Raw genomic sequence first — 1094077 nt, 5'->3', positions numbered from 1 at the left:
GAAACTCCCTGCTTGGATTTCCCTCATCAATAGCGAATGCACTAGAGAATTTTACAGGGAGCTGATTGGTTGCATTAAATGAAGCTCTGTTGAATGCCCTCAAGGCTCCTGGGAGGACGTTATCCCAGGTGACGTTTACCAGGTTATAACGACCCACATTCGTATAACCGTTGAGTCTCAGAAGTATGTTGTGGATACTTTCATCAGATCTGGAAACATTACATTTGAGTACATAGAAAAGCATGGAAGAAGTAACGTAGTTTCAGATAGAAATAACAACGTGGGCTACTGGATGCATCATCTGTCTGGTGAGGGAATGGTTAGATGTCTGGCTGAGTTAAGTCAAAGGATGTTAAAGGATAGCATATATGATTTACCCTGCCTGGCGCACGGCATACAGGTTACGACGCCTGAAAAAGGCATCCATTGAATGTTACCAAGGCTATACACGCCTGAGATATCACATTACAAGCAGCATGCTATACCAAAACTCCACAAACAGTACTTTGAGCCTGCCAAACACGGCACCGCATTCATAATTACTCACTTAGGAACCACACCCCTTTGAATTTAAGAAAATATAGGTGTAACACTATTACACTTCTCCTTTTGTTGGCTGCTCTAGATCTTCATCGGTGGTGGCAGTCTCGTCTTGACCAAGTCCAAGCTCTGTCTGCTCACGAAGCTAGATATGCAGTGTAAAATGACATACAGTTAACTTAAGAAAACCCAGTTGCTCTCCACATTATTTATATCACTTGTATTTGTATGCAAACTGTGTGATGTTTATATTATTTTATATATATATAAATATTGCATAACATTAATTTACAATTTAAACCTACAGAAATCGCAAGGTAGTATTTCCTGTATTTATTTACCAATCTGCAATGTTAAAAAAAAATAATAAAAAACAAACAAAGAAAAAACCCAAAAAAACCCCACTTAATATTGGCAATCGATATTTTGCTCTAGCAATTTGTCCACACCTCAATGGAAACAGTAGAATTAAAACAAAGCCCCAAGCTCTTACTACTGTACCATTACATGACCATGTCTTACATTAAAGACAATGGTTGGTGTCCCACTTTCAGTGAAGGGAGCTCATCTCCATCATCTGACCTACTCTCATCTACATCAATCACCTGTGCCAAAATACATACGACAATCTCTCTCACATAATTATTTCAATACACTGTCAGGTATATCACATAATTTACGGGAACACAAAATTCGACCGGTTGATCACATTTGCGATCTTAATTACCAGTCGTTACATACGTTGCCCAAATGTTCAAAAGGCTGCCTGCAGAAAACAGAAAACTACAATCTAATCATACGTGAAAGTATTTCAAAATATCCCATAACGACTATCGCCGTCATATAAGTGATATTAAATTTTCACCTCCTTTACTTGCAGAGTCATGTTACAGTTCATGATAAGTCTTAATTTCTGTATTTTAATTCTCTTATAATAAGGAACATGTAAACGTATTCATGTAAGACAGCATTACGCGTTCATTATCCAGTGCCAAATATAGAACCAACACGGACCAGATTTATGCATTCGGGTTTTAGCTAGTGTCCCTTTTGAGCTACAGAGCCTATCATGTATGTTCAGACGTACTACTGAGGTACTGTCTCTCCGAACTGCATCAGGCTCCTCGTCTCCCGGGCAGGCCTAGTTGGTAGTCTATAATAATAATTAGGGACATTCTGACGATGTTGTATATGCGTAACCCAATATTACGTTGTATGAAATATGATTTGAATCAATGCCTGACTGAAGTATTTGTAATTTTACAGATTGTACAGGTATACATAGATATTATGTTGAGACCTTCAATAATTACCAAATAGGATTATTAAGTTGTATAGGATGACATACAGTTCAACCTACTTATAATGCCACCGTGTGTCCGGAAGAAAACCTGGTATTATATGCAGGGTTACATTATAATCAGGTAGGACGGTTAGGGGATCAAGACAATCTCAGCGTACAGGGGATTAAGGTGGCGTTACCTTGTCGGTGGCAGGAAGTGTATTGCCACATATCACTACTCAATTCAATTCAATTCAATTTATTACTCAACACCACCAACGCCGGTACATGAGAATACAGGATCATATAAATATATATATAAATCAATATATATATGACAAGTTGGCAGATAAAGAAAGAAATGCAAAAAGTTAAGGTATCTTTGTAGACTTAAGTATTACATTAATGTACACAGCAAGATTTTTAAGATTGTGCGTTTTTTTAGAGGAGAACAGTTTGACAACCTTCCACAGGGATACAGAATTCATGTACGAAGGTAAATATTCTTGTCTAGACTGTAATAAAGCGTCGCACTGCATGAGAATTACTTAAAGAGCACAGGCGATATTCTCAAGGAACATTTACCCAACGACCAATTTCTATAGGGAGGTGATGATTACTCGTTCTGAATCTTAAAATCGGGAAATAAATATGTCTTGGCAGAAAAAGATCTCTCTCAAATTCTATATTATTTTTTAGAATACGATAAAAAGACGATTTTGAACTCGTTATCATGGAGGTATGCCATTTCTGTAAAAACTGGTCTTTGAGGATCTGTTCAATCTTAAAGGAGGGAAACTTAGATGTACAGACAAATGGATTATCAAATATTTCGGATAAACCACAGTCATTATGTGTCTGTCTTACAAACTCAATCCAGGGAAAAACTGATTTCAGAACGAGCTTGTAGCATAATAGAATATATGTTGTATGATAGTTTAGCCTGGCGGGCGTTTGTTACCATTTTGTGCCAAGAACTTACCAGTCTTTTGTTTAGCTTAATATACAACGGGTATCGACCAAATTCTGCGTATGTCATATAATCTGGAGTTGAATTTCGAAGATCTGCAGCAAGCTTCACAAATTTTATATGTATTCTTTCAATTAAGTTGATGTTTTCGAACCCCCAAACTTCACATCCATATAACAAAATCGGTTCAATCATTACATCGAAAGCTGAAAGGGTGCAGTCAAGTGGTAAGATTATATTGCGTGATTTTTTCAAAAGAGAAAACATAGCCTTCGTATCCGCAGATGCAAGTGCCTTAATTGCGTGAATAAATCTTCTATTACGATGAAGGGAAATGCCAAGGTAACAACAGGAGTCTACTACCTCAAGAGGCACCTCACCATAGTAAAGTTTTAACTTAGATGACTTTGCAGGACCACTACCAAAAGCAACGACTTTAGTTTTGGATAAATTGACAGATAGCTTCCATTCATTACAGTAACAATAAAATGCATTGAGAGATTTTTTAAGATCATAAGGATCATCGCTGAACAGGACGGTATCATCAGCGTACAATAGTATCACAAGTTGAAGCCAAAGAGTTACACAGACATCTGAAACGTACTGCAATTTTACACCCTGACACCCACTATTTACTAAATATGATTCAAGATCATTTATAAAAAAGGTGAACAACAAAGGGGTGAGATTCTCTCCTTGTCTCACACCAGAGTGTACTTCAATAAGTACAAGGAACCTGCCTGAGACTCCGTTATTAAGCATTTTATGCCATAAACCAGCTCTCCAAACAGAATCAAATGCTTTAGAAAAGTCAATAAACACACAATATAGTATTTGTTTGGCATTTTTGAGAAGGCTGAATAATAATGACATTACAAAGATATTATCCATGGTTGAAAAATCTTTCCGAAAACCTGCGTGAGCGGGTATTATAATATTTTCAGATTCCACAAATTTTGTTAGCCTAGCCTAAAATACTCGTGAGCAGCTTGCTGAAGCAACTGAGAATAGTAATAGGTCGGTATGAATTAGGGTCTAAGTTATCACCTTTTCTCTTGTACAAAGGTTTGATCATTCCTGTTAGCCAATCCTCTGGTATAAATCCAGATGACAGTATTAAGTTAAATAGTTTAGTTAGTATGGGCAGTAACACCTCAAGAGCATATTTAAAGAACTCGTTCTCTTTCAAATCAATTTCTGGAGCTTTATTTCGTTTTAGATGTTTAACTGATGAGATGATTTCATCACGGGTGATATCTGAATTGAGAATATCTGACTCAATAGGGTTTGAGTTAACAAAGTTTTGTGATGTGTTATGTACATTCCGATCATTTAATTCTTTGAAGAATTGAAAAAAGGTGTCCAGATCAGGTTGTTTTACTTGTTTACTATTCCCACCATCATTCAAAGTTTTCCAGTAATCCTTTGGAGTATACGTTTTAGTGTTACGTAACATAGTCCTTGTCTTTGATTTATATTGTTTAATATGTTTATCCAGGATTATTTTGTACGATCTGCATATAAGTTTATATTATTTTTTATTTAACAAGGACCTATTTTTCTTTAAAATGCGTTTTGTTTTATAGAGGCGATTTCGCATGATTTTACATTCCCTGTTAAACCATGGTTTATGTTTCTTATTATGTTTAACTTTACTTGAGACATGAGCATTATTACGTTTTACGCCGAAAGTGGACCGGGCAGCATCAAGGAGTACATTAGAGATATCAGTAACGATGTTACTCACAAACTGTTTGTCGACGATTTCACTGGACATATTTTTGAGTCGACCGTGTATGTTGTCAAGCTTCTACACATCAATATTGTCCTGAAACTTGGCAGCAAGTTTATCATCAAAACGATTAGGTTGATTTGCCTGAATGTGTGTACCACTATTACTACTAACAGTGCTCAGTGCTTGAATAGAAAAGGTTACAGGACAGTGTACATCAGAGTAAAACGGTAAAAACTCTCAAATGTTAAAATTCGATATGATTCTTAGTACTGGTGGAGAAGCAATCAGATAGTCAATGTCAATTTTATCTTTACACGTGAGCTTGCCCTCCACATTATCCGATTGTATTCGACCATTACAAATAAACATGTTTAGGTATTTACACATTTGAAGTAATTTGTATCCATGGCTGTTTATTCTACTAAGGTCTTGTGAGGTTCTTTGAAGTGGCAAATTTAAAGATGCTAAAACACTTTCAGGATCAAAATCATTTCCAACATCTGACAAGTCAATATCTAGGGCATCAGTGATATGTTTATCAATACAACAATAGTCACACGATATGCTAGTCTTCGCATTGAAATCTCCTACCAAACAGACACTTTCGGAGAGGGTTTGGAAGTGTAATACTGATTGTTCAATTTCATAAAATGCATCGTCATTAAAATATTTCGATCCTTCTGGTGGAAGATAAATAAAACCAACATACATGGCATCTTCACTAGGAATAAGAACACTGGACAGTTCTATCCAGAGGACATATTGGTTAATAAGATCTTTAAGCACTGTTACCAAATCACTGAATTCGTTTTAACAGCTACTCCAATACCACCCGATTTTCTATTGGACTTCGATCTATGCTGAATGTATAAAGAGTAACCGGGGATTTCCAGCTCATCAAATATATTGGTTTTTGTCTCTTAAAAACCTGCAACGTCATACAAAGTTACCAAGTTACTGAATTCTTGATACTCTAGTCTATGTCTCAAGCCACACACATTTACACTTAGGAATTTAACACTTAAAGATTTACTGTGTACTATATCGGTTGAGTCTACATGAACATTGTTAGTAACATCACTTCTGTCGTCAACATCACATTCTGTATTCGGAATACAAACCGTAGAATATGGGGAAACAATCTCGGCATTAGTTACATTAGGAACAGTACTATTATCTACATGTATAGAGCTGGAAGAATCAAGTTCGTCGAGATGTTCAGCGTCATGCTGACTTACGAGTTGGCTGGTCGCGCGCAAATCCCAGACCCGATGTGCACACGCCACCGACCTGTCTCGCGACTTTCTATCACGTACAGGCACTTCACGTGTATGTTCAATGACGTTATGAACAAAAGATGGAGTAAAGTTAGTACTGCTGTTCGAATTAGAGCTATTCACTTAGGAGATAAACATCATGTGTTGGCCAATTTCCGGGTGTTATTGAGTATTTGAAGCACGGGAATGCATTTGGAACCGACGGCGTCAGCCGGAGGTTTCAAATGAAACAGCCGTCGGTTCCAAATGCATTCCCGTGCTTCAAATACTCAATAACACCCGGAAATTGGCCAACACATGATGTTTATCGACATTGCAAACAAAAAAATAAACCAGAGGGGTTTTACTGTCTGCACTCGTTTACATCGAGTAGGGGTACAGCAGTGAAGTGTCATCAGGTGGCCGTATCAACTGGTTCCCATGGTAGCATCTGGGGAGTTGCTCATTTGTGACGTCATTCTAACTTTACGTCACAATATGATTTGAATTACGTCACCACTGTTGATGACATAACAAAACAATTGTTTGCGTGTCAATACGCAGTGAATAGTCTTTCAGTTTCCGGGAATCTAATATCATTTGATCATGTTTTTCAACCAATCAGATTACAGAACACAGTGACGTTTGGTTTACAATATATTTGAGTCCTCGGTCGAACTTACTTTACTCTCATCCGAGTCCGACACACACGTCACATGAGGCTCTCGATAGGGTAGGGGTGGCTGAACATTTTGCAGAACATTATCAACGTAAAGCTTGCCAACAGCAATGTTTGCACGTTTGCCTTGGCTGCGAGCCTTTCTCAGCTCAGGGAATAGTACCTCACGTCTGTAGTCGCTAACTTCCTCTGGAAATTGCTCACTGATACCATAAGGTTTACCCTTCAGCTCCCGACCACCCCTCTTAACTGCGTCTCGCTCCTTTGTGTGCAGGGATTTTGCGACGATTAGACGTGGTTTTACTACATAAGAAGGGTATCTTGGTGAGCGTTTTCGGCCAATTCTGTGCACTCGTTTGAAATGAATATTGTTACTCTCCATTTTTAGCTCATTTTTTATAAATAGCTTGAGAACTTGCTCACAGTCTTCAAAAGCCTTTTCTGCTCCGTCCTCCCCCTCGTTTAGAGACTCTGGAATTCCTGTAAAGATTAGGTTGTCTCTCATTGTCCTACATCTCAAGTCAATAAAATCTTCTTTTAATCGCAGATGTTCACGTGTGATTTCATACTCTCCCTACGTTCCATCAGAATCTGTATGTCATGTTCCATCTCAGTTCTTGACTTCTTTAATTCATCAAGCCCTCACCCAAAAATGCAGTAGCTGATTCAAGTTCACCCACTTGTTGCTTTAGGGACTCAAAACCTTGAACTTTTAATTCCAGGTCTGCGACTGTTGATTTAATTTCGTTAAGGCTGCTTTCAATCAAATCCAATTTGGAAAGTTTTTGTTCAATCCTATTCAGCTGATCCTGATTTGAATTCGTGCCTCCATTAATGGGGGATGGGTTACATGTAAAGTACGGTACCGTATAATGGCCAGTTGGTGTGGTGAAAACATAGGCGTACTAGCAGACGGAGAGTAAACCGTATCCAGAGACTCACGTACAACTGTGCCTGTACTTTGCACTTGAAGCATTCGTGAGTTTGGTCAATTGATTTGAGTCGTGTCAGTTAACCAGTTAAGGCATATATACTACATGCAGCCGGTGCAACTGGAATTATAGCCATGGGAAAGTCATATTTGTATCAATAAGACATTGGCAAGAAAAGGGCATTATATCCAGGATGGCATTATAACAAGGGGCATCACAGCCAGCGTACACTGCAGGTAAACACAAACGTCATTATCACATTATGTTTCCTTGAGCTCAAGATGCCATACATACCTGCTTCTCAACCGCTGAGGTGTGAAGATATATCCTGATTGGGTAGGTTTTTCTGTGCACATACAGCAAATCTACAGTAAAATCTTCATCATTGATCTGGCTTGGGATCTTTGTTCCGTTAAAGTGTGTCAGGTGATATGTTCATCCATGCTGAAAACCAATGACATTGAACTTAATTCATTTTGATATTTACTGTTTCATAATTTTGCATAAAATATAGTAACATCCCTGTTGTATAATGACTTTTCATATATAACCCATGCTGTCCCGTCATCTACACTTTCAACATCCGCGGGACAGTGCAGTTTTGCTTATGCGATAAGACTTGTGCTTTCTTGTGATCCCTTTTTCTCCCTCAGTATATGAATTCTTGTAAGCCTACAATCGATCTTAAATGTTTATGTCTTCTGGTCTCCTTATAATCGTGACAATGTCTCAGATTACATATGATCCGGATTTTGGAACAATAGCGTTTAACCTAACACGCCGCAATGAGCATTATCTGCTAATCGTTTTAAGACAGGAAAGACATTGTTAAAACGGACATATTGTTAGGAAATGCACAACAGTTTCTATAACAAATGTGCAAGGTGTTGATCATATATTTGAAAAAGGCGTGGTGCATGAGGGTGCATCACAACACGGACGCCCCGGGGCGTTTATGTGAAAACCAAGACAGCAATCATGATTGATAGTTGATACCTATAATGGAATTAAGCCTGACTAAGAAAGTTTAATCAGTGGACAACAGAATGACACGATGTTTAATACTAAAAAATGATGCTTGTTTCAGTCGGCGTATCTCTGAGGTTGCAAACTGTGCAACAGAACGAAATGTTCTTAAATCATGTACCCCCTATTATAAACCCAAACTTGATCATGAACACATACCTCTCAAAAGCTCAGAAAAACGTTTTCCTCTCTTTCAACATCAGCATGGACAAAATGTAGGCAGATAAGCACCTGAACTTGAATAGGTAACCATTGGAATATCTGAGTACTTCATAGACACTTCCAAGGTTAAACTCTTCCAAATAGTGTTTATCTTCCAGTTTAAAGACGAACAAAGTACCCATAATAGGTCCTGACATGATCAAAGTAATCTGTAAGGATAAATCATTCCACAATTTTGTATGTATGTAAGCATGTATGTCTACAAAATCTTTATTGCGGAGATTTAAGCGTACCATTTCTCATAAAAAACGAAAAGGTAACCTTCTCGACCACTTTTCAGGCCAGTAGATTTCGTCTAAGTAAATGAGCAGTTGTGGTTGCTGTCCTGTGCAACACCCTGGACAACTTAAGGCTTTTTTTTGTAAATGAGACTTTGCTTGACTGACAACCATTCTTCCAGCATTACAATAGGGCGCCTTCAGTATAATCAACATCAATTTTGAGCTTCTGTTCTCTCACAAGTATATATAAAAACATATCTGAAATCTACTTTCAACATGTCATTGGTTGAATTTACAACTGTCAAGCGACTGAAGTGAGCGGAGTCAATGTGTTCAATAGCTACAGCTACCATACCTGAACTACACGAAAGTATTGACATTGACATAACTGTACATCATTATTATTCTATGTGACCACCCGAACATCAAGAAAATGGCTATAGGTTCCATTTATTGATGCAAAATTCACAGAAACGTGTTCCGGAAACACAGTGTTCCATCCTGACAAATATAACTTTAACAGTCGAACGCTTTGACACTGTATGTTTTTGCCAAAGCCAAACACAGGAACATTCACTAAAGTGTTGAAAAAAAAAACACTTAAAATCCACTCCAACAAACCAGTTTTATCTACGAGTTTGAAATCAACTGCGGGAAAATGTTTTCTTCAAAACGTTAATAGTTTAACTGGTTTTGAGGTTTCTTAAACACGGTAGGCTGAACAGTACAGTGTGTCCAAATACTACTCACCTTTTAAGAAACTGGTGATGTAACAGTGTATACAAGAAACGTAAAGAATTGATCAAGACAGAAGGTTTTGCATTGCAACAAATCAGCTTCATAAAAAAATATTAACAGATTGAAACCATTGATCTCATACGAGTCAATGACATCGAGGTTATTGTGTCCACAAAAGCTAGCAGCTTGGACAAATTCGAAGTGTGATGCAAAACAGAGAAATCCTTGAGGAAAATCACATGTCTATCACTTTCTTGCAGTGCTTTAGTTTCCCCCTTCAACGTGCTGTGGGTGATTTCTACAATAAAGATTAAACAACGCTGCAGTATGCTGAAGGTGCACGTACTTAACATAAATAAAACCTCCTGAGATTGCATTCATACACAGTAGTATCATATCTAGCCCAAATGGGTAATGTTGTTTACAATGTCCCATTATGATGCAAATATTACACAGTAGAGATGTTTGGTTTTGTTTTTGTACACATTTTTACACATTTCTATTTGTTTTTGTTTGCAAAGAGTGCCAGATACAACACTTATGTTATATGAATACACCGGGGAAGTCCTGCCAGGCCGACATTTTAACCAAATGAACACGCAAACAGGTGCGCCAGACTTGCCGCTGTTTTTCGATATAACTAACGCCAATAATCATTGTTTTGATAGTACGGGGGTGGTGTCAGCTGATGACGAGTTCGCCACTTTCTACATTAAACCATATAGTAATTCAACACTTACTTAATTTACTTTGCAAAAGGATCATGTTAAAATCTGGCATGCTCGTCTTAAGAAGTCTATTTCGAAGGTTCACCCATGTCGGTTTAAATTCTTCGTATTTTAGAGACTGAAGCAAAGGAACAATGAAACCCTCTTTCACCAATACCGTAATGGAGACAAGAGGCCTCCATCGAAGAAGAAATACTGTAATTTGGACACCCGGTTCTTGACTTTTAAGGACAGACCTTAAGCGCCAATCGTATCTTTCCAATGAAGTTCGTGGGGGAAGTTGAGGCATGCTTGCATTTTGCCTGAATAAAAGCATGCCATGCAAATGCAATAAATGTATAAATTTGATGGATTAATTGGAATGTCTGAATGTATTTCATAAATTATGAGACGTGCTTCTGATCCCCAAAGCACTTAAAATCAATGTATTTTATATGTAAATTCCCCAAACTGTATGAAGAAGTGAGTGCTTGTGAATGATACATTATGAATAAATGAACGAACAAGTGTATGAAATGTACATGTCTGTGCTGTGACGTAATGAAAATACATGTTGGAAATAAACCAATCATCTTGACAGGCGTAAATAAGTTTTCCACTCGCACCCCAGGTTCAATCCCCCACTTCCATTGTTTCGCTTATCCTTGTTAAGTTGGCAAGGGTAATATGCTGCGCCAAGACGACTCGCTAGAAGGAGGTAAACTGAAGAAATTAACCCGATTGTCGGCCTGGCAATCCGTCTAATATGCTTGTACATTCAATGTGGTTGGCGGGATGCCCACAGTTTTTAATGCACTTATAACAATAACCTAGCCCCTAGTATCAGTACAAATAGTCAATGAGCATGAAAATAAATGAATATCATGTAGGACATTCACTGTTGAAATACCTACCCGTTTCCCTTTACTTTGCAAATGGCGACGGAGCCTCGCTTTCCGTTTGAACAGATCTAATCTGTAATCTCCTCATCTTACCAGATGCACATATCAACGACAAGCACTGTCGTCGTGGTTCATGCACATGAAGCAGACCTTCTGGGTTAGAGTAGTGAAAAAAGGTCTGCTTCGTGTGAATTTCACCAGAAGTGTTAAGCCAATTTTAATTATGTGTTTCCTGCCAGCTAATCCGGATAATCTGGATGATGCGCATGGGCGATCAGCTCATTAAGCCTTAAGTCTGCCTCTATGTGAGGAATTCAAATTTGATAAATGTGTTTATTTACATTACATTTTATTACATTTACATTAATTCATCATTCATCATACATTTTGACACAATTTAGCACAATTTCAAGTTGCAAAGATGCAGAATCTGCATAGTCCATTAGTGTAATTTCGTTGTTACGGAGACGTAGCTTCAGGTTCTGGAGGGTCTCCTCCATCTTCACACACTTCTTCTGAATTGACTTCATGAAGGTGAGTGCCTCAAAGATGTTGGGATCGGCCTTCTTCACAATCTTAAGACGACTATGATAACCTTCAAGATGAGTGTTGGTTCGTGGTCCCGTGGTGTCGTGGTGGTTCCACTGGTGGGTATGGAGATCCCCCTCTATCCACTGGCTGGTCACATCTTCTGCACGTGTGGTGCATCAGGCATCATCGGGCTTGATGGAACTTTTATTTTGAATAAAGTTGAGAGTTAATCCTGATAACTATTCCTGATTGAACACTATTCAGGGAAATGATTAGCTAATTAGGACATCTCATAGTTAAGCCCCTAAACAAACACCAATCAGTTAAAGAACAGATTAGTGAACATGTTTCATGTGCAAACACCGTCGTCATCGACCTTTCAGACGAGGTAGAAGAAGGGGCAGAACTAAACAAAGACCAATCAAAGTTATCACTGGTGATTCACATCGTTCACCAACCATTCATGGACAAGTAAATCCAGAAAACCTGGTATACATTCTACCTCCAAAGCTATCCCCAAATCCTAAAGTATGCCTGCTAAACATTCGTTCCGAGTGCAACAAGTGTGAGGATACTTCGGATTTGATAACTGACAGGCGCACTGACATACTGGTCCTCACTGAAACATGGCTCCGTCCTTGTGGCGACGAGTCGAAAATAGCAGCCATGACTCCTCCAGGCTACACATGTGAACATAAGCCCCGCCTATCACGTGGTGGGGGTGTGGCAATTATCCTTGCATCTCATTTCAAGGTCAAGGTGCTGAATGTAGAGTCTGTTTCCTCATTTGAAACTCTTGACTTCTTGCTGACAATTGGAAAAACTTCGTAGCCATATATAGACTACCACCATCCAAAAAGAACCACCTCTCATTCTCCCAATTCTTTTTGAAGAGTTTTCATCTCTTATAGACACCAAACGTACAACACGCTCCAGACAAATGGTACTTGGTGATTTTAACATCGATTTCAATTCCGCTCCCTCTAACACGCATGCATAAAAAATGAAGAATCTCCTGGAAACCCTGATTTCGGTCAGTGAACCCACACACCAGAGTGGCCATAACCTTGACTGGGTCATGATGGGTAAGGATGTGCACCTGACCGATGTAAGGGTCAGCGATCTGCAGAGTTCGGATCACTTCCTTGTGACATTCCATCTGGATGTTGACAACCCCCTGCCCTCTGTCCTAAAACTCAGATAGATTGCAGAAATATCAAAGCTATAGATCACCCAGCCTTCACCTCGGACTTGTCTGAATCCAAACTTTTATGTGATCAGCCGACGGAACCAAATGCTCTGTCACATCTGTACAACACTGTCCTCCAGGAGCTACTGGATAAACACGCCCCTCTGAAGAAGAAGCTAGTATCTCAACGTCGTGCTTCATCCTGGACTGTTACCGTTGATGTCATGGCAACCAAGTCAAAACGCTGTAGAGCAGAGAAAGCTTGGAGACGTTCTCGCCTTGAAATCCTCAGGCAGATATATTGCGCTGCCAGGAACCAGGTTACCACGATCATTGCACACGCCAAACATGCACCTCTAAACGTAAAATCGAGGCATGCACATTTGACCCAACAGCACTGCACAAACTGATGTCTCGTCTTTTGGGTAAGGATTCGTCATTCACGTTACCATCGACCCATAGTTCTGATGCCTTGACAGATGTTTTCCTGGACTATTTCACAGACAAGATCTCCAAAGTCCGCTCCTTTTTGTCTGACCCAAGTAACACAATGGATCCAAGTAACACAGTGGTTCAAGTTCTACTTAACTGACAGATATCAGTCTGCTGTCCTATATGACCAGTATTCGCGCAAGACCCATCTCACATGTGGGGTACCCCAGGGGTCGGTCCTCGGACCAGTTCTTTTCTCCCTTTACATCAAGGAACTGGGGTCTATCATAGATACCCACCTGCCCGGTCGCCATCAATATGCTGATGATTCTCAGGTGTACATATTTTCCCCTCCAGACCCTGTGCAATCTACTATCGCTCTCAAGGATCTTGGTCAGTGTTGTGATGAGGTGAGGAGATGGATGCTCAGCAATAAGTTAAAACTCAACAGTGCTAAAACTGACTGCATTCTCGTTGGGAAAGCCAAGCACAGACGTCAGTGTGAGGTAAGTTCTTTCCAGTTTGATGGAACGTCTATCAGTTTCTCTGAGAAAGTCAAAGACCTTGGTGTCATCATATATGCAGATTTGTCACTCAATGATAACATCTCTCATACTGTGCAGGCCTCCTTCACCACTCTCAGGAACATTGGAAATATCAGGCAATACCTCACTAGAAACTCAGCAGCCGCTCATACACTATCTTTTGCTGTCTTGAAATTAGACTATTGCAACAGTCTATTGATCGGTCTATAAATCTGCAGCGTTTGCAGCGAGTTCACAACACCGCTGCTCGGATTGTCACACGTACAAGAAAATACGAACATATCAGGCCTGTTCTCCAGTCACTCCACTGGCTACCAGTTGAACAACAAATTCTCTTCAAAGTCTTATGCATTGTGTTTCGTTGTCTCTCTGGCTCTGCTCCGGTCTACTCTCCAATATCCTCACTCCATATTTGCCTTCTCGATCACTGCGGCCTGATAGTAAAAATCTCCTCAAAGTCCCCAAAGTACGATCAACCTTACATGGAGGCCGAACCTTCTACGACTCTGCCGCTGGAGAATAGAACAATCTTTCTCAGCATCTACGCCTCTGTACTGATTTCTCCCTGTTTAGAAGCAAACTAAAGACATACCTCTACAAATTAGCTTTTCATCAGTGATCCCGAGCAATCTCTCTTGTTTACTTGTATATAGTGACTCTATCATTTTGTGCGCTTTGAGCATGCCACGGACATGGATATATGCGCTATACAAATAACCTGTTATTAATATTATGTTTTACAGATTGAGATAGAAATGCAGCAGAGATAGTTTGTATTGAGTATTTAGACATGTGATAGGGCGGAAGTTTTGGGGATCAGTCAAGTCTCCTTTTTGGGAAGGAGTATTGTAGAACCATGGAGGAACATCACCTGTGTCCACAAGAGAATTAAAACAGTGAAGTAATGGTGTTTGGACACAAGGGAACAGTTTCCAATACCGGTTTCGAATGCCATCAGGCCCTGGAGCTGTATTACATTTGGACTTTTTAATGACACTTTTCAGGCAATCTGGTGAGATGTAACAGACAAACGACCTAGTTACTTTCTCATGCATTGCATGGTCATAATCACTTACCCATGGTGCCTCCAGGTTACATTTGCCGGGTACAGACCACAACTGTTTCCAGAACCTTTCATTGGCATCCACGGGAGGCACTATTATTATTATTATTTTTTACAGATTAGAATGAAAATGCAGCAGAGAGGGTTCGGGTGATCCTGGCACAGTCAGGCTGGTCAAGCTCATCATCAGCTCAGGGCCCTCGCCCCCTCTACACGCAGCCCAGACAGCGAATGGGACTTCTCCCAGGAAACACTGCCTAGTCGAACCCACCAAGAACTTTCCGGAGAATATGGAGGCTCCCCAACACTGCAGCCTTCTGCATTACCCAGATTGTCAGAAGGGCTGTGCTCCCGGTGGAGAACCCGGGCACTCTCCTGATCTGTGCCAAGAGATCAGGAGGTACCAAACCAAGGGCACCGAGAACAATGGGGAGCCTGACGACAGTGTACTTGGGATGCAAGCGAGACATTTCAAAGGCGAGGTCCGCATATTTATCATGCTTTTCCTGAATCTTGCCAATCACATTGCTGTCAAAAGGGACAGAAAATTCAATGATATAAATAATTTCATTGGTTTTATCAAAAAGGACAAGATCAGGTTTGTTGGCTGGAATTCGTCTCAGGCTGTATATTGGCCTATTCCAGAGAAGTTTAAAAGCATCATTTTCCAGGACGCCCTGGACATGTTCAGGGTCATACCATGGATGGACCTCGGAGTCAAAGCCACAGGCATGGCGGAGACGATAATAAAAGCAGCGAGCCATGCCATCATGTCTTTTAAGATATGCTGTTTGTGCCAAGGAAGGGCATCCACTGACAAGGTGTTGGACAGTCTCTGTAAATTGATTGCAAAGACGACATTTCATATTGATATTTTCTTTAAGAATCACATTCTGGCGATTGCGAGTGGGAAGTGACTGGTCCTGAGCAGCAAAAAGGAAGCCCTCAGTTTCACATTTGAGACCAGCCGACTTCATCCAGGCGAAGGAGTCAGCTGGATTGCTGTTCTGTTCCACACACTGCATATACACACGATGCAATGGCTTCTCAGACAGCTTATCCACAAAGGACCGACTCTGGGCAGACTTGGTGAAAGACTTCACCTGGTTTACTCCCATCACTGTACCGTCCAGCAGTACATCGCCATCAACAAAATCAAGATGACAAGAATTTTTATGGATGATCAACTTCTTTATTGCAGGGTAGCGACGTTTCGGTATAGATTCTTATTCCGTTTTCACGCTTGAAAACGGTATAAGAATCTATACCGAAACGCTTGAAAACGGTATAAGAATCTATACCGAAACGTCGCTACCCTGCAATAAAGAAGTTGATCATCCATAAAAATTCTTGTCATCTTTATCTCAGCAACTTCTAGAATGCCTCTCAAACAGTTTATCAACAAAATCAACTTCAAATTTCAAATTGTCTCCAACAACCTTGGCACGCTTAAAGTAGCTGTGGAATTCCTTGCTTTCATCATGAATCTTGACGTGCATCACCAGAGGATCATCTGACAAATAAATATGTGCGAAAGTACACAATAACATTCTGTCATGAAGAGCTTCCACATTAATCAAACCCCGACCTCCAGAATTGATTGGCATATATAAACGATTAAGAGAGGAACGAGGGTGGTGTGCTCTGTTATCAGACATGATCCTTCTGGTCAGGCGGTCAAGATTCTGGATGTCTTGTTTTGTCCAATCAACTACTCCAAAGGAATAGGAGAGGACTGGCACAGCAAAGGTATTGGTGGCTTTGACTTTGTTTCGAGCATTTAGCTCTGAACTCCAGATTTTCTTTAAACGAGATTTATACTCGGCCCGAAGTTTATCTTGAATCTGGGCATTCTGGAGCTTGTCTCGAACTTGCATTCCAAGATAGGTGTAGGCCTGATCTTCCACAAGATGCTCAATAACTCCTCCCCCTTGTAACATGACCGATCCATCATTAGGTACCTTGCCACGTTTCAGATGAAGAGTATTACATTTCTCGAGTCCAAATGTCATGCCAATATCATTAGAGAAGGACTCGACAAGGAGAACCTGTTCTTTCAAATTGGTCTCTCCTTTGGCAAGGAGCTCGATGTCATCCATATAGAGGAGATGAGTCAGATGTGTTGGGGATCTGTGCTGAGGAGGTCCGGGATGGTACCCTTCCTCCCCGTTGAGCAGGAAACTCAAAGGATTTAGAGACAGACAAAAAAGCAATGGACTGAAGGAGTCCCCCTGAAATATTCCCCTTCTGATTTGAATAGATTCCGAAGTCTGCACCTCTCCTTGCGAGTACATCTCAAGTTGAGTCGACCAGCAACTCATTAAAGACTTGAGTAAATCAAGTAGTCGCTCAGGGAGGTCAATACACTGAAGAGACTTCAGAATCCATTCGTGAGGGACAGAGTCGTATGCCTTTTTGTAGTCTATCCAGCACATAGAGAGGTTGCGGTGGTATGTTTTAGCCTCTTCCAAAATCATTTTCTGTACAAGAATTTGATCCTTGCACCCCCAACATCCCTTTCTCGCCCCCTTCTGCTCTCTGTAAATTATCTCATTGGACGAGCAGTAAGATGACACGAGGTTTGTTAAACACCCTGTGAATAGTTTGTATTGAGTAGTTAGACATGTGATAGGGCGGAAGTTTTCGGGATCAGTCAAGTCTCCTTTTTTGGGAAGGAGTATTGTGCGACCTTTGCAGAACCATGGAGGAACATCACCTGTGTCCACAAGAGAGTTAAAACAGTGAAGTAATGGTGTTTGGACACAAGGGAACAGTTTCCAGTACCGGTTTCGAATGCCATCAGGCCCTGGAGCTGTATTAGATTTGGACTTTGTAATGACACTTTTCAGGCAATCTGGTGAGATGTAACAGACAAACGACCTAGTTACTTTCTCATGCATTGCATGGTCATAATCACTTACCCATGGTGCCTCCAGGTTACAGTTGCCGGGTACAGACCACAACTGTTTCCAGAACCTTTCATTGGCAGCCATGGGAGGCCGTTTATCATGCCCACCATCACCACTTGTTTTAAGTTGCCTATAGAATTGTTTTTCATTATTCTTAAACATTTTATTTTGCTTGATGAATTTGTTTCTCTTTTCCCATTTTTTCTTTCTTTCTGTCCAAACTTTTATTTTTGCCTTAAGGGAATCGACAATTTGGAGAAGTACCTTTTCTTTTGTTGTCTTGTATTGTAATTTTAATTTTCTCCAAATTGCCTTTTGTCGTTTAGACATGGGATTCCCTGATGATCGTAATTTCAGGCACAGCTCTATCCAGGAAATATATTTTCTAGTTTCTGTTAATTTCGCTTGAAACCGGTTTTTCCTTGGTTTGTTGTTCTTAGTAGTAGAAGATTTTTCTTTGGAAACTGTGTGAAGTTCCTCCAAAGTTCGCGCGGCAGCATAGACACAGGAATTTATTTCATGTAATGAACAGTCCGCAGAAAGTTTTAGAGAGATAATTTCATTTAGTAAATCAATTTCATTTTTGGGAAAAGACACGTTTAGTTGTTTAATTGGCCTCCGTTTCTCTAAAGGTAAATCACAAATTTCCTCATAAATAGAAGTAAACAAAATGTACACAGGATTTTCGGTAAGGTCTGCAACTGAAGAAGAGGAAGAGTGAGGGTCCAAAATTGCGGGGCCAATTGGCTCTTTCTCGGAAGAGTTTCCACCAGGAAGAGGAAAGAGGTTGACACGGACGTCCATAAGAAGTTTGGGGTCAGCTGCCGTTTGAGCATTTTGCTCTTGCAAAGGTTCCTGACGGGCACCAGTTGTGGGTTGAACTGGCTCACGGGGCATGAGATGTTTTAGCCGCCGGAGTTGATCTCGGAGATTTTGCTCCGTCAGGTAAGCACACATGGGCATGGCATTGTCCCAATGCAGCTTAAGCGACTTGCCATTGATGCGTGGATTATCAGGCCATCCTGTCGCTTTCGCACACTCTAGTAGTGTGGACTTTAGATGGTTTGACCAAGATATTCTTGGTCGGGTTCTGTGCCTTCCCCTGGGACAAGTCCCATCTCCAGTATGGTTTGTGTTACTACCGGAGGAAGGCTGACTGGGCTGCGGAAATGAAAGATGGAGTTTTCCTTGTCTGTCTGTAACCCAGTAAAATACCAGCTTCGGGGGGTCAGCCCTAACTGGGTGATGTACGTTCAGTTCAGGGAATAAAATTCCCCTATCTAGGCCCACCACGAAGAGGCGTACATCATCAGGCCCTTATTATTATTTTATTTTTTTTACAGATTGAGATAGAAATGCAGCAGAGAGGGTTCGGGTGATCCTGGCACAGTCAGGCTGGTCAAGCTCATCATCAGCTCAGGGCCCTCGCCCCCTCTACACGCAGCCCAGACAGCGAATGGGACTTCTCCCAGGAAACACTGCCTAGTCGACCCCACCAAGAACTTTCCGGAGAATATGGAGGCTCCCCAACACTGCAGCCTTCTGCATTACCCAGATTGTCAGAAGGGCTGTGCTCCCGGTGGAGAACCCGGGCACTCTCCTGATCTGTGCCAAGAGATCAGGAGGTACCAAACCAAGGGCACCGAGAACAATGGGGAGCCTGACGACAGTGTACTTGGGATGCAAGCGAGACATTTCAAAGGCGAGGTCCGCATATTTATCATGCTTTTCCTGAATCTTGCCAATCACATTGCTGTCAAAAGGGACAGAAAATTCAATGATATAAATAATTTCATTGGCTTTATCAAAAAGGACAAGATCAGGTTTGTTGGCTGGAATTCGTCTCAGGCTGTATATTGGCCTATTCCAGAGAAGTTTAAAAGCATCATTTTCCAGGACGCCCTGAACATGTTCAGGGTCGTACCATGGATGGACCTCAGAGTCACAGCCACAGGCATGGCGGAGACGATAATAAAAGCAGCGAGCCATGCCATCATGTCTTTTAAGATATGCTGTTTGTGCCAAGGAAGGGCATCCACTGACAAGGTGTTGGACAGTCTCTGTAAATTGATTGCAAAGACGACATTTCATATTGATATTTTCTTTAAGAATCACATTCTGGCGATTGCGAGTGGGAAGTGACTGGTCCTGAGCAGCAAAAAGGAAGCCCTCAGTTTCACATTTGAGACCAGCCGACTTCATCCAGGCGAAGGAGTCGGTTGGATTGCTGTTCTGTTCCACACACTGCATATACACACGATGCAATGGCTTCTCAGACAGCTTCTCCACAAAGGACCGACTCTGGGCAGACTTGGTGAAAGACTTCACCTGGTTTACTCCCATCACTGTACCGTCCAGCAGTACATCGCCATCAACAAAATTATTATTATGTTTTACAGATTAAAAATTGAAATGCAGCAGAGAGGGTTCGGGTGATCCTGGCACAGTCAGGCTGGTCAAGCTCATCATCAGCTCAGGGCCCTCGCCCCCTCTACATGCAGCCCAGACAGCGAATGGGACTTCTCCCAGGAAACACTGCCTAGTCGAACCCACCAAGAACTTTTCGGAGAATATGAAGGCTCCCCAACACTACAGCCTTCTGCATTACCCAGATTGTCAGAAGGGCTGTGCTCCCGGTGGAGAACCCGGGCACTCTCCTCATCTGCGCCAAGAGATCAGGAGGTACCAAACCAAGGGCACCGAGAACAATGGGGAGCCTGACGACAGTGTACTTGGGATGCAAGCGAGACATTTCAAAGGCGAGGTCCGCATATTTATCATGCTTTTCCTGAATCTTGCCAATCACATTGCTGTCAAAAGGGACAGAAAATTCAATGATATAAATAATTTCATTGGCTTTATCAAAAAGGACAAGATCAGGTTTGTTGGCTGGAATTCGTCTCAGGCTGTATATTGGCCTATTCCAGAGAAGTTTGTAGTTGTCATTTTCCAGGACGCCCTGGACATGTTCAGCGTCGTACCATGGATGGACCTCGGAGTCAAAGCCACAGGCATGGCGGAGACGATAATAAAAGCAGCGAGCCATGCCATCATGTCTTTTAAGATATGCTGTTTGTGCCAAGGAAGGGCATCCACTAACAAGGTGTTGGACAGTCTCTGTAAATTGATTGCAAAGACGACATTTCATATTGATATTTTCTTTAAGAATCACATTCTGGCGATTGCGAGTGGGAAGTGACTGGTCCTGAGCAGCAAAAAGGAAGCCCTCAGTTTCACATTTGAGACCAGCCGACTTCATCCAGGCGAAGGAGTCGGTTGGATTGCTGTTCTGTTCCACACACTGCATATACACACGATGCAATGGCTTCTCAGACAGCTTCTCCATAAAGGACCGACTCTGGGCAGACTTGGTGAAAGACTTCACCTGGTTTACTCCCATCACTGTACCGTCCAGCAGTACATCGCCATCAACAAAATCAACTTCAAATTTCAAATTGTGTCCAACAACCTTGGCACGCTTAAAGTAGCTGTGGAATTCCTTGCTTTCATCATGAATCTTGACGTGCATCACCAGAGGATCATCTGACAAATAAATATGTGCAAAAGTACACAATAACATTCTGTCATGAAGAGCTTCCACATTAATCAAACCCCGTCCTCCAGAATTGATTGGCATATATAAACGATTAAGAGAGGAGCGAGGGTGGTGTGCTCTGTTATCAGACATGATCCTTCTGGTCAGGCGGTCAAGATTCTGGATGTCTTGTTTTGTCCAATCAACTACTCCAAAGGAATAGGAGAGGACTGGCACAGCAAAGGTATTGGTGGCTTTGACTTTGTTTCGAGCATTTAGCTCTGAACTCCAGATTTTCTTTAAACGAGATTTATACTCGGCCCGAAGTTTATCTTGAATCAGGGCATTCTGGAGCTTGTCTCGAACTTGCATTCCAAGATAGGTGTAGGCCTGATCTTCCACAAGATGCTCAATAACTCCTCCCCCTTGTAACTTGACCGATCCATCACTAGTTACCTTGCCACGTTTCAGATGAAGAGTATTACATTTGTCGAGTCCAAATGTCATGCCAATATCATTAGAGAAGGACTCGACAAGGAGAACCTGTTCTTTCAAATTGGTCTCTCCTTTGGCAAGGAGCTCGATGTCATCCATATAGAGGAGATGAGTGAGAGGTGTTGGGGATCTGTGCTGAGGAGGTCCGGGATGGTACCCTTCCTCCCCGTTGAGCAGGAAACTCAAAGGATTTAGAGACAGACAAAAGAGCAATGGACTGAAGGAGTCCCCCTGAAATATTCCCCTTCTGATTTGAATAGATTCCGAAGTCTGCACCTCTCCTTGCGAGTACATCTCAAGTTGAGTCGACCAGCAACTCATTAAAGACTTGAGTAAATCAAGTAGTCGCTCAGGGAGGTCAATACACTGAAGAGACTTCAGAATCCATTCGTGAGGGACAGAGTCGTATGCCTTTTTGTAGTCTATCCAGCACATGGAGAGGTTGCGGTGGTATGTTTTAGCCTCTTCCAAAATCATTTTCTGTACAAGAAGTTGATCCTTGCACCCCCAACATCCCTTTCTCGCCCCCTTCTGCTCTCTGTAAATTATCTCATTGGAAGAGCAGTAACATGACACGAGGTTTGACAAACACCCTGTGAATAATTTATATTGAGTATTTAGACATGTGATAGGGCGGAAGTTTTTGGGATCCGTCAAGTCTCCTTTTTTGGGAAGGAGTATTGTGCGACCTTTGCAGAACCATGGAGGAACATCACCTGTATCCACAAGAGAATTGAAACAGTGAAGGAGTGGTGCTTGGACACAGGGAAACAGTTTCCAATACCGGTTTCGAATGCCATCAGGCCCTGGAGCTGTATTAGATTTGGACTTTTTAATGACACTTTTCAGGCAATCTGGTGAGATGTAACAGACAAACGACCTAGTTACTTTCTCATGCATTGCATGGTCATAATCACTGACCCATGGTGCCTCCAGGTTACAGTTGCCGGGTACAGACCACAACTGTTTCCAGAACCTTTCATTGGCAGCCATGGGAGGCCGTTTATCATGCTCACCATCACCACTTGTTTTAAGTTGCCTATAGAATTGCTTTTCATTATTTTTGAAAAGTTTATTTTGTTTGATAAATTTGTTTCTCTTTTCCCATTTTTTCTTTCTTTCAGTCCAAATTTTTATTTTTGCCTTAAGGGAATCGACAATTTGGAGAAGTACCTTTTCTTTTGTTGTTTTGTACTGTAATTTTAATTTTCTCCAAATTGCCTTTTGTCGTTTAGACATGGGATTCCCTGATGATCTTAGTTTCAGGCACAGCTCTATCCAGGAAATATATTTTCTAGTCTCTGTTAATTTTACTTGAAACCGGTTTTTTCTTGGTTTATTGTTAGTAGTATTAGAAGACTTTTCTTTGGAAACTGTGTGAAGTTCCTCCAAGGTTCGAGCGGCAGCATAGATACAACAATTTACTTCATGTAATGAACAGTCCACAGGAAGTTTTAAAGAGATAATTTCATTAAGTAAATCAATTTCATTTTTGGGAAAAGACATGTTAAGTTGTTTAATTGGCCTCCGTTTCTCTAAAGGTAAATCACAAATTTCCTCATAAATAGAAGTAAACAAAATATAAACAGGATTTTCGGTAAGGTCTGCAACTGAAGAAGAGGAAGAGTGAGGGTCCAAAATTTCGGGGCCAACTGGCTCTTTCTCGGAAGAGTTTCCACCAGGAAGAGGAAAGAGGTTGACGCGGACGTCCATAAGAAGTTTGGGGTCTGCTGCCACTTGAGCATTTTGCTCTTGCAAAGGTTCCTGACGGGCACCAGTTGTGGGTTGAACTGGCTCACGGGGCATAAGATGTTTTAGCCGCCGGAGTTGATCTCGGAGATTTTGCTCCGTCAGGTAAGCATACATGGGCATGGCATTGTCCCAATGCAGCTTAAGCGACTTGCCGTTAATTCGTGGATTTTCAGGCCATCCAGTCGCTTTCGCACACTCTAGTAGTGTGGATTTTAGATGTTGTGACCAAGATATTCTTGGTCGGGTTCTGTGCCTTCCCCTGGGGCAAGTCCCATCTCCAGTGTGGTTGGTGTCACTACCGGAGGAAGGCTGACTGGGCTGCGGAGTTGTAAGATGTTTTTCTCCTTGTTTGTCTGTAACCCAGTAAAAACCAGCTTCGGGGGGTCAGCCCTAACTGGGTGATGTACGTTCAGTTCAGGGAATAAAATTCCCCTATCTAGGCCCACCACGGAGAGGCGTACATCATCAGGCCCTTATTATTATGTTTTACAGATTAAAAATTGAAATGCAGCAGAGAGGGTTCGGGTGATCCTGGCACAGTCAGGCTGGTCAAGCTCATCATCAGCTCAGGGCCCTCGCCCCCTCTACACGCAGCCCAGACAGCGAATGGGACTTCTCCCAGGAAACACTGCCTAGTCGAACCCACCAAGAACTTTTCGGAGAATATGGAGGCTCCCCAACACTGCAGCCTTCTGCATTACCCAGATTGTCAGAAGGACTGTGCTCCCGGTGGAGAACCCGGGCACTCTCCTGATCTGTGCCAAGAGATCAGGAGGTACCAAACCAAGGGCACCGAGAACAATGGGGAGCCTGACGACAGTGTACTTGGGATGCAAGCGAGACATTTCAAAGGCGAGGTCCGCATATTTATCATGCTTTTCCTGAATCTTGCCAATCACATTGCTGTCAAAAGGGACAGAAAATTCAATTATTATTATTATTATTATTATTATTATTATTATTCAGTCAAGAATTATGCAACGTGCGGTTTCCAAATGGAACCGTGTATTGTACAGTAAACTCAAGGGTAAGATATCGGTTACTTCATAAGTCTACATGTTACTGTTTTCTTTTGAAAACGTAAGTCACTATACCCGCCGCAATTTGTGAAGAGTGACAAGAAGCGAAAACCAACACCGTTCCATATTCATATGAAATGTGAGTAACTGCACGAAGGTCTCACGTGACCTCCCCCGTGACTCGTATGTCTGCAGCTCTCTGTTTGGTTTAGGGCTTCCATTTATTCAGTGATTCAAGAGGTTTAAGTTGAAATCCTGTGCTGGGTACAACCAGTCTGACCATGGGACAGGTGATACGTGGGACAGTCACTCCTATTCAGATGCACGTTTGTCTGACACCTGTGATTTGAAATGAAGCACGCACTTGGTGATTTTAAATCCGACATCCTTTACGACTTCGTTACGATTTCGATGATTAATCAGAACCTTATCATGCCAAGCTGAGGATCAGCACCCAAAAGGATGACGTCCACGAAGGAAGCTAATTTTGACAGAATCTTTGACGCATTAGGATGGAGGGGAAGATATCAAATGATTCAAATCATTTTTGCCTCACTGTTCTTACTGCCATTCGCAGTCAATACGATGAGCATCATATTCGTAGGTAAGTCCCTATTTCACGAGGTCAACAGTTAAAAAGACGGGGGGAGAGAAAAGTGGTTAAAACGTTTGCTCGTCACACCGAAAATCCGCGAAAATGTGTGAAGCCCATTTCTCGTTTCCGCCTTGATATTGCTTGAATATTGCTAAAAGCGCGTATAACTAAGTTCGTTACATAACCATATCTTTTTCAATCTATGTATTTTGTCAGAGAAATCATCTCAAAGCGCTAAATGATCAATAACCAATCGAGCTAAGTTCAGTACACATCACACCGGATTTTAAGGCAAAATTTCAAAATGTTCCCCACATACGATTCATTTACATTATGGACATGTTATTGTATAGTTTAATTAATTTGAATCATTAGAAATAAATTATGCTGCAATTTGATCTCTTTTTAGTGGAATGTACCCTAAATTGACTGAACTATCGAAATACGTGCATTTAGGATTACAAACATAAGGACCGGGTAGCATCAACAATTGTAAAATAGAAAAGAGAGCTTAACCTTTATCGTTTTGTATACATACATGTATGTCATTCCAACGACAGTACCAAACATAAGGGCATGTAACAGGTATCATTGTCCTCCAGGAATCCATGTCCCGAGCCACTGTAACGTTCTCAAGAATGAAACATCTGTTGTCGAAAGTCTCGGGTTTCAAGCAAACATCTCCGACTTGAACATCACATACCATGAATGTGGAATCAGCATAACGTCATTCGGACATTCGGAAGAACTTCCTTGTGTAGAAGGTCGTCAGTACGAACACCAACGGAAGCTCTCCCTTGTTTCTGAGGTAGGAGAACTACAAAGGACAAATTATAAATCATCTATCATCTTCTAGTATCGAAAAACTCAGAAATAAAACACGATTCAGCCCAGGCGTTTCTCTATCATGTCCTTCATGTGTCTTCTGCAAATGTTAGGGAGCCCCTACTGAAACAGTGGAAAGACCACTGTTGAGACACAGATGTAAATCAGTCTTTGGAACCAATATGTGATTGCACATCAGAATTTTTGAAGCTTTGACACCAAAACTGGAACATTTGACAGCGTAGAGTTTTAAAAACTTGACGTCATTACCTACTGTCTTTTACGTCGATTTTGTTACTGTGGATCTTTGCTTATAGATCTAAGTATAACAATATGCTGCGGTTACCGGGTCTCTTTATTTCTACGTACAGCAATGAGTTAAGCGGGGAATTGGTTGTCTCACTGATACTAGTTCATCAAGGAACAAGAAGCTTAAGTTAAACCAAATTCTCTTGTTTTGAAATCATAACACTTTAATTATATTCTGCCGAAGTCTAACCAAACACACTCTTGTGTATATCTGAACACAGAGCATATCAGTCTTCGTCTTTCTGCTGGTAAGAACTAGAACTTTCTAGTTTTCCCCCTACTCTCTTTTTTTCTTAAGAAAACAGGTCTATATCCACAGAAAAGAACTGGTGTCTTCTGATTTCAGTGGGACCTCGTCTGTGAAAGGGAAAGTCTTGGGGACCTTCTTCAGACGCTCTTAATATTCGGTATGGGTATTGGTTCGGTCTTGTTCACATTGCTATCGGACATGTATGGACGCAAGTTCTCCAACATACTGGCTGGACTTTCTTTCTTTGCAACCAGCACTGCTATGTCATTTGCACCAACATATACTGCTTTCGCCGTCATGAAGGTTATACAAGGGGCAACGTTGGTGGTAGTGTATATACATAATACTATCAAGTTGTATAAATGCGTTGATTATTTGTCTGTGTTAATCCTTCGCTTGTTCAAATCATATGCTGGAATTTAATTATTAACTAAAATATTACTGTCAGCGGTATTTTAGAGGTTTATGATTGTAACGATAAAAATAATCACTTATAGTGGGTGATTTTGCTTTAAAGTAGTCTTCAGTGTATGGTGTACTTCTCACAACTATTGTGTTCAACCTTTATGTAACTTCTTGCAGTTGTAGATTACATGTGACATGATCTTCATTCTAGGGAGCTAGTTTAACGTCGTCTACAATCAGTCTGGAAATCATTCCAGCCAGGCACCGATCCAAGGTTGGGTTCATAAGAAATCTTTTCTTGTCGCTGTCGGTTGTGATCTACGCAGTGGTAGCCTACGTGATGAGAGATCTCAACTGGAGGTATCACCAGTTGATTGTGGGCGTCATAGCAGGCTACTATATATTTTCACCATGGTGGGTTTGAATCATACCTGTAAATAATTTACACAATGACCATTTTCTTTGAAAGTTGTTTGTGTATGCTGCAGTTAAGCGCAATACATAAAACCATCTAACACTTTGTGGGCACTCTTGCAAACGTGTTTGTCTCGATGCCAACAACATGTACACGATGTTTCAGTTCGGCCAACCGCATGTGTTTAGTCATTATTATTTTCTGAAGCCTAGACGCTGGCAGTGTATTCTACTGTTTTCGCTGTATTAATTGATACAGTATACAGCATGATTACTGTGCCGACATGAGAACGACTGTGGGACTAAACGTAATGTCAGTTTGATAACCGAGCATTGACTGCTTACCTCTTTACAGGGTAATGGACGAATCCTCAAGATGGTTGGCAGCAAAGAAGAAATACAGTATCATAGAACGGAATTTGAAGAAGGCCAGCCTAATGAATCATAAAGACGCAAACCATATCATAACGCTGTTCAGAGAAAAAGTAAAAGAACCAAACGCTCCTCAACAAAACGCTCTCTTGTCGTCAGACACTCACTTGGATCAAAATGAACACAGTCAGGGTGTTTCAAAACCTGAGAGAAAAGAAGAAAGACCGTTCCTGCAGATATTCAAAGACAGACAAATACGCACTTTAACAGCAATCCTGTGCTTTATATGGTAAATAAATATATATGCTTGCATCGACAATAAGCACCCTTATCTTTTTCTGAGAATTATTTTTTGTAAATACCTTGTAAACGTGTGTGGTAAGAAAAAGATAACCGGACCGAAGTAAAATAAGTATTCTAAATACCACTATCCTTTTACCGTGAGGTTGCTTTAATATCATTCCTTTATCAGATTTCATTTTGTGATTAGGGTGACAGACAATTTAACATACCACGGACTTAGTCTGAACGCCACACAGTTCCACAGTGACAAATACATCGCCTTCGGTCTGAGTGGTGTCACAGAGGTGTTTGGCGCGGTCGCCTTCCGGCTCACAGTCGACAGGTAGTGATACTTTCAAATGTGGACTATTGGTTTGTTGCATGATTCAGATCGTAACTGGATCAAACTTACGATACAAGTATTTATACAGATTGTACCACCGGATGTCGCCGGATGCAACACTATTACCACATAATCCTTCTTTGCCATCGGCTCAGGGCTCGAGGTTAACCTCGTCCTAAGTAACAATCGTTGTGACGAGGGTGGTTCATTACGTATCAATGTTTGTATATTTCTGTGTAGATTCGGAAGAAAGAAAACATGTTTGGTCTGTCATCTGATATCAGCAGTGTCGCTGATAGCATCGGTCATATTCCACCACTTCACGGGTTAGTCTCGCTGTTGCTTTATTTCACAAACTTACATTCATAAGCCAAGGCTATGTAGCCATAATCTGCCTGGTCACTGAGCTAAATGTCTAAAATATTTATTTCCCTGAATGAAAATACACTGGATGTCCTTGGTCGTTTGTCTGCTATTCATCTACGTCCTTTCTCACTGCCATGATGGTACCAACGATGACAGGATGTATCCTAATGTTAACAGTATCTTTCAGTTGCGGTACCAACCCTCAGCGTGGCTGTCAGTGCATTTTCGCTGATTGGAAAATTTGGAGCTGCGACATCATTCAATGTGCTGTACCTGTATACTCCAGAAATATTTCCGACTACAATACGGTAAGAAAGATCAGAATTACAAATTACTCTACAATAAGTATGACCTATTTCGTGAAGTAGATAAATCATCTAAATGTCGTTGTACCCAGACATCGCCATTGAAAGAATGAATGCTGGAGACTACCAATATTCTGTTGTGCGAAGACTGAATGTTAGTCTGAGCAAGATATCATGGATTGCAGCTTGTTGCAGCCAAACAGGTATAACAAATGACCGTCCTCGTACAGACAGACCTCGAGTTACCACTGCGACCCAAGGTCGGTACATCCGGGAACTGCAGTTGCATGATCGTACTGACATGGTTGAGAGCACAGCAGCCAGGGTGTCTGGACGTCTGAGGATATCCGGTCAAACTGTACGGAACAGGTGGAAAGAGATTGTTCTGAGAGCCTGGAACCCGACGTCGGGGTCGTGATACGACGTCACAATCGCGCTCAACGTCTCCGTTATCTAAATGCATCCACCTGGTTGTATAGACATTGCCTTTTTGTACACTGGTGTAAATTTTCATGTTCTAAAGTTTACTTGTAGACGAGTTATACATGTTTGAAAATACAACATTTTCGCAACAGATTTCTCTTCTATGCGTTTTTCATAATATATATCCAAATACAGAACATCCCTTGTACAATTCTGACTATATCGTGAACGTGTGTTATGAATCGGTGTGAAAATAGTGATGATAACAGGTGTTCGCGAGTGAGCTAATTGCGCACCACTGCTGACACTCATCAAAAACATTTGCAAAATATTTATCTGATAAAGAAAACACGGTTTGACTAATTAAAATAGGGATTTGAAGCTGACATCATTGCTGTCACTCATACGTCGGATTTGTAAATGCTTTGTAAACATTTTCAACCTTTGTTCTGAACAAGAGTTATATGACGCTTTTTGAAGTCTAATTTGAAAAGCATGCTTGAGTTTCCTCCAAATATTGTGAAATAAGCAAGGATAAGGCGGGAATGGTAGGAATATTACTTGACATGACCGGGAACCTGAAAGTTTATTGTTGGATCAGTGTTTTCCGAAGAAACTTTGATAAAATGAAAATAAAAGCTCTGCTTTCTTTGTGTATTTTTCAGGAATGTTGGGTTTGGTCTTGGATCCCTTGCAGGAAGAGTGGGTGGACTATTTGCTCCCTTTACTAGGATGCTGGTGAGACTTCTACTAACAGTTTCTTTTATTTTACCATATGACATGTGTGTATTTGCGACATGCTCTCGAACCCAATACTGTACGTATCATAACATTTGATTGCCGAGAATGTATTTTGTAAATATCTACTCATTATATTATAATCAATAAGAAATACCCACAGAACGTAATACATGTTCGATCTATCAAACACTAATTGCTTGTAGTATGTTCTGGAGGCCAACATTATTGTAACCCTTTCTATGCAAAATCAACAATAGCGTAGTGTGTGTACTGAACGAGTTCATTTCACAGCCAGACAACCAGATATTATCCTTACACATGATCACATCTGTATGATCGCACTACACAAATACACTAACAAATATTTGCACATTCGTTATGAAATTACGACAAACTAAAATTAAAACAGACATATACATCTAAACATATATACATGATTATTTAGATACCTTTTGACATTTATCAATCCTATTTTACTTATAACACACAGCCTTCTCTGCTTAGACCAATTTTTCAGTTTACTGTTGATATGTTTCACAATTCTCTTGTATGTTTAGTCAAATCAGCTTTTGGAATAAATGTATTACGAATACGGAAAGGCTTGTGCTGCTTACATTTGTATCTTCTATCGTCGCCATTACAGATTAAGATACAATAAAATATATGCAACAAAGAGGGGTTGGATGATCCTGGCAGAGACAGGCTGGTAAGGCTGATAAACAACCCAGGGCCCTTGATGCCTTTACACCCTGATAGCGAATGGGACTTTCCCGCGTGTCGCTACCCACTGGAATCCAGCGAGAACGTTTCAAGTGTAAAGTGTAAACTCTCCAACTCACAGAGAGGATGTCTTCTTACGTTAGGAAGTGCCAAAGTAATTGGCACCAGGGGCAATGACGGGAACAAGGGAAGACAAGATGGTGTTTGCGATGCAAGAATGATATACCATACGCGAGGCCCGCAATTTCGATCTTGTTTCTCCTAACTATTTTCGATAAATTTATGTCAAGACTTCATTTGTGTCTTATCGGTATGGTCTGACTTTAATATGAAATTGTAAATTCACTAATCATTAAATAGTGTTCCATTTATGATGCATGTCAGTAAGGGACTCCACAACGTTTTCGGGCTCTTTAAGAAATAATTAATTTCAATGACATTTATCAATTTCGTATCTTAGTATTTTGTTTCAGAGATGCGTTGCACAGTGCTTCAGTTATATCATCGTATTATGTTCACAAAGAATATATATTTCTAACGACAGTACCGAAAATATCCGTGGGCACCTGGCACAGTGTTCGGCTCCTGCTGCATCATGGTGGCGTTCCTGGTTCGACTTCTGCCAGAAACGAACAAACACGAACTGCCGCAGACTGTCCCTGAAATGAAGCAGTGGTTGAACCAGCAACGGGAATCCCAGAAGAAGAAACAGAGGAAGAGCACTATCGCAGAAAATGCTGCTGGTAGATTCGTTTGTAGTGATAATGATAATAATTAAAGCGCCCACAAACGGAATGTAGGGCTGGGACGGATAGCCTGTATAGTCGGGACGGATGGGTAATGAATTGGACCTAGGTACCCGTCTCAATACCCGGACCCGTTAAGATCATGTGACTAATGGATTAAACAATGTATGTGCTATTCTTTCATGATTAAAATATTGTATTGTCTCTGAAAATGTAGACATAATTTACAGTTACTTCTTTTGAATATAATACATGGTTAAGATATTGAAAAATCCAAACTCTAGCTTCCGAGCTGAAGAATATATTACCATTTCTTGGGAATTTGATCCCAGGAATCAGGCTAATGGGTATCCGGGTCGTGTGGGGTAATAGGGGTGAGTTACCTCGCTGAACGATGTGAACACAATGGGTGCACCATCTACTGTAAAGATCCCTGTCCTCAAATACTATATGACTTAATCAAAGCAGACTTAAGGTTTCACACTTATCTAAGATTCATGTAATTACTTAAACACGTGTTATTACACGATGCCATTTAGAAAGTGGTCAAATGCAACATATGTCATATTTGAGATTTCACTTTCTTAGTAAAGTACAAATTCTAGTACTTTTTCGATTGAGTCCCTTTCGGGATTCGAACCCGCACCCTCAGAGTCAGGCACCTAATCGCCAGGACATAAAATCATCCATCCAGACTGGAAGTGTGCTGGCGATTAGGTGCCTGACTCTGAGGGTGCGGGTTCGAATCCCGAATGGGACTCAACCGAAAAAGTACTAGAATTTGTACTTTACTAAGAAAGTGAAATCCCAAATATGACATATGCTAAACACGTGGTATAATACGTAAGCAAGTGTGCTCGGCTCCTGCTGCAACATGGCGGTTATCCAGGGTAGCATATGCCAGAACCGAGGACGAACTGCCGCAGACAGTTACTGACTGACATGAAGGGGTGACTAAACCAGAAAAGGGAATCACAGAAGACACAGCGCCTCCAAAAAAAAAATGTTGTTGACGTATTTATGAAACTCACTGTGGTGTTGAGTGCTCCAGAATATGTCACGCAAATATTCATTTCATATGAACACATTAATTTCAACTAAGCAAAACACTATTTACACTATTTACAGTTAATCAAAATTGAATAAGAATTCAACAGTATGACAAAACATTCCTATTCGTCACTAATACACACTCATGTGAGTCAGAATGTTGGATATATACTCGTTATAAATTTTACTCTGCATAGAGTATTTGGTATTAGCTTGCATCTTAAAAGTGTCTGCGCGAATATTGATGGTACCGTCACTACCGCTGTCTTTACTACCGTAATGAACGCATTTATGTTGTATTATCACTGTTGTTTCAGTAGGCGCGGTAGGGGCAGTCTGATGTTAAAGTTCACATGCAAACAAAAAATCAAACATACTTAAAACATAATTATCACTTGTTCATGACATATAATATGCATTGCAGGTTATGAAAACTAACCCAAATAAACAAAATTATAAGCGTACAATCGCAAATCAAAACTGCAATATTTTGCACGTGGGTCTAATACGCACGAAACGAAGAACTCGAGATTCCGAACCCAGTCAAGTCGTTGGGTGTGCACTCATGTGTAACGAAATCTATTCATTGGCTCGCTCATTTGCCGATACTCTTAGCCGGCTCTCTGTTTATGTCGTATAGGTCCCATACGTGTTTCAAACTGCATGTGGTCAGTGATTGATGTTATGCATTGCATGTTGTCATGAGCAGACAGGCAGACAGACATATAGGGGTTCATAAACCAGTCACTGAGTTCTATCTGTGACAGAAGCTTTTTCTCACAATCAAAATGGTTTATTTTAGGTAACGAGCAGATTATTTATTTGTATACACAACCAAGATGAGACTACTGCTCACGTCCTCATACTCCTGGCTTGCATACTATTTCAAGCTCCTCTAATCTAATCAACTTTTTTTCAACTTTATAGGTTGAATTGGCAGTTCTGATTATTTGTTTCAATAAGTGCATACAGAAAGGTATCAGAATCTGCAAACTTGTGTTTTACGTTGCATGTGACTTTCAAAGCGTCCGGACGTCACGCCGAAGAACTGGGTTCGATTTCAACATGGGTGCACTATATGAAGCCCAATTCTGGTGTCCGCCTCCGCGATATTGCTCGAATATTGCTAAAAGCGGCGTAAAACTAAAACACACTCACTTATGCAACTACCAATGTCATTTATTTGTAGTGATTTGTATGTTTAGTTAATTTAGAATACAGTTATAATTATGTCACATCTCGTGTTTGTTTGTTTGTTTTAAACCGTAATTCCTTTATGGACTGACTTCAGTTAACTTTTAGGAAGGACAAGTAACAACAGATAATAGATACACATACATGACCACTGTTCAAACAACTACATACATTGCAACATGTCATAGCTGGGATAACACTTTCTTAGTAAAGTTCAAATGTTAGTACTTTTGGGGTTGAGTTCCATTCGGGATTCGAACCCGCACCCTCAGAGTCAGGCACCTAATCGCCAGCACACAGTTTAGCCCGCTCAGGAACCGCGACTTCCACAATCGAATCTCGGATGGGTTCAACCCAAAAAGTACTAGAATTTGTATTTTACTAAGAAAGTGTTATACCAAATATGACATATGTTGCATTTGACCACTTTCTAAATGGCGGTCTAAATTTCGAGCGGTCGGACAGCGGCTATGAAGATTCAGGCCTTGACGGATTTGTTGGCGATGATGTATATACTCCAGTGAACGTGTGCATATACTAGCCTTTATCTATCTATCTATCTATCTATCTATCTATCTATCTATCTATCTATCTATACACACATATATATATATCTATACACACACACACACATATATATATATGTGTGTGTGAGTGTGTGTGTGTATATATATATATATAGATAGATAGATAGATAGATATGACCATCGTGGAATGCCCTCACGTGGAATGCCCTCGAATAGAGTCCCGGAAGTCAGCAAATAGAAAGCCAAGGGCAGATAATTCCAACTTCCGGATAGCCTGCTGTCAAAATCCTAAAAGTGCTGTCTACCTTATCTTATACGAAATGTGACCCATCATAATTATTATTCAAAACACTAAACGTTGTGACCCAATAATAATTATTACTTAATTAATAACAAAATATACAGAAAATACACACTCGGAACAAAGGGAAAACAGATAAACATGTCAGACTGTTGCTGTTGTTGTTGTTGTTGTTGTTGTTGTTGTTGTTGTTACTATGCAATATTCCGGATATATGACGGTGGTCTGTAAATAACTTTGGACCAGACAACCTAGAATCGCTGTACCTTCCAGTGTAGACTTTTTGTGCACCAGGTGAACTCAAGATATAGTAGCAATTTTAAAAGCCTGATCCGTTTAGCGCATAAGTCACCTGCAATCACAGCAAGCTATGTTAGCCGCTTTAAACGTATGTTTAAAGCTAAGTAATGAAATAAGATTACGACAATGAGTTTTGGTGCATTGTAAGAATGGCGTAGACATCATTACTGCCTGAGTTCTAAATCTTATATTGATATATTACAATATGTTACTGTTAGTGTTAGTAGTGTTTTTCATTCCATTGATACAAAATCTTTGCACCGACATTCCTTGATGGGTGAAACAAAGGAGGCCGTCCGGCTGATGACACGAGGAACCCCCATTCAGATGCACGTCTGTGTGACACCCATAGTAGAGAAGGAAGCACGCAATTGGTAATTTCTACTTATCCATTTGAAGCAGAGCCTCCTCTACACCAGTTGCGTCCCTTAGCTATGTTGTGATCCACTGGCAATGGGTTGGAATATGAGACCTACCCCTGTTTACCATTTATTGTCAATAATATATGCCGTGGTACTCATTAGTCCAATAGACAACCGAACTATTTATAGGCAACCAGTTGAGCACAGGTTTTCACTTATGACACATGTAAATATAACGTCCACAACTTAATTGTAACTTAGCAGTAATTGTAATTTATTTATGTTATAACTCCCTACCACGCCCAGCTGAGGATTAATGCCCGCGAGGATGGCTTCCACGGAAGAGGTTAATTTTGACAGCATCTTTGACGCATTGGGATGGAGGGGAAGATATCAAGTGATTCAAATCTTTTTTGCCTCACTAATGGTGCTCCCATACGCATTCAATCTGATGGATATTATATTTATAGGTAAGTCCAATGTCAGTCACTTTTAACTATTCCAAACCATCTAATGATGTGTTTGGGGTCAATTATATCAATACATATCTCAGTGTAGGAACGTCCATGAAACATTACATGCAATCAAGAAAAATCCAGGTGTATCAGTAAACTGCACCTTGTCCAAACCAACCATGGTTACCGCACACCTATTCACTGCAATAACACGTCCCCAAATATATGTTTCTAGAATTAAACTAATAGGGTGCAACTGACGACTCACTGTGCAAGTGTATAGTGTAAATGTTGGACGCATAAATGAAGAGAAAGTTGAGAAGGACAGTTCAGGATCTATCGAAATTCACAGCACAATATATATTGTATATTTAGTACACTGGATTATTTCTTTTTCTCCCTCTGATTGTGTGTTTTCCGTGCCGACAGATCGAAAGTATTTCACTGTTGTTGCCTGGGTTGTCGAGAATGTCCATCTCTTCAATACAGCGGTTACATATATAAACGCTGAGTACCAAACATGAAATAATCCAGCGTACCATATATGCTGTACCTCATTCATACTTGCTTGACGATATACAAGAATCTGTATCGAAACGTCGCATCTTCTGAATGATGTTGTTCATCCACTCATATAGTTTAATTGAACTCGTTTTGATTTTTTTTTCTCGTCACGATATGGCTGACATATTGCCGATGTGACGTTAAATATTAACTCACTCACTTGATTTTTTTTTCGTGCAGTCGATATGGGATCCTCGGTTTTAGAATAGCAAGGAGGGCTTAACCTTTCCGAAGTGTATCTGCGCCATTCCAACGTTACGTCATGTAACAGGTATCATTATCCTTCAGGAATTTATGTTCCGAGCCAGTGTAACGTTCTCAAGAATGAAACATCTGTTGTCGATAGTCTCGGGTTTCAAGCAAACATCTCCGACTTGAACATCACATACCATGAATGTGGAATCAGCATAACGTCATTCGGACATTCGGAAGAACTTCCTTGTGTAGAGGGTCGCAAGTACGAACAGCCGTGGGAACTGTCCCTTGTTTCTGAGGTAACAATACGATATGCATTTTGAAAGATTGAATTCTTCTCTATTTAATTTTCTATCATCTATTACTGACATTTTCGACAGAACCCGCCCATGGGATACAGTCTAGGCGTTTGGATTTGTAGAATGGGAAGCTGACATGTTCTGTTGTATTCATGTAGTACTATTCATTATATTAGTCCAGTCACTCTTTGTACTTCTTTCTACCCAGCGCACCTGCAAACTCGTCTGGTGTTGTTACAGTATGATGTGATACTCCCGTGATACCGGTTTCTGTTGGCAACAGGACGCACACAGAGGAGAAAATACTCGGAAAACAATTTCTTTATCATGTGTTCCGAACATACATTCAACAATGTCTTTCAAGACTTTAGTGAGACCTTGATCGTCTAACACGTTTGAGCAAAAGAATAACAAGCCGCAGCTATACTGAAAACAATTTATCAGTATCAATTTTCTTTGCAAAATGAATATTCAGTGGATGTTAACGTTCTCGTGCTGTGAAATATTATTTCTCATTTACGTTAAATTGATGTCACACAGGTGCGCGTCTTGCTCACGATAAGATACGCTGTTTAACTGTCTAATTGTTGATATATTCAGGACACTGTTTCGATGATAAAACCATTAATTTTATGTTTTGTTAAAAGAATGTTGCATTCAGCCATAGCAGCCGCGGCTTTTTAAACAACTAGCGGAAATTAAGTGAGATATATACTGATCAGCAAACCAATGTCGTCATTTCCGAAGTCAGAAAATCCAGAAAACATGCCATGACGTCAACACAAATGTTCATTACATGTGGAGATGTAACTGTTATTCCCTTAATAATGATGCAAAATTAGTCAAAATATATCCACACAAACAGGAGAATATGAAATTAAAAGAACTTATGTGTCGGATATGGCCATCCAAATCCCCATTACCTGCTTTCTCATCTGGTACATTGGCATCTTTTCACAGGGCTTGTATTGCTGAAAACAATACGTCCTGGGTCCAACAAGCGCACACTATAGTTCCAAGCAAAGTTGGTACATAATGCACCTATTTTGATAAGTTTGGATCTATTCGAAAGGGAATTTACCTGGCTTTCAGTAAAAATTGCGGCTGTATGTTCCACAATTTCCCACCCAGAATAAACCCATAATCGAGAGTGGGGTGTTTGACAACTTTGTGCGCGTTACACCCCTTTCCTTCTTTATATGTATATGGATATCAGTGTACGCTTGTTGGACCAAGGGCGTATTATTTTCAGCAATACAAGCCCCTGTGCATCTATTCTATGAATTGTGAAAGTACCAAAACGGATCCGCTCACATTGGGGAACTTTATACTGGAATAGTTTGATTCACCGTGAACAAAACATAACGAAAATATAGTGTCCATATCCACAACACATTCTCTCCATGTGATCTGAGTTACATTGGCCCAGTGAAGTTAGCGAAGTTATGCTCCCTTATCTTTATACGTGCGTGGCGTTTGACGTCATAGAGGAAAATCGATTTTTGACATTTATTGCGGGTCATTTTTTGTATTTTGTGCGTATGACGTTATACATTAGTACATACATACATTTCATATACACTTGTGTCGTTCAGACGTAAAGCTGTATTTTCTTCACTATTTTCCGTAAAGATGCCAAATTAAAAAAAATCGTATGAAAACGGAGAAATTGGGCATAGACAATTTCGGACAATATTTAGCCGTATCTATTTCTCAAACCGTTGAGACACGTATGTTTATACCAACGAATAGGAAATTAAATATTCTACATTTCTGTGTAATTTTTATAGACGTACGCAGATCCAGGACGACCACGCGAGCGCAATTCTCGCATAACGTTCACTTTTCAAACCTTATGAAAATGTAAAATACATAACTCGGCATCCAGGGGGTTAAGACATTCTTTTAGTTGAGAAACACCATGTCCCTCAGGAGTCTAATCAAACACCTCTATTTATCGTATTTACAGTACACATCAGAACATACAGGTATATTTCTAAAGAATACATTTCTGAAAAATGTTTTCATCTGATTCCAGTGGGATATCGTGTGTGAAAAGGAAAGCCTTGCAGACCTTCTTACAACCCTCTATATGTTCGGTATGGGCATAGGGTCGGTCTTGTTCACAGCGCTGTCGGACACGTATGGGCGCAAGTTCTCCAACATACTGGCTGGAGTCATTTTCCTTGCAACCAGCTGTGGCATGTCATTTGTACCAACATATGCTGCTTTTGCTGTCTTGAAGGTTATACAAGGGGCAACGCAGTTGGTGGGTAGATAAAGGATTCCATAATACCATCCAGTGTATTCGATGATAGTGATTATGAATCTGTTATTAATTTGATGTTGATATTTCAATTGCTTGTTGATGGCACCTCGTAAGTATTTTCATTTCACGGAAGTATGTACAATTCAGAACCATGTTCACAACACTTCATTTAATTCCTCATATGGAATGCAATGATTAAGTCTATGACACGTGATGACACGTGGCATGATCTTTACTTCAGGGTGTTGGCTTAACGTCAACAACGATTGGTCTCGAAATCGTTCCAACCAGGCACAGATCCAAGATTGGGGTTATAAACACTCTGTTTTGGTCACTGTCGGTTGTAATCTACGCAGTGGCAGCCTACCTGATGAGAGATCTCAACTGGAGGTATCACCAGTTGGTTGCGGGCCTCACAGCAGGTTACTATATATTTTTACCATGGTGAGTTTGAATCAGGTTTGTTTATATGAAAACGCTTCTCTTACTGAACATGACGTATTCTGCAGTGTGGGCCCAGAATGTGAAATTTAGAAATACGCGTCAACAGCATCAATAACATCAACTTCCGTGGCATCATTTTGTGTACGACTTCGCTCTACCCTTTCATCTGTGTTAGAATGGTTTCTTGTTTTCAAACATTGCTTGATGTTTTGCCATCTTTTAGCATGATTTGTTGTGTTTTCGTTAATCACAGTTTAATCCTTGACAGGATAATATAGCAATCTGTGTGGTTTAAAGGCATCGTGACACGACCTTTAAGAGATGTATCAAAAGTCACCATTGGGGTTGATGCAGGCTTGACAACGACATCACATAGACGTCACAGATTTATTGAAGAAAGCTTAGGAAATGTACTTATTCCATGTCTCAGGAAATCTGTTACATCACGAGCGACATGTAGATGGGTCTCATCTTGCTGAAGCGTGACGTAACATCTCTGTTCTTACATTGACGGTTGCACACGAGACTTAATGATGTGATCCTTGTATTGCAAACCACTCACATTACCTTTTACAATGACAAGTTGTGTCCTACCACATGTGATGAAACTGCGACTCGCCAGTGAACAAAACACTATCACAATTTTCTCCGCTGTACCGCAGATGGTGTTTGCACCAGAAAAGTCATGCATGTCCTTGAAGTTAAATAACAACTGGACGTGTGGTAGGCCGTTAGGTCCAGGTGTTATGCTCCCTCATTGGACTTAAGCCAGCAGTGGTCAGGGCTGTTGCTGAAATTCGTGCATACATGATAAGAATTAATGAACGCATCAACGGATCAACATGCTGATGAAACTGAACTGTTTTTTTTCATGGAACTGAAAAGAGTTTGTACTTTGCCATTGACACCATTAAATGTCATGTTTTAAAACCAATTTAGATAAATCAAAAGCATTCAGGATTAGATCAAAAGCTAAATCTATTGAAATCTATTGTAATGACAGAAAATTGAAAATTGAATTGGTAATTGGTGAATTTGATGGACTAGGCAATACAAGTACTCCAGATCTTAAAGGTTTGTGGGTACTCAAAACCAGAGACTGGAAGAAGTTAATAGACTTTTAGCATCATCAAGAAAAAGACATTTATACTTATTGGTAAAATAATATAGGTAATAAAACTCCAGCAATCCCCAGTTTGCTTCATTTTCCAATTGCTTGCCCAACCCATCAGCAGAATTTATCACTTCCCTTTAAAAAAGTGTATTTTTAAATATATTTATTTCAAACGACAAGAATTACACAATATGGAGGAATGTAATGAAAACAAAACAATTGAAGAAGGAAGTTTGAGAAGGATGCAGATGAAACAATGGTATAAAAACACTGATTTTTTTATAGACGCTGTGGAATTATCTGCCTTAAGATAATGTATCACAAGATGTGATCACACCAAAGAAATATTTCATTTTTGAGCAAATTACTTACATCAAGAGAGAAAATCCTTTTAGACATGGTATGCTGAAAGCATGGCAACTCTTTCACAAAACAACATTATATTGATCCAAATCCCAACATAACATTATTTAAAAGAAATATATGGTATCAAAAGTGCATTTTTAGATTACAGATATTTACTACATGTATTTACCTGACTCTAGCAATTTTACTCTTAACCGCTGTCATTCAATACCACACAGGTATTTAAGTATCAACCAATCTCGTAAAAACCTCTATAGGCTTATTGTAAACTTATTTCCAATGCTATACACCCACATATTTTAGCTTGGGAGTATATAGCAATGTGAAGTATCCTTGTCCAGTGTAAGCGTATGTATTTGCATTGATCTGAGATATCCTTGGAAAGAGAGAACGCGTGTATGACTATGATATATATAGGAGACATCCTAAAATAACACGTGCAATATGTTTAAGCTGGCGTTAAATTCGTCAGTATCTTGGTGCATTGGCGGTGGTAGTTACAACATTACAACAGTGCTCATGTAGATGATTTTGTGTTTGCGCATGACCATGTATCGAAGGCAAGATGTAATTATATGACATTTCTGGTTGGGTACTGTTGGACGATTAACAGTTAACCTGTTTACAGGGTAATGGACGAAACCTCAAGGTGGTTGGCAGCAAAGAAGAAATACAGTATCATAGAACGGAATTTGAAGAAGGCCAGCCATATGAACCACAAGGACGCAGCGCATATCATAACGCTGTTTAGAGAAAAAGTAAAGGAACCAAACCTACAAGACCAAAGTCCTCTCTTGTCGTCAGACACATGCAGGGATCAAAATGAACACAGCCAGGGTGTTTCAAAAACTGAGAGGAAAGCAGAAAGACCACTCCTGCAGATATTCAAAGACAGACAAATACTCTCTTTGTCAGCAATCCTGTGTTTTATATGGTAAATAGATACACTTGCATATACAAGATAGTTAACTAAAATTACTGTAAGTAGTTGGTCGTACATAAAATTTGAAAATGTTACGATAATAGGCGCATTAATTAGACTGATCTGAGAATTTTTAAATAGTTATAGTTTTTGTAAGTAAAATATAACCAGGCCGAACAATGTACACGGTTTTAAACACAATGTATCTATTTACTTTGTTGCCACCATATCCTGCGTTTATCGGTCCTCGTTTTGTGATTAGGATGACAGATAGCTTAACATACTACGGACTTAATCTCAACGCCACACAGTTTCACAGTGACAAATTCATTGGCTTTGGCCTGAGTGCTGTCACTGAGGTGTTTGGTGCAGTCGCCTTTTGGCTCACAGTCGACAGGTAATGATACAATTTTATCATGAATATGTGCTTCTTTGTCTTAAACATACATTCAAAATGTACATCACCGTACATGTTCCTACTGCACAGATTCTTCTGTTTAAGGATGATTCAGACGGGGTCAAACTCGATGTTTGTAGTGATACAATTTTTTTAAACGAATGGACGTCACTCATTAGATCATTAGATTTAATGTCAGCAATGTTGAATTATACATGCTTAGATTTCTGTCTATATTCGACATGCTTGAGAGGCCACGATATTTTACATACCATCGATCCTGAACACAACCCCTGGATAGTTCAACTGATTTAAGATTTATTTTAAACTCGTCATAATTTACAGTCTTTATGAAGAGAGAGGTTAGTAACGTTTTCATTGTTTTTTTTATATATATATATTTCAATGTGGGTCTGTGTAGATTCGGAAGGAAGAGAACATGTTTGGCCTGCCACCTGATAGCAGCATTGTCGCTGATAGCATCGGTCATATTCCACCACTTCACGGGTTAGTCTCGATGTTGCTTTATTACACTAGCTTACATTCATAAACTAAGGCTTTGTAGCCATATTCCGAGAGCTCGCTTCTTCTTACTGGTACAAATGCAGATATTTTTCCTGGTTGGCAGAGCCGTGAAAACACACTGGCTTCTTTTTACTCGCCTGATGTAAACAGTTCACGCTTTCCTCTTCGATTGTACGTAGGAAACACCTGATATGAAGAGTATGTCCTTATGTAGACTCGTATGTTTCAGATACTATACCAACCCTCAGTGTGGCTGTAAGCGCATTTTCGCTGATCGGAAAATTTGGAGCAACAACTTCATTTAATGTGTTGTGGCTGTATACTCCAGAACTATTTCCAACTACAATACGGTAAGGAGCAGTGGCCTTGCTTGTTGAAATCTACCTTGGCTGTATACTCCAGAACTATTTCCAACTACAATACGGTAAGGAGCAGTGGCCTTGCTTGTTGAAGTCTACCTTGGCTGTATACTCCAGAACTATTTCCAACTACAATACGGTAAGGAGCAGTGGCCTTGCTTGTTGAAATCTACCTTGGCTGTATACTCCAGAACTATTTCCAACTACAATACGGTAAGGAGCAGTGGCCTTGCTTGTTGAAATCTACCTTGGCTGTATACTCCAGAACTATTTCCAACTACAATACGGTAAGGAGCAGTGGCCTTGCTTGTTGAAATCTACCTTGGCTGTATACTCCAGAACTATTTCCAACTACAATACGGTAAGGAGCAGTGGCCTTGCTTGTTGAAGTCTACCTTGGCTGTATACTCCAGAACTATTTCCAACTACAATACGGCAAGGAGCAGTGGTCTTGCTTATTGAAATCTACCTTGGCTGTATACTCCAGAACTATTTCCAACTACAATACGGCAAGGAGCAGTGGCCTTGCTTATTGAAATCTACCTTGGGTGTAATTTGGGTGCTTGTATAGTTTTCGTGACCTTGATGCAAGGCAGGATGTGATGGCTCGAAGTTTTTTTTAGTATTGGATTGTTTGGACGTCACGTTAAGAATGTTTCAATATAATGAACTGAGGGAGCTTCGGGCTGAAATGTGAGAAGAAATTAGAATATTCGTTGGAATATGTGTTTCGAAGTAAATCCTTCATTTATTGTTTGACGAAATTTCAGTGCTTCCAGAGCAAATACCTCTGTGCATTTGTTGCCGATATTTTTCAGGAATGTTGGGTTTGGTCTTGGATCCTTAGCGGCAAGAGCAGGTGGAATACTTGCTCCGTTTTCCAGGATACTGGTGAGAATGTTACCAAATACCTATCCACATTATTGCATTATGTGTATTTATTGGCGAAAAACTCGTTGATCCACTCGTTATTGACTATTGACTATTGAATTCGATATGTTAAAGAACGCAACACTTCTCACTGATCTCTGACCAATGATTGTATTTATTTATTATTTCCAGTACATGTACAGCTGTATTGTGTTTCTGTCAACGAGAACTGAACGTAGAAAGTGTGTGTATAACGGATAGACAGAACGACACACAGACAAACCTTCTTATTCGTCTCTTGAAACACGAAAACCATTAACAGATAAATGTACTACCACCATCCTTCGTAAATTACGTTATCTACATATAGGTATACTTTGGAAAACATAGATAAAACCACATACACTCGTCTGCGTAGTATATATCGTTTTGGCGTTTCCTGCTTGTTGTTTAGGCCGACATGTTTAAATGCCATGGAGTTCTTTTTATTACAGACATTTTTATCAATGATCTATTCAGTTTTTGGAAGAGATTTCGTGCGAATAAGGGAAAAAGCTTTTCTTGCTTTTATTCGTAGACTGAAATTTATCAACTGTCAATTTTAGGCTTGGGTTAAAGAGTATTTTAACAGTTCACAGATTAATCAACCTGTGCGTGAGTCGTGTTTTTGAGACGCTTCCTCAAAGTTACAGTTATACCATGGCATTATTCCAGGTACAAATGACCTGACAAATGATATTTATATCTTATGTTACAGTACCGCAAATATCCCTGGGCACCTGGCACAGTGTTCGGCTCCTGCTGCATCGTGGTGGCGTTCCTGGTTCAATTTCTGCCAGAAACAAACAAACACGAACTGCCGCAGACTGTCCCTGAAATGAAGCAGTGGTTAAACAAACAACGGGAATCCCAGAAGAAGAAACAGAAGAAGAGCATCATCGCAGAAAATGGTGCTGATATATTTGTTTGTAGTGGGAATGAAACCAATTAACGTGCTCAGAAATGCATTGAAAAAATTAAGTGTAGTTGATGTGAACACAATGGTATGTCTCCGAGGGGAGCATCATCTGTTGTAAAGATTCCTGACCTCATATACAATGTACCGTTAATTTAGACTGAGGGAAAGACTGTTGGGTCCTGTTTTGTCACTTATCTAAGATTCATGCAATTACGTAAACATCTGTTATAACACGTAAGCAAGTGCTATACAAGACCTACCATTAGAATTTGTACATTTCTTTAGTAATATGATAAAATCACTCATAGGCTTCGAAATGTTAAACATGGATTTGATTATGGATATTGGATTTGAAGGTCAATAAACTGTAAACAAAATGTCAATAAATGTGAAAATGATACTGAACTGGTGTGGTGTGTTCCACCTCAGCCGCAGTTATTCTGAATCACCTGAAAGTTCTTCAATATCATTCATCTTGACATCGTTATTTAAATTTTATTTGCGTGTTATCAAAAGAATGGAATTTGAAAATGAACATTCACGTTTCTATGTGTAGATAAAATCTGATACCGTGGAGCACCTTTGGTTTCACCATTCAGAAATATAGCAATTGTTGAGATCAACTTAATTGTTAAAATCAGAAAGTGTTGTATAGAATCAATACATATGTCATTTTATAGATATCCAAGAAAATTGTGTGACATGATCTGCAATGATTTTGGAATGTCGTATCTGTAAACATAACTATTAATGAGCTTTGATTTGTCTGTGGATAAGAACGTAGAATGTACTCACTAGTCACTCATAGACTGTGGATAAATATATAGACAGAAATGGATTCAGTTCTGTTATTATCGTGTCAGTTTTTATGAATTGTTTAAAACTCTTAAACTGGAGAAAGTCTTTTGAAAGCCTTTTTAACAAATATTTAGAACATATTTTTTAGGAAAGAAATGACCATCCCCTGCCCTCAACTTTGTACCGGGAATATGCAATGTTTAAAGAACATGATTTGTAAATTATGCAATGATCAAGTACCAAAGTAACAAATTTGTACATTCTGTATATATGCAAAGGTCTGTTGCTTCTTTATCGCCTAAAGTATACCAACAAATCACATATTTTCAGATTTGTTGTTCAAGACTGTGCCAAAATGTAAACGTGTTAAACTGTTTAACATTAGATAATAATTTTGTGAATTATAGAAACAGTGTGTGTGAAATAAAGGAATGTTACAAATTCGTATACAGGCAAATGTATGGAAGTTTGACTTATTCGTAGTGACTGCTTGGGTTCGAAAGATATGACAAACAGATATAAAACATATATATATGTTACACTCTGATTGTGAAATCAGTCATTTCGTGAAATTACCAAAACTAAACATTTCTGTCATTTCCTGAAATGAATACGAGGGTCAGCCATTTCGCGTCATGTTTGTAACAACAATAACTATTCTTCAGTCATTTCATGAAATTCCATTTCATCTATATGTGGTGGACAGGGACTTGTGAATTGTGACTGCTCTTTACACATCAAGTGTCAAACAAACAGGCGTAAATGCTTCAAAGCTAAGCTGAAGTTCAGTAGGATTTTGTAGATTAAGTTATTTAGAGAAACTGTCACACACAATCACCCGAAATGGCTGTCCTGTTACACTTTTCACGACACGACTGAAATTTTCACAAAATGAGTGACTTCACAATCTGACTGTAACATACAGACACTTTGTTCCCGTGCTGTAATGGTCAGGTAGCCACTTACTGTCCGTCATCTTCCTGAACGTGAGACTTGTGAAAGGCCTTTCCACAAGATCGTAAGACCAGAGGCGTGATTTATAATAACATCATCATTATCTTGCTATAGAGCAATATTCCAAGAACAAAGGTTTATGGGACATATTTGTTCATTGAAGGAGTTTGGGTTTAAGCCACTTTTAGCAATATTCCAGTTGTACCATGGGAGTAGACACCAGGAATAGCAGGCACAAATTGTGCCACATCCATACGTATCAGCCTGAATCTAAATACATGGACTCTTGCCCGTCACATTACATCTCAGTTGCAAGAAGACCAGCAATTCTTGCCCTGGATACTTTGCCTATTCTGGATACGTGACCGTTATTACAGTGAGGTGGATGTTACCTTCTATCTGTCCGGTATTGCTATAATCACTGTCTGTGTCTTATATGTCTGAATTTGTATTGACGCTCTTTTTTGTATTGTCACTGTTATAAATTTCAACTGATTTGCTTTAGTGTGTAAACCTTGCAAATGATATAATAAAATTGTTAATTATCTCAAACTTCTTTGTTGTTTGTTGGTTTTACACCGAGTTCATCTAAGGATTGATTCCTGGTTAACTACTGTATCAGTTCAGCTTGGGAATGAAGATGACGTACAGTGCAACTTGTATAGTGGAGTCTACAGAGACTCCATAGCATTATGGAAATGAACGCGTTTATCGATGCATCAGCAGTTTCACGTGTAGTGGCGGTGTTAGTGGCCAGAATGTCTCCATGTTTGTATCCCCGGCTTGAGTAAACGTTTTAACTGATTGACGACTCACGTTGCTCCCACAACAGTTACCTACCCTGATTGCCATCTCATGTCGGCCGTCACAACGGTTACCTACCCTGATTGCCATCACACGCTGCCCTCACAACAGTTACCTACCCTGATTACCATCACACGCTGCCCTCACAACAGTTACCTACCCTGATTACCATCACACGCTGCCCTCACAACAGTTACCTACCCTGATTGCCATCTCACGTTGCCCCCACAACAGTCACCTACTCTGAATGCCGTCCCCCATTGCCCTTGTTTACGTATTCTCAGGCTATCCGTTTTCACCACAACTTCATCAGGATATGTTCGTGATATTGCTGGAATATTGTTAAATGCGGTGCAAAATTAAACTCTCTCACCCATACTGGGATATTGAGGTAACTAAGTGACTGCTATTCCCCTGATTCTGTGTATTTGAGTTGTAGTTGAGTTGTTGTTTATTATTTGAAGAAATAAAAAGGATTACTTTCATCAACAGTAGGATTAAGCCTTTCAACAGTGTAGCAGTTGTAATGTTTCGCAAGCTGATATGTTCCTTGATAAAAGTTTCATCTATAATGTCAGTGTCTCTGGGAACCGGGTGTCATGGCAGTAGAAGCTTCTGCTTGACTGGTGATGTTCCGTCCTCACTAATGAACTGAATGGCAACGGCCAAATAAACATATCCCGTCGACTTCCTTTATACCTTGCGTCTTGCCTGAAAGGAACAAGCTATGTATGAGAAATCTGTTTTGTAGCCAGTATGACAATACAGTATCTTCATTGTTAGATACCAGTTACATTACTTTACTTGTAATGACAAAGTAAGAAGTATGGAGAATTGCCATCACAACAGAGAGCTTAAGATTCCTTTATATAATCATGAATGACTGGGAAAAGGTGAGACGCATATAACGACCCTTCAACAGCATGTATATCATGCACTTGGAAACATTTAGACTTCGCAGAAATTACTTTCACGTTGTTATACATATCACGCCTGTGTAATAACCATTTTGTTTTCTCACCCACGTCCAGGCAATACGCATCACATGGAGCAATCATGCCTCTGTTAACCCATTGTAGGTTGGTATCGCCCCACATTGTATGCATATTTCGTTTTCAGTTCAAGCACAAATGGACAATATACTGTATATATTGTATGTGCCCCACTGCCGTCTCCGTGATAGCACAAGTCTACGTCATCATGACTGTTGAGGCGTGCTGTCAAAATGAAGCTGAAAACCATGGATAGTTCGCTACAAAAGGGTCAACAAGAAGTGGCGCAATAATTTCAACGTTTTTAATTGGACCAGAAGTTGCATTGCTCAGAACATACCAGAGATCGAAGAACATGACATCCAAGGAGGAAGTAAACTTTGACAGTGTTTTCAATGCACTTGGGTGGAATGGCAGATATCAAATTGTCCAAGTTGGTCTTGTGTTACTGTCGTCTTTACCTTTCGCATTTCATATTATGAGCATCATATTCATAGGTAAGTTTCTGTTTTATGTCAAACAGTTTATGAAATTGTCAGTAGAATAACACGCTGCCGCTTTCCGTGTTATCACAACGCGGTGATGTTAAGTAACAACAATGTGTAGTTAAGTTACATATTCGCTGATTGGAAACGCACTTAATTTCTATCACGAAGTACCTTTTTCATATGCCTCATTGTCATTCTCGTTCCTGTGCCAGGGACCGATCAGATTAGAGTGAGTGAGTGAGTGAGTGAGTGAGTTTTACGCCGCACTCAGCAATATTCCATCTAGATGGCGGCGGTTGATCAGATTGGAAGATTTGTAACTCTATCTGTAGTTTTAGCAATGCATTAAACATCCGTTTATATGACATGTTAATCAGCTTGTGGATTCGGTTGTGACAAGTGATTGTGCCAGAACGTGTGCAACAATCTCATCTACAGAAGACGTAACGCTGTAAAATCCATTAAATCATTGCAAACAGTGATATATTTGATCAAGAAACACATGTTTCAGTGCGTATCATTTGGGATTTAAATAACAAGAACAGGTTAACTAATTTTGTAACTATCCTTTTTGAGGTTTTACTCCAAACAAGGGTTTTAAACAAACAGATTCTAATATGCTTCATTATTTCATAACAGTCCATTCGAAAAGGCAGGTATGTGTATTGTGGTGTACATATCGGTATATGAAAGAGTAACATATTGGATGTGTCCACTGTCAGGAATTAGGAAAACAGCCTTTGTGCAAAATACGGCTCAATACATCCTCAAACATTCTTTGTTAAGTGCTCCACTAGAATATATGACTGGCGTTGCCACATGTAGACAAGCAACGTTTTTCACCAGCTAACATGGGATCCCGTACATAACGCACTACACAACGCCTTCCTCTTGTTACATTGCAGTACTCATTATAATGCAAAGAATTTAATACTATAAATGTCAAATTCGAAAATTTGAAAAACACTCTCTGTGTCTATTTCGATCAAGTTTTCTCATTACACTGTAACCCGACACATTGAAGGCATACATTGAACTTAGCAACGTAACATGAACATTAAGAGATGCCCGCCGCCAATAAATGGTAAAGAAACTGCTTTTCGGTTGACTTTAAATCAGCTGTTTTTAGAGGCTGTCATTGTGAATTATCATGTATGGCTGACCAATCAGAAAATCTAGACATTTTTGATGACATCTTACTGTATTTTGTTTCTCATAATTCCTGGTAACCTTCCATTAACATACCTTCATTAAATTGAGTAAACCTCGTTTATACAGGTTCATATGTTCCAAGTCAGTGTAAGGAACTAAACGATTCATCTGTGCTGGAGGACCTGGTGTGCCGTGCTGATCTGTCGGACTTCAACCTCACCTACCACGAATGTAGAATCAGCATAACTTCCAACAAGGTGGATCGTGGGGACAGAATAGAACTCTCGTGCATCGAGGGTTATCGGTATGAAAAGCCAAGAGAACTATCTCTTGTATCTGAGGTAAATCAATCCACTCAGATCATACACTTTGAACTAAATGCACAGAGGTTTACCCAATACATTTCTAAAGTTTTACGACCGAGAGGACAGTAAACAAAAGCCGTTTCCGATGGGAACATAAATGAGCAACCAAACGTTCAACTTAATCTTACTTCTAACATACAATATTATGTATTACCGTACGGTATGTATCTTCACTCTAACATTGTCATCACTTCTTTCAGTGGGATATAGTCTGTGAGAAGGAGGGCCTGAGCGATCTACTACAGACACTTTACATGTTTGGCACGGGAATCGGAGCAATCTTGTTCACAGTTGTAGCTGATCGCTTTGGACGCAAATTCTCCAATGTGGTAGCCGGCATGTCCTTTCTTGTGGTCGGCACGGGCATGGCATTCATACCCACATTTGTCCCGTTTGCAGTGTTGAGAGTTCTGCAAGGAGCAACACAAATGGTAGGCTATATTTCATGTGTAGCGACGCACAGACATTGAGGAGTGAAAGTGAATCACAGATATGGGATGGGGGTGGAAGGTGATGGATGAAACGACTGAAAGTATGTATTACAGAATTACATAAAACATTAATATGTTAAGAATTAAACTGCATTTACTGAAGGGCCCACACTTACCTCACACTAGGACGATGCACAGTCAGGATTTATAGGAGTGCAGTATGATCATAATCGCATCATATGACACTGTGATGGTCATTTAATGGCACCGGCACACAACGAGTACACAACAACACGCCATGAAAGCCTATGTATGGTCTATATGAATATTGTTGGCGACAAACCCTATCAAAGTCCCCTAAAAGTCTCTCACTTGATATACAGATGAACTTATTGTTACATCGCTTTAATATCACACCCACTGACGGAGGCAAGCACAGATAATAGATATTGTCCTCAGTCAAATGAAAAGACTAACCGTTCTTTTTCAGGGTGTCAGTCTAACATCCACAACTCTCTACCTTGAGATAGTTCCAACTGAACACAGATCTAAGATGAGTGCTTGCGGCACCATTATGTGGTCTATCTCAATAGTAACATATGCCATAGCAGCATATGCCATGAAGGATCTGGGCTGGCGGTATCACCAGCTTGTTGTTGGTCTGACATCTGCATACTACATAGTTGTACCATGGTGAGCAAGACTAACGTTAATTCGTATTTGAACTCAGATAGTTCCAGCCACAGATAATGGCGCAATACACTTTGTTAAAATATACAAATGAAGACATCTTACAAACCTTTACGTCAATATACTTTGTTGTTGACTGCTGTTCGGTTTAAGATATATATACAACTGAGTAAGTTTTTGCAGGGTACTAGACGAGAGCTACAGGTGGCTAGCAGCAAACAACATGTATGATGTCATAGAACGGAATTTGAAGAAGGCCAGTCGTATGAATTCAAAGAATGAAAATGTCATCGTAAATACCTTTAGAGACAAAGTGTTGTCGCCCAGACTCCATGATAATCTACCTCTACTTATACACTCATCGAATGGCGAGTCTGTATGCTGCCAACACGCGGCAAACCTTTTAGCCAAACAACAAGAAAAGGAGGAAAGACCTTTTCTCCAGATATTTCAGGACAGGCAGATTCTAACGGTATCTGCAATAATATGGTTTATATGGTATGTATTCTGAGCGTTTGCACAATTTATGAAATGGGTTATGTTGCTAGCGTCTTGTTTCTATGTCCATCAATAATACAAAACTAAGGATTGCAGATGACCATAGTTGATTTAACACAATTCAGTAATGCGTTCGTGGACATTGATTGACTTCTGTTGCAAGCTTAATACAATCTTAGTAGTGGTACATTTTGCCGAGACGTCAGTTAATTCAGGTGCACATTAATAACACGTATTACCTCTACGTCAGTTTTATCCAAGTTATTTTATTTTCAGGTTAACAGATTGCATCACCTATTATGGGCTGCAGCTCAATTCTACCAAGTTTCACAGTGATAAATACATCGGTTTTGGTCTGAGCGCCATCACTGACGTTTTAGCTTCGATCATGTTCTGGCTAACAGTAGACAGGTAAATTGTCTAATCATTTGATGTACATAAGATCTTATTCTCCTGTTTGAGCATAAGGGGATATTTTTCCACCAAGCCTAGTCTATGTGTTTCATTTTGCACGTGGTTGCTGTTTTCTTGCAGATTTGGGAGGAGAAGAACGTGCTTGGTATTCCACTTAATCGCAGGCATATCTTTGATAGCGTCCGTAATATTTAACAATTACAAAGGTGAGATATTTGCTTGATTTCTGTTATCATTCTCAGTATATTTTCCCATTTAGAAGTCTGAAGTAATAGTTTTAGGACCGTCATTTGATTAAATATGCTTTATGGTTCAACTTCTTTATTATAGGTAAAGGTGAAGGTAAAACTAAAGGGATGTGGTATATACACACATAACAGTAGACAGATAACAATGGGTAACAAGATATACAGGTGTCTATTAATTGATGTACAGGCTTCGATTGATTGATGTACCGGCTTCAACTGATGTACAGGCTTCTACTGATTGGCGTGCAGGTTTGTATTGATTAGGTTAACGAGTTACAGGTAAAGAAGTTATTTAGTTTGATTCCACCAACTTCTAAATGCCTTTGAAACAATCGTTATTTGATATTCTGTGGCCATTTGACATTGAGGATGATTAGGAAAAAATAACCAGTATTAACATGAAGTGTGCGTATGCATGAGATGTATTTTCAAACATCTACATTCGTTTCAGATAAAATGCCGTCCTTCACTGTAGCCGGTACCACATTTTCTCTCGTAGGGAAGTTCGCCATAACGACAACGTTTAATCTTCTGTGGCTGTATACTCCGGAAATATTCCCAACAAAAATACGGTGAGACTTCCTGACTTGCTTGAATCTTGGACTGAGTGGGTTTATTTAATGTCTGCGGTCAGTTCTCAGCTGTCACTAGATTTACAATTTTTGGCCTGTGTCTATTCTGAAGGAAAGATACCTGTGTATGTCTTAATATGGGTTTTGTACCTACAGTGTATCCAGAAAAAATGGCTTGTATTTACTACAAGTACAATATTTTGGGAAGGTATTCTGATGAATTTGGACACGGATTACAGATACTGAATGTTTTAGAAGATAGTAGGTTGCATTATGCCTATACCTTCATGAACATATGCAGCATGCTTGTACCTTTATGTGTGTGTTTCCTGCTTGTACCTTTATGTGCGTGTGTTTCCTGCTTTTATCTCTATATGCGTGTGTTTCCTGCTTGTATCTTTACGTGCGTATGTTTCCTGCTTCTACCTTTATGTGCGTACGTTTCCTGCTTGTATCTTTATATGTGTGTGTTTCCTGCTTGTATCTTTCTGTGCGTATGTTTCCTGCTTGTACCTTATGTGCGTGTGTTTCCTGCTTGTATCTTTATGTGCGTATGTTTCCTGCTTGTATCTTTAAGTGCGTATGTTTCCTGCTTGTATCTTTAAGAGCGTATGTTTCCTGCTTGTATCTTTCTGTGCTTATGTTTCCTGCTTGTATCTTTCTGTGCGTGTGTTTCCTGCTTGTACCTTTATGTGCGTGTTTCCTGCTTGTATCTTTATGTGCGTATGTTTCCTGCTTGTATCTTTCTGTGCGTGTGTTTCCTGCTTGTATTTTTAAGTGTGTATGTTTCCTCCCTGTACCTTTATGTGCGTATGTTTCCTGCTTGTATCTTTATGTGCGTATGTTTCCTGCTTGTACCTGCGTGTCTGTGATAAATGATATCGATTTTAATTAAACAATTCAGGAGCGTCGGTTTTGGATTAGCCTCATTTGCCGCTAGAATTGGTGGATTGCTGGCGCCATTTTCAAGAACACTGGTAAGATTTTCTGCTTATGAAATATATTTAATGCATGTAGATGTTAGAGAACACCCTAGAGTTTTATTTACTCAACATTAACATCCCACACTCATTTACAGACTTCTAAACTAATGTGTTTGGGCTTTTTTGTTCACATCAGAATTACATAGTTGAAGTTGGCGTGATGCTTCGACTGCTACGACACGGATCGATAACACTTGTTGTGTTCCAATGGTGCATGGCAAAATGGTGCATAACTTAACTCATAGTTTGTTCTATCAGTGCAGTAATACATATATATCACTAACAATACATTATGTTTCAGCATGAAACACTTAAACGAATTCTTTGAATCTTTGTTTAAACCCCAGTTTAAAGTAAGTCTTATATACATTATAGAAGCATAATTTGTGTTCCCGTTCTCTCTGTTGTGTGTTAGTATCGTCACTACCCGTGGGCCCCCGGCTCTGTGTTCGGTACATGCTGCATCGTGGTGACGTTCTTGATGCCGTACCTGCCTGAGACAAACAACCAGGAGTTGCCCCAGACCATCCGGGAAATGAAACGGAGCATGACACAGCAAAAGGAAACCCCGAAGAACAAACAGAAAAACCTAATTACTGGAAGTTGAACTGTAATACAACACTGATATTTTCCTGCGGTTTTGCTTTTTTGTGCCGTTCATACGAAGAAATGAGCAACATGTGTTTGGTAACTACGTACTCGCATGGTCATATCTGAAATTCCTGTCTGGTCCATGTCCTGTTCAGATTATCGACACTGACACTTTGTGGAAGCGCTTCCTGCTATGGTTATATCAGAGTAAATGACACAACTGTATAGTTACCAAGAAAACTTGCTAGGTTGATTGTAGTACCTGCCAGAAGAGAAGTGATGCACAGACAGACCGGTACGATTCCTGCTGCCTATGTCCACCGCCATTCTCTGGTCTTACCACCATTTGGAGATACCAACCAGCCAGCTTAGAACCATGAACAGGAAACATCCCACCTCGGCTATTGCCCATCTGTACTAATTTATCTTGTCATACGTCATTATCAGTTGGTACAAGCTTATCTATAGGCAACCATTGGTATTCACACTGGTCAGTCAGCGCAAATCATGGTTCAAGTTTTCTGTTTCCATCTTTGCTTCGCGAAAACGTCCTGCTCTTGGCCATGCTATCATCTTCTGTCCTGTCTGCTGAACCTTTAGTTCTTCTCATAAGGCTTAAATCACTTATCCGTAGGCGCTTAACGCGTTTCAGCACATATTGTGCTACAATTATGGATTATGAGTGTATGCTTACAAGTAGACTATCACGTTTTAAATTCAGAAGCCAAACACTGTAAAGTCTTAGAGATGGTTCCCTACAAATATATCGGTGCCCTTTTTTTCATCTGTGTCAGTCATTTCGGCAGTTGTTTACACTTTTTGAGATTCTTGGCAATATTTAGAACCTAGATCCATTATGATTGGTTAACACAAAGAACTTAGTTAAGAACTCCCTGACATATGTCACCACTGAATGAACCCCGATCTTGTCCCTCTTGAGCATATCTGGGCATGACTGGTCCTCGTGTGCAACAAAGGGATCCTGCTATACAGGACCTGACCCAATTGGAAGCTGCTTTACACACCGAATGGTGTAGACTGGCCCTCCAGAGGATCAGGAGGCTGTCAGGGAGTATGAGGAGGAGAGTACTGGCTGTCAAACATGGAGGTTACACTCGGTATTGAATCTGAATTGTACTGCACGCAAAATGAAATTTTTAATATTCACATTAACCAATAAATTCAACATTAAAAATTCCAGGGCCACGCTCATACAGACATCATTATTCCGTGTGTGTGTGTGTGTGTGTGTGTGTGTACATCGTCTTTCAGAAGCTCAGTGTTCTCACAACCATCAGGTCCATGTTGTTTCAAATCAGGAGATAGCTAATTTAAACGACACCTTAAATATAATATATCAGCTCATGGCATTCACTGGAATATAACGATATGAATAGCGTGAGAGTTAAATACACTTTATCAAAATACTGTCAAGTTTACTGTCCTCTATATATTGGGTCAGTCGCTCCCTATCCGTCTCTTTGTGAAAGATGATCGGAACGTTAAAGAGTCATAACTGATGTTATCAATATTTGACTAATGCCTAGTAATGGGCATTAATTGGGTTTCATGTACTCTTGATTTCACAACACCGCGCCTTAATATTACACACTCCACCAGACGTTATCAAGACGTTTCTCATCCAATGATTACTTAACGCTGTTACCTTACTGTTACAATGAAAGTATGTGTGATATTGACGACAGCTTCCTGAACTTAGTTACTAGGTTGAACATAACACGGGTGTTTCTACTAGGACCTCTCAGGAAAGGGACGCTTAACCTTACTCTTGTTTTGTTGGTTGGTATTTTGGTGTTGTTGTTGTTGTTGTTGTTCTTCTTCTTCTTCTTCAACGAAGCAGACAAAAACATGCTATCAGGCGGCGGTCAGTAAATAATCGAGTCTGGACCAGCCAATCCAGTGATCAACGACCGATGATGACATGTGCCAACCGAGTTAGCGAGTCTGACCACCCGATCCCGTCAGCCGTCCCTTACGACTGGGTTGGTGAAATTCAATTGTTACCCGGATCGTCACCGGCCTTTACTCCTAATGAGCTGCCAGACAAAGCTGAGACATCTGAATACAAAGGTTGACGAGGGGAATGGGCATCTCCAGAAGTATTTCTTCATGGTGAGATCAACAATCGCGGTTAGAGCAATTATTATCAAAAACCTAGTTGGAAAATAATAAGACGAGGACGACACAAACATGTTCCTCACGAGTTCAAACTAATGCCGGCTGAAACGGGAGGTGTGGTCACCACCAACAGAGAGCGGAGAGCCTCTGCATCACTCATATCTGGAGGTATGGACGCAGAACCAACACATCTCCTGCGACAGCTCTCCCCTGGTTTAGACATCACCCAACGACCACAACCCTACGACGGCGCAAACGACGATAGGAAGACAGATCTAGAGTTGTGTCCATGTGTTCTGCACGCTGCACTAATCGGAGTGAAAACAAGAACGTTTAACCTACACTTAAGGCATATGGATGATCTAATTGCGCTCAAACAAGATCAGAAAGCTAAATTAATTCTTTTCCAATAATTTACACGCTGTTGCTGTCAGGGAGACCGACCCGTGTCTTTAATACAGATGTTATACAGAACCGCAACCTACACTCGAGGATAACCTTGATTCGTGGATCGCGGAGATTATTATGCCAACTTGTAAATTAAGTTTTGACTGACGTCACGAAGCGGTACTTTTGATGCACATACAATGTCACGCCTCGCTCACAAAAAGTTCACGAAATATAATTTTCCAACACTGAGATAAACAGCCCCAGATCACAAACACCACCATTGCCAATTTTTTTTTTTTTTACAAAATGTCAAGTAAAGAAGATGTCATTAGCTCCAGCCTTCACACTTCTTGTCGTCTGCTTTCCTTGGTGTCAATACTTACAGCAGTGGGCTTTCATACATTGTAATATAGTAACCAGCTACGTAATCCACGAAACAAGGTGACGTCACATTTTCTGGGCACATAAATAGTAGACGATTGCAAATGGCTTCCGTAAACAAACGTTTCATTTACGAGTGGAATATGTGGCATTTTCAATTTGCTGAATGAATGATTAAAATAATCAGTTCGTATACAAAATGATATCATGCATTTAAAATATCAATTCTGCCACACTTCCGTTAAATCCACGAATCAAGATTACGCAAGTTGTTACGATTAAGAATTTACCGTGACGAACGATGTAAGAAATCTCCTGTGAACCAGCAAAACAGAATAAAGACAAGTCATAAACGTTCAAATTATGTATTATTATGCAACGACAACAAGGTATATACAAGTCAATATAACAAAGCTGATTACAAATTCAGTACAAATGAGACAAAATCTAAGGCAATGGGTCAGAAGATATATATAGTAGCAAACTCACCAAAGTCTTGGTGTGAGAGAGAACAGCTATGCGGGATGTAAACACAGCGATCGGTGTGACAGCAGATGTAGGTCAGGCGTTGACGGGTTTTGATGATCAAGCGTTAGCAGTAATATATCCTCCAGTTAGTATGAATGAAAGTCTCCCTCAACACGTCAGCCTGCCTTTTTATACATACTATCGTCAACACTGTAGAATGCCCTCGAATAAGTCTCCCGGAAGTAAACACATAGAAAACTAGGAGCAGATAAATTCCGGAAAACCAGAATCCTAAAAGTGTTGACCAGCTATTAAAACGAAATGTGACCCATCATAATTATTATTCAAAATACTAAACGTTGTGACCCAATGATAATTATTACTTAATTAATATAAAAATATACAGAAAATACACACTCGTAACAAAGTGTAATTAGATGTAAGCATGAGAGATTTCGTGTGACACGAATCTCTTCTCAATGCCGTGTGACACACTCTCATCAGTTCGTTGCATCATTGACAAAATGTCCCATGCAATTCCCTCTTTGGACTGCTTTTAGCGGTGATGTCTTTAGGAGTAGTATAATGGGTCACCATAATACTTTAGGATTTTGAAATGGTTTTATCGTTTGTATGTTCATATTCTGTGACAGCTGCCTTGGATTTCTTCACATCATCAAATCATAGCGAAAATTACAGCATTCTTATTCGGAAGTTACCCAAACGTTTACATGTTATATTTAACACATATGAAACAGTGGACTTTCCTTTATTTTAGATGTCGAAACGAATATTTTTAACTTGCATCGCGACAGATAGTAAGGGTCGATTTATAAGTGTTACATACAGTACAATTACAGTGTAGTTTACCTTAATCCTACTTAACATCTGTTTTCGTTACTTATGAGATGTTCCCACAGCCGCCAAATCCTAATGAACAACCAGAGTGACACGCTTCCCTAGTGTTTTGATGGTTAATTAAAGAGTTCACATCAAATAGTGAAATCACCTAGTCGTGCGGTAAACGGTAGTGACGTGACACATACACATGCAAAGTTGCTCAGATCTCTCCGTCCGGATAACTGGATCATTTTTCAATGGAAATCTATAGGAATGGTTTGAAAATTCGCCGTCCGGGTCCGGAAGTGCGGGGTCCGGTTAAGCGAGTACAATTAATGAACGTAAGTTTCGTTTCACATAAAAATCGCCCAGAAGGCGGGGTTTCCGGATATGTGGGGTCCGAGTAAACGGGGTTCGACTGTACTTTATAGTAACGATGACACCATAGACAACACATATATCAAGTACAAGGTGCGAATGATTGACATTATGAATTCTACAGAAAGCTCTGACAGTGAAGAATCCTCAGAGGAAAAAATCCACCAGACGTACTGAACGAGTCTATTGCAGCAATAAGTAGATAGATCGGGGTCGTGTATAGGAAAAATACCAAGACTTGAGAGTCATTACGTGTAGACTTTCGCGCGTTGTACGCCTATGTATATTAAGCATTCTGTTTTCTGAAGCACGTCCAGTTAACAAGCCTGACATGGAATAATCATGCTTTTGTAACCGATTGTAAACACCCACAGTACATCAATAGTCTTGTCTTCATTTGAAGCAAACATGAATGACACAAGAGCATTAACTTAACATTATACCTCAGACTAGACTGAGATTTGTTTTCATGGTCGACCCAACATGGGCCATTCGCCTTTATTCCCATGTACCCAAACATATCTACAGCCAACTGGTCCAGCAATGCATCATACAAAATGAACACACTCTTTCATACAATACGGCGGGTTCATGAAATGCATCGTCTGGTGAGTGATTCTGGGCCAGTAAACTGAAATTCTTCTCGATCGGTTCTCGAATAACTCCTTTACTATTAAGATAGTGTTTTAGTGATGTTTCCCAAAGGAGATACTGGCCAAACAAAATCTTAGAACGGGGTGATGAAGTGAAACATCTGATATGTTCTTTGTCTTAATAAGATATGCATTCAGCAATCAGGGCAATATTGCGACTATCACGGCGGATACAAAATACCACCGTGAGTGACTTTAGTTTTACGCCGTTGAATGCAAAAGGAGCGTATACGTAAGATCAAAAGATCATTCTGTCTTGTAAAATTATAATTCAGAACACATTCATCATTAGGTGTTTTAGCTGTTTGGTGTTTTGAGGCCATCAAGTACAGAATTGAGTGATATAAATTAAAATTGATGTTCACACATTTGTAACTGTATCATACCAGGTTAGACATTAGCAACAGCATGCCCCCCTCACGTGTTCTCCCACTGCACAGACAGGCAGTTAGCGGGCGGCCGGATTGGCTGCTACCTGTACACATTATGATAGAGTAGTTCAAATAATAACACACAAACAACTGAAGCTATATTGTCTACTTTGAAAGATGGCCGAAAATGTATTAATTTGAATTTTGATTGCTGCAATGCGAAAACTGTCAATTTTCACAAACATTTCAGTTTAACAGGATACGTACAACAAAGGTTAACAAGGAAAACGATTGTTTGAGAGAGATAAAACATTTCAGTTTAACAGGATACGTACAACAAAGGTTAACAAGGAAAACGATTGTTTGAGAGAGATAAAAACATTTCAGTTTAACAGGATACGTACAACAAAGGTTAACAAGGAAAACGATTGTTTGAGAGAGATAAAACATTTCAGTTTAACAGGATACGTACAACAAAGGTTAACAAGGAAAACGATTGTTTGAGAGAGATAAAAACATTTCAGTTTAACAGGATACGTACAACAAAGGTTAACAAGGAAAACGATTGTTTGAGAGAGATAAAACATTTCAGTTTAACAGGATACGTACAACAAAGGTTAACAAGGAAAACGATTGTTTGAGAGAGATAAAAACATTTCAGTTTAACAGGATACGTACAACAAAGGTTAACAAGGAAAACGATTGTTTGAGAGAGATAAAACATTTCAGTTTAACAGGATACGTACAACAAAGGTTAACAAGGAAAACGATTGTTTGAGAGAGATAAAAACATTTCAGTTTAACAGGATACGTACAACAAAGGTTAACAAGGAAAACGATTGTTTGAGAGAGATAAAAACATTTCAGTTTAACAGGATACGTACAACAAAGGTTAACAAGGAAAACGATTGTTTGAGAGAGATAAAACATTTCAGTTTAACAGGATACGTACAACAAAGGTTAACAAGGAAAACGATTGTTTGAGAGAGATAAAAACATTTCAGTTTAACAGGATACGTACAACAAAGGTTAACAAGGAAAACGATTGTTTGAGAGAGATAAAACATTTCAGTTTAACAGGATACGTACAACAAAGGTTAACAAGGAAAACGATTGTTTGAGAGAGATAAAAACATTTCAGTTTAACAGGATACGTACAACAAAGGTTAACAAGGAAAACGATTGTTTGAGAGATATAAAAACATTTCAGTTTAACAGGATATGTACAACAAAGGTTAACAAGGAAAACGATTGTTTGAGAGATATAAAAACATTTCAGTTTAACAGGATACGTACAACAAAGGTTAACAAGGAAAACGATTGTTTGAGAGAGATAAAAACATTTCAGTTTAACAGGATACGTACAACAAAGGTTAACAAGGAAAACGATTGTTTGAGAGAGATAAAAACATTTCAGTTTAACAGGATACGTACAACAAAGGTTAACAAGGAAAACGATTGTTTGAGAGAGATAAAACATTTCAGTTTAACAGGATACGTACAACAAAGGTTAACAAGGAAAACGATTGTTTGAGAGAGATAAAAACATTTCAGTTTAACAGGATACGTACAACAAAGGTTAACAAGGAAAACGATTGTTTGAGAGATATAAAAACATTTCAGTTTAACAGGATACGTACAACAAAGGTTAACAAGGAAAACGATTGTTTGAGAGATATAGAACATTTCAGTTTAACAGGATACGTACAACAAAGGTTAACAAGGAAAACGATTGTTTGAGAGAGATAAAAACATTTCAGTTTAACAGGAGTTGGCATCAACACATTATAAACTAGTCAAAAAGGCATCTAAACTTATTACAATATTTCAGAAACCCATACGTAAGAGAACAACGCCAGTTTTTCTTCAGGATTGACTGTGGTACTCATCTTTTATTCCATCAGCAGTTCAAAAGTGGAATAATTATATTCCCTTAGCTATCGTATATCCACGTGAAAGAAACGTGTACACATGCAAGATTAAGACAAATGACGAGATTTCCTTAGTGGTTTAATTAGAAAAACATGACATCAAACCAGGTGGCAAATGGTGTGAGAATGTTTTTCCTAGCTCCCTTGAATGTCCATTGTCCACTATCCAAAAAAACATAAACCTTTAAAATCATATTAATCTTATCTTACATGGCGATGCAGGTCTCTCATTTACTGAAAATCAGATAAGTTGTATCTCTCTCAAACAACCTAGTGCATATCCTGTTACTGGAAGAGAAATGTCTTCGTTGGATAAATTGTGCCTAATTTTTCTCTTGAATGAATAAAACATGTTTCAGTCATTAAACACAATCAAACCTGTACGTGACAAATCTGTGTTATATTCACTGATAGTAAAATCAGATCATTATGTAATGGCAACAAAATTTAATTTACAAAGAATCAAAGTTCTCATTAACGAACCTGTATCAGACTCACCCTACTCTGCTCTCAAGTCTGTTCTATTATGCCTGTAGGTTTTACACTAATTAACCTCCTAGTTCAGTGTCTGTCAAATGGGTGTCTGTCGGTTGGGAGGTAACCCCGGCTCAGGGCACAGAAGACAGACAGCATCTATAAAATCAACTCCCGTGGGATCATATTGTCTCACACACACGCGCGCACGCACGCACGCACACACATACATCACTAAATCGCACACTGTGCAGATATCAAAAAGATATTACACGGGATCTCCTCGTCCGTATGGGTAATATTTAAAGAATAACCCACGAAGTACGAGTGATTATGGGAAATATGTCCCAAGTGAAATTAATGTACACTGTCCCGAGCTTTAGCGAGGGACTTGAACATTACTTTCACTCGGGACATATTTCCCAATCTCACTCATACTTCGTGGGTTATTGTATTTATTACCCATTCTGTAATCAAACTGCATACGAGCCACAATATAGTACTGTAGAAAGCGGTATGAAAAACAACGCATTTCATTAGTGTCCAAGTTCGTTTGGTGATGATTTATTAACCACACCACCTTGTAAAGATTGAGTTTAGTTTCAACGAATACAATGGCATGTTTAATATCTAGGCATAGATCTACTCGTGTCACGAAGTGGATGACGGTGGTGGGACACACAAGGGCAAAAACCTGTCAGTTTTTGGAAACGTTAACTATTGCAACAGTGAACATCTTCAAGGGAACAACGAAATGTGGGAAAGGTGAACCTGTTTCTAAGAGGACGGTTCACAATTATCAACGTTAGTCAGCATTTTGTGGAAACGCACTGCGACCTATTTTTGGCTCGTGTGAGTGTCCTTGTCAGGAACGATAACTCTACAGTAACTTAGTCCGTCTCCGAGTCGACAACAGGCAAAATAAGCCTTTTGCATGTGGATGTCTGAAAGTAGAATTATTTGAAATACAGGCAAATACAACCTGAAGTTGTAAACTTGACCAGAAAAGAACAGCATGGATGTCATGGGAAACCGAATTCATTTCGGACATGACTGACGGGGACTGATTTGACTGAGGCTTCGGTGGATTATTTAGACAATGGAGAGACAGGCCTGTGTTGGAGTGGAGTTGAATAACAGTTGGAAGACAGTTGATGTTTTGGGGTTGTTTTTTCATTCATTGTGGAGTAACTGTTGATCGACTGAACGTTTTTGCGCCCCGACACTTGCATAATCTGGTGAGCTGGAACACCTTTGTCAGACAGAGTTTGAATCATACGTTTCTTGGCGCTATGGTTTGTCAGACGTTTATCATTAGAAAGCCCTGCTTTACTTGCCATTGTTTCCATGAAAGATCCTAATTTATTTCTGCCAACCGCTTGACCGCTAAACCAGGTATTCTCGGTACCCTAAACTGGGTCTTTGTAGCCACATATAATGCATGGTCATCACTTGAGAAGTTTAGTGGTCTCACGTCACGGTACGACTTGTAAACAGCGACAGAACATCACGGATCCCCAGGTTGTGCCCATGGTTTAGGAGCAAGATAGTGAGTCTAGTCACCCTGACGGGTTTGTGACTGCCGCTCAACATACTGGAGATATCCACGGTTCTCTGAATCAGCTTTTAGAGTTACATCACCCCATTGCATACGCCTGTGCGGGGTCGCAGATCTCAAGCCAAAATAAACCGTGTTCTTCCACCATAATGTGTTTAAAATGGAATCTGGCGTGCTAGTGCCTAGTTGGACACAGTCACGGAGTTTCTGTAATTCAGTGTCGGATACAGGATCAGAAAGGAATGGTAGGTTTCCTTTACCTTGTTTTTTTAATGACTTGAGTTTTGACTTCAAAACCTCTCTGTTTTATGAAATGCACTGATTCAGCTACTAAGTGCGAGTACCCTTGACGCTTCAAATAGCGTTTAACGCTACCCTTTATTCCCCGAAGGGAAGACGGCTCATAGTCCGAACCATCCGATTTCCTTGCCGATATGAAAAAAGTGCATAGGATAGTGTTCAGTTCATAGGGGCAATGTCTTTGATCATAAAGACTCTCGCAGAGAAATCTGTAAACAAGATTCATGTCCAATTTTGTCTTTTTCACTGTGTTTTCGTTAGCAGCCAAGAAGTTATCAGTGTCATAATCAGAAACAGGAACAAACCTGTCAAAACCTTTGTTTTCGACTGGGGGGTTAAAAAAAACCATCTTGCAGTAAGTCATTTATGAGGCAGGTTGGGGGCTTTGATGAGCCGACTCGCTCGAGATTGTTTCCGGCAACACTCTCAGTCTGTACCTTGCGACTTCCATTTCCCCATATTCGGTGTTTACAACGTACATATGGAAGGAATTTAGTGATTGTGTTATTTTTATTACACGTCCAGTGATTCCTCCGTCCACCTTGACCAGGTCATTGACTTGACTGGCGTTAACTGGGTAGCCATGTCTGTTTACAAGATGCGATGTTGTCAATTATAAACATATTTTTATTACAAAACATGTCTTAAGTCGATGAAGCTGTGTGTGTGTGTGTGTGTGTGTGTGTGTGTGTGTGTGTGTGTGTGTGTGTGTGTGTGTGTGTGTGTGTGTGTGTGTGTGTGTGTGTGTGTGTGTGTGTGTGTGTGTGTGTGTGTGTGTGTGTAAACCGGTGATTTCCACAGGTGTATAGGTAAATATGAATGAAGAGTCCAGATGTTTCCTCTTGCACCTTTATATTTCTACAAGATCTTTCGCCGTTCAACGGCTCTTCGGGTGGTTAGTGAAAACTGTGTGTCGTCACCAAACCCTCTAATTTCTGATTTATTTCTTAGCAGTAAAATGCATTCGATGCATGAGCTATAAATTAGTTGTCAACACATTGAGTAATGTTACGAGAGTGTATTTTCTGTAAAATGTAATACTGATTAGGTAATAAGTAGTACTGGGTCGCATTGTTTAGACCGATCGTTGTTGTAAATTAGTTGTCAACACATTGAGTAATGTTACGAGAGTGTATTTTCTGTAAAGTGTAATACTGATTAGGTAATAAGTATTACTGGGTCGCATTGTGTAGACCGATCGTTGTTATAAATTAGTTGTCAACACATTGAGTAATGTTACGAGAGTGTATTTTCTGTAAAGTGTAATACTGATTAGGTAATAAGTATTACTGGGTCGCATTGTGTAGACCGATCGTTGTTATAAATTAGTTGTCAACACATTGAGTAATGTTACGAGAGTGTATTTTCTGTAAAGTGTAATACTGATTAGGTAATAAGTATTACTGGGTCGCATTGTGTAGACCGATCGTTGTTATAAATTAGTTGTCAACACATTGAGTAATGTTACGAGAGTGTATTTTCTGTAAAGTGTAATACTGATTAGGTAATAAGTATTACTGGGTCGCATTGTGTAGACCGATCGTTGTTATAAATTAGTTGTCAACACATTGAGTAATGTTACGAGAGTGTATTTTCTGTAAAGTGTAATACTGATTAGGTAATAAGTATTACTGGGTCGCATTGTGTAGACCGATCGTTGTTATAAATTAGTTGTCAACACATTGAGTAATGTTACGAGAGTGTATTTTCTGTAAAGTGTAATACTGATTAGGTAATAAGTAGTACTGGGTCGCATTGTGTAGACCGATCGTTGTTATAAATTAGTTGTCAACACATTGAGTAATGTTACGAGAGTGTATTTTCTGTAAAGTGTAATACTGATTAGGTAATAAGTAGTACTGGGTCGCATTGTGTAGACCGATCGTTGTTATAAATTAGTTGTCAACACATTGAGTAATGTTACGAGAGTGTATTTTCTGTAAAGTGTAATACTGATTAGGTAATAAGTAGTACTGGGTCGCATTGTGTAGACCGATCGTTGTTATAAATTAGTTGTCAACACATTGAGTAATGTTACGAGAGTGTATTTTCTGTAAAGTGTAATACTGATTAGGTAATAAGTAGTACTGGGTCGCATTGTGTAGACCGATCGTTGTTATAAATTAGTTGTCAACACATTGAGTAATGTTACGAGAGTGTATTTTCTGTAAAGTGTAATACTGATTAGGTAATAAGTAGTACTGGGTCGCATTGTGTAGACCGATCGTTGTTATAAATTAGTTGTCAACACATTGAGTAATGTTACGAGAGTGTATTTTCTGTAAAGTGTAATACTGATTAGGTAATAAGTAGTACTGGGTCGCATTGTGTAGACCGATCGTTGTTATAAATTAGTTGTCAACACATTGAGTAATGTTACGAGAGTGTATTTTCTGTAAAGTGTAATACTGATTAGGTAATAAGTAGTACTGGGTCGCATTGTGTAGACCGATCGTTGTTATAAATTAGTTGTCAACACATTGAGTAATGTTACGAGAGTGTATTTTCTGTAAAGTGTAATACTGATTAGGTAATAAGTAGTACTGGGTCGCATTGTGTAGACCGATCGTTGTTATAAATTAGTTGTCAACACATTGAGTAATGTTACGAGAGTGTATTTTCTGTAAAGTGTAATACTGATTAGGTAATAAGTAGTACTGGGTCGCATTGTGTAGACCGATCGTTGTTATAAATTAGTTGTCAACACATTGAGTAATGTTACGAGAGTGTATTTTCTGTAAAGTGTAATACTGATTAGGTAATAAGTAGTACTGGGTCGCATTGTGTAGACCGATCGTTGTTATAAATTAGTTGTCAACACATTGAGTAATGTTACGAGAGTGTATTTTCTGTAAAGTGTAATACTGATTAGGTAATAAGTAGTACTGGGTCGCATTGTGTAGACCGATCGTTGTTATAAATTAGTTGTCAACACATTGAGTAATGTTACGAGAGTGTATTTTCTGTAAAGTGTAATACTGATTAGGTAATAAGTAGTACTGGGTCGCATTGTGTAGACCGATCGTTGTTATAAATTAGTTGTCAACACATTGAGTAATGTTACGAGAGTGTATTTTCTGTAAAGTGTAATACTGATTAGGTAATAAGTAGTACTGGGTCGCATTGTGTAGACCGATCGTTGTTATAAATTAGTTGTCAACACATTGAGTAATGTTACGAGAGTGTATTTTCTGTAAAGTGTAATACTGATTAGGTAATAAGTAGTACTGGGTCGCATTGTGTAGACCGATCGTTGTTATAAATTAGTTGTCAACACATTGAGTAATGTTACGAGAGTGTATTTTCTGTAAAGTGTAATACTGATTAGGTAATAAGTAGTACTGGGTCGCATTGTGTAGACCGATCGTTGTTATAAATTAGTTGTCAACACATTGAGTAATGTTACGAGAGTGTATTTTCTGTAAAGTGTAATACTGATTAGGTAATAAGTAGTACTGGGTCGCATTGTGTAGACCGATCGTTGTTATAAATTAGTTGTCAACACATTGAGTAATGTTACGAGAGTGTATTTTCTGTAAAGTGTAATACTGATTAGGTAATAAGTAGTACTGGGTCGCATTGTGTAGACCGATCGTTGTTATAAATTAGTTGTCAACACATTGAGTAATGTTACGAGAGTGTATTTTCTGTAAAGTGTAATACTGATTAGGTAATAAGTAGTACTGGGTCGCATTGTGTAGACCGATCGTTGTTATAAATTAGTTGTCAACACATTGAGTAATGTTACGAGAGTGTATTTTCTGTAAAGTGTAATACTGATTAGGTAATAAGTAGTACTGGGTCGCATTGTGTAGACCGATCGTTGTTATAAATTAGTTGTCAACACATTGAGTAATGTTACGAGAGTGTATTTTCTGTAAAGTGTAATACTGATTAGGTAATAAGTAGTACTGGGTCGCATTGTGTAGACCGATCGTTGTTATAAATTAGTTGTCAACACATTGAGTAATGTTACGAGAGTGTATTTTCTGTAAAGTGTAATACTGATTAGGTAATAAGTAGTACTGGGTCGCATTGTGTAGACCGATCGTTGTTATAAATTAGTTGTCAACACATTGAGTAATGTTACGAGAGTGTATTTTCTGTAAAGTGTAATACTGATTAGGTAATAAGTAGTACTGGGTCGCATTGTGTAGACCGATCGTTGTTATAAATTAGTTGTCAACACATTGAGTAATGTTACGAGAGTGTATTTTCTGTAAAGTGTAATACTGATTAGGTAATAAGTAGTACTGGGTCGCATTGTGTAGACCGATCGTTGTTATAAATTAGTTGTCAACACATTGAGTAATGTTACGAGAGTGTATTTTCTGTAAAGTGTAATACTGATTAGGTAATAAGTAGTACTGGGTCGCATTGTGTAGACCGATCGTTGTTATAAATTAGTTGTCAACACATTGAGTAATGTTACGAGAGTGTATTTTCTGTAAAGTGTAATACTGATTAGGTAATAAGTAGTACTGGGTCGCATTGTGTAGACCGATCGTTGTTATAAATTAGTTGTCAACACATTGAGTAATGTTACGAGAGTGTATTTTCTGTAAAGTGTAATACTGATTAGGTAATAAGTAGTACTGGGTCGCATTGTGTAGACCGATCGTTGTTATAAATTAGTTGTCAACACATTGAGTAATGTTACGAGAGTGTATTTTCTGTAAAGTGTAATACTGATTAGGTAATAAGTAGTACTGGGTCGCATTGTGTAGACCGATCGTTGTTATAAATTAGTTGTCAACACATTGAGTAATGTTACGAGAGTGTATTTTCTGTAAAGTGTAATACTGATTAGGTAATAAGTAGTACTGGGTCGCATTGTGTAGACCGATCGTTGTTATAAATTAGTTGTCAACACATTGAGTAATGTTACGAGAGTGTATTTTCTGTAAAGTGTAATACTGATTAGGTAATAAGTAGTACTGGGTCGCATTGTGTAGACCGATCGTTGTTATAAATTAGTTGTCAACACATTGAGTAATGTTACGAGAGTGTATTTTCTGTAAAGTGTAATACTGATTAGGTAATAAGTAGTACTGGGTCGCATTGTGTAGACCGATCGTTGTTATAAATTAGTTGTCAACACATTGAGTAATGTTACGAGAGTGTATTTTCTGTAAAGTGTAATACTGATTAGGTAATAAGTAGTACTGGGTCGCATTGTGTAGACCGATCGTTGTTATAAATTAGTTGTCAACACATTGAGTAATGTTACGAGAGTGTATTTTCTGTAAAGTGTAATACTGATTAGGTAATAAGTAGTACTGGGTCGCATTGTGTAGACCGATCGTTGTTATAAATTAGTTGTCAACACATTGAGTAATGTTACGAGAGTGTATTTTCTGTAAAGTGTAATACTGATTAGGTAATAAGTAGTACTGGGTCGCATTGTGTAGACCGATCGTTGTTATAAATTAGTTGTCAACACATTGAGTAATGTTACGAGAGTGTATTTTCTGTAAAGTGTAATACTGATTAGGTAATAAGTAGTACTGGGTCGCATTGTGTAGACCGATCGTTGTTATAAATTAGTTGTCAACACATTGAGTAATGTTACGAGAGTGTATTTTCTGTAAAGTGTAATACTGATTAGGTAATAAGTAGTACTGGGTCGCATTGTGTAGACCGATCGTTGTTATAAATTAGTTGTCAACACATTGAGTAATGTTACGAGAGTGTATTTTCTGTAAAGTGTAATACTGATTAGGTAATAAGTAGTACTGGGTCGCATTGTGTAGACCGATCGTTGTTATAAATTAGTTGTCAACACATTGAGTAATGTTACGAGAGTGTATTTTCTGTAAAGTGTAATACTGATTAGGTAATAAGTAGTACTGGGTCGCATTGTGTAGACCGATCGTTGTTATAAATTAGTTGTCAACACATTGAGTAATGTTACGAGAGTGTATTTTCTGTAAAGTGTAATACTGATTAGGTAATAAGTAGTACTGGGTCGCATTGTGTAGACCGATCGTTGTTATAAATTAGTTGTCAACACATTGAGTAATGTTACGAGAGTGTATTTTCTGTAAAGTGTAATACTGATTAGGTAATAAGTAGTACTGGGTCGCATTGTGTAGACCGATCGTTGTTATAAATTAGTTGTCAACACATTGAGTAATGTTACGAGAGTGTATTTTCTGTAAAGTGTAATACTGATTAGGTAATAAGTAGTACTGGGTCGCATTGTGTAGACCGATCGTTGTTATAAATTAGTTGTCAACACATTGAGTAATGTTACGAGAGTGTATTTTCTGTAAAGTGTAATACTGATTAGGTAATAAGTAGTACTGGGTCGCATTGTGTAGACCGATCGTTGTTATAAATTAGTTGTCAACACATTGAGTAATGTTACGAGAGTGTATTTTCTGTAAAGTGTAATACTGATTAGGTAATAAGTAGTACTGGGTCGCATTGTGTAGACCGATCGTTGTTATAAATTAGTTGTCAACACATTGAGTAATGTTACGAGAGTGTATTTTCTGTAAAGTGTAATACTGATTAGGTAATAAGTAGTACTGGGTCGCATTGTGTAGACCGATCGTTGTTATAAATTAGTTGTCAACACATTGAGTAATGTTACGAGAGTGTATTTTCTGTAAAGTGTAATACTGATTAGGTAATAAGTAGTACTGGGTCGCATTGTGTAGACCGATCGTTGTTATAAATTAGTTGTCAACACATTGAGTAATGTTACGAGAGTGTATTTTCTGTAAAGTGTAATACTGATTAGGTAATAAGTAGTACTGGGTCGCATTGTGTAGACCGATCGTTGTTATAAATTAGTTGTCAACACATTGAGTAATGTTACGAGAGTGTATTTTCTGTAAAGTGTAATACTGATTAGGTAATAAGTAGTACTGGGTCGCATTGTGTAGACCGATCGTTGTTATAAATTAGTTGTCAACACATTGAGTAATGTTACGAGAGTGTATTTTCTGTAAAGTGTAATACTGATTAGGTAATAAGTAGTACTGGGTCGCATTGTGTAGACCGATCGTTGTTATAAATTAGTTGTCAACACATTGAGTAATGTTACGAGAGTGTATTTTCTGTAAAGTGTAATACTGATTAGGTAATAAGTAGTACTGGGTCGCATTGTGTAGACCGATCGTTGTTATAAATTAGTTGTCAACACATTGAGTAATGTTACGAGAGTGTATTTTCTGTAAAGTGTAATACTGATTAGGTAATAAGTAGTACTGGGTCGCATTGTGTAGACCGATCGTTGTTATAAATTAGTTGTCAACACATTGAGTAATGTTACGAGAGTGTATTTTCTGTAAAGTGTAATACTGATTAGGTAATAAGTAGTACTGGGTCGCATTGTGTAGACCGATCGTTGTTATAAATTAGTTGTCAACACATTGAGTAATGTTACGAGAGTGTATTTTCTGTAAAGTGTAATACTGATTAGGTAATAAGTAGTACTGGGTCGCATTGTGTAGACCGATCGTTGTTATAAATTAGTTGTCAACACATTGAGTAATGTTACGAGAGTGTATTTTCTGTAAAGTGTAATACTGATTAGGTAATAAGTAGTACTGGGTCGCATTGTGTAGACCGATCGTTGTTATAAATTAGTTGTCAACACATTGAGTAATGTTACGAGAGTGTATTTTCTGTAAAGTGTAATACTGATTAGGTAATAAGTAGTACTGGGTCGCATTGTGTAGACCGATCGTTGTTATAAATTAGTTGTCAACACATTGAGTAATGTTACGAGAGTGTATTTTCTGTAAAGTGTAATACTGATTAGGTAATAAGTAGTACTGGGTCGCATTGTGTAGACCGATCGTTGTTATAAATTAGTTGTCAACACATTGAGTAATGTTACGAGAGTGTATTTTCTGTAAAGTGTAATACTGATTAGGTAATAAGTAGTACTGGGTCGCATTGTGTAGACCGATCGTTGTTATAAATTAGTTGTCAACACATTGAGTAATGTTACGAGAGTGTATTTTCTGTAAAGTGTAATACTGATTAGGTAATAAGTAGTACTGGGTCGCATTGTGTAGACCGATCGTTGTTATAAATTAGTTGTCAACACATTGAGTAATGTTACGAGAGTGTATTTTCTGTAAAGTGTAATACTGATTAGGTAATAAGTAGTACTGGGTCGCATTGTGTAGACCGATCGTTGTTATAAATTAGTTGTCAACACATTGAGTAATGTTACGAGAGTGTATTTTCTGTAAAGTGTAATACTGATTAGGTAATAAGTAGTACTGGGTCGCATTGTGTAGACCGATCGTTGTTATAAATTAGTTGTCAACACATTGAGTAATGTTACGAGAGTGTATTTTCTGTAAAGTGTAATACTGATTAGGTAATAAGTAGTACTGGGTCGCATTGTGTAGACCGATCGTTGTTATAAATTAGTTGTCAACACATTGAGTAATGTTACGAGAGTGTATTTTCTGTAAAGTGTAATACTGATTAGGTAATAAGTAGTACTGGGTCGCATTGTGTAGACCGATCGTTGTTATAAATTAGTTGTCAACACATTGAGTAATGTTACGAGAGTGTATTTTCTGTAAAGTGTAATACTGATTAGGTAATAAGTAGTACTGGGTCGCATTGTGTAGACCGATCGTTGTTATAAATTAGTTGTCAACACATTGAGTAATGTTACGAGAGTGTATTTTCTGTAAAGTGTAATACTGATTAGGTAATAAGTAGTACTGGGTCGCATTGTGTAGACCGATCGTTGTTATAAATTAGTTGTCAACACATTGAGTAATGTTACGAGAGTGTATTTTCTGTAAAGTGTAATACTGATTAGGTAATAAGTAGTACTGGGTCGCATTGTGTAGACCGATCGTTGTTATAAATTAGTTGTCAACACATTGAGTAATGTTACGAGAGTGTATTTTCTGTAAAGTGTAATACTGATTAGGTAATAAGTAGTACTGGGTCGCATTGTGTAGACCGATCGTTGTTATAAATTAGTTGTCAACACATTGAGTAATGTTACGAGAGTGTATTTTCTGTAAAGTGTAATACTGATTAGGTAATAAGTAGTACTGGGTCGCATTGTGTAGACCGATCGTTGTTATAAATTAGTTGTCAACACATTGAGTAATGTTACGAGAGTGTATTTTCTGTAAAGTGTAATACTGATTAGGTAATAAGTAGTACTGGGTCGCATTGTGTAGACCGATCGTTGTTATAAATTAGTTGTCAACACATTGAGTAATGTTACGAGAGTGTATTTTCTGTAAAGTGTAATACTGATTAGGTAATAAGTAGTACTGGGTCGCATTGTGTAGACCGATCGTTGTTATAAATTAGTTGTCAACACATTGAGTAATGTTACGAGAGTGTATTTTCTGTAAAGTGTAATACTGATTAGGTAATAAGTAGTACTGGGTCGCATTGTGTAGACCGATCGTTGTTATAAATTAGTTGTCAACACATTGAGTAATGTTACGAGAGTGTATTTTCTGTAAAGTGTAATACTGATTAGGTAATAAGTAGTACTGGGTCGCATTGTGTAGACCGATCGTTGTTATAAATTAGTTGTCAACACATTGAGTAATGTTACGAGAGTGTATTTTCTGTAAAGTGTAATACTGATTAGGTAATAAGTAGTACTGGGTCGCATTGTGTAGACCGATCGTTGTTATAAATTAGTTGTCAACACATTGAGTAATGTTACGAGAGTGTATTTTCTGTAAAGTGTAATACTGATTAGGTAATAAGTAGTACTGGGTCGCATTGTGTAGACCGATCGTTGTTATAAATTAGTTGTCAACACATTGAGTAATGTTACGAGAGTGTATTTTCTGTAAAGTGTAATACTGATTAGGTAATAAGTAGTACTGGGTCGCATTGTGTAGACCGATCGTTGTTATAAATTAGTTGTCAACACATTGAGTAATGTTACGAGAGTGTATTTTCTGTAAAGTGTAATACTGATTAGGTAATAAGTAGTACTGGGTCGCATTGTGTAGACCGATCGTTGTTATAAATTAGTTGTCAACACATTGAGTAATGTTACGAGAGTGTATTTTCTGTAAAGTGTAATACTGATTAGGTAATAAGTAGTACTGGGTCGCATTGTGTAGACCGATCGTTGTTATAAATTAGTTGTCAACACATTGAGTAATGTTACGAGAGTGTATTTTCTGTAAAGTGTAATACTGATTAGGTAATAAGTAGTACTGGGTCGCATTGTGTAGACCGATCGTTGTTATAAATTAGTTGTCAACACATTGAGTAATGTTACGAGAGTGTATTTTCTGTAAAGTGTAATACTGATTAGGTAATAAGTAGTACTGGGTCGCATTGTGTAGACCGATCGTTGTTATAAATTAGTTGTCAACACATTGAGTAATGTTACGAGAGTGTATTTTCTGTAAAGTGTAATACTGATTAGGTAATAAGTAGTACTGGGTCGCATTGTGTAGACCGATCGTTGTTATAAATTAGTTGTCAACACATTGAGTAATGTTACGAGAGTGTATTTTCTGTAAAGTGTAATACTGATTAGGTAATAAGTAGTACTGGGTCGCATTGTGTAGACCGATCGTTGTTATAAATTAGTTGTCAACACATTGAGTAATGTTACGAGAGTGTATTTTCTGTAAAGTGTAATACTGATTAGGTAATAAGTAGTACTGGGTCGCATTGTGTAGACCGATCGTTGTTATAAATTAGTTGTCAACACATTGAGTAATGTTACGAGAGTGTATTTTCTGTAAAGTGTAATACTGATTAGGTAATAAGTAGTACTGGGTCGCATTGTGTAGACCGATCGTTGTTATAAATTAGTTGTCAACACATTGAGTAATGTTACGAGAGTGTATTTTCTGTAAAGTGTAATACTGATTAGGTAATAAGTAGTACTGGGTCGCATTGTGTAGACCGATCGTTGTTATAAATTAGTTGTCAACACATTGAGTAATGTTACGAGAGTGTATTTTCTGTAAAGTGTAATACTGATTAGGTAATAAGTAGTACTGGGTCGCATTGTGTAGACCGATCGTTGTTATAAATTAGTTGTCAACACATTGAGTAATGTTACGAGAGTGTATTTTCTGTAAAGTGTAATACTGATTAGGTAATAAGTAGTACTGGGTCGCATTGTGTAGACCGATCGTTGTTATAAATTAGTTGTCAACACATTGAGTAATGTTACGAGAGTGTATTTTCTGTAAAGTGTAATACTGATTAGGTAATAAGTAGTACTGGGTCGCATTGTGTAGACCGATCGTTGTTATAAATTAGTTGTCAACACATTGAGTAATGTTACGAGAGTGTATTTTCTGTAAAGTGTAATACTGATTAGGTAATAAGTAGTACTGGGTCGCATTGTGTAGACCGATCGTTGTTATAAATTAGTTGTCAACACATTGAGTAATGTTACGAGAGTGTATTTTCTGTAAAGTGTAATACTGATTAGGTAATAAGTAGTACTGGGTCGCATTGTGTAGACCGATCGTTGTTATAAATTAGTTGTCAACACATTGAGTAATGTTACGAGAGTGTATTTTCTGTAAAGTGTAATACTGATTAGGTAATAAGTAGTACTGGGTCGCATTGTGTAGACCGATCGTTGTTATAAATTAGTTGTCAACACATTGAGTAATGTTACGAGAGTGTATTTTCTGTAAAGTGTAATACTGATTAGGTAATAAGTAGTACTGGGTCGCATTGTGTAGACCGATCGTTGTTATAAATTAGTTGTCAACACATTGAGTAATGTTACGAGAGTGTATTTTCTGTAAAGTGTAATACTGATTAGGTAATAAGTAGTACTGGGTCGCATTGTGTAGACCGATCGTTGTTATAAATTAGTTGTCAACACATTGAGTAATGTTACGAGAGTGTATTTTCTGTAAAGTGTAATACTGATTAGGTAATAAGTAGTACTGGGTCGCATTGTGTAGACCGATCGTTGTTATAAATTAGTTGTCAACACATTGAGTAATGTTACGAGAGTGTATTTTCTGTAAAGTGTAATACTGATTAGGTAATAAGTAGTACTGGGTCGCATTGTGTAGACCGATCGTTGTTATAAATTAGTTGTCAACACATTGAGTAATGTTACGAGAGTGTATTTTCTGTAAAGTGTAATACTGATTAGGTAATAAGTAGTACTGGGTCGCATTGTGTAGACCGATCGTTGTTATAAATTAGTTGTCAACACATTGAGTAATGTTACGAGAGTGTATTTTCTGTAAAGTGTAATACTGATTAGGTAATAAGTAGTACTGGGTCGCATTGTGTAGACCGATCGTTGTTATAAATTAGTTGTCAACACATTGAGTAATGTTACGAGAGTGTATTTTCTGTAAAGTGTAATACTGATTAGGTAATAAGTAGTACTGGGTCGCATTGTGTAGACCGATCGTTGTTATAAATTAGTTGTCAACACATTGAGTAATGTTACGAGAGTGTATTTTCTGTAAAGTGTAATACTGATTAGGTAATAAGTAGTACTGGGTCGCATTGTGTAGACCGATCGTTGTTATAAATTAGTTGTCAACACATTGAGTAATGTTACGAGAGTGTATTTTCTGTAAAGTGTAATACTGATTAGGTAATAAGTAGTACTGGGTCGCATTGTGTAGACCGATCGTTGTTATAAATTAGTTGTCAACACATTGAGTAATGTTACGAGAGTGTATTTTCTGTAAAGTGTAATACTGATTAGGTAATAAGTAGTACTGGGTCGCATTGTGTAGACCGATCGTTGTTATAAATTAGTTGTCAACACATTGAGTAATGTTACGAGAGTGTATTTTCTGTAAAGTGTAATACTGATTAGGTAATAAGTAGTACTGGGTCGCATTGTGTAGACCGATCGTTGTTATAAATTAGTTGTCAACACATTGAGTAATGTTACGAGAGTGTATTTTCTGTAAAGTGTAATACTGATTAGGTAATAAGTAGTACTGGGTCGCATTGTGTAGACCGATCGTTGTTATAAATTAGTTGTCAACACATTGAGTAATGTTACGAGAGTGTATTTTCTGTAAAGTGTAATACTGATTAGGTAATAAGTAGTACTGGGTCGCATTGTGTAGACCGATCGTTGTTATAAATTAGTTGTCAACACATTGAGTAATGTTACGAGAGTGTATTTTCTGTAAAGTGTAATACTGATTAGGTAATAAGTAGTACTGGGTCGCATTGTGTAGACCGATCGTTGTTATAAATTAGTTGTCAACACATTGAGTAATGTTACGAGAGTGTATTTTCTGTAAAGTGTAATACTGATTAGGTAATAAGTAGTACTGGGTCGCATTGTGTAGACCGATCGTTGTTATAAATTAGTTGTCAACACATTGAGTAATGTTACGAGAGTGTATTTTCTGTAAAGTGTAATACTGATTAGGTAATAAGTAGTACTGGGTCGCATTGTGTAGACCGATCGTTGTTATAAATTAGTTGTCAACACATTGAGTAATGTTACGAGAGTGTATTTTCTGTAAAGTGTAATACTGATTAGGTAATAAGTAGTACTGGGTCGCATTGTGTAGACCGATCGTTGTTATAAATTAGTTGTCAACACATTGAGTAATGTTACGAGAGTGTATTTTCTGTAAAGTGTAATACTGATTAGGTAATAAGTAGTACTGGGTCGCATTGTGTAGACCGATCGTTGTTATAAATTAGTTGTCAACACATTGAGTAATGTTACGAGAGTGTATTTTCTGTAAAGTGTAATACTGATTAGGTAATAAGTAGTACTGGGTCGCATTGTGTAGACCGATCGTTGTTATAAATTAGTTGTCAACACATTGAGTAATGTTACGAGAGTGTATTTTCTGTAAAGTGTAATACTGATTAGGTAATAAGTAGTACTGGGTCGCATTGTGTAGACCGATCGTTGTTATAAATTAGTTGTCAACACATTGAGTAATGTTACGAGAGTGTATTTTCTGTAAAGTGTAATACTGATTAGGTAATAAGTAGTACTGGGTCGCATTGTGTAGACCGATCGTTGTTATAAATTAGTTGTCAACACATTGAGTAATGTTACGAGAGTGTATTTTCTGTAAAGTGTAATACTGATTAGGTAATAAGTAGTACTGGGTCGCATTGTGTAGACCGATCGTTGTTATAAATTAGTTGTCAACACATTGAGTAATGTTACGAGAGTGTATTTTCTGTAAAGTGTAATACTGATTAGGTAATAAGTAGTACTGGGTCGCATTGTGTAGACCGATCGTTGTTATAAATTAGTTGTCAACACATTGAGTAATGTTACGAGAGTGTATTTTCTGTAAAGTGTAATACTGATTAGGTAATAAGTAGTACTGGGTCGCATTGTGTAGACCGATCGTTGTTATAAATTAGTTGTCAACACATTGAGTAATGTTACGAGAGTGTATTTTCTGTAAAGTGTAATACTGATTAGGTAATAAGTAGTACTGGGTCGCATTGTGTAGACCGATCGTTGTTATAAATTAGTTGTCAACACATTGAGTAATGTTACGAGAGTGTATTTTCTGTAAAGTGTAATACTGATTAGGTAATAAGTAGTACTGGGTCGCATTGTGTAGACCGATCGTTGTTATAAATTAGTTGTCAACACATTGAGTAATGTTACGAGAGTGTATTTTCTGTAAAGTGTAATACTGATTAGGTAATAAGTAGTACTGGGTCGCATTGTGTAGACCGATCGTTGTTATAAATTAGTTGTCAACACATTGAGTAATGTTACGAGAGTGTATTTTCTGTAAAGTGTAATACTGATTAGGTAATAAGTAGTACTGGGTCGCATTGTGTAGACCGATCGTTGTTATAAATTAGTTGTCAACACATTGAGTAATGTTACGAGAGTGTATTTTCTGTAAAGTGTAATACTGATTAGGTAATAAGTAGTACTGGGTCGCATTGTGTAGACCGATCGTTGTTATAAATTAGTTGTCAACACATTGAGTAATGTTACGAGAGTGTATTTTCTGTAAAGTGTAATACTGATTAGGTAATAAGTAGTACTGGGTCGCATTGTGTAGACCGATCGTTGTTATAAATTAGTTGTCAACACATTGAGTAATGTTACGAGAGTGTATTTTCTGTAAAGTGTAATACTGATTAGGTAATAAGTAGTACTGGGTCGCATTGTGTAGACCGATCGTTGTTATAAATTAGTTGTCAACACATTGAGTAATGTTACGAGAGTGTATTTTCTGTAAAGTGTAATACTGATTAGGTAATAAGTAGTACTGGGTCGCATTGTGTAGACCGATCGTTGTTATAAATTAGTTGTCAACACATTGAGTAATGTTACGAGAGTGTATTTTCTGTAAAGTGTAATACTGATTAGGTAATAAGTAGTACTGGGTCGCATTGTGTAGACCGATCGTTGTTATAAATTAGTTGTCAACACATTGAGTAATGTTACGAGAGTGTATTTTCTGTAAAGTGTAATACTGATTAGGTAATAAGTAGTACTGGGTCGCATTGTGTAGACCGATCGTTGTTATAAATTAGTTGTCAACACATTGAGTAATGTTACGAGAGTGTATTTTCTGTAAAGTGTAATACTGATTAGGTAATAAGTAGTACTGGGTCGCATTGTGTAGACCGATCGTTGTTATAAATTAGTTGTCAACACATTGAGTAATGTTACGAGAGTGTATTTTCTGTAAAGTGTAATACTGATTAGGTAATAAGTAGTACTGGGTCGCATTGTGTAGACCGATCGTTGTTATAAATTAGTTGTCAACACATTGAGTAATGTTACGAGAGTGTATTTTCTGTAAAGTGTAATACTGATTAGGTAATAAGTAGTACTGGGTCGCATTGTGTAGACCGATCGTTGTTATAAATTAGTTGTCAACACATTGAGTAATGTTACGAGAGTGTATTTTCTGTAAAGTGTAATACTGATTAGGTAATAAGTAGTACTGGGTCGCATTGTGTAGACCGATCGTTGTTATAAATTAGTTGTCAACACATTGAGTAATGTTACGAGAGTGTATTTTCTGTAAAGTGTAATACTGATTAGGTAATAAGTAGTACTGGGTCGCATTGTGTAGACCGATCGTTGTTATAAATTAGTTGTCAACACATTGAGTAATGTTACGAGAGTGTATTTTCTGTAAAGTGTAATACTGATTAGGTAATAAGTAGTACTGGGTCGCATTGTGTAGACCGATCGTTGTTATAAATTAGTTGTCAACACATTGAGTAATGTTACGAGAGTGTATTTTCTGTAAAGTGTAATACTGATTAGGTAATAAGTAGTACTGGGTCGCATTGTGTAGACCGATCGTTGTTATAAATTAGTTGTCAACACATTGAGTAATGTTACGAGAGTGTATTTTCTGTAAAGTGTAATACTGATTAGGTAATAAGTAGTACTGGGTCGCATTGTGTAGACCGATCGTTGTTATAAATTAGTTGTCAACACATTGAGTAATGTTACGAGAGTGTATTTTCTGTAAAGTGTAATACTGATTAGGTAATAAGTAGTACTGGGTCGCATTGTGTAGACCGATCGTTGTTATAAATTAGTTGTCAACACATTGAGTAATGTTACGAGAGTGTATTTTCTGTAAAGTGTAATACTGATTAGGTAATAAGTAGTACTGGGTCGCATTGTGTAGACCGATCGTTGTTATAAATTAGTTGTCAACACATTGAGTAATGTTACGAGAGTGTATTTTCTGTAAAGTGTAATACTGATTAGGTAATAAGTAGTACTGGGTCGCATTGTGTAGACCGATCGTTGTTATAAATTAGTTGTCAACACATTGAGTAATGTTACGAGAGTGTATTTTCTGTAAAGTGTAATACTGATTAGGTAATAAGTAGTACTGGGTCGCATTGTGTAGACCGATCGTTGTTATAAATTAGTTGTCAACACATTGAGTAATGTTACGAGAGTGTATTTTCTGTAAAGTGTAATACTGATTAGGTAATAAGTAGTACTGGGTCGCATTGTGTAGACCGATCGTTGTTATAAATTAGTTGTCAACACATTGAGTAATGTTACGAGAGTGTATTTTCTGTAAAGTGTAATACTGATTAGGTAATAAGTAGTACTGGGTCGCATTGTGTAGACCGATCGTTGTTATAAATTAGTTGTCAACACATTGAGTAATGTTACGAGAGTGTATTTTCTGTAAAGTGTAATACTGATTAGGTAATAAGTAGTACTGGGTCGCATTGTGTAGACCGATCGTTGTTATAAATTAGTTGTCAACACATTGAGTAATGTTACGAGAGTGTATTTTCTGTAAAGTGTAATACTGATTAGGTAATAAGTAGTACTGGGTCGCATTGTGTAGACCGATCGTTGTTATAAATTAGTTGTCAACACATTGAGTAATGTTACGAGAGTGTATTTTCTGTAAAGTGTAATACTGATTAGGTAATAAGTAGTACTGGGTCGCATTGTGTAGACCGATCGTTGTTATAAATTAGTTGTCAACACATTGAGTAATGTTACGAGAGTGTATTTTCTGTAAAGTGTAATACTGATTAGGTAATAAGTAGTACTGGGTCGCATTGTGTAGACCGATCGTTGTTATAAATTAGTTGTCAACACATTGAGTAATGTTACGAGAGTGTATTTTCTGTAAAGTGTAATACTGATTAGGTAATAAGTAGTACTGGGTCGCATTGTGTAGACCGATCGTTGTTATAAATTAGTTGTCAACACATTGAGTAATGTTACGAGAGTGTATTTTCTGTAAAGTGTAATACTGATTAGGTAATAAGTAGTACTGGGTCGCATTGTGTAGACCGATCGTTGTTATAAATTAGTTGTCAACACATTGAGTAATGTTACGAGAGTGTATTTTCTGTAAAGTGTAATACTGATTAGGTAATAAGTAGTACTGGGTCGCATTGTGTAGACCGATCGTTGTTATAAATTAGTTGTCAACACATTGAGTAATGTTACGAGAGTGTATTTTCTGTAAAGTGTAATACTGATTAGGTAATAAGTAGTACTGGGTCGCATTGTGTAGACCGATCGTTGTTATAAATTAGTTGTCAACACATTGAGTAATGTTACGAGAGTGTATTTTCTGTAAAGTGTAATACTGATTAGGTAATAAGTAGTACTGGGTCGCATTGTGTAGACCGATCGTTGTTATAAATTAGTTGTCAACACATTGAGTAATGTTACGAGAGTGTATTTTCTGTAAAGTGTAATACTGATTAGGTAATAAGTAGTACTGGGTCGCATTGTGTAGACCGATCGTTGTTATAAATTAGTTGTCAACACATTGAGTAATGTTACGAGAGTGTATTTTCTGTAAAGTGTAATACTGATTAGGTAATAAGTAGTACTGGGTCGCATTGTGTAGACCGATCGTTGTTATAAATTAGTTGTCAACACATTGAGTAATGTTACGAGAGTGTATTTTCTGTAAAGTGTAATACTGATTAGGTAATAAGTAGTACTGGGTCGCATTGTGTAGACCGATCGTTGTTATAAATTAGTTGTCAACACATTGAGTAATGTTACGAGAGTGTATTTTCTGTAAAGTGTAATACTGATTAGGTAATAAGTAGTACTGGGTCGCATTGTTTAGAGTGATTGTTGTTATGGGCCACATGTATCAAACAGTTTCGGTGCTTTTCGTACTTTGGCGGCAGGATTTCAAGTTTAGCCTGTTTGGAAACCGCGTCGAGCCCTTTTTCAAAATCAGTATGTATTTATGAAGATTTTCTTTTATATAACCGCTTACTTTCAGACATAATACCGTGCAAAAGTCTTATGCTTTCTGATATGCATAGAACTGTAATATAGACCGTTTGATTTTCTTTAGTCTGTTGGTGATGCAAGTACTTACGTTATTATACAGAACGTTTAACGTTTACAGAAAAAGGCGAGCAATTCTTAAGAAATTTTCGGTCATTACATAATTATATAGGGATACAAGTAATCACCCCCTAATTCGTTGTTGTACTCAAAAATAACTGATATCCAATGTATCCTTAATAGAACGGTGAACCCATGTTTTGAGATTCTTTCCCCCATTCCCAAGATTAAGATTGGAGATAATTGTATCGTTGTCCTTCTGATATTCCCCCGGAAGGATAGAAGCTCTACCCATTTTGTGTACAATGTGTATGTTACAGAACTGTAGAGTATAGTCTTAAGATTTTTCAAATTTGACCAGGATTCTTCAAACTTTTAACGGTTGTTTGAGAATATCAATACAGATAGGGATAGTGCGCCTTGTATGTGACTGACATATGCGGAGAAAGAATGTTACTGCATAAATGCCATAATAGAAATGACGGTTATGTTTAAGAGATAACTTCAATCTGATAGCCAGAGAGGCTATTGTGAAAGATCACAATATGTATCATCATCACGACATCACGACATGAAGACGCACGAGAATTGTATAGACGGCCTAGACTAATGCTGTGTCTCTGAATATACATACTGGACAAAATTAGTGAGGGATATATGTAAGTTTTGAAATCTGATGAAATATAAACCATAAATATACCGGTGTCCCTAAATTATTTTGTCCAGTGTAAAATTTCGATAGTAACAAACTAACCCATATAAACAGAAAAGGAAGCTCAGTCAGGCCACAGAGATCCTGAACCTGAGGAAATCTATATTTGTTCCAGTAAGGGTTTTAGCACTGCAGAGAGGGTTAGACAGTAGGGAAAATACCGTGGTACACGGACTGTGAGACAGGTTCAGCGTCTGCTGTATCAAATCTGCAGGAGAATTCAATGCAGGGTTCGGGTTACAGAGTAAACATAGCTGGCGGGACCAACATCCCCAGTAACATTGAACAGAGCAGAACAGACAGTTTATTCCTAGACTTGGGTTTGCTGAATCCCTCATCTACAGTATAATTAATGATAAATGCGTAATGTGTGCAATGTGGAAAATAATTAAGGTACGTTTCATAACTGAAGTTGTGTTTAATATCATTATACAAAGCCAGTTCATTACTTCATTATATCACTTCTCTGTTTCTGTACAAATAAGTGAAATGTTGTTTAAACACTTTACAAAAATAATTAGCATCAATACAACCGGGAAACAACCATACGAAGCCAAAACCATATTTGAATAAAACAGATTTATCAAAACTGGCCCAGTTTTTAACTCCGCTCATACAAGATTCTAACAGGGCATGATAACAAGCTTTTCATACCTGATTATTTGAACCTTGTACTTTGGACCAGTACTGAATAACTCTCACCAATATTTGTTGATATATAATGGATACCTTCCCAGTTCCCCATAGACAGCAGCATTTGTCGATTTTGGGTGGACTTTCTTGTATTTGGTCTCCCAAACAATCAGTTTATTTTCGTACTTTCCGATCATATTTTCCAGATAATTAATTTTCGCTTCAACAAAGTCAAGTTTTTCAAATCTCTGATCCATAGAGGCTAGCTGCATTTCATCGCGTCTCAGTATTGCCCTGACTTGACCTATGTCAACAGTCGTTGATGTGCGGACAGTGGGTCATCGGGTGCAAACCATGTTGCCCGTGCATTATGTGTGTGAAGTGTATTCATAATACTTTGGGATATATTTCCTTGTGATAGTGAAAAACTTGAGTGACGGAGGTGAGTACCCGAGATTTATGTTCTCAAACAGCACAATACGAGTTGGGTTTTTTTTTACAATCGGCAGTATCTGTTGTTCGGTGCTCAACCACTATACGTGGCAATTGCTCCAGACTCACTCGCATCGTTTTGTGTAGATCCAGCGGTAGATGCCTTCTTTCCGCCCACTTGGCCCATGTAGAGTATTAGAGTATTATTGTTATTGAGTAGTGTACGTTTACTTATGGATGCAAAAACTCTTAAATTACCATCATTTTCGTCAGAGCCGATGTTTGTGTCTGCCGCCGTAATACGTCACGTGAACATGCCAACCGCCACACTACGTCACGTGAACATTAACCCCTGCCAACGCTGATGCAGTAAGCTAATGAGGCTAAGGGTCCTGTACTATGTTTGTCAAATATCTACGATGCCTTCATGGAAGTCTATAATCTAAGCAACTTACCTATGCATGACTTTAAGTCACTGATTAAAGAAAGAATCCATTAAAATTGTATTTGGCAAATAGTGTTTCACTGACTTAATCATATTGGCTATACTTCATTGTGTCTATGATTAAGACATCATGGTAAAACACAAGGGATGTTCCCTTTGGGATGAAACGGACAGGTTTTCCGTGTCAGATGTTTTGAACTCCTCCCAAAGGTTATGTTGTGCTGTCTGGAAACATTATGGCCTTTTTGTACTTGATACTTGATGAGTGATTGTTAGATGTACATATGATGTTTTGAAGAATAATCTCAGCTGATTCAGATACTTTGTACGTGTTTTCCCCAGCTCTTCCTATACCAGTACAATCAAGTTTGTATATATGTCTATAAAATAGTGCTAGAAAGAAATGGGATGGCTGAATTTGGCTATAGCCCCGATATGTTCAAGACACTATGGTTATCAAAACTGCTTATATATCTAAGTTTATAAATTAATTGCAATCACTAGTATTTTTGTATAATCTACCCAAAAGGTAGAATAAAAAATAGTGAGTGTGTGAGTGAGTGTAGTTTTACGATGCACTCATCGATGCACTTGCCTTTTATGGCAAGCATGGGTTACTGAAATGAATTTATTTTGGGTTAAATACGGTAGAGCTTGCCTACTGCAGCGAAGGTGTTTTGCACGTGAGATTTGTGCTGAAGCCACGTGACGAAGGTGACGTGGGAAGATTGAGCATGAGTTGAGTCATTCGAGGTCTTCGCACAACACGGCTAGCAGCTTTCTTAAATCTACACTCTGCTATGAATCAGCGTTCGGTTTCACCTTCACAGCATTCGGAGGACTCTGATGCATCCAAGACGAATCAGCAGAAGGAATCCATAGAAGGTTATGAAACTTTTCAATTATTTAAAGATTACATGGATTGCAAACTAAAGACATTTAAACGTGACATTATTGAAGAGAGTGAAGAAAGATCATTCGCAGCGTTCAAAAGGGCTCGTAGAGATTCAGAAATTCCAAGTTTTCGGTTTAAAGGCAACCAACTTCAGTATACATTTAATGCTGGTTGTTTGGACAAGATTGGCACAGCTTTCAGATACATTAAGAGTAGCAGGTATTCTGATTGTGTGGGGATTCTCCAAGATCTTTCCTCAGACATTTCTAGGAGGAATAAGCATATCCGTTTAGCGGATAGGTCACCATCTGGTTGGGCTGTTGTGGCTGAACTAGAGGGAGATGATATTGCCTCTGGATCCGAGGAAGAACGTAGATTCGAGAAAGCGGAGAACAAAGCCCTGCGCAAAAGACGTGCGTCCTCATTCCGGACCAGAGGGAGACCCAACTATGTTGCACCCAGTGCTACTGTGTCTTCTGCTAGCATGGTTGATACTTCTAGGGAAACTACAACAGGTCAGAGCCAGCCATTTCGTTCCATGGTCAAACGAGGTCCAGCTCCCAACCAACAGTGTTATTTCTGTGGCGGGTTCGGCCACTGCAGGGTCGCCTGTCCAGCGGCAGCCTCACTACGTGCAGCCCAGTCAGCCAGCTCCGATTCAGTCCAGTCCAACCAAGATGCAGTTGTCAAGAAGTAAAGATGTCACTTCAGGTAACCACGTTTCTTTAATAAAGAAGTTATTACTTTAGTCAGATGAATAGTTTGTATCCTGACAGTATTCTTAAAAAACTTGTTTTAGGACGAGCTGCTGTGGAAAGTTGCAGTTCCGACGTTCAGACGTCATCAGTCAAGAAAACCAAGACACAACAGAGGGATGTTACTTGTTCTCCAGTTTGTGACATTGATAGTTCTGCAGGCTCAGGAGGTAATGACCTCGCTTCTGAGTTTATTCAGCTAAGGTCTTACGAGTTTGATTCCGAATCTTTGTGTGTTGTGAAAGGTAGTTTAAGGAAACATGTTTCCTTTTGGGTTAAAATTTGAGCTCATCAGTTTGTGATCGATACTATAACAGACGGTTATGTCATTCCTTTCATTGATAGTCCTCCTCCATCTTTTTCTAAAAATAACCAATCCGCTTTGAGGAACGGTACTTTTGTTGTACAGGCTATTCAAGAACTTTTAAGAAACTCTTGTATTGTTGAGCTTGATAGTCCTCCTTTAGTTGTTAATCCTCTTTCAGTAGCCATACAGCGTTCAGGCAAGAAGAGGCTTATCCTTGACCTTACGTTTGTCAATCAGTTTGTTTACAAAAGAAAGATTGTTTTTGAGGGCTACAAAACAGCCTTGGATTTTATGCAAGACACAGGTTTCATGTTTAAGTTTGATTTAAAATCTGGTTATCATCACATCGACATACACTCTAGTCAACAACAGTACAGTTTTGCTTGGAATGCTAATGGCATTATTAGGTACTATTGTTTCACAGTTTTGCCGTTTGGGTTAACATCTGCACCTTACATCTTTACGAAGTGTATTCGTCCACTAGTTACATATTGGCGAAGGCAATCTATTCATATTGTTGTGTATCTTGATGATGGCTTTGGTTATGCTAGATCCAAGGATTTGTGCTCTAGCCATTCGGACATTGTTAGAGACACTCTAGAACAATCAGGTTTTGTTGTTAATATTGAGAAGTCAGTATGGCATCCTGTTACAGAGTTAGAGTGGCTTGGATTCACATGGAATTTAGATTCTAGTGTTCTTTCTATTCCTGTCAAGAAAACAGAAGATATAGTGTCTAGTTTTTCAGCATTCACATCTGTTTTGCCCAGGTTCACAGCAAGGAGTTTGGCTGCTTTAGCAGGTAAAGTCATAGCTCTTACTCCTGTTTTGGGTGATTTTTGTAGACTTTTCACAAGGCATATGTATTCCGAGGTCCAAAAGGCTTCTTCCTGGGATAGATTTCTTAGGTTAAATAATTCTCATTGTGTGTATGAATTGCTGTTTTGGAGAGACAACCTGCGTAGTCTAAAACCAAGAGCGCTGTCTACGGTTAGTAAACCTATGCTATCGGTGTTTTCAGATGCAAGTGATGTAGGTTGTGGAGGTTATGTTGTGGATTCTGATCATGTGTTTCAATATGTCTGGGACTCTCAAGAGAAACTTTGTAGTTCCACGTGGAGAGAATTGAAGGCCATAGAATTAGTTCTTATTGCGTTTACCAGGGTTCTAATGGGCAAAACTGTAAAGTGGTTCACAGACAGCAAACCATGTTGTCATGTAGCTTCATGTGGTATTTCTAAACAACATCTACAACACGTTGCCACCTCCATCTTTGTGATAGCCAATCAGTACAACATAAGGTTAAAGTTCAGCTGGATTCCCAGATCAGAAAATGAAAAGGCCGATGCTCTGAGTAGATTTGAAAATTCGGGTGACTGGAGAGTTACAGATGATGTTTTCAAATTTTTAGATGGCAGATGGGGGCCACATTCTGTAGATCGTTTTGCAAACCATTTGAACGCCAAGTTAAAAAGGTTTAATTCCAGGTCATGGGTACCAGATACAGAGGCAGTTGATGCATTTACTCAGCAGTGGTATGGGGAGAACAATTGGGTAGTTCCTCCTGTGTATTTGGTGTGTAAAACTGTACATTTCATCTTAGCATGCAATGCTTCTACTACATTGGTGGTGCCAATGTGGCCTTCCGCTCCATACTGGCCGTTATTCCTGGAAGGGCAACCCAGAAAATTCATTACAGACATGATTCAGTTAAGTGGCAGCAACGCTGTTTCAGGAGGGAGCAAGCAGAATATATTCAATAGTTTCACTGGGTTCATGGTTGCTCTCAGGTTTGACAACTGATTATATATCTTTTCAGGTATATTTTCCGTTGGTATATGGCGAGACAAGGATGATCTGGTGCACCAGGATTTAGTTGACTTATCTACAAAAATGCCTGGAATAGTTTTAAAATCTGAAGCAGATGCTACAGTGGTAAAATACAGAAGAGCTTTTACATGTTGGAAAAAATGGGCCTCAAGGTTTAAAGAAATAACTGTTTTGCCTGCAAACTCTTTTCATGTAGGTTTGTACCTTACGTCATTGATTCAGTCGGGTAAAAGGTCTCCTGTTATTATGAATGCAGTTTACGGTATAAGATGGGCACACAGAGTAGCGGTTTTACCAGATCCATGTCAACATGACCTGATTAAGAATATTACAGAAGCGGCAAGGAGATGTTACAGTGACCCTCTCAAGAAGAAAGAGCCTATAGATGTTATTTTGGAAAAGTTAGTTGTTAGATTTGGCAGAGAGGATTGTTCGCTTGTAGATTTAAGGTTTCTGACAATGTCCATTCTTTCATATGCTGTTTTTTTCAGTTTTTTGAAGTTTCCTCTATTAGGCGGTCTGATATTTCTTTTCATGAAGGATATGTTCGTATTTTCATAGAAAAGAGTAAGACGGATGTGTACAGGGATGGTAGATTTATTGTAGTTGCAGCATCTGGTTCCAAACTCTGTCCAGTCAGAATGCTTCACCGTTATATTTCATTAGCAAATATTAAAGAAGATTCGCATGAGTTTATTTTCAGACAAGTGAGTTATTGTAAAAAGCAAAGGAAATATGTTCTCAGAGGTAATAAGCCAATCTCTTACACGAGAACAAGAGAAATTTTCAGGGAAAAATGTCATGAAATAGGAATAGATGTGAACAGTTTTGGTTTGCACAGTTTTCGTGCTGGAGGAGCAACAGCTGCTGCGAATGCAGGTGTACCTGATCGTTTGTTTAAGAGACATGGTCGCTGGGTTTCCGACACGGCAAAAGATGGATATGTTAAAGATGACATAAAAGAGTTACTGAGCGTGACTTCTATGTTAGGCTTACAATTTCCTGGATCTGTAATAAATAGTTCTCACTTCTTTGCCCTGTCTTTTAATTTCGAGGTGCGGTAGGCATTACCCATGCGAAGTATTTTGTTGTACATAAATAAATATTTTATGTTCGTTTGATCGAAGAGAATTAGAACATAAATGAATTTATTTTGGGTTAAATACGGTAGAGCTTGCCTACTGCAGCGAAGGTGTTTTGCACGTGAGATTTGTGCTGAAGCCACGTGACGAAGGTGACGTGGTGAGATTGAGCATGAGTTGAGTCATTCGAGGTCTTTGCACAACACGGCGAGCAGCTTTCTTAAATCGTGTGTATTGGACCTTGTTGAAGTTATGAAGGTTTCAGTATTGAACCTTCAATCCGTATGGATAATTCTGGATTACAAGCCGGATGGTTTCATGTACGCAGTATTGCGATCTGTATTAGCAGTGAGGTACTGAGGTTCGGATGTAAGGAGGAGAGGGCTGACCTGATGTGATCTTATATGACATGGAGCGGCCTGGAGATGGGACCTGACCCAAAATTGAGGATGTAAGGAATTGGAGATATGTATTTTAGTTTTGCCTTGTATTTAAACACAAACAAATGAATAATAACAGTAATGATAATAATATATTAATAATATTAATAAAATGAAGTTAGTATTGCAGGAACGTCTGTAGTATACTTCATATATGTGTAAGCAGTTTTTTCTGGTTTTGAATTTGCTTGTTTTTCAGGTACAGGTTGAAGGTGCAGACGAGATGGTATTTTAATATTCTGCCGGCTCTTTGTATACTCTGTGTTAATAAACCTGCTCGCCTGTGAGCTGCGGTAGGCATTACCCATGCGAAGTATTTTGTTGTACATAAATAAATATTTTATGTTCGTTTGATCGAAGAGAATTAGAACATAAAGCCTATTCTATCCCGGGACGTTCACGGGTCTGGAATCAAAACAGGTGTACAGCATGTTCTGTCAGGTAACTAAAATTTGAGAAAACGCCGGTGTGGAATAAATATCTGTATTCCGAATACAAAAGAGGTCACACCAAGAATGTGCAGGTTTATACATTTACAGCAGTAATTTACACCAGGAATCATTAATATACATTCTAACCGTCTTTCTTGAAATTATAGATAACGAAATTTGTGCAGCTGTCATCTTACGTGATAATTAATACAAGTGTGCACTAAAAATAGGGACCTACCAGTTCATGTCTGTGTGTACACATCTGTCTGGGTTTTATTGTAATAAACAGTGTCTCCTCATATATAAGAAGTGTATCTAAGGTCAGTTATTTAAACTGTAATATAATTCCCATCCCAAAAAGTAACACAGACAAGCCGCCACCACCCCACTCTAGGCCTACCCCCATCCCACACCTTCTAATTCTCACACACTAGCACACGCGCACACACACACACTCTATATAGCTACCACACATATCGCATAACTATTTGAACCTTGAACAGACAGCATGTGTATGTCAAAAAAGGCACTCGAGTTGACAGGGATGTTGAATCATACGTATCACTTCGCCATGTATTTCTAGTGAACGCAGAACATTATGGTATGGTCGGACATGCTGAAGAACCCTATGTGACAGTTATATTACAGAACCCTTGAAATACATGTTAAAGTAGTGTCAATTTTGTGACACTCTATTTACCCATTACCAGCCATTTACGAGTATAATTATTAATAATAAAGGACTAACCTAACCCTGGTCATACGAGATTTCAGAGGTTTTGAAATGCATGGCCTACAATCACAGCGTTTAACACATGTTACACATGCTAGAAAACGCATGGCAACAGTGGCCAGATTTACACACCTGTGAAATACATGTAAATCCAGATCTGATAGTTCGTTTGTTTTAACACCGCTTTAAACTAGTGTAAATCTGACAGCTAGATCATACGTAGAGCCATTTTTGTGGTGTGAGACGCGAGTATATGTTAACCATTGATTTGTTAGATCTGCCATAAAAGTACACTGGCTCGTGAGATATAAAACATAGATGTGTATGGTACTGATAAATATACATTAATCCAACATTATTCTGTCAATCATATAAGTGATATTTGTAATTCAAAATATATCATTTGACATCATTAAATGTACCTGCAAAAGTAACTCTTAGACAAGCTACGAGACATGCATAGAATAAAAAGGTATAAAACAACTTACATTTTTGTCATTGTTGGTCCGGATATGCATAATCCATGCAGAAACGAAAAATTTAATTTGCATTTAGCGAACTTCAAAAGGTCCTGCAGCCTTCCTTGTTTTAATTATAAAGTTCAAATTACCATTGCGGCAAAGACGAAAGCATGTTTTGACTCGTCGAAATGAAACGTGGCCTTGAATGCATATAGACAGTGTGTCTGTTAAGCCGCATGCTATTACAGCAGTGGGGCGCAGTGTCATAGCACAGAACGGGTGGTAGAGACGACTGTATGTGAGGGATCAAAGAATGGCAAGCAAAACGTCCTCAGTTGATCAGGTTCTTGAGGCACTGGGAGGTAGAGGACGGTACCAGCTGTTTCAGTACTTCGTGTGTATGTTCGCATCGTTCTCGGCGTCTTTCCAGCTTTTCAACATCGTGTTTGTGGGTATGTAGATGTGTAATTAACAATATTATCCATACTCATCCCAAGCAACATAATAGTCTCTGATTACATTAATATATTCACTTGTCGTGCAATATTGAAATGGATACATCTCTCTAAAATTCAGATTTTGGTCTGACACATACTATATCAATAACAGGCTTTGTCGACATTCGTAAATTCATCTCATGCTTTTACGGGTTTTGTATCACTGCTGAACGACATACACTTGGCACAAAAATGAACTCAACGTTCTAACTTTGAAAACACAGCAATGACACTTTTCATGTAAACTTAGTGTATGCTGAGATAATATGAAGGAAACGTCAACCTGGCATGTCCAAAAGTGGGGCAGGGGTCAAGCAGCAATGTCACCAACTTAATAGCATGTATGCCAACCTCAGCAGCAGTGCACCCTGCAAAGATTCTCTTAAACGAAGAACGTTATCTGGCTGATTTTCCCGGTGTACCCTCACTCTATCTCATCCCCCACACATCCGATACGTGTGCAGGTCAAGGCAGCTCTTGACCATTGCGGTGTTGAAGCAATCCTAGCAGTGTAAGGACGGGCACTCCTATGCTTGAATGTCAATCCCAGGCCACAAAGAAACTGAAAAATTGCACACTGGTCCGACAATGTGATCTATGTAGTCCACACCAGTTTCACTGTATTGAACAACAACTTAAAGGGTTCGTATCCCACTCGAAATCTTCAAAGAACCACACCAGTGGTGACTGACAATCATGTAATGCAGCGACATGTGCATATACAAACGGATTGCACGTCCCCATGACGAAACCACTGGCGAAACTTCAGACTGCTGTGTTTACATTTGCACATATGTAGTTCCAATATTTATTTTGATTTCATTTTGTCCTGTTTCTCTGCCGGGTTTTATACAATCTGAAAGCTTGGGGCATCACTTCGTGACACAACACATTGCCAATGCTGAAAGCCACGGTGATGTGACGCTGGAAACTCGTTTGGGGATCGTTTCCAGACCAAGACAAACCATGAAATGCTGAGTGGGGGTTGTCTAATACAAAGTGCCATATTTATTGACGACAGACAACCATAGATTTTGTTACATGCTTGACCAAATCATCCTCCTTTCCCACACCATGTAAAATCCATGTAAAACTTGTGGATTTACGTGCACCTTTTTGTTTCGTAGGTAGACATGTGACCCACACCTGCAAACAGCCGGCCAATATATCTGATATCTACCAGGTCATTGACAATGAACTCTTTCAAGCCAACAACAGTAAGATCTACTTCGAGAAATGTAACATACGGGTTGAAGCCAACATTTCTGGCGGTATCTCCACCTCGGACTTGCCATGTATCTATGGATACGAGTATGTGGAAGGGAAAGATGCCTCGTTGATGTCTGATGTGAGTTGAAGGTTTTTAATCATTTCAGTTTGCTTGGAAAAAGTTGATATTACAACACTCTGACCATAAGGTTGATATTTACATTACCAATACCGTAACTCCTCAAACAATTAAAACAAATTTAACATACTACGATATTTTAATTTGTAGCTAGATTTCCAAAATTGCTAACATCTGAAGGGATGGTGTAAATCCAGCTAGGTGTAAATCCATGCAGGAAGCAGATGTACAGTAAGTCCCTCACATGGTGATCTACCCTCAGTTGTTGGCAGTCTATAGCCTGTTTTTATATTGTATTGTCACGTATAGTTAAAATGTGTTTCAATTTATGTCTCTAGTAATCTAGTTGTTGTACAGTCCTTCGGTGAGAGTTGACGGTTTTGTTTGTTTGTTTGTTTGTTTGTTTGTTTGGGTTGTTTTTCATAATTTACCTTTTATTGTTAATAAAATATAACTTGATTAAGTCACGATCTGGCTACAATATTGCCAAAGTGACAATGAACTCACTGATTGATCCTACGTGTACTATTGTTGGTGCTTTTTACAGGCTGTGAAATAGATCGGCGAGACAACTACTGTACGCCTTTGTTAAAGAATATGACTTACAAGAGTCTACCTGCCTGTGTTAAAGAATACACGTATGACGATGTCAGCGCTGTCACACTTGCATGTTAAAGCATTTTATTGTTAATAAAATATAACTTGATTAAGTCACGATCTGGCTACAATATTGCCAAAGTGACAATGAACTCACTGATTGATCCTACGTGTACTATTGTTGGTGTTTTTTACAGGCTGTGAAATAGATCAGCAAGACAACTACTGTACGCCTTTGTTAAAGAATATGACTTACAAGAGTCTACCTGCCTGTGTTAAAGAATACACGTATGACGATGTCAGCGCTGTCACACTTGCATGTTAAAGCATCTCGTTAAAGCATACATGCAGAACAGTTCAATAGTGCTGTAATTACAGTGATTGTGAATTTCAGTCATCAGTTAATGAAGTTTACGCAGATTACATCTGCATTCGCCATCTACATTTACATCGTCACATTTACAGATGGACATCGTCTGTGACAGAGCACATTTACGGGGATTTGCCCAGACGCTTCTAATCATAGGGCAGGGTATTGGAGCGTTCACTCTCCCTGTCTTCTCGGACCGGTATGGCCGCCGTCCTGTGCATCTCCTCTCCCACCTTTGTTTTCTGGGATTGGGACTGGGCGTGGCCTTCGCCCCCACCTACACTGTGTTTCTTGTATTACGAGTTTTCTTGGGTTTTGTGCAACAGGTAAATTTGACTTTATTTAAGCAGATTCCCCATCTGCGCTTTAATCTCAAATATTACGAGAAGTTTCAATGTACCGCACAGACACTTCTAACGGAAATCCACGGCCTTAATGCAAGAAAACACAAATGATACGTTACCAGTTTAGACGACATGTCTGCTTCCACAAACTAACATGTAGTTAACGTCCTTTGCAGGGAATTGTATTGACGAAAACGACAATAGGCATTGAGGTTTTCCCCTCTCGTCATCGGAAGCTGAGCGGGCTATTAAATGCTCTCCTGTGGACGGTTGCTACCACTGTCATCGCCCTGATCGCCTACCTGATGCAGACCTACTCCTGGAGATCTACACAACTTGCCTACTGCTCTGTGTCCTTATACGTCTTCGTCCAGTTTTTGTGAGCAATTGTAATGTTCTCCAAGTTGTATGAGTCATGTCTTATACTACTGTTTCTGACGGAATATCCTCGTAGAAACTATCACTGTCAGGTGCAGACATACTAAATAAACTGAACAGATGAACTGCTCATGAATTACACAACTTTCATTTCACCTTGTACGTTACAATTATTCAGAACACTCTGACATGAAACATACTTTATTTTACCTGTGCTGTTTATATACGCGTGTGTGCCATAGATGTATATGTACGTCGCAGAATAACGGGCAGATAGGACACCGCATAGGAGAGCAATGGTCTTTCCTATCGTCACCTATTATATACACGTATTTCAACAGAAATGACCCAGGTCCTTAGACCAACTCCCGATAAGCTGAATGCTACAGATCTGTGCGCTCAAGGCGGGTAAGTGACTATAAATAATCGTAGTAGTTTAATTTCACTCTGCCAATTCCAGCTTGCTGGACGAGTCTCTGTCCTGGCTGATCACCAACAACAAGACCAAGCAAGTCACTAAGAATCTCAAGAAAGCAGCTCGCATGAGTGGTAAGGACTATCATACAGTTTTGAATGTTTACAAGAGCATACAGAAACAACAGGAATCTGAGAAGAGCCTCACCGAATCATTACTTGGAAGCAAAGACCAGGGCGTCAATGGAAAGACGACAACTGTGAAAGAAAAGGATAAAACTAAACCTTCATTCTTAGACCTGATGAAAAGAAAACGACTGGCCGCGAATGTGTTTGTATTGTGGTTTACGTGGTACGTCAACACACATTTCCACTCAGTCAAATAAACATAATTCCTTTGGTGTAGGGTGAGCTTGTAGGAAATCAGTGTACACCAAACAACAATGCTCAACTGGGTTGAAATCACGTTGGTTTGTCAATACTCGTCACGGACTTCCATTCTGTATTCCCCATCAGCAAACAGTCTTGTATGATAGAGGTTATGTTAAAGTTCCAGTGATGCTAAGACGCGCCAGACATTCTGGTGACGTCAACGAAAGCATTACACTTTCCGTGAGAATAAATGCAGTACACGACCTATCAGTAAAGAAAATAATTTTTCAAGACTTCCAGATCAAAGAAATTGTTATGTGTGCCACATCTATTTACATTTCTAAATGCACATGTCATACTTATCTCTCACATGGCAGCCTCAGTGGCTCACTCACAAAGATTGTTGTAATGTTCGTTTATGATGTTTCAGGATAACAGACAGTTTAACAGTGTTTGGGCTCTACATGACAGCACATTCTCTAGCTGGTAGCCCTCACCTAAATTTCGTGTTGTACGGTCTACTGGAGGCTCCATCAGTACTTGTCTTCTTCTTTATGGTCGACAGGTACATTCTTTCTATTAACAAACATTGTGAATGAATTCATTTAGTGAATCTCTCCTTGATGAGCCACACTCATGCCTAAATATAGGTATATCAACATTTAGGCACACGTGTCATAGACATAGTATGATATGAGCACTCATGTAATATTCTCCATATATGTATATGTGGAAACCGCTTTAGTAAAGAAAGCTTAACTAAACAGACTAGATATGTAAACACTACACTTTGGTCTGGGCAAATTTCTTCATTAATTATCACTATTAGAGTCTGGTTAAGTAAACTCTGATAAGTAAACAATATTGCTTAACTAAGCGGTCCTTGGAAGAGACAGAAGAGACCGGATAACTAAATTAGCGACCACTACATAATCCGACTTGAGGGGCACGTCTTTAGCCGAGGAGACACCCGACTTACAGTTCGCCGGCGTCATGCCGTTGACAATACACTGACAACAGGAGGCCAGCCCTGCTAAGTTGTCCTGCTGTTTACATATACCTGCACATGCAGTTATCATTCGTAAAACTCTATTACATTTGACAGATATGGACGTAAGAAGACAAGCATGACACTACATGGTATCGCAGGCACTGCTCTGCTTGCGGCAACAGTCTGCAAATCTGTAGGCAGTAAGTCATTAAATGAACATTTATACTCTCTCTACGATGAAAGTGAAGACATTAATTAATTCTACATTACAAAACACCACTTTAACATTTCTACTTTTTTACTGGGCTTCAAGTTAAGGCTTCTTGTACATCGTTACGTCGGTTGACAAGTGTCTGGTTGGTTCGAATCTTTAATTAGTTTGATTATGTACGTATGTCAGCACTATATCCATGTTAACTGTCATTCCAGAGGTGTGCATGTGTATTGTTTAACGCCACATTCGAAAATTTGCGAGCTCCTTGAGCTGATACAGGATCGATCCATGCAGTTGGGATACAATGACATGTGTCAAACAAGTCAAAGAACCTGACCATCTGATCCCGTTATTTGTCTCTTACGACAAGCATGATTTACTGAAGCCTAAAGGTTCATAACTCAGAGACACCAACATACACCATCAATATAATATTACATTCGGTATGGTAGTGATCACAATGGTATAGCACTCTGGTATTTATCAAATATATTACACCCTGGTTCCAGAAGGCATCTCGTGGTCTCCGATCGCTGTCACTGCATTCTCTTGCCTCGGGATGTTCGGGGCGTCGGGAGCATGGGGAACGTCCTTCTTCTTCACACCAGAAATGTTTCCAACAAATCTGAGGTCAGTCTTCGTTGAAGTAACCTAATATATTGGGGGTTCACATCCTTGAATATCATTGGAAACTTCTATAGACTAATGTTTATATTTTATGAAGTATATGTATGTTAGGTGAGGATGGAGAATGTCCTAACATAGATGTTTCATCCAACATAAAGATCTGTCTGGAGTACTCTGCACCCTATGTATGGCGCATACATCCATTAAGTAATCAATTCAAAGTATTTATAACTTGGAATTTGTAATGTAATTTGTAATGTCTGAAATCTTATCGATGAAAATTGTTTTTGTCACGAGAAGTATTTCCAGATAATTACAAACACCTGGTAAGGATGGCGACTTGGAAATGTATGACAGTGTCACAACCGATGACTTAATGGAGTTATGTTTATTATATTCTTTGAGCAAACAATTTGATGTTTGGTTTGTTGTAATTTCAGTATTTTACACACATGAAAACACCAAAATATCTCATTTCAGAAATTTTGGACTGGGTACTTCTTCTGCATGTTCTCGGCTTGGCGGAATGTTGGCTCCTTTCTCCAGTCTGCTTGTATGTATAAGAATGAAGATTTTATGGATATCAGCTTCTTTATATGAGAACACAACGTTTCGGAGTTAATGCTTACTCCTTCATCGGGTGACTGAGAATGGGGTACAGAGCTATATTATATATATACAGGTAAAACAATAACAAAGTAACAAGTGGAATGAATTAACGAAAGCTGGAAGCATTAACTCCGAAACGTTGTGTTCTCATATAAAGAAGTTCATATCCATATAATCTTCATTCTTATGTATTTCACTTCTAAATGCCCTTCAAAGACTTGCTTGTATGTAGTACCACTGTAGCTGCATCATGAGTATTGTGAGAAACACTGAAATAATGGCACAATGGTCGAGATCCCGACAAGAAACGAGATACGTCTACCAGCATATATCACGAAAAAAACCTGTGCACTGTGTTTCACGAATTGATACACAGGACATGTTTTGTGTGCCTTTCAGTATGCAAAAAGCATATGGAAACAGTTTTCAGAATGACGTACAGAATATACTGAAGGAAGCATCGAGTTCAGAGAAGGAAAGGAATTACTTTTATTTAAGGGCATGAATAATAACCCTTTGAGTGCATTTATTCTTCTGACAAAATCAGACCAAATTTTAACCTTTTACAACAAAAATATATTAGATACTACCAAACAAAATCTTCTTGTTTTGAAATGAATGGAAATGTAACCAAAAAGTGGAAACACAAAAAGGAAGAAAAATCACACAGATACTTTATTGGTATGGGAAATGGTGCTAAACTGCTCACGCATGCATAACATACTTCACATGCAAGTCCCTTGCGCCTTCCAGGTACATCAAGCTTACTGCTTATTTTAAAACATAACATTTAACCATTTCAAGTTATGGCTGGACACAACTACAGTCATGAACGTAGGAAGGGTTGGTGTAAATCCAGTTAGGATCCATGCAGGTAGCAACAGGACTGTCCGTCCCCCAGGTCCCTAGTATGGTGCTCTACCTTCAGTTGCTGGTGACATCAAGCCAGTTCTTTTACATTCTGTTGTCTGTACTATTTGTGCCAGTTTTAACGGCGACTTGCTAGTTTTAATTCTTTAACTGTGATAATCCTATGTTATTTTACTGCCGTGCGTAGACAGTTTTGATAATTCAATTATGTTTATTGTTAATTTATCACTTTTTAAGCCACAATTTGAGTTAAATAATGCCTTGTGACTATAAAGTGTGACTCACACGCTCATTTCCTTGAGATCAAATCGGTCAATTTTCAACAGATTGCCACCATTGTTGTATTTGCCTTAGAATATATGTTTTGCACGCAGTGCTGAGCTTTAGGACAGCATAAACTAGTTCTAACCGTATATGTGAACAATTAAACATCATGCTGAAAGCTACCTTTGATCCTTAACCTGTTTTGAGTTGTATATAAATACATATGAAAGGAAGTCAATGTTTTCATGAAATTGTCAGTTACCCAAACGGCGGTGTGGAATAACTGGGGTTTCGATGACATAGTCTAGTGACACTCCAGGATTGCATGCCCTCAATCACGCATGTCGTCTTTTTCGACACGTTTAGGATGCTGACAAACTGGTCTAAGTCGCATGTTCATTGAGGTTTTCCTTTGAAACGACACCTGGACCTTTAGTCAGGTTAAGAGTAAATAGCATACATTGTATTTTCTTACATTAATACAGGCTGAATACGTGGAGTGGGCCCCTGGAACCATCTTCGGGGTGTGCTGTCTCCTTGTTACCGTCCTCGTGAACATCCTGCCAGAGACGATGGGGAGAGAACTCCCGCAAACCGTGGACGACGTGGAAGCATGGCACAAGAAGACGGACGACAAAACAGCTAAAAATATGGGCATTCTTCCGCCGTAGTATGTTGATACATATAAATGCCCCTTCTCCATAGTGCAGTAACTACCGTAATGTGTGAATTTGGATTGATGTAGATGTTGAGTTAGCTGCTTGTCTTAGTATAAGTAAACAGTCATATGCTTAAAACATCTCCTTCTGTAAATGTCTATATGACTGATTCATTCTACTAATATTAAACAGCTATATTTTCAGTGCAGCGTCTTGTGCCTGTATGTTTTACTGGTTGGGCAACAGTACTCTATCAGACAGATACACTTGCACTTGCATGCAGACTTCCAAGAAAGCTCCACCATGGTATTTTAGCCATTGCTTCAGACCGTACAGGGGCGTGCATAGCATGGAAACCGTGTGAATGACAGGTGCTCATGGTGGCGGACGCAGGCGCCATCGCTGATTGTCAGTGGTGCATTCATATATTTTTCACATCCTTTTCCTCTTTGGAAATAGTTAGCTGAAAAGTGCTCATTCAATTCCAATGGTGCTTATATTTCCATCTGTTCACGAAGAACAGTCGTAACCTACTTGAGTCCAACGATGGCGTTATAGCAGCTAATACTGACAGAAACTATATTTATTGTCAATTTCATACGCGCGATTCTACGATTTTCTCATACATTGGTAGCATAACACGGCATGGTGTCTATTCGCAGTGTTCACAAATACTATCAGTATAACCCATAAAACAGGTACAAGTTGACACCAAACAATATAGCATGTCCTCGTGCACGGAAACTAGTTGGTCACAGAGCTAACTCGTTCTGTAATAATCCAAAATATGGTGAATATGCATACATACATCTGAAACATTTCTTGCTTCAGATTAACCATATTTAATTTGTATTTCTCTCAAGTGTATCGTATCCCAATTGCGTAGATTGACACTCATATTGTCGATCAGTGGATTGTTGGGTACAGACTCGATTATTTACAGACGTCCTCGATTATTTGGAACCGACGGCATCACAGTATGATTTGAATGACGTCACCACTTTTGATGACAGAAGAAAACAATTGTTTGCGATGTTTCTACGTGTCAATACGGAGTGAATGGTCTTGCAGTTTCCGGGAATCTAATATCATTTGATCATGTTTTTCAACCAATCAGATTACAGAACACAGTTTTGGTTAAACTTTTGGTTTACAGTTAGGAAGTACAAGATGCTTATAATATAGGGCTTTGTCTTAAGCGCCTTGAAAACCAGCAGGTTATTTCTGATGTACACTTTGCAAGAGCGCACTGACACGTGATCTTGTTGCTGCCAAGCATTACCAAAAAGTCAGCTCAAGTTTGCTAACAGTTTCAAACAAGTGGTTGTCAAGCCTCTGCTGAAAATATACCGATCTCTACCCTTAGAATCTTCAGAACTTTCCACCTGTCTCAAAATTGTCCTGGTATTGGTCAAACGATATTCCTTTTAGTTTTGCCCACTTGTCTCCAACCTTGAAAGGTGGGGAATTATCTGAGAACACCATGTACATGTTATAAACAGATTAGCTCCTACTTTTCATCCATACATTTGTATCCCGTATACTTGAGACGACATAAGACACTGGTCATACTTGAGCCTCTTTCTATAAATCAGCACGCATATGGCTTCGCATGCTTTAAATCACTAAATATTTGCATAAACATGAATATACATTGACACGACATAAGTATGGACGATGTGACATTGCAAACAGAAATGTCTAGAACAGTGCAAGGTGACAGGAACATGGGAATCTGTTATACTTGTATCTCAGGTATCTATCACGAGTGGCAGAAATCACAAACAGTTCTTATATAAATATGAATCAGTTGTTTAGAAACGAAGGCGTCATTCCTTTGTCTCAGGTCTAAAATAGCTCTGCATTGTCTGATCTAATCGCCCTGACTGCTTATCCGATGCAGTCCTATTCCAGTCTCATTTGAATCATGTTCATAGTGTGGCCTTTGCAGCGATTATCAATTAACCTATTTTGAGCAGCACTGATGACCTTTATCTGGTCCTATATCCTATTACTAGGTCACATTCTACGATTTCGAGTTTGTAGACAAATGCCCCAACATTGATATTTATCGACACTGAAAACTAAAAAGTATACCAAAGGGTTTTACTGTCTGCACTCGTTTACATCGAGTAAGGGTACAGAAGTGAAGTGTCATCAGCTGGCCGTTTCAGCTAGTTCCCATGGTAGCGTCTGGAGCTGCTTATTTGTGACGTCATTCTCACTTTACGTCACAATGTGATTTGAATGACGTCACTGTGGATGATACAACAAAACAATTGTTTGCGATGTTTCTACGTGTCAATACGCAGCCAATAGTTTTGCAGTTTCCGGGAATCGAATACCATTTGGTCATGTTTTTCAACCAATAGGATTACAGAACACAGTGACTTTTGGTTTACAATGGAGAATTCACATAAGTGAACATAGTACTGCCATTAGATTTGCAGTGCAGCGATGTCATAGCATTATGACGGCATCAACTTCATGACGTCATAGCATTGTCAGGGCATTGTACAAAATGTTCTGTCAAAAAGATAGCTCCTAGGGGATATCGTCTTATCTGACACAGGCAATATCTCCTGTGCGACAAGGTTTTGGACGATAAATTTATATTGTCCCTCATAATCATAAATCGACAGTTCGTATGCAACGTAGAATGGATAAGCATAATATAGATTCAGACAAGGAAGTAGAATTACCTCATTTTATATATGTCAAGTTCAGAAAGACTTAGTAATACTGTCCCAGTTTCATTACATATTAACATTAAAAAACTAGCAAATGTTGTCACTGTGGTAATTTTGTACCTATATCATCACTATTGGTGGTAAACAGAAGAAAAGATCATAAACAAATGCTCGTTATAATCCACTTTATCTTACCTCACACATGGATGTCGCTTTCTGATTGGCTAAGCGCTATTCTATTATTTTCAATGTACCCCGCTTACAGGCGACGTATTATTTTCAGTGTACACCGCTGGGAATTCCGAAGTTTTCACTCTTATGGTGCTTCATGGTAGTGCTTCTTTGCCTCGAATAACATTGAATCACGCATGAAGCACGAAAATTACCGATGTTTTGCGAATAAAAATCGATGGAAGGGAGATGACTCTAAATCTGTTTACCTTGTGTCGTCTGCAAAATAGCGATTCGCCTTGCATTCAAGAGACTTGATTCAAATAGTTCAGAATTAAAATTAAGGTTTTCGGTGAGATAAATGCGTTGTTCACTGGTCACGAGGGGACCATGGACTCATGTACCCTCGAGGTTTGTTTATGTATATATTGTACAATAGGCTGGATATCGTTTTGTCTTTGCTGGAAGTGTTGCATTTACATTTTGAGATGTAAACATCGAATGAAATTGTTATAGATTACATGCAACGTTAAAAACCCAGCGTCTGGTTTATTCACACCTACATGTGTGACTGGCTGTCTGCTGATGACAATATGCAATGCACAACTTCAGTCATTGACCATATCCAATTTAAAATTAACACCTATCGGGTTTATACGTCATAACCAAAGTTACGCTAAGCATATCCTCAAATGACCCAGGGGACATTGAAGAGGCTCCGTTACACTTGAGTGCACACCCACCGGCTCTGACTGGGTTCGGTATCGCGGCTGCTTCGTTTGGAGGGAGGTAAACCCAAGTACAAGATACTGCACGTTTGATTTGCGATTAGATGCTTATATTTCTGTTTATTTGTTTTAATCAGCAATGCGTTTTATATTTCACGAATAACTGATATCTGTGTTTTAATTATTATTTTTATTTTTTGGTTGCATGTGACCTTTAACATGTGACGAAAATGTATACGATTAATTTGAATAAATGTGATACAAATTGACTTCGAACTCCTTAACAAGAATTAAAGTCTAGTAATATCAACTCCACTAACCTTGTTTAAAAACGTATTTTACACAATAGATAACACGATACATACAAGCACTTCATATGATTGAAGGCTTTCGCTTATTAAGCGTTTGATATCTAAACTTGCAGACAGGACATACGTAACTCTTCGCATTCACCGCAACACATAATACCCATCAAAAGTTTAGACTCACTCTGAGCACTCACTATATGTTATGTTAGTATATACAGTATATATGGTTACAAGAACAGAACCCAGCTACAAACCGCATGCACATGAATTGCACGAGGATCATGTATCAACATTCTGCACATCCCGTAACAAGAATCATTTCAACGCTACGAAAATGTTTTACCATGCATCCGTTCATGTGTAAGCAGTACTTTTAAACAGAATTGAATATTTTGCAAAATCATATTTAGCATATGTGACTGAAATAAGTGGCTACTGTTACACTGTGAGTCTACATTTTGACGGGTAGTATATTTGCATTTCAAGGAGGAAACTTTAGAAGGAAGACTTTAAATATGACAAACGAAATTCACAAAACTAGACGGTCCAAGTTCACGTAATGCCACTAGATACCCATTAAGCTCTTGCCACTTTCCGATGACCTGTTGACCCTACTTGAGTTCCCGAGTCACCACCTCTGTGAGCAAACATCGGTGTGATAAGATGTGACAAAGTTGGGATAAATATGACTTCAGTCGAACCTCACTCAGGGTTCAAGGTTACATCTCTCCAAGCCTCAGGAAAGGTTTTGTTTCTGACTGGCGTCCAGGGGTGGGGGTGGCGTGGGGGGTGGGGGATGGGGGTTTGGGGGGTGTGGTATACTATACTGCCTAGTATCATCAGCATTATATTGTGGTCCAGAATGGACTCTGTGATAGATGTGTAAAGGGTTTCATCTTTTGTTAAATTATGATCACATTTCTTATTCCTGTACTCATGAATGTAAACTGCTATTGACTCAACAATGATAAAGGGTACTTTGGGATTACACCAAACATTTTCTCGGTAATGGGTAGACATATAATTAAAGAAAACAATTAAATGCACAGCTGCATATTAGTGTATTACTCTTTGTGTTTTATATATTATAAATCTATTTGACATTTAATCTATGGTATATTTTCAAATTAGCCAGATCAGTATACCCTAGGAAGGTGAAACCTACTGATACATAGTACAATATCTGACAAGTAAACAGGCTATGACATTAGATATAAACATTCACAATCAATTCACATGTCTCAGGACAATCTGTCAGGTGTTACCTTGATTCTTTCTCAATCCAGTGACTTGTAGCATAATATAGGGCAAGCTTTGTCCCCAAAGTATCTTCTACATCAATATATTTTTAAAACGTCTACCTAAAAAATATAAATTGTCTTAATTCTCCGACGCACCAGATTCCACAAAAGGAGTGCAACATCGATAATGAAAGAATCTCCAAAAATCGCTGTGTTTTGAAAATATGTTGTTTTCGCCTCCAAAATGATTTCCTTATTATTAAACAACTATTTTCACTTAAACAATCACGGATGCAGGTTTTATTACTTATGCTGCATTTACACAGCATAATGTGCATTAGTGAGTGAGTGAGTTGGGTTTTACGTCGCATTTAGCAATATTCCAGCATTAACTCAAGGTGGCAAACCAGAAATGGGCTACACATATTGTACCCGTGTGGAGAATCGAGCCCTGAGCCTTCTACGTGACGAGTGAATGTCCTAAGAAATAGGCAACATCCCGGCAGCCGAGTGTATCATAAGTTTAATTTGACATAACAATATAACATCTGTAAAAACCTTTACATGTGCCAACAAATGGCCGACAGTTTGCCTCACTCGTGGAGGCGGTGTATTTTAAATTTCAATCGGAACTAAATAACTGACTTTATGGCACTCAAATGGCCTAAAACTAAGAAACGGTTCAGTAATATTGATAGACAATGTAAGCATCTATGATGCATCCAACTCTGTGGTCAAATATAAACTGCAAAATACATATCTGCCCAAAGGTATGGTTTCGTTGTAGACTATGTGAAACTTCTGAGGCATCCAATCAATGTCACTAGATCCGTGCAGTATAATTGTGAATCTATCAGCAGTACCGTGCGCACTATTTATAATGTACTGATACCTCAGTACATATTGGACATATTATCAGTATCACGAATATATTATCAGTATTATACAATGTTTGCGTAGATAGTTAAACAGGGTCATTCAGGTTACACAGGTGCCAAACCGATTATTATTGTTCAATTGAATTTGAGGTACTTTGAAAATTGAATTTCGAGTAACGAGTAGAGCCACGATTGTGGAACAGGATTATATCATTTATTTAATACATATGTTTTCCACACAGTTATGAACACATTATTATTTAGTTACCCCAAAGCTTTCTATTTATAAATATGATTACACAATTTGGTCAAATGTAACATATGTTATATTTGGGATAACACTTTCAGTCACCTAACCCGCTCAGCCACTGCGACTTGCAAAAACTTGAAGTCGGACAGACATGTCTGTTTATAGTGCAGATTATATTTACTAGTGTCCTTTGATAAAATGAAAATATTAATTGAAATAACTTCGTTAGCTGCATTCTGGCAATGAGTTAGTTACGGGTGTATTTTCTAGTGTTTGAGAAACGCTAGATGGGGTACATCAACATGTTCTCTCTTCCAGTCATGCTGCATGCTCCAATACACAGGAAGATGAAGATGAAGAGGACAGTTTTGATGATAGCTCACATAAACTTACCACAACGTGTGCTCAGGACCCACAAGCACTGTAATTCATGAATATAATGAAATCTTGAAATGATCTGAGTGAAGTGCTTATCGACATGGGGTTATTGGTGAAAAAGAGATAAAGCTGTACGATCATTTTATATATATGACGAGCAAAAATGTTAGGAGTGAGTTACGATTCTAAGTAACATCGGCAATTTTCAGTCATATCAAGGACATATCAAGGTCATATCATATCTTGACAAAACAAGGAATAGATTTGTTATGATTAAACGGTTTCATTGTAAACACCTGTCAGCGAAGGACAGGAAACATCGAAATTATCACAGATATATATTTAAAACTAGTAGTTAAAAATAAAACAGTTCAACTACAGAAGACGAAACATTATAAAAACGGGCTATACATCGCCAACAAATGAAGGTACAACGCCAAACTAGGGACAATGGAGACTTACACTACCTCTGCTACCTGGATGGACCCTTGTTTGATTTTCACCATCCTTCCCGTCCCTGGCGATTGTAGGAAAATTTGGCCATAAATAAAAGAACATATATACTACGATTAGGAATAATATGCTTAAACTTGATTGCATTTTACAATATTTCAACCCCCTTTCAGAATATATACAGCCACTAACAATCTCGGTTACTAATCTAAATTAACAAAAATAACATATGTATCTATATACAAATCATTTATCAAAACTTATGGAGTCATTCTATTCCTTTTGAACAGTCAGTAGCTAAATGATAATTAACTTTGTTCTAGAAAGATCCGTTAGTCTTGACATTGAAATACGCATCCTTTGTGAGACAAGAGTCAATACAGTCAAGAAGGACATGCTTGGCTGTGATTCTTTCATCACAAGGGATTCACAACGGAAGATCCCCAGCTTACAATGGCTAGTTATGAGTATATTTTGCGTGGCCAATACGACATCGTTGCATGCTGACCTCTTCAACTGACAACACAAGTGGGTATAACCAATATAAGATTTTATTTCGGGTAAACTATTTATACCCACTTGGGTGTCCCATTTCTTTTGCATCAGATCACGGATATAAGATGTAATTGTAGCTTTATAATTTGAGCATGGAATAGGAAGTGGTGTCACAGATTTGTTGAGGGCTGCCTTAGCAGGAACATTAGCCACTGTGTTCCCAGAAATGCCAGCGTGGCTGGCAATGGGTAAAGGAGGATCTTCACCTTGAAGAAGGTAATCATGAGTATATCTTGCGCGGAAAAATACGATATCGTTGCATAAAGACATTCAAATTTTGACTGACAATCCATTTAGGTGTAACCAACGTAGGGTTTTCTCTATATAATGTCTTCATACCTACTCCAGTGTCCACTTCCTCTGCATTAAATCATGGATATAAGATATATAGTGAAGACTTTGTAATCGGCGTATGGGATGAGAAGGTGTGTCACAGATTTGTTGAGCGCTGCCTTAGCAGCAAAATCAACCACTGTGTTCCCAGAAATGCCAACATGGCTGGCCATGGGTAACCAACAAAAGCCGATGTCGCATTGGCTAGTACTAAGATAATGATATAATAATTATTCTGTTATCACTGGGTGTAATGTTTAACGCGTGAGAAATATTGTTAGTGATCGTTACGTCAAATCACAGCGGTTCAGAGCTTCAGACATTCCGGTAAGTGCACTGTTTTGTTCTCTCTCAAAAATATGACAGACCTAATCAAAATATTATTCATAACTACATCTGGAGTGTTATTTCAGCAACATTTTTATGTGAATATTTCAATGATTACACGAGTACTAAGCATGTCGGACCATCGCTTATGTGTCGACCCTACGTTTATCATGGGAAATATTTGACGTAAATATACGCATAACCTATTTTCTAAATAATTTTGTCAGTGCTAAAATACCATTAATTTTGTGCAATAACCTCGGGAAGATTATGTAGAAGTCTCGATTATATACGATAACAAATGATAGAAGTAATATAACTGATCCAAATCGTATAACCGTGACAAAACACCACGGTAAAATATGGTGTACGGACTGTTAGTGTTCGACGTATTTAAGTGTACGGACTGTTCGTAAGCGGTGTACGGACTGTTAGTGAGCGGTGTACGGACAGTTAGTGAGCGGTGTACGGACTGTTAGTGAGCGTGCGTTGTGATTATCACTGCTTAAACCATTAAACAACTGAATATTGTCAAATAGTATACTTTGTATACTAGACCATTTTACTATATTTTATATTTTATGGCACAGATGGAGAGTTGAGGCACCGAGTTGTTTTTTAAGAACACATCCAACCTCTTCACGCGTCCATCCCTTGTAAGAAAACCGTGTGTGATAAAATTAACAAAAACAGGTCTCAAGACGAAAGGGAAATTCTTATTTAAAACTGAAATGTGCCAAATGCCGCTACGAATGCCACAAATCCACCGGTAAGAAGAAACACAAAAGACGTATGAACCACAGTTAATCACTCAAACTTTTCAACCGTTCAGCTTGTCAGTTAATGTTCATTGACGAGAGCAATAGGCAGTCCCGTATTATGACAGTACATGAAGGGAAATCGTTTACAGTTCGTTTAAGTCAGAAACGGGTCGATGAATTCTAAATTGTATCACTGTATCTGTGAGGCGTTCCCAAGTATGCAAATTGGGGTCATTTGTCAGGTCGTGGAAGATCTTATATGTGTTTACCAGTAGAAGCACCTCACAGTACACTATATCTAGATGTATTGTACTGTGAAGCGTTTCAAGTTGGGGGTCATCTCAAAATTTACAAACAAAATCTTTAATCCTTCCAGTGACACGAGGGCCTGTGTCACGGAGTATCTCATGCTGCAGGTATTTTCTAGACCAAACCATCTCACTACATCCAGAAATAGGAAGAAAGCAATGTTATCACATGGAAACAAGCAATTGCCATACAACTTTAAGAATGATAGCAAATCTGAAAACTGGTCATTTTTCTTCGCTTCGTGTACAAATGTAGGCAATAGAGCAACAGCCGTGTCTAGTTCTCTGCTGAGGAACGACCGTTCTGTTAGACACGCGACAGATTGTTTTCCCGCTGAATGGGTTTGATCTGATTTCTGTTCAGTGAAGAAACATTTAGTTTCCATTGATCGCCCGTAAATTCACATTTTATCACATTGAAATTATTCATTACGATTTGATGAATAATTTAAATGTTGTTGTTTAAGATGAATGCGTTATAGCTTGTCACTGTTTAATTGGATAATGCTTGTCTTCTTCTAAAGAATATAGGCTTTAATTGTATGATTCATGACGTCCTCGAAATATGATGATTCTTGTGGGTAGTGGTAGCATCTGAACATTTTTCATTATTGTTGACCTGAAACACAAATACAAAGCAATTAGCACTGAAAATGTCTCCTAGTACTACGGACTTTTCTTAGATAAGCTACCCCTCTGTTCACTAGCAGTCCGTGCACCGCTCACTAACAGTCCGTACACCGCTCACTAGCAGTCCGTACACCGCTCACTAGCAGTCCGTACACCGCTCACTAGCAGTCCGTGCACCGCTCACTAACAGTCCGTACACCGCTCACTAGCAGTCCGTACACCGCTCACTAACAGTCCGTGCACCGCTCACTAACAGTTCGCGAACCTTGTCTGCAGTACTAAAGTGATGATATCTCTATAACTACTATACACATAGTAAAAGAAGTTTGAACAGTAAAAACTTCAACCGACAAAGCGTTTTCATGCATGTTAAGTCATGCATAAAATCTGAAATTTGTGGACATATTCGCAGTTGTTGCTCTTGAATTGACATAAATCAGCATAGCGAGGTCATGAATATTTGTGTCTGAAATGCTTCATTCTCGTGTAAAGTTTGAAACATTCACACCAAACTGTTGCTGAAATAACACGCCAGAAGTAGTTATGAATTACGTTTGGATTAGGTCTGTCATATCTTTGAGAGGAAACAAAGCAGTGCACTGTCTGAAGTTCTGGACCGCTGTGATTTGACGTAACAATCCCTAGTAATTTTTCTTACGCGTTAAACATTACACCCAGTGAATATGTCGATTAAAAGTGGATGTTTGTAGGTGAGATTTTTAATATCCTGAAGGCAAGAAAGAGAGTTGCACTCTACTCTACTATGTACTGTTCATATTCAAAATGTTTAATATATTAATATATTTCAAGGCTGTGAAAAGAGCAGACATCTGATGTAAAAATAGATCTGTTATTTGGCAAGCAAGGATATATTACTCTGGATTCAGTAACAGTGGCTCAAGCACCAGCAAGGACGATAAGGCCGCATGGAGGGGTGTGGTCAGTGCAAGCCCTCTCATTGGTCGACGCTTGCCATCGCCCGCCATTTGTGTCAAGATCGTTTAGTTGAGGATCGAAAATCGGCTATCAGTCGATACACCGAAGTGTCCGGCCTTGTCTGGATATATTGTCCTGTGAAGCGTTTCAAGTCGGGGTCATCTCACCCCAATATCAGATTTACTGGTTAATAATTCGTCTCTGTCTTTGCTATACTTACCACTAGATCGAGATCCCCTATCTTTCATTTTCTGCATCATATTCTATACTTTTGATATAGGCGTTAGTAAATTTATTTTTGACACATAATTTCACCAGAATTGGCTTGAAATGCCTCAGCATTTAAAATCAGAAATAATGCTCAGCTTTTTTCCGTGGTTTCCTACTCTGCACTCATCGGCGAACCATGATTGTGTGGAATTGCAGAAGATTTTGGGATGCACTCATCAGTCGTATTATTCAGCTCAACAGAGAAATCCTTTATGGCATCAGAAACCTTTATAAATAGTTCAGGTTTAAGTATGTTACAACAGTGAGATGATACAAGTTCCAGGTAGCTTTTCTAAAGTTCCATCTCGAGGATTGGGGAATATCAGATAGGTTCGCAGGCTTTAATACCTTCGGAAAATGGTCACAGAAGTCATCGTGGACTGACCATTCATATTCACTCGCTAGGTCTGGGTCTGTAATTAATAGATCTAAAGCTGAATAAGTTCCCATGTCCGGATGTAAATATGTGTTGGAACCGTCATTATATGTGCATAAATCACTATCTAAACAGAACTCTTCCAACAATTTAACTTTAGCATTAGTAGCTGAACCACCCCAGCGCGGACTGTGGCCATTTAAGTCCCCCATAATAATAAATGTTTTTTGTAGTTGGTCATAAAGATTTTGAAGATCAGTGTTCTGAAGGGTTGAAGATGGTGAGATATACAAAGGGGATAATGTAAATGCAACCTGTAACGTAAGTGCCACTGCATCTGTGTGGAGATTTGAAGCAAGAGTAAAGGGACTATGAATAACAATCTCTTTGACGAGGATTGAAGATCCTCCAGTGGCTCAGACATTCTGAGTTGAGAAAACATGGCATGCATTAAATTGGCGTAGGTCAAAAACATTGGTCTGTTTCAGTTAGTCTCCTGTCGACAGAATGCTGATGGCGTACAATCCTGGACTAATAGCAGTTGTGAATCATTGTAATTATTCCTTAGTCCTCTGCAATTGCATTGTATATTATTTGAATAGACTACCTTTTGGGAGGATTTATTGGGGAACTTTTTGCAGGGCGACAAGCTTTGTGCCCAGTGAACGTTTTCGGACAGGTCCATGTCCTCAAGTGATCCGTATTTGTTTTTAGGTTTAATTAGATTTTCGGTTCCTTTTGGGACGAAAGAGACCTTGTGGTTAACGTAGACGATCCGTCATGATCAGGAATCGGCTCAGACTGACTTTTAGACATGCTATGACTTGGCTCAGCAGTCTGAGTGTATACTGCAGGTGTGAAAATCTGTGAAGAAACTGTTTTCACCCAAGTCAACTTTGTTTGACAGTCCGAGTGAGTGAGTTAGATGCTTTAGTGGTTGTCTCAGATGGTGCTCTAGGTTTTGAAGCATACTAGTTTCTGTTAATTTTTATCTTTGGACAAGTTGTTTGGCTTCAGCAAAACTAATATTTTGGGTGATTGTGTGCTTGTTTATCTCCATCTGCTGCTTTCAAATTGGACACTCTTGAGAGAAAGAGGATGGTCTCTTTTTGGTTCATGTTTTAATAATTTACTGTCACAATCATACGTTATGTGTGTCCTCTCACCACAGTGAACGCACACAACAGACAATGAGTACTAAGTATTTACACCATGGCCATACGTTTGACACTTGATACACCTCAGTGGACTGAGAATATACGTTTCCAAATTGATGTGACAGTAAGCAGTCTTTATTGATTTAGGAACAGTAGGAGTGGAGAATTAAGTTAGGAAACATGGATAGTTTTTGAATGTCCTATTTTAACAAACTGTTATTCTGTGATGTTATACCGTAACATTGATTGTTATTTGTATACAGACCTACGCTTTTATATGTGTCAGGTAATTAAAGAATTGAAGGCAGTTATTTGTACTAGTACGGTTTCTGACAAGTACCACTTAAATGGACATAAAGAAACGTTTTCGTAAAGAAAAATGGGTGGCAGAAATATAGGAACATTTTTAGCCTGCCTATTGTGGACTTGTATGGGTTAGGAAACAACTTCTTACCTGGCGAGACTTAGTCATGTACACGGTGGGGGGAATCTAATATAGTTTGATACGTCACCACCGCCACTCACTATAGCGGCTAAAGTCAACACGTGTTTCAACATTAATTAACTTGAGAAATTAAGAAGCAATGTGACCAGGCATACACATGATGAGATACACTCATCAAGCCACTTGATATTAAAGCAAAAGAACTAAAGAACACATCACGGGCATAGAAAACAGGTGTCAGAGTCGGCGGTGTATCAGGAAAAAAGATGGCAGGCAAGACGTTCTCAGTTGATCAGGTTCTTGATGCACTGGGAGGTACAGGACGGTACCAGATGTTCCAGTATTTCGTGTGTATGTTCTCAGCATTGTCAGCGTCCTTCCAGCTTCTCAACATCGTGTTTGTGGGTATGTCGATGTGTATTAAGTAACATTATCCATACTCAAGCACAATACGTGTAACTGCTTCTGTTAGTTTCACTTTTCATACAATATAGAAATAGCTTCGGAAAACATTACAATCCCATGTGTCATCGTGGCTAATATCACTAATGGACTGTGCACTCTCAGATTCCTGCGTGATCACACCAAGTCACATGCTTGCTCACTCTTTGATCGTCCACACCCATTGCAGTTGTTGTGTTCGGCAATGGAGCCAACACCTCTTGAAATATATGTGTCCAGCACAGGATCTACACTCATTGAGATTGTTGTTCAGCACTGGACCCACACCGTGTGAAACTGATGTGGTCAGCACTGGACCTACACTCATTGTGATCGTTGTGTCAGCGCCGGACCCACCCTGGTTGCGAATGTGTTCAGCACTCTACCACGCCAGTTTCGATTCTTGTTCAGCACTGGACCTCCACCAGTTGAGATTGCTGTGTTCAGCACTGGACCCACATCTCTTGAAATATATGTGTCCAGCACAAGATCTGCACTCACTGTGATTGTTGTTCAGCACTGGACCCACACCCGTTGAAACTGATGTGGCCAACAGTGGACCTTGACTTATTGTGATGTTTGTGTTCAGCACAGGACCACACCTGTTGAAATCGTGTTCAGCACTGGACTACTAGTGTGTCACAAATATCCACTTGAAACCAGTTATTGAATCTAAAACATTTTAGAGGTCACATGCAGCCATCAAACATAAATAAAACACAGTTATCACTTATTCATGATATATAAAATGCATTGCTGATTAAGACAAAAAATCAGATAAGCAAAATTCTAGGCGTATAATCGCAAATCAAAAGTGCAATATTTTGTACGTGGGTTTACCTCCTCGAAACGAAGCAACCGCGATAACGAACCCAGTCAGAGCCGGTGGGTGTGCACTCAAGTGGGACGCAGCATTTTCACTGGCCACTGGTTCATTTGCCGATACGCTTAGCCGTCTCTTTGTTTATGGGTTATAAGCCCTATAGGTGTTAATTGCATGTGGTTAGTGATTGAAGTTGTGCATTGCATATTGTCATTAGCAGACAGACGGGCAGACATATAAGAGTCAGTAAACCATACATTGAGTTTTCTCTGTAACAGAGTCTGCTTATCACAATCAACATGGTTTTTGTTCTTGTTTTTTCATGTAACGAGTAGCTTATTTACTTGTTTGTGTACACAACCACGATTAGACTACTGCTCACGACCTCATACTCCCGACAGGTATACTGTTTCAACCTATTCGCTGCGCATGCATTATCAGCGCAGCGCAGCATAGCTGTTGAAACCACTTTTTCCCTCAGCGCTGGGGGAAAATTAGTGAATCGTTAGTGCTGTTTTTCATCCCATACTTTTTTCAACTTTTATAGGTTGAATTGGCATTTTTGATGATTTGTTTCGTTAAGTGCATACCGAAAGGTATGAGATTCTGCAAAGTTGTGTTTTACGTTGCATGTGACCTTTAACTAGGTATAATAAGAGCATATAAAAATAGGCTATAGATTCCCTTCAACTGAAGACAAATCACCATACTCGGTGACATGGGGACGTCTTTCTACATGTTCCTCATATGGATTTACACCATCCCTTCAGCTGTTAACAATTTAGACAAAGTTGTCCATACATTAAACGGACACATATCGTACGGTTAAAAACGTGGAAAATTTTTAACTTATTTGGAGTGTTACGGGACTTACGTGCCCTCCCAGGGGACAATCATTTTAGTGTACTTTAACCACCCTCGAGGATAAAGCTTGTGGCAATCTAAGTTGTTAATTTAAACTTTGATATCTAATTATCTATTTACAAATCATGCAACAAATCTAATTCTTTTTAAAATGCAATAATTAAACGGAAACTGACACTATTAAAATCATCCTTCATAGTTCGTGATGAAATATTCAGCACAGTCAACCAAGACTGTCATTGCTGAATGACAGTTAGTACTAACCGATAAATAATCTTAAATCTTAATAACATCAAGTCCTTCAAGTCCCCTTCTCTTGAATAGATGTTATTGATTTCTTTGCTAGAATATTGTCTCTGAATTCTTCATGTTAGCCACTTTCCACCTCATCAAACATCACTAATTATGGCCGGAAACAGAAATATAGTGACATGCAATAACCATTCATACTACAGGCGCAGCCGGACACCACCAGCAGCTATACTTGTTTGGTACACTCAGTATCACCCAAATTCCTTCAGTTAGTTACAACTATATTTCAGCGTTTTTGCATTTTAGGTAGACACGTGGCCCACACCTGCAAACAGCCGGCCAATATATCTGATATCTACCAGGCCATTGACAATGAACTCTTTCAAGCCAACAACAGTAAGATCTACTTTGAGAAATGTAACATACGGGCTGAAGCCAACATTTCTGGCGATATCTCCACCTCGGACTTGCCATGTATCTATGGATACGAGTATGTGGAAGGAAAAGATACTTCGCTAATGTCTGATGTGAGTTGAAGGTTATCTTGTCCATTTGTATGGAAAGATGTGATATGTCAACACTGTCCATAGGGTTAACATTCTCACTGCAACCTTTGCTATGGTTTAACACTGCATTTAGATAGGTTTCAGTGCTACACGTATTGTACGTCTATTGTAGTGCAGATATTACAAATGTGTCTAACCGCTGCATGTCTGTGTTAAAGTAAAGTCTGCAGCAAAGTCTGCGTTACAGTTGTCATACCTCCATGTTACAGTAACATGTACAGCAGTCTGATGCAAACACTTCAATGTTTTCTTAAGCATTCAGGAGAACGATGCCGTGCAACAAATACAATTTAGTAAATGCAATAGTGATTTTTGGTCATCGTCAAATGGAGTACAGGCAAACTGTAGCGCAAATGGGGTTGCGCAGCATAAAGAATATGACAAGTCTTCTTATATGCGAGCGAAGGTTGACAACGTACTTTTCTCGCTTTTCCGAAAAATATTTTTCATGTCAAAATAAAATATCGCCACCATTAAAGGTACACTCCCATTTCCTCACTTGGCTGTGCGCTCACATTTCTTACTCCATGTTCAGTAATTACTCACATGAAATATGTTTTATTCAACATTTTAAGCGCCACTCATGGTATTCAGATCGTTCTTCGTCTCCATTACCCCTGCCAGCTTCCAGTTGAACGGAGTGACGGAACATGAATAAGCAAGAAATTTAAAAGAAATACCACATTGCCAAATTTTATCGTGAACCTGTTTGAGTTTATTGTTAGAATTTATTCTAAATAAAAACACTTCTGACGTAATGGGTAAATGGTGCAGGGGAGGTAACTGTAAGTATTCCATACAGAATAAGACCCTCCTGTTCCTTCACTCTGCTGACCCGGAAGCTGGAGGGGGAAATGGAGGCGAAGAATGGTCTGACCTACCACGAGGTGCGCTTAAAATGTTGAATAGAAAATATTTCACGTGAGTAATTGTTCAACGTGGGTTTGGAAATGTGAGAGCACAACCCAGTGAAGTAATGGGTGTATACCGAGATTTTATTTTGAAATGAAAAACATTTGTCGAACTGAAGCTAGGAAAGTACGTTGCCAACCTTTGCTCGCTTCGCTCGCATGTAGAGAAGACTAGTCATTTTCTCTATGCTGCGCAGACCATTTGCGCTACAGTTTGCCTGTCAATGGACGTTACGCCGCTTTCTTTCCATTAACATTTACATCGACTCATTTACAGATGGACATCGTCTGTGACAGAGCACATTTACGGGGATTTGCCCAGACGCTTCTAATCATAGGGCAGGGTATTGGAGCGTTCACTCTCCCCGCCTTCTCGGACCGGTATGGCCGCCGTCCTGTGCAGCTCTTCTCCCACCTTTGTTTTCTGGGATTGGGTGTGGGCGTAGCCTTCGCCCCTACCTACACTGTATTTCTGGTACTACGAGTGTTCTTGGGGTTTGTGCAACAGGTAAGACTGATGGGCATAAACGTGGCCTGATCGTGGTAGAGAGTAAACGCACTATTAACGCATTAGTACATAAACAAGATGGTAACACTTCATGCTGCGTTCACACAAAGTCACGATTAGGCCGACAGCACACAAACCAAATATCATTGCAGATTTTCGTGATCGTGGAACATTTTCCCTTTTAAAATATCTTGTCGCTATTTTACGGTTTCATACGCCCTGGCAGAAGGTGTTACATGTGCATATCTGATCAGTTAGCGAATATCTGACGATCTGTGCGACCTTTTACGATCATCACGATTTGAGTATACGATCTGTTGCGATTTCTTACCTTATAAGAAGTTCATAGCGAACTGCTACCTTTTGTTGCGTTCGGTTTGGACAAAGTAGGGCGATTAAACACGATTGGACATGCAGACGAATATGTGTTACCTTAGAGTCCTTTCATTTTCTCTCGCCAACATTCGATACCAACTACAATGACAATGACGATGAAATAGCGTGATATGGCTTAGTTAGATCACAACGATTTTCGAATTTCGACATGACACAATTTATAGAAAAGCACACCAAACGCTGAAGAACGTGTTCCAGCACAGGGGGAGCGTAATGTATCGTGACGGGTAATAGTTCATGGACGTTATTTCTAGCACATTTGTAGTGTTAATAACTTCCTACAAATGAAGTGAATCGTAACGTGACACAGTGCAGGAGATCTTTACAGAATCGTAATAGATCTTGGTCTAATCGTGGGACAGTGGTGACATCTCACACTCGTTATTACGATGTATTACGACCATCCTGTCACGCTCCATTTTCACGCATTTTCACGCTCCCATACGATTTGTTTCGAACTGTACGATGCAGCGCTACGTTCTGAAACAATAGCTAAAAAATCAGCATGATCGTGGCAAAATATCACTCTTGGGGTCACTGTGTTTGTGGATCTGCGATCTCTCACACTTCACAAGATGAGTAACAATTTTAAAACAATTCCGAACCGTGGCCTAATTGTGGCCAGGTGTAAACGCAGCATCAGATGTCATGTCTACTGTCAGTTAAAATGAGGTTTACGTCTTTTGTAGGGAATAGTACTGACGAAAATGACAATAAGCATTGAGATTTTCCCCTCTCGTCATCGGAAGCTGAGTGGCCTCTTTGGCTCTATAATGTGGACGTTCTGCACCGCATCCATCGCCCTGATCGCCTACCTGATGCAGACCTACTCCTGGAGATCTACACAGCTTGCCTACTGCTCTGTGTCCTTATACGTCATCGTCCAGTTCTTGTGAGTCATTACACCTGTGAGCTTTGTGCTTAAATGCGATTGTCCTTTTCTTGAGAGCGTTTCAGTAATGTCTTGTGTGTTGATGCTGGATCCTCACTAGACCGCCATTGTTTCCTGCTGCAACTATTATTGTAAGGAAGTTGCATACTGCACCAGCTTAACACATGAACTGTTCATGTCTTAGATATGTTTCATTCATCCGGGGGCCGTTCATAATTTATGGCTGGGGACAATTATTCTTTATGGCGAAGCATGTAAAATGTTAATCCTTCGTCTCCAATGCACACACACGCACACGCACACGCACACGCACATGCACTAAATATATGTACATACGTAACCCTCCCGAATGTCATGTATAAATTCAGTTGACCCTCAACCTCCCCAGAATGAAATGGTTGACCACCTGCTCCCTTGTAATGATCACCCCCCTAGTCACAAATTATGAACGCCCCCTAATGCGTTACAATTATTCAGATCACTTCTGTCATGAAACATACTCTATTTTACAATTGCTGTTTACACACACGGAGGTCACTGATGTACGTCGTGGAATGCTAGGCAGATAGGCCACCGGAAAGGACCTTCATGACCCTATATATAATTTAACAGGAAGAGATCCAATCCATTAACCCAACTACCACCATGCTATATGATACAGAACAGGCAAAGTATATTCAATTTGCATTATGGTTCACCGAAACACCTGTAATGGTTGTGTAATTTCAATCTACCAATTCCAGCTTGCTGGACGAGTCTCTGTCCTGGCTGATCACCAACAACAAGACCAAACAAGTCACTAAGAATCTCAAGAAAGCAGCTCGCATGAGTGGTAAGGACTATCACACAGTTCTGAATGTTTACAAGAAAATACAGAAACAACAAGAATCTGAGAAGAGCCTCACTGAATCATTACTTGGAAGCAAAGACCAGGGTGTCAATGGAAAGACGGCGACTGTGAAAGAAAAGGATAAAACTAAACCTTCATTCTTGGACCTGATGAAAAGAAAACGACTGGCCGCGAATGTGTTTGTATTGTGGTTTGTATGGTACGTTATCTAACGTTTTCATGTAGTCAACTAGTTTGGCTCTGACCAAGAAAGAATTGACAAAGTCATGGTAGATGTTCAACTTCTATCTGTGTTACATGCAGCTTGGAAGAGCTAACAAAGACATATTTTGGTGACCTAACCAAGGCATCAATAAACTATCTGTCAGAAAAATGGCATTATATTTTTGGAGTCCTTACATAATACGTAACGAGAGTCATTGTTATTATCGATGCCTATGGATCTAAAACGCTGTCTTAATGTACATATATTATACATATATGACAAAGACACATTTTCGCAAGTCTATCTCAGTGACTCACTGACAAAGTTGTTTCTTGCAATGCTCGTTTGTGATGTGTGATGTCAATATATTTCAGGATAACAGACAGTTTAACGGTGTTTGGACTATTCATGATGTCCCATTCTCTAGCTGGCAGCCCTCACCTCAATTTCGTGCTTTACTCTCTCCTGGAGGCTCCGTCGGTTCTTGTCTTCTACTTCATGGTTGACAGGTACACTCTTCCCTGGTATGATGAATGAATTCTGTACCTTTCGTACACGCCCCGTGTACTCTCACTGAATGCAACATGGATGCTCGGTTTGTGTTTCGTCTGGTGGATATATACATGCGGTGTACCATGTTTGCACCAAAGTAGAAGAGACTTGGGTCACATTGAGCTTCCCCATCACATCGAACCTGCTCTGCTGTCAGTTGGGATTGTCGTTATTGCGATATGCAGCGGTATCTGAGTCTAGAATTCAAAATGGGCAGAGTAGCCCTGATGGCCGTGCATTGTGATCGATAACCTCCGTATCCATATAACCTTTAACAATGAGGAAGATTTAATGAGTGAATTGTTGAATGCTTCAGTCAACTAAATTCTTTATATATGACCTACTGTAATCGAGTCTGGGCCAAGGAAACCATTGACTCCAAGCTTGATTAACTTGAACGATATTTGGATACGGTGTCCCATCGTTATCTTCAACCTGTAGAAGCTAACGCCTTTGGCTTTCTTTTCCAATTATTGAACTGGAACACGTGTAGATGCAGGTGTCCGTGCAGCTACCTATTAATTAGGCTTGGTGATATTTGACAGATATGATCGCATGTGTCCGTGCAACTACGTATTAATTAGGCTTGGTGATACTTGACATGTGGTCGCAGGTGTCCGTGCAACTACCTATTAATTAGGCTTGGTGATGCTTGACATGTGGTCGCATGTGTCTGTGCAACTACCTATTAATTAGGCTTGGTGATATTTGACAGATGTGGTGGCAGGTGTCCGTGCAACTACCTATTAATTAGGCTTGGTGATATTTGACAGATGTGGTGGCAGGTGTCCGTGCAACTACCTATTAATTAGGCTTGGTGATACTTGACAGATATGGTCGCAAGAAGACAAGCATGACTCTACATGGCACCGCTGGGTTTGCTCTGCTCGCGGCAACAGTCTGCAAATCTGTAGGCAGTAAGTAATGAAATCGAGGTTTATACTCTACCTTCCTACAAGCAAAAAGTATGGGAACACCCTCAGATTTGATAGTCATATGTACATCAATGCATAAAATAAGCACCGCCCTGTACTTTTACCAGTTAATTTTGTCTGAAGGGAAACTAAACTAAACTCTCTCCGAAATATAACCTATATAATTCGATAGGGCAAGCATTTAACATTTCACAAACGAAAACAGCATTGAAATTAAAATTACATTAATTGGGATAATTGCCTATATTTAAATCAGGTGAGTTTATTCTGTCCTAAAAACAAGTTACCTTATTTCGACAAGTGAAAGTAATAATTGATTGTTATGTGTCCTAAAATTCGTTATTTATTGTGAATGGATGAAAGTTTTTAAGCTAGGATTTAGGAAAGGTTACAGTCAAACTTAAAAAAACAAACTTCTAAGCTGCTGTAACATTTGTTTTACAAACAAAACCCATATATTTTAGCTGTAAGTATCAGTATCCGGCAAGAAAAGTGTTAGTTCAATACAATATATTCAAATACATTAATTTATTCCAAAATGTTATGAATGTGTGCTTTTTCAGTTTTTCCCAATAAGCAACCTAAATTGTTAGGTCTGAATCTTTGACGTTCAGGTTCTTCCTGATTATGCATAAAACCTTACTTGATGTGTAAATGCTATTGTGGCATAGAACAGAATTGTTATTTTGGGTCAAAACTCATCTTACTGTACAGTTTTTGCCGGCGAGGACCAGTTATTTGGGGTTAAAAATTCAGTCTCATCAACATATTTTTCACAAAGAATAGAAGGTTTATGGTACTTATGTAACTGTCAATAGATATAGCTTCTTTAACTATAGTTAATCAAACTCATGGCTATACCCCGACTTTTCTGTAGCATCAGGACCCTTTTTTCAAAATAGTGTGGTGCTTAATTAATGCATAGTTGTATATATACTGAAACGTGATGAGGTCATTTATTCTATAAGGTAAATGCAACTCCCTGTGCGCTGAATAGGGACTTCAAACGACATGTTAGAACTTGCAGTGAAATAACTGATTCGGTATTCGTTAAATTAGAGTGAACGGAAATATTGTCAAAAACAGCGAAAATCAAGAGTGCTGAAAGACATCAGCACCATGTTTGCTTCAAAAGCCACAATACAATAGCCTATTATGTTCCCATACGTTTTGTTTATAGTATAGTTCAAAACTTAACACTTTGGAAGTGCATGCATGATCATGAAGATAGAAGTGTGTCATATTGCTGTCATCCAGGTAACAATGCCTACGATAATTACTGCATCATGATGTAATGCATGGAGTTCCATGACATCCCAATGCACCTCGATACAACTGCTGGGACAGAAGAAGTTAATAACGAGTATGACCTACAGCCGCCGAGACGACAACACAACATCTGCCGGAAGTTGTGACAATGAGGAGGGTTTACCCTGGTTCGCACAGGGTCTGCGGTTGATTTCATCTGTTGTCGTTGTCGTAGCGTTGTCATATTGAAATGTCAGTCTCGGATGCATGGATGGCAGACGGACAGTGGTTGAAGCTCAGGCATGTTATGGCATTCCAATATGCACAATATGCTCCCGTTGCACCATCAGTTTGGTCAACCCAATGACCATAACACGTGCCCTGCAATTTACAAAGCGCAGGAGGAAGTCTGACTCGCTGCTGAAGACACAACGTCTCTGGTTGATCCTGAATTAACTGCGGATCTATCGTAAAGTGATGGAATTACCTCGATCACTAACAGTGTGCAGTCGAGTAATAGTGACCATTCTGTCCCTGATCAGTCTGCCTGTGCAGGTTGTTTCGCAAATTCGTTGTACGGTATCTTGGTATGACGTCATTCTCGACGCCCAAGGCCTATTGTGGGCTGAAAAGGTGTCCATTTATTCCAGATGGGTCCTCAGACCGTGTAGTTTTAGGGCCCGTACAACAGCTGAACGGATATTCCAGCATCAGAGCTACCCATGGCGCACTCACAATGATGTTTTATGAGTCGAAGCAAACTCTTTCTTCATTTATCCTTGGATTTTTCATGTTTTGCTGTTTGCAATACTCATGTGCCTGTTTTCCAGTGCACGTGCGGTCCTTATCGTGATCGTGAAACCAGCCGTTTCAATTTGCCCTAGACCCATGGAGGTCCAGGGTAGAATAGGCCTTCAGCAACCCATGCTTGCTGTTGAAGGCGACTCAGCTTGTCGAAAGAAGCGACTAAAGGGATCGGGTGGTCAGACTCGCTGACTTGGTTGACACATGCCATCGGTCTCAACTACACAGATAGATGCTTATGCCGTTGATCACTGGATTGTCTGGTCCAGACTCGAGTATTTACAGACCGCCGCCATGTAGCTGGAATATTGCTGTGTGCGGCATATAACTAGACTCGATCACTCACGTCTCCAAAACCATGTACCTCTACCTCTCAGCCCAATGCTGCCAGCATGACGTCACAGACTTAACCGAATGCGGTAACAACATGAGCATCGATCTGTGCAATTGTGAACCGATGACATGTGTCAACCAAGTCAGCGAGCCTGACCACCCGATCCCGTTAGTCGCCTCTTACGACAAGCATAGTCGCCTTTTGTGACAAGCATGGGTTGCTGAAGGCCTATTCTACCCCGGGTTTTGGAGACGGTTTATTGATGGACTGATGTTGTGTCTCATTAACTGAGGTGTAACTGTTCATTGAATGACCATTTCTTTGCCTGGAAAGTTGATGTGCCGGTACACCATAGACAGAGAGGACCTGGATGAGACGTTTTCGGGATCCGTATTAGCCTAATGGCAACCATGTTTGTTTACAAACAATGCACACGGTTTTGTTAAGGTTATTTATCTTAAAATGACTATTATTTGTAACGCAATTTTATTACATTCATTGTTTTTTATTACATTCATTCATATTATTATTCATTTTCTTAAACCTTTATGTTTTCTTTTTTTTAAATCTGAACCATGAAGACCCGGTAGAGTAGGTCTTCTGCAATCCACGCTTGCCCTAAAAGGCGACCATGCTTGTAGTAATGGCGATTAACGGGATCGGGTGGTCAGGCTTTGCTAAATCTCGTACAACACGTTCTAATTATCAACGAAACGGTAAAAGCTGACTATGAACTTGGATCATGCAAAGAAGTTCTGTCACCCAGTCATATTTCTTCTCTGCATAGTTGACCAATCAACGTTGAGAATCGCTGAAAAGCACATGTGCGATTATCACAAATATATACACCTGTGTATCCTATCCCGTATTGATAACAAAAATGTTATGTTCGGTGGGATAATGATAAGAATTGTTTAGCACTCTGGTATTTATCATATATAAATATATTACACCCTGGTTCCAGAAGGCAGCTCATGGTCTCCGATCGCTGTCACTGCGTTCTCTTGCCTCGGGATGTTCGGGGCGTCGGGAGCATGGGGAACGTCCTTCTTCTTCACACCAGAAATGTTTCCAACAAATCTGAGGTCAGTCTTCTTTGAAATAACCACATTTATGCGCAGTATCTATTCATGAATTTCTTGGGGACCATTTCAACTAAATTGTATCAATGTAAATGTGGCACAATTGTTTCGATGCACACATTTGCGAACACCTAGTTCAACATCATTATGTATTACTAATTCATATTTTCACAAGGATCAATTCACTTACATGAAAACAACAAATTTCAGAAATTTTGGACTGGGAACTTCTTCTGCCTGTTCTCGGCTTGGTGGGATGCTGGCTCCTTTCTCCAGTCTCCTTGTAAGTATGACCAGATTCACGGTGAACGATTGGTTGTATCATCATTATTCCTTGTGCAGTATCTAACGGGAATATTTGTACCGATCGCCGTTCGTACTTTGTTACCTTTTGATACTGCTCAGATATGTTTCGGGGAGTAATGTAGGTACTACAGCGATCTTAGCACGATTCCAATGATCTTGCGCTTACTTTTTACGCGATTATATCGCTAGTCCTTTTCCTGAACAAGGCTTGGTATTCAACTTGAATGAGAACATGGATGCACGCAACTGGGATACGATGGCATTAGCCAAGTCTGGGTGGGATGGGTATGGACGAGATGTGCTTTTGGAATCATCACAATTACGTTTTATGCACCATTGAAGCCAGTTTTGATATAAATACCGACCCGTGAAGGTCCCGGGGTAGAATAGGCCTTCAGCAACTCATGCTTGCCATAAAAGGTGACTATGCTTGTCGTAAGAGGCGACTAACGGGATCGGGTGGTCAGACTAGCTGACCTGGTTGACACATGTCATCGGTTCCACATTGCGCAGATCGATGCTCATGTTGTTGATCACTGGATTGTCTGGTCCAGACTCGATTATTTACAGACCGTCGCCATATAGCTGGAATATTGCTAAGCGCGACGTAAAACTAAACTCACTCACTCACTCACTTGATATAAATACCGTATTTGTTCACATAAATGCAGGCTGAATACGTGGAGTGGGCCCCGGGAACCATCTTCGGGGTGTGCTGTCTTCTGGCTACCGTCCTCGTGAACATCCTGCCAGAGACGATGGGGAGAGAACTCCCGCAAACCGTGGACGACGTGGAAGCATGGCACAAGAAGACGGACGTTAAAACAGACAAAGATATGGAAAACTTCCATTAGTGTCTTGGAACTGATCATGTCCTGAGCCTAAATTCGAGAAATCAATAATCTTGTGCGAAATTTGGTTCAGTAAGTAAAGGAGCACACCATAAAATGTTGTTGAAAGCCAGATACATGTGTGACTGATGATACTACTAATAAACAGTTTACCTGGCTACATGTGTACAGTACATTCAGTATACAGTTGCCTTACAAGTACAGCAGTACGTGTCTTCTTGTTAACCCTTAGTGGCAATCGTTCGCTATCAAGCACTATACATACGCATCTGCATATATACTAAACCACAAAAGAAATGTCGCACTGATAGCGGTTTCCTGAAACACGCACGTTAATTAACAATCAAAACGGAGGTTAACATCTGACAACTCACAGAGTTCACACAAACAAAATCACCAAAACTGGTATCATTAAAGACAGCATTGTGTGTGGTCTCCTTGAGCATGGATGAAAGCTTTTCCTCATCTATACATGCAATGAATTAGCTTTTTGATGAAGGCCACTGGCTCTTCGGTCCATGCTAAGTGCCTGATCGAGTCCAGCCGCATTTATCGGCCATCGTTGGAGGTTAATATACAGTCTTCTTTGAATTTCGTCCTAAATGTGTTCTATTGTGCTTAAATCTTGAGTGCAGATTATAGCAGGGTTTGGATGTCATGTTGTCGTAGGAAGTCAAAAGTTGTCAGTGTGTGTAAGAGCGTTGTCTTGCTGGAAGATGTGATATCGATATAGTGAGCAGCTGTCAACTCATTTCCTCATCCTGAACCAAGATTCCTGAACACCACGATGTCAGCTATCTGGTTCAGACCGATTGCACCTGACACCATAATGCTTGGTGTAGACGTACCTGGAGAAGTGGGTGTGCTTACACCCACTGCTCCACTTACTTCTACACCTGCTCCTACACGTGCACTACACCTACCCTTACACCCACTGCTCCACGTAGGGTCTGCACCCGCTCCTACACGTGAACTTACACCTACCCTTACACCCACTGCTCCACTTACTTCTACACCTGCTCCTACATATGAACTTATACCTACCCTTACACCCACTGCTCCACTTACTTCTACACCTGCTCCTACATATTAACTTATACCTACCCTTACACCCACTGCTCCACATACTTCTACACCTGCTCCTACACGTGAACTTACACCTACCCTTACACCCACTGCTCCACCTACTTCTACACCTGCTCCTACACGTGAACTTACACCTACCCTTACACCCACTGCTCCACCTACTTCTACACCTGCTCCTACACGTGAACTTACACCTACCCTTACACCCACTGCTCCACCTACTTCTACACCTGCTCCTACACGTGAACTTACACCTACCCTTACACCCACTGCTCCACTTACTTCTACACCTGCTCCTACACGTGAACTTACTCCTACCCTTACACCCACTGCTCCACCTACTTCTACACCTGCTCCTACACGTGAACTTACACCTACCCTTACACCCACTGCTCCACCTACTTCTACACCTGCTCCTACACGTGAACTTACACCTACCCTTACACCCACTGCTCCACTTACTTCTATACCTGCTCCTACACGTGAACTTACTCCTACCCTTACACCCACTGCTCCACTTACTTCTATACCTGCTATTACGGTAATCCATACCTGCTCTTACGGTAATCCTGACCATCTGCTCTTACATTCACTGCTCTACTTACTTCCACACCTACACTTACACATAAACCTACACTAATCGCTCCACTTACTTCTACACCCACACTTACACTCACACCAATCGCTCCACTTACTTCTACACCCACACCTACACTCACACCAACTTCTCTACTTACTTCTACACCCACACCTACACTCACACCAACTGTTCCACTTACTTCTACACCCACACCTACACTCACACCAACTGCTCCACTTACTTCTACACCCACACCTACACTCACACCAACTGCTCTACTTACTTCTACACTCACACCTACACTCACACCAACTGTTCAACTTACTTCTACACCCACACCTACACTCACACCAACTCCTCCACTTACTTCTACACCCACACCTACACTCACACCAACTGTTGAACTTACCTCTACACTCACACCTACACTCACACCAACTGTTCAACTTACTTCTACACCCACACCTACACTCACACCAACTCCTCCACTTACTTCTACACCCACACCTACACTCACACCAACTGTTCAACTTACTTCTACACCCACACCTACACTCACAACAACTACTCCACTTACTTCTACACCTACACCTACACTCACACCAACTGCTCCACTTACTTCTACACCCACACCTACACTCACACCAACTGCTCAACTTACTTCTACATCTACACCTACACTCACACCAACTACTCAACTTACTTCTACACCCACACCTACACTCACACCAACTACTCAACTTACTTCTACACCCACACCTACACTCACACCAACTGTTCCACTTACTTCTACACCAACACCTACACTCACACCAACTGCTCAACTTACCTCGACACCCACACCTACACTCACACCAACTACTCAACTTACTTCTACACCCACACCTACACTCACACCAACTGTTCCACTTACTTCTACACCTACACCTATGCTCACACAAACTGCTCAACTTACTTCTACACCCACACCTACACTCACACCAACTGTTCAACTTACTTCTACACCCACACCTATGCTCACACCAACTGTTCAACTTACGTCTACACCCACACCTACACTCACACCAACTACTCCACTTACTTCTACATCCACACCTACACTCACACCAACTGTTCCACTTACTTCTACACCCACACCTACACTCACACCAACTGTTCCACTTACTTCTACATCCACACCTACACTCACACCAACTGTTCCACTTACTTCTACACCCACACCTACACTCACACCAACTTTTCCACTTACGTCTACACCCACACCTACACTCACACCAACTACTCCACTTACTTCTACACCTACACCTACACTCACACCAACTGCTCCACTTACTTCTACACCCACACCTACACTCACACCAACTGTTTAACTTACTTCTACACCTACACCTACACTCACACCAACTGTTTAACTTACTTCTACACCTACACCTACACTCACCCCAACTACTCAACTTACTTCTACACCCACACCTACACTCACACCAACTGTTCAACTTACCTCTACACCCACACCTACACTCACACCAACTGCTCTACTTACTTCTACACCCACACCTTCACTCACACCAACTGTTCAACTTACTTCTACACCTACACCTACACTCACACCAACTGCTCCACTTACTTCTACACCTACACCTACACTCACACCAACTGTTCCACTTACTTCTACACCTACACCTATGCTCACACAAACTACTCCACTTACTTCTACACCCACACCTACACTCACACCAACTGTTCTTCTTACTTCTACACCCACACCTACACTCACACCAACTGCTCCACTTACTTCTACACCTACACCTACACTCACACCAACTACTCCACTTACTTCTACACCCACACCTACACTCACACCAACTACTCCACTTACCTCTACACCACACCTTCACCTACACTCATACCAACTGTTCCACTTACTTCTACACCTACACCTACACTCACACCAACTGTTTAACTTACTTCTACACCTACACCTACACTCACCCCAACTACTCAACTTACTTCTACACCCACACCTACACTCACACCAACTGTTCCACTTACCTCTACACCCACACCTACACTCACACCAACTGCTCAACTTACTTCTACACCCACACCTTCACCCACACCAACTGTTCAACTTACTTCTACACCTACACCTACACTCACACCAACTCCTCCACTTACTTCTACACCCACACCTACACTCACACCAACTGTTCCACTTACTTCTACACCTACACCTATGCTCACACAAACTACTCCACTTACTTCTACACCCACACCTACACTCACACCAACTGTTCTTCTTACTTCTACACCCACACCTACACTCACACCAACTGCTCAACTTACTTCTACACCTACACCTACACTCACACCAACTGTTCTTCTTACTTCTACACCCACACCTACACTCACACCAACTGTTCTTCTTACTTCTACACCCACACCTACACTCACACCAACTACTCAACTTAATTCTACACCCACACCTACACTCACACCAACTACTCAACTTACTTCTACACCCACACCTACACTCACACCAACTGTTCCACTTACTTCTACACCAACACCTACACTCACACCAACTGCTCAACTTACCTCGACACCCACACCTACACTCACACCAACTACTCAACTTACTTCTACACCCACACCTACACTCACACCAACTGTTCCACTTACTTCTACACCTACAACTATGCTCACACAAACTGCTCAACTTACTTCTACACCCACACCTACACTCACACCAACTGTTGAACTTACTTCTACACCCACACCTATGCTCACACCAACTGTTCAACTTACGTCTACACCCACACCTACACTCACACCAACTACTCCACTTACTTCTACATCCACACCTACACTCACACCAACTGTTCCACTTACTTCTACACCCACACCTACACTCACACCAACTGTTCCACTTACTTCTACATCCACACCTACACTCACACCAACTGTTCCACTTACTTCTACACCCACACCTACACTCACACCAACTTTTCCACTTACGTCTACACCCACACCTACACTCACACCAACTACTCCACTTACTTCTACACCTACACCTACACTCACACCAACTGCTCCACTTACTTCTACACCCACACCTACACTCACACCAACTGTTCCACTTACTTCTACACCAACACCTACACTCACACCAACTGCTCAACTTACCTCGACACCCACACCTACACTCACACCAACTACTCAACTTACTTCTACACCCACACCTACACTCACACCAACTGTTCCACTTACTTCTACACCTACACCTATGCTCACACAAACTGCTCAACTTACTTCTACACCCACACCTACACTCACACCAACTGTTGAACTTACTTCTACACCCACACCTATGCTCACACCAACTGTTCAACTTACGTCTACACCCACACCTACACTCACACCAACTGCTCCACTTACTTCTACATCCACACCTACACTCACACCAACTGTTCCACTTACTTCTACACCCACACCTACACTCACACCAACTGTTCCACTTACTTCTACATCCACACCTACACTCACACCAACTGTTCCAATTACTTCTACACCCACACCTACACTCACACCAACTTTTCCACTTACGTATACACCCACACCTACACTCACACCAACTACTCCACTTACTTCTACACCTACACCTACACTCACACCAACTGCTCCACTTACTTCTACACCCACACCTACACTCACACCAACTGTTTAACTTACTTCTACACCTACACCTACACTCACACCAACTGTTTAACTTACTTCTACACCTACACCTACACTCACCCCAACTACTCAACTTACTTCTACACCCACACCTACACTCACACCAACTGTTCAACTTACCTCTACACCCACACCTACACTCACACCAACTGCTCTACTTACTTCTACACCCACACCTTCACTCACACCAACTGTTCAACTTACTTCTACACCTACACCTACACTCACACCAACTGCTCCACTTACTTCTACACCTACACCTACACTCACACCAACTGTTCCACTTACTTCTACACCTACACCTATGCTCACACAAACTACTCCACTTACTTCTACACCCACACCTACACTCACACCAACTGTTCTTCTTACTTCTACACCCACACCTACACTCACACCAACTGCTCCACTTACTTCTACACCTACACCTACACTCACACCAACTACTCCACTTACTTCTACACCCACACCTACACTCACACCAACTACTCCACTTACCTCTACACCACACCTTCACCTACACTCATACCAACTGTTCCACTTACTTCTACACCTACACCTACACTCACACCAACTGTTTAACTTACTTCTACACCTACACCTACACTCACCCCAACTACTCAACTTACTTCTACACCCACACCTACACTCACACCAACTGTTCCACTTACCTCTACACCCACACCTACACTCACACCAACTGCTCAACTTACTTCTACACCCACACCTTCACCCACACCAACTGTTCAACTTACTTCTACACCTACACCTACACTCACACCAACTCCTCCACTTACTTCTACACCCACACCTACACTCACACCAACTGTTCCACTTACTTCTACACCTACACCTATGCTCACACAAACTACTCCACTTACTTCTACACCCACACCTACACTCACACCAACTGTTCTTCTTACTTCTACACCCACACCTACACTCACACCAACTGCTCAACTTACTTCTACACCTACACCTACACTCACACCAACTGTTCTTCTTACTTCTACACCCACACCTACACTCACACCAACTGTTCAACTTACTTCTACACCCACACCTACACTCACACGAACTGTTCAACTTACCTCTACACCCACACCTACACTCACACCAACTGTTCCACTTACTTCTACACCTACACCTATGCTCACACAAACTGCTCCACTTACTTCTACACCTACACCTACACTCACACCAACTGTTTAACTTACTTCTACTCCTACACCTACACTCACACCAACTCCTCCACTTACTTCTACACCCACACCTACACTCACACCAACTGTTCCACTTACTTCTACACCTACACCTACACTCACACCAACTGTTTAACTTACTTCTACACCTACACCTACACTCACCCCAACTACTCCACTTACTTCTACACCCACACCTACACTCACACCAACTGCTCAACTTACATCTACACCCACACCTATGCTCACACAAACTGCTCCACTTACTTCTACACCTACACCTACACTCACACCAACTGTTTAACTTACTTCTACACCTACACCTACACTCACCCCAACTACTCCACTTACTTCTACACCCACACCTACACTCACACCAACTGCTCAACTTACATCTACACCCACACCTACACTCACACCAACTGTTCAACTTACCTCTACACCCACACCTACACTCACACCAACTGCTCAACTTACTTCTACACCCACACCTACACTCACACCAACTGTTCAACTTACTTCTACACCTACGCCTACACTCACCCCAACTACTTCACTTACTTCTACACCCACACCTACACTCACACCAACTACTCAACTTACTTCTACACCCACACCTACACTCACACCAACTGTTCAACTTACTTCTACACCTACACCTACACTCACACCAACTGTTGAACTTACTTCTACACCTACACCTATGCTCACACAAACTACTCCACTTACTTCTACACCCACACCTACACTCACACCAACTGCTCCACTTACTTCTACACCCACACCTACACTCACACCAACTGTTCAACTTACTTCTACACCCACACCTACACTCACACCAACTGCTCCACTTACTTCTACACCCACACCTTCACCCACACCAACTGTTCAACTTACTTCTACACCCACACCTACACTCACCCCAACTACTCAACTTACTTCTACATCCACACCTACACTCACACCAACTACTCAACTTACTTCTACACCCACACCTACACTCACACCAACTGTTCAACTTCCTTCTACACCCAAACCTACACTCACCCCAGCTACTCAACTTACTTCTACACCCACACCTACACTCACACCAACTACTCCACTTACTTCTACACCCACACCTACACTCACACCAACTGTTCAACTTACCTCTACACCCACACCTACACTCACACCAACTGCTCAACTTACTTCTACACTCACACCTTCACCCACACCAACTACTCCACTTACTTCTACACCCACACCTACACTCACACCAACTGTTCCACTTACTTCTACACCTACACCTACACCTACACTCACACCAACTGTTTAACTTACTTCTACACCTACACCTATGCTCACACAAACTACTCCACTTACTTCTACACCCACACCTACACTCACACCAACTGCTCAACTTACTTCTACACCCACACCTACACTCACACCAACTGTTCCACTTACGTCTACACCCACACCTACACTCACACCAACTACTCCACTTACTTCTACACCCACACCTACACTCACACCAACTGTTCCACTTACTTCTACACCTACACCTACACTCACACCAACTGTTCCACTTACTTCTACATCCACACCTACACTCACACCAACTGTTCCACTTACTTCTACACCCACACCTACACTCACACCAACTTTTCCACTTACGTCTACACCCACACCTACACTCACACCAACTACTCCACTTACTTCTACACCTACACCTACACTCACACCAACTGCTCCACTTACTTCTACACCCACACCTACACTCACACCAACTGTTTAACTTACTTCTACACCTACACCTACACTCACACCAACTGTTTAACTTACTTCTACACCTACACCTACACTCACCCCAACTACTCAACTTACTTCTACACCCACACCTACACTCACACCAACTGTTCAACTTACCTCTACACCCACACCTACACTCACACCAACTGCTCTACTTACTTCTACACCCACACCTTCACTCACACCAACTGTTCAACTTACTTCTACACCTACACCTACACTCACACCAACTGCTCCACTTACTTCTACACCTACACCTACACTCACACCAACTGTTCCACTTACTTCTAAACCTACACCTATGCTCACACAAACTACTCCACTTACTTCTACACCCACACCTACACTCACACCAACTGTTCTTCTTACTTCTACACCCACACCTACACTCACACCAACTGCTCCACTTACTTCTACACCTACACCTACACTCACACCAACTACTCCACTTACTTCTACACCCACACCTACACTCACACCAACTACTCCACTTACCTTTACACCACACCTTCACCTACACTCATACCAACTGTTCCACTTACTTCTACACCTACACCTACACTCACACCAACTGTTTAACTTACTTCTACACCTACACCTACACTCACCCCAACTACTCAACTTACTTCTACACCCACACCTACACTCACACCAACTGTTCCACTTACCTCTACACCCACACCTACACTCACACCAACTGCTCAACTTACTTCTACACCCACAATTTCACCCACACCAACTGTTCAACTTACTTCTACACCTACACCTACACTCACACCAACTCCTCCACTTACTTCTACACCCACACCTACACTCACACCAACTGTTCCACTTACTTCTACACCTACACCTATGCTCACACAAACTACTCCACTTACTTCTACACCCACACCTACACTCACACCAACTGTTCTTCTTACTTCTACACCCACACCTACACTCACACCAACTACTCAACTTACTTCTACACCTACACCTACACTCACACCAACTGTTCTTCTTACTTCTACACCCACACCTACACTCACACCAACTGTTCTTCTTACTTCTACACCCACACCTACACTCACACCAACTACTCAACTTACTTCTACACCCACACCTACACTCACACCAACTACTCAACTTACTTCTACACCCACACCTACACTCACACCAACTGTTCCACTTACTTCTACACCAACACCTACACTCACACCAACTGCTCAACTTACCTCGACACCCACACCTACACTCACACCAACTACTCAACTTACTTCTACACCCACACCTACACTCACACCAACTGTTCCACTTACTTCTACACCTACACCTATGCTCACACAAACTGCTCAACTTACTTCTACACCCACACCTACACTCACACCAACTGTTGAACTTACTTCTACACCCACACCTATGCTCACACCAACTGTTCAACTTACGTCTACACCCACACCTACACTCACACCAACTACTCCACTTACTTCTACATCCACACCTACACTCACACCAACTGTTCCACTTACTTCTACACCCACACCTACCCTCACACCAACTGTTCCACTTACTTCTACATCCACACCTACACTCACACCAACTGTTCCACTTACTTCTACACCCACACCTACACTCACACCAACTTTTCCACTTACGTCTACACCCACACCTACACTCACACCAACTACTCCACTTACTTCGACACCTACACCTACACTCACACCAACTGCTCCACTTACTTCTACACCCACACCTACACTCACACCAACTGTTCCACTTACTTCTACACCAACACCTACACTCACACCAACTGCTCAACTTACCTCGACACCCACACCTACACTCACACCAACTACTCAACTTACTTCTACACCCACACCTACACTCACACCAACTGTTCCACTTACTTCTACACCTACACCTATGCTCACACAAACTGCTCAACTTACTTCTACACCCACACCTACACTCACACCAACTGTTGAACTTACTTCTACACCCACACCTATGCTCACACCAACTGTTCAACTTACGTCTACACCCACACCTACACTCACACCAACTACTCCACTTACTTCTACATCCACACCTACACTCACACCAACTGTTCCACTTACTTCTACACCCACACCTACACTCACACCAACTGTTCCACTTACTTCTACATCCACACCTACACTCACACCAACTGTTTAACTTACTTCTACACCCACACCTACACTCACACCAACTTTTCCACTTACGTCTACACCCACACCTACACTCACACCAACTACTCCACTTACTTCTACACCTACACCTACACTCACACCAACTGCTCCACTTACTTCTACACCCACACCTACACTCACACCAACTGTTTAACTTACTTCTACACCTACACCTACACTCACACCAACTGTTTAACTTACTTCTACACCTACACCTACACTCACCCCAACTACTCAACTTACTTCTACACCCACACCTACACTCACACCAACTGTTCAACTTACCTCTACACCCACACCTACACTCACACCAACTGCTCTACTTACTTCTACACCCACACCTTCACTCACACCAACTGTTCAACTTACTTCTACACCTACACCTACACTCACACCAACTGCTCCACTTACTTCTACACCTACACCTACACTCACACCAACTGTTCCACTTACTTCTACACCTACACCTATGCTCACACAAACTACTCCACTTACTTCTACACCCACACCTACACTCACACCAACTGTTCTTCTTACTTCTACACCCACACCTACACTCACACCAACTGCTCCACTTACTTCTACACCTACACCTACACTCACACCAACTACTCCACTTACTTCTACACCCACACCTACACTCACACCAACTACTCCACTTACCTCTACACCACACCTTCACCTACACTCATACCAACTGTTCCACTTACTTCTACACCTACACCTACACTCACACCAACTGTTTAACTTACTTCTACACCTACACCTACACTCACCCCAACTACTCCACTTACTTCTACACCCACACCTACACTCACACCAACTGTTCCACTTACCTCTACACCCACACCTACACTCACACCAACTGCTCAACTTACTTCTACACCCACACCTTCACCCACACCAACTGTTCAACTTACTTCTACACCTACACCTACACTCACACCAACTCCTCCACTTACTTCTACACCCACACCTACACTCACACCAACTGTTCCACTTACTTCTACACCTACACCTATGCTCACACAAACTACTCCACTTACTTCTACACCCACACCTACACTCACACCAACTGTTCTTCTTACTTCTACACCCACACCTACACTCACACCAACTGCTCAACTTACTTCTACACCTACACCTACACTCACACCAACTGTTCTTCTTACTTCTACACCCACACCTACACTCACACCAACTGTTCAACTTACTTCTACACCAACACCTACACTCACACGAACTGTTCAACTTACCTCTACACCCACACCTACACTCACACCAACTGTTCCACTTACTTCTACACCTACACCTATGCTCACACAAACTGCTCCACTTACTTCTACACCTACACCTACACTCACACCAACTGTTTAACTTACTTCTACTCCTACACCTACACTCACACCAACTCCTCCACTTACTTCTACACCCACACCTACACTCACACCAACTGTTCCACTTACTTCTACACCTACACCTACACTCACACCAACTGTTTAACTTACTTCTACACCTACACCTACACTCACCCCAACTACTCCACTTACTTCTACACCCACACCTACACTCACACCAACTGCTCAACTTACATCTACACCCACACCTATGCTCACACAAACTGCTCCACTTACTTCTACACCTACACCTACACTCACACCAACTGTTTAACTTACTTCTACACCTACACCTACACTCACCCCAACTACTCCACTTACTTCTACACCCACACCTACACTCACACCAACTGCTCAACTTACATCTACACCCACACCTACACTCACACCAACTGTTCAACTTACCTCTACACCCACACCTACACTCACACCAACTGCTCAACTTACTTCTACACCCACACCTACACTCACACCAACTGTTCAACTTACTTCTACACCTACGCCTACACTCACACCAACTACTTCACTTACTTCTACACCCACACCTACACTCACACCAACTACTCAACTTACTTCTACACCCACACCTACACTCACACCAACTGTTCAACTTACTTCTACACCTACACCTACACTCACACCAACTGTTGAACTTACTTCTACACCTACACCTATGCTCACACAAACTACTCCACTTACTTCTACACCCACACCTACACTCACACCAACTGCTCCACTTACTTCTACACCCACACCTACACTCACACCAACTGTTCAACTTACTTCTACACCCACACCTACACTCACACCAACTGCTCCACTTACTTCTACACCCACACCTTCACCCACACCAACTGTTCAACTTACTTCTACACCCACACCTACACTCACCCCAACTACTCAACTTACTTCTACACCCACACCTACACTCACACCAACTACTCAACTTACTTCTACACCCACACCTACACTCACACCAACTGTTCAACTTCCTTCTACACCCAAACCTACACTCACCCCAGCTACTCAACTTACTTCTACACCCACACCTACACTCACACCAACTACTCCACTTACTTCTACACCCACACCTACACTCACACCAACTGTTGAACTTACCTCTACACCCACACCTACACTCACACCAACTGCTCAACTTACTTCTACACTCACACCTTCACCCACACCAACTACTCCACTTACTTCTACACCCACACCTACACTCACACCAACTGTTCCACTTACTTCTACACCTACACCTACACCTACACTCACACCAACTGTTTAACTTACTTCTACACCTACACCTATGCTCACACAAACTACTCCACTTACTTCTACACCCACACCTACACTCACACCAACTGCTCAACTTACTTCTACACCCACACCTACACTCACACCAACTGTTCCACTTACGTCTACACCCACACCTACACTCACACCAACTACTCCACTTACTTCTACACCCACACCTACACTCACACCAACTGTTCCACTTACTTCTACACCTACACCTATACTCACACCAAGTGCTCCACTTACTTCTACACCCACACCTTCACCCGCACCAACTGCTCCACTTACTTCTACACCTACACCTACACTCACACCAACTGCTCAACTTACTTCTACACCCACACCTGCTCTCACACCAACTACTCAACTTACTTCTACACCTACACCTACACTCACACCAACTGTTCAACTTACTTCTACACCCACACCTATGCTCACACAAACTACTCCACTTACTTCTACACCCACACCTACACTCACACCAACTACTCAACTTACTTCTACACCTACACCTACACTCACACCAACTGTTCAACTTACTTCTACACCCACACCTACACTCACACCAACTGCTCCACTTACTTCTACACCTACACCTACACTCACACCAACTGTTCAACTTACTTCTACACCTACACCTACACTCACACCAACTGTTCCACTTACTTCTACACCCACACCTACACTCACACCAACTGTTCAACTTACTTCTACACCCACACCTACACTCACACCAACTGCTCCACTTACTTCTATACCCACACCTACACTCACACCAACTGTTCCACTTACTTCTACACCCACACCTACACTCACACCAACTGTTCAACTTACTTCTACACCTACACCTACACTCACACCAACTGTTCCACTTACCTCTACACCTACACCTACACTCACACCAAGTGCTCCACTTTTTCTCCACCTACACCTACACCTACACTTACACCTACACCGTCGTACCTTTCTGGAATAGGTTCCTTACTGTCCGTCGCAGTTACCATGTCCAACAATTAAAAAGTCGTCTCACAAGGTATAACACTGCATCAGGATAATAAATATGTATGTGGTTCTATCTTTCCTCTCTTTCTCTAAACTGCTTTCTCCCTGTGTGACTCCATTTGCTTTCCGAAAATTATGTAAATATACACCGGACCAGTTAACAAGTCATGTCTCCAATGTATGTCTTAGATTCATTTTATTTTTCTGACAAGGAAACATTTGAATTTGTGACACCAACACTGCTATGTTTATGAACATTATATTCGCCCTACCAGACCAGTCAAACTACTAGTAAGCAATAAATGTTCCTGAAAGAACAAAAACAATAATTCCGAGCGGTCATTGGCAAGAAAGATACATTGTGGTATGTCCTGTTTCGTTTTCGTTTTTTTTCCCGTGCAAAACATGCAGCTAATACATAAATCCGTGATAACTTTTACCTTTCAGGTCGAGCAGCCTGTGTGTTCGTGTTTTTCTAGAGCTTTTTTCCATTTTCACTGTTCTGTTTATAATAATTTTTAATATATTTGTATGTTTCTTTTATGCTAGTGTGAGAACTGAAAGCTGTTGTGCCTTTTCTAATATGATATCCTTGTGTTTACGAATCCCTAATAAATACACCAAAGACAATGCGGCACATTCTAAAATACCAGGTAAATACATTTGTCAACAGTCAAGAACCAAGAACCACTTTCCAAACCGAAATGACATGATATAACTCTATAACTGTATAACTCTATGACTCTATATCTCGTATAAAGATACGGCATTGTTGCTCAAGCACTCACGTTTCTGGTAACATGCAAATGTTTACATTTGTACTTCAGGAAACCTATCCGCAAGAAGGGTAGTACCGTCGATACCCGTGTGGATATTACTTAGTTTTTGCCTTAAAGTTCGGTCTCAAATCATATAATGACACGTCAAAGACCGAGAGTAACGACAGATCATGACACGTCAACGACCGGCATTGGCCTCAGATTATGACAAGTCAACGACCGGCAATGACCACATATCATGACCAGTCAACGACTGGGAATAACCAAACTCAACTCTCCAACGACACTCAATCCACTGCTAGAAAAGAAACAATTGGTGCAAAATTGTGTAGATCAGTGTTGACTCCAGGTGCTCCCCAAATGCTCTTAAAATACAATAAACGGTAGTGACTCTCACGCTCACTATCGACGATATTTCAAGCGAACCCCATAGAGTTATGTCCAGTGGTTTCCGATGTTCGGACCAATCGTTTACATTCCATGTATAAACACGTGTTATCTGTTTACAAGCTGTTCGCCTTGTAGTCTCAATTACCGATATACACACGCACGCACGCGTGCACGCACACGCACGGACGCCCACACACACATGCTCACACACGCTCACACACGCTCACACACACATACACGATTCCGGTTTATAGTCCAATAATGCGCGAAAATCCATGAGAAGCAGTCTGAATGTCAGCAAGGCAATCCCCGCTATCGGTGGAACATCAACATACTATGAATCACACTTTCATGCGTCTGCAACAGTGAAAAAACAACAAAGATTAATTTTGACTCTGGGGTCATTGAAGCAACATTTATCTCATAACCAAATGTTTACAAATCCCAACAGCTTCACTCCAAAGATGTCAATAGTGTTTGGCCTGCTTAGTTTACATACTACCTTACAAGATCACGTTGCTAGTCATGTGACCATCCTGATCGTCATACTCATTACGTTAAATCGTCATTGAATTGCAAAATTTTCTAAACAGAAACTAATCCCGCTTAAATTATTTTTGTTAACAGGAGATTATCAATGCCAGAAAGCGCCAGCTGTCGGTAATGTAATCAAGACGCTGTTGATAATGATGATAAGGCTGTAGTTGGACGGGGAATGCTAGGACTTTCCTTGGCAGATATACTACTCTACACCATAGATATATTGGGAAATCTACTTCCACTGATGTTTTATTCAATTGTTTTGGAACAAAGGGAAATCGTTTAATATCTCAGCAGTTTGAAATGTGTCAGTGTACAGAGCGAGTGTTTTGATACAACAGACCTACCTACCTATGCTGAACGATGATAAAATATTGTGTTCATTTTCGCTCACGAAATATTTCACCATTATGTGATCGAAAACCCCAAACGCCACGATACATCCAACATTTTAGGGAGGCGCACTGCTGTTTTGCTGCACACATTTTGCAAACACCGAGTTCAACATTATTGTGATATTGATATTTTCACAATAAGTTAGTTCCCTTACATGAAAACAACTAAGTAACCAACAAAGTAACTTTGTGCTGGCTCCTTTCTCCAGTCTCCTTGTAGGTGTGACCAGATTGACCGCGAACGCTGGTTGTATCATCGTTATTCCTGATGCAGTATCAAAGTGGAGAATTCGCTCAGATCGCGATTCGCACTTTGTTACCTTTTGATACAGCTCAGTTACGTCTCAGGGAGTAATTTAGGTTCTACACCGATCTTAGCACGTTTCCAACGTTCTTGTGCTTATTTTAGACGATTATATGGTCCTAGTCCTTTTCCTGAACATCCCTTGGAATTTAACTCGAATCGGAACATGGATCCATGGAATTGAGACAACAATGACACACAGGAACCAAGTCTGGTTGAGATGGGTATGTACAGGATGTGCATTTGAAATTAGCATAGGGACGTTTTAACTCATACGCACTTTTGCCCAGCAAAATAATTTGTTATGTTCGGTAGAGTAGTGTTTAGAATGGTATAGCACTGACGGTTTTCATAACATATATTGCGCCCTGGTTACAGGAGGCAGCTCATGGTCTCTGATTTCTGTCACTGCGTTCTCTTGTATCGGGATGTTCTGGTGTCGGGAGCATAGAGAAGGTCATTTTTTGTCAGCATTGTCATCCATATATAATTCACAGCACCATGAGAAGGATGTCGCCGTGAAAACTGGTGACAATGTCCCATCGACTGGTTAATGGAGTGTTATATTTTATAATGTTCACTACCAATAATTTGGCGTTTATATTGTTGTAACATGGGATACTAAACGACCTATTGTTGTAACATCAATATTTTACACGTATGAAAAGAAAACAAACAAAAAACTGATTTTAGAAATTGTGGCATGGGGACTCCTTTCTCGGCTTGGCGGAATGTTGGCTCCTTTCTCGGGTCTGTTTGTAAGCAGGACCACTGTGAGCCCTGAGCTGTACCATCAGTATTGTGACACAATGACACAATGATCGAGTCCCCGACAAGGAGTGAGGTAGGTTTAGTAACACCCATCATGAAAACCCTGTGACAAAATATTATTTCACACTGACACTTTATTGGTATGAAGAATAGTTTTAAACCGTCATGTATGACATGAATGTATGTAGAACGTTAGTCAATGTTTTCCTGAAATATGCCGTTACCCAAACGGCGGTGTGGAATAACCGAGGTCTGGAGTCACTCTTTTATCCACTACGATTTGCATACACTGACGATACAACTTGATTAATCCAAACCGTATGCACATATTTTATTGGTGGATTTTAGCTCGGGTGGTAATGCAGTAGAGTTTGTATAATCCGACATTCACCGTGAAAAAATGTCGGATTATACAGTGTCATATACAATGTCTCCTTGCCTGAATACTTATCAAACAGTACAAAACATTGGGACTTACTTATATCATGAAATTAATACGTAAAGGGTATTTTCGTAATAAATATAAAGGGAAAAACAAATTCTGTATTTACATGTGCATGAATATCATTCAATTTATTATCTTCAGTACAATATGTATAACTATGCACCATAGTCATATTCTCACTTTCTCACCAGTTGGTCCCTTTTCTCAGCCCATGCATCCTATGACTTCCTTAACTGCGAGTAGAAGCTTGTATGATGAAGAGGAGCACAATTGATAGATCGACAACTTCTTTATTACAGTGGACTTTGTGTGCTAGAATTTGTACTTTGATAAGAAAGTGTAACCCCCAATATGACATATGTTACATTTCACCACTTTCGAAATGACGTAGTTTAATCATATCTCTCAGCCGTGGGAGCCGTGCCAGTTTATACAGTTTATACTTATCAGAGGGGTGTACAGAGTACGCAGTGCAGACTCACAGTTGTCCGATTTCTGTGTTTATGGAAGTCGCGGTGCTCGGCAGCTGACTTTGTGTGTTGGCGATTAGGTGCCTGACTCTGAGGGTACTGGATGGGACTCAACCAAGAAAGTAGTACAATTTGTATTTGATAAGTAAGTGTAATCCCAAATATAATACATGTTACATGTGAGTGAGTGAGTGAGTTAACATTTAGCGTCCCATCGGCAATGTCTCAGTCATATCGTGACGAGAACATTCAACAATGAAAAAGATCATATGTACAATATAAAAACCTGTCAACGAAGGGCAGTAAAATAACTAGAATATCACAAATGGGATTAAAACTGGCGTGGAAACTTAAAACTAAGATCACTGTTCGGACAATACAATATAAAAACAGGCTATAGATTGCCAACAACTGAAGGTAGATCACCATACTAGGGACCATGGGGACTTAGAGTACTTTTGCTTCCTGCATGGGCCCTAGCTGGATTCACACCATCCCTTCAGCTGTTAGCAATTTAGTCACATCTAGCCACAAATTAAAAGTACACATATACTACGATTAAAAACAGTGGAAAGTCTGAACGTACTTGGACTGTTTGGGGGCTTACGTACCCTCTCAGGAGGACAATAATTTTACGGTATTTCAACCCCCTTTGAGGGCACAGCCACTAACAATTTAAATTACTAATTTAAACTACCATGAAGTAAAATGCAACTATCTACAGAACACAATAATCAAATTTCTGTGATGAAGTCAATTTCTTTTTAAAATCCAAGAATTAAATGACAATTTACGGTGTTCAAAATGTCCTTAATTGTTTTTACACTGAAATATTTATCCCTTATAATGGAGAATTCAACATAGTCAAGCAGAGTATGCTTGACCGTGGTTCTGTCATCATAAGGGATGCAAAAAGGAGGATCCTCACCTTTTACATGGTATTCATGAGTATATCTCGTATGGCCAGTACGACATCGCCACATGATTACCTCTTCAAATCTGGACTGACATAAGGTTTTATTTTAACCAACATAAGGTTTTATTGCATGTAGTTTATTTATCCCCACTTGGGTGTCCCACTTCTTCTGCATCAGATCACGGATATAAGATCTAATGGTAGCTTTGTAGTCAGTGTAAGGAATGAGAGGTAGTGTCACAGATTTGTTGAGTTTTGCCTTGGCAGCAAGATCGGCCATCATGTTCCCAGAAATGCCAACGTGGCTGGGTAACCAACAAAAGACGATGTCCTATTGGTCAGTAGCTAGAGTATTATACAATTCAATAATTTCAATTAAAAGTGGATGTTTACAAGAAATATGTTTAATAGCCTGAAGGCAAGAAAGAGAGTCTGAATAGATTATATACTGTTTATTTTTAGGATGTCTTTGAACATATTTCAGAGCCGTTAATAGGGCATCAGCTTCAGCTGTAAAAATAGATTTATTGTCTGGTAATCTAGAAGATATTGTCCTGGATCCAATGACAGTGGCACAAGCCACTGTGCTACCGTCCTTGGGCCCATCTGTAAATAAGGATTTATGATTGCTATATTTATGCTTTAATTGATTATGTTCTTGTTTATATTGTAATTCATTCGTTTTTGATTTTTTAAATGTGGACAATGTTAGGTCGACTTGTGGCCTAACCAGCTGCTAAGGAGGAGAAGAAAGAAGACGGGAGTGAGCTATGTTTTCCAGCTCAATGCCTGCCGAAGAAAGGGTTTAAATCTGTGCCCTAGAGGTGGAACAAGAGAGGACTTCTTGTCGTACAAATCCTCATAAAGTGGTTTGAACACACAGGGTTAGATTCATTAGCGTATAATTTAGTAATGTATTGTAAGGACAATTTTGTACGACGTTGAGTAAGAGATGGTTCTGTTACGAGTGTGCATTTACGAGTGTATATTTTGTTATTTATTTAGTAATAATTATCATTGGGAGACTGATTCGAGGGCATTCTATAGTGTTGACGATTGCCGTATGTGCCCGAACTTATATATAAAGGCTGGTTGCCGTGTTGAAGGCGATACTCATTCATATTAACTGGATACATCAATGACACGGCTTGATGATCAAAACCCGTCAACGCCTGACCTACATTATCCGCTGTCAGACCGATCGCTGTATTTACATTATGCAAGATTTTGGTGAGTTTGCTACTAAATATATTTTGTGACATTTAGTTTTAAGGGGCTTAATATGAGGCACAAACGTTAAGTGCGAGTGAAATATTAGGCCCAAGAACTTGGCCTCCTTTACAACTTTGATGGGAGTGCCATCTAGAGATAGGTCTGGGTCCTTATGTGACACCATTTATTAATCTTGTTTAAACACAACTGCAGTTGCTGTTCAATGGTATGCATAAATTTGCCACGACAAGAAATATTAAAATCATCCACAAATAACGATCCATCAATTGAATCATTTAAAACTTCAGATAAACTGTTGATCTTGATGCTAAAAAGTGGCTGACAAAATACTGCCTTGTGGAACACCCTGATCCTGATTGTAATGATCAGACAGGCTAGAACCCACGCGGACTTGACATTGTCCGTTATTTAAAAAGAATTCGGGCAAACGACCTCGCAAGCCGAAGTCATGTAAATCTCTTAAAATGCCATATTTCCAGGTTGTGTTATATGCATTTTCTAGATAAAAAGATAAACACAGCATGTTGTTTATTAATTAGTGCGTTTTTAACAAATGATTCCAAGCGCAGTAGGTGATCGACATTACTTCTGTTTTTACGGAAACCACACTGTATGTCTGTTATGAGGTTATTTGTTTCCAAGTACCAAACAAGTCGATTATTTATCATGCGTTCCATGGTCTTGCAAACAAAGCTAGTCAATGGTAGTACTATAGCAAATCGCCATGAAAAAGGAAATTTAGGTACATAATTCGAAGAAGAAGAGTGTTTAGCGAGAGTTTCAGCAAGTTTATTTGCAATATCTGTTTTATCGGTAAGTAATTGATCTCCATGTTTAAGATGATGGACACTAGATTTAGTACCTTTACCGTTTAACCTTGGACATTGGTGTCCGAGAATTTATTTGAGATACTTAATTTTTCCAAGATTGGCGTTTATTCTGTTTAAAGGTACGATTTAGCATTTAAAATTTTCATAACGTTTCATATAAAGGTCAGTTAGCCTTTTTGAAATTCCATCTTGATGATGGAGGCACATCAAATGGGGTTACAGATTTTAATACAGAAGGAAAATGGTCACTTCCACTGAGGTCATTGTGGACTGACCATTCCCATTCATTTAGTAAATTGGAGTCAGTAAGTGACAAATCAAGAACTGTATATGTTCCTGTGCCGGGATGTAAATATGTATTTGTACCATCATTATACATACATAAATTATTATTCGAAATGAAATCCTCCAGAACCTGACCTTTTGTGTTTGTGGTCACACCAACCCAAAGTGCGTTGTCCCATTTAAATCACCCATGAGGATACATGGTTTGGGAAATTGATAGAGAGTTTGTAGATCAGCCTGCATAAGAGTCGATGAAGGTGGAATGTACAATGAACACAAAATACGCCTAATGTTCAAAGTAATTCGCACTGCAGCTGGTTGAAGACTAGTTTTGAGTGTCACAGGGCTGTAGATAATATCATGCCTTACAAGGATTGACGACCCTCCTGTGGCTCTATCACCTGGTAGAGAAAAATAATGAGATGCATCATAGTGACGTAGATTAAAAGTATCCTTCTGTTTTAAATACGTTTCTTGCACGCAGAATGCCGCAGGTTTAAAGTCTTGGACGAACAGATGTAGTTCATGCAGATTTGTCTCCAGGCACCTGCAGTTCCATTGAATAATATGTGAAGAAACTATTTCTTCTGAGGGTTTATTGGGGATCTACCTATTGCTTTCCATGAGGGCGACAAGTTGGGTGCCCTAATTTGGATGTTTTCTGACACATCTATGTCCTCTAAAGATCCAAACCTAATATAAAGTTGGATTTTGTCATTCGAACCCTTTGAGGCTCTGCTACTTTGACATTTTTGTAGGTCATTTCTGGTTTTGATTTTAGTTTTACATGTTTCCCATTATTTGAGACAGATGCTTTTCTACGGATTGTGATGATGATGACGATGACTGTTCCTGAGATGACCGTGACTGAACTGGTGTTGTTGAAAGGGATTCAGCGGTCTGAGTGGACTGACTGGGTGAGTATACTTCGGGTTTATCTGTATCCACCCATGTCAGAGCAGTTTGGCACAGTGTTGATGAAGTGGACACGGCTGTGTTTTGGCTGACAGCGGAGGGTGTTCTCGTAATTGAGGCATATTATGTAACTGTGTCTGGTGTGGAAACAGGAAGCTTCTTAGCTTCAGCAAAACTGATATTCTGTGTAAATTTAATCTTGTTAATCTCAATTTGTTGCTTCCAGATTGGACATTGTTTAGAAAAAGCAGAATATGTCCCAAAGCAGTTGATGCATTTTAATAGCATTGTTGCAGTCCTCAGTAACATGAGTTTTCTCACTACAATGAACGCATGTTACCGAGTTAGTACAGGTAGTGATACCTTGCCCGTACCTTTGTCATTTGAAGCATCCCAGTGGATTGGGAACATAAGTATCAACACTGATATTACAATATCCTGCTCTTACTGATTTTGGAATACTTGGAGAAGTGAAGTGGAAGAGGTGTGTGTTAGTAGGTTTTGTTTCTGAGTTTATCCGAGTTGTAAATCTTTTAACGAAATCACCCCTTGATCTTTCATTTTCTGATACGATGTCAAGTTCAGTCATATCAGCGAACAATTGATCAATTGAACAATTAACAATCCCTTTGCTCATATTCAGGGTCCTGTGTGGAGTAACTGAAACCTGAACTTCAACAAACAGCTCAGTTGACAACAGTCGTCAACACAGTCGTCTGATATTTCGTACCTCACCTGGGATACTATGTGTACCTTTTGACCCGCAAACGGGTTTAATTTGATAGCTGACTTGTCAATCGTGGCCAGTATTCAACGGTCGGATTAGACGGTCTTAGTTCATCATCATCATTGTCAAGTTGACGCTTGTTTCTCTTAATGGAGGTTATGTAGGCCATAGTTAGTTTAATATGATTCAGCATCTGAGCTCCCTACCCACCACGGAGTATCACAAGGACAATGCTAAAAACAAGTGGGCTTCCGACTTGCAGCACCAAGGATACTCAGATGATATACTCCAGCAGAAGAATTATAAATAACTAATCCACCAGATTGGCCCATGAGCCACCGCCTCCCAAGACTCTAGGCAAAATTCAAATACATGTTATCATATTTCAAATCCAAATCATTGCACTGTAATGATAAATCATGGCAAGCATGGATTGCTGAAGGCCTAGTCTACCCCGGTACCTTCACGGGTCATATGTTACATAAGACAACTTTCATAATGGCATAGTGTCGTCAGAGGAAGTGATTACTTTTGCTTTAAAATGAAGAAACCTAAGTATTGACCTGTTCTGCCTGGCACCTCAGTCAATCGAAGTTGCCACACTATACAAATATCTCGGCACTATCATTGATGAAAAGCTCCGTTTTACTGCGAACACCAACAGAATCTAAAAAATATTGCAATTAAGACTGTACTTTTTATGGAAACTCAGCACTTTTAATATAAAATGTTCACACGCGTCGTATATTACAAAATGTGTATTCAAGACGTTATTATTTTATCATAAAACTAGAAGTGGATTGCCTAATATTCATGATGTATTAACTAAAGCGAAGATGAATACGTTTTAACTGGCTAACATTTTCCAGTCCCCAAACCTCGGAGACGTACAAATGTACAGGTTTTTTAATCGGTCAAATAATTTAAATCAAGTAATAGGCATACCCAATCGGCATAGATTTGGAGGCCTGATCATACATCCGCTTGATAGCTTTCATATATCTGCCATTTCCGCTGAAAAGAATACTTAGATAAACATATTCCTTGGCACTATCTATCTATCTATCTATCTGAAAGAGCAAAGTTAAACATTTTTTCTTAAACTTTGGTCTCATTAGTGTTTGCATTAAGGTTTCAGATATTACAATGACTACCAAAAGAAACGCATAACCCAGATGTCTGTAACGATAGTGTTTTCCACAAATAGACTTTTTGCACCAGTTTAGAAGGAAATGTATATACTACCAACCATTCCTAGGCTCACAGTGGTGACTCAAGGTCTGCCTGTAACGAGCTGCAAGCCACGGATATCGTGCTCAGACTAACTTTCAGGAGCCTCCCAGCAGAAGACTTGTACTTTCTAGCGTTTATTCTTTCAATGGCAATGTTCGGTGTTGCAGTGATTTGACCTTGAACCTCCTTAAACAAAGATTTCTGAAGGTAATCTGGATTTTTATAGCCAGACAGTGCATGCTCTTTGGTGCACAATTTCAACTGGAAGGTGATTTCTGTTGCGTTGTGGTGATGTTGGTTTTTTTTAAAGAAATCTCATCAAAATCAACATTTTAAGGTGAAGTCGACTGTGTAAATCATCTTATCTACACTTTAGTTACATATTTTGACGATGGTTTGAAAGCATGAGGTAATTGATAGATTCTTAAAAATACGAAATGCCTATACGTTTCTTTTGGGGATAATATATAATATATATATATATATATATATGTATGTATGTATGTATGTATGTATGTATGTATGTATGTATGTATGTATGTATGTATGTATGTATGTATGTATGTACTTGTGATGTACTTGAAAATTGAAATTCTAGTCACGATTCGAACTAAGATTCTGCATTCAAACAAATCATCATTTATTTAAGAAGTATATTTTCCAACCTGGTGTGAACAAATTTTCTGTTCAATTTGCAACCGGTTTGGAGAAGCTGTCTGTTTCAGTGGAACGTATGTTTGCCAGTGTCTCTTAATAATTATTGGAAGTATTTCATTCAATAAGATACATCAACAAGCTTTATCTTCCAGCCACGTTGTATACCCCACTGCAGATGAAGATGAAGATGACAGTTTGGATAGTACCTGAACTCAATATGTGTCTTCTATTTGGAAAAAAAATTATTCTGTGATCTGTCACAATTACAGGCCGCCGTGGCCAGATGTTGTGCTCCCTCAGTGGGTTCCACACAGTTCTGGAACTAACTGGACGTAAGACATGAATAGCCGGCGCAGTCAAACTGGCAGTCTGGAATCGATTCGTTTGATGTCTCCACCGAATCCAGTTGTCTTTGTTGACGTCACGTCATGCGTGGACGGCTGGCCAGGGACAAACCTGCCGTGTTATTATTGATTTGTTTTGTACCCATTATGATGAAAACGTCTCCATAGAGATTAGATGGCGTTTCGATGGATATACAAATGATCATATGTATGGCCACTATATTTTGGACCATTCCAGTTTGCAGCATGCCGACTGCGCGGAGACGCTTATTTTCTCTAAGGCGTTGCATTACGTACGCACCATTTAGGTTGAAATGATCGTATTTTCCACATTAAGATGCTAGGGAATAAGCAGGCGAGTGAACATCAGTTGTCAAAAAGCATACAAAACGAGGGTAATTTGCGATACGTGACATCAAATTCCATGCAATGTTCTTTGCCACATCTATGTTGATAGAACAAGTATGGATCGATGACAACATCTTTAATTCTAGAGCATGAGGTAGCGTCACAGGTTCTTGTAAGTGTGAATGATACAGGGTGACAACAGGTGATAGAATACTAATTAGCAAGTGACGATAACAAATAAAGGGATAACAAAAGATTACCACTACAAACTTAGAGGCCTATACAAGTCAGTGCTATGCAAAGCATATATATATATGTGTGTGTATGTCTGTGTGTGTGTCTGTGTCTTTGTGTCTGTGTGTCTGTGTGTGATATCACCTGTTGTCAACTGTATCAGTCACATTTGAATACGATACAAAATCTGTGCTTTAGAATAAAAGATGTTGTCATCCATATATACTTGTTCTATTTGACTTCCAACTTTGAAATGTGCCACTCAAACAAGTCATACGTCTGTATTTCATAATTTTTCAAATAACCTTATTCTTTGCAATCTTATGTTTTGTACTAACGGAAGTTACTATTTCCGTTAGTATATAAATCACGCAATTAGGGACTCGAAGGCACTTACTTGAACCAGTAATGAGACTGGAAAGGACGACGTTTAAAGTAGATAAGGAAAGGACACGGAGACAGGAATATTTTCTTTATCTGTCTTATCTTCAACCCTCACTATAGCACGGTCAGCACGAGTTTTGTGGGCAGATGTAATCCTAAAGAACACATCACTAGCATAGAAAACAGGTGTCAGAGTCAAAACAGTGTATCAGGAAAAAAGATGGCAGACAAAACTTCCTCAGTTGACCTGGTTCTTGATGCACTGGGAGGTACAGGACGGTACCAGATGTTCCAGTATTTCGTGTGTATGTTCTCAGCATTGTCAGCGTCCTTCCAGCTTCTCAACATCGTGTTTGTGGGTATGTCGATGTGTATTAAGTAACATTATCCATACTCAAATTGTTTTAACCTTAACATTTTCACTTTTCATAGAATAAAGAAATAGGCATGTTTCAGAAAACATCACAACCCAAGATATCCCAGGTATTATCATGGCTGTGATCACAGATGCACTCTCAAATTCTCGCAGAACATGACTACGTCAAATCCCATGCTAACTCATTCCCTGGTCGTCTTGGTATAGAGACCATAGCAGCAGAAGACAATTTTCTCGGTATAACGCTGTAGTCATCTGCACAGACAGATCATTATGCATTTGAAATGTCAAGCTTCTGATAAGTGCAAACGAATGTTCTCAGCACTGGGTCAACACTCGCTGAGATTGTTGTGTTCAGGTTTTGACCTTCTGTCCTTTTGATTTGATTGGAGACGGATGGATTGTCCACTAACACAAGATCTAACAAATGAAACAAAATCGAGTTTTCCACAGTCACATGAACTCATCAGATGAGCACTGATGACTGGTCTCATAATTTTGAACGCCCAAATAAAAAGGTTGTTTAACAAATGATCATTAAGTGATGCTCCTCGTAAAAAATAGCGGTAAGTGACAACAAGATAACTTTTCCCCCGCAACGGGATCAAATTTCCACAAGAATCAACTACAACCTCTGTTGTCAACAGTGCGCCATCGTTGCCGTCGTTACCTTACGCTAGTAGGCTGTTGGGGTCCAACTGGACCAGGCTGAGAGAGCCCTACGTCACATAGCTCCTGACAAAGGGTCAGGTCTTCTTGTGGCTACAAAGTGGACTCACAACAACGCGAGAAATGTGGAGTGGTGTCGTCATATGTATACCACGGCCTATCAACTGTACACGATTGACGACAAAGGAATGTGCTATTGAAATCCAAATCCAGTTTGCCTTCCATGACCGAAGAGACATCTCGGTTTCAGACGAGACTTGGTGTGCAGGTCATGTTTGAGGCTAACAACCAACTGTGGTATAAAAGCAAAATTGGGTCAAAATATGGCATTGGGCTTTTCTAAATTTCACAAACCAAAATGTACTTATTGTACGTATCCTACTCCAACTCTGTACCAGTCTGTACGCTGTAGGAAAGACAAAGAGTAATCCAGGCACGCCACATGATCACGTTGAATGAAAGTAAGGAAGGTAACAGTCCATTATTAGCAACGTTAATCACGGAAACTAATGGGAAAATAATAATCACTTTCGACTCGACAAATTTAATACTCTTCATTTGAAACGTGGCAAGGTATCTAATGATGTATCCGTAAAGTTACAGGGATGAAGAGTCATTGACCATCTTGTCGAAGATTAGGCCTACACCTATCTTGGAATGCAAGTTCGAGACAAGTTCCAGATTGCCCAGATTCAAGACAAACTTCGGTCTGGGTACAAATCTCACTTAAAGAAAATCTGGAGCTAAGAGCTAAATGCTCGAAATAACGTCAAAGCCACCAATACTGTGGTGTCTGTCCTCTCCTATTCCTTTGAACTGACCGCCTGACGAGAAGGATCATGTCTGATAACAGAGTCCTCTACCCTCGTACCTCTCTCAATCGTTTATATATGCCAATCACTTCTCGATGTCGGGGTTTCATTAATGTGGGTGCTCCTGTTTGCAACTGTCTTCTCAAGACATTTAGACAGAAAGTTTGACACTGGCCTATAGTTTCTGAAGTTGTCTGCATCAAGTGCTGGTTTTTTTAACAGTGGTGTGATGACAGCCTGTTTGTCGACAGTTGGTACTTCTCCACATCAGAGAGAAAAGTTGAAGATGTCCAACACTGGTGGCCGTAGGTGAGAAAACGTGGATTTTGTGAGCCTGGTGGGCAGAACATCAAGAGATGATGTTTTCACTTTTGCTGCAGAAACGACCTGCTCAAAATCAGGACATGTAAGAGTTCTAAATGTTGTGAGTGGTTGTCCAGTGAAAGGAATGGTGAACAGTTCCTGTCTATTTTGCAAATCGCTGCAAATCTCTTTAATGTTGCTGGAGAAGAAATTCACAAACGCAAAAGCTAGGTTTTTCAGATCAGTGTGTTCAGGAAGACAACAGTTAGAAGTTCGCTTGAGAAGGTTACTGAGGAGTAGGTGTAGTTGCCGCAGATTGTTTTTACTCTCTGTCGTGGTTTTCGAGATGAATGCCTGCTTTGCCGAACGCAATTCACTGTTCACGATATTGCGACCATTACAATACATTTGACGATGAATTTCTAGATGTGTTTTTTGCCAAATCTTTTCAGCACTTCTTTTTCAAGTCATGGATATTATCATTATGACATCCTGTATTTGACATTAAATCTTACTAAGTGCTTAAAATACCATTATTTAACCAGAGTTGCTTCACACAAATACCTGCTATTGATTTATTTTCCAAAATATTGTCTCTGAATTCTTCATGTTTGCTCCGTTGGACCTCATCAAACATCACTGATTATTGTCAGAAACATAAATATAGAGACAAACAATAACCATTTGTAGTACAGGCTCAGCTATACCCCTACCATGAACTATACATGTTTAGTACAATCAGTATCATCCAAAGTCCTGGATTTACATACACCTTTATTTCAGCGCTTTTGTTCTGTAGGTAGAGATGTGGCCCACACCTGCAAAGCGCCAGTCAATACATCTGACATCTACCTCATCACTGACAATGAACTCATTCAAGCCAACGACAGTAAGATCTCCTTTGAGAAATGCAACATACGAGTTGAAGCCAACATTTCTGGCAATATCTCCACCTCCAAATTGTCCTGTATCTATGGATACGAGTATATGGAAGGAAAAGATACTTCGCTGATGTCTGATGTGAGTTGAGGGCTTTTAATCATTTCAGTTTGCTTGGAAAGAGTTGATGTTACAACACTCTGACCATAAGGTTAACATTTGAATCAAAACCTCTGCTATGAGTTAAACATTACATTAAGAAAATAGTTTCAGCTGTAATAATGTTTTAATGCGTGGAAGTTCCATCAGTCTCAGTGAGTAGTATAAGGCGTGACAGTCTGAGATCAGATCCCTTATCAGTGATATTTTTATGATCCATTGCTCTTATGGGATTAAAACATATTGAATGAACGGGAGAGCACGGCCAGAACTCATACGCCTACTCCACTCTATATTACACAAAGACGCAACTGAAGCAACCAAACTGTATGTGACCATTCTTCACATGGTGCAAACGACCAGTGTAGGAGTGGCTGCCAGCATGATCCAAGAGATTGAAAGTGAAACCCAGCAGAAATCGCTATGAACATGGAAAGTCCAAAACAAAAGACGTGAAGATATGAAGAAATACGTGCACCTGTACAACACCAGCCAAAACGACTACACAATGGTGCACAACACCATCAACAAAACAGTGCTTGACAAGATGAAGGACAAATGCACCGGGTTGAGATCCAAAATGTATTCAATCAAGAAAGCAGACAATGACGAAATCACAAATGCAATAGGTGTGATAAAATACCTTATGAAAAAATATATAGAGTACAGCAGATTCAAGGAAGCCCTCTTCAAAGCCCAAACGTCCAAACACCAAATGTGCATGCTGAGAAGCGACGAACACAGGATATAACGTTGATGTCTCGTATGGACACCAAAGGACACGAAATGATAGATCACCATCGATGGAGTCACCACTTATGTGTACAGACACACTCACATATTAAATAGCAAACACCCAATGCATACATGGAAATTAATTGGGCCTCCCATGTTTATAGTGGAAAGATGCAAGCTCCAAAACTCACAAAAGCCACTTGAATCTAAGAAAAGATTCTTCAAGCTAACCACTTGTTTCTACAGCAGTAAGCCGTGAAACATTTGAGTGTGTCCTGTTCAATCGTGGGTGTTGCCAGTAGCTACAAAGAATAAAAAAAACAGTTGATAAATGAAAGACTCGAAGAAAATCACCAAAGCCTTAGAACACCTACACAAGCGCAGTCGCTTGACATGGCCTGCCATCTTGCAAATCGAACCCAGACGCGAGTTTATGGAAGTTTTTGTCACAGTTGTTGACCAAGCACAAAGTTCAGGCTTTGCCGCAGCACACCGCAAGCAAGCTATCATCAAGAGATGTGCATCGCACATTAGCTGAATGCCTATTCTCACACCATTTCTCACAGGATTTAACCCATCACGAGAACAGATCTACAGAGTGGGTCGAACGTTTGTCGCGAGTGATGGCGGTCATCAGCAATGAAGTCACAAGACTTTTGAGCTAGAGACCCATTGCTCCCGCAAGGTGATAAATATCACATATGAAGAACCTGATCTTGGACTGTCACTCCCTATAATACTCAACACTACAGGTATTGTACGTCTCTATAACGGTATAGGAATGACAAAATGTCTCAGTGACACAGCCACTACGCATGTGTAATCAAGTTTAGGAATAACAAGTCTATCAGCTGCATCTCTATGTCAAGATATTGGCTGCAAAAATGCCTGCACTACAACGTTCATAACTCCATGTCAAGTCACAGGTGTACTAGTCTAAGCACGACAAATACTGAAGTTTGTGTTAAGCATACACGATAACGGTTCAGTGCTACAGTTACAACATAGTGAGTGCAGCCATCATTTAATGCAGTTTCGCCACTTTCTTGCCATTTACATTTACCTTGTCACATTTGCAGATGGATATCGTCTGTGACAAAGAACATTTACAGGGGTTTGCCCAGACGCTTCTCATTACAGGGCAGGGTATTGGGGCGTTTGTTCTCCCCACCTTCTCGGACCGTTATGGCCGTCGCCCTTTGCATTTCGTGTCCCACCTTTGTTTTCTGGGGTTTGGTGTGGGCGTGGCCTTCGCCCCTACCTACACCGTATTTCTGGTGTTACGAGTGGTCTTGGGTTTTCTGCAACAGGTAAACATTATCTCAGTTATGCCCAAACTAAACTTGCAGTGAGTGAGAGAGTTTAGTTTTACGCCACACTCAGCAATACTCTAGCTGTATGGTGGCGGTCTGTAAATAATCGTGTCTGAACCAGACAATCCAATGATCAACATCATGAGCATCGATCTGCGCAATTGGGAACCGATGGCACGTATCAACAATGTCCGAGAGTCCGAACCCCCGATCCCGATCTCTTACGAGAGGCATAGTCCCCTCTTATGGCAAGCTTGGGCTGCTGAAGACTGATTCTACCCCGGAAATAAACTTGGAGGAATTACCAGATATTTCTATGTAAGTCATCTGCATTTCTAGGGCAAACAATTGGTCTTAACGCAGTTATGCACAATAAATGATGTCGTACTACGTTAGATGACAAGTCTACTGCCGCAAGCTAACATGCAATTTACGTCTTTTGTAGGGAATAGTATTGACGAATATAACAATTACAATTGAGATTTTCCCCTCTCGTCATCGGAAGTTGAGTGGCCTCCTTACCTCTATGATATGGACGGTTTGCAACGCATTCATCGCCCTGATCGCCTACCTCATGCAGACCTACTCCTGGAGAACTACACAGCTAGTCTACTGCTCTGTGTCCTTATACGTCTTCGTCGAGTTCTTGTGAGTAATTACACATTCTGTTATCTTTGTGCTAAAACGGCGTGATCTTTTCTTGAAAGTGTTTGAGTCGTCTTGTATTACTGTTTCTGTCAGGTGTTGATCACTAGACCGTGACTGTTCCCTACTGTGACTACTATAGTAAGGAAGAGGGGGACATGCTAAATAAACTAAACACATGAACTGTTCATGCCTTAGATATGTTTGATTTCACATTGTATGGGACAATTACTCAGAACACTTTGACATGAGACATACTCCACTTTAAACTTTCTGTTTACACACATATGTCATACATGTATATCGTGGAATGAAAACAGGTAGCAGTTATGTCCCTTCGTAATGGAAAGAGATCCAGTTCGTTAGATGAAGTCCTGGAATGCCAACTGATACACAACCATGTGTTCCAGCAGGTGAAGGCACATTACCGTTCACCGGAACACCTGTAATGGTTGTGTAATTTCAATCTACTAATTCCAGCTTGCTGGACGAGTCTCTGTCCTGGCTGATCACCAACAACAAAACCAAACAAGTCACTAAGAATCTCAAGAAAGCAGCTCGCATGAGTGGTAAGGACTGTCACACAGTTCTGAATGTTTACAAGAAAATACAGAAACAACATGAATCTGAGAAGAGCCTCACTGAATCATTACTTGGAAGCAAAGACCAGGGCGTCAATGGAAAGACGGAAACTGTGAAAGAAAAGGATAAAACTAAACCTTCATTCTTAGACCTGATGAAAAGAAAACGACTGGCCGCGAATGTGTTTGTATTGTGGTTTGTATGGTACGTTATCCCAGTTCTCAATTGGTCAACCGATTTGAATTCAGTTGTGACATGGGAGGAATCAACAAATTCATGGTCAGTGTTTAACCTCTAACTGTGTTACCTTGCACAATTCGTAGTGAGAGTCATCATTATTATTGAGTCCTCCAGAAGTAGAAAAATTCAATTGGTGTTTTAAGTGTACATATCTTATCCATATCTCACAAAAGTATTTTCACGAACTCGAGTTTCTCACTAACAAAGTTGTTTTTGTAATAACCGTTTGTGACGTGTGCTGTGATGCCAGTTAATATGTTTCAGGATAACAGACAGTTTAACAGTGTTTGGACTATTCATGACGTCCTATTCTCTAGTTGGCAGCCCCCATGTCAATTTCGTGCTTTATTCTCTCCTGGAGGCTCCGGCGGCTATTGCTCTCTACTTCACGGTCGACAGGTACACTCTTTCCCGACATAATGTGTGAATTATGTACCTTCCGTACACGCCCCGTGTACTCTCACTGAATGGAACATGGGTGACCCGGTATATGTGCAGTATCCCCTCTTCGTAGCATAATAATACTAGAATAGAATAATTCATATTACCAGTGCTTGCTACTGAAGAGGATTTTCATATTGTTTCCATTTGTTATGTAAAGCATTACATGTTCGCTTCATAAAGAAGGTGATAGACACAACCCCGGAAACTACCGAAGCATCTCACTCACGAATCGCCATAGAAATATCAAAGAATATGCCAAACCTTGCTTTGCTCGAATATCTTATCTTCAGTAATAGTTCATTTTTTTTTAAAATACCGATACATGCGCTATTCAATTTGTTAGTTTACATTTATAGATATAAAATAAAATCATCACGTCAAATATAGCACTATGTGCACTGTATAATGATATTTTACATAATAATATATGACAGATATGGTCGCAAGAAGACAAGCGTAGCCCTACATGGCATCGCTGGTGTCGCTCTGCTTGCTGCAACAGTCTGCAAATTTGTCGGAGGTAAGTAATGAAATCGATATTCATACTCCATCAACTTCAAAACTTAACTCTTGATAACCTGATTTCCACAAGGAACTGCGTACATGATTATGAAGATAGAGGTAAATCAAACTGCTGTCATGCAGGTTCCAATACCTAAGATAGATAGATAGATAGATAAGTTGATCATATTGTACATGATCTTTTCTTTCACATATTGGTGTAATATTCCAGACGGTGGGGGCTGAAATGTGGATTTTGTGTATACGTTTCTCATTCATTTTATTGACTTTAATGCAACAGTAAGGGTGTGGCTGAGGCCTTCCAAACCCAAACTGACTCGGTCATTGTAACAATGACCAATCAGTCAACAACAGTCTACAGCAGGGAGACTCCGCTTGCCATTAGTGAAAATCGTTCAAGTGCACATCTGCCAAGAGACCTAAATCTGAACTACTTCACCATCTTAATAATCTTAGAATTTCATTAAGAAACCAGAAGAGAATGTACAGCTGGCAGAAAGATACCCATTCGGATTAAAGTGATTCAAGTAGTATTTGAGAGGGAGAGAAGAGGCATGGGGTGAAAATTGCTGAGCTGACTCCCAACTGTACTCGTGCTCCCAGATTCCAGAGCGCTGGTTGGGTTGTAGCCACGATACATAGGTCTACCATTCAGATAGAGTGTTTAGACAATTTGGAAGAATTCACAAGCTTTGGAATTAGTTGTAGAAATACTTGTGCTCATGCTGTGTGTTTGTATCGTCCACCATTGTCAAAGAATAACCAACTTTCAACCTCTGTGTCCTATTATGTGCTATCTGTTTAGGAGTACCATCAGTTGAACACTATTGTGCTAGGTGAGTTTAATATTCACTACGATAATAGTCAGTATTCAGATACAAAGAGGACAAACATTCTTCTCAAAGAACAATGTTTGTGTCAGTATGTTGATGCTCCAACACATAAAGGAGTTCACATCCTTGACTGGGTAATAATCTCCTGAAAGCAGTTCCTTGGTGTCTTCAGTCAGTGTGCAGGATATACAACTGCCTGATGACTTTGTGGTTTCTGTGACCTGTAGTATGAACAGACCTCTGCGTTAGACTATCAAACAATTCTGTCCTAATCTGAAGTCTATTAATAAGAGATCTTGTGAACTCTGACTTACTAAAAGACCCCCTATGATGTAAACTAACTTGCTGAGCTGTATTTATCCACATTGCCATCTCTCTTAGATACCTAAGCGGGAACCGTCAATTCCATGTCATTTGTATAAGTCGGAGCGCTGCTCTTATACATGGGCTCTCAGAGGAGCCAAACCTAGTTATTGCACCATTGACTCTCTGACAATGTGAAGAATCCTTTCATCTATTACAAATCCATGGGATGAACGAGTCCCCATTATCATTGTCCACTTGTGACAAGGATCTTGCAGCTAATTTATCAGCCTACTTTTCAAGTAAAATTGAAAATATCAGGAAAAACGGTGACGAAACACGTTCCTGACACATTGGATCCTCCAACATGTACATCCCATGATGGGATGCGCCTGGACAGCTTTGAAGTTTTCACTTAGGTTAATATACCTGCACTCATAAAAGGGTCAAAAAAGACATTGTGTATTCTTGATCCAGTGCCAACTGCTCTCCTCGATGACTATTTGGAGAATCTTTTGCCAGTTTCCAGAGGTGTTCAAGCAAGCCGTGGTAAAGCCATTACTTCTGAAAGACATTTTGGATGTCAACACTGTCCAGAGTTATTGACAGTCTCCCTCCCTTTTCCAGATCCTTGAGGGTGTCCTTCATGTGAGACTTAGATCCTACCTATTCCAATGATTTTCTTTAATAGATTCCGAGCAGTCTATCATCCTATGCACTGTACTGAGACCGCCTTACTTTAAATTCTAAATGACTTCAGATGCCGTGAGGATTTGGTTGATCAACCATCAGTTCCTCAGTCGTCTTCAGGACGATTATAACATGCAATGGGATGACCTGGTTAAATTCCTGAGCACAAGCAATCAGTCAGTCTTGTCTCTGAAAGCATGTCTGAGTCAACGATCCCTGAGGATGGTGTACTTCAGTCTTTGGACCACTTATTGTGTTCTATACAAACACTTTGGAAAAGGTCATTGACATCTTTCATTTGAATCATCACGCATTTGCAGACGACCTCCAGTTGATGGATCCCTTCAAACCAGAGGATGTGCAAATAGCCAGATCAAGAGTGAGTGCATGATTCAGTTAGTTCATGAATGATGACAAATGAGCTGAAGATCAGTGATGTGGCTATATAGATTGCTTTACCCAGAGTGTCAGATAGGCGGTGCCCCCAATGGAGAACTCAGGCACCCTCCAACCAAGGGCGCCAAGAACAATGTGGAGCCTGGCGACAGTTTACTTGATGCAAGCGAAACATTTCAAAGGCGAGGTCCGCATAGTTAACATTTTTGTCCTGAATCCTGCCAATCACGTTCCTGTCGAAAGGGACAGAAAATTCAGTGATATAAATAAATTCATTAGCTTCATCAAAAAGGCCAAGATCATGTTGTTTGTTGGCAGGAATCCTTCTCAGGCTGTATATGGGCCTATTCCATAGAAGTTTGAAAACGTGACGCCCATGACGCAACGGGCATGGCAAGTACTATACTGAAAGCAGCATTTAGCTCTGAGCTCCTGATTTTCTTTAAACGAGATTTATACTCGGCCCGAAGTTTATTTTGAATCTGGAGTTGTCTCGAACTTGCATTCCAAGATAGATGTAGGCCTAATCCTCCTCAAGATGTTCAATAACACCTCCCCTTGTAACGTAACCGATCCATCATTAGTTACCTTGCCACGTTTCAAATGAAGAGGATCAATTTTTCGAGTCCAAATCTCATGCTAATATAGCTAGAAAAGGACTCGACAAGGAGAACCTGTTCTTTCACACTGGCATCTCCTTTGGCAAGGAGCTCGATGTCATCCATGTAGTTGAGAAAGAGGTGTTGGGGATCTGTGCTGAGAAGGTCCGGAATGGTAACCCTCCTCCCCCAGGAAATGATTTAAAGACAGACAAAAAAACAGGACAGGACAGGAGAAGGACAGGAGGAGTCCCCCTGTAATATTCCCCTTCTGGTTGGAATAGATTGCGAGTGCATCTCAAGCTGAGTCGACCAGCAATTAAAGACTTGAGTAAATCAAATAGTCGCTCAGAGAGATCAGTACACTGAAGAAACTTCAGAATCCATTCGTAACGGACAGAGTCATATGTCCTTTTGCTGTCAATCCAGTACATGGAGAGGTTGCGTTGGTATGTTCTGGCCTCTTCCAAAATCCCTTTCTCGCCCCCTTCTGCTCTCTGTAAATTATTTCACTGGAAGAGCAGTAAGACACGAGGTTTCTCAAACACGCTGTAAATAATTTGTATTGTGTATTCAAACATCAGATCTGGGGATTAATCAGTGCTCCTTTCTTTGGCAGAAGTTTTGTGCGACATTTGCAGAACATTGGGGAACATCACCTGTGTCCACGAGAGCATTGAAACAGTGAAGTAATGGTGTTTAGACCCGGGGAAGAGTTTCCAATACCGGTTTCGAATGCCATCAGGCCCTGAAGCTGTATTGTATTTGGACTATTTACGCACACTTTTCAGGCCATCTGGTGACCTAGTTACTTCCTCATTCACTGCATGGTCATAATCACTGACCCATGGTGCCTCAAGGTTATAACCGAGAACAATTGGGAGCCTGATGCCACTGTACTTGAACCGCAAAAAGAAACGCATCAATACTTCAGCACGTTGAAATGTCAGTTATGGGTGCATGATTGACAGAAGGACTGATGTTACAACTCTGATACAACTCTGGCATTCCACTGGACGGTAATGAATTATGATCGATAACACTTTCATAATGTGGTCATAATGGTATAGCACTCTGGTATTTATCAAATATATTACATCCTGGTTCCAGAAGGTAGCTTGTGGTCTCCGATTGCTGTCACAGTGTTTTCTTTCATTGGGATGTTCGGAGCGTCGGGGGCATGGGGAACAGCATGCCTCTTCACACCAGAAATGTTTCCAACAAATCTGAGGTCAGTCCATTTTGATATTATCAAATCTAAACCCATTCATGCATTTCTCTGGGCCTCTTTCAGTTAAATTGATCAATCTAAATTTCTTGATACTGAAACATATCCGAAACTTTGGAGACGGGCACTGCTGTTTCGTTGCACACAATTTCGCGAACACCTACTTCAACATTATTTTCGTTAATTATTCATATTTTCACAATAAAATAATTCACTTACATGAAAATAATAAAATAACCAATTTCAGAAATTTTGGACTAGGGACTTCCTCTGCATTTTCTCGGGTTGGTGGGATGCTGGCTCCTTTTTCCAGTCTCCTTGTAAGTATGGCCAGATTCAACGTGAACGCTTAGTTGTATCATCGTTATTCCGGGTGCAGTATCAAGCGTGTAAAATCGCACAGATAGCAGTTCGCAGCTTGTTACCATTCGATACTGCTCAGTTATGTTTCAGGGTGTAATTTAGGTTCTACAGCGATCTTAGCACGATACCAACGATGTTGCGCTTACTCTTTACGCGAATATATAGCTAGTCCTTTTCCTGAACATTGCTTGGTATTCAACTTGAATGAGAACATGGATCCACGCAACTGGGATACGATGACATACATCAACCAAGTCTTGTTGGGATGGGTATGGGCGAGATGTGCTTTTGAAATCGGCATAGGGACCATTGAAGCTAGTTTTGATAGAAATACCGTATTTGTTCACTTAAATGCAGGCTGAATACGTGGAGTGGGCCCCTGGAACCATCTTCGGGGTGTGCTGTCTCCTGGCTACCGTCCTCGTGAACGTACTGCCAGAGACGATGGGGAGAGAACTCCCGCAAACCGTGGACGACGTGGAAGCATGGCACAAAAAAACGGACGACAAGGAAGCCAAAGAAATGGACACTTTCCCAATGGCGAGGCCCAAGGGCCCGATGGAATGTTGAACGAGCATTTAAAAAGTGTTTCACTAACTTTTTATTTACTGTTTCTTATGTTCATCTGTTATTCCATAAAATATTATGGGTTGGGACGTACACCTCAGCATGGGCAGAGGCAATTTTAATCCCTATTCCTCGGAAAGGTGAAAAAAAAACAAAAAAAGAATTATAAGGATATATCTTTGTCATCAGTTTTAGGGAAGTAAATGCCAAAATATGGAACAGCAGGCATTCAAATTGGTGCGGAGCTGAGGAAAACTGGTATGATCAACAAGCTGGCTAGGGGAGAGACTACAGAACTTTGGAAAATATGTTTGTATTGCAATCTCATGTTCAAAAAGATTTCCATAACTCTAAAGGGCATTGCCATTTTCTATTTATAGATTGCGCAAAGGCATTTGACAGTGTTCAGCATCACATATTGAAATATGTATTGTTGCGGAGAGGTGTGAAGGGTATTTTTTTCAATGATATTTCATCTCTGTACAGTCAATTAAAGTTTTGCGTACTTGTAAATGTGTAATCACTATCTGTATACTTTGAGTCGACAGTTGGAATCATGCAACTATGTATGATACGTCCGCTATTGTTTACCTTGTATTTGAAAGAGTTGGCAGATGATTACTACAAGTTAAATACTTGCAAAGGTCTTTCTGTTTTCTTTCCTGAACTCTCATGGCCAGAAATGGACAACAAGGAGAAAAGTTCCTCATGTAAATCCTAACACTCCAGCAGTAGTTCTACATGGAAAGCTGGGAAGGTATCCACCACATGTAACAACCATGTCTAACTCAGTACAATACTGGTTAAACATTTTAAACATGCCAGAAACTGGATATGCAAAGGCTTGTTATCTAATCTTGTATCAGTTTGATGGAGTTGGTAGCAACTAGAATCAAAGTTTGTTGAATCTTCACGGATTTGGTATTGGAACAAGGCGTTCGTGATGTCTCCCAATTTCTTAGAGTTTGTAGGGAAAGGCTAACAAACCTGGGCATATACCATAAGTGAAACCAATAAGGTTAATGATTATTTCATGATCGAATCTCTGTAGGAAGAATTGTTCTTAGGAGATTCAGATGTGGGAATAATAAGCTGGCCACTGGAAATGGTCGGTGGAGGGGCTCATGAAGAGGACAGAATATGTTTACCCTGGTTATAATGCCGCCGTTTGTTTGGGGAAATGTAGCATTACATACAGGATGGCATTGTAACCAGATATAACAGTGAGAGGTCCTATGCAGTTAACAGGGTGATCGAGCCGATGTCTCCTGTGGTGGATAATTCTAGCATCTAGGGGCTTGTTGTTGGTGGCAGGAAGTGTATTGTCACATGTGTTGTCTCATCTGGGATTACAAGACTACTTAAAGCATTAATGAGTTTGGTCAATTAATTTGAGCCTTGTCCATTAACCAATTAAGGCATGTATACTACATGCAGCCAGTGCAGTTGACATTATAACCAGGGGGAAATGGCATTGGAACCAAAGCAATGACAAATTGCATTATATACAGTTTGACACTATAACCAGGGTGAGTGAGTGAGTTCAGTTTTTAAGTCACACCGGCAATATTTCACTCATGTCGTGTCTAAAACAAATTCTATATTCATGTTAAAAACCCTGTCAACGGAGGACAGTAAAATTACTAGATTTTCACAACATGAGCTCGAACTGACTAACATATATCCTTAAAAGTAAATAACTATTTTGGGCAAAACAATGTGAAAATGGGCTATTTATCACCAACACCTGAAGGTAGATCACCTTACTAGAGTCCATAATAACAAGGGTATTACATATTCAGGAAATCGGGTCTTGCACAAACATGGAATTATATCTGACGTGGAATTATAACCAGGGGCATTATAACTAGTGTTCACTGTATTGCCTTGATAAATTGATTATATAAACAGTTGAAGACGAAGGACACTTCATCACTTCTTGTCGCATGTATAACAAGTTGAGAAACAAGTTTATTTACCAAGCATTTGTACAATTTATGTAATGTTGACAAATTTCAGAAAGTAACGATTGATAATACGGTGTTAAAATCTTTAACATTGTATATTCTAAAGTGCACACAAATCAGACAGCAGAATGTTAACAGCTAATGGAGACAACTGACAATTTTACGACTGCTTTATGAATTTCGGTGATGGGAAATTTTAACCATTGTAAATCAGCATGATATGAATTGTCACTCGAATCTGAATGTATCTGCAGTTGAAGACAAATGTATTTCTCCATGTCATTTCTGTAATAAACTGAGAAGCACGTTTTTTTAACCAGGCATTTGTACAAGCAATATATTATGACAGCAAGTTACGACAGATACTACAGTGTTAGAGTCTTTACCACTATATATTCTAGAGTGCACACGTAACAAATATCTGCATGTTACTGGAGACAACCGATACTTTTATGAAAGCTTCACTTAAGTCTTTGAAGGGCATTTAGAAGTGAAATGCATAAGGATGAAGATTTTATGGATATCAACTTCTTTATATGAGAACACAACGTTTCGGAGTTAATGCTTACTCCTTCATCAGGTGATTGAGAATGGGGTACAGAGCTATATTTATATGTACAGGTAAAACAATAACAAAGTAACAAGTGGAATGACTTAACGAAAGCTGGAAGCCAGTATAAACAAGCGCTGATTGGAACCCGACAGTTATGATAACAATGATAGAAGCCAATGGTAATACATTACAGATGATGGGATATGTTTACATAACACAGGTAGGGGATTAAGGACGATGTACATGATTGGGGATAAGGATGGAAGCCAATGGTGGATGACGTTTACATAACACATGATTGGGGATTAAGGATGATGTACATGACTACATGAGGGTTGATGGGCATGTTTACATGGGGGTTGATGATGTACAAACACAAGTAGATAAGGATGTACAAGGGTAGATTGGCTATACATGAATTACATAGATAGAATGTACACAGATAGATGAGATTAAAATATCAATAAGTCCCAGGCACTTGGTAGGTACACTCCTTGGTCACGGTTGATTGCTGGTTTCTGTCTCCGGATCTCGATGGCTTCTTGCATTTTCCTTTGGCGCCAGTTGTTGTTGTTGGTAGATGGTATCCTAGTGTCCTCCCATCGGATTGAATGTCCAGGGTTCTTGAGAATGTGTTCAGAGATGGCCGATTTCTGGTCGAGTTTGCTGACAGAGGTCTGGTGTTCCTTCAGTCTGGTGTTGATTGGTCTCAGCGTTTCTCCAATGTATAGGTCGCCACAGTTGCAAGGGATCTGGTAGATGCATCCTCTCGGGTTAGGGTGTTCACAGCTGGGTCCTTTACCGTTGGCTTTTAGGTAGGTCTTGATGGTCTTGCCACTGGAGAAGGTGACATCGATGCTGGCTTTGGTCTTGATGAGGCGTGATATTTGACGACTGATGGGGCCAAGGTAGGGTATGGTTACTCTGATGGGTGATGGAGAAGGCTTGAGGCGGGGTTCTCGGTCCTTGAGGGTCTTGTTGATGGTGGCTGTGACGAGCTGGGAAGGGTAACCGTTTAGTGTGGTGAATGTCTTTCTGAGGTGGTCCAGTTCATTGTTTAGGGCATCAGGATGGCAGAGGTCTTTGGCACGTCTGGTAAGGGTGGCGATGATAGCTTGCTTGATCTGAGGATGGTGGCAGGAGTTGTAGTGGATGTACTGGTCGGTGTGCGTCGGCTTGCGGTATACTGAGGTTCTGAGTCCATCGGCTGTGGTGTGGAGGGACACATCAAGGAAGGGCAGGTGTTGGTTGGTCTCAGTCTCCATGGTGAACTTGATTCTTGGATGTTGGTCGTTGAGGTGGTTGAAGAGCTCGCTGGGGTCGTTGTCATTGGTGATGGTGGTGAAGGTGTCGTCAACTTTGCGGTACCAACAGAGGGGCTGGAACGGAGCTGTGGAGAGGGCTTGAGAGGAGAAAGAGGTGAGCCCATGGGGAGACCGTGGATCTGCTTGTATATCGTACCATTAAATGTGAAGTAGGAGGTGTCAAAGTAGCTGCGGGCGAAGTTGATGATGCTGTGTATGGTGAGGTGGGTGTCCAAGTCATCTATCCTGTTGGCTAACTTGCTGCCAAGGATGTCCAGGGCTTCTTCTAGTGGGATGTTGGTAAAGAGGTCCACGACGTCGTAGCTGACCATGGTGTCTGTGAGGTCGGATTCTTTCAGCTGGTTGACAAAGGATGAGGAGTCGCTGATGTAGGACTTGCCATCTTTGCCAAATGGAGCCAGGAGACGTGAGAGGAACTGGGCGGTGTTGTAGAAAACTGAACCTCTGGAGCAGACTAGGATCCGGGCTTTGGGCGGGTTCTTGTGGATCTTGATGGTAGCTCTTCCGTATGGGGCTTGGGAGTTGATAGGGTTCAGCTGGTTGAAGATGATGTCATTGATTTCTCTCTTCTCATGAAGGTCCTTCGGGGTTTTCTTTTGTTGTCTTTCCAGTCTGGCCGTCGGATCTTTCTTGATGTTGAGGTAGGTGGTGGTGTCTGAGAGGCTGTTGTTGACCAACTGGAGGAATTCCGGGGTGTCCATGATGACTGCTGCCTTGCCCTTGTCAGCTTCGGTGATGGTGATGGTGTCGTCCTTCTTGAGTTCGGTGATGGCCTGTCTCTCTTGGTGCGTGAGGCTGGAGCGGGGCTTGGGAGCTTGCTTGATGGTGTCTATAATCTGGTGTCGGAAATAGTCTACGTTGCCATTGGGAGCCAGTTGTTGAAGTCCACTTTCAATGCTGGTGATGAAGGCATCTGTGTTGATCTTGGCGGTGACTGGGACATACTTCAGGCCTTTGGCAAGGAGGGACGTCTGAGATGGTGTGAGAGGTTTACTGCTGAGGTTGATGACTGTCTTGGGGTTGGTGGTGTTGTTAGCTTCAGGAATGTTGGAGGTGGGAGGGCGTTGTAACTGGGTGAACTTGGTGATGTGGGTAGTTTTCACTTTCTCATGGAGGTGCTGCTTGGTCTTCTCTGCTAAGGACTGGGTCTTGTGGTAGAGGTCAGGCTCGAGGGTGTCTTGTAGATGGCTTCTGCTAGTTTCAATGTCTTTTTGGAGGTGGGACTTGTGGCGGCGTAGGTGCTGTATCTAGTGCTTGACTATTCTGGTGCTGGCATTGTGGAGTATCTTGTTGATGGCAGGTGAGCGAGGGACAGGAGATGACAGTTGAAATCCTCTGGGAACGAGGTTGTTGTACCAAGGGCAAGGCAGCAGTCATCAAGGACCATCCCTACATATCCGAGTTAATAATGAGGGATGGCACATATTCGACGCCAAGGACCATCCCTACATATCCGAGTTAATAATGAGGGATGGCACATATTCGACGTCAAGGATCATCCCTACATATCCGAATTATTCTTATTCCCTTTCACTGAATGCACAGCAGCCAAACCGTAGTGCAGAAAAGTTATGCTCAGCTTACGCCGACGAAGAAGATACCAAATTAAGTATACCCTGCCGCAATTTCTCAACTTCTTCAAATCTAAATGTTGAACTGGCTAGTAGGGAACCGTATGCGTGCGTGTCGGCCAAAACTGGTAATCGTGACACAGAGAGAGAGACGCAGATGGTCACTGCTCCGGGGTCCTTGTAGTCACATAGACACGCACCTGCTTATATCCGTTAGGTATTACCAAAATCGTTCGCTGCACAAAAACCGTGTTAAACCAACGTGTGCATCGTGACCCTATCAAGTATGCATCGTGATGATTCTTGGGTTCAGGACAAGCGGAAATCAGCCCTGAAAGTACCCTTTGTGGAACTAGTAAACAACTGTATCATAACACAGGAATAGCACACTCAGCGTAAAACAGTACAAACACATTGACTATGGCAACAAAGACCGTGTGCCATATGAAGCAAATTGGGATACAAAGCACAATTTGCTGGATTTAACGGCTGACCAGATCGAAAAGTAAAGCATGTATGCGCATACACAGCTGAATAGCTGGGACGCATGTCCTGGCAACGTATTAATATGGACGTTAACATTCCGTCGACAAAGCTGCTACGATGGCGTCCAACATTCAAGTGGATACTCTCTTGAATGCTTTGAACGGAAAAGGTCGTTACCAGATACTACAGTTTTTCCTCTGTAAAACATCCACTATTTCTGCAACAGTTGTTATATTCGCCTTTGTTTTTGTTGGTAAGTAACATTATTGTCAGGAGATATGTTATGTAACTGCCATTGTTTACTTTATTTTTCTAAACTGGAGCTTTGTGATGCGATCTTTGAGTGTGAGGAGATTCTACGTATCAAAACCTCTCCATGTCACAACCTCTACATGTCACAACCTCTACATGTCACAACCTCTACATGTCACAACCCCTACATGTCACAACCTCTACATGTCACAACCCCTACATGTCACAACCCCTACATGTCACAACCCCTACATGTCAAAACCTTCTACGTATCAAAACCTTCTACATGCCAAAACCTTCTACATGTCAAAACTTTTACATGTCAAAACCTTCTGCATATCTAAACCCGTGCATGTCAAAGCCTTGTGTATGTCAAACCTTCTACATGTCAAAACCTCTACATGTCAAAACCTTCTACATGTCAAACCTTCTACACGTCAAAACCTTCTGCATGCCGAAACCTTCTGTATGTCGTAACCCCTGCATATCAAAGCCTTCCGCATGTCAAAACCTCTACATTTCAAAACCTCTACGTCAAACCTTCTACATGTCAAAACCTTCGATATGTCAAAACCTTCTGCATGTCAAAACCCTCTACATGTCAAAACCTTCTACATGTCAAAACCTTCTACATGTCAAACCCTCTACATGTCAAAACCTCTACATGTCAAACCTTCTACATGTCAAAACCTCTACATGTCAAAACCTCTACATGTCAAACCTTCTACATGTCAAAACCTCTACATGTCAAAACTCTCTACATGTCAAAACCTCTGTATGTCAAAACCTCTACATGTCAAACCTTCTGCATGTCAAAACCTCTACATGTCAAAACCTCTACATGTCAAAACCTTCTACATGTCAAAACCTCTACATGTCAAACCTCTAGATGTCAAACTCTCTACATGTCAAAACCTCTACATGTCAAACCTTCTACATGTCAAAACCTCTACATGTCAAAACTCTCTACATGTCAAAACCTCTGTATGTCAAAACCTCTACATGTCAAACCTTCTACATGTCAAAACCTCTACATGTCAAAACCTCTACATGTCAAAACCTTCTACATGTCAAAACCTCTAGATGTCAAACTTTCTACATGTCAAAACCTCTACATGTCAAAACCTCTACATGTCAAACCTCTAGATGTTAAACTCTCTACATGTCAAAACCTCTACATGTCAAAAACTCTACATGTCAAAACCTCTACCCAAAGTCCAGGCAGAATTATGCACGTTCCTATGGGTATAATGGAACAGCCCCAGGGTGGGATTATAGAAGGAGTAGTTGGGAGCAGAGGATTACAGGAGGTAGATGATTATTTATAAAGTTATAATTTTAATCATTTAAGATGAATTAATTATTATTTTTCACATGCAGACACGTTTTACATTCGTCTTAAATGAAAACACTTTAACTTGGATGGCCCTTGAGACGCAGCCTTAAAGTGAATGATATGTTTGTGAAAGAGTAACATGTAAAGTTGTTTCTGATCTAATGTTAGGATATTGAATATGGATGCCTCATGCATTGCATTTGAGATTCATAGATGAATACTTGACGACCTTGATGTAAAAATAAGTAAATACGTCAAACATATCTGTTGTGTTATATTATGGGTGAATATGTAGCGGTTAATAAAAAGTCATGTACATTAAAAACGTCTACTTAATCACGAAGCACAATCGACATAGGTCCATGAACAGTGTAGACAAACCGAGCATGACACTCGCACCTGGCCTGGTCGGCAGAGCAGCTGTGTTTTAGTGATTGATGCTGTAGACGAATGGACACTTGCCCTGAAGCAAGCAAAGCCTTTCATGGGATATTATCTTCTGAGGCAATGTAATTCGCTGCGAGTTGGGGCCCTCTGACACACATGATACCTTTAGGTTCGAATCTCATTTCGTCCTACTTACGACCCATGAAGGTCCAGGTGTAGAGCAGGCCTTTCGCAACTCATGCTTTCCATAAAAGGCGACCATGCTTGTCGTGAAAGGCGACTAACGGGATCGGGTGGTCAGGCTCGCTGACTTGGTTGGCACATGTCATCGGTTCCCATTTGCGCAGATCGATGCTCATGCTGTTGATCACTGGACTGTCTGGTCCAAACTCGATTATTTACAGACCGCTGCCACATAGCAGGAATAGTGCTGAGTGCAACGTAAAACAAAACTCATTCACTCACTCGTCCTACTTACCGTTTAGGCTGTCAGCACCAGTCCTCATGGGCTATGGCCATGGTGGTAGCCACCTGCAGCACCTTGGGCGTTCCTCCCACAGAAAGCCAGCTCTTCAAGATAGAGCATGAATACTGTTTAATGCGACGTCAAATATAGCTCGCATTTCAAAATGAGTTACTACATCACTGTGACAACTGATGCGTTAAACTAGCCTGTTAAATGTAATGAGAAACTTTCAGGGAGAAGTATTCCGCATGTCTGCGGTAAGGCTGGCAACATGTCTGAGTTCATCACAGCCATTGACGACGACATCTTCACCAACAATGATAACAACATCTATTACGACAAGTGTAACATCAAGGTCGCTGTTAACGTCACTGAGACGAAGCAGCTGCCATGTCTGTTTGGGTACAGCTTTGCTGAAAGAAAGGACCTCTCTATAACATCCGACGTGAGTGTGTATTCTGTCTAACATCAGACGCGATCTTTTAGTCTCCTAAACATCACACGTGAGTGTATATTCTCTATAACATATGACGTGAGTGTGTATTCTCTATATAACATCGGGCGTCAGTGTGTATTCTCCATAACATCAGACCTGAGTGTGTATTCTCCATAACGTCAGACATAAGCTTTTTCAGTGTGGTGAAACACATTGCAGACTCGTAATAACAATTCGATTTTCAGATGGAACTTATTTGTGAGAAGGCTCCCCTTCGAGCATTGGGTATGTCCTCTTTCTTTTTGGGGCAAGTTATCGGAGCCGCCTCATTGCCAGCATTATCAGACCACTATGGAAGACGACCTGTTCACATCATATCGCACTTCTGCATTCTGGTTCTTGGAATCTGTACATCCTTCTCACCTAATTACCCAGTATTCCTGGTGATGCGGTTCTTTATTGGAATCGTGCATTCGGTATGTGCTTGTGGAACGGTGAGCAGAGACAGTGCATACAATACATGAAATCTGCTCACTAACAAGTATGGCACACGTAACTGATGCGTAGCTGTCAACACTATTGTAAACATTGGTCGAGATAGATTTAAATGAAACATACAGCTTTATGGATTACAACTTCTTGTTTATTATGTTGAGCGACGTTTCGATGTAGATTCACATTTAGCTTGATAACGATGTGTGAATCTACGTCGAAACGTCAATCAACATAACAAACAAGAAGTTGTAATCCATAAAGCTGTATGTTTCATTTTTGATTCACCAACTTCTAGAATGCCCATTAAACAAGTATATAACTCACTGAAGGAAACTGCTAATGGGGCAAAGTAAAGCTTATAACCAGGGATTTGTCTTTCCGCGTTTTGATATCTCTGCAGAATCACGTGGTATTTTGCTGACACTTTCCACAAAACTTTAAATCTTTAAAATATATACATTGTATATGATTTGTAGATACAAGGTTTATCCAAGAGTGTGGACTTGTCACCTAACACTTGCATTATTTCGCAATAAGGGCGTGGTTGTGACTGATGCGACCATTTCCGTGGAGCTGTTTCCAGCGCAGCACCGGAAGTTGTTCGGCTTTATCACCAACCAGTTCCGGGTGTGGGGTATGGTTATATTAGCCGGCATGGCCTATTCTCTGCGGGATCAGTCTTGGAGATGGTTACAGCTAGGACTAACATCAGTCAGCCTCTCTGTTTTTGCTGAAGCAGTGTGAGTTGTTGTAACACTGTATCCTAATCACTGCAGTAAATTATAAACTCAAATATTAAACATGAGCTTTAATTAGCCTTTCATTTCAACCGTTTCTTGTCAAAATACTGTTAATGAATCGTTTTCTCAAGCATAATGATTTACTCCATATATTTCCAGTTTCCTTGACGAAACTCTGCGATGGCTGATAGTCCACGACAGGATGGATGACATCAGGAAACACATAGAAAAAGTAGCGAGAATAAACAGAGTTGACAAAAGTCGCGCCTTGAGCGAATTTAGAAACATGCAAGACCATCACCGGTCACTGTTACCCATGAAGCTGCCCTTTGACGTGGAACCTAAAAGTCCAGAATCGCAAAGCGAAGATGCATGTACAGCCACAGTGACTGTTACTCATTCCCTGGCCGATCTGTTGAAAGTGAAACGACTAGCTATCAACACTATTGCCACTTGGTATATGTGGTAAGTACAGCTGATGGTGAGTTGGGACTGCATCGGTACCTTCATTACAGGCCGGTAACAGGCCGGTAACAGAGGCCGGAACATGGGGAACATATCCAAACAGGAAATTTAGGAATAGCATATTTCGGCAACAACTTTCTATAATTTTATAAATCTTAACTATTATTGTTCACTCACAAACGAGGAATGTCACACTAAAAAGAGCTTGCACATACCCACATACTCACAGACAATGAATGTGACTCCTAAAGTGTTTGGATATACCCATGCACTCACAAACGATGAATGTCACACTAAAGTGTTCTCATATTTCAACACATGTACACAACACACATCTTAGATGTGATAAGCAACTTTAGAAGCAGGTCAAAAGTATTATTTTATATTTCGTACGTCAAATGTATGTCGCTACGTTGTATTGTTCTAGGCTATCCTGCAGTATGGCCCTGTTCGGAATATACCTGACATCAGAGACCTTGGCCTCGAGCATATATGTTAATTTCTTTGTGATCGCCATCATATCGTGTCCAGCCGGGATCATCTTCTACTTTATGATAGACAGGTTCGTGGGATACATTCACCTTAAATCACCATGCGTCACACTGTAGATTAGATCAAAACAGCTAGTTCGTGGATGCCAAATCAATTACACGACAGAATAGTCCGTCCGAACCCAGTTGGTTGTTGATCGACTGTTGCAGTTCAGCTAATGACCGGACTTCCCATTGTGTTTATACCATTTCCATAGCACTCATTCCAGTGCATGGAGTTGTTCACGAACATCCAACAGACACACTGTTCTTGTTTACTAAGCATATTGTCAGATTGGGTTTCCAGTTTGGTACAGTAAAACATTGTCGTTGTAAAACAAATTGGAATGGGTGGTAAACGCGATCGAAACCGTTCACCCCAGTGACTGTCGACAATACATCGTCGTCGTTTCTTGAGCAAAGAAAATATACACAAAGGAACACCTAACGAAGTGTGCGTCTCTTAGATAAAACCACGGCTATTGCTATGACTTGCATTGTTTTGCACCAACTGCTGGTGGCAGAAACTGCGTAGCTGGTAGTTTAAATAGTGAGTCTGGGAAGTACATTCTCGAGGTACGCAGCACCGTCATTGCAAAGGTAGTTGTCTGGGAAGTACATTCTCGAGGTACGCAACACTTCCATTGCTGTGGTATTTGTCATTGGAGTCCAAAAGAAAAAGGAAGTGGAAGCTATTGAAAATACGTATGTGAAATATGTTATATTTGGGATTACACTTTCATAGCAAAGTACACATTCTAGAACCGTTGTTGGATTCATAAACATATGTATAAACATTTCAAATTTCCCAAATACAGTACGACATGAAAAGTATACTCAGAGTGATTTTAGGGTGACACAGCTTACAGTTTTACGGTCTATAATAAGAAACTCCCTATGTGCCCTAATGTAGCAATTGCTTAATGCCCGACTGGTTAAATAATGACTAGGTTAGGAGTTAGTTGATTAGATAGCTGCTTGAAGATGGTTGATTCTGCAGATATGGACGAAAGTCGACGCTCATGACGCTGTGTCTACTAACAGTTGGAGGCTTGGCGGTAGTTACAGTCATCAGAATACTGGCGGGTAGGAATGTGTCTATGTAGTCTTGCATGATGTTCACTATTCATGTCAGAGTTCCCATAATGCCTCTTGTAAATAAACAATGACTAAATAAGGCGGAATTATCCCAAAAAGTCCCTTTATTAAATAAGGTTGACAGATTCTGCAAAGTAAACAAATGCAGAAAATAAACACTGCTTTGATAACGCAATAAAAGTACAATAAATATTACACTTGCATCACTGGCCCTGATCCACAAATACACTTGGTCTACAATAACACCCATTAAATAATGGACTGTCCCAAAGAACCGTTTCTAGAACGTTCTAGAACCGTTGTTGGATTGATAAACTCATGTATACACATTTCAAATTTCCCAAATCTCAATAGGTCTCAAAATGCAAGTAAAGCAAAAATACATTGCAAATATCATTATCACGTCACGTGAAAATATGTATCTGTATCTTGATAATATATATCAGTGTCTCAAACTATTGCTCACGAGCACATGGCAAAACGTAACCACTATGGAAATAATGGACTCGTCTGTAAAACTTCAGAGATGAAAATATGGAGAAGGTAATCACAAACACTTTCATTATTCCTACAGGAAATTATACTCCTATGAATACTTAACTGAGTTACTCAATGACACTCATGAAACAATGTACTCAGTCATGTGTAATGAAGCGAACAAATAATTTACTCTTTAAGTGCAATGGAATCTTCCGTGAAGCATGGATGAAAACAGTATTTAAAATTACCGGTAATTTTGAATATGAAAATAAAATACTCCTTTTCAGTGCATTTAGATAATAAATAAAAGAATCTATGTACCTGATCATGAAGAGTGAATTTTCCGCCTCAAAAAGAATATAGCTTCCGTACTTCCGTTACTGATGAACCAGTAGTAGATGTGCCACGACCTGACAAATGACCCGAGTTTGCATATATGGGAAGGTCCGCCAGAACTTGCAGACGCTCTCAGGAACGAGTGGAATAGGACTAACGACATCGGTGAGACGGCGTATCTGGGCGTGTATTAGTGCTAGAGGTGGTCGCACTCGTTACTAAGGAAGTTGTTGCGCAGTGAAATTGAAAACATATGATGTGTCGAAGTGTGCTAAATGGATGAAATAATCTAAACAACAAACATGGGGAACTAAACATGAATGTTTCATAAACTTAAAGGTCACATGCAACGTAAAACACAACTTTGCAGATTCCGATGCCTTTCGGGACGCACTTACCGAAACAAATTATCATAAATGTCAATTCAACCTCTAAAGTTGAAAAAACGCGATGGAAAAAAGACCGCGAACTAGGGGTTCAAACGATTCAATAAATTTCCCCCAGCGCTGGGGGAAAAACTGGTTTCAACAGCTGTACTGCGCTGCGCGCATAACGCATGCGCAGTGAATAGGTTCGCGGAGCTTGAAACAGTATGCATGCCCGGAGTATGAGGCCGTGAGCAGTAGTCTAATCTTGGTTGTGTACACAAACAAGTAAATAATCTACTCGTTACATAAAAAAGAACTTGTTGATTGTGGTAAGCAGCCTCTGTAACAGAGAAAGTTCAATGTCTGGTTTATTGACACCTATATGTCTGCCTGCCTGTCTGCTAAAGACAATATGCAATACACAGCTTCAATCATTGACCACATGCAATTTCAACTTAACACCTCTCAGGTTATAAACAAAATAAATTGATTTATGACTCGTGCACCCCAGTCCCGTCTCTGCCACATTATGTAATTGGGCAGGTGGGATACTTGTACACGTGAAATGTTTGTGTGTCTACATCCATTTTTCTCGGATAACTGGATCTGACGGAAGCTGGTGCAAACTCTTGTCACTTTCGAGTCCTGCTTTGTACTTGGACGAATGACAGTGTCAGGCCACGCAGTAGTTCACCACCACTACTTAGATGATTTTGGATTGGATCGAACGCAAATTCAGAGAACATTTACAAAACCCAACATCTCTATATACATTCTTTATGGATAACAACTTCTTCTAGTGTATATGATTTTGTTTGACAACGGCATATGAATCCATACTGAAACGACGCATCATCTACAATAAAAGAAGTTGTTATCCATAAAGAATCTTACTTTGTTGTGACTCTCCATACTTCTAAAATGCCCATCGAATCAGAAAATGAACCAGTCAATCGGAAGTCGTCGTTACACTTGAGTGCACACCTACCTGCTATGACTGGGTTCGGTCTCCCGAGGGCTTCTTTTCGAGAGAAGTAAGGCCAAGTACAAAATATTGCGCTTTTGAATCTTGATTATAATTTTGTTTATTCGTTTTTTACAATGTATATTATATGTCATAAATAAGTGATAATTGCGTTTTTATTTTGTTTGATTTTCTTATTGCATGTGACCTTTAATTTCAAACCTTCAAGTTCTGTTATCTATGTTATCTGTTAGTATTGCAAAATTGCTGTTCTGTTACACCTAGCTATATGCTACTTCTATTTTGATGAACTATGAAAATCCTTTTGAACTATCTCGCTACATCCTACCTGGACAAGCTAACAGTCACCTAACTCGACCAAACCTATACACACACTGACCGATTCGACAGTTTCCCGCGTGGTCAATAGCACGTGGTCTGACCGCACGAGAAAGTGCATGTTTCTCGGTGAACTGCGAAGCATGGCGCGTTTGCACAACCCGTAGATACGTTTGGTCTCCAGACCAGACACTTGAAATAACTGAGACACTCCATAATTGACTCTATGAACGGTCCTGTTCCTACCCCTCTGTCCATTACACGACACGTGCTCTTCATCTGTTAGTCCATTGTCCCCAAATGCTGGCTTCATTAAATGTGTGTTTTGCTTTGATGTTATCGGTCATCATTTTCTTTTGCCCTCTGGTTTATATTCCTACTTTCATTTTCGACAGTGAACGAAGGAAATGCAGCAATTGCATCCACAGTCTTCTCCTGCTTTGGAGCCATGGGTAGTCATGAATTCATGTCAACTTTGTTCTTTTACACTCCAGAAATCTTTCCAACCACGATGAGGTAAGACATCTAACCACAAGCACCCATAAGCACCCATTCGCCTACCTATACAGGTGAAAAGTGATTACATGTATATTGTTTAGCTTGGCTTTCATTATTGCTCCTATTGTCAATTCCTGTGCGCTCACCTCGCATAAAGTAGACAAGGATTGGTGAAATGTTGCCCCATGCCGATGAGGGTACTCTTTAAACAAAACATGAATTCGTGTCAGTGTACTCTTCTATGTATACTACCCGTCAAAAGTTTGCACTCACGTAAAGTACTCACTATGCATGTGCGTGCGTGCGTGTGTGGCTACATGGAAGAACAATTTCACCACGCACATGAAAGAACTTAACGCAAACCTTTTGCAGATAAATTGCACGAGCGTCAGTTATCAACATTCTGAAAAGCATGTGCAAATATCGTACAGGTGAACAGCATGTGCAAATATTGTACAGGTGAACAGCTGCATTTTGGTGTAAAGTTTTGTTCGGAATTCGCTAATTTTCACTGATTTTCATCATTTATTGAACTCATGACAATAATCTTTTCAACGTTAAAATTTGCTTTACAATACAACGTACATATATTTCATATTTGTAATTTAGAACACTTGACTGACGTAAATGCCAACATTTGCATTAGTGAGTCTATTTTTTATGGGTACTATATGTTCTATAAGGAATGAACCAGGTCAGGTCTCTACGGACCACGGGTCACACATTTTCCTTATAAATTGTGGAAGGAAAAATTGTTTTCATGCGTCAAAAGCTGGGTACTACATGTTATAACTGTACGTTCATGACGCACACTCACATGCCAAATGTAGGCTTCCGTGTGCTTGCATACATAAGGAGTAGAACTCGTGACAACACATGATGACGGCGAATGGAGTAAAAGCAAGAGTTTTTCTCGTAACCATGATCCGTACATGCTTGTTTCAGGAACGTTGGAGTTGGATCATCAGCCGCCATTGGTAGAATTGGCTGTATACTGACCCCGTTTATTATACTCATGGTAAATGACATGATGCAGCTTCACGTCTGTATTTATTAACATATGGTCGTGACTAAATAAACATTTACATTTTACTTATAAACTTATTCAAAAGCCAGGGACCCGAATGTCAGTAATGGACACCAGAAAAATGCGTGTGCTAAAAAGATAATGCACAGACATTACCAAGGACCTGAATATGAGTAGCACTGAAATCTGATCTCACGTCCCTCTGAAAAACAATTTAGGACATGCCTTCAGGTGTCATTCCAACACGGCCTTTTGTTTGACCGTTGACAATGCTAAATACCTGCTAAATGCTAAAAGGAGCAGTCGGAATCATGTTACTTTTCCTCAAATGCCGACAAGGGGTATATGGTGTTAACAGGCTGTTGTTTGGAATACAGAAGACAAAACAGTTACTGATTCTGCCCAAATCTCTCTCTCTCTCTCTCTCTCTCTCTCTCTCTCTCTCTCTCTCTCTCTCTCTCTCTCTCTCTCTCTCTCTCTCTCTCTCTCTCTCTCTCTCTCTCTCTCTCTCTCTCTCTCTCTCTCTCTCTCTCTCTTTAGTGGGCAGCACTCAACACTCGACCATTCAGTCGCTTTAGAAGTACGTAAGAGCAGGTGTTAGGCGTCCTTGGAAAGTGGAGGATTGTATTATGTCAACGGAGTAAATGCTATATTTAATAAATTGCCTTGAATGTCTACCTTATAGTCTCTTGAATCACACGTAGGCTTTTAATCTTGACGTGGCTTACATCTGCCTCCTCCAAAGTACCTAAGCCAGTTATAAGTGTAATTGCTATAGGCTGAAGCAACTGGTAACATAGGGCGAACTGGTGTGCGGACAATCAATCATCCTTCTAAACCCTTTGATACCTTAATACCATCGTTGTATTAATGCCACCACAAACTGATGTTCTTGTGCACTCCTTCAAAATCTCAAGTTTATGAGTGTTTAATGTTCCGTTCCGCTTTACCTTCAGGGAGATAACATAATTTGGGCACCGGGTGTCCTGTTAACTGCAATGGCTGTCATCACCTTGGTTGCGATTCAAGTTCTGCCGGAAACTAAAGGGAGAGAACTGCCACAGACTCTGGAGGACCTGAAGGACTGGTACAGAATGACGTCATAGAAACACCTGCTTTCAGTCACTTGTGAATAATGATTTTACATTTACCCACACTGAAGTTTACTTTCTTATAACTGACAATAGAAATGTAGTAAAGACTTGTACTTGTACAGAATTTTAGACTTGCCCTCTTCATTTCATTCTTAGTCAACCCCAGGGTCAATAACCAAAATGGGTTTATACCAGGAAGAACACTTAGAGAAGGTTATAATATGATCTGATGTTGGAAAGAAAGAAGAGCGATGTCCCTGGTCTGTGGAGTCTCATCGACTTCGAAAACACTTTTAACACTAAAGTGTGTCATTCGGAATGGGCACGTCTCCGATTTCATCCCTAATGAACGGGTTTGCAGGCAAAGTGATCCCATATATCCATATTTGTTTCCTTTTGTTGCTGGAATCTTGGATGTATTAGAAGACAAAATGATGATATAAAGGGCATTGTAATTGCTGTTCAGGAATATAAGTTTGGACAATATGCTGATGATACTGAATTATTTTTGGATTGCTCTGATAAACATTTGTACGCTGCTATCGATACCATTAATACTTTTAATTCACACCTGATTTGAATGAGTTGGTAATGAGCACTAGAAAAAGACGTGAAGAAATTAATAGATTACAGGCAACATGGAGATAAAGACATTTGCCACTGACAGGTAAAATCACTGTAATTAAAACATTGGCTCTTTCGAAATTGTTTACATTTTCAATTCTTTACCTCACCCACCTGATGAATTTATCACTTCCCTTGAGAGCGCATTTTTCAGATGTATTTGGAATAACAAAAGTGACAAAATTAAACGGAGCACTTTGAAAAAAAATTTTACAGAAGGGGTATTACGCATGACAGATATTAAAACCTTAAAACTTTATTAATGTCATGAAATCATCTACACTGAAACTGTATTTGAGAAAAACAAATTTGAGTAATCCATGCAATTTTCTATTAAATGATATATATATTAAAATATGGGGCAAGGCTGTGACGAAGAAGAGTACTCCTCCATTGACACTGAACTTAACCTCAGTGATATCACATCCAAGCACGCGGGTTACACCTAACTACACACACTATATGATGTTGGCTTCGGTCGATTGAACAACATTAATCGTAAACTGGTACAAAGGTACAGATCCCCAATGTGCAGCGATATCCAAACAATTTTCCGATGACGATAATCACCAACCAATAATGATGACTACGCAACTATTTTATGCTTGCAAGAATTAAAAGCATCCTCATTTACATGGTAACATCATCGTTTTAAAGTGTTTAAGTAATTTTATGTGATCTTATCTAGTTGTACTATCACTATCGCCTTGATGACACGAAGATGTGGAGGAGCACCCGGGATGAGTAGTGATTAGGAAGTCTAGTGACGTCACTCATTTATAAACTTGTTAATGTGAAAACATAAAAAGTAAATTAAGTTAAATAGTATTTGGCAAAGACTCTCTATCAATTCTCTGTGTATCACTTTCGTACGTAACTTACCCTAGATTAACCAGTGTGCTGTAGGATAATATGTTTATTCCTACTCAGCAAGCTGCTATGTTTTCCGGAGTGAAGCAGTTGATATTCCAATCACCAATCTGACGTATTAATACGCGTTGCGCGGTTCTACATAGGAAAGCAAAACGTTGTTTTTCCTTTTCAGAAAGTGGGATATAGATAGGATGCAAAACTCGTTCACCTTCTGAAATATGTTTGTGAAACAGGATTGGGTACATCCAGTAAGAGTTTTTGCCACAGACTTACATATTTTCTATAGAAGATACACCCATAAACAAACTTTCCGACTTGTGAATTTTGCTCAGATGGAAAAAGCCCAAGCGTGGTATTATCAGTTGCAATCTGTTGCTGTTTTAGCTTACAAAGTTCAACCACGCCATACCTTAGTTAGAGCCGAAAGCCTCGCAATACAGACTTCGATGGCTGGTCCACAACGGGTAATTAAATCTTTATTAAGCAAACCTAAAAACAGTGACTCCTGACATTCTCAAGAGCATTCGAGGGAGGATTACCGTTCTTTCCTACTCTGAAATGACATACACAAAATTATGGCAAAACTGACTCTATTCACCAGCAGACCTGAGAATGTTGGAACTGGAACGAGGAGGAGAGTCCGCCATCCTAAAAACTTTTCAAAGTAGAACCATCCCTTATCCTTTAGAAGCCAATGTATTCGGGTTACAACTACAGTTCAAACAACTTGATAATAAGAATTCCTATCAATAGACATATTATAAGTGTTTAGGATTACTCATGTCTTCTAGATTATCGTGGTCAGCATGTCAGGCGTCTAAAGCTCTTATTCCAGTTTATACACTTTTTTTTAAAATGTTCCATTTCCTACAGCGTGTTCTATTTTTGATGCTAAAATTGCGCCGATTTTGTTATACGGGTCAGAGATATGGGGCACAAAATATTGTGATGCAATAGTGAAAGTTCAATCATCATACTTTAAACGCTTTTTACGGGTTGGGAAGTTTGCTTCAAATAAGGCCGTCTTGGGCGATATAGGGCGCTATCCTCTTTTCATTCTCAGCCAAGTTAGAGTGGTCAAATATTGGTGTAAATTACTAAAGATGGAACGACATCGATATCCTTATCATTGTTATAGCTTATTAAAAACTATTGATGAAAATGCTAAGACCAGTTGTAACTGGGTTTCAAATGTTAGAACTTTGCTGTTTACGTGTCGGTATTCTTTTGTCTGGATGGAGCAAGACTTCGGTGATTTGTATCCTCATTAAAACAGAGATTGCAAGATATGTATTATCAAAACTGGCACAATTTCATCTTCATCCTTTATATGTAAATAGAATCAGATATAGAGCCAGAAAAATATTTAACATTATTAGAAAACAAGGATTTGATAAGAGCCATGTGTAAATTTAGACTTTCCCTACACAATTTCAATGTCAATATAACAATATGTTAATGGAATTTACTAACATCTCAAAATCCTCTTGTTATACATTCATTTGCAACTTTGTTAAAACATGTATTTATTACTAGATAATTATTTTAATTTGTGTTCACGTGACATTAGAAACACATTATATATCAATTGTAAATGGGGCCATAAGCCCGTTTATTACTGAATAGTGTCTGTCTGTCTGTCCTATCAATAGGGGAAGAAAGATGGTGGTCCGTGGTCCTGTACATGGAGCTCAGATCACAAATCAGTTGACAATAAGCACCGTTGAGCTCGCAGAGTCCTTGGATAGGTGACCGTGTTAGGCAGCTTGACTCTTGAAGGCTTCTAGGACATCAATTCTACCCCACAACGAAGCACATGTGACACATGCGTCTCACCTCATGTAAGTGAGGTTCTTGAAAATTACCTCTGTTCACCCAGCAGAAAATGGTACCTGGTGGGATGTGACTGTAACCCTCTAGCACCTAACAGGCAGCTTGGGTTATCCCGTGTAATAATATGCCTGCTTTGACTGTGAATGGAATTTGGCGCTATATAAATGCACATGTTACTATTATTAAAGATACACTTCCTGGGCGTGACTGTGTAATTACGGTTCCAATAGCTATTGTAAGCTGTTAGCCATCGTTTCGAAATGTAAGCAAACCTTTCCAGCATCACTTTCAGAGACAATGGCGGAAAAGGAAAGATCATATGACCTACATGCTGCTAAGTTACTAAATGAGTTTAACTTCATCAGCTTTAATTTCCTGACATTCGCTCTGTAATTCTCAGTTTCCTTCATCGATTATTTAAAATTCCAACTTCTTTAAAGCAACAAATTGCAAGTTTTTATTTAGACAAGGAATAGCATTACCAGTCACTCCAGGTAGGATATCCGCATCTTCCGTCACTATATTTACACTTACGTCATGTTTATTACATTTGCCCATCGTGGCAACGTCCGATCTATTTTAGCATAAACACTTCTTTTGTAGCATGTTAGCTAAAACAGTATTTACACTAGCAACAATAGTACCTGTGGTTTCACACAATATGTTATCAACATCAATACACATAATCAATAGGCACATCGTTATATATCTTTAACAATTTTATACATTACACTGTCTTGTCACACTAAAGCATATATCTCCGTATTTATTTAATGGCGTTGCCTCACTGCTTGTGTTCTAAGGGTATTGGGTATTTACACGCTCAGTTATGTTGACATGTTATTGTTATGTTTGTTCAAGATTTTCGCCGCATGTTTAATTGTAGAAGGTGTCATGATTATTCTTAAGATTGTCTCTGACTTAAGGTGAAGGTTACGTTGGCGAAGTCCATACGGGACGCTGATCAAGAACATATGAGTCATGGCTGACGATGATGTATGGCTAGGTGGGCGTTAATTATGGATCGGTGTTGCTTGTTTGTTCTCGTTACACCCCCAGCACTATATTTCTGCTGTTTGGGGGCTATCGGCGAATGACCTGGTCTGGAAATGATATTTTGACCGCGTGACCTAACTCGGAATCCCACTGACTTTTGGTGTTAGCCAGCCTTTGTCACGCGTGGTTATCGGAAACGCACTGATCCGTCTTGAGAAGGCAGTGTCATGCACAGGCCACGACTGGTCGTGATTATACCTTTCACTAAGACTACATCTAAATTCTGGCCCGGTTGTCGCGAAACAAATTGTGAATATTACCTGAGATCCTGAGATTTACTTAAACAAACCATCAACAAGTCAACCTGGGACAGTTCATGTATAGTGCTGACCGTAGCATAGCATCTGGTGATTGTTGAAGCGCCAATACCAGTAAACCGACGCTTGCTCTCTGAAGATGTATTAATTTGATGGAAACAACTCTCTTCAGAGGCTCAACGTGTGTGGGAAAAGTTAGATTTGCTTCTTTACGTCACTTTACGGTTGGATGAGGTGAACATATTATCATTCAGGGACTGTCAGAGAGAGCAGTAAACTAATATTTCTAATCATTGTAAATAACAATAATACCAATGCTATATTTCTGTCCTTGATAGGGAAACCAGGTGCATATTGTATCCAAGTAACGTCTCCAAAAACTAATAATATTGTGTGTTTGTGTAACCATAACAATGCTTTTGTTTTCTGTGCGCGGCATGCCCATTGCGTGTTCCTTCTCAGAAAGCCGTGGTTTTGAGTACTGTGTACATGTTATTGAGGGTATTGAGTACTGTGTAGATGTTATTGAGGATACTGAGTACTGTGAAGATGTTATTTAGGGTATTGAGTACTGTGTAGATGTTATTGAGGGTGTTGAGGGTCACATACTAGAGTAAAAACCAAACCCCAGATTTAAAAGTTAATGCAATTTATTAACTAAATCTACCTCATTTATAATACACCATTTAGGTTTGCCTTCACACCTGCATTATCACCTCATCAAACACCCTCATACTCTTTCCCTGCACACTCACGCACGCCCATCATACTTCACTCTTCAAATATACGCACATACAGTCATAGCAACACTCCCATCAACTCACAATATCACAACACTACAAATGTCTTTAAAGAAATACACCACAAATCATATACTTGTGGAATAGATGGAATAGACAATAACCATTCATTGAAAGCACAAATCAGTCTATTATGGTTCACTGTTCCCATCACAATCGATGTTGTTGGCATGTCACCATATGTAGGGGTTCAAACAGTTTGTGATTTCGGTGGTATATTAAGGGTCCTTCCCCTGCGTGTTAATCTTCACACACTTGGTTGGCATGTCACTTTGATCCCTAATGTTCAAACGGTGCAGCCTTACTGGCGGGACATGGCACGCTCCCCAGACACCCAGGTCTCACGATCGGCGAGACAGCCTGTAACACCTACCCCGGACACTGAATACAAAAAGCACACCATGTACATGGTATCTTTACACATACACAACATATGGGTTTTACACATACAAAATGTGTTTACAGGGCTGTTTTACAGTACTTAATATGCCACACTATCACTATATTTTACACATAACTGTTGTCTGAACAACATCATTACCCCATCAAACTAGCTGAGGGACATTCTACATGCTTTCATTATAAATCACAATTCTTTCACATTCCAAACTTCAACAATAATATTGCACATATTACATATTATAAGGTGAAAGCTAAACTTCAATACATATATAAACAATTCAATCAACAGATAACACAAAATCATAATACTCACACCAGCTGAATATATAGGGAAAACAGCCAACCTCACACACATACACTTTCCAAATGGTTGCGGACTCACAATCTTCAAATCAAACCTTATATACCCCCCAAGCTACATGATTGACTCCAAGCCTACTACCCAGCCACATACAATAGTCTTTCCTACTGCACACATCAGATCCGAACAATAGCTCAACGCTTGCATCACTGCCCTCGCTCACAAGTCCTCACTCCACACTTATCCCCCCTTCACATTTAACACGCAACATATACTGTAATATGCATTATAATAATTGTGATCTTGACATTGAGTACCGTGTACATGTCATTAAGGGTATTGAATACTGTGTACATGTCATTAAGGGTATTGAATACTGTGTAGATGTTATTGAGGGTAGTGAGTACTGTGTACATGCTATTGAGGGTGTTGAGTACTGTGTACATGTTATTGAGGGTGTTGAGTACTGTGTACATATTATTGAGGGTGTTGAGTACTGTGTAGATGTTATTGAGGGTGTTGTGTACATGTTATTAAGAGTGTTGAGTACCACGTAGATGTTATTGAGGGTATCGAGTACTGTGTACATGTTATTCAGGGTGTTGTGTACATGTTATTAAGAGTGTTGAGTACCACGTAGATGTTATTGAGGGTATCGAGTACTGTGTACATGTTATTCAGGGTGTTGTGTACATGTTATTAAGAGTGTTGAGTACCACGTAGATGTTATTGAGGGTATCGAGTACTGTGTACATGTTATTCAGGGTGTTGTGTACATGTTATTAAGAGTGTTGAGTACCACGTAGATGTTATTGAGGGTATCGAGTACTGTGTAGATGTTATTGAGGGTGTTGAGTACCGTGTAGATGTTATTAAGGTATTCAGTACTGTGTAGATTTTATTGAGGGTGTTGATTACTGTGTATATGTTATTGAGGGTGTTGAGTACTGTGTAGATTTTATTGAGGGTGTTGAGTACTTTGTATATGTTATTGAGGGTGTTGAGAACTTTGTACATGTTATTAAGGGTATTGAATACTGCGTAGATGTTATTGAGGGTATTGAATACTGCGTATATGTTATTGAGGGTGTTGAGAACTTTGTACATGTTATTGAGGGTGTTGAGTACTGTGGACATGTTATTGATGGTATTGAGTACTATGTAGATGTTATTAAGGGTATTGAATACTGCGTAGATGTTATTGAGGGTATTGAGTACTGGGTTGATGTTAGTAAGGGTTACATTAAAATGTTTTAATGAGCAGCAATGAACTTGACGATCACTGGGTGCTGGTCACATTCAAACACCGCGTTATGAATGTCCAGCAGTATCCGTGAGCTAAAATATACATATACAATAGGAAAATCCCGACCTTGCTGGCAAAACTCCATTAACTATTATTTGTTTGTTTGTTTGTTTGAGTCTGTCAATGTGTATCTCACAACTTCATATACACCCTCATTACTAAAATGCACTCTTCAAAAAAAAAATGCAAATTAAAAAAATGATTTTTACAATTTTCTACACATATGTAAACTCAAACAGGTTTGAGGGCTGTACATTGTTTCCAAACACAACCCAAATGATTTTGAACGGTTTTATCAATCAGGATTGTTATGATGTGTGTGGACGTCATGCAGCACGAATATCGAGCACACTGATTGTTTCTCGCATCCAAAAGATGTGACTATAAAAGACCCAAATGAATTTCACAATTTCATTCACGATCTTTGCAAGTACTGTACACGGAAATGGGTCGTCTCGAGGCTGCCGATCGAAATCAGACAATTGGGCGATTGCAAGCTGTCGAATCAAAGAGTGAGGTGACAAGGATCTTCAACTTTCATCCCAACACAATACCTCGATTGTGAGATCGATTTTGTCAAACAAGTTCAACAAACAATCCAAGATCAGGAAGACCTAGAGTCACTGCCCAAGATAGGTACATCCGGGTAACCCACCTGTATGACCGCCATCGTACCGCCCGGGACACAGCACAAGAGCAGTTTGGAGCCCGAAGAGTGTCCGATCAGATAAATTAGGAACCGTCTCCGAGAAGTAGTGATACATGCCAAACGTCCAAAGGTTGCCCCCTCCTTGACACGACTACATCGACGTCAACGAGTGAGATGGTGTAACACGGTGCTGCCATGGAACCTGGCGAACCGGAGGCACATACGGTTTGACGATGAATCCTGTTATCTCCTCAGGCGACGTGATGGTAGAGACCGTGTCCACAGACGACGTCATGAACGTTTTGCTCCTAACTACATCAGACAGGTGGACAGATAAGGTGAAGAGAGTGTTATGGCGTGGGGAGGCATCTGATACACCCGCAGATTGTAACTTGCGCTTGTCCAAGGCAATCGATACTTCGACCTGATTCTCCGTCCGCACGTCCTTCACCTTGTTGACCGTCAACAGCAGCTCTTCCAGCAGGACAATGCCAGGCCCCACACAGCACGTGCCACCGTGGACTACCTGGACAATACCAGCATCCATATCCCTCTCCTGGCCGTCGACATCCTAATCCACCACAGAATCTTCAACAGTTGTTCCACATGCTGCAGGAGGAATGGAGAAGGATTCCGCCAAAAAAAACATCCAACGACTGATTCGATCTGTACCCAGGAGGTGTCAGGCAGTGGTGGCAGCTGGAGGTGGTCATACGAGGTACTGACTTCAACACCACCTTGTGAACAGCAATACTGACTGTGATGACTGTTATTCTCATGAACTTCGGACAAGAGAGCAAAGCATTGTTCCACACAAATTTCATTCATGTATCTTTGTTTTCCGCTGATTTGCTCATCCTTGAATAACACCAAATTTTCATTGATATTTGGGTTTTGGGTTTCTTTTTTGAAGAGTGTACATATATCATCCGTGTGTACAGCTATGTAAATACAAATTCCATTTGCTCTCGAAAACCGTTTCCCTCAGAGATCCGATTGGTCACGTTATGGCAGAGGTGCCATGGAACATGTTTCAACAAGAGCCGATTGCACGTTCCGAATGCAGCATGGGTTTATGCTTGTGAAATAGTCACTACACCGGGTCACTACACTAGTCACTGTGAAATAGTCACTACACCGGGTCACTACACTAGTCACTGTGAAATAGTCACTACACCGGGTCACTACACTAGTCACTGTGAAATAGTCACTACACCGGGTTCTCCTGCATGTAAAGACGAACCAATTACTTGTATTATAAGGAACATGAATCAGAAGAGGAAACTGCTTCTTACATAATAGTTTCACGGAGCATGTGTTCACCATGGAGCATTGTTTGACGTAAATGTGTACATGTAATATCCTATAGCAGGCAAACACAAACCAACATAATGTCTTTGGCCGTAGCCTTGGAAGAGTCAATCCGTGGAAAGTTTCCATCTGTTGGATCTGCAGCTGGGACGTAGTAGCATAGGCAGTGCCACACAGGTATTGGTCACAGGCCGCCTTGAAGTGTGTGCAGTGTTAAAAAGTCATGAGTCAGGCACGTCCCACATTTCAACCTGTTCACCGTACCGCCAAGATGCCAAAAGCACACACTGAAGTTGACCCTCTCCTGGACGCTCTGGGAGGTAGAGGGAGGTATCAGTTATTACAGTACTTCGTCAGCAAGATATATGCATTCACGGCTGCCTTCCAACTTCTCAACTTTGTGTATGTGGGTAGGTCCTGTGCATCGTTTGGAGTTTTTCACGTCAGTGGCATAGGAACTTTTTGTACTTACATAACTACATGAAGGTATATCTGTGCGTGTTGTGTCTGTCTGTTTGTCTGTCTGTCTGTCCGTCTGTATGTTTGTGTTGCTGTATATCTGAATGTATGCATGCGTGTCTACTTGGTTTCATAGTGCTAACATAATACGCCATTCGATCATCGGATTTTATATGAATGAATGTGTATTAGCAAATTGAAACCTGACCATTTCATGGGCATTCTTGATCCCATATAGTGTTTTCTGTTGAACTGAACATCATAGGTGACGAATGTATCACAAAGTCCCCCCCTGTTCCTCACATATGAATACCATGGGTACACGGTTATTTCACAGTGTTAGGTAGATGCATGCATACACACACCTATAGGAAGTGAAGGGTCCCTTGGTATCTCTTTGTATGTCATACTAAATCATGCACTTATATCTCTACTTCTGCTTCTCACATAAGGCACATTGTATGCCATTAGACTGTTGATTTCTAAGTGCCAAAGTAATTAATTACTCATGATGTGTTCCATAGTTTGCACACGCCGCTGGTTAGTGAAATATGTCGGTAATCTGAAGGATCGGTATTGTCACGCCCAGGTTGAAGAATTGAAACAATTGCAGAATCACACCATGAAGATGAAATTCCACTGACATCCAAATACTATCAAAAATATTTAAAAGGGTCTCTAAACCCGATTGTGTAAGTACTTCAGGAGTTGATACAATATGTTATCAGTTTCTGCAGTAGTATCGTGAACACGTTTAAGAGGTTTTTGCAACTCACGAATAGAAAACATTTTCAGTATTATGTTCCCCAGCATTAGACTTAGTGATACATTCATCTGCTATGAAGTCAGTGGACATCTAGTTCAACCTGAGGGCGTGTCCTACACAGACATCCAGAATAACGGACTGCCGATGTGATGATGATGATTTGGAGATTTTACGACCGGTTTCCGACATAATGTGTATTTCGGAAAAGGAGAAAACCAGTTAGGATTCATATACATAGTAGCAGACAACAACGGACAGGCATAGTTACTGGTTTTGCCTTGGACGCATCGATGTGACGACAAACAAGGACAAGGCCACGACCAATAAAGGTTTCAGATTTCACACAGTAACTCATGACGCTATGACATTGGAGGAAATCGGCTTTACTGAAAAGAGAAACCGAAATATTGTCATTTTGCCATAAGATCGTGCTCTATGTTGCAGCCAGAAATATCCCACATACTTGTGGTCAACCCAATAACATATCAGACATTTTCACCGCAATTGACGATGACGCATTCACTATCAACAACAGCGACATCTTCTACGACAAGTGCAGCATCAGAGTCGTGGCCAACATCAGCGGCGACGCCGAGACGAAACAGCTGCCATGCTTGTACGGGTATAGTTTTGACGAGAGGAAGGAGCTGTCCATCATATCAGATGTGAGTATTTTCCTGATAACCTATTTAACATGTTCATTTGTTCATTTTTTCTTGACTATTCCATAACTGTAAACATGGTATATCGGGATTTCAATCACAACTTCATGAACCAAACTGATCATCGCCATTGATTTAATTGCGAAAGAAACGCACGACCACATTTTTGGGGGGAATGTGCAAAAAATATTTAATTGTGTTAAATATGTACTGGCGTATCACTGGAAAACACTTTTTGCTGTTGACATCAGTCAAAATGTGTGCATTTGTTATCGAATGTTTTTTTCATCATTTGCCTTTTTGTACGTATCGTTACGGGTCGTGTTTGCGTTTCCTTTGCACTGCGTCTGTACCGAACACGTAACAATCAACTGAGGCATATATGGAATTTGGCGTCAGTATACCCTTATCCTTCCCTCCCTCACTCCCTAACTCCCTCACTCACTCTACCTGTAGAGCCCGTGTAACTGAGAGACACGTAACGGCGCATGTTACGCTCTGTTTACAGATGGGGATAGTGTGTGACCGAGCTCCTCTCAAAGGCCTTGGGCAAACCTTGCTGATTGTCGGTCAAGGAGTCGGTGCAGCCGTCCTCCCAATATTCTCTGACCGTTTTGGTCGTCGCCCTGTCCATCTTATTTCTCACATGATTGTCCTGGCCTTGGGGGTCGGGGTAGCGTTCTCCCCCACCTTCACAGTTTTCCTCGTTCTCAGGCTGATTCTAGGGCTGTTCCAACAGGTACAATATTAATATACCAGCACACCAGGGGAGACTGCATGGTCATATTGTGCCATTTTGTTATATCTATTTAAATATGTGTAAAATATAATCTGTTTTAACAATGTTCGATAAAAACATTGTTGCATATGAATCTTTCAAAGATACATTTCCAGACATAGCCAAGTAACTGTACACAATACAGAGCAAATCTCCCAATCATCATCCACGTACTGAGTGCTAATATGTGCATTTTAGGGAATAGTTCTGACAGATGCTACCATTGGAATCGAGGTATTCCCAACAAGATACCGGAAGCTTGTGGCCTTCCTGTCCAACATCGGCTGGTGCACATGTCACCTGTTCCTGCCCCTGGTGGCCTACCTCCTCAGGGACTACTCCTGGAGGATCCTCCAGCTTGGATGCTGTTCCGTGTCCGCAGTCATCATTCTACAGTTCTTGTAAATACAAATCGTCAACGTGTGAGAATACTCAGTCTCGAATATCCTCAGAAATTAATTCCACTGGATCTAACGGGCTACATAGTGTTGGCCATAATGGATCTCTGAATATCAGTGAAAGGAAACCCCCACAGAGTAAAGTTTTAACGTGTACCTTATAAGCATTCATTACTTACGATAACATAGGTTTATATTTACTGCCTAAGTGTGTCTATATGATAATGGTTCGTGGGTAGTATCCCGACCATTTGAGTTTACTCCTTATAGAAGTATTTGATCTTGTTTGTATGGAAGACCAATGGAAAGGAGTTATTGTGGCATTTTACATTTCAAGTGGTTTAAACGTAGAATTGCACTTTGTTGGCTGGGTATGATGTCGTTGTTATATATTACGTTCAAAAAGTTTCCTGGAGGAATCTCTCCGATGGTTGGTGGCGAACGGCAATCCTAAGCAGATCAAACGACTCTTGAAGAAAGCAGCGAGGATCAGCCGCGTAGACTACCAGCATGTCTTGGATGTGTACGACAGTCTGCACTCAGGTCATGAACAGCTCGACACTAAGAAAGAACAAGAAGGGACTTTGTCAAAGGAACAAGCTGACGCTCTGCTTACTGAGCCTGTGGTGCACACTGTCGACGATGAAACACATTCCCTACTTGACTTCATCAAAGACAAACGGCTGGGTTTGAATGTGGCTGTCCTCTGGTTTATATGGTAGTATAGTTTAATGATAAAGCGCACATAACAAATGAAATCAGTTGTCTGGTGGGAACGAAGTAACAAACAAGTTGAATTTCTGAAGTTGAAAAAATAGTGAGATTTTACCAGCAATGTCGTGAATGTGTGTCATCCACTGACCCATGTTCAGTATCGAACCTGGACCTTCAGGTTTACAAATAAACACTCTTAACATTCGCCTACGACACCGCACCTCCATCTAGTTATTTATTGTGCTACGTTTTCAGGTTCACAGACAGTATGACGTATTTTGGACTGTACTTCACATCAGATGCCTTGGCTGGAGACAGGTTTGTCAATGTAGTCCTACTGATAGTGGTGCAGATGCCATCCAGTGTCGCCATCTACTATCTTGTCGACAGGTAATGACTTGGTTTGCTCTTATAACAAGCGATTTACAGTCATTCACCCTACACCAGATTGCTTACAACAATTGCACCAATTGCTCTCTGAGGCTGCATCGCTCTCAAACTAAAATGGCGGTTGGAGGAAATATGAAAATCGACAGGTGAAAATGTGTAGTGGGTTAACTGGGAAATGAGGAATGACAGCTACAGCCCAGCATCAGTTTGCTCCACATCTTCAGTGTAGTCATCAAAAGTCGTAAATTCATCAGATCGTCTTCGAGACTGTTCTTCATTAGGACCGGGTAAACGTCATTTTGAAATAGTGGACAAGGGTTTCCAACCCTTACAAGCCTAGGATAGGCGAATAATTTGCTTAATATAAGCGATCGCCTTGCAACGCACCTTAAATATAAGATATCAATGCCACACAATACGCAATCTCGGCTACCTACGAAGACAGATTCAACGATGCACGCAGGGCAAACCAGTGAAAGAAATAGACATATTTACATTGGTCACTGAATTCTACAAGATGTTAGCGAATGTGCGTAAACATTCTCCTGAAGAAAGTATCTCAATTTGACATGTGTAAAGCTGATGAAGAGTCGTCATGAACTGCATCTATTTCTGTTTTGACTTTAATGCCTCTGGTTTTCAGTATCGGTCGAAAGAAGACCTGCATCTTTCTACACCTTATAACCGGGTTTGGATTGGTCGGGGCTACAGTTGTCAGGGAACTCATGGGTAAGTTCAACCCCTGCCTCTACGACTTCCAGTCGACCCGCATATGACGATTCGAACACGTGCTCGATCGAACAACATTCCTCATTCATATTCATGTACATTCGCACGCACTGAAGAATTAGAATATGAATGGAATTACGTTGAGAGACCAGACGAAAAGACTGTGATACTGAAACCTGTTCTCAGAGTTTGAATCCTTCCTCACGTTGACATACCTGGACAAAAGGTTCTAGTCACTTGTTCTCCGGCAGAGCCAACTCACTCCAAGTGTTTCAATACACATGAAGTCATGGCGTGGTCATACTTCACTCTGCCCATCTGTTCACGTTTTCTGTTCAGATAGAAGGAATATTACCAATATAATGTCTTATTAGGAAACACCGGAACAGGGGCCATCATATCAACTGCATTTTCCTGTTTTGGCTTCTTTGGAATATTTGGAGCGTTTGGTGCACTGTTCTTCTACACACCAGAAATATTTCCAACCAACATCAGGTACTGTCCCTCCTACAGACTTTGTTCCTTCACATAAAACAGCATGCGCTTGCGCTTTCCATCGACACTTGTCTCCAAATAAGTATATGTTTAATCTATCGAAATATCCATTAAATACGGACTCCAGATCGGAAACAGTTTTAAGGGTTTGAAAGAAGTCGAAACCACAACCGTATTTTTTATTATTATTATTTTATTTTTTTTGCTTTAGATCTTGAACTGATATAAGATGTTCTCTATGCCACTCGTTAGGGTGTAGATCTTTCCACTATGTATAGCGTGTTGGGGGTATACGGTAACCGTGTGACTTAATGTCTTTGCATTATGTTTATCAGGAACGTTGGTTTAGGAACGTCATCTGCCTTTTCAAGATTTGGAGGGATGTTAGGACCATTTGCAGGACTACTGGTAGGTACAGCCTTCCCTGTTTCATGATAGCTTAACCAGCATGTTCAATGTGATGTTGATGAAACGTTGCAATCAATTATGTGTGTCAGAGGTTGACGTGACAGTATTTCATTGATAGCACAGTTTGACACCTTGACAAGGGAAGAGAATGATGCAGATCTTACACGTTACCAAGAGCACTGGATCGGTGCCAAAAACAGCATCTAGATTCGATCACAGGCTTCACATAACACCAATAGGTCAGCCACTCTCTCTTAGTGACAACGAAGTGACATGGGTCTGCTATACTAATGAACCTGATTTAACAACATTATTCACCAGCTGCCGGTTTGTATTGTAGAGCGAGTATGTGACCTGGGCACCGGGGGCCGTGTTCACGTGTTGCTGTCTGGCGGCCACCGCAATGGTCATTGTGCTCCCGGAGACCAAAGGAAAAGAGCTCCCTCAGACGCTAAGTGACGTGAAGGGCTGGTACGTGACGACCGACGACAAGCGAAGAATGGACTCTATAGCTAAGGACGGGGATGCTGATGAAACGCCAGGACAGCATGGACTGTAGCAGCTTCTTCCTCCCTACTCCTACTTCATGTTTGACGACGATATCTTGTCATTGTTTCTCCACACAGATAGACATTCAAGACTAAACTGGCAAGGGTGATGATGATACTTGCGAATACATCATACTGTCACTTTGTTATGTGAAGTAACATATGAAGTATATCTACAAGATTCATACTCATTACTGCTCACAAACTGTACATTGGAAAATATGCCTTAGAGAGCGATATACCGCATTACATGCTTTCATTACATGGACTAACGTTATGCAAATATTGTACCGTAAGTAATTCATCTGCCTTAGTATGATCTTTGCATGCAACTCTATCGGAAATTTATTCACATTTATTCATTTACGCATGAGTCTGCCCATCTGTCTGTCTAAGCGATTTCGAATCATTCTTTTGAAGCCACTCTGATTGTAACACCCCTGGTGACATGAACGGATAAAGTCTTGTGAATCTGAACAGCTGTATCATTGCATCATATGGTCGACATGCACGCTCACGATCCCGAATGTCATTATGTTTCTCATGTTACACATTTACCTAATGACGGATACTCGTATGACACGTGCACATCTAAACTCAGTGTCACAAAAAGAAAGACAATATCTCATGAACAAATATGTATATACGGGGTATATACGAAACTAATATCCACGTGTCTATAACATCGATGACTTGAGATACTTTCTTTGACAATACGAACCTCACATATGCACATGTGTCAGTTTAAAGGTGTTATTCATACTTCGTTCTAAATTTCAAAACGATATATTTCCTTCAAGAAATAACAAACTGAGAAAGGACTTACGTACATGCTCTTGTTACTATATAGAACGGAACAAATATCAAAAAACTATCTTTACATTCAAGAGAAGACTAACCCTCAATAAAGAGTAGACACGGAGCGAGAGGAAACTAAAGTGTTCGCACATAAAATCTTCTCCTTTAGCCTAGAGGATCACATTAATGGTGTCGGATCATTGATCTTTAATGAATGAAGATTGATTTTGTGGCATAGGTCGTTTAGTATGGGAACTGGCGGATGTGTATGACTGGGGAAAGAGAATGAACAAATAACACTGTGAAAACATTGTAGGTCTAATTATTTCTGTGCACATTATTTTGGGAGGAGGGGCCATTGGACCAAACATCTCGTACTGTTAAATGGTAAATAAGTGGTAAATTAATCTACCTAGTTATAATCTCATTTTCTTTCACTTTTATTGAGTTTGTTTAACTCAGCTATTTGTGAGAGCAGTCATGATTAAGACTTTTACAACGCCGCTGGAAGCCACGACGACGGATGTGTTGTCGACATATATCCCAAGAACAAAATCGTTGTGACTCTGGGATTCGAACCCACAGTAAGGATCATGTTACAGCCTGGTGCATGATGCATATTTCCACCCAACGGTCTGTAGGGCATGAGACGACTTGAAAGATGACGGTGTGGCCAGGGAGCTTGAAATACATGACGTGGTCATATCGAAGACTTGAATAAAAAAGATAAGGTAATTTGCGAAAAGGTGTACTTATTTCAAACCACATGTATGTAATAAATAGCTTATGATATACATCAGCAGTGGCCACAATTACATCTCTGTTTATCTTATCAACCGTGGTCCTAATTTCTGTACTGTATTGCATTAGAAATGAACTAATTCTTGTAATTCAATGTAAACAATGTCGCCATACTGCAACCCTCGACTTTTTCAACTACTGAAATTTGAAAACAGGCATCAAGTTATGCCACCTGGCGATATCATTCCCATGAGGTTTCATGATTTCTTCCCAATGACTGTGCCCAGTGCCCGACATTTCAGGGCCTATTGTCACGTGACCAACTACGCCATCTTTGTAACGTCTACCCCTCATAATGACGAACTCGATGGAAAGATCGGTAATTTCACTCCTGGGCGTATCAAACAGGAAGGGCTGGTTCCACACTGGCGAGTACCCGGTCTGTGTCGATGTCTCTCTGTGGTCGATGACAGTGTCGTCCTTCCGCAGGTTGACTATGACGTAATGTGCTGAAACACACACAGCGCATTAATTCACTAGTCATGGGTTTGAATCCAAGAATAGTAAATGTCACTTTAGTGTCCGGGGAAACCTTACAATTCCATCTCCATCAACCAGTATTTAACTCACTCATCGACTGCACCAAATGCGTGTTATTCAAATAGTGCTAAACTCACCTGTTGTAGATCAATTGAATAGACCAAATAACGGACATGGCACTAGCTATGGCGTCTAAATTCACAAGGAGATCCAGAATTCCTTTCAACGGGAATCCTTCCGTCCGTGAAACTGGTGGAAAGCAATTTGTTCGGTGCTTTGATTGGAAACATTTCAATCTTTCACTAGACAATATACTGCATGTGCAATATTGTAACATCACTGTGGCAGTATGACCAGGTACACCGAGCACCGACCGAGAGTATGGCTTCTCACCTGGGTGCCCCAGAAGTTTGTCAGACCGAGGTAGGTTGCTGGCTTTACGGACAAGGACCTTGATGCGGTTGGCCAGCTGCTGATACTGCAGCAGCACAAACAACTCCCCCATATTCTCGAACAAATACTTCTCCGACGTGGATTGCTGCAACGAACTGAACATGGTCACAAACAAGTGAAGGACAGACTGTCATCATAAAAAGACGTTCAAGACACAAATCCATTTGTTGGCAAAGGGTACCTGTAAACATGCTACCCTGACCCATCCTGACTGAGAACGACCGGTGCTTGTATAGGGTATGCATGTGTATGTGTGTTCGGTGTATTTACCACGGTATGTGTAGGACTACGATAGGTGAACCACTGCATCTGTAAGGTAGATGAACCACTGCTTGTGTAGGTTGAGTGAACCTCTGCATGTGTATGCTGGGTGAACCACTGCGTGTGTAGGGTAGGTGTAGCACTGTATGTGTATGGTGTGTGAACCACTGCATGTGTACGGTAGGTGAACCATTGACCTGCCCGAAATATGTAAATGAAGGGAGCAACCTGATATCATTTCATTGTGATTCATGAAGGCACGTGTTGTCAGATTGTTGACCTTCGAAAGTAGCAATAAATGTCACTCCTTTCCAGGGAGTGACATGTGTCAGATTATCTCGGCAGAACTGTTAATCCACGCAGCTGACTGGATAAGTTTAGATTGTTCATTGGAAATAAAATGTTTGCCTAATGACTGCATATACATGCTATAAATACTACCTTTGTGGGGCGCCCTATCCTACTTACTTGTTGCCTGGGAAACACATCTCAACGCCGCGTTTTGTTTGGCTTTGTTTTGGTTGTCTACATTTTCTTTTTTACAGAGCCCAGACTAAGCAGTACAACCGTCTTCAACCTTTGGCCTGACTGAGCGAAAAAGGTCCCGAAATAATTCCATGTGTACGTTTGCTAGTGTACCTATTCATTAACTTACCCTCAGTTCAACCTGTTTAATTAAATAGCTGTGTCGCCAGGCGAGACAACACTGTAACGGCTGGAATGCTAACTAAAACGTCGAGATAGACTCTATTGAGACTCCTTTGTACGTAGTCGCTCAGGTCTCAGTGTCCCCGATAAGGCGAAACATCGGGGTTTGTTGAATGTTCATAAGTAAGATATATTTTCTAGGCCCTTGCGCTATGTGACTAACGGTTGTACCTTTCTTATGTAATAACGATTTGTAATTATATAATACATTGGTAAATCTATACATTGGACAGACCTTTAATATGACTTTAGTTTAATTGTTAAGCTTGTCACTTCGAAAGGCATGAGACTGATTGCGCGATAGACTGCGCCGTACTCTGCAGTTCAGCTATTCTAAGGTCACCTAAAAAGAAATAAATGGTTGTCACATCAGGACCATCAGAAATACTTGGTTAGTACCATGAGCAATAATTGTAGCCACAGAATGGTTGATGTAATTCAGTATCGAGTATCAAGTTGGTCCTACACTGCCTTGGATTAACGCCACATCTCCACTAATCCAGCAATATGACGATTGGGGACGAAACAGATGGGATGCACAAAATGTGCCTTCACCGTGGTTGAGATCGAGGGGTCAAGTGCGGGAGGGGGTCGAATCTCGGATTTGGTGTGTCCAGCGACCGCATGAACCACTAGCCCACCGAAGCCTCTTGCGTGGATTAATTGCTAGTAGTTGTCCTACTTACCCTTTTAAGCTGTTTCCGCTCTACCTTCATGTCGAACTGCAACAACCGCTGCGGGGTCCAGGTCACGTCACTTCCTTTCAAATACACCTGCCCTACAAAGGCGTCTTTGCTAGACTTCTTCAGTTTCTTCGAGTACAAAGTGATTTTGAGAGTTGATTTTTCAAGGTCTTCGATGGAAACGTCCGTAAACTTGAATGTTTCTTGAAACACCGCACTCTCCTCCGTTGAAACAATGAGTTTACTCTCCATGCCCTCTGTGCGATATGGGTAAAGATGAGCTACAGCGTACACTGCCCTACCTCTGTACTTGAAGGGCAAGGACGACACGAGTTGAAGGACAACCGTCAACGTTAACCTTTCCTTGACATATTCAGCACTGAAATGTAACGTTGTATTGAATATCTCCAAACCAAGGTTGAGGCTTGCTAGAGATTGGGACCGACATTGCCATCTCGACGCCCCAATACTGGCGTCATCTGAGCAACTGGGAATATCATCCCAACTTCTTACGTGTATCAGTTCATGACTGGAGTCAGCTGGCACTGACCAGTGGTCAACTTGGGGCTTCTGACGTACAAGGTCAAGGCAGTTGTACGTGTTCACTTCCGGTTCATCCGACCCTAACATCTGTTCTTTCACTGTACTTACAATGAAAGGGTCAGGAATTTCAATAATTTCCGGTACGTCATGCATCTTTTGCTTATTGTTTAAGTATCTTCGTATGACGCAGATACAAAACAAACACGTCATGATGAGGAAGGCTAGGCCGAGAGCAGACGACACTCCTAGAACAGCTTGCACTATTTCTGAAAATACAGAAACAAATATGCCATCAATTTACCTAATCATCTATGAACATGTAAGTTATGTAACGAACATACGACTCGAGGTCGGATTAGAAATTATCTTCACCAAGCCCATGTAAATATTTGGTTGATGTTTGTCACCGTATGCCAACTTCATAGAATGACTCTCATGGTGGAGATCACTCGATATTTGGGTCAGTCGATTAACATTACTCGATCATAGTTGGAATAGTGCGCGGCGTAAAACAACAAGCGACCAGGCGCATTTGCAAAGAGTAAAGTTCAGCTCGAACCGTCGAAAGTGTTCATAGATGTAGGAGTTACCAAAGTGCTTCTTGAAAACTAGTTTATGTTCAAGAGTAGTTAATTTGAGAGCACCCTCGGGGAAAGTGAAGGACTTGTTGAAAAGGTGTTTGTTTGCTCGTCATACGGAACCCCATTCTCTTCCCACAGTGGTTACTTGTCATATCTTCCTACCTAACCTCTGTTCTAATACGACCCTCTCATGGTGCGAGTGTTCAAGACTCGTGATTGGAGGCAATCAGATTTAGCAGTGCAATCAGCGACCTTGTTTCAAAAGTGATCTTCGCAAGATCTCGATAATTTCCGGATGCATCGTGAAAACTAGAACCTCTTCCCGAGCGCGATAGTCAAATGTTTCTTCTAGACAGAACTCAGTCATGTCATATTTGTTTCTCCACATTGCTTGCATTTGTCAAGTTGAATCTAGGTCGATGTAACACGTGTTCTGATTGGACAGAAAAAAGGGAAACAAATCTGCTGCCATTTTTGCCGCTAGGGGATTTTATGAGAACCGCGAATTATTGCCGTATTAGAAGGGAGGTTCGTAGGAAGATATGACAAGTAACCTCTGTGGGAAGAGAATGACGGAACCCTAAATTCAAATTCGATTCTCCAAATGGATTAATGGATTAAGAAGTCTGCTCGGTCAGTACATCACGTCGAAAAGCTACGTTGCTGCTGAAACCGTTGTAAAACCAATACTGGAACTGAAGACTACTGCAGTTTGATCAGTTTGATCATATGTGTAAGGGAAACTTACTTGACATTATGTGATTCTCAAACACCGTTTGGCTTTCTAATGGAATGTCTACATTCTCGTCAAATGTCTCTCCCTGAAAAAGTACATGTTATTAGAACCCAAGCAGTTAGAGGGGTAAACGCCACTTTCAAAGAACGGAAACGACTGGTGCAAACCCTATTGATAAATGAGCAGGTGAGTTGTAGTGAATCGTTGAAATGGGTACCTGTACACAACAGGAGTAACAAGAACGCATCAGTACTATATGATACAACATTTACATACTACACAGATAGGTATGTGTGAGGCCCATTTTCTGGTGTCCCCCGCCGTGATATCGCTGGAATATTGCTAAAAGCGGTGTAAAACCAAACTCACTCACTCACTCACTACACAGATAGGTAAAGAAAGCCCGTGACATATTAATTAGTCAAGTTTAAACAAACCGACTGTTTTGAAACTTCTTTTGCGTAGTATAACTTATCGGCGTGGGACAAATCAACGAAGCCTACTCGCAATACCACGAATCGAACACACTGCGATCGGCGATAGACCACGGCCACTTAGGCAAGGCTTATGTTTGCGATCCTCGCGAAGCTTGCGTTCGGGCATGTGCTGTTCACGATAGTCTCTATGTTGATCAGTGCCGTCGTGCACCCAATCTGATCTAGAGATGCCCGAGTGCCGCTGATGAAGTTGAACCCTCTACTGTCGATAACGGAGACGTGCCCTCTTGCTGTCTCCAGTCCCCCTCAGCTGCTGTGACGTGGCCAAGTGAGGCAATCGCACATGCGTTCAGTGATGTGCGCGGACGGACCAACTGATCGATGTACATAACGAATGACCTGGTCATGATCTTCCCGTGCCTGGTCATGATCTTCCCGTGCCTGGTCATGATCTTCCCGTGGGAGTCGGGCAGTGGGCAGATGGAAGAGGTTTGTCAACATATCCTGATACTTAATATGCATTTCTTCAAATAGCGCGATAGCAAAACTTTAAATAGCCATGTGCTTGGGAGTTGTAGAAGGAGAAATTTATTTTTCATTAAAATGTTGAAATAATGTATATCAATGTCATCCTATACCCATCTTATCATTCAATACTTCAGTCTTTTAAAACGGTTTTTATCACGTGTGTTGACAGAATGAATGGTTATCGTTACATGCTAACAACTGGAGCCACCATAACGATACACACAGACAACGCCCTACGTATAAATTAATGACTTAATTTGGTGCTGACAACAGCTGAAAATAGATGCAAAATATACAATTACCTGAAATATTTGAAGAGATATTCCCATTTTCAAAAGGGCCACAATGTCTCCATGATCACATTTCGACTTGAAACAACTTGAAACAACTTGGCAGCTGTCTCCGGCGATAGAGCTCCCACGGCGACCCCGCTACTTGACGGACCGAGATGCTGTATGTGGGTATTCAACAGCCTGTGAAAGGTGGTGTGTTATCTTAATTCTCTTTGAGCCTGTATATAGACGATCGATAATCTTGAACTGCTGAATGGCGACCAGGATGGGGTGGGGTGGGGGGGTTGGGGGTGGGCGAGATAATAACACTTAAACGTTAATAAAGATGACGTTTTATTACACTGTACTGACGGGCTTGCATTTACTCGATAACTACGTACTTACGTTATCATTTTAGGTTCGTCATTTTTCTTATTTCTTATTCATCGTTTGGGACTTGTGTTATCTTGTCATGAGCTGTTCGGTAGTCCGGTATTGAAGATCATTACTGATACCGTAGGATGTGTTTATTTTTGTTGTGTAGATACATGTATTGGTTCATCTCATGACATACTATTTTATAACAAAACAGATTTGATGGGGTAGTATAATGGTTGTATCGTTTGCTTCTGACTCCAAGAAGGTCTGGGTGGACATCAGTCGTGGGTTCAGTAAATAAAGGCGCTATATAGCTTGAATATTGAAAGACCACGCCCAAGTGAGTGCTGATGAGTGAGTTACATTCTCATGATGATGTCGGGACGCACCCTGTATTTATTGCCATGGTGCTCGCTTACTTGACACGTTTTTAAGAAGAGTAAACTCAGAAATTTGATAATTTATATCTGGCCAATGTTTTGTTTGCAATATTGACTAAACGTCATAAGTCATAATTAATCCCAACAAATCAATATGCCATGCTTTTTTTCTGCAGGTTCGAATTCATTTAGCTGCTCAGCATATCTAAGCATGCAGCAAATCAATATTTGATATGTGACAAACATGACTTTCGTAAAATATTTTTACCATCATTCATGAAGGTCGATAAGCAACAGGGAAGGAAGCGTGAGTGTAGCGTGGTAATGTGATAATGCATTTGAAGACATCGCTGTCTGTTGCAGAGTTACCTCCCATCTGTTACGCGAGCCGTCATCGAAGCGTGCGTTATAATCGTTTAGAAGTGAGTGAGTTTAGTTTAGTTTTACGCCGCACTTGGCAATATTCCAGCTATATGGCGGTGGTCTGTAAATAATCGAGTCTGGACCAGACAATCCCGGGATCAACAACATGAGCATCGATCTGCCCAATTGGGAACCGATGACATGTGTCAACCAAGCCAGCGAGCCTGACCACCCGATCCCGTTAGCCGCCTCTTACGACAAGCATGATCGCCATTTATGGCAAGCATGGGTTGCTGAAGGCCTGTTCTACCCCGGGACCTTCACGGGCCTCGTTTAGAAGTAAAGATGCGATATCGCAATCGATTGTAACGAGATAGGAGCTGGTAAATCGACCAGTTGCACCTAATGTGAAGCTGAATGCAAGCGCACCCTATACGTTGGTACTTAGGTGGCAGATCTGGTTTGATCAAGGATACTCTACAACAGGTATAGGTCACTCGCTTGCTTTCTTTTCCATTTGTACTAATTAACGTGTGCCTCGTCATGCCCCAGCGCATGGTTCGTTCCCAGCGCAACTTCAGTTGTGTGTAACAGAACTTCAGTCAGTTTATTGTACCAGTCGGAATTTTACAATGAATGAATGAATGAATTATATTAAGAATTAAGAATGAAAGAAAGGAATAAAGGAAAGAAGTACATAAGCGAATGAATTTGATAAATAAATGATACACCGCGACCTTCCCTCCCAAAATATCTTAAAGAACACAAGTATTGCGAGAACACGTGTGTTACACATGTTAACATCATCTGTCCTTTTAAAAAATCTACTTTGAGACATTTTTTGTTTACATTAATAATTAATTCAGATATTCAGATATCTTATTGCATGTGGGGAATGGAATGGACATTAACACAAAGTTAACTGACATTGTCACACTGCCCTCAAAAATAAAGTGTTAAAGTGTCACAAAGCGTTCGAAAACACCTTTCCAGTTTTGTCAAATAATAAGATCAACAAGAAAGAAAGAAGTTATGGAACTGTAACCCTCAAGCATCAATGGCGGATCTGATCAGATCGGCAATATGTCATATTTTTCACACACCTCAAATACACCCTAACATTTTGTTTTAGATTATGGAACTATCCCAATTACTTGCAAACACATTTCACCTGATAGTATATTCCTCTCATAAGAATTAAAGGTGTATGTGAAAAATGTTTCTGAAGTAATAACTAGAAACACTCAAACAACGGTGTGTAGTATTTTATGGCGGATCAGAGCAGATCGGCAATATGTCACATTTTTCACACACGTCAAATACACCCTAACATTCTTTTTTAGACTATGAAACTATCACTATTACTTGCAAACACATTTCACCTGATAGTATATTCCTCTCATATGAATTACAGGTGTATGTGAAAGATGTTTTTGAAGAAATAACTAGAAACTCTCAAACAATGGCTTGAAGCATTTCAATGACGCATCAGAGCAGATCGGCGAAATGTCATATTTGTTCACACACCTCAGTTACACCCTATCAATTTTTTAAGTCATAAAACTGTCACTATAACTTGCAAATACCTTTCAACTAATGGAATGTTTTCCTTCTAAACATTAAACGAATGTGTGAAAGACGTTTTTATCGGCACAATTTAGTTTATCTTCGCGGTGAATCGAGAATAGAAGCCAGTGAGCTATAACATACCGACTTGAAACTTTACTACAAATCTATTGTCCAAATACGGACACTAATACCAATTATTTGACTTAAACTGAAGTGACAAAATAGTTAAGCTATCTTCTGCATGTAGGACTTCAGTTGTTACAACACTCAGCGAACTTAATCAGCTGTTGAAAATAAACCGGGCTCAATCTTAAATACTACGCTGTCACCATATGCTACACTGGTTACATAACGACCCAAGACATAAGTTCAGCGGCTTTGAAAAAGCGTTTCTTCTCCCCATCTATATAGGCTCGCTGGTTTGACATTTCACAAATGAACGAGTCATGTGATCCAGATTGCTTGGTTGTATTTTATAACCGGAGGTATCTTCCTTACCGGTTATACAATTAAAGTTTTGTTTCATTGCCAATAACATTTCCAAAATAAGGAATTAAGTGATGAGCAAAGACAAAATATAATCCACTTAATTATCGTCACCAAGTTCGAGATTACAAACCTGCCATTTAGGTGTTCTTACTGTATGAATGTTTTCGGATCTGCCGAGTAAACATTCTGGTAGAGTGGAGTGTATTTAACTGTTGAGAACATTCTTTTTTATCCTCCCACCGGATATGCTAAGTGCAACATTTTTTCTGTGTTTCTCATCGCTCACAAGTAAAAACAGTTATTTTTGTTTAACCTGTACAGACTACCGGGTGCTCATTCAGTTGTTTCCTTCCTGTGTTAATGCTGGGATGGAGGCTGCTGGTAGCTGGCAAGTGAAAACCCAAAAGCAGCCCAAGCACTTGGCATTTATATTCTTCTTTTGCACAGTTTATTTATTAACCCACTATCATACTAAATGTGTCTAACTTCGTGACAATAATATCTGATTCAGTTATCTATGTTGATATTCTTTCCTTCTCCCATTCATTTGCTTGCGGCGCCATCTATGTTGTACAGAATCAACAAATGTTACACAAGATGATGATAAACCCCCAAAGTAAAGCAGAATCCAAGTTAAAGATGTTTTGTCTTCTTTTTCTATAGTTGATATGATTAAATCAAGATATTTTCATTCTATTTTTAACCGACCGACCCAACATTCGTGATGACCTCGTGACATATCAATGCGGCGCTGACACATATTCAAGGGGAGGAAACTCTTGCCACTGAACGTGACATCACAGATTTTTTTCACATTAAAAATTTTCAACCCCATCGACAACATCTGATCACGTTAAAAAAATATTTTTTAATCTATGTAAACGGGTTTTTTAAATCAGTTTTATGCATAACACAAAACACACTCAGTCATCACAGGAGCTACATAACCCCCAAAACTGCACACTTTTCTACCACGAAAATGTACAAAAACAAGCCAACATTGTTAAACACTTCCATTTTCAGCTTAAACGCTGTAATCTATAAACACTGTTGAAAATGTCCATAACACCTGCTGACTCACTACTTTTAGTGACCTACACTTGGCTGTTCTAGGTCACGAGAAGACCCCAGCAGTCATTATCCTTACCCCATCCTCTGCTGTCAGAGTTATCACATATACCACCTGTGGTTAAGACTTTTCCTCTCGTTGTTTCATATTCACATAAACACCGTTCTTAACTAATGGCTGGGAAGGAGGAGGAGGGATGAATTTACAATATTATAATGTGTACAAAATTGCAAAATTGCAAACTCACCCCCATCCATGCCACACCCACCCCCCTCACCCCACCCATCAGTGCATGTGTACATAATTGATGTCCCTCCCTACCTGCCCAGAATAAAATGGGTGCCCACCTCTGCCCCCTTAATATCATCCTCCTCGGCCCTGCCCGTGCTCCTGGGTTTCATCAGAATAGTACACGATTGTGCTGACCAGAATTGGAATACGACCAGAACGGCTACACAGGCTGTGGTGTGACTGAAACTCTAAATAATAGAAACCCCGCCCCCTTTCCTACTTCTAACCTCAAAATAGGAACAGGCTTACTCTAACCAAGTTCATATCAGTTCCAAATTATTATTTATAAAATTAATTAAATTTATTATAGACGATCCATGACGATTGCTCATAGGTAACTGGCCTTGGTTTGAAGTAATACGTTACATCAGAGAGATTGTTAGACGATGTAGATTATCCCTGGCAGAAGTGATACCTTTAGTTAACCTATGTCGGTTAATTTGTTTTTATTTCAGTACAGATGTCGGTGGTAAATATAACAGGTCATGTTTTTTATCAACAAATGTTTGGTTAAGTGGCATGAGCATATTAAATTCACGTACGTATAGTCGTGGTGTTCCTTGGCCATATATCATTGACATAGATTATCAACAATTGTACAGATCAGTAAAGTGTGATATTCTGCCTCAATATGACCATAGCTAAAGACTTTACAAATTCTTTCATTCCTTTGTACACTAAGATAACTGCTTTCGTCAATGGCTAAATACATGCATATTTGTAACAGAGATGTACAAGAGGTATGAGGTAGTTCACTGTGCAATAACATATCTAGACAGCAAGGCATAATAAATAGGGTAGGCTAAGTTTCTAACAAGTGTTTGGTTAGAAGACATAAGTTTATCAAATTTTGTCACTGTAGGATATTTGTAATATTTCTTTACAGAGTATGATTGCCGTAGATTATCAAAACCGTACAGATCAATATAAATGATACTCTCTGTCAATAAAACCACAGTTGCAGAAACTTTACAAAATCTTTCTTTCCTCTGTACATTGATATATCTGTCTTCTTCGGTTAATTCATATATGTGTACCACAGGGGTGTAAATGAGGTATGAAATGGTTAGCTCACTCTGCCATGGCATATCTGAGTTGCAAGGCATGGTAAATAAAGCAGACTAAATTTCTAAAAACAGATGCTTGATTGTATTTCCAAAAGTATTCCACTGCAAAGATCAGTCCAAAGTGTAACGCAGCAAATGTTTCTGACTGTCTGTTGTACTTTCTATTGATTGAATAGTTGATGTATGTGCGTTATTTCAGATTCTTGATTTCTTTACTCTTTCGGTTCTTTTAGTGATACTATCACCAACATGTATGTGCCTGCTATCGGAGAAACAATATTCACAGTATCATTTCTTTGTTTTCTTAATTATTTGTTTGTTTAAATAATAACCGATCAAAAACGTTTCTAGCGGTTGTGCGTCAGGGATAAACATTAGAGTGACCTCCCTTTGTTTCCTCCCGACACCTAGCGGCCAAATATTACATCCTCCATGTTGAAATGTCTGACAAGTGTCAGCAAATACACCTTTAACCGATGTCCGTTATATCAACCGGGATGACCTTAATTATCAAATGAAACTATGCTGAGTTTGTGGCAACCCGGACGGAGGGACAACAGTACAGATGGAGTACCGTAGTGTCGTGTACAACGCAGCTCGAGACGGCAAACTCGGCCGTCTTCGGATATATCTCGACCGAAAAACTAAAGACGAGGTGTCAAAATTAATCCATGCAAAAACAAATGGGGCAACTCCTCTGATAATGGCTTGCCGTAATGGTCATCTTGAGGTTGTGAAGTACCTAGTTGAATCATGTGTCGCAGACATAGAACAAGTTGGGTCTGTCACTTTCGATGGAGAGACGATTGAGGGTGCCCCTCCCCTTTGGTGTGCCGCTGCAGCAGGCCACTTGGGGGTGGTGATGTTTCTTGTTGAGAAAGGAGCGGGGGTCAATAAGACAACATACACAAACTCTACTCCTCTCAGAGCTGCATGTTTTGATGGACATTTTGAGATTGTGAAGTATCTGGTAAAGCATGATGCGGACATTGAAATTGCCAATCGCCATGGCCACACATGTTTGATGATATCCTGCTATAAGGGACACAAGGAAATAGCTGAATACCTCTTGCAACTTAACGCAGACGTAAATAGAAAGAGTGTTAAAGGTAATGCTGCCAGTTGATAATAAGACCGTCTGAATCGGTTTACTGAAACTAACTTCTTATTCATAGAGGGTTGAACAAGGCAAACATCCAGTACACAGAATCCAATTTTAGAAACACTTATACTGACTTGTGTTAGTTAATTAAGTCCTTATTATCTTTCACTTTAAAGATATTTTAGAATCTTTAAATAAGTGCCTAGTTTCTAAGTATTCCTTTTAAAAGTATTTTAGGCCATACATATAAAACTAAAGTGATCTGTTAGTGTACATCTGCAGAAACTATCCCTGTACTTCTTGCAAATGCAATACAAAAATGCTTCTGTAAGAGGAAAAGATCAATCATAAAAGCATGGGCCTGCCGAATGATACCTGTAGGATGATTAGCGTGATGTGTAGCTAACCAACTGGTACTGTTATGGTACTTCATTGGCCTTTACAAATACTTAATGAGTGAACATCTAGTAATAGGGTGTGCATTGCTATTCACGAAAACAAACATGGAAAAATTCCTTCAGATACCAGATAAGAAAATGTCTACAACACAGTGTCATCAGTGTTTTGTTTGTGTAATCCATACTTGCATATCTACAGGTGATCATGATCATGATAATGTGACAGCATTGTTGTGTCATTGTACGTATACTGGTGCATTAGTATTTACCTTATGGCATATTTTTTTGTTGTAAATACCAATGATTCAGGAAAAATCATGTTGAAAGAAATTCATGTTTATGACATTTCTAAATTTGATATTTCAGAAACTGTCAGAATCTTTATTTGTATTTCAGGTAATACTGCTCTTCATGACTGTGCAGAGTCAGGTAGCTTGGAAATCATGAAGTTGCTTTTAAAACATTTGGCTCGGATGGAGAAGGATGCTTATGGGATGACACCTCTACTGGCTGCTGCAGTTGCAGGATTTACCAAGATTGTTGAGTTTCTTATAGACAGACGAGAGTGCTCTCGGGAACAGAAAATTGATGCCCTGGAACTGCTTGGTGCTACCTATGTAGACAAGAAGAGGGATATGATGGGTGCTATTCATATGTGGCGACAGGCAATGGAGGAGAGATACAAGGAAAGGAATCGTCCAATCTTGAAGCCAGAGACAGCATCGCCTATAGCAGCATATGAAAATGCTGTAGAAGTGACTTCCTGTGATCAGCTAGATGATCTAATAGCTGATCCTGATGATATGAGAATGCAGGCATTATTAGTACGTGAACGTATCTTAGGGCCAGCTCATCCAGACACTTCCTATTATATCCGGTATCGTGGTGCATTGTACGCAGATATGGGTAACTTTGACCGCTGTATCATGCTATGGATGTATGCCTTAGACATGCAGCAGCAGGTCCTAGAACCCCTTAGTCCAATGACTCAAAGCAGTTTCTTATCTTTCGCAGAACTGTTTTCTTTTATGACCACAGAGTGGAGATATCGACCTCCGCATCCTGTGGACTTCAAAGACATCATGAAAGTTCTGGTTCGAGCTATTCATGAACTGAAAAAGGGAAAAGAGGTGTTGATGAAGACCAGTGTCGCTGACCGAGATATTACTCACTTTCATCGTCTACTTGTGATAATCATGCACCTGCTGTGCTTAGTGTGTCGCTTACAGTGTCAGCTTGAGGAGGAACAGGAGCATAGCTTCAAACAAACTGTCTATGACTTTGTGCAGTTTGATCCACGGGGGTCTAAGGGTTATACACCACTCCATTTGGCATGTGCGAAAGAAACAACTAATGTTGGGCGTTACCCTGTGTGCAACTTCCCAACAAATGATGTTGTTCAACTGCTGGTAGAAGTAGGATCTGATGTTAATGCTGTTGATGTTGACGGCAACTCGCCGCTTCACACTGCTGCCAGTAATGTACATACGACTCCATCAAACCGCCCATGTCGGGTAGAAATTGTTCGGACTCTACTCAAGTCTGGGGCTCACTTAGACGCTTGTAACAATGATAGAAAGACTCCGATGCAGCTGATTCGAGGAATGACAATCAACGATATTGTGTCGCCACTAAGCTTTATAAGCTTACAGTGCCTAGCTGCAAGGAAAATCATGAAACACAGTCTGGACTATAAAGATATTGTTCCAAAGAAGTTAGAAAGTTTTATAGCAATGCACTGACAGAGTGTGTGTTTTATACCAAACAAACAGCAGTGCTTGCGTTGTGGTTATTTTTATGCTTGTGGCTGTAGTGGCTCCTAATTTGTTATATACTAGATATTTTGGCAAAGAGGTTTTGAGAATTTATTTTTATGGGATGAGATTGAGAATGACAGTGACTGTAATTTACTTTTTCCATAGACTTGATTTACGTTGTGCCAAGAGCGTGACTAACCTTCCATGCTCATTGAATATTATGATTCTAACCACGTCCAGTAAGGTACCAGTGTTCATGAATGGTGTTTCAAAGTAACATGACATTTGGTCCTGTAAGTTTCAAATGTCTGTCTGACCCACTGAAAATTCACAGGACCCAAAGAATAAAATTAAACACACATTTTCAGATTTAACATTTCTCATAATTGGCATTGGAATTATTAACATTATATAATGACAAACATTATAAACATAAATTTATAAACAGTGAACAAGTGTCACATGCCACAAATAACAACTTCAGACAAAGTTATTGTGATATATTCAGTCAGACACTAGGGCCAGCAGGTTGGGGACTTCTGTCTGACCGTTGGCAAATCTGCAGGATTTGTCAGAGGGTCAGACACTATTCGTGAACACTGAGGTACCCGTTCATCTGTGTTAGTGCGTACTGAAAACATGTTTGTGAGTGATCATGGTGATGTCATGTTATATCCAGCTGTGTATTTCCATGTTACATATATCAGTAGTCCTGTTTGTTAGTTGTTTTCCAAAGAGAAATCCTATAACAATTTTTTTTCTTATTTCATACATGGAAATGGTCATTAGTACTGTGCCTACGTCAGATTTTTGGGATTGATCTACTAAACTAACAGTTATTTTGAGTTAGCTATCATGCACTTGTGCAGTATCTTCTCCATCTAGTGGAAAAAGGTAACATAGTCGTTTATGTGTCTCCTTGTCAATCAGTGGGTTTGATTATACACAGGTCATTGGTACAATGTGAATAAAAATGGGGATGCATGATGATCCCGTGCCATGACTGGCAAAAAGATGTATAATAAAAGAATGTCACAAAAGTTTGAAACCTTACTCACTAGGTCATTCACCAGCTCTGTGGCTAACCTGGCAGTGTCTAGGAATATTTTGATTTTCTCTTAGCATGTATTGTTTAATAATCTGAGTGATGAAATTACTATGACATGGTCAAGTAAGAGGAGGTTTTGTCCTCATGTTAACATGGTTAATGAGCAACTGTTACACAAGACGCAGTTTTCTCTTTGTAAGACCTCTCTTTCATCACCCATACATGGCCTGTACATCCAGATATCTTCCACTACTTTTCTACTTTTAAACAGTCTACTCATGATTGAAAGAATTGCTTGAACAAAGGACACTTAGTGTGAGATGGTTTTTTTTGTTGTTGTTTTGAAATTGTGAACATTACGTAGAACATTGCTGCAGCATATCTGTATATTTACGTAAAACTAGGGGCTGTGTCTGGCTTACATCTGCTAAGTAGCGTGTAACTAAATGAAAGAGCATGGTGTTGGTGGAAATGAGAACACACATGGTGATAGTGTCAAATGCCCCAGCTTTATCAAATTGGATGTTAGACAATCAGCTTGATAAACTGATAAGAAGTGCCCTTATGGACAATGAAAATAGTTTCCATAACAGATATAGGGCTGAGACAAAAATTCAACCAATTATGCATTTCGGTTATTTTAATTATCATGATATTCAGGAATCATCACTTAAGTTTTTCTGCTGTGTCCATAATGACAGTGATAAAAATGACTCCAAGCATTATTTGCATTATCGTATATTACCGCATATAAGCCGAATTTGGAGGACAAAAAAAAGCAATTGATAGTAATTGATAAAGATCTCATGTTGTGAGTGATTAGTATAGCAGGCCTAGATATGTAAATCTTAACTCATTACCATGGAGTAAGGTTGTATGATCTCTTGTTCTGTGGATAGGGAACACAGGAAGACTTTGTCAGAGACACAGCATTGTGTCAACTCTGTTAACACCAAGCTTGCTGCGTTCTCCAAAATTGTAAAAATCTAAGACCTGTATGACACAGGCTTTTTCCCCTCTCTAAGCAGGCTGCTGTGATGTAATGTTCATCCTGTTCAAAGTGACAGCACACCTCATGTGAAGAATGCTGATAATATCATGGATGTACTGCTGCTTTATTCTGTGGAAGGCGATGTTTCAACTTAGATTCTTGTCTTCAAGAAGGTGAACATTAGAATCTACATCAAAACGTATGCTTTCACAGAATAAAGAAATAGTATATAACAAAAATTACCATTCTTCATCACCTCAGTGTCTCAGTTCCCCATCAACGAAGACTCTTCATGTGGTCATGTTACTATTGTTAGTGGACATTATTCACTTTAGGTCAAACGGTATTGGTGATCATGATGATATAGGCCCCTTACCTCTTCAACTCAAAGAGGCAGAATCCCTTGACATCTTTACAAACAACATCAAAGCCTATCTCTTTTAGGACTTTCTATGATTTGTGAGCACTCTTGAAAAATTACTCCTATGACTCTTTGCAGTGACTTCATTTTGTTGGCGTTATGACATGAGCAAGCACTCTGCCTTGAGTTCAGCACAATATAAGCACACAAGAGCACATATTATTGTTAGTTTGAAGCATGTCAATATGAGGTGTGATATTGTGTCATTACCACCCAAACTGCACTGTGCATGTTTTCAGCTCCTTCAGCATGATGGGTACATCTTCCTAAAGGGTAATCTTGATTGACACAATTTACATGATATTTTGGAGAATATAGGTTTCTTCATTTACATCCTTTGCTGACCTCAAAATGTATTCTAACTATGGATTAACTAAGAAAACTTCAGCAGCTGTGGAATAGGTCATTAGGGGATTATTTCATAGTTTTTTTAAGATACGACAAAAATCTTATGGATGTCAGCATCTTCTATATTGTTTTCACGACGTTTCTGTGCTATTCCTTGCTCCTTTGTCAGGTGGATGTCATCCAAACAGTAAAGAAGAAGTTGACATCCATAACATTTTATCGTATATTAGAATACCGACTTCTAAATGCCTCTGAAGAACCTAGTTTTTCTAATTCAGTTGTCTGTCTGTACTTCCCATGAGACCCATATGCCTCAAACAATGAATCTGTCCCAGTGAAGATCCTTTGACTTCAGTAGCTGGTTGTTAGTTATTGTGTGAGAAACTGTTTGACAGGTTAGACATAACTGGTTGGGGAACAACTGATAATGGCAGAATTAATGAAGAAATATCTTCCATACATTGTCCACTTCATTAGACATGTGTTGCAGGTGCTTGTTACTGTTCCCATGTTGATAGTGATACTCCATCAGTCTAAATGAGGTGGATGCTCAGGAATAACCTGTTCCTGCTCAGAGGCCAGCATTCAGCCCAAAGTCTGCAGCAAATGTCAGTAACATTTCTCAAACATTTCCTTTTTCTCAGAATTTACGATGATAATAACATTAAAACAAAGCAGGTTTTTAACAATATGAGTATATTTCCCCCAAGTTGCCCAACAAAGGCACTTAGTTTGGAAATCTAGGTGAATACATTAAACTGTGATAGTGAGGAAGTGAGGTCTGGATTGCCCAAGTCATTCAGTCACAGCACCTAATATCTTGCTCTCAACATTTAGCTGTATGTTATTTAAATTATCTGTGACACAGTTTCTTACATTGTGTTAAGTGTTGCAGTTTGCTGAGTTGCATCCTGAGTCCAGATCTATTTGCCTGGATGATCCATAATGACCTTGGTCGGTCAGTGGCTGTCTTTTGGGGATTATTTGTTAGGAATGTCTTATAAATGCCCATCTAGAATGTGTACTTTACTGAGAAAGTGTGATCCCAAATGTGTCATTTATTACATTTGACCATTTTCTAAATGGTCTTGTGAAATCACTTTTGAAAATTGGTAATTATTGAAACATAACAAACTAGCAAGACATTAAGATGCAGGTAAAACATGATAGTTCATTGATGACTACGAATGTGAAATAAATTGAATGAAATACCTTAATATACAGAGGGACTTATGGACTGTCTTGTAAATGTTTGGCCTTGTTTGAGGGAGCTGATAAATACTGAACTTGGAAGCTCGGGTGTGATGTATGTCTGAGGATATCAGCTGACTTGATGACAGCAGTGATTTTCTGGTTCCCCAGTCTGATGACAAGATGCAACAAACCAGATGTACCCCAACTCGCATGCTGAATATGTACTGGATCAAGTAGGGCTCTTGAGCATGTCACCTAGTAGTGTTCAAAGACAAACAGGCAACCATTATTTTAAATGACATGACTTAGAAGGTCCTAAGGGGTTCCCAGAATTAAGATTTCTTGGAAATTCGAACTGAAAGACAGTGTGTTTCAAAACCCACCAGCCAAGTCAGATTAACCAAAGCTATTCACATAATTCAGGTGTTCTTTAACTTCTTTTGAGCAATGTACTTCATAAGGAGGGTAAAACATGGAAAGGCCTATGTGCAGTATCAGTACACTGTACTGAGATACATGTGACACACTGTTAAAGACCCCTACAGCACTGGATGGTTCAAGTGTGAATTCACAGATAACAGAGCACATCTATTCTTGTCAGTCTATTGAGTGTGATAAGAAAAAATGTTTGTAGTCAGTTACCTTTGGAAGGTATATGGGGATTAGCCCAGAGCAAAATGGTTTGCAACCAAGGGTAAATATATTAAGGGGACACAAAATACAGAACAAGTTGCTTTCAGGAGATGCAGGAGTTGAATTCCCTGAAGATAAGTAAATACATGATAATGTGGTTGACACTTCTAAACACATCATGAACAATCTCCGATCTTAATGTTGGTGGTGCCTTAGACTTAGTCTAGTTTCTGGTGTTTTCATGCTCGGAGTGTGTGATTATCAGTCACTGTTCATTATACCTGTGAATGATACAAAGAAATAAGATTCTGTGATACATGAAACAGCCCCTGTATGGGAGATGCAGCTGATGAAGGTGTTTTCAACTGGTATGTGATATGTTTAGATCCAAAGCCTCTTCATCTGTTGATTATTGTGTTGCAGAAAACATGCTTTGGAGATTGTCCTTATTTATTCCATACTTTATTAAAATGTATACTATGGAGGCATGTATGTGTCACAGTCTAACACAAATTTACCATCTACGTAGAAGATGTATATATCTATGTAGAAGATAATGTACTGATACATCATCCGTGTAAGTGATTGTTTGGTATTTTGCTTTGGAGAAGGTATCTTTGACTGAATTTTGACTTTGACTTTGGTAACGATAATTTCTCGACTAATCAACAATAGTTCTGGATCTGTTTTGTGTACCCTGTGGCTTTAGTATTGATGACTTTTGGTTCTTATAACCTTGATATCTCTTTATTGATTTACTGTCAGAACATTAAAGCAAATTGTTGAATGGATTTGTTGGAGGTTTGGTTTTTGTTAATACTGATAATTTGAAATGATTTCATTAGGTTGTGTAAATACAGAAAAGGCCAAATAAAGATACATCATGAACATGCTTGTATACTTGTACCAGGAATCCCTCCATTATTTGGTGTTTATGTCCAAGAAAAAACCGGAATTATTTGTCTTGATATTTTGTTACCACTATTTACATGTCATAGTCCCACACAGGGTTGAAATGAGTCGGCGAAACTTCACTACATCCAATGTTCATCTGGCGAGGTCATATCTAATTAACAGGCTATTAAGAGAGTTTGTTTTGCAGCATACAAGTAAGTGTAAATTGCTGGCTTACCTTACGATGATATAAAGTGACTGTTCAGCATGAGTGCTAAGGATTGCTGGGCAAGATGGCGATTGAGTGGAACTGACAGTGATGGTGAAATGGTAGAACAGTTTCACCAGGACTAATGAATATCTCCTACTCCCATATAATTATTCTACCAGTGTGATTACCACTTGCTGGGAGTAAATCCAAGTATTAGCGTGAAGTGTTAGGATATGTATGTGCGTGAGGTTTGACATATAGAAGTTTTCTTCTACATTTTGCATATCTGGACTAGCCATGTGTGTTTACTGTTGGCCTGGCTGCCAGGCTGGAGATTCGCCCTGGTATGTGACAGTCACTGTATTAGCTGTCAGCTGACTCTCAATGTGTTTTCTGTACACATTTGTTACCATCATGAATGTATTACCATGATAATTGTGGAATAAAATCCAGGAAGTGTTCTTCTGTATTGTGTCTATTTTGTTTGTCAATGTTTCAAATACTTTTTTTGAGTAACCTATTCCAACAGCAGAATGTTTAGTCATCGACTCTACAGGCCTCTAGAAGGCAGTTGTCTAGTTGATTGCTGCATTACTGCTGTGTGCTTAATGAAAGGTTCTCTATTTTTTAAGTCAACAAACTCTTTTTCATACATTTGCCTCCACAAAGTTTGGACAACACTGTGGTGAGATGTTAGTTAATGAGAAAAGCCTTGACTGAAACAGATTTGAAAACTTCAAGCTGTTTCCCTGCACTTACTTACCTTCTTATTATTTTTCCTAATCCAGAAAATTCTGGACTGGCAACTTTCCATCCTGTCTGGTAACTTTGAGAGTTAGCAGACCAGTTGTTTGGTTGAAAGTATGGGGAGTGTACAACACTGTAAATTATTTCATGGTTATGACCTGTTTTACTGATTGAAGCATAAACGTCAAAGTTGTGCACACAGTATGTATCTGTGTAGTGGATTCTACACATCCACTTGCTATGTGTGTCTGTATGACAGCCTGATAGTATATGCAATAGCATAGCTAAGCCATCAACATTTCACACATGAGCAAAACAATCTTACATCTGTTGAGGGTTCTCAGTTGAGAATAATTTTGTTTTATTCAGCAAATGGAATTAAACTGACAAAGATTGACAATCCCCAGAGATCTCTAACAGGAAACATTCATTTATTGTCATGTTCACCTATTTGGGCCAAGCTAACCGTCTAGTGCCAAACTAATCATCTAGTGCCAAGATGTAGAAGCTGTCTATCCAACACAAGGTGACACGTGATCCTGACGCATGTGAGTAAAGATTGAAGCTCCAATAAAATCTGCGTTAAGTACACACATTTTATAGGATTGGTTTGTTGTGAAAGGAATAGGTGTTGAAATGCTGCACTCAGACTATATGTAGGGTGTGTGTAAAAAATCAAGTCTGTGCCATACATACCAGTGGTCGATATCATGAGCATACCCCCAAGTCGGGATGCAATCACATTCATCCAACCAAGTCACCAAGCCTTAGTTACAGTTACAGTTACAGCTGTTTTGACGGAGATATTATGTCGCCCAACCTGTGAGCAGTCACCCTAAATACGAAGCTTGCTAACACCATAAAGTTGTAAATATGTGAAGGTATGTCTTCAGTTCCAGGACACTAAATCTGGACAATTTCTCGTCGAACAAGCACAGTGCATGTCGCGCCGAACTGGCTTCAAGTCTTTTTGGATGTTAGCTGTAAAAACTGAGCGTTAGGGAACATGACCTGTGGTAACTGGAGCCAAGCGATCCATTATTTTTGGCTCGCACAACAATTAGGTTCCTTAATCAGATTGAGAATCGCAATGTCACTTTGTACTATATCTACTTCATCCTATATGTTCTGATTGGGATTGACAAACTCTGAAAGCAAGAAGTGTGACACCAAGAAGCAACTTTACGAGCATATCTCCAGTTTCAGGTGATTACGGGCCATAACAATATAACATGAAACTGTCCCTTGGAGCTTGGCAGGGATGAAATGGGTACGAGGAATCAATAACAGGAAAATACACAAGGAAATATCTTACTTGAACGATCTTTTTTCTTACACTTGGTTGAGTAACATATATACGCACATCCCATGACGAGTGTATTTTAGTTGTATTAGACTGTGTCAGCATTATACGAGCAGGGGCGGTGGGGTAGACAATTGATTGAAGCGTTCGCTTGTCACGCTGAAGACCCGGGTTCGATTCCCTACATAGGTAAATGTGTAAAGTCCATTTCTGGTGTACCTTAATGTGATATTTCCGGAATATTGCTAAAAGCGGCATTACTTAAACTCACTCATTCATGTGCAGAGAAGTGGGCGTGTCGTATGTTGTAGTTTAAACCAACGAGCATAGATATGGTGCCAGGTCACTCACTTTCAGTATGTACTCACTCATTAACTAACGTATCCACACTCAGGTGAGAGTAATATACATGGCAGAACTGACGACATGTATATCAAGCATATTCTCAAGCCGAGTGGGTTTCTTGTACAATACATCATTCCACAGTATGTAATTTATCAGTATAAAAGGAGACTGGGACACACCAAGTGTGTTTGTACATTAGGATCATAATATGACATGAAATGAATATGATAACACTGTCTAACTATGGGATGACTTCCATATCCACATAAGCCATGGCGACGTTTTGACCTTCTCAGAGGGACACCGTCACTTCGCGTTCATATGCATGTATTTGGGAAATGGTGGCGCCTTGACCTTCTCAGATGGACGCCGTCACTTCGCGTTCACATGTATGTATTTGGGAAATGGTGACGCCTTGACCTTCAGAAAAAGGCGATTTCATAACAGTTAAACACGAGGAACATAGAGGCAGTAACAAAAACAATGCACACACTAGCTACCGGGAAGAGGAGGAACACAACAGCCGCTACAGGCCACTGGTTGAAGTTTAACATGCGGTTCATTGTTTGACCAAGCCGTCATCATTGCACATTTCTGTATAATGCAAGTACAACGAAAAGAAAATGTCAACTCTGCGCAGCACTACTAACAAGATGTAAAATGATAATCAAAGTCGCTTTATTGATTCTAAGTATTCACACTGAAAGTCAAAAGTTATGTTCCCCTGACAGTTAACAGAATACATATATGTCGTCATACCTCGTTCAGGTTAATCACTAACAAGTATGCATTAATGAATTAATCAATACATATAACGTATTTTCTTCACGATAACATGGGAGCTGTTAAGCAGAGCAGAGGTAGTCAAGGGTTTGGGAACGCATGCAGGAGTGTTGCCATTAATGGTGGTGTCTCGGACAGGGGTGTCGATACTAATTCGGTGTGCTTCAAACTCCAGTCAATGCAATAAGAATACATTAAGAGTAAAGTAAGCAAAAGTAATGTCCCCAGGTCTCTTCGATTTGGCTATGCCTTACACAGAGGAGAAGGTCCTACACTAACAGTAAACATTGGGAATCAAAGGTGATCTACTTGGACAGTGCGCAATCGCCTAAGGGCTCTTTGATATCGAGCTGGAACTGATAACGCCATCAGTGGTACGCACGCTGCAACCTGGGGGCAAGGTCACTGGTGTGGTGCCATTCCGAGACAACACACAGGACACGAGACACACATTTCTTTTGATTCATGAAAGCGCTTTCTCGCTTGTGTTTGAACATTACATTAGGGCCATGGTATCATATGAAACACTCTTGCAAATGGATCCAAACATTTGACAAAGCTTTGTCGTCTTCACCAGCAAACAGACGTGCACGCTTGAAGTTCCGCCTTCATCCCTGAATCTGTTGTATACACGCATTTACGATGTTTCATGTTAGCAGAAGACTGACAAAGATATACCGTAGGGTCTTTACTAAACCACTTTGTCTTGATGAACATGATGCATTGCAGAAACTACCAAGTAGCTGTCTGTGTCGCCGTTGGAAACATCATTACACCCCACACGCCAGTTGTGCTGTGTTAGGAACGGACCGTCACATGGGATGAAGACGACTCTTATCTCTCTGTAAAATACATGAGGTCGTTTTGAACAGCACATGTTAAGTAAAGGGCACGGTTAGAAAAGACGCTAACTGCATTGGTGTTGATTTGAAGTCCAGTTTAATACTTTGAGATAATGGTGTGTCTAGTCCACAAACACATAACATATATAGCGTGAGTTATCCGACTAAACATAACACGTATTCAGTCACTGTAATGTTTCAGATCCTATGGAGGCAGATTTCTAGACACAAAGTTCAGTTTTTCTCCTAAGAGCACGATTAATGTGTCACACGTCGTCTCACACATTAATTGCACAGCATTTGCCGAGCTTCGATTTTCACGAGTCAGCATTGTTGTGTTTTGATAGGACTAAAATACTGATGGTGGAACCCCTATTTCACAACAACGAAAAACAAGGTACACAAAGTCCTGCTGTCAAGCTTTTTTTTGTTTCCTATCAGCGATCAAGTAGATAACGAAAACATACAGTTAGAGACCAGTCCATCTGCTATCCCCTAAATCACCAGCGTCAGAGCCATGGTTTGGTATGATCAGAATCAAATTACTGTTGTTTAACGCCGCACTCAATAATATTTGGTGACGCTCTCTACTGAATCGAATCTGGACAAGACTATCCAGTAAACAACACCATGAGCATGGGATAGGACCACAAGTGTAACCACGTCAGCGAGTCTGACCACCCGATCCCCTTTGTCTTCCTCTTACAACAAGCACTGGTTGCTGAAGACCAGTTGTAACCAGAGTTTTCGAATCCCCGTTCTGTCGCTGAGAGACATACACTCTGTTCATTGGACTAAGGGACTCTCTAAACTGTACAGCGGAGGGTGAGGAGGGGTAGAGATAACCAGTCACAAAAGACGGAGAGAAGACTGAAGTAAGATCGAACAGATTTTACAAGTGGCACCTTCATACTGAAACGTCTGTACGGATGTGTAGTTTAGACGAGGCCACAATGCATTGCCTTTGCCTGTATTGAGCGAATCTGCAATCCTAATGGTGTTTTAATCATGATTAGTGTTGAAGGGACTGTGACATGAGGGTGGAGGAAATTGCCCTCTTGTTTTTCCCCTTCTCTGCAGTGTTAGGCTTCCCAGGTTTACTGCCAGTGCAATCCGTATCATGATCGTAATTAAATAACATTTTCAGAGAGACACTGGTGCTCTGGGCTCCACTGGAAGTATTTACGATTATACTCTTAACTTAGATTACATTTCAGACGAATTAGCTTTTCTTGAAAATAACCATCGTATCACAGCATCATCTCATGCAAGAAATTATCCGTGCTACTCGTCTGTGGATAACTTTATATTTTATCGTTTACTGATTATCGTCAGTTGATTGGAATGAAAATATATGTGTGCACCTGAGAACATTAATGAGGGTTGTGTACGTGTGGTGAAGAAATAGAGCTACATTAACCATGGCGATTGTATTGCAGTAGGAAGCATGTGTTGATTCTCTCTTCTCTACTCTGCCTCTGATGCCAAACACATACAGTGATCATAACAGCATCACAGTAACAGACTAGTGTTTGTAGTCATGACAGGACTTCACATACATACATACCAGCTTGCGGGGGGAAAGTTCAGGTTGATGTAGGTCTTGCAGTAAATCCCAGGAGGTATGGTACTGACTAACATGGAAACAGTCTGCCAGATCAACCCTAGGTCATGCACTCAACACTGCAGGGACCTGTTCCTCAAAGCGATGGTAGAGCTACCACTGTCTTCTCATGGTGTTGGTGTTGGTCTGTGTTGGTGTGTGGTTTACCATCACCTTTGCGCTGCGACCGTCGACTGTAGTAACTCTGTGTTGGTGTATGTATTAGATATACCCACACCTTCCGAGGTGTGTCGCTCAATACCCCTACTGTTTGAGTCGTGAGACCTCCGAGGCACCAGCCGAGAAGACCTCATGGCTCAAACAGTAGGGGCATTGTGCGACACACCGAGGAAACCTCACAGCTCAAACAGTAGGGGTATTGAGCGACACACCGAGGAGACCTCACCACTCAAACAGTAGGGGTATTGAGCGACAGTACGGGTATTGTGCGACACACCGAGGAGAGCTCACCACTCAAACAGTAGGGGTATTGAGCGACACACCGAGAAAGTGTGGGTACATCTGACTTATACCTCACTTCAGGTCGATTTGGCGTTTACTATAACACTGTTCATTTTAAGAATGACAAAAAAATTATTTGTTTTTCCAACTACTTTGTATATTTTTAGCGCAGTGGTTAAGACCCTCATACGCCGCGTGTCTAAACAGTCGATTGCACGTGCACGCACGGGTTTGCACGATTTCACAATTTTAAAAACCATCTCGGGCCCGAGAATGATTGCAAGTAGCCCTCAACGTGCACAGTATTACTTGTAATCGTTAGTTGTATGAGCACATCAGTGCACATCTATGACTCGCGTGTGGCGTAGAAAACATCACACGTTGGTCGGCCATGGATGCTGAAGAGTGGACAGAGGATTTTCGTACTCAAATTGACCGTTCCTTAGCATCACATTTTGACCTGGATGATAAGGAAGATTTTAAGTTTACGACCGATCAAGACAACCGCCGTTTTGGTGAGCTTGTCAATGACACATCGAAAAACACCCGGTGGTGTGTTAACCTCTACCACAATTGGGCACGTGCAAGGAATACCAAAGTAAACAGGTATGGCACCACAACAAGTGAGAAATATGTGTTTGTTCCCCACTTTCTATTGACGTAACAAGTGATGTGTTAGACTTCTGGATGTTTCGTTTTGTTTGTGAAGTCCGGCGTCAAGATGGTTCACCATATCCAGCGATGTCTTTAAAGAACATTTGTGTCGGAATATGGCGATATATTCGTGAACAGTACAAACGATACGACGTAAACCTTTTTGATCAGAAACTGTCTACTTTTGCGGATTTTACAGCTACTTTGGATGCAAAAATGAAGAAGCTGAATTCGGATGGCGTGGGTGTAGTAGAGAGACAGACAGGGTCTGTTTTACTTTTGCAGGAAGAAAAACTATGGGACACTGGGGTATTTTGAATGGATGATGCCCAGCCACTGTTTAACGCAATCTATTTTTATAACTGCAACGTGTTTGGATTACGAGCTGCGGATGAGCACTCTAATCTGAACGTGGCTAATTTTCATTTTGGACCTGATGACCAGGGAGAGTATGTTGAGTTTAGAGGTGGAACTTGTAAGAATAACCAAGGTGGACTGAAAATAAGGTGGCAAAATTGCATTCCGGTAAGTTGTACGAATTTAGGACCCGAAAACATATTGTCTGGGAAAATATAAATAGGGGAAATGTTTGTTACACCGGCATGTTAGGACTTTTCTTAATGTTCGGTCTTAAAAACAGACGTTGCCATGTGCATTTACCTGTCAATTTCTGAACTTTTTAATGTTAGACAATGATGTGTTCTGAATGACGTTGTTTACGCATACTAAACTCTCTTTACAGACGGATAAGGCAGCACAACGTACGAATAGTAGATGCTACATCAAACTTCTTCACTGCTATCTGCAGTTTATATCGGCAGAGGGGAGCTTCTACCGTCGACCACTGTTAGCAAAGGGGGACCAGAGCATTCTCTTATCACAGATGGGGTGCATACGTTTGAGAAGCTGTTCCGCAACATATGCTTGTCAGCTGGTTTAGAGGGGAGACATACTGACATTCGGGAAAGGTACTGTATCTACATTGTGCAAACATTTGATTATGTTTGTATAATATTCACCTTTCCTGCCGTTGGTGTTTCATGTCTCATACCTGTAAAACATAAAGCAGACGGTGTCCTCCTTAATATGTACAAATGTGTATCACTAGAAGCTATTCATTATTTTCGTGTAGGCCACGGCGGCTACTAACCTCTTCAACGAGAACGAGTGTGGGTGAACAGCTTGTGATGGAGAGGACCGGCCACCGAAGTACCTCTGTTCGCGCCGACAAGAGGGCATCCTCAGAGGTACAGCAAGAAATGTCTGATGTATTGCAGCCACCCATGCCACAGGAAAAGAATGACTCCCCGAAGCCAAAAATCACGAACATGGAGTCAGGTTCAACGGTTACCCCTGACTCGACACTTGTTTCTAAGCTCTCTCTTTCAAAGAAACGGGTTGTCATAAAGAATAGTAATGAAAGTGGTGAAACGATCAAAATCTCAGTGTAAGACCATTGAAATAAAATTAAATTTCGCCGTTTGTTGTGTCTTTATTGCTTCGGTATACCCGTGTGAAAAGGTGTGTGTGTATTAAGGATGCACCTACACATTTGACGAGTGTGTTGGTCAATACACCTTCACTTTTATGAAAGGAAACATTGTTAACGAGACCGGAAGTGGGGTATAAACTTTACCATCAACTTTGTGTTACGACTGTCGACAGTAGTAACTCTGTGTTGGTGTACGGATTACCATCACCTTTGTGCTACGACTGTCGAAAGTCTGTGTTGGTGTATGGGTTACCAACACCTCAATGCTATGGCCACTTTGAGGAGCAAGGCCTATGTTAGATGTCAGCCTCCATACTTCGCCATTCCTAGATGTGCATTCTACCCAATGGTGGATCTACCAAAGATGTATAAGTTCAGAAATTTGCCATCATGAACATACAACGAAGTTTGTGAAACTATCTTTAATGTTTATTCTTAATAAAACAAGAGTCCATTTGAAAACACAGTAAAAAAAAGTGTAACAACCAAATTTGCAAACAAAACTGTGCATGACCACACACTTTAGAATACAAGCTACAATACTTACTGGAATCACCAAATAATATACACACATATGGTACGGTAAGCAGTACATATACCCATTATTCACAACACTGCAGAACAATATGAAGCTGTAGCAGGTGAAAAAGCACAATCATCAGATCCTGTACCAAGACATTCAAGTGTTTATCTTACTTTATGAAACTTCCTTCACAGATGCTATAAACCCAAACTGGCAAACTAAGACGTGATTCTGTCTCTACTCTCTCTCTTTAACTTTCAGTATAATATGGTTAGATGTAGCTGGTAATGGCCAATGAAGCAAGAGTTATCAGCTCGTCATCATTCTCAGAAGCTCTTGGTGCAACAGCACATCCAGTTGTTTGATCCGGGCCCACAACACATTCAAAGAGGTGGGTTATGACTGTTTGGGTATGACAGTAGCTGAGTCATGTGTCAACTTGACATGGAAGAAGAATCTGCAGCTCTTCAGCATATACCTGTTTCTGAAAACATCATAGTACTGACATACCAAGGACACTTTAACAGATGGACACATGGCACAAACACGCAGGAGAGAGGTTTAACTACTGTAAATGTTGGGCAAGAGGAATGAGTGAAAACCCACAGAAATGCTCAATCATCACAGTTAACCCTTCAATGGCTGAGTAAGTGTGAACTGCAATGTGCTTTTCATGAAAGCATGAAGTAAGTTTTCAACCTCAGTAAAGAAGCAAATCACCTTTCTTCCAAAGGCCAAGGGAATATTCTTCTAGGTTGGTTTGTTGTTTAATGCCACGCTCAGCAAACATCCCAGCAACATGGTGCCAGCAGGTAAAATATTGAGTCTGGACTAGACAATCCAGTGATCAACAGCATGGGCTGTAAGATGCAAGGTGTATCCATCAGTAAAAAGGAATCAGTAGCAGTCACCAATGTTTAAAAATAGAAAACACAAAATGTGTTTACAAAGACTGATTAAGCATAAAATGATTAGTTAGTAAGTGACCTCAATTGAATACAATTCAATACAGTGGGAAATCACTTTGACAATAATGGAGAAGAAAGGCTGAATGTGTTAAAGTGGTAGATGTTGTTCAAACTCCACTACTCCACTCCATCAGGCCATCCAGTAACCACTAGAAAACATGAAGGTCATCATCCGACAGAGCTGGTACACTGTTAAACCATCAATAATGTCCAATGATCTCATACTCATAAACAAGGATGTGATGCTTGGAAACAGCCTTTAAGGAGACACAAACTGCTTGTATTTGTTTGTTTCATACAGCACTTCATAATATTCCAGAAATATGATAGTGCTCTGTAAATAATCAAAGCTGGCCCACAGACCAGTCATTGATACCCAAAGCTTTTGTTTCCAATCAGTCAAGGCCAACTAGCCTGATCTCCAAAGACGCTAAATCACCTCTCTTACCAACCCTAGGTTGCTGGGTACCTTCATTCTTACCTGGAATCCTCCAAGAGGTTAAAAGAAGATCCATAGACAAAATAATAAGAACAGACATAGAACAGCAAAGATCAAGAAACAAAGATGTCATGTCATGGAAGGACACAGACATTTGCAACATCATCACAATGCTCCATAGACTCATTGTTGATTAAGACTGCTGACAAGACAAAAATGTCATTGTGAGTGAAATAAATGGAAGCAACGTAACACTGACATGGTCAGCGACAATAGGAAGCTTACAGAACATGACAACCATCAATGTTATTGTCAAAAACCATAAAATATATAAACATTTGTACAACATGAACTGGGCAATAGTTCACATTTTCTTCTTGTGTTTCATGGAGATAATGAAGTGATTGTATCAGAACATGGACTATAAGACTATATATGCTGTAATAAAAAAAACAATATCACGTAATGTATGTAAACCGATGTGATACATTAGTGTACGATATAAAACATATCCACAGTCTGATTGTTCAACATACTAGATGTCAACAGACAGATTGTTCAACATACTACATATCTATGGATAGATTGTTCAATATGCTACATATCTATAGATAGATTGTTCAAGATACTAAATATTCACAGCATGATTGTACATTATATTACATAGCACTTATAACTGACAAAAAAGTTTGACAATAATTCTACACTGTTTCATTGGTATTACTCAAGTAGGGTGAGATGTTTTGATACAGGTATAACATATTGTAACCTACCATTCACAAGCTACAAGCAATAGTTTCAGCATGAGTTTATCAACAGTTGTTCAATGAAAACAACTGACGATAAACACTGAACCAAACATTTCTGGTATAACTCACTAACTACCACACTTTAGCTGCCAGATTTACACATCCATCTTATGCTTTTCAACAGGAACAGAAGCATAAATAAGGATCAATGATAAAAAAAATTCTATGTGACATTTACAAAACAAACTAGAAAATGTAATGACATACATTTACTTGGGATTTAGTGGGATAGTGAGGATTTAACACTGGAATGGATAATAAGGATAGGTCCAGGAACATAAGGTCAAAGCCAGGGAAAGTCGAAGGGGGGGGGAGGAATTAGAAATGAGATAGATTGGTGAAATGGGGCAATGTGTGTCATTAACAGATACAAATCCACAAGAAACACTGTATAAGTTTAATGTCTGTTGAATGTTGTAGCTAAGACAAATACTTAGAGCCATGATGTTCTGTAGCTCACCTGCAGTTGCTGAAATATGAACTGCCACCTTTAGAATCAAAATTCCATCAAACACAGAGTAGGCTGGTACAAAATACAAAACACTTCAGCTTCATCAACACGTTTCACCAAGTTATAAACAATCTGGCAGTACAAGAATTGTGGAGATCTCAGTAGGGTAATAATATCAAAATAAATCAATATGTTACAAACACCAATTGATTTTTCTGAGGAATTAAGACAGTTCACAGAATCCAGTAATTTTTATTGAAAAGTACTTGCTCGGACAATGTTTATGTTTCCTATAATAACAGGTTAAAAAGTGCAGTTGGTTTTAAATTCAATTTAGCATGGTAAATCTGGAGCTAAAATCATTCCCATTGGAAACTCAGTACGTTAACATAATAAATGATGTCTCGCACTCATATACTTAATTATTGTGGGGTTTTTTTTACATAAGCAATTCAATCATGAAAATGTCTAATGAGTGAACTGACCTGAAAATAAAAAGAAAACACGTTTTTTTAATCTCAGTAGAGCAGAAAAGTCTTCTCAAAAACAGTCTTGGTAGGAATGCATATGAAACACAACGCTGTCGTAAACTGTAATTGTAAGACAATTTGTCAGTCGTTATAAACATGAAGACCCAGCATTCAGTGTTGGGCAATGATATGTCTAATGCATTTACAGTCCTGCACTGAAAGAAATACTTGTCTTGATTAAGACAAAACAAATCTCAAAATGGTATATGTACATAACACACAACTTCAGAAAAAAGGTAAATAAATAATAAAATGGATTTCTTTTCATCAAACATTTCAGTCATTCATATACATGCATCAACAAAATCATTTTCAGCAAAATGCCCATGGATTTATTTTGGGATATTTCCCATTTTGCACATAAGAACAGCCTCTGAGTAAGTACTGATACACACACGTCGGATGGCAGTAGGTCTCCTGTAAATGCATCATATCCATACATAGCAGCCAATAATCAGTATACCATGGCAGATAGTGTATACTGGTGCTGCTGTATAGATACACTCTCCTTCTCACATTAAGTGCCTAATTCAACTCCTTCCACAAAGCAGTTGCAACACTAGTTGCTATTAACCCCATGCTGTCACCAAAACACTGCTTTGTGGAGGATAGTTCAGGTGTACAACCCCCATATATCACCGACATGTATGGTGTCTTGTTAAGTTTCAAGGCAGAGCGCAAAGTCACAAGTGATAGTAAGAACAAAACAATGACATAACCAAATATCCACATACCACTTCAAATACCAGTGTGACCATTCACAATAAACATGAATATCACTAAATAATACCAATACTCTTTTGTATCTGGTGCTGTAAATATTTCAACAGAATACTAATTTTGGATGGATGACACAAATATTTAACCTCAAAAACAAGTCTATGAAGGACAGATGCAATATTTAGCCTGCAACATGAAGAGACATGTAGTTTTTACAGCAGATTAATAAACAAGAAAGTTACAGATCAAAAAATACTAGACATCTGTTTTTCGGTCTCCAACTGATATAGCATTTAATAGAGTTCCTGACTTTATCTACAATGAGTACAGGATTCTGCCCTACAGAGCTTGCACATATATTCATAATATCAAAAGGTTCCTCACAACTCACAAAACACAACTCAGATCAGTGAAACATGTCACATTCTAAACAGCTTTCTATGTGGAATACAATCACAATTCCACCCTGACATGATCTATGGTATCTTGAAGAAATGTGGAACATTTGTTATATCTTTAACATTGATAGTGATGGTTTGTCCACCCTCAATAGGCTTATTCCCACTGCTGCGCCATTTTCCCTTTGGGAGGTACACAGAACGAGTCTTCATTCCTTCACACAACACAGGCGCAACCATAAGAACATCCCCCACCATGAACTGATCATCAATGTTTTGTGCAACAGGATCATTTGGTTCCATCCACCAGACCGGTCGTATAATTGGGTCGCCCTTTTGATTTTGGGCAGCGGTCTCTATGTAGGTCAAAATGCTCTGTCGCAGTTTGAGGGCACTTTCCAACAGATCCTCCACATCGTCCTCGGACAGAATTGATAACATAGGGATCCTAATACCAGGGAAAAATGCAGCCAGCTGCAACCATCGAGCAAATAGCTCCTTTGAGAGTTCTAATTCAGCCAATCCATCTAGAAGAATATTTGGGTATCCACCCATTCCGTTCTGTAGGGTGAGCGGGATAACTGTATTGAAGCATTTGGCTCCATTGATTTCAAACAATTCAGCATGGATGGAGGTGAACACTGACTCCGGGGTGAATCCAGCGACGTAATCCAAAACAACTGATGTATTCATTGCTGAAACAACTTCAGCAAATAGACGAGGGTAATCCAAGAATGTGACATTCTTATCCATATATGTCACAAGTCGTGGGATCTCAATGTGCAGGAGTTTAAAGCCTGCAATGTTGTAGTCCTCCACTAGCTTTTCAAGAAGTCCTTGGAACCACTGAATGGCATCAGGGTTTGTCACATCTAACACTGCACCTTCCTTTCCTCGCCACTTAATCATTTTGGTAACAATATCCATTTCATCACGCAAGAAGTAATCATTGTCCATACCTTCCATGAAATGTTTAGATCTATATGTGAAAAGTGTGGACACGGGCATCAAGACCTTACAATCAGTTCCCGCCAGATCATCTAGAAGTGTCTGAAGCTTCTGAAGCTTCTTGGAGTTGAACTGAAGGTCCCCAGTCTCATTCTCCCAGTCCCAGAAGATTTCAACATAACTACACTGTGTCTTAGAAGCAACAAGCTGGTCTCTCATCTGTGGAATGTCATCCTCTGACAGAAGTGCACGGACAGGGTTGGGGATAACTTTACCAACCTTTGGTCCTAAGTCGTCACCGTAATTTTCTCTTATATGCTGCTGAGATTTATGGTATGCATCTTTCATGTCCGTCCCACGACAGATTGTGTATTTCAGAAGGCTCCCTCCCAGGCCAACGTCATCAAAGGCAAACTCAGACAGCATGCAGAACTGCTGTTCTTCAGTTGTATTGACTGATATCAAGAAAGGGGTGTTGCTGTCCACAAAAAGTGCAACTCCCTTTGATGATAACCACATTGGAATACGATTTCTCTTTTGACCTACTGGATATTTTGGATAAAACGTGGCATTTTTAATATTTAGATTTGACATGGGCCATATACCATGTTTATCAGTTATTAATCCATACCATTTAAAGCCAAGCAAATAGTAACAATCTTCAGCTTTGAAATTGTCAGACAAGCCCTTCCACTCAAGAGTGTAACAAGGCAGTGTTTCATTATCATCCTTAGAGAAGTGTAGAGTGGCCATCTTTCGCCACAGCAGACAATGCATGTTGTACTCTAGACGGCGCTCGTCCCAGCAGTAATGATATGATGTGGCCTTCAGATGCATCCCTAGGTCACCATACATTATTGTGTCCTCATTGTTGTTCTCCAGCTCCAGTGTTCGCATCTTCACTGTGAAGGTGAAGGACGCATCAAGTTTCACGGCTGCAACATTGTCCTTGTGAAACAACCAGATGGCAAAGACACCAAGTGCAATGATACCAAACATGAAATACACTGCTACTTTCATAATCCGCCGTTTCCGGCGCTTGCTTTCCTGGGCCTGCACAGCCTGAAACAATAGAAATATTTGAAATTACATATTACAATATGCCAACAGGACAAAGTAGACACATGATAAAGTAGTCAGGGGCGTTGTAGACAGGTCAGGAACATGAGCCAGGTAGTCCAAGTGCAGTATACACGTCAGGGAAAAGGTGACAAAATGAATAAAGTAGACAGTAGACAGATCTTAGTCTAGGAGATAGGACACAAAGTGTTTCGTTCAGGAGAAAACAGAAAGGACAAGGACAAAGTAAACACATAAACAATTTAAATGCAAGATATGTGCGCATCACGGTAGATCAGACTGGAACTTGAAGATAGCCCATGCACTGTAGATATAGGTCAGGTATAATTGTGATGCTGTTATGTAAAGACATTCACTTATATTGTCATACTACTATGTAAAGACATTCACCAGTATTTTGATGATGCTATGTAAAGACATTCACCTGTATTGTGATGAAGCCAATTTGTAATGACATAGCCCAGTATTGTGATGCTTCTATGTAAAGACATTCATCAGTACTGTGATGCTGTTATGTAAAGACATTAACCTGTATTGTGATGCTTCTATGTAAACACATTCATCAGTATTGTGAGGTTGGTATGTAAAGACATTCACCAGTATTGTGATGTTGCCATCAAACACCTGCTGACAGATCAACAGTGAATACACTTAGCAATGGAGTCGAGAGTACTGACGTAAAACTTACACATGCACAATATTTTTCGTCTGGATAAGTGGATCATTTTTAAATGGAAACACATGAGAATGGTTTAAAAATTATCCGTCCTGGTCCGAAAGCGCAGGGTCTGTCTAAGCGAGTACAATTACTGAAGGTAAGATTTGTTTCACCTAAAATTCGTCCAGAAGGCGGGATTTCCAGATATATGGAGTCCAAGTAAACAGGGTTCTGCTGTACTCCTTTGTAAAAACATTCACTGATATTGTGATACTAGTATGTTTAGACATCCACCTGTATTGTGATGCTACAATGTAAACACAACCAGTATTGTGATACAACAATGTTTAGACACCCACTGATATTGTGATGCTACTATGTGAAAACATTCACCAGTGATGAGGCAGCATGGAGACATTTATTTGTATTGTCAACCAGATTGTAGTCCAAAATAAATTTATGTGGAAAACATGCATCAATTTTTCTTAGAAATGACTGAGATTAGGGTCACACTATATCAAAACATGGCTACTAACTCATTTTTTTCAAATGGGCTTGGGATTTTTCAAATTAATTCTGATTTTTCAAATTAATTAACACTCGCAATAATTTGGCCACGAGTTGATAACATCCACATTAATTTGGTTGCTCTGGGGTCAGCACCCACATTAATCTGGTCGCTATGGTGTCAGCACCCACATTAATTTGATCGCTATGGGGTCGGCACCGACAATAATTTGGTTGTTTCAGGATCAGCACCCTTATTTTTTTGGCTGCTCCGAGGTCAGCCTCCACATTAATCTGGTCGCTATGGGGTCAGCACCCACATTAATCTGGTCGCTATGGAGTCGGCACTGACAATAATTTGGTCGTTACAGGATCAGCACCCACATTTCTTAGGCAGCTCTGGGGTCAGCACCCACATTAATTTGGTTGCTATGGGGTCAGCACCCACATTAATCTGCTCGCTACTGTGTCAGCACCCACAATAATTTGGTCGCAATGGGGTCAGCACTCACATTAATTTGGTCGCTATGGGGTCAGCACTGACAATAATTTGGTTGTTTCAGGATCAGCACCCACATTTCTTAGGCAGCTCTGGGGTCAGCACCCACATGAATTTGGTTGCTATGGGGTCAGCACCCACATTAATTTGGTCGCTACTGTGTCAGCACCCACATTAATCTGGTCACTATCGTGTCAGCACCCACATTAATCTGGTCGCTACTGTGTCAGCACCCACAATAATTTGGTCGCAATGGGGTCAGCACCTACATTAATCTGGTCGCTACTGTGTCAGCACCCACAATAATTTGGTCGCAATGGGGTCAGCACCTACATTAATCTGGTCGCTACTGTGTCAGCACCCACAATAATTTGGTCGCAATGGGCTCAGCACCTACATTAATTTGGTCGCTATGGGGTCAGTACCCACATTAATCTGGTCGCTATCGTGTCAGCACCCACATTTGTTTGGTCACAAGAGGTTAGCACCTGCATCAATTTGGTCATAAGAGGTCAGTACCTGCATTGATTTTGTGGCTTGGACACAGCTTATAATATTTATTGAAATTGAAGCATCACTGACTTTGAAAGAATAACAAGCACTCATCTCCAAGCACGCAAAGATTTGCTGGACAAGGGTGACATTTAATCTAGTTTCCTACTGCAATCACTCATGGACCTCAGACAAGTCAGACTGTGTGTCTGGAACACACACTCCACTTTTTTCTTCTTTATCACCTTCCGATCCGATAAACTTGTGACCAAACTCCACCAGAGGGTGAAAGACACAAGACTAATGAAGACTCCATAACACCTTGCCTCTAGCCATTAGTTATGCCACCTGGGGACATAGGGAGGACAACACTGACATACAATTCATCCTACAGCAGAATACAACCATAAACCTCCAGCCAAGAGATGCATCATTTGACAACTAATGTTCCCAGGATGTAGTGTATATTCCTGTAAATCTCGTGGTATCAATAAAGCCAAAAATATAAGACAACGTTGCTATTTTCATGTTCAGGGAACAAAGCAACTTTAATTGTGTAACTGATTATGCGCAAACATACAAGTTTTATTTGTGTCTCCACTGCTGGTCCAAGGCACCAGCTACAGTCACATCTGATGCTATTTCAGTTGATGTCTGTCTCACAGTCCCTGAACCATACATCTTCCTTCTGCCAGCCCTAACTGTTATCCTGTAATGACCTAAACTAAGCAAGTGTAGCTTCTGTTTCGGCTCCTTTCCCACATATACATAACATTAAACAAAAGTAAAGGATATTGGATTTACATGATTGATAAAATGCAAATGACAAAGCAATGGAGGAAACAGATGATTAACAGAAATTACGGGGAAATCAGGGTTGGAAATGACCCACTGCTTGATGTCCCTTGATGTTTTTTTCTGTCGGGCAAGCTAAGTTGTATATCACGCTGTACCGGTGTCCAGTGGACATTCCAAAGTCAATTATGTTGTTTATTAAAACAATCAACAAGAAAATCGGTTAGTATAGTGGAAAAATATATATTTTTAAAATATACATATGTCCAAATGATTCCTCTGGAAATGCTTCATGTGTGTGTATATATATATATATATATATATATATACATCTTGCATTGGCATTGATGACAATGTATATATATATAGCATTGGCATACTTTTTTAAAATATACATATGTCCAAATGATATTCATTTTGCTGACTACAATATGGCAGGCTAGAATATGGATTGCCATATCCTTCATTTTACAGAAATCAATCCAAAAGAATGTGAACATTAATGTTAAGAGAAAAATATTAGAGTATTCAGACAATGTTTTTCAGCCTGTCAATATTAGCCTAAGCTCACTGTCATATTCCTTCCTCAATCATTCAAAAACGACAGGCATAGGTAAAAAACAACAATCTGCCATCATGAAGAAAATTATGAATGAATCATCCGGGTTTAATACATTTGATGCAGAAGTTTTTACTGCACTAAAAGGTTCTTGTTTCATTTTTAACAAATTCCTAATCAGATCATGGATGACATGTGATTAATGGGTTCCTCTACATATTAAGGTAGAATCAGTGAACTTACATCAGTCCTCTCAACATGTACGCTGTACCAAACCTCCCTTGAGAAGCCTGTCACCACACATGATAGTAAACCTCTATATGCAACCATGGTTGCCTGAGTGAGTGAATGAGTTTAGTTTTATGCAAAACTCTGCAATATTCCAGCTATATGGCGGCGGCGGTCTGTAAATAATCGAGTCTGGACCAGACAATCCAGAGACTAACAATATGATCATCGATCTGCGCAATTGGGAACCAATGACATGTGTCAACCAAGTCAGCAAGCCTGACCACCCGTTCCCGTTAGTCGCCTCTTTCGACAAGCATAGTCGCCTTTTGTGGCAAGCAGGGGTTGCTGAAGGCCTATTATACCCCGGGACCTTCACAGGTGGTCTGAATGAGTAAGGGAAGGAGGGAAGAAGGATTGAGGGAGTGAGTGAAGGGAGGAATGTGCCAGATTTGAGATTTGAGGCCTATCCTATAGGGAGAATTGTCCCACCATAGCAATTTGGGAAAATCCCAAACCTTTGTCATTTGAGGCAAATGCTTTAAGCCCAAGGCTTGACTAGTTGCCTCTAATGACGAGAACTAGTACAAAACTACCCAAACCTGTACACAGACTTTTCTGTTTATATAGTTTTGCAATGTGCTAAAACAGCTATAACAATTATTCACCCACTCTCTGAAAACAAAGAATCCTATCTCTACCTCCAAAAATATCCTTAGCTAAATAGACGGAACTGAGAAATGCAAACACCAATTGCGAGAAGTCCCCAGACAGATTTACTGAGGATGTTACCAGACAGTCTGACTGGTCACAGCCCCTGGATACAGTGCTGATCACAATAACTGAAATCTAAAACAAAAGAAACACATGGGGATTTACTTCCTTGGTGAGGCCAGTAAACACATACTAAACACAATGTGGAGTAAAACCAGTCACCTAACTCAACTCCTGGTACTTCAAAGGCATGTTGCTCTAAGCTATCTCAGCCTTGAAATCTAAGACAATCTCCATACTTAAACATAGACACACCACTGTTGCAACACTCACTTTGTGATCAGCAAGAATCAACAACTTGTCTACATATCATGATTTGTGAAACTCTCTGGTCACAGCAAAACACAAATATGCCATGTGAATAGCAAATCAATTCAAAACAACAAAATGAGTCTTGTTGAAGCAAACCTTTTCGCTGTATCATGTGACTCGTTAAATATAGGCTCACCAGGGAAAGTCAAAATGATACTAGTATCTGGTTACCATAAAGACAAGAGTTAGGCTGACATCAGATAATTTTAGTAAGGTCAGATTGATGGACATTGTGTGGTCTCTGAACTGCCATTCACTCTTACCTATAAAATCTGCAAATGAATATCACAGCTGTCCCTTTTAACAGTTACAGTTTGATAATGTCAAATTGAATTCAAGAATCACTTGAAGAGTCAGATTAGATGCAATACTCCATCACGTTCAAGGTTGACTAAAATGTTCCTTTGCCAAAAGTCAAGACTGGACCTGTTCATCAATCAAATGCATTAGAATATCTCACCGACACTTGGCATGTACATGCGAGTCAACATGTACTCAGTGAGTATGTACGGTGTCATTTTTTCATCATTAATGAATATTTCACCTGTGACTTACCAACATAATAGCTCTGATATGACTTTACTACAGAATCCCTCACCTTCTTTAGAAAGACTACAGGCTGTACCTGTAACATGACTACAGAATCTCTCACCTCTGACCTGACTACTGAATGTTTCACCTGTATACTGAATCACTAACCTGTAACTTGACTACACAATCTCTTATCTGCAACGTGATTACAGAATCTCTTTGACTACAGAATGTCTCACCTGTAGTTGACTACAGAATGTCTCACCTGGAACATGACTACAGAAACTCTCACCTGTAACATGACTACAGAATTCTCACCTGTAACATGTCTACAGAATGTGTAACCATTGTTCGAGTCATCCTGCTACTGAAAATGATAGTCTTTAGCCTCCTTTGAAAGAGCATGTAATAATGACACCTTGACAACCATTTTCTGTAACTCCATTCAGTGCTCCGTTTCTATGCATATTCCAGTATTTTGGTGCAATAAAAGAACATGTGGATAACACAAACTAAAAATGAACCCTCAGCAAACTCAACTTCATCAGTTCAAAAAGTTGCAAATTATGAGAAAGTTCTCAAAGTTCAAATATACAACGAAATGAAGAATCCTAAAAATCAGTCTGTAATAGAACCATGAAGCTGAATGTAGTTGCACATTGCACACTACCTTCCATCATGCTTTCAAACAGAATGTCAGTTTGCTCACATGTCAATACTGAAAAATTCCATGTCACAAGGATAACACTCAGGAGAGTTCAACCCTGTAAAGAACAGTGTTAAGCTTAACAAGGTTAATTAAGGGATCACTTCTACACTACATGTGATGTGTACTACCGATTTGTGATAAAATCAATGAGGCACCACACAGACTTGTCTTGAAAAAGTCAGCATTACAGAATAATTACATGAAAAATCACATCCTTAGGCTGATCTGTATAACCTATTTGTTCGCAATGGACGAAGGAGTAGCAGCATCACTGGACCACCCAGACAGCCTTCAGTGTCGGCACCGGGCTGATCACAGGTAACGAGTATATTCGTGCAGGAACTAATGGACAGGTCTGCAAGTCTGTGCACAGACTGAACTCACAAACATGTCTTAGATAACAGCAAGTAGGGTTGGGATGATTCACTGAAGTGTCGCTGCATTACAATCCTCAGTGCATCATCATACAAGGGGTGATCAAAAAGTAGTCAGCCTCACCAAGAAAATGATTTTATGTTTAATTTTTCTTATTGTTATCTGTCACCCTCAAGCAAATTGTTTTTGATATCTCCTAGCCTCAAAATCCCTATTTTACTTGACTTTTTATCTTTTAACTCTTTCCATGATATAACATAATAGGTGTTGGCCGATATGATGCAAATTTTATTCCAAGTGACACACAAAAAAAGACAAACTGTTCATAAAATACATAAAATCCTCCCTTTTAACAACAGTTTAAAACCTATCGATTAAAGAAAGGATATACCCAGGGAGGTGAATGGGTGTCCTTACGCAATTAGAGTGCTGTCTCGAAACATAGCCTGTGGGAGCTAAACTTATGATATTAATTATTACCCGGATACCCCCCAAACCTGAAAGTTGGTTTCGGAAACAATACCCACCATACCTTTCAGATGACATAATTATAAGGACATAAATTGTTTCGATGTTTTCACTTATTCATGCATGATGCCAAAGGTTCAAACTAAACACTGAATGGTCACTGGTGTGTTAGCTCTTGGTAACATCTTGTGAACAGTGCCAGCTGGAATATCTGGACACAATGTTTTTGGAAGACTAAAATGGGTGTATACTTAAAATACGAGAAGTCATCCAAAACTAAATTGAATACAATCTATATGATATTATCTGAGGGAATACTGTATTCCCAAAGTTACCAAATGAAAGATTGTATATGTTTAGTGACTGTTGAAGGTGGGTGTACATGATGGGTGGGTGTATCAGGTGGGTGGGTGTATCAGTTGAATGTATCAGGTGGGTGGGTGTATCAGGTGGATAGGTGTATCAGTTGAACGTATCACGTAGATGGGTGTATCAGGTGGATGGGTGCATGAGGTGGATGAGAGTATCTTGTGGATGACAGTATCAGGTGTATAAGTGTATCCAGTGGGTGGATGTATCAGGTGGATGGGTGCATCAGGTGGATTATATATAGATGTATCAGGTAGATGAATCAGGTGCATAGGTGTATCAGGTGGGTGGATGCATCAGGTGGATGAATGTATCTGGTGGGTGGGTCTATCAGGTGGGTGGATGTATCTGGTGGGTGGGTGTATCAGGTGGGTGGATGTGTCAGGTGGATAGGTGGATAAGATGGTTGGGTATATCAGATGGGTGGGTGTACCAGGTGAGTGAATGAGGTGGATGGGTGTATCAGGTGGATGGGTGTATCAGATGGATGGGTGTATCAGGTGGGTGAAACAGGTGGATGAGTGCATCAGGTGGATGGGGGTATCAGATGGATGGGTGTATCAGGTGGGTGAAACAGGTGGATGGGTGTATCAGGTGGATGGGTGTATCAAATGGATGGGTGTATCAGATGGGTGAAACAAGTGGATGAGTGTATCAGGTGGGTGGGTGTATCAGGTGGATGCATGAGTGTATCAGGTGGGTGTTTCAGGTGGATGGGTGTATCAGGTGGGTGGGTGTTTCACGTGGACACGTGTATCGGGTAATTGGGTGTTTCATGCGGGTGGCTGTACCAGATGGGTGGATGTATTTTGTGAATGTATCGTGTGGGTGGGTGTATCAGGTTGATGAGTTTATCAAGTGGATGGGTGTATCAGGTGAGTCATTTTGGGTGTATCATTTTGCAAATACAGGTCATCAAACAAACTTTGTTTGTACATGAACTATAACATATATTAAGTGGTAGAAATCACTCAAATCTGTTGATTTGCTCGCAGAATCAATAGACTGTCATGATTCCTCCATTACGGCTTTGCAAGGAGGAACTTACCCCAGGTGGGTAGTCAACCATGAAGCAGTCAGGGGTGGCACAAATCTCCTGCAGCACCAGCTTGGACATCGCCAAAACAACCACCGCAACAGTAATCCACGAACACGAATGAACTGTGTCAACAGTCAACACCCTCATCGTCTCCTCACAACATCTGCATTACCCGCAGATACAACTTATTCTGTCCATCCCAGTCCAAAGCCCTTGGGACCTCAAACAGTTGCAGTCCTGACTAACACAATCACCCCTCGTCATTGTCTAACTTATCACAGGAGTGATACACAACTTTGCAGGCAACACCATGTCACAGAGAACACTGCTGCCTGACTTCAACGGAAAAGGAGAAGTATGGTTAGCATCGGTACAATTGATTTCTGAAACAGTGACTACTCCTGTAGGTTATGGTGAGAGTAGAAACTGTGTGTGTTGTCCTACATGAGGTTGCGTGGGATGTCTGAGGACTTGCTGCTATTGTGCAATGACAGACCTACTATAGGTAGTGGCTTAGGTTACAACACATAGCCTTGCCATCCATATTGATTCCAAGAGACTAGTGTCTCTCAGTGTCATCACTGTAGCAGGAGTATTGCTCGCTTACACAGCCTCAGAGATTCTCCCTTGCTGATCCACCTAGACTGGCAGTGTTACACTGACAGGCTCAAAGATAAGTCATTAGCATTCCTGGTAGGTGTCAAACCTTAGATGAAACATATCAAAAGGAAACTTTTTGACAAGTTCATATCAGACTAGTTATAGTCTAACACCACTGTGGCAAACTTGTGGGGACCAAGGAAAAAGTTCAACTTATCCAGTTGTTCCACACATGCATCCATATAGAAATAATGATAAATATAAGGAAACTGGCAGGGACCGAGAGATGACTTCAACACAACCAAGAGTTCATCTCAACCGAATTTCCAACATTGAGGTTTGATTGTACTTTTTCTTCATTTATTAGTGAAAGTGACCTGAACCCTTTTTAAAAAAAATGGATCTAGTAATCATCTTCTTTTGTAACAAGAGCCATGAGAAGATGACATATCCCCCCGGACCCCACATATTTGAAAGGACAAATCATATGACAGTTATGTGATGTTTTCTTCAATTAAGTTTGAATCGTTTCCATGGAAGTCATGAAAAATATAAATGCCATATATCTGTAAACAGCAAAAGGCACCACTTCAAGATCTGTCTCATATCTCTGCCAAGATCTGTTGAAAGATAAGAAATGGTTTTCGAGTTTGGAGTCGAATGGAAACGAAACCTATCCCTCCATTTTAAGACTAAGTCAGAACTGTTTCCATGGAAACCAGGAAAACAAAAGATGACAAAACATTGTAAATAGCAAAAGGCATCACTTTATGGTCTGCCTCAAATATCTGCCTCAAAAAGTCTGAAAAGTTTCTGTGGAAACCCAGAAAATTATAAATTACAAAAACCTGTACATAGCAAAAGGCACCACGTTTGGGTCTGCCACATATATCTACAAAATTTTGCTAACAGATATTTGGAACTTTCTGAGATGTGCTCCGGAAATGAAACACACTTTTCACTTTTGAGACAAAGTCCGAAACGCTTCCATGGAAACCAAGGAAACTAAGAAATCACAAACACCTGTAAATAGCAAAAGGCACCATTTTAGCTTCTGATTGGTATATCTACCAAGTTTTCAAAAAATAAAGAATGGATTGGGAGCTATTCTCCGGCAACGAAGCCCAGCCCTCCATTTTGAGAATAAGTCTGAAACGTTTCCATGGAAACCGAGAAAATAAACATTCACAAAAACCTGTAACTAGCAAAGGGCACCATTGCAGCTTCTGATTGGTATATCTACCAACTTTTGCTGAAAAATACAGAACAGTTTTTGAGTTCTGCTCCGGAAACGAAGCCCCGCCCTCCATTTTGAGACTAAGTCTGAAACATTTCCACTGAAAGCGAGAACATAATATATCACAAAAACCAGTGAGTACCAAAAGGCACCACTTTAGGTTCTGACTGATGTATGTAACAAGTTTTGCAGAAAAATATTGACCGGTTTTTGAGTTCTGCTCCGGAAACGAAGTCTATCCGACCATTAGACTAACACCAAAATGTTCCATGGAAAAACAACAAAACATAAAAATGCCAAAACTCTTAAGTAGCAAAAGGCACAACTATAGGTTGAGATTATTATATCTATCAAGTTTGGTAAAAAAAATATTGAATGGTTTCTGAGTTATGCTCTGGAAACAAAATGATTACGGACGGACGCATTACATACCAGGGGGGATAAAAACTGATCATGTGATGAAATATCAATGATTTTGATCATGCATCTTAGACATCTTGAAATTTCAGCACACTGATATGAAAGCCAACTACCATTCTGTGTCCCATGCAACTGTCAACAAATCTTATTTCTCCTTCTTGAAACCATGGCACAGGTAAGAAAGCTCCACAATGGCCAAGCGTCTTTAATACAGAGCAGTATAGATGTGCCTACTGGCAAATAGCTTTGCTGTCTCAAAGTACAATGACAAAATCTTAACATCTCATTCAATGTTATTCATGAATCTTGGTCAGTTGATATATATTGCTTGTGCTAAATCAACCTACTAAATATATGTATTCTAATTAATTAATCAATTAGCATATTTGAGTCTACGACACTTTGGATGCTTGCTCACAGACAGTGCGTACAAAACTTTCTGAAAATGTCATGTGACCCAGGTACAGACCTTTATCTGTATATTTGACAAAGAGTTTATCAAATAAAGTAGAGCTTGAAAAATCAGTAAACGTTATTCTTGCAGGAAGTGGAATAAAAAGATTTAGACAGATGGATAGACAGGTCAAACTGTCATGGCATAAGCTCAGAACTACTGTCTTTGACACTGTGAACCGAACAGAGACAGGAATTCTCACCAAAACCATCTCAGTGTGTTGTGTCTATAAGACTACTGATCGGGAGAATGAGTGGTTTTAGAGGCTTGGAGAAATATTGAATTGAAAATCATATGAAAAAAAACCTGTAGAAAATGCAACCTCAGAACAAACAATCTATTGGATAGACAGTAATGATACAGGTAAATCACTAATCAGTACCTCATTGTAGAACAATCCACTAGATAGACAACAGTGAGATAAGGTATATCACTCAGCAGTACGTCACTATGTGACAATCCACTAGATAGTTATTAGTGTGATACAGGTAAATCTCTCAACAATATCTCACTGCAGAACAGTCCACTAGATAAACAATAGTGTAATACAAGTAAATCACTCAGAAGTACCTCACTGTATAACAATCAAGTAGAAAGACAACAGTGCATAATGGCACAGGTACATGTGACAAATGTGAGCCAGATATATCGTCAATAATGAACCCAAGTTCAAACGCACCATAGGTGACTGAACTTCAACAGCTGAGCTACTTATGACGTCACCTAACAACGGGTTTGATAATGACCCGTCGTCAAGTATTTTGTGGGCATTATCAAGTTACAGTGGCAGGCTCATTTCTGATAAAGTATGGGCGTTTTAATGAAAATTTTCAGACATGAAAATTCTATCCATACCTCACTGCAGAACAATCCACTAGATAGACAATAGTGGGATAATGTATATCACTGAGCAGTACCTCACTGTAGAACAATTCACTAGACCTAGACAACTGTGTGATACAGGTAAATCACTATGACAACTGATTACTAGGGGATGAAGACTTTTATAGATAGACAACCTCTTTCTTGCAATGGATGCGACATTTCGGTGTAGATTCTAACACCATTATCAAGCAAAACATTTCGGTGTAGAATCTAACATCGTTATCAAACAAGAGATGTTTTGCTTGATAACGGTGTTAGAATCTACACCGAAACGTTGCATTCATTCCACGAAAGAAGTTGTCTATCCATAAAAGTCTTCATCCTCATCACTGTTGGACTCCGTTTGCCTTATAGTGAGTGAAACTGAGGTTAATATGTTTAGAAATAATACCCAGCTTACTGTAGTTTACCATTCTGATAAACAGCTGTAACAAGTACTGATTAAGAATAATGACAGACAATTACTGCTGACGGCAGGATCAAGAATGACTACCTCTTTGCATTTTCCACTGCACTGCTGTATTTGATGCTGAACTGAGGTACGACATTGCAGACATGACTATTTCACTCATAGGTGCAAGCACATGTGAAAATGCCGGATTGTACAGATCAGTCTTAAACACGCTTATAGAGCTGCTCCAGTTTAACATAGATACCCCATCCAAACGCACTGTCCCGGTCCCAACTCAGTCATTATTACATTCCCTTAATGCCCCACACCAGGTATTAGATCAACGACCAACTTTTACTATCTTTTTGTAAAATGCAGACATGTGATTTAACCATCAACCTACACTCTCCAGTCAGGTGCTCCATCCATAGAAACATTCTTGAGGCTAAACAAGTGTATGGTTTATAGCATTAACTTGACTCGACTCATTATATATACTGCCCTCAGAATCACCCAGTCAAAGGGAATGAGCAGGCCACAAGAGGTCTCTTTCTTACGCTTGTGCTGTAATACAATTTCACCTACACTGTAAACAGCCAATAGTTGACAAATAAATTTGTCTGTTATTACATTTACCTCTCATTCACTAACTTTCATCCAATAATTTGAAACATTCATCAATTGAATTTTTAAAGCAGAAAGTAAAGGGAAAATGACATTTTCAATTTGGTTCAATATAAGAAAAAAGCAAAAATCAATTATACGAAATGTCAAATGGAGGCACTAGTTGGAATCAATGTAATAAGAAACGTGAAACCAAGATCACTGCTGAGCAAATGTCTTCCATCCTGATTGTATACAACCTGTTATACACCAGCTTGCATCACTACTCAACATATGGGTGGATTATACAATAGGGAAGAATGATGGGTACTTAACCAATTAATGATCTGGATGTGAAACATTTCTCCTCCATTTCTCCACCTCCAAGTGCATTATCTTGTGACAAGGTCATGCAAGAGTCCCTCATCCCTGGAGATGACATTGATAAGATGCATGTTGGACTTACAACACTCAGAAAAGGGCGACTGACCTCTCAAGTTGTAGTAAAAAATGAGCTGACTCAAAATGTAAATTGAGCTGGAAGCAATAACAGTAACATCCGTATAATATCTCTGGCTTCATTGGAATTTCTGCTCAAGGACAAAAAAGACCATCTTTACAACTGGGAATCAGAGGTAATTCATTTAGCATCCATAAAGCTCTATGAGTCCACATTATAATCATAAAAGTATTTACATAAAGTGGATTTAAATCAGTTCCTGGATTATAGTTTAGAAAGAACCTCACCACTGCAGAAGGGATGCCCATCTGCGTAAATTATGAATTATGAAAAGAAATAATCATCTGCAGCTCTTTGCCCTTTTCCTGAAAAATATACAACATTAAAGGGAACCTGCTAACCCAAATAAATTCATGTCAGGGATACCTTGTTATTCCCTTCCACAACAGATGTCCATTTGTATTACTTATTTCCACTGTCACCCAAGGATCTCTCATCTGTCCCGACTTGAATACATACCCACTGCTGATATCCAGTGTCACCCAAGGATCTTTCAGCTGTCCCAACTTGAATGCAACCCCACTTCTGATCCACGCTTCACCCAAGGATCTCCCAGCTGTCCCGACTTGAATGCAACCCCACTTCTGATCCATGCTTCACCCAAGGATCTCCCAGCTGTCCCAACTTGAATGCAACCCCACTTCTGATCCATGCTTCACCCAAGGATCTCCCAGCTGTCCCAACTTGAATGCAACCCCACTTCTGATCCATGCTTCACCCAAGGATCTCCCAGCTGTCCCGACTTGAATGCAACCCCACTGCTGATCTCCACTGTCACTCAAGGATCTCCCAACTGTCCAGACCTGAATGAAACCCCCATTCTGATCCACGCTTCACCCAAGGATCTCCCAGCTGTTCCAGCTTGAATGCAACCCCACTTCTGATCCATGCTTCACCCAAGGATCTCCCAGCTGTCCCGACTTGAATGCAACCCCACTGCTAATCTCCACTGTCACTCAAGGATCTCCCAACTGTCCAGACCTGAATGAAACCCCCATTCTGATCCAGGCTTCACCCAAGGATCTCCCAGCTGTTCCAGCTTGAATGCAACCCCACTTCTGATCCATGCTTCACCCAAGGATCTCCCAGCTGTCCCAACTTGAATGCAACCCCACTGCTTATCTCCACTGTCACCCAAGGATCTCCCAGCTGTTCCAGCTTGAATGCAACCCCACTTCTGATCCACACTTAACCCAAGGATCCCTCAGCTGTCCCAACTTGAATGCAACCCCACTTCTGATCCACACTTCACCCAAGGATCTCCCAGCTGTCCCGACTTGAAAGCAACCCCACTTCTGATCCATGCTTCACCCAAGGATCTCTCAGCTGTCCCGACTTGAATGCAACCCCACTTCTGATCCATGCTTCACCCAAGGATCTCCCAACTGTCCCGACTTGAATGCAACCCCACTGCTAATCTCCACTGTCACCCAAGGATCTCCCAACTGTCCAGACCTGAATGCAACTCTACTACTGATCTCCACTGTCACTCAAGGAGATATCACTACAGAATGAACATCAAATTTTTCTTGTCCTAGCTTTTGTACATTTCTTCAGCATAGATATTCTTTAAAATTCAAAGGAAAGCTGATGTATCTGAAAACAAAGCTGTCTTTGCAAAACCAGTTATGTAATCATGCTGAATTGGGTTTATGAAGCTTCATCTTCCTTCACCAATTCCCTCCCGGAGCTAACATCCAGCACCTACACACTGTGGACAATGGCTGGAAAGGTCCCTCACACACTGGCTTCTCTTTTCAAATAATTTGTACATCATCAACCACTAATATTATTGCAAGAAATATCTATGATCTCTATAACATTGATAATCTTGCCATGAATAGTTTCAGCTGTCCTGAATTGCCAACCACACTGCAATGTCAGTAAATAACTTTACAGAGGACATCACAATTCACTCTGAAAAACTAACACATTTGAAGTGGTTCTGTGTTATCCAATCAGAAAATGTCCAGTTGAGCAGTATTTCAGACTGGTATGAGATGTCTCACTTGGTATGACAAGTGAATGCTTTAACCACAATGCTTTAGCCACCCGTTTTCACATGTTTTTATTCAAACTCTATAATGGCTGGAAAAGGGATGTCATTGCCTACATACTTTTCGAATGTGACCATGGCTGTATACACAGGTCACTCATTGATGTACCTAGTGAATACATATTCCCAGTATCTTTTGCTAACAGCAATTTGACCTCAGTTATAGGGTAAACAAATCTTTGCCTAGGCTATCTGGACCTTGAGGATATCCATGATCCTTGACATATCAAAGAATCAAAACAATTGCCAGAGCTGTAATGTGACCATGTTGCTTTAAACAGATAAAGTCGAAGTGGCAGAAAGATTTTCAGCATCTCTACTTGCACTGGGTTCGTTAATGACAAGGAACCAAATAACACCATTATTGCTATCTACCTGATCCAGTAATCACCATGTATAACTAGTAAACATGTTGAAGAAGACCTATTCTAACTCTAGTCCCTTCGGGGTAAACACACCTCTGGCTTGATGGGAAGACTCATGAAAGGTCAAATGGGCAGACTCAATGGACTCGGTAAACTGAAGATGTTCCATCTTAGTGAATGGCTCACAGCTCATGCCATCAGTCACTGGGCAATCATTTACAGTAGAGCTGAAACAATGGCTGAGTTGGGCATTAATGAAAGGCCTTGTGACATTTACCTGTGGGCTTCTACAATAACCATGGTGTTGAAGATCACAACAGTTGTTGGGATGAGCCAAACTGCCAATTACCAATTACCAGCTGAATGATACATACATGAACTGTAAGAGTGAGTGAGTTGAGCTTAACAACATCTTGAGCAGCATTTTAGTTATATCATGGCATATTAGCTGACTGTGGAACGAAAGCCCAACGTCATGCATCTCATAGCCTTTGACCACAGGGGTTTGTACAGCAAAGTGCAGGGACCCCATGGACCTGAGTAAGTAGAAGAATTAGCACTGTGGCTTCTAGACAGATTAGGTCTGATGTAAACAACAGTGGGCAGTCAAAATCCCCAGAAACCATGGTGATTCATGTTATATGTGCCTGCAGAACTGCTGATTAAACAAACTTGGAGTTTGTCATGAAGAGAGCAGACATAAAAGCGAAGTCTAGATTTAGAGGTTGTCAGAATAATAAGGCAATCTGTTCATTCACAGACATTATGATTTACAGCATCCAAGCAATTTGTCATGCTTGAAGTTACAGCCAGCTTAGAAAGCACTACTATGTCAGAAGAACACTGAACCTATTGATGCTGGAACAATGCAGGCTGGTATGTTTTACATGCAGTCATAGCTCATGAAACTGTGGACACTTCCCATCAGAGAAGATAATTATACTGATTTGTAAATTAACCTTTGACTGATCTTAGTTAATTTCCGCTATTGTGAAGCAATAACATGCACAATGTATTCCCATCATTCTTCAGCGCCGCCCATCCACCAGCATGCAAATCATCAGTGTGATATGGCACCTGGCATTTGCTAAAAAGAGCAGAAGGCCTGTCCCAAATGAACTAATCAATCCTAGAAACGCCATTATATTGAGGTGAGCATGCATCAATATTTGCAAAAATAAGCCGGCATCTGAAGCTAGTTGCTTAGGTTTTTCCTTCACATTTTCTTTGCTGGAGCCAGACTGCAGATCTAGCTAATTATGACAGCTTTTCATGACATTTCCACTACAGCACAGAATTGAGTCCCTACTTGCACCAGTATTCTATGTAAGTAGGTTTAAAGTGTAGCTATTCTTCCCGATATGATCTTGTCAGCCACACCTATGGGATTCAACAACTAATCACTTCTGCCAGCATCATAGGTCCCCAACAAGCTATGCTGGTTGACAAAATGGATCCACTAGTCCGAATTGGTACGTCAGACCAAAGCATTCATTGTATCTTGACAATGTCGATTGAGGACTGTACTGTTTCATCTTGATTACTTACAGGCCATCATAAAACTTTGATATTTAAAAGAAAATGTGACTGAGTGCCATCAAAAAATTTAAGACCTCGTAGACAAACAAAACCACATGTGGTTTGACTGATGATTATGAAGGTAAGAAAGAGCTGCTAGTTTACTTGAGTCCTATCAATCCTTAAAGGAGGATACAAATGACAAGCATAAAACAGTATCATCAACAAAGTGATCTGAACACTACAGATGATGCAGATCCATTTTAAGTATGGGAATATGAAAGTCACAATCGTCTTAGCTTTGGGGAATAGGGCAGTAATTTGCGTCATTACATTTCTGTCTGCAGTAGGAATTGAATGATTAGAAGAAACTGCCAACCTGCTTGAGGCTGGTTTCCATTAAATACGTAAAATCCTGCATATCCTGCTGAAGACATGGCAGTAATGCAAGGGAATGCTCCTTACAGTGAAGTGGGGTATGTATACAAACCCGGCTACAAGGAGGGTGACAAATTCACTCATGTTGACCAGTGCGTCAATGTCGATCAATACCAACAGAGAAACCAAAATACAAGAGCTGCACAGGAATCTCCACTGACAATTGGCCCCCATGTGCAGGCAATGATTAGAGAATAAAATAAATCCTATTACCGTCTGAAAATATAAAAGTTTTTGATCTGATCAGTCTCTCATGGCCAAAAACCCATCTGCCATGTATTTGCACTGGTTATACAATGATGTGATCATCTGCTGCCTTTTCACTAAGCACGAACCTTCAGCTCAACTAAGAACATAATCGATAAGCATTCAGAAAAAGCAAAGCATTTTCAAGTGATTGTTTAATCTGAATTGAAGTATCCATAAATGCTTAGACACAGAATTGTTAATGGTATTGGTGACAAAGAAAATACTCTAGTTCATTATGAATCAAATATAATTCTTGTTCTGAGGCATTTATTATATCCTTAAGCATGACCTGCTATTACCGGTATTAATGCTTACTGACGCAGTAAATAGTTTGCGTTTTTCCCAATTGTTATCACCAGCATATAACAAATGGCATACATTTGTATTTCATATGTCTAGCGAAATAAGATGCCACTGTCTTTGAGTGACGTGAAAAATGTCATTCAGATGAATACCTGGAATATATTTATTCTGTTTGACACATGAAACATTCTCTACATTTTATCATGCACCTTAACCATTTTTGACATCACGGAGACCAAATACTGACAGCACTTACACAATGTAGCAGAAAGCCATGGTGTTTAGTGCTTCAGGGAGAAAGATGGAACACCCTGTTGCCTGCACTGTAAACAACATGTTTGCATATGTACTGTTTATTAGCTTTCATCTAGGAGATAAACATCATGTGTTGGCCAATTTCCGGGTGTTACTGAGTATTTGAAGCACGGGAATATTTCATTTGAAACCTCCGGCGTCAGATTAGGAGAATCAATTCTGAAGTGAAGAAACAATCATGATAAACTTGGAAACAATTTTTCCAATTTGGAGAGAGTACCTCACCATTGTGTTGTGTGGTGTGTCATACATGGACAGAGTACCTCACCATTGTGTTCTGGGGTGAGTCATACATAATGAGAATACCTCACCATTGTGTTGTGCAGTGTGTTATACATAGGGAGCGTACCTCACCATTGTTTTGTAACATATGAAGAGTCTACTTCTCCATTATGTTGCACAACCCTATCTGCGCCACATTCTGCCTGTGAGCAGATGACACCATGAGTGACTCAAGTCCTCACTTTATTGACTATTTCTCCATAACAATTGAGTTACATGTTGACACCATTCAAAACTGACGTCATGTGTGCAAGTGACTTTATGTCACTTGTACATGGGTTATTACCTGTATTTATGCTTACTGACACAGTAAATAGTGTGGGTTTATTCTCACTTGTTCTCTTCTCTTTCACTCACCTTGTTTCTCTGTGGTTCTGTTTGATCTTTATGAAATCAAAGATCATTTGATGTATATCACTGTAAGTGTTGACTTGGCTTTTATGTCATTACTTAAGGAAAATTGAAAAGCCTATAATAAGTGAAATAATTTGTCTTTCATGTGTCTACTGAAATAACATGCATCTGTCAATAATCAAAAATGTGATTCAGTGTCTAACATATGAAGAGTCTACTCCATTATGTTGCCCAGTGTGTCGCAAGTAAACATGCCACCTCACCACTGTGATACGTGAAGTGTCAATATATTGAAACCAGTGAAGATGCCCTAGTCTGCAGCTGAATAAGAAATAAGTCCACAGGCAAATCAACAAATGATTTCAAAATAATCATTTGAATGTAAAAGGTTCCAAAATATATTTTTCTTCCTGACAGACTCTATCTTATCTTCATTGTCATGGTCTTGTTCTGGACAATCCATAAAATGTAGTGCTTCTTTTCTAGAGCAGCAAGTAAAACTAGTGCCATACTCTGTCTTTTGAATTGACCTAAGTAGAATAAAATCACCACACTGAACCTATTCTTTGCCTGAGACATAGTTCTATTTCAACAAAGTGCACATCATGTCTCTTTCAATTTGGTATCTGACATGACACTCATAGAACAAGTGTTCCAAGTTCCAATAATTCTAAGAAACTCAATTTCATTCTAACAAAATTGCTCCTTCAAACATCAGATTAATTTCAGCAAATGGTCACATCTTCAATCAGTCCTCTAAGCAGGGACAACCAAAACATACCACACAGATCATGGATTCAACAATATTATAGCAGTCAAGTTTACCAAATTCAGTTGTGAGGAACGCATTGAGAAGATGAAAGCGACAGTGAGAAAGGGAGGAAAATCTATAGCAGCCAGGCAATTGGGTTCTGTTATGTAAGGATCTCAATGGACGGCTATACTGGGACTGAGAACAACATGGCTGTAGCATGGGCAAGATGGTTTGAATATGTCCAGAGAAATGTTGCCCTTCTTGAGGCTGAAATGAAATTATTTCTTTTTCTGCATTGGGAATACTAAATATTATTCTTCATGATAATGTGACCCATTGATTTTGAGTGTCAAGATTGTCAGTAGTAAGTCGCACTTGAAGAGCTGATCTTGGGCTGAGCATATCCCATTCTGGCTGCTTAGATGTAACCAATCATGGAAGCAGGATATGCCTGCTTGGAGGAAAAGCTCAGTAAGTCGTTAAACATATTGCTTACAACTAAGGGACTGCTGCATGGAAGAAGGGATCTTCAGCTGTAACAATATAATGTCTCATGTATTCCTGGTAATCTTCTGAAGTTACAATGAAAAAATAATCCAAGCAATTAAAAAGTAATGTTCTGTCTTCTGAATGTGTTTTCATTTGTAGCGCCGTTCAACTTGATAACTTAATGGGGTGAACGAAGTTTAAATCTACTTGTCATTGGGTGATCAGTCAATTAATCATCACTTGTGTCCTATGCAGACAGAGCTGAAAACCCACTTTCAAACAGAGACCAACAGAGGATGTATGGTAGCAACACTACAGCAGTATCATCAAAGTCTGTAAACAACATGGTGTAGAACTGACAAACCTGTACATGACAGTATGTAAAAACATGGTGTAGAACTGACAAACCTGTACACGACAGTATGTAAAAACATGGTGTGGGACTGACAAACCTATGGCCAACAGTATGTAAACAACATGGTGTGGGATTAACAAACCTATGGCTAACAGTATGTAAACGACATGGTGCGGGACTGACAAACCTTTGACCAACAGTATGTAAACAACATGGTGTGGGATTGACAAACCTATGGCTAACTGTATGTAAACGACATGGTGTGGGACTGACAAACCTTTGACCAACAGTATGTAAACAACATGGTGTGGGATTGACAAACCTATGGCTAACTGTATGTAAATGACATGGTGTGGGACTGACAAACCTTTGACCAACAGTATGTAAACAACATGGTGTGGGATGGACAAACCTTTGACCAACAGTATGTAAACGACATTCTGTGGGATTGAGAAACCTATGGCCAACAGTATGTAAACGACATGGTGTGGGATTGACAAACCTATGGCTGACAGTATGTAAACGACATGGTGTGGGACTGACAAACCTTTGACTAACAGTATGTAAACGACATGGTGTGGGATTGACAAACCTATGGCCAACAGTATGTAAACAACATGGTGTGGGATTGACAAACCTATGGCTACCAGTATGTAAACGACATGGTGGGGGAGTGACAAACCTATGGCCAACAGTATGTAAACAACAACATGATGTGGGACTGACAAACCTGCAGCTGAGAGTACCTTTATCTCAGGCATGTTGACAGGCATGACAGCCATTGTGGCCCTCAGGTGTGCATTGATAGTCTTGATGATTGGTATTGCATTTGTTGAATGTATGACATCCTGGACCCTGTTCCATGAACCGATCATAGCATAAAGATGATTGACTCCCATACTACAAGATAGATTTACAACTGTCCTAGGGCTATGATTGCTTTGAGGAATGAGTCCCTGGAATTTTAATTGAGTAAAAAGGATAACAATACGTTCCACGAGAGTCATCAGAAGGTGACATATCCCCCACCTCCCCAACCCCACCGGCCAGTACATATATAAAAAGACAAAATCATCTGACAGTTACTTGATGCATTTTAGACTAAGTTCAAATCGTTTCCATGGAAATCATGAAAAATATTCATGCCATATATCTGTAAACAGCCAAAGACACCACTTCAAGATCTGTCTCATATCTGCAAAGAAGTCCACTATCTTTCAACAAATCTTGGCAGATACATGAAACACATCTGCCTTAACGTATTAAGAAGTTTTCAAGCACCAGAAATGGGAATCAAACCCAGGTTGTCAGCTGGATGAGCGAACACTCTAACCACTAAATTGGCACGGCTCCCATGGCCGAAAGCTATGATTACACGATGCCATTTAGAAAGTGGTCAAATGCAACATGTCATAGCTTTCGGCCGTGGGAGCCGTGCCAATTTTAACTCATCAGAGGGGGTACACAAAGTACGCAGTCTAGACTACCAGTTGTCCGACTTTCATTTTTGTGGAAGTTGCAGTGGCTGAGTGGGCTAGACTTTGTGTGCTGGCGATTAGGTGTCTGACTCTGAGGGTGCGGGTTCTAATCCCGGATGGGACTCAACCAAAAAAGTACTAAAATCTGTACTTTACTAAGAAAGTGAAATCCCAAATATGACATATGTTGCATTTGACCACTTTCTAACTGGCATCATATAATCAAAGATATTGAATAGTTTTCAAATTGTGCTCCGGAAATGAAACCCATCCCTCCATTTTGAGACTAAGTCAGAATTGTTTCCATGGAAACCGAGAAAATAAGAAATCACAAAAACCTGTAAATAGCAAAAGGCACCACTTTTGGGTTTGCTACACATATCTACTAAGTTTTGCAGAAACATATTGAACAGTTTTTGAGTTCTGCTCCAGAAACGAAGCCCAACCCACCCCACCATTAGACTAACACCAAAATGTTCCATGGAAAAACAAACAAAAACAAAAATGCCAACACTCTGTTAATAGCAAAAGGAACAACTATAGGTTGAGATTATTATATCTATTGAGTTTGGTAAAAATATATTGAACGTTTTTTGAGTTATGCTCCGGAAACACGCATGCACGCACGCACGCACGCACGCACGCACGCACACACGCATGCACACACACACACACGGATGGACAGACAGACGAGGCGTCAACTATATCCCCTGCATTACATGCTGGGGGGATAAAAATGAACTGTACTAATGAGCAGGATGAACAGGAGAGGGACATTCCCTTTCCACAGGCATCTGGGAGTGGTGTACTCCACTCTAACCTCTAGTTAGACAGTTAGCTGGATTGGGTGAAAGGAAGAAGATGCTGGTACAACAAATATTGATCAGAAGACTACCTTCACCATGAACCTACAACTGTTTTGAACATGTAGTACAAAGATCACAAGCTGTCTGAACGCTGATTGGACTCTGATTGAGTCAAGTAGGGTAATGAGAAGCAAGCATGAATTCTCAAGAATAGTAAGTTCGTAAAACATGTACTAACGGTAAATATTGCATAAGAAACAATGATTTTACAGAAATGGTTATTATTCACATTGCAGGCTTCTAGAGTCTACTAGAGGTCTGCCAGAAGACAAATGCCAAACATAGCTTTAGTTTGGTTAAGACTGGTGTAATTATCTCATCATCTGAAGATGTAAAGTGTTGATCTATACTAGGAAGTCAATATGCTCCTATCTTTGAGACGAATAAGAACATATTGTCAGACTAGTCAGTCTTTCAAAAAGTAAATTGGTAACCATGGTTACAGATGATTTCTTTAAAATATTCATTCCATCTGACAAAAGATACAGGATAGCAATAAGAGATATATTGCAAATTATAAAGGTATAATTTTGCACATGCTGAGTGCTGCTTTCACTTTGTGTTAGGTATGTTTATTCTGATGATAAATATGACATGAGCATCACTTGTACCAATGACAACATCATATAAATGGCAACCTTAAATCAAGCATCAGTGACATTAGTGACAATTAACCCAGTCATGCTGTTACCATGGAAACACAGCACACGTTTACACGATCCATTTCCAGTGACATAAACATCAATGAATGAAAACGCAGGAGGCAAACACAACAGTTTAATGTTGATTATCCGCAGCTTTCAAAATCGAAGTGTTAAATGTGGTTCAAGTCAAAATTCCACGAGAGTGCAAGAAAAGTCAGCCATGCAAATTCATCATTCTGGTTCCACTGAATTTCTTCAGCTTTTCTGAGGCAATTTTAACATGAGAAATCAATTTTCATGAAGCTCTGACAATGACAAAAATGTGCATTTAATGTTTTCCTTGAACGACCTCAGAATGTGCTAATAAAATATCATATGAGAGCTTGAGCTTGTGAGAGTTTCACTGTGAAAGAGAAAATCAAAGCAAAGTGACTGAAAGAAGGGATTTGGTATAGATTACAGCAAGTTAAACATGACACCAGAGAGGAGGAAGGAGGCACAACATCTCACTATACCTCCTCCGACTGGGGACCATCTGGATTGTCGAGTGACGATGCCGCTAGTTTTGTCTGTCAACAAAGTAGTCACTTAGTCACAACTGACAACATCAGCCCCTCTGTGGGCTTAAACCATGAGCGCATCATTCAGCCATAATACACAAACTCTGGTTACCTGACATTTGTCACCTGAAAGAGAGATGTTTTTCAATCATAGGTCAATGTTACCTTTCAATTACAGGGCATTATTACCTTTCAATGACGGATAAACTTTACCCTTCACTCTCAATCACAGATCAATGTTACTTTTCAATCATAGGTCAATGTTACCTTTCCATCACAGGTCAAAGATACCTCTAAATCACAGGTCAATGTTACCTTTCAATCAAAGGACATTGTTCCCTTTCAATCACAGGTCAATGTTACCTTTCAATCAAAGGACATTGTTACCTTTCAATCATAGGTCAATGTTACCTTTCAATCATAGGTCAATGTTACTTCTAAATCAAAGGACAGTGTTACCTTTCAACCACAGGTCAATGTTACCTTTCAATCAAAGGACATTGTTACCTTTCAACCACAGGTCAGTGTTACCTTTCAATCAAAGGACATTGTTACCTCTCAATCACAGGTCAATGATACCTCTAAATCAGAGGTCAATGTTACCGTTCATTCAAAGGACAGTGTTACCTTTCAATCATAGGACAATGTTACCTTTCAGTCAAAGGATATTTTTACCTCTCAATCACAGGTCAATGTTACCTTTCAATCACAGGTGAATGTTACCTTTCAATCGCAGGTCAGTGTTACATATAAAAGGACATTGTTACCTATCAATCACAGGTCAATGTTACCTTTCAATCAAAGGAGATTGTTATCTCTCAATCACAGGTCAATGTTACCTCTAAATCAAAGGACATTGTTATCTCTCAATCACAGGTCAATGTTACCTCTAAATCAAAGGACATTGCTATCTCTCAATCACAGGTCAATGTTACCTTTCAATCAAAGGACATTGTTATCTCTCAATCACAGGTCAATGTTACCTCTAAATCATAGGTCAATGTTAGCTTTTAATCAAAGGACATTTTTACCTCTCAACCACAGGTCAATGTTACCTTTCAATCACAGGTCAATGTCACGTATCAAAGGACATTGTTACCTAACAATCACAGGTCAATGTTACCTCTAAATCAAAGGACATTGTTATCTCTCAATCACAGGTCAATGTTACCTCTAAATCAAAGGACATTGTTATCTCTCAATCACAGGTCAATGTTACCTCTAAATCAACGGACATTGTTATCTCTCAATCACAGGTGAATGATATGACAGCTGTGTCATCATCATCTCACAGTTGTATTGTTTGGGTAAACTGTCAACCATTTCTTATAGATGACTTTATTCAGGAAATGAATAGAAACAATGATTCTGCACTTGAAGCAGCCAGATACTGCAATATGTACAGAGTCCAAGTTCATATTTTGACTTACTTGTTATTAGATAAGTTGAAACTAATATCTTTGAGCCTAAATGTAATGTTACTTGCCACATAGATTTTCAATTTTTGTTCATATTACGATTCTTGAGTTTCACTAAGTTCATAGTTAACAGAAGCCATTGAATGAAGGATAAATGAATTAACAACAAACGTCCCTCCAATGACAAAACAGTCCCAACTATTCCCAGTTTCTTCCTTCAAATCTGAATCAAGAGTTTGTTTCCTAACTAAAAAGTTTTCCATCAGGAATTTTGCCACATTGGCGACTGTTGTCGTTGACATATCGACAGATGCGACTGGCACAATGTTTTGGAAGCGCTTTGACTTGTAGAGAAATGTAGATATCACATTACTAAGGCAGAACCCAGGATATTGTTTATCATACAATACCTTATGGGTATAGGTGAAACATTAGGAGATAATCCCTAGCTTGGACCCTAGCAGAACAGTAAGTCTCTCATTGCTAAACTTGGCAAACATTATCAATACCTTTTGTGGCAAACATGGGTTGCTGAAGGCCTGTTCTACCCCTGGACCTTCACAGGTCAATAAAGTAATAACAGAAGACACTGATGTTAAATGTTTCTCACACTGACGTGAAGAAGATAACTGTCTTCTCTTCTGGGGTGAAGCAAAGCAGTGAATCCATAGAGAATAAGGGTAATAGGGTCACATCTCTGTAGTTCACTTAGGAAACATTCTACATGCCAATATAGTCTCTTCACATACGTTTCCCATGTTCCATATATTGTTCTTTAAAACGATACACCAGACTAATTGATATGAAGTTCATACACCTCAACAATGTTTCTATCCAACAATGAAAAATACTCTTTATCATTACTTGTGTGTACATATTTTTTACAGGTACTTTGGATATTTTTAAGAAAATATTAGGGAGACAAATATTAAAGTTTAGTTTTAGCTTAAAGCTGGTTCCCAATATTCCCAGAAAAAAAACTTGTGTTTTTGTGCAAGCAAAACAAATGTGATGTCCTCATTAGTGGGAACGTGTACTTCATCAATGTAATGCATTTATGGAAGTACATGCTTACGACGGATTTCTACAAGGAAGTCACAATTGGTGCTTGTTTTGATATTCAAGCATTTCTGTATGTATAATGAGGTAATAAGGAGCGTCAAATATATCATGATCTGGACGAAACATGATATCATCTTAAGTACAAATGAACACAAAAACTTTCACCTCCCCTAATCCATAAGTATTAGGGGAGAATAAATTAACACACCAAACATACATTTTGAGAGAAATGAAGAGTGTACTGAGTAATAATCATCAATAATGTCTGCAAAGGTGGTCACATTGAAAACCTGTTTCCAACCTTTGAGTAAGACAGTTTAGTTTCATACCACATAAGCTCACATAATCTTCATGCGAGCTAAAATGGACGCAACAATACACAGAAGAATTTTAACCATATTTGTATAGTTAAAATTGTCACAAGGATTTTATTACACACCTTGCAAACAGGTTCACTTTCATTTGGTTCCCTCACAAGGGGCACGCTAATGTCCTTGGCCTTCAGTGGTTGTGACATGTTGTTGTTGCGACGTGTGGCAGGGGAGTTGGGGAGGAAAAATCTACCACAACCGTCAGTGTTGATAGGCGGACATGCTCGACTCCTGCCGTCGCCGTGCTGACTGCGGTAGTGATCTTTCAGCAGGTTCTCAGACTCCTCCTCAGATCTGTAATACATAAACAGTGAGTGAGCGAGGGGTGAGCAAGCAAGGAAATGACTTGTGTTTGGTTGAATGAGATGTGAGTGAGTTATGCATAGAAAATTACGTCACCCTCAATCCACAATTCATGCCTAAGGCTCCAGATCATTTCAAATGTTACCAATAAGGAATTATCACGCTTGCTGTAACCTTTAAGCCACACAGCGAGCATATGATACCATTCCTTTACATATATTCAGCTATACAGGCAAATCTGAAAAAAAGTGTTTATTAAAAAATAAGAAAATACGAACATTATCAATAATATTTGACAATCATCTTCAGCTACATATGCTGTTTCTCACTGTCATGAACTGGGGATAAAAGTATCCATATTACAACATAGTCCAACCAATCAAATCGCAGGTTCATATAACCTGTAAAGCCTGTATAGCCTACAAAATTAAAAGAAGGAGCAAAAGAAGATAAATGCCTTAAGGAACAAACAACATCAAGGGCTCCATTCACGAAGCAATCTTTACTAAGGTTAACCTCAGCTCCCACTGTATAACATTGCACTAAGGTTACCTTAGTGACTCACAATCACCTTAGCACTTTGTGAAAAGTCTTGTTTAACATCTGGATGATATTTGTGTTAATTTTATGAAACAAACCATGGCTGATATCTTAATCTTGTACTTGCGGAACCTGCAACCACAAAGATTCTACTAATTTCTAGGATCTGATATCATCACAAGTACATATTCAGCTGAGAAATATTTTGCTCATCAAACCCTTGTCAATGGGACGGTTAAAATCTGCCAAGTATAATGGTCACTTACATGACAAACATGGTTAGTGGATCCTGGTGAACACCCTCACAAGACCAGAAGTCAGCAGCTCTACTTGTCGAAGGTATCCTTGTCAGACACACGCAACATGAACCATGACTGTGGGCACTCACACAGTTCACCGTAAACAAATTAAACTTGCATTAACTCCAGTCAGACAATGAAGAACAATGTTTAATCATCGATTGTTGAAAGGAAAGTCATGCATGGATACCACTGGGTGTTTTCTTCAGTCTGGGAACAATGAGGCAGCAGGTTGTAGTGCACGGTAAAAATGTAAACCTGGCACAAACTCAGACCAAGAAAGAAAAACAGACAAAAATGAAGTCGCGTATCCAACTGTCATCTACTGAATTAACATAATGATCTCACAACCAGGCATATAACACTTCATTCCGAAAACTGATCAGTCAACCGTCTTTGATACCACTTAGGTGGAGAAACATACACCAGTCAGCCGATTCACTGACTGAGTGTCGATAACTTTGAAGGTTCTTCCAAAAATACCACATGGAAAATGCTTGTCATGTGTCTCATGTGAGAATGGATCAAGTTTATCCTAGAAGAAGTGTTCATGGAAATCCAAACCAGTGCCAATTGTTGAATATGTTCAATTCTCTGTGTTTCACATTTATAGAGCCCATGTGGAGGATATATGGACTGTTCTGGTGTCTTGTGCCAAACACACTTCAAGCTTCTATATACTGTATTCATCACAGAATTATTGAACAGACCTCAACCTTATGTGCTATGAGTTACTCATGATATGTCATGTATTGCGTGTTGGCTTACTTTGGGAGATAAGCCCAATTAATTACCTGACAAGCTGGCATGCAACTCTATAGCTATGCAATATATCTTGTAGTCTGATGTTCCCATGTATGTTGTCTCCTGACAAGCAAATAATAGAATGGGTGCACCTTGGGTTGTGGGTTGTGTCACCATCACAGAGGTCATATTATTGCCTACATTTGTGTGTAAATGATTAAATATGATTTCTGTAAAGCCATTATCATGGATTGAAGATTCATTTGTTGACATTCATCAGCTGATAAAACTACAACGCTTATTGCAAAATGTATGTATATAAGGTGATTTATACTAATGCAAAGAGATTCTATGGTCCCGATGTCATACGTCCCCAAAACAATTCTGTTCAGGGTTAGAACCCTTGTCTTACAAATGCAAGTAGAAGTACTCCATTCCCTGTATGTGCTACTGTAACTCACTACTCGTTTGACAATGAAATAACACAATACACTAATCATCAGGATATCAGCAGCACCTGGCTTGGTAGTACTACTGTAAATATAAAGGAACTGATTACTGAAAGAAACATTAAGCAGTATAGTTCCTACAAAAACAAAGACCCATCTGTCCTGTGAATATCAAAAAGATCACTAGGCTTTAGAGTTGAAGATTGCCAATCTGTCTGTCTCATAGTCCCTGGACCAGTTTTTTCCCCAACTTCCAAGCCCTCTCTGCAACACTAAAGCCGTAAATAAAGCAAGTCTACTGCACAGAATGCCCCTTGAGTTATGTTCTACCATGGCTGCCACTGCTTGTGTCAGTCTTCATGCAATGTCCTCATACAGAATTAGTCAAGTACTTCTGATGAACAAGAAATATACCTTTCCTGGGAATTATTCTCAAAACTTAGGCTCCTCTACAGGGGTGCATGGGTAATGTTGAAGGTTTGGAAAGCAATTCTTTCATCAATCTGTAACTCTTCTTTTAGTTTGTCGACACCCAGCATTATTCATGCAGTCAGGAGTACACACATCCCTAAACTAAAACAAAGATGAAAGCAATGATGTGTTTGTCTGTCTTGCGGGGGCAAATGAATTACAATAATGATAAGGACTGACAATGATTCTGTTAAATTCTACATCCCCAAAATTGGAGATTACATGGAATAATCCACAGAGTTATCCATTATGATATAAGATCAAACGGCCGCAAGACCAGCCAATGTCCAAGTCACAGACAAATTACACAGGTTAAAAAATGTATCCTTTTCAGCTATTACATTTCTTTAACGAAATGATCCAGCAGCTTACTCATCATGCCACTGAAAGATGCATCAGTCTGAAACACCATTTTTCAAGCTAGCCACAAAAAAAGTCTAGAGTGTAAAATTGTACTTGTTGGAACACACTGTTGCAACTGTCATTAAAGATGTGATAATGATTGCTGTAACAAATTTTGGTGGGAATCAGGTCAGAAGATGGTTATCCCAAATGACAAGGTGGACCAGATATCTTGACCTGCTTGATACATGTCAGGTATGTATGATCACAAGGCTATTTGAGTGCAGCTGACCTGATAACACCTGGACTATAATAGGAAGACAATGGATAGGCTTGGATACTGATTGGCTTGGACTACAGAGAGTAGTCTGGACTGACTGAAGGGCTCACTTCAGTCAGTGGACAAGAGAGGCTGTATTATGCCAGTGTGTAAATATACAGATGAATTTACATGCTGAGCTACAGAAATTTAATGCAGCATCGAAGTAGCTGTCTACATGATATATATTCATAAACAAGCATTGTCACTAAGGTGACATAATCCCCCACCACATATTATGAAATCAAACTTAAAAAGAAATGAAAGTAAACTAAAAGCCAAAAGAAATGTTACACCTCTTCATATGTAAATAATTTCCTTATCATTTGAAGTTGAAGAACCCATTTGTGTGTGCTATATAGACTGTTCATTTCACAAGAAGAGTAAGTAATGCTGTTTTTGTATGACGCTCGTGGATAGTGTTAAACCCATGTGTTTAAGAGTGGTATCAATCATTCAGTTTCCGATCAATCACAGAGAACGAGAGAGACATTGAAAAAGGCAGAATTTAATGAAATAATCTTAGATTAGTATCTGGTGTGTCCTCCACTGGCATTCAAACATGCATGAACTCGACGTCTCACAAAACACTTCAAACGTCGGATGAAAGCAGCTGGAATCTGTCTCCATTCGTCCATCAGAGCTGCACTAAGTTGTTGACGTGTATGTGGCTGTTGCTGACGTAACCGGATCCGACGATCGAGGTAATCCCAGAGGTGTTTCATGGGGTTCATATCCGGTGATCTCGCTGGCCATGGCAAAACGTGAACGTTGTTGACGTTGAGGAACTGTAACGCCCGTCTGGCTACATGGGGGTCGAGCATTATCCTGTTGGAACAGGGTGTTAGGATTCTGCTGGGTGAACGGGAGGATCTCTGCCTGTAGAACCTGGTTGATGTACCTCTGTGCGGTGAGATTGCCGTCAAACACAATGAGGTTTGTTTTCCAGTCTCCACGTATACCGACCCAGACCATAACGCTGTCTTCTCCAAAGGGTACAACTTCCTGTACACAACATCGTGCCTCTCTTTCACCCTGGCGGTGATAAACTCGTCTTCTCCCGTCCGCTTGGTGTAGCTGGAACCGGCTTTCATCAGAAAAAAGCACCCTCTACCAATTTCTGTTCTGCCAACGTCTGACATTCCTGGCCCACCCAACCCTGTTTTGACGATGTTGTCGTGTAAGACGTACACCTTGCAGCGGTCGGTATGGCCTCAGTCCGTATTGTAGGAGGCGTCTTCTCACTGTTTGGGAACTTATTCGGCGTCCAAGATCTGTATTTGTCGTCACAGTGGCCTACTGAAAACGGTTTCTCAGGTGCAGTTTCTCAGGTAGCGGTCTTAATGAGGGGTTGTAACTGGCAGCCACCCACTTCTGGGTCTGTCTCTTGTTGTTCCTGCATTCTGCAAGCCTTGTTGAAGCCTTAGAATGGTGAGGCGATGACATCCAAATGCAGCAGTCACTTCCCCATCAGTCGACCCAGTCTGCAGCATTCTGATAGCTCATTCAGTCTCTTCAGCACTTAACCTCGGCATTGTATTGAGTACAGTGTGTGTTGTGATAAATCTAGGAGCCTTATATACCCGTTTCCCATACATTTCAAGTGCATTTCATGCAAGATGAAGTTACAGTGGGTGCGTTTTGGCGTTATGTTTCTTCATAAGAGAACAGAAACATGCAATTGTTTTTGCATTAAAGGGAAAATTAAGGTCTTTTTCATTTGAGGAGTATTCCTGAAACTTTCGAAAGTCATGTTAATCCAAAATTTCAACCTAACATTGTTTTAATGTGTTCTAAAGAGAAACAAATCCAATTTCAACATTTACTCCTTTTTCACGATAAATAGTCATTTTTCCACATCCGAACCCCAACTTTACCGTTCTTTTTGAGTTACGTGTGCATTACCATCACAAACAATATCATTTGGACTCATCTAAAACTTTTGTTAACTCCTTCAGTGTGGATTTTTACTTGATCGAAAATAGGACAATGGACCTTTTTCAGATGGCCATATCCAAATTATCATTGACTACCTTGGTCTGATGTTTTCACTCAAAAGAGTTACATAAATGATTGTCAAAACAAGCAAACACCAAAATCTTCTCTCATAATATTTTTTCATAATATATTTATGATAAGAGGTGTAACATTTCTTTTGGCTTTCAGTTTAGCTTAAGATGAAGTAAAATGTCAACAAACATATTATTCTCAAACTCTCTTGATATCATGCACTATAGTTGTTCAAACACAAAAATATTTTGAAGAATCAATTCGAAGTATTCATAATTGGAGTCAGGCACTGAAAACTGTATGTAACAAGCTTAACATGCAGTTTAGCATGCTGAAATCTTAAAAGTGTCACCATGACCTTCAAAATTAACTGAAGGTCACCAAAATCTACTGGGCCCTGCATCTTTCTTTGATAAAGCTTGGCGTTGAATAGATAGAAAACCCAGTGAACAGTTCTTGAGATATCTTGCTGACAACCAGAACATGCAGCTTACATGCTGAAATCTTCAAAGTGTTGTCATGACCTTCAAAATCAACTGAAGGTCACCCAACTCTACTTGGCCCTGCACCTTCCCTCGATTAAGCTTGGTGTTGAATATGAAAAAAATCCAGTGAAGAGTTCTTGAGATATCTCACTGACAATTTAAACATGAAGTTCAACATCCTGAAATCTTCACAATGTTGAGTATGACCTTGAAAATTAACTGAAGGTCACCAAAATCAACTGGACGCTGTGCCTTTCCTAGATAAAGCTTAATGTTGAATGTGATGAAAATCCAGTCTATGGTTTTTGAGATAGCTCGCTGATAAGGTAAAATGCTAAAGTCCCCTTGTGACCTTGAGATGAAGGTCAAGGTCACCAACACAGACTGAAACCTTTCTTTTACTGTGATAAACCTAGATACCAAATATGAAAAGAATCTAGTCAATTAATATCTTAAGATATTCCTGTCCTGAAAGTTCCTACATATGTATGTACGGATTGACGGAGCCTAATACTATATCCAAAGTTTCACGCTAAACGCGCGCCAAGAGATGATAAGAAAGAGTCACTGGATGCCTACACCTGAAGCCTTTGGGCCTCCCACTGTCCCAAGGCGACAACCAAGGACATGCAACATGCCATGTCACATTATCATCTTAGAACTACATCCCTTGTCCTTCAGCCTATCCTCTATATAGATATTTATTGACATTCTCTTAGGATCACAAAAAATATATTGACATGATCAAAGCATGGAACAGTCAGCCTTAATTACATCACCTCTTGGCTGACAACTAATTCCATAACATGAACAAGAATAAGAGTCTTATTCAGGGTGATGTCAAGCCTTTGTCGCAGGAAACTTTGTTTATGTATAACACTGAAGATAATATTCATAATACTCATGATCTACCAGAATGACTATTGTGTACTCTGCGGCTCCTCCTGCCAGGTGCTACATCAATCCCTGTACAGTTTATCCTTCAAGACCCCACCTAAATCCAAGTACAGTTTCTCCTTCAAGACTCTACTCCAATCCATGTGCGATTTCTCCTTCAAGATCCTACACCAATCTCTGTACTAATACTCCTTACCCAACACCTATCCATATACAGTTTCACCTTCAAGACCCTACCTAACTCCCTGTACAGTTTCTCCTTCAAGACCCTACCTCAATCCCTGTACAGTTACTCCTGAAAGACCCTACCTCAAACCCTGTACAGTTACTCCTGAAAGACCCTACCTCAATCCCTGTACAGCTAATCCTGAAAGACCCTACCTCAAATCATGTAAAGGTACTCCTGAAAGTCTCTACACTAATTCATATACAGTTTTTCCTTCAAGACCCTACCTCAATCGATGCATAGTTTCCCCTTCAAGACCTAACCTCAATCCATGTACAATTTCTCCTTCAAGACCCTACGCCAATCAATGTACTGATACGCCTTACCCAACACCAATCCAAGTACAGTTTCTCCTTCAAGACCCACCACCAATCAATGTACTGATACGCCTTACCCAACACCAATCCAAGTACAGTTTCTCTTTCAAGACCCACCACCATTCAATGTACTGATACACCTTACCCAACACCAATCCAAGTACAGTTTCTCCTTCAAGACCCACCACCATTCAATGTACAGATACTCCTTACTCAACATCAATCCATGTGCAGTTATTCCTGGCAGCCCCTACACACAAAATCCCTGTACACAAGTGAGTGTTGTAGTTACATTAAATACATTGGTTCAGTATGCAGACTCACACTAGACTCCTACCCTTGGGGGATTTGGTTGCTGCCTGGCTACATCTGGAAGTATACATGAACCCAGTGATTCCATGGACACTCATATGAGAACTTACCAACAAACTGGCAGTAATAGAACAACGAAGTTACTTACTTTGCATGATCATGGATGACAACTGCCATGAGCAGAATGACCCAAGTAACTCAACATAATGCGCAAGCAGACATGCACCAAGGCCAAATGTTTCACAAGAAAACAATGTGATGATTTCAACTTGATGACCTTGATCCAAGTTATCTTGTTTGATGTGTTTTTTCTAACGACAAAAATGATTTGAAAATCTGAGAACAAATATTCACAGCAAATTTACAGCAAATGACATTAGCTGATGCCTTAGCTTTAATGTTTGAGACAAATCAACTCCATAACAAAACTTTTATTTGAATAAAACCTGATTTATTATACATACACAACATTTCAGGGTTACATTCTAAAATGCTGTTTGTGTACAGAGAAAGTGTTACCCATAACAATCCTTGTCAGGTTTACATCCAGCATCTAAATGATTGAAAGGATTGTCTTATGCAACAATACATAACAGAATCTTCACCATCCAAAAGAATCATTCCATTTCCATCAATTGGTACAGGGCCTAATGTCTTTTATTAAATTCATAAAGTCTGACTTACAGGTTTATTACTCAGTATGTAAATGTAGTTAATTTAGTTGCCACATCACGGAAGCCACACTGTTCCATCATTATTGCTAATGTTTTAAAAACAGGTAACCCAGGATTGTGGCTACTCATGTGTTACTGACACTGTCAAAACAATGGTGGAAGGTAACCCAGGATTCGGCTCACATCCGTGATTTGTCGGTCGTGAACGGAAACTCACGCAGCAAAACATGGCGTCGTTCGAAGAAGCACCTGTCTCAGTGAGTTTTGTTTTTAGTTCCTACTATTACATTTTTATACTTATCCATCTTTGACCACCCGTGTTGAATGCGTTTAGGTATGAGGTATTGTTGGAGCTGTAGCTTATTTTTTTAGGAAAAGACTATCACTGCGGAAGAGTGTCACAAGTCATGCCCCTTGAGGTTGTTTACATCTGAACTCACCAAGACAGGTGCTTCTTCGAAAGACGCCATGTTTTGCTGCATGAGTTTCCGTTCGCAACCGAAAAATCACGGATGTGAGCCGAATCCTGGGTTACCTTCCACTATTGTTTTGACAGTGTCAGTAACACATGAGTAGCCACAATCCTGGGTTACCTGTTTTATGGCCGATGTGTTTCAGTTATTACCGCTAAATTGCCGATATGGCTGCAATTATTTCGCGAGTGGGTTGCATTTGTTTACATTTGAGATGCAATTCCTTCAAATTTGCTGTAATTCCTTCAATTACTTAGGGGGGCCTGGACTGTGGCTACTCATGTGTTACTGCAACTGTCCAAAGAATGGTGGAATGCCATGGGATAGGTAGTATACTCTTCAAAAAAAGTAGGGGAACTGTATTTTCAATGTACAATTGTCAAACTTGGGAGATATATGGCATTGAATCAATGTTGATGCAATAATAATGGATGTTTTGAGAATGCATCACCACATGGATTTCATTCTGAGCAAAACTGCTCATTCAGTTATCCCCCCTGTTAGGTGACTGGAGTTTGACATGAAAATTTTTGGTTTACAATTTTCAGTCAGTAGTGTGTGATTTCACTCTGAAAACCCTGACCATGTACAGATGCAAGAAAATTATCGGAAAATATGGTCTACAGTGATTTATTGACCTGCCTGAAGATTCATAATGACACCCCATGCAAGTGTAGGAGGCTCCCACATTGTGCACGTGTTTCCCATGCATTGTGTTTGTGTGTGGTGATAACGTGAAATGATGCTGCATACACAAGATGAATGTCATCGTAATGTTCCTCAATGGGTTTCCTTTCTACCAGACTTTTAAGTTCAGGTTCCCATACATTTTTTGAAGAGTATATAATCCATGGTTACAATACTCCATCGGTAAAACAATCCATGAGTATGAAGATCCACTGGGCACCAGACACCTAATTAAGCACGAGGTGTCTCACACACTGATTTAAGTCATATAATGCTATGGAACTGGGAAACTATCACTAATTTCTGTACTGCATGTGTATGCATACACTCTAAATCCCCTTCTCAGTTTCCTACGCAAAACAGAAAATTTCCATTGTCAATTTGTTAGTTTTATAGAGGCTGAACAGAAATCCTATAGATCTACTTGTACTTTGATGGACAGCTAAAAAAAGACACACATATATACTTGTGATCATGAGACCCCTGTGACTCTCTCCAGATAACCTCATCAAGAAATACCAAGATCTTATTCTCATCGTGTCTGCTAGAAAGATCTAAAGCATTCCCATGGGTGAAGCAGCATGGTGATTTATATTACTTTCACTAACCTAAAGGCTATCTTATGCATTCTTTAAACAACAGATCATTGGTGAAGCTGTCTAACTGCTCCTTCACAATATATTCACTGTAGAACCACATGATCAGCTCTGGACCTGCCTGCAGTTGACTCATCATCAATAATGTTACACAAGAGGTTGTCAGTGAGTAAGAGTGTGCGAGTTAGTGAGTGCCTGAGTGAGTGAGTGAACCTTGCAAACAAATTGCAAACTGTCACCGTCTCTGCCCGATTCCATTCATACCCAAGATTCCAGCTCATCTTAAGATTTAACACTGGGTGATGTCTGAACTACTTTCAGGACTAAGGCCAAATAAAAAAGTGACATTTTTCGCGGGCATCGGCACGCCACTTTTATTTGTGCATGTGACAATTTTTTATAGCCATTTAAAAAAAATACTTATGACCTGTCCGTGTCCCGATCATCCACTTGTCTAATATAAGAATGAGCGTCTGTAAGTACTAGAGTGACTGAATCTACAACTCATAACATGTGCTAAACTTCACAAGTTGTATTTCTGAGAAAAAAACATAAAAAGGTGTTCCTCAATAAAAAATCATCAAAAAAGTCCTACCGCCCTCGTCATTTTTTTAAAAAATGTGTCCGAGAAACATTCAACAATATTTATGCAGCATAATGCAACTGTACCACCATACATGGCTCAATGATATATATGTGCTTGTGTAAATTACAGGCCGTCTCCTAACAGTGCACTATCAATGACACCTGCTCCAAAACATATTCATCATAAATGTCATTGAGGAAACAAAAAAGATACACATTTAGTTTTAGCCATCAAATTTGTACTGGTATAGTATGACCAAAAATTACTGGGAATTTAAAGATCGTAATTTTTTTTATTTATTTCACTCATTACTCAAGTATTAAATGTGAATATTAGCAGAACATAACTCCAGACTGAAAGTCAGGAGAACAGTCAGAATTGTGTCAAGTCACCATGGGCAGCAACGCAGGCAGCAACGCAGGCAGCAATGCAGGCTTCAATGACGCGGGGCATGGTCCATGCTGTCCACTCCAATAATGTCATATTTTGGGTCCGAAACCAAGCCTGTGGATGCTTTGAATGATGTTTTATGTCATTGTCAATGCAGGCTTCAATGACGCGGGGCATACTACTGGTTAGTTAGTCGTGGTCCATGCTGTCCACTCCAATAATGTCATATTTTGGGTCCGAAACCAAGCCTGTGGATGCTTTGAATGATGTTTTATGTCATTGTCCTCCTGGCAGCAATGATGCGGGGCATACTACTGGTTAGTTAGTCGTGGTCCATGCTGTCCACTCCAATAATGTCATATTTTGGGTCCGAAACCAAGCCTGTGGATGCTTTGAATGATGTTTTATGTCATTGTCCTCCTGGCAGCAATGACGCGGGGCATACTACTGGTTAGTTAGTCGTGGTCCATGCTGTCCACTCCAATAATGTCATATTTTGGGTCCGAAACCAGGCCTGTGGATGCTTTGAATGATGTTTTATGTCATTGTCCTGATGGAAAATCCTAAAATTTCCATAGAACATGTGAGCAGATAGAAATTAATGTCCCTCAAGAACATCTGTGTACCGCTCACTGTTCATATTCCCTTCAAATACACAGTGGGGCATTGACCCTAACACAGAAATGCCACCCCACACGTTAAATTTTGGACTGTACTTTGGGTGCAGATACAAAGGTTTTTCAGGTTTTTTTCGTCCAGAATTACAGTGTACTGGAAACAGCCACACAGAACTTTCAACTGAGAAAACCACATTGTCTATTTGTCATTAACATGTCAAGTAAAAACTTCCCCATTTCAAACTGTCTCTCAAAGTTTGTCAAAGCTTTACTCATTTTTACTCAAATAGAATGAGAATTTGCATACAGAAAAAACTGGAATGTCATGTTTAAATGCACAGCTAAAATGAAGGAAGGAAGTGTGTTTTGTAGCAAGCATAAAGTCATGACACAAACTCCCACCTGTATGATCAGAAGGAGCAACATGACAGGGAAAAAGCATTTTTTTTCTTGCAAATGTAAGTTCAGTAAATTTAATACACTAACAACTGACAAGTTGAATGTAACTATTGTTCACCTGCACATTTACTAAACATGCTGAACAAGGCATGCCTGAACAGCATACCAGTAGCAAAGACAGACCAGCAATAACTTAATAACATCCTGTGACCTGTTTCTTGTTTTATATGCCTGAATTATTGGCAGCCTAAAGATTGATGGATGTAACCTAAAAACAGGGAAATGTAACCTCATAATATAGAAATACACCCTTACAATAGGGAAATAAAACATAACAGGGAGATGTCACCTAACGATACAGGTGACCTTAAGGTACAGAGATGTTGCCTGGAGCCAGAGTGGTGGCATCTTACCATGATGTACAAACATCAATCAATCAATCAATCAATCAATCAATCAATCAATCAATCAATCAATCAATCAATCAATCAATCAATCAATCAAGGATAGGTTTGACATGCTACATGGAAAAATGACCAAGTGTGAGAAATATGTAATTGACATAATTACTTACAACTGTTGGGGTTATTTCACAAGGGTCAGTACACCTGAGCCTCTGATTAAACCTCAATTATTCAAAATATTCAGAATATTCAAAAGTGTCCAACTCGGTCAATCTGATCAATGTCTAAAACACTCTCATCTGACAAAGCATGATACAAAACCCCACATATCTGAACCCTTTCCATAAACATCCTATCAAAGGAATTACTTTGTAGGTCCTTCAAACTATAGAAGTGATAGATCTGGACTCAAAATAACATCAAACATCTGTGTTTTTCTTTGTGGCAGACTCCCACATATATTTCTTCCAGTCAGTCATTTCATGGCTATTAATTTAGAGGACATCCTAGAGGCCGAATAAATCATGACTACTTCAACCACAACAATCAGTTAAGTACATGGCTATTAGAGGATGTCCTATGCAAATAGTTTAGAACATGGCTTACCAGGGGATGTCCTCTGCAAGCAGTTCGGTAAGTGGCTGTCAGAGAATGGCAGTTCAGTACATTGCATCAGAGGATGTCCTCCACAAGCAGTTCAGTACACGGTTTTCAGAGGACATCCTTTATAACCAGTTCAAGACATGGCTATCAGAGGACATCCTCTACAAGCAGTTCAATACATGCTTATCAGAGGATGTCCTCTACAAGAAGTTCAGTACATGATTCTCAAAGGACATCCTCTGCAGGCAGTTCAGTGAATGGGTATCAGAGGACTTCCTCTACAGGTGGTACTCCTGCTCACTTCCAAATTCCAGACTAATTTACTCTTGATAATAATCCTGTTAAAGGGAAATGTGTTTCTCAAAAGGCCTTTAGCTGAACAGTGAAATAACTAGACTTCATACAGGCTGATGAAATGAATCAATAGGTCATCATACTCCAATGCAAGAGTCAACCTGAGATCAAACAGTCCCCAGTAGTTAAAAACAACTTCTAATTACACAAAAAAATACCCAGCAGTATTGAAAGACTCTAATTTCATTAAAACACAATTTAATAAGATTTGCTGGCATGCAAAACATGTTGTTTTTGAACAGTTCACTTTCTATGAAATTACAGTGAGCATACACACCAGTACTTGTGAGCAACAAAAAGCACTGTGATTAAATTGTCTTCACAGTTAATTAGATATTTGTAAAATATAGGTAAAAATTGTCAAGTTCTACTGAATGTATTCAACAAAAGCAGTATGTTTTACCATCTTCAAGCAACTATCCATACCTGGTGTGCCAGTCCCGCCACAGCTGAAACACCTGGAAATATGCACCTTCTCCCGGAGAAGATCACAGGTTTATCACACAACTCTAGTAAGAAGAAACCTAGCCAACTCATATCAAATATTGCCTCCTATAATTAGCTCTGCTGGATCGGCCTCTTCTTCCCAGTGCTAATTAAATCATACGCTCTTTCTAATAATAGGTATCTCTGCAAGGCATCTAAGAGAGCCACTACCCACAATGTGACAGATTGTTTTACAACCACCAGAAACAAGACTGGATACTCTTTTGTGAAAGTACAAAAGGTTTGTGTAGTCATTATGTGATAACATCGGAAGGATGACCTCACTCGGCAACACCGCTCTTGTTAGTTTCTGGAGCCCTGGTCCTGCTTGATGCTGAAGCACATGCTGTATATATAAATATGGTGTCTCCGTAGGCAAGTTACTGTGTACAGGCCACTGTTCACCCAGCAGCTAATGGGTATCTGGAAGGTAGCAATGATAACCTGACCTTCTGACACTCAACAAGCAAACTGGGTTGATACTCCCCAGGGAGTTGAGAATGAAAACAGAACAAATAGATCAATTGATAATATCAAGAATGCAACACTTTTGGCATGTGTGAATTTCGAACACTGAGGACACAGAGACTATTTTTGTTAGAAAAACAGTTCCAGTTAAAACTTTTCAAAGCAGTTGCCAGTTTCTCTGGAGGATAAATATATGCTTAAAATAAAAGCTCAACTGCATTGTGTATAGTTTGATACCAAATGTAGCCAAATAATCTTCTGCTAATAATGCCTGAAACATTTCATATCGGATATTTATATAGTGTTCCCTGAAGAAACAAATAACATACACATTTAGATTTAGCCATCAAATTTGTACTGGTATAGTATGACCAGAAATTACTGGGAATTTAAAGATCGTAATTTTTTTTATTTATTTCACTCATTACTCAAGTATTAAATGTGAATATTAGCAGAACATAACTCCAGACTGAAAGTCAGGAGAACAGTTAGGATTTTGTCAAGTCACCATGGGCAGCAACGCAGACAGCAATGCAGGCTTCAATGACGCGGGGCATACTACTGGTTAGTTAGTCGTGGTCCATGCTGTCCACTCCAATAATGTCATATTTTGGGTCCGAAACCAAGCCTGTGGATGTTTTGAATGATGTTTTATGTCATTGTCCTCCTGGCGGCAATGATGCGGGGCATACTACTAGTTAGTTAGTCGTGGTCCATGCTGTCCACTCCAATAATGTCATATTTTGGGTCCGAAACCAAGCCTGTGGATGTTTTGAATGATGTTTTATGTCATTGTCCTCCTGGCAGCAATGATGCGGGGCATACTACTAGTTAGTTAGTCGTGGTCCATGCTGTCCCAGTAATGGACCATTTCTTTTTTCATTTCATCAAAATTTGCCAGATGTTTCTTATTGACACTTTCCTTCATAAGACCTCAAACATTTTTTACTGGATTTAGGTCAGGGCTATATCATGGCCACTCTAATAATGTCATATTTTGGGTCCGAAACCAGGTCTGTGGATGCTTTGAATGATGTTTTATGTCATTGTCCTGATGGAAAATCCTAAAATTTCCATAGAACATGCGAGCAGATAGAAATAAATGTCCCTCAACAACATCTGTGTACTGCTCACTGTTCATATTCCCTTCAAATACACAGTGGGGTGTTGCCCCTAACACAGATATGCCACCCCACACGTTAAATTTTGGACTGTATTTTTTGGGGGGGCACTGATACAAAGGTTTTGAGGTTTTTTTGTTAAAATTTCTATGTTGTAAGCACCAGTCCAACCTATGCTCGTTTTGTTCAGGTTTCATGATCGGTGATGGAACTTCTCTGCCAACCCATTGCATCCAGCTCAGTTCTAGTTGTCTTCTCACAGACCGCCACAATTCCTATATCAATCTCATTCCAGCCTTGAGTTTGTCACCAACAGTAAATTTACTGGGCCTACCTGCGCCTCCATGGTGCTCAATGCCATATCCATTTGCAATATTTTTCAAACATGGTAAAAACAGCGGACAAAGGGATTCCTACTTGAAATCATTTTAGCTGATTTGATGTTATAATACTCCAAAATCCACTTTCTCTTCTCTAAATCATCCATAGTGAGGATCACTGAAAATGTCATCTGCTAGCAAGTAAACAAAGGGGAATAACTCTTCAAACTAATAAAACAGGATCATCAGAGTCATCTCTCTTGAATGAAACCAAGCACTTGATAGCTTGCCATGTTTGTTTATACTAGAAATCCAATGAAACATATTCCTAAAATTCTCAATAATATCTGGTCACACTATACATATGAACTGATATGTCGGATTATGAAACTTGTTCTACATGTAATACATATGATAATGGATGTGTCAACCAATCAAACAAGATCAAGATCGATACATAGACTAAAGTCAGTATCTACTAGAAGTATGGAACTAGTTGCTTGGTTACAATATAGATATTGCCGAGTTTGAACTTGATCTATGTTTACTGAACAAATTGAACAAGTTTCATTTCCCCTAAATCAATGTGTACCTGTTGGCAATGTCAATAACTTTTTAGAGGCCTGTTCTATTTATTCTTACAAAACATTTCTCAGGGCAGGTTACCATGCTAATCATGTTGTTCTTTCACGATTTACCATTGATTTTAATCATCACTGTGCTATCTTTTCTTCTTGAACAAATTTACAAAAAAAATGTTCTCAATATTGACACTAACCAGTTAGAAATGATACATCTTGCAAAAAACGTCATCTAATATATATTCCACTATTTTTCAAGATTCACATTTAGCACTGAATTATTAACTTTCCTGTATTCTAAAAGCATGGATCTATTGCAATGTAGGCTGCACCTCTTTTCTTACATATAGCTTACATTTACATGCCATCTTCACTGGATGTCACTGGCATTTGTAAACTCATAACAGCAAAGCATAATCGACCAGGAAGTCATAGGTAGGGATACTGTGCGGCTAATACTCCACAAGAGTTTCTCATTCTTTCCATGACTCACAAGAATATTCACACCTGTTTAGTACATCATTACTGCTCTGGAACCATTACAAACCAATCAAACTTTTGTTAGAAGGAGGTGCAGACCTATCATCATGTGAAAATACAAATGTATTCAAGTTAATGCAATCATTCATCAGTGCATTGTATAGCATTTCTATGTTATATATGTCTGTATAGCTCTATCTCTTTTCCACTTCTACTTGTCCACTTTTGTCATCTCTAGTTGCAGGAATCTATACTATCTATGTACATACCAAGAAGGGGGTATTCTTAGTTGGAGAACTTGTTCCTTATACTTTTCTCTGTGAATAAAATATGTTTAAAACAAAACAAACCAATCAAATCACGTGCAGCAAAATCTGAAATGAGGTCAAATAGTTTCTATGCGATCACAGATTTTCATTACTATTTCTGTAATAATACATTATCTTGTTATAGATATTTGATAACGACATAAGAAACTTAAAGTGACTTTAGTGTTGTATTATAAATTAATTGGCATTTTCTAGGAAAAGCCATGTATGGAAATACAGATATATCTTTCCCTGAGTATAGTCCTATATTGTTTTCATCTTCGTCCCCGTTCATGCTTTGACAAGGCCTAATCATGAACATGGCCACAAGAGGAGTATGAGTGAACATCCAACTTGCCGAAATGATACAAGTAAATACGAATTACAAATGAAGGGTTAGAAGCTGTCATTTTATCTAAAAGTATTTTTCATTGGAAAATATGCTGGAAAAGTCTCATCGGGTATTTATGCATGTTGTTTTTAAACAACTGGGTTTTCTCAAAAAGGCATACATACTGAATAAAAACTTTAAGTAACTGAATTTTCTAAATTAATTTTGCATAGTTTAAGCAGACATGCAGTTTTGGGGGTTTTTTTTTGGAGCATGTATATGACACTTACATTAAGTTACAGACACAAGGGCATGTTCATAACAAGTATATGATACTTCGCCTAAGTATGACCAAGTACCATACGAGGACTCAAGACATCTCACAGATCAGTCAGTATCACGTAGTTTCTTGTAGACGTAAGAGAAAGGTATTTCTCAAAATTGGACAGAACTATCACCCACCGCAAAACAAGTGAACTATCACCCACAATTTCATAACAGTGTGTCGCAATACCCTCCAGCCCTAGCACATCAAGTTTAATCATGTAAAAAGACTAGTGTTCCAGAATTTGTAATGATTCCTTTCCTGGGTCAATCACCTCTCAAAATCTGTAGCACAATATTTCATTAATAGTTCACAAAAAAGGATCAACAAGCATCAAAATGAATCATTCCTTGACAGAGAAGACACTTTCAGCACTGGCAGCTGTGGCCATGTGTCTGTGGAAGACATACTTGTGTCTACATCTAACCTCCCGAGGGTACCAAGTAGGATATCTAGTCAGATCTAAATACTACAGGCAAGGAATCTATCCCAACAGCCGCCACCTCTCACTGGTTTGAAACAGTGTTATTCAGAATGATAATTTCATTTTAACACATTCAACTCAAAATCGACTGATTTCAAACATAAATTCTCTTCTGACCAAGTAATACACAAATTACAAGACACAATGGCATGAACAGGGATTTATTCTTTCATGTTGGGTATCCATGACAACACAATCCCCATTTTGTCAGTTCAACACTACAGTAAAACAAGTGAAATATTCAAACATTAAATATAAAAGAATGTAATTCATTGAAGTTGCACATTTCAAATAAGATTCCTTTTGTTCTGTTTAATCTTCATCATAAAATTTATCTCCTTCACTCCTTCAGCAAGTTTAATGACAAACTAACTGTCCAGCCTGAAGCACTGGCCATATGCAATCATGACAGTTCTAAATCAATACCAAGAATGTCTCAAGGAACAAACTCTTTAAGAATAATTGGTAACAAAACTGAAATCAATAATTCAATCATTTTTCTTACATTCGTATGAATTCTGGTACACTGAAGCTGCCAGTGAAAATGCCCAACAGGCCTATTGATACTCAAAAGACTCATGTGACATTCATTACTGACATATTCTCTATCAATACTTGGTGCTTCAAGATGGCAGAAAGCCTTGACTCCTCCAGCAGACGATCTTGTTTTGCTTGCAACATGAGGCTAACTGTGACAAGGTCTCGCTGCTATTTAGTACTATAGTCTATCAGAACAGACATGCAGTTGCTACAGTATCAAGGTCTCACTGCTATTTATCAAATTATTTAAAGAACGAATAAACTCAAATTTTTGGTACTCTTTTTACCACTGCATATGAAAGACTTCTGGTTAGTCATAAGCGGAACACCATTTTTTAAACAAAAATACCTGTGGTTAATTAATACTCAGCGTTAAAAAGTTGCTAAAAACCTGTCTGCTTCTCTCTCTCTCGCAAACAAAACCACAGACAGGTTATGTAACTCTGTCGCCAGGGCCCCGCAGTGACGTCATGGAAGGAACGATTTTCAGTTAGTTATAAAGAAAATGTGTAGGAAGTTCGTCATTTTGATGATTTCTCAATGTCACCAAAGACATTCTTGTATTGCCATCAATTGCTCCTTGGGGTCGGGTGATGGTGTCACTATGCACAGATTTCCACCGGCCCCCATAGTTTGTGCTTAAATTGGTTTTTTGTGTGTGCGAAGCGATCGTTGTGGAAGCCTGTGCTGTATACTAAATCAGATGGTTTGCCCTCTACCATGCTTTCAAGATAGAAAGTTTCATCGAGTTTATAAACTCAAGACTACTTACTACACATTGCTGACCAAATGGAATTTGCATGAATATAACACTTTCTTCCTTGGAAGCGAGGTTGTGGTCGAAGTGACAATATTATCGTAAGTAGTATTAAATTGAGCCCCGCCTCGCTTCCAAGAGTGAAATTGTTACAAGCATTGTCATGTAAAATCCTACTGTCCATCAATAAAATATATTTTACTACCAGTGAGAAGGGTAAATTTGATTTTGTAAGTCGGTGAAAACAAACTTAAATAGCATTTATCCTCAGACAATGGGCCGACATTTTGAAAATTGCAAAGTCACAGGCTAAAGTCCGTTAAAGGAATTATTGAGATTATGGTTTGTTTTCATCAAGTTAGAAAATCGAAACTACTTTTTACTAGTAGTTAAATATGTATTTGAATCAGGGCCAAAAGGATTTTGTATGACACAACTTTTAACATAAGGACTTCTTCCAAGGAAGCATGGTGGGGTAGAAGTGACATTAATATTGCAAGCAATATTATACTGACCTCCATATCGCTTCCAAGAGTGAAATTGTTAGATTATAAGCAAGGTCATGTATGTTCCTATTGTCCATCAATGAAATACATATTTTACTACCAGTAGAAAGTAATTTTGATTTTGTAAGTCGGTGAAAACAAATTCAAATAGCATTCATCCTCAGACTGGGCACTGCAATTTTTCAATATCGTGAAGTCACGGACTAAAGTTCATTTGAATTAATGAGATTATGGTTTGTTTTCATCAAGTTAGAAAATCAAAACTACTCTCTACCAGTAGTTAAATATGTATTTGAATCATGACCAAAAGGAGTTCGCATGACACAAGCTGTAACATAACATAAGCGAGGTCGAGTTCAAAGTGAAAATACTGCGTGATAAATTTCCTCACTTGCTAAATGTACTTGTTTTGCAATGTTCACTCATCAGTATGTAGACACTTGTCACTATATGTCTTTATACTTGGTCTCATAATCCTAATTACTTTATAATCATACTTGTATGCATTTTGAAACTTAATAAAAAGAAGCGATCTGCGAATGTATAACAGGAATGTAATATCTAGACATTTTATAGTTTGACTAAATGAATCATAATTCGTGAGTACACAATAGTGTATGTCGTCTGTATCATTACACTTCACGAGGAAAACAATGATTCTGTTGAAAGCTACAACTACTTAACAATAACAAAATGAAATTATTGAAATTAAAACAAATCAAAGTTATAGGAGCAATGTCAGGCTATTACCTTGTTCGTGGAATGTATCCATCAATATCCACAAAAACGAGTGATACATAATTCATCTGGAGATTTCCCAAGTCTTTCAACAGGCTATATACGAAAACGTGATGTATCATTGCAGGTTTTTCACATTGCTGTATAGTCTCATTGGTCACCCAAGACAGCACACCTGGCAACTAATTGCATAATGTGCATCATTCTTTTAAAAAAGTAATTTTAGTTAGCCAGTAATGAGCAATCAATCAATGTATTGGGGGTTAATATCTCTGAAAGAAGGGTGTTGATTTCACACAGTCACAGACATGACAGAGTGTATTCAGTATAGAGTAGTAAATGTACATACATAAACACTTCCTTCTGATAAATCCCCATATGATCCAGACACAAGAAATGCCAAATGGGGACCTTTGTCGGGTAATCTAAGCGGTGTTACCACTGATTATACCTGTTATAAATTCATTAACTGAGCATGATGACAAAAAACATGTAGGTTTATACCACCTAACACAGATTACAACCTAGCGACACCTAGTGATTTTGACAGAATCGTCTATGAAAACAAGGGTTGTAACTCAGAAACTAGGCAAAGCAGGAGACAAAACTAAATGATAGTAGATTGTGAGAACATATAGCTTTCATTTTTCACAACAGCTGTCGCGATTTCAGGTTTGTACAAACCTGTAAACGAAATAGTTTAACCCCTGAAATGTAGATGAATACTGCATAGACCCTCATAATATACCTACTACAGTAATATTCGTTTATAATGAACTCAAAGGGACTGTTGTTTTCAGTTCGTTGTAAGCGAAGTTCGTTCTAAGCGATTCGGGAATGTTCGTGAATATTCGGAAATTACCGAGAATCGTCACCACGCCACTGGTTTCAGACAAGATCATGTTCACACAGAAAATAAAATAAGATAAAACCAACGAACGTATAATTGTCATGGATCATTCATTTCATCATCGATCATGTATTTTATTACGCATCTTTAACAAAATCGGTAATTTTGTGCTTCTGTGACGTCAGCCAATCATCAACTGACTTGCTGTCAACAGACGAGCTTTCTCCGTGTGTCATGGCTGAACATATCCCTCGTCGCTTCTTAAATCTCTCTAACCACGACTGATTGGCCTTGAAATCTGTATGTCCAAGTCTGCTGTCATGTCAGTCTTGGATTTACCGCCTGCATCTACAGCTTGGATGATTTGGTATTTTTGTCAAGATCTAGAGCTTTGCGTTGCCGTGACAAGCCCATCCATGCTGACTTGAAAGAAAGACTTCCCACATCGCTATTTATGCCTTGACAATGTCAACAAGATTCACAAGATTAAATAAATGATAACATTTCACAGGTAAGTTTATTATATTATCCCCTTGATCCCCTGTGAGGAAGCCTGTTTGTTTTCACAAGCTAATTGGTGACACGTGAGATGACACGCAAGTGGATTTGGATCAGCTGTTCGTTATAAACACGTCAATTAACGCGTGAAATAGCACAGAGGGCCCATCAATTTGTTCGTTGTAACAGATAATTCGTACTATCAGTGTTCGGTGTATACGGTAGTTAATTCATAACAACATATAGGAAAGCAGTCGGGACTTCTGAATTTGTTCGTTGTAACCGGCAATTCGTTGTAAGCGTGTACGTTATAAGTGAACTTTACTGTATTACGTCAGGGAGACGAGCCGTTCTGATTGGTTGAAATTTCGTTTGCAGTTGAGAATTATTGTGCACTGTTGTCAAAAAGGTCGATTTAAGGTAATTAAAGATCGAAATGAGCAGTTTTAATGATGGGCTTTCATTTATTCTAAGCAGTTGAAGTAACTTCTAATTACCACAGACTCATGTCTGAGTTACAGTTACACATAACTCACTGCTGCAGATTTCCCTGTTTGTCATAAACTAAAAAGACATACATGTATGCAAATCTACTTCGAGTCATTATTTACAAACTCATATACAAAGGTTCTATGTTGCCTACATTTCCACCAAAAGAATTTGGGGATATTTCCCACATTAATATATATTTTTTCTCTTAGATCAAACTTTTGATCTGTCCCTAAATGGTAAAGAGACACAGTTAATAAATATATGCCAAGCCAAGTGACTTTAAGATATTACCAAGGGAGACAACTCTTCTGAGGCAGGACACATGGCAAATGATGGTAGCTATCCATGTTCTCACGAAGTAAAGTATGTGAGCAAATTTGGTAAGAACGCTGCTTTGACAGTTGATGCACATTCATACCAAGACTGGGACATGAATTCTAACCCAGAAATCTTCATGAAGTACTATCTTGGAAAATCAGCAAAAAACCAGGCTAGATAAAGTCAATGACTTGTCCTGTAATAATAAAACCTCTCTCACTTGGACACTTGCCTTTTCAGACATTTTGTCCAGACTGGACAGTTAGTTACATTTACTGCCCAAATTCTAAAGAAAAACCTCTGTCATATACTGGAAAATTTGAGTCTTTCATGAAGTCAAATTCTACATTGTACCCTTCAGCGTAATCAGGCAAACAAGCAAGTGGTAAGAAACTTGTTGATTATATCTGCTATAATTGCAGGGAACTCTCACTCATTGGTCACAATATACAGTGTTCCCAGAAATTATTGAGAAAATCTTTGTTTTTTTTCTAATGATGCTAAGATTGGAAAAAGGGCTTTCACTACGCACTACGCATAATAAATAAGGGAGACAACTCTGGAAGGCTTAGAAGGCAGCTCATTAAGTCAAGAGTTATTTCCCTTGTCTGAGCCGACGGCTTCCTGTGTTGACATGGCAGAATTTACAGCAAGAGAGAAAAGAAAGCTCAGTCTAGATGATTTTGATAGGGGTGAGGCTGATGCTAAAGTGTTATCTGGTAGACATGGTATTCCTCTGTCTACAGTATACAGAACTTTGAAGAATATTCAAACAGGAACCGGGATAGAGCACAAAACAGGGGCAGGTCGGCCTAGGAAATTCAGTGTTGTGGATCGCCGAAGACTTGACCAGATTGTGAGTAGGGGCAAATTGAAAAGTGTTGAAAACATCAGAAATGAAATGATTAGCAGAGGAAGTCCTCAGGTATGCAATGAAACAGTTAGGCAGGAATTACAGAGACATAATTGGGTGAAAAAACATGGAATTCCACCCTCAGGTATGCAATGAAACAGTTAGGCAGGAATTACAGAGACATAATTGGGTGAAAAAACATGGAATTCCCTCGCCGTGGATGAAAGATGCACAAAAGGAAAAACGTTTAAACTGGTGTCGGGCTCATGAAAATCAAGATTGGGATAATGTTTTCTTTTCGGATGAAAGTTCTGTTTGGCTTTTCCCTAATTGTGTGAAAATTTGGACCAAAGATACTGTCAAACCTATCTACCAGCGACCAAAACATAGCCCGAAGTTTCACATGTGGGGTGGCATATCGGCTCGCGGAGTGCCGCCATTGTGTGTTTTCACGGGAAACTTGACAAAAGAAAGATATGTTGACATTCTAAATGGTCACCTTCTTCCGACAGCACAAACATCGTATGAAGATGATTGGATTTTCCAGCATGATAATGACCCAAAACACACTGCGCGCTACACAAAACAGTGGTTGTCGGGCGAAAATGTTTTAGACTGGCCCAGTTACAGCCCAGACCTAAACCCAATTGAGAATGTGTGGGGAGTCATGAAGGACAGAATAAACCAAAGGGACTGAGAAATATTGAAGATATGAAGGCCGAGGTGGTCCAATATTGGGATACCCTGTCACACGATTACCTACAAACTTTGATGGGTAGTGTGCCTAGGCGTATTCAGGCATGCATTGCTGAGCGAGGAGTTCTAACAAAGTACTAAAACAAGACTGAGACTGTAAAAGGATGATGTTTTAACATGTGTATGTAAGTAAAACGCCAGAAGTTAATAAACGTAATGAGTTACATGACGCAACATGATTCTCAATAATTTCTGGGAATACTATATTGTATCTGAAAACATTATCATATCACTATCAGGAATAATATTTTGATATTGTTTTATTTTCCTCAAATAATTCATAACATATTTCAAATTATATTCACAACAGGAGAATCACTTTGGAGCAAATGATTGCTGCAACCCGATATTTGGAAGAAACAAACAATCTGTGTGCCATTGAACAAAACCACCTCAGCATTAAGACTACCTTATGTTTATGTTAAAGTATGGGAGTTTGGTAACCTTTATGAGCCCTAAGATCGTTTTGTATAATGGCACGCTCATCAGTAACCACTATCTCTCTAACACTGTCTCAATAACAAGCAAGGATCTACCTATAATTATCCTAACTGGTAACATGAAACCTGAGTGCTTTGACCAAAAGGTGGCTTCAAAGAAAACATGCAAGTTTGTAGATGACTTACATCACAATGTGCAGTTGCCTATGGCACAATGGTAGAGATGTATGTGGTCCATAGTCCCACTTGCAGCTGCTGTGACAGACAGCCTCCGTCCTGGCCTGTCACTACTATCTGAGGGTGGCTCATACACAACTCATGCTAATTGTTATTGGCAGACAGCAATTATCACATTCCACATCACCATTTGCAAATAGGAAACTAATGAGCATCAGATATGTTGAAGATAGAGAGCCTCATTTCGGTTCAACATCAACACAACCATTAACACACATTTGTTGGACACATGTAACTCACCAAGACCTTCAAAATGCTAACACCATATTTCACAGGCCAGTCAGGATACTTCAGCCCTTACATTGCATGAGTGAGTGAATTGGGTTCAAACAAATGTTCTACTGTGTCACTTTGTATAGGAGGACAGTCAAAAGAGACTTCTGCTGTGATGTCATCCTCCTTGATGGAACATCCGAAAAAGTTACAGTGCTGACAGACCAGGAAACACTGAATCAGCCAGTATAACAGGTTTCTGACATGTCCTGAGGAATCTCACTTGCTCCTACAACTGATTAACTGTGCTTCCCTTTGTCAGATGGATTGAAAGCAAAGGATCCTCCCTTCTAATCTGCAAAAATACAGCAGGTTCCCCCAATACACAAGACTGAACTACAGTAAGAACACACCCAGAGCTTCCATGGACACCCAGAAGTTCAAACTACTAGTAAAATAGTGAACAAGGTCGATATGGACTTAGAAAAAAACTGATACTGAAGTAATCCTCTCCATGTGAACAGTTCCTTACCTTTCACATAATGTCTTACAGAAAGAAAGGCCAATTCAACATCTCAAACATTGTACACATTCATGCAGAAACTATCAGACTGGATTACGTTTTGAAATACCACTTACAAACAGGCTTCCATTCAGTTTTGTGAGAACTCAAAGCAACCCTGTAAATTATCAGACTCCACTTTCAGTTAATATACATTTCTGTTAAATGGCATGTGACCACTTCTAGGCCAGTGAATATGGTAGTATAATGTTTAGATGTAGACAAGGTGACTGAAGCAACAGAGTTTGTTTAATCTGACTTGAAACTGAACCTGGTCAATTTTATTAGGACCAGAATGTTAACTTTCACTGTGACTGGGTCCTGTAGGCTTCAACACTGAAATTATGTTTACAGTAATCAATCCAGAAATAATCATATTCAAATGCCAAAAAAAAGTTCTGATAAGTCTGACATATCACCTTGACAACTTACTTTTATGCATAATCAATGTCAAACTGTCTGTAACGAGTCAGTTCAGATCCTGGTGCACTATAAACAACAAACATATAATCAGCTAGCTTCATGAAGGCAATTATTTTTTATGAACAAATCAATGAAAGAATGATTTACAACTATTTTCAGCCCTAGTGTAACACAATCAATCATGCACAACATCTTCCCATTAATATGGGGATGTGCTTTGGGCTGAAGAACAACATTTGAAAACAGGTGCTAATGAAAACATGGTAGAAACTGCCCAAGTCAAGACTTGTTGATTACTCCTGTGTGAAGTGTATGGCAGGATGGATGGGACCAGCCATGAGGGGCGAGACTGACACAATGCACTCTGTAACCATTGCTACACTGTACAGTATGCTTCACTACTGATTACAGACAATTCATGTTTCCTTAAGGCCAGGGCCAACATTGTAACACTGTTAATGTAAGACTAAGAGCTAAGTTGATAAATCTAACTGCTAAACACTGCTAAACAAAACAGAAAACCCTTCACAGACTAGAGAAAATTAACAGAATCCAGTGTCATAACACTTAAACTACTTAAAGGTTACATGCAACCAAAAAATCAAACATAATTATATCACATTTATTACTTATTCATAACATATAATGTACATTGCTGCTTGTAATAAAACAAATAAACAAAATTATAAGCGTACAATCGCGATTCAAAAGTGCAACATTTTGTACTTGGGCTCACTTCCCCAGTCATAGCGGGTGGATATGCACTCAAGTGTAACGACGACTTCCGATTGGCTGTTTCATTTGCTGATACGCTGAGGGCTCATAGTGTGTACAGAAAGATGATCTGTTTGACGGGCATTTTAGAAGCATAGCCAGTCACAAGAAAGTAAGATTCTTTATGGATAACAACTTCTTTTTGTGTCCTTGATGCGTCGTTTTCAGTATGGATTCATATACTGTTGTCAAACAAAATCATATACACGAAAAGAAGTCGTTATCCATGAAGAATGTATATGCAGATGTTGGGTTTGAAAAATGCATGTTCTCTGAATCTGCGCTCGATCCAATAAAAAATCATGTCAGTAGAGATGGTAAACTACTGCGTGACTGGAATCTGCCATTCGTCCAAGTACAAAGCAGGACTTGAAACTGACAAGAGTTTGCACCAGTTTCCGTCAGATCCAGTCATCCAAAAAAAAATGAATGTAGTTTGTTTGCAACCCACAGACATAAAAACATGACATGTGTATCACACGTGTCTAGTTACATAATGTGGCAGACACGGGACTCGGGTGCACGAGTCATAAATCAACTTGTTTTCTTTATGTTGTATAGTCTGATAGGCGTTAAGTTCAAATTGCCCCTGGTCAATGATTAAAGCTGTGTATTGCATGTTGTCTTTAGCAGACAGGCAGACAGACACATAGGTGTGAATAAACCAGACACTGAGCTTTCTCTGAGACAGAGACTGCTAAACAAGTTATTTTACGTAACAAGTAGATTATTTACTTCTTTGTGTACACAACCAAGATAAGACTACTGCTCACGACCTCAGACTCCGAGCATGCATACTGTTTCAAGCTCTGCGAACCTATTCACTGCGCATGCGTTGTGGACGCAGCACAGCACAGTTGTTGAAACCAGTTTTCCCCCCAGCGCTGGGGGGAATTTAGTGAAACGTTTGAACTCCAATTTCGCGGGCTTTTTTTTCATCGCGTTTGTTTTCAACTTTATAGGTTGAATTGGCATTTTTTATGATTTGTTTCGGTGCATACCGAAAGGTACCAGAATCTGCAAAGTTGTGTTTTACGTTGCATGTGACCTTTAACTCACATGAACAAAACCAGGCCATGACTTGACAGTCATGATACATGTGACAGCAGCCTGGTGACTTTACTGTGACATACACAACTGCATAAGTGCAGTATTTAATGCCACAGGACACTGAGCTAGGTGTTTATTAGGAAAGGGGTTGGGGGTGCTATAGGAACAGGTTAAAAACTACATAAGCCAATCAGCAGACATCATCAAATGACACAAATGCTGATATTCACACTAGCCTCAGTGATCCATAATGAACTTGATGCGAACTGTATATGTAATAATGAATTCCCTTTCATTACTGTGATCAAGGAACACTGTGGTGAAAAAAACACCCCAATAAACAAATTAATCAATCAAGCAATTTCACTGTCTGGTTACTTAAGTGTTCATTAAGTGAACATTTTTTATTGCTTTTTGAAAAACACTCTTTTAATATTGTTCACAGTAAATTCTGAAAAAACGTGTGAAGTTATCGCCAACTCACGTTTCACACCAAGCATAGTTAGATTACTGCTATTGATAATTATCTGGAAGGGAACTTCAGTTCATGCAGAAAGGAGTTTTTTTCCAATAAAACTCATATTTCCTACAGTATAACAATAATATGTCAACAAAGTGGTTGCAATCATGAACCGTTCTGGGGAATATAGCTGAAGTTTAACATGCTGAAATCTTCAAAGTGTTGCTGTGACCTTGAAAATTACATGAAGGTCACCAAAATTGACTGGGCCCTTGATGAAGCTTGGCGACAAATATGAACAAAACCCACTGAATGGTTCTTGAGGTATCTCACTGACGAGCTTAAAATGTCGGTTAACATGGTGAAATCTTTCAAGTGTCGCCATGACCTTCAAAATTAGATGAATGTCGCCAAAATGAAATGTTTCCTGTGCTTTCCCTAGAATGAAGCTTGGTGTCAAATACGAAGAAAATCCAGTGAGTGGTTCTTGCAGTATCTCACTGACAAACTTCACATCCAGCTTTACATGGTGGAATCTTAAACGTGTCGCTGTGACCATGAAAATTATGTGAAGGCCACCAAAATCAACTGGAGCCAGCACCTTCCCTATATGAAGTTTGCTGTTACATATGAAGAAAATCCAGTGAACAGTTCTTTAGATATATCACTAACAAGTTTAAAAAAGGGCTCCAGATAATTTTTCAACTTGAGGAATACATACGCCATATTTTTTCAATATAAGAGTACTGGAATAGGTCGTAAGTCGCAAGTAATCTCGTGTTACATTTCACATCATAACATTGTGTACTCTTGTTCAAACAGGTCAGTAAATAATAAAGCAATATTTTATCAGATAAATACACCTGTAAATGATTCTAAGACCGTACACCACTGCTGCTGTGCGTATCTGCTACATTTTCTGCCTTTTTTCCTACTGTATTTTGCATATTTTTTATCGGTACACACGCCGATACGGCCTTATCTGGATCTCTGGTAAAACTTCAGAGTCCCCAAGTGACCTTGAAATGACTATGAAGGTCATCAGACCTGCCTGGGACCTTTTGCATGTGATGAACCTTGGTACCAAGTATGAACAGAATCTAATCAACAGGTCTTAATAGGGGTTTAACAATAGATCAAACTATCGATGCATTGCAAGTGTTTAGGGATCAATAGCAATTAATTCATTGGGAATATGAATTACTGTCAATAAATCGATAGTTGCTGTGACTATCAAAAGCAAAACGATTGTTTCCGTCAACATATGTGCAGCACAATAAAGACAAGGAACCACTTTGGTATTAGTTATCTGCCCCTATTGATGTAACATGTTATATTTCAGATAACAATTTCTTAGTAAAGTACAAATTTTAGTACTTTTTTGTGTTTTGAGTCCAATTCAGGATTCAAACCCGTACTCTCACTCATACACCTAATCGCAAGCACACAAAGTCAGCAGCCTAACCCGCTCACAGCCACCATGACTTTCTTTCATGTTTTTTTGTAGTCGCTGAATGTTAGAAATATGTGTCAAAACTTTTGATTTTGGACTTGACTTTGGACAATATTTCTGACTATAAGAACAAAGTGAATAAATATTTTACTGCAATGTAGGATGAAAAATAAATTGTGTTCAGTTTGTAGTTTGTTGTTTCTTATTCTAAGCTTTTGATCATAGTCATACAAAACCACTGCAACAAAGCAACCCTCTGTTTTCATGTTCTATTGTTCAGAAGATTATTTAAGATAGTGGCAAAAAGATATGTTTCATGGAAACTGATGGTGGATTTGCTTGAAGCCCATTCATTAAAACTAAAACGAAAAAGGCATTTGTTTTTATTTCAAAGCATTTTATTTCATTTTACTTCAATAGTCATCCCTAGTTCTCAAGATATTCCAATTGGTATGGACAGATGAGTCTAATACTATATCCCCCACTTCACATCAAACACACGGTGGGAGATCAAATCAAGCCAGGGTGTCACACAATACCTTTAAGACAATTTGCATGATGCACAGACCCTTACCCATAAGAGGATGAGTAAGAAAGAATGCTCTCATAACTGGGGTGCACCTGGATTCCAGCTCACAATCATAGTTTCCAACTTGCTCATGGGACACAACTCTGCACACCAGATACAGCAGCTAACACCATTTCTTTTGAAGACAAGGGGACTCCTATGCCACCTGATCAAATCCAGGGCCACATTACAACAACAGCTGCTATCAATATATATGTTGAGCAATACATTTGTAATAATTCACACCATCGTTGATGAATATTTGATTATTGAACATTAAACCTTATCATATCACATCCACAAACATCGAGCTCACAGATCATCTGGACCTCAGTTCATTACAGAATGGTACTGATAAGCTCAATGTTTATTAACATTGATATCTTCAGCACTGTACATGCTGGGAAAGACATGGTCACCTTCAGATTTCACAATCAAGTAGTTGAGGCTTAAACTCATGAATGAAAAACATATAGTGTTGACCTTTCTTCATTGGGTAAAGCATATTGTCATTTTATTAATACTAAGAATGATTACAATCTACAAGGTGGGAACAGAAAAGGACCAGAGTTTGTCCAAAACAATCTGCTCTAGGGCAGGCTATCTATATAGACCATATAGACTGATAATCGTTAACCAAATATTGATCACCTATCAAAAACTATCAGAGATGTAACTTCGAGCAAAAATGTCTGAAAGAAATGAAGATATTTCACTGGTGAGTGCAGTAGTATAGGGAATGACAGTCCGAAAACACTTTTCAAAAACCCCTCTACAAAGCCTCATTTAATAAATGAGGCTTTGGTGGGACCCTTAGCTCTTGCTATTATTACCCCTACTACAAAGCCACGCCATCACGTTTACCGTGACTTGGCAGGCGGTAACACTGTGCCGTACGGCACGATCAATAATTCTTCTCTTACAAATCCCCTACCCGGCCCATCCCTCAAGTAGTACAAGTTAGGTTCGTCGGCTTTCATATCCACTTTATCTATGTTGTAAGTTTTGACCGACCATATAGGATCGGTGGCTCGCTTACGGCTATGTTATGTTTATATCGAGGAAACAGTTTAATGTGAACCGCCTACGATCTCTTTGGTGTTCATAATAAAGGCTTGCTGGGCTTTTTGTATTCCCTGTGCTATGTACTTTTTTTTCTCGTCCTCGCTGATAGCAGACTTACGAGACTTGGATCGAATATCTTGTTTCATTTCATTATATTTTTTGAGTTCAGAGAGGATTGAACTAAACTCCTCTTCTGAGATCTTACTGTCAGAGAGTGCCGTGGAAATTCGCTCACTCACTGTGTTGAGTTTTGCTTCAGCCAGAACCCTGATCTCGTCGTGTTTCAATGCCTTACGATTAAGTCTGCGTGATACTAACTTAAGCGCCAACCCTACCAACCCTGTCACCCCAGCCGTTATTTCAATACCTAGCACTATAGGTGCAGCCACGATGGTGGTTAACAACCCAACGCCTGCCGCCCCTAGTCCCATGCTGGTTGCCATAAGGGTAGTGTCAGCCCCATCCACGATATTGAAAGCTCTATTGTATTTTTTACATAGTGCTTTCCGCGTGTCACGGTCTTGTTCTAGTTGACGTTTTACATCACATAACTGCCTCAAGCGGAACCCATCTACGGTTTCTAACGTCTTAGCTACTTCCTCTACGACTGGGTACAGACCCATCCTATAATATATATTTTGAAAGATATTTTAATTGGGGTTCAGTTAAAAATCTATCAATGTATTTGAAGCCTATAAGTTCTATACTAGTATTCAGGGCAATAGGTGAGAGGTCAGTAAAATATCCTATGTTAATAAAAACCTCACTGGGGCTTATTAAGTGGTTTATAGGACCCGTGGTATCCTGTTGTATAACAATACGACAATAATCGGTTGTGTAATCCCAGCGTATTGACACCCCGGGTAAAATTTGGTGTACTATTGAGGGGTCTTCATCGAATGAATCCGTAAAGAAGACTTCTATGATGAGTGTGAAAGGGGGGGTTATTATTTCAGGATTACTAAATGTTAATTTATTTTCGTAGTAAGTTGATAACCCTTTTTTGTCGTGACTATAAGATTGTCTGTGTGATAATCCCCTCTCCGGAATGAAATCCCCGGGCCAGATACCGTTGTTCCTAATCTTAGTGACCCAATTATTTTCGTCTATTGTGATATAAGGTGAGGTGGGTGTTAAGTTGATCAGCCATTTAGGTTTTTTAAAATCTGGTAACGGCACCGGTCTGTACATGTTGTCTTTGAAGTGTAGGATGTAGAATTCATCTTCCTCACCAGGATGATCGAATCCCTCTGTATCTCCCAGGTCGTTAAGTGTAGTGTTGGGATGATGATTAGTCATTATTATACTATTATGATATAATTTCCAACTGGTTTTCTGATAATAATTCAGGGGTTAACTTTATACCCATGAAGTGTATATTGTAAGGCAGGAAGATATTAATTAGTGATATCTTATTTTCTACGATCACGTTGACCCCCTGCAGACTGGTCTTGGAGTCGACACCCACCCGCACGTAAACGTTGCAAACTTGAAACTGGTGTCGTTTCACCCACCCGAGTTTGATCCCCTTCACGATCTCGACATCATTCCCCGATGGTTCCCCTAGGTAGACTTTGATGAACAGTGTTGAGTTTGCCGGTAGACTCTCTAGTATCTTAACCACGCCTTCGAATTCAGACACCAACTGCAATTTCACGTTTTGTATGGCTGGTTTACTCGATAGCATGTGAGCTGCTATAGTGTTGACTGGGCTGACGACTATGCTACGTCTCTGAGTTGGGATGTAAGCCACGAGCAGGGTTCCATTGTTTACGACTTTGTTTAGGTGGTTGTCTTTGTTATCCGTGAACACGTAAGGGGAGACGAGTCTAATATTGAGAAACCATTTGTTATCGGGTAACAACACCCACTTGTCATCTTCGGTGAAGACGAGCATATATGGTTTGTTTTTGACGACGGTAGTGCTCTCAACATCGTCTAAGTCGAACAGTTTACCTACGAATGATGGGTATATTCTCCAGTTGTCATCACCGGTGTTGACGAGGGCGTACTTAGTGTTGGCTGTTGCTCCTGTGGTATCTATCATATCACTTAGGGCTCCACCGGAGGGGATTTCAACGCGTTTGTAAATGTTGTTTTTTAGTTGCAAGGCGTATGATTTACCATCTACTCCGGGAGCGTCGAAACCGCGTGTGTCTCCGAGGTCGGAGATCCCGATATTGACGCATTTTTTCACTCCGGGCCCTTGTGCGCTGGTCATGTTACGTGAAGCGTTAAGCTGAGGTATCCTATATTTACAGGATTATGATTTATATCTAACACCGATATTGTCAGTTCAGGTATGTTGCCCTGGGTTAATCTCTTATACTGCCGTGGTGAAAACGACTCGGTTCTACCGTCGTTGAATTTCTCAGTTTTCACCGGCACTGCTCTCAGTATAGTGGAAGGGTGGCCTCCTTGAATATTATACGTTGTGCTCACCTGGCCTAGATGAATGTACAGCTCTCGGTACGGTACTAAGTCGGGTAACTTCGTGCCTGTGACGGTTGTTGTTGGTTTTATCTCGTCAGGAGACATACCGAGTATCCTCGCTAATGGTCGGCCGAGCCTCAAGGAGGTTCTTCCGTTGTTGATTAACACCACTGTTCCGTTTGAGTCGTTCATCTTGAGTTCGGCTCCAAGGGGTTTGAAGACCTCGTCGTTTAGCGAGCACACGCTGTAGTAGCCGTCAGTTATTTGACTGCGAGTTCCACTGACGAACAGCTTATTGTTGCTGATATTAATATTAGTCCATTGCGGTAGGTAGGTGATATCGCAGAGTGCGACTTCGAGTTGACCTGACGTGTTATCGATCGCGTGCGTCAGCTGAACGGCCTCACCGCTCGTTATTCCTGGAAGTGTTATGTACATATTATAATATATGAATTATAAATTATAATATGGATTTAGCACACTTGAAAATCGTGGTGAATGCAGATGGTACGGGGTTTAAAACAACCTTTATTGATATCTTTGAAAAGTATGTCGTGTCCGTTAATAACGCGCAGGCGGTGGTAAACTGGAATCAAAACCCAATGCAGTTTTGGCAGAACCAACTCAACTTTGCTGTGTGGTGTGCGACGACAGGTTCGGGTGTGACACCAGACTACGGTATAGACGAACTGAGTAAGGCGGTTGTTTTGTTTCATATTTATTATCAAACGAGACGAATATTGAAGGAAATAAGTGCTCCTCTTCCCCAAGATAAAGCGTGGAGTATGACGAATAACCCCTATGATAGACGCGCTTATGAACGTATTTGTGGGGAGTTTGAGATTCCAACGAATAAAGACTTTCGCCTTCCTGGTGTGAACCATGGTCTCGGTATAGTTCTCGTGTACTTCTACAGGTCCGGAAAATATTATGCCGGTTCTAAAGATGGTTCATACAACCCAAACCGGCATACATTTACAGGCCCCACAACGAATGAAAAGATCCATGTCAGCTGTATAAAGCAAACCAGTCCTGATGCAGCCACAGCCTGGACTAAAATGATCTCAAAAACATCGAAAGGATTCACTCGTGCTGGTACAATACGCTTGAATGATTCGATTCGAACGTACGTGTGGGCGCTGTTGGGTGCGCAGTCGATGACGCGTTCTAACATCCTCGGTAAGGGAACTGCTTACGACGCTCAGACACAATTCGTTTCCAACGTTGAGGATGCTATCAATTCTCCAGTTGATCTCCCGAGGGCCATCGACCGTTACCAAAACGTGTTAGAATACGCCAGATCGAAAGTCAACTACGTGTTCGGCGTGGGGTTGTACATGGCTCCGAGTGATATGCAACTGAGAATAAAAAAAGTGGTGGGTTATAACAACAAAATAGTCATAGCCACGGCGGACCAAAAGTTGGGTATCAACCCCGATATTAACACCCCACATATCCCACACATCCCACCACGTGAAAAAGGTATAGTGGCGCCACCTCCGGAGCCTAAAGTTCATGTGGAGGTACCCCCCGGGGGTGTGGGGGTTTCCACCACCTATCAGCAGCATATTGATAATAAAACAGCTTTAGTGATTGGTGGGGTAACTTTGGGACTTATTTGGTTAAAGATTTCTTAGCCGCTACGTACACCAGACCCGCCACAGCGACGATGGCTGCCCACAGGTTTTGACTGAGCCACATGGCAGTTTTAGACAGAGCGCCCAACAACCACGAGACGATGCTACCCAGGATACCGGGAAGGGCTTCGGCGGCTTTACCAGCCAGTTTAGCTAGACCTTCCCCGAGTTTTTTAATCCAGTCTTTAACACCACCACCACCACTTGGAGTTCCGCCACCTCCTGTAGACCCAACAGGGGCACCCCCCACCAGTGACACCACCAAGGTTGATATGATGAAACCCAATGCAGTCAGAATGCTGGCGATGGTGACCCCTTGCTCCCGGAATAATATCCGAATCTTGTTGGCTAAAGTTGTATCCTCATTCAGTATTCTATCGATTGTTTCCCGAATACGACTGATCTGGGATCGAAGATGTTCACGATTCGAGGAAGCGGCTTCTAATCGTGTACGTTTCTCGTCTTCTAAATCGCGTAGTCGTTCATTGATACGATTCTTCATATCATCGTCGTCAGTTTCGGTGAGTTTGGTTTTTTCCCTAGCGATGTGCTCGTCGATTTCGTTCAGTTTCCCCATGTTGTTCACGAGTTCTCCACGCACGCGTTTCACGGCTTCGTCTAAGCCACGCAGTTCCCTTACCGGAAAGTCAAACCCCGGTAACGGTTTGTCCCAGTAGGTGCTCAACAGTTTTTCTATGCTGTCCGAGGCTTCTGTAGCACGCTCTGGCGTCATTTCATCTATAGTGGTGAGGTGGGATCTGGTAGCTTGCAGATCTTCTTTAACGGTCTTAGGTATTGCACCACCGTAATCACGCATGTTTAGATGTTCACGGATAAATTCAGCACCACCATTGCGGCTGGCTAGAGTTGACAAGGCCAGTGGTTTTTTAGTGATCTTGTTAAAGAGGTCAACCTTTGGGGCAGACTTAAGACGTAGAACACCCTTTGTATCAATAAAAAAATCCTTATGGTATCGACCCTGGGGTTCAACGTAGTTTTTATCACTTTTTAAACTTTCGTAATAATCATTTACCGTTGTTTCTAAAAGTTGTTGGCTCAATGGCAAACTAGTAAATGAGGTCTCCTGCTCATCATCGAATGCCTGGGCACTATCGTCCCACATATCATCCATAGGTATGTCTTCATCCATTAGTATTAAAAATATATTTCTTTTATATAACAATGTACGGTAGAAAATTAGATCCTTTCAGAAAATTGAGAGAGCCATTAGGTGCCAGAGCCGTGCGACAGTCGGTGACCATCACCAACAACCCCAGCAAGATAGACCAGAATCAAACTCTGTTGGTTAGATTTCCAAACCTTGGTGAGAATGACCTCATTGTACCAGGCACTGTTCGACTGGCGTTCAATATCACGTTGACCTCCGACAACGACAAACGCGAGCTAGTGCGGAACGTGGGTCGAGCTATCATCAAGAAAACGACCGTCAAGATCAGCGGTAACGAGGTACTGAGCATCGACGACAGCGACGTGTTTCACTGCTACAAGGATCTCTGGAAAAGCGAGAGAGAACGAGTCAATGATGTGTACCAGGGTATCAGCAAATCAACCCGGGCGCGCATAGGATACGTCTTCACGACAGACCAACAAGACAAGCTATCGGACGGTGAAAAGGCCATCGCTCTAGCATACGGGAATCGATTCTGCGTGCCGCTCGACTTCGAGTTGCTCACGGGACACGCGCCGTTTTACCAGGCCGCGCTGGGTGATAGGCTAGAATACGAGCTCACGTTTAACGACTATAGCAAAGTAGTGCGTACGCCGAACGGTGATGAGGCCAGTTATGCCATAGACAACATCTCTCTGGAGTTCGACATGGTCACTAGCCCGGAGCTGGCCAGGCAGGTTCGAAGTCAGTACTCTGGGAAGATGGCTATCCTGTACGATCGCGTACTGAGGCATAGATCAGTCGTGCGAGACAAGAGCGACACTGTGTGGAATATCAACCTGAACGTGCCGGCGCGATCGATGAAAGGTATCCTGGTCGTCCCCGTGGAGGATTACGATCCATTCCGGAGGGACAGCGAGAAGTTTTTCAACCCCGAGATTGAAAAGGTGGAAGTTACCATCGAGGGCGTGCCCAACCAGCTGTTCAGTCATGGTATGAGACCACACCAGCAGTGGGATGAGATAAAAAAGCTACCAGTGGGGGATTACATAACAAAGGACCTGGACCTCGGCTCCGTGCAGATCGGTGAATACCTGACCACCAAGTATGCCCTATGGTTGGACATGCGATCCACGGATGATGATAAACTGCACGGTAGCGGGCGCCGTATAGATAACGGCAGCGAAGGGATAACCATCCAGATTACTAAGAAGGCTCAAACCGCTGGTAAGTTGAAATTATATCTGTACGTAATTATGGACGCGCAACTTAATATAGACAATGGGAGATTCGTGCAAGCCATCTACTGATGGGGGAGACCCCCACACCCCCCAGGGGTACCCACAACTACCCACTGACCCACACTGCGCTATCATATGCGGGCAGACTGGCTGTGGGAAGACCGTTTTCGTGTTGGATATGTTGGAGGGTTACTACAAGGATGTGTTCGATAACATTGTTATCATGTGCCCTACTCTGAGCATGAATAAAACGTACGCGCGACCTTGGGTAATGACGGACCCTGACGTACACAAAATCGACCCTGGAACACGCCTGCAGGACTGGTTGAAAGCTCTTCACGAGAAATTTAAAGGGGAACCGACGCTGTTCATACTGGACGACTGCAGCGCTAATCGCGAGATAACAAAAAAGAGAGACATGCTATCGTACCTGGCCTTCTCCGGCCGTCATGCAAATCACAGCGTCTGGGTGCTAACGCAGAAGTTCAACTCGGTGTTGAAAGACCTCAGGGAGCAGACGCGATGGGTGGCCTTATTTCACTGCAAGGATAGGGATTCGTTCGAGGAGTGTTTGAGAGAGAACGATGTGATGAGTAAATTAGAACGGGAACGGGTGAAGAAACAGCTCGCTGAAACTAAACACGCTAAGCTCGTACTAAAGACCGACCAACCAGTAGCATATATAGTTTGCTAAGCAAAGCTAAGTAAAAGCTAAGCAAAGCTAAGCAAAGCTAAGCATAGCTATGATATTTGAAGTATTTGTCGTGTGCAACTTAACTTTCATTTCTCTGTGTTTTGTCTGCATCGGGTATTATATAGTTAAAACTAAATCTTACTTGTTATATTATAAGATGGAGTGTGAGGAATTGCTCGAACAATTGTCTGTGGAGGGTTCCCCAACTGGGGATTCCCCCAAGCGAGAGAAACTGGTGGCGTTGGCTGTTGGCGGCAAAGCCAAACATTACTTTGGAGACTACACTCCAGATAAAATTAACAAAATGTCAGCCGAAGAAATCGATAAGCTGTACGCTAGATACGAGGCCCGGCTCGGAGCAGAAATGACAAAGACAATAGGATCGGCTATGACCCAGATATACACCGGTATTGTATCACAATTCCTTCCCATTCCACCAGAGCGCCGACTTTACCTGTGGGAGGACCTCGAGAAAGACCCTTTTATCGAACACGCCGTGAGCTCTATCAGCTGCGGGCTGTACCACAAATATGGTATGTTGTTGGCTCCAGTGACGGCGGCTATTATCACGGCAAAACATTGTCAATTTGAGAGAAAGAATAATAATAATAGTATAGATGGATGCTGCACAGGAAACCCCAGTGGAGGTACCCCCAACAGTGATGGAGGAGACCCCACCCCCAACAGTGACCCCTTCAGTGGAGGTACCTCCAACAGTAACCAGACAGAAGAATCCTAAGAGAGTAGCTGCCGGTAAAAAACGGTGGTGTAACCAACATAAAGTGACTAACCCAACCCGACTGTTGTTGGCTGTAGGCGTAACTGCTGCCGTGGTTATAACATGGTTATACACCTCCCACAGTGAGCCACCACCCAACAGTGAGAACAGTGAGGGTATGGGGGTATCCCCCATGGTAGACCCGCATATCATGTTATAATTTAAAATATTTTATATCATATACATAATGTCTGAGGGGAAAACGTTCGTCAACGACACATACCACGCCACAGTGGTAGCCAGTTTAGCAGTAGGGTACGCTCGGTTGACTAAAATGGTGCTTAAACAACCAACTATCAAGCTAGATTTCAACCTGCAGGATATGGGTATGCTCATAATGAACCTTGGTATGGCGATGGCCACAAAAGACATCCTAGTAAAACAAGGAATAATACCTGATAATATAATGAAATAAATATAGGGATGGCCACGATAGCTATGATGGTCGGTGGGGCGTTAGTGAATGCCCTGGCATTTTCCGGGAGTAATTTCCTCTTCTCGAAACTACGAGATGATCACGCGGCTGAAATACAGGAAGAAAGGAAGCGACACGATCTCGCTACTGAGAAATTACAAAGAGCACAGGCCGAGTACGCTAAAAAACGCCTCCAGAGGATCGATTTTATTAACGAACAACTCACGCGTGAAAACCATGCCGTTCAAACATTCAACGATGTTGATGAAGCAATGAAAGAATACTATCTACTAACTGGTAAACAATTGGAACCGCTCAATAAACCCACACTCGCTCAGTACTACACACCATCCAAGGGACAAATGAATCGTGAACTGGGCTTCATAGTGTTGGGTATAGCAGCTACTGCGTTGGTTGCAAAGCAATTAAACTAAAATACCTATATAAGTAAACATGAGACCCGCTCCATACCGATGCGAATATATACTTATGGGGAAGACCGAGGCTTGTGGTAGGAAATGCAGGAATCAGGGGTTCTGTTGTTTCCATATGGGAAGTCCTAACTACACATGTTCTGTGTGTGGTATCGGGGTTAAAGGGCACTACTGTTTATGTAAAGCTCACGGAGCGAACGTAGTCAGACATCAACTCATATACGAGAATAAAAAAGACTACATAAAAGAACGTAGGCGACTGCTCAAGATAAAATCCAATTAGAGATTGGTTCTCTTAGGTGTAAACATGTCTACTGTACATTCTTGAATATGGAAGCCTATCTTACGGTAAAACAATTAAAAGCTATAGCAAAACAGCTTGGATGCCGGCGTTATTCAAACCTGGGGAGAGCCGGGTTAATCGAATTGTTATCAAATAACCAAACACTGATCGATGCCTACATAGATTCACACAAGCTGTTGGAAGACTTACGAGAATTGTGGCCAACAAACCGAGTTTGGTTAATAAGTGATTACAAGAAATAAAATATTTTTTATCAAGAGTGGAGGAGTTACCTCCCCTTACTGTGAACCAATTAGACATTAGTTCTCTTAGGTGTAAACACAATGACTACTGTGCGCGAGCTCAAGAGGGTCGCAAAACAGAGAGGTGTTATCGGGTATTCTAGAATGCGGAAGCCAGCATTGTTGAGATTACTAAGTTTAGAAGTCCCTCCTACAGTAAAACAGTTAAAAGCTCAAGCGAAACAGCTTGGATACACGGGTTATTCAAAATTGGGGAAAGCCGGGTTAACCGCATTGTTATCACATACCCCAGTAGCACGTCCAACTATAAAACAACTGAAAGCCGAGGCACACGATTTGGGTTTAGGTGGGTATTCTCGTATGAGAAAACCACAGCTTGTAGAATTATTACGACAGAATAGAGCTATTGACCTACAGTTCGTGCGCACTGAGCACGCCGTAGGCAATTATTTGAGAGGTTGGCGCATGCACATTGATAGAAACATAGACATTACAGATATTAAGCCTCTGATAGCTGATAAGGTCAACCAGGAACTAAATAATCTAGGAAGTATCAAGTTTCAGATCACAGTGAAAATGTCACTCGATAAACAGGTTGGGAGTACCACTGAGTATTTTCAACCTTACTTCCGAGGTAAACAAGAGGTCGTCACACATGCAGAGACCATTGACGCATCAATCGATAATAGTTTTCAGCAGATACGAGAATACCTAGAACGCTACACACACATGGGGTCCGGGTGGGCTGTAGATAAAATCGATAATGTCTATCTAGACATAGCTAAATACGTGCCGTTCAGAGGTGGGTCATACCTAACCTTGCCTCCCTACTATAAGAACAAACAAGCCATAGTAAACGTTAAGAATAGAGGAAACGATTGCCTGAGGTTATCTATCAGGTCAGCCGTATTTCCAGCTGCCACTAATCCGAACAGGCCTTCTAATTATCCACAGGACGATGGGCTCAACTGGGATGGTATAGATGAACCCACCCCAATATCCCAGATCACTAAAGTAGAAAAACAGAATAATCTGGCTATAAATGTTTTTGGTCACGAAGGTAATACAACAATAATACACAGGGTCAGCCCGGTGAAGGATTGTCAAGTTATTAATTTATTCATGATTCAAAAAGGTGAAAAGTATCACTACACGTGGATAAAACATCTCAGCCGGTTGTTACACGACCAGTCGAAACATGATGGGGAAAAACACTTTTGTGTACGATGCCTACACTGTTTCAGTCGGGCTGATTTATTAGAATCCCACCTGGAGGATTGCCAAGGTGTTGGGCAGACGGCCATACGAGTCGACATGCCTAAGGAAGGTGAAAATATCCTAAAATTCGACAATCACAAGAACCAAATGTCTGTGCCTTATATAATATACGCCGACTTCGAAGCCTTAGTGGCTGCCGCCGGCGAGGCTCCCAGTGGTGCCTTCACACACAAAACACAAGAGCATAAAGCCTGTTCGTTTGGATACATTGTCGTCCGTTGTGACGGGGAAACGAAAGCTCCGGTAGTGTATAAGGGTCCTGACGCGGCTGAAAGGTTTCTAAAGTGCTTGCAGGAGGAAGAAAAAATTATTAGGAATGCATTGTATAAAATCGCTCCCATGCGTATGACCAGAGCCGACAAGATAGCTCACACCAGTAGCACTAACTGTCATGTGTGCGACTCGCCACTTAACGGTGATTCGGTGAGAGATCACTGCCACATAACTGGTAAGTATAGAGGCGCCGCTCACAACGCGTGCAACCTCAAGCTTAAAATCAATCCTAAGACAATAAACATTCCCGTTGTCTTTCACAACTTGAGAGGATACGACTCTCACTTGATCATGCAGGCCATCGCGAAAATCGATGGTAATATAACGTGCATCCCCAACAACATGGAGAGATACATCTCCTTCAGCTTAAACGGACTTAGGTTCATTGACTCGTTTCAATTCCTCCTGTCGTCACTCGACAGTCTGGTCAAGGCCAACAATACCTTCCCTATCACAGATCGATACACAGACACCGAGACTAGACACCTGCTCATGAGGAAGGGCGTGTACCCATATGAGTACATGGATAGCTGGGCTAAGTTCACAGAGACCAGACTACCTCCTATCGACTGTTTTTATAGCAAGCTGAATGAGGCGTCCGTCTCACGAGACGATTACTCGCACGCGATTAACGTATGGAATAAACTTGGTTGTAAGAACCTTGGCGATTATCACGACCTGTACTTGAGGACAGATGTACTGCTGTTAGCCGACGTGTTCGAGACGTTTCGGCAAACATGTTTAAAGCAGTATAAACTCGACCCCGCATGGTATTACACCAGCCCAGGTCTGTCGTGGGACGCCTTGCTTAGAAAGACCGGAGTTAATTTGGAATTGCTCACAGATTACGACATGCACCTATTCATTGAGAAAGGCTTGCGAGGTGGGATTTCCATGGCATCCAAACGATATGCGAAAGCAAATAATCAATACGTGAAAGGTTACGATCCTAACAAACCAACCAATCACATTCTCTACCTCGACGCAAATAACCTGTACGGCTGGGCTATGAGCCAGTATCTACCTACAGGAGGATTCGAATGGGTACCAAACATTGATATTATGAGCATTGCACCAGATTCGAACAAAGGGTATATCCTCGAAGTTGACTTAGAGTATCCCAAGGAATTACACACATCGCACAACAGCTATCCCCTTGCACCCGAACGTATGAAGGTTAACACAGACTGGATGTCTGAGTACCAACATAACTTGTCAGGTGGTCGTGTGGCGGACGTTGAAAAACTCGTGCCTAACTTAATGAATAAGACCAAGTACATAGTTCACTATCACAACCTACAGCTGTACCTGTCATTGGGTATGAGGCTGACCAAAATACACAGGGTGCTCATGTTCGACCAGAGCCCATGGATGGAGCCCTACATCAGAATGAACACAGACCTACGAAAAAAAGCCACCAGTGATTTTGAGAAAAATCTCTACAAGCTCATGAACAACTCGGTGTTTGGTAAGACTATGGAAAACCTTAGGAAACGTGTAACCGTGAAACTGGTTAGATCTAGTGAGGAAGACAAGCTCAGGAAATTGATAGCCAGTCCGGCATTCAACCGTAATAAAATATTCACAGACGACCTAGTTGCCATACACATGAAGAAAAGCCACATAAAATTCAACCGACCTGTTTACGTTGGGATGAGTATCCTCGATTTATCCAAACACCTGATGTACGACTTTTACTACAACGAGCTTAAGAAACAGTACGGCGACAGGTGCGAAGTGCTGTACACTGACACGGATTCCCTGCTGATGGAGATTCGAACCGAGGATGTATACGAGGATATGAAAAAACACATCGATTTATACGACACCAGCGACTATCCTAAGACCCATACCATGCACAGCACGGTAAATAAAAAGGTCCTAGGTAAGATGAAGGACGAGTGTGCTGGCACGCCAATAGCTGAGTACATAGGTTTGAGACCTAAGATGTACTCCATATTGAAAGCCGACAATAGTGAGATCCGGAAGGCTAAGGGGGTTAAGAAGTATGTGGTGAAACAACACATCAAACACGCCAGATTCAAGGAGGCTCTGTTCAAGACCCGTACCTTTAGGCATAAGATGAACACGCTTAGAAGTGATGGACATAAGATATACGGACTGACTATAAACAAGACGTCCCTATCGCCTATGGACACGAAACGTTGGATAGCTATTGATGGTATAAACACATACGCGTATGGACATGAAAAAATTTGAGGCTATTTATTACAGCCCGCGTGGATATTGGAAAGGAGCTAGCGCAGTAGATAAGCTAGCTAAAATGGCGCGAGTATCACCAGAGAAAGCCAAAGCGTGGCTTGAAAAACAAGCCCTGTGGCAGATCTATTTGCCGGCGCCACGCTACGTACCTAGAAGGAGTTTCGGAATTAACATACCTAATAGCATTCACCAGGCAGACCTACTGTTCCTACCTCATGATAAGAGGTACAAGTATGCCTTAACCGTAGTGGACGTAGCCAGTCGTTACAAGGAAGCCGAACCCTTGACCACGAAAGATTCGGCCAAAGTAGCCAAAGGATTAGAACGCATATACAAACACAGCCCGCTGACTTGGCCAACAGAGCTGCAAGTTGATCCAGGACGGGAGTTCATGGGTGCCGTTTCACAACTGCTAGCCAAACACGATACAAAGGTCAGACGTGGCACGGCCGGAGCCCATCGCAGCCAAGCTATAGTTGAGAGATTTAATAGGACTTTGGCTGAGCGCTTGTTCGGCTATCAGTATGCTAGGGAGATGACCACCCCTGGAAAACGATCGACCGAATGGGTAGCGAGGTTACCAGAGGTGGTGTCAGCAATCAACCATGAAGTCACCCGTCTCACCGGTAAGAAACCGGCAGACGCTATCAAACTAAAATCAGTGTTAGCAGAGTCGTCTGCTCCATTGCGTGGAAAGGAGAAACAGATACCAGATAGGGCCTTAGTTAGGTATCTATACCAGCCGGGGGAACACGAGGGCGATAGCCGTAAGCGAGCCACCGATCCTATATGGTCAGTCAAAACTTACAACATAGATAAAGTGGATATGAAAGCCGACGAACCTAACTTGTACTACTTGAGGGATGGGCCGGGTAGGGGATTTGTAAGAGAAGAATTATTGATCGTGCCGTACGGCACAGTGTTACCGCCTGCCAAGTCACGGTAAACGTGATGGCGTGGCTTTGTAGTAGGGGTAATAATAGCAAGAGCTAAGGGTCCCACCAAAGCCTCATTTATTAAATGAGGCTTTGTAGAGGGGTTTTTGAAAAGTGTTTTCGGACTGTCATTCCCTATACTACTAGTGCCTACATGTGTTTGCATGGATTAGTAACGAATCAGCGTCCAGAACATACATTAAAGGTAGATCATGAAGAGGTTATAAGTTTGTTTATTGTGTGAAAAAGTTAATGTACTATATTACCAATAACACAATTTTCATGGCAATCATCATTTAGCATTTATCCCATCAACTACACCATCAATCATTTTATCCATCCCTAATCTGCAATGGACAAGAATGGGACAATAAGGGCTAACCAATATAGGCAGTTGTTGTAATGGACCAGGATGGGACAATAAGGGCCAACCAATGTAGGCAGTTGTTGTAATGGACCAGAATGGGACAATAAGGACCAACCAATGTAGGCAGTTGTTGTAATGGACCAGGATGGGACAATAAGGGCTAACCAATGTAGGCAGTTGTTGTAATGGACCAGGATGGCACAATAAGGGCTAACCAATGTAGGCAGTTGTTGTAATGGACCAGGATGGGACAATAAGGGCCAGCCAATGTAGGCAGTTGTTGTAATGGACAAGAATGGGACAATAAGGGCCAACCAATGTAGGCAATTGTTGTAATGGACCAGAATGGGACAATAAGGGCCAACCAATGTAGGCAATTGTTGTAATGGACCAGAATGGGACAATAAGGGCCAACCAATGTAGGCAGTTGTTGTAATGGACCAGGATGGGACAATAAGGGCCAACCAATGTAGGCAATTGTTGTAATGGACCAGAATGGGACAATAAGGGCTAACCAATGTAGGCAATTGTTGTAATGGACCAGGATGGGACAATAAGGGCCAACCAATGTAGGCAGTGGTTGTAATGGACCAGGATGGGACAATAAGGGCCAACCAATGTAGGCAATTGTTGTAATGGACCAGAATGGGACAATAAGGGCCAACCAATGTAGGCAGTTGTTGTAATGGACCAGGATGGGACAATAAGGGCAAACCAATGTAGACAATTGTTGTATTGGACCAGAATGGGACAATAAGGGCCAACCAATGTAGGCAATTGTTGTAATGGACCAGGATGGGACAATAAGGGCTAACCAATGTAGGCAGTTGTAATGGACCAGGATGGGACAATAAGGGCCAACCAATGTAGGCAATTGTTGTAATGGACCAGGATGGGACAATAAGGGCTAACCAATATAGGCAGTTCCCTAACAACTGTAATAGACATAACCATTGTAAGCAGTTGTTGTAATGGACCAGGATGGGACAATAAGGGCCAACCAATGTAGGCAATTGTTGTAATGGACCAGAATGGGACAATAAGGGTCAACCAATGTAGGCAATTGTTGTAATGGACCAGGATGGGACAATAAGGGCCAACCAATGTAGGCAATTGTTGTAATGGATCAGAATGGGACAATAAGGGCTAACCATTGTAAGCAATTGTTGTAATGGACCAGGATGGGACAATAAGGGCCAACCAATGTAGGCAGTTGTTGTAATGGACCAGGATGGGACAATAAGGGCTAACCATTGTAAGCAATTGTTGTAATGGACCAGGATGGGACAATAAGGGCTAACCATTGTAAGCAATTATTGTAATGGACCAGAATGGGACAATAAGGGCTAACCATTGTAAGCAATTGTTGTAATGGACCAGAATGGGACAATAAGGGCTAACCATTGTAAGCAATTGTTGTAATGGACCAGAATGGGACAATAAGGGTCAACCAATGTAGGCAATTCCCTAACAACTGTAATAGACATAACCAATGTAGGCAGTTGTTGTAATGGACCAGGATGGGACAATAAGGGCTAACCATTGTAAGCAATTGTTGTAATGGATTAGGATGGGACAATAAGGGCTAACCAATGTAAGCAATTGTTGTAATGGACCAGAATGGGACAATAAGGGCTAACCAATGTAGGCAATTCCCTAACAACTGTAATAGACATAACCAATGTAGGCAGTTGTTGTAATGGACCAGAATGGGACAATAAGGGCTAGCCAATGTAGGCAATTCCCTAACAACTGTAATGGACCAGACTGGGACAAAGTATGCAACAATGTAGTAAAACTCAAAGTAGGACCAAAGTAGTAAACACTGTTGTACAAGCTTACTGTTGTTAAACAACAGTATCTATCAGAAGGCAATAAATTCTTCTGAAAGAGACAATATTTAGTAAAAACTGATATTTTAGCATATGATGATTTGAGGTCCTGCCAAAATGTATTATTTAACAGAAAGCACATTCAATGAATATCAGAGTTTGTTTGGCTTTTTTTAATTTTGACTGACAAAACTTTTCTAGTCATGAGGAATATGCTTGTCATGCTTAAAGATGTATACACAAGCACTGACTTCTCTACATGCTCTCAGTATAGCCCCATCAAAATCACACATGGAATGATGGGATATTAATAATCATACCAAAAAAATACTCCTCAAATTCCTTCCAGTTTTACTTTGTAAGTATATAATAAAAAATACATGGCGATTAAGATACAAGAGAGCCATGATAAGCATAGTGGAAGACAAATCTCACCTGTATTGTCTCGGTCACTGGCACCGATAAATATTGATCTTGTCTTAACATCATGTAACGTGGCACGAACAATGTAACTCCCTTCCTCTCCACTTCATACACTGCATAACCACATTCAGTATACCACATCATCCAACAGACTGTGTCCAACACAGTGGCCTATGAGCTACCTGATATGTCCCAGAGAGACAGGCTTATTTAGAACAAACTCTCCAAAGAAACATTATAGTACCTCAATCATGTTTCACTAGGTAACAATCTCACGATCATCCTGACAACTTTATAGGTACCAAGAATGACACATAACATTAAAATACACATAATAATGGTCTGATCAATCCATGCTGAAATTTGATATGTATTGGGTAATGTATAGTGCACAGATGGCATCCAGTACATCACAACACTAAATCCAATACCATTTACAGCATCACATATACAGTAAGTTGAGTAACAAGCACAAATACAGCCTATCTTCAGTTTACCTGCCAACAGTGGAACTTGAAGGACAGCACCAATAACTTACCCCAACTTGTCCTCCCTCACAGCAGGGGGATAAAACAGCTCAGTGTACACTACCATAATGACCACCCCCACAAATACCATCAAGTATGCTATCAGACTGAAATGATGTTCACTCTACCATGAATCAAGAAAATACTAAGATTCTGGTTGCCTGATCAGAAAAATCAGACAGCATCAATTCTGAATTTATGCCCATCTGATTTTAAGGCCACTTCATCAAGCATTAACAAATCTACTTCCATTTTGGCCAAAACGATGATACCAATAATGTCTTGGATTTTGACATCATAGGCAATTCGAAAATTTTGGGACTGAAAATAAGTGTGATTTCCCGAAGCTTCACAGCTCATGTATACAGCACTGCCGCACTACTTCAGCTCAACCACCAACATGGCTAATATCAACACAGCAGACATGAGGGAAATGCAAAAATTAACATACATCAAAACTAGAAAAATACTACGACATAATTTTTCTTTCACTGTTATCAGGGAACCTTACTATGATATTACCTTCTATTATGAAAGTATTCAAACTAAATTACAATGTACAGCCACAAATATAAACAAACAATTCTAACCTTCAAATCAAAAAGCCTTGCTATTTTCTACAAGATCAAGAGTAAAACATTAGCAACATATGACCACCTGATAAACAATATGATTGTTTCTGCTTCATGTTGTTTACACAACGTGAAAAACATCCATTAAGTTTGAAACACTTCCTTTGCATCACATCTTTAAGAATTCATGTAGAAACTCACACGATAACGGTCGTGAAAACACCTAATTTATACCCCTGACTAAGCATTCAGTTTCAAATGAAATCTAGAGACCATCAATACAGTCGAACACTCATCTAATTTCCAAACACACTATGTTTATCTCCCAGTGTTTGAGTTAATGCAGAAACCTGTGTTTTTCTAATAAAAAAATAATAAAAACACCAAAAAATATTTTGTGTGTGTTTTGAAAGCATAGATTCTGATCTACTTAAATTGAAATAGTACTTTAAAACAGCAGCATATAAAGAACCAATACATTTTGAAATGATTCAGGATTGTAATGAAAATTTCACATACAAAAGATTTAGACTATATATTTACTATTTTATTTCTGCACGCATTCTTACAAAACCTACCACGAACACTGTTTCCTAAATCTATATTAAATGTTTGGACATTTGGGTAAAATGAAACAAGTATATGGCTAATTTCCGATGTAACGTACACAGATGTATGGACTGGCCATTTATTACTGAGCTACATCATGTGAGAATCCAGTTGGCCATCATAAAATAAACATGGAATAGTTTAGGGTGATCTTGTGTATGTCTTTTGTTTCAAACAGAGAAATATGCTTATTAGTGGGTGTCCAGGCTTCTTTTCTCAAAATCATTTATTTGCGGTATAAATAAACTGCAAGAAATCAAGAAAAATGAGAACCTGAAAGTGAAAAGCACCAAATTTATGTTCTGCCTAATACCCAATCTGCCGAGACAAATGCAGCAAGCCTTATTATCACAGCCTACTTTCAACATTTTCAGATAACCTGCTGCCAAAACATCATCTAAAAAGTCTATTTAATCACAATGATTTTGTTCACAAAACACTGCCTACTGCCCAGGATTTATAGAAATCCATAAATCCACAAACCATGAATAACAAAAGACTCAAATTATTGTTTCAAGCTTTGCACTACAGCCCATGTTTAACATAATCTCATTAAAACTGGACCCTTCACTTCCAATTATATCAGATCAATGTTTGAAGATGTCACCTCCAGACCTTCATGACATTCCTGAACGTGGGATGTGTGAGTTCTTGAGCCAATCAGACATCTGATATATATCTCTACCAACTTCACGTCAGAATTACTTACTTAAAAAACTGAAAGGTTTTAATAAACAAGCAATGCCATTAGTGTTACCCCCCTTTGAATGCAGAAGCTGAAAGCATGTAGGTTACACAACAGCATAAAGGTCTGGCATTCCTCAGGTACAGATCTATCTTGGAAAGGAAAGCTTGTTCTAAAGGAGCTGGCATAATGTGTAAAAGAACTTATGGCCAACTGACTGATACAGAAATGTCAGATATGTCAAGAGGGAGGTATCAGAGTAGAGGATATGATCTTAATGAGATCATTTGCTTTTGATCCAAATATCTACAAACTACCAGCATGTCTGTCCATAATGTATACAGTGATACTTCTTACAATTAGCCATGCTTGCATGGAGATCTAGAGTCTGCATTATACTGACATCATAAGAAAACATCCAAACAGCATGTAAGTTAAGTGCCAGATTAAAAACAAATATACATTACTTTGAAGAAGAAATACACTTAGTTCTGTGAATTGCAGTGACAGTTAATAAAGACATCAAACAAAGAACTGCATAGACATTGTTGGAAGGAGAACTACAGGAATTCTAATCAGCAATTTTTTTTATGGATGTTGAAATTACCTAAGTACTCAGGTATCAATGTGTTCTTAACAAATTTATTACAGTTGATATTATTCCATTGATATATACTTCACCTTAACTTCATATGCAGCAAAATTGTGCAAAGAAAATGCAGACAAATTTCTCATGTGTAAATAATGTTATAAACAGGACTTAAAAGATGGTAATGAGTAATGATCATTGGCAGTAGTAACTAGCGACCAATTATCGCCATTTCTAAAAGCGGTTTTAACGATCTGCTCCATTATTTCTTAACAGAATGAAAAAAATTTATCTTGATGATAGTTCAGCTATTCACCGATGTTTTCTGCTTGTTTACTGTTGTTCATTGTGTTTCTCCAAAACGCAGCCAACAGGAAGCGCAGTAGTGTAGATTGTGCTTTCCCTCCAACTAACAAGACCAATTATTGCCATTTCTGAAGTTTTTAAGTTATTCACCTAATTTGACATACACTTGGTAATAAAACTATTGTGTTTCAAACCTTGACATATTTAAGAAATTTCATAATTGGAATTTGTTTTAAAAAAAGAAGTTTAAAAGAACAAAACCCGCTTCCATTGTGAATGTTGACGGATGCTGATATAAGCTGATGGGAATATGGAGATGTCACCGCGGGGTTGAACTTACCAAACTTGACATTTTGAGTACTTGTTCGCAATTTTGGCAATGTTTGTTTTCTCGGGGAAAACGTAAAGATAAAGGTGAAAACTGACAGTTATAATTTGTCAGTATCGTCTGCATGGTATCTGTTGAGTCCATAAAATGGAGATGGAAATTTGTGTCAATGCAAAGTTAAGTGGTTGACTGTTGGCATTATGGGTAGGTTCAGACACATTAAAATCTGCACTTTTTGTGGACTGAATTGTCAAGTCAAGATTATAGATTCACAACACAGCCAGGATGGTTTTCATTCAACTCTCTTCATTTAAGAAATTTCATGTCAACACACTAATGGCCACACGTGACATCTCCCCCGACGTGTTTGGGTCTCATCTTCCAAGGGATTCACATTTGTAATGTCCATAACGTAAAATACTCACAGTAATTTTAACTTTTGTAACCTATCGTTTTTTGGATGTGTCAACATGTGAAATACTATGGAAGTACAAGTAAAGCTGTCTGCGAAAGCCAAGTGTTGGCAATAACTGGTCGCTAGCCAGTATAGTTATGTTGCATCAATAAACACATTAAATTTTAGATTTACATTCAATAAATATAAGGACCACAATTCAAATGAACCTGTTGCGTAAGCGTTCCTATCCTCCCCCCATCCCAAATAATGTTTACTGATTGATATAATCATATATACTAAAATTATTAACAAAACCTAACACAACAATTACTAGAACACTCATAAAAATAAAAATAATTAAAAGCCCCCAAATCAAGTACAATATATATACTATAGGATTGAACCACTTAGGTAGTGGTATCTCTGTTAATCTTCGGAAGAAAGAATATGGGAGAAGGGGAGGAAGTCTTTCCACCTGTTGAAAAAATAATGGCATCTACTGGTCGGTTAATGTGTCAACGTTTTCAAAAACAGTGTTACACTCAATTTGTTTTCAGAATCGCACTCTGACAGGTGCTCCTCCGCCGGTGCTGTCAAACCACATCACCTGGATCTCAGCAGCCATTGCTGCATTGACATATTCTGACATAAAATGGCATGTATAAAGCATTGTCTTTAGAACTGATATGTACGTTACCCTTTGGTGTCCGTGTCTTCGCTAGTTTTCGAGTCCATTCCGTCTTGTTGTCGTGCTGTCAGCCTCCATACTCGCACTCATTATTGGGTTATTTAAAAGTCGCATTGAGGTAAAATACGAAAATCTGCAAACTAAAACGAAAAAGGAATGTCGTATTCCTAACTGTACTTTAAATGAATCTGATCCTTAGCACACACATCAGATAAATAAAAATATAAATGACTGTCAGTATATCGCTACTTAATCCCCAAAATAACTAAATCTTAACTTTGCAATATTTGTATTATTCATGTTTAAACGACCTCTTTAAATAAAAGCACCAAGTATGGTATTGGAGAATTTATAGCCAGATGGTTGACGGTCAATAGGAAGTTGGGAGGTGACATAACAAAGTATGGTATGGATTTACAACTTCGCTAATATTAACAACACGGCGTTTGTGGGCAACGCGTGTCCCTTTCAACAGGCGATTTACCTGATGAAGAGGCAAGGAGTAGCCCATATAAAGTTATTTTTTATGAAGAAATTAAGCAGTGAAGTAGTGGCATAAATATTAAGATGGGGTGTAAGGGGCAAGATCAGTTCAAACAAGATTCGAGAATCGATCGTTTTTCATAAGAACACAGTCTTTGGATTTATCACTTTTTTCACGAGAGCGTAGCATCAGTACTAAAAGCGTGAGTCTGAAGCCACAGGTGTGATCTGGGTCTCCTTTCACAAAGCACGAAGGTGATGGTAAGTCACTAAGTTAACCTTTATTGCGGTGTTAAAGAATAGGAGTTAAGGTTAACTTTAGAAAAGGCTGCTTTGTGAAAGGAACCCCAGGACGGGTATGATGTTGACGAACCAAGAACCATCACCTGAGAAAAACATCCAGCACAATCCGTGGTACTGGTGGACAAGCCAAAGGGAGGCAACTTAGCAAAGTGAACTGGGGAAACCAGTTGGTGTCACACTTTCTTACTGAACAGTAGGGCACATGAACCTTGTGAACCTCAGTTTGGAGACAACAAAGGAGACATTTGATCCCGTGTTTGCGAGGGCCCCGCGGTGACGTCGTCTGCGCGTCAGTTTGGTGAAATGTTGTCATATATGTAGTACAGCCCAGTGCAGCGCGGGAAACTAGAACACCTTCCCGGTTGTTTATCGATCGCATGGGCTAAGTAGGGACAGAAAATCTAGCACCTCACACTTTCGATAAGCCGCATTGCACATACCTATATGTAGCTATTTATGCACTGTGTAGTACTTTAGGTGGTCTTCATGAGACAACATACCCTAGACCAGGTGTAGCTGATTGATGATGCTGTGGTTCTCCTGTCATTATCCCTAGGTTAATATTAAATAGTGACATTGTGCTTTATTTGAAACCATCTCATCAACCATTGTTGACTGATTGTTTCTTGTTCAACCCCGCACTCAGCAATACTTCAGCTATGTGACAGCGGTCTGTAAATAATCAAGATTGGAACTGACAATCCAGTGATCAGCAACATGAGCACCGACATACGCAGCTGCTATACAACTTCATGTGTCAACCAAGTCAGCAAGGATGACCACCGGATCCTGTTAGTCATTCTTACGACAAGCGTGGGTTTCTGAAGACCAGTTCTAGTTCAGTTCAGTTCAGTTTATTCTCAAGTAACCACGTATCGTGAGTGAGTGAGGTTAGTTTTACGCCGCACTCAGCGATATTCCAGCAATATGGCGGCAATCTGCAAATAGTCGAGTCTGGACCAGACAATCCAGTGACCAACAACACGAGCATCGATCTGCGCAATTGGGAACCGATGACACGTGTCAATCAAGCTAGCGAGCCTGACCACCCGATCCCGTTAGTCGCCTCTTACGACAAGCAGAGTTGCCTTTTATGGCAAGCATGGGTTGCTGAAGGCCTATTTCTACCCCGGGACATTCACGGATCAACCACGTTTCGTGGTACAAGAGAAAGTCAAGCACATTTTTTTTCAAATACATATAAACAAACACGACAAGATAACAGATAGAACAGTTTTAAATGAAACATAGTGATGCCATAAATGAAAAGCTATTAGGTGATTAGCTGTTTAAATGATGAGCAATGTGAGTTTTAACCACTTTTGTCTGTATGTTATCTACCAGCAGATATGTTGATAGATTTTCTTCTTTCGAATTTCCACTGTTACAAAATTTCTACTATTAAGGCTGTCAAGAGATGGTGGACCAATGAAACGCAAACGTGACAACGCTTTGGAAAGGGACGCTACACACGCATGGTATTTCGGACGGAACAATATGTTCTTCTCACAAATGTTGCATAAACATGAGAAACGCGCCCACTATATCGTTCCCTGGGAGTATTTACGAGTTTACGATTGTTCAACAAGATGACGCTTGATTGAATCGTGATAACTTTACAACATGTATGGCAAAGGTTCATTATCTTACGCTTCACCATGTTTATCCTTAACCTTACGAGCATCACAGCACGTGATGAATTCATCAGTCTACATGTTAAGTGCGGGAACGCGTCAGGTTCATCGACAAAGTGACTAATGGAAGAAAGTGTCCGGTTTGCAAGAACCTGTGGCGCCACATACAACTATTTACAGTGGGAGTAAGCTAAATTCGTGAGTCCTTGCACGCTGACCAACAAAATAATTTAATCATTCTTCGGTCTGATGTGTAACAGAAATGAGCTTTAGAGAAATGAGACTAATGCAGTATGCAATCTATTTTCGTTGTTGTCGGCATTGTACCTCAGCTTAACATTACAGGTAATATATATTGCCTTGACTGGTGGCCTCGACATGCTTATCTGTTTCAGATTCGGGTATCTGTTTACCCCAAATTAAGACCTGACTACATCAGTTATTTAATTCGTCAAAGAATAAACACGTTTTTATATCGTAAGACTTGAAAGATATTCAAATCTATCGATATGTGTCCAAGCATGTCAGTTTTCATGTGCTTTTTCATGGCGATATGGGTCGAAACGCACCCAAATGTAATTATGCCACAAGACGTTTTAAGGGTTTAAAGGTGAAAATGACACTCTGAAAGCATTTGTCAATACTACTAAAGGTTTTAAAGTAGTTTGAGTGAATGGTGGATACATTGGGGCATCCCACACCATGGCCAACACCATGCTTGGGAAAGTCACATTTGTTCTTGTGCATTGGTTGGTATAGTGGTTGGTAAGTTCTGTCACTAGTCAAATTCTATCACTTCATCGCACTAAGAAAAAAAGTTTTTTTCCAATTATTAATGTTTTCATAAACATATGCAATGAAAAGGAAATTGTTTATTCTTGGCGTTATTCAGACACATATCCGTTCAGCAACACTGTGGGGTACCAAAGATTACATTATCAAGGCTTCACAGCAACACAATAGCCTTCTTCACCACATGAGACTCAATCTTTCTGGCCATACAAACTCTTAACCTTCAGGAAATGAATTCTGTCTCGCGCCACCTCAAACTTGACTATCGTGGGCCTTGGTCTAAGTCTCCAAATGTTCTATGAAGTTTAGGTCATATCCTTCGATTGATTTATGCGCGCATGACATTATCTGCCACTTGAACCTCGCAATCACGTCCGTCATAAACTTTCTTCCATGGTTGAAGAAGTCGACAAGTTCAAAGCCCTTTTCAAAAGTCTACCGAACGAGCTTTGGGTGAAGATGCATTTGAGCCGTGAACCAAAGAGGTTAAGCTTCCCGAACGTATCGATTGTATAACCTCGAGACGGAGTGGGGTCATTGTACAAATCGCAGTGAAAAGCATCGATTATTGACCAATTTAGCCAGAGCAACATTATGAGGAACTATATGGGCCTACAGGACAAGCACGGACTGGGAGAGACCCCCATCAGTTTGTACTGGCTCTCTGCCAGACAGTAGGGGTGGTGTGATTTTATCGAAGTCTGCGCCATGTGCACTGACCATCCTGTGTTCAATTACCTTGCCGTGGATATGGAGGTGTATTTGAACAGTCTGTTTTCCTGGTAACCACGCATCGAAAACGTGGGACGGAATCTAGCCTGTCAGTACAGAATATTTTCAAACTCTCTCGGGACTATTTCTTTTTAACAAGAGAACATTCGGGCAATCTTAGACCATTCTGTGAGTTGTATTTGCGTTCATCTGCTGAAGGACGTTTACTTAGCTGTTGACCTTGCGGAGGGTAGGAGGAGATGTCGGCATGTCCTGCAGGCGTTTAATACCGACTACACATTGTGTCACGTTGTTAACCCATTGCGTCAAATTAATTCTGTTTCACCGGTTTCTGCAAATATTTGCAATATCAAAGCAAATGGAAGGCTTTCATGTAAAATGTAAAATTAGCATGAGCATTGAGTCCGGGTCAGTCGGTAGGAATTATCAATGGGAGTTGGTGATTGACAGCATGAAACTTCTGACTGCCAAAATGTATACACAATAAATGATCCATACAATGTAAACGGGAAGCACTTTTGTTCACATGATTTTTTGTCAAACTGAGCAAGAACATAATAAGGTCAATTAGGACAGGTTCCACCCAGCCAAGTACGTTTGTGTATGTAGGAGAGAATGTTTAGCCACAGATTGACCACGTGCTCTCCACTTTTCATGCAGGTTACCTTGAAGACCACACGTTTTGAATACTGGTACATCTAACATGCCTTGTACATCTACATGCTCGTATTTATATATTCGACCACACATTACAACAGCCAAACATTATCATGTCCAAACCTGATTGTGTTTAAGGATACGAGATACAGCCACTACCACGTATGAAGAGCTAAGCCTTCATCTTTTCAACACCGCTGTATCATTGTCATACATCAGCAACTAATTATTGTTCATACATTGTGCATTTTAAGACTTTTATCTGACAAAACTATACATGCGACAGCGTCACTGTGACATTAGATGGGCTGTTTCATGCACTGGTTACAGTTTAACTTACGGTCATGAGGACATCGGCTACTTTGGTCAAGTGAGCACCAAGACTTTCGTGTTCATCGGATTGATTACGATGTTTTAAACTCTCATCTTAGTGAAGCGAGGATCGATCTCCCCATCCTGAACGTGACAAATGGTGGGAACAGACCTCCCCTGGCCCAGCTCTCCACACTCATGCCGGACTATCTACACTGATGTATTGGTACTGTGGTCGCCCAGCCCGGCATGTCCCGGTATGCTGTGCTCCAGTAGCCAGCCCCATCTCGTCGTGTGTAGACGGTACACAAAGTGATGTAACGCTGCATCTAACTCGATATTCAGTTAGGATAAACACGTTTGGTCTCCAGTTCCAGTTTGTTGCTTAATATCTGACTCACTAGTTTGCAGACGCTTCAGAAGAGACTCATTGTGGGCACACATGCTTCCCTGTACGAAACGAGACGTGGAAGAGTAGAGTGTATATCCTTGCATGCAACCGATGGCTTTCTACAGGGTGGGTAGAGTCTGCCATTGCATGCAAGTGATGGCTTTGTACAGGATGGGTAGTGTCTGCCCTTGCATGCAACTGATGGCTTTGTACAGGGTGGGTAGAGTCTGCCCTTGCATGCAAGTGATGGCTTTGTACAGGATGGGTAGTGTCTGCCCTTGCATGCAACTGATGGCTTTGTACAGGGTGGGTAGAGTCTGTCCTTGCATGCAACTGATGGCTTCCTACATGGTGGGTAGAGTCAACCCTTGCATGCAACTGATGTTTCTCCGTACATGTGCACTGACCGTTGATCAAGCAAAGACACACAGAGTGACCGTGTGACCCAGCGCAAACGTATACCCATATAGTCTGTAACTGGCATTTAGAAGCAATAGTCACAAGGGAGATATATTCCTGGATGTCAGCGTCTTTTTATGGCGAAGAAATCATCCATACATTACCTATACATGTATTTACATATATTTATCTTCATCACACGTGTACGTTCGAACATCGAATATCTTCCACCACATGAAACCAACATGTGATGGTAAGGATCGGTTACATTAACTATGTTCCACCATAAGAAACCAATACATGATGGCACAGGATCGGTTACATCGACCATGTTCCACCTCAAGAAACCAATACATGATGGCACAGGATCAGACACATCGACCATGTTCCACCTCATGAAACCAATACATGATGGCACAGGATCGGTTACATTGACCATGTTCCACCATATATTATTCCAAAATTTGGCCTCCCAGACCACAGGTTGATCCAAGATCATATTTCTCTAAAGACAGCCATGTCAATCTTTGAGATCGTCCTCTGTTAGAATCCGACACTCCGACTATGTGTCAAACAGCCACCCAGTGGTTTGAGATAGTGCACATCGAACATGACCCCCAAACAAACCACAGTCTCGATGTAGCGTCTGCAGATTGCGGCGTAAAACAGCACACATTCCCATTCACCTGACTCAATGTATTGAGCACCAATTGCATATCAGTTCAACTTCTAATTTCTTTATGCTTTCAGCCTGACAGTGATACACTTTACGTGATTGTTAACATTAGTGCAATTGTTTGATTCATGGTCGTGTCACCAGCTGTCCATACAGAATGTCCAGCATTCAGCATTCAGTCCTTGGACTTGTTTCATGAAATATATACCCCAGTGGATAACGTACTTTCAAATAATCGAATGCTTCTTCATTTCGGTTGATATGTTGGTTAGTTGAAAAGGAACAGAGTAAATGTGTTTCAAGGTCACGTGATGGATAAAGGCTGAACCATGGGGAAGTTGGTGTACAGAACGCTTCATCTACAGAAAAGTGCAGTCCATATGTATTTTTGTTGTTGTACCTAAACTGACGTACAAATGAAAGCTCACACCTGAGATTTGGGAGTGATCTCCCCAAAACAATGTAAATATTTTGAAAAGTGTTTTGATTGCGACGTACTAGTAACACATACTGTAAAGGTAATGAAATACAACAACTTGAAAGCCATGCGTTTCTATGTCCCAAAGGTGTAAGAAACAGTTGAGAATGTTAGTGGTAAACCTGTTACAAGTACTCTTGAAAATGTGGAACGAGAACGAACCGTTGGAATCTCGCAGATACCTACAAACGTTCGTTAGAACCAACTAACATATGGGACACATCAGGTACACCTGCCAGACATCTGTCCCAAAACCTGAAGACCGAGAATGACCTCCAAGCATGATGACAATTAGCTGCGCGTTCTTCGTCTGCACAGCAGCATGTTCACAACACGTCATCAGCACCAACACCGACAACTGCTTGCTGCAGTCATCTGGGACTGTCGGTGTTTGGCTCATGTCATAAACATGTCCACATCCACTGAATCGTCCATTTTGAACGAGGGGTGCTGTGAACATCTGGTGACGATGTTTGTATTGTCTTGGAAAAACGTACTCATGTCACAATAAAAATTCTTTCCACATTGACGTTGTTTTTATTTCAAGTGAGTGAGTGAGTTTAGCTTTACGCCGCACTCAGCAATATCCCAGCTATATGGCGGCGGTCTGTAAATAATCGAGTCTGGACCAGACAATCCAGTGACCAACAACATGAGCATCGATTTGCGCAATTGGGAACCGATGACATGTGTCAACCAAGTCAGCGAGCCTGACCACCCGATCCCGTTAGTCGCCTCTTACGACAAGCATAGTCGCCTTTTATGGCAAGCATGGGTTGCTGAAGGCCTATTCTACCCCGGGACCTTCACGGGTCTTTTATTTCAAAGAAACCCAAAGGACAAAAGGTTCTTTTTGTTTATCTGTGTATAACAGATGTAATAAGGGGACTTGTAAATAATGATAGTTGGGCAAAATAAAATGTCCATTGACATTATGCCCCATACTGTCGAGGAACAATGGCACACAGCCTAACGAGACTCGGACTTTGCCATCAGATCACTTTTTAGACAGATCACTATTACGACCGTTTATACCCGGGACAGCCACATTTGTAATTTCTGGAGCGAAATGCAGTGTGGCTCTCTTGGGTATAGTGAATGGTTCTCGGATACACAACTGTGCGGTCCCAGTACCGCTCACGGGTGATTAGTTACATTACCTCACACATTCAAGTCTAGTGTTTACTTAGTGGAAACAGTACTCAGACTATGCATGTCTGTTCTATTCAAATACAAGACATAAAAGTAACAAATTTATAGTATAACATTTCTAGACTGACGTAACACTTGAGTAATAGAACATACACAGACCATATGATGGTGATTATATACATAATTCATGATATATAATACGCTGCACACACAACGCTATTTATGGTCAAATAATGCATCAATATATTGCACTTAAAAGACATGGTAATGACGAAATCGACAGGATGATACTTTGTTAAAGCATTGTTTGTAGAAAATACACCTTTAGCCTCTGGTGGAAATGTTTCATAATAATCATACCTTCTGGTTTACCTAATTTTCATATCATGTGATCATTGTTCATTTAAGATGAAGAGGCTTCGAGACATGATCTGTGTACACAGTCTCAGACAGGTGTCCGTTCCTCAGGTCATCTTTCAGTTCCGCAATCCGTCTGTTGATAACTGAGTCTCGCTATCGCCGTCTGCGTAGTGGTGCTTGTGGATATGCCCGAGGACGGGCTGCGCTCACCTCGGTGTTGGACAGTGTCCTGTGCCGCAGATGTTCCAGACAGGATGTGGGAACTGCTGATCTTCAGTCTAGCATGTGGTCATGTAGTCCATGAATGAAGTGATCATCGGACCTACTGGACTATCTGCACTGGCTTCAAGCTACACATCCGCAACCGTGTTGAGTGGTACCAGTGGCAAAGCAGCAGCTCCTCGCACCAGTTTCTTGACGTCACGGTCCCCCATGTAGTCCGCGGTTAGTCCTCCCTCCCTTCCTCTCACAGGTCTCCATATACATTGCGTCAAATAAAGAGAAAAAAACTTCCACGAACATCAGTACCTTGGGGCAAGGAAGAAGGAACGGCATTGTGAGCAGACAACTAAAAATCTAGTTTTACAACATTCGGTGCAAAGAGAAAGTACAGGTCTTGAGCTATCTGGCGTAGAACGTCAAAGATCAAGGTGTAAGTGTGTTCAGTTTTGTCTGGTAAAAGTCCAAACACTTTGTCCAAAGGTCGTTTAGTTAGTAACATTAACTCAGTGTCGAATGGCATTGTCTTTATGTACATTTGCTTACTTACCTAGCAACATTAACTCGATGCCAAACTGAGTGTTTGCATCGGCTCTTTGATCAATACTGTAAGTTAATAAGTATTATAACAACACAAAGGCAGAGATAATCACTCAACCATATAATCCCCACAATGCCAGAAACTGCAGTGCAATCCATTGTGGCGCTCCTGGAAATGTTACGGTCAAAGGCTCACACCTGGCATCACCATACTTGCAATAGCAGCTGGAGAAGGGAAGGGAGGGGGCGAGGGCGGGGGCGGGGGAAGGGGGAAGGGTGGGGAGAGAGTCGGCGGAGAAAGAGGATGTGGGGGCGGAGAAACCCATTGTCACTGAGCTGTTCACCGGGTCGATCGCCAGAATCTACATAGCAGCCTAACACGACTCTGATTCTATGAAACAGGCTGGTGCCCTTACAATATACAACAGGTATTACCCAAAGGCCGATTACAGACACATCTCTGCTCACGATATACAACGCAAGGAAACACCGGATGTCATGAAATACAGATTTGTAACTATATTTCCTTAAAATGCAGGGCGTTATTCCACAGAATAGAAGGGTTCTACCGAAAGGCCCATTGTGAAACATAATCCTTGCTGTATGTATCTGTGGTGTGGATGTTGACTGTATACTTTACTCTAGTGGCCAATAAGATTGCAAAGCATCCACTCACCTTACATCAGCACTCATCAGAACGTCACTCAGTGTGATGGTATCCGAGATTCTGTCTGGAGGTACGTTATTAGACTGGCACCCCCTGAATAATTAGTACATACATCTACACGTGGGTCGGACGTGTGGCCACCGATCCAGACCTCCTTTCAACGAGTTTCTGCCAATATCAGGAGGCCTTAAGAAGAGAGTGTCCTTCAAGCGCAACAAAGGGTGAACGTTAATGAAGGGATGAGCAAGATGCCATCTCAGTCGCTCGTTTTTCTTTATTGTATTGGAAACGTTTGCCGTTTTAGAGGGGGCTGAAGACGTCATCTGTGCTAGAATCAATGCTTCTCAGTCAGTCAGTCCGACACCGACAAGATAGATTTAATTTCCCCAAACACCTCATTTTTCCTGTCTCTTCACAGATTCAGCCTAGGCCCGTCACTGTTGATCCTGTATATAGACTAAAGGTATTCTAGTGATTAAAACGCTCGAACGTAATTGAAATGTCGAAAGTCCATTTTAACTCTTCAGGAAACACAACAATTGGGTTACCTTCATGAAGGCTTTGTTTGTTTTTTTTAAAGACATGCAATGTAAGGGTGGTGGGATGCTCTTTTATAGAGAAACGAATTCATTGTTTCTGTTACTCCAACCACTGACAGTATATACATGGTGTACGACTGAAATTGTAAACACAACCATGTAGTTTGTTTGCAGCAGACTTATGACTGGTGTATGTCTCGCATTGTCTTGGAAATATTTACACTTTACTCAAGTTTATTTATTCTAGACTATTTTATGCTATACATGATCCTGTCAAACATCCTTCACACTTTCCTTACTATAAATACCAAATCGGTAGCTATTCGATACTACATTACTCCATATTACAGTTGCAGACAGGAGGAGGGCGTCTTTGAATACTGACGTCATCGTCAGAAGGTGAACTCTTTAATGACTGAACTCTGTTACCAAGTAAATCAATCTCACTCAAACGACATTACATCTCTGAATATATGCATGATTTTTCCACAAATGGCAAACAAACAGGATATAGGGACCAGATAGGTCCAGAACAGATGGACGACTTCTTGATATACATCTTATTCACTGACTAAAAAAACTGACAGGCCATTTGAGTTTTATATGTTTAATAAAGGCGGTCATATTCTTTTAAATTGCGCCTTTTTTGTCCAACTTTTTATACAATATTTATTCATATCTGTCTGTCTCTCGGTACAACATGACCGTTTATCTCACAACGTTTGTAGACCCATATGTGTGTGTATTCATATATGTAAATAAACCACACCGGGAAGCACATAAAGTCAGTGAAGTATAAAGAGGATGACCCATCCCCCATAATCCCCCGTCCGTTTAACCATAGATCCTCATCACATCAGCCGCGGCTGTCGTGCCAATTTGCTTTGTTTCATAACGCTTCATGTTTCAGATAAGCGTGATGGTACAAAGTAAGCCCTGCTGAAGGAAACGTGTGTCACCAGCGTCCAGTCTTGTCTTCCCTATGCATGACAAGTAACCGGCAACTGGCCCCCATGAAGAGTGATGTTCGGTATTGATTCTGTTGTATGTGCTAAACGTGCTCCGACACTGATTATTGATATGCTGACGAGGTGGAAACATTTTATAGGACCTGGTTTTTTTTCTTGGAACAGCAACGGCTACACCGCAAGAATATAAATGAGAACACTAGATTAAACGGAATGAGAACAGTTTCCTACGAGTGGTACAGGAAGGAACGTCTGTGTCTGCTTTCTTTAGACTCCCCTGAAGTATACATCTAATTGTTTCAGTGTGGCAGAAGATGTGATATATGGTCTTCCTGGTGATTGTAAAGTCATTTGAAAAAGGAAAATGTGTGTATTTTACGAGAGCTTTAACAGGTATGTGTAAGAATTGTTATATACTCTTCAAAAAAAGAAACTGTACATGCTGTTTGGGAGTTTACTTACTGAGTGCATACAACTGATTAAAAAATGACACGACTGCTCAATTACGGAACAATCATCACTTTCCAAATTTCCAAAACATGATTTGAGATCCAGAAAAAAAAAACACGGAGGTAAAACCACAGAGGGCTATTAAATCTACTTGATCAGAGTATAATGTTTGCATCTGGTGTGATCACCATGAGCATCGATAACAGCTTGGAAGCGGTGACCAATAGAAGAAAGGCGATGCCGAATGCTGTCTTGAGGAATGTATTAATACTCTTGCTATTCTGTCCGCAGTTCGTGTAGTGTCTGAGGTGACTGATTACGTTGGCGCAAGCGTCGATCAAGAGTATCCCAAAGATGTTCAATGGGGGACAAATTGGGTGCCGGTGATCGAGAAGGCCAGGGTAACACCTGAACATCGTTTTGCTGGAGGAAATCGTGTCAAACACGTGCAACATGAGGTCGAGCATTATCATGCTCCAGAGATTACCCGCTGACGTTGATGAAGGGAACGACGTCACGCTGAATTAGTCTTCTAGCAAAACGTATCTTTTCCCATTGCCATCTGATCTGTGTCTGGTCGGAGATTCGGTGCAGCCCAGGTATTTGAATTGCAGTGGGTAATCCGTGATGTTTAAACGAAGATGTCTAAACCGGATGTAGCGATCCTGGGCAGCGGTGGTAACACAAGGGTGACCTCATCTGGGTCTGTCATTAGCGCTCCCAGCATTGTTGTATTGGGTCCATCGGTCTGTCTGGACGCGCCGAAGTGCCTCATCACCCACCTCATGCTGCGATGGCCGTCCTTGTGAACGGACGATGACGTTGTATCGTTGAGCTTCCGTCAGTCATTTCGTTCTTTTGTCGCCTATAGTGGCTTAAAACAATGCGTGTAGAATACCACTCATGTGGCGTCTTAACACCTATACTATCAAAGGCTTAAGCTCGGGGTGATACACAATTTCATGATGCTCGTACATTACATGCTGGTGGGTTTAGCGATTCACTACTGGTGTTAATGTAACGTTACGTTTTGTTCAAAGTTTCTTATTATCCCCCGCAATAACGAATTCGAAGTTAAGATGTCGGTCCGTGCATCCGCCATACTTTGTCCGAAGCACATCTCCTAAACCATCCGTGATAACTTAACCAACCTTAGTACACATTCCTAGATGTAACTTGGGAATTTAGATCCAGATATGAATCAATGAATCCTTTGAAACATGAATTATGCTGTGGCTTTGAGAATGTCATCTTGTCCGGAGCAGATCTCCTAAACTTTTGCTTTATCAAGCTTGGTACACCATGATCCCTAGATGTGCCTTTTGGGGGTTACACCAGTGTGTGAATTTTAGTTTTTTTCGTGGTTTCCATGACAACAAGTTTGACCTTGACTGACACAGCTGGCTATGCTCTTTTCCGGAGCAGAACTTCTTCACCACATGTGGCACATATATAGGCCTGGTGGTATAGTGATGCCTCGGGGCAGGCTTGGATTTCTGAATAAATTATGTTTTGCGTTTCCATGGCAACATGTATCACCACCATCATAGGTACACTCCCATTTCCCCATTTGGCTGTGCTCCCAGATTTTCTACCCCATGGTTAATACGGACTCACGTGAAATATGTTTTATTCAACATTTTTTACCACTCATGGCATTCAGATTGTTCTTCGCCTCCATTACCCCTGCCAGCTTCCGGTTAAACGAAGTGGCGGAACAAGAATAAGCAGAAATTAGGAAGAAATACCATATTGCTTAATTTTATCATGAACCTGTTGGTATTTGTCATATCTGCCGTCGCTATTGTTACATAAAACACTCCTGTTCCTTCACTCCGTTGAACCAGAAGCTGGAAGGGGAAATGGAGGCGAGTTGAGCTTAAATGTTGAATAAAACACATTTAACGTGTGTAATTGTTCAACATGGAGTTGGAAATGTGAGAGCACAACCCAGTGAAGAACTGGGTGTATACCTTTGATGATGGCGATATTTTATTTTCACATGAAAAATATTGTTCGAACCAAAGCGAGGAACGTACAATGCCCACCTTTGTTCGCTTCGCGCACAAGTAAGGAAACAGGTCATTTTCTCTATGCTACGCAACCCATTTGCGCCACAGTTTGCCTGTGATCTGACGCTTCTCTGCCTCCGCGCTGTGTCGGTGCTGATTGGTCTCTGATGATTGCCAATGGTTGTCCCACTGTTTCCTTGATGACCATGGCAGGTTGCTACATGTTCGGGTGGCTCTTCTTATAGGGATGATTCCTCATGTGAAACGGGGTGTACACACTTCACATAAGAAACTTTCAGGACTAAACGGTTGCAGGATGGTGCACACCGCTGCACGCATCAAACCCCATAATCCATAAGCTTGGGATAAGAGTCATACCTTTAAACTTTATCTAAAAGCACATTTGTTCAAGATAGCCTTTGAACTACAGCTCATTCCATTGATTTCATCTCTATTTTGTGCGCTCTGAGCATGCTTAATCATGGATATATGGGCGTTACAAATATGCTATCATTATATCACATCACAATCAGATCCAGCAGTCAGCCACATAACAAGATTTGTTCAGCTTCTACCGAAATCCTGCATGTCGGGCTCCTCTCTGAGATACAAGTTCAGCTTTCTGAACACCAGCCATACCTAAATCAAAATCTCTATACTGGGTCTCGTCACAGTTTAAACATTGTATTTTCCATCAGAGTAGAGGGATTATCTTAGCTTAGGTTACTACTGGATTATGTCCAGTCGTGTCCAAATACCAAAACAATTATGTCAAGTTTTCAAAACATATGAAAGTATGATAATTATCTGTACCTTAATTCAGAGTAATTATAATTACCTTAACTTGAGTTCTAATGTGGAGGGATTATGTCCAATGTTCAAACAAGAAAAAAAGGTTTACAAAGTATTTATCCTAGAAGAGGATATTCTCCAAATATTAAAACAAACAAGATTCCCTGTTCACTTGACTTCATCAAAGCATTGTAGGTAGGCCCTGGGAGTCTTTATTTCAAAGAGTAGACAAACTGGGAATAATCAGCTATACATCAATCAGCTATCAGCACATTATTAAGTGTAGGGAGCTCCATTACATGTTCATGTTCATGAGTAGTCATACTGTGGAGTCAAAGGGCAAATACCATAAATATCAGGTTGGTTTTCATGAATGGTTTTCTAAATACAGTCAACTTTTAAGATATTCTCTGCGAAAAAAAAAGAAACGTATCGGTGAGTGCCGGTAGAACAACACCGGGTATGTGAATCCAAGGCAATAGCAATACCACGTTGGGCACTGCGGCCAAACACACTAACATGTACAATTATGGCATCGTGAAGTTCTCAGAATGAGCATGCAATGATACAGCGCTCCGGAAAACTGAGGAATGATCACAAATATAAACGAGAAGCTGGGTGAAAATTAATCTCTCTCACACTGACCAAAACTGGCCATGCTTTAGTACACATGACTGTAAAACTTAAACGAAACACAGTTCCAGTTTAACCGTTCCTCTTTTATGAGGCATGAGCATCTTACATTTTAAATTTACAGGAACTGTTCTAAGATACATTTTGATCCTAACTATGTTTTCTTCGTACTCTCTATCCTGTGGTAATGGGGTGGACGGACAGCGCGTCACCAAACGTGGTAATACGACTTCCGCTGGGCGTCATGTGTGGTTGGACGGTTTCAAATCTGCAGTCTAGACCTCGATGACGGGACACAGGTGGCCTCTCTTCAGGATGACGTCGTTGACGAAGTCGTACACGACGTAGTAGTGTCGAGTTATCAAGACTGCAGTGTTGAAAACATTTGGTTCTTTGATGAACCATGCAGCAGCAACCACTCCCCTGGGTATGTCTGTCCATCCGGGACTCTGGTTGCCAGGAGACAGACGGTACCTACTACTGGCCAGGTCTCGCTCAGGCTGACATTTACCATGGTCACCTGGGAATGACCGAACCCGAGGAGCACATTGCCGTCATACCTTTGCACGAGAGCGTTGATGTCATCAGTTCCGAAGATGGAGGCCACGGATTTCAGACCAGAACAAGGTGTAGGAGGTGATTCAGAATAGGGGTAATGGAGGCATCGTACCATACCACCTGAATACAAAGGAACGCCATTGTTATGATTGTATATTCAACGGATGGGTAGTGGAGTGCTTGCGCGTGTATGTAAACAATCCAAATGAACGTTTGGTTCATCAGAAAGGCTTATTGGGGATAACAACTGTATGGTAATTTCGCATCACAATAGGACTCAAAAATAAGGATCGGGTAACCGCTGAATTTCTGATCAAAGCCGCGTTTGACTTCAGTTAATGCTGTTTCACTCTACAGTATATATGACGGTCAATCATCACATCTGCAAATCCGGCTATGTAACATACAAGAATCAAATGACTACAATCAACCAAATAGGACGTGCCACCAAGAAATATAGAAAATAACCTAACAATAGCATCAGCTTGTCAACACTCACCAATCCAGAACACCACCAACCCAAACTCGATCATTATCTGTTGTGAGAACGAGGTGATTTTTTTGGTGACATCGCTTATAAATACCCAACACACGTATACACTTACACACTCAGTCACCCAATATGAATCCAGAACTTAATGTCTGCACTTACCAATCACGCTGACTTCACGCACTCCATCTCCAACTATAATACCAGCCATGCTCTGCATCTGGTCCAGACTGCTTCTCGTGCTTACATAGTCAAGACTGGGTGCTTCGTAAGTATCGGAAAGGTTGAAAGCGTACGTCCTGCCAAGGTTGTCATCGATGTGGATGGAGTTGTGGACGAGCTGGTACCCTGTAGTGATATATCCTGTCGCCATCGTGGGGTAAAACATCGTCTCACATGTCTGTTTAGGAGGATAAGAAGCAAGTTCAAGTAGCATTGACTGTTTCTCAAAAGTGTTGTTATCAGTGACATATCAAATAATGCAATCTTTAAATGAAAACTGTGTTCGCCATGCAACCGTACTATCAATGTCTTTCTTAAGTGGATAACCTGATGACAGGTAAATTCCTCTTGACTTCTGGATTGCAAAGTTCCATGTCAGTTCTACACCAAGCCAGATATTCATAGCTAACTAAATCATAATCTTAAGATTAAGCCACGCCGTTCTTCATATACATATTCAGTTTTTGAAGTAAATGTAGCAGTAAGTAAACAGTATACGGTAATTTCTTTTTAAAAAAATGAAATGCTATATCATTTCCTGGGATAATGTGCAAAGCGGCAGTCTCTGATAAACGAAGTATGGGAGATTTGAAAGATCTGCCTATACACTCTAATAAAATGGGGCGTGTGTCAAAGTACAAACTGGTGTCGTGGGAGAAAAAAATCAGAGCGTGATGTATTTTGCCATGTTCGACTTAAAGCTTTATCTTCTGAGAGTGTCTCCAGTACCCACCTTTTCAAAGTAGTCAATCCCTGGTGTTGCAGTCAGGTTCCTCATAGGGGAGACGGGGATGGCAAAGAGAAGCTCACACCTAAAGGCATACTCCACTTCCGGTCCAATGTTGACACCAAGGCAGCTCCCAATGCGAAGGCATTCTAAGATGCAATCACTAAGACCGGGTACGCTCACTGTCCTAATGACAGGACCGGAAGTGAAAGATCTGTCAGGATCGGAAACGCGCACAAAATAACTTTGAGAAATGCCAGTAACTTTCCTTGACAGCCATAGCAATGTAAGCAGCGTGAGAGGGATCAAGGTTGTCATGTCGTTATGTGACCTGTAACAAAGAAAGGATGGTCAATTTCTGATTTGGGTGTATTGTTTTACGGACGGTCATTTCTCTGATTTCACTAGTAATTGATAAGTGCAACATGAACGTGTCTATACGTTTCTTGTGTCCAATGTGTTTAATATTCCATCTGAAAACTGTCAACTACAGTTTCACAAGGATAGATGAAAATCAGCAGATCGATGGTGAATAAGGGCTGTTCAGTAGAGCTTGGACTATATCCAAGGCACGCACGACCACGTGGTCTAAAAGCACAGTCAAGCATTATAGACTCGAGCATTCAGTTCGTGGATTGGACTTACCCGTTGAGATTGGAGACCACTGGCACCCCTGTAACATCAGCATATGTTATGGGTTGACATAATGAAGAATGCGGAGGAGGAATGCTCTACTCTACAAGAAACTGAAACAGCGAGTCCCTGACATACGTAAAAACTTCATGTAGTTAATACTGTTTGAGTCGAACTTTTGAATGTGACAACAGCAAACAACTCAAATGTAAATTAGGCTTCAGTCGAAGACAGCAAATATTTATATACTGAACAAATAAAAGAAACTTCACATTTGGAGAAATCAATTCTATTGAAAATGGGTAGTATAAGGTAGCAAATATGGGAGAACACCTTAAGGGCCAGGTCTAGCCTGACACCTCCACCGATTCCACTCGAGATGCAGGAGACGGACAATTCACAACCATTTATATTACAGGTAAACGGATACAATGTACTGGCAGACTACCTTCCACCAGCCAGTTATTTCCATGTGTGTACACAAATCAAGTACCCCCTGCAGCTTGAAGAGGACAAGTGTGTGTGTCAGATGGCAGAAGCACTACGCAGTCCATGCATGTACCAGAATGGCCCTTCTGAAACAACGGTTCAAAGCAGAACGCATGCGCAACTAACTATTTCACGCATGCCCCAGCGAACCTATGAAGAAAATATAGAGCAATTCGGAACATTCGAGAAACAATTCTCAACATGAAGTAGACAAGTCATTTTTGAAAGCATACGACTAAATATTTGATGTGAGAAAAATTTGACTAGGTACTAGAGTGGATCTCAAATGGCACTCGGGGCATGCTGCACGAACTAAGTGGCCGGCAGACGTGTAAACAGGTGCAGCTGGGCAATTTACATTAGAAATACATCGTCATCATCTTCTCTGTTCGGAAAGTCGTGCAGTAATGTTGTTTGACTGTTCAGCTAAATGAAAGAATAGAATTTCCGTTGCAAGATTTATTGCCTCCATACGCATGGCCGTGCTTTTATCATCACGTGACTCACGTATATGTAGTGGAGTAAACAGGTGACGTATATTCATGGTGAGATTCGAGCACCTGCTCTGTGAAGCTGTGCTTACTTTCCTGTCTGAATTCAGGTGGAGTTCAAGTAGTAACTGAGGTAGAAATACGGAGCTTCAACTGTATATGTTCCAGGTCTTAAATAGTGAAACATATCTTACATTTGGAATTACACTCAGTAAAGTCCAATCCGGCGTTCGTACGCACATATTCGGAGAAAGACACCTAATCGGAAGCACACAAGGTCAACGATCTAATCCACTCAGCCAAAGAGACTTGCAAACATGGAAGCCTGGCAAGATTTATCCTAAATCACTTACTTTGTGTACTTTTCTCACAAGTGGATATTGGCACCCCGCCTTGGTCCCTGCTGTGAACACATAATGCCATTTAGAACTGCCTTTTAAGGTGAAATCACAAATGTATCATATGTTGCCTTTGACTACTTCATAATTAGCATTGTCTGTCTTTCAGTGGAGGCTTTTGTCGGATCTTGTTACCGCTGTAGTGGGCTCCATTTGATTTCTATAGTAGGTACTGACATGGCAGTGGATTACGCTCATTGTATGCTCTTGGGTTCGAATTCTTGGGGTTAAGGTGGGGTTGTTAGAACCCACGTGGTTTACATGTGAGGTTTAGGGTGGGAGCTTGCCATTGCCAGGCGCTCCTCATCTGTGACATACGGACCTCAGACCTCGGACCTCGTGAATGAAAATATTTAGCAACCAATGCGGCCATCCACTGTAAGTCTGAGTGAGCGAGTGAGTGAGCGAGTTTAGCTTTACGCCGCTTTGAGCATCAGTTCTAAAGTTGCAGCAATATCGCTGTGGGGGACACCAGAAATGGACCTCACACATTGTGTCCATGTGGGGAATCGAACCCTGGTCGTCTGCGTAATGAGCGGACGACGTAACCACTATGCTACCCCACCGTTCCCATAAGCGTGAAAGCCGATTCAATTTTTTGACAAATGTACATAAAAAGAAAGCCATTTCTCTAGGTTATCATATAAGCGAGGATGAAGACTGCAATCAAATGGAACTTAGTTGAGTAAACTGGCATTTGTTTATGACTACTTCTGTGTGTATTGTTTATTTATTGCGTTTGTATTATGATACCATGTATACATGCGTGTACGTGTGTAGTTATAGGGAATTTACAGATTTTAGATGTATTGTATATCCCGAAGTTTCAAGTGAATTATGACAATGGCACATTCAAAGGTTCAACATTTCAAAATTGGCCATTAGTTTTTGTATAGGTTCCTGAAATTGTGTGTTTGTTTTGAATTGAACTGCCCTGCTTGAATGTTTGCTAAATACATTACATAGACAAAGGGGATAGAAATTTGGTGCACTTTGGACACATATTGAAACAAATAGATCGTTTGAATAAATGAAGTTTTATAAAGAAAACTATTGAAATGACTTAGTCTATGAATCACTCCACAATAGCATTATATACTGTCGTCTGCGATCCCATCAAATACCTCGCCATTGAAAACCATTTCACTTTTGGCCTTCTATATCAAGGCAGTGTACTTTGTCACTTTGAAATAATCTATAAGCAACATTAACACCTGTTACAGTCGAACACCGCTTTGTCGAAGCTGTAGGGACCTATGTAAGTACGTCGGTATATAACTAACTAAAGAATTGGCAGGAAGCAAGCTTATACTTAGAAACAACAGAAAGTTCGACACATCATATGTCGACACAATGAAATATGTCTGACATCATGTCATAACACTGGCATGTGAATAAACTATGTTTATTACAAAAATAAGCTTACAGTTGCTGGTTTCTGAAATCATAGTTTAGATCTCGATCTTTTACCTTTATCGCATGTTTCCTATAGGGGTGGGTATTGCAGAGAAATTTCATACTGCGATATATTGCGATAACTACTTATAATAGCGTCAATGCTTGGTTTATAAAGCAAAATCACAACAAAATCACTATGATTGATGATCATTACAAATCTCCACCCTCAAAAAAACCCTGAAATTTTAGACGGCAACTTGATCAAGACAGAACACATCGTATATCAATCGTCATTAATGAGTTAATATTGACAACATTCAGATCCAAAACACTGCGATACACTTGAACAATAAAGAAGAATACAACTTACAGCGAACTTACATTAACTTTCGGTGTGAAAAACGGAAATATCCGAAGATCTCCGAGTGCTACGAAGTTTTCAGATCGCATGTCAAAAAAACGATTTCCGATCAGCGTATCGCAATACGTATCTTTTACATGGCTGAATGGGTATATACCGGTAAACCGGTTGTATTGCGCAGCCTAGTTTCTTTTGTATTGTGAAACGTTCTAGTGTGAAATGGAGCATAGCATACGTGAACAAATAATGAAAACTTGGTAGATGAATCAGTGGTTGTTCAATATTTCAGTTTTAGACTTCATTCTGCTAGTTAATTATCAGTTTATGAAGGAAAAAAGCATATATCTATTTTACGACGGAACTTTCTTAAGCAGGTGCACACAAGTGGCCTCTCTTCAGTAGCTTATCGTTGGGGAAGTCGTACACGACGTAGTAATCTTTGGTTATCAGTAACGCCGTGTCATACACCTCCGTTCCCGTGGTGTTTTCCCTGACGAGCCAAGCGGCACCAACCAGTCCTTGTGGGATGTTCGTCCATCCGGGCGGCTTGTTGCCAGGAGACAGGTCAATAGTCCTGTTGACGACCCAAGTCCCAGGAGACAAGATGTCAACGACAGTGATCTTAGAGTAGCTGAACGCCATCAGTCCGACATGGGTCTTGGTTTCTAACAACGCCGTGATGTCATCAGTATCAAATATGGTGACCATTGGTACTTGGATAGATGAAAAACATGGTTCCAAGTCTGGTTTCTCGAAAGTGCATCTGACTTCAGACCCTGCAACAAATCTACTTACTACAACGACTTTAAACAACAGTGAAAATGAATGCGTACAAGAGCGCTCCTCCTCCAGTTACAGTATCAGAACTTAACGGATATTGCACTGGGGAACTTTTAGCTGTCACTTTACCTCAATTATTTTATCGCAGAAACATAAAGGGACCCATCCAGAGATACCCGAAGTATCACGTGACCTCAGCTGGGTTAGTTGTACGTATTAACGGAAAATCTGTGCACGTAAAGTATATCTCGTTGTGAAATTATCTGCTTTTAACTTTGAGAGAGGCGCAAGTATACAAGCGGCTAAAGTGGCCCAAACAAGAGGATATTTGTCTGATCAAACTTTTATTTGCCGAACTGTTTCACTGACGGGGCAGAAATGTCTAACACGCATGTGTTTCTGGTTGTGAATTAGTATACAAAGAAGTTACAGATATATAAATGACTTACAGTACCTATTATGAAGACTTCCAAGTCGGTTCCGTTCTCCAGGCGGACATTACTTGTACCGTGTATCTGTGTAAACTTCCCGCTGCTCATCTGTTCTACCGTTGCCACTTTGGTCACAGATACCACCTCGTAGGTGTCAGACATGTTGACGAGTGTCACGTCCAGACCGTTGTTACTGGCCAGGTACACGAGCCCGGTATTATCCTGGCCCTCTTCGGTGACCTCTGCGGCTGCAGTTGGATTGAGGAGGGGTTGACATGTCTGGAAAATACCTTCAGAAATGTAGTAGACCTGTTACAGGCCATATGAAACATTCCAAAGCCAGGGTGTGATGACATCAAAACCGTATTAAGGTATTTAATGAGGCTCCGCCAAACAGACGTACCTTGATGTGTAGAGGACATTTCACACTGCTGTTTTCATGCAAGAACTAAATACAGGTCAAGGTCACAAATTATAGTGCTCAAAAGTCCACTTTTACAACAGGCTTCCTCCCAGACCAAGCATACAGGCATTGATGTAAGGAGATACTGTTTAGTCGGCATTAGTCGAGACTTCCTCTCAGACCAAGTATACAGGCCTTGATATAAGGAGATACTGTTTAGTCGGCATTAACCCAAACTCACTCACTCACTCATCCCACCTGTTCATAGTACTCGGCTCCAGCTACAGGAGACAGGTCCGTCATGGGAGACAGCGGGATATCGGACAGGAGGTCACAGGTGAATGTATCATCAGACTCCAGTCTACTGTTAAAGGAGCCGCATGTTCCCAGTCGGTAACAGGCAATGCCACACGCAACAGCACTGGTTGTCTTCCGAGTATGCAGCACAGCCCCGGACGTGAATGTTCTGTCGGCATCGGAGATGCGCACAAATAAATGTTCCGCTCTGACTTCACGAAGCAGCAGCAATGACGGCAAGAGGACAGTCCACATTGTACTAACGATCGTCTGCTGCAAACGTGCCGTGGCGTCTGTAGAAAAGTCAGGAATATATGTTATTGTATATATATTTAGGGGTGGACGAAAGGCAAGTTACTGGCCCATATCAAGTCCTACAACTTGATGTATTTTGTTTTACCTGACTTGCTTTTTATTTATGAAAGATTACTAAACTGATGTTGGATTTGTACTTTGATTATTTCAATCTTACGTCTGATTAACGAATACACAATGTATGCGCAATGCGGTTCTATTTCGACATTGCAGTATAGGTTATAATTAGAGATATTAGACTTTGACTTGTATGTGTAACAGGCACTTTTTTGGTAATATCATTTAGTTCTGGTTATGTCATTGTTATATACCTCAGGTATGAATGTAATTTGTAGCAATGTTATTAATTGCTAAAATATGTATTTGATTATTCATATATACTGCCGATATTTACTTGCATTTACAATAAATACTCTTGAACTGCAGTCGAAATTGTTAGTTGTGGTTTGTTATTGTTTAGTTGTACATAACTTGTGAGATGCAGGGAACTACCCAGTGTCAGTACCTTTCAGCTGACGGTTAGATACATAGGTATTTGTTGGTTTAACTGTTCGTCACACACACGGAAGACTCTGTCCACTCAGTGAACCTGATCATCCGATCACTTTAGCAGTGTTTCGGAAACCATGGGTAATAGAATCATACTGTGGCCATGAATCCTGACAAGGGGGTAGTTATAGACCGATATTCCCAGTTACCCCATACATAACCCGTCTATTACGTACGGCACAACAGGGAGCTCTAGACGTGTCTTCAAATGTAGGATTATCGACTAGCTATTATCGTCCAATGTGGTTTTAACATCTTTATCTAATCTTACCCGGAACACTGACATATTGCTAGATAATAGCAGCGTGAGGCGTTAAACAACAAATTTGAACAAACGGGCTTCAAAGTGTCATCTGCGGTAGTTCATCGAAAGGAACCTTTGTATTCCAGGTCGAAAATACAACGCTGGAGCGGTTTCCTCGGAAATTTCATGCGCCGTATATTTATAAAATGAGCAACTGCTTTCTGTTTGTTTGTTTTTTTCATTCAAACTTTTTTTGTATATATAAGTAAGCCAAATTTACGTCGTAACACCTATTGCACAATATGGATGTGTTATGTATTCCGCACACATGATGGCATTGAGATACATGTATGGACTGGAAAGGGGGTGCGCTTATGAAGAATTCTCTGAGATGTGTGGACAACGTGTTTCAATGAAACGGGAAAATTTGGAATAAATCTGTTACAGTTGCGATTGTTGATAACTGGAAATGTGTATATTACTCTGAGGATAACACAGGAGACAAAAGTAACTTGACGCGTGAAGTAGCCACATATAGAAGTACACCTAATATATTTTGTCCAGACACTAAATTCTGATCCATGGCCAGAGGCTGTAAAACTGGTTTAGACAATAATCCACGATAAAGCACCTGATTTCGATTGTTCCCGATTTTAAGTCCTAACCCTAAAATCTAAGAAACCTTCAAGGAATTTCAGCAGTCATTCGCGTTTTACTCACTACAGCCTGACTTTGAAACTAGATATTAATGTAATACAATTGTTCAGTAGCGTTACGAACCTGGGCCTTTATTCTCGAAACGTTCGTAGTCATTAGAATTCTTAACTTTGGTCGTAGCCAATGTGTTAATAATGGGCTTAAGAACTTCGTAGGGCTGCGAACGTTTCGAGAATAGCTAGCTTGGGCCTACATTTTCGACGCTCTCTTAGCACGAAGATTGTCTTAAGTGCCATACATTAAGATTAATGTACGACTATGTTAGCGCTAAGAGAGCTTCGAAAATCTAGGTCCTGATCACACCTAAGTTAACACTCAAATCTGGATCTACCCATAATTTTAGAAACATATTCTGCCAAGTAATACACTTGAAGATTAGGTTGTATTGATATCACTTTACTCAAAGCCGATGGATATACCAGTATTTCAAATGATGTGACCCTACCTTCTTAATGTCCATTCTTTATTTGTCCAAATTATTACATCATTAGAACTGATATGTATATTATACATTTCGCTTTAATCTTAAAACGAAATCTTAATCGGATGCTGTTCACATCTAGCAGATTAAATACCGGATTAGGGCTTTCTGTTAAAGTTTCTATTTGCCATCAAATCAGTAAGTCATTCAATACATTATTTACAGGAAGTACACGGATGAATCATAACTTGATTTTCAATCCGTTTTGATTGCACGAAATATAAATATATTGAAAACAAAGTGAGGGTAGTTTTACATGTTACCAATGATCACAGAACTGATCTTTCGTTGGACAAAGTTGAATAACCAGAAACGTGGACAGAACTAGGGACTTACCCATGCTAGCTGTGACAACGTATTGAGGAAGTATAGGACGTCACTGTCAACCAGCCTCAATTTATATCATTAATCGTTATGAACAACCTTTCTAACAAACATGGGGTCAGTTCTATTGCAAAGAAAACCTGTGATCAAATATGACAAATAAACGATGCCAGTTCAATTAATGTTGAATAGCGACAGTCTGAATACATCAGAGGCTCATAGAAACTATACATATAACGGTGTATAAATCCAGTCGATAATACCAGTGTATTACCGTCCTAATGCGGCAACAGTGAATGGTTGCAGCCACGAGTGAAAATGGATTTACAACACATTGTTTGGACTGCATATAGCCTGAAGTGGTATGTATTGACAGATACAAATATCAAAGAGCGTTGTTAATGCCCGCTGAATCTACCATTTAGAACAACTGAGAAACAATACTGTTTATGTTTGCAAAAAAGCGCTTCCGTCACAGAATGTAGTCAGAGCACACTGGGTTGTGTTTTGCTGCCCAAGGAATTTTCCTGACAGGCATTAAAGTTACAATGTTGACTGTAATTGATTGTACTTGTTGACAGTTCGGAGGACGCGGTGCACCTCATATTTAGAGAAACAGACAGAGGGAGAAAGAGACAGACAGACAGACAGACAGACAGGGAGGGAGGGAGAGAAAGGACAAATTCCAAGGCAGCTATTTCAGAAATAAATATAATAATGGTAATATTCACTTTTCTATTTCAGTGGACAAACTTCAAGATTAGGCGGTGGGCGGCGGGGAAGCCTTGTGGTTTAAGCGTTCACTAGTCACGCCGAAGAGATGGGTTCGAATCCCACACTGGTACAATGTGTGAAGCACATTTCTGGAATATTGCTTAAAGCGGCTTAAAACTAAATTCTCTCCGGGCTACGCCGAGTACCTTGTATACATACCTATGCATCTGCCAGGGTAATATCAACCAAACATTTACATAAACATTCATTGCTATGGGAAATATGTCCGGGTACAATACTGTACATATGGATATTGCACATAATAAGAGTACGGGTAGGGACGGGGTATATTTCAGGAGGCTACTGAAGGATTAAACTACATAGTGGTCTGTCCAGTATATTCTGACCCTCAGAGTTGGATGCTCTGAATGTCTTTCCTTGGGTATAAAAGAGGGGCTATAGCTCTTGCCACCTCGCAACTTAGATTACATCTCCAGTAAGTAGAACACGGGTAATTGATTCATATTCCTACTCGGATGTTGGCCATGATGGGCTGTGTACGTATCTGCAAAGTCTGCCCCAGATGGGTGACACAGAGAAACAAATGGGTATGATGCAGTACACACTTTTATTGTTATATCACCTAGGTTTCCAGTGTCAGAATAAAACACAGTGGCACTATAGACAATTACAATAGCAGTATGAAGTAGAATGTCAGACTGGTACATTCATAATAGCAGTGTGAAAGGAAATATCAGCAGTCCTGACTATATACGTTAGTCACAATATCACTATATGTTTACAATATATCCCAATAATTTATACAAGTACATATGACAACATAATACTAAGTCTGCAAGTGTAACTGTAGATGGCGACTGAATACCGCACGCAGGTACTGATATCAGTATCGCAACTCAGTTCTAATATGGGAGACGGCGGAAAGCTTTGTAACCAGCAGGTAAACATCTATGATCGCTGCTCTTAACATTCGGGTTTCTCGAGGCGAGTATTGAGGGGGAATGTTTGTATACCCAGTCTAAAATGACCTTATAAAGCATCGCCGCACAGCATCCTAAAAGTGTAAAGGTTTCAGTGCATGTGCTTTCACACGAGCCAATCGAACATTTCCCACTGGTGCCATTGTCATGATTAAAACGAAGTTGCAAGGCTGCTAGCGACCATTGGAGACCACCATTGGTTTTATAATACTCAATTAGAAGGATATTCTACAGTAACAGTTGGCAACTTACTTCGATCACTTCCGTTCGAAAAATATTTTACATGTCAAAATGAAATATCGCCACCAACAAAGCTACACTCCTATTTCCTCACTTGTTTTATGCTCTCAGATTTCTAACCCCTATTTAATAATTACTCACATGAAATATATTTTATTCAACATTTAAGCACCACTTGTCGTTCTTCGGGTCCATTTCGGGTTCAACGGCGTGAAGGAACAAGAGTAAGCAGAAATAAAAAAAGAAATACCATATTGCCGAATTTTATCATGAACCTGTTGGAGATTATTGTGTCTTATCTGTCGTCGTTATTGTTAGAAATTTCGTAACAATTATTCTACATGAAAACACCTCTGGCGTAGTGGGCGACTGAAGCAGGGGAGGTAGCGCTGTATGTATTCCACATGGAATAATACACTATAGGCCTCCTGTTCCTTCACTCCGTTGAACCGGCAGAGGGAATGTCGGCAAAGAACGATCTGATATTCCACGAGCTGCCCTTGAATTGTTGAATAACATAAATTTTACGTGAATAATTATTCAACATGGAGTTGGAAATATGAGAGCCAGTGCAGAAATACAAGCCAGTGATGAAATGGGTGTACACATTTAATGCTGGCAATATTTTATTTTGACATGAAAAATACGTTCCGAATCGAAGCGAGGGAAGTACGTAGCCAACATTTGCTCGCTTCGCTAGCATATAAGAAGACTGGTCTTATTCTCTATGCTGCGCAACCCCATTTGCTCTACAGTTTTCCTGTGGTTCACTCGTGATCACATGTTCACAGACAGGTACGTGCCATCAGTCTCGGTAACGGTTCCTGTTGTATCTGTGAGATACCCCCTTCCTCGACTTCCTCTGTACGATACTGTTCACTTTGGCCGTCAGAGGATCAGAGGTTCTATAGACATAATTCAAAACATTTTTATATAACTTTCAATAATAAAATAATAAAAACCATAAAATATCAGGATTAACAAACCATATATAAAGTTAATTAATCGTGATACAAGTTTGACTTCGCTAATCAACTGTGCAGTCAGCGTATTTACGTGACAAATTGAACTCCATCGTGACGTCATGAGTTGAGCCGTACTTAGTATTTTGTAAAAGGTGTCAAACATGTACCTCATAACAACCGACAGCTGATGATTTATGCCCAGTTCGCTCGCAGACCAGCTGTTCATCAAGCCCGGCATCGTAAAGTCAAGTTGTGGTCGCTCTAAGCGAATGGTTGGTGTAGAAACCACTGAAGCCTGCAACCTTGCAAAGACAACTGATGGTTTGGGTGAGAGTATGTACGCCTATCAGGACACCAGCAAGCCAGACATCTGTCATGGGGTACTGAACTGGTCGAAGATATAACGCCTGGCAAGTATTTATAGGATCATTATTATAGGATATGTAGATAGCGCACATATCCATGCAACTTGCGCTTGCTCAAGGCGCTGGTATTGGTTTCCCTCGATCACTGGATGTGAAGCTCAGTGTCACATCGTATTATCAATCTCAATTCCCTGAGGAGTATACAACTCTTGTTGACACCTCAATGTTCACTTATCCACGTATATTGCAAATGAATTTGGAAAGAAAAATAGATCGCGGAAATTAATTGTAAGAGACATATTTCTGATATCTTACCACAGATTGAAGGACATTTCGTATAAAAGAACCAAACATCTCCCTGGTCGCTCGTTGGTCTGAGACACCTTCACTACTTTACGTTCGCACTTCCGGTGTTTAAGGCCGCCCCTGTTGGTCTTGGACATGTCCTCGGCGTAAACTAAGTACTTGGATCCTTCATTCACGTTTTGTATTACCTTCAGATGGAATGTTTAACCTACCAGCACACATCAATGCTCGTCTCCTGCTCTGAGGGCAAAATTAAGGCCAATCAATTAGGTAAGGGTGTCGCTGAGCTGTTATGGGGAATCGCTTCCTAAAAGAGATTTCGCCCACAAAACATCCACTTCTTCCTCTGTCATGACTCGCCTGTCGCTTTGTGATTCCTATCCTCTGTCTAACAAACAGTGTTAGAAATAGATTCAAACTCTCACCAGCCAGTGGGGCTAGTGACCCAAAACTTTCATTGGCCCTTCAGACAACTTACTGGCCAGAACAATTTATGCTTTCGAACCTCGGTAATAAATATCATTAAAGTTCGATTCAAATCGGGTTCATTTCTGGCCAATGTCAAAAGGTCATGTGGTTTTGAGTTGGAAAATCGTTTTTATCTTTCTTCACACCAAGAACTGAATAGAGGCATTGCCCACAAGCTCTTGTTTTCAGTTTTTGTGGAAAAAGCAGACTTGCCTAGAGGCTCTCACTATGGAGTTCGGAAACGGGGCACTGCTACCTTTTCCAGATCCTTGTGCGCGGGAGATTGAATCTGTGGGGTCACACTGCAATGTGTTCTCATTTTTTTTGGACTAGCTAGAAAAGGTTCGGTATCAGATGAATTTTGATTCTCTCCCAAAACAGAATTCTTGTTTTCAAATTCCTTCAAAGTCGATGTTTGATTTATCCAAATTGATTAAAGTCTCAAATTCATCATTTATTGCAAAATCACCAAGGGTAATAATTTTCTACCGGTTTGGGGTCAAGAACAGTTCTTCATCAGAATCCATTTTTTATGCTGACAGCGGTGATGAGACGATAGTTTCCGTTGTGACTTTCCTTTTTCTACGTCACGAGCTGTAGATTAGTGCCGCACGAGTGTATATGACGGGTGCTTTTTTTCAGAATGTTTTAGCATGTTTGACATCAGAACATGTTTCGGAGTCTAGGTGTCACTGTATATTAGTTCCACACGTGAATGCAAAGTTGACTTCGTTATAAGTTGGAGAACGTCCTCAATCCGTCGATTAGTTTTGCTCGTGAAACCCCTCCTCGGCCTAAAGGCCTCGAACGTGCCTCACGAGCGAAACTAATTGACGGATATTGGACTATCTCCTAAACGTATTGTGACGTGGGAATCAACTACAGGTCAATTTCAATTATTTCAATGCTGTGTGAGACAACTGATGTATGCTCTCCCTTGAGGCAAGCCTGACGATCCGACGACAACCATGCTGTATTGATCACTACACGCCGTTAAATATGATCATCATCCCATACGGTGATAATGATGCGGAAAGCACACCGCTGCTTACCCGTCAGTTTTACGTCAGAAAACATCTACGGGGCGTCCCTGCCGCGTCCTCTCAGGCAGTACGTTTAAAATGTTTAAATTCGCTTTGTTATACCTATGGACCATAACTCTCCACAGAAGATTGTGGACAACCAGGCAACCTTCGCTTCGTTCCTGCATGAGAGAGACGGAAGCTCGCTACTCTATGTGGATCATTGTCCGTTACTTGTTGATAGTTACTTAACAGACGCACTGAGCGAAGTTACAATTTGTTAAAGAAAATGAAGCTATCAGAGGCTTTTATTTCAGCGAACTACCTTATTTCGGTATGGTTGAGGATATGTCTTGTATTCTAAATTTAGTCTGCCATCCTGTTCTTGCATATTTGAGATTAAATATCCTTCAGTTACATTTATAGCTTCTTTAGGTGGTATAGTTTAGAAGTTAGGAAGTACAATATCAAACAAACGTAATGGGTAATAACTTTATTCAGTAACGTTACATTTCTGACTTCAGTCTTCAACTCTTCTTGCAACAGAAGCATTCAAATGAACATTCACAAAATTTAGATATACAAGTCATGATTTGCATATCAGATTCTCCAAAACTCACGAAACCCTCACAGAACTACAGGTATCAGAGTGAGTGGACAGACTGGAGTCGGGCATTACAGAATTACAGGTGTCACGCACGGCTAGTTGACAGACTGCAGTCAAGCTTCGGGAGTTGTTTGGTACTTTTTACAATATCAACTAGGCAAAGTCAGCTTGAATTTGATCTGTTAGTTTGGAGTTTTTAAGTTTTGCATGTTTTACCATGTTATTGATGTTTGTCTTAACTTTATCTTGTATTCAGATGAAAGTTTTACTTTAAGACGTGCTCTCTCCTTGATTTCAAATGTTTCATCACCTGTGCTTAGGCCTAAACCAGGCCACGTGCCTGATACACGCAAGACGTCTTTGGCGTCAACAGCGGAATCGTTAGACCAATTGTCGTTGGGCAAACGTTATGTCTTAGGGTGAATTAAGGTTTAGTTTGGACAACCTTGACAGGGGCAACTGTATTGTACGCGTTCTCATACCGTCAATGTGAGAATGAACGATTGTATTTGGGGGTGACTCAGTGTTTCGTAAGATCAATGAGACTGGCAGAACGCCTATGACTTATAACTGTTATTCAGAAACGTGCATGCCATTGGGCAGTTCTACCCTGACAGATCCTGGGGGCACACATGATCCCATGGTGCCGATATGAACGTTTTTGGATGTTCGCGTCCAAGTCTTGCATCAGTCCCGAAAAATGAGTAATTGCTCTCTTCCGCCTTTAGATTCCTCGGGGAACAAAGGGCTGCAACAGCACCCTTCGAATGGACGCTGTTCTGGGAGATCCTATTCAGCGCGGCCCACGTTGTTCCGACCGCCTTTGCAGAAAGGTTACTGAAAACACTGTTGTGGTTTCCAGAGGACAGTGCACCTCTATGGGTAACATGGCTGCAATGCATGACGGTGGCTTTCAACGTATTGGGCAGCCCCTATGAAAAATGAAGCATTTACACCAGCTGAGGGAATCCCAAGTACTCCAAAATGCCTGGAAGAAGGGTTTGGACCTTGGAGGGGATTAAGTTGAAGTACACTTAGCAATCCATTCACCATAGTTAGATCCAGAAAGTACAACCCCTCTCATATATTCACACACTTTGCTGTTATCAACCCTTAGCGCGGTCAATCGGTCATTTTAAGCATCAGGTCACTGTGCTGTAATTTGTGATACACCATAACACAAAATGGACAACAGACAAGGGACCAACACCATACCACTTGGTATACACATATTGTTTTTGTCCGAACCTTTTTAACAACCTAACCTCTCTTGTGTTCTCAGCATGCAGTTGGGTTGATGATCAAAGAGTTTGCTTGTCACTGTGAGGGCCCAGGATCGATTCCCCACATTGGTACAATTTGTGAAGCCCATTTCTGGTGTCCCTTGCCGTGATATTAGTGGAATGCTGATAAAAGTGGCAAAACCATACTCACTCACTTGGGGTTACATCATAAATATATATATGTTGACAGATGCACAAGGTTTCGGCCTGCCAGAAAATACTCAACATGTAGTGAGTACAGAGACACTTTATTCGTCCATCCTGCCAATCTATATCATCAACAGTTTTCAACTTTTCAGTTTGTCAGGCTTCCACAGCATGGAAAAGCAGATGATGAGCCAATATGATGATGTATGATCCTCATGATATTCTTCTCTGGATGACTGCATGCATTATTTACAACTGTGGAGAGTTAGTGAGTGAAGGCCTTGTCCTGCATCAGCATGGTTCCAGCCAGAACTACAAGCTCTGTGTACAGTGTTAGAAATAGCTCTTGATAATATGTCATCAACGTTGACATCACAGAACAAAATCAGATGGCATCACAAGACCAACATTTTAGACCTCTGCAAACCAAACACATTTATTCATAATCAGTACATTCTCTTGGTTGCAGTCACCTGGCTGAACTATTGTGTTTAACAGTATCGGCATTACACCATGGAATGACAGCTGGGAGGTCACACTCAAGTGATGACACCTGAGACCACTTTGATCCATCTCAATTTTGGCATGGGTGAGCTGTTTCTAACACTGACGAGCAGGTGTGCCAGCATTGTTGTACAGGGCATTAACAGCCAGGCCATGACTGTTAGTCTATGTGTAGTAATTGCACAAAGCCCTCTTGGCAACTTATGTTCCTGGGCACATCCTTTAGATCAAATATACAGATCTATCCAACAGATAATGAAATCATACAAAACAGTGGAGAAACTTATTTCCCTTACATACATATTGTTTGTATAGATTAAACAGAAAGGCCTCCCTGCAAATTTAACTGTGTAGCCATGATCATCCATCATATTTGGATCATCCAACAAATTTGTTGGGCCTTTTATAGACTGTATATTCATTGCTTAGGTAACATGAAGCGTATTTTCTTAACAGAATGTAAATCTATGGAAAATCATTTCAAAACCATTCTTACGCTCTCAAAGTGACATCTAATGTAAATGAGTTTTGCTGATATCTTAATCTGAAGTAAATGCTGACTTGAGCAAGTTTTCAAGTTTCAATAACTTACTGTTTTTGAAAAACCATAATTCTCCACTTTGATATTGTGGAAGTAGTACCCTCAGCATCTTTAAAAAAAGCTGAATATTCTAAGGTCCCTGATGTGTCCTTAGGTGAGTGAATGAACATGGTCCGGAATTGGAATCATTATCTCAGCCTGATGATGCTAACAGACATGATGAGACATACCATGGACATCATTAACGGCTATCACATCATAATGTATTATCACAGACAAAGTTGGGATGTTGATAATCCTCTCAGGGACCTTCGCTGAGCAATGTGTTTTATGTCATTTATGGACAACATATACATCAGTGGCTACTGCACAGATGGGGAATGAAGTAAGTGCTTTACAAGCTTTTCAAGCTAAATCATCTCCTCTCGAGATCACCACAAGGCGCACATTTTCATTCAATCACATTTGTTACATACGTAACAAAAACAAGTCCAAGGTCAGCATTATCTCTGAAACATTAACAAGTGTCATGGTTTGGCAGCTTTGACCTTCACATCAACAGCAGGTGTGACCTTGACCTTGCCAGAATCCTCATCTTCATCATCATCTTCATCATCATCTTCAGCCTCTATAAAGTTGTACACATTGCTACATGCTGATAACAAACAAACAACATTATTACATAAGTTGTGTCCGATAACCCACACTCTGACTACAAGAACATTGGCAATGAAAAGCCTGGTTTATCCAATTCAACATTCATTCGTACAGTCTCTCATAATGCAGAATAGAGTCACAATTTGATGTGACGTATCGAACTTTGAGGTGTTATACTTTGTTGAACTCACTGATAATGACTTCATAAATACACCTGAGCAAACTCTCAGTTTGAGTGCCAAGACAAACTGATTAGGTCACCTATCTAAATTGCAAAACTGACAAACTTTATGGATAATAACTTCATTATTACAGGAGTGTAACGCTTCGATGCAGGTTCTTGTACCATTGTCAAGCAGGAATGACATGGTTGACAAAGGTAAAAGAATCTGTAATGAAACATCGCAACTCCAATAATAAAGAAGTTGTTATCTATAATGTTTGTCAATTCTATACTTCTCAGCTTCTAAAATGACACTCAAAGAATCACTTATCTAAATCTCATGCTTGATCAGCTGCCATTGCTCTTTCTACATCTTCTGCTCTTCATGCAAAGTCACATTCTACTTATAAGGCCATATACTTTCAGTTTCAAATTTTCAGTTCATTGAACATTCTCCATAATATATTTGATGAAACGGACTGCCATTTAGGGCCTAAGCAGCATATAGGACAAATGTAAACTTTGAGGGTCATATGAGCATAAAAAAGCCTATTCAAAGGTTGACGTAATAGGGATGAAAATCTTGCAATGAACTTTATGGCTCCATGTTAAAAAAGTAAGAACAACTGAAGTGTAACTTACAACTAACCTGAAAAGGCTTCTGGATGCATCTTCGACAGCCTCTGTTTCAACTTCCTACAAAACAGCAGCATCAATTGTTATCACTGTCTTTGTGTAGAAACAAGGACAATATCTGAGCACGAAATACTCAAAAACAGCATTTAGATTATCAAACCATGTTACATGTTACATAAACTATCCATTGTGTGACTGAAGAGAAAGACATGCAAAGAAATGTGACAGTGTAAATACTGGTTTTCCCACCTGCCTGAGGAAAAGATTGAATACAAGACCTGTTGTATGGCATCTGTCTACTGTAGTGAGATTGTTTTGACATACAAACGTTCAAATCACCCATTTGATTAGAATATTTTGTGAATATTAATGTGAATATCATAAATTGTAATGCGCAGCATTGACATATGGAACACCATTGTTGTACCAGTAACATTCTGAGATAAAGTACCAGGACTAGGGACATGGTCAGGTAAGAAATTAAGAGCTTTCTTGCCCCTCAAACCCTGTTGAATTTCTAACATGTCTCCAATGAGTACTTTCGTTTTACACCTGTGATGGTATGTGAAAGACAAACTTGCTTCCATAAAAATGAAGAGTCTTCAAATTTCAGAAGTGTATTATCTAAACCTATCTTTTTTTATGTTCAGCATGTTTCCAAAATCACATGAATTTAATCTTATCAAGCACATACCTTATCCTCCGGAACACAACGTCCAAATCTTTCTTCATGTCATACAACAACATGGTGTGTCTCTTAAATTCCTGACTTGTTGTTTCAAACCGACTGGAAGACAGCATATTAAAGTTGATAAGCATCTCGTTAGTCTTTTCAAACCTTGACAACCTGAAACAAAAATATATCATGTACATGAACCAGTAACCCTTCAATCTGGATGCAACTCAGATCCAGAGTCTTGAAAATTCTGTCTCCCTCTAGTAATCTCAACTAAACATAAACAACATATACTTATCAAAAGGGTGAGTGAGCGAGTTTAGTTTTACGCCGCACTCAGCAATATGTAGATACATGAGTCTGGAGCAGACAATCCAGTGATCAACACCATGAGCATCGATCTGCATGACATGTGTCAACCAAGTCAGCAAAGCTGACCACCCAATCCTGTTAGTCGCCTCTTACGACAAGCATACTCACCTTGTATGGCAAGCACGGGTTGCTGAAGGCCTATTTCTACCAAGGGACCTTCATGGGTCTATCATCAAAAGAGTTTTAAAAAAAGTTACATGGGAGTACAACAGTTTAAAAAAGTTTTATAAAAAAATAAAATCTCATAAAAGTAGGTGTTCATGTTTATGTCCACTATTTTAAAACTTGACAAAAAACAGAGTTGCATTTATATTTATGTGACTAACATAAAACAGAGTAACTACTGAAAAGAGAGTGTAATGCAGGGATTGGGAAAGGCAATCGTTAGAATGAAAAATGGACCATTACAATTTGGAAGTTTACTATTGATACAAGGGCAGTCGCCCATTCTAAATTCAGAAAATGGCTAATAATTCTGAAAATGACCCATTGTCAATGTTTTCTTTCCCAATCCCTGGTAATATCTGTAAAATTAATGTGACATCAGTACTCTGAGTTAACCCAATGCTAGATTTCTTGCATATTGCTGAGCAACTTGCTTACCCTAAGTGTACCCTGACCTGAAGGATCAACCTTCGTTCACGTTTGAGGGTGGTTGCTATCATACACCATTGTACACATTGCATACTCTCTCCACCAATGAACATCCACCAGACATGACAGGGGACCTGTCCAATGTCTGCATGCCTTCTTGTCAAAGATAAACAGTGACTACCTTGGCATGATATGGTCTGGCATTGTCATCTTGTACCTCAAAATTTCCAACAAGAATTCAAGTAAATGCAAAGAAAGAACACAAAACATTTGTGAACATAACACTGACCAATTACCAAGTGTGATCAAGGATTGCTCCCTTTTCATAATGTCACCCACATTTTCTGTGAATCAAAGACCAGACAATGATTTGTCTAGAACGTTTTTCACCTGTGGTTATCTATCTTGATCGCATCTCTCATTGGAAGCAAGGCTCCAAGGTTGGTGCTAGTAATACTTTAATTTCTTTCTATAAAATCGACATTCCCGCAGTGAAATCTGCAGGCCCATTTTATCAAACCAATAATAACAAAATAGACTACTGTTCACAGTTTCACACTGTTCCTATATCAGTTAGCAAAGCCTATGGCCCAGGGAGATTTTACTCCTTAAAAACTGCAGTTGACATTCCTTTGAAATTCTGCAGAAATACCAAGAAGTGAAATCCTAAGTTATTGTAACCTGACAGATCATAGATCGTTCCGAACAGTAAAGACAAAATGGGCAAATATTCCAGTTAAGGAACATAGAATGTTTACTGAAGGCCACAAGGTCCTGTGTGTGTTAAAAAGTATGCACATTTCCAGTGAGCACAATGCCAATTCGAAACATCTGGCAATCATGTGTCTACGTAGGAATCGTTCTTACAATCCTCTCCACCCACTGATACTGCTCTGCATAATGACCAAATGTCATTGGTAATAAATAATTGTGCCAAAGCAGACAATCATAGAGTTATAATATCACTGCAAAGCATAAGCAGAAACAAATCATTACATTTCTCTTTGATGCTGAACCATTGAAGCTACATCGTCTCGCCTCACTTGTCCGACCAAGGCGTCAGCAAAGACTTCGGCACCTGACTCTGCGGAATCCTCCATTTCCTTCGCAGCCATTGTAACACCACTAGAGTTATCTGCCCTTAGAAAAGCTGACAACTACGGAAACATGTTCGTGCCAAACCTTGCGGAAAGGAAATCAGCCACTTGCTCCAGAATGTTAGATGTGTAAGGAAAGGGGATTACTATTGAAAAAACTAATCAAACTATTCTTGGCATCAGACCTCGCCTCACTGTGTAGTAGCCATGCATGTCTTAATTATCATCAAAGTCAGATAGAAAAACCTGAAAAACTGCAAACAATAACATGCATTTGCTGAGTTGAATCATACATGCACAGATATAGTCTCTTGGGTCTTCATTAAACACAAAGAGATACATAAGTATATGTCCTATCCAAGGCTGGCAAATGTCTGGGGATCTGGTCGAAACATCTAGGTTTGATCGATGTATTATTGCAATATTTGACATTATACAAATATTTGACATTACAATATTTTAAGTCCATTTGTAAAAGTTTATTCTGGCTTTAGTTTGGATCAATTGCGATTGTTTGTTTATGAGTTAGAGTACAATTCATTGGGGAGATTTTGAACTCAAATGGACTGTATATTACATGTACTCGCTCTCGCTTGTGAATAAATCAGAACGTTTAAAGAAAGAGAAAGAGAGAGAGGGAGAGATTGTTTATTTTAATTTTACATGCAATGTATACATAAATTTATGAGGAGAGGCTGAATGAGATTTAAGGGCATAAAAATACGTGCAATGGATAAAATGATTAAAATGAATTGCATAAAATTATACTGTTGAATAGAACAAGCACACACGCGCACACACGCACACACACACACACACACACACAAACGCACATGCACACATAGTATCAGTGGTAATCACAGAGATAAATGTGCAAAGATATTATCTGCATTTGTTTTCACATTCACCACTAATCCTTACACATACGATACATGCACTCACAGCCACAGTAACTGTTGTACTCCCATGTAACTCATCCTTACACATACGATACATACACCCACAATCATAGTAACTGTTGTACTCCCGTGTAACTCATCCTTACACATACGATACATACACCCACAATCATAGTAACTGTTCTACTCCCGTGTAACTCATCCTTATACATACGATACATACACCCACAATCATAGTAACTGTTCTACTCCCGTGCAACTCATCCTTACACATACGATACATACACCCACAATCATAGTAACTGTTGTACTCCCGTGTAACTCATCCTTACACATACGATACATACGCCCACAATCATAGTAACTGTTGTACTCCCGTGTAACTTATCCTTACACATACGATACATACACCCACAATCATAGTAACTGTTCTACTCCCATGTAACTCAGTCTTACACATACGATGCATACACCCACAGCCACAGTAACTGTTGTACTCTCATGTAACTCATCCTTACACATACGATACATACACCCACAATCATAGTAACATGTACACTCCCATGTAACTCATTCTTACACATACAATACATACACCCACAATCATAGTAACTGTTGTACTCCCATGCAACTCATCCTTACACATACGATACATACACCCACAATCATAGTAACTGTTGTACTCCCGTGCAACTCATCCTTACACATACGATACATACACCCACAATCATAGTAACTGTTCTACTCCCGTGCAACTCATCCTTACACATACGATACATACACCCACAATCATAGTAACTGTTCTACTCCCGTGTAGCTCATCCTTACACATACGATACATACACCCACAATCATAGTAACTGTTGTACTCCCGTGCAACTCATTCTGACACATTACGATACATATATCCGCAATCATAGTAACTGTTGTACTCCCGTGTAACTCATCCTTACACATACGATACATACACCCACAATCATAGCAACTGTTGTACTCCCGTGCAACTCATCCTTACACATACGATACATACACCCACAATCATAGTAACTGTTCTACTCCCGTGCAACTCATCCTTACACATACGATACATACACCCACAATCATAGTAACTGTTCTACTCCCGTGTAGCTCATCCTTACACATACGATACATACACCCACAATCATAGTAACTGTTGTACTCCCGTGCAACTCATTCTGACACATTACGATACATATATCCGCAATCATAGTAACTGTTGTACTCCCGTGTAACTCATCCTTACACATACGATACATACACCCACAATCATAGCAACTGTTGTACTCACGTGCAACTCATCCTTACACATACGATACATACACCCACAATCATAGTAACTGTTCTACTCCCGTGCAACTCATCCTTACACATACGATACATACACCCACAATCATAGTAACTGTTGTACTCCTGTGTAACTCATCCTTATACATACGATACATGCACCCACAATCATAGTAACTGTTGTACTCCCATGCAACCCATCCTTACACATACGATACATACACCCACAATCATAGTAACTGTTGTACTCCCGTGTAACTCATCCTTACACATACGATGCATACACCCACAATCATAGTAACTGTTGTACTCCCATGTAACTCATCCTTACACATACGATACATACGAGGGGATGTCACTAAGTTTTGAGCCTTGAGCATTTTTCATACCCAGGTGTCACAGCATGGTACGACATTGAACCTTGGGGTGTAGCTGATGTGATATATAAGTTTTGGTATCCTACTCTCAGAAGTTATTGAACAGCTCACATTGACAGAAAGAGACCCCCCTCACGGCAGTGAAAATGAATAAAATTGAGTATAGAGCAGTAATTAAGTTTTTAGTTCTTGAATGAAACTCGGCAAAGAACATTGAAGAAAGGCTTTCACCAGTTTATGGGAAGTGTTCCCCTTCATCTGCTACCATCAAACGATGGGTCAAAGAATTTAAGCATGGTAGAGACAAGTCTTGAAGATGACCCCCGTCCAGGTCGCCCAACAACAAGCACTAGTCAGGAAATCATTGACAGAATGCATAGACTTGTGCTGGAAAATCGTCGAATCACACTCCGCGAGTTAGAGGAGACCACAGGCATTTCACACGGATCCATCGAGACAATTCTTCACGAACATCTCGTCATGTCTAAGGTGTGCGCAAGATGGGTGCCAAGAATGCTTACAAATGAAATGAAGCAAACAAGGGTCACCATAAGCAACTCCATGCTAACCAGATACAACAAGAATCCAGAAGATTTTCACTTTAGGCTAGTAACCTGTGATGAAACCTGGATCCACCACTATGATCCTGTCACCACACAAGAATCCATGGAATGGAAACATGTCACTTCTTCCAGGACCAAAACGTTCAAAGCCTCCAGATCAGTGCAGAAGGTAATGGCGACAGTCGTCTTGGATAGCAAAGGCGTCATCCACATAGATTACTTACCAAAAGGAAGAACAATGAATGGGGAATATTGCGCTAACTTGTTGAGGCAACTGCGACAGTCAATTAAGGAGAAGCGCCGGGGCAAGATCGGACTTGGTATTCTTCTACATCAAGACAATGCTCCAGTACACACCTCTCGCGTTGCAGCCACTGCTGTCCAGGAATGCGGGTACGAAATCTTGCCGCATCCCCCCTACTCTCCAGACCTGGCACCAAGTGATTACCATTTGTTCCCAAATCTCAAGAAACACTTGCGTGGTCGTAGATTTCAGGATGATAGTGAGCTTATTGCTGCTACTGAGGCTTGGTTTGAGGACCAGAATGGCGCCTTCTTCAGAGATGGCATTAGCGCCTGGCAGAAAAGATGGAACAAATGTCTTGACTCACAAGCGGAGTATGTTGAAAAATAAATGTGGTTCATACCAATAATTTGTGTTTTTCTATGCAAGGCTCAAAACTTATTGACATTCCCTCGTACACTCACAATCATAGTAACTGTTGTAGTCCCAAGTACAATTTTATATATACCCATGGCCACTGCCACAGTCAATCAACATCTACAAAAAACACACCTCCATCTCCACTGTTGTATCCACACATCGAATCATCATGAACAGAAACATATCTCGTTCGAATTCTTTCCTTATTCAGCATCCACGAGTTTTGTACTGTTTGTTACATGAGGACTGGTCAATGACAGTGTGACCCATAACGACAAATCAAGCAGACGATGTCGGATGTAAACAAAACGCGATAACTCCGTCGCGACTACTTTATAGATGAAAATAATAATATTCAACTGAAAAATACTACTAATCCATAGGACACTTAAACTGAATTCTGGTTATCCACAAACCTAATATTTTGTTTTGTTGCTGAAAAAGAAACCGTACTGTTGTTTGCCCCACACCCTAGGAACATTTTTGGCATTTGTATGTTCTTTTTTATTTGTAAGAATCTTTTACATAATTTCAGATACCCTTGATGTACAATTTTCAGCTGCCACAAAGGTTAATGAACTATAATGAAAATTAACGTCGATTCCCGATTTTTAGCAAAACAGGTATCCATACATTTGTCATGTGACGTTTACACCAATGTCGTGTGGGTTTTGACGTTATTCATATATTTTACAAAGGCCGATTCGTAGCATTTATAACCTTCAAGGCATTCTTTTAATGCACGTGTCCCCAAAACATCCTCGAAGAAAACATATTTTAAATGCGATTATTGTTTAGATTTTCGACAAGACGTAATAACTAATATTAGATCAGCTCCTTGCAGCGCAGCGAGGTCTGAACATTCAACAAGAAAGTGAACGATGCGAGGAGTTTGAGCAGAGGAAATCAACTATCTTTGTTTTCGTTTCCACTCAAGGTATGTATTCATTAACAAGATACTGTCACAATTATTTCCATGGCATTGATAGATAAACTTCTGAATCTGCCTGAACTACTGAAATATGGAGATACGTTCATTTGATGTCAGCTGTTGCCAGTGTCCCGTAACGTATGACGTAATACCAAAGAACTTGTAGAAGGGGAAATTCATGTTTAGAAACGGAATTCCCCGTGTGACTGGCCTTTTAAGTTTGTACATGTGTCATACTCACGTTACGGAGACGACCTATGACACGCGATATATACTGACATTTTGCAAGTTCAGTTCATGGCAATTCAGGACACAAAATTCTGACAATCCAGTGATCATGCTTATGTGTTACTCGCGAAGGACAACAGCTGATAGGTTTGTTTGGAATGGAGGAAGGAACAAATTCCAGGTAATTACCTTTATGTTTATCTTTGGTGCGCACACACATATATATCCAGTGATATCGACATGTACTTAAAAATAAACATTCGTCAAGCAACTTTAACTTCATAATTGTGTGCCTGTCATGTCACCAGTTTTACAATCTCCATACATCAGGGAAATGTATTTACTATAATGAAATATAATCCACAGAACATTTAACTGTTTTTTCCAAATGAATTTTTATGGCTGTATGACAGACATTTGTACACTCTCCGTCAAGGAAAAAGGACTTAAGTTATGTTATTGTATGTCAACCTTGTTTATGTACCTTATTCTGTGGGAAGTAAGTATTTTCCTGAGTCTTATGCAACCCTTGAAGGTCTAGGGGCAGAATAGGCCTTCAGCAACCCATGGTTGCCATAAAAGGCGACTGATGCTTGTCATAGGGGCGACAAATGGGATCGGATGGTCAGGCTCACTGACTTGGTTGACACATGTCATCGCTTCCCAATCACAGAGATCAATGCTTCTGCTGTTGATCACTGGTTTGTCTGGTCCAGACTCAATTATTTCCAGACCGCCGCCATATAGCTGGAATATTGTTGAGTGCAGCGTAATACTAAACTCATTCACTCGCCCAGATTCTTACTCAACTTGAAAAAATAAACCCTATTATTATTGCATATATACTGACACACAATGAAAACGCAAAACCCATTTTGGTCATTTTCAAAATTATTTTTAATAATGAATTCAATTATCACACTTAGATAACATGATGTAAGGTTGCCAAATGAAACCATAAGAGGATTTGGGTTCGAACCCATATAATGTTCCTGGCAAAGGGATAATTCAACAAAACACAACTCTGGCAGTTTTCTTGGATCTTATGGGGTGCATGGTTACCGTGACATGAACAAGCAAAGTGGGGTTTTGGATGCATAAAAGGCATCATGATTCGATTGTTTCACTACCAGTCACAAAATGCCACGGGTCAACGAACCACAGAGGAATCAAGCCATTGGGATGCTGTTGACGCCTCTTTGGAGTGCATCCATCAACTGTCCACAGACTCCAGCAATGTCATCAGCAAACAGGAAGTGTTAGGGACCGTTCACGACTAGGCTGACTTCCGGTTACGACACCACGTCAAGACCGACACTTCTGACGAGCACATCAACGGAACCGCTTTCAGACAGCAGCAAACACAGCTCGTCCCAAAGGAGGACGTAACTGACGGAATGTCAGCGCTATGACGGGTGATAAGTCGTCTGCGTGCTGTGGGTATGAGATGTCTTAGGCCATACCGTGGAAACATCATGACACCACGTCATTGGGCTGTCAAACTGCAGTTTGCTGAACAACATCACCTTATGCCAACCAGATTCTTCAACCAGTGTGTCTGAGTCAAGGTTCTGTCTATCCTTTGCCAACGGACGTCAACGTGTATGCAGACGGCAACACAAACGTTATCAAGATGGATGTGTTATTGAGAGAAATCGTTTTTTCGGGGACAGTGTAATGGTTTGGGCTGCAATCAATGCCAGATTTCGGAGCCGTCTGATTGTGATTAACGGTACACTGACAGCACAACGATATGTCGACCAGATTTTAAGGCCTGTTCTTCAACTGCTTCTGAACAACCATGGACATCAGGAAATGTCCTTGACATTCCAGCACGATAACGTCCATCCCCACGCTGCACGTCTTACCAGAGACTTTCTCCAGCAAGCACAGATACAAGTCCTTCCCTGGCCAGCTGTTTCACCAGATTTAAACCCCATTGAACATTTGTGGGATGAACTTGGACATCGTGTCCATCAACGTCAAGGTCAACCAAACAACGTCGCAGAACTGGCCCTTGCTCTACAGCAGGAGTGGCAGAAGATTCCTCAAGCATCTGTTAGACATTTGTGCCAGTCCATGCCACAACGACTACGTGCTTGCTTGCAATCTCAAGGGGGTCACACTCGCTACTGACTTTGATAAGGGGATCTGTGTGTTAAACTTGACGTGTTATGTCGTCAGTGTGCAACACATCATCTTCTTAACATGCAAAGGAAAGACAGTTAAATTCTTTACATGACTGTATTAAAACTTCTTTGCAAATGATATGGTTTGTCATTTTTTTCCTAGTATGAAATGGGTTTTGCGTTTTCATTGTGTGTCAGTATACTATGAGATGTTTATCAAGCTATAAACCACAACTTTACCTGGTTGTTTAGAAGCCAGTCTGATGTAGCTTGAATGTTTGCGGACTGAGATGTAAAATGATTTATTCCCGGAGTGACCCTTCCCACAGTGGCCCCTAGGTTTTCACACCTTGTTAACGAACCTTCCCAGAGTGACCCCCAAACACTGAAGTGTTCCCATACTCAGACCCCCCTAAGTAATTGAAGGAATGACGGCAAATTTGAAGGAATTGCATCTCAAATGTAAACAAACACAGCCCACTCGCGAAACAGTTGCAGCGATATTGGTAGTTTAGCGGTAATAACATAAACACAACGCCCCTATCGGAAGCAATGTCAGTATTACCTGAAACACGCTCGGCCATCTTCGGAGATTTCTCGACTCTGCTCCATGATTTGTCGGTCACGTCCTGAAACTCACACATCTAAACATGGTTTCACTGGAAGGAGCACCCGTCTCTGTGAGGTTTGTTTTTGGTTTGTTTTTGGTTTCTACTGTTTTCATTTTTACAATTATCCACCTTTGACCACCCGTGTTGAATGCATTTAGGTATGAGGTTTTGTCGGAGCTATAGATTATTTTTTTAGGAAAAGATCATCACTGCAAAAGAGCATCATACGCCAATGCAGGTTTGCTTGGCAGTATAATGAGGCAAGAGAGTTATTCCCCTTGAACGTCTCTCGGGTGGCGGAGGCCGGGTTGCGCGGACGAGTGCATGTTCTGCTCGAGTTGGTATTAAATCATAATGAAGAGTACTTACGTGTCCTGTTGATTCACAAGTGGTACAGTATCCTTATACCCAAACTGGCGTGGTGGCAGCGAGATACGACTCACGTCTAACGAAGCAGGCATCTCATTGGTCTGTGTTACTTGTGTGTCACTGAACGTGGTTGACAGGTCAGGCGGTAGCGCGCCTGGATAACGCGTGAAACTACTCGTTCATTATGGCGAATGCTCAGCGGGCACCGAAACAGTCGTGTCTTACCAAGGCAGAGACAGTGACTTCGTTTGAAAGTTGGAGGCAAAACCTCTTGTATACTTTATCACTTGATGCGCACTTCGCTCCATTTCTCATCGACGGGGCTACATGGCTGAAAAAGACGCGGACAACTCCGCTCAGAGGCATGACAAACGATGGTGACGATGTCCAGCAATCCCAAAGGCGTACTGCACAACAAAAGGTAAGCAGTTTAGAACTAATGCTTGGACAAATTGCCAATTTCTGCCCTATCATCTCGAGAAATACTATTATCAAGAACTCTACGTCCATAGGCTGTATATGGCACGCCATACGCCTTCACTTTGGTTTTCAAGCCACTGGTGGCCATTTCCTCGATTTCACAGACATTAAGCTCGAGCCCAACGAGAGACCTGAAGATTTATATCAGAGACTCATGGCCTTTGTGGAGGACAATTTACTTCGTCGTGACGGTGGTATCACCCACCACGGAGGATGAGGAGCTCTCACCATCATTGGAAAACTTTGTGGTGCTTACTTGGCTTAGACTAATCCACGTTGACCTGCCAAAGTTGGTTAAACAACATTATGGTACAGACCTGTGCTCACGTACTGTTGCCTCACTGAAACCAGAAATCTCTCAGGCTCTTGACTCACTATTGGATGAAATTCGCACTGCAGAGGATGCTAAGGTAATGAGAGCTACCACAAACCAAAAGCGCTCTTCACCCTTCTCAGTTCCTAAACCAACAACACGAACAATGCGAAAGGTCAGCAAATCGTGTCCATTATGCAAAGCTGCTGGTCGTGGGGACCATGGTCACTTTCTCAGCGAATGCAAGTTCCTTCCAGATCACGATCGCAGGTACATGCTTAAGGCCAGGCAAATAGTAAATATCCTTGATGACTCAGAAGAGGCTTGCATCGATCCTGACTACACACGGGACAGTTTGGATGCTGAGGAACCCCCTGCAGATTCTCTCTCAACACTTCAAGTTCAGGTTCGACAATCTCCACACATGGACACCTTCTGTGGTCACATGACTGCTCGTGTGATAATAGATAGTGGAGCCACCGGAAACCTGATCCGCCTCTCCATGGCGACTTATCTTGGTGCTGTTATCAAAAAGAGCTCCCAGTCAGCTCATCAGGCGGATGGTTCATCTCCCCTTAAGGTTGTTGGAGAGACAAGCATACTTCTATGCCATGACAACAAGGAATTCAGTTTCAATGGTCTGGTGGTGGAGAACCTTGATGTGGATATTCTTGCAGGAATACCATTTATGGAGGCCAACGATACAGCTATACGTCCTGCAAAGAGGCAGATCATACTTGGTGATGGCACGATCTACACGTATGGCTCAGGAAACCCATCAGACAAGCATACTGTTAGAAGAGCCTGTGTGCTCAGAGCCCCGAACAAACCTGCTACCATATGGCCTGGGGAGTTTATCGAGATACCTGTTCCAGACAGTTATTCCTCATCAGATGAGATGTTTGTCATTGAACCCCGACTTGATACCCGCTGTGGAGCATCTACTGTGTCGCCAACATGGCCGGAACCAGATGTCCTTTCTAGTGTCTCAGGCAAACTACGGATTCCTAATCTGACAGATACGCCACAAACGCTCAAGAAGCATGAGCACTTTTGTCAGATACGTCCAGTATTCATTCCAGAAGTTTCCGTTACCGACCTTGCGGAGGTATCTGAACAGACACCCAGTGCACCCACTCAAACTAAGGAAAAGAATTTCTCCGGTCCAGTCCGTATAGACCCAGACAACATCCTACCAGTGGCCACTAGATCACAATTCGCATCACTTCTCACAGAATTCGACAAGGTTTTTGATCCACACATTGAGGGGTATAATGGAGCATCAGGACCATTTGAAGCCTTTGTTAACATGGGTCCGGTACAACCTCCTCAACGAAAAGGCAGAGTTCCACAGTATTCAAGAGACAAACTCTCTGAACTTCAACAGAAGTTTAATGAACTAGAGGACATGGGGGTGTTCGTTCGACCAGAGGATGTCGGCGTTCATGTGGAATATGTCAATCCCTCCTTCTTGGTCAAGAAGTCAAGTGGTGGTTACAGACTGGTGACTGCATTCTCCGATGTTGGCCGATACAGTAAGCCACAACCCGCACTCATGCCGAATGTGGACTCAACTCTCCGACAAATTGCCAAATACCGGTATCTGATATCCACTGACTTAACGAATGCCTTTTACCAGATTCCACTAGCCAAGGAATCCATGAAGTACTGTGGCGTAGTAACTCCATTTCGGGGTGTTAGGGTGTATGCTAGATCAGCCATGGGACTGCCAGGATCAGAGACAGCTTTAGAAGAGCTTATGTGCCGTGTGTTAGGAGATCTACTGGAAGAAGGGATTGTTGCCAAACTTGCTGACGACCTTTATTGTGGAGTTGATACACCCGAGGACCTTCTGTTCAATTGGCGCCGCGTGCTAGAGGTACTCAAGCTCAACAACATACGACTGACTCCTTACAAGACGGTCATTTCGCTCACATCAGTTACCATCTTAGGTTGGCACTGGCACCAGGGTTCCATCAGAGCAAGCCCTCATCGCGTTTCCACTCTGGCGTCATGTCCACCTCCAGTAACTGTGCATGGACTACGATCGTTTATTGGTGCCTACAAGGTCCTGTCTCGTGTGATACCTGATTGTTCTACCCTTCTTGCCCCACTTGATGATGCAGCTGCCGGACACCAATCAAAGGATAGGTTACTATGGACTGACCAGCTACTTGCAGCTTTTAAGACGGCACAGGAAGGCTTATCCTCAAACAGGTCAATAGTTCTCCCATGTCCTGAGGATCAATTATGGATAGTCACTGACGGTGCTGTCAGGAAGCCAGGAATCGGCGCTACTCTGTACATTACTTGTGATCAATCATTGCACATAGCCGGTTTCTTCAGTGCCAAGCTCCGCAGGCAACAGGTTGCCTGGCTACCCTGTGAGATAGAAGCACTGTCCATTGCCGTTGCCACCAAGCACTTCAGTCCTTTCATCATCCAATCTAAACTGAAAGCATGTATCCTGACCGACAGCAGACCCTGTGTGTTGGCTTTTGAGAAGTTATGTAGAGGAGAGTTTTCCGCTAGTCCACGTGTATCCACCTTCTTGTCAACAGTCAGTCGGTACCAGGCTACAGTTCAACACCTTGCCGGCTTGGCCAATGCCCCATCTGATTTTGCAAGCAGAAATGCACCAGATTGTATCGATCCATCTTGCCAGATCTGCTCCTTTATTGAGCGCACCGAGGACTCAGTTGTCAGACAAGTCTCCATTTCTGACATCTTGAATGGCACTAGTCGACTTCCCTTTACCAGCAGACCAGCTTGGCGCTCCCTTCAGGAGGAGTGCTCTGATCTTAGACGGACTCATGCTCATTTTCTCCAAGGTACAAGACCCTTGAAAAAGTTGACAGATATCAAAGATGTCAAGCGATACTTGAATGCAGCCACTATCTCCAATGATGGCTTACTTGTGGTCCGAAGGACGGACCCACTCCGTCAAACACGGGAGTGTATTGTCGTTCCGAGACAGGTTCTAGATGGACTTATCACTGCTTTGCTTATTCAGTTGGATCATCCATCAGCTCATCAGCTCAAGCAAGTATGTCACAGATACTTCTTCGCCCTAGATTTGGACAAGTCAATTGATAATGTCACGAAATCATGCCATCAGTGTGCCTGTTTGAGGAAGACACCACACGTTGTGGTAGGTCAAAGCACCAGTGATCCTCCTGAAAGTGCTGGTTTGACATTTGCATCAGATGTCATGCGACGTGAACGTCAGTTCATTCTTGTCCTCCGGGAGTGCGTGACATCCTACACTGCGGCTTGCATTATTGAAGATGAAAGCAGCTCAACCCTTTGCGACGCTTTGATACGCCTTTGCATCGAATTCCGTCCTCTTGATGGTCCCCATGCTGTTATTTGCACCGATCCTGCCCCAGGTTTCTTGAGAATAATGAGGTACTTCAGCACCACAGATTGTCACTTGAAATAGGCAGAGCTAAAAACAGAAACAAGAACCCTGTTGCTGAGAAGGCAATACAAGAGTTGGAGGACGAGCTTTTACGTCAAGGTCCCCTACGTGGCCCAACCACTGCGACTACTCTTGCCATTGCGGTAGCTCGTTTAAACTCACGCATTCGCTCTCGTGGTTTATTATCTCGCGAGATGTGGACACAAAGAGATCAGTTTACTCTCTGTCAGTTACCTATGTCTGACAAACAGCTGATTATGGACCAGCATGTTAGCCGTACGTCAAATCACACTCACAGTGAGAAATCAAAGGCTCCTAAGGGTCATCGTCCTGTCATTGACCAGATTGAGATCGGTGACTTGGTTTACCTGCACAATGATCGTAACAAAACGTGCAAGATCTCGTTATCTAGTGGTTGCCAGGGATGGCATATGGTGCAACATTCGCAAGTTTACAGGATCTCAGCTACGCAACAATTCATACAGAGTAAAGCTGTCAGAGTGCTACAAGGTGCCATCTTGTGTGGAGACTTCTCAGGACAAACTCACATATGATGACGCATCAGACAATGAAGACCAACCTGATCAACCTCTTCACCTACCTTGTACCAAACAGATTCCTCTTGAAATTCTTACTCCACCTATACAACAGCCAGGATATCAGGAGCCCAACAGTGTTCAGCAACCTGGCTTCACTCACATATCAGAGGAAGATGTGCCTTTTGTTGACTCTGACACTCCATCAGAGGTAGTTCCCAGCCAACGAACAAGGCCCTCCCGTGAACACAGACGACCATGTCGTTTTAATGACTATGTTCTGGACTTTTGAATTTTATACTTCTCAGTTTTGTTCCACATGACATTCAAGGGGCGCAGTCATGTCCATTGTTCGCTATGGTCTGAGAACCATCGGTGGTGTACTAATTTTCATGTAGGTTTCTTGTGTTTGTATCATTATAGTTACAAGCTCGTCATGTGCCATACACACACATCACTTCGCGCTGTATTACTTTTATAGTTTACGCGACTTATGCCTCAAAGTGGAAAAGAAAAAGACTGTCACGCCAATGCAGGTTTGCTTGGCAGTGTAATGAGGCAAGAGAGTTATTCCCCTTGAACGTCTCTCGGGTGGCGGAGGCCGGGTTGCGCAGACGAGTGCATGTTCTGCTCGAGTTGGTATTAAGTCATAATGAAGAGTACTTACGTGTCCTGTTGATTCACAAGTGGTACAGTATCCTTATGCCCAAACTGGCGATAAGTCATGTCCTTGGAGGTTGTTTATGTATGTACATTGGAAGCCTCAAGGGGCATGACTTATGACGCTCTTTTGCTGTGACGAAAAAATTATCAAAAATTATAATTATAAATATGAAAACAGTAGAAACTGAAAACAAAACTCAGAGAGACTGGGTGCTCCTTCCAGTGACACCATGTTTTGATGTGTGAGTTTCAGAATGCGACCGTCAAATCACAGAACTGAGCCGAGAAATCTCCGAAGATGGCCGAGCATGTTTCAAGTATTACTGACAATGCTTCCAATAGGGGCATTGCGTTTATGTTATTACTGCTAAACTACCAATATCGCTGCAATTGTTTCGCGAGTGGGCTGTGTTTGTTTACATTTGAGATGCAATTCCTTCAAATTTGCCGTCATCCCTTCAATTACTGGGGGCCTGACACTGGCCCCTCATAATCCAGTTTGTTAAGCTGTACCTCTGCCATTGCTGGGAATTATGCCATTGCATTGCAAGTCTCTAAACAAACACCAATCAGTTTCAAGACCAGATCGGTGAACATCAAAGGGAAAAAAAGGCCTACTTCAAGTGGATAACTTGAAACCTAAAGGTCATGTGCAGACACTATCAGATGGGGTGTCCCCAGTTTGCCAGCAGGTATTGTTTAAAGGTTCCAGGTCACTGGACTGTGCAAATCTCTTAAAACAACAGGTGATGCAATTTTTAGTTACCCCTGAGCTAATGAGCATGGTACACCTTACCACTAAGCTGAGTTGGTGAACACAGTTCACCTGAACTGACACTAACATGATTGAGTAATTAAATGAAATGTTTAAATCACTGCATTATGGTAAACGCACTAGTTCAGCACGTATTCATCCCGAATTCTCAAGGTGGTCACAGTCTACTATATGATGGACACTAGTTCCAAGTGAAAACCAGATGACGAGAAACTCTGCACTGGAAGCGTTGTAAGGCTGTATGTCCTTCAACAATCAACACTGACAACAATCTCATCTGCAAGTATAGGAACATCCTCCACAACCATGTCCCAGATCCTACAAAGCTCAAATCAGATGTCATCCTTGTCAACTTCAGAGAAATAGTCAAAGCTGATCACAGACCAGTACTGAGTATCTACCAAGAGGAAGTTGATATAGCAAAACTGTATGGATATTTTAGAAAAATTAGTGATGACATACCTGTCAATATGAAACATCTATTGTCTAATATATGCCACCTATAAATATCCCCCCCAAAATGATGCACACATGTGATATTGTGTATATAATGTGATATTTTTTAGTACTGTGTGTTTGTAACATGGTGATAGTACTAATGTTGCCTAATGGTTGTATTTCATAATACTGTTGATGAGATCAATGATGATGATAATCTACCATTCAAAAAGCAGGGGACATGGGGATTTACAAAACTGATACATGCAAATGATGAAGCCAAAGAGGAAACAGGTGATGAAGGCAGTTAAAGGAAGGTGTTGCAATGTATTCCATTTCTTTGGAAACATTTCATCTCTATGGATATATATTGCTTTTTTTTTTCATAGGCATTGGCTAGTGGTATGCTCGCAAAATGGAATAGCCTCAACTGCTTTTGAAAGGTACATATAAACCTAAAGTGTCCTTCTCAATATGTATTAGGTCATGTCTTGTTTTCCCAGAAAAAACACATTTGAGGTTTGTTTTGGAGGGACAGGTTTTACTTTTCGCTAGAAAGTCCTCTTCCCAGGTTTTACTTTTCGTTAGTAAGACCGTTTCAAGGTTTTACTTTTCCTAACTTTATATTATAAATCAACATTCAAATGATACATGAGTGTTTGAAATCAATTGAAAAATATCGTCCATGATTAAACTCACAACACTAATGTTTACCCAAGCGGGATTGGAACCTGTAATCTCATATCCGTAGGCAGACATACTAGCACACAGCAACCAGGACGACAAAGGTGAAGGGGTTACATTATCTACTTATAGTTACTGTCATTGAATTGACTTTATGCGCTCTTCAGTTATTGCTGTAGCTTCATTAAATTAGCATCTACACTGTAATTATCCACCATTAACGGTATATGTATAGGAAAATAGACGCCTCTGAGGTTTATGCAGACAATGTAAAATGGAGGTTGAGGGATTTCCCGACACTGATGGTTTTACATTGTCTACCAAAACCGAGGAGAAGTGTGATGGGTAATTACAATGTAGATGATCATTTATTGAAGCTACATTACAATAACTGAAGCATGTGTAAAATCAAATTAATGACAGTAACTACAGTCCGTTTGATTCCATTTGAGACTGATGAATTGCTCACTAACACAAAATCTAATAATTGCAACAAAACCAAATTTTGCACAGCCACATGAAATCGACAGACCGACTCTGATGATGTGTCTCATAATTTGGGACACCTGAATAAAAAGGTTGTTTAACAAATGATCATCATCATTTTCTTGTCACTTTGCGCTATTTTGTATGAGGGGGGCCTCTTGCTGGTAGAACAGCCAGGTGGGCAAGGTGCACATGTGAAATTGACACGTGTGATTTGCTCGGCAAACCAGACATTCATGATTGCGGTACCTGAAACAATGAGATTATCACATGACGCTAAGTCAATTTTTTGCAAAGTATTTAACTTTTTTAAAAATGAAGGTGAAAGGGGTAGGCCTCTATATGCTTTGGTTAAGTATCGTTTACGAACTGCATGTGCTGTTGGGATGACGGAAGGGAAGTTAAAAACTATCTTGAAAAACTGTACCGATTCAACCTGCACGGACACAACTGAGGGGACCGTCTCAAAACCCACACGATGTGAGAAAGTCGATTCATTTCAACAACAGCTGGTTAGAAACGGCATTAAGTCTCTATGTAAACAAAATACCTTTGTCTCTCTGCGTATTCTGAAAAAGCATATGGAGACAAATCATTCTTTGGTCATTTCAAAATATCACTTATGGAAGTTGCTTCACAAATTTGGTTGCCGTTACAAAAAAGTAGGCTCAGAAAATAGACATGCACTGTGCGAGAGGTCTGATGTTGTTCAACTAAGAAACCAGTACTTACGCACAATTCGAAAGAAACGTACAGAGGGTAACAAGCTTGTATATTTGGACGAATCATGGGTAAATGCTTCCCATAACACAGGGACACAATGGCTCAATAGCTCCTCTTCAGAGTCCTGTGCCAGAAAATTACCACTTGGCAAGGGAGATTGTGCTCCATGCCGGATGCAAGAGTTGGGGATTCCTACCTGGCTGCTCCCTAGTCTTCAAGACAAAATCTAAAGACAACCGAGACCATCATACCGAAATGAACAGGATGGTTTTCTTAGAATGGATACAAAATCAATTGGTACCAGCACTGCCCCCCAAAAGTCTGATTATCTTGGATAATGCTCCATATCATGGCGTTCAAGTACCTAATACAAAGGCCCCAACATCTAACAGTAAGAAGGGGGACATGATAGAATGGTTGCAAAACAAGCAATACAGTATACAGAAAAAGTAACAAAACCTGTTCTGTATGACATCATAAAGTCAAATAAAACCACACCTGTCTTTAAGGTTGATGAGTACCTTACAGAACATGGTCATTCAGTTTTGTGATTGCCACCCTATCATTGCGATTTAAACCCAAAAGAACTCATTTGGGGTATCATGAAATCGGATGTTGGCAGGCAAAATGTAACATTCAAACTTCTGAATGTACAGACGATTGTTCAACAGTCAGTAGACACCATCACGCAGGAAACATGGCAAAAGTGTGTTGAGAAAGTTGAGAATGAAATAGAAACAAAGTGCACTGGACCATGCCACCATCAAGCCAGTCGTCATCAGGGTAGACTCTGACGACAGCGACACCGATTCGGACAACAGCGTCTTCTGAAAGTGGCAACACTGACTCCCATTGAACATCTCAAGTGGTAACCAGATAATGGCCTTTGAGATGACCCCATCTTCACAACACATGCTTGTTGATTACTTGGCTGTTCTACCAGCAATTGCCCCCCCGCGTACAAAATTGCGAAAGGTGACAAGAAAATGATGATCATCTGTTAAACAACTTTTTTATTCAGGTGTCCCAAATTATTAGACACATCATCAGTTGGTCTGTCGATTTCATGTGGCTGTACAAAATTTGGTGTTGTTTCAATTATTAGATATTGTGTTAGTGAGCAATTCATCAGTCTCAATGGAATCAAATGGACTGTATAAGTAGATAATTTAACCCTTCACCTTCATCGTCATCCCTGCCCCTCCTTCACTCACCTCCTCACTCACTCACTCATGTCTTCATTGCAGGGTCTGCTGGGGACAGACTCAGAAGGGGAGGATGGAATGTGACCAGATGGACTCGTTGGAGGGGTGGGTAGCTATTAAGGAGAGTCCTTTCGCAGACCATTTGCTCCCACCTCGTATGACGTTCCTTGTGGCATGGAATGATGTTGAGAAAAAGGTGGCTATTTCTTGTCGACTGCGGAGCCGTGTTGCCAGGGATACAGAAGACTGTAAGAGTAGGTCGGGATTGTTTACTTTCCAGGAGCTGAAAGGTATCCATGAACTGTTCTGTTTAGTTCATCCGTCTTTAAGTTCATTTCTGCCTGAACTACCTGAAATTCCTCAAGGGTTGTGGGCCTATGTGTACTATCAGGAAACCCCTGAAAACATTGACAAGCTCTGTGTCCAACTTGAAGAATATCTAGCTGTTGCCTTGGAAACATGTAAAGAGAAGCTATTGATGTCAACATTGTTTGAAGAGCAGAATGCAGATGATTATTTTGAGAACATAAGTGAATTCCGTCGTCAAGGTTATGAGGAGGCTGTGCGAAACGCTGAAGAAGAGCTTAAGAATTTACAGTTTGAACGTCAGCAGTGTGTGACGATGACAGAGATACAGATGGTTTATGGACTTGAAGATGAGGCCATATTCAAACTTAACATCCATCTGGCAGAGCTATACAACTACCAACTACAGCCCTTCCTTGACCTTCGTGAAGCTGCACTAACCAAGGTCAAGGAGGCTCGGATGCAGCTGCAGAATGTAAACATCGGTGATCGGGTCAAGAAAGAGTATGCTGAAATGTTCAGTGAATGGCAGGGACATTATGAACAAGCACTGAGCACAATTCAGGAAATCTATGTAAAATATTATGAGAGAACAAGCAAAATATATGCAGGTTTGTATTTTAACAGTTTTGTTAACAGTTTATAGTCATTATTCTTAGGCAAACAAGTTTAATGGATAGATAACTTATTTATTGCAATGGTTGTGATGTTTCAGCATAGGAGCTAACACTGTTATGAAGCATGTGATAACAACTTTATGCACAAGGAGAGTTTTCACGTGAAGGATAACTAAGTAAATAAAAGTTAGGAGGCTCATGATGTACAGTGAGGTCACACTGCTGATAAGTGTTGTGATTATAGTAAATATGTTTGAAGCCAGTAGAAAGGGTTGTCCTATTGATCTTCGTCACAGCAGTTTCTAAAATATTAATAAGCTCATTAAAGAAATCATTTATCATTCTTCATCAGTTGACAATGAAAACTGACAAGATGTGGGGTAAAAAGGTTTTGTAGAGAGATGGTATGATCTGACTTCATTTTCCTTAGACATTTCAGTCATTGTGTTTTGAAAATTGTCCATATTAGTTCAGCATGTTGTTTCATTCCAGATTTAGTATCATCAATGAACAGGGATAAAAAACAGTTTGGGAAAAGTTCCTTTGATTTGATTGGAGCTGAAAGACTTCTAAGGTAGAGGACTTGCATCTGCATAAATAATCAGTTCTTAATTAAGTGGAAGTGTTAACTTAGTTTTATATTTGGTTTGTAAAGAAAAGAAAAACAGGACTTTGTAAAATTTGTCTACAAATAATCATAAAATTGTAGAAATTGTGTTGAGGTTTGAAGTTTGTAGTATGGCCATTGAGTGGCGTAATGTATAGTTTGTGTTGAGGCAGGGTTCAGGAGGATCTCTCGCTGGAGAAGCTGCAGCTGCTGCACAACAAGAGGAAGCAAATGGTTCAGGAGCGAGACAAGGTGAAGGAACAGGTGAGTTCTCCTTGCTGTTTCATCATCGTCTTCCCTGCTGGGAAATGCCAGGTGGAATAGGCTGGAAGTAGCATGCTTTTCTTAAGTGTCTACTAATTAAATGCTTGTTAGAGTCAGTGTTAGTGCCTGATTTTAAGTCATCAAAACCTTCAAGACAAATCCTATGAATAACAACCTGTTGATTCATTTTTCACAACATTTCTGGGCTAGTTCTTGCCGTTTCTTCAGCTGGATAATGTGAGAGTGAACAGTGCAGGACATCAAGACTGGTGTACAGATTTGTAAATAAGTACATATATGCACAAAGGAAGAATGAGATATAATTAAGTATGTAGAAATAGTGAGGTGAGATGAAAGAGGAATACAGTGAGAGGGTGTGTCTTTACAATAAGGACAAGGGTATGTTTACATAGCAAAGTGGTTCGACAGGCTATGATTTATTAGTGAAGCACCAAGCACTAGGGAGGTGAACCCCTTGATCCCTGTTGATCTCAGGCACTAATCCTCTCATGTTGATTGACTCAAGAAGTTTTCTTTTGCATCAACTGCCTGTATTGTCAGATTGGCTACAGTTTGTCAGATAGCAAGTGTGGAGAGGTTCCAAAAGTCGATTATGTTAATGTTTATAATCTGCATTGTCAGATTGCAAGCGTAGAGGAGTCACCACAGGCACTGCAACAGGTGGAGCGTCTGGAGAGGCGAGTTATGGAATGGCAGGAGAAAGTGTTCAGCATCCAAATGCTGGTCCTGGAGGAAGAGGAGGCCCTTGTCAAGACACAGATGACTGCACGAACTCGTCAGGTTGCAGGTGAGTCACAGATCAGTGTACATGCTCACTGAAGAAAACTTGTGAGCTGTCATTTTACACTGCAATCAGGAATCTTCTGCAAACATCATACTTGCTTGTAATTGTTAAGACAGCGAGCCCATCCCACACCCAGGGGGTTCAATGATATGCAAGCAACAAAGCCATCAAGCCCCTTCAGATGTCAGGTTAGACACAGTACATTCTTAGGCTCAGACAAAGGTTCAGAAAAGTCTGTTTTGCCGGTTTTATTGTAAAGATGAACAAAATGACTGAGTATGATTTTATGCCACTTTTAGCAATACTTCAGCAAGACTGCGGCAGGGAACACCAGAAAGGAACACCAGAAAGGTGCTTCACACATTGTACCCATTTAGGGGATGGAACCCGGCCTTTGGTGTGATGAGTGGATGTGTTAGTCACTGTATTACCCCACTGCCTCAGATAAAGAGGGGCTCTGTGACTGTTCCTACTCTGTGAACAATTGACTTATAAGGTCATGTCTGTGCCCCAGCTGCTGAGGAGGAGCAGGTGTTCTACGATGCAGTGGAAGATGCCAGCCTCATTGACCCCACCCTCAATGATCCGGAGGAGGCAATGGAGGACAGCATTCACGGAAAGATTGATCCCACGATACTCCAGCTGAAGGCAAAACGGGCTGACATACAGAAGCGTAGGACCAACCTACGTAAACGGAAGGTGAAAGAGTGTTATATCCTGTACCTTGTGACATGAGGTGTAACCTAGCAACGCCTTATTTGTTTCATCTGCTTAATTGTCCCTGCAGTATCTAACATTCATTAATTGTTCTCAGATACTTTCTAATTCTTCTTATCTTTCATTTAATGAGTGCTAACTGTTGGTGGATGATACTTGGTTCACACTGAGCTAGGGCCTGGAACACTGAGGTTTTGGGAGACTATTGTGGGATTAAGAGATAGAGGTTGTTGTGTGAGGGTCCTTCTCTGATAAGACTACTAACTAATATCAACTAATGATTAAGGTAGCTTCAGAAAAAATTCTACATGAAAGATTCAAAGCATATTTCTAACAATGATATGAACTGGTGTTACAGGCAGCATTAGAGGTGCAGAAGAGCAAGAAGGCGAACCACCAGAAGGAGACGGCAGACAAGCAAAAACACCATCATGGACCGCAGATGGTGAGTGACCTGACCACCCTGTAGGGGTCTGCTTGACTACACTAAGTGCCTGACAGGCTGTGTGCCATGGATCAGGATTCTGTGAGTCTTCTGGTATGCTGTCGATATTCTTGTAAGCTGTCTGTCTGCTAGTATGCTGCGAATCTCCTGGTATGCTTGGCTACAGTAAGTGCCTGCAAGCGGTGAGTCATATGTCTTCCGGTATGGTGTCAGTCATCCAGTATGATGTGAGTCTTCTGGTATGGTATTAGTCTTCTGGCACGATGTGAATCTTCTGGTGCAGTGTCAGTCTTCTGATACAGTGTGGGTCTTCTGGAATGGTGTTAGTCTTTTGATATAGTGTGAGTCTTCTGGTGCAGTGTCAGTCTTCTGATACGGTGTGAGTCTTCTGGTAAGGTGTGTCTCCTGAGAGGTGTGAGTCTCCTGTTACAGTGCCAGTCTTACGATACATTGTGAGTCTTTTGTAATGGTGTCAGTCTTCCGTTAGGGTGTCAGTCTTCTGGTGCAGTGTGAGTTTTCTGGTGCAGTGTGAGTCATAGGTTTGGTGGCTTCTGGTATGATGGAAGTCTTGTGGTGGCGAGTCTTGTGGTAGATAGATGTGTATCTTCCACTTGACAGAATCTCATAGCCTAATGTGACTGAGTCTTGTGGTAGATAGATGTGTATCTTCCGCTTGACGGAATCTCATAGCCTACTGTGACTGAGTCTTGTGGTAGATAGATGTGTATCTTCCACTTGACAGAATCTCATAGCCTACTGTGACTGAGTCTTGTGGTAGATAGATGTGTATCTTCCATTTGACGGAATCTCATAGCTTACTGTGACTGAGTCTTGTGGTAGATAGATGTGTATCTTCCGCTTGACGGAATCTCATAGCCTACTGTGACTGAGTCTTGTGGTAGATAGATGTGTATCTTCCATTTGACGGAATCTCATAGCTTACTGTGACTGAGTCTTGTGGTAGATAGATGTGTATCTTCCGCTTGACGGAATCTCATAGCCTACTGTGACTGAGTCTTGTGGTAGATAGATGTGTATCTTCCATTTGACGGAATCTCATAGCTTACTGTGACTGAGTCTTGTGGTAGATAGATGTGTATCTTCCGCTTGACGGAATCTCATAGCCTAATGTGACTGAGTCTTGTGGTAGATAGATGTGTATCTTCCGCTTGACGGAATCTCATAGCCTACTGTGACTGAGTCTTGTGGTAGATAGATGTGTATCTTCCATTTGACAGAATCTCATAGCCTACTGTGACTGAGTCTTGTGGTAGATAGATGTGTATCTTCCACTTGACAGAATCTCATAGCCTACTGTGACTGAGTCTTGTGGTAGATAGATGTGTATCTTCCATTTGACGGAATCTCATAGCCTAATGTGACTGAGTCTTGTGGTAGATAGATGTGTATGTTCCATTTGATGGAATCTCATAGCCTACTGTGACTGAGTCTTGTGGTAGATAGATGTGTATCTTCCGCTTGACGGAATCTCATAGCCTACTGTGACTGAGTCTTGTGGTAGATAGATGTGTATCTTCCATTTGACGGAATCTCATAGCCTAATGTGACTGAGTCTTGTGGTAGATAGATGTGTATGTTCCATTTGATGGAATCTCATAGCCTACTGTGACTGAGTCTTGTGGTAGATAGATGTGTATCTTCCACTTGACAGAATCTCATAGCCTACTGTGACTGAGTCTTGTGGTAGATAGATGTGTATCTTCCGCTTGACGGAATCTCATAGCCTACTGTGACTGAGTCTTGTGGTAGATAGATGTGTATCTTCCATTTGACGGAATCTCATAGCCTAATGTGACTGAGTCTTGTGGTAGATAGATGTGTATGTTCCATTTGATGGAATCTCATAGCCTACTGTGACTGAGTCTTGTGGTAGATAGATGTGTATCTTCCACTTGACAGAATCTCATAGCCTACTGTGACTGAGTCTTGTGGTAGATAGATGTGTATCTTCCGCTTGACGGAATCTCATAGCCTACTGTGACTGAGTCTTGTGGTAGATAGATGTGTATCTTCCGCTTGACGGAATCTCATAGCTTACTGTGACTGAGTCTTGTGGTAGATAGATGTGTATCTTCCGCTTGACGGAATCTCATAGCCTAATGTGACTGAGTCTTGTGGTAGATAGATGTGTATCTTCCGCTTGACGGAATCTCATAGCCTAATGTGACTGAGTCTTGTGGTAGATAGATGTGTATCTTCCATCTGACGGAATCTCATAGCCCACTGTGACTGAGTCTTGTGGTAGATAGATGTGTATCTTCCACTTGACAGAATCTCATAGCCTACTGTGACTGAGTCTTGTGGTAGATAGATGTGTATCTTCCGCTTGACGGAATCTCATAGCCTACTGTGACTGAGTCTTGTGGTAGATAGATGTGTATCTTCCGCTTGACGGAATCTCATAGCCTAATGTGACTGAGTCTTGTGGTAGATAGATGTGTATCTTCCACTTGACGGAATCTCATAGCCTACTGTGACTGAGTCTTGTGGTAGATAGATGTGTATCTTCCACTTGACAGAATCTCATAGCCTAATGTGACTGAGTCTTGTGGTAGATAGATGTGTATCTTCCACTTGACGGAATCTCATAGCCTACTGTGACTGAGTCTTGTGGTAGATAGATGTGTATCTTCCACTTGACAGAATCTCATAGCCTACTGTGACTGAGTCTTGTGGTAGATAGATGTGTATCTTCCACTTGACGGAATCTCATAGCCTACTGTGACTGAGTCTTGTGGTAGATAGATGTGTATCTTCCACTTGACAGAATCTCATAGCCTACTGTGACTGAGTCTTGTGGTAGATAGATGTGTATCTTCCACTTGACGGAATCTCATAGCCTACTGTGACTGAGTCTTGTGGTAGATAGATGTGTATCTTCCACTTGACAGAATCTCATAGCCTACTGTGACTGAGTCTTGTGGTAGATAGATGTGTATCTTCCACTTGACGGAATCTCATAGCCTACTGTGACTGAGTCTTGTGGTAGATAGATGTGTATCTTCCACTTGACGGAATCTCATAGCCTACTGTGACTGAGTCTTGTGGTAGATAGATGTGTATCTTCCGCTTGACGGAATCTCATAGCCTACTGTGACTGAGTCTTGTGGTAGATAGATGTGTATCTTCCACTTGACGGAATCTCATAGCCTACTGTGACTGAGTCTTGTGGTAGATAGATGTGTATCTTCCACTTGACAGAATCTCATAGCCTACTGTGACTGAGTCTTGTGGTAGATAGATGTGTATCTTCCACTTGACGGAATCTCATAGCCTACTGTGACTGAGTCTTGTGGTAGATAGATGTGTATCTTCCACTTGACGGAATCTCATAGCCTACTGTGACTGAGTCTTGTGGTAGATAGATGTGTATCTTCCGCTTGACGGAATCTCATAGCCTACTGTGACTGAGTCTTGTGGTAGATAGATGTGTATCTTCCACTTGACGGAATCTCATAGCCTACTGTGACTGAGTCTTGTGGTAGATAGATGTGTATCTTCCATTTGACGGAATCTCATAGCCCACTGTGACTGAGTCTTGTGGTAGATAGATGTGTATCTTCCACTTGACGGAATCTCATAGCCTACTGTGACTGAGTCTTGTGGTAGATAGATGTGTATCTTCCGCTTGACGGAATCTCACAGCCTACTGTGACTGAGTCTTGTGGTAGATAGATGTGTATCTTCCATCTGACGGAATCTCATAGCCCACTGTGACTGAGTCTTGTGGTAGATAGATGTGTATCTTCCACTTGACAGAATCTCATAGCCTACTGTGACTGAGTCTTGTGGTAGGTAGATGTGTATCTTCCGCTTGACGGAATCTCATAGCCTACTGTGACTGAGTCTTGTGGTAGATAGATGTGTATCTTCCGCTTGACGGAATCTCATAGCCTACTGTGACTGAGTCTTGTGGTAGATAGATGTGTAACTTCCACTTGACGGAATCTCATAGCCTAATGTGACTGAGTCTTGTGGTAGATAGATGTGTATCTTCCACTTGACGGAATCTCATAGCCTACTGTGACTGAGTCTTGTGGTAGACTTAATCAGCTATGTTTTCCGTTTGACTAATGTCAGTTGTGAGTTGGATAACACCCTCCTATCTGTTCAAAGAAATATTCCCTACTGTGACTGAGTCTTGTGGTAGATAGATGTGTATCTTCCGCTTGACGGAATCTCATAGCCTACTGTGACTGAGTCTTGTGGTAGATAGATGTGTAACTTCCACTTGACGGAATCTCATAGCCTAATGTGACTGAGTCTTGTGGTAGATAGATGTGTATCTTCCACTTGACGGAATCTCATAGCCTACTGTGACTGAGTCTTGTGGTAGATAGATGTGTATCTTCCGCTTGACGGAATCTCATAGCCTACTGTGACTGAGTCTTGTGGTAGATAGATGTGTAACTTCCACTTGACGGAATCTCATAGCCTAATGTGACTGAGTCTTGTGGTAGATAGATGTGTATCTTCCACTTGACGGAATCTCATAGCCTACTGTGACTGAGTCTTGTGGTAGATAGATGTGTATCTTCCATTTGACGGAATCTCATAGCCCACTGTGACTGAGTCTTGTGGTAGATAGATGTGTATCTTCCACTTGACGGAATCTCATAGCCTACTGTGACTGAGTCTTGTGGTAGATAGATGTGTATCTTCCGCTTGACGGATCTCATAGCCTACTGTGACTGAGTCTTGTGGTAGATAGATGTGTATCTTCCATCTGACGGAATTTCATAGCCCACTGTGACTGAGTCTTGTGGTAGATAGATGTGTATCTTCCACTTGACAGAATCTCATAGCCTACTGTGACTGAGTCTTGTGGTAGGTAGATGTGTATCTTCCGCTTGACGGAATCTCATAGCCTACTGTGACTGAGTCTTGTGGTAGATAGATGTGTATCTTCTGCTTGACGGAATCTCATAGCCTACTGTGACTGAGTCTTGTGGTAGATAGATGTGTAACTTCCACTTGACGGAATCTCATAGCCTAATGTGACTGAGTCTTGTGGTAGATAGATGTGTATCTTCCACTTGACGGAATCTCATAGCCTACTGTGACTGAGTCTTGTGGTAGACTTAATCAGCTATGTTTTCCGTTTGACTAATGTCAGTTGTGAGTTGGATAACACCCTCCTATCTGTTCAAAGAAATATTCCCTCAAATTTCATTTGGTTGATTGGTAATTGCATAAGTTTGTTTGTTCTGACACGAAGCTGCCAGATTTTAGTTGAAACACTGTCTAATCTGGGTTTGAGCCAACTAGCTCAGAATGATTGAACTGACACAGAAATATGGAAATATGGCCTGAAGATTGTATTCTGTATATGTATTCATCTGTGTGTTTTCTTTTTCAGAAACGAGATCTAAGGAAAGATGAAGAAGACAGAAAGATGGACTTTATTCAAGAAGAAAGGAAGAAGACTATTGATAGACTCAAATCCTACAAAGTCGTAAGTGACACTAGTTTAATGGATATATGGTTGGATAGCAATTAACAGCAACACAGCTATTGAAATAGGAATGAGGAAATACTTGTGTAGTCTTCATGTTACTGTAATAAAGGACCACTGGCAATACTCTCAAATGGATAAATACTTGATGTTCCATCAGTCATTGAATGATGAGTTCCACAATTTATACACTGCACATCACATATCTGCACCACTTAAGGTGAAAGCAAAATTTCATGACAGGTATGTATCATGCAGTCAAGTGTTTGTAGTTTAAGGCCAGTTAGGCTTATATGAACAATATTCTCCACTTGGCCAGTATACTTTGGATGAGATTCTCCACTTATCCAAACCACAGCCACCAAACACTGGAGAGTATTTGCCTATGCCATAATATCTGCTTGGAATGAACAGTGCAGGTCCAAATATTTTGATCCAAATTGTAATGGAGGTATCAAATATTACACAAATAAGTCGTAGTTTTGTTGTGTAATATTAAACGTGTGACTTGCCTCCAGAAATACCCAACACCAGCTACTATCAAGCCACCTCGATACCAACCGCCAAGCCAGAGGAGAGGATCGCCAGGTGGTAACGACACTTTTTCCCTACAAGTTAAATCAAGGGGAAGCAACTCCCTTGCTAGTAATAAAGGTTCTGGCCGACCATCACCCAGAGAGGGAAAGAAATTTGTGAGGCCGGCAGTTGCCAAGGATGCTACTGACTCGGGTGTCACAATCTTCGTTAATGGACAGACTCTAACAGGATCCATGTTGGAAGATGATACAGCCAGTTCTATGCCAATTCAAAGTAGCAAACCACCTCCAAGTGGGCCACCTCCTCCACCTCCACCACCCCCTCCTCCTCCTCCTCCTCCTCCTCCTCCACCTCCACCTCCACTCCCAGCCCCAATCACAACAGGTGCCCCTCCTCATCTCACTGGGGCTGGGTCAAAAGGGTCATCTCCATTTAGTAACCTGGAAGAAGCCCGGAACAGATTGAAGAAGGCTACAGAGGAAAAAATGTCTTCCCAGTTATCGGGGGGGCCACCGTCAGTGCAGTCTTTGTTGGCAGGCAGGAATCAGTTGAAGCCATTGTCGGAGAGACCAGAGAAACCATCACAGTCAGGTCAGTTCAACAAGAACAGATCCACTACTCCTCTTTTCTATTATTGCCAGACTCAGTTTAATCTGTTTCCCAAACCATGGGGAACAAATCAAAACCTAAATCCATTTCCAGTCTTCAATTATTTGGCTGTTCTGTATGATCTCAACTCCACATTTCCTTTTGAGGCTCCTTTGAATTCCTGTTCTGTTGTAGTAACATATTTAAACACAAATTGGGGGAACTAAGAAGTTGGTCTTTCCTTGATAGTCCATGATATTTATCTTCAGTGCATTATGATAAACGCCTAAGACACATCTTCACAAAATGTTCATATCTCCAGCTCATGGGAGTAATTTAAATAGGAGGATGTTCATCTGTCCCTGAAATCAGGTCCACCATGGTGTCCATGTTGTCTTGGGTCTTTATAGTAACAGTGGGGAGAAAAACGAAAACTGTCGATGTATGATCACTGAGAATGTATCTCCCTAAAATGTCATCGCTAACCTGTTTTCTTATTATCACTTCCTTTTGAACATGGTTGACAAAATGGTACACACTGTTATTCAGCACTTGTTCACGTTGAATTTATGGTGTCCACTTGTGACTATATCCGCTGTACATGAAGAGAACATTGTACTAGCATGCTCTCAATGTTTTGACAGATCCACTGGGAGACATATTTGGCATGATAAAGAAGGGTATTAAACTTCGCCCAGTGCGGCGTGAGGGGAGCGAGGACATGCCATCTCTGGTTAGCCGGCCTCCAAGTGAAGACCATCTGCAGATGCTGAAGAACAGACTGACCAAGATCAACCAGATGACCCATGGCAGTTCCCCAGAGAGAGATGACAGTGATGACAACAGTTTTGATGACTAACTGCAAAGAGGTATCTCCATGAGTAATGCTGACTGAATAATTTATTCCAAGGGGGTTGGTCAGAAGTTTTTGATGGATTAATGTAATGAAAATATTGAGCCTGCACTTACAGACAAAATGCATAATGTCTTTATGTTTTACTATGTGGATTATTGTATTTGACACTCACTCCCTCAAATATTGGGCGAACCTTCTAAATTCCCTCTGAATCATCCATCCTTAGTAATAATTCTTCCAAACATATAAACCTGAAGCGTGTTTCTCACTATGTATTAGGTAATCTCAGAGTAACAGCATTTGAGGTTTAGTTTTGTAGGGACAGGGTTTACGTTTTGTTAGTAAGACCTCTTCCCAGGTTTTAGTTTGTGCAATCATCTTTTCCTGACTCTATATGAACATCAACATTCTAATGACACATGAGTGTCTGAAATCAGCTGAAAAATATTGTTCAAGATTAAGCTCAAAATACAAATGTTTTCCCTAGCAAGATTGGAACTGCAACTTTCGGATTTGTAGGCATACGCTCTAAGGAAGTTGAATTTAGTTATCTATTTATCGTTGCTGTCATTATATTGATCTTATGTACGCTTCAGTCATTGTTATGTTGCTTCATCAAAAGATGATCTACATTGTAATTATCCATCACTGACAGTACATATGTTACAGAAAACGTTCAGTTTTGGCAGATAATGTAAAACCATCTGGGTCAGGAAATCCCTCCCCCTCTGGTTTCACACTGTCTACGAAAACCTTGGAGGTGCTTTTTCTCCTATACATAAGCACACCAAAGTGCATGTTGAAATAGTAGCAATATACAATATAGCAGCAGTGTTTTTGTAACTGTTACTTATACTAATGGACACAGCTCAGTTTTTGCCTCCTTTAAACCATTACCCGTTTGAAAATATCTCATATATATGTACATTTTAAATAGTGTAAATAGTTCATACTTGGGTCTGTTGAATGTCAAAATGATTGTTAACTGCCCTCTCACAACACCTTCTGTCATGTATGATACAGGGCTTCAACAACAGAAAGAAGAACTGAACTGAGTGAAATAGTCATATTGGATATTCAATCAGATTTATTTCCCACCACGTTTTTCGCTTTGCATAACGTCCTATTCACATGAAAATATGAACATGCACATCACCAATATGAGAATATTATTTCAGTAATTTTCATTACATCCTGGAATTACTGTCACAAATCATGTGTTACAATGTCTTGTAAATTGTTATTGTGTTAGTAATTTGTGTATACCCATATTGTACAGACTGTAATTGTACCACAGCCACGTGAGATGTAATTTGTGATATTTATTATGATTTTGTTATGTGTGTAATAATGGTTTCCCATGTAAACCTTTTAAATTAATGAAGTTTTTAAGTCATTGTCAGCTTGATCTTTTTAAGCATGGTGTGTCATGGGAAAATAATAAATGAATGGAGGAAATGTCACGTGGAGTGTTCGTTTGTCATCACAACTGGGGCTGGTTGACTGGTGAACTTTATCAGGCCGTCCATTCTTCTCTTTCACAAATTCCATATTCAGATGTTCACATTTTTCACTTCTTCTGCATATATATGTGTATTATGATACCTATTTGTGTAAAGTGTGATAATTCACATCCTCTCACCCACTGAGTGATGACAAACAGTTGTGTGTTTCTCCAAGCAAATACTCATTCCTGAAGCCTCAAACTAGCAAGTATCTGCAGCTAGCCGTTACCAGACTTTTTTGTGTGCATAGGAATTAACCCATGCAGTTATAAGTGTCAACTGTTTATCTCATGTGAGCTTCTGTTATCATTAAGTTTGACAAATATGTGAATGAATCATCAAACCAAACACGAAAACCTTCCTATCACTGTAACCTCTAAAGGGCACATTAGGACTTTGTCCTGATACAAACTTAGCACTCTGAGTCAGTAATCCATGAAATATTTGTTAAAGCAGTATCTCTGTGAGTATAGATATTTCTATGTATCCTGCATCAAAGTTGAGATCAACTTGTGCTGTGTTTTGTGACCTTAAATGTAAGCCATGTGCAGCTTTTGGCTTCAAAGAGCATTGCCTGGTAATAATTTTCATACTCAGAGAGCAATGTACTGCATTTTGTAAAGATTTATCCTTCTTGGAATTGTATTTACAGGATATATAACATCTTATCAATATGACCAAATCAGATTTCAATATTCTAACACAAAGGAAAGATCAATTTTATGGCCATCAGAATGCTGAGCACTAGTATGGCAGTAATGCTGCACTTGGAATAATTTCAACAGCCTTTAAAGTACAAATTTATTAAATATTTCTATCATCAGAGCAAGTCAGTAGTTACTAAACTAAAACATATATGCCTAGACAAGAATAAAGGAACACATGAAAGTACACGTTCCTGTATTTAATTCAAGAATTTCACCCACCAAAGTACACTTGTACTTTCATGTGTTCCCATTTTTGTCTCCATGAGTATACCATACATTCAATGACTGAAACAGGTGAGGTCCCAGCTGAAGCAACACACAATATGACTGATGTTTACAAGTGTTTAATGAAGACTGATGATGTTACAATTATGATTTCTTCTTCTCAGTCGTCCCCTTCCTTGAACCTCAAGCTGTTATCTTGATTGTTGGAGGTCGGGGTTCTTGATAACACTTGGAGTTGTGAAAAAGAGACAAATGCTTCATCTGATAAATGCCACAACGTGAATCACTGAATCCAGAACATAATCGCCAACCATTACATGTCTTATATTTCCCCACTTTCTAAATGGTATTTTTCATTCATAGGGTAAACATAAGTTGTATGTATCAGAAGGGCACATGATTTTGTCGTATCAATGTAATTGTTAAGACAAAGCTGTATCCTGGGACACGGATGACCCGCTGCTGTAGGAAGCGTTCCCTGGTGATTGATGTCTACTAAACAAGGTCAATAAACATCTATGCAACTATGGGATGCACACCTCTTGAGTCCACATGAGACATACATATAAACTTCAAGTCTGTTGAGCACTTTTTGTGTAGAAGTTAATAGACATAATCCCCTATTTCACTATCATGAGAGAGAAATTTCACAAAATTTATCAAAGTTCAAATTTCTCTAAACATACAAAAAGTATAAAATACGAAAACAAAATTAGAGATGCACACCTTTAAGTCAGCTTACATGTCTTTTAAAGAGACTCTAGTTTTGTGCAGTGTTTTTTGAGAAATGGATAAAATACACTCCCTGTTGTGTGGGATGAACAGGATGAAAACAACCAAATTCAACATCTGTAGAAGTGACAAAATTAAGAAACTGGATCTCAAGGCATGAGATGCACACCAATGAGTCCCATTGAAACACACGTACAGTCCATTTGAGTCAAAATCTCTCCAATGAATTGCACTCTTACTCAAAAGTAAATTATCATAAATGACTCAAACTAATGCCAATGTAAATAGGAAAAACACACCAACTCTGCAGAATAATTGTATAACAAACCACCATTATTTTTATTCGACACTGCAGATTTGTGACGTCTGTACCAACTGTTATTTACTTATTTACTTTGGCATTAGTTCGAGTCCAGTCTAAGTAAACTTATCCTCAGTACTTTTCATTACACTCCACTACTGAGTCTAACAAAACCTTATGGGAGGTCGCGTCAGGTGACCTTTGAGATTGACCAATCAGAACACAGCTTACCAAATCGCGAAAGTGGACATTCACACATACCTTTTGAACTTTTTATCTCGAAAAGGTTTCATACCCTAACAATTCCGAATGCTATTTAGCATACGCTAGCTTCCGGGTGATGCACACGGCGTACGTACAACCATGACAACGGTGAGTAAACAGTCGCTGAAAATGGTGTTTTTTGGCAATATTCAAGGATGTCATCTTGTGGAAATATTAGCTAACGGTAACCATGTCAACAGAAACCCCAAAGCATATATACTGCAGGTCAAATAACTGTGTTATATGCGGAAATTTGTTTGTGGAGAGATCTGTGTTAGTGGCCTGAATATTTTGAAAGTCTCTCCGATCCCTAAATAGTAGCCGTTGTTTGATTGGTTAAATTTATTTAACCGTCTCGCATTTGATTGGACTGTCATTGGTCGCTCAAAGGTTACCTGACACGACCTTCTACTAGGTTTTGTTAGACTCAGTGGTGGAGTGTAACGAAATACGCTGCGAATAAGTTTACTGAGACTGGTTCGAGTCATTTCTCATTATATGGTCTTCAGTTAGAGTGCGATTCATTGGGGAGATTTTGACTCAATGGACTGTAGGAAGTCAATCAATTCTGTTGAACAGCTTTTGTGGATAGACTTCATTCCCTATAACACTATATTGAAATGGTTTTCAAGTTGTGCTCCGGAAACAAAGTTCAAAATGTGTCCATGGAAATGGAGAAAATAACACCTCACAAAAACCTGTAAATACCAAAAGGCACCACTTTGGGGTCTGCCACACATACCTACCAAGTTTTACTGACAGATATTAAGACGTTTTGAGTTCTGCTCTGGAAACAAAACATACCTTTCACTTTTGAGTCTAAGTACAAAACGTTTCCATGGAAACCGAGAAAATAATACATCACAAAAAGACACCACTTTAGGTACTGATTGACAATCTACCATGTTTTGCAGAAAAATATTGAATGGTTTTGGAGTTCTGCTCCGGAAACGAAGCCCATCCCTCAAGTATGAGACCAAGTCCAAAACGTTTCCATGGAAACTGACAAAATAATAAATTACAACAATCTTCAGAAGATGACATATCCCCCCGGCACCCACATACGTGAAAGGACAAATCATCTGACAGTTACTTATTGTGTTTTTAGACCAAGTCAGAATCGTTTCCTTGGAAGTCATGAAAAATATAAATGCCATATATCTGTAATCAGAAAAAGTCACCATTTCAAGATCTGTCTCGTATATCTTCGGAAACGAAACACACCTCTCACTTTTGAGACTAAGTATGAAATGCTTCCATGGAAAACAAGAAACTAAGAAATCACGAAAACCTGTAAGTAGCAAAAGGCACCACTTTAGGTTCCGACTGATATATCTCCCAATTTTTGCACAAAAATATTGAACGGTTTTTGAGGTCTGCTCCGGAAACGAAGCCCATCCCTCCATTTTGAGACTATGTCCAAAACGTTTCTATAGAAACAGAGAAAATAATAAATGAGAAAAACATGTACATAGCAAAAGGCACCACTTTGGGGTCTGCCACACATATCTACCAAGTTTTGCAGAAAAATATTGAACAGTTTTTGAGTAAGAAGTTTTTAATAATAAATTAAATACAAAATCAAAATATGAGATGCACACCTTTAGAGTACCTATATACCACATGTCAAATCTAAATGAATTCCATAAAGTTATTTTTATTCCCCTGGCATGTAATGTGGGGGATATAGTCGATGCCTCGTCTGTCGTCTGTCCAAAATCATTTTGTTTCCGGAGCATAATTCTGAAATCGTTCAATATCCTTTGACCAAACTTGATAAAATAATCAAAGATGTCATAATTGCAAATATACTAGTGGCTGTTGTGATAGAATTTCAAGGAAAGCAAACCCAACAGAAAGTTGCAAGTATCAGTGAGATATGTGATGTTGCTGTATCAACTTAAACATAATTGCATGAAATTTAATTATTAAGATTATTATTAAAAAAACTACAAACAAAAGTAAAAAAAAAAACACAATTAACATCTTGATATTCACAAGAAGATATATGTAGGTTGATGGTGCAGTTTTGTACAGAACAAACTATTTTGATACAGGTTTAAGACTTCTCGTACAACTAAGAATACTCACGATTGACATCAGTTGAATGAGTTGAAAGATCACAGCTTTGTTTGATGGAGCCAGACAATATTCATCCGTTCATCAACGGCATTCACCAATCTTACAATCAACCCTATAAAGAATCACCACCATGAAGAAAGAGTATAAGGAAATGCTGCAACAGAAAACTAGTTTCGGCTATGTTCAGTACAATTGTTTCGACTGGAATGGTTTTGTGTTTACACCCTTCCACCCTACAAGTGTGCACAATAATAGTCTTACAAAGTTCCGTCAAATAATGATTCACTGTCATGAAATTTCTAGTCACAAATATACAATGCAGCCAACTCATGACACGGCTCAAGAATGTGTGACCAAAGTAACCATGGAAACTGTTTCAGATGTGATAAGCTTTAAATGGCTGTATAATGAGAGGACAAAGACAAAGATGACATGTCTCACTCAATTAGAAACAGAGTTTGTAATGGCTGTTATACACCTTCCAGACAATCTCACCTGGACAGAGCCTGTTCCCATAGCGACACTTTCCATAGTCAGGACAAAAGTCACCATCATGTACTCACCTGCAAGTGTGAAAAACATGATTTACACATGAACTTTCAGAAAAGGATACATCATACACATGATTAAACTAATTTAAAAAAGTATTTATCATATTTTATATTTAATTTGAAATTTCACTTTACAAATTACAAGGTGAAATGACAAATGTTTTTTATTATCAAAATCCAAGTTAAAAGTATTAGGAATTGTGGAATGGCTTGCACAAGATAACATATGTCCTTCACATGGAAAGGAGAACAATTGACAGAAACAACCCAATGATTACCTCCAATTCAGATGCAACAGAGGGAGGTTACAATGTGCAAGCATTATAACAACTGATGCAGTGACCAAAATATTTACGAACAAAGCAATGAAGAAAATGAAATCAACACATTTGCCTGTAACTTGGAAAACAACTCCTCCGATGTTGACGTCGGCCTCAAGATTCCACAATCACATGGTGCAAGGGAAACCTTCCCTCGAATGAGCTGTCTACCAAGTAATCTCCCTTGAATGAGCTGTCTACCAAGTAATCTCCCTCGAATCAGGTGTCTACCCAGCCTCTATTTTATATAATGTCAAAGACACACACAACATCTACTGCAGGAGGCCAAGCCAAGATATTCTAGATGTTACTATACAACAGCTGATAACGGTGTTAAAATACTGCTTCTCTCATGTCAAAATCCCACACAATGATACTCAGCAAAAGTGTTACACAACATCAGCATTGCATTTACCTCATTTATCTGTGAAATTGACATGGAGGACAAAATAGCAATAAATTTCTGAAAACCTTGCAACTGTCAAACATTTGACAGTTGAGCATCTATTATGTTTAAGCTGATAACACATGACAAAAAACATGACACACAGCAAGGAACAAGTTGTCCTCACCAAGAAATACTTACTCTACCACCAGAGGAAGACAGTAACATCCAACCGTTGTACAATCAATTCTATGTTGAAAAGCATGTAAACTGTCTGACAGCATATGACCAAATCCATATTAACTGGCAAATGATCAACCACTGACATTTGTAAACACCTCTTCCAAGTGTTGTTCCTCAAGGAATAGTGAACACACCTCTTCCAAGTGTTGTTCCTCAAGGAACAGTGAACACTTTCAATACACAAATGGTACTGTTCATCACAAAAGTGTCACAACTGGTTATTGTTTTGAGAAATGAAAATTCCACCAAAATGGACACCTATTGGTCTGTGGATTGGTGCCTCATTCAACATGTACATAGTAACTTGCAATATGAAAAGAAAGTAAAACACACACATTATTCCTCACAAAATATATAGCCACTTGCTAGTTGCTTCTGTTCTTGGTCTCTGTAGACAGGATACAAAAATAACTACTGTAAATACCCTTTCTCAGTTCTCAATGGGTCAGTGAATAACATTTTCAAGCAAAAAACAACTTCATCTGAAGCAGTCTCTATACTGACTGTGACGAGAATTGACATCTGACAATCTTGAGTGTCTTTCTACTATTCATAAAACTAATGTCAGTTCATTATGAGTATATCTACTTGCACAATGAAACCCATCACAAACTACTGCTACAATCTTTCAATCTTCTCTGCATGGTAACATAGATATGTTAAAGAACAGCATTCAATAACTAGGTACAAAACAGTTCTCTCAAACTAAGAAATAATCCCTTCCCCTTAACTGAACAACTTTCTCAGCAATGAAGACATTCTTAGGCCACGGTTCAGGCAGAGTGGACTGACTATTCATGGCATACTTGACCACACATCCCACTGAAAGTACATCCAGAATCTCCAGCAGTCCCAAACAGAAGCAGCCAATGATCAGTCACCCAAACAACATGTAACAAAATTTGAAAATTTGTCAAACCACCACTTTTTGAGTCAAAAATAGTCTTGAGAGCTAAGCAACTCAGGAAAATGAACTAGCTTCACATCCATTTTCCTGTATTACAAAATGCGAAGGAACACACAACACTCGCTTTCAAGACTTGGATCAATTTAGTTATGAAAGAGACCCACAATGATCAGAGTTTTATTGCCAGAAAATTGTTCTTCATCAACCACGCCCCTTCCAGTGTCAATAACAAATACCCTGTTAACTGGAATCCATACTGATTAAACCCCATGCCGATAACCATGCAATGGAAGCGACTTCCACAATAAAAGTTGAATTCACTAATCCTTTCAAATTATTTATTAATCCCTAATGACAATACATTGTTTCATAAAAACCACTGATGTAATTACTAATGACATAATAAAAACATAAGATGTATGAAAATATAGAGTCACTGAAATTAGTATCAAACCTTGATCCTGATAATAATAACCACTAATGTAATTACAAATGATGGAATAAAAAATATTAGACTTATGAAAATACAGAGTGACTGAAGTTAGTATCAAATCCTGATCCTAATCATCACATTCACTGCACATAACTAACAATGAGTCAAGACTGAAGAACTACACACTAAATGAGTACAGCAATACCTTACTTCAAAAACAATGACCAATGTCTCTTCTGTTTGTGAAACGTAACTTTGAACAAAGAAATTGAGCCCAAAAGAAAGAATGTGCAGCAATACGCCGATGAACTGTTTTATCAATGTTGATGTCACATGACCCATGGGGTACGTACATGTGATTCAGGCTCACATATTAGCCCTGGTAGAGACGCACACACATTTCACGGCCGTCACAGTCTGTTCGGTTCATGGTTGCTAGAAAGAGGGTCAAGGAATGACAACTGACACTTTCAAAATACACGTAACAAGTAAACTGAAATCAATTTGAGACAAGGTATACAGCTCTACAAGGTGTCATATAGTGCTACTATATGCATACAAAAGCACACTTCCAAGGATACAGATAGCTCTCTGTGCATCATCTGCATTGCCAAACCGAACAAGACCCACTCCAGTTGATCGACCATTTTCCTTCTCAATCTCTGCAAACTTCACATCACCTACAAACAAATAAACTTATTTCTTCAGAAACGTCTACGACAGAGCACTGAGCAGCATTATTGTTTTCTTTGGCATTCTAGAGGTGGGTAGATGAAGAATGAAGACTATTTAGGAGATAAACATCATGTGTTGGCCAATTTCCGGGTGTTATTGAGTATTTGAAGCACGGGAATGCATTTGGAACCGACGGCGTCAGCCGGAGGTTTCAAATGAAATATTCCCGTGCTTCAAATACTCAATAACACCCGGAAATTGGCCAACACATAATGTTTATCGACATTGTAAACACAAAAGTAAACCAAAGGAGATTTAGTGTCTGCACTCGTTTACATCGAATACGGACACAGCAGTGAAGTGTCATCAGCTGGCCGTTTCAGCTGGTTCTCATGGTAGCATCTGGAGTTGCTCATTTGTGACGTCATTCTAACTTTACGTCACAATATGATTTGAATGACGTCACCACTGTTGATGACACTACAAAACAATTGTTTACGTGTCAATACGCGGTGAATAGTCTTTCAGTTTCCAGGAATCTAATACCATTTAATCATGTTTTTCAACCAATCAGATTACAGAACACAGTAACTTTTGGTTTACAGTGTATGGATATACAACTTCTTTATTCTGTATATGCAGTGTTTCAATTATCAGATAAACATCACATGTTGGGCAATTTAATGAAATTGGCTAACACGTGATGTTTATCGACATTGAAAACAGCCGGTTCCCATGGTAGCATCTGGAGCCACTCATTTGTGACGTCATTCTGACTTTACATCACAATGTGATTTGAATGATGTCACCACTGTTAATGACGCAACAAAACAATTGTTTGCGCTGTTGCTACATGTCAATATGCAGCGAATAGTCTTGCAGTTTCCGGGAATCCAATACCATCTGATCATGTTTTTCAACCAATCAGATGGCAGAACACAGTGACTTTTTGTTTACAATAAATGATCATTTGAATGACAAAAACATCAGCATCTATGTCGAAACATCACCTAGACAGAATAAAGACTTATGTCCATAAAAGTAGTCCTCATTTTGGGGCTTTATTGTTTCAAACAATACTGAATTACTTAACCATTTTAAATACTTTAATGATTACACAACATCAATAATAATAACAACAGAACGTTTCTTACCAATACCCTTGAACTTCTGTCTCAGAGCTTGCCATGAAAATGAGTATGGAAGCTGAAATAAATAAATCAAAGGTTATCTATTCAGCATAAGTTAGGGACACTGAACTTCAGCTGTATGCAGTTGTCTTCCTCTTCTGTTCATTTCATGTGTGTGAGTCTCCAAAGCCCATAAGTTTTGGGAAGGAGAACATGCAAGACAATGTCCATATACTCACATTCTTTACGATGACTGTGCAGGCATCTGGTCTAGTTGAGCGGGACTTGTCCCCTCGGTCACTGTATCCTGATCCCATACTGCTACCTCCCATGTTGGAAGAGTTGGAGCCCCAGTTGCCACCCATGCTGCTCCCACCCATCATGTTGCTGCCCGACATTCCGCTCATGTTAGACATTGATCCAGTCATACCCATTGAACTGTTGAACGAGTCACCCATTCCACTTGAAGATCCCATTTTATTGTTCCCCATTCCGCTAAAATTATCCGACATGCCTGATCCCATGCCAAAGTTGCCCATGCCAGTGCCCATTCCCATGGATCCTGTTCCCATTGTGTTCCCCATACCTGTTCCCATTCCCATGCTACCTCCTGACATTGTTCCCATATTGCCCCCCATACCTCCCATCCCACTGTTCATGTCAAGACCTCCCATGGAACCCATGTTACCAAGACCACCCATGCTTGTCCCCATGTTGCCCATACCTCCACCACCCATACCACCTCCCATATTGCCACCTCCCAGAGACTGAGCCCCCATACCTGTGCCCATCCCACCACCCATTCCTCCTGTCATACCACTACCCATACCACCTCCCATCCCCATGCCACCTCCCATGTTGCCCATTCCTCCCATGTCTGAAACACAGCAAGCATGATGATGAACAAGGATGCTCACTGGATACACAAACTATCCAACATCTTAAAGAAAGAAACAACTGGTAGTCTAGGCCACAGACTTTGTACCCCTCTTGACAAACGTATATGGCATTGCGTATTCATAGCTTTTGGTGGCCTTGGAAGTTGTGTCAATTTACACTTATCAGGAGGATACACAAAGTCTGTGGTCTACATTACCAGGTGCCAAATGACCACATTTGGGGAAGCTGCGGTCCTTATAACCCCATGAGCTTCACCATAAAAAGAAAATGTACGGGACCATTATTTTGTGCAACATATATCACCAAATATTAAACGTACAAAAAAACATCACGTCTAAAAGAGACTTACTGGACATCTGTTGATTATTATGCAATGGCATTCCACCAGCTCCAAGACCCATACCAATTGACTTCAAACCAGCTGCAACAGAAAATAGTTTCCCACTGAACAAATTGCTTTATCAAAATCAGGTAATTCATATTCCCACACTTTCATCCAAATGTTCTAAAAGATTATATATGTTTACACAGGGAACAATAAAAGGGGATTTACAATGATGCTAGATCTGAATGGCAGGAACTTACGTGGAAGTTTTGGCATTGGTGGAGGCTGATCTTCTTTCGCTTTATCCATCCGTACCACCATGTTGCGTTCATACAATGTTTGACCATTAAACATAGCTCACATTGTTAAGAGAAAAAATTAAACTTAAAATCATCAGTAAGTTAAACATAACTGAATTTAACAATATTAAGTTTTGATAGTGCACAAAGATAATCTGATAAAAGTCATGCAGAAGCTGTCCACATTTTCATCAATACCAATTCAATTCTCTATGAGCACATTTACCAAAAACCCACTACAATGAAAAACATACTGAGATGAAAAAAAACAAAACAGTACATGTTGAAGTAGCTGTAAAATAATGGTCACTATCCTCAAAACACAAGAGCAGTATGTGACTTTGTCATAACATCCATGTCTTGTGACAGTACAACCAAGCCTACTTCTATCTTCCAGGGACCAAACTTTCCATGACAGCACTTTCATTGAAATAGTGACATCAAGAGTCCCAGGTTGCCCCTGATACTGACATCAATACCAGCATGTTATCCATCCACAAGAACAGTCAGCTTTTCATATTGACAAAAACAATATTCCAGTGTGAAGGATACAAATTGCCTGTACAGCTTCAAGGGGCATCTCAAACTCCACAGTCCCCAAGCCACGGCTCTTGCCCTCTTTGTCAGTTTTTATTTCAGCTTTCAGCACATTACCAGCGAGTTTGAACACATCCTTTAACTTCCTCCAGGTCACCTTGTAGTCAAGCTACCAAAATATACAGTAATTAGTCTGGTTAGACATGAAAATTTACACTATATACACCAATTCTTCTCTATTTCTAAATAAATCAACCTAATGATATAACATTTACAATAACACAACAAAAGGTCACCTCAGAAAAATTAGGCATTAATATGCAAGTCTATGCTTCATTCATTTCATGTATTCTGTTCCCTGAGGCATCCATTTCTAGGTGAAAATATGGACAGACAACTTTCTAAGTAATCTAACAAATGTCCACTTACATTGGCAACAAAGACTGTGTTGGTGACGGGACCCTCAATTCCTAATTGTTGAAGAGTCTGGTTGTCTATTCCATGAGGCATCATGCTGCCACCTCCCATGTTTCCCATCATCCCCCCACCCATTCCTCCTCCCATTCCCATGCCACCTCCCCCACCACCACCACCACCCCCGCCCATACCCATTCCTCCTCCTATTCTCCCTCCCATGCCTCCTCCACCACCCATTCCTCCACCACCACCCATGCCTCCTTGCATCCTCATGTCACTTTCACGTTCCTGAAAAATAAAGTAAACATGAATCTTTGACATATATCTTTAAAATTAATCACTCCGGCAAACAATAACTGTGTCCAGAAACAGTTTTGAATTATGTTTCATGCCACTATGAGCAACATTGATTCAGAAAACACCAGAAATAGGCTCTGCATAGTACCAATGTGGGGAACAGAACCCGAGTCTTAAATGAGGTGAGAAACCGCTTTAACTACTAGCCTACCCAAAATGCCCCCAAAACTTGCTGAAAATGTACATAGGTAAATACAGACTGAGTACAGGAAAACTTGCCTTAAAAGATAAATTTGATTGGCAGTATCAATCAAGAACCCACAGTTATGGTTTTAATGGAACTGCAAAATGATCATATGTAAAATGGACAAACTAGTGTGTATGAAACTATAAAGGAGAAATTTGTGAAACAGAATACAAACCTCACGCACAACCATAAATCTGTCCTTCAGCTTGTATTTGTGCATGGTTTCAATAGCTTTCCTAGCTATTTCCTTGTCTTTGAATTCCACTACACTGGAAAACAGAATGTTACCAATGTTACCTGCACGTACATGTGTAACATTGATTCAATAATAACAAAAGTAGTATGAGATGGATCCCCTTGACTTCCATGCTCTGCGTCACATATATTACTTACTTAAATAGATAATAAATTACTTACAAAGGATATTGTTTGAAAGCAAAGCACCATTTCAAGAAGAGACTTTTGCATCCCAGCAAGATAATAAATTAGACAGGTTGTTCATCAGATATTACTACTGCATGACTGTAACAAGAACACTTACCCCACTCCTTTGGGTCTCCCATCAGGTAACTCAAAAAGTTCTACATATGCAACTTCTCCAACTGAAAAGAATTAATTTCAAGCATAACATGGAGATATTTATTGACTAATAAACCAAATGGCCACAAGATATGTTAAAGTACTGTCAGAAATAAAAAAAACCGGTCCCGGGGTAGAAATAGGCCTTCAGCAACCCATACTTGCCATAATAGGCGGCCATGCTTGTCATAAGAGGCGACTAACGGGATCGGGTGGTCAGACTCGCTGACTTGGTTGACATGTCATCAGTTCCCAATTGCGCAGATTGCTGCTCATGTTGTTGATGACTGGATTGTCTGTCCAGACCCAATTATATACAGACCTCTGCCATATTGCTGGAATACTGCTGAGTGAGGCATAAAACTAAACTCACTCCCTTAGGGGAATTAACTGTGGAAGTGCATGGTGTGTCATAACAGTCTGCAAATAATATACAGTGCTGTCGATCATCATGCTGTTAATCAATAGATGAGACTTGTTCAACACACATGAACATCAGAAGACGACACATTTCCCCAAGCCCCCACATGTTTAAAAGGACAAATCATCTGACAATTACTTATTGTTTTTCTTAGACTAAGTTTGAATTGTTTCCATGGAATTCATGAAAATTATAAATGCCATATATCTGTAATCAGCAAAGTCACAATTTCAAGATCTGTCTCATATATCTGTCAAGATCTGTTGAAAGACATGAAATGGGTATCGAATTGTGCTCTGGGAACGAAGTCCAAAACATTAGCATGGAAACCAAGAAAATAATAAATTTGGGGTCTGCCACACATATCTGCCAAGTTTTACTGACAGATATTAAGAAGTTTTTTAGTTTTGCTCCGGGAAACGAAACACACCTCTCACATTTCAGACTAACTCTGAAACGTTTCCATGGAAAATGAGAAAATAATATATCACAAGATCCTGAACATAGCAAAAGGCAACACTATACGTTCTGACTGATATAGCTAACATGTTTTGCAGAAAAATATTGAATGAGTTTTGAGTTCTGTTCCGGAAACGAAGCTCATCCCTCCATTTTGAGACTAAGTCTGAAACGTTTCCATGGAAACCGCGAAAATAATATATCACAAAAACCTGTAAATAGCTAAATGCACCACTTTGGGGTCTGCAACACATATCTGCCAAGTTTTGCTGACAGATATTAAGAAGTTTTTGAGTTCTGCTCCGGAAACCAAACACACCTCTCACTTTTGAGACTAAGTCAAAAACATTTCCATGGAATCTGAGAAAATAATAAATCACCAAAACCTGGAAATAGCAAAAGCATGACTTTAGGTTCCGATTGATATATCTACCAAGTTTTGCAGAAAAATATCGAATGGTTTTGGAGTTCTGCTCATGAAACAAAGCCCATCCCTCCATTTTGAGACCAAATCTGAAACGTTTCCATGGAAACCGAGAAAATAATATCTCACAAAAACCTGTACATAGCAAAAGGCACCACTTCAACTTCCGACTGATATATCACCCAAGTTTTGCAGAAAAATACTGAACGGTTCTTGAGTTCTGCTCCGGAAACAAAGCCCACCCCACCATAAGACTAACACCAAAATGTTACATGGAAAAACAAAAAAAATATAAATGCCAAAAATCTGTAAATAGCGAAAGGCACAACCATAGGCTGAGATTATTATATTTATCAAGTTTGGTCTAAAAATATTGCACGGTTTCTGAGTTATGCTCCGGAAACAAAATGATCATGGACGGACGGACGGACAGTGGACGGACAGACGAGGCATCGACTATATCCCCCCGCATTACATGCCGGGGGGATAAAAAGCAAACAATATCTTTGTGATGGCCCCTTGTGCCAGTAGGCAATGCATGCATCGCATGCCAGGTGCATGCCATGGTCCGTTGTCACAACTGGCTGAGCAACCTTATTGACATCTATAGTCTGATCTATTGCTTTTAGCAGCTAGTTCTAATTTTGCCCGATTTCATGAGTAAACATGCTTTTCTGGATATCTTATTACACATCCCACTGCATGCCCAGTTAGTCCGAGGGCTATTTTGACATATCCTATTTGCAGTTGTGTAAATTTTAGAGATACAGAGTAGGAGCCTAAAAACAGTATTTTTCTATTTCTGACGGTACTTTAGTCATAAATTCATCTATGTCTAGATTTCAGGAGAAATGCTCTCCTGATCCAAGTTGAACATATAAATGGTAAACTAAGTTTCAATATCAAATATTATATGATGAATTAACTAGCCATAATCTCAATCAGCTGAGATATAATTCTTGTTACAGAGTAATTTCTGGCACTGACCTTCCTTTCTGAACAAGTCCTTGATATCCTGCCATTTCATCTCGTACGGAATATTACTAATGATGACTCTCTTCGAGATAAGGTTGACTGGACGACGCCTTTCACGGTCCCTATCACGGTCTCGTCTTGGTGAACGTGACCGGGACCGCCTGACTGGTGACCTTGACCTAGACCGTCGCAGACTGGAATTGGGAAGAAAGCAATATAAAAATTATTTGCCAGTTCAGAGAAAAAAAAATTCTTTCTAAGAATACAAGACTCCAAAAGCCATTAAGTACTTCATCAAGGTCATGCTTCAACCCCAAGTGAACCTTTAGGACCTCTCCGGTAGACAGTCTATATGCGGAGGCTAAGCAACCCTCCCTTGAACAATGCCACATTACACTTGCATTATAGTATATCTCAAAACTCCAAATGAGTCCAATCAAGCTTACAATTGTGTTTCAACCCCCTATATGAAAACCTCTTTTCTAAAGTGCCAAGCCGGGTTCCACCATTTTGAATAAGAATTCAACCTATATCAACCACATATCTGCCGCTAAAATTGATCTCGACATCACAGCATCTTACTGGCTTCAGTTTTTGGCACCCAGCAGATGGTGAAGCTACAGATTGATCTTACCTTCACCAAACTCAAATAGTCAGAAAATCAGGTCAGCAGTTTCCTTTTGGAAACCAAGCTACACTGATACGTCATGGTGGGACGACACATGTTTCAAAGAAAAATATCTACACTGGGATTAATCAGTCCAAAGGTAAGCTAACCATAAACCTAAAGATCATAAAGGGTGCCCAATACTAACTTTAAACCCTAACCCTAACGATCATAAAGGGTGATAAACTTTAACCCCAAGGATCATAAAGGGTGCCCAACCCTAACCACAAGGATCATGTAGTGACATGGGCTTTCTGAGCTCTGTTACAGATTATCTCCCTTGGTATGCTGTTCTGGAAGTTCAAAAATAAAGAAGTGACATGTTGATCACCTCTTTTCTGTTAATGCCTCTCACCACACTACAGCATACAACTGAGGACACAACAGATAGAAAAGGGTGCCCAACTCTAACCCCAAACCCTAACATGTTTCAGATGTACTAGAAATTATGAATGACTGCAGCCAAGCGAGACAGCGCAGTAATGCTACAGAGCAGATGTACAAAATTCCTGTAACTGCCCCTCAGCACAACACTGCTTTTCATTAAAAATAATTTTTTTTACGATACTAGTGACATTGTTGATGTGAAAGTAAATGGTTTGGGGAACATTTGCAGATCGATACACTGGGAAGTTGGCTGGTTTTAAAGGGGGTGGGGGGTGGGGGAGCTGAGTGAGTAGGGGTTCAATTTTTTACTCATGTTCTGGTAATTTTGCTATTTCTTATGTGTTCTTATCATATTTTAGAGTTTATGAAGCATGGATATAGTCTTATTTTGGCTCCTATATGTTGAAGACTAGTGAGTGAGTGAGTTTAGTTTTACGCCGCACTCAGCAATATTCCAGCTATATGGCAGCAGTCTGTAAATAATCGAGTCTGGACCAGACAATCCAGTGATCAGCAACATGAGAATCGATCTGCGCAATTGGGAACCGATGACATGTGCCAACCAAGTCAGCGAGTCTGACCACCCGATCCCGTTAGTCGCCTCTTACGACAAGCTGAGTCGCCTTTTATGGCAAGCATGGGTTGCTGAAGGCCTATTCTACCCCGGGACCTTCACGGGGCTGTTGAAGACTAATATTAAGTAGAGATGTTTGAACTTGTTATTGAATTGAATAGCCTGCGATCTCGTTGCATCAGAGTACTTCACATATCAGTAATCATACATGAACTTCTGAACTTATGATGCCTATTTTATTGCAAAATCCCATTAACATGACATTTAATCAACAGATCTGTGAAAAAATTATTATTTTAACCGTGATAGTGTTTCAGCAAAAGCCATTAGACAATGTTATTAGAACAGAGCTGATTTACATTCACGAAAGGAGAAAACTCTATCAGATCGCGGTAAAGAATAAAATTCATTCCCCAGGAGATAAATATAGCTCTGTCTTTGCTCCGCCCGTCTCTTCTTGTCACCGGCAACTTCCTGTGAATTATCATACTACTTTCATACGTCCAATGTTAGTGGTGTAAGCATTCAAGTGAACTACATAACTAACTAATCTAACTTCTCTAAGAATCTAACTAAGTCTGAAAGAAACGACGTCGCTTCTGGGAACCGAACCCGGGTCGTATGGTCGAGAGTCCTCCATGTTACCTCAGTGCTAGTGAGACTGGTGACCGACAGAGCTGAACTTATTGTATTTAGACGCTAGTTTTTTGGCTTCCGCGTGGTTTGTATTGTGTTAATTGACGAGTACATTTCAGAAGTCTCGGTGGTTCCGAGGTACAGTGGACACACACTATGACATGAGGGTGGCGAGTTCATGTGATCGAATCCCGTTCTCCGTGAACTTTTTTTTCGTTACCGTGTTGACATATGGAGGTAATAGTGGCTTAACAACTAATTGTAGTAAAGGAATTGTGATGTCGTACGCTGTTGGTAAGTGTGAAATTTGAATGAGATCTAGACACCACCTGTTGTGCTTTTCCCGTGCATATGATGATTTTGTTACGAGTTGCTTGTATGTAATGTCGTCCCATGATTTAATCCTTTTTGAGTAAAATATACACCTTGTTGTCATTCCCATGCGAGACCCAAGCTGGGCGTGGTACACATTCCCGGTGTAAGAGAAAGATAAAAATTAGAAGCCATGTCGTCATACTCTAGTTTAGATATTCCCCCTTACGTAGTACGAGATCGTGAGCCCTCTTGTTCACCAGATCCACTGTTGTATTTCTTTCCTCCGTTATCAGGTGGTGACATCGACCCAGGTCAGAGAGCGATTGACGACTTGAACGAGGACTCACCGGGTTCATCAAGCGTCAGTGACCCATCAACTGAGCGACGAACGAGTGACAGTCAGCCCGGTAATTCTTCAGTGTTCAGCACAGGTGTATCTTTCTTACTTACTCAAAATATGAACACCAGCAGTAATAGTACGACCACTGCTCCCATATCTCCTGCAAACCTGAGTACGCCGTCTCCTTCAAGCACGCCCTAAACGCATTATTAAACAGTCCCGTTCGCTAAACCATCTGAAACGAGCCGCCCCCGTAAGTGCAGTGTAAATCCTGCAGACCCCTTCCAGTCTGTCTCACCTCCACGCTCTCCCATACCTTCACTTGTCAATGCAGTCTCACCCCACACCCTTTCGTAACGTCTTCCCAGCACCTTGGGTTGTTACACGTTCTGGACAATGCTACACACACCCCTCCCACGAATCTTTTCTGTCTACTTTCACATGTAGGTAGCACCGAGAACACTGTTTCTTTTTGCCAGCGGTACGGGGTGTTACCAGCCCAAGCAACTTGTCCTAACTGTGGTTCTCTGCCTCGAATTTGTCACTGATAAAAACCGTTTTGCTCACCTACTGCTTTGCTCATAAAATGTCACATGCAGACACAATCAGAGAAACAAGTATTGATTGTGATGGTGATGGGAAAGTCCTAGAAACCTCAAGAGAAACACATATCGGACTATTTCATGTATTGTAGAGAGGTATGCTTTGCGATGGTTGAAAAGAATGGTTCGGACAGAATCGAGGGGGTTGGCTTGACGGTGGAAATTGACGGAAATAAGTTTGGGAAACGTAAGTATCACAGAAGTAGGATGGTAGAGGGTCAGATGGTTTTGGGTGGTATTTGTAGGGAGACTAGGCATTTCTTTCTTGTTCCTGTAGAGACGCGCGACCGACGGACATGACTTGATGTTATCTGTTGGAAAGTAGGGGGTAGTGATATTATTACGGACTGTTGGAAGGCTTACAACTGACTGTCTGACCTGGGTTATACCCGTAGTACAGTCAACCATTTAGAGAACTTTTAAGGTAAGTGCATGCAGTATAGTATATGCACGCGAATGATTTGCAAATAATCCGCCATTTCCATAATGGATTATTTGTATTTAGTGCCAAATCCCAATAACGTTGTCTGTACAAACCTGATCGAAAACCGGTGGTGGTGCATCAAAAGGCAACTACCGACAACACACACTCGGCGACACTACTTTGCTCTACATGTAGCCGAGTATATGTATCGCTGTAGTGCCGAGAAACATTGCAGAGGACACTGGCTCCGTTTACTGGGGAGGCCAGTAGAGGTACGTTGTACTTTTCTTCAGTATTCATAAGTTGTATGGAAAATAGCTTACATATGGCGATGTTGTTACGCTGACCTCAACAGATGTGGACACCCGTTCGATTCCCGAGGCTGAGTACGGGAACGGCAGTTATTGCAAGTCATATATTGTTTTTCATGCCTTACACACATTATTGATGGTATAACTAGTGATTAATTTGAGTGACAGTTCGTAAGTTAATGTTTTGGGAGGGGGGTACGGGCGGAACTCTTACCGAACTGCCAATGCAGCGTGAATTGGTCCCAAGTAACTAAACTAATTGTTTCATCTATTGCCACAGTATCCAAAAGCAAGGAAACATTTCTTGTCACACCGGCTTCGCAATGGTGAATTCAGCGTGGATGACCACTGCCCCAGTTTTCGTGCACGTAATTTAGCATGTTTAGCGGTACATATATATGTTAAATATACATACAAAAGTGGCAGATATCTTGGCTAAATTTCTATCCTCAACTCACCTTTGGCGATCGGATTTAACATCCTGATCTCTTTCAGAATATCCTTCGTTGTCGAAATCTGCCATTTTAAACTTCAGCCTCGTTTCGATTCGATTCGACTGTTTCCGCCTGCCTATAAATAATCTCGTTGACCAGTCGATGCGTGCACTCTTCAAGCACCTCGGATTGCAAAGTTGAACAACTGCAGAATGACCACATTCAAAGAAGTGAAATATGAAGAATCAGATATTGCAGAAAAATACTCTTTCAACTGAATAAAAAGTCTGTCATGTTGGTAGTGTCCAGTTTAGTGTGTTAATTTTTACTCACTATAAAAGACACCAAATGTCGCATTAAATTTGACAGACATTATTCTGCAAATGATATAGGAAGATTATAAATGCACACATGTAACTGCGAATACCCTTTTCACTTTCATGCGAATTATAAGTAAAATAGCTTAATTTATATTTATATCACACGACGAGAAGGGAAATAACTCTGCTATGTTAAAACTTAGCCTTCCTTCAACTGGTATATGAGTATACACAATGCCATTTAGAAAGTGGCCAAATGTAACATATGTTATGCTTGTGGTTACACTTTCTTAGACTCAACTAAGAGAGTCCTAGAATTTGTACTTTACTAAAACGTGTAATCCCAAAGATAACATATGTTCCTTCAAATACTGCAGAATGTGTGACTTTCTGGAAAATCGCATATGTTTGAAATCAGATGAATTAATTATTTTGAAGGTCAGGACTAGCTCAACTAGAGATACACATGACTGTTTTCATAATTAGCATTTAGGCCACACGTTTTTATGACCTGGTTTAAGGGCTTTTACAGTAATATTTCTGTTGGAAGTTGGTAAAAAAATAAACAGAAATGCTATTTCACACTGTTTTTCCTTCTATGGCTTTCACCACAAGTAGGCTGTTTTGAAACAATAGAATATGCCGTCCGTCATTCACATGTTATTACTTCCCTCTATCACAGGGTTTCTGCCGTCCGCCATTCACTTGTTAGAATTTCCTTCTATCACAGAGTTTTTGCCATCCGCCATTCACTTGTTATTACTACCCTCTATCACAGAGTTTTTGCCATCCGCCATTCACTTGTTATAATTTCCTTCTATCACAGAGTTTTTGCCATCCGCCATTCACTTGTTATTACTACCCTCTATCACAGAGTTTTACCATCCGCCATTCACTTGTTGTAATTTCCTTCTATCACAGAGTTTTTGCCATCCGCCATTCACTTGTTATTACTACCCTCTATCACAGAGTTTTTGCCATCCGCCATTCACTTGTTATAATTTCCTTCTATCACAGGGTTTTTACCATCCGCCATTCACTTGTTATAATTTCCCTCTATCACGGGGTTTTTGCCATCCGCCATTCACTTGTTATTACTACCCTCTATCACAGGGTTTTTGCCGTCCGCCATTCACTTGTTAGAATTTCCTTCTATCACAGAGTTTTTCCCATCCGCCATTCACTTGTTATAATTTCCTTCTATCACAGAGTTTTTGCCATCCGCCATTCACTTGTTATAATTTCCTTCTATCACAGAGTTTTTGCCATCCGCCATTCACTTGTTATAATTTCCTTCTATCACAGGGTTTTTGCCGTCCGCCATTCACTTGTTATAATTTCCTTCTATCACAGAGTTTTTGCCGTCCGCCATTCACTTGTTGTAATTTCCTTCTATCACAGAGTTTTTGCCGTCCGCCATTCACTTGTTGTAATTTCCTTCTATCACAGAGTTTTTGCCATCCGCCATTCACTTGTTGTAATTTCCTTCTATCACAGGGTTTTTGCCATCCGCCATTCACTTGTTATTACTTCCCTCTATCACAGGGTTTTTGCCATCCGCCATTCACTTGTTATAATTTCCTTCTATCACAGAGTTTTTGCCATCCGCCATTCACTTGTTATAATTTCCTTCTATCACAGCGTTTTAAAAAAACAGCATTTTCACCGGGTAACGTTATTCCGGCCATTGTGTTTGTTAGAATATTACACTTTTGGTTTTGCAACAATGCTTAATTCGAAACAGAAACTCAATTTCGATGAAGGAGATTTTATTTTTATTTATGAAATATTCTTCCACTTTAGCGAAAATTTACGGTCGGAGATTCGTATAGCATGTAATAAAAACACTTTGGCCTTATTGTACATTAAGTACATTCCGCCAGTTCCCTGGGAGGTTCTTTTATCAGTTATAGCAGAGAACCATGGCATGCATGGCGCTCTCTCTTAAGGACTGTTTTAATGACGACGTCGACAACTTGGATTGTGGGTTGAAGGTCCGCCTGGATACAATGTAGTTGATAGTGTTGTCTTTATACGAATAAGAACATACGTAATCCGTAATTACTTGTGCTTGGAAAGAGGTAACATATCTACACAAAAAGTATCTCAAATGATTGTTGCCATGTTAATCGAAATACATGATCGTGTCGTCGAGATGTGTGTGAAAGCAAAATTTTACCGATCAAATAATGCAGGAGAACTATTGGTTAAACAAGTGACCAAAATAACTATAATTCTCAAAATAAGTTTTTTTTCAGTTAACTACCTTAAACTACACTGATAACATTTGCATGGTAGCAAGTGTCGACCAAACGTCCCTTGTGTAGCTAGTCCAGATGCAAACCCACTTTTTAGCAGTTTGTGCATGTACCACATGTCAGTATTTAATCCGCATGGGTTACAATTTTCAACTATTTTCTTATATTATTTTTTTTTGGCCACAGTATTACGAAGACGGTTGTCAGTTTGAGTGAGAAGACGATGTATTAGTATGCATAACCTATGTCCGGGAAATGAACGTCTGATTTGACCTATGCCTAACATTCTAACCTCACTTGTCGCAACATTTTAAGGATTTGATTGGATAACCGATGACCTGTCAGTTAGGACACGTTGTGAATGTTGGATGTTATGGATGTATTACTGTGATGGACACGATGAAAAGCAAATTAGTCTCAATAACAACAGGCGATGAAGTATTTCCTGCCGTTCACCGGTGTGAGGTGAAGCTTGTGCTGCAGAGTCAAAGTCATGGTCGATGACTCAGTCATTGGTATTCCTCTGTTGGAGACAGTTGATGGCAGTGTTCACAATGGTAAACAAAGGAACGTGGCGTGGTAAAACATTCCCATGGGATCTTGTGGATCATTTACTACCAGATAGGAAGCCCAAGATGATTTATTTGTTGCAAAAGATCTACCCACATTAACGTGAAAATGTAAAAGCAAAACCTGGCAACATGAGTCAATTATTACAGAAAACTTGCGTTCATAAGTGAAATACAAAGAATCATTAGGTTCCTGCATTTACGTTAGGGGGAGATGGCTGGTTATTTGTTGTGAGTGAGTGAGTTTGGTTTTACGCCGTTTTAACAATATTTCAGCAACATCACGACAGGGGGACACCAGATATGGGCTCTATACATTGTACATATTGAGATTCGAATCCATTTCTTCGACGTGAAGAGCAAATGTTTTAACCACTGTGCTACTGTGTTAAGAAATTAACAAATAAAGGATTGGGATCACTGCAACACATTACTTTAGATTTGAAAAAACATTGACATGGACAGTTACAAGGCTAAATAAATAATTAAAAACAGTGAAATGTTTCTCGGGCATCGGCGCGACACTTATGTTTGTGCGCGTAACAATATTTTATTTATTTATTTTTAAGAAAATAATTTTGGCTTTGTCGCGTCCCGATAATCCATTTGTCGATTATAAGAATAAGTGTCAGTAAGAACGAGTGTGCCTGAATCTACAACTCATTAACACGTGCTAAACTTTCCAAACTGTATTTCTGAGTGTAAAAAATATGTGTTCCTCCCTCGTCACTTTTTTTCTATCAAAAATTTGAAAAAATATCCTACCGCCCTCGTCACTTGCCTGAGAAACATTTCATTTTTATCACGCAGGCTAATGTCCCTGATTGAATGTATTGAAAACTTGCTTGCTATGTAAATCTGCTTTTGATCCATACCATCTTGAATATGGTATGTACCTGTCAAACAGAAATAAATATTCTCTCTAACTCTTCAGCAAGTGATCATACTAAGTAAGAGTACTAGTATTGTGTTAATATACATACATGTTAACCTTAACGTAAGGTGGGTTCAGTGTGAGGTTAGAATATATCTGGGTGTGAATGGGAATAACTCGAGACAAGTCAAAAAAGTACAGTGAATGTAATCATGGCTTTCGGAAATGGGAGCTGTGCCAATTTAACCTTGCCGTCTGGGTACACCCACTAAGTGATCTAGACTACTATATCTGGGCATGAAATGCATGTGGACACGGGTTTTTTAAAAAATAACTCTTCATCCAATGATCCAATCGATCTCAAACTTTGCAAGTGGATGTTTTGTCAGACAACCTAATCACACTGTATATCACGGATTTTATGCAATTGTATGAACGAATCTGTGTATGTAACTGTCAACAAAATAAACAACAGACCCAGGGAACCAGGTTGAATACAGAGCAGAACGCAGACTGCTTGCAGAGGGAGGGAGCCAAAGACCTGTGACAGCGGCAGTGTTGGATCAGAAAGGTAGATGCACCTGCAGCTCATGATAGTTACATTCACTGTACAGTGATAGACCGTTTGGATCATTCACATTAATTATTACTAGCTTTCATCTTGAAAGCTTATTCACGTTTAATTAGAAAGGTGTTTTTGAAAAGAGAGAGAGAGCAAACGTAGCAAACCGATTTACAGGGTGTTATATGAAACGTACAACGTTTGCTCTTGGCATGAAAAAGAACATCGTGCTACAATTGTGAGAAATAAACCAACAACCAAGACACAAAACCTTGTACAAAAAAGTAGGCATCCAAAGTTAGATTCTTTTGACATCAGGGTCATCAGAGATATCATTCGCTAGAAATGAACACCTGTCCACAAGAAAGTTAAAACACATCCTTGCAGAGGATCACGGCATTAATGTTTCTAGGTTTATGCTAAGCAAACTACTGCTCAAATTTGGATACAAGTACAATAAGGTAGCAAGCCAGAAACTTGTAATGTGTGAGAGATCTGATATTGTGAAAAGAAGGTGTAACTATCTGAGAGAAATTAAGCAGGCAAGAAAGGGTGCATCCTCGATATCTCCAGTTTATACGTTCCGATAGGTCTCTACTATACCCTGGACGCATCTACGGCTCAGTCCGATAAATGTACTACCTTCCTTGGTTGGCTTTTTATGCAATCAGGTGTCTAAGCTGGTCGATGACATATATGCTGCCTACTCAGAACTCTGTGAAGTAATTATCATGGGGGATCTAAATACGAAAGTCAAATGTGCTCATTATAGATTCACAGAAAATGTCTGACCAAGGAGAATGAACGAGACAATTCAAGGTCAGGTCTTACGTCAGTGAACACGCTAGATCTCTGTTCAGGTTCAACCTGGACCTTCTGCTCTTATCAGGATGGACCACGCACTATGATTGACCATATCTTGTTACCTGAGTCGACCCTGAGTGATGTTTTATTTGCCCGTATCCTAGACGATGCCCCCTTGAATGTGTCTGACCACAACCCAGTCATCTGCACCTTGTCCCTGCCATCACCTGTACCGAGACTCATGCGAGAGGAATGTGGAGTTGTCTCCTGGGAAAAACCTTTTGGAATCATGTGCGGTCAATCAGGATGGCACTTTCCCCGATATTGTGTCAAGGGACTGTGCACATTGACCCAGAAGCCATATGTGATGCTTGGGCTAGCCATTTTCAAGGTGTATATACTGCCAATGACCGAGACAATTTCAATTCTTGCTTCTGTAAGCAGATAGAATCCCTAGTTGAGGAGATCCGTGTTAAATGCAAGGAAGAACGTGACCCACAACCAATGAAATTCACAGATTTGGAAGTCATTCCGTGCTGTGCCAAGCTGAAGAACAATAAAGTTGATGGTGCTGACAAGATCGTATACGAACACCTAAAGTATGGTGGCAGAACCCCGATGTTTCACTTGGCAACTCTACATCATTCTTGAATCTGGACATATCCCGACAGCTTGGCGTGAGAGCATCCTGGTGCCTCAGTACAAAGGTGTTGATAAATCAAAGAAAGATCCGAACTCTTACCGTGGCATATCACGCCCCCCTGTGTTGCCGAAAGTGTTTGAAATGGTGCTCCTGTCTCGACTGGACGGTCTAAATCAAACTGACACCTTTCCTCACCCACAACAAAAGGCGTATCTGCCCTTCACACATCTTTCAACTTGCAAGAGACGATACACCATTACCACGAGCGAAAGGGGGATATCCACGCTGTGTTCCTGGATACATCAAAGGTCTTTGGCACGGTATGTCACAATGGTTTGAAATATAAGTTATTCCAGAGTGGGATCAAATGTTACTTGTGGACTGTTCTTGACATGTACACTGGAATGAGGTGTCAAGTTTTCCTTGACTCAGTGTGTTCTAGGCCCATCCCCATGATGCTGGGCATCAGATAAGTTGTATCTGCTGTACATAAACTCCCTGCTCCAGAAACTCTCTAAGTCGAATCTTGGTGCTGCTGTGATGGACTTAAGTCAGAGATACCAACCCTATTTTGATCCCATGTGTAATGACGTTGATGAAAAAGTGTAATTTGGGGGGTTGGAAGTGTAATGATAAAACAGTGAAGTGAGCTCACATTTATTTTTATTACTGTAGAGAAACATATGTTGCCTTCTTTGCTTTCTGCAAAAGATTCTTATCTGGGATTCGTTCATAGCATTTCAACTGTTCAGCTCCCATGGATGATTTCAAAATCATCATGGAAGAAAGTGCTTCTACAGAGAGATTTGTCCTAAAGTCAGTCTTGTTTTTCCTCATTTGAGAGAAAATTCTCTCACTATCAGCATTGCTGTGTGGTATTACACATATACCCAGCATCACTTGTGGCAACAATTTGTACTTCACCTGTCCTTGTGGGGTTTTAAGTAATGATACTAAATTCCAAGCTTCATCAATTCTCTCTGACTGTAGGATCTCCTCATTCAAATTGTCTACTTCATAAGTGCGAAATTTTCTGATTCCAAACTGTCACTGACATCACCAGATTCAGCCTGCAAGGATTTGGTCAGAACTGGGAATCTAGTGATGAAATACTCCAAAGAGAGAAACTCTGTAGTAGTTCTCAATGCAATGTCCAAAACTTCAGCATGCTGAAGAAGGTCCTTCTCCAGTGGATACGATTTCAGCATGTAGTTACATGAATTCACAAAAAACTGTCTGACTTCTCTGTAGAAATCTTCTACTGTCTCAGATTTTATTCCTGTTTCAGTCTGGTCTTTGATGCAAGTCCTGGCTGCAGCTCCAATAACTATCTCCTCTTTATTTCTCTGGTTTCTTCTATTCTCAATGTCAATACTAAAAATGTCCTTAGCTTCTGCCACAGCGTTTGGAGTTAAGAATCTCACATAGAAATCTGTTAACACTCCTCGTAGAATCCTTCTCATTTTATGTATTTGTGGAGACTCCATTTGTAAAGCCAGATTGGCTTTTTGAAAATGGGCAAAATGTTTATCAGAAAGAGCATGTACAGTTTGGTTCTAGGGTCCTGAAAACCTGCCTATATTCTTGTAATCCTTGCCTCACTACCATGACCTTCCTCCAGAGTCTCAATTCTACTTTGTTTCTTCTTCTCAACTTTTGATCTTGCAGCCTGTCCAGAGGAAGAACTTTCACTTTTCTCCTTTTGCTTCAAATTCTTTTGTGATCCTGATTGGTATTTAGTTGTTTCCTTTGCCGTTTCAGCATGATCATTTTTCTTTGAGTGTTGCTGCTTTATTTCTTCCTTTGTTGAAAGGTTATGATTCTTAGTTATCTTACTTTCACTGTCTTTTGGTTTATTCTGTTTTGATTTTGCTACTGGTTGTGACATGAAATATTCTTTCAGAGGTTCCCACAGTTCTACAAGTCTCTTGACACAATCTTCCAGTGACCGCCATCTAGTTGACACATGCTTTATCACTCTTTTAACTTTCATTCCATATTTCTGTTGCAGTTCTTGCACTTCATGTTTTCTTTTAGAGCTTTTGTCAAGATAAAAATAACAGTCTATCAAAAACTCTTCAATGTTGCAAGTCAAAGCTTTGGATCCCTTTTGTGCAGCTAGGTGGATTAAATGACAAGGACAGCCTTGTATGTGAACACTTGGATTTTTGTCTAAAACAAACTTTGACACACCTTTGTGGACTCCCATCATGACTGAGGCATTATCTGATCCAAATGAAAGACAATTTTCCCAAGGAATGTTTCTCTGACTCAATTCAGTGTCCATAATTCTGAAAATGTTTTCACCATTCGATTTCCCATTGCTGTCAGGCACTGACAACAAGACAGTCACAACTCTGCCAAGCTTACTATCAAAATACATGTATCTTACAACAATTGGGTACAACTGACTACTAGTCCCATCATTGCTGCCATCGGTACAAACTGAAAATGGACCCACTTTCACATGTTCTGACAATTTCTGTGTTTTATCTTCTGCTAAAGTATTCATAACTGCAGTAGTTTATTTCTTCCACATGCGTATTCCTTTGCTATTCGCGAATCTGGAAACATGCTCTTGAATAATTTTGTTGCATGGTCAGACGCTGCAATCGGAAGATTGTGTTCAACCAAAAACTGCGTAAAGAGCACTTCAGCATTTGTAACGGAATGAACTTCTGTCTCTTGCTTAAAGAAAGTTGACAAACTTTTATTACTTTGATAGACTGTACCATAATCGGTATGTCTTTTCGTTTCAACATGTCTTTTGCAGTCGTAATGGCCTCCATGAGAGATTGAAAAGTCAACTTTACATAATGTACAGAAAACATGCGTTTCACCTAATCGTGACGGTTTCAGACATGGCCATTCCTTACTATACTCCTGTCTGAACTTTTGAACTTATTTCTTGTGCTTTGTTGAAGATTCACTGCCTTCCGTGTCGAAACTTTTTCGTTTTGACATCTTGAACCGGAAGTACTGAGATGCAGTGAACACGTGCACACAGCTTACTTTGATATGAAACATCACGTGACTTTTACTATCTAACATGATGTAGGAATCGTCTGGAATGCCATGCGATGCTGCAATTGCTTAAGCATTACGGTGATTTGGCAGTTTGTTCCCTACAAGTGGTGTGTTAGCAACCTGTCGCCTCTGTTATTTTGCGCATAACAGACTATCGGTGATTTTTTGGTAAAAAATCGTAATTTTTTTAATGTGAAGCGTAATAGCGTAAAATGGACATGAAAATCGTAAATATTACGCCAAAAGCGTAATGGTTGGCATCGCTGCTTAAGTGTGTGTTCTCCCACTCAGGCAGATGATGTAGCACTCATTTCATCAAAGGTTTCTGCCCTTAGAGAGATGTAGAGGATTTCGGAGGAATACAGCAGCGACTGGAGATATGTGCTGTCAACCTCCAAGAGTGAAATATTGACTTTTCCATACCGACCGAGATCTCAACAGCTAAAGCAGGTTGAAGTTAAGTTGTATGACCAACCTCTCCCATGGAAGGATACAGTCTGTCATGTTGGAATAGTCTTGTCAAGTAACATGTTAAGCATAGAGCATGTGACGCGAGCTGCCATTTCCTTGCGGTCCGGTGTGAGATCACTGACAGCCTGTGGGTTTCACCCACGGAGTTGTGGACTAACCTTTCCAAAGTTGAGATCTTAATGGTGGAAAGATCTTACAAACAAGCCATTACATCAATCCAAGGCCTACCTCGTACTACTCGAACTGATAGTTGTTTTGGACTCCTTGGAGTGTTGCCCCTAGGGGCAGTTATAGATCAGCGGAAGTTGTGTTTCCTGGGTGGTCTCTTGAACATGAACCACAGATATCTACCTCACAAACTGTTTGTATCACGGTTGATGTGCTACCTACACAACGTCTCATCGTCATCGGTCGTGCCTGATGTAGTCAGGGTGCTCAAGAAGTACCTACTCTATTGTCACTTGGAAAAATTCCTAGAATCAGGATCCTTCTTGGGGCGTTAGCAGCAGTGGAGAATAGTGAAGACGTCAGTCAGACAGTATCATGTGGCACAGTGGAACAGTCGGTTGGCAGACGACCCTGGCCTTCACAAGTTCCACCGGATACACCCCCTCAGTCACGCCGTAGTTGTATGAGGATACACACAGGCAACTCGGGACGAACTGTGGTAAGGCCTAATCAATGTTGGACCAGTTGAATTCAGCGTAAAACTTCACAACATGAACCCACCTGACTGAGTGCTTGCTGTCATGTACAACCGACTTTCCCCCAATCAAAGAGGACTTGACTGAGTTTACAACTCTGTGTGTAAAATACATCAGCTGTGTCCCAGTGACTCATGATCACTCGCATGTTTGGCTGATTAAATACAAACGTGATATTAGCTCAAATGTGCATGAAAATTCTGACATAAGTACATAAATACTGTTTTCTTTCTGTTCTCACTATGGAGGAATAAAAGATTATATATAACTGAGCTTGCCATTGTCAACAAAGGTAGCGGTCGCAACTGCGAGGTTTGCTCGCAGAGCGACTCAGAAGGTTCGAAACTTTAAAACAACATATGCTCAGAAAGGTAATGCTCATTCTACCTTTCAGAGAACCTCTGCATGTTTTGTGTTGCCAAGTTTAATCGGTTAGATAATTTAATAAGCGAAAGTGAGTTCTGATTGGTTCGTTCAAGCAGGGATAATCTACAACCAGCGTAAACACCTGATTACATAAAAAGCCAACCAAGGAAGGTAATACATTTATTAGACGAGCCGTAGATGTGTCCAGGGTATAGTGGAGACTTAGCGGAACGTATACCCTGGAGATAGCGAGGATGGAGAGGATGGGGAAGGATGACAATCCAGTCATGTCCCATTTTATTGAAATTGTCCGGATAAACAGCTTGCTTGATCATCCGGATCAATTAAGAGAGGATGGGTTCGAATGAAAATACCTGGATGGGACATGGGTCAATGCAAACCATAATGCTGCCAGACACCCACCTTACCCTATCCACGACCTGTGACACCTCGGCATACCTGTCACGTGCAGAGCTCATCTACATTGACAAACGTTGACCTTTGTGACCCAATACTGCCGCTGTTACAGGTCATTGGCTCCCTCCCTCTGCAAGCAGTCTGCGTTCTTGCTGTTTACTTTGTCGACAGCTGCATAGACAGATTCGTTCATACAAATGCATAAAATCGGTGATTTACAATGTGATCAGGTTGTCTGACAAAACATCCATTTGGAAAGTTTGAGATCGATTAGTAACCGGCATCTGTCCAATCCCGCAAGTTGTCAACACTGGCATGTAATCTCAGTCCCATCCATGGCTTGTACATATATCATTAGCTCCATAATCCGGCATATTGTCTAAACTGGATTATTTCTTCAGTCCCAGTGAGTGCCGGTTTAGACAGCTTCCACTGTATTGGAAAAAGAACTGTTTGCCAGATATTACTCTGAAACACTAAAATGTTCTCATTTTCAAATAGCGCATATCGAAATAACACACATCACCCTAGCTGGACGTTCAGTGGGACAAGCAGAAGGATATAGCTGCACAAAACAATAGATGAGACATAGATGGCAATCTGATTGCTCTGCCAGGGTGTACCTGCAGTTTGCCAGCAGCCAGCAAGTTGTTCCCTGTGTAATATGGCCCGTGATAACTGGGCTACACACAACACTGACACTGTGGCTTCATTCATCCAATCATTTAAACATCTATATATATTGTACCATTAAAAAGAAGCGGATGTTCCATTTTGCAAACATCCCATGCTTGTCATAATAGGCAACTATGCTTGTCGGAAGAGGCGACTAACTGGATCAGGTGGTCAGGCTCGCTAACTTGGTTGACACATGCCATCGGTTCTCAACTACACAGATTGATGCTCATGCTGTTGATCGTTGGATATGTTTCATAATGACTAAAAAACTGACATTTCTCATAATTAATTTACAAAAAAATATACTACTATAAAAATTTTGCTATATTAACTTCCTCTTGGTAGATACATGGCACTGGTCTGTGATCAACTTTGACTATATATCTCAAGTTGGCAAGGATGGCATCTGATTTCAGCTTTGTAGAATCTGGGACATGGTTGTGGATATGATCCTGTAGCTGGTAATAAGGTTGTTGGCAGTGTTAACTAATATTTCTGCAGGGTATCCGGACGTATATTCAAGTGCACAGTCTCTCATCTGGCTTTCGCTCGGGACTGCGTCCATCATATAGTGAACAGTGACCACGTGGAGAACTAGTGCTTTTACTATAATGCAATGATTTAAACATTTAATAACTGTGTTCATCAGCTCAGCTCACTGGTAAGGTAAACCATGTTCACCAGTTCAGGGGTAACTAAAAAGTGCATCACCTGTTTTCTTAAGAGATTACCACGGCCCAGTGACCTGAATCCTTCAAACAAAACCTACTGGTAAACTGGGGACACTCTCTCTGCCTGGTATGACAACAGGCCATGGACTCATCTGGCATGAAATGCATGTGTTGCCTATTTAACAACTGTTCCTGGAAATACCATATCCTTGAACACGAATTTTCATAAAGCCATGGTCTATTCAAAATAAGTCACTCTGGACTTGCAGTGCTCATTTCTGCTCTTATCTCGCCTCACTCAAGTCCTTTCTTCACAATTCCTATCTCCTCACCACTGAGAGTACAAATCGTCCAAATTTGGTTTTACAGGGATTTCACTTTCACATGTTAACGACATAAATTGTAGATACAAATGGAATTTTTTCCAGATAACTTTTCAACATGAGGAGTACGTACTCCTTATTTTTTTCAATGTAAGAGTACTGGTAAAAGTTAAGAGTACTGAATGGAATTTAAGGACATGTAAGTAATCTTGTGTTTAGTTTCATACATGCACCACAACATTGCTACTGTTGTATAAACAGGTCAATAAACAATAAAACAATAATTTTTCAGATAAATACGTCCGTAAATGATTCTAAGCCCACAGACCATTGCCGTGGTGTGTATCTGCTACGTTTTGACATTTTTTTCCTACTGTATCGTGCATATCTTTTATCCGTACATACGCCAATACGACCCTCATCTGGAGCCCCGTTTTTTTCTCTATCCACTATATCATTAGTAGTACGCTAAAACATATCATACATTCAGTTTCAGAAACGATGGTGAGGGAGACATCAAACAGAAAACTGATCATACATCCCAGCTGAAACAACACACAATATGACTGATGTTTACAAGTGTTTAATGAAGACTGATGATGTTACAATTATGATTTCTTCTCAGTCGTCCCCTCCTTGAACCTCAAGCTTTGTCTGAGGAGGAGGCACTTGGGAGTTCTGAAAAAAAGACAAATGTTTCATCCCATAAAACCATATAAATGTGAAAATGGGCATCCGCTGCAAAAGAAAATTTGTCAAAGGACTGAAGTACTGAAGCAATGAGGTGCATATAAAGGAAAAAATTACTAGTAGGGTATTTAACCTAACAACAGACAATATACTGACATTTGACAGACAACAGCATATACAGTTGGGCCCTGAGTATCCGAACCTCAGATATCGGAAAACTTGCCTTATGAATGAAAATTCCTTAAAACGAATTCACATCGTTGTAAAATTACTCACCTATCCGGAAATCCGGTTTCCGTAACCATATGTCATTTTCACATACAAAACACTAAATTATGTGCATTTTTTTTTTCTCATATATCCGGATGGCTGACCATCTGCTTGTTTACACACGCGATTACCAAGGGCCTAACATGAAAGAAGTCGGCAGTCTTTGAAGCATGAGAAGATTAACTACCTCTGAGTAGAAAGGTGACACCAAGTGAATTTTGAGGCATGTCAATTTGTGGGTCACTATAATTAATTAATCCCGATGATCAAGCAAGCCTGGACAGCTGTGAGTGAAAAGACAATTGCTAACTGCTTTCGTCATGAGGATATTATCCAATCAATCAGGACTCACAAGAAGACATGGCCTTGTCAGAATTTCGCGATGCATTACGATCCTAAACACAAGTTGCAACTGTGTTACTGATGATCTTGTGAATGTCGACAGTGACAACCTGCCTGGCAAAAGTCCTCTCGCTTTTCTACACTGCTAATGCAAAAAGCCATGACTGATTTCTTCAAGCGAGCATAACTGCATGAACAGGTATGAGACATTTCATGTATGCACTGATATTTGTTTATGTGTAATCAATAAAGATTATGTCTGATGCCTACTATGTTTGTTTCCTTGTACGTTTCTTTGTTCATATGGCACATGGTTCAGATATCCAAAAATTCGCTTATCCGGACAATTTCAATAAAAACACAAGTGTTCGGATAAACGGGGCACGAGTGTATCCCTTTTGTCCAAAGTTTGTCATTTATGATGTAAGAAGCCTTCTTGTATGAACTAAGGTTTGTCTCTAAAGTGTCATAACTGGAAATATACTAGTGGCTGTTGTGATAGAATTTCAAGGAAAGCAAACCCAACAGAAAGTGTAGAAGTTGCAAGTATCAGCAAGATATGTGATGTTGCTGTATCAACTTAAACATAATTGCATGAAAATGTAATTTTCTGAATAAAATTGATATTTTATACTTATACTGACTCATGCTTAATTGCTTATCTTCTCTTCCTGGCGAAGGTAGTGAAACACCAAAAATCTCTTGAAGTTCCTTTCTAAAAGAAATGGACGTAAAATTCACACTCACCCATGTATTACCTCCCTTGCTCACGCACATGGTGAGAGGGCTTTCGCCATGAGTCTGGATAAGTATAAAATATCAATTTTATTCAGAAAATTACATATTTTTCTTTATCCTGACTCATGCTTCATTGCTTACAGAATGTGATGGAAAAAGTGGTGGGTCCATCCTCGATATCTCCAGGGTATACGTTCCGACAAGTCTTCACTTTACCCTGGACGCATCTACGGCTCTGCCCGATATATTTATTACCTCCCTTTGCTGACTCCGCCTTCTCACAGTAGCCAATCAACTAGGCCGCCTTTATAACTGAGCTTGCCAGTGTCAACAAAGGTAGCGGTCGCAACTGCAAATGTTTGCTCGCAGTGCGTCCCAGATTTTAGGGAAATCATACAAACAAATTGACAGGTCCGAAACTTTAAAACAACATATGCAAGAAAGCCTTCTACCTCTTCCAGAGAACCTCTGCATGGTTTCTGTTGACAAGTATAATCGGTTAGATAATTCAAAAAATGAAAGTGAGTTGTGATTGGTTCGCTCAACTTCCCAGCGTAGACACCTGACTGGATCAAAAGACAGTCAAGGGAGGTAATAAATTTATCAGGCAGAGCCGTAGATGCGTCCAGGGTATAGTGGAGACTTATCGGAACGTATACCCTGGAGATATCGAGGATGTGGTGGGTCAGACCACGCTGGATACTACAGCCTGTTCGAAATTACAAAATAATGATCCACACTGAGAAAGTGTTGCGGGATACTTGGGTGGGTATCTCAGTAGATATAGGGATAAATAGGCACTTGAACCATTGTCTTCTAGACTTGGTACATGTAATGTATATTTTCAATGCTCTCACTGGACATGATAAACCTTGACAAAGTCGATATGCGGAACTGTCTATCCAGTTGATCTGGCAGTTGATTCTTTGCTATGAAATCCCATCTTAGACCTAAATGAGCTGTTGCTTGATAACTTGTATCCAACTTTGTTCGATTAAAGTCTAGAGCATGAATTTCTGACATTTTTGCAACTGTAACCAGGGCAAGTAAAAGTAGCATCTTTTGAGTCAACATTTCAATTGAAGTCCGATCAAGTGGTTCATATGCATCACTTGTGAGATGTTGGAGTACTATATTTAGGTCCCTTGCTGGAGCTCTAAATCTGTGTTGTTGATCTTCCAATTTGAGCGAACGTAGTAAGGCAATATGCTCTGGTACTTTAGTCAGTTTGGTGTTTTTTTTCCATGGTGATGACCAAGCTGAGAGCTGCTAAGTACGTAGCTAATGTAGAACCTTTCAGACCCTTAGAATGACGTAAATAGCATCAATAATCTGCTATCTGAGGAAGAGTTGCCTTGTTCGCCGAAAATCCCTTTTTCCCAGCATATGTCTCAAACCGTTTCCACTTGTCATCATAAAGTGTGCGAGTGGATTTCCGAAAGGCTAAGGTGACTGCTTTCGCTGCTCTCGCCGAATATCCTCTGCGTTTCAAACAAGTCTTAATACGGTCCACACGTGAGGACGAAATACTGATGGTTGGCTGTTTATTTGCTTTGTGTGGGGATGGATGAGAAGATTCTTCCACTCGGGTAATTGTAGGGTTGGTTGTCCTAACTTTTCCATAAGTGTTGGGAACCAATCTCTCGTTGGCCAGTAGGGGGCGACCAAAATCAGCTGTAACCTCTTTGTTTGTTTGATTTTCTCGATGACTTTTGGTAACAGTACTGGAGGGGGAAACGTGTACGCCTTTAGTCCTTCCCATGGAATGCTGAGAGCGTCCGTGGCCCAGGTAAGTGGATCAGGTACTGGCGACACAAAGGTTGTAGTCTGTTTGTTGAATCTCATTGCAAATAGGTCTATTTGTGGTGATCCTAAGGCTTGACTGATTAGTTGAAACGCTTCCCGATGCAGCATCCATTCTGTTGGAGATGGACGAAATGGACGAAATAGGGCGTCCGCCATGACGTTGCAGGCTCCTGGTATGCGACATACTTTTACTTGAGGATTTAGATTGTTGACTAAGTTGAACAGTTGAAACGTTTGGCGTAGTAGAGATAGTGATCTTGTTGACCATTGTTCATTTATGTAAAACGCTACTGTTGAGTTGTCTGTGTGGATCATTAATAACTTGTCTCTCAATGCTGTCAACCAGTGGTGGATGGCATGAATGACTGCTTTCATTTCCAACTGGTTGATGTGAAGAGCCTGCTCCTCTTCGTTCCAGATTCCTGCTGCTACCTCATTTCCTACATGAGCTCCCCATCCTTGTAGAGATGCGTCTACGTAAAGGTGGTTGTTGAATACCAGCTCCAACATATAGGTTCCTACGCATCGGCGAGTCCACGACATCAGAAAAGGCTTCAGGCTGTCTGGGAGCGGAATCTGTCCTCTTTTTTTGAAATGAAGATTCAAGAATCATTGTAAGGGATGCAACTGCAGTCTTCCTCTTCTGGTCATATCTTGCGCCGACGTGAGGAGGCCTAGTAGACACTGTCATTGTCGAAGTGTTAACGGAGAGAGTAGAGCTTGCATTATCATTTCTTGACTCATGACCCACCGGTCCTCCGGGACTACAGTCTGATTCAACGTAGTGATGAAACAAATCCTGAGGAATCTGATATCTTGTTGAGGTTCAAGTTCCGACCTTAAGTGATTTACTAACCAACCCAGTTATTAGCCTCATTGTAAAGTCTATTGTAGTCTGAGTTGACTTTTCCATTGATGCCCTGGTATGCCAATGGCCAAATAAAACGCACTGTGGTGTAGATAATTGACGGTGGGTTTGGTTATCCGTGTAAATAGCCATGCGGCTGAAGATATTCCAAACGGTGGGACTGTCCATTGCTAATGCTGGCCATTGAAAAGGCAACATAGATATTTCCTGGATTCTTGATGTATCGGGATATGCAGGTATGCATCTTGTAGATCTATGCTGGCTAGATAGTCTCTTGGTTTGATGATGAGTCTAAGTTGAGGAATATGTACTATCTTGAACAGTTCCGTAGAAACTTTTTGTTGAATTCCTTCATGTTGTAAATGAGCCGGAATTTCTCTCTAGAATTCTTCGGTAATAAGAAAATTGGAAAGTAAAATCCGGACGTTAGACTCTGAGGCTGTATTACTTCTACTGCTTCCTTCTGCAACAGTGTTGATATAGCATCGATCAGCTTGTCTAGTTGATTGTCTGCATAAGTGATGGGAGTTGGTAGTTTTGTGAGCAGTGTTTCCAAATATTGTTGAAGACATCCACCCATTTGAGACGGTTGTATGGGAACGGCTGGGGGTGGAAGACTCCAGTCGTTCCGAACCTGATCTTCAGTGTTTATTACCCCCACCGCCCCTAGATGATCTTCCTGACGTCTGAGATCGTTTATTTCCTCCATAGGGGCTACGAAAGGAAGAAGACGATTTCTCCCGTCAATCGTTGAATTTCTTGTCCCTCGCTCTTTGAACCCTGGAAAACTTGGACATGCTAGTGTAACGCTGATTTGTCTGTTTAAAGACAGAAGTCGATGGATTTTATCATCATAACTTCCCTTGAATCCTGAGTAACCGATCTTGCTACCTCTTCAATCCTTCCGTCGAATACCGTAGGTGCAGACCATGGAGCTTGATACAAAGGCTATGTGAAGTTCTCACTCCATGACGCAGCGGACAGGAACCCGTCTCCGAAGTAGATTAATCCCCGCAGTGGTAGAAGCTAGATGTTCGGACATAAACTGCTGATCCTTCCTCTGTGTAACAAGTGCCGACAGGATCATCCTTTCTTCCTCATTTACCGGGTTGCTAAACTTTGTGATGTGAGTATCGTTGTTGACCCTAGATCAAGCTAATCCTCAGAAAGTTCGCCTCGTAGTAGTGTCAAGTTAAACCATTCTTCTGTCTTCCACCTTGTAAAATCTGCTGCAAGCTGAGTTGATGACATTATAACCTTCGCCGACATCAGGCGCCCTGATGAATGGCTCCATGTGATCAAGAGGGAAACGACGTGCGTCAAAAGGCAGCACATGCTGCTGTTGAAACTTGGTTGCTGTTTTGTATGCTGTAGAAAAAGTCTAAGGAATCGTGGATACAGGAGCTATCAGTGGGAATGTTAACGTATCAATGTCGTCACTCTTGTACATGCTGAACTCGTTGGTTTCCTTAAATGGGGAAACCAGGTTTAAACCACCTGTCATTCATGATGTGACTTCCGAGTCCAAAAATAAGGCTTCCTCCGCTGACAAATCACGATGTTTAGCTTCATTCTTCCTAGAGTAGGACAAATTCATGGATCGCTGACGATCCCGACTGTGTGAGTCTAAGTCCGAAGGGGAGGACGACTGCATACGTCTTCTATGAATAGGGGAGACTGAAGGAGACCTTCTCCCCTGATGCACTCACTTGACGTGGGTATATCCTTCTCTGTGTTGCAATCTGATGACCGGGACCTGGATCTTCTGGAATGCGTGCATGCATGCACCTCCTCGTCATCCTCAGATGTGAGTGCAGGTCTAGATGAATGCTCTGGTTGTTTTTCAGTCGACATCGTTGATGAGTGCAGTCATCTCTCCTCTGCCAATCTTCGTTCCATAAGGTTCGTCATCTGCGATGTGAACTGTTGCATGAAGACGCCTGCGTTGAATGCATTCAGAGCGTGCATTGACAACTGTGTTGAAGAGTTGTCTACGACGCCTAAGGTTGCAGTCGACATCTGTCTGAGATGAGATGTGCTCTGAGGCATTGAATACATTCAGAGCGTGCATTGACACTGTGTTGAAGAGTTGTCTACAATGCCTAAGTTTGCAGTCAACATCTGTCTGAGTTGAGTGCTGGTGGCTGGTGTCTTTACTCTGTATCATTAACGCCAACCTGTCAAAATACTGACGTTCTTCTAAGAGGACTATCTCCTCCCCGAATGATTCCTTAATCGAAGATGGATGATTCTGTGATGATCTTACGGATGAAAACTTCAACTTCTTAGTTTTCTTAGCCTGAGACGGTCCTGTCTCAACAGATGGTCTCTTCTGAGTCTTGGGAGGGGACACGCCTGACCCTGGACACAAACTCGAGGATACGGCTGGCCTCTCGCTGGAATGAATCTTAGCATCAATAATCAAACCGATACCTGACTTTGTTTTACTAGATTTCGACATGACTAATGTGAGCCGACGTTGCTTATCTCTAGCATGTCTGTGAACAGACCGCAAATATAATAAGAATTCTGCTTCACACAATTTAATGCAAAATACACAACGAGTATGGGTAGAACATAAAGGTTTACATGTCGGGCAGAGTACATGAAAGTCAACCAACGACAGCCTTAATCTGCACCGAAAACATGATTTCATCAAAAGAGACTAAGTCTCAGTTGATGTAATACATGTTAGAAATAGAAACAATATTCACAAATTTGCATAATAATAAGAAATACATACACTCTAAAAACCGCATACAGCACAAATTTAGTTAGAAAAACAAAAATGTAAGACTTATCGCCGTGTACGGGACCCAAGGTGCCTCCAGCCGCCAAGGTGCCTCGTCGGGCGATAGGGAGAGAACAAAGTATCATGGCCAGCCAGCTGACCATGTGCATGAGCAAGGGAGGTAATACAAGGGTGAGTGTGAATTTTATGTCCGCTTCTTTTAGAAGGGAACTTCAAATTATTTCAGGTGTTCCACTATCTTTCCCAGGAAGAGGAGACAAGAGTCTTCAGAAGATGACATATTCCACCCCCGGCGTTCCCACATGTTTGAAAGGACAAATCATCTGACAGTTACTCACTGTTTTCTTAGACTAAGTTTGAATTGTTTCCACGGAATTCATGAAAAATATAAATGCCATATATCTGTAATCAGAACAAGTCACCATTTCAAGATCTGACTCATATATCTGGCAAGATCTGTTGAAAGATATGAAATGCTTTTCACGTTGTGTTCTGGGAACGAAGCCCATCTCTCCATTTTGAGACTAAGTCCGAAATGTGTCCATGGAAACCAAGAAAATAATAAATCACAAAAACCTGTTAATACCAAAAGGCACCTGTCATCTGACAGTTACTTGATGTTTTCTCAGATTAAGTTTGAATCGTTTCCATGGAAGTCATGAAAAATATAAATGCCATATATCTGTATACAGCAAAAGGCACCACTTCAAGATCTGTCTCATATATCTGCCAAGATCTGTAGAAAGGTATCAAATGGTTTTTGAGTTGTCCTCTGGAAACGAAGCCCATCCCTCCATTTTGAGACTAAGTCAGAATTGTTTCCATGGAGACCAGGAAAAATAAAAATGTCAGAACATTGTAAATAGCAAAAGACACCACTTAGGGGTCTGCAACACATATCTAGATCTACCAAGTTTTGCAGAAAAATACTGAACGTTTTTTGAGTTCTGCTTCAGAAACGAAGCCCATGCCCCCATTTTGAGACTAAGTCCAAAATTTTCCATGGAAAAACAAAAAAAATATAAATGCCAAAAATCTGTAAATAGCAAACGACACAACCATAGGCTGAGATTATTATATCTATCAAGTTTGTTCTAAAAATATTGAACAGTTTCTGAGTTATGCTCCAGAAACAAAATTATTAAGGACGGACGGACGATGGAAAGACAAGGCGTCATTACATGCATTGCATTACATGCCCGGGGGATAAAAGGCAATTAAGCATGAGTCAGGATCGGGGAAAATTTTAATTATTAAGATTATTATAAAAAAAAACTACGAACAAAAGTAAAAAAGACACAATTAAAATCTTGATATTCACAAGAAGATATATGTAGGTTGGTGGTGCAGTTATGTGCAGAACAAACTATTTTGATACAGGTTTAAGACTTCTTGCACAACTAAGAATACTCACGATTGACATCAGTTGAATGAGTTGAAAGATCACAGCTTTGTTTGATGGCGCCAGACAATATTCATCTGTTCATCAACGGCATTCTCCAATCTTACAATCAACCCTATAAAGAATCAACACCATGAAGAAAGAGTATAAGGAAATGCTGTGACTGAAAAATAGTTTAGGTAAAAATGTTTCAGGTAAGTTCAGTACAATTGTTTCGACTGGAATGGTTTCGTGTTTCCCCCCTCCACCCTACAAGTTTGCACAATAATAATCTGTCAAATAATGATTCATTGTCATGAAAAATGAAAGCTATATGTTCTCCCAATCCACTATCATTCAGTTTTGTCTCCTGCTTTGCCTAGTTTTCGAGTTACAAGCCTTGTTTTCATAGATGATTCTGTCAAAATCACTTGTCGCTAGGTTGTAATCCAACTAAGGTGGTATAAACCTACACATTATTTGTGATCATTCACTTGATGTTTAGTTAATGAACAGTTATAATTAGTGGTAACGCCACTTAGATTACCCAACAAAGGTCCAGATTTGGCATTTCTTATGTCTGGATCGATCAATGGATTGACCAATAACACGCTGATTGATTAAATACTTTTATGCGTATTTACATGGGGGATTTGTCAAAAGGTAGTGTTTATGTATGTACATTTGCTAATCTTTACTGAATACCCTCTGTCGTGCCTGTGTCTATGTAAAAGGATTAACCGCCAATACATTTATTGATTGCTTATTAATGGCTAACTAAGAACTTTTTTAAAGAATGACGTACATTATGCAATAAGTTGCCAGGTGTGCTATCTTGGGCAACCAATGAGACTATACAGCAATGTTAAAAAAAATGAAACGATGCATCACGTTTTCGTACATTAGACTGTTAAAAAACCTCGAAATTGATCAAACAAGGTAATAGCCTGACACTGCTCCTATAACTTTAATTCTAATATTTGCATTTTGTTTTTAATCCAGTTGTCGTAGCTTTCAACAGAATCATTGTTTTCGTCGTGAAGTGTAATGATGCATAAGAAAGAAGATTTTTATGGATATCAACTTCTTTATGAGAGAACACAACGTTTCGGAGTTAATGCTTACTCCTTCATCACCTGATGAAGGAGTAAGCATTAACTCCGAAACGTTGTGTGATGAAGGAGTAAGCATTAACTCCGAAACGTTGTGTTCTCTCATAAAGAAGTTGATATCCATAAAAATCTTCTTTCTTATGTATTTTCACTTCTAAATGACATTCAAAGACGTGTAATGATGCAGGCGACATACACTAGGGTGTGCATGAGAATTATGATTCATATAGGCAAACTATAAAATGTCTACATATGACATTCCTGTTATACATTCACAGATTGCTTCTTTTTATTAAGTTTTAAAGTAATTAGGATTATCAGACCAAGTATAAAGACGTATATTGACAAGTGTCTACATAATGGCGAGTGAACCATCCGATTTAGTATATACCACAGGCTTTCACAACACTCGCTTTGTACACACAAACAACCAATTTAAGCACAAACTACGGGGTCTGATGGAAATCTGTGCAGAGTGACACCATCAACCAAAGGAGCAATTGACAGCAACACAACGATTCAGCATATCTTTGGTGACATTGAGAAATCAGAAAAATGATGAGCTTCCCACACATTTTCTATACAACAAACTGAAAATCGTTCCTTCTATGATGTCACTGCAGGGCTCTGACAACAGAGTTAGGTATCAAGTCTGCGGTTTTGTTTGCGGGCGAGAGAGAAGCAGACAGCTTTTTAGCAACTTTTGAGTTTTTTTTCAAAAGAAAAAAGGTGTTTCGTTTATGACTAACCCGAAGTCTTTCATATGCAGTGGTAAAAAGATTACCAAAAAATCGAGTTTAGTCGTTCTTTAAATGGCTCTATAATGACAGGACAAAGACAAAGAAGACATGTCTCACTCAATTAGAAACAGAGTTTATAATGGCTGTTATACACCTTCCAGACAATCTCACCTGGACAGAGCCAGTTCCCATAGCGACACTTTCCATAGTCAGGACAAAAGTCACCATCATGTACTCACCTGCAAGTGTGAAAAACATGATTTACACATGAACTTTCAGAAAAGGATACATCATACACATTGTTAAACTAATTTTTAAAAAAGTATTTATCATATTTTGTATTTAATTTGAAATTTCTCACTTTACAAATTACAAGGTGAAATGACAAATGTTTTTTATTATCAAAATCCAAGTTAAAAGTATTAGGCATTGTGGAATGGCTTGCACAAGATAACATATGTCCTTCACATGGAAAGGAGAACAATTGACAGAAACAACCCAATGATTACCTCCAATTCAGATGCAACAGAGGAGAGGTTACAATGTGCAAGCATTATAACAACTGATGCAGTGACCAAAATATTTATGAACAAAGCAATGAAGAAAATGAAATCAACACATTTGCCTGTAACTTGGAAAACAACTCCTCCGATGTTGACGTCGGCCTCAAGATTCCACAATCACATGGTGCAAGGGAAACCTTCCCTCGAATGAGCTGTCTACCAAGTAATCTCCCTTGAATGAGCTGTCTACCAAGTAATCTCCCTCGAATCAGGTGTCTACCCAGCCTCTATTTTATATAATGTCAAAGACACACACAACATCTACTGCAGGAGGCCAAGCCAAGATATTCTAGATGTTACTATACAACAGCTGATAACGGTGTTAAAATACTGCTTCTCTCATGTCAAAATCCCACACAATGATACTCAGCAAAAGTGTTACACAACATCAGCATTGCATTTACCTCATTTATCTGTGAAATTGACATGGAGGACAAAATAGCAATAAATTTCTGAAAACCTTGCAACTGTCAAACATTTGAAAGACAATTGAGCATCTATTATGTTTAAGCTGATAACACACATGACAAAAAACATGACACACAGCAAGGAACAAGTTGTCCTCACCAAGAGATACTTACTCTACCACCAGAGGAAGACAGTAACATCCAACTGCCATGTTGTACAATCAATTCTATGTTGAAAAGCATGTAAACTGTCTGACAGCATATGACCAAATCCATATTAACTGGCAAATGATCAACCACTGACATTTGCCAAACACCTCTTCCAAGTGTTGTTCCTCAAGGAATATGACTATCCACACACAGTGAACACTTTCAATACCCAAATGGTATTGTTCATCACAAAAGTGTCACAACTGGTTATTGTTCTGAGAAATTCAAATTCCACCAAAATGGACACCTAATGGTCTGTGGATTGGTGCCTCATTCAACATGTACATAGTAACTTGCAATATGAAAAGAAAGTAAAACACACACATTATTCCTCACAAAATATATAGCCAGTTGCTAGTTACTTCTGTTCTTGGTCTCTGTAGACAGGATACAAAAATAACTACTGTAAATACCCTTTCTCAGTTCTCAATGGGTCAGTGAATAACATTTTCAAGCAAAAAACAACTTCATCTGAAGCAGTCTCTATACTGACTGTGACGAGAATTGACATCTGACAATCTTAAGTGTCTTTCTACTATTCATAAAACTAATGTCAGTTCATTATGCATATATCTACTTGCACAATGAAACCCATCACAAACTACAGCTACAATCTTTCAATCTTCTCTGCATGGTAACATAGATATGTTAAAGAACAGCATTCAATAACTGGGTACAAAACAGTTCTCTCAAACTAAGAAATAATCCCTTCCCCTTAACTGAACAACTTTCTCAGCAATGAAGACATTCTTAGGCCACGGTTCAGGCAGAGTGGACTGACTATTCATGGCATACTTGACCACACATCCCACTGAAAGTACATCCAGAATCTCCAGCAGTCCCAAACAGAAGCAGCCAATGATCAGTCACCCAAACAACATGTAACAAAATTTGAAAATTTGTCAAACCACCACTTTTTGAGTCAAAAATAGTCTTGATAGCTAAGCAACCCAGGAAAATGAACTAGCTTCACATCCATTTTCCTGTATTACAAAATGCGAAGGAACACACAACACTCGCTTTCAAGACTTGGATCAATTTAGTTATGAAAGAGACCCACAATGATCAGAGTTTTATTGCCAGAAAATTGTTCTTCGTCAACCACGCCCCTTCCAGTATCAATAACAAATACCCTGTTAACTTGGAATCCATACTGATTAAACCCCATGCCGATAACCATGCAATGGAAGCGACTTCCACAATAAAAGTTGAATTCACTAATCCTTTCAAATTATTTATTAATCCCTAATGACAATACATTGTTTCATAAAAACCACTGATGTAATTACTAATGACATAATAAAAACATAAGATGTATGAAAATATAGAGTCACTGAAATTAGTATCAAACCTTGATCCAGATCATCACATTCACGATACATAACTAACAATGAGACATGACTGAAGAACTACATACAGAATGAGTACAGTAAGTACAATATGAATACACTGAAGTCGTAATATCTCCTCAAAATTTATAACAATATTTTGCTTTAAAAAAAAATGACCAATGTCTCTCGTGAACGTTTGTGAAATCGAGCCCAAAAGAAAAAATCTGCAACAATATCCTGCTGAACTGTTATATCAATGTTGATGTCACATGACCCATGGGGTACGTACATGTGATTTGGGTTCACATATCAGCCCTGGTAGAGACGCACAGAGATCTCACGGCCGTCACAGTCAGCTCGATTCATGGTTGCTGTGAAGAGCGTCAAGGATTAGCAACAGTTACTTTCATAATACACTTACCTGGTTTGTAAACTGAAAAGTCCTAAACAAGGCATATAGCTCTACAAAGTGTTATATGACTGCTACAAGTTACAACAGAATAAAGGCTACTAGAACTTCAGTTGACCACATTTCTACATCGCACCTGGATGAGGAAAATCTACAAAAATGGACACATAATTATTCACGTCAGACGTCTTAACCCCCCATCCAACATCTGTGTGCTCATTTGGCACTGTGGTATTAACTGAGCAAAATATTATCAAACTGTAAACCTAAGTGATCTTAGTGTTTGTAACTTGCTGGCCACTGGCCACATTTATGTTCAAAACCTACTTAACAAAATGCAAGATGATTTCTTCATGCAAAGCAGACTGACTCAAATAAATACCAAAGGATACAGATAGCTCTCTGTGCATCATCTGCATTGCCAAACCGAACAAGACCCACTCCAGTTGATCGACCATTTTCCTTCTCAATCTCTGCAAACTTCACATCTCCTAGAAAGAAATCAACTTATTTCTTCAGAAACGTCTACGACAGAGCAGCATTATCAGTTACAAACAAAACCACCTGAATTATATTAATGATCATGGTAACTTTAATAACATCAATAACAATTACAAAAGAAAGTTTCTTACCTATGCCCTTGAACTTCTGTCTCAGAGCTTGCCATGAAAATGAGTATGGAAGCTGAAATAAATAAATCAAAGGTTATCTATTCAGCATAAGTTAGGGACACTGAACTTCAGCTGTATGCAGTTGTCTTCCTCTTCTGTTCATGTGTGTGAGTCTCCAAAGCCCATAAGTTTTGGGAAGGAGAATATGCAAGACAATGTCCATATACTCACATTCTTTACGATGACTGTGCAGGCATCTGGTCTAGTTGAGCGGGACTTGTCCCCTCGGTCACTGTATCCTGATCCCATACTGCTACCTCCCATGTTGGAAGAGTTGGAGCCCCAGTTGCCACCCATGCTGCTCCCACCCATCATGTTGCTGCCCGACATTCCGCTCATGTTAGACATTGATCCAGTCATACCCATTGAACTGTTGAACGAGTCACCCATTCCACTTGAAGATCCCATTTTATTGTTCCCCATTCCGCTAAAATTATCCGACATGCCTGATCCCATGCCAAAGTTGCCCATGCCAGTGCCCATTCCCATGGATCCTGTTCCCATTGTGTTCCCCATACCTGTTCCCATTCCCATGCTACCTCCTGACATTGTTCCCATATTGCCCCCCATACCTCCCATCCCACTGTTCATGTCAAGACCTCCCATGGAACCCATGTTACCAAGACCACCCATGCTTGTCCCCATGTTGCCCATACCTCCACCACCCATACCACCTCCCATATTGCCACCTCCCAGAGACTGAGCCCCCATACCTGTGCCCATCCCACCACCCATTCCTCCTGTCATACCACTACCCATACCACCTCCCATCCCCATGCCACCTCCCATCCCCATGCCACCTCCCATGTTGCCCATTCCTCCCATGTCTGAAACACAGCAAGCATGATGATGAACAAGGATGCTCACTGACATTACGAATCTCTTATGACATTTAACAGTGGGCATTGATGAGTCATACTTCATTATAAGGACTGATATTACAAAAGTTTCTCATGAAAATGACCTACAAAGAAAATGTCAGGGACCATTATTTTGTGCAACATATATCACCAAATATTAAACGTACAACAAAACATCACGTCTAAAAGAGACTTACTGGACATCTGTTGATTATTATGCAATGGCATTCCACCAGCTCCAAGACCCATACCGATTGACTTCAAACCAGCTGCAACAGAAAATAGTTTCCAACTGAACAAATTGCTTTATTAAAATCAGGTAATTCATATTCCCACACATTCATTCAAATATTCTAAAAAATTCTACATGTTTACACAGGGAAGAATAAAAGGCAATGATGCAATAAAGAATTTAAAATGATGCCTGATTTGAATGTCAGGAACTCATGTAATCATTGAAACCAATTGCTTTGTTCACCATCAGATATTTCACATCATGTTTTGATCACTCTTATACATTTATCTAAATGTTCTCAAAATGTTAAATGTTTACACAAGAAACAAGAAGACATGGTCATCAATATCCCATGCCACATGGTTCCTTTCAACTCCACCGTGATATTCATGTACTGAAAACACACACCACATTCTGAGAAAAACTGTCTTCTTTGGTGATACAGTGCAATAAATCAAGAAATGCCTGACAAGGACCATAACACTGAAACAAACACAGTTGCCATTTTCCATCACCATCAAAGCATTGGTGTCCTGAAAATACAAATCTGCCCCCCATCATCTCAGACAGACGAACAGAGGGACATCAAACCTACAGACATTACTTTGAGGCAGGGGATGAAAATAAGCCTGTCTGTCCATTTATTCAAGAAGATTCACATAAACTAATAAAGAATTTACAATGATGCTAGATCTGAATGGCAGGAACTTACGTGGAAGTTTTGGCATTGGTGGAGGCTGATCTTCTTTTGCTTTATCCATCCGTACCACCATGTTGCGTTCATACAATGTTTGACCATTAAACATAGCTCACATTGTTAAGGGAAAAAATAAACTTAAAATCATCCATTTTAATGCTAAAACATAACTGAATTTAACAATATTAAGTTTTGATAGTGCACAAAGATAATCTGATAAAAGTCATGCAGAAGCTGTCCACATTTTCATCAATACCAATTCAATTCTCTATGAGCACATTTACCAAAAACCCACTACAATGAAAAACATACTGAGGTGAAAGAAAAAATAACAGTACATGTTGAAGTAGCTGTAAAATAATTGTCACTATCCTCAAAACACAAGAGCAGTATGTGACTTTGTCATAACATCCATGTCTTATGACAGTACAACCAAGCCTCCTTCTATCTTCCAGGGACCAAATTTTCCATGACAGCACTTTCATTGAAATAGTAACATCAAGAGTCCCAGGTTGCCCCTGATACTGACATCAATACCAGCATGTTATCCATCCAAGAGAAAAGTCAGCTTTTCATACTGACAAAAACAATATTCCAATGTGAAGGATACAAATTGCCTGTACAGCTTCAAGGGGCATCTCAAACTCCACAGTCCCCATGCCACGGCTCTTGCCCTCTTTGTCAGTTTTTATTTCAGCTTTCAGCACATTACCAGCGAGTTTGAACACATCCTTTAACTTCCTCCAGGTCACCTTGTAGTCAAGCTACCAAAATATACAGTAATTAGTCTGGTTAGACATGAAAATTTACACTATATACACCAATTCTTCTCTATTTCTAAATAAATCAACCTAATGATATAACATTTACAATAACACAACAAAAGGTCACCTCAGAAAAATTGGGTATTAATATGCAAGTCTATGCTTCATTCATTTCATGTATTCTGTTCCCTGAGGCATCCATTTCTAGGTGAAAATATGTATTGACAAATTTCTAAGTAATCTAACACCTGTCCACTTACATTGGCAACAAAGACTGTGTTGGTGACGGGACCCTCAATTCCTAATTGTTGAAGAGTCTGGTTGTCTATTCCATGAGGCATCATGCTGCCACCTCCCATGTTTCCCATCATCCCCCCACCCATTCCTCCTCCCATTCCCATGCCACCTCCCCCACCACCACCACCACCCCCGCCCATACCCATTCCTCCTCCTATTCTCCCTCCCATGCCTCCTCCACCACCCATTCCTCCACCACCACCCATGCCTCCTTGCATCCTCATGTCACTTTCACGTTCCTGAAAAATAAAGTAAACATGAATCTTTGACATATATCTTTAAAATTAATCACTCCGGCAAACAATAACTGTCCAGAAACAGTCTTGAATTATGGTTCAGAAAACACCAGAAATAGGCTCTGCATAGTACCAATGTGGGGGATAGAAGCCGAGTCTTAAATGTGGTGAGAAACCGCTTTAACTACTAGCCTACTCAACTGCCCCCAAAACTTGCTGAAAATGTGCATAGGTAAATACAGACTAAGGACAGGAAAATTGGTCATTAACACTTGCCGTAAAAAATAAATTTGATTGGCAGTATCAATCACAAACCCACAGTTATAGTTTTATGGAACTGCAAAATGATCATATGTAAAATGGACAAACTAGTGTGTATGAAACTATAAAGGAGAAATTTGTGACACAGAATACAAACCTCACGCACAACCATAAATCTGTCCTTCAGCTTGTATTTGTGCATGGTTTCAATAGCTTTCCTAGCTATTTCCTTGTCTTTGAATTCAACTACACTGGAAAACAGAATGTTACCAATGTTAGTTTAACATAAAATGAATGCTACTAATTCATCTAACGACCATAACAGCCAACCATTCTGCACCTTTCACTTCTTTACAGCTACACAGTCAAGATCATTTGTTAATTTGAAACATTATTTCACTGTTATAAAGTGAGAGTCCTTCATGCATGCTCTTACAGTGACTGAATAAGGGGATCATAAATATAAAATAAGCGAAGACTTCTATGCTTCTATGCTTTCACATACATCACTTTCCTTGAACAGAATACATCAGAATAAATGATAGTGAAGAGTCACTGCTATCTAGATCAACTCGAAAGGGTGGTGATCGGAAATAATAACTGCATGATAATATCCAAACACCACAAGAACACTTACCCCACTCCTTTGGGTCTTCCATCAGGTAACTCAAAAAGTTCTACATATGCAACCTCTCCAACTGAAAAGAATTTATTCCAGTGTTACTGGTAGACAGACAATGACTAATAAAAGATTCTGCCATGAGCTAAGCTGGTATTAGTGGTAAGAACTTTTATTGAGTCTTAATGAATCTATATCTAGATTTTAGGAGAAACACTCTTCTGAGCATACAAATGGTTGACTGAATTTCAATATCAAATATTAAATGAAATGAAGAATTTACTTGACTGTAACTCGTTGATCACTTGAGATAAATATTCATGTTACACTGTAATTCCTGACACTGACCTTCTTTTCTGAACAAGTCCTTGATATCCTGCCATTTCATCTCATACGGAATATTACTAATGATGACTCTCTTTGAGATAAGGTTGACCGGACGGCGCCTTTCACGGTCCCTATCACGGTCTCGTCTTGGTGAACGGGACCGGGACCGTCTTACTGGTGACCTTGACCTAGACCGTCGCAGACTGGAATTGGGAAGAATGCAACAGATGAATTATCATTCTTTGAATATAAGAGTAGCATACTTTATTTACCTTTAATTATGTGATGATGGTGATGTTTCGGACCACTGACATCAACAATACAGTTAAAAACCTGAATCAGAAAACAAATAATGAAAATGTACAGGTATACCTGAAAATGGTATTTACATGAATATATGAAGAAAGATCTGAGGTAAAAGATTATCTCAAAGAAATCAGTTAAAAATGCAATTTACTATGTGCAGCAAACTGCAATGCCGACTGGCACAGACAACCGAGGCACAAGTACCTACTGTCCCTCCATTCATAACGTTACAGTACATTATCTCAAACTCTACCCTTGGAACCCCTTTCCGATCAAACACCTTTTTATAATTTACAATCACTAGGTATGGATCCTTTAGCATGTTTAGGGAATGAGGTTGGATATAGGTTTGTTCTCTATTGCAAAGAATTAATGTTATGTAATTTGGAGAAACCCCTTGGCACTTTGAAGTTATCGGTCACTGTGCATGCACCCAAAGTCAAAATGTCAGAGGCAGCTAACTTGACAAACTTGTTCCTGTTTAGGGTAGTACCCATTGTGGTGTACTAGAAAACTCTTTAGTCCAGCTCAGATTCATGCTGGGAACAAGTATTTGAATTCTTCTATGCAACACTTACTGAAATATGAACATACACACACCCTTAGTGCACTACTTTTCTTAAAATACTTAGAAGATCAATAGTTGAGATAACATGATTACCACGCCTGGCTCTTCATTGCAATAATAAATGAAAGGCAGCTTAAAATTGCCCTTGATGCTGATGAGGGAAATTCTGATTAATTCCTGATTGGTTCCAAGTGCAATCAGGGGGATTTGATGAATGATTCACTGGACTCCACAAACAGGTCATATCAACAAGAGTGAAAAAGGCTCTCTTACTTCTGAGAATGCTTGTGAAGCAAACCAGCACAGCTGAGTGTTCAGTTCATGTTAACTTTGAAAATATTTTATTCGTTCAAGATTCTTCTGGTTGCAACATACAATAACACAGAAAACATACTGACTGGGGTGAACTTAGCATTCTTGTTTACCATCAAGAATAATATGGACCTAATTTTTCATTTCCAGGATGTGTACTTAGTGTGTGTAATCTCTGAATTACTAAGCCTCTAGGCTTAATAAGGTCATAATTTTATTGTTAATATAAACTCCCTCTAATGAGTTTTGAAAACTTTGTCAACTGTTTGTAACAGACACTTCTGAAAGTCACTTTATTTACATGAAGTATTAGGTCCTTGCAACATCTTGTGGACACTTACTGAAAGATGTGGGGGTAACACTAACAGTTCCATCTGTTCCACCCCCACTTGGTAAGACTTCCGTCTGTATCCCCTTAATTTTAACTGGGATAATCCAAAAAAGGGATAGGTCACTCTTTTGCTTTCTTTACCATTTGTACTGATTAACATGTGCCTCGTCATTCTCCAACACACAGTGACTTGGCTCATTCCCTGCACAACGTGAGCTGTGTTTAACAGAACTTCAACCAGTTTATTGTATCAGTCGGAATTTTACAATGAATGAATGAATTATAGTATGAATTAAAAGTAAGAATTATGTGTGAATGAATGAAAGAAAGAAAATGAATGAATGAATGAATGAATGAATGAATGAATGAATGAATGAATGAATGAATGAATGAATGAATGATTGAATGAATGAATGAATGATACACCACGCGGTCATCCCTCCCAAAACATGTTTAAGAACGCAAATGTATCGCTAGAACACATGTGCCAACATCAGCTGTCATTTATTTAAAAAACCTACTTTGAGACCTTTTTTTCCATATTAATAATTAATTCAGATATCTTATTGTATGTGGGGAATGGCATGGTCATTAACAAAATGTTAACTGACACTGTCACATACCCCTCAAAAACAGAAAGTTTAAAACTATCAAAAAGCGTTGTAAACCCCTTTCCAGTTTTGTCAAATAATAAGACAACAAGAAAGAAAGAAGTTATAGAACTGTAACCCTCAAGCATCACCAGTGTTAACGAATGGTGTTTCATAGTAACAGGACATTGGGTCCTGTAAGCCTCAGATGTCTGTCTGACCCACTGAAAATTCACAGGACCCACAGAATAAAATTAAACACACATTTTTCCGATTTAACATTTCTCATTATTGGCATTGAAATTATTAGCATTACATAATGACAAACATTATAAACATAAATTTATAAACAGTGAACAAGTGTGGCATGCCACAAATAACAACTTCAGACAAAGTTATTGTGATATATTCAGTCAGACACTGGGACCAGCAGGTTGCGAACTTCTGTCTGACCGTTGGCAAATCTATTCATGAACACTGCATCACAAGCATCAACATGATCAATGGTGGATCAGTACAGATCGGCGATATGTCATATTTTTCACACACCTCAAATACACCATAATCATTTTTCTAAGTCATAATTTTAAAACTATCACTATTACTTGCAAAATACCTTTCAACTAAAGGTATGTTTCCCTTCTAAAAATTAAACGAAAGTGTGAAAGAAGTTTTTATCAACACAATTTTGCCTATCTTTGCGGTGAATCAAGAATGAAGAATGGAGGGAGCTGTAACATACCAACTTGAAACTTTACTACAAATCTACTGTTCTAATACTGACACTTATAACAATTATCTAACTTAAATTGAAGTCACAACATAATTAACTTATCTTCTACATGTAGGTTTTCAGTTGTTACAACACTCGGCAAATTTAATCAGCTGTTGAAAATAAACCGGGACTCAATCTTAAAAGCTAAGCTGCTGTCATTTTGGCTACACTGGTTACATAACGACCCACGACATATGTTCAAGGGCTTTTCGAGGAGTTTCCTCTCAATCTTTAGTCTCCCTGATTTTAACAATGAGAAAAAGTTTCCTAGAGTGGCATTTTTAGAAGTAGAACATGTCTTTCAGTATGTTCAGATACAATTAACAAGTAGAAGCTCATCCTTTTCACATGAGGGATATATATTCAGGTCATGTTCAGGTCACTGGAACGAAATTTAAGAGGGGATATAGGCGGAAGTCTTTCCGAAGAGAGAATATTGGCATGATTGGGGGACGAAAGGAACTCTTTCCTTGTTCTGAATTATAGAATGATGAAATAAACCGGGGGTTACGGGTGGAAATCTTTCCGTAGCATTAACTTTGACAACTTGACAGCACAAATAATGTCGGAATTTCTGCAGAAGAATGCTTTTAACAAATGTTTTCGTTGCACGATGGTATGAACAATAGAACCGATTCGGTGAAATTCACCATGTGCACCTACACCTGGTTCCTGCTTACTAACTAACAAAAATAAATTCATATATTACCTCTGCGGCAACCAAACAATAAAAACAGAAGAAATGTCCTTTGTTAGACCGGCGTCGTCAAGTCGGTTTAGCCAGCGTGGAGTGCTCCAATTTTCGTGCATGTAAAACTGTATGGATAGCGCAGCAGATACATGTAATGAGCAAAATTAAGCCTCCGATTTATCAGTAGTATTTTCTGCCCTCAACTTACCTTTGGCGATCAGGTTTAACATCCTGATCTCTCTCAGAATATCCTTCGTGGTCGAAATCAGCCATGGCTTCTTCCAGTTTCAGACCGTAGCCTCGTTTTCAAACACACAATCGCCAGTTTCCGTTTTGCCTTCGGATAATCTCGTTGACGACAACATGCGTGTAGCCTTCAAGCACTTCGGATTGCTTCTGCCAGTTGCTGAATGACCGCAGCATACCGAGAAATAAATACCAAAATAAGCCTTTCAACTGATCAAATGCTTTGTCGTGTAAATATACCTCCCTCTGCTAAATATACGAATACTAATAATATCCAGTAGGAAATTTGTAATTTTGTGGAATTGAAATAAGCTTTCGACTATAGCTGTAACTCAGTACATTATGTTTGTGTATGGTATGTTTAAACAGGGATAACCTCCCTGGTTTTGAAAAGGATTGATTGTTGGTCTTCTATTTTCCCAGGTAGTCTGTAAACAATCGAGCCTGCACCAGATAATCCAGTGATGAACACGACTCACACACTTATGTATTTCCTATATAAAGTAACAGAGAGTATTTCTTCTAAGTTTGTAGGGCTGTCTATATTCATTTGCTTGTGTCGTTATGAGTAAAGGAAATCGTAATGAATAAAGATAATTACGCTGCTGCACGTGGGTAGCCTCTGATACAGGGGACAATACTCTTGTCGACTTTAGGCATGTCTTGTGAAGAGCAGTTTCTCGGGCAAAATACACAATTGAAGCTAACGGTGAGTTTGCTTTCTGTAGCATCCAAGTTTACCCTAATTTGTTTGTTCTGGAACTTGAAAAATGGAAGTTACAGTGGATTTTCTTTTTACAAGTCACTCTATCACCTTATATGGTAAAAATGCACACCTTGTTTGGTATGTAATACTCTCTCTTAACTTCTGTGCCACATTTGTAATGGCTTTTGTTCGGTGTAATTTTCTACGTTTACATCTGTACGATGGCTGAACACCCTACGTTTTCTTCACACCTCAAGCATGGGCGCATGTAGTTTTAAATACGGTCAGTGGCGGAGGGCGTGGTATTTACAACTCTTCCAGCAATATAGCGACGGGAGACACCAGAAATGGGCCTCGCACATCGTACCCATGAGGGGAATCGAACCTGTGTTTTCGGCGTGAATAGTGGACGCTTTAACCCCTAGGCTACCCCACCGCTCCTGGTAACGTAGATGTGACAAGGATACCAACCGGTGACAACATGATTTATTTTTCAACATAATCACCTCCCACATACATAGTCTTTAGACGTCACTGAAGACGCCCCCTACCACGCTTCCAGGATAGAAAATGGAGTTAAAGTTTCATCAGGTTTATAAAATCAAGACTACTTACTACACATTGCTGAACAAAAGGATTTTGCATGAATATAATGCTTTCTTCCTCGGAAGCGAGGTTGTGGTCGAAGTGACAATATTATCGTAAGTAATATTATATCGACCTCCACCTCACTTCCAAGTGTAAACTTGTTATGTTATATGCAATGTCATGCAAAATCCTATTGTTCATCAATAAAATACTTATTTCACTTTCGATTTTGTAAGTCGGTGAAAACACACTTAAAGAGCATTCATCCTCAGGCAGGGCGCCGCCATTTTTTAAAATTGTGAAGTCACGGACTAAAGTCCATTAATGAGATTATGGTTTGTTTGTTTAGAAAACCAAAACCACTTTCTGCTAGTAGTTACATATGTATTTGAATCATGACCAAAAGGAGTTTGCATGACACATAACATAACATAACATAACATAACATAACATAACATAACCTAAGCGAGGTCGGTGTCAAAGTGAAAATACTGCGCGATAAATTTCTTCACTTGCTAAATTTACTTGGTTTGTAAACGTTCACACACCAGCGTGCAGACACGTGTCAATATACGTCTTTATATTTGGTCTCATAATCCTAATTACTTAATAATCCTACTTGTATGCATTTTGAAACTTTATAAAAAGAAGTTTTTGACTTTGGAGAACAGCCAGAAGCCCAACAGAAAGGAGAGTAACTTGTGTGCTGCAGGGTTGAAAGTTATCGTAGTTATGGGAATTACTGCATGGTCTGCTCACCGGCGCATTGTCCTGACAGAAGAGCACACCCATACCCATGTTCAAACGGTTACAGGCCGGGAAAGCCACATTTCCAAAACAAATATCCAAAATTGATGTGGCTCTCCCGGCAATAGTTACGGTTGCGCGAACATGGAATGTGGCTCTCCCGGCTATGCCATCAAAACACGCTTAATGATTCAAACCCGTTACCGTATTTAACAAAATAAGACATGTTTCCTCATAATTGTATTCAGATTACAACAAAGTTTTGTTTCTATGATTAACACACAATAATATACTAGACAATAATAAGTATTCATTTGTAAAACAAATAATAATGACGATAATGAACTAAGAACTACACTTGGTGACACTACCTAAGTTTATTGACAGAGAAGCCCATTCTTGTTTACATTCAGACAACATTCTCGTTTATTCCACTACTGTAGGTGAGGGAGATCACCACATGGTCCGCATACTGCATCTCATTCAGTTGTTGGCTCAAAAGTTCACTTTTCAATGATGCAATGCGAGCGTCAATCGTTCTCCTGTATATTTTTCTTCGTAGCGGCGCTGACCACTGGTTAGAAAGTCTCAGGACAGCAACCTCAGTGAGAGACTGCTCGCGCTGAAATATCGCCACTATCACGAAAATGTTAGGGTGGCTCTTCAGAGCAAGTCCCTTTACCTTGGTGTGCCACCCTTCGAGATTATTGTTTGTACGGTGGTCCAGGTTTTCAAAGTAATTCCACATATCTGACGTGAACGTCTGGCCCTGTACCCAGCTGGTTGTTACATAATCCATGAATGCAGTGATTTTGGGACCGACAGGAGAGTCAGAGCATGGTACAGTATGGTTCAAAATTATTGAGAATAGCTAAAGCATTTCATATTATTAAACGAGAACAAATCAGATAAAATTGAATGTTTTGTGAAAGTAAACTGACCTTTTCATGTTGTGTAGGTAACAATTTAATATTTTATCAAGTCTCCTTGAGCTTCACGGCACAGTCTAAGACGGGTAGGCATACTTCCTATCAGAGAGGTTAGTGTCTCGTGAGTTATGCTATCCCAGTATCGTACCACTTCTCTCTTCATGTCTTCAATTTTTGTCAACCCCTTTCGATTCACACATTCCTTCATCATCCCCGAAATGTTCTCAATGGGATTTAAGTCAGGACTATATGCAGGAAATGGTAATGCAGTCACATTTTTCTCCTGAAACCACTGCTTGGCATGTTTTGCGGTGTGTTTAGGATCATTATCTTGCTGCAAAATCCAGTCATTTCCATAAAACACATGTGCACTTGGAAGGAGAAAATTATCTAATATGTTAGTGTAGCGTTGACTTGTCAGATTTCCCTCAAACACACACAGCGGGGTCGTTCCTAATAAGGATATCCCTCCCCATACATGAAACTTTGGGCTGTATTTTGGTCGTCGATACAACGGTGCTGACGCAGACTTTGTCCATATTTTCACATTATTGGGATATACCCATATTGAGCTTTCATCAGTAAAAATCACATTTTCCCAGTCAAAGTTTTCATGTGCCAAACACCACTCAACACGCCTGTCTTTATGTTCTTGTTTCATGAGAGGAGAAGGAATTCCAGTCTTTTTCTCCCATCCAAGATCAATCACATTTCTTCTAACTGTAGATTTTGATACAACTGTTGATCCCCTTTCTATCATTTCATACCTGATGTTGGAGATGCTTGCCCTTTGCTATTTAGACGCTAAAATTCCCAGCCGAGCGCGATCTGAGAAGTCCATTTTTCTGGGTCTCCCTGCTCCTTTCTGGTGCCCAAAATTCTTTCCCTCTTTAAAATTCTTCCTAATCCTATACACAGTAGAAACAGGAGTTCCTGTTCTCTCTGCCAATGTATTTACATCATCAATTCCTTGATTACACAACTCAAAAATCAACCTTCTTTTATCTTCAGCAGACATTGTTGACAGTGCTGAGGAAAATGACGTCTGCTACAAATTCAGGGGAGGTAACTCTAATTGTACTATACTCAGTAGGCCAAGATGAGTTACCTCCCTTATACCATTACTTAGTTTTAAGTATCAGTGAATCAGTTGAGGTGTTAGGATAGCTCAAAGTAAGAAGAAAAATTCTCAATAATTATGAACCAGACTATAGTAAGGGACTTCAGAGGTGGTATCTGCTTCAGAAGGTATGGGGGGTTTTGCATTCCTAGCTCTCTCTATCAGTCTCGCTTTGAAGGAGTGAACTTCAAACTCAAAAAGGAAGGGCATCGTTAGAGTGATCCATAATCTCAATGGCGTGTAGCATAGCACTCTCAGTTGTGATCCGTGCAGTGTACTCAGACACAACACCGTGCTTGTGAGGAGGAAAGATTATTCATTTCTGATACATAGGGACAGTTTTTACCAGTTGCAGAAATCCATTAATTAATTAACATGTTGGAAATGTGGCTTTCCAGGCTACAGCCATGTAATTGGAAATGTGGCTTTCCCGGTAATAGCAATTTTTAAAATGTGGCTTTCTCGGCATGACACCGTTCCAACGACACCGCCATCCCGTTATGCCTGTGAGGTACACCTCGACTTGTTATGTGCAGTGTCTGATCATTGGAAAGATAGTTTGCTAGGCTGGGACGGGTAATCCGGATACCCCGGGCGGGTGGGTAATGAGTTGGACCCGAGTATCCGTCTCAATACCCGGACCTGTCATGATTATCTAACTAATAGATTAAATAAAGTAATATTTCATTCTTTCATGACAAAAGGGTTTCATTGTCTTTGAAGACATAGGCATTACTTACAGTCAGCTGCTTTGAACATAATACATGATTGAGATATCGAAAAACAAATGAAATTAGTCTCTGGGCTGAAGAATATATTGCCATTTCTTACAAAGTCAAGAACTAACATATCGCGTATCCGGGCAGGGTAGAGTAATGTGGGGTGTGATACCCGGGAGGAAAATTTGGACCCGTCCCAGCCCTATAGCCTTCATGGGTTCATTCCCATTATGACTACTCCCAGTTTGACTACCCGTCCAATATGCAACTTGTTCTAGTCCAGTGGTTTTTCATTGCTAGCTCTCTCCCCTCCATCAATGGTAGACTGTTCCATCGATATCTTCCCACTGTGACAACTCCAAGTTTCTCATCAACATACTCTTACACATACGTTCCAACAGCACCATAAACAGCTATAGCTGTACCGGGTTCATAAACATTTATTCAGCTAATTACATAGATAATTATATTTAGATATATATGTAGCTATACATGATGTACACCTTATAGTAAGTGAATTAAGAATAATAATTGACATCTCAATGAAACTTCTGGCGTCAACATTTCTTCTTTTTCAGTTTACAGTTTGTATTGACAAAAACTGTTTTGCAACATAGCCTGCTGCCCGAACAAATTGAATGGGCGACTTCTGTTGTCTCTGGAGCTGATCCTGCAAACGACGGATGCGAGCATCTAAATCTCTGTACATTCTGTTCCTTGGTGGTGCAGGTGCTCCATATTCCAGCTGGGCAATTCTTCTTCTGTTCGTGGCCTCGATTCTCTTGATCGCCTCGATGATTTAAAAAATGTTAGGGTGACTGTGTCTGATGCTCTGGTTGAGCGAGTGGTGAAAACCCTCGAAGTGATTATTTGTCCGTGGACCATCTGTTTCGGAATGGTTCCACAGAGGAATGGGAAAACGTGCATCGTCGTCAACACAGACACTCACAAGGTAGTCCTTGAATGCTTCACATCCCCGGATGTCTGGTGCTTGGTTCATGGCCTCAAGCCAGGTGTCTTGGACAAGTTCAGGCGGTAAAAAGGGAAGGGCTACCGCAGATCTAAACAGCTCAGATAAGTCATCATTCTCTTTGTACATTGTCACAAGCCCTAGGTCCTGAATTTTGCGCCACAAGCACTGCGTGTAATGAAAGTAACACCCTCTAACATTTCCCATGTGTTCGGGAATTCAGAGATAGCCTTATGAACAGGATACTCAAAGTCTACCTGGATAGTCAGAGGTAGAAGAGGTCTTCCAGTTGTTTGTTGAACAGCAACCTTCAGCGCATGAAAAAGTCTACAGCAGGCAGCACGTTGACGATCAGGCATGAGACAGAAAGCTAAGGGAATCATAGTATTGCCAGTGAGAGAGTGAATCACGTACAACTGAGGCCAAAGTCTTGGACACGAATAGGAGGTTCCATCCATAAAGAGGACATCAGCCTGCTGTAACGTGGAGAGTGCTTCTTCTGTAGAAAACACCAGCAGTTTGTCACCATCTCCGTCTTCAACAGCGAGAAAACGACGACCATCAGATGTAGTAGTCCATCTTCCGTCAAGGTTGACATCTCTACGATGTCCAGGCAGGAGTTGTCTTTCTTTTGTGTCTATACAATGCTTAGTTTACACTGGACAGAGGTTGTGCAACAGCAGCAGCATCAACAGGCAGCTGGCGGAGCCCTTCGTTGTACATTTGGGGCATTAGTGTTGACTCATCTCTGGCTCTTTTTCACAGTGTGCTCATGAGTCTAATTGTGGTTGGATTGTCGGGCCCGTGATTGTGCTCGCCAGTAACTGCTCTGATGAACTCTCAAGTTGTTGACAAATTGCTATAACACCTAGGAACAACAAATTTCCAGTAGTCAGACACATTTCCAGACTTGTTCAACTTGTACCGAAATCCAGCATGCAACACTTGTCGGGCTCCTCTCTGATATAACAAACTCAGCTCTCTGAACACCAGCCATAGCTAAACCAAAATACGTGTAACTGGGTCTTATATGCTTGTTGATAAATATGGTAGTTAAAACGTTTTATTTTTTAATCACAGTAGAGGGATTACCTTAGCTTGGGCTGTACAGGAGTGATCTCCAAATATGTCCGGTTTTAAAAAAAAAATGAAAGTATGGATGAAGTGTGAGTATCTATGTCTTTGATCAGAGTAGAAGGATTATCATAGTTTGGGTACTTTCAAAACAATCAATCTGTATTATAAATTTTCAAAGTACCTTAGTTTGGGTTGTAGAGGAGTGATCTCCAAATTGGAAATAATCAGCTATACGGGTACAGTACATTATTAAGTGCAGAGGTGGTCCATTATATGTGTATTTTAATTAGTAGTCATAATGGGAGTAGTCATAATGGGAAGATACCGCCCTGGTTTCACCCCTCGGCATCCCATTTTACTGGTTGTTTGAGCTCAGGTTACAAGTGATCAAATCAGATTTCGCCAATCGTAGCGACAGGTTGCAAAGACTCTTATGCACAGTTACAGATCAGAATCGTGCTTTTCGGTGATGACTTAAGGTATTTATGAGAAATATCCACTGAACTAATACCATGACGTCCAGTCATCACAATATCCGGATTCCCTGGACTGGTGTTGTTGGCATCACATGTAGGCCTTCCTGGACGGGGGGCATCTTCAGGTCCCTTCCTCACAAGCATCCCTCCGTAAGCGCCTTGCGTGTAAAAAACTGACCAATGTTTCTTCGATTTTAGTTAACCAGTTATGTCACACTTCTAAGGATGATAGACTTGTCGTGCTGACTTGTAATTATGTGGTAAACTGGCTCAGATTTGTGTGCAATGTCCTAAACAGAAAGTTTAGTTCCTTTAAGGATTGACCTGTCAAGCAATCTAGGCATGTTTGCATTTGAACAAGTGGCCTGTTCATGCGTGGCACGCTATACCGGGGGAATGCCACGAAACACACATAATTATTCTATCTACTGTTGTATATTCAAAACTGAAAGTCATGAAATACGTTTTGCTGTATACATAGGAAACAGTCCGTAGTCACGTCATTACTTATACATTGTATATATACATCTGATTGTTGCAGTGACTCACTATTCAATTCCTTTGTACCCAAGAGATTGAAGAGAACATGTGCACGCGACGGCTGAAGGACGTCGTACGCCTTTAAGCGTGAAAATCACGTTTGTTAGACAAATTGTATCCCATAAGTGTATCATATATCGGTAGATATATCGCCACTTAAGACTTGTAGCGTTGCTCTAATTAGAGAATGGGACGCGGATTACTGTTTAATCGCCTTCCGTATACCAAGCAGAAGTTGTTTGCGTGTCATACTACATTCCTAGCTTGATTCCGCACCGGTGTTGTCCGAAGGTATAGGAATTATGGTGGATGGGGTGGGGGTGGGGGGAGAGAGGGGTGGTTGTGGGAGGTCTGTTGTCAGATTATCCTTTGAATTTGATCATCGAGTTTGACTTTTGATCAATTACAGTTTATCTCACCTGTGTTTGTCAGATCATTTTGGTTCACGGAATATACAATGCTGTGATACTGTTATGACTATGTAACATCCATGCTCCGTTTCAGCAGACCAATCATAAGAACGTATATTAAATCTAACGGAACCATTTGTCTTTGAACAAAAGCAGTTCACTAACTACACTTTCGCTGACAAACACAACGTGCATGAATAACAACCCCCTAGCGCTATGTGTCTTTTGTAACGAGGGTTTGTCTTTTACGTACATTCATGGATTACATCGGTAATAATCGTGCATTGGTAGATGCCTCAGTGAGGTACATAACTGGTACCACAATTGTATGCCAATGTCATTCTTTAAAAAATTCAGACAGTTCCAAACTACGCGCTGCATGGCAAGAGCTCATGTGCACATGCATACACCCACAGACCCAGGCGTGGAGCAGATTGTATAGTCATACAGTGCTGATACAAGTGCGTTTACGTGAAGAATTTATTGAGCACCGTTGTATTCAGCCAAGCAGCACTTCATAGAGAATGCTGCTCTGAATACAGATTGCAGGTTAATTTTCCGCATGAATGAATCTCAGATAGGAACCTAATCCTCGAATGGCAAATTTTCAATTTGAAAATCCGCCAAATGGTGAGGCCATTCCTCGGTCGTTCTGGCATGCAGTAGTGAGAAGAGGTTTGTCTCTCCAGATGGGGTCGCTCCAGTGAGCGGCGCAGCGGGTCGGCTCGATGCAGAAATCCAGTGAACAAGTCGGCAGCATTTAAGAGTTCCTTGATTTCTCAGCGTCTCCTGCAGCATACAGATGCTATAGTCTCTACGGCCCTTGATTTCCTTTTTTCTTTCCCAGTTAAGTCAGGACATGCATGCCTTAACAGCTAATTTCATTATTGGTTGACCAATGAAATCAGCTCGACATCTGTTTTTGGCTGAAAGTGACAGATGTTAATGGCGGGTGTGTTTCAGTTGAATAAATCTCCTCCTTACTATACTATAGTATAGTTCTCATTATTCGTTCTATTAATTAAAATGACTTCTTGCTTAAGACGCGGCTGTTATCATTTAATTTCAAGACCTTTCTGGTCATCTTCGTTTCGATTCAGCACGCCACAGTTTTCACTCGCATGCAGCATTATGTAACGAGGTCAAAGTATTTGCTACTGCATGCTTGACGAGTCATGATCAATTGCTTATCGATACGTTCACACGCTATGTGCGTATCGGTGTTAATCTCATTAACTGTTTCTGCAGTTCGTGTTCATGCTGTGAAGCTATCGTTTGTAGTGCTTTCCGTTTCACGCAACGAAGAATATGAGTTCTGGTTTTTAAAGTGTGGCCAAACCTCAATACTGAACAGTCATTGACAGTAGCAGAAATACGTACGGTGGCAGTTCGCCACTGATGTCTCAAGCTTTCACTCCTGCTCTATAAACAGGTGCTAGTGCTGCCATCTACCTCGCTGTCACATGATCAATCGGGGAACAATGATTGGTCCAATGGCTATAGGACCCCCTGCATTGCCAAAATCATAACAAGCTTGTCGTTTTCAGCCATTATGGCGAACCCACGAAAGTTTAGCGAAAAGATAGCTTTACACAACCAGAAACAGGCTGAAGAGACGGCAGCTTTTGAGGCGATTATTAAAGAGGTTACTAGTGCGACACGGGTGAGTATCGCCGCAATATGTGGCCTAGTTTCAACAGCTATGGCGGTCGGCGGGGGTGCACCCTCGCAATTCGAGACCGATGTGGATTCGTATGTTTTTTATTCCACTGTAAATCTCATCTAATACAGCATTCCGTTTCCTTTCCAGGGTCCAGGGCCTTCATACCCTAAACAACACTTGCCTATAACGCCGCCAAATCTCGGAGTATACCGTGGTGGCTCGCTACCGAATGTCAACCAAATAGGCGGCAGTCCAGGCATAGATTTGCAGGTAACGTTGGCCTAGATTCTGTGCTGCATGTGGGATACTGATAATACACAACACCAATTTAGTAACGAAGATGGCGCCACTTTTCTTATTTTATTATATGTTCAAATGTTAATTCTAATTTGCAAATTAATGTTCCCATAACAGATAAATCTATCTGCGTTCTTACAGACCGCCCTGCAACATCTAGACGACATAAGACATGGCAAACCGAACCTGGTGGACCGAATACATCGAGTACGACCAACAGGGCCACATAGGCGCTTTCCTGTGGATAAACGAGTATCCTTGTCTACAGTTTACTGAAACGTCATTACTAGTGAATATAGGATTTACTGTGTTCTTTTCTGCTTGTGGATTATGTGATTTCCATCGTGATTGCGACAGTCTTCTGCAGTGACAGACCTCGCAGGTCAGACAGGTATGGTTTATTGCGTTTACTGCACTGTGCTGACTGACAGCTGATATGACAGCTGACATTCTTAGTGCCTGAAAGTCATCGTCGTCCACATCATCCATCATGGGGAGATCAGGTGGATATCCACCCATTTTTCACCCTATTGTCTTTCATTTTTGACAGGTGAAACAAAATCAGCTGCTATGCAACATATTGTAACCATGATTAATTGACATGGCGTATATTGTGATGTAATATTTAGTTACTGTGTGTGGTAATGCTAAATCCTTACCTCCCACAGTGATATCGTTGTGTACAGTTACACAGTTATGTTTATGATTAAAATTTTCGTAAATACTTATCATGGTTATTTGTCCTGGTTACTTGTTAATTTGATGTGTTCACTGAGGGTTTTCTTAAAGCATATTTTGTGTTATTTCAAGTAGGATGGAATAGGGCATCAGGATAATACTCGACAATGTTATAAACTGTTACTGATAATCTGTATTGCCCAGAACGTACACATCTATCATTTGTAAACACTGGTCATGTTAATAGATACATGTTTTCATGCAAATGGTACTTCGAGAGATATGATATTTACTCCATGCCATTGACAGTGCAGTAGCATACATTTCTTTACTAGGCCTGGTCTGTTATTTAATATATTCCTAAGGTTTAGGTTATATCTATGTTGAGACATGAACATATTTAATGATTGTTTAGTTGAACTAATACTTGACACTGAATGTTGAAGCTAATACACTACTTTGCAGTAGCAAATCATGATGGGAAAGGGGTCACCTCATCAATGTGCTCGATCTGGTATAATTTATCAAGCATAACATTCTGAAAATGAACTCTGAAGGGACCATAAGAGAGCAAGAAATTGGTTTTGGTGGTGGGTGTATCTCCCTTTTTACTCCCATTTGTTCGAAAATCATGTTTGCACCATAAGGATCGAATAGCTAATGTCTCAGTCATTGGTATTTGAGAAAACAGGATCATATACTTGAAGTGTGAATAAAGTGAACCCAGCCTTTCGTATCTTGTCTAAAATATCGCCTTCCTGGTCCAGCATCCATTGTAAATGCGTTAATGTACTGCTCATTTGTATTGATCGATTAATGAGGTCAGATAGGCTGAATAATGGGGTCAGTTGGGAAAGTAGGTCAGGCCTGGTTAAGGTAGATGTTGCTGTAGCATGCTTGGTTTTGTGTGTCAATAGGTATGGGCTTGCTTGAGTTGGACAGTGCAATGTGTTAGTCTCTTCCACGGAGTGTGATTGTGAATGATGTCGCTTGTAGGTTATGGTGTGATCATACAGTGTTTTCAAAGGACTCAATTGTTAGAACACTGTGGCTGTTGCAGACTGTTCTGTGTGGTTACCTAAGCAGTATTTCAGTAACCTGAATAATGGTGTAAAGAAAGAAATGTTTTCAGCATGGTGTCATGGTCAGTTTCAAATGTACAATGATGGCAGTATGTGCTGGTAACAGCCAATTACCAGCACAGTTACTATATGTGAGGCCTGTTTCTAGTGAACCTGACTTGGTATTGCTGGAATTTGGCTAAGCTAAGTGTAAAACCATCTTGTTAGTTCCTTACAGCCAACGCTGTTCACTGGGTGAATCAGACCAAGCTGTGTACAGTGTCATGCATGTGTAGTAGTTAGTTTTTTACCTCTATGATTGAAATTCTATATGTATCGGTATGTTAATATGTTAATTGCCATGTACTCTAAGACCTCAAGTGCCCTTGGAAATGTAAGCTCTTTGATGATTTATGCCTAGTGTACATTGTCAAAGGAAGTAAAACACTGTTTGATGTTCCTTTGCTTTGTGTATAGGAGCACACTTGCATGTGTTGCATTCATGGTGTTGCTAATTAGAATGGTTGGTAGCCTCATCTACATTAGCCAATGTTCGTTGTGTTGCTAATTAGAGTGGTTGATAGCCTCGTGTACATTTGCCGGTGTACACGTGTTGCCTTTGTTGTGTTGCTAATTTGAATGGTTGTTAGCCTGATGTAAAGGAGCACACTTACATGTGTTGCATTCGTTGTGTTGCTAATGAGAATGGTTGGTAGCCTAGTGTACATTAGCCGACGTACACATTGCATTCATTTTGTTTGCTAATTAGAATGGTTGGTATCCTTATGTACATTAGCTGATGTACACATGTTGCATTCATAGTGTTGCTAATTAGACTGGTTGGTAGCCTTGTGGTTATGGCATTGACCTATCTTGTTAGAGACCCCTGCTTGCTCCCCAGCATGACTAAATGTTGTAAGTATCAAATTGTTTTTGTTAGTTGTTTAATGCAGCACTCAATGTGACAGCAGTCAGTAAATAATCAAGTATGGTGCATACAATCCAAAATTTAACAACACAGGCATTGATCTACGCAAATGGAATATGATTAAATGCCAACCAAGTTAGTTAACTTGACCATCCAATCCTTTTCCAGAAAGAGGCAAATAAGAGTATAGGTTGGTCAGATTTGCTGATCCTGTTGATGCATGTTATGTTTCCCAATTGCACCAATCAGTACTTCACACTGTCAATCATTTGATTGTCCAAGCAGTGTAGTGGCTATCATATGGCCAGAATGCTGCTTTAAACAACAAACAGAATAAACAGTTTACAAATCCCATTTATGGTTTCCATGGTGTGTCAGACTGGAATATTGCAGAGTAAAACAATTGATGAAGTGGGCCCAGTCCTGTTCTCAGGTAGATGGCATCAAATCTGTTGTCATCCTGCCAGATGTTCATAGCAACTGTTGTGACATCTTTGTTACTGTTCTTGCTAGTGGAGTGTTCGTCCCACCACCAAATCCAACATCATCAGTTTTTGCTTTGTGTTAATTTACATTAAGGGCATATGTTTTCAATGAAAGAGTGTGACAATGCTCGTGTATAATGTAACTCTAACTGATGAACCAAATCTGTATCATTTTTTCAAAAAAGTGTATGTCTTACAATATTTTTACCTGATCATTAATGGATCATTAATGAAACTGTCTAATAAGCTTAATTTAAACATCAGGACAAGCTTTGTTAAACCTCATGGAGACGTCATGAAATATCAAGATTTTGAAATCAGTATGGCACATATACCTTATCATGGATAAAGCAAAAGAATGAAGATTTTATGGATATCAACTTCTTTATTATGAGAACACAACGTTTCGGAGTTAATGCTTACTCCTTCATTCTTATGTATTTCACTTCTAAATGCCCTTCAAATACACTTGATGGATAAAGCATATTGTGACACTAGTGAATACATTTTCCATCCAACTGTTCAAATACCCAAGTAGTATCACACTGACATATTTACTGAGTAGTATCACAACTACATATTTACTGTGTAGTGTCACAACTACTTCTTTATCGAGTAGTATCACCACTACATATTAACTGAGTAGTATCACAGCTACATATACACCGAGTAGTATGGCAACCACATATTTACTGAGTAGTATCACAGCTCCATATTTACTCTGTAGTGTCAGAACTACTTATTTACCAAGTAGTGTAACAACTACATATTTACCGAGTAGTGTCACAACTACATATTTACCAAGTAGTATCACAGCTACATATTTACTGGGTAGTATCAAAACTACATATTTACCGAGTAGTGTCACAGCTACATATTTACCGAGTAGTATCACAGCTACATATTTACCGAGTAGTATCACAGCTAGATACTTACTGAGTAGTGTCTCAATTCTGCCTAATTACCCAGTAGTTATACAATGCTCCATTATTACTGTCAACAGTTACTGTCAACAGTTAACTGGAGGATACAGCTTTTTTAGAAAGTGGGTGCACAGTTCATTTTCACCGGTTTTCACAAGAGTTTCAATGGTCATTTTATAAACTTTGAGGACAAAATCTGGATCCACCTGTCGTTTATGTAAACAGTACAGTATCACAGTGCATAGCTCCCAATGTGAGATTTGTAGGTTCTTTCTTTAAATATCTTATTTACTGATAATACCAGCACCACATATATTCATGATATTATAAACTCTAATTCATTGAATTATGAATATTTCACAAATTATCGTGTTGTGTGCACAACATATGAATATCTGGAGCTCAGTATGCAGTAAGTCCTTGTAGCACATGCTATAGTGGCTCCTTCAGTGCACCTGGTTGGCTAAGAAGAGACAGATTAGTTCCATTAAGATGAACAGATAAGTTTGGAATTAGACCAGAGGTCATGGCTAAGTGACCTGATTATTGTGGCTTGAGTTCTTGAGAGGGCATGGCAGATATGCACAGATGGTGAGGCAGACCAAGCTCCTTACACTTGGTGCTGTGCAAGAGTATTGACCAATGGAATTGATTTCTTGTTGATTCATTGCATGTTGGGATGATTTATGCCCATTCTTCACCGCCTCCATCATAGCTAAAGAAAACAGCTCTAATAATAAATAATGTAGAATATATTTGATATTTGTTTAGGACAACAATAGCATTGCTTGAAGTACAGATAGCTGTTGAGTTGGTTGGTTGAATCAGATGTTGATCAGTAATACCCTTAATTGAACAAGTTTGATGCTTTATGCGGATTTAATACAATATTGGACAATTGTTTTAGATGTTTGGTTTTTTTAGTCCTGAAATAAGAAGTTATGTTGAACTTGAAGGTGTCGTTGTTGGCAGTCTATTGCAGATATGTACCACAGGCACATATCTTAAGTAGGAAAAGGTGGTGAGTGACAAAAGCACACCTGTGTAGTCAAGGTATTTGTTTTTTGACTCCATTTCATGTGGAATTGACAACATTTGATGGAGAAGCACATGTCAGGTCATTCTTTGAATCATGTTTGTTTATGTGATATGCAGTCATTTGTATGTTCTTGAAATACTTGCATTGATACTGAAAGTCAGATTCATTCTGAGGATTCTGCTTAACCAAAACTGCACATTACTTTCAAATGATGTTAGATGGATTCTTGGCACCTTTTGTTTTTGAAGTTTGTTGTGTATTGGATCTGTATTTAGTGATGTAGTTAATGATTACTCGGGAATGTTACTTTCAACAGAATAGTATCTAGAGGCTAGGGCTCTCCAGCTTCAGTGTTACTGAGGAATATTTTATGTATTGTGGTCTCTGAATAGAGCGTGTGAACCAAACAATATTGAAATTGTTGGGTTTTTTTATTTAACACCACACTCACTGTCTCAGCAATATTTCAGCTATTTGATGGAAGAGACAAGACTAGAATTCCCATGATCAACAGTATAAGCATTTATCTACACAATTAGAAGAAATGATGATATGTGTCAACCAAGTGAGCAAGCCTGACCACCAATACCATTTGTCGCCAGTATGACAGACATAGATTGCTGAAAACTTGACAGTATATGATACATATGATTTAAAACTGCATCGCCCCTTATGATTCGGGTTAGAAATGATCTTCATAATATTGCTAGAATATTGTTGTGAGTGCAGCATTAAAAAACAAACAGAAATGTTTCGGGCTATTTTTAATTAAGGTAATGAGAAACTTAGAACTTCCCGGTTGCAAGCTGTACAACATTGGGTATGTGTTTTCAGAAACAGAACTTATGTCATATTTAAGTAACAAGACAAACACAATCTTCATGTTTTGTCTAGTTAGTGTTTGTGACCACAGTTATGCAGTGAGACATGGAAGACAGTTAAATCATCATGGTAGCTAAGGAGGTGGCATTAACCATTTGGTATTTAACCATTCTTGATAGAATTGAAAGAAATGCTTGTTGGTGTTTAATAGGTATGTTATGAGTTTTGTGACTTTCTTCAAATGGTGAAGGAGGGACTGCTTTAGTATCAGGATATTCTGGCAAACACTTCTATTGTCTTTTATTGCAGTAGGAGCTACACTGCACAGCTTTCATGGATGAAGATGCAATGCTAATCATATATACTAATGGTAACCATGGTAATTAGTGGTAACCATGACTGCTAGGAAGAACTGTGAAAGGATAGTGGCATATTCTTTCACAGTTTTGGTTTAAATAATTATCGTAGATTTGCAGTTAATACCTGGTCAGATGATCTTTGAAATAATGCCCTTTTCTGAGGTCTTAGTTACAATTGTTAAGTATGTATATATATGACTATGTATGTGAAGTTTTAATCAATAATCTAAATGTAATACTACTGCAGAAATTGATGAAACAGTATGTATTCTAGTGAATATTATTCATCTCAAGAGTGAGAATCATTAATGCACATTTATCCTGTTGAATACGTACATTAACCCATTTCAGATTGTGATATACTTTATTGCTTGATTTTGTAGTAATGTCATTTATCATTTATTGATGTGACAATTGGTTGTTGCTTAATGCAGCATGCAGCAATGTTCCAGTCTTATGATGGTGACCTTTCGATAACTGAGTCTGGATGAGACTCTAGCATCCATCAAGAAATCTCTTAGGTCCTCCTGTAAACTTCATGCAGGGTGCTGGAACCACAAACAAACATGGTGTTCCGAGAGAAAGAGTCTTAGAAAACAACAAACTATTTACAATGTCAGTGAACATAGATGCAGGTAATGGCCAATGCCACTCAATGGAAATAAAGTCATCTGTACATGTAATGTCAGGTTTAAAGTTTTGCCTAGTTGTAACTCCTGTTCTTTGTGCAACTTGTGTTCTGAAGCGATGTATGCATGACACACCAAAGGACAGTCACTCAGTCTCACTCAGTGGACTGGACCAGTGAATGTCTCGGAGTAGAATAGGCCTTCAGCAACCCATGCTTGCCATAAAAGGTGTCTATGCTTGTTGTGAGAGGCGTCTAACGGGATCAGGTGGTCAGCCTCTCTGACTTGGTTGTCACATGTCATCGGTTCCCAATTGTCCAGATCGATGATCATGTTGTTGATCCCTGGATTGTCTTGTCCAGACTCGATTATTTACAGACCGCCACCATATAGCTGGAATATTGCTGAATGCAGCGTAAAACTAAACTCACTCACTCACTCACTCACTCACTCACTCACTCACTCACTCAGTGAACTGATTAGCTTGTCTGTCTGCTGGTCGGTGCATATTTTCGTCACTGGAAGCTTATCTAATGCTTATTCCTTCAGACCAAATGCAGTTATTCATGTTGCCATTTTGTGTGATCTGTGACGAGATTGTGGACAGAAAACTATATTGAGTCATGAACCAAGTCTTAAACCAAAAATCTTGAGTATTTCACATGTAAGTCAATAATAAAAGATATGTTAAATAGTGACAAATGAAAACGGCCATTTGAGAATCTAACCCCACAAGCTGACCAGTCACACTGAAGACCCGGGTTTGATTCCCTACATGGATACAATGTGTGATGTCTATTTCTGGTGTCCGACGCCATAATATTGCTCGACTGTTGCTAAAAGTGGCATAAAACTAAACTCAGTCACCAGCTGATGTAGGTGGTTTACTCGACAGTTGTTGACCAAAACATTTGAAGGTTACACTTAATATCACTTCCCTTTTATCACACACTTGACTTCCCGTGACATTTTTCAATATGCTGCTATGTTAAGGTGGCATGTTAGCCCCTGTGGTCGAGTGGATGGGATGTCTGTGTTGACAATGGCAGGTATTTGATTCATAGCCAGGTTAAACTAGGCTACCAGGTGGCTACTGTCTCCTGTCGAATCTGTCCGAACTGGAGGGAATCTGTCATAAAGGGGAAAGAACATTAGCTTGTTGGCTTTAGTTACTATAATGGTGTGAGTGGATTATCCTAGACTAACACTTAGTCTCTGAATATATAATTTAGATAGTAACAAACAAGTCTATAGAAATTGTAAAGGAGCCTCAAGGAGACTTGAAGCTGAGGAAATCCAGACTGGCTTCATTTAGGGCTTTAGCATTTCAGAAAGGGCTTGGCAGAAGGAAAAATAATGTGGTTCAGGGACTGTAAACCAGACTATTAGTTAGCCATGGTAAACTGGAGTACAGTATCTGTTGGCTTGTCCTATAAAACTGCCATTAGTCCAGGTGAGCACAACCCCCAAACACACATATACAAGCTTGTTATACAGGAAATACAGAGCTACACTGAGGTGTGTATTTTATGAAAGAAGTGTATGTTTTAACTCTGATGTAATTTCGCTATTGTCACACTTCCTTAACAAGTTTTCAGGCTGACTGCTCTCCATATGGATCAACATACCTGTCTCCTCCTCCAGACACCAGCTGGCGAAGGTAAGTCTTGTTGCAGACTTTGTGATGGCAACATTATTAAAGGATGGAATTGGGAATTTGGAAGTCATTAACTAAACGGGGTTCTTTTGTTCTCTGTGATGGATGTTAGAACAAACTCTTCGGATGAGGGCCCCTCTGCTGTTCATTGCTATATTCTTGTATAATCGGTTGAACAGGTCGAGCCTGAAACTTTAGAACAATCATAATCTTTTTCATTGCAGTAACATCTGACTTACAGTTTTGGATATGAAAAAAAAAAATCCTATTTTGAAAATCTGGTCAGTTTGTCCTATGAAAGAACACAATTCTTTGGAAATGGAGACTATTTTGTAGCTTTGCAGTTTGATTCTTGGGACATTTTTTCTCATTATTGAAGACTCCTGTACAGAATCCGTAAGATCCAGAACTATGAATCTTGATGAAGATGCTTGGCCAGTAATATTGCTTTTAGTTGTTTATGCCATAGAGTGAGTGAAATCAATTTTTTTAACTTTAAGAAAATTAATTTACTAGTTGAAGAAAATGATGAAGTACTCCTTCAAAGAAACAACTTCTTCAAAAAGCTATCTGAAACATTATGGCATGTACCAATAATGATCATCAGCTCAATCATTGGACGTAAACTCTAATTTAAACTCATGTGAAGTCAAGAATCCTATCCATTGTTATGAAACCTGGAGTGCCAAAGAACCATGTCACTAATATGTAGTGGTGAATACATTTTCAGATGAACTAGCAGAAATATTTTACAAGAGAATATGTCCTTTTGGATCCTTCACAACTATTCTGATATTTTAATTACAGTAAAATACTTTTATAACGAACTACAAGGGACCACTGAAATTAGTTCATTATATCCATAGTTCGCTATTCACGAAAATCCCATTGAAAGAACAATAAAACACATGTATACAGTACAACACATTCCTACTCAGTTTATTCATTCATTCATTCATTCATTCATTCATATTACGTTCGTTTCACTACAAAGTCAGTGATCTTACTCTGTGCATGCTTTGCCAACTGCATACGTCCCACAGCTGATTCAAGTCGGCAAGCGAATCGAAAGAAGACATGTCAGTTTTCTGCGACACAAGAAAGTTCTTCAAAGTTTGTAACGCCACATTGGCTTCTGCGAATGAAGGTGTTACCTGGTCTGTTTCATCAAAGTTCATGTCGTCATCATCGCATTCCAAATCAACTCGGGATATTCCGTCGCGCTGATCAGAAACTGTCTTTATGATGTCGTGACACTGACTGAGTTCGCTCAGTTCACTATTCACACCGTTAATTAGTGTTACCTGGGACTCGCGGGGATTGCAAATCAGTTCGCTATAGCCATTAGTACGTTATAGAGAATTTGTTATTCATGACTTTTTAATATGATAATATGCAGAGGTTAATTCGGGACTTCTAAAACAGTTCACTATAGCCTTCAGTTCATTATATCTTTGTTCGTTATAAAAGTATTCTACTGTAGTTGTTTAACTACTGATAGGTTTGGTGGCACAGTGTTGGGGCAGTGTTGCCATAGGTCGATTTGTGTAATATTTGATATGGGATGTGTATACTTTTTATACCATACCACATTTGGCTTATCAGTCAACAAAATGGTATAAAGTGTTTAGGAGGTTAAGCCCTTTGTGTCAATCTATTTTGTCATATATCTTCTTATCTATGTTGTAACTAATATTATTATCAGGACATATTTTTATGGAAATGGAAAGGCTGATGACTTTCTGAAAATGAAATATTGCTGTAATGCCCAGAGTACCAGATTTGTGGCTAGGGGCAGCCAGATGTAAATCTGTGGATGCAATAATTTCAAAGGAACATGAAAATATTTTCATTCATTTCAATTCTTTTGCTTTTGAATATGGTTGACCGTTGGACGTAGTTTACAAGCATGAATGATGCACATTCAGATATTGCTGATTTTTTATTATTAGCAATGAATTAGCAGATGGTAGATATGTCACGCTTAAAAGTGCAGCCATGGCAAATTATCAATAAATCATTTCTAAGAGATTTATTCTTGTCATCTTAGTTAATATTTTATTTCAGGAGGCCATATTGCATGAAACATAGTTTGTAACATATCTACTACTCAGAAACAGTCTTTGATGTGTTTGCATATTTTGAACTTTGAACAAGACTTTATTCTATATCTAGGTGATGAATTGATGATAATAAGACATTACAAGATGTAGTTATCTCCCTTTGTGACAAATAGTTCCCCTCCCAGCATGCCTTTTCATTATCCTGCCTGCATCCTCCTGGCCACTACACTGCATCAAATGCTGTGAGATGGCCAGCTTTGTTATTATGAATATACAAATGTTGTATCTAATAACTTACTGTATATTCAGTGACTGTTGTTTCAAGACATAATGTGCTCTGCTCATTTGAAATCTACTGGCTTATGGATCATAGCTGAATTGCTTGATTATGTTATTTTATATATATACACAGTCGAACCCCGTTTATCCGGACGTTTTGGTTTCACTCGAAAATCATCTGGATAGCGAGAGGTCCGTTTAACTGGCTCAAACAAGCAAACGTGAATATGAAATGAAAGTAAAAAATTATCATGTACGTATATCAATAAATCAACAGTCAATAGTAATAACAGCGAATCATCATAACATACAAGTGTACCGATAATACATGGAAGGCAGAACGCAGGTTACCATTTGTCAGGTCGTCTCGGACTTAATCATGTAGCATGTGGAGCTTCAGGTGGTAAGTTAGGTGAAAAACTTAAATCGATGACAAGAAGTCTCTACTTTGCCAATTGCATATTCTTTTTTTTAAATTTTAAACGCCTTAAAAACATATGACATTTCATAGAACTCATGCTGTCTGCAGAAAGTAAACTTCCGGACGGGATCTCATGACTTAGATCATGTGGCCTTAGATCATGTGGCAGGCTATTTTTAACTTGCATCACCACAGATAGTAGGGGTCGATTTTATAAGTGCTGTATACAATACATTTACAGTGTAGTTTACCTTAATCCTACTTAACATGTGTTTTTGTTACTAATGAGATTTTCCCACACCCGCCAAATCCTAATGAACAACCTGAGTGTCATGCATTTCTAGTGTTTAGATGGATAATTAATCAATTCACATCAAATGCCTTCCAATAGATTAAGAGTGAAATCACCTAGTTGTGCAGTAAACAGTAGTGACGTGACACATACACATGCACGTTGCACAGACCTCTCAGTCTGGATAACTGGACCATTTGTCAATGTAAATCTATAGCAATGGTTTGAGAATTCGCCGTCCAGGTCCGGAAGGGTGGGGTCTGGTTAGCGAGTACAATTAATGAGCATAAGTTTCGTTTCACATAAAAATCGTCCGGAAGGCGGAGTTTCCGGATATGTGGGGTCCAAGTAAACGCGGTTCGACTGTAAATGAATGTATTTCACTTTGAACTTCATACAGAATTATTATACTTGTTAGATTTTTATTGGTATGAGCTACATATTTAATTGCAACGCTTGCAGGAACAGAAACGTTTTCTTGCAGCAGTAGCATGAGCTGGACCTGGTAATGTGGGCAATATACAAGCATCTCTCAATTTTAGAAAAATTGTTTTACCTTTTGTATAGTTCTACACTGGTGTGTGAAATATCCTAGCCATGACAGTGGTCTAGAAACATTGTAATGAAGTGAGGAATACAACCAATTAGTAGAAACTCACTGTGAGTGGGCAAATGTCCATTAGTTCTATGGAACCAGTGCTTGCTGTGTGGGCATATTATGTCGGAGCTAGTGTAAGGTCCTTCCACCAGACACGATGATGCACAGCTACTGTAAGATCCTTAGCTCCGAGATGGTGTACCAGAGCTACTGCAAGATCCTTAGCTTAGACATAGTGTACCAGAGCTAGTGTAAGATCCTTCCACCAGACGTGGTGTACCAGAGCTAATGTAAGATCCTTAGATCAGACGTGGTGTGCCAGAGCTAGTGTAAGGTCCTTCCGCCAGACATGGTGTACCAGAGCTGGTGTAAGATGCATCCGTAAGTCCCAAGACATGTAAATATTTAAGGCTGGACCAGACAATCAAGTGATCAGCAGCATGAGCATCGATCTACACAACTGGTATAGAATGGCATGTGTCAACTAAGTGAGCGAATCTGACTATTACAATAAAGAATGGTTACTGAAGATCAGTACTACCCCGCATCCCAAAAGACATGGCATACCAGAGGTAATGTTTGATCTTACCTCATCACACATGACATGGTATAACATGGGCACTGTAAGTCCCCCCACATAATGTATTACATTGTATAACAGATGCAATTGTTAGGTGATGTGCTGGATCCCAAATCAGTTAAGAATGTCAACATCATTCAATTAATGCAGTCTCATGAAAAACGTGTGAAGGTCAAAATGTATTGTCAGTACACTGTGACTGGCCTCTTGTCCTTTGAAAAACTGTGTTCACAATGAATACTGTCATGAACAATGTAACAGGGAGACTGATAATTACATAGAGCAAGTTCATCTGATGAAGTGATTGACCCACTGTTTGGCCTGTTTTATGAGACATTCCTAAATTTAATGACATTTCAGGTCATGGATATGTTTTAAAACTTTTCATAGAAAAAAGGATGGGATACATTGCTCAGTTAGCAAGGCTCAAGAAAAAGGAATTAAGCTTGTGTTTGCCAGTCCAGGGTGTCCATATTCTTTGATCATGATGCTCAGTACCAGCAAGATAAAAATGTCATTTATTGAACAAAACCAACATAGAAAGGCCTTGTATTGAAACGAAACACTGCTTATATGATTGTTGTGTAAAACTGTATAACCATCATTTGTAAGACTGTTTCCTGCCTGCATGGACAAAATGTTTCAGGTCACTGTTTTATACTGTGAAATCTGCTATGATTTAGTTGTCAATATTTATTTATTCAATCAAAATGGCGTCATGACTAAACTGTCAGGGTAACTTTGTATGGAGTTTTCATCTTTGGTATTGTGACATTTTATTGACATGAATGCTTACCTTGCCTGGCAGTCAGAAATATTACAACATGGGGCCTCATTGGAGGTCTGTCAGCTACAGATAGACAGGATGATTCCTGATGTTATACCTCAATGCCTCATGTTGTTATTCTCTTCAGCTATTTGTGTGAAGAAGCAGGGTGCATTGACCAGCTGTTGAGCTCATTAAGCCATGTTGCATCATCCTGGTACTTTGTTAGTAAATGCCAGTCCTTGTAACACCATGCCTCCCAATTCTCTCCCATCATATTATAATGGTTGGTGATGAGTGTACGTGTGTATGTATTCCATATGGCGGCCGGTGTCACAGAGACCTGCCAGTAATAGGCAGCCAGGAGGAAGGAAACTGCAGGGTCAAGGAAACTGCAGTGCTCACTCACTGTTGTTGAACTTCTCAAAGACATAGCTGTGCTACCCATTGAGGGTTTCACATTGTCCAGGCTGAGCTGTTATGTCCTTATATCTTTGAACCCTCAAGTCTGTGATAAATGTAGGCAACATACAGAAACTGTGTTTTAGCATCTACTCATTATAGATGTTATATCATACAGTGTCCTAAGCACGCATTGGTATTTTGAACAGTATCTTGTGTACATACAGTCAAGTCTCGTTAATCCGACCTCTGTTTATCTGACGATCGGCTTTATTCGATGCTTTTTGTGGGTAACAAATTGAATAAATGGAATTTAGTCTCATTTATTTAGTCTCATCATTAATCCAACAATTTGCTATGCAATGGATGCTGTTGGATAAATGAGACTGTAATTCGACCTATTCAGTGAGAAACATACTGTGAGGCTGTTGGAAACTAATATATTACTGTACGTTTCACCTGGACTCGTCACATCTGCTACACACTGTTAGGGTGTTTGGAAGTCAAGTACGTTACTGTACATTTCATCTGGCCTTGTCACATGTGCTACATTCTGTGAGGGTCTAGGGAACTCTAGTCCATTACTGTACATTTCACCTGTCCTCGTCACATGTGCCACACACTGTTAGGGTGTTTGGAAGTCAAGTACGTTACTGTACATTTCACCTGTCCTCGTCACATGTGCTACATTCTGTGAGGGTGTTTGGAAGTCAAGTACGTTACTGTACATTTCACCTGTCCTCGTCACATGTGCTACATTCTGTGAGGGTGTTTGGAAGTCAAGTACGTTACTGTACATTTCACCTGTCCTCATCACGTGCTACATTCTGTGAGGGTGTTTGGAAGTCAAGTACGTTACTGTACATTTCACCTGTCCTCGTCACATGTGCTACATTCTGTGAGGGTCTAGGGAACTCTAGTCCATTACTGTACATTTCACCTGTCCTCGTCACATGTGCTACATTCTGTGAGGGTCTAGGGAACTCTAGTCCATTACTGTACATTTCACCTGTCCTCGTCACATGTGCTACATTCTGTGAGGGTGTTTGGAAGTCAAGTACGTTACTGTACATTTCACCTGTCCTCGTCACATGTGCTACATTCTGTGAGGGTGTTTGGAAGTCAAGTACGTTACTGTACATTTCACCTGTCCTCGTCACATGTGCTACATTCTGTGAGGGTGTTTGGAAGTCAAGTACGTTACTGTACATTTCACCTGTCCTCATCACGTGCTACATTCTGTGAGGGTGTTTGGAAGTCAAGTACGTTACTGTACATTTCACCTGTCCTCGTCACATGTGCTACATTCTGTGAGGGTCTAGGGAACTCTAGTCCATTACTGTACATTTCACCTGTCCTCATCACATGTGCTACATTCTGTGAGGGTGTTTGGAAGTCAAGTACGTTACTGTACATTTCACCTGTCCTCGTCACATGTGCTACATTCTGTGAGGGTCTAGGGAACTCTAGTCCATTACTGTACATTTCACCTGTCCTCGTCACATGTGCTACATTCTGTGAGGGTCTAGGGAACTCTAGTCCATTACTGTACATTTCACCTGTCCTCGTCACATGTGCTACATTCTGTGAGGGTCTAGGGAACTCTAGTCCATTACTGTACATTTCACCTGTCCTCGTCACATGTGCTACATTCTGTGAGGGTGTTTGGAAGTCAAGTACGTTACTGTACATTTCACCTGTCCTCGTCACATGTGCTACATTCTGTGAGGGTGTTTGGAAGTCAAGTACGTTACTGTACATTTCACCTGTCCTCGTCACATGTGCTACATTCTGTGAGGGTGTTTGGAAGTCAAGTACGTTACTGTACATTTCACCTGTCCTCGTCACATGTGCTACATTCTGTGAGGGTGTTTGGAAGTCAAGTACGTTACTGTACATTTCACCTGTCCTCGTCACATGTGCTACATTCTGTGAGGGTGTTTGGAAGTCAAGTACGTTACTGTACATTTCACCTGTCCTCGTCACATGTGCTACATTCTGTGAGGGTCTAGGGAACTCTAGTCCATTACTGTACATTTCACCTGTCCTCGTCACATGTGCTACATTCTGTGAGGGTCTAGGGAACTCTAGTCCATTACTGTACATTTCACCTGTCCTCGTCACATGTGCTGCATTCTGTGAGGGTGTTTGGAAGTCAAGTACGTTACTGTACATTTCACCTGTCCTCGTCACATGTGCTACATTCTGTGAGGGTCTAGGGAACTCTAGTCCATTACTGTACATTTCACCTGTCCTCGTCACATGTGCTACATTCTGTGAGGGTCTAGGGAACTCTAGTCCATTACTGTACATTTCACCTGTCCTCGTCACATGTGCTACATTCTGTGAGGGTCTAGGGAACTCTAGTCCATTACTGTACATTTCACCTGGCCTCGTCACATGTGCTACACACTGTTAGGGTGTTTGGAAGTCAAGTACGTTACTGTACATTTCACCTGTCCTCGTCACATGTGCTACATTCTGTGAGGGTGTTTGGAAGTCAAGTACGTTACTGTACATTTCACCTGTCCTCGTCACATGTGCTACATTCTGTGAGGGTCTAGGGAACTCTAGTCCATTACTGTACATTTCACCTGTCCTCGTCACATGTGCTACACACTGTTAGGGTGTTTGGAAGTCTAGTATGTTACTGTACATTTCACCTGTCCTCATCACATGTGCTACATGCTGTGACTTGTGTGAGGGTCTAGGGATGTCTAGTATGTTACAGTACATTTCACCTGGGTCTCGTCACATGTGCTACATACTACTAATGAGAAATATTCTTTTGTTCAACAACGTAATATAATGGCAACATGGGTACTTCAGTTTTGACACCCTTTCTCCAGTCTGAGTTTTAAGTAAACCCTCCCTTGGGCTATGTGACACAAATTTAAAGTCAGTTTTTGGCTTCTGAAAATGAAACCTCAATAATTTTAGCAGTATTCAAGCAATTGGTATGCAGGTACATGAACTAGGTTACAATGAAAATGTTAACAAGGTCACTGCCACAACATACTCAGCCGAAAATAGTAGTAGCACTGTGATAAGACAATATGAAGATATTGGACAATAGCTATGTGTATATTATTAGAACTGAAAATGTGAAATGTCAATATTAGCTGTGTGTGATAATACAGAACATTAATGTTGTATGTGATAATACTTAACTGCTCTACCTTTTCACATCAAAATACACAAACATGCAATGTTCAGGGGTAGAATCAATCTTCAGTAACCCATGCTTGTCTTAACGGAATTCGGCGGTCAGGCTTGCTGACTTGGTTGACATGTCACCATATCCCAACTGCGTAGATTGATGTTCATGCTGTTCATCACTGGCTTGATCTAGACTCAAGTACTTAATTTTGCCATATAGCTGGAATATTCCTGACAGCTGCATAAAACTAATCTCACTCACTCATTCACTCATTGTACGTCTTCTATACATATTTCTAATGATCAAAGGTTCATGACTATCTCAACAGAAATACTACATATGTAAGTCGTACCCCAGGCTGGTACATATTCACAGGTAGTCAGAACAGGAAGCTTTGTTATAGTTGTCCCCCACAACTACTGGACATGTATTGTTCAGTATTGTTGAAACCATGTTTCTGGAGTCAGACTTCACCTGTTTTTTGCTTCCTGTAACTTTGCCTGGAATATAGATAAAACTTCAAAGAACCATAGAACTGGTCATGTGTAAGGGGGAATTCGCTGAATTCGATTAATTCGCTTAATTGTAAGATCTGAAATGATAAAGCATAATATGGCTGATCCTGAGTTAATCAGAAGTTCTATATAGTAAGCTGATATGTTATTGAATGAACATTTATCAGTCAACTTGTGATTATATGCATTGAACTTAATCAAACTGGTTTCGCGAATTAACCAATGTGAAAATAGCTGCTGTTTGCTTGATGTTATTGACCTGAATTCACAGAATAACAGAAAGTATCTGGTCTGAATGTAGGTCAGCTTTGTGGTGTCTGTACTTCCTAGGCAGGTGTTGTGCTGACATGGATATACGCTACATTGTCAATGGTACACAGGTGACACCATTACTGTAGGGATATCTGCCACAGAAGCATGTGGCCATCCTTACTGAATGGTAAGGATAGATGTTATTTATGCTATATTCTAACAACTGAAAAAAAAGCAGGTGATGATACAGTGGTGAATGTTCATTGTTAAATTTCTGTAAAATCCATTTCATGTGTGTCAGCATCTAGTGTGTTGATATGATAGCCCTTGATATTGCTCACTGTTCTTGCTGAAGAGGCACTCCAGTCTGATATCTCTCAGGTAATCAGTAGCAAGATGGCTATCGTGCAGACTGGCTGTGATCTTGCAAATCCAGATTCCTTCCACAAAATCTATTGAATGAAAACCAGTATGTAACATTTCTTCAGCATTGACCAGTCAGTGTTCATTCACAATATCCAAATGAGTTTGCTTGTCATGTGTGATTGTGTTCACACAATGACACTCCCACCGACAGTTGTCATGGCTAAGAATGGTCCCTCTTGCATTCTGCGCACCTCTAAGTAGCCATAACATTTCTGCCATCTTTTTACAGGTACACCCTTCATTCATGTGGAAAAAATAGTTTGATGCTGTTGTCGCGTAACTGGTCCCTGATCAGCCGGAGTACACTTATAGAGCTGGCAAACCAACATCCTTAAAAACAGATGATGTTCCATGTTTGACACTGTAATTGGTGTCACATGACTTGAGCATTACCAGCCAACCATGTTATTTTTGAATTGTTTGAACATTTGCTGGAACTGAGCCAAGTCTCCCCTTAATCCCACATAGTGTTGCTGTCTAGGTAACAGTAAACCATCTGTGTGCGCCAGCAGAGTATATATTATGGTGTCCTGTTGTTGAGTAACTATTTCAGATGTTATTGAATCACACTATCCCTGGTATGTTATTACATCCCATTATTCCTGTTATGTTATTACATCCCACTATTCCTGTTATGGTGTTAGATCCCACTATCCCCTGGCATGTTATTACCTCCCACTACCCCTGGTATGTTGTTATATCCCAGGTATGTTACATCCCTGATGTGTTAATGCATACCACTGTCCATATTATGTTATTACATTCCACTATCCGTGATATTTTATTACGTCTCACCATTTCTAGTATGTTATTACATCCCACCATCCCCTATATGTTTTTACATCCCTGGTATGTCATTACATCCCACTATCCCTGATATCTTATTACCTACCACTTTTCCTGGTATGTTATTACATCCCACTATCCCTGGCATGTTATTACATCCCACTATCCCCTGTATCGTATAACATCCACTATCCTTGGTGTTTTAATGCATCCCACTATTCTTAGTATGTTATTACATCCCACTATCCTTGGCATGTTATTACATTACATTAGTTAGTCACGAGGGATACATCAACACATCGATGCATTGATACTTTTTCTAAGATGATACAATTATTGATACATTCAAAGCTCTTATTGAGTTTTAGCTTTCAAAGTATTGGATTAAATATGTTAATGTATAATTTTCATCCTGCAGTTTTATCATGCTTTTTGATGTTATGAGAGTTATAAATGATTATACATCATGCGCAAAGGTCAGTTTTAAACACAATACAGAATCACGTTCTCCCTCAGACTACTCAGAGCGCTTAAATATATATTCATATGCCTGTGTCTCCTTGTGCAACCATGGTAGCCCAAAGACTTTTGACCTATTCAATTCACTTTGAATATAAATGTGTGATAGATTATGTTGAGTACTGTGAGGTTTTCATTAGAACCTTCTTCCATATCGTCTTCCATATGGTCAGATGTTTACTTGTCACACCGAGGACCCAGGTTCAATTCTGACATGTCTACAATGTGTGAAACCCATTTCTAGTGATGTTGCTGTGGTATTGCCATGCCATGATATGGTTGGAATATTGCTAAAGGGGTGTGAAACTAAATTCACTCACTCATATGATCAAATTAGATAGTCATTTTTTAGCCAGAGAGCCACAGGATAAATTATGAAAATATCATTGATGGAGTCAAATTTCTGAATAAAGATGGTTGAACTAAATGTAATTTTGATCATTACAGCTCGTAATTTGTTAGGTTTTATTTTAACTGTAGGTGTTAGGTCATCTATACAAGTAGAAATATATATGCTGCTTTACTCTATTTTGAGCATGCCCAGCTCTGGCCAAGGTGTGTAAGTGGGTTAATGATATAATCCATAAGTAGGTCAGACAGTTGGTCTTTTTAAGGTGACATTAGCAGTGTGCTGGATATAAAATATCCAATGTGTTTGCTTTGCTATTGTGATAGGTTAGCCATTATGCCAGCATGAACCTGATTGGCTGAAAGCTGAAAGGTTTCTGTTATCCATGGACCTGAGGCATTGACTAGCTTCATGCATCATGATGGATATGTAAGCAGCTAATTGACCTGTTTTTTCCTGTATTTCCAGTGTGTCTTAGGACACCTTGATAAAAATGCATCTGGAAAATGTCTGTCACCTCCAAGTTCAGGGTATATATTCTTTGCAAATCAGACCCATGAAGATCCGGGGTCCAATAGCCCTTCAGCAACCGATGCTTACCACAACAGGTGACTATGTTTGTTGTAAGAGGTGCCTATCAGAATTGGGTGGTCACACTTGCTGACTTGGTTGGCTTATGTCATTAGTTCCCAGTTGTACTGATTTGTGCTCTTGTTGTTGATCACTGGATTGTCTGTTTCAGACTCAGTTATTTACATACCACCACCATATAGCTCGAATAATGTTGAGTGTGGCATATAACTTAACTCACTCTCTTTGCAAATCCAGCAATTGACCAAAGTCGTGATGTTTATGAACGAGAAAGTGGTTTTGATGGGACTGTGCATTTAATTGTTAACTAAAATGTAATTCTTCAACTAGTTTTGTTTGACATGCTTTGCAATGAGACTTACTGTTAAATCCCATACTTATAGAAGATGGGATGATAAATATTGTTAACGTACACATCTTTAGGTTCCCTTCCATTGCTGTCTACATGTTGTTCATAGGCACTCACTCACTATACCGACCCATGAAGGTCCGGGGTTAGAATAGGCCTTCAGCAACCCATGCTTCCCATAAAAGGCGACTATACTTGTTGCAGGAAGCGATTATGCTTGTCGTAAGAGGCGACTAATGGGATCGGGTGGTCAGGCTTGCTGACTTGGTTGACACATGTCATCGGTTCCCAACTGTGCAGATCGTTGCTCATGTTGTTCATCACTGGCCCAGACTTGATTATTTACAGACCGCCGCCATATAGCTGGAATATTGCTAAGTGTGGTGTAAAACTGAACTCACTCGCTCACGTTTCATGCCAGGTGACCATGACCTGGCTTATTTTGATGGCTGACATCAACGAATATGAAGAGGCTGAATTACTGAAAAGGCACTTATGTCTCATCTCAACGTTAAAAGACATGCCACTGATTTTGTTTGCCTGTTGAAAACGAGGTATACAGTCAGCCATAGAAAGTAGTTGTACGTGGTCATTGTGTAGGCAAGTTTGCAGCACTGGTCGGGAATGGGAGATATTTGTGTGCCATATCCGTAGGGGGCACATTGATTTTCTGTGGGTAATTTGATGTCCTGAGTATCTGTCCTCTGATAGGGAACCTTCATTATGGACCTAGATAGAGTTCCATGGCAATTTTGTATTTGTATCAAGTCCATATTGATGAATAGAACGAATATGTTATTACAAAATGCAATCCCTGTGTAGCCAATTAAATTACAACATATGGAATGTTCCCCTCTTGAGGCAGAGTAAATAAACAATCTGTCTTTGCTTGGTGGCATTTTCTTTGATGATTTTTGTCTTGAGTCTTTATTTACTGTATTACTACCAGGTGGATAGCCTGACCCCAAAACTGGAGGATATGGCTGTACATGGCTGTCTTCATGCATGTTTAGTCATATGACGTTCATTGGTCATTTCATTTTATTCTATTGAATGTTTCATTCGTTTTCTTCACTTTCAATTCATCAAACATATCTGAAAACACGAATTTAGTTCAGTAGTACAAACACTTGTTCTTTTAATAAGGTGTGGGTGTGTTGGGTGGGCAGTAGCCTCATGGTGTCTGTTTGTCTCGCTGAAGGCTCATGTACATGTCAAGCTGTTTCTGGTGTTCCCTCTGTGGTTATACTGGAATATTGCTAAAGCAATGTAAAACACTTTTCACTCTTTTGATAAGTGTGAACTTGAATAGATGTATGTCATATGTGGACAGGTTCGAGTAAATGTTTTATGTATTTTAGATTGAATTAATCTGTGAAAAGTCTGTCGATGCACTGATTTGACCCCATACCCTTAAGGAGATACGCCTTTATTGCACCTTTAAATGCCCTGTATTCAATTGATCAAGTACATTCATATGCATTGTAAGACAGTTGAATAGTAAAGAGCTTTGGTTGCCTTAACCATGTTATTCCTCAGGGATTAATCCAACGAGGTGACCGGAACACTTTATGGCCTGACTAAGAATGTGATATTGATCAGCTGACTGGGCACACATCAGGTGGATGTGTTAACCACTAGGCTTGTGACTGTTATTCTTCTATAACTTCATTTGACTGTTCTGGAACAATTAACATCATGAATTATTTGGCTGTCAGAATGTACATTGACACTATTTGTATAGGGTGTTGGTGGTATTGATTTTTACGGGAGTTTGTGATCATGTCTGCATTTCACCACAGCCATTGTGATAGTCAGCTCGGGAACAGTGGTGAGGGAGAGAGTGAGGTTCCAGGGTTGATGGGAAAAGTTATGCTGAAGGATGGTGTGTGGAGTTAAATTCCATGTTTGTGTGAGGAGTTTGGCTACATGGTTATATGAGGAGTTAGTATACATGGTAGTGTGAGGAGTTTGCCTACATGCTGTTCAGCTACATGGTGGAGTGAGGAGTTCAGTTTCTGGTTAGGAAGGGTATTTAGTCTACAGTGTGGTTGGAATAGCTCTGCCTTCAGGTGGTTAAATGGTGCGTTGTAAAATTAGCCCTCATTTAGGGATGGTGTTGGACCATTACATTCATGCTTCAGCAGTTTTATTATCTGGCGTTAGCCTCGTGGTGGAAGTGTGGTTTATTTTGAGGGCTTTATGACATAGGCAGTGGATTTACAACAATGTATGTAATATTAGACAAGTGTTATATCTGGCTGTAAATATTTATGAATCATTGTACAATTTGGCCTTCCAATATTTCTGAGAATTATAAATTGAGAAATTTCAAGAAGAAATAAACCTGGCTTGGTGTGGAAGTTATGACGGTTTTAGAAGTGTTGTTTTTTGCTCATGTTTTTCATCCAATCAATGTTTCATTGCAAAGTCTAAGATCATGTAAATACTTTTAGAAGCATGTTGTGTAGAGTGCAACTGTGAGAACAACAGTGAAGAGTGAGACCTTGCAAAGTTCAAGTATAAAGATGGGGGCATATAGAGCCATAGGTCAAGACATTACTGACAGCGAGGAGTGCTATGATGGGAGGGAGTGTGGTTTTACTGTTAATGTGCACTAGATGACTTCAGTGTACACAACCAACCAGGAACATGATTGTGTCTGGACAATTCTGGTATTGCATCATGCTGAGAACAACATGCCCGGTACACAAGAAGCGCTGTGTATCCGGGTCTTGCAAAAATGTTTTGTTTGACCCGATTCAGAAGGACCCGCACTTGGATGTTGTTTGGAAGTTGTCAGAAGCTGATTCTCTTAAGTGTCTTCTGATGTTCCTTCAGCAAGATGGGGTGGTGGGTTAGCCTTGTGAAGAAAGTTTTTGGTATCCCCTGCTCCAATATTACTGGAATGTTGCCAAAGGTAGCATAAAACTTCTAAAGTTACTCACTTTATCAAGACAGAGCCAGCCTATCATTCACAAATGTTACCTTCTCCGTATTTGACTAAGCCTGAAATGGCAGCAACTGTGATTGCCGCAAGAGCTGATGTGTGTAACAGTGACAGGCACGTGGGTGGATGAGCTGGTAAGGCTTTGAGATCTTGTTTATGTGTGTCCCCAAACACCCAGATCTTTGCTCCCAATATTCATCAGTCGCTCTTACATATCAGGCATATTGTTGAATGGAGGTCAACAACTAACATTGGTTATCCACACCAATCTTTCACCAGTAACCTTCATCAACATCTTCTGCCTATGCACTTGTCTCATCTGTGCCCCACTCTCCGTCTCACCTGGATCTCCATCTATACCCAATCTCCATCCCAACCCCATTCTTCCTGAATCTGCAGCTCCATTCCCCAGTACTGCATACCCATCCCACCTGTACCTGTACCCCCAGCCCTACTTATAATGTGAAACGCCACTGAACGGAGGTGAAATGTGAAATAAATTTGTGATAATGGCGATTCCACCTGTACCTACGTCTCCATCCCAGAACCGGTACCCCTAATTATGATTCTATCCTACCTGTACCTACATCCTCTGAACCTGACCTGTGAATGTCCTGGGATAGAATAGGGATTCAGCAACCCATGCTTGCCATAAAAGGTGACTATGCTTATCGTAAGAGGCGACCAACGGGATCGGGTGGTCAGGCTCATTGACATGGTTGACATGTCATTAGTTCCCAATTGCACAGATGCATGCTCATGTTGTTGATCACTGGATTGTCTGGTCCACACTTAATTGTGTACATGGCCGCCACCCATATACCTAGAATATTGATGAGTGCAGCGTAAAACTAAACTCACTCACTCAGTCCTCTCAACCTACATTTCCATCCCACCTATACATGTACCCGCTCTTGTACTTGTACACACTTGTACCTGTACCACCACCCCAACCTTTACCCTTATCGTATACACCTGTACCACATCTCCACCCTACCTTTGTCCCCACCCTACCCCACCTGTACTTTCACTGTTGTGCCTCCTGTACCTGTAACCCTGACAAGGAGCACTCCTCACCTTGCATGGCAGTATGGCTGGCCACTGTCACACATCTGTGGTATTAAAGTTATATAGTCTCTGGTTGAAAATAATTACGTGGAGCGATTCTGTTTCCATCACCCAATGTGAACTTGCTGGCTTCCCTTAGCTCTGTTTGAAGTGAGTTGAAGTTATTGATTATTCTATTCCAAGATAGGTAGAGACACTGAAGAGGCCAGCCAGCTAATCAGTTTATCTTCTCTACATGTGTCAGATGAGGAGAAATCTGGCCAAAGAGAACTCCATTCATATGTTGTAACATACGTCATAATCGCCACCACTAAGCGAGATAATTATATAAGTCTCATTGTCATTGCTTTTGACACACATTGCTAGCTCATAACTCAAAAAAATTTTCTTTTAACATGTTTGTTTGTGAATGTTAGAAGTCACCCTGCTGTAGACCAGCTGGAAGCAATTCTTTGAGGAAAACACTTCCATTTACTTGACATAACAGTGTGTGGGAGTGCATGTGAGATATATTTGTGATGTGAGTGACACCAGTGACTGGAGGGGTAATGTGAGATACATTTGTGATGTGGATGACGGCAGTGACTGGAGGGGTACTGTGAGATACATTTGTGATGTGGATGGCGGCAGTGACTGGAGGGGTAATGTGAGATACATTTGTGATAGGGTGACACCAGTGACTGGAGGGGTAATGTGAGATACATATGTGATGAGGGTGAGGAGAGTGACTGGAGGGGTAATGTGAGATACATTTGTGATGTGGATGACGGCAGTGACTGGAGGGGTAATGTGAGATACATTTGTGATGTGGGTGACACCAGTGACTGGAGGGGTAATGTGAGATACATTTGTGATGTGGATGACGGCAGTGACTGGAGTGGTAGTGTGAGATACATTTGTGATGTGGATGACGGCAGCGACTGGAGGGGTACTGTGAGATACATTTGTGATGTGGATGACGGCAGTGACTGGAGGGGTAATGTGAGATACATTTGTGATGTGGATGACGGCAGTGACTGGAGTGGTAATGTGAGATACATTTGTGATGTGGATGACGGCAGCGACTGGAGGGGTACTGTGAGATACATTTGTGATGTGGATGACGGCAGTGACTGGAGGGGTAATGTGAGATACATTTGTGATAGGGTGACACCAGTGACTGGAGGGGTACTGTGAGATACATTTGTGATGTGGGTGACGCCAGTGACTGGAGGGGTAATGTGAGATACATTTGTGATGTGGATGACAGCAGTGACTGGAGGGGTACTGTGAGATACCTTTGTGATGTGGATGACGGCAGTGACTGGAGGGGTACTGTGAGATACATTTGTGATGTGGGTGACACCAGTGACTGGAGGGGTAATGTGAGATACCTTTGTGATGTGGATGACGGCAGTGACTGGAGGGGTAATGTGAGATACCTTTGTGATGTGGATGACGGCAGTGACTGGAGGGGTAATGTGAGATACATTTGTGATAGGGTGACACCAGTGACTGGAAGGGTAATGTGAGATACATATGTGATGAGGGTGAGGAGAGTGACTGGAGGGGTAATGTGAGATACATTTGTGATGTGGATGACGGCAGTGACTGGAGGGGTAATGTGAGATACATTTGTGATGTGGGTGACACCAGTGACTGGAGGGGTAATGTGAGATACATTTGTGATGTGGATGACGGCAGTGACTGGAGGGGTAATGTGAGATACATTTGTGATGTGGATGACGACAGCGACTGGAGGGGTACTGTGAGATACATTTGTGATGTGGATGACGGCAGTGACTGGAGGGGTAATGTGAGATACATTTGTGATGTGGGTGACGCCAGTGACTGGAGGGGAACTGTGAGATACATTTGTGATAGGGTGACACCGGTGACTGGAAGGGTAATGTGAGATACATATGTGATGAGGGTGAGGAGAGAGACTGGAGGGGTAATGTGAGATACATTTGTGATGTGGATGACGGCAGTGACTGGAGGGGTAATGTGAGATACATTTGTGATGTGGGTGACACCAGTGACTGGAGGGGTAGTGTGAGATACATTTGTGATGTGGATGACGGCAGTGACTGGAGTGGTAATGTGAGATACATTTGTGATGTGGATGACGACAGCGACTGGAGGGGTACTGTGAGATACATTTGTGATAGGGTGACACCAGTGACTGGAGGGGTAATGTGAGATACATTTGTGATGTGGGTGACGCCAGTGACTGGAGGGGTAATGAGAGATACATTTGTGATGTGGATGACGGCAGTGACTGGAGGGGTACTGTGAGATACATTTGTGATGTGGGTGACACCAGTGACTGGAGGGGTAATGTGGGATACATTTGTGATGTGGATGACGGCAGTGACTGGAGGGGTAATGAGAGATACATTTGTGATGTGGATGACGGCAGTGACTGGAGGGGTACTGTGAGATACATTTGTGATGTGGGTGACACCAGTGACTGGAGGGGTAATGTGAGATACCTTTGTGATGTGGATGACGGCAGTGACTGGAGGGGTATTGAGAGATACTTTTGTGATGTGGGTGACACCAGTGACTGGAGGGGTAATGTGAGATACATTTGTGATGTGGGTGTCACCAGTGACTGGAAGGATAATGTGAGATACATTTGTGATGTGGATGACGGCAGTCACTGGAGGGGTAATATGAGATACATTTGCGATGTGGATGGCGGCAGTGACTGGAGGGGTAATGTGAGATGCATTTGTGATAGGGTGACACTAGCGACTGGAGGGGTAATGTGAGATACATTTGTGATGTGGATGACGGCAGTGACTGGAGGGGTAATGTGAGATACATTTGTGATGTGGATGACGGCAGTGACTGGAGGGGTAATGTGAGATACCTTTGTGATGTGGGTGACGGCAGTGACTGGAGTGGTAGTGTGAGATACATTTGTGATGTGGATGACGGCAGTGACTGGAGGGGTAATGTGAGATACATTTGTGATGTGGATGACGGCAGTGACTGGAGGGGTACTGTGAGATACATTTGTGATAGGGTGACACCAGTGACTGGAGGGGTAATGTGAGATACATTTGTGATGTGGGTGACACCAGTGACTGGAGGGGTAATGTGAGATACATTTGTGATTTGGGTGACACCAGTGACTGGAGGGGTACTGTGAGATACATATGGGATGAGGGTGACGGCAGTGACTGGAGGGGTACTGTGAGATACATTTGTGATGTAGATGACGGCAGTGACTGGAGGGGTACTGTGAGATACATTTGTGATAGGGTGACACCAGTGACTGGAGGGGTAATGTGAGATACATTTGTGATGTGGGTGATGCCAGTGACTGGAGGGGTACTGTGAGATACATTTGTGGTGAGGGTGACGGCAGTGACTGGAGGGGTAACAGAAACAACCGAAACACCATGAGAGCATTACCTCATTCCATATGCTTACTTCATTCTTGAGGGTCCGTTTTTCGCGCATACCCCGATAGCACCAATTTCACATTATTCTTAGCAGTCACCAACAGATTACAGTCTCGTAATCCATGGACTCCGAGACCCGCGTTATTGACTCATTTAAGTTAGTTTCAACAATTAAATGGGCAAAATTTAGTTTTTTCACAATGAAAGTTGCAAGTCTCGTGGGAAGTCAGCGGTGACTTGTCAAACTGTCACCTACGTAAATTGTATCAAGACAGGTAACGGCCTGTGTTCATTGTTATGTTAAATATGTTTGCAGAAAACTCACATTATATACTAGCCAGATAGCAATGTAAAATAATCTGTTACAATAACAGCTTAATATATGAAATATTCTGATAATGGAATAGATGTTCTTTGATGTAATATTATCGGATCATTTTTACCTGAATCAACGGTACATTGGACCAAAACATCTGTGCACAGCTGATCGCTATTTCCGGCTTAGTTGTATAACAACAAAGATGAATATTCACGTGAATATACGTCTTTGATTACAGGTAGTGATTTTTTATTGCAAAGTTTCCCGTATATATATTTTAATTTTCAAAGTTTGTTTATTTTCACCTTCAACGATACGATATATTTTTACTGGACCCAATTCACGAAACAGCAGTTTTGTTATGTCCTTGGAATATACGATCTAACTCGGAGTTGGTTCCACATTATGTAATAGCTACTATAACGCAGATGTCTAATAACGCGGGGGGTCATCCATGGACCCCAAGACCCGCGTTATGGCGAGGGATGACTGTATAATGGCATGGAGATGCTCTGTGGACAAGTTGTCATATTTAAGTGGTTTAGCACTTAAAATGATATTTACATGTGTCACTACTAAATATGAATATGTCTGTCAAGGTGAGAAGGAAGGGTGACCAGCAGCCAGGATATCTGAAGTAGGGCAGGTGGCCTGTAGGTACTGACAATGCCTGAAGCTACTTGCATGACCTGAAGGTAGTCACATCACAAAAAGGTCCTCACATAACCTGTAAGCACTCGCACAGGCAGTATCTACTCATATTACCTGGATATATGGGATATTTTAATGTCATGCAGTTACAATGGGGCCTCCTGGTGACCACATCACTGTTGGTACCAGGTGTCCTGTTTACACCCCATAGCGGTAGGTACCAGGTGTCTTGATGGCTGTAGATACAATGTGTCCTGTTTTCACTCCATAGCTATAAGTATTAGGTGTCCCAATATTATCCACATGACCGTAGGTGCTAGATGTCCTATCTACTGTCCTATCTGGCTGCAGGTACCATGTGTTCTGTTACAACCTACTGGCTGTAGGTACCAGGTGTCTTATCTATAATGTGGCTGTAGGTACCAGGCGTCCTACCTATAGCTTGGCTGTAGATACCAGGTGTCCCATCTATAACCTACTGGCTGTAGGTACTGGGTGTCCTGTATATGAGTGACTAACTTTCTTTACCAGGTGTCCTATCTATAACTTGGCTGTAGGTACCAGGGGTCCTGTCTATAACAGTTGTTGGTTGCTGAAACCTGTTTGTGTTAAATAAGAAGAGTAAGAATAGTTTGAGACTGGACATTGAAGTTTGACATGGCAACATGTGTAAAGAGCCTGAAATATAGTTATTTATGGGTTAAATATTCTGTCATGTTCATGAAATAATTCATGAAATGTAATTATAGTTGACTTGAGCCACAGTTTGAGACTCCAGACCAACACCAAGTCCTGTGTCAGATAGCTGTAGGGGGATTGGCCTATACAACAAGCAGGTATCTTGTTCAGTAGGTCACAAGCTGTGCAACTTGAAATAGATGGTACTGCAGAAATAATCAATATGCAACAAGCACCTCCTGTTCTTGTATGGGGACCATTATTGGAGAGAAAACACAACACTACTGAGAAAGTTCACTTTTCATGATGTAATTTTAAACACAGTACATTTTCGTAGAACAGAATATCCTTTCCTTTCAACATGGATGTTATTCTTGATGATTAATGTGTGGAAGTATTGCTCACCAGTGTTAATTTACAACAGCAAAACAGACCATGTCAGAAGAAACCAGTAGTCAGTATATATCACCAACATACCGCTTGTTTCAAGTACTGCTTGTAGGTGGATCTGACAGTTGTGAACAATCTCTGCATGTCAGTGTTGCATATATGCTGTATATCCTGGGAACATGTTTAGCCAATATTGAAACAGTAAAGCTCTCTTGTTGGGATTGCATCCATATCCCTTTCCTCCATGCATGTGTGTATGTATCAAGCCATGTGATACTGCTAATTATCACATGTGGCAGTGCATTTGTGCTAAATGTATCTTGTATCTTAAGAATGGAAGCTGCATAGTCAGTTGTGGTTGTGGTTTTTATGGTATAATGCCTGCTCGAAGTTGTACTTATGACAGAGCATGACATTTTTCCCTTTTATAATCTTCTATTTGTATTGTTACCCTTTTCACAGTTTCTCTGTGTGCAATTACATCTAATTTTTTTCCTTTGTTTTAGTTGCGAGGATGTAGCTACTGTGCAGACCCGTTAACACAATGCATTGTTATAAAATGAGTAGCTGCATCCTGTGTTTGTTCCTGTTTTGTTTCTCCTTTTACTATTTTGTGTTTGCCCCTTTCCAGGATGTATCGTTATCTTAATGGAGTGTCGCTATCACGGTGAGTTTTTTCCCCTTGCCATATCTTTGTGTTTATGCTACATACCCTATGGGTGTTATCAAGCCTTTACAATTCTCAATCTCACTCTGTATAATTGAACTTTTATGCCAAATCTTCTTAGTTTTTACTGACCTCCGAAAAATTCGAAATATGTCAGGTTTGTCTTTTAAAATTAAATAATTAATTCTTTTTGTCCTACATACTTTAAGAAAGGTTTTCATGAACCCCATGACTGTTCATAAACTAAAGTTTTGGCATTTGTGCCCAGTGATTTCTCACTTTGCTGTGACTTTCAAGTACTGATGCTTTGCTGTGGAAGTCTTGTTGAGATCTTAAAATCAATGCATGGAGATGAGAATTGCAAAGGTTGACTGGGACATGCATGACTTGAGCGCACACAGACACAGGCATAATGACCAGAGCCATTACATACATTCTCCATGTCCATGGTTAATAGATCTTGCATATTTAATGCTTTTTGGTCATATTACTGGGGGAAAAGCGTGATGTTCTGTTGCAGATATATCTGAATGTATGCATCTATTGATATTACTGGATAAAAGTACTTAGTCTGTTTCTCTACAGTAAAACCAGACCACCAAAGCAGAGTACATCTGCTCTTATCCAGGCTGTGATATCTTTATTCTATTTTGATAAACACCCAAGACCCATTTGCCAACTTGGTTTCTTTCACCACTAGTTTAATGCAGAGTTTCTGTTGCTCTTGAGTGTAAATTTGATTGGCCAGCAATTTTTAGCATCATTAAGTTCCGTTGGAGCTCTCATGGTGAATGGATTCAGGGTATTTATCATTCCAGGATGGGGATAATTACACTGCATCAATATGCTGCAGTTGTTGCCAATGACATGTCTTTAAACATATTTGATATGCACAAGTGAATGCTTGAAATGAATAGTTGCTTTTAAAACATGATTTTGCAAATTATAATACGTATGATGTGATAAATAAATAATGTAAGTCAACCAATTGACAAACATTAACATTAACAGATGAAAATCTGAAAAAAATAATTGAACCGGCCCACTACTCTGTGAGGTGGATCTGTAGAGAAGCAGAAATGATCAAAGCATGCGAGTGTTGGTAGTGGGTGTCCATGTATGTTGGAACCAGATTAACCCTTGTACTGTCAGTAGAGCACTATGGTAACCCTTCAACTATTGTATGCTCCATCTGTACTGTGCTGTTGGGGTAACTCCATGACTGATTTAAGTATGCCAAGGATAATTCTTCGTCAATTCTAAGGGCAGTGGGATAATCTTATTCCTGGTAGTTGAATGAGTTGGGTGAGCTTGTTATTGTTGATGGCTCCCTGAACCTCTGCATCTGTGTAACTGCTGCTGGTTCTCTTGGTTACAGACTGGAGTGAATTTTTCCTATATCAAAGCCTCAGTTGGTTACATCCCAATGTCAGTGCCTGTAGTGATTTAACTTCTAGAATTTAACTGTTACAGGCCAGTAGGATAATGCTATATTCACGCTTGTAATCCAACGAGCCCAATTATTTTGTGTATGACCATGGGTGTTTTGTGTGTTTGTGTGTGCTTTCACCCAAATCTGACAGTTGGTGTATACGGTCCTATATATACTCCCACCTACAGTATCCATGAAATCCCCACAGAAGTACACTGAATTACAGCATATCTTGATGTTAGTTTTAACAAGTTTTATTACCTTTGCTTTGGTACAGAATAGAAACTTTGTTCTGTCCATGTTTAAGGTTTATAACCATGGTGTGGGGCCAGGTCACCTGTATTTGTGGTATGCCTGGGTTTTGGTAACACTCCCACCTGTCTCTGTGGGAATTTTGTTACAGTTTGTTTTTATTGGAGATGAACTTTGAGTTCACTCGTGCTAACATCTGTGAAACAATGTGATTAGTTCTCAGCCTGTGTTTAAGCTGTCAGTATATCATCTTGTATATTTTGTCAAATTACCTTCATTACAATACTCATCCTCATCTCCTGAGCATTGGAAATAGCTGAAATGATGCTAATTTCATATTTTCCCCTCTGCATATTTTACTTTATCTTGCTTTTTAAAGTTGAAATATTTAAATATCCAATGCCTGACCATACCACACTTAGTTATCATTACATCAACATACCATCATAGTCATTTCGTTGATGTGTTGTCAGTCCTGCTTATCAATGTTGTCATCATCAGCAGCATCAGCAGCAACATCATCATCATAATCAGCAGCAGCAACATCAGCAGCAACAGAAGTAGGATAGCTTAGTGATTAATGTGGTCGCTTATCAAGCCAAAAGTGTAGGCTCTGTTATACGCTTGGAGATAATGTGCTGAGAAAAAACTGCAAACACGTGATGAAATCATGCTTACAAACTATCATGAGCTTGATGTGTCGTGAATATTGCTACTGTATATTGTACTGGCATCATAATCATCACCACCACCATCATCGGGGAATGAACATCATCACCCAGTCCGTAACACACCATCATCAGTAACCTCCTTTATTTTGGGATTTCATGTTTTGAGTGAGAGTGCCCCAAATCTATTTCAGCCCAACTGGTTATTTGCGTGCTGTTTGGCTTTGATCACTGACAAAATGAATGGGGTAAATCTCCACTGTTCAGGCTATATTGATTCCATTTGTCATTTGAATCCTTTGAGTTGTTCTGATTCAGAATTCCGGATGCTGACATCTTACGCAAAATGCTGTAGTTATTTATTGCCATAACAAAAGAACAGTTCTCATGAGGGCTTGTCATTTATGGCCAGGCGGGCCCAAAGTGCTCCTTTTTTCGTTTCCCCATTTAAGACTTGGGGAAGAAATATGAAGTTTTATGCACGAGCAAGAGCAGGTAATAACATGGAATCTCAGTAATACTGCCATTTTCTGGACATAGAAGAATTCTGGAGAAATTTATGAATGAGGTTTATGTAAGTGTTACGTTGTATTAATTGTGCTGTTGTAATTGTAACTTAAATAGTCAACAATACCTGAAAATTTGTTTTATCTTAGAAATGTAAAAAACATATACACTTGTTTTTATTCAACCAATTTTTAGAAAATAAACTTAAGTGGCATCGCTAATTCTGATTTGATAGAAAATATAAACATGGAATTAGAATGGTTTTCAAATACTTAGTAGACCCTTAGATTTCCCCAGTGGACCCTAATTTCCTTGTATACATTCAACCACTTGTGAACAATTAGATTAGTTACAGGTTCTACTTTTGTCTTTATAATGATCAAGATACTAGCTGATCTTTTGGGCAAAATGACAGAAGCAAGTACAGATTGTGTTTTAGATGTCAAATAACATAAGCAAAGGGAAAAAAAAGTTCATGTTCCATGATTTCAACATCTGTCTTAAATCCATTGCAGGTTTAATTTGGCAAATGTAATTAGATGGTCTGTCCTGGGTTCCATGATGCTGTAATGCTTTTTATGGATAAAATCACTCCAGAAGCTAAATAAAGAAAAATATGTGTTATTGAGCATTTAAATTTTATTATTAGGTTATGTGTTTGATAAAGACAGTATTTACCAGATGTACTTGTAGTTTCATGTAATTTGAGAAAGTGGATTAAGCGTTTGCTCGAGATGCCATGGCTGCAGGTTGTGGGTTGTGTGTGGATAACTGACACTCACAGCTATGCCAGTCATGTTGGCCAGACACCAGGGGAATGTCTTGCAGCTCAGCTTGTCATGTTTTCATGTTAGTGAGGATACAGTGTATGTGTAGTGAAGGGAATGAAAGTCATCATGAGAAGGATGTAGATTAACATTGTTATGCTCATAAATGTATGTTTCAGCCTCATGCATATTGGTACTGTGGAAGACATTTGTTATATTCATCAATGTTTTGTAGTTTCACTAGGATATGGGTAGAGTTCACTACATGAGGACCTAGATAATGTAAATGTATTATACTTTGCAAAGTGTTTACATGTATGTGTAAGAACAAATTGAGAAGCATGTTTTACAGAAGTAAGTAGCTACAATTATACTTGCACCTATGTATCTGAACACTTGAACATGAGACATTTTTCACAGACACAAGTTTCTAAAGAAGAGTTCATATTTGCATTCGACAGGAAGATGTGCATGAATGCATGAAGTAATTGTACTGCAGATGTTTCAAGCTAAACATTTACTGTTCACTTGCAAGAAATATGTTCAGCGTTAGCACATTACAATTTCGAAGCAAGTACAGATTGTGTGAAGGATCATTTGTTTTGATTATCAGGGTTGCAAAATATGTCATATTTGGGATTTCACTTTCTTAGTAAAGTACAAATTCTAGTACTTTTTGGGGTTGAGTCCCATCCGGGATTCGAACCCGCACCCTCAGAGGAGGTGGATGTGGGATCCTGCAGCTAATGCTGATCACAGTAGGGACAATCTTTAAGCCTGGCTCAATATTGTTTTGCTTATTTTTCAGAACCAACTCCGATTCAGCCCTGCACACAAGTGCCATGGCCCCCGTAGACAACATTCATCCCAACACCCCCCCAGCACATCGTAGAAGTAAGTTCAGGAAAGGATTGAGTGAAGGTTGTTTTGTGGCAATCCCTTTCCAGTTTGTCATGTCAGTTTGTATGTAACCTGGTTGAGGCCAAAGAACATTGTGACACATTCAAATGATCCATGTCAGTCACCCCACCTACATATCTGAATGCAGTTGGAATGGTGAAAAGATCATGAGCATTGCCGTGCTCTCAGTGATGACACAGTCACCTGGCAAATCATGAATGAGCAGACGCCCCTGTAACTAGTGTCACATGCTGTTATAGAGTGTTTCAACTAGATCAGTAGAAGCCCTTAATTTTCACCTTCCTTCAGTGTTTAATACATACATGTAGCCAGAGTTGAAGACTTAAATAAATGGGTCAGGTAATTAATTTGAATATTGATTGATAATCTCGAAATACAGTGTATATGTAATTTTAAACATGCAGTCATGTCCTATGCAATATGGATCACTGTCCTGAAGTGTTGTGATGTAAAGAAGTTAACATCTTTAGTCAGCACACAACATAAGGAACAAAACAATATTGTGTCTGAAATGAAGGAACATCCGAAACCTTAACTGCCTTCAGTAAAACGTTATAGCCAAATTTCAAGATAGCTATCTGTGTCTTCATGAAGTGAAGAAATACCTCAGACTGATAATGCTTCTGTTGACTTGTTCCAGAAACCGGCCATGTTGGCTGAGGCTCCCTGAGTAGCACCACTTTGTAACTTCCTGCATTTGATTGGCTAATGTTTGCTTCTAAAAAAAGAAGCCAAAAGCTGAACCTTATGATGCCACTTGAAGTGATTGAAGCAGCATGATTTGAATGGAGAGCATCAGGCTTCAATTATGTGCTGGCTTTCTATGGGAACTTTACTTCTCAGTTGCTCCTTGTTAGCATGTGAAGTAAAGCACAACTCAGACCTTTGTCAGTGCTGCTAGAAACAAACCAAGTAAGGTCATGGAACCTTCAGTGTTAACTGCCTAACTGGTGTAGCTTTGGTGCTTCATTGGTGCAAGCTTGTGCCAGATGCATCTGAAATACCCTCATTCCTCTTTCTTGAACTTCTGCACAATGCTAATTACAGATTTTAAATAATATTTGTGTGTTGATCCCCTTATATTTCTGTAGTGATTTATTATCTTGTTTTGATTTGTCTTCATGTAACTTCGTGTTACACTGGTGCAACTCTACAGTTCAAGAACAAAATAATTCCATTCATGAATGATAGGTGACTGAGACAGTTAGTGACTGACTATGAAGTAATTACTTCCTGAAGTTGCATTTTAGAAGCTGGTCATCTCTTTGCTTCATAATAGTGTTAGCATAGAGGAAGCACTAGGTTTGATTCCCCACATAGATACAGTGTGTGAAGCCCATATCTGGTGTTTCTTGCTGTCATATTGCTGTAATGTTACAAAAAGTGGCCTAACACCACACTCACATTTGTACCTTAGTATGGGACTTTGGATTGGGTCAAAGTGTCAGTGTCACAACTCTGCTACAATCAACAATGTATTTTCTGGCAAGACCGTGTTTGAGATATGTTTTTCTTGCAGTGTTGATTATGCCTTGTCTAATTTTCTTCCTCAGTAGCTGAAGTAGCTGGCCAGAATATGGGGGACGGAGGTTATTGGGATCCCAAAAAGGTATGTTGATTGATGAGGAGGGTGAAGTAACTGGTAGTCCCTGCTGTGCTCTCTGTGTCTGTGCTTGGGCATAAGCTCAGTTAAACTGATCTACAGCTGCTGGAGTATCCTTTCAGTTACAGTCTGCAGCAGATTCCAGTCTGAGATCAAGAGGAACCTCTCAATGGCTTCTTGGCTAGATTACAAAATCCTTTCTTTCAAACCAAGTCTCAGCAACTGTGTTGTTTGTACTTATGGTGGGGTTTCCCTCTTTGTATTCAATTATGATACAGCTCTTTTGATTATAAAATGTAGTTACTACCATGTTTTATTTTTGGGCAAATTCAGTTTAGAAAGAATAATTGGATGTTTGTTTTAAGTTTCATTTCATTTATTTGTTATTGCTTTATGAGCCTTTAAACAAGTTTAGTTTTGCTGTACTTTCAACGGTAGTATCATATGATATGATAGGGAGGCTGACTAAGTTTTTGTTTTTGGTTATTTTTTTTCTCCAAAACTACTTTGTAGAAACTGAAATAATGTTTTCAGATCGTAAGGGGGTTTTAATTTGTAAAAGTCATCAAAATTGAAAATAATTATTTTTGAAAAATATGCCCAAGGATGTAAATATCATTACCCTTTTTACGTCAGTGTTGAAAAGTCATATCATGTCTTGAGTTTGATTTGTTGCAATATATGATTGGTTATATATTTGTTGCCAAAAATATGTATCATATTGCCAGCATTTGAAAAGGAAATTTTATTTTCTTGATTTCTCAAACCTCTCTCTTTCTCTTTTATTATCCCCCCGACCTGTAATGCCGGGGATACAGTCGATGCCTCCTCTGTCCGTCCGTCCATCCATAACCATTTTGTTTCCGGAGCATAACTCAGAAAACGTTCAATATTTTTAGACCAAACTTGAAAGATATCAGCCTTTGGTGTGTTTCGTTTCCGGAGCAGAACTCAAAAACTTCTTAATATCTGTTAGTGTTACTTGGTAGATATGTGTGGCAGACCCCAAAGTGGTGCCTTTTGCTATTTATATGTTTTGTGATTTATTATTTTCTCCGTTTCTATGGAAACATTTCGGACATAGTCTCAAAAGTGAGAGGTGTATTTCGTTTCCGGAGCAGAACTCAAAAGCCGTTCAGTATTTTTCTGCAAAACTTGGTAGATATATCAATCAGAACCTAAAGTGGTGCCTTTTGCTATATACAGGTTTTTGTAATCTATTATTTTGTCGGTTTCCATGGAAACATTTCGGACAGTCTCAAAAGTGAGAGGTATGTTTCATTTCCGGAGCAGAACTCAAAAGCCGTTCAATATTTTTCTGCAAAACTTGGTAGATATATCAATCAGAACCTATAGTGGTGCCTTTTTCTATGTACAGGATCTTGTGATTTAATATTTTCTCGGTTTGCATGGAAACGTTTGTAACCTAATCTGAAAAGTGAGAGTTGTGTTTCATTTCCGAAGCAGAACTCAAAAACTTCTTAATGTCTGTTAGTAAAACTTTCTAGATATGTGTGGCAGACCCCAAAGTGGTGCCTTTTGGTTTTTAAAGGTATTTGTGAGGTATTATTTTCTTGGTTTCCATGGAAATGTTTCGGACTTAGTCTCAAAATGTAGGGGTGGGCTTTGTTCCCAGAGCACAACTCGAAAACCATTTGATATCTTTCAACAGATCTTGGCAGATATATAAGACAGATCTTGAAATTGTGACTTTGCTGGTTACAGATATATGGCATTTATAATTTTCATGAATTCCATGGAAACAATTCAAACTTTGTGTAAAAAAACAGTTAGTAACTCTCAGATGATTTGTCCTTTCAAACATGTGGAGGCCGGGGGAATATGTCATCTTCTGATGACTCTTGTTTCAAAATTCAAATTCAGCCACCTAACCCACTCAACCACCACAACTTCCACCCAATATTTTTCTGTAAAACTTGGTAGATATATCAATCAGAACCTAAAGTGGTGCCGTTTGTTATTTACAGGTGTTTGTGGTTTATTGTTTTCTCAGTTTCCATAGAAACGGTCCGGTCTCAAAATGGAGGGATAGGCTTCGTTTCCAGAGCAGAACTGAAAAACATTTCAATATTTTACTGCAAAACTTCACAGATATATCAATCAGAACCTAAAGTGGTGCCTTTTGCTATATACAGGTGTTTGTGGTTTATTATTTTCTTGGTTTCCATGGAAACGTTTTTGACTTAGTCTCAAAAGTGAGAGGTATGTTTCATTTCCTGAGCACACCTTGAAAACTTCAGCAAAACTTGACAGATATTTGAGGCTGACCTCCAAAGTGGTGCCTTTCGTTATTTCCAGATTTTTGGTATCTTTATTTTGCCCAGTTTCCATGGTTTCTAGATTCAGACTTGCTCTCAAAAGGGAGGGAACAGCTTTGTTTCCAGAGCACAACCTGAACACTTCTTAATATCTTTCAGCAAAACTTGGCAGATATGTGAGGCAGACCCTAAGATGGTGCCTTTTGCTATTTATAGATTTTGGTGATTTATCATTTTCTGTGTTTCTACTGAAACGATTTGGACTTAGTCTCAAAATGAAGGGATGGGATTCATTTCCGGCGCACATCTCGGAAACTTCTCAATATCATTCTGAAGAGCTTGGCAGATATGTGAGGTAGACCTCAAAGTGATGCCTTTTGGTATTTACAGATTTGTCATTTTTTATCCCCCCGGCATGTAAAGGGGGGGAAATATAGTCGACGCCTCGTCCGTCCGTAATCATTTTGCTTCTGGAGCATAACTCAGAAACCGTTGATTATTTTTAGACCAAACTTGATAGATATAGTAATCTCAGCCTATGGTTGTGCCTTTTGCTATTTACAGATTTTTGGCATTTATATTTTCTTTTGTTTTTCCATGTAACATTTTGGTGTTAGTCTTATGGTGGGGTGGGTTTCGTTTCCGGAGCAGAGCTAAAAAACCGTTCAATATTTTTCTGCAAAACTTGGTAGATATATCAGTCAGAACCTAAAGTGGTGTCTTTTGCTATATACAGGTTTTTGTGATCTATTTCCATGGAAACATTTCAGACATAGTCTCAAAAGTGAGAGGTGTGTTTCGTTTCCGAAGCAGAACTCAAAAGCCGTTCAATATTTTTCTGCAAAACTAGGTAGATATATCATTCAGAAGCTGAAGTGGTGCCTTTTGCTATGTACAGGTTTTTTTTATTTGTCATTTTCTTGGTTTCCATGGAAATGTTTTGGACTTAGTCTCAAAATTGAGGGATGGGTTTCATTTCCAAAGCAGAATCAAATACTTATTAATATCTGTCAGTGTCACTTGGTAGATATGTGTGGCAGACCCCAAAGTGGTGCCTTTTGCTATTTACATGTTTTTCTGATTTATTATTTTCTCCGTAGATATATCAATCGGAACCTAAAGTGGTGCCTTTTACTACTTACAGGTTTTTGTAATTCATTATTTTATCGGTTTCCATGGAAATGTTTCGGACTCTCAAAAGTGAGAGGTGTGTTCCATTTCTAGAGCAGAACTCAAAAACTTCTTAATATCTGTCAGTAAAACTTCATATATATGTGACCCGTGAAGGTCCTGGGGTAGAATAGGCCTTCAGCAATCCATGCTTGCCATAAAAGGTAACTGTGCCGGGATCGGGTGGTCAGACTCGCTGACGTGGTTGACATCGGTTCCCAGTTGCGCAGATCGATGCTCATGTTGATTACTGGATTGTCTAGTCCAGACTCGATTATTTACAGACCGCCACCATATAGCTGGAATATTGCTGAGTGCGGCATAAAACTAAACTCACTCACTCACTCACTCACTGGTAGATATGTGTGGCAGACCCCAAGTGGTGCTTTTTGCTATTTACAGGTTTTTATGATGTATTATTTTCTCGGTTCCATGAACACGTTGCTACCTTCGTTTCCGGAGCACAACTCGAAAACCATTTCATATCTTTCAAAAGATCCTGTCAGATATATGAGACAGATCTTGAAATGGTGACTTTTTCTGATTACAGATGTGTGGCATTTATATTTTTCATGAATTCCGTGGAAACAATTCTGACTTGGTCTAAAAAAACAATAAGTGACTGTCAGGTGATTTGTCCTTTCAAATGTGGGGTCCGGGGGGAAATGTCATCTTCTGATGACTCTTGTATTCTTCCTGGTTTCCATGGAAACAGTTCAGGCTTTGTCTAAAAGTGGAAGGATGGGCTCCATTACAGGAGCACAAACCATCTGATATCTTTGAACAGAACTTGGTAGATATATGAGGCAGATCTTGAAGTGGTGCCTTTTGCCATTTACAGATATTTGGCATTTATCGTTTTGATTATTTCCATAGAAACTATTCACACTTTGTTTTGAAAACGTCAATTAACTGTCAGGTGATTTGTTCTTTCAAATTTGTGTGGGCCGGGTGGATATGTCATCTTCTGATGACTCTTGGTTTTTTTTCAGCTTGCGCAATCTCGGCCAAAGTCATGTGAAGTACCCAACATCAAGTGAGTAATATTTTACATACAGTCTGTGAGATTGGAATAGTTTGATCCACTTGCAATACCTTACCAAGTGAAAAGACTTCGGACATTGATTTCCTATTAATGGCTTGAGACTGAAACAATGGAGGAGACTGTAGAGTGTTCCTTGTCAGTTGTTTTTACCACATTTACTTACACTAAAGGAGAAGGTAACTTAGCCTAGTGGTGGCAGTGTATGCAGGTCTCGCTGTTTCCATTCCACACATGGTGGGGCACTGAGTGTGAACAGCCTTGCTGGTGCTTCCCATTATGATATTGCTGGAATATTGCTAAAAGCATTATAAAACCTTACTCAGTCTTCTCAAAAGACCTTGTTTATCTCTGCCCATGAGCACAAGTTTTGAAGCATTGTCTTTATGTTACTTTTCATCCTGGTTTTAATATCGAAAAAGGTAACGCTATCATCCTCAGGGCTGTTTGTTCCTGATAATGCCATCAAAGATTATTGGATCAGTTAGAAGCTGAAATATTAATATCGTTTACATCATTGGAGTTGTTCTTGGCATTAGTTAACATTTTGTTGTTTTTGCAGCATTTACCCATCACAAGAACAAGATTCAGGAGCTCCTCACATACCCATCTCAAACAACACTGGGTCGTTACCCGACCTTACCGTGCTCAACTTCCCATCACCCATGGCAACGCCGCTGGACGTTGAACCACAAGACTATCAGCAACAAGGTAGCCCAGTTAACCTCTCCCCAACCAGTCTCAATCACATGACCATGTCGCCACAGCAACAACATGTCACTAGCCAACAGAGTCCTGGGCAGCGACGTCGTCATGCGCAAGGAGTTCCTAGTCCACTTGTGCTCAGTAATACCAATCAGATGAGGATACCCCTCTCACCACCGGTAAGTAGTCCTGTAGTGTCATGGGTGCGTTCAGAGGTTGACCGTCTGCCCTCAAGATGGAGGTCTCAGTGCTGCTCTGTGAAAAGTATTTCAAGAGAAATACCTAATTTGTACTTGGTCAGTTTGCTTGTGTGAATAAAACATTTTGATCATTTTTTGACAAATGGTGAGTGAACATTTTAAGTTGGAATCTTACTTAGCACTGTGATTCTCAAGAGGGCAGATGGTATGTCTGATTATTGTCTGTTGTGGTGTTGAGCTGATACTGTGCGTAAAGTGTAGCTTTGTATCTAGACAAAATCAGACAGTAGAAATTCTTACCTGTGTCTACAGTTTAAGCACTGAGCTTGAAAAGCACTTAGAATTTTTTGCAAGGCAAGTATTTTTGGAACTGCTAGATTGTGATTTTGGGTGTGATGTGTAGTAGCATGATGTTCTGAAATAGAGATGACCTTCATCATAACAAACCCTCTAGCACCAAACTTTTGTGCTCATAAGGCCGGTTGAAAAATGGTTAAATAGCTCATAATGATAACTTTTTCTGGGTCAACATACATTTAAGAATATGTCAGAAAAATGTGAAATATTTTGTATGATCTATTTCTCTTTTCATAATGATTGTGGCACAAATCATGATTAGAAAGATTCTCTGTGTATCATTCCTTCTTTTATACAAATAGTATGATTTCTGAAGAATGCAATTTACTTGACTCCCTCAAGAGAACTAAACATTGGTAGAAATAGATTTAACCATCAGTAGCTGATAGAAGATAGATTTCCTTCTGACAGTTGTGATGTTGCAACTGAAAGAAAGGATGTCTGGCATTCAAATGTATTTTGAATAATATACTTACATCAGTGTATGTACATAAACAGGCAGCCTTACTGACAAGTAGAAAGCAATCTTGCATGATGATACTTATATTCATAGTGATGATATTCATATTATAATCAAATGCCCGTCTACTTTTATATGCCTTTGTTTCTAAATATACACTTTGATGAAGTAAGATTTAGCATACATTGTACTTATTCTTAGACAAAAAATATTTGTTTTCAAAATTATCTGAAGCTTTTTAGCTTATCCAATTCCAAACGATTGCATTTTCCTGTGTCCACTTTTATATGAATATAAATTGGATTAAATGTTTTGGTTCTAAAGGGTGCATGTTAGCCGCTGACAAGTGTTGCTTAGATTATTGTCTTCCCCCAGCCTTAGTATGTGAAAAATGTGCTTCCTCTCTTTATTTCCAGTCCATTGTTTTCGAGTTGCTTCTGTTTGAGTTCCTCAGTTGTGTGTTTTCGTGACTGCGTTTGGTTCTAGGTTGGCAATATGGACCCCAGTAAGTTAAGTGTGGATCCCCGAATACGTCAGCAGTATCTGTTGTATATGCACCAGCAGCAGCAGCAGCGTCACCGAGCACCCAACTCCTCCTCCGCCCAGGCTGCTGCTCCACACCCTGTATACAATAACCACCACCCTCACCCACATCAACAACAGTCGCAAACATCTCCGCAACAGCAGCAGCCGCACTCGCCGCACCATCGCGTACCGCAGGTGCATATTACATCATGTGAACATGAACAGCAATCACAGGTCAGTATCAACTCCCTGGATCATCGGACACAATTGGCAGCCATTTTGAACCCTTGCAGAAAGATCTCACAGTTGGGTCTTTACTTGAACGAAAATGTGGCACATTTTATAAATATGGAAATTGAGAGAAACTTATATTGAGAGATCACTTCTTAAAGATAATGCCCTATTCAAAGGTATATTGGATGTCATCAGCTAGAATTAACTATTTACTTAAGGTGTGGTAATAAAAATTTGAAGGAAAATAAATTAAGGTGTGGCATGTTCATTAAGCATGCACATCATGGACTTAAAAGTCCATCAGAAAGGTATAGAAAACCAGAATTCTTCATAAAACTTCATATGAAAACGCTAACATATATCCATCTATGTTTTGGAATGTCATTTTTGGATACTACAATTTCTTGCTGAATACCAATTAAGGCCTAAAATATACATGGTATCAGCTATAGAGGTAGGAAATCTTAAGCTGAGGAAAGGAGAGTCACAGCCCATCTGTAATGGATATAGTTAGGACTAGTTGTTATAAAGTGATTGTGAGGCAGTTCTAATTGGGATGAGGCATGAAAGGCCAGTTATCAGGTATGGTGACAGTAGGGACATGGCCCATTCCTTAGACTGTTGATGTGTAGACAGTGCATGGTGTGTGGCCAGATGCCAGGACTTAGGTTGTAGCTGTGGTCAAACAGGGCTGTGCATGGATGTTTTGTCTTCTAATAGGTTACAGTGTGGTTCTCACGATGAGATGTTTGACAATCTATTATAACATATACACATGTTCATGCATCACCTTTATATCAATACCAAAAATGGATGTTCTTATTGCAAAGTTTGTGTATTGGTATTTGACATTTCATTGTTTGCTGCTTAAGTTTAAGGTAAGTTGTAGAGTCATTGGGCACCTCTTTTCATTATCTTTTACCTTTTTCTGTTTATTCTAAAAGACAAAACACCTCTGAAAGGAAATCGATAGTTTCTAGGCAAAATTAAGTTCAGGATTTGTCTCTCTTATATGCACCAAGATCTTCTGGTTGCAGCTTTTAATCCAATCATGAACCTGTTTTGTCATCTTTCCAAGGTCAGGAAGTGAACTGACTGTAAAGGTCCCATTTCCACTCACACTATGCTGGAATTTCATGCCTTGATCAAGGCGCCACCTGGAGCTACCAAGAGTTATATATCTTGTCCAGATATCAGATTCCAGCTCTCATATTCCCAGTATGTGTCCAGATATCAGATTCCAGCTCTCATATTCCCAGTATATGTCCAGATATCAGATTCCAGCTCTCATATTCCCAGTATATGTCCAGATATCAGATTCCAGCTCTCATATTCCCAGTATATGCTCCAAACAAAATGGTTCCCAGTTCAGACTTGGATCTCACTGATAGCGATGAAACATATAAAATTGTTACGTATCTGTTGATTCAAAGTTTCTCTTCAAATTCTGGAATCTGAAATTAGATATTGATTGGATTATTCATAGACTTGTTGGTCCAGCAAACTGTAACTCCATTATTCCAGCCTAGTTTGGTGAGGGTAAAATATTTGAAGCCTATTTCTGGTGTTCCCTGCCGTGATGTTGCTGGAATATTGCTAAAAGCGGCATAAAACCAAACTCAGTCCCTGAGGAAAGGATATTAACAGCCCTTCATGTACAAGACACAGCTAATAGGATTGTTGGTCAGGCCTCTTCATCTAAATTTAACCAGAGTAATTCTTATCAAGCTATGTCTTATTTTATGTAGACAAGGGAGGTGTTGTTCAGTTTCCTGTTGTTGGAAAGATGATCTGCTTTGTAAATGCAAGAAATGAAATCTGACAGTGTTCAAAGTGGCTACGAACCCAATTCGCTCAGTGAAATCAGAAACAGCTGTTTCAGCATTTACTAATGGAAGGTCTGATTGCCAAACCTTTTGTACGTTTGCCATGAACGTGATATGCCATTGATGAAGCATGCTATGACTGACTTCATTGGGTATATCCACTTGTCACCAGTTGGATGGACTTTTGTTGTATCTTTTCCTGTGATTGTTTCAAATGCTGATGATGTAGTACTGATGATTGCATTTTCTTCTGTTATTTAATGTATTCATCCCTCATTATCTTGTTTGGTATCTGTACATCCTGGTTACTCTTTCAGCCGTCTATGACGCAGTATAGAAATAATGTGTCAGAGACTGGCTGTCAATCTCCCACATCGCCGTTGTCACAACCGTCATACTCCCCCGCTCAGTCTCCAGGCCTCCCCCCAACGTCCACAATCAACAGCTCCCCCTTCGCCGAGGCATACTACCTGCAGCAGCAACAGCAGACCAATGCACTACAACAGCAGTTTGAGCAGTTCCACATGGTAGTGTACCACAGCATTTAGTCCTTCATGTCATTCAAATTAACTGTTTAAGTCAGTGCAACCTTTTCCTCACACAATACTATGTTGTTTTTATTTCTTTACAATTAATGCATATGAAACATGACTCCTTTGTATAAGAAACAGAGTGCTGTTCCTTGTACACCACTTGCATATTGAATTGAGACTCGTGGACACTGATGATGTAGACACATATTTGAAATTCTTTGATCCACAGAGACCAAAATGGATAGCAGCTCATTGTCTGAATACTAACGAATGAGTCACATTGCATCATCCACCCCTCTGTGGTTGTCTATTTTTTGTGTGAATCATGGGCACTGGTTTCTATTGGAAACCTCCTTTACATATATCCTGGCAACCCCATCAAGAGCCTCTATTAGATACATTCCTGGGTCCCCATCAAGAACCCCATCAAGAACCTCTATTAGATACATTCCTGGGGATTCCATCAAGAACCTCCATTAGATACATTCCTGGGAACCCCATCAAGAACCCCATCAAGAACCTCTATTAGATACATTCCTGGGGATTCCATCAAGAACCTCCATTGGATACATTCCTGGGAACCCTATCAAGAACCCCATCAAGAACCTCTATTAGATACATTCCTGGGGATTCCATCAAGAACCTCCATTAGATACATTCCTGGGTCCCCATCAAGAACCCCATCAAGAACCTCTATTAGATACATTCCTGGGGATTCCATCAAGAACCTCCATTGGATACATTCCTGGGAACCCCATCAAGAACCCCATCAAGAACCTCTATTAGATACATTCCTGGGGATTCCATCAAGAAGCTCCATTGGATACATTCCTGGGAACCCTATCAAGAACCCCATCAAGAACCCCATCAAGAACCTCCATTGGATACATTCCTGGGAACCCCATCAAGAACCCCATCAAGAACCTCTATTAGATACATTCCTGGGGATTCCATCAAGAACCTCCATTGGATACATTCCTGGGAACCCCATCAAGAACCCCATCAAGAACCTCTATTAGATACATTCCTGGGGATTCCATCAAGAACCTCCATTAGATACATTCCTGGGAACCCTATCAAGAACCCCATCAAGAACCTCTATTAGATACATTCCTGGGGATTCCATCAAGAAGCTCCATTGGATACATTCCTGGGAACCCTATCAAGAACCCCATCAAGAACCTCTATTAGATACATTCCTGGGAACCCTATCAAGAACCCCATCAAGAACCTCTATTAGATACATTCCTGGGGATTCCATCAAGAACCTCCATTAGATACATTCCTTAGGACCCCATTAAGAATCTCAAATAGATACCTTCCTGGATCCCCATCAAGAACCTCCATTAGATACATTGCTGGGGACCCCATTAAGAACCTGCAATAGATACCTTTCTGGGGACCCCATCAAGAACCTCTGTTTGATACCTTCCTGGGTACCTCATTAAGAACCCCTATTAGGTATCTCTGTGGAGCCACCATGGAAAACCCCATTAGATTCCTCCCAGGACCATATCATATACATTCCTGGGGGCTTAATTAAGAACCTCCATTAGATACCTTCCAGGGCATACTATCAAAACTTTCCATAAGATAACTTCCTGGAGACCCTATTAAGAGCCTCCATTAGATACCTTCTGGGCACCACAGGAAGAACCTCTAGTAGATTCCTTCCAGGGTACATCATTAAAATCCTCCATTAGATACCTTCCTGGGTACCTCATCAAGAATCTCTTTCGGGACTTCCATTAGAAGCCAGGGACCTCCATTTTGGCCTTCTACTGATAAGGAATCCCCACAGGATGATTAAATAAGAATTATTCATTTGATACTGACCTCAGACCATGCATGAATTACTTTTTCTTCTTTCCAAATCAGAATCAGGCTGTATATTAGCTCAGTTGTTATCTATTCATCATGCCTCAAACCCATATTCTGTTCCATGTGTGGTTTGTTTGCTCCTGATGTCACTGATGGGCAGGATGAAGATGTTATGTGCATGTACTTTAAGTCAAGAGGCAAAGGTTGCTTGATATAATTCTCATAGTATGAAGTTATGATTGACAATGTAAGTGTTTTCATATGATTTTATTTCTCATGTGGCTGCACGGTAGTCTGATTTATACTGGTTAGATTTAGGACTTACTGTGTTTGCATGTCCTTCTGCATATGATCAGCAAGAGGTACACAGAAGACAGTATTTCAGGCATTTGCAACTGACTGATGTGTCACTCTCATTCAGTTGAGATGAACAAAAAGGTTTGATAGCTTGTGTCTGAAGCATAAAGTATCCAGCAAAAATCATTGCTAGCATGTAAAGTGATGGTCTGGCTTTGAAATTTTGAATTTTCACATTATCACGTATGTTCAAATGTTACTGTAAAAGTTTCCTTTGAATTTTTACTTATTTAAACTAACTGTTAGTTTTTTGTCAGTTTTTTTGTTTTTTTAAAAAATGTCATAATATTTACGTGTCCAAGGCTCCAGACTTCGCCTAATTCCCTTGTGGCTAATTTTCAGGAAAGGTCAAGGTTACAAGAGAACACAAACCATGATGGGGACCTTGGCATTATCCCTTTGTCTTCATCAGTTTACAAGGCAATTTTAGATCAGGCATGTTAGATCACTTACGCTTACAACAGCTTATCTTGTTGCTCATCCATTTCCAAAATGGTCTTGGTCATTGTCAGTATTCTTCACATTCAAAAAAACACCCAAATGTTTCAAGAATTATCGGTAATATTGGACATGATAGTTCAAGAATTATTCATGAAATTCATCACAGTGAAGTAAGTAATGCAATTTATATGTGTTATTTATCTTTCTAACAGATGTCAGTTTCATGAATAAACATGGCCAGTCATTCTTGAAACGCTTTGAAATATGTAATTTTAGAGATATTGAGAGGCAGTTTGCTAAACATGTTTTTGTCTGTTCAGGACCGAGATATAGTTTTAAGAGACTATATATTCTCTATTTGTGGTTGAGACAAGCTCCGATGTGGTCTTCATGCTTCCTAGATTCCTGTCTTGCTTTTATTATATCTATCACATGATATACTCTGTCAAACACTTTTAGTCTGCTAACCTAAACTTGTCTTTACATGACTTGACCTAGATCTTGAATAAGCAAACTGACTATTATTAGCTGTTTTAACATGCTTGTAATGCCTAAATAAATGCTACACTATGCTGATTTAGATATGTCACAGACTCGTGACAGGCACTCACTTATTCCTGTTTTCTTAAGACTTGTGACAAAACAGGGAGAGGTAGATGACAATGCACTATTTTGTTCATATATTCCTCCAAAATTAATAGCTAAAGAGATATTCATTACATGCTATTTGATGACTAGCATACTTTTTGTGGAGTTGTTACCAAAGTAAGGGGCCAGGAAGCACATGGATCAATTTATTTATGTGTCTTTTGTATATTTTAACACTTTGGCTCACTTCGGGCAATATATATAATATATAAGTGCTGCAGACATGGATTACTTTATCACACTGTAGTAAGCTTTTCCTTGGGGCAGGATGCTTGATTTGAATCCCATGGACATGATGTGAGTAGAATGCCATTTAAGTGTCTCTGCATCCTCGATATATCCAGGGTATACATTCCGATAAGTCTCCACTTTACCTTGGACGCATCTACGGCTCTGCCCGATAAATTTATTACCTCCCTTGACTGTCTTTTGATCCAGTCAGGTATCTACGCTGGGAAGTTGAGCGAACCAATCGCAACTCACTTTCGTTTTTTTTAATTATCTAACCGATTATACTTGTCAACAGAAACCATGCAGAGGTTCTCTGGAAGAGGTAGAAGGCTTTCTTGCATATGTTTTAATGTTTCGGACCTGTCAATTTGTTTGTATGATTTCCCTAAAATCTGGGACGCACTGCGAGCAAACCTTTGCAGTTGCGACCGCTACCTTTGTTGACACTGGCAAGCTCAGTTATAACGGTGGCCTAGTTGATTGGCGACTGTGAGAAAGCAGAGTCAGCAAAGGGAGGTAATAAATTTATCGGGCAGAGCCGTAGATGCGTCCAGGGTAAAGTGGAGACTTATCGGAAAGTATACCCTGGAGATATCGGGGATGGTGTCTCTGCTGCCACTTGTTTAACTAGGCCGAGAGTATGCGTCCAGGGTTTCTTACATCAAGATGAAAATTTTCAACCCAAACCATTCATGCATTGCAGACTGTATTCTCTTTCATTATTTTTCTAATGTAGTGAGATGTACCTTTATGCTGATGTTTTTTGTTTTTTGTTTACAGTTACCTGATAACACCCCTATTTCAACAATGGAGTCTGCCATGAGTGCAAGCAGCAGTGTGGCCTCCTACTCTTCAGCTATCTTCTCCCAGTCAGGCATGGACAGCCAGGACTTCCAGCAACAGCAACAGCAACAGCAGCAGATCTTCCGCACCCTTGAGATGGGGCTTCAGCAGCAGCAGCAGCAGCAGCAGCAGCAGATGCTGGGGCAGACAGGGGTGGTGGGGAATGGTGGGGTCACTAGTCCACAGCCGAACACACCCCAGCACTTATCTCCTTCGGCCAATAACAAAATTCCAGATATTGTTCTTACCGGTAACTTTCTTTTGCTTATTTCATAAAGATTCCAAAGGTTTTTAGTAAATTTGTAAAAGGGATTGCTCTTGGTCACAAAGTGCTTAGGTCTGTAAGACTGCTTCATTGCATGACAGAACTAGTTCTAAATGCAGTAAAATGTGTTAATGTTTAAGCTGTTATGAATCGATCACAAACATGCAACCAAAACCAAGCATATTTAGATACTTTATTTCCAGATCTATTTCCAATTTTTATCTTTGTTCTGTACTTATTACCAATTCATGGTCAATGCTGTATGGTTACATACATATACGTTTTCTGTATGATATTCTTGACATTCTTCCAGTGAGGTGGAAGCCAGCTATGTACACCAAACAATGAGGGCTTGTGTTACATTACCCATATTGCCAGTTTATTGTGTAACCAGTGTCGCTTTTCATTAATTTGTATATTATAGTAAATATTCAACTCATAGTATACAGATTTAATGAGTATTCTAATTTCTTACATGTTTATCTACAATGTGTTTGGATTTGTATCCAGTAATCATCCCAGATATAAGCTGTTACTTAAGAAAGGCAAGTTCTAATTATTAATTGGAATCATTATTCAGCGTTACTATGTGGCTGTCAGTTTGCAGTTTCTTCTTATTTCTGTATCTTACAGGTGCTGATGACACCTTAGGACGACCGCCGCCAGATTTTGCCAAAGACCTTGGAAATGCTATCACCGGCATGTCAGATAGCTTTGATACAGACTTTTTCTCAACTGATGAAGCTTTCAAAGCAGGCTTAGACCCTCTGGATCTAGATGGACTTCAGATGTTAACTGACCCAAATATGGTCACTGACCCAGCGACAGAGGACACTTTCAAACTCGACCGGTTATAAGGGAGACAACTCCATCAGAAGGAAATGCACTGTTAACACAGGGCAGTTTTGTTTTGTTGTTTGTGATCATGTTACCTAAGCAGCACAGATTGCATCAGGAATCCATTGATTTCAGGCAACTGAGTTGCTGCCCTTTACTGGCAGGAGATTGTACCCCGTGTTGGACGAACAGTCAAACTTTGATTCAAGGTTTGACTAATGAGGTCAGTGTGAGTGATTTTCCCATATGTTGGGCTACAGTGAGTGGCTAAATAGCCATATTTGAGTGTACATATTCCTCCCACTGAAGTGACAAGCACGGACATTCCACACAAAAACCTTGCCCACCGGCCCTCCCAGCCTGCCTGCCTACCTACCTGCCTGCCTGCTTCACCTCTACACGAACAAGGAATCTTTACGCCAGGCTGAAATTATGACTACCACCCTAACAACAGATGTAAGAGGTTTGGCACCAATGAGACTGGCTTCTGTAAGATGATATACAAGTTTGTATGTGTTCTTCTTCTTGCTATCTTGCTGGCCAATGACTGTTCCGTGGTGTTAGACTTTCTCCATCTGTTAGCATCAACCTGCATGGTTATTGTGTTGTTTTCACTGAGCCGCCGCTGCCACCTGTGTCTGACCTGCTGCAGTAGTCACCACACCTCTGTGAAAGCAGTACATAGCATAGACACAGGCTCGGGCCTACAACGGGACACTTGGCTGCAGTTAAGAGGTTCCAACTATTCCCCAGTGAGTAGAGACAAGCTTCAAGTCCTGTGAGCCTTATTGCCAATCAGTAGCCCATATATGGAAGCAGTTTGGGGTTTGGGCTCAGAAGTGCATGAAATGCTAGATATTTTTCATACGAGACAATTTCTCAGATAAAGACATAATTTTTCATCACTTATTAGAAGTTGAGGTAGCTACTAGCTCATACTGTCTGTGCCAGGATGTTGATTCATTGAAATAAGAACTGTTGTTCTTGTCATTCCATCACAGCATCCATTACAAGATGTACAATGTTCTCTCATCTTTCATCACCACTGTTCATGTTATTTCATTGCAAACATTTTTATCACAATTAACAAATTACATCTGCTTCTTGGTCTTTCTCCTTTGGTTGTTCAACATTTGCAACGATTCACTTAATCATTCTGGTGATTTTTAACTTCTGAAAAATATTTTTTCTTTTGGAAGCTATTGTTCTGAAGAAATGAGGTAATATATCATGTGCTGGGACATATGGAATACAAGGCTTCTGAACATTATTATGGTTATCTTCTCTATATATCATCTCATATATCTATACACATACAGGATTGTGTAGTTTCAAATTTGTTGAAATGTAAGATAAACGTTTAAACTGTAAATTGTAAACCTGTCATCTCTTTTTCTCTTTTCAATACTGATATGCTCTTCAATTTTCACCATGTAAAAGTTACTGAATTTTCTTAGACTATGTACTTTGTTTTTAACTGCTTATTTTGGGGAGCTCTTTAAGGAAACAAACACGTAAAAATTGTGTGAAAATGAAGACGTTTCGCAGTCCATTTTTGCAGTACATGTATGTAATATCAATTCTTGAATGTCTTTTCAATCAAAAACAAAATAATTTGTTGTCACATGTAATTCTTTATCCGAAAACTGTTTTATGGAATATCCCTTCTAACTGAAGTTGCTTAGTAGTGCATTATGCTACAGAGGTAAGGTGGGTGATACAGCGTATACGTACATCATTACATCACCATGGCATACACTGTTCTCCATTGTGGACCTGTGCCCCAAGTTGACAGCAAATGTCGTCTGATGGAGACCAACAGTAATGAAGCTCATGACTTAAGGAGAATCACAGATGTGTCCATGTTTCCTGGTCTTGGTAAATTTGATATAAAGAAAAAGTACTGTAGTGCAGGGTCATCCTTCAACCCTTTCAGCTTGTAAACTGTAATAACCAGCATTTATTATTAGTAAAATGCACAGCTAACCAGCTACAGTGGCAGAGGGACATTTGATATTGATGTCATAATATCAGATGACATCACAGTGAGCTGTTAAGGAATGTGGAAGCCAGTTTGGGATGACATAAACTATGTATCCAGGAATATGTGTATTTTAATGGAAACATAACATGTTGCTCATGGTATGATGTCAACGATCCTGTTTGTTCCAAAACATGTCAGAAAATGTTTGAAATTCAACCAGATGATCAAACCCAGGGACATTTTTAGTTCATTGACCATGACCTTGAGGACAGTGAGCTATGTGCGATGTATGTTCGTATGGCTGGTTTCAAATGGCAGCTCTTGGTGTGTTTTTTTTTGGTTCTTTTTGTGTGTGTTTCTTTATAATGTTGTGATGCTTTCATCATTCATGCCTTACGCATGCCTCAAAGCTGAATATGGTCAGAGAGTTGTCTCTTTCAACCATGTGTCTCCTGTTGATAGTTGAGTTTCTTACGCTTCACTAAGCTGCCATGTGTATTTATACTATGATAACAATAAACTTCAAAAGTGGTTTACTAACACACTGATATATTTCCTTTGAAGAATATTGCACTTGACAAACTGTAAATGTATTACAGACCTGTGACTGTCTCATCCAGATTTGAAAGCATCACTAAGTATTAGTATCAAATAAGTAACATAAAATCTGATTAATTTAACAATTGTGAATGTGTATATGTGCAGCTGAGTGAACAATGCTGAGCCATGGCATAATATTTCATATCATCAGTCACAATCATGAACAGCCATTTATATCCCAGATTCTCACCAAGCACCCATGTACATGTTCCCCTCTCAGACACAGCTTCTTTATCATCATCATCATCATCATCATCATCATCATCATCATTGCTGATGGTCATACTCCTTCAAATGGAATACCTTTCATACAACATATTCCCACTCAGTATCAGAGTGTTTTGAATTATTAATGTTCTTCAAGATGTGTGGTCAGTGGTACATTCACATGTGTCCATTTCTTCACTCTACCTTACTAAATTCATAATGCGAGAATTTGTCTCTGATTTGTACTTAAATGTCAGTGATCATGTTTTTGAACAATTCACACTTCGTTTGTTTATGTTAGATTACAATGTGGCAGTGTTTAGTGGTTTTTGAAAACGATGTGAGAGTATTTCAAATTCTTAAATGTTTATATACAAACTAAATGTGTGCTTCCAGTGGAGCATAGGCCTTTGGGATAGCGTGAATTTGAGTTCAGTAAAATGAGTTTCATTTTAAATTACATTTTAAATAATATAATCAAGACTTTGTCCAACACTCTTTAAGCAATTACATCCTTTAAGTATACATGTTAGCAGTACGGGAGCCTGTGGGTAGGGGTTGGGGGCTACTGTGCTGACTCTCTCACTGGAACAGGAAGCCTTTTGGTTGGCTGGAATGTCACTTAACCTGATAAACAAGACATCCTTCAAGTGCATTTTACTTCCCATTACAGCATAAAACGAACATTTTTCACAGGTGGCTGGTGTACATTTTTCACCGAACAAGATTGTTATTTCATAAAATTGTGCCTAAGAACCAGTTTTTATATTTCCGTCAAACATTTTCTAAAAATGCTTTTAAAACAGGGTTCTGTATTTGTCAGTTCATGTAATTATTCTCCCACTTTTCCCATGTTTTTAACATTTCACTCAATTTAAACTTTCACTGTATGTATTGTTGACACCATTTAGAGTAACGTCAACATATTTGTGTGTGCTTCACCAGGATCTGCTGTTCTTTATGTGCCAAAGTCATTGAGGGCTCTCATCATATTGACTCCATGACATCCCTCACCCTTGTGCTCAACACAGCTTTCACAGACTTTCATCTTGAACAATACTTGTCTGTCTTCAGGGGAGTAGCGCCCTGTTTGGGGAAGGACTGCTAATCATGGCCACAAAGTATGAAATTATTTTATTTTGGAAATTCTTACTTCCTGACATTAGATATACAACACTTGAAGCATCTGTTTTAAAGTAATGTCAAATTAAGTTGTTGCAGTGTTTTGGCTGTCTACAGTTACTTAGAGGCTGGAGGTATTGTATGTGGAGTTCAGCTCTATTGAAACACAATGTAACGATGTCAGTTGTTTCTTTTCCAGTATCAAGTTTCAGTATGCCAAAATGAATTAATTTACTCTTTGTCAGTGAACTAAATTCATCTGTTGTCTCCTTGTCACCACCATCTGTTCACTCTGATGCTTGAACAATTGTCTGTGTTGGTGTCTAATACTCATTTAATGAGACCAGAACAAGATGTTTAAGGAAAGACATGCTAAAGGGGGACTATTCTGTATGGAACTGAGCTAAACCCTCTCTGAGTTAGGTATTGTTCAGTGAAAGGTTCATACTGTCATTAATGTTGATTTAGCAAAGTGTTGATTAAAAACTTAAATCAAACTCACTTTCAGAAGTTTAGTCCCTCTTTAGAATTTAGCAAAAATATTGATTATTGCCTGTGTTTTCAGCTCAGAATAACTGTTGCCCGTGATTATCTGACAATCTCTGAAACGTTACTTGATTGTTTTAGCCTTTATGTATTTATTAATTGTTAATTTATTGTTAATCTCTCAGAAGTAGCTTTTAGTTTGTTTTACTATGAAAGCTGCTTTAATAAGCAATTGCTCTGACTGATTTTTAGAGGACATGAGAACAGGTAAGGATACTTAACAGGAAGATGACCCAGTGTGTAAATAGATTAATTCCTGAAGTTAACCTAGGATGAAAAATATTTTGTGAGGAGTTTTGTTATAGGTGTCTTCTTGTTCCTTAATGACATTTTACTTACAGTATTTCAAGGTGACTATACCTTCTATGGGTATTCACAGTGATAAAGTCTTCTCAGAGAATAGGTGTCCTTATTCGACACAGTAACAATCATTAAGTAAACATGAATACATGTTTGTGTTTCATTATCTGCTTCATCAGAGTGTGTAACAGGACCAAATGAGATAAGTCCAGACATATTCTTGTATGGAATGTCATATTGCGGCATTAAGATGTGTACAAATATTCTTTGTCCCAGATATTACAACTGTTGTCATTCCATTTTGTTGAGGGTAGTGAGTGAACAGAACTTGCTGTAGTGTAATCTGAAAATTTGAGCAACAAATTGTATGATAGTACCTTTATCATGCATTAGAAATAGTAGGGTGGCAGAATTTGTTGGTCCTTGCTTTTATTTATGCAGTATATTTTACAGCATTGAAGATGCATTGCCATCTGGCCTAACAAAAGGACCTGATCATTATTATACGGTTGGCTGGACTGAAGTTTTCTGTAAGGACAAAATATTTCCTCATTCTTCCTTCATATATTTAATTACTTAGTTTATGAGTAGTTTTATCATGAAAATAACAAACTAAATATCAATATTGTCACAGTGAAATGTCCATTTGTTACAGTTGAACACAGCCACCGTGTGTGGTAATGTTTCTTCTGTGATTGGTCCAGCAATGTCTTTGTACAGTTAACCAGTCATTGAGGGTGTATGTAGGGGAGACAGTGGTTACAAGGTGACTGAAGAGAATGTTATTTTGTAAGAGGTTATTTATTGAGAACTGTTTTATTTGTTGTTTGAAATTAAGATCACCATTTCAATATTTATTAACAGGAAGAAATGTGTTTGTTCCCAGTGATGTTTGAGTACAGAGAAGGAATTTATATATATTGTAGAGATATATTTAGATTTGTTGTGATTATTCTTGTTACCAAGTCCAGCAATGGATCGATGGCTGTGTTGACTACTCTTGTCCAGCTTTTGTTAAAACATTGACAGGATCTAATGTACTTCTTTCAGATCCTGTATGGTGAAATGGTCACCTGATTGAGACGTTCTAATTTTGGATGTTTCATGTTTTGTGGTTTGAAAGATTTAATCAGGCCTCTAAATCATTTTTGTAGTTATTTCTGTCTGTAGACAACATTTAGAATCATGCATCATAGTCAAACACATTTTCTAATTATATTTTCACCTAAAATTTGTTATTTCCAGTTTTCGTCTACAGCACAGATTTGAAGAATTTATATATGAGATGTGAATTTATTTTTCCGTTCAATGAGAATTATATTTAGGCTGGGAGAAAGCTGAGCAAGTGCTATTAGAGTTTGGAGGCGACATCTGGTGTGCAGCTGGTTACTCCTGTTGCTAGTCTCACTACTTACAAAGTAAATAACAGGGTTGACATGGCAAGGGTGCATTGTTCATGCCACCATAACTGCTTCGTTGGCTTCAGGTAGGGCTTGTGTAGTCTCCTTCCATGTGTAACTTCAGGTGGGTTTGTGCCAACCTAACAGTGTAAAGTAAATTGTGTTACATTTCTTTAGTTTATCCTGAACAGTGAAGGAGATTTCCAACTGCCTTAATTTCCACCATTTTTTCTAGTCAGCATCCTGTGGCATGCAGCTTCTTGCCGCGTGTACTTCCTGCAAATCATGTCATTGTATCATCAGAGTTATCCCCCTTGCATGTGTTCACACCATCCATTCAGCTGACATTCTACCACATGTTTGATGGGGTTTTTTTAATTTTAAATTTAATAATTCTAGATTTGTTTACTTTGAACTTTGAAGTTCCTTGTCTCTTTAGCTGGTTTTAAAAAAATATCATGTGTCACACATTCCAAACCTTCTTATGTAGAGTTAACATAACTGTGGTAAAATGCTGCCCTGAATGCACTGACTTGACTGGTTGATCATTGTCTACCATCTTCCCCACGCGTCTCATTTTCGCCTACATCGTTTCATGTCAGCATCTGGTATTGTCATGTAACCATATTCCTTTGCCATACTGAAGTAAAATTATGTACCATACTTTATTGTGTTTATTTTCATTTTATCGCCTATGGAGCTGGGCACATACTTTGCAGCCTGTTTTCAAGGTTCATTCATTGTTAACAAAACTGACATGACTATATCTGTCAAGAACACTGCTCAAATGGGTCCTTTAGACATTTTTTGCTATAATAAAATCTCTTGTATTCTTTGGATGACGGTGAATTGAAGAAGTTCATTCCAAAGCAAAATAATTGAACCAAGATCAGTACCTTGTTTGGCTATATTGGTAATATGGTATGACCAGAAATTATTGAGAATTTTAGGAATATGTTTAATTGGATTTCTGACATAAACGACTTTGACCAAAAATTAAGGGCTTGGTTATATTCAAGAGAAACAACTTGGTTTATCCTTTTCATTAGTTTGTGAAGAGTTACACCACCCACCCTCAACCCCCCCCCACCCCCCCCACTTTGTTTACTTGCGAGTAGACATCATTTTCAGTGATTCTCAATATGGATGATTTAGAGAAGAGTATTATAACAACCACATCAGATCAACTATAGTGTTTTCAAGTAGAACAGGCATCCCTTTGTCTTCTGTTTGTCATGTTTTGGAAAATATTGCAAATGGATAGAGCATTTAGTACCAGGGAGGTGCAGGTAGGCGGCTTGGTATTATTTTTTCTATTAACAAATGAGCGAGTTTAGAGAACTTCAGGTTGGTTATGATTGCTAGGGGAACTGTGGCTGTCTGTAAGGAGACAATTAGAACTGAGCTGCATGCAGTGGGTTGGCAGAAAAGTCGAGGAATTCCATCACCGATCATGAAACTTGAACAAAGGGAGTGATGGGTGAATTGGTGCTTAAACCATGGTGATGGGACAGTGTGATTTTCTCAGATAAAAGTAGTGTGTGGCAACAAACTGAACAAGAGTTATCAGAAGATGACATATTCCCCCAGCCCCCACGTATTTGAAAGGACAAATTATCTGACAGTTACTTATTGTGTTTTTAGACCAAGTCAGAATTGTTTCCATGGAATTCATGAAAAATATAAATGCCATATATCTGTAATCAGAAAAAAGTCACCATTCCAAGATCTGTCTCGTATATCTGCCAAGATCTGTTGAGAGATATGAAATGTGTTTCAAGTTGTGCTCCAGAAACGAAGTCAGCAACATGTTCACGGAAAAGAGAAAATAATACATCATCAATACCTGTAAGTAGCATAAGGCACCACTTTGGGGTCTGCCACACATATCTACCAAGTAACACTGACCGATATTAAGAAGTTTATCTCACTTTTGAGAGTAAGTCCGAAACGTTTCCATGGAACCCCATAAAATAATAAATCACAAAAACCCGTAAGTAGCAAAAGGCACCACTTTAAGTTCTGATTGATATGTCTACCAAGTTTTGCAGAAAAATATTGAGTTATGCTCCGGAAACAAAATGATTACGGACGGACAAGGCGTTGACTATATGTCCCCGCATAACTTGCCGGGGGCTTAAAAACCTATGTTTTCTTGCCGAAGGTACAGTCGGAAATTTAACGTGTGGGGTGACATACTAGTATCTGTGTTTTGAAGGGACTGTGAGCAGCGAGTGGTAAGTAGATATTCTTAGACCTTAGGGTCTGCCTCACATACCTACTAAGTTTTGCAGAAACACATTTAGAAGTTTTTGAGTTCTGCTCCGGAAACACGCCCTGGCACTCCTATAAAAATACATCAAGTAAGTCTGATGAGAGTGTTCTTTCAAATATGTGGGGGCCTGGGCGATATTTCATCTTTTGGTGACTCTTGTTAGATTGGCCAAGCGATGGTCATGACCTTAATCCAGTTGAAAATGTTTGGGGGCCTTATGAAGGTAAGTGGCAATAAGAAAAATCTGATGAATACTGCTGAAATGAAAGAAGAGATGACCTGATATCGGGGCAGCATGGACGACGACTTTCCAACTTCTTTAATCAGTAGTATTCCCCACCGCATTGAAGCCTGTGACTTGACAAAATACTAACTGTTCACCAGTCTTTAAATCTTGAGTTATGTTCTGCTAATATTCACATTTAATATGTGAGTAATGAGTGAAGAAAATATAAAAAGTTACAATGTTTAACTTTAAATAATTTCTGGTAACACTATAATGGACATTTATAAAGCACCTGTGGGGCAGTGGTGTTAGCCTAGTGGTTAAAGCGTTCACTTTTCACACCTTAGATGATTCCCAACAAGGGTACAGTTTCTGAAACATTTCCCGTGACCCCGGTCACTCAACAGAGCCCCTGTATAACATACGAACAAACATTCTAGTGCTACAATAAAATGAGGATAATGTACAATCATGGTGGGTTCGAAGTGTTAGTTATAGGTGATCTTAAAAGATGACACGTTGTCAAGCAAGATTTGAAACTTGAGAATTGATAAAGGTGGCTTATACATAATAAACTTGGGACCAGAGAAACCAAGCATTGATATGATCATCATTCTTCTCTGGGTACGCTGACGTACTATCAACCAAGACCGGCATATCACTTGCAAACAACATGCTGAAGAAAACCTCTTCGAAGTATGAATATCCATGGACTAAATGTTGTGTACCAACTACTTGCTATGTTTAAGAACTCCTTTTGAGATGTACTGAAAACTAAACACCAGTTGTGCCCGATACAGAACTCTGAATGTGGTCTATTTTCATTTGTAGCTGATGATGCAGCTTACAAGTTGAGGAATGAATGCAACTGTGACCTGTATTGGAACACCTGTTTCAGATAGAGGGGACGACCAGCTGCCATGATGGTTTGATTTCCATGTTGAACTTGTTCCTAAGTTGTGGACAGAATTCCACATGGTCTTTAGCCTTCATTCAGTTTGGTCTCTGTCAGAGAATTTAGTCGAGCACCTCCCTGACACATCTCACGATTGAATGAGTTCCAGTCTTGGTGCCTACCTAGGACATGATTTGTTGTTGTGTGCAACAAAGGGATTCTCCTGTACAGAACCTGCCCCAAAGAGCGGAATGGCGTAGACTGGGGTATGAGGATAACTATCTGCGATATAGTCAAATGGAGGTACTCGTTACTGACCTTGAATCGTGTACGTTGCACAAAAGTGCCATTTTGAATGTTCTCATTCATCAACAAATCAGCATTAAATATTCCTGGGCAATACTTGTACAGACATGGTTTTGTATGAGTAAAATGAGCAAATGTCATGAAAACAACATGGATTCCAATAATTTTGCCAGAAGATGACATATCCCCCCGGCCCCCACATGTTTGAAAGGACAAATAATCTGAGTGTTACTCAATGTTTTTTTAGACTAAGTTTGAATTGTTTCCATGGAATTTCATGAAAATTATAAATGCCATATATCTGTAACCAGAAAAGTCACAATGTCATATATCTGCCAAGATCTGTTGAAAGATATGAGATGGTTTTCGAGTTTTGCTCTGGGAACGAAGCCCATCTCTCCATTTTGAGACTAAGTCTGAAACGTTTCCATGGAAACCAAGAAAATAATACATCACAAAATCCTTTAAAAACCAAAAGGCACCACTTTCTGGTCTGCCACACAGATCTGGAAAGTTTTACTAACAGATATTAAGAAGTTTTTTAGTTCTGCTCAATGAAACACACTTATCACTTTTCAGACTAGGTCCAAAACGTTTCCATGGAAACCGAGAAAATAATACATCACAAAAACCATGTAAATACCAAAAGGCACCACTATAGGTTCAGACTGATATATCTACCAAGTTTTGAAGGAAAATATTGAACGGTTTTTTAGTTCTGCTCTGGAAACGAAGCCCATCCCTCAATTTTGAGACTATGTCCAAAATGTTTCCATGGAAACCAAGAAAATAATACATCACAAAAACCTGTACATAGCAAAAGGCACCACTACAACTTCTGACTGACATATCTGAAAATATTGAACGGTTTTTGAGTTGTGCTCCGGAAACGAAGCCCATCCCTCAATTTTGAGACTATGTCCAAAACATTTCCATGGAAACCGAGAAAACAATACATCACAAAAACCTGTACATAGCAAAAGGCACCACTTTAGGTACTGATTGATGTATCTACCAAGTTTTGCAGAAAAATATTGAATATATTTGAGTTCTGCTCCGGAAACGAAGCCCACCCTACCATAAGACTAACACCAAAATGTTCCATGGAAACACAAAAAATAAATATAAATGCCAAAAATCTGTAAATTGCAAAAGGCACAACCATATGCTGAGATTACTATATCTATCAAGTTTGGTCTAAAAATATTGAACGGTTTCTGAGTTACGCTCCGGAAACAAAATGACGACGGACGGACGGACAGACGAGGCGTCAACTATATCCACACGCATTACAAGCCGGGTGAGTAAAACCTATGTTTCAGTGCTGATAGTAGATTCGGAAATTTAACGTGTGGGATAACATATCTGTGTTTTGAAGGGACTGTGAGCAGCGAGTGGTATGTAGATTTTCTTAGACCTTAGGGTCTGCCTCACATACCTGCTAAGTTTTGCAGAAACATATTAAGAAGTTTTTGAGTTCTGCTCCGGAAACAAGGCCCTATAAAAATACATCAAGTAAGTCTGATATGCCTGTGAGAGGTCAGCTGCAGTTGTCAGCCTTGGTGGAACATCATTGAGCCTCCTCTCAATCTTGTCCCACAAATATAAATCTGGACTGAGGGCACTCCACACCATTTCGCTTGGACCTCCCCAAAAGTGCTCCCTGTGTCGTCGCCACACTCTCACTCTGCAATCAGCTGTGGAGACGCAATACCAACTTTCACTGGAGGAGACTAGAGTTCAACACTCACAGTGACACCAATCCGATGATGTGTGACCTACTGGAGATGAGCACAACGATGTCGAACAGTGAGAATCAGATCCTGGTAAGACCTGCGATATCTGATGTTTCTCTGCCTCAAAGTTCAAAGACTGTGACAATGCTGATTGGTCTCTGGTAACTGCCAATGGGTGTCCATGTAGTTTCTGTAGCCTTAGTGAAACGATGTTGCAGGTGATGATGAACAGTCTGTTGATTTTGCCTTAATGTTGTCACAGGCAGTCTGCCACTGAGAGGACGGTCGGCTGTGCTTCCAGTGGCTTGAACTCCGGAGGTATGGACATAACAGAAAAATGATTTGCAACATGTCTTGCAGTCTGGCCAGTCTGTCTAAAGTTTTGTCCCTCTGTTGCCTTCATGAACATGACATGTCGCTGTTATTCAACAGTGAAAGATTTAGTGCATGTTCGGTGGCTCTTCTCATAGGAATGACACCTAGGGATGCATGTGCATTGTTGGTTTGAAATACGCACAAAAACCTCATCCCATCATTACTTTAGTAACTGAATTTTGAAGAAATGTTTTTTGTATCAAATGTAGAATCTGAAACCAAATTTTCTAGAACTATGGTTACGAAACAAGTCTAGCTAACACATAAGTGAAAATATAATCAAAATTAAGACGAAACATATCTGGCAAACGTTTTGGTAGGGTGATGTTTCTTTTGCAGTTCAGCATTGTATAGTCTTTCAAGTGTTATGTAAATAAATACTTTTCAAAGCAGATAACATGTTAGGTAATACAAACAACGCCTTCAGTTTCTACCAAAAAGACTTTATTTACATCATAAATATTTATAGGTCAATTTTAATCATTCAGAAGAGTGGAATTAAAAATGTAGCCAGGAAAGATAAGTACTTTAAGTTCACAAAATTCAAGCTAAAATTCCCCATCAGAATATGAGCTATGCGAATGAAGCAGGTGTTTACGCAGCCAGAAACAGGCAGTGGTGTATTATGCCAGTGGTCAGCAGACATGATAAAACATATCACAAGCAATTTCATATATTCTTCTTCTATGACCTCTCTCAATAAAAAGTCCAGAACCAGAGATAGATTGTATGACTTAAACTAAACACAGAAATCACTTCCATGTGCCAAATGTGTCATTGCATTGTATAGCAGCAAGCCTGTCTTACAGCAGGTAATATACAATATGTTCAAAGTGACAAGTACATGGGTTCAGCCTCCTTTTTCAGTCACCCACAACATGTAGATATCTCAATTACATCATCCCTATTATAACAAAACATCTCTTATAAACTGCAATTAATTTGGATATTTTGTTTTATTAAAACAAGTGTTGAATCATGTGAATATCAAATCTGTAACAGTCTACCTCATGCATTTGAAAGGAGAAGTATGCCAAGAACCATCACAGGAGCACATGTATGATCTATTAACAAATAACTTGTCGCAAAATGCTGTTTCTAACAAAAGATCATAACAGATAATTGATTGTTTGGACACCAAATCATAAATCAAGCATGTAATCCACTGCTGAAGATGGTAGTCATCATGTCATTTGGGAAAATGATGACCTGTCGCCAAAACCATAAGAACTTCTGAACTGCTACATCAGCATGATTTAAATGATAACATTCAGTCCATTTGCAATTTTGGTCAAAATAGCAAGAATTTGGCTTATTCTCATACTTCTAAGACAAGTAATAGGTATCTGAGCATGAATGTTCAACTATGAGTATGGTGAGAACGAAAGCAGCAAATTCTGAACTGATGACTTCTAGCCCTGTTCGTGAAATACCAGACATCAGGTTTCTTTACTTTGGAATTGTAGAAGTACACTGATAGGGCTGTGGCAGGGCTGTCCATGAGGCACATATCAGCAACAATTTCCTCCGTATGTACAGATCCACAAAGGCTGTATCGAGCACTACATAAAATCTTCTCCGTCGTCATAGTCATACTCCCCGACACCTCCTATCAAGTCTAGATCACCTTTCCTCTCCACTTTGACAATGGCTTTCTGCTTCTTCTTTTTCTTCTTCTCAGCTTCCTGAAATAGCGACATAGAAATGGTCAGATCTCTTCATATGGTTTGTACTAAGAATTACTTTCCCTACAACCTATAAGTACCCTACAACTTAAAAACATTGTATTTGTACACAAATGCTACGACCACTCTGGAAGTACAGCATGTCACAATAGTCTTTCAATGGGAAATTGGGCATTCCTACCTTGAGTGACTGTACTGAGGGAATGACAGAGTACATAATGTAGCTTTGACTGTAACACAAACATATTTCACTAGTATGAGGATGAACAAGACCATTCAGACCATCAACTACCATCACATGTAACACAGATTGGGAGAGCCACAGACTTCCAGCAACTATGACATCCAGTTGGGACCAAGAGTACTGTGACATCCAACTGGTACTTGAACAGTACTTGTCACAGAATGCATGGTGAATTTAGGGACGATGAAAGTGAAATTATTATCATTCATCTAATTTGTGCAGGGGCTGCTAAGAGTCTGTTGTAAATACCAGATGAATTAACGAATGTCAAATCACAATAGTAACCCTTCCCTACCGTGATGCAAAGCATCAAGTTTGGGAAGTGGAATCAAATGTGTACAAACACACTGGATGTCATTTTCCACACACTGCAGCAAACATTTAAAAACTGATGTGTATCATTAGAACTTACAAAACCAGTGACTGCTTCTTCTGTATGTTGCAATCCACTGTTGTGTTTTCCCCATAATAAATACATGCAAAGCAAACTGACCTGGTAATTAATTACCAAAGCACTGTGTTTAGACTCGAATGTACTATGGCTACAGCAGTCATTCATTGTCACATACCTTCCGTTGTTTTTCCTTTTCATGGTAAATACCAGTGAGAGCTGTTCCTACTTTCTTCAAATCTTCTGGTTGTACTGGAAAGAAAAGAATAATTGATGTTCACCAGTTGTTCGGTATCATCTGTCTATTATGAGTTCATACTAGTCATATATTTCACTGCTGGGTGCATGATGTAAAGCAAATTTCACACTGGGAACAGAGTACTTTAGAGTGCTAGTACTCGACAGTAAATACCATTTGTCAAAAGAATGAATCTCCGACAAGGAACTAAACCAGCAGGGCCTGGCTTCATGGGAGCATTCTAACCCAGAATCCTCACATGGGTACAATGGTAGTAGCCTCCAATGGTTCCAATGGCACAAAGAGCTCTACCAATCTGTCCACAAAGGAGTTCAAAGAAATGGTTCATGGAGCATACCAATACGGAGCCATGTTAAACGTTGTAGCTGGTGTTCACTATGCAAATTCAATTGAACATAGAATCATTTTTGTGATGACACCATCGAACATTGTAACTGAAGGTTTTACTTTATCCTTATTGCTCTGTGTACTTACATCCTATTGCTAATTCTTGGAACAAATTTTCTATAAAAGCTGGATACATTTTGCTGGCCTGGAAAGAAATAAGAAACAAATGTGAAATATTATTTCTTTTTGGTGTAGAGACACCTGTTCAAAAGTGAGTGAGTTTTGAGCTGCACTCAGCAATATTCCTGCTAAATGGCGGTGGTCTGTAAATAATTAAGTCTGGACCAGACAATACAGTGATCAAAAGCATGAGCACTGATCAGCGCAATTGGGAACCGATTACATGTGTCAACCAAGTCAGCGAGCCTGACCACCCAATTGCGTTAGTTGCCTCTTACGACAAGCATAGTCGCCTTTTGTGGCAAGCATGGGTTGTTGAAGGCCTATTCTACACCTGACCTTCACGAGTCCATCTGTTCCAAGGAAAATAACAGACATCATTTCATATTTTGTTATATTACAGTGACACTTCCAAAAAGCTAAAACACAAAAGAGACTACAGAATGCATCTTTCATTGAACTAAATGTCAAAACCATTAAATTAAGCACCCATTCCGAAATCAGAGCTCAAGGACAATGCATCAACAATGATGAAATTATCAAAATTTTTTACAACAATTAACAGTGTCTATTTCTCAAAACGCTGAGGTAGTCGCACTTATATTTATACCAACAGATAGGAAACTTAATATCCTACATTTCTGTGCAATTGTACAGCGGTACGCAATACAATACAATACAATACCATGTGAGCACAATTCTCACACAACATTCACTTTTAAAACATTATGAAACTGTGTGGCAGAAAAACTGTTAACTCTGCCCATGACATCACAATGCTTATGAAATCACGATGCTGTGACAACAAAATACAAGTGGAAGTGAATAGTTATAGCTAACAAGGCTAATAGAATGAATACATGTTATTATAAATATATAATGTATTGTTGGATGAACTTAGAAATGTACAAATCTTATTATACAAATTTTTTTATCGATTCAGATATGTACCGAGACTTTCTTATAAATATATAGAATTGTAACGGTGTAGCTACATTTGCATTGAAAATGGCAGCCGTTGATTAGTACGCTCAGCAAATTGTGTTACAGCCACAGTATTTATTGCTTGCACCCACCTTTAGGTTATGTCAGTTTGTAGCCCACTTCTCATAGTATCGCTACATTATTGTTAGTGTTAAGTAAGTTTTGGACACACTGAGAGTTTAACGCTTTCTCAGTCCGTTACTATGGAAGTAGTGAAAAATAACTACTTTATAATTAAATGTCTCGTAGTTGGTAATATCATATCATGAAGTTAGATAGGTCAGTTTCAGATCTTTCTATACATACACGATGAAAGATGTTATCCTTATTGCGCATAGGCATGAGAAGGCAATTAGAGTATTTTGGAAACACAGATTTACTAACAAAGTGAATCTGGACTGGCGACTGTAGGTTGTTTTCTCCGACGTCCGCTTCGGTCATATTTAAGTGAAAGGACCAAAATATTACGGGGTCAGTAGGTCATAAGCATGTAAAGAACACACACGTCAGTCAGGCACATGTCAGTCAAATTCGATACCTAGTGGAATGTATATTGGACACTTGGGGAAACTTACACTCTGGAAATGGAACAGTCGTCTTTTAAATTGAGTTAGTACGTTCTCTAGTGTTGCTACATTGGGGGAAGTGAGACTGCCAAGTGTCAATCTTAGCATATTGAAGTTTTATATTACTGACCTTTAGCCTTTGAAAACTTAGAGTTGGCCAGCATAATAATCAGTGTACTGCCTGGTGCCAGTTAGAGCATATAGCAGTTTTCAATCACTGACCTTTACATTTGAAAACGTGGAATGTGCCTGCATAATAGTTAGTCTATCATTATATAGTGATAGCCTGATAGCTGCCTCGTTAAACCGCATTTATTCATGACGATGATGTGAAAGTTTCCACAGTCTGCCAGTGAGTTGTCTATATTTCCGACAGTGTTGTTTTCAACTGTGATATTGAGTAGCTACCTTGTTGTAGGTAGGGCAGGGTGAAGTATCTTGCCTGTAGTAGTTGTCTGTAGGCAGGTTCATGTTGTGACTCTGTTATATGACTACCTGATAACCATTAGGAAATTGTAGAACGTATCTGCATAATATTCCTCTGTGACAAAACAATGTCAAAACGCATGTAGTCTTGCATTGGTTCTAATACAATTTTTGAAGGTCATCAACCTTGTTGCGTGTTGTTTTCACGTTTAGGCTATCTCCAGGTGTATAGGCCTTCCAGATGGATTGTTGAATGTCTTGTAGTATATTCCACCGTAACAAGAATGCAAAGTAATACTAATAGCAGTACATACATAGAAAATACTGTTTATACATGGGTGCTCTCGACAGTACAATGAGGACAAGGGTATGTTTACACAGAAGAGTGGCTAAGAGTCATGAGTTTTTGGTGATGCACAAGGTGCTAGGCAGGTATATCCCTTGATCTCTGTTGATCTTGGGCACTAATCTTCTTATGGTGATTGACTCAAGAAGTTTTCTTTTGTGTCAGTTACTGATGTTGGACGCCAGGATTGTGTGCTGCCAGTTGGTGTGATTTGGATTTTTGACAATGTGTTTTGAGAGTGCAGATTTGAGATCAGATTTTCAACTGAAGTTTTCTGTTCTTTCATTTGGTCTTATTTTGAAGGGCCGGAAAGTTTCTCCAACGTAGCTGCTTCCACAATCACAACTAATTTTTGATTCAGGATTGGATTTGTTCTGGTTGATGACACCTCTCCCATCTGCTCTCATAATGGTTTTCATAATATTATCAGAATATGTCACATCAACGCTGACAGTTCTTCTAAGGAGTTGGCTGATGTGATGGCTTATCTAGTCTTGGTAGGGAATATTAATCTTGATGGAAGCTGGTTTGGGTTTAGGTGAAGAGTATGGTGGCTATACTCTGCTCGACAAGTTGTTTGGGATATCCACTGAGGGCGATGAAAGTTGTTTTGAGATGGTCTATTTCATCTTGGAGTTGGGCTAGGTTGCAGTTTGCCTTGGTGTGTCTAGATAGGGTTGATATAATGGCTCGTCTTATCTGTAGATGCTGGTTGGACAGATAATGAATATACTGGTCTGTGTGTGTTGGTTTTCTATAGACAGAGGGCATGATCTTGTTGGATGAACTGTCGAGGGGTGCATCAAAGAAAGGCAGCTTGTGTTGATTTTAAGTCTCCATGGTAAAACAGGATGTGGGTGTGCTGTTTGTTGGAATGATCCAGGAGATCCGCAGGGTCATGGTTGGGATCAAGGATGTGAAAGTTTCATCAACCCTCTGGTAGCAGCATAGTGACTGGAATGGTGATGTTTGTAGGGTTGACTCTTCAAAGCTGGTCATGAAGATTTCATTAATCAAAGGGGACAGTGGTGATTTCATGGGGAGCCCATGAATCTGTTGATAGATATTCTGTCATTCGAAATATGAAGTCTGGAAACAGCTGGATACCATTATTGTGTCAAAAGTGTCAACACAACTGTCTAATTTTGCATGGATACAGTTAAGCCTTACTGTTCAGTTCAACCTGATGATGGGGACAGAACAAGCCCCGAAACTTTGCAAGAAACAAATACAAGAAGTTGTTGTCCATAAGATTTGTCCTGTATGTTAGAAAGTAGTCTTGCCATGAACACCTTTATTTGGATAAAAGAAATGAAGAAATTAACTATTTAGAATAAATTATACCTATATTTGTACTTATGACATGAACAAAAGATCCCATGTAGATACAGAAAACAAATCAAATGTTGATAACATCAAGGAAATAATCTAGACACAGAGAATAAACCACATACTGGTACATATGACACAAAGAAAGACCTTGAAAAGTGAAAAGGTAACATGACACTTTGAATAATAAACGTTTTGAATAATTTGGCATATCTGTGGGTCATGATGAACTTGTGTATTAAGTTTGGTAAACCTAGCAGCTATGATTTCAATGATATGCTGTGGCCAGGTAACCATCAAGCACATTTTGCAACCAAATCATGTTTCCATGGAAACAACAACAAAACAAATTCTGAAGAAAATTTGAAATAGCAAAAGGCACATCAATGCATAATGATTAAATTGTATGTGAAGTTTGGTGAACTTTTCATGTAAATTTTAAGAGACATGCTCCAGACAAAACCATCAAATACATTTTGCAGTAAGTCATGCAAAAAAGAAAATTCTGAACAACTTCAAAATACCAAAAGACACATCTATGGGTAATGATAAACATGTGTGAAGTTTGGTGAACCTAGCATGTAAACTCCACACAAAGTTTCAGGAAGGAAGGACAGATGAAAGGAAGGATGGATGGAATCATCACTATACACCCCAGTTACTTCATAGCAAAGAAAATTCACAGAAAATTCAAAATGCACATGTTTTTCATTTAAAAATCCCCAATGACTGCAAACTAAAATAGTCAATGCAAAACAATGAAAATGACCTATCATTAATCCTATCAGGCCAATTTCCCTTTAAAAGACAAAAGAAATGTCAAATGTTATTGGTTTTCTCGTCCCTCTACAAGACCTACAGCGCAGCAAGAAAAATGTAAATGATACATGCTAGGCATGTACTCACCTCAAATTCTGTAATTTTTGTTTTTAAAGCATCTTTAAACTGCTTAAACTCTTCTTCGGTTTCCGGATACATGGACTCTATTGTTTTTACATTCCTTGTGACACCTGTGAATATATACTCATAATTGTGTACACCATAATAAGACATCAAAGGTATTACATGGTGAGACCATGGATAGGAATGCAATGTTTCCAAAGGGAGCCATTGGGCCCCAACAGAAAATTTATGTGTGCCCTTGTGGAAATAAGTGTGCCCATACATTGTAGTCATGTGGGAATCAAGTCTTCAGCGACCACAAGTCTTAATCACGAGGCTACTCCATCGCCCACAATCATAAAGAAAATCCTATACACAACTGCCAACATTTCCAAGCACTAGTTTCGTGTTACCATTGATTATGTAGTCTTAAAATAAAATGTCCAAGCTTTACCAAATATTTCTTGTGCATGTTTTAAATCAGATGCTTCTTGAATCTTCCTTAATCGGATTTTTTCATTCAGTATTTCTTCAGCAGTTGGTTCTCTATTTCGTTCCTGAAATCATACAATCATATTTACAACAAACACTATTCATCTAGTTAGTTAGAAACATAAGGATACTTAAAAAGTCCTAAGACACAATATATGAGTAAGTTGGGTTCTAAAACCATGCTGAACACACTGAAGCTCATTAAACATGGGAGAAAAATGTGAAGTGACGTATGTAACAGCGAATGAACATAAACAGACACATAGCAGAGGGCTGTAAATATTTGAGTCTGGAACACACAATCCAGTGATCAACAGCCATGAGCACTGAACTGAACAATTGGGAACTAATGATGACATGTGTCAATCAAGTCAGAGAGCCTGATCACCTGATCCCAATAGTCGCCTCTTACAACAAGCAGGGGTTGCTGAAGGCCAATATTCCATTACTGACCTCCATGAATCAGTTTGGACGTCAGACATGGAGTGTTTTAAACGAATGGGCTCTAAAGCTGTTTGAGCTTCATGAATATTAGTTAAAATAATGGGCATCCCTGGTTTGTTTTGAGTCACACTGACAATTATAGAGCTCTTAATATCGGGAGGATTCCACAATTAAGTGTTAGGACTGACCATGCAACCACAACAGCTAAGGGAGGTCACTCTCATCACAAACTGAGTATTTTTGAAATAACAGCTGTCATGCACATATGAAATGAAACAAACCTTCTCTTCCTGTAACTGCTGCACACGTTTAGCTTCCTTCTCAGCTATTCTTTCTGCAAGTGGTTTCTTCTTAGGCCGCTGATAAGCTGAACCTTTTGACATTGATGAGACAAAAACACAAAAACATAACAAATAAAAAATAACCTTTCCAGTCTCAGTCCTGCTCAAAATGCAAATGATGCTAAATGATTTATTGATAACTTAGAATCAATAAGATTTTCAAACTATGGGTGAGTGAGTGAGAGTTTGGTGGTACATCTGCTGTTTCAGACACATCCCAGCAATATCACATGTGACTCCAGAAATGGGCTCAATACAATGTTGGCAATAGAATCTGGGCCTACTGTCTGCTCAGCAGACGTTGGACAAATTCTCAGCTCACTACTATCTGCCAGAGACAACAACAGTCAAAGCAGTGGAAATGTACAACAATCTCCTCTAATGAGCATGATCAAAAAGGAAAAGCTAGTTCCATCAGCTGGCAAGTTGACTGTTTTCATTTTCTGAGATACCAAAGTGATCCGACTGAAGAGTCAAAACATTAACAATGGTAGATCTTGTGGAAAAGTCACTAAGGGTCTGTAATTCGCTGTCTTTGCAGCTGGACGCAGCACAGAACGGTGGACTGATTAAACCATTAAACATTATATGTATTCACCAGATCTAGCACAAGCAGATGTCCCAAACTTCAAGACAGAACTGTCTGAGACAGTATGCAAAGGATCATGACAACATTTCTATTGTGGAGGTTGGTTTACACCTGGAATAGGAAACCATTTGCTTCAAAACCATTCAGGACCATACCAATTGAAGGCAACATCCAACTCAGAACTTCGAAACTGGTTCTTGATTCTTATAGTCCTCTTGGGGTACATACATTGTATAAGCATTTAAATGTCCATTTTAAATCCCTACAACAGTTGTAACAATATTTGAATATAATATTTACAAAACAAAAACATTTTTGTCATGTGGGACCACACTTTCAGGGCCCCCACGGCCCCCTACAGCCAAGAGCGGGTAACTCTCGACTATGCCCTCGTAAATCACTTTTCATGCTGAATGTAATCAGACACAATGTGGGGAGGCAGGACAACAGGAAGGACTGTATTCAAAGAATCAGGAACCTCTAAAGGTTAGTTCAATTCTTTTTCATATATTCCTCCTTGGGGTACAGATTAGCTAAAGACTGATCAAGGGAGCAGTATTGTCTGTATCAAACAACCCAAGGAGGAATTCTCAAGCTAACCATAATGGAAAAGCTCACTCATCTGGTCATATATGCATCACAGCAAATCAGGGGGCAGGAGCCAGGGTCACGAGCTCAACACATTATGTTTAAGAATCCGAAACCTCGCTAATGAAAACTGCTCAGATAGTCCCTTTTCCTTCTCTCCCTCCCTCTCGTAAATAGCTGGAAGTGAAAAATAAGAGACTCTAGCAATAAATGGAAGCAAAAAAGCAAAGGTTATCAAGGCCGTAAGGCAGTACGAGAGGAATGCAAAGTAAAGAGGATAAAAACCACCCCCTTAGAACCCAAAACCAAGGGGATAGGTAGAAAGGTTTAATATGCCCGTCACCAGATAAATCAGCAGATAATGGTTTATTTCTCAAAAACCTCGACAGCTCAGTCAGCTAAAGAGGTGGAACCCTGCCCTCTGAAGAGAAGTGACTGCTCGAACTGAGCACGCTCGAGCACACTCACTGGAGTGTCTGTTAAGCTGGTAAGGACGGATGAATGTCCTTGGTTCGCTCCAAATGGCTGCAGAGCAGATCTCCTCAATAGGCAAGGCTGCAGCATACAACTTCAAAGCAGCGACCGCCCTAAGTGAATGAGCCTACACAACTTTTATGAGTGTAACCCCTACAAATAGTCGAAACAATCCCCCGGGGAAGAGTTTGTTTGCTGTGAGACCATCCTTACGCTTTACCCTTACAAATGATTATCCCTGCGCATATCAGCTGTTTGCCTGATATAGGCCTTAAGCATTTTGTGTACAACTAGAGCATGGCTACGCTGTAAAGGGGTACCAGGCAGGGACGGTTGCCTGAAAGCAGGAAGCTCAAAAGGTGCTGAAACTCTGGTATCTGGTTCATCGCACAAGAGGCAAACAGATCGAACGATCCAAATAATAGGGGGACAATCCCGAATATCCACTGATGGCGCATCCAAAATGTGCCGCGACAGAGCATCCACATGCACACTGTCTTCCCCCACAAGATAAACAAGCAACACCTGAATGTTGTAATGGTCACACCACTGTAGAAACTGCTACACCTCCTGCAAGAGTGACGGCAATACTGTGCCACCTTTCTTTAGGTTGCAAGTCATGGCCATCTGGTTATCCATCTCTAGACGCTCAACCTGTCAGCGAACAAACTCCATGAAGCTCTCAAACACCCAGCGGACTCCTCTCAGTTCTAACACACTGATGTGGAGGCAGACTTCCTGCTCCGACTTGACACCCTCTGGATAAATACCCGATCTCTGTACACCAATGCAATTGAAGAAGTACCCACTCAGGGGTCTTGAGTGTCACCTCTCCAATTGAGACCATAGCTGAGCTATTGTCTGAAACTGTTAGCACATCCCGTCGAAGGAGAACCAAAGGTATTTCTTGAAATCGGGGTGCAAAGGAACATGAAGGTATGCGTCTTTGAAATCAGTTGATGTGAGCCAATCCCCTATGTCAACAGAGGAGATCACTGGAAGCATTGTCTCCATCCATCACCTCTACTAACTTGTTCAGACCTCAGAGATTCAGAATGGGTCTGAACCCTCTGTTCTTCTTGATCATTGGGAAGAAAGTGGAACAAAAGCCTCTCCTTGGTGACCCTCGGGAATCACCTCGATGTCTGACTTGTGCAGTAATGACTGAATTTCGGCACGAAGGATGTCAGCCTTCTCTCTGAAGACTGTCACGGATGTGTTCCACATCCCAGGGAAGAATGGTCTACCTTGCCTCCACTGTGACAAATGGCCATCCCTGAACGTGGACAGGACTCTGGAATTCAATGTGGCCGTCTCCCATTCTCAAAGAAACAGCGACAGCCGGCCGCCAACATGGACATTTGGTAAAAGGCAGTGCATCCCCACACTTGGCAAGACTCTGCTTGGTTGTGCGAGGGGCAGAATGGGAGCAGGTTGGGGGATAACCGGAAACCAGGCTGCTACGACTGAACCGGCCTGGCCTTGTCTTTTCCCCACTTGCCTCGCTTGGACTGCAATGGGGCAGTGCATTCAGCAGTCTCCTTTGCCTGGGCCTCGGCGATCCAGCTAGGAGTAAAAGCTTGCTCCTGCACTGGGAGAGCCACCTGAGGAAGTGCATCTGCAATACATTCATGGACCTGCCGCAGGGACGACCCAAAAAGGGTATGGTACCCAACCTCCCAACCTATCCCAGACTCCTTTCTCCCTTCATCCTCCTCCATGTCAACCTCTCCCTATGTCTCGGCGACCATACTCCTGTACTCGGGAGAGGTGGATGAGGTTGTGTTCCCAAGGCTGAAAACGAAGGGCTCGGTATAGACTGAGCATGGGGTGCTATGGTGTTCCCAAGCCGGCCAGTGCTAGGGTGACTGCCGAAAGGGGCATCAGGCAAAGACAGGTCAAAATCTCATTGTGAGGAGGAGCGACCCCAAGCCTGAACTCAGGCTGCATCCAACCCCCAACTGCAGGTCTCAAACCACAAAAGTGAAAAACCCATGCAACAACCTGTCGCATTAGCATAAATGCATATAACAAAATTACCTACATGCATAGGCGGTAATAACCACTATAGGTCACATGGCTAACACATAAATGTGAAAGATAATAAAAGCCAATATAAAAACTGCGACATAACTAGCACAAACACTAAAAAATAGAAAAAACAAGCCGCTGGAAATGTCCCAACATGCTAAACCAAAGCTAACATACAACTGACACACTACAGCCCTCATAAAGCACAAACGAAACCCACCAGGAAGACAATGATATATGATAAGCATGGCTAAGGTACCCATCTGCCATCTTGACAAGCACATGACAGGGAGGGGTATAAGTTACAACCAAAGAAGAATGAAAAAATTAAGAAACTATCTCTAAATCGCCCATGTGGGGAAAAGAAAGAACCATACACAATGATACATACAGTAGCTGTTTCAGAACCACTAATATCAGGTCTAATTGAAACTAAATAAGTAATACAACAGCATAGAAAGTGAGGTACAAGGTTATAGTCTAGTGTTACCTGCTCTTGGCTGTAGGGGGCCGCAGGGGCCCTCACTAGACAAAAACAGTTTTCTGTTTAGTACACATTTTATTCAAATATTGTTACAACTGCCGTTGGGAGTTAAAATGAACATTTAGATGTTTATATGTACCCCAAGTTGGAATATATGATAAAGAATTTCAACACTCCCTCCAATGTTGCTAGGGAATTTGATTTCAGGTACAAAAAAATCTCATACTATTATCATTAAAAACATGTGAAAAAGACCCACTGACTTAACTGTGAAAATAGTTGTCTATGCACATGACTGTAAATTATAAAGTGTCTGATTGGACTAAAGACACCCACTGTACTTTGACAAGAACTCTCCTAGCATTGTCCTCTCACGTGCAATCTTGACCTGCATATCATAACATACTTATACAAGAGAACAAGTTTCTCACACCTGTGTTTGCATTTTCCTTTTTCTCTTTTTCCTCCTCACTGTCTTCCCAGCTATCCTGAAATGTAAAGGTAAGTTAATAACCGTACTTGTAAGTCCAAAAAACAAAACATTGCCATGAGCACTCTTTGTTGTTTCACGGTAATATTGCATTGTTTATATTTGCTGTTGGTATGTTCAGCATGCAGCACACACATATTCCTGTACATTTACCTAGAGGGATTTTCTAACATTCATACAGATGCTTCCTCTTTTCTACGATTTTCTGTATGTCAATGTAAATTGTGACATACGGTATAGTAAGACAAGTTAATCATTCTGAGTGTTATGAATGGTATGGAACTACAAGGCAACAGAATAATGGATGACACCTTCATGGGGGACATTTATCCTCCAGATAGCTCATTTTCCTGCACTGTCCAATATCAGGTTATTGCTGCACGCACGCACACATGCACACACACACACCTTCACCACCACAGAAACTGTTTTGGGAGCTACCCACTATCTTTACAAGAGTCATCAGAAGATGACATATCCCCCGGTTCCCACATATTTGAAAGGACAAATCATCTGACAGTTACTTATTATATTTTTAGACCAAGTCAGAATTGTTTCCATGGAATTCATGAAAAATATAAATGCCATATATCTATAATCAGAAAAAGTCACCATTCCAAGATCTGTCTCGTATATCTGCCAAGATCTTTTGAAAAAAATGAAATGTTTTTCAAGTTGTGCTCCGGGAACGAAGTCAGCTACGTGTTCATGGAACCGAGAAAAAAATACATCATAGAAACCTGTCAATAGCAAAAGGCACCACTTTGGGGTCTGCCACACATATCCACCAAGTTTTACTGACAGATATTTAGAAGTTTTTGAGCTCTGCTCCGGAAACGGAACATACCTCTCACTTTTGAGAGTAAGTCCGAAAAGTTTCCATGGGAACCGATAAAATAATAAATCACAAAAACCTGTACATAGCAAAAGGCACCACTTCAGCTTCTGACTAATATATCTACCAAGTTTTGCAGAAAAATATTGAACGGCTTTTGAGTTCTGCTCCGAAAACGAAACACACCTCTCACTTTTGAGACTATGTCTGAAATGTTTCCATGGAAACTGAGAAAATAATAAATCACAAAAACCTGTATCTAGCAAAAGGCACCACTTTAGGTTCTGATTGATATATCTACCAAGTTTTGCAGAAAAATATTGAACAGTTTCTTTACATGCCGGGGGGATAATAAGTGTGGGCATTTGCATAGCTGCACTATGCCTTTTCCCGCATTTCTTATTTGAGCCTTCTTTTGCATTTTGCACAATGTCACTAACCTGACAAAAAGTTTACAAACAACACGTCTGAAAACAGTCAGGAATACATGAAATCTATTCAAATGCTGAAATTGGATGGCGTTACATTTGTTTGCAGTTAAAGACTTCAGTTAACTGAAAGTGTGTTTGCTGGTTTTGCAGTCAAACTCTACTGATAGTATGGCGTATCACAATTCCTTTGATAGATTTTGAAATGTGTGTTAGACTGGAATTAACCTGTCCATTATATATATATACAGTTTCTCAAAGTGACAGATTTGTAAGTCTATGTTGAAGTTATGACCATCTTAGGTTTACAAACACTTGAGGACCAATGCCCAGATTTTCGTTTGATACATTAACAGTGTCTTTTTCAGATACGTTCATTTCAAAATTACTGCTTCCATTCTAAGGAACTCCTTAAAAAATAAATAAACTTTTGTGTTTGTACTCTTTTAACCATTACATATGAAAGACTTGTGGTTAGTTTTAAGTGGAACACCAAATTCATTCTTAAAACACTTATGGTTGATTAATACTGACAGATTAATTATATTTCACTTGCTCCAAGGGGTCAAGTGATCGTGTCGCCATGCAGATTTTCACCAAACCCTGCAGTTCGTACTAAATGGGTTAGGTTTGTCAGTGTGAAACAAACATTGTGAAAGCCTGTAATATATAACAATTGGATGGCATGCCTCCTACCTCGCTTCCGAGATAGATAATTCTCTACAGATTTGTTTTTATCGAGATAAAAAAAATCAAAACTACTTACAAGTTACAGTAAATGACTGATGACCAAAAAGGATTTTGCATGACACAACTTGTAACAAACCGATTTCTTCCTTGGAGGTGTGCTTGTGGTTGAAGTGACAGTAATATTGTAAATAGTATTAAACTGACACCCATCTTGCTTCAAAGTATTGTCCACTGACCAAATACATATTCTACTACCAGTAAAAAGTAGTTTTGATCTTTTACGTTGGTGAAATTCTGAGAACAATCCTAAATAGCACTTAATCTTAGACAGGCACATGTTCGCAACAGGGCAGTACCATTCTTAGAAATTGTGACTTCATAGGCCGAAATCAATTCGAGAATCAATGACATTATGGTTTGTTTTCATGAACTTAAAAAATTAAAACTGCTTCCTACTCATAGTTAAATATGTATCTGAATCATAACCAAAAGGATTTTGCATGAAAGCTTGTAACAGTTACATAACAGTTTGTATTACTGTTATGAAAACAAGCACTTTTGACAGAATCGTCTATGAAAACAAGTTGTAACTTGGAAGCTAGGCAAAGCATTTGACGAGATTAAATGACAGTAAAAGTGTCATTTTTAACAACAGTTATCACGATTTTAGGTTTAGACAAACCTGTAAACAAAACATACACCTGAAAATGTACATGAATTTTGCAGTGCTCCACATAAGCATCCTTCATATACGGAGTTGTGCCGCCCTGATTGGTTGAAATTTCCTTCACGGGAGAGAATTGTGCACTCTTGTCAAAAAAGTCAATCAGAGGTAATCAAATTTCAAAATGAGTAGTTTTAATGACAGGGTTTTATTTAAAACAGTGCCAATTGATTTATGTACTTGTACCTCCCTTAACTATACATAATCTTTAACACTTAATACTATTTTGAAACACAAGTTGCATCCAAAAGGCGTGCTTAGTAGTGTTGGGAATTGACTGAAATCTGACAGTCACAATTAACAAATGGCTCATTACCAAGAAACAATCATCGAAAAAAAATTGGTTAGAGTAATTTTTCAGAATTCAGCAAGTGAAGTGATTTCCTAAGATTGATTACTTGGACAATAGGCCACTATGACCAGTCTTCAATTATTTCAATCAATCAGAACACAAGTATTGTTTAGTATGCATTGAATATGATTATGTCATTACCATAGAAAGTCTGATTACAGCAGGTGATAGATTCTTAGATTCATATTAAGTTAATGACCTGTCATCTATTAGATGTGTGTATTACATAAGATAGGTTGATAAATCAAACATGGAATGAGTATGTGTTTTTTATGCTTTTTTTACAGGTTTCAGCAATATTCCAGTAATATGGTGGACGACACCAGTTATGGGCTTCACACACTGAAATCACACAGAGAATTAAAACTTATTCTTCGGAGTGATGAGCAAACCCTTTAACAATGCACACTAGGATATAACAGAAATGTGCATTTTGAACTTACAGATTTGGAAATATACAACTATGATGTTCTACCCCATTTTATCTTATTCTGTAGTCAGCTGAATTGACATATGCAGTATTTGTCTATAAGTAGGCTATTAAGGCAATTAATTATATGTTGTTAAATTTCATGTATTTGTTCAAGGAAAACATTTATTGATTTAAATACTTCTTTTTGAAAAACTTGTGTAAATTATTGTTAAATTCTTGAATGAGTGTACTTCTAGGTACTCTGTTCCAGTGCCAATAATGGGAATAAAGACTGCTTTTCAATGATAACAATGAAGATTTTATACTTTGAGCTTTGTGGTAGTTCATTTCAGAGGTATGCAAGGAGTTTTAACATAAACAAAGTTATAACTTTAACAGCTTCTGTTAAAGAAGCTGCAGGCAGTGATTCTACATTCTCAGACTATGTCAATCATACGGATGTGACTGTAGCAATGGACCTGTGACGTATAAGAGGTTGAAATAATGCACCGATGCTGATAGTCCAAGTGGCTAGTCTTAGTACATGTGCATGAACTGACAGGATATGATATTGATAGATACTGTTAAATAATTTGGACCTTATAAATAAGAAAAATTACCTAAACATAATTACCATATGGGTGGAATTTAAGGCAGGGCATGGCACAAGACAGCTAACACTCTGTACAATCCTTAGGGTTTGGTGTTAGGGTTAGGGTTAGGGTTAGGCACACTTTACGATCCTGAGGGTTCAGGGTTAGGCACCCTTTCCAATCCTCAGGTTTGGGGGTTAAGGTTTGGTACCCTTTCCAATCTTTCGTGGAGCGCTAATTAATCTGAAAAAGTGCATCCCGTAAAGTTCTGTATTCGCACATTGAAAATGTCCTGTGTAACATATGTACTGGTTTCATGATGCGCTTTTCTTTTAAGATGTACAATCGTATGAAATGTGAGATTACGAAATACTTCTTAGTCAAAGTATGATTAAACATCTGGAACAAAAAGAGCAACAAAGGCATTTCCTGTTCCTGACTGAGTGTATAATCGACACAACACAGGGTATTGTATTGTTATACATATATTGGTTTGTCACAATAATAAACAGTCAGTAACGTGTAGCCTCAGAAAGGTTGGAATATTTGACCGAATTATTGTATATGTAATCGGCGTTCCTCACTTTGACGTCCTCTTCTTCATCTTCCCCTTCCCATTTGTCAGAGACAACGGATTTGGTGTTGAAACTCGGAGGTTCGAAATCTTCTGCGTCTGTAAACAGAAACAATTGTGTCGATTGCCATAATAAAAAACAGCACTGACAATCAAGTATGTCTAAAATATGTTCCAGAAACACATGCTCACCCCAATCGTCCGACATGTTGGCTGAACTGTAATCACGTTGAATCTCGCGAGATTTCAAAAATAGACTAAAAAATGTAATACAACACGCAGTTGTTATTATAGTTTGAACGTTCTTATTTAACGTAAGGTTATCAGATTAAATTGATATTTGAAACTGTTTCACAGACAAGAAAACCCTCATAGCAACACGACTTGTTTAAAGATGGCGGCTGCTGGATGAGCAGGTGCGCAGTCCGCAGATCTAGTCCGTGAGGTTTGGGCAGTACATTGCTGATATGGCTATAGCCTCGTTTTTCTGTTATTTCAAATACTTTCTTTATGTTTGAGCAGCAAAGAAAAAGTCAGGATAAAGAAACAAACGTAATTGTAATTAAACTGTCATTAGACACAAACATTATAACCATAAATGGGGACAGTATCCAATTTTGTCAAAAGGAACTTGTTTGTTTAAACCAAGGATAAATTTGCTTATGGTTAAATAGGATTTCTTTCTTTTGTTTCTACTTGATGCTGTTTGACTTGCATTCTAGATAAAAATGTTGCTGTGTGCCCTAAACAAGTTATTATCCATAAAATTGTATCCCAGTTTCATCTAATTTCAGAATTTCCAAGTCAGAACATATTCCTTTGTTTTTCTGATTTGCAAAAGATAGAGCTAATTTTTTGTTGTTTACTTTTGGCATTGGTTAACAGATCCATAATGCATGTTGTTTTATATGTGTTTTTTTCTATTACTGCTGTCAAACTACCGTCAGTATTTCGCATCCCAACACTAACAATGTTACTTTTTGTATAAACCAAATGTTACTTCTTTGTCAAAATATAAGTGAGATACATAGAGGCTCATTTGTTTGATGGTTACAGATACACAGCAGATAGTGTGAAAGAAATCATTTTCCTTATCCTGATTCATGCTTATTACGCTTGCCTCCTTCTTCTATCCAAACATGGTGGAACATTTGAATCCTGTGAAGTTCCCTTCTTTAAAGTGGACGTAAAATTATTACTCACCCAACAAGTAACGCCCCCTTGAGCACCTGCATTTGGCACACAAATCAGTCACTTAACATGCCATGCTCTTCACTCTCCCCTTATTCACCCTAGAGGAAGGACATTCAGGGCACCAGGGTATTGATACGGCACATATCCTTTACTAGTTTCAGTCTTATTATCAACTACATTGCAGATGTATTCGTTTTTTGATCCTCATATTTACATCATGCAACAAAATTACTACCAAAGTGTACATAATTTATTTGCCTTTTTAACTTGTACGCATCGCTGTATGTCATAGCATTTGATGAAAACTTGTATGTGTTGCAAATATCAGTTGTCGGCGGTTGACCCACATTTATATTGTTCTTCTTGCACTCTTTCAGGTCACGTTGTATCCTTTGTCAAAATTTAACTATTCAACAGTTCAATAATTATATATTAGCTGTTCTTAGGCATGCAAAGGATTATAATAGAAGACCAAACCAAGTCATGTCTGGTAAAAATACTAATAAAATTAATAATAATACATCAAACATCTCAAAGCTACTCACCTATATCCAAGTTTTACAGGGTACAGAGGGCCAATGAAAACAAGTTTTTCACTTTCAAAGGCAGAAGAGGTTCTTTCGTCAAACTACAGGGAATAACAGGACCATTTCTGGATGGGGCCGTTCCCCTAGAGGTGCCAAGGGTTCCAAGCGCTAAAAGTCAGGTTTGGTGCAATTGGCACCTTCCACCCCTAGCCGTTCCCGTAGAACTGTCGACAGTGGGTGGACGTCTCCAACAGTACTGGGACAACTGGGGGATACTACAGGACAGCTACGTATCTCAAGTTCTGTGCAGAGTATACAAGACAGAGTTAAGAGCCACTCCACCACTGATAAGTGAGCCGATGGTGTTCAACTATACCATCAGATGGAAAAACTGGATTACGCCATCACTACTCTATGTGCGAAATATGAAGTCCAGGAGTTGGATCAAACTCACCTCTCACCAGGCTGTTATTCCCCAATTTTCCTGGTTCCCAAGAAAAACTCCAGAGAAAAGTTTCGCCTCATATACAGTATGAAGAAATTCAACATGGAGTATTTACTGAAGCCTGCAAAGTTTAAGATGATTCAAATCTTCCTCAGCTCCAACGACTGGTACGTCCGGCAGATTACCTCGCAAGCATAGACCTTCAAGGTGCATACCTGCATATACCGATACACCAAGAATCACGAAAATATCTACGATTCCTGTTTAAGGGGCATCACTTCCAGTGGAGCGTCCTACCATTTGGAATATTGTCAGCTCCCTGGTTATTTACTCAAGTGACCAAACCTATCATACAGTATGTACATCAACAAGGTCTACACAGTGCTTTCTACCTAGACAACGGGATGCAAATGCGTAAAAATCCCAGCCAACTGAGATTGCATCTAGATTTCACCATTCGTCTACTAACGAAGTAGGACTGGCTTGTAAATCTACTCAAGTCGGAGGTTGAACCATCACATTACCTTCAGCCTCTCGAAAGTTGTCAAGACAACAGCAGGATCTACACATCAATCTCCTTGAGATGAAAGCAGTGATCAGTGCAATAATACATTTGGCAAGTCGTCTCAGCAAACACTAACCTCAGAGTTCACACAGACAACTCCACGGTACCATTCTATATAAACAAACAAGGTCACCAAGTCTGCTACAACTCACATTTCACCTGTACAGCTTCATCGACATGTTGAACATGTTTGTGAAAGACATTTGTGTCGCAGTACCACAAGCCTGGGCAAGTGACGCTCTCAGCATATCGTGGGAGGGACTAAACACATTTCCACCTCTAGTACTAATGCCTCAAGTATTATAGAAAATCAAGTTGACAAGGTTCCTGCAACTGATTTTGGTTGGCAAGGGTGTGGTTTTCCGACCTCCTACAAGACCTTGGAAATCCTGCCTTAAAACTACGAGAATGGCTGAATCTGCTAATTCATCCACACACCAAGCAAGCACACGGAAACCTGTATTCCACCAGGGCAGCAAAGGCTGTCACTTTCACCCTACACACATCTACTTGGACACTTTACATTGATAAGTGGAAGGAATTTGAGACATATGCAAGGCGGAAAGGATATACTGCATGTTGTATCAGGATGTAGGGCCGTAATTAGCCGTAATTACCACTAACGAGCCGTTGTGAGCGGAGCCATGTTTTATTGCCGTACTCAGTCAAGACAACCACAGTTGTCGGCCCTTGGTGACATTGCAGACCGCTAATAATAGATACCACTACATCTCCCTTTGGGATGGAAATGATGCTCACTCATTAACTTAAACGAAAAACCAAACTTGGGAATGAGAAGGTAAATTATATAATTACCATTACCATTAGAGTCCAAAGCAGAGATGATAAAACTTACTATTAACTTTAAACTATAACGTTCATTAACACTTTAAATTCAACACTGGATCAATAGTGTCCATCACTGGTACTGGTCATCAAATCTGACAGGTGGTTTGGATGGCCTTCCAGATCGTGTGTGGTACACACCAGTAGGCGCTGGAGCTGGTGCGCTGGTCTCTGGAGTGCTGGACATCTCAGACTTCACCACCTCCTGTTTAGGAAGGAAGTTCAAATCTTTCCTGTTGCGACGGTACATTCCTGAGTCTGTCTGCACCGTGTAGGAACGAGGTGACAGTTTGTCGACTACAGTCCCTTTCTCACCTCTGTCCTTCATCCATGTCTCATCTCCCCTACATAGTGGTCGGAGGGGTAGTGCTGCATGGCGTCTGTTGAAGTGTAGTCTGCTATCTTCACGGCGGGATGATTCGTGGTCCATGACCTTCTTTTCATCAGGCGGGCTACACATGAGTTTCTGTGGTAGGATGGGCAGCTTCGTCCGGAGACGTCTGGACATGAGTAACTCAGCAGGACTGTATCCACAACTTAAGGGTGTTGATCGATAGCTCAGGAGTGTAGCATACGGATCGTCTGCTGATTTCAAGAGAGTTTTGATCGTTCTCACTGCACGCTCTGCTTCCCCGTTTCCAGATGCATGACCTGGGCTGCTTGTGACGTGACAAAATCCATATTCGTTACTGAACTCTGCAAACTCCAATGAAGAATACTGAGGACCATTGTCCGATACAAGTATTTCAGGAACCCCATGTCGGGCAAACATACTTTTCAAATGATTGATCACCACTTTCGATGATGTGCTGTTGAGTTTCGCAATTTCGATGAAACGAGAGTAGTAGTCCACAACTAGCACATAAGGTTGTTTGTTGAGTTCAAACAAGTCTGAAGCAACCTTCATCCATGGGCGTTCTGGCATTTCTGATGGCAGCAGAGGTTCAGGGTGATTGTCAAACTTCTTAACGCATACATGACACTTAGAGACAAATTCACCGATTTGCTTGCTCAGGTTCGGCCACCATACACATTGCTTGGCTCTTTCTCGTGTCTTCGTGATGCCCTGATGTCCTTCATGGAGTGCTTCCAGAATTCCGGGGCGCATCGTTTCCGGTATGAGAATTCTCCCACCACAGAGAATTAGATCATTGCAGACAGTGATATCTGCCTTGTAAGGCCAATAGTGTGACACAATGCCTTTAAGTTGATGTCGTTCCGGCCAGCCCTCCATGCAGTATTGAAGAATCTGTCTACAGATGTCGTCTTCATGTTGGTGACGTCGTATGTCATCCAATTTCTTGTCTGAGGCGGGAAAACTGATTGCGTTCACGAAGGCCTCTACCTCCTCCTCCAGGTCAGAACGTGATGAACCTTTCTCTGGAGCACGAGACAGTGTATCTGCAGTGTAGAGTTCACGACCTGGCACGTGGTTGATTGTGTATGCAAACCTCATCAACCTCATCCTAAAGCGTTGAACTCTAGGAGGCAAAGTATCAAGATCCTTCAGACCTAGAAGTGGAACTAGGGGTTTGTGGTCAGTCTCCAGTGTGAACTGAAGACCAATGAGGTAGTCCTGGAATCTCTCGCAAGCCCATGTGAGAGCCAGTGCTTCCTTTTCAATCTGCGCGTATCTAGTTTCTGTGTCAGAGAGAGAACGAGACGCATAGGCAACAGGTTTCCAGTCTCTAGAGTGGCGTTGACACAAGACTGCTCCTAGCCCGTATGATGAGGCATCAGCTGTTACTTTCGTTGGTAGGTTGGGGTTGAATATAGCGAGAACTGCCCTGCTGCTGACAGCTGATTTGATCTTTGAGAATGCCTCTCTTTGCTGCTCACCCCAGTACCAGGAGTTCTTCTTACTGAGGAGGTCCCTGAGTGGCTTGGTCAACTCTGCAAGGTTTGTGATAAACTTGCCCAACTGGTTAACCACCTTCGAAATAACTCCCAGTGACTCCAGTTTCTCAAGCTGTTCTTTAACCTTAGGCAGCAGAGGTATGGGTACCCGTTTCGGTGTAGTGACAGCATACGGTTGAGCATCAGTCTTCAACTTGATGTCATATTCACCATCCATTTCACCTAGACCCACAAACAGACCTGGGAACTCTGAAACCATATCCTCCTTTGTGACTGCTGAACAGAACTGGAGTAATCCGAGGTCCTCACTGGCATCACAGCTCAGAAGTGAGTGACTACTTTCTGTCAAAACATAAAATGTTTCTTTCACAGTTCTCTCTTTCCACTTCACAGTAGCATGAAAGCACCCGACTACTTTCAGCTGGTTCTGAATTCCTCTCAGAATTCGTTTGGGACTCTGAAGTTGTCTACCTGGGAACACTTTGTCGAAAATGTCCTGAGATATTAAGCTAACATCTGCCCCTGTATCAGCTTTGAGAGTGATAGTTTTGCCATCAACTTGCAAGTTGAAGTAACGACGACTTCTCTGTTTTGGAGTATCACTGCTGATAGAGCCAAGAAATACTGTTTCTTGTGAATCGTCTTGCCCACAGTCATAGTCATCCTCATATCCATCCTCATCTATAGCTCGCACATATCCTTTCTGAGACTGGCATACACTTGCGTAGTGTCCTCGTTTCTTGCAACTGTTGCACGAAACATGTCTAGCTGGACAAAACTTCCTGTCATGTTTTTCCTTACCACAATATGGACAATTTTCCCTTTGAAGTTTTTGATTTTGTGCTTGAGGTTTACTTCTACTCGGCAATTTTGGTTTGGTATGACTTTGTTTTCTAGCAGATGGTGTTTTTCTCTTGACATATCCAACACTTGCAGCTTTATCATCCTGGAGGCTTTTTACTTGACTTTCTGTAGCTTCAGCTGTTCTACATATGTTTAATGCCATTTCAAGAGTGAGATTTTGCTCTCTCAATAGTCTTGATCTAGTTTCTTCACTCTGAATTCCAATTACAATTCTATCCCTAACTAGTGAGTCTCTCAGATCTCCAAATTCACAGCTGGCACTTTTATTTCGAATGTCAGTATAGAAAGAGTCAAACTTTTCTCCACTTTGTTGATTTCTGGTTCCAAATACATACCTTTCAAATGTCACATTCTTTCTAGGATTACAATATTGTTCAAATTTTTCCATCAATACCTCACATTTTCCCCTATCATCTTCGTTTGCAAACTCAAACGTGTTATAAACCTGTCTAGCGTCCTTGCCGATCACATGCAGAAATGTAGAAGCAATAACGTTTGCATCTTTGTTTTCGAGTCCGCTTGCAATTTTGTAAAGTTCAAATTCCTGTTTCCATATCTTGAAATTCTCTGAAATATTGCCAATTAATTCCAGTGGAGGCGGTGGCTTCAAGTTATTCATGATGAACACTGAACATTCGCCGATACGAGTTTATCACTATAGGACCGTGCGTCAGGACGATTTTTCTTCAACGGCGAGAACGTGTGTGCAGAGAGCGCGGCAACTTATAATCTGTGCAAGAGGACGATAGTCAGCACGATTTCACGCTACACACAGTTACAGCTTTGTCAATGAGTGACGACCGATCAAAAAGTTCAAAATTTGAGTTTGATTGAGAGTCCATAAGTTGTCTCACCAGATCCCAGTTCTGACACCATGTTGTATCAGGATGTAGGGCCGTAATTAGCCGTAATTACCACTAACGAGCCGTTGTGAGCGGAGCCATGTTTTATTGCCGTACTCAGTCAAGACAACCACAGTTGTCGGCCCTTGGTGACATTGCAGACCGCTAATAATAGATACCACTACACTGCAGGTAAAGCATCTCATCCTCAAGTGGCTGACTACTTGTGTCATATGAGACGCACAGGACACCTGAAAGGGTCAACGTTATCAATGTACCTAGAGGCATTCAGTACAGTCATCACTATGGAGACAGGCATAAAGTTGACTAAAGTTCCAGATATACTGGCATTACTATGTTCTTTTAAATTGGAACAACAAAAGAAATTCAAGGCTCCCAGATGGGATCTCAACATATTACTACAACATCTTAGAAGCAATGCTTATCAATATCAGCCTCTAAAATGGAAATGAATACACTATTTTGGTTGCTTTAGCAACAGCCGCCCTGATGTCAGAAATACATGCGCTGGGCTATGCATCTAGTACTCAAATGAGATTTTATTGCTTAAATCAGTTGCCAGGACAACCTCACAGACAATTTCATATCCCAGCACTATCTACAATACTTGATTCAAACGACATGCCAGATTTGCTCTTGTGTCCCACCAAAGCATTGAAAATCTACCTGCAAGGGACTAAAACAAGGAGACAGTAATTCAAGCACCCATTTATCCCGATATCAACTGAAACACCCACAGAAGTTTCAAAGAATACTATATCAGTATGGATGACAACCGTTATTTGACAAGCATATGAAGCAGCCAACCCACATGAAGAACAAACCTAGGTAGTCTCAAACTTGCTTTACATGAGAATACAGTGTTTGCCAACCATTAGATCAGAGATATCACCACCAAAGATGTCGCTGGCAGTCACCAATTTGGTCCATTAGTTGTAGTACAACAACCAATGGTTCCTAAAAGGTACTGAGAAAATCTCACCCTTTTTTATCACGTGACTTGTTGATGTCGGATTAAAATGGTTAAGAGTCCAGGTACACATCTCAGAACAGGCTAGCATGAGTGATTATCTCACTGTACTTGTATGCTATACTTGTACCTGAAGAAGGGATTGCATCTTCACTTGACACATGCATCAATCAATGAAGTTGCTATAAGATAACTAGTAGGACACAAGTATATCTAAAAACCACAGGAAGATGTCAGAAATAAAGTTTTGGATAAAGTTTTTGACAGTAGTGGTCCCCCTCAAGATACAAGAACAAAAGTTGAAAGTCTGCAAATCTATAGTGCCAAGTTCCCATGGGGGGTTACAGGATGTAAAATACATGACAACCAGAGAATCCAGGATGTGGCATGACCCACCACTGATTCCGTTGAATTCTATCAAGCATACTAAGCATGAGTTGGGATAAGGAATAATATGTAATTTTCTGATTAAAATTGATATTTAATACTTATCCTGACTCATGAGCACTTCCCTCCCGTCCTTTCCTCTCATGACACTCTTGATTTCCCTGCAAATCCAGGTGCCGGGTAAGTATTAGGAGAGCGTAAAGAGCATGGCATGTCATGCAACCGATTTGCTCACAAAAAGCACAGGCTCAAGGGAGGTTACTCGTTGGGTGAATACTGATGTTACGTCCGCTTTCTAGAAGGGAACTTCAAGGGATTCAAGTGTTCCATTATGTTCAGATAGAAGGAGACAAGCATAGTAAGTATGAATCAGAATAAGTATAAAATATTAATTTTAATCAGAGAATTACATTTATCTCCAGTATTTTGTAACTGAATAAATTTGTTTTTAAAGATTTCATTTAGTTGCTGCTAAATGTAGTATGCTTTGATTTTATCATTTGCAATTGTGTAAAGAAATAGTCTGTCAGTCAGGTAAAGGAAGTTTGTATTTTTTTGTAATGCTGTAGACCCAAGTTCGATTCCCTACATGGGCACAATATGTGATTCCCATTTCTGATGCCCCTGGCATGATATTCATGGACTACTGCTAAAATCGCTGTAAAAACCAACTTTCTCACTCATTCACTCTACTTTTTTTCAGTTCTTCATGTAGCATTCACTTTTAGAAATCCATGAAACCTCTATGACAAGATGAAGAAAACCACAGGAGGAGCACCCATATCAGTAAGCTTGTGTTTGATCACTGACATGTGTATAACTAGGGGCTGTAGGTGAATTCATAAACCAGACTGTTTTGTAGACGTGGAAAGATGGTGGATTGAGTGGTGAATTTGTAGATGATAGTAAAATGGGAAAAATAGAGCATCATTGAAGATGAAAATCAATATCATGATTCCAGTGTAAATGAAAAGTGTTTGAGTTTTTTGAAATAAAAAATATGTTTGGTCAGTATGATCAGTGATGAAAAAAACACATCATTTATCAACATTCAACTACCCAGACTTGCACTGAAGTAGCAGTGTAGAAGAAGGTTGAGGTGGGTCACCGACAAAGTAATTAACTAAACATTTCAGTATATTCACACTATTTTACTGTCAAAACAAATCACAACTTCCTAATTATTATTCACAACAACTCAGTGCAACCTGTTTTCAGTGAGCAGACTAATTTATTTTAATCCACCGACAAACTAAAGCTTTCATTATTCTCTTGTGGGAAGATTATGATGAGTTTTATGACTAATAGTCTTGTTATACACATTCCAAGTGGTTATCAAATACACATCTGTGAAATCACTGTCTACAAACCAGACTGGACTACAAATCCACATCTATGAAATGGTTCAGCCTACAAAAACACTGTCTTCCCAACTAGGTTGTTGTTCTGAAGAGAATGTCAGTTACATTAGCTCATGATTTTGATATGTTAAAAACAATAGCCAAAACACACCTTTTCAAGAAACATGAACATCGCATAAAAACGCAACCATCACGTCTCGTGCATTTTGAGTTTTTTGCATGTGCAGGGTCGGGTAGATGCGCTTTGGACGGCAAGCGATAGGGTCGAAAAAATAGAGTGTTCGTCTGCACTGTTGTGAATTAAGACAAATAGTTGCCATATTCGGGCATTGTTCATAGTTCGAATTCAGATAACTTATCTAGTCAACTTAGTTTGGTGGACTGTCATAAAAGGTGTCAATATTTAGTTTGGTGGACGGAGTGGAAAAAGGTGTCATATTTAGTTTGGTGGTCGGAGTGGCAATATCATTGTTTGGTTACCGTTTAGTTGAGCACATTTCTTTTTTTTTCTTCATATTTATTACTTACAAAATTTGTTTAACAATTCCACTGCGCAACAAATTTTGGTAGCAGAGCGTGGTTACTGCTCTGTATTTCGGAGCTGAGTTTGTTTATTCAGGTAAGTTGTTAGGTATTCTTTTCTTGCATAGATAGTGTTGTTTTTCAATATTTTGTTTTGAAAATCATGGCTAAACCAGAGGCCGATAGTAAGAGTGCTATCCTCACGTTACAAATAATTAAACTTAAACGTGAAAAGACCAGTTCGAAAACAGCACTCACAAAAGCTAAAAATCAGTTGTTAGCTTTAGTTGAACAAGAACTACCATCAAGACAGGCAATAAGAGATTACATTGACAAGGTCGCATCACTACAAAGCAAGACTGTTGGTGTTATTGTAAGCTTAGCTGAAGCTTACCAAGAAAGTGATGATCTAGAAAAGTTTGACAAAACCATTAAAGAGATTGAACCAATTGAAGAAGAAAGTGAAACTGCCGTAAACAAGGCTTTAGTATACTTGAACAACACTGCTAGTACATCAGCAGGTAGTCTGAGAGAGGGTATGAGTAGGTTGTTTTGCAAGGATCATGATTCGGTTCAAGAAGTTAAGTCGGATGATCAGGTTTCAAAGCATGGTGATTATGTAAAGCCAACAGAAACCGTAGCTCCTGGTACACTAAAGGTTGTGACAGATAAATCTGAAAATACTGAAATTGGGCGAGACATGTGGAAACAACTGAAAAGAGTTTCAATTCCTATATTCTCGGGTAAAGTTCAAGAATATGAAAGCTGGAGAGCAGCATTTATGGCATGTGTGGACAAAGCCCCTGCAACAGGTGAATACAAGTTGCTCCAATTGAAACAATATTTGTCAGGAGAAGCCCTAGCATTGGTCAATAGATTAGGACACAGTGCTTACGCTTATGACATAGCGTTAGAAAAACTTGATAGGCGATATGGCGGTAAGCGAAGGGAGATAGCTCTAAAAATGGAAGAAATTTCCAATTTCAAACCTGTTAGGAAAGGAAATGCAAAGGATTTGGAACGATTTGCCGACTTGTTGGATGTCATGGTTGTAAGCCTACGAGACAACGATAAGATAGAGGAGTTGGGAGACGGCTGTCTGCTCTCTGTATTAAAGACAAAACTAACAGAATCAATGTTAGTTCACTTTCAGAGATGGGTGTTCGAATCACAAAGACAAGAGTCAGTGGAAACTCTGCGAGAATGGGTAGTCAGGGAATCTGAATTTCAGACAATAGCATCAGAGGTTAAATATGGTGTTTCTGAAAAATCAAGGAGCGGACAATCCTGTTCACGTACACACAAAGGTGTTTACTTTGGAACAAAAAACGAGAAAACCCTCCAGTGTAATGTATGTCAAAGGCAAAACCATACAACTTCACAGTGTCGTAAACTGAAAGCTCTTGATGTTGTCAACAGATGGGAAACGGTAAAACGCCTGCAACTGTGTTTTCGATGTTTAGACAAAGGCCATGTTGGGAAACATTGTCAACAGTGGGAAAAATGTAATGTTGATGGGTGTGAGGCAACGCATAATCGTTTACTTCATAGCAACAAAAAAACGTTACAAGTTGATGTTAACCAAACATCAGGTAGTACAGAGCAATTTTCATCTGTTACAATGTCAGCTATCAAAAACCAAGTTAAGACCTATGCACTTAGGACTGTACCGGTTGTCTTAAAGAATGGCACTTCTGAAATAAAGGTCAATGCTCTGTTGGATGACGCCAGTACTCAAACTTACATTAATGAGGACATTGCTAGTCAACTAGGTCTTCAAGGTAGATATCAGCAGATCTCTGTTAGCGTTTTGAATAGCAAAACTGAGACGTTTAGTAGTCGGTGTGTTCACTTTGACCTTGAAAGTGTTGATGGATCAGTAAAAATGACAATGAAGGCGTTGACGACAACTAAAGTGACAGGATCATTACCTGCTGTGAACTGGCAAAAGATCAGTGAAAACTGGAAACATTTGGAAGATGTTGATTTTCCTAAACCAGCTTCACCACCAGTAATAGACATCCTCATAGGAATGGATTATATTGAGTTGCACAGTTCTCAAAAAGAACTGTATGGACTACCTGGGGAACCAGGTGCAAGGCTCACACCTTTAGGTTGGACATGTGTTGGGATTGTTCCAAAAGGATATGCATCCCAGAACCAGACGTCACATGTATGCTATGTTCAGCATGCTGATGTTGGGTGTGCAGATGACTGTCTCGATGAACTTGTTCAGAGGTTTTGGGAAACAGAAGAAGTTGCTGCTGCAACACCCAAGTTAAGCCCTGAAGATGAGGATGCAATTCAAGCTGTTAAAACATCCCTTAGCTACACAAATGAGCGATACAAAGTAGGCATTCCCTGGAAATTGGATCCTGAAATCTTGCCCGACAATTATGAGATGGCATTGAAACGTTTGAAAGATACAGAGAAAAAATTGTCAAAAAATGATACAATTTTAGAAGCATATGAAAACGTCATAGCTAAATACCTTGAAAAGAATTATATCAGAAAAGTTCCAGAGGAGGAAATCAGTAAATCCAAATGGTACTTACCTCATTTTCCTGTGGTGAATATGGATAGAGCAACAACAAAAGTCAGGCTGGTGTTTGACGCATCTGCAAAATGTAGTGGCATTTCCCTGAATGATGTTATTCACCAGGGTCCCAAGATGCAAAATGACCTGTTTGAAATACTGTTGAGATTTAGAAGATATCCAGTTGGACTTATCTGTGACGTAGAGGAGATGTATTTACAAATTGAGATTGCAGAGTGTGACCGTCCATACTTCAGGTTTCTTTGGCGATCAAATGATGAGGACAAACCTCCTGATGTTTATGAATTCTCTAGAGTAGTGTTTGGGATAAATTGCTCACCTTTCCTGGCTCAGTACATCACACAGGAACATGCCAAATTACATGAAACAGATTTGACTATGGCATCTACAACAGTTGTTAAATCAACTTACATGGATGACAGTATAGATTCTGTTCAAACTGACACTGATGCACTAGAGCTTTACAACCAGCTTATGAATCTTTGGGAAATAGCAGGTATGCATGCCAGAAAATGGCTATCAAATTCAAAGAATGTTTTAAATGAAATTCCGGTGGAAGACAGGTTGAAGGAAGTGAGCATATTGACAGATGACTTGCCATCGGTCAAAACCTTAGGACTTGTCTGGTGTGCTGAAACTGACGAATTTAACTTTGGTTGTAGTTCAAACAAGAAAATGCTGACAGTGACAAAGAGATCCTTTCTTAGAGAAATTGCCAAAGTTTTTGATCCGTTAGGATTAATAGCACCATTTGTAGTGAGAGCAAAAGTCTTACTCCAGCAAATGTGGCTTGCTGGACTCGGATGGGATGATAAAATGAATCCTCATCTTGAAGCAAAAACATGGAAGTGGTACAATGAAGTGCTGCTGCTTTCTTCACTCAGATTTCCGAGAGAGATAGGATTAAATCAAGCTACAAGTGACCAGCAGTTGCATGTATTCGTAGACGCTTCTCAAGAAGCATTTGGTGCAGTCATCTATTGTGTAAGTAATCTCTCCAGTCAAGGCAGGTCTAGCACTCTAGTAGCTTCCAAAAGTAGAGTTGCTCCATTAAAAGCAATGAGCATTCCTAGGTTGGAACTGCTTGCAGCTGTTCTTGGTGTACGACTGACACTGATTGTCACAGAGGCTCTAGCTGTTTCTCCAAAATCAGTGAAGTTTTGGTCAGACAGTGAAAATGTCTTATGTTGGATTAAAAATCAAAGCAGAAACCTTAAGCCTTTTGTTGCAAACAGAGTTGGGTTCATACAGGACAATACACAACCAAGTCAGTGGAAGTATGTACCAACCAGCCAGAATGCTGCTGACATTCTCACAAGAGGAGCACATGTTGAAGCATTAAATAAGAAGGAATGGCTTCAAGGTCCAGAGTTTATAAAACAAGATGAGAAGGAGTGGCCAAATCAAAGGAACTTGAAAATCAATGAACAGTTAGAAAGACGCAAAGGATGTCAGTCAGATTTTACAATGGTAACAGGTAAAGCTGCTACAGTGACGACCTGGTGCTTAGACCCATCAAGATATTCACACTGGAAGAGATTGTGCAGAGTTACTGCCTGGGTACTTCGGTTTGTTCACAATGTTTCTTCTGGAGGAACTAGAAAATCTGGCGAGCTTGAAGCCGATGAGATACAGGATGCTGAAACACTAATTCTTCTGAACGCTCAGAAAGAAGCATTTACTGAAGAATACTCAGCTTTGACAAAAGGAAAACAACTTCCTAACTCGAGTAAACTATTGAGTTTACATCCATTTTTAGACGATTCTGGACTGATCAGATCAGGTGGAAGACTCAGATATGCCGAGGACCTTTCCTATGAGTCACGTTTTCCAGTCATACTTCCTAGAGGTCACTGGGTAACAAAGTTGATTGTGAAACAGTTCCATGAGGATTGTTGTCATATGGGAACCAACTACACATTGGCTGCATTGTCAAGTAGGTTTTGGATTATAGCAGCTCGTGAAGAGATTCGTAGTTGGGAACATCAGTGTGCTTGGTGTAGACGTCAGAAAACCAAGCCTGCTACACAGATAATGGCAGATTTGCCAAGCGTCAGGGTTAAATGTTCGATGAGACCTTTTGCTCAGACAGGAGTAGACTTTGCTGGTCCATTTCTAACAAAACAAGGTAGAGGGAAAAGTAGACAGAAACGGTATCTGTGTTTATTCACGTGTCTATCAACTCGAGCGGTACACCTGGAGATGGCTTACGGTTTAGACACGGACTCCTTCCTGAACGCTTTCTCTCGTATGGCACATAGAAGAGGAATGCCAAATGAAGTCATATCTGATAACGGTACTAACTTTGTGGGAGCCGTAAAGGAACTGAGGCAGCTCATTTCTAATCTCGATGGAGATGATCTAAAAGCATCGTTAGCAAGCAAAAAGGTCTTGTGGAAGTTTAATCCACCACATGCTCCACATTTTGGTGGAATCTTCGAATCTTTGATTAAATCAGCAAAAAGGGCAATTTATGCTGTTCTCAAGTCTGGAGAAGTAACAGATGAAGAACTGATGACCACCTTTGTTGGTGTTGAGGCGTTGTTGAATTCTCGACCACTAACATATCAGAGCGCACATCCAAATGATATGTTGCCCATAACACCAAATCATTTCCTACATGGGCAATGTGGCGGTCCTTTTGCACCTGAGGCTGATCAACGAGACTTTAATCCTCATAAACGGTGGAGGCGTGTGCAGGAATTACTGAGGCATATATGGAAAAGATGGTTGAAAGAGTGGTTACCCACTCTCAATGTTCGCAAGAAATGGCAGGCAACAAGTAAGGACTTAAGCACAAATGACGTTGTCATTATTGTTAGTCCTGATTCTCCAAGAGGAAGTTGGCCGCTTGGTAAAATTGTCAAGATATATCCAAGCAGAGATGGACATGTCAGAGTAGTGGATGTTCAAGTGGGGAAGTCGGTGTTGACTAGACCTGTTACTAAGCTTTGTCCACTGGAGTGGAATCCAGAATAGGTCACCCACGTGTACACTTCAACTTCAGTAGTTCTACACATTTAGCTCAGATGTATATAGACGTCTTTCTGAAAGACCAGGGTCTTGTCAGCGGGGGGTGGTATGTTCTGAAGAGAATGTCAGTTACATTAGCTCATGATTTTGATATGTTAAAAACAATAGCCAAAACACACCTTTTCAAGAAACATGAACATCGCATAAAAACGCAACCATCACGTCTCGTGCATTTTGAGTTTTTTGCATGTGCAGGGTCGGGTAGATGCGCTTTGGACGGCAAGCGATAGGGTCGAAAAAATAGAGTGTTCGTCTGCACTGTTGTGAATTAAGACAAATAGTTGCCATATTCGGGCATTGTTCATAGTTCGAATTCAGATAACTTATCTAGTCAACTTAGTTTGGTGGACTGTCATAAAAGGTGTCAATATTTAGTTTGGTGGACGGAGTGGAAAAAGGTGTCATATTTAGTTTGGTGGTCGGAGTGGCAATATCATTGTTTGGTTACCGTTTAGTTGAGCACATTTCTTTTTTTCTTCATATTTATTACTTACAAAATTTGTTTAACAATTCCACTGCGCAACAGTTGTATATATTTTATGTATATTCTTCATCAATACTTCACTGCCCTGTACAACTGTATGACATTTGTTTGACAATTCCAGAAGTATAAACCACATTTCATTGGTACTAAGTGTATCACAGTTGGTCCTGCTTAAACATGACATTTACTGTCAGAATATGTTCATGAGTGTGGGGGATTTAGTTGCCGCCTCATCTGTCTGTCTATCCGTCCATTCGTCTGTAATCATTTTGTTTCCGGAGTATAAATCAAAAACCCTTTCTACAGTTTTAGACCAAAACTGATAGATATAACAATCTGAACCTATGGTTGTGCCTATTGCTATTTACAGATTTTTGACATTTTTCTTTTATTTGTTTTCCATGGGACATTTTGGTCTTAATCTAATGGCGAGGTGGGCTTCTTTTCCAGAGCATAACTCAAAAAACATTCAATAGTTTTCTACAAAACTTTGGTAGATATATCAGTCAGACCCTAAAGTGGTGCCTTGTCCCATTTACAGGTTTTTGTGATTTCTTATTTTCTTGGTTTTCATGGAAACGTTTCGGACTTGGACTAAAAAGTGAGAGTTGTGTTTCATTTAAAGAGCACAACTTGAAAACTTCATAATATTTGTCAGCAAAAAAAGGCAGATATGTGTGGCAGACCCTAGAGTGGGTCTTTTGCTTTTTATAGGTTTTTGTGGTTGATCATTTTCTGGGTTTCCATGGAAACGATTCTGATTTTGTCACAAAATGGAGTGGTGGGCTTCATTTCAGGAGGACAACTTGAAAACTTCTTAATATCTTTCAGCAAAACTTTACAGATCTGTGACCTAGACTCCAAAATGGTGCCTTTTGCTATGTACAAATTTTGGGCATTTCTATTTTTCCTGGTTTCCATGGAAACAATTTGGACTTAGTCTCAAAAGTGGGGGATGGGCTTCGTTTCTGGAGCACAGCTTGGAAACCATTTCATATTTTTCAACAGATCTTTGCAGATATATGAGACAGACCTTGAAGTGGTGCCTTTTGCTGTGTACAGATATATTGCATTTACATTTTTCATGATATCCAAGGAAACAATTCAAACTTACTCTGAAAAAACATCAAGTAACTGTCAGATGATTTGTCCTTTCAAATATGTGGGGACCGGGGGGATACGTCATCCTCTGATGACTCTTGTTATGTTAACTTCTAATTTTGTTACACAAGGTGAATGAATAGTTCACCTGCAGAAAGAAGTAACTTGAAAAAGTGTGTTAACGAAATAAATAAGTTGATATCCTCCTGTCCTCCACAGAATTTAATAGTCTGGGACTAGTCTTCAAGATTCAAGATTCAAGATTTTTATTACAGTATTATAGGCCTCCAGCCCAGAGTACATGTGATTCATACATAAGCATTTTTCCAAAAATACATATCCATCAATAAATAGTCAAGTCGAACATTATCAATAATATATACAATGATAACGAGTGAAGTGCTCATAGTATATGGTTACGCCATCAAGTAATACAGATCAAACCATATTGGCAGTGCAGTATATAGTGATCATAGAAATTGTGATGATAGTGAATGAAGCGCCCATAAACTCCCTTTAAATAATTTTGTCTTTACACACTGCAATAAGCTTGTCTTTTCAGGAGACATTTCATAATATACAAAAATAAATGTTCACACACAGAGCTGTCTCTCATTACTTTCACAAAATTTGTGAAGATTACTACTTATGCTAATGCTTGGCAAAAACTTATTTATTTATGTAAGTAACATAGAATTATAAGGTGAGCTTCATCCTCAACAACATTAAGCATTTTTTCCAAAAATACATATCCATCATTAAACATTCAAGTCAAACATTAACAATAATATATACAATGAAAGCGAGTGGAGTGCTCCTACAGTTTACAGTGATCATTGAGATCTGATGATAGTAAATGAAGCGCTCATAAATTCCCTTTAAATAATTTTGTCTTTACACACTGAGATAGGCTTGTCTTTTCAGGAGACATTTCATGATGTACAAGGATAAATGTTCACACACAGAGCTATCTTTCATTACTTTTACAAATTTGTCAACATTGCAAAGGCTACTTGTGCTAATGCTTGGCAAAAACTTATTTCTCAAATTATTATACAAGTGACATGACTAGTCTTCATGATGCGATAAGGCTGTGATATGATATTTATGTCAATAATATTGCTTCATTCTCATTTGTATCCCGCTGGAGTACTTTTATGTCTAAGCTGCATTTCTGCTGGTAAATCACAACCCTGAATTATTTGTTTTTTAAACTTAGCTGGGGAAAATGCTGCAAAGGAGCTACATATAAGCTTTAGGGCACTGTGAAGATTCATCAGTTTAATGCCAACCAGGAAATCTGCATAAACACTTTCTTGGACAGTGTCTGTTATTATTCATATTATATTACTTCAGTATATTCTGTAAAGTAATGTGTCATATGTATTGCAAGACAGGAGTTGTAAATCAATGTATTGTATCTTGGACATCATGCCCAGAGATTTTATCCCTTGCATCATATCAGATGAAGAATGATGACATATCTCATGTTTGGCATATCTCAGAAATCTAGTGGCTCACCGGCACCTGCTGGGACCAAGAAAAGTGTGGCCACTGGAGGAGGGCGGGGCAAGCAAGCCCCTACCTCTAAGGCAGTGGTACCTAGAGGAAGTCGAGCCATGGCGCCAGTGAAGATGACAAAACAAGATGGCATCCTGGTACCAGAAGGTGAGATTGACATCCTTGTATTCCTGGTCAGTCAGTCCCCAGTTGTCCTGTAGGTTAGATCTTGTTTCTTTCATACTAGGGTGGGGCTGTGGGGTAGCCTAGTGGTTAAAGCATTTGCTCATCACACCGAAGACCCGGGTTCTATTCCCCATATGGGTACAATGTGTGAAGCCCATTTCTGGTGTCACTGAAAAAACTCACTCTCTCATACTAAGAGGACATGAGTGGCTCATTTGTCCAAGGCAGCAGAAGAAGCTGGACTGAGTTATGTCCATCAGGCATGCAAGAATAGAGGTTGTGGATTTGAATCCTGGTTCACTTGGATTAGTTTTGTCTGCGCTATTAAACATCTAACCTATATCACTTCAGGCTTTACTCTCACATCTATCTGTCATACAGCGATACACCATAGCATCCTTTATCAAGTGACATAAATACTTAATAACCATATTTTTCCTTGTCCTGACGCATGTTTATTATGCTTGTCTCCTTCTTCTATCCGAACATAGTGGAACACTTGAATCCCTTGAAGTTCCCTTCTGCAAAGTGGACGTACACCAAGTGAAACCTACACCAAACCTTTTCCTAGAACTCCTTGGCGGGCCTCTACTTTATTTGGCAGAGACATGAGCAAAGTTGCAAGGAATGTTACTTAAGAGTCCCATGAAGTAATGATGATTAAATCTATTGACACATTGGCCAGCGTGATACATCAAACATCTCAACGTTATGTGACAGGGCGATCTTTACCTAAAGGTAATAGGGAGATTCCTTTAAGACATAAGGGCTAATGTTTGGGGATAAAGCTATAAAGACTTCTCGGTTGGGGTTAGCTTAAGGCACTCAGGACAAGGGTCGCCCAAGCATTGGTCCAGAGTGAAAGATAAGCTGATAAGAGAGAGGGATCGAGCGTGAGAGTTTAATACAGAGAGAGTGTGGGTGTGAGCACAGAGAGAGAGGGAGCGAGTGTGAGAGTTTAATACAGAGAGAGTGTGGGTGTGAGCGCAGAGAGAGAGGGGGTGAGTGTGAGAGTTTAATATAGAGAGAGTGTGGGTGTGAGCGCAGAGAGAGAGGGAAGCTAAACTGTGCAGCTGCTCCATGTGTTACTGAAACTCACAGAATACAAAGATGAATTGGATACTCTTTTGTGTGATATGTTGGTACAACCTCCCCAAATTGGGCATATTTACTCACCTATGTACAAGTTTTATGGGGTACAGAAGGTCAAGGAAACGAAATTTTCTACCTGCAATGGCAGAAGAGGTTTGTTGCTCTGCAAGGAATAACAGAACCACCTTGGGACAGGGCTGTTCCCCTAGAGGTGCTAAAGGTTCCAAGTGCTGAAGATCAGGATCGGAGCAGCAAGACAGCTATGTATCTCAAGTTATGTGCAGAGTATACAAGACCACTGATAAGTGAGCCGATGGTGTTCAACTATACAACTGGAAAAACTGGATTACGCCATCACTACTCTATGTGCGAAAAATGAAGTCAAGGAGTTGGATCAAACTCACCTCATGCCAGGATTTTATTCCCCAATTTTCCTAGTTCCCAAGAAAAACTCCAGAGAAAGGTTTCGCCTCATATACAGTATGAAGAAATTCAACATGGAGTATTTACTGAAGCCTGTAAAGTTCAAGATGATACATCTTCCTCAGCTCCGACGACTGGTACGTCCTGCAGATTACCTCGCAAGCATAGACCTTCAAGGTGCATACCTGCACATACTGATACACCAAGAAACATGAAAATATCTACGATTCCTGTTAATGGGGCATCACTTCCAGTGGAGCGTCCTACCGTTTGGAATATTGTCAGCCCCCTGGTTATTTACTCAAGTGACCAAACCTATCATACAGTATGTACATCAACAAGGTCTACAGTGCTTTCTACCTAGACGACGGGATTCAAATACATCAAGATCCCAGTTAACTGAGACTGCAACTAGATTTCACCATTAGCCTATGAATGCAGCTGGGGTGGCTTGTAAATCTACTCAGTCAGAGGTTGAACCATCGCATTACTTTCAATTTTTAGGGATACAATTCCGCACAGCTCAGATTTGTGTACTTGTCCCTGGAGATCGTTGGAACAAAATATAAGACATGATAGAGCAAGCAATACTCTCTGTTGACACTGCACAGTTGGCAGTGAATACTATGTCTACTGACATCAACCCAAGACGTGACACATAGGGGGAGGTTACAATTACGCCGTTACAGAGGTATGTCAATGATCACCTAAACAACACCGACCCGTTTGTTCTACTGGATTATCTCAAGCCATATCTGCTTTGGTGGACACACAGAGACAATGTGAAACTGAAATCCTTCACCTACCGGTCATTCTCATACTCTGCACCTGGGCTGTGGAACTCTCCCCCTTGTGCCATTAAAAGCTCAAACACACACATACTATTAATTATTTCAGCTGTAAATACTCCATTGTAAATATTCTGTAGCTCTTTGAGCATGAATTAGGGAGTGGAACAGGCACATTATAAGTATGCATTTATTATTATAATGTCTGCAGAGAAACTTGCCTAACAGGTTCAGCCTGCATAGTTCATCTATTCAGAGATGCATCTGTCCAAGGATGGGGCGCTCATCTTGACCACGAAGTAGCCTCGGGGAAGTTGTCAAGACGAGCACACTCTACACATCAATCTCCTAGAGATGAAAGCAGTGATCAGTGCAATACAACATTTGGCAAGTTGTCTCAGGACCGCCAAACTCAAGAGTTCACACAGACAATTCCACGGTACCATTCTGTATAAACAAACATGGGTCAACAACCATGTTTGTGAAAGCATGCCACATTCTAGGGGCAAAGAATGCTTTAGCAGATTCAGATGCAGATCTTGACCACTGCAGCTGTCTTCAACAGAATGGATGCTACATCCAGAGGCATTCTGGCTCACAACAGAGACATTAGGATCCCCAGTGATAGACCTGTTTGTGTCCAAGTTCAACAAACAGACATAGACATTTGTGTCACAGCACCACAAGCCTGGGCAAGAGATGCTCTCAACATAACATGGAAGGGACTAAACACATTTCCACCTCTAGTACTAATGCCTCAAGTATTACAAGACCTTGGAAATCCTGCCTTGAACCTACGAGAATGGCTGAATCTGCTAATTCATCCACACACCAAGCAAGCACACGGAAACCTGTATTCCACCAGGGCAGCAAAGGCTGTCACTTTCACCCTACACACATCTACTTGGACACTTTACATTGATAAGTGGAAGGAATTTGAGACATATGCAAGGCGGAAAGGATATACTGCAGGTAAAGCATCTCATCCTCAAGTGGCTGACTGCTTGTGTCATGTGAGACGCACAGGACACCTGAAAGGGTCAACATTATCAATGTACCTAGAGGCATTCAGTACAGTCATCACTATGGAGACAGGCATAAAGTTGACTAAAGTACTAGAACTACTGGCATTACTATGTCCTTTTAGTTGGAAGACCTGAACAGGAGAAATTCAAGCTCCTCACGCATGGGATCTCAAAATAGAACTACAACTTCTTACAGACGATGATTATGGACCCCTAAATCAGACGTCCTTGGACATGCTAACACAGAAAACATTATTTTTGGTTGCCCAAGTGTGTATTTTCTGTATATTTTGTTATTAATTAAGTAATAATTATCATTGGGTCACAACATTTAGTGTTTTAAATAATAATTATGATGGATCACATTTATTTCGTATAATAGATGGTCAGCATTTTTAAGATTTTGGTAGCAGGCTGTCTGGAAATGTTCTGCCCTCGGTTTTCTAAGTGTTACTTCTGGGAGACTGCTAGAGATTTCTACAGTGTTGGCGATGGTCGTATGTGCTGGAACTTTCGGGAAATGATGGAGTATATATATAAAGGCTAGTTGCCGCGTTGAGACTGGGACACACATAACTGGAGTATACAATCGCTGCCAACCCTTGATCATCACAGCTGCCGTCAGACCGATCACTGTGTTACATTCTGCATATCTGATTCTCTCTCGCACTAAGACATTGGTGAGTTTGCTATATTATATTTTGTGACCCATTGCCTTACGTTGACTGAATATATGTATAAGTATATAACGGCTAGTTGCCATGTTGAGACGGGGATATACATTCGCATCACTGGAGTAGCATCGTAAATGATGCCAACTGTGTTACATTCTGCATAACTGTTTGTCTCTTGTCGTTGTTCTGTTTTGCTGGTTCACAGGGGGTTTCTTACATCATTTGTCACGGCAAATTCTTAACTGTAACAAAATCAACAGCCACCAGAATGTCAGATATACATGCACTGGATAATGTGCAAATATGGAGAAAACAGCGCATTGAGACAGCGTGCACTTAAGACTCAGATGAGCTTTTATTGCTAAAAATCAGATGCCAGGACAACCTGACAGACCATTTCATATCCCAGCACTATCTACAGTACTTCGTCCAAACGACACGCACGATTCATCCTTGTGTCCCGTCAGAGCATTAAAATCTACCTACAACGGACAAAGACAAGGAGGCAGTAATTCAAGCGCCTATTTATCCCGATATCAACTGAAACACCCACAAAGTTTCAAGGACAACTATATCAGTATGGATGAGAACTGTTATTTGACAAGCATATGAAGCAGCAGGCATTGTGCCACCACAAACCTCCAGCCCACACGAAGTACGAGCCCAAGCCTCAACACCAATGCTTTACATGGGAACTGCTGGATAACAACTATAATGGAGGGCTGCTTTTGGAAATCCAATACAGTGTTTGTCAACCACTACCTTAGAGATACAATACACTCCGTGGAGTAAAATGGTTAAGAGTCCAGGCACACATCTCAGAACAGGCTAGCATGAGTGATTATCTCACTGTACTTGTATGCTATACTTGTACCTGAAGAAGGGATTGCATCTTCACTTGACACATGCATCAGTCAATGAAGTTGCTATAAGATAACTAGTAGGACACAAGTATATCTAAAAACCACAGGAAGATGTCAGAAATAAACTTTTGGAAAAGGTTTTTGACAGTAACGGTCCCCCTCAAGATACAAGAACAAAAGTTGAAAGTCTGCAAATCCACAGTGCCATTTCAGGTTCCCATGCAGAGTTACAGAATGTAAAATACACGACAACCAGAGAATCCAGGATGTGGCATGACCCACCACTGATTCCATTGGATTCTGTCAAGCGTAATAAGCATGAGTCAGAATAAGGAATAATGTGTAATTTTCTGATTAAAATTGATATTATATACTTTTCCTGACTCATGACTCAACCCTTCCATCCTCCCCTCTCATGACACTCTGGATTTGCCTGCATATTCGGGTGTCAGGTAAGTATCCGGAGAGAGCGAAGAACATGGCATGTCTTGTGACTGTTTGCATGCCAAAATGCACAGGCTGAAGGGAGATTACTTGTTGGTGAGTACTGATTTTACATCCTCTTTAAAGAAGAGAATTTCTAGGGATTCAAATTGGAATGTAAAGTTACTTCTCATGTCAGGTCATTCAAACTGTGGTTGACTCAAGAGCTGTGATAAAGGTCCTTGGTTTAGATTCTCGAAGCTCTCTTAACGCTAAGATATTTGCAAGTTAATGGTAATGTATGGCACTTAGAACTGTCTTAGCACTAAGAGAGCTTAGAAAATCAAGGCCCAGGGTATTAAGCATGGTGAACTAATATTGCATGCTGAGCAATGTATCAGCTCACAGAGGACTGAAGTCTTGCAGTTCATGTGCATTACTATTTAACTTCATATTTTATTATGGTGTCTGTTTATGTATATAATTGCAGTCAATAGGACAAGCAATACCTCATTTATTGTCGTGAATGCCTCTAGGCAAGCTAAAGTCAGTACCTGTATAATGTGGAGGTGAAGTAGGTAGTGCTTCGTGAACTTACATCTAGGTATGGAAGACAGATGAGCACATTGAACACAACACTTTCACATAGTTCATTATGTTCTTTGTTGCAGAATATTTCTCGTAGTAAAATTTTACAATGTCTTCATGAGTCACATATTTGTGACTAGAACTGCCATAGTATATATATTACTCTGAGTATTTGCTAAATTGCATACAGTTTTACCTCATACTGGAGGTAAAAATTCACCACTGCTGCATGAAAGATACAAGGGTGGTTATTCCTTTAATTCCTCAGTCAACATCTCTGTTAAGGGATCTTGCCTTATCAATACTTCTGAACCAAATTATTCACATATGTTGTCAGTTACTGTGTTATTTGGTTTTACTTCTTATTTGAAAATCAATTCACGAACAACTCTTCTTTGTCAGCCATGTTTATTTGATGCTACCCTGCTTGTCACAAGCTCTCTGATTGGCTGTTATAGTTTTGCCAGCTCTCGGTCTAACAGACACGTCATTCATTTAACTGAAGCCAGACAGACTGTATTAAAGCTCACATGACAGTTATTATCAGTAAATCTTATGTGCAGCTTTCTATTCCTGCTTTCTTAGGTATTCAGTATTATATCCTTATAATTAGAAAGTATCATGTAAACTTAGTCAATAGATTTTGTAGAAAACTGGAGAGTGTCTTATCGATAATTATTTTTATCTGATTTAAGTATCTCATGAAGGTGAGCTTCAGAGAGTTAATAGTTAATATTTTTTTTCTTGCTATCTTTTTCATTTAGGGCCTGAATAGGTTATATATCTGTTTACATATAGGCTATACTATGAGGAAAATCGAACCAGCCAAAAACTATGATGTTGTGTCATTCGCCCGTGCAATGAATGATGACTTTGCCCCTCGTCTGAAGAAGTTGTTTGACCCTGAAACAGAGGCAGCAGTGGAGGCTCAGAAAACTGGTACGCAGCAATATACACTATCAGATCAAAACTGTACTGGCAATGTCTGCTCAAGCAATTTGCTAGTGAAGGTTAAAGGAACAACTCTAGGTTTTTTTTATGTAATTAGAAACACTCGTTTTCTGCTTTTTCATTTCACAGATGTCTTAATGAGGTACATTGGGGTGAACTGGGGTTTATATGCTGTATAGTTCTTAGGAATAGTCAAGAAATACTTGTAACTGCCACTGAAGGTCCAATCTATTCTCATCTTGCTTAGGTGATATATTTAAAGTGTGCTGATATATATTCTAATAATGATTACTGTATTCTAACGATAAATACTATATTCAGCTGACAGTGATGAACTCTTTATGCTCTCATGTATATATAGGTATCTATATTGGCTGGCGATGTCCGGAGTTCAATCATGACTGTCAGCGAATCAACAAGATGTCAAAATGTTTCTGTGGGCATTTGCTGGGGGAACATGACAAGTACACAGGTAACACAGCCCTCCCTCCTGAGCCTCTTATCTGAAGTCAGCCATTACCTGGGGAACATGACAAGTACACAGGTAACACAGCCCTCCCTCCTGAGCCTCTTATCTGTGGTCAGGCATTTGCTGGGGTAACATGACAAATACACAGGTAACACAGCCCTCGCTCCTGAGCCTCTTATCTGAAGTCAGCCATTACCTGGGGAACATGACAAGTGCACAGGTAACACAGCCCTCCCTCCTGAGCCTCTTACCTGAAGTCAGCCATTACCTGGGGAACATGACAAGTGCACAGGTAACACAGCCCTCCCTCTTGAGCCTCTTACCTGAAGTCAGCCATTACCTGGGGAACATGACAAGTACACAGGTAACAGAGCCCTCCCTCCTGAGCCTCTTACCTGAAGTCAGGCATTTGCTGGGGTAACATGACAAGTACACAGGTAACACAGCCCTCCCTCCTGAGCCTCTTATCTGAAGTCAGCCATTACCTGGGGAACATGACAAGTACACAGGTAACACAGCCCTCCCTCCTGAGCCTCTTACCTGAAGTCAGGCATTTGCTGGGGTAACATGACAAGTACAGAGGTACACTTTTTCTCATATGCATTGGTATTGTGAGAACCTGTGGAAGTTGAATAAGGAAAAGTTGAGAATCAAATGCTGTGTGCAACAGTCATTGACAGACATCCAATACCCAACTCTTCATGTGTTGTAGTTTTCTGTCGGCTGTTTTAGGGAAAATTGCAATCCTGCTGCGGATGAACTTAATCCACCATTAGCTGTATAGGTATCCCACTTTTTTGTTTTCAAGTAAATGTGTTTTGCTGGGTCTTTTTTGTATGTGTTTTGCTGGGTCTTTTTTGTTATTTTTTTCAATAGCCGTCTTGTGTTGAGCAGTTATGGCCAACTTAGGGCTTCTGCAAGATGATGACTGAACACTATAAATAAATAAATGAAGTGAGAATTAGTGATTAATCATAACTTCTGTCTTGTCATATCCACACAAAGACTATGATTCTGGCAGTAGGTGGATTTGTATACTGTTTAAGTTTGACCCGAGCAATAGCCTTGGACGAATGTGAGATGAAAACTTCTACACTGCCTACAGTGCCTCTTGGACCAGCCATGACAGAGAACTGATTATGTTGATGGTGTCTATGGTCAGTGATATGTTTGCAGGCCACAGTGTACGGGTGCCATGTAAGCAGTCAGGCTGTCCTTGTAAGGCTTTTGCATGGGTTCCATCTCGCCCAGAGGACATTGGAGAATTCTGGTTCCAGCGTCGTAGAGACTTCGATGTGACAACCTGGCGATGTAAATGTAAATGTAAACACACCCATGAAGAACATGATCCTAACGGCCTCCACAGATGCAAAAACAGAGGTGAGAGGTCATGACTTGGTTGCAGACAGATGTACAGTAGTCATCATACAATGACGTTTGGTAGGTCTGATTGTCTTGAAAACAACTTCAGTCTTCATTCCATTGCAAGAGTTATGACGTCAGAGTTACAAGGTAAATGTTACTGTCCCATGTCACTCATACTCTGTGCTGATATACACCAGCAGAGGTTCATCTGTCATGGATTGTGCAGTAGGTCGGATTGTTCTGAAACTGACCTCTCATCACTGCCCGAGTTCATCCTTTCATCACTTGTTGAGTAAATTCTAGTAGAAACTTTTGATTCTTTTTCATAGAGATCCTCCTTGGGGTACTTATAAGCATTTAAATGTTCTTTAAATTCTTGCGACAGTTGTAACCATATTTTTTAAATAAAAAGTATGTACAAAACAAAAAACATCATTTTTGTCTTGTGAGACCACCCCTACAGGGCCCCTGGCCCCATGACAGCCAAGAGCAGGTAACTCTTAGACTATAGCCTCAAGCCAAACACTTCCTTTTCTGTCGCCTGCCAGTGAAGACGTGCTCAACAGTTCTAGAGGTTCTTGCACTACTAACAAAAAGACAAGTTCAAAGATGAGTAACTCAGAGACTCAAACTGTATGTATGGTTTCTTTATTAGATGCATGGGTGCTCTAGGAATAATTTTTTACAGTATACTTGTCTAAATGTTGTAACTTTTTTCTGTCCCTGTCAGTTCACCACGTGGTTTGCAAGATGGAGGGCGGTAAGCTTTTTTCCTGCCAAAACTTTTAAGTTTCTATGGTGGCCTTTTTAAGTAAAGGTTTGTTCAGCTCTACTGTTTCACACGTTTTATATATATTATTACCATATTTACTTCAACTTTGTTAGGTTTGTTGTAAATTATGGTGTAGTAGCACTTAGCTGTTAACTTATCTACGTTGGTAGTTCTAGTTAGTTAGCTTTGCGCCCATGCGTGTTTTGTTTCATCATTGGTACATTACACAACATGAGGGGTTATTTGTTGTTTTGCAGTTTAAACCCTGCTCAACATGCAAATCGTCTATCCCTGCCAAGGACCTACATGACGCATGCTTGAGGTGCCTTGTTGAGTGTCACCATGACGACCAGTCATGCGATGTCTGTGCGGGGTTCACTCACCAGACGAGAAAGTCCCGTCATGCAGATTTTTTCAACCTGCTTAAGGCAGGGGGAGGGGGATATTTGGGCACAGGATCTTCCTTCCAAGCGCTCACATAAAAAGAAGAGTGCATCCTCTTCAGAGGGGTCACCCAACAAGGGTGTTGCTAGGGACCCTTCCCCTTCACCTGCTACTGTATCCCCTGCACCACCTCTTGCTCCTCAAACACCGCTAATTTCTGTTGAATCCATTAACGCCTTGTTTCAGCAGCAAATGTCTTTGGTCCAGTCTATGATAGATACAGCGTTGTCGGGCTTCCGTAAGGAGCTCGAAGCCCGATCTTCATTGAGTGGACATGGTGGTTCTTTCGAGGGAGGCTGCGGCCCAGGCTTAGGCTCGGAGAATGCTCCTCCCTCTGGACAGCCGTCCTGTGCTTCGGGCACTTTGATGGACTTGCCTAGGGGCAACGACGCTCGGTATCGGCGGCTCGACTTCGGTCGTAAGCGCGCTTAGTACCACAGTGGGCAGGCAGCCTAGCGCTGCCCAGCTGCTAAGGGCATCGGCACCCCGTCCTATCCCTGGGCTGTTGAGTAACCCTCCGGTGGGGGGCTCTTCTCAGGTGCCCAGGCAACCTAGTTCGGGCTCTGGCAGGGGCGAACCAAGTGTCTCAGCCCTTCTCAATCCCTCTGTTCCTTCATGTTCAATTTCGGTAGTGCCCTCGGTGGGTTCGCTTTATGACAAGAGTTCCCTGTCCGAGGGAACTACCTCAGTTGGCAATTCCTGTGTCTGAGCCTGAGGTCCTGCCTCAGTTGCCGAGGTCCTGCCTCAGTTGGCAATTCCTGTGTCTGAGCCCGACCCCTTGGAGTTTCGGCTTCCTGGGAAGGTGTTCGCGCCTACGAAGGTCGCCAAGGCGAGGTTGCACATGCTCCCATCGATGATCGGGGAGATAGTGAATCCCCTCCTATCGGGTACCCGGTTGCACTTCGATCTCCTAGAGATCAGCCGCCGGTATCAGTTGGATGAGGATTCACTGTTCGAACCGCCGGTGGTGGACGAGTGTGTGTACGCCCTGGCGGGGTCCTCCTCCTCTTCCTTGGCTTCGGCCAGGCAGGGCCATAAGCTGCCGCCCTTCACCACGGCCGCTCCAGCGCTGAGGTCCACTTATCGCTCCTTTGAGGAGTCGTATACGTGTGCGGCCCAGCAGCTGCGAGTTGTGGTCCACTCAGCCTACCTTTCTGCTTTGCAGGGGCAGCTGTTGGATCAAGGGAGTTTACAGACTTGCACTCTCATCTGGCGCGGGTTAGCATTAGGTGCTGTGCCAGCCAGATGATGGGGGCCATCATGGGGTTGCCTCGGCTATGGTTGTCTGTAGCCTGGTACTCACCCGCTACCCAGCAGGCACTCCTAGCACTGCCCTACAGGTTGGGAGCTTCCCTTTTTCCAGGTGGTGTGGGAGGCCGCGAAGTTAGTTAGCACCTTCAAGGACTCTAAGCCCTTATTGGAGCAATCCTCCTCCTCTCGCCAACGGCCTCCCACTCTTGCTTCAGCTTACCCTTCAGCCCCGGCGAAGGAGGGTGCTAAGTGGACTGCTTCACTTCAGCACAAACGAAGCAAGAGGGCAAAGGGCAAAGGCAAAGGTCCTGTGTTGCCTCAACCGCAGCAACAGCAGCCTTTTCGGAGCAAAGGGAAGCCTGCCCTGGCTTCCCGTTAAATGTTTGTCCAGAGCCGCACAAGCAGATGGAGAACTGCCGACTGTGGGTGTACATTGCCTTGCGCCAGAAGTCCCTGTAGGCAGCAGGCTGTCACTATTCCTTTCGGAATGGCAGGCAGCCACTTCAGATCCCTGGGTCCTGTCCACAGTCAGGGATGGCCACATGCCACAGTGGAAGCGAGACCCTCCATGCTTCTCAGGGATTCGGCACACTCCCGTGCCGTTCTCCCGGGAAAAAGCAGAGGTCCTCTGTGCCGAGGTCCAGTCGTTACTGGACAAGGCAGCCATCAAGGTGGTTCTGGAAGGTCAACAAGAAGACGGGTTTTATTCCACGTACTTCCTTGTGACCAAGAAGGATGGAGGGTTCAGACCTATCTTGAATCTCAAGGGGCTGAACAAGCTCATAGAGGTTCCGTCCATCAGGATGGAGACACTACGTTCAGTGATTTCTTCCTTGGAGACAGGGGATTGGCAGTCAATCGATCTCAAGGACGCTTACCTCCATGTTCCGATACACTCAGAGTTCAAGAAATACCGTCGGTTTTCGTTTGACGGGAAGTGCTATCAGTTTCGGGTCCTGCCCTTCGGCATCTCCACTGTGCCGAGGGTGTTCACCAAACTTATGTTGATCCCAGCTCAGCTAGCCAGGTCACAGGGCAGGTGTTGTCACCCGTGCCTGGACGATTGGCTTTTGAGGGCCCTCGGGCTCCTGTTATCACATGATGCCACACAGCAGGTGATGGACATCATGTTGAAGCTCGGCTGGATCATCAATCTCAAGAAATCAGTCCTGACCCCCACGCATGATGTGGTGTTCCTCGGGTCCCCCATCAACTTGGCTTCATTTGCTGGACACTATGGCGGCTGCAGTGGACGTGGTCTGGCGTGCGAGGTTGAGGATGCGTTAGCCTAGTTGTGGTCCCATTCGGAGAGCTACGAGATTGTTCTCGACACTCCCACTTGGTTGATCTGTCCAGGGGGATCCCCTTAGAGATACTGACACTTTCCCTCTCAATTTAGACAGACGCCTCCCTCACAGGCGTGAGGGCGTCCTGGGCAAACTATCAATCTTGGGCCGAGGACGAAGTCGCCCTACACATCAATGTGTTGGAATTGAGAGCAGTCCGCCGGGTGTTCGAGAGCTTCGTGAAGTCAGTGCGGGGTCAAGTGGTTCGCCTCAAGATGAACAACCAGACTGCTATGACGTATATCCAGAAGCAAGGCGGCAGATAATGTTCACGCAGATGCGCTCGTATACTAGATGTACACTAGCCCCACATGAGTGTATGCTGCATCGGGGGATATTCGGGATTATTTCCCAGTTGTTCGGGTCATTCCAGGTAGATCTGTTTGCCTCTGGGGTGACGAATCAGATTCCTGTGTTTTGCTCAAGGATACCAGATCCAAGAGCGATAGAAAATGACGCCTTTCTGCTCGACTGGACAGACAGAGTGCTGTGGGCATTCCCACCAGTTCCTCTGATCTCACGAGTCCTCTCGCAGCTGACCGCACAAGCAGCGACTACTTGTGCTTCTGGCACCGCTTTGGTCGGCTCAAAGTTGGTTTCTGGTAATTCTCAGGTTTCTGGTTCGGCCTCCTGTACTATTACCCTTTTGATCGGACTTATTATCCCAGAACGGAGCGCCGCACCCGAATCCCAGGGTTCAGTGGGTGGCCTGGCCGCTGTCCGGAATCACCTGCATGCTAGAGGAATTCCTGCACCAGTTGCAGACACAATTCTGGCTTCACGGAGGGATTCGACAAACGTTCAATATGAGGATAGATGGGCCTGTTATGCACGCTGGTGTGTCGACAGAGGGATTCTCGATACCTTTTCTGCAGATCTAGTATCTGTGTTGGAGTTCCTACAATCGAAGCTGGAAGCCAGTCTGGCTGCTTCTACAGTTAGAGGTTACTCCAAGGCATTCCTGTTGACAGTGCATTATTGGGGCAGCACCCTCTAGTTCAGCGCTTCCTTGCAGGTGTGGACTGAATCCGTCCGTCTGTTTGGTGGATTAGTCCCCCATGGGACTTGCCAGTCGTTCTTGATTGGTTGTACGGTCCTCTTTTTCACAACCTGTCGGCTCTTGACTGCTGTTGACATGGAAGACTGCTTTTCTTGTGGCAGTAACTTCTGGCAGGCGGATAGGAGACACACACGCTATGTTCGCCAACCCTGAATTAACAGTGTTTCACAAAGACAGAGTGAGCATTCAATTGCTAGATGCTTACAGTCCTAAGAGAGATAGCACCTTTCACGTAACAGCGCCTATTGAGCTTCCTGTTTTCACGCAGCCCTCGCCACCCGGTACCTCTCTTCGACGTGCTCACGTCTTTGATGTCCGTAAGACCCTTAAGACTTATATCAAATGAACAAAGGACATTAGGAAAAATGATCAATTGTTCTGCTGTTATGGTGGTGGCAAGGCTGGCCTTCTGGTGAACAAGCAGACCATATCTAGGTGGCTTGTCTCTGCCATTTGTATGGGATACACCTCAAAAGGTCGTATACCCCCCGAGGGTTTGAAAGCTCATTCGGTTAGGGCTGTGGCGACGTCTAAGGCCTATGTGTCCGCCTTGCCCATTGTTTAGATCTGCTCCACGGCTATTTGGAGCCGACCGAGCACGTTCATCCGTCATTACCAGTTAGACAGACTGTCAAGCAAGCGTGCTTGGTTTGGAAAGTCAGTTCTCACCAGTGGGCAGGGTACGAGCACCCTAGCGGATTCGCTTTATGACAAGAGTTCCCTGTCCGAGGGAACTACCTCAGTTGGCAATTCCTGTGTCTGAGCCTGAGGTCCTGCCTCAGTTGCCGAGGTCCTGCCTCAGTTGGCAATTCCTGTGTCTGAGCCCGACCCCTTGGAGTTTCGGCTTCCTGGGGAGGTGTTCGCGCCTACGAAGGTCGCCAAGGTGAGGTTGCACATGCTCCCATCGCCCTGGCGGGGTCCTCCTCCTCTTCCTTGGCTTCGGCCAGGCAGGGCCATAAGCTGCCGCCCTTCACCACGGCCGCTCCAGCGCTGAGGTCCACTTATCGCTCCTTTTGAGGAGTCGTATACGTGTGCGGCCCAGCAGCTGCGAGTTGTGGTCCACTCAGCCTACCTTTCTGCTTTGCAGGGGCAGCTGTTGGATCAAGGGAGCTTACAGACTTGCACTCTCATTTGGCGCGGGTTAGCATTAGGTGCTGTGCCAGCCAGATGATGGGGGCCATCATGGGGTTGCCTCGGCTATGGTTGTCTGTAGCCTGGTACTCACCCGCTACCCAGCAGGCACTCCTAGCACTGCCCTACAGGTTGGGAGCTTCCCTTTTTCCAGGTGGTGCGGGAGGCCGCGAAGTTAGTTAGCACCTTCAAGGACTCTAAGCCCTTATTGGAGCAACCCTCCTCCTCTCGCCAACGGCCTCCCACTCTTGCTTCAGCTTACCCTTCAGCCCCGGCGAAGGAGGGTGCTAAGTGGACTGCTTCACTTCAGCACAAACGAAGCAAGAGGGCAAAGGGCAAAGGCAAAGGTCCTGTGTTGCCTCAACCGCAGCAACAGCAGCCTTTTCGGGGCAAAGGGAAGCCTGCCCCGGCTTCCCGTTAAATGTTTGTTCCGAGCCGCACAAGCAGATGGAGAACTGCCGACTGTGGGGGTACATTGCCTTGCGCCAGAAGTCCCTGTAGGCAGCAGGCTGTCACTATTCCTTTCGGAATGGCAGGCAGCCACTTCCAATCCCTGGGTCCTGTCCACAGTCAGGGATGGCCACATGCCACAGTGGAAGCGAGACCCTCCATGCTTCTCAGGGATTCGGCACACTCCCGTGCCGTTCTCCCGGGAAAAAGCAGAGGTCCTCTGTGCCGAGGTCCAGTCGTTACTGGACAAGGCAGCCATCAAGGTGGTTCTGGAAGGTCAACAAGAAGACGGGTTTTATTCCACGTACTTCCTTGTGACCAAGAAGGATGGAGGGTTCAGACCTATCTTGAATCTCAAGGGGCTGAACAAGCTCATAGAGGTTCCGTCCATCAGGATGGAGACACTACGTTCAGTGATTTCTTCCTTGGAGACAGGGGATTGGCAGTCAATCGATCTCAAGGACGCTTACCTCCATGTTCCGATACACTCAGAGTTCAAGAAATACCGTCGGTTTTCGTTTGACAGGAAGTGCTATCAGTTTCGGGTCCTGCCCTTCGGCATCTCCACTGTGCCGAGGGTGTTCACCAAACTTATGTTGATCCCAGCTCAGCTAGCCAGGTCACAGGGCAGGTGTTGTCACCCGTGCCTGGACGATTGGCTTTTGAGGGCCCTCGGGCTCCTGTTATCACATGATGCCACACAGCAGGTGATGGACAACATGTTGAAGCTCGGCTGGATCATCAATCTCAAGAAATCAGTCCTGACCCCCACGCATGATGTGGTGTTCCTCGGGTCCCCCATCAACTTGGCTTCATTTGCTGGACACTATGGCGGCTGCAGTGGACGTGGTCTGGCGTGCGAGGTTGAGGATGCGTTAGCCTAGTTGTGGTCCCATTCGGAGAGCTACGAGATTGTTCTCGACACTCCCACTTGGTTGATCTGTCCAGGGGGATCCCCTTAGAGATACTGACACTTTCCCTCTCAATTTAGACAGACGCCTCCCTCACAGGCGTGAGGGCGTCCTGGGCAAACTATCAATCTTGGGCCGAGGACGAAGTCGCCCTACACATCAATGTGTTGGAATTGAGAGCAGTCCGCCGGGTGTTCGAGAGCTTCGTGAAGTCAGTGCGGGGTCAAGTGGTTCGCCTCAAGATGAACAACCAGACTGCTATGACGTATATCCAGAAGCAAGGCGGCAGATAATGTTCACGCAGATGCGCTCGTATACTAGATGTACACTAGCCCCACATGAGTGTATGCTGCATCGGGGGATATTCGGGATTATTTCCCAGTTGTTCGGGTCATTCCAGGTAGATCTGTTTGCCTCTGGGGTGACGAATCAGATTCCTGTGTTTTGCTCAAGGATACCAGATCCAAGAGCGATAGAAAATGACGCCTTTCTGCTCGACTGGACAGACAGAGTGCTGTGGGCATTCCCACCAGTTCCTCTGATCTCACGAGTCCTCTCGCAGCTGACCGCACAAGCAGCGACTACTTGTGCTTCTGGCACCGCTTTGGTCGGCTCAAAGTTGGTTTCTGGTAATTCTCAGGTTTCTGGTTCGGCCTCCTGTACTATTACCCTTTTGATCGGACTTATTATCCCAGAACGGAGCGCCGCACCCGAATCCCAGGGTTCAGTGGGTGGCCTGGCCGCTGTCCGGAATCACCTGCATGCTAGAGGAATTCCTGCACCAGTTGCAGACACAATTCTGGCTTCACGGAGGGATTCGACAAACGTTCAATATGAGGATAGATGGGCCTGTTATGCACGCTGGTGTGTCGACAGAGGGATTCTCGATACCTTTTCTGCAGATCTAGTATCTGTGTTGGAGTTCCTACAATCGAAGCTGGAAGCCAGTCTGGCTGCTTCTACAGTTAGAGGTTACTCCAAGGCATTCCTGTTGACAGTGCATTATTGGGGCAGCACCCTCTAGTTCAGCGCTTCCTTGCAGGTGTGGACTGAATCCGTCCGTCTGTTTGGTGGATTAGTCCCCCATGGGACTTGCCAGTCGTTCTTGATTGGTTGTACGGTCCTCTTTTTCACAACCTGTCGGCTCTTGACTGCTGTTGACATGGAAGACTGCTTTTCTTGTGGCAGTAACTTCTGGCAGGCGGATAGGAGACACACACGCTATGTTCGCCAACCCTGAATTAACAGTGTTTCACAAAGACAGAGTGAGCATTCAATTGCTAGATGCTTACAGTCCTAAGAGAGATAGCACCTTTCACGTAACAGCGCCTATTGAGCTTCCTGTTTTCACGCAGCCCTCGCCACCCGGTACCTCTCTTCGACGTGCTCACGTCTTTGATGTCCGTAAGACCCTTAAGACTTATATCAAATGAACAAAGGACATTAGGAAAAATGATCAATTGTTCTGCTGTTATGGTGGTGGCAAGGCTGGCCTTCTGGTGAACAAGCAGACCATATCTAGGTGGCTTGTCTCTGCCATTTGTATGGGATACACCTCAAAAGGTCGTATACCCCCCGAGGGTTTGAAAGCTCATTCGGTTAGGGCTGTGGCGACGTCTAAGGCCTATGTGTCCACCTTGCCCATTGTTTAGATCTGCTCCACGGCTATTTGGAGCCGACCGAGCACGTTCATCCGTCATTACCAGTTAGACAGACTGTCAAGCAAGCGTGCTTGGTTTGGAAAGTCAGTTCTCACCAGTGGGCAGGGTACGAGCACCCTAGCGGATTCGCTTTATGACAAGAGTTCCCTGTCCGAGGGAACTACCTCAGTTGGCAATTCCTGTGTCTGAGCCTGAGGTCCTGCCTCAGTTGCCGAGGTCCTGCCTCAGTTGGCAATTCCTGTGTCTGAGCCCGACCCCTTGGAGTTTCGGCTTCCTGGGGAGGTGTTCGCGCCTACGAAGGTCGCCAAGGTGAGGTTGCACATGCTCCCATCGCCCTGGCGGGGTCCTCCTCCTCTTCCTTGGCTTCGGCCAGGCAGGGCCATAAGCTGCCGCCCTTCACCACGGCCGCTCCAGCGCTGAGGTCCACTTATCGCTCCTTTTGAGGAGTCGTATACGTGTGCGGCCCAGCAGCTGCGAGTTGTGGTCCACTCAGCCTACCTTTCTGCTTTGCAGGGGCAGCTGTTGGATCAAGGGAGCTTACAGACTTGCACTCTCATTTGGCGCGGGTTAGCATTAGGTGCTGTGCCAGCCAGATGATGGGGGCCATCATGGGGTTGCCTCGGCTATGGTTGTCTGTAGCCTGGTACTCACCCGCTACCCAGCAGGCACTCCTAGCACTGCCCTACAGGTTGGGAGCTTCCCTTTTTCCAGGTGGTGCGGGAGGCCGCGAAGTTAGTTAGCACCTTCAAGGACTCTAAGCCCTTATTGGAGCAACCCTCCTCCTCTCGCCAACGGCCTCCCACTCTTGCTTCAGCTTACCCTTCAGCCCCGGCGAAGGAGGGTGCTAAGTGGACTGCTTCACTTCAGCACAAACGAAGCAAGAGGGCAAAGGGCAAAGGCAAAGGTCCTGTGTTGCCTCAACCGCAGCAACAGCAGCCTTTTCGGGGCAAAGGGAAGCCTGCCCCGGCTTCCCGTTAAATGTTTGTTCCGAGCCGCACAAGCAGATGGAGAACTGCCGACTGTGGGGGTACATTGCCTTGCGCCAGAAGTCCCTGTAGGCAGCAGGCTGTCACTATTCCTTTCGGAATGGCAGGCAGCCACTTCAGATCCCTGGGTCCTGTCCACAGTCAGGGATGGCCACATGCCACAGTGGAAGCGAGACCCTCCATGCTTCTCAGGGATTCGGCACACTCCCGTGCCGTTCTCCCGGGAAAAAGCAGAGGTCCTCTGTGCCGAGGTCCAGTCGTTACTGGACAAGGCAGCCATCAAGGTGGTTCTGGAAGGTCAACAAGAAGACGGGTTTTATTCCACGTACTTCCTTGTGACCAAGAAGGATGGAGGGTTCAGACCTATCTTGAATCTCAAGGGGCTGAACAAGCTCATAGAGGTTCCGTCCATCAGGATGGAGACACTACGTTCAGTGATTTCTTCCTTGGAGACAGGGGATTGGCAGTCAATCGATCTCAAGGACGCTTACCTCCATGTTCCGATACACTCAGAGTTCAAGAAATACCGTCGGTTTTCGTTTGACAGGAAGTGCTATCAGTTTCGGGTCCTGCCCTTCGGCATCTCCACTGTGCCGAGGGTGTTCACCAAACTTATGTTGATCCCAGCTCAGCTAGCCAGGTCACAGGGCAGGTGTTGTCACCCGTGCCTGGACGATTGGCTTTTGAGGGCCCTCGGGCTCCTGTTATCACATGATGCCACACAGCAGGTGATGGACAACATGTTGAAGCTCGGCTGGATCATCAATCTCAAGAAATCAGTCCTGACCCCCACACATGATGTGGTGTTCCTCGGGTCCCCCATCAACTTGGCTTCATTTGCTGGACACTATGGCGGCTGCAGTGGACGTGGTCTGGCGTGCGAGGTTGAGGATGCGTTAGCCTAGTTGTGGTCCCATTCGGAGAGCTACGAGATTGTTCTCGACACTCCCACTTGGTTGATCTGTCCAGGGGGATCCCCTTAGAGATACTGACACTTTCCCTCTCAATTTAGACAGACGCCTCCCTCACAGGCGTGAGGGCGTCCTGGGCAAACTATCAATCTTGGGCCGAGGACGAAGTCGCCCTACACATCAATGTGTTGGAATTGAGAGCAGTCCGCCGGGTGTTCGAGAGCTTCGTGAAGTCAGTGCGGGGTCAAGTGGTTCGCCTCAAGATGAACAACCAGACTGCTATGACGTATATCCAGAAGCAAGGCGGCAGATAATGTTCACGCAGATGCGCTTGTATACTAGATGTACACTAGCCCCACATGAGTGTATGCTGCATCGGGGGATATTCGGGATTATTTCCCAGTTGTTCGGGTCATTCCAGGTAGATCTGTTTGCCTCTGGGGTGACGAATCAGATTCCTGTGTTTTGCTCAAGGATACCAGATCCAAGAGCGATAGAAAATGACGCCTTTCTGCTCGACTGGACAGACAGAGTGCTGTGGGCATTCCCACCAGTTCCTCTGATCTCACGAGTCCTCTCGCAGCTGACCGCACAAGCAGCGACTACTTGTGCTTCTGGCACCGCTTTGGTCGGCTCAAAGTTGGTTTCTGGTAATTCTCAGGTTTCTGGTTTGGCCTCCTGTACTATTACCCTTTTGATCGGACTTATTATCCCAGAACGGAGCGCCGCAACCGAATCCCAGGGTTCGGTGGGTGGCCTGGCCGCTGTCCGGAATCACCTGCATGCTAGAGGAATTCCTGCACCAGTTGCAGACACAATTCTGGCTTCACGGAGGGATTCGACAAACGTTCAATATGAGGATAGATGGGCCTGTTATGCACGCTGGTGTGTCGACAGAGGGATTCTCGATACCTTTTCTGCAGATCTAGTATCTGTGTTGGAGTTCCTACAATCGAAGCTGGAAGCCAGTCTGGCTGCTTCTACAGTTAGAGGTTACTCCAAGGCATTCCTGTTGACAGTGCATTATTGGGGCAGCACCCTCTAGTTCAGCGCTTCCTTGCAGGTGTGGACTGAATCCGTCCGTCTGTTTGGTGGATTAGTCCCCCATGGGACTTGCCAGTCGTTCTTGATTGGTTGTACGGTCCTCTTTTTCACAACCTGTCGGCTCTTGACTGCTGTTGACATGGAAGACTGCTTTTCTTGTGGCAGTAACTTCTGGCAGGCGGATAGGAGACACACACGCTATGTTCGCCAACCCTGAATTAACAGTGTTTCACAAAGACAGAGTGAGCATTCAATTGCTAGATGCTTACAGTCCTAAGAGAGATAGCACCTTTCACGTAACAGCGCCTATTGAGCTTCCTGTTTTCACGCAGCCCTCGCCACCCGGTACCTCTCTTCGACGTGCTCACGTCTTTGATGTCCGTAAGACCCTTAAGACTTATATCAAATGAACAAAGGACATTAGGAAAAATGATCAATTGTTCTGCTGTTATGGTGGTGGCAAGGCTGGCCTTCTGGCGAACAAGCAGACCATATCTAGGTGGCTTGTCTCTGCCATTTGTATGGGATACACCTCAAAAGGTCGTATACCCCCCGAGGGTTTGAAAGCTCATTCGGTTAGGGCTGTGGCGACGTCTAAGGCCTATGTGTCCGCCTTGCCCATTGAGGAGATCTGCTCCACGGCTATTTGGAGCCGACCGAGCACGTTCATCCGTCATTACCAGTTAGACAGACTGTCAAGCAAGCGTGCTTGGTTTGGAAAGTCAGTTCTCACCAGTGGGCAGGGTACGAGCACCCTAGCGGATTCGCTTTATGACAAGAGTTCCCTGTCCGAGGGAACTACCTCAGTTGGCAATTCCTGTGTCTGAGCCTGAGGTCCTGCCTCAGTTGCCGAGGTCCTGCCTCAGTTGGCAATTCCTGTGTCTGAGCCCGACCCCTTGGAGTTTCGGCTTCCTGGGGAGGTGTTCGCGCCTACGAAGGTCGCCAAGGTGAGGTTGCACATGCTCCCATCGCCCTGGCGGGGTCCTCCTCCTCTTCCTTGGCTTCGGCCAGGCAGGGCCATAAGCTGCCGCCCTTCACCACGGCCGCTCCAGCGCTGAGGTCCACTTATCGCTCCTTTGAGGAGTCGTATACGTGTGCGGCCCAGCAGCTGCGAGTTGTGGTCCACTCAGCCTACCTTTCTGCTTTGCAGGGGCAGCTGTTGGATCAAGGGAGCTTACAGACTTGCACTCTCATTTGGCGCGGGTTAGCATTAGGTGCTGTGCCAGCCAGATGATGGGGGCCATCATGGGGTTGCCTCGGCTATGGTTGTCTGTAGCCTGGTACTCACCCGCTACCCAGCAGGCACTCCTAGCACTGCCCTACAGGTTGGGAGCTTCCCTTTTTCCAGGTGGTGTGGGAGGCCGCGAAGTTAGTTAGCACCTTCAAGGACTCTAAGCCCTTATTGGAGCAACCCTCCTCCTCTCGCCAACGGCCTCCCACTCTTGCTTCAGCTTACCCTTCAGCCCCGGCGAAGGAGGGTGCTAAGTGGACTGCTTCACTTCAGCACAAACGAAGCAAGAGGGCAAAGGGCAAAGGCAAAGGTCCTGTGTTGCCTCAACCGCAGCAACAGCAGCCTTTTCGGGGCAAAGGGAAGCCTGCCCCGGCTTCCCGTTAAATGTTTGTTCCGAGCCGCACAAGCAGATGGAGAACTGCCGACTGTGGGGGTACATTGCCTTGCGCCAGAAGTCCCTGTAGGCAGCAGGCTGTCACTATTCCTTTCGGAATGGCAGGCAGCCACTTCAGATCCCTGGGTCCTGTCCACAGTCAGGGATGGCCACATGCCACAGTGGAAGCGAGACCCTCCATGCTTCTCAGGGATTCGGCACACTCCCGTGCCGTTCTCCCGGGAAAAAGCAGAGGTCCTCTGTGCCGAGGTCCAGTCGTTACTGGACAAGGCAGCCATCAAGGTGGTTCTGGAAGGTCAACAAGAAGACGGGTTTTATTCCACGTACTTCCTTGTGACCAAGAAGGATGGAGGGTTCAGACCTATCTTGAATCTCAAGGGGCTGAACAAGCTCATAGAGGTTCCGTCCATCAGGATGGAGACACTACGTTCAGTGATTTCTTCCTTGGAGACAGGGGATTGGCAGTCAATCGATCTCAAGGATGCTTACCTCCATGTTCCGATACACTCAGAGTTCAAGAAATACCGTCGGTTTTCGTTTGACAGGAAGTGCTATCAGTTTCGGGTCCTGCCCTTCGGCATCTCCACTGTGCCGAGGGTGTTCACCAAACTTATGTTGATCCCAGCTCAGCTAGCCAAGTCACAGGGCAGGTGTTGTCACCCGTGCCTGGACGATTGGCTTTTGAGGGCCCTCGGGCTCCTGTTATCACATGATGCCACACAGCAGGTGATGGACAACATGTTGAAGCTCGGCTGGATCATCAATCTCAAGAAATCAGTCCTGACCCCCACACATGATGTGGTGTTCCTCGGGTCCCCCATCAACTTGGCTTCATTTGCTGGACACTATGGCGGCTGCAGTGGACGTGGTCTGGCGTGCGAGGTTGAGGATGCGTTAGCCTAGTTGTGGTCCCATTCGGAGAGCTACGAGATTGTTCTCGACACTCCCACTTGGTTGATCTGTCCAGGGGGATCCCCTTAGAGATACTGACACTTTCCCTCTCAATTTAGACAGACGCCTCCCTCACAGGCGTGAGGGCGTCCTGGGCAAACTATCAATCTTGGGCCGAGGACGAAGTCGCCCTACACATCAATGTGTTGGAATTGAGAGCAGTCCGCCGGGTGTTCGAGAGCTTCGTGAAGTCAGTGCGGGGTCAAGTGGTTCGCCTCAAGATGAACAACCAGACTGCTATGACGTATATCCAGAAGCAAGGCGGCAGATAATGTTCACGCAGATGCGCTTGTATACTAGATGTACACTAGCCCCACATGAGTGTATGCTGCATCGGGGGATATTCGGGATTATTTCCCAGTTGTTCGGGTCATTCCAGGTAGATCTGTTTGCCTCTGGGGTGACGAATCAGATTCCTGTGTTTTGCTCAAGGATACCAGATCCAAGAGCGATAGAAAATGACGCCTTTCTGCTCGACTGGACAGACAGAGTGCTGTGGGCATTCCCACCAGTTCCTCTGATCTCACGAGTCCTCTCGCAGCTGACCGCACAAGCAGCGACTACTTGTGCTTCTGGCACCGCTTTGGTCGGCTCAAAGTTGGTTTCTGGTAATTCTCAGGTTTCTGGTTTGGCCTCCTGTACTATTACCCTTTTGATCGGACTTATTATCCCAGAACGGAGCGCCGCAACCGAATCCCAGGGTTCGGTGGGTGGCCTGGCCGCTGTCCGGAATCACCTGCATGCTAGAGGAATTCCTGCACCAGTTGCAGACACAATTCTGGCTTCACGGAGGGATTCGACAAACGTTCAATATGAGGATAGATGGGCCTGTTATGCACGCTGGTGTGTCGACAGAGGGATTCTCGATACCTTTTCTGCAGATCTAGTATCTGTGTTGGAGTTCCTACAATCGAAGCTGGAAGCCAGTCTGGCTGCTTCTACAGTTAGAGGTTACTCCAAGGCATTCCTGTTGACAGTGCATTATTGGGGCAGCACCCTCTAGTTCAGCGCTTCCTTGCAGGTGTGGACTGAATCCGTCCGTCTGTTTGGTGGATTAGTCCCCCATGGGACTTGCCAGTCGTTCTTGATTGGTTGTACGGTCCTCTTTTTCACAACCTGTCGGCTCTTGACTGCTGTTGACATGGAAGACTGCTTTTCTTGTGGCAGTAACTTCTGGCAGGCGGATAGGAGACACACACGCTATGTTCGCCAACCCTGAATTAACAGTGTTTCACAAAGACAGAGTGAGCATTCAATTGCTAGATGCTTACAGTCCTAAGAGAGATAGCACCTTTCACGTAACAGCGCCTATTGAGCTTCCTGTTTTCACGCAGCCCTCGCCACCCGGTACCTCTCTTCGACGTGCTCACGTCTTTGATGTCCGTAAGACCCTTAAGACTTATATCAAATGAACAAAGGACATTAAGAAAAATGATCAGTTGTTCTGCTGTTATGGTGGTGGCAAGGCTGGCCTTCTGACGAACAAGCAGACCATATCTAGGTGGCTTGTCTCTGCCATTTGTATGGGATACACCTCAAAAGGTCGTATACCCCCCGAGGGTTTGAAAGCTCATTCGGTTAGGGCTGTGGCGACGTCTAAGGCCTATGTGTCCGCCTTGCCCATTGAGGAGATCTGCTCCACGGCTATTTGGAGCCGACCGAGCACGTTCATCCGTCATTACCAGTTAGACAGACTGTCAAGCAAGCATGCTTGGTTTGGAAAGTCAGTTCTCACCAGTGGGCAGGGTACGAGCACCCTAGCGGATTGAGCTAACCTCGCAAATTTAGAACAATCATTTGATGTTGTAGCTGCAACAAGTAGACTGGTGTAGGTGTCTTATCTTATACTTTCCATCTTTTTTCCTGGTGGTGGGCTCTATTATGGTGGTGGTATTTTGCTTACTGGTCTAGACTGCCTGAGTCCTTCCCTAGCACCTTAGCCAGTGCCAACGAATCGAACTCAGTGATATCGGTCGCCTGTCCTGGCTCCCATTTTTTCGGTACGAAAAAAAGTGGGGGGTGCAATTTTTTTAGGCACCCTACGGCTATCTTTCAGAAAGAAATAGTAGGGTCAGACCATGTATTTTCCTGGCCCTGGTCCACACCCCTGCCGCAAGGTAAGTGTGATTCCTTGTTACTTTCGTTTCGTAATAAAGGTTATCATCTTATGTCAGGTTTACAAGTCTTTAGGAGTCTGTCTTATGTTTATAAGTACCCCAAGGAGGATCTCTTTGAAAAAGAATTGAAAGAATTGCAGATTCTTTGAATAGAGTCCTCCTTGGGGTAAGGCCACCCACCTCCCCACATTCTGTCTGTATTGCTTACAGAACGGAAGTGTTTGGCTTGAGGCTATAGTCTCAAGTTACCTGCTCTTGGCTGTCATGGGGCCAGGGGCCCTGTAGGGGTGTTCTCACAAGACAAAAACGATGTTTTTTGTTTTGTACATATTTTTTATTTAAAAAATATGGTTACAACTGTCACAAGAATTTAAAGAACATTTAAATGCGTATAAGTACCCCAAGGAGGACTCTATTCAAAGAATCTGCAACCTCTACAGGTTTGTTCGAATTTATACTCTAATAATCAAAGGGTGAGGTGTGAATTTCTTTCTCATTTTAGGATGTTCCTGTGGTGGATTCTTTTCAAACTTTTTATGTGCGGCCTGCGATAAGCATTGGGAAAATCATGAAACATTCTTTGAGACAGAAGATATGCGAAGAGAGAAGGGTTTGCCAGTAGGTGGGTGAAATGCCTGAGACATTGGGAGAGAATGGAAAGCCAATTGCTGCATGCAATGTATGGCACCAAAAGTGAAGGCCAATCAGCGGCTGAGATGTATAACTTACAGACAAATGAAATAGTCAGTAGTGAAATGCTGACTGTAGAAGTTATGGCAGTCAGGTGAGACACAGAATGTGGTAGTGATGGCCAATAGTAAATGAGATGCATGACTGTAGAAGTGATGACCAATAGATGGGTGAGGCACTGACTTTAGAAGTGATGGCCAATAGGAAGATGAGATGCATGAGTTTAGAAGTGATGGCCAAATGGAAGGTGAGATGCATGAGTGTAGAAGTGATGGCCAAATGGAAGGTGAGATGCATGAGTGTAGAAGTGATGACCAGTAGGAAGGTGAGATGCATGAGTGTAGAAGTGATGACCAAGATGTTGGTGAGATGCATGAGTGTAGAAGTGATGGCCAATAGATGGGTGAGGCACTGACTTTAGTCGTGATGGCCAATAGGAAGGTGAGATGCATGAGTGTAGAAGTGATGGCCAAAAGATGGGTGAGGCACTGACTGTAGAAATGATGGCCAATAGGAAGGTGAGATGCATGAGTGTAGAAGTGATGACCAAGATGTTGGTGAGATGCATGAGTGTAGAAGTGATGACCAAGATGTTGGTGAGATGCATGAGTGTAGAACTGATGACCAAGATGTTGGTGAGATGCATGACTGTAGAAGTGATGGCCAAGATGTTGGTGAGATGCATGAGTGTAGAAGTGATGAGCAAGATGTTGGTGAGATGCATGACTGTAGAAGTGATGACCAAGATGTTGGTGAGATGCATGAGTGTAGAAGTGATGGCCAAGATGTTGGTGAGATGCATGAGTGTAGAAGTGATGGCCTAGATGTTGGTGAGATGCATGAGTGTAGAAGTGATGAGCAAGATTTTGGTGAGATGCATGACTGTAGAAGTGATGAGCAAGATGTTGGTGAGATGCATGAGTGTAGAAGTGATGGCTAAGATGTTGGTGAGATGCATGACTGTAGAGGTGATGAGCAAGATGTTGGTGAGATGTATGACTGTAGAAGTGATGGCCAAGATGTTGGTGAGATGCATGAGTGTAGAAGTGATGACCAAGATGTTGGTGAGATGCATGACTGTAGAAGTGATGACCAAGATGTTGGTGAGATGTATGACTGTAGAAGTGATGGCCAAGATGTTGGTGAGATGCATGAGTGTAGAAGTGATGACCAAGATGTTGGTGAGATGCATGACTGTAGAAGTGATGGCCAAGATGTTGGTGAGATGCATGAGTGTAGACGTGATGGCCAACAGGAAGGTGAGATGCAGGCATGCAGAAGAGGTGGTTATTAGGTTAGATATGTGATGTGTCAATTATAGAATTATCATTTTAAATGTAGCAAGTAAGATGAAGTAAGAATGAAGATTATATGGATATCAACTTCTTTATATGAGAACACAACGTTTCGGAGTTAATGCTAACAAGCATTTCACTTCTAAATGCCCTTCAAAGACAAGATGAAGTAAGTTTATCACAAGGCATGTTGCCCCAAATTTTCCGTATCCAACTCACTCAGCAATTTGTTCATGTGACATCTGTGTGAACTCAGTACATGTTATTATTGGACCCATCTATGTTCTTTTATCGTCATCGCCATATATAAATCTCCATATATACTAGCCACATAAAGAAACTGTGCATTGTCAAAATATTATCCCAGTTGATCAGTACGATAACAATGTGAAAGGTACATATAAACTTTAATAGAGGGATCATGAGACCGTAACAAGTTGGGAGAATTTCAGTTGAAAAGTCAATCACAATGACGTCACGAGTCCACAAGCGGGACGGGTCAAACGACCATGTCACAAGCTCAATTATGGGCATGTCCACCGTCAGCATTGAGAACAGCAGTGCATCGACGATGTGTAGAGCCTATCAGACATGCAAGGAAGACTTGTGGGATGTCATGCCAAATTCTCTCAAGTTCTGTTGCAAGGTGAAGGATGTTATCTAGCGGATGAGGAAGACAGCGTAGATGTTGTGGTGTTGCAAGAAATCAATAGCAGCCCTAACCGTATGAGGCCGGGTATGGTCCTGTTGGAATGTTAACCCAGGACCATCACATTGCAGATAAGGAATTGCCAAATGTTGAAGAATCTCATCCCTGTAGCCCACACCAGTTAAATTGCCCTAAACAATCACGAAAGGAGTTCTTTGGCATACTGTTTGGCACCCCAAATCATCATGGAACTACCACCACCAATGCGATTCCTCTCCAAGACACAGGTCTGTGCATAGCGTTCTCCCACGTGTCTATAGGCACGTTGATGTCCATCACTATGGGAAATGTTAAACCTGGACTCATCTGTAAAAACAACATTTCTCCTTCAAAACAAGGGTCTTCCGACATGATTTCGACACAAAAATTCAGCAAGCTTATCGATGACATTGTGTCAGGATAGGTCGTATGGCAGGATGTCATGGTCTGATCCTGTGATGGTGTAAACTTTGTCAAACTGTGTTGGGGTGAATACAGCGAAGTCCTGGGATGGTCCAGACAGTCATCACTGCAGTCCTAAACCTGTGGCGAAGATGGGTCACCCTTATCCATTTGTCTTGTTTTGGCTGTACAGTACGTGGGCAATCGATGACATCATTTGCGTTCTGAGACATTGCCCCATGGACCATCCCAATGGCCTCGTTACGTTGTGCACACATTAGCCCTGGCATCATATGTGTTTCAATAGCCGTTTAATTTTTTGAACGATCGAAAGGGCAGGGATTGAGATTTTCAAAGTGACGTTATTGTGTAGCATTCATTTGCTCTGTTTCTCTTTCCCGGAATGCATGGATGAAACCACTGACGTCACAGAACGTGGCATGCGCATGCATGTTGGATACATGTCACTTATCTCTGAGTTCAAATCCTTATGTGTCTAAACAGGTTTGTTAAATTTAGATTTTAAATTTTTGCGTCCACAGTTTCTTTACGTGTCTAGCATATACAGATGTTTCCTGGATATTAAGTGGGATTACGAAACTGGGATGTTATATGTAGTTTACCTAGAATTTCACAATGCTATTCAGTTTGAACATATATCATCAGAAGCAGAAGTTTCTGTTATTGGATAATGATTTCCTGTGTATCTAGGAGAGATGTACCTGCCATTTGCGGAGATGCCAAACCTGCGAAATATAACCCTGACTGGAGAGGAGTATGATGACAGCCGCTACCTTGCATTAACTCAAGGAGAGGGTTCAATCCCGCAGACACAACGACCAGTCGGAAACAATGCTGCTGTCAGCTTTGGTGGGGGTGGGGGTGGGGCTAGAGGTGGTTTTAAGCCAGTCTATGATTAAATCTGTGATAATGATGAGTGACCAGTAAAGTTCCGGAATCTCAGATATGTTAGAAGTGTGCTGTATGTCAAGATCATAATCAATATTACCTATCTGTCTGTTGAGGTAGTGCCATTGAGTTCCTTGTTCTAGGTGCACTATGTCAAATGTAAAGTACCGATATAAATAGATCATGATCTTGATATGAAAATATGTACTGGTTCTGTTTAGTGCAATAATTGATTTCTATTTAAATATCACATGGTAAGAAATGTTTTGATTTACAATATGCCTACATACTTAATTACTGTGTTCTTTCATTGCTGGAATATGCAACTGAACTAAAGACACCAAAGTGATAATAAATTATTCTGTAACAAAGTGTAAAACTGAATATACACAGGTAGCTTGCATATATATTTAGGAATAGGCAGGCCTTGTTTATGAGATGTGGTTTCATATCGGTCTTCATGTCTAATTTGCCCAATGTCTATTTGTAAGACTGTCCACATTTATCTATACTAGTAAAGTAAGAGTTGCTGTCTCACCCATGACTGGCTTGTGTACTGGTATGTTGTTTTAGACTCTTAATCCAAATATTCTCATGAAGTTTATGGTGTCTGTATTGAGGAATGTTGATAGTGGATATTTTAATGTTATTTGTCTAGAAAAATGTCTTTCCTTGATCTCACTGCTGTCAAATGCTTACTCTTGCTAACAATTTATATCAGAGACCCCTCAATATAATGGACATTCAGAACCACAGAAAACATCAAAGGTAATATTTTGAAAGGGTGTATAACTGGAAAGAGGACATTACACCATACCTTGCTTACTTATTCTTTATATAAAACTTGTGAAATTTTGGTAAAATGTCCATTGAAAACTATTATAACAAAAACAGGAAAACAAACTGATATGGCTTTGGGAACATTTGTACATTAACCCAGGCACAAATTTAATATTGTGATGTTCTGCCTAGCAAGTGGTTGTTTTCTTAGATGAAGCTGTAGCAGAGAACTGTGATACATTTTATATTTGTTAATGGACTGGTGTATACAGCTGATGTATTGGATTTGTTAGTGCACTGCTTAAGAGCACCAAGATATTTTATGAAGTTCATATCTTTTGATTGAATAAACACCTGGGGTCATCCACTGTATGTCCCTTCATGACTTGTTTTTACCTGCATCACAGATCTAACAAACTTACATCTGGAATTCCAAGGATCAGATGATATCTAGCAAGGAACCTAAGTGCAAATTGCTTCTTACACTTGATCACCAATGACTTAAACACAAGCAACACTCTTTGATATCTCTACTCCGTTGCTCTGTATTCAGACAGTGGCAGTAATCCCTTATCTGAAACACTGGGTATCACACAAGTGGGAACTGTGGAGTGTTAACTGTGTTATAAACTGGGTATCACACAAGTGGGCACTAGGGTGTGTTCACTGTGTTATAAACTGGGTATCACACAAATGGAAACTGGCATGTGCCCTGTGTCATAAACTGGGTATCACACAAGAGGGAACTGTGGAGTGTTAACTGTGTTATAAACTGGGTATCACACAAATGGAAACTGGCATTGTGCCGTGTCATAAACTGGGTATCACACAAGAGGGAACTGTGGAGTGTTAGCTGTGTTATAAACTGGGTATCACACAAATGGAAACTGGCATGTGCCCTGTGTCATAAACTGGGTATCACACAAGAGGGAACTGTGGAGTGTTCACTGTTTTATAAACTGGGTATCACACACATGGGAAGTGTGGAGTGTTCACAGTATTATAACTGGGTTGCCAATGAGTGGGTGTTTCACACAAGTGGGAGCTGTGGAATGTTCACTGTGTTATAAACTGGATATCACATGAGTGTGAACGGTGGTGTGTTAACTGTGATATAAACTGGGCATCACACAAGCAGGAACTGTGAGTGTTCACTGTATTATAAACTGGGCATCACACAAATGGAAACTGTGGCATGTTCCCTGTGTCAAAAACTGGGTATACGACAAGTGGGAACTGTGGAGTGTTAACTGTGTCATAAATTGGGTATCACACATGTGGGAACTGTGGAGTGTTCACTGTGTCAAAAATTGGGTATACGACAAGTGGGAACTGTGGAGTGTTAACTGTGTCATAAATTGGGTATCACACATGTGGGAACTGTGGAGTGTTCACTGTGTCAAAAATTGGGTATCACACAAGTGGGAACTGTGGAGTGTTCACTGCATTATAAAGTGGGTATCACACAAATGTAAACTGGCATGTTCCCTGTGTCATAAACTGGGTATCACCCAAGTGGGAGCTGTGGAGTGTTCACTGTATTATCAACCTGGTTTCACACAAGCGGGGATGGTCAACTTAACCAGTATCTGAAGAAACACAAACAAAGGTTATATTCTATGGATTAATCTTTTAAGATCTTGTCCACAAAACATTTCGGGTTCATTACAGATAAACCGTTCACCTCATGAAGGATCTGTAATGAACCCAAAACATTGTGTGGAAACAATTCAAGATGAATCCATAAAATATCTTGGTCATCTATAACAACCTCTAAATAACACTAAAAGACAACAAAGAAAGGTTTTGGGAATGGATACCATTTAATAGCAGAATGTTGTAATAATATTGGAATATACATTTTTGGCTTGTATCTCAAGACATATATCTATAATATTTACACATCATGAGACAGCTCTTGGATTGTGTGACAAAGCAATATAGTGTCACTGATATCCTGCATACAAGTATATCAGACATCACCCTATGTCAGACACTTAAAGATAGTGTTCACCACAGTGGATCACTCAGTCAGATTAATATGCTAGTCCAATCTTGTATTTCATCCAAAAGAGATTTACTGTTTAGATTCTTATCTTCCCGTAAACTATCAGACTACCTGTTGCCATGTGACTAGCCTGACTAGCTTGTTACAACATTCACTTGCTCTTATTCATGTACTCTGTCGTCAGTGACCTTTCTAGTTAAGTCAGTCGTCTATTATTGCACAAATGTGAACCATTGGAGTACAATGTTTTTAGCTGTCTCAATCTTAAGTACAAACAATCTGCCCATAGAGCAGTCATTTTCACAATGTGGGGGCCTTGAAATAAGTACTGAAATAAGCTTCACATCAAACCTCAAATTGAAACAACAAAACAAAAAAGCATCAATGATAAACACTGTTGGCACTTTCACAAGCACTGCGATTACATAATGTATTCATGAAGATGACTCTGTCAACCCATGTGGAAGGAGGAGGTTTGCTTTGGTTGTGTACTAGTATTCCAGCTGTAAATATTCAAGTCTGGACCAGGCAATCCAGTGATCAACAGCAAGAGCATCGATCAACACAATTGGGATACAATAACATGTCAACCAAGTAAGCCTCATTGAACACACCCCATAGAATATATCCCATAGAATATACCCCATAGAATTTCCACATCATAAAATACATAACTGGATGAATTGAATACAGTAGCATTATGTCCCACATGAAGCTAAACAACAGCTGATCAATCTCTCTGTATTACTTGGTAAGCAATTTCCTAGGATATTACTGAAGGATGGTGACTTGCCAACAAGGCTGTAGTAGCATACGAGTCAGCTGTATGGAGGAAAACGTCATCCTGGCCGATCAAGAAGAGCACTGGAATGAGCCAGTGAGTTGAGGCCTAGCATGGCATTGAAAGCTACTGCAATCAAGGGTGGAAATGCAATGCAGTACATAACCTCAAACATGATGCGTCAACATGCGAGTAGATGATACTGGCACCTGTAAAGACTTATCATCCCCAAAGGTTACATATGTCCATACATAGACATCATATACTGTGCAATGAAGTCATTGCATATGAAGAATGTTGATGCTCCGATATTTGGCACGCCGTCTCTTGGCACTGATGGACTCCAGCATGGTTTCTTCAAGTGAGTACAACTTTGTCAGCAAGTGAGTGTCATTAACAGCAAACGACTTCAGCTTACTCAAACAGTCTAAAGCTTCATTCTGCAAAACAACATTGGAATCTAACTGACTATGCATACCAGCACCTTCAGAGAATTTCTGCTTGAACAGTTCACCATATGTGTCCTCTGGTTCTGTTTTAATCACAGGCCGACCTAGTGCTTCTGCAATCAGCTGTTTCTCCCATTCAGCTTCCTCATACACATGACAGAGAACTTGGGAGTCAAACTGCAAATACACCTCAGCATACATTGGAGTGAACTTCAGTGCTTGACCAGTTTCCTCAACCAGCTCAGGGAGATTGGACAACAGGCTGTTGGTGCCATCATCAGACAAAGCTTCAGATGTGCTGAAGCCAACAGCATCAAAACAGTTACAGATCAAAGATGTTTTCACATTGTCCCAGGCTGACCTGATCCAGTAGATGGCATCCAGTTCTGTGATGTTTTTTAGGGCACTTGCTGCCTCCTCACTGGCTTCAACTCGGGCCAGGATAGCCTGGAGGAAACGTTTACGATAATGTGACTTGAAGGCTGTGATGATGCCTTGTTGCAGAGGCTGAAGATATGAAGAGGAGTTGTCCATATAGAATTTGAGACTCACATTCTTCAGAACAAGGCTGGACAGATGAGCTGGTGCCATGTCCATGAACAATGCAATCCGACGACCTTGGTTTTCCATTGCTAGGTCAAGACGCTGTAACCATTCAGCAAAGATTGATGATGTCATACAAGCCTTGGGCTGACTCCTCCATGTGACAGGAAGGGAGTTGAGACTCTGGCAAGAGAAGGGATAAGAGTTTGTCCCAATCACAAGGGGCTGAAGTTTTTCCCCAGTAGCACTACAACAGAACAGAAGGGTGAAGCGATGTTCCTCAAAGCTGATATTATGGTGAGTGCCAAGACACACACCACCCTCTATATAGCATTTGTCTGGCAGTCCTTTGTAGAAGAGAGCAGTCTCACCACAGGTAAACACATTCTCTGGTTCATAACCCTGCACCAGGTATGGCAACATCTTCATCCACACTGTGTACAACTTGGCCGTCAGGTCAGAGTTCTCTGTACCTGAGTGCAAAGGCAAATTAAGCAGCTTCTGGATGTTCTCTAGCCACACCTGGGATGGAGAAAAACTGTACATGTTCAGCTTCTTGGCAAACTCTTTGGCCTTCTCTTGCACTAAAGGTCTGGATATCGGAATATTTTTGCTTTGGGCTATTTCTGCCCATTTCACAATAAGTGCATTCAAAACATCAAAATCGGGCTTCTTTGGAAATATCCTTCTTGGGAGTTTGGCTGGTGGAGTAGGACAATCACTGTTCTCGTACGCCTCAACATACTCCCGCTTCCGTCTCAGGATGTTATTCACTGATCCCAGAGATATACTAAACTCTGCAGCTAATTGTCTCTGACTTTTTCCAGTGCTCTCAGACTCTCTAATAAGACGGACTTTGTTGGCAAGAGAAAGATCATTCCTGGCTTTGGCTGGTTTAATGCTGTATTGAAGGTTGCCAAATGTGTAGTCAGCTGGCTGTGGTGGATCATTGTCCTGAGTTTTGAGGTTCAGGGCTGTGACCGTGTGGAAGTCCTGAGTCTGAGGGAGAGTGACAGTCGCTTCATGTATGTTGAACACCATGAAGCTCTCAGAACTGGGTGTGGCAACATGGGAGGAGGATGCGTAACTCTCAGAACTGGGTGTGGCGGCATGGGAGGCTGATGGGCAGCTCTCAGAGCTGGATGTGGCAACATGGGAGGCTGATGGGTAGCCTGCAGTACTTGGGGGATTAGCAGCAGTTGTGGTGGAGGAGGTGGGTGTCGTTTGAGTTGTCCCCTGAACTTGACCTTCAGACATTGTTGAAGGTCAGCTGTTCACTTTACATGACTGTAATGGTGTAACGGGTTGTCTGGATGGGCTTTCATTTCAAACCTGCAGATTTCATCACTGGCATCAGATGAGGATCTGAAACAAAAGGAAAGAATAAAGGTGTTTTCTCTGACTGTACTCACTAAAAATATTAGCTGATGTTTTCGACATGCATGCAGGTGTGAAATTATAGTATAACCTGTTATGCCATCACAATTCACAAACCCAAGAGGATGTGGGTTATATTATCCTTCAGCAATCCATGCTTGCCATGAGGCAATCAACAGGACTGAGTGGTCATTCTCACTGACTTGTTTGACATGCCATCATATTCCAACTGCATAGAATTATGCTCATGATGTTGGTCATTGGAATGTCTGGTTCAGACTCAATTATTTAAAAATTGCCACAATGCAGGTGTAATTTTGTAGAGTGTGTGGTAAATTACAAACATCAAAATCCCACTTCCCAACTGCGAGATGATCATCCTGTGGTCTTCTCCAACACTAGCATGATTATCAGAAGCAGTCATTATGTACTGACACACACTCAGACAAGGAGTTAACTCATCTACTGAAACATAACCAAAACAAAAGTTACAGCCAGGATTGCCATTTATATATCTTAGTGAGTGAGTGAGTGAGTAGTACATACATAAATATACCAAACATGTTTCAGTGAGTGAGTATGTGAACACTCTTTGAGCAATATTCTAGCACTGAACCCATCTGTTCAACATGACAAGTAACGCTTTAAACACTAGCAGGGGTAGATCCAGAGGGAAAGAGTGCACCCCACTTCTCCCTCAAAACACAACTTCTCTGAGGAGCATCTCCCCCAAACTTTTGGACTTCATGATTTATGTGCACCCCACCATCTCCAATCTCCTGGATCTGATCCTGCCTAGGCTACCCCGTTGTCCCCTGTAAATTAATGAGGACAAATGGAAATCAGTAACTTCCAACACACAAGCCAAAATTAACGTTAACAGTAACACAAGTTGCTTATCTATTAATGCTGCATTTCACAAGCATGCAGTGATTTATTTGTAACATATCATAACAAATACAATTCATTAAAAGTGGCATTTCACAAGCATGCAGTGATTCATTTGTAACATATCATAACAAATACAATTCATTAAAAGTGGCATTTCACAAGCATGCAGTGATTCATTTGTAACATATCATAACAAATACGATTCATTAAAAGTGGCATTTCACAAGCATGCAGTGATATATTTGTAACGTATCAAAACAAATACAATTCATTAAAAGTGGCATTTCACAAGCATGCAGTGATATATTTGTAACATATCATAACAAATACGATTCATTAAAAGTGGCATTTCACAAGCAAGCAGTGATTTATTTGTAACATACCATAACAAATACGATTCATTAAAAGTGGCATTTCACAAGCATGCAGTGATTCATTTGTAACATATCATAACAAATACGATTCATTAAAAGTGGCATTTCACAAGCAAGCAGTGATTTATTTGTAACATATCATAACAAATACGATTCATTAAAAGTGGCATTTCACAAGCATGCAGTGATTCATTTGTAACATATCATAACATAAGATTCATTAAAAGTGGCATTTCACAAACATGCAGTGATTTATTTATAACATTGTAAGTAATGTGATTCATTAAATGCTGCATTTCCCATCATGCAGTGATTTATTTCTAATATACTGTAACTAATGGGATTCATCAAAGCTGTATTCTCAATTATGCAGTGATTTGTTTCTAACACATTGTAAGAAATGTGATTCACATATTCTGTATTTTCCATCATGCAGTCATTAGTTTTAATACATTGTTACTACTGTGATTCATTACATGTCATATACTGTGATTCATAAAATGCAGTGATTTGTTAATAGCAGATTGTAACTACTGTCTTATTTACACATGAAGACATTTGATTATAATTATTGTGACTTGGTATATGCCCTATTCATTTAAATACATACGGTTCATTTATGAGTCAATGTAGTCATAGTACATGCACACATGGGATGAACAATCATGTCACATGTATCACATAGTAACATCAAAGATCATATGGTCTCTGGTAACCTAGACAATTAAACATTGTAATATACATGTTGCAGATTTCTCAAACTACGTGCATAGCAAATGCCACAGATTATATGTATTCTGCCTACAAACTCCAAATATCTTAATCGTGCATGAAACTGTTTCCGGTAATATTTATATTGACAACAATATAATTCGTCATCCGGAGCGCAGTGAAAAAGAGCGGACATTATGTACACAAATACACCGTTAGAACTTGTGTGATATTCAAGACTTAATAGATATTCAAGGATACAGTTCACATGCAAGTATTGCTACAGATGTCACGGTGCACCAAATAATGCATGCCTCTGAACGTTTGGATAACACTCAGTGATAATCGTTCAGAGATCGTTCACATGCGCTGAAAAACCGATTCATGTGGTGAAACTAGGTCACCGATGATATGGGGTATAACGAAGCATAAAACACTGATCTCGGGGAATACCTACCGAATGTCACCCTAGACAACTAGTGCTGCATAGTTCACTGTTTCTTCCGCCGAATCTACGAAATGCTTTGTTCACTATGCGCATGTGAACAGAAGGGCCAAGCACTTCCAGTTCACTATACCGTTATAGTCTGTTTCACATAACATTGAACATAATGGCACCGTTCATATTGTGTGACAATAACGGATCAGCTGATTAGCAAAGTGTTATCCTTTTCCGCACTGAAAGTTAAAGTTTGTGAACTTTCTTATACAGTTTCAATAAGCGTATTTCTTTGTCAGTCCAAACAGGTCGTCTTAGCAGCGGACACTTATATACTCCACATTTAGACACCGACAAGTGCTGCTTGAGACAGTTATAAATATTAAAGGAGTTACGTATTATAAGGGGACTCAGTTCAAACGCACCGAAAACCCGGACTCGATTCCCCCGCATGGATGCAATGTGTGAAGCCCATTTCTGGTGTCCTCCTCCATGACATTTCTGGAATACTGCTAAAATGCTTAAAACTAAATTCAGTCATGTCAGCCAGTTCAAAAGGTATTTCATAAGAATCATAGCCACCACAAAAGGGATCAGTAAAATAAGCTGACCACTTGTGAGTTGTTCCTTGTGTAACAAATAGCGAGAGAAATCTATATTAAATAGTCAGTCAGTCCAACGACAGTTAGAACAATGTTCTTAGGTTCGAATCCCGGTTCGTCCTGGTAATGGTAATATAGGCGTAACATCATGGTATCCGTGCTCTTGTATGTCAACAAACGGCTAACGTCCACTACTTGTGCCATTTAGCTCTTTCTGCAACACTGGTTGACGATAGAGCCAAAATTACTGTTTGAAAGCCTGCTGGCAGCAATCACACTCACTCGCAGTCAAACTAGTCTCCGTCTCTCTAATGCAAGAAGAGACTGCGCATAGTAAGCCAGGAACCAGCTTGACCAATTCAGGTTTTTCATAATACGTTTCAAAAGACCTCCGAAAACGACGTCCGGTATAATGTAATATCTGAGATTGTAAACCAAAAGCCACTGTGTTCTGTAATCTGACTGGTTGAAAAACATGACCAAATGGTATTAGATTCCCGGAAACTGCAAGACTATTCACTGCGTATTGACCATTCGTAACTACTCGGGTCATTCCGGAAAGCCGGCTTCTTGCGGGTTACGGAAAGAGGCGAGTAGTTACGATTGCGTATTGACACGTAGAAACACCGCAAACAATTGTTTTGTTGTGTCATCAACAGTGGTGACGTCATTCAAATCATGTTGTGACGTAAAGTTAGAATGACGTCACAAATGAGCAACTCCAGATGCTACCACGGGAACCAGCTGAAACGGCCAGCTGATGACACTTCACAGCTGTATTCCGTACTCGATGTAAACGAGTGCAGACACTAAAACCCTTTGGTTTACTTTTGTGTTTACAATGTCGACAAACATCATGCTGACGCCGTCGGTTCCAAATGCATTCCCGTGCTTCAAATACTCAATAACACCCGGAAAGTGGCCAACACATGATGTTTATCTCCTAATTATTACTCGCCCGTTGAAGATTCTGCAGTGTAATATTTTCACTTCAATATTACACTAGTGTAATGCCGCTTGACGAATGACGTCAAAATGGTTCAAAGTTGTGACGTCACAATGCTAATGTTGATGTCGCGATTTTGCTAAACCTTGCTTGACTTGAAAGCTGAGAGTCCTCACACTGTAGGCAATTTCGCCGCAGTTTCTGACACTTTATGTTGGCGGGTAATAAACAGAATACTAAACTCGCTTCCGTGAGTGCTTTAACGTTATAACAGTTCAGGGCGAAAGTGTGCTTTATTACACTGTACATGGTGGTAGAACGAACTGTATTTCTTAATTCTAAGATGCTTCGATGAAAGATCAAAGGCGCCGACAATACTTTACCAGGCGATAATGTGCATTTTTTGCATTACGTTACAATGTGTTGACGTCATTGCGCCATTCCAGTCTGCCCCTCGTAATCGAACTTTTTTGCATTACGTCAAATTGTAACCGACGTCACGATGGATGTCAGCTGCCATCGCCTCGTACAGCCTCCCACAGTAAACTGTTTCGTCGCATCCCGTTTCTTGGTTTGCAGTTGCATCACACAGCTAACATCACCGGTGGAAACATTACGTTTATGTTTTCCGAAGGATAAAATGTCTCAGAGTTCGACTCAAAATGTTACAGAAACACGGTAATGTTTGCAATGTTTACATTCCCACAATGCAGTCGTGGAATGCCGCTTGACTAGTCAGCTTGAGCTGAATGTACTGATCTAAACTTTCATTGGTAGTAGAAATGAGACGGTCATATTGCCTTATATGGTAATGATATAAGAGAATGATAGACGTAATTAAAATGATCTAGAGAAAATATTTAACCCGAACATAAACCATCACCAAACTGTTCATCATTTGTTTCCCTAGTAACGTTTGTCTTAACGTAGGGGGCTGACACGTCAAATGAACAGCGCGCAGGCCACATACACCGTCGTTTATTTTCTGCCATAGATTAACCGAAATTAGGCTTAGAAATGTTTAAATACGGCATCTTAGAAAAGAAATACATTTCGTTCTACCACCATGTATAGTGTAATGTAAACCAAACGTCACTGTGTTCTGTAATCTGATTGTTTGAAAAACATGATCAAATGGTATTAGATTCCCGGAAACTGCAAGACTATTTACTGACACGTAGAAACACCGCAAACAATTGTTTTGCTGCGTCATCAACAGTGGGGACGTCATTCAAATCATATTGTGACGTAAAGTTAGAATGACGTCACAAATGAGCAACTCCAGATGCTACCACGGGAACCAGCTGAAACGACCAGCTGATGACACTGCTGTACTCGTTCTCGATGTAAACGAGTGCGGACAGTAAAACCCTTTGGTTTACTTTTGTGTTTACAATGTCGATAAACATCATGTGTTGGCCAATTTCCGGGTGTTATTGAGTATTTGAAGCACGGGAATGCATCTGGAACCGACAGCGTATTAGATTCCCGGAAACTGCAAGACTATTTACTGCGTACTGACACGTAGAAACACCGCAAACAATTGTTTTGTTGCGTCATCAACAGTGGTGACGTCATTCAAATCATATTGTGACGTATAGTTAGAATGACGTCACAAATGAGCAACTCCAGATGTGTTATTGAGTATTTGAAGCACGGGAATGCATTTGGAACCGACGGTGTTTATCTCCTAAATAAAGCAAGCGTCCTCGTGCTTTAACTATAATAGTTCAGGGTGAAACAATGCTATGACGTCACGTTTCTTCTTTGACGTTGCGTTGGGTAGCCAGCCTGTGTTCATTTTCCTCAGTTTGACCATAGAACTGGAGAAAGACTTTCTCCATAACGTACTGTTTACGACATTCGTACCCAACTACCAGTGTATCCTATGAGACCATGTATAGATTAGTTGTAGATTATCCATGCGATTATGTCTATTACAAGATGTCTTAGAAAGTACAAACTTACATGCATATCTCACCCTAAATATGCATTCAATCAACAAGAACAGGTTTTAAAACACAGCGAATGAACTTATTTTGACGTGTTGGAATATTACACCAGGGAAGGGAGATCTATACTATGGTACGGGTGGAACTCTTTCCAAATGTGCTTATGATAGAAACCTTAAGTTTGATGACCACAGCAATGTAACAAAACATCATATTATGTCTATTCGGATATTAGGAGAATAAACCTTTTTGTACAACCCGCTTCTAACCCAACGACCTTCACCTTCAAATGTAAACATGGCTGCAGTTCGGAGAAACGTGAGAGCTCTTTCAATTTCGTTATGTAAGTTATTGCATACTGTGCTGGCTTTTATTACTGAAATTTAGCAGCGGTAGTGCTTAGATAATTTGAAAAAATACGCTTTGAAAGTTGGGATAAACTGACGAGGCAATAATGCTTCGTTATGAAACTTGTGAACCAAGCTAGGGCCCAAGCCCAAGGGCGAATACAGGAGCACTATCAGTGGACAGTTGATGTTTATGCAAAATATTTGCAGAAAACAATTATATGTCAAGCTGTTTTCACTCATATAATAGTGGAAAGAAGCATACTTCAGCAAGCAATTCGCAGAACCTAACAGCGTGTATCACTAAATCTAGTGGTCACAGTATGTAATTGTTGAAATTTGTAATTGTATATTATATTCCAAACAACACACTCTTTATTCTTATCATCAGCTTTCATTGAGACTCAGACGTATGAAAATATTGCCTTATATTCCTATGACAGTACAGACTAAGGACAAAATTTAATGTATGGTAAGGGTCGTGAAAAGATGAGCAAAGCTAAATTTCATCCAGTTTCGAATTCATTAAATAGAGTATTGCTGTCTTGATGCTAATACAGTTAACTAGTCATTAGATTTATTTTTATGGTGTTATTATTTCTAATTGCTACCTCAGTATGTTTCATTACCAAAACGTCAACCTTACACAGCGTGTCAAAACAAAATGGCAAGGGAGGTGCCAAATGGCAAGGGAGGTGCCGACAGTCTCCACGCACCACTGACTGGTTACAATGGGATTAAATTGTTGTTAGAGTCACATGGGATGTACGGAAAACAGAAACAACAAATAAGCAGATTGAGTATGTAGTCATATTTTTCACAGTAAAGCACTAAATTGTACATGGAACTGTAATATTTTAACCCCAATAATAAGATAAGATCACAAATAATACTGGATCAGCACAGGACCATCATGGACACTTTGTTTTGACTTTAATTTAACTTTAATAAATGTGATGCCGCGTAAGTAAATTGTATGAGAGGTAGGTCACCAGTAGCCAGACGGTGCTTCAGCTGCTGGAGATGAAACTCATTGTTGTGGTACTTGGCCTTTTTAGGTGGGAACCTCTGACCTGCCAGGTACTGCACCATCCATATTTTGTTCAGTTCCTGCTCTTCAAGAAGACACTTTGCCATCTCAAAAACGCAGAAAGTGATTAAGCTGTGCATTTTCCATGATGGAAATATGTCATGCTGCCTGATGTGTAATTTTGATTGGATTAAATACAACACCTATACAACTAGATATTTGTATAGTGCCGATATCCAGTTAGTTCAAGGGTGCTTTTCTCCCCTTGATCATTGGATGTCCATAACAACAGCACATCATATTTTCAATCTAAACTCCCTGGGGATCATACAACTCTTGCAGCCTTACCAGGCGCACCGAGTTAATGTGGCCTTCCCATCCTTACGATGTACCCATTCACAGCTGGGTGGACTGGGACACATAGTCACAGTACTTTGACCATGTTTACTGCATGTTGCTGTACCCGCAACTAGGTGTTTGTACGTTTTTGTGTGGCCACCATCTGGTCATCTACCAATGGATTCATGGGTTCTTTTAAGTGCACAGGGTTGTGTACTGCACACTAGGGGTTGTGACAACACTGAAAGAGTCTGTACACAAAGTTGAGTCCAAGGTTTTTTACACCCAGTCACAGGTGGGCTCGATCCTGGCACCTCCAAGCTCGCTGGATTAGTAGCCCAGCTCGCTCACCACGCATTGAACACTCTAAATACGTGGCATAGAGTCAGCTCATTATTAATATTGCAGTAGGTGAAAGATCTCTTACTAAAATTGGTGATCACTGTTCGCACCTGATGTCAGATTTCATTGACACCCAGACTTTGATCAGAACATATCACATCAAGGGATTTTCACCCTCAACCCTAGGGGCCAACATTTTAGTAAGCCCCCTCTCAGTTCTCTGGTGCCTAGATCTATGATTACAAAATTAATTGACCTGTGAAGGTCCAGGGGTAGAATAGGCCTTCAGCAACCCATGCTTGCCATGAAAAGCAACTATGCTTGTCGTAAAAGGCGACTAACGGGATTGGGTGGTCAGGCTCGCTGACTTGGTTGACATATGTCATCGGTTCCCAATTGCGCAGATAGATGCTCATGTTGTTGATCACTGGATTATCTGGTCCAGACTCGATTATTTACAGACCACCACCATATAGTTCGAATATTGTTGACTGCGGCGTAAAACTAAACTCACTCACTCACTCACAAAATTAATTATGTAATTTCTGGACTCTGAAAAAAGGTATATGGATTAGGGATATAATTTTATCCTAACAGCATCATTAGTGAAAACACTGAATGTGAACTTATTAACACTGACAAATATTTTCCAGATGATTACACTGCAGACATATCAACGTGATTATTTTTTATCAGTTTCCATTTCAAACTTTACGCCTTGTACAACATTAACAGGCCCATATGGTGGTGGTCTGTAAAACATCGAGTCTGGACCAGACATTTAGATAATCATAAGCATCCAATTACACAGTTGGGATGTGATGACATGTTTCAACCTGGTCAGCCAAACTGACCACAAGATCATTTGTTCAGTGTCCAATACTCCTTAGTTGAATGTAGAGATAGCATGAAATCAGGTAATACTATTCTCCCAGCCTTATCACCCATACTACATATCTTGACCATGTTGAACGCCAGTGCTTATCACCATCCATAAAACTAAGCAGTGATACTCATGGATTTGGTCTATAAATGTGTGGCCACTGTTTCAACAGTGGGGTAAACCTTATTTGTTTTTAGTAACCTAATACATTATGTGGTCGTTCCATATCAACAACAGGTGTGCAAATTCAAACATAAATATAACCACATTAAATCTTAGCCATAGATTTCATAATTTTGTTAATATTCTATGGTTTATGAGAGTCAGAGCTGTCTGAAAAGTCTTAGTCATGATTCACTTAGTGGTCAGTGTATATTTTCTGGAGTGCTTGCAAGCTTCAGCTTTATGGTAGAGAAAATTTTGAATTTCCTGGTGAAGCTAATGCTAAACTCTTTGAAGCCTTTGAGTTGTATCTCTGACCAATATAGTAATGTTATCGTTGCAGCCAATATCCTAACATCAAATGGAACTAGGATTCCTGTCCTCGCCAGTCTGCGCCATCACTCTGATGAGGGGAAGAAAACTGCTAGGAAGAAGGGCAAAACCCCTGGAGGGAAACTGGACGACCCAATGGAAACATCGGATGAGCAAAATAACCCGGTACTAGAGAAGGAACCATTAGAGCGATTTCCTGATGACGTAAATCCCATCACTGGGGAAATTGGGGGTCCTCGTGGGCCGGAACCAACTCGTTACGGGGACTGGGAACGCAAAGGCAGAGTCACTGATTTCTGAATTCCAATCCGTTACAATGATCTGTCAAAAGTATTGAAATATTTCATTTTTGATCTAAAAGAATGACTGTTTCAACTAGTCACACTGGTATTTATGTGGATCATGGATGTACTTAAGGATCCTTTGTGTCTCCAGGAGGAGGTACCTTTGTGAAGTTAGCTGCGGTCCTTGTCACAGTATCTGGGATGAGTTCATTCAGCTTTGGCACAACTGCAGTCATATCATGTTGCACAAGTATACATCATAACTGATGGCATTGTGAATTTGTAAACAATGGGATGGTGATGTAATCATGGTAGAAACACCATCATGTATGCATGTGTAAAAAGTTGTACTTTTTTTGCTAATAAACAAAACTTGAAAACAGTCCTATCTTTCTTGTGCATGTAGACTGCAGTATCCTATCCTGGCTGGGCTGTGTCTTGGCAGTACTGGAAGCTGTCCTCACCAGGTGGATGATAATGCAGGATTATCATGTTTCATGTTAAAATCATAAACCAGACTGGTAATGTCCATTTATTCATAGTTAATGGTAAAGTGAATGGAGACGTAAATGGTGAGGACACGTAGTGAGATAGGTTGTAGTGTGAATGACTACCTTATTTGCTTCCCAGACTTATTTCAATATTTTCGACACTTTAATATAGGTGAACACTATGATTCAGATCGTTTTCCACTCGAGTTATCGTGCAGTTTCCCCAAAACGACCCATACATCAAATGCGTCTAATAACAAACCAACTATTACAGAGAAGATAGTTTGGAACGAATCATTCTGTACTACATTTGTAAATACTCTACGTCAAGAATCAGGCCAACTTGGTGAAAACCTGCTGATTAAAATTGATGTTGATATAGGCAATGCTATTAATGATCTCGTTGATATGATAATGAAATCTGCTGAACGTGTGAAAAAGGTGTACAAAGACAATCCTAAATATAAACCGTTTAGCAGAGAATGTAAATTGGCCAAGAGAAATGCACATTGAGCCTTCAGAAAGTTTTGACATCAGCGCACTGATAGTCCCAGATGAACATACTGTAAAGAGCGAAATAGGTATAAAAAATGTTACAGGAACTTTATGCATGAACTCAAATGTAATAAACTAAACAGACTAAGTACGTCTATGCTTTTCAGTCTAAATTCTGGAAAGAAATGTGACACATCAAAACATAACGCTCTCAACAAAAGTCAGTTTCCAAAACTGAGTTTCTCATCCATTTCAGGGATGTTCTTTCAAATGATGTAGAGCTCGATCAGTCTGACCCCGACCAAGAAATTTTAGAAGTTTCGGATGAGTTTAATGGGCGCTATGATGAAGTAGATGAATTTGTACTAGATTCGCCTAAATCGGATGATGAAATCACAAATGCAATTTCACAACTAAAATGTGAAAAAGCAGCTGGTCCTGATGGTGTCAATATTGAAATACTTAAATGTTCTGTTACAGAAATTCTTCCATTTCTCAACAAATGCTTTAATAGTTTGTTCGCTAAAGGAGTATTTCCCCGCAGTTGGTCGTCTTCTATTATTGTCCCAATTCACAAGAAAGGTATCTTTAACAATCCTGATAATTATAGGGGAATATCTCTTATTCTCAGAGAAGTCTTCACTTCAGTACTAAATAGCTGACTGTCTAAATAGGCAAACATGAGGGACAAGATTCCGGAGACTCAAGCTGGGTTTCGTAAGCAATACTCCACAACTGATAATATTTTTACTGTGTTTATTTTTTTTGTATGCAATGATTCAGAAATGCTTATCTCGTCAAAAACACAAAATGTATGTAGCTTTTGTCGATTTTAAGAAAGCTTTCGATTCTGTAGATAGAAAGAAACTATGGTACTGCTTACGTAATCCCGGGTTAGGTGGGAAAATGTACAGCATGTTTAAAGCAATGTATTCAAATGTAAAATCCTGTGTGCGATGTGTCTCTGATGTAACAGATTATTTTGACTGTCCATTGGGACTATGGCAAGGATGCATTGCAATTCTGATTTTGTTCTCATTTTGCAAAAAGTTTTTATGTGTTGGGCCTGCCACTCCAAATTGTATCGTTTACGGTGAATGCTGGAGACACCCTATGTAATATTAACTCTCACAAATACAATGCCTTAAATACTGGTTTAAAATTCCAATATAATGCCTGAAAGTCGTCTAGCCAAAATATCGTATAATATGATGGTTCATCTAGATAATACGGGTAAAACATCTTGGGTACCACATATAAGAAATCTTCTGTTTTCTCATGGGTATGGACTGGTATGGATAAGCCAGGTTGTTGGGGATGTCTTTATGTTTTTAAAAGAATTTCATGATTGAGCGGTAAATGTGTTTTATCAGGAATGGCATTCACTCTAGAAAGTAGATCTTGTTATGAATTATATAGAACATTTAAAACTCAAATACAAACTGAATTGTATTTATCTAAACTAACTTTTAACTGTAGTTGAAACATATTTGCCAAATACAGGACAGGCTTGTTGGACTTAATGGTAAATAGAGGCAGAAAACTGTCCATCACAAAATCTGAGAGAATTTGTCCTTTATGCAATTCTTCAGTGGAAGATGAAGTACATTTTACACTTGATTGTCCGTTTTATGAAGATTTACGTTACAATTATATCCCAGAATATTATCTATCGAAACCATCATTGACAGCCTTTACTAGTATATTAACAACTAATAATGAATCCACCCATCGTAACCTAGCTGTCTATGTTAAGTATGCACTTACAATTAGTCATGTCCTAATGTATATCCCTACAACATGTATCACAACACTGTATGCAACTGTCTTGTATAAGGGCCAGAGGCCTAAAATACAAAAAACCGATTGTCATGTCTTATGTTTCATGGTAAAATCATACACCAGACTGGTAATGTCCAGAGAGACACAGATGTCAATATACAACAGAAGTATGCAAAAAAAACAGTGAAACTCATTGTCAGAGGAATATTTTCCCCAAAGGAATGTGTTGCTCCTTTCAAATAGGCAGTAATTACTGTTATCAATGATGTAGAATGTGTAACAACAGCAGATGTTACATCCTATCTGTCACTATGGCCCAAAGGGGCAGCCATCCTTGCTAACTCTGTATTTTAGCTACTCTCCAGTAAACCTTGTAATGTAAGGTATGTTGTCCTAAGATCTCTCCATGTAACAACAGCCTGCTGCCTTGTGTGTGTGCTTGTCCGATATTGGTCATCCCGAGTTCAAGAGAAAATATCAGATTTCTTTATTAGTTTGGTGGCATTTCATAAAATCCTCACCAGAAACACACACACCAGTCGTACAGAGTATCATCCACACCAGAAACACACACACCAGTCGTACAGAGTATCATCCTCACCAGAAACACACCAATACCACAGTACATCATCCTCTCCAGAGACACACCAATACCACAATACATCATCCTCTCCAGAGACACACCAATACCACAATACATCATCCTCTCCAGAGACACACCAATACCACAGTACATCATCCTCTCCAGACACACCAATACCACAATACATCATCCTCTCCAGAGACACACCAATACCACAATACATCATCCTCTCCAGAGACACACCAATACCACAATACATCATCCTCTCCAGTGACACACTAATACCACAGTACATCATCCTCACTAGAGACACACCAATACCACAATACATCATCCTCTCCAGTGACATACCAATATCACAGTACACCATCCTCACAAGAGACACACCAGTACCACAGTACATCATCCTCTCCAGAAACACATCAATATCGCTAAGAGAGACACTAACAGTGAAGTCCAAACATGCAAATAGCATTTTAGATCATCCAAACCAAAACACGAGATGTACATTATATGAGCATTGTCTTTATTTACAAGAGGATATTTCTTCTTTCAGTATGACACCATTTCTGTAGTTGTTAACTATTAAAAGATTTACTTACATTAGGCAACAAACTAAAATGTGAAACACATGAAGAGACCATTTCCTTAACTTTAAACATGATAAATTCAACAGCATTTCTAAAATTCACACACCTGAAACTGAAGTGCTTAGACAGCATATAATACTCAACCAGAGACTCTCAAGACTTTCCGACAATCTACATGAGGGATGCTGTGTTACTGATGGAAGTGCAGGTGGAAGAAATGACATCTTGCAGTCTCCTCTAATATGTACATGATGGCGTAGTCAATGTTCAAATGGAATATTTAAGACTGAAGATACAGCAAGGCCTCAGTAAAATGGGAATTTCTTCCTTAGGTCAGTTTGCCCTCTAAATAATAATACAGTTAACAAATGTATTGAAACTCATGACAAATTCCACCAAAGTATAATGAAGTTTAAAAATATATATTTCAATGAAATCTTGAAGTTTTTTATTTGTGTAGTGTTGCTATAGATGCTTTATTCTAACAAGGAGTGAACATGGCTACCATTACTGTCAGGGTACTATCAGTCAGTGGACAGTGTGACTGTACAACAATAATCCTCCAGGAACATCAGTCAGTGGGCTGGCCCCATGAATCAAGCTGACAAAAACATAAAACTGATTTACAGTTTCTTCTAAGGGAAATTCTGTCACCAGAGGTTTCAGACTTGTGTTTTACCAAAAACTGCAAAGATAGTTTCAAGTTTTCCCAACTACTGACCTTTAACCAGAAACATGCCTCAGATTTATTTCTAGTCAAATCTTGTTTATGTTGCAACTGACACATACCATTACACTGGTTTGTGAAGATAATACAAACTGACAACACCAGATGCAACACTGGACTTACATTTAACACATTCATAGTAGGTCAAATTCAGATCAGTAACCAAAGTTCCGATAATATAACACTGTGCTCCCAACTGACAACCTGAAACACTGCAACAGTTTCAGATCATATCCTTCTGAATTGAACTGACTGTATGAGATCACAGGGAATGTCTTTCATTCTACAGTGATATGGTCCATGACAACAGCCTGCTCCACAGCTTCCTGCATATGTGTACCCTACTACAACTGCTCTTATGTACAATGTAAAATCTTCAAAATAAGTCAGAATTCCAAACTTACATCTGCCATGATCTGCTAAATCCTGTTATTCGACAGCGTATTTTTTAAAATATTCACAACTTATCAAATATGTAAATGTCTCACACCATGTGAGATTATTCCATGGAACATGGTCGACACACTGCTGGGATGGAGTCTCGCACAATGACAACTGCTGGGCTTTATGAGCGAAGAGCACAAAACTGTTGAAATATTTCCAGGATGTGAATGTCAATGTCTGCTGTGAAGAGAAGGGTCTCGAGGGTACTGATATACTTGTACACCAACTTGTGATGCTGAAACAAGGAAATGGCATTTCATATTGACACAAATATCTTAGAAATAACATTCCATCTGCATAACATTCAGTACAACTAAGGAAGCCAGCAAAAACATCTGAATCTATTAGCCAGAAAATGGAAATGTTTTCCTCAAAAGGAATGTTGAAGTAACAAGCATAACTACCTGGAGGAAAATCTGTTGGAGTCTCTCTATGACCCATTTGTACCAGGGAGTGTTGTAGTCAATGCCAGCACCTTCACATCGGGCCAGGTGTTCCGTTAACAGGATGATGAAACGCTGAAACAGTTGTCAGGTTTCAGGATCACAAAAGTGTTTGAGACCATTACATATATATTTATTTACATATCCAAGTAACTATAAAACAGAACAAATGAATAAAACAATGAAAGGAAAAAAATCAAATCTCAAACCTTTCTCCATTTCAACAAGTCCCCTTAACACAGTCCTCACCTCAACCTCAATTGGCAAATAACAAAAAACGACATTGCATAGCTCTGTTATCAATAACTTCCAACAGATATCTCTTAGCATGTAATTATTGACAGAAAGGAAATGACCTACACATCATGTGACATGGTTGGACCAACAAGAATTCTGTATTGATAGGAACAGGTCCTGCCTGTACATTTGAACACTAATAAAACCAGTCAACACAGTGTTTGCCCTAGACATGAAAATTTGGGAGTCATCATGACTCCCTGGTATCATGAGATGGAGTCATGGACATGTTTTTGGGAGTCAACTTCAGTATGGAACTTTCATCAAGACATCAACTGTGATTGTTTAAAAATGATCAAGAAACAAGGTAAAGCAGGTCAGGTATTTAATCTGCACTGAGCAGTTAATTGGCAAACAATAAACTGTGTAGTTTTAAACAACAGCAAATCACATGCTTTTATTATCTGAACTTACAGTCCAGTAACACTGAGTCAACAATGATGCAAGCTTTTACATTCACTGTGTATTTCAGGTAATTTGTGTGTCAAATACACATTCTTTTTCAAAGTCAACGGTTTCTCCACACCAAATCTGATTCCTCTTTTTGCTGTCAGTTCTGGACTCCACTCAACATCATGAAAGTCAGATGACATTTTCAGATGTTGAACATGAGTTGTATGAACTGAAGACCTGTTTTGAATGAAGATGGCCTCACCTGGAAGATAATGAGGAACAGCCTCTTCTGCTGGTTCTGTGTTGCCTCCAGCTTCTCCTCCATCCTGTCAATCTGCTCTAATGTCGGCACATCTTCATCCTCTATGGGGTCTGGGTCAAGGCCATCTGCTAACCTCCGCTGTGCTGCCTCTAGCTTATCCTTAGCATCCTCTACTTTGCGTTGTAACTTTCCAACCTGATTGCTCATTTTGTGGATCGTACTATGCATTATCTCCCATACATAGAAACTGCAGGACCAAAAGAAGAATAAAACTTCTTGGTTACTATGAAGAAGAAACTGATACACTGACTAGCATCTTGAAGAACAAGTAGGTCATTCATGACTCACCACACACGGCCATGTTAGAGAAGCTGTTCAAAGGCCTCTGTGTTACCAACTACTGAATGAGGAAATGTGCACCTGAGTAGCCTTAGCTACAGCCAGACTTATGTGACATAACATTAATGCTGAAGCTACAAATACCCAAGGCCCCTCAAACAGATATACAACTGACATACCACATTTCCAAACAAACCACTTGATTCCCAAATACACATCTGCTGCCATTTAAACGTAGGACCTACAATCTGTTTGTTGTGAAACTGTGTCAATGAATTTCACTTTAAACAAAAAGGTAAATCAAATAAAGTGAAATTAAGAGTGTGAATCCTCATCATTTTATCTTGCCAACTGCACATTTAAATCTTCTATTCAACTTAGGTTACAAGTTGTTTAACAAACAGTCATTGTGTCAAATTGCTGTTACTGGTTTGCTTTATAAAGGGGTACATATTACTGGTTTGCTTTATAAAGGGGTACATGTATCAAATTGCTGTTACTGGTTTGCTTTATAAAGGGGTACATATTACTGGTTTGCTTTATAAAGGGGTACATGTATCAAATTGCTGTTACTGGTTTGCTTTATAAAGGGGTACATGTATCAAATGAAACATTGAGAGCTAGTAATAGCAAATTTGAAACTATGATCATTTGTTAAATGATTTACTTTTTTGTTTAAAGTGAAATTCATTGGTACGTTTTCACGGCAAACAGACTATACATACTATACATTTCATGCATTCGTGCTGGTTGCTTAAAATACACATAAATGACATGTGGAATGTAATTTTAACTCTGTCACCTTGGAATCGCTATGGATCAAGCATAAAATTAGCAGTTCAAGTCACTACTTTACGTTTGCTGCAGAAACAGAACACTTGGCAATATTTACTTACCAGGTGAAGTCAGGGAGCATCTCATTAGAGAAAAGCCAGTTGGCCACCGAGGAGCATTCTACGACCTGTGTCCTTACCAGCTTGTCCACAAGGACCACCATCATCTGAAGGCAGAGGGGAGACACTGACTGGTGGCACTAACAACTGAGTTGTTTATAGTATAGTCTGTGGCAGCAAGATTTGGAGTTACTTCCCTTGAAAACACATGCCTGAAATGTTTCAGGATTGGATTGATTCAAGTTGCCTGGGTGTACCCATATATGAGTGACAGCACACCAAGTGGACTTCTAAGGTCTGACTTGTGCCTCATATTCCAAGGGTGCATACTGAATTAAACCAACAAACTTCTGCCTGCATCCAACACTATTCTGAATTTAAGAATGGAGGCTGACTATTTTACTGTTGCTAAACAGTGACAAAATTCTGAATGCTTGCGAGAACACTGCGAGAACGCCTATTTCTAGGCCATAGTACCAATAGCTGTTGCAGTTATTTGATCTATTCCAAAGTCCTTTTCACAATAAATTCATACTGGAACTTTCAGAATTCTTTATTGAATACCACTTACTTGTTTTACAATGTAGTCCTGTTGGACTAATGCAGCAATAGTTGCAGTTCAATCTGGAAATCCTCCAAACACCATACAGTAATCCTGGCTGATTAGTTTAGTAATTTCACTTCCTTGACTCAAGTCTTAAAATAGTCCTTTGATAAGTACAGTACAAATATGTCGTAACTTCTTGCTGTATGTTTTAGACAAATTTGTGGTTCTTGTGACTGAAATCATTCATAACTCACATGGAGCTACTGAGTAACCCAGAATGCCTTCTGCTATACCTCCTATATGAACACTACCATGAACTGAGTTTTTCTTCATTTCATACATTTGCTGAATTTGTTTACTGTTTCATGCAACAGTAAGAGTAAGGTATTATCTAGTTCCTGTAGATAATTGAGTCTAAACCCTGTAAAACAGCCACATGAAAACACTTCCTCAACCCTGGCCTTGCCCACCAGCATAGCTGATTGCCTCATGGTCTGCATACACAAGAAGCATGAAAGGCAAGTACCTGCTGTTGAGTCATGAACATCTTGTACAGACTCTTCAGGATGTACAACTGGACCTCATATGTTTTTCCTAAATACCTACCTGTTGGTGAGTCTTAAACACCTCATATAGACTCTTGAGGATGCAAATCTGTGCCTCTTCAGTTTCCCCTAAGGACTTCAGGTAGGGGTGAAATCTGAAAAGCAGAAGCATTTAAACAGTAAATAAATCAGTGATATATCTTGACACACACCAACATTCCGCCATAAGTACTGCATAGGAGTTCCTCCTTCAGTTGTATTGTAACAACAATTAAGCATGTGAAAACAATGTTAGAATCTACATCAATATCAGAACAACTTTAAATTATGTAAGAAAAAAGTTCATCAACCAAAGACAAATGAAAGATTTCATAGCTTAACCATGATAATAAAAAGATGATACCGTCAGAAAACCATACTTAATAAGTGCTACAGTACTAAAAGCAAACTGTTAAAGGAATCAGTTATTTAGTAATTTACAATGAAGTGTGGGATCTTTGAACAGTGTTTGGAAGTGATACACATAGAGGTAAGTTTTCATGGACGTTAATATCCTTATTTCATGGAACATGACATTTCAGAGTATATTCTTACTCCTTCATCAGATGAAGATTTAAGAATATACTCCGAAATGCTGTGTTCCTCAAAAATAAAGAAGCTTCCCTCCAGACAATTTCGCCTTTAACGTAGTGTTACTATGTCTACTTTTATGTCAATGTTAACATACTGCACGATTTTTTATCAGAATTCTAAGCTATTCAGTACTTTTCAAAACTCTGCAGAAAACAAATGATAGAAGTATATTATGGTGCATGAGGTGCTGAATTCTACGTGTATGTGTATGTCCCAGAAGTCTCTCATACTATGCCACAAACTGCTGGTGCCTGCACTCAGCACTTGCTTCATATAATGGTGTTGTTATCTTTGGAACAATTCCTACATGAAACTAAAAGCCTCAGACTAAGCAGCTGGTCTGTTGGTAGTATCAAGTGAAAACCTGTCCAGACCAGTAAACTCAGATACCAGCATGATGGCTAGCAAGCAGCCTCAACAGATCTAGTTACCAACATTTTCAGTGATCTGACATTCATGGTTTAGTACGTCTTGATTAGTTGTTCAATGGTCACAAGGGGGACATGGGTTGATCTGCCCTTTATGTTTGTTTATATTCCCTGAACCCGAAGTACATTCATTTTGAACTGTTTGAAGCATGGGTATTAGATCGTACACTTCAGCCAGCATGTGTGAATCAAACAATTCAATTCTTGCATCTTGCCATTTTTCTGCCACAGGTACTGTTTTAGTAATACTGCAGCAGTGTAATTCCACTTCTTAATATTCACAGGGTCTACATTTGAACGTGTTGTCAAAATTTATTTATTAGAATGTGAGGCAAATCTTTTCATAACCATTGCTAGATTTTGCAGACGACACAACAATACAAATCTTATCTCCCCTCCATCAATTTTAATGCCCGAAACATCAGGAATTTCAATACATCATATGTGACACCAAATGAATTGTCATTGGCTGCAGGGTACATTGAAATGTACCTCGTTTGTAAGTGAGTGAGAGAGTGAGTTTAGTTTTACGCTGCACTCAGCAATATTCCAGCTATATGGTGGTGGTCTGTAAATAATCGAGTCTGGACCAGACAATCCTGGGATCAACAACATGAGCATCGATCTGCGCAATTGGGAACCGATAACGTGTCAACCAATTCAGTGTGCATGACCACCCGATCCCGTTAGTCGCCTCTTACGACAAGCATAGACACCTTCTATGGCAAACATGGGTTACTGAAGGATAATTCTTCCCTGGGACCTTCAAGGGTCAGTGGGGTACACTGAAAATAATAGAAAAGCACTTTGCCAATCAGAAAACGACATTTATGTGTAAAGTAAGATAAACTTTGTTGTACTCACTTGGCAAGTGCTGCGAAAGAATGGCTAAATGACTTGCTCCCTAGATATAGCAGGGTTGACACAAAGACGTCGATCTTCAGTGGGTGGTAAGGTGGGTCATCTGTAGAATATCAGCTGATTTAAACACACACCTGGATTGTTCCAGCTGTTGCATACACACACAATATACATACACAACGTAACATACACAACGTAACATACCCAACGTAACATACACAACACAACATACCCTAATACAAAACATCATAACATACAGACCATAAAATGATAACACAACGCAACATAACAACACAAAATAATGACGTGACATATTACTTACCCACTCTATCATCATCTGCCAGTGGGTTGGGCAGATCTTTGAGAACCTGTGCCGCTTCATCAGGCAGACACTTTGACTTTATGGCAGACATCAGGGCATGGGCTTCCACTGTTCCAGGTATGGACCCTGTTAGAGAGAACAATAAATGCTTTATGACTAAGTCAACTTGGTGGGATAAAGCAGCTACTGTCTTGCTGTCTATTCTTTAAATGTCCTCTGGCCAGCTAAACCATTGGCTGATAGAATGAACAAATACTGGCCAGATTAACACGTTGACTGCTTCTGACAAGTGTACTCATAGCATTAATTCTGGAAAAATTTACCACTATGAGTGATCTTGTAGCTACATCAGTGGTATTTTAATACAACTTTCAAAGGTTGGCAAAACAGGCACAAGGAGCAATTGTTTCCTGGTCGTAACAAAGAATGCCAGGAGACGTTTGTTTCTTGTGCTTGTTTTGCCAAAATGTGAAACATGTTTCAAAATACTACTGATATAGATACAAGATAGCTCATAGTGTCAGTTCGTACCAGACATTGATACTATGAGTATACTTCCAGTGGCAGTCAATGTGTTACTAACTGACAGAGAAACGTGTAGCTGATTTTGATGTTCAAACAAGAGTCATCAGAGGATGACATATCACCCCGGCCCCTATATGTTTGAAAGGACAAATCATCTGAAGGTTTCTTGATTTTTTTAGACTAAGTTTGAATCATATACAGCAATCATGAAAAATATAAATAAATTAATATCTGTAAACAGCAAAAGGCACCACTTCAAGATCTGTCTCATAGATCCAAGATCTCCCAAGATCTGTTGAAAGATACCAAATGGTTTTCGAGTTGTGCTCCGGAAACGAAACCAATCCCTTCATTTTGAAACTCTGTCCGAATTGTTTCCATGGAAACTGGGAAAAATAGAAATGCCAAAACTTTGTAAATAGCAAAAGGCACCACTTTGAGGTCTGCCTCACATATCTGCCCAGTTTTGCTGAAAATTTTTGAGTTGTGCTCCAGAAACGAAGTCCTTCCGGTAAGTCTCCACTATATCCTGGATGCATCTACGGATAATTTGGTTACCTCCCTTTGCTAGCTCCGCATTCTCACAGTAGCCATTCAGCTAGGCTGCCGTTATAACCGAACTTGCCCGTGTCAACAAAGGTAGCAGTCGCAACTGCGAAGGTTTGCTTGCAGTGCGACACAGGTTTTAGGGAAATCATACAAACAAATTGACAGGTCCGAAACTTTAAAACAACATATGCAAGAGCTCATTCTACCGATAGAAAGCAAAAGGTACCACTTTAGGTTCTGACTGATATATCTACATGTTTTGCAGAAAAATATTGAAGGGTTTTTCAATTCTGCTCCGGAAACATAGCCCACATCACCATTAGGCTAACACCAAAATGTTCCATGGAAAAACCAAAAAATAAAAATGCCAAAACTCTGTAAATAGCAAAAGGCACAACTATAGGTTCAGATTATTATATCTATATAATATATATTTTGGTCTAAAAATATTGAATGGTTTTTGAGTTATGTCCCTGAAACAAAATGATTATGGACGGACAGATGAGGTGTCAACTATATCCCCCGCGTTACATGCCGGGGGGATAAAAAGGGACAATTTCAAATTTACTTTAAATGTGTGAGGACTTATGTACCCTCACAGCAGGACAGTAATTTTACAATACTTCAAAACCCTTTAGAATGAAGAAGTACTGGACAGTTAAAAAAGCAATTGATAAAATGAACACGTACTGGCCATTTAAACCAGTGGTTGGTAGAATGAACAAGTACTGGCCATTTAACCCAGCGGGTGATAGAATGAACAAGTACTGGATAGTTAAACTAGTGGCAGTTTAACTAGTTGTTGTTGAAGAGCTGACACTCACACTGTTTGATAGAGGATGGCACTGAATCAACCAGGTCAGTGTGTCTGACCACCCAAATCTGCTATCGGGTGAGAATTAATTAAAAACATAGTACCTGCTCCTTCCTGTTCGTACTTGAAAAATGGCACAGGCTTGACAGGGATTAAGTTAGCAAAGGTCTCGGGCACAATGTCTAACAGGCGCTGGTGGTAAGACAACCTGCAACATAGACACACCTGCATTGGGCAGTCTGAAAATAGCCGTCAGCAACTGAATGAATGAGTCTGTGAGTGAAAGAGTTTGGTTTCACTCCGCTTTTAGTATATTCCATCAGTCTCACAGCAGGGGACACCAGAAAATGGGTCTCACACATTGTAACCATGTGGGGAATCGAACCCACATATTCAGCATGACGTGTGAATGCTTTAACAATTAAGCTAAACCACCACCCCAACTGAATCTGATTTCATTTATTTATATCATTGTGTATGTTTCAACTAAATCACAGACTGGTTGCGGTGGTGGTGTTCTACTCTGTATATGAGACAAACACACGTGGTAATCTTAATGCCTGGGAAAAACAAAATAGAACAGAACAGGTACATCTTATATGATGTAATACATTTGATGCAATATGACATATTGTGATATGACTATATCATTCCTTTCTAAGATATTGTGTAGTATGTTCTTGTATACTATGGGTATTGATTTAAATTCACATCTGCTGGTGAACATGCGAGTCTGGATCAGACAATCCAGTGACAGACATCCTGAACATCAATCTACACAAGTGGAATATGATGACATACATGAAGCAAATGAGAGGATCTCTGCACCCAATACTACCAGCACAAGCCCATTTCTAACTTGAATTTTCAAAGGGGGCGCCAAGAAATGTGGATGAAAATTATTGAACAACAGGAAAGATGTGTACTGAAGTTGTACAGTACTGGAGTAATACCGTAAGTGAATGGGAAATACACTGAAGTTGTACTGCTTCAAGGTGATACTGTACTGATATGGTACTTTATTACTCGCCTGTACTCGATACTGCAGTGCACTATTTTTACGTTGTTCTGATATGATACTGTATAAAAGTTGTACTGCAGCACTGTTCCAACATGACACTGTATCTAAGTGGTGCTGTAGTACTGTATTGATAGGGTACTGTATCAAAAAGGTACTGTACTGATATGGTACTGTTCAGTATGGTACTGTACTGATATGGTACTGTTCAATGTGGTACTGTACTGATATGGTACAGTTCAATGTGGTACTGTACTGATATGGTACTGTTCAATGTAGTACTGTATTGATAGGGTACTGTATCAAAGTGGTACTGTACTGATATGGTACTGTTCAATGTGGTACTGTACTGATATGGCACTGTTCAATGTGGTACTGTACTGATATGGCACTGTTCAATGTGGTACTGTACTGATATGGTACTGTTCAATGTGGTACTGTACTGATATGGCACTGTTCAATGTGGTACTGTACTGATATGGCACTGTTCAATGTGGTACTGTACTGATATGGTACTGTTCAATGTGGTACTGTACTGATATGGCACTGTTCAATGTGGTACTGTACTGATAGGGTACTGCAAACAAGAGTCATCAGAAGATGACATATCCCCCGGCCCCCACATATTTGAAAGGACAAATCATCTGACAGTTACTAAGTTTGAATTGTTTCCATGGAATTCATGAAAAAATATAAATGCCATATATCTGTAAACAGCAAAAGGCACCACTTCAAGATCAGTCTCATATATCTGCCAAGATCTGTTGAAAGATATGAAATGCTTTTCAAGTTGTGCTCCAAAGACGAAGAACATCCATCCATTTTGAGTTCAAATTGTTTCCAAAGAAATCAGGAAAAATAAAAATACCAAAACTCCATAAATAGCAAAAGGTATGACTTAGTAGTCTGCCTCAAATATCTGCCAAGTTTTGAAGAAAAATATTGAACAGTTTTTGAGTTCTGCTCAGGAAACGAAGCCCATCCCTCCATTTTGAGATTAAGAAAATAATAAATCACAAAAAACTGTAAATACCAAAAGGCACCACTTCGGGGTCTGACACACGTATCTACCAAGTTTTACTGACCGATATTAAGAAGTTTTTGAGTTCTACTCCGGATACGAAACACAAGAAAACAATAACTCACAAAAACCTGTAAATAGCAAAAGGCACCACTTTAGGTTCTGATTGATATGTCTACAAAGTTTTGCAGAAAAATAATGTAATTTTCTGAATAAAATTGATATTTTATACTTATCCTGACTCATGCTTATTGCTTATCTCCTCTTCCCTGGCGAAGGTAGTGGAATACCTGAAATCCCTTGAAGTTCCCTTCTAAAAGAAGTGGACATAAAATACACTACTCCACATGTAGCCTCCCCTTTTCCTTTCCTGTGCAAACGGTCAGCCGAATGACCATGCTTGTTAGTCTCTCCTTGTAAATCGCCCGACACGAGAATTATTGGAATTCAGCATGCCTGTGACTGGCAGCTGGGAGGGATTTCGCCTTGAGTCAGGATTAGTATAAAATATCAATTTTATTCAGAAAACTACATATTTTTCCTTATCCTGACTCATGCTTATTGCTTACAGAATCCGATGGAAACGACGGCAGGTCAGGCCATGCTGGATTCTGCCGACTATCAAATTACGTCCTAGCCAACGGAACTTGTAACGGTGATAATTCGGTCCTGCTCTTCTAATATTCATTGTACATTCTGGGGGGGATCACATCCAGGCGAACTTGTCTCCAGCAGAAGGCTTCGTTGACTGGAATGTGGTGACATCAAAAGTAACTAGCATCCTACTAGTTTCTGATGCAACTAAATGTCAAGATATTGTAATCGAGACTAGTTGCGACCCTTCTTCATGTACAAGTATCTTCATTACATGTACAGGGTCATAATCACTCATGCTAGTCTGTTCTCTTTAAGACGCGTGGATGGACTTTCCACCATTATACTCCACCATTATACTACGTCTGGCTTCCACAAGTCACATGATAAAACGGGTGAGTGAACTCAGCGCCTTCAGGGAACTGTTAGTTGCTGAGCAAACGACAACAGGTTTAAACTAATGAATGCCAGATACGTCCTCCATGGCTATGTCTTGTAGGTAGTGGTTGGCAAACACCGTGTTTGACTTCCAAAAGCAGTCCTCCATTATAGTTGATAGCAAACAATTCCCATGTAGCGCTGGTGCAGAGGCCAAGGCTCTGGCTTCATGTGGGTTGGAGGCTCGCGGAGGTTCCAATCCTGTTGCTTTATAGGCTCTCAATACAACAGCTCTGATCCACACTGAGATAGAGTTGCAGGATACTTCCGTAGGTGTCTCAGTAGATACAGGGATAAACAAGTGCTTGAAACGTTGCCTTCTAGACTTGGTAGTGCAATGTATATCTTCAATGCTCTGACTGGACATAATGATAGATCTTGGGTATCATGAGGATTGAAGATAATGCCGGTCTGTGGAATTGTCTGTCGGGTTGACCTGGCAGTTGATTTTTCGCCATAAATTCCCATCATAGACACACCTGAGCTGTCTGCCTATGACTTGCATCAAACCTTGAGCGGTTGAAGTCTAAAGAATGAATTTCTGACTTTCGTGCAGCATTAGCCAAGGCAAGTAAAAACGTCTTCTGAGTTGGCAGTTCAAATGAGGTCTGATCAAGCGGCTCGTATGCATCACTTGTGTGATGTTGGAGCACGATGTTTAGATCCCCTGCTGGGGCTCTAAATCTACGTTGTTGATCTTCCAACTTGAAGGATCGTAGTAAGGTGAGTAACTTAGGTACTTCAGTCAGCTTGGTCCCGTTTCCATGGTGATGACTGAGATGAGAGCTGCCAAGTATGTAGATAATGTAGAGCCTTTCAGACCTCTGGAATGTCATAGGTGACATAAATATTCTGCTATCTGCGGATATGTTGCCTTCATCGCCGTGAAGCCTTTCTTCTTAGTGTATGTCTCAAACCGCTCCCACTTGTCATCATAAAGGGTGCGAGTGGATTTCCGTAACTGCTTTTGCAGCTCTCACCAAGTATCCTCTGTTTTAAACAGATATTGATACGGTCCACGCAGATGGGTTGCCGTGTGCCTGTTTCGTGTGGGGATGGACAAGAAGATTTTTCAATCTGGTAGTTGTAGCACTGGTTGTCCTAACTCCTCTATGAGTGTTGGAAACCAATGTATCACTGGCCAGTAGGGCGCGAGCAAAGTCAGTTGCAGCCCCTTCGTCTGTTTGATTTTCTCGATGACTTTTGGTAACAGCACTGGAGGGGGAAACACAAACGCGTATAGTCCTTCCCATGGGATGCTGAGAACGTCTGTTGCAAAGGCTAACTGATCTGGTACCAGTGATACCCAGGTTGTTGTCTGTTGAACCTTGTTGCAAATATGTCTACTTGTGGCGATCCAAATGTCTGGCTGATTAGTTGAAACGCCTCTCAATGCAGCATCCAATCTGTTGGTGATAGATGAAAAGGACGAGATAAGGCATCTGCCATGATGTTGCAGACTCCTGGTATGTGACATGCTTTTATTTGGAGAATTAGACTGTCGACTATGTTGAAGAGTTGAAGTGTCAGGTGTAGTAGAGATGGCGATCGTATTAACCTTTGCTTGATTATGCAGAAAGCCACTGTTGAGTTGTCTATGTGGATCATCAGTAGCTTGTCTCTCAGTGTTGCTGACCAGTGATGGATAACATGCATCACCACTTTCATGTCCAAATGGTTGATGGGAAGAGTTCGATCTTCATTCTTTCAGATTCCTGCTGCAACCTCGTGGACACCCCATTCTTGGAGAGATGTGTCTACATAGAGATGTTTGTTGAATGCCAACTGTAACATATAAGTTCCTGCGCAGACCTTTGACTGGCGAGTCTACCATCGCGGGTATGGCCTCAAGATGTCCAGTATCGTAAACCGGTCAAGACGTAAAACTGTGACTCAAGATCGCTGTCATAAATGTAGCTGTTGGTGTCTTCGTCTGGTCATGCCCTGAGGTGACGTGAGCAGACTGAGTAGACATTGTCACTGTCGTAGTGGTAATGGATAGAGTAGAACTTATTCTAACATCGGCTTGACCTTCGACCCACCTAACCTCTGGGTAAGCGATGTATTTCAATGCAGTGATGAATCAAATCCCAAGGAATTTAGATTCACAAGTCATCCGAGCTCAGTTAGTCCACCTGTAGACTGAGTAGACAGAGATGCTTCTCTCACGATGAGCTTGTATGCCGTGAAGATGCGTCATTCTTCGTCTTCAGATCCTCAATCCTGCTCATTATGAGCAAGTTAACATGTGAAGGAAGTCTATTTATAGCTGGCTGCCTGTCTGATCAGAAACTGTCATTAATTGCTGCAAGCCTCCTGATAGGCAACACTGCATCTGCTGTTAGAAGACCTCTGTGCCGTCTGAAGAATCAAATGACGCTGTAGACTGTGACGTCACCAGTGTAGCAGTCAACTGATCATCGTGAAATCTTGTTCAAATGGTGATACCCTTGCTAGCATTCAGGCTTGTCCATAACCCTGCTGTTTGGTGAGCATGTGTCTAGATGAGTAAAGCATGCAAAAAAACTTCCGCCGCTAGAAGCTGATGTAGACAGACTGTCTTCCCGGTAGATGTGTTGGAATTCTTTCCCCGAAAATAATACCATCATCTCATGTGATCGGAGGTTGCAGTGGTATCTTGTAGTTGTCTCGAAGAATCTTTGTGACGTATTGATATAGAGGCTTGGTAAAGTTCTCATTCCATGACGCTGCAGATAGGAGACCTTGTCGACGAAGTAGATTCAGTCCCGTGATAGTAGAGGCCAAGTGATCAGCCATAAATTGCTGATCCTTCTTCTGAGTAACTAGCCTGCGATGAGAGTCTCATTGAATGCTCAAGAACGAGCTAATCCGAAGGTCATCTCGTGGTGTTGAGCTGAGCTAGTCTCTTGTCGTCTACTTTGTATGATTTGTTGCGGGCTGGACCGATGCCTTTATAAGCTTCGACCTCCAGTGCTCTGAGGAAGGGCTCCCTGTGATGAAGAGGGAAATGACGAATGTTGAACGACGGCACATGTTGTGGTTGTAACATGGTTGCCAACTTGAACGTCGTAGAAACATCTCAGGAATCATAGATATCGGAGGTATCATCGGGAACGTTAGTGTATCAATGTCGTCATTCTTCATCTTGTAGGTACAGTGGAAGCTGCCTAATTCGGACTCGACTGGGACCGACTTTTGTGTCCGAATTACGAGGAGTCCGAATTGGATCGGTGAGAGTCAAGAGTCCACATTGTGACTTCAAAGTCCGAGAAGAGGGCTTACTCTGATAACGACGCTCGGTAATGTCTATCTTCATCCCTCCGTGGGTGAGAGATATTCTTTGCATCCACGGCTTCCATGAGCTGAGGAGACTGAAGAAGATCTTCTGCGTTGATGAGCAGTCCCGCGAGTGCACTCACACGAATCCTTACTCGTGCGAGTGCCCTCATGTTAGCACAAATCCTCATTCCTGCAAGTGCAGTCACTCAGTGTGGGTGGATCTTTTTCTGAAGAGGACGACAAGTGCTAACGGTGCCTTCAATGAGTTTGGGTGACTGCTGTAGATCCTCTCCATTGACAAGTAGACCTGTGAGTGCACTCACCCACACCAACATAGCCACCCACATGAGTGCACTTGCCCATGCGGGTGCACTCACTTGACGTAGGAGGATCTCTCTCCAAACTGGGACGGGATGATAAGGACGACAATCTTCCTAAACAGGTGCGTACATATGCCTCCTCTTCATCCTCTGGAGTGAGTGCAGATCTAGTTGAGTGCTCACCCGGATCAGCCGTTGACATAGTGGATTGCAGTCTTCATTCTTCTTCAACATGACCTTTCCCAGGCTCATGTTGCATGAAGGCATCTGCGTCAAACGGCTTCAAAGTCTACGTTGTCTGACGAAGTTGCTCGAAATGTAGCATCAACAGCGGCTCATCATAGATATGTCATCCCTGTAGAGGACCGATCTCGTCATGGAAGGATTTCTTCACCGAAGAACGTTGATTCTACAATGACTTCGTTGCAGATGACTTCGTCCTTGACGACGATGGTGATCTAGACTTCTTAGGCTGCGACAGCCCCGATCCCTATGAAGTACTCTTCTGTCGTCTAGGGGATGACTCGCTTGATCCAAGGCATAACCCTGGAGACATGCCTGAATGAAATTCAGCAGTCAATGAAAAAACGGTTACCGAAAACTAAATCACCCACTAAGACATGACTAATGAAAGTCGGTGTTGCCTGTCCCTCGCGCACCTGTGAAAAGAACGAATTTATACAATAAATTCTGAAACAGATAAATTTCTGCAAAATTCTCTACACACCAGAGAAACTAAGAGCTGGTCAACCGCTGACAGCCGTAATATACACTGTAAACACTGTAAACACGATTTCACAAAATACCTGCTGTATAAACACACAATAATCACAGATAAACAAACTGTGATACATTAATTGTGATCACATTTGCACGGGAAAAGAGGAGGCTACACATGGGTGAGTGTATTTTACGTCCACTTCTTTCAAAAGGGAACTTCAAGGGATTTCAGGTATTCCACAACCTTCGTCAGGGAAGGGGAGATAAGCAATAAGCATGAGTCAGGATAAGAAAAAATTTAAACGCTTTCTGAGCCCACCCCACCATTACGCAAACTCCAAAATGTTCCTTGAAAAACAAAAAAAATAAAACCGGCAAAAATCTGTAAATAGCAAAAGGCACAACCATAAGTTCAGATTATTATAGCTATCAATTTTGGTCTAAAAATATTGAGCGTTTTTCAAATTATGCTCCGGAAACAAAATGATTACGGGCAGACAGACGGACGGATGGATGGATGGACAGACAGACGAGGCGTCGACTATATCCCCCCGCATTACATGCCAGGGGGACAAAAAGTAGCACTGTACCTGAGGCAGCGCAAGAAGACTTCTCGGATAAACTTAGGTTTAGGCCTTTCAAGGTCCAGGTCTTTACATGTTGCCCAGTCATCCCAACTCCACCGGAACTGGAAGTTACTTAAGTGGTAGGAAAACCAACTTGTAAATCTGAAAGAAAGTCAAATCTCAGTTGTATGTTCTGTTTTATTTACTAGAGACAAAAACAAATTGCAAAAGACAAACACAAACATACTGAATACTGTTCTACCATTATTTGAAGTGAGGATTATGGAATCCTATTTGTCACAGCCAACTGTAGATAATGGATTCAGTGGAAGAGATATGCTAGTTCCTTACCTGTCTATGCAGGCAGTATGCATCTCATCAATTCTTTCAAATAACATTTCTGTAGCCTGGGCAAGCTGGTGCATCGTTAAGGAACACTTCAAGTCATGAACTGAACATGAACATCTAAGAATCAATGACAAGACACCACTAACACAAAGTGAGTCATTAGTTTCACCTGTACTAGTACTGTCTGAAATGTAATGAACCTAAAAAAGCATTTACATCCACACAGAAAACATGTCCTAAATCTTTTCCAAAATGATCTAGTCAACTTCATAATAACTCATTGCAATATAAAGCTGTTGAATATCTTCAAAATCAAAATCATTCAAATGCAATTTCTGATTTTGAAAACAAGAGGAATAAATAACTGATAACAGATAAATGACAAACACGATTCTGAAACCTTGACAGTCATGTGTAAGAAGGATACAACTTGAGGCATGGAACCTGGCTGTAACTTGCACAATTCTATGAAGAGAGAGCCATACATTATCTCAATGTAGGGTGGGCGTGGCAGTTGGAACAGCTGACCAAACACGACCTGTCAGGATGGAGATGACATGCTGTAACTCATGACAGTCTGAGCAGATATAAAGCATGTAGAAATAGAGACCAGTGATCAACAACAGAATCTCTTTAATTATTATTTTGACTGACACTAGTGAGGAGATGAAAATATTTTTCTTGCATCATGGCTATATACTACTCATATAGTTTAAGTTCCATGAATGTTCATGCTGTTCAGGACTGTGAACAGTTACAAACAGATACTATCCATGTTTGCCTTATTTTTTGCATCATTAAAATGATGAATCTGTACCATTGTATAGTAAACCATAGTTTCTGTACACACCTCCACGATCATGTAGTTGAGGGGAATCTTATTCTTACTGGTGAAACTCAGCAATGTTGCTGCACTGCAAACAATACACAACTGTTGGTTATTTAATCCCAATAAAGATAACCATGTTCACATTAAGTGAATTACAAACTATAGCTATTCTCATTTTCTTCAGCTGTATTATGAATTGTCTGCTCTGTCCAGTTGTATTATGGAAGTGATGTGACAGGCCATTAACTCCTGGGTTCAGTTTCGATGCTAACAAATCATCAATCCCAATCAGGATGGACCTGACTTTCCCATCACCATTGCTTCCAGGCACAGCTGGGGTCGTCCGTCACCCTGCACAACTAACTAAGCTAAAGCTAAGTGCACCAGTTTATATAGTGAGCAAAAATGTACACGACAAAAAACTGTTAAAATGAATAACAGGAGAATTTGAAAAAAAAAACTAAAAAAACCAATGAATTGTGACTGACTGAACACACTCTGTAAGAAATACTGCCTTGTCCTACTTGTAAGTAGATGGCAGTACATTACCAGTCCTTCCTTTCGATGTAGTATGTGTGGATGATCTTGTGGAGATGCTCCTCAATCAGGTATCTCTCAATGGCATGACTCCCGGGCAATACACTTCCCTGAGGAAAACATTTAAACAACATTCACACGGCAAAGATTTAGGAAAAATAGTACTCTGGTCACTGTGGCTGACCTATTCATGAAAATCTTAAACAAAGGAACATTGATATTCAAACATTTTCAGTACAAATACTGAAAACTATAAATAAAACTTCATCATCTAATGACTGTCAACAAAATTCACAAAACAAACATATGAGTCATTATGACACAATTTTTTTGTGATGTTCTAATTTTACTACTTTGACTACTACTATTGAATAACACTTTGTAGTAGTGTTTACTACTGATAACACTTTGAAAACAATTTGTACAAAGTAGTTGGCTATTGGATATTTATCAATGTCTTGCCACCCACCTATTAGGAGAGAAACAAAAGGCACATATATACACAGTCAATATTTTATGTAAAGCTAAAAATGGAGCATATTTGGTCCACTGTAATTTGCAAAAAACCTATATACAAAATGTTGTTTCATTCTCAACAGAAATGAGTATGGTCCATCAAGTCCTTCAAGAAAACATATACCAATATCCAAAACCCTTTGGACTCATGAACATCCTGGTAAGAATCGATCAAAATATACAAATGTTTATCTTAACTCACACGTTATCTTTTTATTTGCTAAGCCAATTAATGTATTCTGCATACAGGCAAGTAACATTTTCAACCATCTTACCTCACGAGTGAATGTCGCTTTCTGATTGGCTGAGCGCCCTTGTATTTTTTTTTCAATGTACCACGCTTACAGACGATGTATTTTTTTCCCAATGTACACTACTGGGAATGCCGAACTCATTTGGTTCTTCATGGTAGTACTTCTTTATCTCGAATAACATTGAATCACGCATGAAGCATGGAAATTACCGATGTTTTGCAATTGAATGTGAATGGAAGGGAGAAAACCCTCAATTTATTTTCCTTGTGTCGTCTGCACAATGGCGAAGAAACAATTCGCCTCACATTCAAAAGAAATTCAGGTGTTCGGTAAGATAAATACGTTGTTCACTGGTCCCTCTGGGTCCATGGGCTCATGTATCCTCAAGGTTTGCCTGCAGCTCTGGGAACAAGAACAAACCTTGAGGGTCCATGAGTCCTTGGACCCCTTGTGACCAGTGAACAACATGTGAACAACTCAGTGAACATCTTCGTGTTAGTAGCGTTTCGGCTGTTGCCTATATCTTGTACACACTATTATGATACCTGTGCTTCAACAGTTCAAAAGTACTACTGAGGTGTTTGGAAAGATAAATACATTGTTCACTGGTCCCTCGGGACGGATGGGTCGATGCACCTTCTATGTTTGTTTATGTTCCCAAAGGCCGAACAACCCATGTCCCCCTCATGACCTGTGAACAACCTCTTGTATATTACCCATCAAAAATTTAGACTCATTTGAAGCACTTGCTGTGTGTGTATATATTGGGTTACATCAAAGATGAATTTCTCCACTAACTCAAGGGAAGCAAAAGCAAACATGACTTGCATGAGGATCATGCATCATGTAGCTGAAATGCATGTGGTAATAGTGTGCATGTGAACAGCAGCGTTTGTGTCACATTTGGTACGAATTTACCAATTTTCACTGAATTTCATCATTTACTGAACTCATGAGAATAATTTTTTCAACGTGACCAATTTGTTTTACAATACATCAGTTCACGTGCAAACACTACACCTTTAAACATTATGGGGTATTTTGCAAATCTAGTTTTGAACAGATGACTGAAGTTAGTGACTGTATGTGACATGACATGTTCTACAAACTGGCAAAACAGTCTCAAGTTCTATGAAATGCTGTGCCTGTGACCTGCAGCTTAGACTTGAACCCCGTGAACTGAACATATTTACTGACTGTGTCTGCTGCCAAGATCACCCCAAGGAAGATATTCCTTCAATCTGAACCAATTTGTGAGGCAATATGTCTGCTGAGTTTATACACAGCTTGGGAGAAGTGGGGTACCAACAACTTTAACTGACAGCACAATATTACACAGGCTATCACTTTGAGCACTTGACGTTTTCTTTTCAATTTCTTAGCAAATTTTCAGACACAACACATTGTTCCATTGCCTTCTTTCTGTTTGCTCCCGGGGTAGAATAGGCCTTCAGCAACCCATGCTTGCCATAAAAGGCAACTATGCTTGTCGTAACTAACAGTATCGGCTGGTCAGAATCGCTGACTTGGTTGACACATGTCATTGGTTCCCAATTGCGTAGATCAATGCTCATGTTGATGATCACTGGATTGTCTGGTCCAGACTCGATTATTTACAGACTGCCGCCATATAGCTGGAATATTGGTGAGTGCTGCATAAAACTAAACTCACTCACTCACTCTTTCTGTTTGCATTAGTGCGTATCAGAATTTCTATGCTTGAGTGTGCTTGCCTTGCCACACAAGGTGTTTGCTTTATTTAACAATGTCTGACTTGGTTCACGTTTGTCTTCTTCAAGTTTATCAGTTTCCCCCTGGATTGATGCTGTTTACTTTTCGTCTTCACAAATCATATTCTTTTCTATCTATTCATAGAAACAGTACTCACATTTGATTCTTACAGAAGCAGTACTAATCACCAGTAGATTTGTGATCATAATACTGTATTGTCAATTCCCCATAGGCTTCTGACATGATCACACACCATCATTTTATTAAGGTAAAAACCCCCTCTGAGATGTGACTTACCCATGGGCAAGTACATGAAACATCTTGATAACTAGTTTCCCATACTTAGTACCAGACATGTAGGTTCCACAGAGTATCCAATCAGTCATTGTAGTAGCTTGTGAACAATACTGCGGTATCTGTGAAATCTTACCTAATAATCAAAGGTTGTGAACAATACCGTGGTATCTATCTGTGAAATCTTACCTAGTAATCAAAGCTTGTGAACAATACCGTGGTATCTATCTGTGAAATCTTACCTAGTAATCAAAGCTTGTGAACAATACCGTGGTATCTATCTGTGAAATCGTACCTAGTAATCCACGGTATCTATCTGTGAAATCTTACCTAGAAATCAAAGCTTGTGAACAATACTGTGGTATCTATCTGTGAAATCTTACCTAGTAATCAAAGCTTGTGAACAATACCGTGGTATCTATTTGTGAAATCGTACCTAGTAATCAAAGCTTGTGAACAATACCGTGGTATCTATCTGTGAAATCGTACCTAGTAATCAAAGCTTGTGAACAATACCGTGGTATCTATCTGTGAAATCTTACCTAGTAATCAAAGCTTGTGAACAATACCGTGGTATCTATCTGTGAAATCGTACCTAGTAATCAAAGCTTGTGAACAATACCGTGGTATCTATCTGTGAAATCTTACCTAGTAATCAAAGCTTGTGAACAATACCGTGGTATCTATCTGTGAAATCTTACCTAGTAATCAAAGCTTGTGAACAATACCGTGGTATCTATCTGTGAAATCGTACCTAGTAATCAAAGCTTGTGAACAATACCGTGGTATCTATCTGTGAAATCGTACCTAGTAATCAAAGCTTGTGAACAATACCGTGGTATCTATCTGTGAAATCTTACCTAGTAGGTGACTCACTGACTGGACTAATAATGAACCTTCTCGCCTCATTTTCCTGAGATGTGGGTGTCAAAAGAAGCGGACACCTGAATTTCCTACATATGGGCTATATATTGTCATTTGTTTTGGATTCAAGGTGGTATGGAGGTGGCAATAAATTACTTCAAAATCTTTCTGTAATTGTTCATATTCAAGTCAAGATTCTGAAGTCAAAATCCTATCCTTGCTGAAAGAGCGTCATGTGACTGGATCCACCCTTGTGATGCGACAGCGAAGTAAACTACTCACCTCCGGTACATCTGTGTAGTCAAACAATCTGAAAGTGACTGTGGGTAGGGGGTATTCTATCTCCTCATTGTGAGAGGGGGGTATGATCTGGGGGAGAGTGTGCTGCAGGGCATCACATAACACACTATCGAACGCCAGGTAGGGGCGCAGGATCTGCTTCTCAACCCACTTGTTGTTGCGCAGATTCTTGATCTGTGCCCACAGGCAGTCGAGGTACTGAAACATAGCAGACAGTTGCCATTCAGAACCTTCAACATACCATGCAACACAGTACTCTAAACTAATGCATATGTAAAGAGTGAAAGTGGTCCACAGGATAAGCATGTGAAACAGCTATTTATTGTAAGTGTGTAAAGCAGCTTAACAGTGCTAGTGTATAAAACAGCTGTACAGTGCTTGCGTGTGAAACAGCTAGACACAGAGATGCCAACCCTATTTTGATCCCATGTGTACTGACGTTGATGAAAAAGTGTAATTTGGGGGGTTGGAAGTGTAATGATAAAACAGTGAAGTGAGCTCACCTTTATTTTTATTACTGTAGAGAAACATATGTTGCCTTCTTTGCTTTCTGCAAAAGATTCTTATCTGGGATTCGTTCATAGCATTTCAACTGTTCAGCTCCCATGGATGATTTCAAAATCATCATGGAAAAAGTGCTCCTACAGATAGATTTGGCCTAAAGTCAGTCTTGTTTTTCCTCATCTGAGAGAAAATTCTCTCACTATCAGCATTGCTGTGTGGTATTACACATATACCCAGCATCACTTGTGGCAACAATTTGTACTTCACCTGTCCTTGTGGGGTTTTAAGTAATGATACTAAATTCCAAGCTTCATCAATTCTCTCTGACTGTAGGATCTCCTCAGTCACATTGTCTACTTGATAACAGAAAAATTCTGATTCCAAACTGTCACTGACATCACCAGATTCAGCCTGCAAGGATTTGGTCAGAATTGGGAATCTAGTGATGAAATACTCCAAAGAGAGAAACTCTGTAGTAGTTCTCAATGCAATGTCCAAAACTTCAGCATGGTGAAGAAGGTCCTTCTCCAATGGAAACGATTTCAGCATGTAGCTACATGAATTCACAAAAAACTGTCTGACTTCTCTGTAGAAATCTTCTACTGTCTCAGATTTTATTCCTGTTTCAGTCTGGTCTTTGATGCAAGTCCTGGCTGCAGCTCCAATAACTATCTCCTCTTTATTTCTCTGGTTTCTTCTATTCTCAATGTCAATACTAAAAATGTCCTTAGCTTCTGCCACAGCGTTTGGAGTTAAGAATCTCACATAGAGATCTGTTAACACTCCTCGTAGAATCCTTCTCATTTTATGTATTTGTGGAGACTCCATTTGTAAAGCCAGATTGGCTTTTTGAAAATGGGCAAAATATTTATCAGAAAGAGCATGTACAGTTTGGTTCTGGGGTCCTGAAAACCTGCCTATATTCTTGTAATCCTTGCCTCACTACCATGACCTTCCTCCAGAGTCTCAATTCTACTTTGTTTCTTCTTCTCAACTTTTGATCTTGCAGCCTGTCCAGAGGAAGAACTTTCACTTTTCTCCTTTTGCTTCAAATTCTTTTGTGATCCTGATTGGTATTTAGTTGTTTCCTTTGCCGTTTCAGCATGATCATTTTTCTTTGAGTGTTGCTGCTTTATTTCTTCCTTTGTTGAATGGTTATGATTCTTAGTTATCTTACTTTCACTGTCTTTTGGTTTATTCTGTTTTGATTTTGCTACTGGTTGTGACATGAAATATTCTTTCAGAGGTTCCCACAGTTCTACAAGTCTCTTGACACAATCTTCCAGTGACAGCCATCTAGTTGACACATGCTTTATCACTCGTTTAACTTTCATTCGATATTTCTGTTGCAGTTCTTGCACTTCATGTTTTCTTTTAAAGCTTTTGTCAAAATAAAAATAACAGTCTATCAAAAACTCTTCAATGTTGCAAGTCAAAGCTTTGGATCCCTTTTGTGCAGCTAGGTGGATTAAATGACAAGGACAGCTTTGTATGTGAACATTTGGATTTTTGTCTAAAACAAACTTTGACACACCTTTGTGGACTCCTATCATGACTGAGGCATTATCTGATCCAAATGAAACACAATTTTCCCAAGGAATGTTTCTCAGACTCAATTCTGTGTCCATAATTCTGAAAATGTTTTCACCATTCGATTTCCCATTGCTGTCAGGCATTGACAACAAGACAGTCACAACTCTGCCAAGCTTACTGTCAAAATATCTCACAACAATTGGGTACAATTGACTACTAGTCCCATCATTGCTGCCATCGGTACAAACTAAAAATGGACCCACTTTCATATGTTCTGCCAATTTCTGTGTTTTATCTTCTGCTAAAGTATTCATAACTGCAGTAGTTTTAATTCTTCCACATGCGTATTCCTTTGCTATTCGCGAATCCGGAAACATGCTCTTGAATAATTTTGTTGCATGGTCAGACGCTGCAATCGGAAGATTGTGTTCAACCAAAAACTGCGTAAAGAGCACTTCAGCATTTGTAACGGAATTAACTTCTGTCTCTTGCTTAAAGAAAGTTGACAAACTTTTATTACTTTGATAGACTGTACCATAATCGGTATGTCTTTTCGTTTCAACATGTCTTTTGCAGTCGTAATGGCCTCCATGAGAGATTGAAAAGTCAACTTTACATAATGTACAGAAAACATGCATTTCACCTAATCGTGACGGTTTCAGGCATGGCCATTCCTTACTATACACCTGTCTGAACTTTTGAACTAATTTCTTTTGCTTTGTTGAAGATTCATTGCCTTCCATGTCGAAACTCTTTCGTTTTGACATCTTGAACCGGAACCGGAAGTACTGAGATGCAGTGAACACGTGCACACAGCTTACTTTCATATGAAACATCACGTGACTTTTACTATCTAACATGATGTAGGAATCGTCTGGAGTGCCATGCGATGCTGAAATTGCCTAAGCATTACGGTGATTTGGCAGTTTGTTCCCTACAAGTGGTGTGTTAGCAACCTGTCGCCTCTGTTATTTTGCGCATAACAGACTATCGGTGATTTCTTGGTTAAAAATCGTAATTTTTTTTAATGTTAAGCGTAATAGCGTAAAATGGGCATGAAAATCGTAATTATTACGCCAAAAGTGTAATGGTTGGCATCTCTGTAGACAGCACTAGTGTGTGAAACAGCTATATATAATATAGTGCTTGCGTGTGAAACAGCTACAGTGTTAGTGTGTAAAACACCTACACAGTGCTTGTGTGTGAAACAGCTACAGTGTTAGTGTGTAAAACACCTACACAGTGCTTGTGTGTGAAACAATTAAACAGTGTTAGTGTGTGAAACAGCTATACAGTGCTAGTGTGTAAACTCACCTCTTCCTGTGGGTGAGGGTCATCAGTAGCCCATACTCTCAGTGCTGGCACATGGATGTGCTGCCGTTTGCTAGAAGAAACTCACAAAGTCCATGACAAAGTCTCAACACTCAGTCTGTGGTATTGGAAGAATCCACACAATACCACTTTGTGAAGTTGAATGCATGTAGAGAAAAGATTTTGGTCTTCAAAGTATGAAAATAGTTATATTCAATACATAAACTTATTAAGCCTCTAACATTTTAAAGCAGGCCTTGCCCTTAGTGACAGAAAACAGAGAGATCCCCTGATCATACCTGATGTAGTTGTCCACTGTGGCCAGCAGCTTGCTGAGTTCATTCTCCTTCTTCTCATACAGTTCCTGTCCCACCTGCAACACACACAACATGGCAGTCAGTGATCACCGTCCCGGCAACGTGGCTACTCAACATTGCCACTGCATGGCTACTGACATTACCCTAACATCATGGTTACTGCAGTACTCAACACTACCCTTACATCATGGCTACTGCAGTACTCAACACTACCCATACCTCATGGCTATCACAGTACTCAACACTACCATTACATCATGGCTACTGCAGTACTCAACACTACCCTTACATCATGGCTACCACAGTACTCAACACTATCCTTACATCATGGCTACCACAGTACTCAACACTACTCTTACAACATGGCTACCACAGTACTCAACACTACCCTTACAACATGGCTCCTGCAGTACTCAACACTACCCTTACATCATGGCTACTGCAGTACTCAACACTACCCTTACATCATGGCTACCACAGTACTCAACACTATCCTTACATCATGGCTACCACAGTACTCAACACTACTCTTACAACATGGCTACCACAGTACTCAACACTACCCTTACATCATGGCTACTGCAGTACTCAACACTACCCTTACATCATGGCTACCACAGTACTCAACTCTACCCTTACATGGCTACTGACATTACCCTAACATCATGGCTACCACAGTACTCAACACTACCCTTACATCATGGCTACTGCAGTACTCAACACTACCCATACCTCATGGCTATCACAGTACTCAACACTACCATTACATCATGGCTACTGCAGTACTCAACACTACCCTTACATCATGGCTACCACAGTACTCAACACTATCCTTACATCATGGCTACCACAGTACTCAACACTACTCTTACAACATGGCTACCACAGTACTCAACACTACCCTTACAACATGGCTCCTGCAGTACTCAACACTACCCTTACATCATGGCTACTGCAGTACTCAACACTACCCTTACATCATGGCTACCACAGTACTCAACACTATCCTTACATCATGGCTACCACAGTACTCAACACTACTCTTACAACATGGCTACCACAGTACTCAACACTACCCTTACATCATGGCTACTGCAGTACTCAACACTACCCTTACATCATGGCTACCACAGTACTCAACTCTACCCTTACATGGCTACTGACATTACCCTAACATCATGGCTACCACAGTACTCAACACTACTCTTACAACATGGCTACCACAGTACTCAACACTACCCTTACATCATGGCTACTGCAGTACTCAACACTACCCTTACATCATGGCTACCACAGTACTCAACTCTACCCTTACATGGCTACTGACATTACCCTAACATCATGGCTACCACAGTACTCAACACTACCCTTACATCATGGCTACTGCAGTACTCAACACTACCCATACCTCATGGCTATCACAGTACTCAACACTACCATTACATCATGGCTACTGCAGTACTCAACACTACCCTTACATCATGGCTACCACAGTACTCAACACTATCCTTACATCATGGCTACCACAGTACTCAACACTACCCTTACAACATGGCTCCTGCAGTACTCAACACTACCCTTACATCATGGCTACTGCAGTACTCAACACTACCCTTACATCATGGCTACCACAGTACTCAACTCTACCCTTACATGGCTACTGACATTACCCTAACATCATGGCTACTGCAGTACTCAACACTACCCTTACATCATGGCTACTGCAGTACTCAAAACTACCCTTACATCATGGCTACCACAGTACTCAACTCTACCCTTACAACATGGCTACCACAGTACTCAACACTACCCTTACAACATGGCTCCTGCAGTATGCTACTAACACTACACCTTTGACATGGCTGACATGATTTTAACTAGAAAAATAATAATTATTATTCCAGTTATGAAAATTTAGGCCTCTGGTTTCAAAAAGACACAAATTGGGCTGAAAAGTTAAAGTATGTCTTAATTATGATACCATAAAAAACCTTTTATTTTATTTAAAACATGGATATAACATTGAGGTTCTTCTGTGTGACCCCTTTAAGAACATTAATCAATCTTACGTTTTCATCTGGCTCTTTGTATATAACTAAAAGTATGTTTGCTGAATGGATGTTTATATTCATGCATATTGTATTCTTTGTGTTATTTATGATATCATGCCCTCTTGTAAAGATGTTATGAATGCAAGTCGCATAAATGTTATTTTGTCTGGAGAGGAATTAATATAAGCTCACTAGCATATTTGCCCATCCAGTTTCAGGACAATGTGTCAGAAATAAGTATGATTTAAACCAAGTTTTAATATTACAAAGAAACACACACAAACTTACATACATCTTAAATTGTACCGCATTGTAGATATAGACTATAGCCCATAAACAAAAGTTCACGCTTCAGCGGCTAATGCTAATTACCTGGCTCGCATCTCTCACCTGGCCATAGTGCAATGTTGTTTTAACAAGACGTTTTTGGTTAGACTCTGGTTAAGTGAGAGTGAACTGACTAAGTGAGAGTGAACCAGTTTTATTATTGCAGACCCAAGATGCTTGTAATCACATGAAACATCTCTCGTTCTCCAACTTCGACTGCAGCGACAGTCCTTGCACGCATCACTTAATGTGTTTTTTTCTGAAATGCCTTCCCACATTCAAGCTGCGCAAACCTAATCACTGTGCTGTTGGCTCAGCACAGCTGTTGAAAAGGCTTTTTCCCCAGTGCTGGGGGAAAATTTGTGAATCATTTGAACTGTGATGTTGTGAATTTCTTGTAATGTCGTTCTTTTTCAACTTTATGAGTTGAATTTGCAATTTTATTCATTTGTTACTGTACGTCCATACCAAAAGAAATCAGAATCAGAAAAGTTGTGTTTTTCGTTGCATGTGACCTTAGTTGGCATTCGTGCTCAATTTCAAATACTACATAAACGATTGATTCATTCAATCATACAATGGGCTTGGAATATTTCACACAAAGACTCAGACAACTTACCCATGGCAAGGCCGTCAGAACACAGTACACATACCAGTCAGATCGTACCTGAAAGGGCATGAGTGTGTACGCAACTAGCATGACCAAGAATCAGAAAAAGTGCAGTCATTCAGTGATATACATATTTTCATAACAATAACTGATAACTAAAATCTATGATTACACAATGCCATTTAGAAAGTGGAAAATGCAACATATGTCATATCTGGGATTTCACTTTCTTAGTAAAGTACAAATTCTAGTACTTTTTGGGTTGAGTCTCATCTGAGATTCCAACCCGCACCCTCAGACTCAGAGTCAGGCACCTAATCGCCAGCACACAAAGTCAGCCACCTAGCCCGCTCAGCCACCGTGACTTCCAGTAAGTGAAATCCCAAATATGACATATGTTGCATTTGGCCACTTTCTAAATGGTATCATGTAATCATAGCTTTCGGCCGTGGGAGCCGTGCCAATTTACACTTATCAGAGGGGTACAGTCTAGACTTCCTGTTGTCCAACTTTCATTTTCATTTTTTTCGCGGGGGCTGAGCAGGCTAGGTGGCTTACTTTGTTTGCTGGTGATTAGGTGCCTGACTCTGAGGGTGCGGGTTCGAATCCCGGATGCGACTCAACCCAAAAAGTACTAGAATTTGTACTTTACTAAGAAAGTGAAATCCCAAATATGGCATATGTTACTAAAATTTAACTCATGACATAAACAATAAATGATGAATATGCCTTTTAATAAAGCATACCTCTTCAGATAGCTAGGATTGTGTGCCAAGCAATAAGAAATGTGTATGCTGATTCTCGTGATCCAAACAAATGAATTAAACGTATTTCATCAAGACAGACACAGGATTTTGTCATGTAGCTGGAATATTGGTGAGCGAATATTTAAATAGACAGTCAGTGGTATGTGTCAATTCAATTTATCTTACTTCACACATAAATAATGCTTTCTGATTGGCTCAGCGCTCTTCCTGCTTACAAGCAATGTGCACCGAAATGCACCTCGTTGCCAATGGCAACTCATTAGGTACTTTGTGGTTGTACTTTTTTATCTCGAATAACATTGCATAATGCATGATGCATGGAAATTACTGATGTTTTACGAAAGCAAATTGATGGAAGGGAGATAACTCTAAATCAGTTTCTCTAGTGTCGTCCACCAAATATAGTGATAACTATGAAAAAATTTGCCTCACATTCGAATAAATAAATTTTGACAAAACGTTCAAATGTAGTCCCCGTGAATATTACAAAGGGAATTACATCACGGCAACTATACTAAGACAATACCTACTGGAAAAAACAAGACGCAAGATTTGAATTGTTTGATTCACACAAGTTGGCTGAAGTTATGTTCCAATACTCATGCTTCAAACAGTTCAAAGGATAAGATAAATACATTGTTCACTGGTCATGAGGGTACCTCAACCCATGGTTCCTGAGGGACCAGTGAACAACTTACAATGTTCACTGTTCTACCTGTGGAATGTTGTCCTCAAGTGTCACTTCGATGAAGTTGTCAAACATCTGCAGCAGAGATCCTGACACCAGCACATGACAGTTGACTAAGTCGGACAGGAAACACACCTTTGAAAACAGACATGAGTTGGATGAACCAGTCTTACAATAGTCAGATATAAGGCAGGGCTCAAATTAAAAGATGTTCAACCTAAAATATAAACCTAGTTGCACCTGTCAAATTCCAGCTGTACTGCTTTTACAATGATATGTAATGAAAGAATATGCTTTTGAACCATTTAGATGTCTTATTCATAAGTTGACACACGAAACAATTGACTCGCACTGTGTGCGTCCGTGCGTGTGCATTGATAATATAACTATTTGCATTGATTGGACCTCAAACAAACAACTATCACTATCAGGCAATTCCCAATGTGTCTAAGTTGTCAGACAGTTGTTTGGTCCATCAGAATGCAGTAATCTTTGTGAAACACAGATGAACAAATCTGATCAGCATCAACAACAGATTACTGTCACATTCTCGTGGTAGGAAAATCATGTTTGGGTTGAAAATTAAACCTACTCACAATCATGCGTGCATTTTCAAACTCAGCTGTTTTAAGAGCTTCTTTCAAGTTGCGCACTAACATTTCTATGAACTGAAATATAAAATAAGAGTCAATGTCAACACATCCTTGTTCCAAGGTACCTGAGAACTTAAAGAGATTTACAGTGTAGTAAAAGTAATTATAGGACATAGTTTCAATTCTGGGTTCAGAGGTATTTGTTCCAACTAATCAGGAGCAGTAGCTACAATACTTCACATTAACATTAAGACATGAATACCTCAAAATTGAAAGAAGTAAAGGAAGAAAATATAATATCAAAAGGAGCGTCATTAGTCCTAAAGATTTACCAATTTTTACTGAATAAATAACTGTGTTAATTTGAGCTGTACAATCAATTCCTGCAAGGTGACAGATTTTGGGTTCATCAGGACATAGCTTCTTACTTCAACCTCAAATGTCTTGATTCTCATTGTATTTATTGAATTCTTGGCATTCAGAACCATAAACTACCATGACACTACAAATTGAACCTGGTGGTTCTTCTGTATAATACTAACCTCTCCTCCACAGTTGTAATTTTTGGCGTTTAACAAACCAATCAATGTTGTGTAGACAGATAGTTTCTCCGGCATTCCAACAACACTGAAATATGCATGATACATCTGTACTAGTTCCTACAGGAAGAGCCCATCTGAAGCACCCTGAATGCAGTGTATGGTGGAGGTGTTACACTGCTTGAAACTTATAATCAAACACTACGTTTGATGCCATTACATGTGAGAAAAGCAAAAGTGGTGCATTTATCACACAGGTCAAACATGGACAAGTTTGGGAAAAGTCATAAGAATGGGATGGGAACTGTCTGTACAAAGGCATTATTCAGGATGAGTCCAGTATCTGTTTGGTTGGTGGGTTTGGTCTAACACCACACTCAGCAATGTTCATGCTATCTGGTGGCAGTCTGCAAATAGTCTAGTCCGGACCAGAAAATCCAGTGATCAATATGCTGGCATGTCAACCAAGACAGTAAGCCCGATCACCCAATCCTGTTAGTTGCCTCTTACAACAAGCATGGGTCAATGAACACCTATCAAAAGCACAGTTAATACATTGTGGACCATCAGATGACAAGAAAATCCACAATCATTGTGCATCAAGTAACTGTTTCAAAGCAACATGTTAAATTTTCCACAATATTACTGACTCATATGAAAGGCATGAGAATCACTGACTTCCAGTTGATACTATAAAGCACTTGAGAACAGATGACACACACTGTGACAATTTCCCTACCATTCACAGAGGATTCTCAGTATCTTTTGTTTGTAGTTGGGCAGATCTGCTTCCAACACACTGGCTAGTCCCTCCAAATTGCTCTCCAGAGATGATGTACTCTGTAATATTCACAAAAATAACTGCTGATTAATTCAGATCTGATTCTCCATTGAAATGTTTTTTTGTAATCCATCTTATTCTTAAACTGACAGGTAGGAGTTAATGCTAAGGCACTCTAGTGGTTTACCGTCAATCGAATCATCTACAATCAAAAATCCAGTATCATGTAAAATGATCTAGTGTGGCTCTACTGATCCAGAACACAAGCATACAATGGACTGCAAAGAGTGAGTTATCACTCACTGTCACTATGATTAACACGATAACACAGTAGCATATAAGGGTAATAGTGTCTTTGTTGTTCCTCCCATCATGCCTAATGCACTGGTGTCTGCCTCAGAATTGTATTGTAGAGAACGGTATTAATACCGAATCAATTCAAACCAGTTAATATGCGTCTTCCTGGTGTAGAGTTTCAGCAAGACATTACCATTCTTACCAAAAAGCCTCTGCACAAGGCAACAAATACCTTTTCTCCTACTCTTGTGATAAGAGATTCCAGACGGTCCTCAATGTCCACTACATCTGATTGACGTCTCCTTTTTCGGGACGGACCTGACAAGATAATCAAAGTTGACAGGTTTCTTACTTTTGCATCATACTTGTATTCAACTTAAAGGTCACAGGCAACCAAAAAATCAATAATAATTAAAACATGGTTATCACTTATTCGTGATACATAAAATGTATTGCTGATTTGAAAAACAAATAAACAAAAGTATATGTGTATAATTGCAAATCAAAAGTGCATTATTTTGTGCTTGGGTTAACTTCCCTTGAAACGAAGCAGCCACGATACTAAACCCAGTCAAGTGGGTGTGCAATCAAGTGTAAGGAAGCCCTTTCATTGGCCAATGGTTCATTTGCCGATACGTTCAGCCGGCTCTTTGTTTATGGCATATAAGCCCAGTAGGTGCTAATTTCAAATTGCATGTGGTCAGTGATTGATGTTGTGCACTGCATATTGTCATTAGCAGACAGGCAGGGAGACACATAGGTGTCCATAAACCACACATTGAGTTTTCTCTGTGACAGAATCTGCTTATCACAATCAACATGTTAATTTTTATGTCACGAGTTGATTATTTACTTGTTTGTGCATACAACCATCAAGACTAAACTAGTGCTCACGAACTCATACTCTGGGCAGGCATACTGTTTCAAGCACTATGAACCTATTCACTGTGCATGTGTTATGAGCGCAGTGCAGCATAGCTTTTGAAACCACTTTTTCCCCCAGCCTGATTTTGCAGGCTTTTTGCCATCGCATTTTTTTACTTTACAGGGTGAATTGGCATTTTTGATGATTTGTTTCAGTAAGAGCATACCGAAAGGTATCAGAATCTGCAAAGCTGTGTTTTACGTTGCATGTGACCTTTACATTTATAATTTATGTGGAAAACATCCACATCTGCATGCTCACGAGATGTATATTACTAATATTTATGATAAGCACATTTCATCATGCAGAAATGATTAGTTCATTTTCCTGAATTGTAAATAATTACAGGCAAGGTTATCCAAGAAAAATGATAATCATGAAAATATGTTAACTGTCCAAATCATATGTCCAAACACAATAAACATTTCTGAATTGCTAAACATCATACATGAAAACCTAATTCATCATGTAGAGTAGCATATGGTATGGAAAGTTCCAGCATTCCCTGTCCAGCTACAGCCTTCTGCGCATTATATAGAGCCTCATGATTACATTGCCCATAACTGGCCTTTCTTGTGTCGTTAACCTTCTGTAAACAAAATATTTCAAATGGCACTAGTGTCTGTTTAAAAATATATTTGGTAACTCATTGCCAATTTAATGTAATCAGTTTTGCAATTTTGGCATGCTAAAAATATATGTGTCAGCATGGCCACAAGACCAGGAACAATATCTTGTAAGGTAGTATGTAAACTGAGCAGGGGAAACATTAACAATATTTTCACTGAAGAGATTTATGATTTCTATGCATTTGAATATGAGGTATAAATTGCATTAATGATCCCCAAGTTAAATTAATCGTTTGTTGTTTTTCTTACTGTTGCTGATGAATGAAACCTTGATTTACTGTGTACTTATGTCACAACGATAGCAGGGATCACCTTGTTAACATGCTGATAACCTGTGCACTATCGAATCCTAATAGCATATCGAAAAACACATAACGATCGCAAACGTAAGACGGGGACAAACAGTAGGTTGCAGAGTTATATATATTGAAAAATATTGAAATATTGAAATTGTAGCAACAAACGAGCAAATTACTTGTTCACATTGACTCAGCAAAGTTACGCAAGTTTATTTCTGGTTCTGTATGTGTACCAATAGCCTAGGGCACGTCAAGTAAATTATGAAAATATAGCGATACTATAGATCAGAAAAGAATCAAAGGTCGCTGATCTCACCCAATTGCAACTTGTAAACAATAAACGTTTATGAACTGACCAGCTTCCTAAACAGATTACTGAGAGTCCCTTGAACGAGGTGTGCCCTTTAGCATTTATATTTGTAACATGTATCTCAGTCAACTAGTCTGCAGGAGAAGAAAGTAGATGTTTGGAAAAAGCAATAATTCATTACTTTTCTTTTAAAGACTAAATAACATAAACCCATAATTATATCATGTGGCTTGCAATATCAACGTACCATCATCATCGTCATCGCTGTATGATGCTCTTCGTCGTCGAGACATTATTTCGTCTTATTTATCAAGCTTGAAAACCCGGCGTGAAAAGATAAAGCCCGCCTTGATACGGAAACGGAAGTCACGAATCCTCAGACGCACACAACGAATTGCTGATGTGTCATTGGCTAAATATGTGTTTCGTTAAACCATAATGTTCAGAAGATGTTTAATCGGGGGTTCTGTTCTCACTCGGAATCAATTAGACTCTATCCATATAAAATAACTTCTTTGAGGGGCATTTTAGAACTTGTAAAGATGTAAAGTAATTCCAAGTTTTATGGATGGTCGACTTCTTTTTCGCAATCATTACGAGGTTTCGGTGTAGATGCTAAGACGGTTAACATAAATCTTGAGTTTCTTTCAGATATATGTGTAGTTTTGTATTTGTTATGTTATGTCCGGTATTCAGGCGATGGCTGTGAAGACTGGTGGTTCAGACAGAACAAACAACGTTCACTTCTCCACCTTAAAGCACAATAAGTCATCAAGTTTCTGTAAAAAATGATCGGCTCTCTTGGAAACTCATATCTTACCCATATCATGTAGAAGGACAACAAACCTTCAGTTAAAGGTCACATGCAACCAAAAAATCAAACATAATTAAAACATATGTATCACTTATTCATGACATACAATATACATTGCTGCTTTTAAAAAAAGAAATAAACAAATTATAAGCGTACAATCGCGATTCAAAAGTGCCTTATTTTGTACTTGGGCTTACTTCCCCCGAAACGAAGCCCTCGGGAGACCGAACCCAGTCATAGCTGGTGGATATGCACTCAAGTGTAACGACGGCTTCCGATTGGCTGTTTCATTTGCTGATATGCTAAGGGTTCATTGTGTGTACAGAAAGATGATCTGTTTGATGGGCATTTTAGAAGCATAGCCGGTCACAAGAAAGTAAGATTCTGTATGGATAACAACTTCTTTTTGTGTACTTGATGCGTCGTTTCAGTATGGATTCATATACTGTTGTCAAACAAAATCATATACCCCAAAAGAAGCCATTATCCATGAAGAATGTAGAGATGTTGGGTTTGGAAAATACATGTTCTCCGAATTTGCGCTCGATCCAATCAGGGAGCCTATATAGAGAGTGTTATAGAGTATCCCTGATCCAATCAAAAATCATTTCAGTAGAGATGATAAACTACTGGAATCTGTCATTCGTCCAAGTACAAAGCAGGACTTGAAACTGACAAGAGTTTGCACCAGTTTCCGTCAGATCCAGTCATCCGAAAAAAATGAAAGTAGTATGTTTGCAACCCACAGACATAAAAACATGACATGTGTATCACACGTGCCTAATTACATAATGTGGCAGACACGGGACTCGGGTGCACGAGTCATAAATCAACTTATTTTCTTTATGTCGTATAGTCTGATAGGTGTTAAGTTCAAATTGCACGTGGTCAATGATCGAAGCTGTGTATTGCATGTTGTCTTTAGCAGACAGGCAGGTAGACATATAGGTGTGAATAAACCAGACACTGAGCTTTCTCTGTGACAGAGACTGCTTACCACAATCAACTAGTTTTTTTACGTAACGAGTAGATTATTTACTTGTTTGTGTACACAACCAAGATTAGACTACTGCTCACAACCTCAGACGCTGGGCATACATACTGTTTCCAGCTCCGCGAACCTATTAACTGCGCATGCGTCACGGGCGCAGCGCAGCACATCTGTTGGAACCAGTTTTCCCCCCAGCGCTGGGGGGAATTTAGTGAAACGTTTGAACTCCAATTTCTCGGGCTTTTTTTTCATCGCGTTTTTTTCAACTTTATAGGCTGAATTGGCATTTTTTATGATTTGTTTCGGTAAATGCATACCGAAAGGTACAAGAATCTGCAAAGTTGTGTTTTACGTTGCATGTGACCTTTAATATTTGCTTTAGATCAGGTCTTTGAAGGGCATTTAGAAGTGAAATGCATAAGGATGAAGATTTTATGGATATCAACTTCTTTATATGAGAACACAACGTTTGATTGCTGGTTTCTGTCTCCGGATCAATCAACCGTGACCAAGGAGTGTCCCTACCAAGTGCCTGGGACTTATTGATAAATTAATCTCTATCTATGTAATTCATGTATAGCCAATCTACCCGTGTACATCCTTATCTACTTGTGTTTGTACATCATCAACCCCCATGTAAACATGCCCATCAACCCTCATGTAGTCGTGCACATCATCCTTAATCCCCAATCATGTGTTATGTAAACATCATCCACCATTGGCTTCTATCCTTATCCCCAATCATGTACATCGTCCTTAATCCCCTACCTGTGTTATGTAAACATATCCCATCATCTGTAATGCATTACCATTGGCTTCTATCATTGTTATCATAACTGTCGGGTTCCAATCAGCTCTTGTTTATACTGGCTTCCAGCTTTCGTTAAGTCATTCCACTTGTTACTTTGTTATTGTTTTACCTGTACATATAAATATAGCTCTGTACCCCATTCTCAGTCACCTGATGAAGGAGTAAGCATTAACTCCGAACCGTTGTGTTCTCATATAAAGAAGTTGATATCCATAAAATCTTCATCCATATGCTTTAGATCAGTTGCTTTAACTTCATGGCAATGACGTGTTTTGTATGTATTGTACTTTGGATGCCCCTAAATCATGCCAATACTCGTGTAGATTCTTTGCAGTTCGCGTATAGTGCGAGGACAGACGTGAAGGATGATACTCTTTCATTATATAACTGTGTACATCAACATCTCTTGAAAAACCTGCTGCTTATGTAAGGATTTTGTTTGTAGACGTCTTCTCAGCCTTTCACACCATTCAGCCTCATCTTTTGATAAAGAAACTAATTGATTTAGATAGACGTCCCTCTCTAGTTGTGATTATGGGCCGGGAAAGCTACTTTCTTAATTATAAAGAGGACAGTAGGGGTAGCTTTACCGGTCATAGAGGATGGGGTGCGTCACGGTATGTGATTGCGGAGATGTAGCTTTACCGGTCATAGAGGATGGGGTGCGTCACGGTATGTGATTACGGAGGTGTAGCTTTACCGGTCATAGAGGATGGGGTGCGTCACGGTATGTGATTACGGAGATGTAGCTTTACCGGTCATAGAGGATGGGGTGCGTCACGGTATGTGATTACGGAGATGTAGCTTTACCGGTCATAGAGGATGGGGTGCGTCACGGTATGTGATTACGGAGGTGTAGCTTTACCAGTCATAGAGGATGGGGTGCGTCACGGTATGTGATTACGGAGGTGTAGCTTTACCGGTCATAGAGGACGGGGTGCGTCACGGTATGTGATTACGGAGATGTAGCTTTACCGGGAATGATGGCAATAAAAAAGTAAGTTACCGTATTCACCATATTTAATTTGTTCGGCCATATATTACAAACAATGTAAATGAAATAAATGTATATGCATGTAAAATGTAAGTTTACACAAAAAATATTCCTGTAAGCAGTTACTGCCATTTCATCATTGAAATCCTCACATCACTCCAGTTTTAACAGTTTAGATACACAGTCAACATATTCCATATCATCTATGTCCTGGTTGCGTAGATCTTGACTCAGGGATCTCAGACGACTGTCTATCTGCCGGTAGCGGCGTTTCCTCTGTGGAGCACAAGGGTAGGCTGTTAGTCGGGCACAGGACACTTCGCTCACTGGCTGCTCCCTTTGGAAAAGTCCAACGACTTTAAAAATATTGGGGTGACTCTTTCTGGCTTGCTGATTAAGTTTGTGATGGATCCCTTCTAGGTGGTTATTTGTCCTTGGTCCTTCGTTTCCGAAATGGTTCCACACCAATGGGGAAAGCTGGTTACCCACCACCCACGAAGCAGTCACATATCCATGAATGATCGCACTTTGAGGTCATCGGGGCTGTCAGAATTGTATATATCTGGTCGAAGAGACGAGGTGCAGCAAAGAATGTTCCGTCACAACATATTGTATCTGCGCCACACAGGATCTTCATGTTCATGTCTTTGGTGAATAGGAGGATGTCGTTGCTGATCCGATGATGGAATCTCTCGCCAGCTTCTGTCTCAGTCCACTTGTCCTCAAGATGAATCTCAGGTCTGGAAGCAGGCAGTCTGGGAACAGTCCTGTGTCTCTATCTATACATGATTGTCTTCACAGAGTTGAAAGATGGAATCTCTGGCAGCAATCCGTCTGGAAATCTGTCATGGTTGCGGTGAGTTGGAGGCGGATGTACTTCTCATCAAAATTGTAAACATCACACACTTGGATGCTGTGCTGTGTGATCCTAATAGGAAACAAATCGCATTAAAAAGAGAAAATCACAAGGGTCGTTTTTTCCCATTAATCGGTAATTGTCAGGGTTAACTGATCACAGTGTTTATTCAGTTAAGTAGCTTTGGCGGTACCATCTTGCGTTGGAGAAAGTAGCTTTCCCGGAACTACGCTAATTTAAAAAGTAGCTCTAGTTATATCTAACTATCTCTATCTAACATATCCCAAGCTGGAAGGTACTTGTTCACTGACGGCGTCGCCACAAGGATGTGTATTGCCTGAACGAGGTTGACTTTGTACACTGATTCTGTACATTCTCAACCTGTTCTAGATTCAAGTTCGCTGGTGATACAGCCATCAGCACACACAAAGAAATATCAATGCTTTTGTTAAGTGGTGTAATGAAAACCTTATGGAACGTGCCCAAAACAGAAGAACCAATCGTTGATTTTCGATGAAACCGACCAGCAAATAATCCTGACATTATCAGTGGGGATGTCGTCGAAGTAGTTAGTTGTTAAAAGTATCTTGTGATCGTAATTGCCAGTAAATTATATTTCTCTCAAAAGAACTATCCCGTTTAAATGAAGTGTTGGTCTTACCTTCATTGCCTGGGGAAACTCCGATCTTTTCCTCTCTGACTCAACCTTTTTTGAACTTTTCTATACACTTGTGTATAATCCGTACTGTTCTGTAATCAGTGTTAGTTCGATTCCCTTTCACGTAGCAATACAAAGAAACCAAAGAGATTATTACTGATTATTATCTTATGTTTTACGCGAATGTTATGAACTTTCACCCCCTGGCCATCGGTATAATGTACCGACGTGCAAATCCAAATGACTTTTGTACCAGTGTACCTGAATATCCGTTAATGTTCTCCATTCTCATTCTTTTGTACACTTGTATGTAATTATGATTATGTTTTTGTGTATTTATTTGATCTAAAAAGATTACATGTATTTACGCTCAATCAGATGTAATACACATTCCCTAACGGACAGTGAAGAGTTATCTTGTTCTGTATTATCTTAAATGAACCTAGGGGATCATACATGTTTTCAGAGTCAGACAGGCAAGTTGATGGAACCATTTAGACACACTTGTGGGCTATGTATGCACTGTTCAGTGAATATGTTATTTATCCTGGCACATCAGTGGTTTATGGTGTGAATGATGGAACCACTTGTCAGGTGTGGCCAAACTCATTTATCCTGGTCACAGATCCAGCTTAGAAGCGGTCAGCATCCCACGGTGGTTGACAGGCAGGCAACTGGTTCAAATGGTCATACACCCTGATTTGACTGATGCATGTCATTGTGTCACAACAGTGTTCATCAGCATCCCACGCTGGTTGACAGGCGGGCAACTGGTTCAAATGGTCAGACTCGCTGATTTGACTGATGCATGTCATTGTGTCACAACAGTGCACATCAGCACTCGTCCACTGATTACGGACAGCTGCCACATGGTTGGACAGCTGCTGAGTGCGTTATTAAAGAACAAATAAACAAAAGAACTTCCAACTTCACAAGCAGTGGCATAACTGGGACTTCTTTCACAGCATTAGCTATGATGTTGCTGGGTAAGATTTCCTTTAGTCCGTAGACCTTGTTCAGAATTCATGACTAGGGGTGGTGGTGATATTTTCAAAGTGTGCGTGCGTGCATGTGTGTGTTTTCACCCATTTTGTTCTGGGGATGGATCATGTTTTGTGCCAGGTCTGGAGAGGGGTGTGTGGTTCATTCACAATGCCCCTCGCCATAAATTATGAACAGTCCTTAAGCAGTTTTATCAGAATCGCACTAGTAGTCCATTAAACATTAAATGTTATTCTTATGAAGATTTTCCGAAACACTTTGATTCATCCAATTATTCTTTCCCACCTGTAAACATCAAATAAAAAAATGTTTGATATTGTCTGTTTCAATGCTCCATTAACTGTCTTATGAACACAGTCATAGAATATCATTACATCACATTTCTTGTATCAATTGTAATATTAAGCATGCATAGTGGTCAGGTATCAACTCTATATTTAATCCAAAATTGAAATTGTGAGTGCACATATTTCATGGGTAATTTTGAACTTTTGCCAAGTAGTATATTCAATGTTTGAGGTATTCAATAATTACCACCACTATAAACTCACTGAGTGTGTGTTCTGGGTTCACTTCATGGTTCTAGAATACAGAGATCAACGTTGCAGTAAAAGAAAGAGGAATGTCCATGCTGTACTGGGAAAATACATTAATTTCCACATTTCAGATCAATTGTATTTACAGTGGATTAAGTTCCCATCCCACCTTCCAAATTACTTCATGGAACAGATTGCCCCACGTAAGTTGTATTAATTGTTCTTTTCAATTCTCAGATAAGACCATCTGTAAACAAACAATGGCCTTCTGTGCAGGTCTCTCACAATATCATTCAACAAAATTCTTTCTGGAATGAACTTCCAAGTTGTCTTGACTGTATCTTCAGGGCAGGTTTCTTCAAACATGTTAATGTAACTGGGTGCCCATTACTTTGAAAGAACTGGGACTTGGTGTCATCATTTCTATGAAACCCAGTGCATGCCCTGCAAAACAAATAAATACTTGTGTATGCATACACATGATTCTTATGTTTTGTGTGCATATTTACAATGTTGTGGGTGCATTTTGTTAATTTTAAGCAGTCATTAGAAGCATGTGTGTGAATGCTGTGAAAGTATGCCTCTAACATGAAACTAATCATTCCTTGACACAGCTGCATATCATATGAATTATCAAAATTAACTGTCCAGTCATTTAAGAGTAGTCTGCTCTTCATGATCAATGCATAACACTGTAATCCCCAATACAGAGGCATACCAAGACCTCCCGTGGAGAGTCTGCTTACCAATGTAAACCCCACTATTTCTATCGCCAGCAACAACAAGGATCAGTTACCTTTCCTATCACATTACATAGCTACCTCCACTTACATATATAATCAACTTCTTCATAATTTTCTTGTTCGATTCTGATAAAACTGGCATCTTTCACAAATATATTTTTCCTGTGAAATACATAGGCTCATTTAGTGTACTGTTTGCTGCAAAAATAATTCCATAAAAAAGATCACATGTAATGCTTTCGTTTGAAATGTAGGGAGAGACCACCTGGAAGAATACTGTTCTGGTACAAACCTTTGTCAAGCATTCTGAAATGTATTATCTGCATCTCATTTGTGAAGTTCAGAAACTAAAGGATTGGTTTTGATATTTGTCCATGGTGCATACAGTGACAATTTGATAACAAAAACAAAAAGAACATAGTATCTTCAAGTGAATTTATTGCAGGGAACATATCAATCCAATATTTATTAGGACATCACAATAAGTTACTGTTTACAGGCCTAGTTCCCTCCTCGCAGACGGAGCACCAAGTGAAGTGTGGATTCCTTCTGAATGTTGTAGTCAGAAAGTGTGCGCCCATCTTCAAGCTGCTTGCCAGCAAAGATCAATCTCTGCTGGTCTGGGGGAATACCTTCCTTATCTTGGATCTTGGCCTTCACATTCTCAATAGTGTCAGAAGGCTCGACCTCGAGAGTGATGGTCTTGCCAGTGAGGGTTTTCACAAAGATCTGCATACCTCCTCTCAGACGGAGCACCAAGTGAAGTGTGGATTCCTTCTGAATGTTGTAGTCAGAAAGTGTGCGCCCATCTTCAAGCTGCTTGCCAGCAAAGATCAATCTCTGCTGGTCTGGGGGAATACCTTCCTTATCTTGGATCTTGGCCTTCACATTCTCAATAGTGTCAGATGGCTCGACCTCGAGAGTGATGGTCTTGCCAGTGAGGGTTTTCACAAAGATCTGCATACCTCCTCTCAGACGGAGCACCAAGTGAAGTGTGGATTCCTTCTGAATGTTGTAGTCAGAAAGTGTGCGCCCATCTTCAAGCTGCTTGCCAGCAAAGATCAATCTCTGCTGGTCTGGGGGAATACCTTCCTTGTCTTGGATCTTGGCCTTCACATTCTCAATAGTGTCAGATGGCTCGACCTCAAGGGTGATGGTCTTGCCAGTGAGGGTTTTCACAAAGATCTGCATACCTCCTCTCAGACGGAGCACCAAGTGAAGTGTGGATTCCTTCTGAATGTTGTAGTCAGAAAGTGTGCGCCCATCTTCAAGCTGCTTGCCAGCAAAGATCAATCTCTGCTGGTCTGGGGGAATACCTTCCTTGTCTTGGATCTTGGCCTTCACATTCTCAATAGTGTCAGATGGCTCGACCTCAAGGGTGATGGTCTTGCCAGTGAGGGTTTTCACAAAGATCTGCATACCTCCTCTCAGACGGAGCACCAAGTGAAGTGTGGATTCCTTCTGAATGTTGTAGTCAGAAAGTGTGCGCCCATCTTCAAGCTGCTTGCCAGCAAAGATCAATCTCTGCTGGTCTGGGGGAATACCTTCCTTATCTTGGATCTTGGCCTTCACATTCTCAATAGTGTCAGATGGCTCGACCTCGAGAGTGATGGTCTTGCCAGTGAGGGTTTTCACAAAGATCTGCATACCTCCTCTCAGACGGAGCACCAAGTGAAGTGTGGATTCCTTCTGAATGTTGTAGTCAGAAAGTGTGCGCCCATCTTCAAGCTGCTTGCCAGCAAAGATCAGTCTCTGCTGGTCTGGGGGAATACCTTCCTTATCTTGGATCTTGGCCTTCACATTCTCAATAGTGTCAGATGGCTCGACCTCGAGAGTGATGGTCTTGCCAGTGAGGGTTTTCACAAAGATCTGCATACCTCCTCTCAGACGGAGCACCAAGTGAAGTGTGGATTCCTTCTGAATGTTGTAGTCAGAAAGTGTGCGCCCATCTTCAAGCTGCTTGCCAGCAAAGATCAATCTCTGCTGGTCTGGGGGAATACCTTCCTTGTCTTGGATCTTGGCCTTCACATTCTCAATAGTGTCAGAAGGCTCGACCTCGAGAGTGATGGTCTTGCCAGTGAGGGTTTTCACAAAGATCTGCATACCTCCTCTCAGACGGAGCACCAAGTGAAGTGTGGATTCCTTCTGAATGTTGTAGTCAGAAAGTGTGCGCCCATCTTCAAGCTGCTTGCCAGCAAAGATCAATCTCTGCTGGTCTGGGGGAATACCTTCCTTATCTTGGATCTTGGCCTTCACATTCTCAATAGTGTCAGAAGGCTCGACCTCGAGAGTGATGGTCTTGCCAGTGAGGGTTTTCACAAAGATCTGCATACCTCCTCTCAGACGGAGCACCAAGTGAAGTGTGGATTCCTTCTGAATGTTGTAGTCAGAAAGTGTGCGCCCATCTTCAAGCTGCTTGCCAGCAAAGATCAATCTCTGCTGGTCTGGAGGAATACCTTCCTTATCTTGGATCTTGGCCTTCACATTCTCAATAGTGTCAGATGGCTCGACCTCGAGAGTGATGGTCTTGCCAGTGAGGGTTTTCACAAAGATCTGCATCTTCCTGAAATGGAAAAACAAAAACATGAACATGCTGACAAATTCATTAAAATCGTAAAGAGTTCGGCCCAATCCCCTCTCTTTCTACATGGAATATTTCTACCTTCCCCAGTGTAATATTCCCAAACTGAAATAAGTTCACTGATTGTTCTTTTTTAAATTTGTTCTAGTTTATCGAATGTATCCCAAAGCAAGCTGAATTCAACATTCTGGTGATTTCGACGATTGCATTGCTAGAGCTATACCATGGAAGTATGTGCGCGATCGGTAGAACGGATGACCAGTTCCTGTCATGGGACGTTTTGGTGACAATTGAAATCAAGGAATTGAGTTACGTAAAGAGCAAATAAACATCAATACTATTTACCCTCGATCGTTGATACCACTTTAGATGCAAAATCAATTGTTTGTAAAACAAGAAATAGCGAGCAAAATTCAACGAAATCAGTCGTCTGCTAGTGACAGTTTATGTATGAAACTTGAAGCCACGTGATCAAAACACTCTCTCGCAGTGTGGAGGGAAAAGTATGGCTCATGGTCGAAAACACGTACAAAATACTCGGATGTGGCAAGCGGCTACAGTTTCGCCGATACGATGTCATCAACGCTATTTTGTTGGAAACACTTGATACGTTTTTGTGAAATAGATGAATATACCTTTATCACTCAAGGTTAGCAAAATCAAAACTTAAAATGGTATAAAGATAAATAGAACATTTTTGTCCTATATCGTCGAAAACCCCTGTAACACTGGGATATATATGGGGTCAGGTATGTATGTCCCCAGTTTGTAATTTTGGCTTTTGACTGGGGTGGAACTGTTACCGTAATTTTAATCCCTTCCCCAAATTACATAAATTACGATTGGCAGACCTTTGAGCTACACCATCCCAGTTTCCGAGTGAAAATAGATCTATTATCCATCATGGCGGACTCCAACCACCTCCCGGATGTAATCCAGGCATAGACGCAAATAGATCTACGGTTTGGTTCTTGGTCATACAATTAGACTTCATAGTAGCATACGTGAATGTGGTCATCGACGCAGAACCTGGGAGGATGGTGTAATTTGAGATAAATATTCCTGTTGGTTTTCCACAATTATTCCATATTGAATGTGAACACCCCGTCCTAGGATCGTTCATTGATCAGTGGTACGAATCTAACCCACATAAAACATATAAATCATCTCATCTTCGATAAAGTGAAATAAAGTCTTACATGAACGCTTTATGAACAAGTTCACATTACTTACTTGGTGGTTTCGCTGATTCTTCCTTTGCGTGGAACAGCTGTGAAATGACGCTTCTACAATGGCGGCTCTTATTTATAGTCGCCTGATTGTTTCAGTCACATGACCATGAGTGTGCTCTATGATTGGGCAACGTAGAAAGTTCGACGGTGTTCTGTGCATCAAAACAGCGCGTCTGAGCATGCTCAAGATATACCGTATATAATGCAAAAACATTACCCATGCTTTTGTCACAATATACTTTAGCCCACGAGAGATATATGAGTTTAATGGACAAGAAAATCCATTCTACAGCTATATTTGTATCCACAAAACATGCTTCCGTAGCAATATCAACATATATAGCACTGGGAGGTACCAGCAAAATATTGGTCAATGGCCAAATCAAGCTAACCTGATTCCTGATTTACTGTTGACATACCGTAAATTCAAGATCACATTCTGTCGATACTGGGCCATAGAATCATGGTTATTGTCATGCATTACTTCTTTTACATAAATGCTTACATGTCTGTAATGTGTCACATTGCACATTTTAGAGAACAATAGCTGCTACCCGTATACATAGATCGCTGTTGTGCAATTTTATTTTACTGGTAAACACGGTTTAATCAGATTCCTCTTTAGATCGCAGCAGCTGGGAGTATCACGTGATCAAAGCTCACGTGGCACTCATCTAATATTTCATGCCGAGATGAAAGTGTGTTACGTGATAAAGGTTGACGCGTCATCGCTAAATATTACCTGCAGAGCAGCAATACAAATACATATCAATGTTGACGGGGTTAATAACATGACAGGCAATGATGTACGAATCTTATCAATCAAAGGTTTATTTCCTAACAAGATACTTTAAGCTCACGTACAATACAAAATAAACAAATATAAAATAGTGGAAACGTCTGTCAAGTTCGTAAGTATAAAGAACGCCATGACAAGTAGAACAATTTGTTGCTGTTGAAAAATTGGTACATGATAATGTGTTCAGGAAGTCAGGATGATCTATGTCATTTTGTGATGCTTTTAGATACTTACAGTGCAAATCATGGTAAATTTTACATTCAAATAAGAAATGAAATTCATTTGTTTACAAAATTGTCTTTACAAATATTACAAAGTCATATCACAGTTATATATCACAGACTCATATTATTTATGAAAGTCACCCTTTTGACAATTGACATTATGATTTAACTGAACTTATCCATGTATTTCTGTGACAAGTGTAGAAAGCTGCGGCATGCTGTGAGGAGCGACGTTCACACGTGCGATTTTAAACAATATCTCTTAGAAGTGTCATGCCAATTGAAACAATGTGTCTATGTCTCCCGCTTAAAATGCGGTGTTGTTGTATGGGATCAACGAAAAGATTCGTGGTTGATAAAGGGATTAGCTAAGTAAATGTCGTTTCCATTTTTAATAATGGCATCTTGGCATTTCTTTCGACTTACATAATGAGTATTCATTCGTGTCAAGCTTTTAAAGACGGGGATATTTCATTAATTATGTGTCAAAGGGGCCTTATATATAATAGCTCCCTTGCGGGCATCATAAACCAAATAACCGTCTTGCACAATTACTCTGTGTCGAATTCAAGAATTCATTATACACACTACCGATTTAAATTTGCAAATTTCAAACTGTAAGATTTGAATATACTGTGTGCGGGGCGGTTTGTATATATATCTAGGTCTCCATGCGCGGCCCAGACAGGTTGAACTCGGTTTGGGCATCGTGCCAACAAGTCACCTGACAAGCTCTTTTTCCTGTCTGTCGGACAAAGAGAGGTGTGTTCGGGAACGTGAGTCGAGAGCTGACGTAATCACCATGGACAAGTAGTCAAAACAGCATCGCAGTGACACACATAACGTAGTCGCTATGAAACATGATGAACACCAACCAGTACGTTATTATGTTTTAGGAGGACTTCATATTGTGCATGAGCGAGTGCTTTTAACCTCACAACCTTTATAACTCTCCTTTCTTCAAGAAGTACTTAAAACTCTCTGCGAACATAGTTAGCGAAAAAGTCCCTATCGTAATGAATGCACATGATACGCAGCAGTCTAGACCAGTCAGGACAGAGCAACGCAGTGTGTGGAGTTTGCTTTATCACCATTATACAACATTAGGACACAACCTCGACATAAATCCCCAACCCGCCATGCTACAGCTGATCAGTGGGGAGCTTGGGGCGCCGACAAAAGCAGACAGTTTACAGCAGATGTCCAGCCTTTGTCCGAACGAACTTTGTTGTGTAATAAGGAACAACTAACAGTTAGTGCTAATTATGTAATTCATAATTACACTCTTGACTGTGGCTCTCATCATATATATTGTCATCAAACCACATTACCATATATACTGTGATTAAGCCGCTTCACCGTGTACATGGTTCGCAAATCACCACCACCACATATAATGTCATCGTTATGACACCACACTTTACGAGAGACTGACAATTTATGCATATTATTTCAAAAACACCTTGTCATTTTCAGGAAAATCCGCCACGAAATTAATATTGTTGTGTGGGATGGGTGGTGAAAAGAGTGAGCGTTTACATGGGGAGAGTGAGGAGCGTCACATAACACCGTTTGATGCTGATGTTGTTGTAGAGAATGTATTAAGTTGTTTCAGTTCAGTGTCCTGGGAGTGTGTGAATAATATGAATCATCGGATACGTGCATGGCAGGGCAGATGCTACAATACATTATGTAGTCTGTCATACACACCTTGAAACAAATGTATCCAAGAAAGCCCATGCAAGTCTAGATGTCCACACTTTCTGAAAATGAAGAATGTCTCAGGGCTCCTTTTCATTAGTTTTTTTTGTTATTATGAACTGTTTTGTTTTCTGTAAAATATGTTGATTTCAGAGACTAGTCGTTAGTCTAGACATTATCACACGGCTTGTTAATTACCATCAATAGCAGCACCACACTGAGAGGGAGGAACATGCTACGGAAATGGCAGTTTTAGTTCTTGTAGGACACTGGTCATCCTCCCAGTCCACGTGTCTAATACGTGATGTTACAGATTTGTTAATGGATCACACAAAGACATATAAAATGGCACAATGTCCGGCATCTGAACATCGGGCGTATAAGCTAAAGGGATTGCTACACAATCCTTCACCTCATCACCTGTGAAGGGTGAGGACTATTTTATGGATATACAACTTGTTTAGTTTGTATAAATCCGCCATAGCTGACCATTTGAACGCCAATCCAAACTACAACATCAGACGGAACACCCAAGCTCATCGAAAGAAACAAGACTGACTTCAAAACCCAAAAACTACTTGAAGTTGTCTATAGAAAGGATGTGGAAGTCGCGGTGGCTGAGCGGGCTAGGCGGCTGACTTTGTGTGCTGGCAATTAGGTGCCTGACTCTGAGGGTGCGGGTTCGAATCCCGGATGGGACTCAATCGAAAAAAGTACTAGAATTTGTACATTACTAAGAAAGTGAAATATCAAATATGGCACATTCTGCGAAGGATATTTCATCCCCAGGGCCTGTTCAATTAATTTCCATGTAACCCAGCCCAGTTACTGTACATCACAACTCCACTGGCTTCCCAACAGTATCATATCATATCAATGCAAACATCTATGTACACCACTCCCTACTGGCTTCCAGTCAACATGCCTTGCTTATACAACCATGTACATCTTCTGCTGGCTTCCAGTCAACATGCCTTGCTTATACAACCATGTACATCTTCTGCTGGCTTCCATCTACCTACATAGACCTTATCTATTACATAAACAACTCATTCTCGCCCCATCCCTCATATGTTCTCCAAACACCCCCAAATTACTTCCCATGTATCACTTGCTTGACAACGACATTAGAATCTACCCAACTTCTAGAATGCCAAAGACCTCAAGACATATGTTTAAGGTATGTGAAAGAAGACGCTTTGTGTGTAATCAAATTTATTAAATCTTGTCATCAGAAGTAGAGCAATACATACAACAGGTGTATAGCTAACAACCTAACAGTATTATTCGTTCCATAAGTTGAATTACAGACCTAGTCACCTTCTCAGTCACATTTCTAACTGTACAGATTCCACGAGGGAAGATATGGGTGTTCGCCAAACAAAGGAGGCAAATCATAGTTAACGCCCGCATAATGGCCTTATGTGTATATGAGAATAATATTGCCCTATATGTATATAAGAGTAATATGACCCTATGAGTATATGAATGTAATATGGCCTTATATGTATAGGAATAGTAGTAGTCAGCTCACAAGGCGCACATATCCAGGCGCATTGTCTGCTCACGGTTCTAAGTACGTGTCTATCCCCGGTCACAGTACACTATTGTACTGTCCGATACTTTTGAACTCCTGGTGATCATACAGCCATGCTGTCTGTTCGGCGCAACGAGCTTAACACTCACACATGCCAGCACTCCTCACAGGTACCCGTTTAACAGCTGGGTGAACTGAGGCAATCTGGATCTAAAAATCTTGTCCAAGGATACAAGTCGAATGTGCCCACCTCGGGACCCGAACCAGTGTGCCTTCACCTGTGTATAGGAGAGTAATATGGCCCTATATGTATATCAGGATAATATAGTCTCATACGTATATTAAGGTAATATGGCCTTATATTTATGTCAGGGTCTCATACGTATATTAAGGTAATATGGCCTTATATATATGTCAGGGTCTCATACGTATATCAAGGTAATATGGCCTTATATATATGTCAGGGTCTCATACGTATATCAAGGTAATATGGCCTTATATGTATGTCAGGGTCTCATACGTATATTAAGGTAATATGGCCTTATATGTATGTCAGGGTCTCATACGTATATTAAGGTAATATGGCCTTATATGTATGTCAGGGTCTCATACGTATATTAAGGTAATATGGCCTTATATATATGTCAGGGTCTCATACGTATATTAAGGAAATATGGCCTTATATGTATGTCAGGGTCTCATACGTATATTAAGGTAATATGGCCTTATATGTATGTCAGGGTCTCATACGTATATTATGGTAATATGGCCTTATATGTATGTCAGGGCAATATTGTCTTATATGTATGGGAGTTATATGGCCAGATACCCTTTTGGCTTGAAGAAGGCGTGCGCGATGGCGGACGTGACCAATGTCACGTGGTCTTGATACCAAGCTTGTATCAGATACCGCTTCTCTCCACTCCACCATTCAGAAAATTAGACTGGTTGAAATAGAATAACCTCACGTTACTAATAGCTTAATAGGTTTCACATGTTTTTTTCTGCAGTGTAATATTATTTCACCATCTATAGGACGAGCACACAGAAAATAGACAACGAACCACATTAGTGTTGAGAATCAAACCCTGGCAAACGAACGTTGAAGCCACAAGCCTACCCCGGCCGCCACCCACCAAACGTTAAAAATAGTGCCCCGCTCTGTAGTTCACCAGCATATACATTCAGCGTGTGATCAGGGGCAGTTTATTAGACAAGAAAGATTTATTGAGGGCAGCTTCTGTATTGTGCAGTGTGTACGCTTGCCCCTTCATCACATGACAAAGACAAACACGAATAGACAATGCCTTCAATGTCAAGGACAAACAGGATCTAGGATGCCAATGGAGAATACGACTGTCATCCATTTGTGGATATGTCTGAAAGCTGTCATTGTATGAACCTCACGTGTGTTTTGACACAGAGACAGCTCTTCTGAAGTGTCACTAATGTCCCTGGAACACTGAATCACAAGGTGTTGTGATAACCACATATCACGTGAGACGTCAGAGCGAAGTCCAAGGCAGTTGTTGTGCAATACATGATGGTCAACAAACATCTGTAACATCACATATTATGTGTGACAGGTGGATATGTTTGATACATACAGTTTCAATTTGACGAGAAGATACTATTATGAGTATCTTTGCCAGCATTCTGGACGGCCATCTATCAGTGAGGATGGCTACTGGCTGGTGTCCCCGTCGTGGTGTGTGCACGACCTACATACGATAAGCCCCCGAGACACTGTCTGACCCTGTACAATAAGTAAGGCAGTATATGTCACTGGAAGAAACAAACATCTCTGTAGATACTTCAGATTTCTAAGCTTATCCAGTTCTTATAACTGTGATCACAATAATAAACTCGTGTTGTTATTTTGACATTTACACGCAATATCACTTCATCATGATCACATGAATAAACGCATGTTATAACTGTGATATTTATAAGCAAAAACACTTGATCCTGACCACAAGCATACAATGATTACACGATGCCATTTAGAAAGTGAACAAATGCAACATATGTCATATCTGGGATTTCACTTTCTTAGTAAAGTACAGATTCTAGTACTTATTTTTTGGTTGAGTCCCATCCGGGATTCGAACTCGCACCCTCAGAGTCAGGCACCTAATCGCTTTGGTTGACCTGTTACCATGTAATTTACGTCACACTTTGGTGAACCTGTTAGCCTGTGATTTACGTCACACTTTGGTTAACCTGTTAGCCTGTAATTTACGTCACACGTTGGTTGACATGTTACCCTGTATTTAATGTCACACGTCGTTTCACCTGTTAGCCTGTGATTTACGTCACAAGTCGGTTGACCTGTTACGCTGTAACTTATGTTACAAGTCGGTTGACCTGTTACCCTGTTATTTATGTCACACATCGGTTAACCTGTTACCCTGTAATTTACGTCACACGTTGGTTGACCTGTTATCCGGTATTTAATGTCACACGTCGGTTGACCTGTTACCCTGTAATTTACGTCACACTTCGGTTGACCCGTCAGCCTGTGATTTACGTCATACTTCGGCTGACCAGTTTTAGATTGTAAAGTACATAACAATTGGGTTATCTCATGCTAGCATGTGAGTTACGTCATACTTCGGTTGACCTGTTACTCTGCAATTTACGTCACACTTCGGTTGACCTGTTACCTTGTATTTAACGTCACACGTCGTTTGACCTGTTTCCCTGTAGTTTACATCACGCGTCGGTTGACTTGTTACTCTGCAATTTACGTCACACTTCGGTTGACCTGTTACCTTGTATTTAACGTCACAAGTCGTTTGACCTGTCACCCTGTGACTTACGTAACAAGTCGGTTGACCTGTTAGCCCGTGATTTACGTCACACTTCGGTTGACCTGTTACCCTGTTATTTATGTCACACATCGGTTAACCTGTTACCCTGTTATTTACGTCACACGTTGGTTGACATGTTACCCTGTATTTGATGTCACACGTCGGTTGACCTGTTACCCTGTGATTTACGTCATACTTCGGCTGACCAGTTTTAAATTGTAAGGTACAAAACAACTGGGATATCTCATGCTAGCATGTGAGTTACGTCATACTTCGGATGACCTGTTACCCTGTAATTTACGTCACACGTTGGTTGACATGTTACCCTGTATTTAATGTCACACGTCGTTTGACCTGTTACCCTGTAATGTACGTCACACGTTGGTTGACATGTTACCCTGTATTTAATGTCACACGTCCTTTGACCTGTTACCCTGTGATTTACGTCACACGTCGGTTGACCTGTTACCCTGTAATTTACGTCACATTTCGGTTGACCTGTCATCCTGTGATTTACGTTACTCTATGGTTGCCTAATGGAGCGGTACTGCCCCAACGAAATGGTTGAGTGAGTTTAGGTTTACGCCGCAGTATTCCAGATATATGGTGGCGATCTGTAAATAATCGAGCCTGGACCAGACAATCCAGTCACCAAAAGCATGAACATCGGTATGCGCAACTGGGAATCGATGACGTGTTCTACACCGGATCTTCACGGATCAACAGCGTACTGAGCTGAAGTTCAGGTGTTTTGTGTGTACATGGCCCTTTTAACTTCCACTACCTACCTGACTACAAACGGCCTGCATTAGAAATGGTCATTTATTGAAGGAAACTGTCAATCCTACCCCTATCAAAATAAAATGTGGGGTATATATCTAGCCAATAGTCGAGTATTAATTACTGCAATTCACGACATGAGTGCAGGAGGTTGTCTTCAAATCCCTGATTTTGTCAATTGCAAAATGAAGAGTGGACATGACACTTGTAATGCAACAGCTACAGCTGGAGACTGGAGAATGATCGTTACAAAATGTTCAGAGCCTGGTGAGTCGGAACCTAGGGCTGCTAGGGGAGGGTTCCCTTTCCCAACTGCCGATTGCTTAATGTCTTAACATGTATCTGTCTGCGCCGAATAGTTGTGTGTTCTGACTAAGAGACCCGTGATCATCCGCGTTAGAATATTGATCTTCAGCAACCCATGCCTGCCGCAAGAGACGACTAAGGTGATGAGGTGGTCAGGTTTCAAATTGCACAGATCGATGCTCATGCTGTTGATCACTGGATTGTCTGGCCGAGACTCGATTATTTACAGATCGCTGGACCATCTAACTGGAATATGCTGAGTGCGGCGTAATACTAAACGAAGCAGTGTTGAGTAACCAGCTGATGGAAGCGACGTACAATGACTGTTGAAAATATTTCAGTTGATTGGTGTTAAACACCGCACCTAGCAATATGTCAGCAGCATTTTCCATGAAGTAGAATAGATATATCCAGTTTGAGTAATAACAGCACGAAACCTCTTTGGGCATAGCACCCCGTGACTTACAGCAAACTGACGAGCAAATGAAACATCCCCTGGTACAATTTGATTTCTTACCAGAACAGAGTGTTGTAATTTGATAAGCAATGACATAGGCACATGTTCAGTACAAACATTTCAGCTTTAACAGAGACCTTGACTTATTAAACACATGTTGGTCGACATGGGGTCAAAATAGTGATTTCACTGTCTGAAGGTTCAAGCGTGAAACACACCAATCTGTGATCTGAAGTCGCTAATTAGGAGATAAACATACTGTGTTTGAAAATCAGAGGTGTATAACGAAATTATAATAGCTCTAAATAACAAAATTTAGAGCTATTATAATTTCGTTATACACCTCTGATTTCCCAACACAATACGTTTATCTTCATTCTACCATAACTGTGTTATTCAGATTTTAAACAAATACTTAAAGTGTGGGAAAATCAGAGGAATATAACGTGATTATATACCTCTGAATGACTTTGATTAACCATTCACAATCCAGTATTTACTGAAGTCATGGTAGAATAGCGAGTATGTCCACCTCTGGCTTGAATACACGTAAACATGCGTCTTCTCATTGAAGTGGCGAGGCGTCTGATAACGTCAGCTGGTACACGCCTCCATACAAGTGCTTGAGACATTTATTGAACTGTGACTGGTGAGTTCTGTCCCCGTCGAATCTGCTGCCGATCGACGTGATTCCACAAGTGCTCGATGGGCGACATGTAAGGAGAGCGTGCAGGCCATGGAAGGAAGTTAACGTTGTTGATGTGAAAGAAGTTTGTCCTGTTGGAACCATATCCCCTGTCGTTGTTGAAGGAATGGCAGAACTGCCGGTCGAAGAAGCTGGCCAGTGTATCGCTGGCAGATCATGTTACCGTTGATGACCACTAATTCTGTCTTTTAGTCACCGCAAATTCCGCACCATACCATAATGCCAACGTCTAACTTTTGTCGCCCTTTGCACCCTCAGATGACGATATGTCTGTCAGTCACCAGCGTTCCTCGGTACGGTCGGTAAGCCCTGATACCATGGGCACGTAGTCTTCTTGCTACCGTCCGTCGACTGACTGGGGACCGAGAGCCGTTACCGCTGATGACGTCACCGTTAGGAAACGGTTTTTCAGTTGCATTAGCCTCAGGTGGCGATCTTCCTGCGCAGTTGTCATCCTTGGCCTGCCTGTCCTGGGTCTGTCTGAGGTCTGGCCAGTCTGTTGATAACGCCAACGAAGGTTCCTGACGATAACGACAGAACAGTGGAACGTTCTTGCAACGTCATCCGCAGTGGCGCCCATTTGCAGCATTCTGATGGCCCTCTCTCGCTCTTCTGGACTTAACCTTGGCATTGTTAAGTGTTTTTTCTGTTGAAGTGCGATCTGCTCGGCACTGTGGGGTGGTTTTATACCGTGCATGCGCGTAGCTTGTACTCTTACATGCAAGGTACATGTGCATTTTGTTGTTTTTGATCCAAAGTGTTAAAGGGGTGCGTTTGGGTGCTGTTGTTTGTGGTAATCAAACTCATGTTTGAGACAATAACGATGGAACAATTTGCATTTGATAATGATTTTATATGTTAATATTATGATACATTTTGCAACAGAAAGTTTCTTTTGTCCGTCATTTGCTTGCATAAATATACAGTATTAAATTTTAACTGTAGGCAGTAGGTTGTACAAAAATACAACCGGACAAAGCAAAAGTATATCCATGATTCGATGTGTCCAGAAATAAAATCAACAAGACATTTACTACTTCTCTGCTTTTGGCACTAGTATCTTGCTTGCAACGTTTTTGTCCAGTCTAGTTTTCAAGTATTCCATTTCCATGTTTTGCCCGGTAGTTTAGTAACTTACACAGAACTGGCTTGTTGCCAAATATATGTCTAGCATGTATATACATGACTCTGGGTTCATGTTCATCACTCGTATATATCCTATATAGCCGTTTGTTAGCATTCACCTGACGAAAGGGCAAGGAAGTCCATCCACTTCGGGTCAAAACAGATGCAAAGCAACAAACTTTTGTCACTCCTGCGGAGGAAATCAAGAACCACACTGAGTAGAACTTGACCTTTCCCGCAACGAAGTCAGAACCAGAACTTGAACATTTAAGCGAAATCTAGCAGAGGTTGAACTATCCATTTCTTGTCTAGTATCTGTGAATGCCTGCCTGGAAACACTGACTGCCTAAAACTAACCCTGTGAGTCAGTAAATAATGACTGCTCGTCTAGATACGTCCAGTGTCTCCTGAGCCACACCTTATCAATAGGTAATGCGAAATAAACATCATGTCCGTAAATACATCATGTCCTTAAATACATTTTATTTACTTTCAAGACATTTCAACCTTTAGAAAAGCTGTCCAGAGAAAAGCATATCAAGTCAAATTTGCCTTTGAAGATCAAATTACCTAGATACCATCTGGCGAGGTACTGTGACACATCAGTTCGTAATTCGTTGTTTCAGATTGTTTCTTTTTCAGCTCGAATTTCGCGTTCTTTTATCCCAAGCTCACTCTCCACTTTTTTATTTTCTCTCAATATGAGGCTGTGGAAAGTTTTGTGTTCGGTATGTTGTTACGGAGTACAATATCGGGCAAAGTAAGGCTATCCAACACCCAACGTCGTGTTTCATCATATTTCACTAAAACTAGAAATATCTATATGTTCCTACTTCGGAGAGAAAAAGGAGGGAAAACGGACAGCAAATGAATAGTAGAGTTGTGTTTTTATTTCATTTTTAAAAGGCATTAATTACAACGTCAGTGACACTGACTTTGGGGTGGAATATACTTATCGCTCAGCTCGGAGTGTTCTACCCGAGACAGGTGCCCGTGATCTCATAATCAGATACATGGTGTACTGACGCAGCTGTACGTGTACATATGTGTACATTTCTAGCCCCACATGTGATCGTGTGTCCAATAGTGTGTTCAGCTGCAGGGGAGACTACTCTAACTGTGACTGCACAGGGTCGTTCTCACCACGGTAGGTCACAATGTTTTTTTCGTTGGACTGCACGCGCACTTCGTAGAGGAGATCGGCGGGGATCCTTCTGTTCAGTTGATTCCAGATGAACAGCACGATGTTCTCCGTGGTCCTGCAATAAAACCAACACACAATCTTCTACATTGCATGTAACAATAAAGTTCATGGTAAATGGGTATCAGTCACTTGTGAAAAGTTCAGACCATTCAAAATGTTAGTGCGCATGACTTTCAGAAAGCAGTCAGCTGCAATACAATTATGTTCTGTTTGGGAAAGCACAGCACTGTCGCTGGTTCCACAATGAAAGTCTGACAGCTGGCTGATATCAAGCTGTGAGTTTGACATTGACTTTGTGTGCTGGAGACAAGCTTCCTCTCTTTGAGAGTGTGCATCCAAATCCCGCATGAAACTTGCACGGAAGAGTACCAGAAATTGTTCATTACTGAGAAACTATTAACACTGTAAACTCACGTACTGGATCAGTATAAATTGATAATGTCTGAAAGTATGAAAGCTAGTAACGTATATGGCATCAGTATAATAGTCATGAAATCCTGAAATAATAGAAACATACGTTTTTTAGATAAGTTGAGGGTAATCAATACATGCACATCTCCGTACCAGTCATGATGACAGTGAAATAAATGATTAGGCGCGTTTACCTTAAATAGTTGATTTTAGTATTTGCAGATATAACAAAAATAATTAATGTAAATAGCATTTGTAAGGCATTCCAATACTTAGGCACGGTATAGTTCACGACTTGTACTACAGGTACAATGAAGGCAGGTCAGTTACCTACTCGTCAGAGATCACTGTACGAAACAGAGCCGTGCTGGTTGTATAGCAAAGATCAGGGAAGGAAACTCACGAGACTGTATCCCGGAAGTGAGGGACGTCCATGTTGATGTTCTTGTGGTCAAACACATCCATGATACATTCCTGAAATCATATAACCTGAATCCTATTTCGGTGGATAAGAGAACTGGGGGTGATCAAGGACTTTATTACGCTTGTGAGCATGCACCTTCATGCATTTACAGACACATTTACATGTGCCCTTCAGGGAAGCAACTAGATGGAAACACATTTACCAAGGCACAAACGCACACATTTACAAACACGACACATTACAACTCTACGCATACACAGACTGACATATGTAGAGATATATAAAGATACGTACAAGAAGACACAAACATGAACAGAAACACGCAACCACTTGAGCATATGTATGCTTACAGTCATAAGGTCTTTTAGTATGGCAAGATTGAATACCATTCCAGTGACGGGATGAACCTGAAACATACTTCAGGATACTGACATTGAAGACTTGGGGACTTGAACATTGGGGATATGGATATTGCAGACTTGGGGACATGGATATTGAAGACTTGAGGGCATAGACATGGAAGACTTGGGACATGGACATAGAAGATTTGTGAATATGGATATTGAAGATTTGTGGACATAGACATGGAAGACTTGGGACATGGACATTGAAGATTTGTGAATATGGATATTGAAGATTTGTGGACATAGACATGGAAGACTTGGGACATGGACATTGAAGATTTGTGAATATGGATATTGAAGACTTTGGGACAGGGACAATGAAGACTTGGGGACATAGACATTGAAGACTTGAGGAAATGATCTTTCAAGACTTTGGGACATGGACATTGAAGACTTGAGAATATGGACCTTGAAGAGTTGGTGATACGGATTTGAAAGATTTGTGGATGAGGACATTGAAGATGTTACCACGAAGACGTTGATATTGCGTATGGCGTTGAGGTAAAGGTACTGTTCACGATTTCTAGATGCCGGAGAAGAACTATTGCACACGTGCAAGATTCAAAACGACGCAAAAAGGAAAGTTTTTTTTCTACTCACTGGCCCACGCAGCGTCACACGAACTGTAAAACATGAAGAACGAAGAGCCGTGACCATTGATATCACGCAACACATTGTTAACACGCATTGTAAACACAACGTGGTACTTATATGGATAAACCATTGCTACTGCCCGATTCAACACCAAGACTTAGTTTACATCCCGATAAACCAATTTGTCACTCTGAGGGCCTACAAATCAATGAGAAAGAGATACCAAGAAATATACCACTAGTTGTTACGCATGTAACAAGCTAACTATGCACAAAGGTGGAAGCTAAACTAATGTTCATATATTTTGTCTCACCTTTCAATCAACTAGACGTCAAGTCCCCGTATAATCAACTACAAGTCAAGTCCCCGTATAATCAACTAGACGTCAAGTCCCCGTATAATCAACTACAAGTCAAGTCCCCGTATATCTAGACGTCAAGTCCCCGTACAATCAACTAGACGTCAAGTCCCTGTATAATCAACTAGACGTCAAGTCCCCGTATAATCAACTAGACGTCAAGTCCCCGTATAATCAACTAGACGTCAAGTCCCTGTATAATCAACTACAAGTCAAGTCCCCGTATAATCAACTAGATGTCAAGTCAACGTATAATCAACTAGACGTCAAGTCCCCGTATAATCAACTAGACGTCAAGTCCCCGTATAATCAACTACAAGTCAAGTCCCCGTATAATCAACTAGACGTCAAGTCCCCGTACAATCAACTAGACGTCAAGTCCCCGTACAATCAACTAGACGTCAAGTCCCCGTATAATCAACTAGACGTCAAGTCCCCGTATATCTAGACGTCAAGTCCCCGTATAATCAACTAGACGTCAAGTCCCTGTACAATCAACTAGACGTCAAGTCCCCGTATAATCAACTAGACGTCAAGTCCCCGTATAATCAACTAGACGTCAAGGTATAATCAACTAGACGTCAAGTCCCCGTATAATCAACTAGACGTCAAGTCCCCGTATAATCAACTAGACGTCAAGTCCCCGTATAATCAACTACAAGTCAAGTCCCCGTATAATCAACTACAAGTCAAGTCCCCGTATAATCAACTAGACGTCAAGTCCCCGTATAATCAACTAAAAGCCAAATCATCATCATGAAGGAAACCTTTATATAGCGCGAATTCCGATTCGAAATTACTGCTCAGTAACGATCTCCGAACAACTCAAGAAAGTAAAATTAGGCACTGTATGTTTTCTTGAAAAGGCATGTCTTAAGTTTGGATTTGAATCTTCAGGTTGATTATTTTCCTTAGCTCCAGTGGGAGCTGATTCCAGAGAGTGGGTCCTGTCACCTGAAATGATAGATCACCAAACCCGGTGCAGGACTTAAAGCGTGGGACAATAAAGAAGACCAGGATTTTCAGACCGGAGATTTCGGTGGGTCTGTCTAGTAGCAAACTTGTGTACACGTTGGAGCTTTCCTTATTAAGGATTGAGGCAGACTATAGAGAAGACAGTTGCAGTTATCCATCCAAGATGAAATATACGCATGAATCTAAGAACAGGCTGTCTCCTCATCAAGGTAGCGTCGGATTTGCGACAGGTGGTAGGATGGCTTGTTGGAAACTGACTTAATATGAGCATCCAGAGATATGTGGAAGTCAAAGATGACACCAAGGTTTTTAGCTTCAAGACTTGATATGGCCATCAATGTTGAGGTCTGGTAGAGGACGATGTTCAAATCCCTTCTAACCAATTAAACGTGAAATCCCCTTAAAACCAACTAAACGTAAAATTGACTTATTAATAAACGACAAACACCATTATAATTAACTAAACGACAAACACCATTATAATTAACTAAACGTGAAATCCCCTTATAATTAACTAAACGACAAATACCATTACAATTAACTGAACGACAAACACCATTATAAGCAACTAAACATCAAATCCCCTTATAATTAACTAAACGACAAACACCATTATAATTAACTAAACGCCAAATCCCGTATACCCAATTAAACGTCAAATCCCCTTGCAATCAACTAAACGTCAAATCCCCTTAAAACCAACGTTAATTTTAGCGTTATGGGAAATGTTAAAGACACTGATAAATAATGAAGTTAAACTTTAAAAGGAAGAAGCTGTTATAAATATCTTATAAATGTTCATTGTCAGTAGATAATTCTGATGGGATCTATACAGTTCTAGTTGAATACTTATGACTTGGAGAGAGCTACCCTTCAACAGCCTGTCACACGTGCCTTCAAGGGAAACACTTTTTTTCTGTTTATCATGCGCCATCTAGCCAGCAGCGAATCATGAAACGCAGCAGAACGAAACACTCTTTTCCGCGAAGAGGTCGTATTTGTTCTATCAAACACGGTGTCCGAGAACATCAATTCTTTACGGACTTTTCAGAAAACGAGGTTTTGCTATAACCGGTATGTGTTTTTTTTCATCCCCCCATATCTTACCTTTGTAGTTGTGACCATGACCGTTTACCGTGCTGCACTTTCCAAACATATTCGCATTTTCCTCCTCTGTCAGGTCTTTCCTTTGGAAGAAATGTTATCCACAATACTGATTTGAATGCTTTGATGAATAGTTATTCCTTATTGATGCACACAGGCTAGTTCCCAGTGAAAGAAGGGTCGAGATGAACGAATCATGAGTAGTGTGTGTATGAGGGTGTAGGGCAACAAAGGTAATTGTTGGCTTGTACAAGCGTAACAGCAAAGACCTTGGTTCGAATCTCCTTGTGACGCGAAGGGGTGAACACAGTCACGTGGTGATGTTACTAAACATATTATATGCAAATATCCACCCAATGTCAATCACAGAAGTCAAATTATCCACCCACGTTTGTTACACACAACGTGATTGTAAGACCCACGCCCTTCTTTCATTGTGTACTATTCCCAGAGACCTCAACAGACGCATCAACACTTACGAAAACAGCCTGTGTCCGGCGCTGAATATTTCCGATCTGCTGACGTAAGCAATTTTGCCTTTGGTCGGTTCCATTGTTGAGGCTTTCTGCAAGAAACGAGTAGACTAGTCTTTGTCATATGTATGCTCATTATAAAGTGGGCGATAAAACAGTTTAGTTCCTTGGCCAGCAACTGCTTCCAAAACACTGTATTTTAAAGGCCAAAACACTACAGTGTTACCGTTGTTTCAGATTTAGCCACTATCAACCATGGACGAAATGTAGACTACAACCACGAGGTTTTGCAAACATCAACAACATTCTCAACACACATCTTTTTCTCTAATAGGTCACAGTTCATTGCATGTGGAATAACCTAGGAAGTCTGCCTTACTGTCTGCCTTATTGACTGAACTGCCTTAACAACTACTGAAATCTTTACGTTTTACCAAATGACCCCGTGAAGGTCCCGGGGTAGAATAGGCCTTCAGCAACCCATGCTTGCCATAAAAATCGACCATGCTTGTCGTAAGAGGCGACTAACGGGATCAGGTGGTCAGGGTCACTGACTTGGTTGACACGTGTCATCGGTTCCCAATTGCGCAGAACGATGCTCATGTTGTTGATTACTGGATTGTCTGGTCCAGACTCGATTATTTACAAACCGCCGCCATATAGCTGGAATATTGCTGAGAGCGGCGTAAAACTAAACTCACTCACACGTTTTACCAACAGACTAACCTTCAGTATGGCAGTTATTCACATAGTAGCATGACAATGTTCCAAACAGGTTAAAGAATGTTATGACTTTTAAAGTAATTGTATAAAAAAACAACACGGTGGTACATATTTTAACCTAAGCAGAAAAAGAAAACATTCGCCAAAACGTAGCATCTGTACGAAATCGTGCATTTTCCAAAACTTGATATTGGTCTAATGCAAGTACAGGAATGTGGCATAAATACCGAAGAGAAAGCATGCAGTAAGCAAAGAACCACCATGATTATGCCAAACCTATGCAAACCGTAACGAGAAAGGGCGGTCGGTGTGGCCAATATGAAGGCTTCACGTTAGCTGGTAAGAAACTTCAAATGCAGGCCACCAGGCCAACATCACCGCATTGATAAACAGCTGCTGGTAAATAGAACTACTTAAGATCGGGAAGAACAAGAGTCACGACACCGGCCGATTTCGGACCGATGGCAGATCCACCTCTGGAACAGATTCGTGACCTCAGCGGCGGTGACAGGACTAGGACACGCCATCAGCAGACGAGGAGTCCTTGGACAACTTGGTTATAGCTGTAATACGAACCTACCGCCTTTTCAGTGGAATGACTTCTGAGTCTTTTCTGCTGATGTGACATTTATCCATGGTTGTTGAATGAACTCTGACCTGTGTCATTTGTTTAATTTTGACCCCTTGACTCACTCATTAATGACTTGCGGTAAATGCAAGAACAGCATTACAATGAATTTTCAGTCAAGTGATTGGAAATTAATTTCTGTTCTATTTGTAAAATAATTAGCATAAATCCCATATGCTTCCGGTAATTTATATATACTCCTGGAATAATGCTGCTCTGCATTTTTTGAGGTTATGCCGTTTTAATGTGAAAATGCATTTTAATGCTTTTGTGGTGTTCTGATTAATCATTGGTTAACCCTTGACTGGATAACATCGAAATCTGTATGTTTTGATACTAGGCATCGTGACAAGTCCTTGAGGAGATGTGGTGTCACAAGTCATTTGACAAATGCTCTATCGTGCGTGTTCACCATTGGTGTTGATGGAGGCTTGACAACGGCGACGCATAGACGACACTAAGCGATTGAAGAAAACCTGGGAAATGTTCCGTGTCTGAACCAACGCTTGTCCCAATTTAGCTGTCGCCTAGCAGCGATGGAGCGATAACACAGGAAGATGGATCGATAACACAGGATTCAAGATGGAGTGATGCCACAGGAAGATGGCGCGATACCACTGGAAGATGGCGCGATAAAACAAGACGGGGAAAGGACGAGACAAGGAGGACATAAGACGACAGAAGTCATGTATAACATACCATTTTGAGTGAGTGTAGCAATATCCCAGGAAGATCATGGCGGGGACATAAGAAATGGGTTCACACATTGTAACCATGAGGGGATTCGAACCATACAATTTTGAAACAGCATAATATAGTGTTAGTTTTCCCGTAAGTGAAGCAAAATATGAATTCGGGTAAATGGCATTGCTCACTGTCACAAAGAATAATTATGCTATATTTCTCAAATTATTTACTCATAACCTTTAACACTTCCTACTTACCTGGTGGCGTACAGTACATTCTAATAGCACACCGGTAATAATGAGAAGACGTACAGTATACCCAGACAGCCGGACAACGAGAAGTCTGTGTTACATCCGGTTCAATTCTCAGAACATTTCTAGGGCTCTACAGGACGACCTCAGCATGCGGTGGCTAGAGTTTGGTTGTAATATTCAATACTCACGTACCTTCTGGTCTCCGTCGTCAAGACGTGCGGCGGCACTGGAAGTGTTACCGCAGTTCCAGCGCTAAATATAACTAATCCCCCTGCTTAACTATTCGCAGCTATGTCCTTGTCATTTCATTGGTTGTCCACGTCATTCACATTTTGTATACATTCCCATCAATTAAAAAAATACCGGACTTCTGTGACCTGATTGGCTGATAGGAACGTGCTGCTACAGTTGTTTGTGATGATTATATATACCCAATGTTTGGAGTGAAAAGCAGTGGTGTTTCAATTTATACGAAATGACGAAAATGTATGCGTAAAACGCGTGCACACTGTGTATACCCACAGACCTTAGTCATTACTGTAAACTGATCACGATACGAACATTCAACGTAACTACAGATACAAACAGATATGTTTACGCATACATCTATGAAACAGCTTACATTTGTTCAACACATCTACATACTCTCATGTACGTTTAACCTGTAGCATACACTTAAACTTGTTCCAATTCGATCGCCACCTTTCAAGTACGAGTGCTTCTGTCACGGTAGTGTTGCTTTCTTGCAGCCCAACGGCTGAATAGGTAGCATTTACTTTGATTTGCGTGTAATATATTCTAATATCAGCGATATAGTAATAAGCTGAAATAATAATAAGAACCACTGTCACTGCGGTAACATCCCCCCACTCCCCCCCCAATTATCAAATCAAACGCAAGTAATGAAAGTGAACGTCGTGATTTAAGATGAGGTTAAATGCCAAGATAAATGTTAAATGTAATAAAGAAATTGCTTGCTGATAAACATTCAAGGGGAGTTTTGAAAGTCCATGAAGAAAGTCCAGTGAATTGTTCTTGAGATATCTCGCTGACAACCTCTTCAAGCAGGGTAACATGCTGAAATCTTCAATGGGTCGCCATCACCTCTGAACATTATGTGAAGGTCGCCATAATCGACTGAACCCTGCGCCTTCCCAAGATGAAACCTGGTGTCAAATATGAAGCAAGTCCAGTGAATTGTTCTTCAGATATCTTGCTGACAATCTTAATATGCAGGTTAACATGCTGAAATCTTCGAAGTGTCGCCGTTATCTTAAAAGGCCCTGCGCCTTACCTACCTAAATATTGGTGTCGTATATGAAGAAACTCCAGTGACCGGTTCTTGAGAAATCTCGCTGACAATGGTAAAACATATAAGTCTCCTTGTGACGTTGAAATGAAGGTCAAGGTCACCAAATCTGATTAGGATCTTTCATATACTGTGATGAACCTAGGTACCAAATATGAAAAGAATTATAGTCAACGGTTCTTGAGATATTCCAATTCGTACGTAACTAAGGACGGAGCTTATTACTATATCCAGAGACCATATAATATTGTATGGTCTCGCTATGTCTCCCGCTTCACTTGAATGTTTGCTGTCAAGTTGCTCCACAGAAACAGTGAGTTTAGTTTTACGCCGCACTCAGCAATATTCCCGCTATATGGCGGCGGTCTGTAAATAATCGAGTCTGGACCAGACAATCCAGTGATCAACAACATGAGCATCGATCTGCACAATTGGGAACCGATGACATGTGTCAACCAAGTCGGCAAGCCTGACCACCCGATCCCGTTAGTCGCCTCTTACGACAAGCACTGTCGCCTTTTATGGCAAGCATGGGTTGCTGGATGTCTATTCTACCCCGGGACCTTCACGGGTCCCACAGAAACAGTCCAGCTTTAGAAAAAGCTGTCACGGAAACGTCCAGCACTCATGAAGTGTTGGGTGTCAGTGCTCCTCTGGGGTTGTAAAGTGATATCAAGTCATTGGTGTATACTGGAGCCAGATGGTTGACAGGGCTGAACACAAAGATAAGAATGATTTTGTATCTGACTGGGATCCAGTGGGAAATCTGAAATACCGGACTGTTGTGTTCTGCGTGTTTTGTCCCAGTAATAAGGAGAAACATAGTTCTGGAATTTTCTAGTGCTTTCGCTGATGATCCGTAAAATACCATAAGCGTGATGTCACACAAGCATGAGCGCGTGGACCGAAGCCTGCATGGACGCGCTAAAATATTGGTCATTAAAAATCCAAAGAGCGACATCTAAAAGTGTAGACAAATACAAACCCAGACATGTGGTTACTTCTCCTGAACTTAGCAGTATCTGTTTGAACTGCCTGTATTTCCACCATTTTTAAATTAAATCCCGCGCTATTCTATAATTGTAAAAATAACCCCGTGGCTTCATGTACACACTATATATATATCTATGTAAAAATGCAAGTATTAGCTCAGAAACATCGTGTGAAAATAATAAAGAAGTTGCATATCCATAACAAGTGTCTACTATTACCCTACCAGCTTCTAGATGCCTATCAAACATCTGATCCGCCATCTACAAGGAGATGAAGCAGTACGACTCTTCAACACCGATTCTTCCAACAACTGTAAGTGTGTGAAGACGAAGAGCAACCTCACATTCTTACCGAGATGCAGAGACCACAACACTGATCCAAATGGACTGAAGCTCAAATCTCAGGGTTCCCCACCATCTCCTGCCATCAGTATCATCCTATACCAAGCAAGCATACGTATCCTCGAACATTAAGTCCAGCACCTCGGATGCAAGAAAGCTTTCCTCGAAAATGACTTGCTGAAAACCACCTCCAAACTTGAAGCCACCCTTGACACCAGCCTCTTTGAGAAAGTCTCCACCCACACTAAGACCAACAACCGTTTCCTTGATTAAAAAACAAAAAGCGACAGATGTCAAAATTAAAAATCCTCAAACTGGACAATTCCGAGAAGCAACTGTCTGAACTCCAGCAGTAAGCCCTTGAGTGATGCTCAAAGCTCCCTGCTATCCAAAGGATCCAATCCATCCCATCCATGACACCAGCCAAGCCCAATGTGTTCATCATGAGCACTGGAAGCGGACAACTGAACAACTACATAATTATTCAATACCAATCACCTAACCTCCGATAACTATTTAAAGAACTACATCATTTTCACAAATTTGTAAAATAAACAGCTACATAAGGCCTACAAAGTTGGCATCTAGTTCTCTTCTCTACAACTATTCTTTCATTTTCTTATCAACTGTTTGTTGGTTGACTCATGTCTTCCTCTGTTTAATTGTATTTGTAACAAGCAGCACCCTCATGCCACTTCCACTGGCAATTTCTCCTTTTGACTCTTCTTTGTTACAGACAGCAACCCACGATAATTATTAAGTTATGTTATCGTTAATCTCTGACCAACTCTCCCATAAGATAGGCTTGTGGGAAGGCTTAATAATATACATGAATAAAGCTTGGGCGTGAACAGAACGGAGAATATCACACTGAAATGAAATACGTTTGCATCATTCATAATTCTACTAAAAAAATGATTTGAACATCAAAGGCGGTTCACACAAAGGCTGGCCGAGACATTTGAATATGGCTGACTCACCACACAATGTAAATGAAAAGACTTCGCAGACACTATCTGTCACTGAATGATTACTTTAAAAGTAAATTATACATAATGAAATGGATTGACATATATTTGAATAGGTGTTTGTGTGAGTAGTGTGTGCATGGATATCATAAATGTCCACCTGAGAACACATTCCCATTCAACACACAGTGTACACATACTCAGAATTGTATGTCTGTTTGGGGAATTTAACAGTCAAGCGTAAGTGCACATTCATGTTATGCATAAACCAGCTGTGACACACATGAATCTCATTAAAATGATTGAAGCTAATGTTCCCGTTTCTGCAGCCACCTAATGATGTTGGGTGGTTGGTTTGTTGTTTAAGGCTGCGCTCAGCAATGTTCCAGCTAGTGGGCTGTAGATAATATGGACCACACAATCTGCTAATCAACAGCATGAGCATCGATCTATGCAATTTGGATACAGTGACTTGTGTCAACCAAGTCCGCAAGTCTGACCACTTGATACCTTAAGACACCTCTTATGACAAACATTGACACTGAATCTTCCAGACCAGATCTACACGGGTCTTCACCTGATAAGGATTATGTCATAGATAATCAGAAAAGTAATAAATGAATGACAATAATGCACAGCTCAAGGGGATGTAGGATGCAACAGTTTTGGTTACATAAATTCTGGCAGTCATGTGATGGAGGCTTTCTTTGGGTTGAAATGTTTCATTCAGATAAAGGATGTCCCTACCTGGTCACAATGACAACTTCCCTCCGGTAAATGAAAAGTTGGGAAAACAAACCCTACATTTTTATCACTTTAAGTGTATATCGACTGCAAAAGGATATTTTATCATAAACTAGCTAATGTAGATGTGTGAATCATTGTCTGTGAAAGTGTTCAATTCATTAAATATCTGAGCTTATAATACCATACCTCTTGTACGAACCACACAGACAGAATTTAGTTGCATTGTTATAGCTTTTAGAAGTCCAATAAATACCTTTGCCTACAAGTTATTACCACTTTGTCCAGATCCAATAAATACTTCACTGAAGGTTCTGTGAATTCAGGAGTCAGGAGTCGGAAGGTTCGTAAGAACATGGTGATGGGGTGGGACTCATGCTCATCGTTCATACAGCTATCATCTTGCTGTATATCACTGTTAGGTGAATTATTTTGTCACTAACTGTATTGCTATTCCTTCAACTATCGGATACAACCAGTGTAATTGTCATGCGCCAATCGCTTCAGAAAGTTGAGAAAATCTTGATATAGAAATTGAAGGTAATTTTCATTCCTGTTTTGCTACTGTTTAGCTGGCCAAACATATTCATAACAATTACAATTTTGTTGGCATTGAATGGATTGACTATCTGACTTGACTAAATTTTCATAAGAGAGAACTCAACATTGTAACAATTTGCCTGTCATAGGACCAGTTGGTTATGTGTAAAGAGAAATCCACATATAGCAGCTCAGGAGTAGTATCCCAGAAACCTATAGGATAAACTGAATGAAAGAACACTCTGAATAACATCACCCTTTTAGTCATCACACGAACATCATACATATAGATATAATATACATCCCTGCCACCGGCTTGCAAGTGATGGACTAGAATGAGAGCAATTTTAAACACCAAATATGGAAATGGGAGATTCAGACACATATGTATGGAATATTGGTTGATGATCTGTTAACGAGAAACAAAATAATAAAGTCCTTCCAGAAACATGAGAAATCATGCCAATGTACCATGTGGCATGGAGACATGTTTATAAATTGACTTGACGAATATTTACGAACAAACATGTGCTAAAACTTAAAGCTACGGACATTGAAAAATTTTAACCACCTTTATTACTAAATTACAATTCCATTCTTGCAAGCGTGCTTTTCACAGCATGACAATATTAGTTATAAAAAACCCAAAACATTAATTACCAAAAAACCTGGGTTAAACTCAGGGTACAATGTACGTATTTTGGTTATAATCAATAATCGTTCACCACAAGTCATCCGATAATCGACAGTGAATTTGGTTTCTGATTCTTAATTCCTGCAATATCACAGCCGAGGACACAAGCTAGAAATGGGCTTCAAACATTGTACCCACTGATGATGAGGTACGGAGAGACTCTCATGCTCCTCTGTTGATACCGATCACTTACACGTGCAATGGCTGGACAGCCCTTTGGTAATTAACATGGAAGCAAATACCATACTGGAAACTGAAATTCTGCTCCACAATAATACTGGCAAACAAGGATAAGTTGAGCCCTCGCCTGACAATTGACCCGTACTAGCAGGTATGAGTGCTGCCCACTCGCGCTTGCCATTGTGAGTGAAGGGCCCCAGGTTGTCCCCAATCAAGAATGGTGTGATGGGTGAGGTGTGTGTTGCCTGTCTCAGAAAACTCGTACATGCTGCATCCATCAATTTCATCATCATGCACTTTCCTGCATCTGCTCTATGTTTCACAAGACAAATGCATTTGCTCAGTGCCGTGTGTACTGTATTCGGACTCTTAAGTACAGTTTTAGATAAACCCGTATATGGTGACGTCATGCTACTTCACTTCGTGCACAAGTGATCAGGCATGTGGGTTGTTCAAGAGTAAAGTTTGAGTTTTACTTGTGTTAAATCAGCTACGACGACGAAACATAACACCATGAATCGCCTACATCTCATAAACCCATTCTCTGCACTGGTTCAACTTATCCTTGTTTGCCACATTCTGTCACAGAAACAACCGCTGATGTCACTGAAGTTGAACCTAATACCAAAATCTAACAAGTGTTTTATTTGGGGTTACACTTTCTTAACTCTGTTGACACTTTCTTGAATTCGCAGGAGTTCCTCTACCAAACGAAAACACTTACATATAGCACAGCTTTAATGAAGCGTTTTCAGTATTTCCCTGTTCGTTTCCTCACAGAACAGAAATTGTTCAGCAACCAAACACAACATCAGATCCAACTTCATCAAGTTCTATCTCTGTTCAGTCTCTGTAAATGTTCGAAGAGAACTCTGGCCTAGGAGTATGACACAATATGGCGGTCATCCAAGACTGAAACAGTACTCTGAATTATCTGCCCTATGTCCTTGTACATATAACCTAAGTCCAGATGCAGATGCACCTTGTTAATTTTCATGAAAAGATTCTGATCACTGGTTCTGAGTTATAATTTTAACAGAAATGATCGAATCTGTTTTAAAAAAATCCAAGATCACTCCTACTGGTCGAAACTGGACACACATGCATAGGTCATCATAAGGGCATCAATGGTGGTCTTCAGAAACCAGTTCCACCTGATCGCAGCAAAGCAGCATCTCCTTATATCAGATCTCTGAGTCATGAAGTTCTGTCCAAGATATTGCAGTAGGTGTCAGGATATGGAAGTATCTGTCTTGTAGCACTGCCCCAGCGTGGTCACACTGTCCAGTGTCTCGCGGTATTCGTCCTCCTCCAACCCAGCCTCAAGGTAGTGATGGTGCTTCTTGATGTTGAAGCGGGATGCCTCATTGTGGAGACTGCTGGTCAGGTCGTACACACTACTATTGGACTGGAGAGATGTCATTGCAGGAACTGACTCAACTCCTGAAACAAAATTGCATTACAAACAAACATTACATTGTTTTGGCCAAAAAGCTATAAGAAAAAGACCTGTGATACAGAAACATGTCTTCCATATATTCATGTTAAAATTCAGTACTTTGTCACAGTACTTTGTCCATGTTTACTGCAAGTTGCTGTACCCACTACTAGGTGTTTGCCTGTATTCATGTGGATACGATCGGGTCATCTACCAAGGGATTCATGGGTCCTTTTAAGTGCACAGGGTTGCGTACTGCACACTAGGACAGTAAGTGGAACTGAATATGAGGCTGGCCAGGATTGGTGACCATGTCCATGCTGGTTGAAATGGACCCTTGTAACACCCACTGCATGAAGCTTCCCTAACTTTGACTGCATTGGTAAAAGCAGGGGAAGGCTTATCTTGATAGTAAGGTCCTACAATTCAGACTCAAGTGGTTAGTAAGGTGCTTGATGGAAGTTTGGTCCTTCAGACGAAAACACCAGAAAATGGGAATATGTTTTGTGGTAGTTATGGTACGGCACAGCAGGCAATCCAAGGAGCCTTTCCATGTAAAGCTAGGTCACATACAAATATAAGACTTCAAAAGACTGCAGATGAGGAATTGATTAGTAACAAGAGAATCATCAGGGTTACAAAAATTGGTCCCTGGATGACTGAATCAGCCAAGAGAGGTGCAATACTGATTGCGTAAAGTCAATACTGGAGATGAGCTGACATATGAACAAGATGTTGCCAGTCCATCAGCCATTGGTTAATAGCAGACACTTTGAGACTAGAGTGTATATTTGGGATTACACTTTCTTAGTAATGTGCAAATTCTTGCACTTTTTTGAGCTGAGTCACATCCGGGACTTGAACCCACACTCTCAGTGTCAGGCACCTAACTGCACACAAAATAATGGGATGGGTAGGGCACTTGAAATGAAGACTTGAGGTTCTGTGTCATGATAAAAAGACAAGGGGAGACAACTTAACTACCACTACTAGCTACCTTGGTATGATGTTCTGTCTTTATCACAAATGAAGCCACTGCTGGAGACTTTGCTGGAGAAAACATGTGGATAAGGGGAGACAACTTTACAAGCATCTCGCATTGTACAGCCAGCACTGAAATAGGAGAAACATGTAACAGCATCAGCTACGTCTAGGGTATACAAACAATTGTCTTTATTGTATCATGTAAACTGACTTATTTTGTAACTATCAATATGCTTATCTCCAAAAAATTGTATTTGTTAAGAAGAATAAGAAATTAAGAATGGTTTGATATGGACTGTGAACAAACAAAAAGGATAACACTGCTAAATATTTTCCATTAATGTCCTGTTCACTATATTACTTGTAGAAGAACAGAAGGAGAGAATCTGAGGATATAGAGGATAGAATAGAGGACAGAATATGGTTTAAACATGTCCAAGCTGCAATCCTTCAAAACTCAATATGCTACAAATGCAAATCATTTCACCAAATGTGCAACTGAACATGAAAACACCTTGGAAGTGTATAGACATTTACAAACAAAATTTCTCATATTTCATGATTAAGAGTATGAACAATAAAACAGCGGGTAATGGGGGAGAATGTCTGTTGTATTGTGAAGAAACCTAAAAAAAACAATGAACTGCATGTGAACACATATTTTCTCTTACACAATGAATAAGCCTCTCTCTCTCTCTCAACCATTTTATATGAAAGACTTATACTCCCATATGTCATGTGATGATGTCACCATTAACATATTTCCACTGGAGCCCTCAGTTCATGCTAAATATGTTGTTTGTGAGAGCGAAGCAAGCGTTTTGGGAGCCTGTATATAATCAGGTGGTTCGACATCTACCTCCCTTCCAAGATACAAGATGCTGTTTAGATTTGTTTTCCTTCAGTTAAAAAAAATTAAAACCAGTTACTAGTTGTAGTAAATGATTGATGACCAAAAGGACTTTGCATGACACAACTTGCAACATAATGATTTCTTTCTCGGAAGTGAGGCTGCGGTCGAAGTAACAATAATACTGAAACCCACCTTGCTTCCAAGAGAGAAATTGTTATGTTATGAGCAATGTCATGCAAAATCCTATTGTCCATCCATCAAAATGTCATTTTCTGTTTAAAATTGATATTTTATACTTATCCTGACTCATGATTATTATGCTTGTCTCCTTCTTCTATCCGAACATAGTGGAACACTTGAATCCATTGAAGTTTCCTTCATTAAAGTGAATGTAAAATCATTACTCACCCATGAGCAGTCTCCCTTGAACCTGAGCATTCTGGCGCGCAAACAGTCACATGACATACCTTGCTCTCTCTGAATACTTGCCCGGCACCCGAATTGCAGGAAAATTCTGAGTGTCATGAGAGGGGAGGACTGGAGGGTTGACCTCATAAGTCAGTTTAAGTATAGAATATCTATTTAAACAGAAAATTACATATTATTCCTTATCCTGACTCATGCCTATTATGCTTGACAGCATCCGACGGAATGGATGGTGTGTCATGCCACATCCTGGATTCTCTGGTTGTCATGGTACTGCAGATTTGCCTCCTAGCTTTCATTCTTTCAGGTCTTGTATTTTATTCCAATGACCTTGTGGGACAAATATGCGATCTTGAGCTGTGCTGAATCGTGTCCCTAAGAACTGGAGATCCTGCGATGGCTGAGTAGATTTACTGCATTAGTAGACGAAAGGTGAAATCTAGTTGCAGTCTGAGTTGAGTGGGATCTTGATGTATTTGAATCCCGTTGTCTAGGTAGAAAGCACTGTGTAGACCTGGTGGATGTAGATACTGCATGATAGGTTCGGTCACTTGAGTAAACAATCAGGGGGCCAAAGATATTCAAAATGGGAGGACGCTCCACTGGAACTGATGCATGTGAAACAAGACTCATAGATATTTTGTGATTCTTGGTTTATCTGTATGTGCAGGTATGTGTCTTGAAGGTCTATGCTTGCGAGGTAATCTGCCAGTCATACTATACTAGCTACATAAAGAAACTGTGCATTAACAAAATATTATCCCAGTGGGATAAGTATGATAACAATATCAAAGGTACATATAAACTTTAATGGAGGGACCATGTCAGTCAAAGTCAATCACAATGATGTCACGAGTCCACAAGCGGGACGGGTCAAACGACCATGTCACGAGCTCAATTATGGGCATGTCCACCATTGGCATTGAGAACAGCAGTGCATCGACAACACATAGAGCCTATCAGACGTGTAGGGAAGACTTGTGGGACATCACACCACATTCTCTGAAGTTCTGTTGCAAGGTCAAGGACGTTATCTGGCGGATGAGGAAGACGGCGTAGATGTCACTCCATCTCGTCTCAAACATGCTCTGTCGAGGAGAGATCCAGTGAATTTGCAGGCCAAGGCAGTACGTCAATGTTGTGGTGTTGCAAGAAATCCATAACAACCCTTGCTGTATGAGGGTGGGCATTGTCCTGTTGGAATGTTAATCCTGGGCCATCACATTGCAGAAAAGGAATTGCCACAGGTCAAAGAATCTCATCCCTGTACCCCATACCAGTCAAGTTGCCCTGAAACCCTGAAAGGAGTTCTTTGGCGCACTGTTATTCCACCCCAAATCATCATGGACCCACCACCAAAGCGATTCCTCTCCAAGACACAGGACTGTGCATAATGTTCTCACATGCGTCTATAGGCACGCTGACACCCATCACTGTGGGAAATGCTAAATCTGGATTCATCTGTAAAAACAACATTTCTCCACCAAAACAAGGGTCTGCGGACATGCTTTTGGCATTATATTCGGCGAGCTTGTCACTGACATGTCAGGATAGGTTGTATGGCGGGCTGTCGTGGCCTGATCCTGTGAGGACATAAACGGTGTCGAACTGTGTTGGGGTGAATACGTTGAAGTCCTGGGATGGTCCGGGCAGTCATCATTGCAGTCTGAAACCTGTGGCGAAGATGGGTCACCCTTATCCATCTATCCTGTCTTGGCGTTACACATGGATGTCCAGAACATGGCCAATCGATGACGTCATCTGTGTTCTGGCAGCATCTCACCAGTGCAATAAATGGTGTTCTGGTGGCAGTTAAAATGTGCAGACACTTGTTATTGAGACATTCCCCCATGGATCATCACAATGGCCTCATGACATTGTGCACATGCTAGCCTTGGCAAGCCATGCATTTCAATAGCCGTTTAATTTTTGAATGACCGCAAGGGCAGGGGTTGAGCTTTCCAAAGTGACAGTACTGTGTAACATTCATTTGCATTTCATTTCATTTCTTTCCTGGAATGCATGTGCAGCAACTATTGCACGCCTCAAGGACAAAACCACTGATGTCATGAGTTGAAGCTTTGCGTTGAACCTAGTGGCTGAAATGAATAGGATGACAAACCTCGTCTTTGTGACAGCTGTAGGGGTTTACCTAAGGCCTGCGATAGAGAAGACATGCTGTCGCACTAATCTGATGTAACAGGTTGACTCAAGACTGGAACCTCTGGCAGGAGGATAAGTGGTTCGTCAAAAACGTCTCCTTCAAGTGGCTTGAGTATCTCCGAAGAGAAGGACCTTGCCTTTTGTGAAGAACTTGATGATGTCTTTGAAGCAGACGATTTCTTCTTCCCAAGTGCCGATATAAACTTGTGCTTCTTTGTCTGGAATGACGGCAACTTGGAAGATGATGATCAGAATGATGAATTTCAGTATCAGTTAACAAACAATTACTAGCATTTATATTAGTATTTTTACTGACATGACTTGGTTATGCCCTCTATAATAATCCTTTGCATGCCTAAGAACAGCAAATATATAAAGACTGAGCTGTAGAATAGTTAAATTTTGACAAAGGATACAACATAGCTGAAAGAGCAAGCATAAGTGCCAGGACAATATAAATGTGGGTCAACCGCCGACAACTGATATCTGCAAATTTTCATCAAATGTTATGAAACATACAACGATGAAAAAAAGGTAAATAAATTATGTGCGCTTTGGTAATAATTTTGTTACATAATGTAATATACGGATAAAAAACTGAATACAGCTGTAATTTTGTTGATTATAAGGCCGGAATTGGTAAAGAATACATGCAGTATCGGGACCCTGGTGCCCTCACATCCGCCCTCTTGGGTGAATAAGAGGAGAGTGAAGAGCATGGCATGTCATGTGACTGTTTGTATGTCAATATGCATGGGCTCAAGGAAGGCTACGCATGGGCAAGTAATGATTTTACGTCTGCTTTAAAGAAAGGAACTTCAATGGATTCAAGTGTTCCACTATGTTCGGATAGAAGGAGACATACATAATAAGCATGAGTCAAGGAAAAAATACATATTTAAGTCAGTTTGACAATCAATTAAATTATGGTTTGTTTTATCAATTTAAAATATCAAAATTACTACCTCCTAGTAGTTAAATATGTTTTTGAATCATGACCAAAAAGATTTTGAATTACACCAACTACCTTAACAATTTATGCACATTATGATAAGTGATTTTGACAGAATCGTCTAAGAAAACAAGTTGCATTTCGGAAAATAAGCAAAGCAGATGACAAGATTAAATGGCAGTAGATTGGGAAAGCAAAGAGCTTCCATTTTTCAAAACAACTGTCTTGATTGCAGGTTTAGTCAAACCTATAAGCAAGATAATCTACCCTCGGACCACATAGGTATAGCTCATGTTATGTCATGGAGGCGCGCCCCTCTCATTGGTTAATATTTCGTTCATGGGAGAGAATTGTATACTATTGTCAAAAAGGTTGACTTAATTAAATGTCGAAATGAAAAGTCTTAATGACGGGGTTTCATTTATAACGATGTTAATAAATGATTTGTCCACTTGTACCCCACTAGTATATATAATGGTGGTTCTGGACCTTCTCGAAGCGGAGAGGAAATACTGCTGTCTGGAACCCAAGGACAGACACCACCACTGCATGAACTGCCTTGCCACCATGTCGGAACTCCCTGCCGGCTTCAAATCTGACAACTCGACTTGCAAGTGCGGCACCATCAACCACTGTATCGACAACAAGAAATGTGTTCTGTGGAAAAACAAAGCGATGGACTACACACTCCAGGATTGCCTCCTGCTCATGGTTCGGGAAGAAATCTGGTTTTCCGGGGTATATATATGCCATACTTACCTGTATGTCTATGCGGAAATCCAAATCCTCTCCCTATAGACATACAGGTAAGTATGCGATATATCTACCCTGGAAAATCATGCTACTCACAAGAGATTTGTCTTTGGAGGACATCCAAGAAATACACTCCCTTTGCGGTGTGCTCCCTGCAAGCGAGGTCAAAATACGATTTGATATTGGATCCACAAGGCTGCACAAGCTATGGTGAGAGCCTGTTGCAACAGGTTCTTTTTTGATATGGGTGAATAGCAGATTTTGCCAAGTCTACACACAAACGGGTCCCCCCACCAGTTGAAGGTGGGTCTCTTATTCCACCAGCGTCTTGAACTGTTTCGCGTACCTTGTAGCCATATACCGCTATCATTTCTCTAAGAACAGTTGGTTCTTCCCTTCATATTTCGCTATGGTAAATTTTTGGCTTGTATAGATTCCCTCTGGATTGTCTGCAGCTTTTCTGTGTCCTTTGAATGGAGGGGTCGCTGCTTCCATGTCCTTGGAAGGGGTTCAAAAACATGTTGAAAAGTCACTTGCCACAGGGCAAGTGACTTCAAGTCAGTAACTTGTCCGGACAAATATTCCACTTGCCCTGATTTTATGACACAATGCATGATGTTAATGTTTGCTGGACTATTTATCAAAGAGTGATAGTTTCACTCTCTACTAGCTCTACTTTATTATTATTGCAAACTTTAATAGTTTCATTATGAGCAGATATGAACTAGCTGCTAGAAGGTACTAGAATCTTTCTTCTCGACTGGACATTTGTACACCAATCTGTTGAGTAGTTTTAGTCGAATACATAACTGGAGGTAGGCATTGTCGTACAGGTTCTCCATGTTCGAGAAACAACCGTCGATCATGATTTCTTCTGGAACCTTGAGCGGAAGGCAATCCTGTGCTGTGTAGTCCATCGTTTTGTTTTTCCACAGAACACATTTCTTCTTGTTGAGTTGCAGTGGTCCAATTCAAGTTGTCTGAAGGCTGTTGTGAGGCAGTCCGTGCAGCGGTGATGTCTGTCCTTGGGTTCCTGACAGCAGTCATTGGCAAGAACGATTCTGCAGGTCGAAATTGGCTTGGTGGGTAGATGTAGACGAAATCCACTATTTTGCCATCGACGAGACTGCGAAAGTACAACAAATACAGTTCCAGAAACTGGGATCTGGTAGCACTTGTAGAAGGTGTGACCTGATCACCTCAGGATTTGTTTCTCTCGGTTGGAGAGGAAGATGCGGGAACACTTCTCCAGCAGGGCCTCGAAGACGTTGGGAGTTGTTTTTGTTTGTGGCTCAAGATCTATACTTCCTTCTTGAGTATCTAGCTTGCAATATGTGGTATTTCCTCTTTGCTTCCTGAAGAGTCAAAAGGCCTGATTGTATCTTGGCTTCACACAATAGATTGGTCCATGGCATTTTTCTATATCAACACACTTGCATATCTCTAAATGGAGAGCAGAATTTGTACGAACACTTTTCCATTCCTGATTTATTTTTTTTTATTTTTAGGTTGTGGGAGCTGAGTTGGACTGTTTGGAGACTTCTAGGCCCTGCACCTATGTGGTCCAGAAGCACCATTATATATACTACTCCCTTGAGTATATGTGATCTTCAACGGATATTCCCACTATATAACCCACTATATAAAACATCCTAATGATCACAATTAAAAAGAAGTATAAATATTAAACATTAACTTCTAGAGAGAAGCAGGTGTTACATCAGAGGCATGTTATAACTGAAGTCAGTCATGGGTAAACCCTCCGACACCTTTGAGTGACTTACTTGAAAGTTTGTGGATATGTCTCTGACAAGTAAAGTTGGAGGACCTCAGCAAGAGAGGAACAGCCTGTTAATATTCCAGGGATGTCAGGTGTTGGTTGAGACCTTTATGCATAATTAACATAAATGTAAAGTTTACTTCATAAAAATATCATCTCTTACGGGTACACAAAGCATATTCATTGACTTACAGTTTGTTTGTGTTTATGCATGTGATTCTTCATTGGTTGGAGGCACAGTGAGTGAGTGAGTATGGATTCATGCTGTTGCAATATTCCAGCAATGTATCGTGGTGGGGGAACAAGAGTGAGTGAGTGAGTGAGTGAATTTAGTTTTACATCACAATATTCCAGCCATATTGTGGTGGACTATAAATAAGTGAGTGCAGACCAGACAATCCACTGATCAACAGCATGGGCATCAATCTGCACAATTAGGAACTGATGATGTGTCAAACAAGTCAACAAGACTGACCACCAAATCAGGTTAGTGATCTCTTACGATAAGCATAGTTGCCTCTTCAGGCAAGCATGGGTTGCTGAAGACCTTTTCTACCTCAGATCTTCATGGGTCAGGGAACAAGAGAAATGGGCTTTACACACTGAACCCATGTGGGGGACCTGAACCAGGGTCATAAGCAGCATGACCTCGCTGCCATATAGCTGACATATTGCTGAGTGAGTAAAACAAAACTCACTCAATAGCACCCAAATACAGTAAAGTTCACTTATAACGTACACGCTTACAACGAATTGCCGGTTACAACGAACAAATTCAGAAGTCCCGACTGATTTCCTGTATATTGTTATGAATTAACTACCGTATACACCGAACACTGATAGTACGAATTATCTGTTACAACGAACAAATTGACGGGTCCCTCTGTGCTATTTCACGCGTTAATTGATGTGTTTACAACGAACAGCTGATCCGAATCCACTCGCATGTCATCTCACGTGTCACCAATTAGCTTGTGAAAACAAACAGGCTTCCTCACATGGGGTCAAGGGGATACTAAAATAAACTTACCTGTGAACTTTTATCATATATTTAATCTTGTTAATCTTGTTGACATTGTCAAGGCATAAATAGCGATCTGGGAAGTCATTCTCTCAAGTCAGCATGGAAGGCTTGTCACGGAAACGTAAAGCTCTAGATCTCGACACAAAATACCAGATCATCCAAGCTGTAGATGCAGGCGGAAAATCTAAGACTGACATTGCAGCAGAATTTAAAATTCCCAAGTCCACATTAAGCACCATACTTAAAGACAAGGAGGCGATCATCTCAAAGTTGCAGTCAGCAGAATATGGAAGCAGTCGGAAGAGAATTCGAGTTTCCAATTTTGAAGATGTTGAGAAAGCTCTGTTTGAATGGTTTAAGTCTGTGCGGAGTGAGAATATTCCACTAAGCGGCCCGATACTTCTTGCGAAATCTGACGAGTTTAGTGTCAAACTTGGACATACAGATTTCAAGGCCAATCAGTTGTGGTTAGAGAGATTTAAGAAGCGACGAGGGATATGTTCAGCCATGACACACGGAGAAAGCTCGTCTGTTGACAGCAAGTCAGTTGATGATTGGCTGACGTCACAGCTTCCAGTGCTGCTGAAGAACTACTCGCCAGAAAACATATTCAACGCTGATGAAACGGGACTTTTTTATAAGCTTGTACCACAGAGAACGCTTCACTTGAAAGGGGACAAATGCCACAGAGGAAAGAAATCTAAAGAACGCATTACTGTTCTAACTGCAGCAAACATGAGTGGTACAGAAAAACTGAAACTGTTAGTCATAGGGAAGTCAGAAAAGCCACGGTGTTTCAAGAATGTTCGAAGTTTACCAGTGGACTACAGATCAAACGGCAAAGCATGGATGACCTCTGATTTGTTCACTGAATGGGTGAACAAGCTCGACCAATCAATGAAGAGACAGAATCGGAAAGTTTTACTGTTGATTGACAACTGCCCCGCCCACCCACATGTTCCTAATTTAAAGAATGTGACAGTGGCCTATTTACCACCGAATACGACATCGAGAATTCAACCAATGGATCAAGGGATCATTGCATCCCTTAAAAGTAATTATAGGAAACAGATGATGGCAGATCTGATTAGTGCCTACGACAAGAAGGAGAAATACGAAGTGACATTGCTGTCTGCAGTCACTAATATCCACCGAGCCTGGTGTCATGTGACCTCTCAATGCATTGTCAACTGCTTTAGAAAGGGAGGGTTCAAGTTACCGGAGGAAAATGACATGGATAATTCTGAATTGGATGAAGATGACATACCCCTTGCAAACTTGTGTGGAATGTGGGGAGAAGTGACTGACATTGCTAATGTACCGGCAGAGGTGACACTCGAAGATTTCTTGAGTGCAGATGAAAACATTGTGACCACAGAACGACTTACAGATGAAGATATAGTTACGGCCGTGAAGAAAGACAATGAAACAGTTGATAGTGATGAAGATGACAGTGAGACAGTGGCAGAAATGGAAGTGAAGACGACAGCAGAGGCAGCAACATGTTTAAAACATGTAAGAGACTTTTTCTTGTCAAGACCAAATGTGCCGTTGTCCGTCTTTGATAACATTAATGACTGTATGCAAGCTCTGGAATCTATTCAAATGTCTGCTCGTGTTCAAACTAAAATTACCGATTTTGTTACAGATGCATAATAAAATACATGATCGATGATGAAATGAATGATCCATGACAATTATATGTTCGTTGGTTTTGTCTTATTTTATTTTCCGTGTGAACATGATCTTGTCTGAAATCAGTGGCGTGGTGACGATTCTTGGTAATTTCCGAATATTCACGAACATTCCCGATTCGCTTAGAACGAACTTCGCTTACAATGAACTGAAAACAACAGTCCCTTTGAGTTCGTTATAAACGAATATTACTGTAGTTTTGGCTGCTTCAAATAATGTGGGCCCCAAACTATTTCAAATGACCATCTATTCCTGATTATTCATGCAAGCACTGATGAAGTCAGTGTCATGAACTTAGTGAATCAGCAGTTCATGATCGCTGATGAATGTTGGCTCAGTTTTGTCAATCAGTCTCAATGACAAATGAAACACTTGAGATTCTTTAAAAATGTAAACAGTCATTCACAACCACAATCTCCTTAGCCTGTAATAAATATCCTTTGAAAATATGAAGGGAGGGCAGTGGCCTAATGGTTAAAGTGTTCGCTCATCACGCTGAACACCAAGGATCAATTCCCCACAATGTGTGACACACATTTCTGGTATTGCTGGAAGATTGCTAAAACCAAAATTACTCACTTCAATGTTTGTTTAATGCATGTTAACCAAATGTGTGCAACAGGGGTCTCTCACCTGGTTGTCTTGTGTTCGGGGACACCCCTGACCACACAGGACTGCATGTAGGGGTCCAGACAGGTGCCCACATGGGGGGTGAGGGAATACCAGGGTGGGTGGTCCTTGTGGGACATCAGACTCTCAACAAATGTCCCCTGTGGTGTGAGAGGGAAGGGAAAGCTGGTGTAGACTGCTGCAACCTGAAGTAAACGAGACCGAAACTTTGACACTCAATGTCATATGGTGAAACAAACATTTACTTATGACAAAAACATATGCCATCTCAACTGCTTTCTTCTCACAATTTAGTGAATACATGTGTGTGTTTGCTTTGTAACGCTGCAGTCAGGAATATACCATCTACTACTAAATACAAGTTTTTTCTTCATGAAACTATAACTAGATAATACAGACCACCCTATTTGTAAATTCTTTTTCAGAAGAAGTCCTCCTTGGGGTACATATAAGCATATAAGCATGTCCATTAAAAATCCCTACGACAGTTGTAACTATTTTGACAATAAAATACTTACAAAACAAAAAAAACCTCCTTTTTGTCTTGTGAGACCACCTTTACAGGGCCCCTCAAGGCCCCATACAGAGAAGAGCAGGTAACTCTGGCCATCTACCTCACACCTCACTTTTCATGCTGTCGTTTGATAGAACGGTCACGTCCATTCAAGTCTAGCTTGGAATCCTACACCTTGAGAGATGAGTGAAAAAGAGTTAGCAACTGTATGTACGGTTCCTTTCCTTTCGCACGGGCGTTAGTTGGAATTTCATGGCTGAAATTTTCATTCATAAATTGTAGTAACTTTTGCCAGTCAGGTCCTGTCTTCCTGCCATGTGGCTGACAAGATGGCGGTCTTTATGGCTTCTTGTTTAGCGTAGGAAGTGTTACGCTTGAGTCACATTTTCTTGTACGTTGTATGTGTTAGTCTATTTCTTACATGCTGGAATGTCTTAACCCATTGTTTGCTTGTTTCAGTCAAAATGGGTATACTGGTTTAAGACTTTTAGTCTTTTTTCATGGTGTTACGCAATTATATGTACTCGCCTGTAGATTGCATTTATCCACTTATACATGTTGTTTAGCTGGGTTAAATGTATCAGTTACCATTAGGCTGGTTCTGATTGTTACAGTTCCGCCCCTGCATTTCTTGTGGTAATACCCTACCACCTCAGGACCCACATCAGATATGTCTGAGGTGCTCAGTGGAAGAACAAAATGATGATCAAGCCTGTGATAAATGCAAGGCTTTTTCGCCACGAACTATCAAGAGCTGGGCGACTGCACCACTCACATTATCTGATATATCATCTCTTTTACAGCAGCAGATGTCGTCTGTCCGGTCCTTGATCACGGACGCGATGTCCGATCTCCAGCAGGAGATCGGCATCTGTCCCTCTGATCTTGGCGGGGTTGTCTATGGGGGTGCACCCAAACCTCGGGTTCAGGCTTGGGCAAGGGTGCTGTCCCTGGGGGAGTGTCCGATATGAGCTCAGGCTCCGGTGATAGCCTCCTCGCTGGTTCGGCGAGTTCTGCACTGCACTGCAACTGCTCGTGGGTGCAGTTCCGCTTCCTGGCGCTGGTCCATCGGGTCTTGTACCGTTGGTCATCGGCAACTGGCTTTGCCACCTCCGGGGGGTTTGGGCAACCCTGCTCGTCTAGATCCGTTGCCCTTGTCGGCGGGTTCCTCGTGCGCACCTTTGGAGGTATCCCTCGGTACGGGGGATTCCTTTGGGGATATGCGCAGCGAGGTGCCATGGAAGAGGATGGTGGTCCAGAGCAGTCGCGGGAAGTTCATAGCTTCTCCCTCAGATTGTCCCTACGGCAAGTGCGCTAACGTATCGCTATAGTTGTGCCGCAGGTGGTTGTCCCTTCGGACGCCCCGATCCCGCGGAGTTTTGTCTCCCTGGGGAAGCGTTTGCTCCGTCTAGGGTGGCAGAGACTTAGTTACACATATTGCCTTCACTCATCAGTGAGGTAATTAATCCGCTTCTGTCGGATAGCCGTTCGCAGTTCGATCTCCCGGAGCTCAATCACCGCTACTCGATAGGGAGAATGCGCTGTTTGACACTCCTGTTGCTGACGAGTGTGTTTACGCCTTGATCGTGCTTGGAGGGTCGTCTGGCCAGAGTCAGGCGTCAGCTCGTCAGGGCAACCTTTCACCTCATCGAACCAGGTGTTGCGCTCAGTTTACTGCTCCTTTGAGGAGCAATGTCGGAACGCCATGCAGCAACTTAAGGTTGCGGTGCACGTTGCCTACCTCTCTGTCCTGCAGAGGCAGCTGGTGTCACAGGAGGATGGGGACGAGGATATTTCCTCGTCCATGTTAGAGCGACAACTTACGGAGATGTATTCACATCTGGCATGCGACTCAATGTGTTAGATGATGTGTGAAGTGATGGGCCTTCGTAGGTTATGGCTGTCTGTCGCCAGGTATTCGCTGGATACACAGCAGGCACTGCTGTCTCTGCCTTTCCGACTGGGCTTGACCCTGTTCCTGGGGGCTTTGACAGTAGTTAGGGAGGTCGTGGAGGCTGTTAGTCACTTCAAGGACTCTAAGCCCTTGTTTGAACAACCCTCCACCTCTCGTGCGCGGTCTTCGGTCCTCAGCTCAAGCTATCCTGCGCCTCAGTCTAAGGATGCGCCGAAGCGGACTGCTCCACTACAGGCACATAAGAGCAAGGGCAAGTCGGCCCCAGCTTCCCAGTAAGCGTACCTCCGGAGCCCTTAGCTGTTCCATTGCAAGCGTCAATCTCTCTGCCGTTGGCCGGGACGCTTTGCCTTCTACCAGAAATTCCTGTGGGTGATCGCCTCCCGTTATTCCTCCGGGAATGGGAGAGAGTCATGTCCAATCCCTGGGTCCTGTCCACACTCAGGGATGGCCACATGCCACAGTGGAAGCGAGAGCCTCCTCCTTTTGCCAGGATTCGCTTTATTGAAAAGGTGTCAATCCTCCGTGCCGAAATTCAGTCTTTATTGGACAAGGCAGACATAGAGATGGCCAGGAGAATATGGGGTTCTACTCCACTTATTTCCTGGTTACCAAAAAGGACGGCGGGTTCAGACCCATTCTAAATCTCAAGGGTTTGAACAACTTGATAGAGGTGCCATCTTTCAAGATGGAGACACTGAAGCCAGTGATCTCGTCTGTAGAGGCAGGGGATTGGCTTACGTCAATTGACCTCAAAGATGCATACCTGCATGTACCGATGCATCCCCAGTTCAGGAAATACCTCCGGTTTTCCTTCAACGGGGTTTGTTATCACTTTCGTGTGCTCCCCTTTGGCATCTCCACGGCGCCAAGGGTGTTCACGAAACTCATGCTAGTACCAGCTCAGGTCGCCAGGGCGCAGGGCAACTTTTGTTTCCCATACCTGGACAACTGGATCCTCAGAGCGCTCTCCCAACACCTAAGTCGAGAATCCACACAGTCGGTGATGGATATTCTCACCAGGGTAGGTTGGGTTATCAATCTAAAAAAATCAGAACTGGTGCCGACGCAGGATTTGGTTTTCTTGAGGACGAGGGGCGAGACAACCCGAGGGTTGGTTTCTCTGTCCCAGGAGTGCATTATCAAGGTACAGGGCATAGTGTTTAGGTTCCTACAGTCCCTTATGGCCTCAGCACGAACGTGGCTTCAGTTGCTAGGCAACATGGCGGCGACGGTGGACATAGTTTGGCATGCACGCCTGAGAATGCGTCCCATTCAGCAGGCGTTAGCACAGCAGTGGTCCCACTCGGAGAGCTGCGAGAAGAATCTGGCTATTCCCCAGAGGTTGATACCTCACTTGCGGTGGTGGACAGATACCGGAAATCTATCCAAAGGTTTACCTCTGACGACTTCGGTACCGTTGCTCACAATTCAGACGGATGCCTCCCTCACAGGGTAGGGGGGCGTCCTGGGTGACCTCACAGTGTCGGGCCTATGGTCCGAGCACGAGGCGATCTTGCACATCAATGTGCTAGAGTTGAGAGCAGTAAGGTTGGTGTTTGAACGCTTCATGGATCAGGTTCGAAGCCGCGTGGTTTGACTAGAGATGGACAGCCAGACAGCGATGTCCTACATTCTGAAGCAAGGCGGCACTGTGTCTCCATCGTTCCTTCAGGAGGCATGGCAGTTTCTGCTATGGTGCGATCAGTTCAGCATACGGGTTATGCCCGTTTATCTCCCAGGGGAGGACAACGTGCGTGCAGATGCGCTCTCACTACGTGTTCTAGCTCAACACGAGTGGTTGCTCGATCATGAGATATTCGGGATTATCTCCCAGTTGTTCAGGTCATTCCAGGTGAATCTGTTTGCCTCTGGGGTGACGAATCACATTCCATTTTTTTGTTCTCGGATTCTGGATCCGAGAGCGATTGCCGCCGATGCCTTCCAGCTGGACTGGACGGACAGGGTGTTGTGGGCGTTTCCTCCAATTCCCCTGATTTCCAAAGTTCTGTCTCAGCTTGCCACCTAACCAGCCCGGATACTAGTGCTTCTCGCACCTCTGTGGCTGTCTCAACGCTGGTTTCCGGTAATTCTCAGGTCGCTAGTGCACCCGCCTGTACTATTACCGTGGTGACCGAACCTACTATCCCAGAACGGCGAGCCTCTCACCAATCCCAGGATTCAGTGGGTGGCCTGGTCACTGTCCGGAATCGTCTCCAAAAGAGCGGAATTCCTGCATCAGTTGCAGACACAATTCCAGCTTTGCGGAGGGATTCCACAAATGTACAATATGAGGACAGATGTGTGCTGGTGTGGAAATAGAGGGATTCTTGATCCCTTTTCTTCGACTGTAGTTGAAGTTTTGGAGTTCTTACAGTCTCGTTTAGAATCTGGCTTAGCCACTTCTATGATTCAAGGCTACTCCCCGGCTATTTCAGCCTTTCACATACCCGTTGAGGTCTATAGTATTGGATTGGTTGTCCTCTCCTCTTTTTTATGACTTGGCCAACCTGTCTTGGCAACTGTTAAGTTGGAAAACAGCTTTCTTGGTGCCAGTTACGTTGGGTAGACGTGTTGGCGATTTACATGCCATGTCTTCAGACCCGGAACTGTGTTCCATAAGGATCGGGTTAGCATACGTTTAACGGATTCATACCCTCCGAAGATTGATCACTCAGGGCCCTGTAAGGGTGGTCTCACAAGACAAAAAAGAGTTTTTTTTGTTTTGTAAATATTTTATTATCAAAATAGTTACAACTGTCGTAGGGATTTTTAATGGACATAAAAATGCTTATATGTACCCCAAGGAGGACTTTCTTCAAAGAATTCATAACCTTTTGTATAAATTTAAAACTGATTTTGATGGCCTGTGCACTAATTCTGTGTCTATGCTTGGCTTACACATACCTTTCTGCCAAGACTGTTGAAGGATGCGGTAATATCAGCCAGCTGTGTAGAGAAGCCCTCACGTCGGTAGGGGAGAGAGACTGTATCCAGACAGGCTGCCATGATGCCACTAGTGTGGTAGTCTAGTTCCCCCTGACAACGACATTAGAAACATGACTGTATCGACATTACACACTACCCAACATATATAGAGATGGATTAACTTTTTTACGTTTATTCATCAATACACAAACTAGTTTCCACACTAAATCCAATATTTCTTTAAGTATCTGCCTGCACAGACAATAAACTTCATAAACGTGTGAGCAGTGATGATAGGCAGGATAGTGAGCTGTGATAGGACAAGTGAGATGGTAAATGTAATGTATAGTTTTAACCACAACAAGTGTTTGCCACTAATTTGGCAATGTCGTTAAAGAAGAATTAAATGTTTATAACTCTATGTAGGCTGTTAACTTAATTGAAGACATTGGGTGCAATGTTTTATGAGATATTGAGCTCACATAAGTTTGAATAGTGGTCAAAGTGTGGCGATAAGAAGATAAGGTCAAGGTCACCTAAATCAACTGCTGTCTGCATAATCTCCCAAAGAAGGCTGTCACGAAATTTTGAAGACATGGTGTCTTAACAGTCCATGAGATATCACGTTACCAAGAGCTTATAAACTGGACAAAGTGATGTGGTTAATGTGAAGAAAAGGTCAAGGTCACTTATATCAACTGGTGTCTGCACGATCCCCGAACATGAAAACACTGGGTACAACCCTTCACGAGATACTGCATCAGCAACAATCAAGATGTATCTATGGATGCTGCTGAATACTTGGTCCCCCATTCTGTGGCAGGGTACAACAAAGTAGAAGGAAAATAGGTAATCAATCAAATGAGTGAAAGTATAATGTATACTTCATAATTCTACAATGATGTTTCAGATACATTTCCTGCCCAAAAGCCTCCCACCTTGTAGTTGAGATAGGGAAAGTGTCGAGATGACCCCATCTTCTTCCACAGAGAGCCAGCCAGGGACATGGGGACAAACAGAGAGCTCATATTACCTCCCTTGTCTAGACAGAAAGCGCTGTTGATAATTCGGTTAGCACGATGTCGAACAGTCTGAAACAAGATCATCTGTTTGCCACAAATCATTTCATTCATATTTCACTGATATGGAAATAATAGAACTATAAATACTAAATTCTGTTTTCTTTGCTGGCATACCTCACCGTAACATATTTGGGCTATGAATGATTACTTTCCCGAACTATTGGGGACACACTCCATGTCAGCTGGAACATTAGAATGAAGGTTTTTCAGGCTGAGTGGTGATCCCTGGTCTGTATGGAGAATGCTTCACCTCTTCTTAGATATCTAAATGTTTCCATTCAAATAGGCTTTTGTTGCTCAGATGTTGAAGTGATACCTTTTAAAAGTTCTATAGCACCAAACTAATTACAGACACATACAACAAGAGTCATGAGAAGATGACATATCCCCCCGGCACCCCCATGTTTTAAAGTACAAATAATCTGAGAGTTACTCATTGTTTTTTTAGACTAAGTTTGAATTGTTTCCATGGAATTCATGAAAATTATAAATGCCATATGTCTGTAACCAGCAAAGTCACAATGTCATATATCTGCCAAGATCTGTTGAAAGATATGAGATGGTTTTCGAGTTTTGCTCTGGGAACGAAGCCCATCTCTCCATTTTGAGACTAAGTCCGAAACGTTTCCATGGAAACCAAGAAAACAATATATCACAAAAACCTTTAAAAACCAAAAGGCACCACTTTGGGGTCTGCCACACATATCTATAAAGTTTTACTAACTGATATTAAGAAGTTTTTGAGTTCTACTCTGGAAATGAAACACACCTCTCACTTTTCAGACTAGGTCCAAAACGTTTCCATGAAAACCGAGAAAATAATACATCACAAGATCCTGTACATAGCAAAAGGCACCACTTCAGGTTCTGACTGATATATGTACCAAGTTTTACTGAAAAATATTGAATGTTTTTTTGAGTTTTACTCCGGAAAGGAAACACACCTCTCACTTTTCAGACTAGGTCCGAAAGGTTTCCATGGAAATGAAGATAATAATAAATCACAAAAACCTGTAAATACCAAAAGGCACCACTATAGGTTCAGACCAAAAGGCACCACTTTGGGGTCTGCCACACATATCTAGAAAGTTTTACTAACTGATATTAAGAAGTTTTTGAGTTCTACTCTGGAAATGAAACACACCTCTCACTTTTCAGACTAGGTCCAAAACGTTTCCATGAAAACCGAGAAAATAATACATCACAAGATCCTGTACATAGCAAACGGCACCACTTCAGCTTCTGACTGATATATCTACATAGTTTTGCAGAAAAATATTGAACGCTTTTGAGTTCTGCTCCGGAAACGAAACATACCTCTGAATTTTGAGACTATATCCGAAATGTTTCCATGGAAATGAAGAAAATAATAAATCACAAAAACCTGTAAATACCAAAAGGCACCACTATAGGTTCAGACTGATATATCTACCAAGTTTTGCAGAATAATATTGAATGGTTTTTGAGTTCTGCTCTGGAAATGAAGGTCACCCCATCGTAACACTAACACCAAAATGTTCCATGGAAAAACAAAAAAAATATAAATGCCAAAAATCTGTAAATAGCAAAAGGCACAACCATAGGCTGAGACTACTATATCTATCAAGTTTGGTCTAAAAATATTGAATGGTTTCTGAGTTATGCTCCGGAAACAAAATGATTACGGACGGACGGACGGACAGATGAGGCGTCAACTATATCACCCGGCATGTAACAACAACCTGTAAGATCATCTGGATCACATTTAGAAACAAGAAGTTAGGGCAGGTAAATATTTTGGCAAACTGTGAATGCTAAAGGTTCTTGAGAGGCATTTAGAATCCACCTGATGAAGGGGCAAGGAATAGCCCCTTGTGAAAACAATAAAGAAGAAGTTGACATCAATAACATTTTGTCGTATGTGTGAATGCTAAGGTCTATGACCAGACGAATTTGAAACCCTGTGTTTGCGCTGTTTTAGACCCATCTCCTAATAACTTGTGGTGAGAGTAGCAATACCAGCAAGCCACATGGCACAGCCAGCAAAACAGAACACACCCTATTCATGCAGTTCCAAACATGCAAGATTTCATATGCAAAAAGTCTAAACCTCATTTCCAAACTTAGAATATCTCATTTTTCCAAACGGCTCTTACAGACCTTTAGAATATCTCATTTTTCCAAACGGCTCTTACAGACCTTGTTTTCTTGCTGTGGCCCTCATACAGAAAACCTAATTAAGCCAAAAATCACACAAAGACAAAAATTCACACAGTTTCACTGGTATATGTGATGACTATTGGCAAACTCACAGAATCAGGCATGACAGCAGGTGATACAGCACATGTCATCCGAGCCTTGTTTGTGTATTCGTCCTCCAGGTACTGGAGAAGGCTGGCCCCGTACCCTCCAAACCCATCACACCAGTCCATCAGCATGTGGAACCCCTGCAGAAAGACAACTAGCAATCACAAGTGGATGGTTGCCTTGGTAACAAGGTTACCTCCTCCAAATTCCCATGCACAAAGATAGAGGATAACGATGCTGAACAACACAAAGATAACATCACATAAATATTTGTGTCAAATTAGGTTGAGATAATCAAACACATGAAAAACAGATCTGAATGCAGAAAACAGAACAAATTTAAATGATAATCTCTTTTTCACAAAAAAGGTGACAGACTACGCGTGGAATGTTTCCATCGCAAAAAGAAAAATGGACAGGAAAGCAAAAGAGTTTATCTTGGCATACAAACCATACGTTCACGTATGTCAGTGAGTGAATTGGGTTTGAATGATACTTTTAGCGATATTCAAGCAATATCACAGTGGGGGAACCAGAAATGGGCTTCACACATTGTACCTATGTGGGGAATCGTACCTGTACCTTTTGTGTGATGAGGTAAACCTTTAACCACTAGGGTACCCCATGAATACTCACTGCCTCCATGTTGTGTACCTACAGGTGGGCTTCACAGACTGTACCCATGTGGGGAATCGTACCTGTACCTTTTGTGTGATGAGGTAAACCTTTAACCACTAGGGTACCCCATGCCTACTCACTGCCTCCATGTAGTCTAGCTACAGGTGGGCTTCACACATTGTACCCATGTGAGGAATCGAACCTGAGCCTTTGGCATGATGAGCGAACACTTTAACCAGCTTTCTACCCCACCACCCCCATTGTTCAGGTAGTTGTACATGTTGAGAACCTGCAGGTGGGCTTGACACGTTTAATCCATGTGGGAAATCAAACCCATGCTGCTGGTATGACAAGCAAAAACGTTAATCACCTTGCTACCCCACCATCCCCCTTGTTCAGGTAGTGATACCTCCATGTTGTGAACCTGCAGGTGGGCTTCACACACTGTACCCATGTAGAGAATCAAACCCATGCCGCTGGTGTGACAAGCAAACACTATAACCTCCTTTCTACCCCACCACCCCCATTGTTCAGGTAGCCATGCCTGAATGTTGTGTACCTGCAGATGGTCGCACTCCTCAACAAAGAACCGAATCTGGTCTTCTATAGCATCCATGGAATCGACATTCTTCAAAACGCTGGTGCCCAGCTGGAACATGTCGAATGGCTGCTCCTCACTGGAAGAAATAGCTATGATAAACCTCAGGTTATGCTTCTGTCAAATTATACAAACATATAGGTCTAGGATCATTGGTACTACACACAGCTATGTTTAAACATATCCACTGCTGGAAATCAACTGTAACAATTCTTCTGTGAAAGTCAATAATTCCGGAGAATTGGTTGAGGTAGGTAGGGCGCCAGAGTCAGACCCTCGTGTTGGCAGGCATCCTTCAGCCACTTCATACATCAACCAAAACAACACAAGAAGAAGTTTCTGAATGTCACTTAGAAGTGATACACGTAACAGGGGAAAAATAAATTTGGAATGTAATGTTTTGGAATGTAATATAATGTTGCTCCTTTGTCAGCTGAATGGAAGCTTGGCTGAAGATTAAGATGATTTGAAGATTTTACTTGCACAATGAAGCAAACAGCTCTATAAGTACATATGAAAACCAAACAGTGATAACAAATGTGGGCACTTAACAAGAGAAGATAACAGGTAGTTAACTGATTGGTTATGGCAAAGAACAAAGAGAATGCAAGATTCAATAGTAATGAAAGGTGGATATGTACTAAATAATTATAGGAGTTCCATTTTGCAATGTATTATGCTGTCCTGGGGTCCAAAACAAGAATGAATTTTGTGCATAACATTGATATTTTATACTTATCCTGACTCATGCTCATTATGCTTAGCTCCTCCCTCTATGTGAAGATAGTGGAACACTTGAAATCCCTTGAAGTGCCCTTCTTATTGAAGCAAACATACAATGTCACTCAGCGATAGCCTCCCTGTTTCCCGCCAATATGGTCACATGACCAGCCATGCCTGTCGCTCTCCTCAATCTCATAAGCCCGACACAAGATTTACAGTGAATCTAAGTGTCTGAGAGGGGTGGTAGGGAGGGCTTGATGTCATGAGTCAGGATACGAATGAAATATCAATTTTATTCAGAAAATTACATATTATTCCTTATCCTGACTCATGCTTATTATGCTTACAGAATCTGACGGAAGGCAGTGGGTCAGGCCACAATGGATTCTGTTGGCTGCCACATAAGAGCGTCTGTTACTTTCCCACTTCAGGGACTGTAATGGTGGTAGTTTGGTCCTGTTCTTCCAATATTCATCTGTGAAATGGGGGGGATCAGATCCGGTCGAACTTGTCTTCTTGTAAAGCAATCACAGACTGGAACGTGATGATATATAGATCAGCTAGTGTTTTATGCAACTGTATGTCAAGATTTCCGATCAAGACAAGTTCCGACCCTTTTCACGTGCAAGTATCTTCATCACGAGTAAAGGGTCATAATCACTCATGCTACACTGTAGACGTGCGCATAGACTCTCAACTATTATACTCCATAGAGTGTCTTGGTCTTAACAAGTCACATGGATAAAAGGGTGATAGAAACTCTGCACTTCCGTGGATCCGTTAGTTACTGTGATTGAAAGCAACCCTCCATTATCGTTGTAAGCAAGCAGTTTCCATGCAGAGCGAGTGTTGATGTCAAGGTTCTTACTTCATGTGGAGGTTCGAGTCCTGCTGCTTTGTCGGCCCTCAGTATAATGGTTCACATCCATACTGAGATAGTGTTGCCGGATACTTCTGTAAGTGTCGCAGTCGACAAGGGCATGAATAGGCGCCTTGATTTAGTGGTTGGAGTATATTTTCAATGCTCTGACTGGGCATCATGATAAATCCTGTGTATCATGTGGAACAAGGACTGTAGATAATGCCAGGATGTGGAATTGTCTATCCGGTTGTCCAAGCAGTTGATTTTGGGTGATGAAATCCCATCTCAGTCCTAGGTGTAAACTCACAATGGCTGAAGTCAAGTTGTGTATGACTGAAGTCCAGTGCATGTACTTCTGTGCTGCCATTGGTAGGGCAAGTAGAAACAGGGTTTTCTGTGTCGTCAGTTCAAAGGATGTCCGATCTAGTGGCTAGTAGATATCACTTGTCCCAAGCTGGTGTCTTAAACCTGAGTTGTTGGTCTCCCAGCTTGAACAAGCACAATAAGGCGAGCAATTCTAGCCAAGTGCTGCCAGTTATGTTGACAGTTCAGACACATAAAGTCTTCAAGTATGTTGTAGATGACATAGGTAGTTCTCCATTTGAGGATGTGTGGCTTTCAATGCAGTGAAGCCTTTCTGCTTGGCATATATCTCAAATCGCATCCATATACCACCAAGTAAGTTGAGAGTATATCTGTGCAGAGTTGAGGTGATTAGCCACTCTAGCAGAATTTCTTCAATGTTTCAAGCATGCTTTGATACGATCTATGCATGAAGCTGGAATGATGTCGAAATGCTGTGTGCTTGTTTGTTGTGTGGATGGACGAGTATGTTCTTTAACTCCTCAAGTTTGAGTGATGGTTGTCCTAGTGCTTCAATGATTACTGAGAACCATTCTCTTGCTGGCCAGTAAGGTGTGACCAAAGTCAGTTGTAGCATCGTAGTCTGTTTTATTGTCCCGGTAACTCTCAGACGAAATACTAGACGTGGGAACGTGTATGCATTTAGTCATTCCCACAAGATGTTGAGAGCATCTGCTGCCCATGCGAATGGATCCGGTACTAGAGATACAAACGTTGGTATCTGACTGTTGAACCTGGTGGCGAATGGGTCTATTTATGGTGATCTGAACGTCTGACTGATGAGTCAAAAACGCCTCTCGATGTACCATCCATTCTGTTATGGAGTTGTCGGTGTGGACCATCAGTAGTTTGTTCCTTGATGCTGTCAACCAGTGTCATACTGTGTTGATTACTACTTTTATTTCTGGGTGGTTGATATGCAGAATGCAATTGCTGCTCGTACAGGTTCCTGCTGCGACTTCGTTGTGTAGGTGAGCACCCAAACCATGTAATGACTCATCTACCTACAGATGACTGTTGCAGACTGGCTCTGTCAAATAAGTCCATGCGCAACTGTTGTAATGGGCGTAGTTGTATCTTCCCCTTCATCTCAAAAGTTGCGCTGTGGCGAGTAGACCCAGAAGACATTGCCACTGTCAAAGTGGTAATGAAGAGAGTAGATCCTGCACTATCATTGCTTGAATCTTGACTCAACAATTCTGTGGTATGAAGATTGCTCTTCCCAGACTGTAGAACATGCTTCAGATACAACTCTGACTACATCAATAATCTTCCAGTAATATGATACTGTTTTGTGCACGCCATGTTCATTGCTGCAGGAATGTTTCAATCAGCTGAATATTCATGAAGACAGTCAGTGAGGTAGTACAAGCTGGTACAGCGATGGCTGATTTGCTGTCAGACTGATCACTGATCACAAACCAAACTCACAGAAAGCCATTCATATCAAACAACAAAAGCCTATCATCAACCGAGATCAAGGATATTACATTCCATCAGCTTATGATGCACTCCTCCAAACCCAATGAGCTGTATAAACTCTCTGCCTTGTTAAACCATCGATTACATTTGTACATTGTTGGCTTCTACTACCTCCCCCATCGTCTACCCACTGGCTTCATCACCTCAGTTCCTACCCTATTGTGTTAATTACCTTTTTATCTTGTTAGTCTTTGTTAACCTCACCATGTATACTTTGCCACCACTGTTTCATTCCTTCTTGACAACGGTGCAAGAATCTGTACCGAAACATCGCACTATCGTAATACAGAAGTTGTCATCCATAAAGTTCGTCATAGTTTGAATCATCTGGCATTAAACGGCAAACGTTGGAATGCTCCTTCCACACATGCTGATCTTGTAGAATAATCTGCATTCCTAGAATGCGTGCATGCTCCTGTGAAGGATGTACATCTGTATTCAACGGTGATGACAACTCGTATCTCAAGCCTAAGTGTCTTGATAAAGCATGTGGTGAACCTTTCCTGCTGAAGGTGTGTAAGTGCATTTGTGAATGATTATTTATTCTTCCAAGGCCTTCATCGCAAGTGAGGGTGATGATCTAGACAACCTATGCTTTGAAGAATGGTTGTGGTCCTCGTTGATGAATTGTCATCCACCTCAGGTGCTTTCATGTGGTGAAGAGTAAAATCTTGTTGCGTTGAAGGATGAGATCTGTTGATGCTGGTACTTTGTGCAGTATGGAAGGCCATAGATAAGTTGTCTGATACTGTAGATATGGGTGCAATTGGACTGAAAGTCAAGGAGTCAAAAGTCATCATTGATCATCTTGTAGGTGATGGCGTGACGATTCTGCTCCTCTTCCAACCATAGTTCCAGGAGGTACATCATGTGAGTAGTGAACTGTTGGGCAAGTGTCAGAAGCTGTTGTTGATTCGCAGAAGCATCTGATGTGTGGAGTGAACATGTTGTCAACGTCTGCGTTAAAAAGACTCTGAAGGTTGCAGCGTTGTTGTAAATGCAATTGATGAAGGACTAGTAGATGCCGCATGCTGAGGTTCTGTACCTCAGGTAGTATGCAGGAGTCAAGATTCGTTGAAGGTGTCTTGTTCGTCAGGAGGGATGATGTCATTGCTGAAGGACTTCGCAGAAGAGCTGGTCCGTTGTTTCTTTGTACCTAAAGACTTGGTCTTGGAGGAAGAGGAAGACCTATACCAAGATGACAGTGATTCTGAAGGCTTCTGAGACTTGGACATAGTCTCACTGGTCTCTCGACCATGCCCCCTTGGTACGTCTGGCAATTCACTATCAACATGAATATAAGCAGCAGATAACACACAGTTACTAGACACAGAATCAACCAAATTACTAGACTTCCCATCAGAGAACCTAAGTTGTTTGCCCCTTGCACATCCTGGAACAGTATATAAATACAAAACAACTTCTGTATGAAACAAATTCTTCCAAAGTTCATCGTGAACAGTGGAAGAACCTAGTCTCAGATGAGGAAAATCTGTGTGGGAATACATCAAATTTACTCAATGTCACAACAAAATTCACACTGCAACGATGATTAATACAAACCAAAAGCCAAATATGACATAATTATTTGGTTAAAAAAGACCAAAATAGCAAAACACTTAGCTGCTGTACTGGGACTTCAAATGCCTCAACTGTCCCCATTGGGCCATAAAGGCGAGAGTGACAGGTGTGACATTTGCAGCAACAGTCCACTTCAAATAGAAGGGAACTTCAAGGGATTTCAAGTGTTCCACTATCTTCGCATAGAGGGATGGAGATAAGCATAATAAGCATGAGTCAGGAAAAGGAAAAACATAACCAACTTACTTCCTGTGTATGTAGTCATCCACTATGTGTAGGGACTTGGGATGAAGGTGGACACGGAGAAAATCAGACCACACAGACACACTGTTGTCCAGATTGTACAGTTTACGGCCAAACATAGCATCTTCGGTCTCGGACTTCTCTGTCACAACATGGTTGAAATACAGAAACTTCAGCCTTACAAATCTTGCAATGAATGCAGCTTCCATGGTTACAGACAAATAAAATCAAGTGGTAGTAACATGGATTTATTTCACTGCTGTGAAGGCTAGCTGGAAATACTGGACCACACACACCAATATGGTAATGGGATGACAAGTCCTAACTGTCCATATGGTTTCAGGAGAGCTAAAAAGCTCACATGCAGGGCTCTCCAAAGCACATTGCTTACCTGCCCTTCTCAAAGCCTTTACACTTAAGCACAGGCACTTGAGTGTGTCAGTCCTAATATTAGTAAACAGGGAGTGAATATGGTTTGCCCCATTTCAGCAATATTCCAGCCTAGTCATGGTGGGACAACAGATGTAGACTACACGTACAATACCCTTGAGGGAAATCTAGCAAGGGTCTTGGGACAAAGAAACATTTCAACCACAAGGCAACCCTACCATAAACCATAAACTGAGACCAAACTCTCCATAGCTGCCCCCATTACCACCATGCTGATTCAATGTTTCTCAGTTAAACGGAATCACAAATACAAAGTAGTCCCACCAGAGTTTGGTTTCATATCGGGGTCATCCTCTAGATTTGGATGGACATCTGACATCTGCTCAGCCTGTAACAAAACACGGAATGTCTAAACCACATGTGGTAAAAACAAGCACAAACATATCATCCACAGTCCCAACAATATTAAATACAAGGCCAAAGTACTTAAAACATTGCCAATGTCAATGAAAATAACAAGATTCTAATCAGGGCCTCCTTACACAAAGTACTAAGTTGATGGTAAGTCACTGACGTAACCTTAGTGCAATGTTAAAGAATGGTAGTTGAGGTCAACCTTAGAAAAGACTGTTTTGTGAAAGGAGCCCCTGGTCCTTATTACACTGAATGCTTTGATTGGCATTGCACATTTCACTGCTCAACAGTCAGTACAATCTTTAGCCATTGTACTTACAATCTACTGGTACTAGTCAAGGAAAGGCATATGATTTACACCACGCAGGCTGTTGTTTTGTTTCAGCTAGTGCTGAATTTGTTTTACCATTTCAAGTGGAACAGGTTATCAACAATCAATCACCTCAAATGAGAATTCAGTTCAAGAGCTTAACTGTGAAGATCACCTGAACTAGTAACTTACCTCCACAAGATCCAAGTCTTCCAGGAATTCATTCTTTTGGACTGGGCTGGACTCGTGAAGAGCAACATCGCTCTCCCTGTAGGAGCATGATCAGAAAGTGTCAGTGTATTGTTTTCTCCACATAACACTACATATTCAGATATAAGCATGCCTAAAACAGGCCGCACTTCCCTATCAGATCAGTCTCACATTGTCTGATCTCTGCAAAAATATAATTAGTAGTTTCAACAGACTCCATATCCAATTTGCACATGTTGAAAGCAAGTGATAACAAAATAACAAAGTGATGATGATAATTCATAAATTTTACAAGACAATACGATAGTGGAAAGGGAAGACATTTCATAACAAAATGAAGAGACCCTTCAGTCAACGAAAGCTGCCAAATAACAGACGCGCTTGCATAGTTGCAATCAAGAGTAAGAACCACTAAGACTGACAGTTCATGAGTTCTGTGACTACAATCACACACTGACCACTTAACTTCCTCCTCCTTGCCTGCTTCATACAGAGTTCCCTCCTTTCTCAGTGCATTCAGACTCCCTTTCAGATCCACAGCGATGAGACGAGGTGTGTACGTCACCTCCCCCTGGAATAAACATATAACAAGTACATGTATTAGGACAGCATGACATGTCAACGTACAGGCTTGGGAAAACTATATGTATGCTTCAAAAAAAAGAAACTTGACATACTGTTCAGGAGTTAACTTACTGAGTGCTCATAACTGATTCAAACATCATTGCATAGTTAGAGTAAAACCATCACTTTACAAACTTCCAAAACACAATTAGCATGGAAGTGTTTGGTAAAACCACAGACGGCTATTAGAGGCACATGGTCAGAGTGAAATGTCTGTATTTAGAGTGACCACCATGTGCATCACTAACAGCTTGGCAGTGGTGACACACAGAGGAAAGGAGATGCCGATTGCTGTCTTGAGGAATGTTTTTGAATTTTCTCAAGTGTTGTGTGCAGTTCCTGAGTGATTGAGGTGGCAGATTATGTTGGCGCAAACATCAATCAAGAGTATCCCATAGATTTTTAATGGGGCATAAAGTGTGTGATCAAGAAGGCCTAGGTAACACCTAAATATTGCTTTGCAGGAAAGGCCCTGTTAAACAGATGAGGAAGAGCACTGTCATACTATAAAGATCAACCACTGATGTTGATAACGGAAATGTGACGTTGGACTAGCCTTCTAGTAAAAGTCTGACTTCCCATAGCCAAATGCACACTGTCTGGTTGGAGATTCGTCTCAGTCTAGGTTTTGGTTTGTTGTGGATGATCCGGACGAAGTGTTTGAACAAAGATGTCCTAACCAGATGTAGCAATCCTTGGTGGCATTGGCAACTCCAGGATGACCTGACCTGGGACTGTCACTAACACTGCCAGTATTGAGTGTATGGGTCCATAGGTTTGAGATATTCTGTGTGGACATGCTGAAGTGCTTTGCCACCTCATGCTGTGATGCCCATCCTTGTAAAAGGCCGATGACGGTGTGTCATTGAACTTCTGTCTGTCTTTTCATTCTCTTGTAGTCTATAGTGACTAAAGCAATGCATGTGGAGTACTCCTGATGTGGCTTTCAAAGCCTACAGACATATACTTCAGCTCAAGATAATACACAATATCATGATGCACATTAATTCCATGTAGTGTGTTTTACCGATTCACTACAGACATGAGTATAATGTTAAGTTTTCGTTCAACATTTTATTAAACGTTTTGACATCGGCAACCATTCCCCCCATATGTTGTTGATACAGCACAGACTGGTTTGTGTCAAATATTTTCTTACAATTCAAATCTTTTGTATGTCAAGTTTGTATTTCTGGAGAGCATACCTAAACTCAAGCTGAGACATGAGAGAAGTACACATGGGTTACATGATAGAGACAGATCAATTTCCAAAGGATCATTCTTATGTGTAAGAGAATGAATATGACCTTATGCCACTTTCAGTGAAATGGGCTTCACACATTGTACCCATGTGGAGAATTGAACCCCAGTCTTCAGCATGATGATGAGCATACGCTTTAACCATGAGGCTACCCTGCTTCCTGTTGTGATGGATGACCAGCTATTCACAAAACGTTTATGGTGTAATATGGTTGCCCCTCGCCCCATGCACTCCTTAAGCCCATTCATAACACATTGGCTGCAATTACTTAAGAATTCTAGGAGTTATAAATGTTTTGAGAATAAGCTCCCAGTCTGTATGCAATAATCTACACAGTAGGAGACACAACGGTGTGCCTGGTAACAACTGATGGTGTAATATGGTTGCCTCTTGCAACAGATTCTTGACAGAACTGGAATTAAAACAAAGTACAAATGTTGCAATGGTGATTGGACAATTGCTTGGCTTGAGTGAGACTTATTCCACTTGGCCATGTTTGCCTTTACCCAATATCCAACCTACATGCAATGTCTGTCCCTCCCTGAAAAGCACGTCATGGTTGATTTCCTTGGGCCCTGTGAGTGCCTGGGGTGTGTACACAAATGATGACTCCTGAAAATGAAGATCTTTACAAGATAAAGACTATTTTTAACGTGTTTTTCTAGTATACAGTTTAGAGCTTAGAGAATACATTGGTTATGTTTTATTCCCATTATCAGTGAACCAAAATAAACATTTCATCAGTGTATGAAATAGTCCAAAACCTCAGTCTGACATCAGGGCTGTACTTTCAAAATGTTACCAGCTCAAAATGGATTTAACCAGACCAGGCAATCCAAAGAATATTAATGAAGCATGTTTTCTAAAATTTTCACCAGACCATCAGGCTGGCTAGCTGTTGATTTAGACTGTCTGACAGAAATCTAGTCTGTCTCTGGCCTTATCTCATACACTGATTTAATACCATTTAAGTAAACAACAGTAGAAAAATCAAAATTGTCGTGGAAATTAGTTAACAATTACCTGAAAAAGAGAAGTAATGACAACAAAGACACTCCTCCCTTCCCTTATCCCTTACACATTAAACCTTTGTCATTTATGAAGATGCTAATGAGAAGGCAAATATACTTACAGTTTTGTTCAGCTTGTTTAGCTAGGTAACCGCAGAATCACTTTCTTATCAGCTCACAGAATTATGTGTTTGATAAGTCATTGCATGAATGTATTTTTCCAACCATATGGAAAGAAGCTTACCTCATTTGCATATGGAGGGAAGTGTAAGTGAACATATGTTTTTAACTTATTTTCAGTACGATAATGTCTTCACAAATTTGCACTCAGGATTTATGCCAGGAGATTGTACTGCTAATCAACTTGCATATTTATATGGCTTCATACCAATACTTAGGCTAACAGAAAAGAGAATCGATCTGCGTAATTGGGAACTGACGACATGTGACAACCAAGTCAGCGAGTCTGACCACCTGATACTGTTAGTCGCCTCTTACGACAAGCATAGTCCCCTTTCTGTGGCAAGAATGGGTTGCTGAAAGCCTATTCTACCTTGGACCTTCAAGAGTCTTTTGACAAAGTATGGTACAAGGGTGTATTGTTTAAATTAGAGGTCTATGGATTACATCACAGTTGAATTGAATGGTTTTGCAGTTATCTGAAATTCTGAGTACAAAGAGTAGTTGTAGATGGGCACTCATCATTGTTTGGCATATTGGCAGTGGTCTCCCAGGGATCAGTCTTTGAGCTGCTACTGTTCTTAGTATATGTTGATGATATTGTTGAAGGCATCACTGTAACAAGTAGTCATACTACTATCATCTACGCACTATGCATTACGTCACATGATTACATCAGTTGGTGTTCACCCGACATTGTGAAAGCACATGGAATGCTGGAACTCATAACGCCTGGGTCATTCTTTGTTGTGTTGGTTTACTTACATAAACTATGCACTTTAAACAATCATCAGCAATACTCAACTATTTGCTGATGACATAGCAGTGTCAGTGTTTATACAAGGAAACCTGCCAACACCAGCACCTGTCCTATCTGCTACACTGTCAAAACTAGCATGAAACCTTTTGGTCCCACCATTTTAACAATATTATTATCATAAAAACATTGCCTAATCCAGCACCTGCCTACTTTTTCCGGCACAACTTTCAAGTAATTTGCTTGACAATAACATTACAATCTATGTCAAAGGGTGCTACAACATTAGAATCTATATCGAAACGTCGCCTATACAGAATAAAGAAGTTGTGTATCCATCAAACTTGTCCTCTCATTCAAGTGTGTATGAGTGAGTGAACTGCTTAATGGCTCATCAGCAATTTTGCAACTATTCTCAGCAGAAATCTACAGCATGTAACACAATAAATGGTCATACGTTAGCTATTTACAGACTGTTTGGTATATAATGTAGAAGTTGGTGAATACCAATTTCCTAATGATCGCACATAGTGCTCAACGTTAACAAGAAGATTCATCAGAATTAGGATTTTATCTCTGTAGTGATATGCCTCCTTAGCTGTCGATTATAATGCATAAGAGTCAGTCTATGACGACGGGTGACACGGATTTTAGCATTCTTATACATTCTGTGCATCTGCCATGATCTGCACCGAAAAGATGTCCGGAGTACAAAATCCGTAAGTCAACTGTACGTCCAAAAGATACTGGCACTTTGACGGTTTGTTCTATTTTTCTGATAACACACATATTCACATTCGCATTCATTTACCTGAATATTCCACCAATGTGTGCCCACAAAATTTGCATAGTGACCGATTTGTAATGTGACAATCTCTCGTGTTGACATTCCCTGTGCATAACGCGAAAACACGTGCGCAAAACACCGAATCGTCTATATACATGACGTCGTGTATATTGTGGTACAATATACACGACTGGATAATTTCCATCCCCGCTTTGCAAGACGCGCTGTGATTGGTAGATTCCTTTAAACTGGTTACAGAACCTTGTACCGCCGGAGGACTGGCGTTACAGTAGGTGTCATCCGGACCTTTTAAGGGTTATATTAAGGCATAGTCTTCCCCGTATTTTCCCACAAGTTATGAATCGCGATCACTGACAGCTGTTAGTGGAATGCTCATGTTGTGCTAATACTGTGTATACTGTGAGAGAGAGAGAGAGAGAGAGAGAGAGAGAGAGAGAGAGAGAGAGAGAGAGAGAGAGAGAGAGAGAGAGAGAGAGAGAGAGAGAGAGAGAGAGAGAGAGAGAGAGAGAGAGAGAGAGAGAGAGAGAGAGAGAGAGAGAGAGAGAGAGAGAGAGCTTCGTAGACTGTGAATAGACATGTCTTTCGAATCTATTTGATGATTCATACTCCAAACGCATACGGAACGAGAATATATAATTATAAGTATAAATATAGTTGTGAGCAGCGATGAGGGCTTCTTAGATGTTATGCAATTCAGCTATTTGCATCTGTGACGCACTTCCAATAGTAGTCATGGCTACAGATAATATAGATACATACTACTGTCAGTAATTGGAAATGTGTCATTCTTTAACTTTGAATTCATATTGGCTTTAAATACAGACGCTACCTGTATTGGGATATCAAATGAACAAACATAATGGTTATCACTTTGATTTCTTATTGGTTTTGAAACAGATGCTACTTGTAAAAGAACATCAAAAGAGAAAAATAAACTCAGTGGTTGTCCATTCAGTAATCAAAGCATACATACATACAATCTGTTCAAAATGTCTAAAACATAAAACTTGGTAGCCTAAGCTGAATGTGATTCACGTTATGTTACATACATACATACATATATATATATATATATATATATATATATATATATATATATATATATATATATATATATATATATATGTTTATTAAGTAAATCTATATCAAGGAACATAACAAACATGTCCAGTGATCTAACTTCAATAACATACAGGAAAAAACACCATTGATCTTGTTGACATACGTGTACTTGAATTGTTCCTGAGCTTGTGATGAATCTTGGAAATTTCACTCTACCAGCACAAACATAGAACCAGTCTAGATGGATAGACAACGCCATTCAGTGTGTTCACTTTCGTGGTTCAACTGATGTAAATTTGACTTAAAATATTTATAACATCATACCAGTACCAGCTGAATGTTCAATACCATAGGACGATAGTACATTGCTATAGTCCAAATGATACTGGTTGTGACTATATGAATTTAAAAACAAACTAACAGCAGCTATTCCTGCTTCAGTGACAATATTTCGCTAGATCATCGGCACGAGATACACCAGGTAGTAGATGCGCTAAATCACTCAGGGTATTTTAGATGACTAATAAAACCTGAACAAAATGACTACTTAATCTTTTTATGGTTGATGTGGCGTAAGTTATGGTTGTGTATGTTTGGAATGTAGCTCTTCGGGCTGTGCTGTTAAAACCTGCTTTGTGATTTAGAAAGGTTACCATAACTATCAAAACAAGACATGTATATAGAACCGAAGGCAAAATACCGCGGTTCCACTTATATATCGGTTTATTGTTTCACAGATGACGAATGGCCATTTTCAAAAGGATGAGTGAAAAATCTATGGGACCTGTAAAAAATGTTATTTTACTTCTGGCACGATTCATACAATTAAACAATCACAGTACATACATGAGATGCATATATTTTATGCACCTTTAAAACATTTTTTTACCAGCCACTGGGTTGTACAAATTGAAGGATTTTCAAAAATATATAATCTTTTGCGAGACGCATGGAATTATTGCCTACATCTGTTGTTCTTTGAAGTGGAAAATAATTGTAGTATAGGTTCGGAAGTTTAAAAGCGCCATCTTCGTAAGTTAAGTTCGTGTGTCAAAAGTTTAATAAACGCTTATATATCATAATTCTAATAGGAAATTTCATAGTGTGACACGTTACACAGTGTAGATTTGTTAACATCTGTGAACTCGTTAATTAAACCATGGGCTGGAACTTAGTTCGAAAACAATGCCATTTGTGATTAATTTCTTTAAATGACACCGGCAAGTCAGCCTATCGCACCGGTGCTTGGCGACACGCTCCCGATTTGTTACCTCCCGGCTTGGAATGAATTTCACGTGCATTACATGCTCAAGCACAGATAATGAGGGTGAAAAGGAGAGAGATGCATGGAAATGAATTTTTAACTAGTCATGATCTTGAAATCCATTCAAATGCAAGTAAAATTATTTATAATCTAGGAAGAATATGACAACTCAACTGAAAATGTAGTATAAGTAAGTTACATTTATGGTTTCCTCGCTGCATCGGTAAGTATCCATACTGTTTTAGACATGGAGACCCATCGGAGGCCCCACGCCTAAAACAGAAGGAATATTGACTTCGGTCTTTGTTTGTTGATGAATTTACTTGTATGAATCGCCGTCTGCACTACAGAACACACAAAAACCTTTAACTTTTTCGCATTTTCACTTAGTTGTCAGATACATTCATAGGCCTATAAAAGGAGTTTCAGCAAATAGTGAGTGAGTGAGTGAGTGAGTTTAGTTTTACGCCGCACTCAGCAATATTATAGCTATATGGCGGCGGTCTGTAAATAATCGAGTCTGGACCAGACAATCCAGTGATCAACAACATGAGCATCGATCTGCGCAATTGGGAACAGATGACATGCGTCAACCAAGTCAGCAAGCCTGACCACCCGATCCCGTTAGTCGCCTCTTACGACAAGCTGAGTCGCCTTTTATGGGAAGCATGGGTTGCTGAAGGCCTTTTCTAACCCGGGACCTTCACGGGTCGTTTCAGCAAATAACTCAGATCAAATGTATCTGGTAAGCGTTAGCACTTTTGACATACACAAAGGCACGTTATATTTATATCGACAGAACTCATACATATCGCGAACTTTGAACGGAACGACTGAACTTACAGACAAGAGTGAGTGCTGGTGTGCGGTCCTGTGAGACAGATGTTTGAAGGGGCGGCCGTAATCATCCTCCCGCTTCCCTTCAGATTTTCGTGGTCTTTCCAAGGGTTAAACGTTAAATGCTGCAGCAACTTTTGGCACATTCCACCGCGTATTCCTGGGCCGTCGGTGATATAAAGAAGTGCCCATTTTCTAAATATGCAGAAACTTGAGGATTTTGAAGGCTAGTATTATTTATCGTGATGTGTACATAGAGGCAAGCACTTTCGATAGATATTTAAAGCGGTCTGAGCAGAAATATTAGTAAATTTCCTGCGCACTCTTTCCTTTCATTTGGGGCACGTCTCCTATGTTTTGTCTTCTTTTTAGCTAATGCAATGTGTATCGCCATCAAAACGGTGCATTTTAACAATGATGTAAGTGCGTAGGGAGGTGCCTAGAGACAAAGTATGACAAGTTTGAAAGCGGTAGCTGTTGTAGTTGTAGTGCAGCAGATTTGGGGAACAAAGTAGTCAGAATTTGGCTAAAAAACAGCAGCAAAAACTTAAATCGCAAATAGCAGCCAATCGGTGCATTTGAGCGACTTGGCCCATACAGATGAAATTGTTGACATTTTGATTGCACATCTGCTCAAGAAGTTTGGTAGTCATTGCAGCTGTAGTTTTGGAGATATTTGCATTTGAAATTGACAATTTCGAATTAATTTTGATTTATCTGCCGTTTGCTATTGGACCTACAGCCTAGAGATTTTAATGGGGAATATCTACACCTCGTTGCGCATCTGCCTGATTTTTTTCAAGCGATTCTGTCCACTGGTGCTCTTTGTAGCGCTGGAACAAAATACGGCGGAAAAATAAATAATAATAATAAAAACATCAGTAATTACAATAGGTCTTCAGCCTTATGACAAGAAGCCCTAAATATATATCAATATATCATTTGCACATAGAGAACGAATATATACATACATCTCTCTCTCTCTCTCTCTCTCTCTCTCTCTCTCTGTGTGTGTGTGTGTGTAAATCTATATTCCAAACAGAAGCCTGTGTTTTAACACGCTTTGTTCAAGACGGCTACAGCGCCCCTGCGTGTATAAACAGACATGTCATTAAAAAGTATTTGATGATTCTTACTCCAAACGCATACGGAACGAGAATATATAAATAAGAAGTAGTTTCCGAAATAATAACACGACACGGATCTTCTCCTACATGTTTCAATCGTGTATCTTCAGGGAGAAATGATTCCATTGGTGCGAGACTTTTATTTGTGCGCGTATCAATTTTTTATTGTCATTTTAAAAATAATAAGTTTGACTTTGCCGCGTCCCCATCATACATTCGTCCACTATAAGAATCAGTGTCTGTAAGAACGAGCTGGACTGAATCTACAACTCATTAACATGTGCTAAACTTTACAAGCGGTATTTCTGAGAGAGGAAAAATAAAAATGTGTCCCTCCCTCGTCGCTTTTTTTCTGTCAAAAATTAAAAAACAAGGTCCTACCGCTCTCGTCACGTTTGAAAAACATGTGCCCGAGAAACATTTAATTATTTTTATGCAGGCTAAGCTGGTGTAATAAAAAGGTAGCCGCTGCAGTAGGCATCTTGTACAACACTAGAGTATTGATTATAGGTCACATGCAACAAAAAAATCAAACATAATTAAAACACATTTATCACCTATTCATGACATATAATATACATTGCTGCTTTAAAAAAACAAATAAACAAAATTATAAGCGTACAATCGCGATTCAAAAGTGCAATATTTTGTACTTGGGCTTACTTCCCCCGAGACGAAGCCCTCGGGAGACCGAACCCAGTCATAGCGGGTGGATATGCACTCATGTGTAACGACGGCTTCCGACTGGCTGTTTCATTTGCTGATATGCTGAGGGTTCATTGTGTGTACAGAAAGATGATCTGTTTGAAGGGCATTTTAGAAGTATAGCCAGTCACAAGAAAGTAAGATTCTTTATGGATAACAACTTCTTTTTGTGTACTTGGTGCGTCGTTACAGTATGGATTCATATACTGTTGTCAAACAAAATCATACACACTAAAAGAGTCGTTATCCATGAAGAATGTATATAAAGATGTTGGGTTTGGAAAATACATGTTCTCTGAATTTGCGCTTGATCCAATCAAAAATCATGTCGGTAGAGATGGTAAACTACTACGTGGCTTGAGTCTGTCATTCGTCCAAGTACAAAGCAGGACTTGAAACTGACAAGTACTTTAAATTTGTTTGCAACCCACAGACATAAAAACATGTCATGTGTATCACACGTGCCTAATTACATAATGTGGCAGACACGGGTGCACGAGTCATAAATCAACTCATTTTCTTTATGTCGTATAGTCTGATAGGTGTTAAGTTCAAATTGCACGTGGTCAATGATTGAAGCTGTATATTGCATGTTGTCTTTAGCAGACAGGCAGACAGACATATAGGTGTGAATAAACCAGACACTGAGCTTTCTCTGTGACAGAAACTGCTTACCACAATCAACAAGTTTTTTCACGTAACGAGTTGATTATTTACTTGTTTGTGTACACAACCAAGATTAGACTACTGCTCACGACCTCAGACGCTGGGCATGCATACTGTTTCAAGCTCCGCGAACCTATTCACTGCGCATGCGTTATGGTTGAATTGGCATTTTTTATGATTTGTTTCGGTAAGTGCATACCGAAAAGTACCAGAATCTGCAAAGTTGTGTTTTACGTTGCATGTAACCTTTTACGAACGACTTACTCAGGTTATTGTCTTTCAAAGCGTTGTTCACTCGTGCCACCTACGTAAGTAGTGCATATAAGCTCTCCATAATCTGCCATACAGACTCAAAAATGCATACATATGTGAAAGAAAACCTAAGCGTACAGGGTCGTGTACTGTACACTAGGGGTCGTGACAACACTTAAGCGTCGGTATACTTGGGCTCGATATCGACACCTCAAACCAGGGATACTCAACAACAGGGATAGGTTACTTGCTTGCTTCATAGGCTCCCTGCTCAAACTTGCTAGATCACGAGCCTGGTGTCTCAGCCAGTTCGCCCACCACGCACACGCTGTTACCATAAATGTGTTCATGCTGAATCCCTTTAAATGGAAGAATGATTTTTGTTATAATTACATGTATTAATTGCATGTGGAGAAACAACGTAGAGCATTATCTATGACAATTAGAGAAGGATGGTCTGTCCTTGACATGTCTGTCAAAGCTATCGGCATCCAAATCAGTTTAACAGAGAATGGATAACTTGACATAGTGTGGATGTATTAAAAGAAACAGTTTTCTTTTTAGGTCTGCTTAACGTTCTGTTTTTTTTTAATCAGGTAACTATCATCTGGCATATGTCGTCGTTTTACATGTAACCTTTTGCAGTTATGAAATTCACCTGAGGTTATATAAAGGTGGTAAATAAATGCCCTGACAGTAAGGTGTTTTGACTTTGATATAGGTACCACTTGCAGAATACCACTAGGTCCTTCTGCCGATCTGCCCTAGTCACCACTGGATACTTATGGTTGCCAATATGAGGACGCATGATATAAGTATTCTGGATTCCATAAAGTCAACAGTGAGAGCTACGAGATACATTTCACACTCGCGGTAAGTACTAACAATTTGACCTCTTCCGTTACATCCACCTAAAATGGTCTTACAACGTGATATAAGTATACCTGTGAAGATTCCTGCCTCCCTGTACACTGACGTTCTATACACAATATGGTATGTATCTGTCACAAAGACATAACGGCCATTGTCTTTGTTGGGTAATGCTGGTCAGGCTGAACACCTATGTAGTTAACTTTTCCACGATGGATTGCGAGTAAAGTCGACATTTAATTGCAAGTGAAGCCTCAATTCGACAAGACGGACCCAACAATACCCGATACTTACGACTACGCCAATGTCACTCGTCAATTATTCGTCAACTATTTGTGATGTCTATATTACATTTAATAGGTGTCCACTTACCTAATATTTTTTCTACTTGCCAGACTAATCATCTAGGCGCCTTGTCACTAAATTAATATAGTGCCGTGATTCCGCAGAGGAGTACCTCCTTACTCATTTGTGTTTTACATGCATATTAAAAAAACCCCAGATACACAGTTTTGCTGTTGGGCTTAACAGATGCCTCGGACATTTGCCATATCTGTACCAGGCTATGTTCTTGGGAACAGTCTGAAGAACACAACCAAAATGTGGACAGGACACAAATCACGTTACATTTAGGGTCATGTCATGTCCAGTTCCTGATATTTTACCCACAGCAATCATATATGTGTTTTATACAAAAATACATATCATCGTAAATGTACTGAATGTGAAACGCTACTGTATTATGTAAGTGTCTACATTATGCATACCTTTCAAAATATATATATTACAGGGAGTTCATGAAAAAACGATATCCCGGGGATGCATGCTGGACAGGAAAAGAAATGCCCTGTAGCCTACAGACGGATGGAAGTAGCTGTGGCGTATTTGTTCTTATGGTAAAGTGGTTCCTAAAAAAAATTACAAAAACGAAAAAGAGCTGCAATAGAGAAAACGGCTGTAATAAAAACACTCTTGACACTTCCATTGAGGAGTCTTTCTATAATTCAGTACACATTTAATGAAGAGTAATATGTTATGTGAAGTGGGCTAACTAAACTGAGTGGAATCTTGAAACACACCTTGATTACTTGTCAATTTGCTTCAGAATGATGTGGCGGTACTCAGTCGCATGCCGTGTTGTGTATTCCGACAGTGTCACTGCGAGTACTTCAGGGGAATCACAGCTGCTACTCTTGGGAAGAAAATGGACAATCGAGACACTCTTTGCGACCTACCATTTTGTAGTGATCCCCCCAAAAAAGGCAAAAGATAAATCAGTGGGTCCCCTACGGTGGTTGTGACCCTTGGTGCCGTTTCGTTTGTGCTGGAATTGAAGAGAAACCGAAAAGCCGATACATGAGCAAAATGGACACATGTATCGGCCTTCGGTTTACATTCGTTACTGGTGAATGAGTGGATGTTTTATAAACAATCTATGACTACAGAACATTTGTTACTCAGAACGTAGACATGCATGTAGCTCTATTATTATTTGGTGCTGGTGCTATTTAAGTGATAACCCTACTGTGTGTGATGGTTTTCAAACGTAAATAGGGGGCTATACTGTCGCAAATTTTGTTATATTGCGACGCGTTTGCAGACCATGATATATGCGAAGGTGTAAACAACGATATACCTTTGCATATGTTCAAATACAGTAGGGGTATCACTGAAATCACACCGTAAACACATCATGAATCTTATATGATTGGAACTCATTTCACTGTCATTTCACCTGTTTGATATTCTAGCTATATGAGCGACATTCCACCAGTGTGATATTCCACTTGTATGAGTGTCATTTCACCTGTATCGGTGCTGTCCCACCTGCATGAGTGTCATTCCACCTGATGATATTCCACCTGGACGGGCATCCTACTAGCATGAGTGTCGCAGCTATATCAGTGTTGTTCCACCTGCATGAGCAATGGCGGTGTACCTGTGTCGGTGTTGTTCCAGCTGCACAAGGGTTGTCCCACCTGTATGAGTGTTGTTCCACCTGTATGGGTGTTATTCCACCTTGATCGGTGTTGTCGTACCTGTGTCGGTGTTGTTCCAGCTGCACAGGCGTTGTCCCACCTGCATGAGTGTCATTCCGCACCTGTACTGTATTCGTGTCTTCTATTAGAATATTGTCATATTGTATAGGTGTATTCCGTGACATATTGAGACTTGTTTGGAATAAAATATGTCAGATACTTGTCATTCTGTGTTATAGAGTTTCTCTCTTAATACACACAAGTGCCCGCTGCGTAGTAGAATTTGTCTCCCAATACGCACCGATACCCAGTTGATGTAACTTGGTTACTTATTTCTTCTAAAATAAACAGGGGCATCTGCGGCCTTGTAGACTTTATCGCCTGATACATTTAGAGATGTCAGCTGCCTATTATGGTTTTATCTCTTAACACTCGCATTTACCTTGTGTTTGGTAGAGTTTTGTCTCCAAACACACTCAAAGGAAATTGCTGCCTTGTAGATTTTTTTCTCCTAACACAGACATGGGGAACGGTGCCGTTCTCCTAAGACATATATAGAGAAACTGTTTTTGAAAGTGTCACGTGCTTTTACAATAGGTACGTACAATAAATATAGAAGCACTCGGGCGGTACGGCCTGTGAGACATTAAAATGACAGAATATCACAGCTTTACAATAAAATAAGAGAAAACAATCACATGGAAGTTATAACCACGTTGACGCACGCAAGCACACAATAATGCTCTTCCTCACTAATACACTCTCCATTGCATACACGCAATCAATCATTTACACAGATTAGCAATCGGATAATCACGCGCTCACATACACAATCACAAGCTTCTTGTGGTTTCAGGGTGGTTTAATCCTCATTACATATTCATTAATTAATTACTTAGTTCCCACCAGATGTGTACTTTGTCATCTGACAACATATACAGGGATAACAGCTGCTTTGTAGAGTTTCATCTCCAAAAATATATAACTGCTGACCAGCTGACCAGCTGACCAGCTGCCTTGCAGAGCTCATATTGCCCTCCTAAGGCCAAATACTACATTTAATACTTACGGAAAAAAATTGTTTGTTACAGACATCGTTCAATATATGAGCATGTACAAATATGTTGAAAATAACACTTGAAGGATCATTGAATGAACTTAGTTTGTTTGCGATTTTATTTATAAATTTAAAAAATCGCACCACAATATATATCTGCAAGATTCGTAATAATTACATTAATTTCAATCAATTCTTATGCTACCATATATTAAATTAGTTAATTGTAGTGTGAATGGCAGCATTATATAAAAGGACTGTCGTACATATAACAGACTTATATACACGACATTGTTTTGTCGTGTATATAAGAGCATTATATACACGATGTCGTGTATATCCACAGTCGCCAACACTAGGAAGTTGCGCGACAGATATAAGATACGACTTCATTGGCTAGTATCATTTCCAGTGCAATATTTTAGCCAATCAGAACTGACAATACATATAAAGGCGTACTTCCTATGTAAACATTTGCGCATGTGTGTTGAGCTGTCTGCTTGAGTGGCGGTGCATGTTGTTTCCAAATATTCATTATTCTTCAGTACTTGAAATATTTGCATTTCATACATTTTTAATCGGCTTGGAGGTGTGTCATGGGACCAATTGTATACATCAGCAGGACGGAATCGTTTAGTGCTTGTCACAGACTTCACAGGTGCGTACGTTAGTCACATGGAAAATGACAATATTATCCACCCCAAACTGTAACTTAAAGAAATTGAATGCAATAATCAGATGAATTTTATCCGAAATAATGTTTTTATGAAAATGGTATGTTTAGGTTTTAGCCAATATTCTGTGAACAGCTCATGCTGAGAATAAATAGATTTAACCCAAAAGGTCTCAATTCACTCCCAACTGATTACTGCGGCCGGATAATTTTTATGCAACCAAAGTTATTGAACATGTGGTGAGTGAAAATGAACATACCAATGTGTAGACGCCTGCCTTTAGAAATCAGCTCCACAAAATTTGCCAATAGGTTACAATATTGCGTAATGTATTTCACAGGTGAAACAATGCCCTGTGCCCCTGTAGTCATAAGGCCCAAAGAAAAGTTGAAATGGCCATAGATCAATATTTAATGTTCATAGTATAGCCTGCGGAAACATTATGAAAACTCTTTTATTGAAACATATGGTAAAAAAACTATTTCGCTTTCAACTGAATTTATGTGACTACATCAATATTAAAGATGACATGCAACCAAAAACTCAAACATAATTAAAACACAATTATTACTTATTCAAAATATGCAATGAACATTGTTAATTGTGAAAACAAAATGAACAAATGTACAAGTGCAAGGAAGACTTTTCATTGGAAGGTTCATTTGCTGATACACAGAAGGGATATTGTGTTTAAATAGAGATGATCTGATTGGCATTTCAGAAGTATGGTAAGATTTTTTCTGGATAACAGCTTCTTTTATGGTGTATGATGCAACGTTTTGGTATGGATTCATTCACTATTGTCAAGCAAGAATGAAAATCCATACCAAAACATCACATCATATACAATAGAAGAAGTTGTTATTCATGAATAATGTATTTAGAGATGTTTGGTTTTCGTAAATACATGCTCTCTGCATTTTCGTTCAATCCAATCAACAAATACAGATATAATGAAATACTGCGTGACTGGAAACTGTTATTCGTCCAAGTACAAAACAGAACTTGAAACTGACAATCTGAGTTTACCACAGTTTCCATCCCATCCAGTGATCCAGGAAAAATAGGTGCAGTTTGTTTGCAACCCACAGATATAATAACATGTCATGTGTACAAGTATCACCCCTGCCTGTCTGTGTGAGTACATAATGTGACAGACAGAACCCAGGTGCAAGAGCCATAAATCAATATATTATGTTTATTGAGTACAGCCTGATAGGTGTTAAGTTCAAATTGCATGAGGTCAATGATTGAAGCTGTGTATTGCATTTTACCATTAGCAGACAGGCAGGCAGAGACATGGGCGTCGACAGCCAGTAAACCAGACACTGAGATTAGTCTGTTCACTCCCATAAGACAGACCTCCCAAAAGACAGACCTCTCATAAGACAGACTCCATTAGTACACTAATTAGCTGAGCCAAGCTGTCCACCCCTATTTAATTAATGAGCTGACCCAGAGTCACTTCAGAGTATAAGTACAACCCTTAGATGGTACTTCTAAATCAAAGTGCCACTTTTGTATAAACAAATTAGTGCAACGATTCTTTATCTCATGCTCTATCCATTCTATGTTAAAACATATGAACTAAAATATCTTGAATAAATGAAATCAATTTAACATTATCTGGTGATCTAGAAGAGGTATTAAGTAAAATATGATATTATATATTAGATAGCTTTGTGGATTTGATTATAGTCATTTTGGTCAAAGTACTTTTCTTAAAAACATTAGATGACCATTTTCAATGATACTTAAATTTTCAAGGCCCCATATTTCAGGTTCATGCGTTAAGATTGAAATCACAATAACATCAAATATTTTTTTAAATGATATTTATTATTCAGTGGAGCAACTGCTTATGTTGCGGCCACCAAATTTCCGAGTAATGCGCTGGGATTCGAATGAGGGACCTACTGTTCCAAAGTCGGATGCCTTGTCCACATGACCAAAGAGGTTACCTCCCATCAGCAAACTGACAAGGCAAGGATGTCATCTGTGAGATGACTTCATGCTGTTCACTCCCCCATCAACAGAAGGCACGTCCCGGGCTGCATAGTTAGGTGCTGAGGCTTATTTTGTTCAAATTTGATATGAACATGCTCAGCCCCATGTTTTGTGCCAATGTAGCGGCCACAAAATTTTCGAGTCCCGTGTTGGGATTCGAACGACGGACCTTCTAATCTCAAGTCAGACGCCTTTTCCACATGACCACATGACTCCATGCCCTGCTACATTTATAATATAGTAACAAAATGTAGTGGATTGGTAAACAAGCTAGAGACTTATCTCAGTACATTTCCACATGGTGCAGGATTTTCAGTGAGTGTACACTACATATTACAATATACACAACAAACATAACCATGAATTCTAGGGCATGGAAGATCAATTATAATTGCAAGAAGGTAGTGGATATTAACTGTGTGGAATCAACTGAAGTGTTACAAGTTTTAGTGTTGTTATGAGTGTGTATTTACTGTATATTTTTATCCCCCCGGCATCTAATACGAGGGGATATAGTCGACGCCTCGTCCGTCCGTTTGTCCGTAATCATTTTGTTTCCAGAGCATAACTCAGAAACTGTTAATTATTTTTAGACCAAGCTTGATAGATATAGTAATCTCAGCCTATGGTTGTGCCTTTTCCTATTTACAGATTTTTGGCATTTATATATATATTTTTGTCCATGGAACATTTTGGTGTTAGTGTTATGGTGGGGTGGGCTTTGTTTCCGGAGCAGAACTCAAAAACCGTTCAATATGTTTCGCAAAACTTGTTAGATATATCAATCTGAACCTATAGTGGTGCCTTTTGGTATTTACATTTTTTTTTGTGATTTATTATTTTCTTCGTTTCCATGGAAATGTTTCAGACAGTCTCAAAAGTGCGAGGTGTGTTTCGTTTCTGGAGCAGAACTCAAAAAACGTTCAATATTTTTCCGTAAAACTTGGTAGATATATCAGTCAGAAGCAGAAGTGGTGCCTTTTGCTATGTACAGGATCTTGTGATGTATTTTTTTCTTGGTTTCCATGGAATCGTTTTGGACCTAGTCTGAAAAGTGAGAGTTGTGTTTAATTTCCAGAGCAGAACTCAAAAACTTCTTAATATCTGTTGGTAAACCTTGGCAGGTATGTGTTGCAGACCCCAAAGTGGTGCCTTTTGGATTTTACAGGTTTTTGCGATTTATTATTTTCTCGGTTTCCATGGAAACGTTTTGGACTTAGTCTCAAAATGGAGGGATGGGCTTCGTTTCAGGAGCAGAACTCAAAAACCGTTGAATATTTTTCTGCAAAACTTGGTAGATATATCAGTCTGAACCTATAGTGGTGAATTTTGCTACTTAAAGGGTTTTGTGATTTATTATTTTCTCAGTTTCCATGGATACGTTTCGGACTTAGTCTCAAAAGTGAGAGGTGTGTTCTGTTTCCGGAGCAGAACTCAAAAACTTCTTAATATCTGTCAGTGTCACTTGGTAGATATGATATGTGTCCAAGATATGTGTGGCAGACCCAAAAGTGGTGCCTTTTGCTATTTACAGGTTTTTATGATGTATTATTTTCTAGGTTCAATGAACATGTTGCTGTCTTCGTTTCTGGAGCACAACTCGAAAACCATTTCATATCTTTCAAAAGATCTTGGCAGATATAGGAGACAGATCTTGAAATGGTGACTTTTTTAGATTATAGATATATGGCATTTATATTTTTCATGAATTCTATGGAAACAATTCAGACTTGGTCTAAAAACAAAATAAGTAACTGTCAGATGATTGTCCTTTCAAATATGTGGGGACCGGGGGGATATGTCATCTTCTGATGACTCTTGTTTCTACTAGCTACTTCATGTTGATCAATAAAGAACAACTCTGAAAAATCAGTGCATGAAAGTATTTATAGGGTTCAGAAAGTTTCAGTCATGCTTTGGAGTCATGCTATAATTCTGTGACCGTTTTCTTCTGTATCTTTGGGCTGTTTTCAGAATGTCATGTGTCCATTTGTTCCAACCCAACCTTTGTTTTGGTCTGTAATAAACATATATTGGCTTGAACCGGTAGAGGTCTATAAGTGAGTGAGTGTGCATCGTTTTATGTAACTTACAGCAGTAATACAATAGTGGGGACCTCCACACGTGGTTTACACGCTGGCATACCAGTACTATGTGGAATTAGAGGAGCGTTAACCACATGATGACTACCCCAGTCGCTACAGGTTTAGGCCATACACAGGTAGAATTACTTTGTATTACCAGATGTTCTGCAATGTTAGTGTTGAATCCTTGCCTTTCAGCAACAATTTAACTGATGAAGAGAATGCCAAGGTGTTCGGTAAATGCAACAATCCAAATGGTCATGGGCACAACTACAAAGGTACCAGTGTTGTCCTTGGGAGAGAATTGTTCCACTGGATGAGGAGTTAGACAGAGTGTGTGCACAACAGTTTGTACAGTTATCTGTGGGAGACGTCTGGGTTTGTCAGGTTCCACATGATGATATATACGCATGATTCAAGCCGATGAATATTGGGGCTGAGACAGGTACCACGCCCCCATTACCCTACCATACCTATTATTTTAATTCCAGTCCTCAAATTTACAAGGAATGGCAATAGACTATTCAGCTTGGAGGCTAAAGATTTTGTATACCTTGATCATGTATGATAATGAACAGAAGTGACTGTACATTATGAAAAAATCTTCAAAGACAATACAACCGTTGAATCATGAAAGAATACATTGTATAATCTGTAAGTCACATGATCGTAATGGGTCCAGGTACTGAGACGCGTACCTTGGTCCATCTCATTCTCCACCCATCCTTGGTATCCGGGTTGCTTGTCCCAGCCCTAGTAAATATGGTACTTACATCTGGTGGATTCACCACGTTGTAAGTTAAATACACAGTCTTCGATTGGTGACTGCTAACATGCACATCATGGCATGTGATATGGATAGTTATTACAGTCAATGAAAATCCCTGAATCATTCTGCCATAATGTATTCAGGTGACATGGGGCATTAGAAACTAGACTGTGCTATGTATAATTATATGTATCTAATACAGGTGAAACTCCTCTGTAAAATTCAAACTTATGAGACTAAAACATTGAAAAAAAATACCCACTTAAATCATGTGCACTAAACTTGATGAGCTTTTGTGATTTTCATAATGGGTTAGCACATGCTATTATTACTGATCTGGTCAGACTAGAATAAGTATGGGTGTATAATTATGGATGTTTGAAGTTTGATTCATATTACAAGTAGTTTTTGCAAGCTTTAAGAAATGGCCAGTTGTTAACTTAACTTTTTTCTATATCTGTGTTTCAGTTGAAGTGGTGCTACGTGGGCCAGTAAGTGATAATGTCAATCATTCTTATGAACATATCATGAAACATATATATACTCTAATTATGAATGGAATAAGTGAATCTAGTTTTCTGAATGCAGACTGGAAGTCAAGTTTGAGGAAGTTGAGGTTAGATTTTCTGTTTTACCCAGTAAGGTATTGTTTGAGATTAAAAATACTTTCATTTATGGAAAGGGTAAGAGTTAGCATAAACACGACATTGAAATCGAGATGCATGTGAATCACGCGTGCATTCAGGCATAAATTGCCGGCTTGAATAGCAGCCATTCACTTGTTTCCTGAACACAACTGCTGTGGCTAGTTTAATGAGAGATCAAACAAATCATTGCTTTTGACAGTTGCAGCGTACGAATGATAGAATGTCTAAAACAGTGATACAATGGCATCAACAACATGACTTATGACTGTTCATGTTCATGTAATGCTTGACCACATGCAATATCACATTGCCAGGATCGTCATATCGTCCATGAACACCTGCAAGAATGATTAAACAAGTGAACGATTGCCATTCAAGGTGGCCTTTTATGCCTGAATACAGGCATGATGTGCATGCATCTCGCTTTGAATCTTGTGTTGGTGCAAAATCTTCCCTTTCCACGAACTATAAACATTTCTAACCTCGGTCTCAATACTCTGTTGGGCAAACACGCTATACGACCATGAAAGTAGAGGTTCAAATACTCCATTGGTACTTAAAAGTCCTTTCCTATTTAAGTTTCTTTTGCCTTTCAGTACATATATACCGATATGTCACACTGCTGTCATCTATGATCAAGTTAACCTCTGTAGACCTCTGGCAAATTTGTATTGTGTATGATATTTAAAAGCATCTACTGTTGTGAATTTTGTAAGTTCTAGGTATGCTTATAGAGACTGAGCAGTAAATGTGATACATGTGTCAATTACTGCTACCTGAGATGTTAGGGATCTACAGCCAGTAAGATGCCAACGATATTAAAACGTGCATGGCTACATTAAAGATGTACATATATTTAATTTTAGGTTGACCCAGTGACTGGAATGGTTTTCAATCTTGTTGATCTTAAGAAATATATAGCTGTAAGTATGTGTACAAGTTGCCATTTTCACAGATCAGTGACACAAACAACAAAATCAGTTGTGGAGACACATACAACGCATTTGTTTTTATTTTAATAATGTTTTGGCTGTGTCTCTATGGGAAATATTAACCCTTCTTATGAATTCATGTTTTATTTTATTTTATTCAAATCATGGGGTTAATCTTCATTATCGTTATATACTCTGCCTAGTGGATACAGTGAACTCAGTTAATAAAATAACTTTAAGAAACTGAGTAACTTATTACTTTTGAAAATATGTTCGAACTGCTGTGGTTTACAGGAAGGTATCATGGCTCTCTTAGACCACAAACATCTGGACAAAGATGTCCCATATTTCAAGGATGTCGTAAGGTATGTATATAATGCTGAACTTAATACTGATGTAACAGATACATAGTTGAAGGTCCATTGATACGGTACCTCAGGGGAGTTTTGTGGCACACACTGTTTAGTAGTGACACACACTCGCAATAGTTTTATGAGCCATATGTTTTCGCAGAAGAAACAAAAATTAATGAATATTTCTTTTATTCACTTTTGAACATTGTCAGACTATTAAGTAGATAATCTCATGTAACTGCTTTCATGTGTCATTAGCAGTATTCAAAAGTGTTTCCAAATTTGTGCTAGCCAGTCAGGCTAGCTGTGCCTTTAAGTTACTGGCCCACAAGACAATTCACTTGCCTGAAATTTGTGCTAGTCAGTCAGGCTAGCTGTACGTGCCTTAAAGTTACTGGCCCACAAGATAATTCACTTGCCTGAAATTTAGATGAAGCAACTACGCACAAGATCACAAAACTAGATGAGAATAAGATATTGTCAGCATGACACAGGTTTTGTCATTGAGCTGTTAATGTGATGAAGATTTATATCCGGACATGATTTAGAAGTGTATAATAACTTAACAAGTCAGAGAGATATATTTGCAAAATGATCCCATGAACATTTACTAACCAGTCAGGCAAGTCACCATGGAGATTTACTGGTTTAGCTGGATTTTTCATAGTCACAGGCTAGCAGGGGTCTTCTAAAAGAACGTTTATTCCCCAATGCTTTTATCTAAATAAATAACAATTCATATTGAATATACTTATCTTCCTACTCCACTAAATATTCTTACATCTTTCAGTCAAGATCACTGTAGACCTGGTCAGGAGGTTTCGTTATAAGAGTAGCGAGCACTTTTTTATCTTTTGTTTTTGTTGGCAATTGGAGGTGTAGGCAATTAGTGACTAAACCGTTAGCAAGCCCGCAGCTATTTCCCACGCTGGTCATTAATCTAATCTGGTTACCTCACTGACCAGCATCATGTCAATTGATTCACATAACACACAGCAGTTCTGACACGTTCCTCCTGCAAGACTGTTAACTGACGACATTCACCATTAACAACTATCACATGAACATGCTAATCCAATCTTTCTTGTCAACTTAATACAATGCCACTGAGTTTCATCATGCCATATCTTCCTCATGAACAGATTTGCAATATATATTATACCCTGAATTGTTATGGAAACAGTTTTTTATGAAATAATTCGTCTTGTATTTGGTTGATAGTTTTGTAGCCTACTGGTTTGTGTATGTTTCAGTTCAGCGGAGAACATTGCAGTCTTCATCTGGAACCAGCTTAAGTCACGTCTCCCTGACAACCTACTGTATGAAGTGAAAATTCATGAAACTGACAAAAATGTAGCATTTTATAGAGGAGAAACTACATAAATGCTATAACTTGATGGATACAAGTGCAATAAGTACAGAATGTGTAACACTTGTTTCATCATATAAAACTGAGTTTTTCAGGAGATAGTGCTTGTGTGAGATCAATGATATGTTTTAGGAGATAAAATTTTGACAGTAGATTTTGTACAATGCCCTGACTATGCTATGACGTCATGAACTTGATGACATCACAATGCTATGACATTGCTGCACTGTAAGTCTAATGGTAGTACAAATAAAGATTGATTTTTGATGATAAATAAAATCTCATCCTCGTGTCTACATATATATTAATTATAACAACACTCATTGATAAAAGTAACAATATCCTCAGCAAATCTTGGATATTTGTAATTTTATCAACTCATGTTGATATAATTGATATCAACAGACACTTGGGTGATACATTTGAGATTATACTTTCACCGTAAAGTAGAAGATGCAGTGACTGAGTAGGTCCAACAGCAAAGGTTGTGAGCTGGCAAGAAGGGACTGACTGCAGAACAGAGAGTTATCTCTTTGACCCAATTTCATGTGTGAGTATGAATATGAATATGTCCCGATAATGATGTGTATGTATATGTATATAATTCAATATTGATCGGTAATTACTTCATATGTTTACAATTGCATCAGATGTGTGGAATTTTACAAGCAGATTGCATCTAATTGCATCTGATGTGTGGAAACACATGTGCACTGCATTTGAGCTGGAAACTTAAATCAGAAAAGTGTCGTCCACTATCATACTGTTTTGTTTCTTAGATAAATGTCCAGGTAGGTAATTCTCAGGGAAGCAACTTAAAACCTCACCAGTGTCAAGAGAAGATGGTACCTTGCATGCATAAGAAATTAAATGTGACTCTAATAGACCTATTACTGATTTTGTCAGACATAGGAACATAGCAGGAGAATTTACAATTTGTGAGCAATGTGATATGAATGTGATGCACAAGATTAGTGTCATTTTCTGGCTTTTTTTCCTCATAATTTACCGAGTACAGAAATATGATATGAAGTTCATTCATGTGAAAACTGAAGTATATCTTGTATATCAATATCTTAAACTTCAGTGTTCATTCATCATGTTACCCACGAAGATCTGGGTTAGAGTACGTCTTCAGCATCCCATGCTTGCCATAAAAGGTGACTATGCTTGTCATAAGAGGCAACTAATGGGATCGGGTGGTCAGGCTAGCTAACTTGGTTGACATGTCTTTGGTTCCCAGTTGTGCAGATTGATACTCATGCTGTTGCTCATGGGATTGTGTGGTCCAGGCTTGATTATTTACAGACCACTGGCATATAGCTGGAATATTGCTGAGTGTGGTGTAAAATCAAACTCACTCACTCATCCAGTTATGTTAATTAGCATATGAATTGTTGAATATATTTGTGAGCACTTGTTGAATTTCAATGTTGAATAAACAGATTCATGAAACCAATCACTGTGTCAGAGAGATCCACTTGTCCAATTACCTGTGCTGGCATGGAAACTAATTATATAATGAGTTGCTTATTGTATAAATTCATATGGCTGCCAAACAGCAATTTAGTGGCATGGGCGGTGTCAGCCAGGGAAAGCAAAATTTCAATACTAAGTATTCAAAGTTGTGCTAGAAGTGCATGGCAAACAAATTGCTATGAAAAGATTGGATAACCGTACTTCAGATTAGCGCGCGACCTCAGTAGTCAATCCTCAATAGTTGAACCCGGATGAAGTTCCTGTTACCTATTTTGATGAGTGGTGGCATAACTGAAAATGAGTTGTTTCTTTTAAATACAATAAATGAATAAGTCAAGCTCTTTTTACATGTATAACAAAGGTCAAACAATTAAGATCATTAAACATTATATATTTTAGTTTCAAATCAAGTCTACATTGCACACAATTATGCATGTGTACAATGGAATTGTATACGAAGGATGGAGTGAAACACATGGTTATAAAGGTACAGTACATGGAGAAATACAAAAATATATATTTTAATGAACTGACAACTATTTTATTTCTCTTAGTTCATATGCATGGCACAGACGTACATATTTATTGAAGCGGGGGATATAGTGTTAGGCTCCATCCCTCTGTCCACATGTACGTACGATTTGAATATCTTAAGAACTATTCATTAGATTCTTTTCAGTATGAGGCTCCGTCTCTCCATGCGTATGTACGAATTGGAATATCTGAAGACCTTTTCACTAGATTCGGTTCATATTTGGTACCTAGGTTCATCATAGTAAAAGACAGGTCTCGGTCAGGTTTGGTGACCTTTAGCTTCAATTTTCTGGTCACAAAGGGACTTTAACCTGTCAGTGAGATATCGCAAAGGACCATTCCCAGAATGACACACCAAACTTGTACTAGGGAAGGTGCAAGGCCCTGTTGACTTTGGTGACCTTCACTTAATTTTCGATGTCTTGGCAACACTTTGAAGATTTCAGCATGTTAAGCTGCATGTTAAGCTTGTCAGTGAGATATCTCAAGAACCATTGTGTGGATTTTCTTCACATTCAACTCCAAGCTTATTCTAGGGAAGGCACTGGACCCAATCAATTTTGGTGACCTTCACACAATTTTCAAGGTCATAGCGACACTGAAGATTTCAGCATGTTAAGCTGCATGTAATGCTTGTCATCGAGATACCTCATGAACCGTTCTCTGGATTTTCTCCACATTCAGGGATGGTGCAGAGCCCCTTAGATTTTGGCGACCTTCACTTAATGTTCAAGGTCACAGAGACACTTTGATTTCAGCATGTTAAAGCACTACCTTTGTTTTTCAAACCTATGTAAATGTAATGTATTACCTCCCTGGACTGGCTTTTCAGGTGTATACACTGGGATTTTGAGCAAATCAATCACAACTCACTCTAACGTTGGCAACACGCACAGGTTCTCTGAAAGAGGCAGCAGTTCTTGCATATATTCTTCGCAGCTGCGACCATTATCTTTGCTGACACTGGCATGTTCAGTTGTAACTGCGTCTTAGCTGATTGGCTACTGTGGGAATGCGGAGCTAGCAAAGGGAGGTAGTTAAATTTTCGGGCTGAGCCGTAGATGCATCCAGGGTATAATTGAGACTTATTGGAATGTAATACCCTGGAGATGTCAAGGATGGTGTAAATGTGATATCTACATTCACCTTGTATGTTCTTGTATGTGACCCAAAAATATAAAGTAGTAAATATGAATTTGTACTTTACTGAGGAAGTGAAATCCCAAATATGACATATGTTGCATCAAATGAGGAATTAATTGCCCAAGGCATTTACACATGCAGCACTGAAGTGAAAATGGAACACATTGTAGAGTCATCATGCTTATGAAAGTACATGTACATGGATCTGAGTGAATGTTTAGTGTATATTCAGTATGCATGCCCAGCGTCTGAGGTCGTGAGCAGTAGTCTAATCTTGGTTGTGTACACAAACAAGTAAATGATCTACTCGTTACGTTAAAAAACTTGTTGATTGTGGTAAGCAGTCTCTGTCACAGAGAAAGCTCAGTGTCAGGTTTATTCACACCTATATGTCTGTCTGCCTGTCTGCTAAAGACAACATGCAATACACAGCTTCAATCATTGACCACGTGCAATTTGAACTTAACACCTATCAGACTATACGACATAAAGAAAATAAGTTGATTTATAACTCGTGCACCCGAGTCCCGTGTCTGCCACATTATGTAATTAGGCACGTGTGATACACATGACATTTTTTTATGTCTGTGGGTTGCAAACAAAGTACATTCATATTTATCGGATGACTGCATCTGACGGAAACTAGTGCAAACTCTTGTCAGTTTCAAGCCCTGCTTTGTACTTGGACGAATGACAGACTCAAGCCACGTAGTAGTTTACCATCTCTACCGACATGATTTTTGATTGGATCAAGCGCAAATTCAGAGAACATGTATTTTCCAAACCCAACATCTTTATATACATTCTTCATGGATAACGACTTCTTGTAGTGTATATGATTTTGTTTGACAACAGTATATGAATCCATACTGTAACGACGCACCAAGTACACAAAAAGAAGTTGTTATCCATAAAGAATCTTACTTTCTTGTGACTGGCTATACTTCTAAAATGCCCTTCAAACGGGTCATCTTTCTGTACACATAATGAACCCTCAGCATATCAGCAAATGAAACAGCCAATCGGAAGCCGTCGTTACACTTGAGTGCATATCCACCCGCTATGACTGGGTTCGGTCTCCCGAGGGCTTCGTCTCGGGGGAAGTAAGCCCAAGTACAAAATATTGCACTTTTGAATCGCGATTGTACGCTTATAATTTTGTTTATTGTTTTTTCCAAAAGCATCAGTGTATATTATATGTCATGAATAGGTGATACATGTGTTTTAATTATGTTTGAGTTTTTGTTGCATGTGATCTTTAAGTAACAACACAAACCTGTGATTGTTGAATAAGGACTTTTATTTCAAGTAAATATGTACTGACATGACATTTCACAAGTGATAATATGAAACAGAAAATAGTGATGCAAAGCATCAAAATCTATCTGCAAACAAAAACTAGGCTCCCAAATTGTCTTGAGTTGCCCTTAAATATGGCCAACCTGGACCTAAAGTGAAAACCTATGGGTTATTTAAATAAACATCGGGTGTGTTTCCAGAGTAAGTGAGTATTGTTTTATGCCACTTTTAGCAACATTCCAGCAATATGTACAGGGCTTCACACATTGTAACTCGGGTTACCCCTTGACAAGTGAAGCATGCCCCAAACAGGGAGACCTCATGGTCACATGATGAAGTCTGTGTGGAGTTTGTCTTGACCCTGTACACTGACAGAGTTGGGCAAATGTCAGAACACATCAGAAACAGGCATTTTAAATGCTAGCCATACTATAATCATTATGCTGAAATGATTTTTTGTCACAGAGACTAGAAATAGGGAATGTAACTTCATTGTTTACTGTTCTGTGTTTTATTAATGGACATGGAAGGTAAATGTCATAAACATCTCACCAGATTGATGTATCATGAACATGGGGAATAGCTTCAAATCCTCCTTGTTTGAAGGCAGTACTGAAAGATTCTACAGCTATGCTTTTGACACAACCCACATTGTACCTTCATGTATGATATAATGTGCTGAAATACAGAAAAGTTCAGAAGTTGTTTTGACCCAAACCCTATCTGCTGTTGGAGAAGCACAACCTGAAACTCAGAGGTACTGATTAGCAAGGCAACAAGTTGAGCAATTTCTTGATAAATTGTGTATTGTATGAAATAATGAGAGTTTTGGAAGTGAACCCAATGAAGTCAGATTGTTTTGTCCAAATCAAGAAGAACAATAGTGTTCAGCAATCACTTGATTTTTATGTGCCATATTGAGAACCTTATAATTTAAGCTATGGAAATGACCCTGGTCTCATTTGAAGGTGTGTCGACATGCTGCCTTGAAAAAATATACAATTTATTTATGTATGCCTGTCTAGCAAGGGCATAACTCTTGTCTGATGTATATACATATGTTCATTGTAAATCATAGGCAGCTTATGAACCCAGACTTCATTTTCAGTAGAGTTCCAGTTACACCATGGAAAGACCTGAATATCTGAAGGGACTTTCAACACTAGTGGGTATATCACATTTCATGCAACTGAAGCATTACTTTAGATTACCACAGAGTGCTTTGTTAACCTAGTGTACATCGTAGAATAAACACTGAAACTATCAGACATCAAGAACAAACATACACCTCAATACAGACACTGAAACAAAACAATGCCTGCTTTTGATAAAAACTGTGTCAAAGAACCTTCATAAATAAATATATAAATAAATAAAATACATTTATTCTAGGACGTGTTATAGAGTGAGTTTATTTTTATGCGGCACTCTGCAATATTCCAGCAAAATTGTGGCAGCCTGTAAATAATTGAGTCTTGACCACACAATCCAGTGATCAACAGATGAGCATTGATCTGAGGAATTGCCAAATAGGTTCCTATACAAAGTCTTTAGGAAAAGAAATGCAACTAATAAAAATTAGATGTTCAGTATATATGTTTGATAGTTAAGGGTAGCATTTCTTTTTTTATTGTGTGTAGAGAGCTGTCCAGTCTTTTACAGGGACAAGATAACTGTAGCAAGACCAGCATGATAACATATATGGAAATCTCTATGTAATTTAGGCTGTGGTCCTGAATACGGATGTAAATTGTCTGTCCGTTTGTCTGTCTGTCTGGAGCCAATGCCATGTCAACCCCATGTCATTGAGAACACCTGATAAGGTTAGTCGCCTCTTGCGACAAGCATGGTTTACTGCAGGCCACTATTCTAACCTGGACCTTCACAGGTATGTCATGGAGAGTTCAAAGCTGCTGATAAGCAAATAAATTCAAGAAAACAATTTCTGGCATCAACAGAACAGTCTCTCTGACCTGGCATGGTCGACCTTGAGCGGGAGTGACACAAACACAATAAGGTGTTTCACATAGCATCAATGCATGACACAATACACAATAAGGTGTTTCACATAGTATCAATGCATGACACGAATACATGACATCACGCTGGTAAGACTCATTTTCAGTCTTAGTCTACAGTGCACTTCAAAACAATACATACACCATGATGTAAAATCATTTATAACGTAACAACCACATGTATTAGAAATATATGCACAAATGCATAACATTTCTGTTATCTCACAGAATAGTCCAACATATGTTCTATTTGGAAGTACTTACTCAGTACAGTATTGTTGGCCTTCAACAATCCATGTTAGTGGAAAGAGGCAACTGTTGGGATCGGGTGGTCAAATTTCTCCTTATTTGTGGTAGAACTTGAAAATATGTTGCATGAATCCAATGTTAGGGTATTATTGTTGGTAAAGAATTTATGGATATATTATTGTTATTTTATGGTGATGACTTGTGTCTCTTTGAATGGTGATGACGTGTGTCTCTTTGATGACAGTGTTGTTGGTTTGCAGAGAAAACCAGATGTACTTAAACAGTATAATATTAAATGGGGATTGAATGTTAATTTAGATAAGACAGAGATATTAGTGTTTAGAAGTGGGGGCAAGCTAAGGGGAACAGAAAAATGGATGTTTGGAAGTGATCAGGTTAAAATATCAACATATAATAATTATCTAGGAACAGTATTTTCTAACACACTATGCTGGTTTAAGGCAATCAATGTGCTTGTTCAGAAAGCCAATAAGGCGTTATTTTCAGTCAAACTACCTCCAGTATAAGTTAAAAAACATCTCTCCTGTTTTGTGTAAGATCTTTGACACACAGATAAAACCAATTTTACTTTATTCCAGTGAAATATGGTTTTTTTTCCAAAATTCAATGTGTTGAACGTTTCCACATTAAATTTTGTAAACATGTTTTAGGTGTTGGGTATTACGTCCCAAATGATGGTGCTTTGGGTGAATGTGGTCGACATGGTCTGTTTATTGACTACCATAAACAATGTATCACGTATTAGTTAAAATTGTTAGCAATGCTAACTGTTAGATATCCAACACAATGTTATTTATTGTGTAAATCATTAGATGAATGTAATCATATCACTTGGGCATTAAAGATAAAAGACCTACTATTTAGTTATGACTTTGGTTTAGTGTGGATCACACATGAAGTGGGTGATAAAAACATGTTTCTCAATACTTTTGTACAGAGACTTAAAGACTGTAATCAACAAAATTGGTACTCTAGAATTTGTGATTCAAGTAAATTATGTAATTATTAGGAGTATAAATCCCCATTGTCAACTGAATATTACTTGTGTGCTACCCCAGAAAGAGAATACAGAAGGCTTTTATGTCTATTACGTATATGTGAGCTCCCTTTAATGGTCAATATTGGTAGACGGTGCGGCATCGTCTGCTGTAATAGATAATGTACATTTTGTGCGCTAGGTTGTATAGAAGATGAATACCACCTCCTTCTAAAATGTCCATTGTATGACCATCTCAGATCAAAATATATACCAAGATGTTATTGTAATCCACCAACTATGTTCAAGTTTAAAACTCTTTTAACATGTAATAAGATAAACATTAACATTATGTTGAACATTGCAAGATATATCAAAGAAGCTGTATTACTCAGGAACTCCCATCGGTCATGGGCTGTTGGCTTTTATACTGAATGAAGAAATTGGTTGATTGATAGGTGGTCAAATTCACTGACTGGGATGACACATATTTGTATCTCATTTGCATAGGTTGATGCTCATGCTGTTAATCACTAGACTGTGTGGTCCTGATTTAATTATTTAGATACTGTGGCCATATAGCTTGAATATTGTTTAGTACGGCATTAAACAACAAACAAACGGTAAAGTACAGATTCTATTACTTTATTCTAGTACTGTTACTAGTAAATATAACATCAATATCAAACCTGTCACTTCATTCTGTAGAGTTAAGAGGAACAAAATACTGAATATCACAGGAATGCTAGCTGCAGGAATGAAGAGCCTGATAAATACACAACAATCTGTGAGGTTGTCAACATGGACGGAACAAGTAGAATTGATAAAAGCAACTTTTGTAATCAAGAGACAATCAAAAGATGAGAGTCTGACTCTGAGTTTTCTCTCTGGCTCTTTAAACATTGTGCACTAGTTATTTGTAAACTTACACTGATAAATTTTGTTTGAAAATATTCATGCCAATGTCATGACTATGAACCTCCTGAACATTCAACAAATGTCCTATTATTTAATGTATGAAGACTGATATTTCACAAGGTTTTATGAGCATAAAATACTTTGATATTTGGTGATGAGAGGCCAAACATACAGATTACATTTAAAATATATTGGGCTGAGATGTAAATATCACACTATCAAGAACTTAATATCACCTAGATAAGGAAGACACATTGTTATGAATGTATCATGTTGTCTCAGGAACTTGTGATGAAGGTGAGGTACTGAACAGGACAAAGATGCCACTGCCTCATCCAGAAGGTAGAGCAGAACAACCCCAGGTGCACCTCTGCTGGCTGTGGCTCTGAATCAGATGTCACAACAAATGGCCAAAAAAATGGTAGGTGAAATGTAGTCCCAGTATTAAATTCATAAAACATGAAAAATGACAGAAGGCATGTAGGTTTAAACAGACCAAGAAGTGATGAGTGAGTGAGTGAGTGAGTGAGTGAGTGAGTGAGTGCGTGAGTGAGTGAGTGAGGTTTATATCACAGCGAGGGATGTCTTTTGAGGCTAGGATGGACGGAAATCAAATAATTTATTAATAATGGCCAAAAATCTAATCACATATCACAAGGCCTAACCATAATATATGACGAAAAAATTGTTTTGATGTACAGATCTATAGATATAGCATGTAAAATAAAGGATAAACATTTTCATCATCTCACATCTCAACACAATGTAAAGATACAGTCGAACCCCATTGTCTCGAACTCGGTTGAGACGAATTCTCGGATGTGTCGAACTGACATCTCGGTCCCTGCCGATTTCCTTGTATTTATCATTATTTTTACCCTGATATGTCAAACTAGATGTGTCGAATTCCCGGTTGTGTCGAACTCATTTTAGGGTCCCCAAAGGTTCTAACAAGTACAAATTTACCCTTTTGTCTCGAACTGTCAAAGCTGGTTGTTGCAACTGAAAACTTCAGTCGCGCAATCGGAAGTCATCCTCATAAACGTGCTACCTAAAGATCAAAAGTAACGATTAACGGACTCAAGTGACATGTTTAACTACGCATCTATACACACATTGTCAGCACACTTACCAACTGAATTTTACTCAAACAATTAACCATAATTAAGTTGTTACCAGTGACACGTTGATCACGGACCGACAGGATATCTCTAAACAAACAATGGCGCATGTTGTTGTCAGTGACAGTCTATGTTAGCGGTCATGCGATTTCCTTGAAAATACAAAATGAGAAGTGAGGAAAACGGAGTTGGATTATCTAAATTGATGTTTTGTTTTTAGTTTAGTATTTAAGGTGTAGGATGAATTTTTTAACCAGTACGGTTAGTAACATGGCAGAGCGATTCAGCGAAGGACCCGATCAGCCCGGGGGGATAACTGGATCGCTGAACTAAATGGGATCGCTTGTGAGTTTGTTAAATTATTCTTGTTCTTATCTTTTTGTATGCATATTTATTTGCCATGACGAATAAAGTGATTGAATTGATTTACATTTGTATATGTTGTAATTTAAAGATCAATACTGCCGAAAACGTTTATTGCAAAGATATATTGTTCGTATGTGTATCCTACTGCAAAATAACGATGTGTTAAGCAACGTGGTCGTGTTGGTTCTTGGTCTTTTCAATGCTGACGGATGTGTCGAACACTCGGATAAGTCGAACTTTCCCCTTGGACCCAACAAGTTCGACACAACGGGGTTTGACTGTATGTAGAATATTATGTAAAAATGGCATATAAATTCATGTCTGAAATGTCTCATGACATCAAATACTTCAAAACAACCAGTAATAGCCTAAGTCTTCACAGTAAAAACTACAGGCATTATTGATGTCACTCAATATTCTGATGTCATAGTAGCCAATGACATCACAATGGCCTGCAAAGTTCTATGGTGTAATTCCCTAGCACCCACTTGTCCAAGGATATATGGAGTATATCATGTTAATTATGCCACACTAATACACGTAATATAAACATGCATTCTATAAACGTTTGTACATCAGGAAAGTACTAAGATACATCTATCATGATTGTGCATAGCTAGTGCTGACAGTGTGCACATGAATCACAACTTCTACTATCGCAGATGTTGCCCAGCTTATTAAGGAGAAGATCACACTGTTTGATTTCATATCAGTCATCTTGATATCGGTTACCTTCCATGAATAAAATACATAACATAGCTCTCAGCTGCACACTGACATAGGACTGCTGTCACCATGGAAACAGTCATGTGATATGCCAGACATGAACTGTGTGTGGAGATATTTGAGTTGTCATAGATATGTGGTCAGAATTCAGAACATTCAGAAACACATTTAAAAGATTGGTATTTAATCACTTACTGACCAAACCAAATGCACATTATGTAACAACAGCACATCAGGATAACAATGAATGCATTAACAGTTTGGCAACAGTTTGGTCAATATTGTTTAAATGCTGACAAATTTTCAACAACTTACAGAGCACAGAGCTAAAGGAACACAATTGTATAGATTAGTTTGTTTCAGAAAGTAGGTGAATGACATTGCACTTGTGTATTTCTCAATGATTAACAACATTTACGTTGGATCTGTACAATCATTCAGAACAATTCTGAGGAAAACCCTTGGGTACACATTCATCGGTATGCATCCAGGTTCATCCTCCAAGTGCTCAGCTAAAGAAAGTAAGATCAGTTAAGGATCTAATATAAACAGCTTGTTGATGAATGTAGAGAACAATTAAAGGTAGTACTTTTCAGAAAAGATACCACAATATCATCATATTACTGAAGATAAAGTTTACATGAAACAATCTAGTTTTGCCTTGGGAGACCTACTGAATAACTGAAAGACTTCTTCACATGACCCTTGTCAGATGACCCTTGTCACATGACAGTGCAGGCTCTACTCTTCGTCTTGTTTCCTATACGAGGACGTCGAGCTGTTCCTCGTGTTTTGAGAGACCTGAGTGCTGGAGATGCATTTGACTGTGACAACTGGCTCACTGCTGACTGTTGACTGGATGCCTGGGATGTGTCAGAGGCATCACTTGATGGCCTTTCCTCTGGCTTCTCCTGGTCTCCTCTGACACCATCCACATCGTCCTGGCTACAGGACGCCTCGCGCACTGGAGTGGGAAAAACATAGTCAATGTCAAAAATACTAGCCAATAGGGGTACACAAAGCTTACACTGAGAAATCTAGGTCAGTAGTGTGGTCAGATTGAGCTGTTGATGAGCCTTATGTACTCCATTTATATAATTAACATGATTTGGAACCCTGTTATCAGGTCAACACCAATTACCTTAAACTTTACATGAGATGAAATCCTGCCGTTAGGCAGATGTCAGACATTTACCACTTTGGTGGCAGACATGAATAAAAACAATATTGCTTTTGCATATACTGTAATATTGAAAACATAATAGTAACTGTCTTATTGTCAAAGACAATACTTGCATCACAAGATAGAAAGCATTGTCAAAAGTGTCTTGACGTGAATACATTTGGAACTACATGTATTCATGGCTAGTTTCCATCATTAAAACTCAGGCTGTTAGAACCTCATATCAGAAATTTCAGTATCTTAAAAATACCCTCGCAAATATTCAAGGTCATGGCAAAGAAATAGTGATGTTGTACAGCTTGTACTACTTTACCATGGCTTCCTCCTGTGTGTGTTGTCCTTCTTCCCTTCTGATCCACTGCGAGGCTGCGTATGCCAGCAGGCACTGCCCTCATGTCCAGCTCCTTCATAGCCTCCAGCATGTAGTCCACCCGTCCAAGGTCACCTGACGCGTGAGAGGTCACTGCCGCCTCATCGCTCAATACAGTCACTCGCATCTTGTTCCGGTGTTCTTCACACAGCCAAACTGTCTTTCCATTGGGTAGGTGACATCTAAAGGAAACAAACACACAACCATTTCAAGTACATGTGAACTAACCACATGACTGACTGACTGTAATATTGTTGCAAATTTAAATTTTCTAGATATATTGACAATTTCTGAGGAAAATGAATGTGCAAATATCAGAAACTTCTGATAGGAAAATATGTTTGGATGGTTGTCCTGAAGTCATGGGCATTGTGGTGTACGTCAAATGTTTTCCCTGGTTGGTAGTTATAACCTATATTTGTATGCTTATCAATCAACATGATAGTGAAACGTGTAGGCAGATACATTTTCCCATAATGCTATTAAAAAAATCTGAAAATATTGTTGAAATTGTGCTGAAACCATCTTCTAGAACAGGAGTTTTCATTTGGAGGATGATATACTCTGACAATTATTTTTAAAATGATTAAATTCTAAATATTTTAGATATTTAAATACTTACCTTACCATAGGGCTTATGCATATTACCTCAAGCATAGCTTAAAAGAGATCAGACAGTCCTTGATACGCCATTCTACTGAATGGCTACCTCATGTATCAACTAGTGTATATGCCCAACTGCACATGTGCGAAGAATCCCAAAACTTCACTTTTACTGAAAAGAAATAAGTCTGAAGAAGTCAAGAGTGGGGAGGAAAACATCTAGCGTTAGGTGGGCGTAACCTCCCTATGGTAACGTACGTATCTAAATATCTAAAATATTTAGATTTTAATGAATTTTTCACTTACCTTATCATAGGGCTTATGGGCCACCACCAACGGACTGAAAGACTGGAAACCCTCCACATCTTCAACTGCTACATCCCGAAGGTAGTGGCCTGCAAACACCTAGGAGGATCCCTCCATAATCAATGGTACAGAGCAGTTTCTGTGCAGAGCAATGGTTGATGCTAAGGCCCAAATCTCATGCAGGTTGTTGGCTGACGGTTGTGGAAAGTGTTTTGCATCGTAGACAGCCAAAATAGTTGGGATGAAAAGTCTTTTACGAGTCCGTCTTCTCGATGATAACTTGGAGATGTACAATTTCAATGCCCACACTGGACAAAGAAGCAGCTCATCGGAGTTCTGAGGGCCTAGAATGGATGACAACGGAGGGATAGAGAATAATCTGTCCGGTTGTCCAGGGAGCTGGTTCTTGGCGATGAAATCCCACAGAAGACCTAAATAAACCCGGCCATGATGAGCTTGTTCAAACTTCACTCGGGTTACATTCAGAGCATGGATCTCACTGACCCTTGCAGCAGTGGCCAACGCCAAAATGAAAACTGTCTTCTTCGAAAGATTCTCAAATGAAGTCTTCTACAAAGGTTCATAAGGAGGGCCAAGGAGATATTCTAAAACAACATTCAAATCCCAAGCAGGAGGATGAAACTTTTTGATCCTCCAGCTTAAATGCCTTCAACATGGCGAGGAGTTCCGGCACCTTGGACACCTGGTCACACTTGACTGCTTAGATGGAATTAAGAGCCGATAAGTACGTTGTAATGGTACTGCCTGAAAGATGTTTGGACCTTCTCAAGTAGAGGAAAAATTCCATAAGAAACTGAGGAGGTACTGTTAAAGGATTCTGTTTTTTGAGTGTACAAAACTTCTCAAAGGAGAAGATGACTTGATATCATAAAGACATCTAGTAGATACCCGGTGCGTCAGAGCAATAACCTTTGCCACCCAAGTAGAGTAACCCTTAGCTCTCAGGGCTTTCTGCAGATGGTCCAGATGTGTAGAAGAAACCTCACCGGATCGGGATGCGGAAGATGACTGTGCAGATGACGTAGTAGCTGTGGCCAATCTGGTAGCGGTAGTGGGTCCCTTTCGCGTGACAGCGCAAATCGGGGAACCACATTCTGGCCGGGGCCACCAGGACGCGAGCAAAAGCAGATGAATCTGGTGGGTCTGCTTGATCTTGGCCACCACCACGCATAACTGTCCAGCCCCTCCAACGACATGGACATGGCGTCGATCGCCCAGGCCTGTGGATCTGGTACGGGACAAACGTACAAGGGAAGCTGGCTGTTGAGATGTGTCGCGAACAAGTCGATGAGCGGCTGGCCGTGTTGTTGACACAACAGACAAAAAGCCTTCGGGTACAGCATCCACTCTGCTGGTGATGGTCTGCCTGGTCTGGAGAGGGCAACTGGGATGCAGTGTAAGTAAACTTATCCTCAGTACTTTTTGTTACACTCCACTACTGAGTCTAAAAAAACCTTATGGAGGTCGCGTCAGGTTACCTTTGAGACTGACCAATCAGAACACAGCTTACCAAATCGCAAAAGTGGACGTTCGCACATACCTTCTGAACTTTTTATCTCGAAAGGTTCGTACCCAAACGATTCCGAATGATATTTAGCATACGATTGTTTCCGGGTGATGCACACGGCGTACATACAACCATGACAACAGAGAGTAAACAGTCGCTGAAAATAGTGTTTTTGGCAATATTCAAGGATGTTATCTTGCGGAAATATTAGCAAATGGTAACCATGTCAACAGAAACCCAAAAGGGTATATACTGCAGGTCAAATAACTGTGTTTTATGAGGATTTTTGTTTCTGGAGAGATCTGTGTCAGTGACATGAATATCTTGAAGGTCCCTCCGATCCCTAAATAGCAGCTGTTGTCTGATTGGTTAAATCTATTTAACCGTCTCACGTTTGATTGGACGGCCATTTGTCGCTCAAAGGTTACCTGACGCGACCTTCTTCTAGGTTTTGTTAGACTCAGTGGTGGAGCGTAACAAAATACACTGAGACTAGGTTTACTTAGACTGCCTGGGATGAGGCGAACTTGAACTCGAATGTTACTGTCGTCGAGAATGTTGGCCAGCTGAAACATCTCGTCCAACAGCTGCTGGGATCTTGTGGTGCATTGATTCCGAATCACCCAGATGACCATGGAGTTGTCAGATGTATGTGCTCCACAAAATCGACATCCAATGCTGAACAGCGAGAATCACTGCTTGAAACTCCAGACTGTTGATGTGCCACAGCCCTGAGACCGTCTGACCGTTGAGGTGAGTGCCCCAAGCTTGAAGGGAGGCATCAACAAAAAGTTTGTGGTAGTGTTTCAAGTCTGTCAAGGAGACGCCAACGCAAACGTGTGACTCTCGAGTCCACCATCGAAGATACTGGTGAAGATGGTCAGGTAGAGGGAACCTGAGACGTTCATTATGGGCCTGTGTGTGAGGGAGGTGAAAGCGCTGCAACGGATGTGAGAAGGCCTAGCAAGGACTGCCACTCCCTGAGGGTCATTAGCTGAGAAAGCAGTTGTCTTTTCCAATCGAGCTGGTGGGATTCTGACAAGGTTGGAGTGTGTCATGAACAGGCCTCCGATGAAAGTAACTCCTAGGATGGTTCCAGATGGGATTTCTTGCTGTTGACAATCCACCCCAGTTGCTCGAGGAGATGCCAACTGTTTGTGTACTGATTGAGGATCAAGATGATTGAGGAGACGGTCGTCTATGTATGGGTCGAAATCCACATTCCGGAGATGGAGAAACCGGGTGATGGGTGTTGTGATTAGGGTGAATAGCCACGGGGCTGTAGGAATGCCAAATGGGAGTATCTTCCATTGGTAGTGATGGTTGTTGAATACAAAGCACAGGAACATCCTGTACGGCTGGTAAATTGGAACATGTAGATAGGTGTCCTGGCTAGTCAAGACCTGGGGCCGAGCTTGGCACAAAGTTGTCCTAAGGAGACCATGTGGAAGTGCGGCAGATCCTGAAGGTACAGCCTGTTGAATGTTGCCATGTTGTGAATCATTCTCATTTTCCCAGAATCCTTCATGGGCACTTGGAAGATGGGTGAGTAGAACCCCAGGGTCTCTAGAGCATTCTTGCCTAATAGGGTCTGAACGCTGTTGGCTAAGAGCACGCTTTGGGTTGGAGAGTATATGCGTGACTAGTGCGTTGTTGTCACAGGCGGCGACACGGTAATGGGGAGCTTGTAACTGGTCCGAAGTATGTTGGATAGCAAATGGATCCCCTAGAAAAATCCAGTTTCTCCAGAAGATCCCTAGTCTCCTGCCTACAGGAGTGGGTCGAATCGGGACGAGGTCCCATTCGCACAAGACCAAATCTTCAGAGAGCTGAGTAGGGGCGCTTGTCTCTGCCCCTACTTGGCGTGGTAGGAGGCTCCCGGGTACGCTGAGGCACATGGCGCTGTCCATCATTGTCGGCCCTTCCACGGCCGTGTCGAATGTTGAACGTACTGATTCGTGTATCGGGATGTAATGGCATTTCCCGCTTCCTCTAGAGGCTGAATGGCACGAAAAGCAGATCCTAGAGCTTTAAAAGTTGAAAACGACACTTCCATGTTAGTCAACTCCGCGTGCTGTCTATATACCTCAGGGATCATGTTGTTGAAGAGATAACGTGATGAAAAGGGCTCCCTTAATAGCTTGCGTTTAAATTCTTCCTGCCAAATACAGGGGTCGAGGAAGCCTGAATGCCGAACTGCCGTAGTCATAGCTAGAGCTGCTCTCAGATGTGCCAACAAGTCGTATAATACTTTCCCCTGTCACTGGAACAGCGTCGAGAGATGATCCACTCAAGAGGCGTTTGTCTTCACTGAGGTCCCAGGCGGTTGCCGACATAGCCGAAGCTAAAGCTGAGATGGGTTTAAGCATACACTTAAACTCTGAGACAATGGCCAATATCTTGGAGTCCTGGACTCTGTATGAATTCTGTGGAGAACTAGCCAGGCGTTTAAGCGATTCGTCATGAGCTGTTATTGGCAAAATCTTAGCTGTGAATCTTACAGTCGCCCTTCATAGACTCTGGTGCCTTGATTGTGGCAAAGTCTGTATGAAGAGAAGCAATCACATCCGCAACAATCGGATGTGGAGGAATCAGTAATTCTGGTGAAAAGCGAATAGCTTTCTGATCATCCATGCCATCAGAACCAATATGAACGGCAAGATGGCGGTGTCTGGGAACGAGAACAGTGTACATGTTTGGAGTAAGCCAGCGATCTGGAACGCCTATCCTTGTCCGACGATCGACGAGGAGAGAACGATCTGGATCGTGAACGACGATGATGACGGCGATTAGGGCTCTTGGAGCGTCGACGGGACTTGGGAGTACTGGAGCGAGACCATCTATCATGCCAGGAGCGTTCTGCTTCTAAGCAACTACCAAGCTCTTCCATAAGTTGTTGTTGTAACATCTCTTCCCTAGAGAGTGTAGCGGTAGGTGTGTGCTGACCCCATAGGTGATGGTATAGGTGTAGGCACTGACAATGGAGTGGTGGATGGAAGTGGCAATGGCCTTGACGTCGGAACAGGTGTAGGCATTGCTGCTGTAGAAAGCCACAGGTGTCGGCGTTGGAAGAGTAGATGACAGAGTAGACAGCAATGCCAGTGATGGTGCTGGATCAGCGCTTGGTCGCAACAGAGTTCTCAAAAGCTTCTGCATCTCAGGGTGAGAGAGATCGACAAAAGAATCCGAGGAGTACTGTGGCAAAGGTGTCGGGTCTGTAGGAGGTAGAGGAAGCATCAACGGAGGCGCCGGAGTCGTCGATGGTGATGGGTGGTTGTCTGGCGTCCTAGCAAGCAATGACCATGATCCTAGAGATGAAGCAGGGGAAGACATTTTCCTTTTCCTCTGAGTGAATCGTTTCCTTTTTGCTGACAGATAGGCCTTGAATTCCTGAATATGGAGAGATGAACAATGATGGTATCGATCATCAAAAGTACAATTAACAGTAGCACAGTGCGGACACTGTGGCTGGGGATCTTTTGGGGACTTCTGCACCTTGCAGAGTGTGCAAAACTGCTGGGTCATAACAAGGCTGCAACACGCAGAGAAACAAACAAATAACTTAAGTGAAAAAGCGCCATAAAGGAATTTGGTTTAAACAAAAAAAAAGCCTACAGCAGAAAAATGGAGTAACACCCCTGCAGAAAAAATGAGCACGCCCTAGCGACAAGACAGCAGAGAGTACACGACCAAAATGGTTGCCCCCACTGAATTACGCAGAGCGTAAAAAACTAGTGACAAATGGACATTTAAGCAATGTTACATGCACAACAACACACACTGGCAAAGAAGATGGACTGGGGTCCAACATTACCAACATGTACAAGGAAAAATGGACGAACAACATGGAAACTAGGAGATATCGCTGCGAGTCGAAAAACACGAGGTAGCCAGGTAAGTGAAAATAAATTACTGTTATCTTCACCACCAATAAGGGCAAAAGGTAGAAAAACCATACCTACCAGAGCAAAAAACAACTTTAATACAAAGCAAGCAGCAAAATAGTGTAATCAAACAAAATCACGTCTGACAGGTAAGACGCTTGAAGTAAAAGGTTTGGGATTCATTGTGCATGCACGGTTAGAGAGATCACGTCACTTCTGTTCCTATACACTGGTTGATACATGAGGTATGATGACCAACATTGTCCATGAACTTACCTAGCCAGTTTGCCCATGGCTCTATCTGGGTCTGCCAATATAGCCTCCTGTCTGATGTCCTGATAGATCTGGCAGAAGTCAGAGGAGTCCACCACCAGGGGGCTCTGAATAACGCAGATATCTTGTAACAAACACGTGGGAGGAGGAGCATAACCCTCTCAATGTTACCACTGTCCCTGAGGATCCAACTCTTAACCGGCACATCATGTGTTATCACATCAACCCTTAACCTGGCATATTTGGTAGAAATGCTATAAGGTGCCTCTTTTATAAAAAAACACACCAAACATAAATCAAAAGCTGTATGAATAAAACTGTCATGATGTACACCTATACAAGATACTGAGGACTAATATATCAACTTCTCTGTGTCACAATTCATAGTTGGTGATTTGAAACCATATGACATATATTTTGTTGTACCTTTCATACAAGCTCCTATATTAATGGACATTATAGAACAAGTAATACTACATTCCACTAAGTAGTGAGCTAGTACTGACCTCCTCCACCCATTTGATAAACTCGCGTCCTGCCTCTGTAGCCAGACAATTGAGGACCAGTTTCTTGCTGTACTGAGCAATGGCGGTGATTCTGGCGATGTACGGCACACACTTCTCCAGGCTGGTGTTGTTGAACACCAGGGGAAGAGGCTCCCCACAACTGTGCCATCCCTGCAGGTAGGGGGATACAACAGGCTATACTGTGATGAGTCAGCAATCCAACAAAAACATGAACAAGTCACAAAAGTGTGGTATTCTAAAAACAGGTCAATTCTAAGAAGAATATGATAAGCATCTTAATATTGATTGGAGCTATCATGACAACATGATCATGACAGGAATTCTGTAATACAATGTCATTGTTCCATCTGTATTTACAGCAGGAACAATTGTTGGGTATGTATGATGAGATGAGGGGTATAAATGTCATAACACCCACATACACCCCTAGACTTCATGAAAACACCCCCCCAAGCACTCACCTCGTCATGTTCACAGAGAATATGGATACAGAGTGGGTGTTTGAGAAAGTCTTTGCTGCTGTGATGTGCTAAGGCCTGTGTCTCCTGTGTGAGGGGTGTCTCCTTCTCAGACGTCTCCTGAGGGTTGTCCTGACCAGTTGCTGTAGTACACACACAAAATCCACATACGGCTCTATGTACTGTGTACATGTAACACCACAAGCTTTACAATACAGGGATCAAAATGATGACCCAGAATGCACAACTCTGCAAAGCAATAACTGTGCTCTTTGCATTTTGAGCAATAAATCTTAACAAGGTAATCTTAATCAGTTGATGACCTACGTGAAGAACAGTAACTGAGACCTCCAGTAACAGTGTCAGTGAGTTCAGTTTTAATTCGCTTTTAGCAATATTCCTGCAATATCATGGCAGGGGTCACCAGAAATGGGCTTAACATACTGCACCCATGTCTTCGGCATCGAACCCAGGCATTTGCCATGGCAAGTGAATGCTTCAACCACAAGACTACCCCACCACTGCCACAAGTAACAATAATCCAAGTAACAGTGACAATTGACCTAAATATGTCCCAGTGAAATTCTCTTGCATCAATGTTATCATCACATCTCTAAACAAGGACCTGGGGTGGATCAACGCCATGACCCTTCCAAGAGTGCACCATGCAAGCCTTGTTCTGCTACTGAGCAGTCCCTGTTTCGAAGTCATAAAACCAGTCTGCAGGTCAAAGTTTAAGGTTCTAGTAAATCACATAAAACATTTCACCCTGGAACAGTTGATTTGACACTGTGGTACTCTGATATTATGAGCAATGGGTCTGACAACCTGAGTGCAGGAACAGGAACTTGATTGATACTTTACATACATGGTTCATCTTTCACGAAGTCGATGAGGAAGAGTCTAGGATACGGTGCTGTGATGTCCTGCTCCTCGGCATACTGCACAATCTGTCGCAGGAACTTCCTCTGTGCCAGTTCACATAGCTCCTGGTTGACAGAAGGCACACAATGTGGTCAATACCCATTCTAGCCACCAAACAATGTGCTAAGGAGGTATCAAGTATGTTGTTTACTACCATCACCAAACAATGTGCTAAGGAGGTATCAAGTATGTTGTTTACTACCATCACCAAACAATGTGCTAAGGAGGTATCAAGTATGTTGTTTACTACCATCACCAAACAATGTGCTAAGGAGGTATCAAGTATGTTGTTTACTACCATCACCAAACAATGTGCTAAGGAGGTATCAAGTATGTTGTTTACTACCATCACCAAACAATGTGCTAAGGAGGTATCAAGTATGTTGTTTACTACCATCACCAAACAATGTGCTAAGGAGGTATCAAGTATGTTGTTTACTACCATCACCAAACAATGTGCTAAGGAGGTATCAAGTATGTTGTTTACTACCATCACCAAACAATGTGCTAAGGAGGTATCAAGTATGTTGTTTACTACCATCACCAAACAATGTGCTAAGGAGGTATCAAGTATGTTGTTTACTACCATCACCAAACAATGTGCTAAGGAGGTATCAAGTATGTTGTTTACTACCATCACCCACCTGGTAAGACAGGTCTTTCTGCTGCTCGTTGGTTTTGTCCATTTTCTGTTTGGGTGTGAAAGTGATGGTGGATGTAGCCAGAGTTTCCTTGACAATACTGAGGAGTTTATCAAAGGCATTCTGGTTGTTCTCTTGGAAGCTGACAATGGGGTATTTCAGGGACAGCACACCAATCTATAACACCAAGAGGTAGAAATATACAACATGACCATCTGTTTTCCTATGTCTCATCTCAAGATCTAACATACTGCAGCCATCATGCCTACCTCACACTGCTGACAGCAGTATGTCTCTATTATATACTTTTTTTTTAGAATACCACATCCATTCCTTAAAACAAAAGGTATCCATGACAACTGACCTCTGAGGCTCTCCAGGCATTTCCTGTCCCCACCACTGCAAGGACAACAGGCAGCTTGAGGGTATTGGCTGCATAGCGGAACTCCATGGCACAGTTGGCTGACTCAGCGTACTGGTCTGAGACACACACAATCACAGCCCGAGCATTCAGGAGACCCTCAGCAATATCCTCAAACAGGCCATGCTGAAAGACCACATATAGAGGGAATAAAATCCTCAGGGAACAACCACATACATTTTTCAGGTAGGGTCTAGGCACCACGCATTATACATTCTGGCAGTGTTGCAAAACATACAAAACCTTTTCCCTGACAGTAAGGTGCCAAAACTGTATTTGGCGATGCCCAGATTGAAATGAACTTCCTTTTATTGTTTGTGTTAAAGCATTGCTGCTTCCACACCCACAGGATATTAATCTTGAAGTTATCAGCACTATAAATGTAGTGATTAAGTAATAAGAGATATTTATGATGAACTGCTGCTGTTGTTGCTGCTGATTGCCACTAACCAGACCAACTCGCTCAACATCCAACCAGCACTGGACTCCATGGTCGTCAAGGTATTTCTTTATCGCTCGTGGATCACCATATCCAACAGCACCTTCTGAAGATCTGAACAAAAACAAAGTAACATCTATATCTGAGGAGAGGCTATTCATGTAAGTGAGCGAGTTTGCTTCGACAGCATTCCAGTGAAGTAGAGAAAAGCCCTCTGTGTTGCAGGTCTTAGACCACAACCAGATTGGAACACTTGAGCACAACTACAATGTCAAGAATCGAAATCAGGGCAAGCTGGGTGCTATCAACATGACCAAAGTTTTCTGGAATGCCTGGAGAGTTACAAATGTGAAATACTGCAGTGCCTTAGTAGACACTGTGTCATGCACACATATCAAGTATCCATCCCTCTCCTAACAGCTGGAACATGAAAACCCACCCTCAGATTCAAGAAAATGATGAAACAACAGAGTTTGGTTTCTATGTCTCTTTCAAATTGTATACATACACAGCAAAGTGAAGAACGTCATATTTACATGTACATATATGGTCTCTGCTTCATACTATTCATTCACCTGATGAAGGAGTAAGGATACACCAAAATGTTGTGTTCTTCATCATAGAGAAGTTGACATCCATAAAACTCTCTTTCATATTAAATGTATACTGAACCACTAAAGAAATATCACTTTAAAAATCCAAATGCAAGATTTTGTTATTACAAAATGGTGTTTTTAGTGTGACTGTATCATTTTATAAACATGTTTTCTAATCCAGGATGATAGTCATTACCAACATTAGTAGATTTTCTCATGAGACAGCACATTGACCAAATGCACCTAAAAATTGAAACGTGGTAAAAGGTTCCATATGACACTTGTGAAATAAAATGTATGTGAATATTGTGACAACCCTACGCATGAAAGCGAGTTGCAAACTTGCCTAAAATCATTTTTGCTTTGACACAATCGCCATGGCATGAATGAGAGATCAGAGGAACCAAGTCTTGGGACAAAAGCATGTTGGCCAGACAGTCAATCAATTTAATGTTCAGGAGAATCTACCAACTGTAGGAGTGGTCACTGACAGCATCCAAGACCATCCATGCAGTGGGCGACCTTCAGTGACATCGCAATGGCAAGACTGACAAGATTGTGCACCAATATCTGCAGGGTCACTTCCCCAGAGCAATGTAAAGAAATGCCCGACCATTGGGCCTATAAACAGAGCCATCAGTGCTAACACAGCACATTGACGTTTCCTGCGGAAGAGACCTCTGCTGTGAAGGACCATATCGTAGTCCTGTCCTCCCCACTCATCACTGCAAGACAGACTGCAGTTGGCGACTCAGCTTCGAAACTGGCATTGGTGTTTCAGAATCTTGGTCGCGGATGAGGAAATGATGTGACAACTGCTCGCAACATTGACCAGGTCAAAAGTCTTTCATTGATGCCAACAGAGGCCACACACTATACTGAGTTTTTGTTTCAACTTAATGGTACCATTTTTGGTGATTTTGGTTGTGTAAACTCTAAATATGATTCTGAAAACGTTTTAACCATAATTGTCAAGTTTGAACTCAATCCTCCGTTTTGATTGTTAATTAGAGTGAATTAAGTGTGTGCTTTACGAAACCACTATTGGTGCGACATTTCTTTTGTGGTTCAGTATATAAGACTTCAAACAGTTACTGCAAAGACATGTCTGAGAAAGGACCTCTTCATCCTTTAGGACAAAACAGCATCAAAGGATGAACCTAAGATCATGAAACATTTTACAGCTGTAAGACAATGATTATAAGAGCATGGACATCTCACCTAGTGCCCTTTGCAACGGCCTCAGCAGAGTTCTGCCAGCAGTAGCTGATGAAACATGGTGGGAAGTTCTGATCTTGCTTCTCCTTCTTCACCCTGACCTTCAACACCTTCATCAACTCATCAAACTTGTGTTTGTACCTCTCTGGTTGCTGCATAGTCACATACACCTGCAGACAACCAGAAAAGATTAGCATCACTTACTTGCTCACATACACCAGCAGACAATCAGAGAAGGTCAACATCACCGGCACTCCCACGTACATCTGCAGACAATCAGAGATGATTAGCATCACTGGCACTCCTGCATACACCTGCAAACAATCAGAGAAGATTAGCATCACTGGCACTCCTGCATACACCTGCAGACAATCAGAGCAGATTAGCATCACTGGCACTCCTGCATACACCCGCAGACAATCAGAGAAGATCAGCATCACCGGTACTCCCACGTACATCTGCAGACAATCAGAAAAGATTAGCATCACTGGCACTCCTGCATACACCTGCAGACAATCAGAGAAGATTAGCATCACTGACTTGCTCACATACACACCTGCAGACAATCAGAGAAGATTATCATCACTGGCACTCCTGCATACACCTGCAGACAAGTGAAGGGCCCAGGGGTGAAGAACACACACCCTTGTCCAGAAGTGAAAGTGCCAGTACTATTTCTAGCTCCTCTCACCTCATCAGCCAGCAGAATTCCAAGTCTGCTGGACTTCCACTCCATGCCAGATCCCACCACAACCAGGATGATGGGTTTCCGCAGTGTCAGACGGGCATACTTGAACAGATTACAGCAGCTATCATCATTCACATACTCGTTGGATATGAAGACAAGGATGACTCCTGCATCCATCAACGCCTTGGCCATCTCATCTGTGGTGTACTTGTGGGACTCTTCCTGGTACCAGCTGGAGAGAAAAGAAGATCCACAAGGAATCAGGCTGTTTGCCGCATGCAGGCCCAGTTCCACAAAACAAAATTAGTGCTAAGATGATCAGAACTTTCAGATTTTAGCATGGATATGTGACAGGTAGAGAATTTGGATGACTCTGTGGAAGGAGGATAGGCTGCTACACCTGTGGAGTATGTTACGTCTGCTGCTGTTAGAGGAGTCATTGTGTATAGAAGTCTGTCAGATTAGGAGAACTGTGCAATGTTCCCCTCATTTACAGAACTACATTTCATGGCAGAAAATAGCAGACTAACATCTTTTCCTTAAAAATAGTTTTGATGAATAATACAAAGTTATTATAAACTTTTGTCTACACAAATATCTACAGAAAATGGCTCAGCAACACAAGTGGTAAATAGTAGTCAACAAACAAACATGCCAGTATGAGACTGGTTACTGTAAGACTGGTTAGTGTAAGACTGGCTAGTGTGAGACTGGTTAGTGTAAGACTGGTTAGTGTGAGACTGTAAGTGTAAGACTAGTAAGTGTAAGACTGGTTAGTGCGAGACAGGTTAATGTGAGACAGGTTAGTGAAAGGCTGGTTAGTGTAAGACTGGCTCGTGTAAGACTGGTTAGTGTAAGACTGGTTAGTGTGAGACAGGTTAATGTGAGACAGGTTAGTGAAAGGCTGGTTAGTGTAAGACTGGCTCGTGTAAGACTGGTTAATGTAAGACTGGTTAGTGTGAGACAGGTTAGTGTGAGACAGGTTAGGGAAAGGCTGGTTAGTGTCAGACTGGATAGTGTAAGCCTGGTTAGTGTAAGACAGGTTAGTCTGAGACTGGATAGTGTAAGACAGGTTAGTGTAAGCCTGGTTACTTTAAGACTGGTTACTGTAAGACAGGTTATTGTAAGCCTGGTTAGTGTAAGACTCGTTAGTGCAAGCCTGGTTAGTGTAAGCCTGGTTAGTGCAAGCTTGGTTAACTCATTAAGCCCTGGAGCCGCTCCACTGCCCAACACCTGGCACCCCTCGCTGACTGCCTGATTGCTGCGACGAGGCTAATTAGTGCTAATCATGCCTGATTTCCCTCGCAGGTCTCGGATATGACAGGAAACTGTCTAGTCTCACAAACAAGTACTGATTATTTAATTGTGTCGTAAAGATGTAAATGGAAAAGAGGCCGATGTGAATACATATATTACAGCATTTCATGTAATATTACATATGTCTCTTATACCCCTTTGCCAGTGTGTGCTGTATTTTTATCAACACCTACGCGGTCAACACCTATCAACGTACGAGATGAACAAATATACAAATTCCTCCTGTCTCTCTCATCGTATTGACTGAATTATAATCTATTATTTATAATAGAGTTTAAAAAGAGAGAGAGGGGGGGGAACTTGCATTATAATGGTCTACATTTTTTGCCAATACATTGCTTGTGCTTACTGACTATTTCAAGGAAAGTATCAATAGGTGTGTAAGTAACATGGAGCATATAGAGATTTATAGTATGTCACTTTGTTCAACTTAACTTAACACTGCAAACATGCATCACCATTCATACACATACATACTGCATGATACATTTATCATTACTCGATGCTAAACAAAGCTTCCTGTCATGTGATGGGATAAAATATCCTGAATGTAACGCATTATATCTCAGTTACTCATTATATTGGCTGATACTTTGACCAATCGTATCGTGAGAACCTGTCAAAAAGGAAGGGCAATGTGACGGGGCGGGGCCTAAATTTCTGAAGGGCACGTTTGGTCACCCAGATTGGATACATTGATTTTTTGTTGTATTGTTGACCAGTGGATATGTTGTGTTTTGGTTGTATATTCTAACTATCATGTAACAATTTGTGTATTGTCTGATATCGTATCGCTATCAAGGTTCACCAGATTGCACCCATTTGTGCATATACAGTACAAAGAATGAAGTATACGTAGCACCATCAAATGGGTTGTCCGACAAAATAACAACACATGTTTATTTTACGCTTGTCCAGTGACAGTCCGTTCAATAAGGGAGTAGGGGCGTGGCTACGTATAAATTCTACCGGAGACTGTTGTTTCAAGACCAAAAGTAGCGCTAAATAATCTTATTACTCTAGTCTGAATGATGATACGCAAGGGTATCAATACCATGACTAATATGCTATCCTGCTTTTACTGATGATGGATCAACGGAATTAGTTGCTACACGTGATAATTACAGAGAGGTGTCAAGAAACATTCAATAGCAAATAAAGTAAGGGATTATGTAAGTGTGTCTTTCTTCACACATGTTTGGATTCTTTGTATGTAAGACATACTTAAACCAAATGATGTCCCTCTCATATCATTGTCTGAGATTAAATTGTTCAAAACATCTATGTCAATGGCAGTAAAGACGATGGCAGTCAATGGCACATGCCTAATAATCTATGAAAGAAGCGTTTTCGCTGATACATTGCTAGTGTATACTGAATATTTTAGGGAAAGTACTAATAAGCTAGTTTTACATATAACAGATTCACAGTTTGTCGCTTTGGTTAATCTAGATTTATACCTAATCGCACGAACATACATGCACACATATTGTATAATGCTACTCCTTGCACATACATAAGACAAAGGGTCATGGGATGGGCATCATCAAAGTTCCCGAATAGGTCGTTTTGTATCTTAACTGTTAAATATACTCCCTGATTTGTTATCTATGACCAATCGTATCATGAGATACCTGTCACATTGGAAATGACAGGTGATTGGGCGTGGGCTAAATTTCTGAAGCTGTCATGAAAAGTTTGTGTATCGTGAACATACATAATCGTAAGGATGCCTAAAATGTACATGTAGAACTAACAAGCAATTTGATGAGTTTATTTTTCTTTGAAGCGCTCAAAGCGCTACAATCCGATTATTTTTACCCCGGATAACCCAGTCCAACCATTGAGTAGAGATAGTATTTATTTGCATATACATTTTGCGCACACTACTTGTACATCAAACATAATGGCTTGCTGAACATTTCAATATAATCAGCACATTGTTACGAATAAATATCATAATTCAAGTACATGTATTATAGAATTGAAAAAAGTAAGACGATACTGATTTATCGTGATGTATACACTTGAAGTTGAATCTCCCCAAATATTTATGAAGATAGGCATACTTATATTTGTTTTGAAAGCAAACGAGGTTCAGAAGATTGACAATGGGCGTGACTCCAGAAAACAGGTTGTCCAATGATGTAACAGCGCATTAGTTTGTTTTACACTTGTCACGGGACAAAAGTTTACCTTGACATGCATTCGGCCAGAGGCTGTTATTTTGAGGTTGAAAGAGGTGTTCACATATCTCATTTAGTGTTGTCTGATTGAATGATTATACGCATCAATTCCGTAACTGATATATTATCCTCCTTTTATTGACGATGGATCTGATACACGTGATCATTACACTGGATAAGATAATTACAGAGATCAAATACAAACGTTTCTTACACAATGTTTATGTAAATTGCATTGAAAAATCACGTTTCAAATAAGCATGAAACATCTTGAACAAAATACCCCAGTTACCTTTGTATGGTTTATGTGAACTATATATGTATATTATGAGTAGATGCAAGAGTTATCACTTCATATTCGATTATTGTATTATTGTCAACTTTAAAAATCAATAGTCGCAAATGAATTAGGTCTAAATTAGTAACTTTGTTTATTTCAAATCTATATGAACATGAGTGTAATACAGTATTGCTATTTATGTCTACGATTCATTATATGAACTATTACAACGAATGAATGAATGATTTAATTTAGAAGAAGGTTTTGTAACCTTGTCACCGTTAATTCAATCAATGTGCAAACATAGTATCTTAGTATTCACTCCCAGTGACGAATAACAAACACGTACCTCCTGTAACAACATCTCATAATCCCTTTTCTCGCAGATGTGTGTTCATTTGCCTGTATAAGCCCCCGACATTGCAAGCAATTGTTATCAAAACACATTAATAGTTCTTCTGATTAACACAGAAAGTAACCTCTCTCGTAAGAAAGGCTAATCTTTGATCATTACTGCTAAATTGATTGACATTATAGGTACAGTACGAATTTAAAATGTAAAACCCCCAATACGCGGCTCTCGCTGAATGAGAGGTGCTTTTCATAACCCCCAATATGCGGCTCTCGCTGAATAAGAGGTGCTTTTTATTACCCCCAATATGCGGCTCTCGCTGTGAGAAGCTAATTAATTTGCCGCATATATGCGGCTCTCGGCCTTAATGAGTTAATGCAAGCCTGGTTAGTGTAAAAGTGGTTAATGCAAGCCTGGTTAGTGCAAACTGGTTAGTGTAAGCCTGGTTAGTGTAAAAGTGGTTAATGCAAGACTGTTTAGTGTAAGCTTGGTTAATGCAAGCCTGGTTAGTGTAAGCTTGGTTAGTGTAAGCCCAATTAGTGTAAGCCTGGTTAATGAAAACCTGGTTAGTGTAAGCCTGGTTAGTGTAAAAGTGGTTAATGCAAGCCTGGTTAGTGCAAGTCTGGTTAGTGTAAGACAGGTTAGTGTAAGCTTGGTTAGTGTAAAAGTGGTTAGTGTAAGCTTGGTTAGTGTAAGCCTGGTTAGTGTAAGCTTGGTTAGTGTAAGCCCAATTAGTGTAAGCCTGGTTAATGAAAACCTGGTTAGTGTAAGCCTGGTTAGTGTAAAAGTGGTTAATGCAAGCCTGGTTAGTGTAAGCTTGGTTAGTGTAAGCTTGGTTAATGCAAGCCTGGTTAGTGTAAAAGTGGTTAATGCAAGCCTGGCTAGTGTAAGCTTGGTTAGTGTAAGACTGGTTAGTGTAAGACTGGTTAGTGTAAACCTTGTTAGTGTAAGCCTGGTTAGTCTAAACCTGGTTAGTGTAGGCCTGGTTAATGTAAGCTTGCTTAGTGTAAGCCTGGTTAATGTAAGCCTGGTTTGTGTAAGCCTGGTTAGTGTAAACCTGGTTAGTGTAGGCCTGGTTGATGTAAGCTTGGCCTGGTTAGTGTAAGACTAGTTAGTATGGTAGGAACTTGAAACACAAGCCTTTCACAAGGTTTCAGGCATAGCTTACCATTTATAATCTGCCTTCTCCAAGTCCCTGCACACAGTAGAGGGGTGTATGATGATCCTGTTGGATTTGTCCTCAGGTGCATTCTTCTCACAGTACGACACAAAGATATCTGTGAAGAGAGGAGACTTGTTAGGACTTGCTACCTGAACACCCTCCAGCACAGGCTACTGAGGACAAATTGTTATCCAGAATCTCGCTGACATTCTGGCAACCCATAACAATGGATTCACAATAGAAGAATGTTGTGAAATGAAAAATATCATCTACTCATACAACTAATCCAGTTTTGAAGGATCAGACGACAAATATATAAGGACAACTTCACAAAGTGTAGAACACTGACCTGCCACCAAGTCCTTGGACAGCTCCTTCAGGCCCTGCACAGCCTGCACGAGGTGGATGTCATAGGTGGCATGGGAGTCTGGTGGCATCATTCCTGCAACACCAACAACAATTGTCAGTATGCAACTGATCTCAATTTCCCATCACATACTCAGACGTGCTGAGCCAAACCTAATTTAAGCACACGTTTTTCAATCAAACTTAAATTCTCCTGTTGTAGGGCAATTTTAAAGTGAAGGAACAATCAAGTACATGAAGAGAGTTTTTTCTGTTAATAAGCAGAAAACAGTACAGGTGCAAAACAACATTATGATTCTTCCCAAACCAAACACTGACTCCTGGCCGTTGCCCTGAAGTGAGTAAGTCTGGTCCAAATTTCCTGTGAACAGTATTTCAGTGATACGAGGGGATGTCAATAAAAATTGAGCCTTGAGCATTTTTCATACCCAGGTGTCACAGCCTATGGTACGACAAGTTTTGGTATCCTACTCTCAGAAGTTATTGAACAGCTCACATTGACGGAAAGAGACCCCCCTCACGGCAGTGAAAATGAATAAAATTGAGTATAGAGCAGTAATTAAGTTTTTAGTTCTTGAAGGAAACTCGGCGAAGAACATTGTAGAAAGTTTCAGCAGTTTATGGGAAGTCTTCCCCTTCATCTGCTACCATCAAACGATGGGTCAATGAATTTAAGCATGGTAGAGAGAGTCTTGAAGATGACCCCCGTCCAGGTCGCCCAACAAGAAGCAACATTGACAGAGTGCATAGACTTGTGCTGGAAAATCGTCGAATCACACTCCACGAGTTAGAGGAGACCACAGGCATTTCACACAGATCCATGGAGACAATTCTTCATGAACATCTCGTCATGTCTAAGGTGTGAACAAGATGGGTGCCAAGAATGCTTACAGATGAAATGAAGCAAACAAGGGTCACCATAAGCAACTCCATGCTAACCAGATACAACAAGAATAAAGAAGATTTTCACTTTAAGCTAGTAACCTGTGATGAAACCTGGATCCACCACTATGATCCTGAGAGCAAACAAGAATCCATGGAATGGAAACATGCCACTTCTCCCAGGACCAAAAATTTCAAAGCCTCCAGATCAGTGCAGAAGGTAATGGCGACAGTCTTCTAGGATAGCAAAGGCGTCATCCACACAGATTACTTACCAAAAGAAAGAATGGGGAATATTACGCTAACTTGTTGAGGCAAGTACGACAGTCAATCAAGGAGAAGCGCCGGGGCAAGATGAGACGTGGTATTCTTCTACATCAAGACAATGCTCCAGTACACACCTCTCGCGTTGCAGCCGCTGCTGTTCAGGAATGCGGGTACGAAATCTTGCTGCATCCCACCTACGTTCCAGACCTGGCACCAAGTGATTACCATTTGTTCCCAAATCTCAAGAAACACTTGCGTGGTCATAGATTTCAGGATGATAATGAGCTTATTGCTGCTACTGAGGCTTGGTTTGAGGACCAAAATGGCGCCTTCTACAGAGATGGCATCAGTCTCTGGCAGAAAAGATGGAACAAGTGTCTTGACTTACAAGGGGACTAAGTTGAAAAATAAATGTGGTTCATACCAATATTTTGTGTTTTTCTATGCAGGGCTCAAAACTTATTGACATCCCCTCGTATCACAACATATCTGCATATGGCCTTAAAGTGTAGTAAGCTGTCCCAACAAAAGAGATTGTATGAGGTGAGACAGACAGCAGATTTGGACCTACTTTGATGTTCCAAAAGGAAGATAGCAAGAAAGTTCTTGATGTGAGACAGACAGCGAATCCGGACCTACCTTGAAGTTCCATAAGGGAGATGGTGTGAAAGTTCCTCATGTGAGACAGACAGCAAATCTGGACCTACCTTGAAGTTCCACAAGGGAGATGGTGTGAAAGTTCCTCATGTGAGACAGACAGCAAATCTGGACCTAACTTGAAGTTCCACAAGGGAGATGGTGTGAAAGTTCCTCATGTGAGACAGACAGCAAATCTGGACCTACCTTGAAGTTCCACAAGGGAGATGGTGTGGAAGTACTTGAGGCACTGCAAGAATGGTGCCCGCAGCTCTGTGGCTCGTCTGATGGTGGATGCCGCAAACATATGGGGATCCTTCAGCACCTGTATAGAGTTAACAGTCTGCTTGATGGAGATGAGATGCCGTAAACTGTCTTATTTCCGTGCCTTTAAATTTTCGCGAGTGATGGTCACTAAACCTTTTCGCGGCTCCTTATTTTCGCGAGGTGATCTAGTTACAGGGGCGTCTCTGAATGTTTTTACACGACACGCAGGTGCGTGACCACTGAGCCATTATAAAGTAAACAGATTTGCGAAGTGATCTAACAACAAATTAATGTCACTGATTTCAGAATTAATCCTTTTTAATTAGGTGTTAGAGCAATAAAACTAGAACATGATTGAGCCGTATTAATCCAGATTAGCCCAGCGGTGACATGTGATTGAGCAATGACACCTGTATTGTTTTTGTGTTGTTGACTGAATAGAGTGTATGATATATCTATATTATCGCGTGTTCTTATTCTCGCATCATGAAGTCTGACGCGAAGTTTGCAAAAATTAAACCGTCGTGAAAATTTGGCTGTTTACAGTATAAGTTTGTAAGTATTGTTGATTGTAGGACAACTTGTATCCAAAAAGAAAACGTCAGAATCATGACATACAATTTAATTTAGCATAAAAGTGTCTCAGAGAAGACACCATGAAGAAAAAAATATAGAAGGAATATGGTTATTCACACTAAGCTTGTACGCATGTAAACTGGTGGGTGTACCATTTCCTCTTCTCTAAACCTTTCATGTGGACAGTTAGATGTTGGCTCTGTCCTGACATCAGTACACAATATGGTCATGTCATGATCACTCAATACATAGGATATATCACCAGTATATGCATGAGGCCCCTATCTGACACAACAAAACACTCTCCTCACCAGCTTCAGACAGTCCGGGCAGGGCAACAGGAAGTCATAGGTCACACCTTTGAAGGACTCCATTATGAGAGTTTCAAACACCTCATGGACAAGGAAGACGATGTTCTCGGGACGTGGACCCTGGGCTCGTACTATCAGCTCAGACTCTCTACAACACAATAGGTACTTGCATGTCAATGTAAACAACTCCACTCCACGTCATGTACAAAATCTATGCCCATCCCCCTCCTATGTATATTTCTATGTCTGCTGTATGAGAAATATATGCTTGCATCCATTCATACCTGGTCTGCTGTATAAGACATATATGCTTGTTCTTCCTGAGGAATGAGCCTCTCTTCCATATCATGGCACTGTCACTGAACTGGTGTAGACGCACCTGTAACCAAGAGGTTTCACATGGATTCACACTCCAGAGGATCCAGTGACTGATATTGTGAAAAACATACCTTGTGGGTCATATATGATCCATAAAGTTAACTGGTAGACAGGCAAGGCAGCTGGTTTATCCAGTATCCCCATGGACTGCAGGCAGCTGTTTTACCTGGTATTTCCATGGATTGCTAGGTAGCTGTTTTACCTGGTATCCCCATGGATTGCAAGGGAGCTGTTTTACCTGGTATCCCCATGGATTGCTAGGGAGCTGTTTTACCTGGTATCCCCATGGATTGCAAGGCAGCTGTTTTACCTGGTATCCCTATGGATTGCTAGGGAGCTGTTTTACCTGGTATTCCCATGGATTGTTAGGTAGCTGTTTTACCTGGTATCCCCATGGATTGCAAGGGAGCTGTTTTACCTGGTATTTCCATGGATTGCTAGGTAGCTGTTTTACCTGGTATCCCCATGGATTGCTAGGCAGCTGTTCTACCTGGTATCCCCATGGATTGCTAGGTAGCTGTTTTACCTGGTATCCCCATGGATTGCTAGGTAGCTGTTTTACCTGGTATCCCCATGGATTGCTAGGGAGCTGTTTTACCTGGTATCCCCATGGATTGTTAGGGAGCTGTTTTACCTGGTATCACCATGGATTACCAGGTAGCTGTTTTACCTGGTATCCCCATGGATTGCTAGGTAGCTGTTTTACCTGGTATCCCCATGGATTGCTAGGGAGCTGTTTTACTTACTATTTACATGGTTATCAAGAGTGGGTCACCATGTCAGTATGATAAAGTCAAAAAGCCAGCTTAATACAGTAAGGAACTTTGTTGGGTTGTATGTTGGCTGAAAGTAGATGTTCTTGATATGGCAATATCTTAATGAATGAATGACAGACCTGTCCTCTGTTGAATAGCCCGGCAGGCAAGTAGTCAAACTTGTACACCATCTTGGTCTCACGACTGGTTCCATTCTTCTGCACCTCTGGCCAGCTGAACTGTAGTCAAAAACAAAGGAACTCAATCAGTTATATATAGCAGAGCAAGCGTCACAGCGGTTGAGTGCAACACTATTTGAAGCCCCTCACATGTAGAGCTATTTCAAAAAATAACTCAGAGTCCTTTGACAGGAACTGAGAGATATATTTTTGGAGAAAACAACTACTGCATTGCATCTACAGGTTTGAGTTCTGTTCCAGAAGCAAATGCTAATCCAGACTAAATATTAGCCCACTTTTTAAGCATAACATTAAAACAAATATATATGACACATCGCCATAAGGAAGAAATTTACACAAAGTTTGGTGATAAAATAGAGACACAGTGTTTTAGTTCTGCTCAAGAGAGCATCTGTAAGAATACACAGGCCTGTGCTGATAGTCTTATCCTTCACATTCATGTGTGGTTTAAATAATATTTGATATTAATTAGTTAAAAGAAAGGTGAAAAGTAATGTTTTCAGCATTTGCTACCATGATAAATATTGTACTGCAGTATGAATGACAATGAGGAACAGTGTGCATTGTACTGAAGTGTGAATGACAATGAGGAACAGTGTGCATTGTACTGAAGTGTGAATGACAATGAGGAACAGTGTGCATTGTGTGTGAATGACAATGATGAAAAATCAGTATTGTACTAAGGTATGAATGACAATGAAGAACAGCAAGTGTTGTACTAAAGTATGAATGACAATGAGGAACAATGAGCATTGTACTGAGGCATGAATGACAATGAAGACCAATGAGTATTGTACTAAGGTATGGATGACAATGAAGAACAGCAAGTGTTGTACTTAAGTATGAATGACAATGAGGAACAATGAGCATTGTACTGAGGCATGAATGACAATGAAGACCAATGAGTATTGTACTAAGGTATGGATGACAATGAAGAACAGCAAGTGTTGTACTAAAGTATGGATGACAATGAAGAATAATGAGTATTGTACCTCAGGCTCCCTTTCTGGCAACAAGCAGGGCACAAGGTTAACCTCTTCTGATGCCAGCTGGAAAGTCAGGTCAAACTCCTCTGTCAATCGCAACATCCAACTGTGGAGGGCTTCTGGGTAATCTCGCCATACATTCTGAATCTCATCATGTCTCAAGCGACCATCCTGAAGAAATGAAACCAGTGTTCACTGACTGTAGGACATGATCACCTCCAGTGTGATGACCATGCTGTTCAGCCTGTTCATTTTCCAGCAGCAAATCTGAGTTAACCTTGCACAGATGAATTCAAGAGACCATAACTGAATTTAACTAGATAATCAGAATTTGACTTTCATTTTGAGACAATCTTTGATTCACTGCATAAAGACAAGCATTTTTAATCGCAGAGATGATAATCTTTGAAAAAACGGAAGTGTTGAAAGTTTTTCTGATGTGGACATTGAGGTGTGTGAAGCATTAAGCTGACATGTGCTTGTGATAACAGGGTTTTCTAACAGTGCAGTCATGAATCATACAGATCTTATCTCATCTAAAAAATACACTGGAATGCAGGCAAATTCAACTCCCCTTTCATGGCCACTGTGATAGTACCTTGATATGGGAGTCTTTGACAGACACCACACAGGCCATGACATCAACGATCCACTGAGGGTTGACCACCACGTAGGACTTGAGGTAATCGTTGGTGAAGTACTGTAGGGATCCCAGCTCATGCAGGAACTGTACAGCCTGGGACACCTGAATGACAACATTTCATCAACTTCCTGCAGGCAACTGACACTTCTTCAGCCTGCCCCTGCTGCTAACCCCTTCAGAATCAACATCATGTTATACAATTCATGCTGCCCACTATCCAAAACTACACAGTCTCGAAAGTTCTAGCAGGCTATGTAACAAGAATGGTTTGACACGGGAGAGGAAAAAAGAGCCACTGATACAATACCAGACCATGAATAATATTCCCAGCAGTATATATGGGCACGTAACTATTGGGATTAACTGGTTGGAGGATCTGTCCGAACTGTGATACAGCAGCAAACAGCAGCTGACATCTGTGACACTGACCTCAGACTGGGAGAAGATTCCTGAGATGTGGGCCTTCTTCTCCAGGTCCTTGTACTCTATCACACTGCTGTCCTTCAGGCTGAAACACATAGCAGACAACTGGCAGTGAACAATCTTAATTTCCACACCAGTTGTAATACAAAGTTATTATGCAGATATGGATGTATGTTAGCAAGACACTTGTCATGCTTATGATAATCCGTGTCTTCTCAAGAACAGTAGGGGTGGTGGGGTAGCCTAGTGGTTAAGGCGTTTCTGCTCATCATCCCGAACACTCACTCAAGAACAGTAACTCTGTGCTTACCACTTGATCTGCTCCTCAAAGCTGAGCCACACCCCCGGTATCTTCTCCCCCATGTACTGCTGCTGCAGGGTAACATCCAGCACATGGTCCTGAAGTTCTTTTACACCCTGGGGAATATGAAACATATCTCACTGTCTGGGATATAAAATGACTGAAACACTTGTACGCTAACTGCTATATATGATTTAAAAGGTAAAGGAGTGAAGACATAGATTTATACAGGGTATAAAATACAACGTTTTAACATCTGTTCATATGATATTAAACATTATGATCAGTTCACTAGACTATAATCCAATAAGTAGGTAGGTACATTATGTTCAGGTGATACGACCTTACACCTACCTGTCCTGAGTGGGAGGATACAAAGTGGAAGCCTGCAATGCGAGGATACCGTGACTGCATCTCCTTCACTGGAATCTCCACCTTTGACACCTGCAACACCAGACAAGCTCATGTCATAATGGTTATCAACCACCACCAGGTCAACTGTGGTGGCAAGGGCAAGGAATGTCCACTTAGCCAACATACTCAAATACTGCTCTGGGCAGAGACTGTTCATCTGGAATGAAATATTTTTGACTTACTGACAGTGTGGTTGTTGAGACTGGACTGCATTCTATTGTGTTGACAGTTGTCCTGGAAATGATCTTGTGTGACCCGGGTCGGAAGTTTGAGTAGATAAACTCATTTTGACTTCACCCATAAAGCTCTGTGCTACCCCATGCGATGACATCATCATTGGTATAAAAAGAGGGCTTTGCGTGTACAGAGGGGTGTGATGAGATGGCTATACAGAGGCTACCAAAAACTGTAGGTGTGTAGGTTTGGTCACACACATGGTTAGCTATAGCAGACAAGTTGTGTCACCTGTGTTACAGGTCATTTGCTATTTGGTCTGTCACTACCATTCATATCTTTACTTGGTGGAATTGCATATTTTCCGCATTTTGTTGCCTAGGAAAACTTGTCATGCCTCTATATTTTGCAATGTAAAGTGCCATACTTGCTGACTCTGTTAACTGTTGTTGGAATGCTCGTGAAGCACTGAGTATTGTAATATTAGAATGTGTCTGACTGCTGAATGGCAAATTTGTATCGTGTGCTGGCATTCTCATTTTTGACATCATAAGCATGAAACGTTATTGACATGTAACAATAAATCTGTATTGGCAGGAACTTGTGTGATTTGTTGTCTCTCTGTTGTACTTGTATAGCACTATGATGCCAGTAAGTTGGTAATGCGCAAGATAGTTGTGTATACGCACAACATACGGGAACACAGCAAGCACAAAGTATTATACTTCAAGAAGGCTTACACATCAAGCCCTCATTGTCAACTGTTAGTTGAGGATAGCAATTTCCTTCAAGCCTACCTGGTCAACATGAGTGCCCACAACAAAGATGGGAGCCTTGGGAGCATGCACAGAGATGGAGTTGAGCCAGAAGTCCAGTCCAGCATGTTCATGTCCCAGCCGGATGTTCCACAGTAGCATGTAGATGGATCGATCTGACAGGAAGAACTGGAATCAACATGTTTAGAGATGGTCCTGACTTTGTTATTCACTGTCCTTATATCTTGAGGATGTATTCAGAATCTTGACCAAGAACTAAAGTGATGATCTCCATTCTCAGCACCTATCTTTGAAAAGACTTTAATAATCCCCAATCTTTTTTCAACTCCCATGATATGGTTTGAAACCAAGGTCCTTCAGACTGAAGGTCAGATACATTGACCAGATGACCTCACAGATTAACCCCTGAAGCTGTCAAGGTAAGGCTATCTGTGGGATATGTGACTCCCTGTTCCACGATATACCCAATGGCAGCCCCCTTATACTTCTGAGACTAATGCACTAATGTTAGCAAAGTCAGACATGTCAGCAAAATATCACTACTGTACTTTGAATATGACAAATGAGGTACAATGTAAAGGTAGTGAGTGCTGGCCATGCCTACCTGATGTGTGTTGTAGTACACTGTCTGGCCAGCGAAGTCCCACACGCTATACGTCACCTGACCATCGTCTGTCGCCACGGTCCATGGACAGATGTCAATACCTGGCAACAAACACACAATCTACACAGAAAACAATATTCAAAATCACACTTTGAAAAGCAAGAGAAAGTGAATTTGGTATTATGTCACTTCTATAAATATTCCAGAAACAACGGTGGGTGAAAGCAGTAAAGGGTTTCAGACATTGCACTCATTTAGAAAACTGAACCCAGGACTTGTGTAGGATGTGTGAACATTTTAACCACTTCAAAAGAAGAAATCAAAAATCCTCAAAGGAGTACATATCTGGAGTTTACATGTCACAGTAGCTGCTTCAATATATCAGAGGGTAGTGGTCCAGGGTTTCATTTGCCTCCTCTAGGTTAATGAATTTCTGATTCACCTTGATTGTTTATTGGTTTATAAGCAGACTACAGATTCTGTCATTCTCCAAGGTAGTAAATTGTCTTAGCTAATTGTTTTCCTGCCACACTCAGTTGAGGTACAGTCACAATCACTGAAATACTTCTGTTAAGCCAACTAAACTCACTCATGCCATGCCTTGTGACTGTACACAAGTCTGTAAACTATAAGGGTAACGCTATGTTTCAGTGCATTATCTTTTGCTGAAGCCCGAAGGCTTTCATTAACTGCCTGATGAAGGAGGGCAACTGAAAAAAGCGATGTTTTCATTACTGTATGTGGTAATTTATGGTACAATTGTTATGGTTGACGCAGGCAAGAAAGTGCATAATGGCACAGGTACATGTGACAAATGTGAGCCAGATATATCGTCAATAATGAACCCAAGTTCAAACAAATTGTAGGTGATTGAACTCAACAGCTGAGCTACTTATGATGTCACCTAACAACAGGCTTGATAATGGCCTGCCATCTAGCATTTTGCGGGCATTATCAAGTTACAGTGGCCTGCTCATTTCTGATAGCGTGCGGATGTTTAAATGATAATTCTATCCATTTTAGCTATAAAAGACTGCAAACAAGTCTGTAAACAAGTCTTAATAAGGCAGAAAGCTTTTGAGAATTAATATATCTTACCATCCGTGATATCCTCTCCGACACTCAGCTTCGTCTTGTGGCTGCCACTCAGTAATGCCTTCACCAGACTGCAGCATAAACAAAACATATTACTTTACAGCAGCAAGGGAGACATCCCCAGACTGGACTGGGCAGCCAGTGTAAGGCATTGATCATACCTAGAATGACCACACCTGCACACATGGACTGACCACACCTGCACACCTGGAATGACCACACCTGCACACCTGGAATGACCACACCTGCACACCTGGAATGACCACACCTGCACACATGGAATGACCACATCTGCACACATGGAATGACCACATCTGCACACATGGAATGACCACACCTGCACACATGGAATGATCACACCTGCACACATGGAATGACCACACCTGGACTGACCACACCTGCACACATGGACTGACCACACCTGCACACATGGAATAACCACACCTGCACACATGGAATGACCACACCTGCAAATCTGGAATGACTACAACTGGAATGACCAAACCTGCACATCTAGAATGATTACACCTGCACACCTGGAATGACCACACCTGCACACCTGGGATGATCACACCTGGTATCACCATACCTGGAATGAGAACATCTGCCAACCCTGAACGATCACACCTTGAATTGCACATCTGGAACAACCACACCTGTACACCTATGATGACCTCAGCTGCAGGGTCTGTTCTGTCAGTCACAGAGACCACTGGGCGACACACACTACTTCGCTCCAGAAAGACACGAGTTTTTTATGGATGACAACTTCTTTATTGTGAAGAGTCACGACGTTTCGAACCATATTCACCAAACACATGTCTTTACATGTATCACTTCTAAATGCCATTCAAAGACTCTACTTCACTCCAGTTTAGGTACACAGGATAGCTCTACAGTTCCACACTTTGTTTGAAATGCTACTGCTTGCGTTATATCTTTATTTCAACATTTGTTTCTGTATTTTCAACTTTTTAAAACTTATTAATATATTTTGTTTGGGTGTTTTTGGCTATGAATGTAAATTTTAACATACACATTGTACACTGGATCAGTAACATTAAACAGCAGACACTGATACAAAATCAGTACATTGGTACAAGCCCACAACTAACCAAACAACAACTATCAGTGAACCAAGTTATAGTGGTATACTAACTGGTGTTTACATTTACAAGAAGCTGACAATCAATAACACATTCAAGATGGCCTTTCAAGGATTGGTTGCCTAGACCTCTTCAGCCCACACTGAAGTTGACATTCAATAACTCCGGCACCCATTCAACCTGCAATCCAGTATCAGTGTGACCCCAGTAACAGACATTCTCATCATGGACGTACCTGGTTTTGCCTGCTCCTCCCAGCCCCACCATCATGAGCTTGGTCCTCCGGCATTCTACAGAGCCGCTCAAGAGGCGGCGCAGGTAGGCACATGTGGCAGAAAATCCCTTAGCTCGGATCTCTTTCGGAGGGGTCTTCAGCATTGGGCATTCTTCAAGTTCCAGCCCTGTATATACATGATTTCCTTTAGAAGAACTGTTGTTGCAGGTACTGATGAGTTCAAGTTTGGGTTTTATGTTCTTGGATGTGGATAGGATGAACATGTTAAAAGAATATTTCAATACCATCTCCACAGCATGTCAGTACCATAAATGACATACTGTTGGACACCTAACCAGTAAAGCTGATGAGTCTCAGGACTCTGTACCTCACCATAACAATTCTGGAATATCATGTCAAAAATGTCATAAGATGGAAGAAGAAGAAAGAGAGAAGAAGAAAGAAGAAGAGAAAGAAGAAGAGAAAAGAAGAGAAAGAAGATGAAAGAAGAAAGAGAAGAAAGATGAAGAGAGAAGAAGAGTGAGTGAGTGAGTTTAGTTTTACACCGCACTCAGCAATATTCCAGCCATATGGCAGTGGAGAGGAAAAAAGAAGAAAGAAAGAAAGAGGAGGAGGTGAAGAAGAAAGAAAATAACAGAACTTACAGCACAACAAGCCTCACAATGTCATACTTATAAACAACTCAAATACAAATGATTGAAGACTACATTATCTTTTCAGATTATGATAGATAATCTGTTAGGGCACAAAAGATGCCATTATGTAAGAGCACAGGTAGCAAGCAAAGTTCACATAAAAGTGACTACACAGATGACGAATGGATGTTATTTCATATCAGGGTCAGCAATGTTGCAGCTATACATGAGTTGATGTATAATGTACTTAAGATCCAATCACTAATTATTGGTTCATGACGTTCCATGTGTGAGAAATGCAGTAGATAATGGACTTGGTCACATGTACAGTTGTGTGTCACTTCTTTGAGTGGCATTTAGATTTTGGTGTGATGAACAACTGTTATGTGGTTTATGTTACCACTAGGAACCAGACTGCAGACTAATATACACAATAAATTCATTTTCACAACAAGTAAGGTGGGCAAATCAAACTGTCAACAACAAACAGCAGTAATGACACAAGTGACATGGTCCCTGATTAACTACTTAGTACTCTACACATGTGCCTCTTTAGGCAGACAAGGGGTTTTACAAGCATATTCATCCCTGGAATCCCTGCAGAAGGGAACATATGAGTACACAGATGATTACTTGGATTAACTTTAATGTGGGGCTACAGAAAAGCAGTGACCACAGGTTGACTGTACTGACGTTTGAGGGGCAGGCTGCCTGTCTGCGCGGGGATGGACAGGAGGTATGGGTTGTGGCTCAGGTTCAGAACTTTCAGGTTCTTGAGACGGCTAATGTCTTCCGGGATGGACACAATGCCCTGGTACTGCAGACTTAGGTACTCCAGCTTCTCCAGGCACAGCAGCTCCTTGGGGAACCCACATGGCGTGTCCTCATCTACAGCAGCAGGAGACATAACGAGGTCAGGTCACCAGCTCATGTACTGTTACATGTTCTCATCAGGTCAGGTCACCAGCTCATGTACTGTCATATGTTATCACCAGGACAGGTTCCCAGCTCATGTACTGTCATATGTTATCACCAGGTCAGGTCACCTGCTCATGTACTGTCATATGTTATCACCAGGTCAGGTCACCAGCTCATGTACTGTCACATGTTATCACCAGGTCAGGTCACCTGCTCATGTACTGTCATACATTATCACCAAGTCAGATCACCTGCTCATGTACTGTCATATGTTATCACCAGGTCAGGTCACCAGCTCATGTACTGTCATATGTTACAATCAGGTCAGGTCACCAGTTCAAGTACTGTCATACATTATCACCAGGTCAGGTCACCAGTTCAAGTACTGTCATACATTATCACCAGGTCAGGCCACCAGCTCATGTACTGTCACATGTTACAATCAGGTCAGGTCACCAGCTCATGTACTGTCATATGTTATCACCAGGTCAGGTCACCAGCTCATGTACTTTCATATGTTATCACCAGGTCAGGTCACCTGCTCATGTACTGTCATATGTTATCACCAGGTCAGGTCACCGGCTCATGTACTGTCATAGATTATCATCAAGTCAGGTCACCAGCTCATGTACTGTCACATGTTAACACCAGGTCAGGTCACCAGCTCATGTACTGTCATATGTTACAATCAGGTCAGGTCACCAGTTCAAGTACTGTCATATATTATCACCAGGTCAGGTCACCAACTCATGTACTGTCATATGTTACAATCAGGTCAGGTCACCAGTTCAAGTACTGTCATATGTTATCACCAGGTCAGGTCACCAGCTCAAGTACTGTCATATGTTACAATCAGGTCAGGTCACCAGTTCAAGTACTGTCATACATTATCACCAGGTCAGGTCACCAGTTCAAGTACTGTCATATGTTATCACCAGGTAAGGTCACCAGTTCAAGTACTGTCATACATTATCACCAGGTCAGGTCACCACCTCATGTACTGTCATATGTTACCACCAGGTCAGGTCACCTGCTCATGTACTGTCATATGTTACAATCAGGTCAGGTCACCAGTTCAAGCACTGTCATATGTTATCACCAGGTCAGGTCACCAACTCATATACTGTTATATGTTATCACCAGGTCAGGTCACCAGCTCATGTACTGTCATATGTTACAATCAGGTCAGGTCACCAGTTCAAGTACTGTCATATATTATCACCAGGTCAGGTCACCAGCTCATGTACTGTCATATGTCACAATCAGGTCAGGTCACCAGTTCAAGTGCTGTCATATGTTATCACCATGTCAGGTCACCAGCTCATGTACTGTCATATGTTACAATCAGGTCAGGTCACCAGTTCAAGTACTGTCATACATTATCACCAAGTCAGGTCACCAGTTCAAGTACTGTCATATGTTATCACCATGTAAGGTCACCAGTTCAAGTACTGTCATACATTATCACCAGGTCAGGTCACCAGCTCATGTACTGTCATATGTTATCACCAGGTCAGGTCACCTGCTCATGTACTGTCACATGTTACAATCAGGGCAGGTCACCAGTTCAAGTACTGTCATATGTTATCACCAGGTGAGGTCACCTGCTCATGTACTGTCATATTTTACAATCAGGTGAGGTCACCAGTTCAAGTACTGTCATACATTATCACCAGGTCAGGTCACCAGTTCAAGTACTGTCATACATTATCACCAGGTCAGGTCACCAGCTCATGTACTGTCACATGTTACAATCAGGTCAGGTCACCAGCTCATGTACTGTCATATGTTATCACCAGGTCAGGTCACCAGCTCATGTACTTTCATATGTTATCACCAGGTCAGGTCACCTGCTCATGTACTGTCATATGTTATCACCAGGTCAGGTCACCGGCTCATGTACTGTCATACATTATCATCAAGTCAGGTCACCAGCTCATGTACTGTCACATGTTAACACTAGGTGAGGTCACCACCTCATGTACTGTCATATGTTACAATCAGGTCAGGTCACCAGTTCAAGTACTGTCATATATTATCACCAGGTCAGGTCACCAACTCATGTACTGTCATATGTTACAATCAGGTCAGGTCACCAGTTCAAGTACTGTCATACATTATCACCAGGTCAGGTCACCAGTTCAAGTACTGTCATATGTTATCACCAGGTAAGGTCACCAGTTCAAGTACTGTCATACATTATCACCAGGTCAGGTCACCACCTCATGTACTGTCATATGTTATCACCAGGTCAGGTCACCTGCTCATGTACTGTCATATGTTATCACCAGGTCAGGTCACCGGCTCATGTACTGTCATACATTATCATCAAGTCAGGTCACCAGCTCATGTACTGTCATACATTATCACCAGGTCAGGTCACCAGCTCATGTACTGTCATATGTTATCACCAGGTCAGGTCACCGGCTCATGTACTGTCATACATTATCATCAAGTCAGGTCACCAGCTCATGTACTGTCATACATTATCACCAGGTCAGGTCACCAGCTCATGTACTGTCATATGTTACAATCAGGTCAGGTCACCAGTTCAAGTACTGTCATATATTATCACCAGGTCAGGTCACCAACTCATGTACTGTCATATGTTACAATCAGGTCAGGTCACCAGTTCAAGTACTGTCATATGTTATCACCAGGTCAGGTCACCAGCTCAAGTACTGTCATATGTTACAATCAGGTCAGGTCACCAGTTCAAGTACTGTCATACATTATCACCAGGTCAGGTCACCTGCTCATGTACTGTCATATGTTACAATCAGGTCAGGTCACCAACTGATGTACTGTCATATGTTACAATCAGGTCAGGTCACCAGTTCAAGTACTGTCATACATTATTACCAAGTCAGGTCACGAGTTCAAGTGCTGTCATACATTATCACCAGGTCAGGTCACCATCTCATGTACTGTCATATGTTATCACCAGGTCAGGTCACCTGCTCATGTACTGTCACATGTTACAATCAGGTCAGGTCACCAGTTCAAGTACTGTCATATGTTATCACCAGGTCAGGTCACCAGCTCAAGTACTGTCATATGTTACAATCAGGTCAGGTCACCAGTTCAAGTACTGTCATACATTATCACCAGGTCAGGTCACCAGTTCAAGTACTGTCATATGTTATCACCAGGTAAGGTCACCAGTTCAAGTACTGTCATACATTATCACCAGGTCAGGTCACCACCTCATGTACTGTCATATGTTACCACCAGGTCAGGTCACCTGCTCATGTACTGTCATATGTTACAATCAGGTCAGGTCACCAGTTCAAGCACTGTCATATGTTATCACCAGGTCAGGTCACCAACTCATATACTGTTATATGTTATCACCAGGTCAGGTCACCAGCTCATGTACTGTCATATGTTACAATCAGGTCAGGTCACCAGTTCAAGTACTGTCATATATTATCACCAGGTCAGGTCACCAGCTCATGTACTGTCATATGTCACAATCAGGTCAGGTCACCAGTTCAAGTGCTGTCATATGTTATCACCATGTCAGGTCACCAGCTCATGTACTGTCATATGTTACAATCAGGTCAGGTCACCAGTTCAAGTACTGTCATACATTATCACCAAGTCAGGTCACCAGTTCAAGTACTGTCATATGTTATCACCATGTAAGGTCACCAGTTCAAGTACTGTCATACATTATCACCAGGTCAGGTCACCAGCTCATGTACTGTCATATGTTATCACCAGGTCAGGTCACCTGCTCATGTACTGTCACATGTTACAATCAGGGCAGGTCACCAGTTCAAGTACTGTCATATGTTATCACCAGGTGAGGTCACCTGCTCATGTACTGTCATATTTTACAATCAGGTGAGGTCACCAGTTCAAGTACTGTCATACATTATCACCAGGTCAGGTCACCAGTTCAAGTACTGTCATACATTATCACCAGGTCAGGTCACCAGCTCATGTACTGTCACATGTTACAATCAGGTCAGGTCACCAGCTCATGTACTGTCATATGTTATCACCAGGTCAGGTCACCAGCTCATGTACTTTCATATGTTATCACCAGGTCAGGTCACCTGCTCATGTACTGTCATATGTTATCACCAGGTCAGGTCACCGGCTCATGTACTGTCATACATTATCATCAAGTCAGGTCACCAGCTCATGTACTGTCACATGTTAACACTAGGTGAGGTCACCACCTCATGTACTGTCATATGTTACAATCAGGTCAGGTCACCAGTTCAAGTACTGTCATATATTATCACCAGGTCAGGTCACCAACTCATGTACTGTCATATGTTACAATCAGGTCAGGTCACCAGTTCAAGTACTGTCATACATTATCACCAGGTCAGGTCACCAGTTCAAGTACTGTCATATGTTATCACCAGGTAAGGTCACCAGTTCAAGTACTGTCATACATTATCACCAGGTCAGGTCACCACCTCATGTACTGTCATATGTTATCACCAGGTCAGGTCACCTGCTCATGTACTGTCATATGTTATCACCAGGTCAGGTCACCGGCTCATGTACTGTCATACATTATCATCAAGTCAGGTCACCAGCTCATGTACTGTCATACATTATCACCAGGTCAGGTCACCAGCTCATGTACTGTCATATGTTATCACCAGGTCAGGTCACCGGCTCATGTACTGTCATACATTATCATCAAGTCAGGTCACCAGCTCATGTACTGTCATACATTATCACCAGGTCAGGTCACCAGCTCATGTACTGTCATATGTTACAATCAGGTCAGGTCACCAGTTCAAGTACTGTCATATATTATCACCAGGTCAGGTCACCAACTCATGTACTGTCATATGTTACAATCAGGTCAGGTCACCAGTTCAAGTACTGTCATATGTTATCACCAGGTCAGGTCACCAGCTCAAGTACTGTCATATGTTACAATCAGGTCAGGTCACCAGTTCAAGTACTGTCATACATTATCACCAGGTCAGGTCACCTGCTCATGTACTGTCATATGTTACAATCAGGTCAGGTCACCAACTGATGTACTGTCATATGTTACAATCAGGTCAGGTCACCAGTTCAAGTACTGTCATACATTATTACCAAGTCAGGTCACCAGTTCAAGTGCTGTCATACATTATCACCAGGTCAGGTCACCATCTCATGTACTGTCATATGTTATCACCAGGTCAGGTCACCTGCTCATGTACTGTCACATGTTACAATCAGGGCAGGTCACCAGTTCAAGTACTGTCATATGTTATCACCAGGTCAGGTCACCTTCTCATGTACTGTCATATGTTACAATCAGGTCAGGTCACCAGTTCAAGTACTGTCATACATTATCACCAGGTCAGGTCACCAGTTCAAGTACTGTCATACATTATCACCAGGTCAGGTCACCAGCTCATGTACTGTCACATGTTACAATCAGGTCAGGTCACCAGTTCAAGTACTGTCATATGTTATCACCAGGTCAGGTCACCAGCTCATGTACTGTCATATGTTACAATCAGGTCAGGTCACCAGTTCAAGTACTGTCATACATTATCACCAGGTCAGGTCACCAGTTCAAGTACTGTCATACATTATCACCAGGTCAGGTCACCAGCTCATGTACTGTGACATGTTACAATCAGGTCAGGTCACCAGCTCATGTACTGTCATATGTTATCACCAGGTCAGGTCACCAGCTCATGTACTTTCATATGTTATCACCAGGTCAGGTCACCAGCTCATGTACGCTGAGTGTCATATGCTGTCATGTGTTTCCATCCAGTCATATGTTACCACCCCATCATGTGTTTCCACATATTTATCACAAAGGAACAAACCTGGAGGCTCAGTGCCCATGTAACCAAATCTGGGGAAGGTGAAGAAGATGGTTGCATTGAGCTTGCCAATCTCTGCCGGCTCCAGCGTACCATTGGTGTTTTCATCAAAGTACTGGAAGATGGCTGTCCGGTCCTGCCGTCAGAAACACAGAACTGTGTAATCTCCAGTAGAGATGTTAAGGCAGGGGATCATGAAGTAACATTTTTACACTTGGATCATTGGAAATGAAAAGATGATTCACAGTCCACTAATGCTGTTGTTTCATGCACCATCGTCAACTGTGCATGCATCACACTTGAACCAGAGACAATTGGATTTATCTCAACCTGTTCAGATTCTGACATCTGATCTGAAGTCTCTCAAAAATATTATTTTAAAATTATGTTGATATAGTTATGTAAATGATAACTCAATTTAGGCGATTTGTACCGAAAACTGAAAAATAAAGAGGAAGGGGTGTTCACTCGTAATGCTACAATACTGCAGACAATGCAATTCTAAATAATCATAGACTATTTCTTTAAAGACAAGAAACGAGAAACATAAAAAACATTCAATCCAATCTTTTCTAAATTTGGACACATCAACATGGTGTCTCAAACACTGTTGTAAACATAGCTTCTACCTTGAGTGAAAGGTGATGCTTTACTTATTATATTGCTAAAACTGGAAAAGCTTTCATGGATAAATGTCACTGAAGTCAATAACTGGGAGCATCAATCCATGTCCACACAGACACAGTGACATAATCCAGCTTTGTGCATGCACAGTACATCTGTCTGACACTGCTTCTTGCGCAGCAGCTTAATGAGACAACTAACAGTGAAGAGAAATATCTCCAGATACATACTGTGACAATTGCCATAGCAGCAAATATGACTAGGAAGTAATGGAGACTAGCCTTTCAAAGGAATCAAATTTTCCCAAATTAGCTTGTCCAGAGCTCTGACTTTGAAAGCTGGATGTATCCCTGAATTGAATGTCCAGTGGGTTCACATGCCTCAATCAAAATACTATTCTTTGCCCAACATTAAACACAAAAATAGTTCCACATTAATGAATTCTATCTGGCACTGAACAGAATTCTTAATGATCACTTAGTAAGAAAGGTCTCAAGGAGAGTTCAGGATCATTTGTTCCTGTAAGATAACAAGACCGCTGACAGCAGACACAGTAAAGGATATACAACTACACACCTGTTCATTCTTGTCCAGAAAGTGCTGGAGATTGGCTGCCTTCAGGGTATTCTCAAAGTTTCTCTTGGACAAAATTGTATTAGCCTTGATCTTGACCCAGCTCACACCATTCAGAGAGAGCTGCTTTAAGTTAGTGAGTTTGGCAAAGCTGGGAGGTAGTTCTGATATGGCATTCTCATTCAGATAGAACTTCTCCAGAAGAGTCAGGTTTCCTATGTCGTCTGGCAGAGAGGTCAGCTGCATAGTCCGTATATACAAACAGACGAGCTTCGTCAACTTGCAGATGCATGGTGGGATTTCCTTCAGAAGGTTGTTGCTGATGTCCAACCTGTTCAACTCTGTCATGTTAGTAATACTTTCTGGAATATCACAAATCTGATTACGGTGCATTGAAAGATTCAACATCTTTGTGCACAGACCAATTTCCTCAGGAATTTCTTGAATCTGATTGGTGGAAATATCCAAGTCCAGAAGGTTTGGGAGCTGCTGGAAGAGTTGTTTAGGAATGGTGGAAAGGTTGTTGCCCTGTAGGTGGAGTGACAGCATGTAAGGAGAGTAGTCACTGAGCTTCATGAGCGGGACCTCAGTGAGTTCTTTGTTGGCTTGCCATGCATTGTAGTGAGACTTACACAGATAAATCTCATCCTCCCCAAACAGTGTTAGCAGTTTCTCAAGGCCAACCTTGTCAAAGTTCTCAAGAACATGGTAGCGGACTGACTGTAACAATCAAAGAATAATACTAGGGAAACGTCTACAGAGTCACAAGTCACTGAGGTTTTCTACTTCAGTTAAACCAACAATCTGAAGATGACCTAATTGATGCAACCATACACACAAAATAAATGCAAACCATTGACCCACTACCCTAGCCTGCAGAATTTCCCCAGAAATTATTGAGAAAATGTTTGTTTCCTAACACTGAAAAGTTTGGTGTTACATTATGCATTAAGGTACTCACTACGAGAGACAACTTCCCCTGTAGACATAGCAGATTTGACAGCAGAAGAGAAAAAAACTGGCTGTAGATGATTTTGAATGGGGTGTGACTTATGTAAAAGAGTTAGCTGGTAGACATCACATTCCTCTGGCTACAGTATACAGAGCTTAATGCTGGAAGAATACTCAGTCAGGAGCACACGAATAGGGCAGGGACACAAGTTCAGTAGTATGGATTGCTGTTGACTTGGTCAGCTTGTGAGTAGAGGAAACCAGAAAGTGTTGAGAGTATCAGACCCTTGGTGAGATTGTGGGTAGGGGAAAACAGGAAAGCATTGAGAATATTAGACCCTTGGTCAGACTGTGGGTAGAGGAAAACAGAAAATGTTGAGAATATTAGGCCCTTGGTCAGCTTGTGAGTAGAGGAAAACAGGAAAGCATTGAGAATATCAGATCCTTGGTGAGATTGTGGGTAGGGGAAAACAGAAAATGTTGAGAATATCAGATCCTTGGTGAGATTGTGGGTAGGGGAAAACAGAAAATGTTGAGAATATCAGATCCTTGGTGAGATTGTGGGTAGGGGAAAACAGAAAATGTTGAGAATATCAGATCCTTGGTGAGATTGTGGGTAGGGGAAAACAGAAAATGTTGAGAATATCAGATCCTTGGTGAGATTGTGGGTAGGGGAAAACAGAAAATGTTGAGAATATCAGATCCTTGGTGAGATTGTGGGTAGGGGAAAACAGAAAATGTTGAGAATATCAGATCCTTGGTGAGATTGTGGGTAGGGGAAAACAGAAAATGTTGAGAATATCAGATCCTTGGTGAGATTGTGGGTAGGGGAAAACAGAAAATGTTGAGAATATCAGATCCTTGGTGAGATTGTGGGTAGGGGAAAACAGAAAATGTTGAGAATATCAGATCCTTGGTGAGATTGTGGGTAGGGGAAAACAGAAAATGTTGAGAATATCAGGCCCTTGGTCAGCTTGTGAGTAGAGGAAAACAGGAAAGCATTGAGAATATCAGATCCTTGGTGAGATTGTGGGTAGGGGAAAACAGAAAATGTTGAGAATATCAGGCCCTTGGTCAGCTTGTGAGTAGAGGAAAACAGGAAAGCATTGAGAATATCAGATCCTTGGTGAGATTGTGGGTAGGGGAAAACAGAAAATGTTGAGAACATCAGGCCCTTGGTCAGCTTGTGAGTAGAGGAAAACAGAAAATGTTGAGAATATCAGGATTGAGATGATTAATAGAGGAAGTCCTCATACTTAGACAAGAATTACGAAGACTTAAAGGGGCACTGATGCGGAGCGAATAATGCTTCTCGCCAACGGTCTAATTACGAAAGCAGACCGCAAATTGGTCAGCGCCCACTCCTTCGACCGTGACGGACAAAGGAACTGGGCTCCTGTCCATATTAGTAGAATTTCTTCACCTAACCAGTCAGGAGGCCGGATGCCCATCACATGTCATTTGTTTAAAATATCCATGGTATTCCTTGTCTGATCGTAACCAAATATCCCAGCAGTGTAGTTCTTTTCGGATGCTTGGATGGTATAGTCACTGATCCAATTTGATCCTATTTCTGTGTTTTTAACCTCGATATTTAATCATGTTACATGAAAATATGATGTCTACAGGCACGTAGCAAGCCATTTGTTTCAGTACGGAAGATTGCAAAGCTTTATATTTAGGTAGTTTTGAGTGTTGGCTGAGCTGTGATAGCGAATAGCATACGTAAATTTTGGTAGCTATGGTAGCTACAATGGTTTATTATTTATGATAATAAACACACAGTTGATTTATTTGAATTCGTAAACAAAAAATAAGATGACTTTGCCTTTGGTAGAGAAATCTGAAAATTGTCTTACGTAAAAAAAAAATTATTTCACCTATTTACCAAAGTACACAGCAAATGCCTGTATGTATTCCTTATGTAACGAAATTCCGTTGGTATCCTCAAAACAGTTTCGGCCCATAAGTGTTTTCAGGCTTCATGCGACACAGAGATTACATCTTCCTTGCTGTAACTCGCGTTTGATGGTGTAAACCTACACGTGTTATTTGTCATCATTCTCTTGATGGTCAATTCATGAATTTATAACAGGTATAATTAGTAGTAACACCACTTCGGTTACTCAACAAAGGTTCCCATTTGGCATTTCTCCTGTCTGGAGTAAATACTCAACATTATAAATTAAGGTCTGTAATGGCAAATGTATTGTATGTTATGTAATATGTGCATGTAAGTGATGCAAGAGGGTTTATCAGCTGAGTTACAAAAACAAACATCGATCAAAGGATTAACGGATAACACACTGATTGATTAATTACTTTTATCTTCTAGCGGATTTGTCAAAAGGCAGTGTGTGTAGATGACTACACCCTGTCGTAAAGAGTGAGTGCCAAAACAACATCCTCCCTTCAAAGAATTAACCACCCTTGCGCTGATTGATTGATTGTTCATTATTGGTTAACTAAATTACTTAGAATAGTGGACATCATACAATTAGTTGCCAGGTGTGCTATCTTGGGAGACCAATGAGAGGTTTATCTAGGTTTCACCAACGAAAGACGTGAAACGATGTGTTACTTTTTCGCAAATTAGACTGTTGTAAGACACGCGACACAGAGCAGGATTATTCACCAGCTGCAGATGAATGGAATATCTTTCTTTTATGTGGATATTGATGGATACATTCCTGAACAAGGTAGTAGCCTGACATTGTTGCTATAAAATTAGTCTGTTTTACATTCATTATTTGCATTTTGTTTTAATTTATTTGTTGTAGCATTCAGCAGAATCTGTATGACAGAAAACACACACTAGATCGCGTATGTGTGTGAAATAGGATCCACATTGGCAATCTATACAATGTATAAATGTTGCTGTTATGTTAGAAATTTACTATGAGTATGAGCAAATCGTGTGTTCTTTTATTAATTTTCAGAATCATACAAATATGACAATAAACTAATTAGGGTTATGAGACAAAGTATAGAGACGTACATTGGCTTCGTTATTTTTCCGTCCTAATAGTTTTTTACCATTTCTACCACTGGCAGATGTTTAACCTTCAAAGTGTTTCATTTGTTTTCCTAATACATTTGTAATGATGTGAAAATGACTTCACCTCAGTTGATCTCTCTATAATTAAACTATCAGTTGCGCCTACGGACTGCGCAGCAGAGGTCACGAACCAGTCACGAATTCTGGGATATCATCCGGGTACTCACGGGAGAAAAACAATAACAAAAGTTTACACCAGTCCACGGAAATTGCTCCGCATCAGTGCCCCTTTAACTGCATGAAAAAAACATGGAATTCCCTCACTATTGATAAAAGAAGCACAAAAAGAAAGATGTCTAAGGCTGAGATAATGTTTTCTGTTCTGATGAAAGTTTTCTCAAGCTTTTTCCGAATTGTGTGAAGATCTGAACTAAAGATACAGTGAAACCTATCTACCCACACCCAAAACTTCTCTCGAAATTTCACATATGGTGTGGGATATGATGATCTGAAGTGAGGCAGCTGTGTATTTTCACTGGAAATGTCAAATATGGTGTGGGATATGATGATGTGAAGTGAGGCAGCTGTGTATTTTCACTGGAACTGTCACATGTGGTGTGGGATATGATGATGTGAAGTGAGGCAGCTGTGTATTTTCACTGGAAATGTCACATATGGTGTGGGATATGATGATGTGAAGTGAGGCAGCTGTGTATTTTCACTGGAAATGTCACATATGGTGTGGGATATGATGATGTGAAGTGAGGCAGCTGTGTATTTTCACTGGAACTGTCACATATGGTGTGGGATATGATGATGTGAAGTGAGGCAGCTGTGTATTTTCACTGGAACTGTCACATATGGTGTGGGATATGATGATGTGAAGTGAGGCAGCTGTGTATTTTCACTGGAACTGTCACATATGGTGTGGGATATGATGATGTGAAGTGAGGCAGCTGTGTATTTTCACTGGAACTGTCACATGTGGTGTGGGATATGATGATGTGAAGTGAGGCAGCTGTGTATTTTCACTGGAACTGTCACATGTGGTGTGGGATATGATGATGTGAAGTGAGGCAGCTGTGTATTTTCACTGGAACTGTCACATGTGGTGTGGGATATGATGATGTGAAGTGAGGCAGCTGTGTATTTTCACTGGAACTGTCACATGTGGTGTGGGATATGATGATGTGAAGTGAGGCAGCTGTGTATTTTCACTGGAACTGTCACATGTGGTGTGGGATATGATGATCTGAAGTGAGGCAGCTGTTTATTTTCACTGGAACTGTCACATGTGGTGTGGGATATGATGATGTGAAGTGAGGCAGCTGTGTATTTTCACTGGAAATCTGATGAAATGTTGACATCTTAAATATTGATGATATAAGAAAGAAGTGGTTGAATATTGAGATATGCAGTCACATGATTTCCAACAAACTTTGATCAATAGTGTACCCAGGCGCTTTCAGTCATGTATTGCAGGGCAAGGATGTCTCACAAAGTACTGTTGTAACACTTACTGGTAGACTGCAAGTGAATCATCATATCTCATTTAAATACTTAACACATTTAAATAAAACTTCAGTAGTTTACATATATTTTTTAGATATTTGACCAAACAACTTTCTCTATAATTTCTGAGAATACTATATTATTTCACTGTTATTCAACACCAGATGCAAGGTATATATACACACCAGTCAGAATTGGTTTTCAGCAACCGACGTTTATTGTGAGAAGCAACTAACAGGATTTGGTGGTCACTCATTGACTTGGCTGACACACACCACCAATGTGGCATCACATCCCACGTGCATAGACTAAAGTGCATTATGTTGATCACTGTATTGCAGATGTGATTATTTACAGACTATCAGCATATAGTTTGAATATTGCAGAGTGCGATGTTAAGCAACAAACTATACATCCAAGGTAATCCAGTAATGGACGTTAGCACCAAACACTCACTTTGTCAGGGTACCTCGCCACCTCACTGACTGCTGGGGACCAGTACATGAAGTCCCTGAAGGGGTTGTGCAGTTTAGTTATATTTCAACTGTCACGACAGATTTTTCTCATGATACGTGCATAATACTTTGAAATTCGTTTTACTTAAAAGATCTTTCCTTACCCCAACTGCCTCAGTGACAGCATCATCATCCTCAAAGTACTCCAAAGAGAAGCTGGGATCCAGAGTGAGGAAGAGGCGGTAGGTCATCTGGGTGAGGTAGAACTGTAGCATTGGCACTACCTGCAATATTATGTTAGATACTACATGTATGTGATATCTCTCTGTATTCAATACTCTGTGTAAATGATATCTCTCTACATTCAACACTTTGTGTACATGATATCTCCATGTGTTCAATACTACACTACACTACACTACACTACACTACACTACACTACACTACACTACACTACACTACACTACACTACACACTAACAACAGTACAGCAACACCCAATGAACAGTCCACTAAACAGAAATAAATGAGGATAAGAATCACTGCATTGTTTTAAACTTTACTTTAACCATTTTTGATAATATTGAACAATATTGAAAGAAACAGTTGTGACATCCTTACAAAATGGTAATCTGGTGCACTGCAAAGTGAGTGGGGTGGGTCAGTGAAATTTACACACATGACCAAAAAGCACGGAGCCCAGCAGAACAGAGATGATTACACACAAGCTGCGGATGCATGCATGTTTTCTGAAGACTTTACGTAAGATCTGGCCCATGGGGAAATCTGCTGTGACATGATGATGTCACAAGACAATCATCTTCACTTGACATCATTTTCTGAGGTCTGCCACTGCATGGGCTGTCTTTCTGGGATCCAGTTTGTGTCTGGAGACGTGAAATAGAACTGTGGTGGACCTGAAAATGTCTGGCAGCCTGTCATAAGCCCATCCCAACTCTCAGCATTCCAATGGCTTCTTGTCTGGCATTTTGTGGCATTCCCATGTGATGCCCCATTGTGTTACTTTGTTACTGAGTATATGTCTAGATATCTCACTATGTTCAATATAATATGTACATGACATATTCGTAGTTACCTGTACCTGGCAAAGCTCTATATTTGATATTATCTGTTTAAAGCATAGTTCTATGTTTGTTGCGATCTGTATATGACACAGCTTGAAATGAACAGAATAATATTTGACTCAAAACAACCTTCAAGATTTTACATAGGACATTCTCTATAGAACAAACTGTCTTTCTAGTGTTTTTCATCCAAGGACTGGACATTGAAAAGATTAAATTGGAAACATGCCCAATTCAGAAATCTGAGTTAATAAGGAATGTATCTTTGCTTGTTGAATTGTACAGCTGTATTGCAATCATAAGATTACTTGGGTATGTAATAAACTTGTATATAACTCATTGTGCCTGATACTATTATTCTACGAGATATCATTGTGATACTTCTAGTGCCTGTATTTATACACAACAGACCTTCTCCGTGGAGGGCAGGAACTCGGGGTTGAGGAACACCTCGGTATAGTCAGGGAGATGGAACTGAAACAGGAATCCAGGGCAGAGTCACAAAGAATCCCATATAACAGTTCACTGAAACACAAAATATCACAAATAAAAGTATCTTGTCGTGACAGTTCTAATTTTCTACCATCTATAATCTAATCATGATAAATGTTTCAGAATTAGTGCATGGCAGCTAAAAATCAGTTTCATTTCAGTTGTCAAATGCAAGATCATTTGAGAAGCAGAAGTTCAATGAAGCATACATATGCACTTTATGCACATTACCAGTATGTAGAACACATAAACAAACACGCATTGAGGTAACAACCAAACCATGATGGACAGCTACCATACACTAAAATAATTTACATGAGATCATTCAGTGCAACTGCATTGGTTGCAAAGCTAACCTGCTTGTTGAGCGCCAGCACAAAGTGCCACGCCCACATGACAGGCACTGTTTTGGTGTGGTTGGGGTCAAGGTCAAAAGGAAACCCCTGACTGCTGACAAGATGGGAGGACCAGAAAGGTCTCATGAAGTCTGGCAGAGTGTATGTTGGTCGCAATGTCACCATCGTGCTCATGTCACCTGGGTCAGGAAACACCTTGTATAAAACTCTGTATGGGTAACCTGTATGTCACTAGTTATTATGGTTGTTGTACCATGAGGCAGTCACTTTGATCTTTTACATCATAACATATGCCGCAAATAATACACAAACTTTAATGATTTCTAAAGAGATTCGAAAATACCTCTCATGAAGGAATGTCCTTGGGATGACACCTTCAACTCTATTTAAAGCTCAATCTTATAGCCTCTTCTTGTCCAGTCAATAAGTTTATAAACTTTTATAAAACATTTTATTTCTTCAAGAATCTTTAACTTCTAAATGGCAATCAGATATCATAGTCATTGATAAGATTAAAATATGTTATTTTCTTAATAAAATTGATATTTTATACTTATCCTCCCTCCATGTGAAGATAGTGGAACACTTGAAATCCCTTGCAGTTCCCTTCTCTCTCTGATTATCAGCCCAACACGAGAATCTACAGTGAGATCCAATGTGCCATAGTGGGCCAGTTGAGAGGGCTTGAAGTCATAAGTCAGGATAAGTATTAAATATCAATTGCATTCAGAAAATTACATATTTTCCCTTATCCTGACTCATGCTTATGATGCTTACAGAATCTGATGGAATGAGAAGTGGGACAGGCCACAAATGGATTCTGCTGGCTGTCATATAAGTACGTCCAGTATTTCCCTCCTAAGGGAGTGATACCAGCAATTTTTCGGTCCTGTTCTTCCAATATTCATTCATTACTCAGGGGAAGAACACCCAGTCAGGGTCCTCTTCACCTGAAGTGACTGCTGACGTGTCCATGTGGATATATTGATCAGCTAGCATTCTGCTAGAGTCTAATGCAACTTGATGTCAGGACATTCTTATCAAGACAAATTGAGACCCTTCACATGTACAGTATCTTCATGAGGATTTGAAACTTGTGGAGGTTCAAGTCCTGCTGCTTTGTAGGCCCTCAGCATGATAAATCCTGTGTATGTTCTGGACTGTAGATGTGCCACGATATGGAATCATCTATCTGGCTGTCCAGGGAGTCGGCTTTCGGTGAAAAAATCCCATCTCAGTCCTAAGTGTATGATATCACGATTACCGAGCTAGTGGTTCGTATGTGTCACTAGTGAGGCGTTGTAATACCACATTCAGATCCCATGCTGGTGCCTTGAACTTCTTTTGTTGGCCATCCAGCCTGAATCAGCACACTAGGGCAAGTAATTCTGGCACTTTCCTCAGCTTGATCCCTGTTTTCATGGTGATAACGGAGTTGAGAGCTGTCAGATAAGTTGATAATGTGGAATATTTTAGTCCTTGAGTATGTCGTAGGTGACATAGGTGATCCTCCACTTGAGGATGTGAGACTTTTGATGCTGTAAAGCCTTTCTGCTTGGTATATGTCTCAATTTATCATCATATAATGTGCAAGTCGATCTGTGAAGAGTTAAGGTTACTGCCTTTGCCGCTCTTGATGTTTCAAACAGGCTTTGATATAATCCATACCTAAAGCTGGAATGATGACGGCTTGGTGTGGATGAACGAGTAGATTCTTCCGCTCTTGATGTTTCAAACAGGCTTTGATATAATCCATACCTAAAGCTGGAATGATGACGGCTTGGTGTGGATGAACGAGTAGATTCTTCCGCTCTTGATGTTTCAAACAGGCTTTGATATAATCCCTACCTAAAGCTGGAATGATGACGGCTTGGTGTGGATGAACGAGTAGATTCTTCCGCTCTTGATGTTTCAAACAGGCTTTGATATAATCCATACCTAAAGCTGGAATGATGACGGCTTGGTGTGGATGAACGAGTAGATTCTTCCGCTCTTGATGTTTCAAACAGGCTTTGATATAATCCCTACCTAAAGCTGGAATGATGACGGCTTGGTGTGGATGAACGAGTAGATTCTTCCGCTCTTGATGTTTCAAACAGGCTTTGATATAATCCCTACCTAAAGCTGGAATGATGACGGCTTGGTGTGGATGAACGAGTAGATTCTTCCGCTCTTGATGTTTCAAACAGGCTTTGATATAATCCATACCTAAAGCTGGAATGATGACGGCTTGGTGTGGATGAACGAGTAGATTCTTCCGCTCTTGATGTTTCAAACAGGCTTTGATATAATCCATACCTAAAGCTGGAATGATGACGGCTTGGTGTGGATGAACGAGTAGATTCTTCCGCTCTTGATGTTTCAAACAGGCTTTGATATAATCCATACCTAAAGCTGGAATGATGACGGCTTGGTGTGGATGAACGAGTAGATTCTTCCGCTCTTGATGTTTCAAACAGGCTTTGATATAATCCATACCTAAAGCTGGAATGATGACGGCTTGGTGTGGATGAACGAGTAGATTCTTCCGCTCTTGATGTTTCAAACAGGCTTTGATATAATCCATACCTAAAGCTGGAATGATGACGGCTTGGTGTGGATGAACGAGTAGATTCTTCCGCTCTTGATGTTTCAAACAGGCTTTGATATAATCCATACCTAAAGCTGGAATGATGACGGCTTGGTGTGGATGAACGAGTAGATTCTTCCGCTCTTGATGTTTCAAACAGGCTTTGATATAATCCCTACCTAAAGCTGGAATGATGACGGCTTGGTGTGGATGAACGAGTAGATTCTTCCGCTCTTGATGTTTCAAACAGGCTTTGATATAATCCATACCTAAAGCTGGAATGATGACGGCTTGGTGTGGATGAACGAGTAGATTCTTCCGCTCTTGATGTTTCAAACAGGCTTTGATATAATCCATACCTAAAGCTGGAATGATGACGGCTTGGTGTGGATGAACGAGTAGATTCTTCCGCTCTTGATGTTTCAAACAGGCTTTGATATAATCCATACCTAAAGCTGGAATGATGACGGCTTGGTGTGGATGAACGAGTAGATTCTTCCGCTCTGGTAGTTCCAATGATGGTTGTCCTACTAATTACTGGGAACCATTCTATCACTGGCCAGGAAGGCACAACCAAAGTCAGTTGTAGCATCCTCGTTTGTTGTGTCTTTACAATGACTTTTGGTTGTAAGACTGGAGGTGGGAATGTGTAAGCGTTCAGTCTTTCCCACAACATGCTGAAAACATCTGTCGCCCATGCAAGCAGATCCGGTACTGGAGATACAAACATTGGTATCTGTTTGTTAACAAACTGGTCCATTTGTATGATCCAACTGATCTAAATGTATGACTGACTAGCCAAAACGCCTCCTGATGTAGCATCCACTCTGTTGGATATGGTTGTAGGCGACATGATAGAGTGTCTGCCATGATATTCTGTGCACCTGGAATGTATCATGACTTTATGTGCAGATGCTGTTGACGTGGAGAGTGTTTGTGCCTTGATCAAGTTCTAGCTGCAACTTCGTTGTCTAGGTCAGCTACGCAGCATTGCAAAGATGCATCTACATAGAGATTACTGTCAAATACGTCTCTGTGCGACATAGTTGTAGGCTTCCCCTAAGGTCAAATGCTGCACTGAGGTGAGTAGACTGAGAAGACACTTCCACAGTCATAGTGGAAATGGAGAGAGTAGAACTTGCATGTGTGTGTTCACTAGCTGTGTAGGTGAAGAATGCTTCCTCCAGACCATGACAAGATGATGCAGTAGATGGTGATGACTTCCTTGAACGCAAGCAGTCGTCCAAAACATCCTCTTCATCAGAGAGTGCCGTTCCGCCTGCGCATCCTGCACGCTACTGTCATCCCTGATAACTGGAGTTTTCTACCTCTGCAAAATGGCATTTCATGATGTACATCGTGTGTTCGGTGAAGTGTTCATGATGAGCTCAGTGTCGAAGGTCTGCGATGTATGCTGCAGATGATGCATCCAACATGGGGAGGTTGTCCCAGATGTCTGTGTTGAAGGTCCAGTGACAGTCGCTGAAGGTGTAATCGTAGTTGACTGCTGACATGAAGATCTAGATGCTGAAGACTTTACGCTGGTTGTGGTAGATGACTCCAGCTTCTTAGTAAGGTTGAGATGACCCCAAGTCTGAAGATGGTCTCTTCTGTGACTTGGCTGCAGCTTCTGTGATGTCGTGACCCTGTCCCCGGGGAAAGTTAGGTGATTGACTACAAACATCAACAGCAGTTAACACACGGTTACTAGATGCATTATAAACCGATTAGCTGGACATGCCCTGAGCATGCCTTTGTAATCAGTGCTTTGCACATCTCTGAACAGTAAACAATTGTATACTAAATTCAGTATCAGACAAATTCTTACTGTGTTGACACTGAAGACTGGATGAACAAACAAGTGTGCAAGTAGGATGTAATAAATGAGGATCAGCCACAAACAGCTGGTACCTACACCTGGAGCAAAATTTCAACAAATGAAATAGTAATCTCATGTGATGAAATACATGTCCCAAAACATCAAAGTTACATATACTTTAACAGCCATTCCATATTGTAATGATAAATAATACAGACCAAAAGCTGCGTAACTCTAAAATTTGTCTAAAGGACCAAAATATTAAAGGATATAAATGCTGTATAGGGACTCTAGTGCCTCCAACCGTTTCAATGGGTGATGAAGGAGAGAGTGACAAGCATGGCAAGTCATGTGACAATATTTGCTGGAAAGTGGTGATGCTACTCATGGGTGGAGGTGATTCTATATCAGCTTCAAAAGAAGCTAACTTCAAGCGGTTTCAAGTGTTCCACAATCTTTGCATAGAGGGAAGAAATGAGCATAATAAGCATGCGTTAAGACAAGGAATAAAAATTATACAATATTTGATAGGACATAGATTCACATGTGATATTTGCTTTCAAAGTTAACACTGCAGTAATAGAATTGCCTCAGATAGCCTTGAAATGATGGTATTACTGTGACAGCACTCACCTCTGATGTAACATAGTGGGTGCATGTTGGTGGGCTTGGTCATCAGCTGAGGAGAAGGCCAATCAGCTTCTAGCTCACTCACCTGCTGTGGCAGCAAGACAGTGGAGCTCCCTGGGGGTATAGGATGAAAGAATCGGAATTTTGTTTGGCTGCTGACTTGTATTGTTTACAGACATGCACTTAATTTATATGTATAAGACAAAGGGGACACACACAGATGGACTGAGTCCATTTGATATAATATACCATATGCCCTTTAGTGTTCACTGTTTTTAAATCCTTCAGCGTTCACTTGCTATATGTCTTTAGTGTTCAATGTCGATATGTTGTTTAGTGTTAATTTCTGTCATTCAGTGTTCACTATATTCTCTTTAGTATTCACTGTCTATATTTTGTTTAGTGTTCACTTTCTGTATGTTGCTTACTATTCACTGTCTATATGTCCTTTAGTGTTCATTGTCTATATGTTTTTTAGTGTTCACTGACTATATTTTGTGTAGTGTTCACTGACTATATTTTGTTTAGTGTTCACAGTCTGTATGTTGTTTATTGTTCACTGTCTATATGTCCTTCAGTGTTCACTGTCTACATGTTTTTCAGTGTTCGATGACCATATTTTGCGTAGTTTTCACTGTCTGTATGTTGTTTACTGTTCACTGTCATTTAGTGTTCACTGTCTGTATGTTGTTTACTGTTCACTGTCATTCATTGTTCACTATATGCCTTGTCAGTGTTCACTGTCTATATGTTGTTTGCATGTTTTCCAGAGCTGATTGTGACGCTAGTGCCATCATGCTCCACCAAGTAATACTACATGTGAGCTCACCTGAAAAGTCAATGCTGTCATACTGGAAGAGAATCCTCTCCAGTTTGTCTCGCATCTTCATCATCCTACACCACACAACTGCAACAATGTGCAACATATTACTTAAAACATCTCATTTGCAACAATATTCAACATATGATATTTCATCACCCAAGTGCAAGAATATTTAACAATAATCAATGTATCATCATACACCACTCAACAGCAAGAATATTCAACTCAACCGCAAGAATGTTCAACAATAATCAACGTATCATCATACACCACTCAACATCAAGAATATTCAACTCAACCGCAAGAATGTTCAACAATAATCAACGTATCATCATACACCACTCAACAGCAAGAATATTCAACTCAACCGCAAGAATGTTCAACAATAATCAACGTATCATCATACACCACTCAACAGCAAGAATATTCAACTCAACCGCAAGAATGTTCAATAATACTCAACGTATCATCATCTACCATACACAGTAGTGTGAAAGCATTGCCAAACTGATCTCATTCTGTGTAAAGAATGATGTCTCCATGTATTTTTTAAATAATGTCATGTAGGACTAAATCATCTGAATTTATTGCAAGAAATGATGAATGAATAAAAATGATTCTTCACATTTGAAATTTGGGCTATTAACTACTCACCCTACCTGCTTGGAGTGACAGAAGCAGTCAGATGGACTCTAGCAGCTTATCAGCATTCAGAAGGAAATGTCTCAATTGACAATGAAAGTGTTCACTAAATAGTTCAGTTGACAATCAAACAGATCTATCAACAATCAAACGGTTCACTTCCCAAACAAACAATTCTCTTAACAACCAAATGGTTCACTTGCCAAACAAATGACTGGCGTCATGGTTCACTTGACAATAAAACTATTTGCTTCATAATGAAATAGTTCATGCGACAATCAAACAGTTTGTTTGGCAGTTAAATGATTCACTTGACAACTGAAAGGCTTACCTGATGGTAGGGGCACCTCTGTGCAAGACACAATGAGGCTGTTCACATTGGGGATGTCGCTTGTGAGATATGATCTGTAGTCGTTTTGCAGCTGGGTCTGGAAGGGAGATAATAAGTATCATCTCAACTCCTAACTTTCATATAATGTAACTAAGACTTTGTGTGGACTTACCATTGTTACGAGAGTCTATTTTCTGTAAACTGTATTATTAATTAAGTAATCATTGTTATTGGGTCACAACATTTATTGTTTTGAATAATAATTATGATGGGTCACATTCATATCATAAATGGTCAGTATTCATAGTACAGTCGACTCCTGTTTACTCAGACCCCACATATGCGGAAACCCCACCTTCCAGACGATTTTTTGTGAAACGAAACTTACGTTCATTAATTGTGCTTGCTTAACCAGACCCCGCGCTTCCAGGCCCAGATGGCGAATGTTCAAACTATTCCCTTAGATTTCCATTGAAAAATGATCCAATTATCCACACGGAGAGATCTGTGCAACGTCAATACTGTTTACCGCATGACTGTGTGATTTCATTCTTAATCTGTCAGAAGGCATTTGATGTGAAGTGATTAATTAGCCATCAAAACACTAGGGAAGCGTGTCACTCGGGTTGTTCATTAGGATTTGGCGGGTGTGAGAACATCTCATCAGTAACGGAAACACATGTTAAGCAGGATTAAGGTAAACTACACTATATTGTATATAACACTTATAAACCAACCCCTACTATCTGTTGCGATGCAAGTTGAAAATAGCCTGCCACATGATCTAAGTCATGTGATCGCATCTGGATGTCTACTTTCTGCAAACAGCATAAGTTCAACGCAATGTCATATGTTTTTAGTTCATTTAAAATTAAAAAAGAGAATATGCAATTGGCAAAATAGAGACTTCTTGTCATCGATTTATGTTTTTCATCTAACCACCTGAAGCTCCACACACTACATGATTACGTCTGAGACAACCTGACAAATGGTAACCTGCATTCCGCCTTCCATGTATTATTGGTACACTCATATGTTATGATGATTCACTGTTATTACTATTGACTGTTGATTTATTGATATGATATTGATATGATATGAAATTTTTTTGCTATCAATTAATTTTCACGATTTGCTTGTTTGATCCAGTTAACCAGACGTCTCGCTATCCGGACGATTTTTGAGTGAAACCAAAACGTCCGGATAAATGGGGTTCGACTGTATTTTGGCAGCAGGCTTTCAGGAAGTGCTTAGAGTGGAATTGAGGTACGAGCCATAATCATCTTTGACTGTTTCCACTGTCTTGAAAATGTCATTTTTCCTGACTCTAAATCATCTATACAGAGCAAAGTCTATGTATATTTCTAAAAGGTTTGACCAGTCTCTGAATATATGGTTTGTGTAGAACTGTTGTCTATGATATCGGTATATGAGTGCCACCATTACAGGGATATGCCTGGCTTACATTTGCTGGGAAGGTGGTGCAAATATGGAGCGCTATGATTGGTGCAACTTTAGCTACGTCCAAAATGTGTTACCAAGTGCACATTTTACTGAGTGCACATTTTACTTACACCTGGACTGGAATTTATACTTGACACATGCATATGGCCACTGGTGTTAGGGTGGACATGTCCTAACCTACTGTATCATACACTGACCCCTGGATGAGTGTGTCCTGGGCTACTGACTGCATATACCATTCCATATGATCAAGCCTATACACCTGATGTTAGGATAAGTGTGTCCAGGGCAACTGACCACTCTATACAGTCAAATACACACACCTGGTGTCAGGGTGAGCATGTGCAGCGCTACTCCAGTAATCGACAGTGTCAACTTTAAATATCTTTCTCTCCTATCATATTAATTTAAGTTGTTGAAAAAGGTTAACTCACTAACTCACTCAGAATCTCACCTCATGAAACAGCCACACTGGAGCAAAACGAGGAGCCTTGTTTTCATCTGGAAAAATACAAAAATTTCATAAATCTTTAACTGAAAGAAATAGAAACAGGGTATATTTTAATCTACCACTGAGATTTACTATTCAGGTGCATCATCAATGGTAATGGGAGTTTTGAACCAGCACATGAGCAGTAGTTGCAGCATGAACAGAACACAGAACAGACAACAGTGCGTGTGTGTATTGGTAGTGAGTGTTGTGTTGAGTCCACACCTATCTCGCTGCTGTGCCTAGGACAGGACATAGAACAGACAACAGTGCGTGTGTGTATTGGTAGTGAGTGTTGTGTTGAGTCCACACCTATCTTGCTGCTGTGCCTGGGACAGGACACGGAACAGACAACAGTGCGTGTGTGTATTGGTAGTGAGTGTTGTGTTGAGTCCACACCTATCTCGCTGCTGTGCCTGGGACAGGACACGGAACAGACAACAGTGCATGTGTGTATTGGTAGTGAGTGTTGTGTTGAGTCCACACCTATCTCGCTGCTGTGCCTAGGACAGAACACAGAACAGACAACAGTGCGTGTGTGTATTGGTAGTGAGTGTTGTGTTGAGTCCACACCTATCTCGCTGCTGTGCCTAGGACAGGACACGGAACAGACAACAGTGCGTGTGTGTATTGGTAGTGAGTGTTGTGTTGAGTCCACACCTATCTCGCTGCTGTGCCTGGGACAGGACACGGAACAGACAACAGTGCGTGTGTGTATTGGTAGTGAGTGTTGTGTTGAGTCCACACCTATCTCGCTGCTGTGCCTAGGACAGGACACGGAACAGACAACAGTGCGTGTGTGTATTGGTAGTGAGTGTTGTGTTGAGTCCACACCTATCTCGCTGCTGTGCCTAGGACAGGACACGGAACAGACAACAGTGCGTGTGTGTATTGGTAGTGAGTGTTGTGTTGAGTCCACACCTATCTTGCTGCTGTGCCTGGGACAGGACACGGAACAGACAACAGTGCGTGTGTGTATTGGTAGTGAGTGTTGTGTTGAGTCCACACCTATCTCGCTGCTGTGCCTGGGACAGGACACGGAACAGACAACAGTGCGTGTGTGTATTGGTAGTGAGTGTTGTGTTGAGTCCACACCTATCTCGCTGCTGTGCCTAGGACAGGACACGGAACAGACAACAGTGCGTGTGTGTATTGGTAGTGAGTGTTGTGTTGAGTCCACACCTATCTCGCTGCTGTGCCTGGGACAGGACACGGAACAGACAACAGTGTGTGTGTGTATTGGTAGTGAGTGTTGTGTTGAGTCCACACCTATCTCGCTGCTGTGTCTGGGACAGGACACAGAACAGACAACAGTGCATGTGTGTATTGGTAGTGAGTGTTGTGTTGAGTCCACACCTATCTCGCCGCTGTGACCTGTGATGTCCTTCCACTGCTGTAGGGACAGAGGCTGGATGCTGTCACTCAGTGGGTTGTAGTATTCCTTCAGGGTACCTGCAACAGAGGAGGGCCATATTATCACCACACCATGAATACCTTATCAAATAAATACAGCCAATCAAACTACCAGTTGTCCGACTTCCATTTTTGTGGAAGTCGTGGTGGCTGAGCGGCCTACTTCGTGTGCTGATGATTAGGTGCCTGAGTCTGGGGGTGCAGGTTCGAATCCTGGATGGGACTCAATCAAAAAAGAATTTGTACTTTACTAAGAAAGTATAATCTCAAATATGACATACGTTCCCTTCATCTGTCTGGATACAACCTACCCTTCATCTGTCTGGGGACAACATTCTCTTCACCTGTCTGAGGAGAATCTACCCCTCGTCTGTTTGGGGACAATCTACCCTAGATCAGTGTGGATGACAACCTATCCTTCATCTGTCTTTGGACAACCTACCCTTCATCTGTCTGGAGACAAACTTCCCTTCATCTGTCTGGGGACAACCTTCCCTTCATCTGTCTGGGGACAACCTTCCCATTCTATATCTCTAGGGATAACCTACCCTTCATCTGACTGCTTTGGGGGAAGAAAACCCGGGCTGTCTGTTGGTCGTCCTTGTGTGCTGACAACCAGCAGTTGCAGTTGAAGTTGGTGGCCAGCTCCAGGATGGGTGTACGGATGACAACGTTCTTCACGAACCAGCTGTCCTCCTGCCTCACTCCATCATGGCCAAGTCTAGGTTGAGACACAAGTGAAAGGGGTTTAATGTCCCTTCAAGATTATTACACTAATATGGCCATATGCATGCAGGTATATGTTTGCTTGTAACCGTGTGGTCTGATGCCAATGCTACTGAGCTTGCCAACTGACATACTGTGACACAACTTAACCTACACACACTGCACACTGAGTCAGCTCAGGGAACTACAAGTATAAGCTTATAACATTGTAACATGGCTGGGAATTGAATTCCCTCTCCTTCACTCTAGAACCTACATCACTGTTACGTTCCTGTCTGTGAAATGCAGTCTGACTGTCTCTGTGGTCAAATGGAAATAGGTTCTGTGTAGGATATAACATGTCCTGTGGGCTGTATTGAAAAGTAAACCCGCTTCCCTTAGGAAATACCCAAGGGCTGAACGCATTTCCCGAGGAAAACAGGCTTTCTTTTCAATACTGCCCACGGGTCATGTTATATCCAACTTATAAGCCGACTAAAGATATATACTTTAGATATAATTTCAATATTTGATATTCACTGATGAAACCAACTGGGATGAGACTGGCAGCTGACGCCTTGCCTTGTAAGGGCAATGCACATGCTTTGCACACGCTGACCATGCCCTGCACGTGCGGTGCCCACACTAGCCATCTTGCGAGAAATACACAGTTCACACTGAGAAACAATCTTATTGCTCACAGTGATCCTTTGTACCCTAGTGGATAAAACCACCAAGCCACTAAGCCAAGGATTACGAATGAGTCCAGAGAGTGGAGAGCTACAGAAGAAAAACCCACATGTCTGAGGACAGGTATATCTCATTTCAGGAACATTAGCCTTTTATGGAAGTTAAGACAGGCTAGATATTATGAAACAAGGCATATGACAGAGGCAGATCAAGAATAATTTACAAAGGGTGAGTGAAGTAGTTAAATGTTTAAATATGCTTACCACTTATTCAGTTGCCTTAAGAATGCAACTCTGTACAACAAAGTGCTATGGATGACTGAGCTTCCAGTGTAATCTGCTGAGACTCACCTGATACTAGTAATGGTGCCAATGTCTACAGTTTGGAGTTTGAATTCATCCTTTGAGTTTCTCTGGAACAATGTGTCTGAGGCATTCTTCAGGGGTATTTTTTCTGAAAATGGATTCATCTGTCAAAGAACAAGAACTTGTATGAATGCATCTTCTGTTGAGAAAATTTTCTAATGAACTCGACTCATCATTGGCTTCAAGACAATGTTTCTTGACATTTCTGTAATCGCAGGTTGCTTTCTGACACTGTGGCTGCCTCTTGACTTTTACTGACATACATGTGTACCATTAGTACAGTGTACTTACAAATGTAGCTGAGTGTGCCCCTTTACTCTCAGTGTGACCAATAAGAAGACTGCAACACATTAATCTTTAAGTATACTGAATATCACATTAATACTGACAATGGTGTCAAACAATATTCTTTCTCTGGACAGACTTTACTTACATTGTGATGTCAGTAGTTAAACTATGGCTGGTGTGGTTTTAATCAACATGAACCTATCACAAACCTGTCTTGTCCTTGTCCCCGAACAGCTGTATGAAGACATTGGCTGTCGTACCACAGTCGTACTTGTCCCCAGTTTGGACTGTCACCAGGAAGCCTGTCACTGGTGTGTGTACTGACATATAGAAATAGTGTTACTTGCATGTGTACTGACATAAAGAAACAGTGTCACTGACATGTGTACTGACATATAGAAACAGTGTCACTGACATGTGTACTGACATAAAGAAACAGTGTCACTGACATGTGTACTGACATACAGAAACAGTGTTACTGGCATGTGTGCTGACATACAGAAACAGTGTTACTTGCATGTGTACTGACATACAGAAACAGTGTTACTGGCATGTGTAGTGACATACAGAAACAGTGTTACTGGCGTGTGTACTGACATACAGAAACAGTGTTACTGGCATGTGTAGTGACATACAGAAAAAGTGTTACTGGTGTGTGTACTGACATACAGAAACAGTGTTACTGGTGTCTGCACTGGCATACAATAAATTGTTTTACTGGCATGTGTACTGACATACAAAAACAGATTTACTGACATGTATGCTGACATACAGTTCAAAGTTTTACTGATATGTGTGCTGACATACAGAAACAGTGTTACTGACGTGTTCTGACATACAGAAACAGTGTTACCAGCATGTGTGCTGACATACAGAAACAGTTTACTGGTGTCTGTACTGACATTCAGAAATTGTTTTACTGACATGTGTACTGACATACAGAAAGAGTTTTACTGGCGGTGTACTGACAAACAGAAACATATATATTGTGTACCAAGGAGTGTATTCAAACACGTTTTGCACTTCAGCATGACCACCAAGAAGAATGCTACTGATAAATGTTCAAACATGATGTTACATTTCACCACAAGCAAGAAAATATTTCATTACCCACTACCTTTCCATTTACAATGATAATATTCTTTTCAATTTCCAAATCTCCAGGTACACTGCTAATCAAAAGTTTACATTCACTAGTGTAAATGTAGTCACTTATTTGAGGCAACTGTTCTAAACTAGATTTTGCAACATCCAGACTGTTTAAAGGTATGCATAGTAAAACAAATTTGTAATGTTGAAAAGATTATTGTCATGAGTTCCAAAAATGATACAACATAACTTCACAACAAAATGCAGCTGTTCTCATGCACAATATCTGAATTCAGCAATCTGATGCATGATCCTCATGCAAGTCATCTACATAATGTTTGCAGTTGATTCCCCCGAGTGGAGAAATTCATCTTTGATGTAACCACATATATATAAAACTAACATATACTGAGTCCTTTAAGAGTCTAAACTTTTGATGGGTAGTGTGACACAGACACAAACACAGACACATGCACACACACACGCACATGTTATCTTGCCTTAACATCAATCTACAAACAATAATTTGTCAGCAGAAATATCTAGGGGAATAATACTAGTTTGTGTTATCGGCCATTGATGGAAGCGGCTGAATGGCAAGCTGTGGTATTCTGGTATTGAGTCATTTACATTTCAAATACTGCAGGAGAGAAAAAAAGCAGTGAACTGGTCAATCTATGATCAGTGTCAAACTCAGAGCAAATATTTGTCAGGCAACCAAACCAAGCCCTACCCAGTTTTTCTCCCTTCTTCCCAAGAAAGAGGCTAGGCAGCAATGACAGACTTCATGTAGTCACTGAAGGTCATGGGAGACATTCCTTAGAAGGATGTGAATGTATAAGAACATGTCATACAAATGAGCTCTCTTGGCAAATTGAACTGGATATCCCTCTTTGATGACACTGAGAGACTGGTCAGTCATTACGCTCTTCCAATCCTCTAAGGAAGTTGAGAAACATTTGCCTACTGGAACCTGTAATACCTTCACCAGTAACGCTGGTTTCCAGTAATCATTGATTATTATACACCTTGCTTCAGGTTTCTAGATAATTTATGATGTCAACTAGATTAAGGTCCAAACTTGCCATCTTTCTTTCCTGGCAAACCTCTTCCCATATCCTCTGGATGGAGTCTTGGGCTGTCCTGATAGATATTGACCTCCAGCCAGAACTTCTCTCAAGGGCCCATTTCCTGAGAGTAGGGCTTGCTTGCTGGGGTTTTATGCGCAAGGATGAAACTGAACTCAAAGTTCTGTGGAACCTCCTGTCCTCTTCTGTCTTTAAGATGTCGAACACTTCTTCACACTTGCCACTGAATGCTTATGTTGTATCCCAAGCCTCAGAAACTACTGATGGGTTGTCTGCTGCATCTGCGCGCCTCAGTAGCAGAAGGGAGCATCTCCTGTACACGTTGGATGAACCAGGCCATGACCAACTGCACCATTTACTGTGGACAGTAACGTGATCTGGAATCTTGGCCACAATTACATAAAACCCTAGAACTAGAAAGGTGATTTTCACTGAGTTTGATGTATAAGCAGCTCTGCCCTGTAATGATAGACGTCCCAGACAATATGGAAACTTGTGAATAGCAAGGTCTTCATTCAAATCCTAATATCTTGGATTAAAAAGGAGACTGTGGGAGCTTGCATCTGTTTGATGTTGAAATGTGCACTGGCCTTTGTATCTCTGCTGCATATAATTTCTTGGCCCATCATCGGCATCATGGATTCCAGAGACAAAACATCAAAGGTAGCAAACTGGTAGGCAAATGTGTTCTGGTAGGGTTGTTGTTGATCATCTGTTTCATATGATACAGGGCTGAAAGTATCTGAAACCTAACTGTCTGTATGGTCTATGCTACCAAGGTTATATATCATGAAGCTGACCGATCTCTATGACAAGGTCAGAAGATTCTCTGTGGATTGTGTGGGCTCCTGCAGCTTGTGTAGGCTGTGTGGTAACCACACTTATCACATGTAACTCCTACATGCTTTGGAAAACCATTAGGGAAACAGGCAATGCAAGACCAATCTAAAAGATTTATTCTCGCTAAACCTGTGGATGTAAATCAAGATTCAGGTAATAAGGCAATCAAGTGTTGGAAATGGACATTCATAACAGGAGTCATGAACAATGATGAAATAGAAGGAGAAAGTTTCACAGAGAATTGTTTAGTCTCTTCCACAATTTGTACAACCAAGACAGTCAATGTTTTTTCTGTAGGAAATTTTTCCTTACAACATGTCCCTTTGCAGGAATACAGCTTAATAACATTAAAATGTTCCTTTCACAAATAGCTGGTAATGTTAAGAACAAACTACATAGAATACAAGAATACACTTGAATAAAAGTTAACTGACTAACTAGCAATAAGCTTGGGAAAACCTAAGGAGTGGAGACTCTCCACAAAAATAGCCTAGGCAGACCTAAGAACTGATGACTCACCAGCAATATGTATGGGAAGACCTAAGGACTGATGACTCACCAGCAATATGTATGGGAAGACCTAAGGACTGATGACTCACCAGCAATATGTATGGGAAGACCTAAGGACTGATGACTCACCAGCAATATGTATGGGCAGACCTAAGGACTGATGACTCACCAGCAATATGCATGGGAAGACCTAAGGACTGATGAATCACCGGGAATAAGCATGGGCAGACCTAAGGAGTGATGACTCACCAGCAATATGTATGGGAAGACCTAAGGACTGATGACTCACCAGCAATATGTATGGGAAGACCTAAGGACTGATGACTCACCAGCAATATGTATGGGAAGACCTAAGGACTGATGACTCACCAGCAATATGCATGGGGAGACCTAAGGACTGATGACTCACCAGCAATATGAATGGGAAGACCTAAGGACTGATGACTCACCAGCAATATGTATGGGAAGACCTAAGGACTGATGACTCACCAACAATATGTATGGGAAGACCTAAGGACTGATGACTCACCATTAATATGCATGGGAAGACCTAAGGACTGATGACTCACCAGCAATATGTATGGGAAGACCTAAGGACTGATGACTCACCAGCAATATGTATGGGAAGACCTAAGGACTGATGACTCACCAACAATATGTATGGGAAGACCTAAGGACTGATGAATCACTGGGAATAAGCATGGGCAGACCTAAGGACTGATGACTCACCAGCAATATGTATGGGGAGACCTAAGGACTGATGAATCACTGGGAATAAGCATGGGGAGACCTAAGGAGTGATGACTCACCATTAATATGCATGGGGAGACCTAAGGAGTGATGACTCACCAGCAACATACATGGGGAGACCTAAGCAGTGATGACTCATGGGTAATATGCATGGTTAGACCTAAGGAGTGCTGAATAATCAGCAATATGCATGGGCAGGCCTAAGGAGTTGACTCACCAGGTGTCAGCCTGAGAAACCCAACAGATGAGTTTGCATCTGGAACTCCAACTTGTGCAACCCTGACTGCCTCAATGCCTTCAGTGTCCAGCATTCTGATACCGACCTGCATACCAGTCTCAAACCGAGGTCCCTGGCGCCACTGCCATCAGAAACACATATTATTATCAGCTAGGATTGTACCTATTGCATAGATCATTACATGTAGCAAGTATTAGTAGGTACAAACCTTTATGACAGGTCCAAATAGGTAGGTACTAACCTTTATATAAGGTCTGTATATACAGGTGCAAACCTTCATGCTAGGATCTATGAGCAGGTACAAACCTTTATGCTGGGTGTATGCATGATGACACTTCCTGAGTCATTGGAGCTCAGTATGATGACGGCTTCTGAACATCTGTATGCTTTCCGCCAGATCTCCTGCCCGCACAACCTGATGACAACATCTACCATACCGGCCTCCTACAACATCATACCATTAAGACAATCTGTTTAACCGCAATATTTACACTGTACATAGAACAGTTCTCACCTTAGAACCCATCATGTCAAGCTGTACATAGAACAGTTCTCACCTTAGAACCCATCGTCTCCAGCTGTACACAGAGCAGTTCTCACCTTAGAATCCATCATTTCCAGCTGTACATGGTAGCCACCTCTACACTTCCAGCTGTCATCTTCTTCACGCTCTGTGTCAGTGATGGTGCCCAACAAACAGTTGTACACCACAGGATGATCACAGCCCTTCCTGCAGGAAGCAATGTGCCATATTGATAAAAGCATGGATATAACCCTTATTAGAGATCTTTACCAATATAGTTTTAGATTCTTAACAATTATACATTCAGTTTACATCACAGAAATCACCATCTCCATTATGTATATAGTATTAGATTCTTAACAATTATACATTCAGTTTACATCACAGAAATCACCATCTTCATTATGTATATAGTTTTGAAAAGAATGCAATCTGGAACCAAATGAGAAAAAGGGATTTGTCTTCTTAACAGACTACTCACATGCTCAGCTTCAGGCAAAGATCTTTTGCCATGACTGGCATAAATGTAACGCTACTGAAGTATTGTGGTGTTAGGGGTTGAAGTATGTGATAATCAATTCCTTTGTTTGGCCACAGCATACATCCACTGATTCCAGTTTTCATGTGATTTTGAAAAATGAAGTGGCCATCTTTGCGGATTTTATTCTTCTTCACTTGTGACAGATCTCGCATTACAATGTGGTGTGGACCCAGGAAACTTGGTCTGACAAAATTCTCAATTTCCTGCAATGGCAAAATGATTTACAGCTAATATTTGGCTTGGCTTTTAATTGGATAGAGCATTAACTGGTTGGCAGTCTCAGGTGCTGGTCCACCATCGGACTATGACTTCATAATATGGCAAATGAAGGGTTGCTGAAATTTGAAAGCTCTAATGTTGAAGTTTGCACTTTTCATGATATTTCTGTCTGTCAAGTTAGCAAAAAACATTTGTACAGTGGAAAAGTAGATAAAATACTATCTTGCAGAAGAAGAAGGGAGTTTTTGAAACTAGACAACACAATAATGTAATTTTCTGAATAAAATTGACATTTTACACTTATCCTGACTCATGCTAATTGCTTATCTCCTCTTCCCTGGCGAAGGTGTGGAATACCTGAAAGCCCTTGAAGTTCCTTTCTAAAAAGAAGTGGACATAAAATACACTCACCCACGTGTAGCCTCCCGCGCATTAGTCATGTGACCAGCCATGCTCTTTACTCTCTCCTTGTATATCGCCTGACACGTGAATATAGAAATTCAGTGTACCTGTGCAGGGTGGTTGGGAGGGCTTTTGCCATGAGTCACACAATAAGTATAAAATATCAATTTTATTCAGAAAATTACATATTTCTCCTTATCCTGACTCATGCTAATTGCTTACAGAATCCAACGGAAACAGCGGTGGGTCAGGCCACGCTGGATTCTGCAGGCTGTCGAAATTACATCCAATAATATCCACCCCCAAATAGGAACTTGTAATGGCGATAATATGGTCCTGATCTTCTAATATTCATTGCAGATTCTGGGGGGATCACATAAAGTCGAACTTGTCTTCAGCCGAAGGTTTCGTTGGCTGGAATGTGACATCGAAAGTAACTAGCATCCTGCTAGTTTCGGATGCAACTAATTGTTGAGATATTGTAATCAAGACTAGTTGCGACCCTTCTTCATGTACAAGTATCTTCATTATGAGTAAAGGGTCCTAATCACTCATGCTAGTCTGTTTAAGTTGCGTGCATGGACTTTTCACCATTATACTCTGCAGAGCATCTGGCTTGCACAAGTCACGTGATAAAACGGGTGAGTGAACTCAATGCCTTCAGGGAACTGTTAGTTGCTGAGCAACAACTAGTGGCCCAAACTGATGAATGCCAGAAATGTCCTCCATGGCTATGTCTCGTAGATAATGCGTTTGACTTCCAAGAGCAGCCCTTCATTATAGTTGATAGCGAGCAATTCCCATGTAGCACTAGTGTAGAAGTCAAGGCTCTAACTTCGAAGCTCACGGAGGATCTAATCCTGCTGCTTTATAGGCCCTCAATATAACAGCTCTGATCCACACTGAGATAGAGTCCGGGCGTCAGACTCTGTGGCTCTATAACTTCTACTGCTCCTTTCTTTAACAACGCTGCTATGGTGATGGCCAACTTGTCCAGTTGATGCGTTGAACAGATAAAAGGAATTGGTGTTCTTGTGAGCGGTGGAATGGTTCCCAGAGAGATCTTGTAGCCATCTCTCAGTCATCTTTGAGGATTCTCCAATTTTCCCAATTGACGTCCACCCACTTGAGATAGTTGTATGGGAACAGCTGGTGGTGGAAGACTCCAGTCGTTCAAAACCTGATCTTCAATAATGCCCTCTTCTTCCACCCCTAGACACACTGCTGGAAGTCTGGGGGCGCTTGTTTCCTCCACGGGAGCAACGAAAAGATGTCACGTGTATTGGCACTGAAGATAGGAGACCTTGTCGATGAAGTAAATTCAATCCTGCTGTTGTAGACGCTAAGTGATCGGCCATAAAATGCTGATCCTTCTTCTGAGTTACCAACGCTGACTGGATCATCCTTTCGTCTTCATTATCTGGATTGCTGAACTTTACAATGAGAGTTTCCTTGATGACTTTCAAACGAACCAGTCCAAAGAAACTATGCCTCATAGTGGTGTCGAGCTGTGCAAGCCTCTTGCCATCTACCTTGTAAGATTTATTGCGGGCTGGACTGATGATCTTATAAGCTTCATCCACATCCGATGCTCTGACAAATGGCTCCATATGATGTAGAGAGAAGCGACTCGCGTTGAACGACGGCACATGTTGTTGTTGAAACTTAGTTGCTGACTTGAATGCTGTAGATAACATCTCAGGAATTGTAGATATCTGAGGTATCAGCGGAACATAAGTGTATCAATGTCTTCATCCTTCATCATGTAGATATTCTGGAAGGAAGATCTCTTCTGAGATACAGGGGACAACACACCGGACCCCAGACATAGCCCTGGAGAAACGCCAGACATTTCACTGGAATGAATCTCAGCAGACATAGTTAACAAATTACGCGAATTTAAATCACTTGTTTTAGACATGACTAGTGCAAGTCGACGTTGCATGTGTAAACAGACCATGTATAAAGAGTAAATTCTGAATCAGACAATTATACAACGATTATTAGAAGAACATATGGGTTTGCACGTTAGGCACATTAAATGAGGATCAACCGCTGACAGCCAGAATCTACATAGCAGACATGATTTCATCAATTGAGACTAAGTCTCAATTGACGAAATACATGCTTAATAAGACATAATCATGACAAATTCATTGATAAAATATAATGCATATACGAATCCAAATACCGTATACGAGCAGAATTTAGTTTAAAGACCAAAATAAAGAAAGAACTTATCGCTGTATTGGGACCCTCAGGTACCTCCAACTGCCCACGTCGGGCGATAAGGAGAGAGTGATGAGCATGGCTGGTCACTTGACAAATGCGCGGGAAATGGGGAGGTTACAAATGGGTGAGTGTATTTCATGTCTGCTTCTTTAAGAAGGGAACTTCAAGGGATTTCAGGTGTTCCACTACCTTCGCTAGGGAAGAGGAGATAAGCAATTAGCATGAGTCAGGATAAGGAAAAATATGCAGGTGTATAAACTATGCAAAGCTAAATAGCAGAAGTTTCTAAATCAGAAATGTAACATGGACTACTGAACTTGCTACTAAGTATTTTGGCCTAGATACCCTCCCATATATATCCAACTTCCATACTACTGAATAACATGTTTCAGGACCTTGTCTTTTGTGGGATTCTGAAATTTACTTACTGCAAGATGTCCAATACAGGTGCGGCAAATACCACAGTGATGACACAGTAGCATCTTGCCGACATCGCACATGCAGCACCTGGAGACAAACATACATCCATGTACTGGTGGCAGACATCGAACATGCAGCACCTCTAGACAAACACACATCCATGTACAGGTGCTATAACATCTTCTCCTCTGACACAGAGGCACCTGGTCAACATCGCACATGCAGCACCTCTAGACAAACATACATCCATGTACAGGTGCTACTCCTCTGACATTACCTGTTTTGAACTGATGGTTGCTGACACATCATGAAAAAGACAATACTTCTCTAAAACATACACAAAACTCTTATGATTCCCAATCAACAATAATAAACATCAAGAGGAAACTGACAATGGTAAGAAAGCCAAAAAGTAATTCCACAGTATTTTGCTACCTGTCTATCCGAGGACTGACGGTGACTCTCCTTCGAAGAGTGGACCCCTCCTCCACAATATCCTCTCCTGAGTCCCCTGCCTCCACCACGGGGTTGCTCGCTGCCAGGTAGCTGTAGTTATGGTAGGGGACAATACTGGGAATATCTGTCATGACAGACAATACACACACGTGTTGAAAATAGTTCACACCACAGATATAAAATGTTATAACCAGTATATCTTCAGCTTAACATAATTACACACCTTTTCCAACACTTTTTCTTACCTTTTGATCATTATTCACCTTCCTTAACACCATATCCTACCTTTGCCAACACTATATCCCTTTCCTATCCAGGACTATATTCCACCTTTACCGAACACTGAATCACACCTTCTTTAAACACCATATCCCACCTTTGTCAACACTATGTCATACCTTCCTCAACACCATATCCCTTCTTATCCAACACTATAGTCCCCCTTTTCCGAACACTGTATCACATCTTCCCCTAACACCATATCCCTTCTTATCCAACACTATAGTCCACCTTTTCCGAACACTGAATCACACCTTCTCCTAACACCATATCCCTTCTTATCCAACACTATAGTCCACCTTTACTGAACACTGAATCACACCTTCCCTTACACCATATCCCTTCTTATCCAACACTATAGTCCACCTTTACTGAACACTGTATCACATCTTCCCCTAACACCATATCCCTTCTTATCCAACACTATAGTCCACCTTTTCCGAACACTGAATCACATCTTCTCCTAACACCATATCCCTTCTTATCCAACACTATAGTCCACCGTTTCTGAACACTGAATCACACCTTCCCCTAACACCATATCCCTTCTTATCCAACACTATAGTCCACCTTTACTGAACACTGAATCACACCTTCCCTTACACCATATCCCTTCTTATCCAACACTATAGTCCACCTTTACTGAACACTGTATCACACCTTCTCCTAACACCATATCCCTTCTTATCCAACACTATAGTCCACCTTTTGAGAACACTGAATCACACCTTCTCCTAACACCATATCCCTTCTTATCCAACACTATATCACACCTTTTCCGAAAACTGAATCACACCTTCCCCTAACACCATATCCCTTCTTACCCAACACTATATCACACCTTCCCCTAACACCATATCCCTTCTTATTCAACACTATATTCCACTTTTACTGAACACTGAATCACACCTTCCCTTACACCATATCCCTTCTTATCCAACACTATAGTCCACCTTTTCTGAACACTGAATCACACCTTCCCCTAACACCATATCCCTTCTTATTCAACACTATAGTCCACCTTTACTGAACACTGAATCACACCTTCCCTTACACCATATCCCTTCTTATCCAACACTATAGTCCACCTTTACTGAACACTGTATCACACCTTCTCCTAACACCATATCCCTTCTTATCCAACACTATAGTCCACCTTTTGAGAACACTGAATCACACCTTCTCCTAACACCATATCCCTTCTTATCCAACACAATAGTCCACCTTTTCCGAAAACTGAATCACACCTTACCCTAACACCATATTCCTTCTTACCCAACACTATATCACACCTTCCCCTAACACCATATCCCTTCTTATCCAACACTATATTCTACCTTTACTGAACACTGAATCACACCTTCCCTTACACCATATCCCTTCTTATCCAACACAATAGTCCACCTTTTCCGAACACTGAATCACACCTTCCCCTAACACCATATCCCTTCTTACCCAACACTATATCACACCTTCCCCTAACACCATATCCCTTCTTATCCAACACTATAGTCCACCTTTACTGAACACTGAATCACACCTTCCCTTACACCATATCCCTTCTTATCCAACACTATAGTCCACCTTTTCCGAACACTGAATCACACCTTCTCCTAACACCATATCCCTTCTTACCCAACACTATATCACACCTTCCCCTAACACCATATCCCTTCTTATCCAACACTATAGTCCACCTTTACTGAACACTGAATCACACCTTCCCCTAACACCATATCCCTTCTTATCCAACACTATAGTCCACCTTTTCCGAACACTGAATCACACCTTCTCCTAACACCATATCCCTTCTTACCCAACACTATATCACACCTTCCCCTAACACCATATCCCTTCTTATCCAACACTATAGTCCACCTTTACTGAACACTGAATCACACCTTCCCTTACACCATATCCCTTCTTATCCAACACTATAGTCCACCTTTACTGAACACTGTATCACACCTTCTCCTAACACCATATCCCTTCTTATCCAACACTATAGTCCACTTTTACTGAACACTGAATCACACCTTCCCCTAACACCATATCCCTTCTTATTCAACACTATATTCCACTTTTACTGAACACTGAATCACACCTTCCCCTAACACCATATCCCTTCTTATCCAACACTATAGTCCACCTTTACTGAACACTGAATCACACCTTCCCCTAACACCATATCCCTTCTTATCCAACACTATAGTCCACCTTTTCTGATCACTGAACCACACCTTCCCCTAACATCATATCCCTTCTTATCCAACACTATATCACACCTTCCCCTAACACCATATCCCTTCTTATCCAACACTATAGTCCACCTTTCCAACATTTTATTCCACCTTCAACACTATATCTCACCTTTACCAAACACTGTATGTATCCATCCCACCTTCCCAACACCATATTCCACCTTACACTGACACAATATCCCACCTTCTCCAAGCAGCTGCAGTTTGTCAGCTCGTTTCTTGGCATTACTTTTCTCTCGCTCATATTTACAGTGGAGACCACGGTCATGCCCGGCCAGGACAACAGCAACACTGAAATGGTAAATGACCGTTCTCTGCACTGCCATCTCATGAATCATCCCAGCAAAACAGCTCTGACATGGCGTCGTCACCTGAGAATGAATCAGAACAGTGGAATAAATGTTCCTCTAAGTAGGACTTTGCAACAATCCTTGGTTAGAAAGTAGATCATGTTTATATATACCATCAGTCCATATAATATCACTTACATAGGCATAAACGTTGAACTTTCTGATGAGATATTCCACACAGTGACAAAAAATGTTGAGAGTTGCGAAGACGCATGACCTTGAAAACTCTGTGGTTGTGTGGACAGCTGTAGATAAACATGGCAGACGGGCACTGACAGCAATCACAGGCGACCCTGCAGGCAAAAAAGGATGATCAAGTGAGACAGTCTTACTTTCATGTATCGTTTGTTTAATGCAAATACTATTGTATACAAAGAGCACATTTGTGAAAGATATCATGCACAATTTAATAAAAACACCTTCGAAGTTTTTCAGAGTTTATATTTGATATTAGAAAACATTTGAAACATGATGCTTATCTTTTTTATGCACAACTCTAATTCATGGGCTTGTGTGTTTTCTGTTATTCCAGTAAAGACCTATTGGGTTGGATTGTTTTTCTAATACCTGCTTGTGTTTGCTTTGTTGATTTTAATCCACATAATTTTCTGAACAAATTTGATATTTTATACTTATCCTGACTCATGTTTATCTCCTCCCTCTATGCGAAGTCTGACATGAGAATTACTGTGAATTCAGAGTGCCTGAGAGGGGCGTTTGGGTAGGTTTGACACCATGAGTCTGGATAAGTATAAAATATCAATTTTATTCAGAAAATTACATATTTTCCTTATCCTGACTCATGCTTACTATGTTTACAGAATCCGACGAAAATGGCCGTGGGTTAGGCCACGCTGGATTCTGTTGACTACCAATACGTCCAGTACTTCCCTCCTTCAGGAACTATAACGGCGATAGTTCAGTCCTGTTCTTCCAATATTCATCTGTGAGATGGGGGAATCACAACCAGTCGATCTTGTCTGCCCTTGAAGCATTTGCTGACTGGAATGTGATGACATATATATCAGCTAGCATCCTGCTAGTATCTATTGCAACTGTATGTCAAGAATTCCATCAAGACCAATTGCGACCCTTCTTCATTTAGAGGTATCTTCATTACGAGTACAGGGTCATAATAACTCATGCTAGTCTGTTCAAGACACATGCATGGAGTCTCAACCATTATACTCCGCAGAGCAACAACAACAAGTCACCTGATAAAAGGGTGAGTGAAACAGTGCCTTTGTGTTAGTTAGTTAGTTAGTTAGTTAGTTAGTTAGTTAGTTAGTTAGTTAGTTAGTTAGTTAGTTAGTTAGTTAGTTAGTTAGTTAGTTAGTTGTGCGACTACAACTGGCCCAAATTGGTGAATGCCAGAGACCTTGGTGACCATGTCCCATAAGTGGTGGTTGGCAAACACCTTATTTGATTTCCAAAAGGGAGCAGTTTCCATGTAGAACAAGTGTCGACGCCAAGGCTCTCACTTCGTGTAGATTGGAAGCTCATGGAGGTTCAAGTCCTGCTGCTTTGTAGGCCCTCAGTATAATGGCTCTCATCCATACTGAGATAGTGTTGCCGGATACTTCCATAGGTGTCTCATTAGATAATGGAAGAAACAGGCGCTTGAAACAGGCCTTGTCTTAGTACACTGGAAATATATTTTCAAATCCTGTGTATCGTGTGGCCTGAGGACTTGAGATAATGCCGGGATGTGGAATTGTCTGTCCAATTGTCCAGGCACTTGATTTTTGGCGACAAAATCCCATCTCAGTCCTAGATGTACAATCTCACGATGACTGGAGTTGAATCGTGCATGACTGAAGTCCAGAGCATGTACTTCTGACATCCGTAGCTGTAGCTACGGTGAGTAGAAACAGCGTTTCTACATCTGTGTCAGTAATTTAGGGGATGTCTGGTCTAGTGGCTCGTAGACGTAACTCGTGAGGTGTTTTAGTACGACATTCAAATCCCAAGCTGGAGCCTTAGAACAGAAATTTCACACTTTAAATTTGGTTTTAATTAGTGGTAGGAATATTGTATTTTGCATGGTGAACAGAGTTGCTTACCCCTTCATTATGTCACTAAAACTGGCAAGCATGGTTGCATGGCGTCCACGGTGAACTTTAACCACTCCCTCCCATCCAGTAGTATTACTGGCATGGCAACATTGGTTCATTTTCTGCTTCGTATGCAAGTTAGCACCTGGTCCTTCCAATGATAAAGTTTTTGTATATTACTGTCTCATGTCTGCAGGATTCAAGGGTTAGAGTTAGTGTTAATTCAGCAATCATGGTGTTGTAAAGCCATGCATGAGGCTATATGTTCTGCATTCAATATTTGTCATATTATGTGGCATTGTAACATTGCAATATGGCGCAGTAAATTTTGCCAACTCTCCTTTGTCTTATTTCGTTTATTGCAGAAGTGTTATCCCAATCAATATATATTTAACGTTTAAACCTACATTATTGGTCTTCCAGCTTGAACAAGTGTAGTAAGGCAAGTTCAGGTTCAAGTCGTTGACAATGTCAAAGAGTTGAAAGATCAGCTGAAGTGGTGTGTGGGATTGTGTTGATCCTTGCTTGTTTATGTAGAACTCTACTGTGGAGTTGTCTGTATGAACCATCAGTAGTTTGCTCGTTGTTTAGGTGAGCACACAACCTTGTAGTGACGCATCTATGTAGAGGTGGTTGTTGTAGACTGGCTCTAACAAATAAGTCCCTGCACAGACATTCGATTGTTGAGTCCACCATAGTAGATATAGTCTCAACTTGTCCAGCAGAGCAATCTGATCTGAGGTGTTGAGGTGCTTGTTCTATCATAGCTGGAATTTGTATCAACGATGCGGTTCAACGGAGTGATGCATCGAATCCTGACGCACTGAAGATCTTGCTGTAATTCAGATTTCATTAGATTCACAAGCCACCAGAGTTGAGCTAGCAGCCTGATGGTGAAATCTAACTGTAGTCTGAGTTGACTTGTCTTGTGCTGACCAGGTAAAAGATGCTGCGAAGTCCCCGCCAATGTAGGTAGGTGACTATTGGCTTGGTGGCCCAAATAGATAGCCACAGAGTGAAAGGTATTCCAAATGGTAGAACCGTCCATTACTAGTGCTGAGTGTTAAATAGGAAGTGCAGATATTTCCTGGAGTCCAGATGCATTGGAATGTGCAGGTACGCATCCTGTAGATCAATGCTGGCTAGATAATTCGCTGGACAGATGAGATGTCGATGGATCATTCTGAACAATTCTGGTTTCAGTAGATAATCTTTGTTGAACTCCTCTATGATGTGTATCAGTCAAAATTTTTCCTTTGAGATTTTCTTGGTTGTGGAGTCCCTAATTCTTCCAGTAGCGCTATAGAAGTCCACCCACTTCTGAAGGTGGTACAGGAATGGCTAGGGCGGAAGACCCCAATCATTCTGAACCTGATCTTCAGTACTTTCTTCCTTTAGCGCCCCAGGCAGGATGTCCTGTTCCATGGGAGGGCCTGTTACCTCCAGTTAAGTGACGAAGAGAGCCCTTGCCACGAGCCTTGTACTTCTTTGACCCTGGAGAACTTTGACTTGCTGGAGTTACGCTGAGATGTCTGCTTGAGGACAGCAGTCACAGTGTTGATCAACATTATCATCATTACTTCCCTGGAGTCCTGGGTAATGGATTTAGTGACATCCTTAATTCTCCAGTAATGGAGATGTCTATCTCCGTCCTTCCGTGTGTGCATTCGTGAGTGGGGAACAATGTCCATGCAGCGAGTGCCATCATGGTCCTCCTGTCTATGCATATCCAATAACTACCATTCCATCAGTGCCTTTGTTCCCTCCTGTGTGAGTCCGCATTCGATGACAACAATGAACAATGATGGTGTCTCCGGCGAATGGGGGATGTAGACAGTGATTACTTGTGGCTGTAGCGAGAGCCATTCATACTGCAATTTGAGGATGCAGCCAGTGGCGATGATTTCCGTGAACGGGAGAATGCATATGATGCCTCCTCTTCATCCGACGGACCTAATGAAGCCGATGAACCGTCATGAAGGGCGACTGTAGTTGTAGGTGCAGACTGAAGTTTCCATTCTTCTTCAAAACAGCGATCCATCAGGTTCATCATGTGAGTGAGCTCTTGCATGAAGAGGCTGGTGTTCTGTGACTGCAGTGCATACAGCGATGAAGCATCTGATGTGTTGAATGTAGACATTGCAGATGTCTGCATAGACAGTAGACTCTCTGAAGGGTGCAGCGTAGTTGTTGACTAGTTGATGAAGGTAGATGGTGATCGTTGACCCTGAGTGCTCACAATCTAGCGGACGTTTGTCATAGAAGCATGATGTTTGTCAAGAGGGATGATCTCATCGCTGAAGTACTTCGAAGAAGTCATGGAGTGTAGTCTCAGCGCTGGTAGTTGAAGACTTAGTCTTAGACAATGACAATGACTTCAACTTCTTACGTTGAGATGATCGCATTTCTGACGAAATCCTCTTTTGAGATCTAGACGAAGTCTCGCTGGTATCTCAACCATGCCCCCGGGTACATCTTTCTGATCACTAAAATGATGAATGCCAGGTGTTATCAACATACAGTGACAAGACGCATTATCAACCTACTTAGTCCAAGTCTAAGTTGAAGAAAACATGTCCAACACACATGAAAATTGATAAATTTCAACAATAATGACAATAGTAATTACAATCCAAAACTGAATATGACACAATTTAGACTAAAGCAATAATAGCAAACTTATCGCTGTACCCAAAGTGCCTCCAACTGTCCATGTCGTGTGATGAAGGAGAGAGTGACAATCATGGCTGGTCATGTGAATGTATACATGGGAAAGGGAGGCTTCCAGTGGGTGAGTGTACTGTATGTCCATTTCAATTAGAATGGAACTTTAAGGGATTTCAAGTGTTCCACAATTCACAAGATGGAAGAGACAAGCACAATAAACATGTGTCAGGATAAGGAAAAATATATAGATTTAAACAGTTTATGATGGACAAGATGCTTCTAAAAGATCATAATGAGTCCCTGAGAAGGCTTACCATCGAGGTCAGTGCCATTGTTGGTCTTTAACTCCAGAAGCACCAACACTGGCCCTTGTTGGAAGAGTGCACCAGTACTCCACAGCAGAGTCGGAGGAAACACCTTCATACATTGTCTGCAACATACCGGTCAACACAAGTAGGGTATACAGCAGGATTAGATACCACCTGATGTCACATGTATACAGGGCAGGGAAAAACACCAGCAGGTGTAACTGGAATATAGTTCAGGATAAAACACCACCAGGTGTCACAGCATATAGTTCAGGGTGAAACACCACCAGGTGTCAATAAAATATATTTGGGGTCAAAACACCTCCAGGTGTCAATAAAATATAGTTCAGGGTATGACAGCACCTGATGTCACTAAAATATAGGTCAGGATAAGACGCAACCAGATGTCACTAGTATCTACGTCAAGGTAGTTCAAGATGATATAGTTCACAATAGGTTTTCTACTGATATCAAATCCTTAAATGCAAATGGGGTGACATCACTTGAGTTTTATATGCATACATAAAGCTTGGTTACATTCACCAGAAGAAACGACTGACTTGTGAGCCAGAGAGAGAAGGTTTGGTTACTGGATTGGACATGCATTGTATTAGATATTGCCTATTCTTTACCTCATCAAGATTGGGAAGAAGGATTGTGGAATGCCAGGTAGGAATGTGTAGAACTTGTGGCCCTGAAGTGTACTGTATGGGCAGACATTCTCCCACAGGTGTGACTGTAATAACATCATCAAATGACATCTCCAACAATCAGTTGCTGTAGGTGTTAGAAACCAATACAAAACTTTGTCAGCCAACAATAACTGAAGAAGACAATCAAACGTATTCACGCTAAGGAAATATCTTGCTTTCTGTCATACTTATCATCTTTAATAATGCAGGCTTACAGTAATATACACATGAATAATACATGGTCCCTACAACATACACATGCACAGTGCATGTTCCCTATAATACAAATAATAATAATGCATGTTACCTGTCATGTAAAAATAATGCCTGGTTTCTAAGATACACACATGCACAGTGTATGTTCCCTTAAGTATACACAATAATAATGCATGTTCCCTTATCATACACATGAATAATGCATGGTCCCTAAAATATGCAAATGTACACTGTATGTACAAATAATGCCTGGGATATACACATGCATCAAGTATGATCCCTGCAAAATACACTCGAATAAAGCATATTCCATTATTATTCACATAAATTATGCATGTTCTTTATGATAGACACACTAATCAAGCATGGCCCAAATACCTATGGATATTGCATGGTCCCTAAAATATACACATGGAAAATGCATGGTTCCTACATTACAGACAAATAGTTCGAAAATAGACACATGAATATTGCATGTTATCCACAATATATAACAGAGTATCTGCTCCAGTATTGAAACTGTTTTTTTGTACTATGTTTCTCTTCAGTATGTATTCTCATGCAACAGTGTTTTCTTAAGTTATAAAGTGTGTCTACTCACCAGCTCAACAGTTGGATGTGAGGGTAGATGAGCTGTCAGGATGTACCACTGTGTGGAGTCGTCGGTGCCACGGATTGGCAGCAGGAGGCCCAGCTCAATCAGGAGTTGATGCAAGCCTTCTGCCTGAACACAAACACCGGGTTCATACAGTTGTATAATCCACTTATATAGTGCCTGGTATTCATCTCATTAGTTACTCACGAGACGCTGTAATTGGAATCTGACTATTATTACTCTAGATAACCCAAGCTGCCTGTTAGGCACTAGAAGGTTATAGTCACATGACTTTATCTCACCGGGTACCTGTTTTCTGTTGGGTGAACTTTCAATTTTTAACAAACTCACTTGCCTGAGGTGGGACCACATGTATCACATGTGCTTCACTGTGAGGCAGGACTGATGTCATAGAAACTCTAAGGAGTCAAGCTGCCAAACATGGTCATACATCCACAGTCTGCTTGACCATGTCAGTGCTTAACTTCAACTGATTTGTGACCTGAGCTCTAAGCACAGGATTGTTTCAGGTATCAGAGACTCACCTGAAAGGGACCGACAAAAGACTCCAGATGTCAGAGACTCACCTGAATTGGATGGACAAAGGACTCCAGAAATGTATTTATCTGACTTGGTCCCCAGGCTGGAATATCTGAACCCAAACATTTAATGCTGGTCTTTTGTGGTGGGTTGCTCATCAGGAACTTCTGCAGGATTTCCCCAAACTGAGGTAGGTCTGTGACACAGGGGCTCTCTTTCAAATGGGGGAAATACAGCCCAAAGCCCTGCGGTACACAAACACAGTTGTCAATGGTGTAATTGATAATTAATCATTTGAGTTGGTCTACTTTTTGATGTTTTTCATTTTAATGCTGGACATTTTGAGAAAAGTCACTTGCCTAATGCAACAGTAAGGGGCAGGACTAATGCTGGAATGCTTGGCATACTCCAGAGTCAGGCAAACAAACGTGTTAGCGACATCTCATGTGTCATCTGTAAACTGGACTACAGCACGTCAGATGCACGAGCAGGTAATTGTTTTGTATGGTGTCTCACCATGGTATTCTGCAGCTGCAAATGTCACCTGTAAACTGGACTACAGCACGTCAGATGGACGAGCAGGTAATTGTTTTGTATGGTGTCTCACCATGGTATTCTGCAGCTGCAAATGTCACCTGTAAACTGGACCACAGCATGTCAGATGCATGAGGAGGTAATTGTTTTGTATGGTGTCACACCATGGTATTCTGCAGCTGCAAATGTCACCTGTAAACTGGACTACAGCACGTCATATGGATGAGCAGGTAATTGTTTTGTATGGTGTCTCACCATGGTATTCTGCAGCTGCAGCAACTTCCCAATGTGCTGGAAACTGTTGCGAGGATTAAGTGATCTCTTCGTATCTTCTGCAACATTGTAGAACACCTTCTCCAGGTTCCAGTAGGTTCGAGGTCGAATTTCTGTCAGAGCATCCAATGCTCCCCTTGAATACTTGTTGAAGATCCATGGAAACTGGGCGATCATGGAGGCCACGGACTTGTAGAATGAGTCACTGATAGACGATGTGTCTGGGGTGGTCTTGCTCTGAAGAAATGAGTGAGTATGTTCAGACAGAGAACAATATAAAGATTTATATCACAGTTGTCATTACTGGTCTGAATACTGTTTAGGTAGCAGTCAGTAATATTTGAGTGAACTAGACAGATTAACAAGTTGTGAGGAAAGCAGCATTAATCCTGTTGTGTCATAGTCAAAGTGGTGATGCCACAGACTTCAACAGTACTCACCATCGACTGTTTCAGGGGATCGGTACCTACCACAGAGAGTGTTGTCACCACTCACCACGAACCAAAAACAGTGTTGTCAGGTCAGCACTCTCCATAGTGAAGTCTGGTCAGCACTCACCACAGACAGTGTTGTCAGGTCAGCACCCACCACAGACAGTGATGTCAATTCAGCACTCACCAGTCACCACAGACAGTGTTGTCAGGTCAGCGTTCACCACAGACAGTGATGTCAGATCACGCTCACCACAGACAGTGTTATCAGGTCAGCACTCTCCACAGACAGTGTTGTCGGGTCAGCACTCACCAGAGAGAGAGTTGTCAGGTCAGCACTCACCAAAGACAGTGTTGTCAGGTCAGCACTCACCACAACTGTCAGGTCAGCACTCACCACACACAATGTACTGAGGTCAGCACTCACCAAGGACAATGTACTGAGGTCAGCACTCACCAAGGAAAATGTGCTGAGGTCAGCACTCACCAAGGACAATGTACTGAGGTCAGCACTCACCAAGGAAAATGTGCTGAGGTCAGCACTCACCAAGGACAATGTACTGAGGTCAGCACTCACCAAGGAAAATGTGCTGAGGTCAGCACTCACCAAGGAAAATGTACTGAGGTCAGCAGTCACCAAGGACAATGTACTCACCAAGGACAATGTACTGAGGTAAGCACTCACCAAGGACAATGTACTGAGGTCAGCACTCACCAAGGACAGTGTTGTCAGGCGGTCCTTCTCCAACAGTTCCTTCATAGCTTCCTTGTCTGCAGCTCCAGCTGCCATGGCGATCTGTCCCGTGAAGTCAATGCACTCCAGACGCCAAGCACGCCTGTAAATACATAATCATGAAGTGAGCAACTTCCACACTGCAAACTTATCTTAGAAAGTGTATCCTACTGATTAAAGCCCGTTTCTGTGAATGCTTGACTGATCATAATAATCTACCCAATATAGCAAGGCTAAACAGTATTATTCAACTCATCAATTAACCATCTCAGTGTACATCAAATTCATCTATTGTCCATCAGCCTATTCTAATTAATAATCTAATGTACATCGCCCATGTCAATTGTATGACATGGTTGCCCAGTATGCAGCTATGTATATATTCACCTTGTTTCAACTATGTATATCACTTGCTTGATAACAGTGTCTGTACCTACACTGAAATGTAGCATTTATGGCAATAAAGAAATTGACTTTCCAAAGAACTTGATTTTCCTTCATCTTTAATTTCTTAATGCCTCAAAAGTCAGTGTTATTTAAATTCTGTTCATCACTATGTACTCCTGCACAATATCCAGCACAGTTCAGTGGACTTGGAGCTAATGTTCCACCACCTCATTTGGCAGTATCTTGGAGATCTCAATCACTTCTAGACAGATACAACATTTTTGATGGTACAACTACCCAACACAGTGCTGTTTACAATGGGGAAAAGGGTTGGGGGGGTGACAAAGGTACAAATGTACTGCCACCTCCGACAAAACTTTCTTATGCCAGTCTCTCTTCGTCAAGTAGAGTAGTCAGGTGGCTGAGTGGAACAAATGTTCATGGTGACACGCCGCTCCTACCTTCCACCTCCTTACTTGCTAACTCTACTCACTCTGTGAGAAAATCCAGCTGACTGTAGATTGCTCCCTTCCAGGTCTGGAGCCTCTCTCTCACTTTATTCAAGATATCTTCCTCTGACACAACTGTCTCTCCAGACTGTACCGCCAACAACTTCACTACGATGTCACGACACTGGAGTCAAAAATCACAATGTTATTGTACTCAAATACAGTGAGTGAGTGAGTGAAAGAGGGAGGGAGGGTGTGAGTGAGGGAGTGTGTGAGGACTGGGGGTTCTCACCTTGGACAGTGCAGCCGCTACTCTGTTTGCTAGATGGAGGTGGAGGGATGCAGGGTCGGCCTCTGTGGGTGTGTAGGCCACCACCAGGATACAGCCTGGGCTGAGCAGGGAGTCCACCAAGGGCTGAAACAGGGGCCATGTTGGAAGAATGAGTATTTTTGAGCTACAGGCAATCCACAGATCAGCTCAGCTTATAGTACTGGTGCTATGCATATATTCAGGATATCAAAACACATGTGCCATAAAGTTTGAACCTGCATATGACCCAGCAGTAAGTTGCAAACTCATCTACACCAACCATCTGCCATTTATGATTAGTGAGAAACTGGACCTACTGGTGGTAAGATCCACTACAGTCAACCTGACCTGGGTATACTGTCAACAGTATATATTATCAATGTAAGATAGCGACTTTACGTAAGTCATAAAGAAAGTTTGGTGAAGATATGCATGTTGTGATGATGTGACCTTTCAGTGGTGTGAGCATCTTTCTTCCGATGACCTTCATCTCTCAGGATTCAGATGATGAAACACTCACACTATCTGCTGGAACCTCCAAGATGTTGAATTTGCCTTTCTGTTTCCTCCTGGGGTCTGGCAACCAATCCTTCATGTACATTAGCCCAGGGGAAGGCTTCCGATTGGCTGATCCAGCCAACAGCGATGTGACACTGACATCTATGTCCACACCACGCTGTACCACAATCTTGTAGTTGGGGAGTTTCACATATTCTTCAGAGTCGGATTCATCTGTTCAGCACAGACAAAACTAATCAAAATCATAACATTCAAAACAAATATAATACTTCCCTCAAAAAGTAACTTAACTTAATGTAAAGTGGTTTAAATCTTTGTTAGTTATTTGTCTCATTATCACATCTGGTAATACAGCGCATAACAAAAACCCATCACATAACTAGGCCAGTACTGGCCCAGTGAAATCAGAGCATCAGGCCCATTAAGGCATTCCAGAACTAGGCCTGAACTATTTTGCACACTGGTGTTGAACTGACCAAGTACAGGCAGAGAACTCTGGCCCAGTAGACAGCCGTAACAGTTGCCTAATTGGCCCTTTACAGTTTGACCGGCACTGGCCCGGTTATAAGTTTGACACCGTTTCTATAGTTTAAAACAAGCTGACACCAAACAAAAATATTCTGAAGGAGAAAAACAAAACACAACATAAGTTTATCCATATGAGTTTAATTCCTCCTGAATTGAACTGATGTTTTTGAATTAGGTATGCAAACAGGATTTGCCTGGTCTTAAAAAAATGGCACATATGATGAACGTATAAAATTTTCAAAATACTCTTGTTTCAGCAAAACTGTTATCATTCAAAATTTACCTCAACGCTTAACTCAAGCTGCAAGAGTGGTCTCTACAAGTGATTCAAAACAAAGATTGTTACTATTTAGAGTCACATTTCATCGGTTTACACTCAGAAATATGGAAAGTGTCAACCTGTACCTTTTGGCCACATCTCTAGAGCAGATGACATGGTCCTGAGATAATCTCCCACCATTCCCCAGATGGGAAGTGCACTGCCTGTATTGGGCCAGTACTGGGCCAGTAAAGCATTGTGGTGTTATGTTTATGGTAGCCATCCATATGTGGCCTGGTACAGTTTTGCTTGTAACAGGACACTAAAGGAAAATAAGCACTGGTCCAACACTGGCTCTATACTGGTGTACATTATGCCAGTACCAACAGTACAGGCCAGAATGATGCCAGCACTGGCCCAGTAATGTGATGTTAGCTGAGAAGAGGGATGGCAAAAAACTCATTTAGCCAATAATGGGGGTGACAACCATATACAGACACTAAATAATCAGAAAAGTTTGTTGCCAAGGTTTCATCTCATTGAACTAGTGTTTCAACTGGTTTTGGTCATGTTGTTGGGTGTATTACAATGTGCCTGGGACAGGTCTGGAGAAACCTCAGCCATGACGGTGTAGGATGGCTTCACACCAAGATAAAAATGAAACATATGGCTCAAGTTCCACACATTTACATTTATCATGAGACTTTTAACCACAATTTTCCTTTCTAATGTATTACATTAAATTCACTTGCAGAAATTCTGCTTATTACTTTTGTGTGACAGAAAATCATGAAACAAAATTACTGATTAGTAAAGGAAACAATGTAAGACATCATTATCTTTTCTAATCCTGACTCATACTAAATCTTTCTCCATTCCAAGGAAATTTTGTAGCAGCTATGCTGAAAAGAACACACCTCCTCCCAATGCACCCTAGACACCCTAGAGCCATGCGAGAGAACCGGCTGACAAGTCACATATTTGTGGCTGTTGGGAATTTCTGAACTGAACCACAATTCAGTCCATCTTTTTGCAATTATCTGGCTTACTGATAAAATTATGGACACTGTTATATATTAGTATTATTAAATTGGATCTATAGTCTACAGTGTGAGCAAGGGTCCGATCTGAATCTGACAGACTACAGACCAGGGAAACATATCTTACTGAGTAAATGAACATACTCTCTGGTGGAAATTGATCCTGGTGACACCTACCTTTACTTGCAACACTTTGGTTGACTGAAAACTTGGGGCAGCCTGAGATAATAGGACAGCCATCAATCTTCACCTGAGACACCTTTGTTTCACCTGGTGTAGAAGGGAATTGTAACAATCAACATTTTAAAGGAACACACTTTTCAGTCTGGCAAATGAATACATTTGGGATTGCTTTTTCTTGAATTTTCATCTTTGCTGGTAATCATAAAGTGTATGCTTACAGTACCATCATTATGCATGAAACATTAAACAAAATACAGCAACAGGATGTTTGATTTCCCCAGAAAGATTTTAAGCCACTGAATGGAAGCATTTGCCACTTAATATTAACAACTACAACACACTGAAAGCACTTATGACACATTGTTTATCCCTTTGTACAACTGTGGGGCTGGTTTCCTTCCTCACCACGTAACACTTGGGTAGACAGTAGACAGACTCTCTGGATACCCTTATGTGCTGATGGACATACAGTCATCCAGTAGGACACACAACAAAAGTAGCCAGATGTCTGTACTAGGACAATACTGCCAGATGGCCATGAAGGTAACAGGCTTTGTTGCAAGCTAATGTGAACTGACAGTAATGTTCTTACATAGTTTTGATGGCAGCTTGGACACTGCAGTACCCACTATTCCTAGGTTGAGCAGCTTGCGACATGTCTTGGCCAGCACATAGATCCCCTTCTCTGTTATTTTAGAACATCCGTGAAGTTCAGCCTAAAATCATACATATGTTTGTAAAGTCATAGGCTATAAATGATTTGGGTTACATAACACTATGAGTGCAAGGAGCCAGTTTAACCCATGCTGCAATCTACTACTGGATCTAAATGTATAGATGGCAGAGAGAAGATCATCGATGGTTGGAAACTGTAAAATATGAACAACTGGAACATACAATAATTTGAATACAACTGTAAGCATGCAAGCATTGTACAAGGTTGTGCATAATTCTTTTCCCTATTAGTGAACAAGTTGTTCAGAAGTCTGACATGTTTAAAATCAAAATCACTACTGTATTAAAAAATGTTATGCAGACGAAAGCTATATGACATGTAGATGCGGGTGTGTTATTATGGTACAGTAGCCAGGGTGTTATCTGCTTGCTGCATCATCTACAAATATGTATGTCAGTAAAACAGCATAGCTTTATTATCAATCCTGAACAGTACAACAAGAAATTTACATTTACAGAGAATTTATTTTCTGTCTCAGCCATGATAACCATAGCCATAAGTTCCTGCAAAAAATGTTTGTGGAATTCTGCGACCTGTAAACTTGCAAAATGTCTAGTATTACTTCTATATCATTTCCTTCAAGTAGCAAATATCTACCTCACTCCCAGTCTGAACTTACCCCTAATAATTTTGGAAAGAGCTCTGCTGCCCATGCCAGCCCCTGGTCACTCAAATGAACACACCCTGCAAGAAAGGGCACACTTTCATAGTAGGCAGAGGGATTGTTCATTCTGACTGTGACATGAGTAATATACCACTATGTGTCAGGATGATATAGGTTGGAAGTCCATAAGTGAAGCTGTACTAGATGTTTCCAACTTCAGGAGACTAATGATATTTGTCTCCTGAAGCATTTGGCATATGATATTACCTATTGCCAAGGGATCCTCAACACATGTAGCCAAGTGTTCATGGTGAGAAACACAGTGATATAGGACAGGTATGCACACATGCACACTACCAGTGCACCAACACACACACACCCTCCACACCTACACACTAACACACACACACACCAACACACACATCCTGCACACACCCACACCCACACCAACACACACCTCTCCACACACACCAACATACACATCCTCTCCACACCCACCCACACTGACACACATGCACCTCACACACACACACACACACACACACACACACACACACACACACACACACACACACACACACACACACACACACACACACACACACATGCACCCCCCCACCCACACCTACACACATGCACATGCACACATGCACATGCGCAAACACACACACCCACACCCACACCCACACCCACACCCACCCACACCCACCCACCCACACACACATACACACATGCACACACACACACACACCCAACACATGCCAACACACACACCAACACACCCACACACCCACACCCACATCACACACACTGACACACACACCCTCCACACTGGGACCAAAACACACACTCTGCACATACACACACACAAATACACACACACACACATACACATTCCAACACACACCCTCCACATACATACACACACAAACACACACACACAACACAAACAAATCCACACAAACACATCCACACACATACCAACACACACACCATCCACACACAAAAACAAAGACAATAACACACCCACACACTCCACATGCCCACACCAACACCCACATCCTCTACACACACACTGAAACACACACACAAATAAACACAACAACACACATACCCTCAACATGCCCACACAGCAACACATACACCCTCCACACACACACCAACACTCACACTCTCCACATACATACACACCCTACACTGTGGACAGACCTATGTACGTGAGACATCAAGAACATCAGACCTTGTAGTCAGACTAGACTCAAAATCAGCCCTATGAGATCACATCAAAGACAACTTCGACCACAGCATCCAGTGGGACAGGACCCAAACCCTAGCTACCAACCTCAAAAACAACCCGAACTACAGCATCCAGTGGGACAGGACCCAAACCCTAGCAACCAACCTCAAAGACAACCCTGACCACAGTCTCCTTTGGGGCAGGACGCAAATCCTAGCAACCAACCTCAAAGACAACCCCGACCACAGTATCCAGTGGGACAGGACCCAAACCCTAGCAACCATCCTCAAAGACAACCCCGACCACAGTATCCAGTGGGACAGGACCCAAACCCTAGCAACCATCCTCAAAGACAACCCCGACCACAGTATGCAGTGGGACATGACCCAAACCCTAGCAAACAACCTCAAAGACAACCCCAACCACTGTATCCAGTAGGACAGGACCCAAACCCTAGCAACCAACCTCAAAGACAACCCCAACCACAATATGCAGTGGGACATGACCCAAACCCTAGCAAACAACTTCAAAGACTTGAAACTCAGGAAACTCCAAGAAGTCATCTACATGAAAAGACTCCAACCATCACCATGACCAAGGCTATCACACACCTCCTTCATACTATGAACTTATCAAAGATTCTCATCAATCATAATCCCTCTACCTTTAGTATACATCCTCATCATTGATATCCCCTACTTATGTACACCACAGGCCTCAATACCCCTTGTGTATTTTCATAGGCTTCATTTGTTAAGCTTTATCAAAGCCCATGTGCTCTTAAAGTGTCTAGCTTCCTATTCCCTAATGTACAGTACAAACATTTCCTCGAACTTGTATATATGCTTCTCTATCCTCATTCTGTTCATCACTTGCTTGATAACAGTGGTAGAACCTAAACCGAAACGTCACTCTCATAGCAATAAAGAAGATGTTCATCCACATGTTGTCCATTTTCCCTACCCTGCACACACTTCGACACATGACACACACACCAACACACATACACAAAGACACACATTGACACATATACACATGCACAGACACACCACACTCCAAAACGCACACACGCACGCACGCACGCCAACACTGATATCCCCATATACTCTGATACTTAGGTACCATCGGACAAAGAAATAAAAATGTTAATTCCACAATTTATCTCCACGACTTATGTAGCTATGTAAATGTGTGAAATATCTGTTCAACTAAGCTTGGCCTAATTACAGTTCAACTGTAAGGGAGACAGGAAACATAATAAAAGGACTTAACTGAGGAGAGATTAGTGCAGGAATGAGAAATGCAGTTTTTTTTAAAGTCCTATTTGACCTATTTGGAACAAACCATGGCTTTATGCAAAGTAGTGAGTTATGATAGTGTGTTACAAAGGACACTTTTCAAATGCCCATTTCCAAATTAGAGTTAGCTTCATTATAAACGATAGCATAAAAAAACTTAATAGATTTCATTACTATTTTTTAAGTTTTTATTTTCCAAAGTATATGTTGTACACTAAAAAGATCACCATACAGAGCATTTTTGTTGTTTGTTTGTTGTTGTGCTGCATTGTGCAAAGCATGATACAATCCATCTTTATCCTCAGTTTGTTGATTTTGTACTACATTGTATTCAGATCATTTTCGCCTTCGGTTTGTTGTTTCATAATATATTGTACTCAACATCCTTTGAACCATTTTCATCATTATTTTGTTACTCTCATAACACACTGAACAAAACATCGTACAGAACATCCTTGTCATTAGTTACCGCAATACATTGTACAAAACATCATACAAACATCTAGGTAATGTCTACAATATTATTTAACTCTATTTATTTCAATCTATTCCCAGAAGTGTGAAGTTTGACTGTGTCCAATACAGATTCCATTCTTTCCACATCTTATGCCTAGATCTTTTTTTCATTTATCCTATCCATATCAGCCTGTTTTTTCTGTATTGACTTTTCAACCTGAAAATCTTGCATAAATGGCTAATGTGTTTTTCCTCATCGATTTTGAAAAAGCTTTCGACTCAGTTGACAGAAAATTTATGCAAAAATGTATTAGACTTTTGCAGCCTTGGACCAAGCATTCAAAATTGGGTACGAGTTCTGCTGAAAGATAGCAGAGTGTACTAGTAAATGGGTTTGTGAGTGATTTCTTCAAGTTAACTAGAGGCTGCCGATAGCGAGGCCCAATATCACTCTATGCCTTTATTTTATGCGCTGAAATTCTGTCCATTCTAATAAGAACAAATGAGAAGATTAAAGGGATAAAGATAGGCAATATAGACAAAGCCGTCTAGCTCAATTTGCAGATGACTCCACAGTGACCCTAGATGGATCATCTTCTGTAAACATTTCTCCTAATTTTATTTGTGTACAGTCTTCACTTGAACAGATCAAGTCTCCTCTAGTATTTCTGTGTAATCCTTGGTTACTGCATGGTCCTTTCTTCCAACTCCATTGTTGATTTATTTTTAAAAATTCGCTTTCTAATCATAAAAGGTACTTTGATGGTTTTCCCCTTGTTCCGTCCACTTTGCCTTAGATCTAATATCTAAACCTTTTATCTTTTGTTTGATAATTTCTTCTAGGTCTTGTTTAACTTTTACTTTTAATATTTCAGTCGTTTTTCAGCTGGTTTTGACAGCAAAATGATGTCATGACTCACAGTTATGAATGAGGAATGCATTCAGATGCAAATATCTAATTTCTTTGTGCATGAAATGAGCTGAAACAAGGAGAATGGAGAGTAATGGAGAATGTTTATATGCTGTATCACCATGGCATCTTCACCTAACAGGAAATGCTATCATTCTTCAAATGAAATTGTCAGACCTCGGGTAGAAATGATGATTTTGCTCCACCTTTCCAACAAAGTGTGGTCAGCTCATTGACTTGGTTGACACAACTGCGCAAACTGATGCTCATGATGTTAATCACTGGTTTGTCTGGTCCATTATTTACAGACTGTCGTCATAAGGCCGGAATGTTGCTTAGAGTGGAGTTAAACATCAATCAGTCAGAATGATAAAGTGTTCACAGACTCACCATTTACAATGAACTTCTCCATGGAGGGGAAAGTGGATCTTGTAGATTTGAACAAGAAGAAAAGACTGTCTGTTAGTTGCTCAATACCAGTGAAGTCAAGGGATACCAGGTCTGACGTCACTGCTTCGTTGCGTATCGAGTCCTACACAAACATATATTTGGGATCGGATGCACCACAAGTATCAAAGTAGGCCACCAGTCAACTAAGGAAGATGTTGACTCCAAACTAATTCATCAATATATTGTAGTTACTTAATCATATACCATAATCATATATTATTCACCTTTCATCATGAATCATCACGATCATAACTATCAAAAAATGTCAGAGTGAAAGATCTATTCATAATCAAACCTTTCATTAAAATATGAGAATAATTTGGTACTGATTTTTCATATTCCTCACAATGTTTTGTTATAAACATATGTAGGAAATATTACTCTGTTATGACCATAAATATAAAGTGATAGAAGACACTGCAGGGAAAGGGAGGAAACAGTCTCACTGACAAAAAGCACTACTCTCCTCGACACAGTCAGAAGAGGGAGGAACTACTCTCCTCAACACAGTGGGAAGAGGGAGGAACTACTCTCCTCGACAGAGCAGACAGAGGGAGAAACAAGACTCACCGACACAGCAGGAAAAGGGAGGAACTAGACTCACTGACACAGAAGACAGAGGGAGGAACTAGACTCACCAAAACAGCAGGTACAGGGAGGTACTAGTTTCAACAATACAGCAGACACGGGGAGCAGCTAGACACACTGACATAGCAGACAGAGGGAGGAACCAGACTCACTGACACAGCAAGAAGAGGGAGGAACTAGACTCACTGACACAGTAAGAAGAGGGAGGAACTTGACTCACCGACACAGCAGAGGGAGGAAGTAGACTCACCAACACAGGAGAAGAGGGAGGAAGAAGACTCACCAACACAGAAGGAAGAGGGAGGAAGTAGACTCACCAACACAGAAGCAAGACGGAGGAAGTAGACTCACCAACACAGAAGGAAGAGGGAGGAAGTAGACTCACCAACACAGAAGCAAGACGGAGGAAGTAGACTCACCAACACAGAAGCAAGACGGAGGAAGTAGACTCACCAACACAGAAGGAAGAGGGAGGAAGTAGACTCACTGACACAGGAGAAGAGGGAGGAAGAAGACTCACCAACACAGCAGGAAGAGGGAGGAAGTAGACTCACCAACACAGAAGGAAGAGGGAGGAAGTAGACTCACCAACACAGAAGCAAGACGGAGGAAGTAGACTCACCAACACTGCAGGAAGACGGAGGAAGTAGACTCACCAACACAGAAGGAAGACGGAGGAAGTAGACTCACCAACACAGAAGCAAGACGGAGGAAGTAGACTCACCAACACAGAAGCAAGACGGAGGAAGTAGACTCACCAACACAGAAGGAAGACGGAGGAAGTAGACTCACCAACACAGAAGGAAGACGGAGGAAGTAGACTCACCAACACAGCAGGAAGAGGGAGGAAGTAGACTCACCAACACAGAAGGAAGAGAGAGGAAGTAGACTCACCAACACAGAAGCAAGACGGAGGAAGTAGACTCACCAACACAGAAGGAAGACGGAGGAAGTAGACTCACCAACACAGAAGGAAGACGGAGGAAGTAGACTCACCAACACAGAAGCAAGACGGAGGAAGTAGACTCACCAACACAGAAGGAAGAGGGAGGAAGTAGACTCACCAACACAGAAGGAAGAGGGAGGAAGTAGACTCACTGAAACAGAAGGAAGAGGGAGGAAGTAGACTCACTAACACAGAAGGAAGAGGGAGGAAGTAGACTCACCAACACTGCAGGAAGAGGGAGGAAGAAGACTCACCAACACAGAAGGAAGAGGGAGGAAGAAGACTCATCAATAGAGCAGAAAGGGGGAGGAAGTAGACTCACCAACATAGTGGGAAGAGGGAGGAAGTAGACTCACCAACACTGCAGGAAGAGGGAGGAAGTAGACTCACCAACACTGCAGGAAGAGGGAGGAAGAAGACTCACCAACACAGAAGGAAGAGGGAGGAAGAAGACTCATCAATAGAGCAGAAAGGGGGAGGAAGTAGACTCACCAACATAGTGGGAAGAGGGAGGAAGTAGACTCACCAACACTGCAGGAAGAGGGAGGAAGTAGACTCACCAACACAGAAGGAAGAGGGAGGAAGAAGACTCATCAATAGAGCAGAAAGGGGGAGGAAGTAGACTCACCAACATAGTGGGAAGAGGGAGGAAGTAGACTCACTGACACAGCAGGAAGAGGGAGGAACTAGACTCACAGACACAGCAGGCAGAGGGAGGAAGTAGACACATCAACACAAAAGGCACAGGGAAGAACTAGACTCACCGACACAGCAGGCAGAGGGAGATAGTCCATGTTCCAGTCATAGTCACGCAGGATTTCTCGCCGTCCCAGTTTAACTACATCAGTGAGAAGATATATGTATGAAACATCCCTTGTTTGTTTATTATTAATTCATTCTGTGGTTCAATATTCAAGCTTTATTACAGCTGCTTGAAAAAATTGCTGTTAATTTTATGTGCTTGTACTTGTGGTCATTGATACAGGCATGCACACATGCATTTATGTATTGGTGACGAAAATATAACTTGCCATGGTAATTGTTTTACCTTTGCCAAGCTGAGGGAAGAGCCCAACTGGACTATTTTCTGTAGTATAACATTTCCTTACTCTCACCTGGATTAAACTGGGCCTTCCTGTTGACACTCTTGAGGCGTCTCTTCTGTGCCAAAAGTTGCTCGGATGTGAACAGATTTGGCTGAAGATCAGACTTGGTTACCCCTAGTTCCTTCTTCTTGTCCAGGGCAATCAATAGGTTGCTACTATGATCAAGAAACTTGCTTTTGTCCACAGCTTCAGTATATATGCTCTCATCCATAGTGTTAGAGGTCTTGCCTAAAGACATAGCCTCTGTCTCTGCTTGCAAACGCATTTGCGCTGTTGATTTAGAAATTGCTGACCTCTTTTGAAATCCACTCTTTCCCATCTTTGACTTTGATATCTTCGTGTCTTCTGGTGCTGCCACTGTGGCTTCATCAGAACCAAATGTAAAGATTGATTTTATCTGAGGACCTTCTTGGGTGGTTGGTTTAGTCCTGGAGCCTGGCACTAGTTCCGGCTGACTGCTGAATGAAAACAGTCCTGTTTTTGAAGAACTGTCTGGCAGCACAGGTGGAGGTGCTACAGGAGGGGGAGGAAGGCCTGAGGACTGTGCAGATGGGGGTGGGGCTGAGCTTGGGGGAGCAGGTGGCTTTGGTGGGGGTGGGGGGATGTTGGATGAAGTCTTGGGTTCTGATGGCTGACTGTCAGAGGCCAGGGAGGCATTCTGCTTGGCTGATAATGGTCGTGTACTTGTATGTGATGACTTGGAACCAGAAGGATCACTAGTCTTTGTTCCAGAACCTGGGCGTGACCGTGACCCAGATGATGCTCTTGCAGGAGATTTTGGATCCATGATCACAAACACATTCTCTCTTCAGTTTCAGACTTGGTGAATATATCTTCTGTGCTGGAATTAATTCATTTCTCATAATTCTAAACAAGAAAAGAAAACTAATTTAGGGAAGTAGTTAATTCTACACACTAAATAAAAGTACTTGGTTTCACTTTTTACACCATGTACAGTCAAGCTGTTGATGAATGCTACATTCGCCAGGTCAGGACAGAAATGGGTAACAGGCTTTGCATTATCTGTTTCTGTTACTTGTGCATTAAGTCTTAAAACTAGTCAAGCATTATGAAGGCGCACTGTAAATAAACACAATTTTTATCAGTTTACTTTTGATTCTGGCATGAACATGATGCATATATCTGTATCTGATTATATTGCGGAAAGTTTGACTGGCACACCTTGAACGATGTTCTTCAGGTAGTGGGGATTCCATTTCAGAATTGGTCCCGAGCATGGATGGTTGTTGCGAAAGTATATTGAGGCAACACAATGGATAGTTTCTTCAATTTTCAGTTATGCATTTGCCATGTCAACTTTTACATTGTGGCCTAAAAATGGGTAAGGCTCGAAATAGTTATACTGGTGTTATTTTAATAGTGTAATGGCTGGGGACAGGGTTCACAGGAAGACAACCTGGTGCAGTTGATTCCATGATTTTTCAAATATATGTTTAATTTATCGGCATCTGGTCCTTTTAAATGTCATTTAAAAGTGATATACATAAGGAAGAGAGTTCTATAGATGTCAGCTGCTTTGGTATAAGGAACACAACAATCGCCTGACAAAGGAATAAGTATATAATTCAAAACATTACTTGTTTCTTTACCCAATCCTATCATCAACAGCTTTCCCTTTCCAATATCTCTGTGGGCAGTAGTAAATTTTATCCATTATTTACTACTAATGATATTTCCCTTTAATACACCCTCATTGTTTAATGAGTACAAATTTAGTGGGACATCATTAGGTGTTGCCCTAAATTTGCACTGTTTTTGTTGGGGCTGTGACAGCAGAATAGGGATGAAAATGCTAAATAATGGTGAGTGGTCCTGTTCACAAAAATCCCAATTGTTTAATGTATACTATATGGCTATCAAGAAGCTGACATCCATGAAACTCTCTTCCATCCATTGACATCCTCTGCGCTCTAAAACTTCATAAAATGTATTGGTGTATGTGGATGATAGTGTTTAGAGCAATACGTTTTCCAAAGGTGAAAAACATTTTTGACAGCTGTTCTGTAGTCTTTAAAAAAATATGAGGCCATGCATATATATTTGTAAATTACAGATAAAACAAGAGTCATCAGAAGATGACACATCCCCCCGGCCCCCACATATCTGAAAGGACAACTCATCTGACAGCTACTTGATGTTTTCTTAGATTAAGTTTGAATTGTTTCCATGGAAGTCATGAACAATATAAATGCCATATATTTGTAAACAGCAAAAGGCACACTTCAAGATCACTTCAACCAAATAGTGAAAAGCTTTATGTACATGGTATGTTGTGACAAACAGCAGATTAACAACAGCAAGTATGATAGAATAAATAGAACAAGTAGAAGCGGCCAGTAGGGGACTTAAAAGCAACAAATAGCAATAGTGATGAAGCCAATGACCAGCGGGATTAAATAGTAACAACAAATACACACAATGTTTAGATATTCTATAGTTTGATTAGGTCTTAGTTCAAAATCCTACTCACACACTCCACAGACCTCTGCCAAAAGATAAGCAGCATCACTGAAAACAACCAGATTATCAGCTATGATGTTTTTGACCTCTTTACTAATGTCCCAACTGAAGAAGCCCCACAAAAACTACGTCAACATACCTCCAAAGTTGACCAACCCCTTGAAACTCAACCCTCCATAGACTCCCATCATCAGCTTCACCAAATCCTGTATAACGTCCACCTACTTCACCTGGGGATACAACATTTTCAAACAGATCCCCTCTTTCCCCAATTCTCACTAAAATCTACATGACCCATTTTGAAGAAAAATTGCTGGCCTCCTCCCCAATCCATAATCTATAGACTATCTAAGCATTGTGTGTATTTGTTGTTACTATCTAATCTCCCTCATCAATGGCTTCATCACTAGTGTGTTTACTACTTGCTTTTGTTAATGTTCATCCGCTGTTTGTCACAATATACCATGTATATAAAGCTTCTCACTATTTGGTTGTCTTCACTTTAAATTTTATGATGACGTCAGATAACGACGTAAGAATCTACACTGACGCATTGCTCAATGTAATAAACAAGAAGTTGCAATACAATAAATAAATATGTATGTATCATATTTGACTCATCAAACTCTAGAATGACCATTAAACATATGTAAATTACAGATATTTTTACATTGTACCGAAGACAGATGTGACGACAAACTAATTGCCAATAAGTCCAACTTATGCAGTCATGGAGCTCTAAATCCAGTCATAATGTCTTTAGTCTTGTTATCATTATTTCAGTGAAAAACGTACCATATCTAATAATCACATTAACACATACTGCATGTATGATCTGTGCAATCCCCACACAAACTTCAACATATAAAGTGCTTTTTCAGGAAGATTTCCATCGGTAACCCCAGTTTTGTATTTGATATCATCGTATGCCTTCGAATATATTTGTTGTTTTCTTTTATCTCAGTAAAAAGCCCAACCCTACTCGTAAACCTTACCCCTCGAAAAAACCCTAATATACAGAATACATTTCAAGCTGTCTTGACTGTATAGGACCGCATCGCGGCTCTCGGCTAATTTCAAGCGAGGGTTACGGGAAGAACTCTTACCGTTAACTTCCCATATGTGAATCGTTCTATGCATTAAAGGGGCACTGATGCGGAGCGAATAATGTTTCTCGCCAACGGTCGAATTACGAAACCAAACCGCAAATTGGTCAGCACCCGCTCCTTCGACCGTGACGGACAAAGGAACTGGGCTCCTGTCCATATTAGCAGAATTTCTTCACCTAAACAGTCAGGAGGCCGGATGCCCATCATATGCCATTTGTTTAAAAATATCCATGGTATCCCTTGTCTGATCGTAACCAAATATCCCTGCAGTGTAGTTCTTTTCGGATGCTTGGATGGTATAGTTACTGATCCAATTTGATCCTATATCTGTGTTTTTAACCTCGATATTTAATCATGTTACATGAAAATATGATGTCTACAGGCACGTAGCAAGCCATTTGTTTCAGTACGGAAGATTGCAAAGCTTTATATATATAGGTAGTTTTAAGTGTTGGTTCAGCTGTGATAGCAAATATCATACGTAAATTTTGGTAGCTATGATAGCTACAATGGTTTATTATTTATGATAATAAAAACACACAGTTGATTTATTTGAATTCGTAAACAAAAAACGATGACTTTGCCTTTGGTAGAGAAATCTGAAATTTTTCTTACGTAGAAAAACCCTTATTTCACCTATTTACCCAAGTACACAGCAAATGCCTGTGTGTATTCCTTATGTAACGAAATTCCGTTGGTATCCTCAAAACAGTTTCGGCCCATAAGTGTTTTCAGGCTGCATGCGACACAGAGATTACATCTTCCTTGCTGTAACTCACGTTTGATGGTGTAAAGCTACACGTGTTATTTGTCATCATTCTCTGGATGGTCAATTAATGAATTTATAACAGGTATAATTAGTAGTAACACCACTTCGGTTACTCAACAAAGGTTGCCATTTGGCATTTCTCCTGTCTGGAGTAAATACTCAACATTATAAACTAAGGTCTGTAATGGCAAATGTATTGTATGTTATGTAATATGTGCATGTAAGTGATGCAAGAGGGTTTATCAGCTGAGTTACAAAAACAAACATCGATCAAAGGATTAACCGATAACACACTGATTGATTAATTACTTTTATCTTCTAGTGAGTTTGTCAAAAGGCAGTGTGTGTAGATGACTACACCCTGTCGTAAAGAGTGAGTGCCAAAACAACATCCTCCCTTCAAAGAATTAACCACCCCTGTGTTGATTGATTGATTGCTCACAATTGGTTAACTAAATTACTTAGAATAGTGGACATCATACAATTAGTTTGCCAGGTGTGCTATCTTGGGAGACCAATGAGAGGTTTATCTGGTTTTCACCAACGAAAGACGTGAAACGATGTGTTACTTTTTCGCAAACTAGACAGTTGTAAGACACGCGACATAGAGCAGGATTATTTACCAGCTGCAGATGAATGGAATACGATTTCTTTTACGTGGATATTGATGGATACATTCCTGAACAAGGTAGTAGCCTGACATTGTTGCTATAAAATTAGTCTGTTTTACATTCATTATTTGCATTTTGTTTTAATTTATTTGTTGTAGCATTCAGCAGAATCTGTATGACAGAAAACACACACTAGATCGCGTATGTGTGTGAAATAGGATCCACATTGGCAATCTATACAATGTATAAATGTTGCTGTTATGTTAGAAATTTACTATGAGTATAAGCAAATCGTGTGTTCTTTTATTATTTTTCAGAATCATACAAATATGACAATAAACTAATCAGTGTTATGAGACAAAATATAGAGAGGTACATTGGCTTCGTTATTTTTCCGTCCTATTAGTTTTTTACCATTTCTGCCACTGGCAGATGATTAACCTTCAAAGTGTTTCATTTGTTTTCATAATACATTTGTAATGATGTAAAAATGACTTCACCTAAGTTGATCGGTCTGTTATTAAACTATCAATTGCGCTTACGGACTGCGCAGCAGAGGTCACGAACCAGTCGCGAATTCTGGGATATCATCCCGGTACTCACGGGAGAAAAACAATAACAAAAGTTTACACCAGTCCACGGAAATTGCTCCGCATCAGTGCCCCTTTAAACAATGGGTCGTTGTCGCTTTAACCCGGAAAAGCTTTTGACAGGATCAACCAGTGACAGGTATGATAAACATTAGCCTTGGTGGGTATTTAGTTCCATCGCTAGATACTATTGCGAGATCGGTTGTCGTATACTGCTTCTGTGAATGAAATTGTCATTGTGATGTTTTGGTAGCGTAAAATAATCGTGATATTTACTGACTTGTACCCTGACATCGACAATCAGTACGGGTATGCCGACCATATGAATGCTTCTCGCTGTCGCCATGCACTTGTTTACAGTTTGCCGAAAACCGGTCGTTAACAGTTGCGCGTTGTCGGTATGTCGTAAAATTGAATCTAAACAAAAGTACCAGGGAGCCTATATAGAGGGGGAGATGAAACTCCTCGAAAAGCCGCCGCTGAGCGTATGTCTCGGGTCGTTACGTAACCAGTGTAGCCAATATGGTGGCAGCGGATGGAGCCCGGTTTATTTTCAACAGCTGAATAAGTTCGCTGAGTGTTGCAACAACTGAAAACCAACATGTAGACGATAGGTTAACTATTTTGTCACTCCAGTTTAAGTCAAATAACTGGAATTAGTGTCCGTATTAGGGCAGAAGATTTGTAGTAAAGTTTCAAGTCGGTATGTTATAGCTCACTGGCTTCCATTCTCGCGTCACCGCGAAGATAGACTAAATTGTGCCGATAAAAACTTCTTTCACACATTCGTTTAATTTTTAGAAAGAGAACATACCTTTATTTGAAAGGTATTTGCAAGTAATAGTGACAGTTTCATGACTTAAAAATTGTTAGGGTGTAATTGAGGTGTGTGAAAAATATGAAATTTCGCCACTGTACTGCTATACACCGTTGTTTGAGTATTCCTAGTTACTTCCTCAGAAGCATCTTTCACATACACCTTTAATTCATGTGAGGGGAATATACTATCGGGTGAAATGTGTTTGCAAGTAATTGTGATAGTTTCATAATCTGAAAAAGAATGTTTGGGTGTATTTGAGGTGTGTGAAAAATGTGACATATCGCCGATCTGCTCCGATCCGCCATTAAAATAAATACGCTGTAGTTTGAGTGTTTCTAGTTATTGCTTCAAAAACATCTTTCACATACATCTTTAATTCTTATGAGGGGAATATACTATCAGGTGAAATGTGTTTGCAAGTAATAGTGATAGTTGCATAATGAAAAACAAAATGTTAGGGTGTTTTTGAGAGGTGTGAGAAAAATATGACATATCGCTGATCTGATCTGATTCGCCATTGGCGCTTGAGGGTTATAGTACCATAACTTCTTTCTTTCTTGTTGATCTTATTATTTGACAAAACTGGAAAGGTATTTTAGAACGCTTTGTGGGAGTTTTACACTGTATTTTTGAGGGCAGTGTGACAGTAACAGTCAACATTTTGTTAATGTTCATTCCATTCCCCACATGCAATAATTAAGATATCTGAATTAATTATGAACGTAAACAAAAATGTTTTACAGTAGATTTTTTAAAAGGACAGCTGATGTTAACACGCGTTCTCGCGATACTTTTGCGTTCTTTAATATGTTTTGGGAGGGAAGGCCGCTGTGTATCAATTATTCTTTCATTCATTCACATATGTACTTCTTTTATACTTTTTTCTTTATTTCGTTCATTCATTCACATAATTCTTGCTCTTAATTCTTACTCTGAATCATTCATTCATTGTAAAATTCCGACTATAAACTGGCTGAAGTTCTGTTAAACCAGGGATAATCTACAACGTATATACTCTATATAGTCTCCCTGGTTAAGCACAACTGAAGTTGCACTGGGAACGAGTCAAGTCAATGTGTGCGTTGGAGCATGACGAGGCACTCGTTAATTAGTACAAATGGTAAAGAAAGCAAACGAGTGACCTATCCCTGTTCTAGAGTATCCCTGCTAGTACTAATGTGTGTGTGTGTGTGTGTGTGTGTGTGTGTGTGTGTGTGTCTGTCTGTCTGTCTGTCTCTCTCTCTGTGTGTGTGTGTGTGTGTGTGCGCGCGCGCACATTTAAGAAAATACATTTGACCGGTTCTAAGTTCACCGCGCGCAGTGAGCACAGGCGATCGATGCATAGGGTATGCCCCTATACTACTGTAAGAATAGTATAGGGACATACCCTTTGCATCGATCGCCTATGTTTGGAACCTTTAGTTTACATTGTTTGAAACTTTCAGGATAGTTGTAATGTTTTCGTTCAATATGACGTCATTTTTCAAATAACATATTGTCGAGTTTAATACATAGAGAATCTCACCCACGTGTCTACTGATATCACACGTACATCAAGCCTCTGATATTTGTTACTTTATCAACTCGTGTTGATATAATTGATATCAGTAGACGCGAGGATGAGATGCTATTTACCACCCAAAATCATTCTTCGTTAGTTTTCAATGAAAAATGTACATCTTTGAACACAGCACTGCCATTAGACTTACAATGCAGCAATGTCATACCATTGTGACGTCATCAAGCTCATGACGTCATAGCATTGTTAGGGCATTGTGCAAAATCTTCAGTCTCCTAGGAGATATCGCGTTGACCTGTGTCGTAACGACTTGACCTGAGATTTTAACGATTTGATTGGATAACAGATGATAGAAACTCCGGCGCAGACATGACTTAGCATAACATACTATGCTGGCTGGCCGCATGGAACTCTGGGTAGGCGAGTGCTCTCAATAACGTCACGTTGTGACGGAACCACCTTTCCATTCATAACGAACACGTGAATTCATTCATTCTACAACCTATATGCATTGTGGGAATATAAACATTGCGAACGTTGCCATGTCGCTGTTTAATTATCAGTCGGACTTAGGCATCACATCTGTCGAAAGACATAAACGCAATGTTTCCACCAGTGATGTTAGCCGAGTGAAGCAACTGTAACCAAGAAACGGGATGCTGTGGAGTAGTTTACTGTTTGAGGTTGTTCAAGGCGATGACAACTGACATATCCATCATGACGTCGGTACCAAGATCAGTGTCTTAAACGATTTCTGTATTTGATAAGAAACTTGAAAGTGAACATAATCGCCACCAGAGGTTGCTTTACCATTGTTACAACAGTAAAGCTTTCAAAATGTTTCAATGGCGATATGTGAATGACGTTTCCAAAGTGGACGCTTCCGTGAAAAAAATGATGTCCCACGCTATTCTTAGTTTCACAATTATCACGTGTTCACGTCTTCCATTTGGGTGGATAAACAATTGACTAACCTGTGTTTATGATGGGTGAAGGAGCATATCCTCACCATCACCGGGACACGCTATCATTATTTGACGGTGATGCATGCACTCATACTAAATATGAAGCTAGTTCTTCAGAGATGTTGCTGTACTTGATTGTGTCTTAAATTTCTTTGGTCAAAGCAGGGAACCTGTACAGAGTTGTAGAGTATCCCTGGTCAAAGACATAAAAGATGAAAGATCGTGGAATGGATGCGTTGATCACGTGTGTAATCTGATTGTGATTTGTTTAAACCCCGCTCTTAGCATATTCTGGACCCATGAAAATTTGGTTAGAATTGAAATTCAGTATCCCATGCTAGTTGACTGACCAGATCAGGTGATCAGGCCCCTGACTTGGTTGACACATGTCATTGTATCTCAATTGCATAGACCAATGCGCATGCATTTGATCATTTACAGACTCCTGCCATATAGCTGGAATATTTCTGAGTGTGATTCACTCACATTTTCTGGCTGTAAGAGGTCAGTCTGTAAATCCTTCACTATGGACCAGGTAAACCTGTGATCTATATGGCATATGTCCCAGCCATGTCTTTGACTACAAATACATCTCACATGGTCACACTCTACCTTGTTGGATGAAGTTGATGACTTCAACCCATGATTGTAGCATGAGACAAGAAAGACAGAATTCTGCACTGGTTTAATATTTAATTGTGTAAAAATTCAAAGAAATATACAAAACATATAAAGAAATAGTTATTCATTCTACCAAGCACAGATATATGCTGCACATAAGTGTTTAGTGTCTGTACAATGATCTGTACAACAAGCAGGCTGTACCAGACAATCTGTCTAGCTAGTTCCTCCAACCCAGCTGTGAACTGAATGCAGTTTAAAACACTGTTTACATGTGTATGTATATTTGCATACATGTAAAATATATATATGCTGAAAACACACCAAAACCTACAGTCGATGTTATATGAAGGGAATGTCAATCTTGTTACACCGCTCTGATTTGACCATGAATAGACTCCATGGTTCAGCCAAAAGTAAACTCCTTATTGCCATCCTAGTTTGACAAGGATGGAAATTAGACTTACATGGTCAGTTATCTCCCCTAATTCAGGAAGAATTCCCATACAAATATGAATGTCATCTTTGTGAAAAAGAACTAAAACTGAGAAAGCCTTCACACAACCCTACAGGTAATGATTCCACAAAATCAACCAATCATTCAGTTTGTGAAACACATGATTATGACGATAAAAGCCCCAATAGCCTTGCATGAAATGGCTAGTATCATAGGATCTACAAATCTAATTATTAACAGAAAGCCATATTTATGCTACCTACACTCACTGACTTGCAAGAGTCTGGGTCCCTTTACACACAGCTCTCATAAGCCTAAGATCTCGTAACTTATCTCGTAGCATTCGTACCTCCTATACAGTAACACAGGAAGTAGGAATGTTCTGAGAAAAGTTACGAGAATTTAGGCTTACGAGAGTTTTGTGAAAGGGACCCCTGATGTATACTTCATGCAAATGCACTCCCATGAGTAATATTAGCAAGCTCATAAGCATATGACATATATTGGGGAAGATTTAGATGCTAAGGAATCAAAGCGGTATCAGAAGCATGAAATGCTAAGAATCATAATTACATATCTATCTCGATGAAGATGTTGTACAGTGGAAATAACTCAAAATGCTGGAGGAACCTAGTTAAGCAATATGACTACAACAAACACTTCTGTCCTATACATAATGATAAAGAGTAGGATGATATTGAAACAATAGCAAATGTGTTGTTATGAGCCACTGTAGGGTATGTAGGGAAATGTGGCAAATTGTTAATATTTCAAATGTTTGAAAGATCCCTGAATAATGATATTGATATTGTAAAGAAATGCAAGACGTTAATGCATAGACAGCTAATGCCAGTGAGCTTGAAAACTCGGCAACAGGTTCATCAGGTTAACTGCAACCAGAATCCTCTTGACTCTTGCAACTTTTTGATCATACAATGGATAGTGCTCTCAGCAGGATAAAGCCAGTGGATATTTTCAGTATCCACTGGGGTCACATAAACACATCAATGTAAATTAGAGAGGTCATAAGCAAATTTTAGGGACTACATTCACAGCGTAGTGAAAATCATGGTTTCAAGGGTTGGTGGTTGTGTCTGGATTGATGGCCATGATTACAGTACTGTCAGTGCTTTCATCCCAGAAAATTCATGAATGACAATGACAGATAAAATAGATTACAAAGTGATGATAGAAATCCATAGGCTTGCGAAGATGCCAACAGCAGTTCCCTGACCGACTGTCAGTGTTTGCAAGAGAACTTCACAGGAATCCAGGTACACTATGTCACATGAACATTAAAGTGTATGTGTTGTTCATAAGGTTAATTGAAGGTTTCTGACGCTCGTGAGTTTAATGTTATTTTTCAAATGTAAGCTAACATTTGTTGACAACAATACATGCTCAAACATTAAAACTTACTGGAAACGAGATGACCTAACTCTGTCAGCTGAGTGATCTGGAGATACTTATGACATCGGGCACGTGACGTAACATATTACTACGCATATATTTGTGATGTCATTGAAGTTTAGTTTCATGATTTATGGCACTTGAAATCGCATTTTGTAACAATTATAAAGCAAGAATGGCATCGTATATGTGACATGGTTAATATCCTGCATTAGGAATAATTATTGCATGTAGCTCCCCAGGTATTAAAACTTACTTCGATTTTTCAAAAATGACATAAAGTCTGGCTTATTCATGGAGACAGCACTGCTTAACAAATGACATATAGTTACAACTTTAATTTCATGTTTCAGATAATGGCACGAAGGTTAGATCAGTCTTTGTGAGACCAGACAAAAAGGTAGGGCACAACAGGATACTGTGAAAACTGTAAATACAACATACAATGTAACTCTCACATCAGGGGCACTTGCCACATACTGATGTATAGGGAGACTAGCTGTTAGTCACAAGCAGCAAGAACACATGATTTTATGTTGCTGATGTTCTTCAAAATGAATATTTTATCACCTCTTTTTCCAGAAAGAGTTTCAACATTAAGTACTCATGCATTAAGAAAGAGTGACAACACATTCCGACACTTCATGTCACCTTAAATCATTCCTACTCGAGGACATGGACTAGGGATGCTAGTCAATGCCAGTTTTGAATAATTGTTAATAAAATATGGTTAACCATTAGCTTTATGATATTTACATGTTTCTGTCATTTTTTATGACTTGAAGTTACAATACATTAATGCTATCTTCTGTTACTGCTTGCCTTATTAATGCCCCAAGTGAAGAAGCTCACCCTCATAACAATTAAACCATGACAGTTGAAAGCTACATTGTCTTAAGTGAACTTTGAAAACTGCCAGAAAATGAATAGAAATTGTAATCAACCTTCCCATAACAATGCCACACAATGAATAGAGATTGTAATCAACCTTCCATTGACAATGCCACACAATGAATAGAGATCGTAATCAACCTTCCATTGACAATGCCACACAATGAATAGAGATCGTAATCAACCTTATAATGACAATGTCACACAATGAATGGAGATTGTAATCAATCTTCCAATAACAATATAATTATATTAATGTCACACAATGGATGGAAATCTTATTCAACCTTCCGATAACACTCAGACAATGGATGGAAATTTAAAGTTGATGAGTATAATGTAACACAATACATGTTGTACTGAACTTCATAATACTACCACAAAGTACAACTAAAACTTTTCAACTTTGTGATGACATTTGGTATCTTTGACCATTTGCTGAAGTGTGTTAGAAACTGTGGTAATCTTCTACATTAGCATGTCACCATTCTCCAGTGGTTGGTAACTAGTTTGATCAGGTAGACTTCATTTCCATATATGCTGGTATTAGACTGAGAAGTATACAGCTTACGGAGTTAAGAACTCTTACTGCAGGAACAGTTTGGGGAAACCCATGCCACCTACATTGAACTGGAATGTTGGAACTGGTGCAGTATGCATTGTACATTTCATGGACATCAAGTATTTGTGGTTGCTCTAAGATACAGAACTCTCTTACTTAATAAACTCCATCTCTTGAGCAAAAATTAGCCCCATCATGCCCTTTGGGTATAGATTATCGCTTAATAAGGTTCACTTTGTAAAGATTTCAACTCCAGCTTTATAGACTCTTTTTCAAAGTAGTCTTCAAATGATATTCTCAGGGACATTGTTAGTGGTGTGAAAGATTTGTAATGATTTTCACAGTTGTATTGGGAAAGTAGACTCAAGGACATGTGCCACATCCCCAAGCAGTTTTGGTTGAGGAAAGTGTAATCAAAGGCCATGTTATTCATTCAAACAGAACACAACAATATTGCACAGCATTGAATAAGCTTTTGGCACTCGAAGTATATCTACAACCAGAAGAATGTGAAGGATGCCATATATATACTGCTGGTCTGGTTGCTAGTACCGTATGATTGCATAGGTTTGACTACACCATCTCAGTTCTACCTTATCCATACATGCTAACGTCTGGTACAGGAGTTACATATAAACAACGTTCTAGCCTTGCCACTTAAATGACTTTAACTGGTAGTCACAAGTTGCTAGATTAAATTTCTTTTATCATCAGCACTTGCTTAAACATTATTGGATGTCCCCATACATCAAAATCCAACTGATATTTTAGATGAAATATTTTGATATTGTAATATAAATAATAATATATGAAACAAGGACAAAGAATGGTCAAAGCCTGATCACGCTGTTTCACAGTGATGTACTTACTACTTTAAGTTTTGATAATGGAATCAAATGAACATTTTTCTATTTCACATTCGAGAAAGATTTAAGCATAGAAAATTGTGATACAGATGACCTACAGAGGCAAACAGGGTGACCTGACATGATGGATAAGGTATAGTACTTCAAACAAATTCATCTAATAAATAAAACCTGTTAAATCTTTCACACACAAGTTTTGATACAATGTCGAGTGAGGTATCATGAGTCTGAATGGTAAATAATCAGTCTATTGCTCAGTGACGTCCAGTTGGATGTCGATTCTTGTGACCCCTGAGTCTGCAGTGCTAGGGACTTGTGGCTCCATCTCCTTGACGAGGACACTTCTTGTAGGCGTGACTGCAGCACCTTCTGTCTGCTCTAGTAATTGTGGCTGGAAGCGTTCCAGTGCCCACTGCATGGACCAGATGCATAATGGCCGCATGTATCCGAGTGAACGATAGTGTTTGGTGGTCATATAGGCTTCAGGTGTTTGGAACTGCAGGCCGTACTGCTCCCAGCAGACATGATAGGCTCCCCATGCTGTCTGAAATCCTTCTGATATCAAACCCTGTAAACATAAGTCCAGCTTCAGGAGGAATTGGGATGACAGAAGAAATAAAACACCAGATCACGACTGAGTGCTGGATGCTGATATAAATGATAATCTGAGTCATGTATTTGGTGCTTCATGTTTTCATTCACATCTCCCATTTTAAGTTCATCAATGAGGTCAGCTGAGTTTGGCTTAACGTCAACTGGACAGTGTTACTGCATATCATGGTGCACTGGTTATGTGAAATCCACATACAGGAGTATGGTGCTGACAAACTCAAAACAATGAAAGATTTAAACTGATGACAAACGATACTTCACTTGCACCACTTAATGGTAGACTGAGGTGACACCAAGAGCATCCAACATCTCATCACTAATGTGCTCCGTTAAACCATAACATTGTGGTGGTCATCAATGCTCATTAACAGCTCTGGAACATCTACTCACCTCCTGGATCATGCTGGCAGCCAGGCCGTATATCACTCCTACCCAGAATTCTTCAGCCTGGCAGCTACTGGTGTCTCGACTGCCATCTGGACGGGTTCCATTGATGGCACCCATATTACCGTTACCATACTTCATGACATTGTTCTCGTAGATGGTCTTCAGGACGCTTTGTACATGGTCTGGGGGGAACACCTGAATAAGTGACAGAATAATAAATAGTTTAGAACAGATAACAGGGAAAGGGAGACTATCTACAGTCGAGGAGAGTCAGACAGATGTAGCTGGTGACACTGCTTTGAATAGATGTATAGCATGGTGTCACCATGACACATAAGACTTCTTGTTTGATACACAAGTCAGTGATAACAAACAACATGATGATTGTCTGTGAGTGACATAGTTTGGACAAGATAATACTGTTGTTGATATTGTCAGCAACAGTGCACAATGATTGAGGTTCAGTGATCTGCAAGATCGATGTCACTCAGTCTCTTACCAGTAGACAGCAGATAGGACATGAGCATAAACGGGTACGCAACTGATACATAGGGACCTCTTCTCTACACAGGCATAAACAGGGGTACGCAACTGATACATACGGACCTCTTCTCTACATGAGCATAAACAGGGGTACGCTACTGATACAAAGGGACCTCTTCTCTACATGAGCATAAACAGGGGTATGCAACTGATACATAGGGACCTCTTTTCTACATGGGCATAAACAGGGGTACGCTACTGATACATAGGGACCTCTTCTCTACATGGGTATAAACAGGGGTACGCAATTGACACATAGGGACCTCTTCTCTACATATGCATAACAGGGGCACGCAACTGATACATAGGGACCTCTTCTCTACACGGATATAAACAACTGCACACCACTGATACACAGAAGCCTGTTTTCTACATGGGCAGGGGTATGCAACTGATACATAGTTACCTGTTCTCATAACAGGCATAAACAGGAGTATGCTTTACCTCATCATCCTGCAGCCCTGATGCCCGCAGGAACCACTGGCCTGCAAGTTGGTCGGCCATCAAGCTGTCATGATGCCCACTTGTGCTGCTGTCATAGTTGTAGTACCGTCCTGGACATAAATAATAATAGTGAGTATGGTTTTACGCCTATTTAACAATATTCCAGGAAAATCTATATTTTCTATCTATATTTGAGTCTCCAGGCTTAAAAAGTGGATTCTTTAACTTGTGGCTGTCACAGTCTGTATCCCACATATTCACTAACCATTCCAAAGTTTGGTTTCGTACGACTGCCGTCCCTTGTCCAGCACCAGCTGATACTTGTCCATGTCTTCCTTGAAACCTAACAGACTAGCCATCTCTATTGTCATTCGTAGTGAGGCCAGCCACATCCCGCCACAGTAGGCACTGCAACATTGACATCTATTCCAGCAAACACAGCAACATGGAGAATGTTTACAAGATATGCCTACATCACAACAACTGGGACAGCATGACCCACCACATACACAGTTTCTCTGAAATGACCAGACATTTAGTATGATTTACAGACCAGTATAAGACTGGCCAGAAACATATGCCCTGTACTTCAGCAATAGCTGGGAAGCTATGCTGGTTGTCTACCATTACCTTGCTCCAGACATGGTCCATGCATCAAAAGTCTGATCTGCAAAGCCACTGTTGTCAATGATACCATCGTCGTCTATGTCCCACTGGAGTGCTGTCTCGATCACTCCCTGAAAGGTATAAATAACAATATCCCAATCTATTTGTTTACCACAAGAAATAGTCACAACAATCAGTACTAGTGTAGAAATTTCACTAGAATTTAAAGAATCATGATATATTCTGGGCTTCAGTTTCAACAGGGTCTACAAATTTGAAACGACAAAATTTGAAGCTACATGGAGAGAGGCTTTCAGTATCTCTGAATAAGCACTGAATGCACAGCACCATGAGACACAGCATCTCAACCCATCCTACTGCCTTGGGCCTCACCTTGACCTTTGGATACATATTCTCCATGAACTCCTTGTCCTGAGTCACATGGTAGTCTCGGTACACCTGCAGGACAAACTTGAGGTTTAGGTCCTTCCAGTTGGCTGTCTCGTGGATTCGGTAGGCATTCACCCTCTTCCATGGCTCGTCCTCTATGTGAAGAAAACAGAAGACATGAAGCAATGTTAATCACTTGGCAGACAAGGAAGCTGAATGTTGTCACTCGGTTCAGTGACACACATGCAGGCAGTTTAAGCAGCACATCTCATGATTAATGTAATTTTTTGAATAAAATTGATATTTTATGCTTATCCAGACACATGCTTATTATGCTTATCTCAACCCTCTATGGGAAGATAGTGGAACACTTGAAATCCCTTGAATTTCCCTTCTAATTAAAGAGGATGTACAATACACTCACCCATCGGAATCCTCCTTTTCCCGCCAATACGGTCACATGACCAGCCACTCTCTCCAAATCTCATAAACCTGACACTAATTCAGCATGCCTGAGAGGGCTGGATGGGAGGGCTTGATGCTGTGAGTATGGATACAGAATCCAATGGAAATGGCATACTAAGCTGGATTCTGTTGACTGCCATGTAAGTACATGCAGTACTTCTGGGAACGATAATGGCAATAGTTCAGTCCTGTTCTACCAATATTCTGTGCAATGGGGGCATCACATCCAGTTGAACTTGTCTTCTCTTGAAGTGTTTGTTGACTGGAATGTGATTACATATATATCAGCTAGCATCCTGCTACTGTATGTCAAGATTTCCAATCAAGAACAGTCGCGACCCTTCTTCATGTATAAGTATCTTCATTATGAGTACAGGGTCATAATCACTCATGCTAGTCTGTAGACGTGTGCATGGACTCTCTACCATTATACTCCATAGAGTGACTTGGTCTCAACAAGTCATGTGATAAAAGGGTGAGTGAAACTCAGTGCCTTTGTGGAACCGTTAGTTGTTGTGCAACAACATGTGGTCTAAATTGGTGAATGCCAGTGACTTACTCAGTTGCTATGTCCCGTAGGTAGTGATTAGCAAATACTGTATTCATTTCCAAAAGCAGCCCTCCATTATAGTTGTTGTCGAGCAGTTTCCATGCAGAGTGAGTGCTGACGCCAAAGCTCTGACTTAGTTTGAATTGGAGGCTTGCAGAAGTTTGAGTCCTGGTCCTTTGGTGGCCCTCAGTATGGACTGCATCATCCATAGTGAGATAGTGTTGTGGGATACTTCCGGAGATGTCTCAATAGATATTGGGATGAACAGCCGCTTAAAATGTTGTGGCCTTATCTTAGTACACTGGAGATATATTTTCAACGCTCTGACTGGGCACAATGATAAGTCCTGTGTCTCTTGTGGCCCGAGATAATCCCAGGATGTGGAATTGTCTGTCCGGTTGTCCAGGCAATTGATTTTTGGCAATAAAATCCCATCTCAGCCCTAGATGTACAACATCATGATGACTGGAGTTGAATTTGCATGCGACTGAGGTCCAGAGCATGTATTTCTGGCATCCGGCGCTGTTGCTAGGGCGAGTAGGAACAAAGTTTTCTGTGTCAACAATTCAAGTGATGTGACTCGACATCACTCAGGAGGTGTTGTAGTACGACATTCAGGTCCCAAGCTGGAACCATGAACAAGCATTGTTGGTCTTCCAGCTTGAACAAGCATAGTAAGGTGAGTAGTTCAGGTACTTCAGCCAGCTTGATCCCCATTTTCACTAACCAGGATAAAGGAGAGAGAGAGTGACAAGCACGGCTGGTCATGAGACCATATTGGCGGGAAAGGGAGGCTACTCAAGGGTGAGTGTATTATACGTCCACTTCAGTTAGAAGGGAACTTCAAGGGATTTCAAGTGTTCCACTATTTTTACATAGAGGGAGGAGATAAACATAATAAGCATGAGTCAGGATAAGGAAAAATTATCAATCATGTCCTGAACTGTAATTCATGCTGAATAATTCCTACTGACCCGGGTCCCCAACGTCATGGGGAACAGTGTGAAGTGTCTTGAGCTGTCCCTTATTGCCAGACGTGTAGTACTTGACACGTGTTCTATCTTCACTTATCACAGACTGAGCTGAAACGTATGACAATGAATACTGGTTGATATGACAGCATGATGTATGATATAATTAAACTTTCACATTCCAAATGATTCAGAAATGTATTGTAACCAATCAGGAACTGTCCAGGGCCCAGTCAACAAATATGTGAAAGTCGTTTATTCAAACAGAAGCCCCAAAAACAAATCGAGACTTCGACAGACTTGGCATGACTGAGACTAGGAAATATTTGATTTCAGGCCATATAAACCAGTGATTGAAATTATGAGCACCACCAATTGTCATCAGGGTATAATGATACACATCAAATGTCATCAGGGTACTGTGATACACATCAAATGGCATCAGGGTACTGTGATACAGATCAAATGTCAAGAGGGTACAATGATACAAATCAAATGTCATTAGGGTACAATGACACACATCAAATGTCATCAGGGTACTGTGATACACATCAAATGTCATCAGGGTAGGGTGATACATAATCAGCATGGCTGACATGGCTTACAAACTGAGTGAAATGTCATCAGTGTACAATGATACACAATCAGCATGGCCAACACGGCTTACCGACTGAGTCATATGGTCGCCACTTAAAAGCATAGGCTGCAAGGGAATGAGTCTTAGCTGGAATCCCCACATGGAGCAATACATTACAAGGAGCTCTGTACCGATGTCATATTGTAGAGAAAGCTGTATCTTGGGCCACAGCTGGATGAGGGCGAAGGAAGCGTAGTGATGCACGTCATATGTGTTGAACATCCGGTATTCATGACCTGGGAGGGAGAGATAACTTCATAAACTCACTATGATCACGTATGCAACCATTTAGTTGTACATATTTGGACACTGCCATAAAAACAGGAATGCCCATGCCTAAAATATGAAAAGACAATGAATTCCCATGAAAATGATGTGTCTGTTTTCAGTAGGCAGGTAGATACTGTGTATGCTACACAGGTGTCAATTTGCTAATTATCTGTGGTATACCAACACAGCAAGCTGGTAATTCTTGATGCAGGGATGCCATAGACACAGTGGAGAGCACAATTATGTTGTTTTATGGCCCACATTGGACACTAAATGTTGGCTTTAGTCTCACATGGTTTGGGTAAATGTAACAGGCCTCATATGAGTGAGTCAATAATATGGACCAGTGAGCCATATCACAACGAAGGTAACAAGGATATATAACTAGTTCATTACCAACGGACCCATAGGGTTACATTCCATCAACCCTAAAGGAGTGAATCTAAGTTCCCTGTGAAGAGCGAGTCAGTGAGCATGGTTTTACACCCCTTTTAGCAATACTCCAGCAATATCACAGCAGTACATCAGAAAGGGGCTGACACATTGTACTCGTATGGGAGATGGAACCCAGGTCTTCAGTATGACATGCCAACACTTTAATGACTAGGCAAGCCCACCCCACTCCCTGGTAAGAAAATAAAACAAAAGAAAGAGGCTGCTAGGCGTATGTTTAAGTCTCTTTTATGACAATCTCATCCAGACAGATCCTCATTCACTGGTGATAGATGAACATCTCAAACAACATCACTTGCCTGTGGACATACCACAATGTAACAAAGAGTCAAGTCAAACAGTAAAGAGCAACAGTCTAGAACAAGACATCCTGTCAAACTGTTCTCTGTGACCTTCTTCACTGGACAGAGCTGTACAAACCACTGAGTATGACCTGATGTAGGGTTTCTGTTAAAACTTCTTAAATGCTGATATCAAGTTGGATGTGTGCCATACAGACTCATATTTTACCTTGCACCTGCTATATTTACCCATTACAGAAGGTCTGAGTCCTACCAGCTGTGTGCTTGTGAGGCACTCACCTTCCAGATAGAGGAACTTGCTGTACTCCTTCACCAGGGCATGGTCCTTGTGGAAGAAACATGTGTTGCTGTCTCCATCGGCAGGATCCACCCACAGTGTGCCTCCATCACTCACAAAGTACAGCTCATTAAACAATGCTGACTTGTACCATGCTGGCAGGTTCCTGGCAAAACAAAAGGGGTTTTAACCATTGCACATGTCTGTCATCACTGCACATGTCATCTGGCACATACAGTAAACAGGATATGTATATTGCTATATATGCAAAACGTATTCAAAGATCCACTCTGGATGACCAGATAAGGACCATTTTGGTATCGTATGATCTGATTATTTTGAGAGATGCAGTTCCACTGTGTACCTGAATTGGAAGAATTCCAAATAAATGGAGGCATCTCCACTTGAGTAAACACATTCATACAGTAATCATGCATCTCATCTATGTGTACAGCCATTTGCTGGACAGCACATCCTCAATGTTCGAGAGTATATCCTCCATGTGTTAAGGTTACCTGTTGGAGAGTATATCCTCCATGTGTTAAGGTTACCTATTGGAGAGTACATCCTCCATGTGTGAAGGTTACCTGTTGGAGAGTATATCCTCCATGTGTTAAGGTTACCTGTTGGAGAGTATATCCTCCATGTGTTAAGGTTACCTGTTGGAGAGTATATCCTCCATGTGTGAAGGTTACCTGTTGGAGAGTATATCCTCCATGTGTGAAGGTTACCTGTTGGAGAGTATATCCTCCATGTGTAAAGGTTACCTGTTGGAGAGTATATCCTCCATGTGTGAAGGTTACCTGTTGGAGAGTATATCTTCCATGTGTGAAGGTTACCTGTTGGAGAGTATATCCTCCATGTGTGAAGGTTACCTGTTGGAGAGTATATCCTCCATGTGTGAAGGTTACCTGTTGGAGAGTATATCCTCCATGTGTGAAGGTTACCTGTTGGAGAGTATATCCTCCATGTGTTAAGGTTACCTGTTGGAGAGTATATCCTCCATGTGTGAAGGTTACCTGTTGGAGAGTATATCCTCCATGTGTGAAGGTTACCTGTTGGAGAGTATATCCTCCATGTGTGAAGGTTACCTGTTGGAGAGTATATCCTCCATGTGTGAAGGTTACCTGTTGGAGAGTATATCCTCCATGTGTGAAGGTTACCTGTTGGAGAGTATATCCTCCATGTGTGAAGGTTACCTGTTGGAGAGTACATCCTCCATGTGTGAAGGTTACCTGTTGGAGAGTATATCCTCCATGTGTGAAGGTTACCTGTTGGAGAGTATATCTTCCATGTGTAAAGGTTACCTGTTGGAGAGTATTGGGTTTTGCCAGTCTTCAATCTTGCTCTCCCAGTCCTTGTAATGTCCTATTGCATGACTGCTGAGCCGCCGTGCACCAGAACCATCAGTCCCGAACCAGCGGGCGTAACGTCTGAAACAGGTTTAAGCTGCATATTGAATATTATCAGTGAACTAGCACACATACCACACCCAATTCATGAAGATTGCTGATATTCTTATTCCTGAATCATTACAGCAGTGGACACCATATATGAAACAATAGTTCTGGTAGTATTGTACCTGTGGTATTTCTGTCCCCGTGAGCTGAAGTGTATGACGGGCATGTCCCACACCAAACTGAACTCTGCCGTGGCGCACTCACTGGCTGCCACATGACACTGTACACAGACAGCTGCGGCGATCTCTTTACCCTTCAATGTCTGTTCACTACTTTCTGCAAAAACAACCCCCAAAAAACTTCACTGCACAGCTGTCAAAGTTAAACAATCAAATGTTCTGTAAAACACAAAAAGCTTAACAATATCTAAAAGCAACAAAATACATTAGTACCTGTTGAAGATGTAAGTTGTCCATCTTCCTTGAGGTCTGACCAAACCTCGCTTCCTGTTCCCTGGGGGTCAAAGCTCACCAGATGACTCACAGACACACCCTCCTGGCACCAATAAAACACATCACAAATATGAGAGCAGACCCTGAATGACTTGACCTATCATTTTATAGCGTACAACTATCATTGCAGTAGAATATTTTTGTACAGAGTTAAGTTTGGACAACTGAAATAGTATAAGAGAGTCCAGAGTTCATTCTAGGATCTGCCTTTGTACAAACAATGTACACGTTGCAGACTCGCACTTTTGTTGCCATAGCAAACACACTGACTGTCAAATGCCGCCACTGTCAGTTAAACTCCTTTAGTTTTTTCAAATTCATTTTGAACTGTGTTTAAAAAATGTGTTGAGGAGATCTTGATTTGGTTTCTCTTAAAACTGATGACCTAATTCGTATTGGAACTTACAGCAAGAACTTACAGCAATTTGACATGACTCGCAATGTTTCCTACAAGGCCCACTTTTAGAAATGGGATAAATGAATGAGTGGTACTTCCCAAGCTGTAAGGAAACAAGCTGCCTAGGGTATGTTCCAATGTGCTTATGAATGTCCTCTACATTTTAAAATGTCAGTAAACAGCATGTTGTTTTTTTTCCTAAAATGGGTACAACTAGACAGAGTAAATTGTACCTGCTCACACTGGCTGGCTGCTGGTATATATAGTATATTTTGTACTCCTGTCTTTAATCACCTCAAGGAAATAAGTAACCCTGAAATGTCCTGTTATACAATAAAGAAGTTGTCACCCATATACTCATCTTATATGATGGAACACCCTCATAATTTTTGCAGAAAACATAATTTCTCAAACTAGCTCCAAATGCCCATTGTCTGGCCTCATAAGGATTATTCATCAACATATATTTTGAAGACAAAGTGCACTAGCTTTTAAAGGCAAGTCTCTCAAAGTCTCTGCAGCTACTAACCCTCTGAGCTGCAGACAGTGCATATGTACAGTCCATATCTCGGAAGGTCTGATGTATGAGGACGCCACTGACATCACCCCCTTCACTGTCACACTTGAAAGGTTCATTCCAGCAACCACCTGTCTTATCCTCCTTCACACCACGACCATTTTTGAATGAGAACATGATGCTGATGTCAAGGTCATCTGTGCTGTTGTTCTCAATGGTCCACACAAACACGGCTGCAGGCAGTGAACTCTCCTGATCAGGAAGAGAAATGACTGCCTTTAATTTATCACTGCAGTTTAAAACATTAACAAATGATCATTTACCTGATGATATGAAAATGGAATACACATGACCTATTTTGCAGTTAATAAAAGCATAAACTTCATGAAGAGAGGAAAAGATCATTCTTGTAATGCATATGTAAGGCCCATGAGTGAATGAATTTCTTTTTCTGCCGCACTCAGCAATATTTACACAAAACAAACCTGCAGAGGTTATGAATTCTTTGAAAGGGAGTCCTCCTTGGGGTACATATAAGCATTTTAAAGTCATATCCATTAAAAATCCTGTCACAGTTGTAACTATATTTTTCAACAAAATCTTTACTAAACAAAAAACTTGTCTTGTGAGACCTACCCTACAGGGCCTCTCAGGGCTCATTACAGCTAAGAGCACATAACTCTAGCTGTCAACCTCACACTTTATTTTTCATGCTGAATGTGTCAGACAGACTAAAGGGAGGTGGGTGGCTGTACCAAAAAGAGAACTTTCCTCAAAGAATTCATAACCTCTACATGTTTGTACAATTCTTTTTCAGAAGAAGTCCTCCTTGGGGTACATATAAGCATTAGACAGGCACCCGAAGACAATATCGCAATACTAGAGTCTGTTCTGACACCCGAGAGTATCTGCCTGGAATGACCCGAACAACTTTGAGATAATCCTTAATACTACCCAGTCGAGTAACCACTCATGAAGTGCTAGAACACGATGTGAGAGCTCATCTACATGAACATTGTATATCCCTGCGAGATGAACAGGCTGAACTGATTGCACCACAGCAGAAACTGCCAAGCCTCTGAAGGAGTGACAGAGATACCATACCATCCTGCTTCAGGATGTAGGACATTTGCTTGTCTCTAAATGCACCACAGGCACTGGGGGGATTAGAAGACTTCAACAAATTCCTCTGGACTTTAGAAACGTGGTCTTGAGACAAAGAGACTAAGCCCTGTTGTGGCTAGAATCTTGTTGTGGCTAGACTCATAATAATTCTATGGGTGAAAGCCTAACACTTCTCACACCAATGACCATCATGAGCCTCCTCAGTTGGTATGACATAGTCTTGTGAAGTGCGACCCCTAAACTGCAACGAACAGTAGCATGTAATGGTAGCTGTTGCACAGTAATATATATGCATACAAAAATAGCAAGTAGCAAAATTAGGAACAGATGATAACAATCTGCCCAAAGCTAAAGCAGGTTTAACCAGCTTAACATGAATACACGGGAGAATACGCAAGCTACCTGTGTTTACATATAACAGCATAATATACAGTACATACAAATGTACATGCTAAATTACCAACCCTGACTTACCAAACATTCACCGAAATGCAAGCCTAGCATGTGATAAACTGATACATACAGATGTCCTGTGAACGCAACGCACCTCACAAACAAGACACAAATGTAAGCCACATGGTCTGCCATCTTGCCTGCCACATGGCTGGAGATGGGAAACCGACTGGTAAAATCAAAAGACAATACAACAATTTATGGATGAAAATAACAACCTATAAATTTCATCTAGTGCCCGTACAAAAGAAAAGGAACCATGCATGGGTGACTCTTTCACACTCTTATAAGTTCAAAACTTTCCAGTTTAACCCATAAATGTCTTTCTCAGTGAACAACAATATAAAAAGTGAGGTGCAATGTTGGCAGCTAGTGTTAGATGCTTGAAGAGTTTTTTGTTTTGTAAATATTTCATTGAAAAATATAGTTACAACTGTTGAAGGATTTTTAATGGACAACAAGAGTCATCAGAAGATGACATATCCCCCCAGTCCCCACATATTTGAAAGGACAAATCATCTGACAGTTACGTGATGTTTTCTTAGATTAAGTCTGAATCGTTTCCATGGAAGTCGTGAAAAATATAAATGCCATATATCTGTAAACAGCAAAAGGTACCACTTCAAAATCTGTCTCATATATCTGCCAAGATCTGGTTTTCCCCGGAAACGAAGCCTATCCCTCCATTTGAGACTAAATCAGAATTGTTTCCATAGAAACCAGGAAAAATGAAAATGACAAAACGTTGTAAATAGCAAAAGGCACCACTTTGTGGTCTGCCTCAAATATCTTCCAAGTTTTGCTTTAAGATATTGAATAGTTTCCGAGTTGTGCTCTGGAAATGAAGCCCATCCCTCCATTTTGAGACTTAAGAATCATTTCCATGGAAACTGGGAAAATGATAAATCACAAAAATCTGTAAATAGCAAAAGGCACCACTTTAGGGCCTCCCCTACATATCTGCCAAGTTTTGCAGAAAGATATTTAGAAATTTTTGAGTTGTGCTCCAGAAACAAAGCCCATCCCTCCATCTGAAACTAAGTCCAAAATGTTTCCATGGAAACTCAGTAAATTATAAATCACAAAAATCTGTAAATAGCAAAAGACACCACGCTGGGGTCTGCCACATATATGTACCAAGTTTTGCTGACAGTTATTAGGAACTTTTTGAGATGTGCTCCAGAAATGAAACACATCGCTCACTTTTGAGACAAGGTCCGAATTGTTTCCAAGAAACCGAGAAGCTAAGAATTGACAAAAACCTGTAAATACCAAAAGGCACCATTTTAGCTTCTGACTGGCATATTCACCAAGTTTTGCAGAAAAGTAAAGAACGGATTTTGAGTTCTGCTCTGGAAACAAAGCCCATCCCTCCATTTTGAGACTAAGTCCGAAACATTTCCATGGAAACCGAGAAAATAATAAATCACAATAACCTGTAAATACCAAAAGGCACCACTTCAGGTTCTGACTGATATACAGTCGACCCCCGTTTACCCGGACCCCACATATCCGGAAACCCCGCCTTCCGATTTTTATGTGAAACAAAACTTACATTCATTAATTGTACTTGCTTAGCTGGACCCCGTGCTTCCGGACCCGGAGGGCAATTTTTTAAACTATTCCCATACATTTCCATTGAAAAATGATCCAGTTATCCGGACGGAGAGATCTGTGCAACATGCATGTGTCATGTCAACAACATTTACTGTGACATGTGATTTCATTCTTAATCTATCGGAAGGCATTTGTTGTGAATTGATTAATTAGCCATCACAACACAAGTGACGCGTGTCACTCGGGTTGTTCTTTTGGATTTGGCACTGTAAGAACATCTCATCAGTAAAGAAAACATATGTTAAGCAGGATTAAGGAAAACTAAAATGTAGCAAAAGGCAGAACTATAGGTTGAGATGATAATATCTGTCAAGTTTGATCTAAAAATATTGAATGGTTTCTGAGTTATACTCTGGAAACAAAATGATTACGGACTGACGGACGGACTGACAGACAGACGAAGCGTCGACTATATCCGTCCGCATTACATGTCGGGGGATAAAAACATGCTTATGTGTCCACCAAGGAATACATATTCTGAAAGAGAATCCAGCTATATGGCGGCAGTCTGTATATAACTGAGTCTGGACCAGATGCTCCAGTGATCAACAGTATGAGCATCGATCTATCAATTGGGATATGACATGTCAACCAATGTAGTGAGTCTGGCCACTTGATCCAGACAATCATCTCTTGTGGGTAGAAGAGTGCTACACTTACCTTATACTCGTGTGGATAAACTGGTGACACCTGTCTGCATACCAACTTGACATTAAACTCAGGGATGTTGTATACGGTCCATGCACGGGGATACAGAGCATGATAGGCGGCATTACCAGCTGGGAAATTCCAGTTCCAGGCCTTGAGATGTTTCCCATTCTTCTTATAGGATGAGAGCACCTGTTGCAGCACTGTCACTCCATTCTTGCGGATACACACAGTGAACTGGGGACATGCACAACTCATATTGAACAGGTTCTCCAATATCTGTGTCAATTTCTGTTACTGTTTCTACATGTTGTCATTGTCCAGTTGTGTCACATTATCATTGTGTCATTAGCAACATGTGTCAATCATACATTATCATTGTGTCACTGGCAGTATGTGTCACATTATCATTGTGTCATTAGCAACATGTGTCAATCATACATTATCATTGTGTCATTGGCAGTGTGTGTCAAACATTATCATTGTGTCACTGGCAACATGTGTCAATCATACATTATCATTGTGTCACTGGCAGTATGTGTCAAACATGCATTATCATTGTGTCACTGGCAGTATGTGTCAAACATGCATTATCATTGTGTCACTGGCAACTTGCGTCAAACATACATTATCATTGTGCAACTGGCAACTTGTGTCAAAATACATTATCAGGGATTAAAAAATCCCATGACCAGATGCCCGGGACAAGTCATTTGGGGCAATCAACCAATGGTATCTAACTTGTCTGTGGGCTACTAGATAATTTCCACCTATGGATTCAAACTGCAAATAAACTTGGATTTCATTTCATATCTGCTTATAATGTAGCTATTACATTTTGCAATAATAGTAATTTTAAAGCTGTCATTCTTTGAAATTTATCCCTCTTCGATTAATAGTCCAGTAAACATTAACATCAAACATTGTGTCATAAAATCAGGACAAGTGGAAAATTAGTCAGGACAAGTTACTTCTTGAAGCCACTTGCCCTGTGGCAAGTCACTTTTAAAATAAAATTTGAACCCATGATTATCAATATCATTATCATTGGCAACATGACTCAAACAGAATTATCACTGTCGCTGGTAACTGGGGCAGTGGGGTAGCCTAGTAACTGAACCATTTGCTCATCATACTCAAGCCCATTTCTGGTGTCCTCTGTCACGATGTTGCTGGAATACTGCTAAAAGCCGAGTAAAACCATACTTAATCACTCACTCGATCAGTCATTGTCACTGCCAGTTTGTGTCAAACAGACAGTATAGCTATGTAACAATGTAACTGCCAACATGTCAAACAGATATCATCACTGGCCACATGTATAAAGATGACATTAAGTAATCAATCCCCCTTACAACCAAACACTGTTACCATTCAGGATCCTGCACATACCTGATCTGCATCTACAACATTGTAGTCATAGAGACCAGGCACCATGTGGAAACGACAGAACTCCCCGCGATATCCTCGACCAATGGAACCACCTCCCATCCCACCAATAGGACATCCTTGGAAAAAATGAGAAGAAATAAATCAATAATCATCACAAACAGATTTAACAACAATGTTCAAACATTAGATTATTCAGTACATCAAAAACAGCACTTAAAATGTCTTTTTATGATAAAGATCTCTACCTTGGTGTTTCTGTAACGTAATTATCACATATTTGGAATACAAGGTATGTCTTATACATGAATTGGCAAGGTATTAGGGGTGAAGGGTATACCGCGGTATTAGTAGAACTGCGGTATTTGGCCTTCGGTTTGATAAACTGTAATGAAATTAAAAAAAGTTGGCATTTCCGGTTTTCGTACTGTCATTTTAAAAACGTTTTTATACCTCTTCTAAAATGTCTCAAAACTGAATCATGTTGTCCAAGTTATGCACACCTAGATGACCGTCATTTTCCTGGAAGTGAGTTTGGAACTGCCTTGAATGTCGTCTCCTTAGATTTGGTTCTTTTTTCAGTAATTCAAATAAAAATATTTTTCCAATCATGTTACACTCTCTGTAACTGCATACATTATGAAAACCCATCATCTGCATTAAAGACAAGTTGTTAAACATCTTGGGTATAAAATTCCCACTGGGCTTATCCAAATGCAACAGATAGAATATGTCAGACTTTACAACAAATGAAAACAATTATCTGATATATAAAAGTATCTAATTTCCTAATCTTCTTACAACCACATGCATTTTATGAATAAGTATGACGTAGAGCATGTACAATATATTCAATGAAAACATATTATGATAAGAGGTAAATTTTGTCACGTGGCAAAACTTATCTCTCATAGTCATATGTTCTGAGTAAATCTATCTTAGAATCTTGAAATTAGTATTGCAACTATTCCAAATTTACAAAAGAATTTCTGAGATTTCATACGTTTCATCGAAAATATTGTTTAACAGATAAACTCATTAGAATTAAGACTGAATGAGTTCCAAGTCTTCTTCAAATGTAATTACAAGTCGACATACTGAATAATCAGTGTTTAATTTTGAAGGTTGCATCAGTGTCATTTTTAGTCCAGCCAATTAAAAAAAACATTATCAGCTGGAACAATTCATTTTTACTAAACTAACAAAACGATCTGCTTGATACGCATCATATTACACCTCAATATGTTTTAATAACTGGTCAGCTATAAAAGAGACGGCAACCTGAAATTAGGTGTTATTTATAGACATGATCATTCAGCAAAACTGCTGTCAGTCTGTGAAATCTTGCATAAGATCTGGAATGCATGCTATTGTGAACAATACCAATGATTGTGCGAAGGTTTATTTGCCATTTGCTATCAAGTTCATATGTTTTGTGTGAATTTGTTCAATATATTTAGCACAATTTATATATATTGACAGCTTTGTTCATTCAAAATAACAAAGACTATGGTTGTTTTGTTTCCATGTTATTAAACAATGTAAAGTTTGGCTATTGTTGACAATTTTCTTCATAATGATCATATCATATACTGAACCGAGGGCCTTGTATCGAAACACATACCGAACCATGGCGAGAATGTACCGTTTTGCCCCTACAAGGGATGAGAATACTTTTGATACAAAGGAACACTTGGCTAATTAATGAATGAACTTTTCAGCATCTGTCTAATTAATTAACTTTTCAGCATGTCTGAGACCTGGACTTGTTAAGGTTCACACAATTACCTAAAAATGATCAAGATTATACAATTCGTGGTCAAATGTAGCATATGTTTTATATGGGACTACACTTTTTTTTAGCAAAGTACATATTTTAGTACTTTTGGTGTTGGGTTCCATCTGGGATTCAAACCCACATCCACAGAGTCAGGCACCTAATCACCAGCAAACAAAGTCAGCTGCCTTACCTGGTCAGTAACCGCAACTTCTACCAGCTGCAAGCTGCAAGTTAGACAGCTGACTTTGTGAGCTGGTGATTAGGTGCCTGAATCAGAGGGTGTGGGTTTGAATCCTGTGTGTATCAGAACATAAAGTATCCTTGAATGTCTTGATTATAGTACTACAGTCAGGCAGCACTATCTGAACACACTCAAGCTGTAACCACTCTTATTCACTATATAAACACATCAATTGTTGATTCATTAATCCAATGCTTCAGTCTCAGACTCCAGACATCAATTATCGCTAATGCATTAGCTAAGCGTGCACGTTTTTGCTTCATTTATCCCACTGTACATACGGCAGCAACATTGCCTAACAACAACGGGGCTCATTATTGGTAAACATCAATGGCAAATATATTGCTAGCTGAACAAAGCTAGTCATAAGTTCACGATTTTAATAATTAACAGATCACACACTGTGTTACTCTGAGAGAAACCTGTCATGTTTAGTTTTCTTTCAAACAAATACAAGTTTTACAATGTTCTTTGGTCTCTATCAGGCAAGTGGAAGGGAAGTAATCCTACTGCAGTGTGGTGTGCTGTTTCAGCAAACTGAATATTTCACTGTCTGAACATTTTAGGAATAATGCCACTGTTCAGATTAACACAGCCTGACTGTAACGGGTCCCTGCTTCACTTGCACAAAGTAATCATTGTCCCTGTTTATTGCCTACATCAGTTTGCACTTACAGCAGGTTATTGATCAACTACTAAGATCAGTTTATCGATCCGCATATTGTGAGCCACAACAAGCAATAATCTATAATAATTAAGATAAAAAAAATACCTGAAAGTCTTAACTAATGTAAATAATTCAGTACTGACAAATCATCTTATTAAAGAATGAAAAATGTTTGTTTTTTGTACTTTAATAACAATTACATATGAAAGGCTTATGGTTAGTCTTAAGCGGAACACCAAATTCATTCTTAAAAAAAACCCAGTGATTAAAGGTTGCCAAAAAGCCACCTGCTTCTCTCTTGCCCACCAATGAAACCACTGGCAGGTTACCTAACTGTGTCACCAAAGCAAAGTCAGTAAGTTCATAGTGTTCAAAGCACACATGCCAAGTGCAGCATGTGACATCAAATTTATATGCAAGATGTTTTGCTACATGCTATTTAAGGTTATTATTTACAGCATTTGTTTAATGAAATTTAACGATATGCACAGTTTTACTTCTTTTGTATACATTAAGTTCAAACTGTTCTGAAGTTAGATGCATAATTTTGTCATCTTGTTTGAGAAACTATTACTGGAAATACTTATTAACTCTTACATGAATATATGCATGATGAGGAAGCTCTTCTTTTACTTTTATCACATTCAGAAAGTATAAGAGTTGTTTTGAAACACAAGGTCACATGCAACCAAAAATCTAATATAATTAAAACACAGTTATCACTTATTCGTGAGACACAAAATGCATTGTTGCAGGGATTGGGAAAGGCAGGGGCCAGAACAGGTACCATCAATATACACTACCTCATCCCTTTGTCATGTCTGTGCTGGTAATCTCCACTTACAAACAAAAACTCACCATAGATGGTCTTGTGGCCGATGGGGTTGAGGTGATCAATGAATATCTTACGTCCCTGTCTCTTCTTGCTGATCCAGTATGTCATATACCTGGCAAAGGAAAAGAAAAAACAAAACATTTTCTGACTGACTTAAGTGAAGACAGATGTGGTATCATCTAAGAACATGAAGAAACAATGCACTTGATAGCTTCACAATGGTTTAGGCATCCACACCATTTTATTTCCGAATATTATTACACTAACATTGTATGCAACAAATACACATCTCAACATGGTCAGTGGTATTCCATCAGTCACGTAAGTGAGTGACCCCCTTTCAGATAATCACTTGTCCGAGCAATTCGGGACTGTTTTGTGTACATGTTACGCCTTCTACTGTCTATAACCATCATTATTTAATAACCATATCAACAAACTATTTGCCTTTCTGAAATTAACTTGCACCAGAAATATAACCTGGCAACTGTGCTTTGACTTCTTATTTAGTTGCTGTAAGTGAAATGTTTATGTCCATGCTGTCTCGTGTCAGGTTTTGTACAGCAGTGTATTAGGGAACACAAATGCAATGTGAGCTATTGTTGACAAGCTGTACTCTCGTTGAATGGTGTTGAGAAGTGATACTCATTAGGAGTGGAGTTTTATGTATGTCCACTTCCTTATAAAGAAGAACACAACAGTAAAGAAGAAGAATCAAAACTGGGGTCAACCTTATCGTGTTTGCTCACAATCATACAATCAATTGCTGTATTGAAAATATGTCATGTGATGACATACACAGCGATATTGCTTGGTTACATAGACTGGGGATTTTGGAAATACTTGGACGATGACTATGTTCTGAATTAGACACTATAACACAATAAACAGCACCAGATACAATGAGTGTCAGCCGACCAAAGTGAAATGATAAATATGAAATATGGAGAAATGTGACATTCACATGTTTAAAATTGTGGACAAGAGGCTGATACTTCAAGGCACATGTTGAAGGTGTGTGGTTACCAGTATCCCAGGATTTGAAATGCTATTGAATCAGCGTACAATTAACTTGCTGAAGTATTACATTTGGCAAAGTTCACATAAGTGATGAGTTATAATCATGAAACTCTGAATGCAAATCCATTGCATAAAACAGATACACTATTCACTGTATAGTCCTGTATAGAATATGCCATTATGCCTACACTGTAGCCATAGCAACATCGAACAAAATGTGTTAGAGACGTCCAGTGTATGGCGCTGTTATTACTTAGCAACATACAGATGAAAGAACACATGCAATATATACTGTGGAACATATCACAATACATAAATGTTGCCATACAAAAGTCATGCAAATAGCCATCACCAGTGCTGAGTATTGTAATGACAAATACATATTGCTATATTGGTAATCATAATATTGAATTTCACCTAATGGAGATTCATATAAATTCTCTTTTCCCACATCAATATACCATATTCTGACTGTCACCTAAACTGGAGCACAAACAAAATGCCAGACATTGTATATTTCAATTTTATCAACATGATAAACGTGTGGCTAAATTTTCTTATAGCTCAGCCTTGTGTATTATGAACAATGCTGAATAACAGCAGCCATATGTACCTGGCAGTAGCCTGTATTAACCATCAGTCTGCAAAATTAATTTCAGCATAAGGCATGTTGAGAGAAAGGGTGATTTCAAACAACTGGTGTGTCAATAAGTAAGAGACAATTGAAAACATAATTGGCATAGTAATACTACACAGAAAAATGAACATTATTAACATGTGTAAATTTCCTCATGAAGAGTGAGTGAGCTTAGTCTTGCACCACACTCGGCAATATTCCAGCTATATAGCCGCGGTCTGTAAATGAGAGTCTGGACCAGACAATCCAGTGATCAACAGAATGAGCATCAATCTACACAAAACCAATGACATGATACAACCAAGTCAGCAAGCCTGACCACATGATCCCATTAGTCGCCTGTTACCCTTTTCTTGAAAGTATGGGTTGCTGAAGACCTATTCTACCCTGGATCTCATTATGAAGAAAATATTAGACTAGGTCAACAGGACAACAATGGCCACTATTTGTGACTGTGTGGAAAGAAATTTGGTGACAACATTTTAAATTTGTGGGCTTTTTGTTTTGAGGTATATACCTAATTAAACTAATTAAAGATAATATATTTAAAGGGCTGCATTCCAAATATAATTCAAATGACAAGTAAATCCTATTTGTTAAATACTTGTTGCAAATTTTATTTGGGAGTGTCCTTATGCTGCTCTCCTGTCGAATGGCTTCGACAGTACCATTGAGAGGAATAAGGATTACATTTTGCTCTAAGCATAGTGACACTTTTGATTATACTGTTACCAGGCACTGTGTGGTTCATAAAGTTCAAGGTATGAAGGCCAATAAGCACACTTTGCACTATTTCACATGACCACCACAAGAACTGTGTCCATAGGTAAAAGTATAAATAATTAAATTCACCAGACTCCTTTTAATTAATTAACATGAAGAAAACACGAGGTGTCAGCCAATTTGAGAATTCATTTACTATTATTTTATTCAGTGGAACAATAATAAAATGTCCTTTGTGACAGTTTGATGAAACTGACACTGACAATGTTTATTTTCAAATAGTCAGTGAAATGAAGTTAGGAAGTTGCACAATTTGATTTACCAAACACATGAGGGAATCGTTACAGCCCTCCTCACCATAATTTGTCTGTCCTATGATACCTCATGTACTACACAGGCTAGATATTTACCAAAAGCTAGAATTCACAAGTGGTAGACTAAAAATGCATGAGAATGAGAATTGTAACGTTAACTAAGCTGGCTTGAGATACAGACATATGAATTATAATATTTATTCTGTTTACTATGGTATAACTGCAGTGTGAAGCACAGAATTTGAAATTAAAAATACTGATATCAAGTATTTCCTTTGTATGAGGAAGTGTGTGAAGGAAGCCTTTCAAGGTGTGGCTTTAGGTGGACATGAGCTGGGGATCTACTTTCATACTTAAATATTGAAATTACAATACCTGAAACTATTGTATGTGAAAACAAAACATATGGAGAATTCTTATATGAAAAAGATCTCTCCTTAAAGATAATCACTGACTTTTTGCTCCAGTACTAAAGACCTGTCTGTACATATGCCAGTATGATAAGCATGAACAGTATTATCACCACTGATGGCTGACATGCCTCAAGTGATGGAAGTAATAATTGAACAGAATATCATTCTGTCTCAGAACCTGACATTGATAAGATCTGTAGTTTCTCCAAACACTGCAGACTTCCAATACACAAAGCCACCACCATTAACTATTTAACAAACCCAGTCTAATGCTGAGACCAACTATAATCAATGACTTCAGCTATCTCAAGGGACACAACCCATGTGGTTCAACCACAGATCACTACTTTACTCCTCCATTGCACTACAGTGACTACAAACAATAAACAAGTTGTTGTTGAAGCATGGAAGCTACTGACTGACTGCAGTGCCTTGGGAAGAAAACCAATTCTGAAAACATTTCTTGGGTGTTGATGCCAGGATGAAATAAACATCTGAAACACCAAAGCCCTGATCTTACTTATTACCATAACATTTAGAGTGAGTGAGTAAATTATATTCTTCACTGCAAACATAGGTTACTGAAGATCAATTCTAACAGGGGGCAAAACATTTGGGACAGGTCATAATGTTTCTTTTTGAAATACAGAAATCACAAAGCAAGTGTCACTCGTGCCAAGAATTTACAAGCCTTGACAACAATTTGTACAAACACATTAAACTGAGGCTTCTCCTTGAGAGGTGACTTCAGATCTGCAGCACAAAGCATTATATTGAAGAAAACACAGTAAAACATCTGTTCTCCACAAAGTAAAAGGTGAGCACTAAGCAACTAAAAACAAACCATGTTAAAATATGCTGTGTCTGTTATGCATACTTGTTACAGATTGTTTGGGCCAAAACTTATTAACTGAGATTGAGGCTATTTTGACATGTGTCAAGATACTGTTACAGTTCACTCCTAATCCCATATTCAATGAATCGAACCGCAAACTTCAATTCAATTCATTGTTTGTGATCACTACAACATTCATGACTTTTTATGCTAAAAAGGAGTGTCTCTACTTGAACTTGGGTATTATTTATCAAGGCAAGACATGCAACATGGGATATATCTAACAAATGCATGATCACGGTTATTAGTCTTCTATATCTAAATTGACAGTAATATGGTCACGGCTCACTGTCATGATAAACTAACACTGTCCTGATAGTCAAAACACGTCACAGTGTTTATTTGGTTATTGTTATGATAATTATGACATGTAATACATCAACTGCTTTGTTGTATTCTAGTTGTTTCCCAATATTCATATCAATAGTGACTTGCAGTCGCTACATTGATGGAATATCTTATCATAACAGAACATCAAATAAACCGCATGTGCATGATTTCTTTAGTTACAATCACTCCAACATCCAATTGTGTGCACCGGTGGGACTCGATGTAGATACTGTTTGAATTGACTTATTCTTGGCGTGAACATAGCACAATATTTTGAACAGACATTATTATCAAAAGTAATTATAAAAGTAAACTACTACGCTTCATCGACTTCACTTGACCCAAAATTAGAAACAAATATGTATGTGAGATTTCTGATACTTATTTTACAAACAGAAATCATTTTCTAATAATTTGACTGAAAATACATTATTTTGATTGTCTGGCATTTGCCACAATTCATTGAGAAAGAGTCAATGGGTCGAAATAAAAACATTATACAAATCAGAATTCATTCAAAAAAAGTCACATAATGAGACAGGAGTCAAGGGACACATCATCAATAGTGAGTGTGACCCCCTGGGCATCCATATGTGTCAAAACACATCTCCTAATTGATGTTCTCAGTCAGTGGATGATGTATATTCAACTGACAGATCTGATTATGAATTCTGGAGAATAACCTATATCCATGAACAACTGATGCAGTTTCATGAATTGTAAAATTGTATTGTAAACAACATACTCGCGTGTGTGACTTAACAGGAAGTGTCCTTGATCATCTTGGTCATGGTATCAATCAGTCCCTCTTTTGTCTGCACAACGTCATGATTGTGTCCCGCTACTGGCCACATAGGTTTTGTGTCGTGGTTTGGATTTCAATCATTTACTGAGCCACGATTATTGATTTGCATCTTGTGATGTGAGTGATAATCAGTTCTAATGTAGAGTATGCATGCCGCTTTGATAAAGATCACAGAGCACTGTCTTTGGTAATAAAGATGAACGTTTTTAGGCATTGTGACATAATTTGTAAAGCTTAAGATACTGAATTCTAAAGGTTGTGCTGAATTTGACAGAACCTGAAAGATTCACATGAGGTTTGATTCATGTTTCAAAAGTATAACATACTAACATTAAAATTCTCTTCTGCATCTCTTCCACTTCCAGACATTACCAGTATTGAAAACCAGTTATTCTAAAAAAATTATAAAATTCCCTTTTACACATCTGGTTTGTGCCATGGAACTGCAATGTTTTAACAACATTCACCTTCTAACATAAGTCAGACAAACAAATAACACTGCCTAAAATGCAGTTTACTGGGTGCAGCATCAGCCAGCACAATTATCTCACTATAATGCTGCCACCCTTTATCAGTTTATGATCCTTAGAGTTAGGGTTTGTGGTTATGATTAGGCACCCTTTGCGATCCCTTTGGGTTTAGGGTTAGGTACCCTTTATGATCCTTTGTGTTAGGGTTAGGGCTTGGGGGTAGGGTCTGGTACCCTTTCCGATCTCTGGGGAGAGCTAACTAATCTGGTAAAGTCCAGTACTCCCAAATAACTTGACATCTTGCGACTACTACTTTCTACAAGTTGTAAAAATCGAAATCTGTGAAAGGCATTTAGAAGCTGGTATCATGAAGAGGTATAAATTGCATGTATTGACAGTTTTTTTCATTGCAGTGGATTGCAAAAGAATTACCAAATCCTGCAGAAAAATTGTAATATTTTGTCTACAAAATATATAATTATGCCGAGGTGTTTTATTTTGTTGGTTTTGTTGCTACCTCGTTTTCGAGTTACTATCAGAGGTCAGCTTGCCTTGGGGTCAGCTCCCTTGGGGGGCGCTATATAAGCCTTGCCTCGGTCTGGCACTCTCACTTTTCAAAATTGTTTTTGATACTGTTGTTATCGCTCTCGTTCAGCGCCATTTTGTATTTTAGTCCAAAGTGTAGTTTTGTATTTTACCTCAGAAGATCGAAGACTGCATGTAACTTTACAAAAAGTCATAGTGAACCGATGAATGGTAGTTTTTCGTCCGTTGTGAGGAGCTCGTTAACATGTCGATCCCTGGGTGAAGTTTTCCACAAGTTGTACAAGCGGTACAAGCCCTAATCATCGTTCAGTACAAGGATATGGCAGGAGGAAGAAGAGAAACTAGGGGTCGTCAGATCGTCGATTACGCCAAATTTAATTCAGTCGGCAGGACCGAAGCGAAACCGTCAGAGTGCGACATCAGCGAAATAAGTGATGGAGAGTTGTGTGGGGAACAGTTTCAACGTACAGGAAGTCAGGAGGTCTCGATCTCCAGTCCAGAAGAACAACTTCCGGATGTCAACAACATGGAAGCTGAAATTACTCATTTGGAGAAACGATGCGCTGAACTGCAACAGAGAGAGCGGGAAAGACATCTACAAGCGTTGCGGGATGAAGTTAACCGACTCGAGATGGATCGTACAGAAAGTGGACGCTCAAACACGGTAAATATTGACAATGTGACATTGAACGATCTCCGTGACAATCCACGGATCCAGAATCAAGCCTCGACCCTCCTGGGTCAGTTTGCTAACCCGCTGCTGGACAGTTCTGTGTCTCAAGGAGTGCAAGGGTCAAATGCCTCTCGTCGTGAAGGTGGGGTCCCTAAGGTTTTAAGATCAGGCTTCGAGGCTAAGGCGGTCGATAGAGTTGTGAACGCTCAGATTTGGCCTCATACCACTTTACAGTATGAACATGTTGCTAAAGACATTAAGTTTCATGAGTTACACTTTAGACAGTTTGTAGCTGGTGAGCTGGAAATCATAGGTGCAGACTCTACCCCATCAGAAGAAAGTAGGGCATGTTTGGGTCTTCTGAAAAAGATTACTTATTACAGCAAAATGTATGAATGGAAAGCTATTTTAATTTTTTTGCAGCCTTTGTTCGACAAATAGAACTTGGTCACAAACGCTGGGGTGACGATTCCACTCTTTCTAGAAGTCCCAATTCTGGCTAAGGCAGGTTTGCGTCACAACCAACAAAAATTCCCAACCATTCGCAATTTCAGAAATGACAATTTGGATAACAATAATCTGGCCAACAGAACCTGGTTCTGTCCCTTGTTTCAGCGAAATTTATGTAGCCAAACTTCCCCCCATATGCAGGTTATACGAGGAAGAAACCGATTGGTTTCACATGTTTGTGCCACTTGCTTGTTAAAAGATAAGGCCCAATTGGGGCACCCTGAATGTTCCTCAGCTTGTCGCACCAATCTGGTTCTCAAACTGGTTCTGTAAGAACATGACTAGACACCTTTGACTCCCAGGCAAGTAAATCTGAATCACTGTCCCTATCAGCTATTCAAGATGGTAAGAGAGTCTTAGAATCTCTCAACACATTTGAAGGGTGGGACCAGGTACACAATGAGAATACCAATTTTCCTAGTCAGGTTTGCATGGGAGGCAAAGAAAGCGCCTTTGCACAGGATTCTCATCATTTCACCAGATATGCTTATGCAAATCTTCAGTTCGTGGAGCAAGAAAGTTTCCCTTTAGATGAACTTAAGGTGGATCCTAATGATATTGTGGGTTTTGCTCAAGAAAATGCCAGCGATTACCCTGATTCTGAATTCTTGGGCTGTAGCTTAGGTTTAGATCAGGACACACGTAGATTTTGCCAACTGCGAAGTAGATCTCCCATAGATTTGCACAAGTATGTTCAGGCTCAAGAGCAAATCCAAAGTTCTAATCTCCCAAATGCCTTTGGATGCAGAATACCAGTAGACTCAAACCTCAACATTTCATTTATGCGCAACAATTTAAAGGATTATTGGGATTCAGGTGTGGTTGACTTCCTGGAGTTTGGATGGCCAGTAAATTTTGAAGGGGATTTCAAATTATTGACATCAGGCAGAAGTAACCATGCAGGAGCAAATAAATTTAGATGTGCAGTAAAGGATTATCTTGACAAAGAGGTTACAGCTGGAGCAGTGTTAGGCCCCTTCAAGGTTTCCCCCTTCTCATCAGGTCTATATACAAGTCCTTTGAATACTGTACCCAAGAGTGACAAAGTTCATAGGAGAGTGGTTGTTGATTTGAGCAGTGATGGAGGCTCAGGTGTCAACAAGTGGATTCCCAAAGATTCCTATCTTGGACAAAATGGAAAATTACAGTACCCATCAGTCGATGATTTAGTGGAAATAGTCAAGGTCAAAGGCAAAGGTTGTCTGTTGTTCAAGACAGATCTCAAGAGAGCTTATCGTCAAAACCCTGTTGATCCAGGAGATATAAATCTGTTGGGGTATAAGTGGCAAGATCATTTATTTGTGGACAGAGTGCTTGCTATGGGGCTTCGATCAGCAGCATACAATTGCCAAAGGGTCACAAATGCTGTGGCCTATATTGCGAAGCCAGAGAACGTTGATGTGGTGAATTACCTGGATGATTTTGGGGGATGTGATAAACCCCAAGTAGCGGATACTGCATTTCGAAAGCTGGGTGACGTGATACAGAAGTGTGGACTTGAAGAAGCCTGGGATAAAGCTTGTGCACCAACCACCAACATGATTTTCCTAGGAATTCAGTTGAACACAGAGGATCTTACACTGACTATAGATGCTGACAGATTGAGAGAAATCCAGGATCTTACTGCCAGTTGGTTAGAGCGAACTCATACCACCTTGCGAGAAGCTCAGTCATTGCTGGGTAAATTGAACTTTGTAGCTTCATGTGTTCGTCCTGGTAGGATCTTTTTAGGCCGACTTATTGGTTGGATACTCTCCCAGAATCTGGCTCCCATGACATCATCAGATCAGCAAAGCTGGACATCCAATGGTGGAATATCTTCTTATCATTATATAACGGGACATCTATGATGGCGTTGGAAGAATGGTCACACCCAGATGCAGTGCTTGCTACTGATGCTTGCTTACAAGGTTGTGGAGCCTCGTTTGATGGGTAGTATTTTCACTGAGCTTTCCCCACGCGCGTACAGGAGAGACAGTACAGTATCAGCGTTCTGGAATTGCTTACCATCATGGTAATCCTCAAGATCTAGGGAAAATATTTCCGAGGGAAGCACCTCAAAATATTTTGTGACAATCAAGAATGTGTCATGGCATTGAACAAAGGGTATGTCAGACATGAGGTGTTGCAGAATTGTTTGAGGGAGATCTGCTTCACAGCAGCAGTTAACGAGTATGACATTAAAGCAGAGCATATTGCAGGAGTTGACAACAGATTGCCAGATTTGCTCTCCAGGTGGGATCTAGATCCCAAATACTCAGCTGTTTTATGTCCTTACAGTGGGTGTTAGATGTTTTGAAGAATTTGTTCCTGATGTGTGTTTCACCTTTGAACATGAGTGGTGATTTTCATGTGCCTTTTCCCTCTTCACAGGATTGAATCAACTTTTGAAGGATGTCAGGATTTCTCAGTGGGCAGCCTTTGCGGAAGGAACAAGAAGGAATCTCATTTTACAGCTGAAAAGTTACTTCCTATTTTGTGCACTTTATAATCTGAAGCCAGTGGAGGCTAGTTTTACCACAATAGCAGCTTACATACAGTTTCTCAGCAGGAGTTTCAAGACTGTAGCAGCTATTAAAAACTATCTTAATGCTGTAAAAATTCTGCATTTAGTCCATGGATTTGAATTTGTACACTTATCCAGCTATGAAATTACTCTTCTGTATCCGGGATTAGCACGATTAAATCCTCACTGTCCCCACAAAGCCTTAGCCATCACCCCTGAAATTTTAACACAATGTTTTACACTCCTTGACCTGGGATCCCCATGTGATGCAGCATACTGGTGTTTATTTTTATTTGCCTTTTTCCTGATGGCCAGAAAATCCAATTTGGTCTCACAAACTCCACATCAGCAGATGAACTCTCGACACCTTAGACGAGGAGACGTTGCTTCTTTCAGAGGTAGACAAGATGCATTGTTGGTGTCCTTAAGGAGGAGTAAAACCATCCAGTTTGGGGAAAGAATACTACAGCTACCTTTGGTCAGTATTCCGCAATCTACACTGTGTCCTGTTAGAGCCTTCAGACACATGATCAGCCTTTGTCCAGCCACTGCAGATCAGCCTGCATTCTGCTACCCCACAGAACATGGGCCTCAGCCAATAACATACCCAGGATTACAGAAAAAACTAAGAACCTTGGTGAAGAAAACAGGCAGAAATCCATCGCAATTCTCATCGCATAGTTTTCGACGAGGTGGAGCCACTTGGGCCTCCAAGTCGGGTGTTCCCCCAGAGTTAATACAATTACAGGGAGACTGGCAGAGTGACGCATACAAGGAATATCTCTCCTTTGATCTTGAGCAGAGAGCTTTGGTAGTGCAAACTATGGGGCGATCCATCTCAGCTAATCATTCCTAGCATTTATCTTTATCCTTTTACTCTAGTATGTTTAAATTCCAGCGATCACTACCTGATCAGCAAATCATTCATATTTCTAAATATTTCCATCTCTCTTGCAGATTAATACCCTCCATCGGGTAGGTTCATATACATTATCATCTGCATCACAACTTACCTTGGGGGCCTCCGGCTTGGAGGTTTCCCCTTTTTCATTTATTTTATTTTATTGTATTTATCCTTTTGTTTATTGGCATGTTGTGATCCATAGTAGTATGATTCTGTATGTAAGGCAAAACAGCCTTTATTTTTTGATTTGCATTAATTCCCATTTATGCATGTATTTTTCATACTTCCTTTATGCATGATGTAAGCATATATTATGTAAGTTGCAACATTATTATATATCGTTATGACCACACTCCTTCAAGCTCACAGTCTCCTTTTTCTTGTATATACTTCTCACTTCTTGGAAGAAGGGGTGTGGTCTCTGTTCATTTCTTCTGGCAATAAACCCTTAAACTTTTCATTTGTATTTTCTCTTACGAGGTTATAATTAAAAGATATTAAAAGATATTCTTCGTAAAAATATGAGTCAGACAAAAAGGATGGAGTCCTGTGATTGCAACTTGGCTACTCAAACTGAAAAGGTTCTAATTCTTACCAGTTCCTTGCTACCAATACAATAGGTATAACAGTGACATGAACTGATGAAGTCACCATTTCATGGGTCTGCAACCTGCACTGTCAGTCACTCCGTGGAGCCTGAACAACCATGCTGTTCACTGGATTTTGAAACAGTCCACTCCAAAATTTCACATTGAATGTCAAGCTTTCGCTAACAATAACAACAACCAACCGTTCTTATTGATGATTTACCTCAAACTTAGTCCCACGAAACCAGGTATGTGCTTCAGTCGGGGAGTCGTGAATGGATTGCATTTCGGTGGATTTGGACGATCTAGTGATACACGCCATCCAAAATCTGGCACACCATCAATATGTTCTTGAGGCGTAGTTGGACTCTTATCTGGGCCCACAAACGACATTGAAAGCTGCTCTTATTAAAACTTAAAAATATACACACTACTAACACCGCTTTTATTCCGGCTTTGTTGACGTTACAAGCCTCCCAGTTCACGGCCGGTTTCAATGCCATTTTCCGTGCAACAATCGATTAAATATGAAATTATGATTATTTCTTTTCCCGCTATTCTCGCATATAATTGATGCAGACACACACGTAGCTTTGTTAATAAATCGTAAATATTAAAACAAATGATAATTACTATATCAGCATAAGTTTAATGTATTATTATAGAATAATATGTAATAAGTTTTTTAACAAATTGTGTTTAAACTGTATCGTAAATGAAACTATGTCGTAAAACGACGCATATAGAGCACTGTACGGATGATTTATCTTTCTCCCATATATCATATACATCACATAGATGAACATCAGAGAATGTCTAGATCCTATGAAATATCTACCTTAAATGTTTCATACCTCTGATTTAGTCAACAAACCACGTTACGACACCTAGAAGTGGTGACGTTTAGCACAAGACAGACAGCTTCTGTCGAAGGAACTCCTCAGGAAACTTTGACAGATGTGCGAGTGAATATTCGACGAAAGGTTGTTCATTGCATTTCAATATCCCGCAACATTTTATTGTGACATGTCTTCAGAGGCTCTATTCTAGTGGTCACCCGACTGTGCCAGAGGAAAAATGAAAATTAAGTTAGTTCTAACCTCCCCTTCAGGCAGTCCATGCAAAAACAAATTGATTAGTCTTAAATAAGAAAGATTATCGAGTGTGCAGTAGTGCACACTGGGGATTGTAACGCTAAGTGCAGCCATCCAGGTATGTACTGTCACGAACGGGGCTTAACACTTCATGAAGGATCCTTTGTTGGCAGTATAGCAAGCCCCTGTGGTAGTACACATTGGCAGTGAAATTATTCTGCTCCGACGGCTTGTACTGTCCAGCATCATTTTGTGATTACTGCTCATTTACTTGTTGCTCGTGCAGTATACTGGCGTTTCCTATTCTCGCGATACTTACGGATATCTGCTGAAAAAATGATACAAACAGTTCTTTTCATATTTATGCTTGTTTTTAAATGAAGAGATTCCCCCTCTAACATCTGCATCTATCAATTGCTTGACCCATCAGGTGTATTATCGCTCTTGAGTTCGATGAAAAACTTGGTTGTCCATCGCTGACTTTTCGAGGCGTCTCCCATTCTCATGGCATAACGAGGAAGTAACGTTATGAAGTGTAAGAAAGAGGAATCCTGTTAAGATCTTTCCAAGTTGGTTAAAACTCTTGAATATTCATTACATTGCAAAATTTTGATAATTCACAGACTTGGACCACTTCCTAGTTACCGTTCGTGATGAAAGCAACCGTTAAGTATCACGCATTGGCGATCTTGGCTGAAAATGTGTTTACCGTGAGAAAAGGAGACGGCCATATACTGTTAGTATTGAGACAGATAGTGATTTTGCACCTGCAGTTCATCATGTTCATGAGCTCCACACATTTCTCCAAAATTTGTCTGAAGACTGTTATTTCTTAGAGTTCCCTCTCCCAGTCCTTGGCTTGAGACAATATTGGTTGTACAAGAAGAATCATATTGTGACTTACGTAATATGATGTTTTTTAACATTCAAAGCAAACATTTATTCAAACTTGACGTGGGACCATGCTAAGTACTGTCAGTTCAGCAAATAAGTGTCACTGTAATCCATCTCTAATTAACAAGTTACAGTATTGACTATTAAGTATTATGTAATACTTCCTAAACTTTTTTGAGCAGATAATTTTTGGATTTAATTTCTGCTCCAATGCTCTACTCATTACAACTGAAAATATTAACCCATTTATGCAGAGGGTCTTCGATTTTCATCAGATTTCGTGAGCTGGTTTCTTTTGGCAAGCAATGAAAGGAATGAGGTGTCACTTTTTCCAGTAAATAAAATTTGCCATACTTTTTTACACTGCAAAAGTGTACAAGATGTACACATGTATGATGTTTTGTTCATCAGAAAACACTTTATGGGATCAAGAATTCCCATAAAATGTTCAGGTTTCAATTTGTTAATACACATAAATTAATATATAAGCCAGTTTGGTTCTATTCCATGAAAGCTTTTGAAACAAAAGAGACAATTGTATGATTTAAAAGGTTGATCTCTCAGCACTTAAGCCTAATATATTACCTAATTTAAGTTCACTCACCTGCTTATTGTCACAATTTTGGAACGGTACTTTAGTGGAAAATTGAGTAAAAAAATGCAAACCATTTTCATTTTGTTTTTCTATTTGAACAATGAATTTAACAGAGTGATTGCTCCTGGGGGAATCATATTGCCATTACCACCTAGAACATCAGCTCAGTGATCAAGTGTATTTATAGTTTAAGTGTCACGTATACCGTAAAACAATTTACAGATGATATATTTTACCTGAATCTGATCATTGCTGCTATGTCTTGGGCAGTTGCACCAAAGGACAAAGCTCCTAGAAAAATTAATACTTATGCATTGAGAACAATATGTGGAGAAGTGAGTTGATGTAGCCATAATAGAATACTTTATGAAACAAACTTCCAACTTCTAAGTAAAAGACAATATAATAGAACCCCTTTATTTGAACCTGAACCTTGTGAAAGCCGGTGGATGTGCACTCAAGTGTAATGGAGTCATTTCCTTGGCCACTGGTTCATTTGCCAATACGCTTAGCTGGCTTTTTGTTTATGGCTTATAAGTTTGACAGGTGTTAATTTCAAATTGCATGTGGTTAATGATTGAAGTTGTGCATTGCATATTGTCATTAGCAGACATGCAGGCCGACATATAGGTGTCAATAAACCAGACATTGAGTTTTCTCTGTGACAAAGTCTGCTTATCACAATCAACATGTTTTTTTATTTGTCGAAACCACTTTTTCCCCCAGCACTTGGGGAAAATTAGTGAATTGTTAGAACTCCAGCGTCATGGGCTTTTTTTCATCGCAGTATCTTTTTCCACTTTATGGGTTGAATTGGCATTTTTGATGATTTGTTTTGGTAAGTGCATACGGAGAGGGTATCAGAATCTGTAAAGTCGTGTGCATGTGACTTTTAAGGAATCTTTATCATTTATAAACAACAGGGCAGTTCTGAACAGTTGTTAATCAATAAAACACCAATTAATGATCAGGAAGTAAATGTATCTAATTCAGAGTATCAGTTACATGTTACTGTTTATCAGTTGTGCTCTATTTTTGACAGTTTGTTTGTAGATCTAAGCATTGGTTGAAGAAATATAATGCAGGTCATTCTTAGGAAAGGAAATAAAACACAGACATTAGTTGACAGCAACTGCATTTTTTTCATCGTCGAAATACATACCATATATTCTTATCTATCTCATCGATAAACCGACCCACAAATTTGACCCTGCGAATCAGTATCAAAATGGTATGTTTCTTGCTTAAGCTAACTCCCTGCAATGGGGTCATATTTGCGGCTTACTTAGACTACTTTGATCCACTTTATTCACAGAAATTACAATCTTATTGTGTCTACTCATGCCTCTAAATGAAGTGTAGTTGATGGAAAATGGATACGTATATATATTTTGTTTCGCTAAAGATTCTATTTATTGTAGCTGGACAATTACATGTCTAAAAAATGACATCACACTTCTGTGTATTTACAGACAAGACACTACTCACCCCACAGTCATATTTCACAATCATATTTCCAACTCGTCACTATTCTCGTCACTATGTAATGTCCAAATTCAGGGGTTGAAAAATAACATTGCTCCATGCCCTGTTGGGAGTGGAATTCTCCGGTTGGGCCAGTAGATATCCTGATTAAACTGTATAATGATACAATAGTGCCAAACCACTGAAATGTTTTGATATATTGTATACTACCATAGATCATAATGTTGAGAATACTGTGAAATTGATGCTAGTGTGGGTGGAGGGAAAAGTGTTTCCTAATGAACATGGTAAGTGGAAATTGTACGTGCATGGAATGAGGTAAAATAAACATTCCAGTATCATGATTTTTCAGAACATGTCACAGTATATTCTGATGAAATGAGTGACAAATCACAAATCTTTTGATATATATCAAAGCTATTGGCAGAATTGTTTATTCTATTTATTTTCTTTTCACATTTTCTATTATGAAATGAAGGTGAGCTCCTCTTCCACAAGAATATAAATCTTTTTGCAGAATGATTGAGGTAAGCGCAAGTCTCCCAAGAGGTCCTGTGTTTTTAGCAGGGGAGACAATTCAGTGTGATATCCACTTCACAAATATTGGATCAAGATCAGAGAATGAACCGTGAGTTAATTTTTTAAGAAATAAGTTGCTTCAAATATCCCAGCTGTCCCAATATGATATATCAACTTCATGCTCATGGTCAGTACTTGTGCAGTGCTGTTTTATGTTTATTCACATCACTCTTCTCATGCCATCAAAGAGTATCTGTAGTCATATGGAAGAGTCAGGGACTCCTAAACTCCTTTGAGTAGCATAGACTAATAGGACTCCTGAGACGTTTCTATATTTACTTGGTCTATGACATCTTTTCTAAGGCCTATACTACATATTTGTGGTAAAATAGAGAAGAAGAAATGATAAAAAATATCAGAGGGTTACTTCCTGTCAAATGTGTGTGTTTCAGGCTTGTATTAATTCCTGAAGTCAGCTGTTATGTTTAAGTTGACAAAAATACTTCTCATAGATATATTTTTGTTGCACCTTTATGACATTTTAGGCAGATCCATAAATCAGATCAAACAACCCCACCTTGGTATATTTTTCTGTCAGTCCTACATACAAAATATGGTTATACATCCGTCTGAAGACAAGGATGGTGAGTGCTGTTGACGAGCTACTATTTGTTTCAGTGATGTGAGCAGTCTAGCATGGGCAAGTGTACAGATAATCTGTCAGTGTACAGTTAGCGAGTCACGCGTCATCCTTCCCCGTGCACAGAACCTGTCCACAGAGGATGCTTCAACCACAGGATGTGATACATCATTTGTGCCAACCAAAGGTAAGCATGTGTTTGCTTTCAGACAAATTAGAAAAATACTTGTGTTACAGATAACATGGACCCAACAGATATGGGTCAGATGATAATGTTTGGTTGTTTCGTTTATTGTTTTCTATAACCTTTCACAGAAAGGGCTTGTTTAGAATTGATGCTGTTTGCAGTATTTTCAAATGTGTTGGTCAGTCTAGCAACTTTAATGAATGAATAAACTCATATTTTTTTACTCTTTTAACCATTGCATATGAAAAACTTGTGTTTAGTTGTAAGCAGATATTTTTCTTTAAAAAATGCATGGTTAATTAATACAGGGTGATTAAAATGTGCCAAAAAGCTGCCTGTTTTTCTCTCGCCTGCCAACGAAACCACAGGCACATTACATAACTCTGTCACTAGAAACCTGCAGTGATGTCATATGAGGAAGGATTTTCAGTTAGTTGTGTAGACAATGTGTAACAAGCTCGTCAATTTGCTAATTTCTCGGCATCAATAATGACATGTCAAATCGTTAGATTGCTGTCAAATGCTCTCAGGTGTCAGGTGATGGTGTCACCATGCACAGATTTCCAGGGGACACCTCAGTTCGTGCTAAATATGTTGTTTGTGAGATTGAAGCGTGAGTTGTGGATGCCTGTATGTATTAAGAGTGGTGCTTCCTTGCTTCCAAGATAGAAGGTGCTATTTAGATTTGTTTCCATTGAGCTAAAAAAATCAAAACAACTTTCTAGTAAATGCTTGATAACCAAAAGGATTTTGCATGACACAACTTGTAACATAAGGATTTCTTCCTTGGAAGTGGTCATGGTTTTGGTCAAAGTGACAGTAATATTGTAAGTAGTATTATATTGACATCCACCTTGCTTCCAAGAGTGAAATTGTGATGTTATAATCAATTTCCTGCAAAATCTTATTGTCTATCAATCAAATACATAATTTACTATCCGTAGAAACTAGTTTAGAGTTTGTTACTCGACTTAAACAATCCTAAATAGTATTTATTCTCAGACTGACGGATGTTCACAACAGGGCGCCACTATTTTTTATGATCGTAGCTTCACTGTCTAATATCAGTTTGAGAGTCAATTAGAATATGGTTTGTTTTCATCAAGATAAAAGATCAAAATTACTTTCCACTCGTAGTTTAATGTGTCTTTGAAACATGACCAAATAGATTTTGCATGACATCGCTTGTAACAGAACGATTTATATCCCTTATAACAACTTGCAATTTTGACAGAATCACCCATGAAAACAAGTTGTATCTCAGAAAATAGGCAAAGCGAGTGACAAAATTAAATGGCAGTAGATTGTGAAGACATAAAGCTTTCATTTGTCAAAACAGTTGTCACGATGACAGGTTTAGACTAACCTATAAACAAGATAATCCACCCTCTGAAATGTAGATGAATACTACAGCAACCCACATAAGTGTACCTCATATTATGTCATTGGTTGAAATTTTGTTTGTAGGAGAGAATTGTCCACTGTTGTCAAAAAGGTCAATTTAAGGTAATTAAATGTCGAAATTAGTAGTTTTAATAAAGGGGTTTCATTCATAACAATATCTATAAATGACTTTTATATTTGTACCCCCCCCTAGAGCATATGTGATCTTTAAGGGTACATTTGGAGATATTTGTTGTAGTTGTTTATAGATTTTTTATGGATGTTTTGAGCTGTGACAGGTTAGTGGTGGTTGTAGGTGATACAATGTTAGTGAAACACACATATTCTCTGTATTTTTCCTTCAGCAGTGATCATTTTTCAATTTATATGTTTCTGTCTGGTTTTGCTTTCTGTGCTGATTTTCTGTCTGAACAGAACTGCATTGTAAAGTGTTCAAATAGAAAAATCCCTTGGTCAGTGAGCTTGATTCATTTATGATTAATTTAATTTCTTGTCCTCCGCGGCAATGCAGGATGGGGGACTATGTATTCAGCAGTGCTGTAGGTCCATACGTACTTCTGTACGTATGTACGCACGTCCCAATTCTTGTTAGTGGAATATCTCATGAACTGTTTTACCCAATGTTTTCTAATGTGGTGAGAGCCTACATTTGGGCATTAGGTAGAGACCAATCAATTTGGGTGATTTTGACCTTACCTTCAAGGTCACCTTGATTCCTGACCACTTTTCAAGCTCTTGTCAATGTGATATCTCATGCACTGTTTGCATGCAATGCCTTCAAATTTGGTGACGGCCTACATTTGGGGATTACACAGACATCTGTTGATTTTGGTGACCATGATCTTATTTTCTATGAGACCACGACCATTTGTTCACTTTACATTAGTGGCAAACACTTATTTATGTTTGTGTCATGTATGTGAAATCACTATGCTTGTTTCCATGGTGACAGGAGAAAGGGGACTTACAGTTTTATCAACAAAACCAAAGATTCTCTTTTGTGACCTTAGACTGTCCCGAGGAGACTCCAAGTCATGTGAGTAAAGTTTCTTGTGTAGAGATGTTTTAAAATTGCCTTCGGTAGAGAAGCACAGAAAAATGTTAGCCGTTTACTCTGGTTTGTTGCTAGGGAAGTACACTCTGGCTGCAAGCCAGCAACATCAGTGTGGACTGTGATTGCTGGAGTGTTATTGCTGGAGTTGGGAAGTACACAGAGCTGCATACAATATTTAGTGGTTTCTGTATCTTCTTGTAATCCTTTATCCTGTGTCTGTAGACCCATGAAGGTCCCGGGTTAAAATAGGCCTTCAGCAACCCATACTTGCCATAAAAGGCGACTGTGCTTGTCGTAAGAGGCGACTAACGGGATTGGGTGGTCAGGCTCGCTGACTTGGTTGAACACGTCATCGGTTCCCAGTTGTGCAGATTGAAGCTCATGTTGTTGGTCACTGGATTGTCTGGTCTAGGCTCGATTATGTACAGACTGCTGCCATATATCCGTAATATTGCTGAGTGCGGCATAGAACTAAACTCACTCACTCACTCCTGTGTCTGTAGTGTCAGTGACAACAATGACGCTGTTGTGGAAAATACTGTGGGTAATTCAGTGGTGGTTCATTGTTCAATTTCAGTCACATTTCAAGATGCCATTCCCACAGATGCACCACCATCATTCCGCGGACAGGCGGTGAAATACTCATACAAGGTGATCATTGGCACACAGCGTCTGGAGAATGTCACCAAGATGTTGAGAATCCCCTTCAGAGTGATGGTCCTTTATGGTGAGTAGGGATACATGATCAAGACATGAAACATCATGTCATGTTATCCATGGATGCATTCTTACCTCAGTATCTACAGATTACATTTCTTAATTTCTCATAAATCTTTTTAATGTAATATATTTTTGTTTGTGACATTGCTTGATACTCACTCATACCAAAATGCATCATATTTTTTCCATATTAGCAAACCACCACTAGTGACACTAATTTGTGGCTTTTATAGTAAAGTAAATATTATTTTTTCACAATTTTTGTGTTCTTGATAATATTGCTTTGGACATACATTCTGTGTATCTATCAGAATGCACATCCTCTTATCATCCTGGTTTCAGTGCAGACTTGGATAGGCAAGGCAGAGCAGTTTACTGACTTCATAAGTTCACTAACCACCCTTGCTAACCTGGACTGGAAGTTTTTGTTGCTTGATCATTGTGCTACCAGTGTTTTCTGTTTTGTTTTTTCCAGAGCATAACTTTCAAACTGTTCAATATTTCTTCACCAAATGTAACACATAGATAGATCTTGTAGTGCACTAGCACCTTTTGGCAGTTTTTTGAATTTCTGAATGAAACATATTTCTGTGTTTGCATGGCAGTGATTTTGACTTAAAATTTGGTGGTAGTGTTCTTTTCTGGAGCAGAGCTGTAAAACCTTTCAATATTTCCTCACCAAACTTGACACATAGATTGATCTGGTGGTGTACTGGTGCCTTTTGGAAGTTTTGGAATTCTGAATGAAATAATGTTTCTGTCTCCATGGCAACAAATTCAACTTTGACTGAATGTGGTGGTAGTGTACTTTTCATGAGCAGAACTGAAAAACCTTGCCATATTTCTTCACGAAACATGACACATAGAATGGTCTGGTGGTGTACTGGTGCCTTTTGGTAGTTTTGGAATTCTGAATAAAATATTTTCAATACTCTCCTTCCACTTTGTCAAAACATTTTAACATCATCATAACTAGTAGGCATATTCATGAAGAGTATTTTGCCATTGTGAGGGATATTGATGACTTTGTCTTTTTGTTACTTGTCACGTCCCTTTCCTGTTGGTTTGTAGAATGTTTCAGAGTGCGGTGTTGGAGGTAAATATAACACTGTATTGCAGGTTTGAATGACATCAGTGTGTATAATGAGTCTGAGGAGTATGCCCCAAGTAACCCATTCCTCAACAACCAACAGAAGGAGAACTCTGTGCTGGACATTGCGCTGCAGGTCCTCTCAACTGTCACAGCCAGGAAAGCTCCACGTACGTATCAGTGCCTATAGTGCGTATAGTGGAAAGTATACCAGACGCCAGTCTGTAGTATGTCTGCATGGAGGACAAATATTATTCCTAGAGATGTACACTCTTCGCAGGTCCAGGCTGCCCCAACTGTCAATTGCTACTCACATAAGTGCAGTGTTAAAAGATATCTAAATGTAATTCAACACCCAACATGTTACAAATTAAATGTCGATTTAAAAAAGCACATGGTAGAAACAAATGTCCAGAATAAGTCCTGTAATAACTTTTGATCATTAACATGAAATTGTCCAGACAGCAAACCATAATATACTGAACAGCAAAAGAAATGGAACTGTTTTTTTTAGGGGGGGTCAAGTTTTTAAATAGAAGACATAAACATGAACGCTTTCTTTCATGAGATTTAATTTTTTTTATAATTTGCATTTCCTTTGCTCTTCAGTATACACGCTAATGATCAGGGAAGTAATGGAATGCAGATCCTAACCTTTATGTTGTTATTAGCCAGTCAGAAACAGTAGCCCAAGTCCATTACTTGTCATCACCTGACTGAGGTCATGTAAGATTTGTATAATGGAAATACTCACTTTGAACCAATGGTTTTACTGACAGTTTTTTTTTGTCTGATCAGTTGCTTCATTTTTGAGCTGATATTAGTGTCCCCCCTCAGTTCATTAAAACCATTATTTATGTTCTGAAAGTGGGTGGTAGAACTCAGTTGTCTGGGTTGTGATTTTTGTTTGTTTTTCACTCTTGTAACGTTATGCAGCTGTTAGTCAAACATGGATGTGTAGTGATGTACTGATGAACAACTATCGCATGTTCATCATCGCCACATTGTCAGTAAGAATGTGTTGACAGATGTAATCAGTTGTGCCTCCCCTTGCCCCTGTCTTCCAGATTCCTACAACATTACCAATGCGAGGGGGCGTGTGGCCAAGTTTCTGTTGTTCAAGCAGGCCTATAAACTTGGGGAGGACATTATGGGGATCTTTGACTTCTCCGATGGTACAGTTCCTTGTGTGCAGGTGAACCAACAACTTGCTGTGATGATCAACTGTCCATAAGGGTTGTAATGGTCTTCAGCAACCCATGCTTGCCATAAAAGGCGACAGGCATGCCATAAGAGGTGACTAATGGGATCGGGTGGTCAGGCTCGCTGACGTGGTTGACACATGTCATTGATTCCCAACTGTGCAGGTGGCTGCTCATGCTGTTAGTACTGGATTGTCTGGTCCAGACACGATTACTTACCGACTTCTGCCATATAGCTGTAATATTGCTGAGGGCAGTGTCAAACTAAACTCACTCACAGATGTAAATCAATTAGTACTACCCTTTATTGTCAGTGTTGACTTGAACACTTGCCCAGACACACCAAAGTCATTATTGCATTAGGGTGAGCTAATCTATACAGGAATAGGTAGTGAAAAATATGATTGCAAATTATGATCAGCCTGGTTTATAGCATCTGTATTTTATGCTTCACTTGACAGGAATATTTGTAACCCAACGTATTACTGTACAATAGCACTACAATGTCTTACTTTGTGTTGAACAGGGATACCACTTAGAAATTATGGATGCTTTAGGTACTATGAACGACACTTCTTACAGATTCATGTGATGAGTTGTGTAACCAATACCTGATCTTTTCTTGTAGTACTCTGTGACACTTCAGAGTGAGGAACAGATTGCAGAGGAGTGTCGTCGGAAACCTAGCCAGGGAACAGCCATTACGTCATATGTTAAGCACCAGGAGATGTGTCTACACACGCTCAGAACAAATATCTCAATCCCACTTCCTCTCACAGCATCACCAGGGTTTATAACAGATATAGGTGAGATATATAAAGTAATATTATGCACATATTACAGTATGGCAGCACCCTTCTCTTATAGCAACTAGTTGTTTTTATGATGTTCATTTTGTGTTATTCACATAGTAATAACTTTATGTTAATCACTCAGTAATAATTATGTATTTTGTCTTATCCTGACTAATGCCTATTATGCTTTTCTCCTCCCTCTGTCTGAAATCCCTTAAAGTTCCCTTCTAATTGATGCGGAAGCACAATACACACACCCATCGGGAGCCTCCCTTTCTCGCCATTATGGTCACTTAACCAGTCACGCTTGTCCTCCTTCATCACCCGACGAGGACGGTTGGAGGCACACCTGAGTCCTGATACGGCGATAGTGGTCCCAATAAGTGTTTGCTTTAATTTCAGTCCTATAATCCTAATTATGTCGTATTCGTTTTTTGGATTTTAATTACTATTGTCTCTATGTAAAATATATGAAATTTCTTGTGTTTTGGACACATTTTTTCATCAACTTGGACTTGGCTAAGGACCACTCACTGTATGGACATTGTTTCCCCCACACACATGCACTCACGGAAATGAGGGCGAGGGACTCCATTGATCTCCATCACTGGAGGAAACCCTCTTCACAGACTCTGAGTTTACATCATGGATCACTAATGATTTAGCCTCATTCTTACCATTGAAGGACTCCAATGAGGCTCATACCTATATGATCAGTATTGAGGACATCGATACTTTGATGTCTCTGCCGATTGTGCCAATATCCACCAACACCAGGATTCTACTCCCCAATTTTGCTTGTACTCAAGAAAAACTCCAAGGAAAAGTTTTGACTTATATAGAACATGAAGGAGTTCAACAAGGATTATCTATTGAAGTCAGAATTGTTCAGAATGATCCATTTACCACAACTGTGGCATCTCATCCATCCAGCGGATTATCTAGCCAGCATAAGATGCCTACCTGCAGACTCCAATACATCTGGACTCCAGGAAATATCTTCCTTTTAGCACTACCAGTGGATGGTTCTACCTTTTGGAATATCTTCTGCCCTGTGGCTATTTGCCTGGGTCACCAAGCCAATAGTCACCTACCTACATCGGCGGATACTTTGCAGTGTGTTTTACCAGGATGATGGCATTCAAGCGCATCGCGAGACAAGTCAGTTCAGACTACAGTTAAACTTCACCATGAGATTGCTAAGTCAACTTGGATGGCTTGTGAATCTACCGAAATCAGAATAAGAGCCCCAGCAAGATCTTCATTCCTCGGGATTCGATTCGACACTCCATTGAACTGCATCGTTGTCTTAGAGGATCAGTGGGTCAGTGATGAACATCAGGCCATGATAGAACAAGCTCTACTCTCTCCATAACATTGACCGTGACAATGTCTACTCGATCTGCTCTCATCAGCACAGGATTTGACCAGACGAGGACGTCTACAATTACGCCCATTTGCCTGATTCAGCACATTAGACCATATCTGCTATAGCTGACTCACTGATTGAATGTCTGTGCTGGGTCCTATTTAGCCGGTCTGCAGCAACCACCTCTACATCGATGCCAACCACCTCCACACAGATGCCAACCACCTCTACACAGATGCCAACAACCTCTACATAGATGCCAACCACCTCCACACAGATGCCAACCACCTCTACACAGATGCCAACAACCTCTACATAGATGCCAACCACCTCCACACAGATGCCAACCGCCTTTACATAGATGCCAACCACCTCCACACAGATGCCAACCACCTCCACACAGATGCCAAGCACCTCCACACAGATGTCAACCACCTTTACACCGATGCCAACCACCTCCACACAGATGCCAACCACCTCCACACAGATGCCAAGCACCTCCACACAGATGTCAACCACCTTTACATCGATGCCAACCACCTCCACACAGATGCCAACCACCTCTACACAGATGCCAACAACCTCCACACAGATGCCAACCACCTCCACACAGATGCCAACCACCTCTACACAGATGCCAACCACCTCTACATAGATGCCAACAACCTCTACATAGATGCCAACCACCTTTACACCGATGCCAACCACCTCTACACAGATGCCAACCACCTCTACATAGATGCCAACAACCTCTACATAGATGCCAACCACCTTTACACCGATGCCAACCACCTCTACACCGATGCCAAGCACCTCCACACAGATGCCAACCACCTCTACATAGATGCCAACCACCTCCACACAGATGCCAACCACCTCTACATAGATGCCAACCACCTCCACACAGATGCCAACCACCTCTACACAGATGCCAACCACCTTTACATAGATGCCAACAACCTCTACATAGATGCCAACCACCTCTACATAGATGCCAACCACCTCTACACAGATGCCAAGCACCTCCACACAGATGCCAACCACCTCTACACAGATGCCAAGCACCTCCACACAGATGCCAACCACCTCTACATAGATGCCGACCACCTCCACACAGATGCCAACCACCTCTACACAGATGCCAACCACCTTTACACCGATGCCAACCACCTCTACATAGATGCCAACCACCTCCACACAGATGCTAATCGTCTTTACACAGATGCCAACCACCTCTACATAGATGCCAACCACCTCCACACAGATGCCAACCACCTCTACACAGATGCCAACAACCTCTACATAGATGCCAACCACCTCCACACAGATGCCAACCGCCTCTACATAGATGCCAACCACCTCCACACAGATGCCAACCACCTCCACACAGATGCCAACCACCTCTACACCGATGCCAACCACCTCCACACAGATGCTAATCATCTTTACACAGATGCCAACCACCTCTACATAGATGCCAACCACCTCCACACAGATGCCAACCACCTCTACATAGATGCCAACCACCTCCACACAGATGCCAACCACCTCTACACAGATGCCAACCACCTTTACATAGATGCCTCCCTCCTCTACATAGATGCCAAGCACCTCTACATAGATGCCAAGCACCTCTACACAGATGTCAACCACCTCCACACAGATGCCAACCACCTCTACACAGATGCCAAGCACCTCCACACAGATGCCAAGCACCTCCACACAGATGCCAACCACCTCTACATAGATGCCAACCACCTCCACACAGATGCCAACCACCTCTACATAGATGCCAACCACCTCTACATAGATGCCAACCATCTGTACACAGATGCCAACCACCTCTACATAGATGCCAACCACCTCTACATAGATGCCAACCACCTCCACACAGATGCCAACCACCTCTATATAGATGCCAACCACCTCCACACAGATGCCAACCACCTCTACATAGATGCCAACCACCTCTACATAGATGCCAACCACCTCCACACAGATGCCAACCACCTCCACACAGATGCCAACCACCTCTACACAGATGCCAACCACCTCTACATAGATGCCAACCACCTCCACACAGATGCTAATCGTCTTTACACAGATGCCAACCACCTCTACATAGATGCCAACCACCTCCACACAGATGCCAACCACCTCCACACAGATGCCAACCACCTCTACATAGATGCCAACCACCTCCACACAGATGCCAACCACCTCTACATAGAAGCCAACCACCTCTACACAGATGTCAACCACCTCTACACAGATGCCAACCACCTCTACATAGATGCCAACCACCTCCACACAGATGTCAACCACCTTTACACCGATGCCAACCACCTCTACACAGATGCCAACCACCTCCACACAGATGCCAACCACCTCCACACAGATGCCAACCACCTCTACATAGATGCCAACCACCTCCACACAGATGCTAATCGTCTTTACACAGATGCCAACCACCTCTACATAGATGCCAACCACCTCCACACAGATGCCAAGCACCTCTACACAGATGCCAACCACCTTTACATAGATGCCAACCACCTCTACATAGATGCCAACCACCTCTACTTAGATGCGTCACTACAAGGTTGTGGTGCTCACCTAAACAACAAGCAAACTACTAATGGTTCATACAGACAACTCCACAGCAGAGTTCTACATAAACAAGCAAGGATCAACACAATCCCACACACTGCTTCAGCTGATCTTTCAACTCTTTGGCATCATCGACGAGTTGAACCTCAGACTTGACTGTTTGTGTCATCTACGACATACCAGAGGACTGAAAGGCTCTACACTCTTGACATACTTGGTGGCAATGCATGAAAACAGGGATTAAGCAAACCAGAACTGCTCGCCTTACTATGCTCATTCATTTGAATACCTGGAACACAGATCTAAGGCTCCAGCTTGGGGCTTGAATGTTGTATAGTGATACCTCACAAGTGATGTCTACAAGCCACTAGACCAGATATCACTTGAATTATTGACACAGAAAACAGTGTTTCTACACGTTTTAGCTACAGTGGCATGGTTGTAAGAAATACAAGCTCTGGACTTCAATCATACACTCCAGTCGTCAGGAGATTGTACATCTAGGACTGAGATGGGATTTTATCAACAAAAATCAAGTGCCTGGACAACCGGACAGACAATTCCACATCCTGTCATTATCTGAAGTCCTGGGCAATATGATATACAAGATTTATCATTATGCCCAGTCAGAGTGTTGAAAATATATCTCCAATGTACTGAGAAGAAAAGACACCATTTCAAGCGCCTGATCATCCGAGTTGAACTGAGACACCTATGACAGTGTCGTGCAGCACTATCTCATTATGGATGAGAGCTGTTGTACCGAGGACCTCCATGAGCCACGAAGTGAGAGCCTTGGCATTGACTCTTTCACTACATCGAAACTGCTCAATAACAACTATAAAGGAGGGCTGCTTTTGGAAATCAAATACAGTGTTTACCAATCACTACCTACAGGATAACGCCATGGAGGACATCACTGGCATTCACCAGTTTAAGCCACTTGTTCCACAACAACTAACTGTTCTACGAAGGCTCTGAGTTTCACTCACCCTTTTATCACATGACTTGTTGAGACCAAGACACTCCATGAGTCCATGCGCATGTTTTGAACAGGCTAGCATGAGTGATTATGACCCTGTACTCGTAATGAAGATACTTGTACATGAAGAAGGGTCACAAGTGGTCTTGATTGGAAATCTGTGCATACAGTTGCATTAGACACTAGCAGGACACTAACTGATATACTGTAAATCAAGAAATTAACGCGCATGATAAATTAATGCAAAAAATGCGAGTATTTGTTGCTCGCATTATTTTTTAAACACATTTCAGTCTACTTTTTCAACATGATAATAACTAAAGACAATTAAAGTGATTCAAAATTTTATTCTTACAGACATGATCACTTACACAGCAATAAATAACATTCAGATTCACAGTCTCTTGTACACACAATGGTGTCATTTCCTTATCACTAATCACTTAAATACACCAGACAGTCTGGCTAATTGCCACCCATGTAATACAGCGTCTCTGTTCTTAGCCACGGTGTCGAAAGCTGATACCATCCACCTGGCATAAATGGGTTTCATCACACTAATCCATGCCAATGTTATCACTGCTGTCCAGGTTTTCTGACACTTTCTCTGCATACCACTGAGTGAATTGCTCACGCATGATTGATTTAAAGTCCCCATTTACAGAGACATCCATAGGCTGCAATTTAATTCCCCAGTGCACCCAGCTGGGACGAATCGTACTTCGAAGTTCCTTTTCTTGAGGTGTGTTAGTACTGAATCACAACGATGGGCAGCAAAAACATCAAAGATAAGAAGAGATTTTTGACGCACTGGCAAATGTAAATTCTTTTTTACTTCTTTTGTGTATGGAACTGAAACATTGTCAATGTACTGTGTCATTGTGTCTTTGGTACTCCAGTGGTTTGGAGAATGGGTCACGTGCCAGTCACATGGGAAATCGTAACTAGCATGACACTTGTTGGTCAAACCTTGGTGTATGACTTGGAGGGTATCAGGTTTCTGGATGCCATGCTGCCTAAGATCAGTGTAATCTCACGTTTGTCTTCCACTCCAATCACATCGATCTGTTTGCTTCCTTTACAAGCTAAGGTCCAGCTGGACACAGGCACAATTTTCTCACCGCTCTGATCAAAGTCCTCTGGAATGTTCTTGGATGCAGATATCTCCCCTACGCCACTAATGAACTCGTCTCGTTTCAATGGGAAGTCAGATGGTAGTTTCCTAGCCGCTTTCGTTGCTTTTCTCTTGACGAAATTGTACCTGAAAATGAAACTGACCAGCTCCTATCTAACTTGATGGGTCTCCATTTTCTGCAAGCAGTGAGCGATTACCATGGAGAACAATGCCATGTGCAGTAGCACTCACTATGTTCCTATTAATAATACCACCAGCCTTATCAGCTGATCATACACGAGTTTGTCTAACTCCTCTAATAACAAAGGACGGACACATTTCTTGTGAACAAGTTCTTTAACTACATCCGTTTTGTCCATAGATTTAGCTGCAATGTAGGCCTTCTTCGTGACACGTACTGTACTCTCAGAAAGGTTAACATTCAACACTTTGCTGAAATGTTTTACAGCACGTTTGTTTCCGAATTCGGTGGCATATTTGGCAATCTTTGCCCTGGTTTCTGGTAAGTAATGGTTGTTTTGTCTCTTCCTCTTGATGCCTCGTCGACTGATTACATGATCTTCTGAACTTGTAGGTTCAATAATAGCCTTGCTGACAGTTTCTGTTCTCGCAGCCTTCTCAGGAGTTTCTTCTGCAGATGGGTCAGGTAAAACTACCCATGACCTGTTTGTAATTGTGACGTACTTCAGCATGATTGCCAACAGATCAGTATTTCATTTCCTGTCGACTGTCTTATTTATATGCAGCATCTGAGTTCAATCATCTCAGTTAGTTAGTCATGAGAAAAGCCAGTCTAGATAAGCCCTCTCTTCTTCTGTATTAATCTTGTCAGCTGAAGCCGAGGTGACTGGCTTATGCTTTGAGTACTTGACAACATCCTTAGATGAACTCCTCTCACTGCCAGTTAGTGGTAAATGTTTGATGGCGAACTTGTTTATACAGTATGGTTCAAAATTATTGAGAATAGCTAAAGCAGTTCATATTATTAAACGAGAACAAATCAGATAAAATTGAATGTATTGTGAACGTGAACTGACCTTTTCATGTTGTGTAGGTAACAATTTAATATTTTATCAAGTCTCCTTGAGCTTCACGGCACAGTCTAAGACGGGTAGGCATACTTCCTATCAGAGAGGTTAGTGTCTCGTGAGTTATGCTGTCCCAGTATCGGACCACTTCTCTCTTCATGTCTACAATTTTTGTCAACCCCTTTTGATTCACACATTCCTTCATCATCCCCCAAATGTTCTCAATGGGATTTAAGTCAGGACTATATGCAGGAAATGGTAATGCAGTCACATTTTTCTCCTGAAACCACTGCTTGGCATGTTTTGCGGTGTGTTTAGGATCATTATCTTGCTGCAAAATCCAGTCATTTCCATAAAACACATGTGCACTTGGAAGGAGAAAATGATCTAATATGTTAGTGTAGCGTTGACTTGTCAGATTTCCCTCAAACACACACAGCGGGGTCGTTCCTAATAAGGATATCCCTCCCCATACATGAAACTTTGGGCTGTATTTAGGTCGTCGATACAACGGTGCTGACGCAGACTTTGTCCATATTTTCACATTATTGGGATATACCGATATTGAGCTTTCATCAGTAAAAATCACATTTTCCCAGTCAAAGTTTTCATGTGCCAAACACCACTCAACACGCCTGTCTTTATGTTCTTGTTTCATGAGAGGAGAAGGAATTCCAGTCTTTTTCTCCCATCCAAGATCAATCAAATTTCTTCTAACTGTAGATTTTGATACAACTGTTGATCCCCTTTCTATCATTCCATACCTGATGTTGGAGATGCTTGCCCTTTGCTTTTTAGACGCTAAAATTCCCAGCCGGACGCGATCTGAGAAGTCCAATTTTCTGGGTCTCCCTGCTCCTTTCTGGTGCCCAAAATCCTTTCCCTCTTTAAAATTCTTCCTAATCCTATACACAGTAGAAAGAGGAGTTCCTGTTCTCTTTGCCAATGTATTTACATCATCAATTCCTTGATTACACAACTCAAAAATCAACCTTCTTTTATCTTCAGCAGACATTGTTGACAGTGCTGAGGAAAATGACGTCTGCTACAAATTCAGGGGAGGTAACTCTAATTGTACTATACTCAGTAGGCCAAGATGAGTTACCTCCCTTATACCATTACTTAGTTTTAAGTATCAGTGAATCAGTTGAGGTGTTAGGATAGCTCAAAGTAAGAAGAAAAATTCTCAATAATTATGAACCAGACTATATAACTCCGAACACATCAACTTTCATTTCCTGGTATACCTACCTCTGTAAAGAGGGGCGCATTAATTTATTGGCGCATTTTAGGCAGTGTGTTTGAAGGCGCATTAATTTATTGACGCATTAATTTCTTGATTTACAGTATATATGTCATCATGTTCCAGTCAACAAATGCTTCAAGAGAAGACAAGTTCGACAGGATGTGATCTCCACTATCTCACAGATGATTTTTGGAGGAACAGGACTGAACTATCACCATTATATTTCCTGAAAAGGGGGAAAGTACTGGGCGTACTTATATGGCAGTCAGCAGAATCCAGCGTGGCCTGACCCACCGCCATTTCCATCAGATTCTGTAAACATAATAAGCATGAGTCAGGATAAGGAAAAATATGTAATTTTCTGAATAAAATTGATATTTCATACTTATCCTGACTCATGGTGTCAAGCCCTCCCAACTGCCCCTCTTGGTCACACTAAATTCACATCAATTCTCGTCAAGTTTTATGAGAACCTGAAAGAGTGCATGGCTGGTCATGTGACCATAAAGGTGGGAAAGGGAGGCTCCTGATGAGTGAGTGTATTGTACATCTGCTTTGATTAAAAGGGAAATTCAAGGGATTTCAAGTGTTCCACTATCTTCACATAGAGGGAGAAGATAAATTTAATATAGAATGAGTCAGGATAAGTATAAAGTAGAAATTCAGAAAATTACATTTTTACTAAGTAATAATGTTATTCACACTCTAATAACTTGTTATTCACACATTAATAGCTTTGTTATTCACACAGTAATAACTTCAATTCGCACAGTAATGACTTTGTTATTCACACAGTAATAACTTTATTTTATTCTCACAGTAATGACTTTGTTATTCACACAGTAATAACTTTGTTATTCACACAGTAATACCTTCAATTTGCACAGTAATGACTTTGTTATTCACACAGTAATAACTTTGTTATTCACGTAGTAATAACTTCAATTTGCACAGTAATGACTTTGTTATTCACACAGTAATAACTTTGCTATTCACACAGTAATAACCTTATGTTTTTCACACAGTAATAACTTATGATTGCAGTTTGTGATCAATCAGTAATAACTTTGCTCTTCATACAGTAAACAAATTGTGTTACTTATTTTATAAACAAAACTGCTTGTAAAGACATCGACCTCATCCATGAATGGTCTGTTTGACAGTGTGTCTGCGATGGAGGTTACACTTCGAATTTGTTACATCATGTGATCCGGTGGAGGAGGTGGAGATGTCGAAGTCTGATGAAGGGAGCATGTGGCGAGGTCCACCCACCATGAATGTTGAGACAATGGTGTGGGACATGCCAATCAAAGTGTTCCCCACCAACCCACTTCATGCTTCAAGTGTGACACTGATGAAAACAAGCTCCACAATACGAGTGTGATGATAACACTTCTTTTGCACAAACAATGGCAATTACAAGTCACCTGGTGTGATTATTCCAGCTTGTTATGGAGGTTTGTGTGATTGTCCTTGCAACAAGCATATGGTGAGGGGTATTCACAGGAGGCATGGGGTACACTGATGGAGAGACACATTGAACATGACAACCGGTAAACTGGATTTTCTTTAGTATATTTATAATGAGGCACATGTGTCTCAGCTGGTTGTGCTGGAGTACTTCTTGTCCATATCTGTACAGACTCACTTTCAGTTTAGGGGGTGTTGGGTAGCCAAGTGATTAAAGCATTCACTTTTCATCCTGAAGACCCGAGCTTGATTCTCCACATGGGTGTGATGCCCATTTCTGGAGTTCAGCCATTATATTGCTGGAATGTTGCTGAAAGCAGGGTAAAACTACACTCACTCTATCTGAATTTGGTGACTCAACTGGCTAATGTGTTGATCAGTGTCGATATTTTACAGGAATTTACACATATCTTTGGAATTTGAGCTTGAACTGAACTCAGGCAATGGTGTTTGTCAAAATCTGTTTTGTCTTTTTGTTGATTGCCTGAATGAAACTCACAGAAAGTAGACAACACAACACTGTTAATACAACCATAAATGGTTTGACCATTAATATCTGTAGACAGATTAACATAGGCCATGTGTATGTCATGATGCCAATCACAGGATTTTCTGGCCCTAATTTCTTTATTTACATCCTCCCAACAGCTTGAATATTGCTGCATGTAGCATTAAACCAAATTGCAAGTAGTCTTCAGATCCATTTGTAGTGGTATACTGATTGACATGTTGGCATGTTACTGTAAATGGGAAAACAATTCCATGTGTCCACGACGATGTCATCAGTCATGTAGTTAATTATTCAGGTCCACAGCCTTTACATGCAATACTTCCAGTAACTGCTGATGTCTCTTCAGTGTTGGTTGTAGCTGAAGAAAGTATGTGTGCAGGTTACCATATTATGAAGTTCAGAATCCCATATCTCAAACATCATTTGAATAGTTTGAATTAGATACGTGCCATGCTATGTTTCAAAATAATAAGGATGCATTTAAGATTGGTATGTATATTAACATCTTGAAAAGGTTTTTGCTTTGAAATAAATGAAAGATGTCAAGTTAATGGCTTCATGATGAACTTAAGAATGATAATGTTTGCTGGTAAGCATGTTCAAATATAAAATAGTGTCTAAATGTGTTCCCTTACCCAGTTCTCACATCAAATCTTCTAGTGTCAACTTGATTCTGGACATTCATTCTCTTCACTGATTTGGATCAGTCTTAAAGTTTCGTGAAATACAGTATACATATTTCCTTACCTTAATAGTCAATTTGATGGAATGTATTTGATGAAGTACTTAGCCGTCACGTGTATATCTAGTGTTGTGCTGGTCATTCACTCTACCATAACTTGGTCATATTCTATGGAATTTTTCTCACATATCATTGTTGTAAAAATGTACATATCTTGTAAATTCTTTGATTGTAGTAAAAAGGGTATCAACATAAGGACAGTATTGTTGTTACTTTCATGTCATGTGTCTTTTCACGTCATCCAGTAGTACATCATTCAGGTGAGTGAGTATATGGATGCATGATTCCCCACCACAATTACACACCTTCTGAAGACAGACGTGGCGGGGGTAGGCCTTGCATGAAAAAGAAGAGACTAGGTGTAACAGTCAACAGAACAGCTCGGAGTGTATTCACACTTTAATTAAGGATGAAAACAATCATAACTAAAAGAATTGTGCCCACAGTGTGGCATGGTTCAAATCAATTTCCCCCAGACGATTTTATTGTCTGCTAGATGTATGGTCCTGATGACTTAAGAGCATTTAATAGCTGTAAGTATGTTTTGAAAATTGGAAATGCCTAATGAGCAACTTAGAATTTATGGATTTCAACTTCTTTATTGTGAATAACAGAATGTTTTGGAGAGTATGCTTACTCCCTCATCAAGTAATATGCTTGTTGTTGTGAAGATCTTTAAGGGTCTTGTATTATTCTGGTGATGTTTAGCGACTGAAGGTATTGAGTGGCAATTCTTGCAGATGGTCACAAGTGTGGACCACCATCACAAACTATTGGAACAACAATCTCGACTCACCTCAAATATTTACCTCAGCAAATCATCAGTCATTTGTATCTCTAACCATCTTTATTGTATAGTGGGGCTGTGGGGTAGCCAAGTAGTTAAAGCGTTTGCTCGTCACATGAGGACCTGGGTTTGATTCCCAACATGGTTACAATGTGTCCCCCGCCATAGAATATTGTTAAAGAACTGCGTGAAACTACACTCACTCACTTAAGTACCTAGTTATGATGTATTGGTCTATTCATGGTGGATCGTGCAGATGGTCTTGATGCCAAGTTGAACTTGAAAGTGAAGAGACATTTGATTTACTGTTGGTTGGATATATGTAATCCAGGTTTCTGATTACTCAATAGTCCACTTGTCTTGTTGACTCAAGGTGTAATGTGACCAATCAGTAACAAAGACTTGTCCATTATGAATACCTTGCACTATTAAAGATACTGGTATAGTGTTATCACTCTCAAAGCATAGCACTCCTTGTTTCCCTGGCTGTGGTAGATAATACCAGGACTGGTTGGCTTGCCAGTACTATGTCTTGGAGGGGGGTATTGTTGACACCCTGTTGCAGTGTCCTAGGTATATAAGACTGTCATAAATCCGACCTTGCACAAGCAGCAACTCACACATGGGCAGAAACTTAATTCAACATTATTGAAAGAGAATCAAGCATCAAAGTCCACCTACTTTAAAAGTCCAAGAGTGAGTGAGTGAGTTTAGTTTTACGCCGCACTCAGCAATATTGCAGCTATATGGCGGCGGTCTGTAAATAATCGAGTCTGGACCAGACAATCCAGTGATCAACAACATGAGCATCGATCTGCGCAATTGGGAACCGATGACACGCGTCAACCAAGTCAGCGAGCCTGACCACCGGATCCCGTTAGTCGCCTCTTACGACAAGCTGAGTCGCCTTTTATGGCAAGCATGGGTCCAAGAGGCAATGCCAACAAACAACTTGTGCCAACTGATCAGTGAGTGAGTTTAGTTTTACGCCACACTCAGCAATATTCCACCTGTATGGTGGTGGTCTGTAAATAATCAATGATTACACGATGCCATTTAGAAAGTGGTCAAATGCAACATATGTCATATTTGGGATTTCACTTTTATAGTAAAGTACAAATACTAGTACTTTTTTTGGTTGAGTCCCATGCGGGATTCGAACCCGCACCCTCAGAGTCAGGCACCTAATCGCCAGCACACAAAGTCAGCCGCCTAGCCCGCTCAGCCATCAAAGTGGAAGTCGTGGTGGCTGAGCGGGCTAGGCGGCTGACTCAAATTACCACAAAACTAAAGGGAAAAGCTGAAACAAACAAAAAGTGTTTACAGTATCATAAATAGTATGCGTCTGTAGAGGCGAGTCACTGCACCTGTGTCTGACTCAAGAAACTTTAGGTAAGTGTTGATACGACCCATAGTGCAGGTATCCTTGATCATGTCAGCTCTTTCTGAATACCTGAGCATAGCTGTCCTACCATGACACTTTCACAAAATAGCGTATAAAACTCCCAAGCATTTCAGCCAAACCACAGGATTGGTTGGATGTTTGGATGTTAAAAATGCCAGCCCTGAGCAAAACCCACCTGCGAACAAAACATCTTCAAATATACATGTCGAAATTTTAACAGGGCCGTCGAACAGATCTGGGAATCTGTAAGTCAATGCTGAAAATAACCTGCCCCGGTCGGTCGGGCGGGCAGGTGTCTCTAACGCTGCGCAAACACAAAGGAAAGCCAGCTATTTTCCTGATGCAAAAAAAGAATACACAAAAACGTAGTACAAATCAAAACTGAGAACTTGGATTCTGTGAATAATCTGTTCCTTGGTGTTTCTCTACAAATAACATTTAATTCACCTCTGTCAACAAACTGTTCCTTTAGGGCGTGTTTCTGAACACAGCAACACATAAAAATCAAATGAATGCCTCTTAGAAATATGAAAATAGTCTTATAGGGTCTTAGGCAAAAGGACAGCATGACAAACGGGCCCCCTAAAGGGAAAGTCAAAAGGGATGCAAGAAAGTCAAAAGGGCCCCTTGTTTAAGAAAAAAATGTATTTTATTAAAAGGTTATAGATCTGTAGAGTGTATACGATATACATACTTGTTCGGATTTCGATAAGATATGTTTTTCAATATTTGAAAGAAAATGCTGACAAAGAATAGATGAATGTGATGGTTATTTATTTAATCGAAGCATAAAACATCATTTATGGCTATGACAAATACTTTGGCACAGATAGGCATTAACTATAGCACCACAACACACCAGTAAGAAACTAAAATATTACTCGAAAACACATATACACAATATGTCCCTTAGATGCCATGTTTGTGGTTTGACAATCACGTAAGCTGCCCGTAGTCCCTAAGATGTGTTCATTTTTTAAGTGAATACTCTCAGAATATTTCAGAGTATTGTTTTCATTGTTACTAAATCTACAACTGAAGTTTACATATCATAGTTGAGTTGACTCAGAAAAATATCATGGACAGACTTGTTTTTATAAAGCACATCTCTCCAGTATGGCAGTAAAGTGTGTGAAGTGTTTGACACCTCAATGACGTAGGCCCTTTCATATGGACTATTCAAAAACCTCTCACAAGGACTAGTTAGAGTTTACTTCAGTTTTCCAGTCTATTTGTAAGTAGACAATATATCAATCAAAATGTTTCCTGATAACCCTATCTTATTTAATGACATAATTAAACCTTTACTATCAATAGAGTCGAAGACTATATCGGAAATCTGTAAATGCATCGTAGAATGGTATTGTTAAATGTTTTTGAATAAGAGCATTTAATAGTAAAATATTGTCTTAGGCTCTTTTTGACTTTTTAGCGCGGCCCGTTTGACTTTCTTGTGGCCCTTTTGATTTTTCCATTTTGGGGCCCTTTCGTCATGCGGCCCTTTTGACCTGTCACTGTCTTATATAGCAGATAATGTATTGAAGAAATCTGTATGCAGTAACTATGACGTCTTTGTACAATTAGCCCACACCAAGAACACCGAGATGGTGCATGTGGTTTTAGGCTTCATGTCAAATGTGTGCTTGAGAGCAAGAACAACGACCCGCCCAATGAAGATATGGTAACAGTATTCAAAACCCCTTCTTTGTACATGACGACTATCGGGGAAGGATGTATAGGGTCGTTTCCCACACAGAGTAGATCGGTGTCAGTCACCGGATTGCCTGGTCCCGGCTCGATAATGTAGAAGCCGCCTTCATAAAGGTGAAGTAATGGTGTGACATGAAGACTTGCCCCGCCCGTCTTGAAGGATGGTGCTAGAGTTAGTCTCTTGTAGTGTGGGTACAGTCCATGTACTGTTAGTAAAACAAATGTTAGGGAGGAGAGACCTCACATGACCTCCCAAATCTGGTAGGAATAACAACAATCTTCATAACCCATTGGAATATTTATTTTGGTATAATGTAGAGAACGTGACGTTGATGTAAAAAAGAATATGATTGATCATGATGGTTAGATGAGAAATCGATATAAGAATTTTGTACAAACATTGCTATAGAAATGACAACGCAAGCAGAAGTGTGGTGTTAAAATATGTTCTGAATGTTCATATATGACATGTTTGAGTTGTGTTTGTTAAACATGACATCAAATGATATATACATTTAATGGAACAATGTCTTGGTGTCCCTTTGATATGTACATCAGCACAAACTTTCGTGGTTCGCAACCGCACTGGATGGAACGTGGGCAGAGGCAGGTTGTGAACGCACTGCATAATGCAAGGGAGATAACCCCTTATTGTCCTTGAGATTGACATCGGCGTTGTTAGACATGAGTATTTTACAGACCCCTCCGTTACCTGCTTCGGCTGCGTAATGCAGAGGTGTTGACTTGTCGCCTTCGGCTGCGTTCACGCACGCTCCAAGACCCAGTAGTTTCCTTGTCAAATCCACTTGTCCCGTTATCGCCGCCCAGTGTAATGGAGTGCGGCCCGTTTCATCCCGAGTCTCAACACTAACCCCATAGTCTGTCAAAAGCTTCATCGCAAGGTTACCATGACCAGATGACACAGCGAGGTGGATGGGCTTTCTCTGCCAGACCCCGTCCAACAAATCAGGGGTTTGTGGGTCGAATCCTTGACTTGCCAGAAGAGCAAATATTTCCTCGTCCCCACCCACAGCGGCAAGAGACACAGGGTTGCGCACATTTGTAAACAACTGAAGTTTCTTCCGGTCTCGATGGTTACCTGGCTCGAACCACTGTTTGACAGCTCCCACATCTCGGTCTTCTATACAGTGGTTCAGGTAGATCCAGTCTTCCTCCTCCCTCTGAGACGCATTCATCCCGACAGAGTATTATGCCTGATTTTGTGCCTGCACACACTACGAGACCCGCCTTTCAGTCAGCTACAGTTGAGATCAATACCTTCACAGGCTTGAAATACAGCGCAACATAACCCACCAACTCGATCGCTGGAGATGATACATTAACGACAAAATAACACGATTGATAAAAGCCACGCTGCAAAGGAATGTTAGTTCACTTCATACGCTGACAACTACATATTACTGTTTGCGCTGCACAAGAGAGTCAATAAAGCATGTCGTCAAGAATCACAACGCTCAAACATCCAGCATGACACGCTCGCTTTTCATTGTTCCAGTGACTTGCCCTCAGTTTTGAACTATGTACAAGCCAGTAAAACGCACGAGAGAAGGTATTTCAGTAAAGTTGAACACTAATATATGTCTGTGTCCGTTATGCGATCCTGAGTGGTACGTTAATAATTTGGAGGGTCACGCTACAACATACAGTCTCACCCACGTCAAATGGACGGAAAGATTACCTGTGGCGAATGTTGTTCACAGTGTAGATAGGGTTTGTCCGACTGTGTACACTCGGGTCAGCAATACTCGCATTTCGTGGGAAAAGGCTCTTTTTTATTTGTTGTAAGATTTAGCTGGTGTGTGTAGGCAGAAACGGTGCATGGCTCGCTGCTCGCTGAAACGTCCGGATCAGTGAACTTGTATTAGGACGCAGAGGAAGGAGGACAGGCTGAATATTAATGTCAGACAAACGCTGATATGTTTGCATAAGGGTTTATACAAGAAAAGAAAGAGGTCATAGAGTTTGCCTTTGTGAATTAAAGAATTTAATATCAGTCAGGCTGGAATGTGTGCGCGGGTAAGAGGTGATTGTGGCCAACAAATGACTAAGGTAGAATATCTGGTACGCAGTTTAGAAGATCACCTGCTCAACTGATGTTGATATACAGTGTATTTACTTGTGTGTACGACTGCGTGCGGGCGTGCGTCAGGCGGATGCATTAAATAGTTTTATTTTCATTTGCTAAATAGTTTTAATCAAATAGTCAGTAGTTCCTGTGTATTTTCCAAAATGTCTACCCACTTCAACTAGTTCTAGTTCAATGTGACGCTACTCTAGCCTGCAGTTGCCTCCGGAGACGTCACGTCACTGGTATGTCCAGTTCAGATGTGACGCTACTCTAGCCTGCAGCTGCCTCCCGAGACGTCACGTCACTGGTATGTCCAGTTCAGATGTGACGCTACTCTAGCCTGCAGTTGCCTCCGGAGACGTCACGTCACTGGTATGTCCAGTTCAGATGTGACGCTACTCTAGCCTGCAGCTGCCTCCCGAGACGTCACGTCACTGGTATGTCCAGTTCAGATGTGACGCTACTCTAGCCTGCAGTTGCCTCCCGAGACGTCACGTCACTGGTATGTCCAGTTCAGATGTGACGCGACCTATGATTGTTCAACCATTATCTTGCACAGTATTGAGAAGAGAGGGGCGCACGCTTCATGACAAAATTTCAGGACAAAGGCCCCCCACCTACCCACCTCTGGATCCGCCTATGGATCAGTCTCCTTATGTCAGGAGCCTGCTGACTGTTCAAGTGGACTTTATGTAGATTTAACGAGCGCTTCCATTGAGTTTAGCACTCAGGAAAAGGACAATCACCCTTTCTCAGTTTACCGTCGGATATAATATGTGGAATACAATGACCGAGTCCAGTCAGGGGTAAGACAGAGAGTGCATAGAATGACTATACTATACAACATGCAGTCAGTGTGCAATGCTAGGATATGTTCTGCATGTGATGGCGTGTGAGGTGATCAGTCTGCAATGCTAAGATATGCTCTGCATGTGATGGCGTGTGAGGTGATCAGTCTGCAATGCTAAGATATGTTCTGCATGTGACGGCGTGAGGTGATCAGTCTGCAATGCCAAGATATGATCTGCATGTGATGGTGTGTGAGGTGATCTGTCTGCAATGCTAAGATAAGTTCTGCATGTGATGGCGTGAAGTGATCAGTCTGCAATGCTAAGATATTTTCTGCATGTGATGGCGTGTGAGGTGATCAGTCTGCAATGCTAAGATATGTTCTGCATGTGATGGCGTGAAGTGATCAGTCTGCAATGCTAAGATATGATCTGCATGTGATGGTGTGTGAGGTGATCAGTCTGCAATGCTAAGATATGATCTGCATGTGATGGTGTGTGAGGTGATCAGTCTGCAATGCTAAGATATGTTCTGCATGTGATGGCGTGTGAGGTAATCTCAAACAGCTTTGGTAGTCTGTAAAGCATGTGTTGTCGTGCCTGAAATTTGCTAGTGTTGGCTTTATGTCATTTTATGGCTGGCGAGTGGGGTGTGCGTTTACATGTTTGCGAGAATTATTGTATCTGACAATCCGTGTGCATCTCCTCGAAAGGAGTCGTTGCAGTCTGTGAGTAAAATATGTTTGAAGCCCATCTCTGGTGTCCTCCAACGTGATATTGCTGGAATATTGCTGAAGGCGGCGTATACTCACTCTCTGTACCGGATGCAGGCCACCCCAGAAATTTATTGGTGTTAGTATTGTGTGTTACGCAGTTTTTAAAAATATTTGAGGTTATAAATGAGTTCTCAGTTCAGTATGGAATAGGAGTCCATTGTCACGCGGGTAGTTTGTTGAACGCCGCAAACATATACAGCCTTATGATGTCGGTCTGCAAGCAGTTGTTTGGACCAGACAGTGCGGTCACTAACATTAATAAGGGCTGTGTCGGACAGATTCTCCTTCGACGAAGGGACGCAACTCTGCCCTGCTTCTGTTTCGCCTCTGACAAACGTGTCACTGTGGCATCTGTGTCTGTGACCTACATACATAACTACAGCTTTCCTTGACAGAGTCGGAATCAGAAATATGCGATCATGAAATCAATAATAACAATTTCAGCATAACCCCAAGGGTAATTATTGTCGTCTACGCTAACAATGTGACCACCCTCAACCACTGATATTCATTCCATCTCAGCTTCATCTTCATCACACTCTCTACTCATACACTGCGCGTCTCCTAAACGGTTCGTGCTCTCCATTTATTCATGTACGGTATGTGCGATACCTTATGTATGAGTGGTTGAAGTTAAATTATGATAGCAGAAACAAACAAGGAAACCCTTATTAAAGTTACATACATGTTGCCATTGAAACCCGAACTGGATGAAAAGGGACTAAAGACACAGAGCTGTGAAAAGAATCCATTCTTCATGTATACATTATATTGTTGTAGATACTGTTTATAATCGCCAGTCGTTTTATGCGAAGTCGGATCCTTCACTTTAGGCGAGAATCAAAGCTAAGATTGTGGGTTCGAATCCCTGTTTCATGTCACTGTTTCTAGTTTTGATTCCACACTACAGTGTTAACGCGTAGGGCCCACGTCCGGGTCTGTCCCCAGTGAGAGACCAGGCTTGACGTATCAAAGCATAGCTCGATGACTATCTCTGATAGGTGCTCTCACCCTCAGCACACCTAAGTTAGGTAGACTAGGCGCTGGGAGTACCAAATTAATATCACAGCCACTAGGAGTTACCCTGAGGAGTGTTCTTGTACAGTAAGAGGCAACTAACGGGATGGGGTGGTCCGCCTCGCTGACTTGCTTGATGTATGTCATTGTATCCCAAGTGCGAGGGACGATGCTAATGATTTTGATATTGAAATGTGTGATCCAGACTCAATTATTTACAGACCACCGCGATATAGCTTGAATATTGCCGAGTGCGGCGTAAATCTAAACACACTCAGCTTGATACTGCTTGCTTGATCACCTAAAATGTAATGATTTTGCATTCTGAAAAATATAAATTTGTAATATTTAACAAATGCTCAACAAAGCATTCTGAAATCGCAAACCATTTCTTGAAAATTCTGACCTATAACTCCAGTGTATCTATATATTTGTTAAATCGCGAGTTTGGGGAATCTGTTTGTAACTATACCAACACACACACAACACGAGAACCTGAGTGAATAACCAAGGAGTTTATTACGCCACAGTCACATGATCATTTGTTACATAAGTATTCGATAATCGTATGGGTACAATTATTATAGTGATCAATCAGCTTTCAAAGAACATAAACATCATACGTAGATTCGTTATACATAATCACGACACACATTCAAGCGTATACAACGCTATGCCATTGTCAAATACTCTACACATGAAGCCAAAGGGCGTTTATACAATCTACATAGTACAAAGTTACAAAACAGCATAGTATTCGCAACGTAATACAATAGATAAAATTTACAAGACAGCCACCCCCTGATTTGTGACTGTCATCTGTATTATATATCTATTTCAGCTATGGCAGATTAAACTTAAAACTTACAGATAAAACTTACGATAATGCTGTTATTGTGAACCTTTGATTATGTCATTTAGAAGGACCAAGGCATCGATGGTCATTCGTGAGTATGCCACGAGGGTATACGTGGCACGCACGTGATTTGACCACCGTGAACTACGAGGGGAAGTCAATATGTTCATAGAACTCGATATAAAACAGAACACAATGGTTGTGATATTGGTTTTATTTTTCAATATAGTCTCCCTGAACCTCGATGCATTTTGCCCATTTGTCTTTGAGACTGTCTATGCCCTTGAAATAGAAGTCTTCAGATTGGTCCCTCAGCCACGCCTCTGTTGTTGCCTTGGGGTCATCATCATTGGCAAATCTTGTTCCACGCAAGTGAGATTTCAAATTGCGAAACAGATAGTAGTCGCTGGGGGCCAGATCTGGACTGTATGGGGGATGGTTTAGTTGTTCGAAGCCACATTGTTGAAGAGAAGCTTGTGCAACACGGCTCTTGTGGACTGGTGCATTGTCGTGGAGAAGCATGACTCCAGCTGTCAACTTCCCACGCCTCTTCTCTTTGATGGCCGCTCTCAATCTTTTCAACAAGTCAGCATAGTAAGCCCCTGTGATCGTAGTTTTAGGTGGTTTATAGTCTATGAGAATCACACCCTTTGAATCCCAGAAAACGGTTGCCATGATCTTGCCAGCAGAAGGTTGTGTTTTGAACTTCTTGGGTGCAGGAGAATGCTTGTGCTTCCACTGCATGGATTCTTGTTTGGTTTCGGGATCCCATTGATGAATCCAGGTTTCATCCCCAGTAACCAGACGAGCATGAAAGTTATCAGGATCAGCGTTGTAGATGTCCAACAGCTCACGACTGGATTCAACTCTCTGGTAACGATCATGTGCATTTAGGTTACGAGGGACCCATCTTGCGGATACCTTGGACATGTGCAGGTGTTCATGGATCACTGTGCAAACACTTCCATGTGAAATGCCACACTCTGAAGCTATCTCGTCCACCTTTATTCTCCGATCGGACATAATTAAGCGTTGGATCCGGGCAATTGTATCTTCTGTAATGGCTTCAGAAGGTCTTCCTGACCGTGGGTCATCTTCCAAGGAGCTGCGACCTCGCTTAAACTCAGCTGACCATTTTGCCACAGTGGAATATTGAGGGGCTTCCTCGCCATACACATTGATCATGCGTTTGTGGATTTCGGTTGCATTCACACCTTCTTTAGTGAGAAACTTGATAACTGCACGAAACTCAGTTTTGGAGGTTTCCATGATTTGTGCAGGGTAATCGTCTTTTAAAGGCTCTAACTCTCAAGTAAATGCTCGAGGAAGGTTGGGTATCAGTATACAGAGTCACAGATGAATCAACTCAATAATGACACCAATGACAACATCACCAAGGATATATCAGCACCCACTTCTATGAACTTATTGACTTCCCCTCGTACATGTATCGCACCTTGGTTCTGTTTAGCTTAAGAGACACTGGTCACGGATTAAGTCTGATACTCGTTGTCACCTGTGACCCTTGACATGCTTAACATTGAGGAACGTGGTCAGTTGTTCTGTAAATTTCCAGTTTTCAATAACACATTCCGTTATAAAATACTGGTAAAATTTTGTCCAATTTTCCCCTGTTAATAATGTCCCCATGTTCTTTTAAAATTTCGTCCCGAAATTTATAAAAACAAAACAACATCACAGCATTTGTATTCTCCATCATGGGGTTCTGAGTAACCAATTCACTTAACCAGATCGTATGTTTACCCTGTGACATGCATTAAAGCAGTACAGCTTTTCAGCCGGGTAGTACTGGTCACAAACTTTGGATATCAGTGTCTACTGAGTCACTTTCGTAGTCTGAGAGAGTATACAATGGTGCTTTTGAATCTGAATGTAGAATTCTCACGACAACAGGAACTTAGAAGTTGGGAGTTTGATATTGTGAGCCAAGTCACAGCAAAGCTTGCAGATGTTGTGATCTGCTCTAAACGAAGTAAGAACATGAAGAGAAGGAAACGAACCAACTTCGGAAGCCTATACTGACATGTAATATACTGACACGTCATAGAAAACCTTATTCAAATGAATTTGACAGGGTGATATTTCTGCGAATCATATATTGTGAACCAGGGACCCGAATATAATTATTTCCGCCAGTGTCATAGTTAAGAGTAAAGCCACAGTGGCGGAACGAAGCAGTACCGGATATACACTCTGCTTTAAGTAGCTCGTGGAATATGCCAATCAATGGGTCTTCACAACATATGTATACGTTTACATGTAGCTAATGATAAAGAACGAATGTATCCTTTTCACAATGAGAAGTTATAAATTTGATGCTCACATGCTCAAAAGGGACGATATGAAAACGTAAGCATGAAATTACAAGGTATTGAATAACTTCTTGAAAGCTATTATCTATAGGGACGGGCATAGACATACAACGTACGAGAAAAATCCTTGAAACCGGGAGTCTGGTTTGTATGGGAAAACTCGGATCCCGCAGATAACGTTGATCTGATCTAAATGCGTACATGCGTAGGGTGTAAGACGTAACCATATCGTATCGTAGAGTATCGTACCGTAGAGTAAGAGCCTAGCCCATTTCAACAACTTAATCTGATAAAAATGTATGCCTGATAACATCACATAGATTGCAATACGTACTCAGTATATGAAACCATGACAAACGTGAACACGACGAATCAATGACCGGACAACACAAACATAACTACTAACGTACCTGACATAGACAAGAACGTCCTTGAGAAATTCACGTACACAGTTCACGTTGAGAGTTATAAACAAGGTTCACAGATACTGTCACAAATATCGGAAGAAACTTATGATGATTCTTGAGGTATGCCGAGGTTGACTTGATCTTGAAAGTTGGTTCACTCACTTGATTGTTGGGTCCAGATGGAGTTGTTGATGATGTCGTGATTGTTGGTAAATGGCTGACATCTTGATGATGATGATCAGCTTCTGGTCTCCCGGTTCTGTGATTCATGATGACGGTCGCCGTGATGCTGCCTTTGTCGTCCCTCAAATCAACTACCGGTGCTTTACTGCAAAGCGGACCGTGTAAAAAGTAATACCCCACACAAAGTGACTAGAAGAGTACCTGTAGTGTTAGTACCCGTGGCATTGGTTTGTGGGATCCTCCAGTTGCTCGTCTGTTCCACCCGGTTCTGTAGTGGAGTCAAGAGGTTGTCTGTGGATGCGTCCTCTGCGTCCTGCGTCCGGTGGATTCGTCGTCTGGGTCCTGTGTCCGGTGTTGCCATGTGTGTAGGTTGGTGAGCCGCCATGGCCACCTTTGGTCCTCCACCGCTTATCAAGAGCGAGCTGAAGTTTCAACTCGCTCAGCAGAGGTACCAGTGGCACAACCAACCCACACAACACACCGGACTGAATGCATTTACTAGCCAGACCCCCCTCATTTCTGAATGTCATCTGTATTATATACCTATTTCAGCTATCGCGGATAATTGCGTTTACAGATATAACTTACGATAATGCTGTTATTGTGAACCTTTGATTATGTCATTTAGAAGGACCAAGGCATCGATGGCCAGTCGTGAGTATGCCACGAGGGTATACGTGGCACGCACTTGATTTGACCAGCGTGAACTACAAACAGCCGTAGAGACAGATACATGTATTGCACCTTGGCTCTGTCAGCTTAAGATACTGGTCACGGATTAACAGGTTTAACATTAAATAACGTGGTCCGTTGGTCTGTAAATTTCCAGTTTTCAATAACACATACCGTTATAAAATATTTTTGAAATTGTGTCCAATTTTCCCACGCTAATATATTTTAGAATGTTTCTGGTAGGTTCCCGTATAAAAGAGAACTTACACAATGCATACATTGCCTCCGTTTGGGTGAGGGCTTGCCAAGGTTGATATACAACTACGTCGACACGCACTCTTAATGGCTGTTTTTTTTAAAACTGTCCCACTAATCAAACAACACAATCAAAATACGAGTCCTTTCACATACGTCCAAATACGGCTCGTCACGGGTGTCCGATCGGAAATCTGTATCCTAATCCGTTAATGATCAAGTGCTGATTTTCATAATGTCCTTACGGGCAAGACCGATGTGTCTGTTCAGAGCGTGTACGGACTAAGTGATTGTGTGTTGTAAGGTATGATCAATTATTGTTGGGTGTAAATAGTTACAGACTGTCAATCCTGAGGGCAAAGTACAGCCATTGTCGGGCTCGCAAGCATTCAGCTGCCACTGAACATATCTCATCAGAATTCTAGTTCTGGACAAACTGTTCTGGAGGAAAAGGCAGCAACAGAGCGATAAAAGACCTTTGACTATTGATTTGCTTTAACTTCAGTTGATAACAGACATGGGTTCAAATACTTTGAAATGTAATTAATTAAATTACAATTACTTATATTTTCCTCAATCATAATTGCAAATATACCTTAAATTAAAATGAAATTAATTACATTATAATTGCATTACAATGTACTTAATTACATTACAAATTACTCTTTGAAAACACAACAAAAACAAAACAAATAATTCTGTATTTCATTAATCAACAAGATACATGTACAGATGTTGGTAAACCGTGGTCACTAAAACCAATAAACATTTTTGGCATCTAAAAGCGAAATGTAAAAATAGGACTGTGTAATGAACAAAACTGAAACATGTTTCATTCTGTTTTTCTAAGTGTCCGTTGTCATTAGTCGGAGGTCCAACTTTCACACCATTGCTCACAATAATGTACCAATCTGAACACAGATTTTCTTCAGGATGTGTCCATTGGACTTGATCATCAGCAATGCCTCAAAGGTTGTGCTGTTCAGCCTGCATCTCTCAGGCCAGAATATTGTCCCCGCAAAACTGAATAGCCTCTCAACTGGGGCTGACGACGCAGGTATAGCCAGGTATTGCTTGGCAAGTTCGCTGAGAATAGGGAACACATTCTTCTGCTCCTTCCAAAATCGCAGGAGGCTGAAGATGAGGATTCTAGGAGATGAAATCCGTACTTGGGAAATCAGTGTATGTGTGACTAAGGGGAAAGTCTCTTGATGTCAGGAGGTCTGAAGGCGGCAACCAACTTGTTGTATTTTGATGTAATACTTTCAGTCTGGGATTTTAATCCTTTCATACATTTAATGCAACCATGCACAAATTCCTTCGAACTTTTTTTAATATTGTAACCTGAATACGTAATTCCACTCAGGACGGTCGAGATCTGTGCTCAATTCATGGTTTGACGCTTTCAGTCGTGCTCTTAATTACAGTTCATAATTTCGATGACAGTTATCACACATTAATAAACGGAAGTATCTAATGTCCAAATTGTATTGGTATATCTCCTATATGGCACAGTTACAGTTTCCATTTGCAATTGGACAGGAAGCCAGCGCCAGCCGATCTGAGGAACCATCTTTGGTGCGTGTTGTAGGGTGATGTGTGTGTATGAAGTAGAGTTGAGCTTCTGTAGTGAGACTAATGTCTGAACGTCCGTCCGTCCGTCCGCCGGACACTCGCTGAGCATGGCGACGTAGCCGGAAAGGCTTTAAAGAAAGAGAGGTGTACTGAATGTCTTTGGTGGGATATTGATATGTTCCTCATCATGAAATACTAGCCGCAGAAATGGAGTTTAGTTGTTGTCTAGGGCATTGTTCGTGACCATTGTGATAACAGCTGTGTACAACAACAAATAACATTACTAATCACTCACATACTCATCAGCAACAACAAAGCAGCAACGACGACGACAATATTAAAAAGCAATGAATGTTGGCCCTTATCTCACTGTTGGTGATGACTGAGTTGATCTTTCATTACTACTGGTTTTGAGTTTCACCCTAGCGAAGTGCTATTTCACATCACGGGCTCAGATTTTCAAGGGAAGACCTGGGTCGGTTCCCTGTCAGTATTTCGACGGACGTCGTATTGGGTATCTGGGCTAATCATGGTTCTTACCAAGTTTATCGTGTCAGCATCACCGAACCACACTTTGCTTTGCTTTAATCTGTGAATAATGATACATGTAATGTAATAAATTGGTCTTACATTTCCGGCTTGTAAACCATTGGAAATGTTTGGCCAATAACTATATGAGATCAGTGAACTACCTGAATCTTTTGGTCAAATTGGGTATAAAGTCGTTCATCTCTTTTCAGCTTCAGCAGGCGGTAACGAGAGAAACAGCAGTCTTTCTGTATTCGCTTAGATCTTATTACGAAGTCATACTGTGTCTGTAGGTGCAAGCGGTAGCAGGTGTCGTCGTTCCAGTTTGGGAAGGTGATGCTGCTGACGCCGTTACTTTCAGACATCAGCTGCCGGTGACAGCCCCAGTGTGACTAATCGTTGCCTACAGTGGTCAGTACGTACAGATACATCAATATGTTCAGACAAGGTGGAAAGCCCAGACTTGCGCTTCCTGGCCATGTCCCAACAACTTCTATTTTAAACGTTTCAGGCTTTCAAACACCGTTAGCATATAATACGTAACATCATATACATAATCATTATGTCCAAAATCTAAGTATATGCGACATAAATATCAAAATTCTGTTAAAAGCCCGCAAAAAGTGTATTGTCGCAATGCGTTCACAATGCAAGTACATTGTCCTACTGTATTCCATTTTTAACTGTGCAGGAGCTTTAACTAAAGTAAATAATTAACAGTGTTTCATCATACAACTTGTCTAATAGTTTACATAACTACTATTATCTGATATTTACTAAACCCTTACAGTTGCTTAGCTGATTGTTGTTTAACGTCGGACTCAGCAATGTTCCAGCAATATGGAACTGTAACTGTAACTAATCGAGTCTGGACTAGACAATCCGGTGATCAACACCATAAGCATAGACCTTCGCAACAGGGATTCGATGACTGGTGTGTCAAGCAATTTGGCGAGCCTGACCACCCGATCTGAGCCTGACCATCCGATCCCGTTAGTCGCCTGTTACGACAATCATGGGTTCCTGAAGACCAGTTCTACCCCGGATCTTCACGGGTACTTAGCCTCGAGTAGGGTTAAGTGGACATACTTATACCACATGCACATGCAGTGAGTGAGTGAGTGAATTTCGGACAAAACAAATGCCTTGAGAAACGTATGGACGAATGCTTATTTGAGCTATAGCTGGGAGGCAGCTGTCTCAGGTTTCAACATGATACCACTCTGGCAGTGGTGATATCACCATGCAGAGAAATTACCTGGTAATGATATGCACAGCTTCAGACAAAGGATACAGTGAATAAATGTGAATATAAAACGGAGTCGAAATAATTGTTTTGTGAGACAAGGGACCGTCTCCTTATGGGGATTAATTACAGACGTTTGCGATGGTTGTCATGGATCTGAAACTCGTCTTTGTTGCGCACGAAATATAGTTTCCTGATCCGGGTGCCCCTACATCACGCCGTGATGGCGCTTATTTACGAATTTCACAGGTATTCAAGCGTCATTATCCCACTCCTTCAAACCCTAATGCTGAATAGATGAGACACAAGGTGATTAGCAACAATCACACTCTCGTTACTGATGTAAGCAGATATATTCATAATACCGTCTTTCTGGCTCTGTGCTCTGTTACATCAAGTTAAGATGCTTGACCTTGGACATCTCCTGTCCACCTAATACCTGACTATTAACTGTCCACTCAAATGGACTTATCAGAAGAACAACCTTCTCTCGAAACATTTCTGAAAATAAATGGAAGTTTCTTCAGGTCTGCTGGGAGGCGTGTATATGTTCATACTTATCAGTATTTCAGTGGAACTGTTAAAACAAGTCAATGAAGAAGCCACTAGGTTCCCTTTGTCAAATCACACACCATTAAGTAATCATGGATAGTATGTTAATGTTGGTGCTTCACTACGTCATCCCTATAGGAATACATGTAACGAACATAAACTTCTTTGCATCGGTCCTGCATGAACATTCTGAATTATTTCAAGTGAGGGCCGTGACGTGTCCATTTTCTACGTTGTCATCCCTTGAAACGTGTTTAGCATTGTCTTTGGTATTGTTGCATATTTTCATTGAGCAGTAGTGTTGAGTGATAGGCATGCATGGGCACGAAAAGCCAAAGGTTTGTACATCCGCAACTGTCTGGTTTGTCAGGAACAAGTGGTTTATGCGGCAAAGGCTACCGATGAAAATGCATTCCAGCAAATATCAACTCCTTTTGTAGTATACATGTCATTTTTAATAGCCTACCGATTTGATTATTTATGTAATGGGAGTCCCAAGATAACGATGAAACTATAGTAGGTAAATGTTACTACATCAGCCGCTTTTGATTTAGGCATAGCTCGACGAATTGTGTATTGATATGCGATCAAAAACAAATAGCCATGAGTTCAGTGTTAGTTTTATGAAATGAGAAAGGTCATCGTAGGTGGTACCTGTAAGATTATGGACTGCAGACATCACAGTCTTGAGCCTCTGGAAGGTAAGGTAATGTGGACTAATGAAAGCCATCGTATTCCCAGATGTCAGTAACGTGTCACACGGTCTTGTGATTACTTGTTGTCTCCCACCTACACACAAAACAGACCAGGCCATTTCACTGGTCGTACATTTCGGGCTTGTAAACCATTGGAAATGTTTGGCCCATATCTACATGAGATCTTTGAACTACCTGAATCTTTTTGCCAAATTGCCATTACATGACTTTGTCAATATCACATCGTATTCACATTTAGGCTGGTCATGCCATACGATGACACTAAAAGGGCGATCTGTATAACCACGACACACAACGATACCATTTAAGTACAATAGTTTTAATCTATCTTTTTTGTCACTATATTCTCTGTTAGTTTCATAGTGTGGTAAGATCTGGGAGGGGAGGAACAATTTTTATGCTAAATCTATAAGCCAAACCTCTTCAATTTTCATGATGCACAAGCTATTTTCTTAAGTGCAACTACTCTTATGGAAAAAATGTTGCCCCCGGTGAATTGCAATTACCTGATAAACAATAGAGATAACTATCCGGGATGGTTGCATTTGAACTGAGGAAGCCTCGCTATATCCACTTCTTGATATTTGTAACTGATCAGATGCTTGTCACACCTCCAGAAATCGCAATTACAAAATGACATTTATGTATTAGAGGCATTTTGGAACCCACTGGGGACTCATTAACAGTGCCTCCATGCGAATCTCAGACGATTCAATCGGTACTGAGGCTATTTTATTTCCATAATGAAGTGTCCATTTGTTATAAATCCTGACCAAATCTCAGAGGACATATCGTGAAACGTACAATCTCGAATGAGGAGTTGGTTTATAGTTATAGTGGGTAAGTGTGGGGGGCATCGTGATTCGCGTGGAACATATAGGGCTAATGGCACTCTCAAGAACATTGCACTATAAATGTGGAGCTTTATATAATCACGGCCATAATTTGACCATAACTACGACTTGACTACAGGTAAGCAATGATTCCTTCCATACCTGTCTATTCTAGTCATCGTCAATCGCGACGTAAATGTCAGTTTGAAGGGACATTTCCGGATTGAATTCACTCACGAGAAAAAAGATCGGATGTGCGAAAATTATGTACCCCAATAAGCAAGTAGCGATTCCACTTATTACATCAATCACGCTTCTTCTGTGTAGAGATGCTTGGTAATTGAACAAATAGCTGTCCCCTTGTGGGGAATCAAGGCAGATGTGTTGTGTTTTCTACAACTTCTTTCTGGTCGCGAATTTTTTTCTCTCCATCGGTTTCCGCCCGTTATATCAATTAAATCTGATAATTTCAATGATCGGACAACCGTCAATAGAGTGGGCGCTTTTTACAGTAAAAATAATAGATTTACGCTCGAAAATAGCCTTTTATCCCGCAGTTACGTTCTTGAACGAGGCTTTCAAGATTTAGAAGTGGCAGAGAAGGTAGGTTAGGTAGGGGAGGCGTGTTAAGGTGATAGGTGTGAGATACATGGATGTACATGAGTACCAGACATTGAAGCGATAGTATTTCTGCAAGGTAAAGTTATCTTTTTTTCTCTATCGTTTGAAGGCTTGTGTTTGACAACCCTTTATTGTTTCCATAGTTCAAGAATTCGATTCCAATTACTTTTTCAGTTTGAGTTTCAGGTTTTGATCAATCATTTGTATATTGTCGTCTTGTATTCGTATTTCCGGTTTAGATGATATACGATATTAGGATTGTTGTGCGAATATTAAACTTTCATTTTCTAAACTAGTAAAGAATAAGGTTAACATATTGTAGAAAAAAATATTTTCCTCTGAAATGCTACATCTTCTTTCAGTTTCATGAGTACTGAGCGTTACTGTTTCACTTGAAATGGTTTTATCCCTGGCTGATTGTAGAGAAATGTAATTACTGAAAAGGAACAATCAACATGATGTAATGTCAATGAGTTTAATAATCACAGAGAGATGAATTTGGCACTCCAATCACGGTGTTTAGGAGAGTACAGCATGTTTATTGATCTCGCTAATGTGTGTCGGTTTCACTTGAACGATGCACAGTTTAATTGTTGTTTAAAACCTGAGATGACCTGTAGCTAATATATTCAGTATATAGGGAGTACTTGTGTGTAACGTGTATACTTGTCACATATAGTGATGTTACCACTTGTAAGAGTGACTATTGGAATCACCTCCCGAAATGAATTGTGCCCTTGGTTATGACGATGGTAACTGGACACTTTAGTACTGATTTGCTGAGGGACTAGGGATCACGTTAATTGAATGGGTAATTGATTGATCGCAACCGACATCATTTGTAATTGTTAATTCAGAAAGTCGTTATTTCCGCATGTGATGTTTTAGATGACATTTGCGTTTGCCGAGATTTAGGTTGTCTTATTTCAAGTCCAGCTGGACAGTGTTCAGAGTGTTGGGTTTGTTTCAGAAATGACGGCTGTCTACTGTATGTTCGCACTGATGGTACTTGGTTTGGTGGACTTTGGTCTCACACAAGCATTGTACGAAGACGTTCCACAATACATACAAGGCATTGGGAGCCATGACAAGAGAGATGCAGCTAGTATCAGAACATTTGACCGTAAAACAAGATCCCCTACATGTGGATGTTGCGTTCAGAGCAGGATGACCAACCAGTTCTGTTGTGATTTGTGTACCAACTTAGTGAAGCGATCGGATCTGGAACCCAAGGTGGAACAAACTATGACCCCGATATATTCAGAAAAAAGGATGTCTAGCAGTTGCTTCTGTTGCAAAATCACCCTATACAGGAAATGTTGTCAGAACTGCAAATTCTTCGTCTAGGAGCCGTCATATTGCTGGCACCTCTCATTGCCAGATGTCTTGGAGCTCTCTTGCAAGGAAGTACATTTCGTTCGATCTTTCTCTGTGTAATGTGAAAACATGTGCTACTCACTGGGTGGTTTGAAAAGCTATATTGACTTATCAAAGGTGGGACGATTAACAATATTAAGTAACACCCCCCGAGGTGACAATGTTTACCTGTGGTGTATCTCTTAAGTGCAATCATTTGCATGCTGGTCTTTGTTAAGGTATATTCTGGATTCGACTTATTTGGCCAAAATATACATTTCTGACATTTCCAGACACACATGCCCAGGCATGGAAATGATCCCTACTTAACAATTTACGACGACTAGGTAATTAAAAAAAATAATAAATGTGAGAGTAGAATAATCAAGTTTCTTCGTGTTATGTTTAATCAAAGTCTCTGCCAAAAGTAAAAACAGTGTTTTTCCCCATATTGATGTTTGTACATTTCGACATTATATTGAACTTCAAATTCAGCGGATAATCAGCAAATGAGCTGCCGCAACTATTCATACGGTATTGGAAATTATGTTGACGTTATATACTATCTTCAACGTTTGCTTGGAACACTGAACAAACAGTCCTCCGAACACCGGGTGTTATCACGTTTTGATAGTGATTCGTAGACAAATGATTATAACAACGAAAAATATTCATTTTAATTGTGGTAAGGATTTTGTCACCTTAAGTTAATTCAATTAATTAAAAAATATGTTTAAAATATAAAGTGACAGTATGAAATTTGGAACCTAATAATACGAGCTGTTCCATGGAAGCATGTATTTGCCTATATTTCCACAATACAAGAAAGGTGACGCCAGCCTTTCAGTTATCAACTTCACCCCTATGTCGCACCCTTTACGAGATTGTATGCACTGCACAGTCTTAAGTTTTAGCAAGGTTATGCTCAGGTTAAAACTCAGATTCTCTTTTAACCGTTCAGCGTTTTTGAGACAAGACTGTCCGTGGTCCCCCGGTGTTACCTTTGTCACATATTCCCGTGATTGGAAGGTAGGTGTTTGCCGTTTCTTTGTTATCGGCAAAACCGGTGAACAGGGCAATATTCAGCAAACAAACACCCAGTACCATTTAAAGACAGACACACTCTTGGTCTTATATGATAAAGTGAACATCCGGCTTACAAGTGTTCGTCAGTCCATGCTTGTCGTAAGAGGCGAGATGAAGCAGTCAAGTGTGCTGAGTGGGTTGATGCATGCCACCGTGTCCCAGTCGCTTAGATGTTCATAGTGTCAATCGCTGGACTCTGATTTTACATCACAGTTTGTTTATCTCCTAAATATAGAAGCGGTAAGTGCATATTTTGTCCAGGTGTAAATATGTGAACGGTACTGAGCATTGTTGTTAAGGGACATCCTATACACGCTCCGTTTCTTTGCCACAATACGTCATATTGTTAATTTAGGAAAAGGAGGCTGATACTTCGTTTGAAATGTGGCAGTCGTACACCTACTGATGAAGACCAGCTGTTGATAGAGGCAGTAATGTCAGCCAACGTCGATACTCAATATACTTCATTCTACCTCTCTGTCAGTGATACTGAATATTACAATATTGAATACGAGTTTGTAAAATTATGCGGACTAGAAAACACAGAAGGTGAGGTTATCATGACTGGGGGCACGCACAGTTTTGTGTCCGTGAGGGTGACTGATCTAAAGGGGTTGCCAGCGAAGTGGTTTGTGCCAGCGATTGATCTCGTTTGTTAGCCAGGGAAATCCTACAGCCAAACAGTTTTGGGACCATGTATTTAACCCCAATCCTTCTGCTAAGGATAAAAGTATGTTTTAATTCAAACTCTGCAGCGATGGCGTTTGATAAGCAAACATTAAAAAAACTCTGGGTGTAATTTTAATATTTATCGGATTCCACAATTGTCTGATTGGGGTGTTGGTTTATGGATAGCGCCATCCATCATCACGTGATACAGTTTATAACGTGACGGGCTCTGTACTTATACCAGGCTATATTATCAATCTCAAAGTGCGAATAGTGGTTTGAGGGACATCAGTAAAAAAAGAGTCGAGCTATGCGTACTGTATGAATACGACAACATCACATATTTCCATTTAAAAAATGTTAATTGCATCTCTTATGAGGATAAACAACTAGACTCTAAATGAAGTGTACCGCATCTGACTGATCAGGATGGCGTGCTCCCTTTCTTCAGCCCCTTGAGACCTTCCTTGCCTGCCCTTATTCTAACTCCCGTCAAATGTGGATAAAAACGACAAAAAACATTGCAATCACATATCCATATATAAAGTTAATAAGCTTCTAGACCGAAGTTAGACCGGACGTTAAGATTGTTAAGACCACCTTTGTGAGGGACATTAAGGAAGGACCTAGTCTATACGTGTTAATCAGCGTGCCTCAAACATGAATGATAACCGCATATACATGATAACGTTTTCAAGAGGATAAACGTCTTAGCAATACATAGCTAATATACAGCTATAGCAGTATATAGCTAAAGTATTTGACAAAGGTAAATATAGAATATATCTTCAGACTGCACTGGCAGATTTAACTGAATCCGTGATTGAGCACATACATGCGCAGTCACTCAGTTATTCCCGACATGCATTGCATTACATTCAGGAAATGGAAGTGGTCGGTACTCTCCAGGGACTAATCATTGTATCTGTCAACTGATAGAACTGCAGCAAATACCACAAATAATGATACTTGTTTATACAATGATAAATTGCTGGTGACTTCCCCACACGCCTGAGTAGACATATCTTGGCACACAAGGTGCTTGACAGCTGCAACATGGCAACCCGCCCCCTTTGATGTTTTCGATAGTTGCTTTGAATTGGACTCTCAGGGACGTTTAATACTGATTGAAAAAAATATGTCAATTTTATTAGAGACACCTGCGAATAATTACATTATTAACTGACACGATATATTTCACAAACATGCAAAACACTACAGGTGGAGAAGTTATTGCTATAAAAGACCTAGTAAAGAATAATAAGTCAAATCTCTCGTTTTCGGAAATATTACACATCTCAAAACATTTTGTGATATCTGTATTTGAATGCCGAACTAGAGTTCATTCAAAAATAGGTACAACAAAATGTATGTATGGATACTGGCCGTACTGAAACCCCAGACAGTGAGTTATGAATCCAACAAAATAAAGTGTTTACCTGTAGACTATATAACAAGGTAGATCAGAGGAACAGAGGCTATTTGAGAGTTCTCAAGTATCCCATATCCTCGATAGATACCGGAAGCTACAGTCAGACATCTTGGTCTCATTACCAGGAATAACTGATATGGCCAGCTGATGTTCGATCCACCCGACATCAAGAAGGAAGCTGACAGGTCGCCACACATGCAGGCTCAAGTATGTCGGAATAGCGCTTTATCGTATGCCGTGTTCATCTGCTGAGCAAATACCCGGTGTAATCGCTGTGCTGCACTGGCTTCATGCTACACTGGCTTCATGCGTCGTGATTCCATTACCTGATAATGGTCCGTGGTACAAGTGCAGAATTCAACTTAAACATCATGTGATGGAGGCCTAATCGATTCATTGCATTATTACAGATAGATGTGAAGATCACACAAACAAATATGTAGCATTACTACGCTCCTCCACTGACTTCGGACGCAAAATGTACTTTATGACATCATATCCTCTAACAAAATTTATGTATGACTCGAAATAGTGCCCCCTGTTAGTAGATTAGATGTTTCCCAATTTCCCAAACGGAATATAAAAATCGCAATCTGTATTTAAAAGCAACATTCGTCAATAAAGGTTCTGTGGCCATGAAGGAAGTAGTAGCACAGGCCATATCTGCCTCAACCCTGTGTTTGGGGTTTGGGGATGGAGGTTAAAAGAGGTTCGAATTTCAGCATTAATGTTGAACGTTAAGTTAATTAAGTATCATATTAATACAGCACAGCCTACATGCTTGTTTGCTCATCAGCATAGATAGCATTGAGTGATCCAAGTGTTTGATCGTTGCATGTCGCCGCTCTCTGATTGTTTACTGTTCCCTTAGTTTCATTACTCAAATTATCGTTAAAATTGGAGGTACACTCTTCACAAAAAGGAACGCATAACCCAAATAACAATGAAACTTTGGTGCTATTCAAGGACGTGTAGATCAGCGGAAAACAAAGATACATGAATGACATTTTGTGGAGCAATGCATTGCTCTCTCATCCATATTTTATGCGAATAACAGTCATCACAGTCATTGCTGCAGTCCACTAGGTGGTGTTGACGTCAGTACCTCGTATGACCACCTCCAGCTACCACCACTGTCCGACACCTCCTGGGTACAGATCGAATCAGTCGTTGGATGTTTTTTTGTGAAATCCTTTTCCATTCCTCCTTCAGAATGTGGAGCAACCGTTGAAGATTCTGTGGTGGATTACGACGTTGACGTACCCGTCTATCAAAGGTGTTCGATTGGGTTTAGATCCGGCGATCTGGAGACACGGATGTTGTTATTGGCCATGTAGTCCACGGTTTCACGTGCTGTGTGGGTCCTGGTGTTGTCCTGTTGGGAGAGCTGCCGTTGACGGTCAACAAGGTGATAACGTGCGGACGGAGAATCTGGTCTATGTATCGATTGGCGTCAGACTGCCATAGACAAGTACAACTTTCGATCTGCGAGTGTATGACATCTCTCTCCATACCGTAACACTCACTTCATCGAATCTGTCCATCTGTCTAATGCAGTTAGATGGTCCCTGATTGTCTGATCGGAAACTCTTCGGGCTCCAAACTGTTCTTGTGCTGTGTCTTGGGCGGTTCGATGGTGGTCACGTGGCTGGGTTACCCGGATGTACCGATCTTGGGCAGGTGTGCTGACTCTAGGTCTTCCTGATATTGGACGGTCGTTTGTCGAATTTGTTTGACGAAATCGATCCCACAGTCGAGTTATTGTGCTGGGGTGAACGTTGAAGATCCTTGCCACCTCACTCTTTGATTCGCCAGCTTGCAATCGTCCAATTGCCTGGTTTCTATCGGCAGCGTTGAGACGTCCTATTTTCGTGTACAGTACTTGCGAAGATCGTGGATGAAATTGTGAGTTTCATTTGGGCCTTTTATAGGCACATTCTGTACTGATGTTTTTCACGTGAGAATCAATCATTGCACCTGATATTCGTGCTGACATCCACGCACATCATGACATCCTGAGTGATAAAACCTTTCAAAATCATTATTGGTTGCGTTTGGTCAAGCATGATCTTCTAAAGCATTCCAGAAACAATGTGCAACCCTAAAAATGTTTGAGTTTACATATGTGTACAAAATTGTAAGGATCATTTTTTAACATCATTTTGCGTTTCTTTTTTTGAAGAGTGTATTTTGTTTGTTGTTTATTACCGCACCTGGCAACTTAATACTGCGGTCTGAAAATACTCTAGTCTAGATTATCCAGTGTGTGACATGTATAATCTTTACAATACCCCTGCCGATGGATAACTGGTTACTTGGTTGTGTTTTTTTAACGCCGCACCCAGCAATATTCCAGCTATATGGTGGCGGTCTGTTAATAATCGAGTCTGGACTAGACGATCCAGTGATCAACAACATGAGCATCGACCTTCGCAACTGGGATACGATTACATCTGTCAACGACAATTACAAGTCAGCGAGCCACCCGATCAAGTCGGTCACCTCTCACGCCGACCATAGGTTGGTGGAGACTAATCCAATGGGGGAAGTCAGTGTATGTAACGTCTGTTTCACTGACAGCAGTGGGGCACAGCTCTGATTACCGGAAGCAGGTTATAGTCACAAGGAAGCAGATATAGTGAATACACTGACTGGTACTAAGGTCCGTCGGCACATGTCTCTACAGCAGCCAGTGCAATAAGTCATGTGTCACGGAACACCATTTGGTACGACTTTGTGAACAGCAACTTCTTGTGTATTGCATACAGCGGCGTTTCGATGGTGATTCTTACACCGTCATCAAGTTTACACGATTAGCATGGAGACGGTGGAAGCATATGCATATTATCAGCTTCTATAAACCAGATGAAACAAGTAGTGTTAATGAAAGTGGGTATCACTTCGTGCCTTGCCGCACCCCTTGTGAGACATGCGCATTCATTATTCAGAGTTGTTCCTCCTGGTATATTACCGATCTCTGTCAGGGCAGCTGCCACACCATTACTGTGAAATCGTCCATCAGTATCCGTTGGTGACGTTCCTCCTGGGATATAGATGCCGATGACTGCTCTATCTGTAGTTTCGTTGTTGTTTGTTTAACGCCGCCGTCAGCATTATTCCTGTAGTGGTCTGTACATAATCGAGTATCAGCCAGACAACCCAGCGATCTATAGTATGAACATCGATCTAACCAAATGAGATACGGTGGCATGTGTCAACCAAGTCAGCCTGACCACTCGATCCTGTTAGTCGCCTCTTTCGATAAACATGGGTTTCTGAAGGTCAGTTCTAACCCAGATCTTCATGGTGGAAGAAGAAGAAGAAACGGAAGAAGCAGAAAAGTTGATTGAGGGAAGCAATGGTGACTGCGTGACTCCGTGAATGAAGAATGGGTGAAGCGCCGAATATAGATCGTTGACGGAACAATGGATGACTGATATTGGGTGAATGAAAAAAGGGCAGGTTGATAAGTGGCTTGGGGGAAAACAGGTGACGTGTAAGTGAACAAAGAATTGGTGTGTGGTTTAGTGACTGGGTCAACGAACTGGACGTTAGCGGAGACTTTGACGAGTTTCACGGCATTACCCAAACGAACGCCATCGTCGGGCTATTTCAGTGGCATTTCCATGGTTTAATTTACTTTCATGTTTTTCTATATTTACTTTCCCACGGTGCACTCATCTTTCCACTATTTGATTAATAATCCTGATCTTCACGGGTTCAATACTAAGGGGAAGGGTACCTCAATTTTGAAGATACAGCATGAGGACCTGACAGAGTGAACCTAGTGTTCATCCAGACATTGCACGTTGGTTACTGGATGAGTCTGATCAAGTAAAAGGTTTATGCAACAGATACATCATAAGGTTTGCCTTCTTGTGTCCATCGTTTTTAACCGGTGATATCTTGGAACAGGGGTTCAGACCTGTGGATATTGTCGGCGACTGTTCCAAATCATAACCGCCACAAAATATCCAATACAGCAAAGACACGCCCCTCCCAGTAAACAGATGCTCAAACGACCCCCCAATTCACAAGAAACTACACACCAACTCTTCCACCACTCTGAACAAAGGCCCATGAAAGCAAACAATCTCCTTCAACATACTTCAGCATACATTAAACTGAACAGAACGTGTCTTCAAAGGTTATGACTGGTGTTGACTTCATAGGTCATGCGCTCTATCAAAGAGAGGGTTTCAAGATTCGAAACCGTTATATTACAACGAGGGAGATTGTGGAATTGATTGTGAGCGATGTTTTGTCAAGCTATTTCCTGGCCATTGTCAACGGACAATATGTGAAGAAAAGACACGAAGAACATCATTCGGATTACTCTCGTCCAATCGAGAGGAATTTGAGATAATTTGATGCTGGAATCAATTTGAAAACGCGCTGTTGTAATCTTCCCTTTATTATTTCTCCGAAGTGAATATATTATGTTTCTTTTATGATAAAATCATGAAAACATCGAATGGTAGACCCTTGCGGCCAATCCAAATCTACTGAAGTCCTCACCACAGCTGTGTCAGGAACTCATCTAACGTTTTATTCAGTATTCAAATAGCAAAACACATGAGTTGGAGGTGAAATTTCTCGGGGAAATGTAACTTTAACATTAAATGAAACTTATTGGTTTTTGTTTTATTTTAATAAATAGATTTCTACCGTAGAGGATTATTCATAACTGGCACACATCGTCGGTCAATGCGTTTAATGAGATACAAATTCAGAAATACTGACTTCAGTCTCAGACAACCCTTTTTACGGAACTATCCCAGCAGAGAAATACATGCAAATCTTCACATTCTTCGGACGAATGAACCTGACGGGATTGATGGAAGATATCATTTCTTACAGCGATCCCAAGTCAAGATGAAGATGCTTAGATCGTGTATGCACCACATTTGGGAATAAAAGGATCCGGCGTTTCCATTGTTCCTTTGGATGAACACATTCAAATTGGTCACTACCAGCACGATCAAGACATCCAGCATGAGGGATGGTTCCCTATTTTCCAATCCCCTCTCCATTCTTAGCAATATATCGTCAACCCTACCCTACAGCGTCTACATTTTTCATTTGCTGAAGTAAATTTATTTCAGTAAAGCATGTAACTGAATGAAAACAAATCTTGATAAGACACATTTTGGTTACCACTGAGCTTTTCAACAAGTGTTTCGTTGCCAAAGGCCTTGTTGGGTGATTCCTGGAATTTTAGGGTCAACATTCAAAGCGTGATGGTGATGGCCGTCCAGCAACATCACGGCGACGCATACCAGAAATGGGCTTCACACATTGTATCCATGTGGAGAATCGAACCCGGGTCTTCGGCGTGACGAGCGTTCGCTTTAACCACTTGGCTACCTCACCGCCCCATAATTCGTGAAAGTATCTCATACGATTGCGTTTAGGTTTTTGCATAACCTTACTTACTTGCTCATTGGCACAGGAATTGTCCTGTTGTTCCGGCAGACAGATTTGATATCTCATCCTCAGAGCGTACACCTTTGCTCTTAATATTAATCTTTGGATTGCACACAGGTCAAGAGCAAGAGATTTGCTGAACAAACAAATACTCATACATTTCATAAAACACAAGGTTGGTGGGAGCTAGGAGCCATCAGTTGAGCAGGATATACCCAGTATGCCGAGAGAACCTGTTTTCATGATCAGATGTTCCAGATCTATCAAGGGCTGAGAAAGGGTTGCTGCACAATTCATTTTCACCAATTTCCACGTGAGTTTCAATGGTCATTTAATAAACTTAGAGTGGGGTGTCCGTGGTTTAATCGACAGGTAATCGAGATAGAATATTCTCGGTCGTTCACGTTTTGAAATTATTTCGGTGCAAATCTTAAAGTGCACAATTATCACCTACTGATTGCGTGTCGGTATCTCGTGTGAGAGACGCTACCTGAGCTTGTGTCCGGCAGATGCTGCCTTCAACAACATCTCCACTCAGATCACATGGCTTGTGCTGGGTGGGCGCACGTTACTTCATATAGAAGCTGTGGTAATTGGTCTCACAGACCACTCAGCGAATCGATAACTACCGGAAGTGAGCCTCGGTATCGCCAATAAAGCCAGGACCCCCGGGCGACCGAGTTGTGGTGTAGTTTCAGCTGAAAGAAGTATTTTAAGTTGATGAGGTATTGCTTCGGTATTCTCGTAAGAAGTCTCTGTAGACATCCTGGGCGTCATGGGGATATTTTGTGGGCTTTTAGATTTAGGTGTTTAAGGCCATGGGGTTGAAAGGACGCCAAAAACTGCGACAGCTCACTTTACAGGCATAGGCGCTCGACTCTGATAATTTTGAAATATGACCTGAATATATAAGATATAGAAAGGTGTGACAGTAAAACGAAACAAAATGGCGGCCCTACTCGACTCGGCTCTTTTTCGGTCTGACAAAGGCTTCGGTCACTTCGAGCGCCTATGTTTACAGGGTGGTTTTTAGGTCCTTTGTTGAAATTGTTTTGACATCGTGTTTTTCATAAACATGAGTTTCAGAAGGATACGCCACATGTAACCGAGACTGATGGGCGAGGCTTACTTTGACTGGATTCTTTGACACTCAATGCTTACATGTGGAACTTATACAGAATATGATGAATGTGTCGAGTCTGTAGAAACCTTGCAAATAGTGGCACTGTGCTCTTTTCACATAATGAACCGTATTGCTTTTGTTAATATGCGGTCTTTCAAAATCTGAAACTCGGTTTATAGTAGAAAGGCACAAAAACATTCAAACGAAACAAGAAACCGAAAAATTATAAAACCCGTCCGCTTTGACGTTACCATGGTGATGTTGCAACCGAAGGATGTGATATCTTCGGAAATACATGTAACACAAGCATTCTAGCTAAGGTTTCTGTTTGAAGTATTCCTTTTGTCTTTCATTGAAGAACACTCTCGAGGTTTTGGTCTACTGGTGGTATTCCTTTTCTGTCTCGATGTCAGCAACTGTGTGCTGGTTCATCTGAGCGTATACTGATTAACGATTGTTAAAGTGATACATATTTAAACAATCAAAAAGATTACACTTTGTCTAATGGGTTGCATTGTGTCAATTTAAGATCGAAACTGCAGACGAATATGTTTGTGATATATGATACGTTCCTATCACGCACGTTTGCTAGAGAACAGATACTGTTCTAAATAAAATTTAGAGGCCATGAATAAAGAATGACATTGATATATATCACCGTCACGAATATATAGACAGGCCAATCAGTTTCTAGGAAAGAATTTCTGTAACGAAGACGATCACTGGAATAAAATGATAGGTTTTCGATCTCATCCTCGATTGTAAAACTTGCCACACGGGCAGTCTGTGATGCTTAAATGGCAAAGTGGTTTAAGACTAGTTCAGTTCCTTCAATTTGTGTTTGGTTCGGAGCAAAGCCTCGGTGAATGTTTCTGTACGTAAAAACAGTACATGATCACACATTACTTCCCGAAAACCGTGTGTTACCAGCATGTCATCTTGAAGCACCGCTAAACACTCGAAACACCGCATACCAGGAACGCCTGTCATTTCCACGGCTAGCGGATAATGTGTTTCAGCCCTGCTATTGAGCTGTGACCACTAAAATTGAATGCTGACCTTAGCGCGCCATAGCCAATCAAAGTAACGTGGCGATTTTACATTTAGTGCATCATTTAGTTGTATAATAGAGCATTAGCTTAATGACGTGTCTGTCGTTATAGTGTCACCAGAAGTATATTAGTGCCTTTTGATGTCTCAGTGATGAAAGTATTTGATATGTGCCCCAGCGGGGATTCCCCTCTGTAATGTATACCATCACATGGCGATGAGTTAATGCCACTCGATGCTGGATGACTGAGTGTGATGTACTAACCACTCTAACGTACTCGATCTCTCGTCAATACACTAGTGATTCAGTGATGGGTGAGTGAGTGAGTGTGATGTAAGAACCTCTAACGTACTCGATCTCACGTCAGTACACTACTGATTCAGTGTTGGGTGAGTGAGTGTGATGTAAGAACCTCTAACGTACTCGATTTCACGTCAGTACACTAATGATTCAGTGTTGGGTGAGTGAGTGTGATGTAAGAACCTCTAACGTACTCGATCTCTCGTCAATACACTACTGATTCAGTGATGGGTGAGTGAGTGTGATGTAAGAACCTTTAACGTACACGATTTCTTGCCAATACACTACTGATTCAGTGATGGGTGAATGAGTGTGATGTAAGAACCTTTAACGTACTCGATCTCTCGTCAATACACTACTGATTCAGTGTTGGGTGAGTGAGTGTGATGTAAGAACCTCTAACGTACACGATTTCTTGCCAATACACTACTGATTCAGTGATGGGTGAGTGAGTGTGATGTAAGAACCTTTAACGTACTCGATCTCTCGTCAATACACTACTGATTCAGTGATGGGTGAGTGAGTGTGATGTAAGAACCTTTAACGTACACGATTTCTTGCCAATACACTACTGATTCAGTGATGGGTGAGTGAGTGTGATGTAAGAACCTTTAACGTACACGATTTCTTGCCAATACACTACTGATTCAGTGATGGGTGAATTAGTGTGATGTAAGAACCTCTAACGTACACGATTTCTTGCCAATACACTACTGATTCAGTGACTTGTGAGTGAGTGTGATGTAAGAACCTCAAACGTAGTCGATCTCTCGTCAATACACTACTGAATCAGTGATGGGTGAATGAGTGTGATGTAAGAACCTTTAACGTACACGATTTCTTGCCAATACACTACTGATTCAGTGATGGGTGAATGAGTGTGATGTAAGAACCTTTAACGTACACGATTTCTTGCCAATACACTACTGATTCAGTGACTTGTGAGTGAGTGTGATGTAAGAACCTCAAACGTAGACGATCTCTCGTCAATACACTACTGATTCAGTGATGGGTGAATGAGTGTGATGTAAGAACCTTTAACGTACACGATTTCTTGCCAATACACTACTGATTCAGTGTTGGTTGAGTGAGTGTGATGTAAGAACCTCAAACGTAGTCGATCTCTCGTCAATACACTACTGATTCAGTGACTTGTGAGTGAGTGTGATGTAAGAACCTTTAACGTACACGATTTCTTGCCAATACACTACTGATTCAGTGATGGGTGAGTGAGTGTGATGTAAGAACCTTTAACGTACTCGATCTCTCGTCAGTACACTACTGATTCAGTGTTGGGTGAGTGAGTGTGATGTAAGAACCTTTAACGTACTCGATTTCACGTCAGTACACTACTGATTCAGTGTTGGTTGAGTGAGTGTGATGTAAGAACCTCTAACGTACTCGATTTCACGTCAGTACACTAATGATTCAGTGTTGGGTGAGTGAGTGTGATGTAAGAACCTCTAACGTACTCGATTTCACGTCAGTACACTACTGATTCAGTGTTGGGTGAGTGAGTGTGATGTAAGAACCTCTAACGTACTCGATTTCACGTCAGTACACTACTGATTCAGTGATGGGTGAGTGAGTGTGATGTAAGAACCTCAAACGTACTCGATCTCACGTCAGTACACTACTGATTCAGTGTTGGGTGAGTGAGTGTGATGTAAGAACCTCTAACGTACTCGATTTCACGTCAGTACACTACTGATTCAGTGATGGGTGAGTGAGTGTGATGTAAGAACCTTTAACGTACTCGATTTCACGTCAGTACACTACTGATTCAGTGTTGGGTGAGTGAGTGTGATGTAAGAACCTCTAACGTACTCGATTTCACGTCAGTACACTACTGATTCAGTGTTGGGTGAGTGAGTGTGATGTAAGAACCTCTAACGTACTCGATCTCACGTCAGTACACTAATGATTCAGTGATGGGTGAGTGAGTGTGATGTAAGAACCTCTAACGTACTCGATTTCACGTCAGTACACTAATGATTCAGTGTTGGGTGAGTGAGTGTGATGTAAGAACCTCTAACGTACTCGATTTCACGTCAGTACACTACTGATTCAGTGTTGGGTGAGTGAGTGTGATGTAAGAACCTCTAACGTACTCGATTTCACGTCAGTACACTACTGATTCAGTGTTGGGTGAGTGAGTGTGATGTAAGAACCTCTAACGTACTCGATTTCACGTCAGTACACTACTGATTCAGTGTTGGGTGAGTGAGTGTGATGTAAGAACCTTTAACGTACTCGATTTCACGTCAGTACACTACTGATTCAGTGTTGGTTGAGTGAGTGTGATGTAAGAACCTCTAACGTACTCGATTTCACGTCAGTACACTAATGATTCAGTGTTGGGTGAGTGAGTGTGATGTAAGAACCTCTAACGTACTCGGTGAGTGAGTGTGATGTAAGAACCTCTAACGTACTCGATTTCACGTCAGTACACTACTGATTCAGTGTTGGGTGAGTGAGTGTGATGTAAGAACCTCTAACGTACTCGATTTCACGTCAGTACACTACTGATTCAGTGTTGGGTGAGTGAGTGTGATGTAAGAACCTTTAACGTACTCGATTTCACGTCAGTACACTACTGATTCAGTGTTGGTTGAGTGAGTGTGATGTAAGAACCTCTAACGTACTCGATTTCACGTCAGTACACTAATGATTCAGTGTTGGGTGAGTGAGTGTGATGTAAGAACCTCTAACGTACTCGATTTCACGTCAGTACACTACTGATTCAGTGTTGGGTGAGTGAGTGTGATGTAAGAACCTCTAACGTACTCGATTTCACGTCAGTACACTACTGATTCAGTGTTGGGTGAGTGAGTGTGATGTAAGAACCTCTAACGTACTCGATTTCACGTCAGTACACTAATGATTCAGTGATGGGTGAAATGAGAATTGTGATTCTTCGATCATTCTTCACTTCCGTTCTACATTCGCAAATTAAGAAGAAAAACACCTGGCTACACTGTCTTTGTCTCAAATTTTGTTGGCATTTCAAGGAAAACAGTGCCTAGTGAACGATACCTACACTACCATGAGTATGTGGTTGGTATTAATAACGGTATGTAGCGTCTTTGCCCACAGGCCTCCATGTCATGAACTCCTGCAAAGGTAAATACACACTTAGAAAGGTGCTGGAAGTAAATCGGTTAGTGTTTGTCAGGGAAGCTGTAGTTTGGAAATCTGAACTACGCTGCCACAAACAACATAACAGCAAACACACATGTGCGCGCGTGCGTGCGTACGCGTGGACGCACGCACACACCCAGACATACATACATACACACACACGCACGCACGCACGCACGCATACACACATACATACATGGAACGTTGGACCTGTAAACATCGCTTAGTTAGGGAGCCCACTGCAAAACTCGCTGCAGGGAAAACTGTCTCTTCAGTTGATAATGACTGGTGTACTGTCTATTTATTTCCGTACATATCGCTGTGAAGTTGCTGTTGCGTGGCTCCAGAATCAAACCCGTGAAGACCCAGGTTAGCATAGGTCTTCAGGAACCCAGGCTTGTCGTAAGACGCGTCTACCGGGATCAGGTTGTCAGGCTCGCTGACTTGGTTGACACGTCATCGATTTACAGTTGCGTTGATCGATGTTCATGCTGTTGGCCACTGGATTTTCTGGGCCAGACTCGATTATTTAAAGACCGCCGCCATACACATGGACTATTGCTGGGTGCGTGGTTAAATAACAAAAAGACAAATTAACTACACCATCCAATGTATGCAGTTGTCGTGCACAGAGTGCTCTTGGACAACGTTTTAGGAATGACAAATCTTTTCATCCTAAATTTCCCCCTTTTCGGTAATAGTTTATCAATAGTGTATCAATAATATGCTCAATAGTATAATGGCATGGAGATTTCTCAACGTCTTAAACCTCGTTTCAGAGAGATAACTTTGGGACTGACATTTACAGGCGCTGCATGTTAATCACTGGGCATCAGTCGCCTCTTGAATACAGCTGTGTCGATCAGTTCTGGTCACAACGTAATCGGTATGTTTTACGGTCCGATAATGGACAGAACACTTTCTCAAAATCAGTCAATGATCCCAGCGACGTTTTCCAAACACTAGTTTTGAATACTTTTGTTGAAGCGTACAGACTGTTTCTACCACAATTAACAACAATGAGATGTGTGTGTGTGTAAGGAGCGGCCCGGCGTGGGCGATTCTCTAACCTCCCCTAGGTCTGTGTTACCCTGTGAGTATCGATCGACGAAGGAAAGTTGCTTGTTTGATCACATTCTCACTACAAGACACTGTAAGACTCTTAAAACTGTCAAATGAGCAATTACAACCCGCTTCACTTGCTGAAGAAATATGGCTGATGTTGCTTACACCGCCCGCCCCTTCTCTACCACGAGTGTTGTGATGCGACCGCCCACGAGTTCAACCTCCGTCATTGGTCCGTCAGTCACATCATACAAACACGGGGGCGTGTTTATACCACTGTTGACGAAAATTAGGAAATTTCCTCTGAGAAACATCATATATAATGTATATCTATATATAATTTAACGGAGTGGGTTCATATTTCACCAGTGGGGGAAAGGGGTATGTTTGTCTAGGAATGTCACCCAAGACTGTGTTACAATGAAGGTGCAAATAGGCACCGACTACCCTGATTACTGACCATTATGACGTACCATATGGGACCGGTTGCTCGGAGTTATGTCACACCTTGATGGGCGCAACTCGAACGCTATTCCCCTGACATCTGAATGGGAGCATCTCCACTGCTGAATTGATGAATCAATATGAATATATTTGTGAGATGATTAGACACGGGAAAAGCACGCTCTCAAAGCGTGGAGAATTTAGCGGATATAAAATCTGGTGCCAACAGTAATAGTCAGTTGGACTGCACGGGTTGCACGTGAGGTAGGTGATATGTTACGGCTTGATTGTTGCCTAGAGCATGCTGTCATGGTTGTTGGTCATATAAATATATACATACTTACTTCAGTCACACACATATATATATATAGTGTTCAGTCATGGTTGTTGGTTATGTAGAATAGTCTTCAGTCATGGATTGTGAACCCGTTGTTGGTGCAGTCTAATGTAAATGGACTTAAATGTTTGGAAAATATTTTACATCTGTTTAAGATACTGTGTCCATTTCATAAATTTGCAAAAATGTGTTTGAGGTCGGCATGTTTAATAGTTTGAATACTGAGCGTACAGAGCAGATATTTGATTCTATGTATTTTGGACAATCTGACTTCAGGTTTATCGCATTGTCTTTAACAAGCAATGTAGGTGTGTCTGATTATGCAGGCAGCGGTAACCCGGTGTTATCTTCACCTGGACCAGGCATAGTAATAGTGGTCAGTGAGACCTACTCTCATGTGTCCTATGTAGATCTGTGCAAAGATTCACACTGACTTGCGTCTGAACGTCACAACGTTTTAAGTATAATGGTCTTTTTATCAAGATATTATCAGAAACAAAACTGAGGTCCAGTGAAGTTCCCTTTTTTAATATGTTTACCCGACTTAAACATATGAATATTTAACTGGCTTTTGTCTGTTTGTGACCAGTGGGGTCAGATACGATCAACTTTTCGCGAACACATTTTGCGGTTATGTTTGTTACTATGCAATGGGTCTTCAGCAAGTTCGTTCGCTGAAGCTTACACCTTCCAAGTTCAGTAAACAAATAAATATGTGTTTGACGAAAAGATATTCGGTGCTGTTTGTCAAGTATCTAATTAGGATCAGTCCATATGCACTCATTTGATGTTATAACTAGGCAGTGCATATGTATCAATCTGACTGACATATGTTAGTAACTGAAAACTACTAACAGGGTGTACACAGAACTGTATATTGCAAAGAATAATCACGTATCACCCCAGTAATTGCTTCCATTATTGGGAGTGTTTCAGTATTTTCACATATATTTGAACAACATAGGTGGTATCAGTTACTATATCTCAAGCTATTGGACAAAGTTGTCTCCCTTTATCTTTCAATAGCTTGTTTAGTACCGATGCTTTGTTGCCAGTACTAAGCCAGTACTTCGTTTCACCCAAAGGTGTCATACTGTCTACTGTCATACACTGCGTCACTTCCCCTGTGAACAACATGCAACACAATCATGTTAATAGAACTAATATTACCCTCATGATGTTATTAATTCAGATGAGATCAAGTGTTAAGACGGGAAATAATATGTATTGGTTCAGACATCATTACATCACAATAGGGAATTGTATAATGTTATTGACAGACAAAAGTCTGTGGGCATTGGTGAACTGGTTTGCAATGTGCCCGTGTTCGTCTATCCTGCCTGTAGTAGATTGGCCGTTCATAATACAAATCTCGGGGAGACCGATCAGTGATTGATGTCACGAGCAACGTCCCATGCCACCTCTGGTACGAGAACACATCCCAAACCAGGTCATCCAATCTTCCCCTTCCCACCCCCTACCTTCCTCACATATAGCCTCATGTCGTCCCTGGCTGATGGGCACGTACATTTTCTCAGTCCCCTCGTGGTATGAATGGATTAAAAAAAACAGGAAACGAAAACGTTCAAATGACAGGAATTCACATTAAAACAAACCAGAAGTTTTATCACGAAAAGAATGGGTAATTCTGTTTTCCATCCAATTTGCTTTTATATATATAAACATATGGGAATATTGTATATTGTGTTGTTCATCGAGTCTGTGTACCCTGAATATGTTGGGACAGCGATAGTTACGTCTTTACTCAGTTAAGTTTGCAATGTATGTGGAAAAGGCTGCGGGTGTCGGTCATTGAAAAGAAGTATGTTCTATTGAAAACTTGTTCATGAGTATCTGTGAAACATAGTGAAACATAGTGAAACGTAGTGAACATGGTGAAACACATGAAACACAGTGACTCGGTACGTTGGCATGTTGGCATCATACCGGATAACGTAGACGATTGGGATGGACTCATGTCAGGAGCAGCGTCCCGTCAGTGACAGTACAAAGCAGCTGATAGGCACTAGGCAATGACGCAAGGGATATATTTCACAGTAAAGGTATACAGATAATACTTCAGAGAAATTGTATGAGATATTTCCCCTCAAAACTGATCTCATGATGATGTTGTGGAACCTACAGAATAATACGGACGTGAATAATATCTCATTCAGTCTCCAGTAACACTGTGTCCGGCAGTGGGCCTAACACGCAATGCCTAACAGTCTGTTTCTGGCAGAGGTAATACAGTTACATCATCCTCGTTCAACCGGTGGGGAGTAAGAACAATGTGTGGTATAATCTCGTTCCCCGGCCTCCAGGCAGAATTGAATGCATGACATATAGATGAAGAGATAATGTCCTGTCATAAATCTACCCACCATTAACAGAAGATCAGCATACTGAGGAACAAAGACACAACGAAGGTGTGGACGAACATTCGACTGGGTTTAATCAGCATCAGTATGTATTATGAAGGAGGGATGCTGCCCTTCATAACACTTCCCGCACATATACTGCCATCGTTAGCTTTGTGTTTACGTTCAAGGACTAATTTCACACTTTGGAATTGCATATAGAATATTTCCAATATTTACACCGATGTACATTACGTCTAGTTTTCAGAAAATTGTTGTGGCGGATAAAACAGCTAATGATACATTGAAACTCTGTATTATTTGTTGGAAGAAGTCATTCAATGCGACTTGAAGCTGATAGTCGATTTTGTCATTTTGAGTACCATGATCAGAAGCAAATGCAGTCATCGAAGCCTTGTCTAAACTTCCTTGCCCAGAGTGGCATCGTTGAACTAGAAGGGTTTGTTTCTGTAATTGTCTTAATTTTAACAGTGTTTTTCAATGCTTCTATAAATGTATTGGTGTCACTGCCTTGTTCAGGAAGCTGGCAGAAATTTTGTAGATCTCTTAGAATTCACTACTTGACATAAAAACTAGAATTCTTCTTAAAAGACATACACTGCATCGGTTTAGTTTCAGCCGTTGGATAACTTAGTTCTTTAATTTCAAAAGCAAGAAATGGTAATGTAGCGTCACGTGATAGGGTCTTCGAGAAGACCTAATCGATACCCATGGTCGATAGTGTAGGGATACCACCAAGACTTAATGGAAGAAGCCTCTTACACCGACTCAACCAATTAGGGGTCCAGTGTTTGCTGATCGGCTTGACGCTATTAATTTAATGCTACCGGATGGCTGAGCGTGGTTGGATGAGTCCAAAGATGGTGACAGAGCATGGCTGTTGCCTCACAAACACTGACAGCGTTAGATCACACTGATGAAGGCTTCAGAACCAATTATGGATTTCACGGCGCTACTTCTTCAACGTGCGGGGGTGAACCCCTTGTTTCCTAATATGTAAAGGGTTCCGTAGTCATATAAACGCTGTCGATATTCTCATTCCAAATATTGAAACAAGGACATGCTATCACTTGGATTACAATTTACGATGGTTACATTCCAGGGAATCTCTTATGTTTCAACGTGACATTTGAAACAGCTCCACTCAATCCAGTTTGGTCCACATCAACTCAATTTCACGGAGCCTTTAACCTTTATAAATACCTAACCTTGATTAGGGATAGGATGTGGAAGTATATCCTCCGTGAGGCACGTGATATCTAGCCCTGGGAATTTTGCGCGTGTTTTTAGGCGCTGTAGGTCCACTTGCATATTATTTAAACAGGTTAACGGGCTTATTATGAACAAACAAATCCCTAATCAATGCTTAATTAATTTCTTCTACGGTCTTGTTTGCAAAAGATTAGAGCTTCAAAATACTGAAGAACGTGTAGGCTATCCTTTGATTACTCTCCGCGTTAACATTTAAAATGTCTAGCTCCACTAGATCCCCACGTTATTGAGCCGGGCGTCCGAGAGACGGTCAGAGATTGGACAGGTTCGGAAATGGTTTTTGATAAACATATTTTGTCACCAATATAAGGTGAAGTAAAAATTGGGTAAAAATTGTTCAAGTATGTGTCGCTCATGCACACGTGCGCAGGTGTGCGAGTGTGTCTGGGGCGTATGTGCGACCGTATGTGCGACTGCTTACACCCTTTAACATTGTATGACATTTATGTTTACCCTTCTAAATCGCAGTATATTCACTACGAGAGACAAATACCTTCATTTATGCCTATCCAGAGACACATACCTTCATTTATGCTTATCCTGTGAATGGTTGATGCCACCTGTTGTGCAAGGCGTGCTTAGCGTTTTGCGATCGCATGGTGTCATCGTGTTTTAAATGGTTCATCAAAATCCACACCACCGCCGTTGTTCCTGTTACGCACAATCTTTTCAGTGGGATGACTGACACTTGTTCTAGGCGTTGGCGTTGGCGTTGGCGTTGGCGTTGGCGTTGGCGTTGGCGTTGGCGTCGGCGTTGGCTTCGGCGTTGGCTTTGGCGCTGGCGTTGGTATTTCACTTTTCATCAAAGTGATAGACGACTGCACAGTAAACTACGATTATGCTTATGATGAATATGGAGTGAGGGATTGACTAATATAACGCGCTAAAAGGGGTGTCAAACTTAACTCATCCACCCGCCTGTAATGGTAATGGAATCTCACTGTGATTTGCATTGTAAGACGATTGTTAGTTAGAATTCTACACATGCCCTTCTCAGCATGCTGTACGGACAGAGCCCTATCAGCCTTGGTGTAAATAGAAGTCACGTTGACAGCTCGTTAACACGCGATTTCCCCAGGATGTATGTATCACAGTCATGTCAGGTGGCTCATGCATTTTCCCGCTCTCAAGTCTCGTTCTGATTCATGAAATCTCGCTTTCGTTTAGGGCGATCAAAACCAAGAACACGTTACAAATGAAGTGAGAATGTAAGTCGACACCCCACTTCTCTCTTTTGAGAGATGGCTAATATGTCTTAACGTGGTGGGGACCTACTTTATATTCACAGCTCGGAATCCGATTAATCTTTTTCAAACGATCACATGAAACGTCTCACCTAAGGCCTTTTTATCTTATCTATATGCAAATATTTGGCCGATCGTAAACATTTGAACATGAATACTGACACTTTGATGCATTAACCTGAAGTATAATGGGACGTGCGCCAAAACAGGAAATATTTTTACAAAGTTATAGTTCTCTCCAAATACCTTGTCGATGTTTTCACAGGACTAGCTGACTGCCCCACCTCTCTGTACATCTGGCACTGTGTACACTGGACACACGACCCTGTATATACAGGGTAATCATTCAGCGCTATATGGTGAATATATAACCCGAATCAGCAAAAAACAAACAACAGCAGAAACGATTTATAATCATAGCTTACATGTTCAGGTACAAGCAAAGGTATATGATGTAACACGGTACATATGTCACATGAGCAGTGAGTGAGTGTGGTGAAATGCAGTTCCGTGAAATCGAAGTGTGGGGAAAAAGCTACACGACGTTGTCATGTGCCACCATCCGGTGGTTAGAACCGATCTTCAGTAAACCATGCTTGTCGTACGAGGCGACTAACATGATCAGGTGATCAGGTGGTCATCGTATCCCAATTTCGTAGCTCGATGCTCATGTTTTTGTTCATCGGATTGTCTGGTCCAGACTCGATTATTAACAGACTGCTGCCATGTAGCTGGGACATGGCTGAGTTCAGCATAAACTAAATTCTCTCCTTCAACATTGTGTTCAAACAAACGTGCAAGTCGGTGATTAACGATTGACGATAATCAGGACGACTACCGGTGTGTTAAGTCACTGTGCCAGATGAAGAGACACACGACACCTGCTTCCTGCGCGTCTCTATCACGTCCATCAGCCGAGAGTCCTTAATGCCTGCCTTTTAACTGGGTTATATGTTTGAATAATTACGGTTGTGTGTTTCACCCATGCCGGAACATCTATCACGAGTTCAACCTATGATTGCATTGATTCGTCTTCTGATGCCGTAATATCTTTGTAATTTAATTCTGCAGATGATCTATAATGATCATATCCATCTTGACCGCAGTCACGAGACAGTTCAAATGCATCATCGAATTGCCGCCAAGTAAATGATGTATTGTTTAGTTCAGTTGATGGAACGCTGCTCTCAGCTCTGCAAAGTGATCTAGGACTACAATAGCTGTAGCTCCTACGTGTACACCATAACCTATTAATTACACTGTGGTTAAATTGATCGCTTTGTAGAACGAAGACCTGGGTCTCACGTTAGTTCTGTTGAGTGTCGCTGAGAACACTGACAGGTAACGCATTTATTTTGTCCCATTTCCTTAGTGTGAATCACAACTGTTAAAGAGTCACTTCCTGATGATGTCTTTTGTAACATGTAATTTCATACTGTAAGGGCATGATGGAATTTGTTCCACTAGTTTTCAAAAGGCGATTCAGCAAGTCAGTGTTCTTGAATTGTGAAGTTTGGTACTCACCATTGGTAGTTCCTCATCTTTGTTGATATTCACCATTGCTAGTTCCTCATCTTTGTTGGTACTCACCATTAATTGTTCCTCATCATTGTTGGTACTCACCATTGCTTGTTCCTCATCATTGTTGTACTCACCATTGCTTGTTCCTCATGATTGTTGGTACTCACCATTGCTAGTTCCTCATCTTTGTTGGTTCTCACCATTGCTAGTTCTTCACCATTGACTCTCACATTCTTACCTTCAGTGAATTTTTTACTTTACCCTTACAAGCAGAAGAAACAGAATATTCATTCATCGATCTTATTTCTGTTGGAGTCCCGTTGAACGATTCGACTTTGCATTTCTCCTCTTGTTTGTTTCAGAGACTGAAGATGGTATCCTGGAACACACTCGTGGGCAACAGCTTCATAGTTGCTGCGGTCTGCCTGGCCACTGTCACAGCCAGTATCTTCCCAGAAGAAGACTTCGGCTACAGACACTACGCAAAGAGGGAAATCAGCTCTGACTGTCTGAACTGCGCGCGCACATACAACTACGTGGTGTGTCTCAGATGCTGGAGCAGCAAGTATGCCGTTATTCCATTTCACTCAAAGAGGTCGTTGGACACGTCAGCATTTGAATTTACCGGAAGTGAGCCTATGTCACGTGACAGGCGCTTCATCGGCTGTAACTGCTGTTTAGTGAGCCGCTTCACCAACTCCTACTGCTGTGACGTGTGTAGCAGCTCCAGCAAGCGCGCGGCGAAGAGGAGCGACGGCTTAAGTCTGACATCAGAAGCGGAGAAGCGGATGAACCCTGCTTGTCTCTGCTGCAGCAGGTCTGGCTCCCTCGGATGCTGCGAAGACTGTATGTCAAGCTTTGTTCAATACTGACACTGAGAACCGTGTATTTACATGAACACTTTGATTTAACTTGCGATTGTTTGACGGAAACTTATATTAATTATGTATTACAGCGACAAGACTTATTAGAGAGCGATTCCACCGTATCGTATGCCCAAAGAATCATGGCAAATGGTTATTTTAGCGGACAAGTGATGGTATATCTGAGCAACAGAAACTACTGGGTTGGCGCCGTTTCTTTAACGGTAATGAAGGTCAGAGCTAACATTAGTTGCTTGCTAATGACAGCGTCAATATTGGCTTGTCTAATGTCGAAGACTGATACAGAAAGGTCATCTATCATGCAGACCGCGTCACTTGGAGCACAGCCAGTTCTCGATAATATCCTGAATCATGAGTATATACAGGCAATCACAACTATCTCTTCATGTTTTACCTGTGGAACGTTTGCGTTGACTGTTTCGGTAGAAGGTATCTGCCGTATTTTACTTACGTACATATATATTACATGGTTTTGTAAATAGCGTGTGTGTTTCCGCGCTCAGACATAGATGTTTCAGATATCAGATATTTCTGAATGTCGGAAGACATGTACATGTCTCGAGTTTGAAAATAATCTTGGTCACATTTGAAACATTGCTTGTAAGCTCGTGATGTGTGCACTGTTGACTTTTGAGCACTGGCTTAACATATTAGGGATCCGCAGTAGTGTCATGGGATAGTTTTACCCGGTCAGTAAAACCAAATGCGTTCATAGAATTACGTGAATATGTGTACGTTTCTTTTGCAACAAATTATAGTAGTCAGTGGTTTGTGATATAATATCCAAACTATTCACTCAAGTCATGAATTGTATCATTGTAACACGTGTAAACCTCTATAAATGGCATTTATTAAAGATATTTTTATTCAAAACGCGTATATTTCAGTTTGATTTAATGTCTACTGTCGCCCTTATAACATCCTTTCCAATGATTGCGCAACGTGTGAATGAATATATGCATTTCCAGAAAACCACGTTTAAAACGCAGGTGAACTTTTATCAGGTACTGTCAAATGATAGGTGAACTAATAACTCCGTATGCTACAGAATACAGAAAAATAATACTTTATTCAAAGTAACCACCTTTGGTCCAAATGAACATACAGTTGCAGAATTAAGAGCTATTCGAATTCACTGAATCGTTTAATCGACACTAAAGAGCACATATTTCGCTTGGAAAATGTGGCACCGCGGCAACAGCACACCACGGTTGTTTTTCAAAATGTAGCATCGCGGCAAGGTCAAAATTTGTTTATCAAAATGTGGTATCGTGGCAAGGTCAAGGTTGTTTATCCAAATGTGACATCGCCGCAACATCACATCAAGGTTGTTTATCACAATGTGGCATAGTGGGAATGTCAAGATTGTTTATCAAAATGTGGCACCGTGGCAAGGTCAAGGTTGTTTATCAAAATGTGGCACCGCGGCTTTGCTGAGAATTTAAGTTATTGAACAGTGTTTCACCTTGATACGGGTGGAATACCAAGCGTTAGGATGGTGCTGACTTTCAAAAGGGTGTTAAGGTACGCACCACGAATGGAAAGAATGGGAGATGGCGATATTTATAGCACGTCACATTGTCGTGCATTTATAACGCCGTCCACACATTTAGGATGAGACGACAAAACCCATATTTAAAGTGTGATAAGACGTCAAATAGTCCCAACATGGCGTTGCCGCATTGTCGCTCTTTGGTTGCTTTGGTGACTGTTTTCTTGTGTTTTCACTGACGATGATAATAAGAAACGATTCAGATTTGGTTAACAAAACTACATGCACTAAAGTATAGTCTTTAAATGATTATACATAGTAGGATTCTAAAACTTATGTACAGTATATAAATCATAACACTTACTGCAAAGAGAAGAGTGCGTGAGTAAGCAATATTCCAGCTATATGGCAGTGGTCTGTAAACAGTCGAGTCACTATAAAATAATGAAACAAGCATAACAAAAAATAGGTTTACATCTCAGTACTGTCAAGGTCATTTGATCAAATAACAAATTTGGATTATTCGTGATATTTACGTCCGACATTTCTGTATTATGTTGGTGTTACGTCCGACATTTCTGCATCATGTTGGTGTTACGTCCGACATTTCTGTATCATGTTGGTGTTACGTCCGACATTTCTGTATCATGTTGGTGTTACGTCAGACATTTCTGTATTATGTTGGTGTTACGTCCGACATTTCTGTATTATGTTGGTGTTACGTCCGACAGTTCTGTATTATGTTGGTGTTACGTCCGACAGTTCTGTATTATGTTGGTGTTACGTCCGACAGTTCTGTATTATGTTGGTGTTACGTCCGACATTTCTGTATCATGTTGGTGTTACGTCCGACATTTCTGTATTATGTTGGTGTCACGTCTGAGATGGGTGACATCTGAGTCGTCTCGGGCAGACCTCCTCGTATCCAAGACTGTCCAGCAATAAACAGGTCAGTTCTTGTGTCTGGACATTGCCTATGAGGGCAACACAACTGCAATTACCCGACGACATGGGACGGTGCTACTGAATCTGATCATCAGTGGCTGCCAACAATGTGTCGCATGGCTAATCAGTATAACGCAAACTGGAAATGATTTCTTGATCACGGAGGGATGCGTATGATAATCCTATTAGGTTTTTGGCCACTTGAGACACCTTGCAGCCTATCAACCGATCAGATGGATACATGTCGTGTCTCCGAGTGCGCTCGGTGCTGGACAGCTCTCGCCACATCACTTACATCTAGAAACTGCTGGTGTGTTCACGTCCACACACTTCAGTTTCGTGCACATTTCTAGCATTATATTTCAATGTAGCGATTGCCAGTGTTTTCAAAATCCATGGCGCATACACTGAACACAGACATGATGTCTTGCCTGTTTCTGTCAGGGGGTAGCTACCATTATAAAAAAACCAAAACACAGGACGTACAGATGAAAAGACAGACAGACAAATTAGTTATGAAATCACGTGAGTATACAGGTAAATAAAAATAGCAGGCAAGATGGCCAGTGTGACACACTTGACAATGGGTGCATAAAATGCAGCAGTATCTTTCGGAAATATAGTATGACCCATGTGCAACGACCTCTGAAATAGCCAACTTGTAACATGGCGTGGAATCATCCTACAGATGACATTCTTTGGTCATGTGGACGAGGCGTCCGATATCGGAACAGAAGGTCCGTCGTTCAAATCCAAGTACGGCACTCGGAAATTTTGTGGCCAATACAAACGCATAATGGTAAAGTGTAACAAAGTACAATATATGACAGTGACGCAACTCGTAACAGTAGTGCAAACTGAACGTAAGGCAGTAAAGAACAACAAACGGTGCAACACATGGCAGTAATGTGCAACAATTAGTGGAACACGTGACTCTAACAGTGAAGGAAACAGAAACAGCACACTCTGATAGCAAATGAAATGAAGTCGACCATTTCAGATTAATGTATATTAACATACGTCTCCTACCAGAGATAATACGTACTACGTAGGAGATAGTGTGTGTTATACTAAGTCCTAAGTAGGAAATAAAAAGTACTACGTATGAGATATTAAGCACTACGTTCTACGTAGGAGATGCTATGTCCGTTCACTTTAGTGCCCGTTCTGTTGTGGAGACCCACGGTTGTGTAGATCCCTATCACTCTAGTGCCTATTCTGTTGTGGAGACCCAGGGTTGTGTAGATCCCTATCACTCTAGTGCCCATTCTGTTGTGGAGACCCAGGGTTGTGTAGATCCCTATCATTCTAGTGCCCATTCTGTTGTGGAGACCCAGGGTTGTGTAGATCCCTATCACTCTAGTGCCCATTCTGTTGTGGAGACCCAGGGTTGTGTTTCTACCTCTCTTCTTCCTTATCCACCACAGAATGGGGTACTAGTATATTCTCTCGTGTTCCTTCATGGGAACCACAAGATGTCTGTTTATTCTCTCGTTAAAACCCGGGATGGAGTAGTTTTCGTTGTATTAGTTGCTTCACAGGCCGACTCAGTTTATCGGATTGCCAGGCGAGGTGTATTTACTAAATGACGCGTTACGGTGTCACGATATCATGCTAATTGCACAGATGCTCATTTTATTCAACAACAGGTTCTTCTAGGACTCGATGTTAACAGAGCACCATGGTGTGCCTCGAGTACATTTTGTCGCACATGACGTTAAGATTATTCACTAACTTCCTAACAGCCTGTGACAACAAATTATCTGTTAAGAAGTGAGTGAGCTGGGACTAGAATCTCTTTAGCACTATTCCAGTTTTACGATCATTCGTTCAATGATCCTGGGCATTTGTAAAACAAATTGCCTACAAACCTATCGTCACAGGTTAAAAAATGAAAGCAAATGTAAATTAAGGTATACTGAGAAATCAATATGTGAAATGTCGGACTACCTTGTGAATTACATGTTTGTAGACTTTGTAGGTAAAAGATTTAGACAAAAAAGCAGGCATCCCCACATCCACCAAGCATGCTTGAGAATCTGTTTCTTTGTGTATATTGCTCAATAATTTCTGCCTTAAGGGTTGGCAAAAGAAAAACAAGACAGTTCGTCCAAGAAACTTCAGGTACAATGATATCGTGCAATAAACAATCAGCCAATTCCTTTCCGCTGATTTACTTTCCTGACAATGAACGTAAGTGAGACATTTACAACCATATTTAGCTCTACTGAAACTTCGGAGTGCCAGCAAAATGACCATTTCAACTATCCAGTAGCCAGTTTACCAAGACGAGCAGTATTCCACCAACTCCATCCCTAGTGTTCACACCTTTCCAGCTAGAATTAGGCATGCTCGTCTTAAGATTCCACAGGGTGTCATGCGACTCTTGCTCGTAGGTTGTTTGAACAGGATCACAGCATTCGAGGCCTCAGTAGAGCTCTCAAAACGGTTTCTAGATTTGAAGAACATTTCAATATATCAGTGACTAAAATATGCCCAATGCATTTCACAATTTGAATTGTACCCATACATTCAAGGTGAACAATTGACTAGCCTTTGCATGTATCTATGGCGTTTGTAGGATATGAACACCTTCTCGCGAGCGACAAGGTGTCATCACAATTTGCCTGTGATTCATGAACACATGCTCATATCTCGAGGTGTCGGTCACTGCATGGTCTGGTCCGGATTCGATTGTTTACACACCGCCTCATACAGCTGTAAATACTGCTGAATTCGGCGTCAATACACACATATAAATGAGTAGTTACACATGTACAATCGGTTCGGGTTTAAGAAGGTTTTCTTAAAGATTGTGAAAAGGTTTTGTCGTTTTCATATACAGGTTCTAGTACACAAAACAGAATGAATCCTTTAACCTGGAAGTTTCTACTGAGCTTTTACTACAGACCGAGATATCTGGCAGCTGTGATTGGATGATTGTGCATGAGCTTTTTATGGGTTTCTTTTAAAATAATACCAGTAATCGAAAATGTCCACGTTTTTCAATACTTAGGTCTGTCTTTTTTAAACTTGATGGCTGATGGTGAATGGGACCAGATATATTTTCAGGCACGTGTCATTTGCGGAGTTGAAGGTGATTAGCTTCCCGATATTTGAAAAGGGAGTGATTAAGCTCATCCATTTTTTGTCTCTTTATGTGATTCTTTACATGTGCACGCCTGTACACTAATAACTCTTCGGATCTTCATAAACACTCTAACAGTCCACAGAAGGCTATGGGGAAGGAAAGCATTTGGTCGACGCCCGGACTACCCCAAGTGTCCTGTGAGTATTAGAAGCTGATGGACAACATCTGGATAATAGTGAAGCCATCTCTCACTCTCTCTTCTCTCTCTCTCTTCTCTCTCTCTCTCTCTCACCACACAAATGAAATGTGTATGTGCGTGTGTTTGTACACACACAATAACACAGGGAAGCTCCTCTCACACACATTCAAACACAGTGCCCTTCCTAAATACACATAAGTCGTTATCCGACCAGTCCTAAACCCAGCTACCTCACTCACTCGCGGACTCTCAACTGACGTTTCTTTGTCATAGTGAGTGAGTTAGCTTAATTTCACTCATCACAGGCACACATACACACAACGATTCTCTTTCCCCCTCTCTTCCGCTCTCTCTTTCTCACACAAATTCCCAAACACACACATACGCACGCACCCACACCACACACAGATACATGCCGAAGCAGGCTCACAAGGTTCAACAAACTTCCTCTTCTGCCCAAGGTCTAACACCATTTGACAGCTGCCGTGGTCTAACATAATTACTAGGTGTTGTATTTATTGTGAGCTGGTGGCGTTATGGCCATCATAACATCATGGTAAATGATGCATGGTGTCCAACACAGCTGGCGAAGCACGCCCAAGGGGCGTGGGCCAATGATTCATGTGCTAGCCATCATATAGTCAATATCACCTGTGCCTCATTTAGTAACCGATACTATACGCAGGGGACAAATTTTGTCGACCGAGGGCGAAATATCCAGCAAATATTTCTAACTGATAAACACGTGCAAACTGTTATTGTCGATATCAAGTATCCTAGTTGTTTCGGTGAATAATTTTCAGTGACAAAGGTATAAGAAATCCTCTTTGAACCAGCAAAATATAACACAGACAAGTCTAAAATATACAATATCAAATACTGAGCAGACAAGAGCAAGATACAACGATTCACAATAGAGGCTTCTGTACAATGCACACCAGGCACCACACGGTACACCACGTCCCTGACATTAACACACCAGGCACCACACACTACACCACGTCCCTGACATTAACACACCAGGCACCACACGGTACACCACGTCCCTGACATTAGCACACCAGGCACCACACAGTACACCACGTCTCTGACATTAACACACCAGGCACCACACAGTACACCACGTCTCTGACATTAACACACCAGGCACCACACACTACACCACGTCCCTGACATTAACACACCAGGCACCACACAGTACACCACGTCCCTGACATTAACACACCAGGCACCACACAGCGCACCACGTTCCTGACATTAACACACCAGGCACCACACAGTACACCATGTCTCTGACATTAACACACCAGGCACCACACAGTACACCACGTCCCTGACATTAACACGCCAGGCACCACACGGTACACCACGTCTCTGACATTAACACACCAGGCACCACACAGTATACCACGTCCCTGACATTAGCACACCAGGCACCACACAGTACACCACGTCTCTGACATTAAGACACCAGCCACCACACAGTACACCACGTCTCTGACATTAACACACCAGGCACCACACAGTACACCACGTCCCTGACATTAACACACCAGGCACCACACAGTACACCACGTCTCTGACATTAACACACCAGGCACCACACGGTACACCACGTCCCTGACATTAACGCACCAGGCACCACACGGTACACCACGTCCCTGACATTAACACACCAGGCACCACACAGTACACCACGTTCCTGACATTAGCACACCAGGCACCACACAGTACACCACGTCCCTGACATTAACACACCAGGCACCACACAGTACACCACGTCCTTGACATTAACACGCCAGGCACCACACGGTACACCACGTCCCTGACATTAACACACCAGGCACCACACACTACACCACGTCTCTGACATTAACACACCAGGCACCACACGGTACACCACGTCCCTGACATTAACACACCAGGCACCACACACTACACCATGTCCCTGACATTAACACACCAGGCACCACACGGTACACCACTTCTCTGGCATTAACACACCAGGCACCTCACACTACACCACGTCTCTGACATTAACACACTCGGCACCACACAGTATACCACGTCCCTGACATTAACACACCAGGCACCACACGGTACACCACGTCTCTGACATTAACACACCAGGCACCTCACAGTACACCACGTCTCTGACATTAACACACTCGGCACCACACAGTATACCACGTCCCTGACATTAACACACCAGGCACCACACAGTACACCACGTCTCTGACATTAACACACCAGGCACCACACGGTACACCACTTCTCTGACATTAACACACCAGGCACCTCACACTACAACACTTCTCTGACATTAACACACTCGGCACCACACAGTACACCACTTCTCTGACATTAACACACTCGGCACCTCACACTACACCACTTCTCTGGCATTAACACACCCGGCACCCCACACTACACCACCTATCTGACATTAACACACTCGGCACCACTTCTCTGACATTAACACACTCGGCACCTCACAGTACACCACTTCTCTGGCATTAACACACCCGGCACCACACAAGGCACCACTTCTCTGACATTAACACACACGTGACCACACTGTTGGAATGGCTACCTTGCAGAAAGGTATGACAATATTGAAATCTAGTATTGTTGACTATAATTGCCCAATCTCGGACTATCATATTCTACTGGATTCCACGCCGGGTGATTCCATGACATAACCAGTGATTCTGTACACATTGAATTCTCCCATTAATCACGTTGTTTGCGGGCTGTGCCCGTGGGTAGGAAAGTCAGCGAATACAGATGTCCCGGAGCATCTCACTGTGGAAACTTGAGGAGCAGTCACATTTGTCTGACAGTCACTCGTCATTCCCCAGAGTGACAGGGCTCACTGATCACCTATACACTATTTCGACCGGGAGCAGGTCTATCTGTTTCACGTCCCTCGGGCTAGGGGTAATGCTGTGCAGTCTCTGATGATATTTACCGCCACTGTCAGTCTTGATTGACGGGGGAACCTTTGGATTTGAAAGAGATTTGACTTCACCACAAGGAGCTACAACACATACGCAGGTATTACTTAACTATTCATACGTAACTGTATAATATTAACTAATGTTTCTCAAATGCAGCTATAACACAGTTATTTATACGCAGCTATAAGATAAATATTCATATACAGGATGGTAATGAAATTCCAGTTTACAAAATGCAGACAAGCAAGTCCCGCGATACCCGATACGTTAGCAGAGAAAAAATCTTAACGCACAGGTATAAAACCTGTATTTTAGAATCGCTCTACACCAGCACTATTCATATGCAGCCATAACGCCACTATTTTAGTATTGAGGGAACGTGACACAGTAAACACAGTCGAGATGTCTGCCAATTACACATCTATATGAGAGGGACAACTCCATGAAGCTGAGAAATGCTCTTGCTTCACTGTATATTTTATCCATCTCTTTGTGTTTTGTTTTGAGAATTCTGCTCTGGTCCCTACTGACTACTTTTATAGAACTGAGCTCTCAGTCTCTTTGGTGCAATATGTCTTAACTTAAAAATCATAATTCATTACATGAAGAAATTATAGGTAATACTCTATACTGTCTTTTTTATCTTGGCACATACCATTATTATCAGGGGAACAGCTAAATTAGGCCTTATGCAACCAACCAGTACCATGGTGTTCTAAGCTGTCTGTCTTTTGGGAGGTCTGTCTTATGGCCATTTTTCCTGATATATTTCCTAGGAAATGTTACGGACTGTTGTCCCCATGGTAATAGTTGTATAACACTGAGCTTAGCGCTGCATATCGCTAGATGTCCATTGGACTAAGCGTCCTGAGGTACCGATTCCTCCGCTTGAACATACATATATTCTTCAGGTAACCTCAGAGCGTTCTGTCCCTTGGATGTACGATGTAGTATGGAGATATTTGTGTGGCGCTTCTTTCATTGTGTTTCGGAAATTTTAGAATGGAAGACACATACTGGCAAACAAGGATAAGTTGAGCACCGAGCTGACAATTGACCCGTATTAGCATGTATGAGTACCGCCATCTGGAGTCCGCCTTTGTGAGCGAGGGGCCACCAGTTGTAGCGACTTGCTACACCGATCACGTGAGTCTTATGAGCAAGGAGTGTACAGCTACGCGTGGAATCAATTTCATGCGCTTTACATGAACTAGCCTACACCTACACTACCTCTCACAAATAAAATGGGTTTTCTCACTGCCTATTTGTCGTAAACGCGTTCTCTGCACCGGTCCAGCTTATCCTTGTTTGCCAGTTGGTTCCTGTCCATTTGAACTGAAGCAAGCGAACATAGACGAGGAAATGTTGTGATTAAACGTTGTGAGCAATAGCCAAAAGAAAGCCCCGAAAAGCCAAAAAGCACAAACCCCTCACCCCCAAAAGCCCAACAAAACCACAAAACATACATTTAGACCTTTTAGAATCTTTATTAAAATAGGAGCGGTTTTCAGAAATCATATGCTAGATACAAATGCACATTTTCAAAAATCATCTTCCTACGTAATCCCTTTTCTAATACAGTCATGATTTCCCGTATTATCGTAAAATCCCATAGTTGCCAAAAATCGCGACACGGATTTTCTCCTTTCTTTCTGTCCAATCCGATCACTTGTTACATCGACTTAGATCCAATACGGCGGCCGCCATGGAGTTAGTTGATCAGTATGCGAAGTGTGGAATGGGTGTTTCATGTTTATCAGAAACTAGCAATAGAAATTTGGGGCACAAATATCCTTCCTCAACCGAAGACATGTGCATTTTTAATGATGACTTATGTTAATGCGACACACAAGATGTATAATTGCTAGCTAGTCCTTTGCCAAAGATGGCGTTGGAGGCGCCATTGATCCGCCAGAAGAAACGTTTGCGCATCGCGCAGGGTAAGAGATTCTAGTTTTCCTAAAGCATTACGGAGATTACATAGGCTTTGCTAATGATCGCTTCTTAAACGATGTTTCTGATTGTAGAACTAATTCCGACTGCAACCAGTCATGAATCCAGAGCATTCGACCATGAAAGAGCTGTATTAGAACAGAGGTTACGTAGGAAGATATGACAGGAGTATCCTCTGTTGGAGTAGAATGCGCATCTTCAGTGAAACAAATAAACATGCACAACAATGTCGTCTGGGTGTTAAATACAATTCACACATGTAACGTAAGATGGTGACAAATGTTAATATTGCAAGGATATACTGGTACCTCTCATTAACAACGGAAACAAATCAAGTGAGAATAGATATTTGGTCAGAGTGAGCATGGGCATGCGAGTTCGACACAAAGAGTAGCATCGTACTCATGAATTCTGTCCTGAGACGACACGGCATTAGTAAACTGGCGACTTCATTCATAATATGAATCAGTATTTCGCAAACGCTGTCTCAAATGCCTACACTAAACTTGATCTAAGATAAGAAACCGAACAAAAGATAATCCTGAAATGTCACTTAGGACAAAACGTTTAAGGCAAATGTTTCCATGGGCCATATAAAGCTGTAGTCCGGTTAAAGCGTGTATCCACTTGTAGCAGGAAGTACCATTATGGCCAGAGTCAGACGATGCTTCCTCATGCAGGCAGGAAGACGATACTTGTCACAGAAGCGATCTTGGGTCTCATCCATTCTCTCATTGGTAATACTTAGGGGCCATCGATGAATGACTGGGATAGTTCAGAACAAAAATCGAGGAATTCCAACTGATAACAATGTGATAACATGAATCAAACCAGATAGATAACAATCTCCACATGGAACAAACAAGACAGATAACACTCTGATATAATGAAACAAACCAGACAGATAACAATCTGATATTATGAAACAAACCAGACAGATAACAACACAATAAATTAACATGAAACCCATCTCTCATCTGGAGTGTCAACATCACCATAAACAGGAACGATAACAATATATGAATGAACAACTTCTTTATTGCTGAGAGAAATTCTCTATTTATGAGAGCGACGTTTCGGGTAGGGTCCAACACACTGTTATCAAGCATGTGATGAACAGCATAAGGATAGAGGATCATAGATACAAGTTTGAGGAGATGTTTGTTCAGTACAATAGGAAATTCGGACTTGCCCAAACGTCTAAATGCCTCTCAAAGAAGTCATCACCATAAAATGCTGGCACACACTATGGATCATATGTATTGCACTCGTGCATCTAGCAGTGACAGATACAAGTCCATCTCTTGCAGAGAATCTGGTGTACTGAAAAACAAATGAAGAGCTAGTGCCCGCTTTTCGCACATGAGTTTAAAATGCTTACTGTCACTGACTGTGGGGAGAATGCCTGTTAAGGAGCAGGAAGGAGCCAGTTCCTAACTGGAATAATACATGTCAAATGATTAACCGAAACGAAAGCAATCAAACAAGTGTGTCAGGTCTTCGAATGAAAAAAGGTGTGTGTAAAGAAGGCGTGTGATCCAAAGATTTTAGATGCTCTTCAGTTACCAGTTACAACAAGCTGAAGGTGGTAACAATGCCCAGTGGTTTGATGACACCGTAGATCGCACCTTTCTGTATCGGGCCCCACTAGTCATATATTGCTGAGAGCAACGTATGGCAACATCATCTCACTCATAGTAATCTCTATAGGTCATGTTCGGTTTCTACGGTGGGCATGCAGTACACTAGGCCTGGTATTTGGCCTTTGGAGGAGTTAGTTCCCCTTGTACTCTTGTCAGAGTCCATGAATGTCCATATCACCCCTCCCCTTTCAGCCCTCTTCATTCCCCCAATGCCCTTCAGCGTGTTACGGCCCTTGATGTTGACCACCAGCGTATAGATCTGATTCCTGTGAATGTCCACTCTTTCCTGGAACATGACCACGTTGTATTTATCATGGTAACTGACCTCCATCACCGTGTCCACCTGAGACTGGGCCATCGGGCAGTCGCGTTGGTCAAATATTCGGGCTTGGACCGAGTATTCCACTTGGTTCTCCTCCGCTTGCTGAGTAAATGGGCCGTATAACATGAAGCCTACCAGAATGACGTCATGACTAGCGGAGAACCGAATGGAGTCATCTCCGCCGCCACTGCATGTCCATGACCATGGAAAGTCAGTTCCTGAAAACCTCTGGACACGAATTAATTTGTCTTTGGACACTATGATCTGACTTTTCCTTCTCTTTACAATGAATGTTTGAATTCCCTTCTCGGGGCAAATGTAGTATTCAAACAGTTCTAAAGCTTCTTGGTCTGTTAAAAGTTTTTCGGGGCGTACATGTTGTACGAAGAAGCGGGGCTCCATCAACGGGAAGCGGATGTGATACAAAGCCTGTCCGAGGATCTTGCGCACTGAATCGGGAGTTATCAACTTCACCTGGCGTCTACACTCTTCCTTTGCCCAGGAGATGGCAGCAATAAACACGGACTCCTCCGCAGCGCTAAGGTCGTCAGCTAGAATGATCTTGTTGAAGCATTCCTTACACAGCTCTGTGAAGCCTGCAGACTTGAGAGTCCTGTTCCCCGAACACTTAGCTGCCTTCAGGGCCTTCTCGTACAGGCCTTCCTCGTCGTAGATGTGAGCCTGTTCCAAGATGGCGCAAACGTTTTCGGAGGTGAGCGAGTCCTCCAGGTACTTGAGACACTTATCCTCAAGGAGCTGCACGGCATACTTTTTGGAGCTGTACAGGAGGCCCGTGACGTTGTCTGAGGTGATGGTGGCGTCGTTGGTGTACATGAACCTGGTGATTACAACAGGGTACACAGATGACAACGTGACAGGATGATGCTCATAAACACTGTATTGAATCAACATGATTAACGATGGCGACGATAGTATTTTACAGTCACTGGTTTATCAGTCAATACTAATTAAGACTCAACTGTGGCATACTGCTAGGTGTCTGAAGCTACTGGTGCCTTATAGAATTAACATGTAAATAGAATCGTCCTTCAGGAAGTCGAATATGGATATAAAGTTAAAGGGATATTCATACAATATAATCTCTTTGCGGTGTTACAACCAAAGTGTACAAAGGTTGAAGGTATCAGTCTCATTAGACTTTAGATGACATCTGCAAGTACTGAGTGGTTTGAGATGTGAATGGACGTCAGAAGGTGTTCTGGGGTATGGTATTTAGAAGAGATATACACAAAAAGGCAAGAAATGTAACTGTTTTCACATGTACAAATATAACTACGTCGGTCTGTTTCCTAATTCTTTCATTCAGCCGATGATGGAGAGGATATACTCCGAAACGTCGTGTCTTGTCCATCACAATATAGAAGTTGACATCCATAAAATTCTTGCTGTTGTGTTCAGTGGCGTCTGCCATTACAGTTTACAGGACATAATTCAGGCTCGCCTAGTGCTTGAATCACTACAAGGGCAGGGTGGAAGAACGAAACTGAGTTTCTCAGTTGGATTTCTCAGGTTTATGCAATCGAATGCTTTTCATTTGGATGGAGCTGGAAATATAATTTATGGTTTGTTTGATTTCTGAAAGCCAGAAATGGAGGGGATTTGTGAGACGTTTATAAGGCAGATGAAACCCAAGTGGACGGATGATTGTGTAGAGCCATAAATGATTCTACCCACGATCTTAAGATTCAAACACACTTTTAACGCATACGCATGTTAAAGTGAGGACAATATGACTTTTATAAACACCTCTTACTTCAGGAACTCCTCGAAGATGTCCGCTTCAATATCTGGGATCTCAATGGGCCCGTCATGCTGCGGTCTGAGATTGCCGCAGATCATGGCGTTGAAGACGCAGCTCCGACTGATCAACACATACTGGTGGGCGCGGAACACCGCCTTGTCCTGGCCCACCCGCAGCACCACGTCACACGAGATCTCATTGGTCAACATGTGGAGATTACACTGGGCGAGGTCACAGCGGGCTTGCCAGTTGTCAACACCGCCTGTTTGTACCGCCATTACACATCCTCATCTGGAAGTCTGAATGATTAGACCAGTTACGATGTTATATCATATAGGAATCGATACTTGTATATGCTCTCATTGCACGTGTAAATGCAAAATCGGTCTTATGGCGTCGCGCAGGTGTTGCTCTATTAGGGCTTTCGTGGACGTGATACAGCGTCTGATTTAGAAGTGGGTTTCGTGAATGGACAATTTCCGTTCAGTATTCCTGAAAATACATCACTAAATGAGTTACATACTGCGAAATATCACATTTCCAATGTATCCGATTACCTGAAAAAATGCACCATTATGCCTGCCACCTTCGTGCTATCCATATGGGTATGGTGCTGCCGTAGATAAAACCTGAAATCGGACCGAACGGATCCTGACGGATCAGGACGGATCCAAGGTATCAGGACAACGCATGAGGGTCCTCTTATACACGTGAATCTCTAATTACCAGTATTACAGCCACACATACAAAGATATGTCACTTTAAAGATAAATGTTCACTACGCACATTATTTTACAATCTTTGTTGGGAAATATATTTTCATTCCAAATCAAGTTTTATTACACTTAAAGATCTAATGTTCTCATAAGACGTTGGTAACATATATACTTAACAAACAACAGATACTCTTAACATTATAACAAACATGTAACGATTTATCGATTGCTTCTATGCAGGTGTTTAACGTCAATTAATCACTATCCAAATGAAATTATTCATATCCTGTCTCATATAGAGCCCATGAAATTTATGCACGCATCTCTTCTTCAACAACGCAACACTCTTATCCTCGAGGCAAACAATCAATACTCTCATATCACCATGACAACACTTTACGTCCAAGCTTAACGCCATGATCGATCCGCACCTGTCTATACCGATTACCGGGCACGGTGTTAACATCCATTAGCCCTTATTACGTATTGATTCGGCTGTGTCGTGGACAACGTGAGCTACAGAGGCTGGGAAGTCTAAGTCCATCATTTGTAGAATAACAAGCGAACACCAACGACGAGCGATTGCTGCCTCCATTTCCCCACTCAAATCAATCCCATGTTAGCCAGGCATCGTAAACAGAAACCAATACTAGTACTTCATGGTGCCCTTTGATTGTATAACAAATATCCCATCTGATATAAAAGTAAGAAAACTAAAATTTCCCATACAGCAAAGACTGACATGCAGCCAAGGAAGATATTCACACAATCAGAAATACATTTAGGTCATATCCGGATAAAATGACATTCTTCTCTTGCCCTGATTATAGATTGTCTTCAGGTATGAGCCATATCTACAAGAGATAACGCCGCTAAAGGCACGTGTATATTTCCTACTGGATGCATGCACACAGACACCGCACCGAGACAAGAGAGAGTTCTACTCACCACCACACACAAGGAGGCCGCTAACTCGAACCAAGTCTATACCGGAAGTGGGAGAACTTGTAAAATCACGTGACCCGGCCTGGAGCTCACATGACGGGCATTGTGAGACGGCTGTGCAAAGCAGTGATTTGTAATAATCTCCACAAAGATCAATAGTTTCGGCATTATCTGGTGTTTCCATTATATCCCTGTCTTGCTCTTGCCTTAAACAGCATGGGTTTGATGTGATACAACTCTAACGTACTACTTCCCATCTCAGAAACACAATTGGTAGGTTTTTTTTTTCAAAACAGCTGCAAACATTTTGGACAGCGTTAAAAGGGGCGTGAAGGATTATTATAAAGGTCATTGTCCAAGTATCTTCCTTGACCACACTCTTCTCGCTATTCACTGTTTACTATTTACTCCCGTGTGTCTGATATTCCGATATACTGCCATCTTGTATGTAATCCCCAAATACTGCTATCGTGCTTCTATGTCATCCCACTATACTGCTATCATGTGCGTATGTCATCCCAGTATACTGCCATCATGTATGTGTATCATCCCAGTATACTGCCATCATGTGTGTATGTATTCCCTGTATACTGCCATCATGTGTGTATGTCATTCCTGTATACTGCCATCATGCTCCTATGTCATCCCAGTATACTGCCATCATGTGTGTATGTCATCCCTGTATACTGCCGTCATGTGTGTATGTCATCCCAGTATACTGCCATCATGTGTGTATGTCATCCCTGTATACTGCCGTCATGTGTGTATGTCATCCCAGTATACTGTCATCATTTGTGTATGTCATCCCAGTATACTGTCATCATATGTGTATGTCATCCCAGTATACTACCATCATGTTTCTATGTCATCCCAGTATACTACCATCATGTTTCTATGTCATCCCGGTATACTGCCATCATGCTTCTATGTCATCCCAGTATACTGCCATCATGTGCGTATGTTATCCCAGTGTACTGCCATCATGTGTGTATGATATGCCTGTATAAAGCCATCATGTGTGTATGTCATCCTAGTATACTGCCATGATGCTTCTATGTCATCCCAGTATACTGCCATCATGTGTGTATCTGATCCCAGTATACTGCCATCATGTGTGTATGTCATTATTGTATACTGCCATCATGCTCCTATGTCATCCCTTTATACTGCCATCATGTGCGTATGTCATCCCAGTATTCTGCCATCATGTTTCTATGTCATCCCAGTATACTGCCATCGTGTGTGTATGTCATCCCAGTATACTGCCACCATGCTCCTATGTCATCCCAGTATACTGCCATCATGTGCGTATGTCATCCCAGTGTATTGCCATCATGTGTGTATGTCATTCCTGTATATCGCCATCATGTGCGTATTTCATCCCAGTATATCGCCATCATGTGCGTATTTCATCCCAGTATACTACCATCATGTTTCTATGTCATCCCAGTATACTACCATCATGTTTCTATGTCATCCCAGTATACTGCCATCATGCTCCTATGTCATCCCAGTATACTGCCATCATGTGCGTATGTCATCCCAGTGTATTGCCATCATGTGTGTATGTCATTCCTGTATATCGCCATCATGTGTGTATGTCATCCCTGTATACTGCCGTCATGTGTGTATGTCATCCCAGTATACTACCATCATGTTTCTATGTCATCCCAGTATACTACCATCATGTTTCTATGTCATCCCAGTATACTGCCATCATGGGTATGCCATCCTAATATACTGTCATCATGTGTGTATGTCATCTTGATATACTGCCATCATGTGTGTATGTCATCCCGACATAATACAAGTGTCTGCTCATTGGCGGATTTCTTTTTACAGTGTGTCGTGTTAAGGTAACATTACTGTTTGCACACTTCCGATATAGTACTATCTTTTGGTCTACTGTTTTTGCCGCTATACTGTGTATCCACTTGTATGCATCTACTTGTATGTATCCACTTCTATGAATTCACTTATATGTATCCACGTGTATGTATCCACCTATACACTTGTATCTACTTGTATGTATCTACTTGTATGTGTCTTCTTGTATGTATCCACTTGTATGTGCCCTCTTGTATGTATCCGCTTGTATGTATCTACTTGTATGCTACTATGTGTCCCTCTCTCCTGCTAGTGTTTCGGATATAACAAGTTTATAACAACACAGCACCCCACCCCTGTCCCTTCGGGCAGAAAATATTTTCTCAACAGTATGCGTTAGCTTCTCTCATCTGCGTCGTCTTTGTTGTCAGCCCCAACGCGGCAAACAGTCACTGGGAAGTGCAGACACTAATATCGATTTTCGATCCATATGCCAAAGTGTAGCATGTAAGGGGACATTCCGAATTCAAGACATTTTACCCAAGCTAAATAGTATTGTTGACAACGCAGGGGAGAATACAGCCTTTTGAGAAAGGGGAAGGTGGGGAAGGGCTTGTACATTATTGAGAATTGGGGGAGTGCTCACTTCATTTTCATCTGAGTTTCAGTGACCATAGGGTCCACCTATGGAACGTACCCTGACAGTGTCTCCCCATACAAACACCCTGAAGTGAGGAGTACATTCATTACGTGGGCACATTTGTCTGAAAGCAAAACATGGAAAATCTGGTATCACCCTCTTTCTTGTTCATGTACTTATACATTTGAAGATCCGGGCTAGAATTGATCTTCAGTGACCCGTGCTTGTATGAGGCGACCCACCGAAACGAGTGGTAGGCTCGCTGACTTGTTTGACACGTTATCCGCTCCCAGTGGCGTAGATTGATACTCATGATCACTTGATTGTCTGGTCCAGACTCGATTATTTACAGACCGCCGCCATATTGCTGGAATATTGCTGAGTGTAGCGTAAAACTAAACTCACTCACCCACATAGCTGGTTTACATATTGTTCGGGCACCATTATTCACTCACTCCCACATTCACAGACGAACGACTGTGTATAAACAAACTCATTTGTACATCATATGCCAACTTTCTCAGCCTGAACCAACTGCAAGTCTGTTCGGAGACGTGCATGCAGAATTGGCATGAATATATGTGCGTTTTGTTGTTAACATTGCAAACACAATACACTGTATACCTCAATAGTGAACGGACTAGTGGAGCTGAATAATATCCACCGCCTTTGTTTGGATCAATACTGGCGGGTAGTAAACGGCTTCTCATTGTGTGACAATGGTTTCTCTCAATGGTAGTAATACCCTCATGAACAGATCTTGTCATTTATGAGGCAAGCGTATGTTTGGAAGGAACATCTACAAATAATAAACAACTATGGGAGTCTCCAGGTGGGGGATCCTCAACCTGAATAATCATAAATTCCAAAAGACAACGAACCTTGTACTGATATTTTCATGCAATAAGGGAGGTAACTGCGTGTTAACTTGTTTGTGGTCCTGAAATCTGGAAAAGTCGAAAACCTTTATCATATTTTTGGCAGAATCATGCGTTATCGCTGAGTGTGTAACTGAATAACCAGGTAAGCCAGAATTGTGTTTAAGTGATTGGTATCTACAATACTAATCTAGAGTATATTACAGTACAAGCCCAACCTACACCCTCGGCGTCCCTGTAAACACTTGTTAACTCTTGTGCGTATATATGAGTTGTGTTGTGATAGTCAGAAAATCACATAGTTATATAACGTACATGATAGGAGAATATATTCGGGCGGGGTCTGTTACTTTTGAATGGCAGTGGTAAAAGTAGAAAGTCGAGGTACCATTATCGTTTAACAACAGGGTCAAATATCTGAGCCAAGGCCATGACATATTACCCGTACCTGCCATATGGGCTTATATACCTAGTTATATCTCCTCAACCCACGCGTTCGACACAAGAAGTTTAGGTATTTACGTACTTTCGTAAACACCAAGTCGCGGTATTCATCGGATTGACGAACTGATATATTTGTTTGCATGTTTCGTTATTTTTGGAAGAGCGGATATGTGACTGTTTTCATGACGCAGCGTTGTAGATATATAACGTTTTTGAACTGAGGGTTTCATGTATTTCCATGGGTCTGATCTATGAGCAAGTGGAGCTTATAGTGAACAAACAGCTATATACATCCCTGATTGTAACAATAATTCGAGGGAATTTCCTATGTTTGGTCTCCAGTGGAATGGTAGTTGTTGTTATGTATTTTAATATTATCCAAATCAATCATGAACTGAAGGTTAATATATCAACTACATGAAAGAAACTTCAAACACATTTGAAGGTTTTATTTTCTTTAATCGTAATCAAAACCAAAACGCCGTGCCCCACAAGGTAGCAACAGGAGTAAATAATGACATTGTAATATTTAAACACTGTTCAAACACCACACAGTCACATAAGTGGTTTATCCAAGGGAGGTAATCCTATGTGTGCTCGAGATGGGCGTCCACGCTATTTCGGATGAATTACATAGCTGAATACTTATGTTCTGTAGAAGTGATACATTCACTTCGTCTGACTTAGCTTAGCTGACCATAGTCGCTAATCATCATTACTTTCTGTACTTAGTCTGAATCAAGTGTCTAAGAAAGTAAGTGAAGTTCCATAAAATGCGTGCTGTGTCATCACTCCAGGATTTAATCCGACCAGATAGGAATTGTATTTGTATAGTACTGTAAACCGGGGGATTTAATCATTATCAAATGACAGTTCATGTGAACAACGAACCAATATATTCATACAACACCCCACCCTGTCCACCCTAACTCTCTCCGACTCTGACAAACCACACCCAAATTTCTGCCCGAAAAAGGCTTTCCCTGTTGTGTCAGCCGAACAGAATGCTACCCACCACCACTTCATGTGTAAACTGACCGTGTGAACTGGCAGACACCACATGAGCTGATCGCTGCTATATAGTTTCTGCCCATATCTGGAATACTACTCACCACGAACAAAACCTCATTCACTCACTCAACCACCTGCTGACTCACCCACCCACTCACAACAACTGTGTTAGATCGATCGCGATGCAGAGTACTTTCCTTTGGACCAATGTAATGAAATAGAATCTATTTTACGGAAGTGATCCATTTTCCGCTAATTAAATCATGATATTGAATTTTGTACTTTGTACTTAACGAGATGCCACAAGTGATTTGAGTCGTGACATCACATATTGAGCTGTATCGCGTATGTGCTAGCACACGTGCTGGTAATTGCATAAGTGATTAAACACTTTAATTAATTGTTGAACGCACTATGTCGAGTGTTGAGTTTAATAACTTACTCGTGTTTGACTTTAGGAAGCGTCCTACTTTATGATATTGGTGACCGATCGCTTTCTGGAACTTGGTTTCCAAGTCATGGTAATTCCAAAGGTGTATGAATGAACAACTCCAGTAGTTTTCTTTCTGTGAAGATGTCAGGAACAGTTATAACACCAAGAGCTCATTTTGATGTGTTCAATGTGGGTTTTTTAACTTACACTCTCGAAAATCCACGTGGAAGTAGTGAGTGAGTGAGTGGATAACATTATGTGCCGCTTTTAGCAATATTCCAGCAACATCACGACGTTGGACACCAGAAATGGGCTTCACTCACTGTACCCATTTGGGGAATCGAGCCCGGGTCTTAGGCGCAACGAGCGAACGCGCCATCTTCTAGGTTATCCCCCCAACCCCCAACCCCCCCCCAACCCCCAACCCCACCCCCAAGTGGAAATGAACGGAAATAAATTACTAAGTCTTAGTAAATAATAATTATATATTTTCAGTTCATATTTACAGTTCATATTTACAGTTCATATTTACAGTTCATATTTACAGTTCATATTTACAGTTCATATTTACAGTTCATATTTACAGTTCATATTTTCAGTTCATATTTACAGTTCATATTTACAGTTCATATTTACAGTTCATATTTACAGTTCATATTTACAGTTCATATTTACAGTTCATATTTACAGTTCATATTTACAGTTCATATTTACAGTTCATATTTACAGTTCATATTTACAGTTCATATTTACAGTTCATATTTTCAGTTCTATCACAAAACATTGTTGAGAACAAAAGGAAATTAGTATATATCACCGTCTCCATAGCAACATACATATTGTCTATCTAGGATGGCGAACAAAGGGAGCAAGGCAACTCGCGGAGGAAACAAGAAGGGAAAGACCCCCAAGAAATCTGGTGATGACGTGTCCATGTGGGAGATGACCGCGGGGCGTGAGGTGGACTGGCAGTCAGACAAGAACCTGCCGGACACAAACCTGCACATGCTCATCAATCAGCTCAACTGTGACGTCACCTTCCGGGTGGGAGAGGAAGAGGAGCTCATCCCTGCCCATAAGTACATGCTTGGATCTCGAAGCCATGTCTTCCAGACCATGTTTGCCGAATCAGAAGCCATAATGGAGGACAACGACGAGATCGTAGTGGAAGACATCGAACCGAATATATTCCGACATATGCTGGTGTGAGTAGCTTGAATTGCTAGAAAGAATGAATGTTCGAAAGTTTTAGAGCATTAGAAACCTTGTGGTCTCAGAGTACAGAATAATAGAACAATGATTTCTTCTCTGAAAACTTGCAAAAATGACACTTGAGTTTACAGGTGGCATTGTTTCACGATGAGATCTACATACTTGTTTCTTCCACGTTTCCATGTTGGAGTCGGGTTTATAGAGGGTATGACAGTGTCATTGTGTACCTCAATTGTGTCAAGTTGTTGTTTACCTGATTGCATTGTTGGACAACAATCACTAACTCACCTGTTCATATACTTCCCATAGGTATTTGTACACGGACGATATCCGTCTGGATCCAGATAACGTCTCCTTGGTGTTGTATGCGGCCAAAAAGTACGGCATCATGGGTTTGAGGAAGCGGTGTCTGCAGTATCTGGAGGCGGACCTGTCTCCAGACTCAGCCTGTGTCATTATGGAACAGGCACACGTGTATGGCGAGGATGACCTCAGACTCAAGGCTCTGAACTACATCCTCAAGACAGGGGACGGGACACTCCGTGCTCGGACAGTCGGGGAGCTTTGCCACGAATGTCTCTCAATGATTTTAGCCTCGGATGACCTGAACGCACCCGAAGATGTCGCATTCTTTGGCGCCCTATACTGGTCTGAGTGTGAGCTGGAACGCCATGGCAAAGACATCACGCCTGAAGGCCGCAGAGACGTCCTTGGAAACGCCATTTATAAGATAAGGTTTCCTCTGATAGATAAAAAGATATTTGTGCAAAAGGTGAGCCCTTTCGGTGTTCTTAACGATGTTGAAACAAACACCGTACTTCAGTATCACATTTTACCGGAAGTTGGAGCAAAGCCTTTTATCACCGAAGAAAGGAAGGGTACATTTGTCCGCCCGGACATGTACGAAGAACCAAAGGTAGAAGGAGTAATAGATTTGACAGAACCCCCAGAACCCCGTGTGGAGCTGCCACCCATTATAGTAGAACCTGAAGTCGAGCCCAAGAAGGGAAAGAAAGAAACATCCAAGGACGAGAGGAAACCAGCGGACAAAAAGAAAGAGAAGGGGAAGAAGAAAAAGAAGAAAGAGGTCCTGCTGGACCATAATCTCTTGCGCTTCTCAACTCGAGATGAAACGTTATCGTGGATGTGTGATGGGCAGTTGGACGACGCCATAGGCTTCGGCTGCGATCACGACTTCCTCTTGATAGGTTTCCTTTTGTTTGGGCCATCTCGCTACGTCCGCGGTCAGTACTATGTCCGAGCAAGGGTGGAGGATGATGAAGGAAAGGTCATGAAAGGAAGTTTGATGGAGGTGGAGGTTGACGTTAATCCCAATGACAAGTACTATGAGCTCCCCTTCCCAACCCCCGTCCGGATAGAGTGCAAGAGGGTATACACACTGCTGGTCAACGTTAGGGGCGAACCCTGCTTCCAGGGTACCCATGGCAACCACACAGTATATCTGGACGAAATGATGTTCAGGTTCTTCAACTCGGAACGCAGCCATAATGGCACTACTGTGGAAATGGGACAAATACCGGGTTTGATTGTTAACACAGAGTAACATTACACCTGACAAGGCCATACTAGCATTACGTTTTTCCTTTATTAAATCATACGCTGACACCGAAATTAAAAGGTGTTCCGATATATCTATAAAAGGCGATGCTACTTATGTTAACCCATTGTGAAGTTTATAGTATGGGGAATTCCATTTATGATCTCATATATTAATCATTTAATATGCGGATTTTCCAAGCATCGTGTCATTAATGTTTCCGGCTGTACATGTGTCTTTCCGGCTGTAAATGTGAATGTACCCAACTTGACGTACATTGCAATGTACCCTGCTGCGAATGGCAACTCATTCGTCTTTATCTCGAATGCAAATCGATTGAAGGGCGATAACTCTTGTTTTTCTTGTGTCTGCAAAAACTGGCGATGACTACGAAAAGATTTTCCTCTCATTCCAATAAATAAATTTTGACAGTAAGTTCAGACGTAGTCCTGTGAATATTAAGAACGGGAATTACACCGCAGCGATTTTGCTGAGACAATACCGGCTGGAAAAACAGCAACACACAGGTTGGCTGAAGTGTACAATGCGATACCCTCGCTTCAAATAGTTCAAAATTAACATAGAGGTGTTCGGTAAGATAAATACGTTCTTCACTGGTCGAAACATCGAGGGTACATCAATCGATGCCACCCTCATGACGAGTGAACAACTTATAATGTAGATAAAGTGGGGTACTCACAGCTGTTACTTGTCGTTGATGCCAAGATATAACTGTGTCTGTGCATTTTGTCTCTGTATAAACGTTCGTATTGTTATCCAGCTGTTTCTATGTCAGTTACCTGGTCATGGATTTCATTTTGTCAGGGTAAAATACTTTCGACTGGTTGTTATGTCGTAGTCGCAACAAACATATACCAGTGTATAACATGTTATAAACATCATAATTCCCTACACAGTCAAACAAACAAATGTATTGATGAAATCTTCTGTAAAATTGGATGGAGGCTTTCAATCATTTTGCAAAATGTATGCTTAGACGAACACCGGACACTCCAATATATATAATATGTTCCCAGTTACGGTTCAACAATGGTGAGACAAGGGAGACAACTCTTGTTACCTTAACTGTGTTGATTTGCACGTCGATAATGGCAGGGGTGTATCGTGATTCAGTCAATGACTGGGAGTTGTTGAAATAATTGAAATGTCACAAGCGTAACGGACATGGTTGAGCTTCCTTTTTTTATCGTTTCAACAATGTGTTTAGATAAACATTTTTAGATGGTAATGTGTAAAGATCGAAGCGATGCATCGAAAAAAATGTAAAAGGAAACCATTCACACGAGTTATATACCAGGAAATCATTAGCTCAGGTTTCGGCACTTTCCTATGTAATTATAGTTACCGTAACGTATACTACTCTGTGCAGGTTAAGAACAGTCACCCCGTTGTATCATAGTATATCGTTAATATGCCATGCTCTGACGATTTAACAGAGTGTTGTAAACAAACCTTCTTTTGAGCTGTATAATGTTGTTTTGACTGTTAATGTATGTTACGTATAGAGATAGTTTGCCTTCACTGATTATCATTTACCATTCCCGCAACATTTCATTGATTAATAAATGTGACGGTTTGTGTTCAGCCTTGTTGTAATGTCACTTGTGAGCCTGATGCAGAAAGTGAAAGAAGTCCACCATTTCAAGTACACACCCTGCATCAATTTGGAGTTAAGACGGAGCACAGTACGCATGTGACTCCAATACTTCGAGGAATGTCTAACACCTGACCGTGTACGACAACAATAAGTGGCTGTGGTTAATAGACACAGTACAGATCGAGCAGGGGTCACGGAATAGTGAATGAACATTTCTGTCTCACGGGAAGGGTTGGGAACACGACTATTTTGGTGTTGTTGCTTTAGCAGACTGGACGGTTGTTCTATGTTCTGACTTAAGTGTAACTATCACGGTTTAAATACTTGTTGCATTGTAGGATGATTGAGTGCATATGTAATGGAAATACCTACGTGTACACACTGATGTGAAATTACCAAAAGCCTGAAAGATGTGAATACGTTGTTTGTGGTGAGTAACCCTTAGCACCGTAGATGACCATACAGTAGGTCAGTCTACTCCTTTACCATCATGGCTTTCATGGTTTCGCAAGTGAAGTCATCGTCTTTCTCTCCAAGATCACAGAGGTCATTTCACCCGTCAGTGTAATTTGAATGGATGGCTGAAATGACTGAAATCATCAACCGAAGTCCATTGGTTCTGAGTATATATTACACTGACATGCGGGAAGTAACCAGCTCAGTGATAGAGGCTATGTGCACAAAGTCAAGACGTTTTGCCGATAAAGAGGTTTGTACATAGGCATGAATTGATTAATTGCCCACCTTTATACATTTCCCCGAAACTGTTATTAAAACATCAACTTTGTCCTTAATATACATGGATAGTATTGTCATCGAAAACTTCATGTGTCAAAACTGTGTAGAAGTTTCTGACAAGAAAATGAACTTGTTTGGTCATATATGACGTTCCGCTTCTAATGGCTACAAGTCACTTTTGTTATACACGACGAACGCCATGACCAAACATACATTGCTAGTTGTACAAAAATGTACAAAAGAATTCAGATCCACCAACACGATGGTGTGCTTTGACATTCACATGTGTAGAGGCAGGAATATTATTTATGTTGTCTGCATTTTTCCGCATTATACTGGAATTCTTATGTGAACATTCATAACCCATCGCAGCTCTACCAAATCCTTTTACACATTTTTACCCCTAGCTCAAATTTGTGCTTTTTAATAACGCATGGCAGATCTCCCGACATTGTCCATATTCATGAACCGTCTGAGCTCCATCAAGTTTGTTTCTATTTATAAACAATTGCAATTCTTCTCACTATGTATTCGTGGACTATCTGTCTTCACGTTCTGCCTATAACATTCATTGTAGGTACAGTGTTCATATCGTCTACCTCCTCCTCACATGCAGACCATATTACTGTGGTATACTGATATATTCCCTAGTCACAAAATAGATGTGTTTATGGTTCTCTGCTGTCGGACAAGAACATTCATATTGTCAAAGCAGCCTATAATTGAGAACTAGGAAGAGTACATCCGATCGATCAAATGACATATAGCCGACGACCATAAATACCACACAACCCTTAAACGGTAAAGGGTAGCGTACTGCGAGGAACTGTCCTCGTGGACGGATTTATGTGATTCCGATAGATCAGAACTCAAAGAATACAGCGTGAAAGTGCGTTGGTGCTGCAGTTCTCTCGGCATGGAAAGTATATTTGAATAAGAATATGTTCTTCCTGAATATGAAGACCTGAAGTGCGACATGCACATACATCATGTCGTGCAATATAGAAATCGCGCTTGATCATGTCAGGTTTAGTTCCGCGAGTGTAATCGTGGGATCTACATTCGGGACGTGGGGAAATGTCAAAGCCAGAGGGAATCAAGGGAAGCGTTTGATAACTGGAACCTGTGATTGCCAGAGAATGGATCAGATGTGCTGGCTACATATTATCGTAACCTGCCTCTGTTTTCATTCTTCAGTTTGCCTGGCCAGGACGCCACTGACTGCATCCTGAGACCACGTCCAGTCATACTTTATATTGGTCGACGTTTGTTTACTATACTGAGTTGATGAGCCTTGTCACTCATAAACCCTTCCGCTCCAGGACCTAGTGCCTCGACAGGACAACTCGTTGCGACGATGTCCACCATGTGAGACTCTACATGCCGCTACGGATGCAGAACTTCCTGATATTGTTATAACTTACGTAATTTATGTACTAGTAACTAGTGGGAACATAATGGTGCTATATTGCACTGCAAGTCAATCAGTACGTTGAATTAGTGAGTGGGTGAGTAGGAGGGTAGATGAGAGACTGTCCTTTCAGTGAGTGAGTGAGTACGTGCAATCATTTTCAACATATTTAGATGACTGCCTGATATGAACCTGTTTCAGACTGATCGTGAACGACCCCCAGATGTAGCCCTACTGTTACCGGTTGCGACGTAAAGCAACAATCACCAACTGCCCCTTTATTACCAGTCTTAGCGGTTTTATGCCCAACATTGTGCATAATGACAAAAGCCTAGAATCATAATATCTCTCGATGTAGGTTTGCCTGACATGCAAATGAAGAGAACTGAGTTTTTCTGGTTGTTTTATGTATGCTGTATGATTGTGCTTATCGATTACGTTTCAAGACTCGTCATTAACGTCGATCCGAAGTACTCTCGTCTCCAGACAGCATAACCTGTGTGTGTTTTTTATAAACCAGTATCTGAAACACATCCATGAGGAGTGGAGACGTGCACAAACATAGGTACGTGTATACCTGCAACAGTATAGCATACATACATTTCCTGAAAGAGGTCCCATGTAATAAATGCCATATTCGGGATAACATTTCTTTTAGTAACGTACAAATGCAGGGACATGTTGGTGTTACATGTGGGATTGTAACCCCTTCTCTGAGAGTGCGGCACCAACAGTCAGTCACAAAGTCGGCCATCGAAAGCAACCTTTACTGAAAGGAAATGTGAATCACAGCCACCCTCTACCACTGGACCACAGTCGCCGTCTACCACTGAATCACAGTCTCCGTCTACCAATGGATCACAGTCGCCGTCTACCACTGGACCATAGTCGCCGTCTACCACTGGACCACAGTCTCCGTCTACCACTGAATCACAGTCTCCGTCTACCAATGGATCACAGTCGCCGTCTACCACTGGACCATAGTCGCCGTCTACCACTGGACCACAGTCACCGTCTACCACTGAATCACAGTCTCCGTCTACCAATGGATCACAGTCTCCGTCTACCAGTGGATCACAGTCACCGTCTACCACTGAATCACCGTCACCGTCTACCACTGGACCACAGTCGCCGTCTACCACTGAATCACAGTCTCCGTCTACCAATGGATCACAATCGACGTCTACCACTGGACCACAGTCACCGTCTACCACTGACCACAGTCGCCGTCTACCACTGGGCCATAGTCTCCGTCTACCAGTGGATCACAGTCACCGTCTACCACTGGACCACAACCACCGTCTACCACTGGACCACAGTCACCGTCTACCACTGAATCACAATCACCGTCTACCAATGGATCACAGTCGACGTCTACCACTGGACCACAGCCACCGTCTACCACTAGACCACAGTCACCGTCTACCACTGACCACAGTCTCCGTCTACCACTGAATCACAGTCACCGTCTACCACTGGGACACAGTCGCCGCCTATGTATCTGCCAACGTCTTGACAACTATTGATTTTTTAGGCATAAAGCGACGAAACACATAACACCTCGTGATTTAGGCAATGGTTCAAGAGATCACACGTTTGTCTAATGTTACCGTTAGACTTATTGCCCGTAAGGAACTTCACGCAGAAGCAGATTTGAAATATGATGCCGCAGCAAAATCAATGCGACGTAGCATTTCTCTTCCAACAGCCGTTCCTCTGTGGGCTTTGCTGATGGCATTTTGAATCACGCAGTGAAAACTACACTCATTAAATTGTCTGAATTTCAAACGTCGGTAGCTAGATATTCCTCATGACATTACTGTTACAATATGTATGCAGAAGTCCCCTGAAGGCGCATATTTCTCCACATGAGATATAGCCTTTTACATTGAAGTCACCGTTATAAAGGCCACTGTTAACAACATTTCAGCTTATAAACTCCGGCCTGTACAGGAAGGAGTCCGGACTAGACAAACCATTGGGTTGAAACACGGATATCGAGGGAGCAATGACACAGCGTCAGCCAAGTCAGCGATCAACCAATCACTCAGTTCAGGTGCTGCCTATTGTCTGACTAAGTTAACACTTACCAATAAATGTACAAAAAAGAGTGCATAAATACCCTCTGTTTGTCAAAAGTGTCTTAGATTGTGTCCCTGTTTTCAGTGTATATAAGATGCACATTGTGCATATGCAACACTAAAACAGAATGTTACAACAACCTGGCCATGGGATTCCAGTTACGTGGACCTACAACCTACACGTGGTGCTCTGACTCGGATGCCTGATATAGATCACACTGATTGAGGTAAAGGCACAAGATGGCACAAAGGCACGAATATACAGATAGATCATAGATCGGAAACATGTCTTGCAATACTTTTGTCTGTGTTATTCATTTGTTTTCCGAGTGAAAACGTGGCAATGATAACATGTGGTACTTTTGGGGTGTTATTTCCTCCTCCAAAGATGGTTGCCACATGTGGGAATGGTTCAGTCCAAGATATTCTGGCACTTACGATTCAGTCGAAATTATGGAATTCACATATCGGGCATATATTTCTGTCATGGTATTAAGATGAATTAATCTCCCTGCATTATGAGTGAGTGACTGAGTTTCGTTTTGCATCGCACTCAGCAGTATTCCAGCTATATGACTGCGGTCTATAAATAATCGAGTCTGGACCAGACAATCCAGTGATCAACAACATGAGCATCAATCTGGGCAATTGGGAACCGATGACATGTGCCAACCCAGTCAACGAGTCTGACCACCCGATCCCGCTAGTCGCCTCTTACGACAAGCATAATCGCCTTTTATGGCAAGCATGGGTTGCTGAAGACCTATTCTACCCCGGGACCTTCACGGGTCTTTTTCATTATGATAATGATTACACTTGGAGTGCATACATCATAACACTACCAGTTTGAGCTATCGGGGACTCTAGATTCATTTGGGGGCACGTGCAAACGATGTATGGAACATTAAAACATCAATACTTAGCAGAGAATATCGTTGACGTAACAACGAATCCACGCGTATTACCCGGTGTTAATCGATCAACTGATCAATTCATCATGGCAAATATCGATTGAACAATTAGTTGACGTAACGATGAGCGCCTTTGATGATGTTAATGGACACGATCGAGCGGCTGTTGCAAGCTCATCCAATAAACCATGGTTGATGTGAGACTTCAAGATAGTAGCGGCGTGTTCCTTTGACTTCTTAGATTTGCCTAAAAACCTCCCATACTTCTCTGTAAGACATGTTTGCATTACATTGTATGGTTAAACGTACCAGAGCATTTACGTGTCTGCTCGACACGACTTATGTCAAACAATATGGCAAGTAGCAATTGGATACCTCACAGCATCTGTGAGATCTACATGGTCATATATAGGTGTATAGATAGCGGCACAAGTATCTGTACCGAAACCGCTATATAGGTATTAAACAAGTTGGGATCCATATTATAGCTACTTTGCCAACTTCTAAAGGTGCCTATCAACGTGAGGTACAATATGACCCCGAGTTCGATGACGCCAACAATAAGTCAGGTTACTCGACCACGCATTCCCTACAGGAGAGCCGCTACCCCTTGCCCTGACCATTGGAACCGAGGACACCACATGTACCAGATGAACAGCAATCAAATGGTTATCACTGATAGCACTGACACAGGACGTGCCAGACTACGGGGCGTTTATCTCGATCCTTTTTGACGTATTGACACGCAAAGATAACTGCGGTCTGAAAATGAAACATGACCGGCGTTGTTATGGATATTTCTAAAGTACCAGTAATGACATACTGTATACAGATATATTCCATCACATAAGTGTATAACAGAATAAGAGTGATTTGTTATAACAATATACGAAGCACTCTTACTTGTGTGTAACAACATAGGGAGCACTTGTGTATAACTTAATAGGAAGCACTTGTGTATAATAGAACATGAACCATTAGATTATAACAATATACGAACTGCTTGTGTGTAACAATATACGCAACATTTGTTTATAATATTATCTGAAACACTTGGATCTAACAATATACGAACCATCTTATTATATCAATATACGAAGCACATGTTATTACAATGTATTGCTCTTTTACGTGTAACAAGGTCAGGCCTACCGAAGGAAACTTTCCCACAGAAAAACGTGGAAACGCTCACAGTAACAGTGGAAATAGCAACATAAACATAACATCGCGCTACTGAACTCCGATTTTGAGCATGCGCATATGGAAGAGGATGTTACCATTTTCCAGTTTGAACAAGAGTTGCACACCCATAAAAAGTATGTCTTTTGTGTTGTTTGGCAGTTATTGTCATCATGCTTGTGTGCACACTTGTTTAGCTTACTTTCCATTCGTATGGCATGACTGACAGTACGCATTTCCAAATATTCAATACATTTTCTACGCGAGGCCACGTGGTTGCTCTGAAATTTGACAAAAGCGAGGATCGTAATGCGCATGCACAGTAGAGGCCAAGTTCGTTGATGTAAAAATGTTGCAGTTTTCACTGTTTCATTAGCTAAGTCTTTTGTTTATGTTGCCATTTCCACGATTAATGAGGGCTTATCTGTGTTTATCTGCAAAGGTTTTCTTCGGGAGGTCTGAACATACAAGCCATGTGATTACACGATGCCATGTTCGATGGGGGGTCTTCTGGTTTACTCACCGTCTTTTGTTCTAGGTGTGCAAATCACTGAAGTGGAATAATCCTCTAGACAATAGATGACTTTTTATTTTGATCCCTGTGAAATAAAGTCCCCCTTCACGATAATGACACATGATATTAATAATGACAACTACACCAGTCTATATTTTTCAATTAAGGATAACAATTTTCAAAAAATGGTCATGCCATGGTCAACTTCCACCCAGTATGAAGTCACGTAGTCGGTGAACTTCTCAACTGAACCACCACCAGGAGCATCCTCTAGGGCCTGTCACCACATGTCACTCACGTGTCTATTGTGTCTATTGCTATCTGATTGTCCATGATTGGTGGTTATGTACGTCTCTGAACGATGTTACAAAGTTATCCTTTGTATTGACCGTGGCATGGCAGGTATTTTTAGCGCAATATCAATGCATGGATGTGCCTCTTCTTCGCTTAACTGTAAACTTACAGTTTTGAAATATCAAACATTGACCACTTCTACCATTTGGAATGAACTTGACATTCACTTGTTGGTTAGCCATCGTGACTGACTGGTCAACTGATGATGTGTCTTTATATACTGTTGAGGTTTATGAAAAGTGTTCACTAATTTAGTAACTTTACTTTAAAAAAACCCAAAAAACAAAAACAAATCACAATCTAAGTTGATGAGCTGGTGAACACAGTTCACTTAGGTGACACTGATTAGTGTTACCCACCAGGACCATATTTCATGGTGAGCAGTGTAATCACCGACTCGTCCACACTAATTCCCCTTGATCCCTTGCATAAACTTCAGGGTGGTGGGTAAGTGAGAATAACCCGTTCAATGTACTTTACTGAGAAAGCGAAATCCTAAACATGACATATGTTATACAAGCCACATGTTCCATCCTTATCCTTAAAAAAATGTCAGTGAAAAGACAAGCGAGGCGCACGACGACCGTGGCTGATCGTGTCTGAGGTGTAACCAAGGTTAACTTGTCGACATACCACATGACGAAGTTCACCACATACAGCGGATACTGGCGAGTTTCCTCCAGGGCTTCGACTGGTTACACTTACGTAATGTCTGTGACTGTGGAGGTGCGTGGGAAGTGGTCCTGCGTGACACATGGTACCAGGATTTCTGACTAACGTGTGTAGTGTTGAGATTTCTATAAAGGCCGTGGTCTTCACTGGGTTACCAAGTACACGGCTACCTATAATTACTGTTACACGCCACAGTCACTTAGCAGAATTATCTACAATATGCGCGGTTAAAATTTAAATTTCTCAAAAATGGCAAAGTGGCGTCCACGTGTATTCATTAATATTGGATATGAATGTGAGATATAAATGCTTTGTTGTAATCTTTCTCTGTTAATGAGGGTAAGGTCATGACAAATGGTGCACGTCTTCTTCTTGTGTTTCTGTGTTCCTGGTCTATGAGGCAAGTCTTTCCACGTCTGAGTGGAAAAATGTCCATGGTATATATTACAAATCTCTCCCTGTTTGAGGAGCCAAATATGCCTGGTATATGATGCAAGTCTTTCTCTGTTTAAGTAGGGAAATGTCCCTGGTATATGATGCAAGTCTTTCTCTGTTTAAGTAGGGAAATGTCCCTGGTATATGGTGCAAGTCTTTCTCTGTTTAAGTAGGGAAATGTCCCTGGTATATGGTGCAAGTCTTTCTCTGTTTAAGTAGGGAAATGTCCCTGGTATATGATGCAAGTCTTTCTCTGTTTAAGTAGGGAAATGTCCCTGGTATATGATGCAAGTTTTTCTCTGTTTGAGAATGGAAATGTCGCTCTTTCTCTGTTTGCGATTGGACATTTCCATAGTAAGTGATGCACGTCTTTCTCTGCTTGATTGGGCAAATGTTCCTGGTATATAATGCAATTCTTCCTCTCTTTAAGTGTTTGGCCATAGTAATTGTTCATATTTTTCTGTTTCTTATGAACGAACCTGTTTTGCACGGAAGATACAAATAGACCACAGTTAAAAATACTGAATTAATTGGGACAAACGGCATTCATGTAACACCGATCATAAACTCTCCATGAAATCCTAGGTTTGAAATCGTTTATCGATACCGTTTGCGCATCTGAAGCAGAGCACGTCATCGAAAACCCATTTAGGAGCTTACTTGGACGTAGATTTTCTGTACATGGGTGAAACACTGTAAACGTTTCCAAGTGAACAACCCTTGGGTGCAACATTTGGCTGCGATCACTCAATCAAGCCATTTCAACCTACTGACCTTGGCTGGTGCGACTGGTCAGAAACATGACGTCATCATCACTAACGCCCTGACAATGTTCCTGACATGGATTTCCATACATGACGACGGTTACCAATAACGCAGAAATGACTGTTATTTCTTTTATATGTTCAAGAACAGGATATACGAGCAGGAGGCATTGGCAACACTATCTACAACACTAATTTGATGAGATAAATACTACAAAGGTCCACCATCAGATTTGATTATTATCATTAAGCGCTCTGTTTTTCAGTATGAGCTTAACGTAGCATTTCCACCTTCAATCAGATTTTCCGCATGCAGACCAGATTGATGCCAGGGGATAAAACATCACCGTAGAGCCTGTAGACGATGATATACAGCCTCTGTCAGATGGTCCGTTAGCTTGGAAAACGTTGGTCCTCTGAAATTCTGGCTGTATCTCTCCGGGAGGAGACTCAAGACCGGCAGCATGCACAAATCGAATGAACTCGCGTTGTGGAGATTTCTCAGATCAGTGTTCAGGCTATATTTTCCATTAGTCTGGAATCGATAGAACTGTCACGAAGTTGTTACATAATACACTCAGTTTACTAGCAGGAGCGTCTAAAAGGTTTAGTTTTATCCACAACAGAGCTATAAAATGTCGCTAAACGCTTGATCACAGAAATGTGCAAAACGTTAGATAATTTGCTGACAATATTTTCAGTATAAAAGGGCATTATTTCCAGCAGAAAGGGGTAGTGTCCGCAGCTTTGCACAGGCTCAAACATTAGTGAGCTCAATCCCGGGACACAAATCTCCATGGTAAAGAAACTCAGTCAAGGGTAATATTTACAAGTCACTGAACGTTTATTGGGCTAAGATTCGTTTGCATCATGCCCCAAAGACAAAAGTACATATCCAAGACGTATGGTAAAATTTAAAAAATAACAGGGACATTTTTAAAGAAACATTATTTTTCAGTACATAACATTATTTTTCATCTCACAGTAATCTACGCTTTACCAGCCCGGACATTTCTCTTTGTAAGGCAACCTGGACACGGGGCTTATCAACATGCATAACTGTGAACAAATGGGCACTGAATCAAGCACCACGTACAAAATCAGTGTACAAGCTGTTGCTGCAGGAATAATGCACGTGGTATGTGAAATACCCTACACACTGAATCAAAAGCAAAACTAACCATTAACTATCATTAAAGGCAAAACACGTGCCACAAGTTGGTTATTCCAGCTATCTGTAAATAATCGGGTCTGGACCAGACAATCCAATGGTCAGCATCATGAACATCGATGTACGCTATTGGGGTACGATGGGATGCCGTCAGCAAACCTGACCACCCATTCCCTTCAATCGGTTTTTACAACAACCATGGGTTACTGAAGTCCAGTTCGAAGCCGGATCTTCAAGTGTTACTATATCAGTGACCAACAAACGTGTTACAGGTACCAATCAAATGCGCTATAGGTTCATAGCTGAGAGAAAAGCAAAACATGCCTCGGTGCCGTAAGTACCATTTACAATAAACAATAAAGATATCACTGACCACAGTATCGTGCCACGACACCATCTAGAAACTGGTGCTCAGATGAAGTACCGCAGAGCATCCAGCTACAGATAATGTGAAATACGTGAAGTACGATTGTCCTGGTGTAGACAACGGAAACCCTGCGTTTTGAGCCAGGGAACACAATGGGACCTTGTTTTGATACACCAAACAATGTGACACATTACTCACAAATACAAACGGGCATCTGGAACCCGAGAAAAGCATTATACATTTTGTAGTGAGAAATAACAAGTAACAGGGCATCAGGTATCACGTACTATATAACATGCTACAGGTAACGCAGACAAACATTAAGGGTTACTGATATTACAGGACGTCGCTGCAAGTATCATAAACAAACCAGCATAGTGTCAAGAGTACTGTAGACAGAAGTACATAAATATACACGCCACTACAAACACAAAGACCATGCTACAGTTATGAATACAGCTACTATATAGGATGTGACTCCCTGTCATCAATGTAATTATGGTATGAATACAGCTAGTATATCTGGTTATGATGAGACTCCCTCTCAAAAAATGTAATTATGATACGAATACAGCTAGTATATCTAGTATACGACCTGAACCATGTTCTGATTACGGCTCTTACTAGTATTCCACATATATTGTGAGACTCCCGAAGACAAAATGAGGCTATTACGAATACAGATACTACATATCTTTGCTCGACAGGACTCCCTGTAGCCGCTGATGTTCTCATATTTCATCTGCCATTTCTTCTTCATCACTTTCAACATGGGAGATCGGCTAATCTAACATTGCATGTTATAAAGTAATGATATTTCACTGCATATGGCAATAATTCAATGTAATACTTTCTCACTCTTCCATCTAACGTCCGTCTTGGCGCTATCAATCATCTTGGCTCGAATCGTCATGGAAATGAGAATAAAAATTCTGCTGTGGAAAGATTAGAATAAGCGCACAGTTTGAAGCGGAACCAAATCGCTGCAACTTGTTCATTCTCAAATCCCCTCTGCCTCTCACATGGTGCCAAATCCTCACATAAACAAACCTCTCAACACAACCTGCGATGGAGCATGCAAATCTAAAATCATTGCACATGTTGTACAGAAAGAAGACAGCACAATTATCCCACTGTCTTGGAACACATCATTTGTGCAACCTCATTGTTTAATTTCCTCGTGCTGTGCTTAGGCGTTGATGTAGCGCCTGCGGAAGTGAGCGCGTATTGATTCGCTGGTCAAGGTAGTGAGACGGTGCAGAGTGGGACTATATTACATCCATTGACAACGCGACGGTCAGTGTACAAGTGGCCTCCACACCACTCGCTCACAATGTCTGGGCAAGCTGGAGCCATTGTCCTATTATCTGCAATCACGGCTTTCCACCTCATCTCTGCTCAGCCGTAAGTTGACACTCTTTCATAATCTTTTGTTTTCTTCTCACAGCGTTCGGGCCCACTAGCGTCTTAAGTGACTTGGATGTTTTCAAAAGTTTTCGATTGTTTATAGTGAATATTATTGTTAAGAATATGACAATAATATGATAGACTGAGTTCATGTAATATGCGCTTGTTTCAGAGATCTCGGGAACGTGAACATAATATTACAAAACTTGTGTATGTTCCTACATCCACTCAGGGAGGTTTCATATTAGGTTCACAGGTGAACTTGCAATAAGAACTTTAAAAAATCCAATCACGCAACCGTTTCAACAACGACGCTGAGCTCCATCCTTTAAGCACCGTTATAACACCCACAGGCTATGAGTGATGTAATATTCCCGAATAGTTGTACGTAGCTTCTTCAGTAAGTAATTACCATTCATGGTGTATGGTCTTCTTCTGGAGCAGAGAACACGTCAGAGAATCAGCATCAAACGAAACTCTCACTCAAGTTTTCATAAATGTCGTTCACGTTTTTTAACTTCTCCAGAGCTCCCCAGCGAGAGGGATCTTTCATAATTGGCTATGAAATAGACCATACTGAGGTCAGCTGATCTCATATGCCGGATCATTGGAAATGCGCGATGTTATTTAGAAGCATTGGTCTCTGACACATGATACAAGCCGTTTAGACATATTTTCCCTTTCATTTCAGGACGAGTAAAATTAGGAAATGAGGAGCCGAATATCGATTTTCGGTTACCAAAACCGCAAGAGTTAATTGTATTTGTTGGGGGAGAATTCTGATGATTATGAAACGACACACGACACATGAAGATGTGTCTGAAGAGCCGCTTGAAATTAATCACATTACTGGCACTTCAAAAGAGCGGATCACGTGATATTGACTTACTTTTAAAGAAAGTAGAGTACAGTTTACCCAAAAACAAACTGCTGAACATCGTGCTTCATGCTAGTATTACACAACACATATTTGTTGAAATATCGATGCAATATAATCATCAGTGCATACCTGATTGTTAACAAACAAAGAAACAAACAAATGAATAAATGCCACTTAAATTGAAGATTGTAAGGGTAAGTGTGATGTTGGATATTTCATGGTATATGAGTAAGTCGGACTTGTCACTGACACATTGACACACAGTATTACTGAGCAGAAGCTGTTACGCTCAATGCTATGTTGGCGTGTTGTCTTAACCATCATCTTTGTATCAACAGAGCAACACAACGGTAGTTGCACCACTATCTGATGTAGCACAATCGCCAATGCTATAGTAACTTAAATCAAACAATCAAACACATTTCATGAAAAAAATACAAACGAGGTGTGCTGATAACATAGGTTGGCACTTTTTGTGCTGCTGGCATTTAGGTTGCCGTTGTGTTTCCCTAACATTATAGAGTATGTTCTGAGTTGTATGTTATGTTACGTGTCTTTGATATCCTCATGTCGTTCCCAAATGGTTTATTCAAGTTCAAGATATATCCCAACTATTAATCATACAGACAGACAGGTTTATTGAAGTCACACTCGTAATACATATAAAACATGTACTATATGTTTCACTAGAGCCCCGTCTGGATATAAACTGTATTTCTAACTGAACCCCCCTCTAGATATTGATGATTGTATTTCCCACTAGTGCTCTGTCAAGATATTGACTTTATATCCTACTAGACCTCCGTCTAGATATTGCCTGTACATACCACTAGTCCTCTGTCTAGATATTGACTATATATCCCACTCCATCTCCGTCGTGATATTTCCTATATATCAGACTAGACTTCCGTCTAGATATTTACTGTACATCCCACTAGACCTTCATCTAGACATTGACTGTATATGTCACTGAACTTTCGTCTAGATCTTGACTGTGTATCACACTAGACCTTCCTTAAGATAATAACTGTATTTCACACTGAACTTCCGTCTTGATATTGACTGTATTTCTCAACAGACCTCCGTCTACATATTGGCAGTATTTTTTACTCGTGTCGTTTTGTCGTTTCACCAATTAAGTTTTAGGACACCTATCTAATATGTATTTCGGTCTGTGGCTATTGGCGCTGGGAATAACAAGTCCTGGTAGGAGTTGTGGTTGCTGTCTTGCTAGTACTGTCATCAACAGGATTGTTGTCGGTAGTAGGGCTTACTTTGTAAACATACCTTGCTAAGACCTCCCAGTACTATCCACATCTCGGTGCTGTGTTCTCTACAGTGTGTCGCAAACCCTTGCTAGCTCTCTAAAACTAAATAAGCCTTATAGATGGCGTGGGGCACTAATTGTTCACTGCACGAACTCTGGAAAGTCATGGTTAAGCTGTTCAAAATGTTCAAATTCAGTCGCAAAAAAATCAAGAAACGAAGTTCCTATTCCCACAACCCCCAGCCACGAAGGACCGTGATTGAATGTCTATATATACCCCAAAACTCAAATTAACCATGGCACCTCATTCCTTGCCATGCCACCTTCTTCGAACAATCTACAAGGTCAGGAGTTAAAGCATCCTGGACAGGGCCAATAAAAGGGAAAATACAGCCCGGAGCGAGCATGTATGAATTCAAAGTCTGGTAACAATATTGCAGTAAAAATCAGGTGACATTTGGCGGTGCTTAAATATTAATGGCTTGAGTTATTTCCTCTGCTTGGTAAAGCCACGTGTTGTGTTCCCGTTCCCACAGAGAACTGTAATTTCCTACCGCACTACACCCCAGTCTGACAAACATTTCATGAATCAATACCGTACAGAACGGACCAATGTCCCCCCCATAGACTGACTACACCATTTTGCAACAGTAAACCTACACTGTTAATATCAAATCTAACGTGATTCACTATTTAGAAACAGCGTGTGATACATCAGTTTGCCTTGACTCCGCGACATATTGTTCACATCGTGTCAAATGCAAGTTAAAGAATGCTTGGACAGAGTAAGTATTATTCGCTGAAGGTCCGGTCGAGGAGATTAGGATACGTTTTTGTTGAATTACCTAGAAAGCTATACACACACATAAACACAAGACCATCTCCAGAAAGGCATTCCTGGCGAATCAAAGTAAAACATAATTCCTTAAAGATTGGAATACAAATTTATTTTTGAACATACTTGGAAAAGATTTCATTTGTGTCCAAGTTGATAACATACGTATTATCCATCTGAAACAGCCGGGGAAATTAGGAAACACACTTCCCTCATCCCGGTATACGCTGACATTGTTTGCTGAGACGTCCCTCGTTGCCACGATACCCATATCAAATGCTACACCTCCAATAACCACTTCTTCCTTGTAAATCTGAGAACCACTTCTGATTTGTAAATGTGGTACGTCACCCCAAATATTGTGTGATCATCTCAATATTGTTTTTACCAAGACAAGGAATGTCACTCTACCATGTGATAATGATACTGTAGCCAGTTTATGCAGCTGAGACACGGTTGTTGCTTATTATTGAAGCATGACGTATATTTGCCATAACTACTTACATTATTGTGTACATAGTCTAATCACATAAAATTATCTGTAGATGGAAATTCTTTATGTATTGGGCCAGACATAGTATATCCGTCAATCGGCATGTAACGTACAAGCGTATCTCCAATTCCTTATCCTAACCCTAATCTTTGAGTAAGTTTTTCACAAAAAACATAGTTGAGCGAAGGCAACAATCAGTCCCTTTGTCATTTAAAACGATGAAATATATGTAAAACAGTTGGCTGTGTAGGCAAACCCGATATTTAAATACATAACAAACAGTATAAATATTAATGTCACAATGTTTCAATACCATGCAGCCCATGTTTCACCAGCCTGTGGCGCACCAGTTATACAGGAGCTTCGCTGCGCTGCCCAGTCTCCACTGACATACACACTCGTGGAGCCGCAGAATAATATTACGTTCCCCGTTTGTATTTTAATGTTTCTTTCCTTTGGTAATTCGCTGATGATATCACTTTGTAAAGCACTACGCATTCTGCCTATAACTACACAACTGAAATACAAGCTTGCATTTGATTTACAGCCTCTCACTAACAACCAGCGTCCCGCGGGGCTCCTCTATGGCATTCAATGGAACCATTTCAATACTGCTTGCAGTTTTGGCTGGTTACAAGATCACAGGTCACAGTGGGCTACTGTGCAACAATGATATTGCTATCTTCATAGATAAGACTTTATATACCAGATATCCCCTTTATACACTCAGAAGTAGATACCCCTTCCTGTCTGATTGTTTTCTGATTATCGTTCATCACGCACACAACACATTTAGTACAGTGGTATTGCAGTTCGTAATACGACAGACCAGAAAATAACCTGAAATGGCTGTTCCAGTGACGCTTGAGTTAGGTAAAGTTTTTAAAGTTTCTATGGAATACATGCGTGAGACATGTCTACATTTGACGCCGCAGTAACTAAAGGGATGTCCAGCGTATTTCTTTCTTTGGCTGATATCATGTGTTCATGTTTTCCAGAAGAACAACTGATTTGCTTTTGTTATGTGTTTGTGCCACACGTTCGCCTTCTCGCAAACAGCCTTCTCGCTAACAGCCTTCTCGCAAACAGCCCTCCCGCTAACAGCCTTCTCGCTAACAGCCTTCTCGCTAACAGCCTTCTCGCTAACAGCCTTCTCGCTAACAGCCGTCTCGCTAACAGCCTTATCGCTAACAGCCTTATCGCTAACAGCCTTCTCGCTAACAGCCTCCTCGCTAACAGGCTTCTCGCTAACAACCTTCTCGCTAACAGCCTTCTCGCTAACAGCCTTCTCGCCAAGACGTCTGTATTATCAGTGTATCATGGTCATTTAGAAACGTTACCTTTCCTGGTGTCGTCGGAATCACACAGTGGAGTCGGCTTTTGGCATTTCGTCAGATTATTGGGGCGACGGGGTAGCCAATTGGTTGTAGCGTTCGCCCGTCACGGCGAATACACAGATTCGATTCCATGCGTACATAGTGTGAAGCCCATATCTGTTGTCACCCGCCGTGATGTTGCTTTGATATTGCTAAGACTGGCATAAAACCTAAACTCACTTACTCTCAAGATTATTGAAATAGTGTGTCGTTTTATTTATAGATTTCAGCTTGAACAAATTTCGTATAGCAAGTGAATGAAGCCTATGCATGCAGAACGAAATTAAGGTGATTGATGTATGTCATCATTGATTTAAGATGAGCAGCGTCAGTTGGTTCTGTTAATAAAACCACCATGACATCTAATATGTTTCCAATATCCCTTCAGTACCTCAGCCATCCAAACTTCACAGAAACATTCAAAGCCATTATTGCAACAAATAAACACCGGTATTAAAAACGACGCAGCTCTCTTAGTAATTTGGTTTTCCCCAACGAATACAAATTGTGAAGAGAAAGTCAATAATTCGGACACTTAGTGTCACACATCTGTCTGATGAGTGTAAAACCGTGGGGTCAGTTCACGAAATGAACTATAAAACTAAGATTTAATCATTTTCAAACATAGTAGATTTAAATACCCTTCTCCAATACACAGCGTGAACCGAGGGTGTAACGTTGATGGGACGATCGCATGTCATCGCCGTATGTGCTGATTACAAGATGTCTACCAATGGCTGCTAAATTGTTGCCAAGTAGCAGATAACCGCTTCACCGTAGAACAATCGTCAGCAAAGCAACTATATGAGAATCACGTTGGCAACCTCAACTAGCTTTAATGTAGACACGGACGAAGTTAATGAGTTTCTTTCTGTGGCTCGTGATTATCCTCACGAGAGAACAGAGGAATGTAACACTGAATACAGAACGTCTCGCCAGAGACACATTAATGATAGATACGGGTCTCATACGTTCATCATATCGGCGATACCTACAAGCATGGGATGCCAGGCCCTCAACAACAGTGGGGTCGAACGAGGATTCGAACCCACAATCACAGCTGTCTGGCGTGCCCAAGGGACGCCACTTTGCATGGTAAAATGCAGTGTACTGTGTCAATCGTACCGCCAAAATGATAAATGTAGTCGTATAATAATCTCCTTTGGGCGTTTTACCGGAAATGTTAATGTATCATGTCTGAATCACGGCCACAGACCGTCATAGAAGAGGCTTAACATATTTCTCCTTTGAAAGGTAGTCTTGTTACAGAATAAGGGTCTGAGGGTCATGTTGATGGTGGCTGTGACGAGCTGGGCAGGGTAACCGTTGAGTGTAGTGAATGTCTTTCTGAGGTGGTCCAGCTCACTGTTTCTCCCTATGGGCTCACCTCTCTCTCCTCTCATTACAGAAATCTTCATGACCTCCTTCGTATTACCATTGGCTTCCATCATTGTTATCGTAACTGTCAGTGCTTGTTTATACTGGCTTCCTGCTTTCGTTAATTCATTCCACTTGTTACTTTGTTATTGTTTTACCTGTACATATAAATATAGCTCTGTACCCCATTCTCATTCACCCGATGAAGGAGTAAGCATTAACTCCGAAACGTTGTGTTCTCATAATAAAGAAGTTGATATCCATAACAAATCTTCATTCTTATCCATGTTGTCGTAGGAGACGACTTCCGGTGTTGGGTGGTCAGGCTCGTTGACTTGGTTGACACATGTTACATGCTGCTTATTTACGGACCACCATCACATAGCCGGAATATTGCTAATGTAGTCAGCAAGAAATGTTCTCATCGCAAGCCGAGATAAATATTCAGGATAGAATTTGACCCAAAGATGGCTTTGGTTCCCCTTCAGAATGATAATGTAATATGTGTAATTGTGTTGTTTTACAAATTCGAAGTGTATCAAAAACGTAAACATAGAGGCCGAGAACTTAATACTTAAGCAAATATATCTCTGTCTCTCTCTCTGTCTCTCTCTTATCTCTCTCTCCTGTGCATGTGATGTTTGTGATGGGACAAGAGAACAGCTCGTGCCAGGACAAATTAACCAGGACCGATTCACGAAAGTCACTGTGCAGATCCTAATTTGTCCTAAGGTGACCAATGGATTTTGTGTCGGTAGCACGCTTGCTTGACTGCATGTCATCGTACCACGTCAACAAAGACCGTCGCCCACTATATTAACCACGGGTTTGGATCCATTCTCAATTATCTACAGGCCATCCCAAGAGAATGTAACATAACTGCGTTCAACTACGTATATAATATAGGAACAAGCAATAGCGTATATTATTTAACACGCACGAATAATTGGCAATATGGCGTCTACAGCTGAATCTTGGACATGGAACGTCAGCAATTCTTTTCGTGTAAGCCAGATAGGTTGCAAAGCTATATGTTGCGATGTCATTGAGGGCTTCCCCAACCCTTTTAGCAACAATCATGTATAATCCCGGGCTTCTTTCATAATGTTAGGTACGTTCCTGAACGTAATAAAACCCTCCCTGGCCAAATGTGAAGATTGCGTGTACCGGACATGTCTCTTGAATCTTTTGTCTAGTTCCGTCTTGGCCAGAATCAGTGACGAGCAGTCAACCCCGCTGTGCCTTGTCAATATCCGGCCTCATCTGTTATCTTAAACTCCTTTCTCAGAACACGTCTTCTTAAATGTCATTTATTGTCTTATTACGTTGTACTTTGGGCACCGTAAGTGCTGAAAGGCCACGTGACCTATCACCGTATAACGAGGCTGTGGTTGGGTAATTATGTCACTTGACGTCAGTGCTACATGTGTCTGTCTGTAAGGTCTACTTTTCCTTAGGTCTATTGTGTTACAACATATACTGTCTAGTCATAGCTGATTGAGAAGTACAGAGTGAACAGGGGAGAGAGTCAATGTTGTACCTATTTATGCATTCTTCATCCGTTACAAGTCATTCACACCATTCATTCAGCAATGAGAGATGGTGTCCGCACTGAGAGACCAGGAACTGCAAGCTGCAAAAAGGACGTTTCTTGGGATGACAACGTGTCGGAGTACAGGCTGGAGTATATCTTTACTCCTTCACTAGGCGAATGAATCGCGTCAGGCACGCTACCCGTTTGAAAGATACCTCACACAATGCCTTGCGCCTTAGATTCCTTACTTTCTTTAATGACGCCTATAGGACTTTCTTTGTAACAATCCACTCAGTAAGTGTGTAACTGTAAAAATCAGTTTTTAATGGAAAATAAAGAAAAGAACAAACGGTATATTGAAAATAGCCATCTTCCTTATAAACAATTATTCAAGTAACAACTGAGGGAGAATTGTTGTTGGCCTCGGGGGTAGTCCATTGTTACAGTAAGCTCGTTTTGTCCTCTCGCTTGTATAGTAATGAAAATAGTATAATGGGACTGAAACTGGACATCAGATTTTACGAGTCATTTCAAAGGCATTATATATTTGTCAGTATTAACAGTTAGAGTTAGTGAGTTAAAATGTAACGGCACATCAGTAATGTTCCGTGACGAGATTAACAGTTAGAGACTGGGAATACACGTGTTTACCGGGGGTTATTTCGGCATAGCGTGTGTGAATAGACAGCGACACCTGGTGTCCCCTAACACTTGTAGCATGAATTAATGGAACAGTTTCCAATAGTACGCTGAACAGCAGTTTCCCGACTTTGTGTATATTTCCCCATCACAACCAGTGTATTACTGCTTGATTAGATTTCAGTTTGCAAACCACGAACCCCAGCAAGAACCTGTTCCCAGCGTCTCAGTCAGGGGTTTATAATATGTGACACTGTATCCTGAGTAGACAGGTGCTCCCTCTGTCAACCACTGAACGGGCAGGTCCAGGGTAGGATTTGAATCTTGCCATCTGCGGCGTGAAACATCATTCACTCACCATCGTCAGTGAAATTGGAGAAGTTGATAAAAACATGGAAACTATCAATTAATTATAAACGGCCATGGATTAAATACTGATGAAAGTGGATAACTCAAACACTCACTCGTTTTCAGTATTTACGCTTCGAGTAAAGGGCTAGCTTTTAATACACTCAGACAGCTGCTGTAGCGCAAAGTGTGTTTTGTCCGAACTGACTCTTTAAGCTTGAAACATGCTTCTCACTGTGCCATAAACGTCACGTTCACAAATATATACCATTGTTGCGGTAGTTGAAACAGTTTTATCATGTGTTGCCATACAACTCGTAACACACACTTCGGGGGCACCTTCCCTTTATATCAATGTGTTTCACAGATAAAACAGACTGTTGCCTTCTCGTGCCTCAGCGGGTCAGTTAAAATAATTGATTTTCCGTTACCATGAAATCCAGTTGTTTGCGTGCATCTTATACAGTTAAAACAAAACTCCTTTGTGATCACGCCTGCAGGTACAACGCCTGTTATAAAACAGGCAAGTATATATGCATAACATATATATGAAATATGTATGAAATACTTATGAAATACTTACATAGGTATGTTTTATATTTATATCTGTATATTACAAACTGATACCGGTGTGTTTTACATTCATATAGGTCTGTATTATATTTATATCGATCTGCATTATATTTATATCGGTGTCTATTATATTTATATCGGGCGGCTACATACTTATGTCGGTCAGCGGCCTCCACAAGCGGCGTTATCTACAATCACAAATATCCGGCCACTGGGCGTGTTTCGACAATACGACAATTCCCCTCTTTACTTCGATGTCTCCTACAAGGTAAACAAACACACGTGAATGGCCGTCACTACATCACGTGTTAATCTAAGTACCCACCCCAATCCCTGCTTGCCCCCAACACGTCCACGGTCGTGCATTTTGTTTTACCTATATTGCTTATTACTTGAAACAATTGTAGTTTGTGCTTGGTTCGAGTCAGGCTGCTGAAATTGCAGTGGTAGTCATGTATTGTCATGAGTTTACAGTCGTACAAATATGATCAGCTGGTGCTTACAAAAAAAATAAAAAAATAAAAAAAACCCGTATGGACGAGATGAGACAACTTTCCATATACATGTAATAGTCGTGATTCAAATTCACTTTCGCTCTTGTAACTTCCATGTGCTTGGCACCACCATGCACAACCATCGTAGTGGTTCTCCACATTCTCACTGTGGAAATGTCTTTGAGCTGGGGGTTGTACTCATCACAAAGGTGTTGACAAGTATGTAACTTTAACATGTAAATTTCCACACAGAATAGGTTTTCTTTGCAAACGGGTTTTATTTTGCAATCACAAGCTGCACAACATCGAATGCTTTGCACTACCTCGTACATTAACTGTCGTCACTGTCGCTATTCTATGTCCTCCCGTGTTTGGACCAAGTAATCAACCATGAAATCTCCTTCGAAATTAAATACATGCCCGATTGTTCTCTGTACTGAAATTACCATGGTAATAAATATAATTACACACCCCATTTACGATGCGTTTTACTCTCCTGGTACAGTTTGGGCAGTGGCTTGGGTATAGTTACTGCTTTGCCTTACTTCTACTAGTGTGTCGTCATTGGTTACTGACAACCACCATTCTGAAGACTGTATTTATATTCAATATCATGTTTGGATTTCCAGGTAATTTCTCACGTGCTAGGATTATGTATTTCATTTTGTGATGTAAGAAAAATATGAAAAAGAAAATATGGACACAAAGAAAAGAGCATGTGACCCTCATGGCTTGTATAACTGAATATCACCTAGATCGAGGTATGTGTATGGTGAAAGTTGTAAGTGTCTCAATATCGAGATGCTTCCCCATGATAGAGCGAAGCCACTTCGGTTTCCTGAGCGGCTTGCCCGACAGCTTTCCGCCTGTTTCCGTGTCAGCTAGTATCTGGTGATCAAGGGTTGACTCTACTCTTGAATTCATACCGTAGCCTGGATAATTTGATGTCATTTGAACACATGGTATGACTTCGAAAAGAACTGACCCAATAAGATACGCGTGAACATAGTTGTAAACGATATCAGTGTGTAGGTGATTATATATGGGTACCCGTAAGCTGCATTTGTGAAAATAAATGTCAAAATACCTTTTCCTTATGTTTCTTCATCTAGATGTGTTTGGTCAGTACTGCAAAATATGTTACGATATTTCCTACTCCAAATAACGCATTAACAATATAAGTTGTTCACTGGTCACGAGGGGGCATAGGTTGATGTTCCCTCAATGTTTGTTTATGTACAACAAACAAACATCGTGGGTACATCAACCCATGGGCCCCGTGGGACCAGTGAACAACGTACATGTACTTATCCCACCGAATACCTTAATATTAAGTCTGAATTGTTTGAAGCACGGCTCCAAATGTTTTTGTAGCCTCCGCTAGATTTTGCTGACAAGGAAAACAGATTTGGAGTTATCTCCCTTCCATCGATTTGCATTCGCAAAACATCGGTAATTTTCGACATCACACATGAGTCAATGTTATTCGAGGTAAAGACTGTGTTGCCATTGGCAGCTAGGTACATCTATGAGATAAACATCATGTGTTGGCCAATTTCCGGGTGTTATTTAGTATTTGAAGCACAGGATTATTTCATTTGTTTGCGATGCTTCTACGTGTCAATACGCAGCGAACAGTCTTGCAGTTTCCGGGAATCAAATACCATTTGATTATGTTTTTCAACCAATCAGATTGCAGAACACGGTGACTTTTGGTTTACAATGAAATGTTACCCACATGTAAGCGGGGTACATTGAAAATAGCAGAAGAGCGCTCAACCAATCAGAAAACAACATTTATGTGGGAGGTCAGAAAAACTGATATATGCGGCATGGCGTATTTTAAACAAGCCATCTAAAGTAGAACAGAAGGGCTCCTGGCCCGACGTGTCATGCTGGAGAAGTTCAAAAGTTCATGGGGTTTTCCAATGGTGTGTAATTACACTTCTATTAACTAATGAGACTTGAATAAAATACTTTTACCATGTATACTACGCATCGAAAGTTAAGACTCACAAGATTAGTGTAAATGTAGCCACTTCCTTCAGTCAACTGTTCTAAACTAGATTTTGCAAAACGGTTTAAAGATGTTGTTTACACATGAACAGATACATTATGATACAGATTCCTATCGTTGAAAAGATTATTGTCATGAGTTCAACAGTTGAAACTCAGTAAAAATTGGCGAACTCTCAACAAAACTTTACTGCTGTTCACATGCACGATGTGTGCACATGCTTTTCACCAATTTCATGCTTGATTCTTTTCATCAGCATACGTTTTGCGGTCGGTTCCCGTAAAGTTCATATATAATTATACGTAACATACAGTGAGTGTTGTAAGTGAGTGTAAACTTTTGATTGGTAGTCAGTTTCTCCTTACATGCAGTATCTTTTCACTGTAATCGGATCTGGAATCACAAGTAGCTGTTGTAAATCAGCAAGAACCGCTGAAGAATCTAAAAAAGACAATTGATTTTTTGTTTTCTTAGAAGCAATTGTGCATGCAGATGGATGGGGTGGGGTGGGGGTGGTGGTCATCCTTTGGTTCGTTTTACCCCACTAGAATGTGTACGGCATCTAATTAGTGCTGCACACTAAACGGTTTCCTAGTGTAAGCGTCCATCTGCAGATTAGTGGATCATCACTATCACGATCACAGGTCTAGTAATATAGACCGACATGAACGTTTCTCATTCTCCTAGATTCAGTGCTGTTGGGTGGTCGTTGTGACATGGTTCCATGTTCACAGGTTTTCATCTTTTTAACGATCTTGCCATCTGGTACATGATAACTATCCTCCATATTGTGGAGGATATCCATTATACATAGAATCAAACGTAAAAGTTATTAGATATTGGTTAGAATTATAAACAATGCCCTCACACAGATTACTAAGAAAATGTTATGCAATGACGATACTGTGTGATAGCCATGGACAACGTGACTGGTAACATAAAACACTCGTTATCATCTATCGGCCTCAGCAATGCCTGGCATCACAACCATTTGTAGAATCTCATTTGGTCTGTTCAGTTAAGCAAAGACAGAAATAAGACTTAAACTATATCTGTCTGTCTTAAATTCCTTCAAAACTGTCATCTAGTCTTTCACTAGGAAAAGATAAAAGGGTCCATATATACACAACAGTATCTTTCTTTTTTGACCGTAAGGAGATCGAAGTCTTCACTTGCGAGATTCCGTTGCTCTGCACATGATTTATGTGTTGAAACTACAATATGCTAAGAAATATAGTACGAAAGTAGAATGTGTCAAATGTGCAACGTGAGTGATGTCGAAGATGAATTTCACTTTTCATGTGCTTGCCCGTCATAGATATCGTCAAGAATATATAAAGATGTATATAAAGTTATCATGTACATCTCGCAACTCATGAGTTCATATCATAGATGCATAATTCCAGAAACTCACATTTAGGAAAATTGCCCATATATATCTTCACAAACTTTTTATTCTCAGAAAGAATGATCTAGTCCCATCACATGATTAATTAATGTTCTACAGGCCTGTGGCCTTCCAGTGTGAAATAAAGAAAGATTGATAACTATTTTAATTCATACTGTAATAGAATTTCATGTCGTTCGGAAGACTGTCAGATGTGTAAGTTCGCCCCCAGAAGAGGTTGAGGTTTAGGCTCAGCCTGAGGCTGAATCGACCTGATGAAGGAAGTAAGCAGGCTTCCTGGGAATAACCACAAATATGGCGCTTGTCAATGATTGACGTGGGTGTGAATGCCGATGAATGTCTGAATCTATTGGAAGACCATCCTTGGGTGATACATGGGTTAGGCATATGCTGCCTCATTGGCTCGTAGTTGGAACTGCTTCCTGAACTTTTCGAGATGTCACCAGACATGATTGTCTATTTGATACAGACAACTGACCTTTCACATTACATTAGTGATTAAAGTGGGTTATCAGGTCGCTAACCATCTACTCTTGCATAGACGAATACCTGCTATATAAATGGTGTTCCTGATGTTTTGTTCCTGTAGTTAATGCAAGTGGCAATGACAGACAAGAATCAGTCTCAATTATTCACCAAAACAAATTCCACTGGCGATAGCTGGAAAAGTATGGGTGGTGTTGGCGTGCGGGCCTGTGCATAGAGCTCAGGTCACAAATCAGCTGAAGTTAAGCAACGTCTAGTGCGGAGAGTGTATAGATGGGTGACAGTGGCAGCTGGACTCCTGACAGTATCAGTCCTGCCCCCAAACGAAGCACATGTGACACATGGTCTCACCTTAGGCAAGAGAGTTTGTTCAAAATTGCTCCTGGTCAGCCAGCAGAAACATGGGTACCCGGTGTGATATGTCATGTGACGATAACCTTCAAGCGCCTAACAGGTAGCTTGGGGTATCCAGGGTAATCATGCGCCCCGCTATTATTGATTGTTAGCGCCATGAGTACACCTGGTGTGCAGTTTGACGATATATAAATGGACACGCTATCATCAGTGTGTCACTGAACTCTGATTAGAAACGGTATATGGGTGATAACGTGTCACTGAACACTGATTAGAAACGGTATATGGGTGATAACGTGTCACTATGCACGACGACGGGTATGTCACTATAACTTTACTCAGTCTATCAACCATCGTTTTTCCACCGTTGGAATATTTTCAGGCAGCAGCGGCACTGGCACAGGGAACAGACACTCGCCGAATTTATTAGAGGTTTACATAGTCAGGTATTCATAAATATCATCTAGTTGTTCAAGCCTTCACTCGTCACGCCAAAAACATATATCCGATATAAAATTTAAAACTTGTTCATTAACGTTCTGTGTTTACATTCTTACACGCTGAAACTTGTCAGTGAAAATTTCTTTTTCATTACACCTCATCAGAGACCATATATTATATGGTCTCTGACCTCACCAAAGAAACACGTCATTTCTATCACAAAAGTACGTTACGTGATGTGATATTTGTTTCCTTTGATACACATACAATGAAAGTGTTGTACACCAAACATCACGACAGCAATGTAACAGTGGTTGATCGGGTGTGCTGTACCCATGGGTAGGGTAGAGATGTGCTTCAGGGCCATGAACTTAAACACCCGCTAAAGTGATTTCACATATCTAAATGGACATGCTCATTCACTCACAAAAGTCTTTGTCTGGAAGGAATTGTTAATTATTCAAAGCTCTGTCTGTATTATTCAATTTCGAGATGCCTGCCGCTCCCGTTTACGAGCTTTTCTATAATAGCCCGACAGTCTTCACGGTAGTTTCACAGTAGCCCCTTGAAGACAGGTCAGAAAATAATTACCTGGAGTCATACAAAAAGTAGAATCAGTCGATAATCGAAACACAGTCGCCCATTATGTATCTGACATAATAAGGAACCGAGAGCAAAGCTTTCAAGGTATTTATCAATTAGCATGATAGCTGACCCTCATATACGTGCTCCAACTCTGAGATGGACAATAAGCGTGAAGTCTGGGCTGACAGTCGAGGGGATGAACACGTTATATAATGCTGGGTGTACTTCCATGTCGGACCCCACACCCCCCACTGTGCTGGAGTGCCATGACCCCAGCTGGGAGGGATTATGGCGCATATCCGGACCGACTAGACCACCTCTGTAGAATTGCTGCAAGGAATGTATTTCCAGATCATCAGTATGACTCTTTATGCCCACAGAACGTAAAGTGGCGCAAATTTTTTTGTGAATTATAATTCATAATAATCGCACTTGGGTTTACAGCACTGAATACGTTTACCCGATTTTTTCATAACAACTTTCGTAAATATGTGAACTCGACGCCAGAGAATAACCAGTGTAAATATTACAGTTTCATTGCGTATACAAAGTGAAATAGCTGTGAAAATCTTGTGAACTGATCACCGAAACACGTGATGACGCTTGGTGTTGGAGAGAAAGGTTTATGTAAACAAAATGGCAAGCATTTCAGGAAAGTAATACGACTCTTTATATCCATTTTTCTAGTGAAACGTACATATATCCTGTAAGTAGCTACCGTTACATATATCCTGTAAGTAGCTACCGTTACATATATCCTGTAAGTAGCTACCGTTACATATATCCTGTAAGTAGCTACCGTTACATATATCCTGTAAGTAGCTACCGTTACATATATCCTGTAAGTAGTTACCGTTATTTCGTAAAACTCCCATGCCCCATACGTGATCTGAGACTCAGTGTTCATATTCTCCTTATGACCCTTGGTATATTTTGCCCGCTTCCCATTTTCGCTGTATGTTTCTCCTCCGACTCGCCGGTCCTATGTTTAAGTCATAAGCGTCAGTACAGAAAGGCTGGTTTGATCCCAAGCTCCGAATGTACTCGTTGTGGGTACAACGAAATATAAAGAATACAAAACAGACATGCGCACTCGATCATCCTTATGTAGTTTCAAATGATCTGCGTAGAATAGATGAGCGTTAGCTCTCATTCGTCTCAAACATCAATCGATGAAATGTTAAAAATATGTGGATATACGTCACCACTTATGGAGTTATGCCTTGTGTATTTCGACAATATATTGACTTTGTAATTCCAAACCGTTGTACGTTTGGGTTGGCCAAGGTCAGTGTCATGTTTTCCCACAGGGCTGTCACACTTCTCTTGTGACATTATAATCATGCCAAGACCAACCGTACCGCACCTAATAACATGAAGATATCACACGAAACACAAAATCACAAAATTAGCCGGTAAATGGTTGACATTTATCTGTCTTTGGTCTGACTGTTCATGTATCGATCGTGCAGCGTTTTCATCACTGCTCACAAGGCATGGCCCTCCAGAAGACTCTTTCGCAGCTACCGACCTGCTTCTCTGCACTCTTAGTGTGAAAAAGAGTTAAACAATATTTACTCATGTAGCAATCATATTTCACCATTCATGTCACTGGTGTTTTGCTTCCGCTTATTCTGTATGGATTTCGCCCAAAGATTTATGTCTGAGAGTCTTTTGTCTGACAAAGCAAATTGAAATTTTCTTAGGTGTAAATGTCTTGAGGTAATATATCTATAAGTAACCACAAAGCAAACTGGCGCCCGGAATGGTGTAGAGAACAAAACAATTTATAAAACGATTTGTTAGAAGTGTTATGTGTGATCAAGCAAACTATGGAGACATAGTGACAGGTGAAGGTTGCTTTGAACTGTTGGACTGCGTGAAGATACTTCTTCCGGTGAAGCAGTCAGCTGGACTATAGTTTATGTTCTTGCCTATCAACAGTAGGACGGATAGAGTGGCTGGATGATTGTAAATGAATTAGACAACACTAATTATTTCGTATGGTGAGTCCTCCATTCTTTTGAGGCTATCCATTACTTCTCAGTATCCATTTTTCTCAATGAAAAGGGTCTCTGTCCATGCTTAAGGCTTTAAACGGAGTGTGGAATGTCTTAGTTTGAGCCGCCCTTCAACATCAAGCTAACACGTCGTGATTTAACAAAAACCCAAACCCTAGCTGTCAGTAAGAAAAATAAAAACACACGTGTGTTGCCGTAGACGTTCATCACATTGACAGGGATTCGGAGCTTACAAACTAACAGTCATGTTGTTCCAGAGACGCGAGTCTTCAAAGACTGCATTCCTACGACTACGATTACATGTGTCACCAAACAAGGTGAATTATAACCAAAGTTTCAAGACGATCTTTTCGAAGTATTCGTAAGGTGTAGATACTCACGTGATTGAACATTGTTCAGTGGTATTGTGAGTTGTGGCGTCCATTGTTGAGGTCATATGACCATGTATTGTTACAAGTCCCAAAGATTACTCACGAGTTCTTTTAGGGTAATGTGACACAGTACTGTGAGCGCGTCATAGCGCAATAGACAATAGTCTGACAACAGACAGGAAGATTATCGAGTGTTTCATAAACACAGACTCATACATCATGTAATTGGGTGTCGGGACTTTGCAACGAACAGTACAGTTCACGTTGAAAGTTAATGTAATACATTGAAGCGCATCCCTACTATTGGCCGCCTACCAGACAAATGACGTTAGGTCGTAGCATTACAATCAATATGTGAAAAAAACTGTTCTAGCACTAAGAAAACATGAAGCCAGTTATCTCATACTTATAAAATGCTTATGTTTCTTTCCTGTTTGGAGCTAGCTGTGATTGACTCATTCTTTCCTCCAGGGGTTACATCCTGACCCTACCACGCACGCTGAGGGCTGGGGGAGAGGAGACATTCTGCGTGACGCTGCATGACGTTGATGACCCCGTCTTCGCCTTCACGCTGCGTCTGACACACAAGGAGACACAGGAACACCATGACTTTGAATATGAGATCACAGAATGTGAGTACATTTTCTTGTTGGAAGGGCAGTAGCATTGTAGGGGCGGTATTTACAAAGATGACATTATTTCAGGGCGATTAGTGAGAGAATTCTTCGATCAATACTGTGTCATAATGCAGTCATGCAGTAAAATATTACAATGTCAGGAGTTGAGTTGGAATGTAATCATTAGTGAGCTCATTTGGAATGCCATCATGTTTGCTTCCTCGTTTTTATGAATCGCCATGAGTAAATTTCTTTTCAAAATGGAACTCATAAAATATAATTATGATAAATGGAATTCATTTCAGAAGCCTTTGATTAGAAGAAATAATTCTACAACAGATAGTTCTCTTTACGGTGTGACACGTCAATCCTTTTACGTAAATCATCCATGAATTGACATGTGATGGTGCATAATATTTAGGACGTGCACTTTACACCACAGGCCCATGTTCGATTTTCTAATTGGGAACAATATGTGGATCCTGTTTCTGGTTCTCCCTGCTGGGACACTTCTGAAATGTTGCTGAAGGCCAAGTAACACCATACTCACCCAATCATCCAACCCGTAGGCGGCATGTTTCCATTGCCAGTTAGGACTGACGTCGTTTCATTCTTTTTTCAGCTTATAATCAGTGTTTGAAGTTCAAGGTTCCTATTGAGACGGGTGAATACAGCGTTCTCCTCCGTAATGACACCTCCACCATTGAGGCGACAGGAACAACAGAAGTTGAAGTGAAGACAGAAAATCTCATCACCCTGGTTCAAACGGATAAGCCAGTATATAAACCTGGCCAGAGAGGTAGGAAAAACACAGTATGATATACTGATCCGAAAAAAATACAGTATGAAACACCCCGGTACACAATGATTTGGTTTCCTGTATTTACACCCAGTTTCATAACGAACACACAATACATGCAGTCATGTGCACGAAATGCTTGGAAACATTTGGATGTATCGCAACAGAATCGTTGGACATGATTATCAAAGAGTACAATAGCATTAGCTGCTACATGATTCACTCCAGCCCCTTCAGCGTTAAAGACAGTATTTGTCGTGTGGAGAATTATTAGATGGATGCATAAACGTTATCAAAACGTGGCCAGTACAGTGTCAAATTGCAAACTTTAAGTTCTTTTACAACAACCAGTGTGTGGCCATCGGGGTATATAATGCATACCAGAATATGAATAATTTACCCAGCCACATGTACGTGGTCGACAGAGTTTTACCGCACCGGTGGAAGACAGCAAGATTGCAGCAAGATGTGTTTACTCTTCGCGATTTGCCACCACACCTACGGGACTCCAATGGTGTGAGCGTTTCTACTGAAGTCGAGACTGCTGAAGTGCGTAGTACACTCTGCCGACATCATAGACAGGCACTTTTGGGTCGGGCTTTAGGTGACATCAGTTGGATAAGCCAGGATCGGAATTGGGATCTTTTTACTGATGAATCGAAATACAGTCTGGACGTCACAAATCGTCGTGCCCGAATGTGGCTCAGTCAAGATGTAAACTTCAGGGTTTCAACGTTGCCGAATGTCAATTAATCATAATATAGGGAGGCACATTTGGATCATCAGTAAGTCTGAAGGAACCCGTCACCCAAACCGATCTCTGACTGCCGGGCACGATGAGGTCGACCTGAGTCCGTATGTTCCATCAATCGGACCAAGCTTCATCATCTGCGATGCTAACACACGGCCGCATAGTGTGAGGATATATGAACCATGAGCGGAAGATCAGCCCTCACCTCCAAGCAACACACGTGGGACGTGCGACAGAGGTCGCTTTCTATCCACTCCATGTCTCTACAGTAACTACATGAACTCCCCAGTGTGCGTACTCCAGGGTTCAACCAACTTCCCGTGGCAACCGTTAAGAAACTTGCTTGGAGCATGAGACGAAGGTGCCAACCGGGGATGGGAGTTGTATTTTCAACAATGAATTTGTTTCCGTGATTCTGGGTATTTTGATCTTCGTCAGGTACTCTCATTTTGACTCATTCTGACTGAGTATTGATCGTATGTTTTGTTTTTCTTGCACTGAGTTTGTACATTGCACATGTCTTCATGGGATATTGTCTTTCGCTATTTCAGTAGATGCACTCAGTGACGTGCAAGCTTAAGTATAAGAACACTGATCCCTTTAGTGGAGAGAAAGGGTAATCCTGTGTGTCAGGTCACTAGAGTACAAATATAGAACGTCCGTAACAAAACACATAGCCAGCCTTGACTGTCCTCGGAAACGTCTTCCGTTTGGTGTAAAGTTAGGGAGGCTTTATACGTATACGCCGCTTCTAGTACTACCGCAGCAGTTTCACAGCGGAGGACACCGGAAGTGTGATTACCAACTGGGCATCAAACCTGGGCCTTCGGCATTTCGAGCGAATGCTTTAATGGCTAAGTTACCCTATCGCCTCATTTGCTTCAAAGGACAAAATTAGCTCTGAAAATTATATGAATGAATAGTCGACAAAAGGCGTTTGCCAAAAGAGTGGCCCTATCGGTAACACCCTCCTTCGGTAACACCCTTCTTAGGGAACACCCCCCCCCCCCTTTCACAAATATACCTGAAAGGACTCATTGTGTCCCAAACAATCGAGTGATCGATTGACAGAAAATCAGATACTTAATATGAGTTTGGGAATTTTTATATTTTAACAACATATCTGGGGTCAGGTTTAAGATCAACTCTATAAATTCCTGGCGCTCCCTGCAGAAATACCATAACTATTCAAAGTCTTGTATATGAGGAATCTTAAGATCACTCTACTACAAGAATTAATTTACACGAGTGTAACAGATGTCTCACGGCCCTCCAAAACTTTTCCATCAAGAATTCATTTACATGAGTGTAACAGATATTTCACGGCCCTCCAAAACTTGAAATCGATAGTAATTTAATTTGGATAACTACAGGAGAAAATACAAGAACATGAATTGGTAATGAAGCATTTTTTAAATTATAATCTTCAATTACTTCCATTTCACCGGGCGTCCTGTCGTCTAAAATGTCTGATAGGGATTACCGATAATGTGTACAAGGAAGAAAAATATCCCATTCCTAAATAATTCTGGAGTTACGCAAGTAAAATCAAATCTGCAACACGTATTAACTAACAGAAGGAACAGGCGCTGGGTTTGTAATTAGCCTCATTTCACAGTATTTCCTTTTGGTTTGACGATCATATTTATAAGTAGGTCTGCGAAGTGGCAGTACATATGGCAGACATGAAGACGAATGATTGTGTTTTTGATAGACATATTCCGGGGTCCCATACATCATTCGAAATAATCGCCCAAATGAATCTCACAATTTCATGCACGATCTTTGTACTGAACTGCACTGCACTGTACACTAAGTCAGGCAATTGGACGATTGCAAACTGACGAATCGAAAAGTCTGGCAGCAAGGATCTTCAGCGTTCATCCCAGCACAATAACTCCATTGTGGGATCCATTTCGTCAAACAAATTCGACAAACGACCGTCCAAGATCAGGAAGACGTAGAGTCACCACGCCTACCAAAGATCGGCACATCCGGGTAACCCACCCACCTGGCCAACATCATACCACCCAGTACAAGAACAGTTTGGAGCCAGAAGAGTGTCCGATTAGACAATCAGGAACCGTCTCCGATAAGTAGGAAGTCGTGCCAAGCGTCCAAAAGTTGCCCACTCCTTGACACAACTACATCGACGTCGACGAGTGAGATCATGTAACACGGTGCTGCAATGGAACCTGGCAAAGCGGAGGCGCATATGGTTTAGCGATGAATCCCGTTATCTCCTCAGGCGACGTGATGGTAGAGACCGTGTCTACAGACGACGTCATGAACGTTTTGCTCCTAACTGCATCGGACAGATGGACAGATTCGGCGGTGAGAGTGTTATGGTGTGGGGAGAAGGATTCCACGACAAAACATCCAACGACTGATTCCATCTGTACCCATGAGGTGTCGGGCAGTGGTAGTGGTACTGACTTCAACACCACCTGGTGGACAACAGTAATGACTGTGATGACTGTTATTCTCGCGAAATATGGACAAGATAGCAATGCATTACTCCACAAAATTTCATTCATGTATCTTTGTTTTTCGCTGATCTACACGTCCTTGAATAACACGTCCTTGATGGCCTGATGGCCACCTGGTAAATTAAGGTATTGAAACACTGGTCTCAAAGAGATTCTGAGACGTTATGGGTCACGAACACCGTCTACTTGTTACCGTGTGAATATTCAGGGACAGATTAATCCCCGTCTGATTCAAGTGGACTTACCAGGGCATCTGTGATTGCCATGAGGAAAACTAGGGAAAATGAACCCGGTATTTGTCTCCCACTGATGATTCACGGACAGCACGCCCACCCCTTGTTTGCGTTGACCGGTTGCAATGTTGACTGGGCGTCCCCAGCGTGAGATCAGACTGGTACTTTGACATCGAACTGACAAAGATCATCTGTTAAGTCAAGCTGTAGTAATGCAGCTGGATTATCCGACCCATCACCATTGAACCTAGCGAGCCAGTATGGATGTGATTGTCATGGGGGATTCTGTGATTGGGGAGCTTTCACGTTTAATGATGACACGTGTTTGAATAACCACATGGTCATGACGTTATATGACATTAACTTGACAAATTGCCACCTGTCAGTGACATAGCGTGACGAGTAACGACTGACTTACAATGGAACACATGACACATAAGTAATAACGGTAGAACACAAGTATATTAACTAGCAAGTCTGTGAGCGAGCGATGGAGAAAGTGAGCAAATGTTGCTATAAGGGGCATCGATAATATTTCAACTTTTCATGGGTAGCCCAAAGTGAATGAGTGAGTGTATTTTTACGCCGTACTCAACAATGTTCCAGCATATAGTGATCAACAGCATGTCCAGCGCTCTACGCAATCTGGATTCGATGACATGTGTCGACCAAGTCAGCGAGCCTGACCACCCGATCCAATTAGTCACCTTTTTCGACACGCATGGATAAATGAAGATCAATTCTGACTCGGATCTTCACGAGTATGGACAGGAAGATGACAAAGGGAATACTAGTAATTTCAACTTTCCAACTGTCGAGTTTTCATTTGTGATTGACAATATCCTAGTATTGCACACCTTGGATGTCAGGAAGATGACAAAGGGAATAATTTCAACTTTCTAACTGTCGGGTTTTCATTTGTGATTGACAATATCCTAGTATTTCACACCTTGGATGTCCATATTTTACAACCTGGCGGTAGAATCGAGCATGATAGACGGAGATTCAAAGGATCATCAAAGCCAGTTTTCTCAAAAAACTGAAGCTATTCAGTTAGAATTCACTTAGTACTTCAGTTGGAAGGCATGTCTACCCTCGACTCACAGTTACATGAAATTACATGTTACATGACATCACCTTTCATGGACAGTGCTCCCAGCGTGCTCCATGGTGAACACCTTGTGAGTCAGGATTCGCTCGGAAGACTCTGATTTTACAGAGATTTCTTATATTCCTAGACATGCTTCTTCTGTGTGGACACAATTGCACGTCACCTGTATGTCTACGACAAGTGGCGTGTATGTGTGTACACACGACTAACCGTGGTGCTAAACAACTCTCTCACTCTTCCTGCAACGATTTTCCTGTATTGACCATGCTAGAATCATCTGGGGTTCTTATGTTCAGGGACATCTCAGGTGCTCGCGTCTAATACAGATATGATATGTACATAGCGTGAAACAACAGTCGCCCAGATATGATTCAGTGAATATCTTAATAACAAAATATATTTATTTTAATGTGTTCTTGAATGTCCCTGAGGACGGTCGTTTAATGTTGTTTAAGGAGCTGTATCAATCGCTTAAATATGAGGAAGTTCAGAATATTCGAGTAATATGCTATGTCCTATGCATGAGACTCAGCCTGCATATTGCCGTGTGTAATGCTACTGGCAGGAACAGCATGCTGTCCTATTTCGATTAAGTGTATATTCTGATACTGGCGTTAATGTGTCTGGGGGTACATTAAACCTATGTTTAAGGTTATCAATATATAGATCGCATGACGTCTATCTTGCACTAGTCAGTGTATCAGTATGCATGGTAACATAAAAATGCCAACGTGATCTGCAAACCTTCTTCTCTATGACAGTCATTGTCAAGTAGATTTATGAATTCTAGTTATACAGAAGTATAAATTTTCTAATATATTTATAGATATATTCGGATATCCGCGGCTTTGAACATCGTGAACATTTTTCAGTATCTCAACAATAAAGAAGTTACCATCTCTAAACTGGTTAATAGGACTATAGAAATATATTTGAACCTTTTATGCCTGTTTGTAGCCTTAACCAAGACTCCACACCTATCATAGACCTCATCCCAAACGCATCTTTCCCACCCCAGCACACGCATCTTTCCCACCCCAGCACACGCATCTTTAGCTGCCCAGCACACACACATGGCCCTGCCCAAACCACCAATCTTTAACCACCCAGCAAACATATTGCTACACCAGGCACACGCCCACCACACACATCTTTCTCCGCCCAGCACACGCCCACTACACACATTGCCCAGGTTCGATCTCCTGACAGAGTCACACCAAAGAAGCTATAGAGTCTGAATATTTATAAGTGACTCTAACCATGAGTGCCTGGCTGGCTACCGTTTGTCAAACCTGCATAATCCCCGTGTCGTACAGTCAGCAAAGCACAGCCGCACGTGCACACACAAAACTGTTGAAACAATGAACATGATGTAAAGCCTCATTTCACTCACAACACAACCTGAATGGCGGCTTCCACGGTTGAACGTGACAGGACGGGTTAAGTCGCCTTCAGCTGTGTTCGCGTACACGTCAGTGTCGTTTGGAAGTGTTGGCACAAAGGTTTCCATGTCGAAGAATAAAGTCATCAGTTGACTTGAGAAATCATTAACCCTTGCTCGTAATCTCTTGCCTCACAGCCTGTATTCCATTAGTGAGAGCAAAATCCTGCCGTTATAAGAGAGATGAATTGATAATTGATATGTTAGAACATCGTGGTGATTGAATATTACAGTGAATTACATATGAACATAAATAATCCCTTAGTCAATTACTCGAACGATGAAATGAGCTACACACACACGCATGCACACGAACACACACATACTCAGACACAGAAATATACACGCATGCATACATGCACACACGCATACATACATACATACATACATACATACATACATACATACATACATACATACATACATACAATTGGTGGTGATGAAGATAACGTCAGTGATTGTGATGACGACAACGACCACTGCTGATGACACACGCAGTTCTCCACTATCGCCCTAACAACTGCCTCCACTGATGACCCCACGGTGAACGTCAGGAGATATTACCTTTCTTTCTGGTGTTCTTGTAAGAAATCAAGCGGAGTGGTGAATGGATTGTTTCAGGCACAGCGATTACCAAGAGTGATTGGCCAGCGGGGAAAGAGCATTGATCGATTTCTCACTCTTACCTTGCATTTTAGTCTCTACAATCTAACTTTATACATGAAAATAAGACGAAGGAATCAAGTAATTAGAACTCTTGAGTCCGTTACTTTAACAAGACGTTGACATCCTGCCAAGGACAGCCCGCAGATAGAAACTGACTCTATATTTGCAGCCTGACCCGTCTTCAACTCTTGACATCAATCAGTTTCACCTCGCATACGTTTGGGACTGTTCGGATCTGAAGTTGTGACAGATTGTGAGACCGCTGTGTGATGAGCCGTCAGAAGGAAGGTAGCAGGCAACGTCACTCGACCTGAAGTCGCCTAAAGCGTGGCGTGGCGTGGCGTGGCGTGGCGTGGCGTGGCGTGGCGTGGCGTGGCGTGGCGTGGCGTGGCGTGGCGTGGCGTGGCGTGGCGTGGCGTGGCGTGGCGTGGCGATTGCATTGTGGCTTAATGACCTCGTGATGCAGTATTAGGTGGTCACTCGGCCGTGGTATGCCCACCCGATTCCATTTCAGATTTTGTCACTCTAAGCACTTTGCCTCAATCGATCTTGGCTCTCAGAAGTTGCTAACTGTGTCCAAATAACAGAGGTGACAGACAAGATATGTAGGTGATTTGTGAGTGCTCGATGTGATGCTTGTCATTCAATGTGTGATGGGCTAAGACACTGGTGCCATCGAAGGGACATCCGTGATTATCTTCTGTTTGCTTCTGCTATGTGAGACGAACTCGCTCCATCGTGATGACCAAACACTTTACCCAGTCGCCTATTACCAGCCGCCCTCTTGGCATCTGAAATGCTAGCATAAAAACTATTAAGCCACAATCCTGGCTTGAAAATAGGTCGTTGAGACGTCATTTATTGTTTATTGTTGCAACAAATCACCGCATTAGTAAAAACGTGCACAGAAACTCTGCAATACATCATGGTAATTCCATGCATCATGCATCTCAGATGGGGCGAGGCCCGCTCGTTCGATCTATCATTCAGATTGTCCATCTACGTGTTAAAAGCCTCTGTGGAGTTCTAAACTTCTCACACCGTACGGCAAGCCTACATCTAAAACCACTTGTCTAAATGAAGTGATCAGTAACACAAGTCCTCGGCGTCTCCTGTGGTGATAGTCGGGCTGTACATTACCCACTGCGGGAACTCGACAGTTTCAGCTCCGTCTCATGACTGGTTTCACAGTAACCGTTCGGTGTGGGATTCTTTAGTTTCAAACATTAGAAATTTATCAGGTTATCCTGTGCCGTGTCCATGTTGTCATCACTAGATTCCATTAGGTAATTAGGAGGAGTTTTTACCAAAATGATGTAGTGTATTTGAAGATGCTGGTGACAGTGTGAGATGGAGTGGTTTCCACAGAGCATTTAGTTTCTTTTTCTATAAGTGTCGGGGACATCGGAGGTTTATGTCATGTGCAGAGATGCGTTGTTAGGGTTTATGTGTTCTGTTGTGGTGTGTGTGCGTGTATGTGTGAGAGAGTGTGTGTGTGTGAGTGTGTGTGGTTTATACGGGGTGTTGAGGAGTGTGTGTGAAGGTGAGTGAGTGAAGGTGTGTGTGTGTGTGTGTGTGTGTGTGTGTGTGTGTGTGTGTGTGTGTGTGTGTGTGAATTATAGGGGAGGGGGCGGGTAGAGATATGTGTTTAAGATTTATGTGGGGTATAAGGATGTGTGTGGGTAGAGTTTTTGTGAGGTTAGTTTTGGTGTGCAAGTACTTGCTTGTCAATTATATGCGCTGTAAATCTTCTGCAGCGTTTTTCATGTACTTTGGTTTAAGAATGAGCCACCCGTGCGTGCTGTTAAAACTATATGCTCACAACGAAGGACAAAATGCCAAGTTAAACGATCGGCAGCACACTCGATGACACAGTGCACCAGATAATGGGCGATAAATGATGTGCCCCTGTCTGCCGGATTTGATAAGGAAGGCATGAAACATAATTTTCGCCTCTAATTACGGAATTTCTCCCGACGATTCGGAAAATTAGGTTCTTATTATGTCATTTTCCAGGATGTTCTTTCTAATTATTGATTTATTTTTCAGTGCAGTTCCGTGTTCTAACACTAACAAGGGACCTCAAGACAAGAACCGGCGTGGTAGGCACACGTGACAGTTCTATACAGTTCGAACATTACACACAATAGTCTGACGTTTTGTTTTCAAACACAGCATTTTCTTTGTTTCGTCAATCCACATGCCAATGTAAGAGGAGTAAAACATGTTTCAACGATCAATACATTCCATGAGGCCCTTTCAGGGACAGCCTCATACACCATCTAGGAGATCTGGTGGTATTGTGCAGGACATGGCTGTCTGACATGCACCGTCCAGGAGATCTGGTGGTGTTATGCAGGGCATGGCTGTCTGACATGCACCATCCATGAAATCTGGTGGTGTTGTGATGGACATGGCTATCTGACTTGCACCATCCAGGAGATCTGGTGGTATTGTGTCGGACATGGCTGTCTGACATGCACCATCCAGAAAATTTGGTGGTGTTGTGCAGGACATGGCTGTCTGACATGCACCATGCAGAAAGTTTGGTGGTGTTGTGCAGGACATGGCTGTCTGACATGCACCATGCAGAAAGTTTGGTGTTGTTGTGCAGGACATGGCTGTCTGACATGCACCCTCAAGGAGATCAGGTGGTGTTGTGTCGGGCATGGCTGTCTGACATGCACCCTCAAGGAAATCTGGTGGTGTTGTGTCGGGCATGGCTGTCTGACATGCACCCTCAAGGAGATCAGGTGGTGTTGTGCAGGACATGAAGGTCTCACTTCAAGTCCATGAGATGACTGTATTGTCAACTACGATACTATTTTCGTAATTATTGTATCCTAACAAATAACATTGCCGGCAATATCTTATTCGGGTATGAATTGATAAAATGAAAATTGTTTTTTTTTTCTGTTTAGATTCAGAGCATCTTCATTAAGACTCCAAACGACATAAGAGTCAAACAATGGCTGAATGTTCAATGTCAAGGTCAGTAACTCATGTCTGCTTGCACTAATTGTGTTTTCATGTGCACACTCTCGCTCCCCTTACCTCTCTCTCTCTTTCACTCTTTCTTGCTCTCGGTGGATTTATATTACGCGATGAAACAACATGATTACAATCATGGCGGATGGAAATCGCATGGTCAGTATATATACTGGCCTAATTGTGCTGCCCGTGTTTGTAGGAGTGACCAGTTTCAAGTACCCCATGCCAGCAGAGCCCACGTTAGGAGACTGGATTATTGAGGTGACCATTGACGGAGAGACAACATCACAACCCTTCAAGGTGCAAGAGTACGGTAAGGGTATACTCATTCCTGGGTTGAACGTTTAAATCCCTCGAGGTTGACAGTGAATGTCTGCATAAAGTTTGTTGTCAAATGTTTTTCGCTGGCCTGTGATCTTGCTGCGTCCAAGCGTGTTATGGTCCGAATGTCCACCTGATCATGTCCGTTGGTCTGACGGCCTTGAACTATTGAATCCCATGTTCTGTCCTGGAGTTTGACGCCCTCAAAATATTGAATTCCGTGTTCCACCCGATTATATCCCTTGGTCTGAGGCCATTAAACTATTGAATCCCATGTTAGACCCGATTATATTTCAGTCTGGCGGCCTTGAATTTGAAATAGACGAGAGGGTTGCCGATGGCTGCAGGAATTGGCTGTGGAGAGATGTTTGGCCAGTCAGTGTCAGTTCTACTCTCGATTATGTCACTAGGTTTATCGGCACCGTGCTCGTTATCAGAACTGTCAACCTCTGACACCTGTGGCATTTCGGACTTTCCGGACACGTGGTATGGCATTAAATAGAACTCACTCACGCACACACAATACTAACTCACCTTTCTCTTCGCTTACAGTGCTACCCAGGTTTGACGTTCAGATCATGCCTCCACCCTACCTCTTGTCCAACGCCTCCTCCATTGACGGGAAAGTCTGTGCCGAGTATGTATTGTAACGAGCCTCCCGAATAGTTTAATGTTTGTTACAACACTGACAGACGCAAGCAGGTTTTTATGTTTCTTATCCTAGTAATGTACATTGTGATCTCTTTTCGCTTGGCTTTCGGGTCAAAAAGGGAAAAACACGTTGGTCTGGTTTGAACGCTACCTCTTGCAGCAATATCCGTATATTCTAACACAGAAGCGTTCCTAATACTGTAACACGACACGCGGTGACATACCTTGTGGAACTGGTGCCGCTGTGTAAGTCCCACAGTTGCTGGATATTCTGTCAGTCACTTCTTCGTGGTCGAAACTCTTCTACAAACCCCGTGATGAATATTCAAATCTATATGTTCTAAAACGTTATTCATCGGACGTTTATCGGACTCCCCAGAAGGAAAAAGAAGGTCCTAAATAAGAACTTGTAGGTAATGATGTATGTAGACACAAACTGTGCCATCAAAGCCAAACCACGTGTTTGGTGGTCGGCAGGTCATCAGGGACAGTTGCGGGTGTCTACGCGGACAACATACCCTCATAGTATCGGTCACTGGTTCCAGGTAATTACAACCTTATTTCACATAGATGTAACATTGCTGAGTACGGCCTTTAGAAACACAGAACATCGGTATCGTGCAGCATTACTGAAGCGGTAGCAACACATTTCTTCGGAACCTATGTTGCGTGTAGATCTTAACTGACTTGCGTCTTTGTTGTCTTTGTGTATCAAACACGAACTGCTGAAACTATGATTACATTGAAATCTATTGCCATATCTTATGCAGTCTGAATTTTGTGTTCGTGATACTCGTTTCATTGCACCGACATGAAACGTCACTGTCATAGACAAGCAAAGATGATCCCTGACATACAGCCCTGGATTATACTTGGAAATCAGTCAGCGTAATATAAATTCACACGCTAAGGTTCCGCGGGGAATCATAATTATGTGTGATACACCTAAAGATGGCATTCAGCGAAACATGGAAACAGAATTGAATTGTTAAATGTCGCTGGCTGGCTAAAACGCATTCGACAGTAAAACCCTTGCGGATTTTCTGAAAGGAAAGCATCGAGCCAGTGTTGAGTCAAGTGGGGATCGGGTGGTCCTCTACAGTCTGTCTGTGCAATATATCCTACATGGGGCGTGTCCTATCAACCGCTGGCCAGTCTTGTCATGACTTTATTGCATGTCGCAGTGATGTTCATAGGGGGAAAGTCCTATAAGCAGCGTATAACACCATTCACACTCTTTAGATTTACGTAAGCTTACACTTCCTATGTTTGTCACGACTAATTCCGAACTCACTGATATCGCCAAGCAGTATTCTCACTTCCGGGTTTACTGTCATCACGCGCTGATGTAACAGGCAATCTATTCTAAGCGGCGTTGAACCCTGTGATGTAACCGAGAAATGGTTCCAAGTGGCGTTAAACCCCGTGATGTAACTGAGAAACTGAGAAATGCCAAGTGGCCTTAAATTCAGTGAGTTTGTCAGTGACGTTTGTCAGTGCCACCAAACCCCGTGGTGTACATAAAACCCGTGGTGGAAATTAAAAAATGGTGTCAAACCTTCAACTAACCTGCACATATCGCCTGTCATGTAGTATACCTTGGTTGCTTGGTGTATGCTTCTACCTGTCTATCCGGAACATTGCTAATAATAATAATATTATCATTACTCATCACCTACTGTTATAGATACACGTACGGCAAGCCAGTGGCCGGCTATGTAAGCTTAGAGGTTTGTCTCACCAGCTACGAGTCGTCAGAACGGCCGTGTTACATCGAAACCGTGAAGGTAAGGCATCAGGGATGAAGCTGAATCTCATCAAATACATGTCAATGGACCAATGACGACATGCGGTCAGAGAACGTAGGCTGTACCTAACAGACACTACGATTTGGTTATTACGTCCTGAAGACCGCCTGCGTGGTGTAGTGGCTAGAGCGTCCGACCGTAGTGCGGAAGGTTGTGGGTTCGATCTTCGGCCGCGTCATACCAAAAGACGTTAAAATATGGTACTTGTTGGCCCCTAACTGGCGCTTGGCATGAATGGACACAATAAGGACTGGTCGGCTCGGACTCAGTATACTGTATCTGAGTGGGGTATTCATGCTTAACTGCGGCATAGTACCTCAGTGGGTTAGCGCAAGAAGATCAGCTTAAGTCTGGGCTAGTACAAGCAGTCACACAAACACACGCATGCACGTTGTCATATGAGTGAAATATTCTTGAGTACAAAGTTGAACCTTATTACGTCCTGAATGTAACACGGAGGGACGGGTTGCCACGAAGTACACACGTAGACACGTGCTCGAAGCTTAATCTGCGGGTCTTGTGGATAGAGTGTATGTCAGACGGTCCTGGGTTCGATACCGGGTTGCGTTATACCTAAAATCGTTACTTTGTCCGAAGACACAATGATAGACAGACAGACAAGCTCATACATGCACGACACTAGACAAGCTCAATAATCTTGGCTCTGAATCCCAATTCACCTTAATGCCTATATTTGTCAGCGCTGTATCGGTATAAGCAGAAGCAGTATGTAGTAGCAGTAGGTAGTGGCAGTAGGTAGTAGCAGCAGGTAGTAGCAGTAAGTAGTAGCAGTAGGTAGTGGCAGTAGGTAGTGGCAGTAGGTAGAAGCAGCAGGTAGTAGCAGTAAGTAGTAGCAGTAAGTAGTAGCAGTAGGTAGTGGCAGTAAATAGTGGCAGTAAGTAGTAGCAGTAGGTAGTAGCAGCAGGTAGTAGCAGTAGGTAGTAGCAGTAAGTAGTAGTAGTAAGTAGTAGCAGTATGATATGGCCAGTATATTGAATGCTACAAAGTTGTCTTTGAGCTCTTGGCGTTCACAATGGTCATATTCGTTCTAGACCGTCAACACTTCTTCTCATCTGACATTACCATGACATTAGGAACTTTCTTTTAGTTTCATAGTAGCGCACGTTGTGTGTTGTAAACTGATGAATCTATCTCCAGTTCGATGGCTGCTACAATTTCTCTATCAACACCAGCGAGGTGGAGATGGCCAACCGTAAATACTACTTGTATGGCGCCACGCTTCAGATCAACGCCTCTGTTCGGGAAATCAATACCGGTATGTCGACTTGATGTCATTGGCAATATTCTATATCTGAATTAAGCATTATATTCCTACAAGTAAAATTATTATCTGTGTTTTTGTATTATCAGAATCTATTTTTGTACATCATCTGTCAGTCACATTTCGTTTCTTTTATAACTCTTTCGGGTAGTTGGACAGACAGTGGAATAAGTACTTTTCTTCATTAGAAAGTAGGAAACAAAATCAGCGAAATCAGTTTGTGTTGCTGAAGTTGTTTTAGCATATTTTGTGGGTTTCTTCAACATTATTGATGCCATGCGATGTTTTCTGCTCAGCTGCGGTTGTCAACAAGACGAGTATCGGCCCCACTGTAACCTATGATCCGCTCAAGATCACGCTCCAAGACGACTCAAACGGTTTCTTTAAACCAATCTTCCCATACCATGGTCGAGTGAGTCATGTTTGGCTGAATACTGTTTAATTATTTCATATTTAATACGTACCGCTTACAGTAAGGACGTCGTCACGATATGGCTGCAATATTGCCGATGTGACGTTAAATATTAACTCACTCACTAAACTAAGGACGACAACGAAGATAACAACATTTATATAACCTTGGAATATTGTATAAATATTAAATGAGATAAATATTCAAAAGATATGAAAAACAAAACATTAGAACAACTTCAGCATTGCCATTTTGGCCTGATTGTTAACAATATCAATAATTTTATCATCTATATCACAAGTAGAATGATACAGCTAAAGAAACAACACACACGAAGAGTAGGGATCTTGTCAACATTTAGAAACACCTCGGTACATCAGTTATATCCTAGCAGTGTACAACATTGAAACACATGGAATACCGAGACAGAGGCTGTAGCGCCAACGCAACTGATTCAATAACCCAGTTATTAGGCTCCCCAACAACACAATCTCCAGCAGCTTTGAACAACTGAACTACATCTTATCTCTCTAGGCTGTAGTTACGACTCCCGACGGGAAGCCGGCACCTGATGAGCTAATCGAAGTGACATTGGTTGACTACCGTAACGACATTCGTCTCGCCAACAACTACACCACCGACAGTGACGGCATCATCCGCTTCAGTGTGTGTGACATCATCACCAATAAGACACAAGACTTCAGCATTGATGTAATGGGTGTTTAATACCACTAATACCAATACCACAATGAATACAATACCACTAAGGCAACTTCTGGCCCAGTAGTCTTGCCCCTAAAGTACCAGGGCCATGGTAGACAGGCTATCTAAGGTACCGCAATTTGATGATCGTAGTTGCGTCCCTTGTATGTGCTAGGATTCACTGATCATCGGTTCGAATCTATAATGATTCCTGGTTATCACCAACTACAGTACACATGCATGACTTAATGTCTTGATTTCCGTCTTCGTTAACTCACACACCATAATCGAGGTTCCACGCCGTTTCAGCTCTCGCCAACAAATATTAAGTTGTTGTATTATTAACACACTTTGTTTGTCTGTCTCCTTTCTTGGCCTACCAAGATCAGTGATAATTCTGCCATATGCTGTCAAAATACGTCACTCTGATTGGTCGGTCTAATCAGTGATGTAGGGTTAAGGTGAGACTGACAATTTGCAGATGACATATTTACTCAGTACGTTTTGCATTCGAAATGATATTGTCAGTGTTTCCGTTTTCGTAGTTTAATATCCATCTCTATTCTTCGGCTAATACATGATTTGATTTCCATTCAGGCAAAGGCAGTCCTGTACGCGAACCCGTCATCCTACAACGGGCTCTCTAACGCCCTCTCAATGACTCGGGCATACAAGACGGTGAAACAGTGGTACTCTCCATCGCAAAGTTACATCGCTATCCCTCGCCAGAGCCGCAGCGTGGCGTGTGGGGGAGAGCTGGAAGTGACCATCCCGTACACCACCACCCTCAACACATACACCAAGTTCTACTATCAGGCAAGCTACTGTGCTTTACTGTTGAAGTATGACATGGTTGTGACATCATTGGGAATATGTTCCGACATTATAACGTATTATAATTATATTATTCAACTTCATTGCGACATTGTTTGCCATGGTACTAACACATGATTGTAATAATGACAGCATTGTGACAGTGAAGTGAGTGAATGGGTTTTTACGTCTATTCCAGTAATTTCACCATGTGGAACATCAGAAATGGGCCTCACACATTGTACTCGTGTGGAATCGACTCAGGTGTCTAAGACGTGACGAGTAAACGTTTTACCCATTGGGCAAAACCCATCGCAGCTGTGACTATGCTGACATTGTTGTATCTGTAAAGACGTTATTGTGACATTGTTGTATCTGTAATGACGTTATTGTGACATTGTTGTAAATGTAAGGACATTATTGTGACTGTATTGACATTGTCGTGACATTGTTGTGACTGTTGACATTGTTGTGACTGTTGACATTGTTGTGACTGTATTGACATTGTCGTGACATTGTTGTGACTGTTGACATTGTTGTGACTGTATTGACATTGTTGTGACATTGTTGTGACTGTTGACATTGTTGTGACTGTATTGACATTGTCGTGACATTGTTGTGACTGTTGACATTCTTGTGACTATGTTGATATTATTGTACCCATGTTGACATTGTTGCCACTGTACTGACCTTGTTGACATTGCTGTGACTGTATCGACATTGTTGTTACTGTACTGACATTGTTGTAACCATGTTCACATTCTTGTCACTGTATTGACATTCTTGTGACAGTATTGACATTGTTGTCACTGTGTTGACATTTTGTATTACCATTGCTGAGACTGTAATAACATTTTTGGGACGATATTGGAACTGATATAACTGTCAGACACATGAAATGCTGTATACTTTACCCGAGTACTAATCCTATCTGACCTTAACACACAGGTAATGTCCCGTGGTCGAATCCTACATATTGGACACAAAGTGCACCACTTCCTGAAGCACGACTCCACGGAGTTCCTGGAGGTGCCCATGGCATCGTGCCTTCAGAAGCTACCTGATCCGACCCCGCCCCCAGAGATTGGACAGGTACAGGGCGGAGAGGAAGGCGCCCACAATGAAGGGGAGGCAATGGAAAGTGTTGAACATCCAGTGGAGATACAGGGTGGTCTCAGCCATCCTCTAGGGGTGCGGAGGAAACGGGCACCTGTTATCGGTGAGTTGGAACAGATGAGGGATGGGGAGGAAGAGGAGGGGGAACAGATGAAGCATGACAACAAAACGCATGCGGGAAATTACACGTTTGAAGACGGTGACAGCAATGGCAATAACACCTTAAACGACACGACTTCCCAGCATGAGAGGGATGACACGCATGTGGAGGGTGGTGATGGCGCGACTTCTCATGAAGAACCTGGTGGTGGTAGTGCCTTGCATGATGAGAGTGGTGGCGGGGATGTGCATGATGAACGCGGTGGTGGAGACGTATATGAAGAAGCGGGTGGTGGTACAGCGCATGACAAGGGTGGTGGCAGTACTTTGCATGGAGAGGGTGGTGGCGATGCGGTGCATGAAGAGGGTGGTGGTACCGTGCCCGAGGATGTCAGTACTGTAGGGAATTACTCGTTAGAAGCATTAACACATGGAATACATAGTGTGAGGCAGGATGACACACTTGCAGAGGCTAATGTCACAGTAACTGACACCAACGCTACCTCTGAGCAGAAAAGTAATGGGCGGGACATAGAGTATGTCTATAGTGAGGGTAATGGAACTCAAGAAGAGGGAAATTACACCCATGAGGCAGGGAATCACACGCATGAAGACTGGGGGCACATGCATGGAGAAGGGAAGCACGTACACAATGACGATGGCACTAGGAGCGATCTATTAACCGACGATGGAAAAGTAACTAACAATAGCTGCAATGACGCACTACACAAAGTAGTTGGTCAACAAGATAATGCCAGTCAGGGTTTAGATGGGAAAATACTAAATGACCCGTCTGAAAGAACTGAAAACGATACCATTGTGCATGACGATTACAAAAAGACTCTAAAGACAACTAGCGGCCCCTATGATCATCTACCGTCTGACGAGAGAGGTGCAGGAGTGAACGGTTCCGTGGAAACTGATGTAGGTGTGATGGAAAATAAAACCTCAAATGAGAGACACAGGAATTGTAAGGAAAATTGCAGAAACACAGAGGCAGATGATATAGGAGATTTTGGTTACGATGAATATGATGAATATGATGATGAATACGATGATGATGATTATGATGATGAATACGATGAGGAGAATAGAAATAGAAACCAGATAACTGAGGACATATACGGCGAGGAACCGATTCAAGCGGCTATTTTCAGACCGTTTGGGTTGAGGAAAAAGCGGGCATCCGGCATAGGTGAGTGTAGGTAGCTGTAGGTTGTAGGTCAGATTAAGCACATGAAACTCTATCACCGTTCATCTTACCACATGACAACAGACCTCTTTCAAATTATTTCATTCGCCACAAGAACAAAACATTTGGTGCGGTAAGTTAAAAGGTTCCCTTGTGTGACTAAACCTGAGACTTACGTCTTCAAGACATGACATAGTGAATATTCACTGATAAGGCAATATTTTCTATAAATGGCTTCCAAGCCAAGATGGGAAGACTAAATTGTAAAGACATGTTTAAGATTTTTGACTGTATGGTTTCACCTGTTTTGTGTTATGGGTCTGAGATTTGGGGTACTAACTACTGTAACATCATTGAGTCTGTTCAGGTAAAATTTTGTAAATATTTCTTGAAAGTTGGTAAATCTACCTGTAATAACATGGCTGTTGGTGACTGAGGCAGATTACCTCTACAAATTACTTATATGACCAAAGTGATTAAATACTGGTGTCGCCTATTATAGATGCCTTATAATAGGCTGCCAAAACATCGTTATGATGCTCAAGTCCTTAGATGATGTTGGTCGAAATACTTGGGCAACTTGTGTCAGACATATTTTATTTAAGTATGGCTTTGGCTATGCATGGATCAGTCAGGATATTGGTAATGTTGATTACTTCATATTCTTGTTTAAGCAGAGACTTTCGGATAATCTCAAACAATGTTGGTTCACTTCAGTCCAAAACTCTAATAAATGTTTTTATTACTCCCAATTCAAGACACTCTTAAATGTGGAAAGGTATTTAAATTCTGATATTCCTTTACATCTAAGATCTGCATTGTCGAGATTTAGATGTAATTTTAATTTAGCAGTTGAAACCGGAAGATACAATAAAGTTTATTACAATGAAAGATTATGTTTATTTTGTAAATTGAATGACAAAAATGTTGTTGAAGATGAATTTCATGTACTCCTGAAGTGTGAACGCTTTTCGGATTTAAGAGTAAGATATATTCAGAAATATAATCACCTGAATTTAATCCAAATGCCAATATTATTAATGTTATGAAAACAAGTAATGACTATGTTATAAAAGATTTAGTATGTTTCTGTACTATGTACTTGAACGCACTAGAAATGCTTCTTTTAAAGAGCATGTGCACTAAATTCAACATCATGTGCAAATGACGGGACTGTATGATGGGCCTGTGGCCTTTTACTGAATAAATGTGTCTGTCTATCTGTCTGTCTCAGATAGATGATGTGGCTACTGACATGCCTGGATATTCACCAGATAGCTTACTAAATCCATATGCCAAAAACGAGTCCTGAAAAAACCCCTAAAACAAACAATCAAAAACAAAGTCACCCTTCAAACTCATCGCAGTGTTAACCAGTTGGCGGAGCTCGCTGTTTCGGTAACCTTCTCTGTGTGTTTTCCACGCCCATCCAAACCGACATGGTATTGAAATACGTGTTAAACACAACATTCTTCGAAAGTCAAAGTTTTCTTTGTTTCTCAGTCTGTTCCATTTCATATGATTTGTTAATACAGCTCGTGTTGCTTCTCTGTTTTAAATCCTGAAACGCAATGTGTATCAAGACAGTGAGAAACCTTTATAATATACTAATACACGATGATGGAATCCCCCAAACACGAATGTCTCAACATTTAGGGCTAAAGAGCAAATTTCGTCACCCTGTTGACAGCGAGGAATCCGAGAGAGTGATGATGGTACCAGGCGCTAGGATGCAGTTTGTAGAGACACGCAGGAAGGGAGGTAACTCCCACAGTACGATTTTTTAGTTTTATGCTTTATATTTTACCTGACATGTCCTATTGTCAGAAACATTTTGCAATAAACCGACCTTGTCATATGTTTCTTTTAGCCCATCGTCACACAGCACATACTTGTAAACCACATGATATGATACACAACCTATTTAACCAGTATTGCCATTTTCATTCACATGAAATGTGATGTTATGTTAATGCTATTAAATGATCTTCTGACGAAACTGTTTTTGCTTCAGCTGCAGAGATGGTTGGTAATGATGTGTCTGACGGTGTTGAGGGAGGTGATGAACAACCCCCTTCGCCGACCGGGCCTCCTCTTGCTCCCCCGTCCCAACACGTGTCCCACTTCACTATACGGGTGCCGGTAACGGAAGAGATGTCCCCAGAGGCTAGTCTGCTAGTCTACTATGTTCGGGATGACGGAGAGACCGTGGCCGACAGCATCAATTTCAAAGTGGAAGCGTGCTTTAAGAACAAGGTGAACTGGTCTGGAAGCTTGCATTGCTGAATACAAGAACATTGCTTCCGTTTGAACTCAGGGGCGTAGTTACCATTCTGAATAAAAGCCTGACTAGTGGTTTTTGCTGTGAAAATTTGACAAGCCCTCAGTACTATCTAAATATAAAGCTTTGCAACGTATCGAGCTTACACGAACAAATGGCTTGCTAACCGACTGGCTACAGGCAAGCTGATGAAGTAGATAGTCCTCATCCCAACCACTTCATGTAATAACAGTCAACAACGAAAAACAGGGACTGCATGCAGGCTTCGTCTGATTTGCAATCTTTTCAATTTCGTAGGTACTCATTTACATGTGATCAAGATTAAGTTCAATCTCTCGATAGATGGGTGTGTTCATTCAACCACAAGCTTACACTATCGATTGTGTGCGTGACGTCCACACCAGCACGGGAGCTGTTTGTCTGTCAGTACCCGTGATCTGGACGCCAGGGGTCAGCCGGGATTCACCTCAGTCTTGACCGCCCTGATGGTGTTGAATGGATGGTTTTCTCCCACCTCTTTAATACTGACGTTCAGGTGTTCCTCTACTTTATACGTTTGGGGTGTCCTTTCGGTAGAAATGGTCCCAAGAAGAAACCCTTGATATAAGGGGAGAGCAGTTACTTACGCTGTCAATTATTGGTTTTCATGGCCAACACGCCGGTGCCTGCCACTTTGATCGTTTGACGTTATCTCCGATACACGTGTATCTCTACCACCTCGATCACTCTGTCAGTACATACAAACTGTATTTGATTGCACATCTCCAGATAAACCAGATTCTACTGTTTTCAACCCTGGACGCCGTCCCATCTTTGACTTTAGGGCGGAATCAGATTCTGTTCGCGTACACGTGTGATGTTCTATGTGTTTTTGGGTATTGCTGTGGATCTGTGCTGCTGTTTCTTCATTACTCATGATGCCCATGTCACCGTACCCCGAATGTCCGCCACATAGTTACTAATAGAAAGATGCACTACTTCAGTATTTTCAGATGTGTCAAATATCATTGGCATACGTACGTATCTCATTGTAGGTGAATCTAGAGTTCTTGGAAAAGAAAGTCATACCCGGTATGGAGGCAACTCTTCGTCTTCAAGCAACACCCGGATCCCTCTGTTCGGTCGGAGTGATTGACAAAAGTATCAATATACTCGGCGGAGACCACCAGTTGACGCCTGATACGGTAATCACTCACTCATTCACTCCTGGACAAACCTTCCTGTGTATTCCAGAGAAGGGCTTGTGTTGACAAATGCACATACTGTGCAAACTTTATATATTTAAAAAGGGGTAAAAATCCTGTTTTCAGCACATTCATGTCATTGCCCTCCCGTATACCATATGTACAGTGACGGTTCCGTAGCATGGCATATATCTGGTTGAATAGAAACTGCAACAAATGAAATGTGTTTGAAGCCCACGTGAAATTTAAACCCAAGAGTTCATCTAGGCAGGACATTTATGATAATATTTATCGGGAGTTACACAACATTGTTATATGTTGATCTTTACTTTTACGTAACATTCAACCGTAATCCAGCAATGTGCAGTATTACTAACGAAATGAATTAGATCAAACGCTTTTAGATATGAAATTTGTCTGACCACAGGTGCGATATGTTTTGGTCCTCGGAATGGTGTATATTCAGGGATGTTCAGGCTGATTTAGCAAGGTGGTCAGTGACGTACTGTCGTGCCTCGACCAGGTATGACATGCTCACAGAATTAACCACGTTTTGTCAGGTCCAGACTTTACTAGCTGCAGCTATGTGAGCATGCACTGGGAACATTCTTGAATGTAGAGTGAACCAAGAAACATTCTGAGACGTAGTTTTCCTCTTCAGATGTTCGATATACTACGGAAATATGGAGGAAGTGGGGATCACCACCACTACTACAGGCTTGACAGAGAATACTGTGAGCGGAAGGTGAACGGTATGTACATGCAGAGGAAGTCGTTACGTCTTAGGATGTTTCGTTAAGGATCTCTAACCGCAAAGTGCAAGTACGGTGGTGCTGTGGTTCTTCTCAGTGATTATAACAGTGATGCACGGGTAACCTGTATGTGGTCGTATAACGTACATGACAATATCCTATGATTGCAGATGAAGAACGCACCCCGGAACACGAAATGGGATGGTGGCATTACGCATCCCGATACGTAGACGCAGTCGAAGCTTTCAGGGTGAGCATTGCACATAGTTTTTGTACATTTCCCTCCATGACAAGGAAAACGTCAAGCCATGTCGGCAGATATATGTTTGTTACATATAATTTGCTTCCACAGGGGACTTAGGATCGTCTCGTGTGCTCACCAACATGTAACTTTGACACGTTCACTAACTTGATGGATGGTGGTTACTTTGGTGTAAGGAAACTTATAATTGGTGTTTCGGTAAGGTTTCACAAAACTCCAAAGAAAACATATCTGTCAGGAATGAGTATCTAATGGGAATATCTATGTTGCGCCTGTCTACATTCAGTAGTCATCAATTTGGTTATCGTAATTCTAGGCAGTGAGAGGCGAATCAATTAATTGTTTGCTGTCAACTCATGAGTACAGTGTGTCATTTCTGTCAATTAGCCATAATTACTGACTATTGCAGCAAATGGGGATGGCGGTCGCTACGAACATGGTGCTGGAGACGCGGCCTTGCTCCAAGGAGTATCCGGTGTACTACGACGGAGGTAAAGATTGTCCCAGACCCGTGTCATGGAGGAGTAATTACTGATTTTTATGTTCAATTGACGTCATTTATTTTCTTTCCTTCCTGTGTTTTTTGTGAAAATATTTTGCATAGATCTATACTAACATTCTCTATTCTTTCATTTAAGACGTTAGTAATGTTTACACTTTGGCGATATACCCATAGTACGAAAGTTGTAGACGTTTGAATGCGAGACACACTATATAACTGTATCTGCAGATATGTTGTGATGCGGGGAACGTTGTTCAACATAGACCTGAACCTAAGTACACGCTGCAGTGTAAAAGCCATGGGTCCGGTTCAAGTGAGGAATTTGCCTCATACAGCATGCACAGAACATCCCGTCGCCTTTGGGTGTACGATCCACCCTGTTAATAGTGAAGCCTTATTCATATATCATGCAAGTATGGTTGTTTGTGAAGAAGCCTTATTGTATACATACCCGTCCCTCTATATCTGTACCTCCATACCTGACTGTTGTGTGTGTTCAGAAGGTGTGGGTCTGCCAGGACCAATTTCAATACAAACTGAACTGCCACGGGGTATCCCACTCAGCGAGACACAGAAAAAGAAACCTTCTGGTTCCGTTCTTCGAAGCTACTTCCCCGAGACCTGGTTGTGGGACCTGGAACAAGTGGGGTATGTTGCACAAATATAGTCTATATGACAACGACTTGTGTTTTCAGTTATATCACAGCGGGTGACCTTGGGGTTGCAGGAAGCCCCAAAGAAACATACCAAGGGAAAATCTGGGATCATGAATGTGATGTAGTCAGAATATTCAGACATATATTTCCGCCTCCATATGTCGGCTGCTTCGTGCTTGTAAAATCATATACTTAGTCGGTACACTTTGTCTTGGTCTATAGACATCTCCGCCTCCTGTACAGTCCACCTGAATTTAGATGGACTTCATTGCAACACTTTGACTTGTGTGTATCTTTGCACGGCTGCTGTAGTTGTGGTGTGTTGCAGTGACGAAGGAGAGCTGGAACTGAGGAGGACTACCCCTCACACTATCACCCGCTGGGTCGGCAACACCATTTGTACCAGCCAGTCCGCGGGTGTAGGGGTGTCTCCACTGACGTCACTGACAACATTCCAGCCGTTCTTCTTGAGTATTCATCTCCCATATGCTGCCGTGAGAGGGGAACGACTTCCGCTGCACGTCACTGTCTTCAACTACCTTGAGAAATGTCTGCATGTACGTATTGCGAATGTTTGCATGTAGGTATTGTGATGGCTGACTATCTTGAGAAATGTATACATGTGGGTGTTGTCATGGTTGACTAATTCGAGAAAATGTCTGTACATACGTATCCTCATGGCTGACTACCATGAGAAATGTCTGTTCGTAAGTATTGTAATGTTGACTGCCTTGAGAAACGTCTGTATGTAGGTATATTGAAATGGTTGACTATCTTGAGAAAAATATGTATGTAGGTATATTGTAATGGCAGTTGCTCTGTCTGCCAACACATACTCGTCCAATCCTGAATACCTGAATAAACGTCACTGCAACCGAATATAACTGCCGGTTGATGTTGTATGTGTTGATCCTGTTGTAGATGCAGGTGACTGTAGAGACGGGCGATGACATCACTTTGACGGTACGGGACCACCTGAAGCTTCCATTCTGTCTCTGTGGTGGCAAGAGTAAGACACATAGCTACTACATTGCTGCGAAGGAAGTTGGAAAACTCCCAATTGTTGCTAAGGTAAGGGACAAATGCCAGACGCACTGCCTACAAAGGGAGAGACCTGCTTGCATGGGGGATAGGCAGACATCCATCGTCAGATACGATAAACCACTTGAAGGTTTTGATTCTATACCTAGATAGTTGACAATATTTTACCCTGGTAACAGAATGCTAGGTTTAAGCATCTAATTAGAATGAATAGACCCTTTTCGAAAAATGCGTATTTTCAACAATTACATCTGCGTTCATATTTAGATATCATTAGGTCTCATAAAATAGTTTTTTAACATTACAGATCTAATCATTCCATTGGTATAGGTGCACCAGAGTGTTATGATGTGAAACATCCATTGTTTCAGGCGGAGATAGTCCCTGGGATATGCGACAACAACATCGAGCCCGACATGGAATACATGGGCCTGTCTGATGCTGTCAAGAGAGAGTTGTTTGTCAAGGCGAGAAGTGAAACGTAGTGAACATAAAATATTATTTGATAAATCTTTATATGACTGTCTTGCTGAAGACTTTATCTGTTGATATCTCAGGTAAATCCTTTCATTCACAGGTGGAGGGAGTGACACAGGAGTACACCAAGAGCGTCTACATCTGTCCTAAAGGTTACATTCTGTCCTGTCCTCAATCTTTCCAAAGCAGACATCAATAATGTTTATATGAAGTAGTACAATGATATATTAATACATCACAATTGTAACCAATGTAATGTATTTTCTAAAAGTAACAGTACAAGAATTTTATTCTTTGCATCAAAGTAGCTGTAGACATGTACCTGCATGTCATGTCGTTCGTGCTTGTAGATTCTGAAGTGACGAGGCAAGTGGTGGAACTACCTCTGCCTGATGACATCGTGAGGGACTCCGCCAGAGGCCATATATCTGTCATTGGTAGGTGCGCCTTCGTACAGTAGAAGACTGGTCTGATCAGTTCACCTCTAGTGGGTGAGCATGGTTTAACCATATACCATCAGCAACAGACAGGGACACCAAACCCTCCTGTACAAACGTTATGCTGGACAGAAAGGGCTGAATTGGATGTAACACCGTTTTGAACGTCATGTCTTGTAAGCTGAATGTGAGACAAGAGAAAATTGGCTTCGTATATATTTGGAGTCCTTACGGATCTTATGAGCAATGTGTCTTTTTGTCCCCCGTCTTGTAATGCGCGGGGATATAGTCGACGCCTCGTCTTTCCGTCAGTCCGTCCGTCATCATTTTGTTTCCGGAGCATAACTCAGAAACCGTTCAATATTTTTAGAACAAACTTGATAGAAATAGTAATCTCAGCCTATGGTTATGCTTTTTGCTACTTACAGATTTTTGGCATTTATATTTGTTTTGTTTTTCCATGGAACATTTTAGTGTTAGTCTTATGGTGGGGTGGGCTTCGTTTCCGGATCAGAACTCTAAAACCGTTCAATATGTTTCTGCAAAACTTGGTAGATATATCAATCAGAACCTAAAGTGGTGCCTTTTGCTACTTACAGGTTTTTGTGATTTCTTTGTTTCTCAGTTTCCTTGGAAGCGTTTCGTACTTACTCTCAAAAGTGAGAGGTGTGTTCCGTTTCCGGAGCAGAACTCAAAAACTTCTTAATATCTGTCAGTGTTTCTTAGCAGATATGTGTGGCAGACCCCAAAGTGGTGCCTTTTGCTATTAACATGTTTTTTCTGATTTATTATTTTCTCCGTTTCTATGGAAATGTTTCGGACTTAGTCTCAAAATGGAGGGATGGGCTTCGTTTCCGGAGCAGAACTCATAAACTGTTCAATACGTTTCTGCAAAACTTGGTAGATATATCAATCAGAACCTAAAGTGGTGCCTTTTGGTATTTACAGAGTTTTGTGATTTATTATTTTCGCGGTTTCCATGGAAACGTTTCGGACTTACTCTCAAAAGTGAGAGGTGTGTTCCGTTTCCGGAGCAGAACTCAAAACCATCTTAATATCTGTCAGTAAAACTAGGTAGATATGTGTGGCAGACCCCAAAGTGGTGCCTTTTGGTAGTTACAGGTTTTTGTGATGTATTATTTTCTCGGTTCCACGAACACGTTGCTGACATCGTTTCCGGAGCACAATTCGAAAACCATTTCATATCTTTCAAAAGATCTTGGCAGATATACGAGACAGATCTTGAAATAGTGACTGTTTCTGATTACAGATATATGGCCTTTAGAATTTTCATGAATTCCATGGAAACAATTCAAACTTAGTCTAAAAATACAATGAGTAACTCTCAGATGATTTGTCCTTTCAAATATGTGGGGGCTGGGGGGATATGTCATCTTCTGATGACTCTTGTTTCTTTACCTCGAAGCTTTCCTTATCATTTGGTTCAACTTCATGTAAATGAAACTTTCCCTGGAACTCGTCATTAATAGCTACAGGTTTGCACATAAGCAGGAAAAACCCTCTCGTTAAAATATACTGTTTATTTGAAAACCGGATTAGACAAAAAGGCAAACATTAACAAAACACTGCTGGGCCTTAAATAATCCCTGAATCAGTTTAAAAGTGCAGAGCCACATCTGCAGCCTTTAGCCAGATATGCTAGAACGAGTTCTTCAAAGTATTGAATCTTGTTGAACAGGATAATACAGTTGTAATAAATGTTTGATTTTGAATGGCAGGTGACATCATGGGGCCTGCACTGAGTAACCTTGACAACCTGGTCCAACTTCCCACCGGATGTGGCGAACAGACAATGATCACTTTCACTCCCAACATCTACGTCCTCAAGTATTTGACGTTCACCTCCCAGCTTACACAGGAGATGAAACTACTCTGTGAGAGATACATGGAAACAGGTAAGAACTGAGAAGTCATCCTCTGCCTTATAACGGCAGTAGAACTATTTCATTGGTTCATTGTGTCAGCTTCTCAACTACTGATTATAGATTTGTGATATGGAAGGCTTCTGGGAATTTCGTCCATAATTTAAGCCCGATGAAGCATGAGCTGTATGGATTTGTTTTGCTATGGGTGATAAACCTGAGAAGTATACAGAAGAACCAGGCTACAGCGTGGAGAGGTTTTGCACACCTGAGCTTTCGGAATGTAATGACATGTTGTTCTTGAACTATCCGGAACTATCTTGTCAGCATGTTACACAAGGTCATGTTACTACAGGTTACACCCGAGAACTCAACTACATGCACAGTGACGGCTCCTTTAGTGCATTCGGGAAGAGTGACCCCTCTGGGAGCACGTGGCTAACGGCGTTCGTCGTCAAGTCGTTTGCCCAGGCCCAGCGTTTTATTTACATCGACCAAACCAACCTGATCTCGAGTGTGTCCTTCCTCAAGTCTACTCAGATGGAGAACGGGTGCTTCCGGGAGGTGGGCAAGGTGTTCAGCTCCTACATGATGGGCGGGCTGGGAAAGGTGGAAGATGATACAGCCCTCACAGCCTTCGTCGTGGTTGCAATGCTGGAGGCCCGCGTGGCCCGCGACGTGAGTAGCAGATACACAGTGGTCAAATGTAACATATTAAGTTTAAGTAGTGTCTCGCTTACTGCCAAGACCATACATGGCGGGTAGGCCATCAGGCTAGTGTATAACTTGAAAAATGAATCTGGCAATTTACAGAGAATATGAATAGATCCTGAGTCACAATAGATATGTTGTACGAAATAGCACTTCTGTAATTTCTGTTCATTCCCGGGTATTCCTTAAGACAGACTGTTTCAAACAATTTTTTAATACAAGGCATCTTGTTACTAATGATGTGTGCATTGTGTGTGCCAGCATAATGAAGCTTGAGCCATGTACTCCACGTATCCCATTGCGCCTGTGTAGGACCCAGTGTTGAGGACCGCCTTGAGGTGCCTGTCCCTCCAGCCCCTGGACGAAATGGACACCTACACACTGACCCTCACTGCCTACGCCCAGACCATGAATGACCCCTCCAGCCCGGCATCCGACGCAGTTATGACCGAACTCGAAGCAAGGGTCATCTCTGACGGTAGGTGGACACCGTTCAGTATTCCACATTTGTCTTGTGTTCCTCACATATTTTGCAGTGAGAAAGATGTCGTGTAAACAAAGAAACTACTCGTTAAAAGTAACATACGTTACACTCAGTATGAGACTGACTGGAACAGACTATTGGCTGTCACAGCCGCGTTGTTTTAGGCGATGACCGTCATTCAGGGCATTGTTGAGTGTGTGCTGTCGATGCTAATAACAATCCTCTCTTTGGCAAATTCGAACAGGAACATGATCTCACTCTACTTTGAAAACAATTGTAGACTGGACTATTTAATATTGAGTTGTCGTTTGGAATGATTTTGAAAGCACTGTAATTAATCATCGGTGTGTGAAGGTTTGTGCTCAGCTTCTATACCCTAGGGGATAAAACAAAGCCATTATTATTCCAGGAGTGTTGGCTTACTGGGGACGATCAGGTTCCGTGCCTGATGCTGTCAACACGTGGCACTACAGAACAGCGCCGTCAGCGGAAATCGAAATGACGTCATACGGCCTCATGGCCACGCTGTTGTACTATGAAGACGGGGCTATAGCTAGAGGACAACCAACGATCTTGTGGCTGTCTCAGCAGAGAAACTCCTTTGGGGGATTCGCCTCGACTCAGGTAGGCACCGCCGTTATTTACTACCGTATACCCAGATATCCGTGAACTGCGTGGTGTCTACTTTGGTGATCTGGCGTGATGTTGGTGGTGTTACACTAACGTACACAGTACGTTGTACAGAGTGTGGCCTACTGAGGTGTATCTTTAAATACATTCAGCTATGCCCTCAAACATTTGTGTAGACGTTTTGCAGTTTTACGGTCGATAATCTCAAGGAAGAAATAATTGTGACCAACTGTCAAAGCATTCCCCAGCCATGATCTTCCCAGTAACAAGGAGTTTTGTTTAGAACCCTATGTTACCCTATGTGCGGGGTGATCTGCCTTTAATTATCGAAATGAAAATATACACTCTCCATAGTAGTTAGTTTCGATCTGGCATGACTAGTCTGTGCAAAACTAGGTCTATGAACTCGACATGGCTGTGCAAAGGTGTATCAGGGGTGAAACAATGTGTACAATTTGTCTTCGTTTTGGGGGGATGAAAAATTTAGCTTGAGGCGGATATCGTTTCGTTAGCTTCATCTGATCCATCTGTCGCTACAGGATACCGTCCTTGGCCTTCAAGCAATGGCAGAGTTCGCCAGCAAGACATTCACTGGCAACGCCACTGACCTTAGCGTGGCCTTCGACGGCGACAAGATGAGTAAGACGTATGACATCATCACGGGGGTGAACACACTGCTACTCCAGAAGGCTCCTATCACGCACCTGCCCAATACACTCACTGTCTCCACCAACGGTACAGGTTGTGCTTTGATACAGGTGGGGCTCCATGTCGCAGGCTTTGCTGTCTACATTCTACTGCTTATGCTTCCTGGGTTATGTTGCATCTTGCAGATTACGACCAAACCATACTAGTACCAGTTTGAGTGAGAAAGGTAGTAAACATGAATTTATGTACAGTTACGGTGGAGACAAGTTTGGCCGCGGTATAGAATGTCTTTTAACCGCGTCACTTAGTTTCTAAAAGAAAGAAAATTACAAAAAGAACAAGAAAAACAAACAAAAACCTAAATGCTTCGGCGACATGTCACACATATCTCATGTGTGTTTATGCTTCCTTTAAAAGGCTAATGTGCAGTTCAATAAACTGCCCGAGAATCTGGGAATCGACAAACCTCTGTTTAACCTCAGCGTCGCGGTAAGAAGGTCAAGGACGAAGAGGAGTGATTGTGCCCGCCGATCAATCAGGATATGTGTCAGGTATAACCCTTGTAGTCAATCAGTGGCACTGATCTCATAGCCCTTGAACTTTGATGAAAGGATTTTACAGTGCATGTCAACAGCTGTACTGTCAGACAGACGTCCCCTCAGAGGTTGCCGGTATAATCTCAAATCGAAGTTTTGAGAGATCTCTCATAGATCTGGATTTGTTTATTTATTATTTTTGGGATATTTTTAATGTTTAATCCTGTAAAGATATTACACGGCACAGTCGGGATATGTATTACACAGGGCATGAAAGGTAAAAGAAAAAAAGGGTATATATCATTGTTTCACACATCCTTACCCATGCATACACACAAACATGTGAATAAGTCAGGATTTGTCATTAACTAAATGTTCATACATTGCCTGTTTCTTTACAAAGTCGGAGAGCGGAAGATTGCATGATCGATTCCCAGCCGCGTCTTACCTCAGTGGGTACAACAAGGACTGGTCGGTTGGGAGTCAGTATGATGTGTCTAAGTGGGGTGTTCATGCGAAACTGTTGCATGGTGTCTGTGTGGGCTAGCACTATAGAACCAGCTTAAGCCTGGGCTGCTACAAGCAGCCACACATATACATGCATGCACGTCGTCATATGAGCGAAATATTCTTAAGTGCTGCGTAAAAAATACAATTCACCTCACCTCCTTTTTAAGTCATTAAATATAGCTTTGCTCCGATATCATCTATCAAATAATTGTAGTTCAATTCTTTCTTCAAGCGATATAGCGTGGGTGATATTTTCTTGTGCTACTTAGTAAGAAGCAGAATTAAGTCAAAAGTATAATCCGTTCGAAATGTGAACAACCGAAAAGCTTGATGTAATGAAAAAAAGAAACAAAACAAACCCCAAAACAAAACAAAACAAAACAAAAAAACCCCAAACAAAACAACAATCACAGACAGTGAAAAAACCCAGTAATGGCTGCCGTATACAAATGTACGTCAAGAATGAGCATGGTCTGATCGCAAACTGTATTTCCAGTGCCTCGTCGACAACGCAAACCACTTTGCCTATTTAGGATGGTGCCAATGTTATTAGATGTTTATGTTGCTTTACGCAGTATTCCAGCTTTCAGCACAACAAAATCAATAATTGCATGAGAACTGACATATAAAACAAACTGTTACTGATGGATTACGTGAGCATGTATTCGTCTTATTTGACAGCACGATCACAAAAACCTATTTATTATCGATTTTATTTGGGTATTTTCAGTTTTATGGGTGAGAAGGGCTTCAGCGCTGGGATGAGTATGCTAACGGTGAAGATGGTGACGGCCTGGACACCGGTCCTTAACTCCTTGCAACAAGTAGGTCGATAATGCGAAAATATTGTATAGAAATTCTGGTATGAAATACATGATCAGCACGATAGGGAAGCAGCCGTAATGCAGTCCCACCTCCCTGTCCCCAATGAGAAACACCACGGGAATTACACGGCGTTAAACACAACTGATTTCTTACATTACTGATTAACACATAACGTTAGTACATGAAAAACCAGGGGATTATGTGTGATTTCAATGCAATTACATCATACTGATGAGTCTGTGAATTTACTAATGTGTATATTCCTTTTCATATTTCAGCTTGATAGTGTTTTCCCTATTTTGAGCATGAAGAAATACGAAAATGATGTCAAAAAGGGTTTAGTAGCATTTTATTTTGATGAGGTGAGCACTATTTATTCTTTCCTCTCATTCATTTTCAACAAGGACTCCCATCTATTGAAAATAAAACAAAAACATAAGAATATGTTGCGACTGAATGGATTCAAATATTTCAATAAGTAAGGAATAATACAGAAGAGCACCAAGATAATAACATACATGTGCATGACATGTCGTGCTTTACTCCAGTCAGTGTGGTCTTGACCAGGCCTGTCGATCCTGGATCAGAACCCAACACAGTAATGATCAGCTGGTTGGAATATATGACCTGTTGTGACCTCGATCGCAGCTATTAGCTTCCTTTTCATTTGATAATTTACTATCCCACAATTTTACTGTAAAGTTTCATAACAACATTTACCCAGTCCCTCAGTCACACACGTGCATATTTTTGTCGATTTCCAGCTTGATGTTAGAAAACGCTGTTTCGAATTCGAACTGGAACAAGACCGAAACCTAGCAGTGTCTGATCCGAAGCCGGCCGAAATACAAGCTTTCCAGTATTACGAAAAGGGTAACCAAAGACAGTTGTCTTGTTTAATTGTTATTTACATGTCACATTGCACATTTCATATTATGCAGAAGTCACGTCAGCTGGGTTCCTAGTAATCAAAGTTGGATGTGGTAGTCATGTTCAGTGATTCCGCCGTCTTTTCCCGCTTGAGTTGTGTTAGGTCGCCACGATATGCTGGCACGGGGATGATGGGGCTAGTCTCATAGTGAAAGCGTCGGCTAATGATGCCGAAGACTCGTGTTGGATTTCCTGTACTTGCACGGTGTATGTTCCACTTTCCCAGTGTCTCGAGGTCGGTCGTTATTGTGGTTGGACATAAAACCCAACACCCTGACTTAGGAAGGTATTCCTAAATTCACTTGTTTATCCCAAAACGAAGCTAACGTTTTCGCGCCTCTGCTTGACGCTGGTGTTGTCTGTTCTACACGTTAAGTTGAATCGTAGTTATCAGCGGCCACATGTCCGAGCACGAAATTCCATCGTTACACGTGCAAGTCGCGTGTTATTTCAGCATTTGAAGCCTTTTTTAGAGCTCGATGTTTGTCGAGGCATAAATAATCTGCTGCCTATTTATTGTCGACGTTCTTTTTTTCAGATGTAACCGTTGTTAAATCCTACGCGATTGACACAACGTGTGGAACTAAAGCTGAAATCCCGGATCAAACAACGGTACCGACTGGGATGGCAGGCTCACCAAACCTTGTGCAGAATCGAATACAAAGTAAGATGATGAACTCTGATTTAGGTTATTTTGTTACAATTTTGGAAACCTGCATCTCAGATCGGTTATGATGTGAACAAGAGAAATACTGATAAAGGACACGTGGGTAACTAATAGCTAAAATCTGGATATTTGATGTGTTAATCCGAACATAGGAAATAGCAGACAGTGATGGGCTTTCAATGAGTTGAGAGTGTTTTATGTGAACATTGTCAAGCGATATTGTTTCCCCCTCGGTGTACTAATTCACTTGTTCCTTCTTTTCAGTTTAGTTGTATTTGATGTCAGTCGAGGTTGTCTGATGGGTTAAAAACTCCCTCTGTTTCAGACCTGATGAACATGCCCCCGCTCCCTTCACAGAAGGTTGGTGCTTTTTTGCTGTAGAAGAACAACCAATATGTTGCTTCTGACGAGGGAAGATGATTTATTAGAATGCTAATCATTTTCATTACACTACTTTGATACACAAAACGAATATTGTAAATGCTGTTTTTATGTATAGTTCAGAGTTAGAATGTCTTCCCGTGTCGATTAATCTCAACAGAAAACACATATAAGGGCAATGGTGATGGTCATTACCCGATTGTTTTTATTTGTGATTCCAAGAGTTGATTGTCATATGACGTCAGACACTGTCCACATGTCGTCACTAGTTGGTCATATGACGTCAGACACTGTCCACATGTCGTCACTAGTTGGTCACATTACGTCATCTCAACAAAATGCCGATATCAGTCTATGGTAAACAGAAATCGAAAGTACAGTACAAAACTGGGTACATCGATCCAGTCCAACAACACCAGACTGCTGAAGTTTACAGCTCGGCACCACAGCAGCTGTTTGTATGTGGATCAAGTTGTTGTTCCCCTTTCTTATACTGCACATACATAGTTGTCTTCATGTTGCAGATGCAGGAGACGGCGGGATGCCCTGTTTGTCTTAACGAGAAACCAGAAGATTTCGGTCAATTAATATGTCATTCGAAAGCAAGTAAGCGTGCATTGATATTGTTTTCGTTTGTGCTATAGGTACCATACACGACCATATAGTCAATATATAGTAATATTTCCGACAAATGTGAAATACATCATTTAGAACGCATATATAATTAAAAACCATATTATACTATGGCTCTCACTCATCTATATGGTCATGTGATCGCTAAATTCTTTCTATTGGAAGGCTGTTACTAAAGTAAGAACAGGTGACTTACCCATGATCACAGGGACTTGTATCGCATAGAAACTGGATTAGAAACACATACAGGTGTATCATACCGAAACATAAGTCTCATTAACCTATTCAAACATTGACCAACTTTTTTAGCATATCCGAATTTTCGCGTGTGAAAGTGAAAAATGACACCACAAACAGCTCTGGTTAAACTGAATTCCAATTCTTTGTTTCATAAGACAATGGTATTTACAAATGAATTTTAATTTTAAACTTTAATAACACGTACGCGTACCGTCTTTCTATATTTCATGTTGAAGTTCAGGTAGCATACCTTAACTATGGAATCACAAACAGCCCTTGTTTCAGGTAAAATGATTCACAATGCATCTGGCTCACTGGTTAAACCTGTTATGTGTTTTTGCGCTTATTCAGCGTAGATCTGTAACGCACAATCATGTTGATGAAATATCAGTTGATGAAATAAAAGTTCGACTTTTCTGGCGGCAGAGTTTCGTTTTGAGATTTCCACGATTTCCAGGGTTTCCGTGTGTCAGAGCTCGCTCTGCGAGAGAGCACGCTCTGCGGCGTGGTTGCTTGGATTAGGAGGAGCTTAGTGTTGGAATCAATATACAAGCGCTTAGACATCAAATCATACTGACTGATATTTACGCATCCAGTTAAATGATTCCAGTCTGAGAATTCAGGACTGGTTATCACAGTAAGTTGCGGAATATGACGAAACCTGGTAAACAGGAAACGAGACTGTTCTGTAATCAGTATTATGACATGAACCGTACCCTGGTACTATTATCCTTTTATATAGTACTAGGGTATGGTCTATACACCTGTATGCCTTTCTAACACCGTTTCTAAGCGATACAAGTCTCTATGTCCATGATCGACCACTTCAGGGTGAACGTCATTATAGCGTCATCTCGAACATGAGGATATGTCCCATTGTGTGTGGAATTTCTGGTTTGAGTTGCTGAAAGAGGATATAGACCCCTTTTGCTTGTTGAAAGAGTATCTGAATGGGTTGGATGGTTAGACTCTGACCTATCTGATGCTTGCAATCGTATCTCAATTGCCTAAATCAACGCCCATGGTGACAGTCACTCGATTGTCTGTATGAGATTCCAAATCTCACAACCGGTTAGGACACCGGTTAGAGTTGGTTGGTCCACAGGCAAACTGTAGCGCAAATGGGATTCCGCAACGTAGAGAAAATGACCAGTCTTCATATATGCGAGCGGTCATATTCTCTACGCTGCGCAACCCCATTTGCGCTACAGTTTGCCTGTGGTTGGTCTTTGGTAACAAATGTTTATCTTAAGGGGCGAATAACGAGATCTGGGCCCACTTGCACAAAACGATCTTAGAGCTACAATTATTGTAAATCCTTAAGATCGCGATCTTAGGCACCGGCTACAATCGCCATCCACTTGCACAAAGCGATTGTAGGCTAAGATCATTGTAAGTTACAATCAAAACTTACAATTGGTCGGAACCAATTGTAAGGAGCTAATATCATTGTAGTCAAGAGCAAAATGGCGTCCAAGTTGGTGTCAATTCCACGCAAATAATTAGCTTTACGTTAGGGGATTGCTTTCATACTGCATAAAACTGTATGATTCGCCTCGACACTTCAACAACACGGAGAATGCAACATCGATTTAACGTCAGAAATATCGTTATTTGCGGTAGTGAACAACATCATTATCGAGTCGATATCATAAAGTACATTTCTCACCCGATTCAGTGTTGGAAAAAGTATGAACACCATACCTTTTTGATAAACAAGGAAAGGATAGTAACGAAAGGTGTCTGCTGCGATTAGCAGTGGCCATGACCTTTTCAATAACTCAAGGGCAGCTAATTTTAGTTTTTACGCAAGATGGGAGTGGTTTCCCTTTGCAGATTATGCCGTTGCCGTAAAATCTGCCATGCCCAAATACAATGCATGTTCTCTTGTGACAGAACAGATCTCCACATGTTTCTTTTCGGTTGATGATTTTCTCTTAGTTTATCATTGAAATAATCTACAGTTGGATAACGTGCAGAATTATGTTTTTTCTACTTGTAAAAATTGAATCTGACGAGGGACAAGAGTTGTAATCTATGCTTTTTAAATATAATACAAGTATTCTTCAAACGGGAAAAATACACTTGCTGGGGTATGTGATATTTGCATAAAACGTTTTTTTTGACAAAACGAAAAAATAATTATCAATAGGATAAAGTAATTAATATACTGTGGATGAGCATTCAACAACACATACAACACACACGAAATAATAACGTTTTCATATTTCCCTGTCATGAATTTTCCACAACACTCCCACAGTCATGTCACACTTTCATATCTTTACAAATCTAATGCTTGCGGGATATATTGGGGATTTTACTCCAAATAACACCTACGAGATGCCAAACTATGTTCAACTGACAACCACTGACAAATCATAGTACATTTAGGTGTTATATCATAAGGAAATTTTATTTATGTGCTATCTTTTAATTTCATGATTATTAGATCAATAACTCAAGACCCAATTTGTTAACGTATTTGTTTGTATTTCAATACTTGCATAAAACATGATAGGTCTGTGGTTGCAGTATCACATGTTTAGTTCATAAAAAATTAGAATGTAGAAAAATTAGAGAATAACCCCTGAGGTACGAGTGATTATACATGTTACCTTCCACGTTATCGTTCCTTCTTCAACGTTATCGTTTCCTTCAAAGATTTGTGGGTTTGGGGGTTGTTTTGTTTTGTTTTGATGAAAAATCTGCAAGGTGCGATTAAGGAAGGGATGTCATTTGCGTGCGGGAACAAGTTCCACGTTTTATTTGCGCTGCATGCTATGCGCACTTGAAGACAACTGTAGACAGGAGTCGAGTTTAAGAAATGTCTACCTCCAACGTTGAAGAGTTCGATCTTAGTTAAGATTGCGATCTTAAATCCATGCTGTCTTAAGATCGTATTTGTGCAAGTGGATTAGAGCAATTGTACGGTGATTGTAAAGTTGATTGTAGGGGCCTAAGATTGATTGTAACTAAGATTGCTCTGTGCAAGCGGGCCCTGGTGATGAGGCTCGCTGACTTGGTTGACACATGACATCGCATACCAGCTGCGTAGATTCGATACTTATGATTGAGTTGGATTATTTTGTCCAGACTGGAATGCTTACAGACTGTCGCCATACAGATGGAATATTACTGAGTACGGCGCCAACAAACAAGATCCAAGTTCTTAAGCTAAAATATTTCTTCACTGCCTTACACAATCAACAAACCTTCATGTGACTTACCCCTTACAGTTTTGCAGTGCCTTTTGCCTTTCTCTCCAGTATATAAAGTTCAAGCGGGTCGAAATGGTAAAGCGTCCATGAAAATCAAAGCTGATCTCAGACCAAGACGAAAGACAAAAATAGACGTGTTCGCAAGTTACTTTCTGGGGTCGGAATGCCAGTGCGATCTCCTTAATCCTCCAAGTAAGTATATCCATCTTTGGGTTATTTTGTCTCTGAATATGACAGATATGAAAGCGTCATATCCGTGGTTGTATTGCCGTACTTAGGATTTCCTATCTGATAAACCCGACAGGTCATGAACAGCCAAAAGTTGACCTGTCTTCTTCGGGTGGTTTAGAAGCATAAGTTTTGGCTGGCCAGATTGAACAGTTCGATTTCCTAGGTAGATGAAAAATAACGTGAAACTGGTGAGTTTAAGGATTTTGCTGGAGTGTTGTTAAACTCGGGTACAAGTTTTAAACGTTTAGTTGTCTTGAACTAATGTTTCAACTCGGGTATGTGCAGATGAAAAGAAAAGGGGTAAGTTGTTTTCCTTATATCTGGCTTTGCTTCAATGACTGTCGCTTCTCTGTCCAAAATGTTCGTAAGTACTTCCCAGTCGGGTGCAGCCTCAGTTTGCCTCTGGATGTCTGTGTATATATATGCTTCCAACTGAGCTTCAACACGCAATTCACTTCCTGTATTATTTCGTTTCTAATACCTACTAACTGTAATTTTGTCGATGCTAATTGTGAGCATCACATCCACAATTGAACATGCTTCTTCTCTAATCTTTGTTGACACTTGTTGAGAACATCGTTATCATGGAGTGCTAACGTGAAACAGAACAGATTACTTAATCTGACAATGCTTCATGATGGCATACATGATTACAGATACTTATAAACAATAACGGTCTGCTTACTTGAAATCCCTATCTCCATTTTCTTGAATTTAGTTCTTATACTATACTAGTCTAACCACTTAAAGAAACAAAATATTATCCCAGTTGATACGTACGATAACAATGGCAAAGGTACATATAAACCTAAATGGGAGATCATGAGACAATAACAAGTCGGGACAATTTCAATTGAAAAGTCAAATTGACGTCATGAGTCCACGCGCGGTACAGGGGTCAAACGACGATGTCACAAGCTCAACAACGGGTATGTCCACCATCGGGGTTGAAAACTGCAGTGCATCGACGACGCATAGAGCCCATCAAACATGCAAGGATAGCTTGTGGGATGTCACGCCAGATTCTCTCAAGTTCTTTTGTAAGGTCAAGGACGTAATCTGGCGGATGAGGAAGACGGCGTTGAGGTCGATCCATCTCGTCCGAAACATGCTTTGTCGGGCAGAGATCCCGTACATTTGCAGGCCAAGGCGGTAAGTCAACGTTGTGCTGTTGCAAGAAATCTATAGCAGCCCTTACCGTATGAGGGTGGGCATTGTCCTGTTGGAATGTTAACTCAAGGGCCATGACGTTGGAGAAAAGGAATTGCCACAGGTCGAAAAATCGGATCCATGTAGCCCACACCAATTACGTTGCCCTGAACAATCACCAAAGGAGTTGTTTGGCATGCTGTTATACCATCCAAATCATCACGGAACCACAACCACCACCAAAGAGATTTCTCTCCAGGACACATGCCTGTGCATAACATTCTCCCTTGCGTCTATGGGCACGACGTCCCTCACAATAGAAAATGTTAAATCTGGACTCTTCTGTAGAAACAACATTTCTCCACCAAAACAAGGGTCTGCGGACGTGATTTCGGCACCACATTCGGCGAGATTTGTCGATGATGCTGTGTCAGTATAGGTCGTATGGCGGACGTCCTGATCTGATCCCGTGATGACGTAGACGTTGTCCAACTGTGTTGGGGTGAATGAGGCGAAGTCCTGCGATGGTCCGCTCAGTCAACACTGCAGTCTGAAACCTCGGGCGAAGATGGGCCACCCTTATCCATCTGTTATACGTGGACGTCCTGAACGCGGTCAATCGATGACATCGTTTGTTTTCTGGTAGCTTCTCACCAGTGCAGAAATGGTGTTCCGGTGGCAGTGGAAATGTGTCGTTGAGACATTCCCCCACGGATCATCCCAGTGGCCTCACAAACTTGTGCAGACATTAGTCTTGGCATGCTATGCGTTTCAATAGCCGTTTCATTTTTGAACGATCGCAAGGGCAGGGTTTGAGCTTTCCAAAGTGACAGTATTGTGTGGCATTCATTTGCTCTGTTTCTCAGAATGTACGTGCAAGAACGTATTGCACGTCTCAAGGACGAAACCATCGTCTGACGTCAGGGAACGTGACACGTGCATGCATGTTGGATACATGTGACTAATCTCTGAGTTTAAATCCTTATGTGTCCACACAGTTTGATATATTTAGATTTTAAGTTTTTGAATGCAGTTTCTTTGTGCCTAGTATATATCAACATGCGTGAACGTATACACATGTACTAATCGTGATGCAGGGACATTTAAGTTAACCGATCCCTCACAAACAAGAACATAGCGACATATCCTATAATGGACAAAATAAGTTAGGGATATTGGTATTTTTAGGATTGATATTTTATCAGTGTGTCTTTGAATAGATATTCAGAATTTCAAAATTTACATATATCCCTAACTAGTTTTGTCCAGTATATTTAGCTAAAATGATAAAATCACTGGATGCATGCATGTTATCTTGATTGAATATGTCAAAAAATTATCACCTGAGTTTCACAAAATATGTATATGTATGTAAACTGCATGCAAACGGGTTCTGTGATCACTGGTGATGTTTGCACAAGCAAGCAAATGATTACATGATGCCATTTAGAAAATAGTCAAGTGCCACATGTCATATTTAGGATTACACTTTTTTAGTAAAGAAGACCCTGAAGGTCCAGGGTAGAATAGGACTTCAGCAACCCATGCTTGCCATAAAAGGCCTCTAAGGGATCCAGTGGTCATGGCTCACTGACTTGGTTCACATGTGATCAGTTCACAATTGCGCAAATTGATGTTCATGCTGTTGATCACGGGATTGTCTGGTCCAGACTCGATTATTTACATACCGCCGCCATATAGCTTGAATATTGCGGAGTGTGGCGTAAAACTGAACTCACTCACTCATTCTTAGTGAAGTACAAATTCTAGTACTTGTTTTTGGTTGTGTCCCCTGCGGCATTCGAATGGGCACCCTGAGTTAAGCATTTAATCACCAGCACACAAAGTCAGCCATCTAGCCTGCTCAGCTACCACGACCTCCACAAAAACGGAAGTCGGAGGTCAGACAACTGGTAGTCTAGGCTGCATACTTTGTGTACCCCTGTGGTAGTGTACAGCTAGGTGGATGACCGTGTGTGCTGGCGATTAGTTGCCTGACTGATATAGACTATTTGTAGGACTTTTTCTAAATATCGGAGGCTGGTGATTTGGTTCTTTGCTCAGAAAGTGACTAAAGCCCCAATAATTACTTGAATTTGCACTCTACTAGAATGTATATTACCCCCCAAATATAACATTTGATACAAATTGTTGACATCACTTTTTGTTGATATCAGTTTATTTCACAACAGAAAGCCTACTCTAATGGCCTATTTGATTGGTTTCGGTTATTTCTTTTGAAAACCATGCGCTTGATTATGTGGAAACCAAAAACTGATTCTAAATCTTCAGAGTTTTGGTTTCGGGTTCTCTTGTAACAAACATGGCAGAAACCACCATGTTGAGCTGCATTTTTAGGTGCCAAGCTCAGCTGATCTTGGTGGCAAAACAGAGCAGCAATTTCTGAAATCGAATATAATGCTAAAAAAATAACTGAGAACTAGGAAAATATTTAAAGCTCCAGTCTATTTCATGTGAATTGTATACGAAGTAACTGTAACAGCATAATTCCATACATGCAATCATTTACCCCTACAAGCATCTCATGTCTGTATTATTTGTTAATTCACTGATAAAATGACAGAAAACATTACCTTCAACAATGTTTCTAATTTGCTCCACAAATACAGTCTACATTTCTTGGTATTGATCTCGAAACCTGATGGTGAAACCACTCTCATTTATGAAGCAAGAAACTAGTTTCACTTTGAAACCATGTATCAGAAACTTGACAATTCAGGTTTTGCAATAATCAAACAGGCCTTAAGTAAGTTCAGCTGTTATGCAAACATTTGCCACCACACACAGAACATATAAGTCTGTCTGGAAAGCATAATGTGAGGATCAACTTGTGTTGTTTTTTCCCCCCAGTGCGCCGTCTGTTGATTCTGTCTAAGAGGGAGAGGTCATTGGTTCAGGTTGTCAAGCTCGGGAACGTTGGTCACATGATTCGCCTCGACTCAAATTCTGTTATCATTAACCTTGACCGGAACCGGAGAGTGGAGAAAGAGACTCGGAAAAAGGCACGAAGTTGCAGTCGCAAATCGTAGAAACTAAATCACCCTTGCTATATAAATAAGAGTGTTGGTTGAATGTCTGGTACGTTTGTATGTCCGAAGCAAGAGGAGACTAATCCTCAATGGACATTAATGCATTGTTTCTCCTGGGTAGTGAAGGAATGGTTTCCAGTCCCAGTCATTAAACTCGTGGCAATCATTACTACCCCAATCTAAAAAACTGAATGTTGTCATTGTCCAACAGTACACTGATATGTTGCAATTACACTCAGAAACATAGACATGAAAAATTCCAATGTACAGTTTTCAAATGGACAGATAAAGTTTATATTTTTCCTATAATGTAAGACTGGAATGTATGATGTCTTTTGTGTGATATCTCAGCTATTCATTGAAACAGAACATTTCATTACTCCTTGACTTGACTTTCAGTTCCATGGTTCTTCTGAGCAACAAAAGATTACATCTCCAAGACTGTATTTGCTTTAACAAATAAATACCAGCTTTTCCTACACCAGCCTAAAAGACTGCATAAAAAGATAGCCCTACCGCAATCGCATTTTGGGGCATTGCTGAGATTCATGGTATTGTCTGTCATTACTAGTATACACATTTGACGTAGAGAATACATTGTTGACATGACAGAAATACCAGTTTGTGTTATTATTTGAATCTGATGTTCATGCACCTATTCCAAACTACCATTCCATCTCATTTACCACTCAGGGGTTCAAATGGTTTTTTAAAAGCGACTTGCCACTGGGCAAGTGACTTCAAGAAAGTAACTTGTCTGGACTAATTTTCCACTTGTCCTGATTTTATGACACAATGTTTGATGTTAATGTCTACTGGACCATTTATCGAAGGGTGATAAATTTCAAAGAGCAATAGCTTTAAATTACTATTATTGCGAAATGTAATAGCTACATTATGAACAGATATGAAATGAAATCGAAGTTTAACTGCTGTTCGAAACCATAAGTGGAAATTATATAGTAGCCAACGGACAAGTTAGATACCATTATTTGATTGCTCGAAATGAAAAATGACTTGTCCCAGGTGTTGGGCGATGGGATTTTTGAACCCCTGCCACTTCCCTGTACATAGAATCTTCTCGTCTTGTAGTTTGGTGTAGTTAAGTGGCCAGTAGTTGAATTGTTCTTGTTGTTTGGTGTAACATGTATCTTATATTCATGGTGAACTTTATGTGACTATGATGCATGTACATAATATATTACATATATATACAACATATACTGGTGCCAAGCTTGCATTGTTCACCAAGCATACATCGAGTTATTTGTACTTTTCTATTGTTTAGTTGCACTATGAAGGTTTACTTTAAATTTGAATTTATAATGGTTGAAAAGTTGGAGCAGCAATATGTGTACTTCTCATTTATAGTGAGAAAAAACATTACTCACTATGTCTTTTGATGAAAAAGAGCTATATTTGTCATAGCTGATGAGTTGCTGTTTGATAACTATGAATTTCTGAGTAAGGCCTTTAAGACATCACCTTTCTCTCGAAAGCATGTCAGACACTGTGCTGAATCAAATATATTTCTTATTCTTGCCATTTTGCTGGACAGAAGTGATCAGGTTTGATGCAAAGATAACACCATACACATACCTGGTTGTTTATTACCATTACAGTGTCTAGGAACGTGAAATAAACAATTATTATTCCACTCTTCTGAGGTCTGTCTTGATTCCACTTTGATCCATGGGAATTTATATGGTCATACAAGATGTTAGTTTCTGGAAAACCTCCTACACTGATAGACTGACCAGATATTCACAAATCTTCATTTTGTCAACAGTCTAATATATCCTTGATTGGAAAGTGACATCATGTATTCTGATCTGCAAAAATGAGTTCCAAGGCAGCCTGAATGTCTCCACCGGTTGCATCCAGTGCACGTCGTGCCAGGTTGTCATCGGTGATGCCCATGTCTCGCAGCTGCTGCATCTGTGCCTGGTGAGGAAGCAACAAACAAGGTGCATTAGAATCAGATTGACAGAGACATGACTTGCAAGCAGTCAGTCAAATACAGATACTTTTACCTCATCAACACTGCCTGTGTTATCTCAGGATCATGTTCATAAGTACCAGTAGCTGACAATTGCTTATCATGGTTGGACCACTCCACAGACACATTCCCGATGAGCTACAGATGCACATCAAAGTCCAATTTTTGATGTATGTGATGTTCAATGCCACATTCAGCAATATTTCAGGTACATATAAGGTGACGTGTAAATATTCCATTCTGACAATCCAGAGAAGGATCCATAAATTATGGTGTCTGGATTGTCCAACTAACAACCAAGACACTGGTCAACACATCTATGAAGCTGCTCCTACACCTATTTTAACCATTTATTTACACTGACACACACAGACAATAAGCTACATTGCTCAGATGTACACTTTGGTTGGGAAAACATCATATTACCCACTAAACAAACAAAAAAAACCCAAAACATCCATCTGCATGCCAGTTTCAGCTTCATCAGTCAAGCAGTATCAGAGAAGATGATACTTAAGGTCATGTACAGTTCTTTCAACTTCAGTTGACTCTGAAAGGCATATGGTCAAGATGTCCAGAATGCTGCCTTACTTGTGATGTGCCTGTAATATTCTCATATCTCCAATACTAAAAGGATGGAAAAAACATCACACCTAAAGCTTCAAAATATTGCCTGAACCATTTCTATATGTCAAGTTTAGTTTCTACAGCAACCATACCTTTTGCAATTGATCATGAAATTGATACAGGTAATTTGATGAAACTTAGTGGCTGGTTGCTTTGTTGGGGTATGGTTTTCCAGTTTTGCACGTCCTTTCACAATGACAGTACTTTGTCTTTGCTTGCACCAACTGATTTACGGTAAAGGTTGAATCCAGGTCCTAATTCATATTATCTTTGCAAGTTGGAACACGTTTGACAAACACTCATGCAAATGTTCAATACATTTTTGCAAATTAGTTACGGAAATAAAATTTCAGCTCTACAGAATAGACTGGAGAACCAAATGTCATAGGTTATGGCTTGATAAAACACATAAATAAAGCATGCTCAAAATCACCTGTATTATCTACAATTCTGCACTAGAAAACATCCTGCCTACAAATTAACAAACAATTGTCAGTGAGGTGAGCAGAAACAGGTAAGAGAGATTGAAACAACAACACTTGAGACTGAGATGTCCAACAAAGCAGCAGCTCTCACCTCTGTGGCAGCACTCTGGGCCTGTAGCATAGCCTGCTGGAAGAAGTCTGAGGAGATGATGGGAGGTCCACTGCTTGGATTGGCGTTGGATGTAGATGCCCCGCCAGACTAGTAACATCAAACAGATTACATGACTATGAACCACTTTTCATTGACTTATCAGTTCTTTTCAGTATTGGTACTTGATCATGGCAAATAATGTGTAGAGCAATATACTGAGATAAAGTAACAGTAATTGACACCGACTGTACACAGGAAACACTCCTACTATGACTGATCACTAAAAAGTACTTATGTTGTTTACATGTTGCTGAGGTGGAAAAAGGCAGTAGTATTTATAACAGCAAACACATGAATCTATGAGTAGTTTCTCATATTCATGTAGTGACAATGGTAATAAGATTTCACTTTCTATTAACCTTTGTACATGGTATGTGCTTAGAGCATGTCCGTTAGTGATGGGGATGAGGCGCCATATAAGTACTCTTATTATTTTTATTATTTACAGATTAAGATAGATATGCAGCAGAGAGGGTTTGGGTGATCCTGGCACAGTCAGGCTGGTAAAGCTCATCATCAGCTCAGGGCCCTCGCCCCCTCTACATGCAGCCCAGACAGTGAATGGGACTTCTCCCAGGAAACACTGCCTACTTGAACCCACCAAGAACTTTCCGGAGAATGTGAAGGCTCCCCAACACTGCAGCCTTCTGCATTATCTAGACTGTCAGAAGGGCTGTGCTCCCGGTGGAGAACCAGGGCACTCTCCTGATATGCGCCAAGAGATCAGGAGGTGCTAAACCAAGGGCACCAAGAACAATGGGGAGTCTGATGACAGTGAACATGCAAGCGAGACATTTCAAAGGTGAGGCCTGCATATTTATCACGCTTTTCCTGAATCTTGCCAATCACATTACTGTCAAAAGGGACAGAAAATTCAATGATGTAAATAATTTCATTGGCTTATCCAAAAGGACAAGATCAGGTTTGTTGGCTGCAATTCATCTCAGGCTGTATACTGGCCTATTCCAGAGAAGTTTGAAAGCATCATTTTCCAGGACGCCCTGGACATGTTCAGGGTCGTACCATGGATGGACCTCAGGGTCAAAGCCAAAGGCATGGCAGAGACAATAGTAAATGCAGCGAGCCATGCCATCATGTATCTTAAGATATGCTGTTTGTGCCAAAGAAGGGCATCCACTGACAAGGTGTTGGACAGTCTCTGTAAATTCATTGCAAAGACGACATTTCATATTGATCTTTTCTTTAAGAATCACTTTCTGGCGATTGCGAGTGGGAAGTGACTGGTCCTGAGCACCGAAAAGGAAGCCCTCAGTCTCACATTAGAGACCAGCCGCCTTCATCTAGGCTAAGGAGTCGGTTGGATTGATGTTCTGTTCCACACACTGCATATACACATGATGCAGTGGCTTCTCAGACAGCTTCTCCACAAAGGACTGACTCTGGGCACACTTGGTGAAGGACTCCACCTGGTTTACTCCCATCACTGTACTGTCCAGCAGTACATCGCCATCAACAAAATCAACTTCAAATCGAACAAACCTGTAGAGGTTGCAGATTCTTTGAATAGAGTCAGCTACTTTAAGCGTGCCAAGGTTGCTGGACACAGTCTGAAAATCTTTTTTATAGAGATCCTCCTTCGGGTACTTATAAGTATTAAAATGTTCTAATTCTACAGTTGTAACCATATTTTGAATAAAAAATATGTACAAAGCAAAAACAATGTTTTTATGTCTTGTGAGACCACCCCTACTGGGACCCGTGACAGCCAAGAGCAGGTAACTCAAAGCTATAGCCTCATACCAAACACTTCCTTTTCTGTCGCTCGTCAGTACGGACGTGTTCAGAGTGTGTTCTTACCAAGTTTAACTGAAGTTCTTCATGTAGCAAGATGAGTAGCGCTAAGACTCAAACTGTATGTATGGTTTCTTTATTTGATTCATGAGTGCTGTAGAAATTGATTTTACAGTGCTATTTGTCTAGACATGTTGTAACTATTGCTCGCCACTTGGCCTATCAAGAGGGGGACGGGAATTTTTCCTGCCAAATGTGCTACCGTAAGTCTTTCTGTGGCAGGGGTTTATATAATTAAGCGTATTATGCAGCTGGTAGTTGTTAATACGTATTATTATTATATTCTTCAACCTTTTACATGTTAGGTTGTTGTTGGCTCTAGCTTGACCTATGGGGCAAGCGGGGCACAGATGCCCAGTGCCGGCAGCTCGGGCCATTCCCTGAGCACGCCTAGTGCCTCAGTGAGCAAGCAGCCTCTCTCCCTGGGCTATCGGGAAATCCTCCGTTGGGGGTTCTTCCCAGGTACCCAGGCGACCTGGTTTGGGCTCTGGCAGGAGCGAGTCAAGTGTCTTGACTCTTCTCAGTCCTTCGACTCCCTTGTATTTGGTCTCGGTTGTGCCCTCGACAGGTTCACTTTATGGTGATGGTTCCTTGTCTGAGGAGCGTGATGAGTCAAAGGTCATGTACTTGTTTGGCTGAGGCAGGTGATTGCCAAAGTCCTGCCTCAGGTCTGCGCATCCTTCCGTTGCTGGTTGGGGAGATAGTGAATCCTCTCCTGTCTTGGGCTTGCACGCGTTTTCATCTCCCGGAGATTGGCCGTCAATACCAGCTGGATGAGGAAGCACTTTTCGAACTGCCGGTGGTGGACGAATGTGTGTATGCCTCAGTCATCCTTGGGTGGGCCATCTTCCTCTTCCTTAGTTTTGGCCAGGTAGGGCTGGCGACTGCCTCCTTTCTCCGCTTCCGCTCCAGCGCTTAGGTCCGCCTATCGTAGCCTTTTTGGGGCAAAGGGAAGCACGCCCCGGCTTCCCGTTAAATTGTCTCCCCAGAGCCCACTGTGCCCCTGGCACAAGCAGACGGGGACCTGCTGACTAGAGGGGTGCACTGCCTTCTGCCAAACGTCCCTGTAGGCGGCCGGCTGTCACTGTTCCTTTTGGAATGGCAGGCAGCCACATCAAATCCCTGGGTGATGTCTACAGTCAGGGATGACCACATATCACAGTGGAAACGAGACCCTCCGAGCTTCTCCGGGATTCGGCACACGCATGTGCTGATCTCCCTGGAAAAAGCAGAGGTTCTCCGTGCCGAGATCCAGTCGTTACTGGACAAGGCAGCCATCGAGCTATTATCAAATTATCGTGTTATTTAGACCATCTTATGTCCTGGCCCTGGTCTGCACCCCGCCTTAGGGCGATTATGGTCACGTGACCAGGTAAGTGTGATTGCTTGTAACTTACTCTCTGTAATAAAGGCTATCATCTTGTGTCAGGTTTAAAGGCAGACAGAATGCCTCTCCCTAAGATCAGTCTTTAGGAGTCTGTCTTATGCTTATAAGTATCCCAAGGAGGGTCTCTATGAATAAGAATTGAACAAACCTGTAGAGGTTGCAGATTCTTTGAATAGAGTCCTCCTTGGGGTAGGCCACCCGCCTCCCCACATTCTGTCTTTATTCGTTACAGAACGGAAGTGTTTGGTTTGAGGCTACAGCTTTGGAGTTACCTGCTCTTGGCTGTCACTGGTCCTGGGGGCCCGGTAGGGGTGGTCTCACTAGACAAAAAAAAACGTTTTTGTTTTGTACATATTTTTTTTTCAAAATATGGTTACAACTGTCGCAAGAATTAAAAGAACATTTTAATGCTTATAAGTACCCCAAGGAGGATCTCTATGAAAAAGAATTTTGACTGTGTCCAACAACCTTGGCACGCTTAAAGTAGCTGTGGAATTTCTTGCTTTCATTGTGGGTCTTGACATGCATCACCAGAGGATCATTCGATAGATAAATATGTGCGAAAGTACACAATACAATTCTGTCATGATAAGCCTCCACATTAATCAAACCCCAACCTCCAGAACTGACTGGCATATATAAACGATTAAGAGGGGAACGAGGGTGGTGTGCCCTGTTATCAGACATGATCCTTTTGGTCAGGCGGTCAAGACTCTGGATGCCTTGTTTTGTCCAATCAACTACTCCAAAGGAATAGGAGAGGACTGGCACAGCAAAAGTATTGGTAGCTTTGACCTTATTTCGAGCATTTGGCTCTGAACTCCAGATTTTCATTAAACAAGATTTATATTCGGCCCGAAGTTTATCTTGAATCTGGGCATTCTGGAGCTTGTCTCGAACTTGCATTCCACGATAGGTGTATGCCTGATCTTCCACAAGATGTTCAATCACTCCTCCCCATTGTAACTTGACCGATTCATCATTGGTTACCTTGCCACATTTCAAATGAAGAGTATTACATGTGTTGAGTTCAAATGTCACGCCAATATCTCCAGAGAAGGACTCAACAAGGAGAACCTGTTCTTTCAGATTGGTCTCTCCTGTGGCAAGGAGCATTATCTTGTTTTACAGATTAAGATTGATCTGCAGCAGAGAGGGTTTGGGTTATCCTGGCACAATCAGGCCAATAAGCGAATGGGACTTCTCCCAGAAAACACTGCCTAGTTGAACCCACCACAAACTTTCCAGAGAATATGAGGGCTTCCCAACACTGCAGCCTTCTGCATTACCCAGACTGTCAGAAGGGCTGTGCTCCCGGGCACTCTACTGATTTGCACCAAGAGATCAGGGGGTACCAAACCAAGAAGTAGAGCCTGATGACAGTGTACTTGGGATGCAAGTGAGACATTTCAAAGGCGAGGTCCGCATATTTATCATGCTTTTCCTGAATCTTGCCATACACATTGCTGTCAAAAGGGATATTATTATTATCATTATTATGACAAAAAGAAATGATTACAGCCAATAGAATTCCTAACACCAACTAAAACACAGTGTGTTCTTGTACAGCTGTGTGCGAGAGAGTGAGTGAGTGAACGAATTGGGTTTTAGCAATGTTCCATCAATATCACGGCAAGGGTCACCAGAAATGTGCGTCACACATTGTACCCATGTGAGGAATTGATCATAGGCCTTCAGCAATAAGAGTGATCACTTTAACCACTAGGCTTCCCTACCACTAGTAGGGTACAGCTGGTACAGCTGTGTGATTGCAGGATACTAGCATTCTCAATAAGTAAAATATCTTTTACACAAAGAACAGAAGATTAAATAAATATGAGTAAGCTTGACAGCATTGAAATGTTTAGAGAAATCTGTCAACATGATCTCCAGCTGGGCTTACCCGTGGACTTGAACCTTGTGCAGCCTGAAGTGCAGCTGCCAGCTGTGAAGCTGTGATGCCCTGACCTCCACCCACTGTACCAGACTGAGGAAAGATCAAGGTATACATTATGTTACAGCCATGATACATTTATTTGAATCATGAAACTAAATGAACACAAAACCACTACAAATAAAGAGAATACTGTCATGTTTTTAGGTACAAGTGAAGTTATCTGGTACATTTTAAATCATGGGAAAAGCAACCCATCCAAATAAATGAATAGCAATGGTGAAGTTGTGGAGACAAAGAGTCGGAGGAACCTTTCAGTCCCAATGAAATGTGTAAACAGCATTCGTAACAAGTCCAGTCACTGACTTCCATTCACACTTTTGATGGTAGTGGCAGCCAAATATATCTCTGGTGTTGCTCTGAGTCTAGCATTATCTTGTAATTCAGGAACATGCGTTGTCCTTCAATTGACTGATCACCCTAACACTATTTTCTGCAAATGGAATGTACATAACTACAACTTAGTACACAAGCCCTGCATGTCAATCCTTCACCAGTAGAATGGACATCAAGTTGATGCAGGACACTGACAAAGACAACAGGTGAGTGTGAAAGGGTTTTATGCTCGTGGCAATATTCCATAAATATCACCATGAGGGGAATCGAACTCAGGTCTTCAGTGTCACAAGTGAATGCTTTAACCACAAGGCTACCCCAACACCCACCAAAAAACACAGAGAAGTTCATGGATGTAACAGTCATAACACATACTGCACAGGAATTGAAACAGTGTTAATATGGTTCGTACATATGATACAAGATATAGGGATGAAGAAGGAACTTCCATGATTAAGTCTTGGTGGGGATGATAAACAGTCATGGCTGTAATTGATGACCTTCAAGGAAAGGCACTCACCGGTGGGCCTGCATCCTCCTCTTCATCTGACATCTGGTCCAGAGAGTATGTCCCTAAGAGATAACATGTAACCATGGTAATATCATCAACTGACTACACAGAAATACATGCTGTGACATTCCAAATTGGAATTTTGAGTACACTGAGGAGACACTATCAATGGGATTTTTCATTCTTACTTTTGCATTGATAGGCCTTGCTGTTTCAGAGATGGTGAGCAAAACATCATGTAGGCTACTGGTTGTTTTCATTCTCATACAGAAGAATAATCAATGATATTTTTCGTATTATCCAGTCACAGGATGCAAGATATTAATTAGATGTTTTCACTAACTTTAGGACCATCTGTATCTCATAGACCAGCAAAGAACACCCAAATCTCATGGACCAGGCAACTAACTTTTGTATCATATGGACCAGGCAACTAACACTTGTATCACATGGACCAGGCAACTAACACTTGTATCACATGGACCAGGCAACTAACACTTGTATCACATGTACCAGGCAACTAACACTTGTATCACATGGACCAGGCAACTAACACTTGTATCACATGTACCAGGCAACTAACACTTGTATCACATGGACCAGGCAACTAACACTTGCATCACATGGACCAGGCAACTAACACTTGCATCACATGTACCAGGCAACTAACACTTGCATCACATGGACCAGGCAACTAACACTTGTATCACATGGACCAGGCAACTAACACTTGCATCACATGGACCAGGCAACTAACACTTGCATCACATGGACCAGGCAACTAACACTTGCATCACATGGACCAGGCAACTAACACTTGCATCACATGTACCAGGCAACTAACACTTGCATCGCATGGACCAGGCAACTAACACTTGTATCACATGGACCAGGCAACTAACACTTGCATCACATGGACCAGGCAACTAACACTTGTATCACATGTACCAGGCAACTAACACTTGCATCACATGGACCAGGCAACTAACACTTGTATCACATGTACCAGGCAACTAACACTTGTATCTCATGGACCAGGCAACTAACACTTGTATCACATGGACCAGGCAACTAACACTTGTATAACATGGACCATATATATATATATATTGCATATACATGTTACATACATTACATACTTTACAGTTTCTGCGTAGCATTAACATGATTATTGATAATAGATATGAACTTAAGATAAGACATTTCTTACTTTACATAGATATATATTTCAATAGTTAATCTGCCTAATTCTCCATATACCATGAAGCTTGGTGTAGAAGAACAGAGTCCAGTAGCATATCTGAGAAATTTTAGGTGGATCTTTTCTACTATTTGCACATTTTCTTAACCCCAAACTTCACATTCATTGGTGAGAAACGGCAGAATTCACTTATCAAATGCTTTCAAAAGTGTATCAAACTGCAAATATAACTTTCGGGCTCTCTTCAAGAGTGAAAATATGGCTTTGGTTGCACTAATAGTGAGTTCTTTTGTAGCATCCATCCATTTCTGTATGTGTGCCCATCATATATTTCAATTATTTGGTGCTCCAAGTTAAAAGAAAGTTCTGAGTTACATGCAGGGCCTGCTCCAAATATTTGGGAGTTTTCTTGGATTTCCACTTAAAAGAATGGTATCATCTTCGCATAAAAGGATAAATAATTTCACATACAGTCAAATCCCGATGACTTGAATCGAATATTGAACAACTCCTATATTCTGCACAGTCTTAAAAAATAGCTCACCAATACATCAGGCGACATAGATAATGAAAACATATAGTATACAAATATACACTCAGTTGAGTACTAGCACTCTGAAATACAAAATACCTCTTAAAATACATGTACAAAATCTATCAGCAATTGACAGACATGCATGGCACTAATCTGCCTTTTGAACTCAGCTGTCAGTGACCAGAAGGTGTGAGCCAGGCTGGTTTGTTAATTGGATCAGTTAGCTACACCAATTAACTTCCCACTGACTGACGTCGGCTTATGCATACAAGACTGCTGTTGTTTGAATCTAAAGGGACCAAATTTCCTTCTTGCGTCAAGGGTTGAGAAATATGACTGCCCAACATCCATGCCAAGTAAATATTACAAGTAAGACAACAAAACTTAACAATCTGACTTGCCCAGTGACAAGTAAAGAAAGAAAAATTCGCTGTATAATAAATAGAAATTTCATCACTTACGAGTGGAGATTTGTTAAAGCTAAGTGCAAAAGACGATCCATATAATCAATTCATATAATTTCACAACATGAACATATCTCTAGTCTGTAATGTTTAGATTAGAGAAACCTCCCTTTCTCATTTCTCCTAAAGGGGTATCACTAATAAAAGTGCATTGTTAAGCAACGGTAAGGTGTGCCATTCTGTCAAACAGCTGGTAATGATGTCCCAACATGACATAACAAGTTTTTTGGGTGGTAGGAATAAAAGAAATGGTAACAGTTTACAAAACTACGTAAAAAAAACAAGAAATATGATGATATAAAGAATGTGATCGAAAGTTTGTACCAGGCTGGTGAGATCAATTTCCCTGGCTCAAATATGACCAAATAGTGAATGTCATGAAATGCAAAACGTGCATGAAACATCTGACTGAAATAAAGTAACACACATTTGTTGACGGATGCTCAAAGTTTTGAACTGCATATTTGAAGGTGAAGGAACAAGTTTTCTGGATGATCAACTTCTTTATTTTCACAATGGTAACGTTTCGGTATGGATTCTTATACCGTTTTCAAGCATATGGGAGTACAAGGTGTAACAGTTTATATACAGGTACATGACCTATACCTATAGCTATAACATAATTGAGGAGATGACATCAAAGGATATAACTAGAGTTGTTGATATAACCAGTGATTAGTGTGAAGCCAGTGGTGGGCGTGGGGGGGATTATAGCGTTGAGGGGACCAATTATTGGAGGATTAGTGACGGAAGCCAGAGATTAATATATGTTGATTAAAGTGTTGAATTGGTTAGGTAGAAATATACCCTGATCCCTGTTTATGGAAGGGTTGTGTCTGCGGATGTGAATAGCTTCTGCCAATTTTCTCTGCTTGTAATCATGTTTGTTGCTGGAAAGTGTTTTGAGAGTGTCCCAATTGATTTTGTGGTCAGGAAATTTGGTGATGTGTTCCGAAATGGCTGATTTTTTGTCTGCTTTGTTTGTTGATGTCTTGTGTTCTTTGATGTGAATGTTTAGTGGTCTGGATGTTTTCCAAATGTAGTTGCTGCCACAGTTGCAGCTGATGTTGTATACCACACCCTTAGGCTCTTGTTTTGCTGTGGAATGTTTCCTACCATTTGCCCTGATGATGGTTTTGATGGTTGTGGCTGTGGTGTGTTGACAACTGTTTTTTGAGATGCTGGCATTCGACTTTCAGGATCTGACTGCATAATATGGTGTTGTTCTCATCATAACTCCCGATTACCACACCAGTGCAACCTTCATTGACAAGAAAAGTTTCTACATCATTTATAAAGATTGAGAATAGTAATGGTGAGAGGTTCTCACCTTGTCTTACACCGTTATGGCTAACGAAGAAACAAGATTATGACTTATTTACTTGAACAAATAATTTAATCTTGTTGTACATATTTTTAACTAAGTTTAGAAATTTACCATACATGCTGTAAAATAACAATTTAAGCCACAGCCTAATGCTTCACATGTTGTTAAAGGCTTTCATAAAATCTATAAATGTACAATACAAATTCTTTTTACTAGTTTTAACCATATGACACGGCACATGGAGTGCAAATATACTTGTCTACTTTTCAAAATCTTTTGATGGAAACCTGCTTCTGCATGTGATGAAATGTCATTTGATTCTAAAGATATATTCAACCTTTCATTAAGAATGCATGTAAATAATTTTCTGAAACAGCTAATTATGGTAATAGGGTGGTATGAGTTAGGGTTAAATTAGCCTTCCTTTCTTTATATATTGGTCTAATTACTGCTGTGAGCCATGACTCAGGGGTAACTCCTGAAGACAGGATGGGCGAGCTGTCTAAGGCGCCAGGCTACTAATCCAGTGAGCTTGGAGGTGCCGTGATCGAGCCCACTTGTGACAGGGTGTAAAAAACCTTGGAGTCAACTTTGTGTGCAGACTCTTCAGTGTTGTCACAACCCCTAGTGTGCAGTACAGAACCCATGAATCTGTTGGTAAAATGACCAGATGGTGGCCACATGAATACGTGCAAACACCTAGTTGCAGGTATAGCAACATGTAGTAAACATGGACAAAGTACTGTGACTATCCATCCCAGTTCACCCAGCTGTGAATGGGTACCTTGTAAGGATGGGAAAGGTAGGCTGCAAGAGTTGTATGATCCCCAGGGAGTTAAGATTGACAATACTATGTGCCGTTGTGATGGACATCCAATGACAAAGCGCCCTTGAGCAGTTGTACCAACTGGATATCGGCGCTATACAAATATCTAGTAGTATGGTATGGTATGGTATGGTATGGTATGGTATGGTATGGTATGGTATGGTATGGTATGGTATGGTATGGTATCGTAGTACAGTATAGGATCAGGCTGAAATAAGATACATAAAATCCTCCCACAACATCAAATGTTATCCTCACGTAACAACAAATGTGTCTATTAAGATGTCATTTTCAATTAAATCTATTCCACTGCTTTTAATACCTTTAAGGCTTTTATTTGCATGGCTAATTTCAAGTCTTATGTTCCTAAGGATTTGTTATTTAACACAGATGAGGGCTGATGAAAGATAATTGTGTCAAGTCGGCTACATTAGTTTGATTTCTTAAAGAAATAGATCACTTCTTTGACGCTAGTGCCGTAGTGTTTTGTATCTGCATCAGCGTGTGTCTTTAGGGCACTTAAGAACAGTTTTGGGGAATGTATTTGCTGTGTTCTGATTAATTTACTTGTATTCTTAATTTTTTAATACATTCAGTTTACTTGTTGAATTCTTAATTTTTAATACATTCATTCATATACCTTTTAGAGCTTTTTCGATGTCCATAAAGCTGAATTGATTACTTTTACTTCCTTCTAACAGTAACATTTTTTAGATTTTAGGTAGTTTTCTTTTTATATCTACATTCTTTATTGAACCACTGTTTATCTCTGGGCTATTATTAGTTGTCTTTTGGGTACCAAATGTAGCGAGAGCAGCTTCGCACAGCACATGCACTACCTGATATGCTATATCGCTGATGTTCTGGGTCAGGATGACATGACCTTCTGAAGTCTATGACCCTGTTCATCAACCTTGTTCAAATCACTATTGTCTCTAAAATTCTGTGATCTACTAGTGTCATACTTTTTAGGCTGTACTTCGTTAGTGTCTATGATGACAGCATTAAAGAGCTGATGTCCTTTATAGTTTTCTTCTCATGTCTTTAGAGTGAAAATAACTTGTGAGTGTAAATCCGAGAAGAGTAGTCAAGTACATTGAAGTAAACAGTGATGAACATTTCGATGAGGCAGTGGCATAATCAATAACACTTTTTTCACTGCATGTTGTTTTTCCTCGGTATATATCATTTCCCAGTCTACTGGTACAGAAGGTTGAGGTTTCTACAGAGTGATATAACATTTTTTTCTGTAGTTATTAATTCTACCTGTATCCATATTATATCTCTCTTTATGGACATTTAGGGCAACTGAAATATTTTCTGTGTTAACATCATCTTCCAAACACTAAGCATCAAGGCCAAATTCATCAACTAGGCGTTGATCAATTAGGCAGGAATCAGGCATATTAGAAGTTCACAGAACAGAATTGCATATTCTGATAGCCCGAACACTTTACTAACTGAAAAACTCTTCTATATCACTGGACACTGAATCTTTGGCATATCATGACCCCTCATGGGGGTAAATATGTGATTCCAATGTAAACATATTTCTCAATATTTTTCTTTCTTCAAAACAACTCTTTTCAAATTATAAATCACAGTATGTACTCATTTTCAATTTGTGCAGGAAATACATTATCCAAGTTTTTTCCTCTAACTCCTAATGAAATAACACCAGATTCACAGGATGCCTTTTTCTATTTTGAAAATAGAGTTTATAGCCTTGTGATAATCTAAAGTGTTTGTTTTCGTTTCTTGGAAACAAACAGTTTCACTGTTTTCAATCAAATACAGTCAATGCCCATTTATCCAGACGTTTTGGTTCCATTCGGAAATTGTCCAGATAGCTTGATCAAGCAAGTAAAACATATACTGACGATGTATAGTGAAAACATATTCATGTATGCACATCAGTAAATCAATAGTTAATAGTATGACAAATCCTAATGAACAACTGAAGTGATATGTGTTCCTTGTGTTTTGATAAGTTTTTAATCAACTCACATAAAACGCCCCATGATATATGAAGGATGAATGCGGTTAACAGTACTGACATGACACATTCACATGTGCACAGATCTTTCCGTCCGGATAACTGGATTTTTTTTCCAATGGAAGTCTAAGAGAAAGGTTTGAAAATTCGGTGTCCATATCCGGAAGCTTGGGGTCTGGTTAAGCAAGTACAATTACTGAATGATAGATTCGTTTCACCTAAAAGTAGTCCGGAAGGCGGGGTTTCCTGATATGCAGGGTCTGAGTAAATGAGGTTCCACTGTATAAAAAATCTGGATGATCCACTTTCTTGCACAAGCTACTACACTGATTGGAATCATATGCACCTTGAGCTGACACATCATGTAAACAACTGAAGTCAAAGAGACTTGTGACAGCTGGGACTAGATGAAATAGTGCTAGATGTTTACGGTTTGGAAAAGCACATGCATCCAGTAACTAAAACTGACCACAATTTAAGTGAGTGAGTTTAGTTTTACGCCACTTTTAGCAATGTTCCAGCAATATTATGGCGGGGGACACCAGAAAAAGGGCTTCACACATAGTACTTATGTGGGGAATCGAACTCAGGTCTTCAGCATGATGAGCGAACGCTTTAACAACTAGGCTACCCCAGCACCCCACAATTATGTAATTTTCTGAATAAAATTGATATTTTATACTTATCCTGGCTCTTGCTTAACTGCATATCTCCTCTTCCTGGTTAAAGAAAGAATAAACTCAAGTTTTTGGTACTCTTTTTACCACTGCATATGAAAGACTTCTGGTTAGTCATAAATGGAGCACCATTTTTTAAAAAAAAATCCCTGATGTTTAATTAATACCAAGTGCTTAAAAGTTGCTAAAAACCCCTCTGCTTCTCTCTTCCCCACAAACAAAACCACAGACAGGTTATGTAACTCTGTCGCCAGAGTCCTGCAGTGACGTCATAGTAGGAACGATTTTCAGTTAGATGTATAGAAAATGTGTACGAAGCTCGTCATTTTGCTGATTTCTCGACGTTGCCAAAGGCATGCCGAATTGTGTTGCCGTCAATTGCTCCTTGGGGTCGTGTGATGGTGTCAGTATGCACAGATCTCCACCAGACCCCGTAGTTTGTGCTTAAATTGTTTGTGTGTGTGAAGCGAGTGTTGTGGAAGCCATTGGTATATACTAAATCGGATGGTTCGCCCCCTACCGCGCTTCCAGGATAGAAAATGGAGTTCAAGTTTCAATGAGGTTATAAAATCAAGACTGCTTACTACACATTGCTGACCAAAATGATTTTGCATGGATATAACGCTTTCTTCCTCGGAAACGAGGTTGTGGTCGAAGTGACAATATTATCGTAAGTAATATTTCACTGACCCCCGTCTCGCCTCCAAGAGTGGAATTTTTATGTTGTAAATCAGTAAAATACATATTTTGCTACCAGTGGAACGTAATTTCTGACTTTGTAAGTTGGTGAAAACAAACTTAAATAGCATTTATCCTCATACAGGGAGCCGCTATTTTTGAAAATCGTGAAGTCACGGGCTAAAGTCTGTTAGAATTATTGAGATTATGGTTTGTTCACATCAGGTTAGACAATCAAAACTACTTTTACTGGTAGTTAAATATGCATTTGAATCATGGCCAAAAGGATTTTGCATGACACAACTTGCAATATAATGACTTCTTCCACGGAAGCAAGGTGGGGGTCAAAGTAACATTAATATTGGAAGCAAAATTATCTTGACCTCCACCTCCTTTCCAAGAGTGAAATTGCTATGTTATAAGCAATGTCATGTATGTTCCTATTGTCCATCAATACAATACATATCTTGCTACCAGTAGAAAGTAATTTTGTTTTTTTAAGTCGGTGAAAACAAACTTAAATAGCATTAATCCTCAGCCAGAGCGCTGCCATTTTGAAAAAAGTGAAGTCACAGACTAAAGACCTTCTGAATTAATGAGATTATGATTTGTTTTCATTAAGTTAGAAAATCAAAACTACTTTCTACTAGAGACCCGTGAAGGTCCTGGGTTAGAAGAGGCCTTCAGCAACCCATGCTTGCCATAAAAGGCTACTATGTTTGTTGTAAGAGGCGACTAACGACTTCGGGTGGTCAGACTCGCCGACTTGGTTGACACATGTCATCGGTTCCCAATTGCGCAGATCGATGCTCATGTTGTTGGTCACTGGGTTGTCTGATCCAGACTCGATTATTTACAGACCGCCACCATATAGCTGGAATATATCGCTGAGTGCGGCGTAAAACTAAACTCACTCACTCACTTTCTACTAGTAGTTAAATATGTATTTGACTCATAACCAAAATGAGTTTGCACAACCTGTAACATAACATAAGCGGGGTTGGGGTTGAAGTGAAAATACGGCGCGATAAATTTCTTCACTTGCTAAATTTACTTGGTTTGTAACATTCACTCACCTAATTCATAATCCTAATTACTTTTATGATCATACTTGTATGCATTTTGAAACTTATTAAAAACAAGCAATCTGCGAATGTATAACAGGAATGTAATATCCAGACATTTTATAGTTTGCCGATATGAATCATAATTCTCATGCAGGCCGTATATAAGTCGTCTGCATCATTACACTTGACGTCGAAAACAATGATTCTGTTGAAAGCTACAACTTAATAAAAAACAAAATAAAACATAATGTCAGGCTATTACCTTGTTCGAGGAATGTGTACATCAATATCCACAAAAAGGAGTGATATATAATTCATATGCAGATTTCCCAAGTGATATGTCTCTTAACAGTCTGACATATGAAAACGTGATGCATCGTTTCAGGTTTTTCACACTGCTGTACAGTCACCCTAGATAGCACACCTGGCAACTAATTGCATAATGTGCATCATTCTTTTAAAAAAGAATTTAGTTAGCCAATAATGAGCAATCAATCAATGTATTGGGGGTTAATCCTTTGAAAGAAGAGTGTTGTTTTTACACAGATACAGACACCACTGAGTGTATTCAGTATAGATTAGTAAATGTACATACATAAACACTACCTTTTGACAAATCCCCCATTTACATCTGCATAAAAGTAATTAATCAATCATCATGTTATTGGATAATCCTTTGATCGATCCAGACACAAGAAATGCCAAATGGGGATCTTTGTCACGTAATCTAAGTGGCGTTACCACTAATTACACCTGTTATAAATTCATTAACTGAGCATCAAGTGAATGATGACAAATAATGTGTAGGTTTATACTACCCAACACAGATAGCTACCTGGCAAAAAAAGTGATTTAGACAGAATCATATATGAAAACAAGGGTTGTAACTTGGAAACTAGACAAAGCAGGAGACGAAACTAAATGATAGTAGATTGTGAGAACCACATATAGCTTTTATTTTCCACAACAGCTGTCACGATTTCAGGTTTGTACAAACCTGTAAACGAAAGAGTTTACCCCCTGAAATGTAGATGAATTCTGCATAGACCCTCATATCTATATCTACTATTACGTCACAGAGACGTGCCACTCTGATTGGTTGAAATTTCGTTTGCGGTTGAGAATTGTGCACTGTTGTTAAAAAGGTAAATTTAAGGTAATTAAAGATCTAAATGAGCGGTTTTAATGACGGGGTTTCATTTCTAACGATGTCAATGAGTGATTTATGCATTTGCACCCCCTAGAGTATATGTGATCTTTAAGGTAGTGGAACACCTGAAATCCCTTGAAGTTCCCTTCTAAAAAAGCGGACGTGAAAATACACTCACCCACGAGTAGCCTCCCTTCCCGTGCACATAGTCAGTTGATCGACCATGATTATCACTCTCTCCTTAATAATGTCTGTGAGGGATGGCTGGGAGGGTTTTCGCCATGAGTCAGGATAAGTATAAAAATATCTATTTTATTCAGAAAATTACATATTTTTCCTTATCTTGACTCATGCTTAATTGCTTACAGAATCCGATACAAACGGTGGTGGGTCAGGCCACGCTGGATTCTGCTGGCTGTCTGCTAATTACATCCAGTATTTTCCCCGCTTTGGGAACTTGTAACAGTGATAATTTGGTCCTGTTGTTCTAACATTCATTGCAGATTCTGGGGGGATCACATCCAGTCGAACTTGTCTTCCATAGAAGGTTTCATTGACTGGCATGTGATGACATCAAAGTAACTAGAGTCCTGCTAGTTTCTGATGCAAATAAATGTCAAGACATAGCAATCGAGACTAGTTGCACTCATTCCAGCGTTGTAAACCGGTCAGGATGTGAAACCGTGACTCAGGAACCACTGTCATAGACGCAATTGTTGGCATCTTCGTCTGGTCATATCCTGAAGTGACATGAGCAGACATTGTCACTGCTGTAGTGGAAACGGAGAGAGTAGAACTTGTTCTAACATTGGCTTGAACTTTGACCCACCAAACCTTTGGGACACCGATGTATTTCAATGTAGTGATGAATCAGATCCTGGGGAATTTAGATTCATCCAAGTCATCCGAGCTGAGTTAGTAGCCTGATAGTGAAGTCCAACTGTAGACTGAGTTGACTTCTCCCATGATGAGCTTGTACGCCGTGAAGATGCGTCATTCTTTGTCTTCAGATCGTTAACACTGTTCATTATGAACGAACTGGCATTTGAAGGAAGTCTATTTATGGCTGACTGCCTGTCATTTTTTGCTGCAAGCCTCCGGATAGGCAATGCTGATGACAAAGACGCAGGTGACAATCTTCTCGAGCATGTGCATGCATACACCTCCTCTTCATCTTCAGGTGAGGGCAGATCTAGATGAGTGTTTCCACTGAGCCGCAGTCGATGTGGTTGAAGAGGGCAGTCTTCTTTCTTCTTCAAACCGTTAGCTCCATTAAGCTCAACATCTGCATTGTAAACTGCTGCATGAAGGCGTCAGTGTCGAATACCTGCATTGAGTGCAGTGAGGGTAGTGAGTTGTAAAGTTGCTGCGATAACTGAGGCTTCTGGCGAAGTGTGCGTTGTCTGACAATCCTCATAAGGGTTCTGAGGCATTGAGGATTCCATCAGGATCAATCTAGATGATGATGCACGTTGACTACCATGGTTGATATCTTGCTTACTATGTAGAATCAATGGAGGCTCATCGAAGATGTGTTGTTCTTGTAGGGGACGATTTCTTCCCCAAAAGATTTCTTCATCGAAGAATGTTGATTCTGTGATATTTGGAAGATGAGGACTTTGACTTCGACAACCTAGACTTCTTAGACTGTGTCGGCCCTGTCTCTGAAGAGGTTCTCTTTTGTGGTTTAGGGGACAATTCGCTAGACCTCGGACATAACCCCAGACATATCACTGGATTGACTCTCAGCAGCAACAGATAAACAGTTACTCGAATTTAATTCACCTGCTTTAGACATGGCTAATGCAAGCCAATGTTTCCTGTCCCTCGCATGTCTGTAAACAGACGGAGCATGTTAAGTAAATTCTGAATCAGATAAATTTCTGCAAAATGTACAATAAATATCAGAAGTACATGTGGGCTTACGCGCCAGACAAACTAAGTGTAGGCCAATCGCCGACAGAAGTAATCTACACTGTAGACACTTAGTCTCAGTTGATGAAATACGTGCTAAATAAAGACACAACAATATAAAAATTGACAAAACAAGAGGGATATACTAAGCCAAATACCGCATACAATGTAAATTCAGTTAAAGGACCAAAATAATTGAAGAACTTAATGCCGTATCCAGGACTCTCAACTGGCCCTTGTCGGGCGATAGGGAGAGAGAAATACTCATGGCCGATCAGCTGACCATGTGCGTGGGAAGGAAGGCAAATCGTGGGTGAGTGTATTTTTATGTCTACTTCCTTTAGAAGGGAACTTCAGGTGTCCCTGAACCTTTGCCAGGAAGAGGAGATAAGCAATTAACCATGAATCAGGAAAAATTGTACAAACCTTTAGAGGTTATGAATTCTTTGAAGAAAGTCCTCCTTGGGGTACATATAAGCATTTTATATGTCCATTAAAAACCTCTACGACAGTTGTAACTGTTTTGATAATAAAATATTTACAAAACAAAAAAAACTCATTTTTGTCTTGTGACACCACTCTTACAGGGCCCCCTAGCCCCCCTACAGCCAAGGGAAGGTAACTCTGGCCGTCTACGTCGCATCTCACCTTTCATGCTGAATGTATCAGACAGAATAAGGTGAGGAGGTTGGTCGTACCCTAAGGAGGACTTTCTTCAGAGAATTCATAACCTATACAGGGCCCCGTTTCACAAAACTCTCGTAAGCCTAAGATCTCGTAACTTTTCTCGTAGCATTTGCACCTCCAATGTTACAGTATGCCAGGTACAAGAGCTACGAGAAAAGTTACGAGGTTTGGACGATTCTTTTTCAGAAGAAGTCCTCCTTGGGGTACATATAAGCATTGAACAGACTCCCAAAGATAAACAATAGGGAGTGGTATTCTGTCTGACAGCACAGTCCATTTGATCTAAGTGGGAATGTACAACAACACAGAAATAGAAAAGGCACCTACCTTGTTACCTGACCGCTGATGTCAGTCAAGGTGGGTGTGTGACAAAGCTGAGGACCCACTTGTCAAAGCTTACATGCCCACTGGCTAGAATTTGGGAAATCCCAAATGACAAACCCCAGCCACCCAAATCAAAGTTTAGAGACCTTTACGTATGGGAAACTCGCCAAACAAAATCCTGTCCATACCACATTTGCAAGCTACGCGGGGAAATGGAAAGGAAAGTAAGGCACCCAGCCAAAGAGGGGAGGGACTAAAAAACCATCACGAAATGCCACCAATGATAAAATGGGAATGGAAATAAACCCACCATCAAGTGCAAACAGATATAGTCATCTGACAAAGCTTGAGCAGAGCTACTCTGTCCACTGCAGAGAACTGATCGTGCTCGGACGGCTCCAAATAGCCACTGAGCAGATCCCCTCAATGGGCAGAGCAGCGGCATACGATTTTGACGTGGCCACTGCTCTCACTGAGTGAGCTTTCACCCCCTCTTGGGGAGATAAGTCTTCATGTGTACAGGCCATATGATACAATCCATTGGGATACCATCTGTGTATTAGCTGGAGAACCAGCTTTGCCACCACCATAACGGCGAAATAGCTGTTTCTCTTTATGGAGTAAGTTTTTCTAACATCTAATACATGAGCCTTACGGCATGTATTATCAGACGACGCAGGCCGCATAAACACAGGTAGATCGATAGGCGCTGTCACATGAAACAAATGATCGATCTTAGGGCGTGTAAGTCGCCAACACATCTACCAGACGTAATCGCCACTAAAAAGGCCATTTTCTACCTTAACAGTTGTAACGACAGGTTAGCCATGGAGGACTTGTCCGTCTAATGACTGGATGCAGCCTGTCCACATCTGCAAGAAAATGCTGTACCAGGGGGTGTTGTCCCAACAAGGCACCCTCGACGGGTATGTGGAAGGGCGAAATAGCCATGGAGTAGACTCGAATAGTAGAAGCGACAAAGCCGCATTCTAAACGAGACTGTAAGAACTACAACACTATTTACTTTACCAGCATGCATAACACTAACAGACCCATTTCTCCTCATACTGTACATTTGTGGGATCCCTCTGCGAAGCCAGAATTGTGTCTGCAACTGATGCAGGAATTCCGCTCGATTGGAGGCAATTCCGGACAGTGGCCAGGCCACCCACTGAATCCTGGGATTGGGGTGTGGATGGCCATTCTGGGATAGTAGGTTCGGTTGACATGGTAATAGTACAGACGCCTGCACTAGCGACCTGAGTATTACCGGAAACCAGCGTTGAGACGACCACAGAGGTGCAAGAAGCACTAGTAGCCATGCTGGTTGGGTGGCAAGCTGAGACTGGACTAAGGAAATCAGGGAAATTGGCTGTAACGCCCACAACACCCTGTCCGTACAGTCCAGCTGGAAGGCGTCTGCGTCAATTGATCTCAGATGCGCAATCCAAGAACAAAACACTGGAATCTGATTTGTCACCCCTGAGGCAAACAGATCCACCTGGAATGACCTGTACAACTGGGCGAGCGAGCGAGCGAGTTTAGTTTTACGTCGCACTTAGCAATATTCCAGCTATATGGCGACGGTCTGTAAATAATCGAGTCTGGACCAGACAATCCAGTGATCAACAACATGAACATCGATCTGCGCAATTGGGAACCGATGACATGTGTCAACCAAGCCAGCTAGTCTGACCACCCGATCCCGTTAGTCGCCTCTTACGACAAGCATAGTCACCTTTTATGGCAAGCATGGGTTGCTGAAGGCCTATTCTACCCCGGAACCTTCACGGGTTTGTACAACTGGGAGATAATCCCGAAATGTTCTGAATGAGCAACTACTTGTGGGGACACATGCACACACATTGTCCACCGCTGGGAGATAGACAGGCATAATCTGTATGCAAATGATCGCACCCTAGCAGAAATTGCTCCTGAAGGAGCAAAGGAGACACCATGCTGCCTTGCTTCAGAATGTAGGACATCACTGGCTGGTTGTCCACCTCTAGACGGACCACATGGCTTCGAACCCGATCCACGAAGCCTTCGAACACCAACCTGACTGTTCTCAACTCTAGCACATTGATGTGCAAGGTCGCCTCATGCTCGGACAATTGGGACGCATTCTCAGACATGCACACCAAACTATGTCCACCGTTGCTGCCATGTTGCCTAGCAACGGAACCCAAGTTCGTGCTGAGGCCACTGGGACTGTAGGAAATGTAAACTATGCCCTGTATGTTGGAAATGCGCTCTTGGAGCAGAGAAACCAACCCTTGGGTTGTTTCGAACCTTGCCCCCAAGATAACCAGATCCTGTCTTGGCACTAGTTCTGATTTTTTTTTTTAAGATTGATAACCCAACCTAACCTGGTGAACATATCCACCAGCGACTGTGTGGATTCTTGACTTAGGTGTTGGGAGAGCACCCTTGTGATCCAGTCGTCCAGGTGCGGGAAACAAAACTTTCCCTGTGCCCTAGTGAACTGAGCTGTTACTAGCATGAGTTTGGCGAACACCCTTGGCGCCGTTGAGATGTCAAAGGGGAGCACACGAAACTGATAACAAACCCCGTCGAAGGAAAACCTGAGGTATTTCCTGAACTCGGGATGCATTGGTACATGGAGGTATGTGTCTTTGAGGTCGACTGACATGAGAAAATCCCCTGCCTCTACAGATGAGATCACTGACTGCAGTGACGGCACCTCTAGAATGCTATTCAGATCCTTGATATTTAGTATGGGTCTGAAGCCTCCGTACTTCTTGATAACCAGGAAATAAGTGGAGTAGAACCCCATATTCTCCTGGCTCAACGGAACCATCTCTAATGGCTGCCATGACCAGTAAGGACTGAATTTTGGCTCGGGGGATTACCACCTTTTCTGGCGACTTTGTCACTGGAGTGCAGCGAATCCCGGCAAAAGGAGGAGGCTCTCTCATCCACTGTGGCATGTGGCCATCCCTGAGTGTGGACAGGACCCAGGTATTGGACGTGACTCTCTCCCATTTCCTAAGGAATATTGGGAGGCGGCCATCCACAGGTACTTCGGGCAAAAGCCAATGTGTCCCGACTGACGGCAGAGAGACTGACGCTTGCAGCGCGACAATTAAGCGCTCATGAGGAGTGCTTACTGGGAAGTCGGGGCCGACTTTCCGTTCCTCTGAAAAGGCTACTGAGAAGCTGCCTTGCCCTTGCCTTTTCCCTTGCTCTTTCGTGCCTGTAGTGGATCATTCCACTTCAGCGCATCCTTGGACAGGATAGCTTGAGCTAAGGACCAAAGGCCGTGCGCGTGAGACGGAGGGTTGTTCGAACAAGGGCTTAGAATCCTTGAACTAAACTTTTAATGGACATAAAAAATGCTTATATGTTCCCCAAGGAGGACTTCTGAAAAAGAATTTAAGTATTTAGTGTTGTCATTTTATCACTACAACTTCTGCTTATGTGTGCAAAAATAGTTTCAAGTAGGTGACACTAGGCGCGAATGTGGGTTTGATGTCTTCCGCCTCCTGTGCATGGAAAATGAACAAGGCGAGTTGGCCAGAAATTGTGCCTTATTGTAATTTAAAGACCTGACTGTACCCATGTGCATGTCAAATGGCTGTTGATATTCTGGATGATTCTTAAAAAATCGTACGGTTACTAAAGAAGTCTATCGGAAAATGGTTGGTATTGTGTAACCCTAAGCCACTGTTACAACCAAGCTTGCCAGTATTAGCAAAGAAAGCGTTCGCAGCTACAGAGGTTTGAAATCATGCAGATAAATTCACAGGTCTGAAACTTCAAAAAAAAAATATGCAAGAACCCGTTTTGCCTCTTTCAGAGTACTTCTGCATGATTTGTGTTGCAAAGTTTAATTGTTTAAATAATTATAGAAGCCAAAGTTTGATCCGCTTCCTAGTGTAGACACCAGATTGGAGGGAGGTAATAAATTCATCGGGCAAAGCCATGGATCCATCCAGGGTATAGTGGAGATTTATCGGAACATATACCCGGGAGATATCAAGGATGAACTATAGCAACATCGTGATCTACTAATTCATCAAACTCTGATTACGAGAGTTCTGAAGTTCTTATTAATTCTAAATTGACTGACTATTTGGGGAAATATGCAGGTACCTGCAGGGGACGATGTATTTACCTGTAGAGACTCGGCCAGAATCTTTAGCACCCTCCTCATTCACAGCTGCTGCTATTGTAATGGCAGCATTGCCAAACGATGGATGTTTCTCCAGCAGCCTGTAAGTAGTTACCGGTACATGCTCCAAGTCATGAAGCAACACACAAGTCACAGCCATCATAGGAGAGAAAGGTAGGGGAACTGAAGGGATCAACATGGGGCAATAGTAGACGAGGAGGAACTGATGTCCATACAAACATACAGAAAAATGTAAGCTATCCTGAATAATTTGGAGATATCCTAGTTGTAATCATGTTACCCTGGTATTCATGGTTATAAAATTTGAAGACTGAAAATTCATCATAGGGTACATGAGCACTGATAAGTAGATATGCTTTGATGCTTTACATAATAATATCAAGTCCACATGGGAAACCAGGAGTACACAATGAAAGAAGCCAGGTAGTCACTAGGACCACCATCTCTACTGATGCATCTGGTCAAGTACTGTACTACATCTGTAACTGAAGTGAGCTGTGAAATACTTACTTTGAAATGTTCTGAGGATGAGCTAGGATAGTGAGTAGATCTGGATCTTGTAGCATTGCTGAAACACAGGAAAACAGATAAATTGAGTACCATGGTATAAAGACTCATTCATTCACTTACACCACCTTGAGTTGAGTAAGTGGCAAATTAGAGGTTTGTGGCAATGTCAGCAACTACATCCTTTGTGGCCACATGTCATTAAAAAATATTCTGTTACTTTCACAATGATGGCATTAATAGATGAAAATATAATTTTTTTGGATAAAACTGACTTTTATTTTTAAGAGTTTAAGTAAAAATTTATGTAAATTTGTGACTAACCCTGTTATTTTAGACACATGGTTATAGATTGCAACTAAAAACTGCTTTGACTCACAGATAGCAACAGGGTCACTGTCCAGGCCGGGTGTTGCTGCAATGATGTTCTCGATGGTGTCTGGATCTGTCAGCATCTTCTCCACCTATCAACAACAGCAGTCACTGACAGTAAGGGAGCACAGTGGTGACCGAGAGTAAGGGAGCCCACATGGTTAGCTGTCATTGTACCTAAATCTGGGGTCTCTATATTTTAAACTTTCAACAATGAGAAGGAATCTTACCTTTCATCAAACAACGATTATCAGTACCCTTGGTAAAAGAACATACAGTGCTTTAGCCTTGTGGAATGAGCTGCCTGCATCCCTCAAATTGTATGAAACCGTGCCTTCCTTCAAAGGTTATCTAAAGAATTATCTGCTCAAAAGACAATTCTCTAAGGACCAACTTGTCTGAGCAGTGCACAAAGCATACTACTGTGTGAATAGATGTGCTATAGAAATGTAAATATCATTTTATGACAAACCCCTCCGCTCACCTCATTATAGAATGAACATACTGACAGTGTAAATCACATTAGAATATTTCAAGGCAGTTTTCAGTTCATGTTCATGTAATTCAGAGTGATAATACAGACACTGAAACTGTTGCTACAGTGGAAGCTGTCTTACTTGGACCCTAAGTAACTAGCTTTTCTATATAATTCGGACGGAATCGTTGGTCCCAGCAGAAGTAACTAAGTTATCATTAGATATAGGCTAACTAATTCGGACTTCATGTAACTCGAATTTCAGACTGGAATCTCTACCCTTCAAGGTAATTTACTATGAAAACATCACTAATTAACTTGGACAAGCGGGACTGCCTGAGATGGAAGTGCTTTGTAGTTAGCCGATAACTGACTTCAAAAGGATTATCAGGTATGACGATAACCAATTAACAAAAGAAATTAATAAGGCAGTTCAGTAAGCTGACACGACTCAGTGTCATTTCAAAGGTATGCGATTTTGTTATAAAAAGACGATACTCCAGTAATTTCTCATCAGTGACAAAATGGCTGAACCACCACTGAAGCGAGATGTCCAAATGCAGCCCTTACTTTGACTGACAAGATTAACTTGATCAACGATGCTGAGAGGCTTTGTCGTTAGAAACAGTGACGCAAAACTTTGTACTGAATTGGCGGTTTGCACAACACAAACAAACCGACTTGAGGGACTATTTCCGCAAGTAAAGCATGGCGATGCTGTCAATCAAACCATTGAATACATAAATAAATCTATATAATATATGTTTACTTGTTCATTTATTCATTTAGTTGTGCCTTTCATCACAAAAGGACTATGCATGCGTATCTCCTGGTCAAGGGAGGTAACTCTAGACTCTCACCAGTCCAATTCGGACTCCTCGTAATTCGGACACAAAAGTCGGTTCCAGTCGAGTCCGAATTAGACAGCTTTCACTGTACTAAATCATGCTGAACATACATTGCCCTCTATAAACATGGACAGGGAAATACATTTACTTCATGTAAACGAGGTTGGAAGGCATATATACACAAGCATTACACAAATTATCAGAATTGTGTACTTACAAAAAATTCTTTACTACCCGGCAGAGGGTTATTGTCTTACAAAGATGCAGTAACAATGAAAGCAGGTTCTACATTACAAATCAGAAAGTGAAAGGCTTACAATGATCCAGTTACTATACCAAGATCTACAATACAAAGCTGAGAGTGTAATTCTTGCAATGATCCAGTACCTATGACAAGAAGTTCTACATTACAAAGCAGCAAGTGAAAGGCTTACAATGATCCAGTTACTATACCAAGATCTACAATACAAAGCTGAAAATGTAATTCTTGCAATGATCCAGTACCTATGACAAGAAGTTCTACATTACAAAGCAGCAAGTGAAAGGCTTACAATGATCCAGTTACTATACCAAGATCTACAATACAAAGCTGAAAGTGTAATTCTTGCAATGATCCAGTACCTATGACAAGAAGTTCTACATTACAAAGCAGAAAGTGAAAGGCTTACAATGATCCAGTTACTATACCAAGATCTACAATACAAAGCTGAAAGTGTAATTCTTGCAATGATCCAGTACCTATGACAGGAAGTTCTACATTACAAAGCAGAAAGTGAAAGGCTTACAATGATCCAGTTACTATACCAAGATCTACAATACAAAGCTGAAAATGTAATTCTTACTAGGATCCAGTAATTATGACAAGAAGTTCTACATTACAAAGCAGAAAGTGAAAGGCTTACAATGATCCAGTTACTATACCAAGATCTACAATACAAAGCTGAAAGTGTAATTCTTGCAATGATCCAGTACCTATGACAAGAAGTTCTACATTACAAAGCAGCAAGTGAAAGGCTTACAATGATCCAGTTACTATACCAAGATCTACAATACAAAGCTGAAAGTGTAATTCTTGCAATGATCCAGTACCTATGACAAGAAGTTCTACATTACAAAGCAGCAAGTGAAAGGCTTACAATGATCCAGTTACTATACCAAGATCTACAATACAAAGCTGAAAGTGTAATTCTTGCAATGATCCAGTACCTATGACAAGAAGTTCTACATTACAAAGCAGAAAGTGAAAGGCTTACAATGATCCAGTTACTATACCAAGATCTACAATACAAAGCTGAAAGTGTAATTCTTGCAATGATCCAGTACCTATGACAGGAAGTTCTACATTACAAAGCAGAAAGTGAAAGGCTTACAATGATCCAGTTACTATACCAAGATCTACAATACAAAGCTGAAAATGTAATTCTTACTAGGATCCAGTAATTATGACAAGAAGTTCTACATTACAAAGCAGCAAGTGAAAGGCTTACAATGATCCAGTTACTATACCAAGATCTACAATACAAAGCTGAAAGTGTAATTCTTGCAATGATCCAGTACCTATGACAAGAAGTTCTACATTACAAAGCAGAAAGTGAAAGGCTTACAATGATCCAGTTACTATACCAAGATCTACAATACAAAGCTGAAAATGTAATTCTTACTAGGATCCAGTAACTATGACAAGTTCTACATAACAAAGCAGCAAGTGAAAGTCTCACAATGACCCAGTTATTATGCTAAGATCTACATTACAAAGCAGAAAGTGAAAGTCTTACAATGATCCAGTAACTATGGCAACAGTTTCTACACTACTAAGCAGAAAGTGAAAGTCTTACAATGCTCTTGTAAGCTGGGTTGAGGAGGTCACTCTGTAGAGCAGCAATAATCTCGGCTTTACTTGGGGTGTGGCTTGCTGCAGCTGCAATACAGGGGGACACATTCATCTTGACTGTCAGGGTAACTGTCCGAGTTTGCAGGGACAATATTAGGCACCGAACTGATGCAGTTCATCCTGCACTTAAGGAATTGTTCAGGTGTGCAGAGACGTGTATAGGGCAGTGATAAAAACCATTTAAGAAAGTTTGCCTAAATCTGTCAGACCTTGCTGAGAGGAACAGAATTTAAGTAAGCAATGAGACATTCATGAATTTGACTGTATACACACAAGGTTCTCACATCTACACCCCAGAACTTTGTGTTACTGTCCCTTAATATAATACAAGAGTCATCAGAAGATGACATATCCCCTTGGTCCCCGCATATTTGAAAGTCATCTAACTGTAACTTGATTTTTTACGACTGTTTGAATCATTTCCATTGAAATCATGAGAAACATAAATGCAACATATCTGTAAACAACAAAAGGCACCATTAAAAGATCTGTCTTCAAGATCTGTCTCATGGTTTTTAAGTTGTGCTCCATAAATGAAGCCCGAATCATTTCCAAGGAAAAATGAAAATGACAAAATTCTGTAAATAGCAAAAGAAACCACTTTGGGGTCTACCTCACATATCTGCCAAAGTTTGCTGAAAGATATTAAGAAGTTTTCAAATTGTGCTCCGGATACAGAGGCCATCCCTCCCTTTTGAGACTAAGTCCAAATAATTTCCATGGAAACCAAGAAAAATAAAAATGACAAAAATCTGTAAATAGCAAAAGGCGTCACCTTTGCTTATGATTGATATATTTACCAAATTTCGTTGAAAGATAATGAACAGCTTTTCAGTTGTGCTCAGGAAACAAAGGTCACACCTCCCTTTGAGACCAAGTGCAAATCATTTCCATAGAAACCAAGAAAGAAATAAAAATGATAAAATCTAGAAAAGGCACCACATTAAGTGCTCTTGATATATGTCCCAATATTTGTTGAAAAATATTGAATGGTTTTGGAGTTATTTGCCAGAAGAAAAATGATTACGGATGGATGGACTGACAGATGAGGCGTCTACTATATACCCCTGCATTACTTGCCAGAGGGGACAAAAATATTACATATATCTTGAAAGATTAAGTATTAGGGAGATGTCAGTTAAAATGGGGGATGCTAATAGAGATTGATGAACTGACCATGCAGACGACAGAGCTGTAGGTAACTTCTGGTCATCGAATAATGTACGCATTTGTGTTCATCACAATTCCTTTGAGAAACCAAATAAACTGTACTTACTTCACTCAAACTCAATTGGGTATTCTCTAATTTCCATGAATTTTAGAATTTTAATAAAGTTTAAAAGTCAGTGTTGGTTATTTATATTTGATCTGTAATATGAGAAATGCTAAGAAATACTGCAGCTTGCCAAGTCCCTGAAATAAAACCTCTCCATATACTTCAGTTATTTTATCTATCCCACAGAACGCAAGCTATGATTTGACATGTTTGTGGGTTTGCATGTAAGATCAAATTTATTGAGCATTTACAAAAATTCAAACAAACCTGTAGAGGTTGCAGATTCTTTGAATAGAGTCCTCCTTGGGGTACTTATAAGCATTTAAATGTTCTTTAAATTCTCGCGACAGTTGTAACTATATTTTTTCAATAAAATATATACAAAACAAAAAACATTGTTTTTGTCTTGTGAGACCACCCCTACAGGGCCCCTGGCCCCGTGACAGCCAAGAGCAGGTAACTCTTCAGACTATAACCTCCAGCAAAACACTTCCGTTCTGTAAGCAATACAGACAGAATGTGGGGAGGTGGTGGCCTTACCCCAAGGAGGACTCTATTCAAAGAATCTGCAACCTCTACAGGTTTGTTCGATTCTTTTTCATAGTGATCCTCCTTGGGGTACTTACAAGCATAAGACAGACTCCAAAAGACTGATCTTAGGGAGAGGCATTCTGTCTGCTCATGAACCTGACATAAGATGATAACCTTTAATACGTTTAACTGAAAGTAACAAGGAATCAAACTTACCTGGTCACGTGACCTTCTATGCCTTGCGGCAGGGGTGCGGACCAGGGCCAGGCTATTACACGGTCTAACCCTACATATCTATGAGAAAGTCGTAGGGTGCTTATAAAAAATGCCCCCCCCACCCTTTTTTTTACAAAAAACGGGAGTCGAGACAGGCGACCGATATATCAGGGTCCATTCTCGTGCACTGGCCAAGGTGCTAGGGAAGACCTGAAACAGTCTAGACCGGTAAAGCAAAAAATACCACCACCATAATAGAGCCCACCACCGGGATAAAAGATGGAAAGTATACAGTAAGACACCACCACCAGTCTACTTGTTGCAGCTACAATGTCAAATGATCGTTCGTCAAATGATCGTTCGTCAAATGCAAGGGTAGCCCAATCGGCTAGGGCACTCGTGCCCTGCCCACTGGTGAGAACTGACTGGCCAAACCGAGCACGCTCGCTTGACAGTCTGTCTAACTGGTAATGACAGATGAACGTGCTCGGTCGGCTCCAAATAGCCGCGGAGCAGATCTCCTCAATGGGCAAGGCAGACGCATATGCCTTAGACGTCGCCACAGCCCTAACCGAATGAGCTTTCAAACCCTCAGGGGGCGTACGACCTTTCGAGGTGTATCCCATACAAATGGCAGAGACAAGCCACCTAGATATGGTCTGCTTGTTCGCCGGAAGGCCAGCCTTGCCGCCACCATAACAGCAGAACAATTGATCATTCTTCCGAATGTCTTTTGTTCGTTTGATATAAGCCTTAAGGGTCTTACGGACATCTAAGACGTGAGCACGTCGAAGAGAGGTACCGGGCGGCGAAGATTGCGTGAAAGCGGGAAACTCAATAGGCACCGTAACGTGAAAGGTGCTATCTCTCTTAGGACGGTAAGTATCTGGCAATCGAATGCTCGCTCTGTCTTTGTGAAACACCGTTAATTCAGGGTTGGCGGACATAGCGTGTATGTCGTCTACCCGCCTGCCAGAGGTTACCGCCACAAGAAAAGCAGTCTTCCATGTCAACAGCTGGAGGGACAGAGCCTACAGGTTGTGAAAAAGAGGACCGGACAGCCAATCAAGAACGACTGGCAAGTCCCACGGGGGACTAATCAGCCGGACAGATGGACGGATTCTGTCCACGCCTGCAAGAAAGCGTTGAACTAGAGGGTGCTGCCCCAATAATGTACCATCGACAGGAATGTGGAAGGCAGAGATTGCCGTGGAGTAACCTCTAACTGTAGAAGCGGCCAGACCGGCTTCCAGTTTAGATTGCAGAAACTCCAACACAGATACTAGATCTGCAGAAAAGGGATCGAGAATCCCCCCTTGTCGACACACCAGTGCGCATAACAGGCCCATTTATCCTCATATTGAACGTTCGTCGAATCCCTCCGCAAAGCCAGAATTGTGTCTGCAACTGGTGCAGGAATTCCTCTCGCATGGAGGCGACTCCGGACAGCGGCCAAGCCACCAACTGAATCCTGGGATTGGGGTGTGGCGCTCTGTTCTGGGATAGTAAGTCCGGTCGAAAGGGTAACAGTACAGGAGGCTGAGCCAGAAACCAGCTTTGAGCCGACCAAAGCGGTGCTAGAAGCACAAGTAGCCGAGCCGGTTGTGCGGTCAGCTGCGAGAGGACTCGTGAGATCAGAGGCACTGGCGGGAATGCCCAAAGTTCTCTGTCTGTCCAATCGAGCAGAAAGGCGTCGTTGGCTATCGCTCTCGGATCCGGTATCCTTGAGCAAAACACAGGAATCTGGTTCGTCGCCCCAGAGGCAAACAGATCTACCTGGAACGACCCGAACAACTGGGAAATAATCCCGAATATCCCCCGATGCAGCATCCACTCGTGTGGGGCTAGTATACGTCTCGATAGCGCGTCTGCGCGGACGTTGTCTATGCCCGGGAGATAAACAGGGAGCACCCGAATGTCGAACTGGTCGCACCAAGTCAGAAACTGCCATGCCTCCTGAAGGAGGGACGGAGACACTGTGCCGCCTTGCTTCAGGATATACGTCATAGCGGTCTGGTTGTCCATCTCTAGGCGAACCACTTGACCCTGCACTGACTCCACAAAGCTCTCGAACACCCGGCGGACTGCTCTCAATTCCAACACATTGATGTGTAGGGTAACTTCGTCCTTGGCCCAACAACCCGAGACCGATAGTTCGCCCAGGACGCCCCCCCAGCCTGTGAGGGAGGCGTCCGTCTGAATCGAGAGGGAAGGTGTCGGTGTCTCTAAGGGGATCCCCCTGGACAGATTTCCGACTTCCGTCCACCACCGCAGGTGAGGAATCAACCAAGCGGGAGTCTCGAGAATAGTCTCGTAGCTCTCCGAATGGGACCACAACTGGGCTAATGCCTGTTGAATGGGTCGCATCCTCAACCTCGCACGCCAGACCACGTCCACTGTAGCCGCCATAGTGCCCAGCAAATGAAGCCAAGTTCTTGCTGTGGCTCTGGGGAACTCGAGAAACTGAAATACAGTTCTCTGAACTTTGACGATGCGGTCGGGGCTAGGGAAACAATCCCCTGAGCCGTATTGAACCGTGCCCCCAAGAACACCAGATCCTGCGTAGGGGTCAGGTCTGATTTCTTGAGATTGATGATCCAGCTGAGCTTCAACAGGATGTCCATCACTTGGTGTGTGGCATCGTGTGATAACAGGAGCCCGAGGGCCTCAATAGCCAATCGTCCATGTACGGATGACAACATCTGCCCTGTGACCTGGCTAGCTGAGCCGGAATCAACATAAGTTTGGTGAACACACTCGGCGCCGTGTAGATGCCGAAGGGTAGAACACGAAACTGATAACACTTCCCGTCGAACGAAAACCGAAGGTATTTCTTGAACTCGGAGTGTATCGGAACATGGAGGTAAGCGTCCTTGAGATCGATTGACGTGAGCCAATCCCCTGTCTCTACGGAAGAGATCACTGACCACATTGTCTCCATCCTGAAGGACGGAACCTCTATGAACTTGTTCAGCCCTTTGAGATTCAAGATCGGTCTGAACCCTCCGTCCTTCTTGGTCACAAGGAAGTACGTGGAATAAAACCCGTCTTCTTGTTGACCTTCCGGAACCATCTCGATGGCAGCCTTGTCCAGTAACGACTGGACCTCGGCACGGAGGACCTCTGCTCTTTCCCGGGAGAACGGCACCGGCGTGTGCCGAATCCCTGAGAAGCATGGAGGGTCTCGCTTCCACTGTAGCATATGGCCATCCCTGACTGTGGACAGGACCCAGGGATTTGAAGTAGCTGCCTGCCATTCCGAAAGGAATAGTGACAGCCTGCCGCCTACAGGGACTTCTGGCGCAAGGCAATGTACCCCCACCGTCGGCAGTTCTCCGCCTGCTTGTGTGGGGGACACCAAAGGCTGCGGGCAAATGTTTAACGGGAAGCCGGGGCCGGCTTCCCTTTGCCCCGAAAAGGCTGCTGTTGCTGCGACTGCTGCAACACAGGCCCCTTGCCTTTGCCTTTCGCCCTCTTGCTACGTTTGTGCTGCAGCGGAGCAGTCCACTTAGCACTTTCCTTCGAGGCCAAGGAAGAGGAGGAGGACCCCCCCAGGGTGACCGAGGCGTACACACACTCGTCCACCACTGGCGGTTCGAATAGCGAATCTTCATCCAGTTGATACCGGCGGCTAATCTCCGGGAGATCAAAGCGCGACCGGGTACCCGAAAGGAGCGGATTCACTACCTCCCCGACCAGCGATGGGAGCAGACGCAACCTCGCCTCGACGATCTTAGTAGGCGCGAACGCCTCCCCGGGAAGCCGAAACTCCAAGGGGTCGGGCTCCGACACAGGAGTAGAAACCTGAGGTAAGACCTCGGCAATTTTCTCTCTAACCTGTCTGAGGGACGAACCGAACGAGTACGTGACCTCAGACTCGCACTCCTCCCCAATCCCCTCCTCCTCAATATCCATCTCCTCACGCTCCTCAGACAGGGAACCTTCACCGTAAAGCAAACCTGCCGAGGGCGTTACCGAGACGGAACTCGAAGGCGCAGAGAGACTAAGAAGGGCCGAGCCGCTAGGTTTGCCCCTGCCAGAGCCCGAACTAGGTCGCCTGGGCAACTGGGGCAAGCCCCCCACCGGAGGGTGACCCGAGAGCCCAGGAAATGGATAGGATGTCAATGCCCCCAGCGGCTGGGCAGCACTAGGCTGCCTGCCCACCGTGGCACTAGGCGCGCTGACCGAGGTCAAGCCGCCGACACCGGGCGTCGTTGCCCCATGGGACAAGCTGGGGTCGACTGCCCTAGGCACATCCGCCTGAACGCCCGAAGCGCAGGACGGCTGCCCAGAGGGAGGAGCGTTCTCCGAGCCTAAGCCCGGGCCGCGGCCTCCCTCAACTGAACCACCATGGCCGCTCAATGAAGATCAGGCGTCCAGTTCCTTTCGGAAACCAGACAGCACCAAATCTATCATTGATTGTACCAAAGACATCTGTTGCTGAAACAAGGCATTAATTGAATCAACAGAGATTAATGGTGCTTGCGAAGTAGGGGTAGGTGCTGAGGATACAACGGCAGAAGAAGGGGAAGGGTCCCTAGACACCCTGGCCTTCTTAACCGACCCCTCCGAAGAAGAAGCTGCGCCTTTCTTTTTGTGGGAGCGCTTAGATGGAGGGTCCTGGAATAGGTTGGAATAGAACAAGAAGTCCGCGTGTCTAGACTTTCTGGTCTGAGGGGTAAACCCCGCGCACACATCACAAGACTGATCGTCGTGATGACATTCCACTAGGCATCTTAGACATACATCATGCAGGTCTTTAGCCGGAATGGAGGATTTGCATGTTGAGCAGGATTTAAACTGCAAGGCAACAAATAACCTCCTAGTGTTGCATAATAAACAACAATAAAACAAGACACGCATGGGCGCAAAGCTAAAACTAAAACTACGTACATAGTTAAGGTAAAAGCTAAGTGCCACGACACCATAGTTTACGACATATTTTTATAAAAAATAGTAGTAAATATGGAGATAACATGAATAAAATACATAAAAGCATAGCTACACAAGCTTACTTTTTTAAAAAAGACCGCCATAAAACTAAAAAGTTTTGGCGGGAAAAAAGGTTTGCCTTCCACCATTATGCTAATCACGTGGCTACCAACAGGGACGGCAAAAGTTACAACAGTTTGACAAGTAAACTGTAAAAAATGATTCCTAATGCGCCCATGCATCTAATAAAGAAACCATACATACAGTTTGAGCCTCTGAGGTACTCATCTTAGTACTTGTCTTAGTCTTTGGTAAGCAAGAATCTCTGTGAACGCTGAAGCACGTTTGCATAGGCGGGCAACAGAAAAGGAAGAGTTTTGCTGGAGGCTACAGTCTGAAGAGTTACCTGCTCTTGGCTGTCACGGGGCCAGGGGCCCTGTAGGGGTGGTCTCACAAGACAAAAACGATGTTTTTTGTTTTGTATATATTTTATTGAAAAAATATAGTTACAACTGTCGCGAGAATTTAAAGAACATTTAAATGCTTATAAGTACCCCAAGGAGGATCTCTATGAAAAAGAATCAAGAGTACTTGTAGGAACAAGACTTAATAGCAACTGAGTTTTCACAAAAATATTTGTGCAATTTCTGCAGATATGCAACTTATCTGTACCTCTGACTGATGTACAGAAAATAACAACCCTCTTCATATGCTTGTCATATTTTGGATGACATACTTCAAGTCGTTATAAACTGTTTTCATGTTTCTCCTAACAATGACTGCTCCCTTAAAGCAACATGACTATGCAGTTACTGACTGCTACTGCTTTATTTCCTGTGATTTGCAAACTACCTGTTGATTCATCTCGTATCTTCTTCTGCAACACATAGACTGTCGAACCTGGTCTCAAGCCATAAGCAGTGAGTGGCCTGCTTTCAAGAAGTCGTTGACCAGCATAGATCAATTCTGAAAAGTACAACTATTGGTTGTAGCACCTTCGGATAATGATCATGATTTTGGAAAATTTTGGGTTGAGTCCTTTCTGGGATTCGAACCCACACCCTTTGCCATGACAAATGATGTAAGAAACCACCTGTAAACCAGCAAAACAGGACAAAGGCAAGTCTAAAGCATTCATATATTGTATTATTAGATCTAAGTAAGAGAGTGAGTGAGTTTAGTTTTACGTCGCACTTAGCAATATTCCAGCTATATGGCGACGGTCTGTAAATAATCGAGTCTGGACCAGACAATACAGTGATCAACAACATGAGCATCGATCTGCGCAATGGGGAACCGATGACATGTGTCAACCAAGTCAGCTAGTCTGACCACCCGATCCCGTTAGTCGCCTCTTACGACAATCATAGTCACCTTTTATGGCAAGCATGGGTTGCTGAAGGCCTATTCTACCCCGGGACCTTCACGGGTCTCTAAGCAAGAGAGCAAGTTATACAAGGTCACAAGTCAATTTCACAATACTGATTTCAAATACAATACAAGTGAGACAAAATCTAAGGCAATGGGTCACAAAATATGATCTGGCAAACTCACCAAAGTCTTAGTGTGAGAGAAACAGTTATGCAGAATGTAACACAGCGAGCGGTCTGACAGCGGTTAATGTAGATCAAACGTTGGCAGCGATTTATGATGCTACTCCAGTGATGTGTCCCCCAGTCTCAACACGACAACTAGACTTTATATATATATTCAGTCCTTTCCTGAAGAGATCTATCTATCTATCTATCTATCTATCTATCTATCTATCTATCTATCTATCTATCTATCTATCTATCTATCTATCTATCTATCTATCTATGTTCACAAAGTCAGGCACCTAATCATCAGCACACTAAGTCAGTCGCCTAGCCCGCTCAGTCACCGCAAAGTTGCGCCTGACTTTGTGTGCTGGCGATTAGGTGCCTGACTCTGAGGGTGCAGGTTCGAATCCCGGATGGGGCTCAACCAAAAAAGTACTAGAATTTGTACTTTAATGAGAAAGTGAAATCCCAAATATGACATATGTTGCATTTGACCACTTTCTAAATATGGCATCATGTAATCATAGCTTTCCATCTGTCCATATATAATAAATTCATTGAAATCTTTTTGTCTCTATACATATAAAAATTAATTGAAACCTTTATCTGTCTGAGTTGAATTATGTGAATGTTTTAGCTGAAAACCCCTCCTGCCCTTGTGGCCATTCCAAAGAGGACCCATTACAATATTTTCTGGTGTGTTCTCGATTTAATCAGTTGAGACTAAGTAAATACTGTAAATCATTAAATTTTTGTGAGCATGATATTTTTGCGAAATTTGCGAATGACTTAAGCTCGCAAAAATATCATGACGCAATTTGCTGGTAGAATGCATTGAATAATCAGCAAACAACCTGTCCTATCTTCGCTTTATCATTCACCACTTCATATAAATTAACAATAGATCTAGACAATACATATTTTAAGCAATGACAACAACATGGAGAATGACTAATTACTAGCATTACTCATGTGTCACATGTCAAACATTGGATACCTGAACAAAAGTCACTCAATCAGTACGTCTGATATTCCAGACAGGCGCCAACCACGCAACACACATTTCTTGGAGACTGTTTGAAAGGCCGAGACCATCCAGCGGACTTATCTGGAGATCAACAGCTTTGCTGACACTGACTAAACTGATCCTAAATCAGTGCCAATTTATTAGAGTCATTCCATTTAATTTAATCCCTTTGAACTGTTTTAAGCTTATCTGGCCTATGCAGCAGGTGTTCTTTTTAGGAAAACATCACTGATTGCATACATGCAGAAGTACTCCACTAAATGGTGTTCAAGATTAGTGGCAAACTTTAATATGTGATTGGATTTACTTCAGATAAAACTTTCAGATGCAAGTAAGCTTTGAAACTGTTAAACTAAACTATGTTTTGAGAATTAGGCAAGTCGCAAAAATATTGTGACGCAAAAACGTCTGTTGGTCGCCACTCGCAAAAATATCATGACGCAAAAATTTCGTGATTTACAGTACATTTACGCCAAAGGATTTGACATCAAAACTATTCTAGTCTAAGTCTATGTTTTATATAAAACAAATCAATTGACATGTTTATATGGATGTGTTGTCAGTCGAATCTTTTTTATACAAAAAGAAATAAATGGGAAACGCTTATCTTTATCCATTAAAGATAATTACCATAACCATCATTACCATTACCCAGGGGCCGATTTGGTTGCAGGGTTGTTTTGGGTTAAATATCCAGGGGCCGATTTGGTTGCGGGGTTGTTTTGGGTTAAATATCCAGGGGGCGATTTGGTTGCGGGGTTGTTTTGGGTTAAATATCCAGGGGGCGATTTGGTTGCGGGGCTGTTTTGGGTTGAATATTCAGGGGCCGATTTGGTTGTGGGGCTGTTTTGGGTGCTGGTTTGGGTTAAATATCCAGGGGCCGATTTGGTTGCGGGGCTGTTTTGGGTTGAATATCCAGGGGCCGATTTGGTTGCGGGGCTGTTTTGGGTTGAATATCCAGGGGCCGATTTGGTTGCGGGGCTGTTTTGGGTTGAATATCCAGGGGCCGATTTGGTTGCGGGGCTGTTTTGGGTTGAATATCCAGGGGCCGATTTGGTTGCGGGGCTGTTTCGGGTTAAATATCCAGGGGCCGATTTGGTTGCGGGGCTGGTTTGGGTTGAATATCCAGGGGCCGGTTTGGTTGCTGGGCTGTTTTGGGTTGAATATCCAGGGGCCGATTTGGTTGCGGGGCTGGTTTGGGTTAAATATCCAGGGGCCGATTTGGTTGCGGGGCTGGTTTGGGTTAAATATGTTGGGGCCGATTTGGTTGCGGGGCTGGTTTGGGTTGAATATCCAGGGGCCGATTTGGTTGCGGGGCTGGTTTGGGTTAAATATCCAGGGGCCGATTTGGTTGCTGGGTTGTTTTGGGTTAAATATCCAGGGGCCGATTTGGTTGCGGGGCTGTTTTGGGTTGTATATCCAGGGGCCGATTTGGTTGCGGGGCTGTTTTGGGTTGAATATCCAGGGGCCGATTTGCTTGCGGGGCTGGTTTGGGTTGAATATCCAGGGGCCGGTTTGGTTGCGGGGCTGTTTTGGGTTAAATATGTAGGGGCCGATTTGGTTGCGGGGTTGTTTTGGGTTAAATATCCAGGGGGCGATTTGGTTGTGGGGCTGTTTTGGGTTGAATATCCAGGGGCCGGTTTGGTTGCGGGGCTGTTTTGGGTTAAATATCCAGGGGCCGATTTGGTTGCGGGGCTGGTTTGGGTTGAATATCCAGGGGCCGGTTTGGTTGCGGGGCTGTTTTGGGTTGAATATCCAGGGGCCGATTTGGTTGCGGGGCTGTTTTGGGTTGAATATCCAGGGGCCGATTTGGTTGCGGGGCTGTTTCGGGTTAAATATGTAGGGGCCGATTTGGTTGCGGGGCTGGTTTGGGTTGAATATCCAGAGGCCGATTTGGTTGAGGGGCTGGTTTGGGTTGAATATCCAGGGGCCGGTTTGGTTGCGGGGCTGTTTTGGGTTGAATATCCAGGGGCCGATTTGGTTGCTGGGCTGTTTTGGGTTGAATATCCAGGGGCCGATTTGGTTGCGGGGCTGGTTTGGGTTAAATATCCAGGGGCCGATTTGGTTGCGGGGCTGGTTTGGGTTAAATATCCAGGGGCCGATTTGGTTGTGGGGCTGGTTTGGGTTGAATATCCAGGGGCCGATTTGGTTGCGGGGCTGGTTTGGGTTGAATATCCAGGGGCCGATTTGGTTGCGGGGCTGTTTTGGGTTAAATATCCAGGGGCCGATTTGGTTGCGGGGCTGGTTTGGGTTGAATATCCAGGGACCGGTTTGCGTTAAATATCCAGGGGCTGGTTTGGCTTGGAGCTTTCATTCACTATCAAACCCATCCCCACCAAAATAAAAAATTACAAACTGACATGCATACAGTAGGTAAGGGTATTCCAGATCACTGCTATTCCGGATCACTGCCACGTACATTCACCCCTAGAAGCTGTAAATCTTGACAGATTTCTTCACCCAATCTCTCATTTTAAAGCCAAGACAGCGCTCTTTAATGTGATATATTTTGTTATTCTCGATCTGAACCAGAAGTTTACCTGCATGCCCTGTAATGAGGATACCTATCATCGTTCATCATGTAATCTGTCATAGGCACATCAGGAAAGGTAACTCATTCAGGACGGCCCGTTTCAAGTAAGAATTGGAAAACATTGCTTAATGTTAACAATCCATTGCATGCATATACTTTTCACCTGTAAAAACCAACAAAAATCTCTACATCTGCCATATTTTTTGAGAAATGAGCAATTTATGGGACCACGTGGTTAAGTCAGTTCCAGATCATCCGAAAGTAGGGATCATCTCAAACCTGTCAGCCGCCGAAAAATGTTAATTACTTTTGAATTAAAACAATAAGTTTCACGATGTTACTTCGGTTCCCTTTATTTAAAACATATACTCACTCTTCGGTCTGTTTTAGATGTTCTTAGCACAAGGTAGATACATAAAACGTTTTGGTCTTCATTTCACCAAAACAAAATTTGCATTTCAGAACAGTCTGCCAGGTAATAGGTTATAAATATTGGGAATAACATGCTTTGGGGTTAATTTTTTTCCCCAAGTCATATAATTTTTCTTGCATTTTTGTAAGGTACAAGCAAAGCTACAGTGTACACATATGATGTAGCTACAGTGTTGTGCAATGTGAAACAGTCACTAAACTATTGTAGCCTAATCTTTCAGATAATTCATCATAGGAAGACGTAGTTTAACTCCCAGGGACACATATGTCCTTCCCCTTCAATCCTCACTTTGAAGTCCAATAAAATTCTAAATACACTATGTATGTGTACATACTTCACAGCTTTGAATTCAGCGGCAAAATTCCCCGTTTCCTGATACCATCCACTATTATCTCAGACCAAGCTAAAGTGCTTAAAATTGCCTTTCAAAATAGGCTTCATCATAAATCCATTTTTCACACTACACAATAATCGCGATTCAGAGCATTATTTGCTGTATATTTTGAAATGTGAAAATCGGCTAATTACTAGCAGTGTTGAATTTCAAAAATAGCATATTAATGATCACTGATATCAAGTTTTGATGTGACCAGTAATGATAATTCTGAAACGTCAACGATGAACCCAGAATTGGTTGGGATGTTTTCTAAAATACAGTTACATGAACGCCAAAGTGCGCTTTCGCGATATTGGATAGTGTTTACAAAATCACGTTTCAAGAAGGCCGGTATTGAGACGCCTATTACATCACCTATATTTCATAGTCAGCTGCCACAAATGCACCATTGAATTCCCCAAACATCTTAGAATCAAACTAAATTGTTTTTTGTCACCAATACTAACTGTCTAGATAAAACGAAATGAAAGCTACTGGGTGTGGAAACGAACACTGTGCTCGAAAGACTGCGCTTGTTTGAAATGTAAACAAAGAAAAATTCCAATTTTACACTGCGTAGCATTTTAGGAAATTTTTCAGCATTCAGCCATGTAATCATTGCTTACAATGAATGGCCCAATACGCTTAGAATATTCAGGGGAAGAATATCGTAGTAAGAAATAGCAAATTAAAAATAGATACAATGCAATCATTTGATAATTCATAAGAAACTGTCAAACTTTTAGTGCAGCCTAATGCCATGACTGACCCAATATCACACAAAACGACAACGATACTTGTCTGCATTTCTGGCTTCTTCTGTCATTTACAACGCAAACGATAAAAACATACAACAATACACAGATAGTCAGAACATTTATGATTACTTACATCTCACATTTATGTACAAAAGATCCCTGAATCAAGGAAAGAGTCCTCATAGAATTCTGTGTACCCGTGTCAGTGAAACCGCCTTTTTGAAAGAAATCGGTCATCCGCAGTGATGTCACACGTCAACATTGTTGTATATATTAGGCAATTTCTTTGAGGTGAAGGTCCGTTGAACAAGAGTAAACACAAAGGCCATATCATTCCGACTGCTCTTTCAGCATTGTGATGTATATTTTGCGTATCGTTCAGATATTTTTTCATGAAACTGATTTCAGTATCTACATATGTCCATGTTTACACCATATCACATGTGGATATAAGGTATGCGTTTTTATTCTTTGAAAGCTTTAGATTGTTTGAATAATATTTACATGGGAAATTGACTCAGTAAGTGTGTTATACCACATTTTAAGCCTCTACACAAGTGTTGGAAGGTCACACGTAGCCATTAGTGCATTATGTGCTTTAGTTAACTTTTATGTACAATATTCAATACGTTGGGATAAATATTGCAGTTTCATATGAAAAGGTTAATAAACAGTGATTTATTTCCAACTTATAAGTGAAACTGATAATATTAATGTAAATGACTTGCACATTTTATGAAATGTAGACCCACACATATTTCAAGGAACTGTCTTGTTCATTGCATTGGTTTGTGATGTTTTTATAGACAATATGAATATTGATTGACAAGGTGCTAGTTTGTCAAAAACGTTTTATGATTCATTACCATTTTTTTCAGATAATAAAGTCAATTCAAATTCGATTAAAACAAATCTGATGGCAGAATATCTAACTCAAACAATATTTATACTTATGAAGTGAAATAATTACATAATCATAAGAAGAAAAGTCTCTTTCCCAAATGAATATTCGATGAATATTCAGGTGTTGGGAAATTTTCATTTACGCTAAATTGATGCCGGACAGGTGCTTGAGTTGCCCACAATAAGATACATAGTAAAACTGTCTAATTGTTGATATGTTCAGGACACTATTTCAGTGGTAAAACCATTCATTTTATGTTTTGTCTAAAAAGTGTTGAATTCTGACACAGAAGCCGAGATCTTTTACACATTGAGTGGAAATTAGGTTCGATATATACTAATCAGCAAACCAGTGTCGTCTTTTTCCAACGTCACAAAATGCACAAAATATGCCATGACGTCAACTAAAATGTCGCATTATTTTCAGTAATTTCATTACATTTGAAAATGTGGCTGTTATTCTGTTAATAATGATGCAAAATTAATCAAAATAAATCTCCACAAACAGGAGCATATGGGAATCTAAGTACTAAATTATGTATCGGATAGGTCCATCCACATAGCTATTACAGTCTGTTTGATTCCATTTGAGACTGATGAATTGCTCACTAACACAAAATCTACTAATTGCAACATAACCAAATTTTGCACAGCCACATGAAATCAACAGACCAACTGATGATGTGTCTCATAATTTGGGACACCTGAATAAAAAAGTTGTTTAACAAACGATCATCATTTTCTTGTCACCTTTCGCTATTTTGTACGAGGGGGGGCACTTGCTGGTAGAACAGCCAGGTAATCAACAAGTGTGTGTTGTGAGGATGGGGTCATCTCAAGAGCTGTTATCTGGTTACCACTTGAGATCTTCAATGGAAGTCAGTGTTGCCACTTTCAGAAGACGTTGTCCAAATCGGTTTCGCTGACGACTGGCTTGATGTGGCATGGTCCAGTCCACTTTGTTCCCAATAATGTCTTTCTATTTCATTCTCAACTTTCTCAACGCACTTTTGCCATGTTTCCTGTGTGATGGTGTCTATTGACTGTTGAACAATCGTCTGTACATCCCGAAGTTTGAATGTTACATTTTGCCTGCCAACATCCGATTTCATGATACCCCAAATGAGTTCTACTGGGTTTAAATCACGATGATAGGCTGGCAATCCCAAAACTGAATGACCATGTTCTGTAAGGTACTCATCAACCTTAAAGGCAGGTGTGGTTTTATTTGACTTCATGATGTCAAACAGAACAGGTTTTGTTACTTTTTCTGTATACGGTATTGCTTGTTTTGCAACCATTCTATCATGTCCCCCTTCTTACTGTTAGATGTTGGGGCCTTTGTATTAAGTACTTGAATGCCATGATATGGAGCGTTATCCATGACAATCAGACTTTTGGGGGGCAGTGCTGGTAGCAATTGAATACCCATTCTAAGAAAACCATACCGTTCATTTCGGTATGATAGTCTCGGTTGTCTTTAGATTTTGCCTTGAAGACTTGGGAGCAGCCAGGTAGGAATCCCCGACTCTTGCAACCAGCATGGAGCACAATCAGTCGCTCTCCCTTGCCATGTGGTAAATTTCTGGCACAGGACTCTGGAGAGGAGCTAGTGAACAATTGTGTCCCTGTGGTACGAGAAGCATTTACCCATGTTTCGTCCAAATATACAGGCTCGTAACCCCCTGTACGTTTCTTTCGAATTGTGCATAAGTACTGGTTTCTTAGTTGAATCATACTAGACCTCTTACACAGTGCACGTCCATTTTCTGAGCGTACTTTTTTGTAACGAAACCAAATTGTGAAGCAACTTCCATAACTGATATTTTGAAATGACCAAAGAATGATTTGTCTCCATATGCTTTTTCAGAATATATGCAGAGAGACAAAGGTAATTTGTTTATATAGAGACTTAATGGCGTTTCTAACCAGCTGTTGTTGAAATGAATCGACTTTCTCACATCATGTAGGCTTTGAGACAGTCCCTTCAGTTGTGTCTGTGCAGGTTGAATCGGTACAGTTTTTCAAGATTTTTAACTTCCCTTCCGTCATCCCAACAGTACGTGCAGTTTGTAAACGATACTTAGCCAAAGCATATTGAGGCCTACCCCTTTCACCTTTGTTTTCAAAACAGTTAAATACTTTGATGATCTCACTGTTTCAGGTACTGCAATCATGAATGTCTGGTTTGCCGAGCAAATCACATGTGTTAATTTCACATGTGCACCTTGCCCACCTGGCTGTTCAACCAGCTAGAGGCCCCCCTCGTACAAAATAGCGAAAGGTGACAAGAAAATGATGATCGTTTGTTAAACAATTTTTTTATTTGGGTGTCCCAAATTATGGGACACATCATCAGAGTAGGTCTGTCGACTACATGTGGCTGTGCAAAATTTAGTTTTGTTGTATTAAGTAGATTTTGTGTTAGTGAGCAATTCATCGGTCTCAAATAGAACCAAACAGACTGTACCTGCTTTCTGATGTAGTACATTGCTATCTTTTCTTACAAATCATGAAACTACCAAAAGGTATCCTCTCACATTGGGGAACTTTGTATTGGAATAGTTTTGTTCACTGTGAACAAAACATAATGAAAATATACTGTTTGTATCCACAGCGAATTCTCTCCATGTGATCTGAGTTACATTGACCTAATGTAAAGCATAGCAGAGTTTTGCCCCCTTTTCTTTATACGTGCATGACCTCTCAGTCAATGTTTGACGTCATAGAAGAAAATTGATTTCTGACATTTATCGCAGGTCATTTTTGATTTTGTGAATATGACGTTATGTATTAGCACATACATCCATTCTATATACACTTATATCGTTCAGATATCAAGCTGTATTTTCTTCGCTCACACTTTACGCAAAGATGCCAATTTAAAAAAAAAACGTGGCAGAGTGCTTTTATTGGTGCACGATAAAAAACGGAGAAATTTACTGTTTTTTAATGCACACAAACATTTTGGACAACATTTTGCAGTGTCTATTTCTCAACCCCCTGAGGTAGTTGCAGTTATATTTATACCAACGGATAGGAAATTAAATATTCTACATTTCATTTTATAGCCATACGAAGATCCAGGACCAGACGAGCGCAAATCTCCAAATCTTTCACAACGTTCACTTTTCAAACCTTACGAAAATGTGCGCCTGAAAAAAAACTCGGCATCCAGGGGGTTAAGACCCAGTAAAGTAAGTCCCAGGAAGAAACAGAGCCCCACTATACAGAAAGCGAAAAGAATTGCACAAAAGTATACAGCCAAGCAGAGCAGTTCTCCGTCCACTCCTAGACACCAAAGAGTGAAGAGAGCCCTGTATGATGTCAAGACCATAAAGGTATCCATCAGAAAGGTTGCAGAAATGTTTGACCTCTCATATGGCTTTCTTTATCATAGGTTGTTGGGAGAAGCAGAAATAAATAAGAAAAATGCCTTTCTTCAACCAAAGAGAGGAGGAACAGATGGTGCTGTGGTTAAAAGAAATGGCATCTCGGGGAATGGGCTTAAAACCATGCCAGTTTTTGTACAGGGCATAGTCATAAAGGAAAATAAGGTAACACTGTTTAAAAATAACAGACCGGGTTATGACTGGTACACATTGTTCAACCCAGAAATGAGACACTCCTTGAATTTAGCAGAGCTAAAGTATCCAAACATAGGACTGATAGATGGTATAATGACTTCAAGGATTTTCTCATCACCAAAAGCATGATCGACTTACCAGAGAGAATCTGGAATGCTGATGAGACTGGCTTTGTCCTGGGGAGCAAGGCTTAGTTAAGTACAGTGGTGGGACCAACAAAGGAAGAAAGCACTTCTTCACATGTTCCACATGTATCTAGAGGATCAAGTAAGCAGTGGTTCACGGTGATGTTTTGTGGATGTGCAGAAGGTAGGATGATGCCTCCATTTTTTGTATACCTGGCACCTAAACCAAGGGGCTATAATCCATTGACAGGAGCACCTGGCAGACACTGTTGCTTTCTCAGTTTTATTTTGTGCAAAAAAGTCAGTTATTTTTAGTTTTTGTATCTCATTATTCAAGCCAAATTACCACAAACTGTTGTAAATAAGAATTTCGTATTCATTTGTCATCTGCAACTTCAAGTGATAATATTGTCTGATTTCGAAAACGAAGCTAAAACAAACTGATGTTCTAAAACAGATTGACGAAACTGTACGTGTTTTGCAAGTGCTGTACACAAGCACTATGTTTAGAGTTCATAGTCTAACATTGTCAATTAATTAATTAATCAAATCATAACTTCATCGAAAAATGTTATCTATTTTCATACTGATATGAATGGAATTTCGTTTCCCCAGTGCCAATAATGGTTTTAACCAAGGGAGGTTACTCTGTTATGTTTACATGTTGTCACATGGGTGCAAATAGGCTTTTTACTGGCCCAACTCGCCCTAAAACTGTAAAACCAACCAACCAACCAACCATGCTGTCACTCGAACTTGACCCTGTGGCCGACTCCGATTTAAAAAGTCATTCCTTATCAATATAAAGCTTTTTTCTGTATGTTATTTGAATGGTAGCTAGGGAGCAAATTACTATGAGTGACAGTTCACGCTTTGTTGTTTTTATGAGGAGCGATTTGATCATTATTAGCACGAATCGCACGTCCTAGAATAGACACTGGAAAGGGGCATTGACTTGTACAGAATTGTACCCAATGCTATGTATGTTATGCAACCTCTTGACAAGGGAGTGTTTGGGCCCTTAAAGACACGATGGAACCAGGTAGTTCGGAAGCACAGCTGAGGGCACGCAGGTATGTCCATTGGAAAGGAAACATTTGCTGAAACACTGCAGGAGGCATTTCTGTCATCCTATAAGCCTTTCACCGTCATCATCAGTTTCCAATCGTTTGACATCTTCCCGATTGACAGCTCTGTCATCATACTGGATCATGTGAAAATCTGGACTCACATTTGCAGTCTGTGAGGACCATGAAAGTACTCAGCTCTAATGCGACCAGTGTAACTTAAACACCCAGTATATCAGATGAGAACACAGGTGCTGCTATGGCCTTAAGATCCCTTGAAGATGCTTTGTCAACAGCAGTAAGGGAGGAGTATCAGAAACACATCCAGGAGGGATATGATGTAGTTGGTCTGTCTCCATGTTTTGATACAAGAAATTTCATGACAAGTCAGGCATGAAGACTGCCAGTGTTCGTGATGACAACTCAACCACTGCGGACATGTCTGGACTGGAACTCCTTGCTAGTGCTGCTACATCATTTGATATGACTAGGGATGATGATGGAGAGTCTTCCATTGATGTTGATACTTCGTCAGTATCCGTGATCCTGCAAGAATCTTTGGTACTGCCAGGGATCAAGCACGTTTCTCTGCGTAAGAGAACCCATATTCTTGATAATATGCCTGACAATGTAACGTCAGATGAATGCATAACTGCCATGAGTTTACAATGTCTTCAGAAAGTTAGACAGTTTGCCGAACGAGAAAAAAGAGCAAAGGTTAGGTTTATGTTGCAAGGAGCCGTTTCAGCCAAGGGCAAGTCAGTTGCTAAGAAGACGGCTTCAGTCAGAGTTAAAGCAGTGGCTACTCCAGCTGGGAAGAAAGCAGAAGAGGAAGATGTCATCTGTATGGGTTGTCAGATGTCGTGGACTGAGGATCAGGAACTTCAATGTGGTCACGTTTGGGTGGAATGTGATTCGTGTAAGGGGTGGATACATTCACACTGTTTCACTCATCACACTGTTTCAGCTGATGATCAGTTTATATGTCCTTCGTGCGAGAATCGTACTAAACACTAAGTATGTTACCAGTGTATGAAACTCCTACAAAAAGACAGCTAACTGTTGTCGGCCCTCTTAATATGTAACCAGTCCTGTATTAAATATAGGAAATTGAGATATGGTGTTAAAAGAAAGTCAAAATTATTAATGAATTACTTGTAGTGAGGTAAACTGAAACATGTGTAAAAGCAAATTTCATGAAACCATGACTTGGTGGTCACTGTTAATTCATTTTAGAGTCACTACAATCAGAAATGAACATTATTCATTGGCTGAAAACATTCTCTAGGCGAGTCACATTTCGTGTTAGATAAATGGGTAGGTTGATCTGAGGAAGTTACAGTGTGATTGATCATGATCTAGTTACAGACATCATCTAGTTACCACAATTGTAAACTACTTTCAAAATATGTCCTGCAGTCAATGACTGGTCAAATATATACCCTTGGAAAATGTATTGGCGCACAAGGCCGGCTATAAGATAAAGTTGTAAGCCCACCATGAAACTAGGAAGCAACGGGCCGCTGGGCAGACGCTATTTCATACACTGATACGTACATTTATAACATATAGCCTTCACAAAGAGAAGGTATGACATAACTTCTCACTGATATGTACAATAATTTCTGAAATTAAAGCCTTATGCATTATGTTGCTCTTACATGGGCCGTTTATTATTTACAACACTTTTGGGTTCTTCATATTTTGTGTATCGTTCAGATATTTTTCATGAAACAAATTTCAGTATGTACATATATCTTTGTTCAACATCATATCATATGTGGATATAGGGTATGCGTTTTCATTTTTTGAAAGCTTTTCATTGTTTGAATATTTACATGGGAAATTGACTCAGTAAGTGTACTATACCACATTGTAAGCTTCTACACAACTATTAGAAGCTCACACGCAGCCATCACACATGTGCTTTAGTTCCTGTGATGTACAATATCAATTATGCTGGGACAAATATTGCAGTTTCTTATGAACAGGTTAGTAAACAGCAATTTAATTCAAAGATATAAGTAAAACTGATAATATTAATGAAAATGATTTGTACATTTTCTGTGTAATTTCATAGCCGTATGCAGATCCAGGAATACACGAGCGCAATTCTCGCACAACCGTCACAACAACAACAACCAAGAAAAAAAACCCGAAAAAACTTGGCATCCTGGGTGTTAAAAATGTAATGGCATGTTCTAATCTTGTGCTTTTGAATAATATTTGATTTTAAAGATCAACTATTCTTTTTTCAGATGCACGCTGCCGATGGGGAAGGTGGGGAAGTGCAAGTCTAAAATGAAATGCTTCTTAGCAATGTATTATACTTGAATAAATGGTTCAGTTTAAACAAAAGAAGCATCTCTGTTATGTGTTACCTGGGCTCAAAGTAGACAGTTTTGAAAATTCCAAACCACACATTTATAATTGCCGAAATAATTTTTAGAACTGTTCATAATCACTTGACCATTTTCAGCATTCGTAATTTAAATCTAACAAAAACAACGGAAACTATGACTTTTAGTCCTGGATATTGATATGATCATGGTGACGACAACCAAGAAACCTAACACAAATATTTATCTTCAGACTACAGTACGTTGTGCGTACGTATATATCCAAAAAACTATAAGTACGTAACTTTGTGATGTTATGTTTATGACATCTCGAGGACGTTATTCTTGGGTTGTATGAACGTAGAAAATAACGTCACAATGTTACGTTTATGAGGTCGCATCCTCAGAACATTATTTTCTACGTTCATACGACCCAAAAACAACGTTCTGAGCACGTGATTTCGACTCCGCACAGGGGATGTTATGGGGACGTAAACGCAACTTTGTGACGTCCTCAAAACGTACTTTTGTTACCTGGGTAGGCGCTTAGATATACTTTTTGCGGATGCGTATGCAGTCGGTTTTTCGTTAGTGACCCGAAACTGCCTTACGCACTGTACCTCACTCTAAATATACATTCAACCAGAGACCATATAATAGAGGGACAGCCCTCAAGCCAATGCGCGAAACCATCAGCGCTGCGGCTTGTACTGCGCAGCCTATCCGGAAGCTGACTGAAACGTGTGTTCACTTCAGCCATAGATTTTGCGTATTTTCATTACAAAAGTAAGATGTAATTTTTCTCATTTATTCTCATGTACATACTTATATTTGCAACAGTGCGTCTGAGGTTTATTTGGGGTGCTAAAGCATATACATGTCTTTGTATTTGATGAATGCTGTCATGTGTGGTCATTGTTCTGTGAGGACAATGGTGACGGCGCAAAATCGGCGAAAGTCCTGATTTTGATTTTCAGTAACAACTACCAATTCTCAATACCAGTCCTTAGTTACCGGGATGTAATAAAAGCAGATTAGCTAAAGTTTGGTTTATTGGTATTTATAAGTCTGTGGAGGTCGCATAATTCATTATTTTGACTCATGCAATATGACAAAGTATGAACGTTTTCTGAAATATTTTCTTAATTTTTGCATGCTTTCACAATAACAGCTTACTGCTAGCATTTTTAAAATAAAAAATTGTGAACATTCATGGCAATTTCCTCTTTTGTTTGGTACCAAATTTACATGGCAACGATCGATATTTTATTTTTGATGGCTATTTAACGTAAACCCGCATTTGCATCATGTACTGCACATTTCAGTTACCATGTAGCAGACGATACAGCATTCATTTTGTTTATTAATATGACACGAATATATCTTTAATTCATTCTATAAAAGTCTCATGCACTTATGGGATGACAATAATTGTACATATTTTCATTTTTGTTCATTGTGATGAATATGGTTGAAGCAAATATCCATATTTATCATGAATTAATATTTTTTTTCTCTTTTTATCATTATTCCTCTTAATGAAGTTTAATTATGAGTTAAATCACCTCATTCAACTTTATTTTTATATCATTACACCAATCATAGCATAAACATATTATTTTTTCTTGTAGATGCCCAGGAAATAGAAGTTTCAATGAACAGTTTTTAGTGATTGCAGGTAAGTAATAATGGAAATAATATGTTCAAAATGATGTCTCTGTTAACTGAGGGTGCACACCAAAGAAATCATTTTATTGAATGAAAACTTGTTGATAAAAAGTTGATAATTTGTAGTTATTGGTAGTTATTATTCTATTGGTATTTGTATTGTCCTTTATTTGCAGAAATAAGTTTAAAATATCAAAGCGTTTGTATAATCAAGAATTAATATTGCTTCTTAATTTTTCTTTAATATAAAAATTGTGCATCTCCTTTTTTTAGTTCAATAGATGCACTGTGTGACAGAGTATGGAAGTCATTCTTCACTGACCTCACTGATGAACGCACAGATACCCCATCCCCGCAAGAAGAGACAGATTCTGATGGTTGTTCTGCCATCAATTCTGCGGTTTAGCAAAAACTGCGCAAAGATGTGAATAAGTCTATGATGGGTGCTGACTTCTATACAGGTGTGCATACTCTAAATAAAATCTTCCTGATGCACATCTCATGATATATGATCCACAGTACCTCTCTGTTGCTTGATAATGAGCTTCAGTGGCCAAACCATTGAACACATGGTGTAACTTTATTGTCACAGTAAGAATGGAATAAATAAAGAAATTGACTATCCATATAACTTTTCTTTTCTTCAACTATAAAATTGTTTATTACATCGGAATCTCTACTGAGGGCTTTTGCTATCTGAATTTGATCATGACCAAGTATTGAATTTACAATATCATGTTTTAATATTTTAAAAAATTGGTATATTCTTTAGCATTAGTCTCAATTTCAAACAATTGCCATTCATATTTATTTATTTATTTTTTTATAAAACAACCTTTTTTATAAAATAAATAACATAACATCAGAATCACACCTGCACAGTTCCTGTCAGTTGCAATTCCGGTATATTCGGAAAGATACGTGATTATAAATTCTTCATAGTAAGTAACAAGATAAAATTAGAGTTATGAACCCTATGAAAATGATTAATTTCATCGGGTGGTGTGCTTGTGGAGCGGGGATGCCATGACAAGTTCAAGTCATGACAAGTTCAAGTTCTCAAGTCATTGTTTCATTCTCTCTCAATCTACTGTGAAAGAAACGGTCAAATGGTCACAAAATCAGCTATACGTGGTTACTGTATGCAATGTTGTACATTGACGTTAGTGAAAATTGTCCTCGTGACTTTAGTAGTTCTCAGTAGCTTCCCTTTGCAAAAATCACCATAATGTGCATATGTCTCCGTATGGCTCCGAAAACATTATCACTGTCGGCCCCAAACTGGCATTCAAAAAACATTACTTTAACGTTCTTGGATAATGTTAAATCGTGTTTTGTTGGGACTATCAATTCATAAAATTATGCAAATTAATATGAAATTAAAATCAGAGAGTAATAGCATCATTTAGTGAACCACCAACCAGTGGCAACGGATACTTAAAAGAAATTGTAAACCAAAAGTCACTGTGTTCTCTAATCTGATTGGTTGAAAAACATGATTAAATGGTATGAGATTCCCGGAAACTGAAAGACTATTCACCGCGTATTGACACGTAAACAATTGTTTTGTTGTGTCATCAACAGTGGTGACGTCATTCAAATCATATTGTGACGTAAAGTTAGAATGACGTCACAAATGAGCAACTCCAGATGCTACCATGAGAACCAGCTGAAACGGCCAGCTGATGACACTTCACTGCTGTGTCCGTATTCGATGTAAACGAGTGCAGACAGTAAAACCCCTTTGGTTTACTTTTTTGTTTACAATGTCGATAAACATCATGTGTTGGCCAATTTCCGGGGGTTTCAAATGAAATATTCCCGTGCTTCAAATACTCAATAACACCCGGAAATTGGCCAACACATGATGTTTATCTCCTAAACGAGACACTTTGATGATACGTTCATCGAATATCTGGGATATTGACAAGAGTACTGTTACTTGACTGATCTAAAATGGCTCGGATTTTGCGAACGATACACATTTTCAGTGATGTTGTCAGTTGACCTGCATGTGAGAGACAAGATAAAGATTACGATTATTGTAATCAGTTTATTGGAGCTGTTCATGTAATCTTTGACTGTCAATCGCAGCTGGTGAAATCCAGCTAAGGAATTAACTCCTGTCCGGATATTACGCAATATTGTATACATGGATACCAGAGTGCTCATTTGCGAATGTCTGCGCATCTGTTGTGCATGTGTACCGGTAACCGGAAGTTAACAGCAGGGTGTCAATGTGTATCAGTTACATGCCAGACCGCAGCGCTGATGTTTAATGATAAACTGTTGGAGAGGACCGTCCCTCTATTATACGGTCTCTGATTCAACAAACTATAACTGGTATAAAAACAGTCGAGGAACTTATTTCAGTGTTGGAATATTACACCGTGGAAGGAATCCTCACAGAGGAAATTTACCGTGTAAAAGGCTGGGGTACGTGCGGGACTCCCAAACTAGATCTAATTAGGAGATAAACATCATGTGTTGGCCAATTTCCGGGTGTTATTGAGTATTTGAAGCACGGGAATGCATTTGGAACCGACGGAGGTTTCAAATGGAACATTCCCATGCTTCAAATACTCAATAACACCCAGAAATTGGCCAACACATGATGTTTATCGACATTGTAAACAAAAAAGTAAACCAAAGGGTTTTACTGTCTGCACTCGTTTACATCGAATAGGGATACAGCAGTGAAGTGTCATCAGCTGGCCGTTTCAGCTGGTTCTCATGGTAGCATCTGGAGTTGCTCATTTGTGACGTCATTCTAACTTTATGTCACAATATACAATATGATTTGAATGATGTCACCACTGTTGATGACACAACAAAACAATTGTTTACGTGTCAATACGCGGTGAATAGTCTTTCAGTTTCCGGGAATCTCATACCATTTAATCATGTTTTTCAACCAATCAGATTAGAGAACACAGTAACTTTTGGTTTACAATGTAACAAAAAAACCAAAAAAAACCCACTCACATTGACAATCATTCCAGGCTACTTCTATGTTATTTCAGGAATGACATGGAAATTCTATGTACTATTCTCGGGCGTAGAACGATAAATAATACGGGGTGTACCAGTGGATATCTTTCCATCAAAGGATAGTGACTATGCAAACCTAAACGCATATATGTCCTACATATCACCTAATTTCGTGGTATCACGAAATTCACATACTTAAACAGTTACCAGATTTCTAATCGTATATTGACAAAAGTACCGATCTCATCTTTTGAGGCTTCGATCTTCTTGGCTATTTCTTGTAACAGATTGTTCACTGGTCCATCAATATTCACTCGCTGAAGACGAAATCGACCAGTCTTTTCGGAGTCGGTTCGATCACAGACATTGATGAACGCCATGTTTACATGTGACGTCACATGCACCTTGGGATCCTGATTGGTTGGCGCATTACATTTCACATTGCATGCCGGGGTTTGTTGTTGTTTAGCAACTCCACGTGCTAGCAGCTTTAATGACAGTGGGGACAAGGCCGGTTCGCTACGATGTGACCGCTGCACCAAGGCTTTAATGGCGAAGCATCACTAAGGAATATATAAGTTGCTGCAAGGTTTTAATTGTTGAACTTACTCTGCGGGGATATTTAAGACA

At 40.7% G+C, this 1094077-nt stretch overlaps 37 protein-coding genes, 2 long non-coding RNA genes and 2 pseudogenes across 60 annotated transcripts; 21 read left to right on the top strand and 20 right to left on the bottom strand.

The window, feature by feature from the left end:
* Positions 1-12744: 12744 nt before the first annotated feature.
* LOC137277280 (solute carrier family 22 member 6-like) lies at positions 12745-33264 on the top strand. The gene is made up of 13 exons (XM_067808939.1): positions 12745-12849; positions 13023-13176; positions 13720-13857; positions 25878-26083; positions 26756-26986; positions 27276-27478; positions 27834-28139; positions 28341-28475; positions 28716-28801; positions 29029-29149; positions 30235-30307; positions 31575-31773; positions 33251-33264. The coding sequence occupies exons 1-13, from the start codon at positions 12745-12747 to the stop codon at positions 33262-33264; spliced, it is 1971 nt and encodes a 656-aa protein (XP_067665040.1).
* Positions 33265-35421: 2157 nt separating this feature from the next.
* LOC137277279 (solute carrier family 22 member 6-A-like) lies at positions 35422-45280 on the top strand. Its single transcript, XM_067808938.1, has 10 exons — positions 35422-35522; positions 36876-37023; positions 39062-39292; positions 39534-39736; positions 41845-42150; positions 42401-42535; positions 42957-43042; positions 43290-43410; positions 44238-44310; positions 45047-45280. The coding sequence occupies exons 1-10, from the start codon at positions 35422-35424 to the stop codon at positions 45278-45280; spliced, it is 1638 nt and encodes a 545-aa protein (XP_067665039.1).
* A 3870-nt stretch (positions 45281-49150) lies between these two features.
* Positions 49151-55255, top strand: LOC137277277 (solute carrier family 22 member 6-like). Its single transcript, XM_067808936.1, has 10 exons — positions 49151-49292; positions 50562-50776; positions 51001-51231; positions 51722-51924; positions 52105-52419; positions 52696-52830; positions 52954-53039; positions 53533-53653; positions 54558-54630; positions 55052-55255. The coding sequence occupies exons 1-10, from the start codon at positions 49151-49153 to the stop codon at positions 55241-55243; spliced, it is 1713 nt and encodes a 570-aa protein (XP_067665037.1). The 3' UTR covers positions 55244-55255.
* A 32172-nt stretch (positions 55256-87427) lies between these two features.
* On the top strand, positions 87428-90934 carry LOC137277276 (uncharacterized; annotated as a pseudogene).
* Positions 90935-93330: 2396 nt separating this feature from the next.
* Positions 93331-101584, top strand: LOC137279169 (solute carrier family 22 member 3-like). Its single transcript, XM_067811657.1, has 10 exons — positions 93331-93469; positions 94642-94862; positions 95925-96155; positions 96350-96552; positions 97012-97317; positions 97768-97902; positions 98443-98528; positions 99052-99172; positions 99650-99722; positions 101398-101584. Exons 1-10 carry the CDS (start codon positions 93331-93333, stop codon positions 101581-101583), a joined length of 1701 nt encoding a protein of 566 aa, XP_067667758.1. The 3' UTR covers position 101584.
* Positions 101585-115032: 13448 nt separating this feature from the next.
* On the top strand, positions 115033-117682 carry LOC137277275 (solute carrier family 22 member 16-like). Its single transcript, XM_067808935.1, has 2 exons — positions 115033-115171; positions 117453-117682. Exons 1-2 carry the CDS (start codon positions 115033-115035, stop codon positions 117680-117682), a joined length of 369 nt encoding a protein of 122 aa, XP_067665036.1.
* Positions 117683-118481: 799 nt separating this feature from the next.
* Positions 118482-127789, top strand: LOC137279170 (solute carrier family 22 member 3-like). Its single transcript, XM_067811658.1, has 9 exons — positions 118482-118599; positions 118901-119131; positions 120217-120419; positions 121163-121468; positions 121849-121983; positions 122858-122943; positions 126312-126432; positions 126640-126712; positions 127407-127789. The coding sequence occupies exons 1-9, from the start codon at positions 118567-118569 to the stop codon at positions 127587-127589; spliced, it is 1371 nt and encodes a 456-aa protein (XP_067667759.1). The 5' UTR covers positions 118482-118566; the 3' UTR covers positions 127590-127789.
* A 26381-nt stretch (positions 127790-154170) lies between these two features.
* LOC137279168 (organic cation transporter protein-like) lies at positions 154171-167374 on the top strand. 2 transcript variants are annotated; one of them, XM_067811655.1, is made up of 10 exons: positions 154171-154432; positions 157033-157253; positions 159086-159316; positions 159765-159967; positions 160445-160750; positions 161051-161185; positions 161665-161750; positions 165684-165804; positions 166049-166121; positions 166522-167374. In XM_067811655.1, exons 1-10 carry the CDS (start codon positions 154294-154296, stop codon positions 166732-166734), a joined length of 1728 nt encoding a protein of 575 aa, XP_067667756.1. In that variant the 5' UTR covers positions 154171-154293; the 3' UTR covers positions 166735-167374. The 2 variants fall into 2 exon arrangements, with proteins under 2 accessions (XP_067667756.1, XP_067667757.1); XM_067811656.1 differs by having other exon boundaries at positions 154175-154432; positions 159825-159967.
* A 1094-nt stretch (positions 167375-168468) lies between these two features.
* Positions 168469-171963, bottom strand: LOC137277274 (uncharacterized). Its single transcript, XM_067808934.1, has 4 exons — positions 171933-171963; positions 170713-171753; positions 170410-170641; positions 168469-168478 (listed from the first exon to the last, which is right to left on the bottom strand). The coding sequence occupies exons 1-4, from the start codon at positions 171961-171963 to the stop codon at positions 168469-168471; spliced, it is 1314 nt and encodes a 437-aa protein (XP_067665035.1).
* Positions 171964-172750: 787 nt separating this feature from the next.
* LOC137277233 (solute carrier family 22 member 6-B-like) lies at positions 172751-183956 on the top strand. The gene is made up of 10 exons (XM_067808898.1): positions 172751-172886; positions 175308-175525; positions 175756-175986; positions 176543-176745; positions 176905-177210; positions 177638-177772; positions 178741-178826; positions 181721-181841; positions 182769-182841; positions 183807-183956. Exons 1-10 carry the CDS (start codon positions 172751-172753, stop codon positions 183954-183956), a joined length of 1659 nt encoding a protein of 552 aa, XP_067664999.1.
* A 9623-nt stretch (positions 183957-193579) lies between these two features.
* On the top strand, positions 193580-200180 carry LOC137279167 (organic anion transporter 3-like). Its single transcript, XM_067811654.1, has 10 exons — positions 193580-193766; positions 195026-195246; positions 195752-195982; positions 196220-196422; positions 196826-197137; positions 197389-197523; positions 198167-198252; positions 198627-198747; positions 199083-199155; positions 199496-200180. Exons 1-10 carry the CDS (start codon positions 193580-193582, stop codon positions 199712-199714), a joined length of 1788 nt encoding a protein of 595 aa, XP_067667755.1. The 3' UTR covers positions 199715-200180.
* Positions 200181-201236: 1056 nt separating this feature from the next.
* On the bottom strand, positions 201237-206541 carry LOC137279165 (synaptotagmin-4-like). 2 transcript variants are annotated; one of them, XM_067811652.1, is made up of 5 exons: positions 206251-206541; positions 205760-205832; positions 203891-204696; positions 202176-202320; positions 201237-201751 (listed from the first exon to the last, which is right to left on the bottom strand). In XM_067811652.1, the coding sequence occupies exons 2-5, from the start codon at positions 205764-205766 to the stop codon at positions 201438-201440; spliced, it is 1272 nt and encodes a 423-aa protein (XP_067667753.1). In that variant the 5' UTR covers positions 205767-205832; positions 206251-206541; the 3' UTR covers positions 201237-201437. The 2 variants fall into 2 exon arrangements, with proteins under 2 accessions (XP_067667753.1, XP_067667754.1); XM_067811653.1 differs by having other exon boundaries at positions 206260-206514.
* Positions 206542-213063: 6522 nt separating this feature from the next.
* LOC137277344 (protein fem-1 homolog C-like) lies at positions 213064-215925 on the top strand. The gene is made up of 2 exons (XM_067809039.1): positions 213064-213699; positions 214487-215925. Exons 1-2 carry the CDS (start codon positions 213156-213158, stop codon positions 215830-215832), a joined length of 1890 nt encoding a protein of 629 aa, XP_067665140.1. The 5' UTR covers positions 213064-213155; the 3' UTR covers positions 215833-215925.
* Positions 215926-230225: 14300 nt separating this feature from the next.
* Positions 230226-317360, bottom strand: LOC137277342 (myogenesis-regulating glycosidase-like). Of its 2 annotated transcripts, XM_067809031.1 has the most exons (4): positions 317289-317360; positions 264055-264280; positions 261091-261144; positions 230226-236666 (listed from the first exon to the last, which is right to left on the bottom strand). In XM_067809031.1, the coding sequence occupies exons 1-4, from the start codon at positions 317324-317326 to the stop codon at positions 234735-234737; spliced, it is 2250 nt and encodes a 749-aa protein (XP_067665132.1). In that variant the 5' UTR covers positions 317327-317360; the 3' UTR covers positions 230226-234734. The 2 variants fall into 2 exon arrangements, with proteins under 2 accessions (XP_067665132.1, XP_067665133.1); XM_067809032.1 differs by lacking the exon at positions 261091-261144.
* Positions 317361-338601: 21241 nt separating this feature from the next.
* LOC137277273 (uncharacterized) lies at positions 338602-340401 on the bottom strand. The gene is made up of 3 exons (XM_067808933.1): positions 340108-340401; positions 339470-339725; positions 338602-339011 (listed from the first exon to the last, which is right to left on the bottom strand). Exons 1-3 carry the CDS (start codon positions 340399-340401, stop codon positions 338602-338604), a joined length of 960 nt encoding a protein of 319 aa, XP_067665034.1.
* Positions 340402-349979: 9578 nt separating this feature from the next.
* LOC137279164 (kxDL motif-containing protein 1-like) lies at positions 349980-355170 on the bottom strand. Its single transcript, XM_067811651.1, has 4 exons — positions 355034-355170; positions 353090-353242; positions 352409-352455; positions 349980-351594 (listed from the first exon to the last, which is right to left on the bottom strand). The coding sequence occupies exons 1-4, from the start codon at positions 355150-355152 to the stop codon at positions 351467-351469; spliced, it is 447 nt and encodes a 148-aa protein (XP_067667752.1). The 5' UTR covers positions 355153-355170; the 3' UTR covers positions 349980-351466.
* A 4589-nt stretch (positions 355171-359759) lies between these two features.
* LOC137277340 (junction-mediating and -regulatory protein-like) lies at positions 359760-674950 on the top strand. Of its 4 annotated transcripts, none has more exons than XM_067809030.1 (11): positions 359804-359879; positions 370226-370279; positions 372977-373851; positions 374350-374431; positions 374638-374728; positions 375371-375536; positions 376048-376232; positions 376609-376695; positions 382076-382171; positions 382690-383299; positions 383941-385610. In XM_067809030.1, exons 3-11 carry the CDS (start codon positions 373008-373010, stop codon positions 384153-384155), a joined length of 2376 nt encoding a protein of 791 aa, XP_067665131.1. In that variant the 5' UTR covers positions 359804-359879; positions 370226-370279; positions 372977-373007; the 3' UTR covers positions 384156-385610. The 4 variants fall into 4 exon arrangements, with proteins under 4 accessions (XP_067665130.1, XP_067665131.1, XP_067665128.1 ...); XM_067809028.1 differs by lacking the exons at positions 359804-359879; positions 370226-370279 and adding exons at positions 359996-360282; positions 674934-674950 and having other exon boundaries at positions 383941-384165; XM_067809029.1 differs by lacking the exon at positions 370226-370279 and having other exon boundaries at positions 359760-359879.
* Positions 363395-367978, top strand: LOC137277213 (uncharacterized; annotated as a pseudogene).
* Positions 386693-390589, bottom strand: LOC137277350 (uncharacterized). The gene is made up of 3 exons (XR_010956613.1): positions 390464-390589; positions 389978-390080; positions 386693-386817 (listed from the first exon to the last, which is right to left on the bottom strand). It is a non-coding gene; the product is annotated as an uncharacterized lncRNA (long non-coding RNA).
* On the bottom strand, positions 392699-405300 carry LOC137277346 (myelin expression factor 2-like). Its single transcript, XM_067809041.1, has 12 exons — positions 405207-405300; positions 400505-400686; positions 398176-398236; positions 397810-397903; positions 397103-397378; positions 396689-396842; positions 396098-396193; positions 395862-395933; positions 394852-395489; positions 394637-394688; positions 393389-393487; positions 392699-393242 (listed from the first exon to the last, which is right to left on the bottom strand). The coding sequence occupies exons 1-12, from the start codon at positions 405269-405271 to the stop codon at positions 393181-393183; spliced, it is 1851 nt and encodes a 616-aa protein (XP_067665142.1). The 5' UTR covers positions 405272-405300; the 3' UTR covers positions 392699-393180.
* LOC137277348 (uncharacterized) lies at positions 418437-430039 on the bottom strand. The gene is made up of 3 exons (XR_010956612.1): positions 428740-430039; positions 426750-426852; positions 418437-418547 (listed from the first exon to the last, which is right to left on the bottom strand). It is a non-coding gene; the product is annotated as an uncharacterized lncRNA (long non-coding RNA).
* LOC137277345 (myelin expression factor 2-like) lies at positions 430970-440342 on the bottom strand. The gene is made up of 12 exons (XM_067809040.1): positions 440237-440342; positions 436477-436658; positions 436147-436207; positions 435667-435760; positions 434976-435251; positions 434562-434715; positions 433967-434062; positions 433217-433288; positions 432331-432986; positions 432121-432172; positions 431881-431979; positions 430970-431450 (listed from the first exon to the last, which is right to left on the bottom strand). Exons 1-12 carry the CDS (start codon positions 440299-440301, stop codon positions 431389-431391), a joined length of 1869 nt encoding a protein of 622 aa, XP_067665141.1. The 5' UTR covers positions 440302-440342; the 3' UTR covers positions 430970-431388.
* On the top strand, positions 449894-504098 carry LOC137277343 (CREB-regulated transcription coactivator 1-like). Of its 5 annotated transcripts, none has more exons than XM_067809036.1 (14): positions 450024-450219; positions 450367-450489; positions 450658-450768; positions 459039-459100; positions 481528-481563; positions 485998-486083; positions 487664-487719; positions 492155-492198; positions 492767-493088; positions 494413-494685; positions 496922-497038; positions 499565-499657; positions 501323-501635; positions 502284-502605. In XM_067809036.1, the coding sequence occupies exons 1-14, from the start codon at positions 450109-450111 to the stop codon at positions 502505-502507; spliced, it is 1971 nt and encodes a 656-aa protein (XP_067665137.1). In that variant the 5' UTR covers positions 450024-450108; the 3' UTR covers positions 502508-502605. The 5 variants fall into 5 exon arrangements, with proteins under 5 accessions (XP_067665138.1, XP_067665137.1, XP_067665134.1 ...); XM_067809038.1 differs by having other exon boundaries at positions 450062-450219; positions 496829-497038; XM_067809033.1 differs by lacking the exon at positions 481528-481563 and having other exon boundaries at positions 496829-497038.
* Positions 514887-532853, bottom strand: LOC137277337 (eukaryotic translation initiation factor 3 subunit J-like). Its single transcript, XM_067809024.1, has 9 exons — positions 532812-532853; positions 532630-532718; positions 527955-528009; positions 523296-523387; positions 522533-522635; positions 522103-522206; positions 517513-517570; positions 516958-517031; positions 514887-516144 (listed from the first exon to the last, which is right to left on the bottom strand). The coding sequence occupies exons 1-9, from the start codon at positions 532825-532827 to the stop codon at positions 516022-516024; spliced, it is 714 nt and encodes a 237-aa protein (XP_067665125.1). The 5' UTR covers positions 532828-532853; the 3' UTR covers positions 514887-516021.
* LOC137279163 (protein FAM221B-like) lies at positions 532980-582338 on the top strand. 5 transcript variants are annotated; one of them, XM_067811646.1, is made up of 8 exons: positions 532980-533064; positions 541841-541923; positions 551701-551863; positions 558556-558696; positions 559070-559180; positions 560354-560557; positions 577705-577824; positions 580989-582338. In XM_067811646.1, exons 2-8 carry the CDS (start codon positions 541891-541893, stop codon positions 581195-581197), a joined length of 981 nt encoding a protein of 326 aa, XP_067667747.1. In that variant the 5' UTR covers positions 532980-533064; positions 541841-541890; the 3' UTR covers positions 581198-582338. The 5 variants fall into 5 exon arrangements, with proteins under 5 accessions (XP_067667747.1, XP_067667748.1, XP_067667750.1 ...); XM_067811647.1 differs by having other exon boundaries at positions 532991-533035; XM_067811649.1 differs by having other exon boundaries at positions 532996-533059.
* LOC137277334 (tigger transposable element-derived protein 4-like) lies at positions 583771-589701 on the bottom strand. Of its 3 annotated transcripts, XM_067809021.1 has the most exons (3): positions 589558-589656; positions 587469-587586; positions 583771-587112 (listed from the first exon to the last, which is right to left on the bottom strand). In XM_067809021.1, exon 3 carries the CDS (start codon positions 587002-587004, stop codon positions 585034-585036), a length of 1971 nt encoding a protein of 656 aa, XP_067665122.1. In that variant the 5' UTR covers positions 587005-587112; positions 587469-587586; positions 589558-589656; the 3' UTR covers positions 583771-585033. The 3 variants fall into 3 exon arrangements, with proteins under 3 accessions (XP_067665122.1, XP_067665120.1, XP_067665121.1); XM_067809019.1 differs by lacking the exon at positions 587469-587586 and having other exon boundaries at positions 589558-589701; XM_067809020.1 differs by having other exon boundaries at positions 583771-587939; positions 589558-589613.
* LOC137279162 (succinate dehydrogenase assembly factor 4, mitochondrial-like) lies at positions 593291-597141 on the top strand. Its single transcript, XM_067811645.1, has 2 exons — positions 593291-593382; positions 596486-597141. The coding sequence occupies exons 1-2, from the start codon at positions 593337-593339 to the stop codon at positions 596773-596775; spliced, it is 336 nt and encodes a 111-aa protein (XP_067667746.1). The 5' UTR covers positions 593291-593336; the 3' UTR covers positions 596776-597141.
* Positions 600620-636205, bottom strand: LOC137277333 (nuclear cap-binding protein subunit 1-like). Its single transcript, XM_067809018.1, has 23 exons — positions 636062-636205; positions 633884-633969; positions 633313-633413; positions 632577-632661; positions 632038-632109; positions 631469-631576; positions 629996-630043; positions 626981-627054; positions 626685-626754; positions 623316-623531; positions 619387-619484; positions 618859-618922; positions 618436-618546; positions 618012-618076; positions 617685-617822; positions 609827-609930; positions 607835-607960; positions 607516-607615; positions 605652-605745; positions 604502-604605; positions 603267-603513; positions 602276-602389; positions 600620-602106 (listed from the first exon to the last, which is right to left on the bottom strand). The coding sequence occupies exons 1-23, from the start codon at positions 636105-636107 to the stop codon at positions 601993-601995; spliced, it is 2385 nt and encodes a 794-aa protein (XP_067665119.1). The 5' UTR covers positions 636108-636205; the 3' UTR covers positions 600620-601992.
* LOC137277331 (polyubiquitin-C) lies at positions 643641-647140 on the bottom strand. Of its 2 annotated transcripts, none has more exons than XM_067809016.1 (2): positions 647034-647140; positions 643641-645782 (listed from the first exon to the last, which is right to left on the bottom strand). In XM_067809016.1, exon 2 carries the CDS (start codon positions 645776-645778, stop codon positions 643721-643723), a length of 2058 nt encoding a protein of 685 aa, XP_067665117.1. In that variant the 5' UTR covers positions 645779-645782; positions 647034-647140; the 3' UTR covers positions 643641-643720. The 2 variants fall into 2 exon arrangements, with proteins under 2 accessions (XP_067665117.1, XP_067665118.1); XM_067809017.1 differs by having other exon boundaries at positions 643641-645778; positions 647034-647107.
* LOC137279161 (6-pyruvoyl tetrahydrobiopterin synthase-like) lies at positions 658349-665978 on the bottom strand. 3 transcript variants are annotated; one of them, XM_067811642.1, is made up of 7 exons: positions 665912-665978; positions 663434-663519; positions 662958-663037; positions 660524-660546; positions 659870-659926; positions 659499-659569; positions 658349-658739 (listed from the first exon to the last, which is right to left on the bottom strand). In XM_067811642.1, exons 2-7 carry the CDS (start codon positions 663505-663507, stop codon positions 658589-658591), a joined length of 456 nt encoding a protein of 151 aa, XP_067667743.1. In that variant the 5' UTR covers positions 663508-663519; positions 665912-665978; the 3' UTR covers positions 658349-658588. The 3 variants fall into 3 exon arrangements, with proteins under 3 accessions (XP_067667743.1, XP_067667744.1, XP_067667745.1); XM_067811643.1 differs by having other exon boundaries at positions 658529-658739; positions 665908-665933; XM_067811644.1 differs by lacking the exon at positions 659870-659926 and having other exon boundaries at positions 658529-658739.
* Positions 671173-705481, bottom strand: LOC137277347 (protein misato homolog 1-like). The gene is made up of 14 exons (XM_067809042.1): positions 705346-705481; positions 703110-703199; positions 701161-701273; positions 700685-700760; positions 700093-700156; positions 699382-699520; positions 694086-694203; positions 692914-693048; positions 690479-690631; positions 689520-689651; positions 684190-684371; positions 680842-680943; positions 673924-674039; positions 671173-672931 (listed from the first exon to the last, which is right to left on the bottom strand). Exons 1-14 carry the CDS (start codon positions 705421-705423, stop codon positions 672720-672722), a joined length of 1710 nt encoding a protein of 569 aa, XP_067665143.1. The 5' UTR covers positions 705424-705481; the 3' UTR covers positions 671173-672719.
* Positions 681961-683517, top strand: LOC137277212 (tigger transposable element-derived protein 6-like). Its single transcript, XM_067808885.1, has one exon. It carries the CDS (start codon positions 681961-681963, stop codon positions 683515-683517), a length of 1557 nt encoding a protein of 518 aa, XP_067664986.1.
* A 10157-nt stretch (positions 705482-715638) lies between the features above and the next one.
* Positions 715639-725455, top strand: LOC137279160 (6-pyruvoyl tetrahydrobiopterin synthase-like). The gene is made up of 6 exons (XM_067811641.1): positions 715639-715819; positions 720125-720204; positions 721164-721186; positions 722209-722265; positions 722569-722639; positions 723881-725455. Exons 1-6 carry the CDS (start codon positions 715758-715760, stop codon positions 724008-724010), a joined length of 423 nt encoding a protein of 140 aa, XP_067667742.1. The 5' UTR covers positions 715639-715757; the 3' UTR covers positions 724011-725455.
* Positions 725456-735568: 10113 nt separating this feature from the next.
* LOC137279159 (uncharacterized) lies at positions 735569-827794 on the bottom strand. The gene is made up of 63 exons (XM_067811639.1): positions 827485-827794; positions 827134-827207; positions 824776-824917; positions 820500-820564; positions 819737-819860; positions 819139-819231; positions 817136-817347; positions 816598-816720; positions 816350-816489; positions 815452-815572; positions 814288-814542; positions 813546-813743; positions 812965-813087; positions 812088-812191; positions 811462-811577; positions 806565-806719; positions 806261-806447; positions 803516-803660; positions 803089-803167; positions 799748-800010; positions 799344-799473; positions 799050-799187; positions 798723-798864; positions 794438-794548; positions 793926-794028; positions 792729-792901; positions 792124-792219; positions 790732-790778; positions 788814-788910; positions 787847-787924; positions 787021-787131; positions 782000-782178; positions 781563-781625; positions 780232-780351; positions 774155-774871; positions 772958-773090; positions 766926-767120; positions 765598-765763; positions 764260-764327; positions 763162-763262; positions 762579-762725; positions 761548-761637; positions 761203-761309; positions 760899-760977; positions 760425-760571; positions 759833-759997; positions 758781-758879; positions 757792-757886; positions 757508-757655; positions 756561-756678; positions 754552-754644; positions 754209-754317; positions 748909-749137; positions 748221-748387; positions 746415-746517; positions 745908-746090; positions 745547-745720; positions 744847-744967; positions 743982-744121; positions 743500-743670; positions 742997-743100; positions 736335-736581; positions 735569-735802 (listed from the first exon to the last, which is right to left on the bottom strand). Exons 1-63 carry the CDS (start codon positions 827792-827794, stop codon positions 735569-735571), a joined length of 9267 nt encoding a protein of 3088 aa, XP_067667740.1.
* A 9221-nt stretch (positions 827795-837015) lies between these two features.
* On the bottom strand, positions 837016-871452 carry LOC137277328 (non-lysosomal glucosylceramidase-like). Its single transcript, XM_067809012.1, has 17 exons — positions 871191-871452; positions 859658-859746; positions 856115-856230; positions 854735-854959; positions 850892-851131; positions 849906-850008; positions 849636-849789; positions 849361-849486; positions 848056-848219; positions 846883-846987; positions 846118-846225; positions 844132-844283; positions 843763-843869; positions 843398-843540; positions 843133-843242; positions 842149-842340; positions 837016-841714 (listed from the first exon to the last, which is right to left on the bottom strand). Exons 1-17 carry the CDS (start codon positions 871358-871360, stop codon positions 841394-841396), a joined length of 2625 nt encoding a protein of 874 aa, XP_067665113.1. The 5' UTR covers positions 871361-871452; the 3' UTR covers positions 837016-841393.
* Positions 871453-871697: 245 nt separating this feature from the next.
* LOC137277329 (RAB6A-GEF complex partner protein 2-like) lies at positions 871698-893933 on the top strand. Its single transcript, XM_067809013.1, has 9 exons — positions 871698-871950; positions 875553-875663; positions 876233-876381; positions 878738-878821; positions 879417-879566; positions 880679-880819; positions 881717-881844; positions 882480-882657; positions 892179-893933. The coding sequence occupies exons 2-9, from the start codon at positions 875554-875556 to the stop codon at positions 892397-892399; spliced, it is 1161 nt and encodes a 386-aa protein (XP_067665114.1). The 5' UTR covers positions 871698-871950; position 875553; the 3' UTR covers positions 892400-893933.
* Positions 893934-898194: 4261 nt separating this feature from the next.
* Positions 898195-898836, bottom strand: LOC137277272 (CARD- and ANK-domain containing inflammasome adapter protein-like). The gene has a single exon (XM_067808932.1). It carries the CDS (start codon positions 898834-898836, stop codon positions 898195-898197), a length of 642 nt encoding a protein of 213 aa, XP_067665033.1.
* Positions 898837-947974: 49138 nt separating this feature from the next.
* Positions 947975-953900, bottom strand: LOC137279158 (BTB/POZ domain-containing protein 6-like). Its single transcript, XM_067811638.1, has 3 exons — positions 953852-953900; positions 952200-952486; positions 947975-951263 (listed from the first exon to the last, which is right to left on the bottom strand). The coding sequence occupies exons 2-3, from the start codon at positions 952463-952465 to the stop codon at positions 950165-950167; spliced, it is 1365 nt and encodes a 454-aa protein (XP_067667739.1). The 5' UTR covers positions 952466-952486; positions 953852-953900; the 3' UTR covers positions 947975-950164.
* A 3320-nt stretch (positions 953901-957220) lies between these two features.
* On the top strand, positions 957221-961857 carry LOC137279157 (BTB/POZ domain-containing protein 6-B-like). The gene is made up of 3 exons (XM_067811637.1): positions 957221-957338; positions 959933-960286; positions 960603-961857. Exons 2-3 carry the CDS (start codon positions 959934-959936, stop codon positions 961855-961857), a joined length of 1608 nt encoding a protein of 535 aa, XP_067667738.1. The 5' UTR covers positions 957221-957338; position 959933.
* A 13463-nt stretch (positions 961858-975320) lies between these two features.
* On the top strand, positions 975321-1038444 carry LOC137277327 (alpha-2-macroglobulin-like protein 1). Of its 2 annotated transcripts, none has more exons than XM_067809011.1 (39): positions 975321-975470; positions 993444-993604; positions 994212-994388; positions 1003129-1003181; positions 1004001-1004070; positions 1004270-1004383; positions 1004944-1005028; positions 1006730-1006829; positions 1008009-1008126; positions 1008429-1008544; positions 1009079-1009255; positions 1009844-1010062; positions 1011008-1011278; positions 1014481-1014722; positions 1015782-1015931; positions 1016593-1016683; positions 1016854-1016933; positions 1017355-1017436; positions 1017951-1018095; positions 1018432-1018660; positions 1019025-1019174; positions 1019516-1019611; positions 1019722-1019773; positions 1019972-1020058; positions 1021798-1021974; positions 1022297-1022619; positions 1022965-1023130; positions 1023546-1023760; positions 1024306-1024524; positions 1024832-1024965; positions 1026191-1026284; positions 1026564-1026647; positions 1027050-1027158; positions 1027754-1027879; positions 1028208-1028242; positions 1028788-1028869; positions 1032406-1032549; positions 1032874-1032888; positions 1036609-1038444. In XM_067809011.1, exons 1-39 carry the CDS (start codon positions 975400-975402, stop codon positions 1036785-1036787), a joined length of 5238 nt encoding a protein of 1745 aa, XP_067665112.1. In that variant the 5' UTR covers positions 975321-975399; the 3' UTR covers positions 1036788-1038444. The 2 variants fall into 2 exon arrangements, with proteins under 2 accessions (XP_067665112.1, XP_067665111.1); XM_067809010.1 differs by having other exon boundaries at positions 1017948-1018095.
* Positions 1038380-1093874, bottom strand: LOC137277330 (ubiquitin-like protein 7). 2 transcript variants are annotated; one of them, XM_067809015.1, is made up of 10 exons: positions 1093686-1093874; positions 1074952-1075065; positions 1067089-1067171; positions 1063938-1064022; positions 1063562-1063619; positions 1063034-1063131; positions 1046059-1046111; positions 1045152-1045235; positions 1039990-1040097; positions 1038380-1038731 (listed from the first exon to the last, which is right to left on the bottom strand). In XM_067809015.1, the coding sequence occupies exons 1-10, from the start codon at positions 1093825-1093827 to the stop codon at positions 1038606-1038608; spliced, it is 951 nt and encodes a 316-aa protein (XP_067665116.1). In that variant the 5' UTR covers positions 1093828-1093874; the 3' UTR covers positions 1038380-1038605. The 2 variants fall into 2 exon arrangements, with proteins under 2 accessions (XP_067665116.1, XP_067665115.1); XM_067809014.1 differs by having other exon boundaries at positions 1074949-1075065; positions 1093686-1093834.
* Positions 1093875-1094077: the final 203 nt, after the last annotated feature.

The sequence above is a fragment of the Haliotis asinina genome, chromosome 3 (genome assembly GCF_037392515.1).
Source record: "Haliotis asinina isolate JCU_RB_2024 chromosome 3, JCU_Hal_asi_v2, whole genome shotgun sequence".
Taxonomy (NCBI): Eukaryota; Metazoa; Mollusca; class Gastropoda; order Lepetellida; family Haliotidae; genus Haliotis; species Haliotis asinina.
The sequence above is the reverse complement of the archived record's forward strand: the minus strand, read 5'-3'. Positions and strand labels throughout refer to the sequence as shown.

Bases quoted from the DNA above. Each gene is read 5' to 3' on its own strand.
- LOC137279170 (XM_067811658.1), top strand. From the start codon at position 118,567: ATGGAGGCGAAGAATGGTCTGACCTACCACGAG. The intron at 120,420-121,162 runs GTGAGTCATTAC...TACCAATTCCAG, and splicing joins TACGTCATCGTCCAGTTCTT to CTTGCTGGACGAGTCTCTGT. The intron at 126,433-126,639 runs GTCAGTCTTCTT...AACAAATTTCAG, and splicing joins ATGTTTCCAACAAATCTGAG to AAATTTTGGACTGGGAACTT.
- LOC137277331 (XM_067809016.1), bottom strand. From the start codon at position 645,778: ATGCAGATCTTTGTGAAAACCCTCACTGGCAAGACCATCACTCTCGAG.
- LOC137277330 (XM_067809014.1), bottom strand. From the start codon at position 1,093,827: ATGGCGTTCATCAATGTCTGTGATCGAACCGACTCCGAAAAGACTGGT. The intron at 1,064,023-1,067,088 runs GTAAGACTTTCA...TGTTGTTGATAG, and splicing joins ACCCAGCTTACAAGAGCATT to GTGGAGAAGATGCTGACAGA. The intron at 1,046,112-1,063,033 runs GTAAATACATCG...GTTATCTCTTAG, and splicing joins TTCTGGCCGAGTCTCTACAG to GGACATACTCTCTGGACCAG.
- LOC137279159 (XM_067811639.1), bottom strand. From the start codon at position 827,794: ATGGGAAAGAGTGGATTTCAAAAGAGGTCAGCAATTTCTAAATCAACA. The intron at 760,978-761,202 runs GTAAGCACAGAG...TATGTGTTTCAG, and splicing joins TTTGAGGAGCAGATCAAGTG to CCTGAAGGACAGCAGTGTGA. The intron at 758,880-759,832 runs GTACAATACTCA...TTTTGACTACAG, and splicing joins TGCCAGAAAGGGAGCCTGAG to TTCAGCTGGCCAGAGGTGCA.
- LOC137279164 (XM_067811651.1), bottom strand. From the start codon at position 355,152: ATGGCTGCGAAGGAAATGGAGGATTCCGCAGAGTCAGGTGCCGAAGTC. The intron at 352,456-353,089 runs GTATGTGCTTGA...GCTGTTTTGTAG, and splicing joins GTTGTGTTCCGGAGGATAAG to GAAGTTGAAACAGAGGCTGT. The intron at 351,595-352,408 runs GTTAGTTGTAAG...GTTTGTTATCAG, and splicing joins GCATCCAGAAGCCTTTTCAG to CATGTAGCAATGTGTACAAC.
- LOC137277346 (XM_067809041.1), bottom strand. From the start codon at position 405,271: ATGGCAGATTTCGACAACGAAGGATATTCTGAAAGAGATCAGGATGTT. The intron at 400,687-405,206 runs GTGAGTTGAGGA...TCCCAATTCCAG, and splicing joins GTTAAATCCGATCGCCAAAG to TCTGCGACGGTCTAGGTCAA. The intron at 396,843-397,102 runs GTAAGTGGACAT...ATATTTTGGTAG, and splicing joins ACACAGTCTTTGTTGCCAAT to CTTGACTACAAGGTGACCTG.
- LOC137277344 (XM_067809039.1), top strand. From the start codon at position 213,156: ATGGAGTACCGTAGTGTCGTGTACAACGCAGCTCGAGACGGCAAACTC. The intron at 213,700-214,486 runs GTAATGCTGCCA...TTTGTATTTCAG, and splicing joins AAATAGAAAGAGTGTTAAAG to GTAATACTGCTCTTCATGAC.
- LOC137279161 (XM_067811642.1), bottom strand. From the start codon at position 663,507: ATGGAACCGACCAAAGGCAAAATTGCTTACGTCAGCAGATCGGAAATA. The intron at 660,547-662,957 runs GTAAGATATGGG...CATGTTTTACAG, and splicing joins TCATGGTCACAACTACAAAG to TTCGTGTGACGCTGCGTGGG. The intron at 659,570-659,869 runs GTAAGCATACAT...ATATGATTTCAG, and splicing joins TACTAAAAGACCTTATGACT to GAATGTATCATGGATGTGTT.
- LOC137277275 (XM_067808935.1), top strand. From the start codon at position 115,033: ATGGCAGGCAAGACGTTCTCAGTTGATCAGGTTCTTGATGCACTGGGA. The intron at 115,172-117,452 runs GTATGTCGATGT...TTTGCATTTTAG, and splicing joins TCTCAACATCGTGTTTGTGG to GTAGACACGTGGCCCACACC.
- LOC137277212 (XM_067808885.1), top strand. From the start codon at position 681,961: ATGGAAGGCTTGTCACGGAAACGTAAAGCTCTAGATCTCGACACAAAA.
- LOC137277327 (XM_067809010.1), top strand. From the start codon at position 975,400: ATGTCTGGGCAAGCTGGAGCCATTGTCCTATTATCTGCAATCACGGCT. The intron at 1,016,684-1,016,853 runs GTATGTACATGC...CTATGATTGCAG, and splicing joins CTGTGAGCGGAAGGTGAACG to ATGAAGAACGCACCCCGGAA. The intron at 1,016,934-1,017,354 runs GTGAGCATTGCA...TGACTATTGCAG, and splicing joins ACGCAGTCGAAGCTTTCAGG to CAAATGGGGATGGCGGTCGC.
- LOC137277337 (XM_067809024.1), bottom strand. The intron at 517,571-522,102 runs GTGAGTACATGC...ATTTCTTTCCAG, and splicing joins CAAAAATTACAGAATTTGAG to GCCAGCAAAATGTATCCAGC. The intron at 517,032-517,512 runs GTAAGTACACAG...TTTTCTTTCCAG, and splicing joins CCAAGAATTAGCAATAGGAT to TACAACCAGAAGATTTGAAG.
- LOC137277279 (XM_067808938.1), top strand. From the start codon at position 35,422: ATGGGTGAAACAAAGGAGGCCGTCCGGCTGATGACACGAGGAACCCCC. The intron at 37,024-39,061 runs GTAACAATACGA...ATCTGATTCCAG, and splicing joins AACTGTCCCTTGTTTCTGAG to TGGGATATCGTGTGTGAAAA. The intron at 39,737-41,844 runs GTGAGTTTGAAT...ACCTGTTTACAG, and splicing joins TACTATATATTTTTACCATG to GGTAATGGACGAAACCTCAA.
- LOC137279169 (XM_067811657.1), top strand. From the start codon at position 93,331: ATGGCAAGCAAAACGTCCTCAGTTGATCAGGTTCTTGAGGCACTGGGA. The intron at 93,470-94,641 runs GTATGTAGATGT...TTTGTTTCGTAG, and splicing joins TTTCAACATCGTGTTTGTGG to GTAGACATGTGACCCACACC. The intron at 96,553-97,011 runs GTGAGCAATTGT...TGCCAATTCCAG, and splicing joins TACGTCTTCGTCCAGTTTTT to CTTGCTGGACGAGTCTCTGT.
- LOC137277277 (XM_067808936.1), top strand. From the start codon at position 49,151: ATGACATCCAAGGAGGAAGTAAACTTTGACAGTGTTTTCAATGCACTT. The intron at 51,925-52,104 runs GTGAGCAAGACT...AAGTTTTTGCAG, and splicing joins TACTACATAGTTGTACCATG to GGTACTAGACGAGAGCTACA. The intron at 52,831-52,953 runs GTAAATTGTCTA...GTTTTCTTGCAG, and splicing joins TTCTGGCTAACAGTAGACAG to ATTTGGGAGGAGAAGAACGT.
- LOC137277233 (XM_067808898.1), top strand. From the start codon at position 172,751: ATGGCGTCCAACATTCAAGTGGATACTCTCTTGAATGCTTTGAACGGA. The intron at 177,211-177,637 runs GTAAGTACAGCT...GTATTGTTCTAG, and splicing joins ATTGCCACTTGGTATATGTG to GCTATCCTGCAGTATGGCCC. The intron at 181,842-182,768 runs GTAAGACATCTA...TGCTTGTTTCAG, and splicing joins ATCTTTCCAACCACGATGAG to GAACGTTGGAGTTGGATCAT.
- LOC137279168 (XM_067811655.1), top strand. From the start codon at position 154,294: ATGGCAGACAAAACTTCCTCAGTTGACCTGGTTCTTGATGCACTGGGA. The intron at 154,433-157,032 runs GTATGTCGATGT...TTTGTTCTGTAG, and splicing joins TCTCAACATCGTGTTTGTGG to GTAGAGATGTGGCCCACACC. The intron at 159,968-160,444 runs GTGAGTAATTAC...TACTAATTCCAG, and splicing joins TACGTCTTCGTCGAGTTCTT to CTTGCTGGACGAGTCTCTGT.
- LOC137277274 (XM_067808934.1), bottom strand. From the start codon at position 171,963: ATGGTCCTTGATGACTGCTGCCTTGCCCTTG. The intron at 171,754-171,932 runs GTACAACAACCT...GCCATCTACAAG, and splicing joins TGACTGCTGCCTTGCCCTTG to ACACCCTCGAGCCTGACCTC. The intron at 170,642-170,712 runs GTACGATATACA...CCCTCTCCACAG, and splicing joins CTCCTACTTCACATTTAATG to CTCCGTTCCAGCCCCTCTGT.
- LOC137277329 (XM_067809013.1), top strand. From the start codon at position 875,554: ATGATTGAGGTAAGCGCAAGTCTCCCAAGAGGTCCTGTGTTTTTAGCA. The intron at 878,822-879,416 runs GTGAGTAAAGTT...GTTCAATTTCAG, and splicing joins CCGAGGAGACTCCAAGTCAT to TCACATTTCAAGATGCCATT. The intron at 879,567-880,678 runs GTGAGTAGGGAT...ACTGTATTGCAG, and splicing joins CAGAGTGATGGTCCTTTATG to GTTTGAATGACATCAGTGTG.
- LOC137277343 (XM_067809038.1), top strand. From the start codon at position 450,109: ATGGCGAACCCACGAAAGTTTAGCGAAAAGATAGCTTTACACAACCAG. The intron at 481,564-485,997 runs GTGAGTTTTTTC...CTTATTTTTCAG, and splicing joins AATGGAGTGTCGCTATCACG to AACCAACTCCGATTCAGCCC. The intron at 493,089-494,412 runs GTAAGTAGTCCT...GTTTGGTTCTAG, and splicing joins GGATACCCCTCTCACCACCG to GTTGGCAATATGGACCCCAG.
- LOC137277272 (XM_067808932.1), bottom strand. From the start codon at position 898,836: ATGAATGCGTCTCAGAGGGAGGAGGAAGACTGGATCTACCTGAACCAC.
- LOC137277342 (XM_067809031.1), bottom strand. From the start codon at position 317,326: ATGGACTCGAAAACTAGCGAAGACACGGACACCAAAGG. The intron at 264,281-317,288 runs GTAACGTACATA...TATGTATTACAG, and splicing joins GAAGACACGGACACCAAAGG to ATCTGAGGAGGAGTCTGAGA. The intron at 261,145-264,054 runs GTGTGTAATAAA...CTTTGTTGACAG, and splicing joins AAAGTGAACCTGTTTGCAAG to ACAAAACTAGCGGCATCGTC.
- LOC137277328 (XM_067809012.1), bottom strand. From the start codon at position 871,360: ATGTCGTTTGTGGGCCCAGATAAGAGTCCAACTACGCCTCAAGAACAT. The intron at 849,790-849,905 runs GTACTAATGTAT...TTGTTTTTGCAG, and splicing joins ACAACTTACATCTTCAACAG to AAAGTAGTGAACAGACATTG. The intron at 843,870-844,131 runs GTGAGGCCCAAG...TATACCTTTCAG, and splicing joins ATATGTATCCAAAGGTCAAG to GGAGTGATCGAGACAGCACT.
- LOC137277345 (XM_067809040.1), bottom strand. From the start codon at position 440,301: ATGGCTGATTTCGACCACGAAGGATATTCTGAGAGAGATCAGGATGTT. The intron at 436,208-436,476 runs GTCAGTGTCAGG...AATTCTTTTCAG, and splicing joins GGACTTGTTCAGAAAAGAAG to TTGGAGAGGTTGCATATGTA. The intron at 434,063-434,561 runs GTATCCTTCACA...TAACAATGTGAG, and splicing joins TGAAGCTGTACAGGCAATTT to CTATGTTTAATGGTCAAACA.
- LOC137277280 (XM_067808939.1), top strand. From the start codon at position 12,745: ATGAAGAATCTCCTGGAAACCCTGATTTCGGTCAGTGAACCCACACAC. The intron at 28,802-29,028 runs GTTAGTCTCGCT...AGTATCTTTCAG, and splicing joins CATATTCCACCACTTCACGG to TTGCGGTACCAACCCTCAGC. The intron at 30,308-31,574 runs GTGAGACTTCTA...TTCTAACGACAG, and splicing joins CTCCCTTTACTAGGATGCTG to TACCGAAAATATCCGTGGGC.
- LOC137277333 (XM_067809018.1), bottom strand. From the start codon at position 636,107: ATGTCTCGACGACGAAGAGCATCATACAGCGATGACGATGATGATG. The intron at 632,662-633,312 runs GTAGGGAAATTG...TGCATATTTCAG, and splicing joins CTGAGAATCCTCTGTGAATG to TGTTGTTGGAATGCCGGAGA. The intron at 617,823-618,011 runs GTAAGGAACTAG...ACTTTCTTTCAG, and splicing joins CATACTGCCTGCATAGACAG to ATTTACAAGTTGGTTTTCCT.
- LOC137279167 (XM_067811654.1), top strand. From the start codon at position 193,580: ATGAGTCAGGCACGTCCCACATTTCAACCTGTTCACCGTACCGCCAAG. The intron at 195,983-196,219 runs GTACAATATTAA...TGTGCATTTTAG, and splicing joins TTCTAGGGCTGTTCCAACAG to GGAATAGTTCTGACAGATGC. The intron at 197,138-197,388 runs GTAGTATAGTTT...CTACGTTTTCAG, and splicing joins GCTGTCCTCTGGTTTATATG to GTTCACAGACAGTATGACGT.
- LOC137279157 (XM_067811637.1), top strand. From the start codon at position 959,934: ATGGCGAACAAAGGGAGCAAGGCAACTCGCGGAGGAAACAAGAAGGGA. The intron at 960,287-960,602 runs GTGAGTAGCTTG...TACTTCCCATAG, and splicing joins ATATTCCGACATATGCTGGT to GTATTTGTACACGGACGATA.
- LOC137279160 (XM_067811641.1), top strand. From the start codon at position 715,758: ATGGGACCAATTGTATACATCAGCAGGACGGAATCGTTTAGTGCTTGT. The intron at 721,187-722,208 runs GTAAGTGATAAT...ATTTAATTTTAG, and splicing joins AAGTGGTGCTACGTGGGCCA to GTTGACCCAGTGACTGGAAT. The intron at 722,266-722,568 runs GTAAGTATGTGT...TGTGGTTTACAG, and splicing joins ATCTTAAGAAATATATAGCT to GAAGGTATCATGGCTCTCTT.
- LOC137279163 (XM_067811646.1), top strand. From the start codon at position 541,891: ATGAAGAAAACCACAGGAGGAGCACCCATATCA. The intron at 559,181-560,353 runs GTAACACAGCCC...ATATGTTTGCAG, and splicing joins GGAACATGACAAGTACACAG to GCCACAGTGTACGGGTGCCA. The intron at 560,558-577,704 runs GTGAGAGGTCAT...TTCTCATTTTAG, and splicing joins CCACAGATGCAAAAACAGAG to GATGTTCCTGTGGTGGATTC.
- LOC137279162 (XM_067811645.1), top strand. From the start codon at position 593,337: ATGGCTGCAGTTCGGAGAAACGTGAGAGCTCTTTCAATTTCGTTAT. The intron at 593,383-596,485 runs GTAAGTTATTGC...TTATCGTTGCAG, and splicing joins AGCTCTTTCAATTTCGTTAT to CCAATATCCTAACATCAAAT.
- LOC137277340 (XM_067809028.1), top strand. From the start codon at position 360,260: ATGGAGGAAGGAACAAATTCCAG. The intron at 374,432-374,637 runs GTAGAGGACTTG...GTGTTGAGGCAG, and splicing joins GGAGCTGAAAGACTTCTAAG to GGTTCAGGAGGATCTCTCGC. The intron at 382,172-382,689 runs GTAAGTGACACT...ACTTGCCTCCAG, and splicing joins GACTCAAATCCTACAAAGTC to AAATACCCAACACCAGCTAC.
- LOC137277273 (XM_067808933.1), bottom strand. From the start codon at position 340,401: ATGTGGACTGTCCTCTTGCCGTCATTGCTGCTGCTTCGTGAAGTCAGA. The intron at 339,726-340,107 runs GTGGGATGAGTG...GGTATTTTCCAG, and splicing joins GAGCCGAGTACTATGAACAG to ACATGTCAACCCCTCCTCAA. The intron at 339,012-339,469 runs GTACTGTAAGTC...GATTTGTTGCAG, and splicing joins CTTGGAAGTCTTCATAATAG to GGTCTGAAGTCAGATGCACT.
- LOC137277347 (XM_067809042.1), bottom strand. From the start codon at position 705,423: ATGTCAACACGAGAGATTGTCACATTACAAATCGGTCACTATGCAAAT. The intron at 699,521-700,092 runs GTGGGACTACTT...ATGTTGTGACAG, and splicing joins CGATATGAAACCAAACTCTG to AGAAGTCCGAGACCGAAGAT. The intron at 674,040-680,841 runs GTAAGTCACTCA...CTCCTATTTCAG, and splicing joins ACATATCCACAAACTTTCAA to TGCTGGCTGTACAATGCGAG.
- LOC137279158 (XM_067811638.1), bottom strand. From the start codon at position 952,465: ATGGCGGTACAAACAGGCGGTGTTGACAACTGGCAAGCCCGCTGTGAC. The intron at 951,264-952,199 runs GTAAGAGGTGTT...TGTAATCACCAG, and splicing joins ATCTTCGAGGAGTTCCTGAA to GTTCATGTACACCAACGACG.
- LOC137279165 (XM_067811652.1), bottom strand. The intron at 202,321-203,890 runs GTAAGTAGGACA...AGTTCGTTGCAG, and splicing joins AGCGGAAACAGCTTAAAAGG to CAATCCACGTCGGAGAAGTA. The intron at 201,752-202,175 runs GTGAGAAGCCAT...TGTGTGTTTCAG, and splicing joins CAAACTTCTGGGGCACCCAG to CACATTACGTCATAGTCAAC.
- LOC137277334 (XM_067809019.1), bottom strand. From the start codon at position 587,004: ATGTCTGAAGGTCAAGTTCAGGGGACAACTCAAACGACACCCACCTCC.